General features: G+C 45.2%; 14 protein-coding genes and 2 long non-coding RNA genes across 25 annotated transcripts in view; 11 read left to right on the top strand and 5 right to left on the bottom strand.

Annotated features, from left to right (window-relative positions):
• The window catches only part of FER1L6 (fer-1 like family member 6), a 120,401-nt gene extending 82,869 nt beyond the window's left edge, over window positions 1-37,532 (bottom strand). Inside the window, exons 1-9 of one of the 2 annotated variants that reach the window (XM_079984092.1) lie at window positions 37,437-37,532; window positions 12,290-12,372; window positions 10,012-10,141; window positions 7,870-7,924; window positions 7,641-7,772; window positions 5,609-5,671; window positions 4,282-4,360; window positions 2,641-2,797; window positions 1,859-2,045 (exon numbers count right to left, since the gene is read on the bottom strand). In XM_079984092.1, coding sequence (XP_079840218.1) covers window positions 1,859-2,045; window positions 2,641-2,797; window positions 4,282-4,360; window positions 5,609-5,671; window positions 7,641-7,772; window positions 7,870-7,924; window positions 10,012-10,141; window positions 12,290-12,372; window positions 37,437-37,453 — 903 coding nt within the window. In that variant the 5' untranslated portion in view covers window positions 37,454-37,532. Of the gene's footprint in view, window positions 1-1,858; window positions 2,046-2,640; window positions 2,798-4,281; window positions 4,361-5,608; window positions 5,672-7,640; window positions 7,773-7,869; window positions 7,925-10,011; window positions 10,142-12,289; window positions 12,373-18,785; window positions 18,867-37,436 lie in introns of those variants that run through there. The other variant, XM_079984091.1, reaches the window with a different exon arrangement.
• Window positions 37,533-64,229: 26,697 nt separating this feature from the next.
• FAM91A1 (family with sequence similarity 91 member A1) lies at window positions 64,230-101,136 on the top strand. The gene is made up of 24 exons (XM_079984240.1): window positions 64,230-64,593; window positions 69,059-69,143; window positions 69,829-69,980; window positions 71,463-71,520; window positions 73,683-73,750; window positions 75,492-75,605; window positions 76,462-76,552; window positions 77,023-77,085; window positions 78,011-78,117; window positions 78,388-78,426; window positions 78,587-78,699; window positions 79,876-79,994; window positions 81,596-81,708; window positions 82,004-82,090; window positions 83,306-83,438; window positions 87,466-87,614; window positions 90,211-90,345; window positions 91,511-91,624; window positions 92,230-92,302; window positions 92,982-93,131; window positions 94,443-94,550; window positions 94,664-94,787; window positions 94,929-94,998; window positions 96,752-101,136. Exons 1-24 carry the CDS (start codon window positions 64,522-64,524, stop codon window positions 96,965-96,967), a joined length of 2,553 nt encoding a protein of 850 aa, XP_079840366.1. The 5' UTR covers window positions 64,230-64,521; the 3' UTR covers window positions 96,968-101,136.
• A 7,046-nt stretch (window positions 101,137-108,182) lies between these two features.
• Window positions 108,183-126,102, top strand: ANXA13 (annexin A13). Of its 4 annotated transcripts, none has more exons than XR_013840894.1 (11): window positions 108,183-108,264; window positions 113,077-113,152; window positions 114,369-114,463; window positions 115,841-116,011; window positions 116,125-116,158; window positions 116,236-116,315; window positions 117,295-117,363; window positions 120,487-120,588; window positions 123,472-123,547; window positions 124,256-124,364; window positions 125,744-125,866. XR_013840894.1 is itself a non-coding variant. In XM_079984495.1 (11 exons), the coding sequence occupies exons 1-11, from the start codon at window positions 108,250-108,252 to the stop codon at window positions 125,861-125,863; spliced, it is 951 nt and encodes a 316-aa protein (XP_079840621.1). In that variant the 5' UTR covers window positions 108,186-108,249; the 3' UTR covers window positions 125,864-126,102. The 4 variants fall into 4 exon arrangements, 3 of the variants coding, with proteins under 3 accessions (XP_079840622.1, XP_079840621.1, XP_079840623.1); XM_079984495.1 differs by having other exon boundaries at window positions 108,186-108,264; window positions 124,252-124,364; window positions 125,744-126,102; XM_079984496.1 differs by lacking the exon at window positions 120,487-120,588 and having other exon boundaries at window positions 108,185-108,264; window positions 124,252-124,364; window positions 125,744-126,102.
• A 16,357-nt stretch (window positions 126,103-142,459) lies between these two features.
• Window positions 142,460-151,310, top strand: KLHL38 (kelch like family member 38). Of its 2 annotated transcripts, none has more exons than XM_079985185.1 (4): window positions 142,460-142,694; window positions 143,860-145,321; window positions 146,560-146,665; window positions 147,063-148,415. In XM_079985185.1, the coding sequence occupies exons 2-4, from the start codon at window positions 143,972-143,974 to the stop codon at window positions 147,137-147,139; spliced, it is 1,533 nt and encodes a 510-aa protein (XP_079841311.1). In that variant the 5' UTR covers window positions 142,460-142,694; window positions 143,860-143,971; the 3' UTR covers window positions 147,140-148,415. The 2 variants fall into 2 exon arrangements, with proteins under 2 accessions (XP_079841311.1, XP_079841310.1); XM_079985184.1 differs by lacking the exon at window positions 147,063-148,415 and adding an exon at window positions 150,462-151,310 and having other exon boundaries at window positions 142,463-142,694.
• Window positions 151,311-190,065: 38,755 nt separating this feature from the next.
• On the top strand, window positions 190,066-228,861 carry FBXO32 (F-box protein 32). The gene is made up of 9 exons (XM_079984454.1): window positions 190,066-190,371; window positions 203,494-203,606; window positions 204,980-205,029; window positions 206,112-206,204; window positions 215,928-216,021; window positions 218,624-218,808; window positions 218,923-219,105; window positions 220,340-220,483; window positions 222,746-228,861. Exons 1-9 carry the CDS (start codon window positions 190,247-190,249, stop codon window positions 222,833-222,835), a joined length of 1,077 nt encoding a protein of 358 aa, XP_079840580.1. The 5' UTR covers window positions 190,066-190,246; the 3' UTR covers window positions 222,836-228,861.
• Window positions 228,862-236,561: 7,700 nt separating this feature from the next.
• NTAQ1 (N-terminal glutamine amidase 1) lies at window positions 236,562-245,264 on the bottom strand. 2 transcript variants are annotated; one of them, XM_079984534.1, is made up of 6 exons: window positions 244,817-245,260; window positions 243,465-243,564; window positions 241,729-241,779; window positions 240,217-240,365; window positions 238,607-238,731; window positions 236,566-236,844 (listed from the first exon to the last, which is right to left on the bottom strand). In XM_079984534.1, the coding sequence occupies exons 1-6, from the start codon at window positions 244,921-244,923 to the stop codon at window positions 236,738-236,740; spliced, it is 639 nt and encodes a 212-aa protein (XP_079840660.1). In that variant the 5' UTR covers window positions 244,924-245,260; the 3' UTR covers window positions 236,566-236,737. The 2 variants fall into 2 exon arrangements, with proteins under 2 accessions (XP_079840661.1, XP_079840660.1); XM_079984535.1 differs by lacking the exon at window positions 241,729-241,779 and having other exon boundaries at window positions 236,562-236,844; window positions 244,817-245,264.
• Window positions 245,265-248,044: 2,780 nt separating this feature from the next.
• Window positions 248,045-277,101, top strand: ATAD2 (ATPase family AAA domain containing 2). The gene is made up of 28 exons (XM_079984581.1): window positions 248,045-248,521; window positions 250,768-250,910; window positions 254,015-254,064; window positions 254,740-254,908; window positions 255,819-255,921; window positions 256,177-256,267; window positions 256,935-257,039; window positions 257,394-257,508; window positions 257,940-258,047; window positions 259,346-259,454; window positions 259,675-259,790; window positions 260,207-260,381; window positions 260,461-260,549; window positions 261,406-261,565; window positions 262,340-262,430; window positions 263,289-263,597; window positions 265,310-265,436; window positions 266,167-266,353; window positions 267,269-267,454; window positions 267,876-268,011; window positions 268,139-268,335; window positions 269,117-269,276; window positions 269,524-269,646; window positions 271,772-271,924; window positions 273,121-273,507; window positions 274,222-274,355; window positions 275,116-275,244; window positions 276,450-277,101. The coding sequence occupies exons 1-28, from the start codon at window positions 248,309-248,311 to the stop codon at window positions 276,480-276,482; spliced, it is 4,098 nt and encodes a 1,365-aa protein (XP_079840707.1). The 5' UTR covers window positions 248,045-248,308; the 3' UTR covers window positions 276,483-277,101.
• Window positions 277,102-280,492: 3,391 nt separating this feature from the next.
• On the top strand, window positions 280,493-296,632 carry ZHX1 (zinc fingers and homeoboxes 1). The gene is made up of 3 exons (XM_079984239.1): window positions 280,493-280,806; window positions 288,401-293,835; window positions 294,197-296,632. Exon 2 carries the CDS (start codon window positions 288,637-288,639, stop codon window positions 291,229-291,231), a length of 2,595 nt encoding a protein of 864 aa, XP_079840365.1. The 5' UTR covers window positions 280,493-280,806; window positions 288,401-288,636; the 3' UTR covers window positions 291,232-293,835; window positions 294,197-296,632.
• A 6,310-nt stretch (window positions 296,633-302,942) lies between these two features.
• LOC307220451 (uncharacterized protein C8orf76) lies at window positions 302,943-317,064 on the top strand. 2 transcript variants are annotated; one of them, XM_079984432.1, is made up of 6 exons: window positions 302,947-303,119; window positions 305,404-305,499; window positions 306,648-306,791; window positions 310,716-311,206; window positions 314,295-314,427; window positions 316,426-317,062. In XM_079984432.1, exons 1-6 carry the CDS (start codon window positions 303,003-303,005, stop codon window positions 316,597-316,599), a joined length of 1,155 nt encoding a protein of 384 aa, XP_079840558.1. In that variant the 5' UTR covers window positions 302,947-303,002; the 3' UTR covers window positions 316,600-317,062. The 2 variants fall into 2 exon arrangements, with proteins under 2 accessions (XP_079840559.1, XP_079840558.1); XM_079984433.1 differs by lacking the exon at window positions 306,648-306,791 and having other exon boundaries at window positions 302,943-303,119; window positions 316,426-317,064.
• Window positions 317,065-321,494: 4,430 nt separating this feature from the next.
• On the bottom strand, window positions 321,495-332,218 carry FAM83A (family with sequence similarity 83 member A; the record flags this gene model as incomplete). The annotated part of the gene is made up of 4 exons (XM_079984406.1): window positions 321,495-322,968; window positions 326,124-326,248; window positions 329,118-329,285; window positions 331,736-332,218. The coding sequence occupies 4 exons, from the start codon at window positions 332,216-332,218 to the stop codon at window positions 322,419-322,421; spliced, it is 1,326 nt and encodes a 441-aa protein (XP_079840532.1). The 3' UTR covers window positions 321,495-322,418.
• A 9,052-nt stretch (window positions 332,219-341,270) lies between these two features.
• TBC1D31 (TBC1 domain family member 31) lies at window positions 341,271-365,430 on the bottom strand. Its single transcript, XM_079984582.1, has 22 exons — window positions 365,272-365,430; window positions 364,384-364,530; window positions 363,728-363,843; window positions 362,740-362,918; window positions 362,204-362,355; window positions 360,832-360,991; window positions 359,653-359,853; window positions 358,750-358,929; window positions 357,467-357,546; window positions 357,033-357,179; window positions 356,696-356,829; window positions 354,352-354,485; window positions 354,064-354,243; window positions 352,927-353,159; window positions 351,257-351,409; window positions 348,661-348,796; window positions 347,493-347,585; window positions 346,679-346,819; window positions 345,975-346,169; window positions 344,413-344,563; window positions 342,447-342,578; window positions 341,271-341,557 (listed from the first exon to the last, which is right to left on the bottom strand). Exons 1-22 carry the CDS (start codon window positions 365,346-365,348, stop codon window positions 341,418-341,420), a joined length of 3,261 nt encoding a protein of 1,086 aa, XP_079840708.1. The 5' UTR covers window positions 365,349-365,430; the 3' UTR covers window positions 341,271-341,417.
• A 2,319-nt stretch (window positions 365,431-367,749) lies between these two features.
• On the top strand, window positions 367,750-383,668 carry DERL1 (derlin 1). Its single transcript, XM_079984521.1, has 8 exons — window positions 367,750-367,997; window positions 373,018-373,129; window positions 374,755-374,819; window positions 376,334-376,360; window positions 379,064-379,159; window positions 380,780-380,832; window positions 381,787-381,897; window positions 383,251-383,668. The coding sequence occupies exons 1-8, from the start codon at window positions 367,845-367,847 to the stop codon at window positions 383,387-383,389; spliced, it is 756 nt and encodes a 251-aa protein (XP_079840647.1). The 5' UTR covers window positions 367,750-367,844; the 3' UTR covers window positions 383,390-383,668.
• A 2,380-nt stretch (window positions 383,669-386,048) lies between these two features.
• Window positions 386,049-871,043, top strand: LOC307220609. The gene is made up of 2 exons (XR_013840985.1): window positions 386,049-388,240; window positions 870,621-871,043. It is a non-coding gene; the product is annotated as an uncharacterized lncRNA (long non-coding RNA).
• On the bottom strand, window positions 391,180-441,258 carry ZHX2 (zinc fingers and homeoboxes 2). 3 transcript variants are annotated; one of them, XM_079984254.1, is made up of 4 exons: window positions 440,588-440,895; window positions 436,319-436,501; window positions 394,412-396,972; window positions 391,180-392,337 (listed from the first exon to the last, which is right to left on the bottom strand). In XM_079984254.1, exon 3 carries the CDS (start codon window positions 396,811-396,813, stop codon window positions 394,417-394,419), a length of 2,397 nt encoding a protein of 798 aa, XP_079840380.1. In that variant the 5' UTR covers window positions 396,814-396,972; window positions 436,319-436,501; window positions 440,588-440,895; the 3' UTR covers window positions 391,180-392,337; window positions 394,412-394,416. The 3 variants fall into 3 exon arrangements, with proteins under 3 accessions (XP_079840380.1, XP_079840381.1, XP_079840379.1); XM_079984255.1 differs by lacking the exons at window positions 436,319-436,501; window positions 440,588-440,895 and adding an exon at window positions 440,910-441,258; XM_079984253.1 differs by lacking the exon at window positions 436,319-436,501.
• On the top strand, window positions 792,147-794,937 carry LOC307220625. Its single transcript, XR_013841003.1, has 3 exons — window positions 792,147-792,279; window positions 794,113-794,169; window positions 794,690-794,937. It is a non-coding gene; the product is annotated as an uncharacterized lncRNA (long non-coding RNA).
• Window positions 828,561-868,938, top strand: HAS2 (hyaluronan synthase 2). The gene is made up of 4 exons (XM_079984362.1): window positions 828,561-829,194; window positions 853,180-853,806; window positions 864,352-864,453; window positions 867,336-868,938. Exons 2-4 carry the CDS (start codon window positions 853,180-853,182, stop codon window positions 868,263-868,265), a joined length of 1,659 nt encoding a protein of 552 aa, XP_079840488.1. The 5' UTR covers window positions 828,561-829,194; the 3' UTR covers window positions 868,266-868,938.
• Window positions 871,044-1,123,386: the final 252,343 nt, after the last annotated feature.

The following is a 1,123,386-nucleotide window of genomic DNA, read 5'->3' as shown; positions in this document are numbered from 1 at the left end:
AAACGGCGTTTCCGTGTGCGGCTCTGGCTCGCCAGAGCAGCGATGTCACGCTGGCCACGTGACCCGGAAGTGTCTCCGGACAGCGCTGGCCCCTGGCCTCTTAAGTGAGATGGGCGCACAACCCCAGAGTCTGTCAAGACTGGCCCGTACGGGCAGGGGTACCTTTACCTTTACCTTTAAAAGCATGGGCTGCCTACTTGAAGCAATGGAGAAGGGAAAACCAAGCATTTGTCTTGACAGAATGCACATTTCTTGTGCAAGCTGTGAAGAATGGGAGGGCAGTGGTGTAGGGTGAAGAACCTGTTGCAAAAGAGAAGGTGGGTGTCAGGGGACTGCCATGGCAACAGGGGAGGGAGCCAGGGGGATACAGAGAGCCTCCAATGCTTCTGAGGAGCAGCACCTAGTCCAGCGGTGGGGAAAGCCACACCTCCAGTGGAGCAGAGGGGGAAGGGGGCAGCCAAGCGAGGGGAGGGCTCGAAGATGCTACTGAGAGCTCAAGCGCCTCATCTAGCCTGGCTGGCCAGGAGGGGTGAAACGTAAGTAGGGAAGGCGGAGATTTGGAGTGTCTAAGTTCTTATGTTGGGGGAGAAACTGGAAGCGGCCACTCACAGAATCTGCAAGTGACTAAGACGGACATGAACTTTGTGGTTCTGCACTGTAAATAGTTTGCATCAAATAAAACCTGTTAAAGACAGGTTGGAGTCCTGCCTGGTTACTCACGAGCAACCACCATCAGCACCTGACAGTGGGTAAGGAACCAGCTGGGTGGAAATGGCACAGAAGCAGAGGCTGGCCAAGCATTTTTCAAAGGAACCTTCAGAGCAGTTTGACAGTGGAACAGATTGTCAAGGGGAATGATGAGCTCTCCTTCGCTGGAGGTGTTTTAAGCAGAGGATGGGCAGCCATCTGTCAGGGTTGCTGTAGTTGCAAGATTCCTGGACGAGATGACCTTCAAGATCCCTTCCAACTCTGACATTCCATGTTCCCATTATTAAATTACTTGATGGGTGCATAGCTCTTGGCCTGGAGTGCCTCCAGATTGTCAGTATTCTGCATGATGGATTCAAGGTCATTCTGAATCCTAAGGTTTGCCTATGTAAGGGGATCAAAGTGCTCTGACACCCTAGCACAACAAATCCACCTTTGGACTTCAGTGTACAATGCTAGCAAAATACATTTTGGTGCCATAAAACTGATTGCCAGCTAAGTGTACTGATGCCATACCAATGTCATATACTGTACCATGCAAACACAATAAAAACAAAAGAAAGTAAACATTGCAAGGAATCCCAATCCAATCTGGATTATGCTCCAGCCCTCTTTGTTACAAACTCTGATTGGTTGGTGTTGGTGTTGACCTTTAAAGTCCTAAACGGCTTTAAGGAGCATCTTCATGCCATCGTTCAGCTTGGACACTGAGTTCTGAGGGACTTCTGGTGGTTCCCTCACTGTGAGAAGTAAAGTTACAGGGAACCAGGCAGGGAAGTTACAGGGAACACTCCCCTCTCCCCACCTATTAGATGTCAAACAGATAAACAACTACATAACTTTTAGAAGACACCTGAAAGCAATCCTGTATCGGGAGGTTCTTGATGTTTGATGTTTTCTGTGTTTTTATTACGTTGGAAGCTGCCCAGAGTGGCTAGGGCAACCTGTCAGATGGACAGGTTATAAGTATATTATTATTATTATTATTATTATTATTATTATTATTATCATCATCATCATTGTGTTTTATACCACTTTAATGGTTACAGCATCTGCCAAAGAATCCTGACAGCTGTTGCCTGGTGACAAGGCAGCTAATCAACCAACCAACATGAAAAAGTTGCATTTGTGATCACGTTGACCCACTTACCATTAGACCTGCAAATGTGACCACCACAAATGGATCCACAAGGTCCTTGCTGTCACCCATGAAGGCTTTTGTTACGTTGGCCATGATGCTTGAGTTCATTTTGGGAAGCCCTTCAGCTTTGTAGATTCTCACGTAAAATCTGGCCCAAGGCCTTTCTGATGGAAATCCTTTGGGAATCAAGAGGTTCCTGCAGAAAATGAAAAAAGACCAGTTCTCTGAAGAAAGCTAAGTGATATTTTTTTTTTTTTAAAAAAAAAAAAGAAATGTTTGCTCAGACTTAGGAACAAAGTAGACAAGATACTGTTCATGCAATAAGTAATTATGTAGATTTATTAATTTTAAAAAGCAAGTATAGAAGGGGCTGATCCAGATCAGGACTCTCTCTGGGAGTGGAGAAGGAAGGCTTTGCCATTCCCATCCCCATTGCAGTCCTGATCCTAATGAGGGGCATGCCTGCTAATTACCTTTTAAAAGTCACTTATGCAATTGCCAATTTCATTTCAATTTCATTCATACACTTCCATTCTGCAAAAGCACCCAAGGTGGTTTACATTTAAAAACCACAGTTGCCAGGGTCCCCCAGGGAGAAAGAATGACCGTAGCCAGTTCATGTTTGGCATATAAATAACTCCCCTGCGGCAGGGAGGGTTTGCCTCTTTTGCCCAGGACTAAGTAAGATACCAGTCGAGAGAAGCCATTCCACAGGCTTTTGCATTGCAGCTGCCATCTATATATGTCAGAGTCAGAACGCTGGCAAGATCGTAATTAAGTTGTGGCCGTACTTCTCTATCTGCTCTTCTGCATCACTTGCTTTCTGAGTGGCTTGCAGCGTGTCTCCTTTCCCTGCGACGCTGATGTCGCACTTCAGATATCCTTTGGTTCCTGTCCTTATGTCCGCAGGGTCTGTGAGGACAGCCCACTTGTCACAAAACTGATGACCTGGAAATGAAACATACAAGCATGAATGGTCCACAGGAGAGCTTCAGAAATCATTGTCTCTTGGGAAAGGGGTAGGGGGAGACATGTGCATTAGCAGCCAGCAAATCACCAGCAATAACTATTCTTTCCGCTCCGTGAACAAAATTGGCAATACTCTGGAAAGTAAATGTATTTCATTTACAGTGGTACCTCGCAAGATGAATGCCTCGTAAGACGAAAAACTCGCAAGACGAAAGAGTTTTTCGTTTTTTGAGTTGCTTCGCAAGACAAATTTCCCTATGGGCTTGCTTCGCAAGACGAAAACGTCTTGCAAGTTTGTTTCCTTTGTCTTGCAAGTTTGTTTCCTTTTTCTTAAAACCGCGCATTCACTTCGAGGAGCAACTCATAGCACGCGGTGTGGTAGCCTTTTTTGAGGTTTTTGAAGACTTTGGTGATTTTTGAAGCTTTTCCAAAGTCCGTGCCTCGCAAGACGAAAAAATCGCAAGACGAAAAAACTCGCGGAACGAATTAATTTCATCTTGCGAGGTACCACTGTATTCAAAATGTTCTTAACCTGCCTGTCAAGGTTCTGTTTTGCTTTTGCAAACAAAACCCTCCCATTGTGACTTCTTAGCAGCACATCAAATGAGCAAATGAAGAATAAACCCTTATCAAGACCCGTCAGGTACTGGAAAGGCCATAGCTTAGTGGTAGAGAATCTGTTTTGCATGCAGAGGGTTCAAACGCCATCTTCTTCAGTTAGAAGCTGTGGTGCCCTCCATAGTGGAGTGTCAGGGATTGGCTGGACGAGGAAGAGCCGCCTGTCCAAGAGCCCCCCCCCCCCAGGAAGGGCACAGAAGACAATGACTTGGATCAGTGGTCCCCAAACTAAGGCCCACAGGCCAGATAAGGCCCAAGGGACTCATTTGTCCAGCCTGCGGTGACTCCCACTGCCCGCTGGTTCTGCCCGCTCTTATCGGCGCTGTGCAGCTGCCCACTTCCAACTAAGTTTGTTCTGGGTATTTTTTTATTCATTTCAACTGCGTCCGACCAACATGGCTACCTACCTGAATCTTACATACAGTGGACGCTCAGGTTGCGAACGTGATCCGTACGGGATGCATGTTCGCAACCTGCAGCGTTCGCAACCTGCAGCGGCGCGTCTGCACACACGCGGGTTGTGATTCAGTGCTTCTGCGCATGTGCAAAGTGCAATTTAGTGCTTCTGCGCATGTGCGGCCGCCGAAACCTGGAAGTAACCTGTTCCGGATACTTCCAGGTTTCGGCAGGTCCTTAACCGAAAAAACACAACCTGAAGCATCTGTAACCCAAGGTATGACTGTAGTCTGTTTGCCATGAGCAACCTGTAGTCTAATTTTTTGTTTCCCGCCCGCCCCCATGGCAAACCATACGCTCAGAGATTCTGTGAATCAGCCTTGAGATACAACTGTAAACAAGATCACTAATTAACAAAAGAAGGGCCAAGTTGAAACTGCGTATCTTACCTGGCTCATTGTAAACGGTCCCCAGATCTACTTTAAAGGAGCCGATCAATATGCTCCCTATCAGCTTGTTATGCATAACCTGTTGGAGGAAGATGCATGAAGGATTATATGCTTGGTACAGGAAGCATTTACAGAACAGAGATCAAATACTATTCATGTCGATAATGGAAGGAGCCTAGCATTTTTAATACTAGGCAGTGGAAACCTTGTATGTTGTAACTAATTCCTGGCTCTGGTTCTTTGTCATACTCTAGCACAGATTATCTCAAACTTGGGTCTCCAGCTGTTTTTGGACTACAATTCCCATCATCCCTGACCACTGGTCCTGCTAGCTAGGGATGATGGGAGTTGTAGTCCAACAACAGCTGGAGACCCAGGTTTGGGAAACCCTGCTCTCGCATGACCAAGAAAGGGTGCAATTCAACCCACCTCACCCTGTCCCTCTTCCCACAATGAACATAAGAATGGCACAATGGGTCAGTGCATCTGGCTGTTAACCAGGGACAGCTGTGGGCAGAATTCCTGTGTCACAGGGGGTGGGCTAGATGACCCTCAGGGTCCCTTCCAACTCTACATTTCTGTGATCGGAAGAACCTGCTAATCAAGCTAATGGCCCATCTAGACCAGAGTCCTTTTCTTATTGTGGGAAACCCACAAGAAGGACCTGAAAAGAAGAGTACTCTCCCTTCTTGCGACTTCCAGCAACTGGTATTCAGAAGCACTGCTAACCCTGACCAAGGCAAATAGATTTTTTTTTTATAAATAAAACAATCACAAATTTGATTTGAAGATGAATAAAGATTTCTGCCAAGCATTCTGCAATTTGTTCCCACGGAGTGCCTATTTCTCTCATTCTTTCCATTTTATTCCATTGACACATTTGATTTGCAAAGCAATACAGCACGGTAATTAAAATGAATATTTGATTATCACCACAGTGAGCGTTATTATCCAGGCAGCAAGTTAATGTGTCCTCTCAGCAGTCAAGAATGATCCTCAACCAAGACAAATCCCAAGTCTCAACAAAGGAGACATGGTTTTTACATTAGCTGAGGATCTGACATACTTCCTTATGGTCTGAGTTCTGCGGAGTTTTACAGCCTGGCCTTAAGTGCTGCGTTAAGGGTGCCATGCAAAATGCAAGAACCAAGAAGCAGAAAACAGACTTGGTAATTTAATAGATGATTGCAATTACTGTTTACCTCCAAGACTCAAAGGCAATGTTAAAAATGCATGAGCAAAACTATCCATATAAAAATTGTTCTCCACACTTCCTGGTTCAGAAAAACAAATTCGTTTCTGGCCAATTAAAGATGCATATACTCACTGAGATCTTGATAATTTTGTCAAAGAGATGTACTTGGGGTCCAATGAAGTCAAACACAAAATACTGTGAGAAGGAAAAAAAAAAACAGAAGTTCAAGCTAATATATATTGTTGTTGCATTATTATTATTATTATTATTATTATTATTATTATTATTAACAACAGCAGCAGCAGCAAAAGGAAGAAATGGTGGGTGTTAATAAGGTAAAAAGATAAAGGACCCCTGGGCAGTTAAGTCCAGTCAAAAGCGACTATGGGGTTGCAGTGCTCATCTCACTTTCAGGCCGAGGGAGCCAGCGTTTGTCCACAGACAGCTTTCCAGGTCATGTGGTCAGCATGGCTAAATCGCTTCTGGCACAACGGAACATTGTGATGGAAACCAGAGCACACGGAAATGCCATTTAACTTCCCGCCACAGCGGTACCTATTTATCTATTTACACTAGTGTTATTTTGAACTGCTAGGTTGGCAGAAGCTGGGACAGAGCAATGGGAGCTCATCTCACCACACGGATTCGAACTGCTGACCTTCTGATCAGCAAGCCCAAGAGGCTCAGTGCCACCCACACCCCTGGATGTTAATATGGGGAAATCATATCTGTATCTGTACATTTTCCATGGCAGGACAAATAACAGCTTCAGGGGGAGGGCAGTATAACTGTTTAAGGAATGCCAAAGACTGTAGCAGATTAACACTTTTATCAGCTAAAAGTGACTAAAAACAGCCAAAACAAACTCATTAATACAGAGCTTTCTCATGTTTTTGTCAGGAACATGGTCCCCCAGAGTGAAGGGGATGTGTTAGACTCAGAGAGTGAATTAAGTGAACAATAGATTGGCTCTGTAGATCAGAACTGGCTGTCAGAAACAAGAAAGGGCAGTTCAAACGCCCTTCCTGGAGAAGACTATTAGCTCTCACGGAGAGGAAGAGTTGGAAGACAACCAGAACATTGCTAGGCAATCAGCAGATAAGCAGAGGACTGAGTCTGGGTCGAGTGAGAGTGAGAGTGAGAGTGAGGAGGTCAGCCTTTCAGTCCCTGATCCAGGCATCTGGATAAAATCAGGAGGAAACAGAAGGGCAAGAGGGGAAAGGTGGGGGTCTGGCGTCCTTCCTGCTATGAGAGGGGCAAAATTTCAGACTGACCAACAAACATAAATGCAAGCAGGCAAGATGTCGGGCTCTGGATGTGTCTTTTTGTAAAATAAATGAACATAAAACTGCCATAGAGTCATTACTTCTTATTGGGCTTGATTGCCTGCCAGAGATCATTACAGTTTCAGTGTTAGTGCTGTATCATATAAGGGGTTGCCTGTCTACTCAGGATCACAGAAAATGGGGAAATGCCATGCGCGGAAAGGTTAATCACATCTCCTCCAATACTGCAATGGTTCTGTTTTGATTCGGGGGTGTAAAGTCAGCATCACACAAATATACATCCTATCATGGATCCATGGAACTGCCCCAATTAAATCAGGACCTCCTGTTTTGGGGCTCTGTGATCTCGTGCAGGTCACGGGACTTGCAAGTGAGTGCAGATAGGAAGACGCACATCCTGGTTTTCAATCTCAACATGTTGGATCTTCCACATCAGGATTGCACAATTACACAGCAACTGCGGCTCAGGCAACACTGTGTGTGTACTCATCGGTACATATAGTCAGTTTGAAAGTTATTCTTTTTCTCCAGGGAATCCTGGGAATTGTTGTTCTGTGAGAGAAATACATCCCTCTCACACAGAATTCTCAACCACTCTCAAACTACCGTCCTCGGAATTCTTTATGGAAGACCATAAAGCAGGGGACAGAGTTGGCTTTGACTTTATTTATTCATTTACGGACACAAAACCAAGCCAGTTCTTGGCACATTAGAGTGGCCAACGTGGTGCCCTCTGCGTGCTTTTGAACTTCAGCTTCCATCAGCCCCATCCAACATGGCCGGTGCTCAGGGATGATGGCAACTGGGAGTTCAACCGCATCCAGAAGACACTGCAATGACTACTCCCAGAGTACTGTGTGATAGAGAACAGTCCATACTTCATTGTAAAACGGTGAATTGGTTCCTTCTTTGACGGTTGTCTGCTTCTTTTCATCGCCAATTTCAATAATCACCACGGGATCTATGTTCTCACCGACGAGTTGGCGGGCTTCAATGATGGTTATGGCAATCTGTGAGGGTGAAATGAAGCATATGCTTGTAGCTTCCTACTGAGGGAGGCTTCAATCGTTTGTTATAGGAATGGACAACCACCCTGCCCCAATTTACCTGATAATTCTGTGATTTCACCTCGCCTTCATGGACCTTTGACTCCACCTTCGCTCTGTTTCCATTTCAGAACACAAGGACATGCGTCAGCCTTTAAGATGTTGTGCCTTTTCCATCTTTTAACAACCGGAATGTGATTCACCTTAGCACCTATACTGTTACGAGGGATCAGCAACCTACGGCCTGAGGGTCTCATTTATCCGGCCCGTAGTGACCCCTGCTGCCGCCCACTGCCACCCGCTCTTAGTAGTGCAGCGCAGTGCACTTCTGGGTTGGAGGAGTGCTGGAAATAGCTTGTGTGCATGCGCACAGGCCTCCTCCAACCCAGATGGGCACGGAAATAGCATTTCTGCACATCCGGGTTGGAGGAGACCTGTGCACATGCACACAAGTTATTTCCGGTGCTCCTCCGACCCAGAAGTGCACCAGAAATAGCGTGTGCATGCGCGTATGGGCGCACACTCCCCCGCCCTCCAGCCCGCTGTGCGATCGCCGCTCAAGACACCGGCCCAAGGCAAGGAAAGCTTGGAGACCCCTGAATTATAGTTAAAGGCAGGAATAGAGAAGGATTTCATCTGATTTGCATTTTTAAGCTAAACTGCAGCTCCCAGATTAATATACCGATTGGGACAGCATTCTCAATTAGATTTTGCATTTATATGAATTCCGTGGTACAGAGCTCAAATAAAAGAAATGCACCAAAATGCCTAGATTGGGGTTTCCCAATCTTGGGTCTCCAGCTCTTGTTGGACTAAAACTCTCATCATCTATAGCTAGCAGGGCCAGCAGCCAAGAATTATGTGAATTGTAGTCCAAAACCAACTGGAGACCGAAACCCTGGCCTAGATAGATCATGGGTGGCCCCTACAAACTAGTGTGAAAATTGAGGTCATGACAGCAGAAAAACAGAAGTACAGCATTTCATAAGTGACCCTCAGAACCAGCTACTGTGTGAAGACATGGTGGGCCTCAGCTCAGCTACTTGCTCAGACCAGTCAGCAAGCTTGACAGACAACCCAGAATTTTGGACAGAAACCATGGATTGTCAGCTGCCCTGGTCTACCTTATCTTTCTTAAGAAGCTTCCTTGCTGGTCCAGCTGATCTCCCTACAGTAGCTATAAAACTCTATGGTTGGTGGTGTGCTAAATCTTGGCTGACAGAGACTATTACCACATGTGGAATATCACCAATATGATAGGGATGGAGAGAGATTTGATTGAGTTTGCATTTAAAGACAAATCTATCTAGTTTTCTAAAAACATGTTGCAAAACAAAACACAGCCATTCTTTGAAATCTGAATTTTGCAATGCAATTCTCCTGCCAAGTCATGTGTTCAAAAGTGCATATACTTAGGTAATATGTGCACAGAAACACATGATATTAGGGAGAATTGCTTTGCAACAATGTGCACATTAGGGGACATTGCATTAAAAAAATGTGTGTGTTAGGAGAAATTTGCAGTAAGATTCTGGTGAGTTTTCACGAGGACTTTTAAAAAACAAATAAATCACAAACTGATATGGAAATGTGGAGAGACTGGGGGGGGGGATGAGTAACAGAAAAAGAAATGGACAGATTCAACCACCCCTCTTAGGGATTTTGGGGTTAGCTCAACAAAAAACGGAAATATTAGGCATGTATAGGGGCCTGTTTGCATGCTACGCAGATGGTTTTATTTCTTCACTTTATATCACTGTCAGAGAAACATCGCTCCATTTACTCTGCAGCTTTAGCTATAAAATAGATTTTGAAGGCTGGTCCAATTTCCACTGGAGTCAGCAGCTGCCCTTATTCTGACAACAGCGAAGTCTACATCCAAGACCATTGATCTCTTTGTTTCTGTGAAAGGCTGTGACAATTAATGTCCATTCTCCACGCCATGTTTGTTGACAGGGCCTATTCCTGGTTTTCCTCCCATCATTCTCTCCTACCCCAGACTTCCATCTAGTGACAGTTCTGTCTCGTGGCAACAGCATTTTGCTGACAAGGACATCCCACCAGACTGTGTATAAGCACAATGACCAAGAGATAAGCTATTTGAGCACACTGGCGTTCTGTCATTGACCGTGTCAACAGCAGCAGTGCCTTCCTCAAGGGCAGAGGGACTGGGTGGCCATTTTGTGACCCTGCGGCACAATACCTCTTCTGGGGAGGCCCTGAGGCACCAAAGCTACTGGTGGAGGCTGAGTCGTCATACATATTTTCGCCCTCTTCCCCATCTTGACCTGTAAGGAACTCCTGATGTAGGCTATCGGTGTCATCAGGCTCACCTGAGAAAGAAAGAAAAAAAGAAAGAAAGAAAGAAAGAGTGATTCACCTGTAAATATAGACTCTGGGGCAGTACCCAACAAAACAGTTCTGCTAGTCCAAGGAGTTTTAGCTGTGCTGCTATGGACTTTCCCACTGCATACCCCATAAATCTGCAAGTGGGTTGGGGAAAACCCAGGAACAGATTTAGAGGGTGTGTAGGATGTGCATAGAAAGAAGAGAGGGTGAGCAGCTAAAACTTCTTACGCTAGTACATTGGATACAGACTTAGAGATATAATAATAATAATAATAATAATAATAATAATAATAATAATAATAATAATTTATTATTTATACCCCTGCCCATCTGGCTGAGTTTCCCTAGCCACTCTGGGCAGCTTCCAATCGAGTGTTAAAAACATTATAGCATTAAATATTAAAAACTTCCCTAAACAGGGCTGCTGTCAGATCTCTTTTAAAGATAAGATAGCTGCTTATTTCCTTGATATCTGATGGGAGGGCGTTCCACAGGGCGGGCGCCACTACCGAGAAGGCCCTCTGTCTGGTTCCCTGTAACTTGGCTTCTCGCAATGAGGGAACCGCCAGAAGACCCTTGGCGCTGGACCTCAGTGTCCAGGCTGAACGATGGGGGTGGAGACGCTCCTTCAGGTATACAGGACCAAGGCCATTTCAATTTAGTCGCTTGCCAGTAGGGATACACAGCCCCTGCTTGTTGCTGTTCAGATCCCACATTCCTCAGCCAGTCCTTGTGAACTATTGCATATCTGTCAAATGCCCTGGAAAAACCCGGACATCCTGTCCCCCCCCCCAGAAGAACATGGTGGCCATTTTGGGTGGCCTTGCTCTTGTGCAATTTCAGGTCAAGATCTTGCCCCCCAAAAAACATTTTTTGAGGGGGTCCACAATCTTGCGTGGCACACCAAAACACACATTTTTGGGTGCTGTGCCCGAAAAAGCACCTTTCCCAGGTCTGCGATCTCACACAGGTCATGTGTCTTGCATGGGATTTCAGACCCGGAAGATGGTGTCCTGGATTTGGGCCTCGCTGTGTTGGAGGTTATGCCATCAATAACAGCCCTATGACCTGAAGCTCTGAACATCCAATAGATGCTAAATGTTTTATGAACTTCAGATCCATACAGACAGTAGCAGCCAATGTGGTGAAACAGGTGGCATCCTGAAACAGATGTCACTGCTGCTTACCAGGATGGGGAGAATGGTGGCAAGGTTGGCGCTCCACAGGGACACCAGTAGAGCCAATTAAGACTTTGTACCGGTGTATTTGTTGGCAAGGTGATGTTTCTGCCACCTTGCCAACAAAGGTCCGTTGGCAACCTGAACCATAAAGAAGGCTGATCGCCGAAGAATTGATGCTTTTGAATTATGGTGCTGGAGGAGACTCTTGAGGGTCCCATGGCCTGTGAGAAGATCAAAACTATCCATTCTGAAGGAAATCAGCCCTGAGTGCTTCCTGGAAGGACAGATTGTGAAGCTGAGGCTCCAAGACTTTGGCCACCTCATGAGAAGAGAAGACTCCCTGGAAAAGACCCTGATGTTGGGAAAGATTGAGGGCACAAGGAGAAGGGGACGACAGAGGACGAGATGGTTGGACAGTATTCTGGAAGCTACCAGCATGAGTCTGACCAAACTGTGGGAGGCAATGGAAGACAGGAGTGCCTGGCATGCTCTGATCCATGGGGTCACGAAGAGTCGGACACAACTAAACAACAACAACAACTGGTATATTTGCATAGTCTTGACCTCACACCATGATCCCCCAGGTTGCAGATGTGGAGAAACAGAGGCTGAGAGGGCACAGCTTGCCTAGTGAGTTCACAACTGGGGTGTGACTCTGCAGCAGTCCTGATGTGCAGCTCAGTCCCTTAGCAACTCCTCTGCATCAGCTCTCATGGCATTTCAGCACGGGGAACGACATCGTTCCCTTGTGCCCTGCAAGGATCCTCCAGACACTTTCAGCTGGAAGCACCATAAGTAGGCAGGGTTCGTGTTTCACTAAAGCAAACATCACATTTTATCACTCACTTTATCACTTGTCCCTGAGGCTCAGCTGAAATAACTGCCCTGTGACATCATCTCACACTTGTCCTCCATTCCAACCAGCTCTATTATTGACCTAGTAGGTCTTACCCACTGCTCCTTTGTTTGTTATCGTTAATCCCTTCTCTCCTTTCTTCTTCTTCTTCAGCTTTATTCCAGCAAACAACCCTTTCCTGCAAAACCAAAAAAAAACCAAATAAAATTTAAAAAAGAGCAGTCACAGAAACAGGTGGGGCCTGCAACAAAATATTGTAGTGTGGAGTGGTCCCAGCCAGCCAGCCTCTTTCAAGATACTCCATTGTTTTTCAGATCCCAGCTCATGACTTTTGCAGTGAGGAACTCCCTGTTACGATAGAACCACCAACCGAGGTCTCAGAATGTTTGCTTTCCCTCAACCACCTCTGGTCCAGTTAACATCTTGAGTGTTTACATTCCCACTATGTGCTCTGACGTGAGTAACTAGACCAGGCTATCAGGAAGGTCTCAGACTGTGAACACCTATTCCTGGTGGGAGATATCAATGCCAGAGGTGGAGATGACCATCACACATGGGACAACTGCATAGGCCACTTTGGTATTGGAATATGAACGAGAATGAACAAAGGATGCTCAGACTGTCCTCATATCACAACATCACGAATATGTTGTTCTCTACCAAGGCAAAACACTGAGTGTCTTGGAGCCATCCAAGGTCAGGTCACTGGCACCAGCTGGACTTCAGAGTCACCAGGCAATCACCACTGAACAGTGTTGGTGTCACAAGGAGCTACCATAGTGCCGACTTCAACATGGACCACTCCCTGGTGGTGAGCGAGACCCATTTCCAGCCAAAGAGGACCATAACACAAAGCAGGAAGTGCAGCCTCTCTTAGAGTCCACCCACCCACCCCAGAGTCTTATTGGACTTCTGCAAAGCTTGAGATGCACCCAGGCTGCTCCTTGCATAGATAGTGCTGTTTTGGCTACATAACAATCCACACTTTGAAAATTAGTTTGCTGCTAGTAGATATGATGTTGCTACCAACAAATTTGTCTTCCTCTGTGTGCAGTAACAAACTTGTTTCAGTGGTATTGCACTTGAGCAGGGCAGTCTGTATGTCATAACAGCGCACAAGGACAGGAAAAGTCCCAAATTCCATACTGGGCACAGGATCTAGCTTGCAAAGACACACAGCTGAATTTCTTTGGCCACATCCATGTCACACATTTTATGCATATTGAATGCCCTTGTCTTCCCTGAAAGAATCTTGAGAGGGTGCTAGGAACTATAGCACTATGAAGGGTAAACTATGGTTCCCAGGATTCTTTGTCCCCCCCCCCCCCCAAAAAAAAAGTTCTTCAGATGTATAGTGTGGAAGTGACTTTCCTGCTTTGTTTAAATAAAAAAAATGTTTCCACCCTTAACTGTACGTTTAACAGTAAATGGGTAATGCCTGAAGCCGGAATATTAACTTATTGCCTCTTCTCATGAGCAGCAGAACAACTTATACAAACTGAAAGTAATTAGGCAAATCGGTCTAAACTTGTATAAGCTGTGCAGTTTGCAGGAAATTGTTTTTCTTGGTACAGAATTCTGAATTAGGCTGTTGGCATCAATTGGGGACATGCTGGTAAAACAGGAGATTGGGTTTCTTTTTACTTTTTATTAAAGATTTCTTGGTTTCCAAAAGTATGTGCAATGTCTCTTTTTTCAAGTTACATTTTCTACAGATCAGTTTCATTTGTTGAGACATTAGTGTTACATTAGGAAGAAAAGGGGGAAGAAGTGGAGGGGGGCATGGTGAGTGGTGGTGGGGTCAGGTGTCAATGCTTCTGTTCTGCTTAGTGTATGTGTGGGGTTTTGTGTCAGTGTTGCTTGGTTCTCTTTACTATTCGCTTTTGGTGAGAGAGGTTGGGGTTGGCCTAGGGTGTGGTTGTTTGTTTGTGATTGGCTCTGAACTTTGTTTTCATGTTTGAGTGGGGTGGGTGGGTGTTTTGGATCAGGTAAGCCATATTGATTCGTATGCTGGATTCGTTGTCTTGTTGGGCTGTGGGCTGTGTATGTAAAAAAAAAGGAGAGCCATACCGGGGTGAAGGCGTCTTCTTCAATTTGTCCCTGTGTCAGTTTCAGTTTATTGGTTAGTTTTTCTAATAAGGCTGTTTCCCATACGATTTGACACCATCGCTCCATGCAGCAAATCAGGTTTCTTACCTGAGCAATAACAAGCTAGTAATATTTGCAGCTCGTACCTGACCGTTTGCAACTAAACTAAATGTATTCAGGTTACAGAGACCTCAACATGCAGGAGTATTTGTTACCTGATCAGTTATATCTTATTTCCAGAACTGCCAAAGTACATGAATTAATTACAGGGGGGAAAGCTCAGGCGAAGGCATCTGAATCTGAAAGAGTGAGACGAGTTACCAACTTGTTTCTGCTGCAGGGGACTTTGGTAACACATCCAGCAAATTTGTCAGCAATTTTTTTTCCAGAGGGGCAGAAGGGGTCCTTCCAGGCTGTTGTTATTTTCAGGTGGGATTCAATCACATACTGGCCAAATTCAGCTTGCACAAATTAAAGGTGAATTACTCTTGCACAGCAAAACCCACTTCTGCCCCAGAATTGGAGTCCTTTTTGGGGGGTGGGGCGTGGGCACCCGAGTTTTGCACAGTTTTCTGTACAGCATCCAGCTGAGGAGACTTCTGGCTAAAAAACAGAAGCCTCCTCAGTATATGATGCTCCTCAGGACTCACCGTTCCTAGGGGTGGAGAGGAACGGTGGTCAATGGGAGGTAAAGAAGCCACAGAGATGTGAGCAGCCATGACACCTCACTGCACTGGTTCACATTAACAGCTACAGCAGGAATGTGGGTGATGCTGTGGTCTAAACCACTGAGCCTCTTGGGCTTGCCGATCAGAAGGTCGGCGGTTCAAATCCCCGTGACAGGGTGAGCTCCCATTGCTCTGTCCCAGCTCCTGCCAACCTAGCAGTTTGAAAGCACACCAGTGCAAGTAGATAAATAGGTACCGCTATGGCAGGAAGGTAAACAGTATTTCCGTGTGCTCTGGTTTCCGTCACGGTGTTCTCTTGTGCTGGAAGTGGTTTAGTCATGCTGGCCACATGATCTGGAAAGCTGTCTGTGGACAAACGCCAGCTCCCTCGGAATGAAAGCGAGATGAGCGCCGCAACCCCATAGTCACCGTTGGCTGGACTTCACCGTCCAGGGGTCCTTTACCTTTTACCTTCAACAGCTACAGCTGCCTCAGTGCCCTGCCAGCTTCCTCAGTGAGGAAGGGCAAAGAAGGGCAAAAGAGCATCGCATCCCACACTCTCAGAGCTTATTCACACTTCCACTTGTGTTGTGCCTAGAAAACATGGCTAAGTGGTTTTCCCCCTTGCCCTGCTCCTTTCCAGGTCAAGCAAACTTCCTTGGGAGGTGATGGGCTCTCCATCACTAGAAGATGCTTGGAGGAGATTGAAGCCACATATTCCTGCATTAGACTAGATGACATCCAATATCTCTTCCAACTATATACTTCCATGAGCCTCTTTTTTCATACAATTTTTATTAAATTTTCTGTTTTACAATTTTGAATACTCATTTAAACATCCTTAAAATATCAACGGCTTCCCTTCTTCTCTTTCCATGGTTCATTTAGCATACCATACATAAATCCCTGCATATTTTACATATGGTAAACCGTTCAGAAATTCCATTATTATATCCATCAAATATTATTTACACTTATTTACACTGCTGGGGAAACTCAGCCAGATGCCGGGGTATAAATAATAAATTATTAAATTATGATGATGATGAATTTATCTTAATGCTGCCAGCATTTTCAAGTGTATACAATCCCCCCCCCATATATTTAATAAACATTTTTCAATCTGCTTTAAATGTATGTTCTTCTTGTTCTCTTATTCTATATGTTAAGTTCAATCAATTCGAATTAGCTACTTCTATGAGTCTCTTCTAGCATCCGGTCAAAATGAGAAACTTCAGTCTGAGACTGGAAAATTCTAACCAAGGAGGATTGATGTTAATAATAATAATAATAATAATAATAATAATAATAATAATATAGTATTTATATTATGCCCATCTGACTGGGTTGTTCCAGCGACTCTGGGCAGCTTCCAACAAAATATTAAAAACACAGTAATGCATGCAGCCTCCCAGTTCAGAAGCTACTGGATAGTCCTATCTGCTGAGGAGCAAGAATGGGACAAGGATATTCCCTTCATGTCATGCCTGTGGCTTTTCCAGAAGCATCTGATTGGCTACTATGGGTAACAGGATTCTGGACTAAATGGGCCTTGGATTGGATGCTGTAGGGCTCTTCTTATTTTTTTTACCATTGCTCAAACGATTCCTGCATAAGGTTTTTCTCATCCCTGACATGGGCTCAAGGAATCTGCCTTCTAGCTGATGCTTAAGTACTTTTCAAAACACACAGCCATAAGACAGCTTTATGGGTTTATGGGGCTGTTTTGCATAATGCACACCATTAATATCTAACCCAGCGTAGCGGAGACCGTGGGAAATAAATAGACAAGTTAGAAACTGAAGGTGCTGATTCCCAGGATTGTGAATGAAATAGCCCATCCTAAATGCCTTCATCTTTAAGGAACTGAAAGCACATTTGCGAAGCTTTAACAGCACATTTATGCAAACACAGGCATGGCAACCACTGCCAGCCTTTGACAGGGATCGCAACAATCTTTGGCTAAACTGCTATTTCCATGTTTGTAATTGTATGAAAAGACACGCCACTAATGATGTAAAATATGAAGGAATTTAAGCAGAATGATTTATGCAGCAAGATTGAGTAAACTTGCTTGCATGCTTCTGTGAAACAAGTGTCCCTAGTTTCCAGGGACAGTCCCGGAATTACAAAAGCCATCCTGGCTTCTGATTTGACCTTGGAATGTCCCTCTTTCCCCTGCCAGCACCACTGTTGCATAACCTGCATAATATGCACAAAATATTCCTATACCTGAAATAGACTTGCAATTTATAGCCATCACAGAATTTGGGTTTTTCTTGCGCAGAATGCGGGTTACAAATTCTACTTAAATTGCCATGAAAACAGTGGGGCTTCAGACCACACAGTCACATGCTTAATTCCGCTAGGTGTGATTGTCTGGCTTGGACTGATGCTTCCTCTAGCACTGGACAATGGAAAAATGGGTATGGGCTAACGCTTCATCTTTAGATAAGCAAAAGGCTTTTGACACAATAGAAAATCAGCCAAATCAAGGGAGCAACTTCCACCCAATTCACAGCAGCATGCCCTAACAATGATGTCCATTCAAGCATAGTGAATTAACAGTGCACTACACTGACTCGACTCTCCCTCTCTTCGCTTGAACTAGGAGAAAACTTGCTTTCAGCCCTGCGTTTCAGAGTCCTGCAGCGTGTAACTACACTGTTGCATTACTCTCTGTGGAGCCTGAATACATTCAAGGTCCAATAAGCTGCACAATTCATTGATTGGTTGGTTGGTTGATTAAGTTTACTTATATGGCGCTTTCCCACAATGAGCTGTGTCCAAAGCGGCTTACAGCACACATTCAAAACATCAAAATACAAATATATGAAATACGGAGCACGTTGGTAGATTCAAATATGACAAAAACCAACCATTTAACAAACACAGTATAAATTCAATACAGCGGTACCTCCGGTTACAGCCGCTTCAGGTTACAAACTCCGCTAACCCAGAAATAGTACCTGGGGTTAAAAACGTTGCTTCAGGATGAGAACAGAAATCGCGCGGCAGTGGCGCAGCGGCAGCAGCGGGAGGCCCCATTAGCTACGATACGATACGATACGATACGATATCTTTATTGTCATTGTCCCTTGCGGAACAATGAAATTGAAAAGCTAAAGCTAAAGTGGTATCTCAGGTTAAGAACAGTTTCAGGTTAAGAACGGACCTCTGGAACGAATTAAGTTCTTAACCCGAGGTACCACTGTACTACCAAAAAATAAATTCTAAGATTAAGTACATAAAAACAAAGCAAAACAAGAGTTGACTGACAATAAATTTTCTGAAATTAATGAAGCATTGCTTTTAAAAAAGTCCCCCACAACTAAGAACTTGCATTTTCACATTTAGATGTTGCAAGTGCATCCTTTTAATTTCAACATACCATTTATCAAATATCAACATTTGCAGAATCTCAGTATTCAGTACACGCTAGCAACATTCTGAGAACCAAATTTGCAGTAACTTGGCCATCATGGCAGAGTTGGCAGGGAAAGGCACATATTACATGTCACTGCAGGACATCCAAACCACTCTACCCCCAATTTATATTATGTATGTTCCTAGCTGACAGGGACAGCACAAGCAAGCAGATCAGAGTTAGTGGCACTGACAACATCTGTAGAACTCTGGACTGGAACCACAGTGACAAAACAGATCACCAAACCCAGAAAATGAAAAATGTAGTTAGGATGCAGCATGCTTACTTGGAAGTAAGTCCTGTTGCATTTGATGGAGCTTGCTCCCAGATAAACAGACAAACTTAACCAGCTGCACAGTATTCTTAAAAACACACACCAGCTAATCCCAAAGTATCCTTTCACTTTACCTGTGAGATGGTGGAGTGTTCCCTGAGGGCTCCGACTCCATGACTAATGCTTCCCTCCCAGTGCTCGCCTTTTACATCTTGTGCCTTCTCCCCCGCCTTATAGCTGTCTTTGAGATTTATTTACTCCTAAATGATGAGTTAGTCAGATCTGCAAACACAGTCCTGGAATGCAGAACTTGCTGCTTGTGCAAACATTAGATTTCCTTGGCTCAGCTGGTAACTTTGGCTTTTCAATTGCCGGGCATGAAATAAGGAGAAGGGGGAAATGCTTCACCGGCCACAAAACTGAGAGGCTGCTTCCACGCAAGAATTCTTGAGAACCACAGTCAAACGTTGCTTTTCTGAAATCAGGTGGAAGCAGAAATAGCATTGTGCTTCTACACCGCAGTAAATATAGTGTTGTATTATCTATTAGTGCCCTTCCCTATGGCCATGACCTTTCTCTAATGTTCTACAAAAGTCCCCAGCAACATTAATTAGTAGCTTCCTCCTTAATTTAATGACTAGTTCAAAGACATTTCTTTTTTTTACAGTGAAACACCACTTTTTCACTATACAGTGGTGCCCCGCAAGATGAATGCCTCGCAAGACGGAAAACCCGCTAGACGAAAGGGTTTTCCGTTTTGGAGGTGCTTCGCAAAACGAATTTCCTATGGGCTTGCTTCGCAAGACGAAAATGTCTTGCGAGTTCCTGCGGGGTTTTTTCCCTCCCCCCCCTTTTTCTAAGCCGCTAAGCCGCTTATCAGCTGATCCGCTAAGCCGCTAAGCCGCTTAACAGCTGATCCGCTAAGCCGCTTAACAGCTGATCCGCTAAGCCGCTTAACAGCTGATCCGCTAAGCCGCTTATCAGCTGATCCGCTAAGCCGCTAAGCCGCTTATCAGCTGATCCGCTAAGCCCATAAGCCGCTAATAGCACTAAGCCGCTAAGCCGCTAATGGGCTGGCTTCGCAAGACGAAAAAACTGCAAGGCGAAGAGACTCGCGGAACGGATTCTTTTCGTCTTGCGAGGCACCACTGTAAAAGAGGGGAATAAGGGGGGGTACTAATTAACTAATTAATTAGGATGCGGGTAGCGCTGTGGGTTAAACCACAGAGCCAATCAGAAGGTCAGCGGTTCGAATCTCCGTGATAGGGTGAGCTCCCGTTGCTCGGTCCCGGTTCCTATCAACCTAGCAGTTCGAAAACACGTCAAAGTGCGAGTAGATAAATACTGTATTTTTTGCACCATAACACTCACTTTTTTCCTCCTAGAAAGTAAGGGGAAATGTCTGTGCGTGTTATGGAGGAAATGCCTATGGGTGGCATGCCTATGGGTTTTCCTCCTCTAAAAACTACGTGTGTGTTATGGTCGGGTGCATGTTATAGAGCGAAAAATACGGTAGTTACCGCTCAGGCGAGAACATAAACGCTGTTTCCATGCACTGCTCTGGTTTGCCAGAAGCGGCTTTGAAATATACTCAGAGTTGCAAAGTGATTTCATGCTCTTTATTCAGCTCATAGTGGTGAGGAGGAATGAATGAAAGTCCCCTCAAAGTATCTGCTTTATATACATTATTTACACAATGGGCTGCACATGATTGGCTAATTCTGGAATTCTACTGTAAGCCGATCAGGTTGTGGATTCACTTATATCTGGAGCATGATTGGGTGGTTCCTGCCAACCAATCATACTGCTGCATTGTTCTAGGACCAATCAGACTGCTGCATTCTGAATACTATTGTTCTAGGACCAATCAGACTGCTGCAGTTTGGATCCTATTCAACTCAGTACATAACACCCTTAGTCATGCTGGCCACATGACCCGGAAGCTGTACGCCGGCTCTCTTGGCCAATAAAGCGAGGTGAGCGCCGCAACCCCAGAGTCGGTCACGACTGGACCTAATGTTCAGGGGTCCCTTTACCTTTACCTTTACTAATTAACACTGTACCAAAGGTGCTATTCATGTATAAAACACATAAAGGGGGTCCATATAATAGGAAAGGAGTCTGCATGGCTGGCCAAGCCCAGGCATTGTGAAGCCAATACAGGCCAGCATCACCAACATCAGAAAGTTAACCAGAAGAATCTGAAGAGAACCCATTGTATATGAGTAGCTGTTCCTGATTCCTATGCAGACATCTGAGCGCAACACCAGGAGAGGGGCTAATACATGGGTAGGCAAACTAAGGCCTGGGGGCCAGATCCGGCTCAATCGCCTTCTAAATCCGGCTCGCGGACTGTCTGGGAATCAGCATGTTTTTACATGAGTAGAATGTGTCCTTTTATTTAAAATGCATCTCTGGGTTATTTGTGGGGCCTGCCTGGTGTATTCATATGAACAGAGTGTGTGCTTTTATTTAAAATGCATCTCTGGGTTATTTGTGGGGCATAGGAATTTATTCATTTTTTAAAAAAATTCAAAATATAGTCTGGCCCCCCACAAGGTCTGAGAGACAGTGGACCGGCCCCCTGCTGAAAAAGTTTGCTGACCCCTGGGCTAATAGCACAACTTCACACAAATCCTCATCGATGAAAAGGGTTTATTTAAAGGGCATTTCATCATCAATCCTCCAGCTATGCTGAACAGAAAGTGATAACAATGGTAGAAGCTGAAGGAGGAAGGTTTTAATTAAAGATACAGCACTCCCTAAAAGCTTATAAAGTCATACGCTTTTAGCCATTAGTTTAGCTTTAAATAAAAGCAACTACTGGTTTTGTGAGTAGATATAACACACCCATGAGCCATGTGCCAGTGACCCAAATGCTAAATTTTGAATTTAATAAAATCACTGCAAATTCCACTCAGAAATCAAGCATAGGAGTTGTTAAATCCTCTTCAGGATAGCACAAACAACACAGTCATTTCCTGTTGTCCAGCCCTAATATGGTTGGCACAAGCTGGACAATGTTGACATGTCACTATTGGATACGCAGAGAGCAACTCTAAGTAAGCATTGTACTTAAATTGCATGGCAGTTGCTATGCAGGGTAGGTACTTTCATGTGAGAAAAAAATATTCTGTCAAAAAAAAGGTGCCATGTTGAAATGAATCAGGACACACACCCCTTTCAAAAACAAAGAGGGGAATGTTGGAGAAATTAACAATTTCATAAAATTGTATCATTTTGATCAGGCACAGGCAAACTCCAGCCCTCCAGATGTTTGGGACTACAATTCCCATCATCCCTAGCTAACAGGACCCGTGGCCAGGGATGATGGGAATTGTAATCCCAAACATCTGGAGGGCTGGAGTTTGCCTATGCCTGATTTTGATGATTCTGTTTTCTTATTAGGCTATGGCCTAGCTAAACTAAAAGGGCCTGTTCATTGCCTACAGACAGCCACCCAATCTTAAACAACTCCTAACCCACAATAATACTACTACCAGACTTAAAACGGACACTGGCACCAGAGCCTGCAATAAACCCAGATGCCAACTCTGCTGCCACATACACCCGGACAACACCATTACTGGCCCCAACAACATCACACATACCATCTCGGGACTATTTAATTGCTCATCGTCTAACATTGTGTATGCCATCAAATGCCAACAGTGTCCTTCAGCTCTCTATATTGGACAAACAGGCCAAACCTTACGCCAAAGGATAAACAGACATAAATCCGACATCAGGAATCACAAGACAGAGAAACCAGTAGGAGAACACTTCAATCTCCCAGGGCATTCTATACAAGATCTCAAAGTAGCTGTTCTATTACAAAGGAATTTCAGAAATAGACTGGAAAGAGAAGCTGCTGAATTGCAACTTATTACCAAACTTAAAACCATGGAGAGACCTGGTCTGAACAAAGACATTGGATTCTTATCTCATTATACATGACAAAGCCATTTTTCACCTTCTCACCCCTTGCTTTTTCCTGTAAGACCTATTGCAGTCGTTAAGAGTCGTCAACAGGCTCATCACAGCTATCTGCCAATCACCCATTCCCACCACCCTTCTGAGTAATACCCCTCCCCACCTTCTCACTATATAGAAGGGTCTGGTGACTTCTGTTTCAGTGTATCTGAAGAAGTGTGCATGCACACGAAAGCTCATACCTAGAACTAACTTAGTTGGTCTTTAAGGTGCTACTGGAAGGAAGTTTTTTTCTTTTATTTTGTTTTGACTATGGCAGACCAACACGGCTACCTATCTGGGCCTGTACCTGTCTTTTACAGTACAGAACTATGGCGTGTGGTCACTGGACTCTAAGGGGACTAGACTAGTCCCCTAAATGTTCCCCAGTGCCTCCTTCCCAAAGCCCGGGAAACTTCTGCCCAGCATTGTAGGCACAATGCTCCCGTGCACAACATCAGGACATCACAATGTCACACGCATTACTGCTCCCCTATGAAAAATTTCACCGCAAGCCACTGAGTACAGAACTAGCTGCTTTTAGGTACTGTACATAGTGAATATGGACGCAGGTGGCGCTGTGGGTTAAAGCCTCAGCGCCTAGGGCTTGCCGATCGAAAGGTTGGCGGTTCGAATCCCTGCGGCGGGGTGCGCTCCCGCTGCTCGGTCCCAGCGCCTGCCAACCTAGCAGTTCGAAAGCACCTCCGGGTGCAAGTAGATAAATAGGGACCGCTTACCAGCGGGAAGGTAAACGGCGTTTCCGTGTGCGGCTCTGGCTCGCCAGAGCAGCGATGTCACGCTGGCCACGTGACCCGGAAGTGTCTCCGGACAGCGCTGGCCCCTGGCCTCTTAAGTGAGATGGGCGCACAACCCCAGAGTCTGTCAAAACTGGCCCGTACGGGCAGGGGTACCTTTACCTTTACCTTTATAGTGAATATCCATTCCAGAGCACTGAAAAGAATAAACTGTTAGAATCAATGGTGGCCACTGTATGCATGAAAAGAGAATCGGCTGGGCATGGCAACTGTGATTAATCTTGAATTGTTTCGTAGACAGATGAAAGAGGACACTGGAAGACTTTTAATGAACAGGAAAATCAGTCAAAGTCTTCACAAAGAAAGACACTGAAAAATTGTTGTATGCAATCACATGGTATTATAATGAGGGCTAATCTGAAGAGCCAAATGGTTTTGATTGGTTCAGGATGGTGACGTTGCATTGCAACAATTAAGATTGCTGTGATCCTTTGATTGGTGAATAGAACAGACTTGTGTAACCTGGAAATATATTTTAAAAATTAATTTGGGTTCAGTGGGACTTACTCCCAAGCAAGTAAGTATATTATGGCAGGAAAAAATACTTTTGCCCCTGTTCCCAAACTCTGGTGGAACAGGGCCTGAAACTTGAATTACTTGGATTCATATTCATAACGTTCCTAGGAAACTTGCACTCATTTTGGAAAAGGAAAGTGGTATCAAATTTACTCATCAATTATGTCGTTAACTCATCCCACTAATCCGCTAGGAAGTATGCTGTTTTTAATTTATCCTTCTGTTCCCCCCGCCTCTGTTAAACAGAAACTCTGCTCTATTGACAAAGGAGGTGTTTATTTGGACATTGTGATAAATTTAGGTGGGAACTGAATCTAGCCACAAGCCATTTTTATCAGGCTTAAGCAAGAAGAGGCATTTCCACTGAACTGAAAATGACTCCAGTTCAGCCTTCTTATGGCAGGGCAAGAACCTCCATATAGGGATGAGAAAGAAACCCAATTCAGTTTGCATTTAAAGGTAAATTTAAATAATTCGCAATTTTCAAAATGATCTGCACGCCTATGAATTTTGTAGCTCTCCAGCTATGTAATGTACAAAAAATTGCACACACTAGGGTCAAGTGTGCATATAAATGCAAACATTAGTGAAAATAACATACAGAAATGCAGAATGTTAGCAGAATGTGCTTTGCAAAAATGCGCCTGTTTGGAGAAATTAACACTATAAAATGCTGGTGAATTTTCATGAAAACCTTTTTTTAAAAAATTGCAAACTAATGTAGAAATCTGGAGAGCTGAACTTGAGAGTGGAAAAGTGAGAAACTGAGCAAAACCAAAGCAGACCTATTTGCCCACCCCTACCTTCAACACAGGGGTGCGGTGATGCTGTGGGTTAAACCACAGAGCCTAGGACTTGCCAATCAGAAGGTCGGCAATTTGAATCCCCGCAACGGGGTAAGCTCCCGTTGTTTGGTCCCTGCTCCTGCCACCCTAGCAGTTAGAAAGCACATCAAAGTGCAAGTAGATAAATAGGTATCGCTTTGGCGGGAACGTAAACGGCATTTCAGTGCGCTGCTCTGGTTCACCAGAAGCAGCTTAGTCATGCTGGCCACATGACCTGGAAGCTGTACGCCGGCTCCCTTAGCCAATAAAGTGAGATGAGCGCCATAACCCCAGAGTCGGTCACGACTGGACCTAATGGTCAGGGGTCCCTTTACCTTTACCTTCAACATATGAGCAATTCCCATTTCCTTGTTCCTTTTTACTGGTCCCTAGAAAATCGAAATGCTGAAGATAAACATTTCCCAAACTGGTGCCCTCAGCCCTAGTCAGGATGGCCCAAAGTAAGGGGTGATGGGCATTGGACTTCAACAACATCTGGAGGGCACCAACTTGGGGTAGCTGCTCTACAACAGTGGTCTTCAACTGGGCGAGACCTGAGACACACTGCTGGCTCCCAGCCTGTTATGGACCAGACTTGGGCTGGTCATAATCTCTCTGTCTAACTTACCTCACATAGTTGTTGTGAGGATAACTAGGGAACCACGTGCACTGCTCTCTGAGCTTGTTGGTGAGGTGGCGAGAGAAGTAAGTCATGATCAGGAGTGCAAGAGCAGGAAAAAGGAATCTCTGGCCCTTCATATGTCCTTTGACTCCTACTCCCAACAGCATCAGGCAGCCTGGCCATTGGTCAGGGCTGAGGAAGTGGGTGTCCAACAGCATTTATAAAGCCACAGGTTCAGCATCAGGGAGAGAGGGAAGGATAGAGGTAGGCAGAGAGACAAAGAGAGAGAGAACCTTACAGTAGTACCTCGGGTTAAGTACTGTATTTTTTGCTCTATAAGACTCACTTTTTCCCTCCTAGAAAGTAAGAGGAAATGTGTGTGCGTCTTATGGAGTGAATGCAGGCTGCGCAGCTATCCCAGAAGCCAGAACAGCAAGAGGGATTGCTGCTTTCACTGCGCAGCTATCCCTCTTGCTGTTCTGGCTTCTGAGATTCAGAATATATATTTTCTTTTTTTCCTCCTCCAAAAACTAGGTGCGTCTTGTGGTCTGGTGCGTCTTATAGAGCGAAAAATACGGTACTTAATTCTTTACGAAGGTCTGTTCTTAACCTGAAACTGTTCTTAACCTGAAGCACCACTTTAGCTAATGGGGCCTCCTGCTGCTGCCGCGCCACCAGAGCACGATTTCTGTTCTCATCCTGAAGCAAAGTTCTTAACCCGAGGTACTATTTCTGGGTTAGCGGAGTCTGTAACCTGAAACGTATGCAACCTGAAGCGTATGTAACCCAAGGTACCACTGTATAAGTTTTTAATAAAAAATTGGACTAAACTGATGCAGTTTCGAACCAGACACACTTTACTCTTGGGTTTGGCTTTTTCTTTTGCCTTTTTCAATGGGCATATCATTTTGTTATGCTCTCAGAAACGATAAAAATGAATTTTTAAAAATGAGGAAAGCAGTAAGTGAAGTGGAAAAACAGTGGAGAATAAAGTAGAGGATGGCGGGAAGCAAATTAAGTTCGGCTCTGCAAAGATATTGCTCTGTCAGGAAACAGAGGGAACTCATGAAGGTTTTATTGAAACATGCGGGACTTCCTTTGATTCCTCTCTTTCTCTCTCAGACAAATAGACTTTTTTTTTTTCTAGAATCCACGTGAAGCCTCCTCCCTTTCTTCTGCTATCCATTCGAAGGCACTGTCTTTCCATTGTTGTCTGAAGCAGTGGCAGGATCAGCCGCCACTTCTTCCTTCCTAAAAATAACAACTGGAGGCATGATTTAAAATAAAACAATGAAAACTACCCTAGACATTAACAATGATGCTTGGATTTTATTAACCCATCCATTGCACAAGACATGCACCAGCAGAGGGAGATTATTGTGGAACTAATCATTAAGGAGAGTTGTAGAATGAAAACAAACTCTTTGCCTCAGGGCAGAAAGTGGCATTGCCCATCATGTCTCTCTCCATTTAATATACTGTTTAATATACCTTGAGATTTTCTCTGAAGTTGGTGCACTGTTCAAACACCATTCAGAAAGTTTACTGGGTGTTTCTCTACATCAACAATGTGTTCCAGCTTTACTCTGGTAAATATTCAGATCAGACTCTCTTGACTCAATATGTCGGCACATTTTTATCATTCCAGTGCTCATGGGATTCTACTTTATTTTTCCCTTTGCTTGGAGGAGCTATGGAACAGCCCCAGTAAGAATGAATTTGTGTGGCTGTTTTGCTACAGCCTGCTGTTTTCTCTCTTTGCCTGGTTTTGCAGCAAGCTCACAGCAAATGTGCTGCCATAAAAAGGTAAAGGTAAAGGTACCCCTGCCCGTACGGGCCAGTCTTGACAGACTCTGGGGTTGTGCGCCCATCTCACTTAAGAGGCCAGGGGCCAGCGCTGTCCGGAGACACTTCCGGGTCACGTGGCCAGCGTGACATCGCTGCTCTGGCGAGCCAGAGCCGCACACGGAAACGCCGTTTACCTTCCCGCTGGTAAGCGGTCCCTATTTATCTACTTGCACCCGGAGGTGCTTTCGAACTGCTAGGTTGGCAGGCACTGGGACCGAGCAGCGGGAGCGCACCCCGCCGCAGGGATTCGAACCGCCGACCTTTCGATCGGCAAGCCCTAGGCGCTGAGGCTTTAACCCACAGCGCCACCTGCGTCCCATCACAGCAAATGTGCTGCCATACTTGAGCACAAATAATTGATTTAAGTGAAGCCAAGAAAGAGGAGTTTTCAAGGCATCATTGGCAGATTTGGGCTTTCTGAGTTTTCTGTTCGGCTGCGTGCAAAGCCCTGCATGACCTTGGAGTCAAAGGGGGAAGGGAGATTACTCCAGTGGGATCAGAGCCAGGGCTTTTTCGGCTGTGGCCCCAATCTGGTGGAACACTCTGTCACAAGGGACTAGGGCCCTGCGGGACTTGACATCTTTCCGCAGGGCCTGCAAGATGGGGCTGTTCCGCCAGGCCTTTGGCCAAGGCACAGTCTGACCCCCTCTCTCCTTCTGTAATCCCCATAGAACTCTAACCCAATGGTTGCCATTAATTTGATTCTGAATTGATTTTAGAATGTATTTTAATTAATTGACTGTGTGATTTTATGTACACTGTGCTATTTTTACTTGTTGTTAGCTGCTCTGAGCCCGACTTTGGCCGGGGAGGGCGGAATACAAATAAATTTTTATTATTATTATTATTATTATTATTATTATTATTATTATTATTATTACTATTAGACAGCTGCTGCGGTTTCTGCCCCTTCCTCCCCCTCTCTTTCTCCTGCCCCTGATAGGCTTTCTACCTCTGGCTCTTCTCTTTCCCTCGAACCTGAGAGCCAGTGTGGTGTAGTGGTTAAGAGCGGTGGACTTGTAATCTGGTGAACTGGGTTCGATTCCCTGCTCCTCCACATGCAGCTGCTGGGTGACCTTGGGCCAGTCACACTTCTCTGAAGTCTCTCAGCCTCACTCACCTCACAGAGTGTTTGTTGTGGGGGAGGAAGGGAAAGGAGAATGTTAGCCGCTTTGAGACTCCTTAAAGGGAGTGATAAAGCGGGATATCAAATCCAAACTCCTCTTCTTCTCCTCCTGCCTCCCAGCCTCCCTCCTCCTCTGACCCGTCTTCAGAGTCCACTCCCATGATGCTGGCTGTGAGTTTTCCTCCTCTGCTGCTTCCCTGGGGAGTTCTTCAGCAGGAGACGCCACTGCTTCCCTTCACCCAGCCAGTACCTCACAGATGTGGAACAGATATTATGTGGCACCTGTAACTGTGCCAATTCTGCTGATCAAAGGGGTTGAATGGGCACATGCGGGGCAAAGCAATCTCATAGGTACCTGGGTCCCAAGTTGTTCAGGGCTTTGTATAGTAAAAGTAACACCTTGGACCTGCAAATCAGCAAGCAGTGCCGATCTCTCAACCTCTCTCCTGTCAGCAATCACCCTATGTGTTAAATCTTTGGTTTTCTGCATGCGTGTGATACGGCCAGCACTGACACTGTGCCCTGCAAAGGAGGCAAGACCCTCCTGAGGGATTTCAGCTGTGAAGCAGAGACTTGTGAGGTTTTTGGAGGGAACTGAGGTTTGCAGGTGGAAAGCAAATTACTAAGCAATCTTGGCCCATCCCTAGAGCAAATAAAGGCCGGACCAAATAAACCTATTTGCTTCTCTGACATTTGTCATCGTTTCTGAATCTGGGAAAAAGGCGTCCCCAGCAGTGCTGTAGGGGTAGATCAAAAGACAAGAGCCCAAAAGAAACCTCACAAAAACATAACTGTGTAAATAAAAGGCTCTGTTTGCAAGTGTTTGGGGAACTTGGTTTGCATCTTGCCAAGAGAATGTGTACAGCTCTTTGTTTCCAAATAAGCAGCTCCGTATGCGTGCCGATCGGACTAGCTCTGAGCTAAAACGCAGGTTGGTTTACATGAATGCTGCTGTCCAGTGCAAAAATAATAATTTTCTTGAGTTGGAAGGTTGAAGGGATGAGGGAGTATCTGATGCGGAGTTGGAAGTGCAACAGCAGAGATCATTTCGTTTGTATCTTTAATTGTTAATTCTGTTAAGTATTAGAGTCAACTAGCCAACAATGGTTCCGTGTGAAAATTTGATTCCTTCAGTGCGCTATATGTGGGGCCTCCCTTGCGCTTGGTCTGGAAACTTCAATTAGTGCAGGATACTGCAATATGGTTGCTACCAGGAGTGAGATCCTGTCAGCATGTCTCACATCTGCTCAGACAATTGAAAGGAATTCATATTTTAGTGGGGCAGCTCCTAAACTCTAGAACTCCCTGCCTATTGACATTTCGGAGGTTTGAATCCCCATGACGGGGTGAGCTCCCGTTGCTCAGTCCCTGCTCCTGCCAACCTAGCAGTTCAAAAGCACGTTGAGGTGCAAGTAGATAAATAGGTAGGACTCCAGCGGGAAGGTAAACAGCGTTTCCGTGCGCTGCTCTGGTTCGCCAGAAGCGGCTTAGTCATGCTGGCCACAAGACCTGGAAGCTGTACGCCGGCTCCCTCAGCCAATAAAGCGAGATGAGCGCCGCAACCCCAGAGTCAGTCACTACTGGAACTAATGGTCAGGGGTCCCTTTACCTTTACCTTACTTTCTTTGTATCCTTTTTCAGCACAAGCAAAAACAAACAAAACAAAAAAACAAAAAAACAAAAACTGTTTGGAGAAACCTGTCTGCCTTTTAATCTGTAATATTATCTTATAGTACATATTTTCAACTGTTGTTTTTATTCGTATTCATATTTTTTAAAACCTTGTTTTTAACTTTCTTGACAATTTTTAATGTGCATTTTATATTATTTGCAAAACTCTGGGCCGAAAAAGGTCCCCTACCCTTATCTAGGAAACAAAAGAGTGCATTTTATAGGTTACTAACTTTAACTACCAACTCCAAGTATTGCATAGAAAACGTGATTATTGCTACAGACTGCAGCTTCACAATTTCATTGCTAAGTGACTCTGCAGCATCACCTAGTGGTTCTGGAGACCAGCAGGAGATTTTCTAATACTTTTTAAAAAAAAAAAACAAAAAAACTTCACTTTGCTCCATCAGAGAAACTATGGGCTGTCTTAATAGCAGGAGTGGCTTTATTTGTATAAATCTTCTAAGTATGCAGCCATAGAACCAGGCAGAGGGCCTTCCCAGTAGTAGTGCCAGCCTTGTGGAATGCCCTCCCATCAGATATCAAGGAAATAAGCAGCTATCTTATTTTTAAAAGACATCTGAAGGCAGCCCTGTTTAGGGCAGTTTTCAATATTTAATGCTCTACAGTGGTACCTCGGGTTACATACACTTCAGGTTAACGGAGTCTGTAACCTGAAGCGTCTGTAACCCGAGGTACCACTGTATTGTTATTCTAAAGGCAGGAGATGCAGCCTTCATGCTGAAGCTGGTCAGTGGCTGGATGGGAGACCATCAGTTGGTAGAACATGAGACTCTTAATCTCAGGGCCGTGGGTTTGAGCCCCACGTTAGGCAGAAGATTCCTGCATTGCAAGGGGTTAGAATAGATGGTGATGATTCTATGGTTGCCTTGAGCTCCATAATAGAAGACACGTAGGATGTAAATGGAGGCAGTGAGAGATTTTACTTTCTTGGGCTCCATGATCACTGCAGATGGTGACAGCAGCCACGAAATTAAAAGACACCTGCTTCTGGGGAGAAAAGCAATGACAAACCTAGACAGCATCTCAAAAAGCAGAGAAATCACCTTGCCGACAAAGGTCTGTATAGTTAAAGCTATGTTTTTCCCACTAGTGAGAGCTGGACTATAAAGAAGGCTGATCGCCAAAGAATTGATGCTTTTGAATTATGGTGCTGGAGGAGACTCTTGAGAGTCCCATGGACTGCAAGAAGATCAAACCTATCCATTCTTAAGGAAATCAGCCCTGAGTGCTCACTGGAAGGACAGATCCTGAAGCTGAGGTTCCAAGACTTTGGCCACCTCAAGAGAAAAGAGAAGAGAAGATTCCCTGGAAAAGACCCTGAAGTTGGGACAGATTGAGGGCACAAAGAGAAGGGGATGACAGAGGACGAGATGGCTGGACAGTGTTTTCGAAGCTACCGACATGAGTCTGACCAATCTGCGGGAGGCAGTGGAAGACAGGAGTGCCTGGTGTGCTCCGGTCCATGGGGTCACAAAGAGTCAGACACGACTAAACCACTAAACAACAAGGATGTAAATGTAGTAAATAAAATAAAAGCACAGTGATAGCAGCTTGTTCCCAGCTAAATCGGAGCCCTGAGGATCAGCAATCAAAATACTCACAGGGAGATCTGGGTTTGCTACAATGTCAGGGTTGGCAGAGACTACCAGTACCACCTATTAGTTGAAAGGCCACTATAGAGGTGGCACTGGCGGGTGGCGGGTGGCAACAGATCTAGTCTCCAAGGAGCATGCCATAGCTGTGGCTGCTGCCATGGTAGCAGGAAATGCATTCCTTGGAGGCCAGCTCTGCTGCCCCTATGGATCCTGCCGCCTGAGGCAGCTGCCTCGCCTTGCCTCACGGATGAGCCGGCCCTGTTTCACACTATGGAGAAGAGTGCTAAATACTTTCCCTGATCCCACCAAAGATGTCATTAGCTCCATAGGGGAAAGCATACAGATACAATCCTGGGGTGTCTTTTTGTTTTCCCCTCTGTGGAGCCGATAGCACTTTTGGGGGGTGATTGTCAGGAGGCATGCTATTTAAATTGGGAACAGAGTGGAGGGAAACAGTTAAATATCCCCTCGATTAGTGCCACTTCCCTGTTCCTTCGAAGCAGCCTTGTGAAGATGCTAATGATTAAAACACCTTTTTAAAAAATGCCTAGTTTAGCCCTAAGGGAAGTTTTGTTTCAAGAAAAGGAAGAGGGTTTAATAATAATAATAATAATAATAATAATAATAATAATAATAATAATAAAGCTCAGATGAATAAAGCAAAATTTCTCAGGCAGCATGAAGCACTCAGCAGACTCGTTTGTCGAGTTTCTTGATAGACCTAATTTGCATCTCTTTATGTACATATTGGCTCTAAAATGGATTCTCCAGTCACAGGGCAGTCGGTTTCTGTCTCCCTGCTCCATCTCAGATCTCCCTGTGAGTATTTTGATTGCTGATCTGTGTCCAGTTCTGGGCACCACAGTTCAAGAAGGACACTGACAAACTGGAACGTGGCCAGAGGAGGGCAACCAAAATGGTCAAAGGCCTGGAAACGATGCCTTATGAGGAACGGCTAAGGGAGCTGGGCATGTTTAGCCTGGAGAAGAGGAGGTTAAGGGGTGATATGATAGCCATGTTCAAATATATAAAAGGATGTCACATAGAGGAGGGAGAAAGGTTGTTTTCTGCTGCTCCAGAGAAGCGGACACGGAGCAATGGATCCAAACTACAAGAAAGAAGATTCCACCTAAACATTAGGAAGAACTTCCTGACAGTAAGAGCTGTTTGACAGTGGAATTTGCTGCCAAGGAGTGTGGTGGAGTCTCCTTCTTTGGAGGTCCTTAAGCAGAGGCTTGACAACCATATGTCAGGAGTGCTCTGATGGTGTTTCCTGCTTGGCAGGGGGTTGGACTCAATGGCCCTTGTGGTCTCTTCCAACTCTATGATTCTATGATTCTATGATTCCATCTCTCTCTGTCTTCTCCATGCCTAGGCATCTGCTCACCTCAGTATTGGGGACTTGTCTGCTGTTAAGGCAGCAGGTGTGCTCAGTTATTGGCCTTGTGACCTGGGAAGCTGCAAGAGGGAGAAGATGAAGGGGTGGTCCTGTTGAGCAAGCAGGACATCTTGCCCAATGGCAGGGTTGGTTACGATCGGTGTCAATCAACACCGCAGACAGGCTTGACCTGCTCGTTCTATTTTATTATATGTGTTTTTGGAACCAAAAAGCTTCCTCCAGTAACCTTAACGTAACTTTCAGAAAGATTTTTGTTCCGGAAAAGGGAAGCACTTGTACGCGAAGAGACATATTTGGTAAAGGAAATAAATTAACTGAACTCCTGAGCATGCGCAGAGCGACACACTCTCTCTCTCACCAACTGGCCACAGGACGGTCACATGCTCTGGTGGAGTTCAAAGGGAACCTTTCCTTTTAGAGGTAAACCTTTGAGCTTGTGACTTTGAGACTTTGCAACAAGCACCTCATAATTCACTTTCCATGTGGTCCAGCAAGGCATTAAGGGGTTTTTTTGTCATCAAGCATTTGGGTGGTAAATATGCTGGTTTCCCTACTAGTCCACATGACTTACAGAGTTTAGCATGGACTGTGGAGAATAGGGAACAGGGGGGAATTTTTCACTTAAAGGCAAACCTAATCCACATTTTCCGAATCAACATCTAAAACGGAAACACAGCCCATCCTTCAAACCCACAGTTCCCCAAAGTTTGCAATGCAGCACTCAATTCACTTAACGTGTACAAAAACCCATACAGTGGGTGAAATGTGCATATAAATTCACATATTGGTGCCTTAAAGCAGGGGAAATTGCTTTGCAAAGCGTGTCTGCCAATGTCTCTGCTAGGGAAAACGGCATACAAAAATGTATTTAATAGGAGGCATTCACAGCAAAATGCTTATGAATTTTCAAGATGACTTTTTTAAGAAGGGAATTGCACGCTGATGTGGGCAAGTGGAAAACTGAACGTCAGACCGGAATCTGAAATGGACACATTTGTCCATCTCTGGCACAGAATGTTAGTGTTTTGGGGCACCCTGGAGATCAACAAGCCCACCCCCCGGTTTTAATCCAGAATCTGCAATGCAGACTGCACCTGCAGAATCTATCCAGCCTTGGCTTAAATATGCATGGGTGGCTTTCTGCTTATCCCTCAACAGATGAAGCCAGAGTTGAGAGTTTAGTGAGTTATGTGACCTAGAAGCAAAGCAGCGAGCTGGAGAGAGAGTCAGAGCAATGTTTGAAAGCAATGTTTGATTTCTGTTTGAATCCAAGGCTGCAAACTAGTGGAAAAAGAAGAGAATTGTGGGGGTGCTGATGCTGTGGTCCCCTCCGTCGTAGGCTTGGGTTGAATATATATGTAAATAAACCATCCATCATAAAGGCATCACAGTCTTCACTGTGACTCATTTCCAAAAGAAAACAGGAACTCTGGCTAAGCACCTGAGATCCCTGGAATCTCACGCCTCTTGAAGATTGGGGTGGTGAGCAACAATATATTAGCTCCCTGAAACAGAAGTGCTTCCTTGGGGAGGGGGGAGATGTCTGGGTCCAGACCAACAACTGATTGACAACCGCACAGTTGCCCATGTAGCACGTTAAGCAACAGCCTTTATATATTGTTTGTTTCATAGAATCATAGAATCATAGAGTTGGAAGAGACCACAAGGGCCATCGAGTCCAACCCCCTGCCAAGCAGGAAACACCATCAGAGCACTCCTGACATATGGTTGTCAAGCCTGTTTGTTTGTTTGTTTGTTTGTTTGTTTGTTTGTTTGTTTGTTTATACCCCGCCCATCTGGCTGGGTTACTCAGCGCCCCACCTCTGAAAATCTACCTTCTTTAAGCGAACAAACAGATAACAACAACAACAAGAACAAAAATAACAACAACAACAAAAATAGCAACAACAACAACAACAATTTTTTATTTATACTCCGCCCATCTGGCTGGGTTTCCCCAGCCACTCTGGGTAGCTTCCAACAGAATATCAAAATACAATAATCTATTAAACATTAAAAGCTTCCCTAAAGAGGGCTGCCTTCAGATGTCTTCTAAAAGTCTGGTAGTTGTTTTTCTCTTTGACATCTGGTGGGAGGGCGTACCACAGGGCAGGTGCCACTTCCGAGAAGGCCCTCTGCCTGGTTCCCTGTAACTTGGCTTCTCGCAGCGAGGGAACCACCAGAAGGCCCTCAGTGCTGGACCTCAGTGTCTGGGTAGAACAATGGGGGTGGAGACGCTCCTTCAGGTATACTGGCCCGAGGCCGTTTAGGGCTTTAAAGGTTAACACCAACACTTTGAATTGTGCTCGGAAACGTACTGGGAACCAATGTAGGTCTTTCAAGACCGGTGTTATGTGGTCTCAGCGGCCGTTCCCAGTTACCAGTCTAGCTACCGCATTCTGGATTAGTTGTAGTTTCCGAGTCACCTTCAAAGGTAGCCCCACGTAGAGTGCATTGCAGTAGTCCAAGGGAGAGATAACTAGAGCATGCACCACTCTGGTGAGACAGTCCACAGGCAGGTAGGGTCTCAGCTCGCGTATCAGATGGAGCTGGTAAACAGCTGCCCTGGACACAGAATTGACATGCGCCTCCATGAACTGTTGTGAGTCCAGAATAACTCCCATGCTGCGTACCTGGTCCTTCAGGGGCACAGTTACCCCATTCAGGACCAGGGAGTCCTCCACACCAGCCCACCTCCAGTCCCCGCAAAACAGTATTTCTGTCCTGTCAGGATTCAACCTGAATCTTGCTATTTTTCAAAAAGCCGAATGAAACTTCCTTCTTCCCAAGATCTCCTGAGGTTCCTGTGCATCCACATCATTAAAGTCTTGGAGTTCCTCCAGACTGCTAGATTGTGGGTTTTTGTTTTTTTGCTTTTGTTTGTTTTTTGTTTTTTGTCTTTTGTCTTTTGTTTTTTGTTTTTTGCGGCTGCATTCTGCAACATTCAAGTAGGTAGCCATGTTGGTCTGGCACAGTAGAAATATATTTTAAAAATGAATTTTTTTTCCAGTAGCCCCTTAGAGACCAACTAAGATTGTTCTTGGTATGAGCTTTCGTACCTGGAGAAGTGTGCATGCACACAAAAGCTCATACCAGGAACAAACTTAGTTGATCTCTAAGGTGCTACTGGACAATTTAAAAAGGAAAGAAAAGTATATACTGGTATTTATTCTGCAACATGTCATTGATGCAATAATAGAAGAAGAAGAAGAAGAGTTTGGATTTGATATCCTGCTTTATCACTACCCGAAGGAGTCTCAAAGCAGCTAACATTCTCCTTTCCCTTCCTCCCCCACAACAAGCACTCTGTGAGGTGAGTGGGGTTGAAAGACTTCAAAGAAGTGTGACTAGCCCAAGGTCACCCAGCAGCTGCATGTGGAGGAGCGGAGACGCGAACCCAGCTCCCCAGATTACGAGCCTACCACTCTTAACCACTACACCACACTGGCTCTCAATGTATTAGTGGTGGATTTAAACAGGACCATCTACACACCATTCCATTAGCTGTTCTGCGATGCTTCCGCAATGTTGCTGTGTTATTGGTGCCTAGAAGGTCACTCTTGGACCAAAGTACAACAAGAGTGGGACAAGAATTAATCAGACTGTTTGCGGTACAAAGAGTTGCGGGATTTCAGCAGGATGTTACAGGCACACACTGATGGGCAATGATGTGGTATGTCTGCCCTGAAATACTTGCAGACACAGCCAGTATTGAAAGAGGGATTGTGTATAACTGCCTCAATACCTTCATGAGCACAAATGATCTTAACTATGCATCGAAGTTCCCATTGTGTTGGCGGTATCTACCCCTGGTAAGTCTGCACAGGACTGCAACCTTAAACTAATCTAACAGCCATTCTCTCTTAAGAAAAGCCTTGCATATCATGCAGGGAAGGGCTTAAGTAGTTTTCTGGTCTCCATTCAGGTCTTTAAAAATGGAATCCTAGAAATAACTATTAAGGCTCCATTCAGAATAAGGGAATTTCCCTTTAAAAAATGGGAAACGTTGACAGCTATGAGCTGGATGTACCCGAACCCCACAGTTTTAACACATTCCGATTTCTGCATAGGACACGGATTTATGCAGGTCTGCGTAGTACCAGACTGTGGGCTAAACAGTGGAATCTTACAAATGAGTTCAATGACTTTTACGCCCAGGAAATTGGCATAGTATTGAAGGCCCAAAGATGCTTGGAAGTTGTCAGTCAGATTAAGCTAAAAACAAAACAAAACTTACTTCAGAGAAAGAGAACAAAAACTAATCACAACACAGCATTTGTTGGCATACTGCCCCTATTCCTGGAACTGGTTTATTTTCATCCACTGTCCCCCATCTCACAATCTCCCCATGTAACCCAGAAAAGGAGACTTACTTTTGCAGCTTCTCCATCGTTCCGCTCTCCTCAACCCTTGGTCCGCTAAAGGCTGTGTGTTCTGCAACTAATCCGAAGGCATGTCATCGCTGCCGCTGCTGCCACCAACTATAGGATTTGCCAGGAGTTAAGCCTACCAAGATATCAGCCACTCCGGCAGGGTGGGGCTGTTTAAACATATGACTGCGCTTTTCTCATTCAGTACAAGAATGCCCAGGACCATGAAATTAAATGAGGCGCTGTAAAACTAGGCAGATTTGGCATTTTCCTTCAGCGGGATTGTGAGATAAGCATCAGATTGCTCATTGTTTTGGGACGTTTAGATCAGTTCCTCCAGCAGCCTCTGACTTGATGTGTGCGGAAAAGCACCTTTGCAATGCTCCAAATCTGTTTCACTGTGAACATTTGTGGGCATAGCTCTACAACAGGGTTTCCTAAAGTGGGGGGGATGATCCAGGGGGGCAGTAGTAGCCTCGGGTGCAAGTTGGGGAGGGGGCATTAAATGAAAATAGGAGGGCAGTGGAAGCATAAAGAAGAGAAGAACAATTTGAAAAACCGTTCATACTATACGTGTTTCCTCTGTTGTGCATTGATGCTTACCCAGCAACAATGCTTCCCCTGGATCTTGGGGTCATGCTGAAGGCAAGGGGTTTTCCTGGGCTTTCTGGCTTCACTCGGTTGGGATAGCTCAGTTGGTAGAGCATGAGCCTCTTAATCCCAGGGTTGTAGGTTTGAGACCCATGTTTGACCACAAGATTGCTGAATTGCAGGGGAATGGACTAGAATTCAGCGGTTCTCAACCTGTGGGTCCCCAGATGTTGTTGGACTACAACTCCCATCATCCCTGACCACCAGTCATGCTGGCTAGGAATGATGGGCATTGTAGTCCAACAACATCTGGGGACCCACAAGTTGAGAAACACTGGACTAGATGAATCTTGGGGTCCCTTCTGACTCTACAATTCTATGGATTCTATAGCTGTCTAAGTGCTTGCTTTCCATCTGCTCAACAGGTATATATGCAAATGAGCCAATTATTGCAACAACAAAAAAAAAGCCACTAAAACGCTCCAGAGCTTTCTGTCATAGAGAATGTTATAATTATTGCCGGGGTGATGGAAGAGCAAGCAAATGACAGTGTACACAACTGTGATATATGAAGCTTCTTGACTAATATAAAATAGGCTCAACGATTTAACCACCCTGAGATCGCTAGGTATACGGGTGTGTAAATTCAATAAATGAAATGAAAATCAGGACCAGAAAGTGGATCGCAGCTTGCCTTCCTATTTGGCCAATGGCAGGAAGGCTGTGGCGCCAGCCCTGCCCCTGGGGTGGATTGGACTGAGCTGGCAGGCTTCATTTTGGTCCACCCCATGGGTTTTAATAAATAATTTTATAATTTCAAGCTTCAAGGTGTCTTGAACAACACCTTTCTTTACTATGTTGTAGGACGTAAGGAGAAATAGAGATATATAAAAGAGCACAAATTTGTTCCTGACTCTTTCTGTACACTCCCAGTACGTTTCCAAGAACAATTCAAAGTGTTGGTGCTGACCTTTAAAGCCCTAAACAGCCTCGGTCCTGTATACCTGAAGGAGCATCTCCACCCCCATCATCCAGCCCGGACACAGAGGTCCAGCTCCGAGGGCCTTCTGGCAGTTCCCTCACTGTGAGAAGCCAAGTTACAGGGAACCAGGCAGAGGGCCTTCTTGGTAGTGGCACCCGCCCTGTGGAACGCCCTCCCACCAGATGTCAAACAGAAAAACATCTACCAGACTTTTAGAAGACATCTGAAGGCAGCCCTCTTTAGGGAAGCTTTTAATGTTTAATGTTGTTGTTGTTGTTGTTTAGTCGTTTAGTCGTGTCCAACTCTTCGTGACCCCATGGACCAGAGCACGCCAGGCACTCCTGTCTTCCACTGCCTCCCGCAGTTTGGTCAGACTCATGTTTGTAGCTTCGAGAACACTGTCCAACCATCTTGTCCTCTGTCGTCCCCTTCTCCTTGTGCCCTCCATCTTTCCCAACATCAGGGTCTTTTTCAGGGAGTCTTCTCTTCTCATGAGGTGGCCAAAGTATTGAAGCCTCAGCTTCACGATCTGTCCTTCCAGTGAGCACTCAGGGCTGATTTCCTTAAGAATGGATACGTTTGATCTTCTTGCAGTCCATGGGACTCTCAAGAGTCTCCTCCAGCACCATAATTCAAAAGCATCAATTGTATTTTGATATTCTGTTGGAAGCTACCCAGAGTGGCTGGGGAAACCCAGCCAGATGGGCGGAGTATAAATAATAAATTGTTGTTGTTGTTGTTGCTATTTTTGTTGTTGTTGTTGTTGTTATTTTTGTTCTTGTTGTTGTTGTTATCTGTTTGTTCGCTTAAAGAAGGTAGATTTTCAGAGGTGGGGTGCTGAGTAACTTTTTTCTGAAATGGGCACAGTATGGCTAAATAAGCCTGGGAACCTCTGCTCTACAAGAATACTGGTTTCATGCCAATATAACTAATGCCAGCATAACTGCCATGCTTTTCTCCAAAGACCCTGATAAATATAATTTTAAGGGAGCTGAACATTCTGTTAAAAGACCCCCAGAAAACTACAATTTATTGGGCTGTGGGGTTGTTGTTTTTTAAAGACTGCTGTGCAGTTTGTCTGGGAGCAAGCTCCATCAAGCACAGAATGAATAACCAGGATATTGGCTCTTTATCAAGCATTCCAGCCTGATTCATTTATAGGGAGGTTAAATGATGTTGTGCCAAAAATGGCCGCTCAATCTTTTCAGGTGGGCAGCGATTGAGGACCTTCACCTCATCTGCCGTCCCCAGCAGCAAAAGCCCACATGTTGGCCAGCCATTAAGGGAATTCCCTGGTCAGCAGAAGTTCTAAGAGGGATTCTCACCAGAAAGTCAAGATAAAATGGGCCAATCAGAGGCTGTGCTGGAGGGCAGTGCCTTGCTGCCTGGCTGGGCATTGGCTGCAGCGCTTAAAAGATGGGTGCTCCTGCCCTCCGCAGCACAGTTGGTCAAAATTCCACCTCCAGCAGTTATTTAATAAAGTTGTGGCCATTTTTGATCCTGACCATGGTCTGAGTTTGTTTTATCATACCTCTTAGTACTCACTGCCTGGGGGCGGGTGGCACTGTGAATGGTACCGCAAAGCATTATCGTGAGAGTTTTTACTTTCTTGGGCTTCATGATCACTGCAGATGGTGACAGCAGTCATGAAATTAAAAGACACCTGCTTCTTGGGAGAAAAGCAATGACAAACCTAGACAGCATCTTAAAAAGCAGAGACATCACCTTGCCGACAAAGGTGCATATTGTTAAAGCTATGGTTTTCCCAGTAGTGATGTATGGAATTGAGAGCTCAACCATAAAGAAGGCTGATCACCAAAGAATTGATGCTTTTGAATTATGGTGCTGGAGGAGACTGTTGAGAGTCCCATGGACTGCAAGAAGATCAAACCTATCCATTCTGAAGGAAATCAGCCCCAAGTGCTCACTGGAAGGACAGATCCTGAAGTTGAGACTCTAATACTTTGGCCACCTCATGAGAAGAGAAGACTCCCTGGCAAATTCTTAGTTTTAGGATCTAACAATTCTGTTTCCAATTTTGATTTTTCCACCTGAAAGCCAATTTTCTTGTCCAAGTTATAAACCTCCCTTATTTGATAATAATGAAGCCAATCTCGTACTTTATTTTTTAGTTTGTCAAAACTCTGCAGTTTTAATCTATCTCCTTCTTGTTCCAAAATTTCCCAATATTTCGGCCAATTTGCCTCCATATTGAGTTTTTTCAGAGCCTTAGCTTCCATTGGTGACAACCACCTTGCTGTTGAAATGGAATACACAGGATGAAATGGTTAAATCTGTTATGATCAAATGGGCACAAGATGTTGGACATAACATTATGATGGCTGACTGGGAAAAGTTATGGACCACAGGTATGAAGTTTACGGCATGTAATGCCTTAAGAGAGAATATAATGAAAATGATTTACAGGTGGTACTTGACACCAGTCAAGCTTGCAAAAATTTATCATTTGCCCGATAATAAATGTTGGAAATGTAAAGAGATTGAAGGTACATTCTTTCACCTTTGGTGGACATGCCCAAAGATTAAGACCTTCTGGGAGATGATCTATAACGAAATGAAAAGGGTATTTAAATATACCTTCCAGAAGAAACCAGAGGCCTTTCTCTTGGGCATGGTCGGCCAATTGGTGCGAAAGGAGGATAGAACTTTTTTTATGTACGCCACAACAGTAGCAAGAATACTCATTGCAAAGTATTGGAAAACACAAGATCTACCCACCCGGGAAGAATGGCAGATGAAGGTGATGGAATACATGGAACTGGCTGAGATGACTGGCAGAATCCGGGACCAAGGAGAAGAGTCGATGGAAGAAGATTGGAAAAAAATTAAAGTTTATCTTCAAAAATATTGCAAAATTAAGGATTGCTAGAAAGATGTTGGGAAAATAAAATTATGTGGTTTTAGTAGAAATGACATAAAGGATTAAGTAAAAATGAAATGGTGAAAGAAAGAATGTAAAATTATACTATATTAAGACAAATTATTAAGATAAAAACAAGGTTGGAAGGACTTGCTGAAATAACAAATTGAATTAGAATACAAAAATGGGAGGTGTGAGGAGGTCAAGGAAATAAGCAAAGGAAAGAAAGCTATGGAAAGGTTTGATCTGTTCTTTTTTAATTGTTTGTATTTTTCTGTCTTTTTATTTTTCTTTTTTCTCTTTTTTCTCTTTGTAATCTTTAAAATTCGAATAAATACTATTTTAAAAAAAGAGAGAGAGAGAAGACTCCCTGGAAAAGACCCTGATGTTGGGAAAGATGGAGGGCACAAGGAGAAGGGGATGACAGAGGATGAGATGGTTGGACAGTGTTCTCGGAGGTACCAACATGAGTTTGACCAAGCTGTGGGAGGCAGTGGAAGACAGGAGTGCCTGGCGTGCTCTGGTTCATGGGGTCACGAAGAGTCGGACACGAGTAAACGACTAAACAACAACAAACTTTCCCCATTGTTATCCTTACCACAAAAAAATCCCATCCTGAGGATTCCCATTGTCCAAGAGCTCCCAAGCAGCTTTAATTGCACAACCTAAATTTGCCAGGATGTGACCGAATTCCACCCAAATGAAGCAACAGGCTATAGGAGCCCTGAGTCCCACTGAAAACAGCAAGGTAAAGGTAAAAGACCCCTGACCATTAGGTCCAGTCGTGACCGATTCTGGGGTTGCGGCGCTCATCTCACTTTACCGGCCAAGGGAGGCAGCGTACAGCTTCCGGGTCATGTGGCTAGCATGACTAAGCCGCTTCTGGCGATCCAGAGCAGCACACGGAAACGCCGTTTACCTTCCCGCCGGAGCAGTACCTATTTATCTACTTGCACTTTGACGTGCTTTCGAACTGCTAGGTTGGCAGGAGCAGGGACCGAGCAATGGGAGCTCACCCCATCGCGGGGATTTGAACTGCTGACATTCTAATTGGCAAGTCCTAGGCTCTGTGGTTTAACCCACAGCGCCACCCGCGTCCAAAATCAGCAAGAGTTACTTTTAAATAGGGATGGACAAATTCTATCAATTTCACTTTCTCTCAGCTTTCCATTTTTAAACCAATTTTATTCTCCACATTTCCACAGCAATGTATGATTTCTTTTTTCTTTTTTTAAATAAAAAGCCTAATGAAAATTTGTCAGGATTTTAGTATTTCTCGCCCCCACACATACACACATTTTTGCTAAGCAATTTCCCCTAATATAATTCATACTTGGAATTTATTTTAACAATCATATGCATAATTATGCCCCTAATTATATACATTTTTGTACACCGTGTCTCCTCACAGAACTGAATCGCAACATTGGAGAAGTGCCGATTTTGAAGGATAGTTTCGTTTCAAGAAGTGCAAATTGGGTAGATCATTAAAATGCCGGCAAAAACGAATCTCTCCCTATTTCCTGCTTCTGAATAAACATATATCAGAATGCACTGTTAACATAGCAACACCATGGGTTACATTACGTATGAGCAAAATGTGGAACAGTTTGTCATGGAAATTATCCTGAGCTCCTGGGGAAGTGGTAGGGATATTGCTACAAGTCTTAGAAAGCTGGTGTTAAGAGTGATGCATGTTAATGTAGAGGAGATAGCATGCTTTGAATTAATCTTTCATCCCCCCCCCAAAAAAAAGTCTGCCAGCTTAAAGCAGACATCTCTTTTGAGAAAAGAGGGATTGCCATATTTATTCAACCCATGCCAGCTGACTTCACCTGCTGATCAAACACAACAGGAGATATTAAGATGACAGATGTCATGCACATCCATTAGCCCCTGTTCCTTCAGCGAAAACAGACACACTCATCTTTTATTGCCTTGGAGAATTCTTTGGAAGAAACCCAGCAGCGTGCATGGCAAACAATGGGTGCGTGGGAGAAAGAAAAACAAGGAAAGAGAGAGGCATCTCTAGGGCTGACAATGTCTGTTTAGCGCCAAGTGCCAGAGGCAGCCTGGAGAATATGGTTTGAAAAGAAGGCCTGAAGCAAAGGTAGAGAACATGTAACTCTGCATATAATCTTCAGGGCCGGATTTAGGTTTGATGAGGCCCTAAGCTACTGAAGGTCATGGGGCCCTTTATATGTCCAGCTGTACTTTGCCAACAACAAACTGTCGCTGTTTTTTTGTGTTGAATATATGCTATATGGTAATTTATGGACCTAATAGGTATCTAAAACCATTTGCACATAACAAAATATGTATTTTATCAAAGTAATTGTTGAATTGAAATACAATTAAGAAGAAGTATATTAGTAGTGAAATAATTACCGTATTTTTCGCCCTATAGGACGCACTTTTTCCCCTCCAAAAATGATGGGGAAATGTGTGTGCGTCCTATGGGGCGAATGCAGGCTTTCGCTGAAGCCTGGAGAGCCCCAGCGCCAGCCCCACAAGGTCGGGGGACAGCGGGGAGGCGGAACGCTGCCATCCCGCTGTCTCCCGATGTGGTTTGGAGGCTGAGCTGACGGCGGGGAGATGCGTGCTTCTCCCCGCCGCCAGCCGCGCAAGCACCGGGGACAGCGGAGAGGCACAGCGCGTCTTCCCAGTGTCCCCGGACCTGGTCTGAAGGCGGGCGGCGGGGAGAAGAGTGCTTCTCCCTGCTGCCTGCCCCGCAACCTTCAGGGACAGCTGGGAGGCACAGCGCGTCTTCCCGCTGTCCCCGGACCTGGTCTGAAGGCTAGCGGCGGGGAGAACAGCGCTTCTCCCCGCTGCCGGCCCCACAAGCGCCTTGGGGGGGAATAAATTTTTTTTTCTTTCTTTCCCCCCCAAAAAACTTGGTGCATCCTATGGGCCGGTGCGTCCTATGGGGCGAAAAATACGGTATTAACCTCTAACTGTATGTAGCTTTTATTTTACAGTGGTACCTCGGGTTAAGAACTTAATTCGTTCTGGAGGTCCGTTCTTAACCTGAAACTGTTCTTAACCTGAGATACCACTTTAGCTAATGGGGCCGCCGCACTGCCGCTGCCGCGCAATTTCTGTTCTCATCCTGAAGCAAAGTTCTTAACCCGAGGTACTATTTCTGGGTTAGCGGCGTCTGTAACCTGAAGCGTATGTAACCCGAGGTACCACTGTATTTGTTTTTTATCTTATATTTTAGAAATGTACATCCAGTGTTTTTTCCCTTTAATTTTTTGGAGGGTCCCCAAGAGAGTGGGGCCCTAAGCTATAACTTGTTTAGCTTATATGTAAATCCGTCACTGATAATCTTCCTATGTCATCATATGACAGTGTTCTTTCATCAGAGTCTCGTGGGAAGGCTCGCAGCAAAGGACTTGAGGTGTGGCTGCTATTAGACCTCCCCCCCCCCCGCAATACTTGTTTGCATGCAGGATTGCATGTCCCAGATTCCTGAGCACTGTTTGCCACTGCTAGCATGCCAAACTTAAGTAAGGTTGCTTCCAGAGGACCTGCTTACTGAACTTTCGTTCAGATTTGTTTGCACAAAGCCACTCCCGACATAAGGAGGAGGGGTTGCGGGCTCACGCCCCCGTCTACATTCTCGCGGGGCTGGCTGCAGCCCCGCGGGACTCGGGGATTCCCTGGCTCATCAATATTCATTTCTTACTGCGCCAGCCAATCGGCTGGCGGTGGGGGTGGGCTCACTAGGGGGCATTTAAGGTCGGGGCAGCCCTGGCTTGCCCCTTTTCTTTCCTTTTAGCAGCTGTGGTTTCCCACGCACCCACCCTTTACGTTTGCTCTTGGGCTTTGCTATGGGCTTCGGCTGGTCGCCGCAAGGGGCCTGGTAGGAGTTTTTCCATTTGGCTAATTGGCTGTATTTTGAAAGCCACTTGGTTTTTTCGCCTACCTCGTATCAAAACGTCACAACACCTTTGGTTTGGGCGGTTAGGCATGGGCAGGGTTATTGTTATGCAAATGAGTTGGGGGGGAGGAGCGCCATCACCTCCCCCAAAATCATGAAGGGTAGTTCGTTAAAGGACTCCGGGGGGTGCCGCCTCGTCCGAAACCTATGGAGGCTAGGGCCTAAAGCGCACTCCCGAGCGGTAACCCCTCGGGGAGCGCCTAGGGATGTGCATCTCGGGGGCTCCCCCTGTTGGTGCTTAACCCTTCCCGGTTATACCGGTTAGTCTGATAGGGCCAATGCCTAAAGCCAATACCGCTCTTACCTGTAATCAATAAAGTTGTGGCCATTTTACGCTCATTAACCTTAATTCTGGTGTCCTGTGTCTTTATTTATTCCATCTGTGGGAGGGGGCGGGAATCGCCACACAAAGTTTCTGGGGAAGTTATATGGCTGTTTATGGAGTGTTCATTCTGATCTGTTTGCCGAAAGTTCATATGGCGTTGTGTCAACCAGTAATTGTTATCCCACCCTTTCGAGTGCGTGTTCCTGTCACTTTCCTTACTACAAAATGTCTGGTGTGGTTTTTTAAAAAAAAAAAAAAAGATGAGTTTGTTGTGTAAGAGCACTAAATTCAATTCAATTGCACAATCTGAATTCGCCAGCATGCGACTAAATTCTCTCTACAAAATAGCAAGAAGCTGGAAGTGCCCTTAGCTTTTCCTATAACTTCATTTCAGGAAAGAAGAAGGAGGAGGAGGAGGAGGAGGAGGAGGAGGAGGAGGCTGGGCTTCCCCAGTCACTCTGGGTGGCTTCCAACAAAATATTAAAATACAGTAATGCATCAAACATTAAAAGCTTCCCTAAACAGGGCTGCCTTCAGATGTCTTCTAAAAGTCTGGTAGTTGTTGCTCTCTTTGACATCTGGTGAGAGGACATTCCACAGGGAGGGGTGCCACTACCGAAAAGGCCCTCTGCCTGGTTCCCTATAACTTGGCTTCTCACAGTGAGGGAACCGCCAGAAGGCCCTCAGCGCTGGACCTCAGTGTCTGGGCAGAATGATGGGGGTGGAGACGCTCCTTCAGATATACTGGACCGAGGCCATTTAGGGCTTTAAAGGTCAGCACCAACATTTTGAATTGTGCTTGGAAAATTTCACTTAGTGAATTTATGTGTGCCAGCCATGTACACACTATCCCTTGAAGACCCCCCCCCCAAAAAAAAAGACTCCTGGGAACTGTACTTTATTCCACATAGAATAAAAATTCCCAGTACCCCTAAAAAATTACAGACCCCAGCATCCTGTGGAGGAAAAATGTGCTTTAAGTGTATGAGAAGGTGTGTCACATAACCATTAAGTTCTAAGAGGTAGGTTCTCTTTACAAAGTTCAGGTGCCTGACAAATTCATGTCAAGAAACTAGCTTAATAAGGCTCCCCAAGGCAGTAGCCATTGATAGCACTACTCTACAAACATTTCCTCCCAGTTCAGCTCAGGAAGGTTTGTTTTCCTTTGATTACGAGAGACGTGGGACGTGTAATTTTTGCATTCATTCTTTAAGTGGCTCTGCCGTCACAGGTAAAGTAAATGTTTATTGAAGGTAAAATTATAGCTGATATCTCAAAGGAACAACAGGCAGTCTAATTATTTCCAAATCCACCGCAGTTGGGCAGTACCTTTATTTGGCCCAACTAAAAACCAAAAACCACTAAAGCAGGTTTTTGAGTTACAGTACTGGAAGTAGAATCATAGAACCATAGAACTGTAGAGCTAGAAGGGAACCCAGGGGTCATCTAGTCTAACCCCCTGCCATGCAAGGATCTTTTGCCCAATGTGGGGCTTGAACTCATGACCCACGGCCCTGAGATTAAGAGCCTCATGCTCTATGAAGGTCAATGTTGGCACCTGGAATGAGAGAGGAGTTAGAGCTGGCATGGGGGAACCTCTGCCTTCCTGTTGATGCTCATTGACCATGCCGGCTACAGCTGTGGGAGATGGGAGGCCACAAGTTTCCTACCCCTGGGTTTGAGCCTGCCATCCCTTCAACATTTCAGAGGGAATAGGGATACATATGGAGGGTGGTGTTATGTACTGAAGTTCTCACCCTGGGCCAGCAGGGGGAATACTGTAGATAGTTTTCACTCAGGTCCACATATGCAAATAAGGAATTGAAAGTGACGTTCAGTGATTGGATAGTTACAGAAAGTTGTTACTGTTGTCTTGTACTGGAGCTCTATATAAGCAGGCTGGCTGAACCCTTCAGTTCAGTTCTGTTCTGGGTCTGTGAATAAACAAGAGCTGTTTGAAGAATCGCTGTGTCGTCTGATATGTTCACCCACAACTTAACAGGTGGGGAAGAAGAGGAGGAGATATTATGTGGGTGTAAATAAGAGGGAGAAATAGCCCTGTAATCACAGTTTTGCCTCGGACAAATGGAAAGTTATGTCTGCAGCGGCTGATCTGCGATTGCACATTCGTGTCTGGAAGAAGCCATCACTTGATGTTATGGTCCTCAAGTGAGGAATTTGCATGTGTGAACCAGCCCACAGTCTTTCCCCATCGGGCAGTGAAATTGTAGGGCAGGTTTCGGCCCGTTCCGTCCCCGTTCCTCCCTCTTTCAGCACTGAAAATGGCGCATGTGTCAGCAGTTGCACATGTGCTGATTGTGCACAATTGGGGAGGTGCCTGTTTTCTTTTTTGGTCAGTTCCTCTACTTACTGTATAACAGCAGGAAATATATTCAAAATATAACAATGGTATCGGTGTTAGTTTTCCTCCATATATTTATTGGCTTCTTAAAGTGCCCCTCTTTTCTCTATTTTCTCTTCCTATGTCGTTTCAGGACAATATTTTATTTCCTTAGAATAAAATGAATTGTTGGTGAGCCTAAGTTAAACTATAATGGCTATACTGACATATAATAGAGCCATTTTATTTGAACACCATGCTCGCATTTCAGCAGGTCCAAGGAAACAAAATATTTATTCTGGTATCGCTTGCAGATAAACAGTTCTGATGTATGATTCATCACCTCTCTATTTCCATGCAAAAAGAAAACTGAATAATGTTGATCACACATTTGTCTGCTTCCTATGTTATATTGCCATTTCTAGAAGACCTAATATTTCCTCCCAGCTGATCCCAACCCATTTAATAACTGCCTTTAAAATAGAAGAATGTGAAAAAGCTACTGTTCTTGTCCTAAGCACAATACTGTTTTGCCAGACAGTTGCGTACTTCCTCTCGCTTTGATATTGCCACTAGAACAGCCCATTCCTCTCCCACTTCTATACCTCTGCTATTGAAAGTTGCAGGTTCATTAAAGGTTGCTGCCAAAATCTGAGAAAAGAAACAATTTGGTGGTCGATCTCAGGTCGTGGTCAGACAAAACCCACCATAGAATGGGAGTGGGGGCAATGAATTTCAGAGCTCTGCCAACATTTCACAGGCAGAAATAGGGCGTTTGTGTACTTGTAATGTGTATTCTCACCCCCATTGCCCTGCCTTGTGCACATTTCCTCTCAGCAGCACCTTAGAGACAAGCTAAGTTTGTTATTGGTGTGAGCTTTTGTGTGCATGCACACTTCTTCAGACACTTCTTCTTCACATGAAAGCTCATACCAATAACAAACTTAGTTGGTCTCTAAGGAGCTACTGGAAGGAATTTTTATTTATTTTTTACTATGGCAGACCAACATGGCTACCTACCTGTAAGCATTTTTCCTCTGTTAGTTCTGCATGTGTACTGCTGGACAGACAAGGAATTCTATGATTCTGTTAAAAACACAGCCATTTGTCAAGGTTTGTGCTTGTTCAGATTTTGCAGCTTATTTCTCTAACCAAGTAAATACAAAATGTAAGGGTTTTTGTTTTTGTTTTATAAAAAAAAACACCAAAAAATATAGTGGGGCAAAGTGTCCATAGAAATGAATATATTAGTGGAAAGAGCATACAAAAAAACATATCTCAGAAAATTGCTTTGGAAATATGTGCATATGAGGGGAAATTGTATACAGATGTGTGCTTATTAGGAAAAAATACGCTGAAATGCTGGTGGATTTTCATAAGGACTTATTTTTCGATTGCAGGCTGATGTGGAAATGCAGAGAACCAGCCTTGACTCCGCGATGGGTGCCCAGGGTGTGCCAGTGTCACTGGGGCATTTTCGCGTTTAACGTTGGCACCCCCCGTGGTGCGCTGACATCACTCACGCGCCGCTGAGTGGAACCTGGGGGCCCCTGGCCCTTTCATTTTAAATTTGTGGGTGCCCGGGCACCCAGGGCCCCGCATAGGCACCTATGTAGAGAACTGAGAACTAAACCTAAGATCTGAGAAACAAAAACTGAGAGGAACCAAAACTGACAGATTTACCCATCGTCAAAGTGCAAGTAGATAAATAGGTACCACTCCGGCGGGAAGGTAAACGGCGTTTCCGTGCACTGCTCTGGTTCGCCAGAAGCGGCTTAGTCATGCCGGCCACATGACCCGGAAGCTATACGCCAGCTCCCTTGGCCAATAAAGCGAGATGAGCGCCGCAACCCTAGAGTCATTTGTGACTGGACCTAACGGTCAGGGGTCCCTTTACCTTTACATACATATTAAAATTCCTGTACATAAACAAGTATATTTTGCCTTTTGGAACCAATTTCTACTCCTGAAAAATGAATCTTACTTTGACACTTGCCTATTGCTACAAATTTGTTTGTTTCTCCTTCGTGGTTTTTTTCTAAAAAATATTTTAATTCCGTGACCTTTAAAAAAATTGTTATTTTAAAGTGCTGCCACATTCAGAAGTTGCAATCCTTACCAGTAATTTGCTTTCTTTAGTTTCATGCATGCTTGAAATGACTTCTCTGGGTATACTGAACTATGCTTGAAAGTGATGGTTGATTAGCCATGGTTCTCTTGGAGAAGAGAGGAGTTAAAATGCTGAGGAGGGGAAAGGTTGTAGGCAGAAGGGAGCAGAGTTGCACAACCTTGATCTGTGCTCCCCCCCCCCCCCCGTGCCCTTTTCCAGCCCTGCATATTATTTTCCTGGAACAGCTTCTCAAAGGGTTCTCATTTGTACACAAAAGGAACCGTTTTCCTACGACAACACCTTCCTACGATCAAGGCACATTAAATTATCAACACCAACGTAGAGCATAAAAAAAAGAACAAAGCACATATCGTGGCCTTTCTTTGCACAATACGGTGGCTCAGTTTCACCATGAAGACAATTAGTTTTGACGCCTCTGCCCGACAAGATCATGGGAAGAACTTCCCCATCATAGCACAGTGGGTCAAGGTGTCAGTAAAAAGCTGAAGTTGCTTATTTGATACAGGGAAGGGTGTGATCCCATCAGAAGCAGGGCTAGATTAAGGTACTAAGCTGTTTCAGGTTTAAGAGGCCCCCATAGCATTTCCAAAAATGTGTATTATTTTAACAGAAAGGGCAAGGAAAATAGAAATAACAAAGTGAGCGCAGTCTGCATTTGACTTGAACCGAGCCTCACCTGTTGGATAGCTTATGAACACCTATCCTAATGCAATTTCAGTAAAATTATAATTTATTGCATAAAATTTCATAATTATTTCTGCCATGCATCTGGTTGGCTACTGTGATAATAGGATGCTGGCCTCATCATCTAATCGCAATTGCATTAAGCTTGGCTGGTTTGGAGAGGCAAGATTTCTTCCTGATTGCCCGGTTTTTCTGAAGTCATTTGCATGTTTTAGGTCTTTCCAAGGTAAACGCATGATATCATTTTGACTAAGTCATGCTGTAGATGACTTCCTCAAACACACCTGCTATAGCAGCAGCACTGATGGATCCTTGTAATCCGAAACAACTATTTTATTTACTTGTTTCTTTCCCACACTCTTTGTATGATCTTGCCCTTGCCTTGTTGAACACAGCGAGTTTTAATTCTGCATAAACATTAACAGTATTATTTATTACATGAGCAGAAAGCCCCCTTTTTTTGCAGAGCAACAGAAAAAGACAAATCTCTGCCCCAAGTAGCTTACAGTCTAAACATTGACCGCAAAGACTGTGGATGAAGGGAAGCACAGGCAATAAAGGATGAATACAAGAAAGAACAGTTGTACTTAAAACTGGTTTCAGCTATACCAGGCATGGCCAAACTTGGCTCTCCAAATATTTTTGGGACTACAACTCCCATCATCCCTAGCTAGCAGGGCCAGTGGTCAGCGATGATGGGAATTGTAGTCCCAAAACATCTGGAGGGCCGGAGTTTGGCCATGCCTGAGCTATACAACGGTACCTTGGTTTAAGAACAGTCCGGTTTAAGAATTATTTGGTTTACAAACTCCACAAAAACGGAAATAGTGTCTTGGTTTGAGAACTTTACCTTGGTCTAAGAACAGAATCCGAACAGTGGAAGGGCACCGGAGGTGGAAGGCCTCATTAGGGAAAGTGTGTCTCGGTTTAAGAACAGTTTTGGTTTAAGAACGGATTTCCAGAATGGATTAAGTTCGTAAACCGAGGTACCACTGCAAATTGCTTCGGCAAATTACCGGGTAGTCACATTTATTTTTCCAGGGGAACATTTTCAGCCTAAGGGACGCATTATCTTCTGGTAATCTTCTGGGGGCCACATACCAGCAGTGGGCAGGGGCCAGAGGCGGAAGTGCGCAGAGCAATGAATATGCGTTCTACCTTTGTACAGCAGGCTACCTGCACTTACACACTCCTTTCAACCTTTATCTTTCTAGGCAAACAAGAGTCATTATCAGAATTCAGTGACACATCTGAGCCACACAAAACCACTCAGGGAGGGTGTGAAGCAGAGATGGTGAGGTTGTGCCACGCCACTGACCTGGCAAGAGCCCCAAGAGACAACTATGGAGTCCTGAGGTTCCCCACCAGTTCTACTCCGGTTCTTTCTAAAAGAAGCTGGAAAATTATTTCTCCTTCTCCTCCTCCTTCTGTCAACAACATCATCATCTCGTTCTCTGTGTCATTATCCAGGGAGAGCTAAGTTTCAGGAGAAAAATAAGTCAACAACTACTACACAAAGCAAGTGCCTGTCTGGAATTGTAAACCTATCTGCAGTAACTAGCTATTAGCAATGCAGAGTGGTGTTTTTAAAAGGCTAAATACTTATTTAAAGGTTAGAAAGCTGCTGAAAGCGATAAGAACCTAGCAGCCTAGCATCTCCAAGGTACAATAGTCAATAAATACCATGTGCTATGGAGAGGCTTTATAACACATTTCTCAGTTCAGAAGAAATCCCTGTAGGTTGGAATATACAATTAGCATGACGCTGTTCTTGAGAAGGGAGATTTATGCCACGACTTCTCTGGAGAACGGCACGTATTTTTGACATGGTTATAGTGTTCAAACTGAGAAAGTAAGGAAATGTTCTCTCTTGTGAAGCCCCAGCTTGATTCCAGATGGCCAAAATAACCTCATGCGCCATCTGCTCAAAGACACCAGGCACAGTAAAACAATACTTCCCTACATACCGTATATTGCTTCTTGAGTACATCATTTCATGGTAGGGAGCAGGTGGCGCTGTGGTCTAAACCACTGAGCCTCTTGGGTTTGCCAATCAGAAAGTCGGTGGTTTGAATCCGCACGACAGGGTAAGCTCCCATTGTTCTGTCCCAGCTCCTGCCAACCTGACAGTTCGAAAGCACACCAGTACAAGTAGATAAATACCGTATTTTTCGCCCTATAGGACGCACTTTTTCCCCTCCAAAAATGAAGGGGAAATGTGTGTGTGTCCTATGGGGCGAATGCAGGCTTTCGCACCGACCCCTCTCGCTCTGCAGGCTTCACGGACCTCTCCGCAAGCAGCGGGAGCGCTCCCGCTGCTTGCAGAGAGTTGCTTACATGCAGAAGCCTGCGCGCGCTGAGCTCAGCGCGTCCAGGCTTCATGGACCTCTCCGCAAGCAGCAGGAGCCAGCGCTGGGCTCCCATGGCTTGCAGAGAGCTGCCTGTTTGGGGGCTAGGGCGGGGGAAGCTCGGGCCTCCCCCGCCGCAGCCCCGCACCTGGTTTTCCCTTTATTTCCCCCCAAAAAACTAGGTGTGCCTTATGGGACGGTGCGTCCTATAGGGCGAAAAATACGGTAGATACCACTGCAGCGGGAAGGTAAACGGTGTTTCTGTGCGCTCTGGTTTCCATCCCATTGTGTCAGAAGCGGTTTAGTAACACTGGCCACATGACTTGGAAAGCTGTCTGTGGACAAACGCCGGTTCCCTCGACCTGAAAAGCAAGATAAGCGCCGCACCCCATAGTCACCTTTGACTGCACTTAACCATCCAGGGGTCCTTTACCTTTTTTTACATCATTTCTTTTTTCTTTTTTTGGAATAATTTTTATTAACTGACCAATCAAATCAAATCAAATCACATAAATTCCGAATTACAAAGCTGAATTTTAAATTTTTTGTTGGGGGGACCCATATTTCAAGTTCCGAAGGGGATTCCAATCATCTTCTTGCTGCTGCGTTAATATCCACAAATCTGTCCAAATAATGTTCATAATTCTATCCAATCCTATCTTGCTGTTCCCACATCTCATCTTGTTCGTATATTTTTCTTTTTTTCTTTATGATCTCTTCTGATAATCTCCTTAAGCAGGCAAACACCAGTTATAATCCTGTGTGAATTTTTCCGTTCGTCCAATCATCATGTCGAGATGGTTTCCATATATCATCACTTTCATAAATAAAAGCACTCTTTCCATCAGTCTCGCAAATCTGTCACCTTCTTTAGTCCCTCTGAGGAGGCTCACCCATAATATGAAAACAGATCCATTCCTCCTCCCAGACATAAGTCTTTTGACAGAACTTGCCAAAATGGCAACGCTATTTTTTACTGCGTCATTCCAAAGCTCTTATACTTTCCACGGTCTCCTTAAAACATGCTTTTGGTTAGAAAATTATCTCCACACAGTCTTAAATCCTCAGCTTAAGTCATTTAAACGGCATTTCTGACTTGTGTGGGGGGGGATTCTTGGTTAATCACATAGAGAAAAGAAAGGAAAATCCCCCCCCCCATCCAGTCCCGTTGCTGACGTACCGAGCCTTGGTGTGTCTTCTCATGATTTATTCCTGTTCCTTCGACCCGTCTTGTTTCTCAGAGATCTCTTCAGTTAGCAGTCTTTACTCCCCATTCTTCCTTGAAATATGTGCATTAGCTTCCTCCTAATTGTTTCTTTTGAAGTTGCTGCAGCTAGAGGCGCAAATCAGAGACAGCGTCCAGGAGCGCCGAAGTCCGCACAAGGGCTTTCTGCCTAGTGCCCCCACCCCCTCAAATTTGGGGGTGGTATAGGGCACAGCAGGCAAGGGCAGTCCCCCCCACACGCTTGGGGGGGCCGGGAGGCTGTTTACTCCCATCACAGCCTCTTAATTACCTCGTGTGGGTCGGAGAGATATTATTGTCAGCCATCTTCTGATGCGCCCCTGGTGGCCCCCCCTTTTTTACATCATTTCATCTAGATTTAAAATGTGCATGCATTCCCATGGGAATGTAAGAAATTAAGGAGAGCCTGCTGGATCAGACCAGTAACTCATCTCGTCCAACTTCCTGTTCCAGAACCCTCCAAGTGTCCCTATTTTCCAGAGGTGGTCCTAAAATTACAGAAGCCATCCTGGTTTCCGATTTGATCCCAGAATGTCCTGCTTTTCCTTAGGACATCCCTATTTTCATTGGAGAAATGTTGGAGGGTATGCTGTTCTCACGGTGGCCAACCAGATGCCTGTGGAAAGCCTTCAAGCATGAAAACTGCTAATATTAGGCAGGTGTGTGTGATCTGGGTGAGTTCTTTACCTTCAGCCTAAACCCTCCCACATTTGGCCTTATGCCTACATGTTACAATCTTGGTCAAATACTGTTGCAGCTTTGGTCAAATGCTTCTTCCTCGCCCCTGTACTATGTATCCTCATGTAGGAACCATGAGGAACTGGGGGGGGGGGGAGAGAACAGCTGTTTATTCCTTAAATCTTCTCCCTTCCTTTCTGTGTTGTCTATTGAACCTTGACAGCCAGATTCAGGTTTCACACAAGTACACGGTACTTCACTTTTCGAACGTCTCCATTGATGAACGTTTTGGAACTCGAACGCTGAAAACCCAGAAGTAAATGCTTCGGTTTTCGAATGTGCCTCACAAGTCAAACAGGAAACACAGCTTCCGTATTGAGTTTTCTGCTTTGAGGCTTCCGTTTCGAGCTTTCAATTTTCAAACGTTTCAGAACTCAAATGGTCTTCCGGAATGGATTATGTTAGAAAACGTAGGTACCACTTTATTGGTAACTTAACAGGTTTATACAACTCCCTGGTAGTGCTCTTAGTGCAAGCCTGCAGCAGGGCTCTTCCTTGGCACAGGAAAGGAGGAGTGGGTGAAATTCAGAGACTGGTTTGTACTTACGTCAGGAGTGGGGAACCATGGCCCTCCAGCTGCTGCTGAACTATAACTCCCATCTCCCTGGCTATGCTTGCTGGGGTTGATGGGAGTTGTCGTTCAGCAATATCCGGAGAGCCAAAGGTTCCCTGCACCTATCTTAAGTGAACATGATAGTTCAAAATTCATTATGCTTGGATAAAGCTCACTTTCCCTAGCAGCAGATGTTAAGCAAGCAGAAGACAGCATTCCGTCGATTAGCCAAGGGCAGAAGTCCAAATTCCTAGTTTATATGGCAGACGTGACCAAGCCAGAGACTTCATATCACTTTCCAGTCCAGAGGGGTCAGTGTTGCTCCCTGCTATTCCCTTCCATGGCTTTGTGAAAACACAACAGTTTTATTTCAGCACACAAGGTGAAGTTCTAACCTCTGCCCCATAAGTTGATGGTTCAAGGCCTCTAGAGTCTGATATTTAGGAAGGAAATGATCATTTATTATTTGGAAACAGAAATTATGGTCTGCTTGCTTTGCACCATTTAGCATGCATCTGAGCATGTCTCCTTGTTTAACTTTGGCCATGTTCACTCCAAACAGACCTGGGGGAAGGAAAGCAATTAAAACTTCAGCAAATATGCATTCTGTTTTCTTCCTCTGCCTGCTGATTGCATAAGAGCAGCCCGTCTCTAGTGCTTGTACTAGCTGGGTTTGGCTGCAGGCATTCACAGGACCCTTGCGATTAAGACACTTTCAGACTTCAATTAAACGGTGCTCCCTACTTGTGGCAAAAGCAACAACTGCTGCTACTTATTTCGGATTAATTACTTAGCGTTATTTGAGTATGTGGGAGCCTGTCTCTGTGCAATTGGATGGATTCGATTAATAGAAAGTCCCAAACTGTCCATTCAGCTCTTTTTAATTAAAGGATATGCACAAATGAACACATTGTCAGTGAGTACCTAGAGAGCACTTTTCTCATTCTGAAAGATGGATTCATCCTTTAACCTGAGTTTAGGGATGTTCAGTGCATATGTGTGTGTATTTCAGTCAACAACAGGAACTGTATTGCTCTGTTGCAGCCAAAACAGCAAAGGGGTTCGTTCTACCTTAAAGGCTAACAGATTTATTATGTATTATGTACCCCTGTATTATGGCAGGGAGTGCCAACATGGCACCCATAGGAGTAATGGCACACTTGAGGTCTTCCCCAGGTACCTGGAAAGCTTCTGAGCTGCCTCCATCCACCCACATTGCCCGCTTGGTCATGAGGCACGAGAGTAGTTTCCTTTTTCTCCCTGGTAGATGGAGCTAAGAGGGACACGAGTGGCGCTGTGGTCTAAACCACTGAGCCTAGGGCTTGCTGATCGGAAGGTCGGCGGTTCGAATCCCCACGACAGGGTGAGCTCCCATTGCTTGGTCCCAGCTCCTGCCCACCTAGCAGTTCAAAAGCATGTCGAAGTGCAAGTAGATAAATAGGTACCACTCTGGCAGGGAGGTAAACGGCGTTTCTGTGCGCTGCTCTGGTTTCGCCAGAAGTGGCTTAGTCATGCTGGCCACATGACCCGGAAAAGCTGTCTGCAGACAAACGTCGGCTCCCTTGGCCAGTAAAGCAAGATGAGTGTTTGAAAATTGTTGGAATGAAACTTTATGGCTTTAGCAGAAATGCTATAAGGAGTTAAGTATAAATAAGTATTTTAGTATTAATGGAAAATAAGGTTAAAAATATGTTAAGACATTCATAATGATAAAGATAGAGAAAGATGGAAAGGATTTGCTGAAACAAGTAACAGAAGTGGAATACAAAAAGGGAGGTGAGAGGAAGTCGATGAAATAAGGGAATGAAAGATAGACTAATGAAATGGTATGCTATATGTTTTTTAAATTGTTGTTGTTTTGTTTTGTTTAATTTAGTGTTAAGGTTGTGTTTTGTATTGTTTATAGTATTGTTTCTTCCTTTGTTTTTTTCTTGTCTGCCGTAAGTTTGAAAAGTACTAAAGATTATTTTAAAAAATAAATAAATTATAAATTATTATTATTATTATTATTATTATTATTATTATGAATTTGTCGAATGTAAGAACCCTGTGATGTTCTTGAAATGTTAGGGGTGCTCAACAACTTTTGGGGTGTCTTGGTTTTTACTGTTTGAAATATCGAAATGCTATGAAATGCCCCAGATTGTACAGAGACTAAACAGACTTGGGGAGTTAGTGGGTGGATCAGAACAATCAGGAACATGTTCAGCATCTGGCAATGCCTCTTCCACCCCAACTTTCCTGATCTGTTTTGAAGTTTATGAATGCTGTTGGTGAAGAAGGTAACATGCAGAGGCCTCCTTAGACAAGAAGTAACTCTGGACTGACGAGACACCATCATACAGGATTTGATCGAATTTTAGGCACTGCTTTCGTAGGTTTTAATGCTGACCTACAAACAACTGTTGCGGGCTCTTTCTGTATGGTAGCTTTAGAACGTAACTCATTGTTCTCTGCTCCAAACTCTTTTGGTGGAACTGAGAAGGCTATTAATCTTAATAGCTTAATATTCCCCCATTCTCAACACTATCATGCCATCAGCCCACTCAAAACCAATTTCCCCAAGAGACTTTTTGTAGACTATGTAACTAGACAGTCTGAAAAATTGGTTAATTGGGCTTATAGGCGTTTTCCAGCACTAGGTGTGCAAAAGCCAATTAAATATGTGGCCAGCTGAAGATGAGAGATGCTTGCTTGTTTAGGCATCAATCACGGGGTATGGCTGCAGCATGGCTCTGAAGTGAGGAGAAACCAGACCTGGCCTCTGTATTCTCCAGATTGAAGTCCTCCAAGTCAGCAGCGGAGGCTGGAGGAACCAGGAGAACAGGAAAAAAGTCCTGCTTTGTTGCTTCCTTCCTACATTCTCCCTGTAATATGCTCTTGAGCTGCTAGTCGTCTGTTCCCAGCTTAGTGACTCTCCTCAATAGGGGGACCACTTATCTTCGCATTGCCAACCATGCCAACGGTAGTACAGTGGTACCTCGGGTTACATACGCTTCAGGTTACAGACTCCGCTAACCCAGAAATAGTACCTTGGGTTAATAATAATAATAATAATAATAATAATAATAATAATAAATGTTATTTATATCCCGCCCTCCCCAGCCGAAGCCGGCTCAGGGCGGCTAACAACACTAAAACAGTGCATAATAACTTTGCTTCAGGATGAGAACAGAAATCGTGCTCCGGTGGCAGCGGGAGGCCCCATTAGCTTAAATGGTGCTTCAGGTTAAGAACAGTTTCAGGTTAAGAACAGACCTCTGGAACGAATTAAGTACTTAATCCAAGGTACCACTGTATTTAGAATTCTGAGAAAGTGCCATGGGTACCGGTCACAAAATGGCTACCCCGGGGGTGTGGCATATCACAAAAAGGATGCCGTGGGGGTGTAGCAAAACACAAGATGGATACGACCTTCTTCAGGCCCCATAGCAGATACACAGGGGCACACTGTCAACTGCAGGAACTGCATTGGCGACCCATGTCTTATGAATTGCCAAAAAGGAGGGCACAGATTTGCATAAATTTTGTGCATCACTGCAAATTCAGAAGTAAATATCATCATTTAAACAGAGACGGGAGTATATTTCACCACAGTTTGGGTGCTAACTGTTGATGGGCAACTTCAAGAAAGATCTCCTTTCTGATTATCTTTTATCTTTAAACTGGATGTGGTTCAGACAGTTCATTAAGAGAACTCCTTCGTATTCGAAGGAAGATACATCCTACTTCCTCAACAGTTGGTTTTCGATTCCTTTAGGATGGGCTTTCTGATGTGTGGGAGGAAAATGAAAGAGAACTGAGCTTCAGTTGCTGTCTTCTTCTGAGCCGAGTGGGAGGTTAGACAGATGAGAGAGAGAGAGACTGATGGGTTTGTTCGCTGGAATGTTAATGTTCTGTAACATTTAATATATGATGCTGTCTGTGGGCTTGGGCGACTCTTCACTTTATTAGCTCCGTGTTATGAGCAAGTCCCCAAAAAACCACACTGACATTTCTGCTGGATCATTTACATTCTGATGGTACTCAGTGTCATTCAAGCAAATTAAGCTTAAGTACTCTGAAGAATCAAAAGATGGATTCAGATCAGAATATACTATGGCGAGATGTGTTTCTGTTTCAATGACAACTATTATTTCCGAATTTGCATCTATACATATGAATGAGCATATGCACTTTTTATTCAAGTACAGTACATGTCCTCTTTTGTCTTCTTTTCTCCTTCTGTGATGCAATTCTTCTTTTGAGGAGATGCATTAAGTGGCCACCGGGCCAATTTCATTTCCTTGGAGGAGCCTGCCTGTGCTACTGAAGTTAAATGGAACACATCATATGCATGAAGAAAGAGTAGTGCTTGTTGTTTAAAAAAATTAAACCACATTATGGCAGAAGAACCAGGGCAGGAATGGAGAACCTCTGGCCCTTTTGATGTTGCCGGACTACAACTCCCATCATCCCCTGATCAGGTGAGCAGGGCTTATGGTACTTGGAGTCCAACGTCATCTGCTGGGCCACAGGTTCCACATCCCTGAACCTAGAGCTTGCAGCCTGTGATTTAGCACTGAAGACTTAATATGGCATATGGGGCAGCCCAAATTAACCCTCCCTTACAAATTTAAGGAAGAGGCTTGCCCTGCCCTGCCCTCTAGTTTCCTCCATTCAGGGCGATGGATTCCTTTTTTATATTTATACATTTTTATTGCTTTTTTAACATATCAGTTCCAACAATCGTACAACATATCTTCTCATCTTATACAATGTTTTAGACTTCCGTCAACACCTCTATGATTTTCCATTCTTTATCACTTATTCTGCATTTCTTAATTTCTATATTGCATTTAATGTCTTTAACTAATAATTCTTTTCATAATCTTTATTGTAATATTTCAGATAATCCACTTTACAAAACTTCTTGCAGTCCTACTAGTGTAATCAGGGTGATGGATTCCACCTGCTGTGTGGCACAACACACTGAAACAGGAATTTTGGAGGAAGGAACAATTTTGAAATTTATAGGGTACATGTGTATATAAAGGTGCATATCACCATCATTGTTGTTATTTAAACATTAGGCACTTATTACTTAAAAGGTCTCAAAGTGACTTATATTATACCAGTGGAAATACACATAGAACGGATACAACACACACAACTGCCACAGGAAGCTTTGGCTTAGTTCAACAAAACCACCTCCGTCCATCAAAGGCCAAAAAAAGGTAAGTCTTTACTGGCGATGCCGAAATGATGTCAGCAAAGTTGTCAAGTGGACCTCCCAGAGGTAGAGAGGCCCGTTGGTGTAGTCTAATAGCTGAGATCTGGCAATATCTTATTCAAAGACCTTCCTAAATAGAGAGCCATAGATGGCCATATAGTAGCTATGCAAGAATGGGCAAGGCCAGATTACCCTTCCGTTGGTCCCATCTAAGCAGACCACTAAGGTTTATGGAGCACATAAGAGGGCACATTCAGTTTGGGAATTTTGTCTGTAGATTTTCATTCCGATAGATATGCATAACTTTTAAAGTCTAGGCTTCAGGATAGGGCGAGCCACGAGTCTAAATATAAGTGAGCAGCTTTGGCAAGTGTCCGGAACTGCAAACACACTTTCAAATGCACCGCCACTTTCCACAGGAATGAATCAACAATCTCTTGATGTGCCTTCTCCCAGCAACTGGTGAGTATTAAAATAGCGAATGACTGACACCTGCAGGTTGAAAAGAAAATTCCAAGTATTGTTTGATGATCATAGGAAACATACTTTTTACCATAGGTTGGCCATTGCACAATGTTTTTTTGAGTTATGAATAGAGTGTCAACAATGGGCATCCAAAGCCCAAACTAGACAAGACACTAACTGCATGAAGAAGGGTCATGGCTCATGCAGAAGGTCTCAGGTTCAGTCCCCATCCTCTCCAAGTAGGGCTGTAAGAGACCCTTGACTGAAAGCTTGGAGAGCCACTGCCAGCCTGCGTAAATGAGGCTGAGGGAGATAGACCAGCAGGCAAATAGCAGGCAGTCCAGAAAGGGTTGTTTTTCAAAGCTCTTTGATGCTGTTGTGGTCCCAATCCGGATTACCCCTCACCATATGCATTGGAACAAAGTCTTCCATTGGTATGAATTCTTTTCGGCTCATCTTTCTGGTGTGTTGGACCTGCCCCTTTGCACACATGTACAGACCAGCATTGCAACTTCTTATTTTATTCTCTCTTCTGCTTGGTTTTAATTTTGCACCATAAACCACTTTGAGACCCCTTTGTGGAGAAGTGACTAATGAATGCAACATCTCTGAATTCAGCAGCACTTAGCTCAGAGAAGACACGCAATGTCTGCTCAGAAATAAATCCCATTCGGTTCAATGGAGCCTTATTCTCAGATAAGCAGGTGCAGCATTTGAGTCCAGCAGACATGTTAGTGCATACAGTGGTACCTCGGGTTACAGACGCTTCAGGTTACACACTCCGCTAACCCAGAAATAGTACCTTGGGTTAAGAACTTTGCTTCAGGGTGAGAAAAGAAATCGTGCAGCAGCGGCGCAGCGGCAGCAGGAGGCCCCATTAGCTAAAGTGGTGCTTCAGGTTAAGAACAGTTTCAGGTTAAGAACGGACCTCCGGAACGAATTAAGTTCTTAACCTGAGGTACCACTGTATATACTTTCTGGACAAGAGTCCACCTCAGGAGATGGACAGAACAACATCCCTAGCTGGAAGAGGTGTAATATTGTTATTATAAGATATCAGTATTGCATGATGGTAGGGTTAGAAGCATGGCTGGACAGCTCAGCTGGTATAGCATGAGACTCTTAATCTCAGGGTTGTGGATTCCAGCCCCACGTTGGGCAAAATATTCCTGCATTGCAGGGGGGTGAAATAGACTAATAGAGGACTCTTGTGGTCCCTTCCAACCCTGCAATTCTCTATGATTGATTTTAGTTCTCATGCTGAGGGCTATTCATAGATCTAGGCCAGTGTGGTGTAGTGGTTAAGAGCGGTAGTCTCGTTATCTGGGGAACCGGGTTCGCGTCTCCGCTCCTCCATATGCAGCTGCTGGGTGACCTTGGGCCAGTCACACTTCTCTGAAGTCTCTCAGCTCCACTCACCTCACAGAGTGTTTGTTGTGGGGGAGGAAGGGAAAGGAGAATGTTAGCCGCTTTGAGACACCTTAAAGGGAGTGAAAGGCGGGATATCAAATCCAAACTACTCTTCTTCTTCTTCTTCTAGGCATAGCTGTCAACCTTCCCTTTTTTTGCGGGAAATTCCCTTATTCCAGCACCATTTCCCGCTGCTATCCCGGATTGTTAGATATCCCGTAGGCTGTCCCCAGAACAGGTGAGGCTGCTGATCCCTTATTTTTGAGGCTCCCAGGGACAGGTGAGCCTGCTGATCCCTTATTTTCAAATCTGAAAGTTGACAGCTATTGAGCTAGGAATTCACTATAAGAATCCTGCATTGCAAGGGGGTTGGACAAAATGATACATTCCTATGATACAAAGCAGAAATAACCCCAAGGAAAGCAATGTGTGTGTGCTGGGGGAGCAGAAAAAAACAACTTTAAATCTTGAAGATAATATTTTAGTTTCCTGTTAACTATGCTGCTTCGGTAACAAAGTTAATTAAAGTTTATATTTTATTTTCTTCAGTAATGCTTTATTTTGGTTTGTTTTATTTGATGTTTTAATGTGGTTCGAGTTCTTTCTTTAAAAATATAAAGCGATATGCAACTGAAACGAAGGACGGTATACAAATCCAATAAGTAATAATAAACAAACGAATAAAGCGGCCTTGTTCCCTCAGGCGAACCCTTCAGCCACGCGGCCAATTGTTACGTCACCATCGGAAAAAGGGAGGTCGTTTCCCGCAAAGCACCATGGGGCTTGTAGTTTCACAGCGGCCTGCGGCGGAGACGCAAAAGCGACGCGCCCGTGACGTCGAACCTCCGCGGTTTTAAAAGCCCCAGCCCCGCCCTCACATTTCTGGCGTACTAATTTAGAAAGGAGGGAGAGGGTAGAGAAGGAGAGGACGATCCCATTGGTTCTTAGAGCGGAGCGTTCTACCCCCTTGGCTCTCCGAGGCTCCTCCCGCCCGCGGGGACCGGAAGCGACGTCGCGCGGAGGGGCGGGGCTCCCGGAGCCCGTAACGCGGAAGCGCGCTGTGAGGAGACGAGAGGGGGGAGGAGGAGGAGAGGCGAGAAAGCGGGCTGAGCGAAGGTCCAGCTTTGGGCCGCCGCTGCCGCGTCGTTCCTCAAGGACCGGGGGCTGAGGCTGCGTGAGGGGCGGGGGGCGCCGCCAACCGCCGCCCCCGACCCTTCCCACCCCAGCCGGGGGAGCCTGCCATGAATGTGGACGTGGAGTTCCACATTCGCCACAACTACGCCTGGGCCCGCCTCCCCGCCAGCGTCAAGCAGGTACGGACTGACCCCTCCCGGCACCTGTAGAAAAGCGGCACTTAGCTCTCTCCCTATTATAACTGACCCCTCTGGCTTCCCGTACCTCGCCAATAGCCGTCTGCAGAGACCTCCGCCACCACTTTCGCTTCCCCTTCTGGGTAGCAGGAACTATGTGGGATTTCCCTTCTGAGCCAGACGGGGGTGGGCAATGTATCCAACTTGGGACATACCCATTGATTTCAGTGGGTCTGCTCTCCAGTAAAAGCGGGGTCGGACTTCAGGCTCCTCGGACTCCGTTTTCGTTCTTTGCCAAGAAGTCCGAGGTTCCGCCAACGGCGAAGACTTGAGCCCCCTGCTAAGCCCATTCGGTTTTTTTTTTATGTTTTGAGCAGCAGAACTTGAACCCAGCTCTCTTCTGCTCCCGAGGCTAGTGGGTTTCATGTTACAGTGGTAACACTCCCCTATACAGGCCTGCTTTCAGATGTCTTCTAAAGGTTGTTCAGTGGTACCTCGGGTTACAGACGCTTCAGGTTACATACGCTTCAGGTTACAGACTCCGCTACCCCAGAAATAGTACCTCAGGTTAAGAACTTTGCTTCAGGATGAGAACAGAAATCGTGCAGCGGCGGCAGCAGCAGGAGGCCCCATTACCTAAAGTGGCATCCCAGGTTAAGAGCAGTTTCAGGTTAAGAACGGAGCTCCGGAACGAATTAAGTACTTAATCTGTGGTACCACTGTACAAGCAAAGGAATTCCCACTAAACATCAGGGTGGGGACTTTTGGACAGTGGAACAAACTCCCGTGTGAGGTGGTAGGTTCTGCTTCCTTGGAGGTTTTTTAAGCAGAGATTGGATGGCCATCTATCATATATCATATGATCATATCATATGCATTGCAGGATGACTAGATGACCCTCGTGGAACCTCCCAGCTCCACAGTTCTGTGATTCTAAGTCCATTGCTAGTTACCCCATCGTTTAATTCATTTCAGCAGTGTAGTGGGGAAATGGGGAGCGGGCTGATCTACTTCAAATTATCCTTTTCACCCCTGGTTTGTAGAAACTTTTTCCTCCCAGGTACTTGTTTGTTCATTTGCTAGTTAGCTAAAAGCATCTCTGCACTGCTACATGGCAATAGGAGCCAACTTCTAGGGGCTATGGGGGCTTCGACCCCCACAATAAAATATTTGAGGGGGCCAGACCCCACCAAGTTGTTGGGCATTCCCATTTAAATGGTGTGTGTGCACTGTGTCATGTGAATGATTATGCGTGGCAGGACTTATCTGGCCTCCCCCAAGTATTTATTCAAGTTGGCCCCCAGTACAGTGGTATCCAATATACATAATGTCACATGTGCTACAAAATGCAGTAAATAAAACAACCCGATAAGACTAAAATGCTAACTTTTCTTCACCCTTTTCTCCTCTCCCCCAGTATTAGGACAGGTACTGCCAAGTCAATGTTTGTTGTCAAACTTGTTGAACTTTGGCCCACCCTCGCCTCCTCAAACTTCTGCAACTTTTCAGGGCCAGCCAACCACATTTTTCCTGTAGGCAGTTGTATGCATATTGTGATTAATTTGAACATGGGGTTAACAGAAGGTAGATGAGGATCTACAGCACTAGTAGATCTTTTGCAGTAGATCTGAAAGTATTTCCTTTCGTCCTTTTTTGTAGAATATTTCATTGGTATTGTAATAAAATGGCATTGATCAACTTCAGCAAAACCTGTAGTGTATTACAAACAAAGAAAGAAAACTGAGTGGAGAAATTGTCAAATAATTGAATCAGTGGATGCATTGCCAAGGCTTCAACTATCTGTGACATAGCCCCTCCCTAAGTGAGCATGTGTGGCTTGGAGGTCTGATATTACTTCTATTTACCTAGGTAATATATGGGAACCATGCCAATATGGAATTTTCCATTCATATTTTAAAGCATTTGCAACAACAAGGCTCTAAATTAGGTTGCTGAAGTGAAGAAACCTTGGAGAGGAAAGGTAGAAGTGGATTTTTGTGTGAAAGTGCAGTGAACTCCATTCAAATGCTAAAAGCAAATTTCTGGTGTGTGCTGAGGGACACCCTGTTCCTTGTTTTTTAGTGCATGTTCAGCCCCCCCCCCCCCCAGTAGCTGACCCCAGTTGGTTGACATAGGATTTTGAGCATTTGTTTAAGTTTTATTCAAAGTAAACTCATTGAAATTAATGAGCGTTACTGAGTTAGGTTCATTAATTTCAGTTGGTCTGATCTGAGTTACTTAGTTGAATACCAAGGTTCTGAAGTCTGTGGATCCTGCTGTAGTCTAATGCTATTGTTCTGTTGTACCTGTTTATTTTAATCCAACCTTTCCTCCAGAGAGATAAGGGGGGGGCCTTTTTTTTCTTCAGGAATGTCCTGTGACGTAGGCTAGTGAACACCCACAGGAAGTGAAGAATTGAAGATGCTTGTGTGTGTGGTCTAGGGCAACACTCGAATTGCTTTACGCTGGTTTTTATGAGAATAAGCCGCATATGAACATATGAAGGTGTCTTGTGATATAGAGCCTTAGCACATCTAGCTCTGTATTTTCCTTTTGATTGGCTGGCAGCCGTTTCCCAAATTTTCCCTGGTCTTCTTGCTGGAGGTGTTTTTAACTTGTGATGCCAGTGGCTGAACATGTGACCTTATTTCTGCTAAACATGGGATCTTCCACTGAGCTACAGGATGCCTCTGACCTCCCTCAAAAGCCACACATAGGAAAACATTGTTATCTACCACTTGCAATCTGCCTGATAAGTTTGATATGCTGTATGGAGATTAAAATATGAGGCAATCTGCCCAGATACTCACAATCTTATAGGCACAATAGAAAAGGAAAAAGCAGTGGTATGGAAAGTTCAAGCACTGATTACGTGAGGGCAAAGCAGAGCTCTTCCCATCTCACATTAGGGTAGGAATAAGGATCATAGAATCATAGAGTTGGAAGAGACCACAAGGGCCATCGAGTCCAACCCCCTGCCAAGCAGGAAACACCATCAGAGCACTCTTGACATATGGTTGTCAAACCTCTGCTTAAAGACCTCCAAAGAAGGAGACTCCACCACACTCCTTGGCAGCAAATTCCACTGTCGAACAGCTCTTACTGTCAGGAAGTTCTTCCTAATGTTTAGGTGGAATCTTCTTTCTTGTAGTTTGGAACCATTGCTCCGTGTCCGCTTCTCTGGAGCAGCAGAAAACAACCTTTCTCCCTCCTCTGTGTGACATCCTTTTATATATTTGAACATGGCTATCATATCACCCCTTAACCTCCTCTTCTCCAGGCTAAACATGCCCAGCTCCCTTAGCCGTTCCTCATAAGGCATCGTTTCCAGGCCTTTGACCATTTTGGTTGCCCTCCTCTGGACGCGTTCCAGTTTGTCAGTGTCCTTCTTGAACTGTGGTGCCCAGAACTGGACACAGTACTCCAGGTGAGGTCTGACCAGAGCAGAATACAGTGGCACTATTACTTCCCTGTAGCTCTCCAGGTGTTGCCCAACCCCAACTCCCATCAGTCCCAACCAGTGTGGCCATTAGTCAGGGATTATTGGTGTTGTAGTCCAGTAATATCTGGAGGACCACAGGTTCTCTATTCCTGCATTAGGGAAATGATGGTGTATTAAGGCCATAGGCACCTGCACAAATCTGGAGGTGGGATGGTCCCCTCAGTGTCTCGTTTGTCAGGCCCCTGCAGGCTAGTAAATTATTTTTCCAGGCTGATCACTTTTTGTAGGCTTTTTTAAAAGGCTAATGTATTTCCTAGTTTCTTGCAGGAGCTCTGTATTGATTTGTGTTGGTTAATTATCTGTAGAAGTACAAAAGCACCACTTTTATGTGTATAGGCCAGACAAATCATCTAAAACTTAGTTGTTCGTCTAAGCCAAGTTGTTTGATAAAACTCTTGAAAGGTAGTCTTATAGTTCAACTTTCAGAAAGCCTGAGCTGTAAATTTATCTATTGGGCTGAGGATCAACAACTGGTCCAGCACTCAAGATCGACCAGCATGAGGAGGTTAGGACCCAGCACATCTGCAGCTGAGCTGGCTTAACTCCCTCATCCTTGGCTCAGATGGAGGTATGTGAGCTCATCCTGGCTCCGCCAGTCCTCAACTACATGAGCCAAGCCCAGCAGATCTTAATCCAGTGTAAGCCCTGGAAAAGGAGTGTTCTGTGTTTGGGACCAGAAAGGGAAGATGTACACTGGATCCTAAGCCTGAACAGCTCTGTCATGTGACTTGGCATAAGATAAGATGGTAGAAAGGGTGGTACAACTCTAAACACTAGTTTAAAGGCTTGTTTTTTTCTCTGCCAGGCTTAGGTTGACTCAGCCAGCGGTAGCCTCACTGCTGAATGGAGTGTGGATCTGGTGTAACTACACCAGGTTAAATTACACCCGTCTGTTCTACGCCTGCTTCTTGTGTACAGGATTGCTCCCTTACTCATTTCGTTAAATTTCTATGCTTTGTCTCGTAGGGGCTTGGAAACTCACAGCGAGACTATGAAAAGCAGGTTGTGCTCTATAGTATTCGCAATCAGCTACGGTACCGAAATAACTTAGGTGAGTAGAGAAACAGAGTGGGGGAAAGGGCTTTTGAAAACAGATATTGTCATATGTAACAGCTACATCAGAGAAACCTGTCCTCAGCTGGAGTTCAGTAAAATTGTACTACCACTACTGATAATTTTTGTATTAATTGTATTAATAAACACTTTAAAGTGCCAAGAAAAATAAGAAGGAAATTAACAGGGGAAAGGGGGACACCGATGGGATGGATGAGCAGGGCAGCTTCAGGCAGTGTCTGGAAGATTGCATAGGACCATTCTCCATGCCACAAGCTTATTCCAAGTTCCTTATTCCAAAATGGACATACTTCAAGAGCTTTGCCAGTGGGCTGCCTTCTTTTTCAGACTGGATTGTTTGGAACTAACTCAGTATCAAATAACGATAATTGCATTTGCAATAGGAATAGTATGTGGCATAGGATGTCCTCTCTTTTGTGCCATGAAGTGCAGCATACTTGCATAGCTTCCTCTCTTTGCGTTCTCCCCCCTCCCTTTGTTTGTGTGTGTGTGTGTGTGTGTGTGTGTGTATACACAGAGCATGCTCCAAATCTCTGTGCAAATGGAGCTTCAGGTTTGCTCTGGATCCTGTCCCAAGTTCACACCCCGTAAAATTCTTAGCATTTCTAACTGATTTGTGGAGACTGTTGCTACAACCTGCTGACCCTTCTTTACTCTCCCAGTCAAGCATGTCAAAAAAGATGAACGCAGATACTACGAGGAACTGTTGAAATACAGCAGAGAGCACCTCATGTTGTACCCGTACCACTTGTCTGACATCATGGTGAAAGGCTTGAGGATAACCCCCTTTTCGTACTACACAGGAATAATGGAGGTGAGTTTAGATAAATGCTTAAACAAGGCATTTTGTGTGTCCCAGGAGTTTGTGGCATTTCAGCGTAACATGATCCCTGCCAGCTGGAGTCACATGCCCATTATTGTTAGCTTTTTGCCAGGCTGCTGTTGGTAATCAGTGGCAGGAAATGCAGACCCATTTGCAGTGGCATTTTGGGCTTGCAGCCAAATTACTCTGATGAAGGAGCCTGCAAACTTCTATTCAGAGAAAGCAGCAAACGGCGCTTGAGTCACCTCTCAACATATGGGAGAAACAATGTGTAGCATGGTGCAGATTTGATTGATAATTGCTGGTAATGTGTAGTTTGTGCCCTGCTGCTTCTAGTGAGAGTTTTGCCACTGAATTCCACAAAAATAGGCCATGTTTGCTTCCATTCTTGGACTGCAGTAGAGCACACTTGGTTACTGGTATTGCTAAAGCAGCATTTTGCATGGAGCAAGTGGAGCTGCTGTTATATTTATTATCTCCAGTCCTTCCTTCAGTGAGCTAAGGGGGTGATTTATTCTTGGTCTGCCATTCTTCAAATGCATTTCCGTTACAACCTTTTGCTATGTTGCAAGGTGACTGGGTCTAGGATTACCCCTATGTGTTGAACTAAAGACATTTAAAGATACCACGGAAGATAATAATCCATTAGTCCTGTCTCTTTCTGTTGCTGGTGATGACTGTAGCATCTAATGTCTTGGCTAAAGTATATCTACCATAATCATCAAACTGGAATAATCCCAGAGCTGGTGCATAATTGGTACATGTTTTCATGTTCACCCATGAAGTTTACTGGGTGATTTTAGGCAAGCCCTCCCAAGATGTTTGCGAAGATGAAATAGAAAGGGGAAAACCTATGCACACTATGTCCTTGGAACACCGATAGAGATCTGTTGAAATTTATGCAGGGCAGCTCCAAAATCAGTGGCCTGAGGATCATGAGGTTCACATGCCTCTTGTGCCTCAATCCAGCACTCTGTTCTGAGCATGGGACCTGTGCCATTGTAGAGATGGATCACTACAATTCCACCCCCATTTTTCACTCTCTCTGCTCCCCTCCCGTCTCCAAATGTATTTTGGTGAGGGAAGCCCTGAAATGCATTACTGTTGTGTTCACATCATTTTTCTCAGTTGAAATGAATAGGACACACTCTGTGCATATCTAGATCTGGTTGTAGTTTTTCCTAAAATCTACTTCATTTTGTGCATCTTATTTTAGGTCCTTGAGTTAGAATTTTGTTTTCACTAGGTTACATCTAATGGACTTCCATTTCCTCTCCTTTCCCCTCCCCGGCAAGCAAGCAAGCAAACAAACCAAACAAACAAGCTAATGGAGAAACACAAAGCCTCCATAAACTGGGGTTTGGGTGCAAAGTAGTTTTCAAATATTTACTGATGTAGCATCAGTGCACAGTTGTGAAATGAAGTACAGTGAGTCAAGCTGACACTGCAACTTTTCCTTTTCCTTTGTAAAAGGATATAATGAACAGTGAAAAAAGCTACGATTGTTTGCCCAACTTTACTGCTGCAGACTGTAAGTATAAGATTTCGTTCTGTTTCCACAAGCTAAACAAATTTCCATTTGGAAAACATGTTTTAAGAAAGTCTAGTTTTAAAAGCACAGCTGCATGACAATTCCTTTTTGAAGTTGTAACGTTTGTTTAATTGTGGGGATTACATACCTGATGTTTGAAAAGAGAACAAAAAAAGATACTGATAAAAAAATTACCCCAAACCAGTTATGGAAATAAAATAGTAACCCACAAGTTAAGCACGTGCTTTTCTAATAATTGCTTGTTGCCTCAGCAATAAGTAAAGGTAAAGGTACCCCTGCCCGTACGGGCCAGTCTTGACAGACTCTGGGGTTGTGCGCCCATCTCACTTAAGAGGCCAGGGGCCAGCGCTGTCCGGAGACACTTCCGGGTCACGTGGCCAGCGTGACATCGCTGCTCTGGCGAGCCAGAGCTGCACATGGAAACGCCGTTTACCTTCCCACTAGTAAGCGGTCCCTATTTATCTACTTGCACCCGGGGGTGCTTTCAAACTGCTAGGTTGGCAGGCGCTGGGACCGAGCAACGGGAGCGCACCCCGCCGCGGGGATTCGAACCGCCGACCTTTCGATCGGCAAGCCCTAGGCGCTGAGGCTTTTACCCACAGCGCCACCCGCGTCCCTATTGCCTCAGCAATAGGCCATAATAATTGCATTTATATAACTTAAAATTGTTCCACTTTACCCTTTTAGCAGTGCAGCACATTAGCTTTAACAGAGATAGCTGTTGGCCCAGTAATTCTTGGGAGTAAATGAACCAGTGTGTAAATTATAATGTCTTTATCCTTCCCATTAACTTTGTTTTCTGAATTGCTGGCCTTTCAGCTACCAGAGGGAGACAGTGATAACTTCTGATGAGTTGCTCACTTCTGAGGCTACCCATCTTCCAGTTGTCACTTTTGACAGTGTTATTACAGAGGCAGACTAAATGGTGACATAAATAACCCCTTCTTGCTGCACCAAATGCAGATCTAAAGCCCACAGTTCCAATACAACTGCTAAGAGAGCGATCCTGTACACAAGACACATTAAAAAAGCTGACGTTAAGTTATGCCAGATCCACCTGCCATTCAAGAGGAAGACCGCTGCTGGCTGAGCTGGCCCAAGTCTGTCAGAGGAAGAACAAGACTTTAAAATAGTATTTGGTTTACACTACCCTTTTTGCCAGAACACAAGGCTGAGTTGCACAGAGTCAGGGTCCATCTTAAGTCCCCCACTGCACCCCATCCTGCCTCCACCATGCCCCCATAACACCTTCCTTTTTTAGGGCCTACACTAGCCTCCACTCAGGCTGAGCCAGGATGAGCAAGTTAATGCTGCTTTTCTGGGGCTTGGGACTTTATGCCAGCTGAGCATGTCTGAGCTGGCGACCTCTGCATTCTAAGGTGCTCATCCTGGCAGATCTTGCCATGGATTGCCTTTGATACAAATGGTAACAAGGGCATGCATTGTCTGAAACCTAAGGGCTGCATAGGGCTTAAGCAGTTTATGTTTCAAGTTAATCTAATAATGTTTCCATTCGTGAGGGTGCTTTGGATAGAATTTCAAGGCATCTTTCGAGTCCAGGATGAAGCTATTTAGGGCTTAAACTGTATGATGTAAATGTGTGATAAGAGGGTAGCTCAGGACAATATGCATGCTTGTAGAGAATACATGAAAAATATTTAGATGTCTATCTTTCTTTATAAAATCATTTATATGCCCCATTTGGGGGCATAACACATCCAAGATGACTCACAGTACTATAGAAGTGCAATGGGGTTATTAAAAAGGCCAGTTAAAAACCAATTGGAAGAAAAAATAACCGATTTAAGAAAAGATGCTTTGAAAAAGGCCATGTTTTAAAACCTTTTTAAAAATCTGTGGTGTGGATATTAAAGGGGAGGACCATAATCTGGGGGCCACCACGTAATAGGCCCTGTCTCTTGTGCCTGCCCGGATGAGTATATCCAATTGAATAGCAAATGGCAGGCTTCAAATTCATCTTCTCACAGATGGTGTATCTACCAGCCTTTCTGAAAATTCTGCTGTTTGTCTGCAAAGCAACATATGAAAGCAGTACTATGCAATAATGTTTCTTTGGCTCAGAATAGTTTTATAAGTATAGCTCTGTTTTGAGGGACTTAAAAACTTCCTTTCCCCCTCAGGCCTGAGACTTCTTGGCATAGGAAGAAACCAGTACATTGACCTAATGAACCAGTGTAGATCATCCAAAGTAGGTGTTCATGGTTCCCCTCCCTCCCTCTCTCCTTCCTCTCTTCTATGTGATTTAGTATTTGGACCAAGTTTGGTTTTCCAAAGTGTGGGTTGCAGCCCTAGCAGAAAAATTAACTAGTCGTATACTGAGGGAGCAAAACCCAGTGGCACCTTCCATAATCTTCGTAATCTTGCATAATGCGTCATTTGTGCCACTGATCTCCAAAAACCCTTCTGGATTGCCTTAGTCTCAAGCTTAATAGAAAATGGTACACAGGGTGTAAAAGGTGTTATTTCCGGGTGCCGGAGGTTATGCATTATAAATATGCACTTACCTTGCTTCAGAAGCTGGGAGAGCCCAAAGAAGAGCCTCTGTTGAAGAGATGAGTACACAGGAAATGCAGGTGGGAAAAAGTCAGCCTTTGGTCCTCCAGATGTCATTGGACTCAAACTCCCATTAGCTCCAGTTCATGTAGTAAAGGGTCAGAGATAATGGGATCTGGTGTCCAGCATCATCTATGGAGCCACAGATTCCCCGTCCCTGATTTAATGCTTTAGCATTAGCACTTTTGAGCTGTGCTCTGAAAGGAACCAGTTGAATTGGGACTGGCAAAAGCTGCTGTATTCTGAGCTAACTGCTGTCTTCAAGCAGTTTTAAAAGGCAGTCGTGTCCCATGTATAACATATTGCAGTAATTCGTTCTGAACGTTACCAGAGAGCCAGCGTGGTGTAGTGGTTAAGAGCGGTGGACTCGTAATCTGGTGACCCAGGTTCGCTTCCCCGCTCCTCCACATGCAGCTGCTGGGTGACCTTGGGCTAGTCACACTTCTCTGAAGTCTCTCAGCCTCACTCACCTCACAGAGTGTTTGTTGTGGGGGAGGAAGGGGAAGGAGAATGTTAGCTGCTTTGAGACTCCTTAAGGGGAGTGAAAGGCGGGATATCGAGTCCAAATTCCTCCTCCTCCTCCTTCAGTGTCATTAAATGGATGTTCCACAGGCTTTGGTAAATTATGCCAAGCCTTCATCTCATCTCATTCAATGTATCCCTGTACTGTGTGCTTGATACATGGATAGTATATAGCAAACTGTTCTCACCTGAGTTTGCAGGATATGATGAAACATAGCAGAAGAAAACAACCCTCTGGAAATGGTAATCTAAGTGCATTGAGGTCTTCATAGAGCAAAAGCAAATCCATGAATTGTGTCCAGAGATTTATGTGCAGCTGCTTAGAGTTGGCATTATAAATAAGATCATTGAGTGCCTGGCATCCATTACATGTCTAGAGTTGTGTCATCAGCCATGGCATTCTCACCCTAGAGTGCATTATGTGAGCTTAACCTTGATATTGCAGAAATGCAAATAACTGCTTTTTTAAAAAAACAACCTTTCCCCTCCCCTTGGAGTGTGTGTGTGTGTGAGAGAGAGAGAGACAGAGACAGAGACAGAGAAATACAAGCAAAAAACAGAACTGAAACTTCTCTTTCTAGAATCTAACAGTCTTAATTTTATCCTGCATATTTTTTATTAAAAATGCAATGAAGGAGCCTGTAAATTTATTGCGCAACCTGTTTCTCAGGATTAATGATGAAAAGTGGCACAGTTCCCCTCCCCATCCTTGTTATGGTACATTGTTCAGGAGGGTTAAAGACCTGAGTGTGCCATACCCAGAAATATGAGCATTTGTTAGTTACTTCTGCTTTGTAAGATAATAATTTGGTTACTTCCTTGTTGTCTCTCACGAATGGACTGTACCCCTTCAGAAATTCTTCAGAAGGAAAACTGCCCGCGATCTGCTACCCACGAAGCCAGTTGAGATTGCAATAGAGCCATGGTGGGTGGTACAAGCTGGTTACATCACAGAGGACGACATAAAGGTATCTTCATACAAAAATCCAAAAATTAATCAGTCTGCATAAATCCTGTACACAATTACCTGGGAGTAAATCCATTTGAACACAGCGGAAATTACTTCTGAGTAAATTTGTTTAGGATCCCATTGCAGGTTATGTACTTTCGCTTCACCCTCTAAATCAGAATGTGTAAATACTTACTGCCTGCCACTATCACAAAAAGTTCTTGCCTCAAAGGTATTTCACACAGTTACTTTGCAGTTACAGCACTTACAGTATTTACAGAAAATGGGTCAAGTTGCCTTATATTTTCAGTCTGTGATGCTAGCTGTGTCAGTCAAAACAGCATCCCACGTAAGGGCAAATAGGACTCCTTAAGTGTTTATGGAAAATGACACATAATTCCATTTTAACAGCTGCCTGCGGGTGCAAACCTACATCACTATTAAGCAAACAGTGCTTGTTCTGGTGACTCATATGATGATTCTGTTTAGTTCTCATGGCTGAAGACCATTTATAGATCTATACTATACGAATTTTTAAAAGCAACCTAAGTTAGAAGCTGTAACCACATCACAGGGGAGTGAATACTGTAATTATGTATTACAGAAGAAGTATTTCATTTTTGTCAGCCCTCCTCCTGCTTCCAGACATTGGCTAACCCTGAATTCTAGCTCTATGATATTTTTCAGGAGTGGGTCATCTATCAAAAAGTTTATTCTGGTACTTAATTGCCGCTTGATTAACCTACCAAACAAGCTCTCTATGTGGGTTGTTATACTTCATCATTGTCAAACTTTTCAGTCTGAAAGCTGCATGGACTAATAAAGATCTGTCAGTTACTCCAAATGTGTGATTTAATATGTACTTTTCTCTCTAGATTTGCACTACCTCTGAAAAATCTGCTATCGATAAGATCATCGATTCAGGTCCTCAGCTTGCTGGATCTCTGGATTACAATATAGTTCACAGTGAGTTTTGCTTTGTTTTGTTAAACAGAAGAGTAATAAGATATGCCTGAGGTTATACTTCAGACAGTGGCCATAATCTAAGCAACTTTTGCAAGGGATTCACACTAAAGCAGTGAAATTTTTGCTTTTTGTTACTAGAACTATGCTATGCTGTATCACAAAATTTCAAAGGCAGTTTTGTCATGTGGAATTGGGAGTAGTTTCATAAGTTGCCTAAATCCTGACCAGGGTAACTTCTCTCGAGCCCTGAACATTTTTTATTTCCTCCCACCTGTGCAAAGCTGTGATCATGTTAGTTAAATGCACATAAATTGCGAGTTACCTGTATAACACATGTCATGAGTGCTCCTCATGCAGTTTTGTGGCACAGGCTTAGCTTCTATAGTGCTCTCTATGCGTAATGGTATAATGTTAAGTTTGATGGGATTTTTGTGGTTTTTTGTATAGTGACTTTATTTTTCTTTCTGTAGGTTTATATAATAAAGGCTTTATTTACCTTGATGTACCAATATCAGATGACAGTTGTATAGCAGGTCAGTATGGACTCGCTGCTTTCAGAACAAAGATCCATGAAGGGTGCTACATGTTCAGGAGCGGATTGAATAGCACAGTTGTGACAAAGGAGGAGTTGGAGTGTGGATTAAAAAGGGACTGTGTGCAAGATGAGGGTTGTAGTGATGGTTAAAAGTACAAATTTCTGTTTGTTTTGCTACAACAAAAATGCAAAATAAGATTGAATGGCAGCACTTTTGTAGGTACCTAAGATGTAGACCTTGGTGGTTAAAAGGGATTTAAAGTGTGACATGCCTGGTAGATGTAAAGGTAAAGAGACGGTTGTTAAGTCTAGTCACAGACGGCTCTGGGGTTGCGGCATTCATCTTGCTTTACTGGCCAAGGGAGCTGGTGTTTGTCTGCAGACAGCTTCCAGGTCATGTGGCCAGTATGACTCAGCCGCTTCTGGCGAACCAGAGCAGCACATGGAAACACCGTTTACCTCCCACCGGAGCGGTACCTATTTATCTACTTGCACTTTGTCGTGCTTTTGAACTGCTAGGTTGGCAGGAGCAGGGACCGAGCAACGGGAGCTCAGCCCGTCATGGGGATTCAAACCGCCAACCTTCTGATCGGCAAGCCCTAGGCTCTGTGGTTTAGACCACAGATGTACGGGACCATAAAATTCCTGTTTTGTAAAATGTAATTTGAAAGATCAAAGTATCTCATTAGCTTGGTGTGAGTCTCTGTTCTCTAGGTCAGATTCCTGAGAGAAAGAGAGAGATGCAGGAATAAACATTTTAATGCTGATAATTAATAAGCAAAAATTATATATACATCAATATACATTGGTGTGTGGGTGTGTGTATACACACACGCACATTTTACATACAATACATATATACATTTTTATACATCAAAATTATATCCTTGAATCACAACCTTAAACATGGCTTCTCTTTTCAGTTCCCCCGCTTGAAGGTTTCGTTATGAACAGAGTGCAGGGTGACTATTTTGAAACCTTGTTGTACAAGATATTTGTTTCAATAGATGAACACACAAACGTGGCTGAGGTAAGTCATTGTTTCAGCGTTTCTCTGTGCCCTGCATACGAGTACCTGTCGGGAAAAGACATGCTAAATTAACTTCATGCGAACTCTCCACATAAGGGGGGGATTGGGATTCTGTCTGTCTGTCCTCCCTTGGCTAACTCCTAGGGATGTGTACCTAAAGCTTAGCGCTCATATGCCTGATTTGCGCAGGTGATAGAAGGTTGTGCAGATGAACGCACTGGATTTGATTTTTGAGAATTACCAGTAACCATTTCCCTTCTATCCTTTCAGCTTGCAAATGTTCTGGAGATAGATCTGTCACTAGTGAAGGTAGGCCCCCTGTGTTGCTGCTTAAAGAGTGTGTGTGTGTGTGTGTGTGTGTGTGTGTGTGGAGGTGGGGCAACCCTTCGTTGCACCCATGTTTTATCTCTTTTGAAATTGTAAAACAAGAATGCAAAGTGCTGATTTGCAAATGTTGTCTTCACTTTAGAATGCTGTCTCCATGTATTGCCGGTTAGGGTTTGCCCACAAAAAGGGCCAAGTAATAAATCTGGACAATCTTCATGCATCATGGCGGAATGTCCCATCTATAAACAGGCTGAAGTAAGTATGTGTTCTGCCAACAACAGGCCTGGTGCCGGAAACCCGCTTCCCAAAGAGCACATCCTTGGGGATCTTGTCATCTTCCATTCTGTAAACATGACCAAGCCAGCGTAGATGTGGCTGGGACAGGAGTTGTGAACATGCTGGGAATTAGGGTTTAGGAGAGCACATTGTTGCTTGAGCCTTGTGGTGCCCAATAGATGTGCATATTGTTAGGACCTCAATATTGGTGTGTCTTGTGAGTTGTACTGTTTAACAAAGTCAGGACAGCCGTGTGCACGTGCACAACTGGGAATAAATGCAATTGAATTTAGTGGCCCTTAACTTTTCAATAGTGTGGCTTATTATTAGCTAAAAGCCCACCAGTCCTTGTCAAAATAGCTTGATAAAATACTGTATTTTTCAGCCCATAGGGCGCACCTAGGGTTTTATTTGGGGGGGGGGGAATAAAAAAAAATTATTTCCCCCCCAGGCGCAGGAATGGGGTGGGGGAAGCCCGACCCCAGCCCCCAGAACAGGCTGCTATCCACAAGCCTAGGGAGCCCGGGGGGAAGTTGCGCCGGTCTCCCCAGGCTTGCGGATATCTTCCCGAAGCCCAGGGCGCGTGGCTCAGCGCACCCACCCAGGCTTCAAACCAGGTTGGGGAAACAGTGGGAAGGCGCGCTCCGCCTCCCCGCTGTCCCCCGAGCTTGTGGGGCTGGCGGTGGGGAAAGCAGCGCTTCTCCGCCTTGTGGGGGCTTGCGGATAGCTTCCTCGCTCTCCAGGCTTCAGCGAAAGCCTGCATTCGCCCCATAGGACGCACACACATTTCCCCTTCATTTTTGGAGGGGAAAAAGTGCTTCCTATAGGGCGAAAAATACGGTAATCATGTGACATTAATTTACAGCCCCACTGATTAAAGCTGGAATATAAAGCCTGAGATCCATGACTCGAACCAGTTTATCTTTGCTCAGATTCTGGGGACTTCCCTGGCCACAACCTGCTGCCAAATAGTGCTTCTACCCAGGGTCACAGCATCAGAGTTGCCAGGGCTTGATTGAGGGATGTTCTTACTTACGGACTCATGTTCTGCTGGTGCTTCTGGTCGAGCTGCTGAGGGAAACAAGAAGCTGGTCTAGACAGGCTGTTGGTCTGAGCCAGTAGGTCTCTTCTTATTACCCTTGTTCCTATTCTTAGAACTACTTTGGATCCACAGAAGATGCTGCTGTCCTGGGAGAGCTCAGAAAGCAGGAGTCCTGTACAAGAGGTGGGATCATCTGCTACAGATACCGACACAAATAGCCAAGATGATCCAGGTGAGCCATAGAGCAAGTGGTTGCCGATCTAATAAGTTAGTGTGCATTGCAGTGCATTCCTTTTTATGTTCTGTATAGGTCAGTGCCTGTCATTCACTACTGTGGTCTGAATCGTGGGCTAGAGCTAGGCTACACATTAAAATATTTGCTTGAAAAAGCAGCTTGCTCTGCATATGGAAAATCTTTAAGGCCCCTCTTCCAATTGGCTTGTCCCTGCAAGCAAGGAAATCTAGAAGGGGTATAAGTGGGAAGAATTCCCCCTGTCCCACATTCAAGAAAGGAAGAGCCACTAGGCTGGGTTGGAAAAGAACCAACAAGGGTGTAGATGATTTTTATAGAGATATCATTCAGCATTCATTTTTATCATTTTGAGGTGTACGGCTTTATTCCTCTGTTAAAACATGTGCATTGGTAGATTAAAGCTTTGCAGAAGGGAAATATCCGAGCTACGTGCATAAGCTGCAAACATTGTTCAGATTTTTTGGTGAACTGTTCTGGGGTATCAAGGGTGACCTGACCCAACATTATGTCATCAAAACCCCACGGCATAAATAAAATCCCTTTACCGTTTGAATGTGGCCAGAGTTGGTCATGGATCTTCAGTTTGAGATGGTGAGGTTTTTTCCATTCATAAGTAGTTGGTTTCTTGACATTAGGTGAGCAAGCCTCTCTGTGACATCACAGCAGTTTAGCCAATAGCACCCACAGGGATTGCACCACTTCAGGCCTTTCTCAGACGGTTCTGATGTCGCTGGAGATGGAACACTTGCAGATGTAGCACAAGCCCGCTGCTAAATAAGAGAAGGTCAGCTGATGACGTCAAGTGACCCTGGACAAGTCAAGATGTCAAAGGTTCAAGAGGAGGGCAGACTCAGTGACAGACACAATGGCCTGATTTGCACATCCTGCTAAGCCTAACCATGGCTTAGTAAGGGGTCAGCAAAGTTTTTGTGGCTTGGGCCAGTTCATGGTCCTGCAGATGCCACGGTAGGCTGGAGTGCGGGCGCAGAGGAGGCGTGTGCAGCTTTCCGTTGGCTGCAGGAGCTTCCTGTAGCCAATGGGAAGCCTGCCAAAGTCGCGGAAGGTGGTCCCCGCTCTGCTCTGCACCGGTTTAGCACAGCGCACAGCCTTCCGAGCGGGCAGCAAGTATCCCCGAGAAGGCCGGTTAAATGACCCCCCGTGGGCTGCTTGTGGCCCATGGGCCTTAGGTTGCTGACCCCTGGCTCAGTGTGAAGGCCTGGTCTCCTGAGGATAAGATCAGGGCTGGTTTTGTTCTTCCTTGGTCATTTTGCTGCTGAGCTAAGCTTAGTGTTTCATCCAAACCTAGGTTTGTGGATCAGCACTCTTCTAGCTAACCACGGGCTTTAATCAAGTTTAGTTATCAGTTTACAACTCATGGTTTGCCCAGGAGAGCTGAACTTCAGGCCTGAGTTTGGAGGACATGCTAAGGAAACCATGGCTTACCTCAGCTCATCACATCAGATAAAGGAGTGGAGAGGAGAGGCGCAACCACAGTCTTAGCATGATGTACGAAGTGTGATGTTGCACTGTTGTCAAAACTATTTAAGATGGCAAATCTCTGTGTGTGTTTGCTTCCTTAGCCGATACTGCCAGTGTGAGCAGCTTGAGTCTGTCCGGTGGTCACACAAAGCGCATAGCCTTCCTGTTTGATTCAACGCTCACTGCCTTTTTAATGATGGGGAATCTCTCACCAGTAAGTTTCTTAGCTTCTCAATATTTAAGTGCTAAAACTCTTTAAAATATTTCTTTAGTTTTTTTTGATAAAAACTTTTTTAAAAATAAGTTTTTAGATAAGTTCTTTGTCAAAATGATAACTACAGTCATTTTTTTTTTAATAAAAAAAAACAAAGAGTCCTGACTTGCAGGAAGGGAACGCAAGGGGTGTGTAGTCTGTATTCCTACATCTTCATTGTGAACGCTTATTGAATACTGGGTAGATTCATAATAATTCAGAACTCAAGGTTATGCAATTTTACCTTCCTTTGCAGAATTTGAAAAGTCATGCCGTCACCATGTTTGAAGTTGGGAAGTTGTCAGATGAGTCTCTGGACAGTTTCCTTGTAGAACTTGAAAAGGTAAATAATAGTTGGTTTGTTATTGTTAAAGGAAGGTGGTAGTCAGCACAACCTTTGCATGAGCAGTCAGGCTATACAGTGGTACCTCTGGATGCGAACGGGATCTGTTCCGGAGCCCTGTTCGCATCCTGAAGTGAACGCAACCCACATCTGCGCATGCGTGGGTCGTGATTCACCTCTTCCGTGTATGCGTGTGGCATCATTTTGAGCGTCTGTGCATGCACGAGTGGTAAAACCCAGAAGTACCGCACTCCATTACTTCTGGGTCGCTACGGAGCGCAACCCGAAAATGCTTATCCCGAAGTTACTTCAACCTGAGGTATGACTGTATATAGTTAAGTTGATACTATCTTGCATTAAAGGCTTTGGTAAAAAGGTAAAGGGCCCCTGGACAGTTCGGTCCAGTCCAAGGCGGCTATGGGGTGTGGCGCTCCTCTCGCTTTCAGGCTGAGGGAGCCAGTGTTTGTCCACAGGCAGCTTTCCAGGTCTTGTGGGCAGCAGGACTAAACTGCTTATGGCATTCTATTTATTAAAGGCTTCACAGTTACAGCACAAATGCATTCAGATTTGAAAGAGAAATTTAACATTAACCTTCAAAATAACTTATATGTTGGAAGCACCTTTTTCTTACGAGCGAAAGTTCGAACTTGGTCAATTCACCTGGAGCCACATAAGTGACTTAAGGGCGGATGCAGCCCATAGCCCGTTGCTGAGCAGTCTCCCATAAGACGTTGCTTCCCTCCCACCCACTTGCTTTTAGTAATTGTGGCTCATCTGATCATTCAAATTGAAGAAAAATAGATCAGAAGCTTCAGTCATTACCCTTTGTATGATTCCATTGTCAAATGGTGTTTTCCTTCTGCTACGGCCTGCACGTAACATTTGTTTAAACTCTGTATAGGGTATCAAATGTATAGCTACACATAATTATGTACAGAAAACTGACCTGCAGGTGGTTTACCAAAGCTATTGAAAATACTATATTCATAGTTTCCTTTTTTTAATAGTGAAGATAACACACAAGTACTAGAAAATATCACATTTATTCATCTGACATGTAAATATTTTTTTCTTTTCTTTTGAGGATCAGAGCAGCTGCATGGTCATAAATGTTGAGTTAGGAATGTTTTGTCATATCTTAATTCAATTTTCTATGTCAATAGTATTTACACAAACAGCTCATGCAAAGTACTCTTTTTTTGTTCCCTTATTTAGGTTCAGAGCACAGGAGAGGGCGAAGCACAAAGATACTTTGATCACGCACTTACCCTGCGAAACACTATACTGTTTCTGAGGCACAATAAGGACCTAGTGGCTCAAGTTACACAGCCTGAACAACCCAATAATGGTACAGTGGAGACATGCTTTTATTTTACGTGTTCTGTACTTTTTACTCTAATGACACACTTCCACCAGCTTTGAAAACATGCTCCAAACTTGTACTTATAAGTATAACCCCTTTGGGAACAGAGGTCCCATTGTCCATTGTTAGCTGTTTTAGGCTGCTAAACATCAATCTTGGCATGCTATTATAGACCCTGTGGTCAGAAATGTACTCTGTATAAGGCCAGTTAAGAATCTAGGCGACTGAGAAGTCATCTCATTAAACAAAGTCGACCTGACTTATTTATAAACCTACGCAAGTTCTAGAGTTTGCAGGTAAACATATTGGAAAGCATTGTCCAAAGAGTGCATTAATTTATGCATCAATGTTCTAAGCACATAGTGTTTGCATTAAAGTTTTAAGAGTGGATCCCAGGTGTTGGTTATAGCAGTCATTCCCACCATCAGATGATAGCAACCTGCCTCTACCCTGTTACATTCAGCAAGCACAACTTGTGGACCCTTTGCTTTCCACTTTGCAACTGCTAACTTTCTCCCTTCTCCCTATTTCCCTCTCTTTCTTGGTCCAGATGCACCAGTAATTCAGAAAGTCACTTGAGAGAATATGTATCCCATGTAATCTGTAGGTCATCGCATGCTTCTCGGGGGTTTACATCGCAAAATTCTTGCACTTTTAACTGCATGGGCGATACAATATCCTGCACCATCTTTTTGGCCAGAGCCATGTTATTATGGGAGAATGCAGCAGCTGTAATTCCCTTTAGCTAGAAGCACTCAGCCCCCTCCGGACTTAATAAATCCCGGTGACCATCAATTTCCTGCAGGGCTGAACAAACATAGTGTGTGTGTGTTTGTACATCTCTCGAGTTAATTTTGTTTTAATGGGGAAAGAATTTATCTTGCTCTGTCAGTTTTTTACCCCTTTAAAACATTCAGCAGCATGGGCAGTCACTTAGATCCAGTTGAGTCCTATCAAAAATTCCGGGGCAACAGCATTTAAAAGTGTTGTTGTGGTTGTTGTTGCTGTTTAGTCGTGTCCGACTCTTCGTGACCCCATGGACCAGAGCACGCCAGGCACTCCTGTCTTCCACTGCCTCCTGCAGTTTGGTCAAACTCATGCTGGTAGCTTCGAGAACACTGTCCCACCATCTCGTCCTCTGTCGTCCCCTTCTCCTTGTGCCCTCCATCTTTCCCAACATCAGGGTCTTTTCCAGGGAGTCTTCTCTTCTCATGAGGTGGCCAAAGTATTAGAGTCTCAGCTTCACGATCTGTCCTTCCAGTGAGCACTCAGGGCTGATTTCCTTCAGAATGGATAGGTTTGATCTTCTTGCAGTCCATGAAACTCTCAAGAGTCTCCTCCAGCACCAGAATTCAAAAGCATCAATTCTTCGGCCTTCTTTATGGTCCAGCTCTCACTTCCATACATCACTACTGGGAAAACCATAGCTTTAACTATACGGACCTTTGTTGGCAAGGTGATGTCTCTGCTTTTTAAGATGCTGTCTAGGTTTGTCATTGCTTTCCTCCCAAAAAGATACAGAGCATGAACCCCAGTTATTGTGGAGGACTCTTCACTACCAATTCACTCTTATCAGTGGATAAAGTGTCTTTTGATTATTTGAGAGGGTTGGAGGAACAGGACATGAACTAATACTCTTAAGATAATGAATTGCTTAAATAAGCCTTCACTTGTCATAATATCTACAGCTCAGGGTGGGGGGTGGATACTGTTTATGTAGCTTCCAGCTGCTTATGCGGTTGGTTTACTTTTGAAGTTGACCTTGCACAGTTGGTTTATGCCCCCTGGAGAAGCTTATAAGACATTTATCTTTTTAGACTTGAGTATGCTTTAAATTTCCTAAATCATGTTGGATAGTTTTCTTGTATTGGGTACTATGGTTTAAAATTGGCAAAGGCTAAGGAATGTAGTAGTAGAGACGTTGGTGGTGCTGTAGGTTAAACCACAGAGCCTAGGACTTGCTGATCAGAAGGTCGGCGGTTCGAATCCCCGCGACGGGGTGAGCTCCCATTGCTCAGTCCCAGCTCCTGCCAACCTAGCAGTTCAAAAGCATGTCAAAGTGCAAGTAGATAAATAGGTAGCACTCCGGCGGGAAGGTAAACAGCATTTCTGTGCACTGCTCTGGTTTGCCAGAAGTGGCTTAGTCATGCTGGCCACATGACCCGGAAGCTGTACGCCGGCTCCCTCGGCCAATAAAGCGAGATGAGTGCCGCAACCCCAGAGTCGGCCACGACTGGACCTAATGGTCAGGGGACCCTTTACCTTTTTAAGGAATGCAGTGCTGTAAATCCATATGTCCTATTCAAAATAGGATTTCTTGTGACCAGCATGTATATGCTAGTTTGGGCTGGAGAAAAGAATAGTATAGAATAAAATTTCCTTCACCGAATATATAGGAGCTGGAACAGACCAAAGGCCAATTTAGTCCAGCGTCCTGTTCTCTCTGCAGCCAGCCAGATGCCTATGGGAAGCCCAAAACCAGGCCATGAGCGAAACAGTGCCCTTTCTCAGCTGCTGGTATTCAGAGGCACCCTGCCTCCCATAGTGGAGGCGGAACATCGCGATTGTGGCTAGCAGCCACTGAAAGCCTGAAACCTCTTGAGTTTGGAGAACAGCCATTGCTAAGCAGTAGACCATCTGCTTTGCATGCAGAAGGTGCACAACATTGTAGACAATGCTGCTCCAATGGCCTGATTTCCTGGTTCCAAATTTGGCTAATTCTGTTTTAAATCTGCCCAAGCTGGTGGCCATCCCTGCATCTTGTGGCAGCAAATTCCTCGGTTTAACAGCGCACTGGGTGAAGTATAGATGCATTTGCCTGCCTTTAATCTCCCTATAGAGCCAGTGTGGTGCAGTGGTTAAGAGCGGTGGACTCGTAATCTGGTGAGCCGGGTTCGCTTCCCCGCTCCTCCACATGCAGCTGCTGGGTGACCTTGGGCTAGTCACACTTCTCTGAAGTCTCTCAGCCTCACTCACCTCACAGAGTGTTTGTTGTAGGGGAGGAAGGGAATGGAGAATGTTAGCCGCTTTGAGACTCCTTCGGGTAGTGATAAAGCGGGATATCAAATCCAAACTCTTCTACTTCTTTTTCTTCTATGTTCAGCTTCACTGAGTGTGGTGCTGATAACACCAAGGTTGCAGGTTCAATCCCTGTATGGGACAGCTGCATTTTCTTGCATAGCAGGAGGTTGGACTAGCTAGACAATCCTCAGAACTCTACTGTTCTATGATTCTATGACCCCAGGTTCTAATTGTGTGTGTGTGTGTGTGTGTGTGTGTGTGAGAGAGAGAGAGAGAGAGAGAGAGAGTTTTCTTCTCCACACAGTGAATAATTTTATGCGCCTCTATAATTTTCCCTTTTTTCTTTAAAAAAAACAAAAAAATCCCCAAGCGTTATAACCTTTCCGCATAGAGGAGCTGCTCCAGCCCCTTGATCATTCTTCTGAAAAAGTATCCATGGTTGGAATCCAAAGAACTGCCCAGTGAGTGAACAGCGGTTCAAGAAATTCAGATATAGAGAACACATACCCATGGAGAGCCAGAGGAGCAGTTCAAAAGCAGTTGTGGAAGGAGATCCTGCTATTCAAAGGAGGGCAAAGTAAATAAATAAATAAACCCATTTGGTATGCATGAAATAACTCTTTGGTTCAACAGTTATTTCCTTTTGACATGTAACTTTCCTTGTGGCTGGTGGTATGCGTCAAAGCTGATTTACCATGGGGTAGGTGGCATGAACAGTGCCTTCTGTATGCTTATGGACTCCAGTTTCCATCATTCCTGACCATGCTGGCTAGGAGTGATAGAAGTTGTAGTCTGACAACATCTGGAGGGCACCATCTTACCTACCCCTCCCTAGCTGATAGTATCTTTAAGTCGTGTTGAGATTTTATCCAGGAAGAGAGAAGAGACCCGTCTAAATTTGTATTTTTCCTCCCCCCTTCCTGTACCCCTTTCAGTTGTACATGTTCGTTCTCTATCTGTATTCCAAGTGTCTTTGACATCGTTGATGTAGGTTTCCCTCTGGATTTGCTGCGCTGCGAAAGCTTGCTTGGCTTGGACCCTGCTACCTGCAGCAGAGTTTTGAACAAAAACTACACGCTGCTGGTCTCCATGGCACCTCTCACCAACGAAATCCGACCCATCAGCAGCTGCACACCCCAGGTAAGAGAGAATCATAGAATCATAGAGTTGGAAGAGACCACAAGGGCCATTGAGTCCAACCCCCTGCCAAGCAGGAAACACCATCAGAGCACTCCTGACATATGGTTGCCAAGCCTCTGCTTAAAGACCTCCAAAGAAGGAGACTCCACCACACTCCTTGGCAGCAAATTCCACTGTCAAACAGCTCTTACTTTCAGGAAGTTCTTCCTAATGTTTAGGTGGAATCTTCTTTCTTGTAGTTTGGAGCCATTGCTCCGTGTCCGCTTCTCTGGAGAGGAAATCTCCCCAGAAATGAAATGGGAGGGTTCCTTCCTGTGTGACGCATTGCTTTTAGTATTTACGGAAGGCTTTTGGTCAGCAGTGTGCATGCACTCTTTATCTGCGTTTCTGCTTTTCTTCCCAGCAGTTGACTTTATTGTTTTTGCATGGTTTTATCCAACTAGACCTCCACAGCTGGAAGACAGCCCCTTCTGTTTGCGGAGGGCTCTGGCAGAGTCTCTCCCCCCACTCCCCAGAGTACAGGGCTGGAACAGCATTTTATTTTATTTTTGCCTGACTCCCCTTCCCATTGCACCACCATGCACTAACATTCCTTACTGCTTCAGAGGCTCCCCAAGCCCTGCATGGCAGATCTTTGAGGGGCAAAGATGGTGCAAGGGAAGGGAACACCAGAAGTTTCCTTCTACCCATTCAGACCACTGGTCCATCTAGCTCGGGACTTGACGATCAGAAGGTCGGCAGTTCGAATCCCCGCGACGGGGTGAGCTCCCGTTGCTCGGTCCCGGCTCCTGCCAACCTAGCAGTTCGGAAGCACGTCAAAGTGCAAGTAGATAAATAGGTACCACTCCGGCGGGAAGGTAAACGGCGTTTCCGTGTGCTGCTCTGGTTCACCAGAAGCAGCTTAGTCATGCTGGCCACATGACCCGGAAGCTGTACAGTGGTACCTCAGTCAAAACAAAAAAAATTCCTTCCAGTAGCACCTTAAAGACCAACTAAGTTAGTTCTTGGTATGAGCTTTCGTGTGCATGCACACTTCTTCAGTGGTACCTCAGGTTACATACGCTTCAGGTTACAGACTCGGCTAACCTGGAAATAGTACCTCGGGTTAAGAACTTTGCTTCAGGATGAGAACAGAAATCGTGCTCTGGTGGCGTGGCGGCAGCAGGAGGCCCCATTAGCTAAAGTGGTGCTTCAGGTTAAGAACAGTTTCAAGTTAAGAACGAACCTCCGAGGTACCACTGTACACCGGCTCCCTCGGCCAATAAAGTGAGATGAGCACCGCAACCCCAGGGTCGGCCACAACTGAACCTAACGGTCAGGGGTCCCTTTACCTTTACCATCTAGCTCAGTAATGTCTACACCAGACATAGGCAAACTCGGCCCTCCAGATGTTCTGGAACTACAACTCCCATGATCCCTAGATAACAGGACCAGTGGTCAGGGATGATGGGAATAGTAGTCCCAAAACATCTGATGGGCCGAGTTTGCCTATGCCTGGTCTACACTGACTCACAGCAGCTCTCCAGAGTTTCAGACACCCCCAGCCCTACCTAGAGGCACCAGGGATGGAATATTTTACATGTAAAGCATGTGTTCTATGGCCCAATCAGAGAAAAATGCCCCCCTCCCTTTTCGCTGATGGGGGTGTCTTGCTGATGGAACTCTCCCACTCCTGGGACACTCCCACCAGTGGAATCTTAGGCAGGATCGAAGCCTATGGTTGTTTCTGTCCCCGTCTTTCAACAAGGTCCCCAAGCCTGCCCACAAGAATTTTTCTGAAAATGCAGAAATCTTTATTCTTAAAAAGCATTTTACACTGCTTTCCTTCATGGATTAGTTTGCAGCCAAAAAGCCACCGACAGGAAGGTGACATAGTTCAAGCTGGTATGAAAAACCATAAAGTCATAATGAGTCGGTAAAGGTAAAGGGACCCCTGACCATTAGGTCCAGTCATGACCAACTCTGGGGTTGCGGCGCTCATCTCGCTTTATTGGCCGAGGGAGCCGGCGTACAGCTTCCGGGTCCTTTGGCCAGCATGACTAAGCCGCTTCTGGCGAACCAGAGCAGCACACGGAAATGCTGTTTATCTTCCCGCTGGAGTGGTACCTATTAATCTACTTGCACTTTGTGCTTTCGAACTGCTAGGTTGGCAGGAGCTGGGACTGAACAATGGGAGCTCACCCTGTCGCAGGGATTCGAACCGCCAACCTTCTGATCGGCAAGTCCTAGGCTCTGTGGTTTAACCCACAGCGCCACCTGGACAATGAGTCTGTAGGAAGTGCTTAAAAGGCTTTTCTGAAAAAGAAAAGATGCTGCGAGCTTTACACCCAAACCGTGGCTCTGCCATGCTGCAAGTGATTTGGATGCAGCAGAGGTCTCAGTCCAGTTCTGCCCAGTGCTGTTGGTTTCTGCTGGCAGGGAAGCCCCACCAGTGAGGAGTTACCAACATGTCTTCCCAAATGCTTTTTTGTTTCTTAATATTAGTCAGGTGTGAAGCTGCAGTTGCTGTTAGAAGAAGCCCTGTTACTGCATATCAAGGTTATAACAGCAACGTTATAGTCTTGCTTGAGTGAGTGCCTTTTTCATCTTTCCCTAGCATATTGGACCGGCTATTCCAGAAGTCAGCTCCGTATGGTTCAAGCTCTACATTTATCATATTACTGGACAAGGGCCTCCATCTCTGTTGTTATCTAAAGGAACGAGACTCCGAAAACTTCCAGATATATTTCAGGTAGGCATTACATATTTGGAGGGAATGAGAGTCTTCTGTAGTAGTATTGATTCTGGAGTTGTTGCTCCTTTGGCCTTTGCGTGTATCACCTGAAGCTGCTGGTTTCAGCAAGGTAAACAAACAAACCCCTGTGTTGCAAAATATGAGTCAGTAATATCAAAAGTAACACGATGGCCAGAAACAATTACAATGTGAATAATCGCATGAGCAGTGTTCCAGAGTGTTTTTCATTCTCATGTATATTATATCTATTCGAAAAAAGATTGGTTAATGAAGAAATTACATATCTTTCTACTTACGGGTGTTGAACTAATTAGCTGATGAAGAATTCAACAAAACAGTAGTTGTTATCCGGAAACACTCTTCAGCAGAATTCAGAGTTGGACATCGGAATTGGACATTTGCTGATTATACAAAGCTTCACAGCTTGTTCTCCGCCGGGTAAAGTCTGGCACCATGATTCGTTCAAGGACTTTCAGAGACTTCAGTTTGTTAGTTTTGATGTTTTGAATTATTCCTATAAAGTTTTTCACATTGTAATTGTTTCTGGCCAGCGTGTTGCTTTAGATATTGCTGGTTTCAGCAAGGTAAGCTGTTACACTGGAAATGTGGGCAAACCTAATTCTGGGGTAGAGGCCTTTGGTCATGTTCAACTTTGGGTTCAGATCAGTGTTTTGTATAAATAGCTCTAGAGCAGGCATAGGCAAACTCAGCCCTCCAGATGTTTTGGGACTACAACTCCCATCATCCCTAGCTAACAGAACCAGTGGTCAGGGATGGTGGGAGTTGTAGTTCCAAAACATCTGGAGGGCCGAGTTTGCCTATGCTTGCTCTAGGGAGCTGAGATGGCTCAGCCAGCAGAGCATAAGACTCCCAACAGCATCAAGGGGGCCACAGGTTCTGGTGTTGATAGGTAATGCAGACGTGTAGATAACAGATTGTCTCTAAATTAATTGAAAAGCATGTGTGCCAATAAATCAATACAAATAGGATGATTGCATTACTTTTCAGATATTTGAAACAATTCAACTGAATTCAAGGCTGAAAAGAGAGCTTGAAAAGCAAAGCCAGATGGATGCAGACAGTGGAGGACTTTGCTCTTGCTGCAACTCTATAGACCTTTCAGTCTTAATCTGACCGCTGTGTCTTCACTTCTGCTCCCTAGGGCTATGACCGCTTACTAATAACATCTTGGGGGCATGACCCAGGAGTCGTCCCAACTTCCAATGTGCTCACCATGCTGAATGATGCTTTAACCCATTCTGCTGTTCTGATTCAGGTAAGGAACAACTTGTATTAATATGAAACTTCTGATATTTCTGCTGGACCAGAGAGTTGTGGAGGATGTGGCAGAAAAGGAGTGAGAATTAAAGCTAGTTTGCATAATATACAGATGTCCAATGGTGGCTGGAAGATGGTTCATTTAATGCAGCTTTTATTTGAGGTGCTTGTAATTAACTCTTGGAATATGAGCATATTGTGATGGCATGTGGCTCAGATGGTTTTTTTAGACCAGACTTAGCCAGCCTGGTAACCTCCCAGATGTTGTTGGATTCCATCACCAACTTCTCCCCTTCCCCTGACTCCCAGTTCTTGATCGCATCTCTCAAGAAAAAGCATCCTAGCTTGAAACCATACTGGGATTTTGGCCTTACTATTAAAGGAACCTTGAACTTACTAACTGAACTCTTATCAAGCAACAACAGAGAGTTTCCATTCTGTGAATTCTGCAGAATTTAGTATTAATAGAGAATCATGGCACCTTAGGTTCTTGGTTCTCTGGCAGTAATTTCCCATGATCAATGAGGGCTAGGAGCCTTTGAAAAGCTGGAGATTGTCACGTTGACATGGATTTTGTGCCTTAACTCTCACTTTGGTGTTTAGGGACATGGTATGCGTGGTATGGGGGAAACTGTCCATATGCCATTTCCATTTGATGAAACAGAACTGCAAGGAGGTAACTCATGTTTTCTTGTACTGGCATTCTCCGCTCAGACACAATTGTGCGTGATTGAATCCTCAAAACCGCACCTTGCTGCTCACAGTAACAAGGTGATACTCAAGGGTAACAAGGAAAGGGGGAAATTAGCAAGTTTCTGTCCAGGATTTCAGGCATTTCCCATTGCCTGCTGGCTGGAGACGCTGGGGATTGAACCTGCGAAACACATGCGCGCAAAGCATGTTTCTCTGCCACTAAGCTATAGTACCCCTCTTTGCTTTTGGCTTAGTGGATATCAGACTTGTATGTTGCTGTGAGAATTTAATCACTACCTTTTGAATGATATTTTGGTTAGGAATAATGTAACTGATAATACACTTTCCCAGCACCCCCCCCCCCCAATAAAACATGTTGCAGACATAAAAGCCACTGATCATTGCTGTCAATTAACAATGATTCCAAAAACTTGCTTCCCCGCTCCCACTCCCTTGCACTGTTCTGCATTGTCTTTCTTTGTGGGGAAGCAAAGGGAGGGGGGACTTTCTGTTTTGCTAGATTTCTTTGCCACTGCAATCTCTAATCTTTTTAAAACTGGTGGCTGTGGTGATGCAACCTTTTTTCTTCTTTTCTTTTCTTTTTGCTTAGTAAAATTGCCATTTGACGTGACAGGTGTTTTCCCCCACATGTTTGTGTTTAGATTTTTCTCGTCTCAACATGGGCGTTCACAAAGCGTTGAGGATATTAAGGGAAAAGATGGATTTGCAGCACTTCTGCGGCTACGTAACCATGTTGAACCCTTTCAGCCACCATGTGCACAGAAAGCTGAGTGATGCTTCTGATGGAAAAGGTTGGTCAGCAGTAAACCTTGGTTGTCAGATGTGGAGGCTTCTAGCATTTGGATCTGTGCCGAGTTCCTTGTGTGCAGCGAATGAAAGGTGGTGGAATGGAAGCAAGCCATACTGAGCATCTGCTAGGAAGCTTGTAGCTAAGGGGGTGGATTCCTGAATCCCACACCTTCTTCCTTTTTTTCCAATTTTTTTTATTCATTTTATAACATAACTAAACAACACAAACAGAAAAACAAACAACACAAGTCCTCCCTATCTGATTTTCATTTTACCTCATCTTTAGCAGTTTACATATATCATAATTTTTAACCATTTTTTATCAAGCTTACTTTTACCATAAAAATCTTCACATGTTATCACTTACAAATAATACTATTTTAAAATACACTATCTTCTACTTCTAACCCTATAGCCTATATCCACTTCCAAAGCTATTCTAAGATTTAAATATTAACATCTTTTTTCAAATATTCTTTAAACTTCTTCCAATCTTCTTCCACCGTCTCTTCTCTCTGGTCTCGGAGTCTCCCAGTCAGTTCGGCATGTTCCATATAGTCCATCATCTTCATCTGCCAATCTTCGATAGTTGGTAGATTTTGTTTCTTCCAATTCTTCGCTAGTAATATTCTCGCAGCTGTTGTGGCATACAGAAAAAAAGTAACATCCTTTTTGGGGATTTCACCCCCCACTATACCAAGAAAAAAGGCTTCTGGTTTCTTAATAAATGTGTTTTTCAACACTTTTTTCCGTTCGTTATAAAGCCTTTCCCAGAAGTCTTTTACCTAGGGGCACGTCCACCACATGTGGTAAAAGGTTCCTTCTTTTTCCTTACATTTCCAGCATTTATTATAATGAGTATGATACATTTTTGCTAACTTCACTGGTGTTAAGTGCCATCTGTACATCATTTTCATCAGATTTTCTCTTAATACATTACATGCTGTAAATTTAATTCCTTTTTTCCACAATTTCTCCCAATCCACCATCATCATATTGTGAACCCCACACCTTCATGGGTTCTGCTAAAAGGAAGCATCCTGCGCATGGCCAGATACGCCAAGAATGTTCGCAATAGAGAAGCCATTGGGGATGTGAATGCACAAGGCATAACCAGAGCAATGCTGTCTGTGTGCAAGCAAAGCAGACTTGAGGGACCCTTCAGAGCAGATCTTGAAGGCACAGGTGGGAGGAGGGAAGGAGAATTCCTGATGTGTGAGCATGTGCAGCGCTGTGTTCCATCCAGAGCTGCTGGATCATAACAGCTGTTGCTCATGAATATAGCTTAAGTGGCTTGTTTCTTTTGCTCAAAGGCGAGCCAGAGCTGGCACTTGGCTCAGATGTAAATGGGAGCACGGAATCATTTGAAATGGTCATTGAAGAGCCACCCATGGATTCGGCAGCTAAGCAAAGTCCCGAAGGTAATCCTTTGGTAAAAATAAAGGGTTTAATTTGGTACTGGGAAGACAGTGCTGGCTGGGGCGAATGAGCTGTATTCCAAATTCCACATTGCCTCATCTCTGTATCTGTTCAGTTCCCACAACAGAGCAGGAGTGGGTCCCCCTGGAATTGTGCTTTGGAATTCCACTCTTCAGCTCTGAGTTAAACCGGAAAGTCTGCCGGAAAATTGCAAGCCACGGACTGTGTAGCAGAGAGAGGTGAGGACTTGCTGGGACCTAAACTGTTTGCCTGCAGATCTTTCTGCAGAGGTAGAAATGAAGCAGTTAAGTGTTCAACATGCACATAGATGCCATGGACTACTTGTTTGACATTGTATATGTTTTCTAATCTTTTGACAGCCTTCAAAAACTGTTACATTCCAGTAGAAAACTTTCTCTACAGGTCCTTAGCTTTGTTCATTCATTCCAGGTAAATATATATTGTTTAAAAATGGCATATGCATTAATATTTACATAGAAGTTCCTTTTTGACGTAAACACATTGCAAACTTGCATTTCTCGATGTTCTTTTTAACTGATGTAATGCTAAAGAGAGCTTGCTGAATGAGACAGGGAAAAGCATCTGTCTGGTTCTGTAGCTTTATTCTCCATACCTCCCTGGAGAATGTTGTGGGTTTGTTTCATGACTTTGTACTGAGTTGCACGTTTTCTCAACCTGAAGGCCACCAGGACCACTGGTGTTATCAACAGACTTGCATCCACATAGTGGCTCCTCTGCTACCTCTGTCTGTCTGTTTGGCCTTTACCTCTGCTACCTCTGCCTGCTAGCCTGGTTTCTCTAAAGGGCCTTCATCTCTACTTGGCATAGCAGTGGTGACATAGTAGTTGCAGGATCCTAGACTTTAAGAAGCCCTTTCTGACACCAGAAGCCTCTGGGCATGTGCCAAGTGTCACAGCTCCACTACCTCCTATAAATTTGGCAAGGGGATAAGAGAATGGAGAAAGGAAAAAGGAAAGGATGGGAATTGTCCTGGGTCCTTTGGCCATTAAAGAGGAAGCTGTTGGGCTAATAAAAGAGAAGCCAACCAAGGCTTACTACGTTTGGGAATACTAGCAAGACCCCTGCCTCTGCTCATCAAGAGTCAAAATTGCTAAAGGACCCCTGGCACTGGCACCTCCCTTTGTCAAGGACATCTGAAGGCAGCCCTGTATAGGGAAATGTTTAATGTTTTATTATGTTTTTATATATGTTGTAAGCTGCCCAGAGTGGCTAGGGCATGGGTGGGCAAACTAAGGCCTGGGGGCCGGATCCGGCCCAATCACCTTCTAAATCCGGCCCACGGACGGTCCAGGAATCAGCGTGTTTTTACATGAGTAGAATGTGTCCTTTTATTTAAAATGCATCTCTGGGTTATTTGTGGGGCATAGGAATTCGTTCATTTCCCCCCAAGATAGATACCGTATTTTTCGCCCCATAGGGCGCACCGGCTCATAAGGCGCACCTAGTTTGGGGAGGGGGGGAATAAAGGGAAAAAAAGTATCCCCCCCCCCAGGCGCGAGGCTGGGGCGGGGGAAGCCCGAGCTTCCCCCGACGCCAGCCCCCAGAACAGGCTGCTCTCCGCAAGCTGTGGGAGCCCTCCTGCGGCTTCCGCAGAGCTACCCGAAGCCCCGGCACGACTGCTGAGCGCGCCGGGGCTTTGGGATAAGAGGCAGCGCTGCGCAAGCCGGGGGAGCCCGGCGGGAACTCCCGCGGGCTCCCACGGCTTGCGGATAGCTTCCTGAAGCCTGGAGAGGGAGAGGGCTTGGTGTGCACCGACCCCTCTCGCTCTCCAGGCTTCAGCGAAAGCCTGCATTCGCCCCATAGGACGCACACACATTTCCCCTTCATTTTTGGAGGGGGGAAAGTGCGTCCTATAGGGCGAAAAATACGGTAGATAGATAAATAGATAGACAGACAGACAGACAGACAGACAGACAGACAGACAGACAGACAGACAGACAGACAGACCCCCCACAAGGTCTGAGGGACAGTGGACCGGCCCCCTGCTGAAAACGTTTGCTGGCCCCTAGGCTAGGGCAACCCAGTCACATGGGCGGGGAATAATAGGAATAACAATAGGCAGTAGCCAGTTGAGAATTTGGGACTGTGAGTCACTTGTTTGGCAAAAACGAATGCCAACCGGTAATCCTACTGAAGCACGTTTCCCTCTTTCCCTCCCCAGGAAAGCATTTCAACTATGGAATTACTTTCAGAAGCCAGTTTCTCCTCTTCCTCCTCTTCTACTTCAAGTTTACTTTCCCACCCATCCTCTGCCGACGCAGGTGTTCCCCTTCCAGCCAAGAACCTGATGTTCAAGGACGGTACATTGTCAGAGTGGAACGGGCGGTCTCCTTCCTCTGTCCTTATTGCAACTGTGCCACCTGAACACCTGAAATAGCTCGAGGGGTTCGCCATGGCGTGGTTCACATTTTGCCTTTTCCTTCCGGGTAACCAACTGCATTCGACTTACAGTGCCAACCTCCCTGGAAGTGTACTGCTACCCACAGCATGACCTCTGCAACAATAGTGTTATTAAAGTGTGTAGTGCTGCACTTTTAACTTGGGGGAGATGCATCCTCTCTCACCTACCTGTTCATTACTGCATGTCATGCTGCAACAAAAAGCTTCTTAGTTGTCAGCCTGCCTCTCTTTTTATCTCAAGACAATCGATCTTTCTTTTATAACTGAAAGCGCCCTTCGTAGGCTTTCTGATGTTTGAATTTCTATACTGTCACAGTAGATAATAGTAATTTTATACGTTTGTGGTGCAGACCTTAAACTTGCTTTTTTTTTTTTAATCGTATTAACACACAACAGTTAATAGCTTTTGGCATTAGAAAGGCACAAGTTGTATTAAAATAGTTTAACAAAAGTATCAGTGACTGATGGGAGAGAGGGGGACGGCAGGGTTCTACCGCTGACGTACTTAATAATTAGCTATTAACTACCTGATTAAAAAGGATAGTTAGGAGATAGTCACATCAGTCTGCTGCTGCTGCTTTTTAAATGATTTTAATCTGAAGCTTAAAGGCACCTACAGAAGCGTCATAGGAAAACTTAGAGAGATGGGACTAATATTTTTTTTTGTCCTTGCAGTTTGATGGGATTACACCAATGTTAAATGTGGTGCTGTCTGTACGTAGAAGTTCTTGTTGATAATACTCTTTATTTTCTCCGGCTTCCTTTGTTGGCACAGTAAACCGGAAGGGTGAAGGCAGGAATTGAGAGCCTTTTGCTCTTGTCTCTTTTCGTCCAAAGCTAATTGAGAGAATCTCAACCTGTGATGGCTTTCATCCCATAACAAGCCAGATGTGTGAATCCACTGCCATGTCTGGAATTCGGTGTCTTGACTTGCCACTTCTGCCCCAAGACTGAATCTGCACGTGGCGGTGACTTCCCATAAAGTTTCGAACACGCCTTGCAGGGGAATGTGTTTATATGAATAGGTTCTAAGCAGGCAGCGGCACAGAATGGTTGGTCTGCTATAGAGAACACTGGCTGAAATCCCCGAAATATTTGCACTGCGTAGCATCTGATCCATGCTGCGGAAGCTGCGTTTCTTACAACCAGTGGGCTCTTCCCTCTGATGACTGATGTGGTTACTGGAGAAAGGAATTAAATGCCCAGAATCAGTCCAGGCTCACATTGAGCCTCTGCTCTTCCACGTAGGAACAGACAAAAACTAACAGAGCTGTAACGGTAAGCAAGCCTGGTCTCTCACTGGAAGAAATTGGACACAATCTACTGGGAAATTTCCTACGCCCCATAACAGGCTCAGCACAGGAAATGCTCTTTTGCAACTCTCACTTGCTCAGTTGGGCTTCTGCAGGAAAACTTTTCAGTGGATTGTGGCCATACCTGGGGGATGGCTGGTGTTTCATCATGAAAATAATGTTAATTGGCGGTTTCATTTCAATCCTTTCTAGATTTTATCAAGGTTCCCTTCCTAGGAAGGCAAGAGAAATGTATGCAGTGTTGTGTAACAGTTAGATTTGCGTAGTTTATACAAAAACTGTCCTGTGGTTCTTCTAGTTTCAGGGTCTTCTCAACAGCTGCGAAATGTTGAAAGGGGGGGGGGTGGAAAGCAGCTGTGAAAAGTTAAGAATAAGAACCTTTGGTATAAAAATCATTGTGGTCCAAAATGTTTGATATCAGGGCTTTGGGGGGAAAGGCGGTTAGTTATTTGCTTTATTGGAATAGCAGTTCTGGGACTGTTGTTTTTTAATGCACATCAGCAGGGATGTTTTGGGGACCAAGAACCCAGAAAGCAACTAAGTCACATTCATAAACAGATTGCAGTATTTAGCAGGCTCCTCTCTTCTTCTTTTCCTTTTCTTAAAAAAATACGGAGCAATGGCAGAGGATTTATTAGGCATATTTTGAAACTGGGGGGGGGGGGTGTAGAAAAATTACCTTGCATTCTTATGGTTGGAAATTGAATCTCTCCCCCACCCCCAGTCATTTCCCCTTATTATTATTTTTACACAATATTTCTGGAAGTGAAGGTTTCCCTTTCATTTGAAAAGCGGGAATGAATAAGAATTTGCACAGACAGTAAGGTTTTTTAGCCATCTCTCACTTTTTTTTTTTGCCTTTCCTGCACCTGCAACAATGGCGGGGGGGAATGGGACTCTGAGGCTGCATGCAACGCAGAGCATCTCTTGATGAAGTAATTCAACGTGCACATGAGTACCTCATTGACTTTTTTTTTTTTAAAAAAAAAAACAGTTTCAGCTCAGCCATCATACTGGAAATAGAGCAGTGGATGTTTTTCTCGCCTTCTAACAAAAGGAAAGGTGGGTTTATGATAGGTGATCTACGGCTGTCAAATGACCAATCAAAACAGAACGACACGAGCCTGACTTCCTCCTGCCTTGCATCTTATAGCCGCTTGATATGTAGAATCAGCAGGCTGAAGACTTCCGCAGCAGAAGCATCTCTTCGCCTGCTAATGCTAGCATATCAAGCTACCATTGGAAGGCACAAGAGCAGAAATCAGTAAATCAGTTGGCAATCTTCAAAGCTGATCTGTTTCAAAGAAACGACATGTGTATTGCAACTACAACATTCCAACCCACCATGGAAATGCAAGGAGGACAGAAATAAGTGGCTTTCCCACCCCTGGGAACTATCCTAAGAGGAACTGTTTTGCGCACCACCTGCCCAGCGGTTAAACCTGCACATGATGCAAGAGAACCATTGGTTGGGTCTACTAACACCTTTTTATTTTATTTTATTTTTGCTTTTACTTTAAAGCAGCCACTGAGGCCCCCAACATGGTGAGAGAGCAGTAGTTGGGTGATTAACTCACCTATGCCATTTTCCAAGTCTTAGTTGCCCCCCAGCAAGCAAAAAAAAAAATGTTGAAAATTTGGACACTTCCAACCCCGCAACTAGTTTTAAAAAGAGCAAAACGCTAGGAGATCCAGGGATTCCCCACATCATATAATGTTTAAACTTGGAATAAAAGTTCTAATTAGTGGAGCAGGGAGGCCTTAATGAAAACGATGCCGTAGCATAGCTTTGTAATTCTGATAGTGTTCTGCTTTGTGGAAACTTTAATGTGGAATGGCATGCTGGGTCAAGGCTCATCTGGAAATCCCAAGCATTCTGGAGCTTTATCTCTACTGTTATAAGAGAGGAGCTGAAATAAACTTCCCTATTTTGTTCCCCAGCCCCAAGGCTGACCCCTCTCCTCTTTTCCGTGCAACTATAATCTTCAAACCTCACTTAAAGCTAGTGGCGTGAGTGCCGCCATCTTGGATGCTGGCCTAGCTAGACGGCTTTAAGCCCAAGATGGAAAACTCAGTGGCAATGCCTTTGCTACTGATGCCATCACAGCCTGCATAAGAGTCCCAAAAGGTGAATCTTAAATTGGGTATGCGGGTGGTTGTTAAAAGTATCCGTAATGGCTATGTGCCATGGGCGGTTTGAGCAGGGTGGGGCAGTAAGGACATATCTGAATTACTTATAAGTACTGTGAACAAAGACGACAACTTTATGCAACCAAAAAAACCTATTTTTTAATCTGTTGAGCCTAATCCTTTTTTTTCCCCCCCACCAGCTTTTTCCTTGTCAAAAATCAAGTTTGCGACGTTTTAGGCCTTAACATTTCATTATTCATCTATGTGTGCTTCATGACTAAGATGTATTTTGCTGCTTGAATCTGGGAATAAATGAGACATCCATAAATAGTATTTTTAACTGGACTTGCCTTGGGAGGCTTTTTCAAGGCAGTTTCACCGGGATTGTCCCTTTTTTTTTTCCTATGTATATATGTTAATCTTTTCCATTCCGTCCCCTCCCAACTTCCCAGCAGTTTGAATTCTTTATTTTCACAGTGCACTTATAATTCATTGTACTTCTTTTCCTCCAGTGTTTCTGATACTATTTTGAAGGTTTTAAAAGCGTGGGAGCCCGGCAGCCCTAAAAGCAACCCGGTTGCTTTGTTCCCAGTCCGACGTAGTTGATAGTATACAGTGAACTGTACAAAAACCTGGTATTTGATTAAATTATTGGAATATGTAACATAAATGTTTACAAATAAAACTGTGTTGCTGGTCAGGACCTTTTCCAGAACGGCTTACTTGATCCTACAAATCGAGGGAGTGAGTTCATGTGTGCAGTTATGTTAACTTGGTTGCAGAAACTTGAATGTGTGAGCTGACTCCATTCGTTGGAGTGGCGCAGTGTGATTTGCCAGTTCTGAATGCAGTTGATTCTATACGGTGCCTTTCCAAAGGTCCCCAGAGTGACTTACAAGAATGCAAAATTACAAGAAAAGGGAAAACATCACACTATAAAAGGGTGGTAGAATAACTTTTGGTGCAATTAAGACGCCAGGTAGCAAATACTGCTGAAAATAGCAAACAGAACTGTGTTATATTAGGAAAACTTGTTTTCGGGAACATGCATGTTAAGAGGGAAATGGCACATATAAAAATGGTGCATTAGGAGAAATGAACACTAAAATGTCGGTGTTCATTTTTGTGAGAACCTTTTCTCAAAACATTTGCAAAAATGATGCAAGAATGTGACCAACTTAAGGCTGGAAGAAAGATGAATCTGTCGGTTTCAACTTCTCAATCTCAAGAGGAGGGTTAACCCTTCACCCTAAGCCACTCTTAATTAAATGGCTTCTCTCTCAAATCTCCAAAGCTGGGGAAAACACTATAAAGGCACGTGTCACTCTTTCTCTAGCTGTTCAAATAGCGTTGGGGCAAGGGTTGTAAACAAAGAATTAGGCCCAATGGAAATGTTCCAGTTTCTCACTGGCGCTGCCCCAATTCAACTCTTTCCACACACCTATTGCATTAAAACTTCAAGAATTCCGATCATGGATCTCTTGTGTTTGCTGTAACCCTTTTGTCTTATAAAAGGCTGCTGTGAGGCATTCAGCTGGTCTTAAACTATTGTTAACTATTGTTAACTATTGGAATGATACAGAGGGAAAGCCAGCAGTTGCCTCTGGGCTGCTTTCAGGTCCACAGGCTGGTTTGTGGTATTATATTTATTAAATTTGTATATTGCCCTTCATCTGTAGATCTCAGGGCAGTTCACAACATAAAACCACAGTATTCATAATAAAATTAAGAACAACAACAAACCAAAAATCCCTGCTACCACAACACATGTAAAAGGGTAAAAGGTAAAGATAAAGGGACCCCAGACCATTAGGTCCAGTTGTGGCTGACTCTGGGGTTGCGATGCTCATCTCGCTTTACTGGCCGAAGAAGCCAGTGTACAGCTTCCGGGTCATGTGGCCAGCATGACTAAGCCGCTTCTGGCGAACCAGAGCAGTACACGGAAACGCCGTTTACCTTCCCGCCGGAGCGGTACCTATTTATCTACTTGCACTTCGACATGCTTTCGAACCACTAGGTTGGCAGGAGCAGGGACCAAGCAACGGGAACTCACCCCGTCGTGGGGATTCGAACCACCAACCTTTTGATTGGCAAGCCCTAGGCTCTGTGGTTTAACCCACAGCACCACCTGCATCCCCTGAGAGTTGTTAGGAGACCCCATTCCCTCCCCAGAGCTACTTTTCCCAGAGTGGTTTAGCAATCAGTCCCTTTGCACAGGAAAGCTAACGCAATGATCCCCACGTCTGAATGCACGCTTTGTATTAGCGAATCCCGCAAGTTAATTGAGCAGAATATACATATTCCCTTATGGCTACCCAGAACCTATTGCAACTCACCGCCTCTCACCCTCGGCCTTGTAAAATGTGAGGCACAGTGACCTCCATTAATTTAAAATGAAAGGCAGATTAGTAGGCACTTTGCAAATCAGCACGGCAATGCCTTCCCACGTTCACCTGGTAAGGAGCCCCACTGACCCCAGTGGAACTTGCTTTCAAGTAAACATTCATGTAACGGAATTGCATAAGCAATAAGTTGCCTTAGGGGGTCAGTGGGGTGAAGCATCTATTTTTCCGTTCTATTCTCGCACTGTAAAGTGTGTTGTGGGCAGCTGTAATGTTGGACACAAGAAAATGTTGCAAGATTGTTACTGGCCGAAGAAGCCGGTGTACAGCTTCCGGGTCATGTGGCCAGCATGACTAAGCCTCTTCTGGCGAACCACAGCAGTGCACGGAAACGCCGTTTACCTTCCTGCCAGAGCGGTACCTATTTATCTACTTGCACTTTGACATGCTTTCGAACTGCTTGGTTGGCAGGAGCAGGGACTGAGCAACGAGAGCTCACCCCGCCGCGGGGATTCAAGCCGCTGACCTTCTGATTGGCAAGTCCTAGGCTCTGTGGTTTAACCCGCAGCACCACCCGTGTCCCATTTAAAAGGGTATTGGGTGTCAAATCAACCCAAAGCCTGGATGAAGAGGAATGTTTTTGACTGGTGCCTTAATTTTTCTAATGAAGGCACCAGGCGAGCCTCCCTGGGGAGAGCATTCCACAAGTGGGGAGCCACCGCAGAAAAGGCCCCGTTCTCAGCTTGCCACCCTCCAGACTTCTCATGGAGGAGGCACATGAAGAAGGTCTCAGATTATGATTGCAGGAACTGGGTTGGTTCATACAAGGAGAGTTGGCCCTTGAGGTGTTGCGGTTCTGAGTCCACAGCCATTCACCAACACACAAGTCAATCCAGAAAGAAATTTTAGCTGCCTGTTTTTGTGTGTGTGCCTCAGCATCTGATGACAAAGATAGCTGGAGTCTCCCATTTCTTGGCTAAACAAATTAGATACTCCTTTCATTTTACTAGCTCTAATGTGCAAGTGTTTTAGTCGTCTTTTTCATGGGAAACACATCTTTCTAAGCCTGCAACCCCAACTGGATTTCCAAAACAAATGTGTTAGTCTCTCATCAGAATTAGTGGTGATTAGTGATTTAGGCCTGAGAGCACAGTAAATCTGCCTCTTGGCCTTTACATCAGAGACGTTTACTGCTGTAGTATTTTCTTGGCTGGAGCTTCAGCCATTTCTGGAAAACACATGGGTTTCCACCACCCCCCCACCCATTTTTGGCAAGTTCTCACCACGTCAGTTAATCCTTTTTCACAGCATCGGAGCTTCTGACACGTAGCTTTTTTCATCAGAATTGGAAGTCTCTGTTTCTGTACAAAACAATAAATAAATCCAGAAAAAGGGAATGAATTCCTTTGACTTTTGGGGTGAGGGGAAGGAGAATGGCTTTTGCCACCTCAGAATTTAACAGACCTCGAACCTGTCACACAAAATGCTGACAGGCTGGAGGCATCCTTAGTCGTGCTTAGAGTGGACTAATTGAAATAAATGGCACAGGTGTGTTTCCGCTATCCTAGGGGCAGGCAACTAGCTGGCCAGAGTCCACATCTGCTTGGTTTCTTGTGCATGTTAGTTGCTTTCTTCTGAGCTGTGAGAGCAGAGGGCCCTTGGACTCCATCCCACCAGTATGAACAGCAAAGGACGCCTTGTTTGATCTGTCACTCAGCTGCTCACTCTGATACGTAACAACCCAAGACATCATCCAGTGGGAGTAAGCAGCTGAAGTGTGCAATATCTAGGAGGATTTCAATTCCATTTGCATTTAAACCCTTAACTTTTCTAAACAATGAAGGAACCAAAACCCAAGCGTCAGTGGCGTAGCGTGGGGGGGGAGGGGGGCCAGCCACACCGGGCGCAACATTTGGGGGGGGGCGCTCGCACTCGCAGCTCTCTGCCCCTACCTGGCTCACTCTCTCTCTCTCACTGCAGTGCTGGCTGTGCGAATCCGATCCGAGCTGCCGGGTCACCGCCCACTGTGGAGGGGGAGGGTGCCAGACGCGCGTTGCGGTGCGGAGCGGAGAGAGAGCAAGGGAGGGACTATCTGGGGGAGGGACAGTGCAGCAGCCACCCAGCGCAGCGCTGAGCGTGGGAGAGAACCACACCCGACCAGCCCAGGCAGCAGCAAGAAGAAGCTGGCAGCGGCGGCAGGTTAGGGGTTAGGGGCGCAAATTACTTGCCTTGCCCCGGGTGCTGACAACCCACGCTACGCCGCTGCCAAACGTTCTTCAAAATTCGCACACCCCTGAGTTTTGCAGTGCAGTTCACCAGCCAAGTAGCGTGTTCAAAAATGAAGTAAAGGTAAAGGGACCCCTGACAAAGTTAAGTCCAGTCACGAACAATTGGGGTTGCGGCGCTCATCTTGCTTTACAGGCCGAGGGAGCCGGCGTTTGTCCGCAGACAGTTTTCCTGGGTCATGTGGCCAGCATGACTAAGCCGTTTCTGGCACAACGAAACACCGAAACCAAAGCAGCACACGGAAACACCATTTACCTTCTTGCTGGAGCGGTGGCTATTTATCTACTTGTACTTTTTGGTGTGCTTTTGAACTGCTAGGCTGGCAGGAGGTGAGACCAAGCAACGGGAGCTCACCCCATCGCAGGGATTCGAACTGCCGACCTTCTGATTGGCGAGCCCAGGAGGCTCAGTGGTTTAGACCACCCGCGCTGTAGGCATATACCGGGTCAAATGTGCACAGAAAATCAAATAATAGCGAAAATAGAAATGCATTTTAGGGAAAGCATCTTGGCTAAAATACGTATATTAGGCAGAATTACATGCATACAAAAATGTGTATATTGGAATATTCACCAACAGCAGCCAGGAAGTGCACCCTTCAACGGTGTTCAGCATGGGTGTTAAGATCAATAGGACAATATTATGATGAGTCACATAATGGTTTTGAAGAACTGAAGATGGCATGAGGGATGTACACACTGATCCCACCTTCACTTCTGGTAAGTAGAGGCAGGTAAAGGTAAAGGGACCCCTGAACATTAAGTCCAGTCGTGGCCGACTTTGGGGTTGCGGTGCTCATCTCACTCTATAGGCCGAGGGAGCTGGCATACAGCTTCCGGGTCATGTGGCCAGCATGACTAAGCCACTTCTGGCAAACCAGAGCAGCACACGGAAATGCCGTTTACCTTCCTGCGGTACCTATTTATCTACTTGCACTTTTTTATCCACTTGCACTTTGACATGCTTTCGAACTGCTAAGTTGGCAGGAGCAGGGACCGAGCAACGGGAGCTCACCCCGTCGTGGGGATTCGAACCGCCGACCTTCTGATTGGCAAGTCCTAGGCTCTGTGGTTTAACCCACAGTGCTGCAGGTAGCGTGTTCTTAAACTGCTGCTTCCAGGAGAATTTTGAGGGGACCTTTTCGCCTTTTTGTTCTGCGTCATAAAAGATGGAGAGATGGCGGGGGGGGGGGGGCAGGTGATTCTAGGTCTTATTGCCATCAGCCTTCAGGCTACTTGGGCTGAAGTTGTTAGATATTTTTACTTTACCTATTGGTCAGATTTATGCTTGCTTACAGCTTGCTTCAGCAATCTTTTAAAAGGGTGGGGAAAACTGCAGGAAACTGGCACCCCCCCCCCCGATCACTCTCCTGAGCCCAGCAGGAAACTGAGTCAGTCAGTTCTGCTGACCGCTGAGTTCAGGCACACCAGAAGGCTCCCTGTGCCCAAGCTCAGCGGGATCATTCTCCCTTTGCACCAGTCAGTGTGAAGGAGCAGCAATCCTGCTTAGTGCTGAGTCCTCACTTTTTTGCAGTGCTTCAAAGGCTCCTGGCAACCAGTGGGTTGTGCGGTGCTTTGGGAGCGCCACAAAGTGGACTTAGCCAAGCCCCGCCCTTACCTGTATGACATCAGGTGCAGAGCAGGTGAGTATGGCTTGCTGAAAATGACCTCACCGGCCAAATGAGGAAGACAGGTGGGCCAAGACTGGCCTATTACTAGAAGTTGCCCTTATTTTAGACCACCTATCCTTCCATTCACCTCTCTTTGAAAAACCATTATCTGCCATGTCAAGACAAGATTATGCAGGTAATATGCAAACTGAGCTGCCTAGCTGTGGGCAAATAATTTCCCTAAACCTTGCTGTACACAGACAGTGGAGGGCAATTCTAAACACAACTGAACAATATGTACTGTAATTGTGTTTGTGCATCAGTGTAGAGTATAAAGACAAAGAAACGTTCTGGTAAGAACTTAGCAAAGCCAAGGGCATATGCGTGTAATTTATTTTTTAAAATGATAATTAAAGATTTCTTTGCACTCCAAAATACCCCATCCCAGAGCCCTTACCCTGTGAGTGCTTCTTCACTCATGTTTCACGTTAGCCTTGAAAATTCAGCGTAGCACAAACTCTCCCCATATACTTGGTCAATTAATAACCGACAGCAATGCTCCCTGTGGTCCAGTACAGGCTTCCACAGGTACGCTCTGTTTGCTTTTTCGATAACACTAATTAGCCTCACCTATGAATACAAGCTGGAAAACATTTGCTTGAGGATTGTGTGACAAATTCCAATATTAACATTTGGGGGGGGGGGTGGCAGGCAGCCGGGGGACGGCACCTTACTGTTTTACCTCAGGCAGGTCACCCCTGTTGAGAGGCATATTGCCTCCAACAGTGAAGGTAAAACTTAAAGCCATCATGGCTTGTAGCCATTGACAACCTTGTCTGCGAATTTCTGCATAATTCCCTTCTAAAGCCATCCAGGTTTGTGGCCATTGCTGCATCTTGTGGGATCCGATTCCACAGTTTAACTGCGCAGGGTGGCTTCCTTTTGTTAGTCCGTTCAGCTTCATTGCAATAGTCCCAGCTTTTAGAAGTATGATGAGAGAGTCTGCCCAATTTTATCTACGCCACACATTGGCAAAGCTCTCAAGAGCTGCTCCTTCCCTGATTCATGAAAGACAACTGAAGGCGGCCCTGTTTAGGGAAGTTTTCAATGTCTGACGCTGTATTGTTTTTAATATTCTGTTGGAAGCTGCCCAGAGTGGCTGGGGAAACCCAGCCAGATGGGCAGGGTATAAATAAATTATTATTATTATTATTATTATTATTATTATTATTATTATTATTATTATTATATTTGGTCTTCCTTCTCCCCAGATGCTTTTCCAGGAAGGTGTTTCTCTGTGTGGAGCTGGGGGAATCTCCTCCCTAATCTGTTCAAATAAATCTAGCACCTTTAGATGACTACTCAAAGCACAATTTTTTTCTGTGTGTGTGTGGGGGGGGGTGTTATTTATGGCCCCTAAGTATTAAGAAAGAGATGGTACAAACAATCACTTATGGATTAAATGACTAAAATGATGCCATGGGTTATTTATTAATCCCGGAACTGTAAAAGCATAAAACCTGGATATTAAGAGACACCTGCCTTATTAGACAACAACGTCCCTAAGTTCTAAGGAGAGATGGGCAACTTTCATGTAAGTACTGTAATCTTCCTCTTCCCTTTCGCCCATTTAGCCTTGTTCACTATGGGGGTCCAAATATCAATTGTTTTCATGTCTGCTGCCTACAGGCATATGCTAAAGGGACCCCTTTTAATCAGCCAGTGCTATTTTTCTAGAAAAAGGGGTGTCAGAACCGGCCTGAACGCCTCCCTGCTCTTTTATAATGGCAATGGCGCCCACCTGAGAGGTGAAAGAACTGTGTTCCTGTGAGTTCTGGCTGAGGGGGGAAAGCATTGGATTCAGCCAAAGATATCCCAGCATCCCAAACTGGCTGGGCCAGGCCAGTATAAGCCTCCCAAGGGGAATGTTCAGGGGTGGCTGGACATAGCCTAGGTCCTAAGCCTGTTTTGCTTGGTCACTTAACCTCCCCATCTGGCACTGAAAACTACAGTAGTACCTCTGGTTATGAACTTAAATGCGTTCCAGAGGTCCGTTCTTAACCTGAAACCGTTCTTTTTTCTTTACTTTTTTCAATTTTTTCAATTAATTTTCCAGATTTATGACAAAAATAAAAGACCACTACAATACAATTAACTAAACAATTAACTAAACACAAAGAAAATTTGTTTTTTCAAATATCCAATTCTTGTTACATTGATAACTGACTTCCCTCTAACTGAATTTCATTGTATCACCTGTGTATCAGTTCTCCATAATCATATTTCTGATAAAATCAATTCCTTTCATTTACTATCCTCTTCTGTTTTACTAATATTCTAATCCTTAATATTTACTACCACATATTCTTATTCTACCCTAAGCCTATTTATTACTTCCAAGAATTTTCTATTTGTCTTATATTACAATATTTAGCTAAATATTCTTTAAATTTCTTCCAGTCCTCTTGTATCTCCTCTTCTTTCTGATCGTGGATTTTTCCAGTCAGGTCAGCCAGCTCCAAAAAACCCAACATCTTAACCTGAAACCATTCTTAACCTGAGGTACCACTTTAGCTAATGGGGCATCCCGCTGCTGCAACACGATTTCTGTTCTCATCCTGGGACAAAGTTCTTAACCTGAGGTACTACTTCCGGGTTAGCAGAGTCTGTAACCTGAAGTGTTTGTAACCCAAGGTGTTTGTAACCTGAGGTGCCACTGTATTTTAAAGTCTTGTTTTCCCTCTGCCAGTCTTAGCCAGAGCAGCAGCAACCCTGTCGCTGAACAGGGTTTGGATCTGGTGTAACTTTACACCGGCTTAACTTAAACCGGTTTGCTTATGCCACCTTCTCATGCTTCCCGAAAGGCAATTTTGGTTCTTCTTTTGAAGCTCTCTTGGCTCCTTAGAGTTACTGCAAGGGGGTTAAAAAAAGGGGAACCAGAAAATTATATTAATGCAGAGGGTTGCTTCTTAACATTACATTGTAAACAATCTAGACACTTATGAATTTTGCACGTTAAAACTATGCAGAAGTCAAGTCTATCAGAGTTTGGTAAATGGTTTACTAAGGGTGGGGTCAGTATGGGCACACAGATTATCCGGACCATTTCTGGGGATATAGTTGACTCATGGGGATTAGCTGAAAGCTGAAGAAAAGCCTTGTGGATTCAGAGCAAAAGCTTTATCTAGAACAGCAACCTGTTCTCACAGTGGCCAACCAGATGACAATGGGAAGCTTGTAAACAGAACCTCAGCTGGTGGGCAAAGTTGCATCAAGGGTGGGATTAATAGACACAGTTTGGCCTCCAATACACACATTTCCTATGCCTCCAATACACACAGTTCCTGTGCACATAGAGAGGGAATGAATGGGTGAATGGGACTATAGCAAAACTAGGAATAATGCCAGGTGATATGGGTCATGCGGTCTAAACCACTGAGCCTCTTGGGCTTGCCATCAGAAGGTCGGCGGTACGAATCTCCACAATGGAGTGAACTCCCACTGCTCTGTCCCAGCTCCAGCCAACCTAGCAGTTCGAAAGCACACCAGTGCAAGTAGATAAATAGGTACCACTGTGGCGGGTAGGTAAACTGTGTTTCCGTGCGCTCTGGCTTCTATCACGGTGTTCCATTGCACCAGAAGGAGTCGAGTCATGCTGGCCACATGACCCAGAAGGCTGTCTGTGGAAAAACGCCGGCTTCCTTGGCCTGAAAGTGAGATGAGTGCCACACCCCACAGTCGCCTTTGATTGGACTTATCCTTCCAGGGGTCCTTTACCTTTACCTAACGCCAGCAGATCTATTTATTTAAACCCGAATCTGCCCCAATCATGTATAACACAGGAGATGGGGGTCTGGTTATTATAGCAAAAGGGGCATGCATGTGAGGAGAGCCAAATGCTCCTGCATTCATTCCCTCACTGCCCAAGACCTTTGTCCCAGAGGAGCTCACTTCTGATATCATAGTTTTAACTGAGAAGAGGGGGGAAATCCTGGTAAGAAAAACCACCTGGAAGTAAGCCATGGGCAGGGAGGGCTCATAGCTGAGTTGTGGAGCTCACGTTTTGCATTCAAAAAGTCCCAGGGTTGATCTCTGGTATCTCCAGTTAATAGAAAAACGAAGCAGAGCTAAAATTCTGGACAGCTTCTGCCAGAAAGCACTGAGCTGGATGGTGAAATAATCTGTCCTGATGTAAGACAGTTTCCTGTGTTCTCACCTACACAACCCTTTTTGCTCCAGAACACTCACCCAGCACCCACATTATATACTGTGATAACGTTTTGCTATAGGGCCAATGTAAGGTAAAGGTAAAGGGACCCCTGACCATTAGGTCCAGTTGTGACCGACTCTGAGGTTGCGGCGCTCATCTCGCTTTATTGGCCGAGGGAGCCGGCGTACAGCTTCCGGGTCATGTGGCCAGCATGACTAAGCCTCTTCTGGTGAAGCAGAGCAGCGCACGGAAACACCGTTTACCTTCCCGCTGGAGTGGTACCTATTTATCTAGTTGCACTTTGACGTGCTTTTGAACTGCTAGGTTGGCAGGAGCAGGGACCGAGCAACGGGAGCTCACCCCATCGCGGGGATTCGAACCGCCGACCTTCTGATCGGCAAGTCCTAGGCTCTGTGGTTTAACCCGCAGCGCCACCCACGTCCCATAGGGCCCATGTAGCCCCATGTTAATTCTGCTCTCCAGGACAGCCTTCAACAAGCTGGCAATCTTCAGATGTTTGAAATACAACTCCCATCAGCATAGCCAAAAAAACTCCCTGAAGTCTAGAAGCTCCTAATACAATTAATAATTAAACCCAAGTCAATGGACAATTAATCTTCAGCCTTGATTTGCCTAAGCTAACCTTCTGCCATCAAACTGTATTTGCTGAAACGTAAATGAGACATTTGGTGTTCATGTCTTCAGGATTTCCTGGTTGACTTATTGACGTAGTTTCAGTCAATATAATTTATCTAGCCCAATGCCTCTCATTATGATGTGTGTGTATGGATGCATGGGATGTGTGATTCATCTGTTACAAGGACTCCAGAGTACAGATCAGAGGAGAAATTCAGTTCATATTTAAAGGTGAGCCTACCTAATTCCATATTTTCCAAAACCACACCAGAACCACAGCACAGCCTCCCTTCAAGATTCTCCCCAGTTTTGCTATATAATTTTGCAGCCAAGTAGCGCTTACAAAATTTCATAAATATATTGAATGCTATTTTTCTAGTAAAAGTGGTGTCAGAGCTCACAACGAACTTCTCCTTTGTTCTCTTAGAATGGCAATGGCGCCTACCTAAGAGGTTCCAGAGCTGAGCTCTGGCTGAAAAGAAAAGCCCGCATATATTAGTGAAAATAGCATCTCATATTTGAGAAAATAGATTTGCAAAAATGTGTACATGAGGCAAAATTGCATGCAAGAAATGTGTATACAGTGGTACCTCAGGTTACATACGCTTCAGGTTACATACGCTTCAGGTTACAGACTCCGCTAACCCAGAAATAGTGCTTCAGGTTAAGAACTTTGCTTCAGGATGAGAACAGAAATTGTGCTCCGTCGGCGCGGCAGCAGCAGGAGGTCCCATTAGCTAAAGTGGTGCTTCAGGTTAAGAACAGTTTCAGGTTAAGAACGGATATCCAGAACGAATTAAGTTCTTAACCCAAGGTACCACTGTACAGTATTAGGAGAAATTCACACAAAATGAAATTTCAGGGTCTGGGATGAGGCTAACCTCCAAACAACCCTACAGGTGAGTGTTTGGGTGTCAGGTGTGGCTGGTCAGGCTCAGAATGTGTCCTTTGCAGTTGTAAAGACAGGGCAAAGGGCAATTGCAGATGCCTTCTGGTTTATCCCTCAAATGCCTGCAGAAAATTTTTCTATGCTGCCAAGCTTCTATAGGCAAGTAACACAGGGGTAGGCAACCTAAAGGCCCAGGGGCCAGATGTGGCCCATTCACCTCCTAAATCCAGCCCGCGGACAGTGTGGGAATCAGCATGTTTTTACATGAGTAGAATGTGTCCTTTTATTTAAAATGCATCTCTGGGTTATTTGTGGGGCCTGCCTGGTGTTTTTACATGAATAGAATGTGTGCTTTTCTTTAAAATACACCTCTGGGTTATTTGTGGGGCATAAGAATTCGTTCACCACCCCCCAAAAGAAAATATATAGTCTGGCCCACCACATGGTCTGAGGGACGGTGGACCGGCCCATGGCTGAAAAAGGTTGCTGACCCCTCAATTAGCACCTTTCCGTAATAGTTGGTGGTCTTTGTAAATTTTTCTGTGTAAATATTATTGTTGTAAAAGCACCTTCATATTTTTTTATGGTATATAAATAGAGACAGAAAGGCAACTGTAAGGGGAGAGCAATATGGTCACCCCCATCATTTAATAATGTCCTCTGTTTCTTAGCCAACTATTCGGCGCCACCACGATTTTGATGCCGAGCGAGATGCCAAGAAGGTCCATAAAGCTTGCAAAGGGATGGGTAAGAATCCTGCTACTTACCGTGCATGGCAAGAATCCCATGCAGAGGACCAAACCCTGCCACAAAACAAGGCACTCTTTTTTAGATGGGGGGACAGTGGATGCGGGTGGCGCTGTGGTCTAAATCACTGAACCTCTTGGGCTTGCCAATCAGAAGGTTGGTGGTTCAAAACCGCTCAACGGGGTGAGCTCCCGTTGCTCTGTCCCAGCTCCCGCCAACCTTGCAGTTTGAAAGCATGCCAGTGCAAGTAGATAAATAGGTGCCACTGCAGCAGGAAGGTAAATGGTGTTTCCATGCGCTCTGGTTTCCGTCACGGTGTTCTGTTGCACCAGAAGCTGTTTAGACATGACCCAGAAAGCTGTCTGCGAACAAAGGCCGGCTCCCTCAACCTGAAAAGCGAGATGAGTGCCACAACCCCATAGTCGCCTTTGGCTGGACTTAACCGTTGTTGCCAGTGTTAGATCCCCTCAGAGTACTCCCATTGAAATTAATCAACTCTACTTGATTAGGGCCATTAATTTCAGTCGCCCTCCTCTGAGTAGCACTAAGTTGGAGGCAACCCAAGATGTTATTGGACCATAATTCCCATCATGCCTAACCGTTGGCCATGCTGGCTTGGGTTTGTGGCAGTTGGAGTTCAACAACATCTAGAGGTCTACAGAGTCCCCATATCTGATTTAGGGGGCACAGGTGGCACTGTGGTCTAAAACACTGAGCCTCTTGGGCTTGCCAATCGTAAGTTCGGCAGTTCAAATCCGCATGATGGGGTGAGCTCCCGCTGCTCTGTCCCAGCTCCTGCCAACCTAGCAGTTTGAAAGCACACCAGTGCAAGTAGATAAATAGGTACTGCTGTGGCGGGAAGGTAAGCGGCATTTCTGTGTGCTCTGGTTTCCGTCATGGTGTCCCGTTGCACCAGAAGTGGTTTAGTCATACTAGCCACATGACCTGGAAAGCTGTCTGTGGACAAACGCCAATTCCTTCAGCCTGAAAGTGAAGATGAGCGCTGCACCCCATAGTCGCCTTTGACTGGATTTAACCATCCAGGGGTCCTTTACCTCTACCTTATATCTGATTTATGGCTATGTATGCAACATCCATTCAGTGCTAGCCCTAAACTCTCAGATTGAGAAGAAAGGGATAACTGTCCATCCCCTCTCCACTTTACAAGAAAGGTTGGTTTCATGCTGACGTCCTCCTTTGCATTCATGTTTTCCAGGGACGGATGAAAAGGTCATTATTGAGATCTTGTCCAACCGTTCATCAGACCAGAGACAGCAAATGAAGCAGAAGTACCAAGCCATATATGGCAAGGTATTGTTTTGGGTGTATGGCCCTCGAAATGAAGAGAATGTGGCCCTCGAGAGCGCAAAAGGTTCTCCCCCCTGCTGTCAGCCGTGCATCACAGCACCCACCCACTGTTCCCACCAGTCCTCTTCCTTTTTTATATATAGTTTTTATTAAATTTTTCTAATTTACATTTCAAAGTATCCATTTGTTGTTGTTTAGCCGTTTAGTCGTGTCCGACTCTTCATGGCCCCATGGACCAGAGCACGCCAGGCACTCCTGTCTTCCACTGCCTCCTGCAGTTTGGTCAGACTCATGCTGGTGGCTTCGAGAACACTGTCCAACCATCTCGTCCTCTGTCGTCCCTTTCTCCTTGTGCCCGCCATCTTTCCCAACATCAGGTCCTTTTTCAGGGAGTCTTCTCTTCTCATGAGGTGGCCGACAATCTTAAATGAATGACATCCCTTCTTCTCTTTCCACGGTTCATTTTGCATACCATACATCCCTGCATATTTTACATGAACTAAATCATTCAGTAGTCCATTGTTACAGCATCAAAACTTATTTACACTGTTGAATTTATCTTAATGGTACCAGTTTTTTTAAATGTACACAATTTTCACCCATATAATCAGTAAACATTTTCCAGTCTTATCTAAATATACCGGTATGTTCTTCTTGTTCTCTTATTCTGTATTTTAAATCTGCAAGGTGTGTGTATTCCCTCAGTTTAAGTTGCCATTCCTCTTTGGTTGGGACCTCACATATTTTCCATTTTGGGGCTAGCAAAACACGGGCTGCAGTAGTAGCATACATAAATAGTCTTTTTTTGACACCTGGGGATTTCCCTCTGAATTATCCCCAACAAAAAGGACAGACTTTTTTGGAAAGGTACTTTTAGACATTTTTTCCAATTCATTATATATCATTTCCCAATACTCTTTTCACCTTTTACAAGAAGAAGAAGTAGAAGAGTTTGGATTTAATATCCCGCTTTATCACTACCCGAAGGAGTCTCAAAGCGGCTATCAATCTCCTCTCCCACAACAAACACTCTGTGAGGTGAGTGGGGCTGAGAGACTTCAGAGAAGTGTGACTGGCCCAAGGTCACCCAGGAGCTGCATGTGGAGGAGTGGGGAATCGAACCCGGTTCACCAGATTACGAGTCTACTGCTCTTAACCACTACACCACACTGGCTTCCACATATGATAAAACGTACCCTCTACCTCATTACATCTCCAGCACTTATTTGATTCAGACATATACATTTTAGCAAGTCCCACCGATTTGCCTCCTGTCCTCTTGACCTGCGCAAGGTTTTTCTTCGCTGTGACTTAAAGGATGGCTTGTGATTATTTTTCCCCCTTACGTGTGTTTTTTTTTTTGTTTGTTTTTGTTTTTAGGATCTGGGAGATGTGCTGAAAGGAGAGCTGAGTGGGGATTTCGAAAAAACTGCCCTGGCCCTACTGGACCAGCCGTGCGACTACGAGGCCAGGCAGCTTCGGAAGGCAATGAAAGGTGTGGGGACAGATGAGTCGGTCCTGATTGAGATCCTGTGCACACGGGTCAACCAGGTAGGGCCATCCGGCCTTCTGCATCACTTTTAAATGTCTTTTAACCAGATAACAACATAGGAAAAACAGCTCCTCCCGTAAAACCACCTGTTTTTCTTTTCTCTCTCTCCCAGCAAATTTTAGCCATAAAAGCTGCCTACCAAAGGAGTAAGTCATGTCTTATTTCAAGAACTCCTGCTTGAGTGAAAAGGCCCGAGCAGTCATTCTCTTCCTTTTCTTCAAAGTCTTTGACAGGGATCTGGAAGCTGACGTCAAAAGCGATACCAGTGGGTCAGTGAGGAAGATACTCCTCTCTGTGTTGAAGGTGAGGAGAGGTTGGACTGTTTTTTTATCACAGAGGGGGAGAACCTGAGTCCTGGAGACACCTGTCTGCCATTGGGGTGCTCTTTTGCAGCAGGGTCACCCCCAAACTGCACTGCACAGCAGATTGGGGGTTCAAATTGCTGTGCCCAGCTACCATCTCATTCTACTTAATGCACATGGATTTTCTTATCTCCTTTGTTCCTTCAAGCTACTGCTGAGTGGGGAAAGCTCAGGGAATACAGAAGGTTTATCTTACGGGGCAAAACAAAAGTGAAGAAACAACAGGGAAAAACCAGATTTGTGTGTCTTGCTTCCAGTTTTGCTTGTCAACACTCACTAGAGGGCAGCATAAAAACTGACGCGTCTCTTTGTCAGATGGTTTTTAAAGTTTTCGGAATAAAGGGTGCTTAATCTACACCAGCCATTTTTCCAGAGCCGTCCCTGTTTGTTCACCTCCGTTCTGGAGAATCTTGACAATGCACACCACTGCCTGCAACACTAAATTGTGTGCAAATTGGTTGGTTGTGTATTCCCAACCTATCTGCACTATACATTCAAAGCAGTATCACATCACTTTAAACAGTCATGGCTTCCCCCAAGGAATCCTGGGAACTGTAGTTCATTAAGGGTGCTGAGACTTGTTAGGAGACCCTGTTCCCTTGATAGAGCTACAATTCCTAGAGTTCCCCAGGAAAGAGGGATTGTTAAGCCACTCTGGGAAGAGTTCACCTGCTTCACTTTCAATGACAGGACTCAATTCTGGAGCAAACAAATAAGTTACGGGGTTAATTCCCTCACCAGCAAGTAGTAGCTGCAGACCTGAAATTAAGAAGACAGGCTTTGAAATCAGAGGGTATTGCTGAGGAACACTAAAAACCATTTCCAGTAGCCCAAGGCAGGGGGAACCTTCCATGCTAGAAGGAAAACAACCTGTTCTTTGTTTGTGCTTTTTCTTAACTGGGTGTCATTTCCACCCCCAGGCTAGCAGAGATCAAGGGATGGAGACTAACGAAAACCTGGCCCAGAAAGATGCCAAGGATCTCTATGAAGTAAGCACAATAAGGATATAACATAAACAGGTGGAGCAGCTTTTATTATTATTAGGGTTCTGAAGCAACCACACAGGCAGACAGCATGGTACCGTGCTCTCAGACTCAGCACATTGAAATTCCAAGCTATATTCCCAGCTGGATCCCCAAACTGGTGCTTCCCCAGCTGTCTAGGTGCACTCTCTATAGAACAAGCAACAGAGAGTACATACCCTCCAACATTTCTCTGATGAAAATAGAGACATCCTATCCATGCCCTCCAACATTTCTCCAATGAAAATAAAGACATCCTAACCATGCCCTCCAACATTTCTCCAATGAAAATAGGGAGGTCCTAAGGAAAAGCGGAACGTTCTGGGATCAAATCAGAAACCGGGACGGCTTCTGAAAATCTGGGACTGTCCCTGAAAAGTAGGGACATTTGGGGGGCCACCAGGGGCGCATTGGAAGATGGCAGACAATAACATCTCTCCGACCCACACGAGGTAATTAAGAGACTGCTATGGGAAGTATGCAGCCTTCCCGCCCCACCCCCAAGGGGATGGGGGGGACTGCCTTGCCAGCGGTGTCCATAATTCACCCCCAGATTTGAAAGAAGGGGGTGCAGACACTTGGCACAAGCCCTCGTGTGAAGTCGGATCTTCCTGACACTGTCTCCAATCAGCGCACTGGTTCGCTTTAGCTCGAAATATATAATTGGAAATATATAATTGGAAAGAAGCTAAAGCACATACATCAAGCGAAGATCGGGAGTAAAGACTGCTGATTAATGGATCTCTGTGAGTGGAGTGACGGACGGGACAAATAAATCAAGTGATGAATCACCATTAAAAGACTGGTATGTTTGGAGTGAAACGGAAAGGAGGTGGAGGGAAAACTTTTCTTTTTTTTGCCTTATGTGAGTATTAATAACCCTCCACCCCAGAGAGAAGAATCATTGCAATTTATTAATCACAAGCAGGAATTCAAGAACTGTGTGGAGTGAATTATTGATCAAAGAGAGGATTGGTAAACATCGGAGAACGGAGGAAAGTTTTATTATGCAGTTTCAAATGGCGTCTCGCCAAGATAGGCTTGCCTAAGAAGGACGGGGGGGGGGGGAGGACCAGGGTCATCGGAATGCGAATGGTTATTGGAATGTTATCTAGACCTGGCAGAGCCCTCTGAGATATGTTTGGCAAGCCTGGGAAAATCAACGGACAGACTGAGGGAAAGTTTCTTTACGGAGGTGTGGAAATGGCGTCTGTCCTTATGTGATATGATTTTTGGAGAGTGTAAAACCCACACAGAGGATGTTTGTTTTCAACCCGCTTGTGAAGATTATCAGAGATCGCAAAGAAAGGAATATATGATAACAACAAGAAGATGAGGAAAGTAACAAAGAGACTATCTGGACAGAACTGGATAGAACTGTCTAATTAAAGCAGCAATATAAGTGATGTTTGGACCCCTTTTCGGAGCTTGAAGTATGGGTACCCCCAACAAAAAATTAAAAATTTGGCTGTATAATTTGGAACTAATGTGATTTGGAAATAATGTGATTTGATTGGCCTGTTAATAAAAATTATATTAAAAAGAAAAAAAGAAAAGTAGGGACACTTGGAGGGTCTCAAGAGTGTTTCTCCTGACCTGCAGTTGGGTGGGATTTGCATTCCAGGTGCTTTGGTACAGCCAACCGCCCACCAGTTCCAATTAAGCAAACTCTTAATATCCACCATCAGCTAAAAGCTTCCTTGAGCATTTATCCCATTGCTAAACTGTCCTTACAGGGAAGAAGTTCCCTCCCTTGGGGTGGCCGCTGTCTAAAAAATAGATAAGCATCACCCAAAGAAGAGGCCAAGACTAAGCAGAGACCTGCAAAACGGACAAACAAACAGAAACACCTGATATGTGCTAACTCAGCCTTTCTCAACCTGTGGGTCCCCAATGTAGTTGGACTACAACTTCCATCACCCCTAGCTAGCAAGGCCAGAGCTCAGGGATGATGGGAGTTGTAGTCCAACAATATCTGGTGACCCACAAGTTGAGAACCACTGTGCTAACTGGTACAGGTGCAAATTTATAAATAATTAAAAATTAAGCAGAGGAATACAATACATCTATCTCATCATAGAGGGGAACCCTGTGAGGAGGTGGTCTACATGCCTACTCAGTCTGTTGCCCAGGTGCTAATGGCCGATGAGCAACTTTGAAACTCCTGCCTTTTCTTCTCATGGTTCTTTATCTTTAAACTGGACTTTGATCCAGGCTTCCTCAACCTCGGCCTTCCAGATGCTTTGAGACTACAATTCCCATCACCCCTGACCACCGGTCCTGCTAGCTAGGGATCATGGGAGTTGTAGGCCAAAAACATCTGGAGGGCCAAGGTTGAGGAAGCCTGCTTTAAACAGAGGGCTGGCTGTTCTCCTGTTGAAAGAGGGCCTGTGGCCATTCTATCTATACCAGACATGGGGCAGAAATTGATTCAGTTCGGGTTTAACTGTGAACCTACGTGATTCACGCATCCTGAAACAATATGCAGACTGAAAAACAGCCGTCCTTTGAAATTCACGCCCCTCCAAATATTGCAGCGCAGTTCTCCAGCCGAGTAATGTGTACCAAAAACACATATATGAGGGTAGACTCTGCTTTTAAAATGCACATTGGTGAAAAAAAATACGCCAAAAATGCATTATCTTAGATAAAACGGCTTTGCAAAAATCTGTATATTAGGCAAACTTGCAAAAAAATCTGTATATTAGGCAAACTTGTTTATTTGGAAAAATAGTATGAGGAATTTTTGCTTGACCCATACAGTGGTACCTCAGGTTAAGTACTTAATTCGTTCCGGAGGTCCGTTCTTAACCTAAAACTGTTCTTAACCTGAAGCACCACTTTAGCTAATGGGGCCTCCTGCTGCCGCCGCGCTGCTGGAGCCTGATTTCTGTTCTTATCCTGAAGCAAAGTTCTTAACCTGAGGTACTATTTCTGGGTTAGCGGAGTGTGTAACCTGAAGCATATGTAACCTGAAGCATATGTAACCCGAGGTACCACTGTATTTACATTCCTGTAGTTTAAATTCTTAGCCTGTTCTCAGTGGATCGGTCACAAAATCTATAGTTATAGTGGTCTTCCATCTCTGAGGCAGGAGAAGGCCGCTGGGGAACTGACGAGCTGGCTTTCAATGATGTCTTGGCGAAGAGAAACTACATGCAGCTGAGGGCTACTTTTGAAGCCTACAAACATGTGAGTACTCTTGTTCTGTTGTGGCAACTGATACTTCACCTGAAGCTCCATGCTAGTGCTACCAGTGGGTAAAATATTGGTTGAGCGTCTAGCTTTAAAGTGCAATTGCTATCCCTGCAATGAAGAATCAGCACACTGAGCTGCTTTTTGGTATGCCTGTTAAACTATTGTGTTGGCTGGTGGCCATGACCAATGAGAACCTGGGTCTGAACTCCAACCCTCATCTCCTTTGAGCATTGACCATGTAAGCCAGGGTTTCCCCAAACTTGGGTCTCCATCGGTTGTTGGACTCCAACTCCCTTCATCCCTGACCACTGGTCCTGCTAGCTAAGGGTGATGAGAGTTGTGGTCCAACAACCGCTGGAGACCCAAGTTTGGGACACCAATGCAGGCTCGTGAAAGTTGGAACCCAACGGTGTCTTGAGGGCCACGAATTCCATGATGAAGACACAGCACTACCAATGTGAAGAGAAGAAGAGCCCAGCGTTTTGTTCTCACAGTGGCCAACTAGGTATCTGCCGTAAGCCCACAAGCGGGACCTCAGTACAGCAACACTCTCCCCAGTTGTGATTCCTAGCAAATGGTCTTGAGAGGCATATTATGACTAGCAGCCTTGGACTGCTGCATCCGCCATGACACCTTTTACAGCTGCCCAAGTTGGTGGACATCACTACCTCTTGTTGAAAAGTGCCATACGTAGCTCAGAGGCAGAACAAATGCTTTACAGCAAGAAAAGTCCCAGGTTCGGTCCCTCGCATCTCCAGGTAGGGCTGGGAAAATTGAAATATTGAAATTGAATTGAAATACTTTATTGTCACTTGCACAACTTGTATACAGTGAGATTCCACGAGCACCCCCCACTCAGCTCTCTTAGTCTTAATTCCCGTCATTTACTGATGCACACCCACCAAACCCGAAAGTCAGTTGCCCTGTTGTTATCTTTTCATTCAGCAGCCTAACAGCCCATGGATAGAAGCTGTTCTTTACCCTGTTGGTGCGACTAATCATGCTTCTATATCTTCTGCCTGAGGGCAGGAGATCAAGAAAGTGCCGGTCAGGGTGTGAATCATCCCTGAGAATTTTCATCCAGCAGATTCACAGGACAGCCCATAATATCTTGCGCTGTATTCACCACCCTCTGTAGGCACTTCCTATCCGTTGATGTCAAACCAGCATACCACACCGTGATGCAGTATGAAAGGACACTTTCTATTGTTGACCGGTAGAAGGAGATCATCAAATGTTGATTGACATTGTTCTTTCGCAATACTCTGAGGAGATGGAGTCTCTGTTGGGCTTTCTTAACCACCTGAGTTGTATTTATTTTCCAAGTAAGGTCTTCACTGAGATAAACTCCTAGGAATTTAAAGGAAGAGACTCTCTCCACACAGCCCTCCCCGACATACAGCGAGGCTAGTTCACCTCTCTTCCTCCGAAAGTCCAACACCATCTCCTTTGTTTTGCTGATATTAAGGTGCAAGTTGTTCCCTAGGCACCATGTAGATATTTTTTGGACCTGTCTGGAATCCTGGAGAGCCCCTGTCAGTCAGTGTCCACAAGACTGAGCTAGATGGAGCAATGGTCTGACTCAATATAAGGCTGCTTTCTCTGTAGTGGCGAATTCCATAGTTAAATCCTTAATTTAACCCAGGACAGGCAAGGGAAGGAGAGGAGAGAAAGGGAGGCAATGAAACAGGAGAATAATATGGGTCATTTCTGTGGCAGTTAGTTCAGTTACCCACCTCCTTCGAGGAAGGCTGGGATAAAATGCAATTTCAAAAAGTGTTGTTTTAACTAAACCCTAAGCCTATTTAGATTAAGTTTAAAGTTATTTAAACGCCTCGTTTTGCTTAAGCAAATACATTAGACTCTAAAAATAAGGCTCGCCTCAAACTCACAAGTTCTTCACCCCTGACTACTCGCTAAAGTTGCCAACTGACTGGCCGAAGGTGGTCTGGCTTTTACACAAAATATCTTTTGTGCAAAAGCTAGGATTCGGAGCCGGCTGCCAGGTTTTTGTTTTTAATAGTTAAGGTGGAATTTCGGTTATATTTAAGCAGAGCTTCAAAACCGGTAACAGGGTTTAGGCCAGTAGCAAAGGGAGGAGACTCTGACTAAGCATGAGGAATAACTTTCTGATGGTAAGGACTGTTCAACAGTGGAATGGACAGCCTCAGGAGGTGGTAGACTCCATTGGAAGTTTTAAAGCAGAGATTAGCTGTGATTCCTGCATTTTGCAAGGGGTCGGTCTAGATGACCCTCGGGATCCCTTCCAATGCTGTGATTCTATGATTTTATAATAATAATATTATAATAATTTATTATTTATACCCTGCCCATCTGGCTGAGTTTCCCCAGCCACTCTGGGCGGCGTCCAATCGAGTGTTAAAAACAATACAGCGTTAAATATTAAAAACTTCCCTAAACAGGGCTGCCCTCAGGTGTCTTTTAAAGATAAGATAGCTGCTTATTTCCTTCACATCTGAAGGGAGGGCGTTCCACAGGACGGGCGCCACTACCGAGAAGGCCCTCCGTCTGGTTCCCTATAACCTCACTTCTTGTAATGAGGGAACCGCCAGAAGTCCCTCGGCGCTGGATCTCAGTGTCCGGGCTGAACGATGGGGATGGAGACACTCCTTCAGGTATACAGGACCAAGGTGTGTGCTTGAATTCCAGAGTCCCTACACATAAACTAAGCAGACAAGTTCTTCCTTTCCCCACCTTCCCACTGACAGCATACATTTTTATGTACCAAGCTAAAGGGGAAAGAGCAGGAACCCCTGCTCGCCCCCCCCAAAAAAAAGCAGTGCTGCATGGTATCTCTGTACTAAACTCTGCACTACAAAGAGCAGTTATGAGATTTCTTTGTTTATTGCACCGTAGCTGACTGGCAAAGATATTGAAGATGCCATTAAGAGCGAAACTTCTGGAGACCTTGAGAAGGCCTATCTAACTCTTGGTAAAAACAAAGGCTTTTTAATATATATTTTTTAAATCATCATCTCTTGAAGTGACTCTATTTGCTACACTGGATGAAATCATGAGTGGGGAGGGGATCATATTCTGGAACCCAAAGCCCTTCTGACACAGCCCCTTCTAAAATTATAATTTGCCTTGTTAGCACAATTCAAACTTCAGATTTCCCGGGATGAGCGGAGTTTGGAATAGGTGGGTCGGCTTGTCTCACCTGAGCCCAGCAGATCTTGGGGAAGGGTCCTGGCTCAGCAGTTAAGCTAAGCATTTGCTCTGCATGTCGAGCCCAGTCTAAAACCCCAGACAGCTGCTGCCTGTCAGTGTAGACAATATTGATCTACAATGGGTCAATGATCTGATTCAGTATAAGGCAGCTTCCTATGTCCCGATGTAGCTCAACTTGACTCAGCCGGGGCTCAACCAGTGGAATGTATGCCACCGTAACTCCCCCAGAATGGGTGTTCCACAGGGACAGGAGGGTCAAGGAGGACCCACACCTATTCCAAGTGACCCAGGACCCAAAACTCAAGCTGACACTCACTTGCCAGCTGCACCAACAGTAGCCCCTGCCCAGCAACTACTGCCTGAGGAAACTCAGACCATCATTTTCCCTCTGCATCGGATTCATTGGCTGAATATTTTCATTCTTGATGGCACCATTGTGGGTCCTCGTGGAATGTTTTTCTTTAGTAAGATGTGCCAGGGACTGCCAAGCCTATTTCGCCACTCGCCTGTATGAGTCCATGAAGGGTGCAGGAACCGACGAGGAGACCTTGATTCGCATCCTGGTGACAAGAGCTGAGGTAAGTCGTTTGAGGATTCTTAAATTCTTGTGTGAATGTGTTATCGTTGCAGTAAGTACTGCCTTTAAAAGTGACCGGATAGAAAGAGGGGAGCACGGAGATCACTTGTGCAGCATGCTTGTCACCCTAATAATATGCAGTAGCTCTGCTAGCACCAGTGGCCTGATGATTTTCGGCTTGTGGTCACTTAATTTGGGCTTTTTCACTCATGGACACAAGTGAAATATGAAAGTCCCCCAACAGTATTGGCATTCTGCTGGCTCACAAAGGCACACCTCTTTAGGCAACCATTCCGCTGAACTTAAACTTCCTGATTTAATTGTGCCAACAGTCTCCTACGTAAGTAGACCTATGAAAACATTGTTTTGACTTTATGTTGATGCTTAAATTGGGGAGCCCCTAACACATACACTAAGGAGGCAGGCTTGTTTTGCTGTGTATTTTAATTGATTTTGATGGTGATTTTAAAGTGCCTAGAAGCCATTTATTATTTTATTTTATTTTATTTTATTTTATTTTATTTTATTTTATTTTATTTTATTTTATTTTATTTTATTTTATTTTATTATTTTATTTTATTTTATTTTATTTTATTTTATATATCCTTCTTTTCCTCCCAAAAAGTGCCCAGGGCAGCAATCATAGCCAGAATTTAAAAGCAAAGACATTCTACAATGGTTACAACTTTCTAAACACCATTTTTTAAAAACTGGGCATGTAAGCAGTATATAAATTAATTTAAAAATGAATAATAAGGAGGTTATATCAGTACAGATTCATGCCCATAGGGCACCTGGCATGAGCAGTAATCAGAATGTAGTAAGCGAGCACATTGGCATCAGAGGGCATGACTAATGGGCGCAATTCCACTCACCCTCTCACATGTTCACTGAATGTATTGGGAAGTGGGCGTCCTTGCAGGTCTCCTGATAGTCCACGCAGAAATATGATTAAAGCCACCTACCAGATTTGAATAGGCCACTGCTCCTCTCCCCCTTTCCTTTTGGCGCAGTAATTTCTGTCATTTACAAAGGTAAGGTCTACCAACCTGGAAAAACTGCAGTTTTGCGGGCTTCTTCTCAAGCTGCCTCTCCCAGAATACTTCACTCCATGGAAGGACCCCATTTCCTTTGTCAGGGCAAGGCATGCTCCTGCATCATTGGCAGTTGGTTTTTTTTATAGTTTGTTCCAATCCTTGTCTATATATGGACAGGGCTTGGGGTTCACAAGCAACAGCCGGAAAAGTTTAGCTTGAGTGTGTCCTGGGAGAGCTCACTTATCTCCTCCTGCTATTTCTCACCTATGGCCCCAAAGAGTATGCTCTGGCATTTCAAGCTTTTGACCCCAGGGCTCCTAATCTCTTCTCATTTGCTTTCAAGATTGACCTTCAGACAATCAAGGAGAGGTTTCAGCAGATGTACAGCAGGTCTCTGGCCGAAGCCATCCGATCCGAGACTTCGGGAGATTTCAGGAAGCTGCTGCTCTCCCTACTGCACTGAGACCTTCTTGAAAAGAGGGGTGCCGAAATGAATGGCGCAGATATAGATATAGATATATGAAGGAGTTTTTAAATAGCTCTAGCAGATTACTACTTCAATTGTAGGTTTGTGTGTTTTTTAAATGAAGACAATGAGCAGAATTCTTTGCAATGTTGGTCCTACCATTGGGCAGAGTCAAGAGGCAGCCTCGGGCGGCTGATACAGAGTGTCATTAAACAGCAACATAATGTTAGTAATTGAATATATTGTTGTTGTGTTTTTTTTATTTCCGAGAACAGGCATGTGGGATTTTCCGCCTCAGCTTTGCCAGAAAATCTGCTCTTTTCCTTGAAGGGGAGGCAAAGCAGCAATTGCTCTTCTCTCTCAAGAAGCACAGTGTTGTGGACTGACCCCGCTTACCACACTTAGCGGTTCTTGAAATAGGAGCTGGCCTCCCCGAAGAGCTGGAGGGACAGTAGCCAGCATAGACTCAGCTTTCCCTCTGAAGCTATCCCATGAGTTGACTAGATCTGGCCATGAGCCAGAGGGCCTATTCTTGGGTTGACTCTCACTTCTGGGAGCGCATGGGATGGAGTGTTTAGGTTCAAAGTCCTACCTGTGTTATAGCTCACTGTGTTACCACATGTCAAGCATTCCATGCATTTGAAGCACAATGATACCACTTTAAAACATCATGGCTTCCCCCCCAAAATTATGGGAAATATTTTTCATTAAGGATGCTGAGAGTTGTTAGGAGACCCCTATTCTCTCATCTGTGGAAGACAGGAGTGCCTGGCGTGCTCTGGTCCATGGGGTCATGAAGAGTCGGACCCGACTGAACGACTAAACAACAAATTCTCTCATTTCACAGCGGGTGGCGCTGTGGGTTAAACCACAGAGCCTAGGGCTTGCTGATCAGAAGGTTGGCGGTTCGAATCACCACGACAGGGTGAGCTCCCGTTGCTCGGTCCCTGCTCCTGCCTACCTAGCAGTTCAAAAGCACATCAAAGTGCAAGTAGATAAATAGGTACCGCTCCGGCAGGAAGGTAAACAGTGTTTCCATGTGCTGCTCTGGTTAGCCAGAAGCAGCTTAGTTATGCTGGCCACATGACCCGGAAGCTGTACGCCGGCTCCCTCGGCCAATAAAGCGAGATGAGAGCTACAACCCAGAGTTGTCCACGATTGGACCGTTAGGTCAGGGGTCCCTTTACCTTTACCTTTATTCCCTCCCCACAGCTACTTTTCCCAGAGTGGTTTAGCAATCAGTCCTTTTGCACAGGAAGGCTAACGCAATGATCCCCACGTCTGAACGCACCCTTTGTATTAGTGAATCCCACAAGTTAATTCAGCAGAATATACATACAGTGTTACCTCAGGTTAAGAACTTAATTCGTTCCGGAGGGCCGTTCTTAACCTGAAACTGTTCTTAACCTGAAGCACCACTTTAGCTAATGGGGCCTCCTGCTGCTGCTGCGCCACCAGAGCACGATTTCTGTTCTCATCCTGAAGCAAAGTTCTTAACCCGAGGTACTATTTCTGGGTTAGCGGAGTCTATAACCTGAAGCGTATGTAACCTGAGGTACCACTGTATTCCCTTATGGCTGCCCAGAACCTATTGCAACTCACCGCCTCTCACCCTCGGCCTTGTAAAATGCGAGGCACAGTGACCCCCATTAATGCAAAACTAAAAATACTTTGAAATACTTTATTGACACTTGTACAACTTGTATACAGTGAGATTACACAAGCACCCCCACTCAGCTCTCTTAGTCTTAATTCCCCTCGTTTACTGACGCACACCCACCAAACCCGAAAGTCAGTTGCCATGTTGTTAACTTTTCATTCAGATTTTCCAAGTAAGTTCTTCACTGAGATAAAGGCAGATTAGAAGGCACTTTGCAAATCAGGACGGGAATTCCTTCCCACATTCACCTGGTAAAGAGCCCTACTGACCCCAGTGGAACTTGCTTTCAAGTAAACATTCATGTAACGGAATTGCATAAGCAATAAGTTGCCGTAGGGGGTCAGTGGGGTGAAGCATCTATTTTTCCATACTATTCTCGCACTGTAAAGTGTGTCGTGGACAGCTGTAATGTTGGACACAAGAAAATGTTGCAAGATGAACTGTCTTTCAGGGCAGAACTGAACATCGCAAGAAGCAAAACGAAAAACAAGTGTTGCTGCCAAATGAAAAACAAAATAAAGAAACCCACCAGCATCTTAAGTTTCTTATTTCTCCTCCAAACCAGCTCGGATAACTTAACCCGTGTGCCCTCTTGGCTTCCTGACGCTATGTCATATTTCCCTGCCCTACATCTTTGACATCCACTGGTGGGGGTGGCTGAAGCATGTAGCATACAGTGGTACCTCGGGTTACATACACTTCAGGTTACATACACTTCAGGTTACAGACTCCACTAACCCAGAAATAGTGCTTCAGGTTAAGAACTTTGCTTCAGGATGAGAACAGAAATCATGCTATGGCGGCGCGGCAGCAGTGGGAGGCCCCATTAGCTAAAGTGGTACCTCAGGTTAAGAACAGTTTCAGGTTAAGAACAGACCTCCAGAACGAATTAAGTACTTAGCCCAAGGTGCCACTGTAATGGCTTAGTTAAGTGCACAACATCCCTGGCAAGATATTATTTTGCCCAACGTGGGGCTTGAACCCACAACCCTGAGACTAATTATCTCATGTTGTTTTAGTCATGACCTCTGTTAAGGGTCAAGACAGATGTGCACTGGGACATCTCTGGTAAGGATCCCTTATGATTTTCAAAATTGTGTGTTTGTTTATTTCAGAGGTATACTTGAAACTTTAATGCAGGGGTGTCCAAACTTATTTCAAAGAGGGCTAGATTTGATGAAGTGAACATGCGTGAGGGCCAGGACATATACTCACACGGGGCCCAGATTACAGTGGTACCTCGGGTTACCTACACTTCAGGTTACATTCACTTCAGGTTACACACTCCACTAACCCAGAAATAGTGCTTCAGGTTAAGAACTTTGCTTCAGGATAAGAACAGAAATCGGGCTCCAGCGGTGCAGCAGCAGCAGGAGGCCCCATTAGCTAAAGTGGTGCTTCAGGTTAAGAACAGTTTCAGGTTAAGATTGGACCTCCGGAACGAATTAAGTACTTAACCTGAGGTACCACTGTAAATCTATCGGCGGGCCGGATCAGGCCCCCGAAACGGACTTTGGACATGCCTGCTTTAATGTAAAGATAAAGGTAAAGGGACCCCTGACCATTCGGTCCAGTCGTGGCCCACTCTGGGGTTGTGGCGCTCATCTCGCTTTATTGGCCGAGGGAGCCGGCATACAGCTTCCGGGTCATGTGGCCAGCATGACTAAGCCGCTTCTGGCGAACCAGAGCAGTGCACGGAAACACCGTTTACTTTTCCGCCGGAGCAGTACCTATTTATCTACTTGCACTTTGATGTGCTTTTGAACTGCTAGGTTGGCAGGAGCAGGGACCAAACAATGGGAGCTCACCCCATTGCGGAGATTCGAACTGCTGACCTTCTGATTGGCAAGCCCTAGGCTCAGTGGTTTAGACCACAGCGTCCCCTAAAATTTAATGCATATGTGTGCATTAAAATTTACAGCACACATGTTCTGCCACAGACTTATGGGAAGATTAACCTACCACCCAACTCGTGTTTGGTTCTGGTCCAAACTGGACTCCCATAAAACTGCTATTATTTTTATCATCATCATCATCATCATCATCTTAAACCCAGGAGTGTCTGACACCGTGGATTGCTTACATCTGGTTTGATGTTTACATTTGAGGAGTGTACATAACAGAAGCTGGTCTCCTGACCTGAAGAGAAGCCTGAGAATGCAGATATATTACTGGGCTTGGCTTTAGGTGGAAAAGATGTAGTGGTCTCCTTAGATTCCAGGAAAAGAGGAGTCCAATGCATGAGACATACATAGCCCGTAAACCTCCAGTTGCACCGATCGTCCTGTAATAGGAGCACAATGAAGCGGATCTATAAATAACCACTCAAGTGTCCAGACGTTCATACCAGGATCGACTGTTGCTCTGAGCCCAGCCATGTCTTTCATGGGGAGCGGGGCATCTATCACAGATACTAGCAAAGTCAAGATCTCATGTGACGGAAGTACAACCAGATTGCAACATAAGCAGAAGTGAAACTAAGTTCAAAAATTAGGCGCAACAGCTGAAAATCTAAAAATAATGGAACAGGGCCTCAGGGAATTAATATGAGAAGCAAGAAAGCTAAGGTTCCATTTCTCTGGGTTGTATTAGCAAGGGAGCCACAATTCAAACAGAAATATATTAAATGTTATTAATTTAGTTCTTCTCAAAGTTCTTGGAGCTAAGCCCAAGCACAAATCTTGACACAATTGCAGTTATTTATGGTTATTAAGGGACCAATTATTGCAATGTACTTGGGCCGTGGACTGCTATTCCAGTTGGCCAATTACATGCATCAAAAAGAGGAAAGGAAAGAAATAAAAGTAATGCAAAAACCAAAAAGAGAGAGAACAACAGATTGCACAGATTTGCATGGAATTTGCATATGCGAATTAAAAATTTGTTCATTTATATATATCCAAATTTAGAAGCAGTGTCTGTAATTTAAATAAAAACACACTGTTGGGCATTCCCTAATCTCAGAGTGGTGAGAGACTCCAGCCATTCCAACACTTACTTGGGGCTTGGTTTCCTTGGAATGAAGGTCAATGGAGACTGTAGTGTCTTTAGGATATATGGTTTTATTAACACATATATGCAACCTGAGCATAGGGTGGAAGGGCTCACAGCATTAGTACTCCAGCAGACCATGCTTCCCCATTAGGTTTCTAGGGAGAGTCCCCCAAGCCACAGAATTAGATACCAGCACAAGGATTCAGAAGCCTTTCTGTCTTTCCAGCTTCCAGTCAACATGGAGACCAACCCTGGCTATTGTTCTCCTACTTCCATGATCATGTTGCCTTCATTCAGGTGATGTGGTGGGGGAAATGCCCACCCCAATTGACATTATCCCTTAGTTGTTTCCAGTGCTATTTTTCTAGTACTCACCATGAACACCTCCCTCGTTCTCCTAGAACGGCAATGGTACTCATCGGAGAGGTGCCAGGACTGAGTTCCTGTGAGTTCTCCCTGGGAAAAATGGGTCTGGTTGTTTCCATGGTAACATGGCCACCTCTTTGGTCATGCAAATGGGGGTTCCTTCAGTTAGGGCCATCATCTTACAAAGAGACTGGTTTGACCAGTTCAAGAGGCTCCCTCTTGTACATTCCCCTTGCCGCCACCACCATTTTGTAGATGCCAAACCAGATGGGCTTGTACATTCAAGCGAAGTAATAGTGCCACTGTATTCTGCTCTGGTCAGACCTCACCTGGAGTACTGTGTCCAGTTCTGGGCACCACAGTTCAAAAAGGACACTGACAAACTGGAAGGTGTCCAGAGGAGGGCAACCAAAATGGTCAAAGGCCTGGAAACGATGCCTTATGAGCAACGGCTAAGGGAGCTGGGCATATTTAGCCTGGAGAAGAGGAGGTTAAGGGGTGATATGATAGCCATGTTCAAATATATAAAAGGATGTCACATAGAGGAGGGAGAAAGGTTGTTTTCTGCTGCTCCAGAGAAGCGGACACAGAGCAATGGCTCCAAACTACAAGAAAGAAGATTCCACCTAAACATTAGGAAGAACTTCCTGACAGTAAGAGCTGTTTGACAGTGGAATTTGCTGCCAAGGAGTGTGGTGGAGTCTCCTTCTTTGGAGGTCTTTAAGCAGAGGCTTGACAACCATATGTCAGGAGTGCTCTGATGGTGTTTCCTGCTTGGCAGGGGGTTGGACTCGATGGCCCTTGTGGTCTCTTCCAACTCTATGATTCTATGATTCTATGATTCCCCTTGCCGCCACCACCATTTTGTAGATGCCAAACCAGATGGGCTTGTTCAATCCTCTTTTAATGCCATCCAAGTTGGTACCATCACTGCCTCTTGTGGGAGCAGATTCCCAGAGTTTAACTAAGCATGTGAAAGAGTACTGTACTTTCTTTTGTCTGTCTTGATCCTCCCAACGCTCAGTTTCTTTCTTTTTTAAAAAAATATTTTTATTAAGTTTTGCATAACTATATTTCACAGACATACAACAGACAAAAGTAAATGAAATAAACATAAAAAGAAAAGAAAAAGAACATAAAATACGTACAACATAAACAACACAACTTTAACAACACAACATTAATTTTACAACTTAAACAACACAACATTAATTTTACAACAACATTGATCGACTTCCCTTTATCTCGATTTCGGATAATGTTATCTTAATTATCTTTCTGCTGTATCTATTCCAAAATAAAATTTATAACGTAGTAAGCGTTATCTCATGCCTACTGTGATTTTTTTTTTTAATACATCTATATTTCTGATTAACATTTTGATTTTCCCCTTGTCTCTATTTCCATATATATTCTAAATTTATCCCATTCATTACTAAATTTTGTACTTTTTTGATTTCTTATTTTCTGAGTCAATTTTGCCAATTCTAAGTAATCCATTAATTTAAATTGCCACTCCTTTAATGTTGGGGTTTTTGCTGTTTTCCAGTACTGTGCTATGAGGGTTATAGCGGCCGCTGTTGCGTATTGAAGAAGGGTTCTATCTTCTTCTTTAATATCTTTGCCAATTATCCCCAGCAGGAAGGTTTCAGGTTTTTTAACAAACGTATATTTGAGAATTTTTTTAAATTCATTATAGATAGATTCCCAGAATTTTTTGAGAATCTCGCACGTCCACCACATGTGAATAAATTCGCCCTCTTTGCTCTTACATTTCCAACACAGTTTGTCGCCTGTTCTATAAATTTTATGCAATTTTATCGGCGTTATGTACCATCTGTACATCATCTTGTACATATTTTCCTTAAGTGTCGTGCATGCTGAAAAGTTCATATCTTTACACCATAAAGCCTTCCATTTATCAAACTCTATATTATACCCTAGATCTACCGCCCACCTCACCATCACCTCCTTTACTTCCTCATCCTTGGTGTCCCACTCAAGCAACTGGTTATACATTTTTGATAGTAATTTTGTTTTACTTTCTATTATTTCAATCTGGAATCTAGATTTTTTCTCATTTATTCCAATCTTTTTATCTTCCGTCCACATTGAATTTATTTGATGATATTGAATCCAACCAGTCAACTTATTTTTTATTTCTTCGTATGGTCTAATCCTCCACCCGGATTCTGTTTTGGTTAGTAAGTCCTCATACGTCCATCGTTCCCCCTCAATGTTTAATTTTTTAATTGTTAAAATATCAATTGGTGATAGCAACCAGGGTGTCTTCTGCTCCAGCAATTTTTTATTCCTTTCCCAGACTTCCAATAGTGGCCCTCTGAAAATATGGTTAGAAAAACCTTTATGAACCCTTCCCTTATCTCGCCATAGATAAGCGTGCCAACCGAATCTTAAGTTAAACCCCTCTAGATCTAACATCTCTCTATTTTTAATGACGATCCAGTCTTTTACCCAGCAAAGACATGCGGCCTCATAATATAACCTCAGATTTGGGACCGCAAGACCCCCCCTATCTCTTTGGTCTGTAAGCAATTTAAATTTAATTCTGGGTCTTTTTCCCTGCCAAATAAATTTGGAAAGTAGTCTCTGCCATTCTTTAAAAATTGCAATTCCCCTAATTTCATTGTATATCTCGATCACACGCAGTCTGTAGTCCGCTGGCAGTAGGAGTACAATATGGGTATGTCTTTAAGTTTACATCTTACTTTAAAAACCAAGGATACTTATTGCAAAGTATTGGAAGACACCAGATCTACCCACCCTGGAAGAATGGCAGATGAAGATGGCAGACTACATGGGACTGGCAGAGATGACTGGCAGAATCCGAGACCAGGAGAAAGAGACAGTGGAAGAAGATTGGAAGAAATTTAAAGACTATCTTAATAAATATTATAAAATTAATGAAGGTTAGAATTGACATGGGTTTAAAAATTATGTGGTTTTCAGGGGTGTTGATGGAAGTAAGGGAATGGATTTGCTGATTATATAATGAAATTAGAATACAGAAGGGGGAGGTATGAGGAGGTCGGGGAAATTAGGTTTAAGAAAATAAGGATGGAAATTATACTTGTTTCTTTTTGTTTTCTGTTTGTGTATGTTTTTATTGTTAAACTTTAATAAATATCATTAAAAAAAAAATAAAAACCTGACAGTACTAAACTATCGAAGGCTTTTCACCAAAGTCAACTAAACGTCTTTCCTTCTGCAGTGTTGGATGGCAGGTTGAGAGGAGTTCCCTACCAGGACAGACTTTGCTCGTGCCCTCAAGACATTGATTCCATAAAACATATTTTGTTGCATTATGCAAAATATGAGCAAGCCAGGGCTGAACTGATGCTACTCTTGCTGGTACCTTTCCTGGGAAAATCAGAGGCTCACTATGTCAGGTTCCTACTGGAAGACCGGACAAATGCTAGAACATTAGCAGTGGAGTGGCAAAGTTTTTATCGGTGGTTGCAAGAACAAATGATCCCTATATTCTGAACAAAATGCTTGTTTAACCTGGAGGTAGGCTGTATGAATTGTGTATTGCTTTGTAATGATTTGTTGGGTCTCTGGACCGTAATAAAGATTGATGATGGTGGTATATCTCTGAGCTGTACAACTCTGAGACAAGGAGCAAAACTTGTCCCTGTCTACCGCATGCCTCTTACTCATCTTTTCTCCAAACTAAAACCCCCCAGGTGCTGTAACCTTATCCTCACAGGTGAGTTACTCCACTCCTTTGATTATTCTGGTGGTCCTTTTCTGAAACTTTTCCATATAATCATATGAACACCCCTATTGTTTTCCCTCCTAAGTTATTGCCAAAAATGGTAGAATAGCATAATAGCAAGTTAACTAAAGTTCACCCTACTCAATGCCAGTGTAGAATAACGTGCGCCCAAAATATTCATTTTGTAATGAGATTGTGCTTGCTAAGACAGTTGAGATCTGAAGAGACTGAAGGTACCTTCTTCCACCTTTGGTGGACCTGCCCAAAGATTAAGGCCTTCTGGGAAATGATTTATAATGAGATTAAGAAAGTACTTAAATGCACCTTTCACAAAAAACCAGAGGCATTTCTCTTGGGTATGGTTGGCCAATTGGTGTCGAGGAAGGATAAAAAAATTTTTCTGTACGCTACTACGGCAGCAAGGATTCTTCTAGCAAAATATTGGAAGACACAAGAGCTACCCACGCTGGAGGAATGGTAGGCGAAAGTGATTGACTTTATGGGATTGGCAGAAATGACCGGCAGAATTCGTGACCAGGAGAAAGAGACTGTGGAAGAAGACTGGAAGAAGTTTAAAATATATCTTAAGAGCTACTATAAAATTGAGGAGTGCTAAAATGCTAAGGGAGAGGAAGATGTAGAATTACAGCGGTAAATTTTGTTTGATTTAGGGTGAAATTGAAAAGGAGAATGAATCTAAATTTAATGGGTTAAAAGGGTTGTTGAATAATTGTTAAAAATAAAAAAGGATGCAAAAAAGGGAAGGTATGGGGAAGTCCGAGAAAAGAGGCTTATGAAAATAAGGTTAAGAAACTATGAATTTAGGTGTTGGTTTGTATGTTATTTCTGTTGTGTTTTTTAAAATTGGAAAACTAATAAAAAATTTATTAAAAAAAAAAGACAGTTGAGATCTGCCTCAGCATCCCCTTCTGTTCAGCCTCACCTGTACTTTCGAGTAAAAGGACACGATTTCGCATTGTATTTATAGCAGGGTGTCTGGGACAGAAATAAAATCAAATCTGCAGCTTGCACGTGGAATCCAGGCATGTGTTTGAGAAAGAATCAGACTGCTGCTGTGACTGGTGTTTTGTAGCTACACAAATTCTCAGACGTGTTCCATATGCTTACTGTAAAAAGGAACACAACCCTAGTCCCTGGTTGTGAGCTCATTTGGGACACTGATAAACTCCATCCCCTTTTCTAATTGTGCAGCAACTGTGAGCAGGGTATAACTCGAGCTGGCCTTCTGGCAAGCTTGCAAGAGTTCAGAATCAGGTTTTGATAAATCCATTGGCAATACCAGGGCTGGCACCAATACCTGACAGCCTTGGTCAGCTGCAAGAACCCCAGTGGTAGTATAGCCCACAAGTATTGACCCCTGCCATGACTCCCTGACCATAGGCTGGCAGTGAGCAGGTGGCCATTTTGATTTCCCACAATACCTGGGGTGCTGATGTTATACAGTGGTACCTCAGGTTAAGAACTTAATTCGTTTCAGAGGTCCGTTCTTAACCTGAAACTGTTCTTAACCTGAGGTACCACTTTAGCTAATGGGGCCTCCCGCTGCCGCCACGCGATTTCTGTTCTCATCCTGAAGCAAAGGTCTTAACCCAAGGTACTATGTCTGGGTTAGCGGAGTCTGTAACCTGAAGCGTCTGTAACCTGAAGTGTCTGTAACCTGAGGTACCACTGTATAATAATTTCCTCTTTCAACAAACCTTCCAAGTCGATTTTATTTTATTTTTTTACCCCATCGGTACCTGTGTTGCATTTGAATTTGTTTTTCCACGTGTTATTGTTTTAACTGTTTTATATGTAATTGTTTTCATAGGTGCCACTGTTTTAACACAGGTGAATGTTCTACGTAAGTTTTTACCGCGTTGTGGAATAACTTTGCAATGCTTCAAAGGAAGCAATTTGTAAATAAAATCACCATCATGGGTTTAAATGTGGTTACCCCCCCCCCACTGCTGCCATATAAGCCTGTGGATAGGGCTGCACAGGTGTAGCGATGGGGGGGGGGGCTTAAACCTGGAGCCAGCCCTGGATAATCCTTCTGGACATCTGTCCAAACTGCAAGAGCACCATGTACAGTGCCTACCATCAGGTCCCAAATTTTAGGTCCCCTAAATCTGGCCACCTCATGAGAAGAGAAGACTCCCTGGAGAAGACCCTGATGTTGGGAAAGATGGAGGGCACAAGGAGAAGGGGGCGACAGAGGACGAGATGGTTGGATAGTGTTTTCGAGGTTACCAGCATGAGTCTGACCAAGCTGCGGGGGGCAGTGGAGGACAGGAGTGCCTGGCGTTCTCTGGTCCATGGGGTCACGAAGAGTCGGACACGACTAAACGACTAAACAACAACAACAAAAATCTGCCTCTGCTACAATTCAATGAGACAGAGATTCCTACATTGTGCTCTTCAGGCACAGTGAATTAACTATGCATTGCACCCTACTTCCCTTCCCATGGCCTTGGAAGAACCCTGCGCAGGCCTGAGTTAAAAGCTCTGCCAAGGCGTTGTATAGACCCTATTAATAACCAGGTTAAATTACCAGTAGCTATGTGGCGCCTGAAACTCTGAACTGAAAGTTCAGCAGACGGCACAATTCCCAAAATCTGTACCAGATGCACATTCGTATGCCCCAAGCGGGGATGCAGTATCCCAAGGGAGAAGGTATTGGTAGAAGCTGGTCATCCAATTACTTTGGATGGTTTTGCCTACAGACAGTGATGCTGGCTGGAAGCTGGGGATCCAACAAATAAGAAGACTTCTGTTGGACCAGGCCAAAGGCTCATCTGGACCATCATCCTGTTCTCTAGATCAGTGTTTCCCAACCTTGTGCCTCCCGCTGTTTTTGGACTACAATTCCCATCATCCCTTGCCACTGGTCTTGCTAGTCAGGGATGATGGGAGTTGTAGTTCAAAAACAGCGGGAGGCACAAGGTTGGGAAACACTGCTCTAGATGACTATGGGAAGCCTAGAAGCAGGACCTGAGAGCAACATCACCGTGCCCACTGAATACCAGTGTTCCAGAGGCATACCATCACTAACACTAAAACATGGTCCTTGTGGCTAGAATTCATTGATGAGTCTTCAAAGGCCCACCAAAATCAATGGGGCTTCATTCCTAACATTGCCTGAATTTTGCCCCAAGTTTGATGGTTTTCATGCCCCTCAACTGGGATATCCTGGAATTACAGAAGCCGTCCTGGCTTCTAACCGGTTCCTGAGATGTCCTGTTCTGGCTCCTGCAATAGTTTGACTGTAAAAGATGCATGTTTTGAGGGGGGAGGCATGCTGTTTTGCAGTCACCTGGCTCCTATGAGAGCACGTCCCCCAAATCACGCAACCTGATTTTCTTCTGTGGGATATTGGAGGGCATAGATGTCAAAGTTTCCCTTTTTTAAGGGAAATTCCCTTATTCCGAATAGGATTCCTCACAAGAAAAGTGAAAAGTTGACAGCTATGTTGGAGGGTATGGGTTTTTTAAAGCCATCTGGTAATATTCTAATGTGCAATTGGGAAATGAATGCATCCAGGTGTATTTATTTACTGCAGTCCATTATTTAGATTTCCTGTCCTATCCCAACTCCAAGGTTTGCAGTACAGCTTTGTCTCCTTTTATCAACATTTTTTGTGTGAGGAGGCCTCAGCTGAGAGGGCTGAGGTTCCCTTTGGCCACCCAGGGAGCTTCACAACTGAGCAAAGAAAATATGAGCAGACATCCTTTCTTTTAGAGCATATTAATCATTTTGGAGTAGTCGTGGATACCAACAATTAACTTAACGCATTTCCTTCTCCAATCAATAGGTGACTGATGAATTCAGGAGCTCCATTTCAGAATTTTGCTTTGCTAAGGGTCCAAATTACATGCGACATTAGTAGGGATGTCAGAGAATTCAGACAAAAATGGAAACAGGAACAAAAATTGCTGATGTTGGCTTATTTGGTCCAGGACATAAATCAATCCAGCAAATATGATTGGTGTCATATGGTCAGAGACTTCCTCACTATGGTACTGGGTTTTTTCTGTAGCAATTATTTCCATGTTTCATCATAGAATCATAGAATCATAGAGTTGGAAGAGACCACAAGGGCCATCGAGTCCAACCCCCTGCCAAGCAGGAAACACCATCAGAGCACTCCTGACATATGGTTGTCAAGCCTCTGCTTAAAGACCTCCAAAGAAGGAGACTCCACCACACTCCTTGGCAGCAAATTCCACAGTCGAACAGCTCTTACTGTCAGGAAGTTCTTCCTAATGTTTAGGTGGAATCTTCTTTCTTGTAGTTTGGAACCATTGCTCCGTGTCTGCTTCTCTGGAGCAGCAGAAAACAACCTTTCTCCCTCCTCTATGTGACATCCTTTTATATATTTGAACATGGCTATCATATCACCCCTTAACCTCCTCTTCTCCAGGCTAAACATGCCCAGCTCCCTTAGCCGTTCCTCATAAGGCATCGTTTCCAGGCCTTTGACCATTTTGGTTGCCCTCCTGTATCATGTATCAGCATATCCACATGTTACTCTCAATTCAAACGAGCCCTGTAGCACACCATCTGCATGCAATATGTAATATCAGTAGGTGCAAGTATAACCTCCCTTAGGGCAGGGAAGGGATCCTCAGAACCCAGCAGGGTCTTCATTCCGTTAGAGACAGACAGCCGTAATTAGAAAGTACCTTCTGTGGAAATTGGAGGTTGTCAGGGGAGCAGAGAGGCCTAAGGTGTCAAGCGAACGCAAATAGCAATAGCAAGCAATTTGAACATGTGGGTCAGAGTTCAGGTGGGGTTTGCTAGAGCAGGATCTGAATCAAAATTTCAGCCTCAAGCATTCTTGCAGTGCAAAACAAATGCAAAAGTCTAGGATGCAAATGTTGTCAAGGTGTGTTGCACCCCACAAATGGGTCTGATGCAATTAACTGCAAAAGTGTTTTAGGTTAAATATTGTATGTGATCCCTCCCCCCTGGCATACGGTGTATCTGTTTAATATAGCCTTGTAAGACCACAATATTGGCTATCACCTCTCAACCCGTTTTGGGTAGTTTTGGGTCCCAAACACATATAAGTCACTTGTAGCATATCTACAGCCTTAGAAAAGAAAACTCCGTTCTCATTCCCTTTACATACATACAAACAAACAAAAAAAACAAATAACCAACCAACCAACCACTCTTGTCTGTTTACCTTATGGAGAGAGAAGCAAAGATGCCACAAGAATTCGTAAAGTTCAAACCTTTGTTTAACAATGCATGGAAGTGACACAGGGATAGATTGCACCTTGAAGTTGGATTGGCTGGAGGAGATGTCTATCGCCTGAACCATAAGAACACAACTTACAAACTGCCTGCTCTGAATTGAGAGGCATGTCCAACAGTTAGGCGCCTATGCACTTTATGGTTTCTCCTGAAGCCACACTGGCAATATGAAGTTCCTATAGGGATGTCTGGCATCACTTCAGACCCTGGGTTTATCTAGTCTGTCTACTGCATCTAGCCTAGCTCACCAAAGTCTCTGTTGGGTGAAGTCCTTTGGGTGAGCATGCCAGTGGGATGAAGCCCCAGATAGATAGCTAAGCTAGGTCACCCCAGAGCCCAGATTACCTGTCTTACAGAAGTCTTTGGTATCACGCCTAGCCCATGTGGACACAGATAGAAAAGAAGGGAGAAAAGGTTGGCTCACACATGTGTTTTCATCATTTGATGGTGACTGCAACGGTCTACAGAGCCATCCCATCAACTCAAACACAGTATTTTTTTCAGTGGACTCAGTTGACACATTACATCCCTTTCCTAGAATGAAAGCCACTGAAGGTTTAAGGTATTTCTTATATACATACACATGTACAAGCTTAGCATCAGGTGGCCCATCCACAGCATTAACAGTCCAGCCAATGCTGCTCCCCTTTTAAATTTCTAAGGAACCCCCAATGTCATAACACTGGATTCTCATAAAAGAGAAGAGTCCTCTGGCTTTTCACGGACCAATCTGTTGACGCATTGATGACATCACCTCCAGCCAATGGAGGAATAAAAGTCAGCAATGTCTAGGCAACACAATGACCATGTACATACGCAATAGACAATCTTTATAGAATTCCTTCATACCATAGCAAGTACAAAACAAAATCTTTAGTCTCAAAGTCTCTGAAAATCTTTAAATGAAGCGAGGTACCAGACTTTGTACGACAAAAGCAAGCTGTGAAGCTTTGTGTATTCGGCAAATATGATGTCCAACACTGAACAGTGATTCCGGATGTTGACTACTGTTTCGTAGAATTCTTCGTCAGCATGGTGGGAGGATATAGAATTGCTTCATAAACCCATCTATTTCGAATGAATGTATGTAAATGAAAATATCAAATGCTGTGGAAGAGTGCTCATGTAATAATGTAGTCACTGCTCATGCCTCCTTCCAGAAAGATTTCTGACTGTTAGCTCCAAGGGCAACCGATTGTCAGTGCTTGGCCATCTCTTTAATTACGCCAAGGCTCCTCCTCCCAGAAAAGGGAAATATGCCAAGCTATGCTTCTCCAACCGGTTCGACGTCTTCAGCAGATCTGCTCCACTTCCCAGTGGGGAGGAGTTGCGGTGGACCGCTTGGCCACCCACTCCCCACCAGGGGCGGGGGACCTTGTCCCCCGTTGCATGGGGGATCCCGGCCATGTCAGAGCCCAGCCAGCAAACCCGCTGGCCGGGGGGGCGTGGCCGGGGCCATTTAAACGGAGGAGCGAACCAGAGGACTTTCTCTTTGGCTCGCTTCCTCAATCACCCGCCCTCCCTCCCTATTTTGCAGGTTAGGCAATGGCCTTGCTATGGACTTTGGTTGGTCACCTTGGTTGTCCGAGAGGCCTGGTAGGAATTTTTCCACTTGGCAAATTGGCACTGGCCACTTGGTTTTCGCCTACCTCATAACAATCGTCACAAATTTGTTAGGGTTGCAGTTAGGCATTGTTTGACCTTGTGTGGGGGAGGGGAGGTGTGGCCATCACCTGCCCCTCCATGCTTAAGGGCATTCTGTTAAAGGAATCCGGGGGTGTTGTTCTAGTCTGAAGCCCGGCTGGGGGGCTAAGGCCTTGACACGACCCTGACGGGAACACCAGGGGGAGCTTGAGTTGGTCAGCATCGACAGGGCTCCCCCTACCCGTGGCTTACCCTTACTGGGGACTTCCTGCAGAATGGGCAGGAGTCAGATATACTCAGGTCTAATCAATGCCCAAGCCAATACCACTCACATTCTGTAATTTCAATAAAGTTGTGGCCAAAATTTGCCCAATAACATAAACCTAATATCCGTGTCCTTGTGTGAGTTATTTCCAACGAGGGGGTGGCTGCGGGGTCTCAACACGCAATCTCTCTTCACAACTGGAATCTCAGAGTTGGGGGAGAGACCCCGCAAGTCATTTAGCCCAATCCACCCCTCCCATTTCTCTACAATATCATTTCCATACTATTAGAACTTCCCTCCAGTGGATGCATCAAAAAATTTCAGAAGCATAGCACTTGACTTTACATCTCCACATAATCTAATAGCTAAACAGGGGTGAACGAAGAAGCGAGAAAGCTTGTAGAAGTTACAGATTGTTTACAAGTTTCTAGAGTTACTAGTTTACTTCAGGTCCCTGTTGCTGCTTCCAGCAGGGCTTCTGCAAATGCCCCATCCTTCATCCATGTCTATTTTCGTATGTAAACACTTGCCAGAAAAACACCCTCTGGGCATGCTCAGTAGCGCTGTGTTCCGTTCACCTCGTCGTTGCAGAAGGCAACTGGAAAGTCACATGTCACAACACAGTAAAAAGTACACGGGCAACTATTCTTAGTCAAGGAATGTATACAGTGCCTCATTGCGGTACCTCATGAGCCAACCTTCAGAGATCCGTGACAGTGCCTTGATACTAAACAAACCCAGAAACCTCCCCCTATGAATCTTTCACCAGCGAAAGAACAATCTCAAGCTCCTTTTTTTTTTTAAAAAAAAGCAAATTTTAAAAAGTCTTCATATTCATGAGCCTAGCCATGGAAAGTTTCAGCAGAGAATAAACAAGCCAAAGCAGGGAAGGAATAAGGTAAACAGCTCTGCCATAATGTAAGAGATCTGGGAGACAGTTGTGCCTGCTGTGTGTTTTTACTGCTGCATTTAGGCCTTAACCAGCCATGCAAAGTATATGGCTTATATATATTGCATTTGTGGGGAAGGACCCCAATTGCTTTGTTTGTGATGCTCGTATGTTGCATGTCTGTTGGATTCATGTTGCATTTGTGGGGAATGGCCGTAGTTTAATCATGGCGCATCTGCTCTGCATTGCAGAAGCTCTCGGGTTTAATCTCCAGCACCTCCAGGTACGACTTGGACAGAGATATACCTGAAACTCTGGAAAGCCACCAGCAGTCAGTGTAGGCAATACTGGCCCAGGCAGTACTAGGATCATAGAACTGGCCTATGGTCTGACTGCGTATAAAACAGCTTCCTCTGTTGCTATTAGAAGGAGGCTGCAGTGGTGGTTTGCAAAGTTATCTGCCAGCTATCCTCCTCTCCCTAGGACAGCAGATAACTTATATTATTTACCCCGCTTCCCCCCACCCCCAGCACTATAAGCTAAAACAGTGGCTCTTTCTTAAAAAGAGATAAAATGTTGCGTCCCCTTTTTTCCAGTGATGTCTTGCTTGTGTACAAATATGTAATGCTGTGGGAGCAGGGGGAAATGTTCCAGCAGACTTTTGCATACACCAAGTAAAGCGGGCAGAATCTACTGCTCTTATTCTTGGTGGATATGAAAGCAAAAGCAACTGGGGAATAAATAAATATATCATTCCCCCCACCCCCTACAGATTTCTAGACTCGAGGAGTTTAGTTTGTTATGTCGTGCTGCCAGAATTGCATTCTTTGGGAATGACTAATATTGACATGGGGCCGAGGGGTTTGAGATGGAAGATACTAAACTGTAAGTGCTTCATGGGAATGATAGGCAAACATGCATTTGTTAAGAGATACTTATCATGAAGAAATTGTTTGATTCAGGCTTTGTGCTTGAGCCACTAACTGTCCTTATTGTCTTGTAATGCATGCTTAATTTTTGTATTATTATTCTACTCTGTCAGAAATACCCCCAGGTAACCCCAGACTTCCAACCTGCCTGCTTGGTTTTATAAAACAAGATGTTCTGTGATGTTTCCTTCACCTGTTTGGCCTTACACTGGTGAATGAAGCTAGCTTTTCCATTTCTGCTCTAGATGAACAATGTTTAAACGGACCATTTGGCTGTGATCTATCAAGTCAAGGAGGCTGATGAACCACCAATGAGAATTCTTGTTTGGCCAGTACTGATATCTCTCTGATTCCACTATGGAAGAGAAATGCACACAAGACCGACTCTTCAAAGATCAGGATTTCTCCTCTGAGCTGCTAAAGCAGCTCAACGTTTTACGGAAGAACAGAATCCTAACTGACGTTGTCCTGTGTACGGGTGACACAGAAATCCCTTGCCATAGGAATGTACTTGCCTCAAGTAGCCCCTACTTCAAGGCAATGTTCTGCAACAACTTCAAAGAGAGTGGCCAGGAAAAAGTCAGCCTCAGAGACATTGACTCAAACATTCTTCATAGCATCATTGTCTACGTTTACACAGGAGAGATTCTAATGACAGTGGAGAATATTTTGTATCTAATGGAAACTGCTTCCATGCTCCAGTACATGAAGCTATTTGAGGCCTGTTCAGCCTACCTCCAGGACCAACTTGCTCCAGATAACTGCCTCAGTCTGATTCGGCTCTCAGAGATCTTGCACTGTGATAAACTCAAGAAGAAAGCCAAAGCAATGGCTCTGAAGTGTTTCCCTGAAGTAGCCATCTCCGAAGACCTGAAAGAACTCTGTGTTTTGGAGTTGATAGACTATCTTGGAGATGATGAGCTTTGTGGAGAGGAGGAACAAGTTTTTGAGGCTCTCATGGTTTGGGTGAGGCATGATCCCCAGGCACGGCAAAGCTATATCCAAGACTTGTTCAAGAAAGTAAGGCTTCAGTACGTCCATCCAACATTTTTCTTCCACTTCATTGCCAACGATTCTCTCATTCAGTCGTCCCCAGCATGTAGAAATATCCTGGAACTGGCCCAAAAGCAGATGTTTTCTCTGTATAGCACCAGTGCTCCAGATATCAAACCTATGTGGCACGTTCCTCGGCGATATTCATGCCGGGAATTCCTCCTCCTGGTTGGTGGCCGGAAAGACAACCAACAGACAACGAGGGATGTCTTGCTGTATGACGAGAAGACAAACCAATGGTTGAGCCTTGCCAAATACCCAACACGGCTCTACAAGGCCTCTGTAGTGAGCGTCCACAGTAATGTTTATCTCCTTGGAGGCATTCCCATTGGCAATGGGAAGAACCAAGTCAGTGACAATGTTTATATCTTCTCACTCAAACTTAACCAGTGGAGGCTAGTGGAGCCCATGTTAGTTCGGCGCTATTCCCACAGGAGCATTGCCTATAAAAACTATATTTTTGCCATTGGGGGCATTGGAGAAAACCAGGAGATCCTAAATTCCATGGAAAGATATGACAGTATCTACAATGTTTGGGAGCACATGGCAAACATGCCTGTTGCTGTTCTTCATCCTGCTGTGTCTTCCAAAGACCAAAGAATCTATCTCTTTGGAGGGGAAGACACGATGCAAAACCCTGTCCGGCTAATACAGGTAACTCCCAATCTTCAACCATCTCACCTTCAAGATGCCAGTTGTCCTCTTTAGAAACAATGTTGAGCATACACAGAGACACAATTTCAGGCTTGTGAGACCATTGGATCTGACCACTCGTGGCTGCTCTCCACGTACTCCAAAGTAATGAATGACTTGTGCCCAGACTCAGCTGTCAATATAAAATTCTGTTACCTTGATGATTTATCATGAATTCCATGCTGTAGTTCAGGAGCGGCCAATACAGTGTCCTCCAGATACTGTAGGAATACAACTCCCATCATCCTCTGACCACTTTGGGTCATGCTTGCTTTAGGAGCTGTTGTCCAACAGAATTTGGAGGGTACCACTGCTGTAAAAACTCAAATGCACTTGATAAGCAGAAACTGTCTTCTCCAGAAAACTACATGCATATTCATTTCTGTTTACACATGCAATTAATTCATTAATAAGCATTTAACGAACTTCCACAATGACACTTTGCAAAGTCTTTGTTCTTAAAGAGACCCACCAAGAAGGCTTGCATCATTTAGCAGCATGTAGTTCAGGGTGTATATTTGTTGATGTGAATATAAGCCTGGCATTTTGAATGTCCCAGGCAGGCCAGGCCAACTGCCAATCAAAGACTTGAATCCAAAGACATTTGTGCGGTCCGCAAAACATTGCTAGACATGGCAGGCCATGCAAATTGCACATGTGTCTCAGAAGTCCTCTGGCCACTTTAGCAAGGCAAACCTGAATCTCAGACATTAGAAGAAGCTCTAATGCATCTTTACCATGCAGAAGGTCTCAGGTTCACTTCCTGGCATCTCCAGGGATGTCTGGGAACGCCCCCTGTAAGAAATCCTGGAGAGAGTATATAAACAAATCTGAGTTAGATGAACCAATCATCTGACTCAGTAAAAGGCAGCTTCCTGTTTTTCCATTTATGGAGAAGGATGCCTCTACCAACAACAAAATGTAAGCCGGGAGAAGGAGGAGCAAGAGGGAATGCCACCATTGCCACCAAAGCAGGAGGGATAGCAGAGGGGAGATGAAGGCAATGGGATCCCCACACAGTGTGATTTGTTCCACATCCCCAATGGAATGGTTCTTCCAAGGACTGTTCAATGTTCAATGGTTGTGGTTGCTGTGAACAGTCACCCTCCCTTTCAGAAATGAAATCGGGGTGTGCAATCAGAGATGCTCTTTTTACATCTAATCCCAGAAATCTCATTTATGTGTTGGGTGTTCCTCAGGTATATCATGTGTCCAGAAACATGTGGTTCCGGATGGAGACCAGAATGGTGAAGAACGTCTGTGCACCAGCAGTTGTGATTGGAGACCGGATTTTTATTGTTGGAGGTAATTTGTTTAAGTGCTCTTATGACTGTTTTCACAATGCAGGTGCTCTAGGATGAGAGTGGGTAACCTAAGGTCCTAAACGATGCTGATGACCACAATGCCCTGGCCATTGGCCCTGCTGGCTGAGGCTGATGGGATTTAGAGTCTGACTGTATCCCACCGCTGGCCCCAACACTGCTCTATTTCTTCTTTACTGCATGCCATTGCGGTGTGCAATTCCTTTCCACAACTGGTCACGCAGCCAAGTCTGTGTGTGGACATTGTGCAGTGCCTTGGAGCTTATTGCTTGAAACCTTCAAGGCAGAAAAGGGGCTATTTCAGTGGTTGGTGCCAAAGTCCCTCTCCCTTGCCTTCTGCCATAGTAGAACTAAAGTCCATCCTCTCCTTATTTTTACAGTCTTCTGTGTCGGGATTATAAACATGCCAAGAAGGAATAAAGCAGAACACGTCATGGAAAAACCCACCCCACACTAGATTTTGCTGTATGCTTCTGTAGACTTATGAACTTGATGTTTTTGTCCACATACAAAAACTAGTTTTATATTCCACCCGTAATTCCATTCAGAGGTAGACCCTAGTTGTTATTAACTGAACAGATCTGAAGATAAGTGGATGGTAGGAAGTTTATGGAAGGAAATTTCTGTGTCCTCTTCTCCCTCCCCTGGCAATTGCTTTGCACAAACGTGCATATTAGGGCAAAACTGCAGACAAAGGTATGTGCACATTAGGATAAATTTACACTGAAATGCTAAAGAATTTTAAAATAAAATTGAAAACTACAGTGGTACCTCGGGTTACAGATGCTTCAGGTTACAGGTGCTTCAGGTTACAAACTCCACTAACCCAGAAATAGTACCTTGGGTTAAGAACTTTGCTTCAGGATGAGAACAGAAATTGTGTGGCGGCGGCAGCAGGAAGCCCCATTAGCTAAAGTGGTACTTCAGGTTAAGAACAGTTTTAGGTTAAGAAAAGACCTCCAGAACAAATTAAGTTCTTAACCTGAGGTACCACTGTGGTGTGGAAATGTGGAGAACAGAATTTAAGATTGAGAAACAGGGAGAAACCGGAATTGACAGATTCACCCATCCAAAACTCTGTGTGGTCATTTTGCAGGGGTCCTGTGGTCAGGGGCTGTGGAAGGAAGGGGGTGTGGTGGGCGCAGGCCGCCCCAGGTGTCACCACTGAGGGGGGTGACAAAATGCTGGGTGGCACTCACTGCAGGGCCTGCAGTGCGCCCAAGCCATGCGTCTCTCCTGGGAGTGATGCGGTGGCTTGGGTTCCCACAGGCTCAGCACTGCCCCATACGGTTTGCCTGCCACCTCCTCCTCAGCTGTAGGGCGGCTGAGTGGGGGGGCAGGCAAACCCTGTGGAGCGTCCTGTCCTGGCTGGCCCCACCCCTTGGTGTAGGGCACATGCGCCACCCCAGGTGCCCGACTGACTTGCTCCACCACTGCCTGTGGCGCATAGCTTGGACTTTGGCCTTGAGATTCAACCCTAGCTACATACCCCTGAGGAAAAAGCCTTTCCGGAGGATTGTGGGTCCCTTCTGAACAATATGGGAATGATAGAGGGGGCTGCTGAAAGAAGGGGAAACCACCCCCTAATCAGTTGTCGGCTGTCTGATTTTGAACGATTGCCCTCTCGACCCTAGGCCTCCCACACCTTAACTGCCTGAATAAGGCTTTTTTGTGCATGCTTTTTCCTTTATGAAATTTATGTCTGTGTTGGAAAACAAAAACGTATGAAACAGTTTGGTCTGAGAGAAAACAAGGAGCTCAAAATGTGAACGCAGAAGAGATGAGAAAAAGAAGATTTCTCCCAAAAAAATAACGCCTTCAAATGTATTTATTCTGAATCTTTGTGCCAATAATTCAACTGACAAGCTTAAGCCGTAAGCTTTGGGGGGGGGGGGTTACTTAACAAAGCACACAAACATTTCGTCTAATTTCAAACATAATTCATTCTCTTTTAAAGTGGAGAGATTTACTACCGATAAGTTTTCATTTACCAAGTAAGTATGCCATAACATCATCCAGTTGTTCTTGGCTTATCAGCAGCTGGAACTGAGAAATCACAATGATAACAAACACATTCTTTAAAGGGGGGGGCAGCCAGTATATTTCAAGTCTTCATTGCACAATACACATCAAATAAAGCTGGGTTCATTGGCTCAAGTAAAGGGATTCTTGCTTTTAATTAAATGGTGTTTTCTTTTTTGATGTTATCGCCTACTGCAGTTGTGTCTAAACCTACATTGGTTCTGAGTTGAACCACTAAGTGATAAAACATAGTTGTTTGAAAGGAGAAGAATATAGCAAAAAGAGAGCTTTCCAAAGCTCGTTTTCAAGTTCTCAGAACTGAGCTATCTAGCAACTCAGATTTACCAGCAACACCTCAATATTTATTAGATTTCTGGGATCTCCAGGGTAGAAAGGGAAGTTCCTCCATACTTTTGCCTACTTCCTGCTCCCAAAAAAACCACAACCTTACAAGCTGTGACGATTTGCTATGCAGTAGGCAAAAACCAAATGGCAATCTGCCAAATGGACAAAATTTCTACCAGGCCCCTGCCCCAAAAGCAGGCCACCCCGACACAAGACCTACCCACCCTGGAAGAATGGCAGATGAAAGTAATGGACTATATGGAACTGGCGGAAATGACTGGCCGAATCCGAGACCAGGGAGAGGAGTTGGTGGAAGAAGATTGGAAGAACTTTAAAGACTATTTGCAGAAACATTGTAAAATTAATGAATGTTAAAATGATGTTGGATTGAAATGAAACGGTTTTAGCAATAAGGTTAAAAAGAGTATGTAAAAAATGGATTGATAATCAGATGAAAATATGAAGCTATACTATGTTAAGATATAGAATTAAGATAAAAACAAAGAGGGAAAGGATTTGCTGAACCAACCATGTGAACTGGAATACAAAAAAGGGAGGTGTGAGGAGGTCAGGAAACATGTAAACAAAATATAAGATATGAAAAGATTGTTTTGTTTTGTTTTCTTTTTCGCTAATTGTTTTTAATTTTCACTTTTCAGGTATTTTGTATTTTTCTTTTGTATTTTTGTATTTGTAACTTTTTATTTTTTATTCTGTAATTATTTCTTTTTCTCTGTTGGCAAAACCTCAATAAATATCTTAAAAAAAAAAAAAAGCAGGCCACCCCATGACAGGCATAGCAATGTCAAACGCAACAGCCCTAAATTAGGGAGGGTGTGCAGGTGATCGGATGCACGCAGCAAAAGAGACTGGAAAAAGCTGCGTGCCAAGAATATATAACCTTTGGGCCAACCCTCTAAATGGTAACATCAAAATCTCCCCAACAACCCAAATTGGCCCAATCACAGTCATGGCCATCCAAATGGTCCCGCCCAGTAACCAAGAGGGGGTGTCCTGTTAGACCCCACCGCAACACATGCTCTCCATGAAGGAGAACACGCTTTGCCATCCCATCAACCATTCTTCCTTTGAGGGCATTCTCTCCTTCCTTTTCTGTGCACAGAGAATCCTTGCCACTAACAGCGTTTTAAATGTCTGGCGTGCATGTGACCATAGTCAAAAGGGACAGAGCTATTCACACAAATGTTTTGCCATGTGGAGCAGCTCTGACAGCGCTGCAGTATCTGTGCCACAAGCGTGTTCCAGGCCCGGGTTTCAAATATTTTGGAATTAACAATCACCAGCACTTCTAACTCTGAAACCGCCTCTTTACGCATTCGATGCAAAGGATTTTTGCAAAATTCATAATTGTTTGGTGTGTTTCTCTCTTCCCCCCCTCCACCCCTCCCCAGGGTACACCAGACGAGTGATTGCTTATGATACCAAAGCTAATAAATTTGTGAAATGTGCAGACATGAAAGACAGAAGGATGCATCACGGCGCCGCAGCGATAAATGAGAAGCTGTATCTGACCGGTGGTCGCTGCCTTACCTTTGACAATGAAATCAAAGACTCCGATTCGCTCGAGTGCTACGACCCCAAGACAGACACCTGGGCTTCAAAGGGGCACCTGCCCCACAGACTCTTTGACCATGGGTGTCTGGCGCTCCAATGTGTGCCTTATGCCAACCTCTTGTGAGAGGAGGGCTGAGGGAAACGGGCATTGTCCTCTTCAACTTGAAAGGCCCACGTTGCTCTCTGCATGGAGAAGACTGGTAGACTCTTGCCACCACCAAAATGGACAAACAAACAAGGTGGAGACCTTAGGGTTTCAGTTCCTGGTTTGGACTCCCATTCCCCACTATATCTTGAGGTAAAAATGACCTAGTGGCAGATTTTGAGTGTGATGAAATGTCTGTTGTGCATAATGTTCGGAGCTTCTTGTGGGTGGTTGGATGGTTGGTTGGTTTACCGTGTGGGATATAATTTGGATTTTTTTGCCTAAAAGACCAGAATGTACCATCTCCTCTTTCCTGCCCTCTGAGGGACTTTCCTCACAACCTCAACGGGCCCTTGAGGGAAGTTGTGACGCAGATCAAGATGAAGCATTGGCTTCTAACAGGCCTTCCAAGCAACCCCATGCAGACAACAGTGGCTGTTGATTCTTTTTTTTATGGTTTTCATGTGTATATCTAAAGTGTTCACTGTTCCTGTTTTCTTAGAAGCTGTCTCCCTTGACAATTAAAGAACCTGTCCAATTCTATGGTGCTTCATAAAAGCAGCAATGGATTGTGGGAAGGCTCCGCACTGTTTGGCAGGGCTTAATGGCACCCAGAAGTCAGGCACGACTGCGAACCATGGATGAACTCCAAAGGGGTAGAAGGTGCCAGTGGGCCATGGCATGAAACACAGGAAAAAGCTTCCTCAGGCCGAGTCAGACCGTTAGCCTATATAGCTTAGCATTTCCTACACTGACTGGCAGCAGTTCTCCAGTATTTCAGGCAGTCCTACCAGAAGATGCTGAGGATTGAACCAAAGCAGATGCTCTACTACTGAACTGCAGCCCTTTCCCAAAGTAGAAAGCAGGCCCCAGGTGGGAATGGGATGATAGCTTGAGATCAGCCTCCAAAAAATGGCGGAAGGTCACCTAAGCTTAGAGAAATGAAGTTGGAGGGTATCAGGAACCAGTTGGGCTATGCTGTCACATCAGGGCCTCATTAACCCCACGGAAGGCATTTCAGTCTTCTTCCCATTCTATTTCCTCACACTTCTATCTCTTTCTGTCCCGTGAACTCTTTTGTGCGTTGTTCAAGATTTTCACTGTAATCCTCGCCAGGGTTTTGGACAAACACACCGCTTTTGACGGTGTGTGTGTGTGTGTGTGTGTGTGTGTGTGTGTGTGTTACGCCTGTGTTCTTTTAACTTCAGGAGTGAGGATGGTTCCAAGGGCAGCATTTTCCCCTTTGTATTATTTTAATGCATTTCTCATTTCCCTTTACTGGAAAGGGTTACTTCCGCGTTTCGCCGCTCACGCATGTGCAGAAGTGCAAAATGACGTTACACGCATGCGCAGAAGTGGCAAATCGCAACCCGCTCTTTTCATGTTGCAAATGGGCCTCTGGAACAGATCCCGTTCTCAACCAGAGGTACCACTGTACATATCTGGGAAACAGGGGCAAAGCAACTGCTTATATGCATTCCTGAAAGCCTGGGCCACTCCCACTCCCTGTGTGATTGGCTGTCTAAACTTCCAAGCTGCGAATCACAACTCAGAGTTCAAGGGCCAATGGCAGAGGCCGAATTCCCGAAATGTTCTGTGATTGGATATCATGTATCGAATCAGAACACAGGGGCTCAGAATCCTTAGTCCAAACTCAATCTCAGGCAAACAGAGACCACTGAATACATAACACTTGCTATATATAAAGCTCAGCCTTTGCCATGAAGATCATGCCCTTCAGGCCTGGACATGAGAGAGAGAGAGAGAGAGAGAGAGAGAGAGAGAGAGAGAGATGGGTTGAAATTAAATGGTTTACTGATACTTCTGAATAGTTTAATTGTGAATATTGTTGTTGGTTTTAAAACTTTTTTATTGTACATCACCTTGGGAAGGTATTTTTATTTCTATTTTAAAAGGCAACCAATAAGTTCCTTAAAATAATAATAATAATAATAATAATAATAATAATAATAATAATAATAATATAATAGATTCTGCAGATGAAACAGGGGACCTACTTTGCATTCTAGCATGCCTATTCCCAAACCAAAGGCTGCATTTCTGAAAACACCACTTTGTCTGCCGTATTTATTTATTCCGCAATCATTTCTTCACTTATTGAAAAGCCAGGTTGGTGTTTGTAAAGACAGGCGTGAGGGCAAGCAAGGAAAGAGATCACTGACAGGTTGCAATTCTGTGCCCATTTAATTTCTGGGAATAAGTTCCACTGCCTCTCCCATGGACTAACATAGGCAGAAGAAGCTGTGCAAACTTTATTCTGTGGGAAGGCAGTGCTTGGGAAGCTGGCCAGTCAAATGACAGCCTAGGAAACCTTGCCAGCAGTTTGAGGCAAACCGACTCTGTCCTTTGATGCATATACAGGCCAAGGCCAGGGCCAGAACTTGTGGAAAGCCATTAAAGGTAAAGCAAAAAAAGAAGGTTCTGGGGAAAGATGCTCAAAATATGAGAATAAGGCGGGCTAGAATCCTACACCAGAATACACCGTGGGCATCACTGGCGAATGGGTGCTGTGAGGGATCTTGTCAATATCCAGTAACACTAGGGAAGGGGCAGAAAGGTAACTCTGTTCACATTTAAAAGCAAACCTCTGCTCTTCCTGAAACTACGTGAACTGAAAAACAGCCATCCTTTGAAATTTGCCCCCTTTGAAATTTGCACTTTGAAATCTGAATGTTTTGCAGCACAGTTCTCCAGCTCAGGAATGTGTACCAAAATACTAGGGTAAAACATGCACCAAAATACATATTTTGGTGAATGTTACATACACAAATGCATTATATTGGAGGGAGAAATGCTTTGCGAAAATGCGTATTTTAGGCAGGAAATGCATACAAAAATGTACATATTGGGCACTAAAATGCTGTTTGTTTGTTTTAAATGCAAACTGATGTGGAGAACTGAACTTAAGGCTGGACAAATGAGAAACTGAGAAAAACCAAAACTGGCAGATTCGCTCATTACTAGTACCTACCTAGTGGGTGCTTTGGAGTGGGGGGGGGCAGGGAAGCGGTGGGCTTAATCATGCCAGCTTTGGTGCTGAATTAGACCAACTCTCCCTTAGCCACCTCCACTGAGTAGGAAGAAACGGGGGGTGGGGGGGAGAGAGAAACACGGCTGCTTTGTGTTGTTATGACACATGTCTACAGGGCCCTGAAAACATTTAAAAGCACAGCGAGTGTTATGCTGTTTGAGTATGGGAATATTTACCAGCCGAGGCTCAAGTTCCAAGAGGCTAAGTAACAAAACATCATGGGATACAGATGCTGCAATCCGAAGGAAATAAGAGCATCAGTCTTAACCCCACAAGCCAGGATGAGCCAAGTGTAGCCAAGGGATCAAGGGCAACATCCACACTGAAATGTGTTTAGTTTAGATGGATGGGGAAGAAGAAGAAGAAGAAGAAGAAGAAGAAGAAGAAGAAGAAGAAGAAGAAGAAGAAGAAGAAGAAGAAGAAGAAGTTTGGACTTGATATCCCGCCTTTCACTCCCCTTAAAGCAGTGTTTCCCAACCTTGGGCTTCCAGCTGTTTTTGAACTACAATTCCCATCATCCCTGACCACTGGTCTTGCTAGCTAGGGATGGTGGGAGTTGTAGTCCAAAAACAGCTGGAGGCCCAAGGTTGGGGAACACTGCCTTAAAGAGTCTCAAAGTGGCTAACAATCTCCTTTCCCTTCCTCCCCCACAACAAACACTCTGTGAGGTGAGTGGGGCTGAGAGACTTCAGTGAAGTGTGACTGGCCCAAGGTCACCCAGCTGCTGCATGTGGAGGAGTGGGGAATCGAACCCAGTTCACCAGATTACAATTCCACTGCTCTTAACCACTACACCACACTATGCTTGCTACTTGAATTTGTCCCTTTGTCACACTCTGGAACAGTATTTCTCAAACTTGGATCCCCAGCTGCTGTTGGTCATCTGGTCCAACCCTCTTCAATGCAGGAATCTCAACTAAAGCATCCATGACAGGTGGCCATCCAACCTCTGCTTGAAAACCTCCAAGGTAGGAGAGTCCACAACCTCCTGAGGTTGAAGCCCCGACCAAGAGCCCTTGTGTTAGGAGTATGCTGCAACATTTTGTTGTTTGCTGTGTTCCAGTAGGACAGTAGCTAACAGCTGATATCAAAAAGTCTTGGCACTTTGGCCAGGGGTCAGGCGGCAAAGCCTGGGTGGGTGCAAGTATGTTGGGAAACTGTTTACGGGCAGCTACGCACACAGAGTCAATTAAGGTTTGGCAGACAGCCAGAAGGCAATCTGAAGGAGTAAGTCTGCCGGGTGATAACAGAGACATGGAGACCTCTCCCTGATTGGTCAAGCTCTCTCAAGGGAGTGATAACCAATGGCCTACTAACTGGAATGTGTTAGTTCGGAGTTCGTGAGTTCAGTGGTTCAGTGTGTCAGTGAGTGTAGGAGTTGTGAGTCGTGTCAGAAAGAGCTAGCCAAAGATCCGTGTTCTGTTCCTGTAAATAGTCCACTGTATATAATATATACCTAACTACAAGTTCCTGGTTCCTGCTTCGTCTATCCTGTCTGCAGCCAAGTCACCAGTTGCTTCCGTGGATTCTGCGTTGACTCTGCTAGGTCTGGCTAAGGTCCTGCAACTAGTCAGAAAGTTGTGAAACACTAATAGGTTTTGCCAATAATGGGCAGTTCTTTGTTAGAACTTTGCTTTTCCTGAACTAAGCATTGATTTTATAGAATCATAGAATCATAGAATTGGAAGGGACCCTGAGGATCATCTAGTCCAACCCCCACAACGCAGGAATATGCAGCTGTCCCTTACGAGGATTGAACCTGCAGCCTTGGCATTATCAGCACCACACTCTAGCCAACTGAGCTATATTTACAGCAAAAGATGTGCCAAGGGATGGAATGTACTTTAATGACTGAAGTTTGACAGCTGAAATGCCCTTACCAAGAGATAGATCACGTGCATGACAAAGTTATGAAGACATTATTATTATTATTATTATTAATTTTATTTATTGCATTTAAATCCCACCTTTCCCCCAAAAAACAGCTCAGGGTGGCGTACGTGGTTCTCCCCATTCTCATTTAATCTCCACAACAACCCTGTGAAGTAGGTTAGGCTGAGAGGGAGTGACTAGCTCAAGGTCACCCACAGAGCTTCATGGCTGAGTGGGGACTTGAAGCTGGCCTCCCAGGTCCTAGTCTGACACTTTAACCACTATGCAACACCACCGTGCCTAACATAGAAACAAAGGAAGCCCCCCATTGGTTCATCTAGTTCAGTGTTTCCCACACTTTGGTCTCCAGCCGGTTTTGGACAACAGTTCCCATCATCCCTGACCACTGGTCCTGCTAGCTAGGGATGGTGGGAGTCCAAAAACAGCTGGAGACCCAGGTTTGGGAAACACTGGTCTGGTTCATTGTGGGCTACATTAATTGACCGTGCCTATCAATAGGATCCACGTGCCCGGAAGTGTCTCCAGACAGCGCTGGCCCCTGGCCTCTTGAGTGAGATGGGCGCACAACCCCAGAGTCTGTCAAGACTGGCCCGTACGGGCAGGGGTACCTTTACCTTTACCTTTATCAATAGGATAGCGCTGCATCAATAGGAGTATAGCATCTAGATCAAGGGAAGTAATAGTGCCACTGTATTCTGCTCTGGTCAGACCTCACCTGGAGTACTGTGTCCAGTTCTGGGCACCACAGTTCAAGAAGGACACTGACAAACTGGAACGTGTCCAGAGGAGGGCAACCAAAATGGTCAAAGGCCTGGAAACGATGCCTTATGAGGAACGGCTAAGGGAGGTGGGCATGTTTAGCCTGGAGAAGAGGAGGTTAAGGGGTGATATGATAGCCATGTTCAAATATATAAAAGGATGTCACATAGAAGAGGGAGAAAGGTTGTTTTCTGCTGCTCCAGAGAAGCGGACACGGAGCAATGGCTCCAAACTACAAGAAAGAAGATTCCACTTAAACATTAGGAAGAACTTCCTGACAGTAAGAGCTGTTTGACAGTGGAATTTACTGCCAAGGAGTGTGGTGGAGTCTCCTTCTTTGGAGGTCTTTAAGCAGAGGCTTGACAACCATATGTCAGGAGTGCTCTGATGGTGTTTCCTGCTTGGCAAGGGGTTGGACTCGATGGCCCTTGTGGTCTCTTCCAACTCTATGATTCTATGATTCTATTATTCTATCCTGGGTTCCAGAAAGGGGACCTTCCTCCTTTCTACTCCTACTTGGAGATGCTGAGAACGAAATCTGGGACTTTCTGCAGGCTCAAGAGTCGCTCTACCACTGATCTACAGCCCTTCACCTAAAGTTCAAGGCTCTGGCTTGCTTTGTTAAAGTGGCCAAAGGACCGCTGAGACACAATTTGCAGCTCCCCCCATCCAGCATGTTTTGCAGACCACACAGATGTTTCAGGACTCAGCCTTTGATTGGCAGTTGGGCTGGCCTGACCGGGGCATTCAAAATGTCATGCTTATGTTCACAGCAATAAATATAAACCCTGCGAGATGATGCAAGCCATCTTGGCGGGCCTCTCAAAGAATAAAGACTTGGCAATGTGTCGCCGCGGGCCATTGGTTAGGCTCTTAATAATAAATTAATTGCATGCGTAAACACGGACGAATATGCATGTTGTTTTCTGGCCAGCTTAGCAAGTGCATCTGGGTGTCTTCAAGCAAAAGTAGCCATCACTGTAACCTCCAATTGTTGTTGAACTACAACTCCCATCAGCCCCAGTTAGCATGGGCAATTGTCAGGGCTTAGGGGAATTGTAATCCAAAAACACCAGGCAAAACATTCAAAGAAACCTCTTCTCTTGCTCCATTGTGATGTCTACGTGACCTGTGATTCATGAATGTTGCAACTTAAATGGCCGTTCTGAGTACCTCTTTAACTAACCCAGTGCTTCACAGACTATCTGACATGGTGGACCAGCAGTTTTGCCAGGGACCATAACTTTGGTCCCTAAAGTGTCCCGTCCAATCTGGGCTATGGTGGAGTCACCACAGACTTGAAGCCGATGGCTCACGGCAGTGACGTAGCATGGGTTGCCAGCACCCAGAGATGCACGGGGGGGGGGGGGGGATGGACAGAATACACATGCGCATACAACTGCCTAATGGTTTCGCATCACCCAGGAGATCATAGCCGCAAAGATAAGAAAAGAAGAGTTGTTCTGTTGTCTGGTTTGCATGGAGAAGCCGTTTTCAATGGAGCCAAGCAGCTGTATTGAGGCAGCACCAAGGGTCAAAATTTTGCACCCCTGACAATTTTGCACCCGGGGCAACTGCTCCTGTGCCCCGCCAGCTACGCCACTGGCTCATGGTCCCGCACCAGTCTGCATACCAGCACTTTAACCTGCTTTATGCTTCCGTTTATCGGACGGTTCTACTTGCTAGCAGTTGGCTGCCACAGTTTTTTAGTTGTCTGGGTGAAGCACAACATCCTTAGTCAATAGTAATTAACGGGAACAGTTTCCTATGCAACCTGCAGTTTCTGGAATTAAACCGATCTGTTTATATGTGCAGGATCAGAGCAGCGCAGGAGACATCGCATGCCTCTCATGTGACTCTGAGAGATTGTGCAGGATGGAGGGGCCCAGTGGGGAGGGAAGGTGACAGGTCCCTCGCATGTAGTTACAGCGATGAAGAAAGTCATCGCACAGGGAGGAATGGAAAATGTTATGAAGCGCAGTTGGACTTACAGCAACAGGTGCCCTTGTTGCCCACGTCCCAGGTCAAACTCACAGGAGAGAATATCTGAGTCTCTTGAGCTGGGTGATCATGTCAGTTCATGGGAAGCGTGCTTCAATCCGGAATGTAAACAGCTTGGGAAACGATCTGCTCTTGGAAATAACTTTGACAGTAAATCACATCGTCAGCCTTTCTCTCTGGCACTCCTGGAAGGAGCTCAGCACTCGTAATTCCAGTGTAGAGGACACAATGGTGCACAGCTTCCAGCAAGCAGCAGCGGGACCAGGAATCTCATTTGCTTCCCTTTTCCTAAAGCAGTTGAGGCCTCAGAGACTAACTAGATGTGATGCTAACAGCATGAATGCAATTCACTTGTATTTTTTTGGTTAGGTAAATAAGAAAATCTGGGGAGGGGGAGGCTTAGCGGGCTTAAGACCATGCAGGATGGGAAGTTTCATCCTCCCCTCCCTGCCCCCATAAAAAAAAATCTCCTCTCCAAAGCTTCTAATTCCATTTCAAGAAACTCCCCCAGTACCAATGGAGCCTTTTTTATGCAAATAGCAGCTTCAGAAAGGTGATTTTTTTGTATAGCAGGGAAAGAAATAGTTAAGCTTCCCTACCTACCTCTCCAGCTTTCCCTCGGATGCTATTTGCATGACAAAAAGAGTGGAACATAATTACATTAGTGTAATTAATGTCACATTTAGCTTGGTCCCCAGGGGTGGCCAAGAGAAGCTCACTCATAGGAGTAGAGCAACAGAAGCAGCCTCTCAGATCGGATCTGCCAGTGTGTTCATGTAGCCTTGACCGACCGCACAGCCGCTTTGCCCCCCTCCTCCCAGTATGCAAGAGCAGCGCCCCTGCTGGGACGCTCTTGCTGCAGCTCTGCCTCCCAGGGTGAGCCACTCCGGGGGGCTGGCTGGCTGCTGCTTCCAGGATCAGAATCCAGATACTAGCCACTGGGAAACAACAGTGGGAGAGAGCTATTGTCCCTCAAGTTCTGGCTTCAAGTTTCCTATAGGCATCTGGTTGGCCACTGCAGAAAAGTAGGTGCTAGACTGGAGAAGCTTTTGATCCAACAGAGTTGTTCTTCTGTTCTTCTGCTGTTCCAGGGAAACAGATAAGGCTGAGGCACTGTTAGTGGGTGATCTGCCAAACCAGGCTCTTGGCAGGGTTACACACACTCTCTGAAGTAGCAGGTAAACAGCTTACTTCTGGATCCATGGCTGTTGTTCGAGGCTCAAGTGCTCTCAGTGGCATGGCATATTTTCCATCTGCTTCAGCTTGTGACCCAGCTGAGCCCCTCTCTGGATAGCCTAACCACTGCTATCTATGCTCTGGTAACATCTAGGTTAGATTAGGTAAAGGTAAAGGGACCCCTGACCATTAGGTCCAGTCGTGACTGACTCTGGGGCTGCGGCGCTCATCTCGCTTTATTGGCCGAGGGAGCCGGCGTGCAGCTTCCGGGTCATGTGGCCAGCATGACTAAGCTGCTTCTGGAGAACCAGAGCAGTGCATGGAAATGCCATTTACCTTCCCTCCGGAATGGTACCTATTTATCTACTTGCATTTTTACGTGCTTTCGAACTGCTAGGTTGGCAGGAGCAGGGACTGAGCAATGGGAGCTCACCCCGTCGCGGGAATTCGAACCGCTGACCTTCTGATCAGCAAGCCCTAGGTTCTGCGGTTTATCCCACAGCGCCATCCGCGTCCCTGTCTAGGTTAGATTACTTCAATGTATTAGACATGGGGGCTGCCTCCAAAGATGGTTCAGAAACTTCAGCCGGTGCAGAATTCGGTGGCCAGGTTGCTCATCAGAGCAAGACAGTTGGAACATAATTCCAGCCCCACTGCACTGGCTGCCCATTAGTATCCAGGCCCAATTCAAAGGGCTGGTTTTTACCTATAAAACCTTAAATGCCTCAAAGAGCGCCTCTCCTTATATGAACCAGCTTGGACCCTTGTGATCATCCATCTATGATAATAATAATTTTTATTTATACCCCGCCCTCCCTGGCTCAGGGTGGCTAACACCAGTAAAATTACAATAAAAACATAATGGGGGGGGGAGAGAAAAGAAAAAGAAAAAAAACAATTTAAAATATGGGTTAAAATGCAATTTAAAATGCAGCCTCATTTTAATAGTAGCTCATAAATCAAAACCATAAGGGGAGGGCAACATAAGGGTCAGACTGAGTCCAAACCAAAGACCAGGCGGAACAGCTCTGTCTTGCAGGTCCTGTGGAAAGATGTCAAGTCCCGCAGGGCCCTAGTCTCTTGTGACAGAGCATTCCACCAAGTTGGGGCCAGTCCTGAAAAAGCCCTGGCCCTAGTTGAGACCAATCTAACCACCTTGCGACTTGGGACCTCCAAAGTTTTGTCATTTGTGGACCTTAAGGTCCTCCACGGGGCATACCAGGAGAGGCGGTCCCATAGGTACGTGGGTCCATAGGACTCTTCTTCATGTTCCTCCTCCATGAGAGGTCCAGAGGGTAGCAGCACAAGAACAGATCTTCTCTGCAGCGTCTCCCTAGAGAGGCTTACCCGATGCCAACATTATATATCTAGGTGCCAGGCAAAAACTTTCCTCTAAAACCATGCCTTTGGCCTTTAATTATCTGTGGCCTTTTAGAAGTAGATATTGAGGTATCAAAATACATAATGCTAATGTATTTTATAATGCTAATGTATTTTAATAGGGACGCGGGTGGCGCTGTGGGTAAAACCTCAGCGCCTAGGACTTGCCGATTGTCAGGTCGGCGGTTCGAATCCCTGCGGCGGGGTGCGCTCCCGTTGCTCGGTCCCAGCGCCTGCCAACCTAGCAGTTCGAAAGCACCCCTGGGTGCAAGTAGATAAATAGGGACCGCTTACTAGCGGGAAGGTAAACGGCATTTCCGTGTGCTGCGCGGGTGCTGGCTTGCCAGAGCAGCTTCGTCACGCTGGCCACGTGACCCGGAAGTGTCTGCAGACAGCGCTGGCCCCCGGCCTCTTAAGTGAGATGAGCGCACAACCCTAGAGTCGGACACGACTGGTATTTTAAAAGCTCTACAACTTTGTCCGGATTTTTAGGTTTGGAAATATTGCAACCCTAAGTGTATATATATGTGGGTTGTTTTCTTTGGTTGGTTGGTTGGTTGGTTGTAAGTCACTTTGGGTTGTCTTGGGTAAGATAAAGTGGTGTATTATTTATATAACAAATGTTAACAACAACAACAACAACAATGCAGCTTCCTATGTTGACTATGACATGTTAAATACCAACCACTGGAATCAGGCACAAAAGGGTAAATCTGAAATCAGCATCACATCCACCCAGAAAGTATAAAAAGCCTTTTCATATCAGCAACAATGCCCTCCATCCTGCATCTGCAACCATCTGAAAACAAAGGGCATCAAGAGGAATCTGGTTGTACACAAACAGCGCTCAAGTACAGAACGTTACAGGACCACATGACTGTTGAGACATGAGCAAGCCGAGGCCAGCGAAGATCATGGAATCCATCCAACAGCTGCCTGCAAAAAGCTCAGCGGCTGGAGATGAAGAACCCACAAGAACTCACAAAGAAAGTTAATTTCACGTATAGATTAGAATTAAACACTCAGCCTCTCATCAGTCACAGAGATGAGAGGTTGCAGATCTGGGTTTCAAACAACTCCAAATCCAGGAACAAAGTCTGGAACACAATGTTTTCACCCAGCCCATTCTTATTAGACAAAGGAAGCCGCTCGTTGCAAATGACTTGCCTAACTTTGGATTTTCAGCCATCCGTTTTGTCAGTGTCAGTAGTGGGGTGATGGTGTTGAAATCACGGACCTTCACAGTGCTCAGAGGGGACTGAGCCCTCAAAGCCACAGCTCCTCTTGGGGAGTCATAGCTTGGGGGCAGAGTGTCTGCCTTCCATACAGAAAGTTGCAGGTTCAATCTCCAGCATTTCCAAGTATGGAGGTCCCCTGCCCGGAACTCCAAAGAGCTGTTGCCAGTCCGTGTAGGCAGTATTGAGCTAGGTGGACCAATGGTCTGAGTTGATATGAGGCAGCTTTGGGTGCTCCTGCTTAATCAACAGGTTGTCTGAAGGGGCAACAAGTCATGATCTGCTATTGCAGCTTATGGCCCTTTGCAAAGATGAAGACTCCGGCAACTGATTTATGTCGTCTTCTCGCAAGTTTTTCATTTACTTAATATAACTTCGAAAGTGTTTGAAAGAGCACTTCATCCAATATAATATGTTGTTGTTGTTTAGTCATTTAGTCGTGTCCGACTCTTCGTGACCCCATGGACCAGAGAACGCCAGGCACTCCTGTCCTCCACTGCCCCCCGCAGCTTGGTCAGACTCATGCTGGTAACCTCGAAAACACTATCCAACCATCTCGTCCTCTGTCGCCCCCTTCTCCTTGTGCCCTCCATCTTTCCCAACATCAGGGTCTTCTCCAGGGAGTCTTCTCTTCTCATGAGGTGGCCAAGGTACTGGAGCCTCAGCTTCACAATCTGTCCTTCCAGCGGTACGTATTTCTTCTATCTGAAAACAAGACAGCAATAGTATACTCCCACTGCTGAAAGACCTAGCAGAGCAGAGACATGTTGACCTGCCACCAAAAATCAAGGAAAGGAGGAGTTTGCCCTTAGAGACTGAAGGGCCATAAACCTGGAAGGTGGGGAGTGGAACATTTGTTGCCACAAAACTTCTTGAGCAAAGCTTCAAGTTACCTTTGAGCCTCATGAGTGCTATGTATACTGCCCTCCAAAATGCAAACAGGCATTCAAGTTAACTTAGGTGCTGCATTCTGAATTACCAGCAGAAATCATCTGAACCAGAATTCAATACGGTACTTTGAGTTCTGCATCCGTTAAGATAGTGTGTGCGAGTCGCACTCACTTGTGGAGCACAAGCAAATCCTGAGTGCAATTCTCCAAAACAAAGGCAAGTCTATATATTTTAGTTTCTTTATGAAACCACACCTGCAGAGATAGTGGTCTGAAACCCAGTGTCAAACTCTCACAGAGAGAAAATTGCTCTTGGATACAATAATGCAGCTTCTGCTTGTGAAAGCAGAAATGAAAGGAGAGATTGTTTCAGTTAGCATATAACATTTGCCGTGCAATGTGAAATGTCTTTCCCTCCAGCAATAGAACCGCAGGCATATGAAAGTGAAACAATTGCCAACAGGTCCTTTAAATCTGGATCGTCCACAATGCCAATGAGGTTTTTGGAAGCATTTTGATGCTGAGCTGTTCCTGAATATAAGAATACTTCCAAAGTCTCTATGGAATATGGCCTTTGCTTCAGCTTTTATTTATAAATTTACTTGGTGCTTATTTTTGCTGCTAGAAATATGTTCTTTCTTTGAGGTTTTGAAACATGGAAGTTATTTAATTGACTCATAAAGGAATCTGATAGTCTATTCAAACGCAAGTCCTGTTGAGTTCAAACACACACATAAGTATATAAACCATGTGTCTGAAATAGTACAGGAGAACAACCCTGAAGCCATTTTGACAAAGCCTTCCCATTGTCTTTTCACTTACAAATCCTATCTTAAGGGTGTATTTGTGTATGAATAGGGTGAACCTGTGACCTGGATTCAGGAACTAAAGCATTAACCATCACAAAAGAATGGCCAGACTGCCCAGGTAATGAAAACAGTGACCATCATCAGCTATCCTGCCACAGTGGCGTAGCGTGGGGGGTGCAGGGGGGGCCGCCCGCACCGGGCGCAACATCTGGGGGTTAGGGTTAGGGGGCGCAAATCCACGGGTTAGGGGGCGCAAATCCACGGGTTAGGGGGCGCAAATCCATGGGTTAGGGGGCGCAAATTACTTGCCTTGCCCCGGGTGCTGACAACCCACGCTACGCCACTGTCCTGCCAGATGGGATTTCTGCTATAGACCGCCTCCTTCTGTGATGTATGTATGATGTTTTGGGAGATGGTCTTGGGCTACAGGGTGGACTATTTCAGAAGTCTATATAAGGGCTTGTGCACCATTGTTCAGGGTTCTCCTCCCTCCTGCGTGTGGTGAGCGGGGACCCTGTTGCAACAGTTAATAAAGATCAGGCTTACTAGCCGCTTTGCTTCTCAATATTCTCTGGTTGGCCTCTGTTATTTTCTCCTACCAATAGGCTGTTAGAATTCCTGCTCCGTGATTGCAGTCATGGGATTTTTGTCTATCACATGACGGTGTATGTTTTGACTCCACAGAGTGGGAAGTGACGGAGACAGGATGTTTGTGTTACTGTGTTCCATGAAGTGGGACTATTGTCCTTTGTTCTTTTCCTCTTTGCTGTCTGATGCTAGAGAGAAAGGGAGCCATGTTGCAGAGCTCCGTGTGTGTTTATATGTAAATAAAGTAGATTAGCCAAAATGCTGAGTTGCTGTTATACAAGCTGCGAAGACTCTGCTGATCCCCAAGTGTGCCAATGTCTGTTGGCATCGGTCGCTGTGATGTTCGGGCAGAAGAAAGCTTTTGAAGCTCCCGAGCGATCGACCAGGAGGGAAGGAACATGCCAGTCAGGCAAGTGTCTCTGTCAGGGTCCTACTTGAGAGTAGGACAAGCTCCTGACATAGGCAACCCACTTAGGGACTCTATACGGGCTTTTGGATAGGGAAAAGGAGCAGTTGTTTCTCATAACAAGTTCAATGGATCTTACTCCCAACATACACACCATAATAATAATATTATAATAATTTATTATTTATACCCCGCCCATCTGGCTGAGTTTCCCCAGCCACTCTGGGCAGCTTCAAATCAAGTGTTAAAAACAATACAGCATTAAATATTAAAAACTTCCCTAAACAGGGCTGCCTTCAGATGTCTTTTAAAGAGAAGATGGCTGCTTATTTCCTTCACATCTGATGGGAGGGCGTTCCACAGGGTGGGCACCACTACCGAGAAGGCCCTGTGGTTCCCTGTAACCTGGCTTCTCGCAATGAGGGAACCGCCAGAAGGCCCTCAGCGCTGGACTCAGTGTCTGGGCTGAACGATGGGGGTGGAGATGCTCCTTCAGGTATACAGGACCGAGGCCATTTAGGGCTTTAAAGGTCAGCACCAACACTTTGAATTGTGCTCGGAAACGTACTGGGAGCCAATGCAGATCCCTCAGGACCGGTGTTATGTGGTCCTGGCGGCCACTCCCCACACCACACCTTTAAAGCCTATTTTCCCACCCCAAAGAATCCAGGGAGTTAATTAAGGAAGGTTGGAGCTGTAGCTCCATGAGAGATAAACTATAGTTCCCAGGATTCTGGGTTGGGGGTGCTTTGAAGGTATGGTGTGTACAAAGCCTAAGAAATTAAAAAGAGGTCTGCTAGATCAGATGGAAAGCCCACCTACTTCTGCATCTTTTTCTTGCACTGGTGGTTCAGAGGCCTTGTTTATCGAACGTTCATCCTGATTTGTTTGCAGGGTGATCAGAAGACGTTGCATTAAAGCAAATGTAATCCCAGACTTTCCAGTGCATTTCCTCATCCTTTCCTCAATTACTTAATCTTTTGGAGAAGCGGGTTCGTAGCACAGGACCTCCCAGCCAACTACAGTCCTGCAATCTGAATCTACCACTATGTGACTGAATCGGACTCCAAAATTGCAACAGCCTGGAAGTGCTTGCAATCTGATGACCACATAAGCTTGGTGCAAGCAAATCAGGACAAAATGCTCAATGAACATGTCGTCACACAGAGAGAGAGGACAAACATACAGGCACACACAGCCCCTTGCTCCTCAGGTAAGCTGTGCAGTTGAGGGTGCAACTCCCTGCTCATCAGACAACTGCATGCCCATCAAGCCACTGGGCTGCGCAGAGAGGTTTAAACTTCCACCCATCTGACAACTGCTACTCAAATTGCTGGGGTCTGTGAGGGGCAGAAAAGACTGTGGGGGAGGGGGGGTTGCATCAGGCTCCTGTGCCAGGGGTTGGGCACCCCTGCTCCAAGGAGAAGCAAGCAAAACAAGTCTCTGATTTCTCGTTTTGCTTTCTATTTTGGGAAATCACCTCTGGCATAAATTACAAAGCTTTGCTGTACTCAGAGGCAGGCTCTTCCGTGAGATCAGTAGAGCTGATCCTGGAAAGTCACTTTAGCTGCTGCAGATTTTTGTTTTTCCTTGGCCGAGAAGCGCAATGGACAACCCTGGGGTTGGTGGGGGGGGGGGAGGGAATCCTTCCCTTTCCACATATGGGAAGCATTCTTTTCCACTAGATTCGCATCACTTGGTTTGGATGCTTGGGACAACATTGTGGCTTGGCCGAAAGAAAGCGGGATTTAGTACAGCGCTCCCATTGCAAGGTACTGCTTGGATGCAGAATTTAACCCCATTATACATCTGTGCAAAGGAGGGGGGCCGTAGCTCAGTGGGGAAATACGTGCTCTGCATGCAAACGGTCCCAAGCTCATTCCTGGCATCTCCAGTTAAAGAGTTTCAGAAATCAGAAATGGGAATGATCTCTGGCTGAGACCTTGGAGGCGAGCTGCCAGTCAGAGAAGGCATGGCAGCACAGACAGTGCCTTAGTCTGAGTCACAGGATTGGTCTGTCTAGCTCAGCGGTTCTCAACCTGTGGGTCCCCAGATGTTGTTGGACTACAACTCCCATTATCCCTGAGCTCTGGCCTTGCTAGCTAGGTGTTATGTACTGAGTTGAATAGGATCCAAAATGCAGCAGTCTGATAGGTCCTAGAACAATAGGATCCAAAATGCAGCAGTCTGATTGGTCCTAGAACAATAGGATTCAGAATGCAGCAGTCTGATTGGTCCTAGAACAATGCAGCAGTATGACTGGTCCACAGGAGCCACCCAATCCAGCTCCAGGTGGAAGTGAATCCGCAACCTGATTGGCCTACAGGAGAATCCTGGAATTAGCCAATCACGTGGGGCCCATTGTGTAAATAATGTATATAAAGCAGATATTTTGGGGAAACTTCCATTCCTCCTCACCACTATGAGCTGAATAAAGAGCATGAAATCCACACTCGACTCTGAGTATGTTTCACTAGGGGTGGTGGGAGTTGTAGTTCAACAACATCTGGGGACCTACAGGTTGAGAAAGGCTGGTGTAGCTCAATATTGTCTACACTGACCGGCAGTGACTGTCCAAGGCTTCAGTGGCTTTTCCAGGGTCTCTCCTAGCCCTACCTAGAGATGTCGGGTATTGAACCTTATACCTCCTGCATGCAAAACAGATTCTCTACCACTGAGCTACAGCCCTTCCTTCAAAATCCGACACAAATCCAACAGAAATATAGTTGGATGAAGTATCGTCGCACTGGGGGGCACACCCATACTTCTCCATATTTTGTTTAGATGTTAATCAAGCCTTTGCCTTCAGATTATTTTCCAGTGTTTGGAACAGCACACATGGGACATGATAGGCAGGAGCAATCCATGGCATTTAGAATAACCACCCAAGATCCAAGTACCCTTGACATTTGGGGGCAGCTCAGCTCAGATGGGAGCTTTGATGTCTGGTCTTATTGCTAATTGTAATGGACTCCTCTTATCTTCCTCCAAGAAAGACATTGCCAGGTGTCTTTCTTGGTCTGGAACACAGCGTTCTTGCACAAATCTTGAGGACCACAGGAGGAACTAGACAGAGAGATCTGCAGCTGTACTTGGTATTTAGGTGTCAATGCTCTGAGCATTTTATTGTCACCCGTGTTCTCAGCGGACCAGACAACCTTACACTTTACATGGGCTGGGCAGACAAGCAGGGATGGGGGGCGAAGAGCTACATACCAGAATACCTGCTCTCTGCAAAAACCTATACCCTCCCATCTGTAGTTGCAGCAATGTGTTGCACCCACATTTAGATAATGTTCTGTATTCATGTGTACCTCCCTAGCCGAGTGAATGAAGATTGTATATTTTCCATTGTGGATAAGTGTCCTGAATGGAAAGCAGGTTTGTGGATCTTCTTGATAGATCAATGGAGAGCAGGGGAGTGCCTTGCTTGCACAAGCTATCAGCCAGTTACATCTTAGATCTGAATCATTGTTGTGAATCAAACTTACAATGCTTTGGAACGGAGGAACAACCAGTTAAGTCTGTTGTGTGGATAATTGCATGCAGGCAAAGCTAGCTTCGGCCCATCCTTGAGGCAAGGTTAAGAGACCACCTCAGGTGGCAGAATCCACAGGAACTGTAGATTCAGACTCCAAGAAATGCATTGCCCATTGCTGCTGCCACTGCTGCGGTGGCAGAGATGAATGTGCAGCTAAAGCAGGCTTCCTCAAACTTGGCCCTCCAGATGTTTTGAGACTACAATTCCCATCATCCCTGACCACTGGTCCTGCTAGCTAGGGATCATGGGAGTTGCAGGCCAAAAACATCTGGAGAGCCGAGTTTGAGGAAGCCTGAGCTAAAGCATCCATGACAGATGGCCATCCAACCTCTGCTCAAAAACCTCCAAGGAAGGAGAGTCCACAACCTCCTGAGGGAGACAGTTCCACTGTCTAACAGCTCTTACCATCAGAAAGTTCTTCCTGATGTTCAGTCGGAATCTCCTTTCTTGCAACTCGAAGCCATTAATTTGAGTCTTACCCTCCAGAGCAGGAGAAAACAATCATATTCCCTCTTCCATGTGACAGCCCTTGAGATATGATTCTGCACTGTGGAGATTAACTTTGCAAATCAGCGCTGTGTGTGTGTGTGTGTGTGTGTGTGTGTGTGTGTGTGAAAGAGAGGCTATATTCCAAGCAAATAGACACAGGAAGCTCCCTTGTTGTTGTTGTTTAGTCATTTAGTTGTGTCCGACTCTTTGTGACCCCATGGACTAGAGCACGTCAGGCACTCCTGTCTTCCACTGCCTCCCGCAGTTTGGTCAAACTTATGCTGGTAGCTTCAAGAACACTGTCCAACCATCTCATCCTCTCTTGTCCCCTTCTCCTTGTGCCCTCCATCTTTCCCAAAGCTCCCTTGCAGAGAGTCAGAAATACCAATCCCTTTAGCTCAGTACTGTCTACACTGGAGATGAGGAACCTGAGATGGATGACAGCCTCCAGGAAGAAGAAGAAGAAGAAGAAGAAGAAGAAGAAGAAGAAGAAGAAGAAGAAGAGTTTGGATTTGATATCCCGCCTTTCACTCCCTTTAAGGACTCTCAAAGTGGCTAACATTCTCGTTTCCCTTCCTCCCCCACAACAAACACTCTGTGAGGTGAGTGGGGCTGAGAGACTTCAAAGAAGTGTGACTGGCCCAAGGTCACCCAGCAGCTGCATGTGGAGGAGCGGAGACGCGAACCCAGTTCCCCAGATTACGAGACTACCGCTCTTAACCACTACACCACACTGGCTCTCACACTGGAGGATTTAGCTTCAGCAAGGTGGCTGCAGAATGTGCCCTCGGACCATTATTATTACTTTCCCCCACTCATTCCCTTCCCTTGTGTGCCCGGTCATATTTGGACCATGCTTTGTGTTGGGTTTATGCACAGTGCTTAGTTCTTGTTGGTGCGGAATAGGGCATCTGTGACCCAACAGATGTTTCATGCAACTCCCATCATCCCTGACCATCTAGTATGCCAGCTGAGGCTCATGGGATTTGGAGTCCAAGAGCATCAGGTCCAAACTGACTGTTGGCAGCTGGTCCAAGGTTTCAGGTAGAAGCATTTCCCAGCTCTCCTGGAGCATCTTCCAGGAGAAGATTGAACCTGGAACCTTTTACATGCAAAGGGTGGGCTCTACCCACTAAACCTCTTCCCTTGATATTAAGGAGCATTCATTCTACAAATGTTCTCAACCATCCCATGGAAGGGCAGCTATCGAAACAGACTTTTAGGAGCCAACATCTCTGGGAATCAGAGCTTGGAGTTTCTCGAACCAGGACTGAAATGGAACTGTATGAACTAAATGGGCAACAAGCTGTTACACAAGCTCAGAGACAAAATACACATGGCTTCCACAGTTGTAAGCCACACTGCTGTGTTGTGACACCTATCTGCTGTTACCATGAACTCGGGAGCTTAACAATTCAGCTGTTCGCTCAGCTGCGATCTATTTGTGGTTTCGTAATTCTCAAGTGTTACCTTGGTTGAGAGTTATTTTCCGCAAACATATGTGCCAGAGCTTCATTTAAGCCTCTTCTGATTGACACCATTCATCCCCCACCCTACCAAAGCTTTGGGTTGAATTTCCTGGAACAGGATCCCACCCACCCCTCCCAACTTTCCAGTGCACAAAAGATGGGCTCTGTTTATCTGGGACTAATTATCTTGTGCAGCAATTCACAAAATTTGCAGATGCCCTTAAGTAAGGGGAGAGTTTGCATTTAGCATGCGGATGGGGGAGTCGAATTCAATTCAGTTTGCATTTAAAGGCAAAGCTCCCTAATTTGTGCTTTGCAAAAATGAGGACCAACACACAGCCATCCTTCAAAATGTGCACTTTTCTGAATTTTGCAGCGCAGTTCTCTAAGTAATGTGTACCCCCTCCCCAAAAAATGCATATACTGGATGAAGTGTGCATTAAATGAATGTATTTGTGAAAAGAACATACAAAAATGTTTTGTACAGTGGTACGTCAGGTTACAGACACTTCAGATTACAGACGCTTCAGGTTACAGATTCCACTAACCCAGAAATAGTACCTTGGGTTACCTTTGCTTCAGGATGAGAACAGAAATCACACGGCGGCAGCGGGAGGCCCCATTAGCTAAAGTGGTGCTTCAGGTTAAGAACAGTTTCAGGTTAAGAACGGACCTCCAGAACGAATTAAGTTCTTAACCCGAGGTACCACTGTATTAGGGAGCATTGAATTTTAAAAACATGTTTGTATTAGAAGAAATTTGCACAAAATCCTGGTGAATGTTCATTACTTTGAAAAGATTAGCAAACTTGTGTGGAAACATGGAAAATTGAACTTTGGATTCTTATAACACCCAATAAAACATTTGCTGGAGATTCACTGTGCCTAATTCACCCTGAATTCAGTTTCTTCTAAACAGCAGCCTGTCTTCTATTGGCTTTCAAAGCAGGTGTGTTAATAAACCAACATCACAGTATACTTCATTAAAAACAAAAAACAAATAAGGTTTAGTAGATGTTTAGGACACAATTCTATTCTGCCATTATGCCATCTGATCAGTGTTAGGGGGCGGCATAGACTAGCAGCAGATATGAAGTCAGTGTATGTGAGGTCCCACATACTTTGCCCATCTCACAATGGATCTGGCTGCACTATAAAATAGCTGCCATGGAGGCTTTAGCTGAGAGGGGGTTGGGCTAGATGACCCTTGGGGTCCCTTCCAACTCAATGATTCTTTGATTCTATGAAAGCGTGTTCTCCTTCACAGAGAGCACATCCCACTGTTGCTGGGCGGGTAAAGGTAGTTGGCCACCATTGCGATTGGGCTCCCCTTGTCGTTGGGGAGAATTTGATGTTGCCATTTTTTGATTGACAGCCAAGAAGTTTTATATTCCCTGAGTGCAGCGTTGAGCTCCCTCTTTTCGCTGCATGCATCAGATTACCAGCCCACCATCCCTATATTTAGGGTTGTTCGCATTGACCTTGCTATGCCTGTCATGGGGTCATCTGCTTTTGGGCAGGGGCCTGGTAGGAATTTTGTCCATTTGGCTGGTTGGCTGGTTTGCTGGTGCCATTTGGTTTTTGCCTACTGTGTAGCAAATCGTCACAACTTGTAAGGTTGCGGTTAGGCATTGGTTTTTATGAATCGGTTGGTGGAGGGGCATGGATTGGCTGTGCCTGCCCCTCCAATGCTGCTGCTGCAAGGGAATTCCGGTAAAGGAATCCAGGGGATCGCCATGCTTTTGTCCGAATCCCTGGCAAGGGGCTTGGGCTGCGCAAGCGCCTGGGAGCATTCGGGGAGAGGTGGGGGCATGGTTCCCATCTCCATCTTTCTCCTCAAAATGCTTTCCCTTTCTGACTTTCACGAGTGTGTGAATGTCCGTCTTTCCCCGGGCGGGGACAGATAGTCGCAACCAATGCCTAAGCAACCACTCACATTTTTTGTATTTTAATAAAGCTGTGACCAAAATCATGCCAAAAACCTTAAACAAAAATTCTGTGTGAATTGTGATTTATTGGGGTGGCTTGGGGACCTCAACATGCAAATGCATTAATTGGCGTTTACTCTTGGGATAGGCAGTGGGTTAATACATCTAATAGGCATTGCACACACACTGACAACATTAAAAAATTCTAAAAGTTTTCCCGAGATGAGATAGGAAATGATCAGAGGCAACTTGTGGGCCCTGTAAAGCAGAACGAATCCATGCTCCAACCTACTTCTATGTCTACTTTTCAGATATGGAGCCAAGTGGAGAGAGGTGGGAAAGCACTGTAGCTTAAGGTCAGGGCCATAGCTCAGTGGCAGAACATCTGCCTTGCATGCAGAAGGTCGCAAGTTCAATCCCTGGTATCTCCATGTAAGGTTGGAAATATTCCCCTGCCTGAAACCCTTGAGATATTATGCCAGCCAATGTAGACAGCACTCAGCTAGATGAAGTGATGCTCTGGCTAATCATAAGCCACTTTCCCATGTTCCAGAGCAGGTGGTCCAACACATATGAATGCGGCCCTCAATGTCTTTTTGGTGGCCCTCAGCAACATTTCAAGCCACCACCCCACCAGCCCTCGTGCTGCCTCCCCAAAGACGGGTAAGCAAGATGCTGGGTTTTGGAAAGGAGGCAGGAGGGCTCTGACAGGGTCCTAGAGTCTTCCTCCCTTCTTTCTAAAGCCTAGTTAGCACTTTCCCGGCTTGGGCAAGGAGGTAGGATGGATCTAGGGCCTGGCCAGAGCCTTACACTGTGATCCACATGACAGTCACCTCCAGACTGGATTATTGTAACTTGCTCTACGTGGGGCTGCCCTTGAGACTGATCCAGAAAATCCAGCGGGTGCAGAATGCCACGGCGAGACTCCTTACAGGGTCCTTGCTGCAGGATCACATTCACCCAGTGCTATACCAGCTGCACCGGCTCCTGCTGGAGTACAGGATCAGGTTTAAGGTGCTGGTTTTAACCTTTAAAGCCCTATACGGCCTAGGACCCTTGTACCTGCGGGACCGCCTCTCCTGGTATGTCCCACGGAGAAACTTACAGTCTTCAAACAAAAACATCTTGGAGGTCCCAGGCGACAGAGAGGTTAGGCTGGCCTCAACCAGAGCCAGGGCTTTTTCGGCTGTGGCTCCAATCTGGTGGAACGCTCCGTCACAAGAGACTAGGGCCCTGCGGGATTTGACATCTTTCTGCAAGGCCTGCAAGACAGAGCTGTTCCACCAGGCCTTTGGCGAGGGCACAGCCTGACTCCCTCCTTTGCAATCCTCACAGAACCCTAGCCCAATTGGTTGCCATTAATCTGATTTGAATTAATTTTATAAAGAAATGATTTTAGAATGTGTATCATTTTATTGTTGTTAGCTGCTCTGAGCCCGGCTTCAGCTGGGGAGGGCGGGATATAAATAAAATTTTATTATTTTATTATTATTATTATTACACCTCCTTTCCAAAGCCCAATGCCTTGCTTAGCCAGCTTTGGGAAGGCAACATGAGACCGGGAGGGGCGTCAAATTTTGGCCTCCCCACCCTGTGAAGAAGAAGAAGAAGAGTTTGGATTTGATAACCCGCTTTATCACTACCCTAAGGAGTCTCAAAGCGGCTAACATTCTCCTTTCCCTTCCTCCCCCACAACAAACACTCTGTGAGGTGAGTGGGGCTGAGAGACTTCAGAGAAGTGTGACTAGCCCAAGGTCACCCAGCAGCTGCATGTGGAGGAGCGGAGATGCGAACCCGGTTCCCCAGATTACGAGACTACCGCTCTTAACCACTACACCACACTGGCTCGTGAGACAAGGTGGTGTGCGGCTCGCGGCTTTCGCATCGAAGTATTCTTGCTGTCCACTGGGTAAGGAAAGTTTGGTCGCCCTGTTCCAGAGAATGGAGGGGATGGCGGAAGAAGCTTTCTCGAATCCTCAGGGAAGATTCCTCACTTTGCTTTACAAAAGGGAGACTTAGCAGGGCTTAGCAAAGGAACATGAAGTTTGCCTCGAAACAACCACAAGCATTCCAACACAAAACAAGCTCGTGGCAAGAACATAATAAGGGGCTGTGGAACTTCCTCTTTTAATGATCTCTGAATGAAGAAGGGTGGATTTCCTCGCTTGCAAAATTGAAACCTCCCCACCCGGCATTTATATACGTGCTTGTTTGTCTCCATAATATGCATATTACAAAGTTATGCAGTAATAACCCACTGCATTGTTTTGCAGTTCCTCTACATATATATTTGTGCATGTGTTCATTGTGCTTTGGAATTTAAAGCATACGAATCGTGAAATTGGCAGCAGATGAGTAATATTTAAAGCAACAGATTGGGGCTGGGGGCGAAATCAAGAATGGATAAAATCTTTAAAATGTCACCACTGTCAACCCCTGACTAGAGTTTCCCTTTCTTTTACTTGAAGGCAAACTTTGCAAGCTGCGCTGTGGTTGGTTAGCAAAAAGCCTCATAAACTCCACTTTGATGTCACATTCCTGGCCCAGCTTTTTGTCAGCTATGCGAGCAAAGAATGTATATTTTGGGAATGCAGACTGGCTGGAAAATATTTGCAAAAGCCAAAACATTCTGGCCGCATCGAGAATCGGAACCCGCTAATACTAATTAGCTGATAATTGTGGAATGTTTTAGATTCAGCAGTGTCAAACACGCTCTGAAAACTTTTCAAACTGGATATATACCTAATACTGTATTTACAAAGTTAAACCAGTTTCAAAACACGGGGACTCCATTCACCACTCTTGGTAGACTTTGTGAGTTGTAGTTTTGATAGTTCTGTCTTGCCTTTGAGGTCCCTTCAGAACTACATTTCCCAGGGTGCCTTGGTTGGAAAACCATGACTGTTTGCAAGCTTGAACCTGGCAGATGCTCTACCAGAGTTATGGTGCTTCCCATAATGTCCTCCAGTAATTTTTCATTGGTTCATGAACTAAGCCACATGGTGAGTCAATGCCTATATGTACTGCATTCCATTTATTTTGAGGGCACTGAATCATAGTTTGGGCAGGTATTCATTCTCATTCATTCTCTCTCTGTGGAATGAAGAGGGTGACTCTCCCTCACCTTCCTAAAGTGAGTTTGGAGCTGATTAATGCATGCCCAAATTATTTGTAAGCCTCAAAGAGTTACACAAAAGGTGCAGGGACCTCTGTGATTAAGCAGTCTGTGTTCACCTGTGAATAGGCACAGCTAACACAGAGAGTTACACTCACAGATGTTACTGGAGTATTTTTCACTTGTATAGCATCAAAAGGATCCTTTGATGTTGGCAGGACTACACAGGGTCTGGAGGAAGTCGATTAAATGAGGCTGGGCAAAGAGCAGGTAACCCTGACAAGCTCTGGCTCCTGAAATATTGATTCTAGGCTCTTCAACAAAGACTGAAATGGATGGATTCCTTTTAAAGGGACAACAGCCTTTTTTTGATAGGGTTCCAGAAAAAAAGGCCTTGTCTAGAAGAGCTGAGTGACTGTGTTGCCAGCAGCTGCAGCAGCCAAGTTACTGCTTCTAGTACAAGTGGAACCTGCAGCAAATTGTTGCAGCATATTTTACCTCCCAACAGACCTATGTAGGTTCCAGCTTGTCGGCCATGCATTCTTGTTGATTGCTTATTTATAAATCTTATATATAAAACATGACATAAAACCCTGATTTATGTCATGCAGACTTCAAAAACTTCAATTACAGCGATGTCAAGGACATATAACAAAATACAAAACTGAAAATGCTTGTGCATGTGTAGTATACCTATTCGTTTCCATTTTGGGGAGCGTGCCCTCTTTTAGATTTGTTCGATTTGAAGGGCGGGCAGTTTTGTACTTCTGCTACAAAGTAGGGATTGATAATGATACCCTCCTTCCTACTTGTTGGTGGCCCCAGTCTGGCTCCAGTCATGTTGGCACAGCAGGCACAGGGGTCACTATTAGAGGTTGTGATAGCACCACCCATAAACATGGTGCATCAAAGTGAACATGTGGACAGTAACCTGACCTCATGTTCTGGTCCAATGCTGGATCCCATGGAAGCAAGGCAAAGGCTGGCTAGAAGTTGCAGGACCACGGACAGCTCCAAGTGAACCACTTGCTCTAGCAGAGGCCAAGAGCAGCCTAAAGCCTTTTAAGCTGCTGTCTCCAGACTTCCCCCTCCAGGCTCCACCCTCTTGTGATGAACTTGAGTCTTAAAGGGCCAACGCCCCAACCTTCCTCCATTCCATAGACTCCTTCCTGGTGTACTCTCCGTGCTACTGGATAGGTGATGTGTGATTGGAGGCACATGGTTCCTCAGGGGAAGGTGTCTGTGAGGGTCCATGAGGCCCTGGTGGCCTGGCGTGATTTGGGGAGGGTTCCAGTCTGCCAGTCTCGGGAACACTGACTTTCTGGTCTCCAACAATCAATCCAAAGCCCTAAACTTGATCTGAGTTCTTAGCTGGTTCCTGTGCAGCTTCCCAATCTGTGCCTGGATTGTGGCTTGATGGCATCTGCCCACAAAGGTCTTATAATTTATAAACTGCTGTTTTTGAAGATTGAACCTGGAGTGGGTCGGGGGGGGGGTCTGGAGTTGTGGGGGTCCTTAATTTTGGAGGGACTTTGAAACATGCATTTAAATATTTTCTGGACTACCCGGTTGACTGTGGGGAAAGGGCTGATCTGCTGAGGGGAGATGAAGATATTTTTGGGTTGGAGTCTCCCCGAGACCTACTCCTCGATGAGAAAGGAAAGAAATTAAGAAAGAGATCAACAAAAGACAAGGCAAAGTGCTGGTATAAACAGGAAGAAGAACCGTGGAAGGGACATGGAAGAGACTTAAGAGCCTCGGACATAAGACTACCAGGTTGATGGACTAGATGGAATGGACAGTACGGTCTGGCATAATCCGAGACCAGGAAGAAGAGACGTTGGATGAAGATTGGAAGAAAGCTTTAAAAATTTATTTTGGGAACTAGGGTAAAATTTATTTTGGGAATTAGGAAAAATGGTGGAATGAAATTTTTTGGCTTTAGCAGAAATGATATTAGGAGTTATGTATAAATAAGTATTAAATTCTAGGATTTAAGGTATATTATCGTAAGATAAGGTTAAATTAAATTAAGGTAAATTGAATAACAGAATATTGTGAAAGATGAAAAGGATTTGCTGAGTTAATTGATAGGTCAGACTGTTAAGTTAAATTATCTAATAAAAATTGAGAAAGATGGAAAGAATTTGCTGAAACAAATAATTAAACTAGAATACAAAAAGGGAGGTGTGAGGAGGTCGATGAAACAAGTAAATGAAAGACAAAGAGATGGAATATTGGATGTGTGTTTTTATCTTTCCTTTTTTTATTGTTATTGATGTATTTTTCTTTCTACTTTTTTTTCTACCTATTTTTTATATATTGCAATGCATATGTTGTTAATTAATTTTTTTGATGTTGGTTTTTTCTTATCTTTTTCCCCCCTCATTTTTGTAATCTCTAAACTTTATATATATATATATATATATATATATATTTATATTATATTGTAAACTGACCAGTATTAGCTCCCAGATGTAAGTGGCCTCCTTGCTACTGTCACCACTGTCTGTCCATTGCCCTCTATGCCAATCTCACCACTGCCAAGGAGGAATAAGCAAGGTAAGTGGACAATACTTCTCACCACTCATACACTTGAAGGTGATGGAAGAACAGGCAGCAACAGGAAGGAGGAACTGGCCCAGGGATCAGCAGCAGAACCCCTGCTGGGGTGTGGGACTTGGCAGGTGCCTAAGCAATACTGACCTCAAGACGCCAGCTCCAAATTTGACAGAGGAGAGACAGACAACAGGAATGGGATTCCACCCCTATAATACACAGGGGCTGCCTTCCTGGGGGAAAAACAATGAAAGGTCAAGCCATATCCTCACTTTTCTTAGCTTGTGTATTCCACTGCTCCACAAAGGTCACAGAATGATGGAAGGAGGATATGAGATGACTTCATCTACCCTCCGGGCTGCAGTGTTTCAACAGCCCATGTGTATAACCTGTACGGACAGGTTCACCTGCACACTTCCAAGAATTGTGACTATAATGACATCACCTTGCAAGCACCTGGAAGTGAAGCCGACGGTGAGTTCACCGTATTGTTGAGGAAGAAAGACGTTCTGAGTGAGGCACATTGTTGGAACGTGCCTGTTCTTGGCAGGGAGCTCTTTCTGTCACAGATAACTCATATCGCAGTGCACATATAGCTCTAGAACAGTGCTTCCCAAATTTGGGCCTCCAGTGGTTTTTCAGGCTACAGTTCCCATCATCCCTGTCCACTGGTCTAGCTAGGTAGGGATGATGGGAGTTGTAGTCCAAAAACAGCTGGAGACCCAAGTCTGGGAAACACTGCTCTAGAACATCCTATGTCTACATGGTGCCCTCTAGACATTGTTGGACTGAAAGATCCATCACCACTTGACTATTGGTCATGCTTAAGACCCATGGGCCATTTTAAATACCTGCTGATTTCAGCTGGAGAGAGAGAGCATTGGGAATGGGCTTACCTCTGGGGAGATCAAATGCTCAACAGAGGCTGGATTGTCCCCAGATTCAATTACGGTATGTTTTCTGCTTCCATCACAGCCCAGCAGATTTATGATTCAAGTAATGCTGAATTATGATTACTGGGAAGTATCCAGGGTGTGTACCTGTGATATGGTTTACCCAGCTTTGATTACCTGGAAAGATAAGGCAGGAATCAGGCAGCAGTTCTCACCTGACTAGCATTGCTGCATCTTACCAGAAGGAGGGGGCAAGGCAGCAGGGAAGCTAAGCGGATGATACCCAGCTCTACCTCTCTTTCAAATCAGAACCAGTGAAGGCGGTAAAGGTCCTGTGTGAGTGCCTGGAGGCGGTTGGAGGATGGATGGCGGCTAACAGATTGAGGTTGAATCCTGACAAGACAGAAGTACTGTTTTGGGTGGACAGGAGGCGGGCAGGTGTGGAGGATTCCCTGGTCCTGAATGGGGTAACTGTGCCCCTGAAGGACCAGGTGCGCAGCCTGGGAGTCATTTTGGACTCACAGCTGTCCATGGAGGCACAGGTCAAATCCGTGTCCAGGGCAGCTGTTTACCAGCTCCATCTGGTACGCAGGCTGAGACCTTATCTGCCTGTGGGCTGCCTTGCTAGAGTGGTGCATGCTCTAGTTATCTCCCGCTTGGACTACTGCCATGCGCTTTATGTGGGGCTACCTTTGAAGGTGACCCAGAAACTACAACTAATCCAGAACACAGCAGCTAGAGTGGGACTGGGAGTGGCCATTGAGACCACATAACACCAGTCTTGAAAGACCTACATTGGCTCCCAATACGTTTCCGAGCACAATTCAAAGTGTTGGTGCTGACCTTTAAAGCCCTAAACGGACTCGGTCCAGTATATCTGAAGGAGTGTCTCCACCCCCATCATTCTACCCGGACACTGAGGTCCAGCACTGAGGGCCTTCTGGTGGTTCCCTCACTGTGAGAAGCCAAGTTACAGGGAACCAGGCAGAGGGCCTTCTCGGTAGTGGCACCTGCCCTGTGGAACGCCCTCCCATCAGATGTCAAAGAGAACAACAGCTACCAGACTTTTAGAAGACATCTGAAGGCAGCCCTGTTTAGGGAAGCTTTTAATGTTTGATGTATTACAGTATTTTAATATTTTTTTGGAAGCCGCCCAGAGTGGCTGGGGAAGCCCAGCCAGATGGGCAAGGTATAAATAAATGATGATGATGATGATGATGATGATGTGTGGTGCAAACCCACTGGAAGGAACACAAGAAGGGCCTGCTGGATCAGGTCAACAGCCCACCTGGTCCATTGTTCTGGTCATCAACCAGATGCCTGTGAGGTGCTCTTCTGGCACAGTTTTTTCCTGCTATACTCACGGTGGAAACAGAAGCAAAGCTGTCCAATGTTGATGTTCATTGCTGGGTTACAGCATGCCCACTGCCACGAATGACATTTATCGTGGTGTGCCCGTATATCGGACAAAAAGCCACAGGTCCATAACACAGCGAAAATAACATGGTAAAAATGCACTATGTGAGGGAAATTGCATGCAGAAATGTCGGGGGGGAATTGTACAGACAAATGTGTGCCTCAGAAGAAATTCACACTAAAATGCTGGTGAATTTTCATGAAGACTTTTTTTATTTTTATTTTTAAAAAATCACAAACTTGACGCAGAAATGTGGAGATCAGAAAAATGAGGCTATTCTTGTTATTATTCTTGTTATTGTTATTGTTATTACTGTGGTACCTCGGGTTACATACGCTTCAGGTAACATACGCTTCAGGTTACAGACTCCGCTAACCCAAAAATAGTATCTCGGGTTAAGAACTTTGCTTCAGGGTGAGAACAGAAATCGTGCTCCGGCGGCGCAGCAGCAGCAGGAGGCCCCATTAGCTAAAGTGGTGCTTCAGGTTAAGAACAGTTTCAGGTTAAGAACGGACCTCCAGAACGAATTAAGTACTTAACCCGAGGTACCACTGTATTATATTTGTAAGCCGTCCACCTGACTGGGTTGCCCCAGCCACTCTGGGCAGCTCCCAACAGAATATTAAAAACACGTTAAAACATCAAACATTAAAAACTTCCCTAAACAGGGAAGAAGAAACCAAAACTTACAGATTCTGCTGTCTCTATTTCAACCTTAGATTGTTTCGGGTGCAGATATTTCAAGGCTTCCTGTCTTTCCCATTGTATGTACCTATGGTACAGGGGAATAGCTTTGATGAGGATTGACTATGTGCAGGGGAATAGCTCTGATGAGGATTTAGTCAGCAACCTTTTGGAAAGAACCAAGTGGTTTATGTGTCAGTGAACCACATGGCAGAAGAGGTGGCAAGTGAGACAGTGACTCAGCAGCTAACAGGTGTGGGCAATAGCATGATCGAAACACATGCTTGCTGTGTTTATATATAGCAGGGTTAGGGTTACCTTCTGAATGAAAATTGGTCTGCCTCTCCTGTGTTGCCACAAACCACTACTTCGTGAATCAGACAATGGGAGAGGATGAGTGGGTTGCAGAAATCAGGCCTGTCATGTGCTTCCTTAAATGGCAGGTAGTTCATCATTCTTGGGAGAAAAGCAATGATAAACCTAGACAGCATCTTAAAAAGCAGAGACATCACCCTGCCAACAAAGGTCCATATAGTTAAAGCTATGGTTTTCCCAGTAGTGATGTATGGAAGTGAGAGCTGGACCATAAAGAAGGCTGATCGCCGAAGAATTGATGCTTTAGAATTATGGTGCTGGAGGAGACTCTTGAGAGTCCCATGGACTGCAAGAAGATTAAACCTATCCATTCTGAAGGAAATCAGCCCTGAGTGCTCACTGGAAGGACAGATCCTGAAGCTGAGGCTCCAATACTTTGGCCACCTCATGAGAAGACTCCCTGGAAAAGGACCTGATGTTGGGAAAGATGGAGGGCACAAGGAGAAGGGGACGACAGAGGACGAGATGGTTGGACAGTGTTCTCGAAGCTACCAGCATGAGTTTGACCAAACTGCGGGAGGCAGTGGAAGACAGGAGTGCCTGGCGTGTTCTGGTCCATGGGGTCATGAAGAGTCGGACACAACTAAACAAGAACAACTATATTCCACAATCCGAATCGCTCTCCTGCTGAAATATCTCATTTTGCAACCTCAGTGTCAACGAGACATGCTTTGCTGCACTCATTTCAGAATTTCCTCAAGTCCCTTTTTTTTTTTGCAAATTGAATGTTTCTTTCCTCAAAATAGGACGAGATCAGCCCTGAGTGCTCACTGGAAGGACAGATCCTGAAGCTGAGGCTCCAATACTTTGGCCACCTCATGAGAAGACTCCCTGGAAAAGGACCTGATGTTGGGAAAGATGGAGGGCACAAGGAGAAGGGGACGACAGAGGACGAGATGGTGGGACAGTGTTCTCAAAGCTACCAACATGAGTTTGACCAAACTGCGGGAGGCAGTGGAAGACAGGAGTGCCTGGCGTGCTCTGGTCCATGGGGTCACGAAGAGTTGGACACGACTAAACAGCAACAAAGTTCGTCAAATGACAGCTGTGGTATCTATAATGACATCTCATGATGATGATGATTCCAGAGGACTAGGAAATTTTCAAGTATGCTATAGGCCAGTTCAGAGCATAGACTGTCTTTCCTTGAAGGTTTTTAAGCACTGGTTGGATGGCCATCTGTCATGGATGCTTTAGCTGAGATTCCTGCATTGCAGAGCGTTGGAATAGATGACCCTCAGGGTCCCTTCCAACTTTATGGTTTTATGATTCTATGTTTGCTGGAAGCATGAATGCACTTCTAACCTTGCCCCCTGATGCTGACACACCTGTTGGTCCTGTTCCCATTCCAGATTAGCTGCATATTTTATAATACGGTAAGAAAACACCAGCCATTCAGAACTTCCTGATACAGGGCTGCCTTCAGGTGCCTGAACACAACACAACAAAAGCAACGATCCCTCTTTCAAACCATCTTCAACTCTCTAAAAAGTCACAATTCTGTTCCCAGTCTATTCCAATAGGCCTGAAGGACTTAAACAGTCCGTTCTAGTCAACCATTCTCAATCACTTGGCGCTGGTGCCCACGAGGCCATTCCCCTCCCCCACCCCGAGGGAGAGATAAAACTCGAGAGATTTATATTTACAACCTTGAGCGCTTGGCTTTCCAGACGTTGTTTTGAAAGAGCACATATCACCTTGTACATCAAATGCCAGCTGTTGTTGTAACTCTGCAAGTCAGCAGATCTATCAACCCCCAGGAGAAGAGGTGACAGCGTGACTGGGATTAGGGCAGCGAGACTTCTGTGGGGGTGTTTATCTCTCAAGCACTCTTATATAAGCAAACTCAGGCCACCTTCCACCCTCTTCCTCCATTAGTAGCAAAGGGAGGGCTTGTCTATTTAGACCAGTTGTGTAAAACCAGCATGCTCAGGAGAAACACGGAAGGCAAAGACGACAACGAGAATTGCAGATACCTCACAGCAAGTCATCTATAACTGTGGTGTGGGCCCAGCATTGCAACTAAAAATGACGGACATAAATAACAGCAAATCGATGCCTGGGAATCAGCCTTGTTCCGTTCATTTTGTACCTTGCTTTTCTTCAGTTCAGCACCCAAGGCAGCTGACAACATGAACATTGCGTGATTCCAAAACACACACACACCCCAGAATATGAGAAAATGAAAGTCCTACGCTTCATGTAAGCTGTCTGCTCTTCATTTTTTAATTTTAAAAAGACACATACCTGTTTCTTTGCTGCCTTGCTGTTTTTAAAAGGGTAACCATGGGACTTTTTTTTTAAAAAAAAAAAGAAGAGCAAAATTGTTCTCGCAATTGAAAGAGGGAGGTTTCATGAAGGATAAAGAGTATCAATGGCCAGTGGTGTAGCGTGGGTTGCAAGCAGCCGGAGCTGCACAGAATAAAGGAAACCGACAGAGTACGTATGTGCATTCAACTGCCTAATGGCATCTGCGTCACCCAGGAGATTGCAACCACAGAAATAAGAAAAGAAGAGTCATTCCATTGTCTGGAGAGGTCACTTCCTGTTTCACACGGAGAAGTCATTTCTCACAGAGCCCAGCAACAGAAGCATGCAGTTATATTGAGGCAGCACCAGGTGTTGAAATTTTACTCCGCTAAGAACCACCCTGTGCCGCTCTCCACACTATGCCACTGTCAATGGCTAGTAGCCACAATGGCTATGTCTTGCTTCTGCTGTTGAAGGCAGAATGCCTCTGTTGCTGGTAACGGCCAGTAGGGCTTCCTATAGGCACCTGATTGGCCACCATGAGAATAGATAGCTGGGCATGAGGTGTCTGTGGTCTGCTGCAGAAGAGCCTTACATTCCTCTAAGGCCAACCAACACCATGCACAGCCAACTTCAGGCTTACCAGAGAGCCAGTGTGGTGTAGTGGTTAAGAGTGGTACACTTGTAATCTGGTGAACCAGGTTTGCTTCCCCGCTCCTCCACATGCAGCTGCTGGGAGACCTTGGGCAAGTTACACTTCTTTGAAGTCTCTCAGCCCCACTCACCTCACAGAGTGCTTGTTGTGGGGGAAGAAGGGGAAGGAGATTGTTAGCTGCTTTGAGACTCCTTCGGGTAGTGATAAAACAGGATATCAAATCCAATCTCCTCCTTACCAAACTGCGTTTTGCCTTTTGTTCTTGGGATTCTTTAACTGCATGATTAGTATTTTAATTGCATGATTGGGTTATAAAGGAACTGTTTAATAATAGGTTTCCCCCTCCTCCTCCCATCATCAGGACCTCTGCCTGTGGGAAGCTGTAACCCCTTCCCTCCTCACCTTGGATCCTGTCCCTCACATTGCAGTTAAGCTTAAGGGGGAAAGCTCCCATTGGTTTCTCTTTACTAATAAGCAGGAGGCACATTTGTGCTGGGATCATGGCTGGAGAAGGAAGGGTTAACCATCCCGCCCACCCACCTCCATTTACTATGTCTCTAGTGTTGACTTCTTTTAAAAAGCAGGTGTAGCTGCTAATCACACAATCAAAATTACATTTGCTTAGATTCTCATGCAGGCAATCTTCACAAACCCGCCCACAGGGCTTGTGAATGATGCTAAAGAGCTAACTATACATGCATATTCAGGTTGCAATAACCCAGCACCTGCTTTTTCTAGGGGAAAGGCAGGTTTGGGAGGAGACAAAAGGCAGCTGAAAGCCATGTGGGCGTGTTGTTGTTAAAGGTAAAGGTAAAGTTACCCCTGACCGTTAGGTCGTCGCGGACGACTCTGGGATTGCGCGCTCATCTCGCTCTATAGGCCGAGGGAGCCGGCGTTTGTCTGCAGACAGCTTCCAGGTCATGTGGCCAGCATGACTAAGCTGCTTCTGGTGAAACCAGAGCGGTGCATGGAAACACCATTTACCTTCCCACCAGAGCGGTACCTGTTTATCTACTTGCACTTTGATGTGCTTTTGAACTGCTAGGTGGGCAGGAGCAGGGACCGAACAACGAGAGCTCACCTCGTCACGGGGATTCGAACTGCCGACCTTCTGATCGGCCAAGCCCTAGGCTCTGTGGTTTAGATCACAGCGCCACCTGCATCCATCGTGTTGTTGTTAGCGGTTGCTTAACCCTTTCCACTAACCAATACTTCTCTGCTCACTTACTCAAGGGAATAGAGCCTTGGTTATCAACCAGGATGCTGTGGCACCTTGGGAAGAGTTGGGGAACGTTCATGGGAGCCCCAGGGAGCCATGACTTGTGGCCGTGACTTCTGGCCCTACATTATCTGTCTCTCTTTCTCTGCTCATTAAGGAGAGCCTGCGGCTTTAACCTGCAGTCCAATATCTTCCTGCATATCTCTCTCTCTCTCTCTCTCTCTCTTTCTTTCTCTCTTTCTTTCTCTTTCTCTTTCTCTCTCTTTCCCTGGCAGCCTTTCTTTCTTGAACCCACCCAACAAAAAAGGGACAGGGTGGAATGGGACAGGGGCAGAACAGGGGGGCCACAGAAAGAATGTGCTTGGTCAAGGGAGCAATGGACTCAAAAAGGTTGAAGGTTGAAAACTGCTGGAATAGAGCAACTTCCCTATGAGGAATACATTTGGGGCTTTTTCATTTAGAGTAGGCATAGGCAAACTCGGCCCTCCAGATGCTTTGGGACTACAGCTCCCATCATCCCTGACCACTGGTCCTGGTAGCTAGGGATGATGGGAGTTGTAGTCCCAAAACATCTGGAGGGCCAAGTTTGCCTATGCCTGATTTAGAGGATGGGCGAGCAAGAGAAGACACAATAGAATAAAACTATGCATGGGTTGGAGAAAGTGGAAAGAGGGAAGTTTTTCTCCCTCTCTCATAATACTGGGACTTGAGGACATCTGATGAACCTGAATGTTGGAAGATTCAGGACAGCCAGGATAACTAAATTATGGAACGGGCTCCCACAGGAGGCTGTGATGGCCACCAACTTGGATGGCTTGAGAAGAGGATTAGACAAATTCATGGAAGGCTACCCATGGCTACTAACCCTGTCACGGGCAGCGGGCCTCTGAATGCCAATCACTGAGAATCACAGCTGGAGAAAGTGGTGTTGTGCCCAGTTCCTGCTTGCAAGCTTCCCATGGGCATATTGATTGGTCACCATGAGAGTGGGTGGCACCAGAGGAGTGGGTGGCACTGTGGTCTAAACCACTGAGCCTCTTGGGCTTGCTGATCGGAAGGTTGGCGGTTCGAATCCGTGTGACGGGGTGAGCTCCCATTGCTCTGTCCCAGCTTCTGCCAACCTGGCAGTTCGAAAGCACACCAGTGCAAGTAGATAAATAGGTACCGCTCTGGCAGGAAGATAAACGGTGTTTCCGTGCGCTGTTGCACACGTCCCAGTGTCCCGTTGCGCCAGAAGCGGTTTAGCCATGCTGGCCACATGACCCAGAAAGCTGTCTTTGGACAAACGCCAGCTCCCTCAGCCTGAAAGCGAGATGAACACCGCAACCCCATAGTTGTCTTTGACTGGACTTAATTGTCCAGGGGTTCTTTACCTTAGATGGACCTTTGGACTGATCTAGCAGGCCTCTTCCTATGTTCTTATGCCCAGCCACTTTTCAACCAAGGGATTCCAAATGCCTGATGGGATTTTGTTGCACACATATGCCTATAACGCACAGTTCAACTCTGTGGCAAGTAAAGGTTTGCTCCAGGAATGCTCTGAGCAGGCCCTTGAGGACTTTGTAGCTGATTTATGCTTTGCTGCACAGCGTGTACAAAACCAAGCTCTCATTTTGACAGCTAGCTCAAACAAAAGCAAGACGCTTGATTGACAGAAATAAATATAAGCGGTTGGTGACTGCTTAGGGGAGAGAACCCAAAACTGTGTGATCTTTGAAAGTTTTGAGAAATACAGACCGGGTTCCTTCTTGCATACCTAAAGCGTTAAGAAACAGAAAGGACAAAGGGAAATTATAAACATTAGAAGCACTTACATTGTTAGGTATTTCAAAAGTTATGGTGGTGTTATTGTTAGATGTTTTTCAGGGTGCAATGTGACTGATTAACCTTACCTCAGCTAACCTTCTCAGCAGCCCTGTGAAGCGAGTTGCGAGAGGATAAGAAGGCCTGTTGTTACACGATCACTCGCCCTAAGACAGTGATTTGCAGACTTTCTACCTTCAGGAAATTCTTTCCACGTTGGTTGCTTGCCAAAGAATTTGAGCGCCTGCTGCATATTGCCTATGCATAGCAGGGGATCCTGAGGGATGTTCTAGACTCTAGAACGACTGTGTGCTGGAGCGCTGCCTTGCCCCTGCAACAGAGGGTGCCCAGGGCATGCCAACATCACTCACGCATGTCGAGGGGGTGTCCTGTTGTGACATGCAGACACCCCATGGCCTGCATGTAGAACTGTTTTTATGTTTGCTTTTTATTTGTAAGTTCCTTTGAGCAAGCCCTTTGTGGAAGAGAAGAACATGGGTATACATTTTAATTATTTGGGGGGGGGAGGGTGGCATTCAACTAAGTTTTACTCAGAACAGACCCAGTGAAATGAATGAACGTGACTAAACTAGGCTCAGCAGGTCTACTCTAACTTAGTTTCATACCGTCCTTGGTAAATAATCAATGGAAAGCAAATTAAAGGAGCAGGGGCTAATTTGCCCTTTTAGTTTACGTGGGTAATGTGCAGGTGCTTAAGCGCAAAATTCATGCTCAGAGCATGAAACTCAGGGTTGTGGGTTCTAGACCCATGTTGGGCAAAAGACCCCTGGACAAGATGATCCTCATGATCCCAAATCTATGAGTCTATGATTGGAACACCTGTATTTCCTAGGCTGGATTTTCTCTCAATAAAGCGAGATGAGCACCGCAACCCCAGAGTCAGTCACGACGGGACCTAATGGTCAGGGGGTACCTTTACCTTTTTACCTATGTTTAGGACAGGCATAGGCAAACTTGGCCCTCTAGAAGTTTTGGGACTACAGCTCCCATCATCCCTAGCTAATAGGACCAGTGGTCAGAGGTGGTGGAAATTGTAGTCCCAAAACATCTGGAGGGTCGAGTTTGCCTATGCCTTACTTAGGAGTAGTTTTCAGGTCCCTCCATCTGTGTCCACTGTGGGGAAACCTCAGTAGCTATTTTCACAGATGTGTGGCTGATAGTTCAGTTGGTAGAGCAGGCATAGGGAAACTCGGCCCTCCAGGTGTTTTGGGACTACAACTCCCATCATCCCTAGTTAACAGGACCAGTGGTCAGGGATCATGGGAGTTGTAGTCCCAAAACATCTGGAGGGCCGAGTTTGCCTATGCGTGTGGTAGAGCATGATACTCTTAATCTCATACTGGGCAGAAGATTCCTGAACTGCAGAGGGTTGGACTAGATGGCCCTCGCGGTCCCTTACAATTCTATGATTCTATGTACATAACTGTTCTTGAATACAGGAAGCTACTGTTGGTGGAGGGAGTCCACAGTTCCATGGAGCATCAGGGATGGGGAACCTCAGGTATTGGAAGCAAAAGGAGTCCACCCACCAGGTCTTTCAATGTTTCCTCAGAAGCCTCAACAGGCTTTTGCCTGTCTGGAGTGTGTTCCTGGCTACTGCTTGCTACAATGGAGGGTAGAGAGGAGTTTATGAGCACATGTAGAAATTATCCTACAAAAGCAAATTTTAAATTTGCTTCTCTGCATGCACTCCCTCCCACACACCCAAATCTCCTTCCAGGGAAGCAAGAGTTGAAGGGCACACTCCAGACAGTCAAAAACACTCCAGACAGGAGAAAAGCAAGGTCAGTAGCAGGTGCGGCCTGGGAAGACTTACAAGGGCCAGACAGAAAGGCTTTGAGGGCCGCATTTGGCTCCCAGGCCTCAGGTTACCCACCCCTTAGTTACAGTTGAGTAAATAGTGACCGCTTACCAGAGGGAAGGTAAACGGCGTTTCCGTGTGCGGCTCTGGCTCGCCGGAGCAGCGATGTCACGCTGGCCACGTGACCCGGAAGTGTCTCCGGACAGCGCTGGCCCCTGGCCTCTTAAGTGAGATGGGCGCACAACCCCAGAGTCTGTCAAGACTGGCCCGTACGGGCAGGGGTACCTTTACCTTTACCTTTAACAGCTACACCAACAACTCAGCCTGTGCCAGAGTGTCTTACTGGATACCTGGGAGCCCTGGGTTCAAATCCCCCCTGAGCCATGAAGCTCACTAGGTGGCCTTGGGCCAGCCTCTCGGCCTACCCTACCTCACAGGGTTGTTGTGGAGGACCAAAAACGAGGTGGAACAGAGCCCCTGCCTTGCCCTCCTTGGAGGAAAAAGGCCGAACACAACAAGCACAATTAATGCATATTCCTACCCTTTACCTCTGCTGGGGGCCTTTGCTGTTGTTCTGTGGGGTGTTTTTTTTACTTGGCTCGGGGACCCTATAAATAAACCGAAGCCGGGCAGCTGAGAGAGGGGACCCCGACGCCAGGGCACAAGTTTCCATTTCCAGGGATTGCGCAACAGGCAAGGAGCAGCCCGAGCAACAACCGCCGCTCCTCCCGAGGAAAGAGCGCAGCAATAAACAAAGCCACGTGTCTCTCCTCCCTCCCCGGGCGAGAGGCGGAGCTCGCAGGCGCTCTTCCGGCAACAAAGAGCCCCTGCAGCCCGCAGATAAATACGGAGGCGGCCGGAGCGAGGGCAGAGACAAGGATCGGAGTGGCGGAGCAAGGGCGAAGGAGATCATAGTAGAGGAGGGGGAGAGCAAAGGATAATAGTAATAATTTCTGTGTAGCCCTTTGGCTAGGGACATTTCCCTTCTTATAGGTATCTTCGCTTGGGAGAAGAAGGCGAAAGGGAGCGCAAGGACAACTTGGGTTGCTGGATTTCTTTCGCTGGCGAGGATGCCTTTTCTGGGCCAGGACTGGCGCTCCCCGGGGCAGAACTGGGTGAAGACGGCGGATGGTTGGACGAGGTTTCTGGCCGAGAGGGAGAACAGCAGCAGCAGCTTCGCCAGCGAGCGGAACAGGTGAGACCGGCGCGGAGAGAGCCGGGTGCCTTGCGCGCTGCGTGCGCTTTTGGAGAGGGTTGCCCCACTTGCAGGTGGGGTGTCGTCCCCACAACCCCGGACATAGTTGCTAGCAAATGTTGTTGTTGTAGCTGTTGGTGGGGCTGCCGGGTGGTAGCAGGCAGAGAGATACGTGGCTGATCACAAACACACACACACACACACCGGTTTGCATCTTTGCAAAAAAATAATAATAATAATTGGCAAGGCTTGCTTTTTGCAAAGAACGCGCAGACATGGCGGTTGTTTTCTTAACGAGGCCGTTGTTTCCCCGAGTGCATCTCTGCCCGTGCGAGGCTGCAACGCCTCGGTTTGTGTTGTTCTTGGGGTTGTGGCGTCATTGCGGGAAGGAGGATCATCTGGCGAGCTAAACCTTCTCCAGGAACCCGGAGGCGGAGGCAGGAGCGAGAGCGCAGCGCCCACCTCCTGCGGCGCTATCAGGAACGTGCCGCTTCCAGCTCTCCAGATGTGACTCTCGGCCCGTTAAATGCGTTCGAGCATTTGCTCCAGATTTCTTAAAAGCGAAATGTCCGTCTTGCCCACCCGTCTATTGTATTTGGGGTTGGTTGGAGAGTGGAAGCAAATCTGTGGGATTGTGGATCGGAGAACCACCATTTTATTATCGCGATATGGAGGGAGTGGAGGGCTGTGTCTTAAGGTTGGTCCTACTCGGAGCAGGCCTGTTAAAAATAATGAGCATTACTAACTTGGGTCCATTAATTTCATTGGGCTTCTCTGAGTATAGTTGGATGGAACTCTCTCTCTGTGTGTGTGTGTGTGTGTGTGTGTGTGTGTAAGGGTTGTTCATATATGTCCTCAAGAACAATTTGACATTAAGTGATAAGCCGTAGGACCAGGTGTTTCCAGAAATCCTGAGCCCTAAAAAAAAGTCTCCAAAAATCTTCAGTTGTCCTAGAAGCATATTCTGGCAAAAGCAACAAGGGCTCTTTAAAAAGCAGGCATAAACCTTCATCAGTTGTGTTTGGGCGCTCTTCTCTCATCTTCTCCCATTCTTTCCATGAGGTTGCCATCCACCCAGAATTTTTATTGGGCCAGTTTGAATTTGATCATTGGAAATGTGAGACTCAAAGCTGGACAATAAGCCCTTGCCGGACAGTTATTGTTGTTAGTGATCTTAGGTGTCACCTGTTCTGGTCGTATCTTTGGCACCATGTTGCAACCTTTGTGCCTTCCAAAGCAGGTGTGTTGTGAACGTAAGTGCATGCATATGTCCTCTGTTGCTGTTTCTAACTCTGCCCCTTGATAAGAGGATGATGGAGGTGGTTGACTGCAGTTGGTTTGCATGCTGTGGCTCTGTCAGTGTGTGTGTGTGTGTGTGTGTGTGTGTGTGTGTGTTTCTCCTAGCTGCTGTGCAGGCACACCAGCCACCCCAGAACCTTGGCCTCTCTCCCCCTTTTGCCAGCCCTTGTCTGCCTACCTTCTTACGAACATCCAGCCCAAGGGGTTCTAAAAAGGTAAAGGTACCCCTGCCCGTACGGGCCAGTCTTGGCAGACTCTGGGGTTGTGCGCCCATCTCACTTAAGAGGCCGGGGGCCAGCGCTGTCCGGAGACACTTCCGGGTCACGTGGCCAGCGTGACATCGCTGCTCTGGCGAGCCAGAGCCGCACACGGAAACGCCGTTTACCTTCCCGCTGGTAAGCGGTCCCTATTTATCTACTTGCACCCGGAGGTGCTTTCGAACTGCTAAGTTGGCAGGCGCTGGGACCGAGCAGCGGGAGCGCACCCCACCGCAGGGATTCGAACCGCCGACCTTTCGATCGGCAAGCCCTAGGCGCTGAGGCTTTAACCCACAGCGCCACCTGCGATTTCCTCCTCCTCAGCCTCAGGTTGTCCTTGCAGAACTCAGCAGGGAGGAGGTTGGGGACAGAAGAACTAGACTGAATTACATCTGCCGCTCATTGGCTCTGGCGCCACCTAATGTTCGTCTCCCTGCCCTCCACCCTATCAGTCGCAGTGGGTATCAGACACCACCTGCTTGCCCTTGTGCGCTAGGTCAGGCATCCCCAAACTCAGCCCTCCAGATGTTTTGGGACTACAATTCCCATCATCCCTGACCACTGGTCCTATTAGCTAGCGATGATGGGAGTTGTAGTCCCAAACATCTGGAGGGCCGAATTTGAGGTGACCTAGAACAGGCATCCCCAATCTTCTGGTCTCTGGATGTTGCTGGACTACAACTCACATCATGCCTGACCATTGGCAAGGCTGGCTGGGACTGATGGGAGTTGGTGTCCAAAAATACCTGGAGGTTTCCAGGCTGCTTTGCAACAGGGATCTCATGGGACCACTACCAGCAGATGGTGCGACACCAGATTCCAAAGCACAGCAGGACCGACTGTTTCTGAACAGGCAAGGAAGCATTCCCTTTGGGAAAATAATTCTGTGCATGTTCAGAGACACTTAGCCATAAAGTACCTTTTTAAAATAAGTACCAGTTCTGTCCCACCTTCACCCATTTCCCCACCTCTCATACTCTATCCAACCTTTGTCTTCTCCCCCAGGTTTTGTCCAGGATGCTGCTAAGTATCTCCATGTCCCTGGAGACTGTTTGGTCTGATGCAACACACACACACACACACAGTTTGTGCTGCTCTGCCTCCATCCCTACCCAGGTTCCCTCAGTCACAGCGTACAGCTGGGCAAAAGTGCTTGAAAGTCTAATATTCTCAATGTTGTTGCTTTGGTTCAGGGAAGCAAACAATCCTGCAGATTGTTTTCCTCAAAAACCATCTCCTCCTGGAACTTAATGAGAAACTGAAATAATAAATTGGCACACCAAAGAACAGAGGAGTTGGAACAGCAGCAGATAGTATGTCAGTTACTGAGGAAGCAGGTTATCTGCTAAGCATGAATGCTGGATAGGTCAGCTGGTAAAGCATTAGACTCTCAGGGATCTCAGGTTCCTGGGTTCGAGCCCCACATTGGGCACAAACTTCCTGCAGTATAGGGGGTTGGACTAAATGACCCTCGTGGTCCCTTCCAACTCTAAAATTCTATGATTTGTATGAAGTTTATTCATGAATTAAAACACCCACTAGCCCCCATAGTGAGGATTCTTTTGATGAAATCCTGTGCATGTTTCATTATGCAGTTCATGGTAAGAATTTTGCTTGGCACACAGATATTTCCCCCCTGCTTCTGCCTAAAATGTGCAGCAAACCCTGATTTTAGATGGATGGTTTCTGTATGAGAGCCAGATTTTTTGTTATTAGGGTTTTGGAGCTTCTTGGATGGGTTCGCTGAGCAAGCAAGAAAATGAAGAGAAAACAGATACAACCCAGTCTGCAGCCTAGTTAGGCCACAATGTTTGAATTTTAACTGACACAAATCCCCTTCCATTTAATGGGGCTGCAATCCTTTGCACGCCAACCTGCTTGTAAATCCCACTGAACACAGTGGAGTTTACTTCTGAGTAAGGTATAGAATTGGACTGCCAAAGCTGATCACTTGGGTAGCTAGGCTTGCTGAATTTATTTTGGGATATCTGCTTTTTGGAAACGGAGTTGCAAAACTAAATGCAAGCACTGAATTTAGTGGGACACTTAAATTAGCATTACGTTATCTGGGAAGGAAGTATGTCACATCTAACTAGGCAATATAGATTGAGACTCCTGCCTGATAATTTTGGAAGGCTTGTTTCCTGTAACTTCTGTTTATGCTTTCCAGGAAAACATCAGTTTGAGTAATGTATGGGTTAGTTTTGCGAAATCCACGGTGGGTGGTTCTTTAGTTGAAACATAAATTTGTGGCAATGGGAACACTGTGTCCCCATTAGCGGACTTGTGCTTCAAAACTTTCGCTCAGACGGGTATCTGTTTAATTACAAGAAATCAATACTGACAGTTCAAGTGGCTTCAGAGCATGCGGTAGTTGAGATGTGGAACTTAACAAAATGGGTTGAGTCTATTTTTAAACTCGGAGCTCTCTTGGTTTACTGTGTTTAGTTAACAAAAGCCTTGGCTATGGCAGGGCATTCTGGTTTATTTTGTTTGGCATCTAACAGAATGTTGGCCACTTAAGCAGAGGCCTGTATTCGTTGCATATTAAAGGCTTCTGCCCGAAAAAATGAAATGTTGTTAAGCAATGAGCCATCGAGTTCCGGTATCCTGTCTTCAGCAGGGACTGATACTGAAATGCCACAGAGCAGGCTGTTTACATCCCTGTCTGTCCCACGAAACTAGTGGCAACTGTGAACAAGTTACATGATAGATTTGGTTGAGCCAGCTATTGGTTTCAGGATCTTTCAGTTTGCTTGTGCAGCATGCAGATTTCACAACCAAATTAAAAACAATTCTACTGTTAGTAAGCTGTAGCCCAAGCTTTTTTGTCTAGGCTGCTCATTTTGCTAAAAGTTCGCATTGCTAAATATTACTACCTCTACTGAGAAAGTGAACTCAGGTTTTTTGTTTCGTTTTGTTTTTAATTCCTGGCTTTTGAAACTGCAAGGGCAAAACTAAATGCAACCACTTTTGGATTAGACGTGAGTGGCAACAGTATGACATAGCACATGGGAACGGTGCCCTGATCATTTCTTTGTCATTCGCTTGGCATCTCTCACTGCTTAAACATGCCATCTGTCAAAGCATGCCTTGACACACCAGCCTTGGAGCCCTTGTGTGATGCTCCACCGACTCCTTGTGCAACAGTAGCTCATCCATATGAAATAGACTGGAAGGAAAAGCCTTGCCTTGGGGCTGTGCTGATTTTCACAGTTTGAAAAAGAAAACTGGCTAGATGTGGGCTCTTGCACAAGAGAAGTTAGGTGCACAGCTGCCAAAGTATTAAATTTCTATATCAAAGTTAGAGTACATTGTGGGGGCATTGCTAGGGATGAGGAAGGAATTATGGCTGCCTGTTTGGAGAGACCACTGCTTGCAGGACAGAAGGTTGCCCTTGGTTCTAACCCTCCTGTAGGAAGAGGCAGCAGAACCGTAGCTAAGTGATCTTGCGCCCCTGCAGAACCATCCAGATTGCGCCCCCTAGGGAATGTGGCACAGAAAAAAAATAGGGAAAAACAGGGCCCCTGCATAACATATACTGTAAGGTGAAGGGACCCCTGACCATTAGGTCCAGTCGTGGCCGACTCTGGGGTTGTGGCGCTCATCTCGCTTTATTGGCCGAGGGAGCCGGCGTACACTTCTGGGTCATGTGGCCAGCATGGCTAAGCCGCTTCTGCCAAAACAGAGCAGCGCACGGAAACGCCGTTTGCCTTCCCGCCAGAGTGGTACCTATTTATCTACTTGCACTTTGAGGTGCTTTCGAACTGCTAGGTTGGCAAGAGCAGGGACCGAGCAATGGGAGCTCACCCCGTCATGGGGATTTGAACCGCCGACCTTCTGATTGGCAAGTCCTAGTCTCAGTGGTTTAACCCACAGAGCCACCCGCGTCCCAACATACACTGGGAAGATCCTCTATTTAAAACCTTTTTCATATGAGGAAATAATTGATATTTTTATTTATAGACATATTGGAAACATTTTCAGCAGATATTGTGTCCCCTCCTTGCCTGTGCCCCTGGAGGGGGGTCCTCCTCGCCCACCCGGCCCTGAGAGGCAGGATTTCCTCTTTGGAAATATAGGGGAAGGAACTGCAGCTTGTGGGGTGGGTAGAGCACATACTGCATGCAGAAAACCACAGTTTCAATGCCTGACACCTGCAGCTGAAGGAATGGGGTGACATTTATTGGGAAAGAGCTCTCCAGAGTTCCTGCAAACCCAAGTAAGCAACCCTGGGGTAATTGATAGGCGCTGCTCAGTCTGCTTCTCGTGATTCACGTTGCTTCCCTGCGCATTGAAATCTCGGTAGAAACCTTCTCAGTAACCTCTGCGGCATAAATTTGCCCCTGGCACCTCAAGATGGGACTGTTAACAAGTTCCAGGTCACATCACATGACATTGGGCAATAAAGCACTGTTGAATCATCTGATCCAGTGACATTTCTATGTCCTAGTAACGCAGCCCAGTAAACAGAGATACAGTTTCTACTGAAGATAAGGAGTGGGTGACGTTTGCTTTGGGAAAAACACAAAGAGATGAGAAGGGGATGGGGGAAGGGTGAGGGTTCCTTGGACAGCGCAGCAGAACTGTACAGTGGTGCCCCGCAAGACGAACGCCTCGCAAGACGGAAAACCCGCTAGACGAAAGGGTTTTCCGTTTTGGAGGCGCTTCGCAAAACGAATCTCCCTATGGGCTTGCTTCGCAAGACGAAAATGTCTTGCGAGTTCTTGCGGGGTTTTTTTCCCTCCCCCCCCTTTTCCTAAGCCGCTTATCAGCTGATCCGCTAAAAACCGCTAATAGCGCTAATCCGCTAAGCTGTCAATGGGCTTGCTTCGCAAGACGAAAAAACTGCTATACGAAGAGCTTCACGGAACAGATTAATTTCGTCTTGCGAGGCACCACTGTAGCTCCTTCAGGTTTCAAATAGCACCTGTTCTCTTCAATTGTTCTCTGTTGCTGCACCATCAAGAGCATGCAGTTTATAAGCCAAGCCGCTGTGGGTTAAACCACAGAGCCTAGGACTTGCTAAGCAGAAGGTCGGCGGTTCGAATCCCCACAACGGAGGGAGCTCCCGTTGCTCGGTCCCTGCTCCTGCCAACCTAGCAGTTTGAAAGCACGACAAAGTGCAAGCAGATAAATAGGTACCGCTCTGGTGGGAAGGTAAACAGCATTTCTGTGCGCTGTTCTGGTTCTCCAGAAGTGGCTTTGTCATTCTGGCCACATGACCCGGAAGCTGTACGCCGGCTCCCTCAGCCAATAAAGCAAGATGAGCGCCGCAACCCCAGAGTCGGTCATGACTGGACCTAATGGTCAGGGGTCCCTTTACCTTTACCTTTAAACAGTATATTGCTGGACACTTCCAGAAATACCTCTGCTTTCTGGGCATTTTCTGAGGAGCTGTCTGAAAACAGTGCCTTTCTGGATTAGCCAGAATCTATTCCTCACACCTGTGGTGTTAGGAATTTCCCTGTGCATACGCATAGACCTGGTCAGTTCCCCACACCTGTAGTGTTAGGTATTTTCTGTTCTGTATTCGATCAGATAATTTGATTCCTCCTATGATTGCCTAAACGAAGGGCTGGAAATAACCCTAAACACTTTATACAGTGGTACCTTGGTTTATGAACTTAATCCGTTCCGGAAGTCCGTTCTTAAACCAAGACTTTCTTTCCCATAGCAGCAGGGGACTCAATTTACAAATGGAACATACTCAACAGGAAGTGAAACATGTTCTGCTTCCAAGGCAAATTTCACAAACCAAAACACCTACTTCCGGATTTGCAGCTTTCTTAATCCAAGTTAATTCATAAACTAAGCTGTTCTTAAACCAAGGTACCACTGTACTGTGATTTGCAGATCAGGCTCTTTCTAGTAAGGAAGCCATCTTAAGTCTGTTACTACAAGAATAACAGAGTCTTGATTTGAAAGACCAATGGGTTTATTGGGACATAAACTTTTGTGGAATTGGAGCCCATGTAAATATATTGGACTCTGGCTCCTAAGAAAAGAGGTGCACATCTAGTTGTGTCCAAGGGTCAGGGATCGCTGCTATAAATCCACAATTCCGCCTTCCAGCAGAACAGTTGAGCTACAACCAACTTATATAAAGTGGTACCTTGTAAGTCGAACGGAATCCGTTCCGGAATTCCGCTCGACTTCCAAAATGTCCAGAAACCAAAGTGTGGCTTCTGATTGGCTGCAGGAAGCTCCTGCAGCCAATCGGAAGCCCCATCGGACATTCAGCTTCCAAAAATAGTTCACAAACCAGAACAGTCACTTCCGGGTTTGCAACGTTCGGGAGCCAAAACGTTTGAGCCGCTAGAAATCCAGCTCAGCCCTCCTTCCCAACCAGGAATGTCTTCTGAGATTTACATTTCATTCCTTTTTTTCTTCTTCAGCCTTAAGGACTAGAAGAAACTGGGCAGGGTGGGGGTGAGGAGCTAGATTTTACACAGAGTATACCTGCTTCTGAATTTACACCTTACAGTTAGGGAGCTTCAAGGCATCCTGCTGACCACATTGTGTTCCACAGTGTCATTTTAATATCCACATGGCTGCATCAACACAAGTTTGAATCCCATGCTTCACTGGAAGCCAGTATTAAAAGTGCTGATCCCATGCAGTTCAGAACTTCACTAGCTTAATGCAGAAGTGGACAACCTGTGGCCTTCTCGATATTGTTGGACCCCAACTCCGGTCAGCCCCAGCCAGAATGGCCAGTACTCCGGAATGGTGGGAGTTGAAGTCCACAAAATCTGCACAGCCACAGGTTGCGCACCTCTGCCTTAAAGAGCGTGGCCGAATATCTAGTTGCGCCATAGATTATGAAATTGGTAGCTTTATTTACAGTTCCCTTCCTATTGATCCCTAGCAGAGCATTCGCCTTTTTCACAGCTTCCACACACTGGGTCAATATATTCACTACTATGACCCCGAGGTCTTGTTCCTGGTGAGTCGCTGTACACTTCAGACCCCATGAGCGCATATGTGAAATTAAGATTATTCAGTTGTTGCCCAAACAAGCAAGATCTTCAGTATTAGGTGACTGATCTCTGCTATGCTGTACGTTAGTAAAGGACCAAGTCGTTTTCTTTGGGTATTTGTTTGTATTACTTTGAGGCAGTCAAGAATGAAATTTAATATAAAACTCTAGCTCTGGCCAGGAGATTCTGCAATAGAGGCAGCTGTCTAAAGATGACTCTGAACAGGATCTTGTTACAAATACAAGAAGGAATGTGATATCTTTCTGCGGCAGAGCATTATTTTGTTGTACTTCCCGCTCCCCCCTTCTCCGTTTAGACAAGTTTTTAAAATAGTTTACGACCCAAGCATTAAGCATGGGGTAACGAAACAGATCGCTATGTAAATAAGTACAACTTGTGCATGAAGCTGTAAAATTGTAGATAGAACTGCAATGTGGTTACCCTGACACAATTATTCTGTGTGTGTGTGTGTGTGTGTGTGTGTGTACATGGGCACATGGGCACACATTTTGCAGGTGGTTAACTGAAATCCTTGGGAGCAACACTGCAGTTAAGGCTGTGTTGAAACCTTCAGTTCTGTCACTTTATTGGCTGAACCCAACTTCCATTTCAGAGCAATTCTTCACTGCCTTTGTAGTATAAAGTAATAAAGTGTAATGGAAAAGCAATGCAAACTATGGATGATGGGAGTTGTAGTCCCAAACAGCTGGAGGGCCGAGTTTGCCTATGCCTACCCCCTTGTAATGTTAATCTATGGCAGGCATAGTCAAACTTGGCCCTCCAGATGTTTTGGGACTACAACTCCCATCATCCCTAGCTAACAGGACCAGTGGTCAGGGATGATGGGAGTTGTAGTCCCAAAACATCTGGAGGGCTGAGTTTGCCTATGCCTGATCCGAAGGGTGTGGTGGTCTAAGAAAAGGACATTAGATTGAGATCTACTGATCAGTAATCCGCCCCCCCCCCCCCGATAGATGATCAACCACAGATTGGGAAAGATTTCTGACTCCCAATTGTTCAACGTTTAGCAGCAACAAACAAAATCTTCCTGCCCCACAACCGCCTGGGAAACAATTGCTGGAAATCCTTATCTGTAGTCTCCCAGATGTCGATTTGTACTGTGAACCTCCATTTTGCATTTGGCTCACCTGTCTACAACCTTGCTTTTGCTCCTTACTCGCGTTGGCCCGCAGGGTGTGAGCTTGGCAGGATGTTTAAGACAACCATGCTAGGCTAGATTCAGAGAGGCAATTCAACCCCACAACAGACTTGTGAATGGTGAGGACCATTCTTAAATTGCCTTGTGGCCAAGTGAGACAGACCTCTATAGAAAAATGGTTTGGAAACTGCAGCCTTAAAGCCGTTCTACAAGTGCAGTTCAGCTTGTAGTACAGAGATCTCTGTCAGAATCACTTTAGGCTGAAAATGGAAATAGTATGTTTTTAGTGTTTCCCATAGGGAATAAACTCCCTGCGATTAGAAAAAAGTAGCACAGAGGGTAGAAGACTACACCAGAACATTTCTTCCTCGCAATCAAGTTCCGTTTGGGCATTGATCATTTATTATCTTCATATCCTTTGCAGTGTATAGAACTTTTCACATTCCCACATTGCTCTCCTTAGCCATCCTTGTCCTGCTGAAGCTCCTCTCCCGACACAGTATTATTTGCAGGCCTTGCAAAATATGTCTGACAATAGACAGATGCCTGTAACCTGAGTGTGTCCCTGCCTGAGGACATCTAATGACACAAGCAGGAAGCGATGACATCAGGTGAGCAGGAGAAGGCTAAAGAAAGGGCACTGATGTTGCACCCAGGTCACGAGGTTTGTTATGCAACTGCCACTTAATTATGGGTGTAATTGCCTCCACGTTCCATTTTTCATCAAGACAGCCTATAAAAGTGTCACTGAGCTTGTCCTGAAAGTGACCGTTCCTGGTACATTTCCTGAACGTGCAAGGGTGTGTACAGGAAAGGAAGTTTGCTCTACGGTTCATCTTGTTTATATAAAAGAGCATTTAAATAAAATTCTTTCAGATGTGTAGGACAAGGTTGGTGCCAACATCTAGCAGACTGAAACAGATTTGGAGCAGACTTAATTTCCTATAGAAATCTGTTTGGTCCATTAGGGTCTAATGTACCAGCTTAAAAACTGTGTACATGTTGCGTCGGCTTCAGGTTATGTGTTTTCGTGTTGTGTCCCGTGGCAACCCAGAAGCACCAGAATAGGTTACTTCTGGGTTTCGCTGCTCACGCATGCGAGAAGCGATAAATCGTGTTGCATGTGTGCGCAGACGCAGCACTTCGGCTTGCGTCAGTTCCTTGTTATGGACGGGCCTCCGTAACGGATCCCGTCCGTAACATGAGGTTCTACTGTATATTGCAGTAGCTGCCCAGAAGCCATTTCTCTTCTTCCCATTCTACCCCAATAACATTTACTTACCAACTAAGTGTTAGCTTGTCCTCCACTAGAGTAGGACCCTGGCAGAGACATATGCCTGACTGGCATGTTCTCTCCCTCCTGGTCGTTCATTTGGGAGCTTCACAAGCTTTCTTCTGCCTGAACATCACAGCAACCGATGCTAACAGACATTGCCACACTCAGGGATCCGCAGTTCTCATAACAGAACTCAGCAACTCAGCATTTTGGCTAATCTACTTTATTTACATATAAACCCACACAGAGCACTGCAACATGGCTCCCTCTCTCTCTACCATCAGACAGCAAAGAGCGAGAACAAAGGACAATAGTCCCACTTCACGGAACACAGTAACACAAACATCCTGTCTCCGTCACTTCCCACTCGGTGGAGTCAAAACATACACCATCATGTGATAGACAACAATCCCATGACTGCAATCACAGAGCAAGAATTCTAACACTAAGTTTCTGAGATAATATATAGGAGCATCTTTGGGTGTCTTCCTGGATTGGTGAGACTTGCCTAATGGCAGTGCAAAATTGAGCCTTCTGCCTTGTGGCCCAGTCTTGTGAAAAGCTCTTCCAACAGATTCAGCCAGTTTCTTCAGTACTTTACAAAGTAATTTATACCCAGACCCTCTTTTTTCTACTGACCCTCAATGTGTATATATTAGGACCCACCTTATTTCTATGATTGTAAGTTGTTTTAAACTGCTTTTAGTACTGTGTTTTAATGCTATGAGCGTGGGGTGAGGGATGGATAAATGTCAGCAGCAGCAGCAGCAACAACTTCTAAACATTTGGTGGGAAGCTTCCTTGAATTGGAGGGTGATCTTCTGAAGTGTGGAGCCTCTTGCACTCAGTGGAGGCCCCATTGGAGTGAACCCTGCAGTGGCTCCCTGTCTGTGGAATGCTCTCCCTAGGGAAGTTCGCCTGGCGCCTTCATTACACACCTTTAGGCGCCAGGCAAAAACATTCCTTTTTAACCAGGCCTTTGGTTGATCTGTTTGGCATCCTATACCCTTTTAAAATGTGGCTCTTTTCTGGGAGTGGGGTGTTATTGGGTTGTTGTTGTTCTGATTATATATGTTGTGATCTTTTCTGTGAACCGCCCTGAGACCTCCGGGTATAGGGCGGAATATAAACTCAATAATTAATAATAATAATAATAATATCAAACTGGCAGAAGGAAGCATAGGGGAAGGTAGCCTCTCTGGGTGTTCTAGGTGGGGAATTCCCAGAGAGCAGTTGACGTTGGTCGTTACAAGGCTGCTGCTGCTCACTGCCTTTGATGATCTCACCCACATAAGTGACAGGACCACAAACCAGAGCCTCACATGATATTCTTAAGGTGTGGGAGAAGGAGGAGATGTTTCCTCAAGTATTCAAAACCCAAATTTTATGGAAGGGATCTGTTCTTCCTGGTGTTGCTGGACTGCAACTCCCACCAGCAATATAGGAGCAGCGGTCCAGAAATTTCTGGACAGCTGCCTGGAGAGATGGTCGAATTTGTCCATTTTGGTTTCTCTGCGTTTCCTCCTTTTTCCCAGTCTTAAATTCTGTTCTTCACATTTCCACATCAACTTGCATTTTTTTTTTTTAAAAAAAAGAAACCTGTTTGAAAATTCACCGGCATTTTAGAGTGACTCTCTCCTTCACATAGGCAGGTTTGTGTGCAATTTTGCCTACTAGACACATTTTGGCAAAAGCCATTTCCCCGAACGTAATACATTTTTGTATGTTAAATTGCACTCGTGTGCATTTTGATGTACACTTCGCCCCAGCATATGCATTTTTGCACACATTACTTGGCTGGAAAACCACGCTGCAAAATTCAGAGAACTGTGAATCTTGGAACCTGGTTCTGTTGTGCTTCTCGTATTGTTTCAAAAAATGTGAATTAGGTAGAGCCAGCTTTCAATGTGAACTGGATCGAATTTCTCTTCCATCCCTAGTGCAGGTTCCCCAACCCTGCTTTTAGAAAGTAGATCTCTTTGAACTGGACCCAAAAGTTAATAGGCTGCTGAGGCAATCTTGTATCATATATTGACTTAACTGTTGGTGTTCGTACTCCAGACTCCTCTTAATGGAGCTGGGGAAGAGATTAGTCAGATTGCAGAAGAGATTAAACCTTTTCCCTTCATTTTCTGGTCTCATCTCCAGTTACTGCCGAAAAGAGGACTACAATAAGGAGAATATTTTGAATAGCATGAACTGTGATGTTGCTGTGAAGAAGAGAAAGAAGGACCAGCTGAACAACAAGACAAAGATTCAGTGTAAGGCTGGGGAGATTTTTTTATTTTAATAACAATAAACAGCTGTGTTTGGAGAGGGGGTGGGAGAAAACCCAAATTTCTCGCTCAGTGAATTGACCTCTGACCCTGGATAGGCTTTGCACTTTTGCTTTGACCCTTAGCCGGAGAACTTGGATCCGTTGCAATGTAGAATCTTATGCCTGGGATCTTTCCTCTGTGTTTATCACTTGTATTTGGTGTGGGGGGGAGCAATCTGTTTCCAACTTCTCCCCCCCCCAGCCCACTTGGCAGGTACATAACCCCACAGCTTGAACCAGTCCCCTTCCCCACTGTTCTTTAAACATGCACCCCCCAACCACAAGATGGTGTCTAAAACCAGATGGGGGAGAGGGAATAAAACCATTCACTTGAACCCTTTCAAAGTGGGGGACTCCCTTTCTAATCAGACTGCCCAGAGCAGCCTTTCTCAACCTGTGGGTCCCCAGATGTTGTTGAACTACAACTCCCATCACCCCTAGCTAGCAAGGCCAGAGCTCAGGGATGATGGGAGTTGTAGTCCAACAACATCTGGGGACCCGCAGGTTGAGAACCGCTGGCCTGGAGTCTTATTTAATGGCTCTTATCCAGTTGCAGTGCTGTGCAAGGATCCCCACTTGCGCAATGGGACTTTCCCCCCACTCTCCTTGGCCCCACATCCTCCCCAAATCTCTCAGGGGTTGGGGGAATTCCAGAAAATACATTGGGGATGTATTTGAGGAGAAGAGAGGAGATGGCCCCTTGTGGAAGCGGGAATCCTTGTGCTGGCGGTATGATTATTTAGTGCTGTGTTGGATATGTGCCAGTGTTTCTGCAATTCCTGAGAGAGCTAAATATCTTCCAGCTTTGAGCTTGGCTTAGGGAGGGTTGACTCACCATAGAGGTCAAAGCTTTTGCGCCTACAGCCCAGAGTGGGTTCCCAACACACCATGCCGAAAGAAAAAGTGCTTCCAAAGACTCATGGTCTGCCTTTGAGGAATCCCAAAGCCCTGCCACCTCTCCTGTTCATTATTATTATTATTTTGTTCTTGTTAAAATGTAAGCACCAATGGGAATTCTGCAGCTAAGGTGTTGCCACAGGGAATGCCCTCTTCTAGGCCACTCCTCCTCTCCAAATTTTGAGGGCAGGGGAACTATCAAGAAGGCCCTCTCTGCCAATCTAAACACCCCAGAGGGTCTGTGTGGAAGGATGTGGTGGTCTTTACGATTTGATCCATTTGATCTCATTCGTCCATGAGACCTGATGTAACCCAGGGTGGTGGTGATCGTTGGCAACCAATGACAGACTGAAGCAAATTGAGGCGAGGGTCATAATTTGCATGGCTTTAAATCAAGAAAATGTGGTTTCATTTCAACAGATTTTCACCAAGAAAAGTGGATTTATGTGCACAAAGGAAGCACGAAAGAGGTGAGTATCCCTTATTACATGAAACATAGTAGCCTTGCTCAAAATTGTTATTTAAAACTGCCTGAAATAGCCCACTTTGCTTCCATTTACCATAACCAAAATGTCTTAGGGCTGAGTCAATAATCATTCTTGGCATGTTCTGGGTCATTTCTCAACAAACCTAAGTATGAGTAAAGGTAGAAGCGAATGTGGCCCGTTGCATCGTATTTCGACTTTTGACTTGGCATATCTAGAGAACTGTCCACTGCAAGGAGATTACAACTTTACCAGTTCAGCCCAGAAACACATTATTCTCTTGGTGCCTCTGGATTGTCTTTTTATATCCTATTTGCTAAAATTATAGATAATCTGTTTAAGGGTTCATCTGCACTCCTGCTTGACCCGTGCAAGGGGTTTCCTCCTTGTCCTGCTCCTTTCCCAGCGAAAACCTGCTATTGAGCTCTATATCGGAGCAATCGTGAGTCCAGAGAAACCCCAAATTGCTGTTTGCTCCAATTGAGCACTAAAGAGTGGTTTTCCCCAGGAAGGGAGCAGAGGAACAAGAGGAAGTGTGGATATGCCTTAAGTTAATGGACACTAGAGGCTGATGCAATGGCACCATAGCTCAGTTGAAGAGCTGCGTGATCTGCTTGCAGAAGGCCATGGGATCAAATCCTGCAGTCTCCAATTACATGAATATGTAGAAGGTTATGCAAAAGATCATTCAGTATCTGAGATCCTGGAGGGCCATTTCCAGTCGGAATGAACGATACTGGGCTAAGAGGACAAATAATGTCACCCGCTATAAGGTAGCTTCTATTTCTGGTTTGACTCAGAGAGAAGATAAGTTTATATCCAATTCTCCAGATGTGGAGCTTGAAAGAATATCTCTGCCCTAGGAATTCTTGGACCATATTAAGGTGTTGGGAGGCGGGCACAAGCGCTTGGTCAATCTCTGGTGAGGCCAACCAATTCCTTTGGAATCCAAACTCGGCCTGTAGTGTTAGTTTTAAGAGCATGCCGCTACTGCCTCTGTTCCAGATCCTGAGTACAAATGAATCACTTGTGGTATTCCTCTCTTTCTCCACCCTCCCTCCTCTCAGCGACATGGCTATTGCACTCTTGGAGAAGCGTTCAATAGGCTGGATTTCTCAAGTGCCATCTTGGACTCGAGGAGATTCAATTACGTTGTCCGGGTGAGTGTTCACCAACGGCTTGCACCGCTGAATTGTTAAATCTAACTGCGACTTTCAGGTAATCCAGGGGCGAGACAGAAAAAAACCTGTGTCTGCATAGCATAGCCTTTTAAATTGTGTTTTTCTTTTTAAGAGTAGTCTCTTTGATTTTTGTGGACACCATCCTCGATTTAAGATCACCAGTGTGCGCTTCAGACAAACTTCGCATGTGTTGAGTCTTAACTGAATTGCCACAGCCTACAATTTAAAAAGGGACGCGAGTAGCGCTGTGGGTTAAACCACAGAGCCTAGGACTTGCCAATCAAAAGGTTGGCAGTTCGAATTCCCACAACGGGGTGAGCTCCCGTTGCTCGGTCCCTGCTCCTGCCAACCTAGCAGTTCGAAAGCACATCAAAGTGCAAGTAGATAAATAGGTACCGTTCCAGTGGAAAGGTAAACAGCGTTTCCATGCGCTGCTCTGGTTCGCCAGAATCGGCTTAGTCATGCTGGCCACATGACCCGGAAGCTGTACGTCGGCTCCCTCGGCCAATAAAGCGAGATGGGCGCCGCAGCCCCAGAGTCGTCCGTGACTGGACCTAATGGTCAGGGGTCCCTTTACCTTACAATTAAAAAAAATATCCATTGCCACTTAACTCCATCCTTTATAACCCCTCCACTGCTTTTTTACCCATTTGTAGTATGTACCCAGAGTCGTCCGCGACAGGACCTAATGGTCAGGGGTCCCTTTACCTTTAGTATGTACCTAGTAGCTGAGGGTCAAACTCCATGGTTCTAGTTAACAAAAGCTTTTGCCCGTAAGAAACTGTGTTAGTCCTTAAGGTCCACAAGACTTTCTCTTGCCTTTTGCTGCAACAAACTTAACATGGCTACCCCCTGGAATTTAAAAAAAAATATTCCTTTCTTTTTGTGTGTTGCGTGAACACAACAAAGTTGCTTACAGTGGAGAACTGCACAATATATACCAAGCAGGCAATTTGCTCCCCCCTTGTCTGACTGGAAACTTGCCATGATACATCTTGGTGTCACTCTGACTCCTAACTCTTCAGTTCAACTACTGCCATTTTTCACTGACATGTGATCTTTTTAAAAATTGAGTTGGCAGAACAACAGGAAGGGCATGGCGTTTTAGGAAACAGCTTGCCCTCCACCTGCTTTTCAGATCAGAATTGAGCAGAGAAGATTGGCTTTGATGTAATAAGGGAATACACCAGCCTTTCCCAATCTAGTGCCCTCTGGATGTGTTGGACTGCAACTCCTATCAGCCAGCAAAGCAATAATCCTGCCTTACATCTGTCTCTGCTATTATTATTATTATTATTATTATTATTATTATTATTATTTTATTTATACCCCGCCCATCTGGCTGAGTTTCCTCAGCCACTCTGGGCAGCTTCCAACCGAATATTAAAAACAATACAGTGTCAGACATTAAAAACTCCTAAACAGGGCTGCCTTCAGTTGTCTTTGAAAAGTAAAATAGTTGTTTATCTCCTTGACATCTATCTGGTGGGGGAGCGTTCCACAGGGCAGGCGCCACTACCGAGAAGGCCCTCTGCCTGCTTCCCTGTAACCTCACTTCTCACAGCAAGGGAACCGCTAGAAGGCCCTTGGCGCTGGACCTCAGTGTCCGGGCAGAATGGTGGGGGTGGAGACGCTCCTTCAGGTATACAGGACCGAAGCCGTTTAGGGCTTTAAAGGTCAGCACCAACTCTCTCTCTCTCTCTCTCTCTCTCTCTCACTCTCTCTCACACACACACACACACACACACACACACTACTTCCACTGCGGTTTGAAAAGGTACCGTCCAGAAATCCAGTTTCTTAATTCTCCAGAAGATTAATTTCTCTGTACAGTGGCACCTTGCTTCTTGAACTTAATCTGTTCCGGGAGTCCATTCAACTCCCGAAACCGTTCGAAAACCAAGGTGCGGCTTCCGATTAGCTGCAGGAGCTTCCTGCACACAAGTGGAAGCCGTGTCCAAAGTTTGGCTTCCGAAAAATGTTCGCAAACTGGAACACTTACTTTCGGGTTTGCGGTGTTCGGGAGCCAAGCCGTTTGAGTACCAAGGTGCCACTGTTTTCAGATGTATAGGCTGCCCCAAAGAGCCCTCAAAATGGCTTAGAAAACAATTTTTTAAAAATATTAAAACAGCAGCAGTCATAAGAAACAGAATAATATAGGAATAGATAAAAATTAAGCTGCAGGGGAAAGTTCAAACAACATTAAAAAATAAAATTGAGGACAAGATTAGCGGCATGTAACGTGTGGAATGGATCTTCGTTTTTCCGAAGTCCTTTATTTTTCTCCGCACTAAGATTAATACATGTAGAAATTGCACCATTTAAGAATTCATAAAAGCGTGTGTTTCTCCAGCCAATCCTCTAACTTCCTGGAGCCTCGGATACTGAGTGGTACCTAGAAGCTGAAAACTCTCTAATTCAAACTGGCTGTCGGTTTGGCAGGGAGAAAACGAAACCTTCCATCCAAGCACCGCAACTCAAACAAGAACACTGTGCTAAAAATGAATTGATCCTATCAGCCAAGTCCCTGGTGAATAATAGCTCACGTCATAAATACCACATTAATGGCTGAGCTGTGTGTGTGTGTGTGTGTGTGTGTGTGTCTGGAAAACCTCTGCTGTGCCTGGAGTCATTCACTTGCAAGGCAGAAGAAGAAGCAAATGACTGCTATTTTGTGACTAGTGACCCTCCTTTGGCTCAAGCCATGTCTATGGGACTCCCGGGCTGTCTTTAGCTGTTGGGCCAGAGGGGGCGGGGTTTGGCGGGGGGGGAGGCATAGTTTTAAAAGGAGCAAAGTTCTGGCACTTTTCTGATGCTTCTGGTGCAATTTGAATAAGGAGTATGATTTGGAGGAATGCAAATGGTTGCAAATAGTTGATGGTTTTATCTTTTTGCAAAGCACTTTGAAGTTTCTCTCTCTCTTTTTAAACAATCAAGTAATGTATAAATTTTATGAAATAAATACATTCCCCACCCACCCCACAACTAAAAGCTGCTTCTATATATCTGTATCTGTATCTATTTCTATATCTGCATACTTAGAGTTCATGTTTGTTGAGCAGGGCAATAGAGAACAGTCCATGCAAGATTTTACCACTTCAAACATGTGTCCGTCAAGTTGCATGCTTAAAAGCATTCTTACACAATTTCCCTGTGCATTAATAGCAAACGTATATCTTAAAAGGCCATATTGCAGGTGTTAATATTGTGCAGCTTGAAGCAGCTGGATGCATGAAAACTGACTCCTTTTGGAATAAAACTTTGTCCAGACCCATTAGATATTACTCAAAACTTTACTTGCAGAACTTTCTTCAAAAGAGAACAAAAGCAATCAAAGATATTTGCAAATAATTCCATCGGACACATGCCTTCCAAGGCATAGGTTTAGCATCTTCCTAGGAATAAAATAACGTATAATCAGAGCTGAGAAACATAGCTCTCTTTCACACAGGTGTCATTAGCCTGCATTCCAGCCCCAAGGCTGTTGAGCTCCTGGAGTGATTCATTTGCACCTCCTTCTTTCCCCCCTCGGAGCCCGGGAACAAAAGACAAAGACCATCTCCCCAAGATGGTAATTTGCAATTCACTACCTCTCATGTGATCTAAGGTTATACACTCACGTGTTAGCTAGCAGAGAACAACAGTAGTTAATTATCAAACCATCTAGGAGCTCGGAGAGCTTAATGGAAAATCCACATGTTGAAGCCTTCAGTAATACACACAGTCATGCTCCATTTCAGTGTGAATTGAACAATTATACTTAATAGGCCGGACTAAAAGATGAAAGCCTGTTTGGCGAGGTAATCACACCTCCATTGGTGCCTCTCCTGTTTTGAGTCCTAGAAATAAAGCCAGTTAGTTAGAATGGAAACCACTTTATTTGAACCTGAGCCCGAGTGTATCCTTTTCTTTCCTTCCTCCCCCTGCCCTGCAAAACTGTTCCGTTTCAGACAGCTTTGCTCGCTGTCTGGGGTGTTATGTACAGGCAGATGACAGTGACAGATTCCTTACTCTAGAAGAATTTGCCGTGTGATGCGCTCTTAAGCAATGTTCTGCAAGCGCTCACTCGCCCGCACCTCAAAAGAAGGAGAAAGAATGTGTGTCTTAATTTACAAGGGGAAATCCAACAGAACTTATTCCAGAGGTGTTGTGTTACGGGGAGAAGGTCCTGGCTCACTTTTTGTTTACACGCAGGCTAACACCATTCGCTGGAGGCTCCAGCCACATACCCCGGGATCCTGTGGGCCAAATTGGCTTCTACAGTTTTAGGACAACAGGGGCAGAGAGCCTTTTCCATAACAAGGCTCACATTCCCATTTGGACAACTTTCTGGGCACCGTGTACCAGTGATGGGTGGGGCCAGAGGCAAAAGAAGACAATGTATGGAGGCTTTATCTAGCAGAACACAATATTTGCTGCAATGATCATACAGGATATAAAAAGGTAAAGGGACCCCTGACCATTAGGTCCAGTCGTGGCCGACTCTGGGGTTGCGGCACTCATCTCGCTTTATTGGCCAAGGGAGCCGGCATACAGCTTCCGGGCCATGTGGCCAGCATGACTAAGCCGCTTCTGGCAAACCAGAGCAGTGCACAGAAACGCTGTTTTCCTTCCTATTTATCTACTTGCACTTTGACGTGCTTTCGAACTGCTAGGTTGGCAGGAGCAGGGACCGAGCAACGGGAGCTCACCCCGTCACGGGGATTCGAACCGCCGACCTTCTGATCGGCAAGTCCAAGGGTCTGTGGTTTAACCCACAGCGCCACCTGCGTCCCCATACAGGATATAAGATGGGGGGGGGGAATGTTGTTTTCATAGAATCAAAGAATTATAGTTGGAAGGGACCACGAAGGTCATCTAGTACAACTCCCCCCCTGCATTGCAGGAATCATTTGCCCAGTGTGGAGCTCGAATTCACAACCCTGTGATTAAGAGACTCATGCTCTACTAGCTTTTGTTTAAGGTACCCCTTTATACTCTCTTGGGATTTGGTGAACTTGGAAGTCTTAGTGTCTTAAGAAAGTATGCTTTTTTTAAAAAAAAAAACTATAACATTTACTAATAAAATATCATTGAGTAGAAGCAGAAAGAACATTAAACGGTCCCAGCAAATTTAGAGATCTTTCTGTGATATGCAAAAGTAATTGAGGAGGCTCCCCTTCAAAGCCAGGCTGCCATGGCTAAAAAAAGCCCTTTCTTGTTTTACTGCTCACCTAATTTCTGATAGCTGCGTACCTGGAAAAGGACCTCAGGTGGTGATCTTGGGGCTTATCTACGCCTACCTTTTGCACTAATCTTTCTAGGCATAGGTCTGGGCTTTAAATATCCTTGTCTGAGCACCACCCCTTTGCCCCCCCCCCTTTCTGCTCCGGAGCTTTCCCCACAAAAACCTGCTCTTTAAAGCTGAATCGGAGCAAACAGCAATTAGGTTTTTCCACGACTTGACATTTCCTCCCGATTCAGCTGTAAAGAGGGGATTTTCACAGGGGAAGCTCTGGAGCAAAAACAAAAAAAAGAGTGGACACTTGGGACGAGGAGCGTGGACTAGGCCTGGAAAGAGCAGAGAAAATGTAAGTGTGAATAAGCTCTTAGAAACCCAGGCATGTTTGTGTGGGGTCAGGATTTCCTGGTACCAAGCCATATAGGACATTTCCCCACCCCACAATCTTAAGGTCTAAAAGGTTAATTAAAAAACACCACCACAACACCACCATTCTTGGAGCAGCTTCAAATGCCAAGCAGGCCATGTACCACAGTTCCCCAGGACTTTTTGTTGATTTCATAAAACGTATACACTGCCGGATTGTTAAAAATCCTTAGTTTACAAAAAAAAGGCCAAGCAATAAAATTAACAGCTAAGCAAAATGAACAACAAATTAAAACATTCAAAAAGTAAAAATGGCAATAGACTTAAGAAACAGATTAAGACTCTCATCAGCTTTCTAAACATCCAGGTAGTCTTGTGTATACAGTGGTACCTCGGGTTAAGCACTTAATTCGTTCTGGAGGTCCGTTCTTAACCTGAAACTGTTATTAACCTGAGGTACCACTTTAACTAATGGGGCCTCTTGCTGCTGCCGTGCCTCCGGATTTCTGTTCTCATCCTGAGGCAAAGTTCTTAACCCGAGGTACTATTTCTGGGTTAGTGGAGTCTGTAACCTGAATTGTCTGTAACCTGAAGCGTCTGTAACCCAAGGTACCACTGTACAAAAATGTTTTTAGGCGGTGCATACAAATGAAGGCACCTGCCTGAGATCAGTAGGCAGGGAGTTCCAAAGTGTAGCTGGCATATCCAAGAATCTCCTGACGAGTCTGCTGATTCTCCAGAGAGGAGGAGCAGTGTTCTGCTTTCTACTTATTCAGCTCCAGCACCAAGTCAGTGTGTCAGAGAGAGAGAGAGACTGAGTGTTACAGATCGTGTATAGAGATAAGGTTGCTGCTAAGAGCAGCTGCAGACACTCAGTGCAGCATTCATTTATGCTTAGACCTATTTAGCTCTGTATATAGTTTTGTATTATAGTTGTAGTTATAGAATAAAAGAAGATATTCTACAGAGCTGCTCTCCGAGTCGTGTGTAAACTGCCAGACTCTGCTATACTCTGCTGTGCGACGACTGTATTGTGGAAGTGAATCCGGTGCTCACAACTCTAAGCTGTGAGTCCACAGCACTTTGACCTGCTCCTGTCTTAAAAGGTGGTCTCTGGAAGTGCTACCCAGCTCGCCTAGCCCAGTCGGGGTTGAAGTGCATGAGTCCAGTTGGTGATACTGGCTCAAAGGCGATGCTGACAATAGATGCAGAACAGGTGTTGTGTGGCACCTGTAATAGTGCTGATTCCTCTGATCAAGGAATTTGATTGGGCATGCATGGGGTGAGGCAGTCTGGCAGGTAAACAGGCCCCAAGTTGTGAAGGGCTGTACCACATGAAAGTGTGATTTCGTGTTTGAAAGCATCTCAATGTCATGTGCTTGTGTATCACTCCGCTTGTCGTGTCTGTGTGTGCGATTAGTTAGCACATCAGGAGCTATTTGAAAAACGCACACCTGTGTGCATATTCATGTTTTGTTTTTTTAAAACTTCCCCTGAAATGGTGAGTCATAGAAATGAAGGCGATTAGCCGGGGTTAGACGGCTTAGCAAATTAGCCAGGGCTCCTTCCCCACCCCGGTCTCCCTTGGTTTTTCTACCAGTCATGTGGCCACACGCAAGGTATTAATAGAACACTCACGTAGGAGAGCCATCTGTTGGCGTTCAAAGTTGGCCGGGGAGATAAACAGACGGGTGGATCAGTCACCCTCGGCCACTTCCCCGCCTTGAGCTGATAGTCACACGGTGGTGACAGCGCTGTGTAAGAGGAGAGAGCAGCTGAAGCGATCTCCTTCTCCTCTTCTTCGCCTCCACGCCCCCCCCCCCTTTTCCTCCTTGTCCCATGTGTTCTGGCTTTATAGAAAGGCGTTGATAAGTGCAAACAAATTCTTATCATTCTTCCCACTGGGCAAAGCACTTTTCAACCCATGACTTGATGTGTTTTATCATTATAACATGGTCAGAATTTCCTGGCTGGGTTCATGACAAGTCCAAACTGCCTGGCGTTGTTGTTGTTGTTCCAACGACGGAGAGCAAGGTGACAATTCATGAACAGGACATGGGGTTTTGGGGGGCGTGAAGGTATATTGCATCTGCACATGCAGGTTCCTTTTAGCTCTTGCAGCAGAGATCTTGCATGTTTGACACTGGCTCAAATCCTGAGTTACGTTAACATGGGGAGGGAACTTACCTGTTCTCTGTTTTCCACTGCAACTACCTGTGCCTGCAATAGCATCTCTAGAAGGTTAGAAGAGAGGGGAAATCCCTTCTCACTAGGGATAAGTGAATCAGTCAAGTACATTTTCTCATCGTAGGTTCATATCTCCACACTTCCAAACCAGTTTTTGCGAGTTTTGTTTTTTTCCCTTTAAAAGGTACTTGTGGAAATTCACCAGCATTTTTAGTGCCTTACACAGCTCAGGATCTCAATACCTTAAGGACTGCCTCTCCCTATACAAACTGACCCAGACCCTGCTCTTCTCATCCGAGGCCCCTCCCTGAGGGGTTCAGAGGGTGGCAACATGAGAATGGACCTTTTCTGTGGTGGCTCCCCATCAGAGGAATGCTCTCCCCAGAGAGGCTCGCCTGGTTGCATCGTTACATGTATTTAGGTTCCAGGCAAAAACATTTCTCTCTACCTGAGGCCTTTAGCCATTGAATAACCTATGCCCAGGTTGAAGGTGTTGGGAGGGGCTGTTATTTTGATTATTCAAAGTGTTGGTGCTGACCTTTAAAGCCCTAAATGGCCTCGGTCCTGTATACCTGAAGGAGTGTCTCCACCTCCATCGTTCTGCCCGGACACTGAGGTCCAGCTCCAAGGGCCTTCTGGTGGTTCCCTCACTACGAGAAGCCAAGTTACAGGGAGCCAGGCAGAGGGCCTTCTCGGTAGTGGCACCCACCCTGTGGAACACTCTCCCATCAGATGTCAAAGAGAAAAATAACTACCAAACTTTTAGAAGACATCTGAAGGCAGCCCTGTTTAGGGAAGCTTTTAATGTTTAATAGGTTATTGTATTTTAGTGTTCTGTTGGAAGCCGCCCAGAGTGGCTGAGGAAACCCAGCCAGATGGGTGGGGTATAAATAAATTATTGTTGTTATTATTATTATTATTTTAGTTTATTTTAGTTTAGTTTTATTTATCATATTACTGTCCATTACTATGCTTTGTTTTATGTTTTTGTTATGTTCCATAAAATGTTTTTAATGTTGTACACCACCCTGAGGTATTTTATTAAAAGGTGGTGTATAAATGTTGTTGTTAACGTTGTGGATTTCTCCCAATGGGCACACTTTTTAATGCAGTTTGGGCCAATACACACATTATTGCACACTCCCTGTGTCACAAGACAAATGAGAGGACCTATCACCATCTATGTTGTGCAGACCTGAATGGGGACGGCAGACACCAGCAACGTATCTGCATCTGATCTGTGCTGGCAATGTGTGCATGCCCTACTGAATCAGGACTAATATCTTCCATTGCCTTGAAGGCCTGACCCTTGGTCCTCCAACTGAGTTTACATATTATCTCACCGCATTTGCTCATAACAATCCATTGCTATACTTGTCACTCCCTCCACATCCTGTTGCATTTCCTGCTGTGAAATTCAGATTGCAAGCTGTCAGGGGGCAGGGACCCTGGTGTGCATGAAGTTATGCTTAGTGCTATAGCAAATATGAAAGGATGTTTCGGAAACGAGTGTGTCCCCCAAGGTTTTTTTTAATGTAGCTGGTCTTGGAGGCTGCAGCTGAACCACAAAATATAGTTGCTTGCTGTAGCAAAAGCAATTGCCCACATCGCTCTTTGTGGTTAAGATGCTCCCATGTTCAGCAAAGCAGCTTAGATGACCACAATCTATTTTTCTCCTCTGCTGTCAGTTTTAATGACTTGGCTTAGTAATTAAGCCAACGAGAAGAGGCAGAAAGATTGCTATCGCTTAAGCTGCTGCATCTGTCTTTCCTTTCTGGCTCTCTTGTCTATCTATCCATTCCCTCCCTCCCTCCTCCAAAAAGAGAGAGAGAGAGAGTCAAGCAACAAACAAGCATCTGAACTGTTTTACTGTGCATCACATGACCAGGAAGCTCTTTAAGGCTGAATGTCTTTATTTTTATCCACAGCTGTTGGAGCTGATAGCAAAGTCTCAGCTAACGTCACTGAGCGGAATTGCCCAGAAAAACTTTATGAACATCTTGGAAAAAGTAGTGCAGAAAGGTAAAGGCAACAGGCGGGGAGGTACAAACCTAAGGTTACCAACTTCACAAGCAATAGGCTGTGGGTTCCTCCAGATAAGCTATTTGTTGAACATTTGATTTGTTCAACTAGAGGTCATTCAATGATGAACATTCGTCCTGGTTTGTTCGTGCGATGGCTATGTCTTCCCTTATTCATCCCACACTTCTCAGTGCATTTCCGCAGAGCCAGAGTGTTGGATGATGACCTGAGAGACCATGGTTCAAATCCCCACTTGGCAGTGTTAGAAATTAGCCGGGAGCCAGGCGTGTTTTGCACCTGGCGCAGGTCCAGTTTGCGACCATGTGGAGATCTCAGGATGGTGACTGGGGAAAGCAAAATGTCAAGAGAAGGATCTGAAATATTTTCCTTGAAGCTTGAGTTTGTTTTGTCTGGATGGTTTTGTTTGATGTTTTAATGTGTTGTAAACTGCTTTGAGATAAAACGGGGTAGAAATTAGATGGGTAATGATCATCATCATCATCGCACTGAGGGGGAAAATGGCACCTAGACATTACATTGGTGACTCAACCTAGGTTTAAAATGCCACTTGGCAATTAGATTATATATCTGAGTTGCCATCTCGTAGCCTAACCTACTTCACAGGGCTGTTGTGAGGGTGAACTGGGGAGGAGGAGGAGGAGGAGGAGAACCATGTACACCACATTGAGCTCCTTGGGAGAAAAGATGGCATACAATTATAATAAATAAAAATAAAATAAATTTCCTAACTCTGAAAAAGTCCAGTACAGTGGACGCTCGGGTTGCGAACGTAATCCGTGCAGGAGGCACGTTCGCAACCCACAGCGCGTGTCTGCACATGTGTGGGTTGCGATTTGGTGCTTCTGCACATGCGCAAAGCACCGAAACCCAGAAGTAACCCGTTCTGGTACTTCCGGGTTTGGCGCAGTGCGCAACCCGAAAACACACAACCTGAAGCGTCTGTAATCTGAGGCATGACTATATTTGTTGAGCTAGGGCAGCAGAACACTTTTGTCCACTTCAATTGCACAAAGCTAAATTTCCAGTATGCGCTTGGATCCCTCCCGCAAAATACTGAGTTCAGAGGTGGCCTCGTATAGATCCCATAGAAGCCAGGTCTGGCCCATGTCGTTTTGCTGCATGAAGCAAAGGATTAAGATGGCAACTCTCCCCATTCTAAGCCCAGAAGCCTACCTGACTGGCTGATGAATCCTGGGCACTATGTATTTGAAGCAGTATCATACCACTTTAAGTAGTCATGGTTCCCCCAAAGAATCATGGGAGCTGTAGTTTAAGGATGCTGAGAGTTGTTAGGCTCTACCTGTTCCTCTCTCACCAAGTTCCCTGGTGAGAGGTTTGGATAATTAAATGTGAGGAGAATCAGAACTTACAGGGTTAAACAGTTCTGTGTGACGTCTCACATTCTGAGGCGTGGTTATATTCACATACGGGAATCTTTCTTTGTGTGTGAGTTTCCTTTCGTTTTTGGCTGAGAGGCGAGAGGATGTCCGCTCTCTCACCGGGCTGAGTTACGATGTTTTTCTTCTCATTAAAAGACTGTTGGAGATTAGCAAGAAGCCTGCATTCAGTCTGATTTATTATCCACACACAAGGCAACAGTTTCTCCCGCTGCTGAACTCCGCTAGGACTATGCTAAGAGAGCTAAGGAAGCTTACGTTTTCTATTGGCACGGACGTACATCGGCGCAGCAGAAGCGTACTGGGCGCCATCTTATCTAACATTAAATCACTCTGGGAATGGTTGCCCTGTAAGAGGTAATAAGGAGCTGCTTAACAGCTCTCAGTACATTAAACCACAGTTCCCAGGATTCTCTGGGGGAAGTCATGACAGTTTAAAGTGCTGTGCTAGCGCTTTAAATGTATAGTGCAGATGGGGCCCTTACTTAGTGCTGATACCTCCACTACAGGCTCGCTTAGGATGTTCAGGGCCAGAAGTGTGGGGTGCACATCTGTTTTTTATGGACAAGGGAGTTTAGGAGGAATGGTTTTGGAATAGCCATCCCCTGCTGTCTGAGGTGGAGCCACATCTGGCTCTAGTCAAAGGACAAGAAGCCAAGGGTCGGCAAGGCTTACTGGGCATGGAGTGGATCACTCCTGCAGAGATCCTCCGTGGGCCGGACCAGTCCAGCGCGACACCGGAAATCACATCTGCGCATGTCCGCGACACCAGAAACTGCTTCTGCAGACGCCAAAAATCACGCCTGCACAAAAGCGATTTTTGGCATCTGGGCATGCGCAAAAGCAACTTCCGGCACCGTGGATATGCACAGACGTGATTTACGGCGTCTGGGCATGCGCAGAAGCAGTTTCCAGAGCCACAAAAGAGAATCCCCTTGCCGTGCTGCGCCGGTTTAGTGCAGCGTGTGGGGACTCGCCGAGCAGGCAGCTCGGTTCAGGGGCGGCTCGTGGGCTGGTTAAACGGCCTTTGTGGGCTGCCTCCGGCCCATGGGCCTTAGGTTGCTGACCCCTGCAATAAGCAAACATGGTCTCACTGCTAAGAATAGAATGTGTGCTTCTTTAGCGTTTTTCATCATCTTTGTGTCTCAATTCACCCCTTCTCTTTTCTTTTCCTATTCAAAAAGTCTTGGAGGACCAGCAGAATATCAGGCTAATCAGGGAATTGCTGCAGACTCTGTATCTGTCTCTGTGCACTTTGGTCCAAAGCGTTGGCAAGTCTGTCCTGGTTGGCAACATCAACATGTGGGTCCATAGGATGGAGACGATTCTTCACTGGCAGCAGCAGCTGAACAATATCCAAATCACCAGGGTGAGTGGAGTATCCTGCCTTGTTTGTTTTCTTGTCGAAAATGTTGCTTCTTGCTCTTTCACGAAGCTCTTTTCACACCTTATTTTTTTGCACGCTCTGTCTTTTCCCTGCCAGCCTGCCTTTAAGGGCCTGACTTTTACAGACCTGCCCTTGTGTTTGCAACTGAACATCATGCAACGCCTGACAGATGGGAGAGACCTGGTGAGCCTTGGGCAAGTAGCTCCAAGTCTTCAGGTGCTCAGTGAGGACCGGCTGCTGTGGAAAAAGCTTTGCCACTACCATTTCACAGACAGACAGGTAATAATAATAGGCTGCTGTAATCTTGAAACTATGGGGAGAGTGATGATCACAGAAGCTGCAGAAATACTGAAAATAAGACCAGGGTTTTGTTTAGTTTTACTGCCCAGCCGTGAAGCAGAAGAAATTAGGCTTTTAAAGGCGAACCTGTGTAACTCAGTTTCTGAAACAATACGTGAACCAGAGCATAACCATCTTGCAAAAATCACACTGTTCTGAATTTTGCTGTTCAGCTCTTCAACCAAACAAATGTTCGCAGAAATGAATGTGTTAGTGACGGTAACATGCAGAGTTGCATTGCATTAGTAAAAAACTGCTTTGCAAAAAAAGTGTAAATGAGTCAAAATTGCAGATAAAAGTGTGTGTGTTAGGCGAAATTAGCACTTACACGCTGATGGACTTTCAGGAGGACTTTTAAAAAACAACAACACACACACACACAAACGAGAAAACTTTGATGTGAATAACTAAACTTAAATATGGAAATATGAGCAACCTAACTTGACAGATTAGTCCATCCATACTGCCCAGACTAGTCTTGGGTCTTGAAGGTACTTGCCAGCTTTCTGCAAAATTCCTGAGAGCATGCCTGTACCATTCTTAAGTCCTATGGTGGGGATCCAAAGAAACAAGATATCTGCATTTTCTGCCACCAAAGAGACAAGACCCCACTCATTTGAAAAAGCGGCTTGCTGCAGAACTCACCACGAAAAGCTCCTGAATTTCCCCCCTCCTGCGTAGGATCTGCTTCAGATCCTAGTTTATATCCTATGCTGAACAATTCTCACCATTGAGCAGGCAGCAGCCCTAGTTTTATCGATCTGAATTTATGTAAATTTTACTACTATTCCTGTCTCCTACTTATGCCACACTTGGGTGTTTAATTTGCTTGGTTGTGGCTTATATTCTCTCTTGGGGGGGGGGGTCTTGGATTTGCCTGATCCTCATTTCACTGTTGTGTGGCTCATAGGAGAATAGGAAGCTGCCATATACAGAATCAAATCATTGGGAACCACCCAGCTCTGTACTGCCTATGAGGATTGCCAACAGCTCTTTGGGGCTTCATTCAGGGTCTCCCCCAGCCAAATCTGCAGATGCCAAGGATTTGAACCTGGGACTTTCTGCATGCAGAGCAGGGGCTCTCACTGAGCTGCGGCAGCTGCCCTAAACTAGCCAATCCTTGGACAAATTTCCCAGGCCTGTGATTCCATTGTGGGACTTTCTTACGTTTCAGATCCGTAAACGGCTAATCATGTCGGAGAAGGGGCATTTGGATTGGAAGAAGATGTATTTCAAGCTTGTGAGGTGCTACCCAAGGAAGGAGCAGTACGGCGATTCTTTGCAGCTCTGTAGACACTGCCATATCTTGTCTTGGAAGGTAGGTGGCCAGTCCCAAATCCTCTTAATGGCTGGAGGTTTAAGCTTGGGGCAGAGGATATGTTGCATGGACTGCAATTGCAACATCTCACTTGAAGGGTCTTAAAGCTTGAGCTCTTGGACTCTGGGTGGAATTCAGTGCTGCACTCTCCCAACTGTTCTGCTTGCTAGATGACACGATCTCTCCTCTTCTCCTCCTCCACGCATTGTTCTGAAGGTTCTCCTGACTTTCCACCAGAGCCAGTTTCATGGAGGTGCAAGAGCCCCATTGCATGAGCATAAGTCCTTGCACAGGGGCTGGTTAGGTGACTCCTGTCCTCTGGTTTCTTTGCCTAGTCCGCAAGATGTCAGTCGCTTTCACAAGCCATTCCTTGGTGTTACAACGGTGAAAGCGTTTCTGTTGGGTGGAGATCTCAGCCAGGTGATAAACTGAAAGCTAGGCAGATCAGTGTGAGCTGGCAAACCCTGCCGTGAAATTCTACTCAATATTGATCCAGAGTATATTCCAGTGTATAGTTAACAGAGTAAAAACTTAAACACGTTGCAGGATTCCCCATAAATAGACAATTAATATTTCATCCAGCAGAGCTTTATTGCTACTGAAGGCAAATGAGTAGCACAAATTCAATACATTCAGGATTGCCACTGTCCGTAAGAAATCCACTTGCAGTGGAATTAAGTTAAACTTACAATAACTTATAGTAAATCTAAACCTTAACACTTAAGCATACTATGTACAGAACACCACACCAGAAAGAAAAGAGATCGAAAGAGAAAGTGAAACCCAGGCTCCTTCTGGCCTTACTTTGATAGTCAGCATGACCTTGACAAGAAGAGATAAGAGACTACAGTGGTACCTCGTGTTATGGACGGGGTCCGTTCCGGAGGCCCGCCCATAACATGAAAAGCCCGCAACTCGAAGCACTGCGTCTGCACAGGTGCGAAGCACGATTCAGCACTTCTGCGCCTGCGTGAGCGGCAAACCAGGAAGTAACTCATTCCGGTACTTCCGGGTTGCCGCAGGATGCAAGTTGAAAACACGCAACCTAAAGCAGACGTAACATGAGGAATGACTGTAGTTTAAGGCAGCTGTACTGAGCTTCTCTGAAGGAATAACCCAAACATCATGAACTGTCTGCTTGTTTCTTTCACACAGAGAAGCTTCCAGAACCTCTTGAATGAAGTAGAATAGGAAAGATTGCTACACATCAAATCAATACTTTCTGCACTAAACGGTGACAGTCCCCACCATACATTTAAGCAGTCTTATATCACTTTAAGAACTGTAGTTTATTAGGGGTGCTGGGAATTGTAGCTCTGCGAGGGGTTTCCTGACTCCTCTCAGCATCCTTAAACCCACGTTTGTTGCTGTGATGTAGGCGGAATAGCCCACAATGACAAGGTTTGGTGCACTTCCTAAAACTTAAAGACCATGGTGGGGAAAAGGGAAGCTGTGGGCATGCAGCTGTTGTTGGAGTCCAAGTCCCATCAGCCCCGGCCAACATGGCCAATGGCCTGGGATGATGATGGTGATAATAATATTAATTAATTTTTTATTTATACCCCGCCCTCCCTGGCCAGGGCCGGGCTCAGGGCAGCTAACACCAAATATAAATTACAATAAAACGTAGTAGAAAAGAAAAACAAACAGTTAATTAAAATACAGCTTAAAATGCAGGTAGTAGTAGCCCATAAATCAGGTAAATAAAGGGAAGAAACATCAGATAGTCACCCAAGCCACCTATCCACCCTGGTCCTACATGGCCCAGCAAAAAAGCCAAGGGAAAATTTGTATACCAAATCCCATATAAGGGGTCAGAGTGAGTCTAAGCCGAAGGCCAGGCGGAACAGCTCCGTCTTGCAGGCCCTGCGGAAAGATGCCAAATCCTGCAGGGCCCTAGTCTCTTGTGACAGAGCGTTTCACCAAGTCGGGGCCAGTGCTGAAAAGGCCCTGGCCCTAGTTGAAACCAATCTAACCTCCTTGAGGCTCGGGATCTCCAAAGTGGTGGTGTTCCAGGCATACCAGGCATACCAGGGGAGGTGGGTCCCGTAGGTACAAGGGTCCTAGTTCCCCATCTCTGATGCATGTGGACCAACAGCCACTTGTACTACGTTGACAGCATGAGTGACTTGGCTGAGCTTGCAGCTTGTGCCTCCAGCTGCAGCAGCAAAACTCCCCTTGCTGCAAGTCGCTAAGCTACTTTACAGATATGCCATCAACATTGGTACCATCTCTATACAACCAGATTTTCTTCCTTTTCAGGGCACCGATCATCCATGCACGGCTAACAACCCAGAAGGCTGCTTGACTTCTCTCTCACCCCAGGACTTCATCAACTTGTTCAGATTTTGAATCCCCAAGTAATTTCACTGTGTAAATATTTTGCTATTCTGATGGGACACTTTATACTGCCGAACAGGCCTGCTCAACCTGTATATTGTGTGTAAATATTACGGCTTTGGAGTTCCTGAGTCAAGAGGACAAGAGGATTTTAGGAGGCGAAGGGAGTCATGATTCAGTGGCATTGAACTCTTTTTGAGAATATGGCCTTCCAACTGAACTGATAAATGTGTAAACACTGTAAATATATGATGCTTTGTAAGAATCTGAGTGCAAGCAACTGGGGAGAATCCTTATTCTGCTTAGGAAATTCAAATTTGTTTTGTTTGTTTTTTTTGCATCCGTTTGAAATGTCTCTGGTTTCAAAGCCTAGAGAAATTAAACACCATGATTAGGCTAAACCTGTTGAACTACTTCCCACTCTGGGTTTTGTTTACAATAGATATTTATACCGATGACATTTTTAGAATCGGTAGCTTACAAGGGCATAGCTCCTTTAAGATAAAATGAAAATCAATGTAAAATGTACACCACCACACCATTTTCTACCTCTGAAAAGCTTTGCAGCCAACCCGATATGCAATGTGAAGCGTTTGTACTTTGTAGAGATTTAAAGGGGGGGAGTTGATGGCAAAAGTAGACTTAACTCCTTTTTTGTTACTGCTTAAGAGTCTGCTTGCTCTTTCGTTCAAAAAGCCTGGTTCTCAGAAATTTGGAAAGGCTCCAGCAGAACAGTGGGCCTGTTGTGATTGCTGGTAAAACAACAAACATGAAGAGCTAATGCTGGAGATTCTGGTTGGTGTGCCACATCACATCGGCCCTGTGTATTTTCTAGAGGCCTGCTGTTGCTGTTGCTGTTCTCAATCTCTCTCCAATACAGTGCCCAAATTCACATGTCACACTGAGCCCAAACTGGCTTAGCATGAATGCTTGGGTGTGGGAGCGGAGATCGCAGCTGCATTGCTCCTCCGGAGTCGTTCAGCTGCTGTACTGAACTAAACCATAGTTTGGATTAGCATGTCTTCCAAACCTAGTCTTATGGCTAAGCTCTGTCCAGACCAAGCATAGGCAAACTCGGCCCTCAGTTGTTTTGGGACTACAACTCCCATCATCCCTAGCTAACAGGACCAGTGGTCAGGGATGATGGGACTTGTAGTCCCAAAACATCTGGAGCGCTGAGTTTGCCTATGGATGGTCCAGACTAACCACAAGCTGTATCCTAAGGTCTGCTCTGTGGTTTACAGCTTACGGGTTGTGTGGAAGAGCTATACCACAAGCCCGGGTTCAGGCAACATGCGCAAGCAAGCCATGGCTTAGCTCTCAGCGCGATGGAGCAGCAGAATGACCAGGGAGGAGCGGAGCTGCAATGTCACCTCCAGCACTGGTTGACTTTGCGTATGTACAAATACATTGTGCTGTGAAAGTGGTGTAGCCAGCCTTGCTTTTTGCAAAGAGACGTTCGCTTGTCTGTTCTTGGGCAAGCTCTGATGTGCAATACATTCTGCTATGTAGGCTTTAAGCTCTGTGGAGCTTGAATGTGGAAGATCCACTCTTTGGCTGGTGCCTGTGAACCCACCTCCTCCTTCCCACACACCCCCAGAACAAATTTGCAACTTCCACATCACCTGCTCTCAAACTGTAGATCCCGCTGGGATGGGATTAAACCTGAGGCTTTCTGTTTGCAAAGTGGATGCCCCTACCACTGCCCTTCTCCTTCCTTGCAGAACCGGCCCAGTATTAAATTAATTGCAGGAGAAACACTAACACTCCACCAAACGTGAAGGACTTGCCTCTGTCCCCCTAATAAGTGTTGATGTTGGATTCTGCGAAGTGTGTGGCCTGGAGAACTGTAGATGAGCTATTACCTTTTGCTTGAATAAGACCACAGGCAGGTGTGTGCATTAAGAATGTCTAAACCCCCATGAGGCACATGTATCTGTGCTTAGCCTATGTTGGTACCACACATGGTTTAATAAAGGGAACAGCTGCACTCAAACAAGCTACATTATCCAAAGAACCAACATGGCGAAAGTTGCCCTGTGTCGTGTGAAAACATTTCTCCTTTGGAGCTGCTGCTCCTATATACTGTATCGGGTTTGGTGCTGAAACACACGAGAAATTCCTCGCACAGGGATGTAAAAGATTTCAAATAATCACGATCATTTTATTGGTATTATTCAAAGCAGTAAACCAAAACAAAGGTACAGTCTGACAGCAGGGTACGTGCATAAAATACCCCTTTTTTTTTTTTTTTTTTGGCTAAGATTTAATATAGAAGCACATTTTTTTAACGACGCTAAGGGTTGTTCAGGGGCATTGCTGGAGCCAGGAAGTTGCGGAAATGAAGTGAGGTTGGAACAGGGAAGTGAGAGCAGAGGCAGTGGTGGTGGTTGATGTGAGGAGTTGGTATAAGTTGTTATGGAACTGATGCATTTGCCATGTGGTTTTGTCTTTCAGGAAATGAATTTAGCATCCTATATAGTTTAGGAGGGTAGATGATGGGTCTGAGTGTAAGCAGAAAGTGGCTTTTGGTGTTCAGATGATGTGTGAATGAAAGAGGGTGGAGATTCAGTGGTCCCTTAGATTGAATGGGATGTTGTCCCACCAACATCCTGTCTTCTCGCAGCCCATTCCAACTCCTTTCTTACTTGCATCCACTAGCTATCGGCTTCCTCCTCCATGGTCTCAGCATTGCCATGAACTTAGTAGCGGGGAGGATGGGGGCAAACCTAGAATGAGTTGGCTGTGCCTGTCATGGGCTCTGGCGCCACCTACTGTTGGCCTCCCTGCCTTCTGCCCTACCAGTACCAATGGGCGCCAACGACCACTAAAGGGATTGCTTACATTTATGTGCCGATTCATTTTTATTATGAAGCCCATTAAAATAAAAATGGTAGGGTAACATTTCTGGACCTATCAAGCATTTCCTACATCCAAACTAGCCTCTGGCAAACAAATTCCCCTGGTTTATATTAGGATAGGACTTTTTTTGATTTTTATGAAATGTGTGAGTTTTATACTAGAGAAGCACTTATTCCACCCGTTGTTTGGGGGAGTTTTGTACGCACCTTGTATATATTATTGTTTAGCTATTGGATGAATCAGAATCTCTTTCATGTGTCGAAAAACATGCATGCAGGTGACCAAAATCCCTCCATGGCACCTCAGGTCATTTTGGGAGCAGTTTGGTTGGCAAGTATGGACTCTTTGTATGACGTAAAATCAGGTGCTGGGCACCTGTAGGGTGGATACCTGTGGGTATGTAGTACTGTACAACTTCATACACCAAACTCCTCCTTGGGTGCATCCCAGCAGTTAACTAACTTTGCCTCCTTACCAGATTTATCTGACCCTGGATGGCTTAAGCTGAAACAAACCAGGATCCTTCCAAGTGCAGTTAAGTCTCTCATAAAACTGACGAGATGTTCCTGGGCTTGAAACCATCCACTTGTTGTACGGGCGGGTGAAGGGGGAGATGTTGGCACAGATTTCCGTGCAACCTGTCGCAAGGCTCATTTTAACGACCCTTCTTGCATCTTGCCATAAACCCATCTATTTAATTGAAACCACTCCTCTCGCTAGCTGACTCGTTGGCCAAAACAATGAGTTGCTGACAATGTGATGCCTTTATGACTTAAAGTCACGCTCCTTTTTTTTTTTTTTTTTTTTTTTTTGCAGATGAGATTAGCTCTTTCCCCCTATTTTAGAAAATTTGTTAAGCATTCTGGAGTTCTGCCTGTGACATACGTGAGGCAAAATACTGACAGGGTTGTTTTTTGAACCCTTTTTTAAAAAATGTAACTGCAGTCATAAAGACGTTTTCCAACTGGAAGTGACAAAAAGCTCCTTTAGCTTTCAGATGCGGATGTGTCTGGAAAATGCCCCCTTCTCATTCCATCGTCAGAACCGAGTCTTATGTCTTTCGTACAGGTTTTATGTCCAACGAACATACAATTGCTGGATTTTCACCCATTGAACAATCTCTGTCTGTAATGTCTTAACTCTGGGAATGTGCACTTGGAGGAGTACTGCTGCAAAATGTGATGTAGTGTAGGGAAAACCTCGTGAAGGCAATGGGCTTGATCCTGATAACTTAAGGCCCATTGATTTCAGGGTTAACAAACTTGGGTGCACAATCCTATGGTTCCTCAGAGTGTCCCAAGGGCCATACAATATGGCCGATCTTGTATTCTGTGGGCAGAGAGGGAAATCTGTTCTTGATAGAGGGGGTTCCTCCCAGCAGCCGTGGAAAGAACTGGTGCTATTGCAGGCATAGGCAAACTCTGCCCTTCCGATGTTTTGGGACTACAACTCCCATGATCCCTAGCTAACAGGACCAGTGGTCAAGGATGATGGGAGTTGTAGGCTCAGAACATCTGGAGGGCCGAGTTTGCCTATGCCTGTGCTATTGCTTCCCCTCCCCCCAAATTGGAGCTCTGATGGTGAAGAGGACAAAAAGGCAGAGGCAAATTAGAGGAGGGGTGCCATGGGCCATTTTCCTGACATGACCTTGGGACAGTGAGGAGTTTTCACTGGCCCTTAACTGGCTTTTCTTCTTACTGGGATCAATGGGTAGGGTTTGTTCTCTTTGAGAGGATAAAACCATAGGTTTCCCTTCTGTAGAACATCCAGCAAATAGAATGACAATCTCAGTACACTTCCACAAATCTCTCCCAAAAGAATTCTCTCCCTGTTCCAGACATATTTTCCAGGCATTTCCACACACCCCCTTAACCGCAGCCAGGAATTGGGGAGCAATTTGATCCAGTTAGCATTTAAAGGCAAATTTGCCCCATTAGCAAATACCTTGAAGCAATACGTGAACCAGAACAAAACCATCTTTGGAAATTTGCACCTTTCCAAAATTTTGCAGCGCAATTCTCCAGCCAAGCGATGTGTGTGAAAATACATTCTCTAAGAGGAAATTGATTGGGGGGGGGGGTCTATGCATCTATTAGGAGAAATTAGCATGAAAATGCTGATGAGTTTTCATGAGGTGTTTTTTTAAAAAAAGAATTGCAAAATGTTGTGGAAGGGAAAGAAAACTTGGGAGAACCAAAATGGATAGATTTCTCCATCCCTCACGGGATGGAGAACAGCAACCTAAAGATACAGCCATAAGACCCTTGTAGCATTCCTACATCCAGGGGCCTCCATCCTCACGTTCAATGGATCTCTGAGTTTGTGTGTTTGGGATTAGTAGTATGTGCCACATTGGGGAAAGCCCTCAGAACCCTTTACTCCAGAATGACCTTGTTGGTTACCATCAGATCTTCTCCAGAGTACTTTGGCTGGGATTTGTGGCTGTACACCAGAGATGAGGAATCTGTTGTCTTTCAGCATGTGAAGGATGATCCAAAATCTCCTGAAGGACCACAGGTTGTCCATCCTTGAAGATGCCACGACAATGCATGTTGACATCAGCGGAGTTCACTTGCAGCCTCTGTAAAGCAGGGCTGGTAGAAGCTCTCCGTCGTTGCCTTACAGAAATGAGAATCGTTCCATTCATTCAGAATCATGCATTGTTTGGAAACGGGGGGAAAGGGAGAGGCATCCATTTGGCCCTCCGGCTCCCTCTGCCCTTTTCCCTCTCACGTACTGTCTTGACAGAAAAAAGTTATATTTCACTCTACATCATGCCAATAGGCCAGCTCAAGAATGAATTATTTTCTTTTTAAAAAACAAAAACAAAAAAAACCATGGTTTTTTTAAAAAAGAACTCCATTGCCATTAATAATATATAGCTGCCTATATTTGTCTAAAAGTGGAAACTTTACTTGTTTAAAGGAGGTTTACTTTGATGTAGCTCGATAGGGTGGTTCAGAGGTTGAAAAGCATACCTTGCTGTGTAATTGAAACCCTTTTTGTGCTAAGTATAATGGGGTGCTTGAAAATCTTTTCATATAAATGTTGCACATTCTTTTCTTGCATGTTCAGCCGTTTTTGATTTTTACAACTGTTTGGAACAAACAGCGATGTAAAAAGATTTTTTGTAAACTTTTTTGACACTGAATTATAAATAAAATGTTCAGAAATTATGAATGTTGTATTTTTCCCCCCTGTCTTTGTTTGACTCAAACTCGCCCTGGCTTGATCCACGTCCCAAGGTTTGCTTCACTCTCTTTTATCTCTCTCCCCCCTGCCATGCTCACCTAGCTATGGGGACAACTTAAATGTACCGTATTTTTTGCTCTATAAGACTCACCTTTTCCTCCTAAAAAGTAAGGGAAAATTTGTGTGCGTCTTATGGAGCGAATTCAGGCTGCACAGCTATCCCAGAAGCCAGAACAGCAAGAGGGATTGCTGCTTTCACTGTGCAGCGATCCCTCTTGCTGTTCTGGCTTCTGAGATTCAGAATCTTTTTTTTCTTGTTTTCCTCCTCCAAAAACTATGTGCGTCTTGTGGTCTGGTGTGTCTTATAGAGCGAAAAATACGGTATTGTGTCTCTCCATTCTTCCGAATTTTATTTTAAGTCATTCCTCCCCAATCACAATATCCATAGGAATCTGGTTGGCCACCGTGAGAACAGGATGCTGGGCTAGATGGACCTTTGACATGATCCGCCAAGGGTCTTCTCATGTTCTTACATATCAGTCCAAACATTTTACAGTTTTAGATAAGCTGAAAATCTCTTAATGTTGCTCTTCTGCATTTTTTTTAAAACAAAACCCTTTTTGCTGTTGAATAAATAAGCTGCTTGCTTTCATGCTTATAAAGAAACGTTTGAAGAGCTAGATCTGTCCCCAAATCTGTGAAACACTAAATACATGCATTATTATTATTATTATTATTATTATTATTATTATTATATTGGTTACAGTGGTACCTCGGGTTACAGACGCTTCAGGTTACAGACGCTTCAGGTTACAGACTCCGCTAACCCAGAAATAGTACCTTGGGTTAAGAACTTTGCTTCAGGATGAGAACAGAAATCGAGTGGCGATGGCGCGGCGGCAGCGGGAGGCCCCATTAGCTATAGTGGTACCTCAGGTTAAGAACAGTTTCAGGTTAAGAACGGACCTCCAGAACGAATTAAGTTCTTAACCCGAGGTACCACTGTATTTTTAAACATCTAACAATTCTCTCTGGGATTTCCTCCCTAAAATAACTTGTTTTAAATACAAGTTTTACCGGCTCTTTTATTCATGCAAGAGGGGAGGGATTTCTGTCCATTTCCCCATCCATCAGCAGTCCGCAACTCCTATGAATTTGTGGGGGGCTACAGAGTGAAAAGCAGAGATTGGAAGCCCTAATTCCTGTCCTGTTCACAGATGAGAAATTAGGTTACCTTTGAAGCTACAGAGCTTCTATCCTATCAGCATTTACCACTGCATTTCACATTCTGCAGCCCTTAAGTCAGAGTTGGGGCTGTGTTATATGTGATAGTTCCGCACTTGTACAAAACACATATGCATTGTGTCAGATGTGAAGTGCAATCTTGAGAGTTGGGCTCTCTCTCTCTCTCCCTCTCTCTCCCTCTCTCTCTCTCTCTCTCTGTCTGTGTGTGTGTGTGTGTGTGTGTGTGTGTGTGTGTGTATGTCTGTGTCTGTTTGGATTGTTGTCCAAATCAATGCCTAAGATGCATTGCCCCACCCTGAAAAGTATCAACTGAATCAAGACTTTTGGTGCAGATGTGATTTAACCCAGAGTAATCCAGTGTGGCGCAGGGACACGGGTGGCGCTGTGGGTTAAACTACAGAGCCTAGGGCTTGCCGATCAGAAGGTCGCGGTTCGGGGTGAGCTCCCGTTGCTCGGTCCCAGCTCCTGCCAACCTAGCAGTTCGAAAGAACGTCAAAGTGCAAGTAGATAAATAGGAACCACTCCAGCGGGAAGGTATATGGCGTTTCCGTGCGCTGCTCTGGTTCACCAGAAGCGGCTTTGTCATGCTGGCCACATGACCCGGAAGCTGTACGCTGGCTCCCTCGGCCAATAAAGCGAGATGAGCGCCGCAACCCCAGAGTCAGTCATGACTGGACCTAATGGTCAGGGGTCCCTTTACCTTTACTTTTAAACTATATTGGACCATAAAGAAGGCTGATCGCCAAAGAATTGGTGCTTTTGAATTATGGTGCTGGGGGAGACTCTGGAGAGTCCTGTGGACTGCAAGATCATCAAACCTATCCATTCTTAAGGAAATCAACCCAGAGTGCTCACTGGAAGGACAGATGCTGAAGCTGAGGCTCCAATACTTTGGCCACCTCATGAGAAGACTCCCTGGAAAAGGACCTGATGTTGGGAAAGATGGAGGGCACAAGGAGAAGGGGACGACAGAGGACGAGATGGTTGGACAGTGTTCTCGAAGCTACCAGCATGAGTTTGACCAAACTGCGGGAGGCAGTGGAAGACAGGAGTGCCTGGCGTGCTCTGGTCCATGGGGTCATGAAGAGTCGGACACAACTAAACAAGAACAACTATATTCCACAATCCGAATCGCTCTCCTGCTGAAATATCTCATTTTGCAACCTCAGTGTCAACGAGACATGCTTTGCTGCACTCATTTCAGAATTTCCTCAAGTCCCTTTTTTTTTTTTTTTTTTGCAAATTGAATGTTTCTTTCCTCAAAATAGCTGGCTTGTGGGGTACTGAAGCACAACCTACCATTTTCCCGTCACCGCAAGCTTCATGCTTATACATCCGCTATTTTTAACACGAAGACGGGACTCAGGGTTAATGGTAGTTTGGAGATGCGTCTAGACAGTTGTGATGAAGTGGGGGAGATCTAGAGACGTAAAGGAAATACCCAGCATTGTAGAATGAGTGGAGATATAAACCTTCTCTTTCTGCTGAGTCCACAGCCTACTCGAGCAGCGTTTTGTTTTTGAGTTGTATTTGGAAGTTGCAGGAAATATCAAACACACACACACACACACACACACACACAAGGAATGCAGTCTGCAACATGTTTACTTAAGAAAGGGCTCACTAAAGGGAAGAGTAAGTGGGTTGCTGCTGCCAAAATAATGACATTTCTGCAATGCACAGAGGGATTTCACATACGAACACACATTTCTGTTTTCTACTGCTGCTCCCACATGCTAATTCCTGAATTCTAGTCCCCGTGGGAAAGCTCCACTTCACTTAATTTTATTCAGTTTTTGGTAACTGAAAAGTCCAAACGCATTAAATGGCATTGTCACATGGGAGTTCCAGGCACCCACTAAGCAGATTCCAGCAAAATAAAAAAGGGAAGATGATGGTTCATTGCTGGTATTTCTTATTATTAATAAACAAATGGAATATTCTGTTTAATTTGCATACAATTTTCTTTGTAGATTGAACGTACACCACTCATTTATTTTTCTGCATGTAATAATTCATGGGTTTTATCCACTGCCATGACAGTGCTCAAATCATGTACATGAAGAATGGACAGCTTTATGCTTAGAGTCCCAGTGGTGTCCAAACTTTTTTCAAAGAGGGCCAGATTTGATGAAGTGAAGGGCCGTGGGGGCTGACCAAAGTTGTTGAGGGTTTTTTTTTAGGATTCAAAAGTTGTTGAGCATCTTTTAGGATTGAAGTTGTTGAGCTTTTTTTAGGATTTTCCCCCAGGAAATAAACTGCCACAGGGGCCGGATTAAGCCCCCAAAACGGACTTTGGACATGCCTGGTTTAGACCTTTGTTCTTTCAATAGGAGACAAATTGCAAACAGTGACACCTAGTGACAGAACACAGTATTAGCCTTCCCATCAAGAAGCTACAGGAGACCTTCAAAAACAGCCACTTCCCAGAATTATCTATAGCAGGAAGTCTGTTCTGTTTTTTGTTTTTTTTTTTGCTTGAAGGTTGCATTCACCCTAAACCAACCCTCTGGGGGCTATATGCCAATCAATTGCCCCTGGAAGCCTTTAAGCAGGAGGAGCATTGGATATTATTATTATTAATTTTATTATTTGTACCCCGCCCATCTGGTTGGGTCTCCCCAGCCACTCTGGGCGGCTTCCATAAAAACCAAAAATACACTAAAATATCACAGATTAAACACTTCCCTGAACAGGGCTGCCTTAAGATGTCTTCTGAATGTCAGGTAGTTATTTATTGCTTTGACATCTGATGGGAGGGCGTTCCACAGGGCAGGCGCCACGACCGAGAAGGCCCTCTGCCTGGTTCCCTGTAGCTTTGCTTCTCGCAGTGAGGGAACCGCCAGAAGGCCCTTGGTACTGGACCTCAGTGTACGGGCAGAACGATGGGGGTGGAGACGCTCCTTCAGGTATACTGGGCTGAGGCTGTTTGGATAGCTCAGTTGGTTAGCGCCTAGTGCAGATAATGCCAAGGTTGCAGGTTCGATTCCTGTATGGGACAGCTACATATTCCTGTATTGGACTACATGATCCTTGGGGTCCTTTCAAACCCTAAAATTCTATGAATCCAACACCTCTAGTACAGTGGTACCTCGGGTTACATATGCTTCAGGTTACATACGCTTCAGGTTACAGACTCCGTTAACCCAGAAATATTGCTTCAGGTTAAGAACTTTGCTTCAGGATGAGAACAGAAATTGTGCTCTGGCAGCAGCAGGAGGCCCCATTAGCTAAAGTGGTGCTTCAGGTTAAGAACAATTTCAGGTTAAGTACGGACCTCTGGAACGAATTAAGTACTTAACCTGAGGTACCACTGTATTCAGGTGTACTGCAACTCCACTTAACCAGGGGTGTCCAAACTTTTTTAAAAGAGGGCCAGATTTGATGAAGTGAACATGCTTTTTTTTTTAAAAAAAAAAAATACCCCAAAGTTGTTGAGCTTCTTTTAGGATTTTATCCCAGGAGATATATTGCCATGGTATTAAATCGACCGGCGGGCCAGATTAGGTCCCCCGAAACGGGCTTCGGACATGCCTGGTTTAAGCCATCACGGCTGCTAGCTGCTAATTGACATAACATGCCTTCCATGGTACAGATAGATTGTTAATGTATTAAAGGGAAAAAACAAGGTTAGAATATGCTAAGATTAATTACAGGACAGAAAATAGATGAAGATGGAAAGGAATTGCTGAAACAGTTAATTGAAGTGGAATACAAAAAGGAGGCGTGAGGAAGTCAATGAAACAAGTGAATGAAAGTTAAGATTGAAAATATTGGAAGTGTTTTTAATTGTTTTTGTTTTGTTTTGTTAATTCAATGTTTTATGTAGTGTTTTTGTTTCTGTTTTTGTATTTTATTATGTTGATTTGTTTAATTCTTTTTCTTTCTTTTTGTAATCTTTAAACTCTTAATAAATATTATTTTTTTTAAAAAAAAATGCCTTCCAAAAATGCACCTATTCCTTTTTACAGCTGTCTGAGCTACTGGTCATCTTGTGGCAATTCAGTTAATTGAATGAATGAGTTTTGTGATGTGTGGATAAGTACTGGTACTTCTTTTTGTCTGCCCTTTTCCCATTTCAAAGTTTGTCAAAGGGAGGATGACAGAGGTTTCCTTGCCTGTGGTGTACATAATTTCCTCTCCCTGCTGTCACTTCAAGTCTCACAAACTTTACTAGCTTTTGAAACACTTCAAAAATCCGTAAGCCCTAAGTATCCAAGCCTCTGAAAATCTGTGCTGTCCTTTGTCCAATGCTAAAAGCACACTCTGCTGGCTAAAGGTAGATCTGCACCCAGAGAAAATTCCAAGTTGCATTCAAAACGTTAATTGCGTTCAATAATAATAAAACAATTATTACCTCTACAGACATCCAATTCATGGTGCAGCTCAAAATGCAACACATTTTTCGTATGTATGAAAATAAACAGCCTCTTTTCCAGCCTTGGGGTGTAAATGGTAATAAAAGAGCTTCCGGGTTCTGGTTGAGAACATTCAGATCTAAATGAGAATATCATTTGGCTATTGTCAATTTGTGCTGGCTTGTTGTTGTTTAGTCGTGGACCACGGACCAGAGCACGCCAGGCACTTCTGTCTTCCACTGCCTCCCGCAGTTTGGTCAAACTCATGCTGGTAGCTTCGAGAACACTGTCCAACCATCTCGTCCTCTGCCGTCCCCTTCTCCTTGTGCCCTCCATCTTTCCTAACATCAGGGTCTTTTCCAGGGAGTCTTCTCTTCTCATGAGGCAGCCAAAGTACTGGAGCCTCAGCTTAACAATCTGTCCTTCCGGTGAGCACTCAGGGCTGATTTCCTTCAGAATGGATAGGTTTGATCTTCTTGCAGTCCATGGGACTCTCAAGAGTCTCCTCCAGCACCATAATTCAAAAGCATCCATTCTTTGGTGATCAGCCTTCTTTATGGTTCAGATCTCACTTCCATACATCACTACTGGGAAAACCATAGCTTTTACTATACGGACCTTTGTTGGCAAGGTGATGTCTCTACTTTTTAAGATGCTGTCTAGGTTTGTCATTGCTTTTCTCCCAAGAAGCAGGCATCTTTTAATTTTGTGGCTGCTGTCACCATCTGCAGTGATCATGGAGCCCAAGAAAGTAAAATATCTCACTGCCTCCATTTCTTCCCCTTCTATTTGCCAGGAGGTGATGGGACCAGTGACCATGATCTTCGTTTTTTTGATGTTGAGCTTCAGACCATATTTTGCACTCTCCTCTTTTACCCTCATTAAAAGGTCCTTTAATTCCTCCTTTCTGCCATCAAGGTTGTGTCATCTGCCTATCTGAGGTCGTTGATATTTCTTCCGGCAATCTTAATTCCGGCTAGGGATTCATCCAGCCCAGCCTTTCGCATGATGCTGGCTTAGGTGAGATCATTTATCCCACTAAACAAGGTAGCAGGTGGGTGCACAGTTTGGTACAATCAGCTGGGAATTACTGGCATCGTTTTTCTACCGATATCTTGACCCATTTATTTTTTTTACAATTTGCTAAATTCTTTGCCACAGCATTTGCCTTCATAGAAAGGAGCTTCGTAGCTCAGCTTTCCACATACAGTCGTACCTCGGGTTACAGACGCTTCAGGTTACAGACTCCGCTAACCCAGAAATAGTACCTCGGGTTAAGAACTTTGCTTCAGGATGAGAACAGAAATCTCACAGCAGCGGTGCAGCTGCAGCAGGAGGCCCCATTAGCTAAAGTGGTGCTTCAGGTTAAGAACATTTTCAGGTTAAGAACGGACCTCCAGAATGAATTAAGTTCTTAACCCGAGGTACCACTGTACAGTGGTATCTCTAGATATGAATGGGATCCATTCCGGAGCCCCGTTCGCATCTAGAGGTAAACGTATCTAGCGACGGCACATCTGCGCACGCGCGCATTGCTTTTTGCCACTTCTGCACATGCACGTGATGTCATTTTGAGCGTCTGCGCATGCAAGTGGTGAAACCCGGAAGTAACACGCTCCGTTACTTCCGGGTTGCTGTGGAGCGCAACTCGAACATGCTCAACTTGAAGCAAATTTAACCCGAGGTATGACTGTACTTGCTTAGTGATACTGCGACCGAGCCTCCCAATTTTAGGCAGAATCTGCTGATCTGGATGTTCTAAGCAGGTCTTTTATATTTCCCCTTTCTCACATGCCTCTCAAAGCATCCTTACCCATCTACCTATTGCCCACACCTGAGCGGCTTCACTTCTGTCCTGCAGGGGGCTCCTCTGCCGATAGAAGATAGAACAATCTAGAACATGAAGGATTTCACAAGAAAAATGGCGTAATGTATGCAGAGGTTCCCGGAGTCAAACACTGGCATGTCTGAGCACTCCTAGTCTGAAACCCTGGAGAGTTGTTGCCAGTCAGGGTAGACAATACTGAGCTAAATGGACCAACGATCTAGTCTTCCTATGTTATTTTGGCTCCTCTCAATATATATAAATATATTTAATTTATTTATTTTTTAAAAAAGGTTTTATTCCATTCAGTACATTTTCTTTTATTTCCCCCCGCCCAAATGCAACCAGTACGATTAGTCCAACTTTAAACACCTGAATGCAATAAATAGGAATGGTGCTCGTCAAAAGGGTTTCTTCGCCGTGAGTCAAAAATCAGTTCTGGCTGCCGAACCCTTGCACAAATTCAGGGAGAGACAGCACAGATCCCCATCCAACATCTGGATTCATACTGATGAAGTCATCCAGGTTCATTTTGAAGTCTGTTTTTCAAAAAAAGAGAGAGAGGGAAAGAGATATTTATTTGTTTGTTTGTTTGTTTGTTTGTTTATTGTACCCCGCCCATCTGGCTGGGTTTCCCCAGCCACTCTGGGCTGCTTCCAACAAAGATTAAAAATACATTAAGATGTCACACATTAAAAACCTCCATGAACAGGGCTGCCTTCAGATGTCTTCTAAATGTCAGGTAGTTGTTATCTTTGACATCTGGTGGGAGGGCGTTCCACAGGGCGCATGACACTACCGAGAAGGCCCTCTGCCTGGTTCCCTGTAGCTTTGCTTCTCGCAGTGAGGGAACCGCCAAAAGGCCCTCGGCGCTGGACCTGTGTCCGGGTAGAACGATGGGGGTGGAGACGCTCCTTCAGGTATACTGGGCCGAGGCCGTTTAGGGCTTTAAAGGTCAACACCAATGATGTCAAGAGTACATTTGAGTGTCCCAGAAAGCTGTCTGGGAGATGATACATAATGAAATAAAAAAATAAAAATGTTGAAAATAACTTTTCTTAAGAAACCAGAAGCTTTTCTATTAGTAATTACAGGTACCGATCTACCAAAGGAGCAGAAAAGACTTTTTTATGTATGGAACAACAGCCGCCCGGGTGTTATTAGCCCGGAGTTGGAAAGAATATAAAGTCCCTACCAGAGAAGAATGGCAAACCAAGCTGATGGACTGTGCCGAGATGGCAAAGCTGACAGGAAAACTCAGGAACCAAGAGGGTAAAAACTTAATAAACGAATGGGAAAAAATTATAAGCTATTTAGGAGACCACTGTAAGCAGATGGAAACAAGAGCAGGATTCTGACTCACTTGTAGTATAAAAAAATACAATGGACAATATGGTTTGATGGAGTTATGTATGAATATGCAGTTGCAGATTCTTAAAATGAGACCCCATGGGGGGAATGCAGGGGGAGTCCCAAGATTCAGAGAATCTCTTTATACAGATTATCTTTACTAGGTAAAGGTAAAGGGACCCCTGACCATTATGTCCCATCTGGGGTTGCAGCGCTCAACTCATTTTATTGGCCGAGGGAGCTGGTGTACAGCTTTCGGGTCACGTGGCCAGCATGACTAAGCCGCTTCTGGCGAACCAGAGCAGCGCACAGAAACACCATTTACCTTCCTGCCGGAGCGGTACCTATTTATCTACTTGCACTTTGATGTGCTTTCCAACTGCTAGGTGGGCAGGAGCAGGGACCGAGCAACGGGAGCTCACCCCGTCGCGGGGATTCGAACCGCGACCTTCTGATCGGCAAGCCCTAGGCTCTGTGGTTTAACCCACAGCGTCACCCACGTCCCAGATTATCTTTACTAGTTTGTGTTTATTTGTACTTTGTATTTGTAAAACCAATAAAAATGATTTTTTTTTAAAAAAAGTAGTATATTTGAGTGGTGGAGGTTCCTAAACAGACCCCTAACATACCTCTAGGCAATTTGGCTACTGGTAGGAAGGTTTTGACATCTGACAAGAACATCTGTCCCACGCTCAAGACCCTTGTCTGCAAACCTGGAGAGACACTGCCATTCATTGTAGAAAAGGCAAAAAGGGGACTGAGAGTGTCCTAACAGCTCTCAGACTACGGTTCTCATGATACTTTGGTGGGAGCCAGGACTGTTTAAACCGGTGTGATACTGCTTTGGATGTGTAATGCAGATGCGTCCATGCTGTCAAATATATAAAATGCTTTGAGCCTGCGAAGGGAATGTTAAGACTGCAGGTGTAGTGGGAGTCTAAAACAACTTACCTGCAGTCTCGATGCACGGGTATAACGGAGGCGGCTTTTGCCAGTTCCCGCTGGCATCTTTCATGTGGGATCGGTCAGAAGCAAACGTCTTCAGGTACACGTCGGCTCGAACCAACCGGACTTTTCTAAACAAGCCAAACACTTATGTGACGGGATTGCATAGTCCGCAATGGAAACATCAGGGCTGACTCTGCTTCTAGTATTTTCAGCTACAGCTGGACCAAACATGGATCGTTAGGCATCAAACTCCTCAAATGTAGTTAACCGTGAACTGTTTTAAAAGGAAATCCACTTTAAACACGCACGTTTTGCAAATTACATTTTTGAAGTCTGGTTTAAATCGCAATGCAATGGGGCTTAACTTTCAGGTTAAGGAAGTGCACCCTAGGGCCGCAGAGCCCTATATGAGAATATAGCCCCACTGATCACAGTTGGGCTTACGTCCAAGTAGAAATCATAGAATTGACCTGGAAGCAAAAGCAACCATGTGACTCTCTCTCTCTGTGGCACTTTAAAAGACTAACAAGTGCACTGCTGCAAATGTTTTTGTAGGCAAAAGCCTGCTTTATCATTGTGTAGTTCTTGAAGGAGCATCTCCACCCACATTGTTCAGCCTGGACACTGAGGTCCAGCTCCAAGGGCCTTCTGGAGGTTCCCTCCCTGTGAGAAGTGAGGTTACAAGGAACCAGGCAGAGGGCCTTCTCAGTAGTGGCGCCCACCCTGTGGAACACCTTCCCATCAGATGCCAAGGAGATAAGGAACTATCTGACTTTTAGAAGACATCTGAAGGCAGCCCTGTTGAGGGACGTTTTTAATGTTTGATGTTTTCTTGTGCTTTTAATATCCTGTTCGAAGCTGCCCACAGTGGGTGGGGTATAAATAATATATTATTATTTTTATTATTTTATATTTTACTGACCTGACAAAACAGGAGCATCTAAATCTGTTGGTGCCATAGAATGCTTTAGGGCAGGCATAGGCAAGCTCCGGCCCTCCAGATGTTTGGGACTACAATTCCCATCATCCCTAGCTAACAGGACCAGTGGTCAGGGATGATGGGAATTGTAGTCCCAAACATCTGGAGGGATGGAGTTTTCCTATGCCTGCTTTATGGTTATGGAAGGTATCCCATCCTCCCTTTGCCCCCAAATCATTTTCATCCACAATCTACAAAAATGATGATGAGCAGAATTGAAATATAAAAAGAGGAAAAACAAAAGCAATTTATGACAAATCCACTTACCTGTATAGCATTTATGCAAACAGTAGTTTGCTAAGGGTGCTGAGAGTTGTTAGGAGACCCCCTGTTCTCTTCACAGAGCTATAATTCCCAGAGTTCCCTGAGAAGAGGGACTGGCTGTTAAAAACCTGGGAACTGTAGGATCGGGAGGAGAATAGGGGGTGCCTAACAACCATGGGCAACTTAACAGACTAGTTCCCAGGATTCTTGGGGCGGAAGCCATGATGATTTAGAGTGGTATGGTACTGCCTGAAATGCAAAGTGCAGAAGTTCAGCAGAGGTCAACTAAACCTGAAATGCGCCATGCCAGTTTTGAGTAGGCCCAAATCTTGGTTGTTGTTACAGTTGCACAGGCAATGTCTGCCCTCACCTTTGAAATTCTGGATGAATAACGCTGTCTGATTTAAAAGCCTTTTCAATATAGGTGTCGATGGGGCAAGGGAAAGGCAACAAAGTATCGAGGTCGTAAATGAAATTCTGGTCTCCGCTGGCCACATGAAGCAAAACAACATGGTAGTCCTGTAAGTAGACAGTATTACAACTTCTTAACTGTAAGAATCTGTGACAAATGGCTGAGAGAAGTCTCCATCTAGGAATAAAACAATTCAAAAACATATACAATCAAATTTTTAAAACTATTTTTTAAAAAAACAATATTGAATTTTTCCCCCTCCAAGAAATCAAGTTGGTGTAGTACACACTTTGAGCCCTGTGGTCTAAACCACCAAACCTCTTGGGCTTGGGCTTACCAACCTAGCAGTTTGAAAGCATACCAGCACAAGTAGATAAATAGGTACCACTGCGGCGGGAAGGTAAACGGCGTTTCCATGCGCTCTGGCCCTCGTCATGGTCAGCAGTTTTTAGTCATGCTGGCCACATGACCCGGAAAACTGGCTGCGGACAAATGCAAGCCTCCCTCAGCCTGAAAAGCGAGATGAGCGCCGCAACCCCATAGTCACCTTTGACTGGACTTAACCATCCAGGAGTCCTTTACCTTCTCCCCCTCTTCATTTTTTCCTCACAACAATCCTGACAGGTAGGTTAGGATGAAAGGCAGTAGTCAGAAGGGACTCCAAAGGTCATCCATTCCAACCCCCTGAAATGCAGGAATCTCAGCTACTGAATACCACCCAGTGGTGTCAGAATATACATTTACCTGGAAATATTACCGGACGCAGTTGAACCCCAGCTCCCATCAGTCCCAGCTATGGCCAGGCATGATGGGAGTTGTAGTCTTAGCAACATCTGAAGGTCCACAAGTTTCCCATCTCTGGCTCAAGGAGCATAAATTAGGATTCATATCATACTGCATTGGCTAGTGTGTTGGACATGGACACACAAGACATATATTTATATTCCTGGCAAGGCCATATTTCATTGACTGGCCTAGAGCATGTCACATATTTGAATGAGGAGCAGCCATCTTTAGACTGGGCGAATTGCATTAGAATTAAGTGCTTTAGAACAGGCCTCTAGCCTAATACTGGGTAAAATACTGGGTAAAATATCTACAGCTTTTTAACTGTGGGTTATGCAGGGAGGTTGAAATGGGGTCACAGAATTCTCTTTGTCTAGAAATTCTCTAGAATTTGTGAATGCAATAGGTGCATTTAAAAAGAAAATAAAAGTAGCAGTAACAGTTGTTAGCAGAGCGACTAGGACAAAGCAGACGGAGTTCAGAGAGAGAGAGAGAAGAAACAGTTAATACTTTACCGAGGTAAACGGTACAAAAACAGCATATGAGAAGAAAAGAACAGAGACATTTGTCCTTCTTAGGTCAGACCTACACAGGGGGAAAACTCCTTCAAAACTCCATTTCCAGCAACAGTGGAAGGGACAATTGTAATATTCAACATAGAAAGGAAGCTCTGAATTTTCTCACCCAAATCACAGGTTGACCAACCATGCCTGCTTGCTGCTCCCAAAGAGGCACCTGTGGATTACAGAGAAGAGGTGACTGCATTTCAGTACGGTAAACCAACATAAAAGAGTTCTGATTACCATTGAGTTAGCCTTAGACTGAGCTCATCTTAGCATGTTGTCCAAACCCGAAACTGCGGTTTGTACATTCAAGCAAGCTGGTTTCATCATCCCTGCTCTGAAACTGGCTGACCTAAACAAATCATAGTCAATATCAACTAAAACACTGACTTGGTTTGAACAGAACACACACAGGACGCACTCCTACAAGATGGGAGTGATTGACAACAACTTGGGTGGCTTTAAAAAGAGAACTGGACAAATTCATGAATGATAAGGCTATCCATGAGGGTGGCGCTGTGGGTTAAACCACAGAGCCTAGGACTTGCCGATCAGAAGGTCGACGGTTCGAATCCCCACAACGGGGTGAGCTCCCATTGCTCGGTCCCTGCTCCTGCCAACCTAGCAGTTCAAAAGCATGGTAAAGTGCAAGTAGATAAATAGGCACTGCTCCAGCGGGAAGGTAAACAGCGTTTCCATGTGCTGCTCTGGTTTGCCAGAAGCGGCTTAGTCATGCTGGCCACATGACCAGGAAGCTGTATGCCGGCTCCCTCGGCCGATAAAGCGAGATGAGCACCGCAACCCCAAAGTAAGCCACGACTGGACCTAATGATCAGGGGTCCCTTTACCTTTACCTTAAGGCTATCCATGACTACTAATCCTGACGGATATATTCTGTTTCCATGGCTGGAGGCATAAATGCTCCTGAATACCAGTTGCTGGGAAACCCACAGATCTGGAGAATGAGATTACGCTCAGATCCAGTTTGCATCTGTCATAGGTGTTTTAGCTAAGATACATGAATTGCAGGGGGTTGGACTAGATGATGATGATGATGATGATGATGATGATAAATTTTATTTATACCCCGCCCTCCCCGGCCAGGGCAGCTAACACCAATAAAATTTCAGTAAAAACATAATAAGAGAAAAAAAAAAACAATTTAAAATACAGGTTAAAATGCAATTTAAAATGCAGCCTCATTTTAAAAGTCAAAACCATAAGGGGAGGGAAACATAAGGGTCAGACTGAGTCCAAACCAAAGGCCAGGTGGAACAGCTCTGTCTTACAGGCCCTGTGGAAAGATGTCAAGTCCCTCAGGGCCCTAGTCTCTTGTGACAGAGCGTTCCACCAAGTTGGGGCCAGTCCTGAAAAGGCCCTGGCCCTAATTGAGACCAACCTAACCAACTTGGGACCTCCAAAATGTTGTCATTTGTGGACCTTAAGGTCCTTCGCGGGGCATACTAGGAGAGGCGGTCCCCTAGGTACGTGGGTCCTAGGTCGCATAGAGCTTGGGATCCCATCCAAGTCTACAATTCTATGATTCTATCCGGTTGGCCACTAAGAAAACAAGAGGCAGGAGTAATGGTCATGGGCCTGATCTTCATTGTCTTTCAAACCCTATTTCCATTTGGCCTGTCTACTCAGAATAAAATCCCTTTGATTTCAGGTAGGCTTACCCCCAAGAGAAGTGGGTATAGGATTGCAACCTAAAACAACCACCAGGATCCTGTTCTGCATGCAATAGCAAATAAGCCACTTAAGCTATCACATATATTCCATAGAAGCCAGCTTCCGATGCTGCCGTGGCAAATGTCATTTCGCATTTCAGAATCGGTTCAAAATGCCACAACTCACCATCCTCCTGTCATTGGAAATGAAAACCGCATAAAATTCTTCTAAAGGGTATAGATTCTGGTTTCGGATGTATTCACAAAGCTTCCACACATTTTCCTCACTGTAACAGAGAAAACAGATAAACACAACCTACTACATTTCCATTCCACGCTCTCCCCAGTAATAAAATTTCAACATTGCATCTATTCAGTGATATTGATTACAGTATTAGGACTTTATGTTGTTTTTTAAATAGGGAATCTTTCGCAGCCTGAGAGACCCACACTCGCTTCCGGATAAGATTCTGAGGTCCACCTGCCCACTCCAAACACACACCTTTGATTCCAGGTATGCTGATGGACACCTGCTTCTTGGGAGAAAAGCAATGACAAACCTAGGCAGCATCTTAAAAAGCAGAGACATCACCTTGCCAACAAAGGTCCGTATGGTAAAAGCTATGGTTTTCCCAGTAGTGATGTATGGAAGTGAGAGCACACCATAAAGAAGGCTGATCGCTGAAGAACTGATGCTTTAGAATTATGGTGCTGGAGGAGACTCTTGAGAGTCCCATGGACTGCAAGAAGATTAAACCTATCCATTCTGAAGGAAATCAGCCCTGAGTGCTCACTGGAAGGACAGATCCTGAAGCTGAGGCTCCAATACTTTGGCCACCTCATGAGAAGAGAAGACTCCCTGGAAAAGACCCTGATGTTGGGAAAGATGCACAAGGAGAAGGGGATGAAAGAGGACGAGATGGTGGGACAGTGTTCTCGAAGCTACCAGCATGAGTTTGACCAAACTGTGGGAGGCAGTGGAAGACAGGAGTGCCTGGCGTGCTCTGGTCCATGGGGTCACAAAGAGTCGGACACGACTAAACAACAACAACAATGCTGATGGAAGTTCATAACTTCCCTATGAAGTGGGGGGGGGGGATGTGCAGTGATCAGGTAACCTCAAGGAGAGCGAACATATGTCTGCAAGGCAGGTCTTGTTATCTGGCGAGGTCATTTCGGTGCTATTAATGCAGCAGTTTGACTTCACCCCCAGAGGCCCGCTCCATTGTCTCTCAAGACAGACAGATGCCAGCATCAATCAACTACAATTTCCACAACCTCCGGCCACTAGCTGTCTCAACTTCCTGCAGTGGCGTTAAGGGGGAGATTTCTGCGGAAGCTATTCTCCAGGAATCAACTTCGGAGGGGCTTCTAATATTTTGGAGAGCTCCCGATATTCTGGAAAAGGTTGCAGCTGCGATCCTCTCCAGTGCTGCGATGCTCTAGAATTAAAGTGGACCTTATGCCCTATTCTATTAGGAGCATTGCAGCAATCGCCTCCTCTCTCCCCCCCCCCCCCCGTGTTGCACGATTTCTTACCAGTAGCAGCCAGTGTAGACGCAACCGGGCCGAGGAGGCAGCGCAGGATCATAGCCAGCCGGCGCTGCAGCTGCCGCATCTGCAAGATCCGGCTCTGCCTGAGCCATTCGGACCCTCACTCAGCTAGCAAGGGGAAATGTTGTGCGGGGCTCATTTCCCGAAGAAAGGCTTGGTGCATTTCGCCGCCGCCGCTGCAGCTGCTTAGACAGACCCGGGAAGCACCGCGCGGCTGGGTGTGTTGCAAGCAAGTCCTTCCCCGGGAAACGCGGCGGCGCTGCAAAGATTGGAAATCCCAGGGAAGCGAAGCTGTGCACGAAAGGGGGAAACCTCAGCAAAAGCTCGTGGAAGGTTTCAGCAAAACCACCTTGACCTTGCTAACCCCGAGCCTTGATTTGCATGCATGCTGTTGCTCGGGGGGCCCGCCCCAAATAAATTCGTCACCAAAACTACCGTAATCTGTAGGAAACTGCCTCCCAAAGAGACAGTACTGCGCCCCAGGCTGCTGCCTAGCCAGTCTAGTGAGAACAGCGACCCTGGATGCAGGGATGCAGTCCTGCATAATTGCACACAATTCCAATGCAATGTTTTTTTAAAAAAAATATTTATTTATTTATTTATTTATTTATTTATTTATTTATTTATACCCCACACTCCCCGGCTCAGGGCGGCTAACACCAATAAAAGTACAGTAAAAACATAATGGGGGGGGGACACACACAATTTAAAATACAGGTTAAAATGCAATTTAAAATGCAGTCTCATTTTAAAAGTCAAAACCACAAGGGGACGGAAGCATAAGGGTCAGACTGAGTCCAAACCAAGGGCCAGGCGGAACAGCTCTGTCTTGCAGGCCCTGCGGAAAGATGTCAAGTCCCACAGGGCTATAGTCTTTTGTGACCGAGCGTTCCACCAAGTCGGAGCAAGTACTGAAAAGGCCCTGGCCCTAGTTGAGACCAACCTAACCACGTTGTGACTTGGGACCTCCAAAATGTTGTCATTTGTGGACCTTAAGGTCCTCCATGGACCTGTTGAGAAGTGCAACAATGCACCATGGGAACTCAAGGCTGTGTGCGGTCAGCAGCTGCAGAAACAACAGGAAAGCTTTATGTGGCCCTTGCCTCTACATTGCGGGGGTTTGGACCCATGGGATTCCTTCCCCCTCTACAATGCTGTGATTCTGAATGGACTGTAGTCCGATCCAGGAAACGCAATTCCGTTGTGAATTTGCCAGCTTTTAAGATTCAACTGGGCTGTTCTCATTTCTGCCATTTTCAGATGTGCGCCCAATGTTTATTTGCAACGCGTGGATCCTTCGTTTAAGTACGCCTGGCTAAAAGGGCGTTCAGTACGCTTGCATTTCCACCTTCTCATTTTATTAATCGCTGAGTCTTATTGGTGCTTTTACTGCTAATTTATTTTAGAGGGGTGGAGTTGTACATCTTCAACTGTGGATGTGATTTCCTATTGCTGTTTTGTACGCTGCCTTATGAGAAAACTAGTGCTGCAAGGCAGGATATCAACATTTTGATAAATAACAACACATACATTTGTATTGTGGTGCCAGGTTTCATGGGGGGGGGGGGGTAAAGACCCACTTTATCAAATAGGCACGAGACTATGAATGGAGAGCAAACTTTCTATCATGAGTAAAGGGAGGTGTGTTGTGTGCTAGTATTTTTAGGAAGCGGGGCCAAAACTGCAGGAATGAACAGCACAAATTAATCCAGTTAAATTCATAAGATCCAATCAGTGTGGATGTGGTCCATTCTGGAAGGGAGGAATATGCAGAGCACCTTTAAGTGCTTTAATAGATAAGAGGTCAAATTCTTAGTCGATAAAGAGGTGAGGAAAACCCCGCCCTCTTCCTTAAGGGAGCGAAAATCTTGCAGGTCTTGTCTGGGGACGTGACCTGAGACCTGACTCGGGGCTGGAGAGAAGAGGCTGCTTTTCCATTCAGGAGAGGCGATCCTCTCCATTTGGGATCTGCTCCGAAAGTTACCTGGGATCTTACCGGTGAGAAGAGTTTCCCGTCTTTTAATACGCTTTTTTGGGGGCAGGGCGTCCTTCGTGTTAAAAGTCTAGGGCAACAGGGATGAAGGAAATGCAAGATTCCTGGGAAAGAGCCACGTTTGGAAAAGCCTGCAGGATCAGGCCAATGGCCCATCAACTAGGCCAGCATCCTGATCCCACAGTGGCCAATCCGATGCCCATGAGAAACCCAAAACAGGGCCTGAGCCCATGAGCCTCTCCTAAGGTTTCCAGCCACTGGTAATGAGGAGCGTTAGGGCAACTTGTTCTCCAAGAATTTCTCTCAGCTTTTAAACGCCACCCAAGTTGATGCCCCTCTTATAGGCTTGCATGTTTTATGACGGCGAGCATGCTTTTTTCCTATGTGCATGTTGTTGGCTTGGAAGCAAGTCCTGCTTTGCTCAAAGGAGCTTACTCGCGGGTAAGCGGAATGGGGGGGGAGTGCGCTGGTTGTGCTGCTAGGCAGGGTTTTCTCTGCAAAAAAGCAACCGCCTCTTGCATCTTATTTACAGAAAAGCGTTTGTTTTCTTGCACTCGCTCGTTTGCCAGCTGCTTACTTCGTAGTAGTCGGCGGCGGATCGCTGCCACCCGGACAGGATCTTTTAAAAAGCAGCTTTCCGGCACCGCGAATTGCTCGTCTTTGCTCTGCTCTGTCTCTCCAATGTGCGGTTCCTGCCCTCCGTGGTGACCGCTTTAAGGCTTTGCGCCGCAATGCACTCAATTAGGATTGCAATACTTTGGGCCGGTGTTTGTGTTGCTGCAGGATAGATACCCTTCCAGCAAAAACTGTTTAGTGGCGAGTACAGATATAACATGCAATATAAATAAAATAAAAAATCGGGCAACGCGTTGCATTTGCAACAAGGGCTGCGCGCGCTCCTAGTTATTGCGCAATGTTTATTTTGTTAATATTTTTTTAAGTTCGACCCCTCCAAACCCACACTCTGAGCGCGGTTTTGTTTTCCGCAGCAAACTGGCCTCGGGAAGGCGCGGTATTTGAAGTGGGGGTGGGAGGAGCTTGCGCGGCAGAGCCGCGCGCGCCGGGCCCCGCCAGCCAATCGCGGCGCAGCAGGACGAGCAGGCTCTCAAAACAACTTCGCGCGCGCCAATACTCCGGGGAAGAAACACAGCGAAGAGAGCGCTGTGTCCCTCCGCCGGTTTGGGACTACTTGTCCAGCGGCGAACTCACTAGCCCTTAGGATTTATCTTTTAAAAGCGTTCTGTAGTAGAAATAGCGAAGGAAGGAGAAGTAGTTCAGAGCCTATGAGGTTTGGCAGGGGTCTTGTATTTTCCTTTCCCGCCGTGAGGTTGAGAAGCAAGCGCTGAGGTGCGGAGGGTTTCGAATGGCGGTTGGGTGAAGCGGCTCCTCCCGGTTTGTGGCGCAGAATTCGTCGGCGGCGAAGGAGCCTCGTCTGTGGCGGCCAAGGCCTCGTCCAGCTGTCTGGGCGACGCGACGGGAGGGCCATGGTGATGCTCCGAAGCGGCTCGGGCGGCCCTAGCCGTCTAGGCCCGGGCGGCGCTCCCGCCGGCGGCAGCAACTCAGGCGGCGGCCGACGGGGCGCAACGCCGGCGTCGCCTTACGACGCGATGGAGACGAGCTCCGAGTTTCTCTCATTGGAGCTCCCATCGGCTTCCTCGGTAGCGGCCGGCGGAGACAAGGCCCGGAGAGCCGTCGCGGTGAGGAGAAAACCGGCGGGGGGGGGGGAGGGAGGCTCACCTTTTACTTTGATTAAGTCCCTTAGGGAGATTCAAGCTCCTACCTCAGGAGGGACCACCCCCAGCGGCAGAGGCTGTTTTATGTGTAATGAATTCATTATTATTACTATTTTTTAAAGTTGCTGGCTGCTGCTCCTTGCCACTAGAGGCTTTGGAAGCAGCTGCCCAGAAAAACCGGAGCGCGCGATAAAACCGACTCCAAAACAACGCAGCTGGGCAGCAAAAGTTTCATAAGAAGCGGCGAAACGCTGCGTGAAAATCTTGAAGGTTTCGGCCAAAAAAACAAAACAACCATTTTGTATGTGGGGTTTTTTTTTGGGGGGGTGACCCAGAATCTGGGAAGTCGTTGTTTTGTAAGTAGTATTTATTGCTTTTTCCACACACCAGAAGCTACGAAGTCTTAAGCGTAGGGAGAACGGCTCTGGATTAGAACCGAAGTTGCCCATCTAGTTCGTCATCCTTGTCCCCACTCAGCCTGATGTTGATAAGCACAGGGAACCCAAAGCGCACAGCATTAGTTAGACGGGGTTTGTGGGGGGGGGGGCAAGCTTAATAATTCCCCTTTTTCCCGCCTCAATCGCCCATATTGCATGGTAGCGAGTGCCACGAGTTTTGAACTATGTGTCCCGAAACTCGCCCTAAGATTCAGCTCCGTTGCATGACAATGCCTTCCAGCAAATTGAGCAATCCGCCCCCTCGAGCGTGTCTTGGAAGCGGTTTTTTTAACAGCAGGCTGTGGGCTTGACTTGCCCAGAGGGTATATATATCATTGCCCTGTTCGTTTCCTTTGTCGTGCAGAGTGCCTTTCTAAACATCTCTCCAAGTTGGGCAGTGGCCCTGTCCCTCCCCCCTTTCTCTGATTCTAGCTATCTTTCATTGCCTTTACTCACCTTGGCACTCAATTGCTCCTTTAGAGTCTTTCAAACACACACACACCATCCAGCACGGTTGCTCACATTGATCAAACTAAGAGTGGGGTAGATGACAATAGCTTTTTTCTTGGTGATGCTAATGTGGCTGTTGGTTGGGAGTGTAGCCAAGTCAGTTCCACTGTGAGCAGACCTACCTGAAATCAATGAATGTAAGTTGGTCATGCCTATTACTTTTAGTGGGTCTATTGTGAGTTAAGGTTACCACATATCCTCGTTTCCCGGATTTACAAATCAGTCCCCTGACAAAATCCTATCATTGCTACGGAAGTTGAAAAGTGTCTCCGGATTCATTGAAAAAAATTTGGTAACCTTATTCTGAGTAGAACATAACACAGCCCATGACCTAGCATTCAGGCAGGAGTGGTCTTGAGTACCAGTGAGTACTTACCTACCAACAACCTGCCTTGTCTGAATTGAATCTGTTTATTTGACTTCATCCTGCCTGGTGGTTTTGCATTTCCGGGGTATCTTGGCTCAGATGTAATGGAGAAATAGTTCTTGACTTTAAACCTCCAAACTATCACACACTTGTATTTTAATGTAGATATCATAAGGGACAGAATAGAACTGTGTGGGTCATGCCATGACTATAGTGGAGAACAGACCCAATTTTTCATTGGAACTTCGGGATGTATGTGTGTATCTAACTATATATCTATCTTCTTGTAAATATGGCTTTTTACTATTTGTGTACAGTTGAAGAGCATTTGTTGAATGCTTTCATCTCTTAATTTTCAGTTGATGTTTCATGCTCTTGTTAGTTGCCTTAATAATCCTTCCGATTTTACATACACCATGGGTGATCCAAAAGTATCCTTCCAATTCAGTTTTTCTATCGTAAACTAGTTAGTTTAATTTAGGCAGTACATTTAAAACATAATGTGTGATCTTTGGAGTGCCAGTCACATCCTTTTCAGTTAATGTAAATGAGGAGCTGATATGCAACTACTAATCACAAAATATGGAGAGGTTTTTGTCAGTTCATAGAATCATAGAGTTGGAAGAGACCACAAGGGCCATCGAGTCCAACCCCCTGCCAAGCAGGAAACACCATCAGAGCACTCCTGACATATGGTTGTCAAGCCTCTGCTTAAAGACCCCAGATGTTAATTTATATACCACTTACATGTCAAATTGGCTTTTAAGTGGCTTACAACTATTCAAACATCCATAATTGTTTAAAATACACAATGATATTAAAATATACAATAACACAAAAAAATTAAAAGCAAATAGTACAATGTGCATGTTCCTAATTGGTTTTTACTTCTTCAGGAGTTTTCTTCAGATAAAGAATGTGAACATTTACATTCCTTAAGATCTATGAGGAAAAATAATCAACATTATTCAGACTCTAGTTTTGACAAAAGCGTGACAATGCTGAGTGAGAATGGTATTAACAGGAAACATTTTACAAGGTAATAACTTTTTCTACTTCTTGCAGATATGTTTGTAAGATCATTTTATGTTCTACCTGTATTACTTGTAGCCTAGTATATTAACTCCTACACTCTTAAGTACCAGAGTTTTTTTTATACACGTGATGTGCTCCCCGCAGAGTAAATTAGTGCTTACAAATCTGACTGCATGTAGAGCACCTCACATTGCCAAAACTTAAGTGGGCCCAGTTATGCTGATTGCTATTTGTATTCCATGCCTTGGAAATTGTCTTCTTGAGTGAATTTGTCCTTTGGTCATTGTTAGAGAAAATTGTGGTGTAGAAACTACAGCTTTTCTGAGGTGGATTTCAGCTAAAGTTCTTGGTTGAATTGCTTGAGGATGATGGCACAGGCTTATATACTTTAAGATTTAAATACCGTATTTTTCGCCCTATAGGACACAATTTTTCCCCTCCAAAAATGAAGGGGAAATGTGTGTGCGTCCTATGGGGCGAGTGCAGGGTTTCGCTGAAGCCTGGAGAGCGAGGGGGTCGGTGCGCACCAACCCCTCTCGCTCTCCAGGCTTCAGGAAGCTATCCGCAAGCCGCGGGAAGGCTGCGCGAAGTCACGCAGCTCTCCCACGGCTAGCAGAGAGCTTGTCTGCACCCAGAAGCTTGGGCTTCTGGCTTCGCGCAGCTCTCCCACAGGTAGTGGAGAGCTTGCCTGCACCCAGAAGCTTGGGGCGCGCTGAGTTCAGCAGCCTGTTCTGGGGTCGGGGGAAGCTCGGGCTTCCCCAGCCCCGCACCTGGGGGAAAAATATTTTTTTTTTCTTTATTTCCCCCCCCCCCCCAAAAAAAAAAAAAAACTAGGTGCATCCTATGGGGCGAAAAATACGGTATTCACATCTTGGACTTCTTGAATGATCATACGTTTCTACTACCATCATGTGAAAAGATTATCTCTTTTAGGGTTTCCTGTTAACTAAGTATTGTGTATATGACATACATATCTGGACAGGCAGCCACTCCATTGACATATGGTGGGCCTTGGCTTATGATGCACCAGTGAATTGTGCCCCATTTTGCTCCTCCCAGCTAGCACTGAAAAGTAACCACAATCCATGGTGAAGTTAGGATTGTACTTTGTTTCAATGCAACAAACCACATTCAGTAAGCCCAAGAACAAATCTTTGCTACAGAATGTGTTCAAACATAATTCTAAGCCAGAGATGGTGGTTTGTTTCGTAAAGCCAGGAGAAGTGATTGACTTGATTCATTCATGCGGTAAGCAATGGTTTATGACTATCACATGAGAATTTGGCCAATGCCAAGCAAATTGACTGTAAGCAATATGAACTAGAACATGTATTTATTTAAAATATTTCACTTTTCAGTGGCCAATCAATATTTTCCAAGTAGTTTACTAAATAGTAAAAAATGCAAATGTGAAAGAAATAAAACATAAGAGCACAGGATAAAAACTTGCAGCATCTTAGAAGAAATAAAAAATTAGGTTTAAAAGCCTGAAGGAAGGGGAGGTTGTTGTCTGGTACTAAACTTATAGCAAAGTAGGAGCTAGGCAAGCTTCAGGTTATCTCCTGTTTGCCACTCACCTTGCTTCCAGTGGTGAGGGTATCTGGAGAAAGGTATCAGGTCTAATTCTTGACACACAGGCAGATGGATCCAGGAATAGACCTTTTAGTAGATACTGGTTTGTTAGTTGGGTAGAGCTTTTAAATAAGTACCTTGCACTTTGAACTGAAGTTTTATGTAATAGGGAGCAAATTCAAACTGTGTGATTATTATCCTACCTCCTGGTTCCTTTTAGCAGTCTTTAACAGCTGTGTCCTCCACTAACTGGAACTTTCAGATGTCTTCAAAGGCCCCATAAAAGAGCATGTTGCAGTAAATCATATCTGGAATTTACTGGAGAATTAATAACTGAGGCCAAGATGTATCTACTCTGGAGAGTCTGTAACTGATGCTGTCCAAAATACTTTACATGCCACTGGAGCACTGGATGGCAATAATGGATTTATAATCATCCTCAAACTACACACCTGAGTCTTGTGGAATAGGGCAACCCACTCTAGAACTGAATGAACACAGTCTCTCTGAACATATGAACCAGCCACCAATAGTTCCTACACCTTGGCAGAATAGAACTTCATTGAAAAGAAATTGCAGTGTAGCTGTTATATCAGTGAAAACTATTTAAATGTTTTACATTTAAAATGCATTATTTATGTACTAAATACCCCAGAATTATACTGCAGCTTGTGGAGGGCAATCTCCACAGTTAACACAGAAATGTAGTAAGACTGGAAAAATACAAATAATTTTGGTACTAGCGTGCAAAGCCCCAAACATCTTAGGACCAGGGTATCTTAAAGAGCACCTCACTCCCTATAGGCTGCCTAGGTCATAGAGCTTCAGGGCTGACCTTTTGGTGGTGGATATCAGATTTATTTTTACTCAGAAGATAGCATTTAGCATAGTAGCCCATGCATTATGCTACCCTTCTAGCAGAGGCAAGACCCATTGGTGGAGGTGAGAAGATTCTGACACCGGGTTTTGGCATACCATAAAAACATTTTTATTTGAAGCATTTCTGGGGTGTTAATTTTATCTGATTAATTTTAATATTCTGTGTTTTTAATGTTTGCTTTTCTACTAATCATGTAGAGATCTATGGTTATAAGCAATTTTAAAAACTCACTTTTTTTAAAAAAAAGAAAGGCTTAGTGTCCAAGCAACATTACATTTTAAAATGATTTTGGCACTACCTTTTGTTAACTTGAGCTTTTAGAATTGATCTTTTTATAACTGAAAATTGAACAAATACGGTAAAAAGGATTTCATAAACTAAGCAAATTCAAATTCTCAAGAGCGCCAGTCCTTATGAAGCTATAACATTCCCTCAAGCTTTGCATAAGTACAAATTTTCCTTTTGGGTGGTGGGAGAGAACAAAAATATCCTAGTGAGAACTGAGCTGGTGGATGGGTGAAAATGGGAGTATTCTGGAAAAAGAACATATTTGGAACCCTAAAGAGTTGCAGGTCCCAGAGTTCAACTCAGTTCCAGTACTGAGCCAAATGAAAATTGGTGAAGTCTTAACTTTGAATCTGTTTGTTTCTGTGCAGGCAGCTGGCTAGACAACAAGCAGATAAAAAGAATGAAGATTGTGAATATGGTAAATCTAGTAAAATACAAATCTTGTGAATTATAGAAATGTAGAGTTGTCAAATGATCCAGTGCACCACTGATACCATTCAACCTCCTAGCCTGGGGAAGGTTGACATTTGTGTACCTTTGCAGTGGAAGGACATTCCATAGCTTTCATAGGCACTGTGTTCTGCTGTAGCAAGAATGATCTGACCTAAAACTATGCCACTTATCAATACCTATTGCTCCTTTTGTATTTTTAGAGATAGGGTAAATGAATGTGTCCCGTCAGGCACCATTTCAGAGGACCCCTCTACCATTGGTAGAGGGTGGCTTGCAGAGGTGACAGGGCAGCTGTAACAAGGTGAATGGGTCAGGATAACACTTTTGAACAAGGGGAGTTTCAGATATTTTAGAGTTGATGCTAAATTTTAATGTTTTCTTTTGGTAATGAGAGCCAATTGCTCCTGGATTTGATTTTACTTTGCTCCCAGAAATACTGCATCCAAACATCAGTTTTGAAAAACCTCACAGAAATACATGATTGACATCATAAGAAGTACCTAGGACTACTGCATAAATACTAAACTTATTTGTGAAACAATTCTCAACGCCAAAGAATAATGTGTAAAAATCTGTTCTTTATGTAAGCCAACAGACTAATGAAAAGAATGTTTGTTTGTTTGTTTGTTTGAAAACACAGGAACTGTAGTTCGTGTCACTAGGTCTTTGAAAACAGGAATAAATTCGAAGTCTGGTGAACATGTTGCAGAAGAAAATGGGGATGTTGAAGTCCGCCGCAGTTGCAGAATTAGGCGAAGCCGCTTTAGTACTATGAACCAGTCCGTTTTGTTTGACAAGCTTATTACAAAGTAAGGACTTTTTATAGTGTCAAAATGCCTTGAGAAAGCATTTTCTTGAACAACTGTGGTGGAAATGAAAATTTTGTGAAACATGGTATTTCCCCACTTTTGATTTCTGATTGCAGCTTCTTGTATTATACTGGATAGCTCTATAACTACAGGAGTAACTTCAGGGATTAAAATGTTCTGTAGTGGAAAGATGGGACTTAATAGTTATGTTGAGTGTACATGTGGCTCTGCATAGTAGCCTGTTTATGTTGTTTACTGGAGTGTTTATATTGTTACTATAGTCATAAAACTTGTTGCTAAAATTCAGTTTAAAAGATCCTGCCCTCTGTCAACCAACCAGGTTTATATTGTAAGTTCAATATTACTGTTGTTATCATTAAGCTTACAATATAAACATGGCAGATGAAACTGGGTGGGAATTTTTATTGAATTTTACTATTTTGATGTTGTCATGTTCCATTATTACCATATTTTTTTATTGATGTGAAATGTCCTGATGCCAAATATGATGAAAAATAGTATAGAAGCACTCAAAATATGAGTAAATCTTTTAGTTCAACCTTAATGCTAAATAAAAATAAACATTCATTAACACCTATGGATTCATGCTCTGATTTCCCACTCAACCAGCAACTGTTTCAGTGGTTTCTTAGTTTTGTTGTAAGATAGGATGTTATCTTTGTGATTTGTGCTTGAATAATAGAAAGTTCTGCTATTTCACTTTCAGGTGGGACTGTAGTGAAATTCTTTTATCTTGCTGCCATTCATTTCAAACCTTGCATATATATATAAAGCTAGTTTCATATTCCCATAACCTGTTAGCGCAGCACTGCAGCTTGCTCTGTTTAACTGATTTGTGTTTTAAAATATTTTTCATGTTGTGTTTGATTACATCTTGCACTTTGTCAAGCACTGCAGAAGCTGTACTACAAAAAATGGATGATATGAAGAAGATGCGTCGGCGACGAATGCTGGATTTGGAGGATCTTGGAGTATTTAATGATGGAGAAGAGGTACATGTATATACAGATTGTGTAAAAGAATAATTTCTTGCTATTATTCTTTCTTTGTTAAATATGTATTTTGCAATTTTAACTTCAGCTTTGCTTACACCCTGAGCAAGAGGGATGGAGATAGAAAGCTTAAACATTTATTCCATAGTGTTTTGCTACTTTTATTGAGCTGGCCTTAAAGTTGATAGATTCATTGCATGTATGATACGTGTCATGGGATGACTTGAATTACATGTTTTCACTTGTTATTATTAGGAAAACCTTAATGTGTACTCAAGAGGAAAACCAAAAAGAGCAATCCAAAGGATTGATGAAGAAACCACTGATAACCAAGATGGAAGTGCAGGTTATTGTGCTACTTTTAACTTTTTAGAGCTATATTCTGTTTTATTATTTTAATACAATGCAGTACAATTTCAGCATACTTTTAGGTTTTGAGTGGGTGAATTAGTATACTTCAATAAAAAATATGCTTCATTTTGGAACCTTTCCCCCCCCCCCAAATGTTTTTATTGTTTTTCAGTAAAACAAAATACAAATTAGACCAACATAACTTGTATACACAATGGGGAACCTTTTTGTTTATAGAAACATCCTTCACCTTAGACATTTAGAAAATGACATGTGGAGATGGTAGTTAATTACTCAAAAAATCCATTTAGTTTGTAGTCCTAAACTCACAAAATTTATTGGGATTTCTGAGGAGATGCTATTACAGCAGGCATCCTCACCCTTCGGCCCTCCAGAGGTTTTGGCCTACAATTCCCATCCCTGACCACTGGTCCTGTTAGCAAGGGATCATGGGAATTGTAGGCCAAAACCTCTGGAGAGCCGAAGGTTGGGGGTGCCTGTATTACAGTCTCTTAAAATAACAAATTGTAATAACTTTTACTGTAGTGAAGCTGCTATTCCTAATCCAAGACTGGCAGTGTCTAACTGCACTTACAGCCCCAGAATCTGTTGTAAGTCAAGTAAGTTTCTTTCTTTAAGCTAAAGAGAATTCTGTTATTTAGAATCTTCAGAAGAAGGTGAAGACCATGAAGATGGAGAAGATAATCAAAAGCGTTACGACCTTAGACAGCGGAAAACAGTTGTGCATTATCAGGCCTCACCAGAAAGTAGGTGTCCACTATACAATCTTTCCCTGGAGTTTATTTACCGTTGCATATTATATTTGGAAAGCTTCGTTATTTTGGTATATCAACCTCTGTTTTGTTTTTGCTTTGTTTTGGCTGTCTTTACGTTTTGCCACACAGTTATACATGTTTTCACTAGGTGACTACCAGAAAATCTTCCAGTTTGAATGATTGAGAAGTCTTGTCCCAAAAATGAAAATACAAACTTAGTTCATGTTAGAACTAAACTTAACATATAAGTTCCGTGATATTCCCAAATTCTGACATTCTATATTCTCATCAATTAATATGTAAGGGAAAACATGTAACTGTTCTTATTTTGGTGTTTGTTAATAGAACCAAGGCACCAGAGGAAGCCCAAATTGTTTTATCCAGATGCTGCTTCTCCAGTGAGACGAAGATTTTCCTTCAGCCCTGCAGGATCAAGGAGTCCTTATTGTAAGATTAACAGGTTTGTTGATTTGTTGTGTATTAGTGCTCCAGTATTATCAGTGCATGAATGTTTTCTCTCCTCCTGACTTGCTCAACAACTTGGCTATATGGTTTCAAATCAGCTGCACTTTCCTTCAGTTGTACTTGCTGTTATGACTTCTTCATCTATAGCAAATTGTGTAGAGCAAGGGTGGCCAACTCCCAAGAGAGTGCGATCTACTCAGAGTTAAAAACTGGCAGTGATCTACCCCCTTTTGGGGGGTTCAGGTCAAAGTTGTTGAGCTTCTTGGGGGGGGGGGAGCCTGTGATCAACTACTAAACACATCTGCATGCAGCTTACCCACTTTGCTGATACATGGAATAATTTGGATGCCTTAACTGCCCGTTTAAATTAATTGTGCAATTTTTCACAGTGACTACTTAACAGGTTTTGTCTTCCAATTAAAACAGACGAAAACATGCAATTCACAATAGTGATTCTACATCTTCATCTTCTTCTGATGACGAGCAACGCTTTGAAAGGCGTAGGAAACGAAGTCGGAGCAAAGCAATAAGCAGGTATCCTGCAACTTTTGGACTCAGAATAACAATGTACATATTATACGTTATTATCTAGCTCAGTGGTTCCCAAACATTTTCTCAATAGACCACCTAAAAATTGCTGAGGGTCTTGGCAGACTACTTTTTCTGCCTATTGTGGCAGTTGTAATGTGTTGTGCTAGATCAGGGTTTCCCAAACTTTGACCTTCAGCTGTTTTCTTGTACTACAACTCCCATTGTTCCTAGCTAGCAGGACCAATGGTCAGGGATGATAGGAATTGTAATAATAATATTTTTTTATTTATACCCCACCCTCCCCAGCCAAGGCCGGGCTGAGGGCGGCTAACAAGCAATAATAAAAACAAGTTGAATGAATACAACTTAAAAACAAGATTAAAATACTGAAACATTAAAAAATTAAAATGCAGCCTCATCACAGGAGGAAAAAGGAAAAAGAAAGAGGGGGCGGGGAGGGAATCAAATTGGCTCCAAGCCAAAGGCCAGGCGGAACAACTCTGTCTTACAGGCCCTGCGGAAAGAAATCAGATCCTGCAGGGCCCTGGTCTCATGAGGCAGAGCGTTCCACCAGGCCGGAGCCAGTGTTGAAAAGGCCCTGGCTCTGGTTGAAGCTAATCTAACTTCCTTTGGGCCCGGGACCACTAGGGTGTTGCTATTTATGGACCTTGATGCTCTCTGTGGGGCATACCGGAGGTGCAAATTTGGGAACCCGTGTACTAGATGCTGCATGATTTTTAATGTTACTTTTACAGGCACACCACAAACCACCTGAATTTAACTTAAAATCACAGTTTGGGAGTCCCTGATCTGGATACTAGATGATTAAAACATTGTTAATGAGAAACCTAGAGAATTCTGGTTCCTCAGATTAAATAATTTGTTCAGAGGAGACACAGACTGGATTTGACTTAATAATTGCACTAGCATGAGGCAGGACAATGAGTCATGCTAGTTCAGCTGGGCTCCCCCCCTCCCCTGCACCCTTTGAAATTAGTTTGGGGGGGCAGAATAAAGTGTGGGGGAAGGAGAAGAGAGATTGTTCCGTCTGGCAAGCAGAAATGCTTTCACGGACAGAATGATTGTACAGCATTGAATTTCACCCACAATATTCATAACAACTGTTTTATGTTTAGCTAATGCAGATTCTACAGTATTTTACAGATAGTATGGAGTAGATTTCTAATTTGAAATTACATCTCGTGGTACTTTTGCTAATTTAAAGGCAACCCCATTTCCATGTTTCAATATGAACTTGTTCCTTCTCTATTACTTAAAACAACTCTTCATTCTCAAATTAGGTGCCTTCCACTAAACTTTAGGAAAGATGAGTTGAAGGGAATCCATAAGGATCGAATGAAAATTGGAGCAAGCCTGGCTGATGTTGATCCAATGCAAATAGATTCTTCAGTGAGTGTTTAATTTCCTAGTACATTTTGTTATTGACCACTCTCTTAAAATAAGCACATCTTTTCAAGTTTTGCTGATTAACCTGAATGAGAGCTGTGTAGCTGTTTTGTTCATTTAAGTATCCATTAATTTTTTTTTTAAGACTTGAAGTAAGAAGGTTTAATTATTCACTTCTGTGTTTTGTTGACCTTCATTTGTTAATTCTGCTTCTCCTTCTTAGATCCAGTTTGATAGTGTGGGTGGACTATCTAGCCATATTTCAGCTTTAAAGGAGATGGTGGTTTTCCCACTACTTTATCCAGAAGTGTTTGAGAGATTCAAAATTCAGCCTCCAAGGTAGGAAGCAAACATTTTGTTTGCAGGATGACAGTGAACTTACCCCAATTGTAAACTTTCATCTTCTCTTCATGATTGCTAGGGGTTTTTTTAGCCTGCCCCCCACACAAGATTACTTTTTGCATAGTTAATGCCTTTTGCATAGATGTAGCATGTTCATACATTTTTTTCAACACAATGCCAGCAGAATGCAAGTTGCTTTTTTTAAAATGGGGAGAGAGGAATATTGAAATGAATTGTTGGTGGGACCCAGAAGAGGGGGAGGGGATGAAATCTCTCTCAGGCAGACAGAAACTCATAAGCACATTTAATGAGGTTAGCTTAAATTATATTATGATTAGGTAAAGTATGATATACTTTTGAAAATTATGAAACATTCTACTAACCAAAATACTGCAATTTCATACTTTTAATAGGGGCTGCCTCTTCTATGGTCCGCCGGGTACTGGAAAAACACTTGTTGCCAGGGCACTTGCTAATGAGTGTAGCAAAGGTGATAGAAGAGTAGCATTTTTCATGAGAAAAGGTGCTGACTGCCTCAGTAAATGGGTGGGAGAATCTGAACGACAGCTTCGTTTATTATTTGATCAGGTAATTATACTTTTATCTTACTCTATAGTGTATTCTGTATTGCACCTTCAGAATTTCTACATTTGAGCTTTTGTTTTAGGCCTTTCAGATGCGTCCCTCAATTATATTCTTCGATGAAATAGATGGTCTTGCTCCTGTACGATCCAGTAGGCAAGATCAAATTCACAGGTACAACTTTGTTTGTTTTCTATGTTTGTCTTCAAATCTCCTGAATCTTTTCCCTGAATACATTACTTCTTGTACAGATACTCTTATGACAAGTCACTGTTTCCATTGTAGATTTGTAAGCTTTAAATTTGTGGTGTGCTTAAAGCACCTTTGTATTTAACCAACTGCCTAAAGTTAGTAACAGTTCTTCCTGGCAAATGATACATAAGCCTCCAGGGATGCAGGCAAACTTTTGCGTTGGTTTAGTACACACATACACACTCTGAGTTGTGTTAGAGCACAAATTTGAGGTTCAGCAACACTATCCTCCTATGTGGTATCATGACAGGAATATAAGATCTGCTAATGTGGAACATTTTGACACTGTTTCCAAGTCTTGAGGAAGTGGCATGATTTTGTTGTGTTTGAAATATTTGTCCCATGTAACTAATTGACTCTCACATAAGATACTTTATCTTTGATGAGTCAAAAATTCATTTGAAATTTCAGTGAGTGTTTATAGGTTGGGAACAGATTTCTATTACAAAGTAAAGTTATGTTTCCTTTTAATTGGATCTCTTCAGTGGGTAGAAAATGATACAGGCTTGGACCCGAAGTTACTGCTACACAAGCCAAAATGCCTTCCACTTGCAGATAAAATATGAGGGTTGCTTATTTCTCACAAACACTCAGTCCTCATCTGTATGCTGCCCTGTAGACATGAAAAAGTTGAGTGTCCCCTGGCCCAAGAGTCAGTTTTCTAGAGCAACAGGGATTGCAGGTGGGGCTAAGGATCATGGTTTCTTCCTTCTGGTTGTGCCAGCAGAATCTTGCCCAAGCCACAGTGGATAAAATATCTTTGTTTTGTTTTTGAAAGTTCAATCGTGTCTACATTGCTTGCACTGATGGATGGCTTAGACAACAGAGGTGAGATTGTGGTGATTGGAGCTACCAATAGATTGGATTCTATAGATCCTGCTTTGCGAAGGCCCGGACGTTTCGATAGAGAGTTCCTTTTCACCTTGCCAGATAAAGATGTAAGACTCAATTTTTTTTATGCAGATTTGGCTTTAACCTACCCAGAGTCTGTGGCAGGGGGTGGAAGTTGATTTCTACTGAAAATTGTTCTGGTAGGCTAACATGAGAGGAGTGGAGCATAGACAGCTGATACCACTTCACAAATCCCAAATGCATCCAGATGATATAGGTTCTGCTGTAGCAAATCTTATGATAGTAAAAATGAATCCAACAACATTTGGAGGACCACAGGTTCGCTATCTCTGCTCCATCCACTATTTACACCATGCATGGTTTTAGAAACCTCTTGTCAGGTACTTCCCCTTAATAACTTTCTCAAACCTGAAAAGCTTGAACACTAACCTTTTTTTTTCTGGAATTATATATGGGAGCATGCAGTAAATAGTGGGATAACATCCCACTGCTTAGGACAGGCTGGTTGGGGTCAGAAGATGCAAAATGATTGCATCAGCCAGCTCTTCAGTCTGCCTCTAGTTCCCTCCTTGCTTTGTCTTGTGACTGAGCATTTCTAAGTCCTCCTTACTCCTTCATAGTTGTTCATTTTTTCTCCAAATTCCTTATTACTTTTAATTTTGTTTTGTTTTTTTGCTTGTTTTCTGCGTTTTCCTTTTTAAACCAAATTTAAAAACTCCCCACTCCAGAACATTTGTAAATAGTGTAATATTGAAAATGTTGGTTACTGTAACTAGAAAGGAAGATACAGTATTGAAAGGGAAATATATGGGTAGTCTTTTGAAACTAGATGTATCTGAAATACGTGTTTGTGTTTCTAGGCAAGGAGAGAGATCCTTAAGATTCACACCCGAGAATGGTCGCCTAAGCCATCGGAGATGTTCCTTGAAGAGTTAGCTGAAAAAAGTGTTGGTAAGATGATGATGATGATAAAACTTTTGACAGTTTGAAAACAGACTTCTGCCATCTCTGTAGAACCCTCTTAACAATATTTTTTATTTGCATGCTTATTAGCCAAAACACTGGTTTGAGCATTTTTTTAAAAAAAAAACACCTTGAAATTTGCAATTTATGCCATTGTTCCCTCTATTTCTGATGAAGTATAACAGCGTTTTACTCCCCACCGCACAACATAGGTCTCAATAGAGTACAGTCAGTCTTTAGGACACCCCCCCCCCCGAACAACATCAACCTGGAAACAGTCCAGTGAGGACTGACCCGTGCTTGGTGGCCATGGAATACGTTGTGTACAGAATGCTGTTGAATACTATTTACTCAAAGAATACAACTGCTACATATAACAATGTCTGCCATGCAAAGTAACACATCCATTCTTTGGGGATTGCTTTTATATTGTAGCACACCTACTAGGCTAATGTTACAAATGCATGGTAGGCATCAGCTTTACATCAGCACTATATGAAACTTCTATAAGATATAGAGGAGAAGAAGAAGAAGAAGAAAAATAAATTTTTATTTATACCCTGCCCTCCCCGGCCAGAGCCGGGCTCAGGGCAGCTAACACTGAATATAAATTACAATAAAATGTAATAGGAAAAAAGAAAAAAAAAAGTTAATTAAAATACGGCTTAAAATAGCCAACTTATGAACTGTGTTTCTTATATTGCATGGAATTGGCCTAAATAACCTAGTTTTGAGGCAGGAAGAATTATTTAATCTTTTGTATAAATCATGATGAGATCTTTGTGTGGCTTATAAGACTATTTGCAGGCCCTATAATTTCATACAGATGTGTTTTTCCTTTTGTAGGGTACTGTGGAGCTGACATTAAGTCCATATGTGCTGAAGCAGCTTTGTGTGCCTTGCGCCGACGTTATCCTCAGATTTACACCAGCAGTGTCAAGTTGCAATTGGATATCTCTTCTATTAACATAACAGCTAAGGATTTTGTGGTGGCTATGCAAAAGACCATACCTGCTTCTCAGAGGGCAGTGACCTCACCTGGCCAAGCACTCTCCAACATTTCCAAACCACTCCTTGAAAATACACTTCAAAGAATCCTGGAAGTCTTACAGAATGTCTTTCCACATGCAGAACTGGCACAGAAAGGGAAGTCAGGTATGTGAACATTTATTTACATTGATGGGGGGGGGGGCGGAAATGAGTTAATATCGTATCTAATTAATCTGATGTGGTATACAGTACAGAACTGAAACTTGAAATTATCCTCTCCTTTAAGAATTACTCTATTTTGCAAGCCAAAAACAGAAAACTATTAAAACTTGTGAGGAACTGAAGCTTCAGATTGATTATTTAGCAAATAAATTCACCCATACATAAATTTGTTTTCTGTGCCAAATACATTTTCTCTAATATGCTACCTTTCGAGAAAATGATCTCTTAGAAAGGGAACTGCAGTCTAGAAAGAGTAGTAAGTTCTCAAAACATAAGACTCCTGCTTATGTAAGCTATCCTAATAATATCCATATAAGCACCAACTGATAACAAGTGAAGATTCATGATAACTGGCCCAAATGCGGAGACTGGAAGAAATATGCCCAGGTTAGAGGCCCAAAACTCCTACCCTGCAAGAAAATTTCTAATTCTGGGCCAGAAGAGCAAGAACAGCAGTTGTATACCTCAGAACACATAGAGGTGGCTTTGGAAGGTACAGAACAATTTCTGCCACTCCCCAGAAGACAAAATATATTATCTCTGTCCAGATAGGGGCACAGCTGGGCCAACAACCAAAGCTGGTGGAAGGCACTCTGTGCCAGCAGGGCCATTGAACCTCAAACAACAGTAAAGGATCCAGGAGTACCATCTGCACCTTCAGAGGCAGTGTAACCGCATCAAGAGCAGGCAGTCTCCCATCCATCCAGACTAGGGAACCACCCTCAGTCTTATCTGGATTGAGCTTCATTTTGTCATGAATCATAGCATACTTTAGTTGAAACATTTCTTCATCAATAATGGGTTCAATAGTACATTGGTACCTCGGGTTAAGTTCTTAATTTGTTCCAGAGGTCCGTTCTTAACATGAAACTGTTCTTAACCTGAAGCACCACTTTAGCTAATGGGGTCTGCTGCCGCGCTGCCGGAGCACGATTTCTGTTCTCATCCTGAAGCAAAGTTCTTAACCTGAAGCACTATTTCTGTGTTAGCGGAGTCTGTAACCTGAAGCGTATGTAACCTGAGGTGCCACCGTATGAAAAAAATTGTTCATACAATATACAACTGCAAGATAAGACTAAACAATTTAGTGCAACAATATACAACAAAATAAAAATAGATAAAAACCCATAAACTTAAAAAGCACAGTAAATCAAAATTCCAACTGAAATATAATCCATAATTCCTGGGCAAATGGGAAGGTGCTGAAATAGTTGTTGTATTGGTGTTGTGCTTCCTCATTGGGGAGAGCATTTCAGAATCTGGGCACTGCCAGCATTTCATAGAATCAGAGTTGTAATGCAGGATGATTATTATGATTATTATGATTATTATTATTATTTTGCACAACATGGGGCTCGAACCCTAGACCCTAAGATTGAGAGTCTAATTGTTTACTGACTGAGCTATCAGGGAGTATTTGCTCTTCATTCGCACAGTTATTCTGTTTGTTTAATATCACTTACTTAGCTTCTTGACATTATTAGTAAAGTTTCCTTAAGCATTTTAGGTTACTGCATTTATGCAGAGTTGAATCACTTGGATTCAGTGCACATAAAATGTTATCAAGGACAGGAATGTTTAAATTAGCACCAGGCCTTAGAAATCAGACACAACATTCCAAAGGAAATAATGTAGAGTTTTGTTTTATTTTTAAGATTTTGCTGGTCAGGTATTTGACAGTGACTTGCTATACAGTGATGAAGAGGAACTACCAGTTTCTGAAACTGGACCTTCTCAGAAAATATATGATAAACGAAAAGAAATGTTCCTGATTTTTAGCAGGTAAGTGATAAAAGGTTGCAGTTGTTGGTTGGTTGGTCTTTAAAGGAAGCTTCATTATTTTCACATTGAGGTGGTTGATGTCTTATGCTTGCTCCCTCATTCTCCCTGATGAGCAGTACTGAGGCTTGAAAGGTGGGCCGTCATTCAGTAATGACCTCCCTTCAGTGCCTACCTTAAAGTGGGGTGGCAGGTTGGGCTCTTTCTCCTTGTCTCCCCTTCTGCCTGCCACTGGTGGGGGGGGGGGCTTGGCAGGTGCCAAGGGGAATGTTGAATGCCCTCCTGAAAGTTCTGGAGAAAACGGAAGTTTCTTACTATGAATTTCTGTTACACATGTCATTCCATGTGCCATTTCTGGGATCAGCTCCGGTGATTCTGTTTTGCCATAGCTTTGCAGCTTCTGCCAATGGCATACGTGTGGGGGAGATAGCTCCCTAAATCCCTGCCTATTTCCTCCCATGCTGTATATCACTTGATTTATTTTACTTCTGCTAATTTATATTAAGCTGTGGCTTAGTGTCTTTTTGTATTGTAGTTGGGGGTTGTTGGTTCAGGGGATTTGGAGCAGCTCCTCCCCCTCCCCCCCCAAAAAAATCTAGAGAAATAAAAATTTGTTGGCTCTGCTTGTGGGTTCCAATAGGCTGTGTCCTCCTGAGGAAGTGAGGTGCCTTCCAGGAAACCCAAAGGAATAAAATCTCATGATAGGAAAATTCAATTTTCTCACTTCTTATAGAAATGCTTATCACCAGCCAACCTCTTGCCGACCAAGACTTTTAATAGCGGGAGAACCAGGATTTGGACAAGCCTCTCATTTGGCTCCGGCAGTGATACATGCTTTGGAAAAGTTCACTGTGTATACACTAGACCTTTCCATTCTCTTTGGAATCAGTGCCAAAACGCCTGAAGAAACATGTGCGCAGGTATTTCAGCTTTGTAGTATTGCTACTTAAGTGAGTCTAACAGAACAGAATTTTTCAGCAAATGCTGAAAACATTTCCACTTTCTGGTGGAAGACAATTCTAGAGAACTGGAATGCCAGATCATCTTCCACGTGTGGATGGGAGGCTTCTTTGCCCCAGAGGGTTTTTATTTTTATTTTTTGGAAGTTTGGCCAAGGTTTGAGAATTATAATTATGGTTAACAATATGAATGCTGCTTTTCTTCAGTCATGCTTCGTTGGTTTTTTTTTTTTTTTTTTTTTTTTTAGCTCATTCATATCATGCTTCTATCATGATGGAATTCAAGGCAGTATTTCCATCCCAGCAGGGATTGCTACATATTCCTTCAGACAATGCCTCATATCTTTTAGTGTTGTACTGCTGGCATCTGAATTGTTTATAATTAATCTGCTTAACAGATGACTAGTATATTTGATTTCAAGTGCCTTCCAGAAAATAGTGACGAATTAAAATAAAGATTAATGAGAGAGTCAAGAAAAGGGGTATGGACAAGTGACTATTCCTCACTTTCAGAAAATACCCCTGAGAAAATGTGTATTGCTAAAGCAAATTTGTTAACATTTGGCATTATGTTGATTGTTCCTTCCTGTTTTTATAGATTTTTGTTTTAGCTTGTACTTTATGTTTTTTCTGTTCTATCAGCCATTTTTGGGACTTAGTGCAGGTAGGCAGGCAGTAACTACACAAACTAAAAGTACCTTTTTGATTTTGGGAATCTGAGAAAATCTGGTGGGGGCTGGTCCCAAAATTAACAAATTTGGGGAATGGGAGCGGTTAATGGTTTTGATTTTGGTGTCTTTCAGGCAAAAAAGTCATGATTAAAAGACAAATGTGCTAATGACCTGTCAGCTGATCATTCTTCTTGTGTTTTACTAGTTAATATGTGAAGCCAAGCGAACAGCTCCAAGTATAATATACATTCCAAATATTCATTTGTGGTGGGAGACAATTGGGCAAACGCTGCAAGCTACATTTACTGCGCTGCTACAGAACATTCCATCTTTTGCTCCAATTTTGCTCCTTGCGACATCAGATGTACATCATGCATCTTTGCCAAATGAGGTACTTTATGTCATTGAATTCATAGGGTATCTCTTTGATCCAGAGTTTTCTTTTTCTGACTTAAGCATTTGATTTCTTTTATAATTAATAAATAAAGATGAATGAGTATTTAATGTTTGCCAAATATTTCTAAACATGAAAGCAATTAGGGAATACTTAGGCTATCAAGAAAATTGCAGTGCTCCATTACTGCTTACAGAACAGAAGCATTCCAACACAACTAGTAAATTTCCAGGTAAAATAAATTTAAATTAGATTTATATCTGCCAAGTTTTGAGCTAAAGTTTTTTTTGTTCAGATCCTCAGTATTCAGTATTAGTAGTTTAATAGCCCTGGAACTCAGATCTTTTCTGTCACTTTCGACACTCTTATTTCCTTCTCACAAGAACTTGTACATCTCAATATTATTCATTTATTTAAGGTACAAGAACTGTTTGACAAAGCGTATGGAGAAGTTTTTGATGTCTGCTTGCCTAGTGCTGACGAGAGAAGAAAGTTTTTTGAAAATTTACTTCTTCACCAAGCGGCTAAACAACCTGCATCAAAAAAGAAAGCAGGTTAGTATGTGCAACAGATAAAACTAGAAAGCCTTGTAAAGGTGATGGGATGTTGAAAATAACTGCAGTCAGAATATCTGCGCTTTAATTCATCAAAATGTTTTCTTTCGCCCCATCCCCCCCACAGTTTTGCAGGCTCTAGAAGTGCTACCAGTAGCAGCAGCACCTGAACCACGACAGCTAACAGAAGAGGAGGTCAAGCAACTTGAGGGGCAAGAAGAAGATACTTTACGTGAACTCAGAATTTTCTTAAGAAACGTTACTCACAGGCTTGCTGTTGACAAACGTTTCAGAGCTTTTACAAAACCAGTTGACTTAAATGAGGTAATGCTTGGGATTTTATCTCTGCTCATCAAATAAATAAACAATGACGTGGCCCAAAGTAATTATCTCTGTACGTTCCTGCCACTTTATTTGGAACATATATGTTTTATGTTGCAGTAATTAACATGTTCTGTGATGTAGTAAGGTAGTTACCATATTGTCTAATGTGGATCTAACAGGCTGTACAAGTGCAATCAAAAACTGACACAAAATGGCATCCTAAATGCCATCCAAAGCTGATACTGCCTTTTCTAGGAATTAAATAAAATTGCAATGGAAGGCAAACCCAGTTTGAAAAACTTCAAATTTAGAAATCTCTTATGTTCAGTGACAGTAAAGTGTATGTGTGAGTGAAAAGGAGTTGTTTGTATGCACAGCTTATAATACTGGGTGGGTGGGTGGGTGTGTCCAAAATATAAAGAGTATTTTCAATGCTCAAAAGGAGCACAGGGAAAGCATTTTCCTTGAGTGGCATGTAGGAGGCACCCAAGTTCCTATAGTGGCAATAACAGGAACTAAACCTCATCTGATCTTATTGAGAGAATTTTAACATGTCGCAGGCAGTCTGACAATTTTAACATGTCACAGGCAGTCCAGTTGATTGACAAATTATTTGCTGCTGCTTCCTGCCAGTATCCTGATAACTTAAGTTACAGTTTTAAAGCAAATTTAGTAACATTAAGAACAACATAATGAGATGTCAAACATTCTTAAAAACATCAAGATTTCTGTTTTCTAGCTTAAGTGAGACACTTCTAAGTTTTTTATGTTACATTTGTAGGTACCAGACTATGTTACTGTTATCAAACAACCAATGGATCTTTCAACAGTTATTTCAAAAATTGACCTTCACCAATATCTCTCTGCCAAAGACTATCTAAAAGATATTGATTTGATCTGTAGCAATGCATTAGAGTATAATCCAGACAGAGACCCTGGAGGTGAGTACAAAAATACTACTGTATTTGTTACAGAAAAAAAATGTTATAAACTCACTGTGATATCCAAATCAGATATGTTAAATGAGAGTTAATGTTTTAGAATCTGCATATTATTTTTATAGAACCCTTTTTTTGTAACATACTTTTATTTCGATAAATCACAGTAGTTCAGCAAGGAATATAAATGTTACAATATAATGGAAATTACTGATGAAGCTGCTACTTTTTCTTGTGTGTGCATTGTTAGATCGGCTTATCAGACACAGAGCCTGTTCTCTCAGAGATACAGCATATGCAATCATTAAGGACGAAATGGATGAAGACTTTGAACAACTTTGTGAAGAAATTCAAGAATCTCGCAAAAAAAGAGGTGTGTTACAATATTTACTCAAAAAGCAACTACATTATACCGTACTTTTCGCTCCAAAACACACACTTTTTTGCTCCTAGAAAGTAAGGGAAAATGCCTGTGTGTGTTACGGAGCGAATGCACTGGATCGGAGTCAGTCAAGCAAAGCGGGAGCCACTTGCAGGGCTTTGCACGGCTCTAGCTTTGCTTGCTTTACAGCCAGGAGGAGGGGCTCTCTGAAAGTAAGCAAAGCGGGAGCCGTTTACAAACTCTACGAGGCTCTCGCTTTGCTTGCTTTAAAGCGACCTATGGCTCGGAGGAGGTGGGGAGGAGGGAGGGAAGGAGAGCCATGGCAGCAAAGCGGGCAACAGCCGCTTACACGGGAGAAGGGACAGACGGGAGCCGTAGCGAGCTGGGAGGAGGCAGGCAGTTCAAAGCCAGCAGGCGCTTTTAAAGTAGCCAGCTGCAGCCTCAGCTAGCAAAGGTCCACGTGCTCTCTAAACAGAGCAGTGAGGCTGCAGAGGGACAGGAGGGCTTGGATCAGGAAGGACAAAATTTAAGCAACCAGCAGCAAAAAAACCCCCAACCTGGAGCTCTCAGCCACGAGCGCAGTGAAAACCAGGAAGTAAAAAAAAAGGCTGGGGAGGGCACGGGATGAGGGAGAGAGGAAAACTAGGCAAATCCCCGCTTCTCAGCTGTTTTCAGGCAGGATAGATTTGAGCATTGTCTGGGTCCTAGTGCCCCTATCGGTTTTTTGTGCTCCATTCTATTGCTGCTGGTGGCTGCTTATCACTGATACCAGTAGCCACGTGTACAAACAAAGTAGAAGGCTGCAAGGAGGAGCGTTTTTACACAGCTAATGGCAAATCCCCTGTAATCCAAGTCCTCCTCACTTGCTCAAATCTATTCTGCCTCAAAACAAGGAGCAGAAGGAACAGGCTGCAAACTGTTAAATGGAAAAAACCGCAGGCACAGGGCAAATACCTTAAGTATACCTTTAAAGCAACAGTGCTCTTTTCCTCCCCGCTCAGCTCCCCGAAAAGCTCCTCCACACACCCCACGTGTGCTCCTTGTCCCTTGTGTGCTTTTACTTCCTCCCCACTTAAAACGTGGTTACAAAGCATGGATCCTCAGGATTTTTGCACTGGGTCACCCCAAATTCACCATCAGATCACATAGCATGTCCATGGCTACAGCCTGCACCAAAAAACACACACGCACCCACTGTTTCATGGGGTCGCAATGGCGCAAAAACGTGGTTACAAAGCATGGAGCCACATGGATCCTCAGGATTTTTGCACTGGGCTACCCCAAACTCACCGTCAGATCACATGTATGTGGCCACAGCATGAACCACAAAAATCATACATCCACTGTTTCATTTAGAATTTTTTTTTTCTTGTTTTCCTCCTCTAAAAACTACGTGCGTGTTACGGTCAGGTGCGTGTTATAGAGCGAAAAATACAGTAGTTTATCTAAGAAGAATACGCCAAATTTCCACTTCCTGCTGCAGCCCCTTAGACTGTATCAAATTCCCCTTTCCAGGATCCCATATTCTTTAGGAGCCAGTGCTGTGTGTGCATGTGCACACAAAGGGCTGGGGAGATCTAAAAAGTCTAAATGCAGCCCTTTGGTTTCCACATTCTCAGTCCCCCCTGTGATGGCAATAAGCACCTCTGCTCACTCAGAGATATTTACAGTTCTTTATTTTACATATGTACAGGCAGCACATTACAATCATGTGTCAGAATCCTACGGTTCAGATTCTGGGAGTGGCCTTCGCAGGCTTTTCCTCCAACAGAAAAGCGGGGAAGTTTCATGTGACACCTCTCTCCCCCCCCCCCTCTTTAACTCTCTCCTCTCCTTGGCAGACGGAACAGGCACCGCCTCACCATTGGTGCCGGAACTTCCTGTGCAGTGCTGGGGCTCTGCTTCAGCATTGGAGAGCCTTTGCGCCTCCTGGCTCTCCCCCCCCCCCCCCTTTCCCCATCCGTCACTTCCTGTCCACCTCCCTCTGACTGTTCCTGCTCCTCCCCGGCATTCTCTGGAAGTCCCATGACACCCCCTCATCTTCAAACATAAAATATCATTATAGTTCAGTAACGTTTAATAAAAGATTCCTACAAAAATTCATTTCTTTTTAAAGGTTGCAGCTCCTCAAAATATGCTCCTTCTTACTATTATGTAATGCCAAAGCAGAATACCTCCTTGGAATACAAGAAACTGGATTCTGAATTTGGTGAGAAACTGAAAATCCAAGCAGTGCCTCTGGATTCTAGCTCTCCTTGCCCTTCTAATGGTAAGTGTTACTTACATTATTTCTTACTTAACGAAAAATTTGTGAACTGATTTCAAGTTGTCAGTCTTGTCTTTAAACGAAAGATAGTGGGGTGTATCCAGTGTGAATCAGAGTAGACCCATTGGGATTAATAGACATGACTTAGATCCATAAATTTCAGTGGATTTACTCTGAGTAAAATTTAACTGGATAGTAGCCCAATGCAAGGACAACACACATAATCTGGAATTTTAATTGTGTAAAGCAATGCTGATCTCAGAATATCTTTACTTTATGCCACTGTATCAAGTGCCATCTCCTATTATTATTATTATTCCACCCATCTGACTGGGTTGCTCCAGCCACTCTGAGCAGCTCCCAACAAAGTATTAAATGCACAATAAAACATCAACCATTAAAAACTTCCCTGAACAAGGCTGCTTTCAGATGTCTTCTAAAAGTCAAATAGTTGTTTATCTGTCTGACATCTGACGGGAGGGCATTCCACAGGGCGGATGTCACTGCTGAGAAGGCCCTCTGCCTGGTTCCCTGTAGCTTCATGTCTTACAATGAGGGAACTGCCAGAAGGCTCTTGAAGCTGGACCTCAGTGTCCAGGCTGGTCCGTGGAGATGCTCCTTCAGGTATACAAGGCCGAGGCTGTTTGTGGCTTTAGAGGTCAACACCAGCACTTTGAATTGTGCTCAGAAACATACTGGGAGCCAGATCCTTTAGGACTGGTGTTACGTAGTCTCTGCATCTGCTGCCATTCATGAGTCTAGCTGCTGCATTCTAGATTATTTTAGTTTCCAAGTCACCTTCAATGGTAGCCCCATGTAGAACGCATTGCAGTAGTCCAAGCAGAAGATAACCAGAGCATGTACCACTATGGCGAGACACTGCGCAGGCAGGTCTCAGCCAGCGTACCAGATAGAGCTGGTAGACAGCCACCCTGGACACAGAATTAATCTGTGCCTCCATGGACAGCTGTGAGCCCCAAATGACTCCCAGGCTGCACAACTGGTCCTTTAGGGGCACAGTTACCCCATTCAGGACACAGGGTATCCCCCATACTTGCCCACCTCCTGTCCCTCTCTCCCACTTCTCCACAGGAAGACTGGTCCTCATAAACAGCATTGTTGTGTTTATTTAGGAAACATGAAACTATTTTTAGTATCTTGAGTATGTTTTTAAATTTTGATTTATACCTTTGCTGTAGCCTTATCAAAGAGAAAACTCAGAAGAAAGAGCCGATGGTGCCAGGGTAACCTAGCAAAGCGGAAGAAGACAACTTCTCATTTCAATAAAGAGAACAAAGCTCCGGGTGAAGAGCAAGATGAAGTAGAGAGTGAAGGAGAAGAATGCATTGGAAATCATGACTCCAGCATGGAACAAACTGAAGTGGAAGAATCTGAAGCTGTGCTTCCAGACCAGCACACAAATAGCTCTGAAAACAAATCTGATACAGAGAATGGGAGTGACCAATCTGCCAGTAATGGTGCTAAGTGTAGATCTGAGGAAAACAACAAGGATACTAACTGTTCAGAGCAAAACAGAGGATGTAATGGAGATCTAGCAGAGAATTCTTTACATAAGGATATTAATGGTAAGTGGAGAGTCATCTGTTGGCATTATCTGAATACATAATTTCCTTTAGTTACTTAATTATTCTCCCATCCCCACATACATGCAATTCTGTGAGATGACCACACCAACAACTCTGGAAATATTTGCAAAACAGTTAAGCAAGGTGAAACTTTCAGTGAAATTTTGATCATGCCAGGCTAATTGGAGCAGACATTTCAAATGTATCAGATTTGACTTTTGTTCAAAACCTTATGTTTGAATTTTTGTGTTTTTTAAGTTACCTTTCTTGCGACTTTGCAGATACAGACTCCCTAACCTTAGATTTGCACGACACATTTTCTCATTTAGCTGAGAGTAAATGCTATTGTACTCAGTGTTATAGAACTAATGGGTTTCATAAATACCTGGCAAAATCTTAGCTATTGTGACCTAATAGAGAACTTAGAGCAAGGCCAACATATTATATAGGTAGATGAAATTACAAAATGAAACTGTTGTATTTAAAAAATCTTCTGGTTTGAATCTGTTTCTGTTACTCTGTGGAAATGATATTCTTTAGCGAGAAAGAACTTGGGCTTGGTTTTGAGTGTCTCGGAAGCCGAATATTTCAGTTTTTGAACGCCAAAAACCTGGAAGTAATTGCTTCTGTTGTAGAACAGCTTCCGCTGCATGTTTTTCATTTTCCTTCGATTATTTGGTTGTTCTTATTCTAGCTTCATTTTTGTTATTCTAGATGTATGTATGCTTCGCATGACTCGTGCAAGGCGTTCTCAAGTGGAACAGCAACATCTCATTAGTGTTGAGAAAGCTATGGAGATTCTTTCAGAGCAGACACCACCACTCATTGTTGACCATGGAAAACTTAATGTATGTACACATTCTCTTCCTACTGAATACTAAATAAGAGATTAAATGCACCTAAAAATTAGTTTAATGTGTGTCTTCAGATGTCATGGGTGCATGCTTTTGGGGCAGATAATATGGCAAAAACTGGCAGAAAATTCCTTTCTATGAGTTGAGCAATTAACTTATTTTAAATTATCTTCAAGTAGTACCGTATTTTTTGCTCTATAAGACTCACTTTTCCCATCCTTAAAAGTAAGGGGGAATGTGTGTGTGTCTTATGGAGCGAATGCAGGCTGTGCAGCTATCACAGAAGCCAGAACAGCAAGAGGGATCGCTGCTTCCACTGTGCAGCGATCCCTTTTGCTGTTCTGGCTTCTGAGATTCAGAATTTTTTTGTTGTTGTTTTCCTCCTCCAAAAACTAGGTGCGTCTTGTGGTCTGGTGCGTCTTATAGAGCGAAAAAATGCGGTATTTTGTTGCTAATGAGGTCCAATTCCCAGCTGGAAAATAAATGCTGTAACTCACTTGTTAAGACATTTTTGCTAGTCTAGTGAACTGAAATTCATGCATGCTTAGTATTTCTTGGAGCCAATTTGGAATTAAATTGTAGCCGTGTGAATGGGAATAGAGAAAGTCAGATATACATCATGCTTACACGCACCAGCCACTTAGACTTCTGCATTGCACCTCATGTCGCAATGTGTTCTTTACAACACTTTACAATCGGTGGTTAAGAGAATAAAGAAAAAGGATTGTTGTTGTTTTAAACTCATCTTTTCCAGGAACTGCTGAAAACTGTTACAGAGAAAAGTAGGAACTACACTATACTTCAGTTGGAAAAACTTTATGCCTTGCTCAGCCAGTGTATTTATCGGCATCGCAAGGACTATGACAAAACCAAATTGTTGCAGGTATGATATGTTACGGGTGTTTTCTTGTGATCCAATTGCGTTGCTTTATAGATACCAAGACACTTCAATTTGTTGTGTTTTACATTAAGTTTGCTACTGTTCTATTAGTCTGTTTTAATGTCCTTTTTGTATGCAGACTGAGATTAAGTCAAACTTCACAAATATACTGAAGCATTTGACTCCATGTTGCAATTTTCAATTGAGGTCATAGTCATTCATGCCAGTTTTTTCTTAAGATGTTTGTGTTACTTACAATCTACGTATGTCAGACTGTTGGCTTCTATAGTACCTTTCAGATTAGCATATATTGTGTCCTTATGTGATGGGTTATTCCATGGCAGTTGGGTTTTCCCTGTGGATGCTTTTCCATTACCACAGATTCTCCTCAGTTTTAAAGCATCACTGAGAACTGGAGATACGACTGCTTTTTAAATAAGTATTTTGTATTTCATATGCACAGACACACCACTCTGCCCTGTTAAGTATCCTGATCTAGACAATATGGACCAAAGATTTTGAATGCGGGGCTGTAAAATTGGCATTGGCATTCATCTGTGTCTTGTGACAGTGGAGGAGTGTGCCTTTGGGGGTGAGGTCAAACTGTTGGAAGATTGAAGCTCCTGCTGTGGCTGTAGAGACCAATGTGAGACATCTTTGTCATAGGTGGGGCAGGTGAAGGCGTCCAGTTATGCTGCTACAGATGCACCATGACGTTTCTTCTCTTGGTGAAATGTGTTAGGCCTTAATGTATTATAAAAGAGCAATTAGTTCAAACATAATGTAAAGCACAACATAACTACTAAAGTCCAGCCTACTTTGCTCCTGCCTGCTAGCTTGTGTGATAAATGAAACAGGGTCCCTGGTGTTTGTTGCTCCCCCCACCCCTAGCATGTGGGGGGAAAGTGACTCAAATCTGTGCATTCACAGTAAGCTATTAACAATGTTTTATTTTGATACGTGAATGAAAAAACCTAAAATAAGAACTTATTTTAAAATCCCTAAAATAAGAACTTTCCTAACGATTATTGTTCCTCACCTTAAATTGAAATATCATAGATGAGAATGCTCTTTCCACTGAAAGCTTACAATGTAAATCTGCAAACATCACATCTGGAGAATATAATTAGGTTACAAATTCATTTTGGAGAAAAGTACCTAATAAAATGCTGTTCGGTTTTGTCACTGATGCTATTATTCATTTTCAGGAAATGACAAGAGAAATTGCAGCCTTTACTTAAATCTGCTAATGAAATATTCTAGTTTGAAATGTTATCCCCTATTAATTTGGGATCAAATACCTGCATATGACAAGCCTCAATGTTCTTGATTCAACTCAATATGGATGTAAAAGCCATAGACATTGAACAAGCTGGATGAAAGAACTAAAGAATGCAAGTGATCTGTCCACCCTAACAATCTTCATACAGTACGCTTGGGGGTTTCTTCTTCTCTTTGAAAATAAGTTTCTAACTTTGTGGTGCTAATGTGTGTTCTTTAAAGAAAGAAGTTTGGTGGAAGTTTTCATTAAAGTTTTGAAAATATCTACACACATTAAACCACTTTTCTCTGTAAAATGAATACGTGCTAATTTATGTCAAAATGTTTTTCAATTAAATCATGTATATATGTTGAACCTCTATTAAAAAAATATATAGTTGGTGTTCTAAAATCTCACATGGGTTTTAAACGAGTGATGGGACATTCTAGTATTCTTATTTCCTCAAGTTTTTAACACAATCTATATTTCTATCACTGCACTAATTCTCGTGTTAATACAATCTGTAATCTCTTTGTTGTATAATATATGAATATGTTAAAATCTTAATGGACAAAATAAATTTCTGTACTCTTTAAAAATTGGCTGGTATACCTTTTTAAAGTTACTATTGCAGCTTAAGACATGGATTAATCCCTTCTTTGTTTTCTCCTGTTTGTAGTTTCTCTTTTTTCATAAATCCCAGCTCTTATCAGCTTCCCCCCCCTTCCCTCGCCCACCTTGCTTTTACTGTTGTGAATGGCCTTAGGATCAATTAAGTCTTTTTCTTCTGGGAAAGACCTCGAGTCCCACGTGTTTTAAAGCTCCTACTTCTAGGCAAGCTACCGTATTTTTTGCTCTATAGGACGCACTTTTTCCCCTTCAAAAATGAAGGGGAAATGTGTGTGCGTCCTATGGAGCGAAGAAGCCATAACCCCGCGACTCTCTCCCGGCTGGAGAGGTGACGCGCGGCTATGGCAGGAGCCTCTATAGCCGTGCGTCACCTCCAACCAGGAGAGTGCGCGCGCGGGGCTAAAGAAGCCCTCCGCGAACCTCTCCAACCGGGAGAGCACGCGCAGGGCTAAAGAAGCTGTAGCCCCGCGACCCTCTCCCAGCTGGAGAGGTGACGCGCGACTATGGCAGCAGCCTCTCCGCTGCGCACCTTTCCGCTTCTCCCCAACCTGCTCTTTGGGGCTGGTGGTGGGCTTCCCCCCGCCAGCCCCAAGGAGCAGGTCGAAAGGAACCTGAAGCCTGGAGAGGAGAGGGGTCGACTGAACGCACCTTAAACGGCACCTTGTTTTAGAGGGGGAAATTCTCCCCCTCTCTGTGCAACACCTCCTGCCACTTCGCTGAAGGGGCACTGGGCAGAGAGGGGGAGAATTTTTTTTTCTTGTTTTCCCCCCTCTAAAACAAGGTGCGTCCTATAGTACGAAAAATACGGTAGTTGCCTCAGTGACAGGCAGCACCCAGTCAGTTGCTCTTCTCCCCATGGCTATGTTACGACAGAAGTACCTTTGAATTTGGGTGGGAGACATTGTCCCAACAACATCTGCTTGGCAGACTAGATAAGACAATTCTTTCCAGAGCACCTGTTTGAGGGAGCTTTGGGTTTTGGCAGGGACAGCTCAAGCAGCAGTGATGGTGTTTAGTAGTAGCCACACACAAAAGCCCTGCTAGACAGATGCTTGTCATGCCCTCTCCCCCCCCCCCAGCTTTCCCCATGAGTCCGGTGGAAGCTGGAGTTTCTGTTTTTGAATGAAGACGACTTTTTGGAGGGGTGGCATGAAATTTAAACTCATCCCACTTGCGTATGTGTCCTTGCTTGATCGGTTTATGGTAACACATTAGCCAAAGGGAGAAATGGCAGTTTTGTGCCACTCGTATATAATACGCTCTCTGTATATGCTGTACTTGTGCTGTGTCTGAGCACCACATGAAAAATTAGTCCTAGTTTGAGGAAGTGTGTAGAAAGCATAGGAAGACAGGTGTATCTTAAAGCATTTCCTGTCTTACAAGTTCAGATCTTACACTTCCTTGAAAAAGAAATCAGATGTAGGCCTAACAGTTAAGCTTTAAACTTTAGATGTGATGCCTATGAGCTAATGGAAAACAATCCTTGTTGTGGGGGAGAGGTGATTTTTAGCAATGGGGAGAGGTGATTTTTAGCAATCCATCCTGTGGGGGGCAGATTTAGAAGGGGTGTGGGGCACAGCAGGGAGGGATCTCCAAATATTGCCCCCCCCTCCGTTCTGCCAAATTCCTTTGTGTCAGCTGATACTTACCAATGGATACTGCTCTTAGTATTTCGGCCTGGGTTTTTATGTACATAGGGAATGCAATAGAAAAAAGCAGCTGGAGAAAGGCTACACTGGGGACTTTTTAGTAGAGAAAAAAGGAGCTACATATATAACCTGCATGGTGTGGGGAAAGCCAGTAGTGTTTGAGTAGCAATACTAGAACCTGGAACAAAAGGAAAGTGCTTCACACAATGTGCATTTAAACCATTGGATAGCGGGAGAACACCAGCAAGGAACTGAACTAATTAACCTTAGAACCGACCCAGCATGGCTGTTATGTCAAACGCCGCTCCCTCCACCCTCATCGCCAGCCAGCGGGAGCAGAGCGCTTTCCCACCACCAGTTTTTTGTTTTTTAACCACCCTAGACAGCAGCTCATGTGAAAGGCTGGGCTGGATGAATCCCAAGCCGGAATTAAGATTGCCGGAAGAAATATCAACAACCTCAGATATGCAGATGACACAACCTTGATGGCAGAAAGTGAGGAGGAATTAAAGAACCTTTTAATGAGGGTGAAAGAGAGCACAAAATATGGTCTGAAGCTCAACATCAAAAAAAATGAAGATCATGGCCACTGGGCCCATCACCTCCTGGCAAATAGAAGGGGAAGAAATGGAGGCAGTGAGAGATTTTACTTTCTTGGGCTCCATGATCATTGCAGATGGTGACAGCAGCCACGAAATTAAAAGACGCCTGCTCCTTGGGAGAAAGGCGATGGCAAACCTAGACAGCATCTTAAAAAGCAGAGACATCACCTTGCCAACAAAGGTCCGTATAGTTAAAGCCATGGTTTTCCCAGTCGTGATGTATGGAAGTGAGAGCTGGAGCATAAAGAAGGCTGATCGCCGAAGAATTGATGCTTTTGAATTATGTTGCTGGAGGAGACTCTTGAGAGTCCCATGGACTGCAAGAAGATCAAACCTATCCATTCTGAAGGAAATCAGCCCTGAGTGCTCACTGGAAGGACAGATCGTGAAGCTGAGACTACCTCATGAGAAGACTCGACTCCCGGGAAAAGACCCTGATGTTGGGAAAGATGGAGGGCACAAGGAGAAGGGGACGACAGAGGACGAGATGGTTGGATAGTGTTCTCGAAGCTACAAACATGAGTTTGACCAAACTGCGGGAGGCAGTGGAGGACAGGAGTGCCTGGCGTGCTCTGGTCCATGGGGTAACGAAGAGTCGGACACGACTAAACGACTAAACAACAACAACAACAGACAGCAGCTCACGAATTCCCAGAAAAGCTTGAGCCGCTGCACTCCTCCTTTTCAGAAACTTAAAAGGCAGATCCTCGTGCATGTGCGTAAGGGGGGGCGCAAATAACGCAGGTGCATTAAGTAAAATAAAATAAAATGTCATGTGCTGTTCTGCTTTTCACCTTCCCCTGCCCTCGCGGCGCGATTCCCTATGGCCAGCGCCAAGTCTCTCCGGGGCCAATCTGAGGGTTGCTTTCTGTTGGGTCCGCTGCTTGCAACTTGGGGCTGTGACCCCACCCACTCCCTCGTTTCCCACAGTCCGGGGGGGGGGAGGAGTTGAAGGCGTGGGGGGAGAGAAACCGTCTTGCAGGGTTTCCATTGGCTCCGCCCTTTCTCCGCCGTTCCTTCCGGCTCCTTTCTCTGGGTTGCCTATGGGCGAATGTGAGACTTTTTGCACACATTCGCAGTTTCCTTCGGCGCTTCCCTTCCCCCCTCCACTTTTAATATAAAATATTCATTGATGTCATCGGGTGTAGAGGGAGGGAGAGGAACGAACCTCTTAATTTTCATGCTGCATGGGGGGAAAGTGAACGAGGGCGGTGGGCTGCTCTCTCTATTTTTTTTTATTTTTAAATTCTTATTCTTTAAAGTGCTGGCTTCCAGTTCAAAGTTCACAAAGCATCGCTTACCCCTCCTCCCCCTAAAAAGTGCAGTAGGTTTTTCTCTCTTTTTTTTAATGCAAGATGGCGGACTTGCACTGAAGAAGCAGAAATGCAGAGGTCTCTAAAAGCAGCTTGCAAAATATTCCAAGGTAGGGATTTGTTCGTTCTTTAATAATCTTCCGGGTGAGTGTTGCGGGATGGCGAGAGGGGTGGGTGGAGGTGGCTGTCCCTACAGGCGTGAAATGGCCAGCAGACTTTAAAAAGAAAGAAATGATGGGCTAAGTTACAAAAGCGTTTTCTTCTTCCATGCAGCAGTCCCACAGTCATCGCCTTCGAAGCTAGTATTTAGGAGATGCAAGCTGGCCTCTCCTGTCCCCCAGATCTTAAAAAAACACTATTTGGGAGTCGTGGGGCGAGGAAATGAGAAACCCTGTTTTCTGCTTGGTGCCCCCCCTATTTTATTTTTGGTTTTTTTTGTGGGGCACTGTAAGAAAACCGGGGTTGCTCTAATTAGGAGGATAAATCATTTGGGGAAATGTAACTAAAAATAATAATAAAAGAAAACCACATTGAAGGGATGGATCTCAAAGCAAATGGAAAATAAATATTATTGTTGGTGGCAATCTTTCAATATTTGTTGTGGCTTTCTAGTCAATACTCCTGGCCTCTATTGTTTGTGGGGTGCATGTGGTGTTTGGGCTGTATGGTGCTTCTGAAGGAGTTAGGAAACTGGGTAGCGGAGAGGTGAAGGTGGTAGTCAAAATTTGGGCCCCGTGGTGAAAAAGAGAGAGCGTCTTAACTTAAAAAAAAACAAAACAAAACCCCCAAATCCTGTAATGGTCTTTGACAGTTCCATTTCTCTCTGCATTTGCCCTGAAAAAACACAGTGTGCAATCTAGCACAGATTGTACAGATAACCGTGTGTGTGTGTATTTTAGGTTGGGAGTAAGGGAGCTTTTTGTGTTTTTAACTTGCCCCTTACAACATCCATTGAGGAGGGAGTGGCTCACGGTGGGGGGAGCATAGCTGTATGGCTACAGGGGAAATTAAACGAGCCAAATTAAATGTGTCACATTTGTGCTGCACCATTCCTCCGGGGTGGAATCTGGGGCGATCTTGCAACAACCCCCTTGAGGGTGAGGTAAGCCTGGCCTATTCAGCCTTATGGGTAAGTAAGGATTTGAACCTCTAAATCTGGTTTCCTAGCTTCTAGCCACTGTACGAAAGCGTACAGGAATCGTAGGATTTAGAGGCCCAATTTGCGTGAACAAGTTACCCCTTTCGGTTAACTACTTGGAATTGTGTGCAAGCCTGCAGAGTTCTCTTTCCTTTTGACTTGAATTAAATCTGCACTACAGCACCATTTGTACGGCAAGCACATGAAAATTTTTATTTTTCAGGCTGCCTAATATCTCTGCCCTTGTCGTTGTGCTGGATGATGCTCCTCCTCCTGCCCCCAAGAACAGATGGATGTAGCGCTGGAGTCTCTAAGGAGACTTAAAATAAGTTTATAATTGCAGACAATCCCCTAGGCTTCCGAAAGAACACCTGAACTCAGCAATAAGCGCTTTGCTGCTAGGGCTGGTTTAGCTTTGGGGGTTCCTTAGCCGCCTACCCAGCCAGCTAAAACCTTTTATCTCTCGCCTTGATTTTTTTTCTCTTCCCTTGTTGTGCATAGAATCATAGAATCATAGAGTTGGAAGAGACCACAAGGGCCATCGAGTCCAACCCCCTGCCAAGCAGGAAACACCACCAGAGCACTCCTGACATATGGTTGTCAAGCCTCTGCTTAAAGACCTCCAAAGAAGGAGACTCCACCACACTCCTTGGCAGCAAATTCCACTGTCGAACAGCTCTTACTGTCAGGAAGTTCTTCCTAATGTTTAGGTGGAATCTTCTTTCTTGTAGTTTGGAACCATTGCTCCGTGTCCGCTTCTCTGGAGCAGCAGAAAACAACCTTTCTCCCTCCTCTATGTGACATCCTTTTATATATTTGAACATGGCTATCATATCACCCCTTAACCTCCTCTTCTCCAGGCTAAACATGCCCAGCTCCCTTAGCCGTTCCTCATAAGGCATCGTTTCCAGGCCTTTGACCATTTTGCTTGCCCTCCTCTGGACACGTTCCAGTTTGTCAGTGTCCTTCTTGAACTGTGGTGCCCAGAACTGGACACAGTACTCCAGGTGAGGTCTGACCAGAGCAGAATACAGTGGCACTATTACTTCCCTTGATCTAGATGCTATACTCCTATTGATGCAGCCCAGAATTGCATTGGCTTTTTTAGCTGCCGCGTCACACTGTTGGCTCATGTCAAGTTTGTGGTCAACCAAGACTCCTAGATCCTTTTCACATGTACTGCTCTCAAGCCAGGTGTCACCCATCTGCCACTTCTTCCCAGAACTCTGCTGTCAGATTCACTTGCCTAACCCTCTCCTGACACCCCATTCTGCCTTCCTGTCCCCTTCTTCAAGCAACACGGGAACCCCCTTAAAAAAACATAACAACATAGGAGTCAGACCCATTGGTCCATCTGACTATTGTTTACTCGAAGGCTACATTGATGCCATACAATTCAAAGCACTATGGTATCATTTTAAATAGTCATGGCTTCCCCCCAAGAATTCTGGGAGCTGTAGTTTGTTATGAGTGCTGAAAATTGTTAGGAGACCCCTGTTCCCACCACCACCACAAAGCTATAGGTCCCAGAGTGTAAGAGTCTCCACAGGGAATCTTAAGAATTGTGGATGCTTCTAAAGGGAGGTGTTAAAAATGAGCGCATTCATTGTACCCAATAGCCTCAAATCACTGGGCATCCTTAATCACTGTTTGAATGAAGTGCTCTAATTTGTTTTAATATAAGTGGGTAGGCTCTAGATCAGGGCTGGAGAACCTTTGGCCCTGCAGATGTTGGTGGACTCCCTCTCCCAGCATCCCTGACCATTGGCCATGCTGGCTGGAGCAGCTGGGTGTTGTAGTTCAGTGACAACATCTGAAGGACCACAGGTTTCCCCTGTATAGAGGAGGGAACACAGATTGAATATTGGGCTTTGCTTGACTTCAGGGGTTACGCTGGACATTTGCCATGGAACTTGATGGCAAAAACACCCAACCACCCCACCTCCCATTGAGGCCCACCTACATTTCCAACTGGGTCTCTCACATTTCAACCAACCATTGTGTTGTCAGATACATCCAGTGAAATAAAACTGAGTCAGGTAGGTAGCTGACGCAGTCGAAATATTTTAAAAAATTTAAAAATTGTCCAGTAGCGCCTTGGAGACCCAACTAAGTTTGTTCTTGGTATGAGATTTCGTATGCATGCAAGAATTATATATCTGAAGAAGTGTGCATGCATACGAAAGCTTATACCAAGAACAAACTTAGTTGGTCTCTAAGGTGCTACTGGACAATTATTTTATTATTTTTTAATATATAAAACAGTGTGAGCTTTGCAGTTTGGTATCTAAAGTGGTACAGTGAAATTATCTAACCTGCAGGTCCTGATTAGATGAACTTATGACAATGTTTCCCAATTGATGGTGCAGACCCTAAGGATTTTTTTTTTTTTTAGATTTTAGTCTTTAAAATATAAAGTGGTATAGAAATGAAGTTAATAAAAATAATAAGAAACACTTCAGTGGGCGGGAATGGCATCTAGTCATACCATTGTGTGTGGCAACCACAACCTAGGTTTTTCAGCTGCCATTTGGTGATGAGCCTATATATCTGAATTTCTAACATGGCGCGTAACCCACTCAGGGGATCCCCATGGCACATACCTGTCAAATGTCTGGAACATCCTCTTTTGGGGGACAAGCACAGCACCTCCAAATGTGCCAAATCGCAGCCAGACATGCATCTTGTGTGAGATCACGGTGCCCAAAAACCACATGTTTTATGTGACTAACGCAGGCATGCGGTCTGGAAAACGCACAGCCCAGTATTGCGCTGGGACAGTTTGGCAGGGATGGTGGCACCATTCACATAACAAAAACTACAAACTTTCAAAAGCAGGGGGGATCCGTGGCTCCGCTTTTGGAAAACGGGGTTCGCAGTACGAAACTCATTGGGAACCACTGTTCTGTGACATCTGTCTGCTGCCCCATAACAGAAATCTCATGAGAATGCCTTACTCATCTGTTTGTGGAATTATCCTGAACCACTTCTTTTGGCAAGGGACGCGGGTGGCGCTGTGGGTAAAACCTCAGCGCCTAGGACTTGCCAATCGCATGGTCGGTGGTTCGAATCCCCGCGGCGGGGTGCGCTCCCGTTGTTCGGTTCCAGCGCCTGCCAACCTAGCAGTTCGAAAGCACCCCTAAGTGCAAGTAGATAAATAGGGACCGCTTTATAGCGGGAAGGTAAACGGCGTTCCGTGTGCTGCGCTGGCTTGCCAGATGCAGCTTGTCACGCTGGCCACGTGACCCAGAAGAGTCTGCGGACAGCGCTGGCTCCCGGCCTATAGAGTGAGATGAGCGCACAACCCTAGAGTCTGGCAAGACTGGCCCGAACGGGCAGGGGTACCTTTACCTTTACCTTACTTCTTTTGGCAGAAGGTTGGATGAGAGTTATGGATGGTGGGTTCAGAGCCATCACCAGTTGCCCAAATTCATGCCCTTCCTCCTGTTAGGGAAGGAACAATAACTTGGTTTTAGAGCACTCATTTTGCATCTGTTTGTCGGCCACTTGCGACCAAGTAAAGATGCCTGGGTGTCAGGGTGGGCCTGACATCTCCACCATCTGGAGGTGATAGTTGGATCTTTACTGTTTTTACACACCAGTACCTCATCCTGTGGCAGGGACACGGGTGGTGCTGTGGGTTAAACCACAGAGCCTAGGACTTGCCAATCAGAAGGTTGGTGGTTCGAATCCCCACGATGGGTTGAGCTCCCGTTGCTCGATCCCTGCTCCTGCCAACCTAGCAGTTTGAAAGCACGTCAAAGTTCAAGTAGATAAATCGGTACCACTCCAGCGGGAAGGTAAAGGGTGTTTCCGTGCGCTGTTCTGGTTTGCCAGAAGCAGCTTAGTTATGCTGGCCACATGATCCAGAAGCTGTACGCCGGCTCCCTTGGCCAATAAAGCGAGATGAGCGCTGCAACCCCAGAGTCGGCCATGACTGGATCTAATGGTCAGGGGTCCCTTTACCTTTTTTACCTTACCTCATTCTGTAGAAGTTATGTTTTATCTGCACAGTCAGAACGAAATTTGGGAACCAAGAAGCTTTTCCTTTGCAGCCTAAGTAGGAGCAGTGAACAACGTTATAGTTAATTGTTGTTTCTTGTCTTCACTTACCTATAGAGTGAGATGAGCGCACAACCCTAGAGTCTGGCAAGACTGGCCCGAACGGGCAGGGGTACCTTTACCTTTACCTTACTTCTTTTGGCGGAAGGTTGGATGAGAGTTATGGATGGTGGGTTCAGAGCCATCACCAGTTGCCCAAATTCATGCCCTTCCTCCTGTTAGGGAAGGAACAATAACTTGGTTTTAGAGCACTCATTTTGCATCTGTTTGTCGGCCACTTGCGACCAAGTAAAGATGCCTGGGTGTCAGGGTGGGCCTGACATCTCCACCATCTGGAGGTGATCCTTGGATCTTTACTGTTTTTACACGCCAGTACCTCATCCTGTGGCAGGGACACGGGTGGTGCTGTGGGTTAAACCACAGATCCTAGGACTTGCCAATCAGAAGGTTGGCGATTCGAATCCCCACGATGGGTTGAGCTCCCGTTGCTCGGTCCCTGCTCCTGCCAACCTAGCAGTTCAAAAGCACGTCAAAGTGCAAGTAGATAAATCGGTACCACTCCAGCGGGAAGGTAAAGGGTGTTTCCGTGCGCTGTTCTGGTTCGCCAGAAGCGGCTTAGTCATGCTGGCCACATGATCCGGAAGCTGTACGCCGGCTCCCTCGGCCAGTAAAGCGAGATGAGCGCCGTAACCCCAGAGTCGGCCATGCATGGATCTAATGGTCAGGGGTCCCTTTACCTTTTTTACCTTACCTCATTCTGTAGAAGTTATGTTTTATCTGCACAGTCAGAACAAATTTCGGGAACCAAGAAGCTTTTCCTTTGCAGCCTAAGCAGGAGCAGTGAACAACGTTATAGTTAATTGTTGTTTCTTGTCTTCACTTACCCCATCCTACTGCCCTGCTCACGGTTGTGAAGAATATTCTTAGGTTATGAATGATCTGTGTCACCATTAAGAAAAAGAGGTCGGAATAGGCCAATATCTATGAGGGCTGTCCCTGGATCAAGTGACTTTTCTTCCTTAAGTTCTCAAAGTTCTTAACTTAGCTCAAGGTTGTCGTCTGAACTAGCCAAGTTTGAGAAACATGGCCCTAAATTATTTATTTAGTCCAAGGACTACGTTACTCTCTAGGCAAACGTACCAGCGGGGGCTTGGGCCAGAGCAAAAGTGGGGGGAAGTAATTAATGTAAGATTTATCCTTGTGCACAAGGCTGGTTTCTACACCCACTCGCACACTGCTCACTATCTGCTGTCCTGGCAACCCAACAGGTCTTATCATTGTGTCAAGGACAGATTCCAGCCAGACAAAGCATTCAAGGAGGATGCAGAGCATAACAGAGCCGTCGCTTAATGATAGAACACATCATTTGCACTGGGTTCAATCTGCAGCACCTCCATGTAGGGCCGGGAAGGACTATGTGTCTGAAATTTTGGAGAGCTGCTTCCAGTCAGTGCAGACAATACTGGCCAAAATGGCCCATTGATCTGACTCTGCATAAGGCAGCTTTCTGTGCTGCTAATATTAATAAAACAGTAGCTGAAGAGTTGGATCTGGACTTGCGAGTACTGATGAGAGAGAAATAATCTAGCTGAAAATTATGCTAAACAAATGGTCAAAAGGGGTGGGGTGGTATCTGAAGCATAATCTATGGCTGGATTTTTATTTCAATGAGTTCACATTCTATGTCCTTTTAAATGTGTTTGTGTGAGGAGGGGTTATTGGTTTGGTTGGTTTTTGTTTTGTATTCTTATACTGCAAACCGCCCTGAGATCTTCGGACTAAGTTCGGTATACAGTTGTACCTTGGATCTCGAATGCCTCAGCTCCCGAATGATCAAAACCCAGAAGTGAGTGTTCCGGTTTCCAAACGTTTTTCTGGAAGCTGAACATCTGACAGGGCTTCCGATTGGCTGCAGGAGCTTCCAATCAGAAGCCGCACTTTGGTTTCCAAACATTTTGGAAGTTGAATGGGCTTCCGGAATGGATTCCGTTGGACTTCCGAGGTACGACTGTACAACTGTAATAAATAAATAAAAATGCATTAGTCATACTTGGAGGAAGGTCCGTTGAAATCAAGGGGGCGTTAGTCTACGGTTACCAGATTTTTTTCAATGAATCCGGGAACACTTTTCAACTTCAATAGATTTTGCATGGGGACTGATTTGTAAATCCAGGGACTGTCCCTGGGAAACGGGGACGTCTGGTAACCTTATGTTAGTCCCGCTGAGTCATCCCTGAAGCCCCATTCATTTCAGTGGGTCTGCTCTAAGTATGGCCACGTTGGGCTCCAATGCCAAATCCATAAAACAAATACAACAAATTGTAATGGTAGGACTGAACCGAAATGGATTGAAAGGGTCAATGGATTGAAAGGGTCAGCAGGAAGATATAATTCAAGAGGTACAAGGGCATTTGGTTTCACACAACGGAAGCAATGCATTTTAAAATCTTCTTTCTTTCTTTCTTTCTTTCTTTCTTTCTTTCTTTCTTTCTTTCTAAATGCAGGTGGTAGACGCCGAAGTTAAGAAGCTGCTGCTTGTCCTTTTCTCCTCTGCACTGCAAGTAGCCGTCTTGCCTTGTTGCACTACAGAGATGCTGCTAACAGGCTGAATAATGCTGAGAACCTGCCATGCGATGACGGAGAACCAAAAGCCATTAACGTAACACAATCCTCCAGGAAGCTTGACTCGGAGCGGGAGCCGCGTCAACTCAAACCTGCCAAGTCTCTTCGCCACAGCAGAATGGCAAGTAAACGGAAATCCACCACGCCCTGCATGGTCTTAGCGAGTGAGCCAGACCCAGACTTGGAGGTGGTCTCTGACGTGGAGGAAGGACCGGCTGCGATCACGCCAGCGCGGAGCGTCTCGAGTGACGAAGACTCTCAAGAATATGCGGACTCGGACAATCAGCAAAAAAAAGAAGTCGAAGGGGGTTATGAATGCAAGTACTGTACGTTCCAGACTCCAGATCTCAATATGTTTACTTTCCACGTGGATTCGGAGCACCCGACCATCGTACTGAGCTCCTCCTACGTCTGCCTTGAGTGCAAATTCGTCACCAAGAGGTATGACGCCCTTTCGGAACACAATATGAAATACCACCCCGGAGAGGAGAACTTTAAGCTCACCATGGTGAAGCGTAACAACCAGACCATCTTTGAGCAGACAGTGAACGACCTCACTTTCGATGGGAGTTTCGTCCAGGAGGAGAAAGCGGAGGAGTCGGAAGCTTCCGAAGGCCATTTGTCGGGCATCTCGATCAGCAAAACCCCAATTATGAAAAGGATGAAGAATAAGAACGAATCGAAGCGGATCGCCGTGTTCCACAATGCGGCAGAGGATGGTGCCGCGGAGGAGAAAGACGCCGATTCGGACCTGGAGTGTGAGGAAATCGTAGAGAAACCGGCTCCTGCCGCTTTGGACCCCAACCCAAGTAATTCACTGGCGGCAGAAACCATTAGCACGGTTGTGAACCCCACCACAGTGATCCAGCCTGCGCAAGTGATTACTACCATCGCGTCTCCGCAGAACTCAAACTTGATTTCTAAAGTCTTGATCCCTATCAATAGCATTCCTACCTATAACACAGCTTTGGATAACAACCCCCTCTTGCTCAACACCTACAACAAGTTCCCGTACCCGACAGTGTCTGAAATCGCACATCTAGCCACGCAAGCGAAATACACCGAGGAGCAGATCAAAATCTGGTTCTCTGCCCAGCGCCTGAAGCACGGCGTCAGCTGGACGCCGGAGGAGGTGGAGGAAGCAAGGAGGAAGCAGTTCAATGGCACTGTGCACACTGTCCCTCAGACCATTACGGTCATCCCGGCACACATTTCGGCAGCCGGCAACGGCCTGCCTTCCATTCTGCAGACCTGCCAAATAGTTGGCCAGCCGGGCCTGGTGCTTACGCAAGTCACGGGTGCCAGTACGCTTCCGGTAACTGCCCCGATCGCGTTGACGGTGGCTGGAGTCCCGAACCCAGCTCAGTTGCAGAAAGCGCAGGTGCAAGCGACTCAGCCCGTTACCGAAACCAAGCAGATGGCTGCCGTCCCGGCCCCTCAGCTTACCAAATCGGAGGTGGTGGCGGCGGCAAATGTGGACGTGGTCGGGGGCCGTACGAAGAAGACCAAGGAGCAGCTGACGGCGCTGAAGATCAGCTACCTGAAAAGCCACTTCCCTCTCGATTCCGAGATCATTCGGCTCATGAAAGTGACGGGCCTGACCAAAGGGGAGATCAAGAAATGGTTCAGTGACACCCGCTACAACCAGAGGAACTCGAAGCACAACCACTATAACCATCTCAACAACGACTCCTGCACCATTGTGATTGACTCGAGCGACGAGACGAACGAGCCCTCAGCGCTGGTGCAGCCGCAGCAGAAACAGTCGTGGAATGCCTCTGACCTCAGCCCCCAGAAATTTAAGGAGAAGACTGCTGAGCAGTTGCAGGTCCTCCAAGACAGTTTCCACAACAACCCTGCTCTTACAGACGATGAACTGAACAGGATACGGTCAGAGACCAAGCTGACCAGGCGGGAGATTGACACTTGGTTTTCGGAACAGAAGAAACCAAACGTTCCGCAGGACAAAAGCGAGGAATTGGCCGAAAGTAATTCAGGAAGCTTGAAGGAAGCATCTGCTGAGGCATGTGGTGGGGAAGGAGCTGGAGCCCAGAAGTCGGGGAAGCTGTCTAAGAAGTCGCCAGAACAACTACATATGCTCAAAATGTCCTTCGTCCGGACTCAGTGGCCGTCCGCGGAAGAATACGACAAGTTGGCAGAAGAGACCAAGCTCCCCCGGTCGGAAATCGTTAGCTGGTTTGGAGATACGCGTTACGCCTGGAAAAATGGCGGCTTGAAATGGTACTACTACTACCAAGGGGCCAACGCAAGCAGTATGAATGGCCAAGGCTATTCGAGGCGGAGGGGGAGAGGACGGCTGAAAGGCCGAGGGAGGGGAAGGCCCCGTGGGCGGCCGAGGGCCAACAAACGGATCAGGCCTTGGGACAGGACGCCGATCATCAAATTTAAAACTGGAAAAGCCATCCTGAAGGATTATTACCTGAAACACAAATTCCTTAACGAGCAGGACCTTGACGAGCTGGTGGCCAAATCGCACATGGGATACGAGCAGGTCAGGGAATGGTTTGCGGAAAAGCAGAGGAGAGCCGACTTAGGCCTTGAGTTGTTTGAGGAGGAAGACGACGAGGAGGAGACATTGGAAGAGCAGGACGACGAAGACGAAGGTGAGGCTGAGGAGGACGAAGAAACAGACGACAGCGACAACTGGGAGCCTCCTCGACACGTTCGACGTAAGCTCTCGAAATCAGATTGAGGTTCCAGTTCTTTGGTCATGGGACGTGGCTGTGCGGTGCCAAACAATTGACGCTGTTCCTCCAGTCCTGGTGGCCCCTATAGATTCCCTCCACTTTTGGAAGGGGGGAAATGAGTCATTGACTCCTGTAGCAATCGCATATTTGCTCCTTGGTTGGCCGAAGTGAACAAGCAGTTCCAGGATTTGGAATTTACAAATTTGGCTCTCCTCCACATCTCTGCTGGCGAGGCTGCACCACATAAGGGACTGTTGGTTTAATGGCCTTATGTTTGATTCCAAAAATCCTTTAAGGGTGCAGATGATTTTTTAAAAAAATAAAATAAAGAATCCTTTTAACCACAGTAGGAAAATTAACTGCAAAACGATGTTTGAAAAACGTGCTTCGTGTTGCAAAACTGCATGTCTATTTTCCTTCCTCTGAGCAGAAGGACAATTTTATTTTATTTTTCCAGAGAAAAACAAGATGGGTTGGGGGTAAAGGATACCAAAGGGCAAATAGCAGCAAAAGTGTGTGAGGATGGCTTGCGGTTTTTGTGTGTTTTCTTAGGACAATAGAGCAAAAGGAGTACCTTTGTTACATCCGAAGCCTGTGTGCTAGGTTTACAGAAGTCCTATTGAATGTGTCTCTCTAGCTGTGTTCAGGGAGCTTGGGTTGGAAGTATGCTTTTATATTAAAACTAATCAGTGTATATTTAAATACTAGATACGATTAATGCAGCCAATACCAAAACTTGTCTTTGACCATGCAGTTCTTTTGAAATCACTAACAATAATGGCTTGCCTCCGTACAGAAAGGTTCCCCAAAAATATGTCTGGCAGGCTTCTTTAAGGAGAAAAGCAGAGCTTAAAAAAACAATAACACAACAGCCGTCTTGGTTTTTAAAGAGCAATGGCCAAATACTTTAGCCTGGGGGAGCCTGGCAGTTCCCAACCTAGACATCATCTCCTCCACTTCTCTTCTCCATTGTGACTCTTCCCACCCATCACACCATCAAACAACTTCGACTGGGGAGAATCTGCCTGCACAACCTGTAGAACACATACTGTTGCGACTCCAACTCCCATCAGCCCCAGGGGATGATGGGAGTTGTAGTTCAGCAGCATCTGGAAAGCCGCAGCTGGCATCCCGCCTATCTGCCAAAAAGCATCCTGTGAGTCACGGTAGATCAGTGGTTAGAACATGGTGATGATAACGCCAAGTTTGCAGGTCTGATCCTTGTAAGGAATGCCTGCATATTCCTGCATTGCAGGGGGTTCAGCCTTTCTCAACCTGTGGGTCCCCAGATGTTGTTGGACTACAACTCCCATCATCCCTGAGCTCTGGCTTTGCTAGCTAGGGCTGATGGGAGTTGTAGTTCAACAACATCTGGGGACCCACAGGTTGAGAAAGGCTGGACTAGATGGTCCTCCAGATTTCTTCCAACTCCAATAATTCAAGATATGCCACCATTTTCAGGTTAAACCTTTCTGGCAGAAGGACGGTTGCCAGCATAGAAGAGGCGCCATTTGCTTTCTACTAGGCACAAAACGGGTGTAAGGAGTTGAATGGGAATAGTGACAAGAGTTGGATGGGAACTGCCAGTTCTTGGCTGAGAAGAACAGTGGTTCCCAAATTCCCTCTATCAAGGAACTTGTGGATTTGAAGTCCCCTGCCCAGTATAATATAACACCAAGCAAAGCAGCTCAGCTAGCGGAACTTGCTCTGGGTCTGTAATCCTGCAACTGAGCAGATAAGGTCAGGCGGAACCCAAGGTGTCTTGGCTTGTGTGCTGTGCTTTAAGCGGCATAGAGCAAAAAGAAGATAACAAAGGAACCGGCGCCCTGTCTCCTTCACCCTTCTTGTGGTCCAGCAATATTGCCCTGCAAATTCTGTGGCTCCCCGCAAGCCGCGTACAGATTGGGAGTCAGTTGCAGACCATGCAGGCTGTCGGAAATGGAGATGAGTTGACAGGGGAGCTTGCAATGTCCCGGCAGATGTCCAACCCCTCCAATTTAGGGACTTTGAAACAGGTTTGCAAGCTGGAGAGAGAGCGCAGCCTGAGATCCATACAAGGACACTTCATGTTTATTTTTACAGCTCTCTTGCTTTGCCAGTGTTTGAATTCATACACGGTTTAAAATTGTGACATTTCCTGCCTTTCCAGCACTGGGGGTGTGGCTAAATCTCCTGTGTGGTTCCGCGTTGCCTCATTTGTCTTCCTTTGCAGTTGTAGCTCAAGCTGATAGATTTGCACAGCTAGTTGAACCAGACTTCATGGTAACTAATTCAGGCAGCCAATTACTTCTGCAGCTTAGCAGCGCAGCCAAACATTCTTCTTTCCAGTTCAGTTCTTTACCTTATTTATTTCCTTTAAATCCATTGTGGCGTTCAGTATTAGCCTCCAGAAAGCTGCCTTTTCACAAACCTTTGACAGGCCAACTTAAAAACCATGCACTGGAATTATTTGTCAAAATTAGCCAGCTTTCAAACGGGCATGGTCCAATGCAGAGGCAGTGCTAACGTCCTGCAAACCATGGTATACAACTTCAAAACCAGCCTTGAATATATGTGTTCCTCCTCGCACCTTCCATGTGCACCGACCATAATTAAACACAGTTAACCATGTTTCGGGTGGCGCTGTGGGTTAAACCACAGAGCATAGGACTTGCCGATCAGAAGGTCGGCGGTTCGAATCCCCGCGGCGGGGTGAGCTCTCGTTGTTCGGTCCCAGCTCCTGCCAACCTAGCAGTTCAAAAGCACGTCAAAGTGCAAGTAGATAAATAGGTACCGCTCCGGCGGGAAGGTAAATGGTGTTTCCATGTGCTGCTCTGTTTCGCCAGAAGCGGCTTAGTCATGCTGGCCACATGACCCGGAAGCTGTACGCTGGCTCCCTCGTCCAATAAAGCGAGATGAGCGCCACAACCCCAGAGTCAGCCACGACTAGACCTTATGGTCAGGGGTCCCTTTACCTTTACCTTTAACCAGGTTTTCTTAGGACAGACTCATTCCAAACTATCATTTCAAACTGGTTTACGAGAGGACTGTTGTTTTGTATCTGCACATACAAAATGCTAAGTCATGGTTAAAGCCAGTCAGGGAAGGGAGATGGAGAGTTGCTTCAGAAAGGCTGCTGATGTGTAAACCATGGTTTACAGGGAGCCAGTTTTTCATTTTCACTTGTTTCCAACATCCAAGCCCTTCTCTCAATGCTTTAAGCACAGGGGCTGGTGGCTGTGGTTTTGACACCGTTTAGGATGCTGACTTAGGCAGTTTTTGTGGAGAGGGCACAAGAGGCCATGATTCCTGTGTTTTGTGCTTTTAATGTGAGAAAGTAATCACAAAACTATTTTCCCCTCAGTCTTTCATGTGACAAACATGTCCCCTCCTCACAGCAGAAGCAGGTGGTTTGATCTTAGGCCTATCCCCACCCAGCATGGTTAAAAAAAACCCTGCTGTCTCCAGTTAGGACACATCTGCAAAAATAGCATTGTGAAAATGATGCAGTTAAAACCAAACCGTCACAAGGATTTTGCCATCTTTTAAGGGGGTGGGACTTAAAGATGAGACTTTGGGTCCCTTCCAACTCTATGATTCCAGTTCAGTGGAAGTGAATATCGATGCTGGCACTTGTTTTTGAAGCTATTTTGGTTCTGGCAGCATGCCATGGGAGGGTGGCTTTTCCTTACGAGCGGCAATTTTTGTTTGTTAAATTGTAGGCTGTTTCACACTGCGCCATCTCGAGAGAGAGAGAGAGAGAAGAAAGGAAAGGAAGGAGGGACCTGTGTTGAGCTGTTGGGAATAGGCCTATGTATTTAAAATGTAGTCAAGTCGGTTCAAAAAGCAGGTTGAGTCAAAATATCTCTCTTGGTTGGCAAGACAGACTACAGGCCACCTATTAAGACATTTTGGGTGCTTTTGAAAATTAGGAGACAATGTATGTCCGTCCCCCAAGCATCACCACCAATTTAACAGCAAGTTTAACAGAGGGGCACATGGATTTAAAAAATGCCACATAGAGAGGTCCATGTCATCGCTTCTTTCAACAACCAAAACTGGAGAGGGTTTGGAGGTCAACGGGGAACTCGCGAAGAACTGTCCACTCTGCACTAGAGAGATCAACTCCATATTTGAGATCTGTTGCCTGGGGCTGCTCATACTAGATCTCTTTTGTTTGCTATTTTTGTTCAAGTGTGTTGTGGGACACTTTCCAGCAGCAAAAGCAATTTAGCACTGACTAAATAAGCCCTCCAATGTAGTGGTGCCGTTTCTGTTTGCGTTCCTGTTTTTGAAATGGGGGTGGCATTTTGTTTTGTTTTGTTTTGTTTTGCAAAGCTTCTTTGGCCTGACGATACCCATAGGATGTTGTTTCAGCTTGCATATGTTTACAGCCCAGCTTTCCCCGACTCCGCTTAAAAAGGAAAATATTGAAAAATGATAGCGTTGCAAGCACAAGGTTGCGAGGTGACGACCAGCACTGTGACGAGATGAAGCGTGGGGCTGCCTGTTATGTTGCTCTTTTTCAAAGTGGCTTCCTTCCTAATTTCTGGAAAAAACTCTGCTCAGCAATTTGCTGTTTTTCCTAGGAAATGTTTTGGGGTGTAATACAGGGTGAGAGAATTGCACTGAGCGCCTCAAGGGTCCCCAGATTTTCCTTCCATGAAACTGCTGCCGCTTTTCCTGTACGTACACTAAGCATATTATTTATCCTGATTTGCAGTTTGCAATTACTGTGTTGCGATTTATTCGGGATACGAGAATGGTGCTTTAGTAATTGCCAGTAAAGATTTGAGCAAGTTGCTAAATCTGTTTTTCCTGGTTTATCGTAATAGCAGGTGACCCACTGCTGTTACAAAAGTTTTGGGATTTTTACTTGACCGGTGCACAGTTTTCACCCTTCCTTGCTTCCCAAAGTGATGAAGGGGGAAACAAGGTTTTTTGGGGGGGGGGAGGGGGAGAGGCAGGCTTGCTCATCTATGGTTTACTGTGAATGATGGTGGTCCTTTTGTGAAAGCAAGAAAAGAACTGGACAGACCTAACCCCAGGACTGGAAGACGCCACAAGATTGGATCGTCCACGATGTGCCAAAGTTTTTTTAAAAATAAACACTTCTTCAGATGGCAAAAGTTCTGCACTGTAATATGACTGGTTCAATGACAACTTGTACAAAGGAGGTTGGGGAAAATCTGGTTTTAATACAGACCGTTTTTATTCTGCTACGCGGAGGGGAAGTTTAATGTTTTGAAGACATTTAATTGAGAGGAGAGTTGGTGACCCATTTTTCATCTGGCTTGTACCGATAACTATGTTCTTGGTATATAAAGATGGGCTTTAACTGCCTGTGTTCTTTGATAATGTGATTTAAGCTTATAGCTTTGAGTGACCAAACATTTTACAGAGTAAAAGTTCTTAGAAACAAGTAAACTTAACGGCTATTTTCTGTGTCTTATTTATCAGGATTTGCACAGAGGTACATACATACAGTTTTTTATTTAAAATGGTGGAAGTTGCAGTGGACTTCCATACACAAGCATGTGCAGTACGATGAGTTATGTAGGTGCGGTTTGTCTTCTAGAGCGGATGTCAGTCGCTTTAAGAGATTTGAATTATTTCAGAAAGACCCGGACCCTCTATTAATCCACACAGCTGAAGAAAACGCAACAGGGCTAGCAGCTCGGAACACAGGAAGAAGTGCTCAAAGGCCGCTGCAGGAATAATAAAAAGTCTGCGCCAAATATGTCAACAAAGAAATAATATCTGCTTGCTGGTGGTGTGTCCCCCTCCAAGATGGAAGCAGGACGGAGCCAGAAAGCATGTTCATACAAACAGATAGCCTTACGTCCCTCCCAGCATGTTCTTGGGATGTACAAACTCGTACATGCCTTGCAGCCAACTGATTTTTAACTGGGGGTATGTGTTTCTTAATGGAGCCATTGCCTAAGGGCTGGTGAAATTGACCGCCCACTGAATGGTCTTCCTAGCAAGGCGCACTGAATGCCTTCTATCTTTGTAACATTAACCAGCGTTTTCTCAAAATTCTGCCACTAAATAAGGGGGAAAGACCTGTAACTGCCCAGATGTTGTTAGACTTCAGCTGCCCATCAGCCTCAGCCAGCATTGCTACAAGTCTTGTTGGGAGTTAAATTCCAGTTAAATCCCAAGTTAAGCTGCACCCTCTAAACTGTTCATATGTTTAGTGCTGGCCCCATTGTTCTGACAATGGGAATATGTTTCAGCAACATGTTTTAAGGATCAGGCTATCTACTGAATTGTTATTTGATGGTTGAGTTGGTTTTTGTGTATGTTTACAATAGGGCGGCAGGTAGGGTTCTATTGAATTTTTGTAATTAAAACAAAAACTCCACCATGAGCTATGATGGTTCCTCTTATAATCTTAATGTGTTTGGATTTTCTTTTTTCTTTTGGCCAATTGTGATCTTCGATCAGTCTGCAATTCTCAACATTTTCAGTACTTCAAAAGTTTGTTTGACATGTTTTCATATACTGCAAAATGAGGCCCTTTTAACACATTTATATATTATTACACATTTCCACTGCTGTAATAACCACCTGCCATTGTAAAGAGTTTTGCATCTGCATTTCTTTTTACAGGGTGCTGAGCTGACGTTTGCTAGCTATGAGATAATTGGGGAGGGGAATCAGCCCATATTTGATTTGCGTCTTTTCATAATAAAGGTGAGCATCCCGTAGCAATTCTCTTCCACTGATTTTACTTCTAAGTGAAAAATCAAACATAATTGCAGCAACGAATGCCTTCATAGACCAGCAAAATCACATTGCCTATCCAGAAGGGAACACATTGTATTAAAGACTTAAGGCGGCAATTCTGTGGGTCGGTTGATGCAAAACGTTTTAGGCATCTGTCTGTCTCGAGAGACAATGGAGTGCACCTCCAGGGGTGAAGTCAAAACTGTTAGCACCAAAGTGACCTCCCTGGGGTGCCAGCCTGGGTAGTGTGTATGGAAGTCCTGGGATGCCCACCTGAGAAGTCTCCCTTTCGGCCTTGCTAATGTGGTCCAAAGGAAAGCAGAGCAATACGTTTGGCACCAGCTTAGCTGTAGGAGTTGCTAGAAGGAGGTTGGTACAAGGCACCATCCAACCATCTAGGGACTCCACTCTGGTTTGTGTAGGGTTCACTCCTTCGCCTTTTCTTTTCCCAAAGTTATCCTTCAAGGCTGTGGAGGTTTAGGATCAGAATTTACCTTCTCCTAGATGGGCTACCTTCTCAGGTGGATGAGACCCATCTGCTCCTCACTTCCCATGCAAATGACATCTAAAGTGGCCAGTCCTCAGAATATAACATCACTACCATCCAAATCATGGGATGCGGGTGACGCTGTGGGTTAAACCACAGAGCCTAGGACTTGCTGATCAGAAGGTCAGCGGTTTGAATCCCCGCGAAGGGGTGAGCTCCCGTTGCTTGGTCCCTGCTCCTGCCAACCTAGTAGTTCGAAAGCACGTCAAAATGCAAGTAGATAAATAGGTACGGCTCCGGCAGGAAGGTAAACGGCGTGTCCGTGCGCTCCTCTGGTTTGCCAGAAGTGGCTTAGTCATGCTGGCCACATGACTCGGAAGCTGTACGCCGGCTCCCTCGGCCAGTAAAGCGAGATGAGCGCCGCAACCCCAGAGTTGGCCATGACTGGACCTAATGGTCAGGGGTCCCTTTACCTTTACCTTTTTTACCATCCAGATCTGTTGCCTTGGACATTCCTCAGCTATGGATCCCTGCTGGCATTTTCACTATCAGGAACTGCCTTTACACTTTTGATGCACATCACAGTATGGAGTCAGTACCTGTGATGTTCCTGCGACAGCTGTATGGGTGATAGGTTGGTATTGTTATTTTTTTGAAGGCCAGGCTTCTCGCTTATGTGTCTCACTGTATAAGACAAGCTACCTCAACCTCGGTCTTCCAGATGTTTTGACACTACAGTTCCCATCATCCCTGACCACTGGTCCTGCTAGCTAGGGACCATGGGAGTTGTAGGCCAAAAGCATCAGGACGGCTGAGTTTGAGGAAGCCTGGTATAAGAGAACTCACAGTAGGCACTTAGCTTTTGTTAGCTGGTGTAGTGGTTAAGAGGGGTAGACTCGTAATCTGGTGAACCGGGTTCGCGTCTCCGCTCCTCCACATGCAGCTGTTGGGTGACCTTGGGCTAGTGACACTTCTCTGAAGTCTTTCAGCCCCACTCACCTCACAGAGTGTTTGTTGTGGGGGAGGAAGGGAAAGGAGAATGTTAGCCACTTTGAGTTAGGATAAGGAGTTAGGATAGTGATAAAGTGGGATATCAAATCCAAACTCTTCTTCTTCCCCCACTTCCGTACTTCTACAATCATCATTCCAACTTTCACTACTCTGCTGGGACAGGAACAGGGAGAGAAGATATACTAAACGGCCTCAGCCCAGTATACCTGAAGGAGCGTTTCCACCCCCATCGTTCTGCCCGGACGCTGAGGTCCAGCGCTGAGGGTCTTCTGGCGGTTCCCTCGCTGTGAGAAGCCATGTTACAGGGAACCAGGCAGAGGGCCTTCTTGGTAGTGGCACCCGCCCTGTGGAACACCCTCCCATCAGATGTCAAAGAGATAAACAACTACCTGAGATTCAGAAGACATCTTAAGGCAGCCCTGTTTAGGGAAGTTTTTAATGTATGACGTATTAGTGTATTTTTGGTCTTTGTGGAAGCCACCCAGAGTGGCTGGGGAAACCCAGCCAGATGGGCGGGGTACAAATAATAAATTATTATTATTAATGGGGGGGGGTGTCACATGGAAACTGAAGATTGCATATGCTTCAAATATCCACGGTGCTGTTGAGCAGCTGCTATCCTTTGCTGAGTGTCAGTGGGAGTTAGAAAGTCACAGCAGCAAAGCAACTCTTGAAGCCACTTGAGAAAGTGGCCCAAGCGCTTGGCAAACTGGTTCACAGGAAGTCCTTAGTGGGTGGTAACTGCTGTGGTTGGTACCTGACAAGCTGAAGAGCCACAGCTGCGATGCACAGAACCACCACCAAGAAGTTAAGAACAGCTCTGCTGGATGAGGCCAATGCCCCATCTAGTCCAGCGTCCTGTTCTCACAGTGGCCAACCAGCTGCCTGTGGGAAAGCAGCAAGCAGGATTCAAGCACAACAAGAGCTCTCCCCCCTCCTGTGGTTTTCTAGCAACTGGTATTTAGAGGCATTGCTACGTAGGCAGAGCATAGCCACCATTGACAGCCCTCTCCTCCATGCATTGATTGAATCCTCTCTTAAAGCCATTTGCGCTGGTGGCCACCACTGCTTCCTGTGGCAGTGAGTTCCATAGTCTGACTTGTGTGCCCTGAATCTTCCCATCTTCAGCTTCACTAAATGTCCCCCACCTGTCAGCTTGCCCAGTACTCAGGTATGATGATAACTGCAGCTAATATATACCGTATTTTTCGCTCTATAGGGCACACCAGACCATAGGGCGCACCTAGTTTTTTTTTGGGGGGGGGGAAATAAAGGGGGGGAATTATTCCCCCCCCCCCGAGCCCCAAAGAGCAAAGAAGCCATGACAGCGAGCAGGGTGGATTCCGCTCGCTGTCTTGGCTTCGTTTTTAGCCTCGGGTCCAGGAGAGAAGGCGAGGTTGCGCTCAACCTCGCCATCGCTCCCAGAGCTTGCTGCTATCCGCAAGCCTTCTGAGTCCGGCGGGAACTCCCGCCGGGCTCTGAAGGCTTGCGGATAGCTGACCTAAGTGCACAGTGCGCAGTGCTGAGCTCCCCGGGCTTCGGGCTGCAAGCACCTATCCGCAAGCCTGCAGAGCCTGGCGGGAATTCCTGCCGGGCCCAGAAGGCTTGCGGATAGCTTCCTGAAGCCTAGAGAGCGAGAGGGGTCGGTGTGCACCGATCCCTCTCACTCTCCAGGCTTCAGCGAAAGCCTGCATTCGCTCCATAGGACGCACACACATTTCCCCTTCATTTTTGGAGGGGAAAAAGTGTGTCCTATAGAACGAAAAATATGGTAATCTCAGAGTATTGCGGAAGAACAATGTCAATCAACATTTGATGATCTCCTTCTACCAGTCCACAATAGAAAGAGTCCTTTCATACTGCATCACAGTGTGGTACGCTGGTTTGACTTCAACTGATAGGAAGTGCCTACAGAGAGTGGTGAACACAGCACAGGACATGGGCTGTCCCATGAATCCACTGGATGAAATAGCGGAAGAACGTTGCCTCAGGAGAGTGAGGAAAATTCTCAGGGATGATTCACACCCTGGCCGGCACTTTCTTGATCTCCTGCCCTCGGGCAGAAGATATAGAAGCATGATTAGTTGCAAGGTAAACCAACAAGGTAAAGAACAGCTTCTATCTGTGGGCTGTTAGGCTGCTGAATGAAAAGATAACAACAGGGCAACTGACTTTTGGGTTTGGTGGGTGTGCGTCAGTAAATGAGGGGAATTAAGACTTAAGAGTGGGGGAGCTCGTGTAATCTCTCTGTATACAAGTTGTACAAGTGACAATAAAGTATTTCAATTTCAATATTTCAATTTAATATATATAAGTTGTAAAAAGCAATGACAAACCTAGACAGCATCTTAAAAAGCAGAGCCATCACCTTGCCAACAAAGGTCCGTATAGTTAAAGCTATGGTTTTCCCGGTAGTGATGTATGGAAGTGAGAGCTGGACCATAAAGAAGGCTGATCGCCGAAGAATTGATGCTTTTGAATTATGGTGCTGGAGGAGACTCTTGAGAGTCCCATGGACTGCAAGATCAAACCTATCCATTCTTAAAGAAATCAGCCCTGAGTGCTCACTGGAAGGACAGATCGTGAAGCTGAGGCTCCAATATGTTGGCCACCTCATGAGAAGACTCCCTGGAAAAGACCCTGATGTTGGGAAAGATGGAGGGCACAAGGAGAAGGGGACGACAGAGGACGAGATGGCTGGACCGTGTTCTCGAAGCTACAAACATGAGTCTCACCAAACTGCGGGAGGCAGTGGAAGACAGGAGTGCCTGGCGTGCTCTGGTCCAGGGGGTCACGAAGAGTCGGACACGACTAAACGACTAAACAACAACAAGTTGTAAAACTATTTCTGTCCCCTTGTGTCATAAAAGGTCAGGGCAGTGTACGGAACATCTTAAAAAACCCCAGAGCAGAGTGGTTTGGCACTCATGCGCTGCTTGCAGCATGCTTCCTACAAGCCTCCGGTCAGCTGCTGTGAGAACACGATGCCGGATTAAATGGGCCACTGGTAAGCAATGCTATCCTTATGTTCTTCTCCCTATATTCCAGATTAGGAATTAGTTCACAACAGCCTGGCCGTATCAAGGAAAGTCGAGGCTACCCCAAGAGAGTGGAGGAGGAGATGCAAAACACCCTCCAGATGGCAGTGAGGACTAGATTCAGAGCTCGGTTTGGCATGCAAGCCGGCTTGCTCCATCCACAGACATACTTGACGGTTTAACTGCTGAAGCACCGAAAAGAGAGCGGGGTATAAGGCTAAGGAGTAAGCGCGGCGAGGGCGACACAGATGCTGTGCAATCGGTGCTGCGCAAGCCCCGCCCCCGTGTGCCCGCGCCGCGTTCCAAGCGCCCGCGGACGAGGAATGCCTTCCCAAGCCGACCCGGAAGCTCGCACCTTGCGTACGCCTCTATTTTATTTGCAAATCTATGAGTTTTCTCCGTAAGCCCGCCCCGTGACTCAGGCTTGTCTAGCTTGCGACGCAGCTCCGTCCTCTGTGATCCGGAAACGGGCCACTCTCTAGGAGCGTGGGCTTCCGGCGCGCTCGCTCGCCTCTCTTCCCAAGGCGGCATGGCGCTGCCTTTCGACTTCGAGGAGTCGGTCTTCGAGGGGCGCTGCCGGGAGGGGAAGGGACGCGGCTCCGCCTCCCCTTCCCTCGGCTACAGCCCCCGGTGCTGTGAGCCCGAGGTGAGGGAGAGAGAGAGAGAAAAGGCTGGGGGTGGGATGGGAGGAGACCCCATAGAATCCTGGGAAGTGTAGTTTTTAACCCCTCCCCCACAGAGATACATTTCCCAGGATTCATTGGGGAAACTATAAATTAAATGGGTTTAATTGGGTGTTGGTGCAACCACGCAGCTCCCAGAGCAGGTTCTCTCCATACTTCTGCCTTCCTTGACATGGTACCCCCCAGATGCTTTGGACTGAAACTCCCAGCAGACTGAAGCTGGTTGGAATTGTCACCCAAAACATCTGGCAAAATGTGGGGCAAGGCGGTTGGGGGGTGATTCCCCCCCATTTGTTTTTTTTTTTTTAAATATTCTATTCTATTCTATTCTATTCTATTGTTGTTGTTTAGTCGTTTAGTTGTGTCCGACTCTTCGTGACCCCATGGACCAGAGCACGCCAGGCACTCCTATCTTCCACTGCCTCCTGCATTATATTATATTATATTATATTATATTATATTATATTATATTATATTATATTATATTATATTATATTATATTTGCAATCATTTATTGTTGTAGTAATATTATTATTATTAGTAGTAATAATAATAATACGCCGCCCATCTAACTGGTTGCCCCAGCCACTCTGGGCGGCTCCCAACAAAATATTAAAAACACAGGGACTTCGAAGCAATCCATTACAACTTATTGCAGCCTAACAGGATGTCCCCTATGGAATTTGTCACAGGCACACACGAATTTGTAAACCTGCTGTGGCTACCCAGAGCTTAAGTAACCCTTTCAAACATATGTGTGTGGAGAGGATCCCTAACTTTTTTTGGGGGGGGGAGGGTAGGAAGAGAGAGAGAGAGAGAGAGAGAGAGAATGAGAGAGAAAAAGAAGACCTGAAATACAGGATAAAACTGTATCAATACAGGACATAGCATTTTACATTGAAATATGGGACAATCCTGTATTAGACAGGACAGGTGGCAACCCTATCTGGAGAGGACCAAAACAAAAAAAATTCCTTCCAGTAGCACCTTAAAGACCAACTAAGTTAGTTCTTGGTATGAGCTTTCGTGTGCATGCACACTTCTTCAGATACGTTGATGGACTTCCATTTCATGCGGCTCAATGTGGTGCCTTCCATAGTTCCAGTTACAGATAGGTAGCCATGTTGGTCTGCCATAGTCAAAACAAAAAAAATTCCTTCCAGTAGCACCTTAAAGACCAACTAAGTTAGTTCTTGGTATGAGCTTTCGTGTGCATGCACACTTCTTCAGATACGTTGATGGACTTCCATTTCATGCGGCTCAATGTGGTGCCTTCCATAGTTCCAGTTACAGATAGGTAGCCATGTTGGTCTGCCATAGTCAAAACAAAAAAAATTCCTTCCAGTAGCACCTTAAAGACCAACTAAGTTAGTTCTTGGTATGAGCTTTCGTGTGCATGCACACTTCTTCAGATACGTTGATGGACTTCCATTTCATGCGGCTCAATGTGGTGCCTTCCATAGTTCCAGTTACAGATAGGTAGCCATGTTGGTCTGCCATAGTCAAAACAAAAAAAATTCCTTCCAGTAGCACCTTAAAGACCAACTAAGTTAGTTCTTGGTATGAGCTTTCGTGTGCATGCACACTTCGAAGTGTGCATGCACACGAAAGCTCATACCAAGAACTAACTTAGTTGGTCTTTAAGGTGCTACTGGAAGGAATTTTTTTTGTTTTGACTATGGCAGACCAACACGGCTACCTATCTGTAACTGGAGAGGACCAGTTTGGGGAAGGCTGATTTATGAGGTAGAGGGGAACTCAGTATCATAAAATTGTAAAGGGACCACCAAGAGTCATCTAGTCCAACCCCTGCAATGCAGGAATCGTAGCCAAAGAATCCCCAAGAGATGATTCTGTTTAAAAAACTCCAGTGAAGGAGAGTCTAACAGTCCATCAGACGGCTCTTACCTTCAGAAAGTTCTTGCAAAATGTTCGACTCTTCCTAATTGTTTAAAGAGCCTTGTATGCCTGTTATAAAATCAGAGTCTTGTAATTCTTTGCAGCAGGAATGATGGAACCTGTGGCTCACCAGATTATTGCTGGCTGGAGCTGATGGGAATGAAGGCAACAGTCTCCCAATCCCCACATTGAAAATGTAGGCAGTTTATTCTTTTGGCATAACTAAGAGCCTGCTTTGTCAGTCTGATGAATGGGTGGATACAGCATGCAAGAATCAATTGATATTTATGGAATCGATTGGTAACCCAAGCAACACAACTGATTTTTCTCCCCTTTTCCTCCCTTCAGTGGTTTTGTGAGGAAACAGACTGGGACGATGATGCCGAATGTGTCAACATTAAAAAATTCAGAGGAGATTTGGCATACAAGCAGCGAGAATTTAAGGTATTCTGGATACTATTATTTGAATGTATATCTTTCAGGCACATGAAAAAATTTTGCACATGAGAGCATGCTTATATCGTTTATCCCCATGACATTTTTTTGAACAAATAAATAAAATAAATACTGACTCAAATCAGAGGGTTCCCCTCATTTTTTTCTTTGATTTTTAAAAAATTGTACATTAAAATTTTGCATCTTGCCCACTTTCATTTTCATATTTTGGTGTTGTTGCAATTGGTCCCAGGAATTTGGTAAAGGACAAGGTGACAGGGAGATGGCAGAATGCCATCTGGGTGCTAGCCTGGTGTTACAGCAACATCCTGTGCACATCAATGGGACTTGCACCTAGGTAAGGGTGTATAGGACGCCACACTTTAAACAAGGAACCTCAGAAGCCAAATGCCACACTCCACACTTTTCTGTCTAACCCTCAAGTCTTAAAGGGTAAAGGGACCCCTGACCATAAGGTCCAGTCATGACCTACTCTGGGGTTGTGGCGCTCATCTCACTTTATTGGCTGAGGGAGCCGGCGTACAGCTTCCAGGTCATGTGGCCAGCATGACTACACCGCTTCTGGCGAACCAGAGCAGTGCACAGAAACGCCGTTTTCCTTCCCGCCGGAGCAGTACCTATTTATCTACTTGCACTTTGACGTGCTTTCGAACTGCTAGGTTGGCAGGAGCAGGGACCGAGCAACGGGAGCTCACCCCGTCGCAGGGATTCAAACTGCCGACCTTCTGATTGGCAAGTCCTAGGTTCTGTGGCTTAACCCGCGTCCCATAACCCTCAAGTCTTAATGGCCCTTGAAAAATGTCTGCCCCCCCACAAGCGATCTTACCTGGCTGGAACGCTTCCTTGAACTGTGACAATGCCCTTTGTTTGCCTTGATGGAAGACGGGAAAGTGGAGTGTGTCTGGCCACACCCACCGCTGCCATGTGGCCCCCAGAAGGTTACATAGAATTGAATGTGGCTCTCAGGCTGAACGGAAAAGGTTCCCCGTCCCGCTTTTCAGCATTAATATTATTTCTTACCCTAGAACTTGGGCCTTGATCTTGCTTTATGCCTAATGATTGCGCGCAGATCATGCCACTCAGTCTTCCAGGGTCGCACTAAATTCAAGCTCGGTATTTGCAAAATCTCGTTTCAGAAGGCTCTGTGCGAATATTCCGGCTGCCTCGCGCTGCTGTCTCCCAGCAACGCTGCCATGCGGAGAGATGTGCAGGAGAGCCAGGCTCGTTGCTTTGCTCACCTGGGGAGACACAAGGAAGCCTTGGAGATCGCAGAAACGCTGGTTGGTGGTTTCCCCATTTCCCCCCTCTTTTGTTGTTGTTGTTGCACATAACACCAGTCTTGAAAGACCTACACTGGCTCCCAGTACGTTTCCAAGCACAGTTCAAAGTGTTGGTGTTGACCTTTAAAGCCCTAAACGGCCTCAGTCCAGTATACCTGAAGGTGTGTCTCCACCCCCATCATTCTGCCTGGGCACTGAGGTCCAGCGTTGAGGGCCTTCTGGCAGTTCCCTCGCTGCGAGAAGCAAAGCTACAGGGAACAAGGCAGAGAGCCTTCTTGGTAGTGGCGCCCGCCCTGTGGAACGCCCACCCATCAGATGTCAAAGAGATAAACAACTACCTGACATTTAGAAGACATCTGAAGGCAGCCCTGTTTAGGGAAGCTTTTAATGTTTAATAGACTATTGTATTTTAATATTTTGTTGGAGGCTGCCCAGAGTGGCTGGGGAAACCCAGCCAGATAGGCGGGGTATAAATAATAAATTATTATATATTCTATTCCATCTTTCCTCCGAGGAGCTCAAGGTGGTCCACCTTGTTATCCCTCTCCCTGCTTTCATCATCACAGCGACCCTGTGAGGTAGGTTAGGCTGCGAGGGAGACTGAGGTGGTATACACACAATATATTTAAAGCTCATGACTTCCCTGAAAGATTTGTGGGAAGTGTAGCTTGGAGGTTGTAGTTCTCTGTGGGGTAAACTACACTTCCTGGTATTCTTTGGGGGTAGTAATCTGCTTCAGATTTATGGCATGTACTCATTAAGGGAGTGCCAGTTCAATAAAGACATCAGCCCAGTGTGTGAAAAAGGCAGAATCCTTATTGGGGGATCATTAGCAAAGGAACTGGAAATATGATTATTGATATCGTAATGCCATTGTACAAATCTGCGGTGTGACTGCATTTGGAATACAGTGGTACCTCAGGTTAAGAACTTAATTCGTTCTGGAGGTCGTTCTTAACCTGAAACTGTTCTTAACCTGAGGTACCACTTTTGCTAATGGGGCCTCCCACTGCTGCCGTGCAATTTCTGTTCTTATCCTGAAGCAAAGTTCTTAACCCGTGGTACTATTTCTGGGTTAGCGGATTCTGTAACCTGAAGCGTCTGTAACCTGAATTACTACTGTACTGTGTACAGTGCAAGTCATCTCACCTCAAAAAGGAGCGACTCCACTGTGAGGAAAGTTGCAGCATTTGGAACTTTTTAGTCTAGAGAAAAGGTGAGGAAGAAGTGACACGATAGACGTTTATGCATAGCATGGAGAAAAGTGGATAGAGAACAGCTTTTCTCCCTCTCCCTCATAACACCACAACTTGTGGATGCCCAATGAAGCTGAATATTGGAAGGTGCAGGGCAAACTGAAGACAGTACTTCTTCATGCAGGGAATAATTAAAGTCTGGAACTCACTCCCACAAGAGGCAGTTGTCAGGAGTTCAGCCTACACTCGAGTAGGACCCTAGCAGAGACACATGCCCGACTGGCATGTTCCCTCCCTCCTGGTCGATCGTTCGGGAGCTTCAAAAGCTTTCTTCAGCCCGAACATCACAGCGACCGATGCCAACCGACACCGGCACACTTAGGGATCCGCAGAGTTTGTGCATCATGTGTAACAGACCCCAGCAACTCAGCATTTTGGCTAATCTATTTACATATAAACACACACACAGCACTGCAACATGGCTCCCTCTCTCTCTAGCATCAGACAGCAAAGAGAAAAAGAACAAAGGACAATAGTCCCACTTCACGGAACACAGTAACACAAACATCCTGTTTTTGTCACTTCCCACTCTGTGGAGTCAAAACATACACTGTCATGTGAAAGACAACAATCCCATGACTGCAGTCATGGAGCAGGGATTCTAACAGTTATGGCCACTAACCTGGGTGGCTTTAAAAGAGGATTGGACACATTCATGGAGGTAAAAGCTATCAGTGGCTATTAGCCATGATGGCTGTGCTCTTGCCTCCACATTTGGAGGCAGCAATGTTGCTGAAAACCACAGGGGGGGAGAGTGAGGGGAGAGATTTCATCAGGCAAGGCCTTCTTTAATCTGCCTTGCCCCACCCTCCAGTCTCTGCTTCTCAATTTGTATTGTAATATTTTATGCACCGTGGCTTGCCGTTGTTTTATTGATTGTCGTTGAGAAATTATTTATTGTAATTGTTAAGAGTAGATTTCTGCTGAATTTTTAAATGCTTATATTGAATATTATTCTATATTATTCTAATGATTGTTGAATGGGCTGTAACACTCATGCTAGCTAGTAGTTCGTTAGTTTGTAGTAGCTATTAGAAATAAAAGGAGTTATGCTTCACAGCTAGCTTCCGCATTATTTATACTCTGCTGAGTCTGGTGCTCACAATGCACAGTTGTGGGTCCAGTGCACTGAGACCTGCTTTCCAGCATTGGAAGGTCTCTGAAAGTGCTCCAGTCGCCTAGCCCAGTCGGGGCAGAACCAGTTATTGAGCCCAGTTGCTGACATCGGTTGAAAGGCGTACTGACAGGTTGCTTATATTAAAGTTACGTCTTATCACATTTTTGTCTTGCATTAGATTGTTATAAGGTGTACATTCTTTGTTTCTTTAGCTTGTAAACCGCCTTGGGTATTGTAAGATAGAAAGACGGTATACAGATTAAAAGTGATGATGATGATGAGTGCTCTTGGGCTCGAATCCTGCTTCCTGGTTTCCCACCGGCATCTGCTTGACCACTGTGAGAGCAGGATACTGGACTGGGTGGGCCACTGGCCTGATCCTGCCAGCTCTTATGTTCCTATAGCCCAAGGTCCTTTACTGAGTTTCATGACTGTCACTTAGTTTGTAGAAGAATGCCATTATTCCCCACCCATTGTTTCTCCAGAAGTGTTTCCACTGGTGCTATGCCGTATATGTTTGCGGGCATGTAGAGGAAACCACATGCTCCATGTGCCTAACACATGGGGCATAGCATCTGTCCTCTGGAACAGTTTTAAGCTGGTTTAGCTGGTTTCTAAGGCCACATCGGGGCGCGGATGGCGCTGGGGTTAAACCACAGAGCCTAGGACTTGCTGATCAGAAGGTCGGCGGTTTGAATCCCCACGACGGGGTGAGCTCCCATTGCTCAGTCCCAGCTCCTGCCAACCTAGCAGTTCAAAAGCACGTCAAAGTGCAAGTAGATAAATAGGTACCACCCTGGCGGGAAGGTAAACGGTGTTTCCGTGCGCTGCTCTGGTTTGCCAGAAGTGGCTTAGTCATGCTGGCCATATGACCCGGAAGCTGTATGCTGGCACCCTCGGCCAATAAAGCGAGATGAGCGCCGCAACCCCAGAGTCGGCCACGACTGGACCTAATGGTCAGGGGTCCCTTTACTTTTAAGGCCACATCTGTATGTAACAGTATGCTGTGTGCTGGTGTCTCTACCTTGATCAATCCCACTTTGCTCTCCCCTGGCGCAGATGGTTAAACAAGCCTGAAAAGGGATAGCTTAGCATCAGTGCCTAAAGCTTGGGTTGTGGTTCATTTCTCCCTAACTGATCACAATTGGTAAGCCAACAACAAACCATTGTTTGAGGCTGGTTCGCAGGTATGGTTTGTTTAGGCAAAGAAAAGCCAAAATCTTGCCTTTGCTGAGTTTGGACCTAACCCTAAGGTCTCCACTTCCTGGCTTGTTTCCATGCTTCTGCCAGGCAGCAAGCGAAATGGGAGGCACTGTGAGCTAATAGCTTGTTCAGGCAGTAATTTTGGCTTTTCGTTATATGCTATCATGGCCATGGTGTTAGCTCTATTGCTTCTTCTTGCCCTGTTAAATTTGGATATTATTTTTAAGCTGTCTGCGTGAGTACCTCTTTTTTCAAGAAAATGTGTGTTGTCCCCCACTTTCCAGATTCTAATAAAAAAAGTCAATACTGCATCCTTTTAATCCTCGAATCTCTTTTCTTTCTTGCTAGAGACTAGGAGCAACAAACACTGACCACATAACAACAGTACTAGGCCTGCAGCTTGCCATTTACCAGACTCTGGAGCGTGTCGAGGAAATAATTGGATGCTTACAGCCACTGATTTTGTTGCACCCCTTTCACCCAGGGAACTGGAAGCTGCTTGCTGAAGCTTATGCAAAACTTATACAGTTTCCAGCTCCGTTGTCTCTGTCGGAGGCGGATCTCTTGCACCCCGATGGCTTGACTGCAGGCAACGGTCTCAAAGCTTCGGCAGAGGAATCCAGATCCCAGTGCTGCAAAAAAGACAGCTCAAGGAAGGGTTCCTCTTTGCAGTGTTCTCCCTGGACAAACAACAGCTTTGGATCTTGTGAGGAATGCCAAACAGAAAAGGGGCATTTTGGTGCCTTGGGAAGGACAGGGGCATCGCATGCGACGAAGACGGGACAAGCAGGGTCTAAAGATCTTTGGATATATGCATGTGCTTGCTTCATCAGAGCAAGGTAATGTGCAACACGCGTCTATAAAATTATCACTGTGTGTGTACAAAATATTCCATACAGTACTCTTTAAAAAAAAAAAGTTAGACAATTTCAACATAGCAAATTATCAATCCAAATAATCAATTACATTATTTTTTCCGCTTCCCCCCCCCTCCCACTCCGTCCCACCCAGGACTTCCCTCAGCTCCCCTCTCTGGTTTCTTTGCACATATTATTCTCTGCATGTTATAAATAAGTTCTTTGTTTTTCTTGGCAGGTCTTGTCCTACAATCCCTAATAGAAATCCTTCTGGTATTTTTTTACAAAAGTCATTTTAAACATTTTTTTCAGTTTGTTATGTATGATTTCCCAATTTTTTTTAACTTCTCTACATTCCCATCACACATGATAAAAAGTACCGTATTTTTCGCTCTATAAGACGCACCAGATCACAAGACGCACCTAATTTTTGGAGGAGGAAAACAAGAAAAAAAATATTCTGAATCTCAGAAGCCAGAACAGCAAGAGGGATCGCTGCACAGTGAAAACAGCAATCCCTCTTCCTGTTCTGGCTCCTGGGATAGCTGCGCAGCCTGCATTCGCTCCATAAGACGCACACACATTTCCCCTTACTTTTTAGGAGGGAAAAAGTGAGTCTTATAGAGCAAAAAATAGGGTACCTTCTTTTTCTTTACATTTCCCACATATGTTTGACCCGGTTTTGTACATTTTTGCTATTTGTACTGATGTAGTATACCATCCGTACATCATTTTCATGTAATTTTCTTTCAAAAAAGAACATTCTGTAAATTTCAGACGTACCTTCCACAGTTCTTCCCAGTCCTCAAATTGTATATTATGTCCTATATCTTGTGCCCATTTGATCATGACTGATTTGACCTCCTCGTCTTTTGTTTCCCATTCTAGCGGAATACATACAGTTCTCCTCTTGACATATATTTATTAATAATATTTATATCCCACCTTCCCAACAGAACATTGCTCAGGATGGCTCACAATAAAAGGAAAACACGTCAGACTAGAAACTGAAACTTATTAAAATACACACTGGAAATCGCACACCATAGAAACAAGCTACACTTGAAACCAAGGGGGGCACTGCAATCAGCTGAAAGGTTTCTAAAGGTCACCTACTTTAAAAAAAAAAATGTTGGTGTTGAGTGAAGCCATCTCTTGACTTCTTCTGCGACAGACACAAGGTTTACGTGATTAGTGGGGAAAAAGCAAAGCCTCAACTGGCTCAAAATCATGTAGTATTAGCAAGAGCACCTTATGATACTGGGATACTTATGACCCTGGCTGATAAATTTTGGTCCAGGTTTCTACATTGTTCACAGGAGAAATCATCCGTATTGCTATCTTAGGGATGAAAGAGACATGACCCGGGAAATCTATGATTAGATCTCTTCCCCCCCCCCCCTTTTTTCCAATTAAAACTGCTCTGTTTTGGTCGGTGAAGTGATGGGAAATAGCTCCTTGCTCTGAAGTTAGTACAGTAGTACCTCAGGTTAAGTACTTAATTCGTTCCGGAGGTCCATACTTAACCTGAAACTGTTCTTAACCTGAAGCACTACTTTAGCTAATGGGGCCTCCTGCTGCCGCTGCACCGCCGGAGCATGATTTCTGTTCTCATCTTGAAGCAAAGTTCTTAACCTGAAGCACTATTTATGGATTAGCGGAGTCTGTAACCTGAAGCGTATGTAACCTGAGGTACCACTGTATTTTCCTTGCTGGGAAGAAGCATACAGATACTTGTACAGGAGGCAATTTAGACCAGGAGAATGGCATGGAGGGCAAGTGTTTAAAAACAAACAAACTCCAACGCTCCCCTGAGTCTTCCATGTCTGTTGTAAAGTCGCCCAAGAAATGTCAGAATCTGGTTATGGTTGTTCCATGTCTAGCTAATGACACCACTCATGTTGTTAGTTGTACTGCTTTCCCTGGAGTTATCACACTGCAGCAGTGTTGCGGATAAGTTATTGGTCCGCAACAATTTTTGCTAGTCTAACATCTGTTCTCATCTATCTGTGCTCATTTATAGCTTGTAAACAGCTTCAAACCACAGTTTCAGATACAGTGGTACCTCGGGTTACAGACGCTTCAGGTTACAGACTCCGCTAACCCAGAAATAGTACCTCGGGTTAAGAACTTTGCTTCAGGATGAGAACAGAAATCGCGCGGCGGCAGCGGGAGGCCCCATTAGCTAAAGTGGTACCTCGGGTTAAGAACGGACCTTCAGAACGAATTAAGTTCTTAACCCGAGGTACCACTGTACTGGATCTCTTGAACCAAGGTTTCTTTTTTTTAATAATGATAATTTTATTAGTTTTCAATTACAATCCAATAATAGCCCCATTGTAACAAAACCAATTATTAATACCAATCGTTCAAATACTGAATTATATAATTTAGATAAAGTGGGCCCCCGCGTGCTAGATTTGATGGTTTGATGATTTAATTTCTGCGTTCCAAAATCTCATTATTTTCCATTACATTCCAGTCATAATAATAATCCCTTAAAGAACAACTGCAATGTTAATAACTTCTATTTGTGCTGACACATTAAATGATTTATAAAGCTACAAGTGAGGAACTCAAACTATACCCTTGTTCTTCCTATGTGTGGCAGTTATTCTGTCTGTGGTGTTTCTTCCTGTCCTAGTAAGATGTTTTGTCTTTCTTTCCTCCAGTTGTCACTGTTATCCGTCATGCCTTGGGCAGAGCTGAGACCCCACTGTTGTTCCAGAAATTTCTCCATCGCTCTGTCCCGTGCTTCGTTGTTTGCAACTTTAACAACACCTGCAAAAGTCACACTGTCCCAATAAATAACCTGTTTTCACCAAGGTTTCTTTTATGGTTTTGATATTGTGTTAAACCGTGTTTGGGTTTGAACCTTTTCTTTAACACTCTTTTCAACTTGGACATTTGTAAAGAAATAGCTCAGCTGTGAAACACTCACACTTCCCATATTGAGAACTCATCCTGTGAAATCTTTAAATTCAACAACGTTGTCATGTATTCATTTTGGCTGTCAAAACTCTTACGACTCTGCTGTGTATACTCAGCTTTAGTTTTCCTTTTCCTCCAGGCTCTTGCTGCAGCTCATGCAGTCGAATCAGTCTTCCTTTGCGTTAGAGCTTAACTTAAAGGCTCAGCAGGAAATTGAAGACAAAATTGCATCCTTCGGCGTGAAAGGCGATGCCTTGTTTTTGATGACTGAGGTGAGTGGAAGTTCTGTGCCAGGTTAGGGAACCTGTGGCCCTCCAGCTATGGCTAGACTGCAGCTTCTATAACCCCTGATCGTTGGCCATGGTAGCTGGAACGGATAGGAGTTCAAGATCTAACAAGATCTGGAGGTTCCAGTTACAGATAGGTAGCCGTGTTGGTCTGCCATAGTCAAAACAAAATAAAAAAATTCCTTCCAGTAGCACCTTAAAGACCAACTAAGTTAGTTCTTGGTATGAGCTTTCGTGTGCATGCACACTTCTTCAGATACCTGGAAGGAATTTTTTTATTTTGTTTTGAAGATCTGGAGGGCCACAGGTTCCCCACCCCTGCCAGAAAATGTCTGAAGCCACGCTGAATAATAATAATAATAATAATAATAATAATAATAATAATAATGATAATAATAGTAATAGTAATAATTTATACCCTGCCCATCTGGCTGGGTTTCCTCAGCAACTCTGGGCAGCTTCAACTGAATATTAAAAACAATACAGCATCAGACATTAAAAACTTCCCTAAACAGGGCCACCTTCAGTTGTCTTTTAAAAGTAAAATAGTTGTTTATTGCCTTGACATCTGCTGGGAGGGCGTTCCACAGGGTGGGTGCCACTACCGAGAAGGCCCTCTGCCTGGTTCCCTGTAACCTCACTTCTCTCAGCGAGGGAACCGCCAGAAGGCCCTCGGCGCTGTACCTCAGCGTCTGGGGAGAACGATGGGGGTGGAGACACTCCTTCAGGTATACAGGACCGAGGCCGTTTAGGGCTTTAAAGGTCAGCACCAACACTTTGAATTGTGCTCGGAAACATACTGGGAGCCAATGAAGATCTTTCAGGACCAGGGAACCCTGTTCAGCCTGTGGGCCACTTTTCCTTCTGAATACCAGTTGCTAGAAACCACAGGAGGGGAGGGCGCTCTTGTGTTCAGGTCACCTAGTTGTCCACCTTGAGGACAGGATTCTGGACTAGATGGACCATTGACCTCATCTAGCAGGTTCTTCTTACATGCTAATGTATCAACGACTTGGATGATGGACTCAAGGGCATCCTGATCAAATTTGCAGATGACACCAAACTGGGAGGGGTGGCTAACACCCCAGAGGACAGGATCACACTTCAAAACGACCTTGACAGATTAGAGAACTGGGCCAAAACAAACAAGATGAATTTTAACAGGGAGAAATGTAAAGTATTGCACTTGGGCAAAAAAAATGAGAGGCGCAAATACAAGATGGGTGACACCTGGCTTGAGAGCAGTACATGTGAAAAGGATCTAGGAGTCTTGGTTGACCACAAACTTGACATGAGCCAACAGTGTGACACGGCAGCTTAAAAAGCCAATGCAATTCTGGGCTGCATCAATAGGAGTATAGCATCTAGATCAAGGGAAGTAATAGTGCCACTGTATTCTGCTCTGGTCAGACCTCACCTGGAGTACTGTGTCCAGTTCTGGGCACCACAGTTCAAGAAGGACACTGACAAACTGGAACATGTCCAGAGGAGGGCAACCAAAATGGTCAAAGGCCTGGAAACGATGCCTTATGAGGAAGGTCTAAGGGAGCTGGGCATGTTTAGCCTGGAGAAGAGGAGGTTAAGGGGTGATATGATAGCCATGTTCAAATATATAAAAGGATGTCACATAGAGGAGGAAGAAAGGTTGTTTTCTGCTGCTCCAGAGAAGCGGACACGGAGCAATGGTTCCAAACTACAAGAAAGAAGATTCCACCTAAACATTAGGAAGAACTTCCTGACAGTAAGAGCTGTTCGACAGTAAGAGCTGTTCGACAGTGGAATTTGCTGCCAAGGAGTGTGGTGGAGTCTCCTTCTTTGGAGGTCTTTAAGCAGAGGCTTGACAACCATATGTCAGGAGTGCTCTGATGGTGTTTCCTGCTTGGCAGGGGGTTGGACTCGATGGCCCTTGTGGTCTCTTCCAACTCTATGATTCTATGATTCTATGATTCTAATGTACCCCGCCTTTTTCCCCCTTCCCTGCAGGTCATGGGAGAGGACCTTGTCCCAGAAAAGCTGAAGGAGGATGCTCAGGGAGAGGTGAAATGCTTAGCTGCTTCAACCTTGGCATCCATGATGACTGTGACTGCTGTGGAATTTGAAAGGAAGTGGTTTCAGAAGCTCAGAGTCCAGTTGCCGAACTTGGACTGTCACACATAGCGCAGTGTGCCTGCACGGAGACTCTTGGATGCATTTCCCCCCCTGGTAATCAGGATGATTTGTATGTAAGTGCCTAGAGGATTGTGAATTCCACTCCTGAAGCTGATTCCATCTGTCTGAGCCTGGGATGGCTGCCCTCTTCAATGTTACATGAGAGTGGCTTGGCTGGCATGGGGAAGGTTATGAACTTGTTTTTGGCAAGGCGATTGATGAATGGCATGTCAGGAGTTCAGCCTACACTCGAGTAGGACTCTGGCAGAGACATATGCCCGACTGGCATGTTCTCTCCCTCCTGGTCGATCGGGAGCTTCATAAGCTTTCTTCAGCCCGAACATCACAGCGACCGTTGCCAACCGACACTGGCACACTTAGGGATCCGCAGAGTTTGCACAGCTTTGCACGACGGACCTCAGCAACTCAGCATTTTGGCTAATCTACTTTATTTACATATAAACACACACAGAGCACTGCAAGATGGCTCCCTCTCTCTCTCTAGCATCAGACAGCAAATAGAAAAAGAACAAAGGAGAATAGTCCCACTTCATGGAACACAGTAACACAAACATCATGTCTCCGTAATTTCCCACTCTGTGGAGTCAAAACATACACCGTCATGTGATAGACAACAATCCCATGACTGCAATCATGGAGCAGGAATTCTAACATAGCAAATTATTTTCCATGCTGCTGGTTCATGACCCATTCACTTTTGTGTCTCCCAGTGCATGGATCTGCTCTGTGGAACGATAGCAGAGCAGCACGGGCCTCAAATAAGGTTTGACAAACCTCCCTGCCCATTTGCAAAAGGGATGTCCATGTGAGAAAGTAACCCGGGGGATCTTGAACAGGGGCCTGTCTCCCATTTGTCTGTTGCATGTGCTACGGTCCTCTTCTTAGAGGTTGGTTCTCTGTAAGTATAACTTGTTGTGAGCAGCTTCATGTCATTCCCCAGATCAGAGCAGGCTAATAACAACATCTACCATATTGGCGGGACGCGGGTGGCGCTGTGGGTAAAACCTCAGTGCCTAGGACTTGCCGATCGAAAGGTCGGCAGTTCGAATCCCTGTGGCGGGGTGAGCTCCCGTCTCTCGGTCCCAGCTCCTGCCCACCTAGCAGTTCGAAAGCACCCCTAAGTGCAAGTAGATAAATAGGTACCGCTTTATAGCGGGAAGGTAAACGGCGTTTCCGTGTGCTGCGCTGGTGCTGGCTTGCCAGAGCAGCTTTGTCACGCTGGCCACGTGACCCAGAAGTGTCTCCGGACAGCGCTGGCCCCCGGCCTCTTAAGTGAGATGGACGCACAACCCTAGAGTCGGACACGACTGGCCCGTACGGGCAGGGGTACCTTACCGTATTGGCCTGAATATAAGCCTCACTTTCCCCCTCAAATTTTGATCATGGAAAATTAAAGTGCGGCTTATATTCGCAACCTTATGGTAAGCAGCCAAGAGCTGCTCCCTCCTCATGCATAGTCCCCTGTCCTCTCCCCCAAGGCTGGGAAGGGAGAGAGCGAGGAAAGTGAGTGGCTTATATTCTGTTAATTTCTCTCCCCAATTTTAAAGGTGTGTCTTATATTCAGGTACAGCTTATATTCGGGCCAATACGGGATTATGCTTCCCATCTCAGAATAATCCACATTCCAGATAGTTAATAGTTCAGTCCTTGGTATTTTCCAGCTAAACAGTCAGGTAACAGGTGACGGGGAGATCCAGTTACCTTGACATTCTACATAGCAGCTTTTCATATATTAGGCATCAGGCAAAAACGTTCCTCTTTAACCAGGCCTTTGGCTGATTGACATCTGTCAGAGCTGCCTCCAGGTCCCAGCTCACAGAGGACCAACGCTAGGCTGTAGTTATGTACAAAAGTCTTTATTGAGGTTCAGTTTCCATTTTAAAGCCGCAGCGCGCAGCTCTACGTCTCGACCTTAGACCGGCGAAGTCCCGTCTGAGTCTCCGCCCCTTCCACACCAGTTTAAGACTCTCGCCTTGCTCCACCTCTTCCTAAGTTCCTTTCTCCTCTGGGCCCTCCTGCCCGCTAGGGTTTCATCCTTCCTGGACTCCTCTGACGCTGACCCTGATGATTCTTCCCCCTCCTTCCGGCGGGCTTTAGGACCTGGTTCCCTATCCGGGCTACCTTCTGTGCCGCTCGCCTGTACATTTGAACTTGGCGCGCGCGCCCAGCCTGCAACTTTCCTCTTGACCGTTCCCTCGCTCTCCGATGGAGGCGTGGCCACCCCTGACTCCTCTTCTCTCGCTGGTGGTGCATATGTGGGCTCTGATACCTGGGACTCCTCCCCCCCACTACGCTCTGGTGGGGAAGCTGGTCCTGATTTCCAACTGCTGCTCTGGGAGTCCCCGCTGGCCCCTTGTTTCTGGGGTGTCCCCCTTGGGTCCCCCCTTGCCCTGCCCATCAGCGCCCCCTTCTGTGAATCTTCCGATTCGCTGGAGAGGCTCACGGAATCTATTGGGCTGCTGTCATCCTCTCCTACACTGCCCTCGGATTGCTCCCCCTCGCTCTCCATCTCCTCTCCTCCCTGCGCTCCCGCTGAGTCCCTGACAACATCTAATGCCCTTTTAAATGTGTTGTGGAAGAGGGGATTATTGGGTTGTTTTTGTTTTTATTATGTATTTTGTGTTTTTATATTGTGATTTTATGTTGTAACCACACTGAGATCCACAGGTAAAGGGGTGGTATACAAATTTAATAAATAATACTAATAAAATAATCGGGGCGGCTCACTTTTTTTTCAGGCAAGGTGTGGGGCCACCTGCCAATGTAGGTGTAGCTGAAATGTAAAAACAGGCAGGGTTGAGGGCTGCGGCTCAAAAGGCTGCCATCCAAAATATTTCCCTATCAGCTAGTGGAAACTGTTTTTAATGATTTTATATTATTATTACATAAAGGCAGAGGGAAGTGTGGGGCAGCTGTGGCTTATCAACCTGGAAAAAGAGCCCATTTAGGAGAAAGAAAACTCTGATCCTAAACCTCTGCTCCCTTTGTGGGATATCTTTGGGAGAAGAAACGGCGAAGGATTAAACCCTACACAAATCCGGAATGGAGTCTCTTAAGACCAGGGGGCAGCAAGGTTTATCTTCCCTGGACCGGATCGGTCCTGCAGAGATCCCTCCATGGGCCGGATTGTGTGTGCTCCCACGATTTCTGGCGTCTGTGCATGCGCAGATGTGATTTCTGGCATCTGCGTCTACGGAGACGTGATTTCCGGTGCCGCGGAAGCAAGTCCCTGCACTGCGCCGGTTTAGCACAGCGTGCGAGCGGGCAGCTCAGTTTGGGGGCGGTTTGTGGGCCAGTCAAACAACCTCCCATGGGCCTTAAGTTGCTGACCCCTGCTTAAGATGGTTGGATGGCACCGTGTATGCCATCCAACTCCTGTACCAAGCTGGTGCCAGACATCTTTGGACCACATCAGCAAGAAGGAGAGGGGGGTCTTGTCATCTGAACAGCCCAGGACCTCCATACATACACATGCCCAGGCTTGCCCTCCAGGAGGTCACTTCAGTGCTGCTAATGCAGCGGTTTGACTTCACCCCCGGAGGTGCACTCCATTGTCTCTCAAGACAGACAGGTGCCGACAACATATATAGGGTGGAATTCAATGCACTGCTATGCCGAATGTTCGATCTGAGCAAAAATTTCCAGCTTGCTGGGCGGAAATGTTTCCTGCAAGGTTTTTTTAATTTTGCATACATCCTGAAACATGGAAGTACAAATGAGCAGATATACATGAAAGCAATATACATGAGGAAGATGCCGTGGATACGTAGCCCCAGCGACCTAAAAGGATACGGCACCAGGGATTGCAGGTTTGAGAGTGGGTAAAACAGATCCTGCGAGTGGGTGTTTTGCCTAAATTAGCATCACCAATACAACAAGGTTCTCTCTCCTTCCCCTCCCCAATGTTTTTTCCCCCTCTCTAGCCCACAGAATAGATGAATATGTAGGGGCAGAAAATGCACCGTCTTCAGCCTAGGTTTTGCGTAAACAAGTCTTAATCCTGCAGCCCTAAGTGTATTTACCCAGGAGTAGGACTTCTGAATAAAAAGGCATCTGATTGTATTTACAGTGATCTGGCCTAGTTCACACAGATGTCTAAAGAGGTGCTGAAACGTTTCTCCGGGTTACCAGAGCTGGGGGTGGCTGGGGCCTTTACAAAGCTAACACATTCAGGAGAGGACTAGGTTTAGAAGTCCCTGACAACTGGTTTATAAAGATGGATTATTATTATTTTTTAAATTAAACTGAGGAGCATTCGTTCATTTGATTCTCTCATCATTGATCTGAAGTGGTGCAGTCCATGAGCAGTTCTAAGATTTCATGTGTTCTCAGTGATTTGCATCCAGCGTTAGTCCTACTCATAGTAGACCCATTGAAAGTGGTGGGCACAACAAACTTCGATCCGTTAATTTTAAATAGCTCCACTCTGAGTATAACTTAGTTGGATATAAACTTTAGACTTCAAGATTATTTTCAAATGCAGTCTTAAGGTCTTGTATTCTTTCTCACACACACATGCACGGAGTTGTTTGTGTGCGCACGAATTTGGCCTGTACGCTGATCTTCAGGGTTTGGCAAGAACAAGGTCTACTCTGGGTTTTTTCTTAGGGTGCATTTCTTTCTCCACTGATGAATATGGAGTCTGTTTACATCTAACTGAACTCAGCGTTTGGTTTCACAAACTCCTCAAAATCATGAACTGCACACTCTTCCTGATCAGCTTTCTACTAAAGTGGTACCTCGGTTCTCAAACGTAATCCGTTCCAGGAGACCATTCGAGCTCAGAAATGTTTGGAAACTGAGGCACAAAGGGTTGTCTACAAATTCAATTGAAAAACACCCAGCGGAAGCCGTTCGATTTCTGAGGCGCATTCAAAAACAGAAACATTTGTCAACGGAGACATTTGAGAACCGAGGTACCACTGTATAGTTTTAGGATTATTTTTATCCACAACCCCCCCCACACCCTGGATTTCCATTTCTAAGGCATCTAATGCAATTCTGTGATGTATTTTTCATGTTGCTTAGCCACCCTGGAGATTGTCACTTTTCACCTTAAAGAAAAAAAAGACAACTGAGATTCTCAACCTGTGGAAAGAGCAACCAGGTCACATTTTTGGGCTACTGTCTCGCCGTACTCAAACCATTCACGCTCATCGTGATGAAAAGACTGTGGGATGTAAAAATCAGGTGCAGTCAAACACAACATTGCCAGAGTAGACATGAAGGTTGTCTCAGTCCTCCAGCTGGAACTTCCTGCTTTCCAGGACTGAGACGAAACTTCCTATGTGTAACTTGAGATGGGCATGGCCTCTCAAGAAAGAACCCGAACCACAGGCTGGCGACCATCTTGTCTCTCTTGTCTCTATCGATGCCATCTTAACAACAGCACTACTAAGATGCACCCTTAGCTCCAGTCCAAGAGATGAAAAGGGGAGCTTTCTCCCATAAGGAGATAGTCACCACATTTAAACTATGTTCTAACCTTTTAAGTCTGCCTTCTGGGAACCTTTGTGTGAACAGATGATTACTTTTGAGTAAACGTTTTATACTTTACCGAAGTCTGTGTAGCGTCTTATTTTAGGAGGGATTAAACGGGGAAGATACCAGGAAATATTTACAGAGACTCTAACGAGTCTGAGCAAGCTATCTGCTGTGCGTGTGTTTTTAAAAAAGGGGAATGTTAACTCTGCTGATTTTGTTGAACTTGTAAAGACAAGTTGGGATAGGATACCTTAGACAATATATCCTCCCCCCGCATCCCTAAACATTCCCACAAAGACGGCAAACCCCTGGCCGCAGTCAAGTCATCCAATCAGCTTGGCATTGTGAAGGCACCTCCAGACTGGGTTCATCTGTGCCCTTTTGACATCCTCTTGCCTCATCCTCATAGGCCTGTAGATGTTGACCTTGTTGTAAAGGACCGCCGGCGAGTCGCTGATGTATTGCCTGTGGTAGTAGTTGACCTGGATGCCGTTTGGCTGCGGGTTCATGTAGGTGGTGTAACCGTGGAAAGAGTGGACCCTGCTGAGAGGCGATGGCGACGCCGTGTGGCTGCTGCGGACAGGAGCCTTGGGAGGCTGCCTGCTCCGTGAGCCGCTGTGGTTTGACGGACAGCTGAAGGGGTCTGACGGGGTGCGGAGGCTGCCCTGGTTGCTGCTGTTGGTGAGGCTGCCTTGGGTGGCCGCCGTGCTCTTGTTGAGCAGGAAGAGGGACGTGTGCGACGGAGGTCTCAACCCAGCCACAGGCTTGGAGAGGGCGTAGAGGTGCCGGAACTCCTCGTCAAACAGCTCCACCACTTGGCCCGTGAACTTCGAGAGGAAGTTGCGGTGGACTTGGCCGCACAACCACGTGAAGCTGGGAGGCAAGAGGAGGTGGGTGGTTGGGTGTGAAGCGGGGGGAAGATGGGGAAAATATCCAGGTTAACAACTTGGAAAGGCATAATAATTATTATTATTTATACCCCGCTCATCTGGGTGGGTTTCCCCAGCCACTCTGGGCAGCTCCCAACAGAATATTAAAAACATGATAAAACATCAAACATTAAAAACTTCCCTAAACAGGGCTGCCTTCAGATGTCTTCTAAAAGTCAGATACAGTCATACCTCATGTTAACATCCGTTTCATGTTACGTTCTTTCAGGTTACGTCCCGAGGCGTCCCAGAAGTACCGGAAAGGGTTACTTCCAGGTTTTGCCACTCGTACATGCACAGAAGCGCAAAAAGTGGCAAATGGCAACCCGCGCATGCACAGATGTGCCGCTGCGGGTTGCGTTCTTTTCATGTTGTGAACGGGCCTCTGGAACGGATCCCGTTCGCAACCAGAAGTACCACTGTAGTTGTTTATTCCTTGACATTTGATGGGAGGGCGTTCCACAGGGCCGGCGCCACTACCGATAAGGCCCTCTGTCAGGTTCCCTGTAATCTCACTTCTCGCAGTGAGGGAACAGCCAGAAGGCCCTCGGAGCTGGACCTCAGTGTCTGGGCAGAATGATGGGGGTGGAGAAGCTCTTTCAGGTATACTGGGCCGTTGTCATTTAGGGTTTTACAGGTCAATACCAACACTTTAGGGACGCGAGTGGCCCTGTGGCTTAAACCACAGAGACTCGGGCTTGCCAATCAGAAAGTCGGCGGTTCGAATCCCCATGATGGGGTGAGCTCCCGGTGTTTGGTCCCTGCTCCTGCCAACCTAGCAGTTCGAAAGCACGTCAAAGTGCAAGTAGATAAACAGGTACCGCTCCGGCGGGAAGGTAAACGGCGTTTCCGTGCGCTGCTCTGGTTCTCCACATGACACAAAAGCTGTACGCCGGCAACCTCGGCCAATAAAGCGAGATGAGCGCCACAACCCCAGAGTTGGCCACGACTGGACCTAATGGTCAGGGGTCCCTTTACCTTACCAACACTTTAATGGTCAGCACCAACACATAGCCTCTTCTACACATAACTCAAGGGACTGATGTGGACTTAAGAACGTAAGCCCATCTAGTTCAGCATTCTACCCTCGCCGTGGCCAACCAGATGCCTGTAGGAAAGTGGTCAAGTCATAGACTCATAGATTTGGGAGGGACCACGAGGTTCATCTTGTCCAACCCACTGAAATGCAGGAATTTTTTGCCCAAGGCGAGGCTTGAACCCACGTCCCTGAGATCAAGAGTCTCGTGCTCTACCGGTTGAGCTAGCCCAGGCTATATAAGAAAAAGTGTTTTGACTTGCAATTTTACTAAAGAAGTTCCATATGTCCAGGTTTTCTTCTTGTTGAGCAACTGGGTGGAAAATGGCTTGCATGGGTTTATAAAAGTTGCTTTCTTTACCCCCTCTGCAAGTAAAACTGGCTAGAATTGTAAGGGATCTGGAATATCCCCAAGAGCTTGAGGGTTTTTCCGCCTGCTTCCCATCCCCTAACCGGCTCTGCCTATTCTTAACCAAAGGAGGAAAATCCCGATTTCAGCTTGTTTTCTTACTGTCACCAGCTGTTTTTCAACATGCGCCATTTGGGGGCTTGAGGGGAGATTTTAGGTTTCTGCATAATTTAGCTTTGCATAGCTAAAACACAGGCAGGTGTGCCAGATATTGCTTAATGCCGCATATCAATGTCATGACGAGGCAGATGCATTTGTGTGTGTTTGTAAGAAAATTAATTGGGTGTGAAGATCTCTTCTAGCCCAAAGCTAGCATAGTCCTGTTTAAAGTTGGTTTCTGGGGAAAAGAAGAACCAGCATAAGGCGGGACTTTGTTTTGGAGAGCACACCTCTAAATCATGCTCCTCAATCCCCTATGATTGCAAGCAGTGATTATTATTATTATTATTATTATTATTATTATTATTATTGGTGCTCATTGGTACAGAGTGCCAGTACCTCTCTCATTTTTATCAATATATGAGTACTGGCACTGCATTATTATTATTTTACCCCAAAAAAGCAGTGATTGCAAAAGTTCAGGCACAAACAATGACACCTGTATGAAGGCTGTCGGAACACTGGGTTAACTGTTCAAATTTAATACTGTATGATGTTAAACAGCATCTTAAAAAGCAGAGCCATCACCTTGCCGACAAAGGTCCATATAGTTAAAGCTATGGTTTTCCCAGTAGTGATGTATGGAAGTGAGAGCTGGACCATAAAGAAGGCTGATTGCCGAAGAATTGGTGCTTTTGAATTATGGTGCTGGAGGAGACTCTTGAGAGTCCCATGGACTGCAAGAAGATCAAACCTATCCATACTTAAGGAAATTAGCCCTGAGTGCTCACTGGAAGGACAGATCATGAAGCTGAGGCTCCAATACTTTGGCCACCTCATGAGAAGAGAAGACTCCCTGGAAAAGACCCTGATGTTGGGAAAGATGGAGGGCACAAGGAGAAGGGGACGACAGAGGACGAGATGGTTGGACAGTGTTCTCGAAGCTACCAGCATGAATTTGACCAAACTGCGGGAGGCAGTGGAAGATAGGAGTGCCTGGCGTGCTCTGTTCCATGGGGTCACGAAGAGTCGGACACGACTAAACGACTAAACAACGTGTTAAACTTGTCTTTGTGCTGTTGCTTCAAGTATGCATTTAGGAATATGATGGGGCTACTTGTTTGATATAGCATATGCTTTTTGGTGGGGGCTCTCCTGAAATATTGCCCATGAAGTGTTCTGAAAGCTGTTGCCATGATTAAAATGCATCTTGTAACTTCAAACATCATTTTAGTAAGTTGGCAACCCAAATACGCGGAAGCAGTCGGGCCAACTTGTGCATTTGGCAGCCTAGTAAGTTAATCTTTTTCTTAGAGATATTTATGCTTGTGATATAGTCACACAGAAGAATTTTTTTTTTAAAAAAAATGTATATAGCAGCAAGGGAGGTGTAGTAACCTTGCTGCTGCTCATCTGCTTAAATTGTTCCTCTCACCAGCCAAGCGGCGCAAATGAACTGTCAAGTTCTTCTTTCCTACAAGCTTCAGCACAGAAGACAGATGTGAGCACAACCCTCTCTTGCAACGGGGTGAATGGATGTAGCAGGTGAGCTTACCTGTACGATCCAGACAGAACGTATCTCCAGTCTGAGATGATGAATTTTTCTTGGATTTGCCCGGAGAATTTTCGGCCCGATTTGGCACAGTAAACCTCCCCTGTGACGCTCCGAACAGAAATATTCTGGGAAGTTATCAAAAAATGCTACAAGTTAGTCACAATCTCTTGGCCTGACCTACCACACAGGGTTGTTGTGTGGTTAAAATGATGCAAAGCCATCAGCTCCTTGGAGGAAAATATTGACATATAAAATATTGATGGTTATTGTGCATCTCACGAATCAGACTAAAGTCCACAAAAACTTATGCATTTTTTTAAAAAAATTGTTAAGGTGCCACAAGATTCTTGGTTGGTTTTGCTGCAAAAGGACTAGAGTGTCTGTTTCTCTGGAAGCTGTTATTAATTGTTTTTCATTATTTATTTGTGCTCTTCTATAGTTACTTGTAAATAATACCACTTGCATTCTGATGCACTTCTAAGTTCCAGTAGAAACCTACCCCATTCCGGCCAGAGAATTACGAAAGTATGTGGAGCCCTCAGATATTTTCCAAATTGCTTTCCCAGTTGCCTCTGCTACCTCACTACCGTCCATCTCCCTGACAAATCTGACGTTCCTTCAGGTGTACGAAGGTGAAATTCCAGCTCCCGATGCTTTATCCTTCAAACGCCGGGTCATCCCAGGCTTTCGGCACATATATGATGGGTTTGTAATATAAGGTAAAGGTAAAGGGACCCCTGACCAGACATGGCCGACTCTGGGGTTGCGGCACTTATCTCACCTTATTGGCCGAGGGAGCCGGCGTACAGCTTCCAGGTCATGTGGCCAGCATGACTAAGCCACTTCTGGCGAACCAGAGCAGTGCACGGAAATGCCGTTTACCTTCCCGCCGGAGCAGTACCTATTTATCTACTTGCACTGGAGTACTTTCGAACTGCTAGGTTGGCAGGAGCAGGGACTGAGCAACGAGAGCTCACCCCATCGCGGGGGATTCGAACCACCGACCTTCTGATCGGCAAGTCCTAGGCTCTGTGGTTTAACCTACAGCGCCACCCGCGTCCCTAATATAAGGTACAAGCATCTAATATGAAGCTTGACAGTTGCAGGCTGGAAATCTCTCCGTACGGCCCACTTCTGCCATAAAGTATGCATTTGACCTCATCTATTGCTCTCTCCCATCGATCTGCTTTCCAAGCTCCTCCTCAAGGGTTTGTTTCTCCCCCACGTTAAGCACAAGTGGGAACCAGGGGTACAGAATGTTGCTGATGCAGATTTTAGGGCTTGATCTATTCACTAGCCAAATTCCCTGACATATTATCTCCTTGCTCCTACAAAAACAGACAACCCAAGAGCTGACGGTTTGCCATCCTTTAATCCAGGCGTGGTTTACTCCCAAGGCCCACCCAACCCAGCAATTGTGCCAATAATCCAAAAACTGGAGGGGGGGAGCCATGTATCTTTATTGCCCCCTCCTAGTCAGCAGATGGGTCGCTCGATGAGCAGCAGCTGATCTGGGCAGCCTCGTGTCCTATTTCTATCTGCGTGGCATGTTTTGTGCCAAGGTCCACACCTGCTTTGGGTCACACCCACTGTGGGTATGTTCCTTCAGCTCTGAGGGTTGGCCAAGGGTGAACCGCAGCCCTTCAGCCGAAGGAAGATTAGACAGCATTGTGATGATCCCATCAAAAGAATCTGCTACCTTGAATTGGCCACGTCATCAGATATAGGACCAGCCCTAACTACAACCAGATACCCAGAGGAAGACTATAAGCAGGACCAGAGCTCAAGAGGGTTTTCCCCTCCTGTGGTTTCCATCAGCTGGTGATCAGAAGTGTACTGTCTCATGACTGGCTGATGGGCACCAGCTTGGATAGCATAGTTCTGTTTTAAAGTTGGTTTCTGGGGGAAACAGAACCAGCATAAGGCTTTGGTTTTGGAGAGTACACCTTCAAGAAGTGTACTGTCTCTGACAGCAGAGGTAGAACAAAGCCATGTCAGTATCAAGCCACCAGGGTTGGCAACCACCGATAGTCTCAGGGCAGATCTGCACCATACCTTTAAAGAACATAAAGGTAAAGGTGAAGGGACCCCTGAACATTAGGTCCAGTTTTGGCCGACTCTGGGGTTGTGGCGCTCATCTCGCTTTATTGGCCGAGGGAGCCGGTGTACAGCTTCCAGGTCATGTGGCCAGCATGACTAAGCCGCTTCTGGCGAACCAGAGCGCCGCACGGAAACACCGTTTACCTTCCCGCCGGAATGGTACCTATTTATCTACGTGCACTTGACATGCTTTCGAACTGCTAGGTGGGTAGGAGCTGGGGCTGAGCAACGGGAGCTCACCCTATTGCGGGGATTCGAACCGCCGACCTTCTGATCGGCAAGCCCTAGGCTCTGTGGTTTAACCCACAGCACCACCCGCGTCCCTTTTAAAGCACATAGAATTGTTGAATTGGAAGGAACCTCAAGGATCATCTAGTCCAACCCCCTGTAATGCAGGAATCTCAACCAAAGCATCTCCGCCAGGTAGACATCCAACCTCCGTCAAAAAACCTCCGATGAAGTCCACAACCTACTGAGGGAGCCCGTTCGACTGTCAAACAGCTCTTACTGTCAGAAATGTTTGCCAGCACATGGCAACCCCCAGAGAATCCTCGGAACTGCAGTTTGCTAAGGGTGCTGGGAATTGTAGTTCCGTGAGGGGGGAAACTGTGGTTCCCAGGATTATTTGGCTTTAAACATGTGTTTTTAAAAGCATGGTGTGGATCTGCACTGATTCTCCATGAATTGGAGAAAAAAAAGTCCTCTTTTAAAGACATCTAAGCTGGCGGCCGTCAGAAAATAATGAGGGCGAGGTCCCGCCCCCCCCCACTCCTTTACTTAAAACAAGCTAAGCCAAGACAACACACGTGCACCAAAACAACCTTTCTATCGCTGTTTTTGATTCAAGCTGGTTGGGGCTTGGGGAGGAGGATGGACTAGAGACTGCAATAGTACCTTGAAGTGACCTTCGGCCACATGGAGCTTGTCGCACATTTCGGTGAAGAGCTTTAGGTTGCTGTGGTCGAGCAGCAGGTAGACAAACACTCTCCGCTTGTTTGCGGCTTCCAAGACGTCGCAGAATATCTCGGTGTCAGTGAACACATCCATCAGGATAGCCAGGACCTGGGATGGGGTCCAGAAGGAGGAAGGGAGGGAGGCAGATGAAGGCCAAGCCAAAATACACTCTGAGGACCTGGGAACGTCGTACCTGCCAAGCAGACCGGTGGCAGTATAGTGGTACCTTGGTTCTAGAAGTCCGTTCCAAAACCAAAGCATTCCAAAGCCAAGGCACGCTTTCCCACAGAAAGTAATGCAAAATGAATTTTACTATCTAAGAAGACCACTGATGCATAAAATGAAAGCAATAAGCAATGTACTGCAGTCACACAAGCAATCAATCAATAGCTGAACTGGGTTCCGCACATTCACACAAAAAGGAGCCGCAAAAAACAAAAACGTAAATTAAATAAATAGCAAAAACAGACAGACCTCAGCGTAACACTCAAAATGGAAGTGTGGCACTCAGATCGGAAGCATAACACTCAAAACAAGAGCACGCTCGGCTTTCAGAAAAAGTTCGCAAACCGGAACACTTATTTCTGGGTTTGCAGTGTTTGGATTCCAAGTTGTTTGAGTACCAAGGCATTTGAGAACCAAGGTACCAGTGTATTGATTCAGAACTTGCTGAGCATTCAAAGCAAGCTTTAACTCCACCATCCTCCCAGCAGCCCTGAAAAGTAGGTCAATATTGTAAGTCCAAGTCCCTGCGGATAGCGTTCTGCTTAAATCGCAGAGGCCAGAGATGGCAAACGATCGCCCCCCTCTTTTTCCATCCATATGGGTGCCGCAGTAAACTCAAAGAAGCACATGAAACCAAAACCCATGGCTTGAATGGGTATCATAAAGCACATACTGGGCACTGTAGGATCTTCTGGGAGGTGTAACTCTGTGATGTGATCTACAACTCCCATAATTATTGGATGGAAATAACGTGCTCTGGATGTGTTTCAAAGGTATCATGTGTATTCTTGGGAATCCTTGCAAAATGCTGTAGTAGAGAATGCTCCCCCGACCGCCCTTCTAGCTAGCTCCTGAAAAGGCAAATAACAGGTCCTTCCCTGCCAAAAGGAAGCTCTGTATTCATTCAGGTTAAAATGTAAGAGGAGATAACCATAAATCTGAAAGGTTTTCTCAAAGATTATTGTCGTCCATCCCCTCCGGCCACATATTAAGCAAGGAGGGATGGGGACTTTGCTGCTTCCACGCAAACAGAGCACACCAGAGTTCAGAGGTAGAGCGTCTGCCTTGCAGCTGAAGGTCCCAAATTCAATCCCCAACATCTCTAGGTACAGCTGGGACCATCCCCTCCCTTAAACCCTGGAGAGCTGCTGTCCGTCAGAGTAGACAATGATTCATTTTAAGGTTCTTCCTATATACAATACGATACTCTTTATTGTCAGTGTCCCATACAGAACAACGAAATTGAAAAATCTACATCAGACATTCAAAAACCAACATGCCTGCTATCCCAGCCTGGTTAACCCCCTAAAAAATCTGATACCCCATAATTAAATACAATATACTCCCATAGAGCATAGCTGTCAACGTTTCCCTTTTTTAAGGGAAATTCCCTTATTCCAAATAGGATTCCTCGCAAGAAAAGGGAAAAGTTGACAGCTATGCCATAGAGACTACCTTACACTGCATTTAAAACCAAAATCACATTTGGATAGAAACTGTTTCTCAGGCGGCTAGTCTTGGTCTTTATAACCCTGTACCTTCTTCCAGAAGGCAGAAGCTGAAAGAGATCATTTCCGGGGTGCGCACTATCCTGCACTATCTCTGCAGCTTTCTTATGACACCTGGAAGCATAGATTTGATCCAAGGTGGGAAGAATGCACCCAATTATTCTCTCCGCAGTCTTTACAACCTTGGACAGCATTGTTTTCCCCCTGACCATGCAGCTCCCAAACCACACACAGAGACCATAAGTTAATATCCCAAATGACCTGCAGCATTGCAGAGGGTACAATGTCCACTGTGCTGCTGACATGTTGTGCTCATAAAAATTGTAAAGTTGGAAGGGACCCTGAGGGTCATCTAGTCCAACCCCCGGCAATGCAGGATTCTTTCACCCAACATGGGGCTCAAACCCACAGGCCTGAGATTAAGAGTCTCGTGCTCTACCGACTGAGCTATCTGCCATCCTTCTCACCACATCAAGAAACCATACAATAGCTCTGGACTCTGACACAGCTTCTAGCTTATTTATTATTATTTCGTTTGGCTCATTTAATGTTTTATTATTGCATTCCTATCCCACCTTTCCTCCAAGATGGCATACATGGCTCTCCCTTTCTCCATATCATCTTCCCAACAACCCTACCAGACAGCTTGGGCTTAGAGTTGGTGGCTGACCCAAAGTCACCCAGTGAGCTTCACAGCTTGAGTGCACCTTTGAACCCTGGTCTCCTTGCCTGGCCACCACAGCCCTTGATCCTTGCCTCTCCAGGCCTAGCCTGCCTGCATATTGAAGCTCGCCCATTTGCCCACCCAAATCCCACCCACCATACCTGACTGGTTTTGTTGATACAGCGGCGTATGAGGTCCCGGATATTGCTGTTCTTATCCGTCTGGAAATACACTGTGGCGCTGGACTTCTCCTTCAGGTAGGGCTTCTCGGACGCACTCCATGTGTGGAGAAGAGCTGGTTCGCTGCTCTCTGAGACGAGAGGGAAGTACGTCCCTGACTGGAGGGACCTGGAGTCATTATTCTGCCTCGGCCCGGCTTCGCCATCGGGGTGCGTGTCGCTGGCGTAGTAAGGCTCCCTTGCATTCCTCTTGATGTACTGAGCTTCCACTGTGGACAAGAAGTCCACTTCTCCTTCTTCGTCCAAGGCCTTGAGATAAGACTGGAGCCCACCATCTAAGAGGGCATCTGTGGCCAGCCGGACACTTTCGTTGTGACTGAAATCCAGTTTCGCCAACCGGAAGGACCAGTTTTTGACGTCCTCCAGCCGCCTCCGGATCTTGCCCATGTGTCTTGATCGATTCATGGTTCTTCACTAGGCCCATGCGCTCGAACAGAGGGCTGGATCTGGTCTGGCCTGGCGTGGTACTGGCTTAGGCAAACAACAACAACACACCACTTGCAAGCTGCGTAGGGTCCCACATCCAACATCAGGAGGTGCCGGGTTGCAAACTCTCTTTTGTCAAGAGCATAATTTGTTAGCGAAGAAACCCACAAACCCTCAGCGCCTAAGGCGAATTGTCCTAACCACCTCTCTTCTCGATTCCACAGTGTGGGTGTTTCTCTAAAGAGAAGAAGTCAAGCAAGCTTAGCAGATGCACTTCAGTAACAATTATGCTCCAGGTGTCCCAAGCTGATGAGTTTGCTCATCTGAGAAAGCTACACCTTCTCCTCAGGGCCCAAGAAAGTGGGTGGTGGGTGGACCAAGAAAGAAAGGAGGGGGGGGAACCACAACCCACCAGATGCTCATTATCCAGTTATGATTTCATCAACTGATTTCCTTTTCTCCTGTCATTCAGTCAGGCAAGGCAATGAAAACAGAAGCAGCATTTCTGAATAACATTGGAATAGCTCAGTCTTGACAGACACCTACAGATTTAAAGAGGTGTGGTGAAGGTCATGTTTAGTCCAGCTCCCTTGCAAGATGTTCACAGCTAGAGAATCACCAAGGGATGTAGAAACTTGTTTCCTGAAAAGTTTGAAGACCCCTCACTGCCTTCTCGATTCATCCAGTGTTTGCCTTTCTGCTCTTCAGATGTGTTGGACCATAACAGCTTGCCCAGTCAGCATAACCAATTGCCAGGGATCCAACAGCAATGTCATCCAAAATATCTGGAGGGCACCAGTTTGGGGACGGCCAGACTAAATCACTGAAGGTTGCAAGTTTATTCCACACATACCCATGTCTGCATAAAAGCTTGGTATTAAGGTTACAGGGGATCTGGTTTGATTTTATTTTTTAAACCAGGTTATACCACATGGAAGGGACACGGATGGTGCTGTGGGTTAAACCACAGAGCCTAGGACTTGCCGATCAGAAGGTCGGCGTTTCGAATCCCCGCGACAGGGTGAGCTCCCGTTGCTCGGTCCCTGCTCCTGCCAACCTAGCAGTTCGAAAGCACGTCAAAGTGCAAGTAGATAAACAGGTACCGCTCTGGCGGGAAGGTAAACGGCGTTTCCGTGCGCTGCTCTGGTTCGCTAGAAGCAGCTTAGTCATGCTGGCCGCATGAGCCAGAAGTGGTACACTGGCTCCCTCGGCCAATAAAGCGAGATGAGCGCCGCAACCCCAGAGTTGGCCACGACTGGACCTAATGGCCAGGGGTCCCTTTACCTTTACCTTTATACCACATGGAGGGATAAAACTATAGGAAAATGTGTCTATTATCTAATGAAGAGCATTTATGTTTGACATATGTCAGTAGTTTATTGTTATTGTAATTAATAGCAACACGGGGGTGGGCTTTGCAGGCCAATTTTAAACAGGAAAGGCATTTAGCAATTCTAATTATCACAGCCTGCTGTAAACCGTTGAGCAGAAAGTCCCAGTGCAGAAGTGTATGTGAGGAGCAATATACAAAGATCCTTTCCCTGCCATTTTCAATCATGCACCAGCCTTTAAGGTCCAGTTAGTTAACTTGACATTAACGAACCACAGTTTTGCCCTCAACATCTGCTTGCAGCTGCACCAGGAACAACAAAAAAAGCAATTAGCCAGCAACCTGCTAAAGGCAATTACATGGGAGAGAGTCATTTGGCATCATTAACTGGACGGGTAAATAGCGGCCTGTCGGCTCGTATCAGACCAGCTGAAATGTGAAAGTCTATGACATATGCCTAAATTACTGGGGTCTTTTCTTGTTTGGTCTTTTAAAATGCTTTTGTATTATGCAGCCTGTATTATCATGCATTGCTCAGCAATGAAAAGCCATAAGTAGATATGAATTTCTAGGTGTGCTCCCCACATTTCCTACACCTAAGAGAAGCCTGGAAGGCAAATATTCAAATGCTAAATATTTTCCCAGCATGGAAAGGCAGGGGTGGAAATGCTTTGCCTGTTCAAGTGCTGTCTGTAATGCAGCTGTTGAAGGAAAGCCTAGAGGCTCTGTCTGTGATAAATACATAGAAATGCTTCAAAGGTTGCAAACCTATTGGAAAAAAGACATGGGACTAGAAAGCTGCTGTGTTAGCAAATGCTTCTCCCCACCCCCAGCTGCATAGAAAATGGAATTTTGTCCTGAAGAAGAATGAAAAGTTGAGTGTGTGGAAATGGTCGACAATAGTACAATGCAAACTTAGTTTCAGTAGGGACGCGGGTGGCGCTGTGGGTAAAACCTCAGCGCCTAGGACTTGCCGATCGCGGCGGGGTGTGCTCCTGTTGCTCGGTCCCAGCTCCTGCCAACCTAGCAGTTCGAAAGCACCCCCGGGTGCAAGTAGATAAATAGGGACCGCTTACTAGCGGGAAGGTAAACGGCGTTTCCGTGTGCTGTGCTGGCTCACCAGATGCAGCTTGTCACGCTGGCCACGTGACCCGGAAGTGTCTGTGGACAGCGCTGGCCCCCGGCCTCTTAAGTGAGATGGGCGCACAACCCTAGAGTCGGACACGACTGGCCCGTACGGGCAGGGGTACCTTTACTTTTACCTTAACTTAGTTTCAGTACAACATAAATAATACAAAATAATCAATAAATCACCAATGAAGCAATTTCAATCTATAAGACACTGCTAACAAAGCAGCAATTAAAAAAATAAGCTAAACATCACAATGAAAGCAAATATCATATTAACTAATCAATACAGCATTGATAATCTATTAAACAATTTTAACGTTAGTAAAACAGCAACAACAACAAAAACTCAGCACTGTTATAAACAGGCTCTCCACACACACCCTGACCCATAATCTTTCCCCTGATGGGGCTCTGAGTTCAGGAACATTTGAATTCCCCCTTCCCTTGTTTGAAGGTCTGGGGGTGGTCCTTTTCCAATTAGAGTCACCAGGATCGGATTTAGGTTTGATGAGGCCCTAAGCTACTGAAGGGAATGGGGCCCTTTATATGTACAGCTGTCCTTTGTCAAGAACAAATTGTTGCTGTTTGTTGCGTTGAATATATGCTATATGGTAATTTATGGGCCTAATAGGTATCTAAAGCCATTTGCGCATGTTGCCATGCAACCAGTCCATGCAGAATGTAGGCACCCTATATATAGATATGAACAAACCAGTTATGTTTTAGGGAGCGGGCTAGCAGGCAGGGCCCATTACTTACATCATAGGAGCCTACACAACACAAAACACTGTTGCTGTATGTAGGTTTTATTTTATTTGTTTTTTATCTTATATTTTGGAAATGTACATCCAGTTTTTCCCCCTTTAAATTTTTTTGGGGCCCCCAAGAGAGTGGGGCCCTAAGCTATAGCTTATTTAGTTATACATAAATCCAGCACTGAGTGTCCCCCCACAGATCCTACAAAAGCTTTTCAAAAGTTCCTCTCAGCATTAATGCATTAATGGCCAGCAGCCATTAATAATAACTGCTGATGTATTATTGCTGATGTAGTTATATTAAGTTTCTATCCTAGCCCTTCTTCCCAAAGGAACAAAAAAATTAAAAATGCAATTAAACAAAAACGAAATTTAAAAATGCAATTACCCCCCCCCTTAATTTTTAAAACATTAAGGACATCTAAAGCCATGCAAATCATTGAGATCTTCTGAAAGCATTTGACATAATTGGATAGTGGAATCATTTTTCTCTCTCTTGCATATATCCTACAAGAACTGGGCTCCATCCACTATGCATTCAGAACCAGCAAAATAAAATATTCCACATAATAATAATAATAATAATAATAATAATAATAATAATAATAATTTATTATTTGTACCCCGCCCATCTGGCTGGGTTTCCCCAGCCACTCTGGACGGCTTCCAACAGAGATGTAAAATACACTAAAATGTCACATATTAAAAACTTCCCTGAACAGGGCTGCCTTCAGATGTTTTCTGAATGTCAGGTAGTTGTCCATCGCCTTGACATCCGATGGGAGGGCATTCCACAGGGCGGGCGCCACCACTGAGAAGGCCCTCTGCCTGGTTCCCTGCAACTTGGCCTCTCGCAGTGAGGGAACCGCCAGAAGGCCCTCGGAGGGGGACCTCAGTGTCCGGGCAGACCGATGGGGGTGGAGACGCTCCTTCAGGTATACAGGACTGAGGCCATTTAGGGCTTTAAAGGTCAGCACCAACACTTTGAATTGTGCTCGGAAACGTACTGGGAGCCAATGTAGGTCTTTCATTGGTGCAAGTCGCTCATTCTCACAAGGTATGTAGCTGATTTTAAAAGGGAGGAGGGGGAGGCGAAGAGCAAAGCCGTGGAAGAGAAGGTTGTCCCTGATTCTTGGCTCAATGGAGCCTCCCGTTCAGGAGCAGTCTACCTCCGGGTTCCAATGGGAGGGAGGACAAGCACGTCCTGGCTCGTGGACTCCCTGGCAGCTTCTGGTCATGGATACAAAGCCATTAGGTATGCTGACATCACCTTGCCGACAAAGGTCCGTATAGTTAAAGCTATGGTTTTCCCAGTAGTGATGTATGGAAGTGAGAGCTGGACCATAAAGAAGGCTCATCGCCAAAGAATTGATGCTTTTGAATTATGGTGCTGGAGGAGACTCTTGAGAGTCCCATGGACTGCAAGAAGATCAAATCTATCCAATCTGTGGTTTTTTTTTAAATGATATTTATTACTTTTAAAACTTACAAAAAAGAAGAAAAAGAAAAAAGGAACAAAAGGAACAATACAATATAGACAATACAAAACACAACCTTAACACCTAAACACAATAAACAAAACAAAACAAAACAAAAACAATTTAAAAACACACAACGTACCTTTACCATAATCTATCTTTCATTCCCTTGTTTCATTGACCTCCTCTCACCTCCCTTTTTGTATTCCACTTCTATAAGTTATCTCAGCAACTCCTTTGTCTTAAAATATTTTTAATCTTATTTCCCATTAAAACTAATATACCTATTTACACTTAACCTCTTAAAACATTTCCACTAAGGCCATAAAATTTCATTCCAAGATTTTTCTATCCCTCATTAAATTCAAACCTCTCCATTCTGCAGGAAATCAGCCCTGAGTGCTCCCTGGAAGGACAGATCCTGAAGCTGAGGCTCCAAGACTTTGGCCACCTCATGACAGTGGCGTAGCGTGGGGGGTGCAGGGGGGGCCGGCCGCACTGGGCGCAACATCTGGGGTTAGGGCAAATCCACGGGTTAGGGGGCGCAAATCCACGGGTTAGGGGGTGCAAATTACTTGCCTTGCCCCGGGTTCTGACAACCCACGCTACGCCACTGCCTCATGAGAAGAGAAGACTCTCTGGAAAAGACCCTGATGTTGGGAAAGATGGAGGGCACAAGGAGAAGGGGACGACAGAGGACGAGATGGTTGGACAGTGTTCTCGAAGCTACCAGCATGAGTTTGACCAAACTGCGGGAGGCAGTGGAAGACAGGAGTGCCTGGCGTGCTCTGGTCCATGGGGTCACGAAGAGTCGGACACGACTAAACAACAGCAGCAGCATGCTCCTTTGCAGATCTGCCTGATCTGAAACTGTTTTTTTGCTTTGTTGTTGTTGTTTAGTCGTTTAGTCGTGTCTGACTCTTCGTGACCCCATGGACCAGAGCACGCCAGGCACTCCTGTCCTCCACTGCCTCCCACAGCTTGGTCAGACTCATGCTGGTAGCCTCGAAAACACTATCCAACCACCTCATCCTCTGTCGCCCCCTTCTCCTTGCGCCCTCCATCTTTCCCAACATCAGGGTCTTTTCCAGGGAGTCTTCTCTTCTCATGAGGTGGCCAAAGTATTGGAGCCCCAGCTTCATGATCTGTCCTTCCAGTGAGCACTCAGGGCTGATTTCCTTCAGAATGGAGAGGTTTGATCTTCTTGCAGTCCATGGGAGTCAAGAGTCTCCTCCAGCACCAGAATTCAAAAGCATCAATTCTTTGGCGATCAGCCTTCTTTATGGTCCAGCTCTCACTTCCATACATCACTACTGGGAAAGTTTTTTTGCTAAGCATCGATTTGAAGCAGCAAGGAATTGGCAGCGCTTTTGCACATAATGCATTTGTTCATTTCAGGGCCATCCTTTTAATTTTGCATTTTATTTTATCCGAAACCAGTGGGGGAGAGAGAGAAGGTTTGGGGCTGGGAAGGGAGAGAGTGCTACTCTTTATAGCTTCCAAAGATCAGGAGCTGCAAACCTCCCCCTTCCCGCCCCTCCCCACCTTACAGGGCAGGAAGGATCAGCTGACGTCGATGGTGTTTCCCCGTTTCACATGGAGATTTGCAGCCGTACCGCTCCGAGCGCCTCGTTAGCGCAGTAGGCAGCGCGTCAGTCTCATAATCTGAAGGTCGTGAGTTCGAGCCTCACACGGGGCAACGGCGGCACTTTTTTCTGAACCCTTAAAAAAACCACAAAACCCCAACCCTTGCAACGCTTTCGTTGCAGCACTTTGCCCCCCGAATTTCCTTTTCTAGGGTTGCCCGTGAAGCTCCTCGCCTGCATCAAAACTGACCTAGATTGCACGGTATCCAAACTACAGGGGCGGAAATCCAAGCAAACTGCTTGGACGGTGTTGCGAGAGCATGTCTTTTTTTCAATCGTTTATTTAATCAGCTCGCATTGGGTTGGATCCCTGCAGGCCGGATCCTGGGCACGTGCACGGACGAAGTAAATCCCAATGAGTTCAACGGGACTCCCCAGAAAGTATTAATTATGGAGGATGCATTTAAAATCGAAGTTTGCAGCCCCTCTGCTTACTTCCGAGTAGACATGTGCAAGATCCTCTCTTGCAATATGTCAGCCGCTTTATGCATGCTCACTCAAAAGCAGGGTGGATTTGATTTAAATCAAATCGATTTAAATCACTAGTCAGTAAGGCTTGATTTAAATCTTTTTTTTTTTCTACAGAAAGACTCCTCCTTGCTGGTATGATCTTAATATTTACAACCAGATGAAGGTTTCATTTTTGGAATAATAATTTTTCAAAGTCGTTTTTACAGTTATATCAAAAATTACTGATTTGGTTATACTATTAGAAATACATACAGATAATTATGAAATTATGGTGAGGTTTAATAAGTTAACTGCTTATATTTGGACAACTTTTCTGCTGTACTTTATTGGAAAGAGAAAAAAACATTTCATTAATAACAATTTGAACAACTTATTTAACTAAAACAGTAACATTATAGCATATGTATCCATGTTTGTTAACTGATGTGGTTAAACATTTTTTTAAAAGGTTTTTTTTAAAAAAACCTTAGACTGAATTAGCACACATGAAAAACTTAAAACAAATCCTTATTTACTGATGAATAGCCTTTGGACTATAATGTAACTTAAACAGAAAATGATCTTTAGGAAGATTTTCCCTCCAAAGGCATTTTATTTTAAAAATCCAATTTAAATTTTAAAAATATGATTACAATTTAAAAAACTATACACACACACACACACACATTTATTTTTATCCACCCTGCTCAAAAGTAAGCCCCATGCATCTGATGAGTAAGAACCCTGCTGCTTCCTAGGTGTATTGGATACTGCCTTCTTTTTGCTTTGGAGAGAAATCAGCATAATTTAAAATGCCACACTGCCCACGGTTTAAGCACCCACTGCTCATCAGTCCTTCAGACAAGCAGCTCCTAAACTTTTCTCATTTGCCTTCCACACACCCTTGCACCTACCCTCTCAAAACACAAAACATTTAGGAATTCCCCCTCCCCTGCAATGTTGATGGGCAGGAGAAACGGGGCCTTTTCTGCTGTGTCCCCTCCCTCCTTCAAGAGTAAGGAATCGCCTCCCTATTGAGGTGTGGGTGGCCCAAACTCTTCAAATTTTTAAGTGAGGTTAAAAAAACACACCCAGAAAACTTTCTGAGTTTGAGCCACCTGTTAACCTTAAGTTCTTTGAACCCATCTATTTGCAGTTCCTAGTCATTTTTAAGCTGGCCTTTCTCTTTTAATACACCTGTGGCATTGCTGGGTTTTAAATGGTTAGTTTTCAAAATCAGTTTGCTTTTATGAGATGCAAGCTGCGATGTGTTGCCATAGATTCGGAAAACTGCAATTGGCAGCAGTGTCCGAGCAGAAATCAGGACAATCCAGATGCATGGCAGCCCATGTTGGCAGTGTCGTTTTTTAAAAAGCAGCTCAACAGCTTTTCTGTCCGGATTTTCACTGTTTGAAATATGGCAGCCCTAAATCTGCCCCTCTTAGGTAGGCTGTGCCTTAAAAGCTGGTGAACAAATAAATTTATAAATGGCTTTGTTTGGGGGCGGTGCAGTCTATATTTCTTGTTTTTAAACAGTGAGTATTGTATTTTCTGATCTGGTTTTATCTTCCATAGCATGCAAGTTTCTAGAGGAAGAGAGAACTTGAGAACATTCAAACCACCCCCACCCACCCCCCACCCCATGTGTTATGGGGCTGAAACAATGTGTTTTCTCATTATGTGACATGCTTCTGTTTGGCATCAGTGAACATCATTTTTGTCAGTAATATGAGAGATTGTACATAGACTCCATTAAGGTGGGTTACTAGAATTTGTGCACACTTATTCCTCTTTATACAATCAGTGGGGCCAAATAAGCTTGAATCCAAGCACTACAGTATTGATTTGGTAGAATTGGTCGAAATATGTCACCAGACCTATTTCTGATAGGGACACCAAGCTGCATGCTTTTATGCACCATGTATTGCTGGTGTTATGTACTGAAGTTCTCACCCTGGGCCAGCAGGGGGATACTGTAGATAGTTATGCAAATGAAGGATTGAAAGTGATGTTCAGTGATTGGATAGTTTTAGAAAGTTGTTACAGTAACAAGGTACTGGAGCTCTATATAAGCAGGCTGACTGAGGCCTTCAGTTCAGTTCTGTTCTGGCCTCTGAATAAAGAAGAGCTGTTTGAAGTATCGCTATGTCGTCTGATATGTTCACCCACAACTTAACAGCTGGTGTTTTTTTTGAAAATACTTGTGTCTTTACTTTAAAGATTTGCTTTAAAAAACAGCTACACCTTTCGTTTGGTATTTTATTTTTATGTACAAAAATATTTCTAAAGGCAATGAGAATAAAAATGGTCTTTAAAAATCCGTCCCTTTGATCTCTTAAATGCAGCTCCTAAGTGGAAAAAGTCCATCTGCAGGCAGATGTTGTCCCTTCAGCTGCTCCACTGTGCATCTGTTGGTGGGGCTTGCTTTCCACGCGCCTGCGACATGACCTTTCGCCTGAGCTGTCTTACTTCCACCAGCAACTCCTGCTCTCTGGATTCCAGCTCTTGCCGTCCTCTGTCTAAAGAAACTAACAAAAAAAGGAAAAATGAGAATTAAAAGCCCCCCCTGGGGATTACAAGGGTGGAACAGCAACTTTTTGGAGATCAAAGCGGCATGAAGTTGTTTTATCTGGAAAGTGTAATTGCACATGTGAAAAGAACGTAAGACGAGTGTGCAGGATCAGGCACCTAGTCCAGCATTGTGTTCTCTCAGTGGACGGGATACGGGTGGCGCTGTGGGTTAAACCACAGAGCCTAGGACTTGCCAATCAGAAGGTCGGCGGTTCGAATCCCCGCAGCAGTTCGAAAGCACGTCAAAGTGCAAGTAGATAAATAGGTACCGCTCCAGCGGGAAGGTAAACGGCGTTTCTGTGCACTGCTCTGGTTCACCAGAAGTGGCTTAGTCATGCTGGCCACATGACCCAGAAGCTGTACGCCGGCTCCCTCAGTCAATAAAGCGAGATGAGCGCCGCAACCCTACAGTCAGTCACGACTGGACCTAATGGTCAGGGGTCCCTTTACCTTTACAGAGAAAGCATTATACATTTGAATTCTCAAAATATTTTGACAATTCCCTTGCCAAAGGCTACAAATGAAACCTGATGAGAGATGTTATGCTGAGTGTCCTCTTATTATCCTATAGAGACAATCCAGCGCTAGACAGAAAAAGTTCTAACTGCTTGGATCCGTCTCCTGCCTTTGGCCTCAAGAGTGCTGAGACACATAAGGTGCACAAAGTTCATAAAACAAACTGGCCAAGCTCCTGCAAATCAAGCTGGATCGCTACATTTTATTGTGGAGGTGGGGTAGGGAGATCAGAACAAACCATTTGGTTCCCAGCTAATCTCATCCACAGGATGGAGAACAACCTATTCGTTTGTTTGGAAGGAGCCCAAAAGACTTTGCTTAGCCACTTACAGTGTTTTGATGCTTCTTCTGCCGGCGAATCGTTTAAGCAGACATTGCCAGGCTGTGATTGAGTCTTGCTGGGTGACATGAGGGATTCTGAACTCTTTCGGGTCTGGGAGGCTCTCAAGTCACGCAGTCTCTCTGCAGAAAGGGGACAGGCAGCACCCAGGAAGTTCTTGCTAAGTTACAGGCACACTTTGAGCCAATGTATTTTATCAATTTTACACCAAAGCCACCTCAACTTTATACCCTGAATCATGATGAAAATGATGCCATTTTTGGAGCTGTCATACAAAAGCACTTCATTTATTCATGGAACGTATTATCTGAATAATAATTATTTTATACCCTGCCCATGTGTTATCCGGAATTGTGTTTTGAACACTATCAGGACACTGAATACAGGCTTTCATATGCCGCCTTGGTTCATTTCTACACTAGCCAAGACCTTAGAACAATCTTCAAGAGCAACTCCATCATGTCAGTCTAGCCTCAAGGCTCACAGAAATACAGAGCTAGTCTAGGTTATCTGTGAAGCAGGATGACCCAGGAATCATCAAATCATACGAACTGAAAGGGACACGAAGGGTCATCTCGTCCAACCTTCTGCAATGCAGGAATCTCAACTAAAGCATCCATGGTAGATGGCCACCCAACCTCTGCTTAAAATCCTCCAGGGAAGGACAGTCCACAAGGATTATCCAGCCCCTAGTCTGTACACAATGAAGTAATGATGGAGAGATTGATAAACTGAACACATTGAAGTATTATCAGCATGATTCCAGTGTACTACTGTTATCAAATTCTCTTGTTTCTCCAAGGAACTCAAGGTGGTGTGAATGGGGGTTATCCCATTTTATTTTCATTCTAACTTTGGCAGAATCATTTAGGAAGTTTGAATCTGGGCTCAAGGTAACTTAAGACAGGAGGATCACAAGTGCCTGGACCAAGGTCAAAACGTGGAGGGCTGTGACTGTCCTGATGTTCTGTAATACAGTGGTACCTCGGGTTACAGACGCGTCGGGTTACAGACACTTCAGGTTACAGACTCTGCTAACCCAGAAATAGTACCTCAGGTTAAGAACTTTGCTTCAGGATGAGAACAGAAATCGGGTGGCAGCAGCGGGAGGCCCCATTAGCTAAAGTGGAACCTCAGGTTAAGAACAGTTTCAGGTTAAGAACGGACCTCTGGAATGAATTAAGTTCTTAACCTGAGGTACCACCAAGGTACCTGAGGTTCTTAACCAAGGTACCACTGTACAGTGGTACCTTGGTTTACGAACTTAATCCGTTCCAGAAGTCCATTCTTAAACCAAAACCATTCTTAAACTGAGGCGCGCTTTCCCTAATGAGGCCTCCTGCCGCCAGTGCCCTTCCACCATTCGGATTCCATTCTTAGACTGAGGTAAAGTTTGCAAACCAGGACACTACTTCCAGTTTTGTGGCGTTCATAAACCAAATCGTTCATAAACAGGACTGTTCTTAAACCAAGGTACCTCTGTAGTTAAGACAGTTGGACTACGACCTGGGAGTTCAAGGTTCGAATCCCCACTCAGCCATGAAGCTCCCTGGGTGTCCTTGGGCCAGTCACCATCTCTTAGTCTGACCTACCTTGCAGGGTTGTTTGTGAGGCTGAAAGGGGGAGGAGGGGAACCAGAAACGCGACCTTGAGATCCTTGGAAGATAAAGGTGGCATATGAATGTTAAAAATCGGCTCCCATCAGTCTCAGCCAGCACTGCCAAAGGTCAGGGATTATGCGATCTGTTGCCCAAGGAGATTCGGACGGCCACAGGTTGCTCACACCTATCTTATCCACGATATAAGCACACTAGGTTTCAAATGGACCACAAATGTTACCATGTGCTTCAACTTTGATGTCTGAGGTAGTATTAAGGGGGGGGGGGAGGTTTACAGAAATGCCTGAAGTAAATGAACAAAACACGTGGACTGCATGCAGGAGGCTTAAGCACTCACCAAAATAGCTGTCTTCGTCTTGGAGCTTCTCAGCCAATTCTACAGCATCGTTCATTTCCCGTTCTAGAAAGCGCTTCCTGTTGGCATCCAAAGCAGCGGTCACAGCCTGCTCTGCTGCTAGCTGCTCTTGCTTTTCCAGGAGTTCCTCCCACTGAAAGAAAACAGGCACAGAGAAGATGCTGTATTGAAAAAGGGAGAGAGCGCAGTTGAAGAAGGAGGCAGCAGCACCAGGGACCCACACTCTTAAAGGTAAAGGAACCCCTAACCATTAGGTCCAGTCGTGACCGACTCTGGGGTTGCGGTGCTCATCTCGCTTTATTGGCCGAGGGAGCCGGCGTACAGCTTCCGGGTCATGTGGCCAGCATGACTAAGCCGCTTCTGGCGAACCAGAGCAGCGCACGGAAACGCCATTTACCTTCCTGTTGCAGCGGTACCTATTTATCTACTTGCACTCTGACGTGCTTTTGAACTGCTAGGTTGGCAGGAGCAGGGACCGAGCAATGGGAGCTCACCCCGTTGCGGGGATTCGAACCGCTGACCTTCTGATTGGCAAGTCCTAGGCTCTGTGGTTTAACCTACAACGCCACCTGCTTCCCCTACCCCAGCCTCGAATTCCTGCAGAGCTTTCTATGAAGGCGATGGAAAGAGGCATAAGTGCAGGGATCCCAGTTAGTGTGGGGGTCAGGTGGGATTGCTATGAGGAATTATGAAACATGGAGCACGCCAGTGATGAAAGCATTGCTTTGACTAGGTTTGATTCATTGACAATAATTTCCGATCAAATCCCACAAGCCTCTGCATCTCTGCCCATTTTCTCTACTGTCCATTCTCTCTGCCTGATAGTCACGTATAACATATTACACAGGCCAGTTGCTTCACCAGGCATCCTGGATCATAAATATAGAAGTCATCTTTTGATATAGCTTTTGTTAGTTTTGTTAATCTTAGGGCCAGGAAGAGAGTTCAGGAAGAGAGTTCACAAGGAGATGGTAGATACTACCTGTCCTTCCTCTCCTGTTTACTGCTGTTTATGACCTCCGGGGTTTGCTAAAAGCATTACTCCTTGATTCCTATTTCATTTACTCTGAACTATGTATGCATCCTCAAGTAGGAAATAGTTTCTTTGTAGTTAAAAGGATTTCTCTGATCTAACTTTGTCCCACATGGGGATGTTTTTGAAATGCTCAGAGGACATCTGATTGGTTCTTACACCACTGGGTTATAAGTTCTTTTGTTAATAAAAGGGACCTGGGCCAGGATGTGACAGATTATTATGTGCACTTCCTCCCAGAGTCTTGCTGGCCAAGCCTCGTGTGTATTTTATTAATCAGGGTCCAATCCTTCCTTGCCTTTGGAACGCAACAGTTGGGACTGCAGTGAGGGAGCAAACGGGCTGCTGCATTTTGAAGGAACAGGAAGCAACACACCGTAAGCCGCCCAACCAGAGCCACGCAAGAGGTGCAGTTCATCAGCCACAGAAGTGGTCCCTCCCCATGCCCTGTGACCCAACCGCGTGCACCAGCAGAGGCACAAACAACTCTGGCCAACCTCTCAGCACTCACTTTTCTGGCTTCCTCCTCTTTCATTGCCCCAAACAGCTCTGACTCTGCCATTCTGTTGTTACGGAGGTGCTTAGCCAGCTCTCGATATCGCAGGTCGCGATCCAGATCGCCGCTTCGTTGCTTGCGCAGGACCTGAGTCCGCCAGTCCGTGTTAATGTGCTCTTGATCTGCTTTGGCCAAGCATTCTTCAACCACCTCAAAAAAAAGAAAAGAGAAAAAAGATACCATTTGCATCAGGGAGAGACAGGCTTTGAGTCCGTTCCCTCGAGGAATGCGCCAGGTTTGTAAGAAGAGCCTCATTGCTTGCCTATGAAGGGTGAAAATTGTCGGCAGGCGATCAAAAAAGGAGGCTTTGCAAAAAGGAATCCCCCCCGCCATTATCCGCAAATCACTAATAAATGAGTATATTTGGGTAAGTGGAGCAGACCTTTTGTGAACTTTCTGTGTAACCCTGAAAGTACAGTAGCTTGCTTTGCTTAAAAGACATCTAGAGATGAATAGGCATGTGAAGCCAGGAGAGACTGGCCTGGTTTGAGGGCACAGAGTCACACTCCCCAACAGTAGCACCACTACCATTCACTGAGATAGCGTGGGGCAGGGTGGGCACAAGATGCGGGTCACAATATTGATTATGAATTATGGGAAATGTTGTGTGTTTCAACACAAGGTTAAAAATCAGGAGCTAAAACAATTTCTGCTCTTACTTGCTTTGCATTTGATTCTCCGTCCTGCTCAATTTCAATCAGCCTCTGAAGGAAAAGGTCTTCGTGATCAGCTTTTGCTCGGCTCGCATCCAGCTCCCCTTTCACTTCCTGAGCCACACTTTCCTGATCTTTGAGTAGTTTCTGCCGAGGTAGAAACTTTGGTTAGAAACAAGGATGGCGTGGAGGAGTGTTTTTATCAGCTAGAGTTCGTTTTGTATCAGAAGCACGAACAGGGATGCATCTTCAAAAGGTACAAAAAGGACTGAACTGCCATGCCAAACAAGAAGAGCCGGAGTGATTCTGCAGGTTAGAACAGCCGGATTTCTAGCCTGTTGCCAATTTGAAGCTCAGATCTGGCAGCACAGAATCACAGAGCTGGAAGCGATCCCTGAGGATCATCGAGTCTGGCCCCCTGCAATGCAGGAATCTCAACTAAATCATACATAACAGATGGTCCCTCTCCAACATAGTAAACTTTCCAAGCCACTCAGCTTTCCATCTGCATCCAATCTCAGCTTTGACAGTGAAGAGGATAAAGCTCTAACCAATTGTAGAGATGCATCAAATGTCTACCGAACCACAGTGAAATAACAAGGGCAAGGCATAGTCCAAACAACAACAACAACAATTTATAATAATAATAATAATAATTTACTTATACCCTGCTCATCTGGCTAGGTTTCCCCATCCACTCTGAGTGGCTCCCAACAGAATTAAAAGCACAATAAAACCTCAAACATTAAAAACCTCCCTAAACAGGGCTGCCTTCAGATGAGATACGACTGCAGGGTCCCAGCAAGCCAAGCGCACAAACCTGCTCAAAAAGCCGCCTTTGTGCCGTGAGCTCCATCTGCCGCACTTCTGCATCCTGAACTGTAGCAGCAGTTTCTTGCTCTCTCATAGACGCCTAGGACAGAAAGATATTGTTAGCCCAGAAGAGCAAGGATGTCCCTTCTTTCGTTGCCAGCATCTCCATATACAGTGGTACCTTGGTCCTCAAACTTAATCTGGAGCCCATTCAATTTCCAAAACAGTTCACAAACCAAGGGGCGGCTTCCAATTGGCTGCAGGAGCTTCCTGCACTCAATCAGAAGCTGTGGAAGCCACGTCGGACATTCGGCTTCCAAAAAAAGTTTGCAAACCAGACCATTTGTGGTGTTTGGGAGCCAAAACGGCTGAGTACCAAGGTATTCAACAACCAAGGTACAACTGTATATATTGAATTGAAATACTTTATTGTCGCTTGTACTACTTGTATACAGTGAGATTACACGAGCACCCCCCACTCAGCTCTCTTAAGTCTTAATTCCCCTCGTTTACTGATGCACACCCACCAAACCCAAAAGTCAGTTGCCCTGCTGTTATCTTTTCATTCAGCAGCCTAACAGCCCATGGATAGAAGCTGTTATTTACCCTGTTGGTGTGACTAATCATGCTTCTATATCTTCTGCCCAAGGGCAGGAGCTCAAGAAAGTGCCGGCCAGGGTGTGAATCATCCCTAAGAATTTTCCTCACTCTCCTGAGGCAACATTATATAAATTTATATATATATAAATAAATAACAACACACCCACCCACCAGGGTGGGGGGAAGTGGTATCGTTAACCAATACAGCCTCTTGTAAAAAGGCATCTTCCACCTCTCAGCCTCCCCTTACAGCTTTCCTACTTGGATCTAGACCAGCAGGGACTAACTTTTCAGACGAACCCAACCCCATAGTGAAGTTGTTTGGGTCTGGATCCACACACTCAAACGATGGCTACTTGGCCATAGAGAGACCAGCTTGCCCAACTCAAGAAAGCTGTTAGATAGCCCAGGGAAACAAGAGAATGCTCCAGAAGCCCTCAAAGTAGCTACACCTGCTGGTTTCTGCAATCCACTCCCAAGCAGGAGAAAGATGCAGGAGAGGAGTTTAAAGGCAGAAGAGTAAAGCCAATATGGGGAGCCTTTGGCTGCTGTGTTGCTGCTGGACAGAGCTTTACCTTTCTTGCAATTTCGTCATCAAGCCGTTTGAGCTCCATTTCCCGCTGATCTTGCTGGTACTTCAGGAAACGCCTCCTTGCGGCTTCCAGTAACTGCAGCTCCTTCACTTTCAGTTCTCGCTTCACAGCAGCTAGTCTTCAAAATGCAAACACAGAGGCAGGAATCAAGGAGGGCAGGAACAAGTGACCCTCTTGTGATACAGAAGTGACACTGGGCATTAGTAGCCTTTTCTAAGCAGCTGGCCATCAGCCCCAGCTACCATTGCCAGGGATAATGGGAAGTGTAGCCCAAAAACTGATGCAGTGTGAAATTCTGGAAGCAGCTTCCAGATGCCTACTGTAGCAATTCTCACTCTATGACAGCGTGGATTAAAATCAAATATTTTTTTAAAAAACAACAACAGATTTTAAAAATTTAAATTGGATTTTTAAAATAAAATGCTTCTGGAGGAAAAACCTTTCTAAAGATAGTTTTCTGTTTAAGTTGCATTATACAGTGGTACCTTGGTTCTCAAACTTAATCCGTCCTGGAAGTCTGTTCCAAAAGCCTTCTTATATATTAACAAAGCTGCATTCGACGGATGAGGGACACAGGTGGTGCTGTGGGTTAAACCACAGAGCCTAGGACTTGCCGATCAGAAGGTTGGCATTTCGAATCCCCGCGACTGGGTGAGCTCCCGTTGCTCAGTCCCTGCTCCTGCCAACCTAGCAGTTCGAAAGCGGGAAGGTAAACGGTGTTTCCATGTGCTGCTCTGGTTTGCCAGAAGCGGCTTAGTCATGCTGGCCACATGACCTGGAAGCTGTACGCCGGCTCCCTCGGCCAGTAAAGCGAGATGAGCGCCGCAACCCCAGAGTCGGTCATGACTGGACCTAACGGTCAGGGGTCCCTTTACTTTTACCTTTATTCAACTGATGAAAGTACATGATGTTTGACATGATTGAGAATCGTGGACTGAGGGACAAAGAATTATGAAGTGTTAAAATCGAGATGTGGAAAATATGGAAACAATGAGAAGAAGCAGAACTAAGATGTGGAGATATGCTTCAGAGATCCAGACTGTGGGGAGCTCCAAAAAATTAATAAATATAATTTGGACTATATTTTGGTGTTTTCTATTTTAGTTTTTTTTATTTTAATTGGAGCATTAGGATTGGATATATTAATTGGATGGTTTTTTTATTGGAAAAACAATAAAAATGATTTAAAAAAACCCCAAATCAAACCAAAGCGTTTTTAAACCAAGGCGTGCTTTCCCATAGAAAGCAATGCAAAATGGTTTAATCCGTTCCAGACAATTAAAAACAACGCCTAAAACAGCAATTCAACATGAATTTTACTATCTAATGAGACCACTGATCCATAAAATGAAAGCAATAAACCAGTCTACAATCTACTACCCCGTATCAAAAACTGGTAGTGAGCTACCCATTGCCATTGGAGGGATGAGAAGAGAGGGGGGAGTTTAAGTGGGGTTTGTGTGTGGAAACACTCAAACTGGAGGGACAAAGAGCACGCATGGGGTGTGTGGGAAAGGAGGTGGCTAACTGGATGCAGGAGAGGAGAGTTTCAGTGGGGGGGGGGAGGAAAGGGAGGCAAAAGTTCTCTTTGCCCCCCAAGCCAGCCTCCCCCCTCTAGTCAAAGCAGCTGAGCTGCAGAACGCTGCTGGGACACTTTTCCCCAATGCCCCAATCAGCACGATCTTTCGATCTCTCTCTCGTCAAAGCAGCTGGACTTCAGAGCGCTGCCAGGACACTTCTCCTCACCAGCCCAATCAGCGTGATCTCTCTAAAAACGGAAGTGCAACACTAAAACCAGAAGCTCAGGACACATCTGACTTCCCAAAAAATATATCAAGAACCAGAATGCTCACTTCTGGGTTTGCGACGTTCGGGTTTTAAGTTGTTTGTGAACTAGGCTGTTCGAGAACCAAGGTACCACTATAGTCCAAAGACTATGCATCAGTAAATAAGGATTTGTTTTAAGTTTTTCATGTGTGCTAAAACTCTAATGGTTTTTTTTAAAAAAATGTTTAACCACATCAGTTAACAAACATGGATACATATGCTATAATGTTATTGTTTTAGTTACAAACATTGTTTAAATTGTTATTAAGGAAATGATTATTTTCATCCTTCCAATAAATTATGGCAGAAAAGTTATCCAAATATAAAGTTACCATAACTTATTAAACCTCACAATAATTTCATAATTATCTGTGTATTTCTAATAGTATAACCAAATCAGAAATTTTTGATATAACTGTAAAAACAACTCTGAAAATTTATTATTCCAAAAATGAAACCTTCATCTGGTTGTAAATATTATTATTATACCAGCAAGAGTGAGTCTGTCTGTTAAAAAAATGATTTAAATCAAGTCTTACTGACTAGTGATTTAAATTGATTTGATTTAAATCAAATCCACCCTGCTCTGTGACCCAATAACGTAGAGCTTTTTACAGATGTAATCTAAACAGGGAAATGATATTTTGCAAGATGAAACTTTTTTTTTTGCAAGACAAGTCCACCTGCGGAAGAGCAGTTCTTCCAGTAATATTCCAGGGGTCAGTACTAGGGATGCTAAAATGGAAAATACCTCCGCCTTTGCTCTGCTAGTTTCTCCTCTTCCTTAAGCAGAATCTTCCTCCTTTGCTCCTCAGCCTCCTGAAGCAGCTCTTGCTTCCGATACCAAGTTTCATCTTCCACTCTGCGCTCGGCTGCTTTGGCCTCTATCTCCTGGACCAATTGTCTGCAGAGAACAATCACAGGGAAGTTTTCAAATGTCTGATGTTTCATTTTGCTTTTACATTTGTTGGAAGCCGCCCACAGTGTGTGGGGTAATGCAGTCAAGTGGGCAGGGTCCAAAAAATAAAACAAAACTATTATTCTTATTATTATTATTAATTTCAAACTTGACGGTTTAATGAAGCAAGAGTTCAAGCAAGTCATCATACTTTCAGTTCAAAGGACAAAATAGTTTTTAATCTCAAATACTATATGTAGGCAGTAATAGACTGGCCTAGATTATAAAGCAATGCAGGCTGAAGAGGAAAAAAAAGTTTGTTGTACATTAAAAAAACACACTATTGTTTCAAAGTCTTACCTCGGAAATCGAATGGAATCCATTCCGAAGTCCATCCGACTTCCAAAACGTTCGGAAACCAAGGTGCGGCTTCCGATTGGCTCCAGGAAGCTCCTGCAGCCAATCAGAACCCGGGCCGGATGTTCGGGTTCCAAAAGAACATTTGGAAACCAGAACACTCACTTCCGGGTTGGCAGCATTCGGAAGCCAAAATGTTCGACTTCTGTGGTACGACTGTACTGGCAATAGATAGCTAAGTCCAAAAACCCAAGATATTTTTCTCTTCAAATGTTCAGTTCTTCCCTTTCACAGGGGCACCCGCCTGTCAAAATGACACAAGGATGTCTGGTGGCCTGTTTACTTTTGCCCACAGTTAGAAATCAAACCACACGGGCTACGGAACAGTGATTTGCAAGTGTCACTCATCAATGGTGCCTGCATCTCCTCCCCTTTCAGCCAAATAGCCACCAGATCTTTGCAAAGGAGACCTCACTATTTCCAAAGGGCAGCCTGTTCCACGGTCAAACTGCTCTTGCCAGTAGGAAGCGTCACCTCAATGTTTAGCCAAAATCTACTTTCCCTGCAATTTCCATCCACTGCTTCTAGTCCGGAGCCACAGATACATATAGTGGTACCTCGTGTCACGTACCGTCCTCCTTGCGAACGCTTTGGGTTACGAGCTCCGCTAACCCGGAAGTAGATGCTCCCAGTTGCGAACTTTGCCCCGGGACGCGAGCGGAAGTCGTACGCCGGCGGCAGGAGGCGCCATTAGCGGAAGCGCGTCTCATGTTAAGAACGGTTTCGGCTTAAGAACAGAGCTCCCGAATGAATTACTGTATTTTCCCCCCTGGTATAAGACGCCCCCTATTTTGGGGGACTTCAATTTAAGAAAATGGGGGGAGATGGCCTCCGTGTATAAAACGCCTCCACATTTTAAAGGGAAAAAACCTAGTCTTATACATGGAAAAATACAATAGGTTTGTAACCACTGTAGGACCGCAGCATCTTCTAATGCAACTGATCTCCAACCAAGATGGTCCACGTCCTGCTTTACAAGATTGGGCTCGATTGCCCTCTTGAAGGGCAGTCCAGTTTCCCATCCCACCCCGAGTTGCCAGTCATCTTTCCATCAAATCTGCAAAACAGGCCACCCAACTAATTCCCCGCTGCCACCGGTTCAATACCTCTCTCTCAGGTACTCAATCTCATCCTGTCGGATTCGCTCTCGCTCCTGAGCTTGGTAATCCACAATGAACTTGGGGTACTTGTTAAAGATGGGGTACTGGCCCTTGGTCAGCGGCACAAAGTCCTCCAGCATGCGGCGCGGGTGGATGTCGGCCGGGGTGCATTCCATGAGGTGGTAAGCCTCTTTCAGCACAGCGCCGACGTCAAGGTTGTTCCGATGGTGGAAGAAATACTGCAACGAAGGTGGCCTTTGATTTAGGACAGAAATAAATAGGGGGAGAGGGATGCAGGTGGCACTGTGGGTTAAACCACAGAGCCTAGGACTTGCCATCAGAAGGTCGGCGGTTCAAATCCCCATGGCGGGGTGATCGCCCGTTGCTCGGTCCCTGCTCCTGCCAACCTAGCAGTTCGAAAGCACGTCAAAGTGCAAGTAGATAAATAGGTGCCATTTACCTTCCCGTTGCAGTGATACCTATTTATCTATTTGTACTTTGATGTGCTTTCGAACTGCTAGGTGGGCAGGAGCTGGGACAGAGCAACGGGAGCTCACCCCGTCGTGGCGATTCGAACTGCCGACCTACCGACCATAGGCTCAGTGGTTTAGACTACAGCGCCACCTGTGTCCCTTCTTGCCTTTTAGGAGGTTATAAAAACAGTTTATCTGCCTATCTACAGTCTGGGAGTGGCTGGGTGACCTCTTTTTCGAAAAATGTGAGAAATACCTTTTATCAGAACAGAGGCAGGGCTGCAGCCGTCAGCCTACCTTGTAAAGACTCTGGCAAGACTGCAGATTGTGAAGTGGATCCACGATCTGATACAGATTGCGATCCACCCAGATCGAGTCAGGCGAGTATGCTTTGGAGTACCAATTTGGTGGATTTCTCACACATTCCCTACTCCAGATGTTGCTCCACTATGCCTCCAATCAGCTCCAACCAGCTCCAGACAGCATGGCCATTGGCTAGAGATTATAGTAACTGCAGTTCAGCAACATCTTGATGGTCACAGGTTAGTCGCCCTGATATATAGCTTAGCTATCTACTAGTGTGGAGTGGATCATGCAGTAAGATCTCAGCTCCCAGGTGAACAGTTAGGCCCCGTGACTAGACACGCCGACCCAGCAGCAAGATGCTCACCTCAAAATCTTCCTTCTGATTGCAGTGAAGCAAAGGAGCTCTGGAAGAGATGATGTAAGCAGCAACCACCATCAGAAAGTAGGAAGGGTGGTTGGAGAAGATGTTATCAAACATTTTCAGCCATTCCTCCCTTGTCAGAACCTCTGAGAACATGGTTTCCAGAAGAGGCCAGGCGTAAACCTGGTGTCAGGTGGCAAAGACAATTAATGGTTACCGAAGCACAACACATTGAACAATTTCATGCCAATATTGTTCCATGCGAAAGCTGAATATGTATTTATTTTTAACCTGTGATGTTATGTTGTAGCTCATGAAATGCTGAAGCAGCTCTTTGTCATGGTGTGCCAATATGTTTTCCACCATGCCGAGGATGTTGACTGGAGGGTTGGGGAAAAACTCGAACCAGTGCTGACACCAATTCACTAAAAAGAAAAGAAACAGAAACAGCTCATTGCACTAACAGCAGCACACAAATGCAATTTCATCTGCAGTTTTGGTCCTGCCAATGACTAACTCATGTTTGAAAAGTTGGTGGGTGCAACAAGGGGGCAGTGATATTGAATCTTTCTCCCAAATGTGCCTTCCACTTGACATTTTTCAATGACAGCATTACACGCTGTGACATTTTGATGAAGCTCCTGCTAGCACGTGAATGGCCGCCATTCAATCTTATTGGGAAAATCCACATACTGTGCTTGGGGACACTTTTGAGCAGTGCAAAACCTCTCCCACTCATTCCCAACATTGGGTAGCCCAACCCTTATTGATAGAGGGGCTCTTGGGGGTTGATAATAATAATAATAATAATAATAATAATAATAATAATAATAATACTTTATTTATACCCCGCCCATCTGGCTGAGTTTCCCCAGCCACTCTGGGCGTCTCCCAATCAGTGTTAAAAACAGTACAGCATTACATATTAAAAACTTCCCTGAACAGGGCTGCCTTAAGATGTCTTCTGAATGTCAGGTAATTCTTTATCTCTTTGACATCTGATGGGAGGGCGTTCCACAGGGCGGGTGCCACTACCGAGAAGGCCCTCTGTCTGGTTCCCTGTAGCCTCACTTCTCGCAATGAGGGAACCGCCAGAAGGCCCTCGGCGCTGGATCTCAGTGTCCGGGCTGAACGATGGGGGTGGAGATGCTCCTTCAGGTATACAGGACCGAAGCCGTTTAGGGCTTTAAAGGTCAGCACCAACACTTTGAATCGTGCTCGGAAACGTACTGGGAGCCAGTGCAGATCTCTCAGAACCGGTGTTATGTGGTCCCAGCGGCCACTCCCAGTCACCAGTCTAGCTGCCGCATTCTGGATTAATTGCAGTTTCCGGGTCACCTTCAAAGGTAGCCCCACATAGAGCGCGTTGCAGTAGTCCAAGCGTGAGATAACCAGAGCATGCACCACTCTGGCGAGACAGTCCTGCGTACCAGGTGGAGCTGGTAGACAGCTGCCCTGGACACAGAGTTAACCTGCGCCTCCATGGACAGCTGTGAGTCCAAAATGACTCCCAGGCTGCGCACCTGGTCCTTCAGGGGCACAGTTACCCCATTCAGGACCAGGGAATCCTCCTCACCTGCCCGCCTCCTGTCCCCCAAAAACAGTACTTCTGTCTTGTCAGGATTCAACCTCAATCTGTTAGCCGCCATCCAACCTCCAGCCGCCTCCAGGCACTCACACAGGACCTTCACCGCCTTCACTGGTTCTGATTTAAAGGAGAGGTAGAGCTGGGTGTCATCTGCATACTGATGAACACCCAGTCCAAACCCCCTGATGATCTCTCCCAGCGGCTTCATATAGATGTTAAAAAGCATGGGGGAGAGGACGGAACCCTGAGGTACCCCACAAGTGAGGGCCCAAGGGTCTGAACACTCATCCCCCACACCACTTTCTAAACACGGCCCAGGAGGAAGGAGCGAAACCACTGTATAACAGTGCCCCCAGCTCCCAGCCCCTCTAGACGGTCCAGAAGGATGTTATGGTCGATGGTGTCAAAGGCCGCTGAGAGATCCAGCAGAACTAGGAAACAGCTCTCACCTTTGTCCCTAGCCCGCCGGAGATCATCAACCAGCGCGACCAAGGCAGTTTCAGTCCCATGGTGAGGCCTGAATCCCGATTGGAAGGGATCCAAATGGTCCGTTTCCTCCAGGCGTGCTTGGAGTTGAATGTTGCAGCACATCCCACAGAAGTCCTCATCATACCAGTCCTCCCTCCAGACATCACAACAAGGGGCATTTTGCTAGCTGGTAAACAATTTCCCCCTTTAATGGACTCACACAACCTTTACTGTGGAAATCGAGTGGATGCTGGACTCCATAGATATGCCAGCAATTCACAGCTCTCTGCTATGTGCAAGCTGTCTCTTGGAAGCTACTTCAAAGGCAGTGCCTGTGCTTGGACAATCATAGCTTGGCTTAATTGCAGCATTTCCCAAACTTGTGTCTCTGGCTGTTTTTGGACTACGATACCCATCATCCCTGACCACTAGACCTGCTGGCTAGGGATGATGGGAGTTGTAGTCCAAAAACAGACCCAAGTTTGGGAAACCCTGGCTTAACGGAACCAACATATAATTATTGAAAGACAGCCCACAGTATAGGAAGTATGTCATCATTCAAGAGTGCTCCTGCCTTACCTATTACAGTAGCAACCACTTCAAAGCAGATGAGCTGGTTGTTCTGGAAGAGTTTGACAAAAGGGAAGGCCAACAGAGGGACGTAGGGCATCTCGCCAAAGATGGCAGACCAGCGAGCTAGAGCAGATAAGGTCCTGTGCATGGACAGAAGAAGCAAGTGCTCAGAAAAACGTTGGCCGAGAAGAATCTCATTTAGTGAAGAGTTAAAATCAGCCTTAACCAAGCTTGCGCCCTTCGGATGGTTGGAGTATAACTCCCATCAGCCCTAGTCAGTGTGGCTGAGCTAGCTGGGGCTCATCTTCCCTTCTTTCCCACCTGAAAACATGTCCATATTTACCTTTGTAGGACTCTCAAGAGTTTCCTGCTTTTAATAGGGTATTCATTCTGAAGGTGCACAAAAGCCGAATGGGTCCCTTTATCCAACAGGCTGCTAAAGGCCAAGTGGTTTTCTGGGAGATGAAGTAAGGCCCGCCAAACAAACATCCTGTAGCGACAAGGGAGATTTGCAGACACAGGCCAGTTTGTGCAGAAGCGGCAGAGCCATGATGCTAGCTTCCCAACAGGTGTGGTCACAGTTGCTTACTGCGAAGGATGAGGCAGTGGAGAAGTCAGCAGGGTGCAAATGCATCGGCAGGAGTGTCTCCACCAGAGCATATGCACCACGCTGGCTTCCCCACTTGCAGTAAGCAGCAGCAACCCCCCTGCTGTGGGGCTGGTGCAGTGGCTCCACTTTTGGTAGAAGGAAAGACATCAGGTTTGCACCCCACGCACCTGTATTTTGCAGGATACTCCCCAAATCCTTTCAGCAAGGTTCGCAGCCGCTTCTTGTTCAATCCATCGGGCAGCTCATTCTGGAACAGGAGCCACAAATTATTTATTGCACTGAAATGGCCTTTTTCCGCCCTTCCTGTCTCTCCTCTCTAACCTCTTTCCTCCGTTTTGAATTCTGCACCTTGCAGTCTCTACTGCGGGTCCACATTATGACCAAGCTACCCTCCTTTTCGGTCCTTTGCACCTTGAAATGCCATCTATTGATTTTCAAAACCAGCTGCGTGCTGCCTTAGAGCGGCCACCCTTTAAGGCACAACTTTTGAGTCAACTGTGCATAATCACCAGCTATCTGGCGAGAGGGGTGTTCCCAGACTGGGATGTTTGCATCTCTCTGGCAGAACTCATCTCGGCCAAGTTGTAAGGGAAAAAGAGCTGGGAACTGGGAAGGAACAAAATGTGGAATGAAACATGTATCTTCCAATTTTTTTTAGCTCAGAAACATATTGGGGAGGAGTGCCTGCCTTGGCTTTAGTGGTCGTAAAGGTAAAGGTAAAGGTAAAGGTAAAGGTAAAGGTAAAGGTAAAGGTAAAGACTGACCATTAGGTCCAGTCGTGACTGACTCTGGGGTTACGGCGCTCATCTCACTTTATTGGCCGAGGGAGCCAGCGTACAGCTTCTGGGTCATGTGGCCAGCATGACTAAGCCGCTTCTGGCAAACCAGAGCAGCGCACGGAAACGCCGTTTACCTTCCTGCCGGAGCGGTACCTATTTATCTACTTGCACTTTGACGTGCTTTTGAACTGCTAGGTTGGCAGGAGCAGGGACCGAGCAACGGGAGCTCACCCCATTGTGGGGATTCGAACCCCCGACCTTCTGATCGACAAGTCCTAGGCTCTGAGGTTTAACCCACAGCGCCACCCGCATCCCTTAGTGGTTGTAGCAGTAATTTGAACCTTGGGTGCGCTATTTCCAAGGAGGAAGATTTATACTAGCCTCCTCCACCCTGGTGGCCTCCAGACGTTGGACTCCAACTCACATCGGTCCCAACCAGCGTGGCCAATAGTCAGGGAAGATGGGAGTTGTAGTTTAGGAAAACAACAACACGTCTAGAGGGCATCAATGGTAGGGAAGGCTGTTCCATACAGTCAGTCACAGTAGTGGCGACCTTCTATTTCTTATTATTTTATTAATTCCACCCTTCCTCCTAAGAAACTCAGGGTAGTGTGTGTGGATTTTCTACTTCAGGAATCAGATCTTGGCCCTGCCCTGCCAAAGGTTCTTACCTCTTTATCCTCATCATGTGACACATCCGGCTGTGGTTTTAACGTTTTGGTTTGGATCTTTCCCCTTTTCGATTGCCAGGGTCTTTCTGAGATGCCGGGTGTCACTCGCACTGTCAGCTTGCTAGTGTCAAATTTGTTTTTAGATGACTCTTCAATCACTTTAAACAGAGGTGGAGGAGGCTAAAAAGCAGAAAATCCAGGAAGGAGATCCATTAAAAACCTTTCAACGCCGGAATGCAAAATGTATTCTGTAAAACCTAGTTAAAAGTCTAAATAATCCTGGTCACTGCCTAAATACAAACCAATATGCTGCTGAGTAAGAAATGTAGAAGTTATCTAATTCTAGAAGCCTGTCTAAATTCTGCCCTATAACTCACAAGAGGCATTAGTGGATAAGGCAATTTTCGAAAGACTCAAATCTGGGTTGATCATTTTTAAACTTTTAAGGTTGATATTTCCCCCCTCGATTCATTAGAATGGCTTATATCAATGCGCAGACTAAATCAATTAGTTTCCGACCCACCTTAAATCATAAATCAACTCATAGCCATTATCCTCCAGGGAGAACTCTTCACCTGGTTTGAAATCAAAACTCTGAGATGTACAGTATATTTGCTAACACATGAGGTGTTGCTTGCAGGGGAGAAAAAAAAACTGGTTGGGAGGAAGAGTCCCCTGCCCATTGATTTTCCATTGCAACCCGCTCCTCCCACACTGAAGCCATAGCTCTTCCACAGCAGAGCATTGGAACTGGAAGCAACTCGGACCAGAGAAAAACACATTCAATTGCAGGCCCAAAGCAACAGTTGGCAGGGACTTCCTAAAGGCATCTGTCAGAACAGAATGCTGCACTGCATGGGCCTTTGGTTGACGGAGTGAATAAAGAGGATTCTTCTGATGTACCTTGTTTACTTCTTTTGTCAGTGCCTGGACACTATATATGTTAAGGCTGCCGTTCTCCATGACCGCTGCAATGTACCTCCCATTAGGGCTCACGGCGACAAGGCTGATTCCCTCCTCGTGGCTGCCGACATCAAAGAGTAGCTTGCATGTCCTTATGTTGATGACTCTCATGATATTATCTTGACTCAGCACTCCAAGAACCTAGAGGGCAAAGAAGAGGGTGTAAGAGAGCTAATGTGGAATGGACAAAGAGCTTAATTTGCTTTATTAAGCAAACAGACATAACACTGTGATCCTAAGTAGGACTTCTATCTGCGTAAGCATGCGTAAGATTATGCAGTAATATTCTGTAGGCAAGAAAATTGTTTTCATTTACATATGCAGACTCTAATGCAATAGGTTTTTTTAAAAAATTATGCAGACATAGAACTGTTGCGTGTCACATGTCTGTTTACATTCCAGCACAGTTTGCTGGGAACTTCCGTTGTGTGTATAGCCTTTGCTTTTCCCTGTCTCTCTGAGAAGACAAAGAGAAAGACGACATGTTTCTTTGTCCTGATTTATGATTAATAAATCTGTAGTTGTAGTATGCTTCCACAAGCCTCACGCCTATTCTGGGTGCGCAGTTCGCTGTGCTGATATAGTGTGCCCTGGCTTTGAAGCTTGGGTGCGCAACCCGAAAACGTGTAACCTGAAGCGTCTGTAACCTGAGGTACCACTGTATAAGATGATGCTTTTTTGCTAAAAAAAAAAGAGAAAAAGGCAAAAATTGGGCGTCGTCTTATACACAGATAGCGAATGCAAAGTGAGGACGTGCAATTAATGGCAGCAGCAAGCAGGAGATTGGCAGCGGTGATTGGGCAGGTGATTGGTGGCTGTGGCAAGGCCTGCTGGCGATTGGCTGGGCCAAGTGGGTGGGTGGGCTGTTGGTGGCAGCAAGTGGGCAGGCAATTGATGGCTGTTGCAAGCTGTGTGACTGGCAGTGGCGGGCAAGCGATTGGTGGAAGTGACCTCCCCCACACCCCTAAAAAGCTAAACAACTTAATTTTCTTAATTATGCGTTAAAAAAATATAGGGATTGTCTTATACATGGGGGCGTCTTATACACGGAAAAATATGGTATGTGTCAGCTACCAGGAGCTTAGTGAACACCATTCTGTTTCGAACTCTGCCACGCACCTGATTAGAACCACCGTCAAAGCTGTCTGGGAGGAATTCGAGGTGGCGAACAGCTCGCACTTTGGTGGGCATCTGGATGATCCGAAGCAGCTGCTTGGACTCCAAGCACCACAAGTGAAGGTGGTTTGATTTGCCCCCCGCTGCAAGGACACGGCCATCTCTGCACCCCAAAACAAGACATAGTTGACGTGAATGGAGGGGAAGGGACACAGCGCAGTGGTAGAACACCTGCTTTGTATCCAGAAGGTGTGCATGTCTCCCACCTTGACTGCCTGGATAACCGCTGCTAGTCTGGGTAGCTGATACCAAGCCAAGTGGACCAACAGTGTGACTCAGTAAAAAGCACGTGGCTCTGCCAGCTGATTGGAGGCAAGCACCTCTGCCCAACAGCAGAGGAAAAATAAATCAAAAAGGATGAGACATTGACCAGAGGAGGAATGACTGCTGGGAGGAGTGCAGAGAGAAAAAACCCCATGGCACACCTGTACCAGCAAAACTAGACGCCTTAATCTGCCCCAGCTGCAATAAAACAGATTTCTCCCATACGATAATCTTTATTATCATTGTCCCATACAGAACAATGAAAATGAAAAAATCTACATCATTCAAAAACCAACAAGCCTGCTATCCCAGCCTGGTTAACCCCCTAAAAACTCTGATACCCTATAATTAAATACAATATACTCTCACAGAGACTACCTTACATTGTGTTTAAAACCAAAATCACATTTGGATAAAAACTGTTTCTCAGGCGGCTAGTCCTAGTCTTTATAACCCTGTACCTTCTTCCAGAAGGCAGAAGCTGAAAGAGATCATTTCTGGGGTGTGCACTATCCTGCACCATCTCTGCAGCTTTCATATGAGACCTGGAAGCGTAGATTTGATCCAAGGTGGGAAGAGTGCACCCAATTATTCTCTCCACAGTCTTTACAACCCTGGGCAGCATTGTTTTCCCCCCCCCCCGACTGTTCAACTCCCAAACCACACACACAGACCATAAGTTAATACACTCTCAACAGTACAATGGTAAAATGCCATCAACAAGTCCTTTGAAAAATTATTTTTCTGGATGATTCTCAGAAAATATAACCTCTACTGTGCTCTCTTCATCAAGTCTTTAAGTTAAGGAGTAAGTTGTTTTTCCTGCATCACTCCCCCAACTGCTCAACTTCCTTCCTATAGGCCGCCTCCCCCTCTCCCCCTCTCCATATCAGTCTCTATAGCCATAATACAAACTGTAACCTTCCAACAGTTTGACTTCACCACTGTAGGCGCAATCTATTGTCTCTCAAGACACACGGATGCCGGGAAATCTAACCATAACTCAGCATTACCTAGAAGGACCTCTGCATGGTTGCAGAGTGTGAATTACCTTGTAACAGCAAAAACTTTATAGCTCAACGAAGATCCTTCAACGGGCGAAGGCAGCTGAAACTTGCAGCGAAGGGTATCAAACTCCCAGGCAAAAATAGAGTTATCTTTAAAGCAGCTGAGGATGGTGTTACTTAGTGGAAGAAAGAAAACCTGAAATCACAGGGAGGAAGACTTGGAAACAGTCCTTGCATTGAGAAGGAAATACCTCCAAGGTACGGAATTCTAAAATACTGTATGCACTTTCAACTGTTTAATCTCTTACACTTCTGTAATGTGATAGGACCACATGAGCTTCGAGGTACCCGAATACTAGGGCTCCAGGAGAACCTGGAAAATGGGGAAAGTCAGGCTTGAGTTCGTGCAGCACAATCAAGCTCTGGCAAAAGGAGGACACACAGGAAGCGATCACTGAAAGCAAATACTTTGCAACAATGGCTGGACCAGGCCACGTGGTACTGTCTAAGCCTCTCTGAAAGCTTCCAAGTGTCAACAAGGTTGGCAACCTGGGCAAAGGAAATGTTTCTTTGGACTGACCTTCTGAATGCCCACAGACTGCCGGACCTGCAGCTTTCTTTTCCTCTGAAAAGTGTCGAGATCCCAAAGCTGGGCTGTGTCAGTAGACGACGTGATGGCATATCTACCAGAACCATGAACGGAGATGGAGGACACCGAAGATTCATGTCCTCTCATCCAACTAACAAGTTCTTTGGTATCTAAGGAAAGAAGAAGAGCAAAGAGATAAGACCATGGTGGGACCTTCGAGCACACAGTCTAATTCAAGCTTCTGGGGGAAGTCTCAGCGGTGTCCGGTGCAAACAGGGGAAGCCATATGAGAGTTGACTCTGGCAGAGATGGTTCAAAGACAGCGTTTCCACCCAGATTCACTTCCAGCCTGAAAGGTGAATTACCTGTCAGATGATAAGCGGGTGTCAAAAACGACCAGTGGAAATACTATCATAGCACATATTTTGTTATGTTATTTATCTTTAGTTTATTAATAAAAATGTGTTGTTGTTTTAAAAAGGAGAGCAGTGGAGGTTGGGTCAGTTCTGGATCCTGCCCTCAGGCTGAAAACGGTTACGTACCCCTGATTTAATCAAAGATAATAAAACTCCAGTTCTGAGGTTCCTAAACTAGTCCATGGACCTCCAGTGGTCCTTGAGGGTCATTCTGGTAGTCCATGGTGCATTAGAGGATTTGTGACTGAACACAAGAGATGGGACACCTCTTGCATTAAACATTAATATTGCTTTTTAACTGCTGTATGGGTGTTGTTTTTAAAATAAAGCAACTAAAAATTACACAGCATCTAGATCACCACATTACAACTGCTACAACAGGCAGAAAAGCCATTAAGTGGTCCACCAAGATGCTCAACAATTTTCAAGTTTTTTGAATTTTCGGTAAGAAAAAGAACTTGAAAACCGCAGCTCTAGTTTTATCATCACACACATGAGATGAAATAGAAACTGAGAACCAGTCATATATAAGGAACACAGGTTTTGTTAACCATGCTCAGTACCTGTATCAAAACATTTAATGGAATAATCAGCCAAAGCCACAAGGAATTCTGTTTTCCTGCGGAGATTAAACGCCAGAGCAGTACAAGCTTGCATTGTTCGTTGCACCAGTTTGAACCTATTTGAACAAATCAAAATTATTACTTCAGAAGACAAGGAAAACTCACTGCAGCCATAAATCAAAGAGTGATTGTTGGTAAGACACATGCCTCAGTACAGCATTTGTGATTATATCACAGGCTATATAGTAGCCAAAAGACAATCTTATGAAATGAAGAATAACAGTTGTTAAAATCAACCAAAGTTGAAACGACACAATAAACCATGGTTAGCAAAAACCAGAAGCAAAAGCTTCCAAACTGCTATTTGCGCCTGTTCTTGGCAACAGGGTGGGCAGTGTTTGAGATAAGGCTTCCTTAGGCTTGCTTTTGCAACACTAAACTATGTTTTAGAGCTATGGAGAAATCAGCCCAGTTTTTTGAGTATATAAACAACTGGATAGGAACTTACTAGGGCCAGAAGGGTAATCTAGAAAGAGCTCACCTCTCTACTTCATGCTTAAAACAGTGCTAGTGTATGTATCCCTCTACTGACCCACGGTTTTTATATTTTTAATCAGAGCACATCAAAAGATCAGAGACAAAGAAGCAGCACTTGCCTGTTGCCCACCAAGTCAAAAACGTAGATATTCCCTTGATGATCTCCAGAAAGCAGTGCATCTCCGGAACTGTCAAAAGCCACATTCAAAAAGCGAATGGTCTTGGAATGATAGCCTGTGGCACTGTGAATAATATTTACGATGACTCTGAAAACAAGAAGGTGTCAACAGCATGGTGTTATGAAGCTGTGAGAACACCTTCCCCTACCCTGCTTTTTAAGATGCTGTCTAGGTTTGCCATTGCCTTTCTCCCAAGAAGCAGGCGTCTCTTAATTTCTTGGCTGCTGTCACCATCTGCAGTGATCATGGAGCCCAAGAAAGTAAAATCTCTCACTGCCTCCATTTCTTCCCCTTCTATTTGCCAGGAGGTGATGGGACCAGTGGCCATGATCTTCGTTTTTTGGAAATCAAAAAAAATTGTATAAGATGTCAATACAGTGGTACCTCGGGTTAAGTACTTAATTCGTTCCGGAGGTCCGTTCTTAACCTGAAACTGTTCTTAACCTGAAGCACCACTTTAGCTAATGGGGCCTCCCGCTGCCGCCGGAGTACGGTTTCTGTTCTCATCCTGAAGCAAAGTTCTTAAGCCGAGGTACTATTTCTGGGTTAGCTGAGTCTGTAACCTGAAGCGTCTGTAACCTGAAGCGTATGTAACCCGAGGTACCATTGTATATGTTTTATCACTGTGGAAAATGACATGCTGAAAATTATTTTAAAATTATTTTTAAAAAGGAGGAAAGGCCAATTCAGTAGGGACTGCATTGGAACCGAAAGGGTAGCCTGCTCCTGGACGTGGGAGCTCCACTGATGACACCCAAGGACAGGGTCCCCCCCCCCCCCAAAAAAACCCCACACCCACCCTAAAGCCCGTTTCCCCGCCCGGTTTACCCCTGCTGCGTGGCCGGGGAGGGCTTGCGGTGCCAAATCTTCCCGTCCTCCCGGCTCCCCAGGTCCGAGCTCTGCATCCTGACGAGGAACTGAGGCGAAGCCGCCGCCGCCGCCGCCTCCCGCTCGAAAAGGTTCCAACCGCCCTGGCCCCGCCCCGCGCCAACCGCCGCTCGCCTTCCGTGGCCCCGCCTACTTCGGAAGGCACCAAAATCCCGCCGCGGGTAAGTTTAGACCTCCCTTCCGTTATTTGAGGGTTCCCGAACGCCAAAAGGCAGGAGAGGCTTCTATCTCTCCCCCCCCCTACGCTTCCTTCTCAGGGTGGGCCAATCCACCCCGTTGCATGCCGGGAGTTGTGGTTTCCTTTTCTATCCGCACAGGTGGAAACCGGGCTTGGGAGGCGTTGGGAGGAGGCGGGCCGGTTCAGGTGTTAACGGCCAGGGCTGTGGGGTTAGATTCAGGAGGCTTTAAAGTTTGCTTTCATGCTTTAGCTGCAAGGTTGTCTTGGGTTCTCATTATTCCTCCTCTTTGTGGTAGAAACAGATTTAAATGTATGCATTCTGCGTTTTTATCCTGTGAAACGCCTTGAGATTTGCGGGTGTAGGGCGGTGTATAAATTTATTAAATGATTATACAGTAATAATAATAATAATAATAATAATAATAATAATAATAATAATAATAGTATCACTTATTGATATGTATAGAATGATTTCACAAAGTTAAATTAAGTTAAGCTAAGCAGATCCATTAGGCTGAATGTTTCATTATTGAGATACAAAAATACAATCTCAATAATAAAGTTATAAAATAATAAGGGAGTCACGCACGGGTGGAGGAAAGACACAAGGCAAGAAATAAGAAATGGATAAATGTTGGTACGTAATGAAATGTGAAAATGTGAATTTACAAATATAATGTATATGTATCACTATGTAAAGATTTCATATATGTATTGCAACAAAAATAAATAAATAAATAAATAAATAATATCACTTGTTTTAAAAATAAAGCGGACATAACCACCCACCGTAATTAGAAGGCATCTCATGGTGCAAGAATAATCAATCGGAATGGATTCCGCGGTCATCTTGTCCAACCCCCCTGCAATGCAGGAATATCACCGAATGCATCCATGACTGATGGCCATGCTTAAAATTATTATTGTTTATTAAATCTGTATACCACCCTTCATCCAAAGATCTCTGGGCGGTTCACAGCATAAAGAATACAAAACAAAAACAGAAAATGCATAACGAGACCAAGAACAAACCAAACCGATAACCCTCCCTCCAAGCAAGGAGAGTCCACCATCTCTCTTGGAAGTCTGTTCATGCGCCTTTAAAAAAAATGCATTGTGGTAGGTAGACATTCAAGAGGGGCCCAGTACCCACGCAGAGGTAGAGATTTGCTAGGCTTGCCACACGTCACTAAAAATACTGACATGTCCTGGCTTTCGGTTGTAAAAATGGGGTTGGGGAAATGTTACGGAATCGGAAAAATGTATTAAAATGTGGTGGAAAAAGCAGCGGAAACAGCTCCAGAAGCTTAAAACCACTACAGTACTGTATTTGTAGCTGAGGTTTCCCCATAAAGCTCAATAACGTTGGTGGTTTCCTTAAAAAAAAGGTCAACTCTGGGAGTCAGGAATTACACTTTTTGAAATATGGCAACTCTAGATTTGCGGTTAAGTGTCATGTAAACTCTGGATTATATATGCATACATACGTATATATATGTATACACACACACACACACACACACACATATATATATATATATATATACACACCCCCTCAAAATGTTTTATATATTTATATTCATCCAGATCGGCTTAGAGAAGAGAGAAAAACTAATGCAGTACAACTAAAGTGTCACACACCAATCTGATACTAGTTACAGGTAGGTAGCCGTGTTGGTCTGCCGTAATAGAAACAAAATTATATAAATTAAATTAAATTTAAAAATTCCTTCCAGTAACATGCACACGAAAGCTCATACCAATAACTAACATAGTTGGTCTCTGAGGTGCTACGGAAAGGAATATTTTTAGTTTTTTATTTTATTTTGTTCCCTCTGATAGTACTAGTAAGCCAGTCTGGGGGATATTATATGCTTTAAATTGGCATTTAAATAAAGCGCACTTATTCAACCTTAATGCCGCAGCTTGCAGCAAACAGGGATGAGTTGGGATCAGGATAAACAGTTAAAAAATAATTCAAGCCTCTGTATGTTTGCTTCCGCGTTTCTATTTCCCCCCTCCAACACGCTCCCACGTGTATTTGTAAACAGGGGCGAGAAGCGGCGCCCGCTGTCCCTTTAAGAGCCGGAACTTCCGGTGACGCTCCTTCCGCCCCTCCTCAGAGAGAGAGAGAGAGAGAGAGAAAAGGCGGAAACCGGAAGCGGCCGTTGCTCGGCCGAATTCGGCGCGGCCACGTCGGAGGAAGGCGGGCCCCTCCCACCGCCCCACCTTCCGCGGCTTCGCTGTCATAGGAGCGGCTCCGGCGAGCGCGTCGGGCAGCGGAAGGCCCCAGCACCGAAGGCGCCCGGCGCCCAGGCCTCGCAGCGGAGGGGAGATGTCGGACCTCGGGGAGTGGTTCCGGAGCATCCCGCTCATCACCCGCTACTGGTTCGCCGGCGCCATCGCGGTCCCTCTCGTCGGCAAGCTAGGCCTCGTCAGCCCCTTCTACTTCTTCCTGTGGCCCGAGGCCTTCATCAACCGCTTCCAGGTAAGCGAGTGGGCGGACTGCAACTCCCGGCATGCTCGGCGCGAGCCTGGCGCTTAAGAATCACCCGCGGCGCGGCGCTGTGCATGCCGGGAGTTGTAGTTGTTGGGGTTGACGGCGTGGGGCTCGGCAGCGCTGGATGTCAATGGGACGCAGGGAGTTGGAAGGGAGCCCCAGGGTTCATCTAGCCCAGCCCCATCCCTGCGATGCAGGACAGCTGCCTACCGCCGTTCCTGGGTGGGCTCGAACCAGCGACTTTGTGGTTGACAGCCAGGCGCACTGACCCGTTGTGCCACCCGAGAAGTGTCAGTGCTGTGTCATGTTGGGGGGACGGGACACCGCTTGTAAAGGTGCCTTGTTTTGAGCCCAGGAGTTCCTACCTCTTTCCTGAAAGCAAAGCACAGTACCACAGTTTAGTGGGGAATGTTTAGGTCTTTATGTTTAGGCAACATTTTCCCACCTTCGCCGCATCAAGCAGTTGGTCCCTTACCTTTCCCGCCCTGACCTGGCCATAGTGATCCATGTGACGGTCATCTCCAGGCTTGACTACTGTAATTCGCTCTACGCAGGGCTGCCCTTGAAGCTGTCCCAGAAACTCCAGCGGGTGCAGAATGCTGCAGCAGGGCTCCTCACGGGGTCTCTGCGATGGGAGCATATTCACCCAGTGCTTTTCCAGCTGCACTGGCTCCCGGTGGAGTACAGGGTCAGATTTAAGGTGCTGCTTTTGACCTTTAAAGCCCTTCACGGCCTAGGACCCTCGTACCTACGGGACCGCCTCTCCCGGTCTGCCCCACGGAGAGCCTCAAGGTCCATAAATAGCAACACCCTAGTGGTCCCGGGCCCTAAGGAAGTTAGATTGGCTTCAACCAGAGCCAGGGCCTTTTCAACTCTGGCTCCGGCCTGGTGGAACGCTCTGCCTCATGAGACCAGGGCCCTGCAGGATCTGATTTCTTTCCGCAGGGCCTGTAAGACAGAGTTGCTCCGCCTGGCCTTTGGCTTGGAGCCAATTTGATTCCCTCCCTCCCTCTCTCTCTCTTTTTTTTTTCTTTTCCTTCTCCTCCTGCGATGAGGCTACACTTTAATATTTTAATGTTCCATTATTTTAATGTTGTATTTTATTTTTGTTTTTAAGTTGTAATCATTCATCTTGTTATTATTATTGTTTGTAAGCCGCTCTGAGCCCGGCCTTGGCTGGGGAGGGCGGGGTATAAATAAAAAAAAATATTGTTATTATTATTATTATTATTATTACCATCGTAGGTTCAAATTCCCACAGTAAGTTCTGAAACTCATTCACCGCATCTGGAAGCTTGAACATCATCATCATCGATATCTCAAAATCAAACATTGTTACTTTGTGTGCAGCCACTTTATCTCCTCCTTTTGTGCAGATGAGTGAATGATACAGTACAGTGGTACCTTAGGATGCGAACGGGATCCGTTCTGGAGCCCCGTTTGCATCCTGAATAGAACGTAAGACGCGTGTGCGTGGGTCGCGTTTCGCTGCTTTCGTGCATGCGAGTGATGTCATTTTGACCGTCTGCGCATGCGCGAGCGGTGAAACCCGGAAGCAACGCGCTCCGTTACTTCCGGATTGCCGCGGAGCACAACCCGAAAATACTTATCCTGAAGCATAAATATCCCGAGGTATGACTTGGTTTGTTCAGAAACCATTATGCTTAATCATTTTCTGGTTTGGATATAATAAGGAACTATGACGGAAGGCTTTCTGGTTTGTTTGTTAGGTTGTTGTTTTTTCCTTCCAAGATGGTAGGAGTAAAGCAGGCATGTGATGCTTATTCATGTGCGCAGCGCTTGCTCTACAAGTGAGGAGGAGCCTGGGCTAACAAAATGCCTTTACCCTAGTATTGAAATGTCAAGGTAACAGTTCCATTAATAGGGTGAGGAGGCCAGGGCAGAATAGGTTTCCTTCTGGACCTTGCTAGGCCTGCAGGACCTTCAGAAAGCAGTAAAGCAGCCATAAATAGAACACCTTCAAGGTTGTGTTCTCTGAAATGCTACATGCATAGCCAGCTAAACATTCTCAGTGTGTTTGTGAGACAAGAATCTGGATTTGTTAGGCACTGAGGAAACATTATAGAACTATCTAGGCTTCTATGAAAGGGACAGGCTTCATTGAACCAGGAAAGAACTTGGTTCTTAAAATTAGCGTTGTAACAGAGCAGCTTTTAAGTTGGTCACTGGAGGAACAGCTGGTTTGGAATATGCAAGGATGAACATGCTGTATCGTGCAAGGGGGACATTATAGGAATTCAAAGAGACCAAAGTAAAGTAGGATAAAATGCATGTGCCAGATATGTTTGGAAACAGAGATCATGAATAGACGTTCATTTGTTAATTATAGAAGCCTCCAAGCCAGAATGGATGAGTTGGAATGCTTGGTTTTAAAAGAGAGAATAGATGTATTGGGCATAGTGGGCAATGGTAGCACACAGTTGTCTCCGCATCTGGACTCTATAGGAAGGACAGAGAAGGGTGTTCTGGAGGTGGTGTTGCTCTGTATGTCAAGAGGACACAGAGTCCCGTGAGATTGAAATCCCAAAAGGGGCAGACTCCACCACAGAATTGTTAGGTGGTGATATTGGACCCCAAGAATAATTTAGTACTGGGGACCTGCTATCATCCCCCTGATCAAAATGCTCAGGAAGATCTTGAGAAGAGAAGGAGCTCAAGGAGGCATCCAAATGAAGGAATGTCATAGACAGGATAACAACAGGAAAACCCCCAGAAACCCAGAAGACAAAAGTCAGAGATTGATGTGCATTATAATGAGTGAAATAAGTATTTGATCCCCTATCAACCAGCCAGATGTCAGGCTACCTGGTATCTTCACTGGATGTAACGAGCTGAGATTAGAAGTACCAGCTGTAAGGGAGAAGTCTTACCTGTAATCCCAGCTCGTTACAGTACCTGTACAAAAGACACCTGTCGACAGAAGCAATCAATCCAGCAGATTTCAAAGTAGCCACCATGACCGAGACCAAAGAGCTGTCCAAGGGGGAACTTGTCAGTGATCTCAAGGCAGCTGGGACCATACTCACCATGAAAACAGTTGGTAACACTCTAAGCCGTGAAGGACTGAGATCTGGCAGAGCCCGCAAGGTCCCCTTGCTCAAGACAGCACATGTATAGGCCCATCTGCAGTTTGCCAATGCACATCTGAATTACCCAGAGGAGAACTGGGTGAAAGTGTTGTGGTCAGATGAGACCAAAATCAAGCTCTTTGGCATCAGCTCAACTCGCTGTGTTTGGAGGAGGAGGAATGCTGCCTATGACCTCAAGAACACCACCCCCACCGTCAAACATGGAGGGGCACATATTATGCTTTGGGGGTGTTTTTCTGTTAAGGGGACAGGACACCTTCACTGCATCGAAGGGACAATGGACAGAACCATGTATCGTCAAATTTTGGGTGAGCACCTCCTTCCCTCAGCCAGGGCATTGAAAATGGGTCGAGGATGGGTATTCCAGCATGACAATGACCCAAAACACACGGCCAAGGCAACAAAGGAGTGGCTCAAGAAGAAGCACATTAAGGTCCTGGAGTGGCCTAGCCAGTCTCCAGATCTTAATCCCATCGAAAATCTGTGGAGGGAGCTGAATGTTCGAGTAGCTACACATCAGCCTCAAAATCTTACTGACTTGGAGAGGATCTGCAAAGAGGAGTGGGACAAAATACCTCCTAAGATGTGTGCAAACCTGGTGGCCACCTACAAGAAACGTCTGACTTCTGTAATTGCCAACAAGGGCTTTGCCACCAAGTACTAAGTCATCTTTTGCAAAGGGATCAAATACTTACTTCACTCATTATAATGCACATCAATCTCTGACTTTTGTCTCCTGGGTTTCTGGGGGGTTTTCTGCTGTTATTCTGTCTCTCACAGCTACAATAAACCTACCATTAAAATTATGGACTGGTCATTTCTTCGTCAGAGGGCAAACGGGCAAATTTAGCAGGAGATCAAATACTTCCCACCCCTCAGTGTAAGTGGATGACTTCTTTCTGTGTCAGAATTGCAAGCATGGTCAGCCCCTTGTGGCAAGGCTATTTTTTGTGGCGGCTGCTGCTACTCAGAGTTAGCAGGACTGGAAATGTCATAGGCAGGGAGTTCGCTAGAACAGGTGGAATGTGCTCTATTTTTTGTGTAAAGACAGGCGATGCTTGTGCAAGTCCTACAATATAGCATTGGGGACGTAGCCACCTACTGCTTGGAGATTTTTGAAATATTAAGTGTTACTTAAATGCTCTTATATATATGAAATAAACCACCCTCATAGAAATACACTACAGTGGTATCTCAGGTTAAGAACTTAATTCGTTCTGGAGGTCTGTTCTTAACCTGAAACTGCTCTTAACCTGAAGCACCACTTTAGCTAATGGGGCCTCCTGCTGCCGCTGCGTCACCAGAGCACGATTTCTGTTCTCATCCTGAAGCAGAGTTCTTAACCTGAGGTAATATTTGTGCGTTAGGGGAGTCTGTAACCTGAAGCGTATGTAACCCGAGGTACCACTGTACTTCATTTCTATAGCACGTATAAATTTGGGTCCTCCAAGGAGAAGTTATTTGTGTACTGCCATGCTCTTGGATTAGAGCTTTCCAAACTTTTCATCTCGCTGACATACTTTTTAGACGTGCATCATTTTGCAACACAGCGATTCAGTTTTACAAGCAAGCTGGAGGTTTAACTAACCTCTTTCCAGCCCCGCTAGGAGCATGGGGAGCATTCACACAACACGTGTACAAACTGCAGCCGACATACTAACATGTTGCAGCACACAGTTTGGAAAGCTCTTGTCTTAAATGATTGTTACTCTGACTTCACCCCCCTACATTTCTCTCCCATCTGCTAGTCAAGTGAGGCTTACATGCCATGCATCATGTGTAGTTGCTAAGCTTATGCCATAACAAATTTGTCAGTAGTTAAGGTGCCACAAGACTCTCGGTTGTTTCACTGCAATAAACCTCTGAATTCATACTCTCTCTTTAAAATGTTTGAACAGATCTGGAGGCCAATCACAGCAACCTTCTATTTTCCGGTCGGCCCAGGAACGGGGTTTCTTTACCTGGTGAACTTATATTTTTTGTATCAGTATTCATCACGATTAGAAACAGGTAATGTAACATTGAATATATAACATGCTATTTAGTTTTCGCATTCAGTGGCACTAGTTACCTTCCATTTTCTTTTATAATCTTCTGGGTCCATCTTGTGTAGATGCTAATTCGGATGCATATATAAGAACTTAAGAAGCTGCCCTATATTGAGTCAAGGCATTAGTCCATCAAGCTCAGTACTGTCTGCACTGACTGGCAGTGGCTGTCCAGGATTTAAAACGGGACTCTCCCAGCCCTACCTGGAGATGCCAGGCATTGAGTCTGTGACCCTATGCATGCGAGGCAGGGGCTCTGCCATGGAGCTGTGAGAATCTCATCTTGCTAAGATGCAGAATTCGCAGGGTTGCATCCAAACTTCCACCAATTCTTTGTGCAGCCCTTAGCGCTGCCTCCTAGCTGTCAGCTTCTGGGGCAGCTTTCTGAGGGGCACGAGGCTGCAGGGAGAATTTGTGAAAACAGCCTCTCCCCTCTAGTGGGAGAGGACCCTGGGCAGAGTACCCATGATAGTCTGGACCCATGGGAGGTTAATGAAAATTCAAGTGTGTGCAATGCTAGTCTTTGGGGCATGCTCAGATAGTTGCCCTGTGAGGGTTTTGGGAATGAGGAAAATGGAGGCAGGTTATTTTGAATCAAGGTCCTGTTTTGAGGCTGCTGTCCTATTCCTGTGTGGTCTGAATTCACTGGTACAGTCAGACCTTGGATTCCGAACGCCCTGGAACTTTGGCTCCTGAACGCCGCAAACCCGGAAGCGATCGTTTTTTAGTGTTCTTTTGGAAGCCGAATGTCCAGCAGGGCGTCTTGAAGCCAACCGGAAGCCTCGATTTGGTTTTTGAACATTTTGGAAGTCAAATGGATTCCGTTTGACTTCCAAGGTATGGCTGTACCTCAAAGATGCACTACAGCGTTGTTTCCTGTATTTTTTGCAGAAAAATAATGCTAGATACAGGACGCAGGTGGCGCTGTGGGTTAAAGCCTCAGCGCCTAGGGCTTGCCGATCGAAAGGTCGGCGGTTCGAATCCCTGCGGCGGGGTGCGCTCCCGCTGCTCGGTCCCAGCGCCTGCCAACCTAGCAGTTTGAAAGCACCTCCGGGTGCAAGTAGATAAATAGGGACCGCTTACCAGCGGGAAGGTAAACGGCGTTTCCGTGTGCGGCTCTGGCTCGCCAGAGCAGCGATGTCACGCTGGCCACGTGACCCGGAAGTGTCTCCGGACAGCGCTGGCCCCTGGCCTCTTAAGTGAGATGGGCGCACAACCCCAGAGTCTGTCAAGACTGGCCCGTACGGGCAGGGGTACCTTTACCTTTTTAATGCTAGATACAAAGCTGGTACCCATATTGATTAAAGAGGCTTTCCTCTCCCCAAATGTGGAGATGATATATTTCGTGTCTATTAAAACAGCCAGTTTTCCCCCCAAGCATTTCTTAACTGGAAGAAAAACCTTCCCTGACTCTTCCTGCAGGCTCCTGAAACGGATCAGCCTCTCGTTTCTTCCTCTGAACGAAAGCCGCAGTTGTGTCGTGCAATATAATCATAGCCCTAAAGATCCACCAGTGTCTCTGGGGGGAACAATGCAAAACAACTACCAAGGTTTCAGCTCGCTCTAACGCCACTCTTTTGTTCACAGGCGCTTTCGATGGAAGACCCGCCGACTATATGTTCATGCTTCTCTTTAATTGGATCTGCATAGTTGTATCCTTTTTTATTTGCTACAGCAACATTTTGGCATGTTTGAGTTCTGCAGAGGGGTGGGAGTGGGTTGTGTGGTCCTCATCTGTTTTTAGTCACACATCCACTGCATGATCTTAGCAGTTGTAGTAGTATTTATGAAATTTGTATACCGCCCTTCATCTGAAGATCACAGGGCGGTTCATAACGTAAAAAATACAAAACAAGAACACAAAATATATAATAAAAAACAGAACCCAATACCCGTCCCCCCCACAAACACATTCAAAAGGCCATAGATTGTTTAATCAGCCGAAGAGTAATGTTTTCGCCTGGAAGAACCAAGTGAGCCTCTCTTGGGAGAGCATTCCACAAATGGGGAGCCACCACAGGAAAGGCCCATTCCCGTGTAGTGGACCTCTTGTGGAGGGGGCACATGAAGAAGGGCCTCAGGTGATGATCACAGGGTACGAGTTGGTTCATATGGTGAGAGGCGGTTCTTGAGATATTGTGGTCCTGAGTTGTTTAAGGCTTTACAGGTCAAAGCCAGCATTTAGTCAAGATAATATCTGCTTCACTCCTTTCTGCCCCTTTTGTACTATGATGTGTTGTTAATAATTATTAATAATAATGTTATTATTTATACCCTGGGCACCTGGCTGGGTTTCCGTGGCCACTCTGGGCAGTTTCCATCACATATAAAAACATAGTAAAACGTCAAGCATTTAAAAAAGCTCCTGATACAGGGCTGCCTTCAGATGTCTTCTAAATGTTGTGTAGTTCTTTATCTCCTTGATATCTGGTGGCTTTGTGTTTGTCTGTACGTGTAGGAATAGCTCTAAGGATTGCAGGTTAAAAAACAACTCAGAAAGATGCTGTATAAATAGTTTTATAATATGGCATCACTGGCCCTGTACTAAACCCTGATTGAGTGGCTGAGCCTTAATGAGCTCAGAGTGGAGTGTTGGGCCTGTGCCTATCCGCTTCTTGTGTAGCTAGGGGAAGGACTTCTGCCAAGTTGAGTTTAGCTTTCGAGGAATCTTGGCTTCGCATTCTGTAAAAAAACAGTACTCCTGGCTTAAAATGACTAATGGTTTAACAGTGGCAGCTTCAAATTTGGCAACTGTGTTACACCAGGATACCTCATTTGTGCCTAATGCTAAGATGAGATTCTTTGAAAGCAGAACTAAACTTTGCAGAAGTCTTCCTCCTGGTCCTGCCGGAGGAGAGGTGAGAGGGGAGCAGGCACATCCTTGGTTGCATTTGAGTCCATTGAAGCTTGCCTGCAGAACAGTAATTGCAGTGTCTAGTATGTCTGGCTAACAGAACCTTTTCTTCTGCACTGTACTGTGTGTTGAATCTGATTCACTTGCTCTCTCACCAGCAATATTTCCACAGGCTGTTTCAAAGCCATGCTGGGGGTTTCCAGACAGATTCTGTCCAGCTCTTTTAGTCCCTTGAGTTAAATGTGCCTCATCACAAGGTTGCGCTTCTTGTCTTCTGTTTTAGTTTGGTTTTCCTTAGTGAAACAATGAAAGATTACTGGTTTGGCAATGAATATGCAGGTAAGCATGTCTGTTTTCAAAGCGACCTGGCTTCTAAAGTGCCAGGTCTTTCATCTACTTCTACAGAATTCATGTGGGCCAGATTAGATCAGAGTGGATTATGTATACTATGTATTCAATACTCTCCCATCTAAACCAGTGTGCTGGCAGGGAGAAAAAGGGTCAGTTTGTGTTTCTGAACACCTGAAAGAGCACCAAGCAAAACACTCCGCATTCCTGTCCAGCAAATTTGGTGTGAATTTTCTGCTGATACCCAAGTGCAAAACTGTAGGAGAAATAACCCTGAGAGAAAATGGCTGCATTCAGGTTTTAACAATACCTTGCTGCAACCCTCCATGTTTCTCTGTCTCTCAGAACATTCCCCAACCACACCCTCCCCAAGTCTGTCTGTCTGTCTCTCACACGATTGGCCTTGCTTTGCCTTGAAAGGTGCCCTTGAACACTGATGATGTTTCGTGTTTGCCTGGAGGACAGAGAAAAGGGTGTGGGTGGGTGTTTTGTCTACTGTGCAAAGGTAAATTTTACATTAGTCAATACTGTTTTGTGGATGTGTCTCTTCGGCTCCCCCTCTCCTCTCACGCAGCTGCAAGGAGGAGAGATTGGAAGCTTTCCCTTCTGTTCTTACTAACTGCAGTTTTGCATCATGTCCACACAGGATGTATTATGCTTTGTCTGTTGTGTGGCCGAAAGAAGCAGGTTTAGGAAGCTGACCGCAGATTAGGCATTGGACTTTGAAAATAGGGGCCAGGGCGTCTGATCTTCTCACAGGCATGCTTTGGAAGGAGAAATTACACAGGATTAAGGCTTATTCACGTAACGTAGGGTTGGGGAACCTCTGGCCACCCAGATGACTACAACTCGCGTTGCCCCTGATCATTGCCTATGCTGACTGTGGCTGGTGGTAGTTGGGGACTCCAGCAATATGTTTTCCAGTTTTCCATTGCTGGTGTAATGAAGATAAATCACATCGTACCCCTTGAATGCATTCTATGCCTGTTGTTAGCCAGGTGATAAGCAGTCTTACCAATGTCACCAGTGAGTGTGCCGTAGGTGCATTCCTTTTCAGCTGAGTTTCAGCTGAAGCTGCCATAAAGCCTTTGCCCTTTGTAGGAAGGAGAACTTCCAAGACGCTCCTGGAGCTTCAGGCAGAGTTTCCAACTGCACCCTGCTCTTCTCAAACTCAAAATCCCATATTTGGGCTCTAGGAGCTAGAAGACCTTTTGATTTCCAGGAAGAGGGAGAGGTGTGCATTCCTTCTTTTGATTACGTCTCCACTGTGAGACTTTGAGGCTGAAATGTTTCCTGGGAGTTTCATAAGAGCACTTCTTGGGATCGTATCCGTGAACTCCTTGCCAGCTGCATTGGGCCCAACCTCTCCCTACTCTCTCTGAGGGTTTCCATCTCAGGCCCTTCTAAGCTACTCGTGCCCAGTTCTCCCAAATGCATGCATCATTTTGCACCGCAGAGAAGAATCGTATTTAACTTTGCATCTAAAATAGCCAGTCAGCCCCAATTGTTTAAGATGTGTGTGTGTGTGTGTGTCATCTAACTTTCAGGTAATTAAGCAAGCCTGGCGCTGATACCTCTGTCAAACTGTCCTTGCCAATCGCACAATCACATCTCTCAGTCACATTAGCTTTTTAAAAAAGATCTTGTTGAAAGTAAATCAACACCATTTTTTCTTGCGATGGAAGTCATTACGTAAGAACCAACACGGATGTTATGAATAAGGCCTAAAAACCTGCAAGCCCCCTGTTAATGCTCGGCTCTGTCAGCGCAGAATAAGGAGGGGATAGCTGGACTTAATTTTAAAGTCTATTTTTATTTCTATAATTTGAGCAGACTCCTGTAATCTTGAGGGCTGCAATCCGAGGAAAATACACTTGGTGAGATGGTGGCAAAATCAGTGGGACTGAATTCTAGGAATAAACAAGGCTAGGAACCAAGTGTTTCTCTGTGCACCAATCCTTCATCACTTGTGACCCACTAAGCTGAAGGCAGCCCATAAGCCACGTATTGTGGTTGGACCGATCTTAACAACAGGCCTTTGTATTTGCTATCTGGGACAGGCAGCAAAACCAGATTTCTCGCGCCCCGGCATGCTGCCCTGTCTGGTGATAGGCTGCTTTCTGCTTGGTGGATCTCAAATTAGGGACCCTGAGGCAAAGAGGAAAAACGCCTTTCTAAAACATTTTCTCAATGACGATGTGCTGTCAGGTGTGTAGAGACCTCTCTGTGGCAAGCATCCATGAAAGAGCCACAGCAAGCTTTGGGCTTCTGTGCTCTCTCCTGCTTGCTCTGGCACAGCTGTTAGAAGACCAGAAACTTCTTCATCTGTTTTATATGAACCACAGCTTAGTGTGTTGGCTGAACTCTAAGCTATGGATAATTGTAACTATAGTTAGTGATAACAACTCAAGGTTATAACCAGTTCTCAGATTCAAGTGACATGCTGCGGTTAATCAAAAACAGAAGGCAGAGATTTCAAACTCCCCTGTGCAACCATGTCAGGAGTGGGGAGGAGACACGTGCCAGAGTCTTGTTTCCATAATACTAAATCCAGGTTTGAAATTATGTGCAAATTCGAGAGAGCACTGAACAGGCCTCTGTGTTTCTTTTTATTGTGACCCTTCTGCAGTTGCTTAGGTCTCCTGTACTGAATCTCAATCTTTTTGTCTCTTCATTCTCTTGCTTCCCTTGTAGCTGCTGATGATTCCCTTGATCATGTCCGTACTTTACGTTTGGGCCCAGCTGAACAGAGACATGATAGTGACATTTTGGTTTGGGACACGGTTTAAGGTAAGGCCAAAGGGCTTTCCCCTTTCCTCAAGCCTTTTGCCCATATCAAAGGAACTTTGCTCACTCATTGGGGAAGGGAGGCAGTTCCGCCCTGTGACTACTTGTCCCTTCCAGATTCTTAAAGGGATACTGGCATCAGAGGAGCTCTTTTGCTGCCACTAAAGGTGTTTCACTTCCAAGCCTTTCTGCAGGGTAGCCTCGGAGTTGATATCATGTGCCTTGGCCACAAGAGACATAGACCCATGTGTGAGATGGCAATGTCTTTATACCACATTGTATACTCTAGAAACACCTTGCGATGCTGCAGCCAGGCATGGGCTTGTAGCAGAGCTCCTTGACCTTTACCCACCTCCCTGATGCTACTAGCTACCTCATGTCAGATCGCCATGCTTTCTCTTGGCTGCCAGATACGTAGTTGTGGGGGCTATGCTATCATGGAATGTTAGGATTGGAGAAGGGGATTTGTCATCCTTGTCCGGTATGCAATGAGGAGGTGTACAAACAAGGAAAATATTGGCAAAGGCAATGCAGGATGGGAGGGAAAGGCAGAGTCGGGAGAGAGATTTTATGCCAGCAGAGGCAAGGAATGGAGCAAAAAAGCTGAAGGGGATTTAACTGCAACTTGGGTGTCCTGATAGCATATTGCAACCCAGTGAGAGGTACTGTACTTCTAAAATATGAATTACATGTCGCCGACTAGGTAGAGCAAAACCTCCATAGTTGAGGGGGGGGGGGCGTCTATATCAGCTAGACTGGGAGTGGCCGCCGAGACCACATAACACACCGGTCTTGACCTTTAAATCCCTAAATGACCTCGGCCCAGTATACCTGAAGGAGCGTCTTCACCCCCATCATTCTACCTGAAAACTGAGGTCCAGCGCCGAGGGCCTTCTGGCGGTTCCCTCGTTGCGAGAAGCAAAACTACAGGGAACCAGGCAGAGGGTCTTCTCGGTAGTGACACCCGCCCTATGGAACGCCCTCCCATCAGATGTCAAAGAGATAAACAACTACCTAACATTTAGAAGACATCTGAAGGCAGCCCTGTTCAGGGAAGTTTTTAATGTGAGGCATTTTAATGTCTTTTTAATGTTTGTTGGAAGCCACCCAGAGTGGCTGGGGAAACCCAGCCAGATGGGCGGGGTACAAATAATAAATGATGATGATGATGATGATGATGATGTCATGAAATAACCATGGGGTTGTTTCCAGTGATGCGAGCGGAGCTCTGTTTGATCCAACTGGAGCCCACTGGGTCAGCCTAATAGCCCACCTAGTCCAGCAGCCTGCTCTCTCAGGGGCCAGCCAGCCACTGACTTTGCCTTTCTCTGCTCCTCAAATATGCTCCAAAATGGACCCCAACCCTCTGGAGCAGATTTTCAGGGTGTGCAGTGGGCTTCAGAGATGAGCAGATCAGCAGTATGCTCTGTTGTGCAAGTGGAAGCCTTGCCCGAGTAGAACATCATCATTGGATGCAACCCCTGTACATTAAATGCTCAATAATGTACTTAGCTAGCTATATTTCTGTCGGGGAATTGGAGAATTCTGAAGCAGGTGGAGACTAAATTGCGCTCTTCAGTTTCCTTGTTCACAGCAAGTTTGCATGTGCTCTTGTTGTCCTAGGCATGCTATCTACCGTGGGTTATCCTGGGATTCAACTATATCATTGGAGGCTCGTAAGTATTCCCAAATACCCGTTTTGTATTACAGTAAATACAGTCCTTACGGTAACATGTGGCCTACTTCCATACCCCAAAGGATATCTGAAACATCTGGATAATTAAGAGGAATGCGTGTGAATGCAGTAGCCTTTTTTTTTTTGCAGTGGCAAGGAGACGCTCATTCCCTTGCATTGCCCAGCTCTTCCACTGACCCAACCTTCAGATCTTCACTGGCAGGTTTCTCAGTGAGCAATTTCCATGGTGAAAGGTCCCAGCCATAGTACCAGCCCTGCTCAAGCTGCAGTTGCTCCTGCATGAGCAGCAGGCTCCTGTGTCCTCCCCTCTCCAAAAGAAAAGGTGAATGCGGGAAGGAAAGGAACTTCCTGTGCCCGTTTGACTCTTCCGTCTGCCTTATTTTTTAGCCTGTCCTTTGAGCATGGTAACTGCTAGGAGTTGTGGCTTTGGGCATGTATGGCACATTTTTTGCTGCTATACAGGAATATAGCAATATAGGAGTATTTTAGCTGCTATACAGGAGAGTCAGCGTGGTGTAGTGGTTAAGAGCGGTGGACTCGTAATCTGGTGAACCGGGTTCGCTTCCCCGCTCCTCCACATGCAGCTGCTGGGTGACCTGGGGCTAGTCACACTTCTCTGAAGTCTCTCAGCCTCACTCACCTCACAGAGTGTTTGTTGTGGGAGAAAAAAGAGAAGAGAAAAGGAGATTGTGGGAAGAGAAAAGGAGATTGTTAGCTGCTTTGAGACACCTTAGGGTAGTGATAAAGCGGGATATCAAATCCAAACTCCTCCTCCTCCTAGGGATAGGAGCCCAAAGCTGCCCTTTCCTCCAGCCCCAGCTTAGTCTCCTTGGCTGTATGTTGGGGCAACCAAGGTTCAATGTGTATAGATTGCCTTCAGGAAATGCTTTACTACAGAATTGATAAACGTTGATCCCATTCTCTTCTCCTGCAGTATCATCAATGAGCTGATTGGCAACCTGGTTGGCCACCTGTACTTTTTCTTAATGTTTAAATATCCAATAGACTTGGGAGGAAGAAATTTCCTATCAACGCCTCAGTTCCTGTAAGTTGTTTTAAAAGGTTTTCTCCTTTTTTAAAAGGAAAATCAGGTTGCTTATTAGGAAATGGAATTATCCTATTTGAAAAAAAAAGGTTTATAACAGCGATAACTAGAGAATTTAGGTGACCCAAGCAAGCTTTTACAGTTTGGTGGGTCTTCCACATTTATCAGAGCATGCATTTCTGACAGCGAAACCAATAAGGAGAGCTTTTCACCTGAAACTTTTAGAAGCCATGAATCGAAGAGGAGGAAGGGGGAAGATGACAATAGACTTGTAAAATGAAGTTTGAAAACAAGTAATTCAACTTAAACTGGCTTACGCATGCTTACTCAAAAATGTCTTTCTGAATTAACATGGGGAGGAGGAAGAAGCAGAGATACATTTCAGACATCGTGATATATCAGCATATATCAATATTTAGAGGTTGATATACCACAATGCTGAAAACCAGATATTGTCCAGTCCTTGATGCAAGCACACATACTCACAATCTCTCTCTCTCAGAAAACATATTGGTTCTATCCCAGTTCAAAGCCAAAGAGTGAGATACACCCACACCGTTTCGAGGAGAGAAATAATTGCTGTATCTCTGAAGAGAGCTTGCAGTCGCTGCCAAATGTGACAGATTGTCGGTTTTAAACGGGGGCATTTAACACTTCTTAATGTATTAATTAATGTAAGGGACGCGGGTTAAACCACAGAGCCTAGGACTTGCCGATCAGAAGGTTGGCGGTTCGAATCCCCGCAAAGGAGTGAGCTCCCATTGCTCGGTCCCTGCTCCTGCCAACATAGCAGTTCAAAAGCATGTCAAAGTGCAAGTAGATAAATAGGTACCGCTCCGGTGGGAAGGTAAACGGCATTTCCATGCGCTGCTCTGGTTCGCCAGAAGTGGCTTAGTCATGCTGGCCACATGGCCCGGAAGCTGTATGCCGGCTCCCTCGGCCAATAAAGCGAGATGAGTGCCGCAACCTCAGAGTTGGCCACGACTGGACCCTAATGGTCAGGGGTCCCTTTACCTTTAATGTATTAATATGCAATGCTTTCCCTCCCACTAAGCTAGGAAGGGCAATGCTTTTGAGATCTGAGTGTTTGATAAAAGAATGTAAACTGACAAAAAGAGCTTCAGACTTGTTAGGGGTCTCCCAAAACAGTCCCAATTAGGTTAAAACTGCACTCCAAAGGGCAGGGTGGGATTGAACAGTATCTTAGCCATATGTCATCCAATCATTTTGCTGCTTGGCCAGCTTATAGCTCTTACTGTGTAGATTCTACATGCACAATGCCACAAAGCTGGAACTAGTCCCGATTTCAGAAAGACCAGGCATTTCTGAACGGCTCTTTTGCTTGGCCCCCAGGTACCACTGGCTGCCGAACAGGAGAGGAGGAGTCTCTGGATTTGGGGTGCCCCCCGCCAGCATGCGCAGGCCTGCAGAGAACCGCCAGGGCGAAGGGAGACACAACTGGGGCCAGGGTTTCCGGCTGGGCGATCAGTGAAAGAACTTCCTGCTTTTTCTCTTCTTCTTTTTTTTCCTTTTTGTGTGTGCGGGACATCTTCAACCATTCACGGGAATGGCTCCTACTGAGGAGTGTACTCAAGAATTGGGTTTGCTCGAGGGCAATTGGGTCTGGCCCATTAAGAAATCTTAACTTTTTCTTTTCGTTCCTGAAGATGACACAACGGAAGGCACAAGATAGATTTTACTCCAGGCTGTTGAATAGTGCTCAACTCAGTGCTGCCATTAAAACAAAACAAAAAAGAACACACATTTTTAATATTGTCTAGCACAGTGTATTTTCTTTCACCATCCTCTCCTCAGGTGAATTTATGTTGTTGCATCTGAATTTCAGGCCCGTAAGAGCCCTACAGAGTCCAGTAAGAATCTACTCCTTGGGTCAGAGAATTGTCCAACACAGTAACTGGCAAAAAAAAAAAGGGTTACTTCAGAGATTGCTGTAATACTAACTAGCAGGAGCTCTTCGGGTACTGATAACTATGTTGGTATTTATTTAGCAGGAACAGAGCCTAAAATTTCCTGTGTAAGGCATCAGATATCTGTTTTGACTGGAGGAAATGTGAACCTAGGCCACTGAGGCAGAGCGCTAGCTCTCTTGGGAAATTTTTGCTGCAGCCATCTAAATGACTCTGCCTCTTCAGCTGTAGATTGGGTGCACTTTAATGCCAGTCCTGTGCACACACTTACTTGGTGGGATTTACTTCCGAGTAAATAACACGCATAGGACCGAGACAAAACTCAGTTCTTTGGAATCTGTAAGGTAATCACGCTTGGGTTTGTATCTTGTAAAGGGGAGAGTGAGCTGTGAAAAACAAAGTTGGAGGGTTAGCAAAAATTATTTTGTGTTTTCAAACAAGACTCCCAACCAACCGGTGCTTCAACATTTCTCATCCTGGAGGAAAATTTGGGTACCTGCGAATGTTCAGTAGTAACCTTCATTGCATGTTAAGCTGCTCGATTATAATACGAGTAATGGGTATCAAACGACTGATGACTGTTTTATGTGGGGTGACACTGGAGATATTTGGATAGAGGGAGGAGAAAGCAGACCTAACCTTGTTCTCCCAATCTTCTGGTTTGTTCCTCTTCCTCCTCCTCTCTCCCCCATCCCCAAGCAAACCACACCAGGTTGTGCTTACCTGTGTTCCCACCTGCAAAATGGGAGTGCAAAACATTCCACCCAACTGCGCAAGTAGGCCCTCTTTCCATAGCACTGCAAAAGGAAGAACAAAGAAACAGTGGGGTCACTCAGAGGAGAAGGTGGTGAAATGCAAACAGGGGACACAGAAAGGGCTGAACTCCTCAATGCCTTCTTTGCCTCAGTCCTCTCCGATAAAGAAAACAATGCCCGACCTGAAGAATTTGGAGCAAATGATTCAGCAGAGGAAACACAGCCCAGAATAACTAAGGAGATAGTACAAGAATACTTGGCTAGTTTAGATGTATTCAAGTCTCCAGAGCCAGATGAACTGCATCCAAGAGTATTAAAAGAACTGGCAGATGTGATCTCAGAACCACTGGCAGTCATCTTTGAGAATTCCTGGAGAACAGGCGAAGTCCCGGCAGACTGGAGGAGGGCAAATGTTGTCCCTATTTTCAAAAAGGGGGAAAGAGAGGACCCAAATAATTACCGCCCAGTCAGTCTGACATCAATACCAGGGAAGATTCTGGAGCAGATCATTAAGCAAACAGTCTGTGAGCACCTAGAAAGGAATACTGTGATCACCAATAGTCAGCATGGATTTCTGAAAAATAAGTCATGTCAGACTAACCTGATCTCGTTTTTTGACAGAATTACAAGCCTGGTAGATGAAGGGAACGCAGTGGATGTAGCCTACCTTGATTTCAGCAAGGCATTTGACAAGGTGCCCCATGATATTCTTGTAAAGAAGCTGGTAAAATGCAGTCTTGACTATGCTACCACTCAGTGGATTTGTAACTGGCTGACTGACCGAACCCAAAGGGTGCTCATCAATGGTTCCTCTTCATCCTGGAGAAGAGTGACTAGTGGGGTGCCACAGGGTTCTGTCTTGGGCCCGGTCTTATTCAACATCTTTATCAACGACTTGGATGATGGACTCAAGGGCATCCTGATCAAATTTGCAGATGACACCAAACTGGGAGGGGTGGCTAACACCCCAGAGGACAGAATCACACTTCAAAACGACCTTGACAGATTAGAGAACTGGGCCAAAACAAACAAGATGAATTTTAACCGGGAGAAATGTAAAGTATTGCCCTTGGGCAAAAAAAATGAGAGGCACAAATACAAAATGGGTGACACCTGGCTTGAGAGCAGTACATGTGAAAAGGATCTAGGAGTCTTGGTTGACCACAAACTTGACATGAGCCAACAGTGTGACGCGGCAGCTAAAAAAGCCAATGCAATTCTGGGCTGCATCAATAGGAGTATTGCATCTAGATCAAGGGAAGTAATAGTGCCACCGTATTCTGCTCTGGTCAGACCTCACCTGGAGTACTGTGTCCAGTTCTGGGCACCACAGTTCAAGAAGGACACTGACAAACTAGAACGTGTCCAGAGGAGGGCAACCAAAATGGTCAAAGGCCTGGAAACGATGCCTTATGAAGAACGGCTAAGGGAGCTGGGCATGTTTAGCCTGGAGAAGAGGAGGTTAAGGGGTGATATGATAGCCATGTTCAAATATATAAAAGGATGTCACATAGAGGAGGGAGAAAGGTTGTTTTCTGCTGCTCCAGAGAAGCGGACACGGAGCAATGGTTCCAAACTACAAGAAAAAAGATTCCACCTAAACATTAGGAAGAACTTCCTGACAGTAAGAGCTGTTCGACAGTGGAATTTGCTGCCAAGGAGTGTGGTGGAGTCTCCTTCTTTGGAGGTCTTTAAGCAGAGGCTTGACAACCATCTGTCAGGAGTGCTCTGATGGTGTTTCCTGCTTGGCAGGGGGTTAGACTCGATGGCCCTTGTGGTCTCTTCCAACTCTATGATTCTATGGAAAGTGCTGTAGAAGTGATCATGAATGCTTTGGGTTGCAATTGCTACTGATATTTCTCCATGCATCAAAGGTGTAGCCAATGGGGCACCCTAGAGATGTTGTCGGACCCTCATCAGGGCCAACTGCATTTGGAGGGAACTATGTTGTCTAGCCTTTGCTCTGCGTATATTTGTATACTCAACTGGGGTGGGGTGGGGTTGGCGAGAGTGTGGTATTTTCACCAGATTTTGCTTTCCCAGAGGTGTGAACCCACTGCGGCAGTCTTCGTTGAGGAAAACAGAAACCTTGCAATTACAGTGGTGCCTCGCAAGACGAAATTAATTCGTTCCGCGAGTCTCTTCGTCTTGCGGTTTTTTCGCCTTGCGAAGCACGGCTATTGGCGTCTTAGCGGCTTAGCGGCTATTAGCGGCTTAGCAAAAGGGAAAAAAACGGGAAAGAACTCACAAGACGTTTTCGTCTTGCCAAGCAAGCCAATAGGGAAATTCGTCTTGCGAAGCACCTCAAAAACGGAAAACTCATCTAGCGAGTTTTTCGTCTTGCGAGGCATTCGTCTTGTGGGGCACCACTGTATGTGTCTTGATAGTGGGAAATTAAGATTAGGATTAAGAAATCATTTAGAAGTGTCCTCATGGTAATAAACCTTCCAGTGGCTCTTGCTTGATTTAAAAATACATATATTTGTAATAAAAAAAGATGGCATTTCCCCAAGGCCAGAATTTGTCATTAATTCTGGCTTGTAGCATGTGGGAACCCAAAGTCCTATAGCATATTGTCATGAATTGATCCTGGTGGTTTCGTGCATTGGCTGTCCCCATGTGCACGGAGACAGCACAGCTTTGCTTGCTGTTCCTTCACATAACAGGTTCCACTGGCAAAGAGTCAAGCAACTTAACACTGCACTCTAGACTTGCCTCTTCAGCAGTGGGAACAGTTGTACCAAAACCAGAAAGCAAGTGTTTCAGCTGTGGATGCAGTTCTTTCCCCAAGGCTGCTTGTTCTCTTTTCATACACTGCCTAAGCTATGTAAATTTTGAATGTTGCCCCAACACAGGTTCTAAAAACAGGATCTCATTGTGAATACTTTTAAGGATTGGGATTTTGTCTTCTCTGCATTCTGGGAGAAATTGGTCTCTGTATTGCTTGAGGTATTGTGGTTGGTCTGTACAAAAAGCTGTTTCTCCCAAATACTATTCTGTAGAATGGAACACTGGATTACAACCAAAGTGAAATCCATGAACAGACATGACTAATTTGGGTCCATTAATTCTGATGAGTCTACTCTGAGTCAAATCTAATTGGCTACAACCCCATAGCTATACTGATCCTAGAGCTAATCAACGCATCCATTTTAAGCTGAGGTGCAGCCAAGTTCATAATGTAGGTGGGAAATCACAGGCTCTGAATATGTTCTTATGTAGGAAGTACTCCATGAAGGGGAAGAGAGAGTAAGAATAGCTTTCCATAGCTTTAATAATTGCTCCTTGGCAAGCTAGCATTCCAAAGCCAGGGATGTTTTGGGGTCTTTGTGAAGGTGGAGGAATCCACTCATTCAGTTCTCCGCCTCTGTTGGAAATACTACTACTTCTGAATGGTGTACAGTGGTGCCTCGCAAGACAAAATTAATCTGTTCCGCGAGTCTCTTCGTCTTGCGGTTTTTTCGTCTTGCGAAGCACGGCTATTAGCGGCTTAGCGGCTTTAAGAAAAAGGAAACAAACTCGCAAGAACTTGCAAGACGTTTCGTCTTGCGAAGCAAGCCCATAGGGAAATTCGTCTTGCGGAACGACTCAAAAAACGGAAAACTCTTTCGTCTTGCGCGTTTTTCGTCTTGCGAGGCATTCGTCTAGTGAGGTACCACTGTAGCTTGGCTCTAATTTAAGAGATCTCTTACACTGTTTTAGCAGATTCATTCCCCCGGTGCTGAATGGCAGCAGCCCTGCCACAGCTGAAGAGACCTGCTAATCTTGTGTAGCCAACAAGGACCACTATTAAGCCTGCATTGAACATCTTCTTACTTGAACCCTGGTAGCAGAAAGGGGAAAGCAACACCCCTCATCTATTGCAGCGGTTGCAGATGCTCAAAGAACCAAGCATGTTTTTAAAGGGAACCTGTAGCTTGGCTCTTAAGCCACGAGGATTGCTGTCCCACCAACCCAAGCTCCTAGTTCTGCAGGAAGCTGCTAGGGTCATCCTAAATGGAGCAATGATTTCCACCCCTTTTACAAGTATAAAACACACCAGAGGAGCAGAGAAGGGGGCAGATTCGGTGTCTGAAATTTCTGTCTGCACCATAATCTTAAAGCAAAAGTCAGATATTCAGGAAGGGCATTTGGTACAGCAATTGTACCATGTTGCAGTGCATGTGAGGGGTGGCTTGGTTAGTGAACACCTAAGCCAGTGACATTCTCCTCCCCCCCCCCCCCCGACCCCATGTTGATTTTTGCAGTGGTCTAGTCTCGTGGAAGACCAGTTCTTCTCAAATCTGGATTTGGCTATCAGAATGTGTCCCTGCATCTCTCTGCACGTGGGGAACACAGCAGGAAGATTTCTAGTCCGCCTTCTCACTAGCATGTTAGCCATCCACATGCAACTGGTGCATATCCAAGCCTGGTGTCCATCCTAGATCAATACCATGTGCCTTTCCTGGATGTTAAAAGCTCACTTTTGGGCACTTCGCACTACTTTGGTTTTTGTTCACCCGAAGCACTTTTCCCTCCCCCCTCTCAAACTGCCACTGGCAGTTTCTGTTATGAAATGAGTACTTCTTTTTGTAGATAATTTCTCTTTTTGTAACCTTTTTTTTTTTTTTTTGGTTCTTGGCAAAGTTTTAAATTAAAGATGTAAAACTCTAGAAACCTGTCTGACACTGAATTTGTTTCCTCTTTGGATTCCTTTGACTTCACTGTGCAACCGCAAGAGAGTTTTGTAGGTGCTCCCCCAGCCGTAAATTGAATACCGCTGTTCTCACAAAGCGGTAAAAATTCCTACAGGGCAGTAGATTATTGTTGCTGGCTTCTCAGGGAGCTCTTCCTACATTGTGTCTTGGTCAACCTTGCAAAACGTCCTATGTAGCCGAGTAGTAATATTGGATCATTAAAAGATGCATTGTCTAAGGTCATCTATGAGCAATTCCGGCATTGCTCCATCTGTAAAAGTAAAGGTAAAGGGACCCCTGACCATTAGGTCCAGTTGTGACTGACTCAGGGGTTGCAGCACTCATCTTGCTGTACTGGCCGAGGGAGCCGGCGTACAGCTTCTGGGTCATGTGGCCAGCATGACTAAGCCGCTTCTGGCGAACCTGAGCAGCGCACGGAAACACCGTTTACCTTCCCGCTAGAGTGGTACCTGTTGGGACGCAGGTGGCGCTGTGGGTTAAAGCCTCAGCGCCTAGGACTTGCCGATCGAAAGGTCGGCGGTTCGAATCCCTGCGGCGGGGTGCGCTCCCGCTGCTCGGTCCCAGCGCCTGCCAACCTAGCAGTTCGAAAGCACCTCCGGGTGCAAGTAGATAAATAGGGACCGCTTACCAGCGGGAAGGTAAACGGCGTTTCCGTGTGCGGCTCTGGCTCGCCAGAGCAGCGATGTCACGCTGGCCACGTGACCCGGAAGTGTCTCCGGACAGCGCTGGCCCCTGGCCTCTTAAGTGAGATGGGCGCACAACCCCAGAGTCTGTCAAGACTGGCCCGTATGGGCAGGGGTACCTTTACCTTTACCTAGAGTGGTACCTATTTATCTACTTGCACTTTGACGTGCTTTCGAACGGCTATGTTGGCAGGAGCAGGGACCGAACAACGGGAGCTCACCCCGTCGCGGGGATTTGAACCGCTGACCTCCTGATCGGCAAGTCCTAGGCTCTGTGGTTTAACCCACAACGCCACCCGTGTCCCATCTGTATTCCATCTGTAGGCTGTGAGAAAAACCCTTGTGCCAAGCCTATGGATGAGAGGGCATGTGGCAGTATCCATAGAATTCCTTCCACAGGTGCAATGCAGCATCCTTTTCTGTGCCCGCTCCCAATCCTGGGCATGAGCTAAAGGAGGATATACCTTCGTACAGTAGGCTAGTTTCTTCACATGCTCCTCTACCTTCCATTCAGGCAAGCAAGAAGCACCAGTGTTTAAGGAAATATTCTAACCGGGCAGAGACTCTCAAGAAGGCACAAAGCAAGGCAAGGGGAGAGTACATGACCCAGAGATAGGGCCAGACAGGAGTGGAAGGCTCCATTTGGCCCTTCTGCCTGAGGTTCCCCATCCACGATGCAAAACATGCCTGGGAAACTTCTGGCCTGCCAGGCCTCCACCTGTCCAAGCTCCAATCCGCACCCTAAATTTCACCCTGCTTGCTGCATGCTGGGTGATGAAGTTGAGACCTCCCTGCATGCTAGACTGAGGGTGAAAATTGGTCCTTCCTCATTCATCATTGGAAACTTGGTGTTTGTGCACTTAAGAGTGTGTGTGTGTGTGTGTGTGTGTGTGTGTGTGTGTGTCTATTTTAAGGGTGTGGGCATTTTCCATCCCTGCCCATTTTTCCCCAAGGCAATGGAAGCCTGAGAGAGGGAAAAAAGGTTCTTCCCTCTGACTATAGAGAATGACAGCAGTGGGATTTCAATGTCTCTGAATCCAGCTGGCAAAATAATGGCTGTGAATGATAGTAGGCCTTGCTTCTTCCCAGATAACTTTCTTTAAGCTGCCACTCAGCATTCAAGAGCAGGCATGCTATGCTGTATTTAAAGCTACTTAGCAGCGTGAGGAAGATGTTGCATTTAAAAAAAAAAGAAAGAAAGAGAGACAAGAGGAAAAGCTTACCAAAAACATTAAAGCCTTTGTTTTACTGAGTTACAACAAACAAGCAAAAAGTTAGAAAAGTGTTTTGTTTTAATTCAAACTCCCTAGTGATTAGATTTGTGCAGTGTATGTTGGGATGGGAAATGGATCCGTCTCTCCAAACCAAAGCAACTTCACCATTTTGACCTGTACCCAATATGACAGTTCGTCCCCTCTCTCAGCAGTTATTTGGAGAACAAAAGTGCATTCTGAGGACCTAGAAACAAATGAAAGCTGTAGTGGCTGAGGGTTCAAGAAACCACGTTGTGCACTAGAGCACCTAAGGCTGACAAAAATAAGTCTCTGTATTTGCACCAAACAAAGAATTGTGAGCAAATTCAGTTATTAAGAAGCTTAAGCCCTCCATTGTAAAGTCTTTTTTTTTTTAAAGGATTGTACTACATGTAGTAGAAAAATGTGCTTAGAACAAGCAAAGGCGTACTGTCAACAACTCTGGAGCTCCATAATCCAGATGTTTTGGCAAACGGTGAAATGCAGGATGTGTTCAAGAGATTGGCTGTCTCTCCCAGACAAATGTTTTTGCTGCTTTTCCTGCATGCAGAGGAACAAAAGGGAGCCAATTGCAAATATAAGGCTCTTGAGAAAGTCACAACGAGCTAGCCCTAGACTGAACAGGTAAAAATGTGTTGAGATGGGTAAACTCTGCGAAAATAGAAACACATCTTTAGAAACATGTGCGGGAGCCCAAAAAGGTTTCCAAGTCATCATGGATGTAGACGCAGCGGTAACTAATTTTCAAGAAAACCAATAAGCCAAATCGCGACCTGGAGATGGCAATGGGAATCCACAGCGTACGCACCAGCCAGGAAAGGCAGCGAGACGTCTCCACGTTGTGAATGGGAAGTTACAATGGGAGGCAAGCAAGTTGCGGGGGAAAACCTATGTACAAGGGCCCTTGTTGGAAAAGTCCCCTGGTGGAAGTTTGGCACCGTGAGATCTGTAGTGATGCTCCTCAGGACTGTCCTTTCTCCACCGCAACTGTACCCACGTGCCTTGAACCGGGAGGCAAAACCCGTTGGATTTCCCTGCTTCCGAAGATCCTGCTTGCTCCCAGGGTCAGTGACGGCGTACTCCCAAAGAGTGGAAAGATAGGTCTAGAAAGCTGAGTGATATGCCTATGACAGATAAACAAATGAGTGCACGGAATACGGTTATTATTTTGCAAAACGGAACACAGCTTGCACACCAGCAACAACCCTCCTTTGTGCTTTTTGGCTGTGGGGCACTAACTCAGGTGCATGAAATTCAATGGGTCTTCTTACTTGGAGTGAAACGAATGCAGCTGTGTGCATAGGGGAAGGCTTTGGAGCGGCTGGATGCATTTAGACATGCCCATAAATTTATTTATTTTTGCAGGGGAGGGTGTATGCCAGCCCTGAAAGTGACATACTTTATTTCCCCTTGCACCAAGACCAGTGGGTAAGGATTTAAAAACAAACAAACAAGGGCTGTAGCCCATAAAAAGCTTCCATAAAAAGAAGTCGCCCCAGCTCATCTTCATTCTCCCTTACTGGGTCGCTCTGCCTGGCTGCAAACCTACACACACTTTACCTGGGAATTAAATCTCTGTTGGACTCAGCAAGGCTTATTTCTGAGCAAGCTTGCAGGAGTGTACAGTGGACGCTCGGGTTGCGAACGTGATCCGTGCGGGAGGCACGTTTGCAACCCGCAGCGTTGCGTCTGTTGCAATTTGGCACATCTGCAAAGCACAATTTAGCGTTTCTGCGCATACGCGACTGCTGAAACCCAGAAGTAACCCCTTCCGGTACTTCTGGGTTTTGGCGCGTCCGTAACCTGAAAAAGCACAACCTGAAGCGTCTGTAACCCGAGGTATGACTGTACTTGTAAGAGACAGCATCTCTTCTAGCCCCCAATAAGTTATCTGGATGCCATATGCTTGCCAAAGATAGGCCTGCGCAACACACCTGGCGTATTGCATGTGGTCCGCATCCATCACTTCTCCTTCCCTGCATTTTGTGCTTGCCTTATTAAACCATACTGTGCCCACCTGGGCACAGAAAACTCCTGATTTTACTAAGAGAAATAGTAAGGAGAATGCTGAAGCTAACCAAATTAATTTTTCAGATTTCTGTCTGGTACTAAGCAGCCCTTTACAGGGGTCCACTGTGTGCAGTTCCTGTGGCAACTGCGTTAAGATACCCTACAATCAAAAAGAAATCTTTAGTACCTTACCCCAGCTTACAAACAATACAATACAATATTTTCAATAGCAAACCCACTGACTTTAAGTGTTACCAATTCTTTGCTGGATGGTGTCCCGAAAGCATGATGAGACCATGTTAATAAGCATGTCAGAGTTTGTATGTTTTTCCCACTAGAGGGCCTAAGCTTGCGTTTTCAGCAATGTGAAGTGTTTAAAAAGACACTAAGCCAGGGGCAGATAAATGAAATCAAAATACACACAGAGAGAATTGGGAGACTCCTTGGATTATGATTAATCAGTTAAGGTGGATCTGAAAAGCATGCAGAGGCTGCTGTCTCCTAAGCATATAAAACAGGTCAGTATTTTTCTCAATTCCAATCTACAGCCAAATACATGCAGCGTTTGAAATTTGCCAGGCGTGTTGACGTCGCGTGCGTGAGCATCACTTCTCCCTCCCTAAGTTGGGCAGAAGCTTCCTGGGCTTTGGGAAGGAGGGGCCAGGCTTTAATACTTTAATACAGTGGTACCTCTGGTTGCGAACGGGATCCGTTCCGGAGGCCCGTTCGCAACATGAAAGGAACGCAACCCGCAGCGGCGCATCTGTGCACGCGCGGGTTGCGATCCACCGCTTCTGCGCATGGCGTCATTTTGCGCGTCTGCACATGCGCGAACAGCGAAACCCGGAAGTAACCCTTTCCAGTACTTCCGGGTCACCGCGGGGCGCAACCTGAAAAAACATAACATGAAGCAAACGTAACAAGAGATATGACTGTACTCTAATTTACCAGGAACATTTTGGGGACAAGCCTAGTTTCCCTAGTCCACTGTCTGCACACCACTGCCTGCAAGTGTGTTGATGTTCCTCTAACACTTCAGAGCAGATTTGGGAACTGTGCGGGGTGGGGGGGAGCAAGTTCCGCTGCACAAGTGGAAGTTGCTATAGCTGGATGCAACCCTTGAATTAGAACGCTGAGCCAAGGAGGACCATGGCCAGTGTTAGGTCAACAAACAATCCCCATCATTACCTGTCTTAGGTGTGAGAGGTATCGCCAGGTATACTTTCAGAATCAAAACCTGCTTTGCTTCCCGGCGCTGCTTGACCCCAGCTGTCCATACAGTCCGAAGCGTCATCGTCATCGTCAATGGTGACTTCCACCCAACTCACATTTCCCTTGTTCTCGTTATTGCCTTGACTACCTCGGTCACTGCATTCAGATTTCTCCATGCCCTCTATGTCCTGCTTCTCTGGCTTCTGAAGCTCTTTACTGGGTTGCTGAACCCCCTCGCTACTGCTACTCGCCGTCTCGGTGGCTGCTGGTCCTTTTGCCGCGTCATATCCATCGACGGCATACTGCTGCTGGTATTGGTCCAGCCATTTTAGTGTCCCGGTTCGTAGGCAGCTCCTGTTCTCTTTGAACCAGCGCACTATTTCAGTCCTCGTGAGGCCCGTCTGAGCCGCCAACTCATCATACTCCTGTGGAGTTGGCCACTGCGTCCTTGCAAATGTGCTCTTCAACAAGTGCGCCTGCTCTTGGCTACTTGAGGCAAATGCAGTCGAGCACTTGGACAAAGAGGTCTGTGCCTGGGAGACGTCAAACTGCTCTGTCGGACCGATGGCACCGTTGGAAGCCCCTTCCTCCTTATTCTTTACGCTCGGCCCCATCGAGTCCAAGACGGCTTGTTCCATATTATCCCTGAGCTTTCTGCGCTCGGAGAACCAGGCCTCAACCTCTCGACTAGTCATGCAGGCTTCGTTCCGGAGCCTTTCCAACTCGCTTTGGGTTGGAAAAGAACTCTTGATAAAGCTTTCTTCAAGGACCGCCAGCTGTTCTCTGGATTTTCCTTTGAACTTCTGGAAAGTGAAGTCCGGGTATGGAGTATAGTTCCGCGCCTGCCTTGCTGCCACAAGAGCAACCTGGTCCTTGGCTAGCGACTCGCTCGTGATGTGGACAATCCCTCGCTGGCTCCGGTATCGGTGGTCGCTGAACCACTTTTTGATCTCACTTCGGGAGAGGCCCGTGACTTCTATCAGCCTGTACACTTCCGCGTTATCGGGGAACTGGCTGACAATAAAACTCGCCTTCAGGGCTGCTATTTGCTCCTTGGTCTTCTTGCGGTCATTTGCCAGCAGCGCAGGGGACAAGGGCACTGCGGTCGTGCTCGTCGGAGCAGCGGGGGCGATCTGTTTGGATAAGACCTCTGCGGCGACGTGTGGGCGCTTGACTTCCGGGACGGCCTTCTGGGCCTGCATGCTCCGTTTCTGCCCATGGTTGGCTGCCACGGCAAGGGCAATGGGGGAAACATTGGACCCGTTTGAGACTTGCGTCAAAACCAGGCCGGTCTGGCTAAGTATCTGGCAAGGCACAGCCGTCTGGATCATCGGCTGTGGCATTTTTGCGGCGGCGACGTGAGCGGGCAGAACGGCAATTGTCTGGGCCGCTGGTTGGATAGTGCCGTTGAACATCTTCTTCCTTGCCTCCTCCACCTCTTCCGGAGACCAGCTGATGCCGTGCTTCAGACGCTGGGTGGCAAACCAAATCCGGATCTGTTCCTCGGGGTGCTTGGATGCGGCCGTCAACCATGACAACTCCGCCTGTGTCGGGTACGGAAACTTGTTGAAGGAGCTGATCATGGTTGTGTTGGTGTCCAGTGCGGAATTGTACTTGGTACTGTTCAACGGCACGGGGACTTTGGGAACCAGGCTGATGTTTGGCGGGAGCTGCACAGAGGGCATCACATGGGCCAGGATATCGTGGAGGAGCTCTGCTCCGTTAATGCATGTGATAGGCTCTGTGGCCTCCGTAATCAGGTGAGGGATCCCATCCAGGTGGTTCTCTAAAGAAACTTTCCTGCCTTCGACTTTAGGCTTCCCAACGTTAACCACTGGGGTGGTCTTGCTTGTACCGCTAGGCCCGACAGGAACCACCTCGATTTCAGGGGTTTCCACGGCAACTGAGCTGCTCGCCGCCTCAATGGACTGCTCTAGGACGGTCTGGTTGTTGAGCTTGATCAACTTGAGCTTGAAGTTGTTCTCTCCTGGGTGGAGTTTGGCGTTGTGTTCGGATAAGGAATCATACTTTTTGGTTGTGAAGTTGCACTCGGCGCACACGTACAGGGGGTTGAGGATGACGTTCGGGTGCTGGGTGTCTATGTGCTCCGTGAACTCGTTGAGATTCTGTGTGGAATAGGGGCAGTACTTACATTCGTAGCCTCCGAGGGGTTTCCTAGCCGGGTTGGCAGGGGAGGATTTCCCTTCGATCACCTCACAGTCGTTTTCGCAGCTCTCCTTACCGGCCACCAAACCATTGCTCGCATCCTGCTCTGGAGTGCCGGTTGCTTCCCTTCCCATACTACAGTCCTTGAGAGCTTCCTCAGACTCAGATGCTCGAACCATACATGGAGTGGTCGATTTCCTTTTGCTAGCCATGGCAGCTGGGCAACTGTCCTTGGCAAGAGCAGCAGCTTCTCCCAGGCAAGGTGCTCTCCAAGATGGCTTATTGTGTGATGTTATCCAGGGTGTGTGTCCTAAAGAATTCTAGCCATGGCCTTCAGCTCTGGCCACCATAGCAATTGTGCTGCATGGCACCTGCAAGACAAGACATGCGCCATTAATAATAAATAATGATAAATTTTATTTATACCCCACACTTCCCAGTTCTGAAAATCGGGCTCAGGGCAGCTAACAACAAATTTAAAACAATTGATGCAACAAACACCAGCATAAAATACAGTATAAAACACATCATCTTAAATACACGCCCCCCCATGACTGCTTTTAGTGTCGTGGAATCCTACTCAATATTGATCCAGAGTAGATTAAAATGTATAGTTAGCAGAGTAAAAAATTAAACCATGTTGCAGGATTCCCCCCAAAATAGACCAGAGGCAATTAATATTTCATCTAGCAGAGCTTTACTGCTGCTTGAAGGCAAATGAGCATAACGGTCACAAATCCAATACATTCAGGATTGGCATGGTCCATAATAAATCCAGTTGCAGCAGACTTAACTTAAACTTACCATAACTTATAGTAAGTCTAAACCTTAACAGTAAGCATACTATGCACAGAACACCATAGAGATAGAGAAAGTGAAACGCAGGCTCCTTCTAGGCCTTCTTTTATAGGCAGCATGACCGTGACAGAAAGAGAACCACTTTAAACCAGCTGTACTCAGCTTCTCCGAAGGAATAACCCAAACATCATGAACCTTTTGCTTGTTTCTTTCACACAGCGAAGCTTCCAGAACCCTCTTGAATTAATCTGAATGGGAAAGATCTCTACAAATCAGATCAATACTTTCTGCACCAATAAATGCAAACTGACATTTAGTTCCTATGCAAGTGCATACAAATCTAATAAACTGGATTAACTCGATTATTTGCCAGCTAAAATTTTGTTGGAATGGATGTCAGTAACCTTAAGAAATATACTCTAGTTTGGATACAATCTAGAAACGGTGATTTGTTCAAAACTCTTCCCCAAAGAAAGCTGGCCCCGAACCCCGTGTCATTAAAAACTTTTATTACTGAGGATCAACCATTCATTGCTTAAACATTGGCTATTTACTGGAAACGTTTCTCATTTTAGGACACAAAAATGCAAGTGAAGTGCCCACTAAACATTATGTCAGCACGAGTATTTCAACTTGCACGTGAGAATCTTTGCTCTCCCTTCTTCCCATGCATGCCCCTGGGTCCTGCCCAAATCTTCTCCAATCTACAATCCCAAGCATAGTAAGAAAGGAATAAATTACCTCCTTGCATGTTAAAATGAAGTTAAGCAAACTTACTTTGCACCTGTTACCATTCTTAAAATTATCTTTCTTACAAAATTCCTACCATTATGTGTTAAGTTGTGGGTGAACATATCAGACGACATAGCGATTCTTCAAACAGCTCTTGTTTATTCACAGGCCAGAACAGAACTGAACTGTTTATATAGAGCTCAACTACAAGGCAACAGTAACAACTTTCTGTAACTATCCAATCACTGAATGTCACTTTCAATCCCTTATTTGCATATGTGGACCTGAGTGAAAACTATCCACAGCACCCCCCTGCTGGCCCAGGGTGAGAACTTCAGTACATAACAGGTTGCTAGCATATTCAAATCAAATTAATGAAAAAGGGGGTATTTCCCTTCTCTTGGCTCAGACTGTGTTAAATAAACTTATTTAGTTAAATGTCTTTTATGCTAGTTAAGTAAATAGACTTAAAGTGGTTTTTAATGCTGCTCTTCTGGATCATAGATCCTGCCAAACTGGCTTACAGTAAAAGGACTGCAATAGAACAACAAAAACAAGGGTTAAAACTCTATACATAATTTAGCCGAATAACTAGACAAGTCAAGCAGATAAGAAAACCATATAAAAGCACCAACAGAGCCATCGCCCTCATTTCTGGCACAGAATGCCAGCCACTCCAGCTTATTTCAGCCAAGCGCCAATAGGAAAGGAAACTTATTTCAGGCTTGTCTTAAAGGAAGCAAGGAGTCAAACACAGCTATGGGGGAAAGGAATTCTACTCTTTGCCCCTACTGAAAATGTCTGCCTGGACACATGGTTATCTCATATTATAATCATCAATCTGACAAACTTTTACAAGTGCCACATCGTGTTTGTTCCATACCTTCAAGTAATCATTGACCTTTCTGTGTGGAAGCAACTAAACTGCCTGTTTTTGCTGCACAATAAAAACTTTTTTGTGTTTTTATATTATGTTGGAAGCTGCACAGAGTGACTGGGTCAACCCAGTTGGATGGGTGGGGTATAATGAATAAACAATTTATTATTATTATTATTATTATTATTATTATTATTATTTACCCAGACGGGTATTTTAAATGTCATTTTATAGTACGTATTTTTAAATCTGCTGATTTTATTTCCAAAATGAATCAGGGTGTCTTGTTTTAGTTTCAATTCTTTCTGTTAGTAGACTAAGTTGTTTTAAACATCTGGTTTTGTTGGTACTTTTAATGTATGTTTTATATCAAATGCTAAGATGTTTTGTTTTGTTGTTTTATTTTTTATGGTAAATCTTTATTAGTTTTAAAATACAAACGTACAATGGAGGTAAGTATAGAAAAGTTAAAGGTGGAAGAGAGGATAAGAGATAGAGAGGGATCCAGAAACAAGAAAAAAAGAAAGAAGGAGAAGAAAGGGAGACAGGAAGAAAGAGAAGTCGGAGAAGAAGAAACAGAAGAGGAGGAGGGTGCTGTGGGAGGAGAGGAAGTAGAAGAGGAAGATTATACTGGGAACGGAAGCCCCAAAACACAAGTTTTAAAATTTCAATTGAATAGATCTTAACGTTAGTAATGTCTTTGAACTTTTTGACCTGGAATGTAAACGGTTTGAATGAAAAATCAAAAAGGAATAAAATAGAGAAAGTTGTGAGAAATAAAAACTATGATGTGATTTGCTGGCAAGAGACACACGTAGCCAAAAAACACAAACACATACTGATAAACAAAAAACTGGGAGTAGAGTTTATTAACTCGGATGTAAATAAGAGGGCTGGTGATTTACGTTAAAGAGAAATGGGAACCAGTATTGATTTGCAAAGATGCCGAGGGAAGAATTTTGGGAGTTCAAATTAAACATCAAGGGGGAAAATTAAATGTAGTAACTGTTTATGCACCTAATACAAACAAAGCAGAGTTTTTCAAAAAACTGGAGCAAATGCTATTAGAATTAGAAAACCATAAATTAATCCTGCTAGGAGACCTGAATGGAGTACCCTCACCAGAATTAGATAGAAATGGAAAAAAGAGGAAACCGAATCAAGGGAAACTCCCAAAATCATTTAACAATCTTCAAGAAAATTTAGACTTAATTGACATCTGGAGGCATAAAAACCCAATAACGAAACAATTCACGCATTTCTCGGAACCACACCAGAGTTGGGGTAGAATTGATCAGATATGGGTCTCAAGAGAGTTATTGACAAGAACAACGAAATGTGAAATACAACCTAGAACCCTCTCTGATCACAACCCAATTGTGTTGGAAATAAAATGTAAATCATCGGGCCCATATAGATGGAGAATGAATGAATATTTACTTGAAAATGATGAGATAATTGAAAAGGCCAAAACCACCTTGAAAGAATATTTTGATATAAATCTGAATAAAGAAACAAAAATTGATATAGTTTGGGACGCCAGTAAGGCGGTTTTAAGAGGATTCTTAATCCAACAAAATAACTATAGAAGGAAACTAAGAGAATCAAAGAAAGAAGAAATAGTTAAACAACTAAGAGATTGTGAGAAAAAATTAATAGTAAATCCCAGGGATGAAAGGATTAAACAAATCTCTAAAATGCTGCAGACACAATACTCGACATTAATAAGTCAATAGGTAAAATGGAGAATTAGATCAATGAAGCAAAAGTATTTTGAATCCGCAAATAAAACGGGATGGCTACTGGCGTGGCAATTAAGAAAAATGAAAAAACAGAATGTGATTAACAAAATTAAAACAGAAGAGCAAATATTTGAAGACCCTGGTAAAATAGAGGAAAAGTTCCTTCAATTTTATGAAAATCTGTATAGAAAGGAAGATGAGGACACAGTAGAAATGGAAAAATATCTGGAAAGGAATAGAGGAGAACAGCTGATGGACGAGGAAAAAATCCATTTAAACAAACTAATAACAGCAGACGAGGTTAAAGAAGCAATTAAGAGGATGAAACCAGGGAAAGCACCAGGTCCAGATGGGTTGTCTCAAAAGTATTACAAAGTTTTAGAAGAATATCTGGCTCCGGTCCTTTGCAATGTAATGAATAATGTTTTACAAGGAGGAAGGATACCCGACTCCTGGAAAGAGGCACACATCACGTTAATCCCTAAATCAGAGTCTGACAAGCTGGACATAAGAAACTACAGACCGATATCACTACTCAATAATGATTATAAAATCTTTGCAGTAATAATGGCAAACAGGCTTAAAAAATATTTATCAAAATCTATTCACAAAGATCAAGTAGGATTCCTACCTAATAGGTATTTAAAAGACAACGTAAGGCACATAATAAATATTATTGAGTATTTGGAATTTAAGATTGATATCCCTGCGGCTCTAATTTTCATCGATGCTGAAAAGGCATTCGATAACGTATCATGGAGGTTTCTACTAAAATGTATGGAGAGGGTAGGGATAGAGGGGCCTTTCCTGGAAGGTATAAGGGCGATATATTTAGAACAAAGGGCCAAATTGATTATTAACAATAATTTAACTAAGTCATTTGAGATCTCGAAGGGTACAAGACAGGGATGCCCTCTATCCCCCCTCTTATTTATTATGGTGTTGGAAGTAATTACAAATAAAATAAGGGAAACCTCGGAAATAAAAGGAATTAGAATAGGAGCCAAAGAATATAAATTAAAGGCTTATGCCGATGATTTGGTAATATCGTTAGGAGACCCAGTAGAGGTTATCGGCAAAGTTATAGAGTTACTTGAAGAATTTGGAAAACTGTCCGGCTTTAGACTAAATAAAGTCAAAACTAAGATGTTGACAAAGAATTTAACCGAAGAGCTAAGAAACCAGTTAGAGCTGAAAACGGGAATCAAGGTGGTGAAAAAGGTGAAATATTTGGGCATCTGGATCTCCACGAAAAATATAAATTTAGTTGAAGATAATTATACAAGGACATGGAAAGAGATTAAAAAAGACCTGGACACCTGGAGTAGGCTAAAACTTTCTTGGTTGGGTAGAATGGCAGCAGTTAAGATGAGCATTCTCCCAAGGTTGCTGTTTCTATTTCAGAACATCCTGGTGATTAGAGGCATGACATCATTTAAAGATTGGCAGAAAACCCTGTCCAGATTTATTTGGCAGGGCAAAAGAGCAAGAATCAAATTTAAACTACTTACTGATCATAGAGATAGGGGAGGGTTCGCCGTTCCGAACCTGAAACTATACTATGAAGCCGCGTGTCTGTGTTGGATCAAGGACTGGATTGCTTTGAAAAATACAGATTTGTTGGATTTGGAGGGATTTGACGCCAGATTTGGTTGGCATGCGTATCTATGGCAAGATAAGGAGAGGGCCCATAAAGGATTCTCCAACCATATTATTAGAGGAGCGCTACTTGAGGTATGGAATAGAAATAAGAGACTCATAGAAAAAGACACCCCATGGTGGTTATCACCAGTTGACATCCTAACAATTAAAAAACCTAATATGGAAGGTCAAAGATGGACCTATGAGGAACTATTGGTAAAATCAGACTAAGGGTGGAAACTTAGACCTTATGAAGAACTAAAAGACAAATTAACGACCTGGTTACAATTTTACCAAATTAATTCCTTATGGAACGAACACAAAAAAACAGGGATGAGTGAGAAAAAGTCCAGATACCAGGTGGAAATAATAGAAGGAAACTCTAAACTTTTATCCAAAATGTATAACCAACTATTAGACTGGGATACCAAGGATGAGGAGATAAAGGAGGTCATGATTAAATGGGCCATAGACCTTGGATATAATTTAGACTATGACAGGTGGGTGAAACTTTGGAACAAGGACATGAAATTCACAGCATGTGTTGACCTCCGAGAAAATTTACAAAAAATGATGTACAGATGGTACCTCACCCCTGTGAAATTAGAAAAAATGTACAAGACGGGGGACAAAGCTTGCTGGAAGTGTAAGTCAAAAGAAGGTGACTTCCATCATATGTGGTGGGCTTGTGAAGAAGTGAAAAGGTTTTGGGGACTTATTTATGATGAACTAAAAAAAATCTTGAAATATACTTTCCCTAAAAAACCTGAAGCCTTCCTTTTAGGGATGGTCGGGGAGGAGATTAGGCAAGAAGATCAAACTATGTTCCAATACGCAACGGTAGCTGCCAGGATACTACTAGCGCAAAACTGGAAAACCTCTAATATCCCAACTATCAGAGAATGGCAATCTACGTTATTTGAGTATATAGAGCTAGCAAGGATGACACAGAAGATCAGGCATCAAAAAAACGTAAAATTTATTAATGATTGGAGCAAATTCATTACATACATAGAAACAAATTTAGGAAATATTAAAATTACAGTAGGTGTAACATAAAGCCTGAGAGGTGTAAATAAAGGTGATAAAAAGATACCGTAGGAAGATAATGTGGGAATAAAGCTCAAACCGTGATGGAGGGAAGTCAATTAATGTTATGTTTTTGGGTGTGTGTGTTCTTTTTTTTTGTTGCTGTATGTTTATATGTTTATATGTTTTTGTGGATATGTTGTGGGGTTTGCTCTTTTTTTCTTTCTTATGTTATTCTTTGTTTGTTCGTTTTTTCTTTCCTTTGAAAAAAAGCCTAATAAAAAAAGGAAAAAAAAGAAAAGTTAAATACTGAAAAAGAAACCATCAAGACATAAAAGTAAAAAAAAAAAAATGAAAAAGAAAAGGAAAAAGAAAAAAAATCAAAGATTTATACAAAATCAATAAAAATTTCTGCATAAAACTTCCAATCGTTCTCATTATACTGTTTCTATTGTCATGGTTTTGCCGCACAGCTTTTCTCTATATCCTTTTTCATTCATTCCACTAAAGTATTTGTTTCATTCCTTTTTGTTCACAAGTATCATTCAAGTTAAGGGACGTGGGTGGCGCTGTGGGTTAAACCACAGAGCCTAGGACTTGCTGATCAGAAGGTCGGCAGTTCGAATCCCTGCAACGGGGTGAGCTCCTGTTGCTCGGTCCCTGCTCCTGCCAACCTAACAGTTCAAAAGCACGTCAAAGTGCAAGTAGATAAATAGGTACAGCTCCGGCGGGAAGGTAAATGGCGTTTCCATGCGCTGCTCTGGTTCACCAGAAGTGGCTTAGTCATGCTGGCCACATGACCCGGAAGCTGAACGCCAGCTCCTTTGGCCAATAAAGCGAGATGAGCACCGCAACCCCAGAGTCGGTCACGACTGGACCTAATGGTCAGGGGTCCCTTTACCTTTTTATCATTCAAGTTCTGCTAAGATGGTATTATTTTTACAATATAATCTTATATATTCCTTAAACATTTTCCATTCTCCACAAGTTTTCTGATTTAAAGCTCCCCTGACTAAGATGTTTTGATGGTTAACTGGTATACAAAGCCTGTTAAATAAATATAAACGAGTAAAACCAACATTTCCCATACTCTGGACACCCACCCTCCTCCCAATTTGTAACTGAGGGATGTGTGAGCAGCAGTCAATCAATGTACCACCATTTTGACACTTTCTGATAAAACCATATTCTTAGCTTATTTTGTTGGATCTAAACGGTGATTTGCTTCTTGTGGTATTCCTTACTTTCATTTATCATAGGGATCTAAAAATTTTTATTTTTTCTTAGGAGGCCACCAAAACATATCAAACAGTATCTGCCTGGCTGTGCTTCACATTTATAGTGAGCTGTCTCCAAGGACAGTCCATTAAGAGTTTAGCACAGTTGGAAGGTGATTTTATTTATTTCAATTGTGCTAGGTGGTTAAGGGTTTTAACAACACAGCACGATCAGCTACTACTTTAAAGTTAGCTGTCAAAAACCAATTCAGCAAAGATGATGATCAGATGATGTTTTAAGTAGTTTTCCTTAACGTACTAATCAACGAGACAGAAATTGCTGCTTAAGAGAGAACAAGTCCTCGAGGAAAACTCCCCAACTCCCAGGAAGAATTCTTTAAGGACGGTCCAGTGATTTCTTTACTTGTTTTTTCAGTTTTGTGGAAATGTATTGAGAACTGTAATTGGTCAAAAAGTTTTGCACAGAAGCAGTTCTGGATTAATTAACTTTGCATATTAAAGAAACAAGATGTTTGCTACCTCCCTGGAGGAGCCCGGGGAGCTCAAAATAATTGGGCCACCTACGGAGTTCTCTCTCTTGTGCTGAGGGCTCCTGAGGAAATTCCCAAAAGGCTTTTTGCTGATGGGCGAAGCAATTCCCTGGAACTGCGTGTTCGGAAGAGTCTTGTGGAAATGCATAAAAAGGTAAAGGGACCCCTGACCATTAGGTCCAGTCGTGACCGACTCTGGGGTTGCGGCGCTCATCTCGCTTTATTGGCCGAGGGTGCCAGTGTACAGCTTCCGGGTCATGTGGCCAGCATGACTAAGCTGCTTCTGGCGAACCAGAGCAGCGCACGGAAACGCCTTTTACCTTCCCGCCGGAGGGGTACCTATTTATCTACTTGCACTTTGATGTGCTTTTGAACTGCTAGGTTGGCAGGAGCAGGGACTGAGCAACGGGAGCTCACCCCGTCGCGGGGATTCGAACCGCCGACCTTCTGATTGGCAAGTCCTAGGCTCTGTGGTTTAACCCACAGCGCCACCCGCGTCCCACTGTGGAAATGCATAAAGCTGTAGATATCCCAGGATCCATTTGTACAACCAAATCCCCAAGGGAGCTGGCTTCAGGAACCCGTTGGCGGGCCAACTCTGCGCTACAAAGATGTCTGTAAACGTCACATGAAGCCTGGCAACCTCAGCCCTGCTGTGTGGGAATCCCTTGCAGATGATCACAGTGCCTGGAAACAGACAGTGATGGAACACCTTGACCACTGGCCATGCCACCTACAGCTGATGGGAGCAGAGTCCAGCAACATCTTGGAGGCTGGCTGTTCATACAACATCTTGGAGGCTGGCTGTTCATACAGACGCAAATACGTTTCTCTACAGCTGCCAAGGAACTTGCCTTAGTAGCGCTGCAAAACAAAGGGATTTCCCTGTTGCTCTCTGCATCCTTTCAGGCCTGGCTGGATTCCTGCTGGCAAGAGGAAGGGATAAATAGCGCACAGGTCTTTATGGCCTCCGGAGATGTGCATTTCAAAGCATCACTAATCTGTCAGTGAATGTACAACCAAACTAGTGCTTCTGAGCTCCTCACCACAAACATGGGCCTGCAAGGCCTACAGAAGTCCCAATGTCCAGATCGTCAAGGTGTCAAGCTTTGGGATACTGCAGTTCACATCTTATCAGGGCAAATGTATATCAAGATGGTAAAAAGGTGGCACTTGCAAGCTGCCCTGAAGGCGCCCGTCAGTGCAAGGATAAAGGGGGCGTATGCCAAATACCCAGAAAATCACCTTATGGCTCGGGAGTGGCTGCCACATTTAATCCCAGAGCTCTTTGCAGGGGGTTCCAGTGAATATCAGCTCTCTTACTTTCTCTCTCTCTCTCTCTCTCTCTCTCTCTCTCTCTCTCTCTCTTTGAGGTGGAAGCATCCTGTCAAGGCATCAAAGCCTGAGAAGGGCAGCTTCATCGGGAGAAAAAGAGCCTTTGCCCCACAGGAGAGGGCTGCACTTCCCAGGTTTCAAAGGGGCAAAGAAGGATGCCAGCTTATTAGCATGAGGCACCACACACCGCCTGCTGCTTAGCTTAACGATTTGTGAAAAAAAGACAAATGAAGGATCTGAGCTCCACCTGACTTTGAGAAGCAGGGCTTTTGTTTTTGGAGGGCATTAACAAGAGCCTGGAGATGAAGCCACCTCATTCGAAATAAGTAGAACTTGAAGAAGATGAGGAGGAGGAGGAAGAAGATGAAGAAGAGGAAGAAGATGAGGAGGAAGATGAAGATGAAGAGTGAAGTTATAAAGCTGCTGTAAGATTTTGTGCTCAAAAGTCAACGATTTTGCTAAGAATGTGAAGTCGAGTGCAGCTCATTGTTAGCTTCAGTAGAAAAACTACAGAATTGTGTATAGGTAATGTGATTGTAGGGAGACCTGTATTCTAATGTAAGTAGTAGCTGAATGCCACTACTGTTAGATTTTTAAAAGCTGATATTGTCAAATGTTCAGGCATATTTAATGGTTCTTCGGATTCAGTGACAGCTTGATTTTGAGGAGAGTTTTAAAAAATGGTAGTAAAATTGGTAGTCAACCTTGTCTTGCATACTACTGCAATGTATTAGTTTTTAAACAATTTTGTAATAAAATGTTGTACATTAACCCCCCCCCCCCGAGGGCTGGTTAAAACTGCCACCTGCAGTAGTGCAAGAAGTATTATACTGTAAACTACCCGGTGATCTTCAGATGAAGGGTGGTATAAAAATTTTAATAATAATAATAATAATAATAATAATAATAATAATAATATTGCAGTGTGTTTATGGGCCGGAATGAGAAGGCGATTGGCTACCCCTGGATTAAATGTTCAACAGAACTCTCGCCAAACCTCTCACATCAAAGACGGTGCTTCCCAAAGGAGCTGGTTCAGACATTCAGTGCCGAGTCATCAGCGGATGAGTCACCAGCCTTTGAAAATCATATCCAGCCATACTTCAAAAAGGAATCCAAGGTGGCTCGTGAGTCACCAAGTGAAGAGCCATCAAGCGATCACGACGACTCACGATGCCTATATTACCTGCCGTATCTGAATTCCACTTGGCAGGAGACGACAAGTGGGATATCTGGTTACCCACTATGGGAAACAGGACTTCGGATTAGGTCTTTGGTCTGGTCCAACAAGGCTCTTCTGATGTATGTGCAAATTTCACAGAACGAAATCTCCCTCAACCCTTGGGCTTTTTGAAATTGCAAGAAAAGCCACAGCACTCTCGGTTTTCTCCTTTGCCATTTTCCACTCTGCTTCCACTATTTCACCACTTAACTTCCTTTACAGCATTACACAGCTAGGGGCAGGGACCTTGGGGCTCTGTAGACATTGCTGGACTACAACTCCCATCGTTCCTGACCACTGGCCATGCTGGCTGGGGCTGATGGATCCTGGAGTCCAACAGCGTTTAGAGGATCACCCCTGCTTTAGGATGAGCCAGTCCTCAGATTGCTGCTCACTGTTCTTCAGCTACTTAAGAGTGACTGCCCCATTCAAATCCATCCCCTATGTAAGGCAATTGCCATGCGCACACATCTAAAGCATTCCCTCCTCCAAATAATCACGGGAACCGTAGTTTACCCTTCACAAAGCTCCACTTCCCAGCACCCTTAACAAACTATAGTTCCCAGGAATATTATGTTTAGAGAGGAGGGGAAATGTGCTTGAAATATATGGTGTGTATGCAGCTGATTTTGACTCCTTAAAGCAGGGGTCAGCAAACTTTTTCAGCAGGGGGCCGGCCCACTACCCCTCAGACCTTGTGGGGGGCTGGACTATATTTTGAAAAATAATAATGAACAAATTCCTATTCCCCACAAATAACCCAGAGATGCATTTTTAAATAAAAGCACACATTCTACACATGTAAAAACACGCAGATTCCCAGACCGTCTGTGGGCCGGATTTAGAAGGTGATTGGGTCAGATCCGTCCCCTGGGCCTTAGTTTGCCTAGGTAAAGGTAAAGGACCCCTGACTGTTAGGTCGACTCTGGGGTTGCGGCGCTCATCTCGCTTTATTGGCCGAGGGAGCCGGCATACAACTTCCGGGTCATGTGGCCAGCATGACTAAGCCACTTCTGGCGAACCAGAGCAGCGCATGGAAACACCGTTTACCTTCCTGCCAGAGCAGTACCTATTTATCTACTTGCACTTTTGACGTGCTTTCGAACTGCTAGGTTGGCAGAAGCAGGGACCGAGCAACGGGAGCTTACCCCGTCGCGGGAATTCAAACCGCGGACCTTCTGATCGGCAAGTCCTAGGCTCTGTGGTTTAACCCACAGCGCCACCCGCGTCCCTTTAGTTTAGTCCCTTTAGTTTGCCTACCCATGCCTTAAAGCTGCACATACTTTGGGTTGTGGCGCAAACAGAGTGGGGCAGATATACCACCCACATTATTGTAATGAAATATGACAGATATTCTAACCAGAAGTTGATTATCAAGTTTCCAGCTCCTTGTCACTGTAGATTAGTCGTAAGAAAAACTGGTACACTATTTCCTGAGTTCACTACAAACTTAGTGACACAGTTGTACAATACATTACACACACAAAAACAACATTAAACTTGTACACTAAGCTCACGAAGAAAGAACAGAGTTCATTGATTCGACTTGCCTTTTTTTAAAGCTCTTGTCATTAAAGAGCAATAAATTATTTTGGAGCCCAATTCCCTGAACCTTTGCATTCAGATATAATGTCGTTTAGAGCAATTAATGAAAAGAGACAAAATAACTGTAAGACTAAAAGCATTAAAAAAAATATCTAAAAAATTCATTCACTTAATGTATCATCTTTAAGAGAGTCTGTAATAACACTTCAACATTTGTCAGCTGTTTACAAAGCAGTAAGAATCTCATTTCTCCCAGTGCTACACCCACATTATTTCAGATGTACATCTGAACATCTTTGTTCCTTGTTGTATGTCCCAGTATATGTCTGAATTGCCAGAAAGCTTTCATGTAAGCACGTTTTTCTCCCTGGCATCCAGCAGAATGAAAAAGCAAGTGTTAGATTTCAGAACACTTGCTTAAATCATACCCGTTGGAACAGCTTCAGTCCTTAGACAAAGGGGCTTAATGCAGACCCTAATCTCAGAGGTAGGGAATGTTTTTCAGCACTAAGGGCCACATTCGCTTCTGGGCCACATTTTGAGGGCCATATACCAGTGGTGGCTGGGGCCGTGGCAAAATTAGGACCCAGCAAGGCCTGAATGAAAAGGGGTGTTAAGTTGTGGGTGAACATATCAGATGACACAGCGATTCTTCAAACAGCTCTTGTTCATTCACAGGCCAGAACAGAACTGAACTGAAGGGTTCAGCCAGCCTGCTTATACAGAGCTCCACTAGAACGCAACAGTAACCATTTTCTGTAACTATCCAATCACTGAACGTCACTTTCAATTCCTTATTTGCATATGTGGACCTGAGTGAAAACTATCTACAGTATCCCCCCCTGCTGGCCCAGGGTGAGAACTTCAGTACATAACACGGGGCCTGAATGAACAGGCAAATTCAACTGAAATTCTGAAAGCCTGACTATGATGTTAGAATCTCAGGTATATAAGCTAGGTGCCAAACGGCTCCTTCAACCAAGGTTACAGTCGCCAAAACAAAATGTCTGGTTGTCATTTGGGGGCAAGACGGCTCTAAAGTCTTATTTTTCAAATGATGGGCCGACTGTGGTTGATTCTCAGTTAAACATCTGGCCAGTTCAGATGACAACCTTGAGCTCGGTTAAGAACTTTGAGAACTTAAAGAAGGAAAGTCACTTGGTCCAGTGACAGTCCTCATAGATACTGGCCTATTCCAACCTCTTTTTCCTTAATGGTTACAGCTCCGGCTCAGGCTGCACAGAAAAAAGCATTTTGGTTCCAGAAATTCATTCTGATTCTGCAGATAAAATATAGCTGACAGAATTCTACAGGATGGGGCATTCGTGTATGAAAATAGTCCAAATGCAACACTCCCTGTTTAGGGAAGCTTTTAATGTTTAATAGACTATTGTATTTTAACATTCTGTTGGAAACTGCCCAGAGTGGCTGGGGAAACCCAGCCAGATGGGCGGGGTATTATTATTATTATTATTATTATTATTATTATTATTATTATTATTTCAAGCACCATCCTGGCAGCCAGACATCTTTACTTGGATCGCATGTAGGGTCACACCTGAAGGAGCATCTCCACCCCCATTGTTCTGCCCGGACACTGAGGTCCAGCGCCGAGGGCCTTCTGGCGGTTCCCTCACTGCGAGAAGCAAAGCTACAGGGAACCGGGCAGAGGGCCTTCTTGGTAGTGGCGCCTGCCCTGTGGAACACCCTCCCACCAGATGCCAAAGAGAAAAACAATGCAGGTGTCTGAGCAACCTGGAGAAATATGAGAAACCAGGAGTAGAACACTATATTGCTACAGATCTACTTACAGTAGTACCTCGGGTTACAGACGCTTCAGCTTACAGATGCTGCTAACCCAGAAATAGTACCTCGGGTTAATAACTTTGCTTCAGGATGAGAACAGAAATCGTGCTCTGGTGGCGCAGCGGCAGCAGGAGGCCCCATTACCTAAAGTGGTGCTTCAGGTTAAGAACAGTTTCAGGTTAAGAACGGACCTCCAGAAGAAATTAAGTTCTTAACCCGAGGTACCACTGTACCAGACTTTTAGAAGACATCTGAAGGCAGCCCTGTTTAGGGAAGCTTTTAATGTTTAACAGACTATTGTATTTAAATATTTTGTTGGAAGCCACCCTGAGTGGTTGGGGAAACCCAGCCAGATGGGTGGGGTATAATAATAATAATAATAATAATAATAATAATAATAATAATGTTGCACCTGGTGCCTGGCTAATTTCGAACATTGCCCATGTATACTCATATGGGCTGTCACATGAAGATGAAGCAAACTTGTTTTCTCCTGCTATGGATTCAAGTTACAAGAAAGGAGATTCCGATTAAACTTTCTGAGAGTCAGATCTGTTTGACAGTGGAGCGGACTCCCTTTAGAGGTTGTGGACTCTCCTTCTTTGGAGATTCTTAACCAGAGGTTGGATGGCCATCTGTCATGGATGCTTTAGTTGAGATTCCTGCATTGCAAGGTCGTTGGTCTCTAGGTGACCCAACTCTATGATCATGAAGCACTTTACAGCAAGTAAATAGCAGCAGTGGCCCATAACTTAAATTTCAAAGCCCCCATTTGGGCCTCGAAAGAACTTCTAATTCATGTAAATAAGGTCAAAATCCATCCAAGAACCATCTCAGACCATAACCCGGTATGGGCATGGCTGAAAGGAGTTGAGAAGAAAAGCAAGAAGATGGCGACTAAATGAAAGTCTGTTAAATGATGAAACTGTCATACAAAAAGCAAAGTCAACACTAAAAGAATTATTTGAACTTAACCTGAACCAAGGGACTGACATTAGGGTTCTTTATACAACAGAATGCATACCCAAAGAAAATCAGAGAGAAGGAAAAAAAATGGAGATATGGGAAGAAATGAAAAAGAATTATTTAATAATCTGGATAGCGAACTAATTAAACAGAACATAGAAATGTTACAGACACAATTCTCGATGATTATAAATCAAGAGATTGAATGGAAAATCAAGTGGTTAAAACATAGGAGCTTTGAGATTGCAAACAAGACCGGCAAACTGCTAGCCTTGCAACTTAAGAGGAAACAAAATGAAAGAATCATAAACAAACTTAAATTTCAAAGCTGTACAAAAGTCACCATCTCCACCCAAGCAGGTGTAAAAATTGTGCTAAAAATAAAAATAAAAATCACATCATTGAGTTCAAAGCCTTTGCATGGTACAATGTAATGTTCTAAATCCCTTTCTAAAAAATCACCTTATTTCTGACCGGCACTATTGGGGTAGGGATAAGGGTGGGATGGAGGTCACATAAAATATAATTGGAAAGACCTCTCCTGTTGCTAGTTGTACATATTAAAAGTTACGTCTTGGCCTCATGTTAGCGATTTTGAATCATTAATCACTTTGGTAAAAGATGCTTTATAGGACAGGCTGGCTTTCACATTCTGAAACATTAACAATACAAGACTTGTGGAGGCTGCTGTTTTTTTACCTCGCACCATAAAATTGCACCTAACATGGACTCCCTGAGGTGAGCTGAATTGTGCCACTAAACCACTCAACTTCCTGGGCGCAAACAGCATGAGAGAGGCAGCATGGAATAGTGGTTAGTGTTGCAGTAGGACCTGGGAGATCAGGTTTCAAATCTCCACTCTCAGCCTGCCCTACCTCACAAGGCTGTTGTGAGGATGAAATGGGGACTGCGTACTCCGCCTTGCCTTCCTTGGAGGAAAAGTGGGATATAAATCATGAGCAAATAAAAAAACAGTTTGAAATCCAACAAGATAAACCGCTAGCTCTCAAAAACCAACAGCCGAGAGTGTCTGCAACGCAACTCAAGCACAATGATTCTGTTGACATTTTCACTCCAACAGCCCCCCTGTTCCAGACAAGACGGGATACATTTTTAATTCCCTCATGTTGAAAATACAGCGAAGGGTGGACTGTGAAGGGGTGTAGCCTGGTGTGAAAATATAAACAAAAGGATTTTTTCCCTGCATTTCAAGATCTTCCTCAATGCAGCATACTAGGAATTCTGTTTTTTTTTTTTTTTTTAAATGACAAGCCTGCATTGGGCCAGCTAAATAGAGTTTTGGAAGGGAAAACCACAGGGGATAAGCCTGCAAAAAAACAGCTACTCACTTTTGCAGAGTGTGCTGAAAGGGCATCTCTCTTTGAAGAGAATGAGAAATTAATGATCTGCCAAAGAGCCCTGGTGGGAATCATAAAATCTGAAAGTAAAGCGTCAGAGAGTTGGCACTAATGAAGAAAAAGAGGCCTGCAAGCCTGACCGAATATTGCTCAGGCTTTGCCTCAGAATGGGCACCTGTCTGTTCTGCTCCAAGGTTTTTCCTTATTTCAGTGGTTCTTCAACTTTTTTTCTCTGGGCCACAGTTTCAGAATAAAAAATTTGTTCATGCCACACCAAATTGTTTTATTGATATGAAATAGATGGGGGAACAAAAAGAAACAACTCCCAGACCAGGGTGGATTTGATTTAAATCACGATTTAAATCATTAGTCAGTAATCAATTTTTTTTTTTTTTTACAGAAAGACTCATTCTTGCTTGTATAATCTTAATATTTACAAGCAGGTGAAGGTTTCATTTTTGGAATAATAAATTTTCAGAGTAGTTTTTACAGTTATATAAAAAATTACTGATTTGGTTATACTATTAGAAATACACACAAATAATTATGAAATTGTTGTGATGTTGAATAAGTTAGCTGTTTATATTGGGCAACTTTTTTGCTGTACTTTGTTGGAAGGAGAAAAACAATGTTTTCCTTAATAACAATATAAACAATTTATTTAAGTAAAAGAATAACATTATAGCCTATGTATCCATGTTTGTTAGCTTGATGTGGCTAAACACTTTTTTTAACAGAAACAAAAACATTATAGCATATATATCCATGTTTGTTAACTAATGTGGTTAAACATTTTAAAAAATAAAACAAAAATCCTTAAGACTGAATTTTAGCACACATGAAGAACTTAAAACAAATCTTTATTTACTGATGAATAGTCTTTGGACTAGAATGTACCGTATTTTTCGCTCTATAAGACGCACCAGACCACAAGATGCACCTAATTTTTGGAGGAGGAAAACAAGAAAAAAAATATTCTGAATCTCAGAAGCCAGAACAGCAAGAGGGATCGCTGCGCAGTGAAAGCAGCAATCCCTCTTGCTGTTCTGGCTTCTGGGATAGCTGCGCAGCCTGTATTCGCTCCATAAGACGCACACACATTTCCCTTTACTTTTTAGGAAGGAAAAAGTAAGTCTTATAGAGCAAAAAATACGGTAATTTAAATAGAAAACGATCTTTAGAAAGATTTTCCTCCAAAGGCATTCTATTTTAAAAATCCGATTTAAAAAAAAATAATCCTTAAAAAAATATTGATTTTTATCCGCCCAGTCCCAGATGCTGCCTTATACCAAGTCAAACCATTGGCTCATCTAACACAGCTTTTTGAAAAAAGGAAAGAGCTCTCCAGGATTTCAGACTGAGGTTTCTTCAAGCCCTACCTGAAGATGCTGACATTCGAATCCGGGACCTTCTGCATGCAGGGCAGAGGCTTTAACCCTTCCCTGACTCCTCCAACCCAAACATAGCATCATTCATGGACAGCTCTTTGATAGCAATACCTTGAGGACTACCGCAAGACATGAAAACTCGCCTAAAACACCTGTGATTTTGGCCCCATCACAGGAAACTGAGAAAAGGATGGTGGAGGCGAACAGGAGGACACAGAGGATTTTAAACCAAAGAAAGGTGAATGAGGAGGACATGGTTTCCTCTAGGCCCAAAATGAGGAATCGTAAAGGCTTCTCACAAAAGGAATCTTGCTGCCCCTTTGTCTCCTCAAGGTTGTTAAAAAGAAACGTTGGAATGAAGGTGTCTAGTAATAGTGCCTCTGATCGTCGTTTCCAAAAGGCGCAGCCCCCAAGCAGGAGGGAAGTGAAGGACGATGAGGTATGTGAAGAAGAAGAAGAAGAGACTATCTTTTAACTTGGCCTCCTGCTTTTTGCTGCTGACCTCAGAGCAGCTCAAAGAGGGCTGCTCTCTGAAGACGCGCCGCAGCAGGTCAATCTTTCTCAGTGGGCAAGCCGGATGAAAATCAATAGCTTGTAATTGGGGCTTGCTAAAAAGAAGAAGGTAAAGGTGGGGAGAATTTGGGGATGAAAGACTCTTGGATCTCTATGTACCGCAGCGGCAAGCGCTTGAAAAAAATAAAATAAAATAAAAGAGAGGAACAAAGAGCTGTTATTTAAACAGAAGGGAGAGAGAGAGAGCGAAACCTTGCCCCCTTTGCTTTTCAGAAAAAAAGATTGATGCAATTTCTGCACTTTTATCTACAGACTTTCATCAGCACCTCGGTATTGTTGCAGACCAGATGATACTTTTCCAATTTTCCTAATAAAATTATCCTAGCAGGGACCTTCAGTCTGTCTCCATCGCGTGACACCTGTATTTCTCTTCCTGCGAGGCCTACCCTCGGGTGTCCACGTGTCCTAATTTAAAGGAGACTGTTTTCAGTTTGCAAGGGTTGAAGACGAAGAGCCATGAGAATGAACTGTGGAACTGGCCACAGTTTAGGACGTGCAAATCTGTGCGCTCTTTTTTTTTACCGATACAAAACATTTCCTCCTTCATGTAAATGGCAGTCTCAGGCCTACTGACCAAATCCTTGAGACACTGTATTTAGTATAAAACCTGACCAGGCGGCCATGGGAAGCACAAATTTTGGCTGGCTACCGAGGCCAGCAAAAAATGCATATACAGTGGTACCTCAGGTTACATACGCTTCAGATTACATACGCTTCAGGTTACACACTCCGCTAACCCAGAAATAGTACCTCGGGTTAAGAACTTTGCTTCAGGATGAGAACAGAAATCGCGCAGCAGCGGCGCGACAGCAGCGGGAGGCCCCATTAGCTAAAGTGGTGCTTCAGGTTAAGAACAGTTTCAGGTTAAGAACGGACCTCCGGAACGAGTTAAGTACGTAACCAGAGGTACCACTGTACCCCAATTGCAGGTTATGGGGGGGGGGGGAAAGATGTGTCAAAGACTCCCTGGCTGGACTCTGGTAGAAGTAATATGGTGATGTCAATGAGATGTGACCAGATTGTACCAATGAACATATGACTAGCCTCAATAATCCCTACCCCTAAAAGGAGATTTATAATTATCTGTTCTCACAGCAATGTCAAAAGCTTTACAGTGGTGCCTCGCAAGACGAAAAGAATCCGTTCCGCGAGTCTCTTCGTCTTGCGGTTTTTTCGTCTTGCGAAACAACCCTATTAGCGGCTTAGCGGATTAGCGCTATTAGGGCTATTAGCGGCAAAGCGGCTATTAGCGGCTTAGAAAAAGGGGGGGGGGAAGCGAAAAAAATCGCAAGACTTGCAAGACGTTTTCGTCTTGTGAAGCAAGCCCATAGGGAAATTTGTCTTGCGAAGCGCCTCGAAAAACGGAAAACCCTTTCGTCTAGCGGGTTTTTCGTCTTGCGAGGCATTCGTCTTGCGGGGCACCACTGTATTTGTTACAAGTTGCCATGAAGGCAGAAGTGCCAACGAGTCATTCACCAGTCAGCAGGTTCTCAATATGCCCCATTAATCTTGAGGAGAAGACTCTGGTGATGGTGGGTCTTTGGGAGCGAGTCATTAGAGTCAGAAAACCCTTTTCCGGCATGTATCCAGCTATGTTTTACTCACAGTAAAGCCACTGAAATTAATGGATCGCAGGTAGTCATGCTCATAATTTCAATGTTTTGGAGTCTGCTGTTGGAAATAGAACCTAGGGCCAAATGGACCTTGATTTAATGTGGCAAAACTGTTCTTATGATTCAGCACAGCTTGATACCCGATTACCCTTAAGACAAGGGATGAAGATCCTGTAGCCTTCCTGGTGTTGGTGGGTTGTATCTCCCATTATGCCTGACCACTGGCCACACTGGCTGGGTTTGGGAACCGACAGTCCCACTACATCCTGAAGGTCACAAGTTCTCCATCTCTGCTTTGTAACAGAACCATCATGGTCTCATACAACATAAACAGACATCCTTTAGACTTTACCTGGAAGCCATCCAAATCACAAAAGCTTCCGACTGTGTTTTCATTTGTTTTATGGCAAGAAGAAGGGAGCCTTTCTCAGTCTGAGAGCTGCATTCCCTTTCCTCTTGGCACAATAACAACATCATCACACGTGCAGGTTTTGCAAACAGACCTGGAAGAGATTTCAGAGATCCAACCCCTTGCACTGCATTGCAATGCACAAAATGTTCAGTCTGTTAAGTGGTCTTATCAGGGATGAGAAATTCTTGGTGCTATAAAAGATTGCTATACTGTAATTTTACTGGAGGTTAGGACCATGTAGGGACGCAGGTGGTGCTGTGGGTTAAACCACAGAGCCTAGGACTTGCTGATCAGAAGGTTGGTGGTTCCAATCCCCGCGATGGGGTGAGCTCCCGTTGCTCAGTCCCTGCTCCTGCCAACCTGGCAGTTCGAAAGCACGTCAAAGTGCAAGTAGATAAATAGGTACTGATCCGGCGCGAAGGTAAACGGTGTTTCCGTGCACTGCTCTGGTTCACCAGAAGTGGCTTAGTCATGCTGGCCACATGACCTGGAAGCTGTACGCCGGCTCCCTCAGCCAATAAAGTGAGATGAGCGCCGCAACCCCAGAGTCATCCGGGACCAGACCTAATGGTCAGGAGTCCTTTTAACTTTACCTTTAGGGCCATGTATGCCAACTTAGGCTCTTGGAAGGCAGGAGATAAATAAACAATTGACTAATTTAAAAGATGCTCCTGGGCAGCAGACTTTTAAAGATCTTCAAAACTATTTTAATGCAAGGAATTACAAAAAGCCTGAATACCCTTCTAGTTTATAAACTACGCTACCCAATCCTCTGCATGTTTACTGACAGATAAGAGCCACTGGGATCAGTAGGACGTGCTCCCAAAGTAAGAGTGTACAAGATTGCAACTGTAATTTAGTTCAGTTTACAAGCTTCCTTTTGCAGCTACAATATATATAAAAAATCATAGAATCATAGGATTTCTTTCCACTTTCACAACATGTTATCACTTGGGCATTTGTATCAGATTCAAAATTAATTTCACTACATGTATCTCAGCTGAACTAGAAACAATAACTAATAAAAGAGATTTACAAATGCACACACTGCCGTGATCTGGTAAGGGCACCATCAAGGCAAGACTTGGCAAGGGAACAATATCAAGACCTTGCTTAGGAAGATGAGCAGAAGCACCCCCAAAAAACAACAAGATCATGGGCCTCTGCAGAGATTTTTCCAGCAGGGGGCAAATTAAAACACTGCAATGGGTGGCTGTAGCACACAAGCTAGTTTCTCTCTCACACACATAATTTTGCCTGTGCCTTTTGTGTCATATTTCAGGTTCTACAAAAGCTAGAAACTTAGGTCTTATTTTTAAAATGAAAACTGGGAATCTGGGGGTTATGGTTCATCCTGGGCGAGGGACTTATCCCCCACTGCTGCGAACACCCATGGCTACCATTTTGAAGTTAACTTGAGTAATATACGTTGCCATCTAAAAAGGAACGGAAACGCAATACTATTAATTCCATAGTCTTCCAATGCAGGTGTCTGAGCAACCTGGAGAAATATGAGAAACCAGGAGAAGAACACTATATTGCTACAGATCTACTTACAGTGGTACCTCAGGTTACAGACGCTTTAGGTTACAGACTCCGCTAACCCCGAAATAGTACCTCAGGATAAGAACTTTGCTTCAGTATGAGAACAGAAATCGTGCGGCGGTGGCGCGGCAGCAATGGGAGGCCCCTTAGCTTCCAGAACAAATTAAGTTCTTAACCTGAGGTACCACTGTATTACGAGTGGTTCTTCCACAAAACCAGAGATGTGGGATCTGTGGCCATGAAGATGCAACTGGGACTCCAACTCCCATAAGCCTCAGCCAGTATAGCCAACAGCCAGGGATGATATGAATTACAGTCCATCAACATTGGAGAGGGGGCACGTGTCTCCCCACCCTTGCGCTGAACCCATGAAACAATGAAACCTTTGAAAGACACGCATGAAGGAAATGTTCCAGGAAAAAGTGTCCGCTCTTGCTACGGCAGCGACAGTTAGTGAGGCAGAATGAAATCACCAAATTAGGCCACGGTCTGAACTGGCGGAGTTGAAGTGCGGCTGATATGACAGGGCGAGAGTTTCTCTCCTTCCAGTTCAGTCTCTGTGAAAATCACCACCACACGCTTCCTGGAAGATCAGAAGTGCACTGAACCTCATTTCTGGAACTGGGTCACATCCAGGTCCTGCAGGATATCTCCAGGCTTAAACAGCCCCAAGAAACATGGAGGATGACAGTCTCCTTGGCTAGGGACAGAGATGCACACTCCAAAGTCAGAACGTGTGCTGCGAATGCTAGGTCTAATAGCTATCATACAAAGGTCCACAACAGACTCCAGGGCACATATAGGAGGGGAGGGGGAAACAGTAAAGAAAGTAACCCCCCAGTTTTCCCAACAGGTTTTTTTTTTAGTTTTTTATTGCAAATCCAACAAGGTAAGGAAAAAATAAAACAAAAACACCCAGATAATAATATCCGAATAATACGAATAACCATAGACCACTACCAGCTCACATTGTGGATACAGTAACAATCGGTATACAAATCTTAAAAGCAAACATAAGCCCCCTAGATTCCACACGATACAGATGCTTATATGAAATATGTTGCCAGGGCTTTCAGGTGTTGTATAACAGACGGTAGGTATTTATTTTTCCAGGCTCAAAATTGAAGTCTCTTATCCACCATAAGGGCTCACAAACCCCACTTTTGTTGTCTGTCTGATAGTTCCCATCCCACAGGGATAAGCACATGAGCTCCTGCAAATATCAAGAATTTTTTCAGTACAAAATTGATGTAAATAACCACAAAAGAAATGTATCACTGGACAAACCTGCATCTTATATCTCAAAGGGACATTTCTCAGCATTACACCTTCCAACATCTATTTTTTTTTTATAAGATATTTATTAAGATTTTCAAAGATAATACATTGTAAAACAAAAAAAAAAACAAAAAAAGAAAGAAAAATGCAAAGGTACAAAAATACAAAAAATAAAAACAATTTAAAAAACACATAAAGTTTCCATTTACTTATTTTCATTTAACTTATTTTCCAGACCTCCTCATACCTCTCTTTCTTATATTCTAATTCAATTTGTTTGTTTAGCAAATCCACACCACCTTCCAACATCTATCTGCATTAGTCAAAGCGTTCCTATACAAATGCCGTAAAGTCCAATGTACTAGAAATATCAATTTGTGCTGTATCAATCTCAATTTCAGGTCCAAGGAAACCATTCTGTATGGATTCTAAAGCAATTTCCCATTGCTTATCTTTCAATTCCCTTTTCCATGCTTCTCTATGTTCCGGAACGTCTACCTTACCAAAATCCATTAAGAGTTCATAAACAGTGGTTATAGGTTTGGTTTTCTGTAAGTAGTCAATAATTCCCTCTAACAGTTTAGGAAATGCCAAAGTACTCAAAGCAGATGGGCCATAAATAGATACCAGCAGATGTTGTAATTGAAAATATTGCCACTCTCGCACTCATTGATAACTGACACTTAAGCTGTTAAACAAGAAATGATAAACATCCTGCATCTGAGTCTATCAGCTGGTCTAATATATGTATCCCACATGCCACCCATTCCTTTCGCAAAAAAAGACTGCCTGTCTATCTTCAGAACTAGATTACCACATAAAGTTAATTTAGGAACGAGCTTGCGTTCCGCCGGAAGTCCCCTCCCTCCCTCTCTCTCAAAGGTGCTACAGGTCCTTTTACCATATTTAGACACTATTATTAGCCATCCAAGGGACGCAGGTGGCGCTGTGGGTTAAAGCCTCAGCGCCTAGGGCTTGCCGATCGAAAGGTCGGCGGTTCGAATCCCTGCGGCGGGGTGCGCTCCTGCTGCTCGGTCCCAGCGCCTGCCAACCTAGCAGTTCGAAAGCACCTCCGGGTGCAAGTAGATAAATAGGGACCGCTTACCAGCGGGAAGGTAAACGGCGTTTCCGTGTGCGGCTCTGGCTCTGGCCAGAGCAGCGATGTCACGCTGGCCACGTGACCCGGAAGTGTCTCCGGACAGCGCTGGCCCTCGGCCTCTTAAGTGAGATGGGCGCACAACCCCAGAGTCTGTCAAGACTGGCCCGTACGGGCAGGGGTACCTTTACCTTTACCTATTAGCCATCCAAGAACAAGCGTGAAATAAACCATCTCTAGAATCACTCAAGCTGGGGCACTGATAGGAGGAGAAACTTGTCAATCATTTGTACACACTGACACACCCTAAGATGCATACTAATATCTGGAAATTTAAAACCACCTTCAGATACTGGTGCTTGCATTATCTTAACGTATTGTCGCAAATTAACTTCCCAAATAACCATTAAAAATATATATATATTTGGGGAATAGATAACAAAATACCACTAAGTACATATATCATCCCTGGCAATATTAATCTGTAATATGTTAACCTTACCCCAAATGCTAAATTTAAGTAACGTGCATTGTTCTAAATCGCTAGAAACCTCCTTTATCAACTTGTTCAGGTTCAGTTTAATCCTCTGAGAAATATCTCTTGGAATCAAAGCACCTAAGTTTGTCAAGACCTCTGGGCACCAACAAAACCACCACTTTGTATACAAATAATATATTGCCTACTGGCATTATTACCCATTTTGAACAATTAATTGTATACCACAAAATTCTACCCAAACTATTATTTTTTTTATTAACTCTGGTACAAATGCCTTGGGTCTACTAAGCACTAATAGTAAATCATCCACATACAAGGCTTGGTTAATTTCTACTTGCTCGTGAACAAAACCACTAATTCACCTATTCTGTCACACTGTGCATGCCAGTGGTTCAAAACATAAATCAAATACCAACGCAGACAGAGGACAGCCTTGTCTTGAAACTCTCCAAACCAACCGTCTGGAAGAAGTCAATTTGTCCTTGTGATTTAGGAGAGAGGTATAGATTTCTAGTCCGTTTTGCAAATTCTTGAGGAAATCCACATTTTTCCAAAGGAGTAATCACAAACCGCCAACATGCTTCCCCAAATGTCCGTCCCCCTCCCCCCCGCAGCACCCAAATAAATCAATCCATTCCATTACAGTTTAAGGCCACCAAACTGGTTACCAGGCTTTGATGGCCAACTCCCTGCCTATGCCTGAATGTCCTACTGCATGAAGTGTCTTAGCCAAAAATCGCTGTTCATATTTTGACATCTAAATTTAAGATGACTATTAAGATTATTTTAATCCCTTTGCTGTGATTTGTCGTAATTACACTGTGTAGTTTCTAAAATGTTGTTAGTTACTGGGAGCAACATATTTCGGAACTACAAGACTTCCTCTGTGTGGATAGGGGCTCTGCAGTACATTTCATTGTCTCCAGGTATGATGTGTTATTTATTTTCATTTATTCATTCAATTTACATCCCATCCTTCCTCCTGAAGGAACCTAACTAACTACAGGCTTTGCCGCCATTATTATCAGGTTCCCTGCTCTCAATGGAGGAGGGAACTCCTGGGAGTCAGAAGAGAACATGCGACCACAAAGATCCACAAAGAACAGTGGCGTATTCCTGCATTGCAGGGGCTTGGAATAGATCATTGGTGGTGAACCTATGGCACAGCTCTCTCTATGGGCACGCATGCCGTCCCCAGCACAGAGTTCGTAGCCCCGAGTAGAGCCGCGCATGCGTGAGTAGCGGGTTAGCCACCTGCAGGCTGCAGTTGAAACATGAATGTTCCATATGAGTGTGTGTGTGTGTGTGGTTTAACATATCATTTTCAAAAGTAATTAAACATACTTTTACATCTTATTCAATTTTTCGACTTCCATCAGTCCTGTCTGAAAATTTTCCAATCTAATCTCTTAGTATGCATTTCTTATTTTCCCTATTACATTTCAAACTCATAACCAATATCTCTCTCTTTTTCTACTTTGTAACACTTTGTATATTTCTCCTTACAAAACCTCTTGTAGTCCTACTAGTGTAATTTGTTGATTACAGTTGCTCTTCAAATAATTCATATACTTCTTCCAATCGTCTGTAAATCTCTGCTCTCACAGGTTTCGAATCCTTCCTGTCATTTTGTCCAATTCTGCATAGTCTGTTAATTTCGTCTGCCATTCTTCTTTCGTCAGAATTTCTTCTTGCTTCCATTTCTGGGCTAACAATACTCTTGCCACTGTTGTTGCATATAAGAACAGTTTGACATCTTGTCTATTAATGTCTTGGGCCTATAATGCCAAGTAAAAATGCTTCTGGTTTTTTTTTAAAGAATGTATATTTCAACATCTTTTTCATCTCTTTATATATCATTTCCCAGAAGTTCTTTACGAAACGTGAATGTTCCATTCCACTGTCTTAAAGTGCCTCGGTGCAGAACTGCCAGTAAGCCCGGCGGCATTTTGCTCCCTCCCGCACGAGCAGGCTTTAGAAGTGCAGCCGGGTGGGCTAGCCATCGAATCATAGGATTGTGGGGAGTTGGAAGGGAAGCCGATGCAGGGATCTCAACAACAGCATCCATGGCAGACAGCCATTCATCTTCTGCTTTGAAATCTCCCAAAGAAGAGTTTCTTGAAGGGAAATGATCAAAACAGCCATGCTGCCTGGGAGTAATTCCCTTTTTCATATTTCCCAAACAAGGATAATGCAAACTTTCACCTTTCAAGAACAAGTTGTATCACCGAAAGCTCTGTAATTGTGTTTTTCTTTTGAGACAAAAGATGTTAATGTATGAGTTGTTGTTTTCTAAACTAAAACCTCAGTATTCAGGTTAAATTGCCGTGTTGGCACTTTGCGATGAATAAGTAGGTTTGGGGTTGCAAAACTCGGTCTCTAAAAGGTTTGCCATTACTGGAATAGACAATCCTCAGGATTCCTTGCAACTCTACAGTTCTATGACTACCAAACTGTTGCTCTCTCAGAGCTTACTTTGCTGTTGCCAACTCCCAGCCTGTCCCCACCTACCTGGTGGTCTCCTTGATGCAATGAGGATAGGGCAAATTGGGCTAACCCTTTGTCAGACAGGCAGGTAAGCTGGAAAACACAACCACAGACTGTCTCACCAGAGTGGTGCATGCTCTAGTTATCTCTCACTTGCACTACTACAATGCACTCTATGTGGGGCTATCTTTGGAACTACAACTAATCCAGAATGCGGCAGCTAGACTGGTGACTGGGAGTGGCCGCCGAGACCACATAACACCAGTCTTGAAAGACCTACATTGGCTCCCAGTACGTTTCCGAGCACAATTCAAAGTGTTGGTGCTCACCTTTAAAACCCTAAACGGCCTCGGTCCAGTATTCCTGAAGGTGTGTCTCCACCCCCATCATTCTGCCCGGACACTGAGGTCCAGTGCCGAGGGCCTTTTGGCGCTTCCTTCGATGCAAGAAGCCATGTTACAGGGAACCAGGCAGAGGGCCTTCTCGGTGGTGGCACCCGCCCTCCCATCAGAAGTCAAAGAGAAAAACAACTACCAGTCTTTTAGAAGACATCTGAAGGCAGCCCTGTTTAGGGAAGCTTTTAATGTTTAATAGGTTATTGTATTTTAACATTCTGTTGGAAGCCACCCAGAGTGGTTGGGTAAGCCCAGCCAGATGGGCGGGGTATAAATAATAAATTATTATTATTATTATTATTATTATTATTATTATTATTATTATTATCATCATCATCATCATTATTACAGGCCTACCTGCCTGTTCCAGTACTTGCCTGCCCAACTATTTGGACCTGAGTATCAAGCACCTTGGGTCCAAACAAGCTTAGGCGTTAGCGGCTTGCTCCCCACCCCCTGCCCCAAAGCAACAACTGCAGAGTCCATCGCAAGCTGGACTTTCCCCAGCCAAAGCTCATTGCTCTTCACCTCTGTTACTCAGCGACCGCAACAAAAGTCATGACTACTGGGGGAGAGGAAAAGGAGCCGGCGGCCTTTGAGCCCATTGTCTGAGACACAATGTTCTGAAGCAAAAGTTCCTGCATAAAATATGAAAGCTGAGTGAATTATTCAGGCTCCGCGAATATCTGCAAGAACTAGCCCAAAGTCCTCTTTCTGCTGTTTTTAAGTCTCCTGCAAAAGATTCGTTTCCCTAAATATCGCGCCTGCCGATTGAGGCTCTCCCTCTTGCCCTCCACTGCCTCTGTTTCCAACTGCACAGCAACCCACACTTTATGTTCAAGCAGAAAAAACTAGGCGGAAAACGAAGAAAATCAAGCCTGAACTAAACCCAGCTCTGAGTTTAGAAAACAGGAAATGGCAGGATGGGAATTTCAGCTGTTCTCAGTAAATGGTATCAGAGGATTCATGCATTAGTGTTTTGGTTTTTTTAAAGTAACTACCATCGACTGAGGAGTACTTGTGTTTTCCTTTAAATTGCATTTGGTCTCTGACTATGGGACAGGCATACATTTTCAGACAGCTAATGAATTGCAGCGATCCGTCAGGGGAGCAGAGGGCTTGATGCCAAAAAATCTGGCTCCCGAACCTCTCTTTGCCACTAGCTCTTATGCAGCAGCGATACAGCGCCTATGCGCGGCCTTGCCAGAGGCAGGGCTTCCGTTAAATATTAAGAGGCTGTTTGTTAAAATAACATTGCCATGGCAACCAGGGAAAGCTCAAATAGCGCCAGGTGGCTGTGCTGAAGCTGCTGACTCATGACAGCGTGTTAAAACTGCCAATCAACTCCTATCTGGATGATCTTGCTCCCTCTCTCAGACTCTCTGGATCGAGACAGGAAGGAAGCTGGGAATGCAGGTAGTTGCTGAGAAAGCAACAGGGATGCAGATGAACGTCTGGGTATGATGCACTGCAAACACCCATCAGCCCCGAACCAGATGGCCAATGGTCCAGGGTGATGGGAGATGTTCTAGCAAGAACCAAAGGCTCTCCCATCCCAGCTGTAATGCAAGACTCTTGGGGTTACTCCAGCAAAACGGGAGCAGGGTTTCTCCTCTCCCACAGCTCCCCAATCCCCTACACAACAATCTTCCCCAACCTGGTGCCCTCCAGATGCTGCTGGAATTCCAAGACTCATCAGCTGCATGGCCAATGGTCATTTATGATCTAGGCTCCCATCACGCTCAAAACGGTATCCTTGGCAACAGTTATGGCTTCACCAAAGAATCCTGGGAACTGTAGCTTGTTAAGGGTGCTGAGAGTTGTTAGGAGGAGCCTAGTCTCTTCACAGAGCTACAAATCAACCCCTCTTCTCAAGGAACTCTGGGAATTGTAGTTTTCAGAGGGGGCATAGGGTTCCTCCAACAACCCTCACCCAGCTTTGCAGAGAAAGACGTATAAGCAGTTGTGTACTGTTTCTGAATTTCAGATATTCTGCTGCTGATTTCCCCCTCATTTTTCAAGAGGCCTTTGCTATTACATGTGCATTATGTTTAATAGTTGCATCCAATTTAAGTGGGTAATAACATGTTATGAGACTCTATTTCACGGGGTTGTAAAATTTACTGCTGGGATGATACTGTGCATAATTTGTCATTGCTACTTCGTATTTAGTTATTAGGTTCGATATATATTATGCACTATTGTGTATTATTTATTGGGCTGTATGGTTCAGATTATTGAATTGTATTTGTATAACTGTTTTAATTTGCATCCTGTGGATGTTATGTTATGTACTGACATATCAAGTTTATTATGTTGTAAACGCAGAACCTAGAACTGGTGGTCTTTTGACAAAGTTCGTGATTTAAAGGTTGAAATAAATGATGAGAGTGTTAGCCACAGGACCCCCATCCAAATATTGTGAGAAGATATTGCTTACTTTTAGATGGCATATGATGTCCTGGTTGCTATGCTCTAATTACAGCATAATTGTGCTGTTGGTAGTGTTTTTGGCAACGTTAAAATGTCGTTTTATATTAGTTGCCTTAAGATTTTTGCATGTTTCTAAATTGTTGTGAGTTGCCTGGAGATTTAAAGAGGCACTGTAAATAAAAATAAGTATTGTTTATTAGAAACAATGGGAGTAAGGAGGAATAATGGCAATACGAAAGAAGGGAATGTGTATTAAAGGTATAAATATGGATGATTGTCAGAGACGCTAAAGGAAGTCAAAAACAGTCACAATTTGTTGTATGCGGGATTAAATGAATAATTGGATGGAAATTTATAAAATGCATAATAAAAATTATATAGAAAGAAAGAGTTGCCTGGAGACCACCCGGTGTTAGGCAACTCACCAACAGAATAAACAATAATGTTGCATTTAAAACATCAATGTATCGCCCTTCACCAAAACTGGCAATTTGCACAATTAATATATCAAATCCATAAAAACCATACGGTAAAAGCAATCAGCTGATGCAACATCAGCCGTCTAGAGAGCTACAGCTTCCTTAATCCTGGGCTAAAGCGCCCAAGTACAAACCCCAACTTGACAAAAGGTATGCTGCCTCTTGTTGCCTTAAAAAGTAATCTCTACTTCTTATACCCTTAATGAGATTATAGCTCTCTATTATGACAGTTGAGCCCCTTATTTATGATAGTCAAAACATTTTCAGCGCAAGGTAATTATGCTTTGCAATTAAAATCCACATCAGGCCTATGAAATCAAAGAAGCAGTATGTTGTAAGTCTTTTGAAAACAACAACAACAACAGCGACATACTGCGGAATGAGAATTTAGTGTTCACAGTATTCAGCTGTGCTGTCTGGGGAGGAGAAAAGTTGTAGTTCGAAACAGCTGGATGACAGGCACCCAGTTGGGGAAAAACCGAGCTATGGCTCCTTGTTGCTGTATTTGGGTGCTTCAACTCATGGAGCTATGATGGTACAGGGAGCCAATGCAAATCTGCAAGGCTGATGCCAAGTCTAGAATGTGCTGTGGTATACCTTGTTATTTTTCACATGCTCCTCCTGCGGCGCTGGACCTCAGTGTTTGGGCTGAGGGATGGGGGCGGAGGTAGTGGCATGGGGTGAGAAGGGGGGCCCTAGGGGGTTAATAGGGGGGAGTGGCAGTGGGGTTCGGGAGAGGAGTGAGCAGGGGCACAGCCCCTAGTTAATCACATTCACATATTTGTGAAAAGGGAGACAAAAACGGGTAAGCCATTGCAACAGTGAGAAAGTGACTCTTGGGAAAAGCATGGGTGGGGAAATTGTGGGTCTTCAACTCCCACATCAAGGGACACGGGTGGCGCTGTGGGTTAAACCACAGAGCCTAGGACTTGCCAATCAGAAGGTCGGCGGTTCGAATTCCCACCACGGGGTGAGCTCCCGTTGCTCGGTCCCTGCTCCTGCCAACCTAGCAGTTCGAAAGCACAAAGCGCAAGTAGATAAATAGGTACCCCTCCAGCGGGAAGGTAAACGGCGTTTCCGTGCGCTGCTCTGGTTCGCCAAAAGTGGCTTAGTCATGCTGGCCACATGACCCGGAAGCTGTACGCCGACTCCCTCAGCCAATAAAGCAAGATGAGCGTCGCAACCCCAGAGCCAGCCACGACTGGACCTAACGGTCAGGGGTCCCTTTACCTTTAACTCCCACATCATGCAGCCCAACATCAAGAGGGCCACAGACCCAGGTTCCTGGTGCAAAGCAAGCTATGGTTGGATATAAACAACTATAATGAATTAAGATGTATCAACGAGGCTGCTGCTGCTGCTGCTACTAAAGGCAATATGAATTTCCAAAGTAAAATTAATCAAAAATTGAAGCTGGCAGCTTTGAGGATGGGGAGGCGAGGAAAGAGAGGGGGGGGGAGATTTTAGGGAAAAGAAGCAATCTAATTAATTCGCCACGGAAAGCAAAGAAGTAATGAACTAGCTCTCAAGTGCTTTTCCAATCTACAGTTCCTTTAGCTGAAAGAGATGTGCTTGCATATTTCTGCCAACAGTAGAGCACCGAGAGAATTTAAATGCCGGCCAGGAATCTAATTAAGAGCTGTCTTTCCCCTTAAAAACAAGATTTGCAGTTTGGGGAGAAGTTGCTTGCTGGAAGAGGGGTGAGGGGCAACTGTAGCCCACCCTAGTCTCCCATCCCCTCCTGAAAAACTGTCGGAAAACACATGAAGCTGCCTGAAGCCAGACTATCGGTTCATCAAGGCCAGCAATGTCTACTTTGAGAAGCAGCACCTTTTCAGGAGTTTAAGCAGATGTCTTGCTTTCTGGGGGTTTTGAACTAGGGATATTGTTTACTGAACCAGGATCTTCTGCATGCAAAATAACTCAAGCACCAAGCTAAACTGCAGCCCAGAAGAAGCAGTAATGCTCCAATACTCCTGAATTGCCACCTTTTTCAAAGCTGCGTCTCAGGGAAAAACCCCACCCTTCAAACATCCTGGTTGTCAGGGTGCAATTATATCTGCTTCCCCTCTCTGTTCCTTTATTATCAGTGTTAGAAACTGGGATAGAATAGCTAGGAGCCAAATGGCTTCTGGGACCTGGGTTGTGGGTACCAAAAAAGACTGTCTAGTCGCCACTGGGTGTGTGTGTGTCGACAACACTTTTTATTTCTTATTTTGATAAGCATGAACTAATACAGTGGTACCTCTGGTTGCAAACGGGATCTGTTCCAGAGGCCCGTTTGCAACATGAAAAGCCCGCAACCTGAAGCGCCATATCTGTGCATGTGCGCGGCATGATTTGGTGCTTGTGCGCATGCGCAAAGTGCAGTTTAGCGCTACTGTGCATGTGTGAGCAGTGAAATCCAGAAGTAACCCTTTCCGGTACTTCCAGGTCACCGCGGGACGCAACCTGAAAAAACGTAACATGAACAAACGGAACATGAGGTATGACTGTACGCAATTCATGTAAGTGATACATTGTTAATATCACGCTTTTAGCAGAAATTGTTAATACATGTTTAATTGGGTGCTTACAATAAAAACTATTGGTACCATACTTCAGTTTTACCAAACTCCTTAACATATTGTCTATCCTTAACATATACTTTGAGGCTTCAAAGCACATACCTTTCAGTAATTTTTGCGTGTCAGCCAGGCACACATTTTTTTTTTTTAAAGGCACCCAGACTTTTTGAGGTGCTCGCAAATGGAGAATCTTTAGGCGCAAAACGCGCCTGGGACCCTGCTAATTTCAAACCATGATTATTACGCATGCCTATGGCATCGCCATGATCTGCCTGACACAGCCCTGCTCACTTCAAGAGGCTTCTTTGAACTCTGGAACAAAAATTCACTCCCCTTTTCCTTTAACTTGGGCAGGGGGAAGCGAGTAGTTACTTCCTGGATGGAGAAACCCGGATGGCTTCTCCATATTTATTTATTTATTTATTTATACATACATACATACATACATACATACATACATACATACATACCCAGCCCTCCCCAGCCAAGACCGGGCTCAGGGCGGCTAACACCAGCTATAAAAACAATTGATTAAAATACAACTTAAAAACAATATTAAAATACAACATTAAAATGCAGCCTTGTTTCAGTAGAAACTCAAATCAAAAACTTTTTGGGATGAAAATGTCAAATCTTCACCAAGGCCAACTATCCAGTCTGGTCCTACGTGGGCCAGAAAAAAAACCAGGGAAGCCCCCAAATACGAGTTCCATCACAGAAGGAGAAAGGAAAGAAGGGGAGGGATCAAGTTGATTCCAAGCCAAAGGCCAGGCGGAACAACTCTGTCTTACAGGCCCTGCGGAAAGAAATCAGATCCTGCAGGGCCATGGTCTCATGAGGCAGAGCGTTCCACCAGGCCGGAGCCAGAGCTGAAAAGGCCCTGGCTCTGGTTGAGGCTAATCTGACTTTCTTAGGGCCCGGGACCACTAGGGTGTTGCTATTTATGGACCTTAAGGTTCTCCATGGGCATACCAGGAGAGGCGGTCCCGTAGGTATGAGAAATCTGAGACTATTTCTTTTTCACCACGCCAAAGCAAGTCAAACACAGTCAGACTTTAGCCCAAACACCAGTTTATTGGCCTTGCAAGCAAGTCTACAAAAGTGGCCAGTGACCATTATAAAGGTAAAGGGACCCCTGACCATTAGGTCCAGTCGTGGCCGACTCTGGGGTTGCAGCGCTCATCTCGCTTTATTGGCCGAGGGAGCCGGTGTACAGCTTCCGGGTCATGTGGCCAGCATGACTAAGCTGCTTCTGGCAAACCAGAGCAGCGCACGGAAACGCAGTTTACCTTCCTGCCAGAGCGGTACCTATTTATCTACTTGCACTTTGACATGCTTTCAAACTGCTAGGTTGGCAGGAGCTGGGACCGAGCAACGGGAGCTCACCCCGTGGTGGGGATTCGAACCGCCGACCTTCTCATCAGCAAGTCCTAGGCTCGGTGGTTTAACCCACAGCGCCACCTGTGTCCCTAGTGACCAAGTTCTTTCCAGGTGACAAGACAGGGAAGCTCTACAGAAGTCTGTTTTTTTCACCTATTAAATTGCACTTGAATAGCCTTGGTATATATGGGCAGTGACCATTGTACCTGCCCATCTATACCAAGGCTATTCAGGTGCAACTTAATAGGTGAAAAAACCAGACTTCTGTAGAGCTTCCCTGTCTTGTCACCTGGAGAGAACGTCTTGCCACAGATTACCATGTAAGTGGCTATTTAAGTCTGCATTAAATGCTGAACAACAATTTCTCCAGCACTCCCCAGGCTGCAGCTAAGTGGCAGAAGATAGAAGTTTCCAGATTCAGTTCCTGGCACCTTCAATTAAAGTGATATTGGGTAACAGGTGGTAGGGAAGACCCTCCCTCTGAGACATAGAAGAGCCGCTGTCAATCAGAGCAGACTGGACTGGACTAGGCAGGCCAATGGACAGACTCAGGACGTGTTCACAGAATGCCATCATCTCTCTCTTCCCTACTGGCTGCAGATGACCTAAATTGCATTTCGCCTTGGCTGTCTGCTGTTAATTGATTTCTTGGAGCTTTGTGGTTTTTGCAGGAAGGGCTCCTGAAAAACGAGGGCTGGGTAAAATAACTTGGGACAAAGGAAAGAGGCTAACCGATTGCTAACTAGGCAGGAATAAAGAAGCAGTAAACCTATCTAGGCCAGAGCTCTGTTTACAAAGTATCACACAGTAAAAGGATACCGTAGACCTTGATAAAATGCACACACTGTGACAATGCCTGCAGCCTAATGAGAGCTTCCTCTGCTTAAGCAATGTGCAACAGACTTGACTTGGAAGGAAGTCCCGTCAATCTCAAACGTTATTTGCTTCCAATTAAGTAACCTTTTCTCTGTTACTTGGGTGGAAGCCCCAGTGAACTCAGTAAAACTTACATGCTTAGGACTGGTCTGTAGAGGAATTAGCCCTACATTTTAAAACCACAGAATATTTAGGCTAAACACAGTTTAGTGTGTTGTTCCCACTCTAAACTGTGGTTAGTTTTAACTACAATTGGTTAAAATAAACCAGGTTCAGAAACCAGTTTGAAGCTGCCCCAGTTTCCATCGAAGTTAAACTTATCCATAATTTGTCAGGTTCGGATGATCAAAAACAGAAACAAGTGCTTTTGAGCATCTCCTCTCAGCCACACTATAGGAAGGTGGGGTGGCATGAGTCTAAAGCTCCCCTACACTAACTGTCATCACAGTAAACTATGGTTTAGCATGACACCCAAGTCAGGCTAACTGTTTAGCTGAATAACAGCCAATCTTCCCAAAGAGAAGATCATGGGATAAAACTAGCCCCCAATGGTAGTACTTAAAACTGAAGGTCAGGAATGCATATTTGAATGTTTCCCCGTGTTACAAAGACAGCCTACTAGGACAGCCCAATTTTATACTTCCAGTTATAAACAAAAACAAGAGTTTTATAAGTTACATTATAGCTGTTCTCAAAAATAAGCCAACAGGAATAACAATTACAACTCAGCCATTATGACCCCATTACAACATAAATTTATTTCTTAAACATATAATATTCCAGTCTTTTGCACTGGGGGGAAATGAATTCAGAGCAAACAGTAATTGAAGTCTGTAACTGGAAACATTCCAAAAAAGGGGAGACTAAATTAGTTAGAAAAGTCTCATGTCACATAAAGAAAGTTCTGAACCTAAGCTCTGTAATATTGGTTTTCTACATGTCGTGTTTCATATAAATATGTATGTAAAACAGACAGAGCTGATTTTTTTCATCTCGCTCTGTCTTGTGAGGTGAGACCCTGTTTATCCTTACTGATTTCCACTTTTCCAACACCTTCTTCTGCCATTTCACATCTCTGCACAAAACCACCACCCAGACTGAACCAAATGTCAGGGAGCAACTAGGGAAAGCGCTAATTAAATCACCTCAATCCTTGAAAACAGGTGGGAAAGGTGCAAACCTTCATGGCCTATATATCACCAATTCTAGGCAGTGTTAATTTCTATGTCAACAAAGACGCAGTTATATATTGATAGCTCAGAAGCTGGGGGCAGAATCAGAGAGACAACTCTGGAACACTATACAAAAAACTGCCTTACAAAGTTAGGCAAATCACTGTTTGCAGGTTCCCCCCACCCTCAAACATTTATAAGTTTCTTTGTTTTTGTTTTTAAACCTTCTTGGTATATGGAATCATCCCCACAGGGAACCCTGTTTTTCCTGGATTATGGGACCCAAGTCAGGCACACAACAGATTGCCCTCTATGGAGAGCCCTTGTTTAGGGTTCCAGCAACCCAGCTAAGACACTCTGTTCCAAGAATAGCCAATGTGGTTGCCTCCAGATGTTTTGGTCTATAACCTCCATCAGATGGAAGCTGCAGTCCACATCTGGAGAGTATTCCAGCTCTATTCCACCTCCCTCCTGGTTTTCCGGGCTTGTCCCCCCACAACTCTCCATAGCACTGTCTATACTATAAGAGGCCACGAGACTTTCCCCGTGACCTATAGCTTTATTTGAAAGCTGCCTTGAGTTTGATTTTGATCACAGAAAGGCAGGGCATAAACGTTGAAACATATCCATTTATAGAAATAATATTTGGACAAACTTATTCATGTTGTTTCCTCATTTCATCCCTTTAGCTTGGGGTACAGAATCTGTTGCCTTCTAGATGTTCTGGGGAGCTCCTACTTCCATCAGGTCCAACCAGCATGGTCAATAGTCAGGGATGATGGGAGTTGTAGTCCATCAAAATATGGAAGGCCACAGATTCACCACCCCTACTTTAGCTACATCCAATGACACGGAGAAAGAAGAAGGGGAAGCAAAGTGTGAAGCCACTTGCTATTATATACGGACACTTCTTCACTTATTTCTACAGTGGTACCTTGGTTCTCAAACTTAATCCGTTCCGGAAGTCCGTTCCAAAACCAAAGCATTCCAAAACCAAGGCACCCTTTCCCATGAAAAGTAATGCAAAACAGATTAATCTGTTTCAGACTTTCAAAAACAACCCCTAAAACAGCCATTTAACATGAATTTTACTACCTAACGAGACCATCGATCCACATAATGAAAGTGATAAACAATGTACGGCAGTCACACAATCAATCCATCAGCAGCTGAACTGGGATCCACACAGTCACAAAAACAAGAAGAGCCACAAAAACAAAAACGCAAAATAAACAGCAAAAACAGACAGACCTCAGAGTAACACTCAAAACAGGTGGCACTCAAACCAGAAGCATAACACTCAAAACGGAGCATGTTTGGCTTCCAAAAAAAGTTCGCAAACCGGAACGCTTACTTCCGGGTTTGCAGTGTTTGGGTTCCAAGTTGTTTGAGTACCAAGGAGTTTGAGAACCAAGGTACTACTGTAATCCCCTCCCCCCCAGTATTTGATGTGAATAAATGCTTCTTGAAGCACTTCAGGCAAAGTTCACTTTTTAATTTTTAAGAATTGCTTGGAACAGTAAAAGTGTATTGTAATTTCTGATTTTACACAGCTGTTGGCAGAAATTAAAATGGGGGAGGGAATGGTTTCTTTTCTACTTTTATACAGAATGACAGAAAAGTTGAGTACTATGTTGGAAAGCTATTTCTGGCCAGGAAATGGAAAATTCCAGAATATGATAGCGATTTCCAGAATGACTGAAAAAACCTCAATTCTATTAAATATAAGCTATAATTGCCGAACCCTCTTAGACATGTTCCAGTCCTGCTGGAACCAGAGGGGTTAAAGACAACCCAAAGTGGGTGGTGTCCTCTTCTTCTATGGCTATGGGCTTTTTAAAGGGTCAAGAAAACCCTCTAGCTTCTGACACCTCACTCTCGCATCAGCTATGGCTTCCGTGCTTCATAAATCTCAGTTCCTCTGTTCCCATTTTTTAAAATTGTTGTTGTTCTTATTGCCAGAGCAACAATGAATTTAAGCACACTGTATTAAAAATAGCTCAGTAATAGGAAACTTGGAACTTAGGACTATATAGAAGAATTTGAAGCTGTGCTACACAGACAGCAACCAGACAATGACGCTGATGATCAGATTTCCTGTATCTTTGCTTTTCTCTATAGCCCAGCTGTCTTGTTTGTGTATGTGGGGTGGTCCCGCTTGGGACCACAACTTATTTTGCTGTCCTTTCCTTTCAGCCATTTCCCCCCTAGAAAATTGCTCCCTCTCCTTTCTATTTTGTCCTGTTAGAGGTAAAGGGACCCCTGACTATTAGGTCCAGTCGCGGACGACTCTGGGGTTGCGGTGCTCATCTCACTTTATTGGCCGAGGAAGCCGGCGTACAGCTTCTGGGTCATGTGGCCAGCATGACAAAGCTGCTTCTGGCAAACCAGAGCAGCACACAGAAATGCCGTTTACCTTCCCACCAGAGTGGTACCTATTTATCTACTTGCACTTGATGTGCTTTCGAACTGCTAGGTTGGCAGGAGCAGGGACCGAACAACGGGAGCTCACCCCGTCGCGGGGATTCGAACCGCCGACCTTCCAATCGGCAAGTCCTAGGCTCTGTGGTTTAACCCACAGCACCATCCACATCCCATTTTGTCCTGTTAGGGAATGATTATAGGTACCCACACGTTTCTCTTAATGGAGCAAATGACAACTTTGGAGCGTGTAGTGAGAAACCGCAATAGTAGGGTTAACTTACTACAGTGCTGATGTGATTCAGGGACCTCTACTGACCACCCCTTGGCATTTAAAGAAACTAATCATGGATCCCCCCAGTCTTGTGAACCACTAGTCCATCTCGCTCAGCTCTGTCAACTTCGACAAGCAATGCACCTCCATAGACTCAGGTGGAGATGGTTCTCAGCTCTCTACTTGAGATTCCCTTTCACACAAGATGACAGAAACTGAACTTGGGGCGTGCAAAGCATATGTCCTGCTTGGGACCCAATGCATACCTGCCCACAAAATCTCTACAGTGGTACCTTGGTTCTCAAATTTAATCTGTTCCGGAAGTCCGTTCCAAAACCAAAACGTTCCAAAACCAAGGCACACTTTCCCATAGAAAGTAATGCAAAATGGATTAATCCGTTCCAGACTTTTCCAAACAACCCCCAAAACAGCAATTTAACATGAATTTTCTTATCTAACGAGACCATTGATCCATATGAAAGCAATAAGCAATGTACTGCAGCCACACAATCAATCAGTAGCTGAACTGGGTTCCACACAGTCACACACACACACAAAAAAAGAGCCACAAAAATGCAAAATAAATAGCAAAACCAGACAGACCTCAGCGTAACACTCAAAACTGAAGTGTGGCACTCAAATCGGAAGCGTAACCCTCAAAACGGAGCATGTTCAACTTCCGAAAAAAGTTCACAAACTGGAATACTTACTTCTGGGTTTGCAGTGTTTGGGCTCCAAGTTGTTTGAGAACCAAGGCGTTTGGGAACCAAGGTACCACTGTACTACAGATCTGCACAATTCGTGCCCCATCGAGGCGTAAAAATCACAAGAGCAGCTGTGCTGGATCAAACCAAAAGCCCATCTTGTCCAGCACTCTAGGGTCACAGTGGCCAACCAGATGACCACAGGGAGCCCCCAAGCATGATCCTGAACACAGTAGCACTCACTCTACCTGAGATTGCCAGCAGATGGCATTTACAGGCTTTCTGCCTCTGACTGTAAAGGTAGAACACTGTGATTAGTAGACATAAATGGGACAGTGCTAAAGCTCCTAGGTTTGTTGCCTGTTAGGAATGGCAGAAGTGTGTTGGGCTCTAAATCAATCACCTGCCATGTATGGCTGGCGTACAGCACAGTGGGTTAATAGCTGCAGAGTCCTGCTTTACTGAGGCTTTGGCCCTAGACACCTAAGTTAGCGTTTTGATAAACATGCCCAGGATTGAGCTGTGAATACCAAATCCAGCAAAGTTCCCGATTCCGCTTTCCGGATGTAAGAAAAGACCTGCTGGATCAGGCCAAAGGTCCAGCATCTTGATCTCACCTTCCCCAACAAGAAGCCTGTGGGAAGCTTGCAAGCGGGACCCGGGTGCAGTTTTCAACTGGGCAAAGTGGATTTGATAGCTGCAAACTGTACAGAGCTGTTCACGTAGAAAAGACAAGTCCCGTGCAACTCAAAAGCTAGCTTGATTGCATTTAATCCAAATGCACCCCCTCATTTTCCCCATCACACATTTTTACTCCCCTTTTTTTGTTGTGGGGCTGGAAACTGCCCCTATCTAGCTACAAGGGTTAATTAACATAGCAAAACTGGGGTGATTGATTGTATTAGCATGAATTACCACTACTGTGCATGGTCACAGAGTTTATTTTACACAAATTTAAGCTTTAACTGAATCATCACAGACCATATTCTTTTGCAGGTCACTCATCACTATTTGAGGGACGCAGGTGGTGCTGTAGGTTTACGATCAGAAGGTCGGCAGTTCGAATCCCCGCAACGGGGTGAGCTCCCATTGCTCGGTCCCTGCTCCTGCCAACCTAGCAGTTCAAAAGCACGTCAATGTGCAAGTAGATAAATAGGTACCGTTTCGGTGGGAAGGTAACGGCGTTTCCGTGCGCTGCTCTGGTTCGCCAGAAGTGGCTTAGTCATGCTGGCCACATGACCCGGAAACTGTACGCCGGCTCCCTCGGCCAATAAAGCGAGAGGAGCGCCGCAACCAGAGTCGGCCACGACTGGACCTAATGGTCAGGGGTCCCTTTACCTTACCATCACTATTTGACCCCACTGTTTACACTGTTTACATCCCCCCTCTATGCCCATGTATATATCAATCAACTGAGGACGACACATTATACATTTGGAGTCTAGGCCATGAAAGCTGTTTGACAGTGGAACGATCTCCCTCGAAAGGCTGTCGACTCTCCTAACTTGGAGGTTTTTAAGCAGAGGTTGGATGGCCATCTGCCACAAATGCTTTATTTGAGATTCCTGCATTACAGCGGGTTGGACTAGATGACCCTTGGGGTCCCTTCCAACTCTACAATTCTATGATTCTATGAGAGCACATGCCGTAATAACTGCAGATTCCTTTAGGGTGCAAAAAGATTATTTGCTGTTGCTGCAATAGGCTCACACCTGCTCTGAAATCTGCCTGCTTCTTATTGCTCTTAACTGACAAGTGCATTAGGATCAACACAATTTAGGGTTCAAAACCTTTAGCTGCCAAAAGTACAACGTGCCCTTTCAAAGGAAAGACAAGACAACCAACTAATGTGCCCAGCTTGGCACTGAATTCCTCCAGCAGGCAAACAAAAGGCCATCGGGAAACAAGTCTAGGGCTCCGAAACGTCTCACATGGCTTTGAAGTCAATCAACCAGGTGGAACTTCTCAGCAAATCAAAACTTCACTTCCTCAAAAACCAAGCCTCTCCCACAGCACTTTATCTCAGGGGTTCTTTGGGGCAGCCTTTGTTGTTGTCTTCTCTCTCTTGCTCTCCCCAGTGAGACAGGAAAGGAGCAAGTCCAATTCAAATCCTATGAAAATAAAAACTGATGGGGGGAGGGGAAGGTTTTTTTTGGTGGGGGAAAGGATAGACCTGGAAGTCTCTCCAAAGGAAATGTGGAATGATGACCAGAACACCTTAACATTTCCCAGGATTGTGGAGATCTTTGGAACAGGATCAAATCAGAAGTAAAACCAACAACGGTTAGGAGTAACCTTTTTTTTCCCCATTTCGGGTTTTCTTTCGGTTTTTCAACAGGGCGTTGGAATACACCAGGCGTTTGGCAAGATTTATATTTTTCATTTCTTAGCAAAAAGAAAGAAAAAAGAAAAAAAAGAGAGGGGATGCGCCAAGAAGATGATCGCCCCTCCCCACCCGCTATCAGAAGATGGGGTAGTGGTGGGAAAATTTGGGGGTGGGGAGGAGAGTTAGCCCGATGCGTTATGCTATGCAAGCGTGGCTTCTACAGAGCCATTATTTCCTATTAATAGGGGGGGAAATACAACGTCTCCTGTCAATTTACAGATTTTTTTTTTCCGGGGTTGCAGCGGGGAGAGAGAGAGAGAGACTGCAGCCCAAACGCGTCATGGTGCCTGCATGAAAGACAAATCTGGTGTGTGCGTGGAATTGCAGCCCAAATCTGTGCTTGTTCGGAGCCTGGAGGGGCTAACGCTCCCCATTCCCACCCCCTCCCCACCTTAAAACTCTGACCCCGTCTTCCAGGAGGCGCGCTAGGAACACGAGGGCAAAGGCGTCCGCCCCCCCCCCCCAACGTTGCAGTTATGGGGAAAAGGAGGGGGCGGGGGTGTCCCTCTTTCTCAAAGCCTGGATTTCCAAGATCGCCTTCCTCGCCTCTACGTAACGCCTTCTCGAAAGCGGACGCCATATTTTGTGTGGCTGATGTCGACATAGGGAAACGTAGACATATTTTTAATGTATTTTTTTCAATAGGAAAAAAAACACCCTTCGCCTTCTCTCCTTTTTTGCTCCTAGCCCCCCGCCCGGCATGCAGCCCCCTCCTCCCTTAAAACAACAACAACAACAACTTGAGATCGGCTTGAAGAGAGGGCGAAGGGCCTCCTTTCCAATACTCGCGTATGTTTTCCTTTTAATCCGATCTTTTATCCCTTCCTCGCAATCTTTCCTCTCTTCAACGCCCCTCCCTCCCTGCTTTCCTCCCTCCCCTCCCCTCACCACCCGCTCTCAAGTCCTCTTAACAAACGGGAGCTTCTTTTTTTTTCCTCCCCCGGAGGAAGAAGCAAAAGTTAGGTCCGATCGGTCGGGTTTACAGGGCAAAAGCAAAGAGCATCTTAAGTCCATGTGGCAAAAAGATTTAGCAGCCGGGTGGTTGGTTTTTTTTTTTGCAAAGAACCGCACTTCCTTGTTCCTTCTTAAAAACAAACAAACCAAAAGCTTAATAATAATAATAGGGGCGGGAGAAGGGAGGGCGAACGTTGTTTTTCTTTTGCTTTCTTTCTTCCTTCCCCTTCCTTACCTGCGATCAAAGCTTTGGAACGCCGAGACACGAACTTTCCCCGGGAATGGAACTCTCGGTGCGCGTTCTAGAACGCGGGGGAGACAGTCCGGGACTCGGTTTTAACACTCGGCCCACCGCGCACCCCCCCACCCCACCCCCGCCGCGAAAAAAAAAAGCAACCACCACCACACTCACGCACACACACACACACTCACGCACACACCAAAAAAAACCCCACAACCCAGTAGCAATTTGGGGGGAAAAAAATAAATTAAATTAAAAAAAAAACCCTCTCCGATCGGTGGTGGTGATCTACGCCAAAACCCACATGATCTCTTACGTCAGCTTGCGTATTTGCATACGATACAACCCGCGGCTCTTCTAGCAGGGTCCCTCGATTTTGGACAAAGTTTTCATTCTCTTTCTTGTTTTTTTCCCCCAACGTGAAAAACCTGCAGCTACTTTCTCTACCCGCCTTCGAAAGGTCCTGCCTCGCTTTAAAAGCTTCACCTTCTGTTAATTAATCAAATCATATCTTCATTCTGTTCACATGCGGGATGTTTTTGGTTTTTTTGTCTCCGCGTTCTTTGTTACGTGCATTTTGCTCTTAACTTTAATACACTGTTCAAAAAAAGGCGTTTAAATTTGCTGGCGGGGGAGGGGCGGTCGGAAGAGAAGGTTGCCTCTAATAATATCAAGGATGCATTATATATATATACATACATATATATATATAAAAAATCAATGTTGCAGTCTTTCTTTGGTCATTAGTGCATGGTCCGAGGCTGCACTAAGCGCTTACTCGGGAGCAACTTCCATACTGGGGTCGAGCTGCAGCCTCACGAGCGATGCTTGGGGAGCAACCCCACTCGAGCTCCGTGGGACTCCACGTGCATGCTGAACTCGGGAGAAAGTCCTCGCTTCGTTCCATGGGTTTTGCTCCCTCGTAAGCGAGCGTGGGACTGGAGCCTTCGGACCTCGATCTTGTGCACGTTTGCAGAAAGGAACCAGACTGCTTATGTAGAAATATGTGGAACACACTTGTTCGCTTAAATGACCTCAATGTAGCTGTGCGCTTTATTTCCTCCGAAAAGTCCCTCCGGCCTCCCCTGCTGTTATTCCCAAAGTACAGCAACCGCGCAAGTTGTCATAATGTACCCGGACCACTTTCTCATCCGCGCCCCCTAACTTCTCATTGCAACGCCGGCGCAAAATGTTTCTGAATTACGCACGCGCGCACAGGTCCCCAAATCCGGACGCTGGGTCCCTAGAGAAATCACGCAGAGGGTGCAAAACTTCCTAAGGAAGAGACCATTGCTCCTTTTCCACACACCTCACCCCCCCGCAAATAAAAACCATTCGGAACCTTCGATCCTATAATCAGAAGTCCGGGGCATTCAGGGGCACAGCCCAGAAGTTTAGCTGAAATCAACAGAATTTGGGGCTGGCTATACGGTCGGATATCTTGCTAATCGCTACCCCTCGCGCCGGTTATGCTGTCGGATATTCCTTTTAAATGGGGGGGGGGGGGGAAGAGGAGGAGCCTTTCTTACGCCCTGGAAGACTCCGAAACAGCTGCACCCTGTCCTATAATGTGAACCCAGTTAAATTTAAGCCCTGGCCATTATGATTAAGACCCTCTGCCCTGTGATTAATGGACAAATTAACGCGCGCGCCCCACCGCACCAAAAAATTAAATCAAAAATCAAAATCCCTTTGCAAAGGCTCTGGTGGGTGAGATGTGGATTATTATTTTTGGGGGGGGGGGGATGCACTGAGATGGCAAAATCTGAGAGTCCAAGAAAAGCGTAAAAAGCTGCTTGCGCGCACAGCCTCAGGCCGTGTAACGGGGCGGCGCGTAATTGTGTGTGCCGTCACTTGTTCCCTCCCCTCTGATCTAATTTTAATTGTTAAAAAAAATTATCCCAAGTCATTGGAAGAAATAGGAAGAGAGTAAGCCCCAGCCCCGTTGCTGTTCCACGTTCATTGTTTCATTGCCATGCTTCAAATGGAAATGTGCGTGAGGGTGCGGAGAGAGGGAGACCGCAGTGGCGTAGCGTGGGTTATCAGCACCCGGGGCAAGGCAAGTAATTTGCGCCCCCTAACCCATGGATTTGCGCCCCCTAACCCGTGGATTTGCGCCTCCTAACCCGTGGATTTCCCTAACCCCCAGATGTTGCGCCCGGTGCAGCCGGCCCCCCCTGCACCCCCCACGCTACGCCACTGGGAGACCGGCAGGTGAAAGCGTGTAGACGCGCCTAGGCGCATCTGACTGGCGTCCCCCGTCTATCTTCTGCAAAAGGGGAAAGTTCGAAGCGCGGCTGGTGACTTCGACAAACTCTTGATCGCGGCCATGCGGGAGCTGCGAGAAGAAGCCGTCCTGAATGAATCTGATGGTTGAGGAAAGAGCAAACGCTGGGCTGAGCCTCTCTCCCGCGTTGCTCCTTTAGGTGGTGTTTTGTTAGCTTTCCCTTACCTCCTTTTCATTTGTTTGGAAGCAAAGAATGGGGAAAGAAGGAAATAGCTCCGGAGGAGAGTCAAATCCATGGGGTGGCTCTTAACAATCGCCGGCTGCTCATGTCTTGAAGTGCAGCAGAAGTAGATTGACAGATCTGCCTGATTTACATCCCTGTAGAACAGCGGCCATTTTATTTTAATAGATAAATATACTTTATGCGGTGCCAGGCCATTTATCCATCGGGGCAGTTGTTGTTCTCCTCCTCCTCCTCTCCTTGTGTCTCCACTCCCACCCCCCCCCCAAAAAAAACCCACCCAGGCTCCTATAACAGCTGCCCAAGAAGCCAGCTGGTGTAGTTTATCCCAGAATAGAAGGTAATGGGAGACACTTCTTCACCTGTTGCATTTCTGCCTGTCCTGCACAGCTTTTACACTGTTCTATGCATTAACTTGTTTGCTGGGGGACACTCCAGCCCACCTGAAATTTGGCATGGGAATCTGTCTCGTTTAAAAGTGCAAGGGTATTAACAGCTGAGATCACAGAATTGTAGAGTTGGAAGGGACACCTCATCTAGTCCTTGGGTAGGCAAACTAAGGCCTGGGGGCCGGATCCAGCCCAATTGCCTTCTAAATCCAGCCCACAGACAGTCCAGGAATCAGCGTGTTTTTACATGAATAGAAAGTTTACTTTTATTTAAAATGCATCTCTGGGTTATTTGTGGGGCACAGGAATTCATTCATTTTTTTTCTTTCCAAAATATAGTCCAGCCCCCCACAAGGTCTGAGAGACAGTGGACCGGCCCTCGGCTGAAAAAGTTTGCTGACCCCTGAATTCTACTTCAACCCGCTGCAATGTAGGAATATGGAACTGTCCCATATGGGGATCACATCATCGACCTTGGTGCTGTCAGCACCTTGCTCTAACCGAGTAAACTAGACCATTCTCATAATATTTTCTCACGATTTTGGAAATGTTTTTTTTTTTTTTTAATGTAGAACTCACTTACTGCCTCACTTGTCCTAGAGAGCAAGGTTCAATCTACTAGACAAGCAGTTGGGTTTTTACTGGTAACAAGTAATGTTTTAAGTTCCTTGGCTGGCTGGCTGGCTTTTCGGAGATTCTCTCTCTAGAGAATCGAAAAAACGGCCCACCTATCAGAGTTGTTGTGAGGGTGTGTTAAATATTTTGCAGATTTAAAAAGTGAGTAGGTTGCAACAGGTCTATTGTTGTTTAGTCGTGTCCGACTCTTCGTGACCCCATGGACCAGAGCACGCCAGGCCCTCCTGTCTTCCACTGCCTCCCGCAGTTTGGTCAAACTCATGCTGGTAGCTTCGAGAACACTGTCCAACCACCTCGTCCTCTGTCATCCCCTTCTTCTTGTGCCCTCCATCTTTCCCAACATCAGGGTCTTTTCCAGGGAGTCTTCTCTTCTCATGAGGTGGCCAAAATATTGGAGCCTCAGCTTCAGGATCTGTCTTTCCAGTGAGCACTCAGGGCTGATTTCCTTAAGAATGGATAGGTTTGATCTTCTTGCAGTCCATGGGACTCTCAAGAGTCTCCTCCAGCACCATAATTCAAAAGCATCAATTCTTCGGCGATCAGCCTTCTTTATGGTCCAGCTCTCACTTCCATACATCACTACTGGACTCCATGGACAAAGGCAACAGGCATATAACAGGTCTGTTACTGATCTGCATAAAATGTTACCTTTGCATGCATATGCTGAGGTTTGTGCTGCAAAATGCCCACCTTTTAAATTGGTGATGAATGAACTTGTCGATTATTGCGCTTGGCTCTCATTCTCCCTTCCTTGATAATGCTTTAATTATATTTCAACTGTGCAGAGAGCGGTGCTTTCACTGTTTCAAAGTGCTGCTATGGGCACGTGCCCTTTTTGACTTTAAACAAGAAGAATACCTTTCAGCCGAGTTTATTTCACACTTGCTTACATTCATTGAGCTTTAAAATCACCCTGCTTACTGTTTTGCATTTAATTTTTCCTAAATACCAGGCTCCATGTTGTTATGGCCTTTGAGAAACACTGCAACAGTTTAACATCGGGTAAAAAGTAATTATATAGGGCACCCCTCGGCAGAGGATAATTAATAGCTTTGTTGCGCTATCTTTGTAAATCACAGGAGGACTGGAGTTTAGGCTTGGAATCCAACAACACACTTTACAGTGGTACTTTGGGTTAAGTACTTAATTCATTCTGGAGGTCTGTTCTTAACCTGAAACTGTTCTTAACTTGAAGCACCACTTTAGCTAATGGGGCCTCCTGCTGCTGCTGCGCCGCCATGAGCACGATTTCTATTCCCATCCTGAAGCAAAGTTCTTAACCCGAGGTACTATTTCTGGATTAGCCGAGTCTGTAACCTGAAGCGTCTGTAACCCGAGGTACCACTGTATAGTGAAAACACATCGCTGGGGAGGGGGTGGTTTCACAGTTCATGTGCTTAGTATTTTCCTTCTCATGGAAAAAAAACGGAGCACCCATGCCTGGCCAATTAATTTAGCACAAAGGTGCAAGCCAGGTTTGCATTTATATATCAGTGCAACAGAGTTTGATTCCCCACTTGCACTGATGTGTAAGAAGCAAAGGGGAGAGGGATCTTGTAGAAGCAGGAATTGTGATGAGTGTAGTGTCTTTACTCAAGCAAGGCAAATTGTTCTTGCCAACATTTTCTGTACAAATAAGTAGACCCTTGCCTCAGTGGCATAGCGTGGGGGGTGCAGGGGGTGCCAGCCGCACCGGGCACAACATTTTGGGGGGCGCACTCGCAGCTCTCTGCCCCTACCTGGCTCACTCACTCTCTCTCACAGTGCTGGCTGTGTGAATCCAATCCGAGCTGCCGGGTCGCCGCCCACTGTGCGGAGCGGAGAGAGAGCGAGGGAGGGACTATCTGGGGGAGGGACAGTGCAGCGGCCGCCCAGTGCAACGCTGAGCGCGGGAGAGAACCACACCAGACCAGACCAGGCAGCAGCAAGAAGAAGCTGGCAACTGCGGCAGGTTAGGGGTTAGGGGCGCAAATTACTTGCCTTGCCCCGGGTGCTGACAACCCACGCTACGCCGCTGCCTTGCCTTCCTTTATTTCTGGTCACCAGGCACATTAATGCAAGCCAGTGGCGTAGCGTGGGGGGTGCAGGGGGGGCCGGCCGCACCGGGCGCAACATCTGGGGGTTAGGGAAATCCACGGGTTAGGGGGCGCAAATCCACGGGTTAGGGGGCGCAAATCCATGGGTTAGGGGGCGCAAATTACTTGCCTTGCCCCGGGTGCTGATAACCCACGCTACGCCACTGATGCAAGCTGAGAATCAAGAACTGTGTTTCAGCAACAGAGCAGATTTGTATAGACCCATTTCTCTTACAAGGTAAGAGCTGTTGGACTGGAATGGACTTCCTCGGGAGGTGGTGGACTCTCCTTCCTTGAAGAGGTTGGCTGTATGGGATGTAACTTAAGCAGTCAAATACAACATTTCCTGTTTGCCCAGAGTGGACACACAGGGGAATGTTGCTCCAGCCAGGAGGACTTCATGTCACACCTAGATGACCAGATGACTTTCAGGATCCCTTCCAACTCTTCTACAATTCTATGATCCTATGAAAATGTGCAGTGTAGGTAAATCTGCATTGCATTTCACAGTGATCTTGTTTGGCTATCATATCTTGGCTTAACAAACAGGTGCACGAGGCTTTTCCCCACAAGTGCAGCTGCTTCCCTTCTCTGTATACTGCAATAAACCAAGTCTTCAATGAGCCATAAAGGTACAGTGGTACCTCAGCTTAAGTACTTAATTCGTTCTGGAGGTCCGTACTTAACCTGAAACTCTTCTTAACCTGAAGCACCACTTTAGCTAATGGGGCCTCCTGCTGCCGCTGCGCCGCTGGAGCACAATTTCTGTTCTCATCCTGAAGCAAAGTTCTTAACCTGAAGCACTATTTCTGGGTTAGTGGAGTCTGTAACCCGCAGTGTATGTAACCTGAGGTACCACTGTAAAGGGTAAAGGTCTGATCATTAGGTCCAGTCATGGCCGACTCTGGGGTTGCGGCGCTCATCTCGCTTTATTGACCAAGGGAGCTGGTGTACAGCTTCCGGGTCATGTGGCCAGCATGACTATGCCGCTTCTGGCGAACCAGAGCAGCGCACGGAAACGCCGTTTACCTTCCCGCCGGAGCGGTACCTATTTATCTACTTGCACTTTGACGTGCTTTTGAACTGCTAGGTTGGCAGGAGCAGGGACCAAGCAATGGGAGCTCACCGCATCGCGGGGATTTGAACCGCCGACCTTGTGATCGGCAAGCCCTAGGCTCTGTGGTTTAACCCACAGCACCACCCGCGTCCCTCAGTCAATGAACCATAGTTTCATCTACCGTATTTTTCGTTCTATAAGACGCACCAGACCACAAGACGCACCTAGTTTTTGGAGGAGGAAAACAAGAAAAAAAATATTCTGAATCTCAGAAGCCAGAACAGCAAGAGGGATCGCTGCGCAGTGAAAGCAGCAATCCCTATGCTGTTCTGGCTTCTGGGATAGCGGCGCAGCCTGCATTCGCTCCATAAGACACACATACATTTCCCCTTACTTTTTAGGAGGGAAAAAGTGAGTCTTATAGAGCAAAAAATACAGTAATTCAGAGGTGAGGAACCTCCAGCTCGCAGGCCAAATTCAGCCCAGCTCAGGACTCTATTTTGCCCACCAGGTTGTTTTCTCCAAACTGAACTCACCAGCTCCGTACCTGACACCTCATGTGATCTCAGGTTTGGGGCAAGGAGAGACACAGTTAAATCAGCTGCATGGCCAAGTTCCCCATGGGAAATAAAAAAGGAATTGATTGTGCTGCAGAAAGCAGGTCTGAAATCACCACCCATCAGCTGACAGCCAATAACTTCAAGCTTGCTGACTCACCAATCCCGGTGTGGTGCTTTGAAGTCCCAAAGATCATAATCCTTTGTTAAATTTGGCCCATGAGGATGAGTAGGGAAGATAAGGATCTGGTCCTTCATAATCCCTTTAACTGCAGGTTCCAGGGGCAGAAGATAGGACCACTCAGCAATGTTTCTGGAAAAGTGGAATACAAATATTAAATCAAATATGGCTCTCAAGTGTCAAATTGATGGAATCCTGCAATGGAAACCTGCAAAAGGGGCTGGCTGGCTGGCAAACACCCTGTACAGAAGAATTCCATACTGCAACATTTTGTTGCAGGTCTCACTCGTTTGTTCATAAACTCGATTTGTCTATAATTCTTCCACCAAAGAGCTCAAGTATAGCTGGCCAACTGGAACCTTGTGCGACAGCACAGGCTCTCTCAGTTTTTGAGCCCCCTAACCATAATAATAATAATAAAATGTCAGCACTTAAAAACTAAATAAGGCGCTGAAAAAAAGAAAAGAGTAAGATGTGCTTTGCTTTTTTAATTTAACAAATGAATTTCTACTCCTTTTTCTGCGCAAATGCACTAATTATTGAGGAAAAATCTCACTTTCGTGCAATGTCACAGTTGATATTAAGGATATGACAAAATCTATATCATTTAACCAAGAAAGAAAGAAAGAAAGAAAGAAAGAAAGAAAGAAAGAAAGAAAGAGATTGTTTCTTAACAAGTCACACCTATTATTTGCTTTAATTTGCAGCTTTAAACTTAGAAAGTATGTCATGTTTTAATCTGATGCACATGAAAGCAAGTTGTGAAGCTTATTAAACACCAAAAAATTAACAGGTGTCTGAATCTGAGGTCCCACTGGAGCCTGAGGCAGCCCTCCTGGCCCCCACTCTGATTGGCACTGCAAAAGCATTCCACATAGCAACACTTTTTTGTGGATTAAATTTGTCTGTTAAAAAAAATGGATATCATCCTTCCTTTGAGGAGTTCAGGGTGGCAAGGAAAGGGGTTCTCTCGCTGCATTTGAGCCTCATAACCATCTCTTGAGACAATGTCTTTCCTGTGAGCATGCAGTTTAACAGTGGTGTGGATGTTTGAACATGGTTAACCTGTATCTGAAACCTATATTATAATGTTGCTATAAAAAGGTAAAGGTAAAGGACCCCTGGATGGTTAAGTCCAGTCAAAGGCAACTATGGGGTTGTGGATCTCATCTTGCTTTCAGGCCAAGAGAGCAGCTGTTTGTCAATAGACAGCTTTCCAGGTCATGTGGCCAGCATGACTAAACTGCTTCTGGCGTAACAGAACACCGTGACGGTAGCCAGAGCGCACGGAAATGCCGTTTACCTTCCCGCTGCAGCGGTACCTATTTATTTACTTGCACTGGCATGCTTTCGAACTGCTAGGTTGGCAGGAGCTGGGACAGAGCAATGGGAGCTCACCCCATCCCAGGGATTCAAACCACCAGCCTTCTGATTGGCAAGCCCAAGAGGCTCAGTGTTTTAGACCACAGCGCCACCTGAATCCACATTGGCTCTCAGATATGATACAAACGAAATATTATAAAGCTTTCGCTTTCATTGTTCCATCAGGCTAAGTATTGCCTCTTGATGGGCAGTGACTCTGCAGAATCTCAAGCAACTACCTGATAGCCCTTTAACTAGAACCTTTAACTAACTGAACCTAGGACACCCTGCACACAATGTCACTGAGCTATGAAAAAAAACATAGTTGTTTATGATAATACAGTAGTACCACCACTGTTACTCCTTTAAAAAGTTTGTGTGTGACATTTCCTTCTTTGTGTTCTGAGGGTTGTGTCACATAAAGCCTTGACAGCCATTGGCTGTCTGTAATTTGATAAAGCAAACTGTACCCCCCACAACAGCAACAACAACAACAACCCCACAACACCTTATTTGAGGGTGTAATAAATGAAAATCTGCCCTTATTCCCTTATGGGGGGACACAAGAGCCCTTATAGAGTCCTTTGTAGGTTCTCCATCGGTCAGAGAAAAGAACAGAGGCCAACCAGAGAATATTGTAAGCCTGATCTTTATTGAACTGCTGCAACAGGGTGCTCCCCTCACACCAGGAAAGGAGGAGGACCCCGAACAAAGGTGTGCCCGCCCTTATATAGACATTTTAAATTGCCCGCCCTGCAGTCCAAGACCACCCCCAGAAACATCATACATACATCACAGAAAAGGTGTAGCTCAAGACCACCCCGCAGACACACCATACCTACATCACAGAAAGGGGTGGTCTACAACAGAAATCTGTGTGTGTTGTTTACCTCCTGTCTGGCAGGTTACCTATTAATGCTTACTTGATTGGATACCCTGGGGAGCCTGGCCAGTCTTTTGTAATGATAAATACTTGGTTCCTGAGCCCAGGTCACAGGCTCACCCTATTCATACACAGACATACCCTTATTGTAAAACAGGATTTGTGAAGGAAAAGACAATGGGGAGGCTTTTCCATTTTCCTTTGACTTTGCAGAGAAATCATTTGGTCACTTTGGGAGCCAAAATGGCTTCATGGCTGTTTTCCTGTGCTGCTTCAGACATGTGGTTTATATATTTATGTACATGTTTGCTTGGTACATTTATGAACATTTATTATATATATAAGACCTTAATTTTTTTATTTCAAGGGACTTAAAATTTTCTCAGAGTGGGCAGAAGATATTATTTGGTACAATAACACCCACTTTCTTTTCTTTCTCTCTTCTTTCCACCCGTCAAATACTTCGCATGTGGAGACCCGTGTGACTCAAAAGCTTGCCCGCAGCATTCTAAACCCTAGTTCGTCCAAATAAAGATGTTATTCCACCAATTTGGTGTTTGCGTTTTGCATTGTGTGTTCTTCTTGTACTCTAGAGGCAGTAACCAACCAAGAACCAAACTACTGTACTTAAGTATTTGGAGTCCAAATGCATGATCACATTTAACGGATTTGTTCAATAAAAAACATCAGCTGCAGGGAGAGAAAACAGGATCAGGACCTCAAGTACATGGGCCGGGCCAGGAGGATTAACCCTCACTGTCTTCAGTGTTTTAGTCCTCAGCTGATGAAATTCACCCCAGGAAGCTGCTATTTGTCCCAGGACAGAAGTGGTTCCAAGTTGCATGTGTAAGGGATGGTGGAGGATGAGAGTTGTCCTTGCATGGACCGCACAATGCCCATTGATCCTGCTGTTCTCCACGAGGGGCTTACCAGCAATTACTGTATTTTTCGCTCTATAAGATGCACCAGACCATAAGACGCACCTAGTTTTTGGAGGAGGAAAACAAGAAAAAAAATATTTTGAATCCCAGAAGCCAGAACAGCAAGAGGGATTGCTGCGCAATGAAAGCAGCGATCCCTCTTGCTGTTCTGGCTCCTGGGATAGCTGCACAGCCTGCATTCTCTCCATAAGATGCACACACATTCCCCCTTATTTTTTAGGAGGGAAAAAGTGTGTCTTATTGAGCAAAAAATACGGTATGCACCGTAGAGAGCTAAAACTATTGACTCCAGGTTGCTGTTTGCTGCTTGAGGATTGTTCGGCTGGGATTTGTTCAAGCAGAGGAGGCTTGGGGAGGCGAGAGAGAAAGAAGGAGGTCTCCGGCAAAAATGCTCTGAATTTTTATGGATCATTTAGCACTTTGCAAGGGCTGCCTCATTAAAGTGACAAAGGTGGTGAGCCAGCGGTTAACTGTATCCCTTATGGGAAAGCCATTTCATGAATAGCACCCACATGCACATACATACATACCCTAAAGACCAATAATCCGTTTTTGATCCAAGGGCAAAAATAAAATAAAAATCCTGAAAAAGACTCCAAGCATTAGCATGTTTCAGGGGCATCCTTTTACAGCAGGAGTAGCCAATATGGTACCCTACCAATGCATTGTACTACAACTTCCATCATTCTCAAATACTGGCCATTCTATCAGGGGTTGATGGGAGTTGGAGTTCAAAACATCTGAAAGGTACCCTGCTGCCTAGCTCTGTGTTGCAGGGTCCATTCTATTCTAGATAAGATAGGTGCTTTTTTCATGTTTGCTATCTTGCTCATTTGCAAGATATATGTTTTTCTCTTTCTGTACCACATTTTCTGTCTGAACGCGCCTGAATGCCAGGGTGGCACATGATTATGTTTTTTAAAAAGAAAACACTCCCACGCTACAGATCCTAAGATAACAAAATGGTGAGATACCAGCAGAGCAAGTGCTTTGTATGGAAATCTCCATTCCTGTGGTTTCCAGCAACTGGCATTCAGAAGCATTATGGCTCCATCTGGTACGCAGGCTGAGACCCTACTTGCCCGCAGACTGTCTCGCCAGAGTGGTGCATGCTCTAGTTATCTCTCACTTGGACCACTGCAATGCGCTCTACGTGGGGCTACCCTTGAAGGTGACCCGGAAACTACAACTAATCCAGAATGCAGCAGCCAGACTGGTGACTGGGAGCGGCTGCCGAGACCACATAACACTGGTCCTGAAAGACTTACATTGGCTCCCATTAAGTTTTTGAGAACAATTCAAAGTGTTGGTGCTGACCTTTAAAACTTCCCTGAGTAGGGCTTCCTTCAGATGTCTTCTAAACGTCAGATAGTTGTTTATTTCCTTGACATCTGGTGGGAGGGCGTTCCACAGGGCGGGCACCACTACCGAGAAGGCCCTCTGCCTGGTTCCCTGTAGCTTTGCTTCTCGCCATGAGGGAACCGCCAGAAGGCCCTTGGCTCTGGACCTCAGTGTCCGGGCAGAATGATGGGGGTGGAGACGCTCCTTCAGGTATACTGGGCCGAGGCCGTTTAGGGCTTTAAAGGTCAGCACCAACACTTTGAATTGTGCTTGGGAACGTACTGGGAGCCAATGGAGATCTTTCAAGACCTGTGTTGTGTGGTCTCGGCAGCCGCCCCTAGTTACCAGTCTAGCTGCCTAGGGAGTCACCCCACCTTTAGTCATTTTGGTGGCCCTTTTCAGAATCTTATGTTCTGTCAGTCTTTGTTCTACATCAGATTTAATGTGATGATAAAGGGATGTCTTGGGACCTGCAATCAAAAGAGAGACTCAAGAAGAGGGTCATTTAAGAGTGCTTCCAGACCGACACTATTTTGGGGTGGGATTCAGTCACATGCTGGCAAATTCAGGTTGTGCCATTTAGCACATTAGCTTTTGTGCAACAAACCCACTTCCCCCAAGGATCGGGCTTTTTGCAGGAAGGAAAGTGACAGGAATTTGCACTGGGATAACGTTTGCTTTGGATGCAATGCCATACATTTAAAGCACACCAAATGCACCTTTAAAGCATATGACTTAGAATCCCGAGAACCATAGTTTTCCCTCGTAGAGCTCCCATTCCCGGCACCTGGAACAAACTGCAGCTCCCAGGATTCTTTGGGGCAAGTTGCATGCTTGAAATGAGTGTTGGGTGTGCTTTTTTTAAAATAGTTTTTATTAAGAATTTCATCATAACAAATTATCAAAAACATATCATCTTCACCCCCCCATTTTTCCCCTTCCCCCCTCCCCAAGAAAAACCCTCCCTCCCCCTCCAGACTTCCCTCACCTCCTCTCTCTGATTTTTCAACACATGTTATTCTCTGCATATTATAAAATTGTGAAGATCCTTAAATTATCTGTCTATTATGTTAACAATAATAAATTTGTGTATGTTTATTCAAAACCTGCCAAGGAGTCCACTTCATTTTGTTTGTTTTTTTTAAGTAATTTGTAAAAAGTTTCCATTCTTCTTTAAAGCCACAGTTGTCCTTGTCTCGCAGTTTGTATGACAATTTTGCCAGTTCCTCATAATCCATCAATTTCCCTTGCCACTGTTCTTTAAATGTATAGTATGGCTCTGCCTCAACCTTCCCACAAAGAAATCAGATAAACACATTGCCTGGAGACACCATAAGTCACAAGATGCACACCCCCCCATACCCCCCCACACATAGCTTTAAAGCATACTTAAATTACAAGGCTTCCCCAAAAGAATATCGCCAACTCTAGTTTGTCAAGCGTCCTGGGATTTGTAGGTCTCTGAGTTCCCAGTTTGTGGGAAGCAACCCACTTTGAATGTATGGTTTGCATGCAGCCTTAATTTACCGTAGCTGTTTGTAATTCGTTGTGAGCTCCCTGTTGAGGGACAAGCTGTTCCTGCTTTGCTGACATGGTATATAGCATCTTGGGGGAGCAGGGTCCTGCCTTTAACATATAATTCAGTCCAACACTATTGCTAGAGATATAACATGCACCATTCTGTTTCATTACCCATAACAAGAAACCCAATGCGACAATAATTTTACCCCTAATAAAAAATAAATAAATCCCGATATGAAACAAAGCCTAAATGCATGCAGCTGCATTTACTCAAAACCACTCTTGGCTATTCATGATATTTATTGTTAAAATTGCTTTGAGATGTTTCATGAGAAGCAACTCGTAAACGAAATGAATATCCTTCTCTCTCTGGCCCATTCAACTTTATTTATTTCCTGCTTCTCCTCCAAGGAGCAAAAACGTGTGTTTTTTTCCGCCCATCGCCCCACCATTCTATCCTCTGTTGTTGTTGTTTAGTCATTTAGTCGTGTCCGACTCTTCGTGACCCCCTGGACCAGATCACACCAAGCACTCATGTTTGTAGCTTTGAGAACATTGTCCAGCCATCTCGTCATCCTCTGTCGCACCCTTCTCCTTGTGCCCTCCATCTTTCCCAACATCAGGGTCTTTTCCAGGGAGTCTTCTCTTTTCATGAGGTGGGCAAAATATTGGAGCCTCAGCTTCAGGATCTGTCCTTCCAGTGAGCACTTGGGGCTGATTTCCTTCAGAATGGATACATGTGATCTTCTTGCAGTCCATGGGACTCTCAAGAGTCTCCTCCAGACCATAATTCAAAAGCATCAATTCTTCGGTGATCAGCCTTCTTTATGGTCCAGCTCTCACTTCCATACATCACTACTGGATTCTATCCTCTACCTGTGAGGTAGGGAAAGCTGAGAGATGGCGAGTAACCCAAGATGCTTCATGCCTGTGTTAATTTGAATGCTGGACTTGACAGTCCTAGTTTGACACTCCCAAGCACTGAATGTAGAGAGAACAGCACATGCATGGAAAATAACCCATGATGTATGTCAGGGAACTGCCATCGGAAAGGCAGGAGGTGGAGGGTCTCTCAGAAGTCAGGAGAGACTCAGCAGCGGAGGAAGGCACCAGCAGGGGGAGAGTGGGAGATCAGAGAGAGAGAGAAACGAAGGAATGGCTCAGGGAGTCTTCCAGCGATAACAGCGGAGAAGTCTCAGGTCCTCCCATAGGTACACCCACTCCTCGCCGGAAACTGTCGCGCCGAGAATCCAGACGACGCGTTTCCGTCAAGGAGCTTTTATGCTGGAGTAGATTCCGTAAACGCCCACTGTCGGATTCTGCCAGCGATTGAGGGAGCCACGCTTAAGGGCTCCGCTAAAGACAGAGCCTTGCTAAGCTGAGCAAACTCTGAGGGACTAAGCTTTTACGCACAAGCAGCTCATCATCCCATCACAATGTAGTAGTGTTAAGGCGGGAGGAAGGAACCATACATTTTCTGTGCCATTTGGTGGCTATGTATTTGATCTGTTTCTTCATCTTTAATGGAGAACACAGTGCAGATCTTGACTTCCTGGTTGCTTTTCCTTTGTTTAAACCAGGGGTCAGTAACCTTTTTCAGCCGTGGGCTGGTCCACCATCTCTCAGACCATGTGGTGGGCCGGACTATATATATATATATTTTTTTGGGGGGGGAATGAACGAATTCATATGTCCCACAAATAACCCAGAGATGTACACTGGTACCTCTGGTTACGTACTTAATTCGTTCCAGAGGTTCACTCTTAACATGAAACTGTTCTTAACCTGAAACAGCACTTTAGCTAATGGGAACTCCCACTGCCGCTGCACCGCCACCACACGATTTCTGTTCTCATCCTGAAGCAAAGTTCTTAAACCGAGGTACTATTTCTGGGTTAGCGGAGTCTGTAACCTGAAGTGTATGTAACCTGAAGCGTCTGTAACCCGAGGTACCACTGTATTTTAAATAAAAGCACACGTTCTACTCATGTAAAAACACCAGGCAGGCCCCACAAATAACTCAGAGATGCATTTAAAATAAAAGCACACATTCTACTCATGTAAAAACATGCTGATTCCCGGACTGTCTGTGGGCCAGATTGAGAAGGCGACTGGGCCACATCTGGCCCACGGGCCTTAGGTTGCCTACCCCTGGTTTAAACTATAGGGCCCACCTAGACTTTCCCACAAAATCCACAGTTTGCATAACCAAGCTGTCCCCTGGCAGTCCGTACCTCAGTGGGTTATATGCGGGTGGGGGTTTTTAATCCGAAGTTTCCACATCCTTTCACCTTGTTTCCCAACTATTTCCTGTTTTGAGCTACACCACCTCAGAAAACACCCACATCAAGAACAAAACTACTACAACAAAGAGGTGTCCACAGAAAGCTGGCAGGAGCACTTTTAAAGAACAACAAATGCCATTTTCGGATTCTTTAAGGATAGGGAAACTCTGGATTTAGCAGCAAGAAGGCTTTGGAAAGCATCTGTTTTCAGGGAACCAGAGACAACGAGTTGCGCCCAACATTGGGGGGGGGGGCGCGTTGCGTGTGTGTGTGATGTCACACACACACATGGCACTGGTGGTCTGGGCTTGTCAGAGAGTCATGCCAGAGTGCTGGACCTTGTTAACGGAGAAATCTGAGGGCTCCCTTGGACAAAAAACAAGGACACCAGCCAGGAATACCAGAGCAAAACAGCAGCCAGTAGGCTTTGTCTTTATTGAAGACTGTTGCAACAGGACTCCCACCTGCCACAAGATGGACCAAGGTGGAAGCCCTGAACAAAAGAGCCCACAAACTTTTATTAGCTGCTAATCCCCAGGTTGGGGGCGCAGGTGGCGCTGTGGGTTAAAGCCTCAGTGCCTAGGGCTTGCCGATCGAAAGGTCGGCGGTTCGAATCCCTGCGGCGGGGTGCGCTCCCGCTGCTCGGTCCCAGCGCCTGCCAACCTAGCAGTTCGAAAGCACCTCCGGGTGCAAGTAGATAAATAGGGACCGCTTACCAGCGGGAAGGTAAATGGCATTTCTGTGTGCGGCTCTGGCTCTCCAGAGCAGCGATGTCACGCTGGCCACGTGACCCGGAAGTGTCTCCGGACAGCGCTGGCCCCTGGCCTCTTAAGTGAGATGGGCGCACAACCCCAGAGTCTGTCAAGACTGGCCCGTATGGGCAGGGGTACCTTTACCTTTACCTAATCCCCAGGTTACACCCCCCCAAACTACATCACTAATACATCATGGTTACATCATGAAAGGGGAGATATGGTGGCAGTAATCTGAGCATCCTGGACCCTGCCCCATGGTTCCCCTTGCCCTCCACCAAACACCCATCAAGTGTAACAAAAGAGATATTTACATTTCCCTGTTTCCCAGGCAAGTTAATCCCACCCTTTTGTCTTCATCTCGGTTTGTTATTTCTGGAATGGCTACCTGTCTGACACTCAGGTATCAGGATGCCAGGAATGATCACTCAGGCAGAGGGGCTGCTGAGTAGCTGAGCTCACATGTCTATATGAGTTTCTGAAGTTTTCCCGGTGAGCCAGTACATAGATACATTTATCAGTGAATTGTTACATTTGGTATTCTGCAGCAGAGGCCCTTTAAATAGATAGGAAGAAACTGTGATTAAGTGTTTTGTGGGGACAAATCACAAAAGTCACAAAAGTGATTGTGCTGATTTTGGTAGTGGGCTGCATGTGCATGATATCTGCTGGAGGGCTGGAGGGGCACCCCCCAACCTATACATAAATTCCTGCAACAACCTTCAGCGGATGCATGATGATGTGTGTTGCACTATTATGGAATAGGGTGTCCCTATTATTATTATTATTATTATTATTATTGTTATTATTATTATGGAATAGGGTGTCCCTATGGAATAGGGACATGGGTGGCGCTGTGGGTTAAACCACAGAGCCTAGGACTTGCCGATCAGAAGGTCAGTGGTTTGAATCCCCACGATGGGGTGAGCTCCCGTTGCTCGGTCCCTGCTCCTGCCAACCTGGCAGTTTGAAAGCATGTCAAAATGCAAGTGGATAAATAGGTACTGCTCCGGCGGGAAGGTAAATGGTGTTTCCGTGCGCTGCTCTGGTTCACCAGAAGCGGCTTTGTCATTCTGGCCACATGACCCGGAAGCTGTACACCGGCTCCCTCGGCCAATAAAGCGAGATGAGCGCCGCAACCCCAGAGTCAGTCACGACTGGACCTAATGGTCAGGGGTCCCTTTACCTTTTACCTTTATTTTCATTGGAGAAATGCTGGAGAGTATGAATTTTTCGTCATTCCTTCAACAGGGATCCTATATTAGATCATATCCTCATAGTCTCGACAGGCTCATCCACGTTGTTTGCCTCATGTCGAGACTATGAGGATATGATCTAATATAGGATCCCTGTTGAAGGAATGACGAAAATATGCACACAAATGAACAAGAATGATGATCAAATAATGAACTATGGAAAGGAATACTTACCAGGCTTCTGATCTGAGGTGGTGTGCGAATGAGGAGACTTGGATGGGAGAGGTATCTGTTCCTTCCTCTTGGATTAAATTAATATTTACAGAGCAATCTTTTGAGGCAGACAGATGCCACAAGAGAGTAGGGCATGGAGTGATGGAGAATGTCTCACTTTTCTGCAAAATGCATTCTGTTTCTCTTCCTCATGGTAGCAGTAAAGAGCAGTCAGGGACACATGGACCACTGGACATAGCACTCAGTTACCCCTTCGCCTTCTGAGATTCACCAGGTATTGCCCCCTTACTTTCAATATAACCATAAGGACTGGAAACATTTTTTTTAAAATGAAAGCTGAGCCTTTTTAGAGGCCAAATTCTGCAGGCAAGGCACATTCTCCCTGTTTCCTTGTGTTCCTGTGGAATTATGGCATCCATGCGTGTGACCGATATCTCTTCTTCCTGGTTTCCAGTACAACTGAAGCTCAGAGCTGCAAATTCTCATTCTTCTCTGGCAGCGCTCAATGCTCAGTGGGGAATGCACCAAAAATTCCCAGGAACAGTTTCCATTGTTGAGTATACTACATTGGAGGAGACAGCTATTTCCATAGCAACCACATATGGCAGGTCACATGGTGACTCTTCAGGGTCTCTCCTCCCCAAAAGCAATGGTGATGATGCTGAATTAATTAATTAATTAATTAATTAATTATTGAACTTATTTTCTCCTGTATTTAGTCTGCTGTTTTTGCTGGTTGATGAATACTGGGGGTTGGGCAGTATGCAATGGGTGACATTCAGCTTCTGGGACATGTTCAAAGACTTGTTAACATAGGGCTGCCATACAACCAGAATTTTCTGGACATAGCTGGGATTTGTCCATTGAAAATGGTGTCTGGGCGGAATTTTCAAAAACCTGTTAAGATGTCTGTAGCGGCAGACTTAACAGGCACCTCATATCATATGTAGTGGACCTGTAAAAGGGTTAAAGAGTATTGGGAAATAATTCATAATGAATTGAAAACAAATATTTAAAAGTACTTTTACAAAAAAAAAAAAAAAAAAAAAAACCAGAGTCCTTTTCATTGGGGATAATTCAGATGGAAATTCCCTGGTGTCAAAAAATGTGATTTATGTATGCTTTTACTGTGGCCCGTGTTTTGTTAGCCCAAAAAATGGGGAAAAAAGGTGAGGTTCCAACGAAAGAAGAATGGCAACTTAAACTGATGGAATATGTGCAGCTTGTGGACCTGACATACAGAATAAGAGAACAAGAAGAAGATATGTTCTTTACACTGGAACATTTATTGATTATGTTCATGGAACGTTTATGGAATATGTTTATTGATTATATGGGGGGAAATTGTGTATACTTGAAAATGTTGGCAGTATTAAGATAAATTCAACAGTGTAAATAAGTTTTGATGGATATAATAATGGAATACTGAATAGTTTAGTTTATGTAAAATATGCAGGGATTTATGTTATGCAAAATGAACCATGGAAAGAGAAGAAGGGAAGCCATTGATACTTTAAGGTTGTTTAAATGAATATTCTAAAATGTAATATACACATCAGAGACTTGAAATATAGAGAGATGGTCCTGCAGCATGTTAAGTCACATTCCTATGTCACTACCCACCAGGGAAGTGGTGGGGATGTCTTCACTAATGCACGTTACCTGATCTGTTTCCCCATGCTGAACTCCAATAAGGCTTTCATCTGCACATGTGCAATGGCTGTCTGAAATGTACACACCTCAGCTGAACCCGGTTGGCACTTTCAAAACAAATGCCTCAAATCAGGATATTTCAATCCCTCCATCTAGGTGCAGGCTGTATATATGTGCAAGAAGCTAAATTATTAGAACAGATTAAAAAGTTACCACAGAATCTCTAAGCATCTGAGTAGGCTTGTCTAAACCAGATTGGCAGCTGCCAAAAAGAATACAATGATGGCACCTGCTTGATCTCAATAGGCGAGGAGTTCCACAAATGCAGAAGGGTTTTCACAAATGCAGAAGGGGTATTATGTGACACCTGTAGTAGTGTGAATTCTGCCCATTGAAGCGGTCAAGTAGGCACATTTAGGAAAAGGTGATCTTGTAGGTAAACTGGTCCCAAATTATTAAGGACGTTGTATACCTTGAACCTAGGGACGCGGGTGGCGCTGTGGGTTAAACCACAGAGCCTAGGACTTGCTGATCTGAAGGTCAGCGGTTTGAATCCCCACGATGGGGTGAGCTCCCATTGCTCGGTCCCTGCTCCTGCCAACCTAGCAGTTTGAAAGCACATCAAAGTGCAAGTAGATAAATAGGTACCGCTCCGGCAGGAAGGTAAACGGTGTTTCCGTGTGCTTATCTGGCTCACCAGAAGTGGCTCAGTTATGCTGGCCACATGACCCGGAAGCTGTATGCCGGCTCCCTCGGCCAATAAAGCAAGATGAGTGCCACAACCGCAGAGTCGGTCATGACTGGACCTAATGGTCAGGGGTCCCTTTACCTTTGCCTATACCTTGAACCTAGCCTAATAGCAGATGGGCAACTGGTGCCGTTCTCTGAGCACAGGTGTTACATGCTGACAATTCGTTGCATTTTTAAAATATAAAAATTATTACAACAGCAAAAAAAGTCAAGTTTGTGCAAGTGATTGTGAGGACACGTATTATGAATGGCATGGATTATTAAATTCCTAAGCTTTTCTCTTTCTCTCTCCCCTAGATGGCACCAAACACATTTAAAAAACAAGGACACAAAAGCCTTCTATGCTCTGCAGCCTGCATTCATTTCCTACTTTGCTTCTGGTCACTGATAGTTATATTATCCATCCCAATTTAATAACCAGGTAACACCCCCTCCAACTCCCCAACCTTCATTTCCACTATGGACTGTTTTCAAATTTTAGATCCCAGTAAGGATGGCATAGGGATGCAGGTGGTGTTGTGGTCTAAACCACTAAGCCTCTTGCGCTTGCCGATCAGAAGGTCAGCGGTTCGAATCCCCGTGATGGGGTGAGCTCCCGTTGCTCAGTCCCTGCTCCTGCCATACTAGCAGTTTGAAAGCATGCAAAAAAAGTGCAAGTAGATAAATAGGCACCACTCTGGCGGGAAGGTAAACGGCGTTTCCGTACGCTGCTCTGGTTTCGGTGTTCCGTTGCGCCAGAAGCAGCTTAGTCATGCTGGCCACATGACCCGGAAAAACTGTCTGCGGACAAACGCCGGCTCCCTCAGCCTGTAAAGCAAGATGAACACTGCAACCCCAGAGTCGTCTGCGACTGGACTTAATGGTCAGGGGTCCTTTACCTTTACCTTTTAAGGATGGCATAGCTGTACCCCCACCTCTGTGGGTCTCCTGTGCTTTTAACATTAGAATAAATCCAACAGGTGAACTCCCCCAAACGCTTGGATAAATTCAATGGGCACACATAACCCTGCACAAATTTTAAAGTGCAGATCTAGGACCTGAGAGACCTGGGTTCTGATCCCCACTCAGACTGAAGCTCAATTGGTGGCTTTGGGGCAATCACTGGCTCTCAGCCTTACCTGCTTTGCTGTTGTGAGGAGGTGAGGAGGAGAGGAGGAGAACCATGTAAATGACCTTGTAAGCAGAGTTGTAAGCGGAGTTCTGACACTCAGCCAAAGATATATTGGGTGTTAGACATACTCAAGAGTAGAGCAGAGGATCGGAAATAATGGGTAGAGCTTCAAATGGAGCTGTCCAAGGTGCTGCCTTCAGCTCAAACTTTGCCTTGCTGGGAATGGAACATTGCCTTGCAAACTGAACTTTGCCTGGCTTGGTTTTCTAGGACCTGAGTGCCTGCCTTGAATGCCACACACATACTGGGGCTAGAACCTCATCTGACTGTTATAAGAAAAAAAACCTGCTCCTTTTCCCTTATGGGGTATCCAAGAGCCAGTATACAGTCCTTCAGTGGGTTGCCTATCGATAGGAGAAAATAACAGAGATCAACCAGAGTATATTGAGGAGCAAAGCAGCTAGTAAGCCTGATCTTTATTTAACTGTTGCAACAGGGTCCCCACTCACCACATGCAGGAGGGAGGAGAACCCTGAATAATGGTGTGCAGGCCCTTATATAAACTCTTGAAACTGCCCACCCTCTGGCCCAGGACCACCCCCCAGAACATCATACATACATCACAGAAGGAGGTGGTCTACAGCAGAAATCCTGCCTGCCAGGATACCTGATAATGGCCACTGACTGCATTACTTAGGCAGTCTGGCCATTCTTTTGTGATGGCTAATACTTTAGTTCCTGAATCCAGGTCACAGGCTCACCCTATTCATACACAAATATGCCCTTAAGACAGGATTTGCAAGCAAAAAGACAATGGGAAGGCTTTCCCCATTTGCCTCCCGTACTGCAGAGGAATATTTGAGGTCATTGGGAGAGTCAAAATGGCTTCAGGATTGCTCTCCCATACCATCTCAGACACATGGTTTATACAGTTATGTATGTGTTTCCCTTGTACATTTATGAACATTTAATTTATATATTTGAAACCTTAGAATTCTTATAACATGACCGAGACCACCACTCAGGAGAGAACAGCTGCAAGGGATCTGGTGTGTGTTCCAGGATCCACTCTGGATCCCCTGGAACCAAATGCTTCAGGGGGAGGTTAGTAAAGGCTGGCAAAACATCTTCCAGGGATCTTCACACTGAGGAAACTCAGGACTCCCTGGAACACAGTCTGAAAGCCAGAGATATAGTTGAAACACATCTCAGAGTCACTCACATCGGGAAATCTTAACCAGCCACTGATTTGACCAGTGCACTGTGGGCTTTTTCTTGGGGCTTGACCTACCGCAGCTGAGCAGATTGCAGATCACAAACGTTTCATTCATAAGTGCAGAAAAGTCTCCCGGCCTCCATTGTCATTGTCAGCGGCCCATGCTGAGCAACGCTTTAAGCGCCTTTCTCGGAATGACTTAGCAATTGTCTCATGGCTTGTTTCCTAGCCCAGATCGCTCATTCCCTCCCTGCAGTTTCTCTTTTAAAGTGTCTCAAGAGAATGGTTCAGACAATGCCATATGAATCTCGGGGAAAGTCCCCCAGTTCATATGCAAGGGAGCCAGGAAGTTAGGCATCAAAGGAAAACAGTCACAGAAACATGCAGGGCATGTTTTAGCGGAGGGAAAGGTTTCCTAGGAAAAAAGGGAGAAATTTTGAGGTCTATCGTGGAACTGCACAAACTACTTACGTGCGCAGCTAACAGAATTAATTTCAATAGGGACAAATGTCAGGTTCTGCACGTAGGCAGGAAGAACCAGATGCACAAATATAGGATGAAGGGCACTTCGCTTATTAGCAGTGCACGTGAAAAGGATCTAGGGGTCTTGGTGGACCACAAGCTGAACGTGAGTCAACAGCATGATGCAGCAGCATAAAAAGCTACTGCTATTCTAGGTTGCATCATCAGAAGTATAGTGAGCAGATCAAGGAAAGTAATGGTACCACTCTGTTCAGCCTTAGTCAGACCACACTTGGAATACTGTGTCCAGTTCTGGGAATGTCCAATTCCAAGCTGGAATGTGTGCACAGGAGGGCAACCAATACGATACAAGGTCTGGGAAGCAAGCCTGATGAGGAATGGTTGAAGGAGCTGGGTATGTTCAGCCTGGAAAAGAGGAGACTGAGAGGAGATCTGATAGCCATCTTCAAATATATCAAGGGTTATCATATGGAAGAGGGAACAAGCTTGTTCTCTCCTACTCTGGAAGGTAGGTCCCAAACCAAAGGCTTCAAGTTACAAGAAAGGAAATTCTTCCAGCTAAACGCCAGGAAGAGCTTTCCGACAGTAAGAGCTGTTCAGCAGTGGAACGGTCTCCCTCGGGAGGTTGTGGACTCTCCTTCCTTGGAGGTTTTTAAGCAGAGGTTGGATGGCCATCTGTCATGGATGCTTTAGCTGAGATTCCGGCATTGCAGGGGGTTGGACTAGATGACCCTCGCGGTCCCCTCCAAGTCTATGAGTCTAAGACCTAGTCACACAGGGTGGCAGGCAATGCTAGTTAATGGACGCAACTACTGTAACTTAGGTTTGATAATTTCAGTGGACCTGCTCTGAGTCACTACTACTACTAATAGAATTTATATACAGTGGTACCTCGGGTTAAGTGCATAATTCGTTCTGGAGGTCCGTTCTTAACCTGAAACTGTTCTTAACCTGAAGCACCACTTTAGCTAATGGGGCCTCCTGCTGCCACCGTGCCAGCGCTGCACGATTTCTATTCTCATCCTGAAGCAAAGTTCTTAACCCGAGGTACTACTTCCAGGTTAGCAGAGTCTGTAACCAGAAGCGTCAGTAACCTGAAGTGTATGTAACCCGAGGTACCACTGTACCACCCTATACCTGGAGGTCTCAGGGTGGTTCACAGAAGAAAATCAACATATAAAACCACAAAATATATAATCAAAATGAAAACAACTGCCCAATAATTCCCCCCCCCCTTGTAACGAAGCTCCGGTAAATCTCTTATCATACATAGCGCCTGAGCTACAATACTGATGTTTAAATTTTGTTGGGTGGCTTCTTAGGGAAGCAAAATTGGTTGGTGAAATCTACCTGAGGCATTTTACTCCCCCTGCCTACAAAGGAAAAGAAAAAGGGGGGTTGGAAAATGCACAGTCAGGTTGGGTCTAGAGAGAGTTTATAGAAGACACAACTGCAGCACATGAATAAAGACTCTACAGGACAAAGTGTACCTGCAGCCTTCCGTAATATATGGTTGAGTTAACATCTTCCTTTATTTTGACATCAGCAGTTTTCACACTCTCTCTTCACTTCACTGCTTTGATGACCGTTACTGTTATTATTGAGATCGCGGGTGGCGCTGTGGGTTAAACCACAGAGCCTAGGACTTGCTGATCAGAAGGTCGGCGGTTTGAATCCCCGCGATGGGGTGAGCTCCCGTTGCTCAGTCCCTGCTCCGGCCAACCTAGCAGTTCGAAAGCAAGTCAAAGTGCAAGTAGGTAAATAGGTACTGCTCCAGCGGGAAGGTAAACAGCGTTTCCGTGCTCTGCTCTGGTTCGCCAGAAGTGGCTTAGTCATGCTGGCCACATGACCCAGAAGCTGTACGCCGGCTCCCTCGGCCAATAAACCGAGATAAGCACCGCAACCCCAGTCATCCGCGACTGGACCTAATAGTCAGGGGTCCCTTTACCTTTAAACTATGCTTTTAGGTTGGGTAAAAGTGGGGTGGGAGGTTCAGCTTGTCCATTTCTTTTCACTATGTAACAATATTTAATAAAAATATGTGTATTTTTATTTTTTTAAGAAAAGAAAATTCCAAAAAAGAGAAAAGCAAAAGACACAGCTGAGAATGTGCTGACAATTTCTCCTAGACATCACCTTCAGGAGCTATTTCTGACAGCGACTTCCTTCTTCCTTAGCTGGAATTGATAAGGGTCGTTGTGAAGTGGGTGAATTAAGCTGCTCTTCTGACTGATCCCAGGAATTACTATTTATCAGCCAGTGAAGTGGGGGGAAATACAATCTATTGACTAGTGTTACCAGTAAGTGAGGACAATAAAAGAAAGAAAAGCTATAACTTTAAAACATTTCTTTCCATAGTCACTCTAGGAACAGCATGTTGTAAGTCCTGGGTTCATATTCCCCTTCAGCTCTGGACTGATTTGGGGCTCACAGCCTTAGTAATAATTCGTTTGTAAAAAGGGAACATTTCAAAAAATGCTTTTATATCATTAGCGAGATGGGGAAAGCAGCGAATTCTAAGCAAACATGCTAAGCCAAAGTGTGGGGAACCGGCTATAGCAATGGCAATGCACTGTTCTAGATGCCGTGTGGTTTTTAAAATTGCATTTGAATTGCTTCTTTTATTGCCCATGCTGAATTTTGTTATATTACAATCTGAATACAGAGAATTATTTTCATGCCAATGAAATGCAAAAAGTACAGTGTGTGATGAGATAAGCAAAGTGTCGTTCGCAAGGCTGGTAATTGGTGATAAAGCGCAACCATCGCAGCTTTGCTGTCCTAATTAACACCTACAGAAGGAGAGGATTGCAATGCTAGCGACTCACTTGTAGCAATGTTTAGCAAGGCAAAAGTAAAGGGAAGAATCAGGACAGATATTTATTAGGGGAAAATAGGGACTATTCCTGGCAAATAAGGGGCAGTAGGAACATGTAGGATTGTTTTTTGGTTTGTTTGTTTAAAAACAACTTTTATTGTCATTTTGTTATGGGAGAAGAAGCAAAAGTTACATAGAGACTTTTCACAATTAAGGAAATGTAATCATGGAGAACTGCTGCCAGCCCGTGTAGGCTATATTGAGTTATACAAACTGATAGTACAAGACGGCTTTCTATGTTTCTATGTAGAGGAGGGTGGGAAATATCTGGTTGTGCTCAGTGTTGAATTGTTATGACTACTCTCCACCAAAGTGTAATCTGAGTGCAAATTTGAGCCAAGAAATTGACTGATGTTCGGCTCAAACTGATAAAGCCGTTGCAATTGTCTCTTTTTCCATCGTGGATGAATGAAGTTTAAGCAGTCAAAAATGTTAATGGGAAACACATCACATGGAGCATTCGCTTTGACTACAAACGCCCGGGCCTTAAGCCAAACAAAATACTCTTTGGGATTTTCTCAGCTTTCTCAGTGAGATAGATATATCCCTCCTAGATATATATATATATATATATATATATATATATATATATATATCCCTCCTAGAATGCTAGTCTGGGGGCATAATTCTGCTTCTCAGTGGGAGGGGGAAGAGTTTAAATGAAATATTATATTTGGATCACCTTTAAGTGACAGCCAAGTTAAGTACATAGGCTACAGAAGTGCTTTTCAAACTGTGTTTCACCAAACTCTGAGATTCCTCAATGGGATGATCGTTCAAGGCAGATAAACATCCCTGAAAGAAAGATTGCTCACTAGAACCAGACTTCTACAATGTGCTGTCGCAGAAGGCTCTGTGCATTCTCATGGCATGTGGAGAGGGTCTGAGCATTGCCCAGCATGAGGGTAGGACTAGAACGAAAGGGCAGATATGAGAAGGCAGATTTTGGCAAAATCTCAGGAGACTCTTAATAAGGACATAAGAAGACCACAATTCTGGAAGGATGTTGACAAGCTGGAACATTTGCAGAGGAGGGCAACCAAGATGTTCAAGGGTCTAGAAGCCAAGCCTTACGTGGAATGGTTGAAGGAGCTGCGTAGGTTTAGCCTGGAAAGCAGGAGACTGAGAGGAGATATGATGTTGTTGTTGTTGTTTAGTCATTTAGTCATGTCCAACTCTTTGTGACCCCATGGACCAGAGTGCGCCAGGCCCTCCTGTCTTCCACTGCCTCCCGCAGCTTGGTCAAATTCATGCTGGTAGCTTCAAGAACACCGTCCAACCATCTCGTCCTCTGTTGTCCCCTTCTCCTTGTGCCCTCCATCTTTCCCAACATCAGGGTCTTTTCCAGGGAGTCTTGTCTTCTCATGAGGTGGCCAAAGTATTGGAGTCTCAGCTTCAGGATCTGTCCTTCCAGTGAGCACTCAGGGCTGATTTCCTTCAGAATGGATAGGTTTGATCTTCTTGCAGTCCGTGGGACTCTCAAGAGTCTCCTCCAGCACCATAATTCAAAAGCATCAATTCTTTGGCGATCAGCCTTCTTTATGGTCCAGCTCTCACTTCCATACATCACTGCTGGGAAAACAATGGCTTTAACTATACGGACCTTTGTTGGCAAGGTGATGTCTCTGCTTTTTAAGATGCTGTCTAAGTTTGTCATTGCTTTTCTCCCAAGAAGCAGGCGTCTTTTAATTTCGGGACTGCTGTCACCAGGAGATATGATAGCCACCTTCAAATATATCAAGGGATGTCACATAGAAGAGGGAACAAGCTTGTTTTCTCGTGCTCCAGAGGATAGTACCCAAACCAGTGGCTTCAATTTACAAGAAAGGAGATGGGGGCCACCTAAATTATATAATTTGGTATTTGAATGATTGGTATTAGTAATTGTACTATAATTTGACATTGTTATAATAAGGTTATTTTTGGAATGTTATTCAAAACTAATCAAAAATTGTTATCAAAGTTGCTTCGCAGCCAAAGGAATAAACATGGCACATAGCTAAGTATTTATTGCCAGAGATAACAAAGTTATTTCTACAGCTCTGGATATTTACGGACACCAATCTAACTGCTAGGTAGCTATTCTCAGGTCCATGCTCTATGTATCTTCCCCCTAAAGGCTGCTTGCATGCAGCTGGAGACTGCGCCTGCGTGGAAACTTCCTTTGCTCATCCCTTTTCAACCCCCTACTGGTTCTGGGAGATGGTGGGGAAACACCTGGCCCTTCATTTGCCTGACCTGCCTCTTCCTCCTCTTCCTCCGTCCCTTCCTGTGCTCCACCCTCCAGCTGTGAAGCTCCCCCTGCCTCTGAGTCTTGCCTCAGGTCCCCACAAATCACTGCCCCCATTGTCCAAGTCAGACCTCCAGGCCTCCTTCCCCAGCGCACACTTGTCAGCATCCTGCCAGACCCCAACGTCTGGAGTTAGTGAGAGGCTGAAATAAACAAGGATATATCTGCATTTGGAGATTCAACATTCAGCCTAGATGAATGGTGCTCTCCAGACATTGGAAGCTCTGAGGGCCTTCTGGCGGTTCCCTCGCTGAGAGAAGTGAGGTTACAGGGAACTAGGCAGAGGGCCTTCTCGGTAGTGGCACCCTCCTTGTGAAACGCCCTCCCATCAGATGTCAAGGAAATAAACAACTATCTCACTTTTAGAAGACATCTGAAGGCTGCCCTGTTTAGGGAAGTTTTTAATGTTTGAAGCTTTATTATGTTTTAAATATTCTGTTGGGAGCCGCCCAGAGTGGCTGGGGAAACCCAGAGAGATGGGCAGGGTATAAGTAATACAATTATTATTATTATTTTGTGAAGACAGCTCCAGCCAGCATGGGCAATGGTTGGGGATTATGGGAGCTGAAGTTCAAATAACCTACCTTCCTTCCTTCCTTCCTTCCTTCCTTCCTTCCTTCCTCTCTCTCTCTCTCTCTCTCTCTCTCTCCCTTCTTTTTCAGCCTATCATGGAAATAAACTGAAGCAGCAGAGGGAGCTCTCATCTCAAAAACCAAGGATCACAGAAGTTTGGGATGCAGATTTTTTTTTTTTTTTTTAAAGAACTAGGGCCATTTCCACAAGTGAGGCTGAAAATGAATGTACTGTAGTGGCTAACAAAAGTTTGCATTGCCCGTTCGGTGGACTTGAGAATAAAAAATGAGCTCGCTGAGGCTTTTAGCTGGGGCTGCATTCAGACACAGGGGTCTATTGAATTGGTTTTACTGGTTATAACGCTAGCACTATTTCTCTCAGTTTCTACCCATTGCAGCATGGAACTGTGGTGCTGCATTTTAAAAGGGTGGGGGAAACGAGCTGTAATTTCATCATGTGAAATTACAACGCAAAACTTCTGCTATTTTAGAGATGGAACAACTAAAGAGTAAGGAAGTTATAGCACAGGACAGCAAAGGCTGGAACCTGGAAATGTTTACAATTATCGAACATAGAAAATTAGTGCAAAAATTAAAATTAGCAAGGCAACCAAAAAAAGCACAATAATTTTGATGCGGTTAAAAAGGTAAAGGTACCCCTGCCCGTACGGGCCAGTCTTGACAGACTCTGGGGTTGTGCGCCCATCTCACTTAAGAGGCCAGGGGCCAGCGCTGTCCGGAGACACTTCCGGGTCACGTGGCCAGCGTGACATCGCTGCTCTGGCCAGAGCCAGAGCCGCACACGGAAACGCCGTTTACCTTCCCGCTGGTAAGCGGTCCCTATTTATCTACTTGCACCCGGAGGTGCTTTCGAACTGCTAGGTTGGCAGGCGCTGGGACCGAGCAGCGGGAGCGCACCCCGCCGCAGGGATTCGAACCGCCGACCTTTCGATCGGCAAGTCCTAGGCGCTGAGGCTTTAACCCACAGCGCCACCTGCGGTTAGGTACGGCTTAATTAATTACACAAATAATACAACACACGGAAGAGAAGTGTCTACAGTTTATAATACAGTTTTGCATTTATAGACAGCCCATCTCTATTTTCCATTTCTCTTTTCTTCTTTTGATGTATATTTGTTGTATCTTGAAAAATAAAAGTAGGGGATTGATTTTAAGTGTACAAATGTACTTAAGTTATTGGTGAAAGTCAAAATCACAATTACTTCCCTGGCCTAACCTGTCTATCCTATCATTTTGGACTAATAAACCATATTATTTTTTTATCATACCTTCTTGAGATCCAGTTTCAAAATTTTGCATTTTGTTCACAGATAACAAAATGTTTTGCAATTGCCTTTGTAATAATAAATAAATAAAACTTGATTATTATTTTTTAAACCTCCATTGATTTTCCAAATTAACGGGGTTGCAAATGGATCCCCTCTGTCCTCAGAAACAATAAACAAAGAAATGAGCACTTAGACTGGCACTAGAGTTTCAGAAGTGGCTTTTAAGTCCTGTGAGTGTCCACAGAAAGTGCAGAAATTATCAGGAAAGAAATAGCTGGCTCAGTTGGTTAGAGTGTGGTGCTGATAACGCCAAGGCCACAGGTTCAATCCCCAGAAGGGAGAGCTGTATATTCCTGCATTGCATGGGGTTTGGACTAGAATCAGTGGTTTTCAACCTGTGGGTCCCCAGATGTTGTTGGACTACAACTCCCATCATCCCTGAGCTCTGGCCTTGCTAGCTAGGGGTGATGGGAGTTGTAGTTCAACAACATCTGGGGACCCACAGGGTGAGAAAGGCTGGACTAGATGATCCTCAGGGTGCCTTCCAACTCTACGATTCTATGAAATATCAGGAAAAGACACACAAAAATGTGGTCTGAATGCAGAGTGAGCAGCAGCTACACAACTGAGGCAAAGGTAAAAGGTAAAGGGATGCGGGTGGCGCTGTGGTCTAAACCACTGAGCCTCTTGGGCTTGCTGATTGTAAGGTTAGCGGTTCGAATCCCCGCGATGGGGTGAGCTCCTGTTGCTCTGTCCCAGCTCCTGCCAACCTAGCAGTTCGAAAGCACGCCAGTGCGAGTAGATAAATAGGTACCACTGTGGCGGGAAGGTAAACGGTGTTTCTGTGCGCTCTTGTTTCCATCACGGTGTTCCGTTGCACCAGAAGCGGTTCAGTCATGTTGGCACATGACCTGGAAATCATCATTATCATCATTAAACCTTTACTGGCATCACATAGAAACATTCAGAATACATTCAGAATAAATAGGCCAGTGCGATCTCCTCGCCATTTCAACAGTACAGTCATTTGCCAAAGGGAAGAAGAGGCGAGCAATCTATTTCATCTCTGTGGGTCTCCAGCAAGGGCAGGATCCTGTAGCATACTTTGGCGACAAGAAATAGAGGAACTTAGCTACTGTCTTGGTGAGCTCCTGGTCTCTCCCCTGTAATAAGAAGCGTATGACCTCTGTCTCTGGTTTCCATGTTGGAATACATAGATGGTCTAGAAATTGTTGGCTGAGATCATACCTGGAAAGCTGTCTGTGGACAAACGCCGGCTCCCTCGGCCTGAAAGTGAGATGAGCACTGCACCCCATAGTCGCCTTTGACTGGACTTAACCGTCCAGGGGTCCTTTAACCTTTTACCTACACAACTGAGGATTGGGAAATTAGGACTTCTTGTATTTGCTCCTTATATGAATGTCCTTGGCACACACAGAGCCTTTTGAGAGCCAGTGTGGTGCAGTGGTTAAGAGCGGTAGTCTCGTAATCTGGGGAACCGGGTTCGCGTCTCCGCTCCTCCACATACAGCTGCTGGGTGACCTTGGGCCAGTCACACTTCTCTGAAGTCTCTCAGCCCCACTCACCTCACAGAGTGTTTGTTGTGGGGGAGGAAGGGAAAGGAGAATGTTAGCCGCTTTGAGGCTCCTTAAAGGGAGTGAAAGGCGGGATATCAAATCCAAACTACTCTTCTTCTTCTTCTTCTTCTTCTTCTTCTTCTTCTTCTTCTTCTTCTTCTTGTACAACCCTGTGATGGCCTGGGAATCCAATTCAGAGGCTGAACCGGAGGAATCCCAGCCTGCACAGGAGTCCCCGCCTCCATGGCCGGCTGAACTGGGGCAGGGCCTTGATTCTGAAGCGCCTGCACCTGTGCTGGATCCTCAGGAGCAGGCACCAGGTGAATCCACTCTGGCTCCGGAGGTGGTTGAGGACTCAGTGCCTACAGGTGAGTCTCCCCCTGGGTCCAGTAACCCTCCAGCCTCTCCTGAGCTGCAGAGGCTCAGGGCAGAGAGGCGGAGGGAACTGGGTTCTCCCAGGAGGAGTGCTCGCCTTAAGGCCAGGAGAGGCAGGTCTCCTGGGGGCCAGGACCGCCCCTTGCCTCAGAGAAGATAAAGGCCAGTCAGCCCGGTCCCAGGTTGCGGGAGCAACGTCGCTGAAGAGCCGTTTCGGCCAGCATCCAGTCCTGTTCCCCCAGAGTTCCTGTCCTTCCCCGGCTTCTCGCTGTGGACCCCACTTCACCCGAGGAGGACTGTCTGCCGACCCTCAACTCAGGTCCTGGACCTCGCCCCACGGTAACCTTCCCCCTGGACCAGCACAAACCCAAAGCAATGGAGAAATAAGCAATTGAGACTGGGAGGGTTCTCCAATCTATTTATCAGCGAACCTATTTATCTCTTGCGACCAGAGGCCAGGAGAATGCACTGAAGCAACTGTTTTCACCCATCCAAATGATTGATGGTAATTGGGAACAAAGTTAAGTGCCCCCCTGCCTCCAAATTCTTAATTTAAAGAAAACTCCCCTCAGGTTCTTCAAAAAAAATTATATATCCCGTGTTCTGCTGACTTCCCTCTGCAGGGATGGCTGAAGATACTCCACGTTGGGCCTGTGATCCAAGCTTTCGAACATCTGTTCTTGCTTTGGAATGCTTGAGCACAGCTGACTGGCTTGCCAGAAAATATTAACCATAATCCAAAACACTAGATCAGACTGAAAGAAAAGTTGTCTTTCCTTTCCTTCATTATAAATCTATAGAGCGGCAAACTGGGACACGGGGCTAGTAGTTTGCCAGTAGGGGGTTGTCTTAGCCTTCCGCATTTGGTGTTTATTAGGAGAGGCGTTTGGAGGACGCGCCTGTAAATCTTGCTTTTATTTTATAGGGCAAGTTTATGTGCTGCAGAAGAGGGAAGCAAGCCTATCACTTAGCCTGCTTCTATAGAAAGCCGCTGAGAGCCAGTTTGGTACAGTGGTTAGAGTGTCAGACTAGGACCTGGGAGACCAAGGGTTCCAATCCCCATTCAGTCAGGAAACTCCCTGGGTGACCTTGGGTCAGTCACTATCCCCCAGTGATAACCAACAACAAAGGGTTGTTGTGGGGATTAAATGAGGAGAGGATGGACCATGTGCATCGCCTTGAGCTCCTTTGGAGAAGAAGATGGGCTAGAAATGCAATTTTTTAAATAAAAAAAAATGGAATACTGATTCGGAGACCCATGGGAAGAACAGGGTGAGGGATGGAAACTTAGGGGGTTCCTGGTGGTAACTTTAGTCAAGACATGGTTAGATATAAAATTCTATTAGTGAACTTCTACCTGGAATTGCCCAGTTTCCAGAATGAATTACCGTATTTTTCTGTGTATAAGACTAGGTCCCCCCCCTTAAAAATAATGTCAAAAATTAGGGGGCGTCTTATACACGGATAAATATCCCGCCATTTTCTTAAAACTGAGTCCCCCCAGACAGGGGGTGTCTTATACATGGGGGCGTCTTATAAACGGAAAAATGCGGTAAGTAGTGGGGAGCACTAAAAAGCCTCTAAATCACAATTTTTTGCTGCTCTCCAGCTTTCTCCCTCCCTCTCCACGCAACTCTGTCCTCAAGTAAAGTTAAAGCTCTGTCGCCGACTGGAGGCTGGACCATGTGCAGAAATGTGGTGCTGCCCCGCAAACCAGCTGTTAGGCGGGGAGGCTGAGCAGCCTAAACGAAGTCCCACTGCACCTCCAGTCCCTTCTCTGCCCTCACTGATGTCAGGCTTCAGGGAATCCGATCTCCCTCCCTCACGGCTGGCAGCCAGAAATGGGAAAACAAGAAGTTCTTACCATGGTATTTTATTCAATACTCACAGAGAGAGATGGTTGATACTGCCTCTCAGATAATGGCTTTGCTCTGAGTAAAGTCTCACCCCCTCCGTCCAGTGGCAATGCTGCATGCTCCGCTACTGGGGGCGGGGAGCAGGTGGGGGCATGGCTGGCACCCCGGGGGTGTGGCACACATCCCGGGGGCATGGCATGCCGCCTGTGGGGGCGTGGCATGTTCTGGGGGTGTGGCAAGCCACCTGTAGGGGCATGGCGCCCAGTGCAAGGGTGTGTGCACTGCACATGTCCGGGGGGGGGGGGGGGCTGCCATGATGGCACCCTACCGGAACAGTGGGGCCAGGGGCAGTCCAGTCCCTCCGCACTCCCGTTCCTCCATCTCTCGACTGTCTTGCCAGAGTGGTACATGCTCTAGTTATCTCCTGCTTGGACTACTGCAATGCGCTCTACGTGGGGCTACCTTTGAAGGTGACCTGGAAAATACAACTAATCCAGAATGCGGCAGCTAGACTGGTGATGTGGGCGGCCGCAAAGATCACATAACACTGGTCTACATTGGCTCCCAGTACATTTCCGAGCACAATTCAAAGTGTTGGTACTGACCTTTAAAGCCCTAAATGGCCTCAGTCCAGTATATCTGAAGGAGCGTCTTCATCCCCATCGTTTTACCCGGATGCTGAGGTCCAGCGCCGAGGGCCTTCTGGCGGTTCCCTGATTGCAAGAAGCAAAGCTACAGGGAACAAGGCAAAGGGCCTTCTCGGTAGCGGCACCCGCCCTGTGGAGCGCACTCCCATCAGATATCAAAGAGATAAACAACTACCTGACATTTAGAAGACATCTGAAGGCTTCAGGGAAGTTTTTAATGTGTGACCTTTTAATGTATTTTTAATCTTTGTTGGAAGCCGCCCAGAGTGGCTGAGGAAACCCAGCCAGATGGGCGGGGTTAATAAATTATTATTATTATTATCTCTTATCATACGTCAACCCCGCACCAGCTGAACTGTGCTTACTGCCTCTGAGCCTTCTGTTCTACTACTCTCAATGCTCGCTGGGACCTGGGTGTGTGTGTCTGGCATGCTTTCCAAAGACACTGGGTCTGTCGGCTGTCTCTCCCCTGGTGCTGCTTCTTCTTCTTCCTGTTGTTCCTCTCCCAATATCTCCCAGCTTCTCCCCTCTGCAGCCTCTGAGCAATGGCCTTCTGCAAACCACTGTTCTAAATCTATACTGTCCTCCTGTTCTCAGGAAGGTTCAGGAACGGGGGGGCAGTCTCCACCATTTCTCCTCAGTCCAGTCCCTGACATCTGAAGTCTTCCAGGAAAGGGTCTCCTCGTGAGCCACGAGGACTCTGAAGCTCTCTCCTGCCATTTCCAGGTATAATTATTTATTTCCCAGCGCCGTGCGTAAACATGGCCCTGTGTGAGTTGAACGCTCATAAACAGGGCTGTGTGTGCCAGACCCTCTGTGGCAGAGAACCAATGGAAGCAGGTAGAATTGTGGCAAAGGAATATTGACATTCGAAGACTGTTCTAAGTCCAGGAGGACCACCTGAAGATAGGCATCACTTGGTAACCGTTTAGCAAATGAGCCCTGATAAGTCCCTCTAGGCTGGACCACCACCAGAACACCCCAAGGTGTCATTTCTTATATATGGGTTTTGACTGCACAACTGTTCCATCTGTTCTGTGAAGCCTTTTATTATTTTTTTTGAAGAGAATGGCAAATAAATCACGGTAGCCGAGAATTTCCTAGACATTTATTCCCACTTCGGATGTCTCCATTTTATGGAGGCATTTCCCCGTCTGCCTCCCAGTCAGAAAGATTTAGTTGCAATGCAGCCGTCAGGTCCAAACACATCACAGTCTTTCTTCTAAACGCATCCTTGACTGTGATGAAGAGCCGTGTGAAAAGTCATATTCCATGTCATGGCATATTTTCTTATTATTTGCATAGGGTTTTTACACTTTGGGTTGCATCTAACTAAGGCTGCAGTCACTCTGCAGTTTGTTTCAGTTCACTGATGTTTCCTTAACCGTTATTTCCTACATTACGTTTGAGGCTTCACATGACATAAATGCCTCTTCTGGAAATCTAGCAAAATAAAAACAAAAGTTTAGCACTGATTTTTATGTTAATTGCTTCCAGAAATATTGATTTGCAACCCCATTAACCCAGAAAATTGTGAGAGTAATATGACAAAATTTGGGGTGGTAAGACATTCTACCATTTTTTGTGGGTCAGCCATAGGGGAACAGAAGCATGCATGTGTGGAAAGAGTGGGCGATTGGCGACATTGTCCAATGATGTATGTTACCATTCCATTATGCAACAGGAACATGTTAGAGGAATATTAGAAAACACGATAGAAGGTGCTATCATGATAATCAGGAAAACTTAACACAATATTTGCATGTCTGAATGAACACAAAGTTCTACTCAGAGTAGACCCATTGAAATTAATAGATCTAAGTTAGCCACATCCATCAATGGATCTACTCTGAGTATAAGTAACAGTGGACACCACTCCCTGATTCTAAATGTGTTGGATTTCCTTGCATGGAAATTCACTGGAATTCTCAGAGTTCCCCTGGAAAGAAAGACTGATTGTTAAACCTCTCTGGGAATTGTAGCTCTGGGAATTGGGGATCTCTTAACAACTCTCAGCACACTTAACAACAGGGCCAGAGCATCCTGTTTTGCCACCCAAGGTGAAATGGGAAAGTCCCTTTGCTTTCCACTGCAGCCTCCCTTAGCTGAGTTGTGTAGTGGCACCCATGAATGGTGACGGTAGAGATATTGCAAGATCTTAAAGGTAAAGGTAAAGGGACCCCTGACCATTAGGTCCAGTCATGACCGACTCAGGGGGTTGCGGCGCTCATCTCGCTTTATTGGCCGAGGGAGCCGGCATACAGCTTCCAGGTCATGTGGCCAGCATGACTAAACCGCTTCTGGCAAACCAGAGCAGCACACGGAAACGCTGTTTACCTTCCCACCGGGGTGGTACCTATTTATCTACTTGTATTGTGATGTGCTTTTGACCTGCTAGGTTGGCAGGAGCAGGGACCGAGCAATGGGAGCTCACCCTGTCGCGGGGTTTGAACCGCCGACCTTCTGATCGGTAAGTCCTAGGCTCTGTGGTTTAACCCACAGTGCCACCCTTTTGCAAAATCTTACAGAGCACATAAAATCTCATGAGATTTCAGTGATGGTTCACAAAAAGTGGATGCCACCGCCAGCGCCACTTCTCCAGTGGCAGCAGAGGTAGTGTGGTGGGCAGGGGGTCCATGAGGTTGACACCTCTTGGACTTACGCCCAAGGCTGCTGCCTCAGCCTGCCTCATGGGTGGGCCCAGGGCCGTCTTTCCTATTGGGCTTACTGGCACATTGCGCCACGGCGCTGGGCTCTCAGGGGCGCCCTAGTGAGTGGGGGAGCTGCACGGCTTTACCAGCGGCCTTCCCTTTCCCTGCACGTCCGCCAGCTGTGCCCCGTCAACCATATGGCTGGCGGGCATGTAGCTTCCTTCCCAAGTCTCCGCGGGAGGAGAGTGATTCCCTCAGAGGCTTGGGAAAAGGTCGACAACTCTGGGAAATGGGGGGGGGGGGCGCTGGAGGGATCTTTGCACAACAGCGCCGGATATGCCTAAGGCTGCCTTGGGTGGGCCAGCCATGCTTAACAAACTACAGTCCCCAGAATTATTTAGGGGGAAAGCTATGACTGTTTAAATTGGGATCATACTGCTTTAGAAGCATAGGGCAGATGCGGACGGACATGAACTTGCCACGGCTGTTCCTATTCCTTGCAACGCACGAGGAAATATATGGTGCTAAGGAGACTAGGGACGGGTGGAGCTGTGGTCTAAACCACAGAGCCTAGGGCTTGCTGATCTGAAGGTCGGCGGTTTGAATCCCCGCGACGGGGTGAGCTCCCGTTGCTCAGTCCCTGCTCCTGCCAACCTAGCAGTTCGAAAGCACGTCAGAGTGCAAGTAGATAAAAAGGTACCGCTCCGGTGGGAAGGTAAACAGTGTTTCCGTGTGCTGCTCTGGTTCGCCAGAAGCGGCTTAGCCATGCTGGCCACATGACCTGGAAGCTGTACGCCGGCTCCCTCGGCCAATAAAGCGAGATGAGCGTCGCAACCCCAGAGTCGGCCACGATTGGACCTAATGGTCAGGGGTCACTTTACTGTTACCTAAGGGGCTGTTAAATTTACAAATTTATTCTGATCAGGGGCAGGGCATTTCTTTCTTTTTTCAAAACAAAAATCTAGGGAGAGGGTGAGAAGGGAGCCTAATTAGCCCCCTAGAAATGGCCCGTGGACTGTTGAGAGCAAGAAGCGAAGCACACCGTTCTCAGGTTTCGCCTCGTCCTTTTACCTCCTCAGACTTCTGAAGGCAAAATCTGGCTGCAAATAAGAGTGACCAAATCAGAACCACGTTTGTGTACATTTTTAAAAAACTAAAAAATCACTCAAGCTGGGAGTTCACCAGCCGAGGTCCTCGCAGGAAGAATAACACAGGTCTTTTCAGTCATCTGGATGGCTTCCATCTCGAACGGGTGCCTTTTCTTTCCTTCCTTCCTTCCTTCCTTCCTTCCTTCCTTCCTTCCTTCCTTCCTTCCTTCTTTCTTTCTTTCTTTCTTTCTTTCTTTCTTTCTTTCTTTCTTTCTTTCTTTCTTTCTTTCTTTCTTTCTTTCTCTCTCCTTCCTTCCTTCCTTCCTTCCTTCCTTCCTTCCTTCCTTCCTTCAGTGCAGTTCTGTTCTTCAGAAATGTAACGTGTGTTCTTGGAACACATAAACGCTCCTTGGCAAATGCAGGACGAGTTTGTGACGACTCCCTCTCTCCTTGGGTGCCACCAAGGAGCCAGGAAAAAAATGGGGGACAGCGGAGACATTTGAAAGGCCTCCTAGCCATGGAACACCCCAAATCAACTGTCATAGCCTATTTAGAAAATACTAAAGTACGTCTGAAGAATCATACGGAGATTTAAAGCCACAATGGATCCCCACGGGGGGAATTCGTCAGAATCTACAAGCCCGAAAACAGATGTGTTTGGAGACAGAAGAGGGACCCCCTCCTTTAGCAATTGCCTTTTGTGACTTAACTGCCATCGCTGCTTGTTGGACTAGCAGGCGCTCTCAGGAGTGGAGAACCTTTTTCTCACCTGTGGGCTACGCTCATTTATGGGTGGGGCCAGAGTCAGATTTAGGGGAGCACAACTGTTTCAATTACACCGGCTGCAGAGCTCTGGGAGGCGTCACAACGATTATGTTAAATGGAAGGCAAGAGGTGAGGGGGGCAGATTCCGGCACTGCTGGAATTTGAGACTCCAAGATCTGCCACTGGAAGAGCAACGGAGGAGACATTTGGTAAAGTAGGTTCACACACCTTTCAGGCAAGCAAGAGGCATTGATGGTCTCCGTTTAAGGACATATTCCTGCCAGGCAAAAGCACATAAGGAGGGTGTGAAGCAGGGCTGGTGAGGGGTGTGGCCTTGAAGAGGGAGAAAGGCTGAGGAGGGGTGTGGCCTAGGGTAGGGTTGCCATATGTCTGGGATTTTCCCAGGTTTCAAGCGTCCAGGGGGATTTTGAAAAATCGCCGAAATGCCTGGGTTTATGCCAACACAACCAGGAAGTGTGTGCTTGAGTAACCCTAGCCTAGAGAGAGTCCCAGGGACCAGCTCAAAAGGACTAGAGCAGGAGTCGGCAAACTATGGTCCCCGGGCCGGATCAGGCCCACCTGGGTCCTAAATCCGGCTTGCGCCGCGAAACTGAAACCCACCACGAAGCTGAGACTCCCGGCAATGGCAACGGGAGGAAGAGGCCGAGCGCCGCCGCCAATCAAACTCTGCACCTGGTTTACCTCAGCACGGCGTGGGGACATCTCTGCCAATCAAACACTGCACCTGGTTTACCTCAGCGGCGTTTGATTGGCAGAGCTGCCACCGCCTGGCCTCCTCCCACTGTCATTGCCGCCACCCTGGTGCTTCTGTGGGCCAGAGAGCGGAGTGGATGAGCTCGCTCTGCCTACCTGCTTCACGAGAAGCAGCAGCAGCGGTGGTGGTGTTGGCAGCCTCTGTGAAGGTAAGCACAGCGTCTTCTCTAAACAAACAAACAAACAAACAAACAAACAAACAAACAAACAAATAAATACATCTTTATTGGTTTAAAATACAATCTTACAATAAAGGTAAGTACAGTGGTATCTCGGGTTAAGCACTTAATTCGTTCCTGAGGTCCGTTCTTAACCTGAAACTGTTCTTAACCTGAAGCACCACTTTAGCTAATGGGGCCTCCTGCTGCTGCTGCTGCTGCGCGATTTCTGTTCTCATCCTGAAGCAAAGTTCTTAACCCAAGGTACTATTTCTGGGTTAGAGGAGTCTGTAACCTGAAGCATCTGTAACCCGAGGTACCACTGTACAACAAGGTAAAAAAGGTAAAGGTACCCCTGCCCGTACGGGCCAGTCTTGACAGACTCTGGGGTTGTGCGCCCATCTCACTTAAGAGGCCAGGGGCCAGCGCTGTCCGGAGACACTTCCGGGTCACGTGGCCAGCGTGACATCGCTGCTCTGGCCAGAGCCAGAGCCAGAGCCGCACACGGAAACGCCGTTTACCTTCCCGCTGGTAAGCGGTCCCTATTTATCTACTTGCACCCAGAGGTGCTTTCGAACTGCTAGGTTGGCAGGCGCTGGGACCGAGCAGCGGGAGCGCACCCCGCCGCAGGGATTCGAACCGCCGACCTTTCGATCGGCAAGCCCTAGGCGCTGAGGCTTTAACCCACAGCGCCACCTGCGTCCCACTGTACAACAAAGTTAAGCATAAAAAAGAAAAAAAGAAAAAGAAAAAAGAAAAGAGAAAAGAGAAAAAAAAGAATTCTCCACAACAAAAAGTACAAAAAGTTTAAAAGTAACAAGGAAAAAACCCAATTAAAAGTACCAGATATTTATACAACATCATGTCTTATCCAATCAAGTCTTCTGTGGAAAGCTTCCAATCATTCTCATTATATTTTTTTCTATTGTCTTGATTTTATCACACAGTTTGCTTTATATCTTTTCCCATATATTCCTCTAAGATGTTTATTCCATTTATTTACTATACACAAATATCATTCAATTCTGCTAGGAAATAAGCGCCTTCTTTCTCTAGGGCTTTCTCTTGAGAAAGCCCGTTTTGTGCCACTGCCGCCAGCCCTTCGGTGAATGGGGCAGGCGGCAAACCGAGAAGGTGGCTGGGGCTGGGGCTACTGCTCAAGTAACTCGCAGTGTGCATAGGAATTGATTGGTTTTTTAAAAAAATAGTCCAGCCCTCCACAAGGTCTGAGGGACAGTGGACCGGCCCCCTGTGGAAAACATTTGCTGACCCCTAATCTAGAAGACCACATTTGGCTGCCAGCAAAGGAACATCATGATATATAAGACTTGTACAACCTCAGATGCAAATAGGGAAATATTCTACATCAGTGTCCCAGCCCTGCCTCTTCCTCAGAGGCTGGGGCTCAGAGGTTGGGACACAGTTGCAGTACAGCGGCCAAACAAAACAAGCTGGATCCAAGCAACTGGAGCAACCGCTCTTCAGCACCCCTTGCAGACAGGCCCTGCTCCCTTCGCTCCCTGACACACGGCTTTCTTTATGGGAGACTGACCAACCGAGGAGCCGAAAAATGGTGAAAAAAACTTCCCTAGGGGCATTCAAGTGGCCCAGGTCTTGTTTTCATAAAAACAGGAAGTGGCGCCATATTGAGGGGCGGCAGCGGAAGGGAGCGGGAGGCATAGATCTAAGAAATGCATTAGAGGGACGCACGGGTCTGAACTTTCAGTAACACGTTGAACCACCTAGGGGTATTCAAGTAACCCAGGTCTTGTTTTCATAAAAACAGGAAGTGGTGCCTTATTGAGGGGCGGCGGCAGAAGGGAGCGGAAGGCATAGATCTAAGAAATGCATTAGAGGGACGCACGGGTCTGAACTTCCAGTAACACGTTGAACCACCTAGGGGCATTCAAGTGACCCAGGTCTTCTTTTCATAAAAACAGGAAGTGGCGCCATATTGAGGTGCGGCAGCGGAAGGGAGTGGGAGGCATAGATCTAAGAAATGCATTAGAGGGACGCACAGGTCTGAACTTCCAGTAACATGTTGAACCACTGTACTAAAGGCAAGGTCCCTTGGGGATTTGGGATTGTGCATGAAATAGTGAGAAGCCGTGAAGGCTTAAGGGTTTTTCTGTGACGATCCCGGTGTTTTGGGGGCAGCTGGAGGGTATGCAGCTTGCAATCTACAAAGCTAAAGACAATGCGCCAGACATGTATGATGAGCCCCCAGGGAGTTAGAGACCACCCTTTTACCGCAGGGGAACGAACCTGCAATATGGATGCACAGGAGACATTCTACCACCGTGATTCACTAAACAGCCCCTTGGCATATTCCCTTGCGTAACCTACTTCCATGCTTCACTCACTCCAGCCCTTTTACGTGGGGAGCAAGGAATCCCACCCCCCAGCCCCAGTTAGTTGTGCTGCAGTCTCTTTTCCTGGATGAAGCCTTTCAATTTCCTGCAAGCAGAGTAACGGCAGGTGCAACACCCCACTCCGCCCCCCCCCGGACTTCTCTTGCACACTTCCATATGGACATCTGGTAGGCAAGTAAAAGACCAAAGGAGTCATAACTACTCAATGCCGCTTTGTTACCAAGTCAGTTGTAATGTTCTATTATTATAACGTGGCTTTTGCTTTCACGGGCAGCAGGCACTGAACTCTTGCCAGAATTCCCCAAGAGCGGATGCCCTTGTAGTAGCGGCCGGATTCTGCATGGTTGTTTGCTGTGCAGACGTGGTGAGCCTTGGCTGGTGAAGGATGTCCTAAGCATTGCCCAATTTCCTTGTTTATATCCATGTAAACTCAGTAAGCCAAATCTATTTTTTTCTGTTTGTTCCTGAATTCTGCTTTCTCCTTTCCTCATGAGACCTGCTGTTTACTCTCTGCAGTGCCCTTTGTTCCAAAGCAGTCTATTTTTTAAAAAATTATTAAATTAGGATTATATCTGAAATCTGAACTATTTAGGTGCCTCATATTTAGCAAAGTTCATCTTAATTTGCACAGTAGCTGACGTCTTGCAGAGATATCGAGCGCCTTGTAGGCCTATTAGATATGAAGGTCCTGGGGCTCAGCTTGCTAAATCAAAGTGGAAGCACTTTGCAACCTTTGCACGAGAGCCGAGGTATTGCACCTCTTTTTTTGGCCTGATGTCAGAAGGGCTGAACCCCTACAGCTGTCATGGGCCAGGAGTCAGCTTGGCCGGCTGGACAGCAGCCTGAATGGGGAGAAGGCAGAGTGACCTTCTCCCCTATCAAGCTGCTGTACTTTGCTGTGCAAATCAGAACCCTGCACAATCGGAGTTCTAAATCACATGGTGAGTCTTCACTGGAATAGCCAGATCTTCACTGCAGACATTTGCCCTGATGTGACGGAGAGGGTGGGGCCAATGACCAAGACCTCAATCCCACCCCTTCATGAACTTCACATGCAATCACTCAAGGACAGGGATGGGCAACCTTCGGAATCCTTCAGCCTTCCAGGTGTTGCTGGACTTCAACTCCTATCATCCCCAGACAGCAAGACCAAAGCTCAGGGAAGCTGGGAGCTGTAGGAGCATCTGAAGGAGTGTCTCCACTCCCATCATTCTCTGAGGTCCATCGTTCACTGAGGTCCAGCTCCGAGGGCCTTCTTGGTAGTGGCGCCCGCCTGCAGAACGCCCTCCCTTCAGATGTCAAGGAAATAAACAACTATCTGACTTTTAGAAGGCATCTGAAGGCAGCCCTGTTTAGGGAAGTTTTAAATGTCCAATGTTTTACAATTTTTGTGTGCTGTAAGCTGCCCAGAGTGGCTGGGGAAACCAGCCAGATGGGCGGGGTATAAATAATTGATGATGATGATGATGATGTCCAGCAAAATATGGAGGGCGACTGGCTCCCCATCTTTGCTCAAGTAGAATCTACTTAAAGCCTAGGAGATTTATTCCGTCTGTTCTGTCAATAAATGATTGAGAAAATACCACGAGTCTACAGTTATGTAAAAAAACCTAACAAATGGTATTAGAGTGGAAGAACGAAGACAAAGATTCCCCTCAAATGACTGGCGACTGTGTGAACTAACTGATGGATGAGCTGGGCCTTTAGTTTGACCAAGTAGACAGGCCCTTCTTCTGTCCTAGCAATATGACCAGACAAAATTATATTCCGCATTCTTCCACCCCTCATCCCTCCAGACTCTACTTCATTGGTTGCTGTTGCAAAGGGGTGTGGTCAGGAAACACTGAGCATGATGACATCACATCACTTGTTTCTTTTGGTAAACTCCAATGAGGAGATGCTTTGGGGAGATGTGCTGCTTGACATAATGTCCCTTCCATAATTTCTCATTAGGATCATTCATGGGCTCCTTAGCATAATAATAATAATAATTAGCAGCCGTTGCTTGGCTTGGTAATGGTGCTCGCCGTTCCCCACTCCCACAAACTTCCTGCGGCTTGTTAAGAGGTTGTCTGAAGGGCAATAAAATTGGAAGCATGGAAATTAAAAGTCAAATTCATATCAAGCGGCATTTATAAATCTGGCCTCCCCTTCCTGCTGTCCCAAAATACCCTATAAATAGAGCTCGCTTGCTGCATATGTATTTCGTTGCGGGGGTGGGGGGTGGGGGTGGGCAAGGATACAATTGGAGGCGATTTTACAGTAAGAGTTCCTCTTGACGTCGGGAGCGAGCCCCGGAGGTCAAAAGGCAGCTTTGCAAATTGACTGTTTCTAAAAGTGGTTCTCAAATGCCTCATTGTTGCTGTTTGAAGTGTGATTGCCCATGTGCGGTTGAAAAAAAAGGGAAGGCAAGAAAGGCACAATAACTGTGGATAATAAGAGGACAAGAAAGAAGCGTTTGTGAGTTTTCCTTGTGTGGAAACGTCCCCTTCCGAAAACCTTAACAGCTAATCTTTTTAGCCGGGGAAGCAATAGGCAGAACTGTAGCCTTAAATCAAGACCTGGGGGAGTTGATGACTAACAGATTTTGTGGGTCTCTCTCTCTCTCTCTCCCCCTTCCCCAACGCTCCCCACTCCTTATTCAGAGGGGATACGTAAGGTTTTCAATTTGGTACCAGCTGTTCCTTTGAACAATGCCATACTTATGATTCAGATCATGGAAGCAGTGATTCTGATTATTTCCCTCCGTACTCTTACCGAAGGAAACATTAGGTGGGCTTGAAAGATAGGAGAGCCTCAAAAGCACTTGTGAATCAGTTTCCTGGTCTAACTGCGGCCACATGTGACTTTTATTGAAAACACATGCGACTTTGATAAAAGATTGCATTTGAAAGAAGGGGCTGGAGGAGGGCTACAGACAACGAGGCACTGTTCCTCATCAAATGCTGCGCTCCACATTTGCGCATGTTTCATGTTAATGGGCTTGGGGCAGTTTCGAAGCAGCCTTTTCGCTCAGTGACTTGGGCTGGCTTGGCTGAAGGATGCTGCAGGCACCGCAGCCTTGCTACACGGGGAAGAGCTTTCGTGCAGGACCGCTTTGGAGGGGGAGAGACTTTTTCAGACCCGGGGCCACATTTCCTTCTGGGAAAGCTTCTTGGGGCCATATTCTAGAGGTGGGTGGGGCCCCAGATGATAACGGGCAGATAAACAAATGTGTCCCCCCCTCTTTGTGCAGAAGGTTAGTTACTTTGTACACACACTTGAAGAAGTAAACACATGGTCTCAGCATCAGCTCGGTATACAGGATGCATGGTTCAAAGGTCCATAAGCAGAGTTCTAGGATACGTGGCTTGCTGACATCCATTTGTCTTGGGAGTCAATAAGAGTGCACCTGCAGGGGAGAAGTGAAACCACTGCATTAGGAGCACCAAAGTGACCTTCCTGGGACACAAGCCTGGGCAGTGTGTATGGAGGCCCTAGGTTGCTCAGATGAAGTTCCACCCCCCATTTGGGTGTTAGAATTCCTGCTCCATGACTGCAGTCATGGGATTTTTGTCTAGCACATGACAGTGTATGTTTTGACTCCACAAAGTGGGAAGTGACGAAGACAGGATGTTTGTGTCACTGTGTTCCGTGAAGTGGGGCTATTGTCCTTTTTTCTTTTTCTCTTTGCTGTTTGATGCTAGAGGGAGAGGGAGCCATGTTGCAGTGCTCCATGTGTGTTTATATGTAAATAAAGTAGATTAGCCAAAATGCTGAGTTGCTGAGGTCTGTCACGCATGAGGCGCAAACTCTGTGGATCCCTAAGTGTGCTGGTGTTGTTCAGCAGCAGAATGCTTTTGAAGCTCCCGAATGATTGACCAGGAGGAAGAGAACATGCCAGTCAGGCATGTGTCTCTGCCAGGGTCCTACTTGAGTGTAGGCTGACATTGGGCTCATTGATGTAGTCCAAAGGAAGGCAGAGCGATATGTTGGGCACCAGCTTGGCTGCATGAGTTGCCAAAAGGAGGTGTACAAGGCACCACCCAACCATCTTGGGGACTTCACTCTGGATTTGTGTTGGGTTTACCCCTTAGCCTTTGCTTCTCCTGAAGATATCCCACAAGGCAGCAGAAGTTTAGGATCAGTTTTCCAGCTCCTAGATGGGCTGCCTTTCCAGGCTGATGAGTTCCATGTGTCTCTTCCTTCCCTCTACAGCATGTGCAGAAACCACCTTCTTGATCATTGGACCCACTATTGGTCTTGTCTGCTCAATCTGCCGGAGCATGCAGTGGAAGTCCCTGACTCAGCAAAGATTTGCGACCCACTGGTTTAGCTGACTAGTCGAAGCTATTCCCTGGGTGTAGCTGCTGACAGATTCTGGGAGCCACAGGTGAGGGCTGGGTGCAGGGAGAGGACCAAAGGTGGACAAACTACCCCAGAAGGACCATAGGTACTAGGTAAAATGTAAAGGTAAAGGGACCCCTGGATGGTGAAGTCCAGTCAAAGGCGACTATGGGGTTGCGGTGCTCATCTTGCTTTCAGGCCGAGGGAGCCGGCATTTGTCCATAGACAGTTTTCCGGGTCATGTGGGAACTAAGTTCTCTCAGAAGGAGTGCTTGCCTTAAGGCCAGGAGAGGTGGGTCACCTGTGGGCCAGGGCTGCCCCTAGCCTCAGAGGAGATAAAGGCCAGTCAGCCCAGACCCAGGTTGCGGGAGCAACGTCGTTGGAAACCTGTTTCTGCCAGCACCCAGACCTGTTCTTCTGGAGTTCCCGACCACGCCCAGCTTCTTGCTTTGGACCCCGCTTTGCCCTTGGTGGACAGTCTCCAGACCCTCAGCCCAGGACTGGACTCTGACCACGCCTCACGGTACCCCCCCCCGGGTCCAGCACAACCCCATACATGGATAGGCATAAGCAAATATGTTGTCCTAACACCCGACATGCCCTTCCCGCTCCATTTTTAAAGAGCAGGACAGAGTCCACCATTTGTACTCTTCCCATCCTATGCAAGAAGACTTATGAACTTGTAAACAAGAGCTTCTATGGGGAAGGGGAGGCTACTGGGTTTGTTTGCACCCATGCAGATGATGGAGCACCCTTGGCAATGGGAGCCCACCCCACCAGTTCTCACTTGCCCTCAAATTCAGCTAGCTCCACTGATTGAGCTTTCCATGGTAGCTGATCCGTGGCCATTCTCTGGAGGTGGACCGACTCAGCAAACTCCTCCCTTGCCAAGACATTCAGCAATGGTGGGTTGGAACCCTCTTCCCTGTCACTGCCAGAACTCTCCCCAATTCCAGTCATGGGGTCCTCCTCCTGTTCTGACAGACCCTGCCACCCCAAAGCCAGCTGGTGCCATAGGACCAATGTTCCCTCCATCTAGCCATCTGTCCATCCGTCCACCCACCCACTGCAATTTATAAAACTTACACTGGCAGCTTGTGGAAGACGGTACTTGCAAACCCATTCACTACCGAAGCGGCCTATCTCTGGTGCCTTTTATTCATTGTGTAAAGGCTTCCCCACCATCTGGACCACCTATGAGGAAATGTTTTCTTTCAGGCGGCAAGATTAAGGAATAGGGATTTACACCTCAGCCCCAGAGGTAATTACCAGATGGCAAATGGCTTGTTTTCACTTAATGATTCAGAGCAACTGACTCAGGAATATAGACGTGAAGGCTGGATCTAGTTTCCAGGCAACTTCCCCCCTTTTCAAACAGCACGGTCCCATCCATTCTTCCTTTAGAACACTAGGGCTGAAGGCCACAATTCCCACGTTAGAAGTTTTAGTGCTGCTGAACAATGCCCTTGTATGAAAGTCCTTGTGTGATTTTTCCTGATCTTTCCACCAGAACATTTTCTTCTTAAGAACATAAGAAGAGCCTGCTGGATCAGGCCAATGACGCATCTAATCTAGCACCCTTTTCTCACAGCGGCCAACCAGATGCTTGTGGAAACCAGCAAGCAGGATTTGAGCACAAGGGCCCCTCTCCCCTTCTGCGATTTCCAGCAACTGGTATTCAGAACCACTGCTATCTCCAGTTGTGGAGGCAAAGCATTGCCATCATGGCTAGTAGCCAATGGCAACCCTCTCCTCCATGAATTTCTTTAATCCTGCTTTATAGCCATCCATAAACATCTATCATGCCACCTCTTTCTTGCCTTTTCTCTGAACTAAAAAGTTCCAGATGCCTCTGTCTTTCTTCATTGGGGAGTCACTCCATCTCCTTGGTCATTTTGGCTGTCCTTTTCTATACCTTTTCCAACTCTACAATATGCTTTTTAAGGCAAGAGCCAGTGTGGTGTAGTGGTTAACAGTGGTAGTCTTGCAATCTGGTGAACCGGGTTCGTGTCTCCGCTCCTCCACATGCAGCTGCTGGGTGACCTTGGGCCAGTCACACTTCTCTGAAGTCTCTCAGCCCCACTCACCTCACAGAGTGTTTGTTGTGGGGGAGGAAGGGAAAGGGGAATGTTAGCCGCTTTGAGACTCCTTCGGGTAGTGATAAAGCGGGATATCAAATCCAAACTACTCTTCTTCTTCTTCTTCTTCTTCTTCTTCTTCTTCTTCTTCTTCTTGTTGTTGTTGTTGTTGTTGTTGTTCTTCTTCTTCTTCTTCTTCTTCTTCTTCTTCTTCTTCTTCTTCTTCTTCTTACTGTGTATAGTATTTCAAATGTCGTCACAACGTAGATTTGTTCAATGGAAATTTGATTGGCAGTTTTATTTTCAATTCCTTCCCTCCCCCCCTTTATTTTTTGGAAAAATGTCTATCACACCCTTGGATCCAGGAAGATGCCAATCAAACTTTTGGGGTTTTTAAATTTTTTTTTTATTGGAATTTTTTTTACAACATAACATAACCCCCCACCCCCAATAAACAAATCCACCCTCATTAAACGTGAACATAACATACAGTGAGCATAACATACAACAATACAAACAACCAAATAAAAGACTTCCCTTATCCTATATCTGGCCTCCTTATTTACTACTTATAAACTGTTTTCTTTATGAATAATTATTAAGATTTTTCTAATTATAACTTAAATATCCACAAAGTCTCCTGCAGTCATTAATCAAAACAAGTCCAGGTGTGTATTTTAGGGCACTGTTTTGTGAAGTATTCTCTGCATTTCCCCCATGCTTTTTGAAACTCTTGTCTGGTGTGATCTCTAATTGCCTCTTTTAATCTAGCCAATTTGATATACTCTAACAGTTTGTCTTCCCATTCCTTTTTTGTTGGCACAGCTTCTTTTTTCCAGTTTTTAGCAATTAGGATCCTTGCTGCTCCTGTGGCCAATCAAACTTTTGATACAGATTGGTGTTGACTTATCTGTCGGTCCTAAAGTTACAGAGTTGGTGGCTTAAAATTGTGACTTTTTAAAGGGTGTAAAGGTAAAGGGACCCCTGACCATTAGGTCCAGTCGTGACTGACTCTGGGGTTGTGGTGCTCATCTCACTTTATTGGCCGAGGGAGCCGGCGTACAGCTTCCGGGTCATGTGGCCAGCATGGTGAACCAGAGCAGCGCACAGAAACGCCGTTTACCTTCCCGCCGGAGCGGTACCTATTTATCTACTTGCACTTTGACGTGCTTTCGAACTGCTAGGTGGGCAGGAGCTGGGACCAAGCAACGGGAGCTCACCCCGTCGCGGGGATTCAAACTGCCGGCTTTCTGATCAGCAAGTCCTAGGCTCTGTGGTTTAACCCACAGCGCCACCCGCGTCCCTTTAAAGGGTGTAGGTGGGACTTAAAATGTGACATCATAGAATCATACAGTTGGAATGTACACTGAGGGTCCAATGCAGGAATCTCACCTAAAGCGTCCAATGGAAATGAAAAGGGAATTCAGTAAACATGTTTCCCATGTTTTATGGGGGAGCATTCCGTCCCCTCCTTTTTACACTCCTGGCCATTTTCTACAAAAGAGTTAATATATACATATATATATATATAGGTCTTCCCACAGCATCAAATGACATAAAGGTAAAGGTAAAGGTACCCCTGCCCGTACGGGCCAGTCGTGTCCGACTCTAGGGTTGTGCGCCCATCTCACTTAAGAGGCCGGGGGCCAGCGCTGTCCGGAGACACTTCCGGGTCACGTGGCCAGCGTGACGAAGCTGCTCTGGCGAGCCAGCACCAGCGCAGCACACGGAAACGCCGTTTACCTTCCCGCTATAAAGCGGTACCTATTTATCTACTTGCACTTTGACGTGCTTTCGAACTGCTAGGTGGGCAGGATGTCAAATGACATAGGCCATCCATATTGCTGTAGGAGAAAATGCTGAGTTTTCTTGGTATACAAACTAGCCTGTCCCTTTGGGAGCTGGAAGAGGATATGGAGTCACATTACACGCAAGATGGGTTTCAGAGAATGAGCTGCCCTGTGTTTGTCATGTGGTTTGCAGGCAATATTTATTTTTCTTAAAAAATAGAACAGAATCTTACGCACATATATCCCCTTTTCAAAAAGATCAGCGAGTCTGAACCAACAGACGGGGAATATGATATTAACCTAAAGACTTGTTAAATTGCACTGCGGTTAGAAATTTGTTTTCCAGATCCTTTCCTCCCCTTTATCATAATTGACAAAGCAGATTTAATCCATTGAGATGCACATTTCTTTATTTGGTTAAGAGACCCTCTTCTCTGCCACATACTGGTGACGCGTTATAGTTTCCATCCAGACTGCTTAGGAAAAAGCAAAGAGCAGAGCATGAGACTCTTCATCTCAAGGTTGTGGGTTTGAGCCCCATATTGGACAAAAGTTTCCTGCACTGCAGGGGGTTGGACTAGATGACTCTCATGGTCCCTTCCAACTCTACAATACTATGATTCTATGTTTCGATCGTAGTGGGTATGTGAGTATATACTAGGGGGACACACCAACCATAAAATTTGGTTTGGACCCCAATTTAGTGCACTAATCCAGATTGGATGAGTTCAGAGGCTGCCTGATTCTCTTGCAGGGTCAGAATCCAGTTTGTACTGTAATGTTCAATGCAAATTTACAGGTCAAGCGTAGGTGGAGGTACAGCTTAACCACTTCATCAGCCAGCCAATTGCTCTTTTCGCCTGCAGACACCTGGGTTACAACACCCTTAGCTGGGAGTAGGTGGGTAAAAGTCCGCCCCCTTCTTTGATCGCTTTGATCTGTTCAGAACATTCCACAATGATCCTGCATTGAGAAGCAATTGGCTCACAGTTAGTTCCCATGGAAACACATCACCTGTAGTTTCCCTCACAAAAGGAAGTGACCTGGCAAATGTGCCGTGAAATCACTACTTGTTATGTACTGAGTTGAATAGGATCCAAAATGCAGCAGTCTGATTGGTCCTAGAACAATAGGATTCAGAATGCAGCAGTCTGATTGGTCCTAGAACAATGCAGCAGTATGATTGGTTGGCAGGAGCCATCCAATCCAGCTCCAGATAGAAGTGAATCCACAACCTGATTGGCCTACAGGAGAATTCCAGAATTAGCCAATCACGTGCAGCCCATTGTGTAAAAAATGTATATAAAGCAGATACTTTGAGGGGACTTTCATTCCCTCCTCACCACTATGAGCTGAATAAAGAGCATGAAATCACTTTGCGACTCTGAGTATATTTCACTGGCGATGAAGGTGGGATCCTGCTGAGCTGACTGCCACACACAGCACCGCAGCACCGCCACCTGCCGCACCGCTGCCTCACACCGTGTATCCAGGCTTCAGCTCCAGGACACAAGGAACTCAGAATGGCAACCGACAGCAGCTTCTCACCATTCAACCCAGCATCCGGAGACTGGGAAGCGTACGCCTCCCATTTCACCTTCCTCCTAGAAGCCAAAGGGGTCACTGATGAAGAAGATGCCAAGAAGAGGGCGATATTCTTCAGCGTCTGCGGAGAGGAGACGCTTGAAATCGCCCGGGCTCTCCTTGTGCCTGAAGACGTCGCTACTATTCCATACAAAACAATAATGGAACGGCTGAAGGGGCACTTTTCACCGCAGCCCTCAGTGGTGGCTCGTTGAAATTCCTTCTACGCAAAGCGGCAAGCCCCTGGGGAAGCCATAACTGGGTTTGTGACCTCTCTCTGCCAAGCCGCCCGGTTCTGCAACTTCTCAGAGTTGGAGAACATGCTTCGTGACTGCCTCGTCGGTGGCCTGAAGGATGGGAAGCTGCAACGACGCCTCTACGCTAAGAAGGACCTAACGTTCCAGGTCGCCCTGGAGGAGGCCCTGGCAACCGAAACTGCCGAGAGGTCAACGCAAGAGGCACGACCGAGCCTGCCGTCCCAACCGAGGGTCCACCACGAAGACCTCACTGACGACTCAGGATCTGACAGGGAGGAGGTGCACCGAGTACAGCAGCGCACTCAAGCAGCGCACAGACCACAGCTGCCTCAACGAGAAGGAGGGAACTGCGCAAGCTGCGGGGAGAATCACGAGAGGAGGACCTGCCGTTTCCGCAACGCAGAGTGCAGGCAGTGCGGAAAATTGGGACACATCGCTTGGGTGTGTCGGGCTCAGCTCACCCGACGCCAGGCATCAGATGACCGATCCAAGAGCCCCAGGTCCCAGGGCCCAACGCACCAAGGCAACTCGACAGAGCTCACAGACTTCCAGGTATACCAGTTGCCCCACCCCAACGTAGAGAAAATTTATGTAGAGGTACAGATAGAGGGGGCCCCGTGCTGCATGGAGCTTGACACGGGTTCAACTCTATCCATAATCTCGGCAAGGACCTTAAGGAAACTGTGTCCTAGTGGGGGTCCCAAACTCAGGCCGGCCCCATTCACCCTCCAGGACTTTCAGAAACGTAAGGTCCCCACAATGGGGGTGGGGACCTTCAGGGTGCAATATCGAGGGCGGACGTGGCAACTGGACTTGCTTGTGGTCAAGGGCCCCTACATTAGCTTACTGGGATTGGCATGGTTTGGACCACTGGGGCTAGCCGTCACCGGGGTGAACCACACTAGCTTACAAGTGGACGTGGACGCCATATTCAAGGAATTTCCGGGGGTTTTCGATGGGAAATTGGGACAGTATACGCCCCCCCATTGCTGTACAGCTTGACCCCGCAGTACGACCTGTCAGGCTCAAGGCCCGCTGGGTCCGGTTCACCCTGAAACCCCGTATAGACGAGGAATTAGACCGGCTCGTGGAGCAAGGAGTGCTGGAGCCAGTGCCTAATGCTCCCTGGGAAACCCCAATCGTCACACCCGTCAAGCCTAATGGTTCGGTCCACATCTGCGCAGACTACAAATGTACCATAAACAAGGCCCTCACGGCCCACGCATACCCAATGTCAGTGGTCAGCCATGTCCTTGTCACCCTGGCTGGGTCAAAATTTTTTGGCAAGCTGGACTTGGCCCAAGCATATCAACAGCTTACAGCTTCCAGAGGCCACAGCAGAGGCACAGACGATTGTGACGCACAGAGGAGCGTTCAGGGTAAAGCGGCTGCAATTCGGTGTCAGTGTGGCACCAGGCATATTCCAGAATCTAATGGACTCGCTCCTTAAAGGGATTCCTGGCGTCACCCCCTTCTTCGATGATGTGTTGATTGCTGGGCCCACACCAGAGGAGTTTGAGGACCACCTCCGCACCATTCTGCACCGTTTCCAGACGGCGGGTCTCAAGGTGAAGCGGGGAAAATGTCTACTAGGAGTGCCTCAGGTGGACTTTCTGGGATTTATGGTTGACGCAGAAGGGGTCCACCCGACTGGGGACAAGGTACGGGACATTTGTGATGCCCCAGCACCCAAGAACAAGACTGAACTTCAGGCCTTCTTGGGACTATTGAACTTTTACCATTCCTTCCTCCCCCACAAGGCGGCGGTAGTGGAGCCCTTACAAAGACTCCTGGACAAGCGGGGCCCTTGGGTGTGGGCCCAGTGCCAGGAGGCCGCATTCCAGGCAGTCAAGGACTTGCTTGTCTCAAACTCGGTCTTGGCACACTTCGACGAGAGGCTGCCGGTGGTGCTAGCATGCGACGCCTTGCCCTATGGCATCGGTGCTGTCCTGGGACACCAACTCCCAGATGTAAGAGAGGTACCGGTGGCATACTTTCCCCAGACACTCAACGCAACCGAGCGGAACTACTCGCAAATCGACAAGGAGGGTCTGGCAATCGTGAAGGGAGTAAAAAAATTCCATGATTTCTTGTACGGGCGGCCCTTTACCGTGGTGACTGACCACAAGCTGTTGCTTGGCTTGTTTGCCCCCGAAAAGCAGACCCCCCAGGTGCTGTCTCCTCGCATCCTCAGGTGGTCAATTTTCCTTGCCAGCTACCAGTATGCACTGATTCACCGCCCTGGGAAGGCGATGGGCCATGCAGACGCCCTCAGCAGGCTACCACTACCGGAAACAGGCCCCAACCCAGCACCTGCACAAGAGGTTATGAGCCTGGAGCTGCTTCCCGACCGCCCCATTCAGGCACAATAAGTTGCACACCATTCCAAGAAAGATAGGGTTCATCTCCCGGGTCCTGGACTGGGTATGGAGGGGATGGCCCAGCAGCAGCCCCGGGCCAGAATTCGCCTGCTACACAAGCCGCAAACATGAACTGTCGGCCCACAAGGGGTGCCTGTTATGGGGAAGCAGGGTCGTTGTTCCCCAGCCCCTCCGCAAAAGGGTCCTCACAGCCCTACACGAGACACACCCAGGGGTAATGAGAATGAAGGCCCTTGCCAGGAGTTATGTGTGGTGGCCGGGGATCGACGGAGAGATAGAGACCTGGGTCAAACACTGCCAGGCCTGCCAAGAATCCCACCCAGATCCCCCAAGGGCCCCAGTCCAGTCCTGGGAGTCCGTCCGAGCACCATGGTCACGCCTGCATGTGGACTTCGCTGGCCCCTTTCAGGGGAAAACATTCTTTATAGTGGTAGACTCCTACACCAAATGGCTGGAAGTTGCACTGGTACTGTCCACTTCCACGTCCGCAGTCATCCGGGTACTACGCAGGCTGTTTGCAACCCACGGGCTCCCTGACACTCTCGTCTCAGACAACAGGACCGCATTTACGTCAGGAGAATTCCAAACCTTCACAGCGCAGAACGCCATCCGCCACATCCGTTTGGCGCCATTCCACCCTGCCACCAATGGCCAAGCAGAACGCATGGTGCAGACCACCAAGGACACCCTCCGCCGCATGACACAAGGGGATTGGGAGTACCGCCTTGCCACATTCCTTCTAGCACAGCACAGCACTTCCAGCTCAACGACTGGCTGGAGCCCCGCTGAACTACTAATGGGTCGGCGCCTTGTAATCAGATTGGACCGCCTTCACCCCGATAGAGCTCAGGATGAGGTAGTGGTGGGGGAAGGCAGGAACCCCCGGACCTTCGTGGCCCAGGACCCAGTGTACGCAAAGAACTTTGGGGCGGGCCCAGCATGGGTACCTGCCACAGCCACCAGGGTCACTGGTCCTGTGTCGTACGAGGTGCTAACGGATGGGGGGCAATGCTGGCGCTGACACTGCGACCAGATACGGCAATGATTCCTGGGAGAAAACCAGGAGGAGGACAGGTCAGAGGAGTCCCAAGGGAACAGTGGGGCAGTGAGACCCACAGAACAGGAGGGGCCAGCAGGAAAGGCAGAATCAGTAAATACAGAAAGGACCCGTGAGGCCGAAAGGACACTGGAACCAGAACCACGACTGAGCGAGCTGGTTGCACCAGACCAAACGGCCCCATCACAGCCAGCATCCTTGAAACACGAGCCAGAACCTGAACCCCGGACCAGGGAACACCCCAGGCCGCAACACACACGTAGGCCACCGGCGTACCTCGAGGACTATGAATGCGACCTCCTGGGCAGGACTGGAACTTAGAGGGGAGGGGTGTTATGTACTGAGTTGAATAGGATCCAAACTGCAGCAGTCTGATTGGTCCTAGAACAATAGGATTCAGAATGCAGCAGTCTGATTGGTCCTAGAACAATGCAGCAGTATGATTGGTCGGCAGGAGCCATCCAATCCAGCTCCAGATAGAAGTGAATCCACAACCTGATTGGCCTACAGGAGAATTCCAGAATTAGCCAATCACGTGCAGCCCATTTCACTACTAAAGAACACACTTGCCATCCTCCTGTTCCCATGAACCCAGCCATTTCCAAAGTCACAACACCATTTGACTTTGAAAGTTTCTCCAATGTTCAGCCTTTGGAGGCACACATACACTGAAAATACATCACAGCATATAGAATGCTATGGGGTTAGATGGGTCTGAGATGGATTAAATAATTGAAGCTGCATTTTTGGTTTTGGAATGAAGGACATTCCCATCAGATAGCTGCCAACTGCCTGTTTTTGAAGAGATGACTAACACATCAAATATGCTGATTTCAAAAAAGAGAGCAAGATTAAGTCTGACATTTTCCCTATCATGAGAACGATGCTCTCTAGCAAAAAAAAAAAAAAAAAAAAAAAAAAAAAAAAAAAAAAAGAAATCCGCAGCAATGATTTCCCCAAGGCTCAAAGTTCTTTCTTAGCTCCCAACCATGCCCCCTTCATAATTTTTGGTCTATATCCAGTGAATATGGGATGCATCAAGCCTGCTAAGAATTTGAATTACGGTAGACATTGTATTTGCTACTTACTTTCCTCTTCTCATCATTTGGGTGCTATTATCTGCCCTGTGAAAACATTACTGCTTGATCTTAACTCAAGCACTGTTGGTTTGTATCCAACAAAGTTGCTACAGAACAGAGCTTCCCTACTCCTTGCCCCCTTCTGACAATCTGTTCTGGAGACTCACCCTACCTTCCAGAGTTGATTTTGGGGGGCATAGGGGCACACAGAGAGAGGAGTGATGGGGGAAAGTTCTGTTGCTCAAGTATTGAAGAAGTCTGTTGGTTGTGCTGGATACAATTCTGTGTGTTCCCAAAGAGGATGAATATCCTGAAATGGAGGCAGAAATGGAGACAACTAGGGATGTACCAGGGACGCGGGTGGTGCTGTGGGTTAAACCACAGAGCCTAGAACTTGCTGATCAGAAGGTCGGCGGTTCGAATCCTCGCGACAGGGTGAGCTCCCGTTGCTTGGTCCCTGCTCCTGCCAACCTAGCAGTTTGAAAGCACATCAAAGTGCAAGTAGATAAATAGGGACCGCTCCTGCCAGAAGGTAAACGGTGTTTCCATGTGCTGCTCTGGTTTGCCAGAAGTGGCTTAGTCATGCTGGCCACATGGCCCGGAAGCTGTACGCCGGTTCCCTTGGCCTATAGAGCGAGATGAGCTTGCAACCCCAGAGTCTGTCACGACTGGACCTAATGGTCAGGTTTCCCTTTACCTAGGGATGTATGAACACGTTGCTTTCTGGTCTGTATCAGTTTACCTGGGTTCATTCATCATCATCATCATCATCATCATCATCATAATAATAATAATTTTTATTTATATCCCGCCCTCCCCAGCCGAAGCCGGGCTCAGGGCGGCTAACAACAATAGATCAGTACAAAAGTACAGCACAAACAACACTCTAAAATCATTCATTATAAAATTAATTAAATTCAAGCCACTGGCCACCATTGGGCCAGAGCTCCGTGAAGATTGCCGAGGGAGGGAGTCAGGCTGTGCCCTGGCCAAAGGCCTGGCGGAACAGCTCTGTCTTGCAGGCCCTGCGGAAAGATGTCAAGTCCCGCAGGGCCTGCAAGATAAGTCCATTCCATTATGTTTCCACATTCAAAACCCATATTTAATCTCAATATACATAGTTCTAAGCATGTTTTATCATGAGATACACATTTTCTAATGCATTTTGGTAGGGTTTGTTGTTGCTGGCAGCTGAGAACGGTATTGCAACATTGAAAGAAGTAAGAAATTTGAAGGATAATTTTGTCCCAATCAGCACATTTTTCCAGGAGAGGTGGATCCGGTCACTTCACACTGGGATTCACAGAAAAAAAGATTCCTCAAGCATCCTTAATGCAGACTCCCCAGGTAAGGGACCTGCAATGAGCCTTGTGAGGGCACAGATTCCTCAAAGTGGCTCCTCTTGTCATTGTACCAGCCAGCTTCAGAGGACAGCCCGGGTCTTGCTACTGCCTCCAGCTTCACCCCAACAAGATGACTTCTTCACTGGCAAGATCACAAGGTTCATTGTTTAACTTTGCAGTGGTTGCCAGCATGCCACCCATGGGTGCCAATGTGCCATGATCTCTTGTGGTTGCTAGCAAAAGTTCTCAGAAATCACAGAGCCTAGGGCTTGCCGATCAGAAGGTCGGCGGGTTGAATCCCCACGACGGGGTGAGCTCCCGTTGCTCAGTCCCTGCTCTTGCCAACCTAGCAGTTCGAAAGCACGTCAAAGTGCAAGTAGATAAATAGGTACCGCTCCGGCGGGAAGGTAAACAGCGTTTCCATGTGCTGCTCTGGTTTGCCAGAAGCGGCTTAGTCATGCTGGCCACATGACCCGGAAGCTGTACGCCGGCTCTCTCAGCCAATAAAGCGAGAGCAACCCCAGAGTCGGCCACGACTGGACCTAATGGTTAGGGGTCCCTTTACCTTTACCTATCAACTATATGGTCCTGTCTCCGATTCTGCTCTTTTAGAAGGGGTGGCCATTTTGTGTCATGCCACACCGCCACTGCAGCCATTTTGCGAGTGAAAATTATAAACAGTTGATGACCCCTGGGTTTATTCAGGTGGATCACTGTCGATTACTCAGAGGAAGATGTGAGGAAGCAAGGAGGTTTTTGTGGTGCAGGTGCACTGGAGTTGGTACAATTGCCCTATGCCAAGCCTTGCTGCTCCCCCTCCTGGAAAACAACAGTGACCCACCTGCTAAGAAGCTATCATAGTGGCTACACACCAGCCAGCCACTCCTGGCCAGGAGTGTTTCAGCAGTTGCTTCCAACACCAAGGCCACTGTTACTCAAGTTGTGGGCACCTCTTTGATATCCCCAGCACTATTGCCCCCAGTGTGAGTAAACACAGCCTGGGATTAGCAGTTTTCAGTGGGAAAACAACTTGCGGGAGTAGTTTAAAGAAGCTATTGAAATTCCCAGGTGTCAAAAAAAGGTTATTTATGTATACCACTACTGTGGCCCATGTTTTGTTAGCCCCAAAATGGAAAACAAGCAAGGTCTCAACCAAAGAAGAATGGCAACTTAACTTGGCAGAATATGTGCAGCTTGCAGACTTAGCAAAAAGAATAAGAGAACAAGAAGAACATAGGTTTAGAGAAGATTGGAAAACGTTTATTGAATATATGGAAAATACAGCTGAAAATGCTGGCAGCATTAAGATAAATTCAACAGTGTAAAAAAGTTTTGATGGATGTAATAATGGAATATTGAATGGTACAATTTTTGTAAAATATGCAGGGGTTTATGATATGCAAAATGAACCATGGTAAGCGAGGAAGGGAAGTCATTGATATCTCAAGGATGTAAAAATGAGTAAAAGGTAAAGGTAAAGGTACCCCTGCCCGTACGGGCCAGTCTTGACAGACTCTGGGGTTGTGCGCCCATCTCACTCAAGAGGCCAGGGGCCAGCGCTGTCCGGAGACACTTCCGGGTCACGTGGCCAGCGTGACATCGCTGCTCTGGCAAGCCAGAGCCGCACACGGAAACGCCGTTTACCTTCCCGCTGGTAAGCGGTCCCTATTTATCTACTTGCACCTGGAGGTGCTTTCGAACTGCTAGGTTGGCAGGCGCTGGGACCGAGCAGCGGGAGCGCACCCCGCCGCAGGGATTCGAACCGCCGACCTTTCGATCGGCAAGCCCTAGGCGCTGAGGCTTTAACCCACAGCGCCACCTGCGTCCCTGTAAAAATGAGTACCGTACTTTAAATTGTAAAACAGAAATGTGTGTATGTGTGTGTGAATTTGGTTTGAGAGTAGATTGTACCTGTTGTGATCACACATATTCAGATGCTTATAGTGTAAGAAAATGATAGTTTATTATAGGAAGCACAAGACTTCTAATTCAAACCTGACCAAGCGACATGGAGAAGAGAAAGGCAGCCATGCTTGCTCCTTTGTTCTCAGAGGATGAGTCCAGGGTGACCTCACATCTTGAGGTCCAAGAGGAAAGCGTAAGCAGAAGGAGGAAGTTGTAAACAGGATGCAACCTAAGACCTATCAGTCTGAACATCAAAGCGATAGGGAGGTCAGCAAAGAGGTCAAAGGTACAGGGATTGTCTGGGAATCTGGAGGTCCCTTAGCCTATTAACCTCATGCAAAACCCTCTTCGCCAAGCTGAGTTGCACCCAAACATTCAGTTGAAGCTCCTCTCCCCTCTGTACTGGTCCTCTTCTTTGAACCGAAGCATTAGTGACTGGGGAAATTATTAGCAACCAGAAGTAATAGTGGAACACCATGTAATATTCAGTTAGGCCTTTAGCATCTTCTGAGAAAGTGTTGCAAGACTGGTCAGTTTGGGACAACGCTATGAGGCTGAAGGCTAAGTAGTTAGTGGGCTGGAGTTTTACAACCGTTTCATTTTTGGTGCTTTTAAGTGGGATCTTTACAAGGTATTTTATATGAATTTCAACCTGATTTTTTGTTAAAGCCCTGGGCCCTTAGTGTTTGTGTGTGTGCATGTGGGCAAAAATAAATAAGTACAGTTGGATTCCAAGTATGTGAAAACGACCAGGGGCCTTTCAGGGCCAGAGATGATAACTTGTTTGGCAGGAAGCACACTGTTGAGTTTATTGCTTTGTATCTGTCCAAGAGGGGTGATGACTGCTTTATCCTTACAACGTGTTCACTCAAATAATTAAGAAAAGGAACGCACTGTTCCCAGAGTACTTCAAATTGAGAAGCACGCCCATAGAAGATGGCACTCCTTGCAGTAGTCCAGTACAACTCGCATGCGGAAAGTGACTCTTGAAACATCTTTCTTGAGGGAATCGTACATGCCCCCAAAGATGCATATTGCAGGGAATCGTCCTGTCCAGTAAGACGTGCATAGCAATCCTGCTCTGGTATATTTTGAGAAAGGCATATGAGCAACAGCAAAACTGCCGCGCAGCGGCAAATTAATCAACGCAGAGTCTTCTTCATACACAGAATAAAACTTTACTGAGGAAAACAAACTTGTTCAGAAACAGCATAGTTAAAGAGCATAGACAGAGTGCTCGTAACAGCTATCTGACCCTTCACAGAGGCACAGTCTTAGTTAGTGATTCACGAGAGTCCTGGAGCCACTCTGTCTGCAACAACACAACACACACACACACTGGCTGAGACACAGACAGACTGACACAGACTACTCCATACACAATCCATACAGCTCTCTGACTGAGGCGCATAGAGAGGCTGGCTACTTTTGGTAGGGATAATGAGTCATCACCCAAGATGAGTCACGAGTCACAGTGACTTATTTAGCAGTTTGCTGTTAGCAGTTAGCGGGCTTAGGCTTGAATGATTGTGTAGGCCTTGTAGGCCTTACTGCATCTTCTGCTCTCAAGAACCTTTGTCTCATGACAAAAACATGTCGTCTCATCTTCTCCAGCTCTATTAATTTTATGTAGAGCAGGAAGGGAGAGCACATGGCTAGGTTACAACTCCCATCACCCTTGACCATTGGCCATGTTACCTGGGGCCAAGAGGAGTTGGAGTTTACCAACATCTGGAGGGTCACAGGTCCTCCACCCCGGTAGAAAAGAATGCTTTCCCATTGAAATGGATGTACTTTCTTTATAAAAGGGTCAGTTTTATATTCTGGGTGATTTGGTTCCATTGGCCATCTCACCATCCCAGTACTGTGCTTTTGAACTTGTGCTTATATTTCACAATCTTCAAGAATGGTCCCATGGTAATGCTTGTGGTCTATCAGTCTATGTGTGTGACACCCACCCACACCCACCCACCAATAAGAAAGCGCCATATGAGTCACATTGTGGTCTGTGAAGAAAATGATATATGGTACTGTTATTGCATCATGTTGACCGTAAAGAATTTTTATAATATGTTCCTGGAATCATTGCTTTTTTGCATTATTCAGTTAAGTATAAGGCTGAGAGGGCTCTATCTCAGTGATAGGTAAAAGGTAAAGGATCCCTGGATGGTGAAGTCTCCAGTCAAAGGCGATTATGGGTTCCGGGGCTCATCTTGCTTCAGGCCGAGGGAGCTGGCGTTTGTCCACAGACAGCTATCTAGGTCATGTGGCCAGCATAACTAAACCGCTTCTGGTGCAATGGAACACCGTGGCGGAAACAAGAGCGCATGGAAATGCCGTTTACCTTCCTGTCGCAGTGGTACCTATTTATCTACTTGCACTGGTATGCTTTCGAACTGCTAGGTTGGCAGGAGCTGGGACAGAGCAATGAAAGTTCACCCTATCACGGGGATTTGAACCGCTGACCTTCCGATGCAAGCCCAAGAGGCTCAGTGGTTTAGACCACAGCACCACCCACTCCCAGTGATAAAGCACATACACTGCATAGAAAAGATTCCAGGTTCAATACCAGGCCTCTCCAGGTAGCGCCATGAAAAGTCTCCTTCCTAAAGTCTCCTTCCTGCTGGCAGCCAGTGTGAACAATATTGAGCTAGGTGGACCAGTGCTCTGACCTTCATATGAGACAGTTTCCAAGTTAATGTTTGTACTTTGCAATGCAATCCGGATGTATGTCTTGCTGAGTTTAATGGGACCTACTCCCAGGCAAGCTGATCCAGAACTGCCATCTTGGAGTGCTCAAAACTTTCACATACGTCATCTCAGTAGTCATTACAACAGAAGGTTGGTATTATCTTCTCTACTGAAGCTCCACACAGTTCCAAGGTTCAGTGGAGCCATCTCACAGTTGAACAGCATTTATTATGGAGGTGGCATTGAATGGAAATGACCTAAGCCAGCATGGCCAATGGTCAACAATGATGGAAGTTGTAGTACCAACATCTGGAGGGCAACATGTTGACTACCCCTCGCCTAAGTGACCTCAGATTGGACACTGTGGTGAGTTGATGAACTTGTGATGTGCTGGACCAGGCATAGGCAAACTTGGCCCTCCTGATGTTTTGAGACTACAATTCCCATCATCCCTGACCACTGGTCCTGCTAGCTAGGGATGATGGGAGTTGTAGTCCCAAAAACATATGGAGGGCCGAGTTTGCCTATGCCTGTGTTGGACATACACATCCACCCAGCTAGGGAATCTTCTGTGCACGTAGCCAATACTAGGTATTGATGGGTGCACAGCATCTCTAAGAAGCTTACCTAAGACAAACTGGAATCAACTTTTAATGCCAAGAGAAATGCAGATTCCCATTAGGGACCCATCATTGTTGGGCATGTTGCTTAATTGGGATCAAAACTACAGAAAGTGACTTGCTTGCTCCCCAGGTATTCTTTGGTTCTGGCTCAATGGGTTAATGATGTGAGGAAAATACTTGGTGCTGTAAAGCCAACGGTGTGTTGGGTTTCACTGAAGGCTCAGCGTCACCTTGTGCAGAATAGTCTTTGTTTCTTGTTTACATTAGGCTTGAGTTTGAGAAGATTGGATTGCCACTATTTGGAACTACAATAGGCTATTCTACTAATGCAGTGAAATGTCATCAATATCTCCACCGAAAAGTAAATATTTGACTTGTCCACTAGAAATGTCCTTTGATTTACTGTTCTTTTATCACAAGGCCCATACAATATGGGGATTTAGGAAAGGGCAAATCTTCCTGTTGAAGACTTCCAAGAGAGATCCCTTTTCACCTTTCAGTATTTTTTTTGTCTCTGATGACATGCTTTCAGGCCTGACATTTTTGGGACACAATGCAAGAGACAAACACACATTATAATGATGCTTGAAGCATACGTAGAGCTTTAATCTGCGGTTGTTCATCAAAATGGACCTATGTGCAGATCACTGGGCCTGAAAAAGGTCTCCAGGAATGAGGAAACACATCACTCTATATGATATATGTGGGAAATGTTTTCTGTTTAGCTAGATGATCTCTTTCGTAGGGTAGGTGACGTGGTCTCTCACATGACCATGTAGCACAGCCTTCACCAGACTGGTGCCCTACACATGTTTTTGGACTATAACACCCATCAGGCTGAGCCAGAAAAATTCAGAGATGTGTGAATTAGTTGCATTTTAGTTTGCACAGTTTTGGGAGGAGTGAACTAGGTAGGTTCTCATTAAAATGTGAATCGAAGCTGGATTTCTCTCTCAGCATTAGCAATCACATAATTTGCTGTGACAAATTTTCCATGAGTACAAGTGAGTTTTCCAGAAGACAAGTGAGAAAAAGGCATGTTCTGCCTTTTCTTTTAATGGATACTTATACTAATGGTGGGACGCGGGTGGCGTTGTGGGTTAAACCACAGAGCCTAGGACTTGCCGATCAGAAGGTCGGAGGTTCAAATCCCCATGACGGGGTGAGCTCCCGTTGCTCGGTCCCTGCTCCTGCCAACCTAGCAGTTTGAAAGCACGTCAAAGTGCAAGTAGATAAATAGGTACCGCTCCGACGGGAAGGTAAATGGCGTTTCCGTGTGCTGCTCTGGCTCGCCAGAAGTGGCTTAGTCATGCTGGCTACATGACCCGAAAGCTTCCACGGCCAATAAAGCGAGATGAGTGCCGCAACCCCAGAGTCCTCCTTTGAGTACTCAGGTCTTTCCTCCTCTCAGACCTCAGTCTCTGCAGCTCGGGAGACGTTGGTGGGTTACTAGACCCAGGGGCCACCTCTGCCTCCCCTGACCAAACGGTAGTGGAGCAGCTGTAAGTGATTGCCCAGCTGGAGGTAACAAGCTAATCCCCGCATCTGGAGCCAGGACAACCTCAAGCCCCTGACTCGGCCCAGCTGGGGTTTGTTGGAGGGGAACTTGTGTGCAGACTGGGGCTCTTCAGAATCAGGCCCCAGACCTGGTTCAGATGCCACCTGAGGCAAAGGATCCAGTGTGGACTGAGACTCCTCTGGTTCTGAGTCCGAGCCCAAGTCTCAGACCATCACACAGGGGACCAAAGGGACCTTGGCTCCTAGGAATTGTCTCCTGAGCCTCCTACCCTGATCATGATGATGTGATGGGGGCAGGGGACACGATAGAAGTTTATTATGCCTGGCTTGGAGAAAGTGGACCGGGAAAAGATTTTTCTGCCTCTCTTATAATGCTAGAACACATGGGCATCCAATGAAGCTGAACGAAGATGGAAGAATCAGGACAAATAAAAAGAAGTAATTCTTCACCTAGCCCACAGTTAAACTATGGGGCCCAGTCCCACAGGAGGCAGTGGTGGCTACCAAGCTAGATAATAATAATTTATTATTTGTACCCCGCCCATCTGGCTGGGTCTCCTCAGCCACTCTGGGGGGCTTCCAACAAAGATTAAAAATACATTAAAATGTCACACGTTAAAAACTTCCCTGAACAAGGCTGCATTCTGATGTCTTCTAAATGTCAGATAGTTGTTTATCTTTTTGATATCTGATGGGAGTGCGCTCCACAGGGTGGGCGCCACTACCGAGAAGGCCCTCTGCCTGGTTCCCTGTAGCTTTGCTTCTCGCAGTGAGGGAACTGCCAGAAGGCCCTCGGCGCTGGACCTCAGCGTCCGGGCAGAATGATGGGGGTGGAGACGCTCCTTCAGGTATACTGGGCCGAGGCCATTGAGGGCTTTAAAGGTCAGCACCAACACTTTGAATTGTGCTTGGAAACATACTGGGAGCCAATGCAGGTCTTTCAAGACCAGTGTTATGTGGTCTCGGTGGCCGTTCCCAGTCACCAGTCCAGCTGCCACATTCTGGATTAATTGCAGTTTCCGAGTCACCTTCAAAGGTAGCCCCACATAGAGCGCATTGCAGTAGTCCAAGCGGGAGATAACTAGAGCATGCACCACTCTGGCGAGACAGTCCGCGGACAGGTAGGGTCTCAGCCTGCGTACCAGATGGAGCTGGTAGATGGTTTTAAAAGAGGATTAGACAAATTCATGGAGGGGAGGGCTGTCAGTGGCTTCCACTGTTGGAGGCAGCAATGATTCTGAAGACCAGTTGCTGAAACCACAGGAGGCAAGAGGGCTCTTGTGCTCAAATCTTGCTTGCTGGTTTCCCACAAACATCTGGTTGGCCACTGTGGGAAGAGAATGATGGATGTAGGTGAGCCATTGGCCTGATCCAGTAGGCTCTTCTCATGTCCTTATGTACTTTTCTTGTGGTTGCTCCATCATTGGGTCCCCCCTCTCTGTTGTCAAGGTAAGATAGGACTGCTCTGTCAGACTAAGTCACCATGGCAGTCATGTTTAGAATTAAGAGGCCATTTTGCAGTGCATAGTTCTTTTGTTTTTAGAATCATGATTGGTTCTTTTCCCATCATGTCTTCAGGCAACCACATGGCTTCAATTACTCTAAAGTAAGGCTTATAAGGTGATAAATAGTTCCTAGATAAGGTTGACATCCTGCCTCTGACTTACCACTGGGCCTTCTTTTCTTCGGTGCTTGAGAGTCAAAGTTGAAGCCTTATCTCCTAATCCCCTGGCTTTTGTCTGAGTGCCTGTGTTGCAACCTCCGGCCGGCTTAAGCCATATTTCTTCTACCCATCCTGCAAGTGGAAGAAGCTTTAAGGCTTATCCATGTGGCACTTCCCTCCACTTTGGCATGGCAGATAATGCTGAGTTAAATAGAACCATGTAGCTCCCATGTACCTGCTATCTCAAGTTCTTTCTGCCTTGCTTCTGCTTGATCTTGCGCTATAGATAAAAGGAACGTGATTATGATGCTACTGACAGATACATGGACAGAGTCCATTAATAGACCGAAGGGAATCCCACTTGCCCTGCCTCATAACTGATGTACAATTTCACCTCAAATTTCACCAGCAAAGGGGAGAAGGACAAGAAGCTGTGCTAGAGCTACCTTGGGCCAGTCACACTTCTGTGAAGTCTCTCAGCCCCACTCACCTCACAGAGTGTTTGTTGTGGGGGAGGAAGGGAAAGGAGAATGTTAGCCGCTTTGAGACTCCTGAAGGGGAGTGATAAAGCGGGATATCAAATCCAAACTCTTCAAACTCTCCTAAATCCAGACCTTGAATGGCCTGGTGCACACATAACACTCAGCCATGGTTATTAAACCATGGCTGAGTGTTACATGTAAATCGAGCCCAGCAACTTAACCAGAACTTGTTATTAACAACAGTTAAAGGTCACTCATTAACCAAGGTTTGTAGTAGATTTATAAATAATAGTTTACGTTAACCAGATCTGAGAGTGGCTAGGGCAACCCAGCCAGATGGGCAGGGTAATAATAATAATAATAATAATAATAATAATAATAATAATATGCACGAACCCCTTTCTTAGCAATGGTGAATGAGCTGTCACTGCTCAGCAGCTACAGAGTGAAGAGCACCAAGAAAACCTCTTACTCTGTTTCTGCAGGTGTGTTGATGCTTCACTGCAGTTATTTCACGGTGATCATTGCAGCAGCACCTGACTCTGAGCGGTCGTTACAGTTTAAATGATATTGCAAGTGGGTTTTGTATCCGTCAGAAGCAAAGATGTCTAACTTAAAATCATTTAAGCACAAGGAGACGTTCATAAGCAACAGAGAGTGCAACCAACAGATGTCAGAAGCTGCAGGAGATCAGCATGTTAATCGTTAGATGGCGCCATCACAGCACCATTCATATTTAAGAATCTGTTTGGTTATAGTGAGTTATTGCTTTTAGTTGTCAACCATACTATTAGCTACATTAATTAAGATTTGGATCTCTGATTATCAAGGTTTATAGACTGTTGTTATTGTTACTATTATTTACACCAGATGATACACTCACAACAGTGGAGAACACAAAATGCAGAATTGCTTCCCAACCTTTTTTCAGTATTTGTAGATTAGAAGTCCTCAGATGGGTTTGATGAGAAATGTGGGAACTCTTAAGAGCTTCTAAGAGCTTCCATTGCTTTTAAAATGTCTATTATTGATGGGAATATTGAGGAACATACAGTTGAAGGGCGCAATCCTATAGTTCTGCATCAGGGACAAAAGTTTACATTATTTTACATATTTTACGTACATTTACTTATTTTGTTATTATTATTAATTAAATTTATATGTTTATATGTTTATTATTAATTAAACACAGGTGTGAAGATCACAGGGCAGCTTACAGTAAAAAGAAAAAGGACCCCTGGGCAGTTAAGTCCAGTCATAGAATCATAGAGTTGGAAGAGACCACAAGGGCCATCGAGTCCAACCCCCTGCCAAGCAGTCAAAGGAGACCATGGGGTTGTGGCACTCATCTTGCTTTCAGGCTGAGGGAGCCAGCATTTGTCCACAGACAGCTTTCCAGATCATGCAGCCAGCATGACTAAACCGCTTCTGGCACAAAGGAATACTGTGACGGAAACCAGAGTGCACGGAAACTCTGTTTACCTTCCTGCCACAGCGGTACCTATTTATCTACTTGCACTGGTATGCTTTTGAACTGCTAGGTTGGCAGGAACTGGGATTGAGCAACAGGAGCTCACCCCGTTGTGTGGATTCGAACCACCAACCTTCTGATCGGCAAGACCAAGGGGCTCATTGGTTTAGACCACAGCGCCACCCGCATAACATAATAATAAAAAACAAAACAAAACAATACCCCCCACAGACACATTTTGTTTAATCAGAGAAAGACCTGGGTGAAGAAGCCACCAGAACCTCAAGTGTATACATTTTAGAGAGGAATGCAAATGAAACATATTAGAAAGCATTGACATGTACTGTCAGATGATGCTACGTGATTGGCAGGTGGGTGGTGTTTGCTAGAAATGGCCTCATTTGGAAGGGCATGGTGGGATGGATTAGGCCAACAGACTGGAGATTCCCCATCACTGATTTAAGGGCATGGGACATCTCCTTAGAGCAGGGGTAAGCAAACTTTTTCAGCAGGGGGCCGGTCCACTGCGCCTCAGACCTTGTGGGGGGCCGGACACCCCTTCTCCTGAAAGGACCCCCACAGCCACTCATGCCACAACCACCTCAGCTGCCTTGTCTTTGGCAGCGCCATCATCGTCCTCTGTCTCGGCCAGGGGTCCACGGGGCGCAGAGCCCATGCCTTTGGCTTGGGCTGCAGAGGCAGCCTCCCCGCCGCCACCGCTTTCTCCCGCTCGGATCTTGGCCATACGCGGCTGCCTCAGCGGGAAGGAAGGGGCATCGCTCAGAGGCGTCCACAGTTTCGGATTGGCAGCGGGAGCTTCCTGTGGCCAATCCAAAGTTGCGCCAGCATCGTGGAAGTCAGTCCCTGCTCGCCGAGGCCGCTGCACTGGTTTAGTGCTGGGACTGACCGAGCTGGCGGCAGGGTCTGCAAGGTTCGCGGGCTGGATTAACAAGCCCGGTGGGCCGCATCCAGCCCCCGGGCCTTAGTTTGCTGACCCCTGCCTTAGAGGGGGCAGAGCCTACAGCAGGACTAGTCTAGCCAGCCTTTATAAGACCCTAGAAGGCATTTGCAATTTGTTGAAACAACAACAACCTTTGCCAAGGCCCTTTCCTGGAGCAAGGCCTGATCCACTGCATCTGTTTCTGTGCCAGGACTTGTAGCCCACTTCCCTGGAGCTTTGGAGCCCATTCGGGTTGTAGTGATTGTTGTAATGTAGAGACATTTCCTTATGAGGGCCAAAGGGATGGGGATTTAGAAATAATTCATGGAAGAGGGGGATGGAGCCAAGAACAAACTGAGTGAGCAGCTCCGACAGGAGATATTAGTACTTAATTCTGCTTGGCAACACAGAGCTTTGTTTTCCTCTTTACGGAGGCTGCTAAATTGTTCTACACAATCTTCGATTTTGCTGCCACTCAATTGCATCCTTGAGCCAAGATCTGGCAAAGAAACTACAAACCACTATTGAAAGAAAGAAAGAATTATGACACCAATGTACACCAATTGTTAACTTACAACTTAGAGTGTTTGGCATCAATTTACTTGGTTTTGGCGCCAGTTAAAAACACACCTTTTTTGCCAAACTTTTGGAGAAGATTAGGTTTTATAGCCAGTTGTTGTTTGAAAGTATCACATGCTGTATTATGACTATTTTTTAGACCATTATAAAAATGGCGGCAACATCATCATCACCATCATCATCATCATTATAATAATCAAATGTATTACCTGCTCTTCATCAGCAGGTCCTAAGGTGGGTTAGTGGGTTACATAATTTTTTAAATACAGATTTAAAATCCAGTTACAGGAATAGAGAGAATGGTCTAAAAGAAACATGAAAGTCTGTTCTGCATGTTTTAAAATCAAGTGAGGCATTCTGCCTGCCTGAAGCATAGAGGAGGAGCAAGAATAATGGTCAAGTTAGTGTTTGATTTGCTGGCAGGTGCATGTCTGTTATTTCGGAAGCTGGGAGGAAGTCAGGCTCATACCTCAGCTGAGGAATGCACAGCAAGATTAAATTACATCAATTGCTTACTTATTTTTGTATATTTACGTCACATCTGTTTCCATCATGGAGCTCAAAGCAATGCACCATGGGTTCCCATGTGGAGACTCACATCTGTTCAGCTTCAACAGACTGTCTCGCCAGAGTGGTGCATGCTCTGGTTATCTCTCGCTTGGACTACTGCAATGCGCTCTATGTGGGGCTACCTTTGAAGTTGACTCGGAAACTACAACTAATCCAGAATGTGGCAGCTAGACTGGTGACTGGGAGTGGCCGCCGGGACGACATAACACCGGTCTTGAAAGACCTACACTGGCTCCCAGTAAATTTCCGAGCACAATTCAAAGTGTTGGTGCTGACCTTTAAAGCCCTAAACGGCCTTGGTCCAGTATAACTGAAGGAGCATCTCCACCCCCATCGTTCTACCCGGACACTAAGGTCCAGCGCTGAGGGCCTTCTGGCGGTTCCCCCGCTGTGCGAAGCCAAGTTACAGGGCACCAGGCAGAGTGCCTTCTCGGCAGTGGCACCCGCCCTGTGGAACACCCTCCCACCAGATGTCAAAGAGAAAAATAACTACCAAACTTTTAGAAGACATCTGAAGGCAGCCCTGTTTAGGAAAGCCTTTAATGTTTAATAGGTTATTGTATTTTAGTGTTTTGCTGGAAGCAGCCCAGAGTGGCTGGGGAAACCCAGCCAGATGGGCGGGGTATAAATAATAAATTGTTGTTGTTGTTGTTGTTGTTGTTGTTGTTATTCAACAAGGTAGAGGTTTTCAGACCATAACCTGAGATAATTGGCACTTTTCTCAGGTAGTTGGACCAGTGGCTTGACTTGCTATGAGCCAGCTTCCTCTGTTCCTCTTTGAAAACCAGAAAGCAGCAATGTCCCTATTGGTCTCTGGTCTTTGCTCTAATCTTTGGCCATAACATGAAGCTGTGTTTACTGCTCCTGGAGGAGTGTGTGTGTGTGTGTGTGTGGGGTGACCTTTAGAAATATGTTATGAAAAGCGGATCTGGCTTTTAATGCATATGAAGTTTTATTGTTGACCACTCCGGCATGTGGCCTTAGACCAGTGATCTTAATGGACTGGTCTCTCATTTCATCGTGAGACCACTTTGCCAGTGCTGCCCTCCCTTAGAACTTCGCAAGGGAGCCCATCTAAATATCCAGGAATCTTTCCATTATCTTCAATAAAGTCTGGAAGAGGTCCCTCCTGCAAGGCAAAAAATCAGAAATCGTTTGGCTCCCATCAGCCTGGTTTTATTCCTTCCTGTTGATGCTTTCAAATACAGTGGTGCCTCGCAAGACGAAATTAATTTGTTCCGCAAGTCTTTTAGTCTTGCGAGTTTTTCGTCTTGCGAAGCACGGTTTCCCATAGGAATGCATTGAAAATCAATCAATGCGTTCCTATGGAAACCGCCTTCAGACCAGGTCCGGGGACAGTCTGTCCCCCGACCTCTTCTGAAGGCCGGCGGGGGTGCGAAAGTCTTTGTCCCCCCTGCCTGCCTTCCCGGGGGCTCCCCCCCGCCTTCCCGGGGGCTTTTAAATCGCCCCGGGACAGTGGAGAATTCATCCGCTGTCCCGGGGCGATTTTAAAATGCTCCCGGACGGCTTTTGAAGGAAGGCGGGGGGGAGCAAAGACTTTTGCCCCCCGCCTGCCTTCAGAAGAGGTCCAGAGGGCTCTCCAAGCTGCGGATAGCAGCCTGCTGCCCCGCGCGAGGGGCGCTCTTAAGCAGAGCTCCCCTCGTGCGGGGCAGACATTCGCCGCTTGGGGAGCCCTGCAGGGGAAGTCCTTCAGCGCTGCGCACCTTCTCCTCTGTTCCCGGACCTGTCCTGAAGGCTTGTGGTGGGAGGAGGGCTTTCCTCCCCACCGCCAACATTCAGAAGGCTGTTCTGAAGGCTGGCGTGGGGAGGAAAAACCCTCCTCCCACCGCAAGCCCCGGGAACAGAGGAGAAGCCCTTCGCGCCTTGTCCTCTGTTCCCGGACCTCCCACTGCAAGCCTTAGGACAGGTCCGGGAACAGAGGAGAAGGCGCGCTGCACTTCCCCGCTGTCCCCGGAGATTTCCCTACGGGCTTTCGTCTTGCGAAGCAAGCCCATAGGGAAATTCGTCTTGCGAAGCCGCTAAAAAATCTGAAAACCCTTTCGTCTTGCGGGTTTTTCGTTTAGCGAGGCATTCGTCTTGCGGGGCACCACTGTATGTCTTTTGGGATGGGACATGTGGGGCAACATGTTCTTCTTTCTTTTATTCAGGTCTTGGCTTTCTTGGAGGAGAAAGGAATTCTGATCAGTGGTAGAGAGGCTTTGTGAAAGTCTCAGGCTCATTCCAAACAAGGAAGAGTTACAACTGTGATGCCAAGGGTCCAGGGAGCGTCTTTTTTTTGTCCCACCCCCAGAGTAATATGAAGAGGTGAGAGAGCTTACTTCAGCAGTTCTCAATGTGGTCTTTAGCTATGTAAGCAACTTACTGGGTGCACCTGAGCCACCTGAAAGGATGCTCCTGCCATCAATGCTATTGAGAACTTGCATGGCTAGTACTTGTAATGGATCAGTGATGGTGAATGGGGCATCTCTGCCAAGTGTGATACTATGGACGTGAAAGTATATTATTCTTGTGGTGTCTCCCATTTCCTGTATACTGTATTTCCTTTTTTTAAAAAAAAATAATAATATTTATTCGAATTTTAAAAATTACAAAGAGAAAAAAGGGAAAAAATAAAAATAAAAAAACAGAAGAAATACAAGCAATAAAAAAAGAACAGATCAAACCATTACATGGCTTTCTTTCCTTTGCTTATTTCCTTGACCTCCTCACACCTCCCATTTTTGTATTCTAAATCAATTTGTTATTTCAGCAAATCCTTCCAACCTTGTTTTTATCTTAATAATTTATCTTAATATACTATAATTTTACATTCTCTCTTTCACCAATTCATTTTTACTTAATCCTTTATGTCATTTCTGCTAAAACCACATAATTTTCTTTTCCCAACATCTTTCTAGCAATCCTTAATTTTACAATATTTTTGAATATAAACTTTAAATTTTTTCCAATCTTCTTCCACCGACTCTTCTCCTTGGTCCCGGATTCTGCCAGTCATCTCAGCCAGTTCCATGTATTCCATCACCTTCATCTGCCATTCTTCCCGGGTGGGTAGATCTTGTGTTTTCCAATACTTTGTAATGAGTATTCTTGCTGCTGTTGTGGCGTACATAAAAAAAGTTCTATCCTCCTTTCGCACCAATTGGCCGACCATGCTCAAGAGAAAGGCCTCTGGTTTCTTCTGGAAGGTATATTTAAATACCTTTTTCATTTCATTATAGATCATCTCCCAGAAGATCTTAATCTTTGGGCATGTCCACCAAAGGTGAAAGAATGTACCTTCAATCTCTTTACATTTCCAACATTTATTATCGGGCAAATGATAAATTTTTGCAAGCTTGACTGGTGTCAAGTACCACCTGTATTTTCTTTGCCCTTTAACTTAAACATCAGAAAGGCTAAACAGATGGCGAGCTTAGCTTTCAGAGGAGGTCTCGAGTGTCAGGAAAACATGAGAGATCCTTATCAACCTGCATAAAATGTATTCAAAGAATATTGACAAGGTAATTGCAACTCCTAGAATGCAACTGTGGTCTGCAAGAAATGATTCTGTTCAGTGTGCCAGCCAGCCATGCTTTCTTTCATATTGCTCTATTTTGTTCTCCCCTCCTCCTAGTTTCCCACCCCTCTCTGTCATTTTGTGGCCATTGGTTGGGTTCACTCCCTATTGAGCTGTTTTGAGGTTTCTTTGATTTTCACCCACTCCAGCCTTTTTTAAAAGGCTATTTTCTCATTTCACTGTTAGTATAGTGCAGATAGAAGGGATGCGGGTGGCGCTGTGGGTTAAACCACAGAGCCTAGGACTTGCCTATCAGAAGTTCGGCGGTTTGAATCCCCGCGACGGGGTGAGCTTCCGTTGCTCGGTCCCTGCTCCTGCCAACCTAGCGGTTCAAAAGCATGTCAAAGTGCAAGTAGATAAATAGGTACCACTCTGGTGGGAAGGTAAATGGCGTTTCCATGCGCTGCTCTGGTTCGCCAGAAGCGGCTTAGTCATGCTGGCCACATGACCTGGAAGCTGTACGCCAGCTCCCTCAGCCAATAAAGCGAGATGAGCTCCGCAAGCCCAGAGTTGGGCATGACTGGACCTAATGGTCAGGGGTCCCTTTACCTTTTTTATAGTGCAGATGGAGCTTTAGATCAGATTTACTGTTTCCATATAAAATCTACGAAGTAACCCCCCCCCCCCCGAAATGGTAAGTGAGTGGGTGGGAGGGGGAATCAAGATGGCATTCTGATGAAGACGGTACTGTATGGATGTTGCCCAAAACTTGCATCAGGAGCAGCAATAAATTGCCAACTGGGAGGACCCTGACTTGCTATGAGACAACTTTTCATGTTCTTACCCACTCACCATGTTCAGCACAATCCTTCTGATCAGGACTAAGGATGAGGGAGAAATTTGATTCCAGCCGCATTGAAAGGTAAAGGTAAAGGTAAAGGGACTCCTGACCATTAGATCTAGTCGTGACCGACTCTGGGGTTGCGGCGCTCATCTTGCTTTACTGGTCGAGGGATCCGGCGTACAGCTTCCGGGTCATGTGGCCAGCATGACTAAGCCACTTCTGGCGAACCGGAGCAGTGCACGGAAACGCCGTTTACCTTCCCGCTGGAGCAGTACCTATTTATTTACTGCCCTTTGACGTGCTTTTGAACTGCTAGGTTGGCAGGAGCAGGGACTGAGCAATGGGAGCTCACCCCGTCACGGGGATTTGAACCACCGACCTGATCGGCAAATCCTAGGCTCTGTGGTTTAACCCACAGCGCCACCCGCATCCCGTGCATTGAAAGGCAAACCTACCTAATTTAAGGTTACCAGATGTCCCTGTTTCCTGGGGACAGTCCCTGGATTTACAAATCAGACTCCTGGCAAATTTCATCTATTTAGTAGGAAGTTGAAAAGTGTCCCTGGATTCATTGAAAAAAAATCTGGTAACCTTAACCTAATTTGCAATTCCTGAAACAATATGCGAACTGAGTCATCTCTCGAATTTTGCACTTCCCTGAATTTTGCAGTACAGCTCTCCAACCAAATCACGAGTACAAAAGTGCATGTATTTTTGTGCATGTAAAATTGCATAATAAGAAAAAAAAATCCTTCGGAGATGCATTCTATTAGGCAGAATTGCAAAAATGAGTAAATTAGGAAAACATTACAGATAAAAATGTGTGCGTCAAGAGAAATTTGCACTAAAAAAGTTAATAATTTTTTTCTTGAAGACTTTTAAAAAAAGGACTGCAGCCTGATGCAGAAATCTGGAGAACTGAACTTTAAAAGACAGAAAAAAATTAGAAACTGAAACAAGCCAAAATTGAAAGATTCGCCCATCCCTAATCATTTAACAACAGCAAAACAACCAGAAATGCTACAATGGAAGTCAGCATTTTATGTATCATGCAGTTTGCTCTGAAGAAACCTGGAGATAATGGCTCAAATGGTTAACATACAATGCACTCATAAATTGTCGTTCCCCACTGTGAACATCAACAGTTGGCTGCTGAGTGCTCCATCTGAATTTACATCTGTCTTCTTGTGTCAAGACATATATATTTGTCCTCTGTGTCCCTAAATGCCCACAGATTTCATCAGGCTGTTTCACATCTTTTTTAACCTGCCCTGTTAGAGGATTCAGATATTTCTCACCTCCAGATATTTCCCTATAGACCTCTTTTATTGAACCAGTTGGCCACCTATGGGACTTTGCTCATCTTGAGGTTTATGGGGGTGTGTTTTTAAAGAAATGATATAAATGTTTCTTTCACTACTGCAAGTGAGGCTTCCTTAGGGATTCTGGGAAAAGGATACTTTCCCGTACAGCATGGCTTGATCGTATCCTTAAGAAAACAGAACCACACTCAAAGTTTCATGACTTACTATGTTCCCACCAGGAAGGCCTATCACAGTGGTTTGTTGTGGCAACTGGTAAATAATAACCAGACTGTGCGTACACTGTAATTTTTTTATATGTGGTTTACTGGCAAGGCTACGAACAATAGATTTCTGTCTACTTTTTATTATTTTTTTAGGAAGCAGCAAATGGGTTCTTAAAACCAGTATGGTCTTCAAGTAAGTTAAGTTGATTAGATTTGCCCTGTAAAATACTCAAGGAAGAACAGTAAAACAAGAGAAAGCACAATATAATCTTATTTCTATGGCGTTTCTTAAAAGGGCTTAGACCACAGACCAGGTTTTCTCATAACAGGAAAGAGAGTGGTGTTATAAGGACACTGGAGAAGAAAAGGATCAAGGGTGATGATTTGGGGAGACTATGCGAAGCTTGTAGATTTTATGTGGCTTTTATTGTATACCTATCAATTGCATGCTGTTTGACATGCTTTATGCAGTGGTGGGATATGAGTATTTTTATAATTAGCTAGCTAATTAAAAAACAGTTGCCTGAGTGGACAAACACAAAGGAGAGGATCCAGAACATGCAACATAGAATTGTAGAACTGGAAGGGTCATCTAGTCCAACCCCCTGCAATAGAGGAATTTTTGTCCAACGTTGGGCTCTAACCCAGGACCCTGAGATCAAGAGGCTCATGCTCTACCAACTAAGCTATCCCAGAAATGGCACAAAGCCCACCAAGGAAGTCTATTCAAGAGCTAATCAGTGGTATGGATACATAAAATGACACACCTATCAATTTCATGGACTACTTCTTAATCATTTACAGGTCCAGTTGTCTGAGTAGAATAGGCCACAATGGTGGCAGATTCAAGGCTGGCTTGATCAGCCAATGATCTTCCTCCCTCCCTTCCCTTTCCCTTGCAAATATATAATTTTTTAATATAAGATGGAACTAGGGCAAGTGTGTGTCCCTGCAACTCCTCTGTTCTCGAAACAAAGACCCTTGTCTCGCCAGAGTGGTGCATGCTCTGGTTATCTCCTGCTTGGACTACTGCAATGCACTCTACGTGGGGCTACCTTTGAAGCTGACCCGGAAACTACAACTAATCCAGAATGCGGCAGCTAGGCTGGTGACTGGGAGCGGCCGCCGAGACCACATAACACCAGTCTTGAAAGACCAACATTTTCACTCAGGTCTGTAGATAGTTTTCACTCAGGTCCACGTCAGTTATTTTAGGCGGGAAACGCTGGGCTGTTGTTGCTACAGTGTTGACAGCCGGCTGCCTATAAAAGCAGGCCGGCTGAGCTGTTTGCAGGCAGTTCTATTCCAGCTTACAAAATAAAGAGCTACTTGGGGAAATCGCTGTGTCGTCTGCTATGTCAACCCACAACTTAACACTGGTGACGAAGGTGGGATTGATGGACATCAGAGCACAGCCAGATGCGGCCAGCCTCTGAACTGAGCTGAATCACTGAGCTGAATCACAGAGCGAAATCACTGAGCGAAATCACTGGACAGAACCAATTCAGAGCTGACTGTTCTGGCTAAGAGCACTGTGTTCCATCCATCGCCCTTTACGCTGGCATCGGAATCATGGCTTCACTTGTGCCTCTACCGCCATTTGCGCCAGCCTCTGAATCATGGGACTCCTACCTCGCTCGGTTCGACTGCTACCTCCAAGCCAACGAGCTGACAGGAGTATCAAAGGATCGGAAGCGGGGCCTATTCCTCAGCCTCTGTGGGCCTGAGGTGTTTGAGACAGCCCGAGCATTGGTTGCGCCTGAAGCAGTCTAGGCAACACCATGGGACACGATCCAAGAGAAGCTCCGCAACCACTACGCACCAAAGCCGTCCAAGATTGCTGCCCGCCATGCGTTCTACCACCGGAACCAGGCAGAGAAGCTCCGCAACCACTACGCACCAAAGCCGTCCAAGATTGCTGCCCGCCATGCGTTCTACCACCGGAACCACACCACCGCCCTGTGACAGGCTGCAATGCACTGTGAGTTCCGAGACTTAGACGATGCCCTGATGGATCGAATCGTCTGCGGGGTCCGGGACATCCATCTGCAACGGCGTCTCCTCGCCAAGCCAGACCTCACGCTACAGAAAGCCATTGAGGAGGCTGTGGCCTCAGAAGCTGCTGAACGCTCCGCCCAGGAGATCCGCAAGTCCAGCAGCCCGCGTCTTGCTAGGGAGCCAGTTCCGGTGCATCATGAAGAGGCCAGAAGTGATGAGGCATCCTCCAGTGAAGATGATGACGTGCACCAGACAAAGCGGGAGCGCAGGAAGTTCCAACAGAAGTCCAAGGGCCAACCGGAATGTGCCGGCTGCGGAGGCAACCATTCCCATGCCAAGTGTCGATTCAGAGACGCCATCTGTAGGAAGTGTTCCAGAAGGGGCCACATCGCTAAGGTCTGCCGATCGGCTCCGTCTGACACCCCCCCTTCATCGACTCGCAAGTCCAATTCTTCACTCCAGTCTGCCAAGGAAAGTTGTTTCGCTCTCACCAACTGCCGCTGACCGTCTGGAACCACGATTGGCCAAACCGACTCGCCTACGCGACGCAAGCTGAACGTCACGGTGCTCATTGAAGGAGCTCCATGTGACATGGAGATCGACACCGGGTCTGCCCTGTCCATCGTGTCATGGAGCACCATCAAAAGACTGGTACCCAGAGTGTCCAAAAGGCAACTCGACTCTCACCGCGTACACCTGAGAGACTACCAGGGAAACGACATTCCCGTGGTAGGCGTTGGCCGGTTCCGGATTGCCTTCAAGGATTTTTTGGGCCTGCTCCGGTTGGTGGTGGTCGAAGGTCAGCGGCCAAGCCTCCTAGGGCTAGACTGGTTTGATGCCCTCGGCCTGGAAGTCACCGGCATCAACTGCATCTCTAACGCAGAGACTGAGGGTCTGGTCAAAGACTTTGCCGAGGTTTTCGACGGCACCTTGGGGCAATATATAGGTACGCCCATCTCCTTTAGCTTTGATCCACAAGTCGCCCCCATCAAGCTAAAGCCACGCCGGGTTCCCTTTGCTCTCAAGGCTAAGGTGGACGAACAACTGGACAAACTGATCGCCCAAGGAGTTTTGGAGCCGGTTGACCACGCCAAGTGGGAAACCCCCATCGTCACGCCTGTCAAGCCAGATGGGTCAGTGAGAATCTGCGCTGACTACAAGTGCACGATCAACAAGGTACTTCAGCAGCACGCTTATCCGGTTCCTGTTGTCCAACACCTGCTGCATTCCCTGGGTGAGGGTAAGGTCTTCGCTAAGCTGGACCTTGCCCAAGCCTATCAACAACTGCCCGTCGATGATGCCACTGCTGAAGCCCAGACAATCGTCACCCACCGGGGGGCATTCCGTTGCCGCCGGTTGCAGTTCGGGGTAAGTGTGGCTCCTGGCATCTTCCAAAGCCTTATGGAGCGTCTCCTGCAAGGGCTTCCGGGCGTGGTACCATATTTTGATGACGTCTTGGTGTCTGCAGACTCACACCAGCAGCTGTTCGAGCGCCTCCGTGCTGTGCTGACCAGGTTCCAAGAGGCTGGGCTCAAGGTAAAGAGGGAAAAGTGCCAGATCGCCGTTCCACAGGTAGAGTTCCTGGGCTATCTTATCGATGCCTCCGGCCTTCACCCAACCACATCCAAGATCCGCGCTATCCAGCAGGCCCCCACCCCAAAGAACAAGACGGAGTTGCAGGCGTTCCTGGGGCTGCTGAACTTTTATAACATGTTCCTGCCCCACAAAGCCACAGTGGCTGAGCCTCTTCACCGACTCCTTAGCACAAAGACGCCTTGGGCCTGGGGTCATCGGGAGACAGCGGCCTTCAACGCGGTCAAGGCTCTCCTTTCATCAGACAGTGTGCTGGTACAGTACAGTGAATCCAGGCCGCTGGTCCTTGCCTGCGACGCCTCACCTTTTGGCATCGGTGCTGTCCTTAGTCACCGTTTTCCAGACGGAAGAGAAGCACCGCTCGCCTACTTTTCCAGGACGCTATCTCCGATGGAACGGAATTACAGCCAGCTCGACAAGGAGGCACTGGCACTTGTGGCTGGAGTGAAGAGGTTCCATGAATACCTCTATGGCAGGACTTTTGACCTCATCACTGACCACAAGCCACTCCTGGGCCTCCTCGCCGGTGATCGTCCAACTCCACCGGTCCTCTCGCCACGCATGCTGCGATGGACTGTTTTCCTGGCTGCCTACCACTACCGGCTCATCCATCGCCCCGGGAAATCGATGGGCCATGCCGACGCCCTCAGCCGTTGCCCTCTTCCAGCATTTGTGGAAGACCCGGCTCCAGCTTCATCGCTCCTTCTGATTGAGGATCTTCCGGCAGCGCCTGTATCGGCTGCCACTGTGGCCTCCGCATCTGCCCAGGATCGCACCATCAGCCGGGTGCTCAACTGGGTGTGGAGGGGGTGGCCACAAGGGCCTTTTGCATCGGAGTTCCAGCCCTTCGCAACCAGACAACATGAACTCTCAGCTCATCGCGGCTGTCTGCTGTGGGGAGACCGCGTCGTGATTCCCCAGGGACTCCGTCAGCGCGTCCTGGAGGCTCTGCACGTTGGCCACCTGGGAATTGTCAAAATGAAGGCGTTGGCTCGGTGTTACGTCTGGTGGCCTAATATGGACGATGCCATCACTGCCTGGGTGTCCGCCTGTCAAGCGTGCCAAGAGTCGAGGCCTGCACCACCGGCAGCTAAGGGACACACCTGGGAGATGCCAAAGACACCCTGGTCGAGGGTGCACATCGATCTGGCTGGCCCCTTTCACGGCCGGACCTTTATGGTAGTGGTGGACGCCTATTCCAAATGGCTGGAGGTCGCCCTGATGCCCTCCACCACTACTGAAGCCGTCATCCGGGTGCTGCGAGGCCTGTTTGCAACACATGGGTGTCCTGATGTCCTTGTCTCTGACAACGGACCGCAGTTCACGTCAGGCACGTTTGAGCGGTATCTTTTGGGACTGGGCATCCGCCATGCCCTAACGGCACCCTTTCATCCATCCAGCAACGGGCAAGCGGAAAGAATGGTGCGCTCGGCAAAAGAGGCACTGGTGCGCCTGGACCGGGGAGACTGGCATGAGCGGGTCGCTGAATACTTGTTCGTGCAACACATCACCCCTCATGCGGCCACAGGGCGGAGTCCTGCTGAACTGCTTATGGGCCGCCGCCTCAGGTCACCGCTCGACTGGCTGCACCCGGACTTTGCCGTGGCTGAACCCCCAGGCTGTGCCAACGCGCCACGGTCATTTGTCCCAGGAAACTAGGTCTTTGCCCGGAACTATGTGGGGGACATTCCTTGGGTGCCAGCCACAGTAGTGGGAGTCACTGGACCTCGCTCGTACCAGGTGGCACTCGAAGACGGACGCTTGTGGCGACGGCACATAGACCAGCTTAGGCGCAGGGTTGGGGACTTGGACACTACCGTGGTGCCCCCAACTGCGCTTGTGGCTCAAGAAGAGACACGTACAGATGGCGAGGCCCCACCTACACCTCCCTCGCAAACTGCCAGCGTGGAGCCGAACCAAGCCGCTTCAGAGGGTCTGCCAGACTTACCACAGACTCAGACCACTCCACTTGCGGAGGCTCCACCCACAGCAGTGGATCCAGGGGAGTTGGTTCCAACGCCACCTAGGGTCGCACCACAGCCTCAGCAAGAACTGTGTGGCCCTCTGGACTTGGCTACCAGTCCCCGGCGGTCTGGCAGAGTTTCCAAGCGCCCAACTTATTTAAAGGACTATGTTGTTGGACATGTATCACTGTTGGTCTAAGTATGGGAAATGTAACCGATATGCTTTTGTGCCTAATTGAACCATTACGCGTAGTGTTGTATATAAGGAAACCATTACGATTGTAACTAACGCCTTATCTCGGTGGGGAGGGGTGTTATGTAGAGAAGTTTCACCCTGGGCCAGCAGGGGGATACTGTATATAGTTTTCACTCAGGTCTGTAGATAGTTTTCACTCAGGTCCACGTCAGTTATTTTAGGCGGGAAACGCTGGGCTGTTGTTGCTACAATTTTGACAGCCGGCTGCCTATAAAAGCAGGCTGGCTGAGCTGTTTGCAGTCAGTTCTATTCCAGCTTACAAAATAAAGAGCTACTTGGGGAAATCGCTGTGTCGTCTGCTATGTCAACCCACAACTTATCACCCACAAATTTCAGGGGTGGGGTGATTAGCAGGCTGACCCTAGCCTTTACTTTTAAAAAGCACTTCCAAAGGTTGACTAGAAAGCATGTTTGAATTTATATGCATACTGAGAGGGGTTGCAGCCTTTGATAAAATGGCATTTTTTAAGTGCCATGACCTGCTCTGGGACCTTAGAGCAAAGGGTGGGCAATAATAATAATAATAATTATTATTATTATTATTATTATTATTATTATTATTATTATTACCGCCTCTTTTTCATCATGGCTGCACTCTTATGCACACTTACTCCAGAGTATGCCCCCCTTTAGCTCCGTGGAGTTGCTTTCTCCCCAAATGACAACACAGTGTTACCTCGGTTTTCGAAGGTAATCCGTTCTGGAAGACCGTTCGGCTTCCGAAATGTTTGAAAACCGAGGCGCAAAGGGCAGGCTGCAATTACAATGGAGAAAATTGGAAAATGAAGGAACTGCAGCAGAAGCTGTTTGCCTTCTAAGGTGTGTTCGAAAACGGAGGCATTTGCCTCTGGGTTTTTGGCGTTCGAAAATTGAAATGTTTGGCTTCCAAGACGTAGAGGAGGGAGAAAGGTTGTTTTCTGCTGCTCCAGAGAAGCGGACACGGAGCAATGGTTCCAAACTTCAAGAAAGAAGATTCCACCTAAACATTAGGAAGAACTTCCTGACAGTAAGAGCTGTTCGACAGTGGAATTTGCTGCCAATGAGTGTGGTGGAGTCTCCTTCTTTGGAGGTCTTTAAGCAGAGGCTTGACAACCATATGTCAGGAGTGCTCTGGTGGTGTTTCCTGCTTGGCAGGGGGTTGGACTCGATGGCCCTTGTGGTCTCTTCCAACTCAATGATTCTGTGATTCTATGATTCTATGATTCTAAGACGCTCGAAAAACTGAGGTACCACTGTATGAGCAATGGGTCTTTTAGCAAGGTGGCCTAGCGACCACGATAGACAAACTATGTTGTTGTTGTTGTTTAGTTGTTTAGTCATGTCTGATTCTTCGTGACCCCATGGACCAGAGCACGCCAGGCACTCCTGTCTTCCACTGCCTCCCGCAGTTTGGTCAAACTCATGCTCGTAGCTTCGAGAACACTGTCCAACCATCTCGTCCTCTGTCGTCCCCTTCTCCTTGTGCCCTCCATCTTTCCCAACATCAGGGTCTTTTCCAGGGAGTCTTCTCTTCTCAGCTTCAGGATCTGTCCTTCCAGTGAGCACTCAGGGCCAGTGGCGTAGCGTCGGTTGTCAGCACCCGGGGCAAGGCAAGTAATTTGCGCCCCCTAACCCTGAGTGAGCCAGGTAGGGGCAGAGAGCTGCGAATGCGAGCGCGCCCCCCCAGATGTTGCGCCCGGTGCGGCCGGCCCCCCCTGCACCCCCCACACTACGCTACTGCTCAGGGCTGATTTCCATCAGAATGGGTAGGTTTGATCTTCTTGCAGTCCATGGGACTCTCAAGAGTCTCCTTCAGCACCATAATTCAAAAGCATCAATTCTTCGGCGATCAGCCTTCTTTATGGTCCAGCTCTCACTTCCATACATCACTACTGGGAAAACCATGGCTTTAACTATACAGACTTTTGTTGGTAAAGTGATGTCTCTGCTTTTTAAGATGCTGTCTATGTTTGCCTTTCTCCCAAGGAGCAAGCGTCTTTTAATTTCGTGACTGCTGTCACCATCTGCAGTGATCATGGAGCCCAAGAAAGTAAAATCTCTCACTGTCTCCATTTCTTCCCCTTCTATTTGCCAGGAGGTGATGGAACCAGTGAGGGCCCACTGTATGCAAGCGTTCATGCAAGCGAAAAGAAAAGTTACAGTAATGATTAGTAACAGTAGTGATTCAGTGTGAGGAGAGGGGAATAGCTTGCATGCCTTGTATATTACCAAAGGGATTTCTACTGTGCAGGTTTTAATTTATTGCCCTGATTAGCTCCCCCGTTAGTCATCTGTCGCTAATCTCTGGACTATAGTGGTACATAAATGCATGCGGGGAGATGCCGTCTCACAGGCTGATGATTGTTTGCACATTAAATTTCACGAAGTGAAGCACGCTTCCCTACTGCTCCCATAGAAAACAGAGAATCTATTTCCCCCATTGAAATTCATGTATTCCGATCTTGAGAAGGCGCCAAACCACAAAGCTCACTGCTGGCTGATGAACGGCGGGCCTTTCTAACAATATATTATCTTAACAATGGCAGCCTAACAAGCATCATCAGCTTTGTTTGCTTAAACAAAAGGAGTGTGAATGCAAAAAGGGCGTAATTTATAGCAGCGGATTTCAAGCTCTGTACCCTCAAGAAAGTCTTGCTGAGATGTGAGGCCACCAGGAACCTACAGGGTGGACGGTTGAGTGTGGGGTGATGGCCACATTTGCACCACTAAACTAAAAAGAAGAAATGCATCATCAAAAAAAGAGAACATAGATCTGCACTGAATTTGCCTCTTCTAAATCCAAATGCAAATTCAGAATGATTAGAAGCAGGACAGGAATGAGTTTCCTCTTTTCTGCGTCCTCAACACATGGGTGGAGATGTAGCTCAACCAGGCAGAGTGGCGTGATGTTTGCTGAAGTAGCACACGCCCTGATTGGTTGCCTAGTTCTGAAAGAGTTTTCCACTGTATGTTTAGTTGAATGCCTCCCTGTCATGTACAAGGACCGAAGTAAAAAAAGTCAAAAGGCTTTCTGTTCCTTTCTCAGATTATGCACTTTCCCCCTGTTTTTCTCAGTAAAGTGGTATCAGGATGTATTTTCTTGCTGACCTCCTTTGGTGTTCTGCACCTGACTTTCAGGTCCTGTATACCTGAAGGAGCATCTCCATCCCCATGGTTCAGTCCAGACACTGAAATCCAGCGCCGAGGGCCTTCTGGCGGTTGCCTCATTGCGAGAAGTGAGGTTACAGGGAACCAGACAGAGGGCCTTCTCGGTAGTGGCGCCTGCCCTGTGGAACGCCCTCTCTTCAGATGTGAAGGAAATAAGCAGCTATCCTATCTTTAAAAGACATCTGAAGGCAGCCCTGTTTAGGGAAGTTTTTAATATTTAATGCTGTATTGTTTTTAACACTCGATTGGGAGCCGCCCAGAGTGGCTGGGGAAACTCAGCCCGATGGGCGGCGTATAAATTATTATTATTATTATTATTATTATTATTATTATTATTATTATTATTACTACAACAAGGCCTGCATGGAGATTCTGTTGAACTATCACGTCTAGTAGCCAGTTCTTCCAAGAAATATAAATTGTTTTGGAGAACTGAAGATGTATATTGTAGCTAGTTTCGCTGTGTGCAGGCGCAGCTTGAGAACAGACAAAGGAAAAACAAACATTTTGCAGAAAACCATAAAAATGTGTAGTCACAGTTCTGGCATGACATTAAAGTGTATATGGCATGTAATAAATTGAGTTATAGAGATGCCTCTCACACTCTAGCGTGGTGGGTAATGAGGGGAATATTCTCAATAGACTCCCAACAGATTCTCCCTTTCCCCTCCCTTTTTAAAAAAGCCATTGTTAAAAGAGTTATGGTACATTTTCTGACCCTTCCTTTGGGGGACATGTTGTGTAGTTCACATACCATTGGCAGCTGGTAAGGTAAAAAAAAAGGTACGGTTACGTCTAGTCAAAGGTGACTATGGGGTTGCAATGCCGGCGTTTGTCCAGAGACAGCTTTCTGGGTCTTGTGGCCAGCAGGACTAAATCGCTTCTGGCACAACGGGACACCGTGATGGAAACCAGAGCGCACGGAAACACTGTTTACCTTCCCGCCGTAGTGGTATCTATTTATCTACTTGCACTGGCGTGCTTTCGAACTGCTAGGTTGGCAGGAGCTGGGACAGAGCAAAGGTAGCTCACTCCTTTGTGGGGATTCGAACCGCCGACCTTCTGATCGGCAAGCCCAAGTGGCTCAGTGGTTTAGACCACAGCGCCACCCGTGTATGTTGGGTAAAAGGATGAATGGTATCATATTGGGGTGAAACCATATAATACTCCCCACAACACTCACAAGCTTGCTGTGGTGTTGAGATGTTTTGCAGAGAAATGCTACCCCACCCCACCCCAATTGGTTATCAAATATGGCCAAATTAATTCAAATATTCTATTTTAAACCCCACCACCTCATGTCCCTCTTTTGGAGATTTGGGGGTCTTCTCCCCCCCCCTTTAAAAAAAGTTTGAGAAGAAACAGGCTGCTGGAGAGCTTGAGCTACTGGCAGTTTCAAAAAGCTGCCCATAAATTATGCCATCAAAGTTCCCAGTGGGTGGGAGCTCAAAGTCATGCTCACTTTCCATTGCTGACATTCGGAGGCCGTTATTTGGACGAGTGCAACACGTTCCCTTTGCCTTTATTATTCTTCCACTGTAACCTGACTTAGGTTCAGGAAGAGGAAATCCAGAGACTTAATTGAAGCCAATCAGCAAAAGGTCATGGGCTAATATTTAACAGACAGAACTTAAAGGGGCAGCGGGAAGAAAAGGGGACAGAAAGAGGTAAGGGCTCTAACCGGGTTGGGGAGACAGAATGCACCTGGGTGGAAAGGGGACCCCGAGCCCCAAAAACATACAGATCGCAGGGGAGTTATAAAATTAAATAGAGTTTTGTTTGGATTATTTGCTTCCCGTTTCTCTTATAACACCACTAACCTCTGCTCGCGGAGGTTACGTTGCTTATTGCAAATGTTCAGGTGTTTATTATAGCAGTGCCTGCATGGGAGATTGGAAAGGGAAAAGTTCCGGCATTCCCACAACGAGCCGAAATCTAGCTTGTCAAGCTTTTAGTGGTTCAGAATGGTTGATACAAAACACAGCAAGATGCATTGGTTTTTAATGTGGGGTGGCTGCACCAGCAACCCTCCCTTTCCCATGCACAAAGGAGACAGTGCCCACCGGCGGAGGAAGAGGAGTGCGGGGGAGCGTACGTCCCCCAGTGGGGTGCCATTGTGGCTGTCCCCCTGCCCACGCTGGGCACCATGCCCCCAGGATGCACGCCACACCCCTGGGGTGCAGGCCAGCCCCGCCCCCGCCTGCTCTCCACCCCCCAGTGCCAGAGCATGAAGCTCTGCCACTGGCAATGCCCATGGAATGAATCCACAACATGGGTGTGGTGTGATACAATAGCGTGTACCACCCCTTATGCGCATGTACGCTTCCGAGAGCCAGTGTGGTGTAGTGGTTAAGAGCGGTAGACTTGTAATCTGGTGAACTGGGTTCACATCTCCGCTCCTCCACATGCAGCTGCTGGGTGACCTTGGGCTAGTCACACTTGTCTGAAGTCTCTCAGCCCCACTTACCTCAAAGAGTGAAGGGAGGAAGGGAAAGGAGAATGTTAGCTGCTTTGAGACTCCTTCGGGTAGTGATAAAGCAGGATATCAAATCCAAACTCTTCTTCCTCTTCTTCTTCCCCTGATGATTCATAGCTACAATGCCTATGCTTGGCCTCCATTGAGGAAAGGCATGGAGCATGGAGGAAAGGCACACCTTATGCCAGCTATTTGATGGGTTGTATGGAGGGAGTGTATTTTGCTGGGGATGACAGCACACAGGAAGGGGAGGGCCTTATGAGGAACGGTTGGAAGAGCCAGACATGTTTAGTCTGGAAAAGAGGAGACTGAGAGGAGATATGATAGCCATCTTCAGATGTCTCAAGGACTGCCACATAGAAGATGGAGCAAGCTTGTTTTCTCCTATTCTGGAGGGTAAGACTTGTACCAATGGCTTCAATTTACATGACAGGAGATTCCGACTAAACATCAGGAAAAGCTTTCTGACAGTAAGAGCTATTTGACAGTGAGACAGTGCCCATCGGGAGGTGGGGGATGTTAGGATATTGATGTTCCATTCCACCTTAAGAACAGGCATGTGGAATTGTTGTATGTCACATGTCTGTTTACACTCCAGCACAGCTTGTTGGGAACTTCCGTTTGTGTATAGCTTTTGGTTATGCTGTTTGCTTGGACACGAAGGGGAGCAGACAGTGCCCCTCGGGAGGTGGGGGATTCCCCATCCTTGGAGGTTTTTAAGCAGAGGTTCGATGGCCATCTGTCATGGATGTTTGATGCTTTAGTCAAGATTCCTGCATTGCAAGGGGTTGGACTAGATGATTCTTGCGGTCCGTTCCAACTCTACGATTCTACGATTCCATGAATTCATCCATGAATGAGTAATTGTCTTGGGCCCTGCCCACTGTTGACTCAAGACATGTCCACCTCCAACTCTGGCCTCAGTCCCTGACTTGCACCATCAACCACCCATCTCCATAGGTGTTCTTGGGGGTGGGTGGCCAAAGAGACTGTCCATCCCTGGACCAGGGGCTGCTTGACCAATCAGAGGTGGAGTGGGTAGGAAACAGGCAAATCAACAGGCTGCAGCTCTCTGGCGATGCAACTTGACATTCACAATCTGCTCTCCCCCATGGATTCCAACGAAGGCTGGTATTTTTGTATTAGTTTTCTAAAACAATACTCTCCAAAGTTCATGGACCCAGGTGTCAAAACTTGTGCAGTCTCTTCCAGACCATGGGACATAATGTTACGGAAAGGGAAAGCTGAATGTTCTCAGTGCTCTTGAGCCTTTTCCATCTCAGACTGTTGGGGGAAAAAAGGTAGAGCTGAGGATAATGAGATGCAACTGAGTGCCAAGGAAAATGCAGTCTGAATAATAGGGGGATCAGCATCCAACAATGATGTAGAACTGTGAAGAGAGTCTGTAGGGGGTTGGAGGGCAAGGAAAAGGGGTATTGCTCAAGACATCTAGGAAAAAATTGGACAAATGCTGGATAATGTTTTGCAGTGTACAGATAAGTTTAATAAGTATATTCATTGTGGCGGGGAAAATGTGTGCTTGTTAGCTCAGACAGGATCATGGCACCATTGCCAGGCAAGTGTCCCAATCATAGGCACAGAAGCCAGAAAGCCCATCCTTTAATGCTCTATACTGTAGCTTCTGTACTCAGGACTAAAATCTTCTCTGTGATATACTACAGAGGCTAGGGCTGCCCCAGATCCATCCCTGAAGCAATTTGGGGGAAGGGCTTCATTTAGGATTGGAAGGGGCCCAGGGAAGGAGGAAATCTTGATCTCCCTCCCCACAACCTAGAGCTGGTGGATTCAATCCTGTGGGCTGCTGTTCCTTTGCTAGTGGCTTTCCTGCATGCAAGGAAGCTGCTCACGAAGGACCAGTGAAGTGCACTATGCAGGATTGGGTCCTCCTACTTACAAAACCAAGGAAGTCTCTTGCAAAGGAACAGGTGGCACCACACAGGATTGAACCCTCCACTTACCAGCTCATAAGCAGAATGATTCTCTCCTGTGCAGTGCTGCTCCACGGGGTGGGGTGACGGAGAGGTTGAGAAGAAAAGACAACCATCTACTGATACCTTCTCCCATGAAAACACAACCACTGGGTAGGTCCTTTTCATGGTTTCTTCTTCTTCTTCTTCTTCTTCTTCTTCTTCTTCTTCTTCTTCTTCTGCCTGATGCCATGCCAACTGACAGTTCTGGATCACTCTGGGCCAACCAACCTGGCCCACAACAATCTGTGGCTGCCTCAATGCCTATATTGCATGGTGCTAATTATTGTGGGTGTTTGCCAGTCCCAAAATCCACCTTGCACCTGTTACTGTGCTCTCTCTGTTTTGATCTGCAATGTGGGTTTCAAGCCACTCTGTGTAAAACAAAGATCTCATACACTATAACAGTGGATCTAAGTTCAGGTATAATTTTTTCCCTTTTTGGCCAAAGTGGATGAAATTTGCAAGCACAGGAGCCACTCCAGAGTGGATTAAGGTAATCAAATTGCAGACAAATACAGTGGTGCCTCGCAAGACGAAAAGAATCCGTTCCGCGAGTCTCTTCGTCTTGCGGTTTTTTCGTCTTGCGAAGCAAGCCCATTAGCGGCTTAGCGGATTAGCGCTATTAGTGGCTTAGGGGCTTAGCGGATCGGATGATAAGCGGCTTAGTGGCTTAGCGGATCAGCTGATAAGCGCCTTAGCGGATCAGCAGTTAAGCGGCTTAGCGGCTTAGCGGATCAGCTGTTAAGTGGCTTAGCGGCTTAGCGGATCAGCTGATAAGCGGCTTAGCGGCTTAGAAAAAGGGGGGGAAAGGAAAAAAAAAACCGCAGGAACTCGCAAGACATTTTTGTCTTGCGAAGCAAGCCCATAGGAAATTCGTCTTGCGAAGCACCTCCAAAACGGAAACCCTTTCGTCTAGCGGGTTTTCCGTCTCGCGAGGCATTCGTCTTGCGGGGCACCACTGTAGGTTCAGGGGCTTTTTGTGAAGGAATTCAAAGAGATTTACTTTTCTCTATTATCTCTTGTGAAGGAATGGGGGTTTGCCTCTTGCTCTTTCTTACCTTAAAATAATTAAGAGGCAGCTGAGTGGTACATATTATTGAGTGTACATTTTCAAAGACTTTTCAGCTTCCTTTCCTTTCTGCGGTGTGTTTTGTGTCCTCTGATACGCCTTACAAAGTGAGGCTGTCTAGGTAATTGCCTTCAGAGTTGTAAAGAGCTTTGTTTTTTGTTAGTTAAGGCAAAGCAATGGTGTGTGTGTGTGTGCATCTCTGTTAAATGTGTCCTCTGCTGCTATTGTTTTGCAAAAAGAAAAAGAATGAAAAAAGAATCTTGAATACTTCAGTGCTCTGCAGGCAGTATTTTGGACAGCCTCCCATCTTGAAAGGCCCATGGATAGAGAAACCCAGAGATATAAGAAAACAGAGAGCTATAGGGGCAGGAAATTAGGGATACAACCGAGAGGCAGTGTGACACAATACTTTGCAGAGGCCCTGATCCTACTCGGGGTGGGGGTGGGGTGGGGAGGGCATTCCTGACAATGTGTTTTGATTTGGAGGGTGGTAAAAAAACCACACCATAATGTGCCTCATAATTCAGGCCCCACACAGAGCCAATGCACACCCCTACTAATTGGAAACAAATGGAAAGGGAAGGGCTAGCTTACGCAAGAAGAGAATGATGTTCTTTAACTATTGCCACTTAATGGGGGCATATTTCAAATATGTACTGCATTTGAAGACAGAACAGGTGTCAAATAGCCCCTCAGGCACACTAGCTGTTTACTAAGAGGTGACCCATCAGCAACTCTCATGCAATTGTTGGAGTAATTTTCAATTTATAAGGCCCACCCTACTATTAGACAGATTGAGGCGACTGCCTCAGTCAGCTGATCTTGGGTGTCATGAAAGTCAGCAAAGTGTTCAGTTATTTAATATATTATCACTGTATTTTGAGAGCTGGCGAGTGGAAGAAGCATCTGTGGTATTCATTTCCCCTTGTCGGATGCCAAAATAACTTGCCCAGCTTTGGAGACTCTTCACCTTGAGTGGAGAGTGCGTGTTCATGTGCCATTTTTGGCTCTACCACAGATAAAATAATAATAATAATAATAATAATAATAATAATAATAATAATAATAATATCCTGGGCTTGTTCTGATAGTTGTGGGGATCTCAAAACACAACACACGGGGTGTTTCTTCATCGCAGTCTTGGGCTCTGACAACAATTTAAGCTGCGTCCAACTTTATCACTGGCCAAGCGAACAGCCAGTAGTTGTGCAACGCGACATTTCCTCACGGTAGGGGGTAGATCTGCGCTGAGCGGGGTGGGTGGTGGGTGGAGAGCCCTTGCAAGCATAACATCTGGTACTATTTGACCAAAAATCCATCTGCACTTTAATTACACATCATCTGCAGCTATCCAGAAACTGTGTCATAAAACGAAGCCCTTTTCAAATCTGAACACTTGATTTCAGTCAAAAGTCGAGAGAGAGAGAGAGAGATTTCCTGCTGTGCACATGAGACCTCATCTAAATGTAACAAGCCAGGTTGTTAGTCATGTGATTTGGATCAGGCGCTGACAAAGAGCATCGTAATGTTTCCTGACAGGCACATGGACCCTGGATATGGAGTTGCTTTGCACATATGTCATGAGCGCCGGTGGAGGATTGCTCAAAGCTCACTTGGCTGAAAGCAATGTTGTTGTCGGAGGAGAAAATCACTCTGGGCAAGACCCAGCCAAAGTTTAAGCATTCTGAAGTCTCATTGATTTTAACAGGAACATTGCCTGTGTGATTAAGGCTGCATTCAGACAGCACTTTATTCCATCTTCCAGACATTGCCTTACTCGTTCATTTTTGCCCATTATGTGATGTTTCACACGACATAAAGTCCACATCTGGAAATATTAGCAGAATCTAGTTCAACATTTCCACGCTGAACATTTCCAAGAACAGACACACACACACACACACGCAATCCTGGAGTTTTGCTCATGTAACAAACTTTTGGGTGGCATTTTGGCATAGCGTGTGGTGAATTGTGCCCAGAATGGGTGGAGGCACAGCAGAATGCCCAATGCTGTTCATTGTTGTGTTGCAAGATGCCCGCTGGGATGAATGAAATCAAGCATGACAAGCCACAATTCCATAACGCAACAGGTAAAAATACTGCAGTGTAAAATGAACATTAGAAATCTGGAGAGAAACACTAGCACAGGGGTGGCCAACTCCCAAGAGACTGCGATCTACTCACAGAGCTAAAAACTGGCAGTGATCTACCCTCTTTTGGGGGGTTCAGGTCAAAGTTGGTGAGCTAAATGTTGAGCTTTTTTTAGGGGAGCCAAAGTTGTTGAGCTTCTTTGGGAGGAGCCAGTGATCTACCACAGACGTTCAGTGATCTACCAGTAGATCATGATCTACTTGTTGGACGTGCCTGCACTAGCACTATAACCAGTAAAACTAGCACAACAAACCCTACATCTGAAGACATTCTATGTAGGAAGATGCCTTCTAACAGATCAGATTATTGTCTGTCTAGCACAGAGGACGTGTGGATCCAGAATTGGCCTCCACAGTCATTGATGGACTCATTGTTAAAACCGTGTTAATGGAAGACAATCTACGAGTGATCGCCAAAGAAGAAGTCTACCTTTAGTGGCAGAGGTTCACCAAGATCTCAACCCAGTGGCCATTGCCATCACCAACCGCTAGAGATCCTTTACCTGGTGGTTCTGTAATTGGACGTTGGAAGTTGACCCTGGTCTCCCTTTGTGTGGGAAGTCACTGCAACTTTAGTGACAGTGACACTACACAGAAAGGAATGCAGTTTCTTGGATTTCCTCAGAATGCTTGACCACATACCCACTAGGTTGATTGGCTTCCTTTGTTATTATGGCTGCCAGATCTATGCAGGGCTCCATGCAGGTGGTGTGATTGTTGGATGGCATCCATCCACGCTGGCACCTGGCACTTGCAGCCTGTATCCAGCTGTGGGTTTAAATGTTTCATGCATAATTCAAGTGACTGAAGCTTTGTGCTGATTATTGACGTTCTATGGAATGTAGACGGATTCAAGATCTTATTGCCTGGACAGTCAGACATCTGAATCCCAGAGAAGGTTTATGGGTATCAGGGGGTGGTTGCTATATGTTTCTGAGCACAATTCAAAGTATTGGGGCTGACATTTAAAGCCCAAAACAGCTTTGTCCCTGTATATCTGAAGGAGCATCTTCCACCCCCATCGTTCAGCCCGGACACTGAGGTCCAGCTCCAAGGGCCTTCTGGCAGTTTCCTCCCTGCGAGAAGTGAGGTTACAGAGAACCAGGCAGAGGGTCTTCTCGGTTGTGGAGCTGTTATGTACTGAGTTGAATAGGATCCAAACTGCAGCAGTCTGATTGGTCCTAGAACAATAGGATCCAAAATGCAGCAGTCTGATTGGTCCTAGAACAATAGGATTCAGAATGCAGCAGTCTGATTGGTCCTAGAACAATGCAGCAGTATGATTGGTTGGCAGGAACCACCCAATCATGCTCCAGATAGAAGTGAATCCACAACCTGATTGGCTTACGGTAGAATTCCGGAATTAGCCAATCATGTGCAGCCCATTGTGCAAATAATGTATATAAAGCAGATACTTTGAGGGGACTTTCATTCATTCCTCCTCACCATTATGAGCTGAATGTGGTGAGCCAGTGTGGTGTAGTGGTTAAGAGCGGTAGTCTCGTAATCTGGGGAACTGGGTTTGCGTCTCCGCTCCTCCACATGCAGCTGCTGGGTGGCCTTGGGCCAGTCACACTTCTGTGAAGTCTCTCAGCCCCACTCACCTCACAGAGTGTTTGTTGTGGGGGAGGAAGGGAAAGGAGAATGTTAGCTGCTTTGAGACTCCTTAAAGGGAGTGAAAGGCGGGATATCAAATCCAAACTCTTCTTCTTCTTCTTCTTCTGAATAAAGAGCATGAAATCACTTTGCGACTCTGAGTATATTTCACTGGCGACAAGGATGGGATCCCGCTGAGCTGACTGCCACACACAGCACCACAGCACCGCCACCTGCCGCACCGCTGCCTCGCACCGTGTATCCAGGCTTCAGCTCCGGGACGCAAGGAACTCAGAATGGCAACTGACAGCAGCTTCTCGTTGTTCAACCCAGCATCGGGAGACTCTACGCCTCCCGTTTCACCTTCCTCCTAGAAGCCAAAGGGGTCACCGACGAAGAAGACGCCAAGAAGAGGGCGATATTCTTCAGCGTCTACGGAGAGGAGACGTTTGAAATCGCCTGGGCTCTCCTTGCACCTGAAGACGTTGCTACTGTTCCATACAAAACAATAATGGAACAGCTGAAGGGGCACTTTTCACCGCAGCCCTCAATGGTGGCTCGTCGAAATGCCTTCTACGCAAAGCGGCAAGCCCCTGGGGAAGCCATAACTGGGTTTGTGACCTCTCTCCGCCAAGCCGCCCGGTTCTGCAACTTCTCAGAGCTGGAGAACATGCTTCGGGACCGCCTCGTCGGTGGCCTGAAGGATAAGAAGCTGCAACGACGCCTCTACACTAAGAAGAACCTAACGTTCCAGGTTGCTCTGGAAGAGGCCCTGGCAACCGAAGCTGCCGAGAGGTCGACACAAGAGGCACGGCCATCCCAACCAAGGGTCCACCACGAAGACCCCACCGACGACTCAGGAACGGACAGGGAGGAGGTGCACCGAGTACAGCAGCGCACTCAAGCAGCCCACATACCACAGCTGCCTCAACGAGAAGGAGGGAACTGCGCAAGCTGCGGGGAGAATCACGAGAGGAGGACCTGCCGTTTCCGCAACGCAGAGTGCAGGCAGTGCGGAAAATTGGGACACATCGCCCGGGTGTGTCGGGCTCGGTCCACCCGACGCCAGGCATCAGATGACCAATCTAAGAGCCCCAGGTCCCAGGGCCCAACGCACCAAGGCAACTCGACGGAGCTCATGGACTTCCAGGTATACCAGTTGCCCCACCCCAACATAGAGAAAATTTATCTAGAGGTACAGATAGAGGGGGCCCCATGCTGCATGGAGCTTGACACGGGTTCAACTCTATCCATAATCTCGGCAAGGACCTTAAGGAAACTGTGTCCTAGTGGGGGTCCCAAACTCAGGCCGGCCCCATTCACCCTCTGGGACTTCCAGAAACGTAAGGTCCCCACAATGGGGCTGGGGACCTTCAGGGTGCAATATCGAGGGCGGACGCGGCAACTGGACTTGCTTGTGGTCAAGGGCCCCTACATTAGCTTACTGGGATTGGCATGGTTTGGACCACTGGGGCTAGCCATCACCGGGGTGAACCACACTAGCTTACAAGTGGACATGGACGCCATATGCAAGGAATTTCCAGGGGTTTTCGATGGGAAATTGGGACAGTATACGGCCCCCCCATTGCTCTACAGCTTGACCCTGCAGTACGACCGGTCAGGCTCAGGGCCCGCCAGGTCCGGTTCGCCCTGAAACCCCGTATAGATGAGGAATTGGACCGACTCGTGGAGCAAGGAGTGCTGGAGCCAGTACCTAATGCCCCCTGGGAAACCCCAATCGTCACACCCGTCAAGCCTAATGGTTCGGTCCGCATCTGTGCAGACTACAAATGTACCATAAACAAGGCCCTCACGGCCCATGCATACCCAGTGCCAGTGGTCAGCCTTCCCGCCGGAGCGGTACCTATTTTCCCGCCGGAGCGGTCCTGCTAGGTTGGCAGGAGCCAGGACCAAACAATGGCAGCTCACCCCATCACAGAGATTCAAACTGCCGACCTTCTGATCAGCAACTCCTAGGCTCTGTGGTTTAACCCACAGCACCACCCACGTCCCTATCTTAAAGGTGTTATGATATTTCCGTTCTACCTTAAAAAGGGAGCAGGTTGTTGTGTCACAGCCTGCGTACTTCTGGCTCACAGGGAGTTTCTGTTTTGTATATAGCTTTTGTCCTCTCTCTGTGCCTCGACACTCAGGCAGGCAGTTATGTTTTTCTTTTGTTCTGACCACCGCTGAATAAAGTTGTAAATATGCTCTTCTGGGTGCATCTTTCGTTGTGCGAACTCTGCTGAAAGGGCGTGCAGGGGTCCTTGGAATGTGGCAAGCTATTTCTGATGCTCGTGTCGCCAATTGACTGATACTGTATCTATGGGAGATCGATGGATCGTCCTGAGACGACGTGGGGGCATGATGGCCTTTGTCTCCCTGGAAGTATCCCAACAAAAGGATGACAATAAACAAGTGGTGTGTGAACCAGTCAATGGATCAGAAAGCCTGCCTGGGAAGGGATGTGGAAAGGAGCTGGAAATACATTACTGCCCTTCAGTCAGAGCAATGATTATTAATGCCAGTTTCATGTTGTCCCACAACTGGCTACTGGCCTGTAGGACCAAGTCAGTAAAGACTTTTGTTGCATCCACCCAATTAATTCAAAGCACTTTTAACAGATATGGTTTCCCCCAAGGAATTCTGGGAACTGTAATTTGTTAAAGGTGCTGTGACCCCTCACAGAGCTTCAGTTTTCAGCACCCTTAACTGCAGTTCCCAGAATCCTTTGGTCAGGGGGAGCCATGATTGCTAAATCATGTGCTTTAAATGTAGGATATGGATGTGACCTAAGAAATAAAAGGGACAACTCTGCCATCAGGCCAGGGGTTGGTAACAAGGTGCCCTTCAGATGTTGTGGACTCCAGTTCCCATCATCTGTGACCATTGGTGATCCTGCTTGAGCTTGTTGAGAGCCGGAGTCAAACAACATTTGAAAGGGCACCATTTTGCCTACCTCTGTGTTGGGCATGCTCAGTACAGAACTAGTTATAAAACAATTGGAATGTGGGCACCAGTTGCCATTTCTACTTGAACCACCCAAGTACCTTCGGCCAGTTCTGACTGGCACGTATCGAAAAAGAAAAAGAAAAATCCAGCATTTGGGGAAGACAGACCAGTACATTGTGTGATTTTCAGTTTCTGAAGCTGACTAGAGGATTTTGAAAGCCAGATGGAATGTATTTAACCTTTTTTTTAAAAAAAAATCCCTTCACTAATAATGTCATTTTGACCGATTAGTCAGCTAAAAACTGATTGTTTCAAGATACCCTACTAGAAGCAAACATTTCAGAATCTCCTTTCTCCACGCTGTACCTCCCACTCTCAATGTGTAATTAGGGGCTTGTGTGATCTGAAAACGGAGGTTTTTTCTTCATGCTTTTTTTTTTTTGCACAGCTCAGAAACCTCGATTACATCAGAAATCCGGAGCAAAAGGAAGAGTGAAAAACTCCGCTTCAATATGGTTAATCCTTTCCCATTTCTAGTTTGTCTGCTTCACGGGACGCTTTGATTTCTTTCGGGTAATGCAAACCAGCCGCCGTTCCCCTAGCTTGCGCTCCAAACACAGATGTCAGTGTATATTTTCAATATGCTTATTGTTTTAAAATTCATTTGATATGTTTAATTTAGGGAACAACAAGAACAACAAAAGCTTGGGCTTTTCAATTGGGAGATTGTCAGAATAAGCGGTTAAGGGTTAAACATATGTTGGTTGCATGAAGTCACCACTCTGAAAGGTCTGCATAAACTCTCCAGCTAGAGCAAACTCCCCTTGGGAATCTTCTCCATGTTTGGTTTTGTCTGCTGAGGAACCCTCTCACATCTGGCTGAAGATTCCCCATGGGCTGCCTGGGATTTTGGAGCATGCGCTAAGGTCCACCCTAATAATAATAATAATAATTTATTATTTATACCCTGCCTGTCAGGGAACTGCCATCGGAGCCAGAGGGAGAGAGAGGGCTCCAGAGGGATTCCGGAGAGCGTCCCGGGATGAGGAGAAGCAGCCCATCTTCTGGGGAAGGAAATCAGCGTAGCACCAGTGGAGAAGGGGGGCAGATGGGGGAATCGGCGAGGCAGTCCCATGACTCCTCGCCGGGGACCAGCGGGGAGAGCACGGGTCCTCCGCTGCCCACACCCTCCTTGCACAGAAGGCTTCCGCGCAGGGAGAGTAGGCGGAGACTAGGCGTCAAAGAGCTTCTTTGCTGGAAGAAGTTCAAGAAACGCCCACTGACGGATTCTGCCAGCGATTGAGACAGCCACGGGCGAGTGGCTGTCCGGATAGAAAAGGTTCACTCAGGCAACCCAGCCAGGTGTGGTGCCAGTTTACGCATGAGCAACCCCTAGAACCATCACACCGCCCATCTGGCTGGGTTTCTCCAGCCACTCTGGGCAGCTCCCAACAGAATATTAAAAACATGCTAAAACATCAGTCATTAAAAACTTTCCTGAACAGGGCTGCCTTCAGATGTCTTCTAAAAGTCAGATATTATTTCCTTGACATCTGATGGGAGGGCATTCCACAGGGCAGGGACCACTACCGAGAAGGCCCTCTGCCTGGTTCCCTGTAACCTCACTTCTCGCAGCGAGGGAACAGCCAGAAGGCCCTTGGAGCTGGACCTCAGTGTCCAGGCTGAATGATGGGGGTGGAGGCACTCTTTCAGGTTTACTGGGTCTCAGTTTGTAGAGATTTTATTTTCTGGTTATTAGATTTTTATAATGTGAGCCCAACACTCTCCAATGATCTTTGCTACCATCCTGCTGGAAGGTGCAAACCTGGAATTCACTGAAGTCTTTCCATCACCTGAGCCAAGCAGTAATAGAGGTTCAACCGATTTTAAAGTTTTATTAAGCTACAGCTGTCAGAGAAATGGATAGAATGAATAAGAAACCGCACACAAAATAATAAACAACACATACAAAGGTTCTCCATCTTGCTTTTCTCCTTTGCTTACACTCTAGCTAGTTCCTCCTGCTACTACTTGTATCTATTGGCCCATAGGATTTTATTCCTTTTCCTTTCTCCATCCAACCTGGGTTGTGCCTTTATGATCGACTCCTCAGATCTTTGTCTGTTCTTGGTGATCATCTTTCACTCAGTTTCTTGCTTTGCTGTCCCAGACTGGATGACCAGCTTTGGTCCCTTAACTGAGGACACCATTTCCTGCCCCTAAATTCCCCATTTAGTCTTTTGCCATGCTGTCCTCATGCAAAACATTATGCTCACCAACGTTTCATCGGCGAGCATGTGTCATTTCTGCATGTTTTTATGCATAACTTTATCCTGTTCCATTTCAGCATTAATCTGCTTTTCAAAAAACAACAACTCAACTTAACTACACATTTTAATAAGTGTTTTAAATGTGTATTTTCTCTCAAAGTTCATATTTAAAGGTGCATTTTTTCTAAGATTTCTGTCAAGATTTCTAAACCACTTCCTCAACTAAATAAAACTCCAAACTGTTTACAGAAAATAATATAATATATTCATTAAGATATCAATGTTTAGTGTTCATTTCTCCCAAAATTTTGCAATCCATTTCCCCTAATATAATGAATTTTTATGTTGCTTTCACTAATATATGCAATTGTATAATATAAACATTTTTGTATGCATTTTGTGGTTGGAGAAGTGTGAATTTCAAAAGAGTTCCATGTTGTGCATTGTTTAGGGAAATGCAAATTAGCGAAGTCTGCATTAAAAAGTCAACCAAACTGAATTTCTCCCTGCAACATAGTCTTAAAATGGGTTATGGACATGAGTGTCGCATTGGACCCGAGGCTTTTATACAGCATCTTTCTGCACTAGCTGAAGTCTTCCCCTTGTGTGGCATTTAAAGCACCATGTTCTTCAGAGGGGGGGGTGTGTGTGGAAAAAAGGGTCTTTTATGGAAAAAAACCTCCTGAATAAATGAGTCCAGGGAGAAGTTTATTTCTTTATATATAAACACACACACACAACCACATACAGATGTTTTAATATTTGGTACAGATGTTTTCTGATAGCAGGTCTTTGATAATCAGTGCAACAAGGGCTTGGTCTAATTGAAAAACACTACGGGCTTTTGCTGAAAAGAAAAAGACACACACACACAGAGAGAGACAAAAAAGAAATGTATAATCCAAAATGAACTGTAGCAATTTTTGACATGACTGTGTTCTGTGCATCAGTGGCTCAGAAACACAGCACTACTTTTGTACAATCATTTGTTACATGGATGAGACAGCCATAAATAAATATAATGAGGCTGGGTCTGCAGTAAAGAAAGTAATCCAGGATAGGGAAGGAGGGGCTTCTGCGTTAGGTGAAGGGTGTACACCTGGGAAACTCAGAAACTTAATGAAGTGGTGATGTAGGTTATTGATGAGGATGCTAAGTGGTGAAATTGTTACATCTACATGGTAGGTTCTAATAACAGAAGTGTAGTGTCTCCCGATTAAGGGAAGTTATTGTTCTGTTCTGTTCAGCCTTGGGCAGACCACACCTGGAATATTGTGTCCAGTTCTGGGTGACAGAAGAAGGATATGGCCCAGCTGGAACATGTGCAGAGGATGGAGACTGAGATGATCAAGGGTCTGGAAACCAAGCCTTATGAGAAACGGTTGAGGGAGTTGGGTAGGTTTAGCCTGGAAAAGAGGAGACTGAAAGGAGATATGATCACCATCTTCAAATATCTTAAGGGCTGCCACATGGAAGATGGAGCATGTTTGTTTTCTCCTGCTCCAGAGGTTAGGACTTGAACCAATGGCTTCAAGTTACAAGAAAGGAAATTCCAACTAAACATTCAGAAAAAGTTTCTGACAGTAAGAGCTGTTCGGCAGTGGAACAGACGCCCATGAGAGATGGTGGACTCTCCTTCCTTGGAGGTTTTCAAAGAGAGGTTGGATGGTCATCTGTCATGGATGCTTTAGGTGAGATTCCTGCATTGCAGGGTTGGGTTAGATGACGGTTCGGGTCCCTTCCAACTCTATGATTCTATGATCTTTGTTGTTGTTGTTTAGTCATTTAGTCGTGTCCGACTCTTCGTGACCCCATGGACCAGAGCACGCCAGGCACTCCTGTCTTCCACTGCATCCCGCAGTTTGGTCAGACTCATGTTTGTAGCTTCGAGAACACTGTCCAACCATCTTGTCCTTGTCGTCCCCTTCTCCTTGTGCCCTCCATCTTTCCCAACATCAGGGTCTTTTCCAGGGAGTCTTCTCTTCTCATGAGGTGGCCAAAGTATTGGAGCCTCAGCTTCAGGATCTGACCTTCCAGTGAGCACTCAGGGCTGATTTCTTTAGGAATGGATACGTTTGATCTTCTTGCAGTCCATGGGACTCTCAAGAGTCTCCTCCAGCACCATAATTCAAAAGCACCAATTCTTCGGTGACCAGCCTTCTTTATGGTCCAGCTCTCACTTCCATAGATCACTACTGGGAAAACCATATGATCTACTCTTGCTAATAATGATCGAGTAACGCAGCAAAGTGTGAAAAAGCCAGATAATTCCCAAACGGTGTCCCAGGGCACACATGTGGGTCACTGTTGCTTACTGGGATGGAGAGGGCTGAAGCAGTAGGGAGGTTAGCACAGTGCAAGTGCACTAGCAGGAACACCAAATTAGCTCTGGCGGTGCATTTGCACCATGCTGACCTCTCTGCTGCCTCACCTTCACACCTCCCCCTCTGGCTAAGCCACAGTGACCCACATGCTAGCAAGCGGATATAGTGGCTCTGCCCTGCCCTGTGAGCTGTTTCTGTTTATAATACAAAGTGACAACCCATAGTTACCTAAGATTGAGGTATGGGCTTTATGTGCAGCAGAACAAGATGGTAGAGATCTGAGGTGATAGAATGTAGCAATTTGGCACACCTTGCAGGTCAAAAACTAGCACACAAAGTAGTGAGCCAGACAAGACTACTACTCACACAGAAATGGAAGCAACATGAAATACCCACAGTTGAAGAATGGCAGCGGAAACTCATGGAGTACGCAGAAATAGCAAAATTGACTGGAAAAATCAGAGAACAGGGCGCCGAAGCATTCCAAAGAGACTGGATGAAATTTACAACATACATAGAAAAGAACTATACACAAATAAAGACGCTCGCGGGACTGAAATAGACCTCATAACGTTTATTAAAAATTATTCATTTTGGATTTAAGAACATTGAACAAATATATTACAACAATTGAAGGATGTACATTTAATGAAATTTTGAATAGTATTATTCCATAGTATTAAGTACACATAGAATGTAAACATGACAAACGCGTAAATATAAAGAAAATATAGAGAAACCAGAAGAAGGAGGGAGGGAAGTACAAACTCGTTTAGAGTTAAAGTATTAAGGATAAAAGAAATAAGGTATGTACAGTGGTACCTCGCAAGACGAATGCCTCGTAAGACGAAAAACTCGCAAAACGAAAGAGTTTTTTGTTTTTTGAGTTGCTTCGCAAGACGGATTTCCCTATGGGCTTGCTTTGCAAGACGAAAACGTCTTGCAAGTTTGTTTCCTTTGTCTTGCAAGTTTGTTTCCTTTTTCTTAAAACCGCATATTCACTTCGAGGAGCAACTCATAGCACGCGGTGTGGTAGCCTTTTTTGAGGTTTTTGAAGACTTTGGTGATTTTTGAAGCTTTTCCAAAGTCCGTGCTTCGCAAGACGAAAAAATCGCAAGACGAAAAAACTTGCAGAACGAATTAATTTCGTCTTGCGAGGTACCACTGTATTATGTATTATGATGGTGAAATTTGTAGAATCTGTAAAACCAATAAAGTTCATTAAAAAAAGAAGAAGGAGTGAGCCAGAAGTAATCTCCCTGATCTTCTAGCTTTCTGCTTGCAGGGAGTTTCCACATAGTCTACCACCCCATTCTGCTGCATATGATTCTATGTGTAGCCAGAGCTGTGGGTGATGATGTTCCCTGATATATTTCTCCTTTCTGCCACAAGCTCTTGCTAGGGGGCTTTCAGGAAGGATCTTACCCTCTTGCTCCTCCATTTGAAATACGGGAAACAACAATGCCACTTGGCCTTACATGGTTATTGTATAGATTATGGAGATAAAATACTTGACTCAGTATACAAATGCTTAAAAGGTCCCTATTGCTCTTGAGGAGTGTCAGGCTGAGCCAGTTCTTGAACTCCTTCGGGTTGTTATCAGAACAGGAGGCCATTGTTGGGTGAGAAATTAGACACATATTAAAACCTGGAGCCAGAAGACATAATCCTTTTTCTCAGCAAATCTGTTCTCCATGTAAACGGTTGGAAGACTTCTTTCCTCCCTGCTTTCCCTCTCTCCCTGTCATCTTTCCTAATCATTTCCAGGAGTTCCTTGGAAGTCATGGCTGTTTTGGGATTCCTCCTAGTGACTAATATTTAAACACAGTTAGACCAAACACAGCAAGTCCTGGAGGAAGAAAGAGATTCATTCAAAGCTGTCAGCACTTTCTTCTCTATGCAATGAATTATTCTTCCCGATCCACCAATTCCTCTCTCTTGTTCTCCAATTTATAAATTTATAAAAGACTTTAAAAAAATAATGTAAGAAGGCAGAGCCATTCAGGGACTTCCACCTCTATCTATCTGTCTATCTATCATCTCTCTATCATCTATCTATCTATCATCTATCTATCATCTATCTCTATCCATCTATCTATCATCTATCACCTATCTATCATCTATCTATCTATCTATCTATCTATCTATCTATCTATCTATCCATATCATCTATCATCTATATCTATCTATCTCTATCCATCTATCTATCATCTATCTATCTATCTATCATCTATCTATCTATCATCTATCTATCATCTATCATCTCTATCATCTATCTATCTATCTATCTATCTATCTATCTATCTATCTATCTATCTATCATCTATCTATCTATCATCATCTATCTATCTATCTATCTATCTATCTATCTATCTATCTATCATCTATCTATCATCTATCTATCATCTATCTATCTATCTATCTATCTATCTATCTATCTATCTATCTATATCTATCTATCTATCATCTATCTCTATCATCTATCTATCTATCTATCATCTATCTATCTATCTATCTATCTATCTATCTATCTATCTATCTATCATCTATCTAATCTATCATCTCTCTCTCTCTCTCTCTCTCTCTCTCTCTCTCTCCCTCTCCCTCTCCCTCTCCCTCTCCCTCTCTCCCTCTCATTTATCTATCTAATCAATATATCTGCTTTCAATGTGGTGTGATAGACTGCTCTTGCTAAAGTTGCCTGGACTCAACATGTTGCTACATCAGCCATTTTGTGGCTTACCAAACCCACCACGGCTGTGTTAGGCTGTGTCCACACATACAGCTTTTTGCCCATGTCCCGTGGGATAAAATTCCCATTGGGGGGTTGAATACGAAGGCTCAAACCAGATTCCCAATTAGTCAGACATTTATTCCTTAATGCATTACAGGACAGAGTCCAAAAAGGCCTGGGAGAGCATTCCATTAGCACACCTGTTATACAGAAGAAGTACATCATCTTGTCTGTTTATTCTTCAGCCAGTCACCTTCTGCCACTTTCCACCACCCCAGCTCCTCACCATCCAAACATAGTCCTTGAAAACACTTATTTAGCCCTCCTTTTTCCTGCATGCACAGAGCCTTCCTTGTGTCTTACCTGGAGTTGTTTTTCACAGTCAGTATGAGGCTCCACCTAAACTGGTTCTTGGAGGGATGCAGGTGGTGCTGTGGGTTAAACCACAGAGCCTAGGACTTGCAGATCAGAAGGTCAGCAGTTCGAATCCCCATGACGGGGTGAGCTCCCGTTGCTCGGTCCCAGCTCCTGCCAACCTAGCAGTTTGAAAGCACATCAAAGTGCAAGTAGATAAATAGGTACCACTCCAGCGGGAAGGTAAACGGCATTTCCGTGCACTGCTCTGGTTCACCAGAAGCGGCTTAGTCATGCTGGCCACATGACCCAGAAGCTGTACGCCAGCTCCCTCGGCCAATAAAGCAAGATGAGTGCCGCAACCCCAGAGTCGGTCATGACTGGACCTAATGGTCAGGGGTCCCTTTACCTTTTCAACTGGTTCTTACTGGCTTTGTGATCAGACCACACTCTTACATTGGGGCACATGCCTCACTGATAAGGGGTTCTGCAGAATTTCTACCACAGTCCACACTACAGGCATCTGTGGTAGCTTCTGGGAGACTTGCTCAACATTCTGAAGATGCTGGTGGGCTCAAAAAGGCTGGTTCTCCAGGTAGGGTTGAGAGCTCTTGCTGGCCAGGAGAGCAATACTGAGCTAGGTGCAGAGGCGCTGGGTTCCATGAGTCATTGGGGGGGGATTGGTCATATGTGTGTGATGTCACGTGTGCGACACACACATGTGACGTCATGCACATTGGGAGGAAGAAGGCCACGAAGTCCGGGGAGGCCCACTGCCCCTCAAGATTTTAGGGGGAGGACCTGCATACTTTGGGGAGGCAGTTGAGCTGTTCTCAGCACCATAGAGTTGGTGCTTTTGTCTAGATGGAGCAAAGGGCTGATTTGGTATTAGCTTCCTATGTCACTGTGCAAAGGTAGAACCTAATATGGGATGTTCTTGGATCTACAAGTCACAATTAAAAAATGTTTCTGACCTTGATGGTGGTACACAAAACCTGAAGATGCAACTAGACTGTGGCTGGTGGAGGCTTTTAAATGAGGGAAGCTGGAGGAAGAGCCTCACATATTTTTCGCTTCCTCTCCCATGACTAATCTCCGTGCATATTTTAGTGGTCATATAAACTCTCATCTCCACTGTCCTTGCCAAAAATTCCAGATTCTTTGGCAACCCAAATCTTGGAATCAAATTATGCAGAAATGCAATGCTCCTTAACTTGCATTCTTTGTGGCAGAATATTTGGATGTGCCGTACCACAGGTCTTCTGCTTCATTTTTGCTGTATCTTTCTCCTTTTTTTAAAAAACAACAAGAACCCTGGTTTGCTTTTTGCGGTGGGGAAGGGACAAAGTAAAAATAGCAAAGATCATTATTATGAGAGGGATTATTTTCTTTGTGTGTGTGTCTAAATATCACAACAATAAACCATAAAACAGGCATTATGTTTTATTTAGTGTGTTAAAATGGGATACGCCTGTTAGGAGCAGCTGTGCATCTGTCAACAACTCTCTTCACATTCATGGATGATGGTGGGTTGTTTCTGTTTTACAATAGCCCGAATAGTCAAAACTCACAGGGAAATCTGTAGCCTTCTTTCATGGCCCAAGCCATGAGAATGCTCTTTCACGTGGGTAAGAACAGATCAAACTTTTTATTAGAGAATGTTAGATTATAAATCAGTGCACAGGAAGTAAAGAAGCGTTTATCATTCCTGGGGAATTTGAGTACATGCAGAAGAGGTTTTGGTGGGCAGCCATAAGAAGTAGCATATACTGTGACACAAAAGTCCTTTCCAGGATTGAGGAGCAACATGTCAATATCAAAGTCTGGTTAATGACTGTTCAAAAAGACACCGCCTTGCTTTGCATGGAGCCAGGCTAGACCTCTGCAGATGCCAACTTTTGGGGGCAGTGGGTATGCTTCTTCAAACCTTGGGGGTCCTTTAAGTGGTAGCTACCGGTATGTCTGGTGCCTAATTCTTCTGCATATTTATTATTTTTTAATTCTCTCTCTCTCTCTCTCTCTCTCTCTCTCTCTCTCTCTCTCTCTCTCATCTTCTGTTTTACAATTTAGAATATTCATTTAAACAACCTTAAAATATCAGCGACTTCCCTTCTTCTCTTTCCATGGTTCATTTTGCATAACATAAATCCCTGCATATTTTACATAAATCAAACCATTCAGTATTCCATTATTACATCCATCAAAACTTATTTACACTGTTTTCAAGTGTACACAATTTCTCCCCATATATCCAATAAACATTTTCCCAGTCTTCTTTAAATGTATGTTCTTCTTGTTCTCTTATTCTATATGGTAGGTCCGCAAGCTGCATATATTCTGTCAACTTAAGTTGCCATTCCTCTTTAGTTGGGACTTTGCTCATTTTCCATTTTTCAGCTAACAAAACATGGGCTGCAGTAGTGGTATATATAAATAACCTTTTTTGACACCTGGGAATTTCTGTCTGAATCCCCACCAAAAAGGATTCTGGTTTTTTTGGGAAAGTGCTTTTAAACATCTCCTTCCCATTTATTATGAATTATTTCCCAATACTCTTTTACCCTTTTACAGGTCCACCACATATGACAGAATGTACCCTCAACTTCATTACATCTCCAGCACTTATCTGATTCAGTCTTATACTACTCTTAACCCTACTCGGAGCTAAATACCATCTGTAAATCATTTTCAAGTAGTTCTCCTTCAAGGAATAACATGCTGTAAACTTCAGATTGCTTCAGATTATTATTTTTTCTTTTCTTTTGCTCTTCCTTTCTCCTGGTTGCCTAATATCTCTGGAGAAACCTTCATCTCTGCTCTAGTCCCAAATTAGATGTTGGGAAGAAGACCATCTCATTTGGAACTTCTCCTTCCAGGGAGAAATTGAGATGAGAAGATCTGAAGCGTCCTCCGTTTACAATTACATATACACTGGATGTTCATCCTTATCTGCTCAATATTTTTAGCTGGAGAAGCAGAAGGCAGCTCAATGTTGTCATGGCCACATCACACACTGTAGGACATCACTGCTGACCATTATGTGGGTAGCACGACTCACCTCTGTCTTTGAGCAGGAACAAATTGCATGCTCTCCAATTGCTCAGGAGAAATGGGTTTCCAGTGGTCTCTCCCCCACCCCCCAAAATTATATCATTGGGCCAGGATGACATTTCTCATAAAACAAAGATGATAGGAAATGCCTCTCCCCCGTTTTTTTTTTTTTTTTGCGAATGGAAAAACAAGGAAGAGGAGGGTAATATTTACACATTTAATTGAGGAAGAAGGCTATTTAAAGAGAAATAAATGGTGTTTTCCTCTGCTTGTCAGGAAGCTCGGTTAGGCTCTGAAGTAATAAATTCAAGGTATGAATCCACCGAGGGAAATGCTCAGCTACCCTGGGCAATAAACAATTTTTGACAGGGGTTATAAAGGTCAGGAGTTCTTTGTGTGACTTGAGCATTTGGATAGCAGGGTTTAATTTTGAAAGGGTCAACCAGACATGGGCTGAAGAGCAGTGAGCATATACATAGGAATCCATGTCAATTCGTGTCTATTGCGTCTGTCCCTTATCGCTAGAATTCAGACCAAACCCACCATTTCTCCCTTTCATTTCTTTCTTATTGTCTCCCCCACTTCCCAGAATGTGTGAAATTCCACTTATTTGGATTTGGTTAGTCTTTATTAAGCTCAGTGGTCAGTGGGGAGGGGCACCACCTTACTGGGGATGATGGGAATTGGAGTCCAACAACAGGAAGGTCACAAGTTGCCCATCTCTGATCTAGATCATCTGCTCTGGGCCAGACACACTGACCTGCCTACTTCAATGTGCTCCATTGCTGTGGTTAAGCTGTGGCAGGGATGGATGAATCTATCAATTTCAGTTTCTCTCCCATTTGCTCCAAGCCTTAATTAAATCCATTTTCTCATCAGTTGTTGTTTTTTTAAATATAGGTTCTTACTAAAATTCAACAGCATTTTAATGCACATTTCTGCTAATAAGGGGGACGCGGGTGACACTGTGGGTTAAACCACAGAGCCTAGAACTTGCTGATCAGAAGGTCGGTGGTTCGAATCCCCGCGACGGGGTGAGCTCCCATTGCTCGGTCCCTGCTCCTGCCAACCTAGCAGTTTGAAAGCACATGAAAATGCAAGTAGATAAATAGGTACCGCTCCAGCGGGAAGGTAAAAACAGCGTTTCCGTGCGCTGCTCTGGTTCGCCAGAAGTGGCTTAGTCATGCTGGCAACATGACCTGGAAGCTGTACACCGGCTCCCTCGGCCAATAAAGCGAGATGAGCGCCGCAACCCCAGAGTCAGCCACGATTGGACCTAATGGTCAGGGGTCCCTTTACCTTTACCTTTTTCTGCTAATAAACACTTTTTCTTTTTTTAAAAAAACACCTAATATAATGCATTTTTGTGTGTGATTTTTTCTTTTTTTTTGCTAATACATACCCTTTTATGCATATTTCACTGCACCATACACATTTTTGAACACAGCTTTAGGTTGGAGAAGTACATTCTGAGATTTGGAGAAGTGTGGATGTCAAATGACATTCTTCTGGGAAGTGGAAATTAGGAAAGCGTCTCATTATTAAGTGAGCCAATCCTAAACTGTGGTCCCATCAGCCACATTCCAAACGCACCAGAAGAACCCACCAAACTTTCTTTCTCACTAGCAACTTCAGGGACACTTGGAAATCTACAGTCAGAGGGGAAACCACGTTTGTTGCTTTTGACAGACTGTTATGTATGAAGGCATTGTAGGCTGAAGCCAGCCTGTAGGCATGCAATGCAAGCCTGGGTCTTCAGGCCTCCTGGGGCTCAGGAACTTCATCTGCATAACAAAAGACGGAGAGAATTCTAAAACCCTCCAGTGGCAATGCTAGTAGCTGGCAGGCTCCCTGTTGAGATGGGGCCAGTGTTGTGATTTGCTAACTGCAGCATCAAGGCAACCTATCACAGGCGGTGTGTGTGTTTTGCCTGGGATGGCTTAAAGTATATACCATATTGGGTCAAGCACCCTTGTTTGTCAGGGATGCAGGTGGCACTGTGGGTTAAACCACAGAGCCCAGGACTTGCCAATCAGAAGGTCAGCGGTTTGAATCCCCACAATGGGGTGAGCTCCCGTTGCTCGGTCCTTGCTCCTGCCAACCTAGCAGTTCGAAAGCACATCAAAGTGCAAGTAGATAAATAGGCACTGCTCCGGCGGGAAGGTAAACGGCGTTTCTGTGCGCTGCTCTGGTTCGCCAGAAGCGGCTTATTCTGGCCACATGACCCAGAAGCTGTACACCGGCTCCCTCAGCCAATAAAGCGAGATGAGTGCTGCAACCCCAGAGTCTGCCACGACTGGACCTAATGGTCAGGGGTCCTTTTACCTTTACCTTTACCCTTGTTTGTCATTCTTGTTCTTTTTGTTCCTGATGTTCCGATAAATTCTTTTTTGAGCTTAATCTCGGTCTTGGGTCACACCAGAACTCACCTGCACTTCACAGACACAGGGATAAATCTGTTGGGATGAGCAGGTTAGGATCCAGCTGAGCCAGGAGGTTCTCAGTGCAGCTAGGCTAAGCCAGTATAACTTCCTCATCCTCGGCTCAGCTGGAGATGTATCTGGTGTACAGTGGTGCCTCGCAAGACGAAAAGAATCCGTTCCGTGAGGCTCTTCGTATAGCGGTTTTTTTGTCTTGCGAAGCAAGCCCATTGACACCTTAGCGGATTAGCGCTATTAGCGGTTTAGCGGCTTTTAGCGGATCAGCTGATAAGCGGCTTATCAGCGGATCAGCTGATAAGCGGTTTAGCGGCTTAGGAAAAGGGGGAAAAAAGGGGAAAAAACCCGCAGGAAGCAAGCCCATAGGGAAATTCGTTTTGCGAAGCGCCTCCAAAACGGAGAACCCTTTCGTCTAGCGGGTTTTCCGTCTTGTGAGGCGTTCGTCTTGCGGGGCACCACTGTATCTTCCTCATCCTTATTCAGCTAAGCTCTGTGGATCTTAAAAGCTCTGTGGCAGAAACCCTGCAAAAGGGGTGTTCCAAGGACATGATGGGATGGAGTTGGGGGGGGGGGGTCTTAGGCTGGATCCTGAACCCACTCAGTCCAGTCATGTGACCTGGCAACCCAGTGGAAGCTAAGCTGGCCAAAAGCACGGCGTAGCTCAAACACAATTTTAGTGAGCCATCCTGTTCACAAAAGGCTGGTGTAAGTTAAGCCAGTGAAATGTTACACCAGAACCAAAACCATTCATTAGAAGCCTGGCAGAAGGAAAACAAGCTTTTAAAAAGTGTTCTATGCCATGTTGAGCTGAACGGGCTTAGGATCCAGCCTAAGTCCCCCTCCTTTGGTCCCACCCCTGCAACCTCTCCAGAATGCCCGCTTCTTGGGGACTGGCAATGATCTTGGCTCAGTTGGCTTCAGCCCAGTGGGCTGAGCCCTGGCTGAGCCAGGACAATAAATTTAAGCTGGTGCAAATTCGGCTGAACTGGGGTTATAAACTTGACAGTGGCTGAGGCTGCCTGAGCCAGGAACCAGCTGGCTGGACTGGCGATCCACTGGGCTGGATATCTACTGCATCCTAAATTGCGCATCCCAGTAGATCTTGCCAGTAGATCCTCCCAGTAGATCTTGCCCTTTAACTATCTTTTGGGTATGGTATAGAGTTGATCTCTGTATAGTGAAATAGCTGTATATGTATCACATTGTAAAGTTTTGTGATGGATATTAGAATATTTTAAAAAGTTCCTTAAAATCTATCAAGGCAGTCTTCAAGAGGGGCATTTTGCCCCTCTCTCAAAACTTAGAAAATCTGACTGTGCCAAATGTTCCAGGCCACAACTAATTTGATCATGTCCTGTCCTCCATGTCTTCTATCTGGGCTGTAGTTCACCCTGTCCATCTGGAATTAACAAACTAAACTTTTGCAAGAAATCCCCCTCTCCTTCTCTCTCTTCTAGCTGCTTGTAAAAATTTTCTCCCCGCTATAAAATTGTTGGAGAGGAAAAGATCACACAGGATTATTCTAAGAAGTCATGGGAAGAACTTAATCAATCATTGTCTAAAGAGGGATGTCTTCCAAGCCAGGGAATTCTCCTGAGACATCTCTGGCTTTGTAGTGAGTGCATGCTACCGAAATAAAACAGGTAAAAATTCATTTCACTATAGAAATCAATGAGGGCCACAGGGTTGTTGAGATGATTGTTGTACTAGCTGAAAACCACTAGATATTTAAAGGGGTCTTAGTTCATCCACAGTACTGACACATGGAGGTGTCTGATGAGCTGAGTTTTTGCAAATGAAAATATTAAGTTAAAAACCCCCCACTGATATATGTGTGTTGAAAGGTCTTTGGATATAAAGAAAATAACAACTTTCCAGCATGTAAAGCAGACCAGAGAAAAAGGAGGAAAGTATTAAGAATGTAACATAAAAGAAGCCATCTGAAACCATTTCCTATGTTTCATTTCCTCCAGCTGGGAATCCTAGATTTACAAAAGCAGAAATTATGGAGTCTAGCTTCTCATTACAAATCATAGTGGATTCTGCAGAATTTCAAACACCAAGTTTTTTAGGCCTTGTGAAATATGAAAGAGAACCATAGATGTTACATGGACAGTTTCTGCAAAAGCAGGGATGAATGTGGTGCACTCCAAATGTTGTTGGGCTTCATCTTCCAACCATTCCAGCCAGTATGGTCAATGGGAGTTGTAGTCCAACCACCTCTTAAGGTCACTGTGCTGGCTACCTTCATCTACAAACACATTCCCTCCAGTCTGGTCGTAGGCATTTGTTTTGCTCACAGCTCTTCTTCCATGGTATTTGCATGGCACCACTGGGCATGTAGGAGAAAGTGTTGAAGGGCAAATAATGGCAAAGCAGCGCTGGTTATTGTTACTTCTCTGGCACCGATACCAGGGCTGGCTCCCAGCTGGTGCAATCCCAGGGGATTGCTTGCATTTTTCTTCTGTTCAGTTTTGGGACCTTTACCACTCATTCCTATGAAGTGCCATCTTCACAGAAATGGCAACAGAGGTCAAACTTGTCTACACTGACTGGTTGGGTTTAAGGATGTGCCTTTCTCAGTCCTGCCAAGGTCCAAAGCTTGGGGGTGTGATGGTCTGGGAATTGGATTCAGAGGTTGAACCTGAGGACTCCCAGCCTGCGCAGGAGTCCCCGCCTCCAGGGCCAGCTGAACCGGGGCAGGGGCTTGAACCTGAAGGGCCCTCACCTGCACCGGATCTTCAGGAGCAGACACCAGCTGAATCCGCTCTGGCTCTGGAGGTGATCGAGGATCCATTGCCTGCAGGTGCTCCTCTCTCAGCCCTGTCAGGGGAAGGTGAGGTTGCCTCTGGGTCCAGAAACCCTCCAGCCTCTCCTGAGCTGCAGAGGCTCAGGGCAGAGAGGCGGAGGGAACTTAGTTCTCGCAGGAGGAGTGCTCGTCTCCAGCCCAGAAGAGGCGAGTCACCTGTGGACCGGGGCCGCCCTATGCCTCAGAGGAGATAAAGGCCCGCCCGCCCAGTCCCAGGTTGCGGGAGCAACATTGTTGGTTACCTGTTCCTGCCAGCACCCTGTCCTACTTTCTGCCAGAGTTCCTGACCACGCCCGACTCCCTGCCTTGGACCCCACTTCAGCCTCGGACCGGACACTGACCACGCCGCACGGTAACCACCCCCAGGACCAGCACAGGGGTTTTTTTTTTTGCAAGTAGATGCTCTAGCACTGAGCCATGCTTCTTCTCAAGCAATCCCTTTCCAGAGCATAGAGTTTGGGCAGCACCAGGATTGAAGGTCTCAGTGGAGTTTTGCCTTGTATTGGAGTAATGTCTATGCTACCCTGGAGCTGTCCAAGGTCCTGCAAGATCATGAGTCTGCTCTTCATTCCCCTGTAACCTTTTGCTAACCATCTGTTCCTATGTAGTTGCTACTTCCTCCTGGCTGATGTTCTGCTTCTGATCCAGGTATACTCCCCAAAAGTCCTTGCTGAATAAGGGAGAAGAATTGCTGGATTGTGGTGCAAGAAGATTGCTTTGCTACTCTTGCCACATTTTTTTTAAAAGTTAAAACGAGCTCTCCTGCTCATGGAATGCCATTGTTTATCCAAGTGTCGCATGTTTTTAACACTCAGAGAGGCGGGTCCTGCAAAAATCCCCTGCAAAAGAGTTCACATAAGAATGTGGATCTCAACACAGGGTGACGTTCATGTCTTAACTGGCTTCCAACATGGATTAGCGGGTATGCATGTCCCCTCAACATCAAAGAATCACAGAACTGTAGAGTTGGAAGGGTCATCTAGTCTAACCCATTACAAATTCAGGAAGCATGGTTAGCAGTGACACGAGAGAGGACCTTCTCTGTGGCTGCTCCCATATTGTGGAATTCCGTCTTGAGAGAGGTTAGGTTGGTTCCTTCTTTATAATAATAACAATATTTTTTTATTTATACCCTGCCTTTCCTGGTTCAGGAAACTGGGCTCAGGGCAGCTAACAACAAATTTAAAACACTTAATTGATGCTACAAAAGAAACCAGCATAAAATACGGTTACCCTTTTTCTGGCAGACTAAGACCTTTCTATTCAGACAGTGCAGATGATGCTGTGTTTTTATTGCTGGTTCCAGTTGTGTTCTGGTGTGTTTTAATTGTTGTATTTAGCTAGATTGTTTTTATTTTATTTAATTGTTGTATTTAGGCCAGTGTGGTGTAGTGGTTAAGAGCGGTGGACTCGTAATCTGGTGAACCGGGTTCGCTTCCCCGCTCCTCCACATGCAGCTGTTAGGTGACCTTGGGCTAGTCACACTTCTCTGAAGTCTCTTAGCCTCACTCACTTCACAGAGTGTTTGTTGTGGGGGAGGAAGGGAAAGAAGATTGTTAGCCACTTTGAGACTCCTTAGGGTAGTGATAAAGTAGGATATCATATCCAAACTACTCTTCTTCTTCTTCATCTTCATCTTCTTCCTCCTTTGTATTTTATAATGCTGTTTTTAAAAGTTGTAAGCCACCTTGAATCCCAACTGAGGCAGTGCTGACCTGACTTTCCATTGACATCACCATTGCAGATTACTGGAAAGGAAAGGGGTAGAGGGGAAAGGCAGTGGGAAGGTCAGCGTGGTGCAAACAGACTGCCTGGAACACTGGATTGGCTCCAGTGCTTTTGCACCTTGCTGCCACCTCACCTCTCTCCCTCCTAGTAAGTCCCAGTGACTGCTAGTGGCAATAGCTGATTAGAAGGAAAATCTTAACTGGTTCTCAGAAGTAGTCCAACAACGTATTAGGGGCCACAGGTTCCTTACCCTATCTTGATTTTTATTCTCCTGCACATGAAAAAGCAGCTAGGAAGGGATTTTGATGGTGTGGGGAGGTGGACACAGAGGAGAGAGTGTTAAGCAATCTCTCACGGCCAGCCCTTGACTGGCTGCCTCTTGTGCTTGTTTTCGGCTTCAGGAATCATGGATGAAATTTATTCAAAACTTTGTGTAACATTTTGTTCATCTCTAAGAAACTAGGTGGACAGGTGTAGGCTTCAGATTCTCCAGTGGTATTCATTAGGTCTATTAACTCGGCTCTCCTGCAATGGTTTGTGGTGGGGGCAGGGGGTGGGATTTATTTATTTATTTTGCTGAGGAAATGAGATAACTCTGCCATGACCTTACTCACTTCCCACGGGACAGACCAGTTGCAGTCCTTGGATTTCAGGGCTGCTTCAGCATGAAGTAAAAAAAAAAACCCTGGAAGACTAGAAGAACTCGAGGGGGGTTGGTGAGTAATGTAGATTTTGTTGGCTCTAGCCACTGCTTTGTACCATGACAAATGAAAACAGGGTGACGTTGGAAAGGCCCAGAAATGGAGCTTGTCATTGGTTCAGGTGGCTGGAGCAGAAACACCACAAGCACATAGATAGAAGGGTTGTGTTCCATCACAGTCTTGTGTGTGCAGATAGTAGCTTTGCCAAACGAATTATTAGGAATACATAACTTACAACCTTTTCTTTCCCAAATCCAGGACACCCTCACCCAGCATGCCAGCACCAGCTTGAAGGTAGTCAGTGAAGATCAGTGAAGGTTTCTCCCTAGCAGAGGGAGAACATAGCCATCATGGCTGTTGTTGTTGTTTAGTCGTTTAGTCGTGTCTGACTCTTTGTGACCCCATGGACCAGAGCACGCCAGGCACTCCTGTCTTCCACTGCATCCCGCAGCTTGGTCAAACTCATGTTAGTAGCTTCGAGGACACTGTCCAACCATCTCGTCCTCTGTCGTCCCCTTCTCCTTGTGCCCTCCATCTTTCCCAACATCAGGGTCTTTTCCAGGGAGTCTTCTCTTCTCATGAGGTAGCCAAAGTATTGGAGCCTCAGCTTCAGGATCTGTCTTTCCAGTGAGCACTCGGGGCTGATTTCCTTAAGAATGGATAGGTTTGTTCTTCTTGCAGTCCATGGGACTCTCAAGAGTCTCCTCCAGCACCATAATTCAAAAGCATCAATTCTTCGGCGATCAGCCTTCTTTATGGTCCAGCTCAGTGAAGGTAGTCGGTGAAGATCTGGGTTCCTGGACTCTTAGTTCCTGCTGAACACCCGAGTTTACTCCCAAAGCCCCAGTGTTGTCCTGCAGATCGAAGAATTCATTCCAATTAATCAATCAGATTTCATCTGGATATATATGGATGGGGGAGAAATTTGATTTAGTTTACATTAAAAGGCATATTTACCCAGTTTGCACTTTCAAAAATGACTTACAAACAGAAACACAGCCGTCCTTTGAGATTTGCACTTCTCAGAATTTTGTGCTGCGGTTCCCTACTCAAACAATATTTACGGAAAGGCATGCATACCAGGGTAAAGGTAAAGGTAAAGGGACCCTGACCATTAGGTCCAGTCGTGACCGACTCTGGGGTCGCGGCGCTCATCTTGCTCTATTGGCCAAGGGAGCCAGCGTACAGTCATGTGGCCAGCATGACTAAGCCGCTTCTGGCGAACCAGAGCAGCGCACGGAAACGCTGTTTACCTTCCCGCAGGAGCGGTACCTATTTATCTACTTCCACTTTGATGTGCTTTCGAACTGCTAGGTTGGCAGGAGCAGGGACCGAGCAACGGGAGCTCACCCTGTCGCGGGGATTCGAACCGCCGACCTTCTGATTGGCAAGTCCTAGGCTCTGTGGTTTAACCCACAGTGCCACCCGCACCCCCATATACCAGGGTAGAATATGCATAAAAAAGCACATTAGTGAAAAGAACACACAAATGTATTAGATTTGGGAAAATAATACCTGCAAAAATGTGTATTTCGGGCAAAATTCCATACATATATGGTAATAGGAAAAATTCACACTAAAATGTTGATGAATTTTCAGGAAGGCTTTTGAAAAAAATAGCCAGCTGATGGGGAAATGTGGAGAACTGAATTGACAACTGGAAAAAAACCTGGAAACTGAGAGGCTTCAAAACTGACATATCCAGCCATCCCTATGGATAAACCCCATGTAACTAATTAACCAAATAAAATTAATCGAGCTGCGAAAAGCCCTATTTCCTCCCCAGTTCCATTTTTTGTCACTAGATGGCAGAGAGAAATGAACAGTTTCCTCCATAACTGGCTCTATAATAATTTTCTCCATGATTACCCATATGATAATAAATCTCAAAGCATTGTTTCAATGGAAGTCCATTATGCTGAGTAACATATGTATATTTTTATGCTCTTCCTTCACTGAGTAATGAGAAGCTTGCAGCAACTCTTTCCTTGAAGCAACGTCATGTAATCCCCCTGCAAACAAACTATAACGAACGCTCATTAAATAGCCAACATCATCTAATCTCCCAGCAAACAAATTAGAATGAATGCTCAGTAAACGGGTTGTGTCTATGCACAGGCTTCTGCATGTAACACAGACCAACTACAGCAGTGGTTCTCGAACTGCTTTCTCTGGGCCACACTTTCAGAATAACAATTTTCTTGCACCACACCAATTTTTTTATGCATAAGAGGTACATTGGAAAACAAAAAGGAACTACTCCTAGCAGTGCTTGATTTGTTACACAGAACACAAACTACTTTATAATATGATCACGAGACACCCAGGAAGGATGAAACAATTCAGCTGCCTAAGAATAGGAATAATTTTCAAAATATAATTATAAATGAACTTCTTACATACGTACCTTAAGGATGTATACAAACTCAATGGGAGGTGTGAGAATGCTTTTGCTGGGTAATCGGATTTACACATACTAGGTCTAGTTTGAGACAAACAAACTCTCAGAGTTGAAAATCCCTCTTCACAGCAATATGTTGTGGAGAACTGTAGAAGAATAGTCAATGCTCTTGAAGAGAGGCGTGGATACTGGTTGTGTGTGTATATATATAATTTTGATACTTTACTATACTATATTACACTGAAATGTTTAAACATTTCTTTGATTGTCCTTGAATCTTCCTGCCACACTTGTCATCCTCTCCTGCCATGCCACTGAACGACAGGGATGGGAATATGTGGATAACAGCTAGGGATAGGGGAAGAAAGTCATTCAGTTCACCTTTTTAATGTGAACATTTCTAATTTGCGCTTTCTGAATCAATACACAAATGGGAACGCAACTATCCTTCAAAATCTATGCTTCTCTGAATGTTGCAGTGCTATTCCACAACCCCTTCCGAAATGTGTAGCAGTCATTTCACATTACAGTGTGGTTTGGTTTGACTCCCTCTCTTTCTCAAGCACATGCACACACACACACACACACACACACACTATCATGTGTCACCAGGAAAGGTCTGAAAAAGCAATGCCTTCCTGAGAAGCTTTAAGATGGCATTACAGATGCATGAACTGACCCTTTCACCTCTCGGATCTCCGCACTCACATCTGGCTCCAGTCATAAGTAAAGTAAACTAGATTGTGTCGCTCTGATTCTGAATGGATATTTGCCCATATTTTAACTTCCTTCTGGCTGGGGAAAGCTTTCCAAATTGCCAGCTGCACAGGTCAGTCAGCAGTGGCCTAAAGACGACTTTGCCATTCGTGGCTGGGGATGAAAATGAATGAATGGAAGGTAAGCTTGTGTGGCGCTTAATTACGAAGACAATGTTTAGCATCAGAGCATGATGGCATCCTGCTCTTTTAAAAGACCTCAGCCATTCTTCTTCCTGCCATGAAATCTTGCCTCCTTGACATTGGAACATAGGAAGCTGTCTGAAGACAGCTGTCTTTAAGACGGCTCCTAACTCTTAACACTCTCAGAAAACTACACTCCCCAGAATTCTTTGAGAGAAGCTATGGCAGTTTAAAGTGGTATAATACTGCTTTAAATCTGCAGTGCAGATGGGGCCTAAGTTTAAGCTTTCTTTTGGATAGGTAACAGCAGATTCATGTGGATTGCATTAGCCACCAAGCCTTTAACAATTTATTTCTGTTTCTTTTGGGAGACATCAAGTTTATGGTCCGATTATGATCTGATTTCCACTGATGCAAAGAAGAAGCCAGCAGAACAAAGTCAGAGAGGAGATTATTATTCAGGGTGAAGAAAGAACAAACTGAAGCATGAACTTGCCTGCTAAACCGAATGCTCACAGGGCAGGAGATGTGTTTTTCAGCTTTTTCATGGTATAATCACAGGGCATTGCCCGGTCCTTGGATGGTTCTTCTCACTGGTCTGTGTCTTTGTAGGCAGTGACCTCTAAAATCTCTAAAGAAATACACAAGCCTTAGGATCCCTTAGGACCCATGAACCTCACCAATTTGACAAAAAGAATACAAATCAAGATCCTGTTTATGTGTACCCTGAGGAAGGCTGGATAAAGGTGGTCCCTGATACAATTCCCAAAATTACCTTTCCCCACAAAAGGAAGCACCACAAAATAAGTCTTGGAGTAGTTTAAAAACTAATAAATTTATTATGGCATCAGCTTTTGTGGTCTTTCAGGTGAAGTTTTTGTAGATAGGTAAATTGAACCCCTGCTAGATGTGGGCTTCTGACTGTAGGCCTTTAGTTCAGGCTCAGGAGTCTTTGACTTGGGGGTCTCCAGCTGAAATCTAATAATATCCAGCATTTCTGTTTTGGAGGTCTATGGTACCTTGGGTCTACTATGTGGTGATGGTGCTCAAGCCCAATGCAGCCTCCACTGGCACCACTGCTCCTTCAGCCTCTGAGTTTACGTTGGTGTCACTGCTAAACTCCGGGTCATGAATGTGTTCTGGACTAACTTTGAAGGGCCTTCAAGGATGGTCCTGCATGTGCCACATGCAACAAGAGACTGAGACAGAACACCTCCAGATGTCAATGCATGAAAGGCTTGAGTAAGGTCCTAGATTTCATTGTGAAATCTTGGGGGGAACTTGTGTCTGAAACCCTGGAGGGTTTCTGCCAGTCAGAGTAGACAATATCAAGCTAGATCAGGCATCCCCAACCTTCGGCCCTCCGGATGTTTTGGACTTCAGTTCCCATCATCCCTGACCACTGGTCCTGTTAGCTAGGGATCATGGGAATTGTAGACCAAAACATCTGGAGGGCTGCAGGTTGGGGATGCCTGAGCAAGATGGACCACTGACCTGGCTCAATATAAGGCAGTTTCTTATTTTCCTGTGTCTGATCTTGAATATGAGGGGCTTCACTTGCGCTGTGTGTTATGATTATACCTGCTGGTTGCAAGAAGTTGGTCATTCAGCCCTTGTTCTGTTTTGTCCATATTTTTTTATTTCAAAGAAGCTCTTTGCTTTGAAAGTATAAATTGTCAAATAAATGACAGTGAGTGATGCCTGGCATTGTACGAGGGAGTCCAGTGCTGCCCTACCTTAAAATATGGAAAATGTGAAAGCCCATCACTACTTATCTTCTAGGAATGAAGAGGAGACTCGTTCATATTGGGAGGAAAACCAGTGTTTTCAGGTCCTCCATTTCAAGGCTGAGGAGGAGGGAAGCAGGCAGATCAGGTGACCAGTGATGGCTGGTACCCACCGTAGGCAGAGTCAGTGCCAATGCCAGGCAGAGAATAAGTCTACATTTGTCCCCATCCTCTTCAGTTCTACAAAGGCCAAACTGAGACCAAGGAAGCGGACAACCATCCTCTGGACTGGTTGTAAATAAGGCAGGCAGGCAGGTGGGGGCTGGCTGAGGGCAGACTGTGATTGGTGGAGCGGTGCCTCACTCACCCGAATGGACCAGCCCCTAGTGACGGTGACGTAAGTGTAGTCTGAGCCAACATATATGCCCCAGTTGTGAACGACGTTAATTTTTCCCATATGCTGCCCTGGCAAATACAAGATAGGAGTGTCAACAATACCATCAGCAGGGGGGAATTTTAATTTGGCAGTGGTTTTGATGTTCTGCAGATCGGGAAAGGTGTATCCAGAAAACAGAGTCACGAGTGAAACTTATAGAGCTTTAAAAAGGTGGTGAAAGATTTAGGAGTTCAAATGTGTAGAGCTTTCTTTTCCCTTTCCACCTCCTCCCGTACTTTTTCTACTACCGGCGATGGCTTGCTTCATTTAAACCTCTGTTTCAGTGTGGCACGTTAAATATAAGATAGAGCCATTGCAAATTCAGATCCTACACCTCCCTTTTTAAGTGTCAGCAAGGAAGGCCATTAAAGGGAAGGGAAATCAATGGTGGTGCTGACATAACGCAACGTTGCTTCAGAATGCTTGCTTGAAAATAATTTGTTTTTGGAGGCAACTGTGTGAAACCCGATACACGTGTCAGGGCTAATTCTAAAACAATTAGGGCTAAATGAAAAGGATACGTACATTCAATTTAAGCAGCAATCCTTAGGGAATTTAAATGATGGAAAGTTATAATTCAGACATCCAAAGCTAGAGAGTTTATTCGAAGGCTGCACCAAATAGTCCCCAGTTTTAATTTTCATTTTGAAAGTTAGCATTTTAAATGCAGTCAGAAAAAAATGCTTGCAGGTGCGGGTGGGATAATATTTCTCAGATATTACTTTTCTCTGCAGTGCCCTTCTCCTTTCCTTTGGCCTCACCACCCATCATTTGCCCATCCTGCCATTTAATTCCATGTGACATACATGGTTTTTATAGACATCCATGGAATTATAGAATTAGAATTATAGTTAGTAGTAGGGTTCAAGATGACTAGGCGAACTGGTCCCGAACCAACAAAGTGAATTTCGATAGGGAAAATGAAGGAGGGCAACCAAGATGATCAAGGGTTTGGAAACCAAGTCTTATGAAGAATGGTTGAGGGAGTTGGGTATGTTTAGCCTGGAAAAGAGGAGACTGAGAGGAGATATGGTAGCCATCTTCAAATATCTTAAGGACTGCCACATGGAAGATGGAGCAAGCTTGTTTTCTCCTGCTGCAGTGGGTAGGACTTGAATCAATGGCTTCAAGTTACGGTACAAGAAAGGAGATTCTGATTAAAATAAGGAAGAAAGAGATGCAGAGGGTGAAATCATTAAATTAAGATACACAATGAGGGATGGGAGGGAAGTCAAAGGAGAATATATGTTCATGTTTTTATTTTGCTTGTATATGTAAAATAGAAAAATGCAAAAATAAAAAAATAAAACCAGGAAGAACTTTCTGATGGAAAGAGTTCTTCATCAGTGGAACAGACTTCCTCAGAAGGTGGTGTACTCTCCTTCAGTGGAGTTTTTAAGCAGAGGTTGAGTGGCCATCTGTCTTGGAAGCTTTATTTGAGATTCCTGCAAAATTGCAGGGGGTTGGACTAGATGATCCTTGAGGTGGTGGGTTGGAAGGGTGCTAGGACACAACCTGAGCAACATAACCCCACTTCCATCCTGTCCATCAGATTCTCCTAACCCACCAATCTGTATTATTCCATAGAAAGCCTGTCTCATTCTGAGCACGATTTTGAATTTTCTAATGAACTTCTGAGGTGCACTTGGCAACAAATCAACAGAGATTCTTGAGTTAATGCATCACTTCCCCAGATTGCTGATTCAGTTAATGGAGTGAATCAGTCTGTAAACTTCTCCAGAGCTTCAAAGATTGCACCATGTCAGCTAATAACTAATAATTAATTTCCTGTGCTAAATGTGCATATAAATAACCTCTGCTATTAACAGTCCAAAGAACATACAATTGAAGGATTCTCCAAAGGCCTATAAATGCCTGTCTCTCTTATGGATGTTTTCTACACCTGTGTGTGGAGAAGCAAGAATGGAATTGTGTAAGGCCACCTGTGAGTGCACATGGCCATAGAAAGTGCTTCATGGAGGGTATTGTGCATCTATTTTTTCTTGGTGGACCTGAGACCTCTTAGACAATACCGTGCAGAAGGGCATAGGCACATACAGACTGCCCAGATCAATCACATACAACTCATACCTAGTACAGTATTCTGTTGCCCTTGGAAGCCCACCAGATCCTTCTTGCAAAACAGGCATTGGGGGAAGCTGGTTGCCACTGAACGTGCTGATGGTAGGACCTATCCTCTGTCCACTTGGAAGGGGAAGGACCATAGTTTAGTGGTGGAGCATCTGCTTTCCATGCAGAAGATCTGAGGTGCAATCCACAGCATTTCTGGCTAGGACTAGGAGAGACCCCTCTCTGAAACCATAGAGAACACTGCTAGCATAGAGAATGCTGAGCTAGATGGATGAAAGCCGCTTCCTAACTTGTATGCCTATAGCCATCATGACATATTGTGACAATGTATTCCATAAATTACTTATAAACTGTGTGGGGTAAGTATCTGTCTTGAACCTACCACCAATAAATTCACTGAGCAATTCTGAGATCTACTCTTATTTTTATGTGCTCTCTGTATACCAGGGATGGAGGATATACCTGTGGTCTTCCATGCCCTTGGACCCCAACCCCAACCAGCCCCAGCCAAGATGGCAATGTTGGGGGAACTGGACACGGAGGAAAGGGTTAATTTCCTTCATGAGTTTAACTCACCCCAAGCCAACAGGTGCAAGGTCAGCCGAACCAGTTGCTATGGTAACAGCTTAGAACTGACTATATAAGGGATTAAGGCATGTCAGCTCATTAGTGGGTCCGTGAGTCTGACTATGAGTCAGAATCTGTGTTACATCCTGAACTGCTGGAACAACACAAACGCTTTGTACTTGTATATACGTATCTATATCTGTGTCTGCAAAGCCTACAAGCTATATGTATATATCAGGCACGTCCAACTCCCAAGAGACTGTGATCTACTCACATTATAAAAATACTGGCTGTGATCTACCCATTGTTATTGACAAAGTTGTTGAGCTTTCTTTATGAAAGGCAAAGTTGTTGAGGGTATTTTTGGGGAGGCAAGGTTGTGGAGCTTTTTTGGGTGAAGCCAAAGCTTTTTCGGGGGGGGGGGGGAGATCTGCCATGATCTACCACAGACGCCCAGCCCAGTGATCTACCACAAATGTCCAGTGATGTACCAGTAGATCACAATCTATCTGTTGGGCATACATGGTATATATCAGTGCCCAGAACTGTAGTACTGAAGGCTTTATCTTCTGCAATAGTAAACTCTTTGGACCTTAAGCTGCCTCTGTGTGGTGACTGGAACTGGGGGAAACTTCCACCTCAGATTCCCAACAGGCCACAAGCCAGAGAAAACAAGTCATAGCAACTTCTTGAGAGTCACGGGCTACCCGTTCCTGGTCTACTGCTTCACCATTCAAAACCAGCAATAAGGAGACAATATAATTTTCTTGGTATTCTTGGCTTCTCAGGAATCTGGTGACAGTGCCACAGGTTCCTCAGCCGTGTTTTAAGCTTTTCATCCCCACCCACCCCCCTAAAAGTCTATTTACATTCCTCAATCATCACTATTTTGACAAAACAAAATAAAAAAATTCCTTCCAGTAGCACCTTAAAGACCAACTAAGTTAGTTCTTGGTATGAGCTTTCGTGTGCATGCACACTTCTTCAGATACACTGAAACAGAAGTCACCAGACCCTTCTATATAGTGAGAAGGTGGGGAGGGGTATTACTCAGAAGGGTGGTGGGATTGGGTGATTGGTAGATAGCTGTGATGAGCCTGTTGACGACTCTTAACGACTGCAATAGGTCTTACAGGAAAAAGCAAGGGGTGAGAAGGTGAAAAATGGCTTTGTCATGTATAATGAGATAAGAATCCAATGTCTTTGTTCAGACCAGGTCTCTCCATGGTTTTAAGTTTGGTAATAAGTTGCAATTCAGCAGCTTCTCTTTCCAGTCTATTTCTGAAATTCCTTTGTAATAGAACAGCTACTTTGAGATCTTGTATAGAATGTCCTGGGAGATTGAAGTGTTCTCCTACTGGTTTCTCTGTCTTGTGGTTCCTGATGTCAGATTTATGTCCGTTTATTCTTTGGCGTAAGGTTTGGCCTGTTTGTCCAATATAGAGAGCTGAAGGACACTGTTGGCATTTGATGGCATACACAATGTTAGACGATGAGCAATTAAATAGTCCCGAGATGGTATGTGTGATGTTGTTGGGGCCAGTAATGGTGTTGTCCGGGTGTATGTGGCAGCAAAGTTGGCATCTGGGTTTATTGCAGGCTCTGATGCCAGTGTCCGTGTTAAGTCTGGTTGTAGTATTATTGTGGGTTAGGAGTTGTTTAAGATTGGGTGGCTGTCTGTAGGCAATGAAAGGTCTTCCTCCCAGAGCTTGAGAAAGAGAACTGTCATTGTTCAGGAGAGGTTGTAGATCTCTGATGATGCGTTCACTCTTGGAACACCCAAGAACCTGCTCTGCTGCACACCATCTTTTTAAAATGGTGGGTAACAAGGGGGAATGTTTTGGAAATGGGGTGCAGGTTCAGCAGCAGACTTTAATTGGTACTTAGCATGGTGACACCAAGGAGACTCTGGTCCACCAAGGAGACCCTGTCTGCTGCCAACCTGTCCTCTCCAGTTGGCACTGTTCTCCCCATCCAGACTCCCTGTGTGGTACAATGCAACCACTTAATGCCATTGTTAGTTTGCTTGCCCCAGCCCCTTCCTCTGGTGTACCCAGCGATATCTTTCCTACTGAGCCTGGAAAGGTCCCATCAGCAGCATCAGATCTCCTCTTCTTGGAACATCCACAGGATAACTCCAGCTTACAGCTCTGGTTCTAGATTCGCATTTCTGAGATGCTCCTGTCAAAGAACAGATGGGGATTCCAGAGTCAATGCATCACTCATTGCTTTTTCTTCCCCCGCTTGACTCAATAAATGAAGTGAATCAGACTGGAAACGATAGACTGTTATTTGACTGTGACAGTCCATCAGATGGGGAGGGGCCGGGCTATGGAGAAAGGGTGCTTTCAGAGGGTCTCTTTTCCAGCTATTCCACATGTAAAATTGCGCAAACAGTCTCCTTCCTTCAAAATGACCACATTTGCATGCAGGGCCAGAGTCAGTGGTTCATGTGACCAGACATCTCTCTAGGGCCCAAACTGCAGCACAAGGGCCACTGACAAGAACCTTTTGGCCTTATTTTCATTGTTGCAATCTGCTGACAGGGTGCTGTTGAGGAGCTGGAGATACCACTTTGTGCTTTTTCACTGGCTCTCTGCCTATGCAAGCAGCAATAATAAGGAAGAGAAGCAGCAACAACAGCAACAACTGGTGAAAATAGCAGTGAGAAGGTGGACTCACTGGTGAAGGAGGCCCATGGAGGGTTTCTTGACCAAAGGTCCTCCAAAACGTGGAGTGAATACAGTTCACACCATGGTGAGCCTCAGGCTCCCTCCATTCTTCCTTCTCTTCCTCTTCCCTGACAAGAGGACTCTGAGGGGATCAGAAGCTTTTGTCTCCTTTTTAGAATAGCCATGGTTTGCTGTGACATCTGAACTCAGGGAAAGTGTGGTTAACAGCCCAACTTCAAACCATGGGCTACTAAGCAAACTGTAGTTGCAAGAAGCCTCAGTTTAGATGAAAGGCTAAACTGAGGTTAGTTTAAAACATAAGCTTCTGATCTCCTTGAGGGGAAGAATAAGAGGGGAGGGGAAGCAGGCCATTCCAAGGCTTGGTGTGGCTTGTCCTCATAACACTAAACTATAGTTTAGCATAATGTCTAAGACAGAGGACGTTCCCAGTCTTGCTTGGAGATGGCAGGTCTTGCATCTGGGACATTCAGCATGCAAGACCAATGCTTCAACTATGATCCTTCCCCCAAAGCTCATCCTAAACGGACCACTGACCATGTGGAGTTGCAGCCTTGGCTATCTTGCCTTGGGCATTTAGGGGTTGAAAATATCCTCTGGAGACCCACCAAACTTAGATTTCTCTTAATCAACATTGCAAAACCTTCCTTTTTCAGCACAATTCTGGTCATTGAACTAAGTGGCTTGTTTTATCTAATATGTTTATGGAAGACTAGATTTATTTTGGATTATAAGAAATACTTAAAGTGTAACTGAAACTAAGGGCCAAAACAGATGTGACTCAGAAGATCCACAATTGGATTTGCCTGCCTTCTTTTTTCTCTACTTCAAAGCAGCCTTGGCAGCCTCTAACTTTGAATGGAACAGGGATGCTGGGGAGAGGTAACTCTTTCGGCCCTAACTGTTTCTGTGATTTAAACTCCATCCCCTTCCAAAGTTGCTAGTAGACCTGCATTACACCATACTCCTACCTCCACCCATTCCATAGGAGGAGATGGGGATTCAAATAATGGAAACAGTGTTGTGTGATATGTGTGTGTGTGTGACTTAAACTGTGGATTAAGCTCTCACCCAATGCTACTGCTACAGTCAAATGGAACCCAAGCACCTCACCTCACCGACTGCTCCATAAGAAACACAGGATGCTGTCTTATTCTGAGACCATCTCCCCAGCCCACTGGTGTCTACACTGACTGGCATCAGCATGTCAGGGTTTCAGGGAGGTGTTTTCTCCCAGCTCTACCTTGAGGTACCAAAGATTGAACCTGGGAGAAAAACAACAACCCTACTAGTGCATTTGCAAAGCTAAGCAGAGGCCGGTATGGTTTCAAATTGGATGGGGGACCGTGAGTTGAGATTCCTGCATTGCAGGTGGTTCGACTACATGACCCTTGGATGTTGATATTTTCACCCCTCCCATTGACAGAATCTCCTGATCTGATGTTTTGAAAAAGGAAGGGGCAGAAACTGCTCTTCTACTCTTCCGCCCCCTGACTGACTGCCTGACTCTGTTTGTGGAGAGAGTCTTATCTATGCATTGACTAGATGGCTGAGTGGGAGATGTTACATTCATGCAAGCCAGTAGTTCATTAGTTTGTAGTAGTGATTAGAAATAAAAGGAGTTATGCTTCACAGCTAGCTTCCGCGTTATTTATACTTTGCATGAGTCTGGTACTCACGATGCACAGTTGTGGGTCCAGTGCACTGGGACCTGCTTTCCAGAACTGGAAGGTCTCTGAAAGTGCTCTAGTTGCCTAGCCCAGTAGGGACAGAACCAGTTATTGAGCCCAGTCGCTGACATTGGTTGAAAGGTGTACAGTGGTACCTCGGGTTAAGTACTCAATTTGTTCTGGAGGTCTATACTTAAACTGAAACTGTTCTTAACCTGAAGCACCATTTTAGCTAATGGGGCCTCCTGCTGCTGCCGCGCCACCGGAGCATGGTTTCTGTTCTCATCCTGAAGCAAAGTTCTTAACCTGAAGCACTATTTCTGGGTTAGTGGAGTCTGTAATCTGAAGTGTATGCAACCTGAAGCGTATGTAACCCGAGGTACCACTGTACCGACATTGGGTCCTTTCCAACTCTACAATTCTATGATTCTAAGGGAGATGATCTATCACTGAGCTATGGTCCTCCTCCAGCTATGAAGGAAACAATGGGGGGAGTTGGGAGATTTGATGGAAGTTGTCCTGTGTCATACTCATTCATCACCAAGACCCTCCCTTTCAGCCTCTCCCACTGTCTTCCAGTTATAGAAAATTCTCAGAGTAGTTTAACAACCAATTCCTCTTCTCAGGGAACTCTGGGAACTGTAGCCCTTAACAAATGACACTTCCCATTATTCTTTGCAGGAAGGCATGGCTGTTTAAAGTAGAACAATAGAGCTTTAAATGAATGGTGTGATTGAGACCTTAGTTAGATGACATCTTCTGATTCTCTCCCTCTTTAATGATGAATGACTGAATGCTTTATAACTGTGGAAGAAACACACCAAGTCAAACTCTGTTCTGCAAATTCAATATGTCTGCTGATTTCCTTTCTCCCCCGCCCTCACCTTTACAAAGGGCAAATGTAAAACTTCCCATTCTCAGAGGAGGGAGGGAGAAACAAACAAACCTCCTTTGTGATTGATTGGCTGGGAGGAGAGGTGTTCTCAATTAACTGGCCAAGCTATAATTACTATATAAACAGTCTCGGGGCTTAGCTGAGACCAAGTGTGCCCGAGACCCCGATAAACCAAGGTCAACTTGGGAGCCTAATCTGTTAGTGACAAATGATAAGGTGATAACATGAGAGTGCCCCTTGCTGTGGGGTCTGCGGTTTGCGTTAAGACAGTAGGAAGCCGAAAGGTCATTTGGGTTCTAACGTGTCAAAAGCAACATGAAAAGAAAACAGCAATGATCTGTTGCTCTCTGCATGAATTACTACTCACGGGCTACACGGCAATGGCCAAAAGGTTTAACCAGAGTCAGCTAAGTGGCACAAACACTTAAGAGTGAAAGAACATGGTGTCTCGCTCTGAGCAGCTGCTGAACCCAGGGGTTTGTTTTGAGTATCAAAACTGAGCTGAGCTCACAAGCCTTCTGCATGCTCCTGCATGCTCCACAAACCTTATTCATTTCAGCAGCCTAATTTGGAGGCTAGGGAGAGAATCATTCGGTCGCCATGATTATTAAACAATTGGGAACCAGAAATCCAAGCCTATCTAATGCAAATACAGTCATACCTCGGGTTGAAGTAGCTCCGAGTTGAGCATTTTCGGGTTGCGCTCCACGGCGACCCAGAAGTAACGGAATGCGTTACTTCCGGGTTTTGCCGCTCGCGCATGCGCAGGCGCTCAAAATGACGTCACACGCATGCATGGAAGCGGCAAATCGTGACCAAGGCAGGCGCAGACGTGGGTTGCATTCGCTTCAGGATGCGAACGGGGCTCCGGAACGAATCCTGTTCACATCCAGAGGTACCACTGGAACCCACAGATCTATCCTTGGATCTTCACACCCTTGCTTACCAGCGGCATGGGCAATGGCAGGGCACGCCTGGTCAACAGAACACACTGTGGCAGGCCAGCCCTCACTGCCAATGCTGCCGGGCACTCATGCACAGGGCCCAGAGGGTTCACACAGCCCATGCGCTAGCTCAGCCCTGGAACCAAGAAGGGTGGCACTGTGCCCCTGCCCACCTTTGGAGGGAGGGAACCGACCAGCCGACTTCACCTTTGGCAGGCAAATCCCCCCTGATGCTGGCCATGTGGCCACTCAGCAAGGGGGCTGGGGATGTGGCTACAAGGCCAGACCGGGCTATGTTAAAGATGGTGATTTTTACCATATGTGGTAGACCTGTGACAAGGTTAAAGTCTTTTGGGATTATATATAAAATGAGTTGAAAAGAATGTTCAGGTACACCTTTCCAAAGAGACCTGAAGCATTTCTGATAGGAATGGTTGGAGAGGAAATACCAAAAATAGATCGGAAATTGTTTATGTATGCTACAACGGCGGCAAGGATTTTGCTAGCCCCAAAATGGAAACAGCAGGAACTTCCAACAATAGCAGAGTACCAGATGAAGGTTATGGAATATGCAGAAATGGCAAGGCTGACTGGACGGATCCGGAACCAGTGTGATCAAGCATTCCAGAAAGAAAGGATTAAATTTATGCTATATTTAGTGACTTATTGTACACATATAAAGACGTGGGTGGCGCTGTGGTCTAAACCACAGAGCCTAGGGCTTGCCGATCAGAAGGTCGGTGGTTCGAATCCCCGTGACGGGGTGAACTCCCGTTGCTTAGTCCCTTCTCCTGCCAACCTAGCAGTTTGAAAGCATGTCAAAGTGCAAGTAGATAAATAGGTACCGCTCCGGCGGGAAGGTAAACGGCATTTCTGTGCGCTGCTCTGGTTCGCCAGAAGTGGCTAAGTCATGCTGGCCACATGACCCGGAAGCTGTATGCCGGCTCCCTCGGCCAATAAAGCGAGATGAGCGCCGCAATCCCAGAGTCGTTCTCGACTGGACCTAACGGTCAGGGGTCCCTTTACCTTTACTAAAGACACTAGCAGGACTGAGATAAGACTCACTTGGTGAGAAGAATTAACATTCTCTTTAAGATACAAGAGAGTGTTAAGACAAGTTAAGATAAATATAGGATGGAGATGTTAAACATGTGCAAAATAAAATGTAACAGAAAGAAACCAGAAAAAGGATGGAGGGTAGTCGTATGCTCTGCAGAGCAAATGAGATAATGGTTGTTATGTTATGGTACTATATAATTGTTAACATTTGAAAATCAGTAAAAATTATATGGGGGGAAAACAAAGAGCCCAGACCGGGCTCAGGGGCTCAGAGACCCCTGGTGGCAGGCAGGGTGAGGCAAGGATCACCCCCCTAAAAAATGTGTGCCTGGGACTCCACTCCCCTGCCTCCCCCCTGAAGCTACGCCCCTGCTGCTTCCAGTCTCTGAGCAAAATGGATCAAGAGTTTTTAAAGCAGGAAGGGTGGAAGTGAGCAGGGACATAGAGTTTAAGCCAGCGGTTCTCAACCTGTGGGTCCCCAGATGTTGTTGGACTACAACTCCCATCATCCTTAGCTAGCAAGGCCAGAGCTCAGAGTGATGATGGGAGTTGTAGTCCAACAACATCTGGGGACCCACAGGTTGAGAACCACTGGTTTAAGCAATTAGGTGTTGTGGTCGAGACTGTCTGGGAATCATAGCAGCCAATTCCTAGATGCTGAGGTCCATTCGCCCCCCTCCCCATAAAATATCTGAGGTGGCTGGAATCCCCCAAAGTTGATGGACATTGCTATTCAAATGGCATAGATGTGCCATGTCTTGCAATTGATATTTTATTCAAGTTGGCACTCCTGCTGGAAGTCCCTCCTGACGGCAACATCATTGCCATTTACCAGGATGGTGCAGGGTGTGTGATGACGCAGGACTCTGGAAGGATATGAGCTCTAGTGGAAGAGAAGAAAGTGCCATTTTCAGAGACCCACTCTAATTTTGTGTTGGGGTGAATTCCAAGAACCCAGTGCCGGATTTACGTATAAGCTAAACAAGCTATAGGTTAGGGTCCCACTCTCTTGGGGACCCCCCAAAAAAAAATTAAAGGGGAAAAAACTGGATGTACATTTCCAAAATATAAGATTAAAAAACAAATAAAATAAAACCTACATACAGCAACAGTGTTTTGTGTTGTGTAGGCTTCTATGATGTAAGTAATGGGCCCTGCCTGCTAGCCCGCTCCCTAAAATATCACTATCACTATTAATATACTTCTTATTAATTGTATTTCAGTTCAACAGTTACTTTGATAAAATACATATCTTGTTATGTGCAAATGGCTTTAGATACCTATTAGCTCCATAAATTACCATATAGCATATATTCAACACAAAAAAACCAGCAACAATTTGTTGTTGACAAAGGACAGCTGGATATATAAAGGGCCCCATTACCTTCAGTAGCTTAGGGCCTCATCAAACCTAAATCTGGTCCTGCAAGAACCCTGCCCTTTCTCACAAACCTTCGCTTCATCCCAAGGCAATGAGGTCAGCTGGTGTATGCTAAAGACTGTGCTAGACTATTGATGTGCGCCTCACGTTTCCAGCAAAACAAGCTGCAGCATCACAACAAGGATGCTGTGCTAGATAAGTTCAAATCCACGGTATATAACGTTGAGTGAACAATATAATTCTTTATAGCATCACATGCGAGATGCCATTGGTGGAGGTCCCCTTGTAAATAAGCATTTATCTGAGTCCAACTCAAACACCTCCGACAATAAAAGAGGCCCGACAATGTGTTGGTCTTCGCTCAGAATGGGTGTTCCAGAGACAAGCATATTATAGGATTTCTTACGAGCGGACATAAACCAGTGTGATGTTAATTTTACACGAACGATCAGAAAGAGGAACATTACGTGACTTTGTAAGCACAGCAGGGAAATCTCACTAGGTTCTCCGTTTGGGCTAATGCCATTTTCTCCCTCTAGCAGGTGTCCATGACCTTAGTTGGCTTGAGCTTGTAAACATCCTTTCTGCAGCTGTGTGTGAGCTTTGAAGTGCCCATCTTCTCATGACTCTCCAAATCAGCGGTTCTCAACCTGTGGGTGCCCAGATGTTGTTGGACTACAACTCCCATCATCCCTGAGCTCTGGCCTTGCTAGGTAGGGGTGATGGAAGTTGTAGTTCAACAACATCTGAGGACTCACAGGTTGAGAAAGGCTTCTCCAAATGTTCATCTCTAAGCCGGGGTCCCCCTGGCTTATCTAGGGGGCCTGGGATGTCCAGTCACTTTCATATATTGCTTGTCTGTCAGATTTTGGGAGGCAAACGGTGGCATCTGAAAGACTGGAGTTAGAAGCCTTCAGAGATGAGCACTCACTCTTCACATGGCAAGCCATCCAAAGTTGCAGAGTACCATGTTGTCCTCCTTGATCTGAACATGGCTCTGTCCTTGACCTGCCCATAAATAGATGTGGGCTATGCCTGGGACTCTGGTGAATGATGGATGAAACTGTCAGTTTTGGCTTCTCTTGTTTTCTCATTTCCCCCCAATCTTAAATCCCAGTCTCTACATTTATTTATTTATTGAGACACATGACTTATTTAGGGAAAGTTGTTGTTTAGTCGTTTAGTTGTGTCTGACTCTTCGTGACCCCATGGAACAGAGCACACCAGGCACTCCTGTCTTCCACTGCCTCCCGCAGTTTCATCAAACTCATGCTGGTAGCTTCGAGAACACTGTCCAGCCAACTTGTCCTCTGTCGTCCCCTTCTCCTTGTGCCCTCAATCTTTCCCAACATCAGGGTCTTTTCCAGGGAGTCTACTCTTTTCATGAGATGGCCAAAATATTGGAGCCTCAGCTTCAGGATCTGTCCTTCCAGTGAGCACTCAGGGCTGATTTCCTTTAGAATGGATAGGTTTGATCTTCTTGCAGTCCATGGGACTTTCAAGTGTCCTCCAGCACCATAATTCAAAAGCATCAATTCTTTGGCGACCAGCCTTCTTTATGCTCCAGCTCTCACTTCCATACATCACTACTGGGAAAACCATAGCTTTAACTATGTTGGCAAGGTGATGTCTCTGCTTTTTAAGATGCTGTCTAGGTTTGTTATTGCTTTTCTCCCAAGAAGCAGGCATCTTTTAATTTGCTAGTAACATACTTCAAATATGTGTTGGATGTGCTATGAATGTATGGTGTGGATTTGCCCTGCACATTCTATTTTTGTCTATCTATCTATCTGTCTATCTACTTACATTTTTCTTCTAAAATGGAACCCACCTTGATGTGCATCTGGTTCTTAGGTGGTCCCCCATCCAGGCACTGACCAGAACAAGACCTCCTTAGCTTCAGCAAAGTAGTGGCCTCATATGCCTTCAGACCATACTCTGGGACACATTCTGGGATCCATTGCTGGGCTGACTCTTGTAAATATTCATAGGGGAAGAGGGGGAAAAATCTAATTAAAACAGTTCTGGATTTTTTTAAAAAAGAAATCTGGATGTTGTTAAAATCTTATTAATCAGTTTTCAAAAGAAAAGTTAAGTGGGCAAAATGGCTTGAAAATAACCCACAAGGAAATTAATATTATTCCACAGATGTGTTCCATAACCCCCCCTTTTTACGTACATGTAACTTGTGTCCTAAGCCACTGTACTGAAATTCACCTGGTCTTCAAATGAGGTCATAAATGCACATTATTAATTCTGAGACTAGTAAATGTTCCTAGGTCTATAAACAGTTTCATGCTTCCATGGTGGACTTTTGAACAATGATTCCGCTTTGACTGTCTTTTCGGCAACATCTGTGCGACATGTGCAAAAGTGAAACGGGTGATTGGCCCAAGCCTTCCACCACAGGATGTAATAATCTTGTCAAGATGTGGTAACAACGTTAATCAACGCCGTTGCACCATCCGACCAATGTAGCTTCACCCCCCAACCCTCCCCACACACTGGAAACAAACATGCTTTCCATAATGTGCTAAATTTCATTGGCGCATATGATCAGCAAATGGGCTAGGCAGGTGTTCATTAGCAGTGTGCCAGAGCAACAAATAATGTGATTTATTTGGGCTTATAAGTACAGCTTTTCGACAGCCATTTGCAATACTCATATCCTGAGAGTTTCAGCTTCCGCTTGCATAATAGGAAAAGGTAAATTTAGTATCAACATTTTAATACTGCTCTTCAATATATGGAAGTGTTTACGATTAAAGTGCAAATAATGAAAACCTGAACACAAGAGTTCAGCAGAATGTTAGAAATCCACTTACTTAAAAGCAACCAACAGGCCTAAAAATCCTGGGGACATTAAAAATGGAATTTGCTTGGTGACAAAAGCGACAGCAGTGTGGTCTAGTGGTTAGAGTGTTGGGCTAACACCTAGGAGACAAGGGTTCAGATCTTCACTCAACCAGGGTGTTTTCTGGGTGACCTTAGGCCAGTCACATGTCTCTCAAGACTAACCTACCTCATAAGGTTGTTTTGAGGATAAAATTGGGCAAAGAAGAACTATGTATGCCACTTTGAGCTTCCTGGAGGAAAGGAGGAATATAAATGTAATAGATTAAAGTAAGTACCAGGCAGCCAGTGGTTTAGTGTAGGTTTTGACCAAGTATAGCTCATCATGACAGCCCTCACAGTTGAGTAAAATCCTCAGTGATACATTGGGCAATAGATATTGGTTATAATATAGATATGGAAGCATGGGAATGATTGTGGAATACGGACATAAAATTCACAGCATGCTATGGTTTAAGAGAAAATTATGTGAAATTGTTATATCGATGGTATCTCACACCGAGTAAATTGTATAAATCAAAATCAAATGTGTTGGAACTGTAAAGAGAAAGAAGGTTCTTTTTATCATACAGTATATGGTGGTCTTATCGTAAGGTTAAAGTTTACTGGAAAATGATATACAATGGATTGGTAAAGATGTTTAAAATAACGTTTGTAAAAAATCCAGAACCCTTCAGGCCAAGATCTCTGGTGAGGCTCAGCCCCTCTTCCAGGTTATTTCTTTCACTGTGGATCTGCTCTTATGAAGGAGCGTCCCCACCCGCATCGTTCAGCCCGGACACTGAGGTCCAGCTCCGAGGGTCTTTTGGCGGTCTCCTCACTGCGAGAAGTGAGGTTACAGGAAACCAGGCAGAGGGACTTCTTGGTAGTGGCTCCTGCCCTGTGGAACGCTCCCCCATCAGATGTCAAGGGAATAAACAACTCTCTGACTTTTAGAAGACATCTGAAGGCAGCCCTGTTTAGGGAAGTTTTTAATGTTTGATGTTTTATCCTATTTTTAATATTCTGTTGGAAGCTGCCCAGAGTGGCTGGGGAAACTCAGCCAGAAGGTTGGGGTATAAATAATAAATTATTAAATTATTATTGAGATGTTCCACTGAGCATTCTACCTTTCTATAGCTTGCACCCATTAGATCCAGTACCCTTTGGTGGACCCCATCACATACCATGTTTGTACCTGCCTCGAAACCACCAGTGCATTTTCCAATGCGTCCCTATGCCCTCACCCGGTCCAATTTCCTCATATGTACTTCAAAAACCTCAAGTGGGGACAACACATCAATTTTATTCTTAAGTAATGGGGGCGGGGGCGGGGGCGGGAAGCCCATTCCAGTTATTCCTGTTGAGTCCTCCTTGCCTTCACATCTGAAACGCATTAAAGAATTATTTATTCTAATGTGGTCTGCCCAATGCAACAGAAGATTTAAGCCTCAACATTTTGAGCCACACGGTTTCACAATCTATCATCACTATAGAGCTACATACCAGACTGCCCAAGGGAAGGATATTTCCTCTTCCAGGGGATTGGGAGCTTTGTGCCAAGGTTTTGTTCCATGGTTTATATTCGCACTTGATTTGCTAGTTAGAAAATTTACATTTGTGCGGTTTTGTCTGCTTCTGTTAGCTTGAGATAGACGTTAAGGGGAGCCTGTTCATATCAAGCAAATTTCTCATAGATCTGCATCAGGTACCTGTTATTTTCCTGGCACCAGCTTCTCCTGTTTTAGAGCAGCTAGTTTTACATGAAATTGCCTGGGAGCTTTGCCTGTAAGGGCACACCCCGATGGAGGATTTAAGTGTGTTATTTGAGTAGACCTATACCTTGGAAGCCACACAGTTCATATGGCAAGGAACTGCTACTTCAGGGAACACAGGAAGCTGCGTGATATGGAGGCATCTAGTTCAGAATTATCTGCAATGAATGACAGTGGCTCTCCAGGGAGTTGACGCTGGAGACTGAACCTGGGACCTTTTGCATGTAAAACAGATGCTCTACCATTGAACCATGGTTCTTCTACTTGACCTGGCCGTGCACAGATTCATTGTGTGGTCCACAGAAGGGGGTGATCTCATGATCTTTCAATAATATCAAGACCCCGGTGTGGCTGACTCTACCGCTTTCCCAGTAGCCCAGTAGGACTGGTCTTTGAAAAGTGGAATACACCTTAGGCAAATCTTACTGGTCTCAGCTGGGCCAGGAGCCTGTAGGATGGCAGGCAAGATCCAAGGGGAATCAACCTGGAGTAGAAGGGAATGAGCAACAGCAGCAAAGAACAGGTGTCAGATAGCAGGCAGCTAGTCAGATCCAGGTACTACAGGACTGCAGATTGCTCCCAAGGGGAGCTTGAGCTGCTCTTTTGTTGTTGTTGTTTAGTCATTTAGTCATGTCCAACTCTTTGTGACCCCATGGACCAGAGCACGCCAGGCACTCCTTTCTTCCACTGCCTCCCGCAGTTTGGTCAAACTCATGCTGGTAGCTTCAAGAACACCGTCCAACCATCTTGTCCTCTGTCCTCCCCTTCTCCTTGTGCCCTCAATCTTTCCCAACATCAGGGTCTTTCCAGGGAGTCTTCTCTTCTCAGCTTCAGGATCTGAACTTCCAGTGAGCACTCAGGGCTGATTTCCTTCAGAATGGATAGGTTTGTTCTTCTTGCAGTCCATGGGACTCTCAAGAGTCTCCTCCAGCACCATAATTCAAAAGCATCAATTCTTCAGCGATCAGCCTTCTTTATGGTCCAGCTCTCACTTCCATACATCACTACTGGGAAAAGCATAGCTTTAACTATACAGACCTTTGTTGGCAAGGTGATGTCTCTGCTTTTTAAGATGCTGTCTAGGTTTGTCAATGAAACCCAAAGCCTCAACTGATGATTTATATGCCTAAACAGACCACAAGAGGCCTGCCACTCATGTTATGTTGCAAAGAATTTCAAGGTACGGTGCCATAGTGTGAAACTGTGTCTTGTGGTGCTGCTTTAGATAGTGATTAAAGCTCTAAGCTGCTCATCTATGGTTTTGAGCAAAACATATCCCTCCTACAGTGGCTGCTTCTGTTGGATTCAGGGACCATGAGATCTCCTTGGCAGATAATTCTAGCTTGGAGGGTGTCCTGACCCCAATATCCAGCAGTCATCTAGAAACAGAGTCAGAGGATTCAGGGGCCCCAGATGAAGAGTCTGGGCCTGGGTTTAGAGCTGACTGCAGAAGATAAGGAAGCCACTGCACCTGCACTCCCAGAGGGACCTCCCAGACCACCAGGCTCTATGGGGCCTGGCCCCTCACAGACACTTTCCCTGACCTGGAAGAATCTAGATGACTCCCACCACATATCACCAGTTCAGCAGTGCCAGCAGTGCACCAGGGAAGGGCACTGTGGAATGAAGGAGGACTGCCCATCTTCAGACTAGTTCTTATAGACATGTTCTCTCAAGGGGCGGGGAGAGGTAGTATTGAGACAGAGGCATAAAAAGCTTTAGTCTGATCCCAACCTTTGTTGGAGCAAGTTGCTCACTTGGTGCTGTCCATGGTCCAGCAACCTTGGGGCAGCCTCAACTCCAGCCTCACCATCAAAGCAGAAGAGGGGAGTGTCTACTGGAAGAGATTAGCTGAGATGAGTGCACTAGCTCAACTGCAGACAGTGACCATCTGTAGTGGGGAGAAAAATATGGCTCTGCTTCCATTTGTGAAAGTGTGAATCAGGCAGGCTGGCCTTTAAACGTGAAGTGAATCAAATTTCTCTCGGCAGCCTGACCCACTGCCAGCTATTCTAAATGGTTACCAGCTTTTGGGTCTGGTTTGAATAGCCACACTAAGAACACACAGGCAAAACGAGATGCCCTCTGCTAGTTTCCATCTGCTGTAATTGTGCCTGTCATTTTATAAAACCCCAAAGGCCGATTCCAAGCTCAAATGACTTTCTGCCACAGAGCTCAGTTAAATCTATTGTGCAGATATTCCAGGCAAAAGAGAAACATTTCTGGTAACTAGCTGTTGGTGAGAATATTTTCTGAGGTTCATCAATAGAGCCCATGTTTGGATGGGTGAAACTTTCCAATCCATGCAAAAATGTAGAGAAAGCTCTGAGCACAGATATAGAAGCGGTGATGGTATAAACTGATATGCTATTTTATCTGCCTGTAGTGTTTGTGTGTCAGCAGCAAATAGTCCCATTTGCTAGACAGCATCTTAAAAAGCAGAGACATCACCTTGCCAACAAAGGTCCGTATAGTTAAAGTTATGGTTTTCCCAGTAGAGATGTATGGAAGTGAGAGCTGGACCATAAAGAAGGATGATCGCCAAAGAATTGATGCTTTTGAATTATGGTGCTGGAGGAGACTCTGGAGAGTCCCATGGACTGCAAGAAGATCAAACTTATACATTCTGAAGGAAATCAGCTCTGAGTGTTCACTGGAAGTTCAGATCCTGAAGCTGAGGCTCCAATACTTTGGCCACCTCATGAGAAGAGAAGACTCCCTGGAAAAGACCCTGATGTTGGGAAAGATGGAGGGCACAAGGAGAAGGGGATGACAGAGGACGAGATGGTTGGACAGTGTTCTCGAAGCTACCAGCATGAGTTTGACCAAACTGCGGGAGGCAGTGGAAGACAGGGTTGCCTGGTCCATGGGGTCATGAAGAGTCGGACACGACTAAACGACCAAACAACAACAAAAATAATAGTAGTAGGTGAGTGCAACGGGAGGTCAAATGGTTAAAGTCCCCTCTGCTTTCCATGTTAGGGTGCAATTGGCTTTTTAAAAGCCATCCACACCTTTGCTAATTGTGTGAATGGCATTCCATTTAGTATAGCCCTCTGGCACCAGTATTTAAAGTTTTATATATATCTAGCATTTTCACTTGTTTACAATTATTTTCCAGATACTCCACAAAGTTTTTCCACTCCTCTTTATATACTTGATCTTCTTTCTCTTTTATTTTACTTGTTAGCATGGGTGAAGCTTCACTGGTGCTTGGGTGAAGCTGGCTCTGGGCCCTACTTTGAAAGCATCTATTTAAATGGCATGGGACGCGGGTGGCGCTGTGGGTTAAACCACAGAGCCTAGGACTTGCTGATCAGAAGGTCGGCGGTTCGAATCCACATGATGGGGTGAGCTCCTGTTGCTCGGTCCCTGCTTCTGCCAACCTAGCAGTTTGAAAGCACATCAAAGTGCAAGTAGATAAATAGGTACCGCTCCAGCGGGAAGGTAAACGGCGTTTCCGTGCGCTGCTCTGGTTCACCAGAAGCGGCTTAGTCATGCTGGCCACATGACCAGGAAGCTGTACGCCGGCTCCCTTGGCCAATAAAGCATGATGAGCACTGCAACTCTAGAGTCAGTCACAACTGGACCTAACGGTCAGGGGTCCCTTTACCTTTATTTAAATGGCTGACGGAGAAGAGTCCTCTCCTTGAAGGACAGTCCAAGTCTGGTTCAAAGATAATCATCAGGGGGACCTCAAAACTACCAGGTTGAGAACCTTTTAAATGAGATGCCAGTCCGTGCCATTTGCACATCCTGAATCCCTGAAATGAATTGGGTCCAAATGATAGGGGATCTGTGCAAAGAACAATATGGTCTCTAGTCAACAGAACCATTTCCAAAGGATCTCTGCCCAAATCCAGTTTGATGGACATTCCCACCCACGCTCCCATCAGCACATACAATCTTCTTTATCAGGTTAAGTTGACATGGTGGTCAGAGAGATTCACGGATTGCAAGGAGCAAAATATTCAAGCTTGAGAGATGCACCCAAGCTGGTTCCCCCAATTCAGTCTCACCCACTTTTCTTCCGTCAAGGTTTTACCCCTCTCCCACCAGAGCAAACCTTCCTGATTGAAGTGGTTTGTGCTCTAATTAATTCAGGGCTCTGACTCTGGCATGGCCAAACACGATGGCTTTTGTGTCGGCGTTGTACAACGCCAATCTCTTGCACCAGCCATGGATGGTAATTGAATCAATATACAGTAGAGGAAAGAGAAGCAGTGTGTTGAAGCTTGGTTCCAGGTTAGATGTGAAACAGATGTGTGGAGACTCTCCTCCCTCCCTCCCTCCCTCCCTCCTCCTCTCTCCTTACCAACTGCAGGAAAGAAATAACATCCAGTATATGTTCAAGTGCAAAGGAGGGTGGCTGGAGGTGGAAGAGAAGCTATGGTGAGATTGTTTTGGCATTTCTGACAATGAGTGGCTTGTATTATTTGTTTTGAAAAGCAACACATCCATGTTCTTAGGGCAAATGGCAGTGCTTTTAACGGAAATGGCTGGCTTGCACAAATGTTGCAGCTAAGAGGACATAGGCAGTGCCCTCCTTTGGTACGCCGAGGCTGAAGTTCAAAGGCCATGGGAACGTAAATTGTCTGGGAATCAATCAGATTAGAGGATGATTTGTATCCCCAGATGCAGCCCCCTTATTCAAGACCTGCAGCAACAGGGCACATGCTTTTGTATACAGAATGCCCTGGGTCCAATCCCTGGCACTTCAGGAAGACACTTTTCTGAAACCCTGGAGAGCCACTGCCAGTCAGTGCTGACAACACTGAACCAGATGAACCAATGATCTGACTCCTTATAAGGCAGCTTCCTGTGTGCTGTTCGATGGTGGAACAGACTGCCCTGGAAGGTGGTAGACTCTCGTTGTTAGAGGTTTGTAAGCCAGTGCCAGGGTCCGTGCTGAGGATGTCTGCTCTGAGGAGGAATGGTGGGAGCCTCCCCTGCTCCTGATCTGGATGTGGAATCTTCCCAGAAGCAGGAGGACAGTACAGTGGTACCTCGGGTTAAGAACTTAATTCGTTCTGGAGGTCTGTTCTTAACCTGAAATTTTTCTTAACCTGAAGCACCACTTTAGCTAATGGGGCCTCCTCCTCCTGCTGCGCTGCCACCGCGAGATTTCTGTTCTCATCCTGAAGCAAAGTTCTTAACCTGAGGTACTATTTCTGGGTTAGCGGAGTCTGTAACCTGAAGCGTATGTAACCCGAGGTACCACTGTATAGATTTAGAAGAGTGGTTTGCAGAGGGACATAGTTCAGAAGGCAGAAGCTGGGAAATACTGGATAGGGAACAGCTAGGAGAAGAAACACTGGAAGAGAGAGGGTTAACAAATTCACAGCATTCATCCCCTTTCTCCAAAGTCACAGAGAACTCAGAAAGTGGCAGAACAGAAAGCACAGAGTTACAAGCTCAGATTACAAAATGTAGGAGTGACGTAGATTAATTGGAGCGCAAGGGGGTGTGATCCTTAATTAGGAGCACTGCCATTTTTAGGAGAGGTGTTCTTTGTTTGGAGAGCTGTGATTATGAATGAGCTTCTAAGGCTGCAATCCTATGCATGCTTATTTGTGAGTAAGCCCCATTGAACTCTGTAGGGCTTACCTCCAGATAAACAAGCCTAACATTATAACGTTGCTTGAGTACTGTGCACCTCCTCTCAAAGTTCAGCAAGTGGCCCTCCTTTCTCCAATTTCAAACACCCCTGAAAAATTGGCACCCTAGGCAGTGACTAGTATGCTTCTATGGTTCTGCTGGCCCTGGTTGCTAGACCTGAGAACGCCTGGGCTTTTATAAGGCAGCCCTGTTTTCAGGGTGTCTCCCCCTCCCCCTTTTCCTTCCTGCTCTAACATCTAATCTGATTTCCCCTTTATTTCTCATCATTTTCGCCCCCATAAAAAGTTCCTAAACAATGTAATTGACAATAAAACTTTCCAAAACCGAAGTGTGCCAGATCAAAGCAAAGGATTTTGCAAGACAGTTTCTGTGCAAGCTAATTAAAATAAGCCTCGCAAAACTGTGTTGCAAGATCAAAGCAAGGCCTTGGCTTCTTTGCGACTGACTTGAGATAAGCTGCTAAACCTCAGCTGATAGTTCGGCTTGGATTTAGTGGGCTTGCAAGGCAACCTTGCAAGATCTTAGCTCCTTCTCCAGCAAGCTAAGCTGGGAGAGTCTCCGTTTACAGCAGGTGGCTGCCTCTCCCAACATCCCGGATCCCTGTTTGCAGGAGTTGAGTAGAGCTGGAATCCAACAATATCTGGAAGGCCACAGTTCATCACCCCTACTTAGCTTTACAGAGTCCTGATTCTCCATCATTGGACAAGGAGTACGGAATTCAGAGCTCAGGTGTAATGACCAAAGGTTGCTGCTGGATCCACTATGAACATTTCCAAATCCTCCATACAAAGCCCTCTATGCCAAAGACAAGCACTGAATTCTGTTCAAAGGGTGTTACGCATTAGCTGCACAAACAGATCTGATACGCACCATGAGCCTGCAAATCAGAGCTCATAAGCACCCATCAGATGTAATGCATACAGCCCCGCTCCAAATGCACAGATACCCCCATTTGAACTGTAATGAAACACATCTGGAATTCACTTAGCAGCTTCAGAAAGCCACACAAAGCACTCTGTAGAAGAAAAGGGCAAAAGGTCCACAGAGTTGGTTGCATTTCCTACAAGCATCAAGGCCAGGTCCCTGTGAATTGGCTGTTTGCCCATTCAGTTCTTCAGAGCCTCGGCCAACCCAAGTGTCCATAAAACGCATCTAAGAAGCATCTAGGGATTCTCAGGGTATGTGGAAGCAACTTCAGAGCTTTTATTTTATTTTTCATTTAGAATACTTCCCCTCCCATTGCATCCTTTGAAAGATAAAGCTTGTGCCTAGATGGTCCTGGGTTCGCAAGTTCCCTTCCCTTCTGCCCATACATTTTCCAGGGCTGCTGCTTGTTCTTCTCTCTGCACTGAATGTTCTGCATGCCTATAGGAACCATACCTCTTCAATCAGGAACAGAACCTCTTCAACGTACTCCAGTTTAGCGATGTAAGAAGGCATCTGTATTTGTCACATGCAGCCATGTTGCTATTCCGCCACAGTTCTTCTGCCAAAAGACACGTTCTTCATCTTGCTGTCCGCTGTGGCGAAATTATATGTGCAATTAATGATGCAAATTAAGTAAACTGCATTGCCATTACATCATTCCACCCCATTCATTTCGGCATAGAAGTAATGCAATGCAAATAAGGTGGAAGCGTAAGTAATTACAAATAATACGAGGACAGAAAGCAGCAGCCAATACTGATCACATTCTCTGGATTGATTGTTATTGTTAAATTCATTTTAAAATTTATTACCCGCCCTCCACAGACAGGTCCCAACTTGCAGGAAAATGTCTGGGGTTGGACCTGCACCAAAACCTGCCATCTGATACATCCACCACACTCTGCCTCTTGGTAATGAAGGCTCTGCTGGATCCCAGATAGGATTCCCTCCACACCAATCACTGCCTGATTCAGAAAAAAGGCTCCACACACTGGTGACATGTGAATTACACAAAAGAGCAGCACCTTTGCAAATATGCACAAGGAAGCCTTATTTCTTCCCAGTCACCTGGAAGGTGTGGAGCCAGTTTAATGGATGCTTTCAATGCATCTTCATTGCTGTGTTTTACTTTCAGACAAAAATGGAAGGGTGTGGTTGGTTGGGGTGGGAGAGAACCATGAATGAAGACGAGTGCTCATGTAACCCAGGCAATCTGTTGCTAAGCATCTGTGTCTAATTGCCTATTTGATTCCACGAGAATCATCAATGGCATGGTGAGAGGGTAGGGATCACAGCCTCAAAGAAACTCACCGGCCTGCTGTGAATGCTTCCCCATTGACCACCACGGCAATGTGGTAAAAGGCACTTTCACCAGCCGCCACTGTGCTCACTCACAGAGAGTTCTTTACAGCTATCCTTTGTTTGGAATACATAGAGGAGTGGGTGTCCAGGTCTGGCATCCATTGAAAGGTGGACATGTTTAAGGACATGTTCAGTGTAGGAGAGGTTCACTCATATATGTAATATATATAACTGTAATATATATATATATATAATGTAATGAAATATGTAACTGTGTGGTATAAAGTAATGGATAGACAAAGTACAGTGAGATTAATTGGAAGTCGGTTTTAAATTTATTTTCTATAAATTTCATAATTGTGTTCAATACCAGGAGTATATATGATGATAAATATATTAATCTTCTTATATCTTATAGTGTGGTGGTTTGTTTGATTTTTCTGTTATTTGTTTGTTTGATTGTATGTTTGTTTACTTGTTTTTCATAAATGTATTTATTTTAAATTAATAAAGATATATTTTTAAAAAGGAGAGGCTCACCCAGTACAAACAGGAATTAAGCAGGAAGAACACACCAACTCTTGTATACTGTGGATATCTGAGGGGACGTTTACTTAGAGCTTTTGAGGTTACCCTGGGAAAATTGGTGAGTGCACTGGACCACATCATCAACCTCTGGAGTACAGACTACTGCCAGGTGGACCAGTGATCTAAGATGAACCAATGGACCTGGTCTGAGAGAATTTTCTACATACCTAACAAGCTGTGTGAAGCTGGCCTCTGATGCAGCTTGTTTTCCTTCTTGAGATATTATTGCGTAGGTGAAGAGTTGATCATTAGGGGAAAGCTGGTTTGCATATGGAGGTGAGGCAAGACGGACAGTAGATCATAATCAATGTGCAGTATATGCTGAGCTCCTTGGGAAAAAGTGGGGTGCAAAATAATATAGCAACAAAACAAAACAAAAGTCTTTAAGTACGGCGAACAAAAGGGAATGCTTTCAAGGTCATGCAGCTGAAAAGACACCAGGAGGTCTCACCTGGAAAAAGAATTTATGACTAGCCTCAGGGCTCCCTTCACATGCATATGATTTAGTTCAGGTCAAGTTGATTTTGGCGGCAACTAAAGGGTGAGTTCATAAAGCGTGTACATCACTCCATCATGACAACATTTAGGTTATAATGGCTTGCATGTGTAAGGAATCTCCTTGAAAATTATGCTGTGGAGGCATATTTTAGCTATCTAGCAAGCATAATAGGACACTGTTCCATGTTCCACCAGTAGAAACCCATTTGTTGTTGTTTAGTCGTGTCCGACTCTTCGTGACCCCATGGACCAGAACACGCCAGGCACTCCTGTCTTCCACTGCCTCCCGCAGTTTGGTCAAACTCATGTTGGTAGCTTTGAGAACATGGTCCAACCATCTCATCCTCTGTCATCCCTTTCTCCTTGTGCCCTCCATCTTTCCCAACATCAGGGTCTTTTCCAGGGAGTCTTCTCTTCTCATGAGGTGGCCAAAGTATTGGAGCCTCAGCTTCAGGATCTGTCCTTCCAGTGAGCACTCAGGGCTGATTTCCTTAAGAATGGAGAGGTTTAATCTTCTTGCAGTCCATGGGACTCTCCAGAGTCTCCTCCAGCACCATAATTCAAAAGCATCAATTCTTTGGCGATCAGCCTTCTTTATGGTCCAGCTTTCACTTCCATACATCACTACTGGGAAAACCATAGCTTTTACTATACTGACCTTTGTTGGCAAGGTGATGTCTCTACTTTTTAAGATGCTGCCATCGTGGCTAGTAGCCACGAATTTGTCTAATCTTCTGTTACAGTCATCAAAAGTCATGGCTATCGCTACGTATGGTGGGAGTGCATTCCACAATTGTGCTTTCTTTTGTCTGTCTTGAATCCATGCTTTGCCTCTGCACTTTCTGGACATTGGGGGTGGCGGCCGCTACACCCAAAAAAAATTGGGGAGGGGGGGCAAAAGGGCTCAGCCCCCAGGAACTGACACCCCTGCTTGTACCCACTGGTACAGAAGAGAGCCCAACAGTAGGTGGTGACAGAGCCAGTGACAGGCAGAGCAGACAGGTGACAGAGCCAATTGAGTTTTGTTTTGCCCCTATCCTGCTCCCTGCTGAGTTCTGCAATGGCAATCCTTAGGCTAAGGAGGAGGAAACTGACAACCAGTGCCCCTGAATGCGGGTGTCACACCCCAAATTTTGTCCCTTTACTCCCACAATTTTCTGGGTCAATGTAGTCACAGATAGTTTTTATTAGTATTATTTAATGGAAGCAATTAAAATGGAAATGAACTCTCAACTACCACAATATTCCACTAGATTTCCAGAAGTGGTGCTTTTATGTCTTGTGAAAGCACAGATATAATGCAGAAATTAACATTGGGGAAAACCGAATAAGCAACCTTGTGAATGAAGCATGAGAAGCATCCAGCTGTCCACTGTTGGAAACAGAAATCTAGAATAGAGAGACGCTTGGTGTAGTCTAGTACGACTTTCCCCACAATTTTTAACCTGCAGCTGTAGTGATCGACAGGGTCAGGTTGCCTATTAAATAAAACCCAGTTAATACAAGCGAGCATATATAGCCACATGTAAATGGATGGAAATTGATGGAAATGGATAAATGGATGAAAAACGACCATAGTCACCACCCAACGCGATGTGCAAGGACATTTGCAAATTGCCTCCTGTTATGGCAATCAGACCCTGAAAAGACAATTTTGCTTTCTCCACATTCTCTTTTCGAAATCATAATAATAAAAAAAGAAATCGCACCTGTCTGTGTTGGTCAGTGTCCCATTTTCCAGTTGTGGACATTTCTGATTTCTTAGTCTGTGAGTGTATGTATGTATTCGTATTTGTGAGTCTCCACCCCCGTGGATGCTATGGATACCCATAGGGGCATGGCGATCAAGATCCATTTGCAAGATATTATGAAAGCAGGTGGGAATCCGAGGCATGCAGGGAACGTAGACTCAGGCTTGCTGGAATGGTCGCTTATTTAATGTGGGAAGCATCTTGTGGGAAGAACTGCTGCATGCCAGAAGAGTAAAGGAATCCCTGTGAATGCAACAGGCCAGACAAGTTGACACTTCCGTTCCAGCTGTTAACTGCACGGGTGTTTCCACACGAAATAGGATGGTTTCCTAGACATTCTCTGATTCAATCACAATGGCAATTGAAAAAAATAATCTATCCAAAGCTCATTTCAAGATAATATTTCTGATGTTGCTTTTTTGTGCTTCGCTTTCAAAATTTGGATTACGTTTATTCGCTTTTTGCAAAAAACAAAACAGAAACACCAACAACCATGTTCTGTAGAATAGGGGAATTCCAGAAATCTTGCAATTGGTGCCAATATAATCAGTTCCCAGTGAACTACTCCAGGCAGACAAATGTTTCCAAACTCCAATAGATTCAGAAGAGGCCTGTTCCCTGCCAAAAAGTAAATGTAGCTGCTTCTACAAATGCTGTCCGAAAACGTTGAGCGCCAGCCAATCAGATAGCCTGAATCTTTGAATTCATGCTCTAAACGAAGATTATAGCGCTTCCCCTTTGATGCACTGAAAAGAATATTCTGTTTCAAAACCAGTCTCTAGCGAAGATAATTTAAGTAATAAGGAGATTGGACGTTGATATATGCCAGAAGTAGAAAGGTACTTGATTGCTTGTATCGGGGAACTAAATTCAGCTGGTTTTCATAGGACAGCATAGGACAGCATATGGATAGAGGCAGGGGGAGGTTTGGAGCAAGAGTGAGCAGCTTCTTTATTTGCCTGTGCTTCCAGAACGCCAACTGCACCATTCTTTGTCAGCCTGGCATCCTCCAGATGTTCAGGACTAAACCTCCAAGTGGTCTGAGTTAGCATGGCCATGCATAATGGCTTCCAGAGCTAGCAAACCAACATAATCGCTCCATGAAAGCAATGGAATAAAAGAAAGCTCAACATGTGTATATGTGCTGGAAAATGGTGGTTGCAGAGAACTTAGTGACAAGGAAGTGGTGTGAACAGCTTTGCTCTTGAACAGGGATTAAGGTGCTTTGCTTAACTACCTCCTTCAAACTTCTCAGACCAATACATTAACGCTCCTTCAGAAGTTGTGCACCTGAATTTTCTGATGCAATTCTTCAAACGATGTTTATAATAAGGGAAGGTGGGCATAGAAAATAAATATATTAGTAAAGATAGGATGCAAAAATATATTACACTGAGGAAAATTGCTTGCAAAATGTATGCATTAATTAAAATAGAAATTCGCTCTGAGAGGATGATGAATTTTCACAATTTTTTTTTAAAAAAACCCCGTCAAATTTATGTGGGGAACTGAATTTAAGATTGAAAAAAAGAGAAAGGGAGAGGATATGAAATCGACAGGTCCATTCATCTCTACTCTTGAATGTGCATTGTAGTTCAATGCACACTGTACATGGGGACATTGTTTGCTGGAGTTGAGAATCGGTGTCTTATTTAACTTATATGCAGAATTCATCATGCAAAAGGCTGGAGTGCATGAATCCCAAGCCGGAATTAAGATTGCCAGAAGAAATATCAACAACCTCAGATATGCAGATGACACAACTTTGATGGCAGAAAGTGAGGAGGAATTAAAGAACCACTTAATGAGGGTGAAAGAGGAGAGCGCAAAATATGGTCTGAAGCTCAACATAAACAAAAAAATGAAGATCATGGCCACTGGTCCCATTACCTCCTGGCAAATAGAAGGGGAAGAAATGGAGGCAATGAGAGATTTTACTTTCTTGAGTTCTATGATCACTGCAGATGGTGACAGCAGTCACGAAATTAAAAGACGCCTGCTTCTTGGGAGAAAAGCAATGACAAACCTAGACAGCATCTTAAAAAGTAGAAACATCACCTTGCTGACAAAGGTCGGTATAGTTAAAGCTGTGGTTTCCCCAGTAGTGATGTATGGAAGTGAGAGCTGGACCATAAAGAAGCCTGATTGCCGAAGAATTGATGCTTTTGAATTATGGTGCTGGAGTAGATTCTTGAGAGTCCCATGGACTGCAAGAAGATCAAACCTCTCCATTCTGAAGGAAATCAGCCCTGAGTGCTCACTAGAAGGACAGATCCTGAAGCCGAGGCTCCAGTACTTTGGCCACCTCATGAGAAGAGAAGACTCCCTGGAAAAGACTCTGATGTTGGGAAAGATGGAGGGCACAAGGAGAAGGGGACGACAGAGGATGAGGTGGTTGGACAGTCTTATCGAAGCTACCAACATGAGTTTGACCAAACTGCGAGAGGCAGTGGAAAACAGGAGTGCCTGGCGTGCTCTGGTCCATGGGGTCACGAAGAGTCAGACACGACTAAACGACTAAACAACAACAACAACAACTTGTTTGGGAATTGAGCACAATTGATTTCCCCTCAATTTAGTGGATTTCCTCATGTATGCATTTATATGCACACTTTTTGGCTGAAAAATGGCACTGCAAAATTCGGAGAAGTGTGAAGTTTGAAGAATTGCTGTATTTTTAATCTTTGTTGGAAGCCACCCAGGGTGGCTGGGGAGACCCAGCCAGACGGGTGAGGTACAAATAATAAATTATTATTATTATTATTATTATTATTATTATTATTGAGCAAGCGGAATCAAATTCCTCTATCTGTGGATGCCCCAAAGACACCAATGGATCTGTAAAAACAGAGTTATCTGCCCTGGGGGAAACTCCATTGGGTGCACTCCTTCCAATGAGGGTTTATTGAGACAGGCTTTCAGTTACATCCAACATTATTTGGGAAGATCAATGCCTTTCTTAAATGCTGAGTTAGAAGAATTTCATTTCACTGAAAGTCCAAAGGGTGTGAACGAGGCACCTTGGATTTAACATTAAAGGTAGCTATGCATACAAAGCTATTTTCCACTAGCTTTCTCAATGCTCCAGAGAGTTCTGCAGGGATTGAGCATCTTCCCTTCTGCTATTTGCATTGCTGAAGAGTGGAAATACTGTGAGAAGATCTGCCCTGGCAACATTTCAGCCGGCTTAATCGCTCTCGGAGGCATTAAGGAAGCCAGTGGGGAAGGAAGATGCAAATTCTATTGTCCATTTATTGTGGGGTCCACTGCTTTCATTTCCCTTGGGCTTCTGCGGAATCTCAATACCAGAAGCTCTTTGATGGAAACCAAGATTTTTTCACTCCCTGTGCCAGAGCAGTGCGAATGGGACTGGGGGAAAATGAACAAAAGAATGGGTGTAGTCATCATGTTCGGATCATATTGGTTTAGTGGGGGAACTTCTTTTTGGCTTGTGTGTCATATTCCTTTCTGGGCATTCCTCCAGGGCGTCATATACCAGTGACAGGCAGGGCCAGATGCAAAAGTAGGCAGGGTAACAAATGTAAATTGTACCTCTGCACAGGAGGCTAATTTCGATACACACTCATACACCTAAGTGGGGCTGCCTTTGAAACATGCTCAGAAAGTTTAACAGGCTCAAAGAGCTGAAGTCAGATTGTTGGCCAGGTCTGGTTATAGAGAGTATAAGGCTGGATCTACACTGATCTGTAAAAATGCTATTAAAAAGTTATATAGCTTTCAATGCAGTTTCCCATTGCCGACGGATCACTGCTCTGCAGCGCCCTCTGGTGTTACATTTTTATAACACATTCTTAACATTATAACGCGGGTGGCGCTGTGGGTAAAACCTCAGCGCCTAGGACTTGCTGATCGTATGGTCGGCGGTTCGAATCCCCGCGGCGGGGTGAGCTCCCGTCTTTCGGTCCCAGCTCCTGCCCACCTAGCAGTTCGAAAGCACTCTTAAGTGCAAGTAGATAAATAGGTACCGCTTTATAGTGGGAAGGTAAACGGCGTTTCCGTGTATTGCGTTGGTGCTGGCTCGCCAGAGCAGCTTTGTCACACTGGCCACGTGACCCGGAGGTGTCTCCGGACAGCGCTGGCCCCCGGCCTCTTAAGTGAGATGGGCGCACAACCCTAGAGTCGGACATGACTGGCCCGTATTGGCAGGGGTACCTTTACCTTTTAGCATTATAACAAAGCAGAGACATCACCTTCACCTTGACAACAAAGGTCCATATAGTTAAAGCTATGGTTTTCTCAGTGAGAGCTGGGCCATAAAGAAGGCTGATCGCCAAAGAATTGATGCTTTTGAATTATGGTGCTGGAGGAGACTCTGGAGAGTCCCGTGGACTGCAAGAAGATCAAACCTCTCCATTCTAATGGAAATCAGCCCTGAGTGCTCACTGGAAGGACAGATCCTGAAGCTGAGGCTCCAATACTTTGGCCACCTCATGAGAAGAGAAGTCTCCCTGGAAAAGACCCTGATGTTGGGAAAGATGGAGGAGAAGGGGACGGCAGAGGACGAGATGGTTGGACAGTGTTCTTGAAGCTACCAGCATGAGTTTGACAAACTGCGGGAGGCAGTGAAAGACAGGAGTGCCTGGCGTGCTCTGGTCCATGGGGTTACGAAGTGTCGGACATGACTAAACAACAACAACATTAGTATAAAATCAAACAATAATTGAATTACTTCCTAAAAACAGGTCAAAATCAAATTTTGTCTGTCCTGAATCTTCCAACACTCATCTTCATTGGATGTACGGTGGTGATAGTCCCCTTCCCCTTTTACACCTTTCCCAGTTGAGGCTTATGGGAGTGGTGATATGATAGGTATGGAGGTTGCTGCCATGACCAGACTCTTGCCTACAGGCAAAATTTACACCCAAAGATAATGAAGAAATAAAAATTAAATGAGCAGCATTACATCTGGACCCCATTAGTCTACTTCACTTGCTGATTTTCCATTTTACGTCCTCTTCGCACAATAGCAATTAATTATGCCTTTATTTTTTGTTTATACATAATCCAATCATGCAAAATGTCAGAAAACCCCAAGAACCAAGAGAAGTGCACACGTGACTTGCTTGGGGTTAGCAGTAAACTTGAAACAGTCCTTTTGGCAATGATTCAGAATGGCCCTGGTGGCTCGGTTTCTTGTAATTCCAGCACTCATTTGAGTTTTTCCATCTCTGGGCAGTTTTCTAATGATTCTCAAAGCTAGCTATGGAGTATGGGTTTAATGATGTAAGAACAGGCTGTCAGCATCTTGGATGACAGGCTCCTGATTTGACTCAACTCTTCCTTTCATTGACACCAGAGGAATAAACTCAGGTTATCGTAACTGCAGTGTAGACTCTACAATGTTTACCAAACTTAATTCAAAGATAAATCATTACCTGATACTAAGATTGCACTGAGTGGAGTAGCCCGAACCAAGAATGAGCTACCTCAGTTGGTGGAGCATGAGACTCTTAATCTCAGAGTCATAGGTTTGACCTCCACATTCGGCCAAAAATTTTTCATTTTTTGCAGGGGGCTGGACTAAAAGGCCCGTGTGGTCCCTTCCGACTCTACAATTCTATGATTCTTCAAAACAAAATATAGCTATCCTTCAAAAATTGCAGTTCTCATTTTTGTGATCTAGTTCTTATACAACAACAAAAACAGTATTAGGGGAAAGTGCACACAACAATGTGTATGTAGGTGGAAAATATGTACAAAAATGTATTCTATTGGGCGTAATTGGCTTTAAAAATTGCATTTATTCAGTAAAAATGCATATACAGTATTGGGGGAAATGTGTAAAAAGGTAAAGGGACCCCTGAACATTAGGTCCAGTCTCTGGTCGACTCTGGGGTTGCAGCGCTCATCTCGCTTTATTAGCCGAGGGAGCCGGTGTACAGCTTCCGGATCATGTGGCCAGCATGACTAAGCTGCTTCTGGTGCACCAGAGCAGCACACGGAAACGCCGTTTACCTTCCTGCTGGAGCGGTACCTATTTATCTACTTGCACTTTGTGCTTTCGAACTGCTAGGCTGGCAGGAGCAGGGACCGAACAACGGGAGCTCACCCCGTTGCGGGGATTCGAACAGCCGACCTTCTGATCGGCAAGTCCTAGGCTCTGTAGTTTAACCTACAGCACCACCCACGACCCAAAAATGTATTCTATTAGGGGAATCGGCTTTCAAAAATGCATATATTCAGTAAAAATGCATATACACTATTGGGAGAAATGTGTACAAAGTTGCAAATCAATTTTGGTGCAGATTTTCTAAATAAAAAGAACACAAATCAATGTGGAAACATAGTAAAATGGATTTAAGATTAGAAAAATGAGAAACTGAGAGGGAAACTGAAAACTGACAGATTTGTACATCCCTATTCAACAAACACATTTCAGGGTGGATAGTGAGTTTATCATTTGCACATTCTTCTTCTTCTTCTGTTATGAACCACTTCCCACAAGGCATCCCAAAGTAATTTACAATGCAATAAAACCATACACACCGACAACTGCGTGTGCAAAAAGAGCTAAACCTCATGTATAAATGTATATATGAAAACAATGAAAAACAGTATTTATTTATTTTTAAAGAGCTATTTATTTTAAAACACTTTCATGAATGTAATGATTGAATACCCAACTCCAAAGACTAACTCAATCTATCTACAGATGCACAAATGAGATATAAATATTAACTACCGGTACATTCCACATAGTTACCACAGTCACTAAATACAAAAAACTAGAGCCTCAGTGCACCCATCTGTAGATAAGGGCAAGGAGAAACAATTATATACAGTACATAAAAGCAATTTGAAACAACAACCCCTATATCGAACCAATTCAATTGCAGTGCAGATACCAACCAAGTTAAAAGCCTTTATTCAGAAAGCTTGCTGAAAAAAAGGTGTGTCTTCAACAGTGCTTACACAGAGCCAATGGAGCTTACACACATATCTTAAGAAACATTTCTTCATCTGCCTTTAAAAACAAACAAACAAAACACACATAGTGTGGTTTTACTTGGATAATTTCCTCATTCCATGCCTTTGAATGATTCCTGCTTAATTCTCATTCTCCACATTCTGAGTTGCATCACTTTTACCACAAGCATCTCCTGGTGCAGGCAACTTGCTAAGCTAGCAGGTAAATTTCAGGAATTCTCCAGCTCTCAGATAATACCACTGATTCTGAAAAACCATTGCCCCTACGAAATGCACCTTAGAGCTGGAGTTGCTGTGGACACACATTTGCTTTGAATTTGGGAACAAACTTTAGAGCAGCAGCATTGTCAAAAATTATCCCGAGATCTTTCTTCACCATCTCAAATTCTTCCTTCCCTTTCCTTTGAAACAAAACAAAACAAAAACCCGGGCTCTGGATTTACAGAGCACAAGAAAAAGATAAGATCATTGTGGGAACCTGTCAGTTTTAAGTTATAGTATTGGCAATTTTACCCTGGTAAGTTCAATAGAAGTTGCTTCTTGACTAATTCTCTTGTGTGCAATTGCCATCCTTGGCTCACTCAGCTATTATGGGGAATCCAGAAAATGCTTGTTTATTATTATTTATATTAATGTCCCACGTATTATCAGAGAAGCTCAAGGTGTTGTACATGATGCCCCCGTCCCACTGATCTCCATTCCTACCTGGGTTAATTGCATGCGGCACTGTCTCCATTCCGCTGCAGTTCCGCTTCTACCAAAACTATTTTCTGTGTCTTGCTGTCTGCTGTGGTGAAATGTTATGTAATTACTTCTGGAATCACTTGTGTTTTTATCCATTTCAATGGAAATGGATCATTTGCAGACTAACAACAGCGGTCAAGTGGGAACAACTGTTAGCCCCCACACCACCGAGATATAATTTAAGAGAGTGGGAACATGTGTGGGATACCAAGGGTTTTCCCCCTAAACAAAGTTACTATGAAGAATAATTTATGACAACAAAGAAGACATGTCCATATCATAGGCCCCAAAGAGGCCTTTTCAGCATTACATCACCAAGATCCATCTGAACCGTGCGGTTCTGCGCAGAATGGGTTCAAGCCTGAGGAGCACAGGGAGAAGCAAAATTCCTCAGGGCCTGATATGGTGTTAAATTGATTGTTAAACCACTCTGGGATTGTAGCTTAGGGAGGGGAATAGGGATCTCCTAACAACTCTCAAGGGACATGGGTGGCACTGTGGGTTAAACCACAGAGCCTAGGGCTTGCTGATGAGAAGGTCGGCGATTCGAATCCCCGTGATGGGGTGAGCTCCCGTTGCTCGGTCTCTGCTCCTGCCAACCTAGCTGTTCAAAAGCACGTCAAAGTGCAAGTAGATAAATAGGTACTGCCCAGGCAGGAAGGTAAACGGCATTTCCGTGTGCTGCTCTGGTTCTCCAGAAGTTGCTTAGTAATGCTGGCCACATGACCCGGAAGCTGTACGCTGGCTTGCTTTATTGGCCGAGGGAGCCGGCATACAGCTTCCGGGTAATGTGTCCAGCAGGACAAAGCTGCTTCTGGCAAACCAGAGTAGCGCATGGAAACACTGTTTATCTTCCCACCACCTATTTATCTACTTGCACTTTGACGTGCTTTCAAACTGCTAGGTTAGCAAGCTGACATACAAAAGATGAACAGGTCAAATCTGTAATGATACACTGGGCAAAGGATTTGGGACATAATATTCAGATGGTAGACTGGGAAAGATTATGGAAAATGGATTTGAAATTTACCGCATGTTGTACGCTGAAAGAAAATTATATGAAAATGATGTACTGGTGGCATTTGACTCCTAGTAAGTTAGCAAAAATGTATAGAACTAGTACAGGCATAGGCAAACTCGGCCCTCCAGATGTTTTGGGACTACAACTCCCATCATCCCTAGCTAACAGGACCAGTGGTCAGGGATGATGGGAGCTGTAGTCTCAAAACATCTGGAGGGCCGAGTTTGCCTACGCCTAAACTAGTACCTGCTGGAAATGTAAAGAAAAAGAAGGCACCTTTTATCATATGTGGTGGTAATGCAAGGTAATAAAAATCTTTCTGGGAAATGATATATAATGAAATTTTTAAAAATATTTAAAAATTTTAAAGAATATTTAAAATAACTTTTGTTAAACCAGAAGCTTTTCTATTAGGAATTATAGGTACTGACATTCCAAAGGAGAGAAGACTTTTATGTATGCTTGGATGTTACTAGCCCAGAGATGGAAAGAGGAAAGAGTCCGTACCAGAGAGGAATGGCAAACCAAGCTGATGGACTACGCTGAAATGGCAAAGCTGACTGGAAAGCTCAGAAACCAAGAAGGCAAAAACGAATGGAAAAAAATACATAATATATCTAGGAGACCCCTGCAAGCAGATGAAAACATTAGCAGGATTTTAACTTCACTTGTAATGTAACAAACATTATGAATAATATGGATTGATATATAATATATAGACTTCAGAATAATATGCGATTTAAAATGTTGACAATAGGACCCATGAAGGGGATGTGGGAAAGTCTCGAGATTCAGAGAATCTCTATATATGGGTAGGTATATGGATTATTATAAAATTATATTTGTAAAACCAAATAAAACGGATTTAATAAAAAATAAATAAATAAATAAGGGGATGCCAAACATGCAGGGCATTTGCTGCCTGAGTCCTCAGCTTGCAGGGAATGACAAATAAGCAGGACATCTTTGCTACTGCAGGGATTTCAGCCTGTAGTGCCAATTTTCTCTTTCCCACCCCTTGCTGGCTTCTCACATTGGAAAAAGAGGACCACATTAATTTCCCCCAGAAATTTTGGCTCCAGAGAAGAGGGTTTTCAGCACCCACTCAGGCTAAAGAGCCCATTGTGGGTGTGGGAGATTCACACCACTTTCTTCTGGTTCCAGAGAAGAGCAAGATGAGCCCTTCAAAGTTGAGATCTGGATATCCTCATGTCATTATCCAGGCTTTTTGCAAAGCATTAAAACGAAACAATACAATCCAGCATTTGTACTGATGCACACATATAAAATTCAAATAAATTGACTTAGGAAGTGGTCTTTTCCTCTCATTATTTTCAACAGCTGGCATTGTTTCCCCCATAGCCATTTGCCAGGGTATTGCAACTTTGAAAGGGGAAAATGCCATTTTATTTAACGTCAACTGAAACCACAGCTAGAATTCTGCTTCCAGCTGATTGTGGAACTTCAATGCCTTGGCCACACTGAATGGCCCTTCTGTGCAAGCTGCCAGAGTGCCTAGGGATGCCTGGATGTCAATTTCGGTCCTCTCAGTTTCTCATTATTCCAATCTTAAATTCAGTTCTCTGCATTTCTTCAGCATTTTGTGATTCCCTTTAAATAGGAGAAATCCTTGTCAAAATCCGTCAGCGTTGTAGTGTGAACATCTCGTGAAAAACACATTTTACAAATGAACAAATACGCATTTTCACAAGCAACTTCCTCCTGCTTCAGTGCATTTCTTAAGTTATTTTCACTAATGTATTCTTTGCTAGGCACACTTTCCCTAATATAGGCATCTGTGTAATCATGGTTTGGCTGGAGATCTGGACAGCTGAGTTTTGGACTGCATATTTGCATGAGAAGTACGGATGAGGTAGTTCCTCATTAAAATGCAAATGGCAACGAATTTATCTACTGTCCCTACCATCTACACCCATAATCACAATAGGCTGATGACATCATCGGGCACAGGTACAAGTAAATCATAATTGTCCCTGATAAATAGGGACATTTGAAGGTATTCTTCTTTAGTTGGGACCTTTCTCATTTTCCATTTTGGAGCTAACAAAACATGGGCCGCAGTAGTTGCATGCATAAATAACCTTTTTTGACACCTGGGAATTTCAGTCTAAATTGTCCCCAACGAAAAGGACTCTGTGGTATTTTTAAAAAAATTTTGGAAGAGTACTTTTAAACATTTTTTTCCAATTCATTATGGATTATTTCCCAATACTCTTTTACCCTTTTACAAGTCCACCACGTGTGAAAGAACATTCCTGTGATCCTTGTGAGCAAAGCTGTCGGGAGTCTCGTACTCTCAGTAGGGTCACCCAAGGCAGTAAGGTCAAAGGGGAGGAGCTAGACAAAGAATGATCCAAAAAGTTCTTAATTCTCTTTTAAAGCCATCCAAGTTGGTGGTGTTGTAAACAAAATAAACCTGCCCTTTCCCCCTTATGGGGTATCCAAGAGCCCGTATAGAGTCCTTACGTGGGTCCCCTATTGGTAGGAGAAAATAACAGAGGCCAACCAGAGAATATTGAGAAGCAAAGCAGCTAGTAAGCCTGATCTTGATTTATCTGTTGTAACAGGGTGCTCCCCTCACACGCAGGAAAGGAGGAGGACCTCAAACAATGGTGCGCAAAGCCTTATATGGACATTTTAAATTCCCTGCCCTGGAGCTCAAGACCACCCCTTCATACATCATACCTACATCACAGAAGGGGTGTAACCCACGTCCACCCCCTACAAACATCATACCTACATCACAGAAAAGGCGGTCTTACAACAGAAATTTGAATGTTGTTGTTTTTCCTGTCTGCCAGGTTACCTGATAATGCCTTATCTGATTGCCTTTCCTGGTAGTCTGTCACCCTTTGAGATGGTGATTACCTATTTCCTGAGACATTGGGAAGGTTCCCTGATACCCTCCCTCCTTGCAGAGAAAACATTTGGTCAGTTTGGGAGTCAAAATGGTTTCAGGTCAGTCTTCCTGGGCTGATCTATGTTTGTGCTTGGTTGGTACATTTATGAACATTTGTTATATATATATATAAGACCTTATATTTTATTATTACAGTGGTCATCACTACCTCCTGTGGGAGCAAATTTAATTATGCACTGTGTGAAATAATATCATTTTAAAAACTGCCCTGAATCTTCCAATGTTTAGCTTTGCTGGGTGCCCAGAACTTCTAGTATTATGAGTGATGGGGAGGGGGGGGAACCCACCCCTTTCCTCTATGCTTTCTCCATGCTAAATTTATAAACTTATTTTCTCTAAGCTTCCTTGCTGCTGTTTGGATGTTCCTGTTTGGAATGCTTAGGATGTGGCCAGCTTGGAGCAGCAAAACTTGCTGTGGAGAAACTGTGTTTACCCTGACTGCCTGGAATGAATGGAGACATCCACCCCTCTCCCTCACACAACGATCTCCGCCAATCACAAAGCGCTTAATTATCAGGGAAGTCAAGTTTACATTCCATTCCATTCATCGTTGGCCTGCGTGTGTGAAAACTGCATCTGTTGCCGCCGCAACGTAGCAGGACTGTCTACGTTCAGTTCTCTGCAGGCTTTCCAGGGATGCAGTCCCTTGACAGGGACTGACATGCTGGGACAAGGGCCCGAATGTCTAGACGAGAGAGAAAGTGAGCTTCTGGCAATAAAGGGCTTCCTGAAAATGAGCAGAGCTCCTTTTTTCTTCCAGGGGGCCTGTTTCCGTCAATGGAACAATGGATGGCTATTGGGATCAGCAGAGGTGATGGTTGCTTTCCGAAGTCTTCTGAAACTGCGAGTATCACTATGGGCACCGTAAGATACAGCCCAAATGATAAGGCTGGGATTACTGAAAAGGGGGGGGGGGGGAAGCAGAGGGGTGAGGAAAGAGAGAGGAGATATTTAAATTGCTGGGAGAGTTAATTAAAAATGATGTCAGTTTTCCTCCCGTCTCATGCACAAACCCACAACACCAGCCTGTTGCTGAAACACTGATACTAATCCTCTGGTGTGTTTCCCCCCCTTTCTTTCTTCCACAGGCTTCAGACAAACTGAAACTGCTTCGTCGGACTTCACAATGGGACCCAAACATTTTTTCTGGCCATTGCAATTCAGGGGCAGTCTCCCGCCTATGGAAGAGGAGACAGATGGGACGTAGCACTGTCAAAAACAAGAAAATAAAGACACGCCGCTTGACTGTAAAGCACAACTTTAATTGCTTTTTGCTGCATCCTGATTGCAACAGGACAGAAACCAAACCATTATCCTGGGATAGCTCAGTTGGTAGAGCATAAGACTCTTAATCTCAGGGTTGTGGGTCCGAGACCCATATTGGGCAAACGTTTCCTGCATTGAAGGGGGGTTTGACTAGATGACCCTTGTGATCCCTTCCAAACCTATGATTATATGTCTTTCGAAGCCAGGACAAGCACAGGTATACCCCAATGGATTAAAAAAAGTGTATTGTTATTCCAACTCGGCTTAGGTCTAAGTTTAAGGTGCATCTCCACCAAGCTAAGCAGTTGGCTCCTTACCTCTCTCGCCCTGACCTAGCCACTGTGATCCACGTGACGGTCACCTCCAGACTGGATTATTATAACTCACTCTACGTGGGGCTGCCATTGAGACTGACCCAGAAACTCCAGCGGGTGCAGAATGCCGCAGCGAGACTCCTTATGGGGTCCTGGGATCACATTCACCCAGTGCTACACCAGCTGCACTGGCTCCCGGTGGAGTACAGGATCAGGTTTAAGGTGCTGGTTTTAACCTTTAAAGCCCTATATGGCCTAGGACCCTCGTACCTACAGGACCGCCTCTCCTGGAATGTCCCACGGAGGACCTTACGGTCTGCAAACAAAAACATCTTGGAGATCCTGGGCCACAGGGAGGTTAGGCTGGCCTCAACCAGAGCCAGGGCTTTTTCGGCTGTGGCCCCGATCTGGTGGAATGCTCTGTCACAAGACCCTGTGGGACTTGACATCTTTCCGCAGGGCCTGCAAGACAGAGCTGTTCCACCAGGCCTTTGGCCAAGGCACAGTCTGACCCCCTCCTTTGGTAATCCGCACAGAACTCTAGCCCAATGGTTGCCATTAATATGATTTTGAACAGATTTTAAAATGAATTGATTTTAGAATGCTGTGTTACTTTTATTGTTGTTAGCCGCTCTGAGCCAGGCTTCGGCTAGGGAGGGCGGGATATAAATAAAAATTTGTTGTTATTATTGATTGATTGATTGATTGCACTGATATCCCAGCTTTTCTCCAAGGAACTCAAGGTGGCATATAAGCCCCACAACAACCCTGTGAGGTAGGTTAGACTGAGAGGCAGTGACTGGTCCAAGGTCACTCAGTGAGCTTCAGGGCAGAGTTTGAGCCCTAATCCCCAAGGTCTGGCATTCTAACCACTGTACCACACTGCCTTTCTCTGCTTCAGACCAGGATACTGAAAATATTATATACCCAGCCACTCCTGTGGATGCCAATTTATCAGGAGGTCTGTTCTGCGCAGTGTCAGAATTGGGCCTTTAGTGTGGTGGCACCTACCCATTGGAAATCTGTCCAGTGACATATCAGGCAGCTACCACTTCTATTGCATTTTCAGCGACGCTTGACTCTATATATGCAGTTGCTTTAACTGCTTTTACATATGCAATGGTTTCAGATGCATTTATATTTTATTGTGAAATTGCTTCAAGATGCTTCACAGGAGCAATGTATAAACAAACAACAACACAGCAATTAGAGAACATTTTTTAGCTCACTTCCAAGTATTTTGAATGTCAAAAGGCCAAGTATTTACTAGCTGTCCCATGCTCTCTCTAGTCAGTGGAAACCCCACAAGACAGGCTCTGTTCTGAAGATGTAATGAAGGTTGGGAGAGGGGCCTTCCATGTAGGCACACAGAAAGCATCTGTTTCCCAGTCTCTGTCTCTCATGCTTTCATTCCCTTCGTGGTTCGTTCCATCCAGTTGCATTCAAAAATGGACTAAAATTGGCATGTGGACACCATTACTTCCAGGTTTAGGAGGTGGTCTGAGGGCTGTCTCCAAATCAGTACTGGCTGATCTGTGACCCTCCAGACATTGTTGGTCTCCTGTTAGCCCCAGTCAGTATGACCAATGGTCATCCCTGACCACTGTCTGGGGCTGATGGGGGCTGGAGCCGATATCTGGAGGGCCTTCTACTGATTCAAATCATTGGTCCATCTTGCACTGTCAACACTATAGGAATGGATTTAGGCACTAGGAGAAGATATATTATTTAGTTATTATCCTTTCTTGCTCATGTGCGTGAAATCAGTAGAGTACCATTCTTTGCAGCTTTAAACTTAGAAGCCAAGACAAGGTTGGTTTAACCTTCTAGAAAGAATAATCCACTGGATTTCCCCTGATATTACCCCTTTTCACCCCCATAAAAATAATAGTCACACACACATTGTTTTGTGAAGAAGTAAAAGTAATATTTACTTACATGATCTGGGTCCTGAAGCAGTAGTTACAGTAGCAAAAGGAAGGTAGTTTTATAGCTACTATCTAAGTTACTAAAGTAGAAAACTTAAGTTTAAAAATGGGGTTTGAGCTACAGAGCTCAGACATGCATGTGTAGCCAGCTTGGAGGCATGATGAAGAAAGATAAAGATGCCCAGGCAGGAAGGTAGTATGTAGTGTTACAGCTTCCTGCAAAGGAAGTGATCTCACAGAATTCTCTCTAGCGAATTTTACAGGAAAGCTCCGTGATCTGGCAAAACATGAATTGTTGGTTTGACTGCAATATTTCCCCATAAACACTGACTGGTAGTGGTTCTCAGGGTTTCAGACTAGGGTTTATCCCATCCCTGCCTAAACCAACACTATATTTCCTCTAGTCTGATTTCAAGGCATGACATCGACATTTTCTAAGCACGACCTCCCAAAGCGCTACCTGCTACCAAGACTGCTTTGATCAGCCAGTGAGTTACAGGTAGTGGAATGAATGAATCAGTTCATGGGCAGACTCGAAGGATTATCAGCAGGAGTGTCTCCACCCCCATTGTTCTGCCCGGACACTGAGGTCCAACTCCGAGGGCCTTCTGGCGGTTCCCTCACTGCGAGAAGCCAACTTACAGGGAACCAGGCAGAGGGCCTTCTTGGTAGTGGCACCCGCCCTGTGGAACGCCCTCCTACCAGATGTCAAAGAGAACAACAACTACCAGACTTTCAGAAGATATCTGAAGGCAGCCCTGTTTAGGGAAGCTTTCAATGTTTAATAGGTTATTGTATTTTAGTGTTCTGTTGGAAGCCGCCCAGAGTGGCTGGGGAAACCCAGCCAGATGGGCGGGTGTGGCGTTTGCCTCCTAGGTGGGTCATAAGGAAAGGGTTAAAAATGAGTGTGATGTGATTGGCCAGTGGAAACTGATAGGAGGAGTTAGGGTTAGAGGGAGAGTTGTGTGGAAGTCAGTTGAGAGTTGGGAGTTGAAGAAGGAAGAGGGAGGTTAAGTCAGTGGGTTGGTCGAGTTGTGTGGTGAGAGAGTGAGAGGAATTGTTAGAGGGGAGTCAGATAGATAGTTGGAATAATCAGTTTGAAGTTGTTAGGAACGCATAGGACAGTTAAGGAACTAAGATTAAGAAACTGCCAAGAAAAATTAACTGAAACCATAAGCTTGTTCATGCCTGTAAAAAAACTTGATTATTTGTTAATGTTAACAACTGTCTGGACTCCGTGATTACCCGTGAGGAGAAACGGGTTGGTGGCAGCGAAGAAAGCAATCATAGTGGTCGCACAGGGTCAATAGACCGTCAAATGTCCGGGGGCCCTGTGTTATTATTATTATTATTATTCCTGGGTATCACCCACGCTGTTCTCAGGATCCAGGTGCGATGGAGCCCAGCTGGAGTTGGTGTTTGTTATAGGGCTGGTGTAGGGAACCTCTGGCCTTCCAGATGTTGTTGAACTACAACCCACATCATCTCTGACTGTTGTCCGTGCTTTCTGGGGCCAATGGGAGTTGTAGTTCAGCAACATCTGGAGGGCGAAAGGTTCCCCGCACTTGCTATTAGGGCTTTTTCGCACTAAGCTCACCGGTTTCTGCAACAGGCCTTCCCCGCTGGCGAGATCAAGGGGGAGCATGTCTTTCACGGCCAATGTGATTCTAGAAAAACAATTTCCCCTTATCTACCCATGGTAAAAATCCATTAGGCTTCAAGCGAGCATTTAGGGAGGCAGTTGGAAGAGGAATCCTCTAAAGGCTGTGAGCAATCCCATTAAATTTGACAGATGAATCACTTTGCTAAAGATGCAGTCAAGAACATGGGATTACGGAGAACAACTGTTTGCTGTGGTTTTCTTTGCTTTTTCCAGGAGGCTTGCTACACACAGGGATGGCATGGGGTGTGTGTGGGGGGGCTTTGCAGCATCAGAAGGTGCCTTTCAGTGCACCTCTTCCCCTGCCCCCGTGGTGCTGCTCAGCCTTTGCAGTAAAACAGGACAATCATTTTAGGATCAGACCAAAGACCTATGTAGCTTAGCATTCTGTTTTTAATAGTGACTAGCCACAAGTGAAAAGCAGGCATATAGGTAATGAGTCTGGCTTGGTGTTTGTCTTCAGCACCTGATACAGTCATACCTCGGGTTACAGGCGCTTCAGGCTGCGATTTTTGGGTTATGAACCGCCGAAACCCAGAAGTACCAGAACGGGTTACTTCCAGGTTTTGGTGGTTGTGCATGCGCAGAAGCGCTAAATCGTGCTTTGCACATGCGCAGAAGCACTGAATTGCAACCCGCACGGGCACAGACTCACCGCTGCAGGTTGCGAATGCTGTGGGTTGCGAACGTGCATCCCGTACAGATTACGTTCGCAACCTGAGCATCTACTGTATCTGCCTTTGACCATGGACTAATAGCCATTGCTAGGCTTACTTTTCATAAATTTTGGTGGCCACCAATCGATGCACGTAAAGACATGTTTGGTACTTTCAGTGATAATAATCTTGAATTAGAGATTTGACAGGATCCAACACTTTTCAGTTTGCTGCTTTTATGTACATAGTTTAAAGGTTTGATTTGGTAGACTTCAGCTATTTCAGACTTCGGACCCATCTTTAACACAAATATGTATTTGTGGACCAGTTTCTTCTTCTTTCCAAGCATCTATAGGTATGGTGGGAGTGTTGCTGTTGTGACCCATCTTAGAACAGGCCATGACCCGCTGGTTTTATGGTTTTACTGGGCAGAGTGCTGCTTTAATGTTATCTCTGGCTACTGCAGTTTCTTTTTTTAAAAACAAAACAAAACATTTTTGTGCTTTTTCTAGTACATTGGTACCTCGGTTTAAGAACAGTCCAGTTTAAGAACGATTTGGTTTACAAACTCTGCAAAACCAGAAATAGTGTCTTGGTTTGAGAACTTTACCTCGGTTTAAGAACGGTTTCGGTTTAAGAACAGAGTTCTGGAATGGATTAAGTTTGTAAACTGAGGTAAAGGTAAAGGTAAAGGGACCCCTGACCGTTAGGTCCAGTCGCGAACGACTCTGGGGTTGCGGCGCTCATCTTGCTTTATTGGCCAAGGGAGCCGGTGTACAGCTTCCGGGTCATGTGGACTAAACCGCTTCTGGTGAACCAGAGCAGCACACGGAAACACCGTTTACCTTCCCGCTGGAGGCAGGAGCAGGGACTGAGCAGCGGGAGCTCACCCCGTTGCAGGGATTTGAACTGCTGACCTTCTGATTGGCAAGTCCTAGGCTCTGTGGTTTAACCCACAGCACCACCCACGTCCCTACAAATTGAGGTACCACTGTATTAAACTGATGCTTTTATACACTGCTTTTTAAAATGTGATCAATTTACGCGGGGTGATATTTAGCTAAGTCCTACTCAGAGTAGCCCAAATAAAATTAATTGGCTCTAAATTTGGTCATGCCCATTGACTTCAATAGGTCTACTCTGACTAGGGCTACCATTCGAGTACCACCCATATGATTGTGAGCCACATTATAAGAAAAAAGTTGTGATATAAGCCCAAGTAAATAAAGCCATGAAACGGATGTCCGAAAGCACCCTTTGCTCCCAATTTATTTTTCTGCCCCCCCTCCCTGCACAATGTTGCTTACTCTGAAGGAATTTTGAGCAGCATAATGTTGAGTCTTCAAATCTTTCCATCACGTTTACTTTAATGGCCTGATTAATCACGAACATTCTTTCCCTATTAATCTTTATGGCCTTTATCACAGTTATGACTGATTCCTTTGTCATTCTAACCACCATATTCTCAAGAGGCCAGTTGGTTGTGGAGTGAAGTAATAACCACACTATTAAATTGAGTTCCAAGCTGGACAAAATGCACAAACTCTCTTCCTTTTGATAGTCGAACTGAAGAACTTTGACCTCTAGATCAATAATACTGCTATTGACAAGGAAAGAATTTGTAGATCTGCCACCTGAAGGTTTTCCCCTCCCTATAAGTGCATGGACTGCAATCCAGCTGAAATTAATCGTGCTCAAGTTCCAAACAAGTTGTTGTTGTTGTTGTTTAGTCGTTTAGTCATGTCCGACTCTTCGTGACCCCATGGACCAGAGCACGCCAGGCACTCCTGTCTTCCACAGCCTCCTGCAGTTTGGTCAAACTCATGTTCGTAGCTTCGATAACACTGTCCAGCCATCTCGTCCTCTGTCGTCCCCTTCTCCTTGTGCCCTCAATCTTTCCCAACATCAGGGTCTTTTCCAGGGAGTCTTCTCTTCTCATGTGGTGGCCCAAGTATTGGAGCCTCAGCTTCAGGATCTGTCCTTCCAGTGAGCACTCAGGGCTGATTTCCTTCAGAATGGATAGGTTTGACCTACAACATAAATTGAAGGTCTGTTACTCAGTGGAAGAGCACATGCCCTCCAACATGTTCAGTCCCCAAACCGGGACACACGTCTTCCCATCCGTGCTCCCGCACATGTGACATAACATGCGCCAGATCACAGAGCCCCAAACACGCACTTGTTCAGGGCTGTGCTCTCAATGGACCCAAAAATGTGCATGTGGGGGAACCGTGAGACACTGTAGTGCTCAAAAAATGCACTTTTTTGGAGTGAGATCTCAGCACGAAATCACGCACAGTGATGGGAACCAAATTGGCCAGCATGCTCTTGCAGGAAAAAATGGGATGTCCTGGTCCCCCATAGAATCCTGGGAAGTGTAGTTTGCTAAGGTTGCTGAGAGTTGTTAGGAGGTCCCTACTCCCCTCCCAGACTTCCCTACAGAGGGGAATAGCTGTTAAACAACTATTTTAGAACTGCAGGGAAGTTCTGGGAGGGAAACTGGGGTCCCCTGGTGACTCTCAGCCCCCTTAACAAACCACAATTCCCAGAATTCTTTGAGGAAAGCCATTACTCTTAAAGCGGCATGCTACCGCTTTAAATGTTCGGTGCCGATGATGCCTAAGACAGATTCCTGTATTCCTTCATAGCAGAAAAAGCACATTGGTTGTTTCCCTCTGATAATATGCTCAAAGCAGCCATTTCGAGTCATTTAAGGTGGACCCAGTACTTCAGAGCTGGCCGCTGCTGGGTGTGACCATACGAAGCTGGGTCAATCGTGCTCTGATTAGTTCATTTTACAACGCTATCAGCAAAACTGTCCCACCCCCTTGAAATGTGGGGCCGCTGGACTGCAAGCAACCAGCAGACACATTGTGTGCAAGCCTTTGATTTCTTGAGTTTCCTGGAAGCCTTCTAATTTTTACGAGGCGTTACGATCACACCATATGTGTAGGGGGCCCCACCTTGTGAGTGCTGGATAGTGAGAACGTGATGTCAACACAGCGCTCTGTGTTTGAAAAATCCATCTCTGCTGTTGAGTTGAAGGAAATATGCTTGGTTGGGGACAGTGGTCAGGCACCAAGCCAGAGCACCAAGCCAAGCGATACAGTTCAGCTTGCTACTATTTGTTTATTTGTACTCCAGCAGTGCCTGTAAGACCTTCTGTCACCCATTATGTTTTCCTGCATCAGTGACACAGTGAGTCTCGGGTGTGTTAGCATTGTCCAGGACGGTTCCGGAAATCATGTCGCTTTATATTTGTGCAGGCATTTGGCGGTGTCACAAATATTACTGTGTAGTATGAGGTTAAAATATAATTGCATGCCGAATAATAACCTTTCGGCAAAAAGAAGGGGAAAACCTGTTTGTTTGTTTTAAGAACAATGGCACCTCGGTTTTTGAACGTAATCCGTTCTGGAAGACCGTTCGAGTTCTGAAATGTTTGAAAACTGAGGTGCAAAGGGCGGCCTGCAAATTTAATTGAGAAAACGGAGAAACACTCAGTGGAAGCCATTCGACTTCTGAGGTGCATTCAAAAATGGAAGCATTTGTTTCCGGGTTTTCGGCATTCGAGTTCCGAAACGTTTGTCAACGGAGACGTTCGAAAACCGAGGTACCACTGTATGTATTTGCAGGTGAACTGCATTTTGTTTATTTATTACCACACTGAAACCCCACATTTTCCCCAGAGAGCTCAAGTGGCTCTCCCCATTTTTACCCTCACAGCAACCCTGTGAAGCATAGCTGTCAACGTTTCTCTTTTTTTTTAAGGGAAATTCCCTTATTCCGAATAGGATTCCTCACAAGAAAAGGGAAAAGTTGACAGCTATGCTGTGAAGTAGGTTGAGTGGAGAGACTGGCTGGCCCAAGATCACCCAGCAAGCTTCATGGCTGAGTGGGGATTTGAACTCTGGTCTCCCAGGTCTCAGGTGGCGCTGTGGGTTAAAGCCTCAGCGCCTAGGACTTGCCGATCGAAAGGTCGGCGGTTCGAATCCCTGCGGCGGGGTGCGCTCCCGCTGCTCGGTCCCAGCGCCTGCCAACCTAGCAGTTTGAAAGCACCTCCGGGTGCAAGTAGATAAATAGGGACCGCTTACCAGCGGGAAGGTAAACGGCGTTTCCGTGTGGGGCTCTGGCTCGCCAGAGCAGCGATGTCACGCTGGCCACATGACCCGGAAGTGTCTCCGGACAGCGCTGGCCCCTGGCCTCTTAAGTGAGATGGGCGCACAACCCCAGAGTCTGTCAAGACTGGCCCGTACGGGCAGGGGTACCTTTACCTTTACCTTTATCTCCCAGGTCTTAGTTCAACACTCTCCCCAGTAGACCACGCCTCCCTCTTGATTCTGCCTAATGCAAAAGCATCCAGCTTGCTTGTGTTGAGGTGCAGCTCAGAGTGGCTCATCAGCCGCTTTGCTTCTCTATGCAAGGCACTTCAGGGTGGTTTGATGGGTGGCTGGAGATGCTCAAACTGTGCAGCCACCATCCTCATGTCACTGCCTTGCTTGGGCAAAGTTAGGGATGGGGTACAAACAGTGCTGGATTTACGTATAAGCTAAACAAGCTATAGCTTAGGGCTCCACTGTCTTGGGGCTCCCCGAAAAAAATTAAATGAAAAAAACCCCTAGATGTACATTTCCAAAATATAAGTTCAACAATTACTTTGATAAAATACATATTTTGTTATGTGCAAATGGCTTTAGATACCTATTAGGTCCATAAATTACCATATAGCTTATATTCAACACAAAAAACAGTGACAGTTTGTTGTTGACAAAGGACAGCTGGACATATAAAGGGCCACATGACCTTCAGTAGCTTAGGGCCTCATCAAACCTAAATCCGGCCCTGGGTACAAATGTGATTCTGTGCAGGTTTAAAGATTAATCTACCTAATATACACTTTCAGAAACAGATATGCATATTGTAGAGTAATGTGTGAATCGTATTGCACTGCACTGCATTGCATTGCATTATACATAGTATACATTTTATATTATTATTTTTTAATTGACAGGTTAATGTGGACACTGGATGGGAACAGACAGATCCGTCCATCTTTATTTTGCATGCAACATACATTTGAGGAGACATGCATAGCATCCGTCTATAGCTAAATATGGGGGGGGGGGTGCAATTCCATTTTATAAGGTTGATTCAGGAGGGAAGAGCTAATATATACCTTGATCCCATCTGCACTTCAATGTGGTTCCTTCAAAGAGAGCATCCAAAGAAATAAAATATTTACTCAGTTGTAGTTTAAATATCTCACCCTGGTGTATATTCTAAATATATGAACTAACATCTCCGTGCTAAGATATAGATCCTTTCTGTAAAGGCACATACTGTTCATGGAAAGCCTCACAGATGCCAAACACCCACAGCCTAATAATGTCATCTGAAAATTGTGAAGTTAGCCTGTGCTAAGAATAATGCTGTACCACATCCCTGCTGGAAAAGATATTCTAAGATGTGCTTAAACTTAGCAGGGTTCAGTCTATTTTTTTCATTGACGGCAAATAAAATAAAGTGGTTTGTATGCTCAGAGGGTACATGCTGACTTCAACTTATTTATATAGCCTTCAGGAAAGAAACCGCACAGTTGAACAAGTCCACAGAGCTGGGTGTAGATATGGCAGGGAGGAAATTCTGACTTTGGCTCCATCCACACCATCTGTGATGGCCTGGGATTCGGACTCGGATGCTGAGCCTGAGGGATCCCAGCCTGCACAGGATTCCCTGCCTCCAGAACCAGCTGAGCTGGGGCTGAGGCCTGAGCCTGAAGGGTCCTCACGTGTGCTGGATCCTCAGGTGCAGGCACCAGCTGAGTCTGCTCTGGCCCCTGAGATGATGGAGGACCCTTTGCCTGCAGGTGCTCCACTCTCAGCCCCGTCAGAGGAAGCTGAGGTTGCCGCTGGGTCCGGTAACCCTCCAGCCTCTTCTGAGCTGAAGAGGCTCAGGGCAGAGAGGCAGAGGGAACTCTGTTCCCGCAGGAGGAGTGCTTGCCTCCAGGCCAGGAGAGGCGAGTCACCAGAGGATCAGGGCCGCCCTATGCCTCAGGGCAGATAAAAGCCGGCCAGCCCCAGTCCTAGGTTGCAGGACCAACATTGTTGGTTGCTAGTTCCTGCCTGAACCCTGTTCTGCTTTTCTGCCAGAGCTGCTGACCTGCCCTGGCTCCCTGCTTGCATGCCTGTTCCTGACTTCACCCAACTCCCTGCCCTGCACCCAGCTTCAGCTACTACGGACTGCCTCCACGTTGCACCTTTGACCACGGACCGGACTTGGACCTCGCCTCTTGGGTAACCCATGGGACCACCACGCCACCCATCTAAAGAACTATGATACCACTTTAAACAGTCACAGCTTCCTCCAAAGAATTCTGGGAGCTGTAGTTTATTCAGGGAGCTGAGAGTACTTAGGAGATCCCAATTCCCCTCACAGAGCTACGTTTCCCAGAGTGATTTAACAACCAATCCTGCTTACCAGGGATCTCTGGGAATTGTAGATGGCTCAGTTGGTAGAGCTTGAGACTTTTAATCACAGGGTTGTGGGTTCAAGCCCCACAATGGGCAAAAGATTCTTGCATTGTAGAGGGTTGGACTTAGATGACCCTTCTGGTTCCTTCCAGCTCTGTGACTGTGATTCTATGAAAATGTTGCCATACTGATTTCTCCTGTTTAGCTAACCAGCTATTTCCTCTTCTGGGACATTCATTCCATTCACCATCCCTGGGTTTTCTATCTCCCTCCACCAATTGTCTGTCAGCATTCCATGTCCATTGGACATCCTTATTTTTCATTTTAGAGTCATCACCTTGCTGATAAAGGTCCATATAGTTAAAGCTATGGTTTTCCCAGTAGTGATGTATGGAAGTGAGAGCTGGACCATAAAGAAGGCTGATCGCCGAAGAATTGATGCTTTTGAACTATGGTGCTGGAGGAGACTCTTGAGAGTCCCATGGACTGCAAGAAGATCCAACCTATCCATTCTGAAGGAAATCAGCCCCAAGTGGTCACTGGAAGGACAGATCCTGAAGCTGAGGCTCCAATACTTTGGCCACCTCATGAGAAGAGAAGACTCCCTGGAAAAGACCCTGATGTTGGGAAAGATGGAGGGCACAAGGGGAAGGGGACGACAGAGGACGAGATGGTTGGACAGTGTTCTTGAAGGTACCAACATGAGTTTGACCAAGCTGTGGGAGGCAGTGGAAGACAGGAGTGCCTGGCATGCTCTGGTCCATGGGGTCATGAAGAGTCGGACATGACTAAACAATGACATTTTTCATTGTGCTGCCCACTAATTTACAGTCCTCCCCCTTTCTCCCCTCCTTATACAAACCTCTGGGTTTTCAGAAGCCTGCCGATACCTTCCTCATGTGTGTGTGCATGGTTTGCTATTTAATATGTAGAATTCAAACCCCTGTTTTGCTGCTGAGTCTTTGGCAACATGCATGCGTGTGATGGGGAAAACAGATTTCTGACCACAGAGCATTTGCAAATTGGCTATTATTTGAATAAATGTCAATTGGCTTTGTAAACTCAGATGTGAATCTTTAATCAAGTGCAAAGAGGTTTAAGGGAAGAAACCTAAGGAGGTGCTGAGTGATAGGTGAAAGTAGTACCTGTTCTGACAAGTCGTGAGCTATCTCTGTGAGACACATCTACTTTCTATCATGACTGGAGGGAGGAAACACTTGAGGAGGGAAGAGGAAAACGGGAGACCACAATGAGATGATTGTCCTTTCGTTCTCCTTCAGATGTCCGGCACCAGTTCTTTTTCTAGCAATGATGCTGATGCTACTCAAGAGTTTAACTGCAGGAAATGCTCAGAGTTTGCAGGAAACATGCGTGTGGCTAGATACACTGCGGACACCCACCAGGGAACTTCCACAAGTAAAGATTGGCTGATTGCAAGTGGCTCTCCTGGGCCCGATCCAAACTGAGCCCAAGCACAGATGAGTTAACAGGGACCTGATTTGAATCTGAACTGATTTGAGTCATGAACATTCTGGATTAAAACTGAGAGCTTGCCCATCTCCACAGGATGTCCATAGGAAGTTCTTGAGGGGCCTCAAAATCAGAGTATCAGCATGTTCTTTGCTCTCTCTTCCCTGCTTTCTGCAACTGATCACCTCCTGCTCCAGTACCCCAGAGGCTTTCAACCCACCAACTTGAAAAGCCCAGCTGGAACTCCTGCATGTCAAACTGTATGTGCTGAAATTCCTTCTTCTACTTCATTTTTGAAGGCACAGCTGCTCCATCTTCCTTGGCTTCTGGTCACTTGACGTATTTGCTTTATCTCACGGCAATACAAGTAATGCTCAACAACTATAAAGGTAAAGGTAAAGGGACCCCTGACCATTAGGTCCAGTCGTGACCGACTCTGGGGTTGCAGCGCTCATCTCGCTTTATTGGCCAAGGGAGCCGGCGTTTGTCCACAGACAGCTTCCGGGTCATGACTAAGCAGCTTCTGGTGAACCAGAGCAGCACACGGAAACACTGTTTACCTTCCCGCTGGAGCGGTACCTATTTATCTACTTGCACTTTGTGCTTTTGAACTGCTAGGTTGGCAGGAGCTGGGACCGAACAACAGGAGCTCACCCTGTCACAGGGATTCGAACCACCAACCTTTTGATTGGCAAGTCCTAGGCTCTGTGGTTTAACCCACAGTGCCACCCGCGTCCCTCTCAACAACTATAGTGTTTATTTACACAATGGGCTCCATGTGATTGGCTAATTCAGGGATTCTCCTGTAGGCCAATCAGGTTGCGGATTCACTTCCACCTGGAGCTGAATTGGGTGGCTCCTGTGGACCAATCAGACTGCTGCATTCTGGGTCCTATTGTTCTAGGACCAATCAAACTGCTGCATTCTGAATCCTATTGTTCTAGGACCAATCAAACTGCTGCATTTTGGATCCGATTCAACTCAGTACATAGCAGGAAATAATGTGTTTTGAATGTGCTTAAATCGTGTGTGCACAGCCATTGTTGTTGTTGTTTAGTCGTTTAGTCGTGTCCGACTCTTCGTGACCCCATGCCAGGCACTTCTGTCTTCCACTGCCTCCCGCAGTTTGGTGCACAGCCATAGATATATTTTTTTAAAATGCACAGTGTGTAGTGTCGTACAGTGGACCTTCTGATTATTCGTCTTGGCTCAGACAGGGCCTGTAGTTTTCAAAAACCTGTGTATTTAAAAAGGAAAAGAGCAAAAAACAAACAAAACCCCCAATCAAACCCATTTTCATTGTGGCACAAAAGTTGAGGATTGTGTCTAAGAACAACTTATGAGTTTCCATGGTTGTTGGAAACTCAGCTTGGTTTTTAAGGGACGGCGTTATCTCAAATTACCACTTGGTTCCGGCCTAAGCTAGACCTTTCTGATGACCCCTGTCAGCCAGCCTAACTCAGGATGCTCTGTGCGATTCTCAGGCTCCATATCACCTCCTACGCTTTCTGTAGCTTTCTTTGTACCAGCTTAGAGATATAAGCAACATGTTTCCACTCGTCGGTCCTTCCGCTCAATCCCGAGACACCTCTGGCCACTTTCTCTCCTGTACGTGTGGCAACAGATGCAGGGCTTTGCTGGGTGTCTTAAATAGGCTGGGGGATTGTGTTGTGTTATACAGTGGTACCTCAGGTTACATATGCTTCAGGTTACAGACTCCGTTAACCCAGAAATAGTACCTCGGGTTAAGAACTTTGATTCAGGATGAGAACAGAAATCGCGAGGCGGCAGCGGGATGCCCCATTAGCTAAAGTGGTACCTCAGGTTAAGAACAGTTTCAGGTTAAGAACAGACCTCCAGAATGAATTAAGTTCTTAACCAGAGGTACCACTGTAATACTATTGGAACTGAAGAAGGGAAACAAACTTACATATGCCAAATAATAAGGAGCATTAACTCCAGGTATTCAGTTTTACTTATTTAGTGCAAGCGATCAGATAAAACCCAGGAACTGTAGTGGTACCTCGGGTTACAGATGCTTCAGGTTACCGACGCTTCAGGTTACAGCCTCCGCCAACCCAGAAATAGTACCTCGGGTTAAGAACTTTGTTTCAAGATGAGAACAGAAATCGTGCTCCGGCAGCACGGCAGCAGCAGCAGGCCCCATTAGCTAAAGTGGTGCTTCAGGTTAAGAACAGTTTCAGGTTAAGAACGGACCTCCAGAACGAATTACGTTCTTAACCCGAGGTACCACTGTACTTAAATTATTCTGCTGTTTTTCTTTGTGGGAGTTATCTCCATGCTAGTGATGGGCTACTACTGGACTCAACTAACCAGAGTTTCAAGGGAAGATGGATGGGTTAGAATCATAGAATCATAGAATCATAGAATCATAGAGTTGGAAGAGACCACAAGGGCCATCGAGTCCAACCCCCTGTCAAGCAGGAAACACCATCAGAGCACTCCTGACAGATGGTTGTAAGTCATAGGGCACCCCTATCTGTGGTTTACCCTTAAGTGGATTCCCTGCAGATGGGCAGGAGTCAAGATCTAGCCTGGCTTCACCCCAATGCCTAAGCCAAACTGCTCACATCTGTAACCAATATAGTTGTAGCCTATTTGAACCCATAAACCAAAATACTTCATGTCCGTGTTCTTTATTGTTCTCCTGGGAACTTTGCAGCTCAGGTTCTTTGGCACGCAACTAACTTTGACATTAAGAACATAAGAAGAGCCCTCCTGGATCAGGCCAACGTAGTCATAGAATCATAGAATCATAGAGTTGGAAGAGACCACAAGGGCCATCGAGTCCAACCCCCTGCCAAGCAGGAAACACCATCAGAGCACTCCTGACAGATGGTTGTCAAGCCTCTGCTTAAAGACCTCCAAAGAAGGAGACTCCACCACACTCCTTGGCAGCAAATTCCACTGTCGAACAGCTCTTACTGTCAGGAAGTTCTTCCTAATGTTTAGGTGGAATCTTTTTTCTTGTAGTTTGGATCCACTGCTCCGTGTCCGCTTCTCTGGAGCAGCAGAAAACAACCTTTCTCCCTCCTCTATGTGACATCCTTTTATATATTTGAACATGGCTATCATATCACCCCTTAACCTCCTCTTCTCCAGGCTAAACATGCCCAGCTCCCTTAGCCGTTCTTCATAAGGCATCGCTTCCAGGCCTTTGACCATTTTGGTTGCCCTCCTCTGGACACGTTCTAGTTTGTCAGTGTCCTTCTTGAACTGTGGTGCCCAGAACTGGACACAGTACTCCAGGTGAGGTCTGACCAGAGCAGAATACAGTGGCACTATTACTTCCCTTGATCTAGATGCTATACTCCTATGGATGCAGCCCAGAATTGCATTGGCTTTTTTAGCTGCCGCGTCACACTGTTGGCTCATGTCAAGTTTGTGGTCAACCAAGACTCCTAGATCCTTTTCACATGTACTGCTCTCAAGCCAGGTGTCACCCATCTTGTATTTGTGCCTCTCATTTTTTTTTGCCCAAGTGCAATACTTTACATTTCTCCCTATTAAAATTCATCTTGTTTGTTTTGGCCCAGTTCTCTAATCTGTCAAGGTCATTTTGAAGTGTGATCCTGTCCTCTGGGGTGTTAGCCACCCCTCCCAGTTTGGTGTCATCTGCAAATTTGATCAGGATGCCCTTGAGTCCATCACCCAAGTCGTTGATAAAGATGTTGAATAAGACCGGGCCCAAGACAGAACCCTGTGGCACCCCACTAGTCACTCTTCTCCAGGATGAAGAGGAACCATTGATGAGCACCCTTTGGGCTCGGTCAGTCAGCCAGTTACAAATCCACTGAGTGGTAGCATAGTCAAGACCGCATTTTACCAGCTTCTTTACAAGAATATCATGGGGCACCTTGTCAAATGCCTTGCTGAAATCAAGGTAGGCTACATCCACTGCGTTCCCTTCATCTACCAGGCTTGTAATTCTGTCAAAAAACGAGATCAGGTTCGTCTGACATGACTTATTTTTCAGAAATCCATGCTGACTATTGGTGATCACAGTATTCCTTTCTAGGTGCTCACAAACTGTTTGCTTAATGATCTGCTCCAGAATCTTCCCTGGTATTCCCTGGTATTGATGTCAGACTGACTGGGCGGTAATTATTTGGGTCCTCTCTTTTCCCCTTTTTGAAAATAGGGACAACATTTGCCCTCCTCCAGTCTGTCGGGACTTCGCCTGTTCTCCAGGAATTCTCAAAGATGACTGCCAGTGGTTCTGAGATCACATCTGCCAGTTCTTTTAATACTCTTGGATGCAGTTCATCTGGCCCTGGAGACTTGAATACATCTAAACTAGCCAAATATTCTTGTACTATCTCCTTAGTTATTCTGGGCTGTGTTTCCTCTGCTGAATCATTTGCTCCAAATTCTTCAGGTCGGGCATTGTTTTCTTTATCGGAGAAGACTGAGGCAAAGAAGGCATTGAGGAGTTCAGCCCTTTCTGTGTCCCCTGTTTGCATTTCACCATCTTCTCCTCTGAGTGACCCCACGGTTTCTTTGTTCTTCCTTTTGCTACGAACATACCCATAAAAGCCTTTTTTGTTGCTTTTAACCTCTCTAGCAAGCCTGAGTTCATTCTGTGCTTTAGCTTTTCTGACTTTGTGTCTACACGTGCTGGCTATTTGTTTGAATTCCTCTTTGGTGGTTTCCCCCCTTTTCCATTTTTTGTACACATCCTTTTTTAATCTTAACTCAGTTAAAAGTTCTTTAGATAGCCACCCTGGCTTCTTTAGGCACCTTCCATGTTTCCGTCTCATTGGTATTGCCTGAAGTTGTGCTTTTACTATCTCCCTCTTAACAAACTCCCAGCCATCATGAACTCCCTTTCCTTTTAGTATTACTGTCCATGGGATCTCACCCAGCACTTCCCTAAGTTTTATGAAGTCAGCTTTCTTAAAGTCAAGAAATTGAGTCCTAGTATGCTTGGCTGCTCCTTTCCGCTGTATAGTAAACTTCAGAAGAGCATGATCACTCGCGCCTAATGATCCTTCCACTTCTACCCCACTAACCAGGTCATCAACATTGGTTAGGACCAGATCTAAAATGGCTGTTCCTCTTGTTGCTTCTCCCACTTTCTGGACAATGAAGTTGTCTGCAAGGCCAGTGAGGAATCTGTTTGACCTTATGCTCTGTGCTGAGTTTGACATCCAGCAAATATCCGGGTAATTGAAGTCCCCCATTACTACTATCTCCCTTCCTTTTGCATGCTTGGCCATCTGTTCCAGGAAGGCACCATCTATGTCCTCCGTTTGGCTTGGGGATCTATAGTAAACTCCCACAATGAGGTCCCTGTTATTCATCTCTCCCTTAATTTTGACCCAAATGCTCTCACTTTGGCTTTGAGGTTCTAAATCTTGGATCTCTTCACAGGTATACACATCCCTGACATATAACGCCACTCCTCCTCCTTTCTTGTCTGGTCTGTTTCTCTGAAATAGATTGTAACCCTCCATTTTTACATTCCAGTCGTGGGACTTATCCCACCAGGTTTCAGTGATGCCTATTATGTCATATTTAGTTTGCTGTACCAAGAGGTTGTTTAAACCACTCTGGGGATCGTGGCTCTCGGAGGGAAATTGTTGTTGGCAACCCTCGAGATTCAATGGAGTGCGCCTCTGGAGGTGAAGCCAAACTGCTAGAAAATTGCAGCAGGCAGCCGAGACTGGCAACTTGTAACTGCTGCCCCATGAGTTGTTTTTGCTGTATGACCTCTTTGGGGCTCAGGCCTGGGCAATGTGAATGAAGGTCCTGGGCTGCTCAGATGTCAACATCCCCCTCTCAGTCTCACTGCTGTGGTCCAAAGGAAAGCAGCAGAAATGAAGGTACATTCTTTCACCTTTGGTGGATGTGCCCAAGGATTAAGGCTTTCTGGGAGATGATCTATAATGAATTGAAAAAAGTATTTAAGTATACCTTCTTGAAGAAACCAGAGGCCTTTCTCCTGGGCATGGTCGGCCAATTGGTGCCAAAGAAGGATAGAACTTTCTTTATGTACGCCACAACAGCAGCAAGAATACTCATCGCAAAGTATTGGAAGACACAAGATCTACCCACCCTGGAAGAATGGCAGCTGAAAGTAATGGACTATATGGAATTAGCAGAAATGACTGGCAGAATCCGAGACCAGGGAGAAGAGTCGGTGGAAGAAGATTGGAAGAAATTTAAAGATTATTTACAGAAACACTGTAAAATTATTGAATGTTAAAATGACGTTGGAATGAAACGAAGCGGTTTTAGTAATAAGGTTAAATAGGAATATGTAAAAATGGATTAAGAAATAAGATAAAACAAAGAGGGTAAGGATTTGCTGAATTAACTATCTGAACTGGAATACAAAAAAGGGAGGTGTGAGGAAGTCATGAAAATAAGTAAATGAATTGTAAGATATAGAAAGAGGGATTTATTTTTAACTGCTTTTATTTTTTCTGTAATTTGTATTTTTTGTTTTTTCTTTTTATCATTTTTGTAACCTTTTTCTTATTGAAATTTTAATAAATATTATTTAAAAAACAACAACAAAGGAAAGCAGCAGAACAATACATTTGGCACCAGCTTGGCTGCAGGAGTTCCTGGAAGGAGGCATACAAGGTGCCATCCAACCGCCTTAGGGGCTCCACTCTGGATTTTTGTAGAATTTACTCCTTAGCTGACAGTAGAACAGTGGCAAGAGAAATTGATGAGCTATGCAGAAATGGCTAAATTAACATACAGTCATAACTCATGTTATGTTTTTTCCAGGTTGTGTCCTGCGGCGACCCGGAAGTACTGGAAAGGGTTACTTCCGGGTTTCGCCACTCACGCAGGCGTAAGCGCGCGAAATGATGTCGCGTGCATGTGCAGAAGTGTCGAATCACAACCCACGCATGCGCAGATGCGCTGCTGCGGGTTGCGTTATGCTCATGTTGCGAACAGGCCTCCGGAACGGATCCTGTTCACAACCAGAGGTACCACTGTACAAACTGAGAGATAAGGACAACTGTGACTTTAAAGAAGAACGGGAACTTTTTCTATATTACTTAGAAAGACAACAAAATGAATTGGACTCCTTGGCAGGTTTTTAATAAACTTACACACATCTATTGATTGTTAATGTAGTAGATAGATAAGGATTTATACAATTTCCCAGTATGCAGAGAACAATATGAGTTGAGAAATCAGAGAGAAGAGCTGAGGGAAGTCAGGGGGGAGGGAGGGGGGATTTGATAGGAAGGTGGGGGGAAATGGGGGGGGGAAATGATGAATATGAGATGTTTTGATATTTTGTTATGTTGAAATTGTTAATATTTTTTTAATTAAAAAAAGAAAAAAGGACTACTTAGCCTTTTCTTCTCCTGAAGATGTTCCACAAGGCAGGGTACAGATTCTTCCTCTGGGTTTACTCCCAAAACCTTTCTCGTGAATGCATATAGCCACAAGACAGTGGAGGTTTAGAAGCAGAGTTTTCCTTCTCCTAGATGGGCTACCTTCTCAGATTCATGAACCCCAACTGCAATAGAGGTCTCCTAACAACTCTCAGCACCCTTAACAGATTACAGTTCCCAGCATGCTTTGGAGGAAGCCATGGCTGTTTCAAGTGACACCCTGTCGGCATATAACACCTCCAGAGATCTGCACTGGTTGCTGATAAGCTGCTAACCTGTGTTCAGTGTGTTACTATTGATATACAGTGGTGCCTCGCAAGACGAAAAGAATCCGTTCCGTGAGTCTCTTCGTCTTGCGGTTTTTTTGGTCTTGCGAAGCAAGCCAATTAGTGGCTTAGCGGCTTAGCGCTATTAGCGGCTTAGCGGCTTAGCGGATCCGCTGATAAGCGGCTTAGCGGCTTAGCGCTATTAGCGGCTTAGCGGCTTAGCGGATCTGCTGATAAGCGGCTTAGCGGCTTAGGAAAAGGGGGGGAGAGGAAAAAACCCTCGCAGGAACTCGCAAGACATTTTCGTCTTGCGAAGCAAGCCCATAGGAAATTCGTTTTGCGAAGCACCTCCAAAACGGAACACCCTTTTGTCTAGCGGGTTTTCCGTCTTGCGAGGCATTCGTCTTGCGGGGCACCACTGTATAAATATCCTCGAGAGGTCCAGAGGGTCGCGACAAGAGAACGGGGCCTTCTCTGCAGTGACTCCCTATCTGTGGAATGCTCTCCCCAGGGAAGTTCACCTGGCGCCTTCATTACACACCTTTAGGTGCCAGGCAAAAACATTCCTGTTTAACCAGGCTTTTGGTTGACCTGATGGACATCCTATGCCCTTTTAAAATGTGGCTGTTTTTTTTTTTGGGGGGGTGTTTTTGAGTTATTGTTATTGTTTTGATTTTATATATTGTGATCTTTTTTGTGAACCACCCTGAGACCTCCGGGTATAGGGCGGAATATAAAATAAGTAAGTAAGTAAATAAGTATAGGGACCCAGGTGGCGCTGTGGGTTAAACCACAGAGCCAAGGACTTGCCAATCAGAAGGTCAGCGGTTCGAATCCCCGCGGCGGGGTGAGCTCCCGTTGCTCGGTCCCTGCTCCTGCCAACCGAGCAGTTCAAAAGCACATCAAAGTGCAAGTAGATAAATAGGTATTGCTCCGGTGGGAAGGTAAACGGCGTTTCCGTGCGCTGCTCTGGTTCACCAAAAGTGGCTTAGTCATGCTGGCCACATGACCCGGAAGCTGTACGCCGGCTCCCTCGGCCAATAAAGTGAGATGAGCGCCGCAACCCCAGAGTCGGCCACGACTGGTCCTAATGGTCAGGGGTCCCTTTACCCTTTACCTAAGTAAATAAGTAAGTAAGTAAGTAAGTAAATGTTGATATGTTTTCATCTCTTTTACTGTGAATAGAATAGAATAGTTCCAGTTACAGATAGGTAGCCGTGTTGGTCTGCCATAGTCAAACCAGGTCTCTCCATGGTTTTAAGTTTGGTGATAAGTTGCAATTCAGCAGCTTCTCTTTCCAGTCTATTTCTGAAATTCCTTTGTAGTAAAACAGCTACTTTGAGATCTTGTATAGAATGTCCTGGGAGATTGAAGTGTTCTCCTACTGGTTTCTCTGTCTTGTGATTCCTGATGTCCGATTTATGTCCGTTTATTCTTTGGCGTAAGGTCTGGCCTGTTTGTCCAATATAGAGAGCTGAAGGACACTGTTGGCATTTGAAATGTTGACCTGGTCTGAACAAAGACCTTGGATTCTTATCTCATTATACATGACAAAGCCATTTTTCACCTTTTCACCCCTTGCTTTTTCCTGTAAGACCTATTGTAGTCGTTAAGAGTCGTCAACAGGCTCATCACAGCTATCTGCCAATCACCCATTCCCACCACCCTTCTGAGTAATACCCCTCCCCACCTTCTCACTATATAGAAGGGTCTGGAAACTTCTGTTTCAGTGTATCTGAAGAAGTGTGCATGCACACGAAAGCTCATACCAAGAACTGACTTAGTTGGTCTTTAAGGTGCTACTGGAAGGATTTTTTTTGTTTTGAGAATAGAATAGAATAGAATAGAATAGAGAGTTGCAAGGGACCCTGGGGACTAATGCAGGAATATGCAGCTGTCTATCATGGGGATCAAACCTGAAACCTTGGCGTTATTAGCACCATGCTCTAACCAACTGAGCTATCCAGCTGTCAATTTTAATTATCCCTACATGCTTTTAAAAATGGTTTAAAACTGTTTTTATGGGCATTTTTCTTCCCTTGTAAACTGCTTAGAGCATGGGTATGTAAAGTAAGGCCCAGGGGCTGGATCCGGCCCAATCGCCTTCTAAATTTGGCCCGTGAACAGTCCGGGAACCAGCGTGTTTTTACATGACTAGACTGTGTCCTTTTATTTAAAATGCATCTCTGGGTTATTTGTGGGGCCTAGGAAATTGTTCATTTCACCCGCCCCCCAAAAATTGTCTGGCCCCCCACAAGATCTGAGGGACAGTGGACCAGTCCCCTGCTGAAAAGGTTTGCTGACTCCTGGCTTAGAGGTTTGATTAAAATCAAGCAGTATATAATTTTTTTTTTTAAAAAAGAAATAAATAAAGTGGTATGATCCTACTTCAAATGTATAGTTCAGACAGGACCCCAGTTTCTCACAGTTTAACAGACGTCAGGGCTGCCCAAAGTGTTCTTTTTGTTTTAGTATGGTACCTCCTACACTTTGCTTCCCAGCCTTGCATCTTCTGGTTGTGAAAGAACATAGGATGTATTCTTTGGCATTGCTTATCAAGGAAATAGCCAGACAGATGAGATACAAGTGGAACATTATTTTGGGTAATGCAAGAAGCCATCATTCATGCTGATGCAGGATTTAAGAGATTTCGGTAAGATTATTTTTTTATGGAACATGCCTTAAATCTTTCAACTTAGTTGTGACACCAAAATAGATTTAGCCAGGAAGTTAAACTGACTGGGAAAACTCTTAAATGCAGTTTGTTGCTAAAGGAAAAAACCATTAGGAAAAGACAAAATGGAACTAGCATAGCACATTAACCAAAAGAAGGAACAAGTGAGAGAATGTTATTGATCCAGTGTTAAGGCCAAATCACATGTTACAGTGGAACCCAGTTTTCAAACGTAATCCATTCCAGAAGACCGTTCGATTTCCAAAACATCCGAAAACCGAGGATCAAAGGGCTGACTGCAAAGCCAATGGGGAAAAATTGAAAATGTTTGACTTCCAAGGCACGTTCAAAAACAGAAGCAATTACTTCTAGGTTTTCAGAGTTTGGGTTTCAAATTGTTCAGCTTCTAAGATTCTCAGAAACCAAGGTTCCACTGTATACTAAATGATTTATAGCAGGGATGAGGAACCTCTTTTGAATGAAGGATTTCATATCTACGACAACCAGGCAAACACTTAAATATACTTCCTGCAGGAGGTTTTGGCCTTCCAAACCACTCTCCCCAATGTTACAGCATATTTGTTTGCCTTCGAAATTCCACATGCTTCTCTGTCGTATAAGTCAAGAACATTTAGCAAATCTGGGGAAAAGAGAAAGCAAAAGAGAACATCCGAGAACAGTTTTGGCTCAGTCACTGGTTGCTGAAACCCTTGTATAAACATCATCAACTCTGAGGGCTTTGACTATCTTTCTGGAGTCCCAATCCTTAGTTACAAGCTTGTATACATGGACACTTAATGAAACACAACTCTGCACATAGATAAAAAGACTTTTTAAAGCTCTTCACTTCCTGAGCCTGGGCTTCTTTGAATGGATGGGGAAGTAGTACTGGGGCAATTTTCCTCTGCCAAATATAACCGTTTGCTATCAACAGATGGTGCGTATCTTCTTGCTGTAACCATAGAAATAGATATGGCTTGACCAAACATTACCAAGTACTTCTCCGAGTCATGTAAATTAATATATATTCTCTGGAATTACCGGAAGGATCTGTCAGTTTCAATTCTCTCAGTTTTTCACCTTCCTCACGGTCATAAAATTCACTTCTCCTCATTTCTACAGCAATTTTGTGATTTCTTTAATCCTCATGAAAATTATCCAGTGTGAATTTCTCCAGATAAACACATTTTTGTAGGCAGTTTCGATTAATGTACAGGCGAGTCTCTGCTTACACAGGGGTTCCATTCTGGGGCTAGCACTTAAAGCCAAAATTGTGTATAGACAAAACACATTGGGTCCAGTGACTGCTAAAGTCTCTCTCCCCTCAGCCTCTTTCCACCCCCTTTTAATTTTTTTCCTTTGCCAAACATGCAAAGCTGAATGCGTACAAATGCGTAAGTTCAGGTAACCTTTACACACTGTATTCTTGCAAGCAATTTCTCCTCAGGTCATACAATTTTTCTATGTTATTATCCCTAATATATTCATTTTTATGTCACACTGGCCTCTAATATATACAATTTCATAAGCATTGTTTGGTTGGAGAACTGCATTGCAAAATCTACATGTGAAAATTTTGAAGGATGTCTGTGTTTTGCTTCCTTTTTTATAATATCTTTTTTATTGAATGTCCTTTTTTTTTAAAAAAATTGACACATTGCTTGCTGTGTTTTGCTTCTTGTACTGTCTTGGAAAGTGGGAATTTGATAGAATCATCTTTAAATGCAAACAGAATCAGAATTCTCTTGTATAGCACAATGGATTCATGAAACACCTTATGATCCACTTCTGTTACTTGATTCAGAATAGCCATGTGTGTAAGATCCCCTTTAGGGACGCGGGTGGTGCTGTGGGTTAAACCACAGAGCCTAGGACTTGTCGATCAGAAGGTCGGTGATTCGAATCTCCAGCTTCCTCGGCCAATAAGGTGAGATGAGCGCCGAAACCCCAGAGTCGTCCACGACTGGATCTAATGGTCAAGGGTCCCTTTACCTTTAAGATCCCCTTCATTTTACAGCTGAAGGATTAAGAAGCAGTAATTGAGAAAACCCCTAAGATCAAGCAGTGGTTTTTACCAACTGACTCAACTCAGCCTCATTTGGTTTCTTTTAAAAAAATCAAGGTACTAAAAGAAAACAGGAAATGAAATAAAACAGTAACCAAAATAAACAAATAATGTGGCATTATCCAAGAAAGGATCTTCAGATTCCTGGAGGAGAATGCTATCAGTGGCTGCTAGTCATGATAGCTACACTTTGCTTCCATGGCCAGAGACAGTAATGCTTCTGAATACCAGAATAACACCTGGAGGGTGTTGCACTCAAATTCTGCTTACAGGTTTCCCATGGGTCTTTGGCTGGCCAATGTATCAGGACAATGGTCCATCTAACCCAGCGTCCTGTTCTTACAGAGGCCAGCAAGATGCCTTGGAGAAGCCCGCAAGCAGGATTTGAGCACAACAACACCCTGCCCATCTGTGGTTTCCATAACACTATCAAACCCATATGTCAGGGAACTGCCATCGGAGCTTTCGCGCAGAGAATCTAGGCGGAGACTCAGTGTCAAGGAGTTTTTATGTTGGAAGAAATTCAGGAAACGCCCACTGACGGATTCTGCCAGTGATTAAGACAGCCACGGAGTAAGGGCTATCCGGTCAGGGAAAGTTTTAAGCCAACTACTCAGCTTGGAGCGGTTCGGCGCTTACGCACAAGCAACCTCATATCCCATTACACCATAGTTCTGTAAATTCAACTAACAAATATACCCACAACGTAACTGGCTGTGCTTAACTATATAAATTCTTTATGCATCATATAAACATAACTCTTTTCACATTATCTAATTGAGCAGCAGCAATTAAGGACCAACATTTAGAGGTAAAGATAAAAGGACCCCTGACCATTAGGTCTAGTCGTGACTGACTCTGGGGTTGTGGCGCTCATCTCGCTTTATTGGCCAAGGAAGCTGGTGTTTGTCCTCAGACAGCTTCCAGGTCATGTGGCCAGCATGACTAAGCCGCTTCTAGAGAACCAGCGCAGCATACGGAAACGTCGTTTACCTTCCCACCGGAGCGGTACCTATTTATCTACTTGCACTTCGTGCTTTCGAACTGCTAGGTTGGCAGGAGCTGGGACCAAACAACAGGAGCTCACCCCATCGCGGGGATTCGAACCACCAACCTTCTGATGGGCAAGTCCTAGGCTCTGTGGTTTAACCCACAGCACCACCCACGTCCCAAAACTGATAGTTAGGTACGTAAATTCAACTAACAAATATATCCACAACGTAACTGGCTGTGTTTAACTATGTAAATTCTTTATAAATCATGTAAACATAACTCTTTTCACATTTCACAAGCAATTAAGGACCAACATTTAGAACAGGAAATACAAACAGATCAGTTCTTTTTCACGTAATGTCCAAATAGAAGCGTTTGTGTTCCACGTATGTACAAATGAATCAGTTTTTTTAAAAAACGTAATGTCCAAATAAAAGCTTTTTGTGTTCCATGTATGTCTTAGCGAATACAAGTGTCAAACGTAACAACCTTAAGAAGCAGTACTTGCAAAAGATGAATTTTTCTTTGTAATGTTCCACATCTGCCTTTGCAAAGTGCTGTATGGTTGTTGTATGCAGCTGCTGTATGCAGGTATCAGACGAAGAATACAAAAGATCTTAACATGTGCCTTTGCAAAACATAGTTGTTGTATGCGGTGTCAGATGGAAGAACTTAAACATTACAAGGATTACTGGAATAATACCTTGTTTCGCCCTGCTGGGCTTCGTCAGCCGAGCATACTCATATTTTGTGTACCAGAGACATGGAACGAGTGACAACCAGCAACTGGTATTCGAAAGCAGTGATGTGGGTGGTGCTGTGGTCTGAACCACTGAGCCTCTTGGGCTTGCCAATCAGAACATCGGCAGTTTGAATCCCCATTGCTCTGTCCCAGCTCCTGCCAACCTAGCAGTTTGAAAGCACTACAGTGCAAGTAGATAAATAGCGGGAAGCTAAATGGCATTTCCGTGCGCTCTGGCTTCCATCACAGTGTCCCATTGCACCAGAACTGGTTTAGTTATGCTGGCCACATGACCTGGAAAGCTGTCTGTGGACAAATGCTGGCTCCCTTGGCCTGAAAGCAAAATGAGCGCCACAACTCCATAGTCACCTTTGACTGGACTTCACCATCCAGGGGTCCTTTACCTTTTTATCTATTCGAAAGCATTATACTGCCTCCAACTGTGGAGGCAGAGCATAGCCATGTTGCCTAGTAGCCATTGAGGCATAAGTGGGCATCCTCTATATAAATACTGTATAGCCATTGTAGTGTAGTGGTTAAGAGCAGTAGACTTGTAATCTGGGGAACCGGGTTCGCGTCTCCGCTCCTCCACATGCAGCTTCTGGGTGACCTTGGGCTAGTCACACTTCTCTGAAGTCTCTCAGCCTCACTCACCTCACAGAGTGTTTGTTGTGGGGGAGGAAGGGAAAGGAGATTGTTGACCGCTTTGAGACTCCTTCGGGTAGAGCTGGGCATGTTTAGCCTGGAGAAGAGGAGGTTAAGGGGTGATATGATAGCCATGTTCAAATATATAAAAGGATGTCACATAGAGGAGGGAGAAAGGTTGTTTTCTGCTGCTCCAGAGAAGCGGACACGGAGCAATGGTTCTAAACTACGAGAAAGAAGATTCCACCTAAACATTAGGAAGAACTTCCTGACAGTAAGAGCTGTTTGACAGTGGAATTTGCTGCCAAGGAGTGTGGTGGAGTCTCCTTCTTTGGAGGTCTTTAAGCAGAGGCTTGACAACCATATGTCAGGAGTGCTCTGATGGTGTTTCCTGCTTGGCAGGGGGTTGGACTCGATGGCCCTTGTGGTCTCTTCCAACTCTATGATTCTATGATTCTATGATTCTATGATTCTATGACTTTTTAGCAGCAGCCTGATGTATTCCATTCATACTGCACACAGAGTCATTTCCAGGAGAGGTAAGGCATTTCGGCCAAGTATATACCAAAGGCAAGCAACAGAGAGCCTTGGCTGAGCTTCAGCAGGAAGAAGAAGTATTTGACATAACCTCTAATGAAGCAAACAGTTTAAACCCACTGACTTCTTCATCCAATGAGCCAGCTGTGGCCATAGCCATAGCCCAACCCTCTGCATCTTCAAATATCTAAAGGGCTGCCACATGGAAGATGGAGCACACTTATTTTCTCCTACTCTGGAGCTGACTAAATATCAGGAATAACTTTCTGACAGTAAGAGCTATCTGACATTGGAATGGACTCCCTTGGAAGGTGGTGGACTCTCCTTCACTGGAGAGTTAAGCAGAGATTGGATGGCCGTCTGTCATGGATGCTTGACTTGAGATTCCTGCACTGCATGGGGCTGGACTAGCTGACTCTCAGAGTCCCTTCCAACACTACAATTCTATGATGAGTCAGACCATTGGTCCACCTAGCTCCTGAGACATTCTACACCTCTAACCAACAGTACAAGGAACATTGCCCTATTTTGCTTTTAAGTCATGCTCACTTGCCGCCAAGCAGATAATATGCACAGACATTTCCCAGTCTTTCTTGATGTTTATAGGTGATCAGCAAGCCTCCGTGGTTTCAGTCAGTGGTCATCTCAGCCCTACCTAGATGCTGGGGATTGAACCTTCTGCTTGCAAAACACATGCTCTTCTACCAAACTGTCAGGAATTGGACTCAAGAGGTCAAGATGGAGGAGAAGGAGGAGTGATGGAGATCAAAACCCCGCCTTCTCCTGAAGCTGCAAGAGAGGGGGAAGGCAGCACTGAATTACAGCAGGGCTTTGAGGAGTTCCAGGGAGATCACAGCTCAGAGACAGATGAACAGGGTAGTTGGGCAGTGTTGGAAGAAGAAAGGGGGGATGCAGAGGGGGAGTCAAATGACATGTTGTCACTTGTGAGTATTTCTGATCCCCCTTCTCCCAGAACGCGGTGTTTGGTGAGAGTGCAGGACCAACGCAATCAGAGGCATTTGGCCACGAGTGGCCACTGTTGGGGAAGAAGGTGCTGTTGCAAAGTGGGTGGGGAGCCCACTTCTCAGCAACACCATTGTTAAGTCTTGTTGTGTTCTTTTGTCTCTCACTAGGTAAAGGTAAAGGGACCCCTGACCATTAGGTCCAGTCGTGACCGACTCTGGGATTGCGGCGCTCATCTCACTTTATTGGCCAAGGGAGCCGGCCAGCATGTGTAAGTCACTTCTGGCGAACCAGAGCAGCACACGGAAATGCCGTTTACCTTCCTGCTGGAGCAGTACCTATTTATCTACTTGCACTTTGATGTGCTTTCAAACTGCTAGGTTGGCAGGAGCAGGGACCAAGCAACAGGAGCTCACCCCATCGCGGGGATTCGAACCGCTGACCTTTTGATCGTCAAGTTCTATGCCCAGTGGTTTAACCCACAGCGCCACCCACGTCCCTTGTCTCTCACTATTCGGATTGAATAAAACTTAGTAAAAAGTACTCTACCTTGTTTTCTCTGATCTTGCTGCAGCCGGGGGAGGAATAGCTTTCTCGAAGCCTTGGCAGAGCCTTGACACAAGCTATGGCTCTCCTCTTTGACATAAGCGATCATTCAGTCAGGAGGGCTGTAGCCTGTGCTCCCCCTCGAACATGTAGATGAGTTTTAATCCTTTAACAAGCTCGTGGTTTCATAAGCTAGACATGTTTTGCTCATGGCTGGTGGCTGGTTTAGTGCACGCATGTTCTGTCTAATGATGGCAGGGATTAATGCGCCCACAAATTGTTGTCAGCTGGCTGTTAACTGTGGAGCAGATGTAGACTAATACCTGATAAGCAGCGTGGCACATTCTAATGGATGAGTGTTCACTGTTCAACATCAATGTGTTTTAATGCATTCCAGATCACTTGAGCTGCACAACCCGTTTAATGAACCCGGTTTTATTGCAGGAAAGGTTGCTTGAGGTTCTGCCAGTGGGGATATTCCTTGGACCATGTCTTGATGACCCTAGACGTGCTCTCATCCACGCCGACTGTTCGGCAATGAGGTGTGAAGATACAGTGGAAGCAACTGTGGCTACAACAGGAATGAGGTGTTTAAGACTTGTATATTTTGTCAGTTCATAACTTGGCTTCCGTGCAAGCTCATTGAAGAACAGTTCCTTTTCTTGCTAGCCTGCAAGTATGCTGAACCTTCTAGTAAATGTCCTTTGTAGCATTTCACTGCTGTCTGAAGCATATGTCCTCCTGTGTCCTTCCAGGCAGCATCCAAAATATGAAGTTTGTGCTGCCATTCCTTTAATAGTAAGGACATGAGGTGTAAGAATAGAAAGAACAGGAGAAGAGGCTGCTGAATCAGGCCAGTGGTGCCTTGTAATCTTGTATCCTTTTCTCACACTGGCTACCCAAATAACTGTGAGAAGCCCACAAGCAAGACATGAGCAGAACAGCCTACAATTCCCAGAAATTAGCATTCGGAGGCATGGCACCTTTGACAGTGGAGGCAGAATATAGCAATCCTGGCTAGTAACTGTTGATAGCTTAAGGTAAAGGGTAAAGGGACCCCTGACGGTTAGGTCCAGTAGCAGATGACTCTGGGGTTGCGGTGCTCATCTCGCTTTATTGGCTGAGGGAGCCGGCGTACAGCTTCCGGGTCATGTGGCCAGCATGACTAAACCACTTCTGGTGAACCAGAGCAGCACACGGAAACACCGTTTACCTTCCTGCCAGAGCGATACCTATTTATCTACTTGCACTTTGACGTGCTTTCAAACTGCTAGGTTGGCAGGAGCAGGGACTGAGCAACAGGAGCTCACCCCGTTGCGGAGGTTCGAACCGCCGACCTTCTGATTGGCAAGTCCTAGGCTCTGTGGTTTAACCCACAGCGCCACCCGCGTCCCTCAATGTAAGTCATAGGGCACCCCTATCTGTGGTTTACCCTTAAGTGGATTCCCTGCAGATGGGCAGGAGTCAAGATCTAGCCTGGCTTCACCCCAATGCCTAAGCCAAACTGCTCACATCTGTAACCAATATAGTTGTAGCCTATTTGAACCCATAAACCAAAATACTTCATGTCCGTGTTCTTTATTGTTCTCCTGGGAACTTTGCAGCTCAGGTTCTTTGGCACGCAACTAACTTCGACATTAAGAACATAAGAAGAGCCCTCCTGGATCAGGCCAACGTAGTCATAGAATCATAGAATCATAGAATCATAGAGTTGGAAGAGACCACAAGGGCCATCGAGTCCAACCCCCTGCCAAGCAGGAAACACCATCAGAGCACTCCTGACAGATGGTTGTCAAGCCTCTGCTTAAAGACCTCCAAAGAAGGAGACTCCACCACACTCCTTGGCAGCAAATTCCACTGTCAAACAGCTCTTACGGTCAGGAAGTTCTTCCTAATGTTTAGGTGGAATCTTTTTTCTTGTAGTTTGGATCCACTGCTCCGTGTCCGCTTCTCTGGAGCAGCAGAAAACAACCTTTCTCCCTCCTCTATGTGACATCCTTTTATATATTTGAACATGGCTATCATATCACCCCTTAACCTCCTCTTCTCCAGGCTAAACATGCCCAGCTCCCTTAGCCGTTCTTCATAAGGCATCGCTTCCAGGCCTTTGACCATTTTGGTTGCCCTCCTCTGGACACGTTCTAGTTTGTCAGTGTCCTTCTTGAACTGTGGTGCCCAGAACTGGACACAGTACTCCAGGTGAGGTCTGACCAGAGCAGAATACAGTGGCACTATTACTTCCCTTGATCTAGATGCTATACTCCTATGGATGCAGCCCAGAATTGCATTGGCTTTTTTAGCTGCCGCGTCACACTGTTGGCTCATGTCAAGTTTGTGGTCAACCAAGACTCCTAGATCCTTTTCACATGTACTGCTCTCAAGTCAGGTGTCACCCATCTTGTATGTAGTCCAACATCTTGTTCTCATGGTGGCCAACCAGATGCCTAGGGGGAACCTAAAAGCAGGACCTGAGTGTGGCACCACTCTCCCCACTTGTGAGTCCCCAGCAACTGGTTTTCCAGGGCATTGTGTCTCTGGCAGTGCAGGTAGAACATAGCAATCAGTGGCTAGTAGCACTAGACTATTCTCTCCTCTGATTGCTGCACAGCAACTGCTGGTGATGCCCATCTGCAATCCACCTTGCCATCTCTTGTTGCCTGTAGACATAGAAACAGCGGAGGTATATGAATATAGTGATCCACAAGGAAAGTTTTGTAAATTTCATTACTTTGGGAGAAATCCAGTGTTTCCCCCTTTCTCCCTTTCATTTGGCATGAAAATGAAGCAAATAACAACCTGGCCCCATGATGTCTGGATCCACCCATGATTAAGCGATGGAGCCTGATTTGAGACAACAGGCTGGTACAGTGATACCTTCTCTTAATTCCCTTTTGGACAATGAGATGTTCCTTTGTTTTTTAAGAGAGCCTGGACAGATCCCAGTTGCTGGAATAATCCAGCAGGGGTTATGATAACAGTCGGCAGAAACAAGTGGAAAATACCATTTCATCATCGCACACAGAGGGTTTATTATGCCTATCAGAGGACAGGCATACATTTTTGGAATGAGTCACACGAAGAGTCATTCAGCATCTTATCCCAACTCCAATCTAAAAGCACACCAGCAACAAAACAAAACAACTTCCTCAAACACTTAGTTACAAAAACTCCAAGCCAACACAGATAGACTATTGGGAGGTGGATATGGAGATACCCATTTAGAGCTGTGGCAGCCAAACGCTTTGGCAAATGTGCTCCATCTCAAATCCATACTATGATACTCTACTGCCCTAGCACATATTGCATTGCATAAACAGCTCCTCCCTTTGCCATGCCTCGAGTTGAAATTTTCCTCTAATTTGCAGGTCCATGCCATAACAAAATTCTGGAACCATCTATCATGGCAGCCTTAGAAGGCACACCAGTCAGGAAGCCAGACAAGAACTCTATGACCTCTCTCCAGCAAGAATAGAACAGTAACAGAAAGCTCCTGACAACACCAATTTTAACAGTCATGCAATAAAACATGGTGGCACTTGGGGCCAGGAATCAGATCTCATCGTGGAGCTGGGGCAAACGTCAGTGGTGTGACCAGCACAGAAGCTATCTAGTCACTTAAAATATTCAGCTGAAATAGGGCTGCAGAAAAAGCACCTGGATTTTCTAATAACTGGCACCAAAGGTCCAACAACAAAACAGTTGACTCCTCTAGTCAAGTCCAGTTTCTTTTACTGGTCAAAAGATCTCTGCACCCAAGATGCAATGAGAGCCACTACCTTAGATGGTTTCAAAATGGGATCAGATACCTCCAGTGGTACCAATAATGAGTTTCTTTCCCATGCAAATAGCAGATTTAAAGGAGGGGTGTTGCGTAGGATTGCAGCTGGGAGTAAACGGATACAGTCCCTCCCTCTGTGTTTGCTCCAAAACCAATACACATCAGTCCTCCCAATTGATGCTGTTTTTGCCTTTGTGGGGGGGGGGGACCATGCACATTAAATGCAAAATGTGTGTCAGAGGTGAGGATGGGGCAAAAAAATAATAAAAAATGATTCAGTTTGTTTTTATAGGTAAACTTACCTAATTTTCACTACCCCAAACAACATGAGAAGCAAACCACAGTCATTCTTTGAAATTCGCACTTTTCTGAATTTTGCAGTGCACTTTTCCAGCCAAGCAGTAAAGTGGTACCTCGGGTTACAGATGCTTCAGGTTACAGATGCTTCAGGTTACAGACTCTGCTAACCCAGAAATAGTACCTCAGGTTAAGAATTTTGCTTCAGGATGAGAACAGAAATCAAGCGGTGGCAGTGGGAGGCCCCATTAGCTAAAGTGGTACCTCAGGTTAAGAACAGTTTCAGGTTAAGAACGGACCTCCAGAACGAATTAAGTTCTTAACCCGAGGTACCACTGTATGTACAAAAATGCATACTGTATGCTAGGTTAGGCATGCATGAAAATGCATGTATTGGTGAAAATAACATTCAAAGGTGTGTCATATTATGGGAAATTGCTTTGCAAAAAAAAAAAGTGCACAATTGCAAACAAATGTTAAGAGAAATTCATACTAAAATGCTGATGAATTTTCATGTGGGCTTAAAAAAGATTTGTAAACATGCGGAAATGTAGAGAACTGAACACAATATTGGAAAAATTAGAAGCTGAAGTGGACAGAGTGGAACATCCATCATTGAATGTCACTCCTCGTTTGGCCCAAACTGACCACTGGACTAGATGAACTTCTGTTCAGATCCAGCAGAAGTTCTGTTCAGATCCGGCAGATCTTTTGGTCTCATGTTCACGTTGTACCATTTACTCCACTTCTGCTCAATGAGAACAAACAAGCCTTCCTGTCAAGTTGTGCTGGCTCTCACTTGTAAACATGCTAGGAGATTTGTAACCAACACCCCATTTTATACTGCACACGTCAGCCTTCCACATCATGTAAGCATGCAAAGTCAGCATGTCCTCCTGCTTCTCTGCACGACAGGGAGGCTCGCTCCTTCTGTGAAACCAAATACCTCTGAGAACGAGGCGGCCACCAGCGAGGTGCTTAACGGTTTTACCCATTACGAGAGTGAGATATGGCCGGTCACACTGGAATGGAGCCAGCTTTGGCGGGATGGCGAGTCTTGACAGTTTTATTGCAAGTTATGGGATGTGGCAAAAGAGCCCCATGATCACCATCGCTTTGTGCCTGCTGCTTTGATTCTAAGGGGGGGAGGAGGGAAGGAAAAGATAGTCAACAGGGCAAAAGTGTGAGTTTCTTTTAGAGGGGGGCAAATCTAACAGTTTCAGTTCCTCACAGTTTCTCTCCAATCTTAAGCTATGTTTGCCCCACTTCTGCCTCAGTTTGCAATTTATTTGTTTTAAAAAGGCATGCCCAGTGTATGAATTTTTAAAATACTGTTCCTTAATATACTGCATTGATCACTTGTCTTGTGTCTCCTGTTTTAATTGCTGTGTTTTTTTAATGCACATTTTTGCAAGCAAATTTTCCTAATGCACTCTTTTTAGAAACACACACACACAAAACTCATTATCTTATCCCCTCCAGCTTGTCGTATAGAGATAGAACCCTATCTTAAACTGAAAATCTGGCGACTTTCCCACCCTGTATTGCAGGACGTGAGCAAACGTCTGGTATTGCCCCAGTTGTTGAGACATCTTTGTAGCTTTTTTCTTGTCTCAGACTCCTGATATGGTTCTTCAACTCTATAGACATGCCTTAGATCAGGGATGTCCAACAGGTTGATTATGATCTACTGGTAGATCCCCAGGATGTTTTGGCTGATCATGGTCGATCGCTGGGTCCCTTTCCATAGCATTGGTAAAATAGAATCCATCCCTGCCCCCTCGCTCTGCCCTCCATTGTTGCACGATCTGCAGAATGGAAGACGGAGTTTACTCAGTGAGACTGTTTGTTTCCCCACTGATCTGTTGGTGAGTGTCTGTTCCACTTTCTCCCTAAAAATGGGCAACAGCTTAGACTCGAACTCCCCAAAAATGGGTTTTTCCTCCTGCCTAAAGAAAGCTCCACAACTTTTCCCTGGACCCCCCCAAAATGGGGTAGAACACTGCCAGTTTTTAATTCTGTGAGTAGATCACAGTCTCTTAGGAGTTAGCCAACCCTGCCTTAGATAATCTTTAGCTGTACCATTGCAAACCTTCAATAAAATGTACAGTAGTACCTCGGGTTAAGAACTTAATTCGTTCCGGAGGTCCGTTCTTAACCTGAAACTGGCCTTAACCTGAGGTACCACTTTAGCTAATGGGGCCTCCCACACCACCGCCACACAATTTCTGTTCTCATCCTGAAGCAAAGTTCTTAACCCGAGGTACTATTTCTGGGATAGCGGAGTCTGTAACCTGAAGCGTCTGTAACCCGAAGCATCTGTAACCCAAGGTACCATTGTACTTCCTTACATGTAAGATCCTCTGTGGAAGTGTTGGGATGGGAGCTTTGACAAATAACCCTGATTTGCTTTTAGGGGGTCTTCCAGTCAATCAATCAATCAATCAATCAATCAATCAATCAATCAATCATATCACACATTTCATTCATTTCTCTGTCACTTTCATAACCACAAAAGTCTTTTTAAGTGGATCTGTTACACTGTGGAGGGCTTTAATCCATTTTAACCGCACAAATCTAAATTCCCGGTACGTTACTGAATCTCACTCACAACATAATAACTGTCTGGAACCAACCGTAGGCTAATTTAAGAGTTCCCCCTCTCCATTAATGTAATAAAAGGTTCCTCCTAGCCTATAACTATTCTTATTGGGTCTTAACCTGGATAACAGCTGAAACAGGATAATCAATGAAGTATCTATAGCTTGTATTAGCAGACTACATTAGTAACATGAGTCAATAATAGCAAAGTTTATGGCTTCATCATTGTTAACACCTAAGAGTCAGGTATCAGTTTTTAACATCTATTTGTTGGAGCGCGTTCGGTTTGGGACACCTGTGCTTTACTTGGTTTCACACACAACCCAAGAACACGGTAGGGAAACCTCTAATGACCTTAGTAGCAGCTGAGATTGGGGTTAGAGGTGCTTCTGGGAAATTTCTTGGGATTTGTTCACTGTCTGATGAAGACAGATGCAACCTTCCTGATGCAAAATGTATGGGCAGTAAACCATGGATATTTATATGCCCCCCCATTTATAATGCCAAAGAGTAGAGGCTCATAGCCAATGGGAACTGTAGAGCAATTTCATGCTGCTGCAGTGCTCCAGATTGCAAGCTTTTAGTTTGTCAAATAAAAATCATGCTGGTGGGGGAATGACACAAGCCATGTGATCTCTTATATATTCATGAGAAGCCCTGAGCCTTAAATTTCTGTGGGAATGATAGGACAGGGAGTCTAAACAAGACCCAAGGGGCATTTCTTTCAACATGCTGAACTAGAGGTTGATGATTTGGTTGTCATGCGGCTACAGAATACATGCCTCCAATATTTTGCTTCCTGAATCTTTGTTTACAAAAGCCATTTATACCAGCGACCACTGCAGCATCTTAGAAAAAGGAGTTCCACATATTCTGAGAATGTTTTGTTTTGTTTTAAATCTGATGGAAATTTGCTTCAGTTTATGACAATGAGTTTTTATAACTGGGGAGTTACTTATTTTGTTTTAAAGCATTTATAAACACCACACACACTTATATGGTGTACAACATTAAAACAAAAATTCAGTAGTAGGAAAGCATGTCCAGGGAATTCAAAGGAAACCAGGGGACTTGATCCTATGGGTTAGGGAAAGCCTGGGCAAAAAGAGATTTGTTTACCAGACATCTGAAACAACTGATGGTTGCTGCTTCATGTATGGCAGACGGAAGGTCATTCCATCATACAAGGGCAATAGCAGAAAATGCCATTTTTCAGGTCACCTATGATATTCTGTAGAATGTGGGTGGCACTGTGGGTTAAGCCACAGAGCCTAGGACTTGCTGATCAGAAGGTCGGAGGTTCGAATCCCCGCGACGGGGTGAGATCCCGTTGCTCGGTCCCTGCTCCTGCCAACCTAGCAGTTCGAAAGCACATCAAAGTGCAAGTAGATAAATAGGTACCGCTCCGGTGGGAAGGTAAACGGCGTGTCCGTGCTCTGCTCTGGTTCGCCAGAAGCGGCTTAGTCATGCTGGCCACATGACCCGAAAGCTGTACGCCGGCTCCCTCGGCCAGTAAAGCGAGATGAGTGCCTCAACCCCAGAGTTGTCTGCGACTGGACCTAACCGTCAGGGGTCCGTTTACCTTTTTATGATATTCTGTAGGGTGCAGCACCAGGTCTACAGGGGGCAGGTGGACTTTCAGGAAACCTTGTTCTGAGTTGCTCAGGGCTTTTGATGCTAATAAAAACCCCCCAAACATGGCCCTTTAAAATGATATTATAACCCCACCTCATGTGCCCCTCCCCCACATCTCCCCTTAAGTAGAAAGTCCCATTTGCCAGGAGAATGAGCCAGATCTTCTGAACTTGGAAACTGTGACTCCCTTTAATCCCATCCCCGTCAAAAATTGAGAATATAACCTCTCTCAGGCCAGGGACCATTTCTTTTGGTTTGATCATTGACTTACAACAATTACTACATACATTTGATAGTGCAGTGCTGATGATAATTAATTTTTCAGCTTTGATATAGGACAGAGGTTGGGTGGCCATTTGTCAGGGATTTTTATATCTGTTATTCCTGCATAGCAGGGGGTTGGGCTAGGTGACCTTTGGGATCTCTTCCAACTCCACAATTATATGATTCAGTGATCTTTTTAAAATACTGGCAGTCTGGTGAATATGTTTAATATCAGCAGAGTGTTTTCTTTCCAATATTAAAATACTTTAAAGTACAAAATGACTGTGAGTTCCCTGCTGATGAGTTCCATACATTCCCAGTCACCTCAAAAGGCATTTTTGAGCCACATTTATCTGCCTTGGCCACTCCAGTGTTTTGTTCTTCTCCTCTTTAATCACTATACTTTCCTCCCCATTATCATTTCATTGTATGGATAGGAAATCCACTCTGGGAACCTTGCGGCTGAAGAAACATGAAACTTCCAAAGAACCAACTCTCATAATGTTTTCCACCCTAGACCCCTGTTTTCATGATATAGCGATTTACAACGTGCCCCACATCATAGCTTACTCTGCAAATCAACATTGTGAACAGATGCTTGCCCTGATGTTACGCATTGTAGGATGGTTCCAAGATCAAAAGAATTAGAAAGTTGATTTTCCCTTTCATTGAAATAACAAGGCGGAAATCCAAAAGAGTTCAGAATTGGGAGGTAGGTCTGCATTTCGACTGTTCCAAATGCTGAACCCGAATCCTTTCTGTCTGCAAACCAGCTGGGGGATTAGTGATGATGCCTTTTATGATTATACTTAACTTTTTTTTAGCAAAGCCCATCCGCTGGCTTGTTCCATCAAAACCAGCCCTCTGACATTTCTTTTTTTGAATATTGCTCTCTAAAGCTGTCATCCCTAATAATTGCATTGGAGAAAGAAATTAAGGGGCACTTGGAAGAACAATAACTTCCTCTGTATTTCCATGCAGCAACGATGAGGCCAGCTGTGCCCCATATCTCAGTCCACACATATAGGGGGAGTGTGTGTGTCGTATTGTGTGCTTGTAAATTGCCTTGAGACTTATGTGAAAGGCGAGTCATCATTTTATTAGTTAATTAAAACAGTAATAATAATGGCAGTGATAATACCAAGAGCAGAATACACAATACTGAAATTCAGTCTGGATTTCATGCCCACACAGGATGTTTGGGACTTAGCATAGCATTCATTTCCCCCCAATATAATTCTTATTGAGTTTCCATTCTTTTTTACAAATTAACTTCAAATTAAACAATTACATTGTTTCATGTATTGGCTTCCCACTCCACCTCCAGAGTGTTTTCATTCAAACTCTTTTCTACTTCATTATACTGTATGTCAAATTCTCATCTATTACCAATAACCCTCTTGTACAATTCCTTTATCTTCCGCAAATCTGATCTTGAACTCTGCCTGCGATTTCGTTTGTTTGTAGTGCTTTTCCAGATATTCCAAAAAGGCATCCATTATTCTATAAAGGGTTCATCATGTTAATTTCTTAATATTGCTGTCAGCTTTGCAATAGACTTAGTATTCACATGCCTTTGTGTGTCTGTGGGGGGGGGTGATCCCTGGGTATTCAAGAGCCCCTCTGAGCCCTATACTCCCTGTTCCACTGGATATGAGCAGCCAGAGGTCATGCCTTCTGTTTCATACCTCTTCAACCCCTCTGTGCTGGGCCCGGGGGTAACCCATGAAGCGCGGTCCAGGACCAGTCCAGAATCCGAAGGTTCTGCTAGGAGTCAGTCCAACAGGGCCAAGGCAGGACACGAGGCAGGAAACCAGGCAAGGACAGGTACAGGACCTCAGGCAGGATCTAGCATACAGCAATGTTGCTCCCGCAACCTGGGCGGGGTCCATCAGTCTTTTATCTTTGTCAGGGTAACGGCCGGTCCTGATTCCCAGCGACTCACCTCCCTGTTTCGCCTGAAGGCAAGCACTCCTCCTGCGAGTACTCAGGTCTCTCCTTCTCTCAGACCTTAGTCTCTGCAGCTCGGGATATGTCTGTGGGTTACTAGACCCAGGGGCCGCCTCAGCCTCCCCTGACCCAACTGGTAGTGGAGCAGATGTAAGTGATGGCCCAGCTGAGGGCAACAAGGTAATCCCCACATCTGGAGCCAGGGCAGGCTCAGGCCCCTGACTCAGCCCAGCTGGTGCTTGTTGCAGGGGAACCCGTGCAGACTGGAGCTCTTCAGACTTGGTTCAGATGATACCTGAGGCAAAGGATCCAGTGCAGACTGAGTCTCCTCTGGTTCTGAGTCTGAGACTGAGTGCCAGGCCATCACACCCTCTTCATTTGCTGCAGTCAGATTTCATGTTGCATTAAGTTCTCCTAATAGTATCTTGAGTTATTGGAAGACGGACGTTCGTGAAAATTATTTATTTCTGTATGCTACTTTCACAAGCACATGCATTTTTAATGGGCACTTTACTCCAGGATATGCATATTTTGTCCACATTACTCGGCTGGAGAACCATGCTACAAAATTCAGAGAAGTATGAATAAAAAGTATTGCTGCGTTTTTCAGTTCCCAGATCATTTTAGAAAGTGCATATGAGGAAGACTGATTGAAATTAGAACTGAATCACATCTCTCCTCCATCTCTAGCAGAGATCTCTGACAATCCAAACACAAAATGCTTTCGAAGGGAACCAGCAGGAAAACAACGGGTTCACGGGTCCTTCCGCTGTGAGGGGAACATGCTCCAATCCAATCCAAGCTTAGAGGTGTCCTATAGTGGTTACCCACAGCAGCTGTTAATTGACCTACTGTATGTCAAAATGTGTTGGTGGTCTAGGCTGGTTTTCTAACATTGGGTCGGTGGGTGGGGAGGCCCAGAAATGTTTCCCTCATGTACACACTGCAAAGTGAACATGAAGGCGCATGCAGTTGCCAGCATTCCTTCAGAGGGGGGGGGGGAACCCCTCAGGTAACATCCCTCAAGGGGAAAGTGATTTTGAAAATATTGGCAATAAAAAAAGGAACCAGATCTCATAAACTCGGAGGGGAAGGAAGATGTGATTATGGCAAAATGTCAGACGTCCAGGTTTGTCTGTTAGCATTTGATTCCACCCTAAAGGACTCTAATTGTTTATTAAGTGACCTCAGTGTTCCTGCCCCTTGTAACCCTGTCTGGCAGGGCGCTCCACACATTTATTATTCTCCGAATGAAAGTGTGCTTCCCCACATCTGTTCTGCATTTGTTTTCCTTTAATTTCCTTTAAGCCCTTCCACCCCATCTCCCAGCTCTGTCATCTAAGATGGCCTGGATGCGGTTAATATGGGTCGATGTTAATACAATGCTATTTATCTTGGGATTTGCGCATTCTGGAAGAGCTGTCTTCTCACCTCACTCTGACTGGCTTGTGTTGGGGCTTGGTGTGGGCATGTGAAAATGAGGAGAGGCGAGGGGCTGTGCTATGCTGGGTCCTATCCTGACTTCCTTTGTTCTTGGGATCCCTTCGCCAGAATACCAGCATGGTGCCCTCTTCAAAACCCATCTTTCCCCTGAGGTCTTAGTCTTGCTCTCTTCTTCAAAATCTCTCAGTTCTCTTCAGAAACTGCAATGAAGCTCCAGTGTCAAACTATGCAGTATAAGGCCTTTTGAGAATAATATAATCTGGTAAAATCCAAAGGGACTGAATGCTGGAGATTAAAATTTGGACTTTCAGTGGTAGAATATCTGCTTTGCCTGAAGAAGGTCCAAGGTTTGTTTGTTTGTTTAAACATATAAAACACATACATATACAGTGGTACCTCAGGTTACATACGCTTCAGGTTACATACGCTTTAGGTTACAGACTCCGCTAACCCAGAAATAGTACCTTGGGTTAAGAACTTTGCTTCAGAATGAGAACAGAAATCGTGCTCCGGCGCTGTAGCGGCAGCAGGAGGCCCCATTAGCTAAAGTGGTGCTTCAGGTTAAGAACAGTTTCAGGGTAAGAATGGACCTCCGGAACGAATTAAGTACTTAACCCGAGGTACCACTGTACATTTACACAGTACACATATGTAACACACTACCTTATTATCATAACATAAAACATACCTACATTACTCTATATAATACCTACCTATACTGTACATATCAACATAACTACACACCTACCCCATGCGGACACCCACCAAGTGACTTGACTTCCAGCCATTCTTGTTACGCTACTTTATTTTTCCAACTAGCTTAAATGCATTTCATTCTTTCTTTAATCTCTTCTTCTATCTTGACTTTACTCTCCTTTCCCTGTAATCATTTTCGGGATTCACTCAATATCTGTCAGAAATTCTACTTTTTCCACATAATTTTTGATGTATTCCTTAAAGATAGCCCACTCCTTATTCACTTTTTGTACCAAGTCTCCTTTTATCCTCCCTCTTAGTTTGGCAATATGGAAGTATTCCATCATTTTAGATAACCAGTCTGTTTTAGTTAGGACGCTGCTGCTTTTCCAATTTTTGGCAATCAATAACCTTGCCGCCGTAGTTGCATATCTAAATATTGGTCTGACCATTTTTTTAATTGCCTCTTACATGATACCTAGGAGAAAGATTCTCCAGGTAGAATCATGGGAGATCCCTGCCTGAAACCAAAGAGAGATAGATGGACCAATGGTCTGACTCACAGGTCTAGACACAAGGGAAGCCCCACACAGAGCACATTATGATAGTCCACAACTATTGCCCTGCAATAGCCTGTCCATCACCTTCCCAGAACCACTTTATTCATTTCAACAATTCATATAACAGTTAAATACATTAATCTCTAAGTAGTGAAACTAAAAATGAATTTAAACGTTTACATCAGAATTCATAGAATTGCAGTGTTGGAAGGGACCCCCAAGGATAATCTAGTTCAACTCCCTGTAATGCAGGAATCTCAACTAAAGCATCCAAGCACCCAACCTCTGCTTAAAAGTCTCCAATGAAGGAGAGTCCACAACCTCCACAACTGTTCCACTGCTGAACAGTGAAATTCAGTTAAAAGCATATATGAATGATATCTGGCCTCAGCTGGGTGGGAATGCCACAAAATTGGGCCAACAATACCACATGGGTGGTTCCTGGTAGATTTGAGCCTTGCGTCTGGACCATGGGGGACCGCTAACAGCAACTCCTTCTAAGGACCTCAGTGACTGGACAGGGAGATAAGGGATCAGATGGTCTTTGAGGGATTGTGGGCCTCAGTTGTCAAGGGCCTCATAAAATAAGACGAGAAGCTTGAACCTCACCCAGTAGCCCATGGGCAGCCGGGGCAAGCTAATGTGTTGAAGATAGTCTGTCACCATCAACATTTTGCACCAAATGCAGCCTCCAGGCCAGTGTTGGTGCTACTGCTTGAAATGAAGAAGAAGGAGAAGGAGAAGGAGAAGAAGAAGAAGAAGAAGAAGAAGAAGAAGAAGAAGAAGAAGGCAGGACTTGCAATCTTTTGCCTGGAAGAGAATCTCCAAATGCTTCCTCCTCTACTGTCAGCATAGGGGCAGCCAGTGGTCAAACTCTGGCAAGCTTAATAGGCTTAGAAACACACACCTTTTAGCCTAACCTTTGTCTTATGTGCTAGTTTTCCCCACAAAGAGAGTTCTTCTTTTTCACACAAGACACAGTTCATTCAACACGTAGCCACTTAGGCCGACCTCTTGGTAGCATATCCTGTGTAAAGAGATCACAAAGGCATATATATATATATATATATATATATATATATATGAATAAGAAGAAATGGATCCTACAAATGTAAGCCTGATGTCCACACCACTTGGGAATGTGAGAATGAAACACTACCCTTTACCCAAAAAAATCTTTTCCAGTAAGCATTGTGGTAACATAACACAGTCTTAATTGCAGAACAAGTCAGAGGTGCACTTGGCAGCTGGCAAAACCCTTGAATTTGGCCAAGTTGAACCAAGCTGTTAAAAACAACCAACCCCCAAATCTAGCAAGAGAAGGTCAGTTTCACCATTAAAGCTCCACCCCAGGGAGAAAATTGGGGGGGGGGCAATGGAAACAGAAATGTCTTGGTTGGGAAATGCCTAGTGAGTTTCTCCCTCGTTATTCCTCTGAGATCCTGGGCTGCTTTTCTGAGAAGTCCGTGAGGCAGAAGGACTGCCCACAACCCACAAAGGTTCAGGATCACTGTATTAATCATGGAATAGGGGTGGCAAATGCCAAGGAAGTTTGAGGCAAGTCAAAGCAGGGCCAGCGTTTGCAGTCTCCCCCACCCACCTTCATCCCAACAAAGCCCCACCCCAGCAATTTTTTGTGGTGGGACAGGGGCTCTAAAATGAATCGTGATGGAACAGCAGCTTCATTGCTTTGGCCACTCAGAATGGTAGGATGGGAGAATGAGACCGTTATGTACTGAGTTGAATAGGATCCAAAATGCAGCAGTCTGATTGGTCCTAGAACAATAGGATTCAGAATGCAGCAGTCTGATTGGTCCTAGAACAATAGGACCCAGAATGCAGCAGTCTGATTGGTCCACAGGAGCCACCCAATCCAACTCCAGGTGGAAGTGAATCCGCAACCTGATTGGCCTTCAGGAGAATCCCGGAATTAGCCAATCACATGGGGCCCATTGTGTAAATAATGTATATAAAGCAGACATTCTGGGGGAACCTCCATTCCTCCTCACCACTATGAGCTGAATAAAGAGCATGAAATCCACTCTCAACTCCGAGTATATTTCAGAGACTATGCAGCACAGCCCTCTTGATGAAGTCTTCCCTCTGCCCCCAGGTGTGCCCAGGTCCAGTGATGTGCTCCTTCTCTCCCCATGGAGGGTAGCAAAGGATTAGGACACCGACTTCCTCTGACAGAGTGGGAATATTTTATGGGGTGCTGGTGGTGTCTGGTGCTGTCTCCTAGGGAGAGCTGGTATATCAAGACCAAAGAGGAGATTCAGACCCCTAAGTGGAGCACCCACCTGCAGTCCAGGAATTCTGTGGGATGCAAGTTTTTGTGAGTAGCTGCTGGTACTCCTCCTCTTAAAAGCTTGGCTGGTAGGCAGAGAAACTCACTGGACCAACTTCACAGCCCACACAGTCTTGGATGATCTGGTTATCTCCCGCTTGGACTACTGCAATGTGCTCTATGTGGGGCTACTTTTGACCCAGAAACTACAACTAATCCAGAATGTGGCAGCTAGACTGGTGACTGGGAGTGGCCGCCAAGACCATATAACACCGGTCTTGAAAGAACTACACTGGCTCCCAGTACGTTTCCAAGCACAATTCAAAGTGTTGGTGCTGACCTTTAAAGCCCTAAATGGCCTTGGTCCAGTATACCTGAAGGAGTGTCTCCACCCCCATTGTTCTGCCCGGACACTGAGGTCCAGCGCTGAGGGCCTTCTGGCAGTTCCCTCTATATTGAGGGGGTGGAGGAGGCTGAACGGCTAAGCCAAGCAGCACACAGCAGAATCAAAGGCAGGCACCACCTGAGCACAAGAAATGAGCCGTGACCATTGACACTGCGTGACTCTGGGTAAGGCCTCCTCCTGATGATGCGATGTCATGCACACAATGCACCACTCAACCCAAGGCGGTGCCTCTGCTTATTGCTAATCTCCAACTCTTGCACGTTGGACCTTGCTTTTAGAAAATAAACCATAGTGCCATCACATGAGACTGACAGGTGGGTGGCTACCCTCAGCTGTTAAAATGGCCTGCAGTGTGTCAGGAAGCCCACTCCCCCTTGCCTCAGATGAAGAGGACACATGTGGACTGACTCCTGCATTGACCAGATTTCAGCCTGTAGCCCTACACATCATGGGGTTGCCTTCACTTTGCCCCCACTATTCACGCAACAGAGGCATTTCTAGTGGAGATTCCTTTATCTTCTTCTATCTCCCAGTCGTTGATGTTATGTAAACACAACCAGCCCGCTGTTAAGCTTTTCCTGGGGAAAGGGAGAGGAATAGACTGGTTTATGCATACCCCACCATCTGCCCATTAACAACTTGGAATTTTGCATGGCCAAAGGACAGAGTGGCAAATGATGGTCACATGGATTGTGTTTGATCTAACGTTGCAGCAGGATGTTAGTAATGAAAACCAAAAGCAAGAATTTGTCAGCTTCAAAGCCTCCCCAAAGAAACCATATTAGTCAGATATTACTCTTCCATTACACACACACACACACACACACACACACACTGTCAACAGTGTGTGCTGCTTTTTTTAAAAAACCCCCACTGCAAATGATCCCTCAACTTTTCATTAAGCAAGCTTATACATATTTTGATAGAGCCAATGTCCCTGATCTAGCAACTGAGAGTCTTTGGGTGGGCTTTCTTGACAACCTGTTCGACTCCAACTCTTGATCTGCAGATCCACATCTGAAGTTTATTTGCTGAGATATGACAGGTGGGTTTCATAGGGCAGGACCTTCTCAGTAGTGTCTTCTGTCTAATCCTCTTTTAAATCTGCCTGAGCAAATAAAGATCTTCACTGCCTATTCATTGGGGAGGTGATCACCGAGGTTGAACAGCTGATTAGCAATGTCTGCAACCCACCTTTGACTCTGCTTCATTTTTACCTGCCCCATACTTGATGCTTTATATGGCACCACATGTAGAGTGAGTGGGTCTTGCTTGGCCAAAACAACAACATGGGTCAAGGCCTGGCTGGCCTAACTAGGCTGGTGGGTGGGAGGTTGCCGACTCCTGTCTTCATACAAATTGAGAAAATGTGGCCTGGATGAAAATGAAAGGAGGAAATAAAGCTTGATAAGGTGAACTAGTGCAGCCTTGCATTTAAGCACTGGACTAGACAAAGGACCCCTGGGCAGTTAAGTCCAGTCAAAAGAGACTCTGGGGTGTGGCGCTCATCTCGTTTTTCAGGCCAAGGGAGCCAGTGTTTGTCTGCAGGCAGTTTTCCAGGTCATGTGGCCAGCATGACTAAACTGCTTCTGGTGCAACGGGATACTGTGACGAGTGTCGGAAATGCCATTTACCTTCCTGCCACAGCAGTACATATTTATCTACTTGCACTGGTATGCTTTCAAATTGCTAGGTTGGCAGAAATGCAAGAGGGATGCAGTGCTCTACCAGCTAGCAAACATTTTTGCAGGCTAGTAACTTTTGTGAAGGGATGCGGGTGGTGCTGTGTGTTAAACCACAGAGCCTAGGACTTGCTGATCAGAAGATCGGCGGTTCGAATCCCCGCGATGGGGTGAGCTCCCGTTGCTCGGTCCCAGCTCCTGCCAACCTAACAGTTCGAAAGCACGTCAAAGTGCAAGTAGATAAATAGGTATCGCTCCTGAGGGAAGGTAAACGGTGTTTCCGTGTGCTGCTCTGGATCGCCAGGAGCAGCTTAGTCATGCTAGCCACATGACCCGGAAGCTGTACGCTGGCTCCCTCGGCCAATAAAGCGAGATGAGCGCCGCAAACCCAGAGTCGTCCACGACTGGACCTAATGGTCAGGGGTCCCTTTACATTTACCTTTAACTTTTGTGAGCTTATTCACAAGGCTGACTTAGTGAGTAGGCAAAGATGGGTTAGGAGGTGACACAGAAGGGCGGGGCATTAAAATAACCATGGGATGGCTGCCTACAAAATACAGGTGATTGCAATAGTTAATAATAATAATAATAATTTAGTTCTGATGTACAGGGGAAGGAATGGCAAGCAGTTTCCTGTGGGAGTGAAATCCCTGCAAATACAAAACTAACACACCATGGAGGCTTAAACCGTACTCCCTGACATATGCACGAGGTTTGTTTTTTGCATATACATAAATATCCATTCAATAATACAATCCCTTCCATTCCAGGAACCGTTTTAATGCCTTATCTGCTGTTTGTGTGAATTAGCTGGGGCTGTTTATGGTCACCCGCTTGCTTCTGAAATCATCTCATCTCGTTACAGTGCAACCCACCTACTCTTTATTTTCATTGGATGCACGTAACCCAAAGAAAATCCCAGGCAAAGCTTGTTTGATCAGTTTGAATAAATAAATTCACGTGCTTGGGTTGCTTATTTCCAAAATGAAAGATGAAATCCCAACGTCAGCAGGTGACTGTGGTGCCGGAGAGGGTTATTAGCTCAGACGCAACCTATCAACGGGATGAGGGCAAGGAGAACGACTTACAACACACATAGACAAAGGCTTACTAAATAAAATATTATGGGAAAGCAGCTAAAAACTATATGATCCATGCAGGGCAATGCTTATTATTTTGTCTAGCTTTTCCTTATTTATGGCAGCTTTTCAGAGGGTGCTTTTAATTTTAAGACGACAAATCAAAATTAAAGTAAGTTCGGATCAGGTCAAGAACTGAAGGGGTTTTATCATCCTAAAATAAAGGGTTTTTTTTTTGCTGGAAATGACCCAATCTGGTTTGGTGCCAAAGCTATCAGTTACAGCAGTCGGCAATTTCAAGGAAAACGGAAGCTCTCATGCTGCCTCTTCTGCTCTCACCAGAGTGCTGCCTGTGTTTGCTTCTGTACAATAGCCTTTTAGCATTTGTGAGGCGTTGCTTTTTCATAATGAGTTGGGAGCATGGTGCTACATTGTACAACAATGCTGGATAAGAGCCTTCCATGATGTTTACTCATAAGTAAGTCCACCTGAGCTCTCTAAGCAGTCTGCATAGCAAAAAATAATATTTGCTTTGTAAGTTGTTAATAAAATCAGTTTTAGTTAAATGTAAAAATAAGGGGCCAGTCCTCATTAACTATCCCTGAGCGTTTGCACTCTTTGGCTGAAATAATGGAACATGGATGCAGGTTCTACTTCTTAATGAGCAATCGGATGGACTACTGACTGCAACTTGTATCACCACAAGTAGAAAATATTAGAGATGTGCCCTTTTTTTTAAATGAATGGAAGGTGAAAATTAAGGGAAGGGCTCAAATTATCATTGGAACTGCAGCACTCGATAGCTGCAGCCCTGATTATAGGATTTCCAACCCAAGGGTTGATACAGCAGGAGAACCCTGAGTTGACAAATCAGCCTCAAGACCCCTAATGGCATCAACAAAGGCAGGAGAATGGAAAAAGAGGCCGTGGTGGTCCAAGCTTCCTTCCTTCCTTCCTCCGTTCCTGCTGCCTTTGACTGCAAATCGCCAGTCTCTCAAAGGCTGTATCTTGCCAACATAAACAGCCCTTACTCTGAGCACAGGGGTCTAGTGGCAGACAGCCCAGCACTTGCCAGCATATTCCTAGAAAATAAAAAGAGCCAAGCATTAAAACTCAACAGAGGACTGATTTATGACACCAACTGCAAAAGGAGGGAGGTTGTGTCACTTCAAGCAAACGAACATAACCTAGCATAATGGGTGCAATTTGATGGCGAGTCTTTTAAAAGGCACCCGTCTACAAAAGCCCCTTTGTTGATTCATTTGACCACAGGGGTCTGCAGGCAGGAAAGTTCACTCCAAACTGCAGCAGGGATTGTACTTAATGGAGCAACTTTGCGGATGGCAGTTGTTTTAGCTATTTGGAGTGGATCTTTTTGTGTCACCAGTCAGAGACCTTGGCGGGGAGCCAAATTGGTTTGAGATTTTCCTGGTTTCGTCGATGATTTAGGTGAGGTCTGCTAACCCTGCATGGAAATAGAAAATTGCAATTCATCAATGGCCCCGCTGCAGTTTCAGATATATCTGTAGGGTTTCTTGGCTATGTTGGAGGAAAAATTTTGGGAGCGAGCCGAGTTAGCACAATGGTGACAGCTCCAAACATATTAAAACCTGGTTAGATTTTGCATCTGCAAACATCCACCCTTAAATAAACATCCCCCACAAAAATACTTAGGCTAGAATAAATCACAGGCACCTAGCTTTGCATATAATGGAACACCTTACTCACAGAGTTCCAGAAGTTGCATCAAAAAAGTCTCCATCTGTTGCAGTAAAACAAAGAAGAAGAAAAGGTTAATAATAGTAATGTTATTATTTATACCCCATCCATCTGGCTGAGTTTCCCCAGCCACTCTGGGTGGCTCACAGCGGAATAGTAAAAACGCAATAAAACATCAAACATTAAAAACTTCCCTAAACAGGGCTGCATTCAGATGTCTTCTAAAAGTCAGATAGTTGTTTATTTCCTTGACATCTGAAGGAAGAGTGTTCTAATAATAATATATTTTTTAATTTTCAAGTGGCTTAGAAAGAAATGTGCTTATGAAAAGAATCACATAACCTTTCAGTTAGCAAAGACGCAGCCTTTAAAAGATCCTTTTGGGACAGATTCTTTTCAATCACATGCAGCATTTGCTAAGTTGGGAGCCAAGCCACATGGCTCCTTCTCTGCTTGTTCCAGGAAGCACAAAGAGAAAAAGCTGAGTGAGGGGGAGCAGAGCATGCTGGAACCCTGCTAAGCCACACCCACTTGTAACCTGAGCTCTGGGCTCAGGTTAACTCTTCATGCATGCGAGTGTAAGTCAGTAATATTACAACTGGCTTTATCTTTCATTCTATTTTAATTCACTGGGTGTTTCCACGCTTGTCACTGTTTTTGAGTAGGATTCAATCACATAGCAGCAAATTCAGGTTGCAGATCTGGAGCTCTAGCAAAACAATCCCCAGTGATATTTTTACAATAATAATAATAATAATAATAATAATAATAATAATAATAATACCTGCCCTGTATGCCTGAAGGAGTGTCTCCACCCTCATCGTTCAGCCCGGACACTGAGATCCAGCGCCGATGGCCTTCTGGTGGTTCCCTCTTTGCGAGAAGTGAGGTTACAGGGAACCAGACAGAGGGCCTTCTTGGTAGTGGCGCCCACCCTGCGGAACTCCCTCCCATCAGATGTCAAGGTAATAAGTAGCTATCTTCTCTTTAAAAGACATCTGAAGGCAGCCCTGTTTAGGGAAGTTTTTAATTTATGATGCTGTATTGTTTTTAACACTTGATTGGAAGCCACCAAAAGTGGCTGGGGAGACTCAGCCAGATGGGCGGGGTATAAATAATAAATTATTATTATTATTATTATTATTATTATTATTATTATTATTATTATTATTATTAATGTCCCGCCCTCCCCAACATTAACTGGGCTCAGGGTGGCAAACATCAAAATATAAATATATTAAAACATAAAATTCAGCAATTGACTTAAATACAGCTGGAAGGAAAGCGTATACAATTATTTCAAGAAGTTCCCTCATATTACCTGCCTACCTACCTACCTACCTACACGCATGCACACACACGCACATGCACCAACTCTAGTGGTGACTGTAATTTGTTTTAAACTGTTTTTAATGCTGTATTTCATATTGCTGTCACTTGTGCTGGAACCTTCTGGAGAAGGGAAGTTAATAATAATAATAATAATAATAATAATAATAATAATAATAATATAGTAGGCTTGTGAAGATTTTTACCTTGAAAACTGGGAAATAAAGGAAAAAAACCTTTAATTATTTGTTTTTTTTTTTTTAAATCACCCTTTAGTCATACTTTCTGCAACACACAAACACTATTCAACTTAAATAGAGATCATGGAAAATCTGTGTCTTACACTGACACCCCAGGTTGGCGGATATAATCCTAAAACTGACTGCTAATACAACCGAAGGATGGCAGAATTGCTACATAGCCCACAGAATTGCTACATTCCGCCAACAGGTTTCTAAACTTCATAGAGCGGAGCGAAGTCATTGTGTGTGTGCAACTGAGGGTCTTGTGTGTTGCTTGGAATGCAGCGGTTAGAGAACCCAGGTCCCTGCCAGCAGCCGCGTCGCATGGTTGAGTAGAGACCTGACAAGATGTAATTGAGTCAACGGAAGGTAAACAGCTTCAATGAGCATTCAAAAGCCTCACACAAATAGCTGCAGGCTGGTTTTCGGTTTGCTGCAATGGGGATGCAAAAAGGAACACGCAGTACAGATGGGCAGAAAGAAGCCATAGATTAAACATCGCCTAGATTAAAGAGTTTCCCTCTCTTCTCCAGCAGCAATTCCCCACCACCACCACCAAGGCCTGGTTCAGAAATAGATGCATATCACTCGTGTGTGTGTGTGTGTGTGGTTCCTTTAGGTCTCAGCTCTTCTCAGAGAAGCTAACATGAGCATGGGATCAGGCAGAAGACCCAACCTGTTCAGTAGCTTGCATGAAGAGACCTTGTATGCATTCCTACAAGCGTAGGCATGTAGGTCTCTTTGCAAGACCCTTGAACATATTGCAATAAATGCATGAAGGGTAAGAGTGAGATCACTGGAGCAGACTTCACCACAGACTATATGCATTCATTAGAACCTCTGTGCAACCAATAAACATGTGTATACTGGTTAATAGATGCACATGGGGCAAGGGTAGAGCCCTGTTGCTGCAGTTCTTCGGTCTTGCCTGCTGCCTTGGCCTTGGAAACCGACTCCAGCCCTCCATTCTAGTCCCCTGGTGCACCTCCTTGCTCTCGGTGCCCAGCTCATCTTACGCCTTGTGGCTCCGGCCAGACAACCATCATCATAATAATAATAATAATAATAATAATAATAATAATAATAATTTTTTATTTATACCCCGCCCTCCCCAGCCAAGGCCGGGCTCAGAGCGGCTTACAAGCAATAATAAAAACAAGATGAATGATTACAACTTAAAAACAAAAATAAAATACAACATTAAAATATTGAAACATTAAAATATTAAAATATTAAAATGTAGCCTCATCGCAGGAGGAGAAGGAAAAGAAAAAAAAAAAAAAAAGAGAGGGAGGGAGGGAATCAAATTGGCTCCAAGCCAAAGGCCAGGCGGAACAACTCTGTCTTACAGGCCCTGCGGAAAGAAATCAGATCCTGCAGGGCCCTGGTCTCATGAGGCAGAGCGTTCCACCAGGCTGGAGCCAGAGTTGAAAAGGCCCTGGCTCTGGTTGAAGCCAATCTAACTTCCTTAGGGCCAGAGACCACTAGGGTGTTGTTATTGAATGATGATGTTGACAGGTGATGTGCGAATCTGCGCTAGTAAAACTGAAACGCTGCACCACGATGACGTGAATTCTCTGCAAGGTATCCTGTTCTGTGGAAGTAGGTGGGGAAGTCAAGTCAGGTGTGGGTAAGTCCTGGCAAGGTCAGCACGGTTGTGGCTAGGTCAGCAAGCTCCAATCAAACAGTCCAGCCAAGGTAGGCAGAGTCAAGTCATGGCAGGTAAAGTCTAGTGGAGGTAGGCAAAGGCATCTTTTATGCAGAGGGCAGTCAAAAACAGTACCTTGGACAGCTCCAAGTGGGCCGTGTTGTCCCAGTGGAGAGTAAAAACCAACAAAATGCGTAGCTAAACTGATGAGAGTGTGGTTCTAGAGTATGGTTAAATGCTGCCCCTGGATGAGGTGTCTTGTGTTTTTAAACTTTCCCCTTGTTTTGCAGTGTTTGCCTTCTACAAAGCAGGAGAAATGGAGGCACTGCAAAGGATTCCCCGAGTACAAGGATGGTGGCAAGGCTGTGCCTTCCAGCCAGGAGGTCTCCAAATAACAGTGATGATGAATGCATATGGACATTTGCACCAAGTGAAAAGGGGGAAGGAGTACCATTATGTTTCCTGTGATAGGGAGCTGGGAATCATGTGTACCTTCCTATGCATTTGACAGTACATCAGATTGCCTCTTCAACCCTTGTGGTTCAGTCCTATCACCCCAGGTGTGATTTGTGTGTTCTATTGTGTTGAAAGAACTGCAGAACAAATCCACTTCAGAGCTAGGGAGGAGGTGGGGTTTGTGGGCTTCACGCCCCTCCCCACACTCACCGGGGCTGGTTCCAGCCCCACATGATACCAGGGAATCCTTGGCCGCGTCATACCCCGTTTGGGCCAATCGGCTGGCGTGGGGGGACGTGGCCTCACCTACTTAGGTCTGGCGCGGCCGAGGACCTTTCTCTTTCTCGCCCCACAGCTGACCTGATTTTCTCTTCCCTCCCACCCGTTAGGCTAGGTTCTCTGACGTTGCTATGAACCTCGGTTGGTTGCCGTCAAGGGGCCTGGTAGGAATTTTTCCATCTGGCAGATTGGCTCCAGCCATTTGGCTTTTGCCTACCTCGTAGCAAACCGCCACAACTCCATGGTATTGGCGGTAGGCATTGGTGGGGGTACAATCTATTGTTATGCAGATGAAGGGGGAGAAGGAGCGCCATCACCTTCTCCCAAATAAAGGGTAGTCTGGTAAAGGATTCCGGGGGGCGTGGCCTCGTCCTAAGCCTATGGAGGTGTGGGCCCACGGCACGCCCCCATGTGGTGACCCCGGGGGAGGTGCTAGTTGATGTGCCTCAGCAGGACTCCTCCCACTGGTGGTTAACCCTCACCGGCCAGGCCGGTTAGGTGTAGGACTAATGCCTAGGCCAATACTGCTCAGTTCCTGTAATCAATAAAGTTGTGGCCTAATTTGACCCATTAACTCGAATTCTTGTGTCCTGTGTCTTTATTTCTATGGGGGGAGGCGGGAACTCGCCACGCAATCAGAATCACTCCAATGATCGACTAGAACCTCCTGGATCCAGTTCCCCACTCCTGGTGTACAGGGTACATTTGTCATTGGGTTAGTACCCCCCACATGGCTGTGTTGCACTTAAGAACCTCAGCTGGTGAACCAGAGAGTCACCACACCATGGTGATATTCACACTCTACATATAAAGCACTGTGATACCACTTTAAACAGGCATGGCTTTCCCCTGAAATAATCTGGGAGCTGTAGTTTGTTAAGAGTGCTGAGAGCTTTTAGGAGGCCTCTTTTCTCCTCATGAAGCTACAGTTCCTAGAGTGGATTAACAATCAACCCCTCTTCTTAGGGAACTCTGGGAAATGTAGCTCTGAGAGGGGAATAAGTGTCTCCTAGCAACTTTCAGCCCTTTTAATAAATTATAGCTCCCAGTTATTTTTTAGAGGGCGCCATAATTGTTCAAAGTGCTTTAAATGTGTAGTGTAAACATGGCCCATGTTTTCCCCCATATCAGTGATTTGTGCATCAATGATGACATGATGGTCCCAACTCCTCCAGTGTGTTGCATTAGACAATAAGCATGAGAGGGCCAGCAGTATAAGAAATTTGCCACTTGTCACAATTCCCTGTAATGGGTGTGGCTCATTCAGCTGGAACGAAGAAACGAAACAATCTTTGCATAATCAGGTCATGGTTTTTTACACATTTTTCTTTCCCGGGAGAAAGAAAGAGAGAGGGAGTAAGGGACGATTGGAGAAACTTTCCTTCTTCCTCCAGCCAACAAGGGTTCCAGCTTCTATGCCCTTTTATTGTGCTTGCTAAAAGCATATTGTTCCGATTTTGATCGATCACAAAATGTGCTCTCTCTTTTTCGCATGTCTCTCTGGGGGATTATACAGACAAATCAAAACCATCTGAGAAGGCCCAATTATTGTTTCACTTCAGTTTTTATCTCAAACAAAAGGCCTCCAAATCCTGAAATCCTTTCTAGCTCTCCTTTCCAAAGGCAGCCTCGCTTCCAACAATTTTATTGATGCCAGCTTCCAGTTTACTTGTTCTGCTGGTTTGGGTTTTTAAGTGTAGCACCCTGGTCAGTGACTAATTTCTAACATGGGATCCTGTTTTTAACTGAAGAAATACTGACTGGCCTGCAACACTAGAGATTGCATGGTGGAATGCTTCTCCATGAAAAATATTTGTCTGCACAGAGCTTATTAGGGAGATGTCTACGCTTGAACTCTTCTCCCAAGCGTGCAAACTCTTCTGGAAGAATCTCCGCAGACTCAGCATATAGTGGGTCCAATGCTAGTTCTGGGTCACATTCACACCATATATTTAGAGGACTGTGATACCACTTTAAATGCTTATGCTTTCCCCAAGAGAATTCTGGGACTTTCTTAAGGGTGCTGAAGGTTGTTTGAGTTAGAAGACCCCTCCCAGAGCTACAATTGTCAGAGTGGTTCAACAGGAAGTTCAAATACTGTATTTTTCTGTGTATAAGATGTCCCCATGTATAAGATGGCCCCTATTTTTCGAGCCCAAAATTAAAAAAATAATTAATTGCAACATTCCGTGTATAAGACAACCCCCAATTTTAAACTTTAAAAATATGGGGGGGAAATATAGTCTTATACATGGAAAAATACAGTAATTGGGCCACTTCAGAACAGACCAATTAAAATGAATAGGCAGTTCTAACTTAGGTCCACTGATATCAGTGGGTCTACTATGCGCTCAATGCAACCCAATGTGTGTGGTGTGTGAAGGGAGCCACGCCTGCTTTCCCACCTTGAATCTCCATGCACTGGCTGACTCCGTGTTCACATGGTCTGTTGCACATTCGTATGCCCATTCTTTGTCCCATGCATTCCCTGAAGACTTGGAGGAGGCATCAGCATCATGCCAACCAGCCACACCCCTGATGTGCAGGCATCCTTGTGGCCCTGCTCTTGATATCTGCACACTTGCCTGGATTTATGAAAAGGGCTCCTACATCCTTACCACTGTTAACAGTGGAGAGGTCCCTTTTGTACATTCAGCTGAACACACAGGCATTGTGGAGTGGCCAGAGCGGTGCATGGATGTAGGGGGCACTGCTGAGGCCAAGTGTTCAAGGAATGCAGGGAGGAGAACAAACTGAAGGTGCCAGTGGGGGCTGGTGCATTGGGGGAAGTGGAATATCGCCCCTGCCAAGCTCAGCCTGCCCTCAACAAGCTCTCGCCTGCCTGCTTCCTACTTCCAGCCAGTCCAACGATGGGCATTGGCATAGCTGTCAACCGTTCCTTATTTGGCGGGAAACTCCCTCATCCCAGCGCCGTGTCCCGCTGCTGTCCCTTATTGATTGTCCCTTAAATTTCCCAGGTTTCAAAGGAAGCAGCTCCTCTCCCTCCCTGGCTGCCGGCAGGGAGGAGGGAGGCTCCAACTGTGTTGCTTGGCTGCGTTGCTCACCCAATAAGGAGTCTAAGAACGACTGGGGGGTGGAGCTTGCATGCCTTGTGCCAATCAAATCGGCCGCGTTGCCTGGGGACTCGCCTTTGCTCAGCGCTACCCAGCGGGATGCTGTAGGGTAAAACCTCAGTGCCTAGAACTTGCCAATCGTATGGTCGGCGGTTCGAATCCCCGCAGCGGGGTGAGCTCCCGTCTCTCAGTCCCAGCTCCTGCCCACCTAGCAGTTTGAAAGCACCCCTAAGTGCAAGTAGATAAATAGGTACCGCTTTATAGTGGGAAGGTAAACGGCGTCTCCGTGTGCTGCGCTGGTGCTGGCTCGCCAGAGCAGCTTTGTCATGCTGGCCACATGACCCGGAAGTGTCTCCGGACAGCCCTGGCCCCCGGCCTCTTAAGTGAGATGAGCGCACAACCCTAGAGTCGGACACGACTGGCCCGTACGGGCAGGGGTACCTTTACCTTTACCTTTTACCCAGCGGAGTAGCGGTGGTGACGGTGGTTTTCCTTGCTGCATCCCCTTTGCCAGGTTGCTGCGCTGTGGGAACCACCGCTTGAGGCTTCGTTTGGCTGCTGGCTGGGCTTTCTGCCTTTGGCTCGGAGGGGCTCAGAAGTTGAACATACCTGTGCTTGGAAAATCCCTTATTTTGGCTGCTGATCCCTTATTTTCGAGGCTGCTGGTCCCTTATTTTCAAATCTGTAAGTTGACAGCTATGGGCATTGACTGTTGGCTTCCTCCTCCTTAGTTTCTGAGTGGCCTTTGTAGAACTCAGCAGCAGCGAGGAGTTTAGGGACAAAACTAGAATTAGTAATCTCTGCCTGTCATTAGCTTGGGCTGCATCTATCATAGGCCTTTCTCCCTTTCACCCTCCGAGTCCCAATGGGTACCAGCCTCCAAAATGGGGCCACACAATGTGTACAGGTCAGCGACAGGGATGGGGGGCACAGTCCCCCTTTTGGTGGAACCCATTGAATTTACATAGATTCCCAACATCTGAAAAGGGCTCTGTGAAGTGCCTTTCGTGTGTGTGTGTGTGTGTGTGTGTGTGTGAAGAACTTGGAAGTACAGTCATACCTCAGGTTACAGACGCTTCGGATTTTGTGATTTCGGGTTACTTCAGGTTACTTCCGGGTTTTGGCACTAAATCGTGCTTTGTGCATGCACAGAAGCGCTAAATCGCGGCCGAGCATGCTCAGACAGGTGGGTCGTGAATTGCGAACACTGCAGGTTGTGAATCGCGTTTGAAACCCGAGCGTCCACTGTATGCATTTAGTTCTTTGGCTCCCATCTATGTGGAAGCGGTGCAGTTCAGGAACGTTTACACTGCTTCTACTCCTGTTTGTGTGGACTGCCTTTAAGCTTCAGGATGTAACCAACAGATGAGTGGACGAAGGTGTGTGTGCGCGCATGCGCATTGATGTGGGGAGTAGGGAGGAGAAGGAAAATGCTTGCATTTTGCCTGGAGGATCTAAATCCATCCCCACAATTTAAACTGCAGACAGAATAGGAGGGTCCCTGTTTACATCAGATTTCCCCACATTGTTTTAATGTAAAGGGCCTCCCCGTTCCACCCGCCCCTCCCTACTCCGCCCTTTGGATTTAGTTATGTTCAAAGGCAATCACAGAATGCCGAACAGATGGATTGCCTGCTGCAAGAACATATAGATGGTTAGGAGGCCCAATTAAGCCGGGCTGTTATTATGTAGGGAGCTCTGCCAAACAAATGTTGAGCGGACTTGTCAGCTTTGATTGTGTGAAAGGGGAAAAAAGAGAAAGGGAAAGAAAGATAGCTCATGTTAAATAAACAGGTTGCTTGTCCTTTCCTCGCCTGAATGTCCCACGGTCTTCTGCATTAACCAGGCTGCTTGTGGATATCTATGAGCAAAGGATAGGATCGAAAGGCAGAACATTGTTTGCTGTTTCTTGGTACAGAAGTAGGATGGATTGCAGTCTTGTCTGCAGGCAGCAAGTGGAGGGTGGGTGTCTCTGATTTTTTGGGGGGTGTATCTGCTAAATTCAAGGCAGTCACATCTTTAGTGGCCATGGAGGGTCTCCCCCAACCCTTTGGCTAGTAGTCGCCATCTTTTTTTTTTATCGTGGTGGGCATTCCATGGCCCCACGATGCCCCAGGATGATGCTGTGAACTGTGCATAAGTTGCCAAAACCATCGTAACAATGGGTCGCAGCCAACTGTTACTCAGAGTATACCTATTGAAATTCATAGACTTGGTCATTAATATAAATGGGTCTACTGTGAGTATGACTAGCGCTGAACTGTATTCAACACTGGCCACATTCACATCAAGTGTTTAAAGCACTGCGATAACATTTTAAACTGTCATGTCCGCCCCCAAATAATTATGGGAGCTGTAGTTTGTTAAGAGGGATGAGAGTTGTTAGGAGACTCCTGTTCGCCTGGGAAGTTCGCCTGGCGCCTTCATTATACACCTTTAGGCACCAAGCAAAAATGTTCCTTTTTAACTAGGCTTTTGGTTGATCTTATTGACATCCAACACCCTTTTAGAATGTGGCTCTTTTGGGGTGTTTTTTTAATTGAGCTTGTTTTTGGTTTGATTTTATATGTTGTGGTCTTCCGCCCTGAGACGGATTGGAAGGTCAGTGGTTCAAATCCCATGATGGGGTGAGCTCCCGTTGCTCTGTCCCTGCTCCTGCCAACATAGCAGTTCGAAAGCACTTCAAAGTGCAAGTAGATAAATAGGTACCACTCCAGCGGGAAGGTAAATGGCGTTTCCATGCTCTGCTCTGGTTTCACCAGAAGCGGCTTAGTCATGCTGGCCACATGACAAACGCCGGCTTCCTCGGCCTTTAAAGTGAGATGAGTGCCGCAACCCCAGAGTCGTCCACGACAGGACTTAACTGTCAGGGGTCTATTTACCTTTACCTTTAATTAAAATATGCAATAATGGTGCTTACGAGGATCAATGTGATCTATCTCGGTTATGTGGGATATGATTTACTTACATTATTGGTCAACCAAAAATCCCATAGTATTTTACTCAAACCTCCACAATTTCAGAGCAAGGGTGTGGATTCATTCCGTAGGCTATCAAAACAAGCTGGTGTCCTGTGGCATCCTCAAAACAAAGAAATTTATTGTAGCCTAAGCGTTCATGGTCCAAAGCTTTCTCTACCAGATGTGGGCTCTGACTCACACGAAAATAAAAACAAAATTTTATGCCACAATAAATTTGCTAATCTCTACAGTGCCCCAGGATTCTAAGCTGCTTCTGCTGTAGAGGTGTCTCCACTGTCCCCATCTTCTGAGACCAGGGTTGTTGTTTTTCGCAGGGCAGAAAACACGTTTTTTGTTTTTTTTAAAAAAAGAAAAGAATGTGAGAAATTCACTCAGAATGATGATTACTGGCTGTGGGCAACTTGATGATGGGTTGTGAAATCTCGACCAAGCACTCATTACAAGGAAAGGGCTTTCTTCAGCGGTAACATATTGGAAGCCACAACTTGAACATTTTCGTGTGTTCAGGGGCTGCCAGTAGCTGTATCAGTTTCTTTGAAATATGTTGATTCTTTGAAAAGCTTTGGCGCACGGCGTCCGACCACAATATTGTCCTTCTATCTTCCAATTTCTTTCTTGCTATGACAAATATGCTGCCGACACTAAACAGTTTAACCACTGTTTTACTGGAGGGGGTGGGAAATAATGCAAGTCTCTTCGTATCCCTTATTTCAGTGATGAGGAGATTGTGGCGGGCGGGTATAGCGGTTACAATGTCAGGCTAGGACTTGGGAGACCAGGTTTCAAATCCTCACTGGGCCATGAAGCTCACTGTGTAACTTTGGGCTGGTCACTCCATCTTAGCCTAACCTACCTCACAGAGTTTTTGTATGGTTTCAATAAGAGGAGGAGTTTGGATTTGATATCCCGCTTTATCACTATCCTAAGGAGTCTCAAAGCGGCTAACAATCTCCTTTCCCTTCCTCCCCCACAACAAACACTCTGTGAGGTGAGTGGGGCTGAGAGACTTCAAAGAAGTGTGACTAGCCCAAGGTCACCCAGCAGCTGCATGTGGAGGAGCGGGGACGTGAACCCGGTTCACCAGATCACGAGTCCATCACTTTTAACCAGTGGCGTAGCCTGGGTTGTCAGCACCCGGGGCAAGGCAAGTAATTTGACCCCCTAACCCATGGATTTGTGCCCCCTAACCCGTGGATTTGCACTCCTAACCCTAACCCCCAGATGTTGCACCCAGTGCGGCCGGCCCCCCTGCACTCCCACGCTACGCCATTGCTCTTAACCACACCACCACACTGGCTCTGGAAAGAACTGGAGGGAAAGAACCATGCATGAACCCTTGAGCTCCCTTTCCATTCACTGAGGCACTTTCTTATCAATCAGAACCCTCAACGGGCTCACAGAATTATGTATTTCCTCCTATATACATAGAAATGTAAGGTGTCGTCACGCTCTGCAGTTTGCATCAGGTATGCCGGCTGCAGGGTGAGGAGGAGCAGCAGGAAGGCAAAGGTGAGATGCTACATGTGCGTGCAGCGAGGTTTAATGAAGGGGAGGCAGTAGGAAGTGCTTCAGATAGTGGCTTAGAAAGCTGCTTCTGGGAGAAGCACTTCGTAGCTGGATTCTAGGGTTGCCATAAGTCTAGAATTTCCCGGACATATGGCAGTTTGAAACAGTGTCTGGGCAGAATTCGCTTAAAAGGCCGGGAAAATCCAGACTTATGACAACCCCTCTCTAGCTCAGCAACTCTTGTGTCTGGATTTTCCTATTTGAAATATGGCAATTCTACTGGATCCTAAGTCCTTGACTTGGCAACCCGGCATAGAACATTATTTTAAAGGGGTTTTGATTTGGTGTAACTTTACGCCGGCTTCTCATGCACAGGATTGCTCTCATAATATATTTTTAAAAGAACGCTCATCAACTGGGGCTACTAATACTACTACTGGCCACAGTGATCCATGCGACTGTCATCTCCAGGCTTGTAATTCACTGTACACGCGGCTGCCCTTGAAGCTGTCCCAGAAACTCCAGCGGGTGCAGAATGCTGCAGCGAGGCTCCTCATGGGGTCTCTGCCATGGGAGCATATTCATCCAGTGCTTTTCAAGCTGCACTGGATCCCGGTGGAGTACAGGGTCAGATTTAAGATGCTGCTTTTGACCTTTAAAGCCCTTCACGGCCTAGGACCCTCATACCTACATGACCTCCTCTCCCACGGAGAGCCTCAAGGTCCATAAACAGCAACACCCTAGAGGTCCCGGGCCCTAAGGAAGTTAGATTAGCTTCAACCAGAGCCTTTTCAACTCTGGCTCCGGCCTGGTGGAACGCTCTGCCTCATGAGACCAGGGCCCTGCAGGATCTGATTTCTTTCCACAGGGCCTGTAAGACAGAGTTGTTCCGCCTGGCCTTTGGCTTGGAGCCAATTTGATTCCCTCCCTTTTTTTCTTTTTTCCTTTCCTTCTCCTCTTGCGATAAGGCTACATTTTAATATTTTAATGTTTCAATATTTTAATGTTGTATTTTAATTTTGTTTTTAAGTTGTAATCATTCAACTTGTTTTTATTATTGCTTGTAAGCCGCTCTGAGCCCGGCCTTGGCTGGGGAGGGCGGGGTATAAATAAAATTATTATTATTATTATTATTATTATTACTTAATCTAGCATTTGATTGTCACATGCAAATGTATGAATATAACACCCAGTCAAGTGGGCTCTTCAAACAGAGCCTTAAAACAGCAGGAATACACACACACACACACACACACACACACACTGCAGTGACGCATGTACAGAAAATACATTTTAATCATTTAAATACCAATTTCATCCTACAAATAGTGCTGTTTATATTCTTTGTATTTGTATAATTTGCATTCTTTGAGCATTTTTAAAAAGTCTGAATTCAAGAAGTTGTGGAGTAGAATTAGTGCTGGCCAGTAGAAGGCCATGTGGTGGGATGGTAGTTCTCACTTAACTTCTGATAGGCCATATGTTTGTTGCTTATCAGGAGCAGCAAGGCAGCAGCAAGGTCAGTGCAGTGCAAATGCACAAGGCTGGCTCCACCAGTGTGTTTGCACTGTGCCCACCTCACCACACCACACCTCCCCTCCCTCCCCTCTACCTCCTGGTAAGCAGCAGCAGTGCAACCAGCCAGAGGTCAGTTGAGTGCCACCAACCAACCCACTGATGCCATCTTGTACTTGTGCCAGCTGGAGAGTGCAAAACAACAACAACAACAACAACAACAACAACAACAACAACAACAGCAACAACACATCTATTGGTGGAAACAGCAACATAAAGAAGGCATTCTGTTTGGGAGGATTGCTTGCAGAAGTGTGCATATTTGCCAAAATTGCATACAAAAATGTGTGTATCAGGAGAATTTCCGCATTAAAACGCTGATGAATTTTCAAGCAGACTTTAAAAACAACAGCTACAAACTATCGTAGAAATGTGGAGAACTGGACTTGAAAAACGAGGAACAGAGAGATACTGAGACTGACAAATTTATTCACTCCTAATAGCTACATAGCAGGGTGGACTTGTACTGACAGTCCTAGAACACCGTAGCTATGCTTGCACAATGTGTTGACATACTGTGTTGCAGATCCCCAACCTGGGGACTCCAGCAGTGTGTTCCAGCAATTTCTTTTGGCAACAACGTGACAGTTTCCCAAAGGAAAGAGCCACGGTCTTGTTATCTGCTGCATTGCATTACCGTCATTTTTGATGGACAGCAGGTGCCATAGCAACTACCAGCTCGGCAGGGATCAGGTGTCAAAAGGAGCAAAAAAAGAGGTTCCTCCTGGCCCTATTAAACTGTAATCCTGGCTTATACATCTGAGCAAACTGTTCTTGGGACGGTCCTTCCCTGCTTCACTGCCAGCCCTGATGCAAGAGAACTTAACATGTTGTCCTATTCTAATTAATGCAGTTGTGGCCAGTGGGAGAAACTTGAGATAGGACATCTCCACGATGAATTTGCTCTTGTTGTTGTTTAGTCGTTTAGTGGTGTCCGACTCTTTGTGACCCCATGGACCAGAGCTCACCAGGCTCTCCTGTCTTCCACTGCCTCCTGCAGTTTGGTCAAACTCCTCCGGCAGACTGGAGGAGGGCAAATGTTGTCCCTATTTTCAAAAAGGGGGAAAGAGAGGACCCAAATAATTACCGCCCAGTCAGTCTGACATCAATACCAGGGAAGATTCTGGAGCAGATCATTAAGCAAACAGTCTGTGAGCACCTAGAAAGGAATACTGTGATCACCAATAGCCAGCATGGATTTCTGAAAAATAAGTCATGTCAGACTAACCTGATCTCGTTTTTTGACAGAATTACAAGCCTGATAGATGAAGGGAACGCAGTGGATGTAGCCTACCTTGATTTCAGCAAGGCATTTGACAAGGTGCCCCATGATATTCTTGTAAAGAAGCTGGTAAAATGCGGTCTTGACTATGCTACCACTCAGTGGATTTGTAACTGGCTGACTGACCGAACCCAAAGGATGCTCATCAATGGTTCCTCTTCATCCTGGAGAAGAGTGACTAGTGGGGTGCCACAGGGTTCTGTCTTGGGCCCGGTCTTATTCAACATCTTTATCAACGACTTGGATGATGGACTCAAGGGCATCCTGATCAAATTTGCAGATGACACCAAACTGGGAGGGGTGGCTAACACCCCAGAGGACAGGATCACACTTCAAAACGACCTTGACAGATTAGAGAACTGGGCCAAAACAAACAAGATGAATTTTAACAGGGAGAAATGTAAAGTATTGCACTTGGGCAAAAAAAAAAATGAGAGGCACAAATATAAGATAGGTGACACCTGGCTTGAGAGCAGTACATGTGAAAAGGATCTAGGAGTCTTGGTTGACCACAAACTTGACATGAGCCAACAGTGTGATGCGGCAGCTAAAAAAGCCAATGCAATTCTGGGCTGCATCAATAGGAGTATAGCATCCAGATCAAGGGAAGTAATAGTGCCACTGTATTCTGCTCTGGTCAGACCTCACCTGGAGTACTGTGTCCAGTTCTGGGCACCACAGTTCAAGAAGGACACTGACAAACTGGAACGTGTCCAGAGGAGGGCAACTAAAATGGTCAAAGGCCTGGAAATGATGCCTTATGAGGAATGGCTAAGGGAGCTGGGCATGTTTAGCCTGGAGAAGAGGAGGTTAAGGGGTGATATGATAGCCATGTTCAAATATATAAAAGGATCAGTTACAGATAGGTAGCCGTGTTGGTCTGCCATAGTCAAAACAAAATAAAAAAAATCCTTCCAGTAGCACCTTAAAGACCAACTAAGTTAGTTCTTGGTATGAGCTTTCGTGTGCTCTTATCTGAAGAAGTGTGCATGCACACGAAAGCTCATACCAAGAACTAACTTAGTTGGTCTTTAAGGTGCTACTGGAAGGAATATAAAAGGATGTCACATAAAGGAGGGAGAAATGTTGTTTTCTGCTGCTCCAGAGAAGCGGACATGGAGCAATGGTTCCAAACTACAAGAAAAAGGATTCCACCTAAACATTAGAAAGAACTTCCTGACAGTAAGAGCTGTTTGACAGTGGAATTTGCTGCCAAGGAGTGTCGTGGAGTCTCCTTCTTTGGAGGTCTTTAAGCAGAGGCTTGACAACCATATGTCAGGAGTGCTCTGATGGTGTTTCCTGCTTGGCAGGGGGTTGGACTCGATGGCCCTTGTGGTCTCTTCCAACTCTATGATTCTATGATTCTATGGTGGTAGCTTCGAGAACAGTATCCAACCATCTCATCCTCTGTCGTCCCCTTCTCCTTGTGCCCTCCATCTTTCCCAACATCAGGGTCTTTTCCAGAGAGTCTTCTCTTCTCATGAGGTGGCCAAAGTATTGGAGTCTCAGCTTCAGGATCTGTCCTTCCAGTGAGCACTCAGGGCTGATTTCCTTAAGAATGGAGAATTTGCTCTGGCTTCCCCCAAAATGAAAAGTCATGTGATGAAAATTAATCTGGAATTGCTTATCGACCTCCGTTTCAACTTACAGCCTTGACAACCGACCAAAGTTACTAGTTGTTGCTGTTCCTCACTACCCAGGTGTGCGGCTTTTCTTCAAAGGCTCCCATTGTCAGTGATGCATTGCATAAGCTACACCTGAGTGACTGTTACACATCGGCCTACATGTACAGATGGCAGATGGAGAGTGATGGACTAGGAGAGCACACACATGTTCAATGTTAGCCCACTGTGCCTCATTAAACACATTAGAGGTCCAACACAACTCTTGAAGTAGCAGTGCTTTCCCCCCATTCCATTCCCTTTTGCCCACTACAACAGATTGCATCAGCACCTAACTTGTCCTGAGGACATGCATGTCTAAAACAAAGATGTATGATGGGATTAATTCCCCCTCCCGCTCTTCCTCTTAATTTAAAGCAGCTCCATTTCCAAATCTATATTTCAATATCTTTTTTATTATTATTATTGCTGTGGAGGGAAACGGACTAATTACGCATTTCACAATGAGTATCGTAATTGCAAACAGGAGTTGGGAGGAAAAGAAAATTATTACGCTGGATGCCGTTGAGAGAAAGAACCTTCATGTTGGTCCTTAAAACAATTAGGGTCTGTTGGTTTGTGTGTTCGTCTAGGCCTGTGCTCAAGATGCTCTGGCTGGTTGAGAAACAGTTCTGTTCAGGCGTGCCAACTCTGTAGGGCTGAGGTATCTCTGGCCCCCCTCAATATCTGTTGGGAAGGGGCTGGGCCCTCCCAACCGCTTGAGGGGATGGAGGTGGCTGAATGTGGAGCTGAGCAAAAGAGGAGGGGGCCATTGAAGCTGTACTATGCCGGGCTCCACACACAGCCTCCTCCTCACCATGTGACGTCAGCACATGTTGTGCTGCGCATTCACAGATGGCGCTGTGGGCTAAACCACTGAGCCTCTTGGGCTTGCTGATCAGATGGTTGGTGGTTCGAATCCCTGCGATGGAATGAGCTCCAGTTGCTCTGTCCGAGCTCCTGCCAACCTAGCAGCTCAAAGGCATGCCAGTGCAAGTAGATAAATAGGTACCGCTGCAGCAGGAAGGTAAATGGGGATTTGCAATTTAGCATTGCACAATTTGGAGAAGGATGAATTTCAGAAGAGGACTGTTCTGTTCTCACAGTGGTCAACCAGATACATATGGGAAGGCCACAAGCAAGACTGGAGTGCAAAAGTGCTCTCCCACTTGTGATACCCAGCCACTGGTACCCAGAGACATATTGCCTGGGACGCAGGTGGTGCTGTGGTCTAAACCACTGAGCCTCTTGGGCTTGCTGATCAGAAGGTTGGCAGTTCGAAACCTCGTGACAGGGTAAGCTCCAGTTGTTCTGTCCCAGCTCCTGCCAACCTAGCAGCTCGAAAGCATACCACTACAAGTAGATAAATAGGTGGCGGAAATGTACATGGCGTTTCCGTGCACTCTGGTTTCTGTCACGGTGTTCCGTTGCACCAGAAGCGGTTTAGTGATGCTGGCCACATGACCCAGGAAGCTGTCTGTGGACAAACGCCAGCTCCCTCGGCCTGAAAGTGAGATGAGTGCCGCAACCCCATAGTTGCCTTTGACTGGACTTAACCGTCCAGGGGTCCTTTACCTTTACCTTACCTCTATTACATCACACACCCTGCACATATGACGCTCCATGAAGCAATCAACTGAGTAATTAAAAGCTCACGTGAACCCCAACTATCTGCAGAGGAGGCTGCAAAGGGCTTTGGATGGCAATCTGAGGTGAGCAAGAAGAAGTCAAGGGACAAAATGGGATTCCAGACCAGAGAACAAATCAGGCAAACCAGAAGCCAGATAACCAAAGAGAAAGGAGCCCTCCAGCACTGTGGAAGGCCGTGTTGTTCAGCCAAGGCTCAACTGGAATAGGAAGTCCCTTGTACCCCTCCCTGTTCATTGGCCAGCCTTAGTGGGTGGATTCACCCTAGAGCCTTAAGGAAAACCAGCTTTCCATCTGAGCAAAGTGGCTTTTCATCTGCCGCCTCACAAACATGATTAACTGCCCCATACTGAAAAGAAAACATTGCACGGATTACCATCATTGTTGTAGATGCCAATATATTACATGGTCCTTGACTCCCCACCTGGAACCCAGATTAAGGTTGCTTTTTGTGCAGGTCTTTCTATCAGCCCATCATGCTTACGCTTCTGATACAGCTGATTAAACCTAGCCTCTTTGGACTGTAGAACTGGATTGAAAAATTCAGAGGAATATGCATTTCAAAGTTATGGCTGTATTTCGGTTTTCCTTAATTCTACTGCATCCAACTTCTACTCAGCTCCACTGGAAAAGCAAAGTCTCTGTGTGGGTGGGTGGGTACACTGTTATCTCTTCCTATGCAAAGGTGGGGGCTGATCCTGAGGAGAAGGGGGGGAAAGTGACTGGAGGAAGTAATGGCCATGGCCCTTGCTCAAAAATCCATATGTGCCCACAGGTCTCAAAAGGCTGGTGTCCCCTACTTAATATGCTTCTTAGGAAACCCAAGTTTCCCTCGGAACACGTTTTGAAAACCAACAGCATAAGGAAGTGGGTAAAGACAACAGCAGCCATTTTTACCTTACTTTTGAGCTGCAAAAGGCTCTATTAATTAGACTCCCGGTGAAGAAGTACATTAGGGAAGACTGAAGATTTATGGTTGTTTTTCAAGCAGATGTGTTCCAGCACCCCTACATGGCCAAATGAAAAGTAGCTCACTTTTCTTCATCCAGCCCTGAGGGGATTTTTATAAGTTCCCTCCTAAATGAGCAGGAAAGAAAAATAAAATTTGAAAGTCGAACCACATGGCTAATCCTAATATTTCTCTCTTTCACATTCTCCTTCTCTCTTTTTTATTTTGTTATTTTTTAAAAAACACACACATATAAAATATCCTACTGTTTCTCTGTGACAGGACAGCTGTGCTGTTGGGATTTAACCAGAAAGTGCTTTCTACTGTGTACTGCTAGGCGTGACCCCAAGCACCAATAAACAGAAGGATTTCCACAACCATTGTCTTCTTTTTTTCCTAAAGATAATCCTCTGTGGATGAGATTTCCCTCCCTGCCCCTCTTATTTTGGTTTCATATATATTGTCAACAAAACACCCATTCTGTGCTCATCCCAAGAGTCCAGTAGTAACTTGGTAGGAAGTTTCACAAGCCTCCAAACAGTAATCCAAATTCAGGCATCTCCAGAAGAGGCTGACCTCTGCATTGCAGAAGAGTTTCTTCTTCAGAGAGGTTCCTCGGTGCCAGAGATCCCACCCTCCTTGGCACTTGACATTGGTTCATTGTCCAATTGCGACAAGAGGTCATTGGCAGCACTGAACAGGAAATGGGGAGGAGGAGGAGAATAAACGAATCAAGAGCAAGAATTGCTGTTGCTTTTTTTTTTTTTAAGGCAGATGAAGACAATATGTATGTTGCACAAGCCTAGATGAAGGATATGAGGAATCTAAGGACCTAATAGGATGGAAGGGTCTATGATGCAAACAAACACATAATAAAGCAATAAAACCAGTTATCTATAACAAACCAATGTATTCAATTCAAAGAGAACATTTTATTTGTTGGTTTGCTAAATTTGTATTCTACCTTTCCACCAAATGGTGCTCAAGGAATCTTCAAACATAAATCATTCATTGCTATAGTCATTACTTCAAACAATTTCTGCCTTTTTTCCCTGACTTTGGTTGGGGCAATGTAGGAAATTATGTCAGTATACCAAGGGGATCAAAATGGCACACACAGAAATTGATTTCCCTTCTCCCGTGTCTTCACTTCAACAATTCAGTAAAGAAGATAAAGCCAAGAGAGAGGGACTAGCCCAAGGTCACCTGATGAACCTTGTGGGATAAGCAGCCATATGCCAACATTCTTAAGTCTAATGAATGCATGAAGGGGTTAATACCATAAAGTAAGCTGTCCTCCCAGGCTTAGCTGTCCACTTCCCCTAACATTGGGAGGAACTAGGTTATCATGTATTTGTTCCCTGAGAAGCTCAGCACTTCAGGGGGTCTGAGCTGCTTGCTCCTGTTCAGTCCACATGGCTCTCGCAAGCCATTCTTGCATTGCTATATCAATAATTTAGGAACTTTCACCACTTCGAAGCTAAGCCATGTTTTACTTGACAGAGAACTTGACTATGCATGACAGTTTCAGATGGCTCTAACTTATGGGATACTGATGCTTATACATATATCTGGGTGAAGGCCATTCCTAAGATTTAAGCATGCATCTTGGGAGATGTTAATGAACCTCGTAAAATGCATATTCCTTTTTTGTGGCCTTATTTAGCAGCATGCTCCAATCAACATTGCATCTGTGAGAAAATGTATGTTCTGTCTATACATTCATATGATTTAAATTTAATACCATATGTATGTTTGTTCTTCTGCTGTAGAGTCATTACTTCCCTCATAAACAGGCATAAATATATCCTAAGAGATTTTTAAACCAGGCCTGCTTTGAACATAAATGTCTTATTCAATCTTTTCCTCTTTAGTAATATACTAGCAGGTGGGACGCAGGTGGCGCTGTGGGTTAAAGCCTCAGCGCCTAGGACTTGCCGATCGAAAGGTCGGCGGTTCGAATCCCTGCGGCGGGGTGCGCTCCCGCTGCTCGGTCCCAGCGCCTGCCAACCTAGCAGTTCGAAAGCACCCCTGGGTGCAAGTAGATAAATAGGGACCGCTTACCAGCGGGAAGGTAAACGGCGTTTCCGTGTGCGGCTCTGGCTCGCCAGAGCAGCGATGTCACGCTGGCCACGTGACCCGGAAGTGTCTCCGGACAGCGCTGGCCCCTGGCCTCTTAAGTGAGATGGGCGCACAACCCCAGAGTCTGTCAAGACTGGCCCGTACGGGCAGGGGTACCTTTACCTTTACCTTTTAATATACTAGCAAAATGTTCAGCACTGTTACTGGAAAGGTGGTGGTGGTGATGGAGAGCCTGGTCTTCTGGGTGGGTGGGTCCCAATGCGACACTTTCCTGGGTGCACAGAGACACATTGCAATTCCCACTGAGATGCTTGTCTGCAGGGGCAGGGCCACCCCTAGTCAGAGGTAGAAGACAACGGAAAACCCAAGAGCAGAGTTTTTCCTTTTCTCTATAGGGCAAGGACAGAGAACCAGCTGCTGTCTTGAGAGACAATGGAGTGTGCATCTAGGAATGAAGTCAAACCACTGCATTAGCAGCACTGAAGTGACCTCACTGGGCTGCAAGTATAGGCAATGTGTATGGAGGTCCTAGGCTGTCCAGACCCACTTCTGAGAATTGCTGATGTGATCCAAAGGAAAGTGCAGTAATATGGTTGGCACCAGCTTGGCTGCAGAAGTTACCAGAAGGAGGGATACTGTCATGGTCTGGTTTATGGGCAGTCAAAGTCCTGGAGGAGGGTGTCAAGACCGGGGGCAAGACGGCGGGGTGGGAGCAGGAATAGGAGTCCAGGAACCAAGAGTCAGCAAGCCGAGGGTCAGGAAACCAGGAGTCAAGGGTCTGAGGATCGGGAACCAAACGCAGGAAGCGTGTTGCTGTGGCAAAGAGCCAAAGGGAAATGCTGACTTTCTATCCCTTCCCGGCTCTTGCCACCAGGTGCTGTGAGTTACCAACCGGCTGCACCTGTGTGGCTGTGCCTTGCCTCTTCAGAACAAACTTAGGAAAGCCCTACTGGTCACAGGGCCTGGCTCCTGCATGCACTCCTGACAGCTACAAGGCGCCATCCAACTGTTTTAGGGACTCCATTCCAGATTTGCATAGGGTTTACTCCTTAGCCCTTTCTTCTCCTGAAGATGTCCTACAAGGCAATGCGTACAGATTTTTCCTCGGGGTTTACTCCCAAAGTCTTTCTCACAAATGAGTATAGCTCTATGGCAGCAAAGCTTTGGGATCAAGAAGCTTTTCTTCTCCTAGATGGGCTCCCTTCCCAGACTGATGAGCCCCACCTGTTCCTCACTTCCCTCTACAGCACACACACAAACCACCTTCTTGACCATTGGGCCCAGAGTTCGAAACTCCCATTGTTCTAGGCACATCTTGTGACAGGAAATTTCATTAGCGTGAGCAGTTTCTGAGCTCTGGGCGCAGGACTGTGCCTAAGATTTCAGAATAAAACTGCAGAGTGGAAGGAGGACCTTTTTCTGCCTCCCCACTTCCAGCTACTCTCTAAAGACTGGAGAGGAGACCCTCTTAAGAATATTAGGGGGTTGGGCAGGGGAAGGACTGGACCATGTGAAAAACGAACAGAATATTTTAGTTGCAGTTCATTCATTTTCCGCTTTGTATTCTTGTTATAAATAATGTGCCTACACATTCTGTTGTTGCGCCCATAACTTAGGTTTAAGGTGCCATTTAGCTCCTAGCTTTCATTTCGGTTTCTAACACTGGTTGAACCCACTATTGGTCCTGTTCACTCAATCTGCCAGAGCCTGTCTTCACATGCAGGGGAAGTACCTAATTCACTGAGGGTTTAAGACTCATCAACTACCCTCACCTGGTTTAGCTGAAGCTGTTCCTGGGGAGTGGCCACTTTATCATGCGGACAGCTTCTAGGAGCTACAGGTGAGAGATGACTGCAGGGTGGGGACTAAAGGTAGGGACAAACAGTGACGGAGGAACCCTCTCCGGCACCCAGGGTGGTGCAGTCCGTACAGACTTCACATGTGTGGAATCCCGCACATGCGCTGTCCATACGGGCTGCCACTCGCACGCAGTGGCTGTACGGGTTGCCGCTTGCATGGCAGCCATACAGGCTGCAGCACGAGCGGCATCCCGTATGGACTGCGCATGTGCGGTGACCATACGGGATGTTGCACAGGCACAGACCATACAGGATGCCGACATGCGCTGTCCATACGGGATGCCGCTCTTGCGCGCTGGCCATACAGGCAGCCACTCGTGCGTGGCAGCATCCAGTATGGACTGTGCATGCGCAACAGCCCGTACGGTCGCCATGTGAAAGGCAGCCCACATGGACTGGGGGCGCCCTTGGCTGCTCTACAGCTGGGGGAGGCAGGGGCCATCTTGTCACCCCTCCCAGAGTGACACCCGGGGCGGCCCGCCCCTCCATCCCCCCTTCCCATTCCAGGAAGGAGCATGACACGTCCCTCACCAGATGTACTTCCCCTCCCCTAACACCCCACCGAACCAGTAGCTCTCCAGATATTGTTCAACTCCAGCTCCCATCAGCCCCAACCAGCATGGCCGAAGGTCAGGGATGATGGGAACTGTAGTTCAGCAACATCTGGAGGGTAATAGCTTCCCCACCCCCTAAATTAGATGCTAATTTATGGAATATTCTATCTTTTGTGCTGTAGGCAACTACTTTGTTGCCTTTTCTTCTTCCTTTCCAGACCTTAAAAAAAAAAAAAAGTTGGCTGCAACTTATTTTATTTTCCACATCATTTTTAAACCTTCTTTGAACAACCACTATAGTACTGTGAATTTATTTTACTTTTATTGTTATCCTATTCATGCTTCAAGGCAACAACAGCCAACCACCCTCAATATTCTGAGTTGTGTGTGGTTCCCACCCAGCAAGTCCAGTCTAGCACAGCAAAACCACTGAATTCTTCACCTTGATGACTGTTCCTAACTCTCTCATTCTCAGGCAGTTCCTGAAACCAAGGTGGGTCAGACACAAGGCTCCTCATCTGGGTCAGAAGTGCTAAGCACTTTTTGAGTAAGAATTTCAATCCATATAATGACAGTGAGTCAATAGTCACATTATGTTTTTCTTAGACCTAATGACGTGCCTGTATAAGGAAGTACCTTACTGCAGGGATTTGCATGAGTAATGGCAAGCCGCAGGAAGAACCTGAGCACAGCAGTCTCTCCACCTTTGATTCCCAGCAGCTGGTGCTTGGAGGCGTATTGCCTTCAACGGTGGAGGCAGAATATCGCTATCTCCACTAGCGACCATTGGTAGCCTGGTTTCGTTTTATAGCCATCCAAGCTATAAATTTGCAGAAGTAAATTCCATAGTCCAAGTAGGCCTTGTTGGTCAGTGCTCCCTATTCTTTTAGCGAAAGGGCGAGCAAATTCCAGCCAGATAGCTGTTTACGGGTACAGCTGGGGAGACAAAATGATACCCTGATGCATATGTTCTGCCTTCACTGGAATAATAATAATAATTAATAATAATAATAATTTATTATTTGTACCCCGCCCATCTGGCTGGGTTTCCACTCTGGGCAGCTTCCAACAAAGATTAAAAAAACATTAAAATGTCGCACATTAAAAACTTCCCTGAACAGGGCTGTCTTCAGGTGTCTTCTAAATGTCAGGTTTATCTCTTTGACATCTGATGGGAGGGCGTTCCACAGGGCGGGCGCCACTACCGAGGAGGGCCTCTGCCTGGTTCCCTGTAGCTTTGCTTCTCACAATGAAGGAACCGCCAGAAGGCCCTTGGTGCTGGACCTCAGCGTCCGGGCAGAACGATGGGGGTGGAGACACTCCTTCAGGTATACTGGAATGCTTCTGGAATACCATTTGCTGCAAACTGCAACAGGTGAGAGTACTGTTGCCCTCAGGTCCTGTTTGGGGGATTCTCATAGGCATCTGGTTGACCACTGTGAGAATGGGATGCTGGACTAAATGGGCCACTGGCCTAATCCATCAGGGTCACCTTCTCTTCTTATGGCCTCCCATGATACTGTCAGGCAGCAGAGGAACCAACTCTCATGGCAGGTTGCCAGGAACGGATATGACAAGGAAAAGTCCTTACCACCTGCTTTCATTTAATATTTACAGAGAGAGGCTCGGGAATGCAGCCTTGCAGAATAATGGTGCTGTCCTGAGTAAATCTCCACCCCTTTCTCTTCCACTTATTCATTCGTCTGCAGCACCACCCTCTCTACGGTTGCTGCTTAGGGCCCTCTGCCTCTGAGCCTTTTGCTCTCCTACTTTTAAGGCTTGCTGGGTTCTGGGAGATGTTGGGTCTGGAATGCTTTCTAGTGATAAAGTGTCAGCCAGTTGCTCCTGCTCTGCCTCCTCCTCCTCCCATTATTTCCCAACTTTCCTCCTCATCTTCCTCTGAGCTGTGACCTCCCTCAAACCCCTGTTGTAATTCTGAACTGTCTTCTTCTTCTTTGGAAGGGTCAGGCTGGGGAGGCGGTCTCTGTGCTGGGCCCAGGGGTAACCCAAGTAACGCAGTCCAGGTCCGGTCCTGAATCCAAGGGTTCTGCAAGGAGTCAGTCCGACAGGGCCAAGGCAGGAAACCAGGCAAGTCAGGCACAGGATCACAGGCAGGTTCTGGCAAACAGCAACATTGCTCCCACCTGGGGCAGGGTCCAGCAGCCTTTTATCTCTGTTGGGGTAATGGCCAGTCCTGATTGCCCGGTGACTCACCTCCCTGTCTTGCCCGAAGGCGAGCACTCCTCCTGCGAGTACTCAGGTCTCTCCTTCTCTCAGACCTCAGTCTCTGTAGCTCGTGAGATGTTGGTGGGCTACTAGACCCAGAGGCCGCCTCAGCCTCTCCTGACCCAACTGGTAGCGGAGCACGTGTAAGTGATTGTCCAGTTGAAGGCAATGAGGTAATCCCCGCATCTGGAGCCAGGGCAGGCTCAGGCCCCTGACTCGGCCCAGCTGGTGCTTTTGTTGCAGGGGAACCTGTGCAGACTGGGGCTCTTCGGAATCAGGCCCCAGACTTGGTTCAGATGATGCCTGAGGCAAAGGATTAGGTGCAGACTGAGACTCCTCCTGGGACTGAGCCTGAGTCCCAGGCCACCACAGTCTCCACCATTCCTCCTCTGCTCAGTCCCTGTCGGATACATATGACTGCAGAGGTGAGGGGAATGACACTAAGTCCTCTGCCATGAGTCAGAGGACCATGCATTACTTGGTAGCTGCACCACCTCTGTCATAACAAGAATTAAAAAGGATAAAACTGCCAGGGCACCAACTGGATGGTCACTCCCCTTCCTTGGTTTGTATTGTCTTCTAATTTGTAAACTTGAGGGCTGGGCCTGTATCTTATTTTAGGAACTTAGAAAAGTGTCTTATACTGAGTGAATCCATTGGTCATTGTTATGAGTTTATGGGTGCCAGACACCTTTTAATCGCTGGATCCAGCAAGTGTTGGAATTTAATCAAGGCTTGGGGGCATTAAACTGGGTACCAGACTTCTAATCTCTCCATCCAACAAGTATTGAATCAAGCCAGTCTGGCCTCCTTGGTGAAGTGTAAGAAGAGCAAAGGAATGGGCTCTGTGAGAGATGCAAATGAGTTGTAGATAGTGAGAGGGAATAAAGCCAGAGTTTAGAGTTAGGAGTTATGTGAGCTAGAGGAAAAGCTGCAGGCTGCAAAGGCAGAGAGAGAGAGATCCATGGCAGAGCTCTGCTTGAATGTGGCTATGGGAGAAAAAGGACCCATTTGGGTGTTAAAGCTGTGAACCCCTCCATCGTATAGATGTGTAAATAAACCATATATCATAAAGACACTACAGTCTCTGCTCTGCCTCATTTCCAAAAGAAGACACAAACCCTGGGTAAGCACCTGGAACCGCTGGAATCTTGCATTGCTCAGAGATTGAGGTGACATGCAACAGTATTGTCTGACTGATAGGAGCTCTCCAGGGTTACAGACAGGGAACACTTTCAGCCCTACCTGAGGATGCCAGGGGTTGAACTGCAACATTTAAATCAGATGTTCTGCCTTTGAACCCCTTCACTTATTGGCATTGTATGGACACGACACACCAGCACTGTGTATTGAATTTTACTTACTTGAGCCCCTTTTGGAGTCGACATTAAGCTGGGAGTGACAAGGATCAGGATAATTAACAAAACATCATTGTTATGGGGTGATCTCTAGCCCATGTTCCTTCCAAAGAAAGCCTACTGGTTTCAACTGGACTAACTTCTGAGTTTATCAGGACTGCAAACCTAAGTGCCCAATTTCAAAAGAAGCAGTTTATCAGCTGGGGAGGAGAAATGCAATGGATCAGTAGAAGATTCTCAGCCCAGCATTCTTCAGAAGGAAGCTGAAGAGGACCCAGAAAGCTATCCTGGCTCAAAACTCTTTTATATCAGCTGTACTGCATCACATGATGGAGCATAAAAATGAAAATGTCCATTTACTCATTCATTTATTTGCCATACTCTCAGTACCCTAAGTGACATCATCATGTTGCCATATCTGATTGGCTATTTAGGGATGTCCCCTAATCTACTGCATGATCCTTGATTGGGCGATATCCTACATGTGACTAATTGGAAGGGAGGAAACTTGCCTAAAACAAGAGTGTGTGTCAAGGAACAACAAAAGTCCAAGGCAAGGATTTTGGGGTGATTTTTAAAATGACAGCTTTTGTTACCTTCCCAGCTTGAGCCTGGGATATAATGAGTAATGCATCTGGTGAACCAGGAGTGTCTGAATTCATAAAGCAGACAAGCCCTTATTGTTTAGTCAATGGCAACAAAAGTGGTTAAGGTGGATGATTCAATTCGGGAAACTGATACACAGGACAGATCTATTTGGGGGAAAACCCTGCCTGAATTATTTTCAGACTATTGTGAAACAGTGAACAACATTTGCTAGAAGTCCAGCGGGGTGGGCATTTAGACCTCTTACATGCTTTTTCCTTCAGTGCCCCCTGGTTATTGAAGATGGTTCATTTGGAAACCAAGCCAGATTTCTTAAAGGAGCAATGTTCATGGGTTCGGGAACAGCTTGTCCCGGTAGCTGTCAGATTTTGCTTAGAAATCGAGGCCACTCCTGTAATAGTTCATGGGGGGGGGGGACTGGCTTCAATTTCATGTTCTTCTAGGACTTTATTGGCTAAAATTATTCTCCGTTGGCCTTCCTTGTTTTATTTACATATCATTATTTCATCAACTATATGCATCAAATAGGTTGCCAGGATTTCCTCCCCACTCACCCCCTCCCTTGTTTATTGGACCATTGAACCTGGGTAAATGGAGGCATATGGCCAGCTCATCTGGCAATGATAAATGGAGCGCAACAGTAGAGGAAGATCAAGAAGTCATGTGGATATGCAGTAATATGGAGCGTATGTATATATATATATATATATATATATATATATATATATATATATATATTTCCCCACTGTCTCAGTATATTAGTGTTTTTGTTTTTCCTCTGACATGTCAGGGAATGCACAATAGTATCATACTCAAAAGACAGATCATGTTCAATGTAATAGTTCCCCCCCCCCTAAAAAAAAAGAACAACAGTCTGGCTTGCACCTGTCCCAAGTGCTGACGTTCTTTAGAACCTTCTAGAGATTAGGGTAAATTTGCCATAATGTGTGTTTGCCTGATTATGTGCAGTGCTTTGTATCAAACCACAAAATTGGAACATGAGTGAATTAGAGCTGAGCATACACCACACACCGTTTTTCACCAAGATTTATGGCAGTGCTGAAAAACACTTTTCCTTCAGGGCAAGTTTTATTTCAAGCACTCCATGCAATTGTGTTCACTTAGTCGTGTTGCCCCTAACTTTCCCTCGTTCTCATTACTGCCAGCCGCTGGGAATCACAAGTTTGGTGTGTGCAGATGTTCTCAGGCTCTGCTTCTGGGCATCTAGTTGGCTACTGTGAGAACAGGATGGTGGACTAGATGGGCCATTGGCCTGATCCTCTTGTGTTCTTACTTTCTCACTTACCCTTAGTGACATCAACACGCAGCCATATTAGATAGGGACATAAAAAGCAGAGACATCACCTTGCCAACAAAGGTCCATATAGTTCAAGCTATGGTTTTCCCAGTAGTGATGTATGGAAGTGAGAGCTGGACCATCAAGAAGGCTGATCGCCAAAGAATTGATGCTTTCGAATTATGGTGCTGGAGGAGACTCTTGAGAGTCCCATGGACTGCAAGAAGATCAAACCTATCCATTCTGAGGGAAATCAGCCCTGAGTGCTCACTGGAAGGACAGATCGTGAAGCTGAGGCTCCAATACTTTGGCCACTTCATGAGAAGAGAAGACTCCCTGGAGAAGACCGTGATGTTGGGAAAGATGGAGGTCACAAGGAGAAGGGGACGACAGAGGACGAGATGGCTGGACCGTGTTCTCTTTTTTTTTTTTAAAAAAATAATCTTTATTACTTTTCAAACTTACGGCAGACAAGAAAAAAGAACAAAAGAAGAAACAATACAATAAACAATACAAAACACAACCTTAACACTAAATTAAACAAAACAAAACAACAACAATTTAAAAAACATATAGCATACCATTTCATTAGTCTATCTTTCATTCCCTTATTTCATCGACTTCCTCTCACCTCCCTTTTTGTATTCCACTTCTGTTACTTGTTTCAGCAAATCCTTTCCATCTTTCTCAAGGGCACAAGGAGAAGGGGATGACAGAGGACAAGATGGTTGGACAGTGTTCTCGAAGCTACCAGCATGAGTTTGACCAAACTGCGGGAGGCAGTGGAATACAGGAGTGCCTGGTGTGCTCTGGTCCATGGGGTCACGAAGAGTCAAACACGACTAAACAACAACAACAACAACAACAACAACAAAAGGGACGTCATCACACCTAATGGATGATTCCTGATTGGGCAAGATCATACAGGTGACTGATCTAGGAAGAAGGACAGGGAGAAGTGGCAACAAAACATCCATTTCCTCTACGCTTCCATCAATGGCAATTTGCATTCTTCTAGAACAAAAATCCAAAACCAAGATAGAGGCAGGCAGTTAGTGCCCTTAAATCTATGTGAAGATAAAAAGGAAGAGGAAGTGAAACATTTTTTTAAAAAAGGGAATGGAATTTAGGTAGCCAAAATATCTCATTATAGCTACTTTCAGATAGAATTCACAAGCAGGACTGCAACAGATAAAAGTGGAAAGAACTTGTCAGATCATGAAAGCTGTTTCTTTGCCAATCAAGAATGATTTGGGAAAGGGCCATAGCTTAGTGCTAGAGCAACAGTGGACTTTAAAACTATTGGACTATATGGAAATGGCAAAATTGATGGCAAAAATAAGAGGGCAAAAAGATGAAATGGTTGTGGAAGAGTGGAGACCCTTTTCAGACTATCTGAGAAAATATAATAGTCTATTGAAATTGCAGGCAGGACTGGAAATAAAAGCACAGGAATGAGAATGATAGAGGAATGTAATGTAGGATATATGTTATGGAAATAAGTATTACATTTAAGGAAGCAGATAAAGGATTTGAACTGAAACGTCATGGAAGTAACGATGAGAAGTCAAAATGTTAAGGGAATATTGTATGGAAACTGAATAGAATTTGTTAAATTGGATGAAAATCAATAAATATTATGGACACAGAAAAAAAATAAAGTCTTAATTTAAAAGCATCAGTTTGAATTGGACTCAAAGTTCAAGAACTGCTTTTGAACCCCATCCCCATATTTACTTATTTTCTTATATTTAGACCCCACTTTTCTTCTACCATTGAATCCACACTACAGTCGTACCTCATGTTACATCCGCTTCATGTTACGTTCTTTCAGGTTACGTCCCACAGCGACCCGGAAGTACTGGAAAGGGTTACTTCTGGGTTTTGCCACTCGCGCATGCGCAGAAGCACAAAATGACGCCACGCGCATGCGCAGAAGCGGAGAATCGCAACCTGCACGTGTACAGACACACCGCTGTGGGTTGCACTCTTTTCATGTTACGAATGGGCCTCCGGAACGGATCCCGTTCACAACCAGAGGTACCACTGTATTGTGTGTGTCATTCCCAGGCAGTCACCTATTCAGGCACTGACCAGATCCAGATCTGCTCAGCTTCAGCAAGAATGGTGGCCTCATATGCCTTCAGCCCAGACCCTCAGATCCCCACACCTTCTCTCTGCTAAAGATTTTTCCCAGTGGTGTTACAACGGGGGGGGGGGGCGGTGGGCGGTACGCCCTGGGTTCCATGCCTGCGGGGGTGACAAGAAGTCACCCTGAGGGGGCTCATGGTGGCGCGAGCAGCCACTGCACCGCCACAGTCGCCTTTGGAGGATCCTCTGTTCATGGCTGCAGCTGCGAGCAGAGGATCCTGGCGCCGACAGCAAACCGCTAAGTACAGTGCACATGCGGCGTTGCACGCATGCGTTGTACATAGCGTCACCGCCGCACATGCGCTGTATAGCGATTTGCTGCCGGCGCTGCTCCAGCGCCATACGGACGTTGCCGGGATCCCTCCATTGCCGCTATAGCCGTGTTCGGCACCGGAGGCAAACTGCTATACAGCACATGTGCAGCATTGCTATGTACAGCGCATGCATGTGATGCCGCACATGCGTTGTACTTAGGGTTTGCTGCTGATGCCACTCCGGCACCGTATGGATGGTGCCGGGATCCCTCCATTGCCGCTACAGCCGTGTTCGGCGCAGGCGGCAAACCGCTATATAGCGCATGTGTGGCATCGCTATGTACAGCACACGCATGTGATGCCACACATGCAGTGTACTTAGCGGTTTGCTGCTGGCGCCGCTCCAGTGCCCTACGGACAGTGCTGGGATCCTCTATTCATGGCTGTAGTGGCACCAGAGGGATCCCGGCACCTCCTGTAAGGTGCTGGAGTGGTGCTGGCTGCAAACCGCTACACAGCGCATGTGCGGCATCGCTACGTATGGCACATGTGTCGCACGTAGCAATGCCACACATGCACCCTACGTTGTGACGTCCACCCTGGGTGTCACGACGCCTTCCTTCGCCCCTGCATTTCCCTCTCCCTCTTTGTCATTTACTTCCTTCTAAAATATTTGCAAGCTGCTGTCATGTCCACACCTTGAATGTCACCAAGCCAAAAGCCAATTCCCTTCAGCCTCACAGATCATGTTTTAATGTGCTCCCGCAAACGGTCTCCACTCCAGGTCCATGCTATATTTCTGCTGTCGAGAAGTCAAGCCTAGAATTCCAGGTGCAGCTGCAGTTCAGCTGTTCAGGGAGAGATTGGAAGCAGTCCCAGGAAACACAGAGTGGGAGATGATAGTCCGCTGAAAGAAAGAAAGAAAGAAAGAAAGAAAGAAAGAAAGAAAGAGAGAGAGAGAGAGAGAGAGAGAGAGAGAGAGGAGCTGGACTCTCCTAGGCAATTTTTTTACAAAGACACCTGAGTAAATTTAGCAAACATGGAATACAAGAAAACTGGCTGAACAAATTATGCTGGTGTACCTCATCTGAACTGGACTTGGTGATGTGATGCCAACTGACCTGGAGATCTGCTGCATTCAAAGTTGTTCATCCTGGTGGATCTTGCCCACTTAATAAGGAAATCAATGAAGTGTGTAACACAGTCGCGGGATTACTTGAGGGATACGGCTTACTCCAATTTGAACAGTTCCAATTTTCACTTTTTGTATCGTATACTGTAATCTTATGACTAGTTAATTGATTGTAAAGCATGGGATTTAAGAATGGACCTCCAGCTGTGTCCCGGAAGTGAAGGACACTGAGCATCTTCTGTTACATTGCTGCCAATGCTCATTTCCTGCATCTTGGTAATATATCGATATTCGGCAAGATTCCCATTGGTGTGCCTTGATCCATCGTTTGGGAATTACGAACACTTCCGCAATATGTCAAAAATTATCCAGAGCACCGTACAGTGTTGTTAATGATAGAAAACAAAAGGGGGGGGGAATGCAAGCACACATGCAAATGAGGCAGGTGGTAGTACAACTTCGCTTCCCATTGTATGAAATGTGACAACAGTTGCATCAGATTACCCCTTTTCCTCTATGGTGACCTGGCTGCAGCCAGCTTCAACAAAATTGAAATCCCTTGCAAAGCCATTATCCTACCAGATGCTTGGAAAGAATCACAAGTGAAAAAGACTGATGATCCATTGTCGGATGCAAGCAATAAATATTGGAACCTCTCTGTGGATATGTGGATATGCAAATTGGGAGTTCAGGTGGGTGAGTGAGACCTTGGAGTCACTTATATGGTAATATTCTATATCTGAACACATTTTAGTAGGGGAAAATATTCTCAGTGATGAGAGAGCAATATGGTCCTTTAGGGTCTCCTAGTTCAAATGTAATATGCAGCTAAGTGTGTTTTTTTTAGACCAGAGTCATGATTATTTAATACAGATGATTTTCATGGAGTTTTCATTCATAAGATAGGTCATGGTGCTGAATATGTTTTATACAGTCATCACATATGTTTTTGCCATAATTTGCCTTATTTTTAAAATAGTACCCAATCTCTTCTTCGCACAGTCATCATTTAGGGAAAGGACGAATGCTTTAGCATGTTTCACATCTCATCCAACTAAATAGGTTAGTCGTCAAAATCAGCATCACATCACATATGGTTTATATTGTAAACTGCCCTGTGGTCTTTGAGTGAAGGGCACTATAGTTAGTTAGTTAGTTAGTTAGTCAGTTAATACATACATACATACATACACACATGGTCATCGTTGTTGTTTAGTCGTTTAGTCGTCTCCTCTTTCACCCTCATTAAAAGGTTCTTTAATTCCTCCTCACTTTCTGCCATCAAGGTTGTATCATCTGCATATCTGCGGTTGTTGATATTTCTTCCAGCGATCTTAATTCCGGCTTGGGATTCATCCAGCCCAGCCTTTCGCATGATGAATTCTGCATATAAGTTAAATAAGCATGGAGACAATATACAGCCTACATACATACATACATACATACATACATACATACTGATGCCTGTGTTTCCAGGTAAAAGATTCTGAAGTGCATCAACTTTCGATGGTCTGGTCATAAAATAGAAAAGCAGTCCATCACATTTTTATGTCTGGGTCTACAAGCGGAATATTCTGTTAGGAGTGAGTTTTTGGTGGTCCATATGCTTGGAAAATTTGACAGGTTGGCACTCTTGATAGCCTTAAAAAATACCCTCTGTACAAAATGGGAAACCTGATAAGCTGCCACATTAGTCAGACCCTGCAGTAGGGCAGAACAACATGTTTGAGGCAATGAAATGGAGTTGTGGGAATAGTTGGTCTTGGAATCTGAGTGGTCAAGAGCAGCACTCTGGTCCTTATCTTTTGAGGCAGGAAATTCTGACGGTCGCTTCTTTTTTTATGCTGCAAAAAAAGAGTAAAAAATAACAACACCCAAACTCTCGCTCCAACTTGGGGGAGCCGAAGACATTTTGCTGCTTGAGACAAAGGACAAGGTGGTGTTCCTCCATTCCATGCACAGAAGCCAACCAACTTGAATCTTCATTAAATACAGGTGATGGGACAGCATCCTCTGCTGTAACTGAGAGTAGCAGGCAAGCTTAGCATTGTTCTGCCCGCCTTGCACAACTCAGAAGAAGAAGAAGAGTTTGGATTTGATATCCCGCTTTATCACTACCCAAAGGAGTCTCAAAGTGGCTAACATTCTCCTTTCCCTTCCTCCCCCACAACAAACACTCTGTGAGGTGAGTGGGGCTGAGAGACTTCAGAGAAGTGTGACTGGCCCAAGGTCACCCAGCAGGTGCATGTGGAGGAGCGGAGACGCAAACCCGGTTCCCCAGATTATGAGTCCACCGCTCTGAACCACTACACCACACTGCATTAGCTAGCAACCAGGGGGTAGCCTCTCCATATGCCCTCTTCTTGGAGAAGTTTTGAGCTGCATGAGAAGACATGTGTCATAGGATCTTCAGGTGGGGCCACTAGCTGCTAGGGCCCAGGACCTCATGAGGAACCACAGTGTCTTGGGGAGACTGCTACACATAAACACACACACACACACACACACACACACACACACACACGAAAAGATAAACCATTAGTTCCCTCTCCTGAGAAAAAAGAGAAAAAGAAGCAAAACTTGATTCCATGTTTTCAGCCAATGAGCAAAAGTGAGATGTTTTGGACACCAAGCAATAGAAATCCTCCAGGGTCCGAAAGAGTTGTTGCTTCCAGTTTTTTTTCTTTTCTTGACTCATGCTTTGCTGTTCCTTTATCCATGGAAGCCAGGATGCATCTGAGACAGGTATTCTCTAGACATGCAAATAGCGTGTGGGTGGATGTTGAAGACAGTCGCCTCCCACCCCCATGACAAATGAAAAGAGTTAGGCTAAAGTCCAGGAACTCATTATAACAAAATCATGATGCGGTTGTACATTACGGTACAATGTGGACATATCTGTTGAGAAGGAAGTTTCTTTATGCTTAATGGGGCTTACTCTCAAGCTTATCAAATTGGGTATAAGGTTGCAGTAAACGGGCTAAAGCCTTGAAGGCTGTACTAATTGGACAGGAGAAAAACAAGGACTTTCAGGTCTCCTCAATTGCTACTTGACCCATCCTAATCAAATCGATCACATGGGACTTCCTCATTGTACAGTGGACGCTCGGGCTGTGAACGTGATCCATGCGGGAAGCACGTTCGCAACCCGCAGCGTCCGCAACCTGCAGCGCCGCATCTGTGCACACGTGGGCCGTGATTTGGAACTTCTGTGCATGTGCAAAGCACAATTTAGTGCTTCTGCGCATGCGCAAGTGCTGAAACCCTGAAGTAACCCGTTCCAGTACTTCTGAGTTTGGTGTGGTGCGCAACCCGAAATTGCATAACCCAAAGCATCTGTATCCCGAGGTATGACTGTATTGTTGCCTGGCACGGCTGCCTTACTTAGAAACAGACTTAAGGCATTTCAGGGAAACTCAAACATAGAATCATAGAGCTGTAGAGTTGGAAGGGACCATGAGGGTCATCTAGTCCAACCCCTGCAATGCAGGAATCTTTTGCCCAACGTGATGCTTGACCCATCAACCCTGAGATCATGAGTCTTGTGCTCTACCAGCTGAGCTATCCCTTTATTGAAGTGTAGTCCACAGGAAGCCCTGCTTACTTCTTAGCCTCTGGGTCCAGGCTGCTCCCTTCTCCTACTCACCTCTACAAAAAGATCCATCTTCAAATACCCTTGACCCAGGAACTGACTATATACATACCCCCCTTTTAATTTTAGCTCCAATAGGATTGCCCCCCACCCTTTCAGGTTTACAAGTTCATCCACTGGGCTGGCCTAACTTCACAACCACTCCTGGTTTGCTGTGATGATGATGGAGATTCTCGTTCACTGGGTCTCTTCCATTTTTCCTCCTTCAGTTATCTCTGTGCCAATAATTGAATCTCCTTGCTGTGTGGCAGTGAACTTTGCTAATGTTTTAGTTTATTTATTTTAGTTTTTATCCCACTTCTAAGCTAACCCTGTGCGATAGTTACCCAATACGATCTAGAAGTGTGAGCTATTTTTCTAGAAAAAGAGGTGCCAGAACTCACCACATGAACACCTCCTTCATTTTCTTAGAATGGTGATGGCGCCCACCTCAGAGGTGCTAGATGAGGTGCCAGAAGATTCTGCCCCCCAGATTCCATTTTTCACGATACCAAACCAAACTTCTCCCAGTTCCAGTTCACCACAGGCCTGTATTCCATAACAGCAATCCTTGTTCTTCTTTATCTCTGTCTTCTGCAACTTTCCCAGTTGGTAAGTTCCTCCATATTCACCTGTTGGCAAAGGAACTGTTGTGGGACCATTGGTTCTGATACGGCAACTCATAAGAAGCTCTGATGGGCTGTATCCATTGGAGTGGGGAGACGCTCTATATTCTATTAGCTCCCTACCTCCTCCTCCTCCTCCTCCTCCTCCTCCTCCTCCTCCTCCTCCTCCTTCTTCTTCTTCTTCTTCTTCTTCTTCTTCTTCTTCTTCTTCTTCTTCTTCTTTACCATTTTAACACAGAACATGGGACAGTGTAAAGTTTTGCCCTTGTAAGTAGGCTTCTTTCTACCCACATTTTTTCACGCACTGTGAAGACAAGCAAAGGACATCATCAGAGTTCAAAGACATATTCCAGCCAGACAAAAACATTCAGGGACTGCATTTTGCTTCCACACCTGTGGCTCCCTCATCTCACCCTGCTCTGCTCAAAACTCAAAAACTGTGAACTCTAGAACAGGGGTCAGCAAACTTTTTCAGCAGGGGGCTGGTTCACTGTCCTTCAGACCTTGTGGGGAGCCGGACTATATTTTGAAAACAAAATAATGAACGAATCCCTATGCCCCACAAATAACCCAGAGATGCATTTTAAATGAAAGCACACATTCTACTCTTGTAAAAATACCAGGCATGCCCCACAAATAACCCAGAGATGCATTTTCAGTAAAAGGACACATTCGACTCATGTAAAAACACGCTGATTCCCAGACCGTCCACGGGCCGGATTTAGTAGGAGATTGGGCCGGATCTGGCCCCTGGGCCTTAGTTTGCCTACCCATGCTAGTCTAGACAGAACAAGGATTCTGAATTCTCAACACCACTTTCATGTTTGCAAGCAGCTTCCCTGAACAAAAACATCTCTCCCCCCCTGCAACTTCTGCTGCTAACTCTGTGAAACCGTTCCACTTTGACATTTGAGGTGTGTGTTTTGTTTTGTTTTTTAAAAAATGCAATTGATTTGATCTAAGAAACCCTCCCCTTAAAAGCATGGGACCTTTTTTTAACCAAAGAACGAAGGGTTTAGTTTGGTTGCTTTTTTCCTCAGAATTCTGTGTTCAGCTGAAACGCTGCTTTATGGCAGCTGCAAAAGTTATTAAGGAAAACTGCTATATATGATGCAGTTTCTTATTTAGAAAATTACATCCCTAGTGCTTGATGTTCCAGATAAGGAAGTAGCTTGAATTTATATGCGACAGGATTATGTTTATTTTTTATTTTTAAGGTCTGGGTCTGAAAATGTGTCCAGCGTCTCCTGTCAGTATCTTCAGTGGTATCTGAGACACGTTTGAACTTCTAAAGGGCTTTTAAAGTTAATAAGAATTCAGATTAAAGGCTCGAGTTTGCAATATTACCCGGCCTACTGTCTGATTCCAGCAGGCAACAAGCCATGCAGTTTGAAAACATGAAAGAGGCCTACAATATTTGAATCTACGAATTGCGATGAAGCTTCTTGTGTGGTGGGACTCTTGGAGCACTTAGAAATTCCAGGCGACAACCATGAAGAGCACAGGCCTTTCTGCCTGCTCTTAACTGCCCCCCACCAAAAAATCCAAGAGCTTGCTGAAGGTCCAGTCCAGCTTCCATCTTTTGGAAGGTGCCAAGCACCCAGCGCATAGAGTTGACCAATTCTTATGTCCTCCAAAGGCTTGCTGATTGTGGAGAAGCCACCATACTAGCTTCCTGGTCACTATTCTGACCAGAAGGGGCCAGGGGAGGTTGTGATTGTGCTGGGCCCGGGGTAACCCTTGAAAAGGGATCCAGGACCAGTCCAGAATCTGAAGGTTCTGCTAGGAGTCTGTCTGATATGGCCAAGGCAGGATACAAGGCAGGAAACCAAGCAAGGACAGGTACAGGATCTCAGGCAGGATCTAGCATATAGCAATGTTGCTCCCGCAACCTGGGGCGGGGTCCATCAGTCTTTTATCTTTGTCGGGGTAACAGCTGGTCCTGATTCCCGGTGACTCACTTCCCTGTTTCACCCGAAGGCAAGCACTCCTCCTGCGAGCACTTGGGTCTCTCCTTCTCTCAGACCTTAGTCTCTGCAGCTCAGGAGATGTTGGTGGATTACTAGACCCAGAGGCCGCCTCAGCCTCCCCTGACCCAACCGGTAGTGGAGCAGCTGTAAGTGATGGCCCAGTTGAAGGCATCAAGGTAATCCCCACATCTGGAGCCAGGGCAGGCTCAGGCCCCTGACTCAGCCCAGCTGGTGTTTGTTGCAGGGGAACCTGTGCAGACTGGAACTCTTCAGGGGCAGGCCCCAGACTTGGTTCAGATGATGCCAGAGGCAAAGGATCTGGTGCAGACTGAGACTCCTCTGGTTCTGAGTCTGAGCCTGAGTCCCAGGCCATCACAGTGATGGACAGATCTTGGGTCATCCTCCTAGAGACCCTTCTCCCAGTCACAGACCCTCCAAGTGTCCCTATTTTCCAGGGACCGTCCCAGATTCACAGAAACTGTCCCAGTTTCTGATTTCATCCTGGAATGTCCCTATTTTCATCGGAGAAATGCTGGAGGGTATGGTAGGACATCCCCGTGACTTTTTTTTCTGTCGGAACTTTCTGGAACTCAGTTCCTGCACCCCTCAAGTGGGCGCAATTGCCATTATAAGAGAACAAAGAAGGCATTCGTGGTGAGTTCAGACACCTTTTCTTCTAGAAAGAAATAGCACTTGATGCCCCTATTTTGTTGGCGAGGATGTCTATTTTCTTTGGAGAAATGTTGGAGGGTATGTAATCATGGCCGGTTGGAAATACAGCCAATATTGTGTAGGGAGTGTAGATTAAAAAGGTAGAATTTGACAGTTCAACTGCCAGATAGAGTAGTAGCTGGTTGGTGAGGGGGTTGTTTTTATTTCCCTAGAGAAAGGAAGAAAGAGGCTAGAGCTGTTTTATAGGCAGGGTAAAACAGATAGCCATTCTAGAAGAAATTGGATTTATTAGAAACAGAGGAAAGTTCTTAATTACATCTGCAAGAGACATTTTGACTGAAACTAAGTTCTGCGCCTATATTAGAGAAACCGCTAAGCTTTATCCCTCATTGAGTGCATATTAATAAAATTCCAGTTTTGTTTCCATTGTCCTTATTTTTTCATTTACTCCCAGTTCAGGAAATAAACTCTTCCTCAACCTCAATGGTCACAGGAATCTCAACATTAATTTTTTTTATTTTGATTATGTATTTTGTGGTTTTATATTTTGATTTTATTCCGTGAACTGCCCTGAGATCTCTGGGTACAGGGCAGTATATAAATTTTATCATCATCATCATCATTATCATTAACAACAACAACAGTTCCTTGCTACCACACTACACATAAAGAGATCCTCTGAACTCTCATGCGTTTCTGACAGGGAGTGTCTAAGTTTTAAAACAACCAGACCCAGCCACAATGCTGTGGAAGAGCCACCCCAGCCAACTTGCCAGTGCACATGCCAGCTGCCCTACAGCTTCACTCCTTTTCCTGTCCCTCCTAGTACGTGACCCACCTTCTGGGAAGCCAGCGTAGTCGCTATACACAACCTGGCAAGCTACTTCTGCATGCTCTACATACCAGAAGTCTCTGGTTCAATGCCTAGCCTTTGAAATAAAGGCAAGAGTAGAGAACGCAAGGATCCAATTCCCTTGAGGGGAAAGCTTTCAGGTGCTGGGAGGTGATGGTGGAGGCAATTGGTGCCTTAGTGGTGCCCTCTATGTGGGGCTACCTTTGAAGGTGACCCGGAAACTACAACTAATCCAGAATGCGGCAGCTAGACTGGTGACTGGGAGCAGCCGCCGAGACCATATAACACCGGTCTTGAAAGACCTACATTGGCTCCCAGTACGTTTCCAAGCACAATTCAAAGTGTTGGTGCTGACCTTTAAAGCCCTAAACGGCCTTGGTCCAGTATACCTGAAGGAGCATCTCCACCCCCTTGGTTCTGCCCAGACACTGAGATCCAGCGCCGAGGGCCTTCTGGCAGTTCCCTCATTGCAAGAAGTGAGGTTACAGGGAACCAGGCAGAGGGCCTTCTCGGTAGTGGCACCCGTCCTGTGGAACACCCTCCCACCAGATGTCAAAGAGAACAACAACTACCAGACTTTTAGAAGACATCTGAAGGCAGCCCTGTTTAGGGAAGCTTTTAATGTTTGATGTATTACAGCATTTTAATATTTTTTTGGGAAGCCGCCCAGAGTGGCTGGGGAAGCCCAGCCAGATGGACGGGGTATAAATAATAAGTTATTATTATTATTATTATTATTAGTCAGAACTAGAGGAGTCATTTTTGCCCCTGGCGATGGCCAGAGGAAAAGTGGGTGGAGCAACTGGTGTGTCTGTAGACAACATTCCAGCCAATCAAATGCCAGAAATTTCTTTACTGTCACAGACTGGCAGGAAGGGGAGTGGGAGTGCACACTGGGGGGAGGGGGCTGGAGTCGGACTTGGGAGAGGGAGGCCATGATTTGTGGGAGCCTGTACCAGCCAGGAGGCAAGATTCAGAGGCAAGGGAAGCTTCAGAGCTGGAGGAAGAGGAGGAAGAGGGAGGCCAGGCAAGTGAAGGGCCAGGTGCTTCCTCACCCTCTCCTGCAGAACTGTCTCCTAGAACAAGGAGAGATATGAAGTGAGAAGAGCAGAGGCAGCTTCCATGCTGGCGTAGTCTCCAGATGCAAGCACACAGCCCATCAGGGGGAAGGTGGAGTGGTCTCCTCTTGCTGCAACTGATCCATAGAGCATGGACCTGGGGATAGCTGCCTGGGTGCTAGATTGGTGTGCAGAGAAGGTACTCAGAGCCATAGAAGTGACTGCAAGTGTTATGTCTGAAAATAAATAGTTAACTATCTGCCATGGGCATTGCTCAAGCCTGTACATGAACAAACGTACACACCCATCTCTCCATCGTCCACCCAAGTGAGCAAGCGCTACCAGCCAGCCAGGCAAAAGCACTCCTGGAGGGTGTGCAGCAGGGCCAGTGAGTGGTGCATCTTGGGGAGCGGTTGTGGCTTATTCAGCCTCTGGGCCTGAGATTCCCCATCTTTGAGTTAAAGGCTATCCCATGAGAGACTGGGTAGCAGGAGCAAATGCAAATGGCTTAGCCAAGAGATCGGCTCCAAAGCTCCCAGAGCTGTAAACTGAAGCTAGAACATGAAACCAACCTTAGGTCTTTGTAATCTCATTGTGCCAAACCTTTCCTTTGTGCTTTTGCTGTGGGTGAGTGGGAAGAAAGCCTGGCTGGTGAAGGGCCATGAATCATTTGCTTCGTTTAGATCGGCAGCTCTGGTGGCCCTGTCTCTTCCTCCGCTACAGAAACCAGGTGTCGCCAGCAGACTCCCCGAAGAGCCTGCACGCATTTACTGATGTTGAAAACTATTGACGCTGTGACATTTGGTGATTGCCCCCAAACAGGGTGGAGAGGAGGAAACAGAGGCTCAAGAGTTGCACTCCCAATTGCTATTTTTATTTTCGGTGGCTGGGGGAGGGAAATCCAAAGTCTTCTCCCAGAATCATAATCACAGAGGTTGAAGAGCATCTGCCAATCACATATCCTCCAAGTGTCCCGATTTTCCAGGGACAGTCCCGGGACAGTCCCAGAATGATTTTAACAAGTTGCAGAATTTCACTTTTTCTTGCTGCACAATTTTATTATTATATTATATTCCCCAGAGTGGCTGGGGAAACTCAACCAGATGGGCAGGGTATGAATGAATGAATGAATAAATAAATATAATTCCAGCCATCTTCCAAGGAGCTCAAGGTGGCATACCTGGTTCCCCACCTCTATTTTATCCCCAAAACAACACTGTGACGTAGGTTAGGCTGAGAGGCTATGACTGGTCCAAGGCCACTCACCTTCATGGCTGAATGGGGATGTGAACCCTAGTCTCCCAGCTTCTAGCCCAACACTCCAAACACTACAATTTAAATTGTTTAGCATGGCATATTGCAGAGATGGGGAAACTGGTGGTCCTCCACACACTGCTGGTCCACAATTCTCAGCATCTTTAGCTGTCCTGGCTGGGCCTGATGGGAACTGTAGTCCAACAAGAGGGCCACAGTTTCTCTGTCCCTTGTATATGCAAACCCTGGCCATGCCATCCTCTCCTCACTGGGTTCTCTTGCCTATGTCAAAACAGCCTCTGAGGCTCACTAGGAAAGCAGGCTCAAGAAAGCTGAACTGGCCTTAATTTCCAAAGGCTGGAGTGGGGAACAGTGTGTCCACTTTTTCAGTTTTAACATAGTGAGAGTGGCATGCTTGCTGACAGAAGACAAGTTCATTGCCTTCTTATTGCTCTAGCCGTGTTTTCCCTGCCTTCTCCCTCATAGCCTCTGCTCTGATCTGGATGGATGAGCCTCGTGCACATAAGCAGACCAAAAACAATCCCATAAACCTATGACACAGTGATCTCCTTGGGAACATTCCCTTATGGTTCCAGCAATATGCTCTTCTCCCAAGCTTCTAGAAATTTGAAAACTCTGGCAGCTGGACTGTCCAGTGGCTCAGTTACTGACTCACTCTTTATTGGGGCTGTAACAATCTCCATATGTCCAGGAGCTTTGGAAAGGGACAAAGAGGCTTGCACAAAATAACTTCCCAGTGGATTATGTCCATAGCTCTCTGCTCGAAGGTCTGGCAAACAGCTCTCTCCAGCTTCATAGTCTTCACTGGTTATTATATTACTGGCATCATTGTTGTAGCTCCTGCAACTTCTCCTGTACTGATCAGCCTGCCTCCCGTACTGGTGGGTCTGATGTCATAGAATCGTAGCATTGGAAGGGACTCTGAGGGTCATCTGGCCCAACCCTCTTCAATGCAAGAATCTCAACTAAAGCATCCATGACAGATGGCCGCCCAACCTCTGCTTAAAAACCTCCAAGGAAGAAGAGTCTACCACCTCCTGAGGGAGACCATTCCATGGTGTCTAAAAGCTCTTACTGTCCAAAAGTTTTTCTGTATATTTAATCGGAATCTCCTTTCTTGTAACTTGAAGCCATTGGTTCGAGTCCTACACTCCAGAGCAGGAGAAACAAGCTTGTTTCATCTTCCATGTGACATCCCTTAAGATATTTGAAGATGGCTATCATATCTCCTCTCAATCTCCTCTTTTCCAGGCTAAACATACCCGGCTCCTTCAACTGCTCCTCATAAGGCTTGGTTTCCAGACCCTTGATCATCTTGGTTGCCCTCCTCTGCACACGTTCCAGCTTGTCAACCTCCTTCTTGACAGATTAGAGAACTGGGCCAAAACAAACAAGATGAATTTTAATAGGGAGAAATGTAAAGTATTGCACTTGGGCAAAAAAAATGAGAGGCACAAATACAAGATGGGTGACACCTGGCTTGAGAGCAGTACATGTGAAAAGGATCTAGGAGTCTTGGTTGATCACAAACTTGACATGAGCCAACAGTGTGACGCGGCAGCTAAAAAAGCCAATGCAATTCTGGGCTGCATCAATAGGAGTATAGCATCTAGATCAAGGGAAGTAATAGTGCCACTGTATTCTGCTCTGGTCAGACCTCACCTGGAGTACTGTGTCCAGTTCTGAGCACCACAGTTCAAGAAGGACACTGACAAACTGGAACGTGTCCAGAGGAGGGCAACCAAAATGGTCAAAGGCCTGGAAATGATGCCTTATGAGGAACAGCTAAGGGAGCTGGGCATGTTTAGCCTGGAGAAGAGGAGGTTAAGGGGTGATATGATAGCCATGTTCAAATATATAAAAGGATGTCACATAGAGGAGGGAGAAAGGTTGTTTTCTGCTGCTCCAGAGAAGCGGACACGGAGCAATGGATCCAAACTACAAGAAAGAAGATTCCACCTAAACATTAGGAAGAACTTCCTGACCGTAAGAGCTGTTCGACAGTGGAATTTCCTGCCAAGGAGTGTGGTGGAGTCTCCTTCTTTGGAGGTCTTTAAGCAGAGGCTTGACAACCATATTTCAGGAGTGCTCTGATGGTGTTTCCTGCTTGGCAGGGGGTTGGACTCGATGGCCCTTGTGGTCTCTTCCAACTCTATGATTCTATGATTCTATGATTCTTAAATTGTGGTGCCCAGAATTAGACAAAGTATTCCAGGTTTGGTCTGACCAAGGCAAAATAGAATGGTACTATTACTTCTCTTGATCTGGACTTGTTGATGCAGCCTAGAATAGCATTAGCTTCCCCCACCCCCCACCCCCTGCTGATCAATATCCGTGTAGTTGATGCCCATTCCATGGGAATGGGCATCATATACATTGAGGATCTTATTTAATAGTAGTATTACAATTATTCATTTACTATTCACCTTCTAATCCATGGTCTCAAGGTGATTGACACATAAGATAATCTAAAAACAGTAAAGAACACAACAGCAACAATTAGATTTAACACAAGACTGGAACCCAAACAAGTGGACACACATGGTGAAGTCCCATTGATCCAGCTGGGAAAGCCTGTTGGACCAAACCTTTGCAAAGGCATTGAAACTAGCAGCAGGTACTGGAAACAGAAATGGCGTTATCTGCTTCTCAGTTTGTATACTCAGGAGCATCATTTGTCGCAGAGGTAGATGAGACTTTAGTTAATTTCCTGTCCCTTCCAATATAATGAACTGAATCAGAAATCATGGGAAATGCTAAATTCCATGCACTCCAGCAAGAAAGGAGAATTTCGGGAGTATTGTTCTTGCCAGGCTTCATGGGAAACGATTTCATACGCCTCCCAATTAAATTCACTGACATTCTTAAATATGCTCCTGAGTGGCTAGACATTGAGGGAGCAGCATTCAAGGATTTGCCTATCTGTAGCGAAATTGTCCCCTTTCCCAATGTTATGATGGAAAGACACAATCCTGTACCCCCTACCCCCCAAAAAAAACCCCCAAGGAAGCTTAAAAAACATAACCTGGACGCAAAATGAAATGAGCAGGATGGAGGGCAAAGCTCACCCACTGTAAGAATGAAACCATGTCCTCCATCAAAGTGAACAGGGGCTCCCAAACCCCTGAGGAGAGAGTGGATCAGGCCCATATGGAGGTGTTTATGCCTTCCAGGTTCTACATGGGCTTCCCTCAATAGTCCTTTTCTACACCCTCAGAGTGGCCAGCTTTAGACCATTAGACTCCGGAAGCAATTAACTTTTTCCTAACATCTGTTACGGCATAGTGTAAGATTTTGTTGCAAAGTAGAAAACAGAAGAACATAAGCAGTTTCTAAGGTTGATGGGTGTGTGTGGACACAGTTGCAAAGCAATATTTATTCCAAATAATTGGAGCCAAACGTTGTTGGCTGGCATACAAGGGAAATGAAACTTGACTATATTCTCCCCAATTTGGTACTTATAAAACTTATATATTTAACATTGGCAGCGAAACATACCACAGGGGGAATATTAAATACTTAAAGTTTGTTTTATTTATGTACTAGAAAATGTCTGTCATCATGGAGGGTAGAATATGTATGTAGGGAAGGTCCGTACATTGCAGGGACTCCTGCAAAAAGTGCCTCCTGCTTTGCGGCTGGCACGAAAAGCTGGTTTTTTTTCCTTATCCGTTGGGTCCCAAGCTGCAGCTAGTTTTCTTGGTCTTTCATAGCTCCATGGGACGTGTTGGAATCTCAGCCAGCCATATTTGCATAACCCCCACCCTTGATTCTATTTCCTGGCCACACCGGCATGTCATGAAAATGTCAAGAGGAAGTGGAATGAAACAGAAGCATAGAAACTGAGGTAACTATCTTATACCAAGTCAGTCTATGGGTCCATCTATTACAGGTGTCAGGAATGAGCCAGATCTGAGCAAAAGTTTGCAGCCAACGGCAGAAATCAGTCGGGAACAGAGAGGCTTAGATGTTAGTCATGCAGGGGTGAGCCAGCAGCTGCAGACTTTGGCTCTTCCTGACTTTGACGTGCAGGCTGATAAGGCAGGAGCTGAGAGCAGTCCAGAACACAGCCAAAGCTTGCAGGAAGCACAAAATGGAGCGAACAAACTCAGAGACAGCCTCTCTGAAAAGGAAGATATTGGAGCTGATCCAATTAGTCCACGTAGTCAGCGAAGGGGAGGACTGCTAAACAGGAAGCAAAACAAGAGATGTAAGGTGCAAAAGTTCAATCTATTCTGTAGAAACCGGAAGGCGTCTTCAGAAGGGTCATCTTGAGTAATGATGCCAGAGGCTTTGTTAGAGCCGTCCGGAGCTATCTGTTTGTTTTTGCAATAAATCCTTCTTTTTAATTACCTATGCTTACTGTGTTATCAAGCTGGGAACCTGGACTCCTGACAACAGTATTGTCGCCAGTGACTGGCAGAAGTTTTCCAGGGTTTCAGGTTGCATTCTTTCCATGCCCTACCTGGAGATACTGGGGATTGAACCTGAGACCTTCTGCATGCAAAGCAAATGCTCTACCCTTTAGCTTCAGTCCTTCTGCAGTTGAGAACCAGGTTGCAGAAAACTAGTGTTCATGCAGGGCCTTCTTGTTTTGGTGGTGGTGGTGGCAATGAAGAACACGTTTTCTAACAATTTTCTGCTCAGATCTAAATGCTGAAAGATGTTGGTATCTGTCTAGCAAAATATTTAGTGACTAACACTGTATGTATGAAATCCCTTGTTTGGCTGTTTCAGACAGATGGGTGGAGAAACAGTTGGTTCCTACCCATAGAAAATAGGGAAAGGTTCTAGCTTGTCTTTTCCCTGACAATCTAGTTTGACTAGGGAATGAGTGGGTGGCCAAATTCTAACAGTGGCTATTATTTATGTTGTCCAAATTCAGTTGCTTTCCTCATATCCAATTCCCAACAACTTTTAGTTTTATAGGACTGATATTTTAAGCTAATGTGTATTCAGTGGTCTGTGTTTGCCTGAGCTTGTGTCTGGACTAAGGATTCTGAGCCCCTGTGTTCTGATTCAATACATGATATCCAATCACAGAACTTTTCAGGATTTGGGCCTCTGCCATTGGCCTTTAAACTCTGAGTCATGATTCGCAACTTGGAAGTTTAGACAGCCAATCACGTTGGGAGTGGGAGTGGCCCAGGCCTTCAGAAATGTATATAAGTAGTTGCTTTGCCCCTGTTCTGTTAGTTCAATAAAGGTTCTTGCTGTTATCACTGTGTCTTGCCTTGTGGGAACCCACCTACACTTCAGCAAACATATAGCAATAAAAAGAAAACTGAATATGAATAATCCCGTAAAAAAGCACCCAACATACATTCACATATCCAACCTGTATAAAAATTCTAATAGCACAGAAGTAACTATGAATTACTCTCTCTCTCTCTCTCTCTCTCTCTCTCTCTCTCTCTCACACACACACACACACACACACACACAGATAGAGATAGAGACTATTTTGTGCATGCACAAACCTCCTTCCAAACATCTGCACTGCCTTGCAGATCCTCACTGAGGCACTAAGCAAGAGAGCAAGAAAGAAATGGGAAGAGGACGACAGCAAGAAGGTCCAGTGAAGATGTTAAGCCACTTTTTGCCACTTTCCTAGCAAGAGCTGCTTCACATACTCTGTAGCATCAAATGTTCATGCATCTATTATTTCTTCAATATTACATACCGTATTGTACCCCACCTTTCTAACCAAGTTGCTCAAGGTGGAGTGCATGATTTCCTCCCTTCCCAATTTATCCTCACAGCAAACCTTTAAGGTAGGTTCAGTTGAGACGTGGTGGCTGGTCCAAGGTGACCCAGTGAACCCAGAGAACATGAACCTATCTCACTTTGATGTATGCATGTTAAAGCAGGAAATGTGGAGTCCCTTTGTATTGAACTATTCCAATGTGGCCCCATGCAAGGTCCTGGAGTTGTTCATAAAACAGGCAAGGCTAAAATTAGGGATCGGACAGGAATTCACCTAAAGCAAAACCAGGAGCAGAATCACCTGAGCCTCACCATCAGGAATGATGTGTGGTCTGGATTTGTTCCCACTCCTAACTCTCCATATTGCCAGATGCTCCACTCATCTTACATATCTCATATGAGGTAGCCCAGGCTTCCTCAACCTCGGCCCTCCAGATGTTTTGAGACTACAATTCCCATCATCCTTGACCACTGGTCCTGCTAGCTAGGGATCATGGGAGTTGTAGGCCAAAAACATCTGGGGGGCCGAGGTTGAGGAAGTCTATGGGAGCCCAAGGGTTGCCTCTATATATTTTCTTAGTTGTTTTAAAAAAGTAACAATGGCCACTTACAAGAACACGGGTTTCTGCTGTTGTGCCCCTAGAAAACAAAGCAATTTCCTGCCTGTGAACAAACAGGTATTGACAGTGTGCTGCAGCTCTTAGGAGGAACTATACAGAAAAACCTGACTGGTTTCTTGTTTTTTTTTTCTATAAAAAATCAGGACAGCCATCTTCCTCCCCGCATACTGGTGTAATTCCCCCGGAAGCCAACAACCATCAGAAGTCATTGAGCAACTCGTGAGTGCCACTGTTATTTATTTATATATATATATGTATGTGTGTGTGTATGTATGGGGGAAGCTAAAATAAAACTTCAGCTATTCACTTATCCCAAAGTCTGCTTTTCCACTTGATGCAACACAATAGAATTCCCATTAAATCATGGCTTTTGGGGCATTTCTGATCAATGGATGTCTGTCCAACCGGATTATCTGAAATGTGTGTGTGTGTGTAGCCATTTTGAGACAGAGAAAGACATTTTTTATTTTTTTCTTAAAACCATTTGTGCATTTGTAGGAGGGAAGCTTGGAATGACAAGTAATCTGAAAGCGAGTGGTTGTGGGGGGGGGGGAGGGGGAAAGAGATATGAGGGAAACAGCATGTCAGAGTTCTCTGTCTGCTAAAGAAGCGTTTCAATTTACATCTGTTTCCTGTGCCAGGAAACGCAGAAGCAGCAATGAAATCACAAGAAAGAAGTAGGCAAGTGATTCCCTGCCCCCCACTTGCTTTATTTTCCTGAAAAGAAGAATACGTCTCAATGAAATGTGCAGTTTGATTCCACGAATCCAGTAAGTGCATTAAAGAAAAAGAAAAAAACAGAATATGGGAAAGAGTTTTAGTGTTTCTGAAGTTTGGCAGCATCTGTCTATTAAACGGGCAGGCTTTTAATTTATCCCTTTCATTTGGCTGGAGAAATAAGACGATTAAGAATTTCCCAGAAAGTTAGCGCTGTAGGTCCTGTCACCCAAAGAATCCACACACAGACCACAAGCCAAGTGTGGCGGCATCCTTTTCAGGAGACGCTCCTTTGCCAAGTGGGACTGAGCTGAGGGAACGGTTCCAACACAGCAGCAGCAGTTATTGCAGAGCAAATTGCCAGCCCCCTTCTCCTCCCACAACCTTGAAACACTTGTTAGTACCATCCGACACAGAAATAATTTGGGCATTTATGACTTTGGCCTTAGCTCAAGTCAATAAGAGAGGCAGTCTATTTCCTTTGTCTTCAATACAGCAGGAAAAAGCAATGATTAGAAACAACAGGGCGGCTTCACAAGCTACCTTTGACGCGATGGAACAAGGAAACGGTTGTCTTTGCTTTGTTTCGGCTTGCAAAAATTTAAATTGGTAGCATATACGTATGGGGGCAGAGGAAGGGGGGTGCGGTGGGGGTGGGACGCCCCGGGTGTCGCTCACCGCAGGGCCTGCAGCACACCAGAGCCATGCGTTTCTCCTGGGAGAGACGTGGTTGGCTTGGGCGCATGCAAGCTCCACACTGCCCAAACGGTCCGGCCTCTGCTTCCCCCTCAGCTGTAGGGCGGCTGAGTGGGAGGAGTTACAGGTAGGTAGCCGTGTTGGTCTGCCATAGTCAAAACAAAATAAAAGAAAAAAAATTCCTTCCAGTAGCACCTTAAAGACCAACTAAGTTAGTTCTAGGTATGAGCTTTCGTGTGCATGCACACGTGTATCTGAAGAAGTGTGCATGCACACGAAAGCTCATACCTAGAACTAACTTAGTTGGTCTTTAAGGTGCTACTGGAAGGAATTTTTTTTCTTTTATTTTGTTTTGAGTGGGAGGAGGCAGGCAGACTCCTTGGAGGCCTATGGGTCCCAGTCCTGCCACTCACCATCTGGCCCAGGGCGGAGCCTGACAGGCCTATAAGTATTGCTGCTGCGGCTACCGCCCAGGAGACTCCCCTGCTCAGCGCCTGAGGGCCCCAGTCCTGCCACTCACCACCTGGCCTAGGGCGGAGACTGATGGGCTCTATAAAGGACTGCTGCCGCTGCTGCTGCTGCTGCTGGACATAGAGGGCACCGTTTTGTTTTTGGTTTTTGTTTATATTGCTGTTATTTTTTACCTATGTCATTTTAAACTGTGACATTAATGCTGTATTCTTAGTTTTTGATTTTGATTTATGTGGAAATTGTTTCCCATTTGGTTGTGTATTTTTTTGGATGTCGTTTACTTATTGTTTATGACTTTTGTAATTATGTAAATCTTGTTATGCTGTAAGCTGCCTTGAGCATTGTTTTTTTAATTGTGGAAAGGTGGCATACAAATAATAATGACATTCAGAAGACATCTTAAGGCACCCCTGTTCAGGGAAGTTTTTAACGTGTGATATTTTACTGTATTTTTGGTTTCTATGGAAGCCGCCCAGAGTGGCTGGGGAGCCCCAGCCAGACGGGCGGGGTATAAATAATAAATTATTATTATTATTATTATTATTATTATTATTATTATTATTATAAAATGATGATGCCCCGGCTGGCCCTGCCCCTGGGCGTAGGGTACGCACGCTGCCCTAGGTGCCCGATCGGCTTGCTTCACCGCTGTATACGAGTATAAATGGGAGATCTTTATTTGATCATCCCACTCTCACAAATTCCCATTCAGCACTGAAATCCTCGCTTCAGAGCGGTGCTCTGTGTTGCGCCGCTCATATCCCTCTATCTTAAAAGGTAAAGAGTAAAGGGACCCCTGACCATTAGGTTCAGTCGTGGCCGACTTTGGGGTTGCGGCGCTCATCTCACTTTATTGGCCGAGGGAGCCAGCGTGCAGCTTCCGGGTCATGTGGCCAGCATGACTAAGCCGCTTCTGGCGAACCAGAGCAGCGTACGGAAACGCCATTTACCTTCCCACCAGAGTGGTACCTATTTATCTACTTGTACTCTGATGTGCTTTCGAACTGCTAGGTTGGCAGGAGCAGGGACTGAGCAATGGGAGCTCACCCCATCACGGGGATTCGAACCGCCGACCTTCTCATCGGCAAGTCCTAGGCTCTGTGGTTTAACCCACAGCGCCACCCGTGTCCCTATCCCTCTATCTTAACCAGGCCCAATTTCAGCACCCAGCATGGAAGGGCTAATGCTGGAGACCCACAGACAGGGATTTGCAAAGCTGGCATTTTCTCTCATTTTCTATTTTTTTCAGCCTTGTTCAATTCTCCACATTCCCCCCTCAGTCTACAACTTTTTCTTTCTTTCTTTCTTTTTAAAAAAAGAACGAATGAAAATTCACCTGCATTTGGGTGTGGATTTCTCCTAATACACATGTTTTGGTATGCAATTTTGTCAAGTATACACAGTTTGGCAAATAATTACATGATGCATGTTTCTATGTGATTTTTCATTAATGTATGCATTTTACACCATTGCATGCATTTTTGTACACATTACTTGGCACATGACTCCTGTCTCAGTGACATCAACACTGGTGTCAGGTGGTAGAGAACCAACCCGCATGGCAGATTGCCAGGAATGGATAAGACAAGGAAAAGTCCTTACGATCTGCTTTTATTCAGTATTTACAGTATTTACAGTATTTACAGAGGCTTGGAAATATAGCCTCTTGGAACAATGGTGTTGTCCTGAGTAAATCTCCACTCCCTTTCCCTCCCACCTCCTCATTTGTCATCTCTTCTACGGGTGGCGCTGAGGGCCCTTTGCTTCTGAGCCCTTTGCTCTCCTACTTTTAAGGCTTGCCGGGTTCTGGGAGATGGTGAGTCTGGAATACTTTCTAGTGATAACGTGTCAGCCAGCTGCTCCAGCTCTGCCGCCTCCTCGTCTCCCATTATTTCCCAGCTTTCCCCCTCATCTGCCTCTGAGCTGTGATCTCCCTCAAACCCCTGCTGTAATTCTGAACTGTCTTCTTCTCTGGAAGGGTCAGGCTGGGAAGGCGGTCTCCACCGTTCCTCCTCTGCCTAATCCTTGACAACTGGTTTGGTTATGTCCACAGAATGGAAGATGACAGGAACCCCAAGGACATGCTCTACATGCAGCTGGCTTCAGGTGCCAGGCCCACTGGCAGACCAACTCAGCATTACAAATAATAATAGTAATAATTTTATTATTTGTACCCTAGCCATCTGACTGGGTTGCAACAAAACATGCCTCTTTCCTTTTGGTCTCTACAGCTACAGCAGGCGCTGCAACTTTCTGACAGTTTGACTTCACCCCCAAAGGTGCACCCCTCCAGATGTTTTGTACCACAACTCCCATCAGCCCCAGCATGTAGCCTGGGATAATGGGAACTGTTGTCTAAATCATCTGGAAGACACCAGCTTGGGAAAGGCTGGTCTGTATGAATAATTTCTCAGTGCATCGTTGTGGTTTGCATTCCCTTTGTTCTCACGGCCACAAAAAGACCATAGGATGCTCCTCAATCCGTTGATTTCTCTGTTAGGCATCTACTAACGCAGATTCTTTCTTTTAAAGAATCAAGAACTGCAGAAACTACGGCACAGCTTCTGGCAGATCGCCCCTGAAGTGCACACAAAGAAGACATCTGCTTGTCTCCAGACAATACATATGTGCAGCTCAAGACTGAACTGCAATTTTATCTCTCACCATGGGTTTTACTCTTTACTATCAATATTAATGGAGTTTTGCGTTCCACCCATGCACAAATTGAGTGGAGATGAAAAATGGACATTACCTAGTGTTGGTTGACATTTCCTAAGGAATTAGCCGGGTTGTGAACTTGAAATGTGCTTGGTGCCTGCTGCTGTAGTTAGAGAATTTCTTTCTTTAGCTTGATGCTCAGAAGACATTTCTGTGATGGGAAGCTATTAGTTTCACTTTAATGGTATCTTTGCTGTATGTTTGCATCAAGCTGGTGGTTCAACAACAATAACAAAAGGATTGTTGTTTATGTTGAAACAAATTCTTGGATTTTTCTCTTCTTTTTCTGGTGCCAACTTTTTCTGAGCATCCAACTAAGGAGTAAAAATTCTCTAACAGCAACTGTAAATGCTCAGTGGAGACTGAAGTGCTTGGATCTCTGCCAAACATCTAAAAAGTGGCAGAAGAAGAGTACAATTTGAAGTAGAGAAATAGTGGGTGGGAGGAGAGGCTTAACCCTTCCCAAAACAGCTTTCCCTTTGCAGTTGCCTCTCCTTAGCTATCCTCACACCCAGTACAACAAACTCATGCCCCTGCCTTGGGAGGATGGGAGCAGCTAGGAGTTGCAGAGGAAAAGCAGTGGATGGTGGAAGGGTTGAGGTATCACTCCCAACTGCTGCTTCTTCACTTCCAATCATGTGCTCTCTCTCCACTCTGCAGATATTTTACAGTGGTCCAAATTCCCAGGCTTGGGTCTTTATCGAACAACTCCTTCTAGCTTGTGAGTGTCTGAAGATCTTGTTTGAAGAACTGGGAGAGAACAGCCCTCTGTTTGAAGGCATCCTCAGATGAATGGCCCAAGCCTGCTTTATGGATATAGGACCCAAAAAAAGGGATAACAGGAGCCTTGAAGTTAGCTGCTCTGTGGGCAGACAGGACACCAGGTCTTTCCCCATTATGGTAAGACATAACGTCATTGTATTTAATTTATAACAGTTCCCCCCTCTAAATTTGCATTTGTTCACATAAATTAGCATATTTAAATTTTATGTAAGTCTAGTGTCGCCTTTTGCCCTCTACTTTTCTGGTGCATAAGTGGCCACTCTAAAATGCCAATGTAATCTTGGCATATGGCACAAAGCAGCCCTACTTTCAGATGCACATCCTCAGTGAGGTTTTTCTATTGCTCAGATGGCTTCGGAATGCCTTATTCACCTCAGACCTGTCGCTGTTAGTGTAGGGCCTAGCCTAGGAAATGGGGCCTAGTTGCAGGTGGGGAATTAAACTTAAACCATGTCAGGAGTGCGTGCAGCAGCCAGGCCCTATGACCAGTAGGGCTTCGCAGGACTGGGGCCTTCCTAAGTTTGTTCTGGAGAGGCAAGGCACGGCCTCACAGCTGAGGCCACTTGGTAACTCACTGCACCTGGTGGCAAGAGCTGGGAAGGGATATAAGGTCAGCATTTCCCTTTGCCTCTTTGCCACAGCAACACGTTTCCTGCCTTCCTGCATTTGGCTCCTTGCTTCCTGATCCTCGGACCTTGGCTTCTTGACTCCTTGCTTCACGACCCTTGGACCCTTGACTTCGTTGACTCCCTGATTCCTGATTCCTGACCCCTGGCTTTTGGACTCTTGTTCCTGCTCCCACCCCGCCATCTTGCCCCCGGCCCGACGTCCTCAGCCGGGACTTCGATCACCCGTAGACCAGACCATGACACCATGAACAGCTGGAATATTAATAAAATTACAAGTGGCATGATAATGCCCGAGTTTGTTGAGTGGATATGTTCTTCCAAGTGTCTGTGTGGTTTTTTAATTGTTTGGGCAGTGTTGAAAGATGGTTAGACAAATTCATGGAAGGGAAGGCTATCAATGGCTGCCAACCATGACGGTTGTGTTCTGCCTCCTCTGTCGGAGAGTGGTGTTGTGCTCAGGTCTTGTTTGCAGGCTTCCTAAAGGCATCTGGGTGGCCATTGTGAGAACAGAATGCTGGACTTTAGGAGCCATTGGCCTGATCCAGCAGGCTCTTCTTATCTTCTGACATTTCAGGAACAATAACTACAGGAAGCATAGCTTGCTCCTGATATCCCCCCCCCCATTTTTTTATTAGTTTTCTCTTATAACACATAGACAAAAACACAAAAGAAAAACATTACATTTGACACAACATAAAAACTTGACAACAATAAAAACACACAAAATAGAAGAAGAATTTTTTCTTCTTATTCCCTGGTGTATTTACATTGCTAAAAGACTTCCTCGGCACCCTCCAATCTGGATTTCATCCTATTACATATTTAGCAGTTCCCAGTTTCATATTTATAACATCAGTATCTTCATTCATTACAAACTTCTTAACCTTACTTCCAATTGTCATCCATGATCATCTTTATTATTAATCTTTTTCTATCCCTTAGCCTAATCTGTTACTTCTAGGGATTTCCTAATTATCTTATATTACAGTATCTCACTAAATATTCTTTAAATTTCTTCCAGTCTTCTTGTGTTTCCTCCTCTTTCTGGTTGCAGATTCTTCCAGTCAGGTCAGCCAGCTCCAAAAAGTCCATCATCTTCATCTGCCATTCTTCTATTGTCAGTATTTCTTGCAATTTCCAATTTTTGGCTAACAAAGTCTTGCTGCTCCTGATATTGAAAGAGTTGGGGTCATTAAGTCTTGGAACCTTTGGATATTTTGTCAGTTTATACCAATGCTTAGTCCTGTGGACTGCAAGAAGATCAAACCTATCCATTCTTAAGGAAATCAGCCCTGAGTGCTCACTGGAAGGACAGATCCTGAAGCTGAGGCTCCAATACTTTGGCCACCTCATGAGAAGAGAAGACTCCCTGGAAATGATCCTGATGTTGGGAAAGATGGAGGGCACAAGGAGAAGGGGACGACAGAGGACGAGATGGTTGGACAGTGTTCTCAAAGCTACCAGCATGTGTTTGACCAAACTGCGGGAGGCAGTGGAAGACAGGAGTGCCTGGTGTTCTCTGGTCCATGGGGTCACAAAGAGTCGGACACGACTAAACAACTAAACAACAATCCCTATATGAGGCCATCTATCGAACTGTTATATTGATGCGTAATCTAAATGTGTTTAATTAATTAAATAATCACTCCTTCCATATTAGTCCTTCTGCTTTGAAACTTGGGGAAAGTCAGGGAAGAATGCAGCAACACTGCTCCCTCTCTCCAGATACACCCCAACTCTTAAATTCCCACAATTCATGTTTGATCGATCCACTTCTTGCATCTCCTGAATTTTCTTACCACGGCAGCTTCCTTGGTGTTAAGACCAAATGCAAAACGCAAGCAGCGAGTGAACCGAAAACACATCTGAATGAATTTTATTATTACGGTCACAGACCAGTTCCAGCTCACTTACAATATCAGGAAAATCGTAAAACACAACAGGAATACATTGAATTGCTATTGGGTATAACAGAGACAATTCAGATATAGCAACAGTTAAAATATATATATTAAATCTTGATCATTAAAATATAACCTAAAATTGTCATTTAAAATCTTAATCATTTTGGTAGTACAGCTTGTTCCCTAAGTTTTATGGCAGTCGCACAGAATTTGGCCACCCTTAGCGTGATCTCTAGATCCTTGTCCTCTACCAAGAGTATTAGACATTGAAGTTCGGACCCATTTGGAGATTTTTGTATAACAGGAATGATAAATGGAAAACACATCTACTTTTCTCCTGGGTGGCTGGCCTGGGCTTGCCTTTGATGTTGCGTCATTAGAATGCTGAGCCTGTTAGTGGCTCTCCCCAAAAGCATCTGTACCTTTGACTCACCTTTGGTCTTCCAGAATGGCTAGCATTCACTTCCAAACCAGTTCCTGGACCAGTTCCTCTCAGGCTTTCTCTTGTCATCTGGCTAAATGAATGCGCCACTTTTGCAGAGTGGGGGGTAGGGTGGAATCTCGCCTATCCTGTTACAGGGGTCATTTCGTTCCCCCAAATGTCTCTTTCTCAGGGGTGAACTCCGCAGCTTCTGTGTATACAAAAATAGTGAGCAGCGTTCCTCTGACACCCCCACTCCCTCCTCAGAGTGTTACATGGGAAATTTCTAAGAACAAAGGAGCAGAGAGGCACGGGTTGTTTAGGGTCTGGTGCGACTTAGATTAGACACTTTGTTTTCCCCTCTCTGAAGTTGCCTTTAACCTGCTTTGAAGAGGGCTCATTATTCGGCTGCTTTTCCCAGATCCACTCCCACCCCCCACTCCCTGCACCGCCATCTATTTATGTTGCTGGTGACGGCTCTCCTTCGTTTCAGTTAAAAGAAGACGGAGATTTTCCCCATCTTATCTAGCTCATTTCCCAGCTAGACATTGAAACAGCCAAGAATAGCCCTGAAGAACTCTGTCCAGTTAAGAGATCCTGGTATGCTGTAGTAGACAAGGCCATGTTTCAGGAGGAGCAACAGTGCCCATACCTTAGCACAAGGATAGCCAACGTGGCGTCCTCCAGATTTTGAGGAGATATCATCATTCCAGGCCACTGGCAATGTTGGCTGGGGTTGGGAGTTGGAGGCTAGCAAGTTCTGAAGCAGCATCGGTCCTGGTGTTGTCACAGAACACTTTTATGACCTCACATAGAATGGTAGATTACCTGGGATGGGGCCAAAATTCTGGAACTTCTCATCTATATATAATTTTAATTAAATTTTCTGTTTTACAATTTAAAATACTCATTTTACATCCTTAAGATATCAATGACTTCCCTTCTTCTCTTTCCATGGGTCATTTTACATACCTTAAATCTCTGCGTATTTTACAAAAACTGTACCATTCAGTATTCCATTATTGCATCCATCAAAACATATTTACACTGCTGAATTTATCTTAATGCTGCCAGCGTTTTCAGCTGTACACAATTATTTCTCATATATTCAATAAATGTTTTCCAATCTTCTTTAAACGTATGTTCTTCTTGTTCTCTTATTCTATATGTTAAGTCTGCAAGTTGTGCATATTCTGTTAAGTTGCCATTCTTCTTTGGTTGGGACCTCGCTCATTTTCCATTTTTGGGCAAACAAAACACAGGTAGCAGTTGTTGCATACATAAATAACCTTTTTTGACAGCTGGTAATTTCAGTCTGAATTATCCCCAACAGAAAGGACTCTGGGTTTTTTTGGGAAAGTACTTTTAAACATTTTTTTCAATTCATTATGGATCATTTCCAAATACTCTTTTACCTTTTTACAAGTCCACCACATATGAAAGAACGTCCCCAAATTCTGGAACATCCCGCCAGGTTAAATCCTTTCCTCTTCTTTGCAGTTTGCACTTCAAGTAAGTATTATTTCTGGTGGTGTTTGGATCCCAGTGAGTGTGGAGTAGGGTTGAGGGAGAAATTTGATTCAGTTTGCATTTAAAGGCAAAGCTATCTAACTCGGGAGCAGCTGCCGAGACCACATAACACAGGTCTTGAAAGACCTTCATTGACTCCCAGGACGTTTCCGAGCACAATTCAAAGTGTTGGTGTTGACCTTTAAAGCCCTCAACGGCCTCGGCCCAGTATACCTGAAGGAGCGTCTCCACTCCCATCGTCCAACCCGGACACTGAGGTCCAGCGCTGAGGGCCTTCTGGTGGTTCCCTCACTGCGAGAAGCGAAGTTACAGGGAACCAGGCAAAGGGCCTTCTCGGTAGTGCCACGCACCCTGTGGAACGCCCTCCCATCAGATGTCAAGAAAATAAACAACTATCTGACATTTAGAAGACATCTGAAGGCAGCCCTATTTAGGGAAGTTTTTAATAACTGATGTTTTAATGTATTATTAATCTTTTGTTGGAAGCCACCCAGAGTGTCTGGGGAAACCCAGCCAGATGGGCGGGGTATAAATAAATTATTATTATTATTATTATTATTATTATTATTATTATTATTCCAGAACAATATGCAAACCAAAACACAAGCATCCTTTGAAATTCCCAATTCTCTCTCTCTCTCTCTCTCTCTCTCTGTGTGTGTGTGTGTGTGTAAAAACAATGTGGGTGGAATGGGAGTACAGTGGTACCTCGGGTTAAGAACTTAATTCGTTCCGGAGGTCTGTTCTTAACCTCAAACTATTCTTAAACTGAAGCACCACTTTAGCTAATGGGGCCACCGGAGCACAATTTCTATTCTCATCCTGAAGCAAAGTTCTTAACCTGAAGCATTATTTCTGGGTTAGCAGAGTCTGTAACCTGAAGCGCATGTAACCCGAGGTACCACTGTATTGTGGAAAGCCACTGTTTTGACTGAGTTGTAATGTGAATCCTGGAATGATTGGAGGCAGACTCTGACACGATTGCCCTTAATCTTATCTCAAGCCACAGTATGGGAGACTTTTGTCCTTAGATTTCAGCCACCATTGTGTATAGATGCTCAGAGGGATGTGTGGATGCTAAAGAAACACAGAGAGAGAGAGCAATCAGGCTGTTTTGTCACAGGGTATCAGCAGGTGACTTCCTAAAACAACATGGGGGAGATGGAAAATTTGTGGAGACAATGCATGACCTTTCCTTTTTTTTCCACTGAAGGAATGGCCCTGGAGGGGAAAAGGAGACAAATCCTTGACAATACTGACACAATGAACGAGGGTTCAGGGTAAATATCGGGGTTATCACTAAAGGAGGATTAAAAAGAGATTATTCCATTTCATCTCCTAGCAAATGAAGATAATAATGTTGAAAAGAGTTGAATGGGACAGTGTGGGTAAAGAAGAATCAGAAGGAAGGGGGTGTTAGATTCTAATCAGAAACATACTTCAGGCTCAGGAAATGAGCATATTACTCCAAAAAAAGAGAAACAGAACAAGAGCAAATAGGATGAATCTGACCCACAAAGGAAGCTGTAAAATACGATGGAAGGCAAAGGAGGTGCTATTATAATGCAATGTGAAAACTCCAGATGAGGGGACGCAAGCCTGAAATAAACAGTGATTAACCTGGCTTGATTTTAGGAAGCGTAGAAGGCTGCTTTTAATTAATTAATTAATTATAATTAATTTTAATTAATTAATTAAAGAATTTACCAAGCCACTAAAATATTCTTGAGATGGAGCCCTGGGTCTGGCTGCTCCGATCTCTCTTCCACCTTTCCATCTCAAAGAAATGGCCAGACTACCAGGAAAGACAATCAGATAAGGCATTATCAGATAACCTGGCAGACAGGAAAAGCAACAACATTCGAATTTCTGTTGTAGACCGCCTTTTCTGTGATGTAGGTATGATGTTTGAGCGGGTGGTTTTGGGTTACACCCCTTCTGTGATATATGTATGATGTATGGAGGGGTGGTCTTGAGCTCCAGGGAAGGCAATTTAAAATGTCTATATAAGGGCAGGCACACCTTTGTTTTGGTTCCTCCTCCCTCCTGCGTGTGGTGAGTGAGGACTCTGTTGCAATAGTTCAATAAAGATCAGGCTTACTAGCTGCTTTGCTTCTCAGTATTCTCTGGTTGGCCTCTGTTATTTCTCTGACTGATGGAGAACCTACAAAGGGCTCTATAAGGGCTCTTGTGTCCCCCATAAGGGAATAAGGGCAGATTTTTGTTTATTACAATGCATAAACTGCAAATGTGATGGGTGGGTGGGGGAATCCATTGTTGTAGTGGACCAGGGTGCATGGTGTTTCTTTTGCACTGAAATGAATGGAGTGGATAACATATTGGCAATGTAGTTATGTCAGATATGTAATTTTCCCAAGGTTGGACAGCAAAACAGATGACATTGTTTTTGACAGAAGGCAAAATGCAGCAGAACAGAAACAGCTCTGCCTGTTATGAACAGAGGGCGGAACAAAAACGATGCCTTCTTACAGACACAGGGAAAGCATTGTAGGTGAGGGGGAAAAACCTGTGAATTTTTGCAAGCCCCCAACCATTCCACTTAATTTCCACCCTCGCTTCACCTCCAAATGGCTCTGTGGGTCACAGAAGGTAAGAACTCGCATTTCATGATTCTTTTAAGCTATGTTTCCTTTTCGAAACAGAATCAGTAAGTGGGTTTAACAAGAGAGGACCACATGGGGTTGCCCGTGATCTAGCCTTGTCAACCCCAGGACAGACAAGAAGGAAATGCTAAATTGGAGAGTCACGCTGTTTCGTTTCAGTTGCATTCTCCGAAGAGATATTAAGGGGAAGTATCTGTGAATGGGCCTTTCTGTGTAGCTTTAGACCGCCCTGGCAGGGGTTCTTGTAATGAGCTGGTGAAATATGAGATTTGGAAAGGGGATATGGTCGCACGTGTGCAAAGGGGTCTGAATTTGATGGGCAGATTTTGTTCAGAGGGAAGGTGAAGAGGAAGGAAAAATACGGGGAACCTTAAAACTCATAGCATTAAAAAACACCACCCAGGGGTAGGGTGACACACACAGCTAAGCTCTATTAAATTCCCGAGAATATGATCAGAGCCAGTAATGTGGGGTAGAAAATGTTTCAGTGCGTTAGTATTCTGCAGAATTATTTTCGTTCCGTAAGATAATTCATAGCAACAAATGGATGCCAACAAAAACAGCCACCATCACATTTGCTCACAGAGAGAAGCTCTTCTTGTCTGGAGAGGTTGAGCCAGCGCAAACAGGAACTGAGCACGAAGAACAAGAAGCAGTCTCTCACGCAGTGCTGATTTCTGAGAGGATATTAATTCAGATCTGTTGCAGGCACCATAGGAGGTACTGGTGGGCCTGCCGGCATGATTGGCCGCCATGTTGGAGAATGTATTTCACGTACTTGGGGGTACATCAATCTCAGGTCCCACTTCTTCCTCTGTCACCAAGCACTTCGTCCATTGGAAAATGACAATCGCTCCAGTGTCTCCAGTTGAAGGTCAGGCTCTGCTTGCTCCACAGAGCCTTCATCATTCCAACTGCTGCCACTGGACCCAAGAATTGGTCCAATGCAGGCATAGTTAATTGTGGGCTGTTTGCTGATCAGAATACCGGAAAAAGTAACCGGAAGCTTACTGCACCCTATAGCCAGAATTAATGCTGATGGAGCAGACAGCCTACATCCCATAATTCACATGAAAAGGCCATGAGAAGAGACCCTCCTGACATTGATTAGCAATGTTGTGTTATAAGCAGACTTGGCTGCCTTTTGATCCCACATTGTCCGTAGACCTATTTGCTTATTTTCTCGGGCAGCGTATTTGCTTTAACCACACATGGAGTGTGATTGTTTTGACTTCCGAAGGCAATGGTGTCCCTGTTCTGGCTGAGTTTGTAATTTTTGCCTTTGAAATGTCTCTGTTGTGAGGATTTCTTCTGACTCGGAGGAGAGGCCAACATTCCGAGGACTTCTGAAGAGCACGGGAAACTGTCAACGCTAACAGATCTAAATAAGGAAAGCACATGTTGGATTAGAAGTCGAATTTAGTGAATGGATGAACACACTTCAGGAGAAGTGGTGGGGTAGATCCAAGCTGGATCTACTCAAGAGTTGGGGGTTATCTTTTTCTCTACCCCAGTCTGGAGTCCCTCCTTGACAAATTACACCCCCCCCCCTTTTTTAAAGAAAACAAACACACAAGAGTTCTAAATTGGTCCACACATCACTACTTTGAAGAACGTTATCACTGTAGAGATAGAACTTACAAAAGAATGCATGCCGTGTGAACTTGCTGAATTTTAAGGCTTCACACACACCCAAGCCCCGAAGAGCTCTGAATGAATGCAGTCTATCTCCTCTCCTCTCCTTCCCACCCTGGCATTCTCCTTATATGGGTTGCACTTACTAACTGCAACACTTTGGAGACGGTCAGTCTGGCTTTAGACAGACCATTTTTAAAGTTCTTAATTAATTTGGGTGCACCTGACTTGTTCTGTAACAATTTGTAACTGCCTTGACCTGGTGTTGATTTGGCAAAAATTGATAGAAATCAGTTTGATTTGGTTTGTAATTCAGGATTTGAACAAATTGGTAGGAACAGTCCTAATATTTATAATATCATTCTATTAATTAAATGCATACTAGCAATTTGACACTATCATGACCAACATCAACTTCTGGTTTCTAATTCCCAGTATTACAGCCCTCTGCCCCACCTATATTGTCTCCCTTGTCAATTCTTATATCATTTCTGATTCATTCCGTTCTCCACAAGCTCATCTGTTGTCCGCTCTTCATTTTCCTATTTCCTTTTCTCCCCTCTAAGCAAGACATTTCTATGACTGACTGCAGAGCTGCAACAATTAAATACTACCGCTTGAAGTCCATGGTGGCAGAGACATGCTCTTCTGAAAGGCTACCATATGGGCTACATTATGCTCCCTCGCTTCTTTCTTTCCAATGGAAACAACTTGTCAAATGAGAAAACCTCATCCACTTGGGAAGATTAATAATATTTAGGAGAGGCTGGCTTCAATGGTAGTCTATGGCCCTGCTGTTTGAGAGAACACTGCATAGCAGGTACGTAACAAGAATTTCACAGACGCCAATGTGTGTGTTTTTAAAAAAGTATAGATTATGCAATGGTGGTGGTGTAGATAATCTATAAGCTCTACATGGGGCTGTCCCGGAAGACGACTCAGAAACTTCAGTTGGTCCAAAATGCAGGTTCCATTTGTATCTCATATAACCACAAAATTCAAGGTGGTCACACTGGTGTTTATGACTCGGGCCACCAATATCTGAAAGACTGCCTCCTTTCCTACAGACCCTCATGGGTGCTAATATTGGTGAAGGGGCGCTCTTGGTTGTTCCACTACCTTCAGAAGCTTGCGGGTGGCAGCCCAGGGTATTCCCTCTCTATGGAAGTGTGTCTGACACCTTCATTTGACACAGCTTTTGGTACATGCTGAAGACACATCTCTTGACTCTGGCTTTTGACCTTTGCTGTTGGCATCATCTGTCTCAGGAGACAGTGGGAGAGTGTGCCATCAGGGGTGAAGTCAAACTGTCGGAGAGTTACAGTGCCTGGAGAGACCGATACAGGAGAGACATGTTTTGTTGCATCTGGGGCAGATGAAGGCATTTGGTTTTGCTGCTACAAGCGCATCATGGCGTTTCTTCTCTCTGTGCTCCTCCCAGCAGTCCATTGCTATGGATTCATGACCTGAATATCCTTCTTGAGGCCCTACAGTCATCTGTAAAGGATTCCCATATGGCGGAGTTCAGGTTGCCACTTGAGATGCATGTTTTCAAGGCCCACCTTATTTCTGTGAATATGTTTTAAACTGTTTTTAATGTTGTGTTTTAACCAGCCCTCTGACCTTAGGGTGAATAATAATAATAATAAATAATAATAATTTTTTTATTTATATCCCACCCTCCCCAGCCGAAGCCGGGCTCAGAGCGGCTAACAATAGTAAAATGATACAACATTCTAAAATCTTTTCATTATAAAATCAGTTCAAATCAGATTAATGGCAACCATTGGGCTAGAGTTCTGTGAGGATTGCCAGAGGAGGGGGTCAGGCTGTGCCCTGGCCAAAGGCCTGGTGGAACAGCTCTGTCTTGCAGGCCCTGTGGAAAGATGTCAAGTCCCGCAGGGCCCTAGTCTCTTGTGATAGAGCGTTCCACCAGATTGGGGCCACAGCTGAAAAAGCCCTGGCTCTGGTTGAGGTCAGCCTAACCTCCCTGTGGCCCGGGATCTCCAAGATGTTTTTGTTTGAAGATCGTAAGGTCCTCCGTGGGACATACCAGGAGAGGCGGTCCCATAGGTACAAGGGTCCTAGGCCGTATAGGGCTTTAAAGGTTAAAACCAGCACCATAAACCTGACCCTGTACTCCACCGGGAGCCAGTGCAGCTGGTATAGCACTGGGCGAATGGTGGGTAAACAACAACAACAACAACAAGGCAGGGGTAGCCAATCTCTGGTCCTCCCAATGTTGATGGACACTTTCTCTCATCAGCCCCAGCCAGTAAATGCCATTGGTCAGGGATGGCTGGAGTTGTGGTCCAACAACATATTGACGGCACCATGTTGACTACCTCTTTTCTAGTGTTACCATGAGATCTGATGAAAATGTCCAGTTCAAGTTAATTCTGCAGTCTTGCACATGATGGAGGAGTCCCAGCGGACTTCTACAATTAATCTGATTTAGTATTGGTCCCCTTCCAAATTGGTGAGGCCTCTAGGACCTGAAAGCCATAGGGAAAATCTCTGTGAAATATAAACATTCCCCGTGGTTGGACATGAAGTAGATAAAATCTTAGTTTTCCCCTTCAGCTGCAAATGTTGTGGTCTTTTCAACTTCTCCTAGTAAGACCCTTCCTCCTCCTTTTGAATGGTACCATCAAATACTGAATGCTGAAGCAGGGTCTTCTGATGATTTCTAGTTACATGCTCTGAAAGAAAGAAAACTGGAAATGTATTTAAAACAAAACACACACACAAGATGTCCTAGACGTAGGAAGTGTTGTGGTCACCCTTCAACAATATGTGCTGTTCTTGACATTTTGCAGTCTTCTGCAAGGCTGCAAAGCCTTTGTTTGATTATGGAAGTAATTAAATTTAAGAATCATATAAAAACTTGCTAACAAACGACGCAAAATGCATGGCTGCATCAGCTGTTTTGCTTCCCCATGAGCTTTTGCAGAATCCCCAGTTTCCTGGCAGTGCCTTTCTCAGCCGGCTCGGGTCCAGCCATGTCAATTCAACATCAGTAGCGTTGCTTCAAAGGGAAGGGGAAAGAAAAGGAACCCAGTTTGCATCAAAAAGGCCTTTTCTTAAAGGAAACACACAGGGTCTTATATCAGGCTAGTTATAAACTCAGAGGTCAGGGCCTATAGGCAATGGTCAGATATACTGTTAAAGAGCCAATGCTTGTTTGTGGCAGGGTGTCTGTGTGGTGGTCTTCTGAAGGTGACCATTGTTCTGAACTTCTTTCAGAAGACTTTCAGAGGAATTACTAGAAACAGGACAAGTTTTTCTGTTTGTTTTTTTTTTGTTAGAAATTAAGCGCTACCTTTTAGGGTGACCATGTGTCATATTTTGCAAGGGGCAGTCCTCCATTTCAGAGTTCTTCAACCTTGGTTTCCCAAGACATTGCAGGACTACAGTGCCTATCATCTCCATTGAAATTTACAAATCCGATTTCATTATTCTTATTAAGTTCAATAGATATTCTTGAAGTAAAACTTAGTTGAATGTCACCCTCGGTATGTGTTTTTAAATGTGCATCTATTTAAATATGTGCCCTGTTTTGTCTTCTTCTTTGACGATGCTTTTCCTCTCTTTGTTTGGAGATATGTCAGCGGCTGTCCTAATTATTTTCTTCTGCCTTTCATGGCATTTTACAGACATAATTGTGTGCAGCAGCGACAGCTCATGGAGAACTTGCTGGAAAATGTTCCTTTTCCTCGACTGAGTTCTGCTGTCAATGCTCTTGACAGAGGGCATTGTGACATGGCAGTGAGTGAACAAGAGCTGCTATTTCAGCACCTGTGCATTGCACACCTGCTGAATGTCGGATAATCAGCCTTGTGTAACCAACATGCTTAAGTCTAACTAATGCATGAAGGGGTTAATGTCACAGAGTAAGCCATCCCGCCAAGGTAATCAAGCCTATTGTTGTACCACAGTCAACTAGATTGTGTAAATAGGTTTTGAGCTGGCTGCTGCAGCTCAGACCACATGGCTCTTACAAGCCATTATTGTGTTCCTATACCAATAATCTAGAAACTTTGTAACCAAGCCACTTTTTATTGCCTGTGCAACATTTTCTGAATGCTGTATAGAAAAGCACATGAATCTGACCTTTGGAGAATTTGTAAGTGAACAATGACCGGGTCCCTGATGCGACCTCTACGTACAGTATTGGCAGTGCGAGAGCTAATCGCCTTCCAGGGGGCCACAGCACAGCAAGTACATTATTATCTGTTACTTGCTTGTTACTCAAAAAGGTATCCAAGCAACTTGCTACATGTTTAAGAGCAAAAGCTCAGGTGAAAACACATCATTATAAAAGCAAACGAAACATGCTTATGCAGAAACACATGCAATTCATTAAAAAACATACCCAACAAAACAATAGCTGAAAGGATATGAGATTGTTAGGGTTGATTTTTTTTTTTTTTTAGAAAATGAAATGTTTTACATACTGCTTTGTTGTGTTTTATTGTGTTTTACATTTATTTGACCCACCAAGGAGGAGTTTGGACTAAGAATTTATCCTAATTCAAATCCTAACCCTCCACCCACAATTTTTTGAAATTTCACAACTGTATTACCACATCTAAAACAAAATTTGCACTTGTCAAAAGGTACACAACATCTCATTGACTCTCTCACACCCATCCCATCCAATGTGATTTCCCCCCACGCTGACTTACAGTTGTGTAGATCCTTGTGTCTCTGTGTAAAAAGTAACAGATGCTGTTTGAATCCAAATAAAATATCAGACAGACATGCCAACTCCAGTGTTTTGTGAAATTATGCTGCATTGATCCACACCTCCAAGCCTCCTGTCACCCACATGGCACTTCCAAAACAACCTTTTCAGGGTCTAAATCAAAGTACAAATGCTTTGAAAACTACCAGCATTTATTTGGCACCAAAGTTTCAGCTGCATAGCAAACAGAGGTTTTCTTTTATCCATCTCTCTTTTCTTGTTGGTTTACAAAGGGAACTCCATACATTTTAAACAATGATGAGTGAGTTAAAATTGCTATGGGGTTTTTTGGGGTGAGGTGGGGTGGGGTGGTTTAAGGAGGAGGCTAGCAAGCACGATGATTTATAAAGTCTGACCAAAGTAACTGCCTAGTTTCTTCACACATCTGGAAGAGCTCTCTGCTTTTTTTTGCCTTTTTTTTTATCTGTCGCAGCTTTACAAGGGAAGTTGGTTACACAAATAAACAAAAGCATCGATACGGTCATAGAAAGTCTGCATTCGAGATAATCTTACAAAAACAAACCCAGCCTCAATGTGCTTTTGTTTATTGCCTTTGCGCCAATATTATCGACCTTTTCATGTATATTGTAGAGTCATTGCTGCAATGTTGGCAATAGCCTTGTTTTGTGCCTGTAATTTAAAATGTGTTTGTTTGTTCATTCTCTCTCTCTTTCACACACACACACACACACACACACACACACACACACACACAACTCTGCAGCCCACCTGCCAAATTTACATCCCAGTGCTCCAGGTCTGCTTAAGCTGCAGCTGCACAAGAAGAGATGTTCATGTTCCTGTGGCTGAAGCTAATGCCACTGTTGAAAAGAAAACAGAAATGGTGTGGTGTATGGTGGTCCAGTGATGTATGGAAGTGAGAGCTGGACCATAAAGAAGGCTGATTGCCGAAGAACTGATGCTTTTGAATTATGGTCCTGGAGAAGACTCTTGAGAGTCCCATGGACTGCAAGAAGATCAAACCTTTCCATTCTGAAGGAAATCAGCCCTGAGTGCTCACTGGAAGGACAGATCCTGAAGCTGAGGCTTCAATACTTTGGCCACCTCTTGAGCCCCGAAAGAGACCCTGGTGCTGGGAAAGATTGAGGGCAGAAGGAGAAGGGTTCAACAGAGGACGAGATGGTTGGACAGTTTTCTTGAAGCTACCAGCATGAGTTTGACCAAACTGTGGGAGGCAGTGGAAGACAGGAGCGCCTGGCATGCTCTGGTCCATGGGGACACGAAGAGTTGGACACGACTAAACAACAACATGGTGGTCCCAATGCTTCTGGACCTTGCTCCTCAAGATTTATGCCGGCCATTTTGAAATCCGCTTCTGATCATTCTTCATCTATCACGCCGGCCTAAGGAAGTGGTGTGTGTTCTTGCAGCATCACATTCTCACGTTGTATATTCTTGAAAAATTCTCAACCTGCAAGAAACATTTTGTCCCAGAGCACCTGCATTCATGTACTGCGTCACGATACTTTGACCCAAACCTCCACCATTCTTCCCTGCAAACACACATGCTTGAGAACCAATAGTCAAGCAACTGTTCCCCTCATCAAGCGCATCTTCTTTGATGTTAACAGGCAAAGAAAGACAGACAGGATAAGGGGGCTGGCTCTGACCATTCCCCACCCACCCCTGTTACTCATAGTGGCTCACCTGGGGTTCTAGAACCCTAGATTTTCAAGAGGTCTGAAAGGCAGAGGGACTATCCAGAAATACAGGAGACTCTCAACTTCAGAAGTTTGTCCTATGGATTGTGAAGAGCAATCAGAATTGTCATGAGGTCAATGCTAACACACACATCCCCACTCTTTCCTTTCATGCACTAACAGCAGAGAACGTTAATGAAACCAGAGAATCCATGTTGCAATGAAAACGTAATCAAAATGTGACTTTATTTATCGGTTGATCACCCTTCCTCTGAAGGAACCCAGGCCAATGCACATGGTACATGTAAGCAAAACACAATAAGCATGGCTGAAAACAAATGTAAAATAAAAAATTGTGCAATGAGTCCCCCCCCCCAACCGGTTTCCCCTCTCCCTCTCCAAATCTGCTTCAGAAGTTTGGGAGAAGAATGCCTTAGAATGATGCTGAATTCTACCATAGAATCAAAGAACTGTAGAGTTGGAAGGGACCACAGGGATCATCTAGTCTAACCCCCTGCAATGCAGGGATCTTTTCGCCAATTTGGGGCTCGAACCCATGACCTTGCAAACAAGAGTCTCATGCTCTGCCAACTGATCCATCCCATCGGCAACAAGTCATTAAAACACATTTATTCATACACTATTGCCGAAATACTCAGCATGCAAAAATGTACCGTGTCTCTATTTAAAGTGAAAAATAAAACACCATTGTGTGGATAAATAGGAACTCTCTGAAAACTGGATGGGCAGATTTCCAATGCTCAAACTCAAGAAATAGAGACCAAAACTGAATTCCCCCAGCTGGTTTCACACATACCTAGTCTCACAATCTGCAGGGCATGGTGGTGATAGGTGTCCTGTGATTTATTGTTTTAAATCCCCACTAGTATTTGGTACACCACCTCTGAACATAGGCACCATGGCCATACTGCAGCATCATGCATAATCAGTTGCACATGGGTGGTGTACATTTGATCTCCTCTAAGATCTTTTGGGTGTTTGCCCCTCCTTCAGGCATAGTAAGGAACACCCCAGCCAGAGACAGGATGTCTTGGACATTGGTCTTACACTCCACTAAACTTTCCTTTGGCACATCTTAGTGGATAGGCTTGGCTCAACCTGAAGATCTGATTAATCATCATGGCCTAAATCCAGCAGAGAGTTAAGTATGCTTAAATCCATTCGGGTTAAGTGTGCCTAATTCCGTGCTGAATTTAGGCCATCTTATTTGGCAACAAGAATGGATTTATCAATGGTCAAAATGTTTCACATTTAAATTTTATGTCCTGTCACCTCCATGGTCCTAAAATAATGTGTTGAAATGTAATCGTTGTCAATGGGTACAAAGACCTGAACTTTAAGTGTTGGAGTCCTACTTCGTCAGCCAAGAAACTTATTAAGACAACAAAGTTTATGGATCTGTACTTCTCAGATATTCAGATCCAAATCTGAGTTGAAATTTCAGTGTTCTGGTTCACAATGATTTGACCTCGATCCACATTCCATATTTCCCTTTGTCTGCATCTTGTGTAGTAAACAATCGCCGCTTCTTTACAAAATGCTCCGAATCAACCCTGTCATTACAATTTGTCACACACTTCCTTAGAAACTCCACATTGTGGTGGAGTCTCAGACTTCCCACCCATTGCTTTAGGCTACTAGTCTGGATCAAGGCTCATGAGTATGACACTTTGAAGAAGTGGAACGTTGAAAGAGAAATGTAATGACTATAGACACTAACATATGCCACACTCCTCCCAAAGGTTTGGCTGGTTTTCATTCACAGTAAAGAATCAAAGCCTTAGAGTAATTACTGTGTTCAGGCTGAATGATCATATATGGTGCTATTGTTTTGTTAAATTTTCTTCCTTTTTTGATGACTAAAAGCCTAACCTACATCAACAGTATTCCATCTTGTGGCTGAAGAGCACCCCCAGTCTATGAGTGTTTAAGGTAAAGGGACCCCTGACCATTAGGTCCAGTCGTGACCGACTCTGGGGTTGCGGCACTCATCTCGCTTTATTGGCCAAGGGAGCCAGCATACAGCTTCCAGGTCATGTGGCCAGCATGACTAAGCCACTTCTGGCGAGCCAGAGCAGAGCACGGAAAGGCCGTTTACCTTCCCGCCAGAGCGGTACCTATTTATCTACTTGCACTTCGTGCTTTTGAACTGCTAGGTTGGCAGGAGCAGGGACTGAGCAATGGGAGTTCACCCCGTTGCGGGGATTCGAACAGCCGACCTTCTGATTGGCAAGTCCTAGGCTCAGTGGTTTAACCCACAGCGCCACCCACGTCCCGTAGCTGTTTACTTGGAAATGAGTGTTTACTTGGAAATGAGTGTTTACTTGGAAATAAATCCCACTGAGCTCAGAGGGACTTAATTTCAGGTAAGCACACATAGGATTGCTGCCTTAATATACTCACTCATTTATCAATTTAGGAAATACCTTTTTTGTTTATTAATGAATACTCTGCAGCAGAAAGTTGACAGAAGTTGAGCATTCAAAGGCTTCCTTTCGGTTTATCCCATGTATTGCTTACAGCAGTGATCTTGTGGTCCCCCAGATGTGGTTGGAATCCAAAATGCCATCAGCCCCTGCCAGCCTGGCCAATGGTCAAAGATGATATCCACTGACATCTGGAGAGCCATAGGTCTCCCTTCCTTGGTTTGCAGTGTGCGACTTTCACTGAAAGGAACAAACATAGCATAGCAAGCAGCATGCTACTGAGTCAAACTATTGCTCCATCTAGCTCAGCATTGTCAACACAGACAGTTCCCCAGGGTTTCTGGCAAGGGAAACTTCCAGCCCTAACTGGAGATGCCAAGATTGAACCTTGACCTGCTGCATGCTCTATCCTGAGCACCCCCAAGCCACCTCTCAAGCTTTTTCTAAGGGTCCCTTGGCACTCGGAGCTGATTGACAGAATATAAGGGGCCGCAGGTGGAAAGCATCTTAAAAAGCAGAGACATCACCTTGCCAATAAAGGTCCATATAGTTAAAGCTATGGTTTTCCCAGTAGTGATGTATGGAAGTGAGAGCTGGACCATAAAGAAGGCTGATCGCTGAAGAATTGATGCTTTTGAATTATGGTGCTAGAGGAGACTCTTGAGAGTCCCATGGACTGCAAGAAGATCAAACCTATCAATTCTGAAGGAAATCAGCCCTGAATGCCCACTGGAAGGACAGATCCTGAAGCTGAGGCTCCAGTACTATGGCCACCTCATGAGAAGAGAAGACTCCCTGGAAAAGACCCTGATGTTGGGAAAGATGGAGGGCACAAGGAGAAGGGGACAACAGAGGACGAGATGGTTGGACCGTGTTCTCGAAGCTACCAGCATGAGTTTCACCAAACTGCGGGATGCAGAGGCAGACAGGAGTGCCTGGTGTGCTCTGGTCCATGGGGTCACGAAGAGTTGGACACAACTAAATGACTAAACAACAACAACAACAGGAGGAGGAAAGAGAGAAAGAAGAAATAGCAAGATTTGCCTCTCTCACCATACCACCGATGGAAGCCTGCGCAGGATCAAAGTTCCTTTCATCAGTGGAGGGAAGCTTGCCATTAGGTATAGCTATGGTGGCCTCTCACACGTCACCAAAAGAAATACAGCAGACCCACCCACCCCCACCAAAGAACAAAAGTGGGCATGGATATGCACAAGGTTTGCATATGCTTTAGCTATTATTTGAATATCTTAAAGCCATTCTTATCCAACTAGGCCCTGTCTATTTGAAGGAGCATCTCCACCCGCATCACTCAGCCTGGACACTGAGGTCCAGCTCTGAGGGCCTTCTCCTGGTTCCCTCATTGCGAGAAGTGAAGCGACAGGGAACCAGGCAGAGAGCCTTTTGGGTAGTAGCATCCTCCCGTCAGAGGTCAAAGAGATAAATCATGATACGACCTTCTGATAAAAGACAACCCTGTATCGGGAAGCTTTTAATGTTTGATGTTTTGCTGTGTTTTTCTGATGCTGGAAGCCACCTGAGTGGCTGGGGCAACCCAGTTAGATGGACAGGGTATTAATCACCATAATCATAATCATAGACAGAACCATAAAACAGTTGTAAATTTAAATAGAAGTACAATAGCACTTCTATAAACAGAAGTACAATAGGGCGGTGCTGTGGGTTAAACTACAGAGCCTAGGGCTTGCCGATCAGAAGGTCGGTGGTTCGAATCCCCATGGCAGGGTGAGGTCCCATTGCTCGGTCCCTGCTCCTGCCAACCTAGCAGTTCAAAAGCACATCAAAGTGCAAGTAGATAAATAGGTACCGCTCTGGCAGGAAGGTAAATGGCATTTCCGTGCACTGCTTTGGTCAGCCAGAAGTGGTTTAGTCACATGACCTGGAAGCTGTACGCTGGCTCCCTTGGCCAATAAAGCGAGATGAGTGCCGCAACCCCAGAGTCGGTCACGACTGGACCTAATGGTCAGGGGTCCCTTTACCTTTACAATAGCACTTACCGTATTTTTTGCTCTATAAGACTCGCTTTTTCCCTCCTAAAAAGTAAGGGGAAATGTGTGTGCGTCTTATGGAGAGAATGCAGGCTGCGCAGCTATCCCAGAAGCCAGAACAGCAAGAGGGATCGCTGCTTACGCTGCACAGCAATCCCTCTTGCTGTTCTGGCTTCTGGGATTCAGAATATTTTTTTTCTTGTTTTCCTCCTCCAAAAACTAGGTGCGTTTTATGGTCTGGTGCGTCTTATAGAGCGAAAAATACGGTATATCAGTCTGCTGTCCCGCTGCTGTTGACAGGCTGTTGGATGTGTGGCAGGTAGCCAAGAAAAAAGAAAAAAAAGCTCAACAACTTTTTCTTGATATTTTCACTCTGGGGAACATGGCAACCCTAATTAGTGTTAGGATGTTTGATTTCCTCCCAATTAAGTGAGTACAGGATTTCATTTCTGGTTTCTAAGATTCTACCAGACTCTTGGTTGCCTCTGCTGTCACAGGAGAACACAGGTACTATTCTGGAATGTGGAGGCAAAGGTCATTCTTGGTTTGGTTATTGAACAGTGTTTAACAAAATGGGGCCCATGATTGGAAAGAGGGTGGTGGTCCTAGCCCAGAGTGCCATAAATAACAAATAAGATGGTGGATCTTCTCCCCCCCGCCCGCCATCCCAGGGCCTCTTGACAGACCCTCCAAGCAACAGTATCTTTTCAGAGGTTTATGACCGTGTCTGCATAGAAGCATGGACAGCTATAGCACACGGCTGAATAACAACAGATGTTTTCCCTTGTAGTCAAAACATCTACCAAAGACTCCCTAGGTTGCAGGGAGTCCACCTAAAACAACTTATTTTAACCCATTACATATGTCATCCTGCTTTTTCACTCCCTTTCCCCTAAAGGCCTGTATATCACAGAGGCATCGTTCCTTCACAATTAAAGTTGGGTGTTTTAGCAACCTTTATTCCTTTGGGTGAGGGCATTTCAGTGAGTTCGTCATTACACATGTTTAAGTTAGGTACTAAGATATGGACAGAAAATATAGATGAGACTCCAAAAATAGTATTTTGTCACACATTCGCTGTAATGGCTTGTTGATCATATATAGCATCAAATGGCAACTTCCAGGAGTGATGTGGATGAAAAATCTGCCCAATTTGGTTTCTCTTGGTTTCTCAATTTTCCAATCGGAAAATTTCTGATGGTTTGCATTTAAAAAAAACCAAAATCAACATGGACGTATGCAGGCAGATCAAACATTCAGCCTAAAGTTACCAGGATGTAAGGGTAGTCAGCTCTCCTTATTTTCAACCGAAGTCAATCTCACACGTGTTAATTCATAACTCCATTCTGTCCTGTTTCAGCACATTAATAATAATAATAATGAGCAAAAATTCATAAATGTACTGTCCTAATACATGCATTTTATAAAAATCATTTAATCTGTCAACACGAATAGAAGTTATAAATACTGCAGCTGTTTTAGAAGGGATTATTATTATGACTGGAATGTAATTGAAATCGGTAAGATTTTGGAATGCAGAAATAAAAGAAAATGATCAATTATAGCACGAGGGGGGGCACCTTATCTATATTATATAATTTGGTATCTGAATTATTGGTATTATTAATTGCATTATAAATTGGTGTTGTCATAATGAGGCTTTACCAAAGGTGTCATGGGCTTTGAAGACACTCGAACCCAGGACGCAAGGGAGAAACGTGCTAAGAGGAAGGCATGCTTGGCAAATCCCCACTGTGGAAGGACGTGTGGGTCTAGAATTGGCCTCCACATTCACTTACTGACTCATTGTTAAAACCGTGTTTATGGAAGACAATCTTACTCGGCTACAAGTGATCCCCAAAGAATAATTGAAAATTAATAAAACTTATTATCAAAACAAAACAAAATATATGCATTTTAATGCATTTTGGTAGTTTTATTTTTAGCTGAGAACTGTATCATAAATTTCAGGGAATTGCAAAATGTGAAGGATAACTACGTTTCAATCCACTCATCGGCCCAGGAAGCACAAATCAGGCCCGAACCCACTGGGATCAACAGAAATTGAAATCCTTAAGCTTCTCTCACATTGAGGAATCAAGCAGTGCATTCACAGGTGTGAACCGTCTCTAGGATCACCCAGGAAAATCCTGCTCTTTATTTAGATAATTTGGATCTACAGGGATGCTGAGGTATGGCTTTCTCCTTGTGAGAAAGGCTTTGCAAACAAGTCGGCCAATGCTCAAACCTACCAGTGAGAAGCATTTGAATAGATGGGCACCAAGTAAGGCCACTGGTCCATCTAACCTAGTGTTGTCTTCTCTGACTCGCAACAGCTTTCCAGAGTCTTTCCAGACTGCATCACCTGCTACCTGACCTTTTAACTAGTAATGACAGGGATAGAACATCTCCATGATTTAGCATGTGCTCTATTCCTGAGAGGGACGCAGGTGGCGCTGTGGGTTAAAGCCTCAGCGCCTAGGACTTGCCGATCGAAAGGTCGGCGGTTCGAATCCCTGCGGCGGGGTGCGCTCCCGCTGCTCGGTCCCAGCGCCTGCCAACCTAGCAGTTCGAAAGCACCTCCGGGTGCAAGTAGATTAATAGGGACCGCTTACCAGCGGGAAGGTAAACGGCGTTTCCGTGTGCGGCTCTGGCTCGCCAGAGCAGCGATGTCACGCTGGCCACGTGACCCGGAAGTGTCTCCGGACAGCGCTGGCCCCTGGCCTCTTAAGTGAGATGGGCGCACAACCCCAGAGTCTGTCAAGACTGGCCCATACGGGCAGGGGTACCTTTACCTTTACCTATTCCTGAGAGGTGACCCTTTCCCAAGCTTTGGCTGTCCTGTTGAACTTTTTTTCTTGGGCTACTAATGCAATATTTTACCTTCTTTCTGCTGTTTGAATGAGTGGTGATTTGTGATATGTTATTATTTCCAGTGGGAGGACCATGTAATGCTTTTTTTTGTTATTTGCTTTTTAATAAACAAAAGAGACAATTAAAAAATAGTATGGACGTGCCATCATAATAATAATAATAATAATAATAATAATAATAATAATAATAATTTTTATTTATACCCCACCCTCGCCAGCCAAGACCGGGCTCAGGGCAGCTAACACCAGATATACAACAATTGATTAAGATGCAACTTAAAAACAAGGTTAAAATACAACATTAAAATGCAGCCTCATTTCAATAGAAACTCAAATCAAAAACTTTTTGGGGATGAAAACATCAATAGGGAAGTAGTTGCCTAGATTTTTTTGTTTCTGTTTTCATTTCTGTAGCACATGAAGTAATTATTGGATACATCCTCTGAAGTGTAGGTGGGTTCCCACGAGGCATGACACAATGGTAACAACAAGAACTTTTATTGAACTAACAGAACTGGTCAACAGGGCTAAAGCAACTGCTTATATACATTTCTGAAGGTCTGGGCCACTCCCACTCCCAACGTGATTGGCTGTCTCAACTTCCAAGCTGCGAATCAGAGTTTAAGGGCCAATGGCAGAGGCCCAAATCCTGAAATGTTCTGTGATTGGATATCATGTATCGAATCAGAACATAGGGGCTCAGAATCCTTAGTCCAGAGTCAAGCTCAGTCAAACACAGAACAATGAATATATAACATCCTCCATCCCTCTCTTTCCTCATTTTCTTTCAAGTAAAACATTACAGGGAGAATAGTATGGCAATAATGTGTGTATGTTTTGAGGTGTTTAGGACTATTTTATCAGAGGACTGTTCCAGATTATGGGATGTTGGGTGCTTGCATGTAATTTGTATTAGGCTTTTTATTGACAAGCGGCCATGAGGACTTGTTTGCCACCAAAATGGTGGGAGCATAATGTTACAAAATTTAATTTAATATAATAACATAAAATAAAGGAGCAACCTTATGCTCCTTGGGAGGGTTGTGTGAGGGTGTGTGTTGTGGGTAGGAGGCTACTTTAGCCTGGCCTTTGACATCTGAGATGCGTGTTTTCCTGTGACTGCAACCTGGTTTATCCATTTTAAAATTTTAATTGTTGTGATCCACCCTGGGACAGTTAATAGCAGTAGCAATATAGAGGCCAAAAACAACAACAACAACAACAACAACAACAACAACAACACACGTTTGTGCCAAAGTTGCCTAAATTTTGCCTCACAAGAAGCTGAATTCTGAAACTTGTGTGAATGACACAGATGTTATCTGCCTACAGTGGTACCTCGGGTTAAGAACTTAATTCGTTCCGGAGGTCCTTTCTTAACCTGAAACTGTTCTTAACCTGAGGTACCACTTTAGCTAATGGGGCCTCCCACCGCCATGCGATTTCTGTTCTCATCCTGGGGCAAAGTTCTTAACCCAAGGTACTATTTCTGGGTTAGTTGAGTCTGTAACATGAAGCGTTTGTAACCCGAGGTAGCACTGTATTTGCATAATGCCAAACCAGCACTTTGGTAAACCTTCAGAGCTTAAGAGGGATTATTTCAATTCTACTACAGTGGTACCTCTGGTTATGAACTTAATTCCTTCCGGAGGTCCGCTCTTAACCTGAGGTACTATTTTAGCTAATGGGGCTGCGTGATTTCTGTTCTCATCCTGAGGTAAAGTTCTTAACCCGAGGTACTACTTCTGGGTTAGCAGAGTCTGTAACCTGAAGCGTTTGTAACCCGAGATACCACTGTACAGTGGTACCTCGGGTTACAGATGCTTCAGGTTACAGACTCCACTAATCCAGAAATAGTACTTCGGGTTAAGAACTTTGCTTCGGGATGAGAACAGAAATTGCACAGCGGCAGCAGGAGGCCCCCATTAGCTAAAGTGGTACCTCAGGTTAAAAACATTTTCAGGTTAAGAACGGCACTCCAGAATGAATTAAGTTCTTAACCTGAGGTACCACTGTATTCACATAATTTGTTCAGCTACTCACAGGAGAGGAGATCCCAGTCATGCACTCAGACTATTTCTAGTCTGCCTTTGCAGACATAAGAGAATGCAGTAGAAAAATAGAAAAGCATAGAAGAATGTTTTTCTAAAACAACAACAACAACGAAGTAAATGAAGAGTCTCAGAATGCTGAACCCCATGCTCAAAACCATGACTTCTTTATGCACAGAATTATGAAAGACACACAGCCCCAGGGGTTTGAGCTACATGCTGGAAAGGGTATAACACAGCACACACCCAGTGCTTTTTGCACGGTTTTGATTTTAAATCTTATCTGCCCCTTGCCTTGAATCTTAACAGGTAGGAAATATAAAATGCTGGGGATGTCAGATGTGCCGTGCAATATATTCTGGTGCTTTGGCAAGGGTAAGGCAGTCATGGGGAACTCATTATCGTCCAAGGATTTTTCAGATTACTGAAAAGGCGCTCATGTTGTCCAGTTGTTGCTAAACATGCGTAACATCTTGCACCACTCACATCATCAGTTGAGGGTTGCCACGGAGATGAGTCGCAACATTTCCCCCTCCTAGAATTTCTTCTCCGCAGAGGGAGGACTCCTCTGCTTTCCCAACCCAGAAAAAAGGAGCTTCAGAAGGTGAAATTAATGGTGACGCGGATGTGTTAATGCTTCTCAGGCAGCAAAAGGCTCCTTCGTTGCCTTTGGGGCGAGCCAATAGGCTTCTGGAGGCTTCCAGCAATGGAGATTTGTATGGAAACAGCCCCCCACCCCCCATTTGAGTCCTAAATGCTGTTGTTCTCCAGGGCTGGGTGTGGAGCACAAAGCTTCCATCCCTATCTGTACGAGGAACCAAACCCATGAAACTCAGGAGGAAAGACCCTGCTGATATTCAGCTTGATCCTTTTCATATGTTTTCTCCACAGACGTACACACAGCTGGCTTGAACATTCACAGCTGAAGCAGGGCCCAACCCCTAGCACAATGGTGAGCACCTCAAAGTGGTCCCTGAGGCATAATAAATTTATTATTATTATTATTATTATTATTATTATTATTATTATTATTATTATTACCCTGCCACTCTGGGCAGCTCCCAAAACATAGCTGTCAAGCGTCCCTTATTTGGTAGGACAGTCCCTTATCCCAGTGCCATGTCCTGCTGCTGTCCCTTATTGATGAGGCTTCATTTGGCTGCTGGCTGGGCTTTCTGCCTTTGGCTCGGAGGGGCTCAGAAGTTGAACATACCTGTGCCCAGAAAATCCCTTATTTTGGCTGCTGATCCCTTATTTTCGAGGCTGCTGGTCCCTTATTTTCAAATCTGTAAGCTGACAGCTATGTCCCAAAAGAATATTAAAAATGCAACAAAACATCAAACCTTAAAAACTTCCCTAAACAGGTCTGCCTTCAGATGTCTTCTAAAAGTCAGATAGTTGTTTATCTCTTTGACATGTGATGGGAGGGCATTCTACAGGGCGGGTGCCACTACCAAGAAGGCCCTCTGCCTGGTTCCCTGTAACTTTGCTTCTCACAGTGAGGGAACCACCAGAAGGCCCTCGGCGCTGGAGCTCAGTGTCCGAGCTGAACGATGGGGGTGGAGACACTCCTGTGGCCCAGAGCTGTTTAAGGCTTGATAGGTTTGAATTGGGCCCTAAAACTACCGTAATTGTAGTCAGCGCAGTTGGGCCAGGATTGGTGAGCAACCTGGCCACTGAATTCTGCACCAGCTGAAGTTTCCAAGCCGTCTTCAGAGGCAGCCCCATGTATAACGTATTGCAGCAATCTAACCTTACAATCCTCAGCCGAGACCAATATCAAATTAAACTCCATGTTTGTAAAAGTAGTTGCAGACATATATATATAATGCAACACTTTAGAGAGGAAATATAAACAGTTCCAAAATATGGGAATTTTATTGCAAACTCATAACGTATGGAATTTTCATTTAAAGAGAACAAGGGGCGGGTGTGATGGGTGGAGAGGCCCTCTGCAGCAATCTGATAGACAGGGTGGTAACTCTCTGTGAAAATCTCCAGCCACCCAGACCTCACACAGGTTTGAAGTTTTTGGGTAATCAGCCCGAGCTTGTAACTAAGAGCAATCAGAAGCAAAGGCCATCCCCCAGGGAACCCTATAAGCATGACTCACTGTGGGGCGGTGGGTGTAGAAAGCAAGGTTTGCAGATTAGGCTCGCCTGTGCTTTGAGAAAGCAAAGAGCGATAACACATTGCTGAAACTCATCCCCTTCAGCCATCTGACCTGCTAGGAGACACCTCTGTTAAAACACCTTCCATCCAAACTTCCTCTCAGGATCCGGACAGTCGGGTGGGCAACTATAATCAAATCTCAGTCTTGTCCACATCTGCACCACACATTTAAAGCACTCTCACGCCATATCAGGGACACGGGTGGCGCTGTGGGTTAAACCACAGAGCCTAGGACTTGCCGATCAGAAGGTTGGCGGTTCGAAACCCCACAACGGGGTGAGCTCCCTTTGCTCGGTTCCAGCTTCTGCCAACCTAGCAGTTCAAAAGCACGTCAAAGTGCAAGTAGATAAATAGGTACCACTCCAGCGGGACGGTAAACGGCGTTTCCGTGCGCTGCTCTGGTTTGCCAGAAGTGGCTTAGTCATGCTGGCCACCGGCTTAGTCAGCTGTACGCCGGCTCCCTCGGCCAATAAAGCGAGATGAGCGCTGCAATCCCAGAGTCGGTCACGACTGGACCTAATTGTCAGGGGTCCCTTTACTTTACCATGCCACATCAGGACTTCCCAAAAGGAATCCTGGCAGCTGTCACTTATTAAGGGTGCTGAGGGTTGTTTGGAGACACTATTCTCCTCACAGAGCGACAATTCCCAGAATTGCCCAGGGAGAGGGATAGATTCTTAATTCACTCAGAGGCAGTGTGGGAGCAATCCTGTACCCAAGAATCTGGCATAAAGCAAGCTGGTGTAAATTAATCAGGTATAAAATTATTCCAGAGCCAAACCCTATCCCGGAGCAAAACTACTGCTGGATGAGCCTGTCAGAGGGAAAAGAAACTTGAGTTTGACTTATGCTGCCCTTTCTGCCAGGTCACAAGACTGAACTGAGTTATGATCCAGATTAAGTCCCCCACTGCCCAGCCACCCCCCACTAATGCCCCTATTTTGGACTTACACTGGCCTTGAACCTGCCACCTTTCGTTCAACTGTCTGAGCCCTGAATGAGCAAGTAATGGCAGTGTATTTTCAGCTGAGCTGGGATTGGGGACTCAACACCAGCTGAATCGTGTGGAGATCCACAGCTTAATAAGCTGCTCATTCTGATGGCTCTTGTCATAGGTTTGCGCGTGCGTGACCCCCCCCCCCCCCAATATCTCTGAATACCAGATACTGGAAAAATATAACAGGAGAAGTATATTATCTTCCTTGTGAACTTTCCAGAGGCATTTGCTCAGTCATTCTTTGAAACAAAACAGTGGACTAGATAGATAGATCCTTGGACCGATGTAGTAAAGTTTTTGATTTCAGGGGATGGAATGCGGTGAAAGATTCCCCTGAAATATGGATTAAACATTGGAGGTAGATAAATCCTTAAGAATTTCCAAGGGTTATAATCTTACCCTTCAATGCAAAGTGATCAAACATTACTTTGATTCTCTCTCTCTCTCTCTCTCTCTCTTAGAATTACACTCCATCTAAAAAGTTGTTAAATATCTCATAAACATTTTTTTCAGTGGACAAATAGGCATACACAGTGCTTTTCCCCCTAGAAAAATAGGAGGAGTTTTTACAGTGTCACACTTTTTAACAACAATTTAAAAAGAGGTGCCGGTACTGCCTACCCTTGAGTACCCCCTGAAGAAGAAAAAGCACTGGGCTTGCAGATGTGGTCCATGGATATTTAGCCAAGCTTTAGTTCAATACACTACAATTCCTGGAATACCTGCTCCCTGCCTTACAGGCCTTTTCCACCTGGGAGGAAGGCAGGGCTGGGCTGGACTGACTCCAGCTACAAAAGCTGAGGCTTCTGAACAGACTCTTGCATTGGAGTAGTGTTGCTGTTGTTGATATTAATTTTTTATCATTATTTTTAGTTCTTATGTTTTATGTGGAAATTGTCGTGTGCTTTTTGATGTGTTTTGTTGATTGTTTATGATTACTTTGGCTACATTTGTAATTATGTAAATCTTTTTATGTGGAGTGTAGATTTATCTTTGGAAAGGCGGCATACAAATAAAATGATTCCTGTGATGTTCTTTTTCTGTTCCCATCAAGGCTTCCTGGTCCTATTAGGCTGAAACATTGGATGCAGAACTTTTAGAGGCAGATACATGAGTGGCCAGTTCTTTGGTCCTTCCTTTTGATTTCATGTGCACTGAGACACCTGTGAACTCCAGGTGACCTCCAGGGCCTTTGCTTTCCATGCTATTATCAAGAAGAAGGAAAATAAAAAATGCTCGTCACTTACGTTATGGTGAACCCTGCTCCATTTGGACATCTAAAGAAAATCCTTGTCAACTCGCTGCAAGATTCCTGACATCAGACAAGAAAAGCCTCCATCCTATGATGTGTAAAAAGCTGGGATGCTGGGCTCTAAGGTTTCTTCTTCTTTTCTGACACAGCCCAATTAAGTACAAATGTTTCTGATCCCTTCCAGGATGGATGCTTCATTCACGCAAGGAACACATGATTCCCCCAGAAGGACAGCTGCATCTGGACAATTTGGGAACCTCCCAAGTGCTGTCTTTAATATATGCTTTTTAAAATATTAATAAAAAAGCAATGAACGCTGGAGACTGTATTTCTCTCCAGATCACTTTGAAAGTAAATTGGCAGGCCCAGGCTGCAGATGGCTGCTCTTGACCACTGCAATGTCACATTCGGGATGTTCCCTGGCTTGACGTAACAAGATCTACATGGTTTTGCATTCAACCACATGGCGTAAAGCAGACTTTGCCTCTCAGCAGGGCATGCATGCAAATTCATGTGATTGCCACTGGTGTCAAGGAGGAAGAAAAGAAACCACCACTCACCTCCCGAGCTTTTGAAAGGACTCTACAAGGCATCCTCCACCTCTTCACCTTCCTTCATCATGACTTGAAGTGGGATGGAGACAAACCACAATGTGGGAGATGAACCATAAGTGGTGAGCCAATAAAGATGCAAAATGCCCGGCGATATGGATGAGATGTGGTTGCATTGAATGGAGGCAGTGTTAGACCCAACATATGCATAAAGGAGCATCGGGTGGTGAAGATTTTACCTGGACTGTACCATTTCAGGCTGCAGGTGATGAGTTGTAGTGCAGCTGAACGCTTGCCTGAAAAGACAAAACCTCCATTCATGTAGAAAACAAAGTGCGTTCTGCAGAAGAGATCATTCTAGCCTATGGCTTAACATGATATTACTTTTTTAGGTACAAGTAGGGATGGGACGTGGGTGGCGCTGTGGGTTAAACCACAGAGCCTAGGACTTGCCGATAAGAAGGTTAGCAGTCGACGGGGTGAGCTCCTGTTGCTCAGTCCCTGCTCTTGCTAACCTAGCAGTTCGAAAGCACATCAAAATACAAGTAGATAAATAGGTACCGCTCCAGCGGGAAGGTAAACAGCATTTCCATGCGCTGCTCTGGTTCACCAGAAGCAGCTTAGTCATGCTGGCCACATGACCCGGAAGCTGTACGCCGGCACCCTTGATCAATAAAGCGAGATGAGCGCCGCAACCCCAGAGTCGGTCATGACTGGACCTAATGGTCAGGGGTCCCTTTACGCTTACCTTAGGGATGGGTGTATCTGCCCGTTTTATTTTCCTGCTTCATTCAAAGTTCAGTTCTTCACATTCCCAGATCACTTTATGGTTTTTTAAAAAGTCCTTCTGAAAATTCATAGAATCATAGAATTGTAGAGTTGGAAGGGACTCTGAGCGTCCTGGCAGATGGCCACCAGCATTCAAGTATATCCCAATTTGCACATATTTGTATGCAATTTTACCTAATATACACCATTTTTGCAAAGCAGCTTCTCCAACAATAATGCATTTGGGTGTTATTTTTACCAATATGTGCATTTTTATTTTATTTTGCTTTAGTAGATGCATTTTTTATGCATGTGACAATTTTATTGCAAAATTGGAAGAATTTTGAATTTCAAGGGACAGCTGCGTTTTGGGTTCTTGCGTTGTTTCAGAAAGTGTAAAACAGAAAGGTTCCCCTTCATATGTGAATTAAATCAAATTTCTCCCCCATCTCTAGGTGCAAAAACTACTCCCCTCCCCTGTGGCATTGAAGTTTGTTTTGCTGGGCAGGTTGGGTCACCAGGTGTTTTCTTTTTCTTTTTCCCTGCCAGCAAACGGTTAACGAACAGCAGCTTCTGACTGGCCGAGGTTCCAGGAGAAGGAGTGAGAGGGTAGAGAGTTGGTTCTGGGTAGAAACATCCACTCTGAGGAATATATCCAAAATATACTCGGAGTCGAGAGTGGATTTCATGCTCTTTATTCAGCTCTTAGTGGTGAGGAGGGATGAAAGTCCCCCCAAAGTATCTGCTTTATATACATTATTTACACAATGGGCTGCACGTGATTGGCTAATTCGGGAATTCTCCTGTAGGCCAATCAGGTTACGGATTCACTTCCATCTGGAGCTGGATTGGGTGGCTCCTGCAGACCAGTCATACTGCTGCATTGTTCTAGGACCAATCAGACTGCTGCATTCTGAATCCTTTTGTTCTAGGACCAATCAGACTGCTTCATTCTGAATCCTATTGTTCTAGGACCAATCAGACTGCTGCATTTTGGATCCTATTCAACTCAGTACATAACACCATCAAAAGCTAGAGAAAGGAGTCTCTGAGCTTAGTGTGAAGGACAGTGTGTGGCGTCCTGTGAGAATAATAACCCAGGAATTAACTGTTATTCTAAAGCAGCAATGCAGCAGCAAGCAAAGGCTCTAGCAGCTCAGTCAGCTGCTTGTGGCTGGAAAGCCAAACAGGATGTGGGTGACTGTTGCCATGGAAACAAAGGGGCAGTCCATTCTGTATTGAGCACCGGATGTTAGCTCAGTGTGTGTGCCATATGACTTGTACTGGAAGTACATGGGTGGAGTTTATTCTTACTGCTGTTGAGTGCAGACATGTTTTCTCTGTACTGAAGTGAAAGACAGAAATAAAGGATGTAAATAGTTTTCTGTCTGCTTCTTTCCCCTCCCTGGGGGACACCAAAGGGGAGAGAGAAGGAACGGTGTGTTTTTCTCACAGCCTGAGAAAAATCGCCGAGACCTCGCCTGCTTATCAGCGGAGTAGCAGCTGGGAGGTCACCGAGGAATATCTGCCGGTGCCTGGAAGACTGGCACATCCCTCTGACCGAGGCAGAATTCCAACAGTGGTAGCAGAGGATGGTTTCTATGATCCATGGAAGTCTGCAGAAATAGTAGCAGAGCTGCTGTTTTTATCTCTCTTCATGGAAGCCTGAAGCAAGAGGCTGTTCCTCTGCAGCTAGAAGCTGACCAGAAGAAGCTGACAGCCACGGAGCCCAAAGGTATGAGATTTTCGGGCTTAGAAGTGTGAATGCAGATTGATTCATTCTCTGCTTCACGGGGAGCAGCGTTTCGGGAAAACAGCTCCAGTGAGAAGAGGCCTGCATTCCAGACATTCTTGTGGTTTTTCCTGTCCAAGGAAAGGAATGCTGTTGCTTAGCAACGCAGGCCAGTTTCAAGATAAGGGCTGTACAGTCAGGCTGTGCCTCAGAGAGGCAAAAACAAAGTTTATTTTGACTAGGCCCTTACGAACACTTGATAGGGACTTTCCAACGCAGCCAGCGTTCAGAGCTGCCAGGTGCACAGGAGTGTAAACAAGCCAGCTTTTGGATTTTAGAGGCTTATGATTGAGAGTTAAGGCAAAGGACTCAAAATGGATGCCAAGAAGGGGGGAGGTCTGCCTTCTCCGCCCCTTCTGACAAATGAGAATTATGCATCTTGGTCTATTAAGATGAAGGCCCTGCTGCAGAATCAGAGACTGTTTGGGGTGATTGAGAACCCCATCCCTGCAGCACCAACGTGTGCTTGGGAGTCACAGGATGTGAAAGCCAGAACGGCTATAATTCTGTGTGTGTCAGATTCGCAGCTTATCCATATACAAAGTTTAGAACACGCGAAAGATGTTTGGGACACGCTGAGAAGGACACATTAGAGAGATGCGGGTTCTTCAGCGTTGCTGTATTTTGAAAAGCTGACCAACCTGAGGCTTGCGCCTGATGGAGATGTTCAAGCGCACCTGACGGAAATGAAATATCTGCGTCAACAGATGGTGGAACGTAATTTCCGTCTGCAGGAGGAAGTGTTTTGCTTCATGGTGATAAACAGCCTGAATCGGACTTACAAAACCGTTGCCAGTCAGCTGGGGTCCCTCCCAGCGAATGATCTCACTTCGGAGAGGGTCTTTGCCGTGGTTCTTTGTGAACATGACAGACTTGCCGCCCTGGAAGTCAAGGACAGGGGGAGGGAAGAACGGAGTTCTAACACCCCCACTGCTGTTGCTACTGGAGAAAATGCTGTAGCTTTGAACGTTGTCCGATGTTACAATTGTGGACAAACTGGGCATCCTCAGCGGAACTGCAACAAGCCACGTCAGCAGAAAGGAGCCAAGGCGAGCTCCACAAAGTCTGAGGCATCAGGCAAAGGTCATACCATCCCAAAGGCAAAGACTGCAAAGGCTTTGATGTCGCTAAAAGCCACACCAGAGGTGGGAAACTTCTTTGTCCTAGACACCGGGTGTACTCAGCATATGTGTCGACACAGAGGACTATTTTCTACGTTTAAGAAGCAAAGCTTCGCGGTGCAACAAGCCAACGGTCAAGAGCTGGAAGCCACCGGAATTGGGACTGTGTATCTTAAAAGTCTGAACTTGACTATAAACAATGTTTATTTGGTTCCAGAGTTGAAGTACAATCTGCTCAGCGTTTCGCAGATCGCCAAGAAGGGACTAAAACTGTCCTATGATGATGAGAACTGCGAGATCTACAAAGATGGAGAGCTGTATCTTTCTGCCGAAGAGAAAGATGGACTGTATTTGTTGACTTTTGATCAAAGTGATTACATGAATTGTAATTCTAACATGATCTCTTTTGCAGGTGTAGCTGAGAAGAGCGTCAAGCAGGTGACCTCGAGGGTCAACAGGGCATTTCAGCGGGTGTATGCTGATGTGATTGGTCCTCTAGCACCTTCTAGAGGCAATGCAAAATATTATCTAATATGTGTTGATTCTTTTACAGGTTTTGTCTGGATTTATCTTTTGGAGAGACCAAAAGACGCCTTAGAAAGGTTTAAAGAGTTTTGTGACAAAGTTAAAAATATGCGTGATGCTGACATAGATTGTCTTTGCACAGATGAGAAGCCAATTTTTCTCTTACAGGATTTCCAGAGGTTCCTGAAGAAGAAAGGGATAAGACACAAAATTGCTAGTTCCGAAGAAGCTTGGAATAGATGTGTCTGTGTTAGGGTGAACAAAGAATTGCAAAAGGGAATGGAAGCCCAACTGCTTAGTTCACATCTGCCACATGAGTACTGGGCTGAGTCGCTGATGTCATTTTGTTATACGTGGTTGAGAAAGTTTTCAAAAGAATTGGGAAGTTCTCCTTTTGAGAAACTGTTCCACAGAAAACCTTCTGTTGCCCATTTCAAGGTTTTCGGGTCTCATGTGAGAACAGAAGCTCCAGGTGGGGTAAAGAATGCCAGAGGCATTTTTGTGGGTTATGAAAAGGGTCTCTACAGAGTAATTTTGTCTGAATCTGGTCAGGTGATTCTCACAAAATTTCTAGAGAGTGCTCCTGAACAGGAGAGAGTGATTGTTCACACATTTCCCACAGGAGATGATGATGATTCTGATGATGATGATGGTGATGTTGATTTTATTGAGTTCAGTAGTACTGACGATGACAGCGACGATAGCTCAGACAGCTCAGTTGTCACAGTCATTGAGAGGAAATCTCACATAATGACTAGACCCTCAGAAGAGGAGGATGAACCACTGATTAAGCTTAGTACTGGTTCTCCAGAGAGCTCAGAGGCTGAACCAGAAAGCAGAGAAGAGCAGCACCTCTTACGTAGGTCTGAGAGAGCAACGAAGGGTGTACCACCCAAGAGGTATTCAAAGGAGTTTGCAAACCTAGCTATTGCATGTGTTGCTGTTGTAAACGACCAAGGTCAAATTGAAGCTGTGTCTGAGTCAGAGACAAAGGCACAACAGAGAGTTGCTAACCAAGGTAATGCAGATGCACTCATTCCTTGGAAGTCACACAACCAGAGAGGTACATTGGTAAAACCAGTGGCGGGTAGTTCCAAGGGTGGAACTGAAACAACAGGGGAGTGTTATACATATAACAACTGTTTGTTTTCTTCTCTGGATGACGCTTTGCTCGCTGCACACATTGATACTTTAGGGGGAGTATGTTATTCTAAAGCAGCAATGCAGCAGCAAGCAAAGGCTCTAGCAGCTCAGTCAGCTGCTTGTGGCTGGAAAGCCAAATAGGATGTGGGTGACTGTTGCCATGGAAACAAAGGGGCAGTCCATTCTGTATTGAGCACCGGATGTTAGCTCAGTGTGTGTGCCATATGACCTGTACTGGAAGTACATGGGTGGAGTTTATTCTTACTGCTGTTGAGTGCAGACATGTTTTCTCTGTACTGAAGTGAAAGACAGAAATAAAGGATGTAAATAGTTTTCTGTCTGCTTCTTTCCCCTCCCTGGGGGACACCAAAGGGGAGAGAGAAGGAACGGTGTGTTTTTCTCACAGCCTGAGAAAAATCGCCGAGACCTCGCCTGCTTATCAGCGGAGTAGCAGCCGGGAGGTCACCGAGGAATATCTGCCGGTGCCTGGAAGACTGGCACATCCCTCTGACCGAGGCAGAATTCCAACATTAACTGGGAAGCTGAGGTTGACCAAGAGAAGTAGAAGCTGGAAAGATACAGTCTACTTACGGTAGGTCTCATTCCTGTTAGGAGGGGAGAGATTCTGCTGCAGAATGTGGTGATCCCTTGGGTCTGTTATTTGGAGTACCTCAGGAGTAGGGTTGTCTAAGGGGTGTGTAACTGACATGAAGTAGCAGCTTGTTTAAGAACCAAAGTATTAATCAGCAAACAGCTGTGCAACAACTGAGAAAGAACTGAAGTGAAATAACTGGAAATAAGCTGAGCATTTACCCTTTAGTCTAAAAACCTGTAGCATCTAACTGAAGCGAAGTAACTGAACATAAACCACTGAAGTTTAAAAGAAACTGTGCTTGATCAGAAGTCCATAACATCAGTTAGATTTAATTTTAAAAAATTATTAGGTGAACGGTTACCTGAAATAACATTATAACCTGAAGTATCCTTTGTTTTACCCCCTTTGTGTCATAAACTTCTTTTGTATAAAAAAATATTATTGTTTATTTGATCAAATCCTGCCTGGGACTCCATTAAGTTTTCCCTCACACAAGTCCTCCACTAGATAATCTGGGGTAATTTATAGAAATCTGTAACTGGTGGCCGCACTATACTTAAGTTAGGGTTGGCCCAACAGTGCCAGAGGAAAAAGTGCCGTTGTGCCGTCGCACCCCCGTCCCCATGGTGTAGCTAAATATTGAAATATTTACTCTTCTCTTGCATCCTGGTACTTGATTCTGTTGCATGTATAAACTGTGCAGGGATAGTCAATATGGTGGAAGCCAGAGGCATTTTTGGAGCTCAAGGACACATTCCAACCAAGCCAAAAATAAATAAATAAAGGCAGGGTCAGTGATGTGTATGGCCTGAGCAGAGACGGTGTAGCTAGGGTAAGCATTCTGAGGACCAGTGGAGAGACTTGGAGGGCCACATCCACCCCCAGAGCCTGATGGTGTCCTAAGGGGTTAAAGATAAAGGTAAAGGTAAAGGACCCCTGGACAGTTAAGTCCAGTCCAAGGCAACCATGGGGTTGCGGCACTCATCTTGCTTTCAGGCCGAGGGAGCCAGCGTTTGTCCACAGACAGCTTTCCAGGTCATGTGGCCAGCATGACTAAACTGCTTCTGGTACAACGGGACACCGTGACGGAAACCAGAGTGCATGGAAATGGCGTTTACCTTCCCGCCGCAGCAGTACCTATTTATCTACTTGCACTGGTATGCTTTCAAGCTGCTAAGTTGGCAGGAGCTGGGACAGAGCAATGGGAGCTCACCCCATCGCAGGGATTCGAACTGCCGACCTTCCGATCGGCAAGCCCAAGAGGCTCGGTGGTTTAGACCACAGTGCTACCAGCACCCCATGTCTAAGGGATTACAACTAGAAGGTGCATGTGAAGCACTTTGAACAAAGTGCTATACAAATTTATTCATTGCATTTACTTCCCAGCTTTTTCTCCAAGGAGCTAAGGGTGGCGTATATAGTGCCCTCCCTCCTCATTTAATCACCACAACAACCCTGTGAAGTAGGTTGGAGTGTGACTGGCCCAAGGCGATGCAGTCAGCTGAGTGGGGATTTGAACCCTCGTCTTTCCCAGGTTCTAGTCCGATGCTCTAACCACTATACCGCACTATTAGTATCATGTCCTTGTGCCAAACGCCTAGCTAGCTGAACATAAACATTTTAGAATAAATAAATATAAATGCATGTTTTAATGTTGTAAACCACTTCAGCATTTTTTTTAAGTAGTACCTCGGGTTAAGTACTTAATTCGTTCTGGAGGTCCGTTCTTAACCTGAAACTGTTCTTTTTTTTAAAAAAAAAATAATTATTCAAAGTTATAACAAAACATATTTTCCAAAAACATATCCTTATTCCCCCCCATTTTTCCTTTCCCCCCCCCCACAACCCCCCCCCCACCCCACCCACCCCGACTTCCCTCAGTTCCAGTCTTTGGTTTCTCCAATAATGCTATTTTCTGCGTGTTACAGAGTTGTATAGATCCTCCAACTGTTTAGCTAATTATTATCAGTAAAAAAATGTGGATGTTTATTCAAAACCTGCCAAGGAGTTCAGTTCACTTTGTTGCATCTTCAAATACTTTGTGAAAGGTTCCCATTCATCCTTAAAGTCACAGTTATCCTTGTCCCGTAGCTTATGTCAATTTTGCCAGTTCTGCATAATCCATCAATTTTTCTTGCCATGATTCTTTAGTTGGGACCTGAAACTGTTCTTAACCCGAAGCACCACTTTAGCTAATGGGGCCTCCTGCTGCCGCCGCACCGCCAAAGCCCGATTTCTGTTCTTATCCTGAAGCAAAGTTCTTAACCTGAGGTACTATTTCTGGGTTAGCGGAGTCTGTAACCTGAAGCGTATGTAACCCGAGGTACCACTGTATAAAGACATCTCTTAAAAAAACAAAACAAAATAAGCATCACTGGGGAAGAGCAAAGGAAAAGGTTATGAGCTGCTGCTTTGAGCCAGAGACATGTGCCTGTCCTGATATCTAGTGAAAGCCTTAGAAAGCCAAGTTTGAAAGTGCCATTGATTTCCTGGAAAAGTTGAGCAAGCATTTAAGTGCTTGCACTCACTGGGAAATAAGCCCGACTGCATCTGTGGGGCATCCTTTCAAGTCAACCTGCCTGGTATCAGGCTGCACATCTCTCTCCGGAATAAAAGGTAAAGGGACTCCTGACCATTAGGTCCAGTTGTGGCCGACTCTGGGGTTGCGTCACTCATCTCGCTTTATTGGCCGAGGGAGCGGGCGTACAGCTTCCGGGTCATGTAGCCAGCATGACTAAGCCACTTCTGGCGAACCAGAGCAGCACACGGAAACGCCGTTTACCTTCCCGCCGGAGCGGTACCTATTTATCTACTTGCACTTTGACGTGTTTTCAAACTGCTAGGTTGGCAGGAGCAGGGACCCAGCAACAGGAGTTCACCCTGTCGTGGGGATTCGAACCGCCAACCTTCTGATCGGCAAGCCCTAGGCTCTGTGGTTTAACCCACAGCACCACCCGCGTCCCCTCCTCGGAATACACAGGACTTAAAGAACACTTAACTTTCGGCAAATATTGCTGTTGATAAAGAGAATGTGCCTAATGCAGAAGTCTCAAACCTCCTCTGGAACATCAGCTGTTGGCTCTTGCAAGAAACCGGATACTGTGCGACATGAATCAACTACAAGGTGCATTAGCCGAAAAAATCTATTGTTTAACACAGCAAGTGTACTGTGATAGGTAATATCTGCCTGAGACATCTTCCATGGGAGCACACAATCTGGGAAATGACATTGGCAGGGGCCTTCTAAGGTTACTTTAGGAGACCCAACCACAACCTTCACAATGTCAGAACTTGGGTTGCGTAAAATTCCGCTTGAAAAGTTTTATTGCAACTCTCAGCCAGTAAAAGGCAATCTGGGCCCAGACTTGGCACAGAAAGACAGCAGTACACGTTCACTCGAGGGACTGGAACAGCTGCGACCTCTTGGAAACTCAATCCAGTTTTCATAATCTTCTGCAGATGAGCATTTTGCTGCACTTAACACTGTTTTCTAATTGCAACGTTGAAGCAACAGATGCAGGTAGGGCCCCACTGTGGAAGTGAAATGGTCTTGGATGGAGGAAAACATGGTGAACACCCTCAATGGTTCGTATTTTTCTGGACATTTCCCCAACCAATTAGTTGGGTTAGATGAGTGAACACTTCTCTCCTGGTATGCGCTGCAGAGGACCTTAAGGTCCATGAATAATCACTGTTTAGAAGTCCCGGGCCCTAAGGAAGTCAGATTATCCTCCACCAAGGCCAGGGCCTTCTCAGTGATGGCCCCCGACCTGGTGGAATGCTCTGTCCCATGAGACTAGGGCCCTGCAGGGTTAAACTTCCTTCCGCAGGGCCTGTAAGACAGAGCTATTTCGCCTGGCTTTCAGTTTGACCCTAGCCTGATATTTTATTCCCCTTCCTTCCCTCCCCCTCCCCTTTGTATGAAGATTACCCGTTCTGGAATCCCACAGCTAATTCTCCCTTCGTCTCCTCACTGGCGCAAATAGGACTAATTTAGCCAGCTAGCCCTGGTGATCATCTAATGTTTATTGGATGGATTTTCCCCCTAAATTGATTTTTGAATTCTGAATTTATTGTTATTCACGTTTTATACTGTATTTTATGCTGTTTTTCATTGCATCAATTAAGTGTTTTAAATTTGTTGTTAGCCACCCTGAGCTCAGTTTTTTGAACTGGGAAGGGCGGGGTATAAATAAAATTTTATTATTAGTAGTATTAGTATTAGTATTCTCAGTTTGGTCCATAATTCAACTGGGCATTTATGTGTAGCTGCCCTTGGTCCTGGTTGTGGTGGTGCAGATTGCTGATGGGGGGATATCTGACTGACAATATGTGACACCTTTGTTAAAACATTTGCACTGCCTGCTTATCTACTTACCAAGCCAGGTCTAGGTCCTTGTATTAATTTACAAAGCCTTGAACAGGTCCAGGGTATCTCAGGGGCTGCTTGAACCGAGTATATCTGTCAGGGGAGCAGATCAGCTATAAAACGCAAGGTGTCAATGAAGTTAACTCTTTATTCAAAGAACAGCTGAGGCATCATCCCCATCAACAAAGGATTGTCATCTTGTTTTTGTTATGTGCTTGTATGTTTATATGACAAAATAAATTTTTTAAAAGGGTTATCACAAGCAATGGCGGACCTTGGGGGTCTCAAATTTCAGCAGTGCCCCGTGCGACACCAAAATTCAGTGCCCCCCAGCTCTCGTCTTCCATTCTACCTCATGGTTGTGGCGTACTCCCCAGCAGGACAGTCACATAAAGGCCCACATAAATTGAGATTGTTTCTATCTGTTGATGTCAGCAGTACATTCTAGTTTGTCCAATATCCTATAGATTCTGAAATAATTATCCTCCATCCAGACAGGGAAGCAGCATTGCCAGAGTTCAAGGACACTCAAGGAGGGGAGAGTCCTAAGGGCCAAACAGAGAGTGCATTTGGCCCCTGGGCCTAAGGCTCCCAATCCTCGTTCTATCAACTGTTTTCTCCACAGCAAATGTCCCTTCTCCAGACTCCCACTCTGCATATTGCCAACCAATATGTCACCGAGAGAGAGAGAGAGAGAGAGAGAGAGAGAGAGAGAGAGAGAAAGTATCTCAAAGGTCTGTATAGTTAAAGCTATGGTTTTCCCAGTAGTGATGTGTGGAAGTGAGAGCTGGACCATAAAGAAGGCTGATCGCCGAAGAATTGATGCTTTTGAATTATGGCGCTGGAGGAGACTCTGGAGAGTCCCATGGACTTCAAGAAGATCAAACCTCTCCATTCTGAAGGAAATCAGCCCTGAGTGCTCACTGGAAGGACAGATTGTGAAGCTGAGGCTCCAAGACTGGCCACCGCATGAGAAGAGAAGACTCCCTGGAAAAGACCCTGATGTTGGGAGAGATTGAGGGCACAAGGAGAAGGGGACGACAGAGGATGAGATGGTTGGATAGTGTTCTCGAAGCTACCAGCATGAGTTTGACCAAACTGCGGGAGGCAGTGGAAGACAGGAGTGCCTGGCGTGCTCTAGTCCATGGGATCATGAAGAGTCGGACTCGACTAAACAACAACAACATATAGATAGATAGATAGATAGATAGATAGATGATAGATAGATACATGATAGATAGATAGATAGATAGATAGATAGATAGATAGATGATAGATAGATAGATAGATAGATAGATAGATGATAGATAGTTGATAGATAGATAGATAGATAGATGATAGATAGATAGATAGATAGATAGATGATAGATAGATAGAGATGATAGATAGATAGATGATAGATAGATAGATAGATAGATAGATAGATAGATAGATGATAGATGATAGATAGATATAGAGATATAGATATATAGATATATCTGCCATAAATTAACTTAAATCCAAGAAGTATACCCCATAGTAAATCACATTTAGGTGAGAATTGGGGCTGCCTGCTTCATTTCATTATCACAGTGGGATATGGACAGGCTCCCTGTGGCTTTCCCTCCCACGTTGTCATGGTAATATGCAAAAGCGCAGGACCACATGGATGGTGCCAATCATGTGAGTCCTTCCTACCCAATCAGTGCCCAGCAGAGAGAGAGCAGCAGGACCTGCCTTCATAATTCCCAATATTACCATAGCAACATGAGGAGAAACCAAGGGATGAGGCTGAAATGAATCCGTTCATGTCCAAGAACTCTTGCTGAACTGGTGCTGAACTGGTACATTATGTGAGTACACTTCAGTGGAACTGCTGCCTAATGAAAGTCCAGTTGTGCTTTTAAAATACACCATCTTCCTTTTGTATTTTATTGGTTTGAACCAAAGAATGGTGTTCGGAGATTCAGAATGCCTATTGCAATCACCACATGTGTTTAATTTTTGTCCTTGGGTGACTAATGACTATATATTCTTCTCAGCTTGTTTCCAGCATAACAATACTCTTGGAAGATGTATTTTGAAAGGAAACAGGAAATTGTAGTGCTGGAACAAAAGATCAGGCAGCCCAGCAGTTCATGTCTTGGTTGTCATGAACAGGGAAGATGGAGAATTCCAAGGAAAGTGGAAAATGTCATTATTATTATTATTATTATTATTACCACACCCATCTGGCTGGGTCTCCCCAGCCACATTGGGAGGAGACCTGGGAAGCCTCTCCTGATATGACAATCATCATGCGCAGTCCCCCCAATGTTGGGCACAACTCGACGCCTGTGGCCACAGACAAATCCCTCTCATGCGTTACCAACACTCATGGCTTCTAAGACAGGAAGGTCCCACCAGCTGATCCTAAAACACATGGAAGCAATTCAGAGAACTTGCACCCTTCACCTTTAGTCCTGGTTCATGCCAGGTAGATGGAGGCAATAATACCAGTTGTTGAGAAACCACAGACGACGGGAGAGAGCGCTCTGGGGCTGGAGCCCTGTTTTCATTTCCCCACAGGCATCTGTGAGGGAGGGACGCTGGACTAGCTAGGCCATTGGCCTGATCCAGAAGGTTCTTCATATTTTCGTACTCACCTCTGGGGGTAGGCCTCAAATACCCATTTTGTGGGTACACGTGTGGAATGGCCTGGGCAAGCAGTTTAAACATCCTTGTTGCTTTTGAACGCTCCAGGGTGACCTCCCTCACCTACGCATTGTGTTTTGTTTTCTTTACCTGACACCCCTACCGCTCGGTATCTAAACAAGAGACCTGCCAACCAGCTCTAGTGGAACAATTTCCTGTGACATTCATCATGGTGTTTTTCATCTGTCTCTCGGCTTTTGTGATCCTGACAGTTGTTTGAGCTCAATTTTTCACGGGGCGAGCCTAGAAAGGGACCCTTAATCTGCTGAGCACAGTGGCTGGGTGGGCCCCCAGGGGGTGGGGGGTGGGGATGTCCAGCTCCTCCCTCACATGTTTCTACTCAGCAGCTCTGTGTTAGCGATCCCTGAGCTGAGATTTCTGAATGGAGGCGAAAGACCGGGTCTCCCTGCATACACAGCCCACTTCAATTACTGTGCGTGGGAAAAGGGTGTGTGTGTGTGTTGGGGGGAGAACAAAAGCAGTTGGCGGGATGAGCCAAAGAACAGCATGGTCGCCTTGCTCTGACCTGGGTTAAACGTTTAGTCATAAATATTTAAGGCATGATTTAGCCATTTTTTTAAAAAAAAATCAAAATGTGTGTCTGCGCATGAGAGAACAGATGGAGGAAGGAGGGAGAGGGCAGGGAACACATGTAAAATGTGAACTAGTCGTTTTAGTAAGCAGCATACAAATTATGTTAAATAAATGAAGAAGATGAGGAGGGAATTCAAACTATGGCTTGCATCCAGTGTTTTTTTCCTGGGGGTACGCAGGGGTATGCATACCCCTAAACATTTTGTGAATCTTTGTACCCAGAGCAGCGCTTCTCCCAGGGGACGTGGTTTGCCTCCCGTGAGGGGTATGGCCCGCCGCCCGCGGGGTGCCGGCAATCGGGGGTTGCCCTTTTGTCCTCCCCCCCTGTGGAATGGCACCCGGAGCAGAGAGACACCCCACCCTCGGAATGCTCCTGCCTCTGTCTCCAGCCCGCTGCTTTATTATCTCTGTTAAAGGTAAAGGTACCCCTGACCGTTAGGTCCAGTCACAGTCGACTGTGGAGTTGCATGCTCATCTCGCTGTATGGGCCGAGGGAGCTGGCGTTTGTCCACAGACAGCTTCTGGGTCATGTGGCCAGCATGACTAAGCCGCTTCTGGTGAACCAGAGCAGCGCATGGATATGCCGTTTACCTTCCCGCCGGAGCAGTACCTATTTGTCTACTTGCACTTGATGTGCTTTTGAACTGCTAGGTTGACAGGAGCTGGGACCAAACAACAGGAGCACACCCCGTCATGGGGATTCGAACTGCCGACCTTCCAATCAGCAAGCCCTAGGCTCTGTGGTTTAGACCACAGCGCCACCCGCGTCCCATATCTCTGTTACTTCACTCCTAACTCTTCCAATATTAATCATATTGCTTCCCTTTATCTGTAGAGTGAATGGGGCCCCACCAATTTGCCATGTCTGGCAGGTTCCTTTAATCCAATATTTTCCTAATGGGTCATTATCCCCAGGCTATCATCTCACACAAGAGGCTAGTCCAGTCCTGGCTTAATTAACTTTTGACACATCACAGGAAGCGTCAGCATGGCTTAATTAGTTTTTGACACATGCTGATCCAGAGGATTAGAAGCGTCTAATACACATCCGCTGTGGGTTAAAGCCTCAGCGCCTAGGACTTGCTGATCGAAAGGTCGGCGGTTCGAATCCCTGCGGCGGGGTGCGCTCCCGCTGCTCGGTCCCAGCGCCTGCCAACCTAGCAGTTCGAAAGCACCTCCGGGTGCAAGTAGATAAATAGGGACCACTTACTAGCGGGAAGGTAAACGGCATTTCCGTGTGCGGCTCTGGCTCGCCAGAGCAGCGATGTCACGCTGGCCACGTGACCCGGAAGTGTCTCCGGACAGCGCTGGCCCCTGGCCTCTTAAGTGAGATGGGCGCACAACCCCAGAGTCTGTCAAGACTGGCCCGTACGGGCAGGGGTACCTTTACCTTTACCTTTAATACACATCTTAAATGCACACAGGTCTAGCAGAATTCTAAGACTTAATTAAATTCTAACACCTACTGAACCCAGTAATTTAGGGGAGTCTAACACCCATGAACACAATACATTACTTTTATAAATAAATGAATGAGCAAACTCATTTCATGGAGGAGATGGCTACCAGTGGCAAGTAGTCACAACGGCTTTGCTATATCTCTACTGTCGGAGGCAGTGTGCCTCTGACACCCAATTGCTGGGAATCACAGCAGCTCTCCATAGTTTCAGACCGGGTTCTTTCCCAGTTGAACCTGTGACCTTCTGCATGCAAAGCAGATGTGCTATGACTCATCTCCAATTTATGGAGCATAAGGCTTCCAATGATTAATAGCCCCGATGGCTATATTTTGCTCCACTGTTGGAGGCTGTGTGCCACTGAATACCAGTTGCAGGAAACAGCAGGAGAGGAGAGAGTTGTTGTGCTCAGGTCTTGTTTACAGACTTCCCATAGGCACCTGCTTGGCCACTGTGTCCCATGTTCTTATGGGTTTCCTCACTATCCTATCTTGGCTTAAGCCCCACAGGCTTCCCCACACATCTGTGTGGATGCTGTCCTCTTGATAGGGTATGCTTCATCAACTGGCCCTTTTAAGAGAATGAGCTATGACTCAGGAGGACAGCTCCTGGAGAGCAGACTTGGAGGTGTGGCCTAGCTGGAGAAGTTTGCTACTACTGCAGGCATAGGCAAACACCAGATGTTTGGGACTACCACTCCCATCATCCCTGACCACTGGCCCTGTTAGCTAGGGATGATGGGAATGGTAGTCCCAAACATCTGGAGGGTCGGAGTTTGCCTATGCCTGTGCTACTGTATGCAGGCACCCAGGTGCCATCAGAAATAAAGCTTGTTAGCCATCCACTTAGCTTTTAATGAGTTTCCACATAAACAGTGGAAGACAACACAGACCCTTCACTTAAACGTACTGCTCCTGTCTCTCTTACCCCAGATGGTGAGGGAGTGAGGCCCCGGGTCAGCCATTTTGTTGACCTCAGACCAAGGGAGAATCGGTACCTTGTGGTTGCTAGGCAACCAACAAGATACAGTCCCCAAACATCCCTTAATGGTTGAGGGCCTTCTCTGAGAATTAAATTTTGTGGTTGCCTGGCAACCGCCAGAAGCAAATTTGTTTCTTCTGACAAATGAAAGTGAACAGTTATAGAGTTACAGTAAACTGCTAGAGTAAAGCAGTAGGGACCTCAAAACTGTGACTGGCCCTAAAGTTTCTGGGGGTGGGGGGAATGCTGTTTTATTATCTTAAAAAGCATAGACATCACCTTGCCAACAAAGGTCCATATAGTTAAAGCTATGGTTTTCCCAGTAGTGATGTATAGAAGTGAGAGCTGGACCATAAAGAAGGCTGGTCGCCGAGGAATTGATGCTTTTGAATTATGGTGCTGGAGGAGACTCTTGAGAGTCCCATGGACTGCAAGAAGATCAAACCTATCCATTCTGAAGGAAATCAGCCCTGAGTGCTCACTGGAAGGACAGATCCTGAAGCTGAGGCTCCAATACTTTGGCCACCTCATGAGAAGAGAAGACTCCCTGGAAAGGACCCTGATGTTGGGAAAGATGGAGGGCGCAAGGAGAAGGGGATGACAGAGAATGAGATGGTTGGACAGCGCTCTCGAAGCTACCAGCATGAGTTTGACCAAACTGCGGGAGGCAGTGGAAGACAGGAGTGCCTGGTGTGCTCTGGTCCATGGGGTCACGAAGAGCTGGACACAACTAAATGACTAAACAACAACAACTTCAGAATCAGGTCGGATTCTGATATGGGGCATGTTGGAAAGGGCATCGTGTTTAGTTAGTTAAGAAGGGCGAGGACACCACTAGGCATTCCTAGAATGTGGTGTCTTTATTTAAAGAACTGGAGAACTTGTGGTCTTCCAGATGTTGTTAGATTCCAACTCCCATCAGGCCCAGCCAGCCTATTATCTCAAAAGTGGCATGGTTAAGTGATGTCTGGGGATCAGCAGAGTACCCCCTCACCATTAGCACACCAGTTATGGAGTCTATCCCCCAGAGGCTGGGACCTATGTCAGCCAGATCATTAGGAAACATCTGAAGAGTAGCCACTCCTCCCCCCCAGGCCTTCAGGAGTTAGGAAATTGGCCCATCCAGTGATATCTTACAGATGGCTAGGGTTTTATTTAACTGTATTGGACGATGTACTTTTATTGATCGTTATATGTGTCTACAGCCTGCTACATTTGCAACCTGCCCCGGGTTCTAAAGATGAACGGTGTGATACACATTTCAAAAATGAATGGAAATGAAAAGAATGTTCCGTATTTGGCTTGGTGTGCCACTTGTTTTTGAAAAACCCACCTTAAGGAATAGCCTGCTGCATCGCTGCTGCATCCCTGACCTTGTGCCCCAGTCCCATCCTGTCCTGTCTCTGCTCCTAGTTACCATCATTGCCTGAATAATGCAGCTGATAAACCCTGGGGCAAGGATTCTGTCACTCATAGAATGGTCTGTGCAGCACCTATCTCCAGGCTGGTACTGTGCAAACATTATATAGCACTGTAATAGATCATCATTAGTAATTTTATGGAAGCAAAGCACAAGATAAGGCAAGCACCAGGCTACATCCTGTCATGTGTTTTTCATATTAGAAAAAGCTCACAACATCTATAGCAACACACACAGACACATTGCCCTTTCATTATTAAACCACGCCGTATAGAGTTGCTTACACGATGGGCCCATATTTTGTATGAATGAAGTTTTCTGTGATTCATGTTGCAATGACTCAAAAGTCTTTTTAAAAAAAGAAAAAAAGAAAGGCAAAAAAAACCCCTCCACCCAAGAACCCAGCTCTGACCAAATAGAGAGGTACAAATTAAAAACATCAAGAAAGAGGAGACAGAGTGGGATTTATGGAGAAGAGATGGAAGTAATAGGAAAGACAAACATGCCTAGCAAAGGGCAGAGTGGAAGCCTTTTCAAAGCAATGGATATTTCTGGTGGACACTTTGACAGTTCCTTGATGCTGCTTTTCCTCCAAAGATAAACACTCAGCTCGAAAGCATGCTTGACTCTGTGGCCACCGGAAAAAAATACATCTGCAAAAGAAAGAGGTCAACCTTCCCACCAGACCTAGATGTGCATTCTTCAAACATCTGTGCTTGCAGGGGTGCCATCTTGCCCTCAGGATTGTGGGTGCCCACTGCCGCAATGCAGATGTGCAACGTCACATGCACACGCCTGCATGTAGTGTGTGTGTGACATCACACGAGCATTGCAGCAGGCAGCGACATCAGCGCCTCTTCCTTTTCCTCTTCCTTTTCCTCTTCCTTTTCCACCAGTGTGTTATAGTGGTTAAGAGCGGTGGACTCATAATCTGGTGAACCGGGTTCGCTTCCCCGCTCCTCCACATGCAGCTGCTGGGTGACCTTGGGCCAGTCAGACTTCTCTGAAGTCTCTCAGCCCCACTCACCTCACAGAGTGTTTGTTGTGGGGGAGGAAGGGAAAGGAGATTGTTAGCCGCTTTGAGACTCCTTCGGGTAGTGATAAAGCGGGATATCAAATCCAAACTCTTCTTCTACTCTTCTTCTCTGCAGCTAGGGAGGCACCTTTTTTCCACGGGGAGGGGCTCAGACTTGGAGGCAGAGAGACTCTGCCTCCGCATTAGAGCCCCACCAAAAATGGTGCCTTGCTGGCTGTAGAGGCAGGGGCGTAGGAAGGAGGGCATTGGGGGCAGACCGCCCTGGGTGCCCTCACTGAGGGGGGTGACATTCGGGGCGCTTCCTGCCTGCAACTCTCAAGCCTACCCCGAGCTGTCAGGGTAAGGGGGGAGCTGCACCGCTTTGCCAGCGGCAATCCCCCCTTCCCCCTTTATTCCCCCTTTTTTATTGTTTGTATTTATTTTTATTAAAGATTTTCTTGATTTGCAAAAGTGTTATCTCTCTCTCATATTCCCCCCCACATGTAACATTTTTACAAATCAGTTTCATTTGTTGAGACATTAGGAAGAAAAGGGGGAAAGAGGTGGAGGGGGGGAGATGGATGGGGGTGGGGTCGGGTGGCGATGTTTCTATTTTATTTACTATATGTAGGGTTTGGTGCCCCCGGCTACAAGGTGTGTGTGACGCTCTGGACACCCGAGTTGCTATCCTGATTCTGGGAGGGCACCCTCCGCACCATGTCCCCCTCAGGGAGCATGCCACACAACACACAGGAGTGCTCCCACCCTGGGCAGCGCAAGCATATGCTCCACCGCTGTGACGAGGGCAGAGCTGAACGGCTTCTCTCTCGGAGACAGCACTGCTTCCACCTGCTGGCTTTTCTCATTGACTTTGTGGGTGCCGGCCCCCGCAATTATATTATTGTGGGTGCCAAGCCATCTATGGCCCACTGGAGTTGGCTCCTATGTGCACTTGTGTGCATGACTTAATGATGCTGAAAGCATAGCATTCCACTAAATGACCACATATAGTAATAATAATAATAATAATAATAATTTATTATTTGTACCCCGCCCATCTGGCTGGGTCTCCCCAGCCACTCTGGGCGGCTTCCATAAAAACCAAAAATACACAAAACTATATCATATCAAGGACGTGGGTGGCGCTGTGAGTTAAACTCAGAAGGTCGGCAGTTCGAATCCCCGTGATGGGGTGAGCTCCTGTTGCTCAGCCCCTGCTCCTGCCACCCTAGCAGTTCGAAGGCATGTCAAAGTGCAAGTAGATAAATAGGTACCGCTCTGGCGGGAAGGTAAACAGCGTTTCTGTGCGCTGCTCTTGTTCACCAGAAGTGGCTTACTCATGCTGGCCACATGACCTGGAAGCTCCCTTGGCCAGTAAAGCAAGATGAGCGCCGCAACTCAGAGTCGGCCATGACTGGACCTAATGGTCAGGGGTCCCTTTACCTTTATATCATATCAATACAAATTTATTACCTATATGGCAGGAGGAGAAAGACACAGGCCATGGTGATATGTGGTTTGCTTTTCTTCTTATTATATATTTTGTGTTCTCGTTTTGTATTTTTATGTTATGAACTGCCCTCTGTGATCTTCAGTTGAAGGGCAGTATATGCATTTTAATAACAGCAGCAGCAGCAACAACAACAACCACAATTTGCAAAAGAACTCCATGGGAATTCTCGGGGAGACCTGTTTACTTTAGGTTCCAGCTCCTTGGCTTTCAGCTTGCTGGAAGGAACAGATACTTTTGCAACTGCAGTGTGTGGAAGGCTCGTGAAAGCCCTTGCTGCTACAGCCAACTGTTTGAACAGAATAAATGCTACCCTAGCCTGACCTGCGGCACAACATGTCACAAGGGTGACATCAATGTTTGTCTCCCGCTCCACCCAACAATTATAAGAAATCATATCATCAGCCTCAAATGGAAAAAGAGGGGGCAGGAGAAGCAGAGAGGTTTCCAAAAGAGGGGTGGGCGGGGAATTCTCTCACAATATTTCCCTCATCCAACAATGAGTCCGCAGAAGACTCTTGACTGCTGTTTTGATTAATTCTGGAGTAATTCAGATGGAAGTCAGAAGATAGGCTGGGGCTGTGACTTGGGCACAGGACAAGGATTAGCTCCAACATCAGACAATCTGGGATGAAGGTCACTTGTTCACTATTTGGCGTAGGGTCTGAAACCTCCACCCATATGCTTGGAAAACTTGGAATTGCAGCCACTCCCCTTTGCAGGATTCAATGGCTACTCCCAACAACCTCACGACCATTATCCATAATGATAATAATAATATTTCCTACCTGCTCTTCACTGTGAGGTCCCAGGGCAAGTTATAACAATGGGAAAATGCAATATTAAAAAGAGATTACAAACCAGATAACAGGGTGGGTCTTAAAATATATATCTCAGGTGTTCAAGGCCAGGTAAAGAGGAGCATCTTCAGATGAAAAACTACACCATGAAGGTACCAGGTTCACCTCTGTACAGAGGGGATTTCACAGCTTAGCGGCTACTGCAGAGAACGTCCTTTTCCAGACTGCCAACCGCTGAATTTCTGAGGGTGATGGGACTACCTAGCGAGTCCCCTCTTTAGGGATGGTGATGGGCTTTCAGACATTTGGGGCATAAGTCATTTAGGGTTTCACTTAGAGTTCCCTGGGAAAAGAAACTTGGTTGTTAAAGCACTCTGAGAACTGTAGGTCTGTGAGAGGAACAGAAAACTCTTAACAAAACACAACATCCATAAAGAACTACGATTCCCAATATTCTTTGCAGGAAGCCATGCCTATTTATTTATTTCAAAAAACAATTATTCATTTTATAACACAAATAAAGAACACAAACAGTAAAACAAACAATACAAACATATCCTTATTTTTCTAAACATTATTAAGTGGGCTTCCCCAAGTCCCATCTATCTGATTTTCATCTTTAGCAGTTTACATATATCATATTTTCTAACCATCTTTTTAATCACACTTAAAATAACTTCACATTTTATCACTTACAAATAATACTATTTTAAAATACACTATCTTCTAACCCTACAGCCTATATCCACTTGAAAGCCATGCCTATTTAAAGTGGTAGGAGATTGCTTTAAATGTATGGCATGGCTGCAACTCAAGTTTGCTTTTCTATTGGACGGTTAAGTCCAATCAAAGGCGACAATAGGGTTGCGGCGCTCATCTCTCTTGCAGTCTGAGGGAGCCGGCGTTTGTCCACAGACAGCTTTCCGGGTCATGTGGCCAGCATGACTAAACTGTTTCTGAAGCAACAGAACACCGTAACGGAAGCCAGAGCGCACGGAAACACCATTTACTTCCCGCTGCAGCAGCACCTATTTATCTACATGCACTGGTGTGCTTTCGAACTGCTAGGTTGGCAGGAGCTGGGACAGAGCAATGGGAGCTCACCACTGCAGAGTGGATTCGAACTGCAAGCCCAGGAGGTCAGTGGTTTAGACCACGGCACCACCTGCGTCCCACTGTATTGACAATTACACAAGCATGAAGCCATGGGTATAGAAGTCTGGGGTAGTGTAGATACATGAGTTCCCAGGTTCATTTTCTGCTGTCTTCCATTGAAAGATCCAGTTAGAAGGTTGCATGAAAGACTTCTGCTGGACAGCAATTTGCTAATCAGAGCAGCCAAATGCTGACCTAGCTGGATGATAGTCTGCCCTGGCATTAATCACTTTTCCTGTGTTCCTCTCTGCGCATTTAATTATGAGCTGTTGTTTTGGAGAGCAATGCATTACTAATGCCAACTGGTTTATCCACCACAGAATTCTGGCAGTGGAAGTTTCTGAGGTCCTGGCTCATAGTCAATAAAAGAATCCTGAGGAACATCACCCAGCAATTGTGTGGGATCCCTGGAGTTCCTAGGAGAGCAGGGCTGAGATGAGACTTAGAAGTTCTGCAGCAGAAGCTCAGTGGCTTCTCAGTTGACAAATGGGATGAGAGACTGCATCCCCGAGGGAACAAAGCTTGAAAACAATAGATGCAGCTCATCTAAGGAGCATTGGATGTGGACCGGTTCCAGGCAAGCTTGTTTCACTTGAATCCTGACACTTTGCAGAAGTTATTGTGTCATGTTGGAAGCCAGCATGGGAGGAATATGACGTACATATGAAGTGCGAATATTGTAGATTGATTATATATTCAGGCAGGGGCGCCGACTTATAAAAAATATTGGGGGGGGCGGGGGCCCATACCGACTTATAAAAAATATTGGGGGGGGGGCCAAGACCTCCAAACCGCTGCTGCTGGGGGAACGAAAGGGGCGAGCCCCGGGCTGCCCCGACCTTAAGTGAACCTGTGAGGGCCCGCCCTTTGCAGCAGCCGATTGGCTGCCGCCGTGGGCGGTGAATATTAATGAGCTAGGGGGAATCCCCGCTTCTCGCGGGGCTGACGCCAGCCCCGCGAGATTGTTGATGGGTCGAGAGCCCGCAACCCCACCCCCTCTCTAGATCGGGAGTGGCTTTGTTTTAACTCATTACTGAATGTATTTTAAAAGGTAACTATCGTCAAACAAGGAAAATAAAAAATACCAACATAATTTTGTGATTTTACAAAGCATAATATAACTAATAATTTTCTTAAATTATTGGGGGGGGTGGAGCCCCCCCAAACGAATTTTTGAGGGGGCTCGGGCCCCCTCAGGCCCCATGGAGTCGGCGCCTATGTATTCAGGCATCTCTTCACTTACTTGGGGGTTAGGTTCCGGGGCCCCAAGTACATAAGCAAAACATGTGTAAGTGTGTGTGTGTGTATTATAATAATAAAAAGGAAAGGGCTTAGAACCAGATATGTCACCTTGAGGTCTTTGGAGGGACTGTGGAATCTAAAAGCAGTAAATAAGCAACTGCTTTCATGGATTGTTATTGATTTTTAATACCTGAAAGCTATTTTGGGGAACTGGTATATAGAGTTAAATTATGTGGGGTATGTGTAGTATGATAGATATAGTGTGTTGTTTTAATAAGATGCTGTTAGCCAGATGCTGGTGGCGCTGTGGTCTAAACCACTGAGCCTCTTGGGCTTGCCGATGGGAAGGTCGGCAGTTTGAATCCACTTGATGGTGGTGAGCTCTGCCCATTGCTCTGTCCCAGCTCCTGCCAACCTAGCAGTTTGAAAGCACGCCAGTGCAAGTAGATAAATAGGTACCACTCTGGCGGGAAGGTAAACGGCACTTCCTTGTGCTCTGGCTTCCATCACGGTGTTCTGTTGTGCCAGAAGTGGTTTAGTCATGCTGGCCACATGGAAAGCTGTCTGTGGACAAACACCGGCTCCCTCGGCCTGAAAGCGAAATGAGTGCTGCAACCCCATAGTTGCCTTTGACTGGACTTAACCGTCCAGGGGTCCTTTACCTTTTACCTTTACCTTGTATGAGCAGGGCAGGATAGAAATGTTTTAAATTAAAATAATCAAAAGGTAAAATGGAACCCTTTAAAGCCAGGATAGCCAATGTTGACTTCTGGGTGGCCGCTGTCAGAATAGGCTACTGGACTAAAAGGGGCATTGGCTTGATCCAGTAGTCTCTTTTTATGAACTCCAACTCCCATCAGCCACTGCAAGTATGGTCAGGGATGATGGTGGCAGTCAAGGTCCAACAACATCTGGAGGGCACGACTTTGGCTCCTCTGGCTTTGAAGAACCAAATCAAAAGGAGTCATTGAGACAAGGCTACTTCACTGGAATAGGAGGAGGAAACAGTGATTGGAGGCCATATAATGCTTTGAAGAATATTTATTAAGGAAACCCCTCCCTTTCTACAGCAAAAGCAGCGAGACCATGGAAGTGGAAGCAGATGTGTTTTGCCAAAGAAAGGTGATGTAATCTGCAGAAGAAACTTGGCTATCTCTAAAATACCAAAGTGCACAAGTGTCTGAGTTGGGAGCGAAAGCTCCGTAAAAAGAGAGAGGGAAAAGAAAGGGGTGTGGCTGCCATTTATCCAAGGGAGAGTGCCGTGTTTATGATCAAAATGGAACATGGGGTCGCTGGGCGCTTTGGTCACTGGTGGGAAGGAGATTTGAGACTACGGGTCATAAAGTCAAAGGAAATGTCTCTGGTGGAAGCACTCAGGGGCGGTCCAGGCACATGAGCACCCCTGCACATGGCAAGCACAGTTGCCAAATCGATGTTGCAAGACTTCTCTGACCAGTAAAGTCACATGATTTTGGCAGGAGGCTGTCAGCACGGGGGTCCGAAAAGGCAGAAAGCCTTAGAGCTGGACTGAGGAAGCCAAACAAAACACAGGAATGCAGAAAGCTGCCTTATAATGAGTCAGGTCCATCTAGCTCAACATTGCCTATTCTGGCTGGCAGCAGGTCAGGTCCAGGGCTTCTCGCCCACCTCTACCTGGAGCAGCAGGGATTGAACCTGTGACCTTCTGCACACAGAGCAGATGTTCTACTGCTGAGCTACGGCCATTCCCCCTATAAAATCCTTTCACTGTTGGCCTGTGTCAAAAAGCCAACAGTAAATCACGCCATTTGAAGTTGGAGTAACTCTTTATTAGCAAAACCACCCCCTTCACAGACTTGGTTGAGTGTCAGGCCTAAGGAGCACAGCAGCTCATCTCCGGAATGTCTTACCCCATGAATCAGTTGTCTATATTGAAAGTCCTCAGCTCCCCACAGTCATCTAAATCCCCTCCTCTCCAGGGCTTTTTCCAAACAATCTGAGACTATGCCGACCTGCCGCTGCTCCGCCTGTTTCAGCCCTCTTCTGGACAGCAGGCAGAGACAAGTCATTCAAGTGAAGAGCCACAGGTGTCTTCCCCTTCTGTGATGACAAGCTCCCCTACCCCTGGTCTCCCAAAATGAGAAAGGGCATGAAGAGGGCAGAGGAGATGTTGACTTCATGCAGGCACGGTCTCTGGTTTCTTGGGGAAAACCCTGGAGAGGAGGGGACTTAGTCTGGGGAGGTGGGAAACTTTCTCAGCAACTGATTCGTGGGGCAACACCTCCTGGAGATGAACTGCTGTGCTCAGTAGACCTAACACTCCATCACCTCTGTGCAGATTGTGTTTTTGCTAATAAAGAGTTAACTCCACCTTGCACAGTGTGATTTACTGCTGCCTCGCTCCTGACACCAACCTGGTACCATCCAGATATTTGGGGCTATGGCCACATTCATACCATATATTTAAGGCACTATGATAGCGCTATAATCAGTCTCAGCTTCCCTCAAATAATTATGAGAAGTGCAGTTTTTAAAGGATGCTGAGAGTCAGGAGATCCCCTTATTCCCCTCACAGAGCTACGGTTCCCAAAATTCACAGAGAAGAGGGATTGATGGTTGAATCACTCTGGGAATTGTAGCTCTATCTGGGTGAGACAGAGAACAGGGAGCAGGTCTTGCAGGACTCCTAGTGAGAGGGATCTCTGGAGCCTTCAGCAGCAGTATTTGCAGCTGGAGTCAGTCCCATGTTTTGGACTACAACTACCACAACCCCTCATGACTGCCCATGCTAGCTGGAGTTGTAGTCTACAATTTCTGGAAGACATTGTGTTGGCGACGCCTGTTTTAGTCCATGGGAAGATGTACAATATGTAGCAACATGACAGGGCCAATCATGCCTGCAGATCATGCTTGGAAGTTGTGAAATAGGCTACAAAAGCCAATAGGGGGGGAAATGCTACTCCAGAGTTGAACTAATGAAGGAAGAACACCAAAGAGGTTTAGCGGGACAACATTTAGTCAAGAGCTGGCCCTGGCTGAACTTGGATATGGCTCCAGGAAGCATGAGATTGGGGTGGAGAAGGAAGATAAAAAGAGGAAAGAATTCTTCTTTGATCTACTCTCCTCCTCCTCCTCCTCCTCCACAACATATTTTCATGGATCCACTACGCACATTGTTTTAAACTGAGGTCTCACACGGGAGCACTAACATGTATCTCACACTGAGCCTTTAATGTGCTCCAGCTGTTTCTTCACAATATCCCAGAAAGCTCCCTGGTCAGGTGTGATCCTGAAAAGCCCTGCAACAGAACACATTCTGGAATGGGGGGGTTGTGCCCTAAAAGTGGACGTGAAGCTTTATTTACTTATTTATTACGTTTATGGCACAACCTTTCCCCCAAAGGAGCCCAGGGCAGAAAACATTTCTTTTTGTAATAAAAAATAGGTAATTAAAATAAAAAATGGATTTTAAATGTCTAAAACAAATAAAATATCTAAAACAGATGTAACTAAAAATCTCGTATCCTGCATAGGCTCACTGAATCAGAAAAGTTTTCCAGTATTCCTAAGTCAGTAGGCAACATCATCACTGTCTTCTCCTACCTCCACTGAATGGCATGAAAACAGAAAAAAAAACCTCCATAAAGTGCCCCACAGATGTTCAAAAACTAAACCGATAAGTCCCACCTCCATGGCACGCTTTATATTTTGAACATATTCCCACCTCCAGACAGATGTTTACTTTTATGTTTCCCTAGTCAATAAAACAATTCTGCCTCCAGCTTTACAACTGCAATAACCTGGTTGTTTTTCATTCCGTTTTGTTCCTCGAAATTAGGACAAATAGTACCCTTCACTTAAGAGCTGTATCCACAGTATATCTACAGTATATTTCATACCAACAAAGAGCTTTGTGACACCAGCTAACATATTTATTGTGGCGAAATAAGCTGATCGCTGAAGAATTGATGCTTTTGAATTCTGGTGCTAGAGGAGACTCTTGAGAGTCCCATGGACTGCAAGAAGCCCACACCTATCCATTCTGAAGGAAATCAGCCCTGAGTGTTCACTGGAAGGACAGATCCTGAAGCTGGGGCTCCAATACTTTAGCCACCTCATGAGAAGAGAAGACTCCCTGGAGAAGACCCTGATGTTGGGAGAGATTGAGGGCACAAGGAGAAGGGGACGACAGAGGACGAGATGGTTGGACAGTGTTCTTGAAGCTACAAACATGAGTGTGACCAAACTGGGGGAGGCAGTGGAAGACAGGAGTGCCTGGCGTGCTCTGGTCCATGGGGTCATGAAGAGTTGGACACGACTAAACAACAACAGCAACAATAAGCTTTTGTGGAATAGAGCCTACTTCATCAGATGCATGAAGCGTAATCCTCAGTTGTAGATATATGTACCTGATGTCACAATTTAATAAGAACTAGAAGGCATGCACGATAAGGCAACGACCCTTTAAAACAAGTGATAAAACAATCAAGTTGGTGATTGTTGCTGTTGTCATCTGTCTGTCTTGAGAGACATTGGAGTGCCCTTCCAGGGGTGAAGTCAAACTGCTGTAGAATCACAGTTCCTGCACAGACCAGTAACCCGTAACTGCTGCCTTCCACATTATTTTTGCTGTGTTAGCAGCACCAAAGTGACCCCCCTGGGGCACAAACCTGGGCAGTATGTATGGAGGTCTTGGTATGCCAAGACAAGACCCCATGCTCAGCTTCACTGATGTGGTTCAAAGGAAAGCAGAGCAAACATTTAGCACCAACTTGGTTGCTGGAGTTGCTGGAAGGAGGTGTACAATACCCTATCGAACCATCTCAGGGGCTACACTCCAGATTTGCAAGAAGTTTACTCCTTAGTTTTCTCTTCTCCCAAAGATGTCCATCAAGGCAGCGGGCACAGATTTTTCCTTGGGGGGTTTACTCCTGAAGCATTTGTCAAGCTTTAAGTTGACAATGCTGAGTTAATTAGAAGCAGTCATGGGAAAGAAAACCGTTGTCTCTATTCAGACCCAAATGAACAGAGTCGAACCAAGTTGAGGAATCGTGGACTATGATTCAGTAGACTCTAGACTACAAAAACATATGCAATAATAAAATGTTAGTACTTTAGTTCCCAGCAGGGAAACGTTTGTGTGTTGCCAAACTGAGAATGTCTGAACCGTCCACTCACCAAAGTATTGGATTGGGCCAGGGCCGGATTTCGGTTTGATGAGGCCCTAAGCTACTGAAGGTAATGGGGCCCTTTATATGTCCAGCTGTCCTTTGTCAACAACAAATTGTCACTGTTTTTTGTGTGATGAATATATGCTATATGGCAATTTATGGACCTAATAGGTATCTAAAGCCATTTGAGCATGTTGCCATGCAACCAGTCCATGCAGAATGTAGGCACCCTATATATAGAAATGAGCAAACCAGTGATATTTAGGGAGCAGGCGGGGCCCATTACTTACATCATAGGAGCCTACACAGCACAAAACACTGTTGCTGTATGTAGGTTTTATTTTATTTTTTTATCTTATATTTTGGAAATGTACATCCAGTTTTTTCCCCCCTTTTTTTTTTTTTGGTGGGGGGCACAAGAGAGTGGGGCCCTAAGCTATAGCTTGTTTAGCTTATACACAAATCTGACATTGGATTGGGCCCTGGGCTCAAATTGTGGCGGGGGTGGGGTGGGGAATGCATATCTCTATTGTCCATGTTAGGAGCAAAACTGACATGCTTGTGTTCAGCTTACTAGTACATTCTAGACACATATCTTTATTACAGCATGAGTGTGAACATGACCCGAGCTCTCTTTTCCGAATTCTCTCTGTGCACGCTCCGAGTGAACAGGCCCTTAGCTACAGATTAGTTAGCTGTTTGTACATGTGCGAAGTTAGCTGCTTCGTGCAAAGGCACGAAAACCGCAACATGCCATTGCTGAATGAACAGTTGCTGTTTCCTTTGCATTCTTTGATCTATTATTACTTAAAGCTGCAGACGTCATTGTCCATCTCCTGCACATCTGCTGCTTATGTTAGCCTTCATGAGCGCAAGCAGAGAGACCTATGTCCAGATCCCATAGACACGCTTGTAATGCAGGAGATAACGGGGGCTGATGTTTTCCAAGATAGGGCCATTAGCAACAGAGGCACATCATGAGAATGATCTCAGCTGGAGTAATAAAATTAGAGCAAATCTGTTGTCCTCAATGTGTTCTTCTAACCCTTTCCTTCTTGGAAAGGATGCCGTTTCCCAGTATTTATTGAACAGCTGATCTGGATTCCCCCACCCCGAAAAGGCGCTGGGATGGGAGGGAAAGGATGGCTGCGATGGGAAGATGGAGGGCATGTTCAGACCATGCGCACATGTGCACACAAACCAATACAGCAACACATGCTATGAGCTTGAAGGGGAAGCACACACTTAACATGAAGAGACAGCCCATGTCTCACCAGCTCAAGAGTGCACCATCCACACCACTGAGTCATTCTACTTCATCCCCGCCAACATTTCTCTGATGAAAATAGGGACGTCCTATTCCATAATAGGGGGCGTGGGTGGTGCTGTGGGTTAAACCACTGAGCCAAGGGCTTGCCGATCGGAAGGTCAGTGGTTCAAATCCCCATGACAGGGTGAGCTCCCATTGCTCAGTTCCTGCTCCTGCCAACCAAGCAGTTCAAAAGCACACCAAAGTGCAAGTAGATAAATAGGTACCGCTCTGGCGGGAAGGTAAACAGCGTTTCCATGCGCTGCTCTGGTTCACCAGAAGCAGATTAGTCATGCTGGCCACATGACCCGGAAGCTGTACGCTGGCTCCCTTGGCCAATAAAGAGAGATGAGCGCTGCAACCCCAGAGTCGTCCATGACTGGACCTAATGGTCAGGGGTCCCTTTACATTTAGGGCTGAGATTCATGTTCTCCAGCATATTTTTTACAGCAGGAGAAACCAGCGATGCCTTCACCCTTTCTCCTGTGTGACATGATCATCAGGCCAAATCTGACATCACGGTTACTGTGATGAGGGGCTTTTTCAAAAAGCAGCAAAAATGGCATGGAAGCTGTAGCTGAACAAAGAAAATGTAGAGCAAGGGCAGCTGACATGGTGTACTCCAGATGTTGTATACTCCCATCTTTAGCGACTAGGCTGGCTGGGGATGATGGGAGTTGTAGTCCACAGCTTGTGGAGGTCTCCACAAGAGACTCATGGTGGAACGTGGATGCCTGATCACCATGCATAATGGTATAGATGAACACAGGCTGCCTGGCTCAGTGTTTTGCCTCCAGCACTCCCTCTGGGGGAAGAAATCACTGAAATATCACACGCACAATTGGCAAATGCTCACAAAGTGTGCGCACCTACCCAGCTGAGAACAGTTTCTTTTTTTCCCTGGATTCTGTTGTCTCCAGACTTCTTGCAATTACCCCACAATCACAGACTGTGGGTTCAATTGAGACTTAGTCATACTTCCAGTCGTCCCACCAAAATCCGTGAGATTTAGGCTGGTGGAGTGACTAACCAAAGTCCCACACTGATTTCAGTGCATCAGCTGTACGCATGACTAAGAGGAGAGATCAAACTCTGCGCCTACGATACTTGCACCGCCGCATCCAACAGGGCCACCACAACAACAGCGTCAGACCTCAGTCTCCGGAAGTATGACAGAAGCTCTTTCCAAGGATGCTGCGTTTTCACAGCTTGTCAGGGGTACCTGGGACAGTATTTGTTTGATTATTCATTATTAAAGTATTTCTATACCACCACATCGTAAAATATATCAAGGTGGGGTGCACTATGTATTTTTTTAAAAAAGCAGACTCAGGTGACTGACTAAACAAAAATTAAAGCACTTCAGAGGCCTGTTGACGCTCACACACACACACACACACACACACCAAGTTTTCAATATATGCCTGAAAGCCAAAGTGAGGATGCCTTCCAAATTTCTGTTGAAACACTGTTCTATTGAGGCCAATGACACTAAATGCCCGACTTTTAGCTGAAACCAATTGGGCCTCTATTTGTTTATTTTATTTTATTTTATATGGTTCTCCTGCTCCCCATTTCCCTTCCCCAACAGCCCTGTGAGGTAAGTTAGGCTAAGAGATGGTGACTGGCCCAAGGCCACCCAGTGAGCTTCATGGCTGCATGGGGATTTGAACCCTGGTCTCCGAGGTCTTAATTCAGCACCTTAGCCCTACAGACTGGCTCTCATGAGTACCTACTAGTAAGATTGTGACGCGGGTGGCGTTGTGGCCTAAACCACTGAGCCTCTTGGGCTTGCTGATCAGAAGGTCAGAGGTTCAAATCCCCATGATGGGGTGAGCTCCCGTTGCTCTGTCCCAGCGCCTGCCAACCTAGCAGTTCGAAAGCACACCAGTGCAAGTAGAGAAGCAGGTACTGCTGCAACGGGAAGGTAAACAGGATTTCTGTGCACTCTGGCTTCCGTCATGGTGTCCCATTGCACCAGAAGTGGTTTAGTCATGCTGGCCACATGACCCATAAGGCTCTCTTTGGACAAACACTGGCTCCCTCGGCCTGAAAGAAACCACAACCTCATAGTCACCTTTGACTGGACTTAACCGTCCAGGGGTCCTTTGCTTTTACCTTTTGTACTAGTAAAATATAGTTATATCCCTCCCACCAGTCCCTAGCAAGGCTTCTTCTCCTTCCATTAGATTTTGATCCAATTGCTGTTGTGCCTTGCTACTTATTACCCAGACAGTTGAGATCCTTCTTTTTCAGCTCGTCTCACATCTTATGAACCCACCACACGTGCTACTGGCAGGTAATGGCAAGGAGAAGGGACCAGGCAGGAAGTGCAGGAAACAATAAAAATCCTATTGTCGACACTATTGCCTTTCATAAATTGAAACAGACTCTTGGCGATGAGCTGCCTGGAATGTTACTCAACTACTGTTAAGCTCTTTTTATTAAGACAAGGGATCCTGCCTAGTCAACTTCAGTGGAGTCAGAGAAGATGAAGTAGAGATATCTCTGCCAAAGATCAAGGCTGCCATCACAGCCAGGATACAGGCTGCTTACTACAATATGCTCTGTTCAACCGGTGCATAAGGCCACTGCTTGTCTCTTGGTGGCAGTTGTGAGACCTGAATATACAACCTGTGCAGCAGAAACCACATTAGTTACCCTTTTTTCCTAAGCCTCAAAGCTCTCGACTTGGATGTTAAATAAAAAACGGGCCTGCATGAATTGCTTGAGACTTGCTGTTAGACTCAATAGCTGATCTTACTTGGAACTCTCGCACCCAAGCCCTGCACCTGTCGGTGCTCAGGGAGTTCATTCCTGCTTGGTTTGGGTGCACAGGGACCTCTCTCTTGTTAACTATAATTTTTAAATTCACATTGAAACGGAGAATGCCCGTGTGTAGGTTGCTAAGGGTTTGACATTGGAAAATCTATTGGAGTACACTAAGTTAGAAACAGTTCTCTCTGAGCTCTAGCTGAGTTGATAATTAACTGTTGTTGTTCTCTGGCAGTCTTCATGCGAGTGTTTAACCTTAGATCACATGAAGGTGCTCAGTTGCAAATCACCATCTTGAAGGGAATTGCCTGCTAATCTTTCTCAAGAAGCCAGGTGAGAACAAAGGATGTTGCAAATGAGCCTCAGGCTGGAATGCAGGCTGATGGAGGCTATAATGAGAGATTGACCTTTGAATTTAGGTCTGTTTGGAATTATAATACTGAGGACATGCGAGCCTATGCTTGAAAAAGCATATGTTTTGTGGAATTATTTGGATGTATCACTGACCGTTTTTGTTCTATTTTGAAGAAAGTTCTGCAAAGAAAGTTTTGAATGGTACTTATGGGTCTGGACAATATTTTATTCCAAGAGGAATCAGTTTTTATGTGCTTCTTCAAGCTGAGCAATATTAAAACCTGCAATATCTCTCTCATGTAAATCCTACAAAAAGCCAGATTGAACTCCCTGTTGCATCAGCTTCTGTTTCCTCAACAAGAATGAACTTCCTACACATCTGCTGCATGGTTCAGTCCTGGCTTGGCCACTATTTCTCACCTACCTATCAACCACCTGATATCATTTTGACATAAAACGCTTGGCTGGTAGCTCCTGTCCCAGCTAAAGTTGGCTTGTGGGGTGGGGGTAGATAAAGATCTGGCCTGGTGGGAAAGAAATGTCCCTCACACTCAGGATCTCTCCAGAAAGCCACTAAGATCTGGCATTGGTCTCCCTTTGTTTAAAGAAGTGAGATCAGCAGAGGGTAGGAGCTGTAAAATAGCTCATCTCCGTTCCGTGCTGTTCAGAGAGAGAGAGAAAAATCGGTATATGTGGGACAAAGGTGTCATAACCACATTTGGTTATTCCCATTTGACAAGTGGGTCCTGCAACCAAGTGTTGCAGTGCATACTGCTCCTGCTCAGGTCTCCAGCCCCTTTCCGGGATATTCCATTTCATCCCCCCTCCCTGCAGTATTCCATTCCCCCATCAGACACTCAGAATTCTGTAGCCACTGAGCATGCTCAGCCCACAATAGGCTGTTTTTCCTTCTCCCAGTGTTGTTAATTTGTTTTGTACCTCTAAACAAGGAAAACAAGAGAGTCATACCAGCCACAAGATCTTTATTTGCATTCAAGAATGGGATGGGTTATTTTAAGGCCTCTAAAGGGGGCAGAAACTAAGAGAAAGGCAACACCCCTTATTTTTAGACAAGGACGGGGGCTTTCAGAAGGTCTGGCTTTCTTCAGAGACGACGTCGTGTCTAAGAGGAGCAGATAGCAAGAGTGGAGAACTAAGTTGTCTCCCAAACAATGTTATATTCTATAGCACAATCTCTTTTCCTAATCAGGGCATTTGGCTTTTCCGCCAGGGTTTTATATATCACTTAGTAACAGAAGGAGATGGATCTCGGGTTAAACAAGGTGGAAAGAGTGACTGATGTGGTAAGAAAACCTACACAAGTTTTTAACTTTTGTGACTTTCCTTTTAACAGCAGACCTTGCTTAATCTTTGAGAAGGCATGAACAGGAAGGCAAAGATTTCTGCATGTCAGAAAAAAGAATTCTACTCCCTGGCAGACAACCTTTTCTGCTATGGCTATCTATCCCGCTCACTCCCATTTGGTGTTATTTGTTCAAGACTTGATTTCCTCCTTTTTCAAGAACCAGACAGGAAGGGAAATGGACATAAATCTGTGGCCACAGTGAAAAGGGGTTTCCTTTTAGAGGGAAGGACATGTGAAAACGATCAGAATGCCTCTTCCTTGGAGAATGCCTACAGCAAAGGCTGATTTCATTCAGGCGGGCAAAGATGCTTTCGTCCTCAATTACACGTCAACCCACTCCGACGTGGCAATTTGATGCCGCTTCTGTGTGACTCCAGCTGTGTACCACTGTGCCACTTGGCAGAGAGGTTCTCAAATGCGGACTTTTCCAGCACGCTGACACACATTGCATCAATCATGCAAAGGCCTCATTTTGTGCTGCTATTATGATTCAACACTTTTCAGCTGTTCCTTTCCTCTTCCAGGATCTGCTGAGTCGTCTTTTTCCGACACATGTTGATGCGTTTGCAAGCTTGGTGGGTGCTACCATATTGCAAATGTGGAGTGTTTAAAAAGCGTTCAGGAAATCTGCTAGGAAAAGGTGAACCCTGCTCAAATGGCAAACCTCCCAGGTAGGGATGGGCAAGAAATTAAACTCGTGCTAAAGGCAAACCTCTCCAATTGGCGGTTTCCAAAACAAAATCACAGAATTGTAGAGTTGGAAGGGACTAAAAATGCCATCTCGACCAACCCCCTGCAATGCGGGAATCTCAACTAAAGTATCTATGACAGATGGCCATCCAAACTCTGCTGAAAAGTCTCCAAGGAAGGAGAGTCCACCACCTCCCAAGGGAGACTCTTCCAACTGTCAGAAAGTTCCTCCTGACGTTTAGTCCTACCGTCCAGAGCAGGAGAAAACAAGCCTGCTCCATCTTCAAACTGACAGCCCTTTACATATTTGAAGATGGCTATCATATCTCCTCTCAGTCTCCTCTTTTGCAGGCCAACTCCTTGAACTGTTCCTCATAAGGCTTGGTTTCCAGTTCCTTATTCATCTTGGTTGCCCTCCTCTGCACACTATTAATAATAATTTATTATTTATACCCCACCCATCTGGCTGAGTTTCCTCAGCCACTCTGGGCAGCTCCCAATCAAGTGTTAAAAACAATACAGCATTAAATATTAAAAACTTCCCTACACAGGGCTGCCTTCAGATGTCTTTTAAAGATAAGATAGCTGCTTATTTCCTTGACATCTGATGGGAGGACGTTCCACAGGGTGGGCGCCACTACCAAGAAGGCCCTCTGTCTGGTTCACTGTAACCTCACTTCTCACAATGAGGGAACCACCAGAAGGCCCTTGGCGCTGGACCTCAGTGTCCGGGCTGAACGATGGGGGTGGAGACGCTCCTTCAGGTATACTGGACTGAGGCCGTTTAGGGCTTTAAAAGTTGGCACCAACACTTTGAATTGTGCTCAGAAATGTACTGGGCGCCAACATAGGTCTTTCAAGACCGGTGACCTTGCTTGTCAGCATCTTTCTTAAATTGTGGTGTCCAGAATTGGACACAGTAGTCCAGGTGTGGTCTGACCAAGGCAGAACTGAGCAGGGACTATTACTTCCCTTGATGGGGACACTATACTTCTGTTGAGGCAGCCTAGAAGAGCACTAGCTTTTTTTTGGTGCTGCATTACATTGTTGACATGTTAAGCTCGTGATCTACTAAGACTCTTGGTCTTTTTCACATGTGAAGCCAGATGTCTCCCATCTTATAATTGTGCTGCTGGTTCTTCTTGCCTAAGTGCAAACCGTACATTTGTCACTACTGAAACACATTTTGTTAGTTTGGGCTCAGTTCTCCATCGGTTCTACGGTCATCTTGAATCCTGATTCGATCTTCTGTGGCCATCACTACCCCTCCCTGTTTGGTGTCATGACACAACCACCTACATTCAGGGGTTCTCCTTGGAGGCATGGCTATGAGGCTGTCATGATGAGCTTCTGTACATCAAATTTTACATCAAATTGGAGAGAAAGACATTGGAGAGAAGGACCAAACCTAGTGGTAGAGCATCAGCTTTCCATGCAGAAGATCCCTGGTGCAATTCCCAGCATCTCTAGGTGGGGCTGGGAGAGATGCCCTGCCTAAAACCCTGGAGATTTGCTGCCAGTCTGTGTATGTAGGGACGCTGGTGATGCTGTGGTCTAACCTACTGAGCCACTTGGGCTTGCCGATCTGAAAGTCGGTGGTTTGAATCCCCGCTACAGGGTGAGATCCCATTGCTTTGCCCCAGTTCCTGCCAACCTAGCACTTCAAAAGCACACCAGTGCAAGTAGATAAATAGGTACCACTGCAGCGGGAAAGTAAATGGCATTTCCTTGCGCTCTGGTTTCCATCACGGTGCCCTGCTGCTCCCAAAGCAGTTTAGTCATGCTGGCCACATGATCTGGAAAACTGTGGACAAACACCAGTTCCCTCAGCCTGAAAGCGAGATGAGCGCCGCAACCCCATAGTCGCCTTTGACTGGTTAACCATCCAGCGGTCCTTTACCTTTACCTTACCTACTAAACTATATGGACCAAGGGTTGGACTCTGTATAAGACACCTTCCTATGTTCCTATGACAGCATAATATAGCAGGGAGAAATGATTTACATCCATTTTCTATCTTATCTGGATGTTTCCTGGAATCATTTCCAGTATTCTGGGGTGAAAAGGGGGGAGCCAGCCGAAGTATTGTACATCATTTTAACAACTGCTGTTCTCTGGCCCTCAGGGGCCTCCCGAAGCATTAACAAAATCAGAGGTTATTCTTTGGGGAGTGGGAGTGTACATATTACAGTTCCCAGTTTGGGCTCATCCATCACTCGTGTTATGATGTGGCATCCCTCCTCCCTGCTATAGCGTTAAGCGTTTCTCATCTCCTTGCTGGCAGATAACATATATAATCAGGTGCTCGAAGAATGGAAAGACTCTGCAATTGCATCTCCTTTGTTACATTAACAACAGCTGGGTCACTATGGAAACGGCTTGGGATCTGAAGCCGTATATACATACCTGGCCGGGGGTTCCTATGACAAATATTATTTCATCAACCACAAATCCCCCTCGTGCAATGGTATTTTCCACTAGGCTGCTGTCTGGAGGAGCGACTGGGATTTGTGTGCAACTGCCCCGTGTGGTGAAGCTTTGAACTGCAGCTGGCAGCCTCCTCAGAGATGAAGCTTCTGCCTACCCACGCTGCTCATGGATTCTTCTGGGCAAGAAAAACTATAAAGTGTTTCGTTTCCCAGCTGAGCCATGCACGAGCAACAAGAACTCTGCATGGTCCAGCATCCTTGGTTATGGTTTTGTTGTTGTTGTTTAGTCGTTTAGTCGTGTCCGACTCTTCGTGACCCCCAAGGACCAGAGCACACCAGGCACTCCTGTCCTCCACTGCCTCCCACAGTTTGGTCAAACTCATGCTGGTAGCTTCGAGAACACTATCCAACCATCTCATCCTCTGTCGTCCCCTTCTTCTTGTGCCCTCCATCTTTCCCAGCATCAGGGTCTTTTCCAGGGAGTCTTCTCTTCTCATGAGGTGGCCAAAGTATTGGAGCCCCAGCTTCAGGATCTGTCCTTCCAGTGAGCACTCAGGGCTGATTTCCTTCAGAATGGAGAGGTTTGATCTTCTTGCAGTCCATGGGACTCTCAAGAGTCTCCTCCAGCACCATAATTCAAAAGCATCAATTCTTTGGCGATCAGCCTTCTTTATGGTCCAGCTCTCACTTCCATACATCACTACTGGGAAACCATAGCTTTAACTATACGGACCTTTGTTGGCAAGGTGATGTCTCTACTTTTTAAGATGCTGGTTATGGTTTAGGCTGCCTTTTTGGATGGTCTCTTAGCCCATGGTCCTAGCCTCTAGTTTCTCCTTTAATAGGGAAGTGGGGACAAAGTTGTTGAGCTTTTTGGGGGGAACATCTCAGTATTGACTAAAGGTGGCTCCATAGTTTGGTCCCAGCCCTACCTGGAAACTGGAAACCTTTTCCACTGAGCTATGGCCCCTTCCTCTGCTTTGCATATTGCTTCAGACCAGTGACCTTCCCCCCAGCTCCTGACATCTCAGGCTGCAGTTCATGGCCCAACTCTAGGGTCACTCAGTTCACAGGGTCTCCTTGCCTCTTTGGGCCTTCAAGCAGCATTGCATCTCCTTATCTCTGGCAAATGTGATAGTTGTCACATTGTTCTAAGGCAAGCCCTTATGAGAAAGATATCCGAGCTGTAAGGCATTAGGGCTGTGCCAATAAAATAACCACGGATCTTTTCAGACCCTGTTCCTAAATGGTTCCATCAACTGATTAGATACAGTTTCGATAAGGTGAAGCTGAATGAATTGTTCATTTGGGGGGGGGGGGACAATGCCATCGCTAATAGCATAAAGGGGCTTAAAGAGATAAAAGAAGAGCAATGGGATTAATGTAAAGATTAGCTAAATGCTAATATTTGAAGTCTGAAGTGAGAATGTCTTCTCCCTATCTAAATGCTGGGTGTTTTCCTCTGGATTATCCTTTCCATGAACCTAAGCAGAAAGAAGTCACTTCGTTATACTAAAAAATGTTGTCCAGTAGCACCTTAAAAGGTAAAGGTACCCCTGCCCGTACGGGCCAGTCTTGACAGACTCTGGGGTTGTGCGCCCATCTCACTTAAGAGGCCAGGGGCCAGCGCTGTCCGGAGACACTTCCGGGTCACGTGGCCAGCGTGACATCGCTGCTCTGGTGAGCCAGAGCCGCACACGGAAACGCCATTTACCTTCCCGCTGGTAAGCGGTCCCTATTTATCTACTTGCACCCGGAGGTGCTTTCGAACTGCTAGGTTGGCAGGCGCTGGGACCGAGCAGCGGGAGCGCACCCTGCCGCAGGGATTCGAACCGCCGACCTTTCGATCGGCAAGTCCTAGGCGCTGAGGCTTTACTGGGTATTGATCTCTAAGGTGCTACTGGACATTTTTTTAATTTTTTTAATTTATTTTGACTGTGTTAGACCAACACAGCTACCTACCTGAATCAAGAGTGTTAGTGTGATTATATCCAATGCTCTCCTCAGCAAAGAGATGCCATCAGGACCAATGCTGCAACTTTCATTTCGCTGGCAAACCATATGCTAACTGCATGTAGGTAGCCGTGTTGGTCTGCCGTAGTCAAAACAAAACTAAATAAATAAAATAAAATAAAATAATCCCTTCCAGTAGCACCTTAGAGACCAACTAAGTTAGTTATTGGTATGAGCTTTCGTGTGCATGGAAGAAGTGTGCATGCACATGAAAGCTCATACCAATAACTAACTTAATTGGTCTCTAAGGTGCAACTGGAAGGAATTTTTTTATGTTTTTATTTTATTTTGTTTCATATGCTAACTGGTTTGTACTGTCTAGAATACGGAGTTGAGGAACATCTTAATTCTACTCCAAAAGGTCTTGGAGGGTGGCAGAAGGAATGCATTCTACACTACCAAAACTCTATAATGCACTGAAGACTCTATTTCAGATTCTGAAATCTACTCCAGGAATTTTCAAAGAGGCTGATAGGACCTTGGTTTCTTGATGCATGCACTAAGGGATTATGTTATTTATTTGGTGCTAATTTGATTGATAAATAGCTTCCCTAGAGATATCTCCAAGCAATTTACATTTTAGAAACATTAGTAAAGGTAAAGGTACCCCTGACCGTTAGGTCCACTTGTGGACGACTCTGGGGTTGTGGCGCTCATCTCGCTCTATAGGCCAAGGTAGCCAGCATTTGTCCACAGACAGTTTTTCCAGGTAATGTGGCCAGCATGACTAAGACACTTCTGGCGAATCAGAGCAGCGCACGGAAATGGGGTTTACTTTCCCACCGGAGCAGTACCTATTTATCTACTTGCACTTTGACGTGCTTTCGAGCTGCTAGGTTGGCAAGAGCAGGGACTGAGCAACGGGAGCTCACCCCGTCACAGGGATTCGAACCACCGACCTTCTGATTGGCAAGCCCTAGGCTCAGTGGTTTAGACCACAGTGCCACCCGCATCCCTCTTAGAAACATTAGGGAAGTTTTTAATGTTTGGTGTTTTATCGTGTTTTTAATATTCTGTTGGGAGCTGCCCAGAGTGGCTTAGGCAACCCAGTCAGATTGGCGGCATGCAAATAATAAAATTGTTCTTGTTGTAGAACAGTATCCCTGATATTTATTAATGCAGTGTTTATTCATCCCACCTTTTCCTCCAATGAGTTCAAGGCAGCATACATGCTTTTCCCCCTCCTCATTCAATCAACAACAACCCTGTGAGATGGCTGAGGCTGAGAGGCAGTGACTGGTCCATTGACAGCCAGTGAGAGAGTGATGATCTGAACCCTGGTCTCCCACATCCTAGTTGGATACTCTAACCACTGCACCCTGCTGACTTTCTCTCAACTCACAGAGCCAATTCAAGAGAATACCATGGTCAATGGTATCCAAAGCCACAAGTAAGAATAATAGGGTCGCGTTCCCCCTGTCGTTTTTTCAACAAAGGTCATCCATCAGGGCGACCATGGGTGATTCAGTCCCATAATCAGGCCAGACCCAAACTGGAATGGGGTCAGATTGCCACTTTTATCCAAGAGTGCTTGCAAACTGTTGCACCACAACCCTCTCAATCACCTTTCCCAAAAAGGGAGTATTTGCAAGGGGATCGGATCCTGCACCCACATGCGGCCTATGGACATATGAAGACCTGTGGGCTTATAAACTGATATATGTGTGTGTGTGTGTGTGTGTGTGTGTGTGTTTTTTACATTTTAGAATAATCACTTAAAAACCTTAAAATATCAATGACTTCCCTTCCTCTCTTTCCATAGTTCATTTTGCACAACAGAAATACTTGCATATTTTATATAAACTAAACCATTCAGTATCCCATTATTATCCATCAAAACTTATTTACACTGTTGAATATTAATGCTGCCCACATTTTCAAATATATTCAAATATATTCAATAAACACTTTCCAATCTTCTCTAAACATATATTCTTCTTGATCTTCTATTCTATATGTTAGGTCTGCAAGCTGCACATATTCCATCAGTTTAAGTCGCCATTCTTCTTTAGTTGGGACTTTGCTCGTTTTCCATTTTTGGGCTAACAAAACATGAGTCGCAGTAGTGGCATAAATAAATAACCTTTTCCAATACAGTGGTACCTCAGGTTACATATGCTTCAGGTTACATACGCTTCAGGTTACAGACTCCGCTAACCCAGAAATAGTACCTCGGGTTAAGAACTTTGCTTCAGGATGAGAACAGAAATTGTGCTCCGGTGGCACGGCAGCAGCAGGAGGCCCCATTAGCTAAAGTGGTGCTTCAGGTTAAGAACAGTTTCAGGTTAAGAACAGACCTCTGGAACGAATTAAGTACTTAACCCGAGGTACCACTGTACCTGGGAATTTTCGTCTGAGTTATCCCCAACGAAAGGACCCTGGGTTTTTGTTTTGTTTTTTGAAAAGTACTTTGAAAAGTACAACAGTGTGACGCGGCAGCTTAAAAAAGCCAATGCAATTCTGGGCTGCATCAATAGGAGTATAGCATCTAGATCAAGGGAAGTAATAGTGCCACTGTATTCTGCTCTGGTCAGACCTCACCTGCAGTACTGTGTCCAGTTCTGGGCACCACAGTTCAAGAAGGACACTGACAAAATGGAACGTGTCCAGAGGAGGGCAACCAAAATGGTCAAAGGCCTGGAAACGATGCCTTATGAGGAACGGCTAAGGGAGCTGGGCATGTTTAGCCTGGAGAAGAGGAGGTTAAGGGGTGATATGATAAAGGTAAAGGTAAAGGTACCCCTGCCCGTACGGGCCAGTCTTGACAGACTCTGGGGTTGTGCGCCCATCTCACTTAAGAGGCCAGGGGCCAGCGCTGTCCGGAGACACTTCCGGGTCACGTGGCCAGCGTGACAAAGCCGCATCTGGCGAGCCAGAGCCACACACGGAAATGCCGTTTACCTTCCCGCTGGTAAGCGGTCCCTATTTATCTGCTTGCACCCGGAGGTGCTTTCGAACTGCTAGGTTGGCAGGCGCTGGGACCGAGCAGCGGGAGCGCACCCCGCCGCAGGGATTCGAACCGCCGACCTTTCGATCGGCAAGTCCTAGGCACTGAGGCTTTAACCCACAGCGCCACCTGCGTCCCTTTTTAGCCTGGAGAAGAGGAGGTTAAGGGGTGATATGATAGCCATGTTCAAATATATAAAAGGATGTCACATAGAGGAGGGAGAAAGGTTGTTTTCTGCTGCTCCAGAGAAGCGGACACGGAGCAATGGTTCCAAACTACAAGAAAGAAGATTCCACCTAAACATTAGGAAGAACTTCCTGACAGTAAGAGCTGTTTGACAGTGGAATTTGCTGCCAAGGAGTGTGGTGGAGTCTCCTTCTTTGGAGGTCTTTAAGCAGAGGCTTGACAACCATATGTCAGGAGTGCTCTGATGGTGTTTCCTGCTTGGCAGGGGGTTGGACTCAATGGCCCTTGTGGTCTCTTCCAACTCTATGATTCTATGATTCTATGAAATACAAACAGTTCTATCTCAGGTCAGTTCAGTTCAGTTCAGTTCAGGGACATCTCTTGTATGCTTTGGTGACTTGCCTCATATGCCCCAAGATTTCCTGAACATGATGAGGTGACAGCATCATTATCAGGAGAAACATTATCATGTGTGGTCATATACAAAGATTCTCTGATCCGCTTTAACTCCCTGTGTTTACCAGAGATAGTCCCTTTTTTTAGGAGATAGAAACTTGTCCCTGACCAAATGCTACCTTCTGAGGAATGGGTTTTTCTCTCTCTCAGAAGGAGTGTTAGTCTCCATGTGTGTTCACTTGCTTCCCTCAAATTTCACTCCCCTCCCCGCCTCTCTAGAAGCTCCTGATTTGCATGTGAGCACATGGCGAGTGCATCTTCTCGATACTTGTGTGGACATGCCCACAAAATACCACTGAACTGCTTCCTTTCCGTCACGACTTTAGGCATCTCTATCCCATGAGTAGTCAATGTGGTGGTTATTTATTTAAATATTGTCAGGGGTTCAGAAGCAGAAGCACAGGGAAGAGGGGAGATGGAGAGCGAAGGGGAAGAATCTGAGGGCAGCGTAGGAGAAGATGACAGTGGCCTGAGAGATTCCATGAGCCTCTCCAGCGAATCGGAAGATTCACAGAAGGGGGCGCCAGTGGCCAGGGCAAGGGGATTCCCAAGGGGGACACTCCAGGAGCAAGGGGCCAGCAGGGACTCCCAGAGTAGCAGTTGGAAATCAGGACCAGCTTCCCCACCAGAGCATAGTGGGGGGGAAGAGTCCCAGGTATCGAGGCCAGAGGATTCCACACCAGGGAGTGAAGTTAAGTCAGGGCTGGCCACGCCTCCATCGGAGAGCCAGACAACGGAGGGGAGCTCAGATCCGGGCAGTATCCCGGAAGAGGGAAGCAGTGACAGAAGCAGTGTGACGGTCAGGAGGAAGGTCACTGGGTTGGCGCGAGAGGCAAGTTCAAATGTACAGGAGCGCGGGACAGCAGAGAATGAGGATTGGGAACCGGGTCCTAAAGCCCGCCGGAGACAGGGGGAGGAGTCAGCCGACTCAGCGTCGGAAGAGTCCAGAAAGGGGAAAGCCCCAGCGGGCAGGAGGACCCAGAGGAGGAGAGAACAACGGAAAAGGTGGAGCAGGGCTAGGATCTTAAACTGGTGTCAGAGGGGAGGAGATTCAGACGGGACTTCGCTGGTCTAGGGTTTAAGACGTAGAGCTGTGCGCTGTGGCTTTGGAATGGAAGTTGAACTTCAATAAAGACTTTTGTACATAACGACGATCGGGCGTTGGTCCTCTGTGAGCTGGGACCTAGGGGCAGCTCTGACAAATATGTTTTCCCGCCCCCTTTATCCCACTCACCAGCCAAAAGAAAAAGAAAAGGGAGTGAGCTCTCAGAGCAGCTTAAAGGTAAAGTTAAAGGGACCCCTGACCATTAGGTCCAGTCGTGGCCAACTCCGGGGTTGTGGCGTTCATCTTGCTTTATTGGCCAAAGGAGCCGGCGTACAGCTTCTGGGTCATGTGGCCAGCACGACTAAGCCGCTTCTGGCAAACCAGAGCAGTACACGGAAACGCCGTTTACCTTCCTGCCGGAGAGGTAGCTATTTATCTACTTGCACTTTGACGTGCTTTTGAACTGCTAGGTTGGCAGGAGCAGGGACCGAGCAATGGGAGCTCACCCCGTTGTGGGGATTCGAACCGCCGACCTTCTGATTGGCAAGTCCTAGGCTCTGTGGTTTAACCCCCAGCACCACCCGCATCCCCAGAACAGCTTACAAGTCACTAAAATACAATGGTACCTCTGGTTAAGTACTTAATTTGTTCCGGGGGTCCGTTCTTAACCTGAAACAGTTCTTAACCTGAAGCACCACTTTAGCTAATGGGGCCTCCTGTTGCTGCCGCGCCGCCAGAACCCGATTTCTGTTCTCATCCTGAAGCAAAGTTCTTAACCCGCGGTACTATTTCTGGGTTAGCGGAGTCTGTAACCTGAAGCGTATGGAACCCAAGGTACCACTGTAAATACATAAATGACCGGCTCAGACTTAAAGACACAATTCAAAAGGAAAATGGACTAGGAGGGAGGAGCAAGTAAGCAAACTTGGGTTCAAGTTCTCAGTTGCAGGTTCTTCTAATGACTGGCTGGGATGGAAAAATTCAATAAGAGGATACAACGAAAGTTGCTGGTCTCTCAGATGTGCTGATGGCATGGTCCTGCATCCATTCTGTCCCCTCTTCTACTGTAACCTGATGGAATAGCTGCTGGTCTGGTGCTGGTAGCTAGGAACCTAGGTAGATAAAACAGGTCACCAACAGAGAACTATATGATTAGTTTCTTGTACCCAGCAAGGATCTTGATCCTTTGTTCAAACGCCCTCCTCTAGGGATGCTAAGCTCTGGTGGGATAAGGTTTTATAAGGTGTTATATGTGGCGCTGTGGGTTAAAGCCTCAGCGTCTAGGACTTGCCGATCGAAAGGTCGGCGGTTCGAATCCCTGCGGCGGGGTGCGCTCCCGCTGCTCGGTCCCAGCGCCTGCCAACCTAGCAGTTCGAAAGCACCTCCGGGTGCAAGTAGATAAATAGGGACCGCTTACCAGCGGGAAGGTAAACGGCGTTTCCGTGTGCGGCTCTGGCTCTGGCCAGAGCAGCGATGTCACGCTGGCCACGTGACCCGGAAGTGTCTCCGGACAGCGCTGGCCCCTGGCCTCTTAAGTGAGATGGGCGCACAACCCCAGAGTCTGTCAAGACTGGCCCGTACGGGCAGGGGTACCTTTACCTTTACCTTTACTATATGTGAACCTACATTTCGTATTGGGGCAGGTGTGGCTCATCAGCTTGAGAAGGCTGCCCATCAAGGAGAAGGAAAACGTCATTAACCCCAGTTAATGAGGCTGCAGCCTATTTCTGAAAGCCGACTCCATCCCAAGCTCCTTCAGCTCAATCTCCTTTTTTGAGACCCAGGCTGCTAATTCACTTTTGAAGACATTTCCTTTCCCAGTGGTGGGTGTTTCATTCCGATCAATGAGCTCGATCTAAAGCAAACAAGGCTTACAATAAACCAGACAGCCTCGGGTTTTTGATATCATTAGCCTTTAACCTCCCACGGACTTCTTCAGAAGGGAGCTGCACTTTGTTACCAGATGTCAGAAAAGGAGGTGGCAAGTGAGGGGAGGGGTATCTGCCATCAGAACTTCAACTGACATCTCAGGGCCACACAGTGTTGGATTCCTGGTCAATGCATTTCAGGTAATGACAGAAGATTTCCAACGCTGATGGGCTGATCTCAGCAGCAGCAAGGGAACTCCTTGAAGTTAATAGGTTGGATCTGTGTTTTTCCTTATACAGTGGTACCTCGGATTAAGTACTTAATTCGTTCCGGAGGTCCGTTCTTAACCTGAAACAGTTCTTAACCTGAAGCACCACTTTAGCTAATGGGGCCTCCCACTGCTGCCGTGCCACCGGAGCATGATTTCTGTTCACATCCTGAAGCAAAGTTCTTAACCCGAGGTACTATTTCTGGGTTAGTGGAGTCTGTAACCTGAAGCGTATGTAACCCGAGGTACCACTGTAGAAGATATGCATAAGTGCATTCTATGCAAGAAAAGTTGAATTCGATGGTCGGCGCCATTTCTCTGTTGTTGATCCCAGCCTTCCTTTTCCAAGAAGCTTAAGGTGGCGGCATGCATGGTTATTCCACTTCCCATCATGCTCTCGGCTGAGCATGAGATTAAGAGTCTCAAGGGCAAAATATTCCTGTGTTGCAGGAGGTTGGACTAGATAGCCCTTGTGGTCGCTTCCGACTCTGCAAATTCTATGATTCTCTACCGATTGGGCCATCCCAGCTTACACGTCTTTTGCTGCTGCACTCTTGTGGGTGTCAGTTGACTCACGTGAGAGCACAGTGCCACTGCAAGCTCCTTCTCCTCCCTGAGCTCAGTGGTGGTGCTGGAAGGTGGGAAATGGGACATTCCGGGATCCAATCAGGATGGCTTCCGTAGATTTGGGATGTCCCAGTAAAATTGGTGCAGCACACCCTCCAACATTTATCCAATGAAAATGTTGTTGTTGTTTAGTCATTTAGTCGTGTCCGACTCTTCGTGACCACAGCACGCCAGGCACTCCTGTCTTCCACTGCCTTCCGCAGTTTGGTCAAACTCATGCTGGTAGCTTCGAGAACGCTGTCCAACCATCTCGTCCTCTGTCATCCCCTTCTCCTTGTGCCCTCCATCTTTCCCAACATCAGGGTCTTTTCCAGGGAGTCTTCTCTTCTCATGAGGTGGCCAAAGTATTGGAGCCTCAGCTTCACGATCTGTCCTTCCAGTGAGCACTCAGGGCTGATTTCCTTAAGAATGCTGAGGTTTGATCTTCTTGCAGTCCATGGGACTCTCAAGAGTCTCCTCCAGCACCATAATTCTAAAGCATCAATTCTTCGGCGATCAGCCTTCTTTATGGTCCAGCTCTCACTTCCATACATCACTACTGGGAAAACCATAGCTTTAACTATAAGGAACTTTGTTGGCAAGGTGATGTCTCTGCTGTTTGTGTCTATATTTTGATGATAATTTGATTATGTTGACTGCTTTTAAAAGTTAGTTTCCACTGCTAGTTTTTACTCTTTCATTCCAGTTTTAGGGAGACTGCTTGGAGATTTATTTATTTTGTGTGTGAAGCATATATAAATCTTACTGAATAAAATAAACGTGCTACCTGGTGATAACAGAAAAAATGAGGTAAGGAGGGAGCTGCAGCCCAGTTGGAAAAGAGGTAGTACTGGAACACCTAGCTACTTTAAGTGAATTCAGATCTCCATCCAAGTATACTAAAGGAGCTCGTGGATGTAATTTCAGAGCTTTTTTTCTATTATCTTTGAGAATTCTTGAAGAATAGGTGATGTCACTACAGGCTGGAGGTGGGCAAACACTGTCAAAAGGGGGGGAAAGGAAGACCCAGGTAACTACTGACCGGTGAGCTTGACATCGATATCAAGGAAGCTCCTAGAACAGCTAATTCAACAGTTGGTCTGTGAGCATTTAGAAAAGGATGCTGTGATTATTACGACCCAGCATGGATTTATCAAAAATAGGTCATACCAAAACAATCTGATTTCTTTTTTTGATGGAATTACAAACTTGGTGGATCAGGGAAATGCAGTGGATATAGTGTATCTTGATCTCTTTTTCTCTCTCCAAATAATCTTTATTAGTTTTTCAATTAGATACTCCACATACAGTGGTACCTCAGGTTAAGTACTTAATTAGTTCCAGATGTCCGTACTTAACCTGAAACACCACTTTAGCTAATGGGGCCTCCCGCTGCCGCCGCGCCGCCAGAGCACGATTTCTGTTCTCATCCTGAAGCAAAGTTCTTAACCTGAAGCACTATTTCTGGGTTAGCAGAGTCTGTAACCTGAAGCGTACGTAACCTGAAGCGTATGTAACCCGAGGTACCATTGTACACTTATTGTATTACATTTTACATTTATACTTGCTCTTCAGAGCTGACTTCTCTCCTTCCTTCTTCTGGTTTTTTATGTCACATATAATTTTATCGCATTATTTTCTTCCATTTTGTATATTGTTATTCATTTTCCATATTTGTCCATAGTGTATCCATAAACAAATAAATCCTCATGTTTATACAATAAATCCTCATGTTTATACAATTCTTGTTGTCTGTCTGTATTCATTTACAACTACTGTTAGTTATATTAGTTTCCTTATACATTTTGCTTATTATTTTCATTATCCATCACTTTTCTTAATCTTAATCTTTCCCGTTATGAGGTTTATTTCCAATTCTATTTGTTTCACTATTTCATCTTATCTTTGTGCATCTTGATTTCAGTAAGGCTTTTGACCAAGTCCCCCATGATATTCTTGCAAGGAGGCTGGTAAAATATGGGTTGAATGAGGTAACTGTTAGGTGGATTTGTAGCTGGTTGACTGACGGGACCCGAAGAGTACTCATTAATGGTGCCTCATCACCCTGGAAAAAAGTGACAAATAGGGTGCCACATGGTTCCACATGGTTCTGTCCTGGGCCCATTGTTGTTTAATGTCTTTATAAATGAGGCTCTGGAGGGTAGGACTAGAACCAATGGCTTCAAGTTGCAAGAAAGGAGAATCTGTCTAAACATTTGGAAAACTTTCTGACAGTAAGAGCAGTTCAGCAGTGGAACAGACGCCCATGAGAGGTGGTGAACTCTCCTTCCTTGGAAGTTTTTAAACAGAGGTTGGATGGCCATCTGTCATGGATGCTTCAGCTGAGATTCCGGCATTGCAGGGAGTTGGACTAGATGACCCATGGGGTCCCTTCCAATTCTTAAGATTCTATGATTCTATACATATAAATGATCAAATGCAAATTTTATTGTCAGGGAACTGCCATGGTTCAGGAGGGAGAGAGGAAAAGCCGGATGGAGTACAGAGAGCCTCTAAGGATTGTGAGAAGTAGCTCCTCCTCAACGGAGGAGAGTAACCACACCTCCAGTGGAGAGGAGCTGCAGGGCTCGGAGGAGGTGAGGCGGTGCCAGGAGACCTTGCCTGGTCAAAGGGGGGAGGAGAGGGGTCCTCCGTTACCCACGCCCTCTTTGCGCAGTAAGCTTCCGCGCAGAGAGGGGAGGCGCAGACTGGGCGTCAAGAAATTACTTTGCTGGGGAAAGTTTAAGGGCCACCCACTCACGGATTCTGCCAGTGAATGAGCCAGCCACGGGAGAGTGGCACTCTGGACAGATAACGTTTGTTTTGCAGCTAAAGCAAGGCTTTACAGCCAAGTAGGCAGGTAATTGCCTGCTTGCTCTCGAGCAACCACTTGGAACCATTACATTTAGGCAAATCAAAATAAAAAATTTTTTTTCCTTCCAGTAGCACCTTAAAGACCAACTAAGTTAGTTCTTGGTATGAGCTTTCGTGTGCATGCACACTTCTTCAGATACACTGAAACAAAAGTCACCAGACCCTTCTATATAGTGAGAAGGTGGGGAGGGGTATTACTCAGAAGGGTGGTGGGAATGGGTGATTGGCAGATAGCTGTGATGAGCCTGTTGACTCTCAATATAGAGACTCTATATTGGACAAACAGGCCAAACCTTACGCCAAAGAATAAACGGACATAAATCTGACATCAGGAACCACAAGACAGAGAAACCAGTAGGAGAACACTTCAATCTCCCAGGACATTCTATACAAGATCTCAAAGTAGCTGTTCTATTACAAAGGAATTTCAGAAATAGACTGGAAAGAGAAGCTGCTGAATTGCAACTTATTACCAAACTTAAAACCATGGAGAGACCTGGTCTAAACAATGACATTGGATTCTTATCTCATTATACATGACAAAGCCATTTTTCACCTTCTCACCCCTTGCTTTTTCCTGTAAGACCTATTGCAGTCGTTAAGAGTCGTCAACAGGCTCATCACAGCTATCTGCCAATCACCCAATCCCACCACCCTTCTGAATAATACCCCTCCCCACCTTCTCACTATATAGAAGGGTCTGGTGTTTCAGTGTATCTGAAGAAGTGTGCATGCACACGAAAGCTCATACCAAGAACTAACTTAGTTGGTCTTTAAGGTGCTACTGGAAGGAAATTTTTATTTTTATTTTGTTTTGACTATGGCAGACCAACACGGCTACCTATCTGTAACTGTATTTAGGCAAATATGTGTCCTCTTTGTGGCAATGGATAAGTGGCTACCCAAGGTGTGGACTATGCGTTGGGCCTGAACATATGAATCCTAGGAGCTTTTGCTTAAAACACAAATTAGGCGCTTATTGAAATTATTTCTCCTATGAATCATATTTATTTTCTCTCTCTTTCTTTGCACAGGCATATAATTATCCCTTTGTTTCTCTTAGGAGGAAGCCAGATTTTCCAGACTGAAGTGCAGCAGTCCGGCACCTTATTAAGTAAGAGACAGGCTGTAGAAGATAATTAACCACTTCTCATGGTTTTGGCAGCCACCAAAAAGAAAGGAGAGGTGGGAAAGGGTTGAGTCAGGTATTGTTTGCCACCCACATTAATTGTCCAGAACAGATGAACTGGCGTTGGATCCAAAATATTGTCCCACCAGCATCTCATATCCCTGCCATCGCAAGGGAGGGAAAGAGAAACTTGAGAAGAGGAGGGAAGGCGAGAGCGGTGGGAAGAAAAACAGTCCCTTCGTTGTGCAACGGGTTGCATCTCTCTAATGAATCCCCTTTGAAAACCACACTTGGTAATAAATGAGGACATAATATAATGCAGATGGATCAACAGGGGCATTGCAGGCCGCTTGGTGTATCTGACGCATGGAGATCTGAGTTGGGGCCAGAGCGCAGGTCAGGAGTCATAACAAGTAGGTAAGGCCTAGCTGCTTCCTGCAAGGTGAACAAGATGTACCAGGGAAAATGCATTCATGGAAGTTCTCAGTAGCTGCTGACCATGATGGTCTACGCTCTGCCTGGAGGCAGTGAAACTTCTGAATATAGGTTTCTGGAAATCAGAAATAGTGAGAGAGGTGTGTGAGGAGGTTCTGAAGCCCAGGAGAGTTCTGGCAGCCTGAGGAAGCACAGAGAAAGGGCACAGCTTAGTGAAAGAGCATCTGCTTTTCATTCAAAAGGTCCCAGGTTCAAGCCCCGGCAGCTTCAGGTTAGACTAGGTAAGTATACCTGAAGGAGTGTCTCCACCCACATAATTCAGCCCGGACACAGAGGTCCAACTCCGAGGGTCTGCTGGCAGTGAAGCTGCGAGAAGTGAAGCTACAGGAAACCAGGCAGAGGGCCTTCTCGGTAGTGGTGCCTGCCCTGTGGAATGCCCTCCCATCAGATGTCAAGGAAATAAACAACTATCTGACTTTTAGAAGACATCTGAAGGCAGCTCTGTCTAGGGAAGTTTTTAATGTTTGATGTTTTATCATGTTTCTAATATTCTGTTGGGAGCCACCCAGAATTGCTGGAGAAACCCAGCCAGATGGGCGGGGTATAAATAATAACTTCTTCTTCTTCTTCGACTGGGAAAGACTCCTGTCTCAAACTCTAAAGAGACACTGCCAGTTGGCAGTAAGCTGGATGGTCTAATTGTCTGACTTGGTAAAGCAGCTTGTGTGTGTGTGTTTGTATGTGTTACCCAGGCAAAGGCAAACTCGGCCCTCCATATTTTTGAGACTACAATTCCCATCATCCCTGACCACTGGTCCTGTTAGCTAGGGACGATGGGAGTTGTAGTCCCAAAACATCTGGAGGGCCGAGTTTGCCTATGCCTGGTGTGACCTCTCCAGATAACGGAACAACTCTTCTTTTCTTATCTCTGTGGCTGCAATCTCCTAGGTGACATGGATGCGGTTAGGCAGTCGAATGCACATGCATACACTTCCATTTTCTTCCCTCTCCATGCAGTCCCGGGCGCTGGCATCCCTCACTACACCACTGGTAACCATTGACAGTCCTCTTCTCCATGAATCTGTCCAGTCCTCTTTTAAAGCCATCCTTCCTCCTGCGGGAGTAAGTTCCATAGTTCAGCTTTGCACTGCACCACCCAGCCTTCAATTTTACTGGAGGTCCTTGAATTCAAATGTTATTAGAGTGGGAGGAAAACCTGTCTCTGTCCACTTTCTCCATGCCAGGAACATGGCAATGAATTTTCATGTGGCTGTTTTTTTAAAAACGGATAGAAAACAGAACTTAAGATTGGGAAAACAAGAAACTGAAGGAAACCAAAATACTCAGATTCGTCCATCTTCTACATCTCTTCCTGTTCCACTTTGCTATCTCTTCAGTATTGTTTTGCTTCCCCAAGTGGTGCTCCTCACTTGCTCCTTAATTCCCTTTCCTACCCACCCATCATTTTGAAAACCACATTTGCCGTTCTTCGGTGGGCAGCAAATTCGTCTGGGTTTCATTACCCACAAGCTATAGAGGGACATTTTGTCAGAACAGCGTTTGGGCCCCCTCTTTTTGGATATTAGCGGGTGGATTTGGAAGTGAGCGGGTGCAAGGGGGGGGCGGGCGGGAAGAAATTCTAAATTGAAAACACATTTCAATAGAAATGAGACACTGAGCAATCCGTTTGATTTTATACAGAGCTAGGAGGAAACTTATATTAGTGGAACAGTTTCAAGGCAGGCATTAATTTCTCTGCATGGCTCTGTCGGTGCTCCTGGAGAGTAACCTGTAGTGACCTCCTAGTTTCATATTATATACATTTTTAATAGTCTCCTTCTTTTGCCCCTCAGTACCAAGTGGCAGGATGTAAACCATTTCCTTTCCTTTTTGGTAAGCTTAAATTCTGTTAAGATTAGAATGGAAGCCATTAGGGCTGTCAACTGATTTGAGGGCTGGGAGGGTTGGGGGGGTATTTTTGTGTGTGGATTAAGACTGTAATCCTATACAGACCTACCTGGGAATGAGCCCCATTGAACTCAGTGGGACTTAACTTCTGAGTAGGCATGCATAGGATTGCACTGTTAACCCTCTGCCTTTTAGCCAATTAATCAGTTATGCTCAAATAAATGTGCATATTACAGAAAGCTCGGTCTAGCTGCCTATTTGAGACCTTGAAGTAAGTGCAGGACAGTGTACAATTTAATTGAAAAACACAACTCAGTACAAAGGCAAGGACATGTGGGTTCGTTGGTTTCAATAAGCACCTGTAACAGTACAGTTCTGTACATGTCTCTTCTGAAGTAAGTCCAATTGAGCTCAGTGGGACTTTCTCCCAAGTAAATACATACAAGACTGCAGCCTACCTCTGAGACCTTTTTGCTACCCAGGATGGGGGTCAGGAGGGCGAAAGACTACGCATGCCATCGCATCCCATCTCAAGAAGAAGAAGAAGAGTTTGGATTTGATATCCCGCCTTTCACTCCCCTTCAGGAGTCTCAAAGCGGCTAACAATCTCCTTTTCCCTTCCTCCCCCACAACAAACACTCTGTGAGGTGAGTGGGGCTGAGAGACTTCAAAGAAGTGTGACTGGCTCAAGGTCACCCAGCAGCTGCATGTGGAGGAGCGGAGACGCGAACCCAGTTCCCCAGATTACGAGACTACCGCTCTTAACCACTACACCACACTGGCTCTCGAATAAAGTGGGTGGTATAAAAATGGGATGAATTAATCTTATTACTAGTTAAAGTAAAGGTAAAGGGACCCCTGACCATTAGGTCCAGTCGTGGTCGACTCTGGAGTTGCGGCACTCATCTCACTTTATTGGCCGAGGGAGTGACTAAGCCACTTCTTGCGAACCAGAGTAGCACACGGAAATGCTGTTTACCTTCCCGCCGCTATTTATCTACTTGCACTAGCGTGCTTTCGAACTGCTAGGTTGGCAGGAACTAAGAAAAACAACAGGAGCTCACCCTGTCGCGGGGATTTGAACCAGCAACCTTCTGATCGACAAGCCCTAGGCTCTGTGGTTTAACCCACAGCGTCACTTGGGTAATCATTTGCATAGCCAATGGTGCACACAAATAAGAGAATACCCAAACATAAAACGTATAATAATTAACGAAACCAAAAAAAAGACAATCTCTCCCCGAAAACACACACAAAATCCCACTTTCCTTGCAACGGAAGCAGCACGAACACTTTATAACCCAGGTTAAACTACGCTGGGTCACAACACCCTGAGGTAAGTTGAAGAAACAATTCAAAATTACTCCCTGCAATAAACTGCTTTATGCAGCTGTATGAATTGCATAAAGTTAGATGAGAATATGCCACAGAAGAAGAAATAGAGGTGGGGGGGAGGGGGAGAAACACGGAGATATATGTTCCTTTCGTTTCTCTTCTTTTCTTTGCAGTGGCCTCTGGGGATCTTTGGTAATATAGACTTTGAAAGAATACTTGGATGCAGACATGGCTGCTTATGTGAAACCCCCGCAGGCCATGCTTAGTGGCAGCGCCTGCCAAAAGTGGGAGTGTGATGAAGCATTACTACTTGACACGCCTAAAAGAAGCACCGTATTACGACACCATTAAAATGCCATTACAGGCCAGCTGCCTCGTGCGGGACAGTGCCAAGAAAGGCAGACAGGGTCTCCATGAATTATTATTCCTTGAAAGGCTACTCCCTGTCTCCTTTTCTAGCCGCTTTTAACAATAATAAAACTAGAACCAATACACAGTTGATTTTAGCATTGTGTGTTAGAGGAAGAGAAACATTTGCACACATGTACAAATAACACAAAGGATGCAAGTGGTTCACAAAGGCTCATTCTAGCTTACCTGTTCATTGAATATTCATCCTCATTCGTTTGCAGGGAGATTAGGTGAGGGTGTGTTCGAAGCATTGCCATGCTCTTTTCCAATGCATCTGCCCACCCCACCCACCCCCGGTCACTTATTGCAAAAAGTCTAATTGTTTGGGGAAGCAGGGTCGTTGTGCAAGACCTCCAGATCAACTCTGATTCCGAGACCTCAGTTTGCTGGTACGTGATTGAATCCTACCTGAAATCCCAGTGGGATTTCCCCCAGACCTTATGTGCCCCCATTGGCTGGATTTAATTGTGATTCCAGGAATTACCTTAAGCCTTTGTCCCACCCCAGTTCTGGTGAAATTTCAGTCGGAAAGGAAAAACGGAAATTACGAAGCAAAACTCTGGGGATGTATGCATAGGGGTGCCTGATTTTGGCTCTTCTCGACAGGCAGACCTCTATAACCAGCAACCAGTGTCCTCTTGCAGAACTGTCAGGATAAAAGCTGTGCAATTTAATGGAGCTAATAATAATAATAATAATAATAATAATAATAATTTATACCCTGCCCATCTGGCTGGGTTTCCCCAACCATTCTGGGTGGCTCCAACAAAAGATTAAGATACAATAGTCCTTCAGATATTAAAAGCTTCCCTAAACAGGGCTGCCTTCAGATGTCTCCTAAAAGTCTGGTACAGTCATACCTTGGGTTACAGATGCATTGGGTTGCATGATTTCGGGTTGTGCACTGCGCTGAACCCGGAAGTACCGGAACAGGTTACTTCCGGGTTTTGGCGCTTGTGCATGCACAGAAGTGCTAAATCACGCTTTGCACATGCGCAGAAGCACCAAATCGCAATCCGTGTGTGCGCAAACGCGGCGCTGCGGGTTGCGAATGTGCTTCCCGTATGGATCACGTTCGCAACCCGAGTGTCCACTGTAGCTGTTTTTTCCTTTGACATCTGGTGGGAGGGTGTTCCACAGGGTGGGCACCACTACCAAGAAGGCCCTCTGCCCCTGTGAAAGGGCGGCTGGGACAGGAGGGGACACCACCCTCAGCCATGGATTCTCCCTCTCCTTTTAGCCATTTTATCTGGCTCTTTGACATCCTCACAAATATCAAAAGGGCACTGTCCATTTCTCGCATCCCTTGCTCGTCTATGATGCTTGATGGAGCCTAGAGTGCCTTCATTTTTCACTTGCATGCCTGCCCCACCCAGACTGACACTGCTCTCACTCCCCATTGCACCTTTCAGTAAGAAATGTCAACAGGCTCAGCTCCACGTGAGAGGTGATCAAGCTTCAGTGCTTAGCCTAATTTCAAAATCCCTCTGCAAGCGATCACCCACTGCACCCCCCTTCCTCCGTCCCTGCAAGTTCACCCACTTAATCTTCATGGCAGAGCAGAGATTTGAACCCTGGTCTCCCAGGTCTTAGTCCCACACTCTAACCACTACACCACACTGGCTCTCCAGCATCCTGGTCTCACCTTGGGCAACAAAATTCCAGCAAGCAAGCCCTGAGCAGAACAGCAATCGTACCCTAAACCAGAGCAGAAAGAACCCAGAATAGTAACAGAGCAAGATCTACACACTTGTTCCCATTGCCCTTCCCTCGTGTGTTGGCTGAACCCCTAGTTATAATGCCTCAAGAGGGCTTAGGGTGAACATGGACCAACCTGTGTCCAGCAAAGGTCCTAATCTGGCCCATGAGGACATATTGGCCATAAGTGGGTAAATACTGGGGACTGCAATATCAGAAGCAAATTCAGCAGTAGTTGTTATACACCTTGAACTAGTGTGCCCATTGATGGTCCTGCGCTAGCAACCGGGATAGTAAGCAGCACCGATAATTAAGCTTCAAGGGACCAGCACCCTCACATCTGCTGTGCTAATATGGAATATGACTGACTTGGCATCCTTCCAGTTGCTAACTAGAGTCAAGGTCATTTCATGTGGTTTCAGCTGCACTGTAGCAAGCGCCCTTTATCACCTGCCTGGGAGGAAGGGCCCTTTGATTGGCACCTCATTGATCACCATAACTCAACCCCTTAATTCATAAAAATGCTTCTCCTCAATTGCAGCCCATTAAGCCCTACTAGGAAATAATTGAGCCTCCTTTCTGTTTTTGTCTGGAATGAATTTGCTTTGATCAGTAAACCCAGCTCTGTGGCGTACCTGATTTAAGCTTTTTTCACGGATACGAGGGATGGATAATGTGAGCTTCCTTGTTGCTGTCAGGAACATTTTCCAGCCAGTGAGTTGTGTCTGCAAGTTGTTACCCGCCGGTGATAGCTCTTGATTTGCTGCGGGGAAGAACAGGGGTTTGGCAGGGCGCCCTAGAAGGAAAGAAGAAGCTGCCATTTGGAGAGTGTGCAGAACGGCAGATCTACAGTACATGCTGCCTTTAGATCTATGTGCTACCTTTCTCCCGAGGAACTCGGGGCAGAATTTTGGCTCCCAACAACCCTGTAAGGTAGGTTAGGGCTCAGTCAGACAGGACTCACCTTCCAACTGAATGCTTATGTATACATAACTGGATAGCTCAGTCGGTAGAGCACGAGACTCTTAATCTCAGGGGCTGTGGGTTCAAGCTCCATGTTGGACACTGCGGGGGGGGGGGGGTAGACTAGATTAGCCTTGGGGGTTACTTCCAACTCTACAATTCTATGATTTTATGAGTTTTATTTTAGATTCAGTGGAGACCGAGGACTTTGCCCCCCTCTATTTAGTCCTGAAATAAGCTGCTAGGAATCTTATTCAGGCACTTCTCAGGCTTCAGTAGGAATTGCATGTGCTTCCGCAGCTTATCTTCCCAACCATAATGCCAAGAAACTTGTTAGGAGTCATTTAAAGAAATAAAAAGAAAGTTGGATTTCTCAGGAGCCTGCACTGACCACTCCATTCTATACTTTTGAATTCCTTTTTTAAAATAGTTTTTTAATATTTTTTTCAAATTTATACATTTCATTAGTTTTACACTTGATTTAACATTTCCAAATTTTGACTTCCTTCCCCCTCTTTCTGCGGTTACTTAAATTAATTTATTAATATCTTCTGCATATCCAAGTTTATTTAACTTGCTCATTTATTTATCTACTGTAAATATATACTCTTATAAAACTGCAGGTTATTACATTAATCCTGCTAATGTTTTTATCTGTTTACAATCTGTCTGTAAATATTCAATAAACCATTTCAATTCTTTTATTAAAAGTTTGTTATCTTGATTTCTTATTCTTCCGGTAAGTTTTGCCATTTCTGCATATTCCTTAAGTTTTTGTATCCAATCTTCTTTTTCTGGGAGTTCTGCTTCTTTCCACTTTTGGGCAAGTAACATTCTTCCTGCTGTAGTAGCATACATAAATAAATTTCTATACAATTTATGTAGTTCTACTACAGAACTACCTAGACTTAGACAGGTCACCAGGTGTGATGTTTTGCTTAGTGATGATTTGGAGAAATCATAGCTCTACATCGTGGCTGCAAATGCACAGCATTTTATCCTAGAATCAGTGGAGACCCAGCACTTGGTATTTTTCTACATAGTCCACAGCCAGTCTAGATACATTGCATAATAAAGGTAATGGTAAAGGCAAAGGACCCCTGGATGGTTAGGCCCAGTGAAAGGCAACTATGGGGTGTGGCGCTCATCTTGCTTTCAGGGCAAGGGAACCAGCATTTGTCTGCAGACAGTTTTCCGGGTCTTGTGGCCAGCATGACTAAACCCCTTCTGGCGCAACAGGACACTGTGACAGAAGCCTCTGAAAAGTGCTTCTTGAGAAGCTGGTTTCACTCTGAAAGTAAAAGCTCATTGCACACTGAAAACAAATGTAGGGGGACCAAATAAATTGGGGGAGGGGAGGGGTATGTACACTTGCCCAATGACTTGTAGGTGGGTGTATACTAAGATCACAATACAGCATCTTTTTTCATTCACCCAGGGCATGTGCAAAGATGAAAAATTTTGGTTTAACCCAATTTCAATCTCCAGCCTTTATTGGCATACAGTGGTACCTCGGGTTAAGAACTTAATTCGTTCTGGAGGTCCGTTCTTAACCTGAAACTGTTCTTAACCTGAGGTGCCACTTCAGCTAATGGCCCCCCCCCACTGCCACCACATGGTTTCTGTTCTCATCCTGAAGTAAAGTTCTTAACCTGAGGTACTATTTCTGGGTTAGTGGAGTCTGTAACCTGAAGCGTCTGTAACCTGAGGTACCACTGTATAGACAAAGTTCTGAAAGGTGCAGTGCAATAAAATCGCTCAGCAAAATCTAGCAATCAAAATACTGTTGCATAACATTCACAGATCCTCACTGCGTGTTGAAGAAACCTGGCTACCATCTTCATCTTGTCCCCATCCTGGGTAAGCATTAGGAAGGCTAGCTTACATCCATGGATAAACTAACCACGGGAAGGGTTTCCAAACAATTAACGACACTCACCCTTGTGGATTGGCAGGATCTGGAATCAATCTAGATTGAAAGCAGCATGTTGAGCTTGAGAATGAATGATTCCTGGTAGAGAGAGAAAAAACTACGTTTTTTGGGTACGACAAATGGGTTAGGGTGTAAGCAGTCTGAGTGATTTGCTCAGATCTAGCCTGTGGCCTTTAAAGCTGGATAGAGATCGGAACGAGCGTTTTCTATATTGGAGCCTGACATTTGAATCACTGCACCGCATTGGCAGGATCTGCCAGAACCAAATTGCAAATTGTTGCAACAGCAACCCACCTGGTGGGAAGCAAGCATCGTGACTTCACCCCCATCTCTCAGCTGTTTCTGGTGGCCAGCAAAGAGAAGGATGGGGTGGGAGGGAGAAATAAGGAAAAAGTTGCCAGGTTACCTTGAACCCAAGAGCCCTGTCCCTCTGTTCCTCCACCTCAGGGACTCCCTTAAGATAGAATCATAGAATTGTAGAGTTGAAAGGGACCTTGAGGATCATCCAGACCAGCCCCCTGCAATGCAGGAGGATGCAGCTGTCCCAGACAGGGATCGAACCTGCAACCTTGGCATAATCAGCACCACGCTCTAACCAACTGAGCTACCTCTCTGCTCTTCAACCACCCTTTAACATAAACCAGGAGAAAAGCAATGACAAACCTAGACAGCATCTTAAAAAGCAGAGACATCACCTTGCCAACAAAGGTCCCTAAAAGCTACGGTTTTCCCAGTAGTAATGTATGGAAGTGAGAGCTGGACCATAAAGAAGACTGATGGCCAAAGAATTGATGCTTTTGGATTATGGTGCTGGAGGAGACTTTTGAGAGTCCCATGGACTTCAAGAAGATCAAACCTATCAATTCCTAAAGAAATCAGCCCTGAGTGCTCACTAGAAGGACAGATCGTGAAGCTGAGGCTCCAATACTTCAGCCACCTCATGAGAAGAGAAGACTCCCTGGAAAAGACGCTGATGTTGGGAAAGATGGAGGGCACAAGGAGAAGGGGACAACAGAGGATGAGGTGGTTGGACAGTGTTCTCGAAGCTACCAGCATGAGTTTGACCAAACTGTGGGAGGCAGTGGAAGACAGGAGTGCCTGGCGTGCTCTGGTCCATGGGGTCACCAAGAGTCGGACACGACTAAACAACAACAATCCTCATTTGTGACAGTGGGCTTATTTATCTACATTTATTTGTTGCCCTGCACTTTCCAGGCACATGCCTGCGCTTAAAAGCTCAGTGTTTGGGGGCTCTTTGCCCTAGAGCTTTCCCCCATGAAAACCTGCTCTTCAGTGCTCAGTCGGAGCAAACGTCAATTCAGGTCTTCCTTGGATTGCTGTTTGCTCCAGTTGAGCTTTAAAGCATACACCTGGAAAGAGCAGGGGAAAATTAAGTGTGGATAAGTCCAACGGCTGGCTAAAGCGAGCATCTTTTTGTTGCTTTGCTACATCTCAGCCAGATGCGAAGGCAATTGAAGTTGTCCAGACATCCCTCTTTTCATGGAAACAGCATGGAGATTGAATAAACACTGAGCATTTACCCCAGGATGTGATCCGAATTTGACATTCAATACAATAACAAAACATTTTGTTAGAGCGTAATTCCCCCACCCCAAACCTTAAAGGCATTGTTCCTTATCCAGGATTATAACATCAAGTTGTGCAGTCCACCTTCCAAGACGTGAAGTTTATATTTTTTATTTATTTACAGTATTCTCATCCTGCTTTTCAACTGTATGGTCCCTGAGGCAGCACGCAACTCATCAAATCACTGGCTGCAGGGACCATGTCTCAGGGTTTTTTAAAAAATGTAATCATGTTGGTTCATAGAAAACCTCGGGTGGGGTGGGGAGAACTCGAAAATCTCCAGTTGAGCAATACACTTATTAGAACCAATTAAAAGGTCACAAAATTGTGGCAAGCTTTAAAGTTCACCAAATCTTCTAATCAGATGGCAAAGAGGGATGCAGGGGAAAATGGCAGAAATTACCCTGGATGTTGTAGCTATAAGGCCAGCTTGCGTGTTAAGACTCCAAGACCTCAAGGGACCACCAGTCAGGTTGTTGTGGCTTTCCAATCGCGCCCACCCACAACAGCATTGAGGTCGGTCTTGATGATCCCACCGCAACGTGTGCTCTCTGGGAAGTAGACATGATTTGTAGACTTGGCTCCAAGATTACAAATGGATAAGTCTCTGTTGGGTGTGGAAGGTATAATAATAATAATAATAATAATAATAATAATAATAATAATATATTTATACCCTGCCCTCCCCGGCCAAAACCGGGCTCAGGCCAGCTAACACCGGATATAAATACAGTAAAAATATTAAGAACAAAAAAAAAACAAAAAAAAACCCAACAAACAATTGATTAAAATATAAGTTAGAGTACAGCATAAAATGCAGCCTCGTTTTAGTGGTAGCCTATAGATCAAAGCGGGAAGTGGGTGGCACTGTGGGTTAAACCACAGAGCCTAGGACTTGCTGATCAGAAGGTCGGTGGTTCAAATCCCCGCAACAGGGTGAGCTCGGTCCCTGCTCCTGCCCACCTAGCAGTTCAAAAGCACGTCAAAGTGCAAGTAGATAAATAGGTACTGCTCCGGCGGGAAGGTAAACGGCATTTCCATGTGCTGCTCTGGTTTGCCAGAAGCGGCTTAGTCATGCTGGCCACATGACCCGGAAGCTGTACGCTGGCTCCCTCAGCCAATAAAGCGAGACGAGCGCCGCAACCCCAGAGTCGGCGACGACTGGACCTAATGGTCAGGGGTCCCTTTACCTCTACTTACCAGGGGTTTAAAAAGAGAGACATTCTAATGCCCACATGAAGATGTTGGGGGTCCATCTGGATGCCTTCTGCATCAAAGGCAGATGTTACACCGCCTATCAGGGGCTCAGGAGCAGAAGCACAGGGAAGAGGGGAGATGGAGAGCGAAGGGGAAGAATCTGAGGGCAGCGTAGGAGAAGATGACAGTGGCCCGAGAGATTCCATGAGCCTCTCCAGCGAATCGGAAGATTCACAGAAGGGGGCGCCGGTGGCCAGGGCAAGGGGATTCCCAAGGGGGACACTCCAGGAGCAAGGGGCCAGCAGGGACTCCCAGAGTAGCAGTTGGAAATCAGGACCAGCTTCCCCACCAGAGCATAGTGGGGGGGAAGAGTCCCAGGTATCGAGGGCAGAGGATTCCACACCAGGGAGTGAAGATAAGTCAGGGCTGGCCACGCCTCCATCGGAGAGCCAGACAACGGAGGGGAGGTCAGATCCGGGCAGTATCCCAGAAGAGGGAAGCAGTGACAGAAGCAGTGTGACGGTCAGGAGGAAGGTCACTGGGTTGGCGCGAGAGGCAAGTTCAAATGTACAGGAGCTCGGGACAGCAGAGAATGAGGATTGGGAACCGGGTCCTCCTGCCCGCCGGAGACAGGGGGAGGAGTCAGCCGACTCAGTGTTGGAAGAGTCCAGAAAGGGGAAAGCCCCAGCAGGCAGGAGGACCCAGAGGAGGAGAGAACAACGGAAAAGGTGGAGCAGGGCTAGGATCTTAAACTGGTGTCAGAGGGGAGGAGATTCAGACGGGACTTCGCTGGTCTAGGGTTTAAGACGTAGAGCTGCGCGCTGCGGCTTTGGAATGGAAGTTGAACTTCAATAAAGACTTTTGTACATAACGACGATCGGGCGTTGGTCCTCTGTGAGCTGGGACCTAGGGGCAGCTCTGACACCGCCCTTCCCCGTGAAACTTCTAAACATTGATACAAGTTCCAAGTCTAGATTTTGTCCCCTACCACTCTATGTTACAAGCTTCAGAGTTTGCGAAGGCTCTTGTATCTTTAAAAACAGATCCTGCAACATTTCAAAAAGTTACCAGAGCACTCTCTGGGGCCAGGGCTGGCAACCTCCCCCTCCATTGTCTCTAGCGCCAAAGCCTTGACCACAGCACAGCCAGTCAAATTAGATTGTATTAAAATTCCGAGACCTTTAAAGCCTATGGAACATTTTCATTTTTCCTCCCCCTTTTCTCACTTTACAGTCTGGGCTGACTTTATCCCTCGGTGGATTTGATTCTCGGAATATTGCTCCAGTTGTAAAACAGCACTCGATTTTCCCCTCTCGGTGTAAATGTGTGCAGATGATCTCCCTTTCTCTGCACATGTCACTGTATCGTTTGAAGTCCTGCTGCAATACATCTTTGTCGGTTAGAAACCAGTAGTTCTCCTTGGAGTCTAAGAATACTGTTGCACATGCAACACCCATAAAATGGGATGCAGGATTATGCCTGCGTGCGGCTGTTATAACATGGCTAGTGGAACTGAAGTTACCAAGATCATGTTCCCCGGGGGGGCAGGAATTTCCAAGCAAATGACTCCAAACCTCACTACTTTTCAATAAAGCTTTATAGCAGGCCTAGCTTTTGCTCCTCCCTCCTAGTCGATTTTCCTTTTGAAATAAATTATGTATTTATTTTAGTGACTTGTAAACTGCTCTAGGGACGCGGGTGGCGCTGTGGGTTAAACCACAGAGCCTAGGACTTGCCGATCAGAAGGTCGGCGGTTCAAATCCCTGCAACGGGGTGAACTCCCATTGCTCAGTCCCTGCTCCTGCCAACCTGGCAGTTTGAAAGCACATCAAAGTGCAAGTAGATAAATAGGTACCACTCCGGCAGGAAGGTAAACAGCATTTCCGTGCGCTGTTCTGGTTCGCCAGAAGCGGCTTAGTCATGCTGGCCACATGACCCAGAAGCTGTACGCCGGCTCCCTCAGCCAATAAAGTGAGATGAGTGCCGCAACCCCAGATTCGGCCACGACTGGACCTAATGGTCAGGGGTCCCTTTACCTTTACCTAGCTTTTGCTGCAGTTTTCCTCTGCCCTCAAGCATCTTTTCAAATCCCCTAGGCATGTTCAGCTTGATATCTGGAGAAGCCCACAGATATTCAAGCTGTACAGTGTGCACCTAGACCAGAAGTCTCCCCAATCTTTCGGGCCACGAGGCACACTGGGAAATTGAATAAATATCGGCTTCTTTAAAATCTGCTTCCTAATAGTCACGAGTTCCATCGCTGACATGTAAAGGATTGCACAAACCAATTATTATTTTATGTCATTTTTGGATAGAAGGCTTCTTACAGTTCAGGGTTTGTGCAACTCGTGTGCACATGAAAGTGAAATTTATATCTCCAGTTCAGCCTCTGTTCGGCTGGCCCAGCGCCTAAAGTGACAACAGAAAGTAATCCAAGTGAAACTTTAAAGGCATGGAAAAAAATGCAACACACTCTGCTAAAAGGGATGACAGCATGAAAAGGGGAAAGAAGGTTCTGGAAACTGCGGCTAGATCTAACAAACCAGGCCATCAGAAGAAGCAAAAATAGACATGAGGCAGAACAACTCCATTCACTTTTTTATTTTATTTTATTTTATTTTATTTTATTTTATTTTATTTTACCAACAACCAAAACACAAACAGTGAAACCCCAAGGCGGCTGATACATTGGGTATACATAATCAATAGTAACATATTCAAATTAACCATATGTACAATTTTATATACGTTAACCCTCCTCCATCCACAAGGTTTATTTAACTTTTAACATTTTAAGTGCCCCAAATTGTTCAAACCTACCCAAATAATTCAATATCTTCTCAAACCAATCCTCCTCTTTCTTACTGAGCTTAAACCCTTTCATTCTGTGTATCTTCACGGTTAGATATTCTAAAATTATGGGGATCAAACCTGCAACCTTGGCGTTATCAGCACCATGCTCTAACCAACTGAGTTATCGTACAGTTAATGAACATTCAATTACAATATTCAGCGTGACTCCAGCATGGCAATTAACTAAGAGTTCAATTCAGACCTGGCGAGCAGCCAGGGTGCATTTGACACTACAGTAAAGCAAGTGTGGATCTAGAAGGAGCACAGTGGAAGAGTGAGATCTGCTCCCTTGCTGTCCTCAACCTTTCTCTTAGCTCTCATGCCCAAAATGTCATATTCCCTTTGCTCACAACCCATAGCCACGCACAACTGCTCTCTTGCAGAAAACAGAACTTTTCTACTCAGGTCAAGGCCCCATATGACCTTCCAGCTGTTTCACTTTGATTCCTTAAGGCCAAGGGCGAAGAAGGACCAAAAAAAGTCAAACAAGGCAGATTTCAGTGAGACCCCTAAAATAATCTGATCAAGTTAGAGGGGTTCAGAAATATTATTCAGTTTTTTCCTCCATTGGTTCACCCCTAGAACAACTCCATTCATGATTACCTTACAGTGGCTGGGGCAACCCAGTCAGATGGGCAGGGAATAAATAAATTAATAATAATAATAATAATAACAACAACCCATCTGGCTGGGTTTCCCCAGCCACTCTGGGCTGCTTCCAACAAATGATTAAAAGTACATTAAAACATCAGTCATTAAAAACTTCCTGCCTTCAGATGCCTTCAGATGCCTTCTAAATGTCACATAGTTGTTCATCTCTTTGACATCTGATGGGAGGGCATTCCACAGGGCAGGTGCCACTACCAAGAAGGCCCTCTGCCTGGTTCCCTGTAACTTCGCTTCTCACAGTGAGGGAACTGCCAGAAGGCCGTCAGAGATGGACCTCAGTGTCCGGGCTGAACAACGGGGGTGGAGATGCTCCTTCAGGTATACTGGCCCGAGGCTGTTTAGGATTTTAAATTAAAATTAACATTTTTAAATTTAAATTTTTGCGAATTACCACTGTTAAGTACATAATTATTACTCTCTGTAGTCTTTTGCATTTCATTTTCCTCTGACCTCACGGCTTGCAATTTCAGCCAACCAACCATGCCTGTATATGCGGCTAAATGTGTGCCTGCAACTCAGGACGATGCCTTCATGCATCTGATGAAGTGGGACTTTACTGCATGAAAGTTCCTTATGCTATAATAAATTTGCTAATCAGTCTTTAAGGTGCCACAAGACTCTTTTGTTGCTTTTAAGGAGCTGGGAGCTGGAAAGCTGTGTTTGGATTCTGGGGTGGCCCTAGCTTGGCTTTTGAAGTTCTCTTGGTCTCCATGAAGTTTGTTTACCCTCTGCTTTCCTCTCTTCTCCTTTATTTAAGAAGACACCACATAGCAATAACAAACAGTAATTACATTCAGGTATCATTAACAGCCTGCTTTGAATCCACAAACACAAAGGAGTCTCTCTCTCTCTCTATTGCTCTAAAGACTGGAAACTCCATCCTTAAGTCATTTGTTTAAGGACTCTGACAAATATAGTGTGCCTGAAGACCCCCCCCCCCCGCATCCATCCTGCCCACAAACAACTGCATTAAACACACAGAGAGAGAGAGCAGTAAAGGATACAGTTTGAACTTTAACTCTCTTTCCCGGCTTGTGTTGCTTTTCAAAGCAAATGGCTCCTCCTCCTTTGCATAAGTTAATAGGATGCCTTGAGAGCTTGCTAAGAAGGAGATAATAGAGCATCTTCTAGACAAACATACTCTTAAATCCCCATCTTTAAGGTCTACAAGGATCTGGTCTCCCAGGTGTTAGCAGTTCAAAGCGCAGGCTTAGGTGAGTTTATGTTGACCAAAGAAGTTCGATTTGCATCGACACAATGTTGAGAGCGAGGGTGGGTGTTGTTGTTTTTTGTATTTTGGCATGGCAGGAAGCAGAGAGCTCACATCAAAGGATGCTGAAAGGTGCCTTGAAAGTTCACAAACTAAAAGAGGCCTCTGGTCAGCTATCTGGGCGAGAGATCTCCTGGGAAAAGGCTTTCTCACAACACTTCCAGTCACTCCTAATCCTTCTCGGATCAGAAACATGCATTGGGCATGTTATTTCAGTTCCCCTGGTTTTGGTCAAACTCAGGGTGCAATTACATGGCCGTCTTAATCCAAGATGATGTTTCAAAACTGAATGGGGAGATCCAGATGGATTTCCAGTTCAGAGGCGGCAAGGTGGTTTTGTGAACTTCTTATTTTTTAGTTTGTGGCAGATTGGCTACTAAATGTTTGTCAGATAAAAGGCAGCTGGACTAGATTAATATTAGAAAGGGGCCTTCAATGCATTGCTTGGAGCACCTGCTAATATATATTTTTTGTTTAAGCAACTCTAGCCAGAGTCCCAGAAATATAATTTTATTATTTATATCTGTTTTAATCGGCTGGTTTTACCCGTATCGATAATTTCTATGTAAATTTGTTTTTACTGTTTGGTTTTAACTGCACTTGGGCAAACATTTTATATTGGTTTTGTAAACCGCTTAAAGGTTTTGGGTTTTTTTGTCAATTAAGGTATTCAGATCCTACCAGAGAAATAGAATGGATGGGTGTTTGGCTTGTTCCAGCAGGACTTCTCTTGTATTCTTAAAAAGCAGTAAAAGTACCCATGTCTAAGAAGAAGTTACCACTTCTCAGGCATCTAGTAAGGAATACAGTAGTAATGGAAACTCTACAAAGGAATTTTAAAAATTCCTTCTCTAGGCTGATTAGTTGTGTGCTTCTGAAATACATCACAAAAATGAGGATGTTTTTATATGCATAAAATCTGCCTGTGCACACACACAAGATACACACAAACACTAGAATAGGAAGGAAGACAGGCCAGCTAACCTGTTATTTACCTTTCAATTGGACTTCTACTGGACCATCTTTCAACTAGAGATCTGTCCTCTGTGAAGTAGGACAAATGGACATCTTTACCTCCTCCATATCCATCTGTGGTTTTTTGTTTTTTTTTCATCTATATATAAAACACGAATTATTTAGCTCATATATTTAAAGGAGCTAATTTCTGGCCCAGAAAGTTAATCACTTCACTTCAAAATAATAATAATAATAATAATAATAATAATAATAATAATAACCACAAAGGTAAGCTTTTTTTCCAGTTGCTGGGCAAATATCATTCCAAAAATATTCAGATTATAAAGTATTCAATCAGCACAATGCGGCTTAAGTATATATATATATTATTATTGGGAGTGTCTTGAGTTATGAAACCAGGTTAACAATGAAAACTATTCCATTTTTAATGTTCATTTGATAGGAAACTTTGATGTCCTTGTCAAACAAATTGATTGCCAACATGCATGATGCTATTTTGACTGTTGGTCCATCTAACCAAGTAATGTCTCCTATGGCCGCTGGTGACACTCCTTGTTCTCCATTAAAAGCTGTCAGTTTGCCCCAAGGCCAATTTCCCCATATGGATGTCATGGCTTATCATAGATTTGAATTTGTGCATGCTGGCTCCTCTCCCAGATGACCCAGCCCTACCATTAGGAAAGGTGATGTGATTCAGCTGAGGCTGATTTCAGCACCCAATTGCCAGTGGTTTAGTTTTTTAATACACTTTTACCATGAAGAATTGAGATTGGGATTTTCCAGCACAGACCTTTACCCTGCCTCCCCTTCACCCAAAATCCCAGAGAGATAAATAACAAAATGGTATATTTTTCTATCCTTGCAAGCTCAGGCTGAGAAAAGCTTTCTGTTTGCCATCATTACCCAATAGTATATGTGTTGAAACCCTATCGGTAAGAAAGACGGAATCAAGGAGCTAAGGGTATTACAAAACGATGGACTTCTGAAGCACATTGCAGTGATGCCTCTGAAAGATAATGGTCCAGGTGCATGATGTGAACGAGCCACAGCATGCATTAGGCTTTTTGTTGTTGTTTAGTCATTTAGTCATGTCCGACTCTTCGTGACCCCATGGACCAGAGCACGCCAGGCACTCCTGTCTTCCATGCCTCCCACAGTTTGGTCAAACTCATGCTGGTAGCTTCAAGAACACTGTCCAACCATCTCGTCCTCTGTCGTCCCCTTCTCCTTGTGCCCTCCATCTTTCCCAACATCAGGGACTTTTCCAGGGAGTCTTCTCTTCTCATGAGGTGGCCAAAGTATTGGAGCCTCAGCTTCACGATCTGTCCTTCAGGGCTGATTTCCTTAAGAATGCTGAGGTTTGATCTTCTTGCAGTCCATGGGACTCTCAAGAGTCTCCCCCAACACCATAATTCAAGAGCATCCATTCTTTGGCGATCAGCCTTCTTTATGGTCCAGCTCTCACTTCCATACATCACTACCTGAAAAACCATAGCTTTAACTATACGGACCTTTGTTGGCAAGGTGATGTCTCTGCTTTTTAGGATGCTGTCTAGGTATGTCATTGCTTTTCTCCCAAGAAGCAGGTGTCTTTTAATTTAATGACTGCTGTCACCATCTGCAGTGAGTATTAGGCTTACATGCTTCTTAAGATTTGAGACAGATAAAAGAAAGTGCTTCAGTACAGCAGTGTATTGTCAAACTAGCTCCTGCAAGAGGCAGTTATGGCCACCACCCTGGATGGCTTTAAAAGGAGGTAAGACCACTTCCTTGGTGTTAGGTACCATCTGTAGATACTTTTCAGAGGAGTGAACATGGACCACGTTTGCCCAAATGTATGGGAAACCACCCTACTAGAAAAGCTAACCAACTCAAACTAGCACGGGGACAGAGGAGGGTGCCTTCACCCCTAGAAGAAGTCCCAACAAAGGAAGAATGGATACAAAAACTGGTGGAATATGCAGATATGGCGAAACTTACCGGAAGGGAGCACCCTGTTGCAACAGTTCAATAAAGATCAGGATTACGAGCTGCTTTGCTTCTCAATATTCTCTGGTTGGCACCTGTTATTTTCTCCGACCGATGGAGAAAAAGGTGTGTGGTGGAGTCTCCTTCTTTGGAGATCTTTAAGCAGAGGCTTGACAACCATATGTCAGGAGTGCTCTGATGGTGTTTCCTGCTTGGCAGGGGGTTGGACTCGATGGCCCTTGTTGTCTCTTCCAACTCTATGATTCTATGATTCTATGGATAAGACAGAGTGCTTCCGGAAGTGGCAGAGAGATATATCTAAATTTGTCTGGCAGGGCAAAAAGCCCAGAATTAAGTTTAAGATACTAACTGATGCAAAAGAAAGAGGGGGCTTTGCCCTGCCGGACTTAAAGTTGTACTATGAAGCCGCAGCTTTTTGCTGTCTAAAAGACTGGCTACTTCTCGAAAACACTGACGTATTGGACCTGGAAGGTTTTAACAATGCTTTTGGTTGGCATGCATACCTATGGTACGATAAGGTTAAGATCAATAAGGTCTTTAAGAACCATATTGTCAGGAAAGCAGTATTTAATGTCTGGACAAAATACAAAGACTTATTGGAAAATAAAACTCCGAGGTGGCTTTCACCTCTGGAAGCTAAGGCCCAAAAAAGACCCAATATGGAGGCCAAATGGCCAAAATATTGGGAAATATTAGAAAAAGACGGAGACAATTGGAAATTGCAGAGTTTGGAGAAAATGAAGGATAAAGTGCGAGACTGGTTACATTACGCTCAGATTAAAGAAGTTTTTAAAAATGACAAAAAGGTAGGGTTCCAGGTGGAGAAATCAAAGTTGGAAACAGAAATGTTAGAACCAAAAACTAAGGTATTATCAAGAATGTATAACTTGCTGTTGAAATGGAATACACAAGACGAAATGGTTAAATCGGTTATGATAAAGTGGGCTCAGGATATTGGGCATAATATCATGTTTGAGGACTGGGAAAGGTTGTGGACCACTGGGCTGAACTTCACTGCATGTAATGCTTTGAAGGAAAATGTAATGAAAATGATATATAGATGGTACATGACCCCAGTTAAACTTGCCAAAATATACCATTTGTCTGATAATAAATGTTGGAAATGTAAAGAACATGAAGGAACATTCTTTCACCTCTGGTGGACTTGCCCTAGAGTGAAGGCCTTCTGGGAAATGATATATAATGAGTTGAAAAAGGTATTTAAGTATACCTTCACTAAGAAACCAGAGGCCTTCCTTCTGGGCATTGTCGGCCAGAAGGTGTTAAAGAAGGACCGAACATTTTTTATGTATGCAATAACGGCAGCAAGGATACTTATCGCTAAGAGCTGGAAAACTTAAGATCTACCCACACTGGAAGAGTGGCAGATGCAGCTGATGGACTATATGCAACTGGCCGAGATGACTGGTAGAATTCGAGACCTGGGAGAAGAGAGGGTTGAAGAAGACTGGAAGAAATTCAAGATTTATTTACAAAAGTATTGTAATTTGGTCGAAGGCTAAGAAGGATGCTAGATCATAAATAACTGCCTACCATTGAATTAGATTTGAATTTGACGATAAGTGAGATTGAGGAAAATATAAAACTTTTGGAGAATTATTAGATTAAATTAATTGAACGAGATTTAAGAATGTAAATAAGATGATAAATTGCTGGAAAAAGTTCACAATGATGCAAGTGGGAGTGGGAGACGTGAGGGAGTCCAAAGAAGTTTTGAAAAATGTGTTATGATACATGTTACATTGTTTATCATTTTTGCATTTTGTATTTAAAAAATCTCAATAAATATTTATATAAAAAAAATAATATGATTCTATGATTCTATGATTCTATGATTCTATGAGAACCTACAAAGGACTCTATAAGGGCTCTTGTGTCCCCCATAAGGGAATAAGGGCAGATTTTTGTTTATTACACTTCCATGGATTTGTCTTATCCTCTCTCTTTTTTAAATTAGTTTTTATTAAAGTTTTTCTTGTGTTGCAAAACAGATAAATAAGCAAAGAATTTGGGGGGAGAGAGAGGGGAGGGGGGAAGGAAGTCAAGTTTCAAAATGTCAAAATGACTGTAAAATCAGTGAAATGTATATATCTGAAAAGTATGGTTTTTTTCAAAAGGAGGATGCCTTCACCCCGGTGTGGTTCCCATTTATCACGTAGGGGTAGGTTTGTGGGTATGGCAGAAGGAGATAGGATCTGCCCATGCAATGCCCACCTGGTGGAAACTCTAGCTCTCATGGCCCTTAAATGTAAAACATTAATTCTTGGGTCCAACTCGGTATAAGGCTGCTTTCTGTGTTCTTTCGATGTCCTAAAATTGCTTTGCTATACAATCCATCCAATCTTTTAGCACACCTCTGCACCTGATGCAAAATAAAATTCACAATGATACAAGAAAAACATCTGAGCCTGGACTCAGTAATATAAGAATATAGACTCCGTCTATATTAGCTGAGTGACTCACATTTAACTGAAGAAGAAATAATTTCCTCATTAAAAAAATAATAATACAATGGTACCTCAGGTTAAGAACTTAATTCGTTCCGGAGGTCTGTTATTAACCTGAAACTGTTCTTAACCTGTAGCACCACTTTAGCTAATGGGGCCTCCTGCTCCTGCCACGCCGCTGCTGCATGATTTCTGTTCTCATCCTGAAGCAAAGTTCTTAACCCGAGGTACTATTTCTGGGTTAGCGGAGTCTGTAACCTGAAGCATCTGTAACCTGAAGAGCCTGTAACCCAAGGTACCACTATACTGTGTCTGATGTAAGCCAGGTTCCCAGGACCTACTGTGAGCGAAACGATCAGAAATGCATATTTTGCTCTACACATTTTGGACCCCGTGGTGGAGGTCCTGGCTGCGTCAGAAGGGGGTGTTTAGGAAGGGGGTGCCGTCTGTCCTCATCCTAGGCCATTGTTCCATTCTCGTTGACGGAGCCTAGCAGCAGAGAAAGTCTATTTATTTTTCAATCCCCAGCTCTGTTTATAACAATTATGCTTTTGGACACAGGCGACTGACCATTCCCATCTCTCCTTTTGTTGCTTTTGGATTTGCCAAAATTTAGACTTGGGCTGAGTCACTTGGTATTTACGCACTTAGGACTGGCTTCGGGAAGTGGTACAGCTGGGCATTTGCCAGGGCCTCAAGCTAGCAGGGCAGTTGTCTTTGTCCATGGAGTTTTCTTGGCAGGGATACTGGAGTGGCTTGCCGGTTCCTCCTCCAGGTGGATCACATTTGGTCTAAACTCTCCACTATGACCTGTCCATCTTGGGTGCCCTGCTCAACATAGTTCATAGCTTCTCTGAGTTATTCAAGCCCCTTTGCCACAGCAAGGCAGTGATCCATGAAGGGATACTCCAATACTTTGGCCACCTCTTCAGAAGAGAAGACTCCCTGGAAAAGACCCTGATGTTGGGAAAGATGGAGGGCACAAGGAGAAGGGGACGACAGAGGACGAGATGGTTGGATAGTGTTCTTGAAGCTACCAGCATGAGCCTGACCAAACTGCGGGAGGCAGTGGAAGACAGAAGTGCCTGGCGTGCTCTGGTCCATGGGGTCACGAAGAGTCGGACACGACTAAACAACAACAACAAGCAAGCAGGGAACCTGCTAACCCAACATGTTTGCAAAGAATACCCAAGAAGATTAGGTGCTGCGTTGGAGAATTTTTATACTTTACCTCTTTGCAAGTTGTTGTTGTTGTTTAAAAAATATTTATTAAATGTCTATCCCGCAGCAAAACAATGCAATAAAAAATAAACAGCATAAAAACTTTGCAGACATTTTGAAACATCAAGAACACCTGAAACCATTTAAGATCAGTCACCTATCCCTGCAGCTAATAATTTCAAGGATGCCAGGAACTGTATCTTTCAGCCAATGAATATATGGGTGAACAAAGATGTTTTAAATTACTCCTGAATGCTAATAATGAGGGGGACGGATGCACCTCACTAGGGATGATATGTCACAAACAAGGAACCACCTCCGAGAAGGCCTTGTCATGATTTAGTGCAAGCTGCATAGCACCAAGTTAAGAGGGGCACTGAGGTTGCCATGCCAAAGGACCCTCAAAATCCTGTTCACTCACTGTTGAGCTATCACTAATCATGCTGTGGTCAGTAAGAAGCCTATTAGTTCTTTGTGATGCAGGGTGGAGCCTTTGCCTATGTCTAAAGATAGCTGTGATAAGGCAGGATTTGGAGAAAGTAGAAGAATTGTGGATATAATGGAGAATGCTTTATTAAGCAAAGATCACCAGTGTTGAAGCAACGATTCTTCAACATCAACTTCATTGGACTGGTCATGGTGTTTGGATGCCTGATTATCGTCTTCCAAAGCAACTACACTATTCTGAACTTAAAAATGGAAAGCGTAATGTTGGTGGTCAACAAAAGAGGTTTAAAGACTCTCTCAAGGAAAATCTTTTAAAATGTAGTATAAACACCAACAACTGGGAAACACTGGCCTGCGAGCACTCCAGCTGGAGAACAGCCTTTACCAAAGGTGTCATGGGTTTTGAAGATGCTTGAACTCAGGACGAAAGGAAGAAACACGCTAAGAGGAAGGCACATTTGGCAAACCCTCACCATGATCAACTCCCACCCCAAAACCAATGTCCCCACTGTGGAAGGACATGTGGATCCAGAATTGGCCTCTACAGTCACTTACGGACTCATTGTTAAAACCGTGTTTATGGAAGAAATCTTACTCGGCTACGAGTGATCGCCAAAGAAGAAGACTTCCAAACGTTTTAAACATGGAGTCATTCCCGCCAAACATGAATCAATGAACCAAGTTTTCCGCAACCCTCCCAACATAAAAGTGAAAGGGAGGGGTTCATTTTTGCAAGCCCCTGTGCAGGGGCTTGCACACCTACAGGATGCTGATGCTGCCATCCGAATGCTCTCCATTGCCTTTTGTCCAGCTCAATCCCCATTCTGGCAAACACAACATCACTGCTGCACTGTGTGAAGAACAGTCTTGTTCTCTCAGTTCCAAATTTACCAGCATTCAGCTTCATTGGCTGGCCCCAAGTTCTGGTTTTATGAGAGAGGGAGAAGAACATTTGTTTATCTGTTGTTGTTTAGTCGTTTAGTCATGTCCGACTCTTCATGACCCCATGGACCAGAGCACGCCAGGCACTCCTGTCTTCCACTGCCTCCCGCAGTTTGGTCAAACTCATGCTGGTAGCTTCGAGAACACTGTCCAACCACCTCGTCCTCTGTCGTCCCCTTCTCCTTGCGCCCTCAATCTTTCACAACATCAGGGTCTTTTCCAGGGAGTCTTCTCTTCTCATGAGGTGGCTGAAGTATTGGAGACTCAGCTTCACGATCTGTCCTTCCAGTGAGCACTCAGGGCTGATTTCCTGCAGAATGGATAGGTTTGATCTTCTTGCAGTCCATGGGACTCTCAAGAGTCTCCTTCAGCACCATAATTCAAAAGCATCAATTCTTCGGTGATCAGCCTTCTTTATGGTCCAGCTCTCACTTCCATACGTCACTATTGGGAAAACCACAGCTTTAACTATACGGACCTTGTTTATCTAGCCATACATAATTTTATACACCTCTGCATTTCAAGTTACGAACCACATACACACACAGGATACACTTCCAGCCGATGACTCTGTCTCTTCCTTTCCCTTATCTGTTGATTCTTTTCCACCTCCTTCACCCTTCATCCCCTCAGGGTCTGGGCTGACATTACCTGTGATTATCACCTTCACCCTAATCTCTAAAACACTGGTGCTGGTGTCTGGCTAGTGAATCTGATTACTGGAAACAGCAGCTTTCCGGGTTTGTTTTGTTTTTTAAAAAAACACACCCACAAATGTTCAAGAGTCAATATAGACTAATGTAATTGGCACAGGCAATGATTAAGCATTACTTTCAGCTTTCTTGCCCAAACATGTTAACGCACCACCGGAAATCTACCTGACCTTTAAACAGAAACACATATCATATAGCAGAATTATTTGGAATCGCCTTCTGATTCCAGTTCAGCACTTTTATCGCCAAACTGGAACTTCAGAAGTCTTCCCTCACCCCAATCCCCAACACTTCCAAAAACAGGCTTAATATACAGCCCCATAATCAGTGACCAAACTTTTCCCAGCTTTAGGAGCGTAGGAATCAAAATCCTAGAGTTGGAAGGGACCCTGAGGATCATCTAGTCCAACCCCCTGCAGTGCAGGAATATGCACCTGCCCCTTACGGGGATCGAACCTGCAACCTTGGCATTATCAGCACCATATGCCAACTGAGTTACCCATCTGCCTTATATATTGAGTAAGATCATTGGGCTATCTACCTCAGCACTGTCTATCGGTGTGGTTAGACTCCAGCTCCCATCAGCCACACACACCCAACATAGCCAATGGTCAGAGATGATGGGATTTGTAGTCCAATAACTCCTGGAGGCCAAAGGTTAGACACCCCTGGTCTTCACTAAATGGCAGCACCTGAGTAAGACAGGAATCTTACTCAGCCTTACCTGAAGATGCTAAGCCCAAACCTGAGAACTTTTGCACATGGTATGTACTCTGCCACTGAGTCACGACCCTTCTCCCAATTATTTTGATCCTCCTGTGCCTTATATACCAGATCAACAGTCCATCTAACTTTGCATTATCTGTGTTGGGTACCAGAATCTCTCCAGACTGGGCTCTTCTTTCCCAGCTCTACCAAGAGTTGCCAGGAATTGAATCTCAGACCTGGAGCTCTGCCACTGATCTACAGCCGTTGGCGCCGGGTTCTGCCCAACTTTGGAAGACCCCATCATGCCCGTGTGATATCAGGCACACGTGTGACGTCATGCATCGGGAGAAGACTACAAGGTCCACTGCATCTGCGGGGAGGCCCAACAGCTCAAGATCGGGGTGGGGGGGCTCAGCCCTGTTACAATATATTTGGGGAGGCTAAGGTGTCCTCAGCCCCATAGAGCTGGTGCCTATGGCTACAGCTGCTGAATCTGCAGAATGGGAGGTGAATGGGCTTATATGGCTATATCATAGAGGCCCAGTAAGGTTGCTGGTAATAGAATGCCTCCCTCAATCTGAAAAACTTCCCACTACTTTAAAACATAAATAATTTTAATCACAAGCAATTGCTACAATAAGCCACTGATGACCAGATTCGATTTTCTGCACAAGGAATACCTCAGGGGGCTAAATTTGTTTATTGCACAAGAATATTGTTGGTAAGTGAATCTCCATTTCCAGACAGAAGAAAAATCACACAAGAAGCGTTCTGTCTATCGCTGGGCGGTCATGTAAAGCTTGCCTGGAGCAGTTTTGTGAATTAGCAGATTTTCCTGTGCGTTACAACTATAGCCCACAAAACGGTTTTTGACTATGTTAATCAGCTATGCAACTGGTCATTAATCAGGCCGGGCTGGCTGGGATTTTTACGACCGGCTTCACGGAGACTCCATAAAGTGCCTCCTTTACATCAATGGACAATAGGGTCAGGTTGTGTAAATCTCACTGTCATGGATGAACCCCGCATCACGCAAGCTAGCTCTTTGAAGTCAACGGGGAGATGTGAGGGAGGCTGGGGGCACGGAGATGACTAAAGCATTTCGCAACAGACAGCCCATAAAGAAAGGAAGAGTTTTCCGAGCGAGAAGGATGATGTAAAGTTTGGAAGGGGGTGGGGGAGAGGGGAAATCTGACTTCCGAACTCCTAGACAGTGAAGAGATGTGGTAATTATTATCAGCAACATCTATGACAAACTCCAGCAGCCGGGATTAAGATAATAATATAATGAAGAGGGAAAGCCTTCAACTTCCTGCAGAGATTCTTTGAGGGTGTGCATCCAGGAAAAAATGTATGCTGCCTCAGTGCTTGTCAAGGAATAAATTAGTCTCATCATGTTGTTACCGAACTGGGTGGATTCCCAAAGATTTTGTAAGACACTGGAGCAGCAGTCTTCAGCCTTTTCGAGCCTAAACCTGCCTTTAACACAAACACACATTTGAGGACCCACTTCTTGAATTTCTCACCAAGAATTTGTATGGTGGTAGTGAAGACCCTCCAACATTTCTCCAATAAAAATAGGGACATCATATTCAATAACAGCAACAATAACAATTTTATTATTTATACCCCGCCCATTTGACTGGGTTGCCCCAGTCACTCTGGGCAGCTTCCTATATATATAAAAACATAATAAAACTATACAGGGCTGCCTTCAGATGTCTTCTAAAGGTTGCATAGTTACTTATCTCTTTGGCTCGGGGGACGCTGCATACCCTCCAACATTTCTCCAATGAAAATAGGGACATCCTAAGGAAAAGTGGGACATTCCAGGATCAAATCAGAAACCGGGATGGTTTCTTTAAATCTCGGACTGTCCCTGGAAAATAGGGACATTCAGAGAGTGTGGTAGTTTCTTCTTTGGCAATCACTCGTAGCCAAGTAAGATTGTCTTCCATGAACATGTTTGGCAGGAAGGAACCCTTGTTAAAAACTTTTGGAAGTTTGGAAGTCTTCTTCTTTGGCGATCACTCGTAGCTGAGTAAGATTGTCTTCCGTGAACACGATTTTAACAGTGAGTCCGTAAGTGACTGTGGAGGCCAATTCTGGATCCATATGTCCTTCCACCGTGGGGACATAGGTTTTGGGGTGGGAGTTGATCATGGTGAGGGTTTGCCAAGTGTGCCTTCCTCTTAGCATGTTTCTTCCTTTCGACCTGAGTTCAAGCATCTTCAAAGCCTATGACACCTTTGGTAAAGGTTGTTCTCCTATCGGAGTGCTCGCAGGCCAGTGTTTCCCAGTTGTTGGTGTTTATACTACATTTGTAAAAGATTTGCATTGAGAGAGTCTTTAAACTTCTTTTGTTGACCACCAGCATTACGCTTTCCATTTTTAAGTTCAGAAAAGAGTAGTAGCTTTGGAAGATGATAATCAGGCATCCACACAACATAACCAGTCCAACAAAGTTGATGTTGAAGAATCATTGCTTCGACACTGGGGATCTTTGCTTCTTCCAGTACACTGCCATTAGTTCGCCTGTCTTCCCAAGTGATGTGTAAAATTTTTCATAAAATTCTGGTAGTACCACTGTTTTGACCGACCTTAGGCTACAAGCTGGTAGTGGTTTCTGAGCCACCAGCTGAAGATGACTGCACCAGAGCAGAACACCTGTTCTACACCTGTTCCACACAGTCACAAAAACAAAAATTAAAGCCGCAAAAACAAAAATGCAAATTAAATAGCAAAAACAGACAGACCTCAGCGTAACACTCAAAACAGAAGTGTGGCGCTCAAATCGGAAGCATACCACTCAAAATGGAGCACGTTCGGCTTCCAAAAAAAGTTCTCAAACTGGAACACTTACTTCTCGGTTTGCAGTGTTTGGGTTCCAAGTTGTTTGAGTACCAAGGCATTTGAGAACCAAGGTACCACTGCATTGAAACTTTGCTAAAGTCAACTGTTTTTAAAACAAATATGTCTATATACAAAAAATAAAAAATAAAAAGACACCTGCGAAGAATCCTGGGTACTGTGATTTGTTATGGTTCTGGGTGCTGTAGCCCTATCAGAGGTAAACTACACTTTCCAGGATTGTATGGTGGAAGCAAATTGAATTAAATATGCTTTAAATGTATGGTGCCTGTTGCCCTTTCATGATACCCAAAATCTGCTGCCTAAGGCAGCCACTTCCCCCTGCCTAATGATAGAGCCCACGCTGTTGGGAAATACTGTTTCAGGCAAACCACAGCTTTCTGTTTCCTGGTTACTGACTCAGAATAATCCAGAAGCGATGTCAGGTGTCGTGCCCTTCCTGGTTCCTGTGTATCTGTTCTTTTCTTTGCATGTGGAACGTACCACAATTTACTCCAGCTTCACCGCCGTGAAATGAGTTTAGCCCTTTGTTATATAAACTCTGAAAAGGGGAAATCGAAGGAACGGAGTATATATTGCTCCTATCTGTCCAGAAAAAACAACATTTTCTCCTTTAAAAATAACAATTTAGATTAAAATATTATGCTGGTAAAAAAAAGAAAAAAACGAGCTGAAGTTATTATTTTCTTTGACCGCTGGCCACAGCTGCAACCCACATTAAGCATTTCAAAATGAATGTTTAAGAGCTGGAATTGCTGGTCACAGTTTTGTTAAGTCATTTTAGATGATACAACCCACAGATTTGGATGTGCTGTCTACCAGCCCAACCCGCAACCCAGTTAAGCAGAATCTTTGCTGATTCCATTTCATTGAAGTCAACAGAGATATTTAAACTTAAACACACACATCCACCAACTTAAATGGGCCGTCGGTCAGGCTATTAGTACTGACCCAAATTCACATCCTGGAAAACTGAGAGCAACATTTTGTGAGGCTATCTCAGATGTGGCCTGTCTATTGCTTTTATAACTCAGCTCCATTTATTTGCTAGACTTGTGTGAACGGAAACAAGAGGTTTGGTGGATAGATCGCCATCATTTGAGGTTATAAAATTGGTCATCTAATCTGGAATTATTCTTTAAACGCAGCAGTACCAAACATGCACAGATGGATTTGAGATATCTTTCTGGCTGCTTGCGTTCCTTCCTCGTGTTTGTTTAACGTGATTAGCAGTTGTGCAAATTATAAATTTCTAGGTAATAACCTTTGGTTTACCAGAAACAGCAGCAATTATTGTAAAAAACACACACAAACCTGGCCACATTTCATAAAACGAGACAATGCTGTGTACATTGTCGAAGACACAGTCTTGGTGCCAGTAGAACAAGTTGGGCTGGCATGTTTTGAGAGATAGATTAATCATTATGCTAAGCATACCACAGAGTGGGGATCATTGCCCAATAGTTCCTGTTATTCCAGCGTAGATTTAATTCCTATTTTGCTTCCAGCTCCTCTAAAATTGCCCGAACACAGAAAATGGTGGCTGCTTCAGTAGTAGACCAAAAAGAACTGATCAGGTTCTTCTCAGCTGCTGGAAAAAAATCTGTAATACCTTAGTGATAAGTATGAGGTAAAGGGATCCCTGACCATTAGGTCCAGTCGTGACCGACTCTGGGGTTGCGGCGCTCTTCTCGCTTTATTGGCCGAGGGAGCCGGCATATAGCTTCCAGGTCATGTGGCCAGCATGACTAAGCTGCTTCAGGCGAACCAGAGCAGTGCACGGAAACGTTGTTTACCTTCCCGCCGGAGTGGTACCTATTTATCTACTTGCACTTTGACGTGCTTTTGAACTGCTAGGTTGGCAGGAGCAGGGACCGAGCAACAGGAGCTCACCCCATCGCGGGGATTCGAACCGCCGCCCTAGTCCTAGGCTCTGTGGTTTAACCCACAGTGCCACCCGCGTCCCTAGTGATAAGTATAAGGTAAAGGTAAAGGTACCCCTGCCCGTACGGGCCAGTCTTGCCAGACTCTAGGGTTGTGCGCTCATCTCACTCTATAGGCCGGGAGCCAGCGCTGTCCGCAGACACTTCCGGGTCACGTGGCCAGCGTGACAAGCTGCATCTGGCGAGCCAGCGCAGCACACGGAACGCCGTTTACCTTCCCGCTGGTAAGCGGTTCCTATTTATCTACTTGCACCCGGGGGTGTTTTTGAACTGCTAGGTTGGCAGGCGCTGGGACCGAACGACGGGAGTGCACCCCGTTGCGGGGATTCGAACCGCCGACCATACGATCAGCAAGTCCTAGGTGCTGAGGTTTTGCCCACAGCGCCACCCGCGTCCCTAGTGATAAGTATAAAGGTAAAGGTACCCCTGCCCGTACGGACCAGTCGTGTCTGACTCTAGGGTTGTGCGCTCATCTCACTTAAGAGGCCGGGAGCCAGCGCTGTCCGAAGACACTTCCGGGTCACGTGGCCAGCGTGACGAAGCTGCTCTGGCAAGCCAGCACCAGTGCAGCACATGGAAACGCCATTTACCTTCCCGCTATAAAGCGGTACCTATTTATCTACTTGCACTTAGGGGTGCTTTCGAACTGCTAGGTGGGCAGGAGCTGGGACCAAAAGACGGGAGCTCACCCCGCCGTGGGGATTTGAACCGCCGACCATATCATACGATCGGCAAGTCCTAGGCGCTGAGGTTTTACCCACAGCGCCACCTGCATCCCATAGTGATAAGTATACCATTCAATAAATCCAGGAGTATGTGTACACATTTACAATGGGGGAGAACACCATTTGTATCCTTGACTTCAAGCAGCAAAAAGTCTTGGATTGGTCCCAACCAGTGCTGTGAGTCACAGACTTGGAAGTGACCATGAGGATCATCTAGTAAAAGGTAAAAAGGCAAAGGAGCCCTGGATGATTAAGTCCAGTTAAAGGCAACTCTGGGGTTGCAGCGCTCGTCTCACTTTTAGGCAGAGGGAGCCGGCATTTGTCCACAGACAGCATTCCCGGGTGATGTGGCCAGCTTGACTGAACTGCTTCTGGCTCAGTGGAACATCGTGGTGGAAACCAGAGTGCACAGAAAAACCGTTTGCTTTCCCGCCACAGCAGTACCTACGGTATTTTCTTTTTTGGGGGGAGGGGGGGAAAACGGGGGGGGGGAGAATAAGGATGATGTATTTTTGATAAATTGTTATGTTGAAATTCCTAATATTTTTTTTAAAAAAAAAGATATATGTTTTTTCCAGACAAGAGGTCCTCCAAAGAACTAGCAAAATTCTGCTTCAGACATATTATATTATGCTAGGGTTTCACCCTCGACTCTCTAATAAATCCAGCAAAGTTCTGTGGAGGTGCACTTTCAGGAGTAATAGTGAGGTGTTCATTGCATAGATTATTATTATTATTATTATTATTATTATTATTATTACCCTTAATCCTGTGCATCCCCCACTCCCCATGCCACTATTTTGCATGGTTCTATGGAGGGATGTGGGTGGCGCACTGGCTTAAACCACAGAGCCTAGGACTTGCTGATCAGAAGGTCGGCAGTTCGAATCCCCGTGACGGGGTGAGCTCCCATTGCTCGGTCCCTGCTCCTGCCAACCTAGCAGTTCGAAAGCACATCAGAGTGCAAGTAGGTACCGCTCCGGCGGGAAGGTAAACGGCGTTTCCGTGCGCTGCTCTGGTTCGCCAGAAGCGGCTTAGTCATGCTGGCCACATGACCTGGAAGCTGTACGCCAGCTCCCTTGGCCAATAAAGCAAGATGAGCGCCGCAACCCCAGAGTCAGCCACGACTGGACCTAATGGTCAGGGGTCTCTTTATCTTTATGGATGGATTCTGGGGTTCTAATAAAACAAAATAAAAGTTGATCCCACTAATCTGCTGCCTGCCTATCCTTCTCCCTTTGGGTTGAGTGGGAAAGTGGGTTGAGTGGGGAGAAGCAGCAGTAAGTTAAACCACCCTATTTCAGAGCTCCCTAGATGTATTGCCTACCTCCCAAGTGGACTTCTAAATCAAAGGGGACGTTGTGATTAGATTAAGGCCCCAGAGTGACACAAGCTCTCCTTCAGTTTTGCTTTGAACTTTGGAGAGCTCCCAGGATGAAGCGCTGTTCAAAGAGGCTTCCTTCAGATGGATAAATAAGGGCAGGGTCAAATTACCACCTCATCTCGCCTGTGTCCTCCTCTCCTCCATCCAGTCACACGGCTCAGATTTCAGCAATTTCTTCCTTTCTCCTTTAAAACTCACAACAACAAAGGCAGAGGGATGCTACTGGTTTGGGAAAAACGACAGTGCTCAATGACCTGCAGTGGCAGTAAGTGAGAGAATTTTTTTAAAAACCCAATAAACGTTTGCCAGCATTGCACTCCGGGACTTTAATCCAACTAGTAGGTGCCAGTGAAACCAGTATAACATGAGTTAGCCACACACAACCAGTGCTTTTTCCCCCTTAAAAAATGTTTAGGAGTACTCTGATTTTGACTCAAGAAAATCACCATTTTAACCAGAGATTCTCAGAAGAATGGAGTAAATTTACAAACTATTTGAAAAGCAATTGTGATGAACAGATTACGCTAGTAGGGTTGCAAGAAGTTTTGTAAGGTGAATTATTTGCAATATTGCAAGAAAGACTATGAGGAGAATTATTAGTTAAGGATAACTAAATGTAATCTAGAAATTAGGAAATGCATAATAAGAGATAGTGAATGGAAAACCATCAGAGATGTTGACGGAAGTCTAAAATATTGGATAAGATGAGAAGTTATGTTGTATGACTGTTGAAATTGATATGTTTAAAAAAATGTATTAAAAAGAAGAAAATCACCATTTTAAACAGTAGTTCAAATCAGGGAAAATAAGTACAGTAAATGGACAAAAGTACAAAGATTCACAAATATTTTGGGGTGTGCGTACCCCTGCATCCCCCCAGAAAAAAGCACTGCACACAACTAATTCTTTACGTATGTGGCTTTGATTGCTGTAAAATTGCTTTGTTTCCATTCAGTATAAATATTGGAAATCTGAAAAAATACGATTTAAGAACCCTAAATGATAGTGGAGAGCTAGCAAGAGTCTTGCAGTTGACCACTCGCAATTAGCACCTAAAAAGCAGTCAGAGCAGACATGTGCAGATTTTATGCAAATACACACCCTCTTTTGTCTTCTCCCCGCCGCCCCCCCATGCAATCCTTCCTTTTTCCCCCTCCACTGGTAAGTCGTCCCCCTATAAACAAAACTGCATAAACATTTTGCTCCCTTCGTTCTCCAGTCATAACTGATGGGTGTCTGCAGAGCAATTAGCAACACTTTCATCATTTTGGTTTCTCCCACTTAATGGGGGAGGGGGAGTGATAATGAGTTTGAGGATTCCCCAAAGAGGACTCAGAAGATAAGAGAAAGAAAGGGTCCTTTGGAGAGATGAGTCTTTCCTGCTGTGGCCAGCTCAAGAGGCCCACACAGGCATCCCAGGCAGATGAAGATTGACTGCTTTCTGGAAAGAGGGGCAAGAACAAGCAGGAAGTTGCGTCTGAGCAGACTTGGCAGGTCAGGAAGAGGCCACACACGAACAGAGTGTGCTAAAATAATAAAAAAAAGGGGGTCACAACACTGATTTGCTGGAACTGAAGAATAACTTCTGTTGTCAAACCCAGTCCATCTGTCCCAGCGGACAGGGTCTTTCCTGACACCGCCGTTCTCTACAAGCCGTGGCTTGAAACAGCCAAATTCCTGCCCTGAAAGAAGTGTTCCTTTTGTGGGGGAACCACTGTTTGATAGCGATCACATTGTTACCCAGAACTGCTGCTAAATGGCCGTTCCGCTTTCCCAGCCGGCACGCCTGTTTGTGGCAGGTATTTTATGCCCATTTCACAGACTACATGGAAACCAACTGAGGGTTGCCATCGAATGGAAGCAGCCGTTCCAGTTCAAGCAGCAGGGAGAGAGGTTTCACGTCACTTAAAAAACCTGCCTTTCCATAGAGTCTGTCCACACGATATTTATTTATTTATAGACCACCTTTATCTTCCAGGAATCCCAAGGTGGCTGAAATGGTTTTCCTCCTCCCCATCTCATCCTCACAGCAACCCTGTGAGGTGGGTTAGGCTAAGAGATGGTGACTGGCCTGAGGTCACCTAGTGAGCATCATGGCTAAGTGGGAATTTGAACCCTGCTCTCCCAAGTCCTAGTCCAACATTTTAACCAATACGCCACACTGGCTCAAAACTGTGAATTTTTGAGTGATTGAGTGATAATAAATTAAGGGGTGCCCCATGGGTGTAGAAACTAACTCTAAATATTTGCGCAGGTTTGATATTACCGTTGCAAAGAAGGGAGAGCCTCAAGGTCCATAAATAGCAACACCCTAGTGGTCCCGGACCCTAAGGAAGTTAGATTAGCTTCAACCAGAGCCAGGGCCTTTTCAACTCTGGCTCCGGCCTGGTGGAACGCTCTGCCTCATGAGACCATGGCCCTGCAGGATCTGATTTCTTTCCGCAGGGCCTGTAAGACAGAGTTTTCCACCTGGCCTTTGGCTTGGAGCCAATTTGATTCCCTCCCTCCCTCTCTTTCTTTTTTCTTTCCCTTCTCCTCCTGCGATGAGGCTACATTTTAATATTTTAATGTTTCAATATTTTAATGTTGTATTTTAATTTTGTTTTTGTTTTTTAAGTTGTAATCATTCAACTTGTTTTTATTATTGCTTGTAAGCCGCTCTTAGCCCGGCCTTGGCTGGAGAGGGCGGAGTATAAATAAAAATTATTATTATTATTATTATTATTATCATCATCATCATCATCATCAACATCTTGAGGGACATCCTAGCATTTACCCAACAAACTCATCTGGAGTCTCTTCTCATGATACATCAGATAAGTTCTTCTACTGTCTCTTTGAGTGATAGGTTCAACCCTGCCCTATTGGTTGGGTTGGTATGCTGGGGGACGTGGGTGGCGCTGTGGTCTAAACCACTGAGCCTCCTGGGCTTGCCGATCAGAAGGTCAGCGGTTCAAGTCCCCACAACAGGGTGACCTCCCATTGCTCTGTCCCAGCTCCTGCCAACCTAACAGTTCGAAAGCACACCAGTGTAAGTAGATAAATAGGTACCGCTGCGGCGGGAAGAAAAGCAGTATTTTCATGTGCTCTGGTTTCCGTCAAGGTGTTCTGTTGCGTAAGAGGCGGTTTAGTCACGCTGGTCACATGACCCAGAAAGCTGTCTGTGGACAAACGCCGGCTCCCTCGGCCTGAAAGTGAGATGCACGCTGCAACCCCATAGTTGCCTTTGACTGGACTTAATCATCCAGGGGTCCTTTACCTTTTTTACCTTTACCACCTCTGCCACCCATGTGGGAACAACCTATTAAACTGGGCCTCCTAAAACACACACACTATGTAAACTTCATTTCATAAAATTTATGCACTGCTTAATTGCAAAAAAAAAAAAAAGTCCCAAAGGCTTTACAGAAAGAAGACATAGACATTTCCCCCATGTGCTATTGCCTAGCCTTCAAATATCCATAATGACTTCTTTTTTGGGGGGGGACGCGGGTGGCGCTGTGGGTTAAACCACAGAGCCTAGGACTTGCCGATCAAAAGGTCGGCGGTTCGAATCCCCACAACAGGGTGAGCTCCCGTTGCTCGGTCCCTGCTCCTGCCAACCTAGCAGTTTGAAAGCACGTCAAACTGCAAGTAGATAAATAGGTACCGCTCTGGCGGGAAGGTAAACGGCGTTTCTGTGTGCTGCTCTGGTTCACCAGAAGCAGCTTAGTCATGGTGGCCACATGACCCGGAAGCTGTACGCTGGCTCCCTCGGCCAATAAAGTGAGATGAGCGCCGCAACCCCAGAGTAGGTCATGACTGGACCTAATGGTCAGGGGTCCCTTTACCTTTACATTGGTCTGGAAGAATTGTTATCTGAGACAGGAGCACCATTTTTACATTATCAGTATAGGTTTAATTCTTGTGCCAGGTAAAATATTTACATTAACACACAAACTGAGGCCAATTTTATTTTTGAATGTACACAAAGGCCAGAAAAGTAAAGACACCATTTATCACACCCGGTTAGAAATTCAATCAGTACCTGCAAATTAGCTGTGCAGATACACACTGATTGCAGGCAAATGCCTTAGGCTATGAAGACAATGATAGTATCAAACTTCAGCAGAGATAACTCTTAATCCGTAAATGAGTTTTGATAAAGCCACAGTGATTGCCTGGAATTGGCTGCTTTTCCACAAATTAAAAAAACTTCATCTTCAGAAGTCATAGTCTTGTTAGTACTTCTGCTATTAAATGCATGCATTTCTCTCATCCTCTTACTACCTGTCTAGCTGTCTTAGAGCAGTACGTCAAGCTATGTGAGTCTAACCCAAACACCACAGTTTGTTTTTGGTTTGAGCTTTCGTGTGCATGCACACTTCTTCAGATACACTGAAATAGAAGTCACTAGACCCTTATATATAGTGGGAGGGTTAGGTGGGGTTTTTGTTTTTCTTTTTTTAAATAATATTTATTAAAGTTTTGAAAGTTACAGAAAGAAAAAAGAGAAAGAATTAAACATAACAAAACCATACAATACAATACAAAGACAAAAATATTACATATACATAACAAAAATAAAACAAAAACAATTTTAAAAAAGAAAGGAAAAAAACACATCCAATACTTTCAATGTTATTAACTTTCTTTTACTTGTTTCAGCAACCTCCTCACACCTCCCTTTTTATGTATTCCACTTTGATTAATTGTTTCAGCAAATCCTTTCCATCTTCCTCAATTTTCTGTCCTATCATTTAACTTAACAAATTCTAACATTATTTTTTTCCTTTAATCCAATTACAATCTATTGTACTTAATTCTTTATAACATTTCTGCTAAAGCCATGCAACTTCATTCCAACATCTTTCTAACATTCCTTAATTTTACTATATTTCTGTAGATAATCTTTAAATTTCTTCCAATCTTCTTCCACCGACTCTTCTCCCTGGTCTCGGATTCTGCCAGTCATTTCTGCCAGTTTCATGAAGTCCATCACCTTCATCTACCATTCTTCCTGGGTGGGTAGATCTTGGGTTAGGTGGGGTTTTTCTCAGGAGGAGAACACTTCAATCTCCCAGGACATTCAATACAGGATCTCAAAGCAGCTGTCTTATTACAAAAGAATTTCAGAAACAGACTTGAAAGAGAAGTTGCTGAATTACAACTTATCACTAAACTGAAAACTATAGAGAGACCTGGTCTTAATAGAGATATTGGATTCATGTCTCATTACATATGCTAATCATCTGCATACTATCCCTTGCTTTTTCCTGTAGGGCTAATTGCAGTCGTTAACAGTCATAGAATCATAGAATTGGAAGAGACCACAAGGGCCATCGAGTCCAACCCCCTGCCAAGCAGGAAACAGTCGTCAACAGGTTTACCATACCCATTGAGCCAATCATCCATCTCCTACTACCCTCCGGAGAAAAACCCTACCCCACCCTCCCACTACACACACACACACACACACACACATAAGGGTCTGGTGACTTCTGTTTTAGTGTATCTGAAGAAGTGTGCATACACACAAAAGCTTATACCAAGAACAAACTTAATTGGTCTCTAAGGTGCTACTGGACAATTTTTTAAATTTTTTAAAAAATATTTCAACTGCGTCAGACCAACACGGCTACCTACCTGAATCTACAAACACCACAATGACTCAAAGGATCATTAGAGCCAAGTCTTGCTCTTCATCCCCTTTAGTGACAAAGCCCAAACATATGTAATTTCATCCTGTAGCCCATATTCCGCACCAAATTTATTTATGTACACACACATAGCGTGTGATATAAACTTTTCAGGTGGAGGTGTTTACACAGAAATATTAAAGCATTAAGCATTAACAAAAGCTACTTCCGCTTTTCGGAAAGCTGTTTATACTTTTGGACCCCTTCCAACTCTACAGTTCTATGATTCAATCAGAAATATCAAAATAGGAAAATACCAGGCCACGTTCAGTGTGTTATTATTGGTACAGAGAACCCTTAACAGGTTGGGAACAGTTTACTTATGGCATCACATTATTACTCCATCCATGCCCATTCAAATGCTTGATCTGCAGAACTGGGAAAGGTGCATATAATACTTCCACACTTGTAAAAAACTGAACTTCCAGTGTAGCAGCACCTACAATTTGAAACTCTGCTTACAGATAGGTGCCTTTGCTATACTCTTTCTGGTGTCTGCTTAAAATATTTTTGTTCAGGCAAGCCTTTCCAGACAGATGTTGATAAGTTTACATCTCTTGTACTGTTAATTTTAATCATTTAAAATGTTTTAAATCGCTTTTTAAGTGGTACATAAATTTCATGATATAAGCCCAAGCAGTTCAATTAAATCAAATGTTTGGAGGGTTATTTGCTTGGTCTGTCAGAATCAGACTGGCCTTTATCAAATTCTTTTTGTATATCTCCTTTCCCTTTGGCACCTTAAGATGAGCATCTTGAATAGATTAGCTCTTCCGAGCTCATAATCAAATAGGTTAGCATATCAACTCTTCCTAGAGGAGTCAGATAAGGCCAAATGCATAGGAGCATTTTCTGACAGATCACATCAGATTATAGTAAACAGGAGAGGACTTTGACAACTTCTATTAGCATAAGCTGGTCGTTGGCAACTCAGACAAGAAGTTCCATCTGGCATAATGCAAGGATTCCTCTTTGTGGAAGATAGTACAGTGTGAACTAAGACTTCTCAGTAGAGATTAAATTAACTGGAGCACAACATAGCAGAGGGAGGGATTTACATATGCACCAATGTCTCCCATGAATATTTGCAGGAATCAAAAGTGTCAGTTCGTGCAACAGCCTCAGTGCAGAACTGATGCTGACTGATCAATTAACTTCACAACCACAGATTTATTTTTTTTAAAGCCCTTTCCTTTAAAAGCAGTCAGTTGCCAAAAGCTTGTCAGAATATGACAGTCAATCATGACTTACATCAGTCACTCAATCATATTATATAAATGTGGCAGCATTAATGACGTTATCTGCTGACTTGGTTCAGCAGACAATTGATTTTGACTTGCATTCCAGTCTCACTTGTTCCAGCCTCAACTGTTCCAACTTGGCCTTATGGCATTGGGCAAGCCCCTGTCTTTCAGCCATCTGTAAAATGGGCACAATATTGCAGAGTAATATAAGTTTTCCCAGTAGTGATGTATGGAAGTGAGAGCTGGACCATAAAGATGGCTGATCGCCGAAGAATTGATGCTTTTGAGTTATGGTGCTGGAGGAGACTCTTGAGAGTCCCATGGACTGCAAGAAGAACAAATCTATCCATTCTGAAGGAAATCAGCCCTGAGTGCTCACTGGAAGGACAGATCCTGAAGCTGAGGCTCCAATACTTTGGCCACCACATGAGAAGAGAAGACTCCCTGGGCAATGTCTGGGCAGAATTCAGAATTCAGAAAATGACAGTCAGGAAAAACCAGACATACGGCAACCCATGTTATCAGTGTCGTCTTTGCCGATTTCCCATTAAAATAACTCGAAAACGTCACTGTTTGAAATATGGCAACCCTTAAGTACATAAGGGGCGAGAACAGATGTGGCTGGTGAAGATTTGTAGCCTGAGGAGAGTTTTGAGAGCCAGCCAAGAGAGAACTGGAGGGCCAAATTCAGACCCTAGGGCTGAGCTTTGGCAGACCTGGTCTAGAGACTAGAACCTGCCATGGCTGCAGAACCTTTATGAAAGGGTTGCGCAGAAAGGCAAAGAAAGAGTTGCATAGAAAGGCATAGGATTTTGCCAGCTTTTGGCTTCTGCTGCCACTGCAGCCCCACGGCCAGGTGGTTGGGGAAGGAGGCGTGAATGTCACATGCTGATTTGATTCTTCGGCTGAAAGTTTCCTGCATCCTTCCTCGGGTTTAGCTTTCTCTGGACATCCAGCAGATGTCCAGGAAGCAAACTGCTCGCTCAGGATTCTATCTGAAGCAGATTATGGGGAGTTTGCCCACATACTAATAAGGGGAAATGTCAGGGAAGACAATCCGCATGCCTGTTTAACAGAACCAGATGCTCAATGAATGGGAACTGTCAAGAGAAGCCATTCTGACGCATTACAGCTAGCTGGCGTTTTTCTGCCATTCAACCTCAGGGGAGGCAGATTGATACAAGCTTTTCACTGGGGTCCATGTGCATATATTTGCAAAAAATATTAGAAATCATATGACCTTTGGCAAGACCAGTGGAACCGCAAGGCTTATAATTTTCTAAACAGTGCCACCTGGTGGCGGTCAGTTTTCTTGAAAGTCTGTTGCAGGGAAAATGCAGAGCGATCACCCCCCACAAATAATGTTTAATATATATATATATATATATATATATATATATATATATATATATATGAAATAGTACCATGAATTGACAGGAATTTAGTAGTCATTATTTCTGTACACCAGCAGAGTAAAGGGGGGCACTGACTGATCACAGCAGTTCCATTTCTCTCAGCTGACAATACTGATGTAAGCAAGCAGAAGGCAGCAGCAAAATTGGTAACAGGACTGATCTAATTCCCCATTCATTTCATTAAGTGTATTGGGCACAGTTGTGTAGACGGGCAGGATATAAATATAAGCAATCAATCATCGTTGTCTGGGGTGGGGGGAATGTTGCAATGTGTAGGGCTCCCTGTTCAGGATTCTACGGTCTCCATTTCCTTTCTTATCTTTTTCATCCTGTTCATCCATCTGTGGGTCACAGAGCACGCTGTGTTTCAATGGGCTACTTTTTTGGGTTTACTCCCTTAGGATTCATTCCCACGAAAGAGGGGGGTTTGTGTGTATGGCGCTGTGGCTTAAAACACAGAGCCTAGGGCTTGCCGACCAGAAGGTCGGTGGTTCGAATCCCTGCGACAGGGTGAGCTCCCGTTGCTCAGTCCCTGCTCCTGCCAACCTAGCAGTTCAAAAGCACGCCAGTGCAAGTAGATAAATAGGTACCGCTCCGGCGGGAAGGTAAACGGCATTTCTGTGTGCTGCTCTGCTTCGCCAGAAGCGGCTTAGTCATGTTGGCCACATGACCCGGAAGCTGTATGCCGGCTGCCTCGGCCAATAAAGTGAGATCCGCAACCCCAGAGTCAGTCACGACTGGACCTAATGGTCAGGGGTCCCTTTACCTTTACCTTTTTCATCTCCAAACCTCAGGACTCACCCAAACCTGCCAACACCTCTCAGTTGTGTGTGAGTGGTCCTGTTTTGGCACTCACACCCAGAACATGAGAACTAAAGGGGATGATCGATGTCGGGAGTGGGTAAACTGTGGTCCTCCAACTGTTGGTGGACTTCTAGTGTCATCAGCCCCAGCCAGCATGGCCTAAAGGTGAGGGCCGATGGGAGCTGGAGTCCAGCAACATCTCTCGTTCCACAGGTTCTCACCTCACCTGAACTAAAGGAAGAAATGGAGAGGTTCTGGTTCAGATCTAGTCGTGCACATTTAGTCATGAACCACACAACTCACGACTAACACAATGGGGTGTGTGCATTCACCTACTCCTCTCCATCAAAAAGCCAGTCAGTGTAGTGGGCTTCAAATGAACATGATGGCACTGCCATGTTTCTGCATATCAAGATGTTCCCAACAGCTGCCTGCACAGAAAAGCCCACTTTTGCATATGGATCTTCCTGGCTGGATTGGGACCAGAGCTTCTGATGCAAAGATGATTTCAAAGACTGTTTCGGGTTGTCATCCCCTCCCCCTTCTTCCAGCCTTGCTCTCCAAAGCCAGGCTCGTTGGTGAATGGGTTTATTTCTCATTTCGCCTGGAGTCCCTTCCAACCATATCCCTTATTATCTCGCAAAGCTGGGCTGGATCAAGGAAGCAAAGCCAGCTTGTGTAAAGCAATTCCAATGAATTAAGTAATCATCAGAGAAGCAATCCCTCCAGCCCGCTTCCTTAGAAGAGAAGGAGGGGGAAAATATGAAACCTGGATTTTTTAAAATATATATATTTTTTTTAAAAAAAATGCAATGTGCACCAGAAATCATTTACTACCCAAAACATACAATACGATTCCGGGAGGTGAAATGAGTGGCGGAATGGAGGGATTTCAAAAGCCCAACTCCCCTCTCCCCACCCCTTCTAACACGAAGAGGAAATCAGGTGGTAGTAACACATGTGTATTGTATTTCTCTCTCTTTTTGCAATTTCTGTTTGCAATTAATTTAATTGAATTCACTCGAGTTTAAACTGGTCCTGTTGAATGGGCAGTTCTCTCCCTCTTCTCTCTCGCTCTCCCCCCCCTCCAACTTACAGGAGTTCCCTCCCTCTCTCCCTCCTTCCTCCTCCTCTCCCCCCCCCCACCCTTTCCACCCTATTAAAACAACCTCCAAGCCTTCACTGGTTTAAAAAAAAAAAAAGGAGAAAGCGAGAGAGACCCCTTAACTTGGAGCAGGCAGAATCTCAGCAGCCAAGGGGAGGCAGGAAAAAGAAGACGGGAGAGAGAGAGAGAAAGAGGCAAGAGACGTCTGGAAAATATTATCCACCCGCTACTTCCAACTGCTGAGGCTGCTTGCTGCTGCTACGCCGCCGCCGCCGCCGAGCCTGAGATAGAAGTTCCATTCAGCCCGGACCAAAGAGAGAGAGTGAGACTTTTTCCCCCCTCCTTCCCTCTTTTGCCTGTTGATGCTGCGCCGCCTTCAACTTTTCTTAGCAACTTCTGCGGCGGGCGCCTGGACTCTCCACCGCCAGGAACAAGCCCACCGTCTCCATCTCTCTGGAGGGAAAAAATAAGGAAGGGGCAAGGAAATTTGAAAAAAAAAAAAGGCCAGAAACTTGATTTTTTTTAGGGAACTGGGATCCAGGTGGGGGAGAAAAGATCCCCCTTCTGCTCCCGGTTTTCTTCCCCATGGTTTGCAGGCCGTTGGGATCCAGCCCCTCCAAACACCCTCCCGAAAGCGTGAGTTGATCTATTACCTCAATCTGGGGGGAGAGGGCTTCCAGGTCTCCGCACCGCGCCGACGACCTCTTTGTAGATCTTGGATGAGCAGAGAAGAACTGCAAGGTGAGTGAGGGTTGCTTTTTTATATATATACAAATTGGCAATTTTATTTCTGTTTAGGTTTCTTGCAAGAAATCGGGTGGGGGGGATTTAGGGGTGATTTATTTTTAAATAAGAGGCGGACATTGCTTTCGAGGAGGGGGACAGAGAAATTTGTGGAGCGCCATCGAGGGAACTCTTTGCGCGCTTGTGCCTTTTAAACCGATGGGAACGCAGGTCTCTGCCCCGAGGAACAGCCTAATTTAATTGCCATTGCTGTTGATCACCTGAAGCGTCTTTCAGATAATGCTGTGCATCTCTTTACTGCATCCTGTTTTGGGGAAGCTAAATTTAACACCTAGGCTACCGTGGGCGCGTCTTCAGGGCTCAGGACACGATCCTGCCAAGGTCAACCGCGTTTTAAGGCTGCAATCCTGCGCGTACTTACTTGGGAGCAAAGCCCGTGTGGGCCTAAGCATGGTTAGGTTTTTTTGGGGGGTGCGCTTCTCTTCTACCGGGGGAAAATGGTACTGGGAGGTGTTCACCTTTGGCCGGATCTGGCCCGTTTTCTTTATCCTGGTCTATAAATCGTTTACCAACCCCGACTCCTCCGAATTCTGCAAATGCATTGAAGATCGAGGATCGAGCGCTAGGGTTTTGTGGCAGAAGAGAACTTACTCGCGAGTAAACCCCATTGGAAGGGGCTTGTGCAGTAGTACATGCATCTAGGTCCTCCTAGGGTTTGGTCTCTTCTCTCAGTTCCATGATAATTGTGGGAACATCCGTAAAATCAATGGAGGGAAATCAGTAAGCTTACTCGCAAGTAACTGGTGGGGGGGGGCGTGCCTTGTACGCCTAAGTAAAGGAATAGTTTTTCCCTCTCGGCTTGCAAGAAATATATATATATAAAATCACACGTATGAACACACCTATGTAAGCTATAAAAGGTTCTTGGGAGATTTGGAGACATTGATCTGGTTCCAAAATATCAAAGGAGCGAGTCTATTCCGGAAGGCGGGTCTGCTTTTCCCTTCTCTCTCTTTTTGGACTGCATACACTGTAGCTATTTAGACACTTGTAAAAACATGAAACGTGACTTTGCCACGCCCTCCCCTCCCTTCCCGGTTTCAAACGGGTGGAAGAGAGTGGAGAAGGAACCTGGGAAGGAGCAGAAGGCGAGAGGGGGAGGGGTGTGGGTGTCAGATTCCCGGTGATTTATTTATTTATTTTTTAAGGAAGGGGGGAGAGGATGTCTCAACAACCTACAAGCCGAGCCAGAATCGGCCAATAAATTTGACTGGCGCGAGAAAGGAGCTGCTCCGCAACGCTTCCACCTACGGAACGCGCTGCCACAAGATGGGAGGGTAGCTGGGGTGCGCTCTTGGCTTCTTTCGTTTTTTCTTTTTCTGAAAGACGCATTGATGGGAGCTACAGATCTGTCAAGGCAAAGGCTGTGAAAGGAAGGAGCCGTGTTCAAATGTAATCTGAATAGCCAGATGCTGCGGTGGTGGGGAGGAACATCTGGCTATTGACGCCCCCCCCCGCCAGCGACCATGGCCAGATCTGCTGGGAGTTGGGAGTCCAGCAACATCTGGAGAGCCGGTCTCCCCCTCCCCTCTCTGGAAGAAACATCTGTCTGCTCGGTGTTAGGAAAGGGGTGTGTCTGGTTTGGTGAACCCTTTTTGCAAGACGTTTCGAAATGCTTCGGGGGGGGGAGGGGAGGGAAGCAGAGATAGATACCCACCCTATATTAACACGTGGGCACACTGACTCCTCCACCCCACCCTCAAGATCTGCCAGTGCCTATTTACTCCGGCCTTAAGCCTCGCTGGCTTCAAAGCCCCTTACTCCCAGGTTGTCTATGCGTAGGATCGCTGTCGCAGCTGGGCGCCGTTTTACTGGAGAGAGGAGCAATGCAACTCCTCGACTCCAGGCCTTGCAAGGCTCAGTGCTTTGCTACCCAAGTGCGGTGTGTGGTCGTGGATCGGGGCGAGGGTTTTGCTTTGTTTTTTTTCCGGGTGGGCAGGGTTGAGATCCTTTGCCTTGGAGGATGGGGCGCGCCGGCAGACGAGGGAAATAGAAGGACGTGGCATCGGCTCCGGAGCCACGCGCGTGCAGACAGGGGCCGATCCGATCCGCTCTCCCCCCATCCGTGGGGCAGGACAAAGGGAGCCCGGCTTGAGAGGAGGCTGCGCTGGCCCCGGCTTGGCAACCGCCTGCCGGGCTCCAAGATGCCTATCTCCTCTCTCTCCATGCCCTGGATAGAAGCCACCTCATTGTTTCGTTCCCACTGCTTTTTTCACTTTTTATTGCTCCGGATTCAGCAGCCTTTCTTCCCTCGTGGGAAGGCGCAGCGAGTTTAAAAGCAGGGTCCTTTTTGCAAAAGACCACATGCAAGAGAGTCTGGTTGCAAAAGGTTTCGACAGGGCGCAGCTGGAGTGGTTCAATTATGGGGAGGCGGGGAGAAGAGACCGTGGTTATGGGCCAGAGTCCAGAGAGGCGACCCACACGTGTGCAGCATTCGCCCCTCAGCGCATGAAAACAAGCCCCGGCCTCCCTGCAGCCCAGCGCCCCCTTGCAAGGCAGGGGAGAGGCGTCTGGGGCCCCGGCCGCCTTCCCTTTTTGCAGAGCGAGCAAAAAAGAAGAAGAGCGAGGTCGCTCAGCAAAAAGCCCCGCAGACTTTTATTGCAGGCTGGGAACCCACGTGGCAGCAGGCAAGACCCGAGATGCAGGGAATGCCGACGATGAGGTCACTGTGTGGGAGGGTCCGCCTCCTCCTTTATGACGTGGCGCCGCACCCTCTCCTGATTGGCCCCGGCGATCTGGAAGGGGTTCCCCCGGTCGATCCGTGAGACAAGCATGAGGGAAGTGGGGACTTTTTCTACAGCTGGCGCCTCTGAGAGGGAAGAGAAAAAGGAGACGTTTCAAGGGGGTTCTTGGCATAAGGAGCTCCTTTCGACTTCCCAGCCCTGCCTAGAGAGTCGGGGGTGGAACCTGGGATCTTCTGTTCTCCCACGGAGCTCAAACTCTCTCCCCCCTTTATTATTATTTCAGAATAAAAAATTGAGCCACAGCAGATGTGGAAATGGATTGGAAAACAAAAAAGAAATACGTTGTGGGGGACGGGGACTCCTAGAAGTACTTAATTTACAAAATAGAACATCCAGAAAGTATAAAATCAAGTATAAAGGTATTAAATCAGCATCTGCGTAAGGATATGTTCCCAAATTATAACTATAAATGAGTCTCTTACATATGTACGTTAAGTATTATAGGATGATTAGGGCTGCCATACATCTGGGATTTCATTTTTTTTTTAAATTTTATTAAGATTTTTTAATACAATACATAAGAATAAACAGTATAACATATATCTCAGCATAGTTTCACCACTTCTTTGGACTTCCTCTCATCTCCCGCTCCTACCTTCATTCCAATAAAATTTGCCAGCCAAAAAAAGGGTTGCAGTTTTTTTAAAAAAGGGACATGGACTTCCGGGTTTGACGTGGTTGTAATCCAAAATGGTTGCAAACCAAGGTACCACTATACAATACTCAATAACCATTTTAGTAAACGTGTTTCATATACAAAAGGAAAATAAGCGGGGGTGGGGGGTGGGGAAGAGTGACCCCACTCCCAAATAAAATGATTATTTTAGATTTTAACCATTCAAAACAGGTGTGGGGAATCGGTGGCCCTTCATATGTTGTTGGATTCTAGCTCTCAGTATTGTTGGCCAGCATGGCCAGTGGTCAGGTAGGCGGGAGTCAAAGGTGCCAGCTTTTCCAGATGATTGAGGGACCTGACATAAGTCTTAGGGAGCCAGGGGGTGGAGCCAAGCGCCCTCTGGAAATTAAAGAGGCCTGGCCCCAGCCTCCTCAAAAAATGCATTGGGGTTGGGGCCAAAACTGCCTTGGCCCCTAGGGGTCTGCCCTCAGTGATGGGAGTTCAACATCTGGAAGGTCACAGATGCCCCACCCTAGATTTGTGGGCTTTGTTTGTATGAACAGAACTTGGGGTTTGAGGTGATGGGAAGGGACCCTGTGTGATGTTAACATATGAGAGTGCTGGAGGTGAAATAGTTAAACAGGTTGCCCAGTCAGGACCCAGGGGGGTGGAGTCAGTGGGAGTATAAAACCAGTTCTGGGAGGGGCAAAGGGAGAAGTTCATTGGGAGTTGGGTGGGTGGTTGGAGTGGGGGTGAATTGGGATAGAGTCTGTGGGTAGGTTGAGTTAGTGTAGCGAAATAGGCTGAGTCAGGAACAGTTAGGAGCTAGCAAGACAAGTAAATATCTGAGAGGTGGTTTAGTGAGTGAGAGCAGGTAGCGGAAGTTATAGGTCTGGATAGGCAGCCCATGAATGTAATTGACCAGTACGGTTTATGAAACCACACGCTTGTTAAACTGCAATGAATAACAAAAGTTTCTTTCAATTTAACCCTGACTGGACTCAGTATTTTACCAGGTAGGGCCTGGGTGGTGGCAGTGAGAAATAAAGTGGTGGCACAGGGATCAATAGACGGTGAAATGTCCGGGGACCCTGTGTTATTGCCGCACCCTTCTTCCAGGGACACAATACAGTGGTATCTCTGGTTGCGAACGGGATCAGTTCCGGAGGCCCGTTCGCAACATGAGCAGAATGCAACCCGAGTCTGCGTGGATCACGATTCGCTGCTTCTGCGCATGCGCGTGACGTCATTTTGCACGTCTGCGCATGCGCGAGCGGCAAAACCTGGAAGTAACCCTTTCCGGTACTTTGGGTCACCGTGTGACACAACCTGAAAATGCTCAACCTGAAGCAAACGTAACATGAGGTATGACTATAATTGCACTCCTTCCTCTTGTCCCAGGTTGACGAACAAAGCAAAGGCATTGCGGTTGGTAGCACAGAACAATGGAAACAAATAATTGGCTGTATCAAAAGTCCTTGCATCCAGCATGTGTGCTCAGATCCTTTGAAGAAACCAAGGACCCGAGCACACATACTGGAAGTAAGCTTCATTCAAATCAATGGGATAATGCTGAACAAAGATGCTTAGGATCAGGGTATTAGAGAGAAATAACTTTCTCGAGGCCACAAGAAATCCATAAGTAGATTAGTCTCCAGCCTTGAAGGCCGACTGGACCTCATTGGCTCACCACTCTTTGAAATAGTGTGTAACTGACAAGCCACATATATTATCCCCAGTGGTTTCTAGTTTCCACACATCTTTAAGTAATAGCTATCAGCAGGAGCAGAAAATAAAACCTACCACCACCCAGCAGTCTGCACAGGGAACAGGACAATGAGACAGCTTTGAAACTTGAGACTTGGCCTTTTCAGTTCTCTTCCAACCCACTGAAATGAGATGCATCAATTTGCAAGCCAGCGGAGGCTGCAGTCCAACACAGGCATGCAAAGGAATGAGCCTCCTTGAATTCAGTGGGACTTTCTTCTGAGGAAATCTGCACAGGCACAAGCTATCCCTGGGAAGTCTGTTCTACTGAAATAGATGAGGCTTGCTCTGCTGCAAAATCCAGTTAAGTGATTAGAGAACTGAAACTTGAGGCTCGTTTAGCTTCTGATGGTTCAAAATATAATTGCTGCTGATTAATCCAAGGACAGCAGTGCTCCTCCTGCTTTGCGCTGTATCAAGACCTGTATGCTGGGATGGTAAATAAACCCATACATAAGAAGAACAAGGGACACGGGTGGCGCTGTGGGCTAAACCACAGAGCCTAGGACTTGCCGATCAGAAGGTCGGCGGTTCGAGTACCCGTGACGTGGTGAGCTCCCGTTGCTCGGTCCCTGCTCCTGCCAACCTAGCAGTTCAAAAGCACGTCAAAGTGCAAGTAGGTAACTAGGTGCCGCTCCGGCGGGAAGGTAAACGGTGTTTCCGTGCGCTGCTCTGGTTCGCCAGAAGTGGCTTACTCATGCTGGCCACATGACCCAGAAGCTGTACTGTACGCTGGCTCTCTTGGCTAATAAAGCAAGATGAATGCCGCAACCCCAGAGGCGGTCACAACTGGACCTAATGGTCAGGGGTCCCTTTACCTTTAGGACTGTTCTCCAGCATATTTTTACAGCAGGAAAAACCAGTGATGCCTTCACCCTTAGTTGCATTTGTCCTGTGTGACATGATCATGTGACATGAACATATCAGCAGGCTTGAGGAAACCCCAAGGTTTGCAGAAGTATGACAAATCTATAGAAAGGGGAAATTCCAAAAACAGCTCAATGATGAGGACTAAGAGTATATGCACGCTATACCTTCTAAAGCATATTTGAAACAAGTTCTTTGCCTCCAAGAATTCTGGGCACTGTCGTTTGCCCCTCACAGTTACACTCCTCACGAACCTGAACAAACTACAGTGCCTAGAATTCTTTGAGGGAAAGAATGTGCCTTGAAGGTGCTTTGAAGGCTACAGTGGTACCTTGGGTTAAGAACTTAATTTGTTCTGGAGGTCCATTCTTAACCTGAAACTGTTCTTAACCTGAGGTGCCACTTTAGCTAATGTGTCCTCCTGCTGCTGCTGCACCACTGCCACATGATTTCTGTTCTCATCCTGAAGCAAAGTTCTTAACCCGGGGTATTATTTCTGGGTTAGTGAAGTCTCCAGTCTGAAGCGTCTGTACCCCGAGGTACCACTGTGAAATATACTCTGAGTCGAGAGTGGATTTCATGCTCTTTATTCAGCTCATAGTGGTGAGGAGGAATGGAAGTTCCCCCAGAATGTCTGCTTTTTATACATTATTTACACAATGGGCCCCACGTGATTGGCTAATTCCAGGATTCTCCTGTAGGCCAATCAGGTCGCAGATTCATTTCCACCTGGAGCTGGATTGGGTGGCTCCTGTGGACCAATCAGACTGCTGCATTCTGAATCTTATTGTTAAAGGACCAATCAGACTGCTGCATTTTGGATCCTGTTCAACTCCGTACATAACAAACTGTATACTGTCTGTACACAAATGTGCTCAGTGGGTACAGAATGCTGGCTAACTCGAGAGGCATTGAGCAGAAAACGTGTAGGGAGGAGGAATGTAAACAGAGTAGCTAGAATCCTGAGGAGGCGCATAATGCAATGTGTTGCAGGTCTCTCCTGTAGACCACTGTTCAGGGGGCAAAGTTGTATTAACATTTGTTAGCGTTCCATCCATTCACACAGTTTGCGATTCTGCAACGTGTACATTTAGCCGCCTCTACATAACTAGTTGCCAGAGGTATTTTGTGCTTCTTGCTAATTATATAGGGGGTTAGGTTCACCTTTAGCCGGTCCAGTATTGCAGAGACTATTTCCTAGCATGTCTTTTCATAGAGGGGCTCGTGTACCTGCACACATCACTCCGTGACAGGAATGTGCAAAATAGCTACTGCATGATCTAGCATGGAGAATGGTTTGAAAGATTGCCAGATAAAACCTCGCTTTGGTCACAGGACAGGCTAACTAGGTGGCCTTAAGGCAAATCCTCACCTCTTGCCTGGTTTTATTAAGGATTAGTCAATGGCTACTAGTCCTGAGGGGCGCGGGTGGCGCTGTGGGTTAAACCACAGAGCCTAGGGCTTGCTGATCAGAGGGCTTGCGGTTCGAATCCCTGCGACGGGGTGAGCTCCCATTGCTCGGTCCCTGCTCCTGCCAACCTAGCAGTTTGAAAGCACATCCAAGTGCAAGCAGATAAATAGGTACCGCTCCAGCGGGGAAGGTAAACGGCGTTTTTGTGCGCTGCTCTGGTTTGCCAGAAATGGCTTAGTCATGCTGGCCACATGACCTGGAAGCTGTACGCTGGCTCCCTTGGCCAATAAAGTGAGATGAGCGCCGCAACCCCAGAGTCGGCCACGACTGGGCCTAATGGTCAGGGGTCCCTTTAGCTTTACTAGTCCTGATGGCTATGTGTTACTTTTAAGTGCAGGAGGAAGTAAACAGCTGAATGTGAGTTTCTGGAAATCACAAGTTGGGTGAGTGGACACTTTTGTGTCCTGTTTGTGGACTTGCTACGTCTGGGCATACTTGGCTATTGTAAGAGCAGGATCCTGGACAAGACGGGGTTTGGGCCTGATCTACCAGGGCTTGCTCATTGCTCTTTTTGGCCACCACTCACCCCAGCAATATGGCAACAATAGCACTTGCCCTCCCTTACTGAGCCTGCTAGCAATCGCTGGGATAATAAATAGGATGTGCTTTGAACACCCGCATATGCAAACCTATGCACACTTACATGGGAGTAAACAGCATTGGATAAGGGGAGTTTATGTGCATGCATAGGATTGCACAATATGAATGCAAAGTATTATTCTCACTTACCAAACACGCAACACTTTTACTTCCAGCACAATATTGTTCAATGGAAGATATTCACATGCTTAGTTATGTGAGTCACTGGGTACTTCCAGCCTCACAAAAGCCTTCCTTTTTCTCAGTATAGTATCCATCCCTCCCCCTCATTTATTACTAAGAAGTCAACATTCCTTCCCAAAATGTTGGCATTCCCATACTTTCCTCATTGGCATCCTTCAAATGATATTTGCTCCATCTTTCTTTCTTTCTTTCTTTCTTTCTTTCTTTCTTTCTTTCTTTCTTTCTTTCCAGCTCTTAGGGGCCAAGGTACCTTTGGCACCCTCAATAAAATACTTTTTTGGGGGGCACACAAACCTAAAGTTGATCAGAATTGCCATTCAAATGGTGTGTTTGTGCCATGTCTACTGACTTGATTATGCGGGCCAGAACTTACCTGGGCCCCTCCAATATTTTATTCAAGTTGGCATCCTTGGATGCCAGTTTTATACTCCCTATCACTAAATCCAGATTAGTTAGAACCCTTATTTTTGACTATCTGCATTCTTTGGAAGCGGGGAGAGACCTTCATTTTAACGAAGCATAGGTAAAGGTAAAGGGACCCCTGACCATTGGGTCCAGTCGTGACCAACTCCGGGGTTGCGGCACTCATCTCACTTTACTGGCCGAGGGGGTTGGCGTACAGCTTCTGGGTCATGTGGGCAGCATGACTAAGCCACTTCTGGCGAACCACAGCAGCGCATGGAAACGCTGTTTACCTTTCCACCAGAGCAGTACCTATTTATCTACTTGCACTTTGACATGCTTTCGAACTGCTAGGTTGGCAGGAGCAGGGACCGAGCAACGGGAGCTCACCCCATTGCAGGGATTCAAACCACTGACCTTCTGATCTGCAAGCCCTAGGCTCTGTGGTTTAGTCCACAGCGCAACCCGCGTCCCTTAATGAAGCATGCCTTCAGCTAAAAGGTGTAAGACTTGAGAGCAATGGCGTAGGCAAACTGACAGTTCAGAATAGGGCCCCACGCCTTTTAATTCAATGCTACTCGGAGACCCCATATTGGGGTCTCTGAGAATGTACAGCTGGTTTCATGTTTATAATGGCCTGATTTTTTTATTATTATTTCTTTTTTCATTATTGAAAGCTGGGCTCTCTCCTGTTCTTTAATTTGCACTTAAAACAGAGACCTGACGTCGGCTCTGTCTGATCCCTGCAGCGAAGATCAATGACATGTAAAAAATCTGGAAATGATAAATGAGCAGGAGACTAAGGCAACTGGGCTGCAGAGCAGTAAAGCCGTACAGATGTAACATAACTGTTCAGTTTCCCCTTCCATTGGCTCTTAAAATTGGAAGGGGAAAGAATGCTGACAGCTATTTTATGTTCATAATGAATGAATGCTGGGAATCATTTGGACTTCAAAGATGGATTTGCTTCTGCTGCTGCCAAAATTAAGTCTCCGCCAGCTTCCCAGAAACGGGGGTGCCAATCGGCTAATGTTATAATTTACAGGTGCCTGCGTACGGTTCGAATGTAAATACAGTAAGTGTGAATGTAGAGATGACGACCCTCTGAAACTCCTCCTACAGCTTTTCGGAAGCCGAAGGATGCAGCAGATCTCTGGTTCATCTGACTGGTTCCTGGCACAACAGAAAATCATGTCTTGTATTTGAGGAGGCTTTTCCTGGAAAAGAGGCAGTCTGAGAGGAGAATAAGTCAAGTCATGTGAGGGAGAACTTTAGGCAGAGGTGGAGAAGCATATAATTGGGTAGAAGAATAAAGATAACCAGTAAAGGACCCCTGGATGGTTAAATCGAGTCAAAGGAGACTATGGGGTTACGGCGTTCATCTCGCTTTCAGGCCGAGGGAGCCGGCGTTTGTCCACAGACAGCTTTCTGGGTCATGTGGCCAGCAGGACTAAACCACTTCTGGTGCAATGGAACACTGTGGCAGAAACCAGAGTGCACAGAGTGTTTTCCTTCCTGCTGCAGTGGTACCTGTTTATCTACTTGCACTGGTGTGCTTTCGAACTGCTAGGTTGGCAGCAGTTAGGACAGAGCAACAGGAGCTCAGCCCGTCACACGGATTCAAATTGCTGAGCTTCCGATCAGCAAGTCCAAGAGACTCAGTGGTTAAAGTCATGTGATGTATTTATGCTGCTCCTGGTCTTGAAACTTTACTCATTTACATAGAATAATTTAGTCCTTCGTGTATTCATCTAGTCAAAGCCCGGGCAATGCAGGGAATCCAGTACTATAGGAGAGGCATTTGTGGACTGTGGTCCATTCCAGTTCATTGTCTAAGTGGGTTGAGAGTAACAGGTGTCAACCTGATATTCCTTTTCTAGCAAGTGCCAATCTCCCGTATCTGCTCCAGGGCTTTGCCACTTGTTCCCCAACCCCTGGCCAGCTTGCAGTCATTTTGAGATCACTTCTGAAAACTCCTTAATATGAAATTAGAATCAAAAAAAGCAAAAAAACCCAAGCCTTCAGTAATTATTATTATTATTATTTCCCCCTTGAATTGGAACGGAGCAGAACCTGAGCCATTGTTTGACAGTCATTATTTGAACCTGAACCGGAACAAGAGTCCTTAGGTTTCCAGTTTGTTTGGGGGGGCGGGGGTTACAGCCTGTATTGGCTAGACAAGTGAGCGAGGAATTCTCCAGTTGTGGCTGTCTTTGACCTCAAGTGGGATTTCCTGGCTATTTGGAATTGTTCCAGCCACCAAGTCTTTCCTTTTGCAGGCTTATCAAATTTGTAACGAACAGATTGGTGACTGGAACGGTGCCAAGCAGCAGCCGCAGCAGCAGGATTGGCTGCCTCAACCCGGTCCCGATTTTTAACTATCAGATCCTGGGCATCAGATAGCAAAGGCCCCAGTTTCAAAGGCCTGTATCAAATGTCCGTGTTTCACTATGACTGCAGTCCTGCCCAAGGCTACATTGCTGGAAACCCGTTGGCTTCAGCTGTGTTCAGGATTCTGGGCAAAGCAACTTGAGATTTCAGTCATAATAGTGTGACAATTTAGCTTGTGCGCTGATGGATTGCATTGTGGCAAGTGACAGAGCTTTTGCATGTGGAAGGTCCCCAGCATTTCCAGGTATAGGTGAGAGAGTGGTCACCTCAGCCCATGAAGGTGGCTAGTAGTGAAAGCAAGACCCAGGTTCAAACCTCAGCATCTCCAAAGTACCGGTAATTGTCTGAAATCTTGGAGAGCCACGGCCAGTCAATGTAGATAATTACAGAGAGGGAAAAGGCTGGGGGCTTGTCTCTAGTGGAGGCCTACCACACAACCCCAGCATCTGCTGCCTGAGGTAGGCACCTCATCTTGCCTACTCCCCACAAGCCAGTTCCTATGTCCTTGTGAACACCTTCCATTTGGTTGGAATGAAATTAAATGCAGAAAAACGAATCGTATAATTTTTTTAGAGTTGGAAGGGGATTGAACCTGCAGCCTTGGCATTATCAGCGCCACACTCTTACCAGCTGAGCTATCCAGGCATCGTGCTTTCAACATGTATTTTGTATAAATGAATTCTGTGTGCTAGGTTGGGGGTGCGTGGGGAGGGAGGGCATAGGTGCCAACTTTCAGATTCGAAAATAAGGGATCAGCAACCTCACCTGTCCCTGGGACAGTCTATGGGATATCTAACAATCCGGGATAGCAGCGGGAAGCAGCGGGAAACGGCACTGAAATAAGGGAATTTCCCATCCCACAAAAAAGGGAAGGTTGACAGCTAGGAGGGAAGGAGGGAGGGAGGGAGAACAAGAGAGAAAGAATGAGTGAGATACAGAGATTACTTTAAGTCCTACAGGATGCTTAACTGTAAAGCTACCGCAAGCAGCAGGGATCTCTTAATTGTCACATTGCTGCAAAGTCTACAGTCTTTGGCTAAACTCTCATATCAAGCTACTGAAGTCAAAGAATTTCCCACAGATTTTTGCTGTGCTTTTAAGTATGTGGCAAATCTCCCACTGAGTTCAAGGCAGCCCAAATTACATCTGTCAGGTTGTTTTGATTCATTTGAAACTATGGGCTTAATCAGCTACACCCAGGGCCTTTTTTCACATGACCATTTGGCTCAAGCTAATAACTCTTTTAACTTACACAGATTTTGGATGCCCCCTGCTTCTCCAGCAGTAGTGCTTATCCATATGTATCACAGCGAGGAGAAGCCGCAGTGGCAGCTTCTGGGGAGATCTTGCGAGAGCGCTGTGATATCTTGTGAGAGCTCTGTAAGATCTTGATCTCTCTCCAGAAGCCATTGCCACATAACCCTGGTAAGGAAGGCCAGAGGGGGGCAGTGGCGGGGGGATGGCACCTTTCCATTTTGCTTCTGGTAGCAAAACAGGATGGGCCACCCCTGCCATACATGTCACCAAGTTGAGCATAGCTGCTATGCTAATTTTTCCAGCAGAGAGTCACTGTTGCTAACCAGGAGGGGAAGGCGGTAGGGATGTTGGCATGGTGCAAACGCACTGGCAGAGCAAATCTGGTGCTCCTGCCAATGTGTTTGCACCATGCCTAGCTCTCCCTGCCACCTTGCTCCTCTCCATCCTGGTAAACCCCAGTCAGATGTGGATTTAGGGCAGCACAACCGGTGTCCCCACACTGGGCACTGAGCAAAGGGGGTTGCTGCAACTATGACGTAGTGCATGTGCATAATGGAAGGTGTGAAGTGGGACACACCCAATTTTGGCCTTGCACAGGGGGCCACCGAAATTTGAAAGGCCAAAGTCTCCCTCTGTTCCAGGGGCCCACCCTCTGGGAAGCTGGTACAGCAGCTCTGCCCAACCTCACAAGCCATTTCTGAGCAAACCCGATAGTGCAGGAACCTGTGGACAGATGTTGTTAGACTGCAGTTCCCAACATCCCTGCCCTTTGGCTGTGGTGGTTGTCACTGATGGAGGTTGGAGGGCCACAAGTTTCCCAGCTATGGTCTATTGAGTTCAACTGGGTTTATTTTCAGGTAATAACAATAATAAATTTTATTTATACCCCGCCCTTCCCGGCCAGAGCCAGGCTCAGAGCAGCTAACACCAATAAAATCACAGTAAAAACATAATAAGGGAAAAAGAAAAAGAGGAAAAAAAATTAAAATACAGTTTAAAATGCAATTTAAAATACAGCCTCATTTTAAAAGTAGCCAATAAATCAAGACCATAAGGAGAGGGAAACATGAGGGTCAGACTGAGTCCAAACCAAAGGCCAGGAGGAACAGCTCTGTCTTTCAGGCCCTGCAGAAAGATGTCAAGTACTGCAGGGCCCTAGTCTCTTGTGATAGAGCATTCCACCAAGTCGGGGCCAGTACTGAAAAGGCCCTGGTCCTAGTTGACACCAATGTAACCACCTTGCGACTTGGGACCTCCAAAATGTTGTCATTTGTGGACTTTAAGGACCTCCGCGCGGCATATCAGGAGAGGACTTCAGGTTTCACCTGCCTCTCCCTGTGGCTTCTCTGTTGATCTGGAACCTCCTTATGATGCTTTCTGGTAGCTCTTATTTTGTCTGCTGCTATACAGAATCTGCTAATGATTGTCATGTGTTTGGTTAGGAGCCTTTTGAGGCTATTGTTCTGTGATGTTGTATTTTGTCTGATTATGCTGCAAACTGCTCTAGGATCTTACAGGATGACTTGGATGATGATGATGATGATGATGATGATGCACAGGACTGGTTGGCTTGGGTTCTGGTAGCTGTGATTCCTGCATTGCAGGGTGTTTGGCTAAATGACCCCTGGGGTCCCTTCCAGCTCCACAATTCTATGATCCTAACATAGTCACGGTCTTCTAGTCAAGTAGTTGCTTCAATATTCCCAAATTCTTAATGGACTGAGTTGGGTTGGCGGTGGTTGTGGATTCTAGTTTTTGTTTTTGTAGATGGTTGCAGCATCAAGAGGTGTGTCAGTGAACCACCACAGTTACAGAACTTCACAAGACATTGTCTGTCACCCCTTTATCCAATGCATAATGGCAAGGGTGGAGCAAGGTGGGGGTAGTGTGAACTGGGTGTCAACTCTGAGGGGGGTGACATTTGGCACCCTGTCTGCCCACGACTCCTGCCTACCCCTACTCTGGCAGTCTTCCCCCCTCGTTTTGACAGCCTCGCGCTCCCTGGCTGCTGGCGGAGCCATGCAGGGAGAGAATGGGATGGAGGCAGGCGAGCAAAGAAGTGAAGGGTAGAGGGAAGGAGAGAAGCAATTATTTATTATTATTAATACCCTGCCCATCTGGCTGGGTTGCCCCAGCCACTCTGGGCGGCTTCCAACCAAATATTAAAATACAGTAATACATCAAACATTAAGAGCTTCCCTAAACAAGGCTTCCTTCAGATGTCTTCTAAAAGTTTGGTAGCTGTTGTTCTCTTTGACATCAAGTGGGAGGGCGTTCCACAGGGCGGGCACCACTATCGAGAAGGCCTTCTGCCTGTTTCCCTTTAACTTGGCTTCTCGCAGTGAGGGAACCACCAGAAGGCCCTCAACGCTGAACCTCAGTGTCCAGGTAGAATGATGGAGGTGGAGACGCTCTTTCAGATATACCGGACCGAGGCCATTTAGGGCTTTAAAGATCACCACCAACACTTTGAATTGTGCTCGGAAACGTACTGGGAGCCAATGTAGGTCTTTCAAGACCGGTGTTATGTGGTCTCGGCTTCCGCTCCCAGTCACCAGTCTAGCTGCCACATTCTGGATTAGTTGTAGTTTCCGGGTCACCTTCAAAGGTAGCCCCACATAGAGCACATTGCAGTAGTCCAAGCGGGAGATAACCAGAGCATGCACTACTCTGGCGAGACGGTCAGAGGGCAGGTAGGGTCTCCGCCTACGTACCAGATAGAGCAGGTAAACAGCTGCCCTGGACACAGAATTGACCTGCACCTCCATGGACAGCTGTGAGTCCAAAATGACTCCCAGACTGCGCACCTGGTCCTTCAGGGGCACAGTTACCCCATTCAGGACCAGGGAGTCCTCCACACCTGCCCTCCTCCTGTCCCCCCAAAACAGTACTTCTGTCTTGTCAGGATTCAACCTCCTGACAAGAAGCAAAAGGTCCCTCAACTCAGGACCCAAACCCTGGAACCACAGAAAGCTCAACAACTCCTTGCGATTATAATGGGTAGATCACAGCCAGTCTTTTTATACTGTGAGTAGATGGCCAACCAGATTTCAAGTAGAGTCCAAAGAAATTTTCCACACCGGGTACCACCTGACCTTGCTATGCCACTGCATAATGGTTTTCAATGGAGCCAGTTCACACGTCCAGCTGCTCCGTCATCTGGCACTGAGAAACCAAGTGATGGACACAGACGTGTAAGAAACAGCCTTGAAACTTCAAACTGCTGGCGACACATTTTAGGGTGTGACTCTGTAGATCCTGCCAGATCAAGGGTTTAGATCTTTTAAGAATGCATCTCCATTACAGAATCTGGAATAAGCTTTCTCTCTCTGAAGCTGTACATGAAAGCAAGCTTACTGCCTTCTTTAAACCTCCCCCACTCTTAACTTAAAATCTCTAAAAAGGGTTCCTTTCTCTTTGACTCCTGTCCTTGTGATCTGCTAAAGTGATCAAATACGTCCTTTTCTAAGTTATAAAAGGGTGTAGCCCCCATCCTCCCCTCCCCCATGCCGTAAAGCCCTGTAAGACAGAAATGTAAACAGTTGATGAGTGTTGTATGGCTATAGTTAAGTAGAAAATCTTTTTTCCCAGCCTTTCAAAGGGATGGTCCTCAAGCATATAATGATGTCAGAGGGTGTAGTTCCAAATCAGATGTGGCCAACAGATGGTGTGCTGAATATTATCAGCATGCACACAGAAAATAGTGAATGTAAGGAAAATGTGAATAATGGGGAAAGGGGCAGAAGTTTGGGGATGGGTCTCGCTACACTGCCAGAGTTCGGTTTAGGAATACATTTCACTTGAAAATATGTTTTCCTAGCTAAGGCAGCAACCCTAAACTCTGCATTAGAGAGGTAAAGGTAAAAAGGGAAAGGACCTCTGGACGGTTAAGTCCAGTCTAAGGCGACTATGGGGTTGTGGCACTCATGGCTGAGGGAGCTGGCGTTTGTCCACAGACAGCTTTCCAGATCATGCAGGCAGCATGACTAAACCGCTTCTGGTGCAATGGGACACCATGAGAGAAACCAGAGCACACGGAAATGCCGTTTACCTTCCCACCGCAGCAGTACCTATTTATCTACTTGCACTGGCATGCTTTCGAACTGCTAGGTTAGCAGAAGCTGAGACAGAGCAACAGACAGAGCTCACCCCATCACACGGATTCGAACTGCCGACCTTCTGACCGGCAAACCCAAGAGGCTCAGTGGTTTAGACCACAGCGCCACCCACGTCCCTCTGAAGAGAGGAAGTCCCACTGAACTTAGTGGAACTCTCGTTCTGATAAAACATGTAAGATTATGTGGCAGAGACTGTACATAATTCATTGAAATTCTCCATTAGGGCTCCTCCATTATCCACCAGTCCTAACCATTTTGCTTGCCTTCTTACTTGCAACCAGTCCAGAGGGTGGCACTGACTGTCAGGCTCCTCCTTGGTTTCAAGTATTGGAAGATTTGGGACAGACATAATAATAATAATAATAATAATAATAATAATAATAATAATAATTTATTTATATCCCGCCCTCCCCAGCCAAAGCCAGGCTCAGAGCGGCTAGCAACTGTAAAAATAACACAGTTTACATAAAATCACAATCAATTAATCAAAATACATTCTAAAAACAATTCATTCTAAAATCAATTCAGCGTCAAATTAATGGCAACCATTGGGCTAGAGTTCTATGAGGATTACAGAAGGAGGGGGGTCAGACTGTGTCTTGGCCAAAGGCCTGGTGGAACAGCTCTGTCTTGCAGGCCCTGCGGAAAGATGTCAAGTCCCGCAGGGTCCTAGTCTCTTGTGACAGAGCGTTCCACCAGATCGGGCCACGGCCGAAAAAGCCCTGGCTCTGGTTGAGGCCAGCCTCACCTCCCTGTGGCCCGGGATCTCCAAGATCTTTTTATTTGAAGACTGTATGGTCCTCCGTGGGACATACCAGGAGAGGCGGTCCCACAGGTACGAGGTCCTAGGCAGCGCATATTTAAACTGTGGAACTCCCACAGGAGGCAGTGACAGCTTTAAAAACAGATTAGACAAATTCCTTGAGTAGTGGTCTATTCATGGCTACTAGCCATGATGGCTATGCTCTGCTTCCACAGTTGAAGGCAGCAATGCTTCTGAAGACCAGTTGCTGGAAACTACAGGAGGGCAAAGGGCTCTTATGCCCAAATCCCACTTGATTGTTTCCCACAAGCAACAATTCAGCCACTGTGAAAACAGGATGAAGGACTAGATAGGCCATTGGCCTGATTCAGCCAGCTCTTATTATGTTTTTAGTGTTTTAGTGTTGTTGTTGCCCATGTAATACACAGCTGTGAGAAGGAAGGGGGCAATCAAGAATTTGTTGTTGTTGTTTAGTCGTGTCCGACTCTTCGTGACCCCATGGACCAGAGCATGCCAGGCACTTCTGTCTTCCACTGCCTCCCGCAGTTTGGTCAAACTCATGCTGGTAGCTTCGAGAACACTATCCAACCATCTCGTCCTCTGTCGTCCCCTTCTCCTTGTGCCCTCCCATCTTTTCCAACATCAGGGTCTTTTCCAGGGAGTCTTCTCTTCTCATGAGGTGGCCAAAGTATTGGAGCCTCAGCTTCAGGATCTGTCCTTCCAGTGAGCACTCAGGGCTGATTTCCTTCAGAATGGATAGGTTTGATCTTCTTGCAGTCCTTGGGACTCTCAAGAGTCTCCTCCAGCACCATAATTCAAAAGCATCAATTCTTCGGTGATCAGCATTCTTTATGGTCCAGCTTTCACAACTAATCAAGAATTAGTTGGCTCTGATTCTACTTACTGATGGTCTCCTTGCCGTTTGCTCCCTCAGTCTAGTGGGTACCAACCATCATTGGCTGTGATCAAACACATGGCCAGCCAAGCTGTGCATGAAACTGAAGTCATTTCTTTACTTGCAGTAGACCCATTGAAAGCAATGGACCTAGCTTAGTCATGTTCATTAATTTCTTGAGTAAAACTTAAGCTGAATACCATCCATGTAGTTGAAGACCTGAACTATTACAGTCGTACCTTGGTTTTCAAACAACCTAGTTCTCGAACGTTTTGGCTCCCGAACGCCACAAACCCAGAAGTGACTATTCTGGTTTGTGAATTATTTTTGGAAGCCAACGTCCGACGGGGCTTCCGTGGCTTCAGATTGGCAGCCAATCAGATGCCGCGCTTTGGTTTCTGAACGTTTTGGAAGTCGAACGGACTTCCGGAACGGATTCTGTTCCGCTTCCAAGGTACGGCTATTTATTTTATTTGTATACTGCCCTATATCTGCATGTCTCAGGGTGATTAACAACATAAAGTCACAATATAAAAACACAAAATACATAATAAAAACAAAAACCCAATAATCCCCCCCCTTCCAAAACACATTTTTAAAGGGCTTTGGCTGTCAATCAGCCGAAGGCCTGGTTAAAGAGAAACGTTTTTGCCTGGCACCTAAAGGTGTATAATGAAGGCGCTGGCCGAACCTCCCTGGGGAGAGCATTCTACAGTATCCTCTTTGAAACTGCAGGGGATTCTGGGCTGCTCCTTTCAGATTGCACGCAGCTTGCAATATTGCTGTTCCAAGCAATGACTTCAGTTGCTTGCACAGCTCGGCTGGCATGACTGTACCACTGCATGCATCACATCATAATTGGAAGTTATTGTAGCCAGAGAAGTTGCTGGAGAATCTTAATCGGAATGATGGGGACTTGGCTAGGCTCCTAGTTCTTCCCCTTATTTGATGTTTGCTGAAAGCTAAGAAAAATTATACGCAACCCTGGGTGCCACTGAACTGGTACATATGGTACCTTTTCCCTCCCTGTATTGTTTGAAGTCTGGTGTTTGATTGCTATATATGAGATCTGAGGATACATGCCAAATAAAAATGTTTGAAATGTAGGAGGGGGTCAATTCCACCTAGGGATGGCAGAGAAATTTGATTTAGTTAACATTTAAAGGCAAACCTTCCTAATTAACACTCTGAAACAATGCGAGCCGAAACACAGCAACCCTTTGGAATTCACACTTCTCTGAATTTTTCAACTTAGCTGTCCAGTCTTCACGTAATGTGTACAAAATTCATATACTATGGCAAAGATTACATAAGAGGCATACAGTGGTACCTCGGGTTACATACGCTTCAGGTTACACACTCCGCTAACCCAGAAAGAGTGCTTCAGGTTAAGAACTTTGCTTCAGGATAAGAACAGAAATCGGGCTCCGGCGGTGCAGCGGCAGCAGGAGGCCCCATTAGCTAAAGTGGTACTTCAGGTTAAGAACAGTTTCAGGTTAAGAACGGACCTCCAGAATGAATTAAGTACTTAACCCGCAGTACCACTGTATATTACTTTAAACTGCATACAGAAATGCATTACATTGGGCAAAAATGAGAAGACGAGAGAACCTGAAATTGACAAGATTACCCCCCCCCCCTAACTACCACCTTCCTTTTCCTCCTCCCCACTGTTTTTATCCTTGGATCTTGACTGTTTTCACACACAAATATCACATCCTGTAGAATTCTATCTGTTACATTTTATCTGCACAATCAGAATGAATTTCAGGAACCAAAAAGTCATACTGGAAAATATGGTCTTTGAGCAGTCTGGCCCTGAAATGATAACTAGGCATTCTGTTTTGGTGACTGTAATCCTGGTTCAAGGAGCCATTTAGTACCTAACTTATATATCTGAGTTTCTAACCCTGGGGTCTGAGGAGTATGTCACTTGCTGCTGATGCCTCTGCTGTGACCCACTCACAGATCCAGGCCCATATAAGCAGCCTATAGCCAGTTTTCTGGGAGACAGTTCCATTGAACTCCTTTGAATAGACTTGTCTAGGCTGAGTGGACTTGAAGGGTTGTGCTAAGTCTTGCCCTATTGAAATGCAACCCAGGTTTAAAGCAGAAGTTTCTGAGATACTGTCTCTCCCCACCCCCCATGCAATGCAAATCTATGCATCTTTACTCAGAGGTAAGGCCTGTTGAAATTATTCCCACCTTTACACAATGCTATGCATACTGACCTGGGAGTAAGCCCCATTGAGCATTGTGCAATGAATTTCTGAGTAAAGATGCACAGTGCTAAACAGCAAGTCTCTCTGTTCCTGGAAAGGTTTTAATATATACACTTTGCTTATTACTGTGGTGCCTTCGCATCTTGTTCACTTGTTAAGTCTTGCATTCTTGTTAGATCATGCATAACTTGTGGAGTTTAGCATTACGGAGATTCCAGAGACAGACAAGCTAAGGATGCCAAAAGTTGCCAGATTCTATTTCAAGTTGTGAAAGGGCTCAGCCTATATATAGTCTGACACCTCCTCTCTCTCTCTCTCTCTTTAAAAAAGACCTTCTAATATTAGTATAAGCAACACAGAAGAACAGCACAGCTGATGAAGTCACTTTGCGCTTCAAGATTTCTCTAGCAAGTTAAGACTTGAAGCTGGAGGATATTGTACAACTTTTCCGAGACACTTGTAACAGCCGACTGACAAGTGTACGAATTTTTGGAACTCTTGCTCATGGTTTTGTCACCTTGGAAAAATGATTGCTCTAGGGTTTTGTTTTTAAAGGGAGCTTATAAACTGTGTGTGTGTGTGTTTAGGCTTGAAAAAATATGGGGTCACTCTTGGTGGTTTATATTTAAAATTCATGAAAGCATAACAATAGGAATTCCATACCCAAGAAAGGCTGGGTTTCATCTCAAATATTGTTTTGCTGGTGTGTAACGTAATACAGGTATGGTGCATTTCAAATGTACGAAGCATTTAACATACATTTTCTCAGTTCTCCCTCTTACAGTCCTGTAAGGCAGGCAAATTTTATCCCCATGTTGTGGAGGGAACATTGAGACCAAGAAAACAGTGAATCATACGAAACACCTTGTGAATTGATTGCTGTGATGAACTCTGAACTAGGGAATTGCACACATTAGTTTGCTGCTACACTGTATATTCCTTGTATATGCAATTTATAGGTACTAGGAAGGCTATGAAAAGGACAACTCTTTTATTACCCATGCATTGGGACTTAGCAGTTCTGGGTCAGGAATCTAACAAGAAGCCTTAATGGGAGCATAGTTATCTAGATCTCAAGAAGTATTGAGTACAGTGGTGCCTCGCAAGATGAAAAGAATCCGTTCCGCGATTCTCTTCGTCTAGCGGTTTTTTCGTCTTGCGAAGCAAGCCCATTGGCGGCTTAGCGGATTAACGCTATTGGCGGCTTAGCGGATCAGCTGATAAGCGGCTTAGCGGCTTAGAAAAAGGGGGGGGAGGGAAAAAGTCAGAAAAACTTGCAAGACATTTTGTCTTGCGAAGCAAGCCCATAGGAAATTCATTTTGCGAAGCGCCTCCAAAACGGAAAACCCTTTCGTCTAGCGGGTTTTCTGTCTTGTGAGGCGTTCGTCTTGCGGGGCACCACTGTACCTCTCTATTCTACTTTTGTCGGACTACACTTTGAGTACTACGCCCAGTTCTGAGCACCACAGTTTAAGACTGATATCAGTAAACTGGAATGTGTCCTGAGGAGAGTGGCAATGATGCAGAAAAGGGTGTGGAAATCTAATCTTATGGAGAGAGGGTTGAAGGAGTTGCAATATATGATTAAAAGACTATATGAAAACCTTTTTTTTTAAAAAAACAAAACTGTCATATAAAATGATCAGATATGTTTTCCGTCAACTCAGAGGGTGGTACCCAAGTCAAAGGGATTTATTAGACTAAACATTAGGAAGAGCTTCCTGATGGTACAATCTGTTCAACAGTGGACCTGATTGCTTCAAATAGTGCTGGTCTAACCTTCAGTGGAAGCTGGATGGCCACTTATTAGAGATGCTCTAGCAGCAGAGTTCCTACATCAGCAAGAGTTGGACTAGATGACATTTGAATTCCCTTCCAACTCTCTATGAACTACAAGAGGTAGTTAGAAGCAGCTGGTTCTGTTACATCTTGGTTCTGCAGGACCAGGGAGAGCTCCCAGAGACTACAGGAGTTACATCCCAAATGGGAAAGATAATTTAAAGGGACAGCACCCTGGAATTGAGCCATGCAATGTGGCACCACTGAATGGGTTTAGACTGCGGCCACTGCCAATTTCTGTTCCTTGGACAAAATGTTTGATCTGCCAGTCCCTGGTTCAATCTCCTAACTTGATTCCTTAGGGGATCAAGGATCTCCTAGGTAGACAATCCTGGTTCAAGTCCATAAATAAGAGGTGTAGTCATATGGGGAGAGGGATAAGATACACCATAGTTTGTAGGAATTGGCAATTTCCTGCTTAAGTGAGCCATTATCCACTAGTGTGTTTTTCTTGTTTTGCATTTTGGTCTGTGCAACATAAAATACAGCCGTAAAAAGGACCCTTAATGCACATCTGTCTCCGAGGAGATAAGCAGAATTGCATCCAGAAATATAGTTTGCTTGCGTCTTCTCTGCAGCTGCTTTCAATTGTCCTCTGGTTGTACCCTACATGAACCAGGTCACGTTGACCTAAGAAAACAATGCGATGTGAGGCACCGTGGTGCTGATCCAGATAAACCCAGGTCATTTAGAGCCCTTACATTTGTAGGAGAGCAGAACATCAAATGGGGGGAATCAAGGGTGAATGATAGTGACTTGCATTTCCCCCCCTGCTTTTGCTCTTATTTGCAAGGCATTTTAAGTAGACATGCAGGGACCTGAGACTTGCTATGTTCCCCTGGCACACACAGTTGCCAATACCCAGTTATCACTGTCCAACATATGAAAGACCATCACATCCCACCATGGAGCCCATAACAAAGCAATGGTTTATCTGGTGATTATTGCCTGGGCTTGTAGCACAAGATCCAATTAACAGGTATCAGACAGGACTAAGTAGCAAGTACAAAAGTTTATTGACAAAACCTAACATTTTCCAAGATATTCTATAGAAACGCTTTGGGAATTTTGAACTACATTTCCCCTGGTGAAGAAGTAGCTTTTTATAAGCTCAAAACATGATTCATTTGGCTCTGTTGTTAATGCAGCATCCAAGATAGATAAATACGTGCCAGCTTTTTATGTAGTTTGAGCAGAACTATAACCAGATTGCACAGGATTGTTTGCAATGATTCTACCATTACTGCTCCCTGTTTTTTCAATATTACATATGTCCCCCCTCAATCAGAATTTGGAAGCTATATCTTGCAGCTTATAGCTCTGTCATAGGTGTCATAAACCTATTTCCCTCTATCTAGCTGTGGGGAACTTGTGGCCCTTCAGATGTTGTTGGTGAGGCTACCTGACCTCCCTGTGGCTGAGTCGATGCTGCATACCAGGATGGAGAAGGGAAGGGGGAGAGGTTGCGGCAAGTTCAGTGCAAATGCACAGGTAGAGGCAACCTAGTACTCCCGTCTGCCTGTTTGCACCGCACCAGCCTCACTGCCCCCGTATCCCAGAATACAACAGCAACTCAGGCAGAGGAAGATCAGGTAAGCGGTGTAGCCTTGCCATGCACTCCACTGCTACTCCATCTCCCATCATCCCTGACTATTGAAAACATCAGCTAGGGAGTTGGAGTCCAACGAGTGCCACAGGTTTCCTTATCCCTGCCTTGAACTAACCCGATCATCTCTTTTATCCAGAAGTATGCTTAAGTAACCATGACCTGTCTTGATCCATTGCAGATGCATTGCGAGAGGTTTCTATGTATCTTGAGAATACTTGGAACCACACTCTTTGGGGTGTCCCTCCTGCTTGGGATCTCCGCTGCTTACATTGTTGGCTACCAGTTTATCCAAACGGACAACTATTACTTCTCCTTTGGACTCTACGGCGCCATTCTGGCATCGCACCTCATTATCCAAAGCCTGTTTGCCTTCCTCGAACACAGGAAAATGAAACGGTCTCTTGAGACGCCCATCAAGCTGAACAAAACTGTTGCCCTTTGCATTGCTGCCTACCAGGAGGACCCCAACTACTTAAGGAAATGTTTACTTTCCGTGAAAAGGCTCACCTACCCTGGAATTAAGGTGATTATGGTCATCGATGGGAATTCTGAAGATGACGTTTACATGATGGACATTTTTAGCGAAATCATGGGCAGGGATAAATCTGCTACTTATGTCTGGAGGAATAACTTCCACCAGAGAGGCCCGGAGGAGACGGAAGAGTCGCATAAAGAGAGCATGCAGCACGTCACTCAACTGGTCCTGTCCAACAAAAGTGTCTGCATCATGCAAAAATGGGGCGGGAAAAGAGAAGTGATGTACACAGCGTTCAAAGCACTGGGGAGAAGCGTGGATTATGTGCAGGTAGGTATGAAAAAGCCCTTCTTCACTGCCAAGTAAAACAAGCCTCCAAAGAAAGCAGGTCTTGTACATCTTGTGCTGGACGTTGCAGTGCATAGCCTATCCTAGTCCCTCGGTGAACAGAGCGCCCCTTTCACTCTCCATTTGGAAAACAGCAGGGCTGTTGAAAAGCTTTAGCTTCTGAAATAGTTAAGGCTGGTCACATAGTACACAGTGACACGTCATGCTGGTGCAGGGCCAGTTTTAAGGGGATGGGCAGAATCTTACACTGAGCTGTGCAGTTACTTAACTTAGAAGCGTTCACAAACCATAACAAATTCAGACACCAGTACACCGGTGTGTGTGTGTGTGTGTGTGTGGCACTTACGTGCCAAGGCCCCGTGACCCGCAGTTCCCTAATGGACAATAAACACATGGACACGAGTATTTTGGTTTATGGGTTCAAATAGGCCACAACTTTATTGGTTACAGATGTGAGTGGTTTGGCTTAGGCATTGGGTGAAGCCAGGCTAGATCTCTACTCCAACCTGCCTGCAGGAAGTCCATCTAAGAGTAAACCACCAATAGGGGGAGCCCTATGACGTACATCAAATAGGGGTACCCCAAGGGGTTCCCACTGGGGTTGTGACATGGCCCTAGCCCACGTCCGACAGAATTGGACAGAATCCACACACCCCGGATCCCTTTAACAGGATACCCTTACTGAGAGGGGCAACCAAAGGCTACAACCTCCCTTCCATCCAAGCAAAGGCTTACCCGATGCCTAACCTCAATGCCTAACCTCACAAAGAGATTACCTTACCATATTCATTGCATACTGGACCTTAACTCATGGTCCAGTATGCAATGAATATGGTATGGGGGGCACCCCAAAACCTGCAAATGATATCTATGATTACTTGGACCCAGAAGCATCACCAGTTTGAAATTGGGACAAACATTGTGGCAGCCATTTCTTCTCTGAATGATATTCTTTCCCCAATCATATTTTTTAAGTTACAGATAGGTAGCCGTGTTGGTCTGCCATAGTCAAAACAAAATAAAAAAATTCCTTCCAGTAGCACCTTAAAGACCAACTAAGTTAGTTCTTGGTATGAGCTTTCGTGTGCATGCACACTTCTTCAGATACATATTTTTTAAAGCAGGGATAGATTCTTTGCCTCTGTTTACACATGCTTCTGTTTACCATATCTGTTTATTGGCAGTTGTTTCTAAATCCGTAGATTAATCACTTGCTGAATTACATAACCCGCAACAGCAGTTGGTGGGGTGGTAGCACTTATCTGCCCTATCACCTGTGTTACTGAGAAGGAGAAGGGAGAGGTGGTGGTTTGGCCAGCGCAGTGCAAATGCACTGGCAGAGCCAACCTGTGCTGCTGCCAAGTGCGTTTGCATTCTGACGACCTCACGGCCAACTCACTCATGGCTATCTCACCCTTCCCAGTACACTGCAGTGATGCAGGTGACAGTAGGTCAGGTAAGCACCACTCTCCTACCTTGCTGACCACTGCTGGTAACCTGCATGATGGCTACTAGCAGAAGCAGCTTGCGAATGAATCAGGGTTATAAGACTGCAAAGACAGCAGTTATAGACTCTCAGTGGGCTGTTGGTCTGAAGAAGAGCATTGCAGTTTCAGTGTGGGTTGCTATTTACTTGTCTCACGTAACTGTTTCAGAGGGGATCTCTCACTGTCTATTATCTTACATCATTAGGGGAAATGCTCTGTTTCTGGGAACTTACTTGAATTCAAGCCAATTCCTTCAAAAGGCGAAAGCGATGGAGCTATACTAGGGAGTTCCCGATGAGGAACTCTGAACTGCAGCTGATCCTAACAGAGCTCCCAGTCAGAAACAAAAAGTCCCACTTACAAAGGGACACTCTGGATTTCAATTTTAAGTGCCCAGCTGTTCCTTTCTAGCTGCATCCAGAGGTACCCCATACCTATGATGGGGGTATGGGGCACAGTTTATCAGAAGCAGCTCAGCAAGCAAACTTGGGACTCACACCAGGCCCAATTACACCCACAGGACAGAGGTTCCACCACTGCTGAGCTAAAGGAAGTAGTGCGACTCATGCAACATGCTGGCGATTAATATACAGAGAATAATAAATTATACATTCTTTATCAACCTTCTGAGAAAAATACAAAACATTAAACAAAGCCACAGAGACTTGCGAACTACCCAACCTAAGATGAACTTGTAATGTCTTGTTTCAATAGGTTTTTCAAATGCTTAACTCAGTCTTTTAGATAAGTTCATGCAGATACCAACAAAAGGTAAGTTTGGTGTTATTCGCAATACCGAGAGATGCTAGTGGAGTTGTAGATAGATGTTAATGAAGTTGGCAGTCCAAGTAATCAAGAGGCCGCTGTTTGCCCCTAATGGGGCCTTTTTACTGGGGCTTGCAGGTAGCACACTCCCAAGATAGTTTTCCAGGCTTCTTGAGTGGTCTAATCTCAAAGTCTCAATACGTATATTGATATTCAATCTTATAGAGAATACTCTTTCTTGGCTTAAGCTTAGGAGACTGGTTTGCTGAGCTACAGGAAGTAGCAAGTTAACATGGAGAAATGGAAGGGACGAGAGGCTGGAACTGAGTGGGAAAGGTTATGCTTTCTGTGCAGAAAAGTCCTAGTTTCAACCCCAGCATCTCCAGGGAGGAGATTCCTGTGTGAAACACAGTTGATGGGGGGGTGGGGAATCTTGCCCTCAGGATTGTGGGTGTGACATCACACGCACATGCCTCCCCTCTGCCAGCGAGGCACCGTTTTCCATAGGGAGGAGCTCAGAGACTCTGCCTCCACATCTGAGCCCCATTCCCAGAAAAGGATGCCCCACTCGATGGTTGCAGAGGCCAGAGCTGAACTGCTTCTCAAGGAGGCAGCACCGCTGCCACCTCCCGGCTTTTCTCATTGGCTTTGTAGGGGTTTACTCCCCCCCCCCCCATTATATTACTGTGGGTGCCAGGGCACCCTTGGCCCACTGGAATTGGCTCCTATGGAGGTGTTTCAGTGGCAGCAGGTTTAGATGATAGTAGATGAGATAGTCCCATAACCTGACTCTACAAGAGTGTCCTATGTTGTTATGAAGGGGTTGACCAATCCCCTATCTCTGGCAATCTTTTTCTGCCTCGGTTGCTTTTAAGCAAAAAATATATAATGGGTACGCAATCCAATGGGATTGAAGTTGCCTCGCTGTGTTATTTAACTAGGCCAGTTTCTTAACTGGTGTAAAAAAACTGCCTTCATTTATATCTACAAATTGTTGAAAGCATCATTCGTGTTGCTGCTGCTTGCAAAGAAGGTCTCTCTTAGAAAGGTTATAGAATCTTGGAGCTCGAAGGGACCCACGGGTTATCTAGTCCAACCCCCTGCCCTGCAGGAATCTCAGCTAAAGCATCCATGACAGATGGCCATCCAACCTCTGTTTAAAAGCCTCCAAGGAAGAATATGATAATCTTTATCATCTTTATTGTCATTGTCCCATACAGAACAACGAAACTGAAAAATCTACATAAGACATTCAGAAACCAACAAGCCTGCTATCTCAGCCTGGTTAGCCTCCTAAAAACTCTGATACCCCATTTTTAAATACAATATACTCCCATAGAGACTCCTTACACTGTGTTTAAAACCAAAATTGCATTTGGATAGAAACTGTTTCTCAGGCAGCTAGTCCTAGTCTTTATAACCCTGTACCTTCTTCCAGAAGGCAGAAGCTTAAAAGAGATCATTTCTGGGGTGCGCGCTATCCTGCACTATCTCTGCAGCTTTCTTATGGCACCTGGAAGCATGGATTTGACCCAATTATTCTCTCCGCAGTTTTTATAACACTGGACAGCACTGTTTTTTCCCTGACAGTGCAGCTCCCAAACCACATACACAGATCATAAGTTAAGACACTCAAGAGTACAATGGTAAAATACCATCAACAGGTCCTTTGAGAGATTGTTTTTCCGGAGAATTATCAGAGTCCACGGCTTCTCATGGGAATCTGTTCCACTGTTTTTAACAGGTCTTACTGTCAGAAACTTTTTTTGAACGTTTAGCCGGAATCTCCTTTCTTGTAACTTGAAGCCATGGGTTCGAGTCCTAGCCTCAAGAGCAGGAGAAAACAGATGTGCTCTGTCTTCCATGTCACAACCCTTGAGATATTTGAAGATGGCTATCATATCTCCAGGGACGCAGGTGGCGCTGTGGGTTAAAGCCTCAGCGCCTAGGACTTGCCGATCGAAAGGTCGGCGGTTCGAATCCCTGCGGCGGGGTGCGCTCCCGCTGCTCGGTCCCAGTGCCTGCCAACCTAGCAGTTCGAAAGCACCTCCGGGTGCAAGTAGATAAATAGGGACCGCTTACCAGCGGGAAGGTAAACGGCGTTTCCGTGTGCGGCTCTGGCTCGCCAGAGCAGCGATGTCACGCTGGCCACGTGACCCGGAAGTGTCTCCGGACAGCGCTGGCCCCTGGCCTCTTAAGTGAGATGGGCGCACAACCCCAGAGTCTGTCAAGACTGGCCCGTATGGGCAGGGGTACCTTTACCTTTACCTATCATATCTCCTCTCAGTCTCCTCTTTTCCAGGCTAAACATACCCAGCTCCTTCAGGTTTTCCTCTATACCCTATTCCAGGAGAGGAAGACTAGCGTCTGTACCATAGCCTGGGTCCTGGGTGCCCCTACCAGTGGTGACTGGTGCCCAGTAGGGCTGGTGAGGCAGAAGGCAAGGGGACTGCAATATGGGAAACCAGAGCCAATGACCGGCAGACCCCAACTCATGGCTGGTTGTAAATAAGGAGGCAGACAGGTGGGGGTAGGTTGAGGTTTGGGGGCACTGCCCCATTGTGGTTATGGAGCAGCCTTCAGTGGCCCTACCACAGTCATTAAGGTCTGGGAGTCACCTGCCACACAGAATTCACCCCAGTCCCTTGAACACCCAACACAGTGTCAATCTGTGGCAGTGTCTTTGTGCCACAAATGCCTCACACCAGGACCTGCCTATCTGCATTCCTCCACAGTGAAGAGCCCTGAACTTTGGTAGCAGATATCAGCTTTTGAATCCTCACTCAGCCCTGAAGCTCATTGGGGGCCAATATTTACACCATACAGTCATACCTCTTGTTAAGTTTGCTTCAGTTAAATCTTTTCAGGTTGTGTCCTGCAGTGACCCGGAAGTACCGGAAAGGGTTACTTCCAGGTTTTGCTGCTTGTGCATGCACAGACACTCAAAATGACGCCACTTGTATGCGCAAAAGCGGCAAATCACGACCCGCGCACGCACGGACGCGGGTTGCGTTCTGCTCATGTTGCGAATGGGGCTCCGGAACGGATCCTGTTTGCAACCAGAGAGAGGTACCACTGTATATGTAAAACTTCTTCTATAAAAAGGTAAAGGACCCCTGGCAGTTAAGTCCAGTCGCAGATGACTCTGGGGTTGTGGCGCTCATCTCACTTTACAGGCCAAGGGAGCTGGCATTTGCCTGCAGACAGTTTTTCCGGTTCATGTAGCCGGCATGGCGAAGCCGCTTCTGGGGCAACAGAACACCAAAACCAGAGCAGTGCACGGAAACACCGTTTACCTTCCCGCCGGAGTGGTACCTGTTTATCTACTTGCGCTTTGACGTGCTTTCGAACTGCTAGGTTGGCAGGAGCTGGGACTGAGCAACGGGAGCTCATCCCGTCGCGGGGATTTGAACCGCCGACCTTCTGATCGGCAAGCCCAAGAGGCCCAGTGGTTTAGACCACAGCACCACTAGTAAATGCTCATGGCTTCCCTCAAAGAATATTAGGAGCTTTAGTTTGTTGTGGGTGCTGAGAGATGTTGGGAGACGCTCATTCCCCTTGCAGAACTACAGATCTCAGAATGGCTTAACAACCAGGGGAAACTGTGGCTCGGTTGTGAGGGGAGTAGAGGCCTCTTAAACAGCAACACCCACAACAAGGAGCTCCCATAATTATTTGGGGGAAGCCATGATGGTTTAAAGTGGTATCGTGGTACTTTAAACATATGTTGTGAATGTGGCCTATTGGGACATTCATCTCCCTCCCTCCCTCTTTCTGTCTCTTGGCCCCAGTCTACCTCTCTGAAAGGATAAAATGGGGGCAACCCACGCCCATGTATTCCTCCCCAAAGCTCAACGGCAATTAAAAATACAAGTAGCCTGCGTGAGTTAGTTCTTTGTTTGTAAGCTTTTTGCCCCTTCCATTTTACCAGGCCTAGTAAGGAAGGGGGGGGGTATGTCTATGTCAGATACAGCCCAGCTGGCAAATAATCCTTGCCTGCAGCTTGTACTTTGCAAAGGGGGTGGGTGGGTGCTGCCTAATTCATTTTTAAGTGAACGGTGTCACTGAGGCTTTAAAGGCCAAGCTTTTGCCTTGAGTGAGGTAATGCAGCTGTAAAGGATGAAGCCAACACTCTTTGGCTGAGGGATCTCTCCTGTTTGTATTTCTAAGCTCCCCTCCTCCTCCCCCCCACCCAGCCACCGCCGCCTTCCCCCTGCTTCTTAACAAGTTTTTATAGGGCTTTAAAATCTCTCCATTTTTGCGGACTCTGCCAATCCTTTGAGATGCTCTTTCTGAGCTGCAAGAGCATCTGTTTGCATATGAGTGCCTCGGAGTTTCTCACAAAATGAATCATGGCCTCGGATCCCAGCAATACATCTGGCAAAGGGGGGAGGGAGAGTTTTTAAGAAGTGTTGTTGGGGTTTTTTTAAGCAACAACCAAAGAGGGCTTTTAAACGTTTTGATTCACTATAAATAATTTCATTTCTAGCCTAGGTGGCAGATACACTTCTTCCACTCTCCATAGCATCCTCACAGTAACCCTGTGAGGGAGGTCGAGCTGAGAGTCGGTGACTAGCGCAAGGTAAAGGTAAAGGGACCCCCTGACCATTAGGTCCAGTCATGGTCGACTCTGGGGTTGCGGTGCTCATCTTGCCTTTTTGGCCGAGGGAGCCGGCGTACAGCTTCTGGGGCATGTGGCCAGCATGACTAAGCCACTTCTGGCGAACCAGAGCAGTGCATGGAAACGCCATTTACCTTCCCACCGGAGCGGTACCTATTTATCTACTTGAACTTGACGTGCTTTCGAACTGCTAGGTTGGCAGGAGCAGGGACCGAGCAACGGGAGCTCACCCCGTTGCTGGGATTCAAACCGCCGACCTTCTCATCAGCAAGTCGTAGGCTTTGTGGTTTAACCCACAGCGCCACCCGCATCCTAAGCCCAAGGTAGGGATGGGGGAAATATTGAATTCAGTTATCATTTAAAGGTGAACTTACGTAAATTGCACTTTGCGAAACGGTACACGAACTGAAACACAGCTGTCCTTTGTAATTCACACCGCTCTGAATTTTGCAATGCAGTTCTCCCACCAAGTAGTTTGTACAAAAATGCATATTCTAGAGCAGTGTTTCCCAACCTTGTGCCTCCAGCTGTTTTTGAACTACAATTCCCATCATCCCTTGCCACTGGTCTTGCTAGTCAGGGATGATGGGAGTTGTAGTTCAAAAACAGCTGGAGGCACAAGGTTGGGAAACACTGTTCTAGAGTAAAGTGTGGATATAAATTTCTATATTAGTGAAAATAGCATGGAAACATACATTCTGTTGGATAAAACAGCGTTGTGAAATCATGCATAGGAGGAGAAGGGTGTACAAAAACTGTGCTTCTCTGGAGAAATTTGCACTAAAATGCTTACAATTTTTCATGAGGATTATAAAAAAATGTTAACCGCTTTTGAAATGGGGAGAACCAAACTTAAGACTGAAAAAAAAATGGGGGTGGGGGTGGGACACCCAGAGAAACCAAAATGGGCAGATTTTTCCTGTTCCTATCTCCATGGCAAAATAGGGATTTGAACTCTGGTCTCCCAGGTCCTATGACACCAGATTAGCTCTTTCAAATAAGTGAGATTTATCATAAATATCAGGGAATATGGCTACCCAATGCTTCACAGAGCTTGCTTGTTAATGTACCTGCCGCATGACATACCTGACGTCCAAGGCAAAGCATAATTTCCACATTGTGGTGCACTAACAACCCTAACTGGTTCTTCCCCTTATCAGCATTTTGAAGGCTGTTTTTGTTGCCAGATGGACAAAAAGGCACCTCTAATGGTCTCTAAGGCCATATGCAAATGACTGTAATTCTCTCTGTCTCTCCCCCCCCCCCCCGCTTCTAAATGAAGAGAGTACACATTTGTAGATCTAGTGAATGGGAAAGGTGAATTTACATTCATATTTCAGTATTCATGCCTTTCATGCCAGCTATGAATATAACTGCTTGCTACCCAGTAATCTATTGGTCTAACTGGGAAACTAATGAATGGGAGTCAGAAATATTAATCAACACTCTTTATAGCAGGCTCCCCTATAACCTATTGGCACCACCCTTGGCTCTGTCCCTTGACCTATCGCTCACTGTCAGGTCTATGACCTGCTCCTGGTGAAGTTGGTGATAAAAAGCCTGGGTTTGAATTCCTGCTTGAGCTGCAAAGTTTCATTATGTGACCTTGGGACAGTCATGACTGGTCAGCTCAACAGGGTTATTTTGAGGATAACTGGGGAGGAAGGATAGACCCAAGTGAATGTTACCCAGAGTTCATTAGAGGAAGGCTTAGAATAGAAACATTTGCAACAATTAGTGGGTGGAAGGAACTTTCAATTTCAATTCTCTCCGTTGCTCGTTTTTCCAATATTAAATTTGCTTCTCCAGATTTCTGCAGCGATTTGCATTTTTCAAAGCGATCCTCATGAAAATTCATTCAGTGTCACATGGAAGGAGGGAACAAGCTTGTTTTCTCCTTCTCCAGAGGGTAGGACTCAGACCACTGGTTTCAAGTTACAATAAAGGAGATTTCTGACTAAAACTTTCTGACCGTAAGAGCTGTTACAACAGTGGAACAGTCTCCTCTGGGAGGTTGTGGACTCTCCTTCCTTTTTAAGCAGAGGTTGGATATCCATCAGTCATGGATGCTCGTATCTGAGATTTCTGCATTGCTACAATTCTATGAGTCTGTGTACCTAGAAGTTGGGGAGGCCAGCAGCAAAACTGGGCATCAGAACGGGGATGATGCTCCTTGTGGGGTGCCACCTGAGGCAGCCACCTCACTCAACCTCATGGTCAGGCCGGTTCTGCTCTGTCTTCTGCCCTTAAGTGAGCATCCACTGCCATGATCATTTTACTCAACAACTCTCTTCAAAGGAGAAGAAAGCCATACCTGCAGAACATTTCAAACATGCTAGAAATGAGGTCAGAATATCCTTTGAAACAATAGGTAAAGATCAAGGGACCCCTGACCATTAGGTCCAGTCGTGGCCGACTCTGGGGTTGCGGTGCTCATCTTGCTTTATTGGCTGAGGGAGCTGGCGTACAGCTTCCAGGTCATGTGGCCAGCATGACTAAGTCGCTTCTGGCAAACCAGAGCAGCGCACGGAAACACCATTTACCTTCCCGCTGGAGTGGTACCTATTTATCTACTTGCACTTTGACATGCTTTCGAACTGCTAGGTTGGCAGGAGCAGGGACTGAGCAACAGGAGCTCACCCCGTCGTGCGGATTCGAACCGCCAACCTTCTGATCGACAAGCCCAAGGCTCTGTGGTTTAAGCCACAGCACCACCCGCGTCCCTTTTGAAACAATACGAGAGCATAATAACAACAAGCAGAGCAACATTAAATGCTATAAAACGCGAGTGTGCGATTATGAGAAACAGTTCTATAGGCATGTTGTGAAAGAGAGAGCTCCATGAAACTCAGGTTCAAAGAGATCTGGTTGGCAGAATCAGCTTCTGGAATCATATATACATGAATGGCTAAACCTTCTGTGAATGAAAAAAAAGGGGGGCTATCGTATTTCTTCCCAGATCCTCTGCCAATTTTTATAAGCATCTGTAGGTTCACTCATCATTCATTCCCCCCTTAGGACAGCGGGAAACTTTTGAACTGGGGGCACCAAATGCATCCGGTTTCCTTCTGTCAAATGGGATCAGGAAAAGTGCAGAACACCCGCAAAGTTCCCCCCCCCCCGCAACACACACACACACACACACACTTCTCCATGCCCCATCTCATGAACACGGTCCTTGTTCAAATAAGTTGATCCAATGCGCAAATAAAATAAATACCTCTGATTCTGAGAACAGACATTTCTTTATAGCCACAGTACTCACACAACTGCTGTTAACATTTAAAGGGTATGCCTGCTAGCCTGACACAAACAGGCTTTAAAAGGGGGAAAACTGCAGATTCCGGTGGGAAGTGTTTTAGAGCGAGCGGAGTCAGATGTGAGGGAACAAAGAGAATCTTGAAAAAGTGCATAGTTGAAATTTGCAGTTAAAAATTGAAATCTGCCAAAGGCATCATCCCCTTGTGTGAATGGGGTGACCTTTTTTCAAGTTTTGTAAGTGTTGCTAAGCTTTGCCAACGTGGGTTCCACAACCTGTGATTCGCTTGATAGGATTTGTTTCAAAACACACCAATTGTGAAACACATAGTTTTCGGAAGTGCTGACTCTGGTTCCCTTATTAATTCCACATTTACTTATTTTTCTCATGGACAGGTTTGCGACTCTGATACAATGCTTGATCCAGCTTCATCGGTAGAAATGGTCAAGGTTTTAGAAGAAGATCCAATGGTTGGAGGCGTTGGGGGAGATGTGCAGGTGAATATAGCAATTTTCAAACTCTGCATCAAAGACTGTAAATTCAGGGCCACCTCTATGTGCTCCCTTGCAAGTGAAGATTGATAGTCACGCAGGAAGCCACATGCATATTTTATGTGCACTGTGAACGTTTCTCCTACAGTGGATGCATTGATCCAGAAGCCACTGGATATCTAGGCTGGATTTGGGAATATTGATCCATGAACTTTGCACAGAAGACATTCCTATGTGATGCCACCTTTCATGCATTTACAATATGCTTGCTATTTGATTCCGAGAAGGACATGGTAATACAGACAACCCTGATTTGCACAAGGGTTGTGTTCTGGGTCATTGTGCATGACATAAGCCCACTCACACCCCCTTTTCTGCCTCCTTTTCCAGCCACTTCCATACCCTGTCACATGTCCTAATTGGTCATCGTCTGTACATGAGCCATGTACCCCCCAACATTTCTCCAATGAAAATAGGGACGTCCTATTCCGTAATAATATTTATTATTACTGGTTTAGCATTTATACCCCACCCATCTGAATGGGTTGCCCCAGTCACTCTGAGTGGCTTCCAACATATCTAAAAACATGATAAAACATTAAACATTAAAAAAGCACACATCCCTATCCTTCCCCACCTTCAGATGGTTTGGGGGTTGGATAACTGAGCTTTTCTGTTAATCTGAAAAGCCTAATAATAATAATAAATTTTATTTATACCCCGCCCTCCCCAGCCAAGACCAGGCTCAGGGCTGCTAACACCCGATATAAAACAATTGATCGAAATACAACTTAAAAAAACAAGATTAAAATACAATATTAAAACATCAAAACATTAAAATGCAGCCTCCTTTCAGTGGAAACTCAAGTCAAAAACTTTTTTGGGAATGAAAACGTCAAGTCTTCACCAAGGCTAGCTATTCAGACTGGTCCTACATGGGCCAGAAAAAAGCCAGGGAAGTTCCCAAATAGGAGTTCCATCACAGAAAGAGAAAGGAAAAAAGAAGAGGGGGAGGGAATCAAATTGATTCCAAGCCAAAGGCCAAAGGCCAGGTGGAACAACTCTGTCTGGGGCCTGTATAGATAAAATGGGCCCCAATGTAAAGGATCCGGGGCACAAAAGACCGGCCGAGACAAGATAATAGAGTGTGCCGATTACAGTGCTGCCAGGCCTAATTCTTACACAATATAGTCCACATGAAGCTTTGATTCTTGGAATCAGTCATTGCATTTCAGGAGGGCAAGGTTCAGATTCTAATTATATAGGGGTAAAATAACATGATTAGGAAAGAGCATAAGACAGAGATGGGTGATCGGGATGGAGTGAGCTGCTGATCTGGCTGTGCTTGGTGTCAATGAGCAGGGGCGTAGGAAGGGGGCTGCAGGGGGTGTGGTGTAATCCCTGAGGGGGCAACAAAATGGCACACACCAGGGGGCGGCACTTACCAAGCCACGCATCTCTCCTGGGAGTGACACGGTGGCTCGGGGCCCCGTGCTGCCTGGCATCTCTGCCCGTCCCTTGAGCAGATCACAGTGAAGTTGTGCAGTCAAAGTAAAATTAACAAGACCTTGGAAAAAGCCGGAGTCTAGAAATGTACAGAAACCAGAGTACTTTGGTCTGGGGAACTTTGTTGGTTTTGCAGACTCTGAACTTGGAAACGATATGTATGCCTGTGTTCTTTCTGCCATTTGGGGTCTCTTGCAAATGTTCCATTCTGTGTCCAGTGAAGTATTTGTTCAAAATTGGGGTCTAGATGAGAGGGAAGGATGCTGGAAGTAGGAGGAACCCCAAGATAAGGCACTGAGCAATTCCAGGTCTTCTATCACACAAGGCGGAGCCACACTATCCATTTGAAGCACACCCAACACTCATTGAAAGTGCACTGGTTCCCCCAAGGAATCTTGGGAACTGTAGTCTGTTAAGGATGCTGGGAATTTGTAGCTCCTTGAGAGGGAAACTACAGGGTTGTACTTTAAATGCATGGTGCTGATCTGCACGCAGTTTGAAAACAACTGCCACAAAATATCGGTAACATTGGTATTGTGTGAGAGAGAGCCAACATGAAGTGCAGGATTCTTGCATTACAGGATTCTATGAAAACATGGGTGGGAGGGAGTAACAGAATATTAAAAATAATGTAAGAATAAAATAAAATTATTATAAATCAATTTGGAGATAGTTTTTAACACCAGTCAGATTAAACCAAATAAACAAGGGATATTCGGTGTTATGTTGGAGGGGATGCCAGGAAATAGGGAATTCTGTTCACATGTGGGAAGTATAAATATGTAAAAAAATAAAATAAAATTGGCAAATGGTGTTTAAGGAGATAACAGAAATCACTGGGTTAAAGCTGACCAAAAGTCCAGAGGTAGCACTATTATCAATTTACGATGAGGTGGAAGGTTCACAGGTTATGAAGAACTTGCTCACAAATTTATCGACAGCTGCACACATTATTATAGCTAGGAAGTAGAAGGGGAAAGCAGAATATAAAATGGAAGAATGGCATAAAGAGGTGTGGAATATAGCTATTAATGATAAATTAACATGTGCCATTAAGGTAAGGCAGGGAATATGCAGGCGAAATTATTTTGAGGAGGTATGGAGGGTGTTTGTAGAATTTGTACTGTTAAAATGGAAAGGGGTCAAACCATCGCAAGAGATGTTGGAATTTTGGGAGGTTGGATGTTCATGGTCTCAGTGGTGGGGTGCACATTTTTATTCTTTATTCTTTGATTATTACTATGTCAAAATAAAAAAAAATGGAAAAAAATGTGAATGGCAGTATTTTATGACGTATACTTTATGGGTTTTGTTTTTTAAAAAAACACAGTTGCATATTCTTTTTCTTGCTAAAACTTCCTTTTCATTGTTGCTGCTTGCAGATTTTGAACAAGTACGACTCGTGGATCTCCTTTCTCAGCAGCGTTCGATACTGGATGGCGTTTAACATCGAGAGGGCCTGCCAGTCCTACTTTGGCTGTGTGCAGTGCATCAGCGGGCCCTTGGGGATGTACAGGAACGCCTTGCTCCACGAATTTGTGGAAGACTGGTACAATCAAGAATTCATGGGATCTCAGTGCAGCTTTGGAGACGACCGTCATCTCACCAACCGAGTCCTGAGCCTTGGCTATGCAACGAAATACACAGCTCGGTCCAAGTGCCTTACCGAAACGCCCATTGAATATCTCAGGTGGTTGAACCAACAGACCCGCTGGAGCAAGTCCTACTTCCGAGAGTGGCTATACAATGCAATGTGGTTCCACAAACATCACTTGTGGATGACTTATGAGGCTGTCATCACTGGCTTCTTCCCGTTCTTCCTCATTGCCACTGTCATCCAGCTTTTCTACCGGGGGAAGCTGTGGAACATCCTCCTTTTCTTGTTGACAGTCCAGCTGGTGGGCCTTATCAAGTCTTCCTTTGCCAGCTGCCTTAGAGGGAACATTGTCATGGTTTTCATGTCTCTCTACTCAGTGTTGTACATGTCCAGTTTACTGCCGGCAAAGATGTTTGCCATCGCCACCATAAACAAAGCAGGCTGGGGCACGTCGGGCCGGAAAACCATCGTGGTCAACTTCATAGGACTCATCCCGGTCTCCATTTGGTTTACAATCCTCTTGGGCGGCGTCATTTTCACGATATACAAGGAATCCAAAAAGCCATTCACTGAATCGAAACAGACCGTGCTAATCATTGGTACGATACTTTACGCCTGCTATTGGGTGATGCTCTTGACTTTGTACTTGGTCCTCATCACCAAATGCGGAAGGAGGAAGAAGGAACAACAGTACGACATGGTGCTTGATGTATGATTCAACCACTGTGCCTCCCTTAACTCCATTTTTTAAATTTTCTTCTTTTGCTGCCCATGGAATCTTTCTTGTCACACGACGAACCTGCTAGCGTTTGTGGTACTTGAGATCATCAAGGGAAAAGGATCACTGCTGCTGGGACTTGAACATGAACGAATTCATGACCATGCCAAAGCAATAATAATAATAATAATAATTAAATGTGATTGTGCCTTTTTGTCGGGAAAGGGTGGGGGAGGGGGGAGAAGAAAATCACAAGGATTCAACCCATTCCTGTGGGTGGTCTCCCAACGATGCACTTTCTTCTGTTGTGCGTACGCCCCAAAGTGTTAACGTCCTATATACCTCACTGGCCACGCTCCTGTGGGCGGACATGGAAGAAAGGGAGATTTGGAGACACAAGCAAAGGATCTGGTAACCCATTTTAGGATCTGCAACCTAATTTATGAACCTTCTTGTTGTTCTGTGACTTTTTTTCCTAGGAAGCGGTGCGAGTGAGCATGTGTGTGTGTGTGTGTGTGTGTGTGTGTGTTAGGCTGCAAACTGTAATTCCAAAGTCAAGTTTTTATAAGGGTTTTGATGACCAAGGGTTTGTATTTTTATATAATTGTAATTATTTGTCTCTGTTTACTTTTTACACCAGTCTTTTTTTTAAAAAAACAAATAAATAAAAACCTCGTATTTTATATTTCTGCCAAAAAGTACACTATTTTCACCCCTCCCCACCACTCTTACAGTCTCTCGCTTTCCCCCCTCTAAATAGGCTTTGAAAAACTCCTCCTTAAAAAAGAAAAGAAAAAGACTTGCCCACAATGTGAAAATGGTTTGCTGATTTGAATTTTGCCCCTCCCACTATTGAAAGAAGAATTTTTAAGAAGTCTCTGTATTTTTAAACTGATGAATGTTTGTTTCTGTGAAAGTATTTAAATGTGTGCTTTTGACTTTATTTGAGGGGTGGAAGGGAAAATTAACATCATTGTCAATTTTTGGAGGCAAAATCTTTGTGTGCAAGGAATAGCACAATCCCCAGGATATTCTCCTGCCTAGACCCCCATTGAAATCCATGGGAGCTGCGTTAAGTGATCACAAACCACTTCAGTGGCACCATTTGGGCAGATGTCCAGTGCCCCACATAGTAGAATAATTAGAGTGAGAGGACAAAAACACCAGGTTTGACTTAACCAAATATTGACGTCGCAATGAGACCGTTAAATCCAGAGCCCAAAATTCCACCTACGGTTCTGCACAGCTCCCACCAATTTTCAGTGCGAATTGTGGAGGAGAACTTTCTGCGGGATTGGGCCCACAAAGGCCAATGGGATAGATACGTGCAATCTTTTTCTCCTCCCCATAAAATTTTTGTTGCCAGATGATACATAGGCATTAAAAGCAGTCTTCCATCCCACCACCTGGGTGCAGAATGCTATATATATGAAAACATAGTGTTGTTGGAGTGAAACTCTTGGTTTCCAGTTTAGAAAATATGTAAAGATGGGTGAAATCCTAGTCGCATATCTTGGTTTGTTCAAATTGAGTTATGCCAACCCAGTGAGAAAATCCTTTCCAGTCTAGAATGGAAGCTGTTGGCAGTCCATTAGCTTCCAGAGAAACCTATTGGGATAGTCCTGTCTAAAGTAAAGCTTTAGCCCCATTGAAATCAATGGGATTTATGTGAACCTTGACTTAACTTGTCCAAATTGATTTCAATGAGCTAAAGCATGAGTAACATATAGCAGAATCCCATACATATCAACTCAGAATTACCATATTTTTCTGGGTATAAGACTAGGTTTCCCCCCTAAGAAATAATATAAAATATTAGGGGGCGTCTTATACACTGATAGTACCGAGGGTGGACTTTTCTTAAATCTGGGTCCCCCAAAATAGGGGGCATCTTATACATGGGGACATCTTATAGACGGAAAAATAAGGAAAGTCCCACTGAGTTCAGTGGGGTTTATTCCCAGGTGAATGTGTATTAGATTACATCTTAAGTCTGGATCCAACCTAATGGAAGAATAACATGAATCTCTACACCTCTGTGCTGTAGGAATTCCATCCATCCCCAATGATGTACCCATCAAAGTTTTTATTATTATTATTATTATTATTATTATTATAAGAATGCCTAAAAATACATTTTTTTAAAAGAGGAAAATATGGGCCCCAATTCCCGCATAGGCAATTAATGTAATATTAATCCCTAAGAATATCTTTTTAAAAAGCGGAAGAGTATCAACAACATACTGATCTATATTTTATTCTTATTCTTTTTGACATGGGCCATCACTGTGGTAGAATGGAAGCTCATCTGGTTGTTTTGGGGGATATATGGTTGTCTTCCTTAAAATGCAGATATGACTTTGATTTTTCTGCTGTGGAATGTGTAACATCCATACTACTTTGTCTGATGATACAGAGATCATGTTTGCTCACAAAAACTGCCTTAATTTGCTTGCAACTGGGGGAGAAAATCGATCCTTTTTGGTGACCAAATGGATCAGCATTAAATTTTCTTTTTAAAAAAACAAAACAAAACATGCAAATGACACAAATGGGGAGAAAAAGAAAAGAAACTTGACTTTTGCCTTTTAACTATTTATATTGTATAAGTTAAAGCTTTGGGGTAACAACGTTCAAGTGTCAAATAAAAATCCTCTCATTCTTTAAAGGATTGAAATAATTGCCTGTATTTATTCTAGCAATTATTCAATGCATTTCAAGTATAGGTTGTTTAGTACAATTGTTACTTTAATAAATAAAATATTTTTGATACGATTGTGAGCAGTTGGTGTTCTTTCCTGAGCTTCATACATGTATTTTTAAAAGGAGCCCGAATCTACCATGTAGGACCTGCATAGCAGCTGGTTTTATATATGCAACCAACACGAATGTGATGGCATTTGTCTCACAATGCTCACCTGGTCCTATTGTTGGCTAGATGCACCTTTTTCCAGGTGGAGGAATGCGAGTGGCGATGTGGTCTAAACCACTGAGCCTCTTGGCAGGGGTCTGCAACCTAAGGCCCAGGGACCACAAGCAGCCCATGGGGGTCATTTTACCGGCCCCCGAGCCACTCCCGAACTGAGCCATCCACTTGGCGAGTCCACATGCACTGTGCTAAACCAGCACAGCACGGCACAGGGGCTCTGCTTTTGCAGCGCTAGAAATCGCGTCTGTGCAGTTGCAAATGCCGGAAATTGGTTGAACGCACTCTTAACGCATGCCTGCGATCTGGCCCATGGAGGGGGCTCCGCGGCAGTGAACCGGCCCAGGCAAGGTAAGCCTTGCCAACCCCTGTTCTTGGGCTTGCTGATCAGAAGGTCGGCGGTTCGAATCCCAGCAATGAGGTGACCTCCCATTGCTCTGTCCTAGCTCCTGCCAACCTAGCAGTTTGAAAGCACACCAGTGCAAGTAGATAAATGGGTACTGCTGTGGCGGGAAGATAATCTGTGTTTCTGTGCACTCTGGCACCCATCACATTCCTCCGTTCACCAGAAGCGGTTTAGTCATGCTAGCCACATGACCTGGAAAACTGACTGTGGACAAATGCCGGCTCCCTCTGCCTGAAAAGTGAGATGAGCGCCGCAACCCCATAGTCACTTTTGACCAGTGGGGTCCAAAAAAGAGGGCCAGATTTGATGAAGTGAACATGCATGAGGGCCTGCCGAAGTTGTTGAGTTTTTTTTCCAATCAATCAATCAATTAATCTTTATTATGGTCCAGAGACCCAACAAATCGTGACAAAGCAATGCACAATTCAGACAGCCTACCCTTTTTTTTTTTTTAGGATTTTACCCCAAAGTTCTTGAGCGTTTTTTAAGGATTGAAGTTGTTGAGCTTTCTTTTAGTTGTACAGGCGAGAGCAACTATGAAAGCAAGCTGCATGGTGAGCCGCTGCAGGAATCCGCAGGCAGGCGGAAGACCGATCTGCGCACAGGGCACCTGCACGAGTCAACCAGCAGGGGGAAAACCAAATGGGTGCATGCGCGAGCCAGCAGGTGGCCGGTTCCAAGGGTCGATGCTGAAGAGCTGCAGCTCACCGTCTGTGCGTTGGCTCCTGGGCAGAACAAGCCGAACAGCAGGAGCTCAGGGGCCACAACAGATTCATTTCTCAGAATTGCTTGAGGGGCCAGATTAAATCGACCGGGGGGGCTGGATTTGGCCCCCGGGCTGGACTTTGGACGTGCCTGCCTTTGACTATACTTAACCGTCCATGGGTCCTTTACCTTTTACCTTTTTCTAGGTGGAGCACTAGCTGAACACATAGACTCCATCATTTGGGCACTTCTAATGCGAATCCTGGTGCTTCGTGAGACCCTGGAAGTCATGTCTGAGACCTGATGGGACCTCAGATGCAACTTCTAGTAGAAACTGGAAGTCACAACGGAGGCCTCAGACGTGACCTCTGAGGCCCCGCTGGTGTAGCACACACAATGTAAATGACATGACGTCACAACATCACGTTATGGCGTGGGTGCAATTGGGCACCCATAATCTGGGGCCCAAGTCGATGCCCCTGGTGCTGAGCTCCCAATGTTGTTGGACTACAACTCCCATCATCCATGGCTGTTGGACATGACATTTGGGGCTGCTGGAATTTGTAGGGCACCATGTGGCCACCCTTGCCATATCTGAAGGGGGATTAAAACTTCCCCATGATGCACATAAAGTTGACGTATTTGGTTTGATATTTGGCACTTTTCCAACAGCAACATATGCAGCATATGGAGAAACCCACACTAGAACACTAATGAAGTGGGGAACTGAATTTGAGATTGGAAAAACGAGAGAAAACAAAGTTGACAAAATCACCCATTTCTAATAGTAGCATGTTAGCTAACAATAAATTCAATAAATGAATGCAGCCCATACAAACCTAGAACAATTCAAAAATATAAGTCCTGAGAAATGGTGTCACTCTTGGGAAGGGGCTTTTTCACCTGGTGCAGAAGTTCCATAATAATAGCTAATAATAATTTATTATTTCTATCTTGCCCATCTGGCCGAGTTTCCCCAGCCACTCTAGGTGGCTCCCAACACAATATTAAAAACACAATAAAACATCAAACATTAAAAACTTCCCTAAACAGGGCTGCCTTCAGATGTCTTCTAAAAATCAGATAGGCGTTCCACAGGGCGGGCGCCACCACCGAGAAGGCCCTCTTCCTGGTTCCCTGTAACCTCACTTCTCGCAGTGAGGGAACCTCCAGAAGGCCCTTGGAGCTGGACCTCAGTGTCTGGGCTGAATGATGATGGTGGAGACGCTCCTTCAGGTATACTGGGCCGAGACACTTTAGGCTTTTAAAGGTCAGCACCAATACTTTGAATTGTGCTTGGAAACGTACTGGGAGCCAAAGTAGGTCTTTCAGGACCGGTGTTATATAGTCTCGGCAGCTACTCCCAGTCACCAGTCTAGCTGCCACATTCTGGATTAATTGCAGTTTCCAGGTTACCTTCATCTGCAAAATGTTGAGGGTGTGACAAGATGTGTTGAAAACCGAGTTGCCTCAAGATACAAAGTCAAACCACGGGTCCATTCAGCTCTACTGTCTACTCTGATCAGCAGTGGGTCTCCGATGTTTCAGACAGGGGACATTTTTTCAGCCCTACCTGGAGAAACTGTGGTTTGGCCCAAGTATCTTCTGCATGGAAAGCAATGAATAATAATAATAATAATAATAATAATAATAATAAATTTATTTATACCCCACCCATCTGCCTGGGTTTCCACAGCCACTCTGGGTGGCTCCCAACAGAATATTAAAAACACGATAAAACATCAAACATTTTAAAACTTCCTTAAAATGGGCTGCCTTCAGATGTCCATTTCATAGCTTGAGCCTTGGCTTGTCAGATGGTCTCAGCCCTGGATCGAAAGCACACTTCCTTGCAAACCGCAACACACTGTGGGGCGTATTCTGAAGACCCAACCGTAAATGTAATAAAGCAGGGTGTTGGGGGCAGCCTTCAGGGTGGTGTGCCTTAAGCAGGTGTCAAAACAAAGTGTACATTGCCCTGTTTTTGAGCTGGGAGGACCACAGATGTAAGACTGGGGGAAAGCAGTTCTTTCAGACCTGACTACAGAGTGCCTTCATTTAGCTGCAGATCAGGACGTCGCAAAGGCGGCCCCTGAAAAAAGAGAACGTCTCTTTTAGCAAGCGTTTTTAATAGGAGGGCAAAGAAGCCCATCATTCATTGGCTGCCAAAACTGTTCCAGTGTGTGATTGCTTATGAGCCTGTGTGTGTGTTTGTTTCTGATCACTGCCCTTTTCAACAGCAGGAAGAAACTTAGGCAAGAGCATGCAAATTGGGATTATGTAAAAGGATCCTTAAAAAAAAGGGGGGGGGGACTTTCTATTTTAAGGCTGGTCTACACGCCCCCCCAACCTAAATATGAAATAGGCATATTTTGGTAGCCAAAATTCTTCCAGGGTACATCTAATTAGAGGGTTTAAAAAAACAAAAACGTTGTTAATTGTGGGGAATTTAGACATGGCATCTGATTAAAGTTGCTATGTTCTGATTATAGTTTAAGAAATACACTTATAAACCTAGCTTGAAAACCTTTGTTGATTATTATTATTATTATTTGTTTTCCATTTCTCTGGGGTACTCCAAAGTGCTGTGTACTCCAAGCCTAAAATGGGACTCTCTTCAAAGATATTTAGTTATTTTAGCAGAGGATATTGGGCAGCTGTACGTGATCTGAATTTTGCATGACTGTGTGAAGCTGCCTTATAACTAGCCAGTCCTTTGCTTCATCTAGCTCAGTACAGTGGTACCTCGGTCAAAACAAAAAAATTCCTTCCAGTAGCACCTTAAAGACCAACTAAGTCAGTTCTTGGTATGAGCTTTCGTGTGCATGCACACTTCTTCAGATACACTGAAACAGAAGTTTCCAGACCCTTCTATATAGTGAGAAGGTGGGGAGGGGTATTACTCAGAAGGGTGGTGGGAATGGGTGATTGGCAGATAGCTGTGATGAGCCAATCACCCATTCCCACCACCCTTCTGAGTAATACCCCTCCCCACCTTCTCACTATATAGAAGGGTCTGGAAACTTCTGTTTCAGTGTATCTGAAGAAGTGTGCATGCACACGAAAGCTCATACCAAGAACTGACTTAGTTGGTCTTTAAGGTGCTACTGGAAGGAATTTTTTTGTTTTGACTATGGCAGACCAACACGGCTACCTATCTGTAAGTGGTACCTCGGGTTACATACGCTTCAGGTTACAGACTCCGCTAACCCAGAAATAGTACCTCGGGTTAAGAACTTTGCTTCAGGATGAGAACAGAAGTTGTGCTCCGGCGGCATGGCAGCAGCAGGAGGCCCCATTAGCTAAAGTGGTGCTTCAGGTTAAGAATAGTTTCAGGTTAAGAACGGACCTCCAGAATGAATTAAGTACGTAACCAGAGGTACCACTGTATTGGCTACATTGAGTGGCAGCAGATCTCAAGGATTTCGGACAGGGTTCTCTTCCAGTCCTACCTGGAGAAGCTGGGAATTGACTCTGGAAAATCCTGAATGCAAAACAGGTCTTCTAAAGCCGATCTTTGCCCCTTACACACAGAGGAACCGTTTCCTTAACAACATCTTTAACTCAAAATCACAGCAATGAAGATGAATTATAAGTAGTAAGTTTGGAGAAAAGGTCCACAGCAGCAACAATCTTCTTCCATTGAGGGTCCAAAATGAGCCAGCTCCAAAAGAACTTCTCTCTGCAAAATTCAAATCCAGCTTTCTAAGCCTTCATGTACATTAAAGAACAGAAGATGCCAACGCATATAAGAAGTTTCTTTGAACCCCTTTGTTTTGTTTAACAACTTGAGGCAAGCTGCCCAGGGCCTAATTATCCCTTCAAATGGAAGACTCCTTCGAACAGAGGACAGTCCTCTGTAAAGTAGAACACATGGCTAACTGAATCATCTAGCAAAAACCTGAAGTTTCAGTTGCAGGTGGAGCCTCCTCAATATTGGTTTAGTGGTGCAGACCCTCCCACTATTTTTCAGACCCTATTTTTTTCAGACCCTATTTTTCAGAGACAGTCCCGGGTTTACAGAAGCCGTCCCAGTTTCTGATTTGATTCTGGAATGTCCCGCTTTTCCTTAGGACATCCCTAAGGAAGAGGGCCTTCTCGGTAGTGGCGCCCACCCTGTGGAATGTCCCATCAGATGTCAAGGAAATAAACAACTATCTGACTATCCCCAGCCACTCTGGGCGGCTTCCAACAAAACATTAAAAAGACAATAGAACATCAAACATTAAAAACTTCCCTAAAAAGGGCTGCCTTCAAATGCCTTCCAAGTGGCTGGGAAAACCCAACCAGATGGGTGGGGTATAAATAAATTATCATTATCATTATCATTATCATCATCATCATCATCAGAGAAATGTTGGGGTAGCATGGAGTTATGTGAGCCCTGAGCCAAGGAGATAAGCAACTACACAACCTTTAGAAAACATCTGAAAGCAGCCCTATATAGGGATGTTTTTAAATGTTTGATGTTTTATTATGTTTTAATATATATGTTGGAAGCCACCCATAGTGGCTGGGGCCACTCAGTCAGATGGGTGGGGTATAAATAAATCAATAACAACAACAGCAACAGCAGAATAGGATGTCCCTATTTTCACTGGAGAAATATTGGAGGGTATGGTGGTTTGCCATGATTTGAACATATAGCAACGCAGGCTGTATGATTAAATAAGGACATTTTGGACCTACTTAGAAAGAGGTAGAAACGGGCAAAAGAGCTGTAATCTCATGTTGAGGCTTTCCTCCCAACATTACACTGCTCATACAGTCAGACCACCCTGGGTGAACAGGTTTGGAGAGCACGTCACTGCTGCGAAAGATCTCTTCAAGGAGGACCTGGGCTTGTTCCTGCAAATTCAGGAAACCTCTAGGAATGGTATTTTGTGTGCAGAGAAAGGAACAATCTTTTGACCCAAAGTAATTCATTATACCAATCACGCTCCACTCGCACCTAGATATTCTCTGATGAGGACTTCCGGGTTGGCGCCATCGCCGAATGGCGGACTCCCTCCCTTGTATTGAAACTTTTGGCCAGAGCTCTTGGTATATCCTTTTCAGTGTACTTCCAACAAGAACTCCAACTTTCCTATTCTGCCAGAGAATAGCTTACGCCGGCAATTAAGACTATGTTGTTGTTTAGTCGTTTAGTTGTGTCCAACTCTTCGTGACCCCATGGACCAGAGTACGCCAGGCACTCCTGTCTTCCACGGCCTCCCACAGTTTGGTCAAACTCATGCTGGTAGCTTCGAGAACACTATCCAACCACCTCGTCCTCTGTTGTCCCCTTCTCCTTGTGCCTTCAATCTTTCCCAACATCAGGGTCTTTTCCAGGGAGTCTTCTCTTCTCATAAGGTGGCCAAAGTATTGGAGTCTCAGCTTCAGGATCTGTCCTTCCAGTCTTCAGGATCTGTCCTTCCAGTGAGCACTCAGGGCTGATTTTCTTCAGAATGGAGAGGTTTGATCTTCTTGCAGTCCATGGAACTCTCAAGAGTCTCCTCCAACACCATAATTCAAAACTCCATGGACAATTAAGACTATATCTCCCCACAATTGTTAATTTAATTTGAGATTTTAAAAAAATAATAATCATTTCTATTGTATGCTTTTATGTTCTATTGCTGTAAAAAAGCTTTGCTGTATTTTTACTGACCTAATCGTATATCAATATATTTTTTAAAAAATAAATAAATAGCTACACCTGGCAAACAAATTGGAATGAACGCTCAATGATACATCCACATTGACCTTGAGGTCTCAATACTGGTCAGCCACAACCAGTTCAGACCCCATATGAAATATATATATATATATATATATATATAATTTGTCCTGACATACATCAGATTACACTTGTCCACGTTGAATCGCATTTGCCATTTGACCGTCCTTTCAGTCATTTTGGAGAGACCCTTCTCTTCACAATCCCTTTTGGTTTCAAAGATTATATGACACCTTTAAAAGTTCTGTAGACTGAAAGACTGAAGCAGTTGTGTCAGCATTTGAGGTTAACATAATTAACATATTTATTGTGTGAAATGGTAGTCAAGGTAATTTAATCATAACGCACATGCTTACTTTTGCATGGCAGATATTCTTGAAAAAGAGCTTAAAGCTTGAAATGTGCTGACCATATTATAGACTAAAGATGTAATTTACAGCACTGGTTGATTATTTTCCTCTTAAGCGTGGGGCAGGGAATTAGAGATTTATAGGTTGGTCTGCTCTTGAATGTGGCAGGAAAATATCAGATGAAACCATTTGACTTAACATTGCAAAGACATCCTGTTAAAAACATGGGAGGGAACTGAATTCTGTTTTGGGCTCGAATTCGAAGTTGATTTTCAATCAATTGCAAGGCGGCACTTTTCTTTTTAAAGACCTCTATTGAAGTGCTTATCTTCCTCTTCTCCACCCCACAGTCAGGCCAGGATACTTTGTAAGTTTTCTATTGTCAAAATAATTCATTGCCGCTGGGGGAATCTTGAGTTCAGAAGCAGTGGCCATCTCCGGTTTAACAGGGGTCAGCCACATCAAAGGGAGAAATAGATGTGTTCAGTCTCGGGGGTGGGAATGGCGATCATCACTGCTCTTGAAGTTGCCAACTTCCCCTTTCAATCCAGAGTAGGAAATTTACTCCAAAGATGTAAAGCAAAGTGAAAGAGAAATTGGCATGCGTGCCAGCTCTGTTCCAAGCCTTCCCGCCCAGCAGAAATCAGGGCAGACCAAGGAAGCAATAGGATCTTATTATCTGGTGCTATAAAACTAATTCTGGGTTCGCCCCTTGGTCCGACTAGCATCGCTTAGGAGCAGACTTAAGTGCCTTCTTTTAAAAGAGAGTTTTAAACTTAGGCAGCCTAGAAAAGGACTTAATGAAGCACAGTGGACCAATACCAGCTGATGACATGGCTGCCCAAATCAACACAGACTGTGGAAACTTCACATTGGACTTCAAGCATCTGGCATTGTGTGCCTCCCCATTCTTCCTCCAGACTCTGGGTCCTTGGTTTCCTAATGAGATGCAAAAGCTGCTGTCATCAGAAAAGAGATTTGGGGAGCCATGTCATCAGCTGGTGTTGGTCCACTGTGCTTCATTAAGTCCAGGGTCAACACAGCCATCTACCAGGAGATTTTGGAGCACTTCACGCTTCCTTCCGCAGACGAACTTTATGGGGATGCTGACTTCATTTTCCAGCAGGACTTTGGCACCTGCCCACACTGCCAAAAGTACCAAAACCTGGTTCAGTGCCCATGGGATTACTGTGCTTGAATGGCCAGCAAACTCGCCTGACCTGAACCCCATAGAGAATCTATGGGGCATTGCCAAGAGAAAGATGAGAGACATGAGACCGAGCAATGCAGAAGAGCTGAAGGCTGCTATTGAAGCTTCCTGGTCTTCCATAACACCTCAGCAGAGCCACAGGCTGGTAGCATCCATGCCACACCGCATTGAGGCAGTAATTGATGCAAAAGGGGCCCAAACCAAGTACTGAGCACATATGCATGCTTCTACTCCTCAGGGGTCCAATATTGCTCTATTTGCAATTCTTGTTTTGCTGATTTCATTTAATATTCTAATTTTCTGAGATTGTTAATTTGGGGTTTTCATCAGCTGTATGCCATGAGCATCACAATTATAACAAATAAAGGCTTGCCATATCTCGCTTTGCATGTTATGAGTCTATCTCATATATTAGTTTCACCTTTTAAGTTGAATTACTGAAATAAATGAACTTTTCCACGATATTCTAATTTTCCGAGTTTCACCTGTAGATCGGTTTGTCTGCGAGTGTGGTAGAAAAGAATCTGGTGGAACCATTTGCTTAACAGAACAGCTTGAAGTTGCACCCAAAAATTACTAGAAAGCTTCCATCACATCTTCACAATGTTCCAGTTGGCTTATGATAAGAATCTCCCTAAGACTACTGTTACACTAAAACACACACACACAAACCCATTCTCTGCCTTAGATTTAAAAGCACTGTGTTTGTCTAACCGAATGATTATCCCCGCCAATAGATAATGAATGAGCCCACAGGTCATTGTTCTGCTATTTGGCTTTCTAATCTGAAGCCCTTGCAATACCCTGAGACAGTTATCCCGAAGGCTTCTAAAACCAGAAACAATATCCAGACACGGCTGGCTAGCATCTTAATTGCAATCCATTTCAATATGGCTGCAACTTACCTAAGAGGAAGTCCCATCAAAGTCAATGGGGTTTGCTTGTGAACAGAGTTCATGTCAGGATAAATTGGTTAGTCTTTATGGTGCCACAAGACGCTTCATTCTGGTTGCTGTAACTGACAAACATGGCCACCTACCCACCCCCTCTGCTGCCGCCGGAAATGGCTAGGATATTTAGGATTGTCACTGTAAAACTCCAATTCTGTACTCACTTGGGAGTAAGGGCTTATCCCCGATTACTTTTTGTCTCCTTCTTTCCAGGCACAGGTTAGCACTTTAATGCTCTGTGTCTGAGCAGTTTGTTTGTAAGGTACCATATTTTTCACTCCATAAGGTGCACATGACCATAAGACGCAGGAGGAGGAAAACAAGAGAAAAAATATTTTGAACAAAATAGTGGATGTATGATTTTTGTGGTTCATGCTGTGGCCACAGACATGCTATGTGATTTGACGTTGAGTTTGGGGTAGCCCAATGCAAAAATCCTGAGAATCCATGTGGATCCATGCCTTGCAGCCACGTCTTTGCTCCATTATGGCCCCACGAAACAGTGGATGCATGGGTTTTTTTGGTGTAGGCTGTAGCCATGGACATGCTATGTGATCTGATGGTGAATTTGTGGTGACCCAATGCAAAAATCCTGAGGAGCCATGTGCTTTTACCTCCCCACTCCCAGGCAGCCTCCTTTATTGCTAGAGTCCCTTATCTCCCTCCTGATCGCTTGCCGATCAGCTGCTCAGCGGCTTCCTTTCAACACCCCTTCCCTCTTGTTTGCCTTAGCATCTTTTCCTTAGCTGGAGCAGTTTTTTGCTCCTCCTTTTCTTCTAATTTCTCTCCTCATTGCTTGTTTTAGTCTTCCTGTCTCCTCTCCTTGCAAGTTTGCTGTCTTTACCTCCCCCTTTACCCACAGCCTTTCTTCCTCCTGACCGCTTGCCAATCAGCTGCTCAGCGGCTTCGTTTCAATACCCCCTTCCCTCTTTCTTAAAAAAGAAAAAGCAGAATCTGCTTTTCGCCCCTGGGCAATTCGGCTCCAGCGACCACGTATTTGCTCCATAAGACACACAGACATTTCCCCTTACCTTTTAGGAGGAAAAAAGTATGTCTTATGGAGCGAAAAATATGGTACATGTGCTTTTTCTAAGCAGTCAAAGACTTGTGTGCAGCCTGCCCCTGCTCTGCACATTTCAGCCCCCTTCTCATTCTGGAAGACCAGGTGGGAGGGGAGCTTGTTGTAGGGGGAGACACCCAGGACTGTTCACCAGCTTCACTCATCTCTGCTCTTGGCCTCCCTTCTGTTCTCCTTCAGCTTCTGCCTCTGATTCTGTACTTACCTCTTCCACAAACTTTCCCAGTTCACTGAGCCCTCTTACCTCTTCAGCTTCTGACACCTCCTTCTCACAGTCTTCTCCTGCTTCTCCCTCCATTGTTGTCCCACCACCAATCCCTGGGCTCTGAGCCTTCTTCCCTTGCAGGTTCCCCAGCTGTTTCCTCTGTGATAGGAATTTTGAGGTCGTAGATATATGTTAAATGTTCATAAGTGTACCAACCAAGCACGTACATAGATCAGCACAGGAAGACCGACCTGGAACCATTTTTGATTCCCAAACTGTCCCAAGCTGACCAAATGTTTTCTCTGCAAGGTGAAAGGAAAATGGAAAGGCCTCCCCATTGTCTTTTCCTTCACAAATCCTGTCTTAAGGGTATGTCTGTGTATGAATAGGGTGAGCCTGTGACCTGGCTCAGGAACTATGTATTTATCATTACAAAAGACTGGCCAGGCTCCCCGGGGTATCCAATCAAGTAAGCAGGCAATCCAATCAAGTGACCATTAAACAGGTAACCTGTCAGACGAGATAAACAAGTCACTCAGATTTTTGTTGTAGACCACCTTTTCTGAGATGTAGGTATGATGTATCTGGGGGTGGTCTTAGGTTACACCCCATCTGTGAGGTACGTATGATGTATCTGGGGGTGGTCTTGAGCCCCAGGGCAGGGAATTTAAATTGTCTATATAAGGCCTTGTGCGCCATTGTTCTGGGTTCCTCCTCCCTCCAGTGTGGGGTGAGTGAGGACCCTGTTGCAACAGATTGATAAAGATCAGGCTTACTAGCTGCTTTGCTTCTCAATATTCTCTGGTTGGCCTCTCTTATTTTCTCCTACCAATAGGGAACCTACATAAGGACTCTATATGGGCTCTTGGATACCCCATAAGGGAAAAAGGGCAGATTTTGTGTTCAACCAAACTGTGACAGCTAGCAGAGAGAGGCAGCCACAACATGGTGCCCTCCAGATGTTGCTGGACTCCAATACTCCAAATATTTTCAGTGCATCTTTGCCAAATATATACCTTTTTGCAAAGGAATTTCCCCTAACACGAGGCTTTTTGTGTGTGTGAATATTGTAGAAATGTAAATTTTCGAAAGATGGCTGTGTTTCAATTTACATGTTGTGTTAGAAAGTGAAGACCTTTAAATGCACTCTGAATCGGATTTCACCCCATATCCAGAACTGTACCAGCATAAGGCTGCAATCCATTGGCCCATTAAACCCCTGTTTTAAATATGTTGCATTTAATCCTCCTTAACCAAGGGCAAGATTATTCAACCCTGTTTATTTAACCAGCCTGATTTCATCAGAGAATATCTATTTTTTTTTTTAAATAATATTTATTAAAGATTTTCAAATATAACAGAAAAAGAAAAACATCCAAATTTAAAACCTAATTTTCATTGGCATCCTTCCAGGACTTCCCCTCCCCTCCCCCTCTTGTATTCCAATTCTTTCAAATAGATTCAACAAATTCTTACCCCAAATTTTAAAATTATTTATCATTGACTCAATTTAAAAAATATTTTCCCATCCCCTAAAATCGACCTGTTCCCTTCCACGAGTTCCCTTCTTTAATATACAATACAGATTAAAATAAACAGAAAAATAGAAAAAAGAATAAAATGTAATTTAACACCCTTTGGATTCCAAATTTCCCTCCCCCCTTTCCCGGTTGCGTTCCCAATGTCCGTCAATATCTACTGTCAATACAAGGAATAATTCCTACTCGAGAGTTGAAAAGAAAAACGTGTATATTCTGCTAAGAATAACAGTTTTAAACTAATAGTAAATTTGAACACAACGTATATGTGCGGCAGTTTTAAAATAATAGTAGATTTAAACACAACGTTTAAGTGCAGAAATAATGTAGTTTCAAATATGCAGTGATATAGTATAAAGGTACATAAAATGCCAATACACAACAATTGTTTTATACAAGTCTCAATGGCAGTCAAAAAGAGTCCATGTTATATAAAGTCAGAATAAAGAATCAAATAGGGCCAAAAAGAAGTATCCGGAGTATGAATTAGATGTACGACTCAGTAGTGGTGACCAGGACAGGGCCCTGTTTCGGAGTAAATGAATCCAAATTTTCTTGCGTCTCTCTGTGCGTTTTCTCTGTGTTGAGAAAACGCACAGAGAAACGCACAGAGAAACGCAAGAAAATTTGGATTCATTTATCCAAGACGCATGTTGAAAAAGAAACACAAAAGAATTAAATGATACTGTCAGGGACTCAGCGGGAGCGCAGGGAGGAGAGGAGATGGAAAGCGAGGGGGAGCAATCCGAGGGCAGCGTAGGAGAATATGACAGCAGCCCGATAGATTCCATGAGCCTCTCCAGCGAATTGGAAGATTCACAGAAGGGGGCGCCGATGGGCAGGGCAAGGGGCGACCCAAGGGGGACACCCCAGAAGCAAGGGGCCAGCGGGGACTCCCAGAGCAGCAGTTGGAAATCAGGAACAGCTTCCCCACCAGAGCGTAGTGGGGGGGAGGAGTCCCAGGTGTCAGAGCCCACATATGCACCACCAGCGAGAGAAGATGAGTCAGGGTTGACCACGCCTCCATCGGAGAGCGAGTTAACGGTTAAGAGGAAAGTTGCAGGCTGGGCGCGCGCGCCAAGTTCAAAGGTACAGGAGAGCGGCACAGAAGGTAGCCCGGATAGGGAACCAGGTCCTAAAGCCCGCCGGAAGGAGGGGCAAGAATCGTCAGGGTCAGCGTCAGAGGAGTCCAGGAAGGATGAGACCCTAGCGGGCAGGAGGGCCCAGAGGAGAAAGGAACTTAGGAAGAGGTGGAGCAAAGCGAGAGTCTTAAACTGGTGTGGTGGGGGAGGAGACTCAGACGGGACTTCGCCGGTCTAAGGTCGGGACGTAGAGCTGCACGCTGCGGCGTTAAAATGGAGACTGAATCTCAATAAAGACTTTTGTACATAACTACAGCCTAGCGTTGGTCCTCTGTGAGCTGGGACCTGGAGGCAGCTCTGACAGATACAGACTTCCACAGATTTATATTCCTTAAAAAACTGAGCTGAAGAAGGCATTTACTCCGAAACAGGGCCCTGTCCTGGTCACCACTACTGAGTCGTACATCTAATTCATACTCCAGATACTTCAATTGTTGTGTATTGGCATTTTATGTACCTTTATACTATATCACTGCATATTTGAAACTACATTATTTTTGGCCAGAGCTCTTGGTATATCCTTTTCAGAATAGGAAAGTTGGCACAGATGTCGCTTGCTGAATCTCTATTGACAGAGCATTCCAGAAGTCTTGCCCAATGACACTTGAGGAATCAGCTACACAGCTGCAAATAAAACGCTTTCAGTGTGTTGTAAAGTGCAATATACAAACGTGACACTAGATGGCGACAACGAGCTATGGCAAATTCAATGTAGTCGTGTCCCCCCCCAAAAAAAACCCTTTTTTAAAAAAAGCATTTTCACAGCGTTTTTAAACATGTGTGTAGATTCCACCTCGGTTTCTTGTTGCATTTCCCCTTCATTTCCAGTTTTTAACAGGAAGAGAATTTGCTGTGCATGAGCCCAAATTCACTATGTGCATGACCTGAAAATGTTACTATGTGATTGAATCCCACTCACAAAACCCAGCCACAGTATGGAATTCCCCCAATATCTAGTAGACAATGTAAACAGGGTGGTTTGCAAACATGCTGTTTCATAACAGCCTCATCCTTGGCAAGTTGGGATTGAAACTGGTTTGCAATGCAAGCCTGTGCTTATTTGCTCAGGGCGACGTCCCATTGTGTTCCACTGGGCTTGTGGTAAATGTATATGGGGTTGCAGTTCTAGTTATGCCTCATTGCATAAGACTGGGCTGCACAAGGATTTCTTCTGGTATGTGTAGCGCTAGACATATTGTGTAAAGCAGCAGCTCTTAATCTCTCCAATCAAAAGCACAGCTGGCCTTCATTCATATTTTTTTTGTTCCATTTATCAGTTCAGTTCAAGCATCTATGCAAGATCTCTCCCAGAGATGCTAAATTGTAGCTCCAAGATAAGCACAGCCAGGAAACCAAATAGGTGTAAAGTCAGTGTCGTATCTAACAAAATCAGATCCTTTCCACACAAACTGATCTTTAAAAGAAGAAGAACGTAACAGAGGAGAGATTTATACATACATACAGCTATTTCGATTTTGATTTCACAGTAAGATCCTAGGTTCTGTTACGACCTGAATGTTGGAAGAATTTGGACACACAAAAGAAATATATTTTTCACACAGTGCATAGGCAAACGATGGATATTTATCCCACAGGAAAAAGTAACAGTTATCACATTGGATGGCTTTGGAAGAAGGTTAGACTAATGAATGGAGGATAATGGCGACAGTGGGTTGGCTCTACCTCCATTAATATGGCGCCCTGAGTGAGGACAAAATTTGGCACCCCCAAAAAATATTTCTTATTTTCACAATATTTCCTTTGGGTACAGTTGCTATTTAAACATATCTTCTCAAAAGCTCACTGAGACTTCAGATTATTACAAAACCAGAAATAATAATAGTAATAATAATAATAATAATAATAATAATAATAATGTATCCCTTTGGCTTGGCACCCTGTGCACAGTTGCTATTTAAACATATCTTCTCAAAAGCTCACTGAGACTTCAGATTATTACAAAACCAGAAATAATAATAATAATAATAATAATAATAATAATAATAATAATGTATCCCTTTGGCTTGGCACCCTGTGCACAGTTGCTATTTAAACATATCTTCTCAAAAGCTCACTGAGACTTCAGATTATTACAAAACCAGAAATAATAATAATGATAATAATAATAATAATAATAATAATAATAATAATGTATCCCTTTGGCTTGGCACCCTGTGCAGGGAAACCGAATGCACCACCCTAAATTGGGTTCTGTTGGGACTCACAAGTGGAGAGTGTATTGTCACATTCAGGTCCAGCTTGTGGGCCTCCCATGGGCATCTGGTTGGCTGCTGTGAGCACGAGGGGACCCCATTCAGGCAGGGCCCTCCAAAATCAGCCAACACCCCCCTCCTCCTGCCTGTCTTTTTACTTACAACCAGTTGAAGGAGTGTCACTATCTGTACCAGCTTCCTCCTCTGTCTCAGTGCCACCCCTTGCAGAAGTTGGCAGGAAGAAGGATGGAGCCAAAAGTAGAATTATTTGGATCTACCTGTTACTTGGGACGCGGGTGGCGCTGTGGGTTAAACCACAGAGCCTAGGGCTTGCTGATCAGAAGGTCGGCGGTTCGAATCCCTGCGATGGGGTGAGCTCCCGTTGCTCAGTACCTGCTCCTGCCAACCTAGCAGTTTGAAAGCACGTCAGAGTGCAAGTAGATAAATAGGTACCGCTCCGGCGGGAAGGTAAACGGCATTTCCGTGCGCTGCTCTGGTTTGCCAGAAGTGGCTTAGTCATGTTGGCCACATGACCCGGAATCTGTACACCGGCTCCCTCGGCCAATAAAGCGAGATGAGTGCCGCAACCCCAGAGTCGTCCGTGACTGGACCTAATGGTCAGGGGTCCCTTTACCTTTACCTGTTATTGGTTCTTGCTCTACTTAACTGTAGCTCTCCCTGCCTTCTGCCCCTTATCAGCTCCAAGGGGCAATAGCCATCACTGGTGAGAACATGAAGCACACGAGCTTTTGGACAGACCCAGGTGGAGTGTGTGTGTGTGTGTGTGTGTGTGCATACTAACTTATCCAAGGGGTCTATCAACAAGAACAAAGTGAAATATATATAGTGAGTGGGCAAAACGCAGGCGCAAGACAGAACACAGGAGCAGAAAATAGAATAACCCCCCACCAGATAGCTATTAGTCTTCAATAGCCTTCAGAAAGAATACAGACCATTAATCTGTCTATCTCTGTGTTGTTTACATTGACTGGCTCTCCCAGCCCTAACTGGAGGGATTGAAAAGGTAAAAGGTAAAGGACCCCTGGACGGTTAAGTCCAGTCAAAGGTAACTATGGGGTTGCAGCACTCATCTCGCTTTCAGGCCGAGGAAGCCGGCGTTTGTCCACAGACAGCTTTCCAGATCATGCAGCCAGCATGACTAAACCACTTCTGGTGCAACAGAACACTGTGGCGGAAACCAGAGCACATGGAAACGCCATTTACCTTCCCGCCACATTGGTACCTATTTATCTGCTTGCGCTGGTGTGCTTTCGAACTGCTAGGCTGGCAGGAGCTGGAACAGAGCAACGGGAGCTCACACCGTCGCAGGGATTCGAACCTCCAACCTTCTGTTTGTTTTTTTTAAAAAAAATTATTTATCAATTTTTTCAAAAATAACAATAAAGGAAAAACATTCCACCCAAAATTTACATCCAGTTCTAGTCTTTATACTTTTAGACTTCCCTCAGCCTATCTGGAAATTTTCCATATTATCACAATTATTCACATTTCTTCCATCTATATTGGTTTTTTTTAACCATATTAGTCTTAACAAATAATATAAAACAATATTTCTTTCCATTATTATCACAGAGTTCTTGAAAGCCTACAAATGTTAATTGTCCTTCAAATATATTTTTAATATACTCTGTAAATTTATTCCAGTCCTCGGTAAATTTATTCCAGTCCTCGGTAAATCTTTGGTCTCGTCGGTTCTGAATTCTCCCCGTTAATTTATCTAATTCTGCGTATTCCACCAGCTTCATCCTCCATTCTTCTTTCGTCGGGATTTCTTCCTGTTTCCATTTTTGTGCCACCAAAATTCTTGCCGCTGTTACTGCATATAAAAACAACTTCTCATCCTTCTTTTTTATATCATTTCTTAATATTCCTAACAGAAAAGCTTCTGGCTTGTATTTCAACATTTTTTTCAACTCATTATAAATCATTTCCCAGAAACCTTTCATTTTTTTACATTCCCACCACATGTGATAAAATGTTCCTTTTTCCTGGCATTTCCAACATTTATTACTAACTTTATACATCTTTCCAAGTTTTACTGGTGTTACATACCATCTATATAACATTTTCATAACATTCTCTTTTAATGTAGTACATGCAGTAATTTTCATTCCTTCTTTCCACAGTCTTATCCAATCATCAAATTGAATATTATAACCAAAATCCTTGGCCCATTGAATCATTGCAACTTTAACCTCTTCATCCTTTGTATGCCACTCAAGTAATAATTTATACATTTTAGATAGAATTTTAACATCATTATTCAAAATTTCTTTTTGAAATCTAGATTTTTCTTCTTGAAAACCTCTTTCCAGCATCTCTTTTTTAAACATCGCATTCAATTGGAAGTAATGTAACCAATCATTCACATATTCTTTAACTTCTTCATATGGTTTCAATTTCCATTTATTTCCTTCTTTTATCATTAAGTTCTCATATGTAATCCAACTCCCCGTCATATTGATCTTCTTAACACTCATTACCTCCAGTGGCGACAGCCAAAATGGAGTTTTAAACTCTAATAGATTTGTGTACCTATTCCATACCTCAATCAGCGGACCTGTGATTTTCAAAACCTTTGTGCACTCTTTTTTTCTCATACCATAAATATGCGTGCCAACCAAATCTATTATCATAACCTTCTAAATCCAACAATTCTGTATTTTCTAACTTTATCCATTCTTTCACCCAGCAAAGACATGCAGCCTCAAAATATAACTTTAAATCTGGCAGGGCAAAGCCTCCTCTATCTTTTGCATCTGTTAAAATCTTAAATTTTATTCTTGGCTTCTTGCCCTGCCAGATATATCTTGATAATACTCTTTGCCATTCTTTAAATATCGTCACACCTTTAATTATTGGTATTGATTGGCTAAGATCAAGTCTAGAACCTCCGACCTTCTGAGCGGCAAGCGCAAGAGGCTCAGTGGTTTAGACCACAGTGCCACCTGCATTCCTTGGAGGGACTGAACCTGGGGCCTTCTGCATGCAAAGCAGTTGCATTACTGCTGAGCTACAGCCCTTCCCATATAATAAACTATTTAGTTTAGCTTTACTTCTCTGGCTTCCTTCAGCTTGACTGATGTGGCATTTGGTTAACACCAGGAAAAGCAACCCATGCAGGAATGTTTGGCAATGCAAATCAGTATCAGAGAGTTTTTTTTATGAAAGAGGAGATGCTTGGCTCATTGTTCTTGGATCAGTCCATCCGGAAGCTATTATAAAAGTTTATTAACACTTCAAGGATCTGGTGGGAAGATAATCAACACCTATTTCTTTGAACTGTGTGTCAGCTCATTCCCCCCCCCCCCTTAAAGCAGCCGTGCCTGCTTTCAATCAACACCGAAATCAGATATTGTCTCTGTCTGCCCCTCTCTGTTTCCTTACAACAGTGGGGTGCAATCATTTCATAGAATCATAGAATCATAGAGTTGGAAGAGACCACAAGGGCCATCAAGTCCAACCCCCTGCCAAGCAGAAAACACCATCAGAGCACTCCTGACAGATGGTTGTCAAGCCTCTGCTTAAAGACCTCCAAAGAAGGAGACTCCACCACACTCCTTGGCAGCAAATTCCACTGTTGAACAGCTCTTACTGTCAGGAAATTCTTCCTAATGTTTAGGTGGAATCTTCTTTCTTGTAGTTTGGAACCATTGCTCCGTGTCTGCTTCTCTGGAGCAGCAGAAAACAACCTTTCTCCCTCCTATATGTGACATCCTTTTATATATTTGAACATGGCTATCATATCACCCCTTAACCTCCTCTTCTCCAGGCTAAACATGCCCAGCTCCCTTAGCCGTTCCTCATAAGGTATCGTTTCCAGGCCTTTGACCATTTTGGTTGCCCTCCTCTGGACACGTTCCAGTTTGTCAGTGTCCTTCTTGAACTGTGGTGCCCAGAACTGGACACAGTACTCCAGGTGAGGTCTGACCAGAGCAGAATACAGTGGCACTATTACTTCCCTGTTGTCTTTGTCCATGGAGTTTTCTTGGCAGGGATACTGGAGTGGCTTGCCGGTTCCTCCTCCAGGTGGATCACGTTTGGTCAAAACTCTCCACTATGACCTGTTCATCTTGGGTGCCCTGCTCGGCATAGTTCATAGCTTCTCTGAGTTCTTCAAGCCCCTTCGCCACGGCAAGGCAGTGATCCATGAAGGGAAGTGAGAGCTGGACCATAAAGAAGGCTGATCGCCGAAGAATGGATGCTTTTGAATTATGGTGCTGGAGGAGACTCTTGAGAGTCCCATGGACTGCAAGAAGATCAAACCTCTCCATTCTGAAGGAAATCAGCCCTGAGTGCTCACTGGAAGGACAGATTGTGAAGCTGAGGCTCCAGTACTTTGGCCACCTCATGAGAAGAGAAGACTCCCTGGAGAAGACCCTGATGTTGGGAAAGATGGAGGGCACAAGGAGAAGGGGGCGACAGAGGACGAGATGGTTGGATAGTGTTTTCGAGGTTACCAGCATGAGTCTGACCAAGCTGCGGGGGGCAGTGGAGGACAGGAGTGCCTGGCGTGCTCTGGTCCATGGGGTCACGAAGAGTCAGACACGACTAAACGACTAAACAACAACAACAATTACTTCCCTTGATCTAGATGCAATACTCCTATTGATGTAGCCCAGAATTGCATTGGCTTTTTTAGCTGCCGCGTCACACTGTTGGCTCATGTCAGGTTTGTGGTCAACCAAGACTCCTCGATCCTTTTCACATGTACTGCTCTCAAGCCAGGGGTCACCCATCTTGTATTTGTGCCTCTCATTTTTTTTGCTTGAAATAATCTGGAGTGTAGGATATGGAGGAAGTCTCACTGGGCTGGCAAAACATTCCACAGAAGAAACACTGGTTCAAAAATTATGCCAGTGCAGCTCTGATGACAGGACTTTTCATCCACCACAGGGCTGGTGGAAGGAAAATATTTACCACTGAACTCAACTGAGAGGAATAAACCACTGAAAATTTCTTAATGGCTACCAACATCCCTTTCCCATGACAAAGTATAGTCAGCATTTCTGCAGCCACTGAGCACAGTCAGTTCTCAGTAAGCTGTTTTTGCTGTTTCCCACTCCCACAAAAATAAAGAGTTGCCCCCTACATTTTTTTTTTTTTTTTTTTTGGGGTGGGAGGGAAATTTCTGAAAACCTCAGGGCTCTTCTGAGATGGCCAGTACCTCCCTCTTGTGTATGGATGGTGCTGTTTTGGCTAAAAACGGAATTGCACTGTGCAGTGTGATAGGAATTTTGAGGTCGTAGATATATGTTAAATGTTCATAAGTGTACCAACCAAGCACGTACATAGATCAGCACAGGAAGACCGACCTGAAACCATTTTTGATTCCCAAACTGACCAAATGTTTTCTCTGCAAGGTCAAAGGAAAATGGAAAAGCCTCCCCATTGTCTTTTCCTTCACAAATCCTGTCTTAAGGGCACATTTAAGATATGAATAGGGTATGAGCCTATGACTTGGCTCAGGAACTAAGTATTTCTCTTTTTTTTTTCCCAAATACATTTTTATTGAGGTTATACACATAACAAACATACAAACAGATACAAAAGAAAAAATTATAACAAAAAAAAACAAAAAAAGCGTCAGGATATACAAGCCAACTTTTTCCTCTCTCTAGCTATACAAAGATAGATTAATCTGACTGTTTCACAAAACAGTAAACGATTAAAAAAAACAAAACACACACACACACACAAAAACCACCTCCTGGACTTCCTTCCATCCTTTTGGTAAGTATCAAATATCTGCTTCCATTACGTATTTGATTTTTAATCTATAGGCCTAAATTCACACGCTGGTAGTATTGTTCTGACCCCGCCTCATTACAAAAGACTGGCCAGGCTCCACAGGCAATCCAATCAAGTGACCATTAAACAGGTAACCTGGCAGACAGGAGGTAAACAAAGCACTCAGATTTCTGCTGTAGACCGCCCTTTCTGTGGTGTAGGTATGATGTATCTGGGGTGGTGGTGGTCTTGAGCTACACCCCTTCTGTGATGTATGTATGATGTTTCTGGGGCTGGTCTTGGACTCCAGGGAGGGAATTCAAAAGTCTTTATAAGGTCTTGCGCGCCATTGTTCTGGGTTCCTCCTCCCTCCTGCATGTGGTGAGTGAGGACCCTGTTGCCACAGATCAATAAAGATCAGGCTTACTAGCTGCTTTGCTTCTCAATATTCTCTGGTTGGCCTCTGTTATTTTCTTCTACCAATAGGGAACCTACGTAAGGGCTCTATATGGGCTCTTGGATACCCCATAAGGGACAAGCGCAGTTTTTTGTTTACTACAGCAGCAATAATGCTGCTAACACATTTGCGAAGCTAAGCGGGGTTTGGTATGGTTTCAGATTGGATGGGGAACTGTGTGTTGAAATTCTCGCATTGCAGGGGGTTTGGACTAGATGATCCTCGGGGTCCCTTCCAACTTTACAATTTCATGATTCTACGAATAACTCTGTGCACTGGAAACAGAGGGACTGGTTAAGCGTTACCTTCTGCAATTGCAAATTGTTTCCATTCGGGAGGCTCGGAGTCAGCTTTCCCAAAATATACCTGTGGGTGAGCAATGCGAACATTCAAAGAACATCGTGGAGCAAGCCATCAGAACAATTAAGTCCTTGTATGTGTCCAGACCTTAATACTGTGGGTTTTGTGTGTGTGTGTGTGTGTGTGTGTGTGTGTGTGTGGCTTCAGACTCAGGAAAAGTATGGCCCCTATTCTAACTACCATCTGTCAGTGTTTCAGAAACATCTATCCGAGAATAACATGCCAATGTTTGCCCATACAGAGGTACAGGAAGGCTGGAGGAAATCTTATTGGAAAGACAAACAAATACATCTTTTTGTGCATTTTGTGATGTCATGAGAACATTTTCCCTCTATTATACAGGGAGGAGGTGTGTGTTTGTGTTTAAAAATGTAGTGATTTGTACCATCAACTGTAAAAAATAATAATTATTTTTATTGTTTAGGATAACCAAATAATCATCCATCTGCAAGAGGCACAACCTCTGTAGAAGTTGGCTGCATCGGACGAGGCGCGTCCCATAGCCAAACTTGCAGCAGTGTTTTTATAGTCCTTTTCCTACTGACTCGTCCCTGAATGAACCATAAACATTTTACAAACCAGGACGGTGTCATTTTTTTGCCTTAATGACACTCTGATTTCAGCCTGCACAGGTCAGCCATGTGGACAGTATCATGTAGCTCCTCAAGTTGTTCTAGAATTACCTGATGAATGCTGCAATCCCATATAAACGTACCTGAAAGTACGTCTCATTGACGGTGGTGGGAGGGGGAAGGCTCTAATCACTGTTTATGTATTTATTTATATCATGGGTGGGAATGTCAGGCCCAGTGGCCAAATAAAGCCCTCCAAGACTGCCCCCAGGCCACACCTCTAAGTGTTCCTAATACCTTCCAGTCTACTTGAGCTTTTTTGCTTGACTGGTGTAATAAACAAAAAACTGCCCTTATTCCTTTAGGGGAACACAAGAGCCCTTATAGAGTCCTTTGTAGGTTCTCCATCGGTTGGAGAAAATAATAGAGGCCAACCAGAGAATATTGAGAAGCAAAGCAGCTAGTAAGCCTGATCTTTATTGAACTGTTGCAACAGGGTGCTCCCCTCACACGCAGGAAAAGAGGAGGACCCAGAACAAAGGCGTGCCCACCCTTATATAGACATTTTAAATTGCCGCCCTGCACCCCCAGAAACATCTTACATACATCACAGAAAGGGTGTAGCTCAAAACCACCCGCCAGATACATCATACCTACATCACAGAAAGGGCGGTCTACAACAGAAATCTGAGTGCGTTGTTTATCTCCTGTCTGGCAGGTTACCTGTTAATGGTCACTTGATTGCATACCCTGGGGAGCCTGGCCAGTCTTTTGTAAGGACAAATACTTAGTTCCTGAGCCAGGTCACAGGCTCACCCTATTCATACACAGACATACCCTTAAGACAAGATTTGTTGAGGAGGAGACAATGGGGAGGCTTTGCAAAGAAATGTTTGAGGTCAATTTGGGAGGGACCAAATGGTTTCAGGACTTTCTGTGGGGTTTCAGACATGTGGTTTATATATCGATGTATGTGCTTGTTTGGTGCATTTATGAACATTTATTATATATATAAGACCTTAAAATTTTGATTTCACTGGAATGTATCATAGAATCATGGAACTGTATCCTATAGCACTTCTAGTAGGTTGTAACCTATATTGTTTTATTCAGAGGTGTTGTTGTTGTTGTTGTTTGTATCTGTCTGTCTCAAGAGACAATGGCTTGCCCCTCCGGAGGGGAAGTCAAACCGCTGTGTTAGTGGTTCCTGCCCTGGGGAGGAAGCCAGGGCAGTGTGTATGGAGGCCAGGGCTGGATTTAGGTTTGATGAGGCCCTAAGCTACTGAAGGTAATGGGGCCCTTTCTATGTCCAGCTGTCCTTTGTCAACAACAAATTGTCACTGTTTTGTGTGTCAAATATATTTGTTGTTGTTGTTTAGTCGTTTAGTCGTGTCCGACTCTTCGTGACTCCATGGACCAGAGAACGCCAGGCACTCCTGTCCTCCACTGCCCCCCGCAGCTTGGTCAGACTCATGCTGGTAACCTCGAAAACACTATCCAACCATCTCGTCCTCTGTCGCCCCCTTCTCCTTGTGCCCTCCATCTTTCCCAACATCAGGGTCTTCTCCAGGGAGTCTTCTCTTCTCATGAGGTGGCCAAAGTACTGGAGCCTCAGCTTCACAATCTGTCCTTCCAGTGAGCACTCAGGGCTGATTTCCTTCAGAATGGAGAGGTTTGATCTTCTTGCAGTCCATGGGACTCTCAAGAGTCTCCTCCAGCACCATAATTCAAAAGCATCAATTCTTCGGCGATCAGCCTTCTTTATGGTCCAGCTCTCACTTCCATACATCACTACTGGGAAAACCATAGCTTTAACTATACGGACCTTTGTTGGCAAGGTGATGTCTCTACTTCTCAAGATGCTGTCTAGGCCTGTCATTGCCCTTCTCCCAAGAAGCAGGCGTCTTTTAATTTCGTGGCTGCTGTCACCATCTGCAGTGATCATGGAGCCCAAGAAAGTAAAATCTCTCACTGCCTCCATTTCTTCCCCTTCTATTTGCCAGGAGGTGATGGGACCAGTAGCCATGATCTTCGTTTTTTTGATGTTGAGCTTCAGACCATATTTTGCACTCTCCTCTTTCACCCTCAATAAAAGGTTCTTTAATTCCTCCTCACTTTCTGCCATCAAGGTTGTGTCATCTGCATATCTGAGGTTGTTGATATTTCTTCCGGCAATCTTAATTCCGGCTAGGGATTCATCCAGCCCAGCCTTTCGCATGATGAATTCTGCATATAAGTTAAATAAGCAGGGAGACAAAATGCAGCCTTGTCGTACTCCTTTCCCAATTTTGAACCAGTCAGTTGTTCCATATCCAGTTCTAACTGTAGCTTCTTGTCCCACATAGAGATTTCTCAGGAGACAGATGAGGTGATCAGGCACTCCCATTTCTTTAAGAACTTGCCATAGTTTGCCATGGTCGACACAGTCAAAGGCTTTTGCATAGTCAATGAAGCAGAAGTAAATGTCTTTCTGGAACTCTCTAGCTTTCTCCATAATCCAGCGCATGTTTGCAATTTGGTCTCTGGTTCCTCTGCCTCTTCTAAATCCAGCTTGCACTTCTGGGAGTTCTCGGTCCACATACTGCTTGAGCCTTCCTTGTAGAATTTTAAGCATAACCTTGCTAGCGTGAGAAATTAGTGCAATTGTGCGATAGTTGGAGCATTCTTTGGCACTGCCCTTCTTTGGGATTGGGATGTAGACTGATCTTCTCCAATCTTCTGGCCACTGCTGAGTTTTCCAAATTTGCTGGCATATTGAGTGTAGCACCTTAACAGCATCATCTTTTAAAATTTTAAATAGTTCAGCTGGAATACCATCACTTCCACTGGCCTTGTTATTTGCAGTGCTTTCTAAGGCCCATTTGACTTCACTCTCCAGGATGTCTGGCTCAAGGTCAGCAACCACACTACCTGGGGTATATGAGACATCCGTTTCTTTCTGGTATAATTCCTCTGTGTATTCTTGCCACCTCTTCTTGATGTCTTCTGCTTCTGTTAGGTCCTTTCCACTTTTGTCCTTTATTATGGAAATCTTTGTACGAAATGTTCCTTTCATATCTCCAATTTTCTTGAACAGATCTCTGGTTCTTCCCATTCTATTGCTTTCCTCTATTTCTTTGCATTGCTTGTTTAAGAAGGTCTTCTTGTCTCTCCTTGCTATTCTTTGGAAATCTGCATTCAATTTCCTGTATGTTTCACGATCTCCCTTGCATTTTGCTTGCCTTCTCTCCCCCGCTATTTGTAAGGCCTCATTGGACAGCCACTTTGCTTTCTTGCATTTCCTTTTCATTGGGATGGTTTTCGTTGCTGCCTCCTGTATAATGTTACGAGCCTCCATCCATAGTTCTTCAGGCACTCTGTCCACCAAATCTAAATCCTTAAACCTGTTCCTCACTTCCACTGTGTATTCATAAGGGATTTGACTTAGATTGTATCTTACCGGCCCAGTGGTTTTTCCTACTTTCTTCAGTTTAAGCTTGAATTTTGCTATAAGAAGCTGATGATCTGAGCCACAGTCAGCTCCAGGTCTTGTTTTTGCTGACTGTATAGAGCTTCTCCATCTTTGGCTGCAGAGAATATAATCAATCTGATTTCGATGCTGCCCATCTGGTGATGTCCATGTGTAGAGTCGTCTCTTGTGTTGTTGGAAAAGCGTGTTTGTGATGACCAGCTTGTTCTCTTGACAGAACTCTATTAGCCTTTGCCCTGCTTCGTTTTGATCTCCAAGGCCAAACTTGCCAGTTGTTCCTTTTATCTCTTGACTCCCTACTTTAGCATTCCAATCCCCTATAATGAGAAGAACATCCTTCTTTGGTGTCACTTCTATAAGGTGTTGTAAGTCTTCATAGAATTGGTCAATTTCAGTTTCTTCAGCACCAGTAGTTGGTGCATAAACTTGGATTACTGTGATGTTAAAAGGTCTGCCTTGGATTCGTATCGAGATCATTCTATCATTTTTGAGATTGCATCCCAGTACAGCTTTTGCCACTCTTTTGTTGACTATGAGGGCCACTCCATTTCTTTTACAGGTTTCTTGCCCACAGTAGTAGATATGATGGTCATCCGATGGTCAAATATATGCTATATGATGGTCAAATATATGCTATATGGTAATTTACGGACCTAATAGGTATCTAAAGCCATTTGCACATGCAGAATGTAGGCATCCTATATATAGAAATGAGCAAACCTGTGATATTTTAGGGAGCAGGCGGAGCCCGTTATTTACATCATAGGAGCCTACACAACACAAAACACTGTTGCTGTATTTATTTTATTTGTTTTTAATCTTATATTTTGGAAATGTAAATCCATTTTCCCCCCTTTAATTTTTTGGGGGGCGCCCAAGAGAGTGGGGCCCTAACCTATAGCTTGTTTAGCTTATACGTAAATCCAGCACTGATGGAGGCCCTCTCTCGGCCTCTCTGATGTGGTCCAAAGGAAAGCAGAGCAATACATTTGGCACCAGCTGGGCTGCAGGAGTTGCTGGAAGTAGGTGTGCAAGATGCCATCCAACCACATTCAACTCTGGATTTGTGTAGGATTTACTCCTTAGTTATTTCTCTCCTGAAGTTATCCCGCAAGGCAGAGGAATCATAGATTTCCTTCTCCTAGATGGGCTACCTTCCCAGGTTGACGAGTCCCATCTGTCCCTCATTTCCCTCTGTGGCACCAGTAGAAACTGCCTTCTTGACCAATGGACCCACTATTGCTCTCCTCCTCTCTATCTGCTGGAGCCTGTCTTCACATGCAGAGTTTTCAAGGGTTTGAGACCCGTCGGATATACACACCTGGTCTACTTAGAGTAGACCCATTTGAATGAAATTTAAATTAGACATGGTCATTAATTCAGTGGAGAATGCAGCCCTGAGACTGAAAAAGATTCTCCACTCCCAATTCATTTCATTCCTACAGCTCTCTCTGTCTATCTACCTATCTTCATGCCCTCTAAGCAGATTGCAGAACAACAAATACAACGTTTACAGAATACCAGAAGCAAATATTACAAATGCAATAAAAGCCCACATTTAAAGCAGCATGAATAGCTGTGAAACACAATATCCTTTTCAACATTAAAAAAATAATACAAGGAACACTCAAATACAACATACAATAAAAATAGACCTGTGTCTAGACATGTATAAGTTTGTACTGCATGCAGTACAAAACACAGGAGTATAAGACAACCCTGCATCAAATAACTAGGAAACAGAGAGCCATTAACAGGGCCTGCTCTACTCAGTGGCGTAGCTAGCTGCTCGGGCACCCGGAGCGGCACACATGCTGTGCACCTGGGGGCAGGCTAGCCACGGGGAAGGGTGGGCCACCCAGGGGGGAGATTGGCACGGTGATCCCTGCCCAGGGGGGACATTGGCACGATGATCTCTGCCCACAGGGGCGATCGGCAAGGCGATTCCTGCCCAGGGGGGCGATCGGTGCGGCTATCCCTGCCCAGGAGGGATTTTGTCGCTCACTTCAGAGATGGAACCTGGGGCAGCCCGCACCCACCGCACCTCACTTCCTACATCTCTGGCTCTACCACTGGGCAGCAGGAGTGACTGGGCTGCCTCAGGTGGCAGATATTGGAGGGCAGGGAGCAGCAGTAAAGTGTTGGAGGCCAGAGTTGTGTGTCAAGCATGGTTGACCCCACACTCCTGAAGCTAGCCTTGCTGCCCTCAGGAGCAGTGGAGGGCACTGCCCTCCTACCAGTGAAAGAATATTCAGTGCCAGTCCAGCAGGCCTCTGCTCATGGGATGGAGGGCAAGGTGAATCTCGTCCTTCACCTCAGGCAGCAACACGTCTCCAGCCAGTTCTGCAAATAAAGCATCAGCAGAAGCAAGCCTTTAATCAGACGTGATTAGAGCTGCACCACATTTAAGGGGTGAATGTTAGGTTGTCTGTTGACATTTGCAGTAATCATCATGCATCAGTGGAGGCTGGTGAATTAGGGCAAATGGGGCATTGCCCCACCAACCACAGTCTGCCCTCAGTCAGACCTGTCTGCCTTCTTGCTTAAATCCAGTCTTGCTTAAACCCAGTCAGCTTCCACCTCCTTAGTCTCAGTGTTGCCCTTGCAGAACTCAGCAGGGTGGAGGAGGATGGGGACAAATCACTGGTGCCACCTACTGTTGGTCTCCCTGCCTTCTGCCCTACCAATGGGCAGCAGCCAACACTGCCATCCATCATGACCAATGGAACTGAGTGAGGCTCTCAGGTTGCAGAGAGGGAAGCAGCCAAGCCAGCCGCAAGGTAGCTTCCCACTTGAAGTCAGGCTTGAGGATCTCTCTCCCTCTCCCGTTGGCAGCAAGAAGGAGGAAACAAGAAAGTCCTTGCTTAAGAGTTTATTCAGTCATCATGGTGAGAGACAAAGAAATCCAGTCATTCCTCAATGATGGCCGTTGCTCACTCTGAGCTCCTCCCTGCTCCCTTTCTAGCAACAGAATCTGCCTCTATGATGTCCACTCTGTTGACATTTTCATTCCACCTTAAGGAACATACATGGGATTGTTACATGTCACATGTCTGTTTACATTCCAGCACAGTATGCTGGGAGCTTCCATTGTGTGTATCGCTTTTGCTTTTAGCTGTTCTCTCTGAGACGACGTGAGAGAGAGACGACATGTTTCTTTGTCCTGATTTATGATTAATAAATCCGTAGTTGGAGTATGCTTCCACAAGCCTCACGTCTATTCTGTGGGCGCAGTTCTCTCTGCTGATAGCGTGCCCTGGTTTGCTAGCTGGCTTCCCGGCCCTCTGCATGTCAACATACCCATGGTCAACTGTCGCTGCATCCTTTGTTTTTGCACTCTTAATGAACACCGAGTTCTAGGGGATGGGGGAATCAGCTATGCTGTCCATTGACAACATGTCAGCTGGCTCTGCCTCCCCTCCCATTTCTCTTATCACCTCTCACGTCTTTTGTTCACCTGTCTCTGTGCTTTGATCTCCCTCAAAGCTCTGCTGTAATTCAACAATGCCTCCTTCTTCTCTGGAAGCTACAGGAGAAGGCGGTGTGTGTATGTGATCTCCACCAGTCCTCCTCTTTTTCAGTCCAGTCCCTGACACCCACAGAGCAGGCAAGCCCTCTTCCCTGCTGCATATTTGAACAATGCCTACAGTCATTCCTGTCTGGTCTTCAGGACTTTCCCAGGGCTGCCACCACTTCCAACTGCTTTGCACCCTTCTTGAGTTTTTTCTTTCTAGATTGAATCAATCAATCAGAAACATGATCATAGTTCAGTGAAACACTGACACCCCTAATCAATTTTTGGTGCTTTATGCATTCAATTCCCCCACCCAGACCAAGATTTCTCAATAGGGAGGCATCCTTCTCCCTCGAAAGGAGAAGAACATGCTCGCTCCCCGATGTGATTTCTGCAGAAGTGGATTTAGGGCAGTGCGACCAGTTCTGCAGCACTGGGCACTGAGCCTAGGGGGCACCACAGGGCACCACAACTATGATGTCATGAACTGAGCAGAATGGGAGGTGGGAGCATGCTGAATTTTGGCCTCACACAGGGCGCTGCTGAAATTTGAAAGACCCAAGTCCACCTCTGTTAATGGAACACACAGATGATCCCTGCCCAAGACTTGAATGATGAGCTACAACACAAAGGGCTGCCCAGTTTTAATTTTAAAAAACACCACTTGAAACACCTGCTTGCAGTTGTTTCTTCCTCTGCTGTTTGGGGACCTGCTGATTCTCTTACAGACGTAGCCTTGCAGCTGCTGGAACTACTCTTTAATCCCAGGACAACTCAGAGGTCTTAAAAAAAAAAGAAGAACAAACAAAACCAGGACTTGCTCCATCATACATTTATCTCGAAGGGGTGAGTTTTCTTGTGCTACTACTGTTTATGTTCTAAAAACCCATTTATACATCTCCATTTGCTTCTGGTTTCCTCGCTTGCAAGGATATCTCTCTCTAGCCCTTAACATTTATCTCTCCAGCGCTTAATATTCCACCTCAGTCCTGCCTGATCCACTCACGTTTTTGTCTAAACAGAACGCTGGTTGGTCTTCATGATTGCAGGGTCCGATTAGGTTTCACAATGGGACGTTCTAATAGATGCTCGGGGTTATTATCCGCATGAAGAACACTTGCTGAAATTGCTCTCAAGATAGTTTAAGGTTACAATGATTAATCAAGCATCCGGGAGAGACGTCGTTAATCATCTGCCTCAGCAAAACAGCTGGGATGTTCTGAAAATATCTGGCGCCCGCTTCCTTTGCTCTGTCAGCGTCAAGAAAAATGGCCAAGTTGAAAACTATAATGACATCATGATGCCTGCGGGGGGCATGGTTCCAACGGGACCCCCACCACGCCAAGAAGAAGCCGTGCTTCAAATAGGAATCAATCAAGTTGTCATTGGATTCCTAGTCAAAAGGGTTGTCAGTTTCATAACTGCACTGGCAAATTCTGCTCCAAAGTACACATGCTTAGCTGTTCCAACCTGCCCATCACATCAGCCCCAGTCAGCATGGCCAGTGGTCTGGAATGATGGGAGTTGGAGCCCAGCAACATCTGAAGCATGCAATGTTGGCTATCTCTGCTATAGCTTCAAGTCCCACCAGCATCAATGTTACCTAAAAAGGTAAAGGTAAAGGACCCTTGGTGGAACGTGGGTGGCGCTGTGGGTTAAACCACAGAGCCTAGGACTTGCCGATCAGAAGGTCGCCGGTTTGAATCCCCATGACGGGGTGAGCTCCCATGAGCTCCCGTTGCTCGGTCCCTGCTCCTGCCAACCTAGCAGTTCGAAACACTTCTGTGTGCTGCTCTGGTTCGCCAGAAGTGGCTTAGTCATGCTGGCCACATGACCCGGAGGCTGTACACCGGCTCCCTCGGCCAATAAAGCGAGATGAGTGCCAAACCCCCAGAGTCAGTCATGACTGGACCTAATGGTCAGGGGTCCCTTTACCTTTACCTAAAGGACCCTTGACAGTTTAGTCCAGTCGCGAACGACTCTGGGGTTGTGGCGCTCATCTCACTTTACTGGCTGAGGGAGCTAACATTTGTCCACAGACAATTTTTCCGGGTCATGTGGCCAGCATTAGCAGTCAGGCTCTGTGATGCAATGGAGCATGTGTTGGCCTGGGCTCAGTATACCTGAAGGAGTGTCTCCAACCCCATTGTTCAACCTGGACTCTGAGGTCCAGCTCCAAGGGCATTCCGGCAGTTCCCTCACTGAGAGAAGTGAGGTTACAGAGAACCAGGCAGAGGGCCTTCTCAGTAGTGGCACCTGCCCTGTGGAACTCCCTCCCATCAGATATCAAGGAAATAAATAACTACCTGACTTCTAGAAGACAACTGAAAGCAGCCCTGGCAAAGGCTTTAGGGAAGTTTTTAATGTTTGATGTTTTATCATGTTTTTAATATTCTATTGGGAGCTGCCCAGAGTGGCTGAGGAGGCCTGGCCAGATGGGTGGGGTATAAGTAATAAATTTTGTATTATAAGCAGATTGAGCACAGATCTTGCACTGGGTATTCAAAAACTGTGGGTCTTGGTTCCACCAGATCTACTTTTACCTTGCAGAGAGCATTGAAACAACACCATTGAAATGGAAGTGTTGAAAGTAAATTGATATGAATAGTAGTAAAAATTCAGAGAGGCCAGGGCTAGCAGCCTTAAACTGAAAGCTCAACTTCCCAGCAGAGAAAAATGCACAATAGTCCTCTAGGATAGGCAACATCAAAAGGTGCTCAGTGCAACTCTCTGCCCCTTCTCACTCCTTATAGGCCATCTTGGTTCATTCTCAATCCTTCTTCCTCTCTTTGATGGATGGTCAGGAATGGACCAGCAGTGCAATGGCTGATGAGAAACAACGGGCTCCAGAAACCCCATTGTTTAATGCTGTGAATCTCCACCTGTGCTCAACCATTATATGAGTGTAAGTAAATCGAAGATCATAAAACACCAGACAGTCTCTAGTAATCTCATTCTGAAGAAACCAAACCTGGTAGGTAAGCACTGGAAACTCCTGAAATCTCAGATCTCAGGGTCGTGAATTTCTGGGTGGAGCAGGTCAAGTTTTCTTGCTGCTCACCTGAGCCAAAAAGCCTGACCTGAAACCCCTTTTAGAAGTCTGTTGTTTTCACCTGCCTGGCTCTGGTCTATCTGCATAGTGCCTTGGGGGATTCGGGTGGCACTGTGGTCTAAACCACTGAGCCTCTTGGGCTTGCTGATCAGAAGGTCGTAGGTTCAAATCCCCGCAACGGGGTGAGCTCCCATTGCTCTGTCCCAGCTCCTGCCTACCTAGCAGTTCGAAAGCATGCCAGCGCAAGTAGATAAATAGGTACCGCTGCGATGGGAAGGTAAACGGCATTTCTGTGGGCTCTGGCTTCTCTCATGGTGTCCCATTGCACCAGAAGTGGTTTAGTCATGCTGGCCACATGACCCAGAAAGCTGTCTGTGGACAAACGCCGGCTCCCTCAGCCTGAAAGCGAGATGAGCATCGCAACCCCATAGTTGCCTTGGACTGCACTGAACTGTCCAAGGGTCCTTTACCTTTAACTTTTACCTCAGGGACCTAATGGGGAGGCAACTGTGATGCAGCCAGGCGATGGGATGAAAAGTATATAAGAAAAAAAATCAAAGTAGGTAGGTGTGGGATGCTGGAAGTTTTTTTTTTTTTTGGTGTTGTTTTGTTTTCTTAGAAAGTTATGAGATATATTCTCATCATGGGGAAAACATGTGTAGCAGAGAGATAACATTTTTATTTCCTTCTGTGTTTCTGCCTCATTAGAATTTGTTGAAGTATGACTTACTCTTAGGCAAACTGTTTCTGTTGTTCATAAGGCAGATTTTTAACTGGGGAACGAATCTCATTGGAAGTGACTTATTAGATTTGGGCGATCGCTTTCCATTTTCTTGTTTCACAGAGTTCCCTTTCTCTGGCAGGGACAAAATTGTCAATTCCCAGTGACGAGAATCAGCCAGACAATGGGTTTCCTTGAACTGCGAAAACATCTGGTTCCATTAATTAGCCAACAATATGTTTACACTTAACCAAAAAGCTTGAGCAAAATGTTTCCCAGGACTAAGCTGATGTCCCTTATCCAGCCCTTAAATGCTCTTTCAGGAAAGCTGGCCAACTCCATTTTATTCTGACAAACCTCCACGTTAATGGGGTGGGGGCCCAGTGGGTTATACAGATTGCGCCCTTGATTTTTATTTCGTTTGTTGGGGTAACCACCCAGTTTTCCAAAGCAGCAAGGCTGAATGTTGGCAGACCGCAAGCAAAGGGCAGGCCAAACAATGAGGTCGGCGAATCTGCTGCGTCAATGAAACCTCAATCACCTGATGCTCATAAGGCTAAGCTAAAACACATCTTCGCTGGCTTCCAGTGTGTTTCCAGGAATCACAGAATCATCAAGTTGGAAGGGACCTGCTAGCTAGGGATGATGGGAGTTGTAGTCCAACAAACAGTTGAGGACCCAAGTTTGAGAAACACTGCATTAAAGTAATGCTGCTACCACACTAACAGAAAGACTCATTGTGAATGCAAAACATGTAAGTTCTGTAGATCAAAGAAACAGAATAGGCTCATATGGGGATAAGGTGATCCCTCCAGTGTTTCTGAAACTGTTGTTGGACTACAACACCCATCATCCCTGACCACCGCTCCTGCTAGCTAGGGATGATGGGAGTTGTAGTTCAACAACAGCAGGGGACCCAGATTTGAGAAACACTGATAACTGGTCCTAAGCTATTATGGGCTTTATGTACCAAAAGTAACACTTCAGCTTCAAATCATCAGCCAGCGCAGATATCTGAGCACAGGTTTAATATGCAAACAGACTCTTGCTCCTGTCAGCAATTGTGCTGCAGCATTCTGCACTAACTGCAGGTTCCAGATCAACTGCAAGGGAAGCCCTTTGAAGTAATCTGAAGTTACCAATAAGTCTGAACTACTGTGGTCAAGCTATCTTGCTCCAGGAACAGCCGCAGCTTCTATATCAGTTGAAGCTGTTCTGTGATTGCAGCTACTCCTAGATACATACCAGTTCTGTTGCTGTGACGTGAAGCAGCTAGTTCTACCTATCTTAATATGCTTTACTCCAGCCAGCAGGTCAATCTGCCTTAATTCCTCCCCCATAAGTCCTCATGAATGTGAATTTCATTAGGGTGTCATGAGCAAGAATTCACAAATATTCAGAGACATCACTGTCCATTTTTCTTGCCAAAGCTGAAATTTCTGCAGTGTTGGCTTGTAGCAATTTTAGAGGCTAATAATAATTAAGAAGAATAATGTGCTGGAAATTATGAAAATTGGCAACCCTGAATATTGCTCTTTATGGTCTTGCCAAATACTTATGGGACATATTCCAGAGAAATGGTGATGTTCTTTCCCAGATAATAATATGTATCTTGACAATTAGAACTCTGAGCCAACATAAGACCAAGAAGCTGAGCTTTTTGGACTTCTTGGCTGTAAAATATCAAATATGGGGGAGAAAGACCACAGATCCTATGAGGAAGTTCACGTCTTCAAGAGATCTTCTCATTTCCTCTTGGTTTCAGCTGCAGTCTAATATGCACACTTAACGGAGAGGAAGTCCCAATGAAATTTATACGGTTGCCTTACTTCTAAGCAGATGTGTATAAGATTTCACCGTCAGTGACTTTTGATGTATGCTTGCTCCCATACTCAGCTTCTAATAATTACCTGGATATGGTAGGTAGCAGGTTCTGGGGTTGTTTGGGGCTCTCACCAAGCCACACACCCCTCCTACTGCCTACCCTCTTACTGGGTGTTTGGGCCTGGCTGGAATGTGTCCTTGAATTCTGACAGTACCTTTAGGTTCCCTGGATGGAGTACATTTTGTGTGTGTGTGTGTGTGTGTGTGTGTGTGTGTGTGTGTGTGTGTGTGTAAACAAAAACTACATTTGTTGCTGTGATCACTTTTGCCTCTGCTTCCACTGGCACTGCCCTGTAGCCCCCAGAAAGTTATCTACAAGGGAACGTGGCCCTTGGACTGAAAATTATTTTGCACTCCCATTGTTGACTTCCATCTGTCTTGAGAGCCAATGGAGTGTGCCTCCAGGGGTGAAGTCAAACCGCTGTGTTAGTACCACCCAAGTGACCCAAGCTTTAACTATATGGACCTTTGTTGGCAAGGTGATGTCTCTGCTTTTTAAGATGCTGTCTAGGTTTGTCATTGCTTTTCTGCCAAGAAGCAGGCGTCTTTTAATTTTGTGACTGCTGTCACCATCTGCAGTGATCATGGAGCCCAAGAAAGTAAAATCTCTCACTGCCTCCATTTCTTCCCCTTCTATTTGCCACTAGTGACTCCATTTCCATCCTTGGGGTCAGCACCTAAAGCAGCCAGGCAGGCCTAACTGCCAAACTAGACGACTCTCAGCAGTTTTCCTTTGGCATTTTGCAAGTGCAAGATATTCAGACAATGGACAAAGGATTCCAGGAGAACCCACATAGTCTGCGAGAGCACGAAGAACCCAAATGGCACTCCAACCATGGAGCTCATTTCGGATGGATTCTGCATCTTCAACGCCACCCCAATCTCTGCTGAGGAGTAGCAAAATTCCAGCGGTGCCAGACGTCTTTCCGTGTTGAGAATTCAGGGCACAGCAGAAATTAAGATATATGATTTGTTTCTTTATGTATGCTAATTTTATATAGTTTTCTAAAGTTTGCATACTTAAGCATCAACAATACCTTGAATTTATCCATGGACTTCTCATTCCACACACACCCCAATGGTGTTCTGTGTTTATCGGTTAATGCTGCATATTTTAACTTATAACGCTCCATATGTACACATCCTACATTATTAGCCGTAATTTCTTTTTACCATTGCTCATATTTCAAATCCTGCTCATGTTTTCATGCACTAGTAATAGTTCAGGGGTCAGGAAACTTTTTCAGCAGAGGGCTGGTCGACTGTCCCTCAGCTGGTCAACTGTCCCTCAGTGGGGAGCCTGACTATATTTTTTTGGGGGAAATAATGAACTAATTCCTATGCCCCACAAATAACCCAGAGATGCATTTTAAATAAAAGGACATATTCTACTCATGTAAAAACACCAGGCAGGCCCCACAAATAACCCAGAGATGCATTTTAAATAAAAGGACACATTCGACTCATGTAAAAACACGGTGATTCCAGGACCATCCACGGGCTGGATTTAGAAGGCAATTGGGCCGGATCCGGCCCCCGGACCTTAGTTTGCCTACCCATGTAATAGTTCTTTAGTTCTTTAGATATTCTACAAAAGGTTTCCAACCCTAAGAGAATGTGTCGTCGTTTTGATCTCTAATGTTTGCTGTTAGCTTGGTGGGTTCAGCATACTCCATCATTTTAATAAGCCGTTCTTCCTTCGTGGGAACCTCATCCTCTTTCCATTTTTGAGCAATATACAGTTTATTTTACACTTCTATACACCTGGATCTGCATGGAGAGGAAGACAGTCCATAGCATTTCATCTCCAGAAGAGTCCCTTCTTGCTTCTCCAACAGCTTCCGCCATCTTGAGTCCAGAGCAGCCAGCCATAGCTCCCAAGTCTCTGGGTTGCAGCCTCTCCAAGATGTCTTTGTCTACCTCCTCCTTCTTCCCAGGATTCTTTGCCAAAAACCCAAACTCCAGCAAAAAAGCAACACTCCTTTTTCACATCCCTCCCCGTCTCCTTGGCAACCTCTGCTTTGCATAGACCTGAGCTTCTTCTTTTGATGTGCTTATGACCAGCAATCAGCACCTTTGCCTGTTAATGGGTTTGCTCTTAACTTCATTGTCTGAACCATTTCTGCAGCTTGCATTTTCCCTTCCTTTCCCTTGCATTAACCCAAATATTAGCTAGAATCTGATATTCATTATCAGTGCTTCCCACCCCCCTCTAGTAAAACAGGTGCTGGTATTCACCATGAAGTTGTTACAGTAAGTGTCACACTGTTTAACAACAAAAAAACACAAAAACAAAAAGAGCCTGTACTGTGTACCATTGAGTACCCCCTGGGGGGAACACACTGTTCCTTATTCGGACGTTCGGCTTCTGAAAGAACGTTCGAAAACCGGAACACTCACTTCTGGTTTTTGTTCGTTCAGGAGCCAGAACGTTTGACTCCCAAGGCATTTGGGAGCCGAGGTACGACTGTATGGAGTGGGATGTCCCTATTTTTATCAGAGAAATGTTGGGCATGCAAGAACTCTAGCACTGAGCTATAACTCTTGCCTACTGTCTCCACATTGTTCTAGATTTCTTGAGAACCTTCTTTCCTGATGGCAGAACTCTGTGTCTGGCTGGGTACGTCTGGGATTGGATAGGCTAGGCTCAACACCTGGTGGCTATGCTTATCAGATGTTTGCATGGACCCTTCCTTCCTTCCTTCCTTCCTCCCTTCCTCCCTTCCTTCCTTCCTGGTGAGCCAACTCTTAAGGGTTGAAGTCCCTTTGGCCCCCACAATAAAATATTTGAGCCCCCCCCAAGTTGATGGGCATTGCTATTCAAATGGTGTGCATGCACTGTCTCCTGTGATTACGTGGGTGGGGCTTACCTGCCCCCCCCCCCCAATATCTTATTCAAGTTGGCACCCTTCCTTCCTAGCGAATCCAGTGACGGAGCTTCTTTGTCATAAGCCCCGACATAGTGTAAACACTCCTTCCTTTAAGGGATGGCTGCAAATATGCCTTCAGTAATGTCTGGAGCCCTAAATATCAAAACCCCTGCTGAAAACAGGGGGTTTGAATTTGAAAGACCTCAATTACAGCAGCTTAAGAGCCAAACAGTTTATAGAATGGTGCCGGGCAGCAAACACAGAGCTGCCCTGCTGTCTTGCAAATGGAGGGTGAGCTCATGCTCTGACTTTCATCCCAGGGATATTTTGCACTGTAATCAGGTATTTTGCATCGCTCTTCCTGCTGGCGGTAAAGAATGTGCCTGGACAGAAGCAGTTCAATACCGGAGCAAAAAGTGTGAAAAAACCCAGCTCAGAATTGGAAGACGTTGAATGTACTTTGGCAAAAACAATGACGCCTGCGTGTGCTATTATGCTTGGGTGCAGAGAGCAGGAAAAGCAAAATGCCCCCTCCTCTCTCCCTCTTTTGCCCTGTGAAATGGGCTATTTGAAACGGCTGATGTGTTTAGATTTCAGGTGCTAATGAGATGGATTTGACATGAGGAATTGTGGAGGCTGACATAACTTGGTACACCAACTGCAGAAACCGGCCAAGAGCGTCGTCATGTTTCCTTTGTTTGCTATGGAAAGAAACGGCGTGGGGGGGGCGGGGAAACAATGACAGGGCCAAGCTGGAGTCCTGGGCACCAGTAACCAGCTCCAGTTCCGAAGTGTGCGTCCTCCAATACCACAGTCCCTGAAGTCAGTTGCTGGAGCTTGGAGAACGCATCGGATTGAAGAGACTGCTGTGTTGACTGGAGAAGAGCAGAAACTCAGGCTGTCTGTATTTATAGTAGGCCTGCACTTGTACTGCCTTCACTGTCTAATATTTATATTACCTCAACCAACCTGTTGCTTGAAGCTTCAAGAGATGAGAGTGCTGTTGTGCTCGGGTCCTGCTTGGAAGTTTCCCACAGGCATCTGGTTGGCCATTGTGAGAATAGGATGCTGGATTAGATGGGCCATTGGCCTGATCCTGCAGGCTCTTCTTAACTTTTTAAGCCTGTCTAATCCAGGCTTCATAAAGCCTCTTTGGGTTTCTCAGTTGCAAGAAGCCATGTAAGTACATTCATGCCCCCTCCAGAACTTTGAGCTAAACCTGTGAAGAATGGGTACATAGGAGCATAGAAACTTGCCTTATGCTGAGCCAGACCATGGGTCCACCTAGTGCACCCAAGGGAACGTTTCTGCATCAATCAGCGACTCAGAGCCTCAGAAGCCTTTCAGAAGCTGAGCACGCAAGCCAGCAGAGATAACAAACTCTTTCCGACAGAAGAGTAGACAGAGGCATATGTAAAGCATATTTACAAGCAGTTTATTCAGCATAGATCAGGACAAAGAAAACATGTCTGCTCTCCATGTCCAAGCAAGAAGCAGCATAAGGCAAAAGCTATGCACAAATGGAAGTTCCCAGCAAGCTGTGCTGGAATATAAACAGACATGTGACACACAACAGCTCCACACATCTGTTTAGGTGGAACAGAACATCAATATCCTAACAGTGACTAGCTTGGTTTCAGATGGAGATCTCTTCCAGTCCCACCTGGAGATACTGCGGATTGAACCTGGGACCTTCTGCACACACAGCTTGTGCTCTACCACCACCAAGCCATGGCCCAGTGGAAGGGGCATGGCCATCACTACTGGGGATGAGGAAGAGGGGCCAATCACCTTTTCTTTATGCCCTTTTCTCCTTGTGTGTGTGCCCAGGCTAAAGAAGATGGAAGACAGCTGTGATCAAGTCACTTTTCCAACTCCCCACTCCCTCTCTCTTGTTCTAGTCCATGGGAAAACCTGCTGCAGGTCCGAGTGAAAAGCCTTCCTGGGGAGCAGGAACCTGCAGCAGGTTTGTAGTCCAAAACATCTGGTGTGGTATTCAACTAAGTTTTACCCAGAGAAATTAATGGGTCATCTTCATTAATTTCAGCAGATCTACCCTGAGTAAAACATAAATGAATACCACTCTTGGTCACCCCACTTTTAAGTATGTCAGTTTTTGGTTAACTTATCAACACTTGTGTACGGTCTGATTTTAATTGCCAAATTTTGCAGAAAATATTGGAGCTATGAGAACTGAACAGGAATGGTAATTAATCTCGTATGAGAAAGCCATCTCCTTCTCAGTCCATCTTTTCTTCTAAGTCCCAAATGGGTTATCATCAATATCTTATTGATGCATAAGGGCACATTTTCATTCTCCATTGAAGTAACTCTGTCCGGGCCACACAAACAAGTAAGATAATGATCAGCGTTGATGTGGAGCTCCAAAAGTAGCCTATCAAGTGAATCATACATGGTGGGCTCCTTCCAGTTGGCAAGGACAGAGGTGTCGATGGCCCTCCTTGTTCATGGTATTCATGGGAAAAAACATTGCTCCACTTGTCTGCTGGAGCAGGACTGCACAGAGTAGCTCTCAGCATGCCACTGGAGAAGATAAATCAGTCACAATATTTGGAAATAACAAGAAGGGAGCTTTATAATATTGCGCACAATGAACGTTTCCCAGACTGGTCCAGCACACAGATGTACAATGGACTATTTGTTATGTTTCTAAAATATGATTTGGAATCTCTGAATAAATTACTTTCTGCTAGGCAATAAACAAAAAGAAAGATGCACATGGAATTGATTATATCCCCCGCCTCCCCCAAAGGCTTGCAGATTCTTGACTTGGCCGCTGCCTGGCAACTTTTGTAGCAACAGTGCCAGCAAGGACCCAGCTGGCTTGGCAATAGCCACCATGTTGGGCCTGGGCTGGCATATGAACAACGGGCTCCCTTGCAGAACTTGGGCTGGTTCTCCTTGTTAGTGGGAAGCCAGAGATGGGAAGCAATGACATTCCCTTAAAAAAGGGTGAGGGAAGTGTGTGTGTGTGTGTGTGTGTGTGTGTGAGAGAGAGAGAGAGAGAGAGAGAGAGAGAGAGAGAAGCCAACAGGTCTAAGAAATTTGTGGAGAGTTTATGGCATTACTCCAAACACAGAAGCTGATATGTTGGCGAGGAGTGTTCAGGGTTCAGGCCATGAACACATAAACAGACTCCCAGCACTTGTCCTTCCGCTCCCAGATGTCCATATTGCAGTGCATATCCAAGTGGCACCCGTATTAGGTGTTTGCATCTCTCCTCTCAAAAGAACCACTTGAACCACTGCGTGCAGCGCATAGTTCAACTATGGAAGTCACTTTGACAGTAGGCTGTGATGGCCAGCAACTTGGGTGGCTTTGAAGGAGGATAAGACAAATTCATGGAGGAGTTGGCTATCAATGGACCATCTTGGCTGTGAGACCTGCTTCCTGCCTTGCAGGCATTTTCCCACCTGGCCTGGGAGGTTGGGGCTCTGATGGACTCCAGCTACAAAAAAAACCCAAGGCTGTTGAAGAGGCCTGAAACCATCTTGGCTATCATTGAGCCGCAGCCTGCCATGAACCCCATTTGCAGGATTGGCAGCAACAGCAGCAGATATTTTCTATGCTTATGATAATATTTTATTCTCTTCCTAATTATGCTGTTTCAAATGTGCGTTTTATATTTGACTTCCTTTAGCAATGTTTTCTTTTGAAACGCTTAAGAAAGTTTTTTTCTGTTAACTTTGCTGTGTTAAATGTGCATTCTGTAGCTGACCTCCTTTGTAATGTTTCATTTTGACATCTTTAAGATAATATTTCAGCTTTCTGTTAATTAGGTTGCTTTCAATGTATACTACTTGACTTTCTTCTGTAATGTTTTATCCTGGGTGGTTTTGTTTGATGTTTTAATTTAGGTTGTAAACTGAGTTCTTTTCTTTAAAATATAATAACAACAACAACAACAACAACAATAATAATAATAATAGTCATGATGACTATGTTCTGCCTCCACAGTTGGAGATAACAATGCTTCTGAATACCAGTTGATCTGGTGATCAAATCCTGCTTAATAATAATAATAATAATAATAATAATAATACAATTTTATTTATATCCTGACCTCCCCAGCTGAAGCTGGGCTCAGAGCTGCTAACAGCAATAAAAGTAATACATAAAATCACAATCAGTTAATTAAAATACATTCTAAAATCAATTCATTCTAAAATCAATTCAGAATCAAATTAATGGCAACCATTGGGCTAGAGTTCTATGAAGATTACCCAAGGAGGGGGTCAGACTGTGCCTTGGCCAAAGGCCTGGGGGAACAGCTCTGTCTTACAGGCCCTGCAGAAAGATGTCAAGTCGTGCAGGGCCCTAGTCTCTTGTGACAGTGCTTGCTGGTTTTCCATAGGCATCGGGTTGGCCACTGTGAGATGAGGATACAGAGCTAGATGGGCCATTGACCCCATGCAGCAGGTTCGTCTTATGCCCTTATTTTATTAGAATGCTCATTCCCATTTCTCTCTTTGGCAGTTTTCCAGATTGCAGTATACATGGCTCATAGCCAGCTCCAGGTCTGAGGGGGAAGGGGGCTTGGTAGAATGTCTTCTGGTATATTGCAAAATTCTCACCAGGATAGAATTCCTTGTCACCAACGGCCACCTGGTGAGCTTTCCATAGGGCAATCTTCCATTTGAATAGCTGCCAGAAATTGCTCCTTTTTTTAAACGCATCTTCTAGTTGAAAGGATGTTTGATCCACATCTAGTTTAAAGATGAAGAACCATAAGACGATAGAACAAGGAGGGGAATTGAGCTTGCCCATGAATGGTTGGTGCCTGAGCATCCATTTTCCCCTATTGTTGCGAGATATATTTCTAACTGAATTATAGTAATTAGCTCTGAATGTGCATCTGCACAATATAAACTAGCACATGCAAATCTTTGTCCTCGTTTCTATTTCAGTGATGCATTTAGTCTCGTATGCAAAGTGAGTGCTTTGGCACAGAGCTGCTTGGCAGCCATGTATCTCACCAAGAACATTTTTCAGAGTGGGACAAGATGGGGTTTCTGCCTTCAGGAGCCTCACAAATACGAGCATTTTCCCCGCCAAGGGATGGGAGCCAAACAGTGTGCTTGGGAAACAATATTAGAGCCCAGTTGGAAAAGTGCAATCATGGTTTTGGAGGGAGCAAAAGTTGTCTTAGGCAGGCCCCAGACCACTGTGTTCTTTCCCTCCCCTCCCCCCCGGCTGGAAGAAATATAACACAAACTTTATTTGCTAATGAATGAAAAGAGCGTAATGGCAAAATTCTCTCCCTCACAAATAACCTTGTGGAAGCATCTTCTCCTTGGACCTCTGCCTTCGCATCTGGTTAGTGGGAGCAATTCAAACCGATTGAATGGAGTGCTGAGAGATGTCCTACAAATCACAGCAAATCTGAGCAACATCGTGGTGGAACCTTAACAAAAGAAACAAGTTGTGTGAATCTTATTATTGCCCCCTCTTTACAAACCCTTCTTCTTCAATGGATAAATGGCTGGATGCTGGCACACAGGTCAAACCCAGCTATGTCACAGTCCTCGCTGCCCTGCCCTGCCCTGCCCCTCTTTTCTTGCTAGGCTTGAGAGGATGAGTTGATGCAAAGGCCTTGGAAGACATCCTCTTTTGGTGGCCATCTCATTCAGCAAATTCATGGAGGATAAGGCTACTGATGGCTAATAGCCACAATTGCTATCTTCTGCCTCTACAGTTGGAGACAGTGTGCATCTGAATACCAGTGGCTGGGCACTGCAAGTGGGGCTGTTGCACTCAGGTTCTGCCTGGGGGCTTCCCACAGGCATCTGATTGGCTGCTGTGATAACAGAAAGCTTGACTAGATAGGCTTGATGTAGCAGGGCTCATCACACCTTGATGATGGTTGTCATGATCATTCCATCACTCTCCTACTGCCATCTTGTCATCTTACCATTTCCTATTTTGTTCTGGACTATTTATGATGTGGATGTTATATTCACCCTAGCACATGGGGTTGAATTTTCATGCATGCAGTGGATTGAGCCAATGAGGCCAATATTGGGTCCAATGGTCAAGAAGGTGGTTTCTGAACATGCCCTAGAGCAGGGGTCCCCAAACTAAGGCCCGTGGGCCGGATGAGGCCCGAGGGACTCGTTTATCCAGCCCATGGTGACCCCCGCCGCCTGCTGCTGCCATCTGCTCTTACCAGTGCTGCGTTGCACGGCTGCCCAATTCCGGGTCAGAGGAGCACCGGAAATATGGTAGCTTGTGCGCATGCATAAGTGTTATTTGCACATCCACAAGCGTTATTTCCGGTGCACATCCAGGTCGGAGGAGGCCCATGCACATACACACAAGCTATTTCCGGTGCTCCTCCAACATGGAAGTGTGCCAGAAATAGTATGTGCGCACACATATGGGTATGCGCTCCCCCGCCCTCTGGCCCGCCATGCGATTGGCGCTGGAGACAGCAGCCCGAGGCGTGGTGAGTTTGCTGACCCCTGCCCTAGAGCAAAGTGAGGGGCAGATGGGGCTCATGAACCTGGGAAGGTAGCCAATCTAGGAGAAGGAAAACTCTGATCCTGCTGCCTTGTGAATATCTCTAGCAGAAGGAAAGGCTAAGGAGGAAACACTACACAAATCCAGAGTGGACTCCCTCAGATGGTTGGATGGCACCTTGTACATCTCCTTCCGGCAGCTCCTGCAGCCAAGCTGGTGACAGACATACCACTCTGCTTTCCTTTGGACCACATCAGTGAGACCGGGAGCAGGGCCTTAGTATCTGGGCAGCCCAGCACCCCATAACCACTGCCCAGCCTTGCGTACCAGGGAGGACAACTACAAATGTAGTTTTTGTTTACACACACACACACACACACACACACACACACACACACACTGTACTCCATCCAGGGAACCTAAAGGTACTGTCAGAATTCAAGGACACATTCCAGCCAGGCCCAAACACCCAGTAAGAGGGTAGGCAGTAAGAGGGGTGTGTGGCTTGGTGAGAGCCCCAAACAACCCCAGAACCTGCTACCTACCATATCCAGGTAATTATTAGAAGCTGAGTATGGGAGCAAGCATACATCAAAAGTCACTGACGGTGAAATCTTATACACATCTGCTTAGAAGTAAGTCAACCGTATAAATTTCATTGGGACTTCCTCTCCGTTAAGTGTGCATATTAGATTGCAGCTGAAACTAAGAGGAAATGAGAAGATCTCTTGAAGACGTGAACTTCCTCATAGGATCTGGGCATGAGCTGTGGTCTTTCTCCCCCATATTTTCTATTTGATATTTTACAGCCAAGAAGTCCAAAAAGCACAGCTTCTTGGTCTTATATTGCTCCAGAGTTCTGATTGTCAAGATGCATATTATTATCTGGGAAAGAACATCACCATTTCTCTGGAATATGTCCCATAAGTATTTGGCAAGACCATAAAGAGCAATATTCATGGTTGCCAATTTTCATAATTTCCAGCACATTATTCTTCTTAATTATTATTAGCCTCTAAAATTGCTACAAGCCGACACTGCAGAAATTTCAGCTTTGGCAAGAAAAAAGGACAGTGATGTCTCTGAATATTTGCGAATTCTTGCTCATGACACCCTAATGAAATTCAGCACCCCAGGAAGGTCACTTTGGTGCTGCTAACATAGCAGTTAGACTTCACCCCCAGAGGCACACTCCATTGCCTCTCGAGCCAGATGGATGCCAACAACATGGCAATCAAGTGCATTTTATGTCCTCTGCTCCTCTCAGATCAAAATGCATGTTTCGCTCTCAGTGTAGCCAAGTAATATGGTGCAGCAAGCAGAACCCACCAGGAACTGACCCCCAGGCATTTTCCTCCTTGGATTTTGTGACATGATTACAGCTTTTAAAATGCTGACCCCATTTTATTTCACTCTGTGTTATTTATATTTACTTTACTTTTTTATTTTCTTCCTCTTTTTTTTTTTTTTACTGCTGTTGTACACGTTTGCATAATGTGATTTACTAGCCTCTTATTTTGCCGGCCATTGACCATAACAATAAAGATTTGATCTGACTAGTGCAGACATTGTGGCTTCATTACCAAGCCAGCTTTGTTTTTTAAATTACCCCACCTCCTCCTGCTTCTGCTCAGTATCCACCCTGATGAAGAGTTCTGTTGGACCCAAAGTCTTGCTCATTGTTCCTGTGACATTTCGGTTGGGTCATAGATAAAAGGACTTTCCCCCCCCATAATAAAAAAGTGCCTGCTAAACCCTTATAGGCATGCTAATATAAACAACCTTTCTTTTCCTTGCTCAGCTTCTTTCGTGGGTCTATCTCTCTCCAAGAAAAGCTTATTTGTTTGGCATGCAGAGGATTGGCAAATCGTACGCTGGCAGATGACATCATTGTCTGTGCTGTGAAATAAGTGGTGGCACTTCACCAGACACAGGGACAGAGGGAAATGCTTTACTCCAATTCAAATAATTAGCCCATCTAGCACAGTATTGTCTACACTGGCTGGCAGCAGCAGCATCACCCCCAGATTTCAGGCAGGGTTTGCAGTATTGTCTCCAATTATTATGGGTTGCAGCTGTTGTAAACAAAAATTGCCCTTTTCCCTTATGTGGTATCCAAGAGCCCATATAGAGTCCTTACATAGGTTCCCTATTGATAGAAGAAAATAAAAGAGGCCAACCAGAGAATACTGAGAAGCAAAGCAGCTAGTAAGACTGAACTTTATGATCTGTTGCAACAGGGTCCTCACTCACCACACGCACGAGGGAGGAGGAACCCAGAACAATGGCACGCAAGGTCTTATATGGACTTTTGAAATTGCCACCCTGTAGCAATTATGTATCTTGTATATGAAAGGGAATATACTGTATATTGAATTATGGTGCTAGAGGAGACTCTTGAGAGTCCCATGGACTGCAAGAAGAACAAACCTCTCCATTCTTAAGGAAATCAGCCCTGAGTGCTCACTGGAAGGACAGATGGTGAGCTGAGGCTCCAATACTTTGGCCACCTCATGAGAAGAGAAGACTCCCTGGAAAAGACCCTGATGTTGGGAAAGATGGAGGGCACAAGGAGAAGGGGACAACAGAGGACGAGATGGTTGGACAGTGTTTTCGAAGCTACCAGCATGAGTTTGACCAAACTGCGGGAGGCAGTGGAAGACAGGAGTGCCTGGGGTGCTCTGGCCCATGGAGTCACAAAGAGTCGGACACAACTGAACGGCTAAACAACAACAACAACAGACCTCTGACATGGGTTGCCATGAGTCCCAGACATTTCAGCAATTTCCACCCGGACACTGCTTCCGACTGCCACATTCTGGCGATGTCCGTGAAATTCCAGATATATGGCAACCCTAATTGTACCGAATACTCAAAGTGGACCCAATGAAGTTTGCTTGTTCAGAGCATTTTTTGCCCCACTCTCCAGTCAAAAAGGCTCCCTGAGTGGCTTCCAAGCAGCTCCCCCGTATGATTGGACATTTGAACTGTGAGTGACAACTTTCTCCTCCTCTCACCCAGGCTGCCCATTGGGTCCTCCTGGACAAGAAGGGATATGGGAGGACCTTGCCTGAGCAACAAGGCTCTGGTGTGTCCTTGCATTTTGGCTTGTCCTTTGGTTCTGCCTCCTGGTTCTGCCTCCTGCGGTTCTGCCTTGGGTCACATCCACACCACACATTTAAAGCACATGGCTTCCCCCAATGAATCTTGGGAACTGTAGTTCACCCCCATGGAGCAACAAATTCCAACTCCATTGGCAAACTACAGTTCCCAGGATGCTTTGGGTGTGCGTGCGCTTTGCACATGCTGTAAATGTATGGTGTGGTGTAGTGGTTAAGAGCGGTAGACTCGTAATCTGGTGTACCGGGTTCGCGTCTCCGCTCCTCCATATGCAGCTGCTGGGTGACCTTGGGCCAGTCACACTTCTCTGAAGTCTCTCAGCCCCACTCATCTCACAGAGTGTTTGTTGTGGGGGAAGAAGGGAAAGGAGAATGTTAGCCGCTTTGAGACTCCTTCACGTAGTGATAAAGCGGGATATCAAATCCAAACTCCTCCTCCTCCTCTTCCTCTTCCTTTTCATCTTCCTCTTCTTCTTCTTCTTGGTTCTTCACTCCTGCTTACTGCAGGCTATTGCTCAATGGCTCAGCCTCAGCAGCAGAGTCCCTGCCAATGACCTCTCAGGCAGCTTTTAAATGAAAAGAAGTTGGGAGGGGAGAAGCTTTTGGCTCCATACACACCCACCCACCTTGAAACAGTGTGCAAATGTTAATGCACTGGCCCTGGAAAACAATTTAAATGCCTGGCATCACCTGCAAATCAGGGGGGTGAGCAGAGACTCAGTTCAGCCTCCAAATTTTGCATTAACAACCTTTTTAGTTGAGACAATTTTCACCCCCCAAAATGCCAAGAGAGGGGCAGTGATTTACAAAGGACACGTAACAAAAAGAAAAGGAAGGTAAATGAGGGACATGGAGGGGGGGGGGCATGAAAACACAGCCGGATGTGCACGCTGTTCACTTCAGTACAGCCGATTTCTTGCAGACTAAACCAAAGTGCTAATTAGAATGAGCCAGTGAGGTTAACACGAATTCACAAGCGAAAATTATGCTGGAGACCATATTTAGACATGCTGTCAGCTTTAGAAGTGAGGATTGAAACTGGCCAAAAATAATCTCAGATGTCTTGATATATCTCTAGTGTTTCAATATATAACCCAAAGCCTGGAAACAATTGATTTCCCACTTTACTGGCAATGGCTCATAGGATGTACTGCTTTATGTATTGATCGGTTTGACTTTATCATGGCTGCTAGCCATGATGGCTATATTCTGCCTCCGTGGTCAGAGGTAGTGTCAGGGACTGGGCCGAGGAGGAATGGTGGAGGCAGGTTCCCCAGCCTGCCCCTTCCAGAGAAGAAGGAGACAGTTCAGAATTACAGCAGGGGTTTGTGGGAGATCACAGCTCTGAGGAAGATGAGGGGGAAAGCTGGGAAATAATGGGAGAGGAGGAAGAGGAGGAAGTACCAGAGGAAAGACACCTGACAGACTCAGTGTCTTTAGAAAGCATTCCAGACCCCCTCTCTCTCAGAACACGGCAGGCCTTGAAAGTAGGAGAGCAAAGAGCTCAAAGGCAGAGGACACGTTTTAGTACTCGTAGCGTGGAGATGCTCACTGGAAGGAGAGATCCTGAAGCTGAGGCTCTAATACTTTGGCCACCTCATGAGAAGAGAAGACTCCCTGATGTTGGGAAAGATGGAGGGCGCAAGGAGAAGGGGACGACAGAGGATGAGATGGTTGGACAGTGTTCTCGAAGCTACCAGCATGAGTTTGACCAAACTGCGGGAGGCAGTGGAAGACAGGAGTGCCTGGCGTGCTCTGGTCCATGGGGTCACGAAGAGTTGGACATGACTAAATGACTAAACAACAACAAAGTGAGGAATTAGGAGAGATGGAGGAGGTGGAGATTCACTCAGAGTAATGCCATTACACCAAGAGGCTGCATTTCTAAGCCTTTCTCTCTGTCAATATTGAAGCTAGCAGTTCGAAAGCATGCCAAAAAGTGCAAGTAGATAAATAGGTACCGCTCCAGCAGGAAGGTAAATGGCGTTTCCATGCGCTGCTCTGGTTTCGCCAGAAGCGGCTTAGTCATGCTGGCCACATGACCTGGAAAAACTGTTGGCGGACAAACGCCGGCTCCCTCAACCTGTAAAGCGAGATGAGCACCGCAACACCAGAGTCGTCTGCGACTGGACTGAACTGTCAGGGGTCCTGTACCTTTACCTTTTACATATGCAATAAAATGGCAGTCAATTATGGTCCACCCTTCTATGCTCAGAATATATCCAAACAGTAAATGTAATGGAGAAAATGATAATTTCATAGTACTCTAACATTTTGACGATTCCATTTTCTTTTGAGATTATGGCCTGGCTAAACTGAAAAGGCCTGTGCCTGCCTACCTTTTTCAATACAGAACTAGTACTGGACATAGCGAATGTCCGTTCCGGAGCACTGAAAAGAATAAACTGTTAGAATCCATGCTGGCCATTGTATGCATGAAAAGAGAATCGGCTGGGCATGTCAACTGTTATTAATCTTGAATTGTTTTGTAGACAGATTTGGAGACATTTAATGAATAGGAAAATTAGTCAAAGTCTTGATAAGGAAATAGACTGAAAAAATGGTTCTATGTAATCACATGATATTATGATGAGGGCTGATCTGAAGAGCCAAGTGCTTTTGATTGATTCAGGATGATGACATTGGGCTGCATCTATTAAGATTGCTGTGATCTTTTGATTGGTGACTAGAAAGCGCATTATTGGATATTAATGACAATATGAATTAAAATGTAAAATATAATCAGGGTAACTGTAAATGACTATAGACAAACAACAAGACTTGTATATACAGAAAGATTTATTTGTATATAGACACTGTATGGATAAAGATGAAAGAAGAACAACAATATTCAAAATGGATAAAGAAAATGTGAAAAACTTAGAGATGACATAAAAAAGCCAGAAGAAGGAAGGAGGGAAGTCAACTCTTAGGAGTAAATGTAAATGTAAATGTAATGTGTATGTGTATAAAGGTAAAGGGACCCCTGACCATTAGGTCCAGTCGTGGCCGACTCTGGGGTTGCGGCGCTCATCTCGCTTTATTGGCCGAGGGAGCTGGCGTACAGCTTCTGGGTCATGTGGCCAGCATGACTAAGCTGCTTTTGGCGAACCAGAACAGCGCACGGAAACGCCGTTTACCTTCCCGCAGGAGTGGTACCTATTTATCTACTTGCACTTTGACATGCTTTCGAACTGCTAGGTTGGCAGGAGCAGGGACCGAGCAACAGGAGCTCACCCCGTCGCGGGGATTTGAACCGCCGACCTTCTGATCGGCAAGTCCTAGGCTCTGTGGTTTAACCCACAGCGTATAGTATGTAATTATAAAACCAATAAAGATTATCTTCAAAAAAAGAAAAGAAAGAAATCACATGCATAATCTGGAAGTGTATTAAAAACATTGCTTTGGATGTGGTTCTTTGCAGTCTCCTCCTTATCTTTGAGGCTGTCCTTATGCACATTTGTATTGTATGTTTTCTGGATCATGTGGCCAGCATGACTAAACCCCTTACTGTCCAGAGGTCATTTACCTTTACCTTTTTACCTTGTATTGTATCTTTTCACTTGGAGTCTGCATCCTTTTTGGGGAGTTTTTGGGGAGTCTAGAAACCCCCTTTTAAATTTCTCCAACACTTGATGTTTCAGAGAAATAGATGCCCAGCTATAACAAAATCACCCTGGTCTGGAGACCAACAGATGCGGAACTAAACCCAAAGCACAGAAATTTGGCTAGCAGAAATGTGGAAAGTTTAAGCAATGGAAAAACAAAGCGATCCCAGAACAATGTGTTTGGAAGCTTTTGTGGGATGTGATGATTATCCTTCCACACACTTGAGAAAAGGAGAGGCCAAGGCCTAATTATGGTCATCTAAATACTGCCTGCTTGTTCTTATATGTGAGAAAAGCAAAGAAAGCATGCTTTGGTAAGCAGGACCGTGATACACCTTTAATAATCTTTATGGGTTATTCATGTTTTGGGAAGTCTGGCCATCGCAAGTGGAAAGCTGATTCTTGAAGAATCCTTGTGGACCACGAGTATGCTAATTAGACCAGGTCTGTGCAGCAAAACTCATGCACCAAGTCTTCCCAAAAGGGATGCAAATCCATCCCTCGCAGTATCCTCCAGAGAGATTCTGCTCTCTTCCTTCTTAATTCAACCACATGGATCTAACTTGTCTGTAAACACAGGTGTCTGCTTTGGAATGCAGGGTTAATAATAAAAGGCAAATATTACAAACACCCAAGTTCTTCTCTGGCTGCGATTTACTTGACTGCCTGCTCAGTTTCTTTGCTGCTACTGCTCTGGAAAAGGAGGTGCCTCTCTCACTCACACAATCTCTCTGCTATCTGGCAGTGTTGCTGCTACAGCAGAGGTGAGTCCCGTTTGAGGGTTTCCCGTGGGCTTCTGGTCGGCCACTGTGAGAACAGGGCCACTGGTAAGCAAGGCTATCCTTACTGTATGTTCTTCTCCCTATATTCCAGATTAGGGCGGACCATGGTTTACAACAACCCGACCATGTCAAGGCTGGTTTGGATTTGCAGACCCCCAAGAGAGTGGAGGAGGAGATGCAAAACACCCTCCAGATGGCAGCGAGGACTAAAATCCAGAGCTCAGTTTGGGATGCAAGCCAGCTTGCTCCATTGGCTTCTGTGCAAAGACGTGTTTTAACTGCTGAAACACCGAAAAGAGAGTGGGGTATAAGGCTATGGAGTAAGTGCGGTGAGGGCGACACAGATGCGGTGCAATCAGTGCTGCACAATCAGTGCTGCGCAATCAGTGCTGTGCAATCAGTGCTGCCTCTGTTTGCCCGTCCTGCGTTCCAAGTGCCAGTGGCCACATCTTTTCTCAGGTTGGGCAAGGAATGCCTTCCCAAGCCAACCCAGAAGCTCACACCTGCGTACACCTCTACTTCATTCCAAGTCTACGAGTGTCTCCGTAATCCACAGAGGAAAACTGGGGTGTGTTTCTTTCAGGGCCACACTCTAGAAGGAACCAAGTGACTTTCACAATAGCTCTTGCAGGAGTGAAAACAGGACATCCCCAGGATCCAATCAGAAGCTGTGGTGGCTTCAACAACAACAACAACAGCAGCAGCAGCAGCAACAACAACAACAACAACAATTATTATTTATACTCCGCCCATCTGGCTGGGTTTCTCCAGCCACTTTGGGAGGCTTCCAACGGAATATTAAAAAACAATACAGCATCAAACATTAAAAACTTCCCTAAACAGGGCCACCTTCAGTTGTCTTTTAAAAGTAAAATAGTTGTTTATTGCCTTGGCATCTGCTGGGAGGGCGTTCCACAGGGCAGGCGCCACCACTGAGAAGGCCCTCTGCCTGGTTCCCTGTAACCTCACTTCTCGCAGTGAGGGAACCACCAGAAGGCCCTCAGTGCTGGACCTCAGTGTCTGGGCAGAACGATGGAAGTGGAGGTGCTCCTTCAGGTATACTGGAACGAGGCCATTTAGGGCTTTAAAGGTCAGCACCAACACTTTGAATTGTGCTCAGAAACTTACTGGGAGCCAAAGCAGATCTTTCAGGACCGGTGTTATATGGTCTCGGTGGCCGCTCCCAGTCACCAGTCTAGCTGCTGCATTCTGGATTAATTGCCGTTTCCGAGTTACCTTCAAAGGTAGCCCCATGTAGAGCGCATTGCAGTAGTCCAAGCGGGAGATACAGTAACTAGCACATGCACCACTCTGGCGAGACAGTCTGCGGGCAGGTAGGGTCTCAGCCTGCGTACCAGATGGAGCTGGTAGACAATTCTGGAATGTCCCACTTAAAGTGGGAGAATTGAGGGGTATGGTCATTGGCCTGATCCAGTGGGCTCTTCTTATGTTCATCATTGTATGTTCATCCCGTAATTTTAAGAAGACATCTGAAGGCAGCCCCGTATCGGGAAGTTTTTAATGTGTCATGTTTTGCTATGTTTTATATATGTTGTAAGCTGCCCAGAGTGGCTGTGGAAACCCAGCCACAGGGTATGAATATTATTATTATTATTATTATTATTATTATTATTATTATTATTAAACCCTCTTGTTCAAAGCACCTAAAACCTAAAGCTGGAGAGTAGGCTGAGTCATCTTTAATGAAATGCTGACAATCATTTCCAAAAAGACATCTGTCCCACATCGCCCAACCACACAATAGCACAGTTACTGCAAAGGTGGACAATGTGCCCCCTCCCCATCTTTGAGAAGTTGGAAAGATATTTTTGCTGTAGGCTGCACAATCCGTCCAGATGGTTGGAATCGAAAGCGGACTTCCTCTGACTGCAAGTGGCAGCTATTAGCACAGCTGTATACAAACTTTTGTTTTGACTCAGAAATTGCCTGTGGGATATTGGAAACTGCTGAGCAAGTGAGGCTTATTGAGATCTGCTTAAAGAAATGCGCTTCCATGCTGCACCTGGAGATGAATGTTATGCACGGTCTCAGAATCTCGAGCCTCTCCAACTTCTCTTCCCATTGCAATGCCATCCAGTTCATTACACGAGTGGTTTGCAAACTGCGTTCTCGGGAAGCTGGGAAGTTTGCCAGGGGGCCCTTAGCAAGAAGAAAAGCGATGGCAGAGAAATGTCCGTTTCTCAAGTTGCTTGCTGACCTCTTCCAGTGAAGTTTTAACACGGGAGAAGGATGGGTGTCTATCAGGCTACCTTACATGATCTGAGCATGTGCCCTACAATATGCCCCAGAATCCTTTGCAACACACTGGCATTCCACAGCAGACCATTCAGGGGATCTCCTGTCGCCAAGTTGAATTTGGAAAGTGTGGTTTGAAAGGAGAATAAAAACTATTAACCTAATCTGCCTTCAGATGTCTTTTAAAGAGAAGATAGGTGCTTATTTCCTTCACATCTGAAGGGAGGACGTTCCACAGGGCGGGCGCCACTATCGAGAAGGCCCTCTGTCTGGTTCCCTGTAACCTCACTTCTCGCAATGAGGGAACCGCCAGAAGGCCCATGGAGCTGTATCTCAGTGTCCGGGCTGAACGATAGGGGTGGAGACGCTCCTTCAGGTATACAGGACCAAGGCCGTTTAGGGCTTTAAAGGTCAGCACCAACACTTTGAATTGTGCTCAGAAACATGCTGGGAGCCAATGCAGATCTCTCAGGACCAGGGTTATGTGGTCCCGGTGGCCACTCCCAGTCACCAGTCATGGTGCATTCTGGATTTTTTTGGTGTTTTGGTCTACAACTCCCATCATCCCCAGCCAGAGCGGCCAATGGTCAGGAATGGTGGGAGTTAGAGCCAGCCCAAGACATTTTGCTGCTTGAGGCAAAACAGAAAATGGGGTTACCCCATGCGATCCCTCTTCCTCCGCCTCCTCTTCCTCCTTTGCCACCTGCAGCAATCCCAAGTTGGGAAAGACCCTTGGTTGTAACGCTGGATGGGTATTGTCAATCAATGTGTAAATAATTCTTAGCAAACTAGACGGATCACTGGCAGGCCAGCCCAAGACAATTTGGTACCTGAGGCAAAGCAACAAAATGGTACCCCTCCCCACCAGGGAAGGAGTGAGTGAAGAACTTCATCAGGAACAAAGGGGGGAATAAAGATCTACATTGGGATCTGCTGTCCCTATGGATCCTGGCACCTGAGGCGGTCTCCTCATGTTGTCTCATGGGTGGGCCGGCCCTGACCGGTGGTCCAACATAGTGTATGGCAGCTTCTTATTGTGCAAATCATCACAGTTCAGATTAGGGTGCAGTATATCTGAAGGAGCATCTCCACCCCCATCATTCTACTGAGGTCCAGCACCGAGGGCCTTCTGGCGGTTCCCTCACTGCGAGAAGCCAAGTTACAGGGAACCAGGCAGAGGGCCTTCTCGGTAGTGACGCCCTCCCTGTGGAACACCCTCCCATCAGATGTCAAAGAGAACAACTACTACCAGACTTTTAGAAGACATCTGAAGGCAGCCCTGTTTAGGGAAGCTTTTAATGTTTGGTGCATTACTGTATTTTAATATTTTGTTGGAAGCTGCCCAGAGTGACTGGCCAGATGGGCGGGGTATAAATTATTATTATTATTATTATTATTATTATTATTATTAGTGCAATTATGGGAGATCAGGATGGGCTGTCAGAATTATGCCACTCAAAGTGGCTGTCTGAACACCTCCCACATGGTCAATTCTTGTAATAATAATATAAAAAACTAGAAGAGAAGAAGACTAATTAATTGCACATTTTATCAACAGATTGATTCTGTTTACTTTGAGGTCACAGCACAATCTCATTAAAATGTCCTCCGCAACTCCACAAACTTGCCAATGGCAGTTGCATGTGCTCTTCCCACCTTGGAGTCTTGTAAATACTGCAGCCAGAGCTGATGATTAAGGGTGGAGTTAAAATCCATGACACATAAATCAGACACTCTGGACTTGGAAAGTGTGTCCACCCCTTACTTAACAAAACAGTGTAATTTTTTTTGCTTATTCAGGGCCAAATCTAATCTCACAGGAGGCCACAGGAGGCCTGCCATGGGTCTTAACTGTACTGGGATTTCACACAAAGTGGTAAACAAATTTGACCTTTTCAGCCAAACCTTGGTCCAACCAAGATCAGTGGCAAATACCCAAAGCTCTCAGCCAGGATTTTGTCCTTCTAAATTGCAAACATTTCTGGAACGCTAGCATCTTCACTTATTCCACCATCCTAAATAGTGCTGCAGGGCAAAAACCTGCAGGTGGATTAAAACAACAACAACAACAACTCAACTCCATTTTTATTTATTTTTACAACCACACATTGTGCATTTCCATGGAAAATTCACCTGCCCCTCTGCCTGGATTTTGGTTGTGCTTCCATTTCTTTGGCCGTCCCAGGTCCTCAAAGAGCCAGATATTTTCATGAATGCAATTTCACTCACAGCCACAATACATCATGGATTATGAAGTCTTTAAGACTGCTGAAGCAGTTACCGTATTTTCTGCTCTATAAGACTCACTTTTTCCTTCCTAAAAAGTAAGGGGAAATGTGTGTGTGTCTTATGGAGCGAATGCAGGCTGCGCCGCTATCCCAGAAGCCAGAACAGCATAGGGATTGCTGCTTTCACTGCGCAGTGATCCCTCTTGCTGTTCTGACTTCTGAGATTCATAATATTTTTTTTCTTGTTTTCCTCCTCCAAAAACTTGGTGCATCTTGTGGTCTGGTGCATCTTATAGAGCGAAAAATATGGTAGTCCTGCTTGTGTATGCATGCAGCTTAGCTGATAGCCTGCCCTATCCCCAAGGCTTGGAAGGGTTAAGAACAGCAACAAAAGCAAACAGAATAATCTTTCTAGAGTGTAGAGAAACTGCTATTGCCCCAGATGAGATTATTCAAGTGCTTCTCCAGGCTGAAGCCAATGCAGGAAACAGGAACGAAAGGATACTGTTGAAGGCCAGCTCAATCTCTGAGCAGTGCAAGAGTAACCCATCACCCCAGACGATTTCCTGGTTGGGAAACATTTGCATTGATTAAATTCCGGTACCCACAAACCCGTGACAATATGCTGTCCCATGTCACGTTACGTCGTACTGAACTCCTGTTCTGCAGATTCTTTCCCAGTGTAACAATACCATACAAGAGTCCTTATAGGTCTTGACATTTCGAGAACGTCCAAAGCCAAAAGGAATTCTCCAGGGTTGAATCATCATATCCGGACAGGCAGCCTTGTCCAATTTCACAAGGATGCTTTCTCATAAATGGGAATTGTAAACTGTGCAAGGGGACACGCGATAGGCTGACAGTGGTTGGATGAGGATAATGTAAATCACAATAGAAGAGAGCATCCCATCTGCGGGGGAGAGTGAGGCATATTTATATTCAGCAGTTTGTGGCTAGCTTTGTATGGTTTTCCCAGTAGTGATGTATGGAAGTGAGAGCTGGACCATAAAGAAGGCTGATCGCCGAAGAATTGATGCTTTTGAATTATGGTGCTGGAGGAGACTCTTGAGAGTCCCATGGACTGCAAGAAGATCAAACCTCTCCATTCTGAAGGAAATCAGCCCCAAGTGGTCACTGGAAGGACAGATCCTGAAGCTGAGGCTCCAATACTTTGGCCACCTCATGAGAAGAGAAGACTCCCTGGAGAAGACCCTGATGTTGGGAAAGATGGAGGGCATAAGGAGAAGGGGGCGACAGAGGACGAGATGGTTGGATAGTGTTTTCGAGGTTACCAGTCTGACCAAGCTGCGGGGGGCAGTGGAGGACAGGAGTGCCTGGCGTTCTCTGGTCCATGGGGTCACGAAGAGTCGGACACGACTAAACGACTAAACAACAACAAAGGAGTGGGACGGGGGGAGGGACTGTTGCAAACTGATTTCCAGCCCATGGAATAATAATAATAATAATAATAATAATAATAATAATAATTCTGCAGATTTTAATAATGTATCGCAATAAATATATGGAGTTGTCTTCTGCTAGGGTTGACCCAGGGCCGGATTTAGGCTTGATGAGGCCCTAAGCTACTGAAGGTAATGGGGCCCTTTATATGCCCAGCTGTCCTTTGTCAACAACAAATTGTCGCTGCTTTTTGTGTTGAATATATGCTATATAGTAATTTATGGACCTAATAGGTATCTAAAGCCATTTGTACATAACAAAATATGTATTTTATCAAAGTAATTGTTGAACTGAAATACAATTAAAAGCAGTATATTAATTTGTTGTTGTTTAGTCGTGTCCAACTCTTCGTGACCCCATGGACCAGAGCACGCCAGGCACTCCTGTCTTCCACTGCCTCCCGCAGTTTGGTCAAACCCATGCTGGTAGCTTCGAGAACACTGTCCAGCCATCTCGTCCTCTGTCGTCCCCTTCTCCTTGTGCCCTCCATCTTTCCCAGCACCAGGGTCTTTTCCAAGGAGTCTTCTCTTCTCATGAGGTGGCCAAAGTATTGGAGCCTCAGCTTCAGGATCTGTCCTTCCAGTGAGCACTCAGGGCTAATTTCCTTCAGAATGGAGAGGTTTGATCTTCTTGCAGTCCATGGGACTCTCAAGAGTCTCCTCCAGTATATTAATAAAAAGGTAAAGGTAAAGGTACCCCTGCCCGTACGGGCCAGTCTTGACAGACTCTGGGGTTGTGCGCCCATCTCACTCAAGAGGCCAGGGGCCAGCGCTGTCCAGAGACACTTCCGGGTCACGTGGCCAGCGTGACAAAGCTGCATCTGGCGAGCCAGAGCCGCATACAGAAACGCCGTTTACCTTCCCGCTGGTAAGCGGTCCCTATTTATCTACTTGCACCCGGAGGTGCTTTCGAACTGCTAGGTTGGCAGGCGCTGGGACTGAGCAGCGGGAGCGCACCCCGCCGCAGGGATTCGAACCGCCGACCTTTCGATCGGCAAGTCCTAGGCGCTGAGGCTTTAACCCACAGCGCCACCTGCGTCCCTAGTATATTAATAGTGAAATACAATTAAGAAGAAGTATATTAATCGTGAAATAATTATTAAGCTCTAACTTAAAATGATATTTTATTCATCACAAACTTAATAATGCAAACACATTGGTATTTGGCAATAACAAAAGTTCTTTTAGAAACACAATATACAAAGACTCACAATTGGGGGGGGGGGCGAGAGAGTGGGGCCCTAAACTATAGCTTGTTTAGTTTATACGTAAATCCAGCACTGGGTTGACCATATTCCCATCTAATCTGCTGGGTTGGTTCTGCACTATCAGGTTGCAGGTAGATTAAATGGGGGGGGGGTGTTTTTCTTTTTTAGCACCGCATGTTCTGACCTTGGCCAAAGATCCATCGTAGGGGTACAGGCAGGGCTTTGTTTTTAGCCAGAGCTCACTGGAGCTCAACTCTGGCCCCTCTCAGGTGAGCGCCATTGCCATTCCAAGAGAACAAGGGAAATATTCGTTGTGAGCTCCGGCACCTATTTTTCTAGAAAAATAGCACTGGGTGCAGGTAATAAATGGACACTATCCAATAACCTTGTAGCCCTCTCAGCGGGAAACATTTCTCTTTATTTTGAGAGCCCTGCTTAGGAAGACATTTATATGATATACAGTGGTACTTCAGCTTAAGTACTTAATTCGTTCCGGAGGTCCGTACTTAACCTGAAACTGTTCTTAACCTGAGGTACCACTTTAGCTAATGGGGCCTCCCACTGCCGCCGCACGATTTCTGTTCTCATCCTGAAGCAAAGTTCTTAACCTGAAGCACTATTTCTGGGTTAGCGGAGTCTGTAACCTGAAGTGTATGTAACCTGAAGCGTATGTAACCTGAGGTACCACTGTACTTAGCTTTGCTTCCACCGAACTTGAGGCATGTTACGTGGGGTTTCCCAAGGCAGTCTTCCAGGGATGCCTTGCCTCAAAGCCATAAATAATGAAATTAGTCTCCGCATTGTTGCTAAGAATGTTCTTATTTCCTCAGAATTTCTTTGGATTTCCTCTGAAACTGATTTACGCGTCTTCTCCTGCTGACTTTGGCAGTCCGTGCTGAATCTGAATGTTCCTATTGTGTGAAATTGTTGCCCTTCTCTTTATGAATAGGTCATTAGTGTTTACTAAGGGGGGGTTGAAATGCTTCATTTTCAGGGGCCGCTTCTGCCCACTTGAGCACTGCTGAGGTGAATGGTGATAAGCAGCCTCTTGTGGAAAAATAGTTTATGCGGCCATCTCGGGAAGGGAAAACTCGCTTTAATGGTCCTGTTTGCTGGTAGACAGAAAAGAGCAAAACATGTTTTCTACTGTTTTGTTTATTCGTTTTATTTAAAAAGGAAAGAAGGCTATGTGAAAAGTATTTCCATATGACCAGTGGAAGAGCCTGCTGGATCTGCAAGCTGTGTGTATTTCACCAGTTTAAGTTGCCATTCTTCTTTGGTTGGGACCTCGCTCGTTTTCCATTTTGGGGCTAGCAAAACACGGGCTGCTGCAGTAGTAGCATACATAAATAGTCTTTTTTTGACACCTGGGGATTTCCTTCTGAATTATCCCCAACCAAAAAGATTGCAGATTTAACATACATAATAAGAGAACAAGGAGAATATACGTTTAAAGAAGACTGGCAAATGTTTGTTGATTGTATGGGTGAATATTGTATACATGTAAAAACACTGGTAGCATTAAGATAAATTCAACAGTGCAAATGAACTTTGATGGGGTAACAATGGATTACTGAATGGTTGAGTTCATGTAAAATATGCAGGGAGGTGTGGTATGCAAAATGAGGCACGGAAAGAGAAGAAGGGAAGTCATTGATTTAAGGTTGTCTAAATGAATGTTTTGAAATGTAAATCAGAAAAATTTAATAAAAACTATATCTATACCTATATCTATATCAGTTTGCTGGATCAGGCCAATGACCCACCTAGTCCAGCATCCTGTTCTCACAGTCGCTAACCAGATGCCCAGTGCTTTTTTCCTAAAATAATGTTTAGGGGTACTCTCGTTTTAACTCAAGAAAATCACCATATTATAGTTCAAATCGGGAAAAATGAATACAGTACAGTGGTACCTCGGGTTACATACGCTTCAGGTTACTTCAGGTTACAGACTCCACTAAATCTGCAATTGGCTAAGCCTCTGGAACATCCAGGAGTTGTTTTTATTTTTTTTGAGCTCAACTGAGGTGGAGGGGGGAGAAGTCCCTGCAGGTGCCAGGCAAGGCTTCTGTTCATACATACACCCGTGGGTGCTAATTTGGTGACCCATGACTTAATCCACAAACTAACTCCTTTGAGCACATACAGTGGTACCTCGGGTTACAGACGCTTCAGGTTACAGACGCTTCAGGTTACAGACTCCGCTAACCCAGAAATTGTACCTCAGGTTAATAACTTTGCTTCAGGATTAGAACAGAAATCGCAAGGTGGCGGCAGCGGGAGACCCCATTAGCTAAAGTGGTACCTCAGGTTAAGAACAGTTTCAGGTTAAGAATGGACCTCCAGAGTGAATTAAGTTCTTAACCCGGGGTACCACTGTAAATGGACAAAGGTACAAAGATTCACAATATGTTTAGGGGGTACGTGTCCCCCCCAGAAAAAAGCACTGAAGATACCTATGGACTCTCCCCTCCTCTGGTTTCCAGAACTGGTATTCAGAAACATCACTGCCTCCAACTACGCAGGCAGAGCATGGCCGCCTTGCCTCGTAGCCACTGTTAGCTTTATCCTCCATGAATCTGCCCAGTCCTCTTTTAAAGTCATCCAAGTTGGTGGCCACCATTGTCTCCTGTGGGAGTGAGTTCCATAGTTTAATTCAGTCAACCTGCTGGCCTTCGTACTTCTACCCAGCCTAGGGGGTGATACCGTCTATCAGCATCTTCCTCCTTCGTCTCAGCCAGGGGTCAGCAATTTTTTCAGCAGGGGGCTGGTCCACTGTCCCTCAGACCTTGTGGGGGGCCAGACCATATTTTATGGGGGGAAAGAAAAAAATGAACGAATTCCTATGTTCCACAAATAACACAGAGATGCATTTTAAATAAAAGGACACATTCTACTCATGTAAAAACACACTGATTCCCGGACCATCTGTGGGCCAGATTTAGAAGGCAATTGGGCCAGATCAGGCCCCTGGGCCTTACATTGCCTACCCATCTCAGCACTGCCTTTGTAGAACTCAACAGTGGGGAGGATGGAGTTAAAACTAGTATTTCTTGACCGTGCCTCTCGTTGGCTCTGGCGCCACCTACTGTCTGTCTCCCTGCCGTTTGCTGTACCAGTTCCATTGGGTGCTATTCTCTCCTGGTGTTGTGTGCTCCCATTGGCTCCTGATTTAGTCAGCTCTTCCTGTCATTGGCTGCGGCGCCACCTACTGCCAGACTCTATGCCTTCTGCCCAATGAGCACCGGTCGCTACTGCGTGGGACCAAAGCCGCAAAGAAATTGGGAACCTCGTCAGGATTTTCGAATGTACTGGAGCCAAGAGAAAAGCTCCTTCCTTTCCCCGCCTCCCACCTCACACAGAAGGCCCGTTGAAAAGGGAAATACTTGTGGGACATGAGGAATGAAAAATGTCAGCACACACACTGCCCAAACTTGCAGAGCTTTGCAGCTCCCACCTCATGGCAGACCCTGACGTAAAAAAGGGGCTCTTTGTCTCAGGAGAAAGTGTAGCTTTCAAGGACAAGAAAAATCCACATCGAGCCTCTCATTTTGACATAAAGGTCGTGACATTAAAAGAATAATGCAAGGAATCATAAGGCCACCAGCTTAGTTTAGAGATGCCAGTTGCTTCCTAAAGGAAGGAAGAGGCTTTCGTGTGTATTTGCTGTGGTTTGCGCCTTCCTTGAAAATGTACAATCCGTTTCCCAAAAGGTTGGCACTGTTAGATATGGATTGTGTTTATAAAATATCACCAGTAGTTAGTGCCTCTTTAATATTGACTTTATGAACATGCCCTGCTATCCTTTCTAATTAGGCCATCTCTGCAGACCCTCAAAGTGTCCCTATTTTCCAGGGACAGTCACTGATTTACTGAAGCCGTCCCGGTTTCTGATTTGATCCCGGAATGTCCCACACTGGGAGAGCCAGTGTGGTGTAGTGGTTGAGCAGTGGACTCGTAATCTGGTGAACCGGGTTCACTTCCCTGCCCCTCCACATGCAGCTGCTGGGTGACCTTGAGCTAGTCAGACTTCTCTGAGGCCTCTCAGCCTCACTCACCTCACAGAGTGTTTGTTGTGGGGGAGGAAGGGAAAGGAGAATGTTAGCTGCTTTGAGACTCCTTAGGTAAAGGTAAAGGGACCCCTGACCATTAGGTCCAGTCGTGACCAACTCTGGGGTTGCGGCGCTTATCTCATTTATGGGCCAAGGGAGCCGGCGTACAACTTCCGGGTCATGTGGTCAGCATGACTAAGCCACTTCTGGTGAACCAGAGCAGTGCACGGAAATGCCGTTTACCTTCCCACCGGAGTGGTACCTATTTATCTACTTGCACTTTGATGTGCTTTTGAACTGCTAGGTTGGCAGGAGCTTGAGACTCCTTAGGGTAGTGAAAAAGCAGGATATCAAATCCAAACTACTACTCCTCTTCTTCTTCTTCTTCTTCTTCTTCTTCTTCTTCTTCTTCTTCTTCTTCCTTAGGGCATCTGTATTTTCATCAGAGAAATGTTAGAGAGTATGGACTTATACAACTCCCAGCCAAGGAGATAAGCAATTACACCATCTTTAGAAGAGCCTGTACAGGGAATTTTAAAAAAATAATGTTTAATGTTTGTTTATGTTTTTATATATGTTGGAAGCTGCCTTTGGCAACCCAGTCAGATGGGCGGGGTGTAAATAATAAAATTATTATTATTATGGAATAGCACATGGGTAAGCAAACTAAGGCCCGGGGGCCGGAAACAGCCCAATCGCCTTCTAAATCCGGCCCACAGACAGTCTGGGAATCAGCATGTTTTTACATGAGTAGAATGTGTCCTTTTATTTAAAATGCATCTCTGGGTTATTTGTGGGGCATAGGAATTCGTTCTCCCCCACAAAAAAATATAGTCCTGCCCTCCACAAGGTCTGAGGGACAGTGTACTGGCCCCCTGCTGAAAAAGTTTGCTGATCCCTAGAATAGCACATCCCTATTTTCATTGGATAAATGTTGTAGGGTATGTATCTGCACCAAATATCTGCACCAAATATCTTAAGCACAATACAGCTTAACAATATTATTATCCTTAAAATCTATATCTTATCCGAATTAACTCCCCTCCACTCCTCTTCTGGCTTCTCTACATTGCTCTTACTTAAGCGTGTTTACGATATATACATTCTATAGATGTCTATAATTCCTTAATAATTTTTTGTATTATACTTTAAACATACAGTCCTTATTATATTACTGCATTACCTCTTATGGTCTAACCAAATGTTTACAATAAACGTTATGAGTTTTATTTCAGTCCTGTGAGTGTCTTTATTTATGTACAGTTTTCTCTAAGTATACCATAAATTCTTTTTGGAATTTCTCATCATCCTGCTGTCAGATTCTTCCAGCTAGCCTTGCTATTTCTGCATACTCCAATACTTTCTGTTGCCATTCTTCAGTTGTCGAAATATCCTGCAACTTATATTTAAAGCACTATTACACCACTTATGAAGCCCTGTAGTTTGCTAAGGAAGATTGGACCTATTCCCCACACAGCAACCCTTCAAAATTCATTCTTCTGAACAGATCCTTTGTTTCCCTAACACAGCTACGATTCCCAGAGTTCCCTGGGAAGAGGGACTGATTGCTAAACCACTCTGGGAATTGTAACTCTGTCAGGGGAATAAGGGCTCTCCTAATAACTCCCGGAATCCTTAAAAAACCTACAATTTCCAGGATTCTTTGGGGGAAGCCATGACAGTGGTGGTCTTAATCTGTGAATGAATGCAATGCATTTGTCCACATTCGGATTCATACAGTCATTTACTTGATATTGGACTTAGTTATTACACTTCTGTAAATTAATAGAAGAAAGTGCACTCCATGCAGGTAACTCCATGTAACTCCAAAATGAAATTAGTGTTATGAGTTTGTGGGGGTTTGGCTTCATGCCAAGACCCTTCTAATCCCTGGATCCAGCAAATGTTAAAATCTAACCAAGGATCCAAATTATTGGAATAGCCAAGGTAACAAAGGAAGTGGGTCTTTGCCAGATTTCAAATGGGTGGGGGCCCCTCCCTTAACTCACTGGTAGTCATAATGACGAAGGCCATAGCTGACTGATGTGAACTACAAGGGAGAAGCTGGAAGCAGCAGGCTGGGAAGCCAGAGAGACAGAGTGATGCCTAATTTCTGTCGTCCGTCCCCAACCCCCCAATTTTTGCAGCTATGCGAAAAGCAGTACCCTTTTTTTTTAAAAAAAATGCTTTTTATTGAGTTTTCTTTAACACAAACAAAACAAAATAAATACACCAATGTTCTACAATCTTATGTACACTTATTCTCTCAAGGCTCTATCAAGCACGGACTTCCCTCCCTCCCTTCAGAGGTTTTCATATTAATCTTTCCTTTTTTCACAGGTTCTTAACACCATCCTATTCAAGTCATAAGATTTATTTTAATCCTACTACAGTCTTTAAACTTCTACAATTATTACGTATATACTCCACAAATTTACTCCACTCACTCCTGAACTTTGTTACGGTTTCTGTGGGTTAGTTTTGCTAATTCCACATATTCAACCATTTTTGTCTGCCACTCCACTAATGTTGGTATTTCCCGAGTTTTCCATTTTTGGGCTGCTAAGATTCTGGCAGCAGTCGCAGCATACATGAATAATCTCTGATCTGTTTTTCTTATTTCATCTCCTATCAACCCCAGCAAGAATGCTTCCGATTTTGGGGGGAAAGTATATTTAAACAATTTTTTCAATACCCTTTTTCAGTACCCTTTTTGGGGTGTGAGCCCCTCCATTGTAGACACAGGTTGTATATATGTGTAAATACGTATCATTAAGACACCACAGTCCTCACCGTGCCTCATTCCAAAGGAAACACGAACCCTGAGTAAGCTCTTGGAACACCTGGAATCTCGCGTCCCTTGGGGATTTGGGGTGGCGTGCAAGATTTCTCAGACATCAGAATGAGCACATTTCCTGATGTCTGTTATAGTAGGTTTGACACTGGGCAGCCAGTCTTGCTAAGAGGAAAGGGGCAGTGAGGTGAGGTGAGATGAGCCAGTGGAACTGGCAGGTTGGCACACACTCCTATTTGAGCCATACTGGGAAGGGCTGGCAGGTTCACACAGTTGGCCTCTTTGCCAGAATCAACCTTTCCTAGTAACTTTTTCAGCTCGAATCCCTGGCTGGGGAAAAAGTTGACTCTGGCAGAACTGTGACAAGCTCTATTCTCTTACTAAGCTTTGGGCAGAGGAAGAAAAAAGCCTGCTTTTATCTCGATGGGTTGCCAAATGTAGTTAAAACTGGGGTTCAGGCTGGGTATTTATTTATGAAATTTATAGCGTGCTCCCCCACTCCACCCGCTGCAAAAGAGGCTGAAAGCGGCTTCCATAAAATACACGTCCGTGCAACCAAATCGGTAAAGGCGCCCTTTTCAATTGCAATAGACGTTTGCGTGTCGAGCACCCCCAAGACACCCCCGAATAAAAACACGGTTCACACATCATTTTTGTTTTCGTTTTTGGCATAATTTTGGCCACAACTTTATTGAATTACAGTATGTGAGTGGTTGCTTAGGCATTGGTTAGCAACTATCTGTTCCCACTTGGAGGTAGGAACAGAACTGACAACCGCACCCCTGTGGAAGTCAGTAAAGGTAAAGGTAAAGGGTCCAGTCGCGGACGACTCTGGGGTTGCGGCGCTCATCTCGCTTTATTGGCTGAGGGAGCCGGCGTACAGCTTCCGGGTCATGTGGCCAGCATGACTAAGCCGCTTCTGGCGAACCAGAGCAGCACATGGAAACGCCGTTTACCTTCCTGCCAGAGTGGTACCTATTTATCTACTTGCACTTTGACGTGCTTTCGAACTGCTAGGTTGGCAGGAGCAGGGACCGAGCAACGGGAGCTCACCCTGTCGTGGGGTTTCGAACTGCTGACCTTCTGATCAGCAAGTCCTAGGCTCAGTGGTTTAACCTACAGTGCCACCCGCGTCCCTGTGGAAGTCAGTAAGGGTAAACAATTTTGGGGAGAGAATAAAGCTGGGTGCCAGGCTCTCACCTCTCCCCAAATGCTCCCAGGGGCTCTTGCATGGCCCTAGCCCTTTGCCAGGGAATCGGACAAAAGCATGGCAAGCCCCTGGATACCCTTGCAGCAGCAGCATTGGAGGGGCAGCCACAGCCAACCACATCCCCTCCACCAACCAAAAATTAACCAATGCCTAACTGCAATCTTACAAGTTGTGACAATTTGCTACGAAGTAGGACTTGTTAGGACTTGTTAGGACTTGCTAGGACTTGCCGATCGAAAGGTCGGCGGTTCGAATCCCTGCGGCGGGGTGCGCTCCCGCTGCTCGGTCCCAGCGCCTGCCAACCTAGCAGTTCGAAAGCACCTCCGGGTGCAAGTAGATAAATAGGGACCGCTTACCAGCGGGAAGGTAAACGGTGTTTCCGTGTGCGGCTCTGGCTCGCCAGAGCAGCGATGTCACGCTGGCCACGTGACCCGGAAGTGTCTCCGGACAGCGCTGGCCCCTGGCCTCTTAAGTGAGATGGGCGCACAACCCCAGAGTCTGTCAAGACTGGCCCGTACGGGCAGGGGTACCTTTACCTTTACCTTTACCTTTAGGCAAAGCCCAAATGGCACCAGCCAATCAGCCATATGGTAAAATTCCTACCAGGCCCCTGCCCCAAAGCAGACGACCCCATGACAGGCATAGCAAGGTCAGCGCGAACAAACCCTAAATAAAGAAGGGAGGGAGGGTAGGTAATCCGATGCGCGCAGCAAAAAGAGGAAGCTCAATGCTGCGCATATATAGCACCCCCATCAATCAAATAAAATTGCAACAATAAATCTCCCCCAGCAACAACTGAATGTGTCCAATCAAATTTGTGGCCATCCAAACTAACCCACCCAGCAACAGGGGATGTCATGGTTGCTCCCACAACAACACGTGCTCTCCATGAAGGAGAACCCACTTTGCGCTTTCGCACCGCTGCATTGGTGACTGAGGCTACCATTGAAGCCAGCATCTTCCCACCAGGTTGGGAACATAGGCTGGTGATGGAGCTTCTGCCTTGGAGACACAAGGTTCGGTTGCCTGCATCTCCAGGTGATGTCCGGAAGATATCCTTCTTGAGTTGCTGGGTTGATGCTGCTAATCTGAGTACACAATCCTGCCCATATGCTGCTACGGGGCCTAATTTAAAGTCTTGGAAATGGTAGAGAGACGAGGTTCGAGGAAAATACAAGGGAAAGCAAGAGTTGTTGTTGTTTAGTCATTTAGTCGTGTCCGACTCTTCGTGACCCCATGGACCAGAGCACGCCAGGCACTCCTGTCTTCCACTGCCTCCCGCAGTTTAGTTCGAGAACACTGTCCCACCATCTCGTCCTCTGTCGTCCCCTTCTCCTTGTGCCCTCAATCTTTCCCAACATCAGGGTCTTTTCCAGGGATGATGGTCATCTGAACTGAATTTGCCCATTCCCATCCATTTTAGTTCACTGATGCCCAGGATGTCAATATTTAATCTTGCCATCTCATTTTTGACCACATCCAACTTACCAAGGTTCATGGTTCTTACATTCCAGGTTCCTATGCAATATTTTTCTTTACAGCATTGGACTTTCCTTTCACTTTCAGGCATATGCACAACTGCGCGACCTTTCGGCTTTGGCCCAGCCGCTTCACCAGCTCTGAATCTACTTGTACTTGTCCTCCGCTCTTCAAGTGTAGTCCAAAACAAAAATGGTGCTTCATGTGAAATGATTTCAGAGGCTTTGACTGACAAAAAATGGCACCTCATGTGAAATTATTTGGGAGCCTCTGAATGTGATAGAGAAGAAACAGGAAGGGAGGGGGGAAAGCATAAGAGGTTATTTATATGTGGTGGCAATGTAAAATTATTAAGAAGGCCTGGGAAAAGACATATAAAGATTTGAAGAGTATGTGAGAAATGATTATTATTAAAAAAAAACCCTGAAGGAGGGTCTTCATCCCCATTGTTCTGTCCAGACACTGAGGTCCAGCTCCGAGGGCCTTCTGGCAGTTCCCTCACTGTGAGAAGCCAAGTTACAGGGAACTAGGCAGAGGGCCTTCTCGGTGATGGCGCCCTCCCTGTGGAACACCCTCCCACCAGATGTCAAGAAAATAAACAACTATCTGACCTTTAGAAGACATCTGAAGGCAGCCCTGTTTAGGGAAGTTTTTAATGTCTGGTGTTTTATTGTGCTTTTAATTCTGTTGGGAGCCACCCAGAGTGACTGGGGAAACCCAGCCAGATGGGCAGGGTAATAATAATAATAATAATAATAATAATAATAATAACCAGCCTCAGTGATATTTGCCTAAAAACAGAGGAATGGTTGCACCTCTGCCAGAAAGGAAATGAGATCCCAATCCCATCTTACCTCAATTACTCCTTCCAGCAAACAATTCAGGCAGTATCCATTGATTCCAGCAAGCCAAGCCCTAAGCCTGGTTCCATGCACTGATTTTCCTCTGGTGAGCTGCATTTGCAACCCGAGTAGACACAGCTGCAACCCAACATCTGTCACACCTGTATTTTCTTTCTTTTGTTGTTGTTTGGCTTTCTTTTTGAAGAGAAAGAGAAAGGGAGAGATTAAGTGCAAAGGGAGGTCTTGAATCTTTAATGGTGGTGTAGTTCTTACTTGCCACAATCCTGACCTACTGCCTAGTGGTCATCGAAGACCCACTCAAATGAGAGTGGACCAAGTCTTCTATGTTAAAATACTGCACTGCATAGAACGTGCATGGACATTTTACTACAGTGGTACCTCAGGTTAATAACTTAATTCGTTTTAGAGGTCAGTTCTTAACCCGAAACTGTTCTTAACCTGAGGTACCACTTTAGCTAATGGGGCCTGCCGCTGCCGCCACATGATTTCTGTTCTCATCCTGAAGCAAAGTTCTTAACCCGAGGTACTTTTTCTGGGTTAGTGGAGTCTGTAACCTGAAGCGTCTGTAACCCGAGGTACCACTGTATATGGAACGCAGGCAAAATAGCAAACACATTTTTCTTCCTCCTGCAGAGAGAAATAAAGAGATCCAAAATATTAACATTCAACAATAGCAATCGACGTCTTTACCTTATGGGATATATTCTGCTAGTGCAGATGTTGGCTCAGACATGCTTGTACATGTAAGCTAACTGGAAATGTTACATTTCTCAAACTATTTATTAGGCTTATATAGTTTTCTCAGCTGTAAGAAATCTAATCATTTATTCTGTCACATTGTTTATTAAAAAATGGTCAGTGGTTATCTTTGGCTCAAATACACAGAGTCTGCGCTCGCCTCTTTTAAAACCTAAAATTTTACATAAGATGTTTTAAAAAACATATTATATTTGCCATCACAAATGACGTTATTTAAATAAGATTAGATTTATGTTATTTATTTTCACCATCCTTTAGCATGACCTGCAGCACTATCTTGCACATGCAAAGGTAAAGGGACCCCTGATTGTTAGGTCCAGTCGCAGACGACTCTGGGGTTGCGGCGCTCATCTCGCTTTATTGGCTGAGGGAGCCGGCGTACAGCTTCTGGGTCATGTGGCCAGCATGACTAAGCCACTTCTGGTGAACCAGAGCAGCACACGGAAACGCCGTTTACCTTTCCACAGGAGTAGTACCTATTTCTCTACTTGCACTTAGACGTGCTTTTGAACTGCTAGGTTGGCAGGAGCTGGGACCGAGTAACGGAGGCTCACCCCGTCGCGGGGATTTGAACCGCTGACCTTCCAATCAGCAAGCCCTAGGCTCAGTAGTTTACACCACAGCGCCACCCACGACCCAATGTTACCTAGTGACAGCAAATCTGTTGATCTTTGTTTACCCCCATTCAGCAAGCCCAAGAGGCTCAGTGGTTTAGACCACAGCGCCACCCACGACCCAATGTTACCTAGTGACAGCAAATCTGTTGATCTTTGTTTACCCCCATTCAGCAAGCCCAAGAGGCTCAGTGGTTTAGACCACAGCACCACCTGCGTCCCACATATAAGGTGCTACTGGACAATATATAAAATTATCATTATTATTTATTTCGACTAGCCAGACCTACACGACTACCTACCTGAATCTCATAGCTGTCAACTTTACCCTTTCCTTGCGAGGAATCCTATTCAGAATAAGGGAATTTCCCTTAAAAAAAAGGGGAAATGTTGACAGCTATGCTGAATCTACTGTGAAAGGTTGCTGAAAGGAGTAGATCTAGCAGCACATGTAAGAGGGGAGGCGGAAGGTCCCATTGCACAAGTGTAAATGGTTGTGCAGACAGGACAGTTGCTTAGCACTCCATTGGATACAAACCATTGTGCATGAGGGGAACGCCCGCACATCGCCAATTTGCGTGACTTGGCTTTCTCTCTGCTACTGATGCACTCTCCCTGATGAGTTTTGATAAGAATCCCACTGTCAGGGACTCAGCGGGAGCGCAGGGAGGAGAGGAGATGGAGAGCGAGGGGGAGCAATCTGAGGGCAGCGTAGGAGAATATGACAGCAGCCCGATAGATTCCATGAGCCTCTCCAGCGAATCGGAAGATTCACAGAAGGGGGCGCCGATGGGCAGGGCAAGGGGCGACCCAAGGGGGACACCCCAGAAGCAAGGGGCCAGCGGGGACTCCCAGAGCAGCAGTTGGAAATCAGGACCAGCTTCCCCACCAGAGCGTAGTGGGGGGGAGGAGTCCCAGGTGTCAGAGCCCACATATGCACCACCAGTGAGAGAAGATGAGTCAGGGTTGACCACGCCTCCATCGGAAAGCGAGTTAACGGTCAAGAGGAAAGTTGCAGGCTGGGCGCGCGCGCCAAGTTCAAAGGTACAGGCGAGCGGCACAGAAGGTAGCCCGGATAGGGAACCAGGTCCTAAAGCCCGCCGGAAGGAGGGGCAAGAATCGTCAGGGTAGGCGTCAGAGGAGTCCAGGAAGGATGAGACCCTAGCGGGCAGGAGGGCCCAGAGGAGAAAGGAACTTAGGAAGAGGTGGAGCAAGGCGAGGGTCTTAAACTGGTGTGGAAGGGGAGGAGACTCAGACGGGACTTCGCCGGTCTAAGGTCGAGACGTAGAGCTGCACGCTGCGGCTTTAAAATGGAAACTGAATCTCAATAAAGACTTTTGTACATAACTACAGCCTAGCGTTGGTCCTCTGTGAGCTGGGACCTGGAGGCAGCTCTGACACCCACCTTTTTCTTTAAAAAGCCTTCGGCCAGCACCAAAAAGACAACAGAGGTGGCATTTGCCTGATACATAACAAACCTTTTAAAACAAATAAAAATGTCCTATTTAAAAAGAAGAAGAATGAAATAGATCCAAACATTTGGCTGAAATATTGACATGCTACATTAGTAGACTGACATGCTGCAAACAGAGGCAGGACCACAGAGGAGGTGGAGGGCTGAGGCCCACCCAGAAAACTGTGCTGCCTATTTTTCTACCATCATTTCCAAGCCGGTGGAGCCTCATGGCAGACTGAAATCCCCAGCCACACTGCTTATGTTGGCTGTCGGCTTGAACTCAGGACTGTGGAAGGAACGCCTACTTTCCAGAACGTTCCGCCTCATTTCCAGCCGGTCAAATCAAGATGGCGAACTCCTGGCACTGCTGGGACTCTGGCAGAATGGACTTGGCGGTGTATAAGTAAAGGGAACAAACCACTTCCTCCCTGAGCATCTTGATACATTCCACCTGACGAAAGAAAGAAGAGTGGATGTGTCTGAGGCAACGGAGGTGGAGAAGGAAGGTTTCAGCTGCTGCCAAAGCAGCAATATCCCAAGCTCAGAAGACTCCATGGTCTGGCTTCTTCTCCTATTCCAGATGCAATTTATTTCCACTTCCTGCTTCCTTAGTTTGCCTTCTAAGCTAGGATGTTCCTCTTCAAGGAAATTTAGGATTGCTAAAGAAGGACTGAATTATGGAGCTGCAGAGTTGGAAGGAATCATAAGGACCATCTAGATCAGGGGTCAGCAACCTTTTTAGGCCATGGGCCGGTCCACCGTCCCTCAGACCTTTTGGGGGGCCGGACTATATTGGGGGGGGCGGAAACACACGAACGAATTCCTATGCCCCACAAATAACCCAGAGATGCATTTTAAATAAAAGGACACATTCTACTCATGTTAAAACATGCTGATTCCTGGACTGTCTGTGGGCCGGATTGAGAAGGTGATTGGGCTGGATCCGGCCCCTTGGCCTTAGGTTGCCTACCCCTCATGTAGGTCAACCCCTCAATGCAGGAATCTCAACTAAAGCATCCATGACAGACTTCCACTTAAAAACCTCCAAGGAAGAAGAGTCCACCACTTCCTGAGGAAGACCATTCCACTGTTGAGAAGCTCTTTCTGTCATAAAATTCTTTCTGACGTTTAGAATCATAGAATCACAGAATCATAGAGTTGGAAGAGACCACAAGGGCCATCGAGTCCAACCCCTTGCCAAGCAGGAAACACCATCAGAGCACTCCTGTCATATGGTTGTCAAGCCTCTGCTTAAAGACCTCCAAAGAAGGAGACTCCACCACACTCCTTGGCAACAAATTCCACTGTCAAACAGCTCTTACTGTCAGGAAGTTCTTCCTAATGTTTAGGTGGAATCTTCTTTCTTGTAGTTTGGATCCATTGCTCCGTGTCCGCTTCTCTGGAGCAGCAGAAAACAACCTTTCTCCCTCCTCTAGGTGACATCCTTTTATATATTTGAACATGGTTATCATATCACCCCTTAACCTCCTCTTCTCCAGGCTAAACATGCCCAGCTCCCTTAGCCGTTCCTCATAAAGCATCGTTTCCAGGCCTTTGACCATTTTGGTTGCCCTCCTCTGGACACGTTCCAGTTTGTCAGTGTCCTTCTTGAACTGTGGTGCCCAGAACTGGACACAGTACTCCAGGTGAGGTCTGACCAGAGCAGAATACAGTGGCACTATTACTTCCCTTGATCTAGATGCTATACTCCTATTGATGCAGCCCAGAATTGCATTGGCTTTTTTAGCTGCCGCGTCACACTGTTGGCTCATGTCAAGTTTGTGGTCAACCAAGTTTGTGGTCAACCAAGTTTGTGGTCAACCAAATTTAGTCAGAATCTCCTTCCTTGTAACTTGAAGCTGTTGATTCAGGTCCTACCTTCCAGAGCAGGAGAAAACAAGCTTGCTCTATCTCCCATGAGACAGACATTTAGATATTTGAAGATGGCTGTTATAGAAGGCAGGTGTGTCCCTTCTGAGAGGCGGGTGTGTCCCTTACAGGCCCATTTACCCTTGCAGGTAAAAAAATATGGTCCTGTGTATATCAGTGTTTGCCAACCTGGTATCCCCCAGAGTTTTTGGATCTCAGCTCTCATGAACCTCAGCCAACACAGCCATGCTAGCTGGGGCTGATGGGAACTCCAAAACATCTTCTGGACACCAAGTTGGCAAAGCCTGGCAAAGGTATATTTCCACCATCCCCCTTTTAAGGCATGCTTAGCTTTCAAGTCCCTCTCCATCTTCTATGTTTTCTCTACCAAAAACACGACTTCCTTTTTTCTGCCTCAGAACCAGGTATATTCTGATGAGGTTTCCCTTATCTGCACAGCCCACATGCCCTTACCTGAATTGTCTTACTGAATCATGACTCTGGTTCTAAAGGTAAAGGTAAAGGGACCCCTGACCATTAGGTCCAGTCGTGGCTGACTCTGGGGTTGCGGCGCTCATCTCGCTTTATTGGCCGAGGGAGCCGGCGTACAGCTTCCGGGTCATGTGGCCAGCATCACTAAGCCGCTTCTGGCGAACCAGAGCAGCGCACAGACATGCCGTTTACCTTTCTGCCAGAGTGGTACCTATTTATCTACTTGCACTTTGACGTGCTTTCGAACTACTAGGTTGGCAGGAGCAGGAACTGAGCAACGGGAGCTCACCCTGCCGTGGGGATTCGAACCGCCGACCTTCTGATTGGCAAGTCCTAGGCTCTGTGGTTTAACCCACAGCACCACCCATGTCCCTAGACTCTGGTTCTAGCTTGGCATTTATAGCTGCCACCTTTTATACTTTTATTGTGTATAAATATACCCCACCTTAGCTCCCAAGGTGGTTTACAACAAATAAAACAAATTTAGCACTCTCTCTCACTATAGATCAAGGGTTCCCTAACTTGGGTCTCCAGCTGTTTTTGAACTACAATTCCCATCATCCCTGACCACTGTTCTTGCTGGCTAGGGATGATGGGAGTTGTAGTTCAAAAACAGCTGGAGACCCAAGTTTGGGAAACCCTGCTATAGAGATATAGAGACAGGCACACACTTTATTTATTTATAAGATTTATATCCCACCTTTTATCACAAGGGATGTCAGAGCTGGTTTGCCAGCGGGGGAGGGGGGGGACACCAAACAAAAGAGGCAATTAAAATCTTCAACATATTTCATTTAGTTTCTCCATATCCAATCCCTCTTGCTGTGTGACTAAAATCTCCTAAAGGCTTGGAGGAGTGTTCCAAGAAATAAATAAGATGACCAAACAACACATTAGGATGTCACCATAGCTGGCTCTCCTATGTTTGTTTCTGTAAGATGCTGATTTTTATGTCATCTAATACATCTGTTTGGTAGTTTACATAAACAAATGCAAAAGATTGCAGAAAGAGTATAAGCTTTCAGGGTTCCCTTCATCCCCACCCCCAACATTACAAAATTACAATAATTTGAAAATTACTTGAACACACCAATCAGCGTTACGTCGGACTAAATGTCCGAGGCGCTGGTGCGTTAAAGTGAAATATATACAACATTTCTGTGGAGCTTTAATATATGAGATAGAACTGGGCTTTTCACAATCAGCACACACAAAATATCCTTTTGGCTCCACTGACACTACTAATTATTTCAACTTTCCACAAATTGCCGTTTGATCCTCCTCCTCACACTCTTTCAGAACAGAAAGAAGCAAAATGGATGGTGTGTTCCCTTTCCTTTTCTGAGCACTTCGATTTCCTGCTCCCATTGTTTCGTTTTGTTTCTTTAATGGAGCAATTTTCTCTTTGTTCCCCCTGGACCGCTGCATAGATTGTGTATGTATGCATAACGAATCCACTACAGCTGCTGGAGATATCCACTAAAAATCAGCGCCGACTATTTCTCCCCGCTTCTCTAAATACAATATCCTTTTAGCTTCCTTTTGGCTTATTTTGATAGATTTCCCAAAGTGCCTCCTTACCGAATTGTTTACATTATCTTAAACCTCTCCTACCCTTTACATCTGTACCTAAACCACATCGGCCATTGTGGCGTTCCTCCTGTTTAGAATTGAATAGAAACAGGGCAGACATTTCCCAAACATTCTTATTTTAAAATGTGTTCTGTTCCCTCCGCTCATTAGAGAAATCTAGTCAAAACAATTCTTGCTATTTCATATTACCTCAGTGGGATCTTTGCTAATGTCAAAATGTTTGTGTTGGTCTAGGCCTGCCCAAACTCTTAAATCTAATTGCACTGAGGAACACCAGATGTTCTGCAAGAGGCGTAGGCAACTCGCTCGGCACTAAAGGGGTGCTTCGGAGCTAGACCACAAACGGCGAGACCACAACTAAGGTGGAAGCCCTGTGGATATTCTCTTGGGAGGCAACCTCTTCCAACCACCAGGTAACGCAACCTGATACGGCTTCTGTTGACTTTGCACCAGAAGTTCCTTACAAAACATTTTTAAAATCTCAAAGTAAAACAGCAGTTAAGAGCAGAGGAGGGGGGAAAGCGGGAGACAAGCAAGAATAAAAACCAGGGATCCAGTAGAATATCCAACATGGCGCCCTCCAGATGTTGTTGGACTCCAACTCCCATCATTCCTGAACACTGGCCATCCTGGCTGTGCCTTCCGGAAGTTGCAGTCCAACAGGATGTAGAGGGCCAGAGGTTCCCTATCCCTGCATTAATCTAATCAACCTAGCAATTGTTAAAACTTTATTGTTCAGGGAACAATACTGTTCGGGGAAGTTTTTAATGTGTGACATTTTAATGTATTTTTCATCTTGGAAGCCACCCAGAGTGGCTGGGGAAACCCAGCCAGATGGCCGGGGTACAAATAATAAATTATTATTATTATTATTATTATTATTATTATTATTATTATTATTAAAGTGGGGGTGGAAGGGGGAGGGGAGTCCTATGCTACTTATGGATGGATGGATGGATGAATGAATGAATCTTTATTTGTGTCAGCCATCGGGCATAGCAATAAAACAACAATACGATATACAAAGAATAGAAATGCCAATGATACAAAATACATTTTAGGGTTTTGAATCAATAGTCAAATAGTGGATCTTATTCTGATTGCCCCAGCTGAAAACTGCAAACTTTGCTATGAAGAATGCAAGGAAAGAAGTCACACAGACTTCATGTTTATGACTTGTTTTGTCTTTTTAAGGATGAACCAAGAGCAACGTGGACCTTTATAGCACCTGAGAAGCTGCAGTCCTAGCCATGTCTACTCAGGAGCAAATTCCAATTAATTCAATGGGACTTCTTTCCAGGTAAGTGGAATTAGAGTTGCAGCCGAAGACTGATAAACACATTGTGACATTTTTTGTGATACCATGCCACAAATAATAACTGTGATTCTTCTTTTCCTTTCCTTTTCTTTAAAAAAAAATGTAGCTATTTTTGTCAATTGTTAAAAAAAATCACAACTGTTTTCTATATCTTACTGTATTATGAAAAACTTTAATTAAAAAAATCTTAATGTATTGTACATGGGACTGCGTTTGAAAATGTGTCCAGAAATAGCAGTTAGCATTTCTAAATGTGCTCTAAATTTTGTTTAGTTCAGGACTTAATACCAGGCTAACAAATTCACACATCCTGAAACCAATACAAGAACTGATACACAGCTCTCCTTTGAAATCTTCATTCTTCCAAATCTTGAGATGCAGTTCTGAAACCAAAGGATGCAGTTCAAAACTTTGTATGTTAGTGAAAAATGCAACAATGCATAGATGATCAAATAACATCCAAAAATGCATTCTGTTAGGGGGAGAAAGTGCTTTCAAATACATGTATCCTAGGTGAAATGTCATATATTTGGAGATATTTGATTTCGCCACACACCTCTGAGCCGCAAATTTATGAAGAAATGGGGGAAATTGAAGATTGGAATAAATTAGAAATTATCAGATTCATCTGCTCTTACTCCTAATCATATTTAATTGTACTACGACCCTTGATTTTAATAGAATTGTAAGTTTTCAAGTTGTATTTCAAATGTTACCAACTTGTTCATCAAGCACTCAAACTACCGTATTTTTTGCTCTATAAGACTCACCTTTTCCCTCCTAAAAGGTAAGGGAAAATGTGTGTGTGTCTTATGGAGCGAATGCAGGCTGCGCAGCTATCCCAGAAGCCAGAACAGCGAGAGGGATCACTGCTTTCGCTGCGCAGCGATCCCTCTTGCTGTTCTGGCTTCTGAGATTCAGAATATTTTTTCTCTTGTTTTCCTCCTCCAAAAACTAGGTGCGTCTTATGGTCTGGTGTGTCTTATAGAGCGAAAAATACAGTACTTGCTGCTCTATGGAGGTCTCTTCTCTTCCTTTCACTTTCCCATCTTGAAATGCAAGAAGATTAAGAGAGAGAGAGAGAGAGAGAGAGAGAGATATGAATTTCCTTCTAACTCAATTGGCTTTATAGTAATCTAGCACAGCTGCATGGAAACAGAGAGAGCCAAAAACGGAGAAATCCATGTTAAGTACAGTTCTGGCTAAAAACACGAGCAAGGAAGATCTTGTGATGGTTTTCTCTCCGGGTGGGAAGAGTGCAAGTCATTTCTTTGTGTGACATGTTGTGTTTCATTTGATTCCTCGAGTGCAAATGCTTTCTTCCAAGTCCCTATGTTCAGGGATTTCTCCCCATTAACATTTCTGCAGAGGAACTCCTGAACATCTGCTGCAGACCCTCAACATGGACGGGGAGAAATTTGATTCAGTTCTCATTTAAAGGCGAACCAATCCACACTTTTTGAAAACCAACACACACCCATTCTGCATTTGTAAGATTTGTAGGGTTTAGTGACAGCACATAAACATAGGAACTCCCTGCATTTTGACATCAAGCAGTACAGTGGTACCTCGGGTTACATACGCTTCAGGTTACAGACTCCACTAACCCAGAAATAGTGCTTCAGGTTAAGAACTTTGCTTCAGGATGAGAACAGAAATTGTGCTCTGACGGCGCGGCGGCAGCTGGAGGCCCCATTAGCTAAAGTGGTGCTTTGGATTAAAAACAGTTTCAGGTTAAATACGGACCTCCGGAACGAATTAAGTACTTAACCCAAGGTACCACTATATTCTTTTTGGCACCTGTTAAAAGCATTCTCATTTAGACAAGCCCAGGTGTTTAGAAACTTGATTAGAGTTTTATTTGTTCCAGTCTATTGTTGTTTTAACTTTTTGCATGTTCCGAACCAGAGAACTCCCCACTAAATAAACACACAATTGACTCAAATTTTAGTTTTGGTTTTTGGCAGAATTTAGGCCACAACTTTATTGATTACAGAAAAGTGAGTGGTTGCATAGGCTCTGGTTCGACTAGCTCCCTGCACCCTTGCAGGCAGCACTGACCCAGAGCTCTGTCATAGGTCAGCCAAGGGTGAACACCTGAGGTAGGTGAAAAGCCCGGAAACAGACTCTGTTCACTCCCCAGATGCTCTCCTGGACTCACGCACGGGCACAACCCCCTCTCGGGGGTTGACCAAACCAAGTTGAGTCCCTGGATTCCTTTAACGGAATACCCTTCATGTAGGGATGGCAAGAGCGTTCTCCCACCCCTATCACCTGAACCAGAGCCTATCCACAACCTTACAAGTTGTGATGATTTGCTATGTGGCAGGCGAAACCCAAATGGCAACAGCCAATCAGCCAGGAAAATTCCTGCCATGCCCCTGTCCCAACAACAGACAACACACAACAGCATAGCAAGGTCAATTACAAAATGCCCTAAAAGTAGGGAGAGGTGGGCGGGTGTTCCAATGCACAAGCCGAAAGAGGAAGCTCTGGGTCACGTGCATGGGTATAAATAGGTCCCTCGAACCATTTGAACTGCGTCCCATTGGCCAGATTAAACCCAGCAACAAGGGACCTACCAATCGGGTGTTGTGGCTGTCCAATATACCCACCCATAACCAGGAGGTCAGTCTCCAGGTCTCACCGCAACACATGCCCTCTTTTAGGGAGGAAACACTTTATCTGTTTCAATTTTTTTTCTTTTTTTACTGATGATTTGATTGCTTTATACTTCTTTGTAAACTGCTTTGAGTTTTTATTTTTGCTAAAATCAAAGGATGTATGAATTTTATGAAATAAATAAAATAATAATAATAAAATCCACATGCCACTTAATTTTGCAGTGCTATTCTCCAGCCAAGTAACATGTACAAAAACAGATATACTATTATTTGCATTTATTTACATTTTATATTATAAAGTCATACCTCGGGTTGAATATGCTTTGAGTTGAGCACGTTCGAGTTGCGCTCCGTGGCAACCCGGAAATAACAGAGCACGTTACTTCTGGGTTTCGCTGCTTGTGCATGTGCAGACACTCAAAATGACATCACGTGCATGCGCAGAAGCGGCGAAAAGCAGACGTGCCGTCACTAGTTACGTTTGCTTCTAGATGTGAACGGGGCTCCGGAACGGATCCCGTTCATATCTAGAGGTACCACTGTACTATTATTTGCATTAATTTACATATTTATTTATTTATTTATTTATTTAGTATGTAGTTTGCCTCCAAGGAGTTTCTTGCCACTCCCCCAAACTGAGTAATGGATACTCAAAATGGTGGCTGTAGGTATCCCCCCCAAAACCCAACATTGTCCAATTCTCTCTGAACCAGTGACAAACCTTTGCAATAGTTTTATGCTGTTTTGTGTCACAAGCCTCAGTACTGAGATGGAGGAATCCTTGGATCCTTCTCTACGCATTATTTCTCCTTTTCCTAGCTTCAAAGGTGATAACGGAGTTCGGAGTTCGTACTGGTCTTTCCAGCTATGCAGATCAGCAGAGGAGGAAGGAGGAGGTTCCCCCCACCCCTCTCTGCTTATCAAATGATTGATCTGATGGATGGGTAGGGGATGGCTTGCATCCTCCTCAGGGCCCTGAGCTCTGCCCACCCAGGCACTGTGTCTACTTTAATTTCCTTCTCCTTTTTGCAGATGCTGCCAAAATCGGTAGAGTTTTGGGAGCCAGAAAATTTTCTTGTGGGGTCCGGATGGAAACAAATAGAAGTTTCTACTAGGGTCTTTTAAAAACAACAGCAACATTGAATTAAATACTAGTTTGTTCCTGCATATACTGGAAACATCCAGATCAGGGCTGCATCTAAATCTCTGCCCTTTCGTGGCTGCAAAAATTGCCCCCACCTCCCAACTGCTGAGAAACACCTATCAGGCTAATAATATAATTATTAGCAACAGACTTTAAAGGTAAAGGTAAAGGTACCCCTGCCCGTACGGGCCAGTCTTGACAGACTCTGGGGTTGTGCGCCCATCTCACTTAAGAGGCCAGGGGCCAGCACTGTCCGGAGACACTTCCGGGTCACGTGGCCAGCGTGACATCGCTGCTCTGGCGAGCCAGAGCCGCACACGGAAATGCCGTTTACCTTCCCGCTGGTAAGCGGTCCCTATTTATCTACTTGCACCCGGAGGTGCTTTCGAACTGCTAGGTTGGCAGGCGCTGGGACCGAGCAGCGGGAGCGCACCCCGCCGCAGGGATTCGAACCGCCGACCTTTCGATCAGCAAGCCCTAGGCGCTGAGGCTTTAACCCACAGTGCCACCTGCGTCCCATTAGCAGCAGACTTTAGGGATGCCTAAATTATGAATCTCTTTTAAAAAGGTGACAGAACTGATTGCGGAAACTATCAAGGCATCTCTCTATTAGCTGCGGCCCGCAAAATTCCTGCAAGGATCTTAGCAAACCGTCTCTTAACAATATCCGAGGTGACCCTTCCTGAATCCCAAAATGGTTTTCGGCCTTCTAGGGGGACGGTGGACATGATTTTCACCACTTGACAGCTTCAGGAAAAATGCAGAGAGCAAAACCACCCACTGTATATGGTTTTATGGACCTGGCTAAGGCTTTCGACACTGTAAAGCGTAATGCCCTGTGGACTGTCCTTCTGAAAATTGGCTGCCCAGATAAATTTCTAAACATGATTTGGCTCCATGATAATATGACAGCAACAATCGCAGATAACCATGGCTCTCAAAGTGAACCATTCACAGTGGGATCAGGTGTTAAACAGGGTTGTGTTATTGCCCCAACTCTATTCATTATTTTTATTCCCATGATCCTACACTTTGTCGAAGGGAAACTCCCCACTGGGGTATAAATCATATATCGAACAGATGGAAAGCTCTTCAATCTGAGCAAGCTGAAAGCAAAGGGTAAGGTTACCGTAACTTCCGTCATAGAGCTTCAATATGCTGATGACAACATAGTATGTGCATGCTCCAAACCATCCTAAATATCTTCGCAGAAGCTTACGAAAAGCTTGGCCTGTCGCTCAACATCCCAAAAACCAAAGTGCTGGACCAACAAGTACAAAATAACCTCGCTGCAGTGCCACAAATCCAACTCAATGGTGTAACTTTGGAAAATGTTGATCACTTCTCCTACCTAGGCAGTTATCTTTCCATAAGGGTCAACATTGATGCTGAAATCCAGCATCGCCTGAGCTCTGCAAGTGCGGCTTTCTCCCGACTGAAGTGCAGAGTGTTTGAGGACCAGGACATTTGCAGGGAAACCAAAATGCTTGTTTACAAAGCTATTGTACTACCAACCTTACTGAGGTTTAAAGACTGTCTCAAGGCTGTTCGACAGTGAAATTTGCTGCCAAGGAGTGTGGTGGAGTCTCCTTCTTTGGAGGTCTTTAAGCAGAGGCTTGACAACCATATGTCAGGAGTGCTCTGATGGTGTTTCCTGCTTGGCAGGGGGTTGGACTTGATGGCCCTTGTGGTCTCTTCCAACTCTATGATTCTATGATTCTAAGGCAAATCTTTAAAAATGTAGTATAAACACTGACAACTGGGAAACACTGGCCTGCGAGCACTCCAGTTGGAGAACAGCCTTTACCAAAGATGTCATGGACTTTGAAGACACTCGAACTCAGAATGCAAAGGAGAAACATGCTAAGAGGAAGACACGCTTGGCAAATCCACACTGTGATCAACTCCCACCCGGGAACCAATGTCCCCACTGTGGAAGGACGTGTGGGTCCAGAATTGGCCTCCACAGTCACTTACGGACTCATTGTTAAAACCATGTTTATGGAAGACAATCTTACTCGGCTATGAGAGGTCACCAAAGAAGACGAAGATAATTTTATTATTTAGACCCCACCCTTCTGACTGGGTTTTTCCTCAGCCATTCCAAGCAGCTTCTAACATATATAAAAACATAATAAAACATGAAACATTAAAAATCTTCCCTATACAGGGCTGCCTTCAGGTGTCTTCTAAAGGTTGTATAGTTACTTATCTCCCTGGCTGCGGGGGTCATATAACTCAGTACAACATTTCTCTGATGAAAGTCGGCACGTCCTAAGGAAAAGAAGGAATTTCCAGGATCAAATCAGAAACCAGAACGGCTTCTGTAAATCTGGGACTGTCCCTGGAAAATAGGGACACTTGGAGGGTCTGGTAACACCACACAAACATTTATTTCTTCACAGGGTTAGACTTGTGATTTTTCTTCTTCTATGTTTGGTGTCCCAAATTAGTCCCTTGTTAGATTTCAATGGGAGTGCTCCAAAAGTCAGCGAGAGAGGCTTGCTGACCTAATGCGACCTCACACAAAGCCACAGAGCCCTGATAATCTCTTTGTCCTTTCTTTAACTTCCTAACCTCTCTTCCTCCCTGTCCTCTTTTGTGACAGGGCTACTGGCTTGAACAAAGCAGGGGTGACTTAAAAGGAGACAATTAAGCGAGGGAAGCTTTCCTCAGAGGATGAAAGATTGCTGCCCCTCCGCTTTTAAACACAAGATCCTCTTCTGCGATTATCTTGAATTCAAGGCTGATATTGAAGAGCCGTTTCAGATAAGCAACTCTCAGGTTAATTAAGACAATTTTAAACATCTTCAGTAGATAGCAAAGGCCACGACCCTGCTTTGAATAAAAGGAAGCAGAGAGTGGCTGAGAACAGAAGCTGAGCTTGAATTATCCAAGTTGCTTGCCTAATTTCTTCTTCTGGTTGTGCCAGACCAGTAACCATCATTTCCTTTGCAGTTGACAGGTGAGAAGTGCATGTAAAATTTCACCATGTGGTAAAGTCCAAAGGCATATAAATCTTAGATCACGTCTACATGAAGTTAGGGACGTGGTGAGATACATGGTTTTGACAGCAGTTGAGAAACCTATGCATTTGTTCCTACACTAGCATGGCTGCCTGACAGTCTGTTAAGGTGCCAAACCAAAGTGCACTTAGGGATGTGGGAAGAAATCCAATCCATTTTAAAGGCCAACTTCCCAAATTGACACTTTCTGGAAATATACCAAAGTATAACATAGACATGCTTCAAAACTGGTAAATTTCAGAGCATGGTGTTGACATCTAACTAACATCCACAACCCAGAAACCTGTAGAGTCATAGCTGGCTCATCTATCTAAGCATTTGCAAATGGACGACAGCAGCCAAAGCTACTGTTTATACAATTTGCCCAACGAACTTTGCAAAAACGTGTCGCTAGCAGCTACCAGTGCACTTGGCATGACGAGAAGAACATGCTGCATCCAATATATATCAGAGCACGTCCCCAAATCGGAAAATGCTGATATATGTAATTCTGAAATATTTTAAGCCATGCAGAACTAAATCAGCACAGTCTGAAATAATGCAGGAAACATAGGAGTGTCAAGTTCTTGGCTTCAACTCAGAGGGCTTCGGTTTCCCAAATGTTGATGAACAGCCCGATCCATCTCTCTTGTCCAATCTGCCTCACCGAAAGCCAGGCCCTGTTTTGCACTCAAGCGACATGGGAGGGACGCCATCAAGCTGCATGGATTTACTCCCAACTCATGACGTTATAGCTGAGGATGCGTTCTGGCTTTTCAACTTGTAGCTGCTCATGACTGGAGGGAGACAAGCAAGACCTTCAGCTGCGAAATGCATTCCAGCTGCAGCAGCTTCTCACATCTGTCGATCAGCATGTTCCTCCTCCCTCTTCCTCCTCTCTAGTTGTCAAAGCAGAAAAAGCCTCAATTTGTCTTGCTGCATCTGCCCAACTCACAGGGCAAAAAATTGCCTCCTCCCCCAAGTCTGGTTGGAGCTGAGGAGCTGGAAAGAAAGTACAGGAGGAGATGCTTCCCTCCCCCAAAATCTGGAGGGACCCCTAAGTCCCATTTTTTTGTGGTTCTACAAGAGAAGCCTTTCCACACTTACCTAAATTAACCTTTCCCATTGCTTATGTCACAGAAGCAGATTTGGCTTGGGTTTCTACATCTCTCTCTCTCTTGTGGGATGTGAAACACAAGAGCAGTCAAGTACAACATTCCTAGAGTTTACACATGGGGAGGAATGTTTGTCCAGCCAGCAGGTAAACTTCCTGTTTCCTTCTGGGCTGGGACAGACTTCCTCTACATGTAACTAGAGGTGGGTGTGGTCTCACCTGTACAGGTAACAACAAAAGCACAGGGCAGGGCAGCCATCTCTCTCTCTTTGACTACATGCATTGACAAAGCAACATCTGCTTAGCCAAAGATGCTCTCTTGCCAAGAGGGGACAAAGGGACTGTCTCCTTATGAGATAGTTTCCAGGTGTATGTTACTTTTCTAAGCTAAGTCTGCCTTCTGGGATCCGACTGTGAGCAGAATGTGAGTAAACTCTTTTTATACTTTCATAGAAGACTGTGTCATGTCTTATCTTTTATGAGGGAATAAGGGAGAAATACCAGACCAGTTATTATAGAGGCTTTAGTGAGCCTGAGCAAACGCATCCGCTGTGAGTTTAAAAGGGGGAATGTTACTCTGCTAAATTGTGAACTTGTTTACACAAGTTGGAAAGGCTATGATCAAACAATATATCCTCTCCTGCATCCCTGAACATTCCCACATTTCTCTCTGTCTCTGTCTCTCTCTCTCTCTCTTGTAAAAGTCCATTTGCAATGGAAGGGACAAGTATAATTTTCATAATGGACATAACAGTGGCATTTTCTTTAATGGAAGTTGATCATTCTCTCATCTTGCAGAGCATTTGAGTGCCTATTAAGGCTTTGATTCAGAAGGGAGGTGTTTTGAGGACTTCTTCCTTAATTTACAGATCTTACAGAGTATAGCAACATCTTAGGGTAACTTGAAATGGCACTTTGTTGCACTGCAGAAGCCGGCTTGACCGTGAATGCTACGATGGTGTCTTCTTGGCTTCAATGTGTCTGTTGCAGACCAGACAAGGAGGTGGAAGAAAGAAGCTGGTGTCTTCCCATGTTAAAAGCCTGGCTCATTAAGCATGCAGCAAATGAATTGGCTCACTCTGTTTATACATTCTGCAGCTAACACTTGCCGTCATACCTTGACGGAAGATTCCACTCAGGAGAATTACATTTCTGAAAGGAAAAGTCTAACGTGTCCTCAAAAGGACTCATTTATAAAGAATGTCAGCCCCATATTCCCTGGTATTCCAAATACCTTCGTTGGTGTCTTTCTAACTAGATTTCACTCCTCCCACCCTCACAACTGCTAATGCTATAATCAGGAAGTATCTGGTTTCCAGGCTTTGAAAATTAATCTCCTAACTTGTTTTTTGTTCCATCACAGAAGCCCTACCTTCATGCCTAAACAATGCTATTGGCAATGGATTCATCCAACATCTGAGCTCGCTCTTTCCAAGCTAAATCGCTAGTACTTTTAGAAATATTAAAAAAACAGCTGAGCGGTGATGCAAAGTGCCAAGCAAGTTCACCTCTTGAACACTGATATTTATTCATTTCCCCAAGCTGCAAGCCTAAATCATAGAACTATAGAATTTTAAACTCAAGGCAGTTTAAAAATATTATATTGCATTCAAAGGTCCTGGCATACCAATTCCACTGTTTCCTTTTTCTTTTAAAGGACTTTTTTGTAGTTAGGACAGAGAAATGCACTGAAAAGTGTGGGTGAAAGAAATGATTAACAAGAAAGCATATCGACACCATTTTAAGGAAATTTTTGCCCTTGGTTCACTCAGTGCATTTTGGCATTTTCTGATCTCTGCTTATAGAAGAGGATCATCAAAATCATATTTGCTCATCTACTATGGGTAACTGGGAACAGAACAGGAGTTCCCAAACTGGACCACCAGTGGTCAACATGGTTCATTCAGGTGGACTGGGGCATATCCACATTCAATACTGATGTTAAAATATGACTATTTACAATAATACACAATATAAGAAATAAAAGCAGCAATTAAATAGAATTAGAAGCTTCTTTTGTTTCGTATAAAGGTAAAGGTAAAGGTACCCCTGACCATTGGATCCAGTTGTGGCCGACTCTGGGGTTGCAGCACTCATCTCGCTTTACTGGCCAAGGGAGCCGGCGTACAGCTTCCGGGTCACGTGGCCAGCATGACTAAACCGCTTCTGGTGAACCAGAGCAGTGCACGGAAACGCCGTTTACCTTTCCGCCAGAGTGGTACCTATTTATCTACTTGCACTTTGACATGCTTTCCAAATGCTAGGTTGGCAGGAGCAGGGACCAAACAACAGGAGCTCACCCCGCTGCGGGGATTCGAACCGCCGACCTTCTGATTAGCAAGCCCCAGGCTCTGTGGTTTAACCCACAGCACCACCCGCATCCCATTTGTTTCTTATACTTTATCCTTATTGTATGACAATTTGGATTCCATGGAATTCTTTGAAATGTGAACGATAAAGTGGTAGATGAAAGCTTTACATAATTAATATTTAAAAACACAATTAAAAATCATCTAGCATCTTGCATGGTGTTTTTAAGTATTCCATAGTGGGAGGACATTTGGGAACTACTGGCATAGAATTACTGTGTTGCTGATTTTTTAAACTCAGTAATGCTATGATCCTAAAATCCATAAGTAAGCCAGCCTTATTTTAGAAAGACACCATTTCAGAAGCCACCATTGTGGCAATGACCTCGGCCAATGAATTTTTCTTGGGCTTGGTTTCTCTTTTTTTTCCCTACAATACATTTTTATTAAAGTTATGCACAAAACAGACATACACAAATAGAAAAAAAATACAAAAAGGAATACAAAAAAGGTCACTACAATAGAAATACACAAGCCAGCATTTCCCTTCCTCCAACTATGCAGAGAGAGATAAATTGGCTACATCCAAAAAAAAAAAAAAAAAAGGAAAAAGGAAAAAGAACCAAACCCTGAACTCCCTTCCACCCTTTTGGTAAGTATCAAATGTCTTCTTCCGTTATGTATTTGATTTTTAATCTGAAATCTTAGATTCACTCGCTGATAGAATTATTCTAGCCCCGCCAGTTCACTTTAAACATTTGTTCCAATATAGTTCCAATATTTACTCCAATTTTTCAGAAATTTCTGTTCATCTTGATCTCTTATTCTACCTGTTAGTCGATCAAGCTCAGCATAATTTACCATTTTAATCTGCCAATCATTCATGCTGGAAATGGTTTCCACTTTCCAGTATTGTGCCAACATAATTCTTGCTGCTGTGGTGGCATAGAGAAATATCGTCTTATCTTCTTTTTTGATTTCTTTACCCGTCATTCCCAGCAAAAAGGCTTCAGGTCTTTTGGGAAAAGTGTACTTAAGTATTTTTTTAAGCTCATTATAGATTGATTCCCAAAAGCCTTTCACCTTTTTACATGTCCACCATAAATGATATAGGTCACCCTCCCCCTCACCACACTTCCAGCATTTCTTATCCTTTAATCTGTACATTTTGGCCAATTTCACAGGCGTGTGGTACCACCTATATAACATCTTCCAGACATTTTCTCTCAATGCCATACAGGCCGTAAACTTTATATTACTGTTCCACAATTCCAACCACCTTTCGAAATCAATATTATAACCAAAGTCAATTGCCCATTTAATCATTGCCTCCTTCACCTCCTCGTCTTTTGTATACCACTCTAATAGTATATCATAGATTCTGGACAAAGTTTTGTTTTTACCTTCTACTACCTCTATGTTAAATTTTGATTTTTTATCCTCAAAACCTAGATTCTTCTTATCCTCTTTTAGCAAATCATTCACCTGGTGATATTGCAACCAACCAGTGAATAAGCTTTTTATCTCTTCATAAGGTCTAAGTTTAGGCCCTTGGTCTGTTTTTCTTAGCATTTCTTCATAGGTGGCATTTTTCTCCTCCATATTAGTTTTCTTGATCGTTAAAACCTCTATTGGTGAGATCCACCAGGAGGTCTTTCTTTCAAGGAGGTTTTTATTCCTTTCCCATACCTGGTATATTGGTCCCCTAAAAATATGATTTAAGAAACTCTTGTGGACCTTCACTTTCCCATACCAGAGGTACGCATGCCATCCGTACCAATTATTAAAACCTTCCAGGTCCAATAGGTCTCTGTTCTCCAATTTTATCCAATCTTTTAACCAGAGTATGCAAGCCGCTTCATAATACAAACTTAAGTCCGGAAAAGAAAAAACCCCTCTTTCTTTTTTATCTATCAAGATTTTCATTTTTATCTGTGGCCTTTTCCCCTGCCAGATGTATTTCGCCAGGGCTCTCTGCCACTCTTTACACTGTTTTAGGCTTTTAAGTATGGGGATAGTTTGGAATAAAAACAACATTCTAGGCAGAATGTTCATTTTAACAACAGCTATCCTCCCCAAAAAAGAGAGTTTCATCCTCCCCCAAATTTCCATATCTTTCTTTATGCTCCTCCAGGTGACCTCATAATTATCCTTATATAAATTTAAATTTTTGGCCGTGACCCATATTCCAAGATATTTCACTTTCTTAGCTACCACAATTTCCGTCCTTCATTCTAAATCTATCGTTTCTTCCTTTGTTAGATTTTTAACCAACATTTTGGTTTTATTTTTGTTTACCTTAAGTCCTGCCACAGCTCCAAATTCGTCAATTTTTTGTAGAGCTTCTTTTACACTATATTTTGGATCTTCTAAGGTTAATACGATGTCATCTGCAAAAGCTTTGATTTTATATTCCCTCTTTCCTACCTTGACTCCTTTGACTTCTGTTGCCCCCCTCATTCTCTCATTCAGTATTTCTAATACTGTTATAAATAATAGAGGAGACAGGGGGCAACCCTGTCTAGTTCCTTTATATATACTGAAGTATTCTGTTGTGGTGTTATTTATTACCAGTTTTGCCTTCTGTTCCTTATATATTGCTTCTATGCCTTTTCTAAATTTCTCTCCCATTCCCATCGTTTCCAGACTTTTCTTTAAGAAGTCCCACAAGATATTATCAAACGCCTTTTCGGCGTCTATAAACACCAAGGCCGCTTGTCTATCTATACTCATATCCAAATATTCAATAATATCTATCAAGTTCCTTACATTATCCCTTAATTGTCTCCCTGGGAGGAAGCCCGTTTGGTCTTTATGTATTTTATTGTTCAGAACCTTTTTTAATCTTTCTGCCATTATATCTGCAAATAGCTTGTAATCATTATTTAATAATGAAATTGGCCTGTAATTTTTCACTTCCAAGGTGTCTGCATCTTTTTTAGGAATCAAGGTAATATATGCTTCCTTCCAGGTGTTCGGGATCCTTCCTTCTTTTAGTATATTATTCATCACTTCTCCTAGCACTGGGGATACTTGATTACTTAGTATTTTATAATATTTGGCCGGAAGGCCATCCGGCCCTGGCACTTTCCCACTTTTCATCTTTTTAATAGCCTTCTTTATCTCTTCTTGAGTAATTATCTGGTCTAGTATCTCTTTTTCTTCTTTTGAAATTTGTTCTAGGTGATGTTCTTGCAGAAAGTAATCTATTTCTTGTTTTGTTTCCTTTCCTCTTTTATATAGATCCTTATAGTATTTTTGGAATATCTTTTTTATTTCTTTTGGTTCTTCCACAATCCTTTCTCCTTCCCTTATCTTACTGATCGTATTTTGTTTTCTTCTTTCTCTTATTTGCCACGCCAAATATTTGCCTATCTTATTTGCAGATTCAAACGTCCTCTGATTCATCATTTTAATTTTCCATTCTACCTCTTGGTCAATTATTGTAGAAAATTTAGCTTGTAATATCTTTATATTCTGCTTTGCAGTCTCCTCACTGGGGTTGATAGTTAACTTTCTTTCATTTTCCATAATCTGTGTTAGGATCTGTTCTTTCTTTGTCTCTTTTTCTTTTCTTAATTGGCTATTTTTCTGTATTAAAAAACCCCTCATAACTGCCTTTCCTGCGCCCCACACCGTCTCTATAGCAGTTTCCCCATTTAAGTTCCATTTGAAATAGTCTTCTATTGTCTCTATGGCCTTATTTACAATCTTCTGGTCATTAAATAAAAATTCATTCATTCTCCATCTACCTGTTTTGGTGTCCTTTCCTTTTAACTCAATGGATACCGCATTATGATCGGATATAGTTCGTGGAAGAATTTCCGATTTAATTAAATTCTGTGTCAATTCCTTTGATATCCAATTGCTGTCTATTCTCCCCCAGCTCTGGTTTGGGTTTGAGAAAAAAGTATATTGTTTTATAGTGGGGTTTTTAAGTCTCCATGCATCAATTAATCCCAAGTTATTTACCATGTCAAAAAATGATCGCGGTAATTTACCTTCCTTCTTCTCTTGTTTTTTTGTTAACTTGTCTAGACTTGGAGACACCACCCCATTAAAGTCACCCATCTGTATCATTTTTTGGTCCATCCATTCCATCAGTTTGTCTCCTAGTTCAGAGTAAAAAGCGGATTTTTTATCATTTGGAGCATATATTCCAACAACAATTATTTTTTCTCCCTGAAACACCATCTGAACTATGACTAGTCTCCCTTGATCATCTTTATACAATAGTTGTGGGTCATATTTTTCCTTTATATATATTACCACCCCTCTTTTCTTCACCCTATCCGATGTCACAAAGTCTAATCCCAGTCTCTTATTACTTAGTACTCTCTTATGCTTATTTATTATATGCGTCTCTTGGAGACATATTAAATCACAGTTCTTTTTCAATAGTATATGTGCAATCTGGTTCCTTTTATTTTTATTATTCAACCCATTCACGTTCCAGTTTAATATTTTTAACGCCATCTGTTATGTAATATTAATTAATTTATCAAGTCTGTATACAATCTACTGTTCTTTGTCTTCTTTCTCTGGTTCTTCTCTTTCTCCTATTAAGCTCTCCTCTCTTTCTTCTTCTTCACTCCCCCCGCCTTCCTCCCCCTGCTGGTTCCCCACCTCCTCCTCCCCCATCATTTTTCCCAGGTCCTTCTCGTATCTCCTTGCAAATTTTTGAAGTTCTGAAATAGTAGACAGTTTGAACTTTTTTTCCTTGAAATAAAATGAAATACCTTCCGGAAACTCCCATCTGTACAAGATCCCATTTTTCTTCAATTGATTTGTTAATTTTTTATATGGGTCTCTCCTTCAAAGAAATCTCGAAGGAATCTCTTTAAAAATAATAATTGGGTTTCCTTCAATATATAGCCTTTTAACATAATTCTGTTTCAAAATTTCATTTCTTATCTCCAATGTATTAAACATGGCTATTACATCTCCTGGCAATTTTTTCCCTTTGGCTTTGGCCGATTTTATTCTTATTCGAAAAATATTTACTAAACAATGATTTATCTCTTCTTCTTTTCTGTCTAGCCAAATTGCCAGCTCTTTCACCACTTTAACTCTAATATTCTCATTTATATTCTCTGATATTCCTCTAAATTTCAGGTTAGATTGATTTTGTCACATCTGCGTCATAGCCATGTTATCCAACAACTCTTCCTGTATCTCTCCTATCTCTTTAACTTCTAATCTGATCCTGTCCACCTCTTTCTTACTGTCTTTCGTATCCTTTTGCACCCTCTTCATTGAATCCTCCAAAACCTTAGTTCTTACCGAGAGGTCTTTAACTTTTCCTGTCAATTCCCCCACCACTCCCTCCAGTTTCTTATCTAAAGTATTTTGTACCTCTATTAATTTTCTCTCAATATACTGTTCATTATTTTTGAATTCCTTTCTTATTTCGGCCATCAAGCTATCATAATCTCTAATTTCTCTTGCCTCCTTCCCCTCTTCTTGTCTTGAAGGCCTCCTTTCCGCTGGTGTTGCCACCCCCTTTTTAGAACCGTTCGGCATTTGTATATTTAGGGTAGGTTCCTCCTAGAAGACCGGAGGGATAAGATATAGAAATAACAAAGCTAACGTCTCTCAAATATTACAGCAGGGGTCCAAAATTAACTGGGTTGGTACACTGCAAAAATTAGCCCTTAATAGGGCATCAGATGATAACACAATTTTAACTGTACGTAAGTCAAGACACGTATTTGAATCTTTAAAGTCTTGGGGGTGAGTATAGTAACGTCTGAACCACCAAAAACACTTCCAAGCTCAGGGGCAGGGTCCTGCAATGACGTATTCTTTTAACTTAGAGATTGGACGCAATCTCCCCTTAGTCCAGCGTTAATGTATGTCTCTTTAAATCCCGAAAGTATGTCTCTTTAATGTATGTCTCTTTAAGTCCCGGAGTGTATGTCTCTTTAAATCCCGAAGAGAGTCGCAGCCGTCTAGGAAGATCGGAAACGTATCAGATTGGGATGACAAAGTAAAATCCCCCTTTAGTTTGTTAAATATGGCAGTCTCTCACAGTCTCACAGTCTCTGTCTTTAGACAAACAGTACTAAAAGAGAGCCTATACTCCACACACCGTTTAAATCACAACATTCCCAAAACGCCACAATCATAGAGTTTAGAAACAAAAGTCCTCCACAGAAGCCCGCGCTGGCTGTAACGCTCTCCGTCCCGATGAAACAGAAAAAACCTTTCCCCTTCTCTCTAGTCCATTAAGTAGTTTCGCTGTTACATTGCTGTTACCTTGCCTCCGACTCTTTATACTTTGTGTCCGAGGTCTTTCCACCACACTCACTTGGCGGCTAGTTTCTTACTCTTATTTCCTCTCTCCCAGCGTCTCACTATACTCTTTTTTCACCTTACCGCCAGTGGTGGACTCCTCCTCCTTTCACCGCTTATTCGTCTCCGCTGGGTTCTTATCTTAAAGTTCCTTTAATCTTCTCTAAATATTTTCCAATATTTCATTTATCCCCACTGCTTTTTCCGCAGTGTTTTATAGCTGTTTCCCAGCTTTTCCGCTGTTGTTGGAGGTCCGCCGCTTTCCCTCAGAGCCTGAGGCTTCACAACATGGAGTCTGTTGCTTCCCCTTTACGCTGCAGCTCCAGCCTTGTTAAACACCGGCAACACAGGCGAGCACAGGCAGCGTCGCTGGGTACTTTGTCCCCCAGGATATTCCTCCTGCGGTTTCGGGGTTCACGGAGCCTTCGTGACCCCTCTAAATCTCCATGCTGTTCGAGACCCCCCCCCGGAGGGTTATCTCGCGCTCCTTTCCATGGCCACGGCGTCCCGGAAGTGCTGGTTTCTCACCTGTAAAATGGGAATCACAAAGGTGGTAATTGTGAAAAGGCTGGGCATATATTATTCACAGCAGCTTCCATTTTATTCCTCAGCTACACCTGCGGAAGATATTTTGCAGCAATATTAATTTTGCAACTTTTATTTATTTATTTTATTTTGCTTCTCCTTTAGTTTATTCTTTAAAAAATGATTTAAATGTATTTATGCATATACACATGTAATTACACTTAAAAAGGTAAAGGTAAAGGTACCCCTGCCCGTACGGGCCAGTCTTGACAGACTCTGGGGTTGTGCGCCCATCTCACTTAAGAGGCCAGGGGCCAGCGCTGTCCGGAGACACTTCCGGGTCACGTGGCCAGCGTGACATCGCTGCTCTGGTGAGCCAGAGCCGCACACGGAAACGCCGTTTACCTTCCCGCCGGTAAGCGGTCCCTATTTATCTACTTGCACCCGGAGGTGCTTTCGAACTGCTAGGTTGGCAGGCGCTGGGACCGAGCAGCGGGAGCGCACCCCGCCGCAGGGATTCGAACCGCTGACCTTTCGATCGGCAAGTCCTAGGCGCTGAGGCTTTAACCTTTAGCACCACCTGCGTCCCATGTAATTACACTTACTTACCATCAAGTTTCATAATCAAGAAGAATAATCAAGGGACTGGTAATATTTATACAATCAACTCAATATTCAAAGAATACCTCTTAGTTACCCAACCTAATTGCATCTTCATATTCCCTTATCAAAACGAATTCTAGGTTGATGGCAATCAGTAGCACCAAATACAATCAATAAATTAAAGTGATACATAGGTCAAGATTATAAATGCAATCATTAACCGTAATAATAACTCAATACTATTTCATGATAATTTATGATGATTGAGAATTATTTATAAACTTTGCGAGGAATACTTATGCTGGGCACATTTGAATAACATAAGGTCTGCTTCAAGCAAATAAAAACCAGCATCTAGAACTAAACCATATAAATGCAAGCAACAGATTTTCACTGATTTTGATGATGATGATGATGATGATGATGATAATTTATTGTTTATACCCCACCCATCTGGCTGGGCTTTCCAAGCCACTCTGGGCGGCTTCCAAAAAAATATATTAAAATACTGTAATACATCAAACATTAAAAGCTTCCCTAAACAGGGCCGCCTTCAGTCAGATGTCTTCTAAAAGTCTGGTAGTTGTTGCTCTCTTTGACATCTGGTGGGAGGGCATTCCACAGGGAGGGCGCCACTACCGAGAAGTCCCTCTGCCTGGTTCCCTGTAACTTGGCTTCTCGCAGTGAGGGAACTGCCAGAAGGCCCTCGGCACTGGACCTCAGTGTCCGGGTAGAACGATGGAGGTGGAGACGCTCCTTCAGATATACTGGACCAAGGCCATTTAGGGCTTTAGAGGTCAGCACCAACACTTTGAATTGTGCTCGGAAACGTACTGGGAGCCAATGTAGGACTTTCAAGACCGGCGTTATATGGTCTCGGCGGCCACTCCCAGTCACCAGTCTAGCTGCCGCATTCTGGATTAGTTGTAGTTTCCGGGTCACCTTCAAAGGTAGCCCCACATAGAGCACATTGCAGTAGTCCAAGCGGGAGATAACCAGAGCATGCACCACTCTGGCGACGCAGTCCCAGGCAGATAGGGTCTCAGCCTGCGTACCAGATGGAGCTGGCACTGCTGTTTAGTCCTATTGCCTTTTTAAAAAACCACTTTGCCTTCTGATTTCTGATTCCTACCATTTCATATTAAAAAACCACCCTGCTGCTCTCAGATACCAAGCCTGCTACAGTGTACAATGTTGCTAGATTCTGCACAGCAGCGCTCAAAATTCGTTGGAGGATGACCTGTGCCACAAACTAGATTTAATGAACATATCAGAGTGCTCGGTAAATTAATAGTTAAAGTCTTTTATATATCAACCTTTCATGCTCTTCCACACCCGCCCAATGTTTCTATCCATTTCTTGTAATTCTTTTAGCTTCTTTTAAATTCTTATCGACTTTTATATTCACCTTCTGTCTTAATGCCCTTTAGCTTTCCAAAATGCTTTTCAGATTTTAAATGACTGTATCCCACCCTTTTATGCTGGTCTATGACTGTAATAAAGATTTGTATATTTTATTAAAAACAGAGCTGCAGCGATCTGCCCATTTTGTCCCACAGGTACCACGACGGTCACAGGTAAAATCTTGCAGATGGAAGCTTGAAGAGCCCGAGGTTCAGGGTGCCACAATCTCCAGCTGTTTAACACATCCACGTCTTTCAAAACCACAGGGTAGTAAATACTGTATATAAGCTTTTCCCAGTAATCAACACATAAGCCAGCAGATGTTAACATGTGCAGCCTTGTTGGCAACGCTACGCTTTTGTCCGCGCAGATGGATGTAAACCTAAGCATTACCGTTGTTAATTAACAAGGAAAATAAATCTGGATGCCATCATGGTTTAAACAACTGGATGAGAACTAATCCTCCCCCAAGCTGTATGTGTGTGATCTTAACATGGGAATCTGTCTGTAAGAGAAACACAGACGATGCTGTAGCTGCTACACATGGTTTCTCAAGCCAGGTTCAAAGCTAAACCCTCCTTCTCTCATGTCAAAATCTAATTAAACGACAATTAGGTCTATGCACCCCTTTCCTAGCTCCAGGCACTTAATTACCCTCTAATAACAACTGGAAAATGGTGCAAGCTTGCGTCATAGATCTACAAGATCCCCCCCCTCCCCCAGTCTAGGAAATTCAGTTACTGATAACTTGCCTGTTCGCCTAACAGACTTCTCTAATTCTTTGCTGTCTCTGCTGCCTGGGACTCTGTTCCTATAAATCATAGCCTTATCTTGGTCTACATTATGCAGGTAAAGATGGTGCTGTGGTCTAAACCACTGAGCCTCTTGGGCAGGGTTAGGCAACCTAAGGCCCGGGGGCCGGACGCGGCCCAATCACCTTCTCAATCCAGCCTGTGGATGGTCCGGGAATCAGCGTGTTTTTACATGAGTAGAATTTGTGCTTTTATTTAAAATGCATCTCTGGGTTATTTGTGGGGCCTGCCTGGTGTTTTTACATGAGTAGAATGTGTGCTTTTATTTAAAATGCATCTCTGGGTTATTTGTGGGGCATAGGAATTTGTTCATTTCCCCAAAAAAACTAAAGTCCAGCCCCCCACAAGGTCTGAAGGACTGGCCCACGGCTGAAAAAGGTTGCTGACCCCTGCTTTTCGGCTTGCCAATCAGAAGGTTGGTGGTTTGAATCCCTGCAACGGAGTGAGCTCCTGTTGCTCTGTCCCAGCTCTTGCCAACCTAGAGGTTCAAAAGCACGCCAGTGCAAGTAGATAAATAGGTACCGCTGTGGCGAGAAGGTAAACATCATTTCCGTGCACTCTGGTTTCCGTCACGGTGTTGTGTTGTGCAAGAAGCGGTTTAGTCATGCTGGCCACATGACCCGGAAAGCTGTCTGTGGACAAACGCCGGCTCCCTTGGCCTAAAAGATGAGCCGCAACCCCATAGTCGCCTTTGCCTGGACTTAACTGTCCTGGGGTCATTTACCTTTTACCTACATTATGAATATGTGAAGAGGGAGGAAATTCAAATTGGTTCAGATGCAAGCCCATCTGATCTGCAATTTCCAGAACAATATGCAAAAGCCAAAACACAGCTTTCATTTGGAATTTGCACTTTGTGGTGTGATTCTCCAACCAAATAATGTGTACATTAGTGTGTATATTAGGATAAATTGAACAGTGTTTGTTTGTTTTGGGTTGTTACGTCTTGTTAGCATTGTTTTGTGGATTATGAGTGCCATGAAGATTTGTGAATCTTTTGTTATGGTTGTGCTGTTTAGCCTATTTTTTTTTTAGTTGTTTTAATGGTGTTTTATAGAAGGTGGTTGTTTTACTGATGATTTGTAATTGTTTTACTGTTGATTGTTAATTATTCTATATGGTTTATGCTGTAATTGTGGTGTTCTATTATGTTATTGCCCTGCCCAGTCTGGCTGGGGCAATCCAGTCAGATGGGTGGGGTAGAAATAATAAAATTGTTGTTGTTGTCATTTATTGTTTGTAAGTCACTTTGTGACTCATATGAGTGAAAAGTGGCATAAAAATATGATAAATGAAATCAAATAAAGGCAAGCATGCATATAAACTCCTTTAGTCGTTGTAGATGACATTTAAAAAATACATTTTATTCAAGGAAACTACCTTGCAAAAGTGTGCATATTAGGCAACATTGCAGACAAAAATATGGGTATCAGGAGAAATACAGATTAGAGTGCTGAATGATTTTCATGAGCACTTTTAAACAAAAGAACTATTGTGAACTGCTCCAGAAATGTGAAGAGATGAATTTAAGATTAGAAAAATAAGAAACTGAGTGAAACTGAAATTGACAGATTTGTGAAAACTGAGAAACTGAAATTGACAGATTTACACACACACCCAATGTTTGGGACTACAACTCCCATCAGCCCCAACTAGATAGTTAATGGTTGGGGGCGCTGGGAGTTTTAGTTCAACAAATGTTTGGAGTGCCTGGCTGGTGCATGATTGGCACCAGCAGGAAGAGTGCTATTCGTGTACACCTATAATTTTCCCTCTGCCAGGATGCGAACCCTGATTGACTGGGGTTTAGCTTCCCAGTGGAGGGCATTCCATGTGCAGAAGTGTGTCAGGTCCCCTTGGGACTGATGCATATTGTTACGGAAATTACGGGGAGCGGGCACATCTTTAAAGTTGGTAGATGCTACAAATATTATGCATAAATGTATCCTTTCGACTTGACAGCTCAGGGAAGTTACCTAGCTTTAAAAATCATATAAAATCAACTCCTTTGCCAGTTTCCTTCATTCTACCGCCAATTTGCTTCATTGGCCAAGGACTTGGAAACCACGCGGTCCCCGCCATAATCTCTCAAGCGGGAGGTCACATACTCACAGGAAGGTACTCATAGGTGTCAATCGCTGGGCAAAGGCACTCCTCCGGACTTGCCCAGGTGGCAGACTATGCAAACCAAAGTTCTGTTGTCCCTTTGTAGTAGGTGCTTAGAATGTACAGTGGTGCCCCGCAAGACGAATGCCTCGCAAGACGGAAGACCCGCTAGATGAAAGGGTTTTCCGTTTTGGAGGCGCTTCGCAAAATGAATTTCCTATGGGCTTGCTTCGCAAGACGAAAATGTCTTGCGAGTTCCTGCGGGGTTTTTTTTCCTCCCCCCCCCCCTTTTTCTAAGCCGCTAAGCCGCTTATCAGCAGATTCGCTAAGCCGCTTATCAGCTGATCCGCTAAGCCGCTAAGCCGCTTAACAGCTGATCCGCTAAGCCGCTTATCAGCTGATCCGCTAAGCCACTAAGCCGCTTAACAGCTGATCCGCTAAGCCCCTAAGCCGCTAATAGCGCTAAGCCGCTAAGCCGCTAATGGGCTTGCTTCGCAAGACGAAAAAACCGCAAGACGAAGAGACTCGCAGAACGGATTCTTTTCATCTTGGAGGCACCACAGTACTTCCCAATACATATCCTGTATCCACCTGTTGCCCCAACACATTCCTCCTATGTTAATCAGGATTTAGCAATGATGTAGCAATGATGTAGTGGTGATGCTTAATGAACTGTATGCTGGGATAAGATAGAAACTTTTAAAAGTCCTTGTCATCCTATCCTCGGGATTCAAAATTCCCCTTTGAACCTGTTGTGCAATAAACTTTGGTCTACAGCTATACAGTTGGTGGCTGGACTCCTTCCTTTATTCCGCAGGGACCCGCAGGCTCTGCCCGACGAGCTGGGTGACTGAGCAGCCTCGCACCTAGATTTTTCTGTAACAATATTGTGTGTCATCTAGAAGGCAAGGCAATCTCACTCATACCTGAGGCTCTCTTTGTAAATTCATACTGAAAGCCTGCTAAGGGCTCCTGCGGTGCTAGCAGCCGACTCTCTCTTTCATCCTTCAGATCTCTCCTAAGAAATACAATAAAAACACCTTTCCCACGAAGCCGTTAACATAGCCTGAGGGTGTGGAGCCTGCGGTCCTCCAGATGTTGGCCAACTACATCATCCTTGGCAATGTTGGGATGGGATCTGGAGTCCAGCAAACCGCTTCCCAAGTTTGTTCTCCCTCCAGTTGAAACAAAACACAGGTTTTTCCCCTCTTGCTCTCACATGCCAGTAGCCATATGAATAGACCCCCAGAAGCAGGCCATCAGGCGGAGTTTTGTTGTTGTTTGTTTTGTTTGCAAGTGTTGACGTTTGCAATTACCCGGGGCTGGTGTACACATTCAAGATGAATCATGCGGCAGAGTTCTTGGAGCAGAAGACGTCGAGCTGCAGATGGTGAATTCCAGTTCTGAGTGTTTTCCTTTATGCAAAAGACATTCCCTGCACATGTTATTAAATCAGCCTTCTCCAACCACTGCCCTCCAAATGCCTACAGCTGGAAAATTGCCCATGTTGGCTAGGACTGATGGCACAAACCTTCCAAATGCTCCTATTTTCCAGAGACAGTCCCATGGCACGTCCTTAGGATGTCCCTGTTTTCATCAGAGAAATGTTGGAGTGTATGGACTTATACGACCCACAAACCAAGGAGATAAGTAACTATACAACCTGTAGAAGATGCCTGAAGGCAGCCCTGGATAGGGAAGTTTTTTAATGTTTCATGCTTCATTATGCTTTTATATATGTTGGAAGCTGCCCAGAGTGGATGGGGCAACCCAGTCAGATGGGCGGGGTATAAATAATAAAATTGTTGTTGTTGTCATGGAATAGGATGTCTCTGTTTTCATCAGAGAAATGTTGGAGGGCATGGGATGCTGGGACAGATGGGGGCATTGATCTAAATCAGGGGTCAGCAACCTTTTTCAGCTGTGGGCCGGTCCACCATCCCTCAGACCATGTGTTGGGCCGGACTATTTTTAAAAAAATGAATGAATTCCTATGCCCCACAATAACCCAGAGATGCATTTTAAGTAAAAGCACACATTCTACTCATGTAAAAACATCAGGCAGGTCCCACAAATAATCCAGAGATGCATTATAAATAAAAGGACGCATAAAGGTAAAGGCTAAAAGGACCCCTGACCAGGTCCAGTCATGGCCAACTCTGGGGTTGTGGCACTCATCTCGCTTGATTGGCTGAGGGAGCCGGCGTACAGCTTCCGGGTCATGTGGCCAGCATGACTAAGCCACTTCTGGCTAACCAGAGCAGCACATGGAAATGGCGTTTACCTTCCCGCCGGAGCGGTACCTATTTATCTACTTGCACTTTGAGGTGCTTTCGAACTGCTAGGTTGGCAGGAGCTAGGACTGAGCAACGGGAGCTCACCCCATCATCGGGATTCGAACTGCCGACCTTCTGATCTGCAAGTCCTAGGCTCTGTGGTTTAACCCACAGCACCACCCGCGGCCTGAAAAGGACAGATACTACTCATGTAAAAACATGCTGATTCCTGGACCATCTGCAGGCCGGATGGAGAAGGCGATTGGGCCGCATCCGGCCCATGGGCCTTAGGTTCCTTACCCCTGGTCTAAATCTAGCAGGCTCTTCTTACACTGCTTAGATTGGATTCGGACCCTTTCCTCATAAAAAGGATCGTCCCCTTCCCTGTATGATGTGAAAACATTGCAAAGAACTCCTCCTGACCTTACCAAGAGGTGAAGGTTTACTTTATGAAGGCAGTCATAAGGTTGGAAGGTGTTAATGACTGCCCAAGTGCCAGAGACCCTTCTGAGCTTTCTCCCCATCCTCCTCCCCACCATCTGTTTTCCTTCAATTTGTTAACACAGCTGGAAAAATTGATATGCAACACACACACACACACACACACACACACACAAAACACAGTTCCAAAGTCTTTAAAATCTAATCAGGGCTCCCCCTGGTGCAGCTAAAACAATTAGAGAGAATGTATTGTCAGAGAAACAAAGCCAATAAATGGATCTCTTGGGGGAAAGGAGAAACGCCTTGAACCTTTTGTGTATTTTGGGTACACTACCCTGCTTATTTAACTTATATGCAGAATTCATCATGCGAAAGGCTGGGCTGGATGAATCCCTAGCCGGAATTAAGATTGCCGGAAGAAATATCAACAACCTCAGATATGCAGATGACACAACCTTGATGGCAGAAAGTGAGGAGGAATTAAAGAACCTTTTATTGAGGGCAAAAGAGGAGAGTGCAAAATATGGTCTGAAGCTCAACATCAAAAAAACGAAGATCATGGCTACTGGTCCCATCACCTCCTGGCAAATAGAAGGGGAAGAAATGGAGGCAGTGAGAGATTTTACTTTCTTGGGCTCCATGATCACTGCAGATGGTGACAGCAGCCACGAAATTAAAAGACGCCTGCTTCTTGGGAGAAGGGCAATGACAGGCCTAGACAGCATCTTGAGAAGTAGAGACATCACCTTGCCAACAAAGGTCCGTATAGTTAAAGCTATGGTTTTCCCAGTAGTGATGTATGGAAGTGAGAGCTGGACCATAAAGAAGGCTGATCGCCGAAGAATTGATGCTTTTGAATTATGGTGCTGGAGGAGACTCTTGAGAGTCCCATGGACTGCAAGAAGATCAAACCTCTCCATTCTGAAGGAAATCAGCCCTGAGTGCTCACTGGAAGGACAGATTGTGAAGCTGAGGCTCCAGTACTTTGGCCACCTCATGAGAAGAGAAGACTCCCTGGAGAAGACCCTGATGTTGGGAAAGATGGAGGGCACAAGGAGAAGGGGGCGACAGAGGACAAGATGGTTGGATAGTGTTTTCGAGGTTACCAGCATGAGTCTGACCAAGCTGCGGGGGGCAGTGGAGGACAGGAGTGCCTGGCGTTCTCTGGTCCATGGGGTCACGAAGAGTCGGACACGACTAAACGACTAAACAACAACACCATGGGTGGTTTGGAAAGGAAAAGGCTGCCAGTAAATTGATGCAGAATGGGATTTTAGGGGTGAGGGTTCTGGGAGGCCCCTATCCCCATAGAAAACCAAGGTTATCCAGCTTTCTCTGCCTCCTGGACTTAAAGGTAACATTCAGAAATAATAAAATAAAAACAATGCCTTTTGTTTTCAGTAACTGCAGCTTCCACTAGCTGTAGGCTGGGTCACACCAACCCGGAGATCACTGCTGGCAATGTCTGTTCATTAGCCATTTAACTCCTGTGGTGGCAAGCAAGAAATAGCTCCCAATAAGTATGACTGCGGGTGTCAGACCAGTTCTAGGACAACTCTCGTTCAAATTCTACTTCAGCCTAATAATAATAATAATTTATTTTTTGTACTCCATCCATCTGACTGGGTTGCCCCAGGCACTCTGGGTGGCTTCCAACATAATACAGTGGTATCTCAGGTTAAGTACTTAATTCGTTCCAGAGGTCCATACTTAACCTGAAACTGTCCTTAACCTGAAGCACCACTTTAGCTAATGGGGCCTCCTGCTGCCGCCATGCGACAGCAGGAGGCCCCATTAGCTAAAGTGGTGCTTCAGGTTAAGAACAGTTTCAGGTTAAGAACGGACCTCTGGAACGAATTAAGTACTTAACCTGAGGTACCACTATATATATATGGACCTTATGTTGGCCCCACAGAAACAGTGAAGCGGCACAGATATATGGTCAATTGGACCAACCTGTCTGCCGGGGTGCGGAGCTTCTGGCCCTCCAGATAGTTATGATCAGCCTCAGAGATGGTGACAGAATCACAGAATTGTCGAGTTGGAAGGGACCACGGTGCTCATCTAGTCCAACCCCCCTGTGACCAGGGATGATGAGAGTTGGAGCCCCAACAACATCTTGAGGGCTACAGCTTCCCCATTCTCCACTTCTGTTGCAGGTTAAAAATGTGCAAGCTTTGGGGTTGCACTAAAATCTTTCACTGGGCAAAACGATTGCTCCGATCATGATAACATCCCTCCAGATGCTTCCAGCCCATGATATAAGGAGGTCCCGTTTAAAAGAGGCAGTGTTGTAAGTTCCTGTTACAGCTGCCAGCTGTTTTTTCTGGCTGCAAGGCTGTGGCTTTAACCATAACCAAGCATGCAAAAATTGACCCAAAGAAGCTGTTTCGGGCATGAAAATAAAAGAACGGGGAAAGCTTCCCTGTCGCATGGAGTCTGCCTTTGAATACCAGATGTTGGGAATCACAAATGGGCAGAGGTCTCTTGCACCCAGGTCCTCTTCACGGGCTTCCCATGGGCATCTAGCTGGCCTCTGTGAGAACAGGATGCCGGACTAGATGTTTTTTATCTGCTTAATTTCCTCATGTCAAGCTGCTCTTCAAAGCACAGAAGCAGAGCTTGTGCTTTTGTTTGTTTTAAAGCTGGCAAGCCCCATTCTAGTCTCAACACACCTATTTTTAGGTTTTCAGCTCAGTGGTTTTTCAGCAGGCAGCAACTCTGGCTCACTAATAATGAGATTTCCTCTCAGCCAAGGGCTGTTTGCTTATCGGCAAGTGTTTGTGGCGATTTCTAACACCCTGAAATCCTGTTTCCCCTCTTCCATTGTTGGTTCTTCCTGGTCCTGTGCAGTATTTCCACCCTCACCACTAATATCTTTGCTGCAATCTTTTCCAAAGGTTCTTTTGACCTGGTGGAAGTGAACATGCAAACATAAACAAGGTCTACAGCAGCACCTTCTGCCAGAGCAGTGTTTGGTTACATTTCTTCATAGTAATAGAAAAAGTCTTACACTTTTTTGTTTTTTCCCTATGTGTGGGAAACATCTGGGGTGGAACATAGCAGCCCCTTCCACAAGCAGAGAAGGGGGGATTGGATTTCTGCCAATCCCTCCCCACGCTGCAGTCCTCCTCCCCCAACACACCACTTTAGAACAATCATCATCACTTTATTTGCAGTCAACAGACCATTGAAACGATCGCTAACCATCTTGTAACGATTGGCAATAACATTAATAAAAATAAATGTTAATGCAACTGAAAACACAGGACTATAATACTAAACTGTGGGTGCATCTAAACCCAGGAAAAAAACACCCTCAGAAATTAGATCATTATAACAAAAGAAAAAAAATCTCTATGTAAAATTGTGTTTTAAAATTCCCTGCTCTCTGGCACCATCTGGTGTTGCATGTTTATAGCGCATTCAAATTGCTGTTTCTTTAGTAATGTAGCTGAGTCCTGTGTGCTTGTGTCTCTGTGTGTATGTGTGCACACACAGATAGACAGATATAGATATACAGATATCAGGAAATCATAAGTGGTCTTCTACCGTTGACCATATTCAAGAACTTTGACACTTGCTCTGTGCCACTTACCTTTTGAGGCCCTGGAGCAAAATGTTTATAGGATACACAGAAGAGCGGCTGGTGGGGAATCAATAATAGGATATACTTGGATTAAGAACCTGCAAACCCGGAAGTAGGTGTTTTAGTTTGTGAACTTTGCCTTGGAAGCAGAACACGTTCCGCTTCCTGTTGAGTGTGTTCCATTTGTAAATGGAGTCTTCCGCTGCTATGGGAAAGCACACCTTGATTTTGGAACGCTTTGGTTTTGGAATGGAATTCTGGGATTAAGTTTGAGAAGCAAGGTACCAGTGTAAAAAGAAAATGCAGCATAGACCCCACCTCCATTGTTTCAGGGACAGCATATACAGTGGCACCTCGGGTTAAGAACTTAATTCGTTCTGGAGATCCGTTCTTAACCTGAAACTATTCTTAACCTGAAGCACCACTTTAGCTAATGGGGCCTCCCGCTGCCACTGCGCCGCCGCTGCACGATTTCTGTTCTCATCCTGAAGCAAAGTTCTTAACCCAAGGTACTCTTTCTGGATTAGCGGAGTCTGTAACCTGAAGCGTGTGTAACCCGAGGTACCACTGTACTGAGAACAATATAACTGAGAGGATGAACTCTTGGTGGGCATCCCCTGCAGTATGAAGAATGCATAAATGACAGAAGAAGAAGAAGAAGAAGAAGAAGAAGAAGAAGAAGAAGAAGAAGAAGTTTTAAAAAAATTATTTATACTTCGCCCTCCCCAGCCAAGACCAGGCTCAGGGCAGCTAACACCAAGTATAAAAACAACTGATTAAAATACAACTTAAAAACCAAGATTAAAATACAACATTAAAATGCAGCCTCATTTCAGTAGAAACTCAAATCAAAAACTTTTTGGGGATGAAAACGTCAAAGCTTCACCAAGGCCAAGTATCCAGAATTCATAAACGACTCTACGTTTGTTTCACTTCTTATGTTTGGTGTTTATTTGTTGACACCAGGCACTTGGCCTGCTTTGCATCTTTTCAAATATATATATATATATATTTAAAAATCTCTCCATGGAATGGAGGCACAGCATGACTTAAGGTGGGAAAAGATTGGCACTGCTAGACAAGTCCCTCTCCGAGGTCAGCATTTTCCTGCGAGGGGTTTTCCAGAGAGAGCCTCTTCCAGTTCTCAGTTGATTCTACAAGCCGCCTTGGCCAAATTGCTACTCTTCTTCCTTTCTTCAGCTTTGGTGTTTGTTCCTCGGCGGCTAGGCCACACAAGCACATTGGCCTCCCAATGCGCTGCAGCTGTGGAGCATAAGATAGCCTTGCGTCCTAATGACCTTCTTCTGCAAAGATGTGCTCTGCCAGGGACCATCCCTGCGAACATCTGGGTCTTCTAGTTACGTCCCAGAGAAATAGGAACCATTTTAGTCACGTCACAGTGAAAACTAGTCAAGAGTCCTGTAGCGCCTTAAATATTAAGGCTGCGGGCCTCTAGGCCCACTTGCTAGGGTACAGGCTGCATTCAACACAATGCAATTTAATTTTGAGTATACGGTAAATGCATAGGATTATTGTACAGTAAATGTGCCTGGCTGTTCACACTTATTTGGAAATAACACTGAACAAATGCAACTCACTTCCAGAAAAATGTGTTTAGGATTGTGCTACAAGGCTGCAATCCTATGCACAATTAAAACTTTTGATTTAATTCGGCAGGATTTACCTTCCAAATAAGCATGCACAGGGCTGGGCCATGTCAGATTTATTGCAGCATGAGGTTCCCCTTTGCCAGACGCGTAAAGTGTTTTGTTCACTTGGCAGCTATATAGATACATGAATACAGAGAGAAAAATGTCAATAGTGGAGCCAGAAAGACCATGAAATGTAAGAGCCAGTATGAGCTCCGCGAGCCAGATTTCTTGAGAAAGGAAGACTGTATTACTGTGTTCAGCTTGTTTTTGATGTTATTCAGCGATTTAGCTCTAACTCCATTAGCTTTGAGACACCAGCTGAAAACCTTTGTGTATTGCCTAGACATTTGGTAGCGTATAAAGTGGAGTTTATAAATCGGTAATCTGGTGCTCTGTTGTCATTATTTCAATTTGTGCAATTTTCTGATTGCATTATATTCATTTGCTGCCTTAAAAAGGGGCTGTGAAGCTTTCTGGAAGACCCACTGACGATGGAGAGGCAGCGATGGTGACCAACGGGGATGGCTTTAAAAGAGGATTAGACAAATTCACAGAGGGCAAAGTTGTCAATGGCTACCAGCCACGATGGCTATTGTTCTGCCTCCATTGCCCGAGGCAGCGTTAATCTGAATGCCAGTTTCTGGAAGCTGCAGGAGAGGAGAGTGGTTTTTGTGCTGCTTCTGAACTTCCCACACGCATCTAGTTGGCTGCTGTGAGAACAGGGTGCTGGACCAGATAGGCCAGAGTGGATATAGGCCTCATCTGCACTAAATATTTAAAGCTACAATTCCAAGAGTTCCCGAGTAAGGAGGATTGACTGTTACATGGTTCAGGACCTTAACACTTTAAGGAGCACCTCTCCCCATACAAACCGACCCACAACCTGCCATTGCCACCAAAGGGTCTTATCTATGTCTCTCAGAGAGGTTCGGAAGGTGGCAACAAGAGAACAGGCCTTTTCCGTGGTGGCTCCCCGACTGTGGAATGCTCTCCCCAGAGAGGCTCACCTGCTGCCATCACGATGTATCTTTAGGCACCAGGCAAAACCATTCCTCTGTATCCAGGCCTTTGGATATTAATTTATCCTTCCAACTCTATGATTCTATTATTATGACGACTATTTATTATTAGGCTATCTGTCAGTATGCTTTATATTATGTTTTTATATAATGTGTTTGTAATGTTGTACAGTGGTACCTCAGGTTACAGATGCTTCAGGTTACAGACTCCGCTAACCCAGAAATAGTACCTCGGGTTAAGAACTTTGCTTCAAGCTGAGAACAGAAATCGCGTGGCAGCGGTATGGAGGCAGCAGGAGGCCCCATTAGCTAAAGTGGTACCTCAGGTTAAGAACAGTTTCCGGAACAAATTAAGTTCTTCACCTGAGGTACCACTGTACACCGCCCTGGGATCTTTAGATAAAGGGTGGTATATAAATTGAATAAATAATATAAACAAACAAACAAACCACTCTGGTAATTGGAATGGAAGAGGGCGTCTCCTAAAAGAAGATCAGCTCCCTTAACAAACAAACTTCCCAGGATTCTCTGGGGGAAGCCATGACTGTTCAAAGTGGTATGATACAGACTTAAATGTATCATACAGGCAGGGCCCTTGTCTTACCTCTGCATGAGCAAATCAGGAGAAAATGCTTAACAAACAGGTAGCCTAGAGGAGCCTTTTATTACTTGCGTGAAACAAAGAAGTTTTGCAGCTACAGATTCTCTCACACAACCATAGGAAGTCTCTGTGGGAAGGCAGGCTGACCCCTGGAAGTGATGGGAACTGCACTTTTGGCTTTCCACGGTAGTCTCAGGAACAGCCTTTGAAGTTGCTCTTTTATTGCACATGGTGGAAGGAGAGGCCCTAAAGGTCTGTAGCACACAGTTGCAACAAACTACACCCGTTCCTCCTCTAGGAGGGGCTTTGACGCTATTCAAGTCCTACTGCAATCATGAAAGAAAAGTTATTATTTCCATTCTGGCCTCACCCACCAATTGGGGACCACCAACCAGGACGAGCAAATAGGCTCATATGTCGAACAACTGTGGAGGGGGAAAGCGAGGATAATAGAACCTGCGATATTGTTGCAACAAGCTGATTCTCGTCAATGGGAGAGGAAGGAAGGGCGCCTGAAGATATGCTGGTACTTGAATTACAGAGAGACGAGGGAGAAACCAGACACTTTCACTATAACAAGACTCCCTTTAGCTACTCCTCTTAGAGGGGAATCGGGAGCCAGTGTGGTGTTATGGTCACAGTGTCGGATCAGGACCTGGGAGACAAGGGTTCGAATCCCCACTCAGCCACAAAGCTTACTGCGTGATGCAGTCACAGTCTCTCATGGCCTGACCCGCCTTACAGGGTGGTTGTGAGGATAAAACAGAGTAGGAGGAGAACCATGTACCTGGGAGACTTGAGCACCTTAGAGGTAATAATTTCCCAGCACTGGGACATGTGCATTCACAAGTCAGTCCATCTAATTTATTTGCTGAAAACCATTGGCCGTAACAAAAATAAAAAGGTAAAGGTAAAGGTACCCCTTCCCGTACGGGCCAGTCTTGACAGACTCTGGGGTTGTGCGCCCATCTCACTTAAGAGGCCAGGGGCCAGCGCTGTCCGGAGACACTTCCGGGTCACGTGGCCAGTGTGACATCGCTGCTCTGGCGAGCCAGAGTCGCACACGGAAACGCCGTTTACCTTCCCGCTGGTAAGCGGTCCCTATTTATCTACTTGCACCCGGAGGTGCTTTCGAACTGCTAGGTTGGCAGGCGCTGGGACCGAGCAGCGGGAGCGCACCCCGCCACAGGGATTCGAACCGCCGACCTTTCGATCGGCAAGCCCTAGGCGCTGAGGCTTTTACCCACAGCGCCACCTGCGTCCCTGCGTAACAAAAATACAGAAGTACAAATGGTATTGGAACATATTTTAACGCTGGTGATTATCGTTTAGTAACATTTATTGCAATTGTTGAGAGTGAATTCCCGGTTAATTAGTTGCTGATATTTTGAGAGTTAATTTTATTGTGTGCTCTTATAGTCTGGGACACAAGTGGCTGGCGCTGTGGGTTAAACCACAGAGCCTAGGGCTTGCATATCAGAAGGTCAGCAGTTCAAATCCCTGGGACAGAGTGAACTCCCATTGCTCGGTCCCTGCTCCTGCCAACCTAGCAGTTCAAAAGCACATCAAAGTGCAAGTAGATAAATAGGTACCACTCCAGAGGAAAGGTAAGCAACATTCCCATGCACTGCTCTGGTTTGACAGAAGCGGCTTAGTCCCAGTAGCTGTCTTCGGACATACGCCGGCTCCCTCGTCCAGTAAAGTGAGATGAGCGCCACAACCCCAGAGTCATCCGCGACTGGACTTAACAGTCAGGGGTCCCTTTACCTTTACCTTACTCTTATAGTCTAATGGGTTATTGAATATACCTTTATCTGATATAGGTTTATTTCAAAGTCATATTCTTAGCATGACTTATGTGCATAAGATGGGGCTGTTATACGATGTGTGATATTTGCCACATACCATTTTAACATAGAAAAGCAGCGTACAAATTAAAAGCGAAATGAAGAGAACGAAGTGAAATGTGAGAACGAAGTAGCATCTGCCTCAGCCCATCCTAACTCAAACCCAAGAGCAGACAATCCCACAGGCCCCCAAAGTATCAGCACGGGGGGAGGGGGAGAGACTGGGAATAGGATTCTGCAACTCACTCTTGCGCCCAGTATGACCTCTTGTTCACAGATGTTAAGTTAGTAGGTAACCTCTCCTTTTCTTGGCCTTGTTCCAAAACTAATAGTAGCTTGGGGGACAGACATGCCTGTTCCTGCACACACTTCTGTTTTTCTTTTGCACCCACCCCCTCTGCCTCCCCTTCTCCCTGTTGTAAAAACATCCCTGATTTCTTTTGACAGAATTCTAAACAAGTCGACTGTACAGCCCAAGGGATCCGTAATAGGATATAGGGCCTTTCGCCGCTAGGTAGTGAACAAACATTGTTACCATATGATCCATATGCAGCAGCTTAGGAGACAAAGGAGAGTTGGTGGTCTGCATCTTCTGCTGGGTATCCACATTGGGGAGCAGTCAGAACGAGGCAAATCATCGGCCTCGAACACAATGCTCATCGAACCTCGCATCTTAGGTGGAGACGTCCACAGGGAAACCTTGTGTAAGGATGCAATAGGTAATGGTTGTACACCTGGGTTTCCCTCGCATGCACCGCCGCCCCCCCATGCATTTCCACATGCTGGGAAGCCAGGGTTGAGAAGCATTCTCACAATACCTAAATCAAAGCTATGCTTCCAGGTGCCATAAGAAAGCTGCAGCGATAGTGCAGGAAAGTGCGCACCCTGGAAATGATCTCTTTCAGCTTCTGCCTTCTGGAAGAAGGTACAGGTTTATAAAGACTAGGACTAGCCGCCTGAGAAACAGTTTCTATCCAAATGCAATTTTGGTTTTAAATGCTGTGTAAGGAGTCTCTGTGGGAGTGTATTGTATTTTAAAAATGGGGTATCAGAGTTTTTAAGGGGTCTAACCAGGCTGGGCTAGCTGGGCTAGCAGGCTTGTTGGTTTTGAATGTCTTATGTAGATTTCACCCCCCCCCCCCAATTTCATTGTTCTTTATGGGACAATGACAATAAAGATTATCGTATCGTATTGTACTTACATGGGACTGTTGTGTTGTGTAAAGCAGATTAGCCAGCAGAAAACCTTTTTGCATTTTGGCACAGGCGAGAACACAAATCTCCGTTCCTTTCCTGTGGATAACGGTGCTTAGATATTTTGCATTGCAATGCAGCTGTTGAGCCTGATTCATCCAATTTGCCCATCAGGCTCCCGATGCTGCAAGGGAATTCATATGCAGAGTCTGCTTCTGTATGGGGAATCCCTTGCTGGATTGGGGTGTGTGTCCATTTAGACATCATCATACAAGCCTTCCTTCCATTTCTTTTCCCTCACATGTTGTGCCTTCAGGCTTAGGTTGTGAGCATGAAGACAGGGACCATCTTGCTACTGAGCAAGTGAGCCAGTGAGGTGTAGTGGTTAAGAGTGGTAGACTTGTAATCTAGTGAACCGGGTTCGCTTCCTCACTCCTCCACATGCAGCTGCTGGGTGACCTTGGGCTAGTCACACTTCTCTGAAGTCTCTCAGCCTCATTCACCTCACAGATTGTCTGTTGTGAGGGAGGGAGGGAAAAGGAGATTGTTAGCCACTTTGAGATGCCTTAGGGTAGTGATAAAGCGGGATATCAAATCCAAACTCTACATCTACTGATTTTTGTAAGCCATTCTGGAGGTATTGGGGGGGGCGGGGCTGAACAGCAGGGCATATATAAATCCCTTAAATAGATAAATAACATTTCACAGGCTACATGGTAAGTTGCCAGCAGCGCTCTTTAGGAAGCTCCTTCCGTCTGCCAGGGTTTGTGTCTATTAGGCGAAATTGCATAGGAACATTTGTGCATTAGGAGAAATTCGCACTAAGATGCTGGCTATTTTTTACGGGGACTTTTATTTTACAAGCAAATTTGCAAAACGATGTGGAAATGGTGAGAACTGAATTTAGGAGTGGAATAATGAGAAGCTGGGAAAACACAGGCACCAAAATAACTTGAGAAGCCTGAGACTAGCCTGCCCCTTAGTTTGGGCAACTGGTGGCATTTGCCACTCCAGTTCTGGGAGCAAAATGTCTTGGGTTGGCCCTGGATTTAAAATCTTCATGCAATCAACTATCTATCTATTAACACGAACTATCAGAGTTTGTGTTAATCCCTACACAGAAGGGATTTTTCAGTACAGGAAATAACCCTAAAGCTACATTTGGATGCCACCTTTACTTTGCAGTCGAGTAGAGATTATATTTCCTTGCACCAGTCAATCACTCATCGATGCATATTTATGCAGACAACAGATCGTCACACACAAAAATAAAACCACAGAAATGCAGGAAAAGCTGGAGGCATGTGCACGGGTGCCAGAAAAAGCAGGAGCAACCAGTGCCTCAGGAAATGATGTTTCCCTCGGTGGGGTGGAAGATCTAGCAGGTGAACTCTTCCCTATTCCAGTAACACGGAATAGCTGGCAACCCTAAGAAGAAGGGAGCTGAATGTTGGAAGGTTCAGGACAGATAAAACAAATTCCTTCATGCAGCACAGACTTAAACTATTGCACTTGCTCCCACAGCAGGCTGGGAGAGCCGCCATCTTGGACGGCTTTAAAAGAGGATTGGACAAATTCATGGAGGAGAGGGCTGCTAGCTGTGATGGCGATACTCAACCTTCATGGTCAGGGACAATAACGCTTCTGAATAACAGTTGCTTGAAACCTCAGGAGGCGAGAGTGCTGTTCCACCCAGGTTCTGAATGCAGGTGGGCCTTTCAAGACTAGTTTATTTCATTAATTCCCTATGGAAACTGAATCAAGGAAACAGCTACTAAGAGCAACACGTACAATTTGCTGTGGTGGGCCAGCCAAGATACCGCATGCTTTATGCAGCAATACATTTATTTGATTATAAACAAAGGGACCATAGAGGTCTTCGCATTTGCATTACAGCCACTACTCGATTAAAGAACTCAGGGGATTCGTCCTATTAGTTTCAGTTCATTAGCTGATATAATCTGCAAAATTTAGCAAGCGGGGGAAAAAAATGAATGACTTTAAAGCAAACACATACTTTTTCTTATTAGATAATACAGTACAAGCAATGTCTTCAAGGAGGCTTCTTGAAAGCAACTTCCTCCTCTTGTTTTGTTGTTGTTTAGTCATTTAGTCGTGTCTGACTCTTCATGACCCCATGGACCAGAGCACGCCAGGCACTCCTCTTGTTTAAAGGTAAAGGTAAAGGGACCCCTGACCATTGGGTCCAGTCGTGACCGACTCTGGGGTTGCGGTGCTCATCTCACTTTATTGGCCAAGGGAGCCGGCGTACAGCTTCCGGGTCATGTGGCCAGCATGACTAAGCCGCTTCTGGCAAACCAGAGCAGCACACGGAAACGCCGTTTACCTTCCCGCCGAAGCAGTACCTATTTATCTACTTGCACTTTGACATGCTTTCGAACTGCTAGGTTGGCAGGAACAGGGACCGAGCAACAGGAGCTCACCCTGTCACGGGGATTTGAACCGCTGACCTTCTGATCGGCAAGTCCTAGGCTCTGTGGTTTAACCCACAGCACCACCTGCGTCCTTCCTCTTGTTTAAAGAGGTGCAAAAATCTATATCCTTTCCCCTGAACTGTTTGCCTTTCAATAAACGAGCAAACCTGCCCATACCTCCATGCCTCGCACAACTGAGGGAGAAGACCTGACTGGTGGTGCCTAGCATACTATGGGTTGTATCCAATGTTGCATGCGCAGAGATCTGCTCATGCCGCAGGATTCTTCCGAACACCCTCTCTTCCTCCTGAACACACCTAGAATCCACTCTGGTGAGTCTCCCCATTCTCAGGAGCAAATTTTGAGGGTGCGTGTGTGTGTGTGAATCAGTACCAATGAGTTGGCGAAACTAACAGGAAAAATTCGGAACCAGCAAGACCAGACTTTCCCGAAAGACTGGAATAAATTTTCAGAATACTTGAAAGACAATTGTAAAACAACTAACTTCGCCAGTAGGGTTGCAAGAAGTTTTGTAAGGCGGACTTTATCAATTCTTGAAAAGTATAATTTAAGAATTGTTGATTTACAATTAGGATTTAATAGTAATAATTATAATCCCAAAATGCAGTATTAGATAATAAGTGGGGAAACCATTAGTTGAGGAGGAGGGAAGTCTCAGGCTGTTGTAGCCAAATGCTTTCTCCTACCCGGCCCCCGACTCAAGCCGGGCAACCAACCAAAGTTCAAAGCAAGGCCAAAGGATCTAAATTAAAGGGAGGGTTCAGCAGCGCGAAGCAGGAGCCTGGCACACGTCACGCTGCTGCTTTTATACTTTCCCCCACTATCACCCTTTGACATGATTGGGCAATAGCCCTGGGTGATTGTGGTGCCACCCTGGCATGCGCGATAGCTCCACCCATGCCAGGGTGGTGGTGGGAACCAGGTTGAGAGCCTGCCCGCAACCAGGACCATCTATTAAGATGACCCCATTTGTCGCATTGTGGGCACAGCAATGGCAGTACCAAATTAGCTCTGTCGTTTCACCTGCATTGTGCCAACCTCCCTGATGCCTCACCGCTCCCGGTGAACACAACAACAAACCTTCTGGGAAGGTAGCATCATGGTACTGCCCCTCTAGGTGAGGAGCTTGGGGTACAAGTTCTGTCGCTAAAGTGAAATTATAAAAGAATTTCTCGAACATCCTAAGTTGGGGTGGAGGGGGAGTTCATTTCACAAGGGACAAAGAGTTTCCAGACACCTAAGGGCAAGGCTTGGCACCAGCATGACTTTAAATGAAGCGTTTAAGGCATTTGCAGATTTAATCTCCTCCGCTGCTTATTTCACCCACAAATAAGGGGGTGGGCAGAGTTTTGTTGTCCTCTGATCAAACTGTCTAGCTAAGGGCTCCTAAAGCATCCTTGCCAGCTCATCTTTTGAACCTTGTTCCCCTAAGCTCCCCAAGAGGAAACTCTTAAAGAGTTACCAAAGCTTAGACTGTACCTAATTAGAGAATCAGAGGAAAACTCGGTTCAGTGAAGAGGTTAACGAATAGGAAAACTTCAAACCTGAACTCTATAGGAGCCTGGGAGTTGAATTAAAGCTATAGTGAGCCTGGTCATCAGAGACTCAGGGGCCTTTCTGCTCACTTTGAAAAGCTCCAAAAGAGCACAGCCGGCAGCCCTTTAATCTTGGCATGAAAGGCAAGCGCAAGGGGAGTTGCCAAATTGTATATATTTGTGTTTTGGATATATCAAGGCATTTCATGCAAGGGCGGAAAGCTCAGCACAGCGCAACGTGAGAACGGGAGGCCACAATTAGCTCTTTGCCAAACAGATGAAAAGATGCAAAGAAAACTACAATATCGAAACACTTCCACACACAAAAAAAAGAAAAAGAAAGAAGCCATAGAGATAAACAAAACAAAGCCAATCACCTTCTTCGGTCCCCCTTATAGTGCCCTTGTTATCATCTAGATTTGTTCAAGGGTAAAATTTAATAGCTTGCCATTCCCCCACAACCCCAGTGCAACAACAAGTTCCCCCTCTCTCCTTCCTTTCGGTAAAAAGATGAACTAATTGCACCCAATTAAAAGGCCGCTGGAAATTTGTTCTGACACTGCCAAACAGCCAGGGCTACGAGCTTAATTGGTTTAATCAGTGGCTTCATCAAGGACGCCATTTCAGGTTTCGGAAGCAAGGAAGGTGAACACAGGCTGTGGGAGTCAGATTTATAGGCCTGCTCTTGGGTAGGCTCAAATTAAAATCCAAAGTGGTGCATTTAAGAGCATTTATTATGGTTAAAAGTAAAAGGGACCCCTGACCATTAGGTACAGTTGTAGCCAATTCTGGGGTTGCGGTGCTCATCTCGCTTTATTGGCCGAGGGAGCCAGCATACAGCTTTCGGGTCATGTGGCCAGCATGACTAAGCCGCTTCCGGCAAACCAGAGCAGCGCACGGAAATGCCGTTTGCCTTCCTGCTGGAGCGGTACCTATTTATCTACTTGCACTTTGACGTGCTTTCAAACTGCTAGGTTGGCAGGAGCAGGGATCGAGCAACAGGAGCTCACCCCGTTGCGGGGATTCGAACTGCCGACCTTCTGATTGGCAAGCCCTAGGCTCTGTGGTTTAACCCACGTTATTATGGTTACCTTTCTGTATTCCATAATAGCAAGGAGCACAGGTGCTCCTGAGGGGATCTGGAATACAGGTAGTGACTGAAAATGACCCACATTGCCAGCTAGCAGAGTACTGTTACATAGGGCTGCCATACGTCCTGGGCTTTACCGGGATTTCAAAGGTGAAATTGACATCCGGGGGGAATTTTTCAAAAGGTGGTCCCTTGTCCTGGATCTTAGGCAGGTCGATAAAAAAATTGTGTTTTGTTGGCGTTTTCCAAGCACCCATAACAAACAAATCAACACAGGCGCCAACTCTATGGGTCTGAGGACATCTCAGTGCCCCCCCCCAAAGTATGTGAGGATGGGACTGAGCCCCCCCAATCTTGTCTGCCACTGTGAGAAAAGGAGGCTAGGTTGACATTACCTGAATGCATCTGGTGATGTTGCTGGATTCAGGTATCTGTGACTGTGTTGGAGCCCAATATAAGCTCAACATGGTAGCAGGTGCAGCAAGTTCTGAGATAGATGTCTCCCTCTCGCATGATCTAACATATAACATTTTCCACACAAAAAATATAGTATTAATAAGAAGTTATAGTTGTTAATAAGTAATTTTGTATTGGCTATCGGTTAGAAGAAGAACAAAAAAGAGCACCGGACATTTTGCACCTTCCAAATGGAAACCCAGCATAAAACAAAATGTTTCAACAAAACATTAACTGCTATACTTGTTTATCGTCAAGCAGGTCAGGTCTAGAGTCAATTTGCATACGTCTGACAACTATTAAAACTTATTTTCATTTTGTACTGCTTTTACAAGACCTTCAGTTTTATTTTGTAATTTTAACAAAAGCTTTTTATGTTGTTTATGTAAGGTATTTACATTATGGTAATTGCCAAAATTTCTACAGGTAAATCACCCTGAGACCAATGGGAAAGGCAATTCATTAATAAGTAAATAATAAAGTATCTAGAAATTTCAGCCATGATTGGGGGAGGCAAGTAATTATGTCCTTATATCAATACAGAAATTTGCAGTGAGCTTCCAGTGAATTAGAATAATGCAGCATATAGAGGAATGCCATCCAGATTTTCTCCCCACATCAGCTTGGAGGGGAGACAAAAGCAGCAATTAATTTCTGCTTCACCCCTCGACAACAGCCATCATATAAGATGCCTTGATAGCTGCATTACAATCTATCATCAAAGTTCACTCAAATATAGTTCAAGCTTGTGCTTGTAATTGACATAGCATACCACAGGGCAATTTTGCTGTTAGAAACTAGACTTCAAATACACCCATGTCATTTAAACTCTACTTTGCAGCAAGAGAGTTCTTAGCAGCTTCCACCCAAATGGCCCGGATGCATTACACGGGATAAATATTGTCGGGGGAAGACATTTTGGTGACCTGAAAATACTTTGGTAGGAATTCAGTCGCCACACAACGCTCCTCTAACTCCAGAAGATCGAGTGACATTTAAGAACGGAAACTTGAACTTGCCTTGGCTGAATAATCGTGGCTAATTGCAACTATTAGCAGAAAAGAAACGCCAGTTGTTTCTGCGAAAGGGGGTAACTGTTACATACTGAAAATACAAAAATGCAGTACAGGGCACTTGCTGAGAAGCAAAACATGTTTAATTGCACATTCGTGACCATCCAAGCCACCCACTCATGTAATAAGTAGTCTTTGGCTGCAGACCCAAAATTGCCATCTCTGTACATTATGGGCTTATCCACACTTACCTTTCTTCCGCTCTTTCCAGGAAAGAGTTCCATTTGCAATGCGTTCTACGTGGTGCTACCTTTGAAGGTGACCCGGAAACTACAACTAATCCAGAACACAGCAGCCAGACTGGTGACAGGGAGCGGCTGCCGAGACCATATAACACCAGTCTTGAAAGACCTACATTGGCTCCCAGTGCGTTTCCAAGCACAATTCAAAGTGTTGGTGCTGACCTTTAAAGCCCTAAACGGCCTCGATCCAGTATACCTGAAGGAGCGTCTCCACCTCCATCATTCTGCCTGGACACTGAGGTCCAGCTCTGAGGGCCTTCTGGCGGTTCCCTCACTGCGAGAGGCCAAGTTACAGGGAACCAGGCAGAGGGCCTTCTCGGTAGTGGCGCCCGCCCTGTGGAACGCCCTCCCATCAGATGTCAAAGCGATAAACAACTACCTGATATTCAGAAGACATCTGAAGGCAGCCCTGTTCAGGGAAGTTTTTAATATGTAAATTATTATTATTATTATTATTATTATTATTATTATTATTATTATTTAAAGCTCGATCAGAACAAACGTCAATCTGCAGGAAACCCAAACTGAGGTTTGTTTTGATTCAGCTTTTTTGATTCAGTTTTTGTGAGGAAAGCTCTGGGGATAAAGGGGGGGGGGGACTGCTTGGACACAGAGTGTTTAAGCATGGACCTGTGCCTGGGAAAAGTGAGATAAAAGGTACATGAGGATAAGCCCTATGATCAGTGGTTTCTTTCCAGCCGGAGCGCTCCCGAGTGCAGTTTGGGCAACTCTCAGGTGAGCGCCATTGCAGGCCAGTGATCCCCTCACAGAATTCATGCTTTAATGTACTTCTGAGAAGCCCAAAACAAACATTTCAAATCAAAATGGAATCTGGCCAGCATGTGCAAGTCTACACTTTTATTTAGATCTCATAGCCCATACTCACGATTGGTTAAGCTATGGGACGGGGTTGATTTGTGTTTCCTTTTCTTCAATTTGTCTCCCATGTAGTGGTGGTGGTCTTTAAGCTGTGAGGACTTTAGGCTGAGAGCTAGTGACTAAGCCAAGGTAGACCTTGTGCCTGAGCAGGGATTGGAACCCTGGGCTCCCAGGTCCTAGGCTGGATCTACACTGATCTGCAAAAACACTATTAAAAGCTATATGAAAAAAAAAGTTACATAGTTCTCAATGCAATTTCCCATTCCCCCAGATCGCTGCTCTGCAACGTCCTCTGGTGTCACATTTTTATAACACATTTTTAATGTTATAACCGGCCAGTGTAGATTCGCCCCTGGTCCAACTCTCTAATCACTAGAGCACACAGGGGTGTCTTGAATGCCTGCCTCACAGCACCATCACCAGTCCTAATCCAGAATGCGGCAGCTAGACTGGTGACTGGTAGCGGCTGCCGACACCATATAACACTGGTCTTGAAAGACCTACACTAGCTCCCAGTACATTTCCAAGCACAATTCAAAGTGTTGGTGCTGACCTTTAAAGCCCTAAACGGCCTCGATCCAGTATACCTGAAGGAGCGTCTCCACCTCCATCGTTCTGCCTGGACACTGATGTCCAGCTCTGAGGGCCTTCTGGCGGTTCCCTCGCTGCAAGAAGCCAAGTTACAGGGAACCAGCCAGAGGGCCTTCTCAGTAGTGGCACCCGCCCTGTGGAACGCCCTCCCACCAGATTTCAAAGAGAAAAATATCTACCAAACTCTTAGAAGACATCTGAAGGCAACCCTGTTTAGGGAAGCGTTTAATGTTTACTAGGTTATTGTATTTTAATGTTTTGTTGGGAAACCCAGCCAGATGGGTGGGGTATAAATAATAAATAAATTATTATTATTATTATTATTATTATTATTATTATTATTATTTATTAATGTTCCAGATGTGCATTCAAAGCTTTCAGTGACATTTCTCTCTCTCTCTCTCTCTCTCTCTCTCTCTCTCTCTCTCTCTCCATGAATTTGCATACTGCATAAACAGATGCACATTTATCCCACAACCACAGATGTTTGGCATAAGTAAATCAGCTTGTTCATAGACCCACCCAAACAGGAATAGCTCCTGTTTAATCAATGCATTTACTCGCATTGTGCTTGTTCCCTCCACCGCTCTCCCACCGACTTAAAAAGTTTATGCATAGCCTAGTGGGCTGGGTAAAATCTCACCAAAGAGCCATAAGAAACTGCTAATCGGATAACTTGACGGATTCCTATGAATCTGCAAATTACAAAGGCACCAGCTGGAATTTATTTATTTTAATTTCTATTTCCTTCCAACTATCCATAAAAGCAGGGATTTGAAAGGGGGCGGGGGGATGGATGGGGAAGAGAATTACTTTCAAAGTAAGTTCTCACAATGTGTCATGTTTCTTCCTGGGGCAAACTGAGGCTTTAGCAACTAAAATTTAGTTGGTTCTTGGGACAGAAAAAAACCACCCCAGTGGCTTCTCAACCCCATCTAACGGGGGGGGGGGGGAGAGAGAGAGAGAGAGAAAGCACTTTAAGAAGAAAACCGACAGTGCTTGTGACTCAGAAACTGACTCAAAGGTAAAGCCTCCAGGGTCTGCTTTAGTAAAGGTCATCTTCTGTCTTCAGCTGCAAGAGAAGCTCATCCAGGGTGGGTTTCTGCTCAAGTTGTGAAGTTCCCCTTTAGCTCTGGAAAATGTTGCCCATTGAAACATCATCTATCACAGCTCTCTCTCTCTTTTAATGCAATTGCTGTGTCTGAATGTACCGCATGTGGTTTGGGACATCAACAGGTTTATAGCAGCATTACAAGTTGTGTACCAGCAAAAACATATCGCAATGTCCCTTTGTCCCCAACATTTATCTCGTCTTTCCTCTCTTTCAGGAGCGGGGAAACTTTATTAGCCTGAGGGCTACGGTCTGCTGTATGCAACGTACCGCCGGTGGGTGGTGCCAGAGGCAAAGGTGGGTGGGTCAGAAAATGCAATTTTTGCTTTTAGGCTGGTTTCTGCACACACTCGCTTCTAGCCTCCACCCAGTTACACAAGAGCTGTGATCAGAGCTCAAGGCAGGGATGCCAGGAAACCGGGAATAATGTTCACATGTGGTGGAGGTGTAAATATGTACAATTTTTCTGGAAAAAGGTGTTTAAGGAGATAACAGAAATCACTGGGTTAAAGCTGACCAAAAGTCCAGAGGTAGCATTATTAACAATTTACGATGGGGTGGAAGACTCGCCGGCCAGGAAGGACTTGCTCACAAATTTATTGACAGCTGCATGAGCTATTAGGGCTAGGAAGTGGAAGGGGCAAGCAGAATATAAAATGGAAGAATAGTACAGTAGTACCTTGGGTTACGGGACACGGGTGGTGCTGTGGGTTAAACCACAGAGCCTAGGATTTGCCGATCAGAAGGTCGGCGGTTCGAATCCCTGCGACGGGGTGAGCTCCTATTGCTCCGTTCCTGCTCCTGCCAACCTAGCAGTTCAAAAGCATGCCAGTGCAAGTAGATAAATAGGTACCGCTCCAGCGGGAAGGTAAACGGTGTTTCCGTGCGCTGCTCTGGTTCGCCAGAAGTGGCTTAGTCATGCTGGCCACATGACCCGGAAGCTGTACGCTGGCTCTCTTGGGCAATAAAGCGAGATGAGCGCCGCAACCCCAGAGTCAGCCACGACTGGACTTAACGGTCAGGGGTCCCTTTATCTTTACCCTTTACCTCGGGTTACAGACACTTCACGTTACAGACGCTTCAGGTTACAGACTCCACTAATCCAGAAATAGTACCTCGGGTTAAGAACCTTGCTTCAGGATGAGAACAGAAATTGTGTTGCAGTGGCATGGCGGCATCAGGAGGCCCCATTACCTAAAGTGGTACCTCAGGTTAAGAACAGTTTCAGGTTAAGAACGGACCTCCAGAACGAAATAAGTTCTTAACCTGAGGTACCACTGTATAAAGAGGTGTGGGATATAGCTATTAATGATAAATTAACATGTGCCATTGAGGTAAGATGGGGAATATGCAGGATAAATGATTTTGAGAAGATATGGAGGGTGTTTGTAGAATTCGTACTGTTAAAACGGAAAGGGGTCAAACCATCGCGAGAAGTGTTGGAATTTTGGGAGGCTGGATAGTTATAGTGGAATGGTCTCAGTGGTGGGGTGCACATTTTTATTCCTATTTATGTATAATTATTACTTGGTCAAAATAAAATAAAATAAAATAAAATAAAAAAATAAAGTGCTGCAAAGTGTGGGGGGGTGGAGCTCAAGGCAACAGCTATGAAAACACACAGCAGTAGTTGTCCCCACTCTCCAAATTTGCTCAGATTTACATATTTTTGGGGAGAGGGAGGAGTAATAACTGTAACTTGACTCCTTTGTTTTATTGTAGTCATCAAGCAAGGAACATCAAATAAAATAAATTAAATGCTCTTAGGGTGCAATCCTTTGGTGCCTGGGAGTGTGGACCATAAGATTTTTCAAATGGGGAGAAATGGAAAAAGTAGGGTTGCCATAAATGAAGTTTTAGAGCTATTTTGGCAATGCGTCAGAATCTACACTACAGTGGTACCTTGGTTCTCAAACACCTTGGTACTCAAACAACTTGGAACCCAAACACTGCAAACCCAGAAGTAAGTGTTCTGGTTTGTGAACCTTTTTCAGAAGCTGAACGTGCTCCATTTTGAGTGTTACACTTCCGATTTGAGTGCCACCTGTTTTGAGTGTTATGCTGAAGTCTGTTTTTGCTATTTATTTTGTGTTTACGTTTTTGCAGCTTTTTTGTTTTGTTTTTGTCACTGTGTGGAACCCAGTTCAGCTACGGATGGATTGATTGTGTGACTGCAGTACGTTGTTTCTTGCTTTCATTTTATGGATCAATGGTCTCGTTAGATAGTAAAATTCATGTTCAATTGCTGTTTTAGGGGTTGTTTTTAAAAGTCTGGAACGGATTAATCCATTTTGCATTACTTTCTATGGGAAAGTGCGCCTTGGTTTTGGAACGCTTTGGTTTTGGAACGGACTTCCGGAACGGATTAAGTTTGAGAACCAAGGTACCACTGTACTGACACATGTTGCCAAACATCCGGATTATCCCAGACGTTTCAGCAATTTCTGCCTGGACACAGTTTCTGACGGCAGAATCCCAGTTATGTCCAGGAAATTCTGGATGTATGGCAACCCAAACGTGTGACCACTACCACCTGCTATTCTGCTGGCAAGAGCTGGCAGGTCATATAGGAAAAGGTTCCTCTGCCTTGGTCTCACTCTCAGATTGCTCTGGCCATAAATTGAAACACAAAATTTAGTTGAGCTTTGTGCGCTGTTTCACATCAACTTATGACGCACCCTCTCCTAATGTACCTTCAGGCCTCCTTTACAACAAAATGGCTGGCTTTAGGCTTGCAAATCTTATTCTCTTTCCAGGATCTAGCTAGACTGCTTTTTAGTGTATTACCCCCCCCCCCTCATTTCCTTGAAAGGCATTCAAACAAATCTAAGCTATTTATGCCTAGCTATTAATACACCCCCGTCTAAGAACCCAAACAGGATCTAATTTATTTATATCGCCAGCCTGATGCTTTGACCTTGCTTTACAACAGGTATAATTGGCTGCTTTTCAGCTAAGAAGTGAGGCAGCGAGGCAATCAAAGCCTGACCTTGTTCTCCTGTGTCACAGCCTTGGTTTCACTTCCAAGACGCATTGAGAGGATAATTATTGACTAATTAGTGGGCTAAAATACAGAACCTCGGGTAGGTGTGTTTATACTGTAAAACTTTCCCGTAGCTACCAGCAAGGTTGCTTAGATCTCTCAGCGACTTGAAAGCAAAGAATTTCCCAGAAAAACTGAATGTTGCGCTTGTTCAAGGCATCATACACACAAGCAGAAGTAAAGAAAATACCCCTAGGATCATTTCTCCCCTACTTAAAGTATGGGGTTTATTTGCATTTTACTTTTCCTAGCACTAGTAGGAAAGGAAGGCTCATTTTTCAGCAGGCAAACACATCCATTTCTGGGTGTTGCACAGACTATTGCCATGCCAGGGTCAGAGCCTATTAATTCTATGATTCTATGATTCTAATAATAATATTTATTATTATTATTATTATTTATTATTTTTACCCCGCCCATCTGGCTAGGTTTCCCCAGCCACTCTGGGCTGCTTCCAACAGAATTGAAAGCACAATAAATCTTCAAACATTTAAAACATTCCCTTCAGATGTCTTCTAAAAGCTGGATAGTTGTTTATTTCCTTGACAGCTGATGGGAGGGCGGTCCACAGGGTGGGTGTGGCGTTTGCCTCCTAGGTGGGTCATAAGGAAAGGGTTAAATGAGTGTGAAGTGATTGGCCAGTGGGAACCCAAGGGGAGGAGTTAGAGTGGGAGTTGTGTGGAAGTCAGTTGAGAGTTGGGAGTTGGAGAAGGAAGAGGGAGGTTAAGTCAGTGGGTTGGTCGAGTTGTGTTGTGAGAGAGTGAGAGGAACTGTTAGGTGGAGTCAGATAGATAGTTGGGATAATCAGTTTGAAGTTGTTAGGAACAAATAGGTCAGTAAAGAAACTAAGATTAAGAAACTGACAAGAAGAATTAACTGAAACCTTAAACTTGTTCATGCTTATAAAAATAAACTTGATTATTTGTTAATGTTGTTACCGGAAAAATCCGAGGGCTCCCTTGGATAAAAAGTAAAGACACCAACCAGAGTAAATTGGAGCAAATCAGCAGCCTGTAGGCTTGGCCTTTATTGACTGTTGCAACAGGGTGCTCCCCTCACTTGCAGGTGAGAGGAAAAGACACAGAAAAATGGTGTGCAAGACCTTATAAAAACTTTTGAAATTCCCCTCCTCTAGGTCAAGCCCACCCCCAGAAACATCATGCATACATTACAGAAAGGAGGGGTTGAGGGAGGAGTTGTGGCGGTAACCTGAGTGTCCTGTCACCTGGCTGGTTCCCTTCTCCCCCTCCCCATGAGTCACTTCCAGGAGGCAAAGGGGAGTTGGCAGTTTCCTGCCCCCAGAGGGAAGATCTGATCATTGTCCTTTGTTCCAGTCCATGCTGAATCCACTCCCATATGCAAGTTCTTTGTGATCTTGATTGTCTTCTGTCTAGGACCATCAGGGTTGGCATAACAACTGGGCAGGGCTCCTGTGGATGTGCTGGGATGGCCTGTATCAAACCTTCCCCATTTTGTAGTCCTTCCTTCATGGAGTGAAATAAAAGTGGAACAGTGCAAATCCGATGTATGGTTGATTTTCTATGAATTTATAACAGAAGTGTAGTGTATGTAGTGTGTGAGTGTAAGTGTGTGTGAAGTTTGTACAAACTGAATGATGGGGGGGGGGTGTTTCCTGCTACAGTGTTAACAACTGACTGGACTCTGTGTGTACCCGAGGGAAATGGGTTGGTGGCAGCGGGAAAGCAATCACAGTGATGGCACAGGGATCAATAGACTGTCAGGCGTCCGGGGACCCTGTGTGATCGCCACAGCGGGTGCCACCACCAAGAAGGCCCTCTGCCTGGTTGGACAGTGACTGTATCACTAGCGACAAAGGACAAGGAGAGCAAGAGAGTTGACAGCAGCTTTGCCACCCCTCTCCTCGCCTGGACTGCAGCGCACGAGTGTGCCCCCCGCACCACTTTGTGAGGCAAGCCACAGCAGGCTGCCTCTGTGCCCTTCCCACTCTGCCAGTGGATATATCAGCAAAATCTCATGAGTTCTCGCCAGAAAATGCCAGCATGCAGCTTCTGTCTGGGCATGGCTACCCTCCTTGTGGTTGTGTACATGAAAGTAGGCAGCCGGGGGCTGGCTCAGGGCAGGCTGAAGTTTGTAGGTGTGGCGTTTGCTCTCCTAGGTGTGTGACATCATACTGGGTTCATAAGGAAAGGGTTAACTAATTGTAAAATGACTAACCAATGGGAACCCAAGGGGCAGAGTTAATTGTGTATAAGGTTTAAGCTATGACAAACCTAGACAGCATCATAAAAAGCAGAGACATCACCTTGCCAACAAAGGTCCGTATAGTTAAAGCTATGGTTTTCCCAGTAGTGATGTATGGAAGTGAGAGCTGGACCATAAAGAAGGCCGAAGAATTGATGCTTTTGAATTATGGTGCTGGAGGAGACTCTTGAGAGTCCCATGGACTGCATGAAGATCAAACCTATCCATTCTGAAGGAAATCAGCCCTGAGTGCTCACTGGAAGGACAGATCCTGAAGCTGAGGCTCCAATACTTTGGCCACCTCATGAGAAGAGAAGACTCCCTGGAAAAGACCCTGATGTTGGGAAAGATGGAGGGCACAAGGAGAAGGGGACGACAGAGGACGAGATGGTTGGACAGTGTTATCAAAGCTACAAACGTGAGTTTGACCAAACTGTGGGAGGCAGTGGAAGACAGATGTGCCTGCCATGCTCTGGTCCCTGGGGTCATGAAGAGTCAGACATGACTAAACAACAACAAAGGTTTAAGCACAGAGGGTTGGGTTTTTTAAGTGAGTTAGAGTTAGGGTGGTTGACAAGACAGTCTGGAGTTAGAAGAGACAGAGAGGATAAGTTTGTAGGTTGGGCTAGTCTGATGTGACAAAATTTGTTTTAAGATGAGTCAGTCAAACAGTTGAGATAATGAGTCAGAAGATTTTAGGAAGGTATAGATACTGACAGGAATATTATCTGAGAAACCATAAACTTGTTAATGTTTATAAAATAAACTTGTTTATTTGGTTCACTTTTAACAACTGTCTGGACTCAGTGTTTTACCCGAGAGTAACGGGTTGGTGGCAGCAGGGAAGCGAGCACAGTGGTGGCACAGGGATCAATAGACTGTTAAACGTCCGGGGACCCTGTGTGATCACCACAGTAGGCCATTGCCCCCATTTGCCCTAATAAACATGTCTCTGGTGGAAGAGAGAGAACTCAGTATTTCTCAAAGGAGGGTCACTTAACACAGGCAGCACAGATGACCAGAATCACTCCCCATCAGCTGGTTGACTTTGGCTCGGGAGCAGTAAAATAAAATGTCAGCTTCTAAACTTTTATTCCCGCTGATGAACCTAAATTCATGAGGGGCAATGGTCGTTTCATACAGAAGCCATTCCAGTTTTTGATTTGACCCCTAAATGTCCCACTTTTCCTTAGGATGGCTCTATTTTCATCGAAGAAATGTTAGAGGGTATGGAGTTATGCGACCCCTGAGCCAAAGCGATAAGTAACTATACAACCTTTAGAAGACCTCAGAAGGCAGCCCTGTATTGGGAAGTTTTTTATGTTTATTTTTTGTGTTTTTATATATGTTGGAAGCCACCCAGAGTGGTCAGAGTCAGATGGGTGGGATGATAACAACAACAACAACAACAACAACAACAACAACAACAACAACAACAACAGAATAGTAAAGGTAAAGGGGCCCCTGACCATTAGGTCCAGTCGTGGCTGACTCTGGGGTTGCAGCGCTCATCTCGCTTTATTGGCCAAGGGAGCCGTCATACAGCTTCCGAGTCATGTGGCCAGCATGACTAAGCCGCTTCTGGCAAACCAGAGCAGCACACCTTCCCGCTGGAGCGGTACCTATTTATCTACTTGCACTTTAACGTGCTTTCGAACTGCTAAGTTGGCAGGAGCAGGGACTGAGCAACAGGAGCTCACCCCGTTGCGGGGATTCGAACCGCTGACCTTCTGATTGGCAAGTCCTAGGCTCTGTGGTTTAACCCACAGCGCCACCCACGTCCCTTTTAATAATAGAATAAGACATCCCTATTTTCATCAGAGAAATGTTGGAGGGTATGAGCTGGTTGCCTTTGGCTCAAAAGCAGTAAAATAAAATGTCAGCTTCTAAACTTCTGTTTCTGCTGACAAATCCAAATTTGTGAGGGTGTTTGTGTGCATCATATGTTCAACTTCAGAATATCTTTCTGAGAAAAAGCCAGTCAGTCCATGTGAAGAATGCAGCTGCTCTTTTTGATTCGAAGTGAGGTGCTGAGATGAAAAGAAATGGAGAGCAGGGAGTCCTGTGAGCCAGGGTTTTTTGAATGCATGGCGTCTAAATAGACCTATGTGCCATGAACCCATTTGGCAGTAGGGAGGGTCTTGTGTTCCCCAGACTTCTCACAGAGAAGCTCTCAGGTTAGGCAACAAATGATGGATCTAATTACAGCAGGGCGAAAGGAGAATTTGAAAATTAAAGTGGTTTTAAAAAACGCAAACACACCCCTCCCAAAAAATAACCCCACCTGCAGCATTAAAAAGTGGGAAGAAAATTGAAATGGTCTCTCGTTATTGTAAAATTATTTACCCTCTGCTTTGGTCTGTTCCCACAGCAACAAGAGGACTTTGCCTGCGTTCCCACATTGAAAGATTTAAGATTCTGGAAGCTATCGCTTTTCCAACAAGCTAAAAGTTAATTCAGAACGCAATTCTGTCCCCTAGTGGAATTCTTCTGAACATCACCCCAAAGTGTATTCTGGTTCTTCCATACACAGTAAATCACTGCTACTAATACGGATGGCTAAGTTGTCCCTGCACTGTCGGAGACAACTTGCTTCTGAATCCCACTTCCTGGAAACTGCAGGAACGGAGGCTGCTTTCATGCCCAAGGTGCTGTCTGTGGGCTTCCCATGGGTACATGGTTGGCCACTTTGAGAAGAGGATCCTGGACTTGTTGTTGTTGTTGTTATTTAGTCGTTTAGTTGTGTCCGACTCTTCGTGACCCCATGGACCAGAGCACACCAGGCACTCCTGTCTTCCAGTGCCTCCCGCAGTTTGGTCAGACTCATGTTTGTAGCTTCGAGAACACTGTCCAACCATCTCATCCTCTGTCATCCCTGTCTCCTTGTGCCCTCCATCTTTCCCAACATCAGGGTCTTTTCCAGGGAGTCTTCTCTTCTCATGAGGTGGCCAAAGTATTGGAGCCTCAGCTTCAGGATCTGTGCTTCCAGTGAGCACTCAGGGCTGATTTCCTTCAGAATGGATAGGTTTGATCTTCTTGCAGTCCATGGAACTCTCAAGAGTCTCCTCCAGCACCATAATTCAAAAGCATCAATCCTGGACTAGATGGGGCCAGAGGCTTGATCCAGTAGCCAGTGGTGGTCCAAGTAGGAAGTTGATTCATTTTAAAGCATTGACTGGCTGCGGTTCCAAGCTGCAATGCAAGGGGGATCAATAGATAATGCAAAGATCAAAGCTGCCCAGAATGTCAATCAAAGAATGAAATCTTTTACTTGGGGCAGCTAATGTAAACCAACCCTCTCTGCATTGCAAAGAGATCAGAACATCTTTGTTGAATGCTAAGATTAATTACACTGGACTAGTGATTGTATATTTATAGAAACCCCAGACTACACATATGATATGTGTGGTTAGTTGTTGTTTTTTTACATATGGCAACTGCTAGAATTGGTGTGTTTTTTTGCCCCAATCCAGCTAAACGACATACACATGCAGAAGAAGACTTCCTAGCTGGGTGGGGAATGAGATGTGCAAAGTTAGGCTACATACACTTGTTGGTTGTAAGTTGCTTTCGGTTGCCTTGGGGAAGATGAAGTGTCTTTGTGGTTGGCAACCATCTGTCTCAAGAGACAATGGAGTGTGCCTCCGGGGCTGAAGTCAAACTGCTGGAGAATCACAGCGCCTGCTGTGGCTGCAGAGACTGGTAGCTCACCACTGCTGCCTCCCATGTTGTTTTTGCTGCCTTAGCAGCACCGAGGTGACCTCCCAGCCTGGGCCGTGTGTCTGGAGGTCCTGGGCTGCTCAGATGACAAATAAACCCCTCTCAGCATCACTGATGTGGTCCAAAGGAAAACAGAGCAATACATTTTTCATCAGCTTGGTTGCAGGCATTGCCAGAAGGCAGAAGGCAAAAAGAGAGAAATAAAATTGGAGAAACTTGGGTTCATTTAGCAGAGGCAAGAAGTGATTTGGGGGAGTCATTTTTGGTGATTTGGGGGAGGTGTAAAAAGGGGCTGTGTTCATAGACTCCTTTTAAAGAACATGCAAATTTCTACCAATCAGCTGAAGTGGAGTGATGGTCTGAATTAAGACCTCCCAGGCCTCTTTCTTGCAAAACTACAAAACTTCACTGAGAGCTCCTCTTAGCTTCCAATTAATGGCTGTGCTTGTTCACTGTCAGATTCTGAGACATAACATTCTACAGGATATATCAACAGTCATTTTCTTTTTCATTTGCAAGCAAGCCCACTTCAAGATGCATCAATAATATTGGAGCAATGGCAGCAACAAGAATTGCTTTTCACTCAGGCTTTTGTTGGGGGCTTCCTCACATCCTTGGCAGTGGCGTGCAAGAGGGTGCTGGATGAAATAGAATAATAATAATAATAATAATAATAATAATAATAATAATAATAATAATTTATTATTTATATCCCGCCCATCTGGCTGGGCCTTCCCAGCCACTCTGGGCGGCTTCCATAAAAACCAAAAATACAGTAAAATCACACGTTAAAAACTTCCCTGAACAGGGCTGCCTTCAGATGTCTTCTGAATGTCAGGTAGTTGTTTATCGCTTTGACATCTGCTGGAAGGGCGTTCCACAGGGCGGGCGCCACTACCGAGAAGGCCCTCTGCCTGGTTCCCTGTAGCTTTGCTTCTCGCAATGAGGGAACCGCCAGAAGGCCCTCGGCGCTGGACCTCAGCGTCCGGGCAGAATGATGGGGGTGGAGACGCTCCTTCAGGTATAAAATAGAAGCTTGGTTTGATCCAGCAGAACTCTCCCAATGCCCCTATGAACATCTAGCAACCTTGATTTATCTTCTCACTGAGGAACCCAGGGAAAAACCAGTCTCCACTCCTCCCCCACCTCAAAAAAACATACAGCTTGAAAGCCTCTGGCATAAATGGAATGAATGGATTTGGGAGGGGAACATTTGATTTCACACATCTCCAAAAAAGAAGAGAAAAGGCCCCGACAACTGTTGATGAACTCATCTGTGTTGCATTATGAGCAGCCAGCTCAGTTGAGAAAGGATGTTTGACTGTGCAATGTGGTAAATATTAGCAAACACTTAAGAGAAACCACGAACCCACATGCATTCGGCTTGAGTAAGCTAGAAACATCTGCTCAAGCCCTTCTGGGTCCCTCCACTCTTAGGAGCATAAGTCACACTCTTGGTTGTTGTTCCTCCTCATTCTTCTGAGCTCAAAAGCCAGATGAAGAGGGAGCAGGACATCACATCCACTTGATGGCACAGATGCGCAAGCTGTTTCAGGGTTTTCCTCGCTGACTGAGAAGCCCCTGAGCTTCAGCCAGAATTTGGCCGAACAGTTTGGTTGGCGGTGCTGGCCCTGAACTGCCCCCTTTTTTTGGTTCATTTTAACAACTATCTGGACTCAGTGTTTTACCAGAGAGTAACTGGTTGGTGGTTGCAGGCAAGCAAGCACAGTGGTGGCACAGGGATCAATAGACTACTAAACATCCGGGGACCCTGTGTGAGGGTCTGTAGCCTAGTATGCTCCGGCCAGTGGGGGAGAATAATCCTGCACTGCCCAGGGCGTGCATGCTCCCGTGGGGGGCCTGGCGCAGAGGGTGCCCTCCCAGGCACAGGATAGCCGCTTGAGTGCCTGGAGTGGTGCGCGTGCCCTGCAGCCAGGGGGCAGAGCAAGCCACCCACGGGGGTGGACTGAGCCGCCCATGGCAGACATTTGGTGCACCACCCGCGACTCCCAAGCCTCTCCTAAGCTGTCAAAATGAAAGGGGGAATGGGGAATGCCGCTGGCAAAGCAGCGCAGCTCCGCCCCCTTACCCCGATAACTAGAGGTAGGCTTGGGAGTCATGGGTGAGTGGCGTGCCAAATGTCACCCCCCTCAGTGAACCACCCCCACCGCCCCTTTTCACAAGCCCCTGGCTCTGGCAGCACTGGAGAACAGAAGGCGCTACAAGGAAGGTCCTTGTAGGATTCTGAGGGTGATGCGAGAGACACGTCCCCAGGTTGGGAGGACCGGAGTGCTAAGGGCTCTTCCCTGGATGGGTGACTTTTGATTCACCTTCATTCAAGTCCTCCTGGGGTGACACTGGGGCACAGGGAGCAGGACAGCATGGGCATAAGGCGGATTGGTACCATTTTTTACTTAGGAGGAAAGAACCATGCTTATCAGACCCTCATGCCACCAGACCTCTACATGCATTGACCCGCCTGGCGCACGATGTTCTGCTCTGTGCCTGCTCCACTGCCCTGCAAAGAAACTGGGCAGATGCATGAGTCACGTCCCACATGGATCAGCAGCATGGTGGAAAAAGGAGAAGTGTTTAATTTATATGGCTTTGGATGAAAAGCAAAGTGCAATGAGGCAGGAATGGGGGGGGGGGGACAAAAAAAATAAAAGCTGAATTCTATTTTTAAAAACCACCATGTGGTTTGGCCCTTAATCTACAATGGTATTTGTCCCTGTGTCTTACAGTTATCTCCATGGGATGAGTTATCCCTGCTCGTTCTCCTTCCCTTGCCCTGCAAGGATGTTGAAAGATTCAGGGCAGGAGTGGGGAGAAGAAGGAGGGTGAGATAGGGACGGCTGGAACTCCCTAAGATGCGGGCTGCTTTGCAAAAGATATCATATGGTCCTTGTTTGTTACAGCCGCTGTCCTTTCCTTCCTTCCTGTCCTCCACCTCTGTCTTCTGTCATGGCTTGTCCTGTCCTGTCTGTCTTGCGCCGTTAAGCGGTTTGGATCTGGGATGCATCATTGTCAAGTAATTTGCAAAGTGCCATCTGTCTCCATGATGTCATGTAAATACGGCCTTGTGGAAACGGCGAACTTGCATTTCATAATTGCAGCGGCATCAGAGATAAAGTCTAGGGTTTCATGGGAGGAGATGAACGAGCTAAGGAAGGAGAGGGTCAAGGGAAGGGACCAGCGAGTTCTGCTTTCTGTCTAGGGCAAGAGGCTTCCAGGATAACTTTGTTAGATTCAAGCTCCTCCAAAGCCTTGGGGGAGGACTGATGGTTACTGTCCAATTCAGGGGACTTCTCTTCTTGTTTTATTTTTTTTAAGTAATATCCACAATTTGGTGGGCACTCATTTCCTTTCCCAACCAACTCATAAGAATATTATCCTACTTTTGTCATACAGTGTAGCTGTGAGATAGCAGACTCTGTCAGAGTGGTGCTGTCAGGGCAGGAGTAGCCCCTCCCCCCCCAATCCAGCAGGGTTTGTTTACCATATTTTGAAGTGACGTAATGAACATTACCACTTAAAATAGACCCTGCTCCCTGAAAGGCCATTAAGTCCATCTAAGAGTCTAAAATTACTCTATTGTGATGATGGCTGCTCAGCATCAGAAACTAAAACTAGGCAATTTGAAATAAATGCACCTGGAATTCCATCTCAGGAGTGGAGCCCTCCTTCCTCTGTCCCCTCAAAACCCCACTTTATAGCAAACTTTTCCAAGGATGCTGTTTTGCTAGTATTCTTTTGTCCTTCTCTTGTGCATAAGTGGTTTTCAACTCATCCGTCCTGCCAGACCAAGTCTTCTTCTTTGGCTATCACTCGTAGCCAGGTAAGATTGTCTTCCATAAACATGGTTTTAAAAGTGAGTCCGTAAGTGATAGTGGAGGCCAATTCTGGAGCCACACGCCCTTCCACAGTGGGGGCATAGGTTGCCAAGTGTGCTTTCCTCTTAGCACGCTTCTCCCTTTCATCCTGAGCTCGAACATCTTCAAAGTTCATGACACCTTTGGTAAAGGCTGTTCTTCAATTGGAGCACTCGCAGGCCAGTTGTCAGTGTTTATACTACATTTTTTTTTAGATTTGCCTTGAGAGAGTCTTTGAACCTCTTTTGTTGGCTACCAGCGTTACGCTTTCCATTTTTGAGTATGGGATAGAGTAGTTGCTTTGGAAGATGGTAATCAGGCATCCACACAACATGACCAGTCCAACGAAGTTGATATTGAAGAATCATTGCTTCGACACCAGTGTTCTTTGCTTCTTCCAGTACACTAGCATTAGTTTGCGTGTCTTCCCAGGTGATGTGTAAAAATTTTCGGAGACACCGTTGATGGAATCTTTCGAGGACTGCCGGTACTATGAGATTTCATAGTGTGCAGTTAAACTGCCCCCTGGGTTCCCATTGGTTAGTCTTTTTACAATTAGTTAACGCTTTCCCTATGAACCCGGTATGATGTCACACACCTAGGAGGGCAAATGCCACAGATCCTTTTAAGCATCCACTGGCCAGTCTTTTTAAACCTTCAGATGATTCTCTCGCTTTGCTACAATCAGGTCTTCCAAAGCTCAGGCAGGAGAAGCCCCTGGCAGCTGCTACCAGCAATGCCTTTGCGAGACTCTGGTCGTTGCCACTTGTTCCCCTGTGAGCACCAAAGCCCAACAGAACAGGATATAGATATATAGGGTTCCATGTGGAGAAACCAGATCACCCACCTTCAGACTTTGGAAATCTGTCCGTTTGAAATGATGTGACTTAATTTGGCATGAGCTGGCTGGATTGTATTTCTGCATTTTTAGAATTAAACACCTGACATTATTTGAAATTTGATTTCAAATTAATTCCAAAAAATAGACAGAAATGCTTTAAAACAGGGTTTCCCTAACTTGGGTCTCCAGCTGTTTTTGGACTACGAATCCCATCATCCCTAGCTAGCAGGACCAGTGGTCAAGGTTGATGGGAATTGTAGTCCCAAAACTACTGGAAACACAAGTTTGGGAAACACTGCTTTAAAATATGATTCCATCAGGACAGAACTTTCTTTATGTATGCAACAACAGCAGCAAGAATACTCATCGCGAAGTATTGGAAGACACAAGATTTACCCACCCGGGAAGAATGGCAGATGAAAGTGATGGACTATATGGAACTGGCGGAAATGACTGGCAGAATCCGAGACCAAGGTGAAGAGTCGGTGGAAGAAGATTGGAAAAAATTTAAAGTTTATCTACAGAAACATTGCAAAATTAAGGAATGTTAGAAGGATGTTGGAATGAAGTAATGTGCTTTTAGCAGAAATGATATAAAGGATTAGGTAAAAATGGATTTGTTAATTGGTGAAAGACGAGAATGTAAAATTACAGTATATTAAGATAAATTAATAGGATAAAAACAAAGCTGGAAAGGATTTGCTGAAATATCTAATTGAATTAGAATACAAAAAAGGGAGGTGTGCGGAGGTCAAGGAAATAAGCAAAGGAAAGAAGGTTATGTAAAGGTTTGATCTGTGTTGTTGTTTTTTTAATTGCTTGCATTTTTTATGTCTTTTCTTGTTTTTCTCTTTTTTCTTTTTTCTTTTTTCTCTTTGTAATCTTTAAAAGTTGAATAAATATTATTTTTTTTAAAAAATATATGATTCTGTCAGCCCCGGACAACTTATCATAACATTTATATCCCACTTTTCCCCCAGGGGGTTCAAGGTAGTGTGCACTGTTTCTCCCCTCCACAACAACCCTGTGAGGTAGGTTAGGTTGAGAGACTGTGACTGGCCCAAGGACACCCAATGAGCTTCATTGCCAAATGGGGTTTGGAACCTGGATCTCCCTAGTCTGTCTGACTGCACTACAGTAATAACTAATAAATCAAAATTCCACTAATAAATATATATCCCACCTTTCAGAAAAAGGTTTTCATAAGGCAGCGTAAAAAATAAGCTGCGTGTTTATATAGCTGCATGTTTATATAGTTGTTTGCTGCCTTGGAAGGTCTTGGTCTGGAAAGGCTATTTAGAAATAAGCAGACAAAATATTTTCTAGAACCTCGATAGCTGTTCTTGTCAGAGAGAAAAGCACAGCAAGAAAGGAAACTTTGAAGTAAATAAACTGTGTGTGTGTGTTTAAATATATTTAAAATAACATGACGCAGGTGGCGCTGTGGGTTAAAGCCTCAGCGCCTAGGGCTTGCCGATCGAAAGGTCGGCGGTTCGAATCCCTGCGGCGGGGTGCGCTCCCGCTGCTCGGTCCCAGCGCCTGCCAACCTAGCAGTTCGAAAGCACCTCCGGGTGCAAGTAGATAAATAGGGACCGCTTACCAGCGGGAAGGTAAACGGCGTTTCCGTGTGCGGCTCTGGCTCTGGCTCTGGCCAGAGCAGTGATGTCACGCTGGCCACGTGACCCGGAAGTGTCTCCGGACAGCGCTGGCCCCTGGCCTCTTAAGTGAGCTGGGCGCACAACCCCAGAGTCTGTCAAGACTGGCCCGTACAGGCAGGGGTACCTTTACCTTTACCTATGACTACCATTGGGTATGACCCAAAGAAAATGCCAAACACCACGGAAAAATGTGACATGGAGTGTCAATCATTATGCGCTGCAAGTCCGTATCAGACAACAGCAACAACAATAATAATAATTTTATTTATACCCCACCCATTGTATCAGAGCCAATACATTCCTTGCATTGCCATTCTCAAATGCCACCATTCTGCTGTAATACTGGATCAGAGCGCTTCCATTGCGTCACCCGAATCAACTTTCCCTTTCCAACAATATCTGAAGTCAACTCGGTTTTGTACATCAACATAATATTCCATATATTGCATTTCCAAAAACTCAGCCGCTGGCAATTGATGTCGCTCCCAGCATCTTGCCAATGAAGTCCTGCCTGCCACCAACGCATTTGCAATCAGATATCTCTACTCTGTTTTTTTGCACAGATCTCCATGTACCCTGCGAGAATAATAACGGTTTTCCACGGAATCTCATCTCCCATAATGTTTTTAAGGCGTACCAATATATTTTCCCTAAGCTCGGTGTGCAATTACAAAGTCTCACTGATTATGAGAACATGCTAGACTAGGTTGTTTTGCTTCTCCAGCGCAGACTGGGAGCTTGCCACATCTTCTAAAACCTTGCTGGTTGTGGCTACTTATCCTTTCTGCACTTGTTATTTTCCATTGCCGTTCTAACCCACAACCCCACTCTGCGGCCATATTTTTCTGTGTGGTGTTCTGCATGTTTAATCTCACAAAAAAAACACACACCTGGAATTCAATCTGGGCAGAAAATAATAATTTTATTTTTATTTGTTTTATTGCATTTATATCCCAGCTTTTTTCTCCAAGGATATAAAAGTGGCACGCATAGTTCTCCTCCTCCTTTAATTCCCACAGCAACCCTGTGAGGTAGGTTAGGCTCAGAGGCAGTGACTGGCCCAAGGTCACCCAGTGAGCAAGGCTAAGTGAGGATTATCAACCCTGGTCTCCCAGGTCCTAGTCCAAAACTCTAACCACTTAAGTCACTTACATTTATACTCATATTGTACTACTTTGGCTATGTGTTTAATAAAATATTGAATTCTTGCATTGTGAAAAACAAAGCTTATGGTGAAAAGTGAAAAACATGAATTGCAAAACAGCTAGAGCACAGAGAACAAAACCAACTTCAGATATGAAATCAGCACGTCGAAATTAGGTTAGAACAACTGCAGGTGTCAATGCAACAAAAATTTTGTTCCCCAGTGTTATTAATCTCCTTCTAAACAACTATCTCAAAGCGATGAGCACACAATTTTTTTAAAGTGTTAAATGAAAGTAGGTGCTCATGGCAAGCAGCACCTCTACCTCAACCTTCTGGGTTAGCTGACTTACAGATAAACAGAATTAACCCTTCGGTTACAAACTGAATGATCCTTGCTGCTGCACTTCCAACCATCAATAGGCGCTTAGCTATCGTTCTGCAAGAGAAACAATGGATTTTTCAGCGTCTGAAATCTCAGCTCAGTTCTGCAACGGAAACAGCAAGCTCTGTAGGAGCAGGTCCCCCCTCCTCGTGCACTTTAGCATGAGGATAATTCTGCACACGTATCTTTATTACATTATCCTAGCATTAAAGTGTACAGGCCTGTGTCAGCCCGCATCTGCGCCACACAGAGCTTCAGAGCTGCACAAGGGACTCCTGAGCACCTCTGGTTTCTCTCTTCCCCCTTTAATTTGAATAAATCCATAATTGTAGCACATGTTAACAATTGAAGCCTCCGTAAGTTCATTTCCTGCCAAGCTAAGAGGTCCTGCTTCTGCTGCCTAACCCGGGACATCGGAGCTTAATTAAGAATGAAACGCCAAGGTTCACTTCTGTCAGCGCCAACCATGCGAAGTTTATTATCAGCCCATTTTCACATTACGAGATGCTTTCTTGATTCTAAATGTCGTGTTTTCAGGGAGGGAATGTAACCTCCTGGTGCATAAACACTGGGTAGGGTTTTTGGGGGAGTTGGACCTGGGCAGCCCACAAGGGTAGATAGAAAGTTAATACCAGGGCCGTAGTTCTGCTTAAGTATGGATATCTTTACATATCTATCCCTAACAAAGACTCGGCTCAGTATACCTGAAGGAGCGTCTCCACCGCCATTGATCAGCCCAGACACTGAGGTCCAGCTCCGAGGGCCTTCTGGCGGTTCCCTCCCTACAAGAAGTGGGGTTACAGGGAACCAGCCAGAGGGCCTTCTCGGTGGTGGCACCCGCCCTGTGGAACGCCCTCCCATCAGATGTCAAGGAAATAAACAACTATCCGACTTTTATGATACGATAATCTTTATTGTCATTGTCCCATACAGAACAATGAAATTGAAAAAAAAAAAAATCTACATAAGACATTCAAAACCAACAAGCCTGCTATCCCAGCTATCCCAACCTGGTTAGCCCCCTAAAAACTCTGTATACAGTATACTCCCATAGAGACTCCTTACGCCATGTTTAAAACCAAAATCACATTTGGATAGAAACTGTTTCTCAGGTGGCTAGTTCTAGTCTTTATAACCCTGTACCTTCTTCCAGAAGGCAGAAGCTGAAAGAGATCATTTCCGGGGTGCGCACTATCCTGCGCTATCCAGAAGGCACTATCCAGAAGACATCTGAAGGCAGCCCCGTTTAGGGAAGTTTTTAATGTTTGATGTTTTTAATATTCTGTTGGGAGCCACCTAGAATTGCTGGGGAAACCCAGCAGATGGGCGGGATATAAATATATTATTATTATTATTATTATTATTATTATTATTATTATTAGGTAGCCCCTGCAAGTGAGGATTAAGCATGTCAAATCGCAGGTGTCTACCTCCATAGTTTTTCATGCAGGCCATCTTTAAAAGTTGCTCTTTAAAAGAAAAAAGTTGCTGTTGGTGAGTTTACATATTAGAATAAAGTTTGGCTTCTTACTTACAAGAAAGTACACCTGCTGCTGTTCTTGGGCAGGAGCCAGGACAAGCTGTTCCAAGTTAAAGAGTATCCATGTGCAACACTGCATGTGACAGGAACACAGGGCTCAATGAGGTGGTACAGCATAGCCAACCTCTCAATGCCAGCATTGCGGGTGCTTGCCTGGGTAGTGCCAAGGTCAGGGCTCTGGGAGTGCGCCAGAGGAAGAGCCCTTGGTTCTGCCAATGTGCCCACACATCTTCTACCTCCTTGTCACCATGCTCTGCCCTGCCCCATCCCCGTAAGTGGTAGCAACACCAGTATCAGGATGGTACCTCCACTACTGGGCCGTGTCCAGAAAGTGGTGTTGGGGGATGAGTGTTCAGACCCCTGGGCTCTCACTTGTGGGGTGCCTCAGGGTTCCGTCCTCTCCCCCATCCTTTTTAATATCTATATGAAGCCTCTGGGAGAGATCATCAGGGGGTTTGGACTGGGTGTTCATCAGTATGCAGATGATACCCAGCTCTACCTCTCTTTTAAATCAGAACCAGTGAAGGCCCTGTGTGAGTGTCTGGAGGCGGTTGGAGGATGGATGGCGGCTAACAGATTGAGGTTGAATCCTGACAAGACAGAAGTACTGTTTTGGGGGGACAGGAGGCGGGCAGGTGTGGAGGATTCCCTGGTCCTGAATGGGGTAACTGTGCCCCTGAAGGACTAGGTGCGCAGCCTGGGAGTCATTTTGGACTCACAGCTGTCCATGGAGGCACAGGTTAATTCTGTGTCCAGGGCGGCTGTCTACCAGCTCCATCTAGTACGCAGGCTGAGACCCTACCTGCCTGTGGACTGTCTTGCCAGAGTGGTGCATGCTCTAGTTATCTCCCGCTTGGACTACTGCAATGCGCTCTGTGTGGGGCTACCTTTGAAGGTGACCCGGAAACTGCAATTAATCCAGAATGCGGCAGCTAGACTGGTGACTGGGGGCACATAACACCGGTCCTAAGAGATCTGCATTGGCTCCCAGTACGTTTCTGAGCATAATTCAAAGTGTTGGTGCTGACCTTTAAAGCTCTAAACGGCCTCGGTCCAGTATACCTGAAGGAGCACCTCCACCCCCATCGTTCAGCCAGGACACTGATATCCAGCACAATTCAAAGTGTTGGTGCTGACCTTTAAAGCCCTAAATGGCCTCAGTCCAGTATACCTGAAGGAGCACCTCCACCCCCATCGTTCAGCCAGGACACTGAGATCCAGCACCTTCTGGCGGTTCCCTCATTGTGAGAAGTGAGGTTACAGGGAACCAGAGGGCCTTCTCAGTAGTGGCGCCCGCCCTGTGGAACGCCCTCCCTTCAGATGTGAAGGAAATAAGCAGCTATCTTCTCTTTAAACGTCATCTGAAGGCAGCCCTGTTTAGGGAAGTTTTTAATATTTAATGCTGTATTGTTTTTAACACTTAATTGGAAGCCGCCCAGAGTGGCTGGGGAAACTCAGCCAGATGGGCGGGGTATAAATAATATTTTATTATTATTATTATTATTATTATTATTATTATTATTATTATTATTTTGCTGTCATAGACTGGTTGGACAATGTCAGGTGCAGAGGTGAAGGAAGGCTCTCTGCCACCTGGTGTGGGGCGAACCGCTCGGCGGCACATGCGCAGCCCTGCTATGTACAGCGCACACTTGGCGTCACTACATACCAGCGGCAGGGCAAGCTGCACGTAGGGGGGCCATCCGCCACGCCCTGTGGTGTCAGCGTAGGGGAAGGTTTGTCACCCCCCTCAGGGATGGCACCAATGGCGGGCCGCCCCCAACCCCTTCCTCCACCACTGCTCAGGGGGCAGAGAATCCAACCCACACGGCAAGTTGCCAGGAACAGATAAGACAAGGGAAGTCCTTACCATCTGTTTTTATTCAATATTCACAGAGAGAGGCTTGGAAATGTAGCCACTTGGAATAACAGTGTTGCTCCAAGTAAATCTCTCCCTCCTTCTCTCCTACTTCCTCATTCATCAACAGTAAGGTAAATGTAAAGAGACCACTGACCGTTAGGTCCAGTCGTGGCCGACTCTGGGGTTGCGGCTCTCATCTCGCTTTATTGGCCGAGGGAGACGGTGTACAGCTTCCGGGTCATGTGGCCAGCATGACTAAGCCGCTTCTGGCGAACCAGAGCAGTGCACGGAAACGCTGTTTACCTTCCCGCCAGAGTGGTATCTATTTATCTATTTGCACTTTGGCGTGCTTTCAAACTGCTAGGTTGGCAGGAGCAGGGACCGAGCAACGGGAGCTCACCCCGTCGCGGGGATTCGAACCCCCGACCTTCTGATTGGCAAATCCTAGGCTCTGTGGTTTAACCCACAGTGCTACCCGTGTCCCAATTCATCAACAGTACCACCCCCCCTATGGTTGCCGCTTAGGGCCATCTGTCTCTGAGCCCTTTGCTCTCCTACTTTTAAAGCTTGCCAGGTTCTGGGAGATGGTGGGTCTGGAATGCTTTCTAGTGATAAAGTGTCAGCCACCTGCTCCAGGTCTGCCTCCTCCTCCTCTCCCATTATTTCCCAGCTTTCCCCCTCATCTTCCTCTGAGCTGTGACCTCCCTCAAACCCTTGTTGTAATTTTGAACTGTCTTCTTCTTCTCTTGAAGGGTCAGACTGGGGAGGCGGTCTCCACCATTCCTCCTCTGCCCAGTCTCTGACAGACACAGAGGAATAGTGGGAGGAACCAGCTGGGGAACCACCAAGGGAAGAAAGCTCAGAACCCGGGGAGCGGTGGTGGGACAATGAAGAGTGGTCAGAGGGAGAAGACTGGGAAGAGGAGGTGTCGTAAGCTGAGGAGGCAACAGGGCTTAGCGAGCTGGGAGAGTCTGTGGCAGAGAGAGGTCGAGAAGCAGAAGCTGAAGCTGAAGCTGAAGCAGAAGGAGGGAAGCCAAGAGGCAGAGATAAGACAGGCTGGAAAAAAGTGTGTCCCCCTCCTGCTGTGACAAGCTGCCCTCCACACTTGTCTCCCAGAACCAGAAGAGGCACGAAAGAGGCATGAAAAGGAGGCAGGAAAGGTTGGCAAATAACCCAGGAGTGGAGGGGACTTGGACAGCTGTGGAGGGGTGGTGTGCTGGGCCTGAGGGTAACCTGTGAAACATGGTCCAGGACCGGTCCAGAATCCGAAGGTTCCACTTCCGGTCGGCGCCAGTGTTTTAATGGCGGTCCGAGCCTCGAGCTCCGAGGCAGGACTGCTTCGCTAGTTCGGGTCTTACCCGCTACGGCAAGCGGGGGACCCCTAAAATCACAGGCGCGGAGCCTGTGAACAAAGGAGATTCGGTGGGCACCTTTTGCGCCCCCCGGCACTGTGAGGGAGCCTTTTTAAAGGCTTCTGAGCGGCATCGGGGTAAGCGCGGTGCTGAGAGTCGTCACCCAGCTAGCGGAGTGAAGCCGCGTCGCCATGAACGGAGAGCGCCGATTCCTTCCTGCAATTGGAATTTGACCACAGCACCCGTGAGTAAGATTGAAAAAGTAACGGGACATTAAATAAGAAATTCGGCTGAAAACGGGAAAGGCATAAATTAAGGAAGTCTGCCTTCCCGGAGCTGCATGAGAGATAAAGCAACGAAAATCAAGCTGCATTTGAAGGGAACTTTTCTATTTTTTTTAAGCTGTCAAACTGACATCGGACTTAAACTTCCCCCCAGATCGGCAGGAGAAGGGGGGAAGGGATCGGGACATTGTTAACCTGCTGGAAAATTATTGGAAAATTAAGACCTTCCATTGCCAAACCCCCCTAGGTCGGGCTGCCCAAATAAGACACCGGGATGTGGACTGTCAAATTTTGCGAAGTGGGGGTTTGCTTGTAACAAAGTTACCGGACCTTAGATTTACCCTGTTGCATTTTGGCTATATAGAAGATAGAGACGTTTGGATATTGGAAACTATTGGCTACTGTTATACTTCCTTGCTTCTTTGTTTTTCTTTCTCCTTGCCACTTGGATACAATTGAATGCTCCCTCTAGAGGGTTTCAAGTGAAACTGTTGCACTTGGAAAAGCAACAGTGGGATTTTCCACTTGGAAATCAACTCTGTGAAAACGACCTTGAGGATATGAGTGCCCCTACAGAAGAGATAGTAACAAGGCAGAAAGCAAAACAATCTCACAAGAAAAGGGGCTCTATATCAGGAACTGTTCCAGCTGCACAGGAAAAAACACCAGCTTCTATGGATCCTATGACTCAAGCACTACTTAAAATAAATCAATCCCTGGAAGCATTGACAAAGCTATCGACAGAGAACTCTAAAAAATTAACAGAGTTGACAACAAGATTGGATGTGAATACAGCTAGTGTAAAATCTAACACAGATTCTATAAATAGATTAATCCAGGAAAATTCAGAAACACGAAAGATTGCAGAAAGTGCAAAAACAACGGCTGAAGAGACAAGGGAAAAGTTTGGGCCTATTATTAAAAAAGTGAATGAGCATGATGCAGCCCTCTCCTTATTGGAACTTCAACGTAAAGAGAAGAACCTAAAACTTAGATTGGTGCCTGAAGGGGAAGGGGACAACCTTGTGCAATTCCTTACAGAGAACATTATAGCTTTTTGGCAGGAGGAATGGGAGGAAGATGATGAATTTGAGATAACAACAGCCTTTCGACTGGGCAGAAAGCAGGATAAAAAACCAAGGGATTGTCTAATCACATTGAGATCAAAAGAAGAAAGAGATAAAATACTGAATCTGCATTATCAAAAGGCACTGGTGATCCAAAATTGTCAAATACAGATTTTTAAGGACATTCCCAAATACATTTTAGAGGTGAGAACATATTATAAAAGCCTAGCAGATCTGCTGAAGAAAAACACCATACCATTCAGATGGGAGTTTCCACAAGGATTGTCCTTTAACTTTAAAGGAAGAAAGATTAAAATAAAAACAATTCAGGACAAAGAACAATTTCTGGAGAGATACCTGGAGGATTTGCAGAAAGGAACTGTGGAGGAGAGGGAACCACCTGATATAGCAAATCTGTCATTTGGACTTTTACCACCACCATCGGAGGAAGAGCAGAAGCTTGGAGCAGTTGGAGGAACAGCTACTTAAATACAAAATGTCTCTGCAACTCCTTAGTTGGAACTGTAACGGCTTGAACCTTCCTCGAAAAAGACGACAGGTTTTTCACATTTTGAAGAAAGAACAATTAGATATAATATGTTTGCAAGAAACCCATATTGCCAGGATACATAGGAAATTACTGATAAATAAGAGACTTGGTCAAGAATTTATCTCATCAGACAAAGTAAAGAAAAGAGGTGTGGTGATCTATGCAAAGGAAAAATTGGCTCCAAAATTGATATTTAAAGATGAACAAGGAAGATACCTGGCAATTGAAATACAAATTCAAGGAGAAAAGATTCTAATTGTTGGAGTTTATGCCCCAAATGAGGGGAAGGCCGAATTCTTTAGGAAGTTGCATGAGACATTAGTTGACTTTCTAGATTATAAAATCCTAATGATGGGAGATATGAATGGAGTTGTCTCAACAAACATGGATAAAGCACAGAGACAAGTGATTTCAAAAGAAGGGAGACTACCAAAGATCTTTTTCGAAATGACTGAAACAATGGACTTGATTGATATTTGGAGAACAAGGAATCCTCTAGAGAGAGAGGGAACTTCCTTCTCTGAAGCAAAAATGACATGGACAAGAATAGACCAAATTTGGATTTCTAGCAGTCTGGCGTCAAGAACAAAAAAAGTAGAAATATGTCCAAAAACGTGCTCCGACCATAATGCGGTGAAGATGGAGATGAAACTAACAACAACTGGATCCTTTAGATGGAGAATGAATGACACCCTATTTAAGGATGAAGAGATCCACAAGAAGGCCCTTAAAACATTAAAAGATTACTTTGAGATCAACAGGAAAACAGATGTGGAAAAAAGAATAATCTGGGATGCAAGCAAAGCCGTGATGCGAGGTTTCCTAATTCAACAAAATTCTATAAAGAGGAAGCAACAAAATGAGAAGAAGGAAAAATTTTTAGAAAAAATAAAAGAAGGAGAGAAGAAGCTGAGGTCCAAACCAAAGTCCCATGAGATTTTGAGAGAAATAAAGTTTTATCAGATGCAATACATGGAGCTCATGAACCAACAAATAGAATGGAAGATAAAGCAAATGAGACAAAGAACTTTTGAATCAGCGAATAAATGTGGGAAACTTCTGTCATGGCAACTGAAAAAAAGGCAGAAAATGAATACTGTAACAAGCCTAGAAATGGATGGAAAAATTATCCACAAACCCAATGAGATAAACAATTGTTTTCAAAGTTTTTTAAAGAAATTGTATGTACAAGGGCCAATCAATGAACAAGAAATAGAAGAATTCATCAGAAAATACGGTCTACCAAAAATTTCAGAACAAAGTAAAAGGATCTTAAATGAGGAAATAACAGAACAAGAAATAGAGGGTGCCATCCAAAATATGAAATTGGGAAAATCACCAGGACCAGATGGCCTGACGGCCAAATACTACAAAATGCTGAAAAAATGGCTGATACAACCATTGAAGGAAGTCTGCAATGAAATTCTGAAGGGGAAAAAGGCACCTGAATCGTGGAAAGAAGCTTTCATCTCACTTATACCGAAAACAGAGACTGAGAAGAACCAGGTCAAAAACTACCGCCCTATATCTTTACTCAATGTGGATTACAAAATTTTTGCAGACATTTTGGCAAAAAGATTGAAAAGAGTGTTGACAGAAGAGATTCATAAGGACCAAACAGGCTTTCTCCCAGGTAGACATATGTCAGACAATGTGAGGAACATTATAGACATTTTGGAGCTGCTGGATGTTGACATTAACAGGAAAGCAGTTCTGATTTTTGTGGACGCGGAGAAAGCCTTTGACAATATCTGTTGGGCTTTTATGAAAAAGAATCTCCAAGGGATGGGGGTAGGCCAAGGTTTTGAAAACGGTATAGGTGCAATATATTCTCAACAAAAGGCCAAGTTAATTGTAAACAATGTGGTAACAGAAGAAATACCCATAGAAAAAGGTACACGGCAGGGTTGCCCAATATCCCCTTTGCTTTTTATATCAGTCCTGGAGGTTTTGTTAAACATGATTAGAAAAGACCAGTTGGTTAAAGGAATTCAGGTCGGAGCTAGACATTACAAATTAAGAGCATTTGCAGATGACCTAGTATTGACTTTGCAACAGCCAGACACTAGTACTAAAAGAGTATTAGAATTAATTGAAATATTTGGTCGAGTAGCAGGTTTTAAATTGAATAAACAAAAAACGAAAGTGTTGGAAAAAAATTTAACAATGGAAGAAAGAGAGAGTTTTCAGAATGAAACAGGCTTGGAAATAACAAAAAGGGTAAAATACCTGGGGGTAAACTTAACATCCAAGAATGTGAACTTATTTAAGGATAGTTATGAAAAATGTTGGTCAGAAGTTAAAAAGGATTTGGAAATATGGTCAAGGTTGAAACTTTCCTTGTTAGGCCGAATTGCTACTATTAAGATGAATGTATTGCCTAGAATGTTGTTTTTATTCCAGACGTTGCAGATTGTGGATAAGATGGACTGTTTCAAGAAGTGGCAGAAAGACATATCAAAATTTGTCTGGCAGGGCAAAAAGCCCAGAATTAAATTTAAGATTTTAACTGATGCAAAGGATAGAGGGGGGTTTGCCCTGCCGGACTTAAGACTTTATTATGAATCAGCAGCTTTCTGCTGGTTGAAACACTGGCTACTTCTTGAGAATGCTGACATTTTGGATCTGGAAGGGTATGACAATAGTTTTGGTTGGCATGCATACTTATGGTACGACAAAGGTGTATAAAAGGCAAAGGTGTATAAAAGTTTTAAAAACCATATTGTATGGAAAGCATTGTATAACGTTTGGATTAGATACAAAGATTTGCTGGAAAATAAAACCCCTAGGTGGGTGTCACCAATGGAAGCTAGGGAAGTAAAAAAGCTTAATATGGATTCTAAATGGCCAAAATATCATGAGATTTTAGAATACGATGGCGAAAGGGTGAAACTTCAGAGTTATGAGAAACTAAAGCCTAAGGTTCGAGATTGGTTGCACTACCATCAGATAAATGAGACGTTCAAACAGGACAGGAAAATAGGATTTCAGAAAGAGAAGTCAAAATTAGAAACAGAATTATTGGAACCCAATACTAAGAACTTATCAAAAATGTATAACTTGCTGTTAAAATGGAATACACAGGATGAAATGGTGAAATCAGCTATGATTAAATGGGCACAAGACATCGGTCATGATATTATGTTTGCTGACTGGGAACAGTTATGGACCACCGGTATTAAATTTACTGCATGTAATGCCTTAAAGGAAAATATTATGAAAATGATTTACCGGTGGTACATGACCCCAGTCAAGCTTGCAAAAATATACCATCTGCCTAGTAATAAGTGTTGGAAATGTAATGAGACTGAAGGCACTTTCTACCACCTTTGGTGGACCTGCCCAAGGGTTAAAGCTTTCTGGGAAATGATCTATAATGAAATTAAGAAGGTCCTTAAGTGGACTTTTCCTAAGAAACCAGAGGCTTTCCTTTTGGGCATGGTGGGCCAAGTGGTGTCAAGGAAGGATAGGATTTTCTTTATGTATGCCACTACAGCAGCAAGAATTCTACTGGCAAAGTATTGGAAGATGCAAGAACTACCTACTCTGGAAGAATGGCAAACAAAGGTGATTGACTTTATGGGACTGGCTGAGATGACGGGCAGAATCCGGGACCAGGGGAAAGAGACAATGGAAGAGGACTGGAAGAAATTCAAAATATATCTTAAAAATAATTGCAAAATTGAGGAGTGCTAAGATGTCAGGGGGTAAGAAGTAAAGAATTGCAGCAGTAAATAAAAAAAACTTAAGAAATTTTTATGAAAGGGAATTAAGATAATGGACCTAAGGGTTGCTAAAGAAGTATTAAACAAGGATGCAGGGATGGGGAGGTATGGGGAAGTCAAAGAAAGAAGGGAATGAACTGATGAGCTTGAAGTTATACTGTTTTATATTGTTCTTTATTATTTGTGTGGAAAATTAATAAAAATTATTATAAAAAAAAAAAAACAGAATCCGAAGGTTCCTCTGGGACAGGGCCAAGTCCAACAGGGCCAAGGCAGGACATGAGGCAGGAAACCAGGCAAGGACAGGTTCAGGATCTCAGGCAGGATCTGGCATACAGCAACGTTGCTCCCGCAACCTGGGGTGCAGTTTGACAGCCTTTTATCTTTGTCGGGGTAACAGCCGGTCCTGATCCCCCGGCAACTCACCACCCTGTCTCGCCCGAAGGCGAGCACTCCTCCTGCAAGTACTCAGGTCCCTCCTTCTCTCAGACCTTAGTCTCTACAGCTCAGGAGATGTCGGTGGGTTACTAAACCCAGGGGCCGCCTCAGCCTCCCCTGACCCAGCCAGTAGTGGAAAAGCTGTAAGTGATGGCCCAGCTGAAGGCAACGAGGTAATCCCCACATCTGGAGCCAGGGTAGGCTCAGGCCCCTGACTCGGCCCAGCTGGTGTTTGTTGCAGGGGAACCTGTGCAGACTGGAACTCTTCAGGGTCAGGCCCCAGCCTTGGTTCAGATGATTCCTGAGGCAAAGGATCCAGTGCAGACTGAGACTCCTCTGGCTCCGAGTCTGAGCCCGAGTCCCAGGCCATTGCAGGTGGGGACCTTCAGTCTCAACAACTGCTTTCAGGGGGCAAGACCTACCAGAGATGAGTTGGTGTCCTAATTAGACTGACACTCCGCCAAGTCTTTGCAGATCGTGTTTTTGCTAATAAAGAGTTAACTCCAACTGTGATTGGTGTGATTTACTGCTAGCTTGTTCCTGACAACCACACTGACCCAACTCACTGGCTACAATGGGCCAGCAATAAGTAGGCAATCTTAGAGTTGTTGTTTCTGTTATAGCTAGCTGACATTTCACCATGCAACCATTCAACAGACCACAGCTGGAGGCAGTAATGTTTCTGAATACCAGTTGCTGGAAACCTCAGGAAGGGAGAATACACTTGTGTTCAGGTCCTTGCAGGTTCTCTAGATGCATCTGGTTGGCCACTATGAGAACAGGATGCTGGACTGGGTGGGTCATTGGCCTGATCCAAAAGGCTCTTCTTATGTTCTGAAAGACCATACTCCCTTGCAGGGGTGGACTCTGGTCTTTCTGATTTCAGCAGTGCCTTGTGCAAGGCCAGAAGGGGGTAAATATGTCCTTGTCAAATTCATTTAGGCACAGCAGAGGCTGGTCCCACAAGAGTGAGATTTGCCCATCCGGTGAGGACCTGGGCTCTAGATGACAAAAAGCGGGTGAGAGGAAACAGGGCTTGTGGTTCCCATGCCTGATTTGGTGCTTTGAGGGTGGCCTGGCATTCCTGCATCAGGGCTGGGTGACGATGAGTGTCCTTTTGCACAAAATCTGCAAGTTTGCGAGGCACTGAGCCAGATGGCGGGTACTGACCTCAGCTGGAATCGTTCACTAGCCGGAAATGAGTTCTAGAAAACAGAGGAACAGAGGAACCGGTTCCCAAGAAGATGGCTCCCCAAGGAGACAGATGTTGATCCAGCGTAGCAGAGCCTGTAGATACCCCAGCAAGAATCTGATGCGTGCCAGAGTTATGCCCTTCAAGCAGAGATTCGGGGAATTGAAAAGGGCAGTGGTTTGGCTTGAAGCTTACTCATGTTGAAGCGCTCTTCATCAGAGATGCTACCAAAGTTCACAACTCTGAAATATGAATTTATCCAGTTTGTAACATGGAGACATATTAAGAATCAAGTATTAGTTTCCCCCAATAAGTTATTCTTCAGCTCATAATGTAAACTGAGATCCTGCCCATGTGTGGTCAGCTTTCTCAGACTGATCAGGTTGCTTTTTAAAAAATATTAACCCCTTGTTGTTTAGTCGTTTAGCCGTGTCTGACTCTTCGTGACCCCATGGACCAGAGCACTCCAGGTACTCCTGTCTTCCACTGCCTCCTGCAGTTTGGTCAAGCTCATGTATTAACCCCTTACTTGAGACAAAACTCTCATTGAAACTAATTATTGCTGTGAAGCTAACCACATGAGCTGGTGTAGTGGTAAAGAGCGGTGGACTCGTAATCTGGTGAACCGGGTTCGATTCCCCGCTCCTCCACATGCAGCTGCTGGGTGACCTTGGGCTAATCACACTTCTTTGAAGTCTCTCAGCCCCACTCACCTCACAAAGTGTTTGTTGTGGGAGAGGAAGGGAAAGGAGATTGTCAGCTGCTTTGAGACTCCTTAGGATAGTGATAAAGCGGGATATCAAAATCCAAACTACTACTACTACTACTACTCTTCTTCTTCTTCTTCTTCTTCTTCTTCTTCTTCTTCTTCTTCTTCTTCTTCTTCGGCACATTTACAAAAACCCTGTAATGTTAAATCCTTGTTTGCAATGAAACTAACATGGATAGCTATGACCTACATGACAAGACAATTCCCCTCACAGAACTACAATTCTCAGAGTTCCCTTGGAAGAGGGATTGGCCTTTAAGTCACTTTGGAAATTGCAGCTCTGTGGGGAGACTAGGAGTCTCCCAACAACTCCCAATACCCTTATACTACAGTTACCCATATTTTTTGGGATAAGCCGTGATTGTTTAAAGTGGTGTGATACTGCTTTGCGTAGGCAGGAGCGACAGCCCCAGCCCCCAGGGATCACAAGAAAGGAATAAAGACTCTGCCATTATATGGAATTAAAATTCAGCCACAACTTTATTTAAACTTCCGAATGTAGGAAGACCTTGGCTTAGGCCTTGGGTGTGTATCCCTCCCAGCCCCCCAGCCAGGGGAACTGGGGCACATCAGGGTAAATGGGATATGGGGTGCTCTGTGGGACGTAAGTGTAGCAGGCAGCCAAACCCATATCCCTGTATGCAGGGTAGTTCACTGACAACCTTTCAGTATATGGCCAGTGACACCCATATATATAGCCCCTTTAAGAGGGGGACCCTGGAATCGCCGCCATTGGGGGGGGGTGAATCACCACTTCATGCCCCCCCCCCCTGTATAGGGAAGAAAATACTAAAGGATTCCACCCAAGGCCATAACCGCCAAAGATGTGACAACCTGCTATGAGGAAGACAAAACCTGCCAATGCAGGAAAATTTCTTCCCGGTCCTTCAACAGCAACCAGTCAAAGACCACAGCCCGCCCGCTAAACAGGAAGGAACAGTTAACCTGCAAACAAGAAAACATTAAACAAAGGGAGGGTGAATCTCCAGAGCTGACAGCCTGTCTGTTGTCGGCTCTCACCCCCTATTTAAACTGGGGCTGGCCCCACCTCCCAGCAAAAAACTAGATTATTGAGGCTGGGCGTGAATCTCTGAATAATAACACTGAGATGTAAGCCAGCCCCTTATTTCTAGTAAGTTCCCTGGGAACTGTAGCCCAGCGCGTGATCCCACAAAGGGCACCCACATATAATGTGTGAGTGCTCATTATATGTATAGTGTAGATGCTAAAATCACATTAGCTCTTTCTCTTTCTCTCTTGGATGTGTGGTGGACACAGAATGGTATCTTTATTTCTCTTTTCATCAATAAGCCAGCTGATCAACCTCTGTTGATACCGGCTTGTCTTCTCATCCTTCAGAGATGGCTGCTGAAAGTGATGGAACATTTCATAATTACGGCACTGAACTGCCTTCCCAACTCGCAAGACGTTTTACTGGAAATGTGTAAACCCAGAAGGATGCAAACATTAACTATGCATTTGCTAAGGGACTGATGTTACAAGCCCTGTTCACATAAACATGCGTCTGCTCCTTTTAGGTTTACAGTATTCTTTGAGGTTCTATGACTTCATCTACTGCCAGACCTGTTCTTTTGGGCCCTCGTGCCAAGTATAGCTAATTGTTAGTACCACTGCAACACATCCCACCACCCCTCTCATGTCTGGGTTATAATATGGTGGAAAATGTTGTTCAAGGGCAATCCGTGGTCTGATGTCAGACGATGGGCACCTTGTTTATTAAAATTGCTTTTCTCACCCCTCTGAAAATGTCCTATTCATCTTCAAAGCAATTAGACACCGGATTGGGAGCCATGAGATATAGGTTGTAAAATTGGTTTGGCTACAAGCTTGGTTAATCCTTCATTTTTATTTTTATTTTTTTATTACAGCTGCTGGATATTGAAGGCATGCTTGAAGGCGTGATCATGAGCTCACTGGAAAACCTGACCCAATCTGAAATAAAACAGTACCTTGTGGATACCAATGAGTGGCCAGCCAGGAAAGATTTCTAGGGTCTAGTTTCTTTCCAGCCTCTATGGTATAGGACAATAAGAAGTTTAAATCCTTCATGCCTAAGGTTATTGCCTAAGACACACTTTTCTCTGGCCTTTGACACTTGAGGTGTGCATTTTCAGCACCCATCCTATCCCTGTGACTAATCTGTTTCTGTTTCTAATTCTGAATTTCAAATTGTTATCATCCGCCCTTGGTCCTCCTCCTAGTGAAGGGTGGGCCGGGCCAGCCCATCCATGAGGCGAACTGAAGCAGCTGCCTTGGGTGGTGGAATACCATGAGCCGGAATCACCACCTACAATTCCCGCCACTACTGGGTTTGCCCAGCCGTGTCGTGAGGGTGCCATCAACAGCTCACCAGGGTAACTGCCTAGTGAAATCAGAGACACAGAGAGCTTCTTTCAGTTTTTTTATTTAAATCAACAGAAATACATGGAGACATGGGATGTGCTTCCTCTTTCTTGAGCTGTTGCTCAGAGTGCCTGCTCCCCACCCACCCCAGCAGTTACGCCCAAGCTCCCAGACCCCTCCTGCTGCCTACGGTGGCCAGCAAGGAAATCATTCTGCCTCTGTTTGGCTTTCTGCTCTGAGACACAAAGAAAGTGCATGGTTTTAGCATAAGGGGGAGTTTCTAGTATCCTCTCCAGAGACATCGTGTCATTGGGCTGCTGTACAGTTTTTAACACATCTGAAATTTGTCTGTTCGGGGCTAGTGCACCTGCTCTCTAGCTTCTGTTCTTCACCACCCATTATCTACCAACTCCTTCCTTCTTCGGGGGTGTGCCCTGTCTCAAAACACCATGAACCCGGACCCATATTCCCTTCCTCTTCCCTCTCTCCATCACTCCTCCTCATCTGCCCCCAGTTCCTGACAAGCTGTGGCTTCCAGTGAGATCTCGTGAGATGTTGTGGAATTCTCGTGTGGTCCCACAGAATTCTCACAAGATCTTTTGAGAGCTCTGTGAAATCTTGTGTGAGCTCCACAACATCTCATAGAACCATAGAGTTGGAAGGGACCCCAAGGGTCATCTTGCCCAACCCTCTGCAATGCCGGAATCTCAGCTAAAGCATCCATGACAGATGGCCATCCAACCTCTGCTTAAAAACCGCCAAGGAAGGAGAGCCCACCACCTCTCATGGGCGTCTGTTCCATTGCTGAGCAGCTCTTACTGTCAGAAAGTTTTTCCCAAATGCTTAGTCAGAATCTCCTTTCTTGCAACTTGAAGCCATTGCTTCGAGTTCTGCCACCTTTTGCAACTAAATAAATTTGCAACTACGAATGAAAGTCAAGAAACCAGTGGCCGTTAAATAAAGGATTAAGATCGGAACTGCTGTAAATGGATTATTTTTACCCTCCAGAGCCGGAGAAAAAAAGGCATGCTTCATCTTTCATGTGGCAACCCTTAAGATATTTGAAGATGGCTATCATATCTCCTCTCAGTCTCTTTTCCAGGCTAAACATACCCAGCTCCTTCAAGCGATCCTCATATGGCTTAGTTTCCAGACCCTTGATCATCTTGGTTGCTGGAAGCTGCAACCCCATGACACCGGCTGGGGGGCGGCGGCGGAGTGGGAGGTGGCACTTTCCTGTTTCATCTCAGGCAGCAAAACAGGATGGGCCACCCTTGAGGTTGGGTAATAAAATATTATTATTATTATTATTATTATTATTATTATTATTATTATCAATGGCCATGAAGGGAGGAGCTGATGGGAGCTGTAGTGTGAATCATCTGGATGGTCCCATGTTGACTACTCTTATTTGGGTCTAAGTTCTGTCCCACCAATAGAACAGCACTTATGCTCCTTGGTTACTTCCAGATTTTTCAAACAAGAATGCCAGTCTTATGGTAATCTACATTTTATTTTATTTTTTTAGCCCGTAGGCAACAGCTATTCATATTCTGCTGTTTTAATGAAAACTTCAGAACAATAATTGGCTTTCTTTACAAGATTATTATTACAGATTCCCCCTCCCCACCACCACCAAAGAACGAAAAAAATGTCACATCGCCGACTTTGTGAGATCCCAATTTAACCCAGTTAATATGAATGCGACAAACCAAACATGAAACCAGACTTTGGATACTCAGTAAGAATTCACCCTCGTCCTGGTGTTTAGAATTCAGCAAAGGAAAATGGAATATTAGGCCCTTGAATTAGCACTGAGAACTGCTTGTTTGTCCAATTATAAAAATATGTCTATACCACCTTCTCACCAAAGATCCTGGCAACAATGCAAAAAGCTTCAGAAGCAGATTGTGCATCTCAGTTTCGACCTATGAAAATGAGATCAGTTTGCATTTATTGCTTTGCATCCTACATTCTGCAGCAGAGCAATTTTTACTAATTTGTCGTTCTGCTTTGAGCGCCAACATGCTATATTCCATGACAACAGCCTTGTTGTCTCTCAAGGCTCTATGCCCATCGCTTCCACCTTGTCCAGATACCCTGTTTTGTCTAAAATAAATGCTCCTCATTCCTTCCATCAGTAGAAACCCATTCAGCAATGCTGATATACCCCTTGGTTCTCAGGAGAGGAGTAACTATCTCATTTGGAGCTAGTTTGTGATAGCTCAGCCAGGAGTTCGCAGCTACTGTGTCAGGGTTGACCCTCACCATGTTATGGGGGGTTTGGGATTGCAGGTCCACATCTGTGCACTCAGATGTTCCTCTGGACATCCTCTTCTTTACTATACATTTTTGGGAAATGGACATGGGGCCTGACTGCCAGCTGTTTCAACAACATCCTGCCATCCATGGCATTGCATCAGGGCCAACCTGGACCGCAACTTATCTCGTTTTATGATAATGTCCCTCTGCTATTCATCTGGTAAATTGGTAAAATTACTCAGTAAATCCTCCTCTTCTGGGACTGCCCAGTCCGCTGAATCTGGAGAGTCATTTCCGTTCAGGACTGCAGTGGGTTGATTTGGCCTCTCGTTGCTGTTTGGTTTCAGAAAGTCCTTATTTTTGCACTTGGCGGCCATATTGCCAAGGGGAGAAATAGATGGCTCCTGATTTTCAAAAAATTATATAATCTTTAGCTTGTCTTTTATGAAGAACTCCCTGAGTTTATAAATAAAATTGGCTAGATCTGAATCTGTGAAAGTAACCACCGTGCGTGCCCTGAAGCTGTCATAGTACAGTGGTACCTCGCAAGACGAAATTAATTCGTTCTGCGAGTTTTTTCGTCTTGCGATTTTTTTCGTCTTGCGAAGCACGGATTTTGGAAAAGCTTCAAAAATCACCAAAGTCTTCAAAAACCTCAAAAAAGGCTACCACACTGCGTGCTATGAATTGCTCCTCGAAGTCAAGTCGCAACTGCACCCCCTGAATGCACGGTTTCAAGAAAAAGGAAACAAACTTGCAACACAAAGGAAACAAACTTGCAAGACGTTTCCGTCTTGCGAAGCAAGCCCATAGGGAAATCCGTCTTGCGAAGCAACTCAAAAAACGAAAAACTCTTTCGTCTTGCGAGTTTTTCGTCTTACGAGGCATTCGTCTTGCGAGGTACCACTGTATATATATTCTACAGAGACAATGCTTCTGCTCTCTGTTTCACATAATCAGGGGGTGTCTAGGTTAGCAGCTCCTCAAATCAAGTTCACAGATATCAAGGATTAATGAACCTAAACATTCATGGTAGAATATTTTATCGTGTTTAAATAAATTCTTACATCCAGAGGCAGAGAAGAGTGATATAATAATAATAATAATAATAATAATAATAATAATAATAATATATTATTTATACCCCACCCATCTGGCTGGGTTTCCCCAGCCACTCTGGGCAGTTTCCAACAAAACACTAAAATACAATAACCTATTAAACATTAAAAGCTTCCCTAATCAGGGCTGCCTTCAGATGTCTTCTAAAAGTTTGGTAGTTATTTTTCTCTTTGACATCTGGTGGGAGGGCGTTCCACAGGGTGGGTGCCCTTTGCTTGGTTTCCTCTAACTTGGCTTCTCGTAGCGAGGGGACTGCCTAAAGGCCCTCGGCACTGGACCTCAGTGTCCGGGCAGAACGATGGAGGTGGAGACGCTCCTTCAGGTATACAGGACTGAGGCCATTTAGGGCTTTAAAGGTCAGCACCAACACTTTGAATTGTGCTCAGAAACGTACTGGGAGCCAGTACTGTATAGATCTTTCAAGACCGGTGTTATATGATCTTGGTGTTATATGATATGCTTCAATTCTACATACTAGAGACAGTAATGGACTTCTGCAAGCCAGAGTAGACTTTACCCTAAATCAGGGTTCAAGAATCATGGGTCTGTGGGCTGAATGTATCCTCTCTCCCCCCCCCAGGCCTCCCTTTATAGCCCTCAGGACTCTTTCAAGGCTGCCCCATCAGGGAGGTTCCTTCTTTAATCATTTTATGGATGTTCCCCAGAATCCACATGAGTAGAATCAATTTCACTGAATACAAATCTTCAATGAGATTTACAGTTTTCCAATAACTGGGGGAAAGCTGCATGCTCCTTTCCTTCTGATTCTTATCGGAGTTGTGCTTAGTGAAATGCCCAGACTCCCAAAATTAAAACATTAACTTCTCTTGTTCACTGCAATTAAAAAGTGCAATGCTAGGGTGCTATATGCCAAGTAGTTTATTGGAGCAGAGCATAATTTTAAAAACTACAAAAGTGTATTTTATTGAAAGCTGTGTACTTTGCCTGTAAACAACAGGCACATTTTTTTTAAAGGAATGGCTTATGGAGTCATTCAAAAGCCTAAACAAGCAGATCTAAGACCGGTGTTTTGGATAATGTAAGAAAGCCTTAGTGACTTTGTGCTGAAGTCTGGTGGGACACCTTGATAAAGCAGAATTGGACACTACAGTCATTGACGGCAACGCGTTGTTGAGTCAGCAAACAGCAGTACCTCCTGGCTGCGGGGCTGATATAGAAGTACCAGTTGTGGTAATATGGGAAAGTTCTTCTTTAAACATTTATGATCCTAGCTTTCTCAGGAGATATAAGAGCCAGATGTTCCAATTAACTCTAAAGTATACAGACGCAGCTGCTTTAACTTAGAGATCAAGAAACAACATGCAGTCTTTGCGCTGCATCTCGTTCAAGAGCTCAGAAGAGTAGCCTCATTGGACGCATCGTCCCTGATGTTTTCCCATGCAACTGGGAAAAAGCACCTCACACCAAAGCCTTTCAGACTGGATTCGGACGGTGTTTTTTTCTAAGGTGAAATGAGAGAGGCATCGTTGTCCCTGGTGCGCTCGTGCACACACACACACTGTTTCACCCATGCCTCTAGTCACACAGTTTTTTGCATGTATCTGAAGCTTTTCAAAAACCTGTCGGACTACAGGTGATGGTGGAATGAACATACCGGTTGAAATCTACTCAGAGTCGCAAAGTGATTTCATGCTCTTTATTCAGCTCATAGTGGTGAGGAGGAATGAATGCATGTCCCCTCAAAGTATCTGCTTTATATACATTATTTACACAATGGGCTGCACATGATTGGCTAATTCTGGAATTCTACTGTAAGCCAATCAGGTTGTGGATTCACTTATATCTGGAGCATGATTGGGTGGTTCCTGCCGACCAATCATACTGCTGCATTGTTCTAAGACCAATCAGACTGCTGCAATTTGGATCCTATTGTTCTAGGACCAATCAGACTGCTGCAGTTTCGATCCTATTCGACTCAGTACATAACACCCCTCCACTCTAAGTTCCAGTCCTGCCCGGGAGGTCGCATTCATAGTCCTCGAGGTACGCCGGCAGCCTACGTGTGCGTTGCGGCCTGTGGTGTTCCCTGGTCCAGGGTTCAGGTTCTGGCTCGTGTTCCAAGGATGCTGGCTGTGATGGGCCTGTTTGGTCTGGCGCAACCGGCTCGTTCAGTCGTGGTTCTGGTTCCGGTGTCCTTTTGGCCTCGCGGGTCCTCTCTGTATTTACTGATTCTGCCTCTCCTGCTGGCCCCTCCTGCTCTATCGCTGCCCCTCTGTTCCCTTGGGACTCCTCTGACCTTAATTATATTAAGATGGAAGTGCCAAGGAAAGCAGGCCGGAACACATGGTCTCATAACTTACTTCAGGCTTGATAATCTATGGTTTAGCAAGCCAGCAATTGAGTATCTTCTGTTTTATGCACAATCAGGTGGGGGGGGGGGTTGGTGAGGGGGGGTAGAGTGGTGGTTTCCTTTGTTTTGAATGATACCCAGCTCTAATTCAGAATGCTGTGAGGATGGATGAATCTGCCAATTTCAATTTCTCATTTTTTCCAATCTTAAGCTTTACGTTGTGAACCTGAGAACTACAGATGAAGGGCTGTATACAAATGTAATCAATATTAATAATAATAATAATAATAACAATAAGTTCATTTCCCCCATTTCTGCATTCATTTGAATTTCCATGTGTGCCCAAGTGTGCGTTTCTCCAAATATATTCATTTTTCTGTGCAATTTTGTCTAGCATACGCACTTTTGCAAACAATTCTCCCCAGCACACATTTTGGACATTATTTTCACTAACCTATGTGGTTTTTTAAAAAACATACTTTGATCAGAGAACTGCACCACAAAATTCAGAGAAGTGCAAATTTCAAAGGACCGCTGTGTTTTTTAGTTTCTGTATTAGTTTTGGGAACTGCCAATCTGATAGGCTCACATTAAATCTGAAATGAATCAATGCCTCCCACATCCCTACTTGTGAGAACAACGGGTGAATTAACAATATACTTGGGGGGGGGGGATTTTCCATGCAAAGTATCAGTTTGGGTTCTGCTGTGTTGTGGCTTTTTTGTAACTCTGGTTTCATTTCCTCAGCTGCTTTCTCATTTCCCCTGCTAGAGCAAAGGCCAAGCGGGAAAACGTCCTCGGTTTTGAATACAGTGGGAGGCATAAACATGTCATTGATTGTAAATGGCTTTGATCATCTGTTTTTCACTATGAAACTCAACCCAGGATTAAACATATTGGCAACTCCCCATTTATCAATAACTCACCACCTCATGGGCACGCCTAGAGATCTCCCCAATCAGCATTGCTTTCTTTGCACTAGAGAAAGAATTTTGGCTTGTACGCATGATTGGGAACACAAAGTTAGCACTGTTTAGATTAACCTGGATGCGTGCAATGAACATGCAGTGACTTCAGAATAACCACAGTCAGCAAAGACGTTCTGGAATGCTCTGCCATACATAAAAAGAACATTCATGGAGTTGAGGTAAAGGTAAAGATACCCCTGACCGTTAGGTCCAGTCACGGACGACTCTAGGGTTGCACCGCTCATCTCGCTCTATAGGCCGAGGGAGCTGGTGTTTTGTCCGCAGACAGCTTCCGGGTCATGTGACCAGCATGACTAAGCCGCTTCTGAAGAACCAGAGCAGCACACGGAAACGCTGTTTACCTTCCTGCCGGAGTGGTGCCTATTTATCTACTTGCATTTGACATGTTTTCGAACTGCTAGTTGGGCAGGAGCTGGGACTGAACAACAGGATCTCACCCCATTGCGGGGATTCGAACCACCCACCTTCTGATCGGCAAGCCCTAGGCTCAGTGGTTTAGACCACAGCACCACCCGTGTCCCTATGGAGTCGAGGTAAAAAGATAAAGGGACCCCTGACCATTAGATCCAGTTGTGGACGACTCTGGGGTTGTGGCGCTCATCTTGCTTTATTGGCCGAGGGAGCCGGTGTGACTAAGCTGCTTCTGGTGAACCAGAATGACTAAGCTGCTTCTGGCGAACCAGAGCAGAACGCCATTCACCTTCTCACCAGAGTGGTACCTATTTATCTACTTGCACTTTGACGTGCTTTTGAACTGCTAGGTTGGCAGGATCAGGGACCAAGCAATGGGAGCTCACCCCGTCGAGGGGATTCGAACCACTGACCTTCTGATCGGCACCTCCTAGGCTCTGTGGTTTAAATGGTGCTAAAACTTTAGCACTATTCAGAAGTGTATGCAACAAATGGAGTGGGATCACGTATGCACATACAATGCATACGAATTGTACATATGTAGAGATATACATGTGGGTCGCAGCCAGTCTGGAGCCATGCATACAAGTATCTGCGAACACATTTTGGACGCATATAGGCCTGCTGCGTTTGTGCAAATGTGCACATGTATGGTGGGGGGACTGGGACTTGCTATGATGTTCCCATTCGCTATATGGTCATCCACTGTGCTCACATCAGATCATCTGAAAGGTGCTAAAGTTTTATTGGACATGGTCATTGTGACTCAACAACCATTTCCCACATGTACGTATAAAGGACTGCATGATGGCTCTGCAATGCATATTTCCTGGTTAGGCTTATTCTCAAGACATTGTGCTCTTACAAAGGATTTTTAAAATCAGCACACCGCTATATACCCAAAAAACTGCCCATGTTGATCATTTGCACTGTCACTTATTGAAAGAGGAGGCAGAAGCACAGAGCCCCTGGTTATCTAGAGACTCTTTTTCCGTATTCCTCAGTAGCTTTTTTTCTACCCTTCTCTATTTGGACTGACCATTGGCAAAGCTGGATGGAATTGATGAGTGTTGCAGTCCAGAACAAATTGTTACAAAAGCTGGGTGCCTCCCCCCACTCTCTGTCAAGCAGTAGCAAGATTCCAGGGGGTTCCAGGCTTTCTGTGTTCCTTTGGAGAATTGAGACACGGCGGAGACTGCTGTAGCTTTAAGAACAATGATTTATTCACCTATTTACACCTGAAGCCTGCATGGAGGGAGTCCCAACCACCCTGTTATGTACAGCAGTGTTTCCCAACCTTGGGCCTCCAGATGTTTTTGGCCTACAACTCCCATCATCCCTGGCTAGCAAGACCAGTGGTCAGGGATGATGGGAATTGTAGTTCAAAAACAGCTGGAGGCCCAAGGTTGGGAAACACTGATGTACAGGATCCAAATTGCAGCAGTCTTGTTGGCCCTAGAACAATAGGATTCAGAATGCAGCAGTCTGACTGGTCCTAGAACAATAGGATCCAGAATGCAGCAGTCTGATTGGTCCGCAGGAGCCACCCAATCCAACTCCAGGTGGAAGTGAATCCGCAACCTGATTGGCCTACAGGAGAATCCCGGAATTAGCCAATCACGTGGGGCCCATTGTGTAAATAATGTATATAAAGCAGACATTGCGGGGGAATTTCCATTCCTCCTCACTGCTATGAGCTGAATAAAGAGCATGAAATCAACACTCGACTCCGAGTGTCTTCCCAGGCTCTCAGGTGGGCCATCAACCCCTTTGGTCATGTTAATGCCTCTATCCCAGGTGAGGTCCTGGCTTGGAAAGAAAGCTTAGTCTTTACTTCTCCACTGGCCTTCAATCTTCCCTTCAATACTCCAAGATAATCAAAATCTACCATTTATTAATGTCTAGGTTTTAGGCGGCTCTATAATACCATGTTGGGGGAAGGCATAAGAGGCTAAGACAAGTTGAAGGATTTCTATACCAGGATAAAATGAACAAGCCCTAAGTGAATACATGTGTAACCCCCTTTCCTAGTTTCTAATCTCTGACAAGGGTAAATATTGTTCTGATTAAGTAGAAAAAAGCATCCGTTTAAGGGTATTTCTAAAAAGCAAATTTCCTCTTTGCTGTGCCATATTTTTGTATAGGTCTTCAAGTTTCAGCTATTGATTTGTCAATCTTTACCACAACCACCACCAGGAAGCTTCTCCAAAAGCTAAGGGAAAGCTCCTATGACTGAAAGCCACCAACTTTGACATATAAAACATCCATGTCTGGAAAAAATCTTTCTTGGGCCTTTATAATTGTTAATTCAGAAACTCAAGCAGAAAGTGATACTCATCCAAAATATATAGTGATTTTATTCTGTGTAAATATTTTTTCTTGTAATATTATGCAGAGTTGCAGAGTAGACTGGGTTTTTGTTTTTGAAGCAATTCTAGATTCTACTTCCATTCTTCCAGTATATGCTTTTAATAATTATTTGCCTACCTGTTTAAGGGTAGTCTGCACACTCAGAAAAAAAGGCAATGGCATACCCTTCCTGGTACTGTAACATGTCAGAAAGTTGACAGAGAACTTGCTTGTTTAAATACTCCCTCAAATACACATATTTGCAACACGCAAACACATATATCACACACACACACATATTTTCTTCTAACTTTTTAAAAATTATTTCAACATGTGTTTATTATCTTATTCATGGCCATGCAGTTGGAAATCTTTCTCCTCTGATGACCCTTTTAATTTTTTTTAATGTTTAAAATGTTTATTTTTTACCAACAACCAAGCACAAACAGTGAAACCCCCCCAGGCAACTGATACATTGGGTATACATAATCAATAATAACATATTCAAATCAACCATATGTACAATTTTATATACGTTAACCCTCCTCCATCCACAAGGTTTATTTAACTTTTAAAATTTTAATTGCCCCAAATTGTTCAAACCTACCTAAATTCAGTATCTTCTCAAACCAATCCTCCTCTTTCTCACTGACCTTAAACCCTTTCATTCTGTGTATCTTCACAGTTAGATATTCTAAAATTATAATGTTATTTAGTTTTTTTCCTCCATTGGTTCATTTTCTTCAAACTTTAACCTAATCTTCTCCTTGGAGTGAGATTCCAAATTGGATATGGGAGCATTTAAATATGGGATGCCTTGATAGCATTCTATCTAGACATCCTTGCCTAGATCCTTGCCTATCTAGATCATCAAGCCCTTGAGCCACCACTGGCCTAGAGAGTCAAGAAAGACCTGGGCCAATTATTTGATTCAGTATAAGTTGTTTCATATCTCTGCCTTTCTGTCTGTCTGTCTAGCATCTATTTCTAAAGCTTAAGCACTACCCAGGGTGGCTTACAACAAATTATCACATGTAAGAGTCATATAGAACAATTTAAAAACTTTTAAAATATATTAATGCTAAATGCCCCATCAGTATTGGCATTCTGTCGGCTCTTCAAAAAACACCTGTTTAGAAAAGCATTCCTCTGATCTCCTGGCCTTCATAATTGCTATTTTTCACTGTTTTAATTTTTGTGCTGTTTTAATGGCCTTCTTTACTGCACATTTTAATTGTGTGTGTATTTTTTGCTATTTTTTTTTTTTGTGTAAACTCCTCAGAGGCCACCTTGGCAGGGAAGTAGTAAATAATAACCATAACACCACTAACAGCAAAAATACTGTTTTTGTTTCTTAATACAATTGTGTATGTTTGTGTTTTTATTTTGCAGACTGCCCTGTGATCCTCAGAGGAAGGGTGGTGTAGACATTTAATAAATAAAAAGTATATTACGAAAAGTGGGTGCCAATGACCTTACTTTTCATTTATTCTAATCAGAAACATTTGTCATTGTGTGTGAATAAGAATTCCTGATTGCTTCCCACATTTCCTTTGCTCTGCTTATGAAAAGTAAATATGGAAGGAGGATGTCAGTGTTGGTTTTTGGAGCTCTGATTATGGCCTCATGGATTTGGCAAAATTTCTAGGACAGAGAGGCAATGTTCCCTTTTAGCCATAACTTTTCATTTTAAACCATTAGGATTCTGAACACTCTTTTGCATTTCTTGTTACATGTGAGAAGTACTGAGGGGAAACTCATTCTGAATTAATTATTCTGATATTTTGCTTTATTTTTTACTGAGTTCTTGTTCCCTTCTTTGCTTATTTAGTTTTGATTTCTACCAGAGACCACAAGAGAGCAGAAATGGGTTCATATGGTGCCAAAGCGTAGACTGTCTAAACAAGAACACTAGATTTCTTCCATATTGAAGCTAATTTTATATATTTAGTTTAAAAAATGATAGTTGGGTGAATAAAAGGGCTGGAAAACAACATAATTCTATGTACTATCAACTATTCCAATAGGAGTGAGGCAGGATGCAATTTGTGTTTCCAGATTTATCTACATTTTATTTACTGCTTCTATTTATCGATAGGTTTTAAACCCACCTTTTCAGGGCATCAATACTCACAAGGCTGTTTGCAGGAGGTACAGATACTTCCTTAACCAAATAACAATAACAGTTTTCCAAAAATCCAGATTATTAAAATGAAGTGGTAGCAGATAAATCATTACCTAAAACATAGTGCCAGAACAGTATAAACAAGGGGGCTGTAATAAGAAAGTATGGGTGTTCACATGGTACATTCAACAAGTGTCCAATCCACGTACGCAAAGAGGTGAGCTGTACACTTGCACAGGTGTTCACATGTGACGTTCAATAAGTGTACAGTCTGTGTACAGAATAATTGGGGTATACAAACAGATAAGTTCACATTTTTTACACCAATCATGAATAAGCCTCATAAAGCTCTTCTGCAGGTTGGCAAAGAAGGAGCCTTATATATTTCTATGGGAAGTGTAATAACTCCAAATCGGTAATACTACCTGAGTTGCTGGACCAAGAATTTGGCTCTGAACCTAATGCTGCTGTTGAAGAAATGTTCATCAACATCAACTTCGTTGGACTGGTCATGTTGTGTGGATGCCTGATTATCATCTTCCAAAGCAACTACTCTATTCCGAACTTAAAAATGGAAAGTGTATTGCTGATAGTCAACAACAGAGGTTTAAAGACTCTCTCAAGGCTTGCAGATGACCTAGTTTTGACTTTACAGGAGCCAGAATCTAGTACAAAAAGGGTATTACAATTGATTCAAGACTTTGGTCGGGTAGCGGGATTTAAACTAAATAAACAAAAAACTAAGGTACTGGGAAAAAAATTGACAACTTCAGAGTCAGAGAGGTTTCAGAAAGAGACAGAGCTAAATGTGGTTAAAAAAGTAAAATACCTAGGGGTAAATATAACAGCAAAAAATCTGAGTTTATTTAAGGACAACTATGAGAAATGTTGGTCTGAAATTAAGAGAGACTTAGAAAGCTGGACAAGATTGAAACTTTCCTTGTTAGGCCAAATCGCCGCTATAAAGATGAATGTATTGCAAAAAATGCTGTTTTTGTTTCAAACTTTGCAAATTGTGGACAAAACAGAGTGCTTTCGGAAGTGGCAGAGAGATATTTCTAAATTTGTCTGGCAGGGCAAAAAGCCCAGAATTAAGTTTAAGATATTAACTGATGCGAAAGAAAGAGGGGGCTTTGCCCTGCCAGACTTAAGGTTGTACTATGAAGCCGCAGCTTTCTGCTGGCTAAAAGATTGGCTGCTTCTCGAAGACACTGATGTATTAGATTTGGAAGGTTTTAATAATGCTTTTGGTTGGCATGCATATTTATGGTATGACAAGGTTAAGATCAATAAGACTTTCAAGAACCATATTGTCAGAAAAGCAGTGTTTAATGTCTGGACAAAATACAAAGACTTATTGGAAAACAAAACTCCAAGGTGGCTTTCACCATTGGAAGCTAAGGCCCGGAAAAGACTCAATATGGAGGCCAAATGGCCGAAGTATTGGGAAATATTAGAAAAAGATGGAGATAATTGGAAATTGCAGAGTCAGGAGAAAATGAAAGACAAAGTGCGAGATTGGTTACACTACGCTCAGATTAAAGAAGTTTTCAAACTTGATAAAAAGTTAGGATTTCAGGTGGAAAAATCGAAACTAGAAACGGAACTGTTAGAGCCTAAGACTAAGGTACTTTCAAAAATGTATAACTTGCTGTTGAAGTGGAATACACAAGATGAAACGGTTAAATCGGCCATGATAAAGTGGGCACAGGACATTGGATACAACATTATGTTTGAGGATTGGGAGAGGTTGTGGACTACTGGGCTGAATTTTACTGCATGTAATGCTTTGAAAGAAAATGTTATGAAAATGATATATAGATGGTACATGACCCCAGTCAAACTTGTTAAAATATACCACTTGTCTGATAACAAATGTTGGAAATGTAAAGAAAATGAAGGAACATTCTTTCACCTCTGGTGGACTTGCCCTAGAGTGAAGTCTTTCTGGGAAATGATATATAATGAGCTGAAAAAGGTATTTAAGTATACCTTCCCTAAGAAACCAGAGGCCTTCCTTTTGGGTATTGTCGGCCAGAACGTGCTAAAGAAGGACCGAACTTTTTTTATGTACGCAACAACAGCAGCAAGGATACTTGTCGCTAGGCATTGGAAAACCCAAGATCTACCCACACTGGAAGAATGGCAGATGCAACTGATAGACTATATGGAACTGGCTGAGATGACTGGCAGAATCCGAGACCTGGGAGAAGAGACGGTGGAAGAAGATTGGAAGAAATTCAAGATTTATCTACAAAAATATTGTAAATTGTATGAATGCTAAGAAGGATGCGAGAGTATAAACAACTTGGCACCATTAAGCTAGATGAAGTGAATTATGAAGATAAGCTAAATTTAAGAAAGGATAAAAAATTTGGAAGTTGTAGGTTATATTTAAATTCTTTAAGATTTGAATAAAGGATAGTTAAAATCAGAGATATAATATTGGAAAATTAGATAATAAGAATAGAAATAAGGGGATAAATTTGCTGGAAAAAATTTCAAACAGGAACGCAGGAGCGGGAGATGTGAGGGAGTCCAAAGAAGTGAAGAGATCTATGTTAAGAGATGTTATATTGTATTGTTTATTGGCATTGTAATTTAAACAAAACTGTTAATAAAAATTATTAAAAAATAAATAAATAAAGACTCTCTCAAGGCAAATCTAAAAAAAATGTAGTATAAACATCAACAACTGGGAAACACTGGCCTGCGAGTGCTCCGATTGGAGAACAGCCTTTACCAAAGGTGTCATGGGCTTTGAAGACGCTTGAACTCAGGACGAAAGGGAGAAACGTGCTAAGAGGAAGGCATGTTTGGTAAACCCTCACCATGATCATCTCCTGCCTGGAACCTTGTGTCCCCAGTGTGGAAAGACATGAGAATCCAGACTTGGCCTCCACAGTCACTTACGGACTCACTGTTAAAACCGTGTTTCTGGAAGACAATCTTACTCGGCTAAGAGCGATCGCCAAAGAAGAAGAAAGATGGTGAGGGACACACTGAACCAGAGACTGGCAAGCAGGAGCTCACTGAGTTGGTTCACACTGCGACAAACTCATTGAATCAGAGCACCCAAGGAGCCTAGCACAGAGCCTACAGGACCTCAGCACAGGAAGTGCATCAGGTTGGAGTCGTTTAAGCAAAGTATTGCCCCTTTAAGAGACTCTAGTTCTCCAAAAGGGAAGAGTACGGAAGAGGTGGACTGGAGGCACAGGCTCACTGCCGCTAGGAGCTCTCCTTGGTGCTGCAGCCTTGCCATGTTGGCTCCTCCTTGGAACTGGAACAGGACAGGGAGGGTATTCCAGGGCAGAGGCAGAGAAAGTCCTCCTTAACCTAAGAGCAGATACTGGTGGAGTGTAGAAATGGACCAAGATGTAGATCTTGATGTCTGGGGAGATCCTTCACATACCCAGTTCACAAACCATTTGGGACCTTAAAGGTTAGTACTAGCACCTTAAACTGGACCTAGAAATGAGCTGGCAGGCATACCTGAGCCAGAATGATTTATAAGGTGATTTGTAGTGAAGTTTTCTTACTCCCAACCATTCAATCACAGCAGCAACTAAAAGCTTCCTTCTGTCCTAAACTGGACTGATGTTTGGGAGGAAACCGGGGGTGGATTTAGGGGTGTATGTGCTGGGGGGGCACCTTGTTCCTTTCTTCTCAATGCCTGTCCACTATTTTGCTTTGATTGATGGACCCCAGGGCTCCTGTAAAAATCAATGTAGATTTCACAAGCCTGACATCCACTCACCCCTATTCTTAAATATGGTAGAGCCAGTGTGGTGTAGTGGTTAAGAGCAGTAGACTCGTAATCTGGTGAACTGGGTTCGTGTCTCCGCTCCTCCACATGCAGCTGCTGGGTGACCTTGGGCTAGTCACACTTCTTTGAAGTCTCTCAGCACCACTCACCTCACAGAGTGTTTGTTGTGGGGGAGAAAGGGAAAGTTAGCCGCTTTGAGACTCCTTAGGATAGTGATAAAGAAGGATATCAAATCCAAACTCCTCTTCTTCTTCTTCTTCAAGTTGCGGAACATCTTTGGGAGAAGAAGAGACTGAAGAGTAAACTGTCCACAAATCCAGAGAGGAGTCCCTAAAATGGTTGGGTGGTACCTTGTACGCCTCCTTCCGGCAACTCCTGCAGCCAAGCTGGTGCCATACATATTGCTCTGCTTTCCTTTGGATCACATCAGCAAGGATGGGGGGTGGGGGCTTGTCTGGGAAGCCCAGGACCTCCAGACACACTGCCCAGGCTTGCACCATGGAGAGATCACTTCAGTACCGCTAACACAGCAAAAACAACGCAGGAGGCAGCAGTTATGAGTTAGCGGATTCTGCAACCACACCAGGCGCTGCGATTCTCCAGGGACTTCTCCCCCCAGAGACACACTCCAGTTTCTCACGGGAGAGATGAATGCCAACGACAAAGTGGAAGGACTGATTGTTAAAATAGTCAGAGAGATTACACTCTGCTGAATTATTTAGAACACGGTAGATGGTTAAGCTGCATCACTTCTATCTGAAATCTAAGTTAGTAAATAAATGAAGGGAGAGGAGCATTGACATGACAGAAAACTTTGATACCTTTGATCTTTCTGGAAAAGTTCCAAATGCTTTAAACTCAGACCACACACTAAAAACATGGAGTTTTAATTCAGAAGAAAAATCTGCTTCCTTTCTCCTGCAAAATTTATGCAGTAAATATATATAACATGCCAAAAATGTTGTTCTCCAAAGATTCTTTGCCCCTCTATTTGTTGACCACTCATTTTCTCTGCTGGGTCAGGAAATCTTTCTGTACAAGCAGCACTGGAATGAATTCTTTGTTGCGTTTTTTGAGTTTTAAATGTTTTCAGATTTTTAAAGAAATGAAATTCAACTTTGAAAACCCCCCACGCTTAAATATTGACTCCTGTAGATTTCTCTTAACATTTGAGAAGACATGAAATTTAAACTTGGCAAGTTCAATGCTTCTACAAGCAACAGCCCTAAAAATAAAGCAACCATCATTGGGAATGCTTCTTAGGAGGGCTGGGATCAGTATAAAGAATCCTGATCTACCTCCAGACAGTACTCACCTAGAAGGAGGGGGAATCACACAAAGAGAGTCAAGGTGATATAGTGGTTGAAGTGTTGGACCTTGGAGCTCAGGATCGAAATCCCCACTTGGCCATGATGCTCACTGGGTGACCTTGACCCATTCACTGCCTCTCAGCCTAACCTATCTCACAGGGTTGCTGTGGGGATTAAAGGAGGAAGGCAGAAATAATGTATGCCACATAGAGCTCCTCAGAGGGAAAAAATGAGATATAAATGCAATATATCTTTTAAATAGTTGTTCTAAGGCCACCCCATGCACAGTCCTAACAAGATACACCCCAAGTGTCAAAAGCCATGCAGCACTGTTTCCTTTCTGCTGCAGTTCGGCTTCTGACATGAGGTTTCACACTGTCTGCTGCGGCAGAATTTTTACACAATTAATTGTGCAATGATTACATTATTCCGCACCATTTGATTCCATTGCAAAGGAAACGCAGTGGGGGGAGTAATCAATTATGTTTCATTTGCAGGCTGAAAGCAGAAGCAGCAAATACAGATCATGCAGACCATTGGATTGATTACCATTCCAGATATGGGAAGAATGAGCAAGCCTCAATCATTGTAAGGCACTTTGGGTTGCCTTGGCAAGATAAAGCAACTAACTAATTCAATTTCGAATAAAATAAATTTCACTCGCATTTCCGTCATAATTCTTCAATGTCCCTAGGCCCCAAACAACACCTGTTTGCAGCCTCTGACATACTACCTGCAAGGGAGTGCAGCCATCTGCAGTGGGGGACAGGGAATGCCCACCCCTGCTTTGTGGACAGAAGATCCTAGGTTCATTCCCAGAGATGGTTGGGTATGTCCCCTAACTGACTGCTGCCAGTCAGTGTGGACAGTACTGAACCAGATGGACCAAATGGTCTGACTTGCTATAAGGCAGCTCCCTCAATTGATTATACTATGACAGGATGACAACATCAAAAAAACGGGCTCCTTGGGCTCCATGATCACTGCAGATGGTGACAGCAGCCACGTAATTAAAAGACGCCTGCTTCTTGGGAGAAAAGCAATGACAAATCTAGACAGCATCTTAAAAAGTAGAGACATCACCCTGCCAACAAAGGTCCATATAGTAAAAGCTATGGTTTTCCCAGTAGTGATGTATGGAAGTGAAAGCTGGACCATAAAGAAGGCTGATCGCCGAAGAATTGATGCTTTTGAATTATGGTGCTGGAGTAGACTCTTGAGAGTCCCATGGGCTGCAAGAAGATCAAACCTATCCATTCTGAAGGAAATCAACCCTGAGTGCTCACTGGAAGGACAGATCGTGAAGCTGAGGCTCCAATACTTTGGCCACCTCATGAGAAGAGAAGACTCCCTGGAAAAGACCCTGATGTTGGGAAAGATGGAGGGCACAAGGAGAAGGGGATAACAGAGGACGAGATGGTTGGACAGTGTTCTCGAAGCTACCAGCATGAGTTTGACCAAACTGCGGGAGGCAGTGGAAGACAGGAGTGCCTGGCGTGCTCTGGTCCATGGGGTCACAAAGAGTTGGACACAACTAAACGACTAAACAACAACAACAAAACATGACAGGATGACAGTCATAAACAATAAAGCAAAAGATTCAGTACTTTCCAGTCCCTTTTGTGAGTGACAGACCTCGACTGTGGGATGATTGATGCAAGGACTGGAGGGGGGAAACAGTTTTTGTTATGCAGGATTATTCTTGTGTGGTAAACGGCTCCTATTTCCAGCTTTTAAAATGGGAAGGTGGCCAGGGGACCAAAACAAAAACAAAAACCCTCATCTTCTGGGATTGCCAAATGAGGATCCTGCAAAACAACAAGGCCAGAGCAGCTGGAAAAAATAGGAAGGAGGAAAGACCTCACCAAAACCCAGATGCTCTGTGAGCATTTTGCCTCTTCCGATAAGGAAAATAAATGACTGTGACAAAGACACCTCCTTTTTTGTGTCCAAATAAAAGAAAGATGGTATAAGAGGAACTCGAGCCAAAGAGGTTTTTGAAGTGGCTGAAGAATGCCCTTGAAAATTCATATCCTGTGGCTAATATTTAACTGTGAGTGAAGCATTACATGATATCAGCCTTTTCAGTGAAGTGTTTTTTCAGTGAAGCGGATCTGATTTTGAATCACTCGCTTTGGTTCACATTCAACTTTAGACATTTGGAACTCACTAAGATGAGAGCGGCAAATATTCCTTTAGGCTGAGGCTGCCCAGCTTCTGAACCATTAGGTCAAACACAGACCACCAGCTGTGTACAGTTGGTGGCCCATCAAGGGCTGGGGTTTGTGGAGGTTGCATCTGCCATTAAAATAAATAAATCAGGAGAGGAGAAGGACAAGGACTATGAAGCACCTGGCAAGCTGCAATCCATGGCTGGGATCTCCTTGCCCTGTATGGTACTCATGGTGCTATAAAATTGAGAACATCAGAGTATAAGGCTCATGCTGCTGGATCAGATCGAAATTCCATCTACTCCAGCACTGCAATTTTTGTTTTCAACAGGAGCCAGCCGGTAGCAAGGCACAAAGGTTTCTCCTGTTTCTCCTCCACATCTAGTGTTGTGTTCCAAGATACATTGCCTCTGAGGATGGAAGTTCCATTTAGCCAGCACATCTAGCAGCTGTTTATGTGATCCATCTTCCTGTGTCATGCCTCCCTAATCCTTTATTTAAAGAGAGAGTCTCTTCCTTTAAATTCCTAGGAGTTTATCTCAGTGAAGACCTTACTTGGAAAATCAATACAACCCAGGTGGTTAAGAAAACCCAACAGAGACTCCATTTCCTCAGAGTATTGTGACAGAATGATGTCAATCAACATTTGATGATCTCCTTCTACCAATCCTTTCATACTGCATCACGGTGTGGTACGCTGGTTTGACATCAACTGATAGGAAGTGCCTACAGAGGGTGGTGAACACAGCACAAGATATTATGGACTGTCCCGTGAATCCGCTGGATGACACTGCGGAAGAACGTTGCCTCAGGAGAGTGAGGAAAATTCTCAGGGATTATTCACACCCTGGTCGGCACTTTCTTGATCTCCTGCCCTCAGGCAGAAGATATAGAAGCATGATTAGTCGCACCAACAGGGTAAAGAACAGCTTCTATCCATGGGCTGTTAGGCTGCTGAATGAAAAGATAACAACAGGGCAACTGACTTTCGGGTTTGGTGGGTGTGCGTCAGTAAATGAGTGGAATTAAGACTAAGAGAGCTGAGTGGGAGGTGCTCGTGTCATCTCACTGTATACAAGTTGTGCAAGTGACAATAAAGCATTTCATTTAAACCCTCCTGAACCAAGCTGAAGTTGAAGATTCTTTTATACATATGTTTTGGTGTACAGTGGAGACAAATGCAAAATTTCCAGTGCAATTGTCCAGCTCTGTCCATGAACATAGAATCATAGAACTGTAGAGTGGGAAGGGACCACAAGGGCCATCTATTTCAACTCCTTGCAATGCAGGAATCTTTTGCCCAAACCCATGACCCTGAGATGTCAGGGACCATGAGGAGGGTTGCACTGAGGAGGAGTGGTGGGAACCTTGCCCTCCACCTGCTCCTGATCAGAATCCTGAATCTTCCCAGGAGCAGTGGGACAGTATAGATTTGGAACAGTGGTTTGCAGAGGGACATAGTTCAGAAGGCAGAAGTTGGGAAGTACTGGATGGTGAACAGCTAGGAGAAGAAGAACTGGGAGGGAGAGAGTTAACAGACTCACTGTCGCTGGAAAGCATACATTGACTCAGCTGAAGGTCAAGGAGAGCAGATAAGGTGGCAGCACAGAAAGCACAGCGATTGCGAGATCAGGCTGCAAGACGCGGGAGTGACGTGGGTGACTAGGGAGAAAGTGGGTGGAACCCTTAATTGGGAGCACCTTCATTCCTAGGAATGGATTCTTTGTTCTCTCGCTGTGATCATTAAAATTTCTAACTGGTAAGGAAGCTGAGTCCCTGAACCCTGACATGAGATGAAGAATCTCATGATCTACCAACTGAGCTATGAAGGCAAGGCATACTGCATATCAAAAGAAGCCACACCCTGTAAAATAGGGATGGGTAAAGATTATCTGCTCCAGTATTTAGGGTTCATGCAGATTTGCACTTGTCCCACTGTGTCCGTCCCCCCACCCCCCAGGAAACCTGATCTCTACTGCTCAACTGGAGCAAATGTCCATCAGGTTTTCTCCAGATTGACGTTTGTTCTGATTTATCGCTAAAGAGCGGCTTCCCTGGGGAAAGCGGTGGGGCAAAGGCAAAACCGCTCAGACCTGTGTCTAGAAAGTGTGGGACAAGCAGAAAACTGATCAGACCTGTGCTTTGTAGGCACTGGACAAGTGCAAGTTCAGATGACCCCTCAGACCATCAGATTTTTGCATTGGCAAAATGCTGATGTGGACCGGACAGAGCACAACTTCCACTACTGTGTAAATATGGCTGATGAAAGCCTTGAGCTGTGGTCCTTGGGATGGGTGTGCTACAAATGTGTCCCCTGCCTTCCTCTGTGCAGTGCTGGAGAGTTTGTTGCTCACAAGACGGTTAGTGAAGAAATCAACAGAAGCTCTGCTGTTACAGGTCATGGTATTATTTAATCATTCATACATCATTTGTGACCAGCTAGTGACTGTTTTTATGGGCCTGTGGAGACCTCTGTTCCTTTTTCTATCACATGTCACTTGTTAACACAGTGCAAGCGGACTGTTATGAGCCAGAATGACTCAATTCTCCATTTCCTTGCTGTGGGCCCTTTAATTTCTCCTTTTCTTAATGTACATGAGGTGATCTTACACTATCGCACTAAAGCAAACCTGTGTTTGCCACCAAACACACACCCAAGAGTGGAACTGCATGGATTTTAGCTGTGTTTTACTTGCACAACACTTGTTTACACGTTTTCTGAATAAAATAATCATCTTGTTGGCAAGAAGACCTGCACGATGCACAGCTTTGTTTTTTATACAGATACAGATTTCTTAGGGCAGATCACTTGTAGGAGAAGCCAAGGTGGTTCCATCCAGGTGTTGTAGGACTATAATTCCCATCATCTCTGGGCCAGCTCCGTGGGAAGGGTTACTGGGTCACTATTGTACAATGATTTCACTCTGATATGCAAGATCAGTGCTACAGAATGATAGGAAAGCCCTAGTTTACACATGTAGCAGAATTAGGAATCCTGAACTGCAGTGCTTCAGGCTGCAGATGGGAGATACCATTTTGGAGATGTTTGCCCAAGTAAAACAAATAATAAAAAATAACTCCCTGCAAACAAAAAATGAGCAGATCAAGGATGAAGATTGCAAGATGGCCTTTTTCTTGCCGGGCCAGTTTTCTACCTGTGTGGAGCGCAGACGTTTGATTAATGAACGGGACATTCAAAAATGGGGTCACCCACCTGCCACCAGAAGCTGCACATTTCATTCTACCATCTCAGGATTCTCCCACCTCATTCTGCTATGGGGTAGATCAGGGTTTGAACTATGCAAAAACAGTAAATTCAGCCTCATTCTATATTTTGTATGATTGCACAAATGTGTGCAAGCACTGCTACGAACACGCTATAGTGATAACTGAGAATTCCTCATTGTGAAATCATCACCCCCCTTCCACTCAGCATTCATTGTTGATGCAAGCCATCCTTACAGCTATCTTTACTCAACAGATGTGGTCCCTGGTGGGTGCAAATGGACATTTCCGACTTTCCTCCGATGTCTGAGGCAGGCCTCTCATTGCATTACTTTCTTTCTTTCTTTTTTTTTCTTTTTGCAAGCTCATTAAAAATAAGGAGACAAATTTGCTGGCTTTGGCAGAGGAACACACAGCAGGGGAGGTTCCCTCATTTGTACAAACTGCAGAAAAACGAGAAGCTGTCTTCTATAGCCAGCGTCCGCAACAACAGCATCCTGGAAATAACATTTGTGATTGCTGCTGTAGTTTAACATTTTGTTATAACAACAGACAGCAAACAAGCCAGCTGCAAGCTGCCTTCCGCAGCGGTTATGGGGAGAGAAGCTGCCTTTAGTAATCTACTGAACTTTCCTCCAGAGTCCAGCCAAAGTAACCATTTGTCTCACAGAAGTGGGAGCTTCCCAATGCATCACCTTGCTCAGCCATGGCCTTCAAACCTTTCCACATCAATTCACCTGACAAAGAACAACTGCCTGCCTGCCATGGTGCCATAGTATTGATACAGAAGAAGATAGGGTGGCCACATTGGCAATGACAAGGAAGGGTAAATACCGTATTTTTCGCTCCATAAGACACACTTTTTTCCTCCTAAAAAGTAAGGGGAAATGTCTGTGCATCTTATGGAGCGAATGCGTGGTCCCTGGAGCCGAATTGCCCAGGGGCGAAAAGCAGATTGTGCTTTTCTTTTTTTTTAGAAAGAGGGAAGGGGGTGTTGAAACAAAGCCGCTGAGCAGCTGATCAGCAAGTGATCAGGAGGGAGATAAGGGACTCTAGCAATAATGGAGGCTGCCTGGGAGGGGGGAGGTAAAAGCACATGGATCCTCAGGATTTTTGCATTGGGTCACCCCAAATTCACCATCAGATCACATAGCATGTACATGGCTATAAAAGGTAAAGGTAAAGGTACCCCTGCCCGTACGGGCCAGTCGTGACCGACTCTGGGGTTGCGCGCCCATCTCGGTTAAGAGGCCGGGGGCCAGCGCTGTCCGAAGACACTTCCGGGTCATGTGGCCAGAGTGACGAAGCTGCTCTGGCGAGCCAGCACCAGTGCAGCACACGGAAACGCCATTTACCTTCCCACTATAAAGCGGTACCTATTTATCTACTTGCACTTAAGGGTGCTTTCGAACTGCTAGGTGGGCAGGAGCTGGGACCGAACGACGGGAGCTCACCCGCCGCGGGGATTCGAACTGCCGACCATACGATTGGCAAGTCCTAGGCGCTGAGGTTTTACCCACAGCGCCACCTGCGTCCCTTTACATGGCTATAGCCTGCACCCAAAAATCAGGCACCCACTGTTTTGTGGGGCCTCAATGGCACAAAAACATGGTTATAAAGCATGGATCCACATGGATTCTCAGAATTTCTGCATTGGGCTACCCCAAACTCACTGTCAAATCACATATCATGTCTGTGGCCACAGTATGAACCAGAAAGATCATACATCCACTGTTTCGTTTAAGATTTTTTTTTCTTCTTGTTTTCCTCATCTAAAAACTAGGTGTGTCTTATGGTCAGGTGTGTATGAAGCGAAAAATACGGCACATCGGGGCTTTTTAAAATAGAGGACTCAATACAGAGGGCTGCCTTCCATATCGTAGTACTTGTGGGTCACCCTAACTTGGAGAGTATAAGGAATGGGTGGGGGGAGTTTAAAGAAACCACTGGTGCTACTCACATCTCAGAATCAATGCAAAATTCTCAAGTCTTTTCTTCTCTAGCAGGCTTGAATCCTAACAAGGCTTCTATTGGCAGAAGTGTCCTATAAGTGGAGTTCTACTGATAGGGCCCTCCCACTCGCAGAAAGGAGCACCTCCCCTTCCCCCAGTAGCTACTTTAATAATAATAATAATAATAATAATAATAATAATAATAATAATAATAATAATAATTTATTATTTATACCCCGCCCATCTGGCTGGGCCTCCCCAGCCACTCTGGGCGGCTTCCATAGAAAGCAAAAATACAGTAAAATATCACACGTCAAAAACTTCCCTGAACAGGGCTGCCTTCAGATGTCTTCTGAATGTCAGGTAGTTGTTTATCGCTTTGACATCTCGTGGGAGGGCGTTCCACAGGGCGGGCGCCACTACCGAGAAGGCCCTCTGTCTGGTTCCCTGTAGCTTTGCAATGAGGGAACCGCCCTGTAGCTTCGCAATGAGGGAACCGCCAGAAGGCCCTCGGCGCTGGACCTCAGCGTCCGGGCAGAATGATGGGGGTGGAGACGCTCCTTCATGTATACTGGACTGAGGCCGTTTAGGGCTTTAAAGGTCAGCACCAACACTTTGAATTGTGCTCGGAAACGTACTGGGAGCCAATGTAGGTCTTTCAAGACCGGTGTTATATGGTTATATGGTCTCGGCGGCCGCCCCCAGTCACCAGTCTAGCTGCCGCATTCTGGATTAGTTGTAGTTTCCGAGTCATCTTCAAAGGTAGCCCCACGTAGAGTGCATTGCAGTAGTCCAAGCGGGAGATAACCAGAGCATGCACTACTCTGGCGAGACAGTCCGCAGGCAGATAGGGTCTCAGCCTACGTACCAGATGGAGCTGGTAAACAGCTGCCCTGGACACAGATTTGACCTGTGCCTCCATGGACAGCTGTGAGTCCAAAATGACTCCCAGGCTGCGCACCTGGTCCTTCAGGGGCACAGTTACCCCATTCAGGACCAGGGAATCCTCCACACCTGCCCGCCTCCTGTCCCCCAAAAACAGCACTTCTGTCTTGTCAGGATTCAACCTCAATCTGTTAGCCACCATCCATCCTCCAACCGCCTCCAGACACTCACACAGGACCTTCACCGCCTTCACTGGTTCTGATTTAAAAGAGAGGTAGAGCTGGGTATCATCCGCATACTGATGAACACCCAGCCCAAACCTCCTGATGATCTCTCCCAGCGGCTGCATGTAAATGTTGAAAAGCATGGGGGAGAGGACAGAACCCTGAGGCACCCCACAAGTGAGAGCCCAGGGGTCTGAACACTCATCCCCCACCACCACTTTCTGAACACGGCCCAGGAGGAAGGAGCGGAACCACTGTATGACAGTGCCCCCAGCTCCCAGCCCCTCCCCACTTTGCTCCTCAAAAAACTCTTCTGGGGGTTGAGGGACACTCCAGAGCAGCATGCGAGGCAGTGCAGGAGACAATATACGATATCTTTATTGTCATTGTCACGGGGGGTGGGGGTGGGGAGAGATTGATTTTTTTTTTTAAGGATGCTGCCTTACTCTGAGGCAGACCATTTATTTGTCTAGCTCAGCATTGTCTGCACTGAAGCAGCTGCACGGAAACAGCACTACAGTGGATGCTCGGGTTGCGAACGTGATCCGTGCGGGATGCACGTTCGCAACCTGCAGCGTTCGCAACCCGCGTCTGCGCACCTGCACATGCGCGGGTTGCAATTTGGCACTTCTGCGCATGCGCAACCGCCGAAACCTGGAAGTAACCCATTCCGGTACTTCCAGGTTTCGGCAGTCCGCAACCCCAAAAAAAACACAACCTGAAGCATCTGTAACCTGAGGTATGACTGTATAGGGTTTTAGGTGGGTTTTCAGAAGCAAAAAACCCTACCTGGAGGTGCGGGGAACTGAACTAAGAACCTTCTGCATGCAAAACAGATGCTCTGCTCTGAAGCTAGAAGATCCGTACTCTTGCAGACTGTGAACAAAAAGTGCCGTTCTGTTTGCAGAGGGTTAGTGAGGAGCCAAGCCATATTATTGTGTTTGTTTTGTGTGTGTTTTTTAAAAAAACTATTTTATCTGTCAGGGCTCCTCACCCAAAAGGAACCTGGACAATGCAGATTGCTGAGATGTTGAGAATTTTGTCCTGAGATCTCAGAAGCCCACAGAACTACAGTTCCCTAGGAAGAGAAAATAATTGTTGAAACCATTTGTTATTGTAAGGCGGTTATAGAATTGGAGAGTTGGAAGGAACATCGAGGGTCATCTAGTCCAATGCCTTGTAATGCAGGAATCTCACATGCGGTTCCCCCCCCCCACACACACACACATCCAGTTTGAATCCATAGCGGACTTTGCTTGGCTTTGCAAATGTACTAGCAGTTTTATGGCTGCACCAGTGTGCCACTAAGCTGTCCAGAATGTGATCCAGAGAAATTTAAGCCGAAATCGCTGAGGCTGCATCTCAGAATTAAGTGATTTCCTCAGATTTGAACTTAACTCACCATACAAGACTTTCCTATTGGACAGTATTGATTCATTGGTGCTGCAGCATGGATTACTTGTATGCAACTTCCAGCTTCATAACGAATCATTCATTCAGCTGATTTGTACAATTTAGCTCAGAAGTTTGAACCAATTGTCAATCCATTGCAATGGCAAAGAGCCCGAGAGGAAAATCAACACTATTAAACTTGGTTTAAACAATATGTTAAAACAAAGTTAGAGGGATATGCCAAAATCTGTAGGCACGCTGACAACTTTATATTTTGGAACTGACCACCATGTTAAAATAATGGATTGCTATAACAAAGACGAAAGACTCTGACTGGCGCAGCTATTTGCAAGTGTTACAAGGATTATTCTTTCTGAAATTAATCTTAATCAAGGGCTAGTTCATAGACTCGTAATTTAGGAGTACCCACAATAATTGCAAGCAGCTGTTGCTAGCAAATCATTATTTCTGGACAGTCATTGGAAAGAGTTTCAACTCCTCATCTAATCCAGACTGGGATGATTATATTGTGTGGACAGGCGGAGTCCCCCCAACCCCAAGTGACCCCCAAGTGGAATAATGACTCAAGACAACGTGCTATGGGATTAAAATTGGCCACAACTTTATTAAGTTTCAGATGTAGGGAGACCTTGGCTCAGGCATTGGGCATTTATCCTTCCTAGTCCCCAGTCAGGGATCTGGGAGACTTCAGGGTTATCCAGAATGTGTGGGGATTGGGCTGGCTCTGGAGAACATATGTTCAAGCAGAGAGCCCGCCCTCCGTTTCGCCACCATTGGAGGGGAGAGCAATGACAACTTCTCGGTGTATGGCCAATGCGTCCCCTCAAGACCCCTTTAACGGGGAACCCTGGTATCACCGCCACAAGGGGGGGGTCACCGCTTCAGCCTCCCCCCATTTAGGAAGATAGACTAAAGGATTTCACCCAAGGCCTGAAACCGCCGAAGTTGTGACGTTTTGCTATGGGAAAGGCAAAACCTGCCAATGCAGGGAAATTCCTTTTCGGCCCTTCAACAGCGACCCTGACGTAGCAGTGCCTGCAAACCTGTGGAGAAGAGGTTAACCTGCAAAAGAAGACTTAACTGAGGGAGGGCACGGTGGGAGAAGCTCTGGAGCCAACTGCCGCTTCGCAGGTAAGGGTCACCTTCTGTTGTGTGAACAGGACAGTCCCTCCCCTTACCTGGCCAATCCCCTGGCAACACCTCCCCTGGCGGGATTGGGCGATTGGCTGAGGTAGGCGGAGTCCTCCAGGTATCCAGCCTGGGGAGGATGAAGCCAGCCCGAACGACCAGGCGTTGCACCGGGATCTGGGGGGCTGCACGTGACCATGCAAAAGGTGGCCCCATTTGATGTGGGGAGCAGTCATTCCTCTTTAAACATTCTTGCTGTCTTTTATAGAAGGAAGAGTTAAGATCACTTCATGCATTAGCAAGAGCTGATAGGTCAGGACTGTGAGGTATTGAGCCAAGGGAGGTGCTGTAGGACACATGCAGGCATCTCAGCATCTCCATTTAATGGTCCTCAAGAGGAGGCAGTAATGCGTCTCAATACCAGTTGCCAGAAACTGCAGGAGGTGAGAGGGCTCTTGTGCTCAGGGCCTGCTTGCAGGTTTCTTATGAGTTCTGATAACAGGATATTGAACTACCGTAGAGCGTCTTTGGTTTGATCCATCAGGCCCTTCTCATAGAAAGGATGAGACATAAGACCCTGAAGAACCACGTTGCTCATGGGTGACCCACCCAAGGCACCCCTGTATCTTTATAATGCCATTTATTCACAAAAGCCACTTGCTTGCAGAAAATAACATGCAGCCCATGTGTAGATGAGCAGATACCAAAAACAACTGCATAGAGTGCCTTCATTTTCAAGCACGGCATGTCAGCAGGGTTTTCTCTTCCCCATTCAAGGCTAGTGGTATTCAACTAGGTTTTACCAAGTGCATACCCACCAACATTTTCCAGCTGAAAATCAGGACGTGTGCCTTTTGGCGCTGCGCTGCCACACAAGTCAGCTGGCTCGCGCAGAAGCACAGCACCAAGAGATGCATGAGTCAGCTGACTGCCTCCCCTGCTGCAGCCCCTACCTGGCAGCTGCCTGTTTCCTTCATTTCTCACTCGCTTCTTCTGCCCACACCGCATCTCATGGCAGCAGAGAGGGGCTGGCAAGAGCATCGGACATGTCCGCTGCCTCCACTCCAGGAAGGAAATGCTTCCCACATGCTCAAAGGTTCCGCTTCATGAGAGTTCCACTGCTAAGCACAAGTGCTGGCTCTTCCAGTGCTCAGTGTTGGCTGTGCAGAAGAGAGAAAACAGGACTGTGATGGCCTGGGACTTGGACTTGGAACCAGAGGAGTGTCAGTCCACACTGGATCCTTTGCCTCAGGTGGCAGCTGAACCTAGTCTGGGGCCTGATTCTGAAGAGCCCCAGTCTGCACAGGTTCCCCTGCAACAAGCACCAGCTGGGCCAAGTCAGGGGCCTGAGCCTGCCCTGGCTCCAGATGCGGGGATTACCTCATTGCCTCCAGTTGGACACTCACTTACAGCTGCTCCACTACCAGTTGGGTCAGGAGAGGCTGAGGCGGCCTCTGGGTCTAGTAACCCACTGACATCTCCCGAGCTGCAGAGACTGAGGTCTGAGAGAAGGAGAGACCTGAGTACTCGCAGGAGGAGTGCTCGCCTTTGGGCAAGACAGGGAGGTGAGTCACCGGGGGATCAGGACCGGCCGTTACCCCAACAGAGATAAAAGGCTGCTGGACCCTGCCACAGGTGGGAGCAATGTTGCTGTTTGCCAGAACCTGCCTGTGATCCTGTGCCCGACCCTGCCTGGTTTCCTGCCTCGTGTCCTGCCTTGGCCCTGCCGGACTGACTCCTCACGGAACCCCTGGATTCAGGACAGGACCTGGATTGCGTTACTCGGGTTATCCCCGAGCCCAGCACAAGGACATTCTAAGATGCAAACAGAAGCTGGGGTGGCTTATGCAATTCTATTAATGTCCCAGGAAAGTAAGGGCACTTGATCATTATGCAAGAGTAGTCCCACTGAAATTAAGACTAATGGGGATGTAATAAGATCATAAGAAGGGTGCTGGATCAGGCCACCCACCCCAACACCCTGTTCTCACAGTGGCCACCCAAATACCCACAAGCAGGTTCATGTTCATTAGTGCAAATGGGTCTCCTCTAGGTGGCATTGAACTCAAGTCTTAATGTCCTCATGAAACATTTCCTGAACTTGACATGGATGAGGTAACTCTGGCACTCTACACATCGCTTGAGAAGCCTTAAGTCTGCCCTGGAGAGAAAAGGATGGGGCAAACATTTCAATGGAGAAATGTGATATTTTTGCATGGGGTGGGTGGGGGTTATTCAGTATATTTGCCTGGAATGCAGCAGCGCCAAACCCTTTGAGGGAGGCTGCAACCTTGTGGTGTTATGTGGGAGAAGGACTGCTCCCAGGGGGTGAGGTATCACAGCTTGTTTTCAGAAGAGATCCGCTTTATGTCAAGTTCCTGCGCAGCGCTGGTGAAAACTTTTATTGGCAGGGACTGCAGGAGGAAGCAGGTGGAAAGAGGTAGGGGCCAAATGGGGATGTAGGAAACATCTGTGGCTCACAAGGGGAGCGGGGAATCAGAGAGGTGCATGAGGGAGAAAATGAAAAACATGTTTCTCAGTAGCGTCTTGCTTATTTTTTAAAAGGTTATATTTACGTTTACTTGGGAACTCAGGAAGCTGCCTTGCAGCTCGTCCAATTATTTACTCATCTTCCATTTTCCATTTGGGGCGTGCATTGTACGGATGGTTTTATGTTTATTTGAATCATAAAGTTGGAAAGGACCCCAAGGATCATCTAGTCCAACCCTCTGCAATACAGGAATCTCAACTAAAGCATCCATGGGAGATGGCCACCCAACCTCTGCTTGAAAACCTCCAAGGAAGGAGAGTCCACCACTTTCCGAGGGAATCAATTCCAGCTCTTCTTGTCAGAAAGGTCTTCCTGGTGTTAAGTAGGAATTTCCTTTCTTGTAACTTGGTTTTCGGGACACGGGTGGTGCTGTGGGTTAAACCACAGAGCCTAGGACTTGACGATCAGAAGGTTGGCGGTTCGAATCCCCATGAGGGGGCGAGCTCCCCTTGCTCGGTCCCTGCTCCTGCCAACCTAGCAGTTCGAAAGCATATCAAAGTGCAAGTAGATAAATAGGAACTGCTCCGGCGGGAAGGTAAACGGTCTTTCTGTGTGCTGCTCTGGTTCGCCAGAAGCGGCTTAGTCATGGTGGCCACATGACCTGGAAGCTGTACGCCAGCTCCCTCAGCCAATAAAGCGAGATGAGCGCCGCAACCCCAGAGTTGGTCATGACTGGACCTAATGGTCAGGGGTCCCTTTACCTTTACCTTTACCTTTACCTAACTTGGTTTTCAGACCCTTGATCATCTTGGTCACTATTGTCTGCACATCTTTCAGCTTGTCAACGTCCTGAAAGGGTACAGTATTCCAGGTTTGGTCTGACCAAGGCAGAACAGAGCAGTACTATTATTTCCCTTGATCTGGATACGATACTTCTGTTGATGCAGCCTAGGATAGCATTAGCTCTTTTTGCTGCTGCATCACACTGTTGACTCATGTTAAGGTTGTGGTCTACTAAGACTCCTAGATCCTTTTGACATGTACTACTGGCAAGCCAGGTGTCCCCCACCTTATATTTGTGCAGCTGGCTCTTCCTGCCTAAGTGTAGAACCTGAACATTTGACCTTACTGAAATTCATTTTGTTATTTTGGGCCCAGTTCTTTAATCTGTTAAAGACATTTTGAATCCCAGATCTGTCTACTGCGGCATTAGCTGCCCTGTGGTAACGCCTGCCATTGACTCTGTTTCCACCTATCATTGGCCTCCTGCTTTAGGCACCGCAGTCCCAATCCCAAAGCTTCTTCAGGGCTTCAGTTGGGTTGATTAACCTCAGATTTACAAGCGTGGTGCCTTGCTTTCCTGTGAGTAAGTCCCATCGAGGTCCACACGGGTTTGGCCCCAGGTGAGTAAGTGTGCTTAGGGTCGCTTCCTATTAGGAAACTTAATAGTTTGAGTCATGGAATCTTTGCTTGGTGTATTTCAGAGCTATTGTGTTGAGGGAGTTGGAAGATTAGTCCAGAGGACAATTTCCATTGTCTGGAGATGAACCAAATGGAAGTCAAACTCACCTTCCAAACACATTGGACTAGGTGTCAGGCGGCAGAGGATCCAAGCCCCATGGCAGGTTGCCAGGAAAGTTCTTACTAATTGCTTCAATATTCACAGAGAGAGGTTTGGAAATGCAACCTCTTGGAATAATGGCGTTGCCCCGAGTGAGTCTCCACCCCCTTCCTCTCTCATGCATCACAGCTATGGATACTGAAAAGTGCCCTCTGCCTTTGAGCTCTTTGCTCTCCTACTTTCAATGCTCATCAGGTTCTGGGAGAGAGGAGGGTCTGGAATGCTTTCTAAAGACACTGTGCCCATCAGCTTTCACCCCTTCCTCCTCCTCCTCCTCTCCCATTATTTCCCAGCTTTTCCCCTCATCTGCCTCTGAGCTGTGATCTCCCTCAAACCCCTGTTGTGATTCTGAACTGACTTCTTCTTCTCTGGAAGTGTCAGGCTGGTGAGGCGGTCTCCACCATTCCTCCTCTGCCCAGTTCCTGACACTAGGTGACTCTCAGGGTCCTTTCCAACTTTACAGTTCTGATTCTATGCCGTGGTTGGACACCAGCCTCCACTGAGTGTGCACCTAGGAATATACTGTAACAAACTACTGTACTGTAGTGCACCACAGCAGCTCCTGAAATGCAGGTAGGTGTCTTTTTAAACAAGCCCTTCCTGATCAAACGAAGAAGTTCCACAGCCATTTTCAAACAGCAGTTACTTCTCAAGCCAGCCAGATGTTCAGAGAAGTTAAGTGATGGTCTGGCAAAGACCTCTGGCTAATCTCCATGTTCACACATTTCTTGCACTGGTCCACGGGATGCAGTTTTATATACACAACATTCAGCAAGAACAGAGAGTGAAGCTTGTTTCTGCAAGTCCTTTGTGAGCTGAACTTCTAATGACTTCTTACTGAATCTCTGCACTTGTGGTCCAAAAGAGCATCATCTGTGTTCGTACTTTAACTTTACACTTCCTGAGGAAAAAGGACTGGACAGAGCTACCTTCAAATTCGCAGAGGAATTCAGATTATGCTATTCCTTCTTTCCAGTAACAACAGATGTACAACAATGGAATTCGCCACGGAGAACGGCAGGCATGATATTAGCAATTCCAGTTAAGGTTGATTGGACTCTCAAACTTTTGGTCAGGCCCTCAGTCTACTTCAAATGTGGATAATACCACTGCAGCCTACAGTTGTCCACTCAGCCCCAATTCATAATTCCTTCTCTGCTTTACACACAGAATATCCCAGGTGCAATCCATTGCACCGCCAGTTAATAGCACCTCTGCCTGGACCCTGCAGAAGAACCACTGCCAGTCAGAGAGAACAACACTGGGGGAAACAGGCAAATAGTCAACCTGGTATATGACCGCTTTCTGTGTTAGAAACCCCAAGAAGAATCCTGGTGAATGGGTCAGATGAGTTTCTTTGCAAGATAATGACCTTGTTTGTTGTTTAGTCGTGCCCGACTCTTTGTGACCCCATGGACCAGAGCATGCCAGGCACTCCTGTCTTCCACTGCCTCCCGCAGTTTGGTCAAACTCATGTTGGTAGCTTCGAGAACACTGTCCAACCATCTCGTCCTCTGTCGTCCCCTTCTCTTTGTGCCCTCCATCTTTCCCAACATCAGGGTCTTTTTCAGGGAGTCTTCTCTTCTCATGAGGTGGCCAAAGTATTAGAGCCTCAGCTTCACAATCTGTCCTTCTAGTGAGCACTCAGGGCTGATTTCCTTAAGAATGGATAGGTTTGATCTTCTTGCAGTCCATGGGACTCTCAAGAGTCTCCTCCAGCACCATAATTCAAAAGCATCAATTCTTCGGCGATCAGCCTTCTTTATGGTCCAGCTTTCACTTCCATACATCACTACTGGGAAAACCATAGCTTTAACTATATGGGTCTTTGTTGGCAAGGTGATGTCTCTGCTTTTTAAGATGCTGTCTAGGTTTGTCATTGCTTTATAATGACCTTAGCTGGCCATTACATTTTATACTTCCCAAGAGGTTGCTCTGTTGCCATAGAGAAAAAAATGGGCAGGCATTTCCCCTACCAACAGCTCACCTGGATGGATGCTGCATCTTCCTAGGAGTGAGAACAATAGGCCAAAGGGGCTATGTGTGGGTTGGGTTGGGTTGGGTTGGGTTGATGTTGAAGCTGGAAACAGAGACATGCCTGTTGCTCTGTGCTGAGCCCAAAGGTGTGACCTGGGCTTTCTCTGGAAACCTAATGGAGAAGCAAGATCTGCTTGTGTGTTGGTGCTGTGAGCCCCTCCATCCTATGCTCTTGTTATATGCATGTACAAATAAAACCATATATCCTAATGACACCACAGTCTCCACTGACCTTCATTCCAAGGAAATTGAACCCTGGGCAAGAGCTGGAGCCCCTGAATGCTCTGGGCACTTGGAGAATGGGGTGTGCACATTAATAAACTTCTTGTTGAGGGTGGAGGGGGAGACACCAGGTAAGGGAAGATTGATATATAGGTGAATGACTTACCCTGTGAAATCTTCCCTACCCTTTCAGATAGTCGTCTCCTCAGAAGAAAGTTGTAGCTTTGGATGAATAAAATCTCAGTTTCATTCTCCAGCATCTCCAAGTAGGACTGGGAGAGAGACTCCCAGTCAAGACGGACTCTGACTCAGTAGAAGGCAGCTTCCTGCATTTCTGAGAAGTTGGTTGGGAGATGCAGTAAGACCCTTTTCTCTTCCTTTTGAAACCCATTTCTGCAATGCTTTTGACTTTACTATTTCCAGTTTGTGTCAGTGCTTGGAAGATGGAATTAAGAACAGGCATATTACAGATGGTATTCAAATCAAATTTTATTAAACGGTCACAGACCAGATTAACTCGTACAGCTAGTCAGCAAAAGATAACACCGGAAAAACAAAGGACAATTTCAATACAGATTAGGCCATAACAGCAATTTAAAATTAGGCAGCATAAATAAAATTAAGTATTTGCCTTCGCCTGCATATTGACATTGGAAAGCTCTTGTTTCCTGTGCCTAATAGCGGCTACACAGAATTTGGCAACATTGATCGTAATTTCAGGGACCTTATCTTCTACCAAGGCTCTCATACATAGGAGTTCTGGTTCATTTTTAAGCTTTTGTAGAACTGGGGCAATAAAGGTCAGGCGTAGGTCCTCGTAATAACTACAGTGCAGCAATACATGCAGACTTGTTTCCACTTCCGATGAGCCACATGGGCAAACACGTGTCTCATATGGTTTGCCCTCATATCTGCCTAACAACAGGGCAGAGGGCAGAACGTTGAATCTGGCCAGGGTAAAGGAGTGTCTGTACTTAGGTATTTGTAGATCAGCCAGATAATTTGCGGGTGAGAACCCTCTCCCAAAGTCTCTAATTGTGGCATGTTTATCCATTTTGCCCATATGACATTGCAGCTCTATGTCCCTAATGCATTGGAGCACTTGACTTCTGGCACTCTCATATCCTGCCGCTATCAAGATCTGCGGGGAGAATCCCAAGCTTCTTATCTTTTCAAACAGGGAAGCTTTCCAGGTAGAATAAAGGTGTCTAAGAGTGTTAAGGGAGCCAAACCGGCCGGGGGAAAAATAAGTTTTAACCAGTAGTGTATCTTTAGAATCCACAGCCGTGCGTTAATGGGTGGTTGTCCAACTTCTAAGCGGACAGCTATATTAGATACACAAGGGGGGATCCCCAATAAACACCGATAGAATTTTGCTTGAAATGCCTCCATGGTATTGTGCATTGTACCATTAGAAAACAAATCAGAATGTTTATATTCTGAGATACTACAATACAGTGAATTAATTTTGCCTTGCCCCAACTGCTGGGGTGTGCTTTTACATTTCCGCTAGAACTAATGAGCATTACAACAAAGATGACGAGATCAATGGAAGAGATCAACACCAAAATAAACCTTTAAGAAGGAAACATTTTGGACTCCTAACTATCAAGGTCAAATGGAAGGGAGTTAGCATATGCCTGACTCTTTCCTGCTTTTGGAACAGCTGCTCATCTCAAAGACCCCTAACCATCAGGTTCAGGGTGTTCTGCCAAGCATTTTACAAAAGGGAATGGAGAAAGGAGAAATTCTGCTGAATTTCTCTTCCTGGCTCCCTTTGATGTCCACTGAAACATCTGCGTATCAAAACAAAAAGTCCTCTATTTATACCAAGCTTCTGTGTGGCAGCCCACTCCCTTGTTTTCGTGTAAAAAGAGGCTTGCACTGCTAACGTCACAAAATGTACGAAAAGGGTCAGAGGTTGACAGGCTTAGATATCTTCTTGGACTCATACCTATGAATATGTCCATTTACTGAGAACCAGTGTTATCAACTTGACCAGAGCCTGCATGAACTGAGAATCATAGAATTGTAGAGTTGGAAGGAATGCTGATGATCATCTCATCCAACCCTCCGCAATCCAGGAATCTCAACGCACTGTCTCCCATCCAATTTGAAACCATGCAGGACCCTGCTTAGCTTTGCAAATGTGCTAGCAGTTTTATTGCTGCACCACCTGTAACGGTAGAATGTGCTTTGGAACCAATGGAACTTTCTTAGTTTGAGCACCCAGCTTTCCTTGACCATACCTGTAATGGTTCTAGGGGTTGCTCGTGCGTAAGCCGGTGCAAACACCTGGGTGCATTGCCTGAGTGAACCTTTTCTGTCCGGACAGCCACTCACCCATGGCTGTCTCAATCGCTGGCAGAATCCGTCAGTGGGCATTTCTTAAACTTCTTCCAGCAAAGAAGCTCTTTGACGCCTAGTCTCCTCCTACTCTCTCTGCGCGAAAGCCTTCTGCGCAAGGAGGGCGTAGGCAGCGGAGGACCTCTACTCTCCCCGCTGGTCCCCGGCAAGGAGTCATGGGACCGCCTCGCCGATTCCCCCATCTGCCCCCCTTCTCCACTGGTGCTACGCTGATTCTCTTCCCCAGAAGATGGGCTGCCTCTCCCAATCCCGGGATGCTCTCTGGAATCCCTCTGGATTTTGCTCTCTCCCTCTGGCACTGATGGCAGTTCCCTGACATCCACCTCCTCCTCAGGACCCCCCACCCCCACCCCGGCGCGATTTTCCGGTACAACCTCCTCTCTCTCCTCGGTCGACGATGCGGGGAATCCCCTGAAGGAACTGTCATCATCTTCTGAGGATTCAAAACCAGCCTCCCATCCGCTCGGACTTCTCCCCGCTGGTTGAACCTCCCAGTCTGATCCTTCTCCCTCAGACACCTCCCCTTTCTCCTCTTCGGAGGCAGGTAAACGCACAAAGTCCCCTTCATCGTCTGTGGGTCCAAATTATTCCTCCCAGAATCTAGCAAATGGTTTGGGCTTCTCCGGGAAGAAACTGTGGAATTCTTCCACCAGATACCCATCAGTGATTGATTCCGCCGGGACCCAAGTGTTTTCAGACCTAGGTTCCCCCTCCCAGGCTACCAAGTACTCTACCTGGCGACCTCGCCACCTTGAATCGAGTATTTCCGTGGCTTCGTTACAGTGTTCTCTCTCCTCTACCCGCAGGTGGGTGGCAACCCCTCCCTCCCGTCCCGGGAACTCCCGCCCCTCCCTGTAAGGTGAAAGTAGGGACCTATGGAACACCGGATGTATCTTCATGCTATCAGGCAACTTGAGTTTAAATGCCACGGGGTTAACCTGCTGTGTTACCTCAAATGGCCCCAGCCGCCTAGGCTGCAACTTCTTGCACCCTCCCTTTAGGGGCAACCCTTGGGACAACAACCACACCCTGTCCCCCACCCGTATGGCCTTCCCCCCCAACGGTGCCTGTCCGCCTGTCTCTTGTAGACTTCCTTGGCCCGTTCCAAGTTCAGCCTGAGTTGCTGGTGTAAGGCCTCCATTTCCTCCACAAATTGCTCAGCTGCAGGTACACTCCATCCTTCCTCCCCCCGCCCCGGGAAGGCCCTGGGGTGAGACCCGTAATTGGCCATGAAAGGGCTCATTCCCGTGGACACGTGTTCAGCGTTATTGTACGCAAATTCAGCCAAAGCTAATTTCTCTACCCAATCGTTCTGCCTCTCGCTGACATAGCAGCGTAGGTACTGCTGGAGTATACTGTTCACTCTCTCGGCTTGTCCGTTGGTTTCTGGATGCCTCGCCGTCGAGAAGCTCACCTCGACCTGTAGCAAGCTCATGAGTCTCTGCCAGAACCGGGAAGTAAATTGTTTCCCGCAATCTGATATTACCCTCAATGGAGCCCCATGCAGTCTAAAAATGTGATCCACAAACAGCCTGGCTGTCTCCTCTGCCGTTGCTGCATGTAAGCAAGCTATGAAATGGCACATTTTAGTCAGTAGATCGACCACTACCATGACCGCTTTCTTTCCCCTTGACTTGGGCAGATCTGTCATAAGATCAATGGACACCACCTCCCAGGGCCTTTCCGGTGTGGGTAAGGGTTCCAGTAGCCCCGCGGGGGCAGCCCTTTCCCCCTTTGCCCTCTGGCATCAGTCGCACCCTTGTACATATTCCCTTACGTCTTCCCTCACCTTTGGCCACCAGAACTGCCTGGTGACAAGTAGCATGGTCTTGTGCTGTCCAAAGTGCCCAGCTGTTGGGTTGTCATGGAGCTGTCTAAGTACCTTCCCCCTCAAAGTCTCCCCTGGTACATACAGCGCCCCCTTATAGTACAGTAGTCCTTCCTTTTCCTCAAACCCTCCATTGGCTTCCTTCCCGTCCCTGAGTTCCCTGATTTTTGTCTGAGCAAACTCATCGTCTCTGGTGAGCCCTGCCAGTTCTCGTTTCTCAACCAACGCTCCCCCACACACCCACCGGTCCTCGGGGAACACGTGTCTGGTCTCTGGTGGCCCCTCTCCTTCCATGTACTCCGGTTTCCAGGAGAGAGCATCTGCCCTTACATTTTCCTCTCCTGGCACGTATTGGATCTCGAAGAAAAACTTGGCGAACTCCTGAGACCACCTGATCTGTCTCTGGTTGAGCACTCGCACGGTCCGCCAGTTCTTGTGGTCATTTCGGACCTGTATCTTGTGCCGCGCCCCTATCAATAGATGTCTCCATTGCCGAAATGCCGTATAGATCGCAAGCAGTTCTTGGTCATACACCGTGTAGTTTTGCTCCGACTTGCTCAGCTTCCTAGAAAAAAAGGCACATGGCATCCAGTTCTGCTTGGCCCCGGGCTGCAAAAGGACCGTGCCGATCGTGCGGTTGGACCCGTCCATCTCCAGTCTCATGGGCTTCTCCGGATCCACTTGCAGGAGCTGCTCTTGTGAGGCGAACGCCTTCTTTAGTTTTTCAAAGGATTGTTGTGCATCCTTTGTCCACGCGAACTTCTTTTTGCTACTAAGACAATCCGTTATGGGCGCTGTCAAGTGAGCGAAGTTCTTTATGAACTTCATTTTTAAAAGATTTTTATTAAAATTTTAAAGGTTACATAAGTAATAATAAAAAAATAACAACAGAAAAACACCCAATTAAACCAAAAAAGAAAGCAATACATAAAAACAAGTCACATCAAAGAAAAAAGATAAAAAATGGAAAACAGACAAAAAAAAAAGATGCATAGAATCAAGAAAAAAAGAACAAATCAAACCTTTACATGACTTTCTTTCTTTAACTTATTTCCTTGACCTCCTCACACCTCCCCTCTTTGTATTCTGGTACAGTTAGATATTTCAGCAAATCCTTCATCTCTGTTTTTATCCTAATAATTTATCTTAATATACTGTAATTTAACATTCTCTTCTTTCACCAATTAATCATCCATTTTTATTTTATTTAATCTTATTTCTCATTGAAACTAATATATTGAACTTAATCTCTTAAGACATTTCCCCTAGGATCATAAAAATTTCATTCCACGATTTTTCCATTTCTTCTTCTTCTTCTTCTTCTTCTTCTTATTATTATTATTATTTAAATCTCCATATATACACTTTAAATTGCCAATTTCTTTCCACCGTCTCCCCTCCCCGGTCCTGGCCCCTGCCGTCAGTTCCATCAACCTCCCAGCGTCCATCAACCTGGAGATCTGATATCCGAGGCTCTTAACTCTTCTTCATTTCTCTTCTGCCGATCTTCTTGATAATCTTTGGTGCTAAAAAGCAGATCTTGGGGAGCTCCAACCCAACAATGCTTATATTCCTTCTTGACAAGTCTGCCAGGTTTCCATAATTAAAGCTAGGGCCCATAAAGTATTCCAAACCTTGTTTCACAATTCTTCCAAGTCCAAAGGCCCCTGGAGCTCCAATCTCCTCCTGGCTCAAATTCATATTCCAAAAGTCATTTGATCCCTGCATAAAGGGATCTCTCCACTTTTCCTTTTCCAGATCAGGCCAGGCACCCATCTTCAAAAACTGGCTTCTCCTAATTACAGTCATATAAGGCCTCAAGTTGTAATCCTCCATTTGCCTCTTTAGGGTTAAGGCTCCCCCATGTTTTGCTTTATATTCAACAACAGCAGCTTTCTCCTTCTCTAATTCATCAATTTGTTCAGATAAGAAAGATTCTTGTGTCGGGTTATTGTCAACTTCTATGCTGATGCCCACTTTTATTCCCAAGATATCAATATTAGTAGCCATGACATCTATCTGTTTATGCAGCTGTTAATGTCAGCTGTCAAATTAAAGCTAGCTGTCAAGTTAAAGCTAGCTGTCAAATTTGTCCTGTTTACCATCGATGGACTTTTTGCAAACCGTTCCCAGGTTCAGAGACGTGATGCTTCAATTTTTAATTTTCCACCTTCTCCTGCAAGTTCACATGGTCAAAATTAATGGTTTCAATCAGTGGAGTTTTAATCCTTTACGTGAGACTTTCCAAAACCTTAGTTAATAACTACTTTGCTTCAGTCTATTTACAGAAAGGGAAGGTGGACTTCCTGTTTAAACCTTCCCCGTTCGGTGCCAAATTAAATTATTTAAAAGCTCAATTTCCCGTTCTACTCACGGGTTGTTGTTTAAAATCCAATTGTCCACAGGAAAAAAGTCAGCGCTCTCCGACAGCAACAATGTGGCTTCGCTCCATGAAATAAGCGGTCGATTCAAAGCACCGTGCCTCTCACCCCACGTCGCTCCGGATTCCCGATACCGGGTCTCCCCGCAAGTAGGGGGGCGCTAAAGGTGCCAGCCGAATCCCAGGTTCACAGACTTCTTCCGTCTGTGATTTCTAAGGGTCTCCGTCGTCGCCGTGGCGGTCAGACCCTGTTTTTCACGGAGCCGGTTCCTCCCGATCGGAGGAGCTCCGCCATTGCCGGAGGCGCTAACCCAGAAGTTCTCTTTATGAACTTCCTGTAGAAGTTGCTGAAGCCTAGGAACCTCTGCACATCCTTTCTGTTTTGGGGGGTTTTCCATTCCAGCACTGCCTTCACTTTGCCTGGATCCATGGCTAGTCCTTTGTCTGACAACCTGTACCCCAGGAATTCGACCTCCCTGGCATGGAATTGGCATTTTTCCAGCTTGACCCACAACTGATGCTTCTTCAATCTCTGTAGCACCTCTCTGACGTCTCTGACGTGTTGCTTTTTGTTGTCCGAATAGATTAATACGTCATCCAGAAAGGCTATGCAATTCTTGTACAGCAGGGGCCCCAACACATGGTGCATGAAGGCTTGAAAGCAGGCGGACCCCGATTATAATCCAAATGGCATAACTAAGTACTCAAAAGCCCCCAGGGGGGTGAACATGGTCATTTTCCATTCGTCCCCCTCCCTTATCCTAATCAGATTGTATGCTCCCCTGAGGTCCAGCTTGGTAAAAATCTTCCCCTGCCTCACACGTGTCAAAATATCGTCAATCCTGGGCATTGGGAAAGTCACGGGTTCTGACACCAGGTTTAGGGCCCTGTAATCCACGACTAATCTGGGCTGATTAGTCTCTTTTTTGTCCACAAAGAACACTGGGCTGCCTCCCACCGCCTTTGATTCCCTTATGAAACCTCTCTTGAGGTTCTTGTCAATAAACTGCCGCAACTCCTGCATCTCCCAGTCGGACATGGCATACAGCTTACCCACCGGTAACTGAGCCCCTGGAAGCAGGTTGATTTGGCAGTCAAATGGCCTGTGGGGGGGGGCAGTCTGTCTGCCTCCCTCTCGCTGAAGACCTCCTTCAAATCAGCATATTGTGTTGGCACCTCCCTCTTTTGCTCCAGAGCCACCCCAGCCACCCTGGCCACAGTCCTTCTTGGTTCCTTCCCTCCCAGACAGTGTTCTAAGCAGTAAGCTGACCCAAAGGTGACCGACCGCTGATGCCATGACACCACTGGGTCATGTATTGCCAGCCAGCTCATTCCCAGTATTATCGGGGTCCTGCCAGCGTGGCCACGTGAAAGGCAATGGTCTCCGTATGTTTGGAGACCCTCATTCGCATTGGCGGTGTCTGGTGTGTCACTTCCCCTCCCAGGAGCTCCCTGCCATCGATGGTGGTCACCTGCAAGGGAAAATCTAGTGGCAACAGGTGGAGCTGGTGTTCCAGAGCGAAGTCTCTGCTGAAGAAATTACACGAGCTGCCAGAATCTAGCAGCCCCTCCACTCTGACGGGATGCCCATTTGGGAGTTCTAGCACTACCTCTATGGCGAGAGCTGCCTTGGGGGGGGGTCAGGCTGGGGCACCTCTATTGGTTGCTGGCCTGGCTGCTGCCCCTGCTGGTTGGCAGCCAGGCGCTGTCGTTTCCCTGCACCTGCTCTTCCTCCCCCTTATTGTCGTGGCCTGCAGCCCCCATCATGCCTTGCCAGGCTTTTCGTTGAGGGCAGACCTTTGCAAAATGTCCCGACCTCTGACAGAGGAAACACTTCTTGGTAGTTTTCCACTCTTTTTTCTGCAATTGCAAAGCGTATTGAATTTCCGTCCGGAAGGCATTGTAGTCTTGGGGCATTCCACCAAACTTGTGTACCAGCCCCGGGACCTTCCTCCCTATCGGGGTGGCTCTAACCTGTGCATCCTGAGCCCGTCTTTCCTCCAGCCGTGCAGACAGGGTAGTGACATGCGCCTCCAGGTCTCGGTTCCTCTAGACCAGACATCACACCATGGCTTCTTGCTCTGTCTCTCCGGCCGGCCCCATTTGGCTCATTGTGCTGCCTCTCCGGTGCTGCGCACAAGCAACATCAGGGACTGACGGATTGCTGTAATGGTTCTAGGGGTTGCTCGTGCGTAAGCCGGTGCAAACACCTGGGTGCATTGCCTGAGTGAACCTTTTCTGTCCGGACAGCCACTCACCCATGGCTGTCTCAATCGCTGGCAGAATCCGTCAGTGGGCATTTCTTAAACTTTTTCCAGCAAAGAAGCTCTTTGACGCCTAGTCTCCTCCTACTCTCTCTGCGCGAAAGCCTTCTGCGCAAGGAGGGCGTAGACAGCGGAGGACCTCTACTCTCCCTGCTGGTCCCCGGCAAGGAGTCATGGGACCGCCTCGCCGCTTCCCCCATCTGCCCCCCTTCTCACTGGTGCTACGCTGATTCTCTTCCCCAGAAGATGGGCTGCCTCTCCCAATCCCGGGATGCTCTCTGGAATCCCTCTGGATTTTGCTCTCTCCCTCCGGCACTGATGGCAGTTCCCTGACAATACCTTTTGTTTCCAATCTCCAAGGTTTTTAATATAAGAAGAGCTGTGTTGGATCAGATCAAAAGCCTACCTAGTCCAGCATCCTGTTTGCCACTGTGACCGAACAACAGCCTCTGGGAAACGCAAAACCATGGCATGAAGAGAACAACCCTCTCCTTCGGTTCTCTAGCAACTGGTATTCAGAGGTACCTCTGATCCTAGAGGTATTATACAGAAGTCAATAGTACCTTGAAAAAAACATTGTTATTTAATGAATTTGAATTTTTGGATTATCTCATACTGAATGGTTCGTGTGTGTTTTGGCTTTTGTTTTAAAAACATTCCCAAATTTCCCAAAGATTCATTCAAGTCTCCCCTGCACATATAGCTGCAGATAAGATTTAGAGAAGTCATAAATTAGTCACATTCTTAATTAATGAATCAGTTTACTGAGTTCTGAAAGGGGCAGGGAACACTTTTGCCTCAAGTCTGGAAAGTGATGGTAATACACACACACACACACACAAACAAATTCTGCTGTTTCATGTATTTTCCATATGATAGATCTCAATATTAAACTGTTTAGTCACTAGGATGCAGTCTGAAGGAAAATTAACTTGCCTAATGTTTATATATATTGCGTGGGACTTAGGTTAATTTTACTCAAAGAGACCCACTGAAATTAATGAACATAACTAAGTTTAGACCTTTAATTTCACGAGGTTTCATTTGAGCAAAGCTTAGTTGAAAACAAGCTATGGTGCTGGGTTTAGGGAGGGGGGACTTGTGAACAACATGGTGAGGAAAAAGGCATTAACAAAGGACAGCGCTTCCTAAACTTTTCACAGCTCAGCACAGAATTGTTGTTGGTTTTTTTGGAGTAAAATTTGGAGCACGCTTCATTCTTAGGCTCAAAATGATAGTTTCTTGATCATCTCCCGAAACAGTGAATAGGAACCAGCCCACCTTGCAACTATAAGATGGCCTGGTTCATATTGCCTTCCAGCTTCTCATTCTTTCCCCCTTGCCCAGTCAGTCAGTTATGGGGTTGTGCTTTCTGTGCAGTCCCTGTCAACTATAGAGTGGGCTACAGCAAGTACCAGTAATCCTGGTGCAAAAGAACATAAGAAGAGGCTGCTGGATCAGGCCAAAGGCCCACCAGCACCCTGTTCTCACAATGGCTAACCAAATGCCTGTGGGAAACCTGGAAGCGGGACCCAGTCATGAGTTCTCTCTCTCTCTCTCTCTCTCTCTCTCTCTCATTCTGCGGTTTCCAGAAACTGGTATTCGGAAGCTTTGGTGCAACTTACTGTCTCTCCCCCAAAGTGAACTTGCAGCTCATATATCAGCAGCAGAGAAGAGGGGTCAATGCTGCACAGGATCTCCCCACTCCATAGAGTGCTGGATGCATCCAACATAATGGCTTAAGGTGCAATTCACCTATAAAGTCAAGGATGTGTGAATGAGTTTCTTCCACTTTCTCATTCTTCCAGCCTTAAGTTCATTTCTCCACACTTCTACATCAGTATAATAATTTGGGGAGTGGGGAAATCCACAAGGAACATTAGTCAGAATTTTTCCTGATATACAGTACATACACACACGTTCATAAGAAGTTTTGCCTAATATGCATATTTTTATAAAGCACTTTCCCCGTAATATAAAGCATTCTCATGTGCAGGGCCAGATTTAGGTTTGATGGGGCCCTAAGCTACTGAAGGTAATGGGGCCCTTTATATGTCCAGCTGTCCTTTGTCAACAACAGATTGTCACTGTTTTTTGTGTTGAATATATGCTATCTGAAGGCAGCCCTGTTTAGGGAAGCTTTTAATGTTTGGTGCATTATTGTATTTTAATATTTTGTTGGAAGCCACCCAGAGTGGAGCCAGATGGGCGGGGTATTATTTATTTATTTATTTATTTATTTATTTATTTATTTATTTATTTATGGACCTAATAGGTATCTAAAGCCATTTGCACATAACAAAATATGTATTTTATCAAAGTAATTGTTACAACCAGTCCATGCAGAATGTAGGCACCCTATATATAGAAATGAGCAAACCAGTGATATTTTAGGGAGCAGGCTAACAGGCTTTACTTACATCATAGGAGCCTACACAACACAAAACACTGTTGCTGTATGTAGGTTTTATTTTATTTTATTATCTCATACGTATTTTGGAAATGTACATCCACTTTTTTTTATCCCTTTAAAATTTCTGGGGGGCCCTAAGCTATAGCTTGTTTAGCTTATACGTAAATCCAGCACTGCTCAAGTGTTATTTTCCACGAATACAAGCATTTGTATGCGCACTTCACCCAAACATTACTTGGCTGGAGAACTGCACCACAAAATTTAGAAACATATGGCTGTGTTTTAGTCCAGCGTTTTTTCCCCGGAAAGTCTGGATTTGGTATGCTCACCTTTAAATGCAAACTGAGTCACATTCCTCGCCCAACGTTAACCCTGGCACACTGTTTGAGAATCAATGTCATATGTTCTCCATGACAGCAGTTAATTTTTTTTGTGTGTGTTCTTTAATGCAGAAGGGGTGTGGTTCCAGCAAAAAGAAGAACAATGTCTCTCATATATCCTGACTACACTTTAAGTGGTCTGACACTGGTTTAGCCCTCCCAACTTCAGAGAGCTCCTTCTGATGTATACCAGGCTGAGAATAGAGGGAGGCCTGCTGCCAAGAGAAATAGCATTTCCAGTTGTTATTTCTGAAAGGTCCCCATTGTTCCTTCAGGCTTTCGCTCCATGCTGCAATGTGCAACTTATTACAGTGGTACCTCAGGTTACAGACGCTTCAGGTTACAGACTCCGCTAACCCAGAAATAGTACCTCGGGTTAAGAACTTTGCTTCAGGATGAGAACAGAAATCGTGTGGCGGCGGCGCAGTGGCAGCAGTGGGAGGCCCCATTAGCTAAAGTGGTGCTTCAGGTTAAGAACAGTTTCAGGTTAAGAATGGCCCTCCGGAACGAATTAAGTTCTTAACCCGAGGTACCACTGTTTGTCAGCAGAGCCGATTTCCAGAGAGACGTGGGGAGGAGACGAGAAAGAACAAGGCGGGGACGCTTCGTGCAATCAATCCATTTGGCACAGCCCGGCCATCGATGATGGGGTTCTTTTCTGCAAAGAGCAACCTCCGCCCTGATGAAAATGCCACCTGGGCAAAGTAAGGCTGCCCATTGTTACAAGCATGGAATGTGCTTCGTGAGCTGACTCACTGGTATTCCAGAGGAAGCGAGAGACCTGAGGCTGCCTCTCCTTGAATGCTCTCATGTCTCTGAACCCCAGAGAATTTTTTTGCCTGTAATTAGGAGACGATCTGACATTTGTCTGGGCAGCACATTAGGAAAAGGAAGCGTTTGGGTGGGCTTTTCTCTCTCTCTTATGTTTTAGATTGCAGCGCTAATTCTTTATACAAGAGCTTGCCAGCAAGGATGGGAGAGGTCAGTTCTTCGCTTGGGTCTTCTTTGTGAACAGTCATGAAACTGCTGTAAAAAGGACACAGCTTTTCTGGATGCTGCCAGACTGACTCAGTGCTGAATGACAAATCCAGAACAAATGTAAGCAAGACGTTGGCAAGCTCAGATGTTCCTCCACATAGTCCAGATCTGGCAGAAGTCACTTTTGCAAACATAGTAGCTCAAATAATAACTTGGGCAGCGATTCTATATCCACTTACTGGGGAGTAAGCCCGGTAAGTTTACTTCTGAGTAGACATGTATAAGGCTGGTCTGATGGGTTGCTTCCACACTACTAGTAATTTTGTCTGGAATTACTATCCTTCAGTTCACTTGAATCTATTTTATTATTTTATTTTTATTTCATAAGATTGATACACACCTAATCAAAAAATATTTCAAAAAGTAAAAAATATTTCAAAAAGTAAAAACCAGGACACCAAAGCACTGCCTTTTGAAATCCCAGTAATGTCCAGGAAAATCTGGATGTATGGAAGTTCTAGGTTTCTTATTTGTTATTGGCCTTTATTCGCGTAAGTTTAAACAATAAAAGCATACAAACTCAGCCAAATACATTAAGAATCCAAACACATACAAAGACTAGATAGTCACCATTGAGTAAATCAGGCAACTTTAGATTTAGCTTTAAAAACCTCGGCTAAATACCCCAAAGCAATCTTGGTATTTTGGGAGTATCATCCCTCAACAAATATTGGATTACAGACTCTTTGTAAATCAATATTTTAAACTGCAAGGGAGTAACTAGGAGATCTCTGCGAAGGGTGCCGAGTGTTGTATTTGCAGTGTCCCGTGCACAGCGGAATGATGAGGAATACGTGCACATACTCTATATTGCTTTATTTACATTTCAAAGCTGGTAGATTACAGAAAAACATCTTGCCTCTGCCGGAGCAGAGAAAGCGTCCTCTCTCCTCTGAAGCACGGAGAGAATCACTGTGAGAACAGAGAAAAACAGGAAACCAGTGTACGTCACATCCAGTCTCCTTTCCCGTGAGAAATTCCAACAGCAACTCTGACTGGAATGTAAACATTGTCTTGTGACAAGCACTTCGCTGCACAGTGAAGAGAGCAGAAACCAACACCGAGAAGAGGGCAATCCAAAATGATGTGATGTTTTCTTCTTACAGAAGCAGAATATGTTCTGGAAGGGGATTTTTTTGAAACCTTCCAAACAATACAGCTAGCATAAAAGCTCTGCAGTGCGATGGAGTATCTAGATTATGAAAGTAATTAGGTATTACTCCATGGTGGAGCTGCAATCCTAAGTAAGCATATGAACATACAAAAGGCTGGGAGGGGTAGGGTTTTTTGGATTTCATGGTCTAGCAGTCTCTGCTTGATGAGAGAGGAGATTTGTGACTCATCCGAAGAAAGGAATCTATTCCAATCCCTGTTTCCTGAGTTTGAGGGTAATATCAGAAAACCATGTAAAATTATGTGTGTTTCTTAATAAAGAAGTTAGTAAACTGTCCAAGTCTGTATTAAAGTGAATTTTTAACCAGTATGTAAATATCATAATCCAGCCCCTAGATTCTAAGAGATGCTGGCCTAACTCTGCGCACATAGCCAGATAGAAGACACATTTTGGAGCTCTTAGAATTTGTCGGAAGAAGGATGCCTGTACACCCTCAATTTTGTTGTTAAAGTCAGTTATCCATAAGGGAATCCCATAAAGGAGTTGCAAAACAGTTTTTCTCCTATAGGCCCTAACTGCTGCAGGCACATTCTGGTTACCATCGAGAAAACAGAATTGTTTAATTCGTGCTGCAGAGCAATTAGCTAAATTGGTTATCTTATTACAATGAGTCACCCATTTTAGATTGTAATAAAAGGTGGTCCCTAAAGCTTTTAACTTGCTTGATCAGTGATACACCATTTAGATGGATGCCAACTCTGTGAAAATACCAAGATCTTGGGTTTTGAGTAATATGTTGTTTCATATCATCCAAAAATGGATTAAATAGATATGGGGCAAAGACTCTTTTAGTAGTTGTAAATCTAAGTGTCAAGTGCCCATCCGGGGAGATCTTCACCTGACACATATTTTTTTATCAAGAAAAGTAGTCGGGGATTCTAGCCCAATAGTATTCAGTTTCTCCCATAACAACCCTCTAGGTATCGAGTCAAAAGCACTTTTCAGATCAATAAAGTCCATGTATAACTTTCCCCTTTCGGATTTCATATATTTATCTGCTAGAAAGACAAATGAGAGACAGTGATCAATAGCTTATTTCCGTTTTGTAAATCCAATCTGTTCAGGGCCATTAATTCTGTTCATTTTAATCTAGTCCAATAGATAGCACTATAAATGTTTTAGAGTTTACTTATAGTGGACAGAAGACTAAAAGGGCAATCATTACACGGCTGCTCAGAATCACCTTTTTATAGATTGGGATTGTTACAGAAGTTACGCACAATTTTGGTATAATTCCTCGTTGGTCTATAAGAGTGGGAAGGTTAGCAAATGGTGATTCCCACCAATCTTCATACTTATTTTATAGAATCTCAGCAGAAATCCCATCAGAACCAGGAGGCTTACCATGTTTTAATTCTGCAATAAATTCCATCATTTCGTCTGTGCTTACCAGGGGTGGGGGCAGTTTGGTATAATAGAGGGGAGAGGCTCGTCAGAATTTGGGAGAAAGCAGGGTGAGGCGTTGAATATTTTAAAATAGTAGTCCACCCAGGTTTGGGAACTCTAGGTTTGCTAAACAATTAATCTACATGATGTTGTTAAATTGGGGGGGGGGGGGAGATGCTAAGGATATTTTTGCCCATTTCAATATTTTTCTGTGAGTGACAGAAAATAGATAATGCAGGATAAAAGGTCAGGGACTAATTCTGACCATAGAATTGGCACCTTGTTGGGAATGAACACTGCCATTAAAGGATAATTAAGCAATCTTATTCAATGAGCAATTAACCGGCTATTCCTCAGTAATCCCATGGTCAACAGGAGGCAATTGAGAGCAGACCCAGCAACAGAAACCTTTTAATTAACATTGGAAATGACCCTTTGCTGAATGGGACTTATTTCTGCATAAGCCTTATAAATCTTCTATTTAAAAAAAAAACAATTTCTATATTAAACACTATATTAATTCATCTTTCAGTGGTTTGTGCAACGGCAGCTCTGAAAAAGCTTAAATGTGGAAGCAACCTTTTTATGAGGCACCATTTTACGTGCATTTTGTAAAGCTCTGTGTAGCTAGGAGAAAGTATGACTAGCTACTGTATTCATGGAGAGTTATTGCTCTATGTTATATATTTATGCCATATCTTTTATCCTGTTTAACTTGGCAAAGAGATTAAGGGTGTATATCATCTGATACAAAGCCTTTAAAAGCTTCAAGATATGTGACGTGATTTATCTTCTCCAAACAATATGAAGTACTTGCTAATAGACAAAGAGGATTGGGCTGATAAGAAAATTATGTTTATTGCCCATGCCATAGTGAAGCTATCATTCAGCATTAACTCATTTTCTTTATTCACAGCTTTTAAAAATGTGAAATATAACAGCGCAGTAAAAGAACTTGTATTCCAGAACCTTTGGTTCATAATCAATTCAATCTTTCTTTTCCACAGCCCATCTAACCCTTTCTCATAAAACTGGAATTAACTTGTTCAATGTGCATAGGACTCGCGGCCAGTCATCTGGATTATGGAAAACCGTTTCCTGAGAGAAATCTCAATCTCTTTACCATTTGAATGGCTGCAGTGGGGAGAATTTTCTCTGAGGTAAATTTTAGTCCCCTTAGGGACTAAACAGGGAAGGCGATGAGAGAATATTCTGTGAGGTAAATTTCTGTCCCTCCAGAGTTTGAGTTGTTCCAGTAGGAAGGGATGCTAGGAAAATATTCTGTGAGGTAAATTACATTCCACTTGGGGTTTGTGTTGTTCAAAGCACTCCAAACCCTTCTTCACAAGGAACTACAATTGGGCTACATCACACTGGGAAGAAGGATGCCCATTATTTTGAGTTCACTGAGCGGAAAAAATACATATATATCTTTTTATGTGTGGCAAATGGTGGGTCGTCTGCTTCTGAGGTCATTTTGAAAGGAACTAGTTCTAGCTTAGGTTCATCTTGCCCAAATAGAGAAGAGTCTGTCCTTTTACAAAATGAACTAGATCAAATTCATTCACTTTCGTTCGTAGAAAACTTGTCCTCGGCATTTTTTCCCGGAATTCAGAAGGTTACAAGCTGCTGAAGTACAGGGGCCAAAATAAATCAGGGGCCACACAAAAGTAATAAGATGCCTGACAGACAGGATGTCAGCTGTTGTATTTCTGTACTGGAAGAAGCTTGTCCTATTCTATTTCTGCCTGCCAGGAAGTCAATGAATGGTGTAATAAAAGATGTTTAATTTGTAATGTAAAATTTGTAAATTCAATAAAAATCACACACACACACACACGGATTAAGTGGTGTGAACAGATCACAATGAAAGTTGCATGGTTAAGCTATGGAATTCCAGACCATGTGGTGTTGTACTTGAATGGCTTTAAAAAGAGTTTAGGAAATTTCATGGAGGATAAGCCTATCAATTGCTAATAGACAAAATGGATATGTACTAACTCCAGTAAAGTTAAAGGACCCCTGGATGGTTAGGTTCAGTCAAAGATGACTAGGGGGTTGTAGCACTCATCTCGCTTTCAGGCTGAGGGAGCCGGCATTTGTCCACAGACAGATTTCCGGGTCATGTGGCCAGCATGACTAAACCGCTTCTGGAGCAACGGGACACCGTGACGAAAAGCAGAGCGCATGGAAACGCCGTTTACCTTCCCGCCGCAGCAGTACCTATTTATCTACTTGCGCTGGCATGCTTTCGAACTGCTAGGTTGGCAGGAGCTGGGACAGAGCAACGGACAGAGCTCACCCCGTCGTGGGGATTCGAACCGCCGACCTTCCGATCGGCAAGCCCAAGAGGCTCAGTGGTTTAGACCACAGTGCCACCTGTGTCCCTAACTCGAGTACCTAACTTCAGTAGCAGAGAGGTGGTAGGCCTCTGAAAACCAGCTCCTGGCAATCACGATTATTTATTTATTTATCAAATTTATATATCACCCTTCATCCAAGGATCATAGGGCGGTTTACAGTATGAATGGGGAGAGGGCTCCTGTGCTCAGGGGCTGCGTGCAGGCTTTCCCATAGGCATCTGGTTGGCCACTGTGAGAACAGGATGCTGGAGTCGAAGGGAGGCTCCATCAAGGGTCTTATTATGCTCTAGTAAAGGTAAAGGGACCCCTGACCGTTAGGTCCAGTTGCGGACGACTCTGGGGTTGCGGCGCTCATCTCGCTTTATTGGCCAAGGGAGCCGGCGTACAGCTTCCGGGTCATGTGGCCAGCATGACTAAGCCGCTTCTGGTGAACCAGAGCAGTGCACAGAAACGCTGTTTACCTTCCCACCAGAGTGGTACCTATTTATCTACTTGCACTTTGAGGTGCTTTTAAACTGCTAGGTTGGCAGGAGCAGGGACCAAGCAACGGAGATTCGAACCGCTGACCTTCTGATCGGCAAGCCCTAGGCTCTGTGGTTCAAGCCACAGCACCACCCACATCCCATCTGCTCCTTCAAGGCTCTTATTTTGCTCTAGCTTTCTGTAATTACCAAAACATGGAGAAACGCTACAGTGTATGTATGGGGGTGGGGTTGTATTCACATCTGCTACTTTTGCTATAAAAATGCAAGTGCCACTTCATGAAAAGCGGACCTTAATGACCCGTCCCAGAAATAAATTTTAATTTTTCCAACACCACCCAGCAGCAAAATGGTGGCTTTTTGACTCCTCGAGAACGATGGGATGCGTCGTCTTAAAATAAAGATGAAATAAACATTGTCCTTCCTCTTCTGCTACCACCCAGAATTCAACTCTTACAGCTGCTTCTCACCAAAGAAAACTGACCTGGCAACACTCAAACAAAAAGACTATACACAGCAGGCAACTGAAAGGAGGATATTGATAGAGCTGTTATCGCCATAGTGAAGTATTTAAGAGGAAATGAATGCAATGGAACAGCTGTTCCGCTTTCCTCTTCTACTTGGGACTGAGTGCCCATAACTTATTCACAAGCTAAAACCAGTTCCCTTTCTCTGTCTTGAGTGCCAGTAAGAATGGAAAGCATGATTTCGCTGGCCTGACTCTCGTTTACAGGGCTTTCCTGAGTTGTGCTCTCCCTAGCCTAAGCCAGGCAGAAAGTGAGGACGAATTAGAGAACCTTTAAATGAGGGTGAAAGAGGAGAGCGCAAAATATGGTCTGATGCTCAACATCAAAAAAACAAAGATCATGGCCACTGGTCCCATCACCTCCTGGCAAATAAAGGGAAAGAAACGGAGGCAGTGAGAGATTTTACTTTCTTGGGCTCCATGATCGCTGCAGATGGTGACAGCAGCCACAAAATTAAAAGACGCCTGTTTCCTGGGAGAAAAGCAATGACAAACCTAGACAGCATCTTAAAAAGTAGAGACATCACTTTGCCAACAAAGGTCTGTATAGTTAAAGCCATGGTTTTCCCAGTAGTGATGTATGGAAGTGAGAGCTGGACCATAAAGAAGGCTGATCGCCGAAGAATGGATGCTTTTGAATTATGGTCTGGAGGAGACTCTTGAGAGTCCCATGGACTGCAAGAAGATCAAACCTCTCCATTCTGAAGGAAATCAACCCTGAGTGCTCCCTGGAAGGACAGATCGTGAAGCTGAGGCTCCAATACTTTGGCCACCTCATGAGAAGAGAAGACTTCCTGGAAAAGACCCTGATGTTGGGAAAGATGGAGGGCACAAGGAGAAGGGGACGGCAGAGGACGAGATGGTTGGATAGTGTTCTTGAAGCTACCAGCATGAGTTTGACCAAACTGTGGGAGGCAGTGGAAGACAGAAGTGCCTGGCGTGCTCTGGTCCATGGGGTCATGAAGAGTTGGACATGACTAAACGACTAAACAACAACAACAACAAACAACAGGCCAGCTCATGTCTCCAGCCATGTATGGCTTGATAAACCTCTTGTTTTAACTCAAGTTGGGCTGAATTAATTCTCCTACACTCTTTCACAGGTGATGTCACTGGTGAGTGTAAGAGAGCGATAGACCCCATCTTCTACTGGGCTGGAAAGAGATACAAAGGCTTGTGTTGAATCCAAAGCTATGGCTTTGGGGGAGCATCTAGAAACCAAATAGGGGAGGAAGATCTGTAGCAGTCTTCATGCTTTCAGACCTCCATCTTATGCTTATGTTTGTGTAAACAGAACTATTTATCACAAAGACAACCCTGTCTCCTGTGACCTTCATTCTAAGGAAACCAAACCCAAGGTATGTGTTGGGAAATCTCATGCCACTCAAAGATTGGGACATGTGTAACAGTAACAAAAAGATCAAGCTTATGAAATATCCACTGAATATTTCATATCTCTACAAAATTCAAACTTATTATTAATGGGTCCCAATGAGTTTCAGATTAATGTTCTTTGTCAGGGCTCACATATCAGGTGACACTTTTGATACAGCGACCCCTACTGGATGGGAGGGCTCTCTGTCATGAGATAGGGCTTGTACTATCTCAGTTTACATACATCTATGTGAAAGAGCACATAAAAATGTAATTACTCTGGGAAGGCTAGCTTTATTAGGTTTGCCTTTTTTTAAAAAAAAGGCACATCTGGAAACCCTGAGTCTTTAGGAGTTCATTTCTATCCTATCCTTAACTTTCCTTTAGTAAAATTTAAGGATATCCCTCAAGAAACCATTCCTTCTTCTATTAGAGGGCTTATTTTTGGCAAGAGTTTCCTTCCAGATATATGTATTTAGGTACATGTGGGAAACTGTATAGTCATAAAGCAGCTATATCCCTTCAATCCTTAAACGGGGTTAACATAGGACATAAGTGGTCTTCTGGACTGGTGCCAGTTCAGTTCCCATCAACTTCAAAGCAAACATTTCCATTAGTTTAAGTAGGATTTGGATAAGACTTTGAGGGCACACAACCGTCATGGTTGCCTCCATCTCAGGGTTAAATGTGGTGCTTAAACGGTAGTCATTCTGCAAAGGGCTGAGTACAACTATTCGCAACAAGAGGCAAAGGCTCATCTTCATTCAAACCAGACGACCTATTCAGTGCAATGCCCTCTGCAGAAATCCCCTTCTTCTATCACCTCCTTGATTTTACTGTAGTCCCTGTGAAACACCGATACTTAAAGCAGTGAGCAAGTGTTAAGGTTATTTTGGCTTCCTGGTTGCAGGTTTGTTTGGTCCGATCTCCTTTTCCCCCTACCCCATCCCACTCCACCTTTCAGTGTAATTGCTCTCATATTTTGTCTACTTCCAGAAGGCTCCATCTATTTTAATCATGTTGATTATATAATGAGTATCATGTGGAATTCAATTCCAGACAGATGTGAGGTCACGTTTGAATTATTGGAGTGGTTTTAATGGAAGAAAGGTTCCACTTTTGCTACCTGAGAAGCAAAACAAAGGTTTACGGGCAGCTGCTGGGGACCCTGAGATCCCTACTGGCTTGGGTTTTGGTTGGTAGATGCTATCTACCAGAATGAATGAAGTGGATGACTGAATGAAGGCTCCACCCCTTTGCCTGTAGAAGCTGGGGAAGGAAAGTCCATCCCACTGGCCATGTGTCCCGCCCCATCCATGGAACAGAGATTCCCTACCATTGAAGGAAGAGCCTCGACCAGCCAGGAGGGAAGATTGGACAGATGGTGGGTGGGAGGGTCATGACTGTTTGTTGAAACACCTTCGCAGCTTTCGTCCAGTCTCAGATGTACTCCAAGAAGCAATGAAATAGCATTGACTTGTTATCTCACTCCATATTCCTGTGGAATATGCCAGTCAATACACGTGGATGAGATTTGAGGCATGTAAACATTTCCAAAGATATCTTTGCTCATTGAGTTTTGTGGACAGCAAAACTGTGTGCCTGTGAGTGACATTGATGAACTTCCATGTTATTCCACAATAAAATTGGATCTGCAAATTTAGAGCTTTGTAGCTTACAGAGTTAAGAATCTTCTACAGTGCATGGAGCCAGATAGACCTCCACTGGCCAAACACCTGCAGGGCTACGTGTCACATAAATTATTCCCATAAAACTCATCCATAAAACACATCCTTGCATGTGTCCAGGCACACACACAAAAAGTGATACCATGCATGTAGCTGGACATGGTGATTAATTATCTGAAGAAGTATCATTGGGACTTTGTAAACAGTAAAATTAAAATGAGTTCTCCCCAAGGGGCACATTAATCCAGCACACCCAACAACATTCAAGGGATCAAGCATTCAGATGGAAGGCTGTGCATGCAGAGATTACCAAACACACAATACAAATATGCATGAACGTAAGTCCTTGTCGTTGAAAAGGTACATCAAGTTCTCACATGCAGTGAAACTTTCTAGAGCTTTGAACTCGAGCCTGAATGTTCAAACTGTAACTTACAGACAAACTCACAAGCTTTTTAATGGAGGTATGATAGAGTTCTGTAGTGGCGTTCATAAATGGTGCATTGATTAACCAATGAATCTGGCAACATAATCGACTGGTGCTTCAAAGGAGTTCATCATGACATAAAGCCAATGGACGTAGTGATTGAAAGGGAGTGATGCTGCTCGGAACCAAATGCATAATCTCATGTCTAACTCAAAGTCCACTGATGGCAGGGTTATGGCAGAAAACCTGTCAAAAGGATTTGCAAAGGGTCAACCAACATCATCATCATTTATATAGCACAAGGTACTTTAAAAAGAGTAGGTACATTAGGTCTCTGCCTCAAGAAGCTTAAAGATGAAATTTAGGTGTGAGTAGGCAGGTGGAGATGATGCTTTATTTCAATTACGGTACATGTTTAGGAACTAGGTGGATCGAGTATGGGGACCTTTGACCCGCCAGATGTTGGAGAACTACAACTCCAATCATCCCTGTCTATTGACCATGCTTGCGGAGGCTGATGGGGCCAAAGGTTCCCCACACCTGAGGTGGATGAGCCTCATGAAAATTCAGCAGCATTTTAGAGTGAATTTCGCCTAATATATTTTTCTATGCAGTTTTGCCTAACACAAACATATTTGCAAAGCAATTTCCCCTAACAAAATGCATTTTCACTAACACCTGCATTTTTATGCACACTACTTGCCTGGAGAGCTGAAGAATTCAGAGATGTGCTAATTTCATTGGGTGGCTGCATTTCGGTTCAATATTGTTTCAGAAAGGGTGAGTTAGGTAGCTTTACCTTTAAATGCAAATGACAACAAATTTTCCCCCGATCCCTAATAGTGTCATGATCAAAAACTGTCATACTGCAATCCCCAGAATTCTCAACATTCAGCAGACATGCAGAAAGGTTGCTATGAAAAGGAGACTTAACTTTGGAGACCACAATTTTAGATCAGTAGGATGTCTTTGCATTCATTTTGGCACCATTTACACCATTCATTTCACCATAATCCCACCAGGAGGACAATGCAATGTATTCTCTTTAGCGATTAAAAATAAATAGCTCCCTCTCTCTCTCTCTCTCTCTCTCTCTCTCTCTCTCTCTCTCCTTTCTGAAATCCTTGTAGATATTGAAAACTGTTGGCCTGTTCCCTCCAGCCTTAACCTTTCCATGGTATGTAAGTTCATCGCACATCACAAAAATGCCACACAGCAGCCCACTACAATTTTGAAAAGGTAGAGCTTTCCGCAAAAGTGATAACAGGCAAGTACCATAACACCATGTGGTGGGAAATGACCAAATAGGTGTATTGATTTACTGTGAGGTCCCAAGAGCCTGACTGAGGGAGCCGCTTGTCTTGGAAGCGTGTGTGGCCAAATGGTAAAGTTTCATAGGGAAATGGAGACACCTTCAGGCCAAAGTGTGCCCTGTCATCTCTTGAGTGAAATGCTCAGAGAATATTCCGTTGCTCTCAGCTGCAGCTTGCTGTGGTTTTGTTTTTAATGTAGATTTTAGTCTGTTTGTTTTATTTTTCTCTCTCTTAAAAAAGTTGGTCGCGTTGATGATTTTTCAATATTGCAATATTATGTTGAGATCTATGGGGATGTTATTGTTGTTTAGTCATTTAGTCGTGTCCGACTCTTCGTGACCCCATGGACCAGAGCACGCCAGGCACTCCTGTCTTCCACTGCCTCCCGCAGGTTGGTCAAACTCATGCTGCTAGTTTCGAGAACACAGTCCAACCATCTCGTCCTCTGTCGTCCCCTTCTCCTTGTGCCCTCAATCTTTCCCAACGTCAGGGTCTTTTCCAAGGAGTCTTCTCTTCTCTTCTCATGAGGTGGCCAAAGTCTTGGAGCCTCAGCTTCACGATCTGTCCTTCCAGTGAGCACTCAGGGCTGATTTCCTTCAGAATGGAAAGGTTTGATCTTCTTGCAGTCCATGGGACTCTATAGGGATAGGGCTCTATAAAAATTTAACGATGATGATGAAAGACTGTTAATGTTTTCTATTAATGAAGGTAACAGGGAACATTTCACCAGTTTGGGGGGCGGTGAGGCAAATATTGAATAATTTTTATTCAGGGCAAGGGAGGAAAGGCTGTATTTTTTTCTTACCTCATAGTGTTGTGTGGCAACATCATCATTCCAACTTCCCCCTTACCTGTCTGGAGGTGGGCAGGAGAAGAATTTTCTTGGTAGCTGGGCCTCATTATTCTTGCCTTCGCAAATTTGTCTGGACATGACCATTGGCCACGTACCACACAGCAATTTCAGAGTGACCTCAGCAACAAGCTGGTGTCTTTGCCTTGATGCAAGACAGAATCATCCCATGAGCTATGAAGCAACAGCCCCCTCTGTTTCCATTTGGCAGCACCAACAACCAGCAATAAAGGGCAGTTCAATATAGCCTTGCTCATAATCTCACACCTCAGATGGTTTATTACTCTGCAAAGACAGTTCACTGAGGTTTGCACAGCCCCTAAATCATTTCAATACTATCAACACTCTTAACAACACCCCGTGCACGTTCCGCAAAGGGCAATTTTGTGTGATCGGTTTTCTTTTGGGTCCTGTTCCAGAACGTTACTGGCCGAATGGGGTGTAGCCCGCTCAGACACAAAGGGCCCATTATAAAACTGGATGCGGTGTAAAAGATGTACTCACCATTTTCGACTTCGCAACGCCCATAAAAGAGCCCTTGGGTGCCTTGAGGAACTCTAAACAAAACAATAACAATGAAAAGAAAATAAGACAACATGGCCTTTAAACAAGTTGCTGGAATGACGGCATCTCACACCCCGCTGCAATCTGAAGATTATTAGAATTGAGACAATGTAAAACGCAAGTGGGGGGGACCAAGACAGTAAAGGCCAACCACACACTGCTTCCCATTAACAGTTTGAGCGACATAGATCTTCTGTACTATAGAAAAGTTAAACCTTCAGTTGTAGGAAAAAAAGTAACAACATACTTTGCAGGCCTTTTCCCACCTGGCCTGGGAGGGTGAGGCCCTGACTGACTCCAGCTACAAAAGCTGCTGAGGAGGCCAGAGACCATCTTGGCTGACTCTTAGTGGAGACCCAGGTCATTGAGCCTGAGCTTCCACAGCCACCATCTGCCACAAACCACCATTGGATGCAGCAGGTATGTTGTATTTAATTCTCTTGTTGATACTGTTTTGAATGTGCATTTTATATACGGCTTCCTTTAGTAACGTTTTCTTTTCATAAAATCATTGAACTGGAAGGGATCCCAAGGGTCACCTAGTCCAAACCCCCACAATCACAGCTAAAGAAGCCCTGGCATCTGTTGTGGACTGGCTAGAAGCAGAGGAGCGTGTAGGAATAACGGAGATGATGGGAGGTTGAATGCAGGTGAGCTGTGCAGAAGCACACTGGCAAGCATGCTCCAAGCAAGCTGCCGGCTAGCTCTGCCAAGGCTCCTTTTATTAGCAGAAGTCAACCATTAGAAACAGTAGTGAAACCACCCTGAACTTAACGTATTTCCATCTAAGCACATTTCCAGTGTTAGCAAATACACCAGGCAACAGGTGTTTTCCTAAAATGTTTCCCCCAATACTTGATTATGTCTGCGTCATGCTCCAGCCAAGCCTTACGTCTAACAAACAAATTGTGAGAGGACAAAAGGTCAGGGGGGAAACCCTGTTTTCTAGCCAAGAAGGCAAAAAGTCAAGGAGAGCAGGCCCAATGCTCCTTGACACACTGTTGCATGTCTGGTGTGAGATTTGTCTTCGCAAAGCAGAGCATTACCTCCACAAAGCGGTGGGAGGTATCAGCTGAGGAACCTGCAAGGGAACCCTCGGGGAAGAAGGCTCAGAGCCAGGGGGCTGGTGATGGGATTATGATGAGGAGACTGGGAAGAGGAGGAAGTGTCAGAAGCTGAAGAGGCAACAGGCTTTAGTGAGCAAGAAGAGGCTGTGGCAGAGAGCAGTCCAGAATCAGAGACTGGAGATGAGTGGGGCCAAGAGGCAGGGATCCTTGGCAATGAAAACAGGTCCAGAGATTTAGCCACAGCTAAAGCAATCAAGCTTGAAAATTTCCATGTGCACTAGAAAGAGGAGCACATTTTATCTTTCTAATTTAATATTAAACCTTGGAGCATCTGCACATACTTCATTGTCTCGGAACAAAGGTAAACATTGGGAAGAAGAAAAAGCCAACATATTCACCTCCTTGACTGCTAGAGAACAATAAAATTAATGTTGAGTTGCCAGTGATTGATGATCCTTGGGCTGCTGAAAAATGGCATTTAGCAGCCTGTCAAGACCAACAAGCTATCGATTTTCACTTCATGCGAGGTAAAATGATACAGAGCTGAACTGTGTGCCCAAAATGACTGGCATATGAAAGCACAGAACAGTTGAAGATGCTGTGATTATCCAACCCATTTCCAAAAAGTGCTTTGTGCTGCAATTTAATTCAGCTCTCTGAAAAGTGTGTGTTGAAATTAATGGGCCTTCATGACACCCTTGGAGGTTTCAAAGGCTTGTCAAAGCCTGGGGCGGGGAACAGCTTTCAAACGGGCCTTTTTCACAAGAGACTGGCAAAGAAGGTAGGTAGTCAGGAGAAATTTCCTCCCAGGTTGGCTTAGTCAGTAGAGCATGAGACTCTTAATTTCAGGTTCATGGGTTCGAGCCCCATGTTGGGCGAAAGATTCCCGCATCACAGGGGGTTGTTCTAGATGACCCTCAGGGTCCCTTCCAACTCTGCAATTCTATTATTCTATGAGCTGATGATTCTGTTGGTTTTTCTGCATTCTTTGTAATCGGTATCATTCATTTGTGGTCCCTGCAACAAGACTGGGGAATTAGTCTGCCCTTAAGTGCCCATCTGGTTCAGAAAGCAGGACTAGAGATATTGTTCACCCTTTCAACTCATTGTGAAAATGAACTGGGATTTTCAGCTTCTTTACCAATCTTTTGGCTTTTTTGCAGAGCGGCTGGGGCAGTAGAAACCAAACGGGAGATCAAGATCTGTTGAAGTGTTAATGCTGTGAGCCCTTCATCTTATGCTCAGCTTGTACATTTGTGTAAACAAAACTATGTATCAGAGAGACAACCCTTCCTCCAGTGACTTTCATTCTAAGGAAATGAAACCTGAGGACCGTGCTGGTAGTCCCAAGATCTCTCACCACTCAGAGGTTGGGGTTCACACAACCACAGCGGTGGAACTTGGGGTCTCAAATTTCCACCAAATTTGGTTGTCGTCCCGACACTTCGCCTTCCTTTCTACGTAATAGTTGCAGCACCCCCTGTGGCACTCCTAAGGCTCCGCACCCAGTGTGACTGAAGCAGTCGTGCTCCCCTAAATGCTCCTCTAACAATTATATATTCATTTATATAGGGTTTCTAGGCCCACTTTCCCAGTAGTGATGTATGGAAGTGAGAGCTGCACCATAAAGAAGGCTGATCGCCAAAGAATTGATGCGGAAGGACAGATCCTGAAGCTGAGGCTCCAATACTTTGGCCACCTCATGAGAAGAGAAGACTCCCTGGAAAAGACCCTGATGTTGAGAAAGATGGAGGGCACAAGGAGAAGGGGACGACAGAGGACGAGATGTCTGGACAGTGTTCTCGAAGCTACCAGCATGAGTTTGACCAAACTGCGGGAGGCAGTGGAAGACAGGAGTGCCTGGAATGCTCTGGTCCATGGGGTCACGAAGAGTCGGACATGACTAAATGACTAAACAACAACAACAACAGGCCCACTTGAAAACATTAAGGGATGTTGCCCATGTGAACTCGCTCAGAGCTCCCCAAGGGAGGGCCAGAAAATTCCTTAGTTGCATTAACTGCAAAGAACTCATGCACAGGCAGCTGAGAGCTTTTGTAAGGTGTTTAAGCACCCGTCCAACAAGTGTTGCCACAGTTGTAACTCGAATCCCGACTTCTAAAGTGTACGAGAATCAAGGGGGTCGTAGCACTCTTTTTTATTTTTTTAAAAAGTGCCCTCACAATTTTTTTATTGGAAAAAAAGAAACAATTCAAGTTTGCTGTGAGAGCTGCCTGCCATGAAGGCCCACCCACCCACCCGCATTTTTTTGCAGAGAAGATTTATAATGTATATTAGACATTGCATTCAGCCATAAAATCAAGGGAACTCTCTACAACTTTGACAAGCTTCCCCTGCACTAGTAAAATTAAAATGTGCACGCCTTGAATGTTGTCATAGAAACATGTGGGAAATATTAAAATAAGTGAATGTGATGAACGGGGATAATTTATATTTCTTCCCCTGCTTACCTCACACATTGCTCATATAAATCACCCAGTTCATGAGAGCAGTGCAGGGATTTGTCTGTCTCCAGTTTTGAGATGTTTGATCGGTCAGAATAACAGGGTTTCGGCTGCAATTAATCCAGAACTGTGACGCAGACATTGGTTGACCTTCAATGAGATTAAAGGTAAAGGGACCCCTGACCATTAGGTCCAGTCATGGATGATTCTGGGGTTGTGGCGCTCATCTCGCTTTATTGGCCGAGGGAGGCGGTGTACAGCTTCCGGGTCATGTGGCCAGCATGACTAAACCACTTCTGGTGAAGCACAGCAGAACGCCATTTACCTTCCTGCCAGAGCGGTACCTATTTATCAACTTGCACTTGATGTGCTTTCGAACTGCTAGGTTGGCAGGAGCTGGGACCGAACAACAGGAGCTCACCCCATCGTGGGGATTCGAACCACCGACCTTCTGATCGGCAAGCCCTAGGCTCTGTAGTTTAACTCACAGCGCCACCTGCGTCCCTGTATCAATGAGATTAGTCCAAACTAAATTACTTGTTGATGGTTTAGTTGTAAACAAGTAAAACAGTTTCAAACAACAGCAGCCCTTCTGTGGGACTGCCACAAAGAAACCTGTCTCCTACGTCACTATTCCCAGTCGTTTAGGGTGAAAGAACTACAAAGAAAGCCCCCAATGTGCACTGATGCCGATCTTAACACCCAAGAGGGTCTGTTGTGATGGAACAGAGAGACAGCGCTAGATGTCATCCTTATGATGATGACACCTCATTCCAGATCTCCCGATGGCAGCTCCTAGTCATGACATTTAGTTGTCAAATAGCGTGGGAAGCAAGACAGAACCCTGTGGGACACCACATAACAACTCTCATAGTGTGAAACAGTGCCCCTGATACCTGCTTTCGGGAAATGGCCTTGGAGGAACGGATACAGGGCCACCAACTCATATTTCCTTGAGCTGCTTCAGAAGGGTTCCATGGTCAAAACCACTGACAAGATAAACAGAATGAGCCAAGGGTGAACACAACCCTGCTCTCATTTTGAACTACCTATGTTAGTTCTCCAGAGGTTTTTTTTTTCTTTTTAGTAAAACAGATGTTTCATTTCAACACTTAACTTTTTCTAAAGTAGTATTTTTGCTATTGTCAGTTTTGGTGACTGATATATTTTTTAAAAAACATATTAAAGCATTTCTTCAGCAGCCTGTCTTGTATTATTTGCTAAGGCCTTCTGGCATCCTAATTCTAAAGGGATCATAACTTACCAGCAATCATTACTGAAATAAAATGGTTTGTTGAAAAGAAAGGCACAATTAAGTTGAAAGCTATTTGGCTGTGCAATGTTTATATAAGTGTGATTAAGATGCAAGCCATTAAGCTGTATTTCTTTCTGGGCATTGCTGTCTCTACACTATAATTTAAGCTTCAGCTCTCAGTGGTCTTAAATTACTGTTCACTTCGGAAGAGAAGGAATGAACTTCCAGTTTCTCAGTCTTGCAATTAGGAAAGGAAAAGTGAAATGCAAGAAAGGAGATATGTTTAATTATTGTAAGGCAAACCAGACGTGATGCAAAAGGATCAGCGCTCTTAACAAACTACAGTTCCCAGGATTCTTTGGGGGGGAAGTCATGGCAGTTTAATGGTGCTTTAATGGATGGTGTGGATGTAACCCTGGTGCAATTTAGTTCCACTAGCTGTGGCTCTGTGTTTGTACATGCTGGAGTGAGGGGAAAGGCTGTATGAACTGCTCTGCCTTGCTACAAGAAAAGTGTGTTTTGCTGTTTCCTAACAAAAGAAAAAGTTTTTTTAATGAATCTACCTGTCTCTACTAAGTGCTGAGCTGAAGACAGAATTTATCAGGGCACAGAAGAAGCTTGAATTCTACCCCTGGAATCCACAGACAACAAGAAAATATTATAACACTTGGACCCTGTATACACCAATCCGGTTTTACTCTGTAGTCAGAGTGCAAAGATCTTCGTGGAAGCTCTCTATATGGTATTGCCAGGTTGAGTCCCTGGCATCTCCAGGTTTTTGTTTTTTTTATGTGTGTGTGTGTGTGTGTGTGTTATGTACTGAGCTTGGATCCTAGAACAATAGGCAAGTAGGATAATTGAAGGCAGCATCCTGATTGGTCTGCAGGAGCCGCCCAATCCGGCTCCAGGAGGAAGTGAATCAGCAATCTGATTGGCCTGCAGCAGCAGCCCAATCAGGCTCCAGGAGGGGAGTTGAATCAGCCGATCACGCGGGACCCATTGTGTAAATAATGTATATATAGCCAGAGGTTTGTGGGAAGATTCGCTCCCTGTTTGCCATGAGCTGAAATAAAGAGCATGAAATCAACACGACTCCGAGTATATTTCTGTGTGTGTGTGTGTGTGTGTGTTTTTAAAAAATGACCAGGAAACAGCTGATGGGTGAGAGCCAGTGATTAATAATAATAATAATAATAATTTATTTATACCCCGCCCATCTGGCTGAGTTTCCCCAGCCACTCTGGGAGGCTCCCAATCGAGTGTTAAAAAAAAATACAGCATTAAATATTAAAAACTTCCCTAAACAGGGCTGCCTTCAGATGTCTTTTAAAAATAGGATAGCTGCTTATTTCCTTGACATCTGATGGGAGGGCATTCCACAGGGTGGGCACCACTACCGAGAAGGCCCTCTGTCTGGTTCCCTGTAACCTCCCTTCTTGCAATGAGGGAACCGCCAGAAGGCCCTCGGCGCTGGATCTCAGTGGAACTACAGCCATGTCCTCCCATCTTCAGAAAAGGTTCCACTGTATTGGTGATAACATACCCTCCCAGACACTGAAGCCAAAATGTGGGACGCCATCCTCCCATTATTTATCACAAGAACATGGCGGCCCTTTTGGTTGCCATGATCTCACACAATTCCTCCTCCCCCCAATTCTTTTTCCAGATATGTCGTGATTTTTCCGGGCATTTTGTGGGATATTCGATAAGGATTTAAATAATCCCCAGAACAGCTATGGACCATGGTAGCTATTCAAACAGTGGATATTCCCCTGATCACTATGCCAGCTCATGGTGTGATAGGAATTTTGAGGTCTAGCTATATGGTAATGTTCATAACTGCGCGTACATAGATCGGCACAGGAAGACTGACCTGAAGCCATTTTTGATTCCTAAACTGAGCAAATGTTTCTCTGCATGGTCAAAGTGGAAAAACCTCCCCACTGTCTTTTCCTTCACAAATCCTGTCTTAAGGGTATGTTGATGTGTTTGAATAGGGTGTTGAGCCTGTGACATGGCCCAGGAACTAAGTATTTATCACTATTTATCACTACAAAAGAATGGCCAGGCTCCTCAGGCAATCCAATCAAGTAACCTGCCAGACAGGAAATAAACAAGGATAAGAGAAAAACAATATTGAAATTTCTGTTTTAAGACCACCTTTTCTGTAATGTATCTGAGGGGTGGTCTTAGGTTACACCCCTTCTGTGATGTATGTATAATGTTTCTGGGGGTGGTCTTGATCTACAGGATGGCTGCCCAGGAGGACTCCCCTGAGTGAGTGCTTGAGGGCCCTGCTCTTGCCACTTACCATCTGGCCTGGGGCGGGGCCTGAAGCCTCATAAGGACTGCGTGGTGCTTGCTGCCTGCTGCCCAGGAGGACTCCCCTGAGTGAGTGCTTGAGGGCCCTGCTCTTGCCACTTACCATCTGGCCTGGGGCAGGGCCTGAAGCCTCACAAGGACTGCGTGGTGCTTGCTGCCTGCTGCCCAGGAGGACTCCCCTGAGTGAGTGCTTGAGGGCCCTGCTCTTGCCACTTACCATCTGGCCTGGGGCGGGGCCTGAAGCCTCACAAGGACTGCTTGCTGCTTGCTGCCTGCTGCCCAGGAGGACTCCCCTGAGTGAGTGCTTGAGGGCCCTGCTCTTGCCACTTACCATCTGGCCTGGGGCGGGGCCTGAAGCCTCATAAGGACTGCGTGGTGCTTGCTGCCTGCTGCCCAGGAGGACTCCCCTGAGTGAGTGCTTGAGGGCCCTGCTCTTGCCACTTACCATCTGGCCTGGGGCGGGGCCTGAAGCCTCACAAGGACTGCGTGGTGCTTGCTGCCTGCTGCCCAGGAGGACTCCCCTGAGTGAGTGCTTGAGGGCCCTGCTCTTGCCACTTACCATCTGGCCTGGGGCGGGGCCTGAAGCCTCATAAGGACTGCGTGGTGCTTGCTGCCTGCTGCCCAGGAGGACTCCCCTGAGTGAGTGCTTGAGGGCCCTGCTCTTGCCACTTACCATCTGGCCTGGGGCGGGGCCTGAAGCCTCACAAGGACTGCTTGCTGCTTGCTGCCTGCTGCCCAGGAGGACTCCCCTGAATGCCTGAGGGTCCTGCTCCTTCCTGCCACTTACCACCTGGCCCAGGGCGGGGCCTGACAGGCCTCACTAGGACAGTTGTTGTTACTGCCGGAGGGGCAGAGTGTTTTTAAAATGTTTTTTAAAAAAATTTTATATGTGGGGGGTGGGGGTGGGATGGATGTTTGGTTGGGTTTGGGGATTACTATTTTTTAATTATTTTTTTGATGTTTTGTAATTTTTACATTTTTTGTTTGTATTGTTTTATTGGTTTTGTTTGTTTAAGGTGTTATTTTGTTCTTAGGGGGAGGGTTCAGGGCTGCCGGGGACTGGGCCCCAGCCCACAAAATGGCTGGGGCATGTTCCACAGGGGGGGATGCACTGGGACAACCGATCTCAGTGATCACGGGTAGGAGGAGGAGTTACGCTAAGACCAGACCATGTCATTACAGAGGAGGCAGGTTTAGTCGTTGTCTGAGGACTATCCCTGCCTCCGGGTCTGGTCCTGACCGGATGGATACTAGAATCAGCAAGGGATACCCACATGACCTGAAGGTGCTGCTGTGCAATGCCAGGTCAATGATTCATAAGACTACTGCCATCCATGACTTGATCATGGATGGAGGACTTGACCTGGCATGTGTAACAGAGACTTGGTTGGATGAAGCAGATGGGCCTGTCCTTGCCGCTGCTTGTCCACCAGGTTTCTCTTACGCACAGCAACCCAGGTCATGTGGGCGGGGAGGGGGGGTTGCAGTGATTTTTAGGAAGTCATTAGTTTGCACCAGGCGTCCTATTGGGAAGACCCAGTTTTCCGAGTGCATGTTCTGGAAGTTGGGCAATAGGGGCAGTACAGGATTCCTTTTGGTGTACCGACCTCCCCGCTGCACCAAGGATTCCCTGCCCGAGCTGCTTCAGGTCGTGGCGGATGTTCTCCTGGAGACACCTAGCTTGGTCGTCCTAGGGGATTTTAACATCCATGCCGACACGACCTTACAAGGGGCTGCTCGGGACTTCGTGGAAAGCATGGCCTCCATGGGGCTGTCCCTGAATAAGTCTGGCCCAACCCATAGTCGCGGACATGCCTTGGACCTGGTGTTTACCTCTATGGATGTTGGTGATCTGACACTAAGTAAAAGCGAAACGAAAGAAGTGCCATGGTCAGATCACTTCCTGGTGCAACTGGACTTCTCTGCGACCCATCCCCTCTGCAGGGAGGTGGGACCAATTCGGATGGTCCGCCCCCGCCACTTAATGGATCCAAATGGTTTCCAGAGAGTGGTAGGGGATGCTTTATCCCATGTTGATGGCCTTTCAGCCGATTCCCTGGTGGCCCGCTGGAATGTGGAGTTAACCAGGGCTATTGACTGTTTGGCTCCGAAGCGCCCTCTCCGATTGCATGGAGCCCGGAGAGCCCCGTGGTTTTCCACGGATCTGAGGGCAATGAAACAATCGTTGAGACGGCTAGAGCGCCGGTGGCGGATAACTCATTCCGAATCTGACCGGACACAGGTTAGAGCTCAACGTCGAGCCTACCAAGTGGCGATAGCGACGGCGAAGAAGAATTTCTTCACCGCCTCTATTGCATCTGCAGAAAACAGCAGCAGGAGACTTTTTCAGGTGGTTCACAATTTAGCGGAACCACCTGCAACATCGGGGCCCAGTACGGGCCACATGTTCTCCTGCAATGATTTTGCAAAGTTTTTTGCAGATAAAATCGCTCAGATTCGGGAAGAAGTAGACTCCACCGTGGGAGCAGGGCCGGGGCGGGAGAGTGCTAGAGTTCTGTCTAGTCAAGTTGAGTGGGATCAATTCCAATCTGTTACCTCCGAGGATGTGGACAGGCTGCTTGGACGAGTGAAGCCAACCACCTGTCTCCTGGATCCTTGCCCATCCTGGCTTATAAAAGCTAGCCGGGAAGGACTGGGCGATGGGCTTCGTGGGGTGGTGAATGCTTCCCTCCGTGAGGGAGCCTTCCCAGACCCGCTGAAAGAGGCGGTTATTAAACCGCTTCTTAAAAAACCATCTTTAGATGCGGCCACGATGGCCAACTATCGCCCAGTTTCAAATCTTCCATTCTTGGGCAAGGTGATTGAGCGAGCGGTGGCCGAACAACTCCAGGCACGCCTGGAAGAAGCGGACCATTTGGATCCCTTCCAGTCGGGATTCAGGCCTCATCATGGGACTGAAACTGCCTTGGTCGCACTGGTTGATGATCTTCGGCGGGCTAGGGACAAAGGTGAGAGCTGTTTCCTAGTTCTGCTGGATCTCTCAGCGGCGTTTGATACCATCGACCATAACATCCTTCTGGACCGTCTTGAGGGGCTGGGAGCTAGGGGCACTGTCATACAGTGGTTCCGCTCCTTCCTCCTGGGCCGTGTTCAGAAAGTGGTGGTGGGGGATGAGTGTTCAGACCCCTGGGCTCTCACTTGTGGGGTGCCTCAGGGTTCTGTCCTCTCCCCCATGCTTTTCAACATTTACATGCAGCCGCTGGGAGAGATCATCAGGAGGTTTGGGCTGGGTGTTCATCAGTATGCGGATGATACCCAGCTCTACCTCTCCTTTAAATCAGAACCAGTGAAGGCGGTGGAGGTCCTGTGTGAGTGTCTGGAGGCGGTTGGAGGATGGATGGCGGCTAACAGATTGAGGTTGAATCCTGACAAGACAGAAGTGCTGTTTTTGGGGGACAGGAGGCGGGCAGGTGTGGAGAATTCCCTGGTCCTGAATGGGGTAACTGTGCCCCTGAAGGACCAGGTGCGCAGCCTGGGAGTCATTTTGGACTCACAGCTGTCCATGGAGGCACAGATCAAATCTGTGTCCAGGGCAGCTGTTTACCAGCTCCATCTGGTACGTAGGCTGAGACCCTATCTGCCTGCGGACTGTCTCGCCAGAGTGGTGCATGCTCTGGTTATCTCCTGCTTGGACTACTGCAATGCACTCTACGTGGGGCTACCTTTGAAGGTGACTCGGAAACTACAACTAATCCAGAATGCGGCAGCTAGACTGGTGACTGGGAGCGGCCGCCGAGACCATATAACACCGGTCTTGAAAGACCTACATTGGCTCCCAGTACGTTTCCGAGCACAATTCAAAGTGTTGGTGCTGACCTTTAAAGCCCTAAACGGCCTCGGTCCAGTATACCTGAAGGAGCGTCTCCACCCCCATCATTCTGCCCGGACGCTGAGGTCTAGCGCCGAGGGCCTTCTGGCGGTTCCCTCACTGCGAGAAGTAAAGCTACAGGGAACCAGGCAGAGGGCCTTCTCGGTAGTGGCGCCCGCCCTGTGGAACGCCCTTCCAGCAGATGTCAAAGCGATTAACAACTACCTGACATTCAGAAGACATCTTAAGGCAGCCCTGTTCAGGGAAGTTTTTAACGTGTGATATTTTATTGTATTTTTGCTTTCTATGGAAGCCGCCCAGAGTGGCTGGGGAGGCCCAGCCAGATGGGCGGGGTATAAATAATAAATTATTATTATTATTATTATTATTATTTCAAAAGTCTTTATAAGCCCTTGCACAGCATTTTTTGGGGTCCTCTCCTCTTTTCCTGTGTGTGGGGGAGCACCGTGTTGCAACAGTTTTAATAAAGATCAAGCTTACTAGCTGCCTTGCTTCTCAATAATCTCTGGTTGGCCTCTGTTATTCTCTCCTACCAATAGGGAACCTATGTAAGGACTCTATAAGGGCTCTCAAATATCCCATAAGGGAAAAGGGCATATTTTTCTTTACAACAGTGGCATGCACAGCTTGCATTCAGCCAATATTTTGCTTCCTCTGCTACCCAAGAAACTTGAAGTCAGTTTCTGTAACATGCTGGTTGTTTCTGCTCCCCTTCTGATCAGAAATATAAGAAGGGTGGATGACAGAGAGTTTATAAGACAACAAGAGTTTTAAAGTGTGCAGGGGCCCAAATGCATTTTGAGAAAAGCAACTGACTGCTTGCTCTTAGGAAAACGATGGGGAAATATACTGAGAAGTGTGGGATGACTCAATGATTAATGGGAAGACAGATAAACACAACACGAACAAACCAGGGCGAATACTCATTTTTGTGTAATCTCCCCACAAATAAGTCGTAACAAAATGCTCAATATAAGCCAGACATGGTCTCACCCTGAGTAAGCTTTGTGAAAGCAGATTAAATGACTGCTTAATACACAGGTTATCCAGAGGAGCCCTTAATTCACTAGATGGCAGCATTTACTTCTTGTTCCTAAAAAACAGCACATTATGTATACACTGGGCTAGTGGGTGAAGTAATCTTTGGCGGAAAGAATTGCAGGTTATAATGTTGATCATAACATAACAGAGGTGCTAAATAACTATCAGTAATGGCAAACCTATCTACACCATTTTGATACACTGACAAAGATTGTCCAAGGCCCAAATTTTGAAAGTTCTGTCATCCCTTTTCAGCGAAAAACATTTCAGTAAAATTCTTTTCAGTTGCAGTATTCCAGTAACATTAGAATCCAGAAAGGCACAAATTTGTGCTGCTTTCACAGTTCACAATAACTTGAAAGTAGATTGAAAAAACTAAATGGGAGTCACACTCCAGAAAGCATGCACTGGTACCATATTTATATACAGTGGTACCTCTGGATGCGAATGGGATCCGTTCTGGAGCCCCGTCCGCATCCTAAGTAGAATGTAACACACGATTGTGGGTCTGCGCATGTGCGGGTCATGTATCGCCACTTCCGCACATGCGCGTGATGTCATTTTAAGTGTATGTGCATGCGCGAGCGGCGACACCCGGAAGTAACGTTTATTTATTGACCGAGGGAGCTTCTGGGTACAGCTTCTGGGTCATGTGGCCAGCATGACTAAGCCGCTATTGGCAAACCAGAGAAGCGCACAGAAATGCAGTTTACCTTCCCGCCGGAGCGGTACCTATTTATCTACTTGAACTTTGACATGCTTTTGAACTGCTAGGTTGGCAGGAGCAGGGACCGAGCAACGGGAACTCACCCCTTGCAGGGATTTGAACTGCCAACCTTCTGATCGGCAAGGCCTAGGCTCTGTGGTTTAACCCACAGTGCCACCCACGTCCCTTGCCAACCACATACCAGACTGCATTTCCTTTTCAGACATCACCCTAATCACTTTGGACTAAGAACATGAGAAGAGCCCTTCTGGAGCAGACCAGTGGCCTACGTTCTCCACCATCCTGCGGCCAACAGGGGCCAACCAGATGCATGTGGGAAACTCTCAGATAGGACCCGATCACAAGAACGCTCCACCTCCTGCACTTTCCAGCCACTGCTGTTCAGGGAGAAAAGAATCATAGAATCATAGAATCATAGAGTTGGAAGAGACCACAAGGGCCATCGAGTCCAACCCCCTGCCAAGCAGGAAACACCATCAGAGCACTCCTGACATATGGTTGTCAAGCCTCTGCTTAAAGACCTCCAAAGAAGGAGACTCCACCACACACCTTGGCAGCAAATTCCACTGTCGAACAGCTCTTACTGTTAGGAAGTTCTTCCTAATGTTTAGGTGGAAACTTTTTTCTTGTAGTTTGGAACCATTGCTCCGTGTCCGCTTCTCTGGAGCAGCAGAAAACAACCTTTCTCCCTCCTCTAGGTGACATCCTTTTATATATTTGAACATGGCTATCATATCACCCCTTAACCTCCTCTTCTCCAGGCTAAACATGCCCAGCTCCCTTAGCTGTTCTTCATAAGGCATCGTTTCCAGGCCTTTGACCATTTTGGTTGCCCTCCTCTGGACATGTTCCAGTTTGTCAGTGTCCTTCTTGAACTGTGGTGCCCAGAACTAGACACAGTACTCCAGGTGAGGTCTGACCAGAGCAGAATACAGTGGCACTATTACTTCCCTTGATCTAGATGCAATACTCCTATTGATGCAGCCCAGAATTGCATTGGCTTTTTTAGCTGCCGCGTCACACTGTTGGCTCATGTCAAGTTTGTGGTCAACCAAGACTCCTAGATCCTTTTCACATGTACTGCTCTCAAGCCAGGTGTCACCCATCTTGTATTTGTGCCTCTCATTTTTTTTGCCCAAGAGCAATACTTTACATTTCTCCCTATTAAAATTCATCTTGTTTGTTTTAGCCCAGTTCTCTAATCTGTCAAGGTCGTTTTGAAGTGTGATCCTGTCCTCTGAGGTGTTAGCCACCCCTCCCAGTTTGGTGTCATCTGCAAATTTGATCAGGATGCCCTTGAGTCCATCATCCAAGTCGTTGATAAAGATGTTGAATAAGACCGGGCCCAAGACAGAACCCTGTGGCACCCCACTAGTCACTCTTCTCCAGGATGAAGAGGAACCATTGATGAGCACCCTTTGGGTTCGGTCAGTCAGCCAGTTACAAATCCACTGAGTGGTAGCATAGTCAAGACCGCATTTTACCAGCTTCTTTACAAGAATATCATGGGGCACCTTGTCAAATGCCTTGCTGAAATCAAGGTAGGCTACATCCACTGCGTTCCCTTCATCTACCAGGCTTGTAATTCTGTCAAAAAACGACATCAGGTTAGTCTGACACGACTTATTTTTCAGAAATCCATGCTGACTATTGGTGATCACAGTATTCCTTTCTAAGTGCTCACAAACTGTTTGCTTAATGATCTGCTCCAGAATCTTCCCTGGTATTGATGTCAGACTGACTGGGCGGTAATTATTTGGGTTCTCTCTTTTCCCCTTTTTGAAAATAGGGACAACATTTGCCCTCCTCCAGTGGTTCTGAGATCACATCTGCCAGTTCTTTTAATACTCTTGGATGCAGTTCATCTGGCCCTGGAGACTTGAATACATCTAAACTAGCCAAGTATTCTTGTACTATCTCCTTAGTTATTCTGGGCTGTGTTTCCTCTGCTGAATCATTTGCTCCAAATTCTTCAGGTCGGGCATTGTTTTCTTTATCGGAGAAGACTGAGGCAAAGAAGGCATTGAGGAGTTCAGCCCTTTCTGTGTCCCCTGTTTGCATTTCACCATCTTCTCCTCTGAGTGACCCCACTGTTTCTTTGTTCTTCCTTTTGCTACAAACATACCCATAAAAGCCTTTTTTGTTGCTTTTAACCTCTCTAGCAAGCCTGAGTTCATTCTGTGCTTTAGCTTTTCTGACTTTGTGTCTACACGTGCTGGCTATTTGTTTGAATTCCTCTTTGGTGGTTTCCCCCCTTTTCCATTTTTTGTACACATCCTTTTTTAATCTTAACTCAGTTAAAAGTTCTTTAGATAGCCACCCTGGCTTCTTTAGGCACCTTCCATGTTTCCGTCTCATTGGTATTGCCTGAAGTTGTGCTTTTACTATCTCCCTCTTAACAAACTCCCAGCCATCATGAACTCCCTTTCCTTTTAGTATTACTGTCCATGGGATCTCACCCAGCACTTCCCTAAGTTTTATGAAGTCGGCTTTCTTAAAGTCAAGAAATTGAGTCCTAGTATGCTTGGCTGCTCCTTTCCGCTGTATAGTAAACTTCAGAAGAGCATGATCACTCGCGCCTAATGATCCTTCCACTTCTACCCCACTAACCAGGTCATCAACATTGGTTAGGACCAGATCTAAAATGGCTGTTCCTCTTGTTGCTTCTCCCACTTTCTGGACAATGAAGTTGTCTGCAAGGCCAGTGAGGAATCTGTTTGACCTTATGCTCTTGGCTGAGTTTGACATCCAGCAAATATCCGGGTAATTGAAGTCCCCCATTACTACTATCTCCCTTCCTTTTGCATGCTTGGCCATCTGTTCCAGGAAGGCATCATCTATGTCCTCCGTTTGGCTTGGGGATCTATAGTAAACTCCCACAATGAGGTCCCTGTTATTCATCTCTCCCTTAATTTTGACCCAAATGCTCTCACTTTGGCTTTGAAGTTCTAAATCTTGGATCTCTTCACAGGTATACACATCCCTGACATATAACGCCACTCCTCCTCCTTTCTTGTCTGGTCTGTTTCTCTGAAATAGATTGTAACCCTCCATTATTACATTCCAGTCATGGGACTTATCCCACCAGGTTTCAGTGATGCCTATTATGTCATATTTAGTTTGCTGTACCAAGAGCTCAAGCTCATCTTGTTTATTACCCATGCTTTGTGCATTACTGTACAGACATTGAAGTCCATTAATTATTCCCCCGTGTCTCTTATTTAAGGATTTTTTTCCTCCCACCTATAGGTCTGCGTGCTGTTGGGGGCTGGGAAGCAAACTCAGGCACCAATTCTTACATAATAGTTCTGATAATGATATGTTAGCATGGAAACAGTGCTGGGGTAGGAGGTGTTCGATGGAGCTGCTTTTTCAGCAGAGCTGATGGAATGAGCCCTGCTTCCCATCTCTCCCTGATGGGATGGTTGCTGCCAGATTGACAGCTGGGGGAGGCCTGATGGATGCAGACAGAGGGCCAAAAACTGTGTTGATGCTTTCTTCTTGGAGCAAGTGCATTCTATAATCCCTACCACCAGCAAGCAATTTCAAAGGAGGACCCAAGTTTTCCACGCTCAGGGTTCTTCTGCGGTGTTAAACTGATCGTATTAACTCTCTTCTCTAAGCCACTTCCAACCCCACATCCCAGGAGATGTGCAGTACCGTATTTTTCTGTGTATAAGACAAGTTTTTTGTTGTCTTATACATGGATAGTGCAGAGGTGGGATGGGCGATTGGTGGCTGCCGCGAGCAGGAGATTGTCAGCGGCATTTGGGCGGGTGATTGGCGGCGGCTGCCGGTGAGCGTGCAGACGATTGGTGGCTTCTTCAACCCATGCGATTGGCAGCAGCAGTCAGGCGGGTGAGCGATTGCCTGAAAAAAAGCTCTCCCCCCATTTCCTCAATTTGGAGTCCGAAAAAATTGGGACTGTCTTATACACAGGGGGTGTTATACATGGAAAAATACAGTACAGTGCTACCTCAGGTTAAGAACTTAATTTGTTCTGGAGGTCCATTCTTAACCTGAAACTGTTCTTAACCTGAAGCACCACTTTAGCTAATGGGGCCTCCTGCTGCCGCCGTGCCGCTGCTGCGCAATTTCTCTTCTCATCCTGAAGCAAAGTTCTTAACCCGAGGTAATATTTCTGGGTTAGCGGAGTCTGTAACCTGAAGCGTATGTAACCTGAAGCGTCTATACTTATTCCTCTTCCCAACTGCAGCACTTACCCTTCAGCATTACCCAAATTGGGAAGAGGTGGCAAAAGGGTTTAGGGCAATCACCATCACTAATAAGTTAATTTGTTTTTCAATTAGCTCCCACTGGGATTTGCCTCCCTTGGCAGAGGCATGGGGCTATCCTGTGATCCCCTCTCCAAAAACCTTGTCCACCTCCCAGAAACAAATAGGATTATTTCATGCTATGGCACTGATTTCTGAGACAAACTTCTACCTGCTGGGATGTTAAATTACGTGTTAAGTACATTTAAGATCCTTTGTTCTGAGGAAATAAATTTCTATTCCTAGTGAAGAAACTCAAGAGGTTGTCTAATTAATGCTTAACTTACACTGCAATAGTTTTGAAGCTTTCAGAACGCTGGGGGGAGGAAAACACTTCCCCCTCCCACAAAATTTGCCCACAAAACTTGCAGAAATTGAAGGTATGTTCCCCAAATGTCAGTAATTTCCATCAAAACATGGATACTTTCCAAAGATGATTTATTTCCTGAAAATTATGGGTCTTCCCCCCTCAGAAACCCAAACATTTATCCAAAGCAAGAAAGCAAAGTTCCTTCCTTCCTTCCTTCCTTCCTTCCTTCCTTTCTTTCTTTCTTTCTTTCTTTCTTTCTTTTGAAATGCAAATATAATACAACACTAGCTAAGTTGGTCAAGCAAGCTAAGAGAAATTGCCTTGATGAAACTTACTACTATTTGTTCTGTCCTTCAATTCACAACACTTGTTAGCTACTTTTCTTCTTTAGGTTGATGAGGGATCCATCTTCTTTGGCTATCACTCGCAGCCGAATCAGATTGTCTTCTATAAACACGGTTTTAACAATGAATCCGTAAGTGACTGTGGAGGCCAGTTCTGGATCCACACGTCCTTCCACAGTGGGGACATTGGTTCCCGGGTGGGAGTTGATCACGGTGAGGGTTTGCCAAGCGTGCCTTCCTCTTAGCACATTTCTCCCTTTCGTCCTGAGTTCAAGTGACTTTGGTAAAGGCTTTTCTCCAACTGGAGCGCTCACAGGCCAGTGTTTCCCAGTTGTCAGTGTTTATACAGTGGTACCTTGGGATGCGAACGGGACCCGCAAATTCTTTGGAACCTAAGACGCGACAGCGCGTCTGCGTGTGTGTGGGTCACATTTTGCTGCTTCCGTGTATGCATGTGACGTCATTTTGAGCATCTGCGCATCTGCGGAGCACAACCCGAAAGCGCTCAACCTGAAGCACATTCAACCCGAGGTGTGACTGTACTACATTTTTTTAGATTTGCCTTGAGACAGTCTTTAAACCTCTTTTGTTGACCACCAGCATTACACTTTCCATTTTTAAGTTCAGAATAGAGTAGTTGCTTTGGAAGACGATAATCAGGCTTGGCTGGAATGTATTCCAACATGTCTTTGTTACACATAAAGAGCTGCATTGATCTGGAGATGATGCCTTCACACATAAAGAATGTATGCAATTTTCCCAGGGATGTTACCATGTAAAGACTGCTATCACATTGGGAGATATTGTCCACAAAGCAGGCTATTTCAATGCCTTTCTATTTATACTTTTAAAATGGCTATTGCTGACTTTCCCCTTCTTATGCATTCTGATATTGGGCGTATTTATGTTAAGTCACACTGGGTTCAATGAAACATATTCAGAGGGGTATTAAAAATATCTGATTGATGAAAATGGAAGAAGGCTGCAAAACATGACCATTTTTTAGCTCCTTCTAAAAAAGAGCTAGAAATGTTATAAATCCATAAATACAATATGAACTTCAGGACATCTGATTTTCCACTTTTTGTTTATTTGGGCCTAAAATCATACTTCCTATTGTAATACCCCAGCTAGTTACCTGTTTTTGCGCTAAAGGTTGTCTCTTAAGTTGATAAGGACTACTTTGGAGTAAACAATTTGTGGGCTGCCAGCCACAGTTCTTGTTCTTCGCCCTCCTACACGCCTTGACATTCTTTACTTGAGCCAAGTATTATTTCAAGAGCTGTTAAATAGTTTCTGCCTTTTAGAAATATGAGAAAAATTCTCAACAGGCTTCCTCCAGAATGAACATGAGGGTCAACAAAGAGAAGAACCAAGAAGGAAATTATTGACATGAGAAGCACTTCTACAAGTTACACAGAATGAAGTAGAAAGAGTCTGAGGTCTGCCTCTTCGGATGAACGATTGCTTTTTCTTTTTCTTTAGTGCTTTCCTCAAGTGAGAGAGAGAGAGAGAGAGAGATGATCATCCCTTCATGCAGAAAATTAGCACATCAGTGAGAAAAGTTGAGTGCCGCCACTTCTTCTGAGTAGGTTAGTTTTACCTACATGCAGGTGGTACCGTGGAAGATGCTGTCCTGTCGCCAGTGTAGAAATATTTTAAGATTCACCTGTAAACCTAGTCAGCTTCTGTAGATAAAATAGGAAGAGCTATTACATTGTCCTTCCCCTCTGACAAATAATGTTCTCCTTCATGGAGAGCATGAGTTGCGATGGGGTCTAACAGGACACCCGCTTGGTTGCTGGGTGGGATTGTTTAAATGTCCAGGATTGTGATTGGCTATTCTGGGTTGTTGGGCAAATTATGATGTTGCCAGATTTGTGGGGTGGCTTGAGGGTTTATATACTTAGCACGCAGCATTTAACGTTCCCTTTTGCTGCATGCACCCACCCACCCGCCCTAAATTAGGGCTTGTGTGTCTGACCTTGCTATGCCTGCCATGGGGTCGCCTGCTTTTGGGGCAGGGGCCTGGTAGAAATTTTGTCCATTTGGCAGATTGGCTGGTGCCATTTGGTTTTTGCCTTGTTGTTGTTGTTTAGTCATTTAGTCGTGTCCGACTCTTTGTGACCCCATGGACCAGAGCACGCCAGGCACTCCTGTCTTCCACTGCCTCCCGCAGTTTGGTCAAACTCATGCTGGTAGCTTTGGGAACACTGTACAACCATCTCATCCTCTGTCGACCCCTTCTCCCTGTGTCTTCAATCTTTCCCAACATCAGGGTCTTTTCCAGGGAGTCTTCTCTTCTCATGAGGTGGTCAAAGTATTGGAGCCTCAGCTTCATGATCTGTCCTTCCAGTGAGCTCTCAGGGCTGATTTCCTTCAGAATGGATAGGTTTGTTCTTCTTGCAGTCCATGGGACTCTCAAAAGTCTCCTCCAGCACCATAATTCAAAAGCATCAATTCTTCGGCGATCAGCCTTCTTTATGGTCCAGCTCTCACTTCCATACATCACTACTGGGAAAACCATAGCTTTAACTATACGGACCTTTGTTGGGAAGGTGATGTCTCTTCTTTTTAAGATGCTGTCTAGGTTTCTCATTGCTTTTCTCCCAAGAAGCAGGCGTCTTTTAATTTTGTGGCTGCTGTCACCATCTGCAGTGATCATGGAGCCCAATAAAGTAAAATCTCTCACTGCCTCCATTTCTTCCCCTTCTATTTGCCAGGAGGTGACCTGTGGCCATGATCTTTGTTTTTTTGATGTTGAGCTTCAGACCATTTGGTCTGCCATTTCAGACCATTTGGGTGCCAAATGTTTTTGCCTACTGTGTAGCAAATCGTCACACCTTGTAAGGTTGCGGTTAGGCATTGGTTAAAACTGGTTGGTGGAGGGGATGTGGTTGGCAGTGCCTGCCACGCCAATGCTGCTGCTGCAAGGAAATTCCGTTAAAGTAATCCAGTGGCTTACCATGCTTTTGTCCAAATCCCTGGTAAGGGACTTGGGCCGCTCAAGCCCCTGGGAGAGGTGAGGGTCTGGTGCCCAGCTCCATCCTCTCCCCAAATGTTTTCCCTTACTGACTTCCACAGGGTTGTGGAAGTAAGTTCTGTCCCTGGGTGGAGACAGATAGTCTTAACCAACGCCTAAGCAACCACTCACGTTATGTATTTTAATAAAGTTGTGGCCAAAATTATGCCAAAAACCTTAAACAAAAATTCTGTGTGAACTGTGATTTATTCAGGGGGTGGCTTGGGGACCTCGACACGCTACAAAACATCGTAAGATGTAGTGATAATCACCAACCTGGAAAGCTTTAAAGGGGGATTAGCCACTGATAAGGCTATTCGTGACTATTCAGTAGGCCTCTGAATAAAAATTGCTCAGGACTGCAAATGGAAAGAGCACTGTGGCACTAAGGCCCTGTTTGAGGTCTTCTCAAGGGCATCTGGTTAGGCACTGTGAGAATAGGCTGCTACAATAGATGCTGGTCTTTGGACTGATCCATCAGGACTCATCTTATGCTATATCTTAATCAGGGCTGTCTTTACCCCAGGGTGCAAGGGGTGCGGTGCACCCAGGCGCCGAATTCTGGGGGGCACCAAGTGTATTTTGGGGTTGCCAAATGTATACCTACTGTATACCGGTCCCTCTCGTTCAGCGGCAGTGAAAAGCAATGGAGCGAAAGTCCCTGCCCCCCTCCTTCGTCGCTCTATTACTTCGTAGCATCAAATATTCCAAAGTCAGGAAACAAAAGCAGTTATTTCCGCTGCATCGTTGTTACAGTTAAGCAATTTTCCTCCCCCCAATAAGGTCAACAACTTTGGCTCCCCCCCCTCCCGGCAGCACATATGCTGGTCTTAATGTTTTCCGAACTTGGGTCTCCAACTGTTTTTGGACTACAGTTCCCATCATCCCTGACCACAGGTCCTGCTAGCTAGGGATGATGGGAGTTGGAGTCCACAAACAACTGGAGACCCGAGTTTGGGACACACTGTGACTTCAACCAACCCTGGCTGTCAGGGCAAGTGCCAGGGGATTGAGTCAGAGGGTATTGCAAAATTTCTGATGCCCCTCACTGAATGACCGTGTCAACCCTTGATGGCCAGCCCTCTCAGGTGTGGATTTGAGTATGGCTTCCTGTAGCCATGGAAGATACTAACACGATCACCGCTCACCTGGTAATACTGCACCCTGACTTTGCACTAAAGACTTAACCAGGTTGGAAGACAACAGATCATTAGCCAGGTTATCTCTACCACTAGCACAGATTTTCCCCTCTTATCGTGTGCAGATATTTTGCCAAGTAATTACAGAGCACAGCTGGCACCCACTAAGCCACTCAATAGCACATCTAAAATTGCAGAACAGTTTTCTATTCAGTGCAAATTGGAATGGGGTGGGGAAAGGAGGTCAAGGATTTATTTATTTTTTTGTATGATCTCTGCCTTTCACTCTCTCTTCAGCAGAATTGATTTTGAAACTAGGCTTCGCTGCTGAAGGTTCTCCAACTTTACTGGGAGGCAGCCCTTTGTTCGTTGCTCTTCCTTATCACAATAGTGTCTGCACTGTGTCCTTATGAATCGGGGGGGAACCTGATGAGGGAGAAGAGAGATATGTGAATTCAGCACTTCTCAGCAACACAGCCCATGTTGGGTGTGCAGCCATAAAGGAAACACAGCTCTTAAAAAGTGCATTTATTGTCAGGAAGACTTTTAACGTTGCATTGGAGGAGGTCAGTTTTATTATTCGCTATGCAAAAAAGCGAGGGATCAGAATAATGAGTTGGAACATTCTGAGTCTACAGTCTTCAATGCTCTTAATGTTTTTAAAAAACAGTTGTTGTTGTTATTATTATTATTATTATTATTATTATTATTTACATATTGCCCTATACCCGCAGGTCTCAGGGTTGTTCGCAACATAAAATCACAATATAAAAACACAAAATATGTAATAAAAATAAGAACAAGAACAACCCAATAATCCCTCATCCCCAACACATTTCAAAAGGGCGTTGGATGTCAGTCAGCCAAAGCTCTGGTAGAAGAGGAATGTTTTCGCCTGGCACCTAAAAGTGCATAACACTCCCTGGGGAGAACATTCCACAAATGAGGAGTCACTGCAGAAAAGGCCCATTCTCGTGTTTCCACCCTCTGGGTCTCTAGAGGCACATGAAGAAGGGCATCAGAAGTCCAGGTAGATTCATTTGGAGAGAAGTGGTCCTCCTTATGTGCCATAAAAATTAATGCAAGCGCATTTCAGATTGTTGGTTTTTAATCCAATTGGCTTCAAATCCAATTATATAGTGTGATTTTTAAATATATATATAGGCAACCAAAATGATCAAGGGCATGGAATGACGCCCCTATGAAGAATGGTAGCAGAGTTTGGGACTTCTTAGGTTACAGGAAAGGTCTGTATAGTTAAAGCTATGGTTTTCCCAGTAGTGATGTATGGAAGTGAAAGCTGGACCATAAAGAAGGCTGATCGCCGAACAATGGATGCTTTTGAATTTTGGTGCTGGAGGAGACTTTTGAGAGTCCCATGGACTGCAAGAAGATCAAACCGTTCCATTCTGAGGGAAATCAGCCCTGAGTGTTCACTGGAAGGACAGATCGTGAAGCTGAGGCTCCAATACTTTGGCCACCTCATGAGAAGAGAAGACTCCCTGGAAAAGACCCTGATGTTGGGAAAGATGGAGGGCACAAGGAGAAGGGGACGACAGAGGACGAGATGGTTGGATAGTGTTCTCGAAGCTAGCAGCATGAGTTTGACCAAACTGCGGGAGGCAGTGGAAGACAGGAGTGCCTGGTGTGCTCTGGTCCATGGGGTCACGAAGAGTCAGACATGACTAAACAACTAAACAACAACAACAGGTTACAGGAAAGGCAAGCAAGTGGCAAATGACAGAAGTTTACAAAATTACACAAGGCGATGGTAGGGAGAGAAAAGTTTTGCTCCCTCTCTCATGACAGTAGAACTTGCAAGCATCCAATGAAGCTGAAAGTTCAAAGATTCAGGAGAGAAAAAAGAAAATACTGCTGCACACGGTACCTAGTTAAAAATACGGAATTTGTGCCCCCAGGAGGCAATGATGGCCCCCAACTTGGATGGCTTTAGAGGAGGATTAGACAAGTTTTTGGAATATAAGATTATCTTTGGCCACTTCTTCTTCTTCTTTCGTGATCACTTGGAGCCGAGTAAGAGTGTCTTCCATAAACATGATTTCAACAGTGAGTCCTTAAGTGACTATGGAGGCCATTTCTGGATCCACATGTCTTTCCACAGTGGGGACGTTGGTTTCCAGGTGTGAGTTGATCACAGTGAGGGTTTGCCAAGCATACCTTCCTCTTAACATAGGGGTCAGCAAACATTTTCAGGAGGGGGCCGGTCCACTGTCCCTCAGACCTTGTGGGGGGCAGGACCCACCACCTCCTCAAAGCACCCCCACTCCTGAAAGACCCCCTAATCTATGCCACTCATTCCGCAGCCACTGATGCTGCCTCATCTTCAGCAGCGGCAGCGTCCTCTGTCTCAGCGGGGCACAGAGCCCATGCCGCTGACCTGGGCAGCGGAAGCAGCCTCCACGCCACTGCTGCTTCCTTCCCACTCGGCCGCTTCCTCCCACTTGGCCACCTTAGCGGGAAGGAAGGGGCGTGTTAAGTTGTGGGCAAACATATCAGATGACACAGTGATTCTTCCAAAGCAGCTCTTTATTTGTAAGCTGGAACAGAACTGAACTGAGGAGCTCAGTCAGCCTGCTTATATAGAGCTTCAGAACAATGTAACTGTTGCCATTTTCTAAAACTATCCAATCACTGAACGTCACTTTCGATCCTTCATTTGCATACAAACTATCCAATCACTGAACGTCATTTTCGATCCTTCATTTGCATAACTATCTATAGTATCCCCCTGCTGGCCCAGGGTGAGAACTTCAGTACATAACAGGGCGGTAACCAGATGCCACTGGCCTGGGTGGTGGAGGCACCGCCGCCGCTTCCTGCCGCTCAGCCGCCACAGCAGGAAGGCAGGGGCAGCGCCCAGAGGCATCTGTGGCTTCTGATTGGCTGCAGGAGCTTTCTGCAACCAATCAGAAGCCGTGCCAGCATCGCTGCCTGCCCAGAGGCATCTGCGGCTTTTGATTGGCTGCAGGAGCTTCCTGCAGCCAATCAGAAGCTATGCCGCGTCGCACCTGTTTACCACGGGGACTGAGCGAGTGGGCAGCAGAATCCGCAAAGTTTGTGGGCTGGATTAACGAGCCTGGTGGGCCATATCCGGCCTGCGGGCCATAGTTTGATGGCCTCGGTCTTAGCACGTTTATCCCTTTTGTCCCTAGTTCAAGTGTCTTCAAAGCCCATGACACCTTTGGTAAAGGCTGTCCTCCAATTGGAGCACTCGCGGGCCAGTTGTGATGGCTCGGCTCTGCCTCCATTGTCGGAGGCAGCAACGCTTCTGAATACCATCATGACTTTAATTTCATGACACATAGGCCATGTTTGGACAAAATATTAAACCACGGTTCAGTGCTGCAGTGTAGTGGAGTGTTGGGGGGTGTTGCTGCAGTTTTGGGTGGAAATGGTCTTCAGAAATGGAGCTTGTGTATGGGTATGTTGTGTATGTTGTGCTTTTTTTGGTGACAGCTAATGGTTTGACGCGGGTGGCGCTGTGGTGTGGTGCAGTGGTTAAGAGTGGTAGACTCATAATCTGGTGAACTGGGTTCACATCTCCGCTCCTCCACATGCAGCTGCTGGGTGACCTTGGGCTAGTCACACTTCTCTGAAGTCTCTCAGCCTCAGTCACCTCAAAGAGTGTTTGTTGTGGGGAAGGAAGGGAAAAGGAGATTGTTAACTGCTTTGAGACTCCTTAGGGTAGTGATAAAGCGGGATATCAAATCCAAACTCTTCTCTTCTTGCCGATCAGAAGGTTGGTGGTTTGAATCCCCGTGACGGGGTGAGCTCCCGTTGCTCGGTCCCAGCTCCTGCCAACCTAGCAGTTTGAAAGCACATCAAAGTGCAAGTAGTGCTCTGGTTTCATCAGAAGCGGCTTAGTCATGCTGGCCACATGAGCCAGAAAAACTGTCTGTGGACAAACGGCGGCTCCCTCAGCCAGGAAAACGACATGAGCGCCGCAACCCCAGAGTCGTTTATGACTGGACTTAACTGTCAGGGGTCCTTTACCTTTACTGGTTTGATATTTGGGGCTCAGACACAATCTCTGTTTTGTACTCAACTCCCTAGTAAGCAACCTGTCCCCTGGACTAGCCAAGCTCTCCCAGCAGCCCACAACACTGTCTCAGATTTGCAAATGCAGCCATGGGTTCCAAACAATTGGTGACCCCAGGTATACTCAGTGAGAAGGACTTTCAGCTGACCCTCATTCTGTTCAATCCAGCGATAGTCCAAAGGAAACCTCTCTCTCTCTCTCTCTCTCTCTCTCTCTATATATATATATATATATATGCAAATTTGTGTTTATGTACAGAGACAGTGGTACAATTCAACAGCCCGGTCCTGGAACTGAATCCCATCCAGAAAAGCACTTAAGCAATCTCTTGAACTGAAATGAAGTGCAGTTGGTGTTTTCGTTGGACGGAGGCTAAGCAGGTGAGAGCAAGGAGGCCTTTTTAGTAGATCGCTGAATGGAAAAGACATCCTTTTATTCTGAAATATGAAGGTGACATACCTCTAGATCCTTTTCACAGGGAAATTTGGAACATGCTGAATTTTCCACAAGATCCTGCCATCCCAAAATGATGATATTGGCAAGGCCTTATTGCTATTATCAAGGAGACAATGGTGTTTTTAAGGGCACAAGAAAGAATTAATGATCCCTTCCCTGGTCTTATGGTCATAAACGGAGACTGCCACAAAATAGATCGCTTGGTAGATCTATTTGCTGTTGCTTGGTGTGACTAAACAGGACCCTACGAGTGGGGGAGAAGGAGCTGTCTCCTTTCCCACGCAAGACTGTATTTCATCCACACAGAGTATTTGCATAGCTGAACTCCTTGCTCATGAAAAGAGGTCAACAAAAGGAAAACCGTAATTCCAGCCAGTAAATATATATAGATCTGAAAGCCTTCAAGCACAAAAGGAGCATTTATACTTTTACGACTTCTGTAGATTGTGGGTGTTCCCTACGCTTTGTCTCTCTCTTTTAATTCTCACCTTTTAACCTTTTTTTGAGATTGCAGATTGGATGGCATTAACTTGACTCCTCTCCTGCTAATTAGGAAGGGAAGAGGGAGAATCTTGTTCCAGGGGATAATTCTTTGAAAAGCTCATTTAGAACGACTTCCAAGTCCTGTTTTGACTTAGTGTTTGTCAACAATCCAACAATATCAAGTGATCAAGCAAAATCAGGAGGGCAAGAGGAGGCGGCGGTGGCGATGCTTAGGTCTCCAGCGGAGAATATGAGATTTTATAATAAAAGATATCAAGTCACTGATCAAAGGGCTTCTTCAGACGTTGAAACAGAAGTAAACCCCAAGAGTAGGCTGAACTTTATGATATAGTTTCAAGGGATCTTTGAGCCTGGGGTGCCAGTGGGGAGCCTTGCAGAGTGGAGGGAATTGTGCTTAATCTTTTTCAAAAGGCTGCTTCAAAAGGCTGTTTTCACGTCAGCTGGGAGAGAGGACAATCTCCAGATTGCAAGAAATAAACTCTGCATGTAATTCAACTCATCCTCTTTGTTATTATTGTGCATACTTTATTTGGTAGCACTAGTGCTAGAAACAGGGACGCAGGTGGTGCTGTGGGTTAAACCACAGAGCCTAGGGCTTGCCGATCAGAAGGTCGGCGGTTTGAATCCCCATGACGGGGTGCGCTCCCGTTGCTCGGTCCCAGCTCCTGCCAACCTAGCAGTTTGAAAGCACGAAGTGCAAGTAGATAAATAGGCACCGCTCTGGCGGGAAGGTAAATGCGTTTCCGTGTGCTGCTCTGGTTCGCCAGAAGTGGCTTAGTCATGCTGGCCACATGACCCGGAAGCTGTACGCTGGCTCCCTAGGCTAATAAAATGAGATGAGCGCCGCAATCTCAGAGTCATCCGCAACTGGACCTAATGGTCAGGGGTCCCTTTACCTTTACCTTAGTGCTAGAAACATATATCAGACTGAGTGGGTCTGAGAAAAGGTGCTGTGAACTGCTATTTCATGTTGAGCATAAGAGCGAACTCCTAATGGCAGAGGTCCCTTCACCACCCCCATAAAATAGTTGAGGGGGCTGCCCCTCTGCCAATGAATGGGCATTCAAATGGTCTGTGTCTTGTGATTGATTATGCAGAATGGGGCTTACCTGGGGCCTCCAATATTGTATTCAAGTTTGCACCTCTGAGAATGAGCAAATATTCTGACAACCAAAGGAAGAGATTGGCTCCAAGGTTGGGGTTAACAGCACCCATGATGTCTTCTGTCAGATGGTGTGGGGGGGGGGCGCTACGGAGAAGGCATTTATTTGGTGAGACTTCCCATGATAGGAAGCTAAGGGAGAAGGGCAAGCAAAACTTTCCTGTTGGAGCAGCTAGGCTGGAAGCCAGACGCAAACACAATCCAAGCAATCAAATCTGCAAGCGATTAATTGCTGCTTAGAAGAATGGAAGAATGTGTCTTTACTGCACACTGCCAAGGCTGAGAAGGCTTCAATTTACCTAAACTAAAAGGCACCACAGTGGTATCTTGGGTTACAGACACTTCAGGTTACAGACTCCACTAACCCAGAAATAGTACCTCAGGTAAAGAACTTTGCTTCAGGATGAGAACAGAAATCGTGCGGAGGCAGCGGGAGGCCCCATTAGCTTAAGTGGTACCTAAGATTAAGAACAGTTTCAGGTTAAGAACGGACCTCCAGAACGATTTAAGTTTTTAACCCGAGGACACGGTTGGCGCTGTGGGTTAAACCACAGAGCCTAGGACTTGTCAATCAGAAGGTCGGCGGTTCAAATGCCCGCAACGGGGTGAGCTCCTGTTGCTCGGTCCCAGCTCCTGCCCAACTAGCAGTTCGAAAGCATGTCAAAGTGCAAGTAGATAAATAGGTACTGCTCCGGCGGGAAGGTAAACAGCGTTTCCGTGCGCTGCTCTGGTTCGCCAGAAGCGGCTTAGTCATGCTGGCCACATGACTCGGAAGCTGTACTCCGGCTCCCTCGGCCAATAAAGTGAGATGAGCGCCGCAACCCCAGAGTCAGCCATGACTGGACCTAATGGTCACTGGTCCCTTTACCTTTACCACTGTACAAGGAAGGAAGAAGTCATCAGATTAGAATGTCACCTATGAATGAGACTAATCAAAACGTCACTTAAGCAAGCAGATAAGCAAAGACTAATTATATACAAACAAATTACACATATCCTATGGTCCCAGTAATTAACTAATTAACCACCATGTGCCCAATAAATCCTACAATTTAACAAATAATCAATCTACATTTCCAATTCCCTATACAGTGGTACCTCGGGTTACAGATGCTTCAGGTTACAGACGCGTCATGGTACAGACTCCGCTAACCCAGAAATAGTACCTCGAGTTAAGAACTTTGCTTCAGGATGAGAACAGAAATCGTGCTCGGGCGGCGTGGTGGCAGCAGGAGGCCCCATTTGCTAAAGTGGTGCTTCAGGTTAAGGACAGTTTCAGGTTAAGAACGGACCTCCAGAACGAATTAAGTTCTTAACCCAAGGTACCACTGTAGTTCCTTACATAGTGGTACATAATGATCACAAGCATACTCTCCAACTTTCCTCAGATGAAAATAGGGACATTTCTCATCCGCCCCAACTGACCCTCCTCAACTCCCCATTTTTTGGCTTCCCTCTGCCCCTGTAGTGTTGAATTGGAGGCTTCCTGTTATTTTTCACCCAGAGTCTATTTATTAAGTCTGTCAGATAACTTGATAGACAGCATCAAAGCCTCAGAAATGCAAAGCAATATATGCTTGCGCTGACAGGTGCATAACCAGCTTTGAAGTTTGATTCTGTTATGTCACGTGCTTGCTATATCTTTATTTGGGGGTCTATAATTAGCTGTAGTTACTGCTTTATTGCTGATTTTGTAGGGATATTTTTAGAGTATCTCAGTTTCAAACAAATGACTTTTTTTTTTTAAAAAAAAAGATGTTTTGTATGTTGATGTCTGGATTTTGAAAAACAGTGCCATTAAAAAGAGGAAAAGAAAGTTACAAACATTAAGGCACTATAGAAGTGCAAAGGGCTATTAAATGAAATGGTAACCTAACCTTTGCAGAAGATACAGAACATTTTTAAAACATAGTGTGTGGGGGGGGGGAGAGATCTGGACAACAATCAGTCTTTGTGTTCTGGTTTTCACATCTACACCACAGGGGGGGGGAGAGATATTCATTGTGCATCTTTATACATTCCAAGTTCCAACCACTCCCATGGATGAAAGTAGATGCAATTAAAATTCTACTAAAAGCCATGATTAGTTGCATCACCTATAACTCCCTAATTATAGGGACTGAATATAGCAATCAAGAAAGTCCAATCACTTGAAACTGGTTATAATTAATTTTCTAGCATTGCTGGGTGCATCGTGCTTCTAAGCTTGAACTTCCAGTTTTAGCGTAAATGATCTCAAGACGATTCATGCTGTGTCCGTTGAAGAGAGGGATGGCCACAGGTATTTATTGCAGATGTGAGGTTGTTGCCTCCAGGGAGCAGTAGGCTGGATGAGAGCCAAATGAATAAGATGGAGGTGGACTGGCGGCTTTTTGAGTCTGGGAGTTGAGTAGATGGCCTGTTCCGGATGAGGCTGCACTCTTTTTGAAGGTGCATAGCTTGGGGCTTGATCCATCTTTCTCACTGTAGGCTCGGGAAGGCATAAAGTGCTTATTATCAGTTACACCCAGTTTGCTGATTACAGCCACTCATGAAGAGATATAGTCCATTCTCTAGTAACATCCTGGCTAGATGATTACAATGTGCTTTTTCTGGAGCGACCCTTATTCAGAATTTTCAACTAGTGAAAACTAACTGGCTCCCATTCTCTTGGAATGACACTGATCAGTGGCATAGCGTGGGTTGTCAGCACCCGGGGCAAGGCAAGTAATTTGCACCCCCTAACCCATGGATTTGCGCCCCCTAACCCTAACCCCCAGATGTTGCGCCCGGTGCAGCCGGCCCCCCTGCAACCCCCACGCTACGCCACTGACACTGATTCGTGAGAATCCACACGGGTTCCCAATACACTACTATATACTACTACTACTAATTTGTTATTTCTATGTCGCCCATCTGACTGGGTTGCCCCAGCCACTCTTGGCAGCTTCCCACAAATTTAAACATCAAACATTTAAAACTTCCCTATACAGGGCTGCCTTTAGATGCCTTCTAAAAATTGTATAGTTACTTGTCTCCTTGGCTTAGGGGTCAGAACTCCATACCCTCCAACATTTCTTCGATGAAAATAGAGAAGTAGTGTAGGAAGTAGAATCACAGAAACATAGAATTGTAGTGTTGGAAGAGACCCCAAAGGTCATCTAGTCCAACCAGCTGCAATGCAGTAATCACAGCTCGAGAATCCGTGGCAGATGGCCATCTGATCTCTGTTTAAAAACCTGCAATGAAAGAGAGTCTGCCATCTTCCAAGTTAGTCAGTTGTACTGGCAAACAGCACTTACTTGTCAGGAAGTTCTTCATAATGTGTAGTTGGAATCCCATTTCTTGTAATTTGAATCAATGAAAGTAGGGCCAGCGAAGGGTGTGGCGGGGGAGAGGATGTGACACAGAGAGACTCCCAAGGGCCAGATAGAGAGTCATGGAGGCCATGTATCTGAGGCACAGGTTAATTCTGTGTCCAGGGCAGCTGTTTACCAGCTCCATTTGGTATGCAGGCTGAGACCCTACCTGCCCGCAGGCTGTCTTGCCAGAGTGGTGCATGCTCTAGTTATCTCCTACTTGGACTACTGCAATGCGCTCTACGTGGGGCTACCTTTGAAGGTGACTTGGAAACTGCAATTAATCCAGAATGTGGTAGCTAGACTGGTGACTAGGAGTGGCCGCTGAGACCATATAACACTGGTCCTGAAAGATCTTCATTGGCTCCCAGTACGTTTCCAAGCACAATTCAAAGTGTTGGTGCTGACCTTTAAAGCCCTAAACAGCCTGTATACCTGAAGGAGCGTCTCCACCCCCATCATCCAGCCCGGATGCTGAGATACAGCACTGAGGGCCTTCTGGCAGTTCCCTCATTGCGAGAAGTGAGGTTACAGGGAACCAGGCAGAGGGCCTTCTCGGTAGTGGCGCCTGCCCTGTGGAACGCCCTCGCAGCAGATGTCAAGGCAATAAACAACTATTTTACTTTTAAAAGACAACTGAAGGCGGCCCTGTTTAGGGAAGTTTTTAATGTCTGACGGTGTATTGTTTTTAATATTCAGCTGGAAGCCACCCGGAGTGGCTGGGGAAACCCAGCCGGATGGGTGGGGTATAAATAATAAATTATTATTATACCCCTTTTTCAAAGCTATATAGGAGCTGTTGTGTAGCACTGGGGCGTGGGGCAGAGGGGCTGTTTTTCTGGGCGCAACTGCTTTGCAGGTTTTATTTTAAAAAAACAAAAATGAAGCAATCAAGTGGTGTAAAAAGTTCATGAAATAATTAATATTAATAAAATAAATGACCGCTGCCACTGTCCGTTTCCCTCTCTTTGCTGGGAAGACCCTTCCCCACCAATATCACTGCCGCCTGGCCCTGACAGGAACCGGGGGTTAGGGGGTGCAAGACTTGCTTTGCCCTGGGGCAGTGGCAACCCATGCAACACCACTGTATAGGAACTCCAACATTTCTCCTTTACAAATGAACCCCTGCTTGTTACATGGTCCAAACGTAATCATGAATACCGTTTGAAGAAGAGATTTGCCTCAGAGGAGAAATAAACAATACGCTGGCAGGCACTCTGTGTGCTATTGCCAAGAGACAGAGAAAATGAACTCTTGTTGTTCCTACACACACACACCCAAGGCAGAGGCAGATATGGCATAACAAATGCTGAGAAATGTCAGTAGGCGGGCACACCGTCTTTTGGCAGGTGGCACCAGGACGTGTAGAGACAGGAGAGGGAGGAAACAGGGGCATGCAGCTGTTCATTTTTAAAAGGCAAAGGGTGGTCTGCGTCGCATGTCAAAACCAGAAGGTCGGCCAGCGAGACGTCTGTCACTTCTCGGAGGAGGCATTTTGCAAAACGTGGCATCGAGAGCTGCCAAATGTCATAGGGGGTTGGTAGGTAGGAATGTGCACTGCAGAAAGTCTTCATGGAGCAATTGTGGCGCTTAGGGAGGTGGGGCCCCCACAGTGCTCAAGCCACTATTTTACCACCACTATTTGCTCTGAAATTTCATTTTAATGAACTGACGAAAGAGTGGGTGGCTTTCTAATAGTGGATCAGCAGACTTGCATGATTTTGTTTTCCCTGGAGGTATCCCCAAGACAGTCAGTGTTTTGCAGGAAGGATGAGAGTTGGGAAATTTGGGTTTCTGCAATCAAAGCGGATAAAGCACTCTGTTGTCCCAACATAACATAACCACTTTTTAAAAGAAACTGAACTTTTGCAGGTAGGGGATACACATTGAACGGTGCGGAATGAGCAAATGATTAACAGGAAGTTGTGTAAACAGCCTGCAAGCAAATCGGAACGAATCCAGCTCGGATGCTCGCTGTCATATAACCGCCCCACAAACAAATCCCAACGAAAGCTAGATGACAGGCCTGAGACAATCGAATCTCAGTGTAAGTTATGTGCAAGCAAATGAGGATGAGTGTTCAATGTGTAGACTGTCTGGAGAAGCTGAGAATCTCCTGGTTCTGTCATGCACAAGCCTGACATGACACCCTGAGGGTGTCAGGAGTGCGTGCAGGAGCCAGGCCCTGTGACCAGTAGGACTTTGCAGGACTGGGGCCTTCCTAAGTTGGTTCTGAAGAGGCAAGGCACGGGCACACAGGTGAGGCCGATTGGTAACTCACAGCACCTGGTGGCAAGAGCCAGGAAGGGATATAAGGTCAGCATTTCCCTTTGGCTCTTTGCCACAGCAACACATTCCTTGCCTTGGTGCATTTAGCTCTTTGACTCCTTGCTTCTTGATCCTTGAACCCTTGACTTCATGACTCCTTGCTTCTTGATCCTCGGACCCTTGGCTTCCTGACTTCTGACTTCTGGACTCCTGTTCCTGCTCCCACCCCGCCATCTTGCTCCCGGTCCCAACGTCCCCAGCCGGGACTTTGATCGCCCGTGAACCAGGCCGTGACATAGGGTCAGCATTGGCTGCTTCCATTGGCCACCTGGAGTTTGGCCGGCCACAGCTCATGAGAACGGTTTGTGGGGCTACCAGTGTTAGCCACAGTGTGTGAGCCAAGGGTTGCATCCCAACATTTCTCACATTGTTCCGGGGGATACCACTGGTTGATTCACTCCTGCAGCTGCTTCCCTTGGCCACTTCATACTGGAGCATGAGGAGTATTTCCCTTAGCCACTCCCTTTAGCCAAATACCAACCTACAGAATGAGGGAAAGAAGTCACACACACAGAAAAATGGGCCTGGGTCTCCATTTTGCTTACAGGCCACCATCTTGTATTGCCCAAACCTAGTGTAAGAAGAAATGTGGTAAATGCACTTCTACGTTCTGTATTCATAAGACCCCGTATTAAGCAACTCCAAGCAGTACTTTTAGTTTGGCCGCCCCCCGTTCTGTGGAATTCAATTTCCTGTTGAGACATAACAGGTGCCCATTCTCTGTCCTTCCTGGAAGCAGCTGAAGACATTTTTGTTCTGGCAATCTTTCCCAGCAGGATGAATATCATGGCTGTGTCTCCTATTTTTTTCTCAGTTAATTTGCTGTTATTTTCTGTGCTGATTTTAACTGCTTTTTAAAATGCTTTTCACTATATTGTGTACATCACCTGAAGACATCATATTAGTGGAAGGTGATATATTACTGCTGCCACTAATAATAACAATCATAGAATTTTTTTCAAGAGCTGTGTTTCCAGGATTGTACAGTCGTACCTTGGAAGTCGAACAGCCTAGTTCTTGGACATTTTGGCTCCCAAACAATCGAAACCCAGAAGTGATTGTTCTGGTTTTTGAACGTTCTTTTGGAAGCCAAACGTCCAACGGAGCTTCCACGTCTTCCGATTGGCTGCAAGAGCTTACTGCAGCCAATCAGAAGCCGTGCTTTGGTTTTTTGAACATTTTGGATGTCAAACAGACTTCCGGAATGGATTCCATTCAACTTTCAAGGTACAACTGTATAACTAAAAGATGCAGTTGGGGAACCATATGTTTGAATCATCTCCCTGCTGTTAGAAAAGCAGAATATGAGTGAATGCAGATCTATCCTAGACTTCTGCCTGATTTTCATATGAAATGAGTTTTAACTGGGAGGAAGATTCTAACAATTTGCCATCTACTCCAAGAAGCAGTATAGTTCATAGAGGCCTACAGCATTTTAAAAGGGGGAAAGCCCTGATTAATCTCCTAATGTAGTTGTTTGCTGCCCTTTTGATCTCACTTTGTGATGTGCGAAAGCCATGGCAAGATTCTTTCACCTCATCATGAGTTGATTTTGTGCATCAGTGTGATTGTAACCCCTACACAGAGATGGTTGATATTATATATTGGGAAAGACTTGAGAAGTAGCAGGCTCCAAAAGCTGGCAGATAAATCTGGGTGGAATCCTACTGTAAGTCAACTGGGAGAGGTTTGGATACAAACATGAGTGTTATTTATGGATAGCTATGGCAACAAAGTGCTGCAATGGGAAGGACACATACAAAACTGCGATTGGTTGTTGAAATATTATGCCATAATAAGTGGTAAAAATGAGCGGAGACAGTTTGGTACTCTTGGGTGATGGGAGCAAAGGGTCTGGTCCAGCTGTGGGGAAACTTCAGCCCTCAGGATGTTTCTGAACTACAATTCCCATCACCCCTGGCCGTTGGCAATGTTTTCTGAGGCTAATGGGAACGGTGAGAAAAAGAGGCGCAGCAGGAGAATAAGTGTGAGGCTTGTGGGCTTTCTGAATTAGACGAGGTGAAAACTATGATTTTATCCCTTGGGCCGAACGAGGAACAGTCACAATGCTGAGATAAATCCTTAAGCAGACTTCAGCAACCAGGGGTATGCAGAATCCTGTGGGTTTAGAAAGAGAACCTTAGAAAACAGAAGTGCCAGCGTTATATAAAGGTAAAGGTAAAGGGACCCCTGACCATTAGGTCCAGTCGTGACCGACTCTGGGGTTGCGGCGCTCATCTCACTTTATTGGCCGAGGGAGCTGGCGTACAGCTTCCAGGTCATGTGGCCAGCATGACTAAGCCGCTTCTGGCGAACCAGAGCAGCGCACGGAAACGCCATTTACCTTCCCACCAGAGCGGCACCTATTTATTTACTTGCACTTTGACATGCTTTTGAACTGCTAGGTTGGCAGGAGCAGGGACTGAGCAACAGGAGCTCACCCCTTCGCAGGGATTCGAACCGCCAACCTTCTGATCGGCAAGTCCTAGGCTCTGTGGTTTAACCCACAACGCCACCCGCGTCCCTGCCAGTGTTATGATAAGGTGTAAACAGGAAGAGGTGATCCTTAAGGTACTGCAACTCCATGCTGCTTAGGGTCTTAAAAGGCATCCTGCAGTTTAAAAATAAACAAACAAAAAACTATGATCGTCATGATGCCAAGATGATCAAAGGGGCAGAGAGGCACAGGAGCAGTTGACTCACTTCTGCTCCAGAGTGATTTCCAGCGTTGCAATGAGAGACCCTTTTATGAGTTTGGGAGCCTTTTCTTTTCCAATTAGAGTGCACAGCTGCTCAAGAGAAAGTGATGCCTGTCTGATGGGTAGCAGACACAAGGCAGGCACTCACGGCCTCAATGGGGGCCATTGTTCAGGGGGAAATCTTGCCATTCCAAATGCCCAGATGCTAATGGAACTATTTTCTCCTGCATCTTTCACGGTCACTCTCTTCGTTTATCTAGCTGGGCTCTTTGAATCGAAGCGGCGGCTTTTGTGCACTTTGTAGATGAAGCACCTTCCAGCTTGGGCTTCAGGAATGTCATCTGGCTATGCTTTTCACAAGGGCTGTAGCTCCACAGTAGAGCGTTTGCTTTGCATGCCAAAGGCCCCAGGTTCATCTCCAGGTAGGCCTAAAAACCCAGGAGAGGCTGAACCCCTTGCAGCCAGCGCTGGTTTGAGACATGGCATAGGAAGAGCCCTGCTGGGGAAGGAAGTACTCACAGAGAGCCAGTGTGGTGTAGTGATTAAGAGCGGTAGACTCGTAATCTGGGGAACCGGGTTCGCTTCCTTGCTCCTCCACCTGCAGCTGCTGGGTGACCTTGGGCTAGTCACACTTCTCTGAAGTCTCTCAGCCCTGCTCATCTCACAGAGTGTTTGTTGTGGGGGAGGAAGGGAAAGGAGAATGCTAGCTGCTTTGAGACTCCTTCAGGTAGTGATAAAGCGGGATATCAAATCCAAACTCTTCTTCTTCTCACAGGATGACAAGGGGATGGCAAGGAGATGGAGGGCAATGCACAGAAACCAGAGCAGCAGGACCCATAGAGCTTCTCTATAGACATGGCAGGCTCTCAGGTGTACAGAGCATTGGGAGGTATGCTCTAGGACAGCCTTTCTCAACCTGTGGGTCCCCAGATGTTGTTGAACTACAACTCCCATCACCCCTAGCTAGCAAGGCCAGAGCTCAGAGTGATGATGGGAGTTGTAGTCCAACAACATCTGGGGACCCAAGGTTGAGAACCGCTGCTCTAGGAGGCTGTAACAGGCAAGGGCCCCCAGCCCAGCTCCTTATTTGACCAGGTGGGGCTCACTAGCTCTGGGAGAAGGTGTGTGATTCCTCAGCTTTAGGCTTGGAACAGGTGAGGGTCACCTGCCTCATAAAGCCCAGATGTGGCAATCAGAGCAGAGATGCTGTGTCTGCTCGGCTGCCCATGTTGGTGGACCTTGGCCGAGATGCCCCTGGACCTCTATGGGACTGAGCTTTGTGTTGGACTCTGGACTGTATCCTGACTGCTGGACTTCAGACTTGGATTCACCTTCGACCTTGCTTGTATGGATGGTCTTTTAACTTTGGACTTGACATACTGACTAGCTGCCAGGTAGGCCAAGGGTTCAGGAGACTTTGCTTCTAGCTGCTCTCGTTCTTATAGGTTTGCATACCTTCACGACACCAAGGAACTCTCAATTATGTTGGACAGAAGTGAAAAAGGATTTAGAAATATGGTCAAATTTGAAGCTTTCCTTGTTGGGTCGAATTGCAGTTATAAAGATGAATGTATTGCCTAGAATGTTGTTTTTGTTTCAAACATTGCAAATTGTGGACAAGATGGACTGTTTCAAGAAGTGGCAGAAAGATATTTCTAGATTTGTCTGGCAGGGCAAGAAGCCCAGAATAAAATTTAAGATATTAACTGATGCAAAGGAAAGGGGTGGATTTGCCCTGCCAGACCTCAAACTCTATTATGAATCAGCAGCATTCTGCTGGTTGAAAGACTGGCTGCTTCTTGAGAACACAGACATTTTGGACCTAGAAGGATTTAATAATGCTTTTGGGTGGCATGCATATTTGTGGTACGACAAGGTTAAAGTACATAAAGCATTTAAAAACCATATTGTCAGGAAAGCATTGTTTAATGTTTGGATAAGATACAAAGACCTATTGGAAAATAAAACCCCAAGGTGGTTGTCACCAATGGAAGTGAAAGCTTTTAAAAGACTTAATATGGAGTCCAAATGGCCAAAATATTGGGAAATTCTGGAACAAGAGGGAGATAAATTGAAATTGCAGAGTTTTGAGAAATTAAAAAACAAAGTGCGAGACTGGCTTCATTACTATCAGATAATGGAGGCTTATAAATTGGACAAGAAAATTGGATTCCAGGTGGAAAAATCAAAATTAGAAACAGAATTGTTAGAACCCAAAACTAAGGTTTTGTCAAAGATGTATAACTTGCTGCTGAAATGGAACACTCAGGATGAAACGGTGAAGTCTGCTATGATTAAATGGGCACAGGATGTTGGACATAATATTATGTTTGCTGACTGGGAGCAGTTATGGACCACCGGTATGAAATTTACGGCATGTAATGCCTTAAGAGAGAATATTATGAAAATGATTTATAGGTGGTACATGACCCCAGTCAAGCTTGCAAAAATTTATCACTTGCCTGATAATAAATGTCGGAAGTGTAAAGAGACTGAAGGTACATTCTTTCACCTTTGGTGGACGTGCCCAAGGATTAAGGCTTTCTGGGAAATGATTTATAATGAAATGAAAAAGGTATTTAAATATACCTTCTTGAAGAAACCAGAGGCCTTATTCCTGGGCATGGTTGGCCAATTGGTGCCAAAGAAGGATAGAACATTTTTTATGTATGCGACAACAGCAGCAAGAATACTCATCGCAAAATATTGGAAGACACAAGATCTACCCACTCTGGAAGAATGGCAGATGAAGATGATCGACTATATGGGATTGGCAGAAATGACTGGCAGAATCCGAGACCAGGGAGAAGAGTCGGCGGAAGAAGATTGGAAGAAGTTTAAAGACTATTTGCAGAAATATTGTAAAATTAATGAATGTTAGAATGATGTTGGACAGAAATTAAGTGGTTTCCAGCTGTAATGTTTTAAGAGATATGGAAAATAAGGTTTTGAATTAAGTAAAAATTAATGGTGAGGATTTGCTCAATTTATAATTTGAATTGGACTATAAGAAAGGGAGGTATGAGGAGGTCTGGAAAATAAGTTAAAAGAAAATAGGTAAAGGGAAATTTTATGTGTTTTTTAGTTGTTTTTATATTTTTTCTTTTTTCTTTTTTGTATTTTTGTTGTTTCTTTTTTGTTGTTTTATAATGTATTATTCTGGAAAATTTCAATAA

This window comes from Podarcis cretensis (genome assembly GCF_951804945.1).
Source record: "Podarcis cretensis genome assembly, chromosome: 7".
Lineage (NCBI taxonomy): Eukaryota > Metazoa > Chordata > Lepidosauria > Squamata > Lacertidae > Podarcis > Podarcis cretensis.
Note: the sequence above shows the minus strand (reverse complement) of the source record. Positions and strands in the feature narration are given on the sequence as shown.

Bases quoted from the DNA above. Each gene is read 5' to 3' on its own strand.
- KLHL38 (XM_079985184.1), top strand. From the start codon at position 143,972: ATGGAAGAGAAATGCACACAAGACCGACTCTTCAAAGATCAGGATTTC. The intron at 145,322-146,559 runs GTAACTCCCAAT...GGTGTTCCTCAG, and splicing joins ACCCTGTCCGGCTAATACAG to GTATATCATGTGTCCAGAAA. The intron at 146,666-150,461 runs GTAATTTGTTTA...ACCCCTCCCCAG, and splicing joins CCGGATTTTTATTGTTGGAG to GGTACACCAGACGAGTGATT.
- ATAD2 (XM_079984581.1), top strand. From the start codon at position 248,309: ATGGTGATGCTCCGAAGCGGCTCGGGCGGCCCTAGCCGTCTAGGCCCG. The intron at 254,065-254,739 runs GTAAATCTAGTA...TTGAAAACACAG, and splicing joins GAATGAAGATTGTGAATATG to GAACTGTAGTTCGTGTCACT. The intron at 267,455-267,875 runs GTACTTTATGTC...CATTTATTTAAG, and splicing joins ATGCATCTTTGCCAAATGAG to GTACAAGAACTGTTTGACAA.
- FBXO32 (XM_079984454.1), top strand. From the start codon at position 190,247: ATGCCTTTTCTGGGCCAGGACTGGCGCTCCCCGGGGCAGAACTGGGTG. The intron at 205,030-206,111 runs GTGAGTATCCCT...CCCTCCTCTCAG, and splicing joins ACAAAGGAAGCACGAAAGAG to CGACATGGCTATTGCACTCT. The intron at 220,484-222,745 runs GTAGGTGGCCAG...CTTCCTTTTCAG, and splicing joins GCCATATCTTGTCTTGGAAG to GGCACCGATCATCCATGCAC.
- FAM91A1 (XM_079984240.1), top strand. From the start codon at position 64,522: ATGAATGTGGACGTGGAGTTCCACATTCGCCACAACTACGCCTGGGCC. The intron at 78,118-78,387 runs GTAAGTCATTGT...CTATCCTTTCAG, and splicing joins AACACACAAACGTGGCTGAG to CTTGCAAATGTTCTGGAGAT. The intron at 87,615-90,210 runs GTAAGAGAGAAT...ATCTTTCCCTAG, and splicing joins TCAGCAGCTGCACACCCCAG to CATATTGGACCGGCTATTCC.
- ANXA13 (XM_079984495.1), top strand. The intron at 116,012-116,124 runs GTAGGGCCATCC...TCTCTCTCCCAG, and splicing joins TGTGCACACGGGTCAACCAG to CAAATTTTAGCCATAAAAGC. The intron at 116,159-116,235 runs GTAAGTCATGTC...TTTTCTTCAAAG, and splicing joins AAAAGCTGCCTACCAAAGGA to TCTTTGACAGGGATCTGGAA.
- ZHX1 (XM_079984239.1), top strand. From the start codon at position 288,637: ATGGCAAGTAAACGGAAATCCACCACGCCCTGCATGGTCTTAGCGAGT.
- HAS2 (XM_079984362.1), top strand. From the start codon at position 853,180: ATGCATTGCGAGAGGTTTCTATGTATCTTGAGAATACTTGGAACCACA. The intron at 853,807-864,351 runs GTAGGTATGAAA...TCTCATGGACAG, and splicing joins GAAGCGTGGATTATGTGCAG to GTTTGCGACTCTGATACAAT. The intron at 864,454-867,335 runs GTGAATATAGCA...TGCTGCTTGCAG, and splicing joins GCGTTGGGGGAGATGTGCAG to ATTTTGAACAAGTACGACTC.
- NTAQ1 (XM_079984534.1), bottom strand. From the start codon at position 244,923: ATGGCTCAGGCAGAGCCGGATCTTGCAGATGCGGCAGCTGCAGCGCCG. The intron at 243,565-244,816 runs GTAAGAAATCGT...TCTCTGTTACAG, and splicing joins GTCTACACTGGCTGCTACTG to TGAGGAAAATGTGTGGAAGC. The intron at 238,732-240,216 runs GTGAGGGCAGAC...TGGCTTGTTTAG, and splicing joins ATTCATCCAGAATTTCAAAG to AAAAGTCCGGTTGGTTCGAG.
- ZHX2 (XM_079984255.1), bottom strand. From the start codon at position 396,813: ATGGCTAGCAAAAGGAAATCGACCACTCCATGTATGGTTCGAGCATCT.
- DERL1 (XM_079984521.1), top strand. From the start codon at position 367,845: ATGTCGGACCTCGGGGAGTGGTTCCGGAGCATCCCGCTCATCACCCGC. The intron at 374,820-376,333 runs GTATCCTTTTTT...AAACAATGAAAG, and splicing joins TTAATTGGATCTGCATAGTT to ATTACTGGTTTGGCAATGAA. The intron at 376,361-379,063 runs GTAAGCATGTCT...CTTCCCTTGTAG, and splicing joins GTTTGGCAATGAATATGCAG to CTGCTGATGATTCCCTTGAT.
- LOC307220451 (XM_079984432.1), top strand. From the start codon at position 303,003: ATGGCGCTGCCTTTCGACTTCGAGGAGTCGGTCTTCGAGGGGCGCTGC. The intron at 303,120-305,403 runs GTGAGGGAGAGA...TCCTCCCTTCAG, and splicing joins CCCGGTGCTGTGAGCCCGAG to TGGTTTTGTGAGGAAACAGA. The intron at 311,207-314,294 runs GTAATGTGCAAC...CTTTTCCTCCAG, and splicing joins GCTTGCTTCATCAGAGCAAG to GCTCTTGCTGCAGCTCATGC.
- TBC1D31 (XM_079984582.1), bottom strand. From the start codon at position 365,348: ATGCAGAGCTCGGACCTGGGGAGCCGGGAGGACGGGAAGATTTGGCAC. The intron at 357,547-358,749 runs GTAAGAACCTTT...CTCCTGTTCCAG, and splicing joins CACATGATGAGGATAAAGAG to AATGAGCTGCCCGATGGATT. The intron at 354,244-354,351 runs GTTAAAAATAAA...ACCTGACACCAG, and splicing joins GCTACAACATAACATCACAG to GTTTACGCCTGGCCTCTTCT.